The 884551-nt window shown below is 36.8% G+C and overlaps 13 protein-coding genes, 2 long non-coding RNA genes, 1 other non-coding gene and 3 pseudogenes across 59 annotated transcripts; 10 read left to right on the top strand and 9 right to left on the bottom strand.

Annotated features, from left to right (window-relative positions):
• Positions 1 to 64238: 64238 nt before the first annotated feature.
• LOC116281266 (chromobox protein homolog 3 pseudogene) lies at positions 64239 to 64778 on the bottom strand (annotated as a pseudogene).
• A 37927-nt stretch (positions 64779 to 102705) lies between these two features.
• Positions 102706 to 154764, bottom strand: LOC116281293 (uncharacterized). Its single transcript, XR_004190710.2, has 2 exons — positions 154298 to 154764; positions 102706 to 103056 (listed from the first exon to the last, which is right to left on the bottom strand). It is a non-coding gene; the product is annotated as an uncharacterized lncRNA (long non-coding RNA).
• CDK6 (cyclin dependent kinase 6) lies at positions 154251 to 369229 on the top strand. Of its 3 annotated transcripts, none has more exons than XM_072964990.1 (8): positions 154251 to 154383; positions 157209 to 157817; positions 209319 to 209454; positions 256134 to 256301; positions 306071 to 306180; positions 349176 to 349226; positions 353705 to 353840; positions 358890 to 369229. In XM_072964990.1, exons 2-8 carry the CDS (start codon positions 157585 to 157587, stop codon positions 359034 to 359036), a joined length of 981 nt encoding a protein of 326 aa, XP_072821091.1. In that variant the 5' UTR covers positions 154251 to 154383; positions 157209 to 157584; the 3' UTR covers positions 359037 to 369229. The 3 variants fall into 3 exon arrangements, with proteins under 3 accessions (XP_072821091.1, XP_072821093.1, XP_072821092.1); XM_072964992.1 differs by lacking the exon at positions 154251 to 154383 and adding an exon at positions 156926 to 157027; XM_072964991.1 differs by lacking the exon at positions 154251 to 154383 and adding an exon at positions 156978 to 157097.
• Positions 270245 to 270671, top strand: LOC102541735 (large ribosomal subunit protein eL34-like). Its single transcript, XM_072964994.1, has one exon. It carries the CDS (start codon positions 270283 to 270285, stop codon positions 270643 to 270645), a length of 363 nt encoding a protein of 120 aa, XP_072821095.1. The 5' UTR covers positions 270245 to 270282; the 3' UTR covers positions 270646 to 270671.
• On the top strand, positions 365394 to 394111 carry FAM133B (family with sequence similarity 133 member B). Of its 2 annotated transcripts, none has more exons than XM_072964993.1 (11): positions 365394 to 365529; positions 377898 to 377995; positions 379759 to 379837; positions 380515 to 380589; positions 380723 to 380755; positions 381188 to 381250; positions 381723 to 381815; positions 383150 to 383200; positions 387790 to 387882; positions 390346 to 390393; positions 392494 to 394111. In XM_072964993.1, exons 2-11 carry the CDS (start codon positions 377904 to 377906, stop codon positions 392578 to 392580), a joined length of 714 nt encoding a protein of 237 aa, XP_072821094.1. In that variant the 5' UTR covers positions 365394 to 365529; positions 377898 to 377903; the 3' UTR covers positions 392581 to 394111. The 2 variants fall into 2 exon arrangements, with proteins under 2 accessions (XP_072821094.1, XP_006207701.1); XM_006207639.4 differs by lacking the exon at positions 365394 to 365529 and adding an exon at positions 370421 to 370558.
• On the bottom strand, positions 384034 to 384105 carry TRNAT-GGU (transfer RNA threonine (anticodon GGU)). The gene has a single exon. It is a non-coding gene; the product is annotated as a tRNA-Thr (tRNA).
• Positions 394112 to 395871: 1760 nt separating the features above from the next.
• On the top strand, positions 395872 to 412425 carry LOC102545308 (calaxin-like). Its single transcript, XM_031679652.2, has 6 exons — positions 395872 to 396021; positions 403872 to 404027; positions 405740 to 405844; positions 407964 to 408115; positions 410024 to 410128; positions 412332 to 412425. The coding sequence occupies exons 1-6, from the start codon at positions 395964 to 395966 to the stop codon at positions 412362 to 412364; spliced, it is 609 nt and encodes a 202-aa protein (XP_031535512.2). The 5' UTR covers positions 395872 to 395963; the 3' UTR covers positions 412365 to 412425.
• On the bottom strand, positions 411129 to 419363 carry RBM48 (RNA binding motif protein 48). 3 transcript variants are annotated; one of them, XM_072965023.1, is made up of 6 exons: positions 418966 to 419159; positions 418390 to 418580; positions 417182 to 417327; positions 415129 to 415697; positions 412998 to 413094; positions 411129 to 411287 (listed from the first exon to the last, which is right to left on the bottom strand). In XM_072965023.1, exons 1-5 carry the CDS (start codon positions 419074 to 419076, stop codon positions 413008 to 413010), a joined length of 1104 nt encoding a protein of 367 aa, XP_072821124.1. In that variant the 5' UTR covers positions 419077 to 419159; the 3' UTR covers positions 411129 to 411287; positions 412998 to 413007. The 3 variants fall into 3 exon arrangements, with proteins under 3 accessions (XP_072821124.1, XP_006207702.2, XP_031535511.2); XM_006207640.4 differs by lacking the exon at positions 411129 to 411287 and having other exon boundaries at positions 412426 to 413094; positions 418966 to 419363; XM_031679651.2 differs by lacking the exon at positions 411129 to 411287 and having other exon boundaries at positions 412426 to 413091; positions 415127 to 415697; positions 418966 to 419161.
• Positions 419327 to 465416, top strand: PEX1 (peroxisomal biogenesis factor 1). The gene is made up of 24 exons (XM_006207641.4): positions 419327 to 419570; positions 425961 to 426104; positions 426984 to 427067; positions 427262 to 427376; positions 427475 to 428241; positions 429597 to 429716; positions 432675 to 432798; positions 433009 to 433112; positions 434011 to 434093; positions 435232 to 435364; positions 440545 to 440641; positions 442210 to 442380; positions 444846 to 445000; positions 448062 to 448251; positions 448740 to 448906; positions 451141 to 451275; positions 454334 to 454398; positions 456955 to 457097; positions 457182 to 457285; positions 458073 to 458249; positions 459344 to 459574; positions 460617 to 460814; positions 461120 to 461250; positions 465141 to 465416. Exons 1-24 carry the CDS (start codon positions 419442 to 419444, stop codon positions 465223 to 465225), a joined length of 3852 nt encoding a protein of 1283 aa, XP_006207703.1. The 5' UTR covers positions 419327 to 419441; the 3' UTR covers positions 465226 to 465416.
• Positions 426938 to 485632, bottom strand: GATAD1 (GATA zinc finger domain containing 1). 6 transcript variants are annotated; one of them, XR_012074499.1, is made up of 13 exons: positions 485193 to 485632; positions 484245 to 484370; positions 482592 to 482651; positions 481497 to 481680; positions 479607 to 479823; positions 477243 to 477529; positions 474524 to 474731; positions 465542 to 465660; positions 456716 to 456791; positions 441136 to 441213; positions 440089 to 440170; positions 429188 to 429384; positions 426938 to 427064 (listed from the first exon to the last, which is right to left on the bottom strand). XR_012074499.1 is itself a non-coding variant. In XM_031679655.2 (5 exons), exons 1-5 carry the CDS (start codon positions 485442 to 485444, stop codon positions 479633 to 479635), a joined length of 813 nt encoding a protein of 270 aa, XP_031535515.1. In that variant the 5' UTR covers positions 485445 to 485632; the 3' UTR covers positions 478392 to 479632. The 6 variants fall into 6 exon arrangements, 1 of the variants encoding a protein (XP_031535515.1); XR_012074498.1 differs by having other exon boundaries at positions 429150 to 429384; XR_012074497.1 differs by lacking the exons at positions 426938 to 427064; positions 429188 to 429384; positions 440089 to 440170; positions 441136 to 441213 and adding an exon at positions 441954 to 442713.
• LOC140697494 (pancreatic progenitor cell differentiation and proliferation factor pseudogene) lies at positions 449601 to 450825 on the bottom strand (annotated as a pseudogene).
• Positions 453886 to 476272, bottom strand: LOC102545568 (MARCKS-related protein-like; annotated as a pseudogene).
• TMBIM7P (transmembrane BAX inhibitor motif containing 7) lies at positions 481204 to 505893 on the top strand. 4 transcript variants are annotated; one of them, XM_072965026.1, is made up of 11 exons: positions 481204 to 481359; positions 488627 to 488760; positions 492059 to 492330; positions 494723 to 494801; positions 495516 to 495569; positions 496228 to 496318; positions 498970 to 499007; positions 499090 to 499177; positions 500583 to 500672; positions 502352 to 502399; positions 505361 to 505893. In XM_072965026.1, coding segments are annotated over exons 2-11 (915 nt in total). In that variant the 5' UTR covers positions 481204 to 481359; positions 488627 to 488758; the 3' UTR covers positions 505514 to 505893. The 4 variants fall into 4 exon arrangements, with proteins under 4 accessions (XP_072821127.1, XP_072821126.1, XP_072821125.1 ...); XM_072965025.1 differs by lacking the exon at positions 481204 to 481359 and adding an exon at positions 488395 to 488485; XM_072965024.1 differs by lacking the exon at positions 481204 to 481359 and adding an exon at positions 488417 to 488501.
• A 6621-nt stretch (positions 505894 to 512514) lies between these two features.
• Positions 512515 to 716478, bottom strand: ANKIB1 (ankyrin repeat and IBR domain containing 1). 8 transcript variants are annotated; one of them, XM_031679668.2, is made up of 22 exons: positions 716233 to 716478; positions 715952 to 716087; positions 609059 to 609122; positions 582402 to 582680; positions 571237 to 571537; positions 564236 to 564418; positions 555933 to 556050; positions 550360 to 550568; positions 549084 to 549172; positions 545664 to 545808; positions 544432 to 544598; positions 538546 to 538634; positions 532076 to 532206; positions 526625 to 526759; positions 525621 to 525707; positions 525469 to 525535; positions 523356 to 523501; positions 522226 to 522404; positions 521311 to 521362; positions 517376 to 517490; positions 516040 to 516173; positions 512515 to 515688 (listed from the first exon to the last, which is right to left on the bottom strand). In XM_031679668.2, the coding sequence occupies exons 4-22, from the start codon at positions 582587 to 582589 to the stop codon at positions 514951 to 514953; spliced, it is 3273 nt and encodes a 1090-aa protein (XP_031535528.1). In that variant the 5' UTR covers positions 582590 to 582680; positions 609059 to 609122; positions 715952 to 716087; positions 716233 to 716478; the 3' UTR covers positions 512515 to 514950. The 8 variants fall into 8 exon arrangements, with proteins under 8 accessions (XP_031535528.1, XP_072821107.1, XP_031535530.1 ...); XM_072965006.1 differs by having other exon boundaries at positions 716182 to 716478; XM_031679670.2 differs by lacking the exons at positions 715952 to 716087; positions 716233 to 716478 and adding an exon at positions 633384 to 633547 and having other exon boundaries at positions 512515 to 514354; positions 514918 to 515688.
• Positions 633869 to 665763, top strand: KRIT1 (KRIT1 ankyrin repeat containing). Of its 6 annotated transcripts, none has more exons than XM_072965019.1 (18): positions 633869 to 634003; positions 634224 to 634360; positions 637993 to 638096; positions 639044 to 639203; positions 642133 to 642225; positions 643588 to 643717; positions 644305 to 644548; positions 644748 to 644863; positions 645092 to 645235; positions 650874 to 651030; positions 651712 to 651819; positions 653465 to 653621; positions 654406 to 654557; positions 659761 to 659927; positions 660557 to 660644; positions 661112 to 661318; positions 664845 to 664961; positions 665277 to 665763. In XM_072965019.1, exons 3-18 carry the CDS (start codon positions 637995 to 637997, stop codon positions 665343 to 665345), a joined length of 2211 nt encoding a protein of 736 aa, XP_072821120.1. In that variant the 5' UTR covers positions 633869 to 634003; positions 634224 to 634360; positions 637993 to 637994; the 3' UTR covers positions 665346 to 665763. The 6 variants fall into 6 exon arrangements, with proteins under 6 accessions (XP_072821120.1, XP_072821121.1, XP_031535531.2 ...); XM_072965018.1 differs by having other exon boundaries at positions 634000 to 634086; XM_031679671.2 differs by having other exon boundaries at positions 633999 to 634410.
• LRRD1 (leucine rich repeats and death domain containing 1) lies at positions 676017 to 706093 on the top strand. 7 transcript variants are annotated; one of them, XM_072965010.1, is made up of 6 exons: positions 676017 to 676212; positions 690312 to 692335; positions 695952 to 696150; positions 702725 to 702886; positions 704986 to 705103; positions 705749 to 706093. In XM_072965010.1, the coding sequence occupies exons 1-6, from the start codon at positions 676170 to 676172 to the stop codon at positions 705927 to 705929; spliced, it is 2727 nt and encodes a 908-aa protein (XP_072821111.1). In that variant the 5' UTR covers positions 676017 to 676169; the 3' UTR covers positions 705930 to 706093. The 7 variants fall into 7 exon arrangements, with proteins under 7 accessions (XP_072821111.1, XP_006207710.2, XP_072821117.1 ...); XM_006207648.3 differs by having other exon boundaries at positions 676111 to 676261; XM_072965014.1 differs by lacking the exon at positions 690312 to 692335 and adding an exon at positions 677827 to 678189 and having other exon boundaries at positions 676121 to 676212.
• On the top strand, positions 716218 to 731056 carry CYP51A1 (cytochrome P450 family 51 subfamily A member 1). 3 transcript variants are annotated; one of them, XM_015242067.3, is made up of 10 exons: positions 716218 to 716337; positions 718548 to 718646; positions 721021 to 721197; positions 722431 to 722557; positions 723541 to 723715; positions 725527 to 725646; positions 726047 to 726242; positions 727724 to 727819; positions 728407 to 728575; positions 730798 to 731056. In XM_015242067.3, exons 3-10 carry the CDS (start codon positions 721045 to 721047, stop codon positions 730974 to 730976), a joined length of 1215 nt encoding a protein of 404 aa, XP_015097553.1. In that variant the 5' UTR covers positions 716218 to 716337; positions 718548 to 718646; positions 721021 to 721044; the 3' UTR covers positions 730977 to 731056. The 3 variants fall into 3 exon arrangements, with proteins under 3 accessions (XP_015097553.1, XP_006207711.1, XP_072821123.1); XM_006207649.4 differs by lacking the exon at positions 716218 to 716337 and adding an exon at positions 716530 to 716878; XM_072965022.1 differs by lacking the exon at positions 716218 to 716337 and adding an exon at positions 716541 to 716764.
• A 2873-nt stretch (positions 731057 to 733929) lies between these two features.
• On the bottom strand, positions 733930 to 873132 carry AKAP9 (A-kinase anchoring protein 9). Of its 10 annotated transcripts, none has more exons than XM_072965005.1 (51): positions 872855 to 873132; positions 852851 to 853105; positions 850200 to 850244; positions 844469 to 844522; positions 843929 to 844099; positions 842972 to 843127; positions 842131 to 842328; positions 836955 to 839333; positions 833775 to 833988; positions 831335 to 831414; positions 828907 to 829042; positions 828108 to 828184; positions 821199 to 821313; positions 820420 to 820618; positions 815280 to 815376; positions 813973 to 814065; positions 807206 to 807553; positions 805705 to 805929; positions 804475 to 804615; positions 803885 to 803985; positions 803048 to 803143; positions 801180 to 801385; positions 794456 to 794688; positions 775514 to 775676; positions 774485 to 774697; positions 771695 to 771927; positions 770637 to 770756; positions 768876 to 769052; positions 768097 to 768201; positions 763895 to 764047; positions 763360 to 763539; positions 760970 to 762046; positions 759715 to 759855; positions 759103 to 759216; positions 758262 to 758325; positions 758051 to 758172; positions 757266 to 757457; positions 756807 to 756995; positions 750693 to 750837; positions 747538 to 747757; positions 746660 to 746810; positions 745284 to 745952; positions 744682 to 744890; positions 744269 to 744365; positions 742599 to 742781; positions 741480 to 741680; positions 740363 to 740595; positions 737547 to 737632; positions 736244 to 736394; positions 735553 to 735692; positions 733930 to 734472 (listed from the first exon to the last, which is right to left on the bottom strand). In XM_072965005.1, exons 1-51 carry the CDS (start codon positions 872900 to 872902, stop codon positions 734438 to 734440), a joined length of 11430 nt encoding a protein of 3809 aa, XP_072821106.1. In that variant the 5' UTR covers positions 872903 to 873132; the 3' UTR covers positions 733930 to 734437. The 10 variants fall into 10 exon arrangements, with proteins under 10 accessions (XP_072821106.1, XP_072821099.1, XP_072821097.1 ...); XM_072964998.1 differs by having other exon boundaries at positions 736244 to 736328; positions 758728 to 759216; XM_072964996.1 differs by having other exon boundaries at positions 736244 to 736373; positions 758728 to 759216.
• Positions 742324 to 757196, top strand: LOC140697432 (uncharacterized). Of its 2 annotated transcripts, none has more exons than XR_012074503.1 (3): positions 742324 to 742362; positions 744609 to 744662; positions 745428 to 745611. It is a non-coding gene; the product is annotated as an uncharacterized lncRNA (long non-coding RNA). The 2 variants fall into 2 exon arrangements; XR_012074502.1 differs by lacking the exon at positions 745428 to 745611 and adding an exon at positions 756835 to 757196 and having other exon boundaries at positions 742334 to 742362.
• Positions 873133 to 884551: the final 11419 nt, after the last annotated feature.

Consider the following 884551-nt stretch of genomic DNA (forward strand, 5'->3'; position numbering starts at 1 on the left):
TATACCAAAATACAATGGTGATTCAAAATTAATCAATTACCATATTACAAGCTAAGGTAGAAAATTACATAATCATATCAACTTATAGAGAAAAAGCATGTGACAATATTGAATAACAATTTGTGATAAAATTTCATAGAAAACTAGGAATAGAGGGGGATTGCCTCAACTTAATAAAGTGCGTGTACAAAAACCATACAGTTAACATCATATTTAATGGTAAAAGACTACATGTTTTTCCCTCAAGAATGAGAACAAGGCTAAGATGTCTGCTTTTATCACTTTTACTCAACATTGTACTGGAAGTTCAAACTAATGCAATAAAGCAATAAATAATATAGTTTCCTGAAATTATACATAAATCTGTTTGGCTTACGTTGTCTTTGTAAGACGATTTAAAACCATGGTTTCGATTTCCATAATAGTAATAGGAGTTTCAAACTTACTATTTTTTAGTCAATTTTGCAAGTTTTCTGTAACTTAAGTAAATGGATAAATATATACACACATCTATGTGTGTATAACATAAATAATATCATATATATGAAGTATATGCTTAATAATATATGTGAGTTAAAATAACCTGTTAACGACATGCTGTAGCACTGCAGTTATTAAAACTTTCGTCTGTGGTAGATTTGGATGGGATACAGCAGAAGGAGACACACTCATCTGTGTAATACTTCTCGCATTTGAGACTTACAGGGAAAATAGTTAACTCTGAAACCTGTGGGATTATTTGGTGGTTGCTAGGCTCAACTGATTAATGAAGACAGAGAATGACATGTTCAAGTCATAGTAGGGTCATAGAAGCCGGACTCCATTGTCCAACATCCCATGGCTCAGCAGTTCTCTAATCTGAATCATTGCTGAAGGTTTTAGAAAAATGAAGAATCATCTCCTCTTCTAACCAGCTTTAAAACATGTTTATTGATTGTTAAATTTTATTCTCCAAAGGTCTTTATTTTTCTGATAGCTTCCACTTGCCCAATAGGTCTGTTCTCCAACCTTTCCCACCCTGCTTTCTGCCCAAGATGATCACCTATTTGGACCACATCGATAGCCCTTCTCTTGCACTGTGGCTTCCAGTTGAGGGTGGCCATCAAGGATGCCTCAATGAGAAACTAAAGGGAAGGAGAAAAGTAAAGCTATTTATCACCCTGACTGCTTCTTTGCAGTGCACCTTTCTGTGTTCCTAACTAGAGGTAACTGCTTCTTTCTAGGGAGAGCCTCCTGAACAAGACTCTTCCTCCTTTCAGTTTCCAAAACTTCTCCCTGTCTTCATTTCTCTACTGCCACAAACTCCAGGACAGGCTTATGGTTTCCCCATTACTCACACCTTTGTATGCATTCCTTTTAATAATCTTCCTCAAATTATCCTAGTTTGCACGTGTTGTCCATTTCCTTCTGGGATCTGACTGATGCATGTCTGTTCTGTGCTTTGGTCTGAAGCACCTCCTAGTGGCTGGATGTGATTAACTTGAAATGATCTTAGCCAGTTCCAGAGGGGATGCAAACTTTGAAGAAAAGTCTCATTCTTGGTGCTAGGAAGTCCAGAGTCTCAGCCTCGCCAAAATGAGAAAACAGAAAAATTTGCATCTGGCCCTGTTCCTTGTCCCCCTACCCCCTCAGGTCAGATACTCTTTATAACCCTCCCTTAACTGACTACTGATAGCAATTTTATGGATTGCTTTCTAAACTTTGCCCTGCAGAACTCAAAAAGTTCGATGAAGGATCTTTGGGAGGTTCTTTGGGGAAGAAAATATAGCAAAAATGAAGTATCAGCAGGTAGAGCTTCCTGATGCCCATTTCATCCAGAAGATTTAATTTTTTTAATTTATATGCTGTGATCCCATATAAAATTTTATTTGAAAAGTAATTTCATTCCAACAAATAAAAAGCTTTTTAACCACTGGTTTAATTCACTTTAATAGATTAATCACTGACAAATCAAGACTCTTAAGATTCAAAAAGCAACCTCTAGTGGTAGAATTCTGGTAATAGCAGAAGAAGAACTGGTAACGGTGTACAGATTTAGGGTCAAGTTATTCCAGTCCAGTGTACTTCAAATTATGCCCCATAAGGGCTGTTTGTTAGCCAATCAAATGTCTGATGATCTGATTCTTTGTCAACATGGATGCCTCCTTGGTTATTTACAAATCCAAATCTCCAGCTGAGTCAATCTTTAATTATTTTTATCTTCCTCCAGGAACCTGTCCCAGGCTAAGTAGTAATCAGCCTTCAGCAGTTACCATCTGGTATTATTTAGTGGCATCCAATTTATGAGTCACAGAAACACAGAAAGTTGGAGTTGAAAGGGCTGTCAAGGTCACCTGGCCCCATATCCCTCCCCTGCTAGAGGCCCTGCTCTAATTTCCCTGACAAATCACCTGAATGCTTTCAGGTAACAGGTAAGCCCCTATCTTATCAGGCACTCAACCTGTAAGAACCTATGATAAGTCAAAGTGTATGTCCCTGTACATGGCACCAACTAGTGCCAAGCATTCCCTCTAGAACAAAGAATAGTTCCCCTCCCTACTTACAGGAAAGTTCTTCATATATTAGCCAACAGTAATCATGTCTTTACTTAGTTTCCCCACAAAAGTCATCCATCACCACCAGATCTAAAACTATTCCGGAAGACATTTGATAGTTTCCAGACCCCTCACCACATTTGTAGCCCTTTTCTGGCTGTGCTCCAGTTTTCACTTCATTCTTAAAATCTATTCTCAGTTACAGAACACAATTCAGGAGACATGTTCTGACAAGTTGAGTCCACTGGCTACTTTGCTAAAGACATTAAACTGATAATGTTACCTAGACTGTATCTGCCTTCCTTTTTGGCAGTCACTACACACCATTATCCTGACTGATATTAACTTGGAATTTTTATCAAAAAAGAATTCTACCTAAGAGAATGCCCATTCCACTCAGTCCCAGGCTCATCCTCCCTGTTTACAACACCCTTCGCACTTAAAACACACAGAACATTGACTTGCTAGAGCAAACCACACCAGAGCTCTTTTTCCTTTGTGGCAATAACTGGCAACACCCCAGTGGAAACAGCTATAACAACCTGGGTACTAGCGTGGGGATAAAGTGCAGCATAGCCCCAGCTAATCTAAAGACAGCATGTAGGATGAGAGACCATTAAACCTCATGATTTTAAACCACTGAAATGTGCAGGTTGTTTGTTACTATAGCATAAATTTCCTATCCTGACTGATACAAAGACATGGCCCTTCCCATTCTAAACTTTGTGACTTGCCCCGGTGTACAAACCTCCAGGGCACCAAACAAAGAAGCAATTTAAAATGTTGGTTTCTTCTTTAATGATTGACCAATGCACCATATACCAGCCTTTTTTCTTTTACGGTAGAGAAGCCAAGAGTTAGGAACAGGATATTTTGGCCCCTGTTTGGGATGTTGTGAATTTAAATTGTGGTGTAGGAAGATGGGCAAGATAACATTCATGTAATGACTTCATTTATTCAGTCTCTCTTCTATTGCCAAACAATTCTTCTTGCAGAAAAGACCCATAAGAGCAGTGCAACGAGAACATTAGTAGGAAATAATGAATGCCTAAAAAGCTTTTTCCACATATTTAAATGCAGTTAACTCTTCATTGGCCCAGTCCTAGGAAGTGCCCTCATCTGAAAATAAATGAGTCTTTGAACAGCTGAAGGACGACAAGTTAATAATGCTGCTTCATTTAAAAGAAACTGGAAAATATTCAGAACCACCTATCGTTTCAAAATATACTACATGAAATTTAGGGATGACAATTTTATGAATGTCCTTCAGATCAGTGTACGGTTTTTGGTATACTTACTCTGCCTCTCACTACCTGTGTGGTTTTTCAACATATTTCTCCAGGCCTTAGTTTCCTTGGCTATAAAATGGAGATAATTATATTCGCTACCTCATGGGGTTGTTATGAGAAATAGGTCATTGAAGATTTGTAGACCACTTGTACCAGAGGGAATGCTGTATTCTATTAAACAATAAATAAACTAGTAAATAAATATCCCAAGATGTAGTTAAAGCATATTTGGCAAATTATAATATGAATTATTTATATCACTTCCATAATTATATAGTAAAAATTGTATAAGATTACATTAGATGATCTGATACCACTTTATAAAATGTTTGTTTTTAGTTCCTGTTAAAATGTGGTCCAATGTATTTACAACAAATATACCCTTATTTTTCATTCAATCAAGAGGCAAAGTTTAGATACGAGGTCTGTTGAGATTATTAAAGTTATTTCTATTTTTTTACATGATTCTTAATTATTTCCAAAAGGTAAAAACCAGATTCAATATATACACACACATGCATGCAACTTTCTTACCAAAAGTAACCCCATGTGTTTATTACTTGCTTCACACATAGTATGTAATTTTCGCTGCATATTATATTGTGTTAGTTCAGATTAAGGAATGAAAAACTTCATTATTGTCCTACATTATATTATGACATAAAAAGGATAAATTAGAGCCGCCTCACATTAATCTCTTTTATCAGTCTGATTTATATTTGCATTTTTATTTTTCATTAGCTTTTATAATATACTTTGTAATGTGTATTAACATACATTTGATTTTAAAATTTAAAGTCACACTTTCTGATAGAGTTTAATTTGGCTGATAGGTTTGCAAATTAAATTTCAGATTATCATTTTCAATGAATTGAATTAGATAAATCGATAGTTCTAAGATTTTGATGAAGATCTTTAAAACATGAGATTAGAGCATTTTATCAAAATTTACCATTAGCAAAGCTGTGTTGAAATTCACACTGTATTTATTTTCCCAAAACTTTCTGATTATATTGAGTTAAACAAGTCAAAGGACAACAAATACAATTGATAGTTTTTCCACTGGACTGCTAACCTTTTTGGTATATTTCCCAGAAACTGAGAAAAAGAATAACTATAATATCCACATAACAGAATATTTTGCAAGTCTAGTTATTTCCAAGTCTTTGTATTCAATTAAATTGAATGCAGACATAATTAAATTGCCAGATCATTAACTTTTATGATGGAAGATAACATTATTTTTATAGTATAACTCATCATAAGTTCAAATAATTGACATAGTTTTAGCAAAATACTCCATTTCCATTCACTTTTCTATGTGAACAAGATTTTCAGCAGCCTCAGCTATAATAATAAAAAGCAGGAACAGAATTGATGAATTAATTTCTAGCAGTAACTTATTGTTATAGCTGCAAACTGATTGGAAAAACACTCAAGTGTATCTTATCAAATATGTTTCTAATAAAATTTTAATATTTATGTTTAATAAGTATTCACCAAAATAATTATTATGTGCCTTGACCAATTTTGTATTATTAACAATAATGCTAATAACTCAATTTACAATAAAATGTTTCAACTTTCAGAGTCTTCTAGTCTCAGAGAAAAAAATGATTTAAAATCTTGATTCATATTTTGTTGTTGAGAAATATGATTATATAATATCACTGAGACTCAGAAAATATTTTTGAAATTGAGATTGAGAAAATATTTTTCAAATATCAAAAAAATGCATTAGGATAAATCTCTGTGGAGTAGAATGGAAATGTGAGTTCAAGAAGGAAAAAGAACAAAGTACAATTTCAGACCATTATATGATAGAACTTCTTATATTTCTTTATATTGATGGTGGTGTCTTTCAACCTGCTTTGACATTTGAACAGCTAAATTTTATTTTATTTTCATTTTTTTTAGTACTTAACTTTTTACAAAGCACAACCCAAAATATCTTAGTTGAGCCTTAAAATAGCATCCACATTTTTCTGGTGAAAACACTGGGACTCTGAGAAAGAGTTGTCCCCATGACAAAGAAGATGCAAAAACGAGTGCCCACTCAAATCCACTGGACTCCAAATGCCACTAAGCCACAGCTTTTCCACCTCCCATTCCAAAATGTTTGATGGAATTTGTTGTAAGCAGACTATTTGAAATGGAAAGCAAAATTAAAAATTCTTCTTCTGTCTGATATCTGCTAATGCACTAACTCTTCTCTCTTTAAAAATGAATGATGTTCACAAACAGATGGAATGATATACCCTGTTCTTGGACTGGAAGAATCAATATTGTTAAAAATGGCCATACTACCCAAGGCAATATACAGATTCAGTGCAATCCTTATCAAATTACTAGTGGCATTTTTCACAGAACTGGAACAAAAAAATTTTTTAATTTGCACAGAAATACAGAAGATCTCAAATAGCCAAGACAACCTTGAGAAAGAAGAATGGAACTGGAGGAATCACACTCTGTGACTTCAGACTATACTGCAAATGTATAGTAATCAAAACAGTATGGTGCTGGCACAAAAACAGATATATAGATCAATGGAACAGGATAAAAAGCCCAGCAATAAATCCACACACTTAAGGAATTAATTTCCAAAATATAAAATGGCTCACATAGCTTAGTATCAAAAAAAAAAAAAGGAAAAGAAAAAAAGAAAGAAAGGAAAACAACAACAACCCAATCAAAAAATGGGCAGAAGACCTAAATAGACATTTCTCCAAGGAAGACATACAGATGGCCAATAGGCACGTGAAAAGATGCTCAGCATCGCTAATTCTCAGAGAAATGCAAATCAAAACTACGGTGAGGTCTCACCTCACACTGGTCAGAATGGCCATTATTAAAAAGTCTACAAATAATAAATGCTGGAGAGAGTGTAGAGAAAAGTGAACCCCTCTACACTGCTGATAGAAATGTAAATTGGTGCAGCCACTATGGAAAACTGTACAGAGTTTCCTTAAAAAACTAAAAATAGACTTACCATGTGATCCAGCAATCCCACTCCTGGGCATATATCCAGAGAAATCTCTAATTCAAAAAGATACGTGCACCCCAATAGCCACACTATTTACAAACAGCCAAGAAATGGAAGCAACCTAAATGTCCATCAGACATGATAAATGGATAAAGAAGATTTTATATATATAATATATATAACTCAGCCATAAAGAAAGAACGAAATAATGCCATTTGCAGCAACATGGGTGAACCTAGAGATCATCAATATTAAGTAAAGTAAGTCAGACAGAGAAAGATAAATATCATATAATAATCACTTATATGTGAAATCTTAAAAAAAAAGATATAAATGAACTTATTTCTAAAACAGAAATAGACTCACAGACATAGAAAACAATCTTATGGTTACCAAAGGGGAAAGAGTGGGAGGAGGGATAAATTAGGAGTTTGGGATTATCAGATACACACTACCATATATAAAATAGATAAACAATAAGGATTTACTGTATAGCACAGGGAACTATATTCAATATCTTATAATAACCTATAATGGAAAAAGAATCTGAAAAAATGTATATATAACTGAATCACTTTGCTGCACACCTGAAACTAACTCAACACTGTAAATCAACTATACTTTAATAAAAAAAGAATGATCATAAATGCTCATAAGGTGACTATTACAACGTAAACACTGTCTAATGCCATTGGAATAGTCATACTTATGGGGTTATGCTATGCATATAAATCAGGCACTTTTTTATAGCCAGAAATAATTTACTGCATAATGTCTGCTAGTAAATTTGAGCAAATGATGATCCTAAATATGTCTTGTCCAGAAGTAAACGGTTCAGCTTCAAGAACGGCAGGGTATCTGTAAATAAAGGCACCCACTTTGCCATAAGATGAATCTCCATGATCATTTCCTTTCCTTCAGCTTCTATCCCATTGTGAGTGGGGAACCTTCTGCGTAGGAGGGTAGAAGCCCTTTGATTTTGCTTTATTTCCCCAAGATTCCAAGCTCATTGTTATTTAGAATGAGGTTCTCACAAGGAGCTTTCTTCCTGTCCAGAAATAGTTTTATTTATTTACTTGTAAACTCTGCACTATCTGGAGTGGAGTGTGTGATCTCTGTATTTACTGCTTTTTGGTCTTTTGCTTCAGGCAATTTTATCTTCTTTCTTCAATAATTTCAACCTACAGGAATTGACTTGAATGTTAGGCTTAATCTGAAAAGAAACATCAAGCAGCTTCTTTCTGGAATTCCCCTCTTTACTTAGGCTGAACAGTTGTATTTTAAAATGTCAATTTTTAAAATAAACCAAAAACCACATCATTTGCCACTATTCAAATTTGAAATGAAAGATCTTAAATACTATCTTTAAAATATGCAAGGAATGACATAGTTTGTCAAGATTATTTTCGGGGATACAAAAACAAAAGAGTTACTTTAAAGAAATTCTTACACATGCACATGGAGAAATGTAAAAGAACATCATTCTAACATTACTTGAAATAAGGAAAGCTTGGGGAAAAACTAAATATCCATCAGCAGGAGAACGGACAGGAAAAGGAAAAAATATATCTCAATGGAATACTATACGATACAGGAATTAAAATGATGAACCAGATGTGTATGAATGAACATGAATGAATGTAAAAGTATAATGCTGATAAGAAATTTATATAATGTTTTAACCAGCAAAACATTTAAAATTATTGAAATACATTGTTTAACCAGAAAATACAGAATAAAAATTTAAAACATACATAGAATTAATAAATATCAAATTCATGATAGAGGTTGACTGTTGTGAAGGAGAGAGGAAAAAATGAGATTGAAGGGAACATGGGGGCTTCAAATGAATCTGTAATTTTTTTCCTTTAACAAATCTGAAGCAATTTCAGCAGCATGTTAGGGTTGTTAAAACTTCTTAAAGCTGGGAGGTGGGCATATAGGTCATCATATATTTATCTATATACTTGAATGATTTCCTTATAAAAATAGGTAAAAGTGAAAGACAATATATAAAGAAAAACAGTGATACAAATGCACCCTAAAATGGCAGAGAGAAGAATAACATAATTATCAATCTAACAGATCATAGAAAAAAAGAACAATAAAATACAAAAATTAAAACAGTAAATAAAAAATACAATATAAGGTAGTAGAAGTAAGTTTAAATAGATCAGTAGTTGCAATATACATTAAGAGAATAAACTCACTATTAAAAGACAATGGTCTTCAGATTTTTTTTTTCAAGTTGGCCATGTATGGTTTAAAAGAGACACACCTCAAACAAAAGGACATGGAAAGGCTAAAGATTTTAGAAGACATTTTAAAAATATAAGGTAAATTTTTTCCTAAGGGAAGTGATTATAGCAATATTAATGTTAGATAAAATAGAACTTAAGACAAAAGGAACAATGATAAGAGAGGAATTACATAATTAAAAAGAACATGTCACTAAGATTCAACGAGTCATGAATTTGTGTGCATTTAAGGTATATACAAAAAAGGAAAAAACTAACAAAAGTCTCATGAGATGTTGACAGACCACGATCATGGAGGAAGATTTTATCTCATCTATATCAGAATATGATGAATCAAGTAACTTCCCCACTCCCCAAACCTTAGGATACAGAAAACTTGAACAACCAAGTCAGTATGTAGATTTCACAGGTATATATAGAATCCTGCACACACACACATACCAAAAACAAAACAACACAAAAAAGGAACGTATCTATTCATTCAAGTGCACATAGAGCAATGACAAAAAGCTAGCACAGGTGAGCTTTCAAAAGAAGTCTCAATAAATTCCAAATCATCACACAGATCTCATTCCATTACCACAATAAAATTAAATTAGAAAGCAATAAAATGATAAACTTTAAATTCTAATGTATATTTGAACACTTTTGTAAAAAAAATATACTCAAAATAAAGAGAAGGAACTCTCAGGTCCCATCCACTCTCATTTGTAAAATACTGAAGTTAGATCTGAGTTTAACCACCACTTCAAACAATGGCAATAACACAAAGGATCCACTGGATGTCAGTGTTACTTTATATTTATCCTCATTTGCCAGCATGTTAAAGTCAAATTACACTGAAGACTTCCCAGTCCAAAGAATTAGAATTCAAATCCAGTTCTACCTCCTTTAGGTTTGACTCAGATATCTAATAATGAGGAAATAACAATACCTATAGTGAATAATTTTAATGTGCTATATACAAATTAAATTTTTATCACACAATAGTTTCCTGAATCTTTCTGTATGTATTCCATGAATTATTATTTAGTTTGCTAAAGCAATTTTGTATGATTTTATAAGCCTTTTAAGAGACAAAGGTAAAGCAAACAGCATTTCCCATTGCTTGGGGGGAAAAATCCTTCTAAATTGTTTTCAATCGTGTTTGTTTGTTCGTCTTAGAAATACAGCCCTGTGACAAAAGTAATACTAATATTGAAAGGGATTTTGAGAAACCATGCAGTCTAACTGCCTGAATGCTAAAAACTGACAAATGGGGGACTATTCTATTTTTAGACTGCAGGGAAGGAAATCATCAGTCAGGAAGTTCTTCTTCCCGTCTAATCTAAATCCCTCCTGGTGAAATTTAATCCCGTTTCCTCTAGCGTGAACCTTTCCAGTGAGGATGAAGGAATAAACTGACCACCATTCTCATGTAGAGAATAACCCTTCACATCCTGGAATATGTGTGTATATGGCTCTCGGAAACTACAAAGTAGAACTCAACATGGTGAAGTCAGGTAAAGTAATAATAGCTCCGAAGTTATTGTGTTAAAAGAGACTAACGAAAGCCATTTGTAATGTAAAGAGACGTGACCTTGAAGTAAAGAGGTTTGTGTTTTTATCTCCACTCCACTAGCATTCTGGGTTGCTTTAGGTTAAATTTAATATAATCATGATTGAGCACCTACTATGAGCAAGGTTTTTAATGAATTCTTAAGATTTAATCTATTCTTAAAATTCTTACCACAGCCCGGCAAGGTAGGATGATTATTAACATCATTATTATTATGATAATAACCGTTTCCAAATAAGGAAACTGAGGCTCAGGAAGGTTAATTACTTTGCACAAGAGCACACAGCTGGTAGGAGACAGAGCTGGGCTTTTGGTTCTGTCAGACTCCGTGGCTGTGGCTAAATAGTACATCTCTGCTCTCCAAATTCTTCAGACTTTACAGTGATGGGCTCTAAGAAATGGAAACAAAAACAGGAGTGTTGGCAGGGCAAGGAGTGTCCTCATCCAGGTCACTGCTCCTCTCTTAACCTTAACATAGGTAATTGGAAGTTAACATTGTGTGATTAATAGGTGATGGATCAGCTATTCTATTTCTACACTAGGGCCAGAGATTCTCAACCAAGGGAAGCTGAGGAGTCTTTTACTCTGCCTTTAAAAATAAGACATATTCACAATCATCTAGAGTGTCACATCTGGCCCTAACTGACATCAGGGAATGGGCCAGAGGAGATCATTCCTCCGAGTAAGTCCTGGCCAATCCTGGCCAATCCTGAATGTTGATGATTAGGTTGTGCGGTGCAGACACCTGTTTTCTCCCTCCCTCCTTCCCTTTCCCTCCTTCCCTTCCTTTCCCTTTTCCTCTTCTCTTCCTTCTTTCTTTCCCTTTTCCTCCCTTTTTGTCTTTCTTTTTGAAACAGCCAGCAGTGGGGGAGGGGCAGTGTGGGGAGTGGGGAAATGGGTGACAGAGTTCGAACTTCCAATTTTAAGTCCTGGGGATGTAAGGATGGACCATAGTTAATAATACTCTATTGTATACTTAAAAGTTACTAAGAGAGTATCTTAAAAGTTCTCAACACAAGGAAAAAATTTGCAACTATATGAGGTAATGGATGTTAACAAACTTACTGTGGTGATGATCATTTTGCTGTAGAGATATACATCAAGTACTGTACACCTTAACTAATACAATGGTATATGTCAATACCATCTCAATAAAACTGGGGGAAAATTTTAATTACATTGCAGCATACATTCATTAGGAAGAAAAATTAAACAGTATAGACATATAGAAAGTTTAAAAGATGAAAATTCTCACTTGCTATCTCTCCACCCCCTCTTTCCAGGTGGTAACCACTGATAACAGTTTGATGTGTATCCATCAGGGCATTTTCTATGCATTTACAAAGGGAAGGGAAGGAGAGAAGCAGAGAGAGAAGGAAGAGAAGGGAGGGAGTTATTTTTACAGAACTAGGAATAATATTGTTCATATTGTTCTGTTGCTTGCTTCTTACACAACTATCTCACAGACATCTAATTGTATACTTTCTTTCAATAGCTGCACAGTGTTTGTTAACATAGATCTGCTTTAATTGGTTAACCATTCCCCTGTCTATAGCCAAGGTGTCTTATATTTGTTCCTATTCCAAACCTTGCTACACTGAAATCATTGCCTGTGTGTCTCTATGCACTTAATGTGAATATTTCTAGGGACAGGTTTCTACAAGAGGGATTGCTGAGTCAAAGGTTCAGCTATTAGAAGAGTTTTGATAGGCCCTCTCAAATTGTCCTTCAGAGTCTCTAGGAAGTTACATGTGTGCCAGTTATTCGTTTAGCCTTTTTTTTTTTAACTCTTCACATAAATTAGAAACCATTCTTAACTTCCACAACACAGGCAAATAATAGGAATGATGAATAGAGAATATACAGAGGCTTCAGGATCACCACTTAAGGATACTTTCCACATTCTTCTATCAGTATTTTGTGAAATTGTTGCTTTATTTTAGGAGGAAAAGTGGAAAGCATGAGGTTGGTTTATTTCTTGGCCTTTTTAAGACTTTTTAAAGAGCAGTTTTAGGTTAAAGGAAAATTGAAGTAAAGGTACAGAAATCTATCATCTACCTTCCCCTCCCCACCACAACTCCCCAATTATCAACATCCCCTACCACAGCAGTACAATTGTTACAATGGATGAACCTTCATCAACACACTAATCATCCAAAGACCACAGTTTACAGTAGGGTTCTCTCCTGGTGTTATACATTGGTAAAATGTATAAAATGACCTGTGTCCATCATTATAGTATCAGACTGTACTAGAAGAGCATTTTCACTGCCCTGAAAATCCTCTGTGCTCTACTGATTCGTCCCCCTTCCCCAACCCTGGCAACCACTAATCATTTTACTGTGGTAAAAACTATGGTTTTGCCTTTTCCTGAATATCATATAGTTGGAATCATACAGTGTAGCCATTTCAGACTAATTTCTTTCACTTGGTAATATACGTTTAAGGCTCCTCCATGTCTTTTCATGGCTTGAAAGACCTCCCTACCCTATTATTAGTGCTGAATAGTATTTCATTAAATGGATGTACCATAGTTTATTCATCCTGCTTAAAGACACCTCGGTTGCTTCCAAGTTTTGGCAGTTATGAATAAAGCTTCTATAAACATCTCTGTGCAGGTTTTTATGTGGACATAATTTTTCAGCTCTTTGGGATAAATACCAAGGAGACTGGTTGCTAGATTTTATGGTAAGAATAGGTTAAATTTTGTAAAAAACCACCACACTGTCTTCTGAAGTGGCTGTACCATTTTGCATTTGCACCAGCAATGAATGAAAGTTCCTGTTGTTCCACATCCTCATCAGCATTTGGTGTTGTCAGTGTTCTGGATTTTGGTGGTTCTAATAGGTATGTACTGGTATCTCTCTGTTATTTTAATTTGCAATTCTCTGATGACATATGATGTGGAGCATCTTTTCATATGCTTATTTGCCATCTGTATATCTTCTTTGCTGAGATGTCTGTTAAAGTCTTTGGCCCATTTTATACTCAGGTTGGTTTCTTATTGTTGAGTTTTAAGGGTTCTTTGTATATTTAGGATATTAGTCTTTATCTGATGTGTCTTTTCCGAGTATTTTCTCCCACTCTGTGGCTGGTTTTCTCATTCTCTTGACTTTATTTTTCACAGAGCACAAGTTTTTAACTTTAATGAAGTCTAGCTTATCAGTTTTTTTTTTCTTAAGGATCATGCTTTTGATGTTGTACGGAAAAAGTCATTGCCATACCCAAAGTTATCTAAGTTTTCTCCTATGTTGTCTTCTAGTTTTATAGTTTTGTATTTTACATTTAGGGCCATGATCCATTTTGAGTTAATTTTTGCAAAGGTTTAAGTCTGTGTCTAGATTCATTTTTTTGCATGTTGATGTCCAGTTGTTCCAGTACCATTTGTTAAAGAGACTGTCTTTTCTCCATTGTATTGCCTTTGCTACTTTGTCAAAGATCAGTTGACTCTCTGTGTTGTCTAATTCTGAGCTGTCTATTCTGTTACACTGATCTGTCTATTTTGTCGCCATTACCACATCGTCCTTTTTTTTTTCCCCAATAGGGCTTTTTATTTTTTATTTGGGGAGGGTAATTAGGTTTACTTATCTATTTATTTTTAGAGTTGGTACTGGGGATTGAACCTAGGACCTTGTGTATGCTAAGCATGTGCTCTACCACTTGAGCTATACCCTCCCCCTGCAACCACGGTGTCTTGATTACTGTAGCTTTATGGTAAATCTTGAAGTCAGGAAGTATCTGTCCTCCAATTTTTCCTTCTTTAGGATTGTGTTGGCTAATCTGGGTCTTTCATCTCTCCATGTATACTTTAGAATTAGTTTGTCAATATCCACAAAATAACTTGCTCGAACTTTGAGTGGGATTGCATTGATAATTTGGGAAGAACTGACATCTTAATAATGTTGTTGGCTTTTTTTTTTTTTTGAGGTAAAATTCATATACAGTGAAGCTCACATATCTAAAGTGTGTAAGTCAATGAGTTTCAGTAAATGTAATTAAGACTATATCACCTCAGAAAGCTCCCTTATACCCTCTTCCAGTAAATCCCAAATTCCATGAATATTCTCATGTGAATATTCACACATCTTTTTGTGGATATATTTTTAGTTTCTTTAGGGAAATACCTAGGAGTAGAATTACTGAGTGATAGCATAGTTGTATATTTAACTTCAGAAGAAATTACCACACAGGTGGTACTATTTTATATTCCCACTAGCATTGTATGAGATTTTAAGGTGTCCCCAGTCTCACCAATTGATGAGTCTTGCCATTTGGTATGAAATGACATATTATCATGGTTTTAATTTGCAGTTTTCTGACAGTGATGTTTGAGCTTTTATTCTTATACATATCTTTTCTTTTGTGAAGTATCTGTTCAAATGTTTTGTCCACTTTTAAATTCTTGTTTGGTTTTTAATTGTTGATTTGTAGGAGTTCTTTATGTGTTCTCTACATAAGTCTTTTCTCAGATATGTGTATTATATTTTCTCATGGTCTGTGGCTTATCATTTTATTTTATTAATGGGTCCTTTCAATAAGTGGAAGTTTTAAAATTTTGATAAGCCCACTTTATAAATGTTCCTTTTATGTTTAGTGTTTTTGTCTCCTCATAAGAAATCTTTGCCAACCCCTGGTCTTAAAGATATTCTCCTATGCTTTCTTCTAGAAACTTTCTAGTTTTAGCTTTTAGGTTCAGATATAAAATTCATCTCAATTAATTTCTGTGTCTGGTGTGAGGTAGGAGCTGAGGCTCATTCACTGAATATGTACTTTCTGAGTACTATTTTTTGGCCCATATATATGCATATGGTTTAATTTCCCCCCTCATTTTTTATAACAATTTAAAATGAAAACTTAAATAATTGATTTTATATCTTTCTTTTGTTAAAATATGAGCATTAGGGAAGGGTATAGCTCAAGAGGCAGAGCACATGCTTAGCATGCACAAGGTCCAGAGTTCAATCCCCAGTACCTTCTCTAAAAATAAATAAATAAACCTAATTACCCTGCCTCCCCCAAAAAACTTTAAAAATAATAAAATAAAATATAAGCATTTAAAGTTTATTCCCAGTACTGACTTTAGCCACATTCCACAAAGTTTGGTATGTTGTATGTTCATTATCATTCATTTTGAAGTAGTTTCTAATTTCCCTTGTGACTTCTTCTTTGACTCATAGTTCATTTAGTAGTCTTTAAGATATATTGTTGTTGTTAATTCCTAATTTAACTCAACCATATAAGAAAACAATTGTTCAGTCACTTGAAATTTGAGACATTTTATTACCCAGCATATGGTCTACCTTGATGGATACTCTGTGTATACTTAAAAAGAATATATATCCCAAAGTTGTTAGGTATAGCATTCTATAAATGTCAACTAGATGTCTAATAATGTTCAAATCCTCTGTATTCTTGATTTTTCATCTAGTTGGCCTATCAGTTACTAAGAGTAATATTAAAGTGTGACAATAATTATAAATTTATTTAATTCTCTTTTTAGTTCTGCCAGTTTCTGCTTCATGTATTTGGAAACTCTGTTATTAACTCCATACATATTTATGATTATGTCTTTCTGTTGAGTGGAACTTTTTTTTTATCAATATGAAATGCCTTTAAATTCTAGTAGGGTTCCTTTGCTTGAAGTCCATATTTGTCTTGGGTTAACATGGCCACACCGTATTTCTTATGCTCACTGTTTGCATGGTATAACTTTTTATTTTCAACCTGTCTCTTTATATTTAAAATACATTTGTTAAAGACTGCATAGGGTTTAATCTTGCTTTTTAAATGCTATTTGGAAATATCTATCTTTTAGTTAGTGTTTAGTTTATTTACATTTAACATTGATATAGTTAAATTTAGGTTTCCCATTTTACTATTTTTTTTCTGTTTGCCTCATGTTTTTCCTTTGTTTCTCCTTCCTGACATTATTTTGGGGTTAATCACATTTTAGAAATATTCATCTTAATTTCCATGTGGATTTAACTCTATCTTTTTGTATTATTTAAGTAATTCCTCTAGGTATTATAATATGCATCCTTAACTTACCACAGCCTTCTTACATTGGATATTTTGCCCCTTCAAGTAAAATGTAAAACTCCAGCAACAGCAAAATTCCATTAAAACCCAGTCATATTACATATCACTATATTATAAATACCAAAATGCTTTATAAATTTCACTTTAAACAGTGAGATCTTTTTCCTTGCAGTTTTATTGAGCTGTAATTGGCATACATCACTGTATAAGTTTAAGGTGTATTGTGAATGACTCATATACATCATGAAATGATTACAACATTAAGTTTAGTGAACATCCATTATCTCATATAGATATAAAATTAAAGAAACAGAAAAAAAATTTCCTTATGATGAAAACTCTTAGGAGTTACTCTCTTAACAACTTTCATATATAACATACAGCAGTGTTAATTATATTTATCATGTTGTATATTACATCCCTAGTACTTACTTATCTCGGAACTGTAAGTTTTACCTTTTGGCTACCTTTCTCCAACACTCCCTCCCCTCACCCCCACCCTCACCTCTGGTAACCACAAATCTGATCTCTTTCTCTGAGTTTGTTTGTCTGTCTGTCTTTGTTTTTGAAGTATAATTGACCTACAAAAGTATGTTAGTGCCTGGTATGTAACATAGTGATTTGCTATTTCTCTGCATTTCAATCATCATGGTTAATCTAGTTACCTAAATTTGTCACCATACAAAGATGTTACATAATTATTAACTATATTCCCACACTGTACACTTCATACCAGTGACTCACTTATTTGGTAACTGAAAATTTATACCTCTTACTCTCCCTCACCTACTTTTCTCCTCTCCCAACCCTTTTCCCCTTTGGCAATCACCTGTTTTTCCTCTGTATCTATGACTCTGTTTCTGTTTAGTTATGTTTGTTCACTTGTTTTGTTTTTAGATTCCACATATAAGTGGAATCATATAGTATTTCTCTTTCTCTGTCTGACTTATTTCACTAAGAATAATACCCTCCAGGTCCATTATGTTGTCACAAATGGCAAGATTTCATTCCTTTTTATGGTTAAGTAATATTTCTCTCTCTGTGTGTATCACATCTTCTTTATCCATGTATCAATCAATGAATGGATTTTTTTTAATTGGAAGACAAAAATTTTTTATTTATCCACTTAAAAAAATACTCATTTCTGGTACTTTTATTCCTTCTGTTGATCTGCGTTTGCATCTGCTATAATTTCCTTTCAGCATGAAAACTTTTCTTTAACATATCTTTAGCAAGTCAGCCTTTACCTTCATTTTTAAAGAATATTTTTGCTGGATGTAGAATTCTGGATGGACTGAATTAATCATTCAGTACTTTAATGATGTTGTTCTATTGTCTCTGTCTCTGATATTTTTGTTGAAAAGTTAGTTATCTGTATCATTGATCCTTTATATGTCTTTTCCTCTGAAGACTTTGCAGGATTTTCCCTTTATCATTGGTTTTCAGAAATTTGGCTAAACTGTGCCAAGGTGTGGTTTTCTTTGTTCATTCTTTGCATGGGGTTTGCTGATCTACTTAAATCTGTAATTTGATTGTTTCCATCAAATTTGAGGATTTTTCATGTATTATTTTTTCTTTTTTTTTTTTCTCTTTCATTTTTTCTCTTCTCTTCTTCTGGGAAGCGAATCACATGTATGTTAGAGTGTTTGATATTTTCCCACAGGACCTGAAGTTCTTTTCACACACTTGTAAAACTTTTGTCCCCGTTCTTCAGATTAGTTTCTGTTGATGTCTTCAAATTTCCTGACCCTTTATACTGCTCTTAAGCCTGGTGAGTTTTATTTTAAATATTGTACTTTTCAGTTCTAGAGTCTCCATTTGGCTCATTTTTATAGTTTCCATTTCTTTGCTGCAATTCTCCATCTGTCTGCTTATTATGATTATCTTATCCTTTCATTGTTACACAAGTATATTATGGCCTCATTAAAGTCTTTGTAGCATCTGAGTTATCTCAGGTCATTTACTGTTTGGTCACATTTTCCTGTTTCTTCACATGTCTAGTAATTCTTTATTGTATACCGGACATTGTAGAGAATATACCATAGGCTCTAGTTTCTGTTATTTTCCTCTGAACAGTATTTAATGTTGTTCTATCTGCCAGTTAAATTACTGACTGATCACCTTGAAATTATAGAGTCTTGGTTTGTTGCTTTGACGGGGTCTATTTCAGTTTTGTCATTAGTCCTAAGACAAATCTTTTAATATCTAGTTTTTATTCCTAAGGCATGACTTTTCTAGAGTTTAAGTGGAAATCTTAAAAAATTACCAAACATGGCAGGACTCAAAATGTAACTCTATCTCCATGCAGTGAACAAGAGCTAAAATCTCTATTCTGTTCTTTCATTCTCCCACCTATAGTTTTCCACTGAGTCCTCTGGGTCTCCCTTTCACATGTGCAGCTCAGTAATCAGCCAGGGATTTGAGAGGATAATATAAGCAGATTTTAATGCCTACTTCAGATTACTCTGTAATCTCTCCTTCTGGGATTTTTTACCCCTGAATGTCCAGTCACTGTGATAACCCCCAAACTCCATCCTATGAATTCTCAGGCCAGTGAAAATGTGTGTGGCTTTCTGCTTGAGTTCTGGTAACAGGTGGACTATAGAGTACCCTTAGGAAAATTCATAAACATATTGATCTTACCCAGTGTGTTTTCTCATTTCAAGGATCAAATTCCCTCCAGTTTCTGCCTGCTTTGGTATCTGTCCAATACATTTAAATAGCTGTCTTGTAATATTTTACCCAGAGTTTATAATTGCTATCTATAAGAAGCATAGTCTGATAGAAGCTACTTGATCATGACTAGAACCACAACATACACAGTTAACTTTCTCATTTGATTTCACCTAAGTGATAGCTGCTTTCTACACTTGCAGCAAAGGTTGTTTGAAATTTTGGGGTGGGCCTTTCCTTTTTGAATCCCTGGCTTCTATTTCTAGATCATCATTGCTTTACTAAAAGGTAGTTTCTTGAGACAACTTCAAATGAAGTGCCATGTCTGCTTTTGTATAATTTAGTATCTATAACAGAGAGAGACTCAGCCTTCTAAAACGCTTCAGCTTGAAAGATATGATTTTACTGTCTATGTGGCCTCCCAGTTTTACAAATAATCTCCTGAAAACATCCTCAGGACTGATCATTTATGGAAATAAGGGAAACCTCTGTTTTAATTTGTTTTACAGAGTACACTGGATAAATTAAGTGAAAGAGAGCAAGGAAAAAGAATTTGGTGCTTTGGGAAATGTAGAGTGTTTATTTTGTAGGTTTAGAAGTTCCTGGTTGGAATGGCCCATACCATGAGAGTTCCGGGTGGGTGCCATGCCACACAGGAAACAATTGTGGCCTGCCCCTGGGAGTAAGCCAGAGAGCTAACAAATTCAATGTGCATTGAAATGCTTCATCAACACGCCTTCTGCAGGGCCTGCCCTCTCTGCTGGGTCACTGACCTTTATAAGTGCACAGTCATGGCCACCGCCTGACAGGCATGAAAAGGAGACAGACAATGGACGAGAAGGAGACATGCATAGAGGGGGAAAATGCACTCATTCAAGGGATTTACTGGTCAGGGATGTCATGTCCTACGTCCAACTCCAGAATGCAAGCAATGGTGTTTAAACCATGCATATCAGACTGAATAAATATAAGGAATGATTATTATCAACATAAAAATGTCCCTGAGAATCATGGTCAGTTTTATGGAGGCACAGAACAATGTAAAAAGTTGCTCTTTGCTATAAAAATTTTCAACAAGTTCTAAAAGCTTTATTTAGATCATTAAAATTGATTATAGTGTCATACAGCCTGATTTCAAAAAGATTTCAGACTTCAGAGACATCATCACATAGTGACTTGCAAGTGGGAAAAATTTTTGAATTTGGGTCCTGAGTTTGTCACAAAGTAGCTATACATAGCCTTTAGCTACTTGCTGCAAACCCTATTCTCTATCTGTTTATCAAGTAGGCACTCTCCTGATACAGTGATCCCATTTCCCTGGTGTCTTAGGACATCTATGTTTGTTACTGTCCCTTTGCATTCTCAGATGATTTGTGCAGCTTCTTGTTCAGGAAGTTTAAAAACCATGCTAGCACAGCAATTTTCAAAGTAAGTTCCTGGAACCCTAAATATTCCCTCAGTTCAATAAGATATCCTACTATTATTTTACATATTAGAATTACATGTAGGCTTGTGTTTATTTTTATTTTATTTTTTTACTAAAAAAAAAATTTTAGGATCCATTACTAGGAGGAAAAAGCATTTGAAAACCCATTCTTAAGGATGTTCCTTCTACTTCCAAAGGCTTATAATTCTTGTAATGAAAAAGGAATGCATAAATTTGTACCTCTAACTGATAAACATTTTTCAGAGGCTTTTATCAGTGACACTAAATGACATATCTCTCCTATTGATTCTTGATCAAAATACTATTCTGATAGAGAAACAATCTACTACAGATGTATCATCTGGAATGGAAATGCTATCTTAGATTACATACTATCACTGTCCCCCCCACCCCAACCCTAGAGTGGTAGTGTCAGCTGGTTGTCCACATTTTATGGTCCCTCAGTCCTCCCACCCTCATCTGGTTACATCAGTCTAAGGGCATCTGAAAAATGACATCTTGCCTGGCATTCTACCCTTAAGCGTCTTAACATCCAAATTCCTTCCTGCAGAACCTAGCCCAATTATCAGTTGTTCAGGGAAAGTAATCTAACGCTAACTGAACCTGAACATAATTACATGCATAAATCTACAGACAGAATAAACATAGGATGCATTCAAAGCCAAATACAACTGATTTCTATTATTGATCATGGAGAAGTAGTCTTTCTCACTACTCCCTTCTAGACATACAAGGTAACTAAACAGGTCATGTGTGTAAACCGTCTGCAAGTGGGTTCCTAAATCCAAAGCACATATCTGACACTTACAGTAGCTTTCCCTCTAGAACCTACTCCTATATGTGGTAGTAATTAATCCCCCTTTGCAAAAGCAAAGAAATTTAATCCTGGAGAGGATGACATCAAAGTTCATTTTAAGTTGTAGGTAATTGTCCTTCACTGCTACAGAGACTGAGCTTTCTGTGAGGGAACAGAAGTGTCTGACTAGTTATTAAGGGGAAGGCTTTGTCCATCTTCTGGAAGAAGAGGATGAGATTTCCTTGTGAGTTCCTAAGCCTATGTGGTTGGAATAACTGTTCTCGGGCATCATGAGGAACACTGGAAGAGTAATTATTAGGTTTATTATATTTACTCCCCAAATACAAAGTGCTGGACTGCCCTCTAGGAGTTTTTATTTTGTTGCATAAAAACATATGCTGAACACTTTGCACGGTTAGGTTTTTTAGATATATTTTTAGTTTGTTCTTGTTTTCTCTATTCCTTTATAAAGTTTTTCTCCCTGGTTGGGGCGACACATTTAAATGTGATAGAGATGACTGTTGAGAGAATTCTGAGGAAAGTGAATGTATTCCCCCCACTCATTTCATCAGGAATAGCTTCCTGTGTGAGGTGGGATTTGAGTCATATTAATTTGTCCCAGACTACACCAAAATTAAGCTGTTCACGTCCGAAACATTCCATGAACTCAGTTGCGAGGAGGAATTTGTTCAGCCATGTTATGGATTCATATTTCTCTCCTCTCCCAAGAAGGTCTGGGTGTCCTTATAAGGGAGAACTCCTCTGTTTCCCACAGTGTGGAGAGCTAAATAAATACTCTCTCACAGTCAATGCAGAGGTAACTTTTTTTTTTTAATGGATTAAAAAAAAAAAAGCAGTTCTGAGAGTCCATCACTGTTTCAGCATCCCCATTCAGAGAGGGAGCTTTTGTCTCTGTCTCAGTGGGAGCTGCCACTTTAATGGGGCCTCCAGCGGGGTCTAGTTTGATGATGTGAAGTAGGCCTGGAAGAATTGAGGAATTTTTTTTTTTGATTTTGGTTAATTTAACCATACTGGCTTTCAAATGAACTGAAATTTTAAAAGTGAATCCGTGGTAAATATCCCTCAGAAACTGCTACCAGATAATTTCAACCATTTCTCTTTTCTGAAGCTCTCTCTTGTGAAAACCAACCCCTTGAAGTTCTAATAGGCATCACCCGCCCACCCCCATCTACATGCAGAGATGACAATTGAGAGAAGAATTCATTCTTTAAAATATGCCTATGTATGCAGGCACACTGGACACAAACACGTACTCCGAAGTGCTAAATGAAAACATCTTCCAAAAATGGCTTTCAGTTGATGAGTGATGCCAAGCCAGGATTGGGGTGGCTTTGTGGTGATTCTGGGGTTTCCCTCTGGCCTGAGTCAGGAGCATAAAGGTACAGGGAGTACTCCCCCACCGCATAGCCTCCAGAGTGCCAGAATTACTCCCCACCCCTTGCCCCACAGGGGGATTCCAACCTCCCACAGCAGCACACTTTCTAGATAAAACTGTCTGCTCTCAGTAACCAGGCCTGAGGCTGCAGAGCCAAACTGGCCCGCGGGCCGCTTTCCACAGGCCCTGGCAAGGGACCTGCTCTGCCTCCGCCCGCCCCGCTGCCCCCGCGGCCCCCCAGGCCACACACTGGCTGCGCTTGGCAGCTGCGCGCCCAGATGCCAACCACTGGAATGTGTTTTATGTTCCCGAGTCTCTGCCTGGCCGGCTGTGGCAGCAGGGGAGCTGATGTGCGATCAGTTTACAGATGAGCCTTCACCCTTCCAGGAGCGGTTTGCCTGCACTAATTCCTTGCAGGATGCACACACTGAGCTCCTTTGAAGGGCACAGGACCACAGTTCCCTTCCGCCTAGATTTGTTTAGTAGTAGATGGCTGATGGCGTGGGCCTGCTGTACCATCTGAGTCCCGGGTATTTCCATGTGTGCGCACGGTCATGTGTGTATTCTTACCTAAAGGCGGTCACTCTTTGCAGAAACGAATGAATGGATGAATGAATGCATAAATGAATGAGTTTTTTTTTTAAAGAGTGTAGAAGAACTGATGCATTTCAGGAAAAAAGCCAGTGTCTGAGAAAGTGCAGCAGACTGGCCTGTGTGTGTTGTCATAACATATCTATCCATGATTCCATTATTGGGGAATTTACATGAAGATATCTTACAGTCAGGCAACCAGCAAACCAGAAAGCACTCCTTGATTGTGTTGAAGGTGGGTGGAGGGAAAAAGAAAAAGTGTCCCCTAAAATACTTTGAAATTCAGCTCTGCGTTTTCCCCAACAGCTCTGTTGTCTGGGGGATGAGAGTGGGAATGGAAAAACCCAAGTCAGTCTTAGAGCCGCACTTCTCAGAAGTGACTGCGAAGTCTTGCAAGCAGTCCCTGATTTGTGTTTGTCTCAGACATGAAGTTTCAATTTGTCATATAGAATAAAATTTGGTATTACTTCACTGTGGCTAATCAAAATATTGATTCTGATTTATTTGTTGAGGGGTTGTGTTGTCCAGGGGGAGTCATTCTTCCTTTTTGATTTGTTCATTTGTTTCAATGGTAAGATGATCCAGAGGTTCTCCTGCTGGCCGAAGTAGTCCTTGGAATGTCAAAAAAAAGTATGAGACCTTCCAGCACCAAGAGCTTGGATGATGATAAAAAAAATCATTTTGCTTCTCTATCTTTTCTGTGCTTCAAATAGAAAATGATAATAGCAGATTGAAGAGCCTTGAAATATATTCAAGGAAATATATTTGAGCCAAGAACTAAAAGTCAGGTACTATAGACCCAGTTTTAAATACAATTCATTTTTGGAAAAGACCCAAAAAGTGGGCATCCACTTATGAAGTACTATCTTGATAGGAGATATGCTCTAACATAAAAAAATAATAATTATAAATGTATTACTTTCTTGTAAAAAAAAAGAGAGTATATAACAAAGGGATATTTAAAATAAAAAGTACACATTACCCCATTCCCACTCCCCAGGAATGATTTCTTACAAATCTTTGAGTATCTTTCAAGGCTTTTTATACACACACATTTATAATAAATATGTGTATATGTAATATGTATGCATGTATTACATATGCATGTATAAATGAAATATGTATTAATGTATCTATATAGAGAGGATTTATTCTTTGTAATGAGATCTTGTTAAATGTATTGTTCCATAACTTCCTTCTTTTTATTCAAAAATATGTATCATTGACAATCATTCATGCCAGTATATACATTCTTTCTCAGGGTTTATAATATTCCAGAATATCAATGTATGGTGGGTTTATTTAGTCCTTCCTATATTTATGGTCATTTGATTTATCCCCAATTTTTCAGTAATACAACTAATGCTGCCATAAGCATCCTTGCATATACATCATAAATTTTAAGCATATTGTAGTTAGGTGCAGTTCCCCCTGTGGAAACTGAAGCTATCAATTGAGCAGCCAGAGGCAGCAAGAATTGAAGTAGCAGTGTCACATCAAGTATAAAGCTGCAAGTTGCAAAACAGTGAGTTTGCAAGAGGCTTATAGAAACAGAAAGTAGACTCATTAAAAGTTGCATTTGGGTGGGCAAAGTATTATTTTTCAGTCATGAGACTCTGTTCTCACAAAATCTTCTTTCAGATACCACACCTGTAGATATGTAAAGCTCTGTCTCCAACTTTGTAACTAAACTGGGAGTGGAATCAGATCTCCCATATGCCTTTGAAATAATAATGAGGACAGAATTGTCATAAAGTTCTGTGCACCTAAAAAGATTTTAGAGGTTACTACAGCCTCTAGCCATTTTCCCCTTATTTCTCAAGACTTGGAATTAAAATTAAAATTTATTTTTCCTTCAGTTTGATTTCCTCTCCATTTTACCTTCTTTTATTGTATATTCTTTCTGAAGATCCCCTCACATCTTTATTAATTGGGTATAGAGTCATTCCTTTACCCATTCAATGACTGATACACATCAAGAGTTATTAGAGCTCAATAATCTTCAGTATACCAGGACAAAGTTATCACCACGTACACCACGTACCATCTGGGCCAATGAATCCTTTGTATTCATTTATTTTTTATATTTTAAGTCATTTTACAAAAAATTTATAGAAGTAAAAGGATAGTTTAAATGATTTTGTTAGAAATTTTAATAATTTAAACATAGCAAATTCAAATTTATATTCCCTATTTTCCTTTGAAGGTGTATATGCCCAAAATGGGTACTGTCTTTAAAACTGAACTAACTGTCCATCACCTGTCATGCAGGAGCCTGGATTGTATCTATACTGTAAATACTGATTCCAGATTTCAAATACCTCTTTAATAAGTTTTAACTTAAGTTATTCCTGGTTCTTATTATGTTTGGCATTATTAGAATGCAACACAGGTCTTGAACATATATCTAAGATATAACTGGTCCATCACATTTGTTTCTGTACTGGATAGAAATGGAAATTAACAGATTATTGTCTGCACATACTTGAAACCAAATGTCATGTATTTCCAGGAATCATCCAAAATTTTACAGTGTTTAGCTATTTTAGTTTGTGTATGAGTCTGAATATAAAGTATTAAGTTAGTTTCAGTGAACCTTCTTCTTTAAAACGTATCTGACTTCTAATGCCCAGTCTCTTCCCAGCATAAACAGCCCTGATACCATCCCAGTAGCATTCTCAGTTTAAAAATGTATGGGGCCTTCATACATTAAAATTACATAAAAAATGTAGGGCCTTACCTACAATAAGCAGGTAACCAGGTCCTGAGGGACTGAGCATGGGTCTGTCATTCATTTGGGAATTTCTCATGGGAATCAGAGTCTCTTATTCCTTGCTCCTATAACAAAAGCTTATTATTTTCTCCTTTCCCTGCAGCTCTTAGCCTACCTTTCCCCTCTTTTCTACCCCAGGAGTCAGATCATTAAGGGATTTTGTGGTTTTGTCATACAAAGGTGATTCAAAGTCCCTTCAAGACCAGACAAACCACTTCCATGGAATAACTCAATCCTTTGCAGATTATAAATCAGAGAATAAACTATAAGCCATTTTCAGATAAAAGGCAAAATCTAAACTTTCACAATTGTCCTCCATAGAGACTTGTGTTACTGGGAAAAGCTCTAGGCTGGAGGTACAAATGCTGGTTCTCCCACCTACCAGATAGATAACCTTGGGCCACTCTTAAACTCTCTTAAGTCTCAGTTTCCTGCCAGTAAAATGAGCATAAAACCCACCTCACATGGTGATGTCAGTGATTAAATGAGATTAACAGAGAAAATCTCTATAAATGTGCCTGTCACAGTGCCTGGTCCCCTGTAGGAGGGGCACTTAGTGTTTATGAGTTCTAAATCCTATTTAAAAATTGCATTTAGAGAAAAATAAAACTATTATTGCACAAAATTTTGCACAAAATTTATTAGCCTTCCAAACGTCCAAGATTTTGTTTTATTTACAATAAAAGATTTTGTTCTTACATAGTCCCATTTTAGGTGAAATGTGGTGGTTTTATGCAAATTACCCAATAAAGATTTAAATAATTTTGTGTTTATGTAATTTTACTAGGTCTTTGCATATCCTAATTTATTAACAGAGGGAAAGGAAGTACATGCATTTGGTTGCTGGAGAAGATAATTTTTCTCAATAAAAGTCCTAATACAACTGCCAATTTCCATTTTTCCAGATTATCCATTTTTATGGAATGACTCCAGTCTTGATTCAGGCTGTAAAGGCATGTTTTACTGATTTCAGGTCCCAACTATTTTGGGGAGCTATTTTGCAATCTTGAATCTCAATCAACAGACCATTTAAAATTAGGGCTGTTTGGGTGATTATTTTCATCCTGTTAGAATTATCTTTTAGTTAGAATTTAAATTGTCCATTTAAGTTTCTTGTTTAACCCATTATTTCCCACCATTCCTCCTAATCTCCTAATCCCCCTAAAACTCTCTCCTCCATTGTTCCCACCAAACTATTAAATAAAATACAGCAATTTTTGAGTAGGAGGATGCCTGAAGTTTACTTCCCACCTTACACAGTCACCAGTATGTGAAATCCCACTATTATCTTTTATTTTATTTTGGTTTGTTAGATTCAAAGTTGTACAAATGTAGTACATTATCAACTTGGAATATTACTATACACGTAGCATGTACATAGCACACTGCCTGAAACTCAGAAACAGTGCTTAGTAACAGTTTGTTGAGTGAATGAAAATCTTTCAAGTTTCTTATCATGATTTAATAATGCAAACCTCAGTAATAACATAGTCTGCATAGCCATTACTAGAACTATAACTGATTCAAGGTATTTAGACCTCCTTTATGTGCCACACCATGCTTGTCCCTTCTGCACTATGCATTTGGCAACTATGATTTTTTAAAAATCATTTTTCTGATGTTTTTCTGAGAGCAGGTTTTGTTTGAGGGGAGGGAAAACATGTGTCCGGGGACACAGGGCAATTGGGAGGGAGATTCACAAAAGGGAAAACCACTAATAAGAATGACTTTCATTTACTGAGTCCTAACTATGGAGCAGACATTTAACCTTCACACCAACACCATGAGGTTATTTCCATTGACAGATAAAAAAACTGAGGTTTATGGACAATAAGGAACTTCCCCGAGGTCATGCGGCTAATAGGTGGCAAGGTTAAGCTTTGAAACAGTCTTCTGACCCCAAAGCCTTGTCTCTGGTCACCATGCTTCTGGCCTTTACTGCCCCGTGGTCCAGAGGGTTCTAGGGAAAGAGTGAGGTGGGGGTATAAGCAGAGTGAAGTGTGAGGTGGCATTGCTACCAGAACAATCTCATCTACATCATAAGGTTGTTTAACGTAGGCTTTGCTCAGGCAAGAAGATAATTAATACTCATAGAGTTTAATTATCCAACTTTACTCTTTCCGACTGAAAGTCACTTGGAGTAACCCAGGGTATTAGACAACATGTTCATCCTTGGTGGCTCATAACTAAATCCTGGAATATGTGCAGAAAATGCCACAGGTCCTGAGATGTAAAACTATTTTAGCCAAGATATGAGATGCTTATGTTTCCCTACCTCTGAAGTTAACTCAGCTTCAGACCTCAGCTGCAGCCACGTCTTCTGAGAAAGCAGTGACAGATGCCAGCCAGCTGCTTGTGTGTAGGGCAGTGAGTGCAGTATGTCCCATGCTGTCTGCAGAAATTCTGAGGCTTCAAACCAAGATAACCAATGCCTACATGGGGAAGTGGACCCCAGAAGCAGAGAGGTATGACTGTGTGCCCTGGGATGTAGACATACCAGGCATGTCTAATGAACGCAGGGAGCTGGTCCCAGGAACTGGTTTGCATAAGGGTTTGTTTCTGAAGAACCAGAAGAGGGAGTGGGCTTTGAGAAGGAGATTGCAGAGAATAATGTGCTTTGTGTTGTGTGTTCTCGTTTCTCACCTCAGCCCCATGGTGTCATGTCTAAGCCCTGTGGAGACAGAAACTGAAGGAAGAGTTTTCCTGAGGAACTCTGGGAGGCAGGATGTATGAGCCCCACTGCTTGAGGCCTGGAGACCAAGTATGACAGCCAGGTAGAAAGAACTATGCTCCCCTGTTGTGTTGAAGTTGGACACAGTAGCATTCTCACCTTGAAGGCTCTGGGAGATACTGTCTTGCCCTGGTGCGTTAAGGATTGGCAGTTTGAAAGGTATCAAGGGACCTTCATACCAGACAAAGGCATCAGTGCCCACTGTGGGATGGTGGTACCATTAAATGCCGTCAAGGGTGCCTGAAGCCAACAGAGAAGCTGTAGCAAAATCACTTGAGTAAATTGGGTGTGAGTTGCCTCCAGACACCCCAAGGCCTTCTGTGAATAAATAGGTATGATTCCAAAGCTGCTATAGATTCTGTGTTTGGAGGTAGTTGAAAGAGCTAGATGCCTTGAATAATTACTTAATATGTGACACACAAAGGCTTTAATTGTCTGGAAAATGGAATGTTATGCCACTAAAGATGAGTTTTAAGAATTCCAGACCTACTCATGGAGCAATGGCCTGAATCCTCTCACTCCTTCCTTACCTTTCTTATCAGCTCCCACTCCTTCCTATCATCCTGGCCTTTCTTCCTCTCATTCCTGGCCATCCACACTCCACTCTCTTTGATGATAGATGCATTGAGCTTCCCCTGACTTGACCTTTCTCTTTTCTGACCTCTGCTTACCACAGTTACCCCACCCCTACTCAGTGGAGGATCCTCTCAGGAGGAACCCCACTTCTTGGCCCTACGTCTTACACGTGGAGTCAAACATACAGAGAAAAACTCTTTGAGCACTAAGGTTTAGTGAAAGCAGACAGCAGGTAATTGAGACTCTCTACATAAATGCAAAAAAAAAGAGACATCTGTGGTTTACATGATATATACTTCTAGGTTAAAGGACAATATATTACAAACATAAATGACACTTTCAGAGAAGCATATTGTATATATTATAATTCCTAACATTGTAAAACAAGAATGTTAGAAGTCCCCTAAAGAGAGAAGAGAACATCTGTGGGTTTATGACACAAAGCAGATGGAACAGCATCTGAGGGAGTGCTTAAAAGTCTCTCTTCCTGATATTGTCATCAATTCAGTCATGACTGAATAGTCTGAGAAGGCTGTTTTCAAATATTAAAATGACACAGTTTTTAGGAATAGAAATGATGGGTGCATCAGAATTCCCCCCAGTGATTGAGCGTCAACTATGTTCCTGGCATAGACATCATCTCATATGTTGTTCAGTGTAACCCTTTATCCTACCCAGGGCAAAACAGCTATGAGAACCAAACTTCCTTTTTTCCCCCTAGTTCCTCCCTGATGTCACTATTCCCATTATTGTCTTAGCACAAGAGTGTTTTTAAATTTTGGCATAGCTTTCCAAGGTCTTCAAATAGAAAGAGTCAAAAAAAAAAAAAGAAACCAATAATCTTACCCTTTTATCAAGAGACTTTGGCTCTCTAATGCACTGTCTGAAAGCACTACAGCTGCCAACCGTGCCACGGGCCCCTGAATGAGAGCCATGAGGGGCCTTGGAACCTGCATTTTAATATACCTCACAGGTAGTTTTATACACTGAAATTTGAGAACTGCCCTAGAATATTCTAGTTTGCCATAAAAATATAAGAAAATGCTCCATAAACACTGTTATGTTCTCTGTGCAATCTCAGAAGTTGAAATATATAGAATCAGAATATTTGTTGTTTTATTTGTGAGGTTTAGTTTAAAAGGAGTGAAAGATACGCAGATAGTTCAAGAGGAGGCGTGCATGATAAAGACCTAAGGAAGTGAATTACACATGTCTTCCAAAGGGGAATTAAGACAGTAGAACCTTCACATTTTTACAACCTGGATTAAGCCTGTCCTGTGGCGTCACACAGTTAGAATCTTTGAGAGAAGGATTACTTTGCTGGGAAGTCAAAGCAAAACAGCTTCCCAAATATCATATGTCTTTTCCCACAGACATCATGCACAAAAAACTATTTAGGCAAATTCACCCAATGGACACTGTTTATTACAACATACTTTCATTAAAGCCTCTTTGGACTAGATCGGCTCATGGCTTGAAATGAAATGCCCAAACACTGGAACAGCTGCTCTATAAGTAAAGTATCTTGTTACATTTTCATTAACCAACCAGCTCTCCAGAATGTCTTGTCAGTGTTATCACACAAACATACACAGTCCTGTAAAACTATTCAAAGTCTACTAAAATCCAATGAACAAGAACAGACACTTCCCCAAAGATGGTTTACATTCAGTCACAAAGCCCTTCCCAGCATCTTTTGCTCAGAGTTGCAGAGTGAATTGTCTGATTTCTTTGTTTATTTGTTTTCACCGTGGGCTACAGCTAGCCTCAGAAGCCTCCTGAAGCTCCTGTGATGGCCGGTCCTGTCTCTGGATCTGCCAGGCCTCGGAGTGGTATCTGATTTCTACCTCACCAAATGGTCTCACCAGACAACTCTAAATCGAAAGGTTGCTCTCCTAAAAGTTTCCTGGAAAGACATATGACTACCCAGGTAACCCAAGCCAGTCCTGGGCTTTCCTGAGAAAAAGGCTCTGAGTGCACAGACCACTAGCCAAGCCAGATCTAGTCCCTTCTTCTCTGACTTTTGAAGTAATTGTAACCAAACAAATCCTTAACAAGGGTTCTGTGGATGGGCTTCACTGATTCCATAAAATGCTTGGGATAGTTGTGAAGATTTTCTATGTAAATGTATATATGCATTTCCCTAAGGAGATTGTCTGTAGCTTCCTATGGTTTCTCAAAAAGGTCTGTGACATTAAAGGTTATGACATTGACATTTGAAGGTTGAATGTAATAGAAGTGGCTTAGAATCTACCCCTTGTGTTTACTGACTTATAGTTTGAGCATTCACTTCTTTGTGTCATGTGGACTACCCATGTATTGAGAAAAAAAGTAAACAGCTTGCCTTCTGCATCAGTTAGGAATTGGCTTTGCCTGCTAGTAACACAGACCCTGTCACAGTGGCTTAAACAAATTAGGGATTTATTCTTTCTTGTAAAAGAAATCTGGGAAAGAAAATCCAGGGTCTTTATGTAGCCAACAAGACGCCATTAGACACACAGGCTACTTCAATCTTTCTGCTCTGACATCCTCAGCACCTAGCTTTGCACTTTACTATGACAAGAGAGCTGCCCTGCTTTTCTTTTAAGGAACTTTCCTAGATGTTCCATCAAATAAATTTATTTTACATCCTCCTGGCCAGAACGTAGCAGCAAGGGAGGTTGAGAAGAAATAAAAGCTTTAGGTAGGCAACCTACCTGCCTCACCCCTACCCGCCAAAATTAGGGTTTTGTTACGAAGGAAAAGGGGGAAATATCCAGTAGGCAACTAGAAGTCCTCTCCATCTTTTTATAAAAACAAATGTTAATGAAGTTATTTTCTACTTAAGTTTCCTCGGGGACAAGATCTTTATGACACCTACCCACCTGAGAACGCAGAAGCGTGGCTATGAAACACCCTGTTCGGCCTGTTCTTGAACCTCTCGCTGGCTCCGTCGCGCGCGCGCAAGCACGCAGGGGCACGCGCACGTGCACGCACGCGCCTACGCAGCCAAGGCACTTGAAGCTGACTGAAAAGCTGGCGGCAGGCTCTCGCGCGACGTCCCCGCGCGACGTGCCCGTGCGGCTGTCCCAAGCAGCCTTCCCCTGGCTCGGCGTTCTACCTGCCGGCACACACCTCTGAGAGAGCAAGGGGAACCCAGCTCCTCCCGCTGCTCTTCTCTCAGTCTGAGGTAAACGAGCACAGACCCAGGCTCCGCCATACAGAATTCCTTTGCTTTTCTCCCCACGCCAAGGCTACGCCCAGCCCTTTCTTGGATCTACCTGCGCCTTCCCGGTGAGTTGAATTCACTTTATTCAAGTCCAGTTCGCCTGTGTGTAGGATAAGGGGTCGGAATCCCGAACTTTGGATCTTTTTCCGTCTTCTGCCTCACTTTCTGTGATTTACATGGTGAACCAGGTGGGCTGCTTTCCTATCTTTAGTGAGAAACACCCAGCACCCCATTTTTTTCCTTCCCCTTGAAGGCCTCTGGTTTATTACTCAGAATGAGTTCTCAAAATGACATCAGCTGGTCCTCAGGAGCGGGGTGCATGTGTCCTCCAGTGGTCAGATGGCATAGTGTTCTAAGGCCGTGTCTTTCTGTGTCCGTGGGCAAATCACTTCTGGTCACTAAACCCTCAATTCCCCATAAGTCAGATGGCAGTGATTGTATCTGCCTCAGACATGGAGAGATGAAGTTCTTGCACCTGAAAGGTCGTATTTTCCACCAGTGATTTTATCCTCATAACTCGTTCAGAGAAAACAGAGCATTCCTATTTGAATGCAGGCCACCATCCACGCTGGTATTTGCACTGCAGAGTTTCTCTTCCAGTCCCTGGAAGTAAGAGGGACTTTAGGTCCGGCAGGGGGAACTGGGGAGAGGCCAGGCCCCACTCCGCTGGGTAAAGGACAGACACATTTTTCCAAACTCCGTGGATGGTCTGTCTGGTGCATCTTCTCAGCCAAGAAGCTGATGACTGCAGGATGAGCCCTGGACTCCAGGAGAGGTACAGTTAGGGAAGGAAATAGTACCCCCGGGAACTGATGTGTCATTCTCAGGACAAACTAAGAAATGGCTCTTGTCCAGAATGGCTTCTCTATTTGGTTTTCTGCCTGGAGAACTATATGTATAAGGGTCACAAATGGTGTGTGGAAGGGGGCTCTTTAAAAACAGTTAAACTGACAGGCCCTCGATGCTGCTGGCTGAGCAGTCGCTCTCCTCTGCTTGCCAGAGGAGACAAGCCCTGCCTGACTTCCTGTGAAGCTAGTCAAGGCAGAACATCTCTTCTCCGGATCCTCTTCTCAGCAGCAGCCACAGCAGTAAATCTTCAGGCCTCATTAGGCAAGTTCCTTTTTGAACTCCCTCCACCCACCAGACCTCTCAAAACCACCACCGCCATTCTGGCATGTTATTATTTTTTCCTCCTAAGTTTGCATTTTCCTCGCTCCTGGCACCTAGGCCTCCCTCCACGGCTCTCACTTTCCTTAACGGACTCTTCTCTAGCTGGAATCTCTCCAAAGGGTGTGTTCGTGCAATCAAAAACTTCCCTTTTTGTTTTATCGCATCACTGAACATACCAGATAAGGCTCAGCGAAGGGAGGGAGGGGTAGGTTCTGGGCTGGGTTGGGCTATTAGGGGGTGGGGGGGCAGGTTAAGGGGGCACAGGAAGAAGGCAGAAGAAATCTTCACATCAACTTTTAGGACATGTACCGACAGCAGACGCAGGAACATGGGTATGTAATGCAGCCTCTCCTGGTCGGACCCCAGCTTCTTCTCAGGAAGCTGCCTACCTGCATTCAGACCTGTAGCAGATGATGGTCCACAACTTGAAAAGAGCATATAGAACAAGCCAGACACAAGAAAACAGTGAGACTTGGACACTAGGGCATTAAATAGTTAATTTTTAGCAAACCCAAATTGCATTTCCATCATGTGCAAGCAGTCAGCTGCTATTGTAGGTCACCAAGATACAACGCATTATTTCTACAGTTTGTGGAAAACATTAGGCAGCTGTAATAAAGTCGATGGTATTTCCTTCCTTACTGAAACATGACTTCAGTAAATCCCTGTTTAAATTTTTTTTCCCTTTCTAAACATGTCTCTCCATCTGCCCGATAAGTCAATAAAAGAAATTAAAAGTTAAAATGCCTAATGAAATTTTATCAGGCATGAAATGGCATTTAAACCAGAGTTGCCACCCGGGCTTAGATGCATGAAAACTGACCCGAACTTCAGGGGTTATAAAAAGCAGGGGGAGGGTAACAGCAAGTTTCGGTGGCCTTTATGTATTGCAGCCACTGAAAAAAAAAATCATTCCAAAGAGGCATTCCATGAAACCGAGACTCTCTGAGCAGCTAAGATTTTTACAGGAGGTACATCATTTCTGTAAACCTCTGCATTCTTTTAGGCCGCCATTCTTTTTTCTTTATTCACTTCTTTGCACTGACATGCTTATTTTGAAGTCAGTTTTGTCTGTGTCATGATCTCAGGAAAAGTGACAAAAAGAAAGCCTGAGAACATTTTTAAGAAGAAGCAGCAGATGGGAAGGGTAAGGAACTTAAAATTCTTAGTCTTTCTTAGAGAAGAGCATTAGGATGTTCCATGGAGGCTCCGAAAGAGTTCTCTATACATGAGCATGGAGGGGAAAAATAATCATTCTTCCCTGTATAAAATTGTTTATTTTAATAATTACTTGCTGCCCCATCCTTAGGTCATAATAGACATTCACATTTCCATAGGAGCCTGAAAAGAAAAGAAGCCTTTCAATGAATGTATAGATAGTCCCCAGCCTTAACAACTTAAAACGTTAAACTCCTTTCAGAGCAAATCCCAGAGTCCTCCCACATGCAGGATTTCCACTGAAGTCAAGGGACATTATGTCTAAGAAGGGACAGCAGCATCAGACCCTCTAACTAGAAAGCATATTTAGGATTTCCAAGAAACTTCCTGTAGCTTGTAACCAGAGGGTTGTATTTCAAAGCCAGTGGCTTAACTGATTGCCTTGGTGAGAAGGATGTTGTCGTACAGCCTCCCAAGCAGGGAGAGGGACTCCAACCATTTCTAATGGCTTTGAAATTCAGCATGGGATTGTGGTTTTCCCACAGTGTGTTCCGTTCAGCTGCACATTGAAAAGCCAACTGTGGGAGTGCTGAGCCCAAGTGATGTGGAAGCGAGTCCTTGCCTCCATGCAGAAACTGGCCAACAGGTAGGTAGGAAAATACGTTTGTAAGCTGCAGGCAGCATCACGGCACTGCAATTACGATCTTATCAGTGCTCATACAACCTGGACCGTGTTACAATTCCCTTAATTCAGACAAGGTGATACAGTTTTCAGATATTTGCACAGCTATCAGTACCTCCCAAGCTTTTTAAAATTATCCAAGAAAGGTGGGTTGGCAAGTCCAGGAAAGAACATGTTCACTTTAAAAAAAAAAATCTTGACTTTCTGTAATCATGAAACAATGTGCCCTGAATTTTCAAGTTTTTGCCTTCCCCAGAAATCCCATAGTGCTAGAGATTCTATGACACTCAAACACATAGAATGCTTCCAACAATGTCCTTGATAATATTTGGAGGGACAGTTAACTGGAGAGAAAATAGTTGCAAATCCTATGCAGCAGGTACACACAACTTCAGGGATGAAAAGCACCTGAGATTTGCAGATACACACGCATCTCCCACATTTAACAGCCCCCTACCAAACCCCAAGCAAGGCTGACTATTGCCTATCTGCACCAGACCAGATGTGTGCAGAATGCCTGAGTAGTTGCTGGCTGCAGCATGATTGCAGCAGGGATTCATGGCTTACCCTGAAATATAAGAGGCAGATAGACCAGCCTAATAAGGGAAATTCGAATTTAGGAAAGTGCTCTTTGGACAGACTCTTCATGCAAGCTGTGAGGCAACATGGTAGAATTAGAAACAAAACCAAGCTGGATTAGCAGCAGAAACAAGAGAATGATGTTGAGATGTGTGCACCATGGAAAAGACCATTGTTCACAAATCAGCATTTTCCATCACATCATCTACAGGTAGAAACCTAATAGCTGGGCAAAGCCAGATCTTGTGGGCCAGATACTTACATGTTATTGGGGGCCTTCTTTAAGAAAACTTCTTTAAAATAACAAATAAAAACTTATGCATGGATATGAAGATCTATTAAGGCATTCATTCGGGTGAAGAGCACTGAAGTTTAAGCTTCATTGGCTTCCCAATACATCCACTGGTAACAGTACCTTTTCCTACAAAATAAATGCTGTATGAATATAGTTCTGTCAGTTGTGCAATACCCAAACCAACGAAGGGTTTTGTCTCTGCAGTGAGAATGTCTGTTACAGTTTTATGAGATTCATTTTATGTTTACATTTCCATATCATAAGGTTAGCTCTTCGTCATGTCTTTCCAGCTGACAGGGTGGGTAACTTAATCTTGAATTTGAGCCCTAGCAGATATAATCTCAGGATTATCTCAATTAGAAGGGCATACAGATTTGGGCTTTTGAGTGCTAGACCAGATCCCCTGAGTGAACAAAGAGATTGAGTTTTTGCATTGGAGTCTTTCATCAGATTCTAGATTCTTTTGCATTCTCCTTGTCTGTAATCTTTACATTAGGGATTACAGTATGATCTAAATGTTCACTTCCTACTGATAAGACTTGCTGTCGTTGGGTAAAGTAAAGTAGATTCAAAGTCAAAGTCAACTTTAAGCAATTTAAAGATCTAAACTAGTCATTTAAGCATCAAGATATATTAGAATTATTTAGAAGAGGATATGAATGTAAAACCAATCTAATAAACATTAAAAGGAACAATATTAAGATACCATTAGAAATAACTGGTCCTTCCTGGATGTAAACCCCAAATGTCATTAAAAACATTTAAAAAATAAAACAATTTTTAAAGCAAGACTGTCAAATCAAATACATTACTTCATGGTAGAGACAGCCCAACCCTTATTAGTCCAAAATTTTTAATTTATATCAGATGAAATTTGTGGGATGTTGAGTCTGATATCTGTTTTTGCACTCTCAGAACAACTGTTTTATGGGTTGATTCCAAGAAGGAAATACAGTTAATCCTTCTAAATCATTAAATTCTGCTTTATTTGCTTGATTCTTTAAGCTTTAGCAGTTAAAGAATGCACTCTGCTTCACCCAAAACCAGTATGAATATCTTGGTGATACCAATATTCAAGATAACATTTTATTAACTAGAAAGTGGCAAATTTGCTCTTTCTTTTTTGAGGAAAATTAGACTGAAGGTGTCCCTAATCCCTAGAAAGGGGGTTTGAGTTGGGTGGACACAGCAATTAACACCCTTCTACACACAGCTGGCTGCCTATAAGTTTAGTCCCCAAAGCTGGTGTGGCCAGTAGTGGTAACAGTGCTGTCAGAATAACCATCTCTTCCAAAAGGAATTGGGGCATCATTCCTGTGGACATAACACATTTCCCACATTGCAGCAAAGTCTATATTTTTTTCATTCATTCAACAAACAGTTATTGAGGGCTTTAATTATAGCAGATATAGATATATAGAGAAGCTCTTTTAGAACTTAAAATACATATTATATGCATATATCCATGTAGTTACCTCTCACATATTTAGCACACAGACACCACACCAGACCCCCCCCACACACACACACACTCTTAACCCCAGGAGAAGCCCTTGGGTCCCATATGCTCTTACTTTTCTCACAATTCCAGGAAGCTCAATTATCATTTCTAATATAGCAGTTCGGTAACCTCATTGCAAAATAAAAAGCATACCAACAGGAGAGGAGGGAAGCTATTAAATGAACACAGGAAGTAAAAAGTGCAATAATTTAGAACCATTTCGTACAGGGCAAACAACACTACATCCTGAGTAGTCCCTGAGTTAACTGGTGAGATTAAATTTGTTCAGCATATTTCATTATGAAAGACAAGAAATACACAATTCATTTCAGAAAAAAAAGGTTTAGTTTTTTAGATGATACTTGGTTACATTTCTTCAATAACATTGCTAAAAAATGAGCTACTATTATGCAGACACTTGTCAGCATATTTCATTATGAAAGACAAGAAATACACAATTCATTTCAGAAAAAAAAGGTTTAGTTTTTTAGATGATACTTGGTTACATTTCTTCAATAACATTGCTAAAAAATGAGCTACTATTATGCAGACACTTGTCTCTCACCATTAAACTCATATTTACTAAGTTTTGTCCCCCACTAGTTTGGGGAGAGAAAATTACAGATAGAGAAGTAATTATAGAAGGGTAAGTGAGATATAATACACACTTCTTCCACTGTGAAAAGAGCAAATGAATGTTTCTGTCCCCATATTCCCTCTGGTGACAGAGGAGAGGGTGTCTGCACTCAGAAGACAAGGATTGGACTCGGTCTTCAGTGTAAATCCTCTTGATTTGTGACATAAGAGTTTGCATGACTAATGTTTTTGATTCCTCATTTCCATGGACTGAATTGGTGAAAGATTCTACTTTTCCTGAAATTCCCAAGCCTTAAAAGCTAGCCCTTTGCCATTTCAAGTGCATCCTGTACACCTGGAGGAAGCAGCATAACTTGACAGTCTGAAAAGTAGAGCTGTTCAGTAATGGCACCCTCCTTGCCTCCCACGGCGCTTGGTATTGGAGACCTGATATTAGTGACCTCCATGACAAATTACATACATCAGGGACATAAAGTGATCTATTCAAGGGGTTCATTCACAAGAATTTATAATGAACTCTTAGAATACTTAAGGCTTAGTAGCAACTGATGTAAATTATTACAGGAAGCAAAGGGATGCTTCAAAAATATATACAAGTGGTCAGAGTGCTTATGTGAGAAAAAGAAATATCCCTTCCCCGTATTTCCAAATTTGAGCACTTTATAAAGCATGTAGTGAAAGTTGGAGGTCCTCTGCCATCTGATTTCAAGATTTCGTATAAGGCTACAGTAATTAAGGCAATGTGGTATTTGCATAGGATAAACATGGAAGAGAGTCAGAAATAGATTCACACATATTTAGCTGATTAATTTTTGACAGAGATGCCAAGCTTGTTCAGTGGGGGAAAATAGTCTTTTCAATAAACGGTACTGGAAAAATGAATATCCTTCTGTAAAAAGTACAAACCTTGGTCTTTCCCACCATATGCAAAAATTTACTCAAAATGGCTCACAGAATAAAACATAAGTGCTAGAACTATAAAGCTTCTAGGAAAAATAAAGAATAGGAGGTAATATTTATTACCTTGGGTTAGGCAAAGATTTCTTAGGACATAGAAAATCACGAACCATGAAAGAAAAAATTGGTAAATTGGACTTCTTTAAATTAAAAGTGTCTGTTCTTTTAAAGTCAGTGTTAAGAAAAATAAAGAGGAGGACATTGACTGGGGAAAATGCTCGCAAATCACATATGTGATAAAGATTTTACATCCAAGATAGATAGAAGAAATCTCAAAACTCGTAAGAAAGCAAACCACCCAATTTAAAAAAAAATTAGGCAAAAGATTTAAATAGACAGTTCACTAAAGAAGATATACAGATAGCAAAAAAGCACAAGAAAAGATGCTCAGCATTAACCAGTCATTGTGGAAATACAAATTGGAATCCTGATACGATACAATTACACACTCATCAGAGAGGCTAAAATTTTAAAATAACAAGTATTGATGAGAAGGTGGAGTACCTTCAGACTCTCATATATTGCTGGTGGAAATGTAAAATGGCACAACCACATTTAAGAGAGTTTAGCAGTTAAACATCAAACATAAACTTACCAAACAACATAGCAATTCTGTTTCTAGGAATTTACCCAAGGGAAATAGAGACATACCTCTACACAAAAATACAAATGTTTATAACAGCTTTATTCATAGTCACCAAAAGCTGGAAACAACCTCAGTAGCTGTTGAATGGATAAACAAGTTGTGGCACATGCAGTAGACTACTACTCAGTAATAAACAGGAGCAAACTGCAGATACACACAAAGGTGTAGGTGAACCTCAAGAGCATTTTAACGGCTGAAAGAAGCCAGGTTCAAACAGCTTCCTGCTACTATATGATTTCATGCCCCCGAATTTAGCCTCTTTAATACAACTAGGATTGAAGCACAATACAGAGGCGTATTGCATACAAAATTTTCATGTGCATTTCCTATTTGGTTAAATTTGTAGTTTTTTTCTCCCCTTAACTGAACTACTTATCAATGGAAGTTAAAGAACTTCTCTTGAAAGTGAGCCAGAAACTTTCTGCCATCAGATTTCAGTGCTTGAAAGATAGCTCTTGGTGATACCATCCTCATGAGCCTCAGGCTTGGCCACAGAGGCTGTTCCCAGCAGCTGTCCTGATCTCAGGTGAGGAAAAACAATCATGGGGAAGAAATGGTCAGGAAGCCAAGATTTAGGCCGAGATGGTGACCAGCTTGCCATTGCTTATTTGGTTTAGGGCGAAAAGAAGTCTTTGTAGTTGGGAACCACATATTGTTTGGGCCCTGACTGGGTTGACAGATAAGGTGCCAGTGTAAGCCTGTTTCATATCTTTCATGGGACTAAAAACTTGTGTGTTTATCTGAAATTCAAATCTAACTGTGTGCCCTGTTATTTTATCTGTGAGATCTGGCAATCATAGTCTCTAAAGAGAAAGGCTTCTCATTGCCTTTCATTCTTGAAGTACAAAAACAAATGAAAATAGGTAAAGCAAATACAGAGCCAGAAGCCAAAGAGTCCGGGGATCCCTAAATGTATAGAGATCCCTAAATGTATGTATAGAGCCCCTCAGGCTCTGCTCTGGGGGCTTCCCAGCTGAGGGCAGGCACGTTAGGAGAAAGAGCCCCATGAACTAGGAGTCGGACTTCAACTCTGCCTGTGTGAGCTTGAGCAAAACACTCAGTCTCCTTGGACCCAGGTTTCTTATTTGTGAAATTGAAACATTGGACAAGATAACCTGTGAGGTCTTGATTCTAAGACCCTACCAGCATAGGTGACATTATCCCTATTGTGTAGACTGTTTCTTCCCCATGAACATTTTTTCTCACTTGAGATCAGGACAGCTGTTGGGAACAGCCTCTGTGGCCAAGCCTGAGGCTCATGAGGATGGTGGGCCTAAACAGCTTTGGCAGGACACGTTTTGCCAAACAGGAAGTGCACAGTTCCGGTCGGAGGGGCTGAAATTCACGTCTCTCTCTCTCACTAGCTTGTGGCTGTATGACTTTGAGTAAAATACTCAACCTCCTCCACGCCCACCCAGCTTTGAATTCTGCCTTTTTTTTTCTTACATTAGGAGCACCTTAACTTTTTGTGAAGATAAAATATGATAATTAGGAAGAAAGCACTTATCACTGTGCCTGGAATATAACAGCTACTCTTAGCAATTATTTCCTAAACTGTACATACATGCTTATACATGCTTTTCTATGTATTTGATATAGTTCACAATAAAAGCTGTTTAAGCAAAATTGCTAGATTGGAGGTAGCCTAGTGAGGGTCTTGAATGCCAGGGTGTAGAGTTTGGATGCTAAATCTAAATTTTATCCTGTAGTTAGAGGAGAACCATTGCTGTCTACACAGTATTTGGGGCTTACAGTCAGGCAGCTTATTTCTAAGTTCCCCTAAAAACTACCTGGGAAATTCTGTAGCTTATCATTTCCCTTTAGGGTCAAGCACACATTAACCAACACAGAATGAACTAGCCTACCTCCTCTGAGCATCTCCTTCAATTCCCTCAGGTCCAACCTTGACAGAAAAGAAAATGAGAAGTTGTAGCTCTTCCCATTGATCTACTTTGTGGGGCATGAGGCATGGGCAGGCATCAGGCACAATCAGGAATAATTCCTGCTTCATCATTTATTTATTAGTGGAATGGCCTCCAAATTAATCAATCCTTTCCATGGTCTATACAATAGGGATAATGTCACCTAAGCTGGTAGGGTCTGAGAATCAAGGCTCTGGCAGAGTGCCTGGTTACAGGAGATGCTCAATATCTGCATTTTTATTTTCCCCTTACAACACTACACTTAAGTTTTATGAATCATAAAACCCCAGAGTGTTCTTTTTTATACGTGTCACAAAAGTCTGGTGACTCAGTTTCAGAAGACTGCCCAAAATTGAGGACCAGTCGTTCAGACCAATTTTGTTTAGAAAATTGTTTTACCAAAATATCTTGGTTGACACCTGAGTGAGTCAGATTCTTACTCAGCCTTTCACTTCTAAGGTTCACCAGTTCCCTCGCTGACGCCTTTAGAAGAACCTGCAGATGTGCGTTATCTGCTCCTTCTGTTTAGTCGGCTTCAAGTGCTTCTAATCTTTTTATAACCAGTTCTGTTGGCTGTTATCTGGACCCCTTGCAGTGCCTTGTCTATTGTGCACTTCTAACAGCTCTCCACCCTCTTCCCTGGCAATTAGAAGGGCAATATAATTATTTAACAATGTGTCTTCTATCGAATAAGCTCCTTAATTGGACCTTTTCATCCTTTGCCATTTGTGTGTGTGTGTGTGTGTGAAAAATAGCACTTGAAGGTTTTTCCTTAAAGTTGGGCTCTTACATAGTGTCTTGAGCTAAACACCAAATGAGGGCGCAGAGTGCCTTTTTGCCAGTAACACCCCTTTCTTTCTCCTTTCTCCATGCTTGGAGAGACAACTGTTGCTTCTTACAACCTGGAAAGATTCATGGGACTTAGTATTGTCGTTCTGCAGCTCTGTTCTTGCTATTTTCTCATGTAATTTTCCCACTCTTCCTATTCTAGTGTCCTCCAGTGGACCCTTATTCATGGAAACCTCCAGTTCCATAGTTCATCACAGAATAACATGAGATACTGGAAAAAAGAATGGACTTTGAGTTCAGAGAGGTAAGTGTTCATCCAGGCTCTGCACAAACTAGCTATGTGACTTGGCCAAGGCAGTTAACTGCATTGGGTTTCAGATTCTTTATGTGTAAAATATCTAGAGAACATATCCTCCCCTTCAGGTCTGTACTTCGTACACCTTCACCTCTGAAGTGCCCACCCTGCTGCTTTTGGGTTTTCCTATTTGTTCCCGACCATCCAGCAAAGAACTGCTTTTTACTTCATTTCAGTATTTGATTCTTAGTTTTTGCTAAATGACTACTCATCTGCTCATTTACTAACTCCAAGTGGCTCACCTTAAACCCCACAGAAAGTACTTCAGCGATATATTCATATCATTTCTGAACATTTGACAAAGATCCACTAACCTAACTATACTTAGAACCACTAACTATTCTCTGTAATTTACAAATTTTAGTCATATAAATTTTCCCTAAGTCATAAAAGTATGTTTATAATTTACATGTGAAATTGTACTTTTTTTAGTCAACTTGTGAAGTTGTCTACTCTTTTTCTTAAAAAAAAAAAAGTGAGTTGATGGAGGAGGGTTAGCTATAAGCTGTGTTTGTTGCCCTCACTCTATTTGCAGAACAAATTAAAAGAGCAACAACCAGATGTATTATGCTCCTGGAAGGCAAAAAATCAATTCCAATTGAGAATTTGGAGACCCTCTGCATCTTTCTTGAAACTTGTAGGGTTCTTTTCTCCTCAGAGCCGAAGTCTCTCCCTGGTTGCCATTTTGAGTAGAGCTAGTTAGAGTATTAGCAATTGATCTCAGGGTTCCAGGAAACTCCCCTAGGGGTCTGGGCAGGAGCTTTAAGATAGGAGTTACCTCCAACTTGGGTCCAAATCCTTGCATTATCACATACCTCCAGCCAGGGTGAGGACCAGCTAACCACAGTGACACGCGGAAAGCAGCCCACAAATTTACTGACCACAGGCTACACCCAGCTCTAGGCTAACAGCCTCTCCCTGCCCCCCAGAGTTACGCCCCTGGAAACAAAAAGGAGGGGCATCTTAACTTTGAAGATGAAGCTATGCTAAAATTGAAAAGAAGCTAAATGTGTCCTTGGTGGTGTTTTCCTTTGGATGTCAGTGTCTATCAGAAGTTAAACCCTGTAAACTCAGGGAGGGGTGCCGCAGAAGCTGCCTATTGCTCTCCTCTCCAGTGCCTTTCTTGGCTGGGTTCAAACTCTCCCATCTCTGGGCTTGCTGTGGTGCTTGGGTGGTCATCATGTCTTCAGCCTCACTCTCCCTGCAGGGTCAAAGTACTTTTATTAAAACTCAAATTCAATTGGAATTTCCTCCGTAGAAAGTCCTTCACTCAACTCCTGATCATCCTCAGAAGACAGCCCCAGGTCTTCACCATTTCCTACCCAGTGTGCTCTGTAATCCTAACCCTTCCTACTCAACTTGCCTCGCTGTACTCTTCTCCCTCTTTCATAGTAATCTCTAGCAGTGCTGAACTTTTCACTTGTCTCTGAGCACAGGGTACTGCTTCAGACCTCCAGAGTGCCTGCCTCTTAGGCCCTTACTTACCCTCTTGTCCACTTGGTTAATTTACATTCAACTCATCTCATAGATGGGTAGATAAAACTCTTATGCAAATTTCAAAGCCCAATTTATGAAAAGTTAATGGGAAAAATTAATATTTTGTCATTTACAATTGCAAAAATTTTTATTACTAATAACATTCAGGGTTTTTCATGTTTATCAGCCACTTTTATTTCTTATTTAAATAATTCTTAAATTTTATCTATTTTTCTATTTTTATAGTATTTTTTAGAAGCAATGCATAAGTATTTTGCTGTAAGGAAGACCCATTTGTTTGTCAGATATGGGGGCAAGACTTTTCTTCAAACATGTTGATTGTCTTTTAACATCCTATTTCAGTGAATAATTTTACTTCACTGTGAAAAATCTGCCTGTAGTTAAATTCTACAAAAGTTCTGTTGTTGATGGTGGCTGCTTTGAATTCTTGATTGTAGCAGTAATAAAGAATTATTTTCTAATTTTAAGAAATTCATATACTGTACTTAACAAAAACAATAACAAAACTCAATTCATAAGTCACAGCTCCCAACACAGAGAAGGTGTTTAGTAAACCATTGCTGAGTGAAATTGTGCACAGAAAGCCAGAATCCAAGTGGTGAAGTTACACTCTTTCTGTTTTCCTTCAAGATCCATCTTCCTTCTGACTCTCCTGGCTTCAAAGGTATCAGATACAAGATGCTGTAAAAGTAACTGTTTTCAATGCTAATTGTACTGTTTACACCATAGTACACCTTATAAACTATCACATATCTTTGTGAAAGTGGGCAGGAAGATACAGCTCCAAAACATTTTGAAACTTCACCATGCATCATGTATTTTAAAGTCCTTTACCAAAGATATTTCTGAATTTCCTAACCAATTCAGGGTTTCTTGTTTTCTATTCATGTTCTTAGGATCCAGACTTTGCCTTCAAGTTTAGGTTATTGAGTTGCTGGGGTTTTTTTTTTTCTATTTATTTTACTTTTCATCTTTTGAGATATAATTTACATACAACTGCATGCAAGTTTAAGGTATACAACTTGTTGATTTGATGCACTTATATGTTTCAGTATGATTACCATGGTAGCTTTAACTCACACCGCTATCACATCACATAATTATAATTTCATTTGGGGTAAGAACATTTAAAATCTAGTCTCTTAGCGATTTTGAAGTATATAGTACAATGTTTTTACTGTAAACACTATGCTGTGCATTAGAGCTCCCAGTATTCATCTATTTACAAATTTGTACCCTTTAACATCACCTCAATTCCTTCACCCTCAACCCCTGGCAATCACCATTCTATTCTGTTTCTGTGAGTTCAGCTTTTTTAGATTCCATGTGTAAGTGATACAATACAGTATTTGTCCTTCTCTGACGGGCTTATCTCACCAAACATAATACCCTCAAGTTCCATCCGTATTGTCACTAATGGCGGGATTTCTTTCAGCCTTCTTTCTCATGGCTGAATAATATTTCATTGTATATATACAACATTTTCTTTACCTGTTTATTCCTTTCAGATATTTACGTTGTTTCCATATCTTGGCTATTGTGAATAATGCTGCAGTGAATATGGGAGTGCAGATCTCTTTTCAATTTCCCGTCTTCATTTCCTTTGGGTCTATACTTAGAAGTGGGATTGCAGGATCAGGTGGTAGTTGTATTTTTAATTTTTTTGTGGAATCTCCACACTGTTTTTCATAATGGCTGAACCAATTTTCACCTCCACCAGCAGTGCGCGAGGGTTCCATTTTCTTCACATCCTAGCTAACACTAGTTATCTCCTGTCTTTTGATGATAGCCATTCTAACAGATGTTAGGTATATTTCATTGTAGTTTTGATTTGCATTTCCTAGATAATTAGTGATACTGATCATCTTTTTATGTTCCTGTTGGCCACGTGGATGCCTTCTTTGAAAAAATGTCTGTTTAGGTCCTCTGTCCCTTTTTAATTGCATTGTTTGTTTTTTTGTTATTGAGTTGTATGAGTTCTTTATATATTTTGGACGGTAACCCCTCATCAGATATGTAATTTTTGTGAGTGGTGTAAGATAGGGGTTCATTCTTTTCTTTCTTATTTTTCTTTCTATCATCCATCCTTCTTTTTGTCCTTCTTTCTTCCCTTCTTCTCTCCCTCTCCTATTCTTCTTCGTGTTCTTCTTGGTTTTACTCTTTTGTTTATAGATTTTTTCTTTTTGTTTTTAAATCAAAACTGTGTGTGTGTGTGTGTGTGTGTGAGAGAGAGAGAGAGAGAGAGAGAGAAAGAGAGAAAATAAGATGGAGAGAGAATGGCTCTTTAAAGGGGTTTTCCAGTATTTACTTTATGAAAAAAATTTTAAGTTTTTCTCTAACTTTTAATGAAAGCCAAATGTTAGAAATAGTAATTAAAATGTTTACATTGAAGTAGATTGCTAGAGCTGCAGTGAGGCCAAGCCTGGCAGCTTTTGATAAATTAGAATGAGCCACCCAGGCTGGTCTTTTGAAATGCCACAGTGTCCAGAAAGCAAATCCATCTCACACATCACCTTTGTTTTCAGATCAGATAAACTGAGCAAACAAAAATTCCTCCCAATGTAGCAAAAGGCCCACTGTATAGAAGAAATTAAAAGTTGTCATCAATGAGGATAGCTTTGCAGAACATGAAAAGCAGGATTTCAGTGCAGTTTGATCTTTGGGCTTCTACCAAACTGCCCTTCATTAGAGGAAGCATCGCTCTGGGCCATTCAGATGACTGTCATTACACCTTGGTTAATCCGGGACCACTGACACATTAGAGAAAATAAAAATGAAGAAGACGAGAGAAAGCTTTTCTGGCCCACTTTCCTTAAACGCCCTTATGGAAAAAGCTCTCCCAGACCCCCAAAAGCACTTGTTTCACACTGTCCTGAGTGAATAAACCTTCAGCCTGGAAATGTATCATTTTGGAAAGTTCCCATACCCTTTGGTGCCACAAATGTCTGGCAGAATACCTTTGGAATCTTCACACCATTCCCCCATGCAGCAGTGCCTTCTAAATGAAATAAAGGATTTGCCAGTGAGCAAATTCTGCTAATTGTCTTCCATATTTAAATCAGACTCCTGATCAAGGACTAAATAATTTCACATTTCCCCAGAATTTGCATTGTACTTGGAAATTATCATGTAGAGCATGGTTCTCAGCACTGGCTTCGCACTGAGATTATCTGGGGAGCTTTTAAAAACACCACTGCCTGTAATCCACACCTAGAGACCAGGAAAAGGACTAGCCATCGAAAACCTAGCCTTTATTGAAAGCATTCACATACTCCCTCCTGGGTCAGGAGCCACTGGCTATTGAGGGATGACTGATTTTTAGAAAGTTTTGCTTAAATTGTTGTAGGATTTTCTTTATTGTAGCCCACTAATGTAAGCATCTTACTTGGCCAAATAACTTTGACTTCTTGTGGCAGGGTCAGAAACCTGAGACTCCTTGTTTTTTAAGTGATCTTTAGGTATACATATCATTACTTTGTCTGTGGAAGTTTCTGAGTTTCTCTGATGGTAGCCAGGTTCTTTAAAAGAAAGATATTTAACTTGATTGCTCTGAAAATATTCAGTAAGTCCAGGTGTTAACATACAAATAGTTCTCAGGACCATGTTTAGCACTTTAAAAATTTATCATTAGTTGCATGAAAAACAAAAAATAGCCAAAGCCTCATTCCCAGGTTTTAGAGGATTTTTTCCTCTTGAAGAAACTCAAAAAGAAAAGCCCAGGCTTTAGTTTGATTTGTGTGTGTTTGTGTGTGTGTGTGTGTGAGAGAGAGAGAGAGAGATTGATTCTTTAAAAAAAACAGTATCAGCAATATTCATGCTTTTATAAATATGAAAAATATGTAGCCTTATGAATGTAAGAATCATACAAGTATAGTATGTTAACGCTTCTTCTGCTGCATTGTGGCAGATCAGTTAAATAAATTCTGCCAATACATTAATGCTTTTTTTTTCCTGCTGTTTTTTCTTTCTTTAAAATTTTTTTTTGATTGAAGTAGAGTCAGTTACATTGTGTTAATTTCTGGTATAACCCAGTGTCCCAGTCATGCATATATATACATATATTTGTTTTCATATTCCCTTTCATTGAAGGTTATTACAAGATACTGAATATAGTTCCCTGTGAATATAGTTCCCTGTGAATATAGTACCCTACCACAGAAGAAACTTGTTTTTTTAAAATCTATTTTTATATATAGTGGCTAACATTTGCAAATCTCAAACTCCTGAATTTACCTGTTCCCACCCCTTTCCCCAGTAACCATAAAATTATTTACTGTCTGCAAGTCTGTTTCTGTTTTGTAGATGAGTTCATTAGTGTCCTTCCCCCCCACACCTTTTTTTAGATTCCACATATAAGTGATATCATATGGTATTTTTCTTTCACTTCATGGCTTATTTCACTTAGAATGACAATTTCTAGGTCTATCCATGTTGCTGCAAATGGCATTATTTTATTCTTTTTCATGATTGAGTAGTATTCCATTGTATGAATATACCACAACTTTATCCAGTCATCTGTTGATGGATATTTAGGTTGCTTCCATGTCTTGGCTACTGTAAATAGTGCTGCCATGAACATTGGGGTACATGTATGTTTTTGAATTAGAGTTCCCTCCGGATATATACCCAGAAGTGGGATTGCATTAATGCTTAAACAAACCAGAAAGCAATTCTCTCCCTCCTCAAAAAATTATAATCTATTTCAAATTCCATTTGAAAAATTTTGAGAGAAATTTTAAAGTCAAAATTTCTTAATGAAATGAAAGATTTTTTCTCATAAGATCGCTACTAATCAAGAAAGCCAGTCAAGTTCTTACCCCCTTGTCAATGCATATTTATTCCTATGCAATAAATAAACTGGAGTGTGCAAATCCTCAAAATAGGAAAACTCCCAACATCAAATGGCTTTTTTCAAGGTGAGGATTAGGTCATACGAAGAACGATTTTGTAATAAAGTGAGTATGTTCTCTCTTAGTCTGATCTTGTGTCCTGTTTCCTGTGTGTCCAAATGTAAAAGAGTTCTGAGACTGAATATGATATGAAGTCAGTTCTCCTTATAAGGATTCCAGTTCTTTATCAATATCTAGTAGTCCAGAAGAAAAGTCATTTTCCATCGATTTACCAAGAAATCAGCCGTGTGCTAGCCACATGTCAAGCCTCCATGACACTGTACCAAGAGAAAAGCAAATCATGAATGAAATGAGGAAAACTGAAGTGAGGCAATGCCAGAGGTAGAAAAGGAAGGACGGCAGTCTGCAGGGCAGTCAGGAGCTCTTCTCTAAAATTAGCTTCAATTAGTAATACTCAAATCTGACTTTGTCTGTTTGCCATGACAGTTCTGCTTTACACTCATGACAGAAAGGACCCCACCCCCAAAGCATCATAATCCACAGTAAATCTTATAGCTCATCTGAAGCTCAGGTCCAAGGCTGTATGTACCTCATCATGAAGTTAATCTCAAAAACTGACACTTTAACTGTATAATGAAAACTTCCATGTTGTATGTCAATATTCAATCACCATACATGGTGAAAAGAGCAAACTCTGGAGCCAGAAGTACGTAGATTCAGTTTCATTTTCACAAGTAACTATCTGTGTGACTTTGAGCAAATCATTTTACCCTTCAGGACCTCACATTCCTAATCTGTAAAATAAAGATAATGATATCTGCTTTGTAGGGATAATATACCCTTTGCAGGATTAGGGTTAAAATATGTAAACTGCCTAGTATACAGTTGATGCTCAATGAATGGTAGCTATTATTTTTTTTTACCAATTGTGTAAAGACAAAGTAACCTGGTAAATGGCCTCTAGAAGGTACTCAACAAAGTTAATTAGTTGTTTCTTAAACACATTTGTCTAAACTATTTACTCATCCTTTTTAAGTCTACCATTTAAATCTGTTAAATGTATAAGTAACTGAGAAGATAAATCAGATTAAAAGTAATATGAAATCATGTAAATGTACAAAAATATACAGTAGGAAACAATACGACATGAGCTCTGATGAAATTCAGGTTAGCAGCAGCTTGGAAACCACCAAAAAAGCAGATTTCTGGACTCTTTTTTCTTCCCAGCTGTCCCACTTGGCTAGGACATGAGACTAGGCACAGGCAGTCACCAAAACCAACAAGCAGACAAGAGTTTCAGCTTGGATCTGAAAGAACCACATGACGGAGGTGCCAAAAGCTACAGTCCAAAGAGTGGCTGAGGGCTGGTAACTAGGCAGAGTAATTCTGATGGCAGAAGAGAGACAGGGAAGAGGGGCAGAGAAATGTAGGAAACAGGGTTGGGGCGGGGCCGGGGGATGACTAAGGCAGCTAAAAGGCTCCTGGTTATGGTAAAATAAACTGTAGAAACCAAAAAACACACAAATTCATAGCTTTAATAAATTATTATAAGAGGAGCACCCTATAACCACCACCTAAGTCAAGAAGTGGAACTTTGCTAATGACCTTGAAGTATCTCCATCCATACTATTCCAAATTCAACAACACCTTCCCTCTTCCTAGAAGTAAGCACCAACCTGACGAGCATTGTAATCATCCCTTCTGTTTCTTCTTAGTTTTCTCACCCCAGGAGCACCTGTGACCCTCTGGTTAAGACTTCCCCATTAAAAAAAATTAGTATCTCTTCTAAGTCATTTTTATTCTAGAGATTTCCTCTCTGTTTCTTTACTTTGCAATTTGTCTGTTTAAGAACCTAGGGCGTTTGACCTGTAGAGATTCCCAGAGTCTGGATTTTGCTGATTGCACATTCATGATGCAGTTTTGCACTTCTTCTGTTCTGTGTATTTCCAGCAAATTGGCAGCTGGAGCCAGAGGCTTGATCAGACTCACGTTTGGCAAGTGTCTAAGTGGTGGTGTGTTCTTTTACCAGGAGGCACATGATGTAGCTCTTTATGTGATATTTGTAGCCTTTGATGAATGATGCCTAGATACATTCATTCATTGCAAAACGGTGATGATATCCTAATTCTGTCATTTCTTTAATGTTCATTAGCTGAAATACTTACATAAAGAAACACTTCTTTCGTCTACTTTAGATTACTCAGTAGTATAATTCATCTGAAGAGACAGAATAATTGCTTGATTCTTTCCTTTTATTAACCAGTGTTCAAAATATTGAATTGATTCTTCATCATCATTTGAAAGTGGCTGATTGGGGATTTTTCCATATTATTATGAACCCATGAATTTAAATGTATTCAGTGGTTCTGGCTGCTTTTATCAGCCATGTGCATTGAACTAACCCTACAGTGTTTTAAGGGCAATAGTTGATACCTGATACCAGATAAGTATGTATTTCTTATGCCTTTATTTGTATGTATCATCAAAAAATTGGAGCTGGATAGATTTGCTCACCCTTGATAACACCACCTTGATAAAACCTAGTTTTGTAACCTGGCCTTTATATTTATGCTAAGTAAAGTAGCAACTCTTCCAAATACTGAAAAACGTACAACATCACAAATTCATTCTAAATTGATCACTCTCCAAAAAATAGACATAATTTCCAACTTTACTGAAAAATAAATAAATAAGTTAATTATTAAGTAATTAATCTGAAAGCCTGGGAGTCATGGAAAAAGAAATACCAGCCATCCAGCCAGCAGAGGGAGTACCAGTTAACTGACAAATCCAGTCTCCCATACTTCGCTTTCCTATTGGTGAAATCCTTGATAATGTTTTGGAGAGAAGATAACAAGAACAAGACAGGACATATCTGTGTGACTCTTCTCTGTTGGATGCAAAAGAATGACACTGATTCTTAACAAAGGGAAAGTACAGCAGTAAGGGAAAAAATATTCTCCTGAGTTTCATCAGAGCCTTTTTTGCTCCAAATTAAACATATCATTGTCCATAGCCTGATTGATAGCTGTCTTGGGGGATTAGGAAGGAAGAAGATATGATTACTTCATTTTTTGGTAAGTTTTAAAAATAGAGGCATCCAGCGTCTTTATGCCAACTTTATGAATTCCTTAAAGTGACATCACTTCAGAGGTAGAGGGAAAATTTAATATACAAAATTGCCCAAGCCCCATCCCATGTGAAAACATGGGACCTTAGTCAGTGACTACTTTTTTAAAGGGAAAGGAGCTTACAAAATATCTTGAACTTTTTCTACTTGTCTTTGCTAATAATGATCCAGTCAAGGAAAGAATAAGATAAGAGGTTGAGAATACAGAGCACCGAGCACTCCCTGATTCCTTTGCAGATTTTCCTCTGGGGTTGGTGCTTTAATTTCCAATCAGTCTGAGTCAATAACGTGTGGTTGTCAGTGCCATTGTTGACTCTCACAATTTCTTGTCTCAATCCCAGAGTTCCTAGAGCTTGGGGCTTGGGGGTCACTGGCAGGGGTTTTGATTTGGGGCTTTCTATGTTTACACAATAGGGCAAGTCAATATCTCTCCTATACCAGTGAATTCTGGACTAAACTGATCTATCAAGCATTGTAAACAAATGAAGGCCTTAAAGGATGGAAAGAAGGCTCTCTGGAAGTTTCCACTGCTTTTACATTTCATTGAATCCACAGACTCTCACTTGCTCCCCACAGAGCTCTGACTACAGCTGAACAAGAAAGAAAGAAAAGTCACATGAGAAGAATGGAATGCTCTTACAATATTTTTAGGCTGCAATGTATACTGAATTCCATTCACACAGTCCTGCAGGAGGTTTGGCCCATCTTCACAGAGCATGCCACAACTCCTGCTTATTGCAACAGATATGTACATTTCTCAAGGACTGACAATATTGAAAGAAAAAACAAATGAGGAGGCTCTTTGCATAGGATTGTTGAGGCTGGCTTCCCCTTTTTCTTTTATTGATTGACTGTCTTATAGAAAAGATGATAAAGTGCTGTTCGAGAGTTTCTCCCACCTGATGGACTCATAATCACACACCTAATTCAAACCAATTTTGAAGACCACACGGTGACTTCTGACTTTCCAAGAGGATAATTAAAAAACAAAACAAAACAAGAAAAGCTTTTGAACAGTCCACCTCATTTTTAAAGAAGTAATACAGAGATGAATTTTTTATGAAAAAAATTAAAATTTTCCTTGGAGACAAGGGTTGAATAAATGAGGACTTCTTAGTGGTGGCCATAAATGAGTGAGTTCAGGTCGTGCTGTCATTGAATTTAGACGGTGTGGGTTTCTACTTTCATGTTCATTTGTCTTTATTCTGTGAATCTAATCTGTTTATTCCATAGCAACAGACAGCAGGGTCTTCTGATGCCTGTTCTTTCTCAGCCCAAGAGCCTTCAATCCAGATGCAAGGCTTTAATCACTTCCAAGTATTTCAAAACACCCAAGTTTGTGCTAAATAAGTTCATTTTTCTGAGTGGAATACCGAATTAATGACATCAAGGTCATTGATTCAGTCATACCTAAGATGAACTTGCTAATCTTGTCCTCCTTTGTGTCCACTGAACACGTTGCTACTGCACACATCCCAGTGGCATTGTAAATCCATTAGTCAATAAGAGGAAAAGATAGGTGGATGTGGATGGAGACAGACTGCATTTAAAACTTGTCTCAGCCATTTCATAGCCTGTGTGAACTCAAAGGGATTATTTGGTGCTTCCATTTCCTCATCATAAAATAGGGATAATAATAGTAGCTACCTCATCGGATTGCTGTAAAGATTTAATGAGATTATTCATCTAATGTGTTTAATACAACAGTAAATATGTGAGAAAGATAAAGATTATTTTTAATTTTATTTTTTGCTGTTATTATTGTTATTGCTATTGAACAATATTTCAAAGCACAATGAGTTTTATGGTGCTAATTGTACATATGTATCGGTTACAGCTTAAATTCCTTTGTCAGTGGTACATATTGGCTTTAAAACTCAGATCCACAAGGTACAGAGTCCAGAAAAGCCAACACACCTTTGTGAAAGCACGAACAGGCAGTAAACCTTCATTCTCATAGCCACTTCACATATCACACATTTAAATCAGCCAACACAGCTAACATATAACCAGCAAGTAACTCGTTGGTGCTCACTGTCACTTTTCAATATACTGAGGATGTCTTCTCTTCCAGCAATAAAGCCTAAATGGATATTTAGTGATGAGGAGTGTGAATATAATTCAAGACATGAAAAAGATGGTCTTTTAACAAATCCAGAGTGAAGCCATATTATCTATTTTTGCCTTTTGGGAGGAAAAAAAGTTGAATTTGAAACGTTTGTGTTTTCATTTTTCCCTTTTTTTTTAATTTAGAATAAAACTTGTCATTGATTTTACACTGCACAAGTCAAAGGGGTAAATAATTCCCTGATGATTTAGAGAAATATTAGTATCTATTTCAGATCATCCCCATACCAATTTGAAGTAATTATCTATACAACTTAAATGTAGTCAATGATTGTTTATTTCTCTTTAGCTTGGATGTATAACTTAAGTGGGAAGTATATCTTGAGATGGATAGAAAAAGAATATTCCAAGTACTTCTTTACATTTTAGCAGAAGCAGTGACTTAAGTGGAGCAGTCATTAATTCTGTTAAAGACACCAATTCTAGGACAGCTCCTCTGAGTGATTCTGATTCAAAAAGAATGGGGAAGGGTCCAGGAATCTCTATTTTTAACACTCATTCTGGTGATTCTTATGATCTGATACATCAGGAACATGAGTCATCTCTTGTTTTTGCTACCCAACATTTCTTCCTTCTTCTGATAAGAGCACCTCGGTTTTCTTTTGAGAAAGTACTGTTTCCCAACTCTCAGATCCTGTGGGTGGTTGGGGCTGATTCTACTACCAGCATTATAGGGGCTGTAGGTCGCAGGCCTGTTCAATCATTGTAATCAAACATTCAATACTTCTGCTCACACTGACTGGTTCAGAGATAGTGTGAAACTCAATCCTGGAATGTTGAAACCATTGGAAAGAGGAACTCTCTCTCTTCTGGGTTTAGGAAACTATCCACCTGAAAAAGAAGCTAACACAGAGATGGAATAAGTGGAAAAAGAAGAAAAAGAAAGAGCATGAATCTAAATGACCCTGTTCAGATTCCTAGATCCAGGTGACTTTTTAGTTGTTCATTTTCAGGAAGAATACAACCCATAATGACAACAATAAAATAAATAAGATGGAAAAATAACTCAAAGTTTACAAATCTGGATAGAAATGTAAGACTTAAGCTGTATGACCCACTAATAACTGTTTTCTGAGAGTTTATTAAGTGAACCTTAGGAAACTATGGTGATCAGCTATACAGAATAAGGTGTATTGTAATTTTTATAGTGTTTTTTCAAACTTTATAAATAATTGCATTTAATATTAAATGACTTATTATCTTGACCTAAAATGGCATATTTCAGGTATAACTTTTAACTATGTTAAAAATATATATGTACCTAATAACGGAGCCCCTGAATGCATGAAGCAAAACAGAATTGAAGATGACAATAATAATTAAAGAATTTAATACCCTACTTTAAATAATAGATAAAACAACTAGATGGAATATCAACAAGGAAACAAAAGACTCAACACTATAAACCAAGTAAACCTAATAGACATCTATAGAACATTCTATACAGCAAAAGAATACACATTCTTCTCAAGACCCATGGAACATTGTCTAGAATAGACCATACGTTAGGCCATAAGACAAGTCTAAATAAATTTAAAAGGATTGAAATAATACAAAGTATAATCTCTAACCACAATGGATTAAAATTAGAAATCGATAATAGAAGGAAATTTGGGAAATTCACAAATATATGGAAATTGAACAACACACTCCTATATGATCAATAGGTTAAAGACTAAATGAAAAGCAAAATTAAATACTTTAAGATGAACGAAAATGAAAACAATGTACTAAAATTTATGAAATGCAGCTGAAGTAGTGCTTTGAGAGAAACTTATAGCAATAAATGCCCATTGAAAAAGAAAAATCTCGAATTAGTAATCTAACTTTCCACCTTAAGAAACTAGAAAAAGAAGATAAAACTAAATGCAAAGAAAACAGAAAGAGGGAAGTCATAATGATTAGGTCAAAAATAAATGAAATAGAGAATAGGAAAACAAAATCAATGAAAGTTGGTTCTTTGAAAACATCACCAAAATTGACAAACCTTTAGCTCAACTACCAAGAATAGAGAGAGAAGACTCAAATGATGAAAATAAGTAATATTTTAAAATAAGTAATAAGCTTCTGATCTAACAGAAATAAGAAAGACTGTAAGGGAGTATTGTGTATATCAACAAATTAGATAACCCAGTTGAAATGGACCAATACCTGGAAGGATACAAACTGCCAAAGTTGACTCAAGAAGAAATAGAAAATCTGATTAGGCCTATAACAAAGGAAGAGATTAAATTAATAATAAATAAAAACATCTCACAAAGATAAGCTCATGCTCAGATGGCTTCACTGGTGAGTTCTGCCAAACATTAAGAAGAATTATCACCAGTCTTTCACAAACTTAAAAAAATGGAAAAGGAGGAAACACTTCCAAACTCATTCTATGAGGTCAATATTATGCTACTACCAATACTAGACAAAGACATCATGAGAAAACAAAAAATTTCTCAACAAAATACCAGCAAACCAAATCCAGCAACGTATAAAAAAGAGTATACACCACAACCAACTGGAATGTATCCCAGTAAAGTCAGCTTGGTTCAACATATGAAAATCAATATAATACACCAAATTAATAGAATAAAGGACAAAATCACATGATTATCTCAAATGATGCAGAAAAAGTATTTGGCAAAATTCAACACTTTCAGGATAAAACTAAGAATAGAAGGGAACTTCCCCAACCTGATAAGGGACATCTATGAAAACCCCATAGCGAACATTATACTTAGTGGTGAAATTATTCTGCAGAGCTCAATTTCCTCACAGAATACGTTGAAAATGCTGCAAGCCCTATAGTTTTCTAGGTCAAGAGTTTGGATTTTATTCTGATTTTAACAAAAAGTTATGAGAGGAATTTCAAGCAAGAGAGGGTCATGATTTGATTTTTATTTTTAAAAAGGTCTCTGGGTACCACATACCCATCCATTGAGATTCCATTTGTACTGGGGGTGGGGAATTGGAGGGAACCCTGCTATCCTTAGCTGACTAGGAAGAGAATCTCCAGTGGCTCAGACTACAAGGTAGTAGTGGAAACAGAAAAGTAGACGTTTTCAGAATGCTTTTAGAGGCAAGGTCAGCAGGACTTACTAAGGGTTTAGATGTAAGCATGAATAAGGAAGAGGAATTAATGTCGACTGCTAGGTTTTTGGCTTAAGCAACCAGATGGATGAGAGAAAAATCCATAAAGGCTGGACTTGGGAATGACAAACAGAAGTTCTATTTTGGGCACATTAAATTAGAGATCCCTGTACTATTTAAAGTCAATGTGAAGATGTCAAATAGGGACCTGGATATCTAGTTTGGAGCTCAGAGGAGACGTTAGAGCCCTGGAGGTATCATACCTGCCGCATTCAGGCAGAGGAGAAGATAAAGCCCATGAGGCAGACTAACCAGCAGCAGCCAGTGAAATAGAAGGGAACCAGGAGAGTATGGTGCAGTGGACTTCAAGAAAAGGAACTGTTTCAAGACAGAAGATGAGTTAAGTTCTAGGGATCTGCTCTGCAACGTTGTGCCTACAGATAATAATTCTATATTGTACACTTGAAAATCTTTTAAGAAAGTGTATTTCATGTTAAGTGTTCTACCAGAGTTAAAAAATTGATAAATATTTTTTAAAAGAAAGAAGAGGTGATCAACTTTCTTGAATACTGCTGAGAAGCTAAGCAAGAAAGGAACGACAGGGGCAATGGAATTTCAGGGACCGATGTTCGATTGAGGTAGGTTAGGAGAGAATGTGAATTGAAAAAGGAAGGACAGGAACTCTAGATAACTCTTTGAAGATGGTTTTTATGAGGAGGAACAGAGAAAAGGAACAACAATTCAAAGGACATATGGATCTGAGAGACTGGGGATAATTATAGAAACAAGTCACTGGGAAAGAGCGGGAACACAGTGGAGGCCCTGATCAGATTGTCTTCTGACCTGGGCCAAGCCACGTCATCTGTAGTAATGAGAAGGAGGTTGAAGAGGAGGAGTAGTGATGTGAATAGGCTGGTAGTTTTCATGGGGGAAGGTGATGGAGTTCTTGTCTAATTGCTGCTACTTTCCTGATAAGTATAAAATAATCTGCTTGTAGTAAGCAATGAGAGTAGGGGAAAAACTGAGTAATAGGAGTTTCAAAGGCGAGTGAAATGATCACTTGGGGACTGCTGTGGTCTTCCTAAGATGTGTGTGTTGAAGCCCTAATTCCCAATGTGTTGTATCTAGAGATAGAGTCTTTAGGAGGTAATAAGGGTTAAATGAAGCCATAAAGGTGGGGCCCTACCCTGATAGGACTGTGGCCTTAGAAGAAGGAGAGAACGAGGGAGTGAGGGAGAGAGCGAGGGGAAGGAGAAGATGGAGAGAAATACCTCTGTATTGTGAAAACACAGCCATCTGCAAGCCACGAAGAGGGTCCTTACCAGAAAGTGGAATTGGACAGCACTGATGATCTTGGACTACCCTACCTATGAAACTGTGTGGAATAAATTTCTGCTGTTTAATAAGTCACCCAGTCTATGGTATTTTGTTATGGCAGCTTGAGCAGACTAAGATAGGTAAGAAGGATGGTGAAAATATTATAGTTTAGTAAGATTCCAGACATGTTGGGTGCCCACCTGAGATTTGTAGCTGTGGAACTTAAAGAGAAACCAGGACATGTGTAATGTGTTTTGTTTTGTTTTGTTTTGTTTTGTTTTGTTTTGTTTTGTTTTGTTTCTGAGTCCCTTCAGCTGCTCAGATGTGGGCTCAAGGTGAACAGACAGGTAGATTTAACCCAGGTTATGACTTTGGAGGCAAGTCTAGCCAAGAGAAGTAGATAGAGTATGAAGGGTATACACAAAAGAGAAAAGGCAAAAATATTGATGATGGCAACTTTAAAAATAAGTTTCTCTGTCTCCTATCATATATAAAGATGAGCTTTCTTAAGAAAGATTAGGGTAGATAGTCTTTAACCATCTTTGCAGTAAAGTGTATAAATTTTTGAACCAATTATTGTATCATTGTCAGGCAATACTGCTACAACTGGTAGTGCATTACTTTTAAATAATCATTGATGCAATCCATATGTATTTTGCCCTGCAGACTTTCAAATAGACTGGAGGTCTAGGTAGGCAAAAATCGGGTGAATACATATTTGTTCAAGAAACTCTTTCAGATGGTAACTCTACCTGTCTTCACTCATTAGATTTATTTCTAAGGCTATTTTCTCTTCAGAGATTAATATTTTTGGTCTCGGACTGGTATCAATATGCATAAGAAGTGAAATTTTACAGATGAAATTTTGTCTTGGACATTAAACTATGTCCAGTCTTCTTTCCTGTCCAAATTTTTAACTAAAATGTTGAAAATGAAAACCATTTCTAGGCTCCATAAATGCCCTAATTCGAAATTCTTCCTGAATTGTGAAGTGGAAAGTTAAATCGTTTTTGTTGGAAAACTCCCTGTTCAGTGGGTCCAGATCAGCACTCAGATGATGTCAGCAAATGTTACATTTTTTTCCAATTATGAAATGAATTATGGGGCGCTAGCTAACCACAGTCAGTCATTAAATAAAGCTATTTTGGCTGATACATTGTTGTCCTGCCAGAAAACACAGGTGTTTTGTTTTTAAAGAATTTTTAAAACATTGCTTTAAGAAAAGATTGCATTAACAATCCTTCAGCACAAGCAGTATAGGAGCATAAACGAGAAGGTGCTATTTGTAGAGAATTTGTGTGGCAAGGGTAGAGATTGTATTTTCATATATGAAATAAAGAGTTACTTTATGCCCAAGGAATTGAAACATTTGGGTTATGATGTATGAAGACAGTGATATATGACCATGCATATTTAACCACATCTATGCACAGAGTCTTAAAAGTTGACTGAAAGGCACCTTATAAACATGAATTGTTATTATTATCAAGAATAAACTTGCTTGGATTGGGATTTTCAAAGAATATTTGTTCGTTTGTTCTATGATAATTTTCAAGGGTTTCAAATCATAGTCTCAAAATGATGGTGTGTATGTCAGTATCAAATATGTACTAGTTAATAGTAGAACTAGAGCTGTATTTTCATTTGGAGGTAGTTCCTTGAAAGACGAATGAGCATAAAATTTTTTAACTGGCCCAAAAGTCATAATGACAATTTTTAATCATTTTGTATTTTTAGTAATATCTTGACACTTATCTCTTTTTCTCTCCTTTTCAATCTACTGTCTTATAATTTACATATCTCTAAATCATTTCTAAATGAAGCAGCTGCTTTCAGTTGATTCATCTAAGGAATTTGATTATCTCATCCAAACCATGACATCTTGAATCATGCATTAATGGCATGCTTATGGAATGAAGCACTTTTCTGTTTCAAAATGACCTTTTTTCTCTGTGTGTGCAAGAGAGTGTAAATGTCACATATCTGTAATCCTCAGAACTCAAACACTAGTGCAAAAATCAACTTCTCACCTGAGTTAAAACTATGTTTAAAAAGAACAGTGACCTATTGACAAGCATACCTTAGTTTGAAGAGTAAATCTGGGGGCTTACATGTTGAAAATGGCATTTTAAATGTAATCTAAAGTTGATTCCCAAGACCTAAATTGCCAGGTTTCATTCCAGAGTTCCTAAATGCTTTTACTGCAGACTTTTTAAAGATTCTCTCTTCAAAATAATTATGGATATCTCATTTTTGAATGCTGATATATACCAAGATCATTCTTCAAATTCTCTCAATATTTTAATCAATACCACATTCAGAATTTCACTGATTATTCACAAATGTGTAGAATTCACTTGGGGTACAAAAACATTTTTTAAAAATAATGAATGGACTTAAATTATTTATGAAATAACTATTGCCCATACAAAATTGAATGATTCTGTAATAGTGTGGTAGAGAGAACTATGAGTTAGCTATTGTTCAACTAAGTGTTAGGGAACAATTTGTAAAATGAGATAGTTCAGATCCATGACCAGATTGTATACAATGGTGACATGATTAAAAAGAAATCAATGGAGGGGGAGGTTAGAGCTCAGTGGTAGAGTGTGTGCTTAGCATGCACAAGGTCCTGGGTTCAATCCCCAGTACCTCTATTAAAAATAAATAAACCTAATTACCTCATCCCACAAAAAAAATTAAAAATAAAATTTAAAAATAAAATAAAAAAAGGAATCTGTGACCATATAACTCTTCTACATCATTTGGTTTTTCGAGTTGAAATGTGATAAATCCCATTATCAAGCATAATTGGGGAACATGTTCTGCTTATTCAAAGGTTCAAGTTAAATAAATGGTTTAAAATTTTTATATAGAAATATATAAATACATCATAGGTTGTAATGTATATATACACACACTTGCATATCAACTTTCAAAGAATTTCTCTGCCTAGGTGAGCCACTAAAACTTATTTAACCACAAATAAGTGGTTACACACCATTGCCATCACATTCTAGAACTTAATTCCCATGTATGACAATGTTTCTAAGGAAAAAAGCTTGTATATTCTTGCCTGTGATACCTAGAACTTTGCTCCTACATAGAGGACTCTCCTTACTACCTGTTCCACTTGCCAACCCTGACCTGAAGCTGGCAATAGGGCCTGTATTCCCATAGTTTTTACCCAGTGATGTAGCCTTTGTGGCCTGATGATCCAGGTGAGGAGGTGCAGAGGCTGAGGGTAAACTCCAGAAGGCTGAAGAGCTGTGATGGAGTGACCAGCGGTCCGGCTTAAAATTCTAGGGAAATCTGGGGTGGGGGAGGATGGAATACTTAAGCTAAGTACCTGAAGATAAATTTTCAAACTGATAAATTAAAAGGTGAGATTATTCAGACAGCATAAAGGTCCCAGGTATTTGCAGAAACACATTTTCACACATTTACTTTATAACTCTTTAAATAATTAACACAGGAAGAAGTTAGCTAAAATGTTTTAACTGCTGATAATTTGCAAAAGTGAAAGTCTGCATACCTACTTTATTATTTTTCTTAATATAAAACGATTTATTGGCCATTGTTCACCAGTAATTATAATAAAGTAAACAATATACAGTTGGATAGCATTCTGATTACTGCAGTTACTGTTTTTCCAGGCTTCTGCTAAACTGGTAACCCAGAGACTGAAAAGATTATGTCTACATGTAAGGAATGAGTGGGGGGTAAAGAAAAAACATGCAGATCAATACTTCAGGTTTCAAAAGTTTGTTCACCCATTTATTCCAGCAGGTCCTAAATTGACAACATCTCTAACCAACTGATTAGATTTCCATGAGCAAAGTCTTACCCATTGACCTCTTAGTTAACACAGCACAGGGATTTCAACTTCTAGTAAAGAAAGGGTTCACTAGAAGGAACCTTTAAATGTCCATTTAGCTAAGTCTTGCGTGGCTAATTAAAACACACCAGAATTTTTTTAGTTTTCTCATCTGGGTGGGGAGGTTGTTGGTAGTGATAACATCTTCCTGTCAGGTGTTTGGCAAAGAAACTTACATTTATATGACTGTAGTTATATAGATTTTTTTGTACAGTTTAAGTTGTTTATATTTAAATTATCCAATTACAGAAGCATCTTCTTAACTTAAAAGTTAAGACTTCAGGACAATTTTCAATTTAACTTGAAGTGATGTATATCCTAAATTTCTCAGAGTGATAGCATCCCAGAAACACATGCTTATCCATGGTTGTAAAATGGCATTTTTGTCTTGGTAAATGTTTTAAGAAAAGAAAGAGAAAACAAAGAAGGAAAAGAAAACATACGTAGTTAATGTATACACACACACACACACACACACAAACAAACAAAAAACCAGAAAGATCCTTAGGCACATATGAGTTAAATACGAAATCTGATTAATGACTATAGAGATGTCCCCCATTTTAGAAAAGCTGTTCTCTAATGCAGAGGAAATCATGTATCATGGTGTCAAATGTTCTTTTCTGATAAAGGAAGCAATGAAGAAAGCTTTATTTATTTGTTCAATATAACCAGTACTGTAGACTCAAAACAAAAACAAAACAAAAACAAAACCAAAAACCCCAGCTCCTGCACTGCTACTTCAAAACGAACATATCAAACTTGATTTTCATTAGAATCTAGAGCTTTCTTCACGCTAATAAACCAAAACACCAAGACCAGACTTTATTATATGCATCAGATTATATATGTATATACTCTATGGTGATTCACACAATTGTTGAGCTTCATCTTCTGGTCAAGAATGCTAAGTTAGTCTCTCTTCATAAAAAGCAATTACAATTTGAGAACACTTCATATTTGTCTCCTTTGCCAGCGCCAAGCCTGCCTGATGCGACTCTTTCCATTTCATGAGAAACACCCGTTCTCCCCTGCTGTCCGTGGCCCCAGGTGTTTGTTCACGATGGGGTCCTCTGGCAAAGCCTCTTGGTTTGTCAGCAGCATCTCTTCTTCTTTGATTTGCTCTCATCAGATTCATTGCCAGATAAAGATTTTATTTTTGTACCGCCTTTTTTCTTTACTAGCTGTTTGAGAATTAAGACGTCTCCAGGTTCTCAATATTCTCAGCACCTGTACTCCCTTCCACTTGCGGGAACACTCTACCTTCCTCTTCACTGCCTGTCTGTTTTTTGCTTCTTCCACCGCCAGTTCTTCTGGCTCTGCCTCTCCTATTTTCCTCTTTCCATCCTGCATCCTGTTTTTTCCCCACGTTTGGCAATGCAGTTTTCTTGGAGGCCATTTTTATTGCCAACTTGAAGAGGTATTATTCCCAGCCTTTAAGCTGCCCCCGGGTGTGCCACGTCTCTGGCCCTGCACACCTCAAGTGCCAGCTCCCTTTTATTTTTAATTTTCATGTTTCAGGCTGTGGGTACAGTCCCAACATCCTGGCAGAGTGGGGTGTAAGGGCTCCCCCGAGCCTTACTGACATCTCTCCCTCAGACCCCAGCCCCACCCCATCCCGGCACAGCACTCCTCAGTGCAGACAGCATCCCTCTGTGCGCCTCTCCACAGGGCAGAAGAAGCAAAGTGGAAGTCTCACAGGGCAGATGTGCCTCAGGTGTGGGGGCCGGTAATAAAGACACATCTTGTGCATGAGAGTTCTCCCAGCTCCTCCCCATCTTGGGCCCTTACTTTCACAAGCCTCCCTCCTTTGCCCCCACCCCCAAGCCTAGCACTCTTCTTTTTGACGCAAGGAAGAGAGAAGTCAAAATGCATAAGACTCACCATTGATAGGATAAAAGACTGAAGAATTATGTGCATTTCCCAGGAACACCTATGTACAGCTGCTCCCCCTTTCTCAGCAGGACATTCTTGGTGAACATTTCCTGAAGGAGCTGTGCTGGGGGTGGCCCATGGTATTTATTCTCCCCTTGTTTTATCAAGGGACTGCTAACAGTGAAGCGATAAAGGTATGTGAACTCCTGAGTCTACATGAAACATATTTATAAGTAGGCGTTTCTGGGCTGTATCTCATCACAAGCTAACTGCAGGCTTGAGCTGGTCTAACTCCTTTTCTTTCCGGACCACCACCGTTGCACACCAAACACCCTCAGCATGGGGAGCAGGTTCCCGTGCAGGAAGGGTGGGAAGAGATGCTATGAGCCCCAGTTAGATTGATATATTTTCTAAAAATATTTGCACCAGTGAGTTCCCCATGTGGGAAAGAATCTTTTAAGAGAGCGAAGACTGGGTCTTTGTCTGCTTGTGAAAGTAATGGAAGATCAACTATAGAGAAGCCCCAAAAGCATAAGAAGGAAAATAAAAATCATCTGTCCTTCTACCTCACAGAGATACCTGAAGTTCCCATTTTGAAGCATTTTCTTTCAACCATGAGAGACAAGAGAATTACCACAATTGGGATCACAATAAATTTATATGCATTTTGTGTGTCTTTATTTTTTCATTTAACACTGCATCATTTATTTGACATTCAACAAATGTTTATGGACCATTATAAATCAGAACTGTGCTTGTCTCTCAATATCATGAGTATTTTCTGATGATGTTAAATACTCTTCAAAAACATTTTTAAAAGGTGGTGTTCAAAAAATGTAACTGTTACACAACATAACTAAATCATCCTCCAATTTTTGAACATACGCATTATTTCTTTTGTTGTAATGGCTGTATTAGAGAATAATAAACTGCACATATTTAAAGTGTTCAGTTGCTGAGTTATGACCTATGACTGTACCTGTGAAACATGATCACAGTCAAGATAATGAACATGTGCATCACCCATGGGAGTTTTCTTGTGCTCTTTTGTAATCTCTCCCTCCTGCGCTTCCATAACCCCACCCCCATCTCCTGGTAACTTCTGTTCTATTTTCTGTCACCATAGATTCATTTGGATTTTCTAGACCATTTCATGAATGGAACAATACATGATGTACTCCCTTTTGTCTGACTTCTTTCACTCAGCATCATGATTATGAGATTGATCTGTGTGGCCATGAAATCAGTAGTTCACTTTTAGTGCTGAGTAGTCTTCCTTTATATGGATATACCACCATTTATCTATCCATTCACCTGTTGACAGGCATTTTTGTTATTTCCGTTTTTTGACTGTTACAGATACAACTGCTATGAACATTGTGCGTGTCTTTGTATAGCCATATATTCCTTTTTCTCTTGAATAGTTTATACAAAGACACAAATGATTTTGATTCTGGAGATAAAAAGTTCTGGTCATATGACATGAATGTGTGTGTTTCCAAGAAACTGCCAAGCTGTTTTCCAAAGTGGTTGAACTATTTTCATTCCCATGAGCCATTCATAAGAGTTCCAGTTGCTCTACATCCTTGCCAACACCTGATATGTTCCTTTTTTTTTTAAGATATTCTAACAGGTATATAGTGGTATCTCATTGTGGTTTTATTTTACATCCCTAATGACTAATAATTTTAAGCATCTTTTCATATCCTTGCTCAATCTGGTTGGTATATTTCTCAAATCTTCAATCAGGTTTAACCTAAAGTGATGATTCTCAGTCACAGATGAGTACTTCAAAATGCTTGTTCTTAAAAAATTCTTTCTTTAACGATACATTTCTGCCTGTTTGTCTCATTCCAATTCAAAGCACTCAAGATCGCCTCAGAAATAAAAGATTAATTGTATTAATAGATGGTTAACAGATGATGATGATGATGATGATGATGATGATTTAAAAGTCAATTCTGACACGGGTCTTTGATCACTTCTAGCTCTTTTCCTCCAGCCTTTTCTCCCTCAAACTTTCTACCCCACCCTGTTTCACCCGCATCCCATTCTACTTTCTCTCAGCACATGATCTACCTCTTATGTCATCAAGAAAACAATCTATCAGTTGTGATTTCTACTGCCTTCTTTTCCCCAGTTTACAGACACATCTACGTCTTCACCTATGCTCTACCCCTCTGCCTTGTATAAAAAGAAACACATAGTCCTCTTCTTATCTGAGGCTAGCACTGCCTCCTTGATGCTGCATCTTTCTCCTCTAAATCTGTAGACATCTAGTATCTATCTCTTTCCTGTATCTTCAGTTCTTGTCTAACCAATGACTCCTTTCTTTCTGCATCCAAACCTGTTTAAGATTCTTACAGCTTAAGATCAAAATCTCTCTCCATTTTGTGTTTTTCTTCAGATAAAGCATTCCTTCCCTTCTGAGCCAACCTCCTAGAAATCACAGATTACCCCTCTCCCTCTTCCTCATCTCCCATTCATTGATTTTTCACTGTTTAGTAGAACATTGTGCTAGAAGGAATATCCTTCCTTTATGGATGAAGAAACAGGGACCAAGAAAAGAGAAATAACATGCCTCTAATGGTCCAGCATATTTATGGCAAAGTTGTGTCCCCTAATGCCAATTAAAGTATCATTTTCACTATTTTTCAATGCTTTTCTTTTTCAACATTTCCAACACTGATCAATGGTCTGCAAGATTAAGTTTTAACGGGTTAATTTTGGAGTCACTGGGAAATGGAGGATTTTACACAATGCAAGCAAAAGCAAAGAACAACCAGATAAATCGTTTCAAATAATTATTCGTTCTCTCCTAGGCTAGGAGGGAACAGGGTTCCCTCAAGGGTTTAGTAAATGATACAAGACAATTCAGTTCAATTTTTTTTATATTTCTGCTGAGCCTGAATGGGGAGACTTTCAGTTACTAACTAGATTCAAAGCCATTTTTCATATGTACTAAATAAGTTTATGACTTGTCTCATTTCAAGTATATTTTGGGCTTCCCACAAAGATTTCCAAATAAGTACTATTTCTTAACTGAGTTAACATAGCCATCAGTATGTGAGGCCCTCCTGCTTAACCAAGTGGAAAGTAAATCTATTTCAGCTAGACCTGTTTTATTACCATTTCCCACTGCCTTATTTTGGAGCTTTCTAGCTACCCAGATATCAAGACAAGATTTGTAATGATTTGTGAGCTGCCGCAAATTAAGAAACTGGAAAAGCACCAGGGACAGTAACTTGGCAATGTCACAGGCGCTCATGTGCAATCTCGTATGTATTTGTCCCTTAGAGAGCCAAGCCTGAATTGCCATCAGTGCTGATGGGTAGGTCACCATCAGACTCCAAGTCAGATAGCAGTTTTTACAGATCTGACTACTGTTGCTCAACTGGGTGTCCATGGAAACTAAAAAAATTGGTTTGTTGCCTAGCGAAGTGGAAAGAAAACCAAGTCATTTGGTTACTATGTGGTTTCTATGGAGCTAAGGAAATTTTTTGGCAAATGATAAAAACAAGGATGGCTAAAGCTACATGATTCCCGTGGTCAATTCTTGATCTTATCAAGAAATATTCTCTATGTACGTTACTCAGAAATATGAAAATATTCTAAATGAAGAAGTACCAAGTTCTTGGGTTATTTGCTTCTTGGTTAGATTAGAAATAGATTCTTGAAAGAGTGACCAATATATGCAATGAAATCTAATAGGTTGAAAAGTCTTTGGATTCATTATATACGGAAAATGTTTCTCATCCACAAATTCAACAGAGTTCCAAGTATTAAAGAAAAAGCTAGTATTTAATAAGGGCAGAGGAGACTGAAACACCTATTCATTAATCCTATGGAAATATTTGTGGGTTTAGGGAATTGGGTAAAAATAGCACCTTCCCAAGAATGTGTCCATCTGGGTGTGGACCATTATCTATCTGAGCAAGTAAATATGACATAACAGTAGACAGGAGATTTGTACCATAAAGTCCCTGGTAAACAGGGATGCTGAGGTGACAGCTTGGCATATGCTGGCATTTCACAGCATCTCTTGGCCTGCCGTCGGGTAGAAAACAACTCCTGGCAGATCCTCTTTCTCACTGAATGCTCAAAATTAGCCAGGCCAAGAAAGGTGGTTTACATGAGCTAGACCGAAGAATTGGCCTGACCTCAGCTGTTCACTGTTTAGGATAATTAATGCTGCTTTTAGCTTGTCTTAGACTACTTAGAAGAAATACCTATACAAATTCAACTTCAGACAGGAAAAATCAAAATTGGTTTTGTCCATGAGTCACAAGCTAAAATGCCCACAGAGGCCAAGTAGAGAGGGGAAATCAATGTATGGAACTAAGTAGAAGCAAAACAGTAGCACTATTGTGATGATAAACACCTCTGACACACAGGCTCAGGGTTGGGAAGTAACAGGGAGAAATGACAGCGGTAGCAAAGGGAGGAACATTTCTTCCTGAAAGGGAACAGTCACTGCTCCACTCTAGTTGTTTGATCCCGTGTCTTCAGATATTTCAAAGGAAGTGAGGTTTCGTTTGCCTATATCTTGCTGGAGTTCCCACAAAGATCTATTTATTTAAGGAGAGAATAGTAAAAGGTGTGGATACGACCACTATAACAAATCATTAAAGCTGCTGTGTAATTTTGTACAAATCACAAATTTGTATGAAAAGTGTAATTTTGTACAGATGTATACACTGCTGAAAATACGTATATATGTCTGTAGGCATACAAAAGCACACACACTCGGTACATGGCCAAGAGAGAAAGGAAAGCTGACTTGGTTAATACACGAAGTAGTGAAGCATGGGCTCTAAGTCCAGTGGAGGAGGGGGAGGATGTTTGCCTGCTTCACCTTCTTCCTTTATGCTCCTGGACCATCTCCTATGTGTGTCTTTGGCTTTGTGTTAGGGCTTTAAGTCCTCAAGAGGGCACAGGGAAGGAGCACGTGGGGTGATTGCTCACTTCTTGTCTGCCTATAGAAGAGGTATTTCATTATTAGCCATCCCACATCAGTCATATTATTTTTCAACCCGAAATCTTCCCTGGTTTCCCATTACCTACGAAGTAGAGTCCCAGCTCATTGGTCCAGGCCTCCCGAGCTCCCCATGTGGGCTCCTCTCCATATGCACCTGCAGCTTTCACCCCACCCTCCTCCTCACAGTCCCTTGGAGCCCACTGCCATATTGTCCTCTTCTCCCTCTGTGTAGTGTTTTTTCTCTGTGCCTCTCATCAAACCCATACTTATCCTTTAAAGATCCACTTAAAATCCCACCTTTTGTATGAATTCCTCCTAGACCAGACCGGTCCAAGGTGATTTCTCCCTCCTCTAAATTTCGCATGGAATCATAACAACAATGATGATTCTAGCCAGCATGTGCTGGGCTTTGTGCTAAATGCCTTATTTGCCTTGTTTCATTTATTCCTAGTCCCTGACTCCATTATGAAACAGATATTATTATTATTCAGCACCCCCCCCCCATTTAACAGGTAAGGATTCTAGAAACCAGAGAAAAGAAAAGTAGATCTCTTTCCTGGTAGGAAAATAACAGGGAAGATCTCATTGGGCAACTTGGGTTGTTTGCTGATCCCTGAGCCAGTTACTGTGGTCCAGGATTTGAGTCACATACTGATGCTCTGGGGGTAGGGTGAGCCAAACTTCAAATCATACTGACCAATATCAGAGGGGAGGGGTGTTCCCAAAGGTTCTCATCTCATATGAGAAAGGATGCTGGGAAGGCAAGAAAAAAATACTCACTTTCCTTACCTGGAGAATTGTTAGCTTCTGCTGTAATATTATCCTAGCCCCTGGCTTTCTTTCCTTAAATAAAGCAAGACTTCTAGTCAAGATGATGCAGGGAGTCCATGCTTTAATATAATCCTTCTGTTTCAAAAAAAAAAAAGGAACGATAAGATAGGAAAAAATGAATATAAATATAAACACCTTTGTAGACCAAAAACAACAAAAGATGTAAAGATCTGAGCATAGCTGACGTTGGTGGACATATGACAGTTTCAGTATGTAAAGTTAAGAGTAAGTTGGGTTCTCTCCTCACTTCCCACTCCATTCTTAATCCTCTGAATTATCAGCCTCTGATTGTAAGACCTATGCCCTGTGAAAGAGGACTGGAAAAAACTTACTAACAACTTAGGGCTATGCCTTTAACAAGTTGAAACTCTACAGACCAATTACAGCTTCCTGATGAAGTCTCTGGCTGGCTCACTAACTGGATATGGAATATCCCCAGTATCACCTTTTAGGGTGAGTCCTCAAAATACAATTATAAATTTTGATTCTGGATAGAGGTACATGATGAGCCAGGTGAAGCCACCACCAAACTGTTGGATAGGTTGTGAGCACAATATCTCCAACTGAAAATGAGCCTACACACTGAAATTACAAAATAGTTGAGGAAATATAATTCTAGGAATGACTAAATAATTAGACCATTAATTTACTCCAGATGAAAATAATTTATGAAATAGTCTGATGAAAACTTAAGTAAATTTAAAATGTTCAAACAAAAAACAGTGGTTTCCTTTAAAAAAAAGAGCAAGAAATGATGAAATAAAAATAGACATAGAGAGTTAGGACTGAACACAGTTTAAGAGAGAAATAGAACCACACACAATGAGATTCTTTTTAACACCCAATGAACATGACTAAAATCAAAAAGTCAGATAAGTGTTGGCAAGGTCATGGAGAAATTGGTGGCTTTGTACACTGCTGGTGGTAAGGTGAAATGGTGCAACACTTTGGAGAATAGTATGGCACTTGCTCAAACAATGAAACATAGAGTTACCATTTGAGCCAGTAATTCTGCTCCTAGGACTGTACCTAAGAGAAATGAAAACATATGTCCACACAGAAACTTGTACAAGAATGTTTACAGCAGCATTGTTCATACTAGCCAAAAAGTGGAACCAACCCAAACGTTCATCAGCTGATGAATAGATAAACAAAATGTGGAATACCCATGCAATGGGATATTATTTGGCCATAAAAGGGAATGAAGTACTGATTGATACATGCTACAACATGGATGTGTCTTAAAAACATTATACTAAGTGAAAAAAGCCAGTCACAAGAGACCACATTTTGTATGATTCTGCTCATATATGAAAGTCTAGGCTAGAGAAATCCATGGAGACGGAAAGTAAATTAGTGTTTGCTTACATCTGGTGGAGGGGGCAGAGGGAAGATGGAGGTATCAAATGGTGATCACTAAAGGGTCCAGGGTTTCTTTTGGAGCTGATTAAAATGTTCTAAAATTGTGGTGATGGTTGCACATATCTGTGAATATACTAAAATCACTGAATTTTACATTTTAAATTGGGGAATAGTATGATATATGAATTATACTTCTTAATGAAGCTGGTAAAAATATTTCTTAAAAGTTAAACCCCTGTAAAATTTTCTTAGAAATTTTTAATGTGGAACTTTTACTTCAATGAAAATTTTAAGTGTAATATAAATATTTGATGAGATTATCTAGGTAATCAGCCACCACCAGATAATATTAGTGCCCATGCTCTGTTCATGTTTACAGCCTCATTCTCACCACATGAAAAGCCAACAGGCCTCGAGGCTAATCGCACAGATTGGAGGTTCAGAGCCATGTAAGTAGAGAAAAGTGGCGGGAAAACCCACCCATCACACGGTGTCTGGTAATAAAGGAGAATGAGACTCAAAGAACTGATCCACAGCAATCAGGACCACCTTAAAAACACTGGTTATACCGTGGGTCCTGGTTTGTTCTTACTGTCTTGTATGGTATTAGCAGAAAGAGTAATAGCAAACCCACAGTGAAGGATTTGTTATAAAACAACTTTTTAAACTTTTTAGTATTGTTTTAGGAGTGCATTATTCAGATGATTGGTCACTATTAGAAACAAGACCACTGATTAAGGGGAAAACTAATGTTGGTCAATCCATGATTTATCATGCTTAAAATCAGTTTAAAGTATTTTTTCGCATATCTAACCCAAAGTTCAAACAAGACCATCCATCACATCAAGCATATGTTGTTCATCTGAATTACATTGTTTTGCCATTATATTTGTATTAGATTCCTAAATTTGTCTTTATTTTCATCAGAGCTCTAAGTATTATAAGTGTAAATCTTGTTTTATCACTATACATATTAAATAAATATAGAATTAAAAATAGTTGACCTCAGCGTTAGAAGCCTATGTAAATTATTTTCCTCTAAAAAGGTCCTGTGCATTTCTTTGTTGTAAGGATTCAGTGAGACCATTTGGAAAGTGCTCAGGCAAGCAATGCAGATTTTAGACTTGGGCAAATAACTAATGATCAAAATGCTCATGATCAGAAACTGTAGTGAAGCTGGACTTCAGAGAGGAGAGAACATAGTAAGCCTCCAGTGACTAGAATGTTTGAGGCTGCTGTGTTTTGTTTTGCTGGTTTTATTGCAGGAGGGGTTAATTAGGTTTATTTACTTATTTATTTATTTTTAACGGAGGTACTGGGGATTGAACCCATTACCTGTAGCCTGCTAAGCACGCACTCTACCACTGAGCTATACCCTCCCCCCGAGACTGCTGTTTTGAATAACCAGAAATTTATTTTTAAGTTTCAAGCCTCCTTGAAAATATTTTTAAGTGTATTGGTACAATTTTATCTTTATTTTATGATCTAGAATCTGACAGTACCTCAGGTTCATCTTTCAGTAATAAATTCTTTCTATAGATCCATAATTGTGGAAAACAAGAAAGAAATTACTTTTAAAATATAAGGTATAAGGATTTTTTAAAATGCAGTTTCTCTCTTTTTTCAGCAAGAGAAGCTTCTCTTGGTGGAATTCAGTCAATTTAAGTTTTACTGTGTACATGTTGCTGCTTTGATGTCAGATTGATAGGCCTAACTAGGGTGTGGAGGGGGACATATGAAGAGGAGGTGAATCGTCTGTCCCTATGCGCAAAGCAGCTGGGAAAGTTTGTATTCAATTTTATACACTTTCATTGAATGACTACTATGGATAGGAAACTGGGGGAGGAATCGGGAGACACATAAAGAGATGAGTGAGCTACTGTCACCAACTTCTTAGAAGTTTATAGCCAAAGAAGAAATCGAAACGTTGTAATCCTGCTGCTTCAGTGGACCTCAACACACAGTTGCAGTGATCAGCCCTAAGGCTGACAGAACATTTGAATGTTCTGTTGTTGGATGAGATTCCAACATCATCCATGGTGTTGGTGGCAGCTCTGTCTAGTGGGAGGTGATCCTGTAGACCAATCTAATTAACTGATTGATGTTAGACAGGGCCACTTCCTGAGGGCGCACCACAGAATCTGGGCAAAGCCCTGTCCTGCTAACCGTTTTTTAAAAGAGAATAAAAAGGTATTTTGCAAGTTTATCATATTTGCAGTTAAAAACAAACCAGAAAGGACAGCAAACACAGGATGAGAGAATCAGAAGCCAAAAAGCTGAAACATTTGGCTGAATTTAACAAGATGATTACAAAGGGGAAAATGTAAGTTCCTGCACTCTGGCCCATTAAAAAAAAATACAAAACACTGTGTACAAATACAGGATGGGAGAGGCATGGAACTGTGTGTGTGTGTGTGTGTGTGTGTGTGTGTTTTAAAGAGTCGGGCTTGAACTGGCTTGAACTGACAGCCATACAAAGAAGAAACACATGATTAATAAACAAAACTGTTTATCCTCATTATTATTCAAAGAAATTCAAATTAAAACAGTAATCCCTCAATCTACCAAACTGATAAAGATAGGAAGAATAGAAATTCTCAGTCTTGACAAGGATTTGAATAAATAGTCATCCTTATGTACTTCATGTCAAAGTGTGAATTGTTCAGTCCTTCTGCAACAGTTTGGCAATATGTATTGGAAATCAGAAAACCATGCAGACTTTTTATGCTAATAATTATACTATCAGAAAGTTTCTTAATTAAATAAAGAAGACATTAAATGTTTAGCTACTGGAGCATTACTCATAACATTCATTTTTTTCCAGCTTTATTGAAATATTGACATATAACACGTAAATTTAAGGTGTACAAATTGATGACAATGCAATTGTGAAATGATTACCTCATTAAGATTAGTTAACGTATCCATTACCTTGTATAATTACCATTTTTTCTTTTTTGTGGTGATAATATTTAAGATTTACTCTCAACAACTTTCAAGTATATAGTCACCATGATGTACAGTAGATCCTCAGAATTTATTCATCTTATAACTGGAAGTTTGTATCCTTTGCCCAAGATTTTCCCACAACCATCATTCTACTCTCTATTTCTATGTGTTTGGCTTTTTCAGATTCAACATATAAGTGAAAACACGATATTTTTCTCTGACTTACCTCACCTAGCATAATGGTCTCAAGGTCCATCCATGTTGTCACAAAAGGCAGGATTTCCTTATTTTTTATGGCTTCTTTTTTCAATTTTCCATATCCATTCCTTCATCCCACATTTTCTTTATCCATTCATGCATTGATAGACAGTTAGGCTGTTTCCATGTCTTAGTTATTGTGAATAATGCTGCAGTGAACACAGGGGTGTAGATACCTCTTTGAGAGCCTGGTTTCATTTTTTTCAGACATACACCCACAAGTGGGATTGCTAGATCACATGGTAGTTATGTCTTTTTTAAGTTTTTGAGGAACCTCCATACTGTTTTTTAGAGTTCTCTACCTGTTTACATTCCCACCAATGGTATACAGAATACCCTTTTCCCCCTGTTCTTACCAACTCTTATCTCTTGTTTTTTTGGTTTTTGGTTTTTTTTTTGAAATCTGACAGATTTATAGAACACTGTATCCAACAATTGCAGAATATATATCATTTCCAATTAAACATAAAAGATTGTTAAATATTGTCCTTGTCTAAGCCACAAAATTAGTCTCAACAGATTTCAAAGGATGGGCGTCTGTGGCAATTATTAGCTAAATGTTTGCTAATTTGTATTATATTTTAGATTCCATATTTATATGATATCATATAATATTTGTCTTTCACTGTCTGACTTACTTCACTTAGTATAGTAGTCTCTAGGTCCATCCATGTTGCTGCAAATGGCAAGATTTCATTCTTTTTATGGCTGAGTAATATTCCATTGTATACATATACCACATCTTTATCCATTTGTCTGTCGATGACCTCTCTAATATTGCTTCCACATCTTAGCTATTGTACATAGTGCTACTATGAACATTGAGGTGCATGTATCTTTTCGAATTAGAGTTTTTGTCTTTTCCAGATTTATGCCCAGGAGTGGGATTGCTGGATCATATGCTATCTCTATCTTTAGTTTTTTAAGGAACCTCCATACTGTTTTACACAGCGGTTGCACCAATTTATATTGCCACCAACAGTATAGGAGGGTTCCTTTTTTTCCACACCCACTCCAGCATTTATTATTTGTTGACTTTTTAATGATGGGCATTCTGACCTGTGTGAAGTGACACCTCATTGTAGTTTTGATTTGTGTTTCTCCAGTAATTAACAATGTTGAGTATCTTTTCAAGTGCCTGTTGGCCATCTGGATGTCTTCTTTGGAGAAACGTCCATTCAGGTCTTCACTGATTTTTGATTGGGTTGTTTGTTGGGTTTTTTAAAAATATTTTTTGATATTTTGATATTATTTGATATTTTGATATTTTTGAATTGTATGAGCTAATTGTATAAATACTAGCCCCTTGTTAGTTGCATCATTTGCAAACATTTTCTCTCATTCTGTAGGTTATCTTTTATTTTTTGATGGTTTCCCTGTGCTAAAGCTTTTAAGTTTGATTAGGTCCCATTTGTTTATTTTTGCTTTTATTTCTTTTGCCTTGGGAGACTGATCTAAGAAAATATTAGTATGATTTATGTCTGAGAATGTTTTGCCTATGTTCTCTACCAGGCGTTTTGTGGTGTCATGTTTTATATTTAGGTCTTTAAATCATTTTGAGTTTATTTTTGTATATGAGGGAGATCTCTTTTTTTTATATAGTAAATATCATTGGGGTTTTGATTTGCATTTCCCTGATGTTTAGTGATGTTGAGCATCTTTTCATGTACCTGTTGGTCATTTGGTTGCCTTCTGTGGAAAAATATCTGTTTAGATCCTCTGCTCATAGTGTAATTGGGTTATTTGGGGTTTTTTTGCTATTAAGCTGTAAGAGTTCCTTACATATTTTAGGTATTAACCCCTTATCGGATAGATGCTTTGCCATTCCATAGGTTGCCTTTTCATTTTGTTGATATTTTCTTTTGCTGTGCAGAAGCTTTTTAGTGTGATATAGCCCTACCCTTTTGCTTTTGTTGCTTGTGCTTTTGGTGTATTTATCAAAAACTCATAGCCAAGAGCAATGTTAAAGAGCTTTTTCCCTATGATTCCTCCTAGGAATTTTACAGTCTTACATTTAAATCTTTAACATTTCAAGTTAATTTTTGTGAGTGGTGTAAGATAGAGGTCCAATTTCATTTTTTTGTATGGGTATATCTAGTTTTCCCAACACCATTTATTGATGAGATTATCACAGCATTGTTAATAATGGCAACACCTACACACATGTGTACACTGATATGCACACAAATGTCTCAAGTTAGGAATGGATGTATACATTGTGTTTTTGATATATGAAGCAATTTTAAAAGAATTTATAAAAATGAATTCATTAAAACTGGTGAAATGCAAATAAAATCTATAATTTAGTTAATAGTATTAAACTAATGTCAATTTTCTGATTTTGATAATGTACTAGTTAGGTAAGATATTAACATTGGGGGGAGCAAACTGAAGAGTACACAGGACCTCTCTAATATTTTTGCAACTTCTGAGTCAATAATAGTTTCAAAATAATAAGTAGAAAAAATAAACTTATTGAGATAGAAAGCTGTTCACAATATATCATTGACTGAAAAAAAGTGATAAATCAGAAGGTATAATTCATTTTTTTGTAGAACATACATGTAATTCGTGTACTTATGATGAAAATAGAATACCATTCTCTGAAGTCTTGTTTTATGGTTTACAAGCTACCTCATTTAAATCTCACAACAACTAATAAGGTAGATGCTGTTATTTCTTTTACCAGTGAAGAATGAGATTGGGAGAAATCATACAACTTCCCAAATGTTACACAGCCACCTAGTATTTCAAAGTTGATGCTCTTGTCTATGCTTCAGAACATTCACTATCTAATACCTTTATAGTCTGGAAAGGTACATACAAAAATGTTAACTATAGTTATCTCTGTGTTGTGAATATTGGTGACATTTTTTTTCTTTTTGCTTTTTGAATGTGTATCACTTGTATAGTTACAAATAATGTTTATTTTAAGACACTCAGTGTTTTAGTTGAAAGCAAGGTCAACATAAGTCCATAGGATAAAACAACTGTCAAAATAGCTAAGTTTGGCTATACTGATCAAGTATTTAAGTATTTAAAATAAGGAGGCTAGCGTAGTATTCAACAATGCAGAGATCAGATGTGATCTGGAATATAGAGCCACACTTTGATAAGTACACTGACATACAGACTAAAGGATGTTTAGAGAAAAGCAATCTGAATAGTGACAGAATCCAAAATCATATCACAATATGGGGACATCTAGGTTAGAAAGAAACAGACTTAGAGGGAACATGATAGCTATCTTAAAAATGTTAGTGTCGTCACTTAGAATAATAATCATAAACAGCTGCCATTTATTGAGTGCTCACTCTGTGCTAAGTGCATGCATCATCTCAATTAATCCTCACCACAACACTAAGGGAGATACGAATATTATCCTTCCTTTATAGATGAGGAAACTGAAGCTCAGAGAGGTCAGATTACTTGCCCAAAGTCACACACGCAATAATGGTAGAACCAGCTTTCAAACCCAGAATCTGTCTGTGCTTCACATAGGGCTGTCTCACATCCCAGCAAAGGAAAACGGGCTGGGCTTGTTTGTGTGGTTCCTAATGAGTAGAATTAGGACCACAGAAGAGAGATTCAGGGACAGAGATATCATCTCAGTACTCAGAAGGTTTATCTTGGAAAAATCGAAGCTGTCCCATATAAATGGGTTGCCTTGGAAGATAATAAATGTCCCTCTATGTATTTCATGTAGGTTCAGTGATACTCAGTGATATCCAAGGGATCTCAGACTTCAGTGCGCATGGGAATCGCCTGGGAGAGCTTCATAAAACAGATTCCTATGTCCACCCTTAGAGACTGAGTTTCAGGTGGCCAGGGGTGGTGGATTCGTGAATCCGCAGTTCTATCAGGCTCCCAGGCAATGCCAGTCCTGCTGGTCTAGTAACATACATCGAAATTTCTTCAAACTCCAATGTCCTATTACTTTTTGAAATCATACATGATAGATTGGATAAATTTTGTGTTCTTCACAACCTCTTTCATGCATTGCCAGCCATGGTGCCCCTAAGCCACACAACAAGGCTTGTTTGTTTGTTTTTCCGGTTCAAGCTGCCAGTCAGTAGAGGGTCCTACATCTTTTAAAGTAGACTTTCGTAGCTAGTTTTTTGTTTGTTTGTTTGATCTATTTTTATGTATAGTGGCTAACATTTGCAAATCTCAAACTCCCAATTTATCCCTTCACACTCCCTTTTCCCCCAGTAACCATAAGATTGTTTACTATGTCTACAAATCTGTTTCTGTTTTGTAGATGAGTTCATTAGTGTTCACTTCTTTCCTTCTTTTTTTTTCCGATTCCACATATGAATGATATCATATGTTATTTTTCTTTCTATTTCTGGCTTACTTCACTTAGAATAACAATCCACGTTGCTGCAAATGGCATTATTTTATTATTCTTTATGGCTAAGTAGTATTCCATTGTATGAATATACCACATATTCTTTATCCAGTCATATGTTGATGACCATTTAGGTTGTTTCTATGTCTTGGCTATTGTATATATTGCTGCTGTGAACATTAGGGTGTGTGTATCTTTTCAAATTAGAGTTCCCTCCAGATATATGCCAGGATTGGGATTGCTTGATCATATGGTAAGTCTATTTTTAGTTTTTTGAGGAATCTCTGTACTGTTTTCCATAATGGCTTCACCAAACTATATTCCCACCAACAGTGTTGGAGAGTTCTCTTTTCTCCACAGCCTCTCCAGAATTTATCATTTATGGATTTTTTAATGATGGCCATTCTGGCTGGTGTGAGGTGATACCTCATTGTAGTTTTAATTTGCATTTCTCTGATAATTAGTGATATTGAGCATTTTTTCATGTGCCTATTGGCCATTTGTATGTCTTCATTGGAGAATTGCTTGTTTAGGTTTTTGCCCATTTTTGGATTGGGTTTTTTTTTTATTAAGTTGTATGAGCTGTCTATATATTATGGAAATTAAGCCTTTGTCAGTCACATCATTTGCAAATATTTTCTTTCATTCCACAGGTTGTCATTTTGTTTTGCTTATGATTTCCTTTGCTGTGAAAAAGCTTACAAGTTTAATTAGGTCCCATTTGTTTATTTTTGCTTTTATTTCTATTGCCTGGGTAGACTGCCCTAGGAGAACATTGCTAAGATTTATGTCAGAGAATGTCTTGCCTATGTTTTCTTCTAGGTTTATCATGTCTTATAAAAGTCTTTAAGCCATTTTGAGTTTATTTTTGTGTGTGGTGTGAAGGAGTGTTCTAATTTCATTGATTTACATGCTGCTATGCAGTTTTCGCAGTACGACTTGCTGAAGAGACTTATCTTTTCTCCATTGTATATTCTTGCCTCCTTTGTCAAAAATTAATTGACTGTAAGTCTGTGGGTTTATTTCTGGGCTCTCTAGTCTGTTCCACTGATCCGTATGTGTGTTTATATGCCAGTACCATGCTGTTTTGATTACTGTAGCTCTGTAGTATTGTCTGAAGTCTAGGAGGGTTATTCCTCCAGCCTCATTCTTTCTCTTCAAAATTGCTATGGTAATTCTGGTTCTTTTGTGATTCCATATAAGTTTTAGTATTATTTGTTCTAATTCTGTGAAAAATGTCCTGGGTAATTTGATAGGGATCACATTAAATCTGTAGATTGCCTTGAGCAATATGGCCATTTTAACAATATTTATTCTTCCAATCCAAGAGCATGGGATATCTTTCCATTTCTTTAAGTCATCTTTAATTTCCTTAATCAATATTCTGTAGTTCTCCAGGTATAAGTTTTTCACATCCTTGGTCAAATTTATTCCTAAGTATTTTATTATTTTGGATGCAATTTTGAAAGAGCTTGTTTCTTTACTTTCTTTTCCTGCTATTTTATTGTTAGTGTAAAGAAATGCAACTAATTTCTGTATGTTAATCTTGTATCCTGATACTTTGCTGAATTCTTTTAACAGCTCTAGTAGTTTTTGTGTGGAGCTTTCAGAGTTTTCTATATATAGTATCATGTCAACAACATATAGTGACAATTTTACCCCTTCTCTTCCAATTCAGATCCCATTTATTTCTTTCTCTTGCCTGATTGCTGTGGCTAGGACTTCCAAGACTATGTTGAATAGAAGTGGTGAGAGTGGGCATTCTTATCTTGTTCCAGATTTTAGTGTGAAGGCTTTCAGCTTTTTACCATTGAGTATTATGCAAGCTGTGGGTTTGTCATAAATAGCTTTTTTTATGTTGAGATATGTTCCCTCTATACCCACTTTGGTAAGAGTTTTTATCATGAATGGGTGTTGAATTTTATCAAATGCTTTTTCTGCATCTATTGAGATGATCATGTGATTTTTATCCTTTCTTTTGTGGAAGTAGTGTATCACATTGATTGATTTGCATATGTTGAACCATCCTTATGTCCCTGGGATGAATCCAACTTGATTGTGGTGTACGTGGTCTTTTTTACATGCCGTTGGATTCTGTTTGTTAATATTTTGTTGAGAATTTTTACATCTGTGTTCATCAATGATATTGGCCTTTTTTGGTAGTGTATTTGCCTGGTTTTGATATCAGGGTGGTGGTGGCTTCATAGAATGAGTTTGGGAGTACACTCTCCTTTTCAATCTTTTGGAAGATTTTGAGAAAGATCAATATGAATTCTTATTTGTATGTTTGGTAGAGTTCCCCAGTGAAGCCATCTGGTCCTGGACTTTTGTTTGCAGGGAAGTCTTTAATTGCTGATTCTATTTCATTTCTAGCTATTGATCTGTTCAAGTGGTCTATTTCTTTTTGATTCAGTCTTGGTGGATTGTATGTTTCCAGAAACTTGTCCATTTTTTCTAGGTTGTCCAATTTGTTTCCATATAGTTGTTCATAGTATTCTCTTATGGTTTTTTGTATTTCTGTGGTATTGGTTGTAATCTCTCCATTTTCCTTTATTATTTTGTTTATTTGTATTCTCTCTCATTTCTTCTTGATGAGCCTGCTAGAGGTTTGTCAATTTTGTTTACTCTTTCAAAAAACCAGCTCTTGGTTTGATTGATTTTTTCTATTTTTTTAAATCTGTTTTATTTATTTCTTTCCTTCTGCTGACTTTAGGTTTTGTTTGCTCTTGCTTTTCTAATTCCTTTAGGTGATAGGTTAGGTTGTTTAGTTGAGATTGTTATTGTTTTTGAGGAAGGCCTGTATCACTATGAACTTCCCTCTTAGGACTGCTTTTGCTGCATACCATAGATTTTGTATGGTTGTGTTTTCATTGTCATTTGTCTCAAAGTATTTTTTAATTTCTTCTTTGATTTCATCATTGATCCAATGGTTTTTTTAGTAACATGTTTAATCTCCATGCTGTTTGTTTTTTCTCCTTTGTTTTTCTGTGGTTGATTTGTAGTTTCTAGTTGTTGTTTTTTTAATTCCCAGAGTTTGCTAATATTAGAGAGAGGTTTTTTTGTTTTTTTTTTTTAAGATTTTCATCTATAGTTCTGATAAAGAATGGATAAAAGCAAACTTCATTAAATTATGAGACGAGACTGATAAATCTTAGCATGTTCGGATTATCAGAGAGGAAATGTACTTTTCTAATATGATTCAGTCTTCAGCTGTCTAGCTCAATTTGGAATGAGAGTAGAAATGCTATTGTTTGCCAAGAAATAAGGATGATGACCATATACTATTATTTGTGCTTTATTATTTTCAACATCAGCAAACTTGGCATTAAATAGTGTTAATTTTTCAGAACTTCTGAACTCTACTCATGTTTACCTTAAAGGCAGCTTTACTTCTGTTTTTCTCCCCCCCAGTTTTTGATGAGGTTAAAATCACCAAGAGTCTTTGAAGTAGGCAAAAACACTCCAAAATCAAATACTAAGGAGAAAAAAATAGGTCTCTGTAGACTGCACCGTTGTCCCTCTCCTTCCTGGAGGGCAGCTAATTCAATGCCTACAGCTGCTTCTTTACACACAGGATTGTCCTCTGCCAACCTGAACAGTGAGCTTCCTTATATAAGAACCACAAGTGGCTTTTAAGTGATAAGATAGAGTTTAGCTGCTGTATTTTATGATATATAATCAGTCGGTGTTCCTTTACAGTGTGCCACTGGCTAGCCGACTTTAAACAGTCATAAACATATGCTTGTGGAGTAATTTAATTTAATGATTTCTTTAATCTTCAAATCACAAGAGGCTGTTTTCAAAACATTTTGTTGCCATGTTGATCTTCTTTTAACCTACAGGATTAATAATTGATGTTGAAATATGGTTGGAAAAAAAATTAACAATGAACTTCTTTCTAAAGGAAACAGCACCTGGATGGAATATCAGATTTACACAATGACTCTCCCAGGTAACAGATTTTATGATCAAACTTACAATCACAACATTTGGGATTGAAATATTTCTAAAATGTCTTCTATGCTTTCTTACCCTCTTAAACAGAGTAATGGAACATTCTTAAACACCCTTTGGTGAATCAAAGTAATCCCTATAAATAAGTATGATTCTGTGGTATAACCAAATGGTATCTTCAGAGGGCATAGTCGAGATTTGGTTAACTTTTTACCTCTAAAATGCCTTCAGAACTTTACACCATGGAAGTCCTTTTATTGAATTTTTATAGTATTACACTTTCCCTTTTCACTTAAATGTACCGACTCTTGTTAATTTTCCCTTCCCTTTTAATTTGCTGTTAAATTTACTGTGTGCTAGCAATCTGGGTTACTAAATTTACTGTAAGTAAATTACTCATGTGTGTGCACATGAGTAAGGGGAGTCGTTCTGAGAATTGTCTGTGGCTTCTAGTGTGTGTAGTTTGTGCTGTAAATTTTAGCCTCTCAAGGAGTTTATTTTTAACAATTCCTGCTTCTTATCTGTCTTGTCCTATTAATCAGGTTGCCAGATAATGTGACTCCCTAGTTAAGAAAAGTCTAACTGTGGTCAAGTAATGATAATCACTAATATTTGTTTTATTACCGCAGTACTCTGGCCAGGCAAACTCTTTGTATTCAAATCTACAGCTTAGAGTGTAGCACCCACAACAGCAAACAGAATTGAGATGACTTTTCTTTTCAAAACCTAGCATTCTTCCATCTTTATCTTTTAGATCTCACACATGAAACTAGAGTCAGAGTATAAGACATGACTTGAGATGGGAGTTTTACAGCTCAGTCCTTAGTATCTCATGAGCCGAGGAAGGTCCCTATATTGGAGCTTTTCATTACCCCTAATCTCAGAGATTAAGGAAGGAACAGAAATAGGAAAACAAGGAAAAGTACACCATTTTACCCTCCTGAAAGTTGTGAAGCTTTGAGATCCTTTTCAAGTTATAGGCACATATTCTGTGTGCTACCGTGAGAAATGGCTTTCGTCATTTCCATAATCAAGAGCAAGTTCTAACTCTGGTTCTCAAAATCCTCTAGGCTATGATTCAATCCACTTTCTACCCTCGCTTCCACTGTTCTTTCTAGGCAAGATCAAGCCCTCTCCGACGCCCACATCTCTTTTACTTTTCTGCTTTTGAAGTGCTTATCAGGTGCTAGTATGTGCCTTAGAGGGGAAAAAAAAACAGGGTCAAGTTGCCACAGTAAAATAAATTTGGGAAATGCTGGATTAAGTAGTATAAAACAGATTTCTTTACTAGAGTACTTCTCAGAACCTTTTAAAATCGTAATGTTCATTTAAGTCTCCAGAAGGGGATTATGGTGCAGAACGAGGGTAACCACTCATCCCAGTTTGCTTGAGATACTCCCAATATACACCTGTTGTTTCTGCATAATTAATATTGTCTCTTTTAAGTTAAAAAATGCCTCATGTTGTGCAGTATGGTTTTCCCACCTATAGTACTTTCTAAATTAATTTGACCACCATACCCAGTTCTCATGTAATATCTAGTTATCCTGTAGAACAGACTGGAAAGCCTGACCTTTGCCCCACTTTGCTAGCTGTCAGTACCTGTCTAGAGTTCAAATCTTATCCCAAATAGTTTATGCTGTGGTGAAGCCTTCTTTTATTATTCATTCGTCCTCCTCCACGGCTGGAAGTACTTTCTTCTGCTGCTGAAAGTTGTCATACCATCTCTGTATCTTTCCCATGTGACATTAGTATTTTCCACCCTATTTATATTTTGAGAGTTCAAGCTTTCCCTCCTCTACTGTACCATTGCATAGTGTACAGGTAGTGTTTCACTTTGCCTTTATCCACAATGCCAAACTCCAAAAAATATCTTTGAATGATTAATCTCAGTTGCACCAGAGGCTGTCCTGTCCTCTCCCTCTCATTATACAGAGACAGATCCTCAGTGCAGGCCAGGCAACTCCCACCACTGCCTTCTCGTGCCTTCTTCAAGATCTCTGCTTGTTCCTATCTCCTGTTAGCACTCAGACATGCTCAGTATTCTCCTACTTTATATATATGTTCCTTTTCATGTTCTATTTCATTATAGGCTATTACAAGGTATTGAATATAGATAGTTCCCTGTGCTATACAGCAGGACCTTGTTGTTTATCTATTTTATATATAGTAGTTAGTATGTATAACTAAATCACTATGCTGTACACCAGAAATTAACACAGCATTGTAAACCAACTATACTTTAATTAAAAAAAAAGATTCTCCTACTTTAAAAAAATGTACTCTCAGCTTTGTTCCTCCAGTTACCACGTTATCTTTCTCCCATCTTTCAAAGTCCAAATTCTCATAAGTGTTGAACAAATAGCCATCTGTGGTTGTTCACCTCTCATTCACTTGCCAATCCCCTGCAATTCTGGCTTGGGTCTCCCCTCCTCCTCCCAAACTGTTCACATTAGGGTCACCAATCACTTTTTTTCTCTTTTTCCTAAATCCAATAGACACTTTTCACTTGGGCTTGCTTCTGTGATTTATACTGTCTTTAAAAGTGCCCAAACTCCCTTGGGAAGTTGAACATACAATTACCATATGATCCAGCTGTTCCACTTCTAAGTATACACCCAAAGGAGTTGAAAGCAAGGACTCAAACAGATACTTGTACACTGGTGTTCATGGCAGCATTATTCATGATAGTCCAAAGGTAGAAGCAACTCAAATCTCCATCAGCAATGAATGGATAATCAAAATGTAGTATAGACATATAATGGAACATTATCCAGCCTTAGAAAGGAATGAAAGTTTGACACATGCCATAACGTGGGATGAACCTTGAAAGACACTGAGAAAATAAGCCAGACACAAAGGGACAAATATGATTCCACTTACATGAGATACCTAACTTTATACAGAGAAAGGAGAATCGATATTACCAGGGGGTAGGGGAAGGGGAAATGAGGACTTACTGTTTAAAGGACACAGATTTCTGTTTGGGAAGCTGAGAAAGTTCTGGAAATGAATAGTGGTGATGGTTGCAGAACATTGTGACCGAATTTAATGCCACTGAATTGTACACTTTAGAAAGGGTGAAAACGATAAATTTATGTTATATATCATCTTAATGGAAAAAAAAAAAGAAAGTGCCCAAAGTCTCAGAGTCCCTGAAATTACAACTTTCACAGTAAATAGGAAAAAAATGAGTTTTATAACTCCCTTCTGTCCAGCCAGAATCTCCTTCTGGGAGGAAATCAGAAGTGGGGGATTCCTGGCAGAGATCGGAGTCCCTCCCGAGCTGGCACCTTGCAAAGACCGGGCCGCTTTACCTTATCTCTGGCCTTTCCGGTTACACAGCCACACCTCGTTTTACTGGTACCAGTTGTTTCTGTAACGTTAGAAGTGAAATCATATTTTCCCAATAACTCAGGTTATGTAGACAGAGGGGTCTTATCTCGTTTAAAGTGGCTCTCCAGTCAGCATTGCTCAAAAAGTTGTCCCTTCAGGTTTCTTCAGTTCGCTCGCCCCTTACCCAGCCTCTCACTCTCCAAGTGGACAGTGAATTGTACACAAGTGATTTGTCGGCAAGGACACAACAGCAGCTTGCAAATTCAGGTGAAAAAAAATATGGGTGATGTGAATTGTCCTAGGTGATTGGGGAAGGGCCCCGACCTCACTGCCCAAGGCACAGGTTAAATCTTTCATCGAGCGTTAAGTTACCAATGCTCCAGTTCCCTGCCCATGGTGGATTTTATACTTGTGTGATACTCTGGGATGGTGATGAATGGCCCGCTCCCTATGCGCAGATTTTCTGGAATAGCAGGGAACCAAAGAAGTAAAGATGATTTCTCTGACTTTTCAAAGGTAACACATTACTTGTTAGGATTCCCTGCTGATATGCCCACCACCTGGTATCAAAGACCTTCATAATTCTGAAATCCCAAGTAAAGCATCTTGCTCCCTCAGAGAGCTTGCTGTAAGTCGATTTTAGGAGAAAGCCCCTAGTGTCTCAGAGTGTGAGCTTTTATTTGGTTTGGTAGCACTTGGGAGCTCCCTATAAAATTCTCACTCAGAGGGTAAGATGTTCAGAATCCTGCCCTAGGGCGATTTTCACCCGTTGTGAATTCAGTAGACTTGAGGAAGGTTGCATAAATGCATTGAGGCTTCTCAGTACACTAAGTTGTTAAGGCTTGAACGTGGGCTGTGGTAGTGGAAAAGGAATGATTCCAAAAATATTAAAAACATGAGAAAGGAGGACACTTGGTATCTGAAACAGTCATTTCTCTGAGCGTCTTTTCCTTAGCTTCTCTGAGCTACCTGATCACATGGGAGAAAGTTCCCTATTAGAATAAAGTTACAGGAAGCCTCTTTCTCAGTCTTTTTTCCACTTAAAAAAAAAAGGTTTGCCACAAGAGCTCTTTACTCCTCTGGAATTTCAAGGAGTTCCCATGAAACTGTGCGTGAATTGTGCCTTCTCCAAGGACACTCCCTCATGCACACGACGCTGGCCGGATTTTGTAACTGCGTTTATGACTGATTTACGGAACTTTTACTTGGCAGGCCCTGCTGTTACTGTTAGCTGGTTACTATGGATCTTTCAACATGCCACTCTGGCACGTTGCATTAAAAATAACCTCCCAAGACTGTACAGAATACATAGAACAACGGGAGTACAGTCATAGCCTCAGACTCTAGGCTGCTTTGGTGCCTGTGTATTCACATGTGCTCCCACATGAAGCAACAGTAGGGAAGAAATTCCAACACCTTCTAAAATGTCTGGTTGCGTTGTAAGTCTTCTAAACTTCCCCAGAGCAGAAGTTCTCGGAGATCAACCACAGCCTAAAAAAAACCTTGTAAACCAAAGGAATAACAAAACAAAAGTTATCGGTATTTCTTAAGGGCACTGGTCCATAGGCATTCTGTCTGGGTTTGGTTCCTGGCTCCTGTATTTAACAAGCCCTGGGAGCTTAGCAGGTTGTACCATGATTACAGATATCTCATCTGCAAGATGGAGTGATAACAGTATCAGTCTCAAAGGATTTTTCTGAGGATTAGAGGAGATATTTGGGTAAAAGTTCTTGGTTCAGTGCTTGCATGTCAAAGGTGCTCATCAAATCGATTATTATCCTTTGAACACCATCCTTTCAGCAGGTAGCCTCACAGCAGTTATCAACCTGCAGTGTACGGCATAGGGCCTGGCACTGAGGAGGTGCTTAGTAAATATTTGTTGACTAAAAGAGTGATGCCCAGTTACTTACGTACATGTCTGATACCCTTTCAAGATTATATACTGCTTAAAATCAGGGCTGTATTTGATTCATCTTTGTATTCTGGACTTCACATCCATTTGCTGGCTGTTGACACAAAACCAGCTTCTAGATGGTAAAGATTTATCTGAGAAGCTGTATGGTTTGCTGTCCTAAACTGCACCCCATAAAAAGATATGATTGGCCCAAATTTTAAGAAGAAAAGAAAAGAAAAGCAAAAAAGCACAGCTCTGTCATGGATGCTGAATACGTATTTATTGAATTAAATGGAAATGGAAAGGCCATTGCCATTTAAGTGGCAACAGCTAGTATGTAAACTGGTAGCAAAAGGGATTAAAAAAAAAAATCACAGCCTTCAAGTGCAAATAGAATCCAGTGCCAGGAAAACACTGATGTTCCCTGAAACTAAATGAATATATCAAGCGACATATGAATACAATATTTGTAATGCTGGGTCTGGTTCAGTGAGTCTGGTTCTAACTGGGTTCTGCAGAGGAGAGAAAAGCTTTTATCTCTGTCCCACCCCTGGCCTCAGCCCATGAGCCAGACTTGCCCATAACTCAAGAGAAGAATTGCTCTCCCAGAGCCAGACACCACAGTCACCACAGCAAAGCAGTTTCCCTATGCCGTTTCCAACGCCATCGGATTCGGTGGCAGCAGCACAAGCAGAAGACTTGTGCTGAGAGATGTGGGACCAGGATGGTATAGACTCTGCCCCAGTTTCCAGTAGTTGAAGCAGCATGAAGAAAGCTGTGCCCGTACAGAGGAAAGAGGGGACTTTCTCTTCCCAGTAGGAAAGCCCGTGGGCCATTCTGGGTCCTTAGCAGGGAAAATAGCAGTGGGGTCTGTGACTGTGGTCTCATGCCTGACACCACCCACCACTGGCAGAAGTGAAGAAAGAAAACCGAGGGATGTGTGTGTCTCTCTGGGAAGAACACCATTTCCTTCTTTTCTGACATTGTGTCAACACTCTAACCAAAGGCCACCAGAAACACACTTGTAGTTGTAAATTGGGATTATTACTGCTTACAGCAAGAGATGGCACTCACTGTGGGGAAACAAGGAGCATCTCAGTAAGAGGGTGTTAAAAGAAACTATTAGAGGACTTGGGCTTTGGTTGGGTGATTTGGGGGAGGCTCTAGGGAAGTGGGCGTTCATGCTAGACTGGATGCTGTCAGAAAGCAGGGATAATTCTGATTAGGTATCTCAATAAATCTTATCTTTAGGAAGGACGGGCTTGAGTGAGGATAAAGCCATAATTGGCAAAGCAGCAGCAGTCACTTACATTAGCTGGGAGAGGGGATGATTGGTAATTTGAGAGTGGCCTCGTCAGATGTTGATGTTCTGTGAAGTTTATGTTCAGCAGGTGAACACCAAGACCTAGCTATGAGTGCCAGGTCAGTTGGCAACACCCAGGCCTAGCTGGTTGTGCCTGGCATGGGGTAGAATGTCAGTTACGAACATAGTAGAAGAGAAAAGTAATAAACTAAGTGGAAATGTATTTTAACAGATTTTCTGATAAGGTCTCTAGGATCTTGGTAGCTGTGTATCATTTTAACTAACTGGTGATGGTACCCAACGAGATTTGATTGGATACCAGGTTAAGATCAACCTGTGCTATCTACTAGCATGCCACAGGGCACCATCCTTGGGTCTGTCTTGTCACTTTGCTTGTGATTGAAAGCATGTAATCAAAATCTAGGTAGATAGGAAATATATACTAAGTGGCAGTTTTTGAATCCAAAAAAAAAAATCTTCACAGGCCTTAATGATGACCTGAGTCAAATAAGAAGAAATTTAATCACAATTAATGAAAAGCACTTAATTTGGGTTAAAAAAAATCAATACCAAGGATAGGATGGGAGAGACCTGGCTGAGAAGCAACAGAAGGGGAAAAAAAAACCACAGTGGTTTCGCTGACTTTAAGTTTTATTGCAGTCAACAGTGACCATCAAAAAAAAAAAAAAAGTAATACAATTTCAGGCTACATTAATGAAAGGATGGATTATTTAAATGTTATCCAGGTCTGGGTATCACATTTTTGAAGGACATAAGGCCTCAATTAGAAAAGGGGATGAAAATTCTCCCCTTCACTTAGAAATTAAACTTGGGCTATGCCAAAACAAAAACACAGAATAATAGGAGGGGTGACTGATGAAGTAGTAGACATTTAGCCTGAAACATTTAGTACGAGACCCAGGGGAAACATGAAAATTGTCTTTTTGTATTTTAAGGATTGTTACGTGGAAGAGAAATTAAACCATTATATCCTGGTTTAAGAACCTAGGATCAGTTAAAACTAGACTGGTAGATTTTGCTTTTAAAATAAACACACACACACACACTCTGACATCAGAAATCATCTTTCTATTAAGAAAGCAAATTCCCCATAATTATAACTGTAAACCGAAGCTGAAAGACCCCTGGGAAGATATCGTGGCAGAGATTCAAGCATAGAAGACTGAATTTCTCACTCCTTGATTGGAGCTTTTATATAGTAAATGCCTATGGTGTGATATTCTCTTAGTATCTTTTCAGATTCCGAATCTGCTTGACATGTTTCCAGTGGAAGTTATTTTTTCTGCAGGCACACACCCCATTCAGAACCTTATAGAACAGTCTGCACGTTTATCACATTTATGTGGAGTTCAGCAAGAATCTTAGGAACTTAAATTTGTTCTCAAACAATTCAGTGATTTGGAACTTAACTGACTTGGCTCAGTTCCACCTGCCTACTTGTACCTATCTGCATTTTAAATTACTTGCTTTATGCAAGAATATTACATATTTTTGTTACAAATTCCATTTCTTATTTTTGTAGCTACCTCTACCTATGCCAGCTTCTAGTTTTATGTAATGACTAGATTTACCATCACAGCAATATTTCTAGTTTTATAGAACTTTTATAATGCTCTCAACGTTCCTAAAACTTTACATCCTCCCTTGACTTCACAGTGAAAGATTGGTAAATACAAACAGGAATGCTTTCTGAATATACACAATTACCTCTTGATTTATAATGAACTAACCTGTTATCCCTTAAGTTTTCTTAATGTAAATCTTGCATATAATTAGTATTTTTAAAGTTTTGATAAGCTTGCCTAGTATTAATTCATTTTGCATGAAGCTTTTTTTCAGTCTGGGATCTCTAGAAATTTCGCAGAGCCTGAGGCAGGAATCCCTGATGTGTTGATGTTTGTGATGTTGTGATCTAATAAGAAATATATATTTTGGTCTTCATCCTGGGCTCCTGGCTAGAGCTCCTAAAACCTTTGTAGTTTCCTAAGTGATAAAAGTGCTAGGAGTATCCTCCATTCCAATGTTTGGTCTTTGACCTGGTTCCTGACACAAAGCTCTTAAATCCCTTGGAGTTTTGGTGATGGGGGACTCTTGTTTTAATGTGACTCCTGGATAACTTTAGAATGGATGCTGGTCACCAGAAAGACCAAGCTATAACTAGAAGCTTAGAATTCTTAGCCTAATCCCCCATCCTCTGGGAAGGGGAGAGGGGCTGGAAATTGAGTTAATAATCAACCATGTGTACATGAGGAAGCCTCTATAAAATTCCCTGGACTATGGGGGTACAGGAAGCTTCTTAGTTGGTGAACAATTCCACGTGCCAGAAGGGTGACACATCCCAACTCCATGGGGACAGAGTCCCCTGCTCTCAGTACCCTTCTGAATGCTGCTCTACATTTCTCTTCATCTGACTGTTCATCTGTATCCTTTATCATAGCCTTTATTATATGATAAACCAGTAAATATAAGTAAGTGTTTCCCTGAGTTCTCTGAGCTGTTCTAGCAAACTATTAAGCTTGAGAAGGGGGTCATGGGAACCCTGAATTATAGCCAGTCAGTCAGGAGTACAGGTGACAACCTAGGACTTTTGGCCTCTGAAATGGGCACAGTCTTGTGGGACTGAGCCCTTAACTTATGGGATCTGATGATAACTTAAGGTAGATAGTGTCAGAACTGAATTGGATTGTAAGACACCAAGTCGGTATCCACTGAGAATAGAAGAGATGCTTAATGTTGGGGTTGGGGGAACCACATTTGGTGGCCAGAAGTGTGAGTGTGGTAGTAACAGAGACTACAGCAGTGGAGAGGAAACTGAGTTTTTCCTTACAATGTTTTGTTTGGAAATCCAATCCCAAGCCAGCAAGAGTAGGGGACAAAGAAAATAAGAAGGAAAAAAAGGGAAGCCATAAAAGGTGAATGATTTCCATGTTGGCTGATGCTTTACAATGGGCCACACATGGCAAGTCTCCTGACTGACTTTACAGAGAAACTGTGCCTCAAGGGAAGGAGGAAGAAGAGAGAATGCATCTGCCCACTTCCCTCCTGACTCCCATTTTCCATTAGTCAAAGTCTGACCTGTGGGTAGTTAGCCCTCACAGATTGTTGCCACTTTCAGCCTCTTTGACATCCTCTTGGAAAGCCAGATTCCTCAGCCTGCTGTGCAGCATTTCGTTCTAGTCCAGAAAAGACAGGAGAAGCTACACAGCCCAGCCCTCCCAGTGACTGGTCAGCACCGGCTGCTGGAACCACCTGGACCCGCAGCTGAGACTGAGGCAGAGCAAGTGGCTGAGGGTCCAGGAGACACTGGTGCAGAGTGACTCTGAGGAAGCACTCAAGTGGTTCTGATACACTTCCCCTGGCTCTCCAAGCTTCTCACTTTCTGCTTTGGTGATGTTTTAGCACTTAGTCAATACTCTCCATGCATGGACTTCTAGTGTCTACTGTGTGTGGTTCTCCTCTTCTCCCTTGACACACAGGAAGGTGACACTTCCTGCCTCCTTCAGTCAGGTGGGGTCATATGACTGGTTCTGGCTAGTAGTCATGAGGGGAAGTACCGTGTGTGCTTCTGGGCCAAAGCATGTAAGAAAGAGTGTAGGTTCCCCCCCCCTTTTTTTTTTCTGCTGCAGCATCCCTGGAAGCCATGCTGAAATAGTGGAACCTCAAGGAGGGTGGTGGACGGAGTCCCGGAGACAGCGTGTGTGGAAAGGAGCTGTATTCATATGTCATTAGTCAGACTTAGCCCATAAGCAACAGGAATCTTCTCTAATGAACTCAGGCAAACTTCAGAGGGAGGCTGGAGAGGTAGATTCAGAGAGCAGGCAGGAACCAGAAACTCGACAATAAGAATCACAGTCAAGTTCAGGCCGTAGGAACTATGTAGCTGAGACACTGCTGCCAGCCGCACCATCCCTGCCTCGATGGCCACCACTGCTGCTGGATTCTCTCTGCTGCTGGAAATAATTTCTAAATAATCCCTGTGTCTTTGTATCACTGCTTTCAGGGTGAAAATAGTAAGAGGAGACATTATCTCAGCTGATATCCCAATATCACATGTTCATACCTTTGCCACGAGACAGGTAGGGAAAAGGGACGTCTGCCTGATGCTCTTGCGTCTCTCCAGTACCACACACTGGGGCGTTCCTGTAGATAGGAAGGAACTCAAACACTGAGCAGCCAAAAAAATAATTACAAATTTTAAAATTCTGTAAATCTCCACTGCAGCCCATTCTGCTCTACTTGTTCTGCAGTGCCTGGCTACGATGTTTTCTTACAGGAGTCAATGAATCATTATTTGTGATTGATAGAGTTAAGTAGTTTAAATTTAACTAGATATATAGGACGTAAATGGGAAGCTACAGAATTCAGCACCTAAATACTGAGTCTGTTTCTGAGGAGCACACATCAGGATTTAAAAAGAAACTGAGAAACAGAAAGTTCTAAGTCAATGGTGCCTATTAAGATAGTTATTACTATCCTACCTCCTAAGCAGAGCTTTATCATTTCTGTGTGGGCCTAGCTATCTGCTTGCTTTTTCCCTTTGAAGTCCTATTTTCTGGGAAAAACAGAAAGCACCAGATCAGAGCATTTTTCTCTCCACTTCTTTGTTGGAATAAACACATGATGCCAGTTTTCACATCAGCTCAATAGCTTACATGCCTGAGGTGACTGTTTCCCAGTCTCTGCAGAAAGCTTGAAATTAAACTTTAAAAAGATCCATATCCTTTCTCATTGGGGCTCTCTCTACCATACAGTATGTCATTATCTATTTGAAGACACCAATCCAGAGGAAACAAAGAAATTCTAGATACACAGATAAGAGGTCATTAGGAAGTTGTTAAAGATACATAAGGTATTTCCATACCCTTTTGAGACTCCCATAAAACTTTACTTGGTGTGAAAACAGAATACGGATATCGATGGACCCATCATCTGACAGGTTAGCACATTTTATCTCTTAAATTCTTGAAAGGGGTAATTAAACGCTGAACCTAGAGTTTGAGGAAGATTGTATTGGTTGTTTGTGTAGAAAGAACTGGAACAAGGTGAGTGAAGGTAAGTGATAAAGACCAGATGTAGGCTGTGGAGATAAAAAGACAGCATATGTCCAAGAAAGGTCCAGGGTCTTATCCAGCAGGATGTATATGACAGCTGCCAGTGGGGGGAAGTGTACCACTGGAAGCAAGAGGGCTTCAGACAGGCACACATTCCAGCTCTCAAGTTGCAACAGAGGGTGACATCCTCAGGGTGAGTGCTGAGATAGTGATTGTTTTGGCAATAATCAGCAGGGCAACAGAGGCAGCGCACCCCGGGGGAACAACCTGAGAGTGTTCACTCTTCACTCATTTTCCTAAAAATGTATGGAATGGTTTCAAGTGTCCTGACTGAGGACAACCAAGGGAACAATTAGTTTTTTTGTTTTTTGGGGGGTTTTTTTGCCCTTAATAACAACCATCATTGATTGAGTGGCTACTGTGCGAGGGCCATTATATAAGTACTTAACATGTACTGCCTCATACACTGTTTATATAATTTTTACAGATGAAGAACTGAAGCTCAGAGAGGTTCTATAATTTTTCCAGGATCCCATAGCAAATAAGTGGCAGAACTAGGAACTGAATTTAAGGAAACCTGATTCTAAGGGCATCCTCTGTTTTCTGAACCACAGTGTCTCAAAACAAATGTGCCGAAAGAGTGGGTACTTGACATGTAATTTAAAAATAATGGTTGTGAATTACATTGACGGATGATTAGAATGGTATTTCCTTTGGCGGCATACTAACTCACCAACAACAAAGCAAAAAGCATTTCCACAGTAATATTGTCACATTTAAAAAATAAATTTAGGAATCTTCTATCAGTGGTACTGGAGAATTCTGGTTATAATTGTACGACAACCTAGTCGTCATTTTGTAGATAAGTATTCCTTACTCAATATGAACTTCTGCATGGAAAAAATCAGTTTCTAACATGTTACCTAAATGCCCCCAAACAACGGTTAATTATGCATAATTAGGTAGAAATACTGCTTCCTGGAGAATGTGTTTGTCTTTTCCTTTTGTAATGATAATGTGACTTTCTAAGTTTCTCTTTTTGCCCTAGCTTCCAGAGCCAAATCTGATACTCGACAACAAAAATATGTATTAATAATCTGTATGTTTAGAAAACTCACTTTTTCTTATTTTCCTTGATTCTGATTTTTATTTAATCTTTCACTCATTCAGTAACTATTTGAGTGCCTAGTGCACATCAGACATTTGGCCAAGTATGGTGGATACAAAGATGACCTCATAGTCTAAAGAGAAAACTTAACATGAAACAACTAACTGGAAGACAGCGTAGTAAATACTATCATAAAATTATGCACATGGAACAGTAGTAAGAAAAGAGAGAAGAGTCAGATTGATGAGGGGTTTTCAGTGAGTTGGATCTTACAGTTTGGGACTGAGTTTAATGGATGGATGGTTGACTGAGAGTAAGGGGTGGAGAAAGAGCATTGCAAGTAAATTTATAATTATTTGGCTTTTATTCACCTTATTGGGTAGATATATTTCATTAAAAATTTCTTTAAATCCTTCTGAAAAAGAGATGGAAGATGATAGAATAGACAGATAGACAGGCAAATTTTCATGCCAGTGGATTGTTATGCAGTTGGGGCAAAATAGAGGCAGGCAGCCAGACGGCCTCATCACAGACTCAAGAATGAAAGGCACGTTAACTAGCAAATCCAGAGCTCTTCAGTGTCCACTTAGTGAGGAAGTTTGAAGCTGATCCTGTTCATCTCTCCTCATTGCTCTTTTTCTCCAGAATCTCACCATATTCTTCTATTCTCTAATTGCTCTCTCAGGACGTGAGTATAAGTCTTAACAGATTTTTCCGTTTTTATTTAGTAACGATAAATGCAGTTCGGTTCAGTCCTTGAACCCATTGTTAGTGATGCTACTTTTTCTCACATAAGGAAATGTGCCGCCTTAGATGCTGAGGCAGTTGCATTGCATTGTGCCAAGGGCACACAGTCAGCCTGACTCTGCTCTAACCTGCCTATCCGTTCTCATTCCTTTATGTTCTCTTTGCTTTCAGGAGAGCATAGAGTAAAAAGCATGGATTTTAAGTCAGATCTGACTTTGAATTCATGCTCACCTACTTACTACCTGCATCATCTTGGGCAAGTTATATCCGAACCTCAGTTTGGGATGACCCTAAATCAGCCTTTCAGAACTGGTGAAAGAATAAATGCAAGAAGTCTAGCAGGTTGCCTGGCATCTGGTAGCTTCAATACATTGTAGCTGCTGCTGAAGTATTGGGGCTGCTTTGCAGCTCATCTTATTACTGTCACAAACAGATTTCGTTTTTCTTAACCTTTTCCCCTGCTCTTACAATAAGTTTTTTCCAGAGCATTATACTGACTGAATATCATGTTTACTTTTAAAGGACTCCACTTTTCCAGAGATTTCAGCTTCCTTCTCTTCTACCTCGTCAGCCTCTCCGTAGCTGCCAAGTCTTCCACTAGTCAAGATCCTATCCCTCTGTTCTGTTTGTCCACATTAGAACATAAACTCCCCAGGGAAGAAAACTTGTCTTTCTACATATTTGTCAAGTATTGTATACATTTAAAGCACTAAATACATAACAAATATTATACAGTCAAAATACCTTGCGAGTTGAGTCAGTACCTTCGGTATTATCTCTAGGCTCTAATCACGCCAATTCTATGGACATGAGATGTATAAACAGAGGCCAGGCTACAAAATAATGAAGTTGGGTTTTTGGCCTCTGTACGTTGGTAACCAATGGATGGGTAGCCAAGGTGTCTCCTATCCTGCTCTCTGTAAGAGCCGAGCCTCAGCTGTCACACTAGGGATCATACTCACAGGGCTACCAGTGGCTTAGAGACAAGCCCAGTACATCCTCCTTCCCCTGCAGCCTCATCCACAGCCAAGCTGCTAACACCGCTCAGGTGCAATTTCTCCAGCACGAGTACGTTGTGCTTCACACCGCCTTGCCTGTGTGTATGTTGTTTCCTAATCATTGTATGGGTCTGGCTCTGTCTCCTTACCTTATCTCTAGGCTCCTAGAAAGTGCCTTTTCCTTCCTTTTTATTCCACTGCAATGTTGAGCACTTAATCTGTGCTCAAGAATTATTTGTTTTGACTTGAAAACAAATATGATGATCCCTCCCTGTGAGGTTTTGACTGACATTTCCCTTCTTTTTTAAATGTTTTCAAATTGTGTATATAAAATATTTCCCACATACAGGAAAGAACTAAAAGATAACATGAAACTTATGGACCGCGTACCTGGATTAAACAAATGTTAATATTTTCCCATATTTTCATTATCCCTCTCTTTTGTGTTTAAATGCTACAGATAGAGAAAATCACTCCTGTTCCTTCTCTCTCCCACCTTCCCTCAAGACAAGATATCTTCAGTTGCTCCAGTTCATTCATATCTCAGATTTTAAACTACTATGTACATAATTATCTATAAATTATGTATTCTTGTCTCAGGTGTTTTAAAATTTTACATCCGTGATGTTACTGTATACACCTTGCTGCATCTTGCTTTTTCGTACAAGATTCCATTTTTGAGATTTGTCTGTGTTGATGTGTGTGGATCTAGTTCATTGATTTTAGTTCCTGAATAGCAGTCCCTGGGTATATCCACCCATTCCCCTTTGGAGGGGCAGTTGGGCCATTCAACCCTTTTTGCTGTCCTAAGCAGTGCAGAAGTGAACGTTCGTGAACATCTGTAAACGTGGCTCCTGGGGCATGAACTTCTCCAGGCAGAGTTTGGTGCATCGCATCTTAGGCTCTGAAGCTCAGTTGCCTCCTCCAAATCCAAGCTCCACCACAAAGTCAAACAGGGTGACCTTGGGCATGTTACTGATTTCTCGGTGACTGGATAAGTTAGGATAATGATAGCACCTCCTTCGAGAGAATAAGGCTGTGCGGCAGTCTTAAACAAAGTTAAGCACTCTGTGTAAGACGGCAATTGTTATTATTGGGGAATGACACCTGGAACAGGTTCTGAGCATCTGTGGCTTTATGAGGCATTACCAAATTGACTTCCAGTTGATTGTAATAGTATACACTCTCAGTAGCACTATCTGAGGTTTTGTTCTCACCAGGACTCGGCGTTAGCAATGTGGCTTCTTCATCTTTTCAAATACGGGAAGATCCAAGAATAAGAGAATGGGAGGAAATAGAGGCGTGTGCGGGCAATAAATGATCAGAAGGGTCAGCTGATAAGCAGGAGGGAAAGGAGTCAGTGGGAGATTTAGGAAGGTGGGGAAATGTGAATTATGTTAGGTGGGAAGTAAAAATCATGTAGAGTCAGACCCAGTGGAAGCTCTGGAGCCCTACAGGGAATAAGACATGATACAGAGATACGTAACATTCACAGAGGGAGTGTCTACAGTGAGGGGAGGAGATACTCAGTTGACAGCAGATCTTTTGGGACTCTATTAGTGACTTCTCAGAGAGAATCTGAGTTCTCTTGGGTGGTGTTAAGTAGGGACAGGAGAGAGAGTACCGAAATATCAGGGTTTGTAGAATAGCTGAGATGAGGAGACCAACTTTCAGGGAAAGAAGTCAACTATAAATAGATTTTTTTCTGGAGGCCAGTAGACCAGAGTCAGTTCTGTGATTCAGCATCAGCAGAATCTGGTTTGTTTCTTCCCCTCAGTTTCTGCAGCCCTTGCTGCCCTCCCTCTTCTGATTCCATCATACCAGTGTGGCTGTGGTGACTGATAACACTGTACTGACAAATTCACGAACTTGCTCAAGATTGTACATCTTGACAATAGTGAAATCAAGACCAGAGCCTAGGTGTTCTGATTCCAAGTCTAGGGCTTTCTGCATCAAAAAGAATTGATAGTCATCTTAAAGTTTTTATTTTCAAATCTTTAGAGGGTCTTATTTTTCTCCCAAGACAAACACAACTCTTCTTTTTGACTTTCAAAGTCTTTCATCAGTTAACTCTTGCTTCCTCTCCATCCTATTTCCTGACACACTCTCAGCCACACTCTCACTCTCCACCCAAAGCATGCCTTGATTTGCAAGTTGACCAAGTTCATTCCCACCTCTGTGCCTTTGTTTATGTCATTCCCCTCTCTTTGAGAAATTTCTCTTCTTTTTCCATCATCCTTCTAGGCCCTGTTCCGAGTCTTATATGTCCTGTGATTGCTTCAGTGCACACTTTCTGACTGCCATAGTGGCTGTTGCATCATGAAATATGACTCTATTGTGCTTTCTCTTGAATTGTCCTCAACTTTTTACCCTATGCACCAAAATACAGAGCAAATCACTGCAGGCAGGGGTTTGTTTGCTTTGTATTTTTTACCAACTACTTCTGTTTATGTAAAGGGATTTTCAATTACCCTTAGCTTAACACTGAACATATATTAGGCCCTCCAAAAAAAAAATGATAACCAATGACACATGAAAGAATCAGAAGTAATAGGAAATACAAAGTATGAAGACTTGGAGGTTAGGATGAAATCAGTAGTCAAGATCAAAGTGTTGGGCATGATAGAAAATTTAAATGACAAAGTTGGAAGGCAAACTGGTTGAAAAGATACAGAAACAAAGACCAGAACCAGACTGAATCATAGCCTTCTCTGTTCCTTCTATGATGGCTCTGGCTTTCTGACACTCTGCAGAACAAGGGAAGTGACTTCTAATCACTGCTTAACAAACAGACTCCCCCCTGCTCATAAATAATCAGTGTTATCTGCAGATGATGATCAAATTGTGTGCTCATGCAGCCCAAGTTGTACTGAGCATTTTAGGAAAGGATGCAAAAGATTGTGTGCATATTCAATTTTCTAAATTTAATGAGCATCTTGTTGATGGAGAGATATCAAGAAGGACATGACCCCTGCCCTTGGGGAGCTGAATGTGTGTGTAGTCAGGGAAGGTGCTCATTTATGTACAAGTAAATTGGTCCTTTGCAGAACAAAATGTGAATAAATCTAAGTTCATGTAACACAAATATATGTATTTTCATGTTGAGGTAACACTGATAAAAAGGAATAAGAATTAGGTGGAGGATTTGCAAAACAAAGTCAGTAAAAAAGATGAACATAATTTCACATAAAAGGGGAAAATGTTCTGACATGCACAAGGTATTGGAAACGGAAGCACATAACTTATCACACTGCACCTGCTAGAAAATATATTATTAGTATCAGTATTGGTATCCCCATTTGATAATAGGAGATGGCTGGACATTTAAGTTAACCTTTCCTAAATCATACAGCAAGTTACTGGCATAGCTAAAACCAGTGATGTTTTGGAGCAGTTTACATCACGAAACACTGAAGCTGTATATTTTTTCAATACATGCAAGTACTCGGAGGAACAACAGTGAGTGGAACACTGAAGTATACTGCTAAAAATGCTTGCTTTACAGATAGTGCAAATAACAGAACAAGAAGCCTTCTCATTTCCCTAGAGCAGAAATTCAGAGAGTATTAAAAAAAAAAACAAACAAGAATCATTAACAATATTTCCTGAGGGAGAATATAGACTTCCAGACTGTGCCAGAATTCCACATTACTACCCGAATTCAGAGATTAAGGGTGTGTTTTGCCCACACCCTACATTTTTGGGAACACAAGCTCTGCCATTATGTAAGGTCTACTGAGGAGGATAACTTGGTTCATCCCTTCATGGGAGAGTCCTTATTCCGATCCCTGATTCATATATATACATATTTTAAATATATCTCATCCAGTAGCCAAACTGATAGATTATCATTCAGATTAACACGGATCTATTTATCTCTATGACTACCAGCTCCTGTAAGTGGCAGCACTTACACAAGACAGAAAAATCTCTTGGAATGACCAGCTTACTTCTTTTGGTCATCTACGGAGCCATAAAATGGGAAGGGTCCAGAATAGAGGAGTGACTGATTTTAAATACGATGTAATTTTCCTCCCAGACCACTACTGAGAGCCTCGCACACTGCAGTATAGTATGGGCCTTTGTTGAGGCTTATATTTCCCACCTGTATTTCTTTTTCTTTTTCCAGCAACAGTCTGTCTTTGTGCCAACTCCTAAATAACCATAAATTTTGTTCTTATAAACCTTAATGAATGCTTGGCCAAGATGCTGTAACTATTGGCTTCTACACTGGAGCATAAATGGAAAGGGGGAAAAAAAGTGTGCACTGTGAAAAAGTGGATAAAATGGAAAAAAGATCACAGCAAACCCAAAGTCGCAATTTGCCTTTAATGTGAAGGAGGCCTTGTTTTCACGGTGTGGCAGCTTTCAGGGGGTTTAATCTCAAAGTAGCTGATCAATTTAAGGTAAGTGGCAGGCATTTGGCCTGGTTCCCAGGCCTTGCTTTGCTGCTCTGAGAAAAGAAAGGATTCAGTCAGACACACAGACAACAGGCATCATCAGCGGCTCCCACATTCCAAGCATTTTAACACAGATTAGGTTGGCATGATTCTACTGTTTACTGAAATCTCCTAGGTGTTGCGTTTTTCCTTCTCCTTGCCACGGTTATCCAAGATGGTTTTCTCAGGTCAAGACCTTCATATGCCAAATAGCTTGCAGGGCTGCGAGGGAAAAAAGAAGAGTATGGGTCAAGACTTCTGATTAAAATGCTATTTCACTTGCTCACTGCAAAATATGAGACTTCAGACAGCAGGTAATTGAGCACTGAACTTTTTGCCTTAGGCGTACATCGAGACAGGAACTGTTTTACATGCATTCCTGAGGGGGGAAAAAAACGAAGATAATTTCTTTAACAAGGACAAACTTAATTCAGCTAGAAATGCCCAACGGATTAACTAGGTGATTTGTAGTTATTTTCTCTTCAGATTTTATAAGCATGAGCCTGATAAATACGTTAAGGAGTATTATAGCCAGTAGAGCTGATTTTTTAAATTAACATTTTCATATTAAATATTCTTTATTTTTTTCAGAACAGCAATATTAAATAGGTTCAACAGATCCCTTACAGCTTTTTCATTTTCTTAGCAAAAGTGAATTTTCTTAATCTATTTGAGCTATAGCCTAAGTTAAATAAAATATGCATTCAGTTAATCAGACCAAAAAAAAAAAAAAAGCGTGAGTTGTCTCTCATGTATTTTTGGCTATATCATGCTTTATACAAATTTTGTATTTTTAAATACATTTTCACTGTCTTACTTTAATATATTCAAGAACCCTCTTCCTTTAGTCATCCTCATGTAGGATTTCCTCATTTTTTTTTTCTTTCTAAGAATTTGATGAGAGTAAATTAGTATGGATTTTAAAAAATATTTTTCCAGCTATTAAACTTTTTGAAAGTAATGTCCCAATTATTATGCTTTCTAAATCCAGATATGCCTTCGTAACAATTAATAAATTTACATTGACGTATTTCTTCCAAAACTAATATTGTTGTGATCAAGTAATTTATATTAAGAATATGTATTCTTTTCTATAAGGGTTAGCTTAGAATTTAAGGCAATCATATGCATTTTTGATTTCAGTTGTTCCATAGACAAGTGTGTTTTTCAAAAAGTAAAATGTCTCCTCATCAATTAAAGAAAAAGAAGGAGATAAATAAGAAGCAGATAGCAACCACCATTCTGCTGCTCCTGGATGTGTCTTGTTGACATGTGATGCCTGGAACGGCAGCAGCCATCTTGCAACCGTGCAGAGAGCTAGCCTAAGAGACCAGCCTGACATGCTGAGGATGGCAGACAGGGAAGGTGAACAGAGGATGGTTCTCAATCATGCCCCTGAGCCACAGAGCCAACAATCCTGGGACCACCCAACTCAGAACTTCTTCTTACATGAGATAATAGATTCCCTTTCATTCATGCAACAGTATTTACTGAGCACCTACTATGTAGGATGCTCTAGGTGCCCTGTTCTAGGTGTTTGGAATATCTCAGTAAATAAAATACACAAGACCCCTACCCTTGTAGAGCTAACACTCCCACTGAGTAAGATAATACATTAAAAACATAAATAAGAAAATACTACCATATGTTAGGAAGTATTAAGCGGGGAAAATATAAACGTAGAACATAGTAGGAAGGATCAGGAAAGCAGGAGTGGAGGGGACAGGTTTCGGTACTGAATGAAGTGAGGGTTGGTCAGCCTCAATGAAGAAGTGAGATTTGAACAAACACTTGAAGGAAAACAAGGGGATATTCTTTAAGCCAGTAGGAGGTGGGTTTTTTGGTTTTTTATTTTTCTTGTTTAAAATCCAATAAAGGAGACGTAGAAGTGAAGAGATCAACAGATCAAGATATTGAGAGAGAGAGAGAGAATGAGATAGAGATTTGGAATATATCTGATGCCAGTTCCACTTCAGTTCTTCCTAATTCCTGTCAACCAAAACATTCCTTCCTTTGCCTAAGTTTGACCTGGGTTTCCATCACTTGGCTCTGAAAGGGGACAGACTAGTACATTTTAAGTTGGTCACAAATAAACTATCTCTGGGTCCATGAAAAGCAAATCCAAATAGATACGGGGCCACAATTCCATCCTGTATGTAATAAGCTTTATTTTCCACACTGGGGGTGTCTAGGCAGTGGTCATCAAGACAGTGTGGTAATTGTAAAGAGTAGACAAATCAGTGGAACAGAAATAGAGAGCCCAGAAGAAGACCCCCATAAATATAGTAAACTGATCTTTGACAAAGGAGCAAAGGTTATATAATAGGACAAAGACAGTCTTTTCAACAAATGATGGTAGAACAACTGGACATCCACGTGGAATGAAAGGAAGAAAGTTAGAAAGTTAGAAAGGAAGAAAGAAAAAGAAAGAAAGAAAGAAAAAGAAAGAAAGGAAGGAAGAAAGGAAGAAAGGAAGAAAGAAAGAAGGAAAGAAAAAGAAAAAAAAGAAAAAGAAAGAATCTAGACAAGGACCTTACACCCTTCACAAAAACTAACTCAAAATGAAACATAGGGCTAAATGTAAAACACAAAACTATAAAACTCCTAGAAGATAACATAGGAGAAAACCTAGATGACCTAGGTTGGGTATGGCAATGACTTTTTATATAAACACCAAAGGAGCAATCCATGAAAAAAGTAATGGAAAGCTGAGCTTCATTGAAATTAAAAGCTTCTGCTCTGCAAAAGACAACATCAGAATGATAAGACGACCCATAGACTGAAAGAAAATATTTGCAAAAGACACATCTGATAAAGGACTGTTATCCTAAATGTACTAAGAACTCTTAAAATTCAACAATAAGAAAACAAACAACCAGATTACAAAACTGATCATAGACCATAACAGACACCTCACCAAAGAAGATACACAGATGGAAAATAAGCATATGAAATGTACTGTAATGGTGGATAAATAACATGATTCATTTGTCACAACCCAAAAAGTGTACAGTGCAAAGAGTGAAGTATAGTGTAAACTATGAACTTTACTTAACAATAATGAATCAATATTGGTTCATCAGTTGGTTATCACACCAATGCAGGATGTTAATAATAGGGGAACCTGGGGTTGGGGGGTGGTATATGGTAATCTATTCTTTCTGCTCATTTTTCCATAAATGCTAAAGTTTTCCTAAAACTGCTTTTTTTTAAAGCCAATTTTTTTTTGTAAAAGCACTAACCATAATAGGAAAGATTTTGACTTATAATTTAAAACTTCTATTCATCAAAAAAATCATTAAGAGAATGAAATGGCAAGATACAAAGTGGGAGAAGATATTTTATGTGTATAAATCACACATAGAACTCATATCTAGAGTATATAAAGAACTCTTATAAATCAATAAGAAAAAGACTGAGTTTTTTTAAAGAAAGTGTAAAAAAATAGGAATAGGATTTTTATAAAAGAGGATATCCAACTGGCCGATGAACATGAAAAGGTGCTCACCATCATTAGTTATCAGGAAAATGCAAGGTGAAAACATAACAGGATATCTCTACACACATCCCAGAATGGCTGAAATTAAAGAGGTTGACAATGCCAAGTATTGGGATATAGAGCAACAGAAACTCATGGAATGCTTGAGAGTGTAAATTACTAAAAACTATTCTGGAAATTTTGTTGCCAGTTAAATTAAGCTCATGCCCACCCTATGACTTAGCAGTTCAACCTCTAGGTGTAAATCCAAAAGAAATGCATACATATGTGCAGAAAAAGATAGTTACAGGAATAGTCATAGTCTATTATTCTTAATAGCACCAAACTAAAAGCAACCCAAATGTCCATTAACAATAGAATGGATAAATAAAGTGTGGCATGTATAGCAATGAAGAAAACTATTTCTGTGTGCAACAACATGGATGACTCTCAAAGATACAACATTTAGCGACAAAAAGAGGACATGCTATATAACCTCATTTACATAAAGTTTGAAAACAGGCAACACTAACTTATGGTAGGGGAAATCTGTGTAGTGTTTACCTTTGGAGGATGAGAACACAAAGTAAGCCTTTGTAGCATTGGTAATGTTCAATATCTTGCTTTCTATGATAAGCTATAAACTTAAGATATGTGCCTTTTTCAATCCGTATGTTAAATTTAAATTAAATAGGTAAAGCAAAATATATATAGTTGCCTAAATCAACCAACCATTAATTAAAGCCATGAGCCATAAAAGTTTCTGGGTTACTTTGAGTGTTGTCATTACAATAAAAAGGGAATTATTTCTTCAACATAACCATTCAGATGGGGTCACAGTACTTCAGTTTTGAAAGTAACATGTGATGATCTCTAATTTCTAAGACTCCAAGCTCGCATTCCTAACTCTAAGGTAAATGCTGAGAACTTTCTCAGACCATGATTCACTCTTACTATAGACAGTCCATTATTTTGGGGCCTGACAAGTTTTTTGTTATTAACAATATCAATAATAATAGTTAATATTTTAGGGACCCTTACTATATACTGCCACCATAATGAGTGCTTGCATGCAGTAACATATTTAAGTCTCCCACTAACCCTGAGATAAATATTACTAAGCTACTTTACAGATGAGAAACTAGGTTGAGAAAACTTAATAAATTTTCTCAAGGTCATTGTATCAGTCAGTATCCTTAGTTACATTTAAAAGAAACCAAAAGTTTGGTTTAAGCCAAAAAGAATGTATTAAAAGATCATTGTATAGCTCGAAGAATTGCCAGCATGGCTGGGTTGAAGACTCTGCAGTCATGAACAATACTCCAAGTCAAGTCATGGAAAGTTAATGCCCAGCACTGGACAGTGTAACCCACTCTGCCACTCTGTCAGCCCAAGAACCCAGACACAGCCACCAGCAGAACTGCCAGTGCTCTGCTGGAGCTTGCTGTGAGTGCTGCCACTCTTGCACCACAAAGCTGACCCTTACTTCCCGCTGCATCAGTCACATTAAGAGCACAAGATTCATGCCCTGAGGCAAAAAAGAATGATACGTGCACACTTCTAAAAATGATGTGTCTGGGAGTGGTGAGCAGGGACTTAAACCCAGCCAGCTTGGCTCCAACACCCAGGGGCTCAACGACTAAACTAGGCTGCCTCCAAATTAGTGATGTTACTTTATCATTTTGAAGACCAGGTGAGGCAAGCAAGTATTAAAATGCCCAACAACACTTCAGACCACCTTATCATGTAGATCAGAAAGCTTCAACATTTGCTGCTTGACTGATTTAGAAAGACAGAATAAAACTACTCATATGCAAATTGGGCGTCTGAAATCACCAAGGGCTTTAATGAAGGCAAGTGGGGTGGACTGGGTATGACAGCTCATCAAGAAGCATCAGTGCACCATGTGGGGCCATGTGGCTGCAAGCTGACTCAAATTGGTGGTGGAGAAGAGGGGGGGAGCGCTTCTGAATCACCGAGACCACATCCTGCCCCTCCCTCATTTTTTCCCCTGGAAGCTGCCCATCAATCTTCTTGTGAGATCTCACCCTAAGCCTGGGGCTCAGGTATTTGCACCAAATGTCTGTGAATGTCTAAGAAGTCCCATTTTCCAGGAACATTTGGCCCTGGTTGTTTCAGTGGCGTCTATGTGTGAAGTTGACTATGACTAAGTGTGAAACTGATAGTCTGTGCATGAGGACTCAGAGCTCAATTCAGATCATTTATTTATTTTTCACTGTGTTTTGGTGGACACAAACTAACATCTAACATGATGGATGCTTGCCTTTAACCAATTTTTTTTAGTTTATTTGAACTGAAAGAAAATTCTTAATCACAATGCCATTGAGATAACTAACTTGGGAGAAATGTGTTCTTTTTGAGAATTGTGTCACAGACACATATTCATTATAGCCAAAGACTAAGCAGGCATCTCATCCTGCTCTGATTCATCTTAGAAAAACATGTGGTAGGCAATTCAAAATCCTCCCCCGTTTACTTTCAAATAAAGAGTAAGAGGAAAGGTCAATTTTCTTTTCTTTTCTTTTTTTTTTTTTTTTTTGTAAAGGCAATTTTATAAAATTAGTATCGGTTGGGGCTTTTTTGTTTTGTTTTGTTTGGGGCTTTTTGGGTTTCCACTGAAGACAGTAGTGGGAGTTAGGATTACAAAGGCTGAAAAAGGTAGTCAGCGTATGGAGGAATTTGAAAGTTCAGATGAAAGAGTTGGAACTTTCCTCTGTAGTCAGGGAGTAATACATAAAAGTTTTTAAAATCTAATTTATTTTAATGACTTCTAAGTCAAATACAACAAACCGAAAAGTGTGGAAGTCACATGTAAATTTAATTTACAAAATGATAAGGCAAAATCTGTGCAACCATCATAAGTGATGGGCTGGAGGGGATAGTTAATACTGTGATGGTAATTGTTTGCAATTATAAATGTATCACATCAACACATTATACACCTCAAATTTACACAATGTTATATGTCAGTTATATCTCAACAAAGCTAGGAAAAGAAAAAAAAAAGAGAAATAGAAGACTGCCACCACCTCAGGAAGGTCCCTAGTGACATTTTAAAAAATTATTAGAATACAAACAAAGCATAAGACGTGTATTTTCAGTTTAACATGTTATTACCATCAAGGTAAAAAAATCTAGGATCAACAGCATCCCAGAAGTCTCCTGAATTCACCTCCCCAATCACAACTCACTTCCTCCCCCACCCAGGGTAATCACCACCCTAACATTCGGATTAATCATTTATTTCCTTGATTTTCTTTATGATTTTATTCCCTAAGTATGCATCCCTAGATAAGGTAGTTTGAGTTTTGCCTTTTTTGAACTTTGTTTAAATGGAATCCTACTTTTTGTTTTCTTTTGTTTTCTTTGGTTTTTGCTTGTTTTGCCCAGCAATATTTTTTGAAAGTCATCCATGCTGATGTTTGCAATTAACGGTCTTTCACTTTCTTTATTGCAAACAGATTATTTATTCGTTCTATAGTTCTTACAAATTTGGGTTGTTTCCAGTTTGGGGCTGTTACAAACAATGCTGTGGCATATTTGTGTCTGTGTATGTGTATGTCTGTGTCTGTGTGTGTGTAACAGAAAAAGGGGGAATTAGATCTATCTAGCACAAGCTGAACTCAGATAGGGAGAGAAGAATCAAGGGGGAGCTTAGTCAGGAAGCTCAGTCGTATAAGATTTAACATTGGAACTTGGTGATTAATGAAGGGAATAAGAGAGGATAGATTCCTAGCAGTTCACCAGGTAAAATGTATGCTCATTTAAAATTTTCACAGATACTGATAAATTTCCTTTTTAAATGGTCTTATCAAAGCACACTCTTACCAAAGGACTTGTATATGAATAAGAATGCCCATTCCTCTGTATTTTTTGTCAACTTTTTGATATTACCCATCTTTTAAAAATTCGCTAAAATTATCAGGAAAAATAGCTATCATTTCAAATTTTGTTTTCTAAATTACTAAGGAGTTTGAATGTTTTCATACATTTTCTTCATCAGACTACTGTATTTTGTGTATGAATTGTCCATTCATATTCTTTGCCCATTTTTCTATCAGCTGCTTCTTATCTTTCTTGTTGATTGGGGTAACTCAATAAATTTTGAATATTAATCTTTTTATTATCTGTATTATAAATATATTTTACCTATATGTTGTCTCTCTTTGTTCACAGAGCCTTTTGTTGAACATAAAATTTTAATTTTTATATGTGATGGCTTCGATGTGTCAATTTGGCTAGGTACTTAATCCAGTTATTCAATCAAATACTAATCTTGGTTTTGCTATAAAGCTATTTTAAGATGTTATTTAAGCCCCTAATTAGTTGATTTTAAGTAAGGGGGATAATCAAGAAGAGGCTGATTCAATGAGTTGAAAAGCCTTAATAGTGGAACTAAGGCTTTTCCCCAAAGGAGAAAATATAGTTCCAACCTATCTGTGATATTCCCTTCCTGAAGATCTGCACTACTGATTTGAGACTTGCTTAGCAAGCCCCCCAAGTTATATACATACATACACACACACACACACACACACGTATACACATACATACATACATTTCCCCCTATTTTTTCTGCTTCTCAGGTTGAACCCTGACTGATACAGTGTAATATTTTTACATAGTCAATCTATCAGTCTATCAGTTTTTTCATTTATAGCATCCAGATTTCAAATGGTGCCAGGACAACTGGACTTCCATGAAGCTGGACCTTTGCCTTACATCCTATAAAAAATTAACTCAAAATGGATTAAAGACCTAAGTGTCAGAGTGGAAACTATAAAACTCTGAAAAAAGACTCGTATTTTCATGACCTTAGATAAGGCAATGATTTCTTAGATATGACACCAAAAGCACAAGCAAAAGAAAAATACATTGGATTACATCAAAATGAAAGACTTTTTGCTACAAAGATTACCATCGAAAAAGTGAAAAGAAAACCCACAAAATGGGAAAAAATTTGCAAATCATTTATCTGATAAAGGACTTGTACTTACTATATATAGCGGAGTCTTACAATTCAATAAAAAAAAGATAAATAACTTAATTTTTAAATGGGCAAAAGATCTGAATAGACATTTCTTCAAAGAAGATATACAAAGAGCTAATAAACATGAAAAAATGCTCAACATCATTAGCTACGATAAGTAAAAATCAAAACCATAATGAGTTACCATTTTATACCCACTAGATTGGCTATAATCAAAAAGACAGTAACAAGTATTGGTGAGAATGTGGAAAAATTGGAATCTTCAGACACTGCTTGTGGCAATGTAAAATGGTGCAGTCATTTTGGAAAATAGAATGGCAGTTCCTCAAAAAGTTAAACATAGAATTACCATGTAATGGAACAGTTCTACTCCTCAGCATATACCCAAGATAAATGAGAACGTATGTCCACACAAAAATTTGTACAAGAAAGTTCATAGCAGCACTCTTCTTAATAGCCAACAAGTGGAAACAACCCACATGTCCATGAACTAATAAATAACTAAAGTGTGGTGTATGTTTATACAGTGGAATAATACTCAACCAAAAAAAGGAATAAAGTACTGATACGTGTACAACATAGACGACCTTTGAAAAGATGCTAAAGAAAGAAGCCTGTCAAAAAGACCACATATTGTATGATGACATGTATAAGAAATGTCCAGAATAGGCAAATTTACAGAAATAGAAAGTAAATTAGTGGTTGCCTAGGGCTTGGAGGGTAGAGATTGGGGAGAAATAGGAAATAACTCCTAATGGGTACAGAGTTTTGGGAGGCAGCTATGGCAATGTTCTGGAATTAGTAGTGTTGGTTGCACAGCTCTGTGAATACACTGGAAAACCACTGAATTGTACACTTTAGATAGGTGAAGTGTATAAGTATGAACTGTGTTTCAATAAAGCTGTTAGTTTTTAACACGTAATAAAATTAAGTTAAAGACTGGATGCTGGGGGGGTTATAGCTCAGTGGTAGAACACATACTTAGCATGCATGAGGTCCTGAGTTCAACTCCCAGTACCTCCATTAAATACATAAATAAATAAATAAACCGAATTACCTAGCCCCCTCAAAAAAAAAAAAATGACTGGATAGCAGAAATACCCAGCCACAGCTCTACGGTGAGTGTAATGGGGTCACTATAAAGGTGGTCTATGGTTGAATATATGGAAACTGGTTAACTTTTATATCCAAGTCTTTATATAAAGTCCAAAGATTGCCGAGTTTTTCTCCTATAGTCCCCTAACCTTAAATTGAATTCAGTATAACACAATTCAGTATAACCAAAGCTTTGGGCCATTCTCTGGGAGTTTTGGCAGACTAGAAGACTGAACAAGATCATGGATAAAAATCAGGGATAGGCTAGTCTTTCCAAGTTACTAGACAAACTAAAAGGCAAAAAAAAAAAAAAAAAAGTCTTAAAAGTTTCAGCCTCTGAATTGCAAGCCAAACATAGTTCCTACAGTGGCTTCCCATCGAAAAGATTTTTCTATCAATAATAGCGGTTGTATGCCTACTGTGCACCACATACTACACTACGTGCTGGCAACGAAACAACGAGTAGGGCAAGTTCTCCACTTCTGAGAAGCTCCTAGCTAAAGGGGAGCAAATAATTGGAGTAAAATAACAGATAAATGCTGTAATGGAAGTATGGACTAGGTGCAGTGGGAGCAGAGAGGAGGGCACAGATGACTTTGCATGAGTGAAGCTGAGAATGCTTCTTGTGCAGGTGGCCTTCCAGCTGGGTCTTGGAGAATGCACAGAAAATGCCTGCAATGCCCTCTAGGCACTTTTTAAGTGCATATAAAATTCTTGTTATGCCATTAAGCCAATGTTTATATATGCCCTTATCTAAAAATGAAGCAGAACCAAATAAATACCAAAAAGGCACTAAATACTCCAAAAAGCTATTCAGAGAATAATAGACATGAGTATGTGGTTTGAGACATTTATAGGCATTCTTTATCCTGCATTTTTATAAGAACACAAATAATTAAGAATCTAATCTATTGTCTACCCTAATTTATCTCCTCTCAAGACTTTTCTGTTCTGTGTTGCTCTATTAAATAAATAACAGACTCATTTCTGTATGAAAGATTGGGCTGAACCATAAAATCATTTCATTATAGAAATAGAAGTGACTCCAGTATGTACTGTGTACATCTGAACTTTAGGCCTGTCTGGGTTTAATTACTCCTGGTTTAAAGTTTTTCTTTTCTTAAAATAGTTTAAAAGGATTTTCTACAACTTTCCCTGATAATCTGTCTTTTGTCATCTATGGTCTTAGATGTCATCTGTTAAGAGAAACAAAGTAGAGTTTTAATGTGCAATTACTAGTAAAAACAAACTGGCAACCCAAAGGAATACTAGGATGGAATGTCTCAAAAGCTTGAATTCCTCTGAAATGAGCGTATCAGCAAATGGTCTATGAACTTGTTTTGGCCCCCAAATATTTTACTCCACCTCCAAATGAGCAAAGTGCTTTTTTCTCAATATGATTTGTCAAGCAGTTACAAAGACACCCCACCATTTGATTTCCAGGCTGCCATCTCCTGCTGTGATAAAACTGAAATTTGTTCTGTTTAGTGGGAAGGGGGCAAAACCATGATAACAGGAATAAAATTTTTATTTTAGGAAAAAGTAAGAAACTCCCCTCTCACAGAAGAGAGTTTTCTTTTCTCCCATCCCTGGACTTTATTGCTAATGTCCTAGGAACAGACACCCTTTCTCACCTCCTATGCCTGGGTACACTCTAAATTAGCCAAATAGATTTACTATTTGTATTTGTGGGTTCCCTGTGTTTTTGTGCAGCTAATGGTGTTATATATATATGGTTTTGTTAAAACTACGTTTGCTATTCATTAAATATGCCTTTACTTTCCACTCCTCTCTACGTACTTTCTTAAGGTTTAGTCCTTGCTTTAATTCCTTTAAATTGTTTCAGTCTCCACCCCTCCTCTTTACAAGAGGATTGGCTTTGTTATGCTAAAAAAAGAAAAACTACATATCATGGAAATGTAGGATGAACTTTGAAGGTATCCAAAGATACTTGAAAGTGTTTTTCCCAATATAATTTGGCCACAAAAAATGGGATCAGAACAATCTTGGGCTTAAATTAGTGCTGAAAGTTTACAGACCTTCTACTAGTGGCATGTAATAATTGTTTCACTGGAAGTCAACTGAGTCACTGGTTTTATATGAGCAGTTTCCTGATGGACACAAAAGCAGAATGTTATTTCTTCTCAAAGGAAAGGTTAAGTGCGTATGACAGCCCAAGAATTGAGCAGAGAATTGGGGTGGAGGCCCAATTAGGGATCAGCAGGCCTCTGGCCTCCACCACCAGCTCTGTCCCCCGAGGCCTCAGACACTAGCCAACTCTAGTCTAACCACTTCTCAGGAGACTTCATGCCAAGAGCTTTGAAACCAGAGCCTCTCCCAGAGTAAATCCAGACCAAGCTAGTTCATCCTGGCCAACTCCTTCCAGAGAGGCTAGAGTTAGACTCTTCCCCTGAGTCCATGGTTTCTGAGAAGTGTGGTCAGTCTCTGGTGACTCCTTTCAAAGAGGTCCACCCCAGGATGCTACTATTTCCAGAATTGTGTTGGGACCAGACCTGAGACACAGTTAATTCAGGTAGACACTTCCTGAATAATTTCAGAGCACCTTGCTCCATCATTCATTCTTTAGGCAAGTTTACAGGTGGCCAGTCCCACTGTGCAGTGGGAAATTGAGCTCTGGCAGACCACACTGGCTATATCAGAGCCCATCAGAGAGTAGCACAGCAGAGTGACCAAGGGTTAGAGCTCTGGGCCCAGTTGTTTGATCCTGGGCAAGTTACATAACCTCTCTGTGCCTCAATACCTTCATCCATAAAATGGGCATAATAATAGTACTTACCTCATAGGAGGTTTTGAGGAATAAATGAGTTAATACATCAAAAAGTGCTTAGAATAGTTCCTCCAAACATGGTAAATGCCACATAAGTATTTGCTGTTGTTATTTTTGAGCATGGCCAACAGACGGGGGTATCTAAAAATCAGTCTGATATAATTAAAAACAAATGAAAGTGCACTTAGACTTCAGCTTTGATTGGATTTCCTTAGATATCTGGCTATAATATTACAGCATGCAGGCACATATTTGATTATTGTTCAAGAGCAACTATTCAAACACTTCTCAAACTGGTCTTAACACAAGATTATTCCAGGAGATATTCATTACGTGTGCCAGAAAACTTTTTTCCTGTAGCAAACAAAATTTTTTGTTCATCCATTAAACAAAATTTAATTGATTTCTTGATTCCAGGACTTCTCAGTCTTTCATGTGATGTATGCATTATGAAACCCTGGAGAGAGATTTGGTATGTAAGGTTTAACAAGTGTAATTGAATGCGGAACCCTTTGTTCTTAGAGTGCTGGTACATTCACTGTCTTCCCTAAACTGTGTTGCCAAAGGGCTGCTAGTAGATGATGTTGGGCAACTGACGGAAAGATTATTAATGTCAAGTAACATTTGCCTTCCTAATTCCTAATTGGCAGGAACAAATTATATCACACTGAAAAAAATTCACAAGTGTGGAAACCAATGAGCGGTTTCTAAATTTGGAGATTTCAAAGAACAGTAAAATCAATCGGTTGCCACTATTTTATTTTGCCGAGGAAGGCATTAATAAATTGTCATTTATTATTACCATTGTTTTGTAAAAGAAAAACATTTTAAAAACTAAAAAAAGTGAAGGAATAATATAACTTGAGTAAAGGGCAATTATTGAATATATTTAGCTATATAAAAAATTCACTACATTATTTGCATTTTTGTCATTTTGCCTTGAATCAGGAAAACCTTCTTGGTCTGTCATTTTGGGAATCCCTGATGTCTACAGCAGCACATGGGGCTTACCAAATTAACCCTGCATATTTCAGATGTGTTTTATTTTGCAAAAGATTGCTTCTTTCTTATTTATTGGCCCCATTGGTCACTGTTATGGAGTCCTCCATGTCTGGATGATTATCATGTGTCTGTCTGGATATTACAATCATGCAAAGAGACAGTGCTTTTATCTTGCTGGGATGTTAGGAACACTGTGGCAGTGGTAGGAGGAATGGGCCACTCCAGATATACTGCTGCCCTATAAACTTTTCCGTGTTTCTCTGGGCATTTCCTCCAAACTTACAACAATATCCTCTGGAAATCCCTTCTGTAATCAAGGAACACCCTCTCTTTTCTCAGAGTCTCTGAATGTATACCACCTTGCCTTAATTAAGGCATAGTTCTCCCTTGAGGAAGCTACAACTTCTGCAGTCTCTCAAGTAGAAATTACTCATTTCTCCTATTCCATCTCATCTAGAAGGAGGGGCCAATATCTTCTTTATTCCTCAGTACAACTTCCAGACCCTTCTCACTCCACTTTTGTATGAAAACCACTTGAAACACTCTCCTCTCAGACTTCAGGCGTACCCCTCCCCTCCTGGTTTCCTCCTACCTCTCCTGCTTTTAAGATTCCTTCATAGGCTCCTTCTCCACCATCCCTTCAAATATGGCATTCCTTGGTTTGGCCTAAGACTCTACTCTTTCTCACTTTATATTCTCTCTAAAATTTCTCATTTGATCTCCTAGTATCAATGATCATCTATCTGCTAATGAGCCTCAGATTTTTACCTCTTGTCCAAAGCTGTTCTGAGCTTCAGACCTATATCCTACTACTCGTCCTCCCACTGCGAACCCCACAGGTTCCTCAAATTCAACATGTTCATAACTTCTCTCCAAACCTGTGTTTTCTATTTCACACACTGCACCATCATCTGAACACCCAATGCTGAAAGCTAAGGGACATTTCTCCCCTTTTCCTTTACCTTCCCCAGTCCCAGAGCCAAAATCCCCCCTTTCCTGGAGATCAATCAAGTTAACCTTCCAAACATCTCTAAAAATCTATCATTTTCTCTTTTCCTGAACTAGCCCCTGCTCCTATGCAAGTTACCATCACCTCTTGACTGTATAACTGGAACTCCAGATTCACCCCTTAAGTATTGTTTCCACCCTGCAGAGTGATCTTCCTAAAACTCAAATCTGATTACAACATTCCCAGGCTTAAAGCCCTTCAATGGCTTCCCCTACTCTTTAACTGTTTAACATGACGTCAAGGTCCTTCATGATCTGGCCATGCCTGCTTCTACAGCCTGGGCTGTCTCTCCTCAACACCCAGTGACTCTCAGGTCTTGAAGAAGCCACACTTTCTTAGGATTCCAGGCCTCTGCCCAGATTACTCCCTTGTCCTAAACACTTCTCCCTACCACACACATACACCATCAAACTACACCTCCCTGTGCCCGGCTCATTTCTTTTCCTGTTTTAGGCCTCAGTTTGGATATCTCTTCCTCCAGGAAGTTTTTCCAGATGCCTCAACTCACTATGGACGTTAGGAGCCCCCTACTCTGTGCTCTCCTGGCATGCTATCCTTGCCCTGCTGTAGAATCTCATACACAAAACAATTATTATTTATTTGGGATTAGGAGATACAAACCACTATATATAGAATAGGTAAACAACAGGGTCCTACTGTATAGCACAGGGAATTACATTCAATATCTTGTAATAATCTATCATGAAAAATAATATATATGTATAACAGAATCACTATGCTGTACACCAAACTAACACAACATTGTAAATCAACTAAACTTCAATTTTTAAAAAAAAGCAAATTGATGTGATCAATTTCCTATATATAATAAACTTCAAGACCTCTTCATGAATTTAGAACAGGGGTCAGCAAACAAAGCCAAATCCAGTCTGTTGACTGTTTTGTAAATAAAGTTTTACTGGAACACAGCCACGCCCAGTCATGTACTATTGTCTATGACTACATTCACTCTGCAGAATTGAATAGTTGGCACAGAGATGGTATGACCCACAAAAACTAAAATATTTGTCCTTTAGCCCCTTATAGAGAAAGAGTATCGACTCCTGATTAAGAATATGGAAGTGGTAACTTGAAAGAGATTACATGCCACTGCCTTATAGTCACAAGAATACTCTATTACAATACATATTATTTGATTTTTCCTAAAGAATCTTATCACTCAGTTGCACAATATTCAGAGACAAGCAAACAGATATTCTCTTTCATTCATATTCTTCCACCTCCTTTAAAAATTTTTTTGCCTTGACTAAAAGGAGAATTCTGAAATAAGATTTCAGAATTGAATTTTACAAATGAAGAGCTAGAAAATCCCCTTTTATGCACAACTTTGATCACAGGGTGTCTGTAGCAAGCTAGTTCAAGAGGTTAGAGAGGGTTGCTACTGAACCACAAGTCAAGACTTTGACCCATAACTGGGTGCTGGTGTTTTGTTCTATACAATGACCTTGAATACAGATAAATAGCTATTTCCAGTCAGCTCCTTCACCAAGGTATGCAGGTGCTCACAGTGCTATGCCAAGTGATACTTTGGCCCTCCACAATTTACCATCACTACTGATAGAATCAATCGAGAAATACACCCTTATTTGGTGATCCTGTTTACCTACACTAGATGACCTGTTTCCATGGACCATACTATTATGTGTATGGGTTGACCAAATAGGGTCTTATCGGCAAGATCAGTTAGGAGGTAGAGGAATTATTAAACTACTTAAAATCCTCTCTTCTGGCCCTCTGCCTATCCTTTGTTTCAATGTCTCCCCTACCTTTTCCTACTTTACTAATTCATACATGCTCCTGACCTTGACTTGGCAAATCTGGCTTTGTTTTCTGCCCTGATTGAAACGTGGCAATCTGCTTCTACTTTCCATCTTTCCTAGATTCTCCCCTCCATGTATTTATTCAGACCTGGTAACTTGACCCTGAATCTCCGGTACTTCCCTTGTTACTTGATTTAGGAGAAAGAGAGGAGCCCCTTCACACACATAAAACGGCCTTCCAATGAAAAGAGCCTATCAGTGCAAACAGGATCAAATGTGGAGAAGGTCAACTACTCAGTATCGTATTTCCTCGCTTCATATTGTAGGCAGTATCACATCCGTGATCAATCTGCAAGAAAATCTTCACATGAATTACACACGTGAAAAGTACACACTTGGGAAAATGCTTTATTTCTAAAATACAGTGTCCTGCCTCCTAGCCAAGCACCCTTATTTTAAAGAGTTGGTATGCAATTAATGTATTTGGAACACATGACTGATTAAAAATAGCAGCGCTGTTAAGTTCTAACTTTGTTCTTTTGCCAGTGTTGAAGTTCTTTGAGAGTGAAAGATTTAATGATCGTAGTAACTAGATAAACTGAAGCTTGTGTACGTTTGCCTGCTTTGTCTCATTGAACATGCCCAAATCTGCACGTGTAACCCAAATCAGGTACTGCTGCAGCATTCATTCTCAGTGTAGTAGATCATTATGACACTTACATCACTTAAAGTTTTCTATTATCGTCTACGTGTTAGCTTACTTTATTAGATACACTTGTTTTCAGTGGAACAGAGCTTGATAATAACGATAAAACACAGTTTAGAGGGTCGTTCAGCAAAATGAACCTTTATTTTTCAAGCTTACCATACCCTAAAACTTCTCCTTGAAGGTTGAAATTCCTTTTGAATTTTATCCTCTAGAGCAGGTTTCTTTACCGGAAAAAAAAAAAAAAAACTTGATCTGTTAAATTTTACTTGTTTTCTTTGAGTTTTTTCTTCCCAATCCTTAAAAGCCTTTTTTGCCTTGTCAGTTCATGAAACCAAATGGGCCAAAACATTTATTTCCTTTACCTCTGTGCTCCTAGAAAAATTAAATAACTGTGTTAATTGGTTCAATTAAAAACTTTTGGGGACCTTCCCACTTAACCAAATACACTTCTGTTATCTTTAGTCATCTCCCAGTTATCTGGGAGAAGCCATGGCTACTGTCTGGGACTCAACTAATGGTGGAACCTCATGCTTCTGAAAAAATACATTTCACGTGGCCTCCAACCAACTCCAGACCTCTGTTCTATCAGCTATCCTTTCTTCTCTCTTCGGATGCCCTCTCTGGGTTCTCTCCCTTCAGGCTATAAATAGGCTTAAGTTTCTCTGATTCTAAAAGTTTTTAAATGAAGACATAAAAATAAAAAGTAAATCTTGTTTCTTTTATACACCTTCTCTAAACCTACAATTCTTTCTCTCATTTTTTTAAACTGATTTACTTATTAAAAGTAAATCTGTCTATACAGATTCTCTCTCTTGTCCTACTTCCAATGAATTCTTCAAATCCGATTTCTTCCTCACCATTCTATGAAAATTATTTTGGTCCTCTTCCTCACTAACTTTTCTATGGTATTTAACATGATTGAACACTCCCCAGTATTAGGATGGTACCCCCATGTTTTTCTGGCTTTATATTTTCATGTGAAACAAAGGCCATTAGTGTAGCACTTTCTTTGCCCTCCACAGGGAAAGAGTGAATTTTCTGATGGATGAGTTTGGGAGAAGGAGCAGAGTTTGCTTCCTCAATAATAGGAAATGGCTTAAATAAATGATAATAAGTCCATATGATGGAATATTGCTTCCTCAGCTTCTTCCTTGCACGAGAACACATGTCCTTCCTTGTCTCTTCTTGTAAGGTGGTCAGGGAGGCTGTCATTGACTGAGTGTAAGATTGTATACTTGTGTTAATTCTGCTTAGCTAACAGACTTAAAGGCACATCCTCTAACCTTTATTAGCAATAAAAGTGATTGTTTTGATCTCCACTTGCCTCTCTCGGTTGGTGCCAAAGTCCATCGGGTAGACAGGTGTTTTTTACGGGCCCATCTCCCCAAACTCTAAAACCTGCTTTTTCCGCCTCCTCTTTCGGCTTTCATGTCCTTCTTCTCCCTTAGCCCATATCCGTAGGTACTATATTGTAGCACAAATTATATTGCATTTTGTAACATTTGTCTAATTATGAAAGTAATTCTTGTTATAGAAAATGTTTTCAATAAAAAAATATAAAGATAAATGTAGAAACTTATAAACTTAGAATCCGCCATAGCAACCTTTAACAATTTGGAAGTTTTTCTTCTAGTCTTTTTTCTAAGGATATAATAAAAATTACATATATATATATAATTTATACACACAAACATATATTCTTTTTCACCATTAGAATCAAACTTTATATAGTTTTGTTTCCTGTATTATTAAGAATTTACAGTGAATATTTCCATATCATTAAATATTCTATGAAAATATGATTTTCAGTATCTATAATATTATATGAATTTTTCATAATTAATTTAACAATTTCCTATTATTGAAAAATGTTTCTCTTTTTCACTGTTTAGTATATTAGCTATTCTTTATTTATCTTTATCACATACCAAGAACTAACTTATGTCTTTCTACAAATGTTGCCTTATTATTTATCATGACAATTCAGTGAGGAGGTGAGGTCATCACCACTTTACAGCAGAGGAAATTGAGGTTCAGAGACTTGCTCAACACACACAGCTAACAGGCGACAGAGTTTAAGCCCGGGTCCATTGGATTCCAGCACACATGCTCTGAAGCACCTCTCTAAACTCCATCTCTAAATGATGTGATAAACATCCTAGCACGTAAATGATGTAATGTCAGTCTTTTAGAACACTTTTCTATCATACAAATCCATCCTTTTTCATTGTAAAAAATCAGATTTATCAGAGAAGCACACACTTTAAAAAGACTCAACCCTTACATCACACTATTAAGTCAAAATTGAGCTAAATATTTTGAATATATATAAAATGTGAAAGATAATATAGGAAAATATATTTGTAAATTTAACAGTAAAGGAGACACAAACTCCAGATGCAATAAAAAGACAGATATAACTACAGAAAAATTAAAAACTCTATTCAGTAAAACACCAATAAGTGGACACTGGTTGGATTAGGCTGCCCAGAATCAAATTACCCTCTTTTAAGTAACAGCTGATTCCTGTTTGTGCACCCACCACTCCCCCACTCTCAGCTTCTGCTGTTCCAGTGCAGTTAACGCCACTTTTGGTTCCAGGGAGGTCAGGAGATCTGTGCTCAGTTAATAAAAGCAACACAACTACCAAACAGCGAGTGTTTCAGAAATGGGCACAATATCTATTTGAGTCAAATTCAGTTGTTGGCTTCTTTTTGACCGGTTGGAGAAGCAGATTTTCCCCTCTCCTGCTAGACTCGGTGTTGAATGATGTGAGCTGGGAACTGAAAAGTAGCGCCTGAGGGTAAAGCTGTCACCATAAAGGCTGAACAGAAACTCCAAAAACAGGAATTTTTGTCTGTTTGACTCATTCATTGATGAGTTTTTAGTTCCTGAAACATTGCCTGGTACATAGTAGGCACTTAAATATTCATTTAACAAATAAATGAATGGAAGGAGAAAAAAGCTAAGTCTTGATGAGATGAGTTAAACCCTCATTCCAGGTGTACTTGCCTACACTCCAGACTTGGGCTTTTTAGATATAGTTAATCAATAAATTTCCGTTTTCACTTGACCAGTTTGACTTGACTTTTCTCTCATTTGCAACTTGCTATGGTCTGAATGATTGTTTCCCCACAAAAAGCATATGTTGAAATCATAACCCCCAAAGGTCATGTTAGCAAGTGTGGCCTCTAGGAGGTGATTAGGTCAGGACGGTGGAGCCCTCATGAATGGGATTAGTGCTTTTATAAGAGACACCACTTATCATTGCTCTTTTAAATAGTCAATATTACTCTTATATTTACTCTTCCCATTGCTCTTTTTTTTTTGTCCTTTCTGCTTCTCTGCTTCCATCTGTTATTATTTTTCTTCCTTTTTTTTTCCCTTTAGTATAGGGCAGCTGGTGGCAAGTTCTCTTAATTTTTGCTTATCTGAAAATGATGTATTTCATCTTTATTTTTAAAGAATATTTTCACTGGGCATGGAATTCTAGATTGGTGTTTTTTTCCCCAACACTTTGAAGCCATCATTCTGTATTTTTTCTGTAGCCCAGTGTTTCTGTTGAAAATTCAGCTGTCATTATAATTTTTGTTCCTTTAAAGATAGTTTGTACTTTTGCCCATCTCTGCTAAATTTTTTAAGTTGTCTTCTATTCTCAGCAATTTTACTAAGAAGGACTGTGGTATAATTCCTGGGTATATATCCGGTGTCTGAACTTTCATTGAGTCTGAATATTTTCAGCCACAGTTTCTTCCCTAGTGCTTCTGCCCCATTCTCTTTCTATTCTCCTTCAGGAAGCTGGCATTTTCACTCTGCCTCCTATATTTCTTATTGCATTATTTTTTACTGATGTATCACTGACATACCATGATATTAGGTGTACAATGTAATGATTCAATGTTTGTATGTATTGCAAAATGATCACCATAATAAGCCCAGTTAACATCCATCACCTACAGTGTTACAGTTTTTTTCCTCATAATGAGAACCTTCAAGATCCACTCTCCTAGCTATTTTCAAATATGTAGTACAGTATGATTAACTATGCTGTATATAACTGTTATTACTATGCTATACATTATATCCCCTATGATTTTTTTAATCTCATAACTGGAAATATTTACCTTTTGACCCCCTTCACCCATTTTGCCCCCCTCCACTGCCTTAGGCAACCACAATCTGTTCTCTAAATCCATGAGGTCCAGTATTTTTGTTTACTTGTTTCAGATTGCACATATAAGTGAGATCATACAGTACTTATCTTTTTCTGTCTGACTTACTTCACTTAGTACAATGCTCTCAAGGTCTATCCAGGTTGTTTCCATGGCTTGGATATGGTAAATAATGCAATGAACATTTTCTCTTTAGAGGCATATATATCTTTGATGAAAATAAACACTAAAAAAAAAAAAGAATGTAGTGAAAAGGATCTCTACAAATTAGTCAGATGTAAATGGATTTCTTGAGAGGAAATCTGACAACCCTCTTATACTAAAGTGTTTGCATGTTAGACTCTATTTTAAAAAGCAAAGAGGTTTTTATTTGTCAAACAATAGAGCATTGCTATAAATTTTTGAGCAGAAGAGACTCATTTGTTATGGCAAGTGGTGATGGAAGAATATTTTAGGAAAATAACTTTTTAAAAAATAATAACTATGCTGCAGTGAACATGAATTCTTAAATTAGTGTTTCTTCAAGTAAGTACTCAGTATTGCTGGATCATATGGCATTTCTATTTGTAATTCTGGGGGAAACCTCAGTATTGTTTTCTGTAGTGGCTGCACCAATTTATATTCCTACCAACAGTGCATGAACGGTCCCTTTTCTCCACATCCTCCCCAACACTTGTTATTTCTTGTCATTTTGATAATAGCCATTTTAACAGGTGTGAGGTGATATCTCATTGTGGTTTTGATTTACATTTCACTGATGATTAGTGATGTTGAGCATCTTTTCATGTGCCTGTTGGCCATCTGTATGTCTTCTTTGGGACAATGTTTATTTAGATCCTCTGCTCATTTTTTAATCAGATTGGTTTTTCACTATTGAATTATCAGGTTTTTTACATCGTTTGGGTATTAACCTGTTATCAGATACATGATTTACAAATATCTTCTACCATTCAGTAGGTTGCCTTTTCATTTTCTTAATGATTTCCTTTTCTGTGCAGCAGCTTTTTAATTTGTTTATTTTTGCTTTTGTTGCCGTTGCTTGGTGTGAAATTCAAAAAATCAGGTCTTACATTCAAGTCTTTAATCCATTTTGAGTTAACTTTTGTGTGTGGTATACACAAAAAGTGAAAGTGGTCTCGTTTCATTCTTTTGCATGTGGCTGTACAGTTTTTTCCAACACCACTTACTGAAGGGACTGTCCTTTCTCCATTACATATTCTTCACTCCTTTATCGTTAACTAATTGAGCCTGTACGGGTGGGTTTATTTCTGAGCTGCCTATTCTGTTGCATTGATCTATGTGTCTGTTTTTATGCCAACATCATACTGTTTTGATTGCTATAGCTTTATAGTATGATTTGAAGTCAGGAAATGTGATACCTCCTGTTTTGTTCTTTCTCAAGATCGCTTTGGCTATTTGGGGTCTCTCATGGTTGCATTGGAATTTTAGCATTGTCTATTTATTCTATTTCTGTGAAAAATGACATTGGAATTTTGATAGGGATTGCACTGAATCTGTACATTGCTTTGGGTAGTATGGACATTTTAACAATATTAATTTTTCCAATCCATGAGCATGGAATATCTTTCCACTTATTTGTGTCTTCCTCCATTCCTTTTATTAATGTCTTACAGTTTTCAATGTACAAGTCTTTCACCTCCTTGGTTAAATTTATTACTAGGCACTTTATTCTTTTTAATGCACTTGTAAATGGGACAATTTTCTTAATTTCTCTTTCTGGTAGTTTGTTATTAGTGTATAGAAATGCAAAATATTTTTGCATTTTTATTTTGTACCCTGCAACTTTACCAACTTCACTGGTTAGTTTAACAGTTTTTTGGTGGAGTCTTTAGGGTTTTCTATATATAATAGCATGTCACCTGCAAGTAGTGACAGCTTTATTTCTTCCTTTCCAATTTGGATGCTTTTGTTTCTTTTTCTTGCCTAATTGCTCTGGCTAGGACTTCCCATACTATGTTGAATGAAAGTGGTGAGGATGAGCATCCTTGTCTTGTTCCCGATCTTAGAGGAAAAACTTTCAGCTTGTCACCATTGAATGTGATATTAGCTGTGGGGTTGTCATACATGGCTTTTATTATGTTGAGGTATGTTCCCTCTATACCCACTTTGTTGAGAGTTTTAATCAAAAATGGATGTAGACTTCTGATTATTTTTAATATTCCATCCTTTTTTGTTCCATGCTCCATTATTTACTTCAAATGTGTTAGTTTGAGGATATTAATAAAAATTAATTAATGTGTAAATAATATATTTATTTTATATATTACATTTTAATATATAAAATAAAAGTTATCCCACAGAGTGCCCCTTTTACCATGTGAGGCTACAACCAGAAGTTTGTAGCCTGGAAAAGAGCTCTCACTTGACCATGCTGGCAGCCTGATCTCTAGAACCGCGAGCAGTAGATTTCTGTTGTTTATATGTTACCTACTCCATGGTATTTTGTTAGAGCAGCCCAAATGATTAAGACAGAAAATTGGCACCAAGAGTTGAATTGCTGCTATAACTAATACCCCAAAACATAGAAGCGTCTTTGGAACTGGATAATAGATAGAGACTAGAAGAGTTTTGAGGTACATGCGAGAAAAAGCCTACATTGCTGCGAATGGATGATTAAAGGTGATTCTGGTAAGAGCTCAGAAGAGGTAGACTGGAGCAAAAGCCTCAGTTTTCTTAGAGAATACGTAAGTGATTGTTAACAGAATCCTGGTAAAAATATGGATGATAAAGGTCATTCTGTTGAGATCTCAGATGGAAATGAGGAATATGTTATTGGAAATTGGAGGGAAGGCTATCCTTGCTGTAAAGTTGCAAAGAGCTTAGCTGAATTTTGTTCCTGTCCTGGTGTTTTGTGGAAGGTTGAGCCTATAAGCGATCAAAAGTGGATATTTGGCTGAAGACATTTCTAAGTAAAGTGTTGAAGGAACAGCTTGGTTTCTCTTGAATACTTATGGTAAAACGAAAAGAGAGACATGATTTAAAGGTGGAACTGTTCATCAAAAGGAAGCAAAATTTTAAAGTTTGGAAAATTCTCAGCCTATCCATTTTGAAAGAAATAAGAATATTTGGGAAAGAACTCAAACAGTGTGGCCAAATTTGATAAGGTAATTGATGTGGATTGACTATTTCAATGGAAGATGGGAACTATTCTTAAGATAATAGAGAGACCATCCAAATAAAAGCCAGGACCTATTGTTCAAGACAATGAAAGAATGACCCTGAAGGCATCTCAGACTGGCCCAACTGTTGCAGGTCCAGAGTTCAAGGGCCTGGGGGTACACATATTGATTTCAAAAGAGGGGCTTCTGGTCACCTTACAAAGAAGGCTCTGTTCCCCATAAGCCCGTGCTGTGCTCCTCAGCCTCCAGGTGACACACGTGCAGCCACCAGGAGGGCACAGGTAGTAAACTTTGGAGGATTCCCTGCGGAGTGCAGAGTACAGTAGCCCCAGGGGCATGGACAGCTCCACTTCCATTTGGAGGAATGAGGCCTCCCGGAGCAGAGGACTCAGGATGGGGAGGGGCCCCTGCCGAGAGCCCCTGCTAGGTCATTCACCAGCAGGGGGGCTTTAGGGGAAGGGCTGCCCCCTCAGGCCCCAGCCCCAGAGAAGGCAGGCATGGGACTCCAGCCTGTGAGAGCTTCCCCATGGGCTGCATCCAGCAAAGCCGTGGGCGTAGGGCCACCCCGAACCTTGGGGGCCCACCTTCCACCCCAGTGTGTCCAGAAGGTGGGCCTACTACTGCAGTGGGCCTTAAGGTTTTGGACTTGCTTGGAAACTATTACCCCTTTCTTCCTCCCTATTTCTCCCTTTGGAAGGGAATGTCTTTCCCATGCCTGTCCCTCCACTGTATTTTGGAAGCATATCAAGTGTTGATTTTACAGTTCACAGCTGGAGAACAATTTGCCTAAGGAGGAATGTCTTACCCATATTTGATTTACATGATAGTTAGATGATATTTTGTACTTAGACATTTGAGTTGATGCTGAACAAGTTCTGAAGATTTCTGGGGTTGTTGGGATGGAATGTATGTATTCTGCATATGAGAAGGACATAAATTTTGGAGGCCCAGGAGTGGAATGCTATGTATTCTGAATGCTCCTGTACCCCCCTCCCAAATTCATATGTGCCAATCCTAACCCCAAAGATGGTAGTACTAGGAGTTTGGCCCTTTGGGAGGTGATTAGGTTGTGAGTGCAGAACCCTCATGAATGCCATTAATGCCAATTCAAAAGAGGCTCCAGAAGAAAAGGGAACCCTCCTACACTGTTGGTGGGAATGTAAATCGGTGCAGCCATTATGGAAAACAGTATGGAGGCTCCTTAAGAAAGCTAAAAATAGAGTTACCCTATGATTCAGCAATCCCATTCTTGGGTATATACCCAGAAAAAAAAAATTCTAATTGGAAAAGATACATGCACCCCAGTGTTTGTAGCAGCACTATTTATAATAGCTAAAACATGGAAGCAGCCTAATGTACATACACAGATGACTGGGTAAAGAAGTTCTGGTATATATATACAATGGAATACTATTCAACCATTAAAAAGAATGAAATAATTCCATTTGCAGTAACATGGATGGACCTAAAGATTATCATACAAAGTGAAGTAAGTCAGACAGAGAAAGACAAATATCATATGATATCACTTATATGTGGAATCTTAAAAAATGACACAAATGAATTTATTTACAAAACCAAAACAGACTCAAAGGCATAGAAAACAAATTTATGGTTACCAAAGGGCAAGGATGGAGAGGGATAAATTAGGAGTTTGGGGTTAGCAGATACAAACTACTATATACAGAAAAGATAAACAACAAGATCATACTGTATAGCACAGGGAACTATATTCAATATCTTGTAATAACCTATAATGAAAAAGAATATATATGTATATGTATGACTGAATCACTATGCTGTACATCTGAAACTAACACAACACTGTAAATCAACTATACGTCAATTAAAAAAAAAAAAAGGCTCCAGAAAGATCCTTTGCCCCTTCCACCACATTAGGACACAGTGAGAAGTTGCCAGATACAAACCAGGAAGAGGGCCCTCACCCGCCCATGCTGGCACCTTGATCTTGGACTTCCTAGCTTTCAGAACTGTGAGAAATAAATTTCTGTTGTTTATAAACTACCCAGTCTAGGGTACTTTGTTACAGCGGCTGTATGAACTAAAACACAACTAACAGAGTCTTAATAGTTATAACCAAGTTCAATGTTAAAAGACAAAGAGCAGACAAAGAGAAAATACTTGCTACATACATAACAGACAACAGAACACAAGACACTTCTTCAAAGCAATTAAAATAATTACCTAGTAGAAAAATAGGCAAAGGAAATTAGTAGGCAATTTATAGAAGTAATACAAACAAAGGAGTTCAACTTCAATGATAATCTAGGGAATATAAGTTAAATCAACAATGTGATGTAATTTTAAAATGTAATTGACAAAATTTTAAAAGGTTAATAAAATCCAATATTAGTAAGAGTATGGGCAGTCTCTTTTCTGTACTGTGGGCAAGAGAGTAAAGTAGTAAAGCCTTTTTAAAAGAAGACAATATGTCAGTATCCATCAGAATTTTAAAAATGCATACCTCTCAATCCAGGATTTCTATGCCTAGATTTCAGACTTGAAAAGCACCCACATATATGCCCGCAGACAACTACAAAGGTATTTACTGTAATGTTGTTTGTAATAGCCAAAAGTCAGGAATGGTCAAATAAATTATGGTAGACTTTTAATGCAGCATTTAGAAAGATTGAAATAGATCTTTATATGCTAACTTGGAAAGATCTCCAAAATATGTTTAAAATAAAAACAAATAATTATACTATGTACAGAGATACCCTATTTATATAATAAAAATTATTTACATTGGTAAATATAGGTACATATATTTTAAAAAATAGGAAAAATACCCAACAACTCTCAACAGAGTTGATTAACATTTATTAACATCAAGAGATGGGCAAAGTGGGACATTAACTTCTCACCCTCTACTCCTAGAGGAACTCTGTTCATATCTTTTGATTCTTCAAGAACTTTTCTAAGCATACCCCTAATATCACCAGGCTTCCCAATGCTATGGCTTTTGTTAGTTTTAGTTCAGGGTGAGAAAATGTAAGAACTTGGAAATAGTTGTCTTTACGCCACCCTTTGCCCCAAGGCCACCTACACTGCCTGGGACAATAATCTGTAAGCCCTGCTCAAGCCTCGGCAGCCCACAACACAGTCATGGCTTCACATCTGGACCACAGCCCTGTGCTTCACTCAGCCACTATTTCCACTCCAGTGTCACCTTCTCAGCAACTTTAGGACCTATACTTATCCCTCCTCTGAACATGGACAGGAATGTGGCTCTTCTTCCTGGGTTGAGCTCTCTTGGGGGTTCCCATAACAGGGTGGCTTGGGCCCTAAGGTGTGTTAGTTCTTTCTAGCTTTACACAAGCACATCCTTTTTCCCATCGGGGTGCATCTCCACCAAGAGGATAGCTAGGTGGTCACCTTCAAATAACAAAAGCCACTAAAGACACAGTTCCTTATGGAGGAATTTATCATGCAGATAGATATTCATGCACAGGTGAGAAATGACCTTTGTGCAAAGTCATTCACTGTAGCATTGTTTGTAATAGCCAAAGATTAGAAACAACCCAAACAAATGTGTGTCAGTAAGAACTGGTTAAATAAATGATGATATATGTACACCATACAACATTAAGCAGCTATAAAAAAGAACGAGGAAGCTTTCTTTATGCCAATAGGGAAAGAAGCCCAAGATAAAAAAAACAAACAAAAGGCAAGGTGCAGAATGGTATGTAAAATATGCTACCGTTGTAAACAAATGAAGAAAAATAAGAACTTATATTTGTTTTTGTTTGTATGTGCTTGACGAAACCATGGACATTGACATAGGAAATTCAGACGGTTACCAATCTTAGGGCCTGGGTGAGAATTGGTCAAATGGAGAACAACAGTAAAATAGTAGGGAGACTTTCTTGTGTATCTTTTTATAGTGTTTGGTTTTTAAATCGTACTTATGTTTTACCTTTGCAGCCTTCAGACGTTCTTGTCTTAAGGTCAAGTCCTTCCCACGGGGCCATGCAAGTGAAATCCTTGCAAGTTAGCTTCCTGGCCCCAACACTTGTGTTGGGTTTTGTTTTGTTCTCCCAGGAGGTTACTCTGGGGATTTGTACATTTGATCAATGTAAGTGGGTATGAGACAGACAGAGCACAGGCCTTTCCTACCTGATCTCTTCTTGCTCAGGGTATAGTACTTACAAAGACACACGTGTATATAATAACATGTATCATGTTTACATAAGTGAATTCTCCTTGGGTTACAAATACCCAAAATTCAACTCAAACTGCTATAATAATCGAGATTTCTCATGGACACCAAGGGCAAGAAAGCATTTAATAAAATTCCTAACTTCTAGGGTTGATGGAAAGATGAAATAAATTAATGCATATAAAGAACTTTGTCATGCACCTACTTCAGAGTAAATAAAAATACTTGTTAGTTGTTATTAACATTTGTGGTCATTTTAAAGCATAATATTTGCTTTTCTGGGCCACATGTCTGAATATTATTTGTAGATGTGCACAATCTATTATACAAGGTAAAAATAAGTCTTAGGTTTTCAGATTTGTTTTCTATTGGCACACAAAAATCTCTATAAGGCAAGACACAAAGGAATAGTTCACAATGAATTTTGAACTCAAAAATGTTAAATGGCTAAACAAGCTGAATTCAAGCTTCCAAGAGTAATTGAGACCAAGGGTCTACAAAAATGCCAAACAAGAGAAAAGAGGGGATTCCAAATGGTGCTCGACAAACACCCATTCAATATATCAAATACTTATAACAGGGGGAAAGATGAATGATTTGATTGGGTGGGCAGTGATTGTTAAGGGGAAAAAAGGGGAAGAAACTGAAATATTTAGGTACCTATCAAAAAGTGATGAAAGCCAGCTGTGGAAAAAGATTCTGTGAGGGAGAGTTTCTGTATTGCAAAGGAAATAGCTGTATAATGTCAAGAAGGGAATGAGGGAGATGGAAAGTAAGGAAACCCACTGGCATAAGATGCCGTATTCACAAAAGCATTACCCGCACAGAACCTCAACACTTTCTTCTTACTGTGCCATGGTTTGAAATTTTTGCTTCACAACTCCTATGACTTTACCTCTAAACTTTTGTGGCTGTCTCATTCATTTTAATATTTGTCTTTAAAAATATCTCTTGGGATCCCAGGAATGTACTGTGGTATGTCTATTGTTCCACAGGCTGTATTTATTAGTTGGGATGTGGATGGGGGAACGTGGATGGCAATTTTCAGAAGATAATACTTCCGTGTTAAAAGCCAAATGTCTAGGTTACTACACATTTGTGACAATAATAAATCAATGTTTCTGAATTATTCTTATCATATATTTAAATATTCAGCAGTGTTTATATTCTGGCAGATGGACCTGTTGGCAGCACCTTTCTTGTACTAAACTTAATAATGGTGACGGCACTGATGGTGACAGCAACTGGGTATCATTACCTAAAGTTTTCTCTGTTTTAAAAAATATTTTGAGAGGAGGAGGGGATAGCTCAGTGGTAGAGTGCATGCTTAGCATGCATGAAGTCCTGGGTTCAATCCCAAGTACCTGCATTAAAAAAAATAATAATAATAAGTATTTTGAGGTTGATCTATAAGTCGTCCAGCGAAATGCTTTGCTGTAAGATGCGTGACCACTAGGATATGAAGCTGACTATATGCACAGCTCATTTCAGATATTCATCCACAACATCATGATGGTTAGTTTCGTGTGTCAATTTCACTGGGCCACGAGGTGCCCAGATGTACACACTATTTCTGAGTGTGTCTGTAAGGGTGTTTCTAGATGAGATTAATATTTAAATTGGCAGACTGAGTAAAGCAGATGGCCCTCCCGGTGTGGTTGGTCCAATCTGCTGAAGGCCTGAACAGAATTAAAGGCTGAATGAGGAAGAATTTTCTCTCTCTGACTGACTGTCTTTGAGCCGAGACATTGGTCTTCCCCTGCCTTTGTATTCAGACTTGGAGTGGAACTTACACCACTGGCACTCCTGGTTCTTGGACTCAGACTGAAACTACACCATAGGCTCTCCCGGGTCTGGACTTCTCAGCCTCCATGATTGCAGGAGCTTGTTCTTTATAATAAGTCTTTTAAAATATATGTATGTGTGTGTAGGTAGGTAGGTAGGTAGACAGACAGATAGAGATATATTTTTCCCCTTCCAATTGCTTCTGTTTTTCTGGAGAACCCTGACTAATACAAACAGAAAATAGTGTGGGATCTTAACATCAGGCTAGACATCATGAAGGAACAGACAGTCTTGCAAGATTTCCAGGACTTCCTGTGTTCAGTTAAGGCAGCAATGCCACGAGAGGAGCCTTTCTTGTTTATTTTGTACTTCCACTTCCCGTCAAGTGCTGTTTACCAGCGAATTCAGAGATGTGTGAACATTTAAATAAACCCAAAGTTGCATAATTATGTGTTTAATACTACCCCCTACCCTCACCCCCAACAAGTTTAATTTCTTTAGAGATGTCTGTGGTTTTCATTGTACTTGACTGGCTGGCAGTTTTCACTTTCATTCAAAGGTGATTACCGTGGCCTCTCTCATTTTTCTAAGGGCATGTGTAAAGATCGCGTTCTTTCTAGGAGAATAACTATAATGACGAAAACAATACTACTGCCTATCAGTCCTTTATGGCTTATACCAGCTTCTCAAATCCCGATCCCCAGACCAGCAGCATCAGAGTCATATGCGAATTTATTGAAAATGTACATTCTCGGTGGGGGGAGGTATAGCTCAGTGGTAGAGTGCGTGCTTAGCATGCACGAGGTCCTGGGTTCAATCCCAAGTACTTTCGTTAAAAAATAAATAAATAAAAATAAACCTAGTTGCCTCTCACCCAAAAAGAAAAAAAAAAAAAGTAAATTCTCAAGCTCCACTCCAGATTTTCTGAATCAGAAACTCTCTAAAGTTTGAGAACCACTGGCTTACATAATCAGTTCGTAAGCATCATCTCATTAAATGCTCAAAACATGAAACTGGTACTATTATTCCCATTTTACAGGGGAAAAAAAAACTAAGGCTCAGAGACGCTAAGGTGGCTTCCAATGATCACACTAGTAAAAGGCAGAGCGAAGGCTTGAACCAAGTTCTTGTGACCAAAACCCAATGCTCTTTCCACATTGTAGTTCTTGCCTCAGGTATATTCCTAACAGATACCTGCACTGCCATATAAGACTTGGGATACTTTAACACAATGACTCCACATAATGGAAATGTGCCAGCCTAACAGGGAAACAATAGTAAGTGGTTCTCTCGTGGATCGCCTATGTGTTTTCCCCCTATTTATGTATGGCAGTGAAGCACACGAGAACCAGAACCTAAAAAAGGTTTGGATTACGTGAGAGCAAGAGTTCATTCTGTCCCACCCTGCTTCTAACACTCCCATCAGGAGGTTTTCATGTTCTTTCTACTCAGTTATAGTACAGTATAGTTTTGTAAGCAGAGGAGTGAGACAACCTCAATGTGCATCAGAAGCAAATGGCTCCCCAAATTTTGCCATGGTTGTAAAGCACAAGGCAGCTCTGTATAGAGTCATAAGGAAGGATCTCTAAGACACATTGATCAGTGGAGAAAGTAAGGTGCTGGCAGTGTACAGAATATGCTTTCATTCGTGAGGTGAAAAAAAGACTAACTCACACACATATATATTTGTAAATGCATAGGATTTCTCCAAAAGCATAAATAACACTAGGTAACAATGGTTTTGTCCAGTGAGGGGAATTAGTGGGGAGGCAGAGGGGGGAAGGGAGTCTGTAAACAAGGAAGGGAAGGAGGGGGACTTCACTTTTTGTTGTATACCCTTTCGTGTCGTCAGAGTTTTTTAAAGCCATAATTTAAACTACTCGTTTAAATATATCTTTATTATACATGTATATTTATTTTTATTTATCACATATTGAAAGGGACAGTTATGAACTCTCAGACATCTTGTCAATCTTCAGTAGTCACTTATGTTTTCATTTCCAGGAATTTTCTTATAATTTTAGCCTAAACTACATCTTCATGTAAATCCCCAAACTTCATCTCATTGAGTGAAACCCAATTTATTCTTTTTGAACTTGAAGCACTGCTTCCCAATTCTAATATACTGGGAGTGCTTTCTTCATGGTTCAAAAGCTGTTCAAAACTCCTAAATCCAAAATCCTCTAGCAGTCCTGGGTCATCGCTCTGAGTTTGGGGCTCTCTATATTGATTCTTTTCTAATGCAGACAAATTGCATTCCACCCTGGTTCCTCCAGTCTCCAATCCCAACCTGCCTAACACTTTTTAAGTGAGCTAACGCCCAGTAGGTAATGAATGAGTTATGAAGGGCTCCCACAGCCAATGCCTTCTCCCTGTAGGTGCCTTCTCCCTCCTCCCTCTTCCCCGCCACCCAGATCCCCAGCCTCTGTGCAAAATTTAAAAAAAAAGATGAGTAGGAGAGAAAGAAAGGAAAAAAAGGCTTGATAATTCCTTTTCTCCCTTTCTTTTTCCCTGGCTCATCATAAGAGCCAACTAGAATTATGCAAACTAGGATGAGCAATGGTGAGTTCATTTAGGAGGGATGTTAAAAATATTTCAAATAAGGGAAGAGTGGTTGCTATATTCTGAAAAGTAAATGTGTAATTTCTAGGCTATGTAAAATTTTGAATGATTCATAAACAAGGCTTAGAAGAGTGTAGGAAGCAGGATATGGGCTAAGTGCAAATGTATGTACCTGGGTTGGTCCTATTAGGAAATACCCATAACAACAGAGCACAACATGACTCAAGGGGAAAAAAAACAAATTAAAAAATGAAGAGAAATACAGTGATAGTAGCTGTATTGGGTTGGCTAAAACAGCCCTATTTTGAGAGGACTCACCATGCTAAAAGAAAATGTGGAGTTGCTCAACGTAATTACTAATTTGTATTACTAATGATTTAAAGCACCTGAACAGGTAATGAAGCGTTCACAAAATAACTCAGTTTGTTAGCCCTTAGAAAATAGGGACTCTGAAACCAGACTCACTCAGATCAGTATTCCAGTTTATAACCCAGGGAGCTTATCCTTGTTGACTGATTTTTATACAGTGAATGTGCATTATCTGTGTAATCTACAAGGGTAGGGGAATGTAGAGGGAGAGAGAAGAACTGATTCTTCTGATCTTCGCTTCCCTGTAACTTTGCCCCAGTTCACCCACCTCAGCTGATTAAAAATAATGACCATATTTTCTTCTGTTCCATAGTTTGGCGATTATGAGGGAAATACCAGTAGGAAGACCCTCTATAGAAACACTGTGGTTCTTGGGACTAAGGAGGTTTTCAGTGTAGTTTTTATCTTGGTTGTTAGCATAAATTTGTTAAGTAACTTCAATTACCTTCTTTTTGATTTTATCTTTTCTAATAGATTGGGTTAATAATTCAAGAAAAAAAAAAAAAACCTCCAGGGTGTGGGATGTTACACATTTATTGGCATTCCAATGCCATGACTAAGTACTGTTTATCACTCTATGGGTTCACTCCTTTCCTTTTAATTCAGTACTCTCTCAGGCTCAATTTCCCACAAATCAAGATTAGTTTTTTAAAAAAAAAGATTATTTTGTATCAACTTAATGTGATCCTTCTCTAGCCATTGAGATTTTCTAATTACCTATGCAAGTGGTGGTCATTGTAGGTGAAATGTTCGTAGCAAGTTAATAAGCACTTAATAAAATGTATCCTATCTAGCCTTTCAAAACAAAAGCACCATTTGACATCTAAAAATAACTCAGATACAAATAAATGTAGGCTTAGGGTGTTGACAGTTTCTCTAACAAACATTTATTTGGTACCTATTGTGTTCTGGGCACTGAGCAAACCACGTGGGTGGCAATGATGAATCAGATGAGGTCCCTGAGTTTGAGATACTCTCAGTCTAGTGGGAAGAGGTGGAAAAACAAACATATAACATCAATATATACTCTATTACAAGTACAGTAAGAGAGAACATGGATAGAAAATCGTACGAGTGTCAAGAGAGGACTACTAATGCTTCCTGAGGCAGTCAGCTAAGGCTACTTCATCTTGAAGACAGATTTGGAACTTGGGGAGCATCTCTGGCATAGGGGAGAAGTGAACATGACTTCGGAGGAGCTGGTAGTCTGGGAGTTGGGGAGACAGATCGGCAGACAAATATTTGTAGGACAGTGATTCAGGGCTTGAAGTGGAAGCACGCCTAAAATGCTCTGGGAACACCAAAGGCAGAACAATTAATTTTTTGAAAGTTGTCAGAGTATGGTGGGGGCTGTGGCCAGTGAAGACTAGTGCACTAGAAAGGAGGTGACCCCAGAGTCCACATGAAAGGAGGAATTGAGACTTGCCAGGCAGAGAAGAGGAGAGGAAAAAAAAAAAAGAACATTTCAGGGGAAAAGGTCACCTTGATCCTAACTATGAAGGCACAGATGAGGAACATTCTGAAGTGTGTGACGGCATCTAGGGGTGGGATACCAGGGAGTAACTAGAAAACTAGACTTGGTCATATTCTGAAGGGGATCATTTACCACACTAAGCAAATTGGACAAAAATATATTCTGTAGGCAGCTGGAAATTGAAGGAAGTCTTTAATCCCGGTAGCAACATGATCAGATGTAGTTGTAGAAATATGACAAAGGAAAAGCCTAGATGCACCCTTCCAGCTGGGAGGTAATGAGCTCTGATCTAGACTGAAGCAATGGAATGACGAAGGAAGGGGCAGAAGAAGGCTCCTCAGGAGGCCGAACTGAGAGGGAAAAAGGAGGTAAGATAGACCGTCACAGTCTTCTCTTGGGCACGTGACAGGATGGCGGGGTCCTGACTGAGCTGGGGAATGGGAAAAGAAATTGGTGTGAGCAGTCCGTAGGGAGGGTGCCCTGTCAATTCTTTCCAGTGTGTTGAACTTCAGGAATTTCAAGGAGAATTCCTATGAGTATTTGGAGATGCAGGCGTGTGGCTAGAGTAAAAGTCAGTCCAAAAGCATGAGAATGCCCAGGGTGGAGAAGGAGGAAGAGGAGGGGGAGGAGGAGAAAAGGATGAGAAAGAAACCTTAGGGAACCCTAGCTTCTAAAGGATGGACAGATGGACAGAAAACAAGGGAAGAGGCAGAATATTGAGAAGGTTATACAAGGGGAACCAGGAGAAAGAAAGAAGACAGAGCTCAGAATAGAAGGTGCTTTCCTGTAGGAGAGGCTAATCGTTGGTGGCAAATGGAAATGAGAAGCAAGTCAGAGAAGAACTGAACAGTGTTCGTTGATTGGTGGGAGCAGCAGCATGGGGGCAGAAATCAGATGATAGTGGATTAAAAAGAGAATAAAGAGCTCATGAAGACAATAGGTCCTGTAGTCTTAAGAATTTGATGATGAAGAAAAGGTGAAATGTAAGCCATTAGCCCAGAAAAAAAAGGAAGTTGAGCTAAAGAAAGAGTGGTTGTTTTTGTCGCTGTTTTTTTATTTCTTTAACGTCTGGTGGAGTCTTGAGCACATGTGTACCCAGCAGAGAAAGGCGGGGTCAAGAGCAGGAGAGAAGGGGAGATACTAAAGAAGCCAGATTGTAGGGGCTCAGGTTGAAGGCTGGGACTTTTGAAAGAGGTAGAAATATTTCTTCTGGGGTAATAAAGAAGAAGGAAAGGATCGGTGTAAGCCTAAAAAAGTCTGAAGATGGTGAGGAAGGCAAACTCAGTGAGTTGATGCCTGACAACCTATTTTTTCTTGAAGAAGCAGCTGGCTAGGACATCTCTGAAAGTGAAGTGAGAGTGAAGGTACCGAGAGAGAATGGTGTTAATACATACCAGTGTCTTGTTTGCTCCTTTAAAAATACTGCTTCGATTGCTCTCTATGAGAGAATGCAAGTCTTAGCTCAAGTGAAGTGCTTAAATATGACTGTGGGAAATTCAGACTATACACTTCTGGATACAGAAAGGTCTACATATAGCAGGACTAAGACCAGGTTTACATAGCTTAGTTTGGGACTCAGCAAATGCCTTTGATAATGCTTCATTTAAGCAACTTCGGGGTAAATTCTGAGTACAGGATTTAAAATTTATTTGGAGTAAAATATTCTGGTACAAAAAAAAACTCAAATAAGCAAAAAAAATCTGGACCTTTCCTTCATATAAGGAATATGTTAAGCTTACAAGAGAATGGATGTATCTCACCAGCCTTTTTAGAAACTCAAACCACTGATTATCAGGTCTGGTGTGTGCTGCATGGTGGTCCTGAACAAAGGAGGCACAGACACAATCATAAAAGAAAGACATCAGACTAGACAAACTATCATTTAGAGAGAATGAAGACAACCATCTTGTACGCTGACCATCAGCTCACCAACTGCTGCTCTGGTGTCACTAGTCTCCAGAGGCTACTTAATCTCATTGAGACAAGACAGCCAGCCTAATTGATACAGAAAATGAAAGCCCTTTGATCTAGTATCAAACGAGTCAGACTAAGAGAAGGATCCAGCAGGCAAGATGACCGTCTTCCAAAAGAGAATTAACACTGCAGGAAGGAAAGTAGGAAGGTGGTAATATCTTACTTTGGAATTCCACGGACTTGATTTTCTTAAATGAGGATTGAAAAGTAATATATTCATTCCAATGAATGACTAGGGATTGTTTGCTTTGAGTGATGAAGCACAAACATACTGTTGCTATGAAATCTTTCAAATTATCAACATTTTCAGATAAGTGTTCTAGTAGCACTGAAAAGCCCAATAGAAGCATAATAAGTGTAAAAAACACACCTGCCTTTTAGCATATAACTGTAAAGGACAGGTGTTGGTTAATGTTAACCATATACTGGCCCAACTAAACAATTTCCTGGGAAGGGATTTTATTATGATTGAAATAGCATTTGCTATGCTTTGTAAATATATTAGGTAACTACCCATGGGAAAAACTGGCTTTGCAGTAATCAGAATACAAATATACTAATGTGTCTGTAAAGTTATCAGACCACTAGTCATATGTCAGAAACTGATCAAAACTTCTGTTCTCTATTCTAATGCAAAAGGTACACATTTCAATAATCACATCAGTTGTATTTTACATACTTAATATAGTCCAAGACTATGATTATATAAGTAAGATTAAATAAATTACGGCATTTAGGGAGATAAACATTAGGAACAATAGTGTTTTCCTTTAAATACAAAGGATTACTTAGAAAAATAACATGCTCTCTAGTTCAGTGGTTCCACCAACTGGATCTCATTCTTGATGTATGTGAAAAGCCAAGGGTATCTGATATTTGAGGAATTGTATCCCCCTACTCTTTGACATTTTTTAAGCTGGGGGACTATGAAGAAATACTACAAAAGCAGTGTCAGAAAGAAATCAAAGGAGAATATAAAATAACATCTTTTCCGTACCAGAGATAGTATCTACAATGATGAATAATCAGATCAACAACAACAACAAATTAATAGTTATTTGAATGAATCTAGAGAAAAATGTGGTTGTCTGCTTACATATAGTATTTGGATGTCTTCAAAACAAGTTCTGGTCCTCTTGGGTTTTTTCCTCCAGTCATTTACAAGCCCAGACTTTAAACTTTTGGACTGCTCAAATGTCCACTTCTTTTTCCTCCTCATTTAAAATTGACATCAGTTCTTTTTTCTACCATCTTAAAGGCACCACAGCTGTTGTTTACTGAACTCCTATAAGACCCACTTCCACCTTTCGAGTTGAACACAGCACCTGGCTTACGATTTTCCTCCACATCCTCAGACCTCATCATCACTTCTGACATCTTCAAAATTCATGCTACGGAGCTATCAATCACCTCAACTGTAGTGTCTCATGATCTTGTCCACTGCAGTCCTTCAACGCCACCCTACTCTAGCCATGAACCAGCAAGATTGCTCCCTGAATTCAGCCATTCGAGGCACTTGGAATGTTTGTTTTTCATACCCTCCCATACTACCACTGCACCCCTGCCCCTTCTAATGTCCCTGCTGGCTTTCTGCTCACCAGGTTCAATGAACATTCATTCCTTCTTAGTTTAACCTATCCAGGAAGACACGACTCAGCCCTGCTGATTGCCTTCTTTAACAATGAGGCTCCTGTCATGTTCTTGTGACTCACCATGTCCGTGGGCAAACCCACACCATGCCCACATGGAGTCCAGTTTTTCTGTGTATGCCCAAGAACATTGCTGGAGAAAACCTGGGAGTTCTCTGGCTCACTGTAACACATTCATGCTTACTTCCACAGTGCCAGGAATGTCAACAAAAGTCACCTAGTTCATTTCTGGGGATATTCCCCCAAAAGCTCTGTGTGCGTAATTCTTACCTGTATACCTCAAAACCTCCCGTATCTTGCCTGTATCATTCATGGCAGAGACTTCCTGAAGAATCAAATATAACAGGTCTCACATCCCTTCCACATCTCCTCAGCATACACTTGTGTCTCCACTTAACATCTCTCAATTACCATCTGCTTCAAAGTCACTTTTACTACTGTTTATCTGACTTCAATTCTAGATTTTTAATCTTGAGATCTCTCCAGAAGTCCAGTACTACATTAACAACTTCTTATAGTCTCGTACTTAATACCAAGCTGGCACGTGGTAGGCACTTAATAGGTATTTGTGGAATGAATGAGTAAATAAATGAATCTACCCCTAGATGTTCTATTTCCAAGTCAACTCTACATAAGTGGCATTACTGGAGAAGAAAAAGGATCATCAAAGAGGAAGACTGCTTTGTGCTCCTTCCACTCCAGCTGCTGTTAACTTCAACTCTAGATCCTTAGGTGTTCTGTCGATTTTTTTAAAAGGCTTTTTTTTTTTTAGGTAATTGGAACATGGAATCAGGCCCACATATAATTACTCTAAATGAAATAAAAACTATTTGATTGCACATACAGTGTTTTAAAACGCAATAGTTAATTAAATGCATATTACTTAAATATACAGTATAAAGTAAAATACTTACAAAATCAAAAGGGCATAAATAACATCATTCCCAAACTATCCTGATCACTACCATCCTTTTGGTACATTCAGATTCTTATAGCCTGATGACTTCTGTGTTTTTTTCTTCAAACGTATAGGATCTTTATGATGGTGTTCACCCACCACATTGTTCTATATGCTTTCCCACATACTGTTTCTATTATGTATATTATTTTAAATTTCTTATGATCTTGTTTAAAATATGTGTTTATAAATTGTAAATTTTGTTTTTCTGGTTTCTTCATCTATGATTTTTTTTCTCCTCTAATGTGGATGGATTCCAGAAAACCCAGAAACAATATCTAACCAGATCTGAGCAGAGGAAGGAGAGGAATGGCAAATAAACATTTTCCACTGTCGGGTTAGGAAGATATTCGATCTTTCAATGTGTTCAACAAATGGGTTTAATAATGCACATTTTGGTATAAAACAGTTCACAACAGAAATATTTGCTACTCAGCCCATTTATCCTGGGAATTACACAACATGGACCATTTTCAATAACTCTTTTCATTATAATGATTTCCTCCTGCTCAAGCAACAGAGATGTACAAACCATTTTGGTCTAGAAATATAATATGATGAGATACAAATGTATTAAAGAAAAATTAAAATTAATAGTCATTTTCGTCACTTTGGTTTAATGTTACATTGTCTTTCTCAGGTAATTTAGCCTTCTTAAATTGTTCCAATCAGAATATAAAATTGCTTTTTTATTCAGAATGCATACAACTAGACAACTTGAAAAAGCAGATTTCTTTTAAAAGTTTGCTAAAACACTAGTAGAACAAAAAATATTAAGTTATATTTCAGGGTTACTAGTTGGTTTCTTTTAATTTTGTAACTTAAAGATCTCGAAGTGCCTTTTGAATCATAAAAAGTAACATTATGTTTAATATAATTTTGACTTATTTAATTTTATATTGTAATATCAATCCATATACGTTGTATAGGTAGTATCTTGCTTTATAAGACCATTCAGTTATGTGAAACCTTTTCAAACATTCTGAATGAATGGAAGTATAACCTCATCTATTTGATCATTCATTCGTTTATGCAGCAAACAGGTATTGATAATATATGATATGCATAAATACAATAGTAAGAACTAGTTCCCCAAGCGATAGAGTAACAACTGGTAAGTAATAGAGATAAATAATTAATATTTTCACATTGGTATAATTTTTAGCAATAATTACCACAAAAGAGATACTGTAAAAAAAAAATTCACAGCACTGTAGAGACTTGTGATAACATTTTTACTGGTGTGACAATTTAGTGCTTAGAATTTTATGTTTTACAAAGCTACCTAAATGAGAACCACATAAAAAAAAATCCTTATTCAGGGTTTTATTCTTAAAGTTGTTGTGTACTCAGAATTTTTGGCCATGTTTGTCTAATTCTTGAAAAAGTAAAAATTCAGGGAATTTTTATTTCCTGAACACATACTCTGTGTAAGGCACTACTCTGGGCACTAGGCTTATATATTAAAAATACGCAGGCATGGTCCCTTCACTCACAGAGTTCCTAAACTAATAGGAGAAAAAGAAAAAAACCAAAAAACAAAAAACATGTTTCCACTGAACATGCCTTTCATTCCTTCCTACATTCTCACCATCACTGGACTTGAACTTTATTAGGCTCCAAAGCGACCACATTATTTCATCAATGCCCCCTTAGGAGCAGCAAGAAATACAATTGGTTATGGTTGATTATACGGTTAGCTCGTGATTGTTGATAAGACAAGTCAGTGTTTTCTAAAGCCCTGGATGCTGCTGGTATAACCCACACATGGGTTAGAAGTGCTGAGATGGCATTTCTGATTAACCTGAGTAGCAAACAGCCTTTGATAAAAGGCCTCTGATCTCTAAAGCAGGAGCTGCTTGAAAGCGCAAAATTTGTACCCAGGAAGTGAGAGCTCTGAAATATTTGCTTCTGAGGACTCTTCCTGGTGACATGACAGGTCCTTTCCCTCCAGAACTCTTCCTTGGTGAATGAGAGTGGAAAGAAACAGCAGAAGAATGGAGAAGAGACAGAGAGAGCTAATGCAGAACAGACCGTGCAGTGTATAAGAGAGGAAGCAGAGAAGAAAGTAAGGAAAGACAGAATTTATGAGAAGGAGCAGGGAAGAGAAGTGGCGGGGAGGGCAGGGGGAGCCGGGAAGGGGAGGGAAGGGAGAGAGAGACGAAGGAAGGAAGGAAGAAAGAAGGAAGGAAGGAAGGAAGGAAACTAAACAGGAAAGGAAGGGAAAAAACAGAGCCTATAACGCTAGGAGCAAGAGCTCCAAGGGTGTGGTGGCTGCACAAATTGGACACAGAGTACTGTGCAGTAAATCCTGGGCCAGGTGCCCAGGAACAAGGACAGGAAAGCTCTAAGAAGTGACAGCTGTTTTATCAGGAGGAATATTAGTAATAATCATAGCTAACATGAACTTTCTATGTGCCAATCCTGTAAGTGCTTTACATGGATTAACTCATTAAATCCTCAGGACAACCCTAGAGACACAGAGTCTTAACCCAGATAAAGAAATGGAGACTCAGAGAGGCTAAGTAACTTATCCAAAGACACAAAGCTAACAAGTGGCAGAGCCTGGATTTGAACCAACATAGCCTGGCTCCAGCCCCCCTGCTCTCAGGCACTGTGCTACCCCTCGCTGGCTCTCATCCAGGATGTGAGAATCTGTGGTAAATGAGATGGTAGGAAAGAAGCGTGGTGGATTGAGAAGTGAATCTGGCTGCCTCTGGCTTCCAAACTGCTTCCCACTCTTTGTATGAGGACAGACAAATATTTTAAACACAACATTTGTTACACACACATTCCATTGTAAGAGAGAATTTCAGTCAACTGAATATCCTCACTTTATAGTCTTAGTTATTTTTAGATACACTCTAATCTATGGTGCATAAATCAAATTATCCATAAGTGACACCTTTGTGAACAATCCCAGCCAAAGCCCCATGGCAGAATATTGGTTGGATGTAAAATAACTAAATTTAGGATTGCACTAAGGTATAGATAGTTATTCTTAATCAGTAAACTTAATTAATAAACCCAGCCAAGGACTAGCTAGGTGTAAGCCTAGGTAATAGGAGGAGAGCTCATCTATTCATTCAACAGATATTTATTCAGTGCCCGCTATGTGCCAAGTGATTATTTAAATGATACAAGAGTATACAAACAAAGTTCCCGCTCTTCTGTAGATTACATTCTGGGAGGTCGGGTGGAGACTGATACCAAACAAATAAACAAACTTAGAAGGTGTCAGATGTTGATAAGTGCTAAGAAAGAAAAATAAAGTGAAGTAAAATGGGTAGAGACTTGAGTGGAGGCAATTCATGTCGGGTAGTCAGAGAACATCCCTCTCACGACTTTTGATAGAGACCTGAAGGAAGTGAGGCAGACAACCACACAGATGTGTGTGTGAAGGGCATTTCTGCCAGAGGGAACAGCATGTGCCAAACTCAGAGGCGCAAACAGGCTTGGTGAGTTTGAGGAATAGCAGGGAGGCCAGTGTGGCCACAATAGAGGAAGCAAGATGGAGAGTGATAAGAAGAGTCAGCACAGTGATGAAGTAGGGCAAGACCACGTAAGGGTTTGTAAACCGTGGAAAGGACTGAGATTTCACTCTGAGAGAGTTGGGCTGACACTGGAGGCTCTTGAAGCTGAAAAGGAATGATGTGATCTAACTTCAATTTTAAAAGCATCACACTGACTGCAGGCTCGAGAAGGCAAGAGGCAGGGATAGAAGCAGGGAGACCAGTTAGGAGGCGACTGCAAGACACCAGATGACGGAGGATGATGGCTGCACTAGTGGTTGAAGTGTGACTTCAACCAGGATTTACTGATGGTGTGCATGTAGGGTATGAATAAGAGGACAGAGGCAAACTTAGCTGCTAGATCTCGGACTCAGCAACCAGAAGAATGCAGGTGTTTCTAATTTACTAAAGTGGAGAAAACTGGGAGAATCAGGTCTTGGGAGGAAAATGAAGAGTTTTAGATATGTTAAGTTTGAAATGCCTATTGGACATCTGTGTAGAAATATCACATAGGGAGATATATATACTCAAAAATGATATCCAAATGAAGGTATAAATCTTGGAGTATCAGTATGAAATGACACTTAAAGTCATGATACTAGACGAGGATACTCAGAGTGTGAGAGTGAAGAAAGCAGAAAGGAGGTGTAAGGATTAATCCTCAGATCATAATCAGAACACGTAACTCCACGTTTGTGTCCTCCTCCAATTCATATGTTGAAACCCTAATCCCTAATGTGATGGGGTCCCTGAGAGATTATTAGACCATGAGGGTGGAGCACCTAATGACCAAGGGATTAGTACCCTATGAGAAGAGACATGAGAGAGCTTGCTTCTCTCTTTGCTCTCAGCCACGTGAGAATGCAACCAGAAAATAACTGTCTATAAACCAGGAAGAGGGTCTTTACTGAGAACCCAACCATAGTGGCACCCTGTTTTTGTACTTCCCAGCCTCCAGAACCGTGAGAAATAAATATCTGTTGCCTGAGCCACCCAATCTATGAGATTTTCGTTATAGAAGCTAGAACTGACAGACACAAACCAACCTTGACTTTGGGAAGAAGAAAAATTACCAAACAGGAGTGACCACGAGAGAAGAAAAGAAGCACGAGTGTGGAGTCCTGGAGACAGTGGAGAAAGCAGTTCCAGAAGGGTAAGCATGGAAGTGTATGGAATTTCTCCCTTGATGTCTTCTATTTTTCTCAGTGAAATAAAAAGCTGGGGCATCATGACAATGGGAATGGGAAGAAGTGCTGGAGACTTGAGAAGACGGGAGAAGATAGGAAATAATCTTTGGGAAACCAAGAGAGAGACTGGAAATACAGTAGCACTGCCTGCAAGGAGTGGGCTGCTCAGGGAAGCTGGTCATTCGGCAAACACACGGGCAGGAGTAGGGGCAGCAGCGGGGTGGGGGGTTCTGCGATGCAAACTTCAACGTCAGGCTTGTTCGGCTTCAGTGTCAGACAGATGTGCAGAGAGTGGGGAGAGAACACCAATAGAGCCAACAAACTTGGTAGAAGCGTCAGCCTCTAGCACCTGGTCAAGATGAAAGACCCTCCAGTATGGAGTCAGAAAAATAACATCATTTAAGGAAGCTTCTGCTAAGGCAGGAAGACCAGGTTGAAGTGTGGGGAGGAGATTGATAGGATGACAAACAGGGTAACAGTATTTCAAACAAGAGAAGCAGGAGCCAGTGACTGTGGAAGCCTGATCCGTGGAGAGGCTATTGTGAGAAGGCACCGGAGAGGGCAGGGCTTTTAATACAAGTGTCAGCATGTGTCAGGTACAGATTGAAGGGGCAGAATGGGTGGCCCGGGGCCACACCAAAGCAGTGGGGAAAGGAAGAACAGAGCCACTTGTAGGGAAAAAAGTGAGGGAGACTGTGAGGGACAGACTAGGGAGACTGAGCAGTACTAGAAGAAGATCTGGACAAGAAAGAGAGGTCTCAGGGGGGGACAGCCCACCCACTCCTCAACTCCTCACACACCCAGAGACAGCTGTGGCTTTGTCAAAACCCAGGATATTTTTAGGAGTGCTCTGTTTTAGGGTTGCTCCTCCTGCAATAGGTGGTTGTTTCAATCCAGTTAAAAAGAATGACATGTCAGTCAAAGGGTTAGCTGTCCCTAAAAAGTGGAAAAATAGGAAATATGATTTTGAGAAAGGGATATTGATGGCATACTAATATTTATTAAGTGTCTGCTAAATGCAAAATGTACACAGTTGGCACTTCTTTAATTCTCATACCAATCTATTGTGGCAGCTAACATAATCCTTACTTTATGAGTGAGGAAAACTAGGAATCTGAAAATTTAAGAACTTAGTGCAAGGTCACATGGTGCAGCCAGGCTTCTAATGCAGGACTACCCGATTCCAAATGCCTAAATGTTCTTTCCCTGTACATCTATGGAGGACCTTAAAATCATGTACGTAGAACAACATGGTAGAAAATAAGATCAGGGAGGCAACAGCCTGGTCTACACACAATTTAATAATCATTTTGAATCAGTGGCTCTTGGAATTCCTGGTTTTTGCTGGAGCCCCTCAGATCCACTGCCTACTGCCTTTGACCCTCCTAACCCCCACTTCCCACTGCCTCCCAGGAGGCTGGCAGCCCCCGATGTTTTCAATAGTTTACAGATAGGTCACATCTCCCAAAGTTCTGCTTCACAATACTTTTGAAGAATTTCTGTGATCATCCAAGATTTCTAAACTCAAGTATCCTGATTCTATGTGTACTATTATAATTTATGTATCACATTTTATTAATGAGGGTTGATTCATTTAATTCATCATTTTTAGTTTTAGCCCCCAAATTAGATCCTCTCTCTCCATTTTTAATGAAAACACTAGTGAATTTCTCTAATGGTTTTTCAAGAAGTCTTCATTTCTATTCAGTCTTGAAAATCCAGAGGATTAAGTTAGAGAGACCCCCAATATAACTCACATTTGAAGTCCAGACCCCTCTCTGGGTTGCTGACGTCAGAGTCCCATCCTCTGGATCTACTCTCGTTTAGATTTATAAGAACAGCTGTATCATGATGGTGCCAGGCACAGCGTGCTGGACTGGACTACAGCATTTTCAAATTGCAGCAGTTATACAAGTCATCCAGTCCTGCCATCTCTTTTATGGACAAAGACCTTAAGGTCCAAGGATCCTTAATGTGCTGCCCAAGGTCACGCTGGGAGTTTGTAGTCAATTTCACATTAAATTTCATGTGGACCAGCAACTTCCATTACCTTCCCATATCTTCTCTTACAAAGGTAAAACTCTTTGTTGCCTCTCCCCAAACTTTTTTCATAACACCTTCCTGAATGATTACCAAACCCGTTTAATAAGCATAGACACTGAAGGTCAGAAAGGTTAAATATCTGTTCCCTGAGGGCACAGTGAGCATCACTGAGAGAGGAAGAACTAGGAGTAAAACACAAGCTCCTGACTTAGAAATCAAGATTCTGCCCTCTAAGATACAGTCACATAGATATTAAGGATACTGGCAAGTAAAATTAGCCATCTTTCCAGGTTCTGGGCTAAGCAGTATCTAATTTACCTCAGAGTTTAGTATTCGTTCTTTGCAAAGAAAAATCATTTAATTGGAATTTTCAGGGGTAGGGAATGGAGACAATTACCTAAACACATTTTCCTTCTGATACGATTTCAGAATTCCTCTTTCCGACAAATTTAGAAATTTATCTAAACATATTTTCTTTCAGATAAAAATGCTTTAAATGACTGATATCTTCACAAGGGAGAACAACAAATCCATACAAAGCAGTAGGATGACCTTGTTCTTTTCCTGTTTAAGCAAAGTGGAAGACCCTCCTCAACTCTCAAATGTTTTATTCTAGTTATGTCCCACTAGTCCAGGCAGCTCTGTGCCTGCTTGGCTCAGTAACCCTCATGGAGAGAGACAAGAGCCACTGCTGTGTTCATTGACCACCTACTATAGCCCGATGACACGGCCAGGTGCTGGGACATTGCTAAAAGAAACAAGGCCCTGGGGACGCTCTCAGGGAGCTCAGGGTGCTGGAGAACAGAGCATCAAGCTCTTAGGAAGGTAGGAAGCAGCTGGCCTCGAGGAGTTAGAGCAAAGAGGATGTGGTTTAGCAGAGGGAATCTCCCCGGTTTTAAGGAAGAGCTGGGCCTTGAAAGGATGGTGGGATTTAGAGAAGAGGTCTGAAAGGAAAGGGAACGGCAGGTAGAGCGCACACTTCTGGAGTCCTGAAGTCAGCACACCCATCTCTAAATTTGCTGGGATTATGTAAAAAAATTATTCTAATATATCCCCCTGAAAGACATCAATAGATGGTTCCAAAGAAGGAGGAATAAAGGATACAAAGCCAACTCTCCTGTTCACAAACATTTATTGGACATAAAATACTTGCCAGTTATTGTGCTAGGGACTGGGGATATGAAGCTATGAGGAACCTTGAACAAATTTATAGTAGGATTTAAAAATGGGATCCTCTCTTCAATTTATGGTAAAATGTTTAATCCACAGAGCTATGCTAGTATGTACTTTCTTCTAGGCGTTCAGAGAATTTTGCAAAGAATTCTATATTATTTTCAGGGAAAATCCATATTGAGACAACATAAAGTAGTTACATGAATATAGGCACATATACAATGCAATCTCATTCACTGCGTAATAGGCTAGACATAGAATGCTGTTCCATTTGAAAGAATCAGGTTGTCTGGATATGCCATACTTAGAGCACTGAAGAACATCTCTTGGCCCCAGGACCTTAGAATGTGCTTCCTTCACTTGTCCCTGCTGCCTGGCTGTCCACAGAAGTTTCTCCCAGATGACTTTCTTTGTCTTTCTTCCTGTCTCCCAGATCCCACTTTATCATCGTTCACCCCAACTGTGGTAAACCTTCACTGCTTCAGCTGAATGGTCTATCTAAACCACGTACACACCTTTAAGCTCAACCAGAGGCAGCCATGACGACACAATTGTTAGGCCATGTGTGCAGTTGAGATGCAAGTATTATCTTGGAAAAGAAATGGTAGGAAGTCATTGAAAAATACGGGACACTTTAAAACGGAAAGGAAATGTAAGTATTTCAATGTGATTATCACCATCTTTTGTAAGTGTATTTCCATAGTTATTTTTCTGATTACTCAGAATTCTAATATAAATGATGAAAGGATCTTAAGAACATGTTTCAAACATGTCACAACAATATGCCAGGAACATACAGGTATTCACACACACACAAACGAAAAAGAAGATATGAATGTCTATCAAAAGGGAAAAAAGTAGAAAAGATGATGACAATTATACAAATATGAATATGGTACTGGCATGTTGCATAGGGATAACTACAATTTCATTCCATGAAAAAAGAATGGTCCAATAGATAATAATGTTTGGTTTTTCTCCTTAAATTTTATAAGCTACTAACTCATATTTTTTTTTTCTGCATGGCAAATATCAAAACTTTGTCAAGTTCTACTGCTCAAATGCAGTGCACTAGATCACATGCAACAACAAAAAGAGAAAAACCCAGATCATTTCCAAATTGACGGGAAGTAATTTATTTAGAAGATTGAACTTAAAGAATAATTTAAAGTTCACAATTAAAAAAGTTGATAGTACAATGGATTTTTCCTAGGATATTTAGCAAATTTTCAGTATTATATTTAAAGGAAAAACCCAAGAAAACTCCTTGGAAATACTTGCAGGGGGAGGGGAAGAAAGAATGCATTCAAATGCACTGCATTATATTATGCTTTTTCTGTTAAAATAAGAATTTTTAATAGTAATTACTCAACAAAGGTAATATTCACATAAACATATAAATCAAGTTTAAAATGAGGGTAACTAATTTCAAAGTTATTAAATATAAGAAAAGTTTTTTTAAATCAAAATGATAAACAGAAGACCTGTTTTATAGACAAAAAAAGTATAAATTTACATGGACCTCCAATTAAAATTTTTATGTAGTAGATTCTAGTAAAACCTCATTTCTGAGTTTCTGGAAAATGTTTTTTATAAATTCAAATGGCTAATATAAAATCAGAGATCATTAAGAATTAGATGGTACATAATACAATTACTAATTTTCTTACTCATTTATTTTATGAGTAATGAGTATTGAGTAATTTAATACAATTGCTCATTTCTTAAAATAAGTGTTATAAATTATAGACCAGAATTTAAAATTTTATTTTAGTGAAAACAAAAATTTGCAGATATTTGATATAAAATGTTCACACATGGGATACAGCTCTTATGTGACACTAAGAAAAACTTTAGGGTGAGCTACACCATATTTGGAGATAATTCCATGAATTCTAATCTTCAAAAAACTGTAAAATGATTTGCAACTTTAGAATATCTGATATGTGGTATGAAAATACTGGTGCAAATCATTATTCTTGAATGCTGTGTATTCATTCATCTTAGACTCCTAAAAAAAGGAGTCGGAATTTGGTTCACAGTTTATAAACTTTGAGCAAATCTTGTTATAATAACCTGTTACCCACAGAGGAAGTTATCCATAAACAAAAACAATCTGGTATTTACTAATTTTACACATGCATTGTAAAACTTCTGGTCTGAAGCTTTAACTATCCTGGAGTTAATGTGAACCATAACCAGGGAGAGTGAACAATGATAAATTAACAGTATCAGAGAAAGCAGATGACATAAAAAGAGGTAACTCTCAGTATTAACGTATATAATTAAATAAAGTTTCATTGTTTTTTACATTGCCCAGGTGTTCTAGTAACCTAAATCATGGAGTTTCTAACCCATCTACGGTTGTTGTCAAATTCAGTAATTAAAAATGCAACCCAGTGTAGAAAAGACATTTTCCTTTTCATTTAAAAGATATTTACAGCTTAAGATTTTTAAACAAATTATTTACTCAAATAAATTCCTGTAATCATTTGCTGGTTCCTATAATCATTTATTGACAATTATTTCTGAACTACATAAATTCAGTGTTAATTACCAGCAAATAAATCTTGTTTTAAAAGCATTGATAAGTGTGAGCAATTATCAAAGTGCAGGATTCCCATTTGTGTCTCTGGTTTAAAGTCTGATTAGTGATTTGAAGTGATCCAATATTTTATATAAATACAAAATCCAACAATTTGCTTTCTTAAATCTGTAAGGTATATGAGAATATAGATATCTTTATAAATAAAAATTCTGTTCAGCAACTGGATTTCAGTTTAGAAGATATGCTCTAAACACAGAATGTATTTTATGAATTAAGAACAAAATTATTCACTTCTATTTTTTGAGAAGAAATTATTGTAATGCATTGCAAAATATTTGCTAATGGAAATTAAACAATTTTTATTTACCTAACCTGTTACTTCACACTGTAGTATAGAATCAATTTTTTAAAGGCAAAATTTTTATCTACTGTGAAATTAGCAACATTAATTCAAAAGTCAAAAGATTTATGGAGGTAGTGTTTTCAATTCAAACAGAATTTTGCTGGTTTTTAACTTTTCCACAGAGCACTGAAGTAAATAAAAAAATTTAAGCTTTGCATTAAGATGTTTAAAAGGGTTTCAAGTATTCTACAGAGACATTTTGGACAACACTGAGTTCTTTCCCCAAAAACAGCTATTTTAAGTTTTGTTTTAGTTCATTGTAGAAAGTCTAGAAGGCTTTTCTTTTTCTCCAAAATCTCATTTTCACCTGAAATAATTGTATTCAGGTTTTCTCAGCAGGTAAAGTATACATTCTTACAAAGTTTCAAATTTCAGAATTCCAATAATGCATCTAAACTGAGCACCCACCGAACCGTGTTCTCTCCCCTTTGTGTGTGTGTGTGTGTGTGTGTGTGTCTGTGTGTGTGTCTGTGTGTATGTCTGTTATCTTGCAGTTCTGTTATTTACAATCAATTTTAGGCTTTTAGCTTCCCAGAAATACCTTAGTGAACCCTCGGCAGTTGCTAACCACTTAATAATTGTGAACCCGCCAGCCCCTTCAAGTAGATCGTTAACCACAAGAGTGTCTGGATATTTCCAAATCATATCCTCTGTCCAAAAGGAAAAGATAGGGCGATAGAGCTTTGTGAGGCAGAAAGGAAGCGAAGGAAAACAAAACAAATGCTGAAAGTGAAAAGTGCTTGGACAGATTAGTATTTTCTTTTCTATGAGGCAACCTGCCAATTTTTTTTTCTTAATAGAGAAGAATTATTTTTTTGGTCTGATTTTCCAGTTTCTTGGAAAGTGCTGGTATTTACCATCCCCACCGGCCCCTCATAATTACTGTTGGTTGTTTTGTGTTTTTCCCATCTGTCTACAGATCACAGACTGCTGATACCCCCGGTTCACTCTGTCAAAACTCCAACTCTGGGCGACCTGGGTTTGGTTACTCCGCCGACTCCCGACGACACATCCCACTCTTCCTCTCACGCCCCTTATTTTAGTCGCAAGATCCCCCACTCCAGTTGCAGTCAAAGCCGGAAATTTTCAGTTAACTCCCCCCCTCTTTCTCGCCCCCAACTCGGAGCGGAGAGCTAGGGATCCGAGAGGCTCAGAGCACAGCCGGGTCTCGGCCGCCTCCCCTCTCTCCGGAAGGCTTTAATTTGCACACTTGCTGGCCACGGCGCGGCGAGCCCCCAACCCCGCGGCCCAGAGGGTCTCCGGCGGAGTCGGCCTTCGGGGCCCCCAACCCCGCCCCCGCCCCGCTGCCTCCCCGGCTAAGGCCCCGAGCGCCGGCCGGAGCCCCGCGGCCCCCGTCCGCCCCCAGCGAGCGGCGCGGGCGGCGCCCTCCGCCGTCCCTCCGCCCTCCGCCTCTGTGCCCACCCCCTCGCCGGAGAAACTCCTTCCTTAGACCCGGGTTACCTGCTCCGCGCCGCCGTGGACACGTGCGTAGGTCGGACTGACGCCCGCAGCCCCCTGGACAGGCCGGACGCGACCGGGCCCCTCAGGTAAGGAGCTGTACGTTCGGGTGGGTGGGCTGCGAGGTGGGGGGTGGTCCCCGACGGAGATTTGGGGGTTTGGCCGGGGCCGAAGGCAAGGGTGGGTGGGGGCGACGGGGGGGGGAGTGCGATATGTCCTCAGAATTGGCTTTGGTTAACCCTTTACGAACCGAGGCAGGGTAATTATGGGGGCCAGTTTTGGGTAGCTAAAAGAGTTTCCTTATCTGGCTGATTAGAGGGGAACATCCCACACTAGGGACACCCCCCAACACCGAGATCCTGTGCCTGCTCCCACATAGCCTTGCGCACAAACACCCACACAAACACTTCTTATCCAGTTTCTTCAAACGGAACTCGAACTCCACTGGGACTCTCACATAATAACCCACATTTAGGGTTTAAAGTGCACTACTTCTGGGGACTCCCTTCGAGAGAATGTGTTTCGGTGCCCCATATTTATTTCCCCACAAAGGCTCCCCCTCCAGCTCGCTGAGGTGTGGGTGTGGGCTCCACCTTCCCCACCACGAGATAAATGTTAACGCAGACTTCTTGCTGGCAACCCTTGCGGGCGTGTTACGCACACAGAGAAGTTCACGCAGGCGGCCAGTGCCTGGGCTGGGAGCTTCCCAAGGATGTACACTTGCTTTAGTTTCCCAGTTTACTTTTCTAATTTAAAATATCAGAGTTAAAACGCACGCCCCGCGGTGAGCACCTCCGGGCCTAGCACCGCGCCCGTCAGTGTGCACGTGGGCTCATCTGCGTGTGCGCACTTGCGGGAGTCGTGGTCCCCGGTGCGGCCTCTTGTCGCTGCGCTGGTGGCGACCCTTGCGGTGCTTGGCAGGCTTCGGGAGAGGCACATGAAGGATTTCATTGAGTGTGAAGACAGAGAGCAGAGACAGAAAGCAGAAGGAGGCGGCTGCAGCCTTTGTAGTCGCGGAGGAATGCGGAAATGTTGAAGCACTATGTCAAACTTTTTTGAAATGGGGTCAAGTCACATTCAGCCAGCGTGGGAAAGCAACAACAACAACAAAAAAAAGTGGAGGAGAGGGGGGGAAAAGGCACTGCTGCTCCCGTTTCTCTCTGCCGGAGCCGACAGTCCGGGGAGCGAGGGGGGGAGAGCAGGGGCGGGCGGTGCGGGGCCAGGCGGGGGCAGTGGGCGCAGTTCCCTGCGGGGGTGGGACGTCCCCGACGCTTCCTTCGCTGCCGAGCCGCGGGCGGGACTGGGGCCGGGAGGGGGGCCGCGGGAGGGGCGGGCTGCGCAGCCCGCGGCGGCTTCTCCGCTACCTGTGTGGCCCTCGGCCTGGCTCAGACTCCCGTACTGGCTCTGGGGGCTCGTTCCTCGGCTCCCCCAGGATTCGCCTTCACCTTTTAAGGAGAGTTTTGAATGGAGCGAATGTGAGGGACTCTGCCCTCCTTGCGGTCCCCTCCGCCCGAATACTGGTTGGGGGGCGGAAATCCGCGCCGTTTGTTTCTTTAATTCCTGGCAGAAGGAGAGCGCGCCAGCGGTTGCGGGGCAGGTAATTCCGAAGTGCCCAGGGAATATCGGGCACGCAGCAGTACTGCGGAATGTCTGGCCGAGACCAAAGCGGTGGTGGGGAGGAGGTTCCCTAGATCCTGGATTGCTGCTGAATGGGGAGGGAAAGTGCCCCCCACCCCCCGTTTTGTTGTGCAGCGGGCTCCAAGGGGCCACTGGCTACTGATCTGACTGGCCTTAAGTCGAAAGGGGAATGAAGCAGCCTCCTCTGCTACTTATATCTGGGACGATCCTGGGAGTGGACAAAGGTTCGAGAGTCCCGGCCCTGAGGGCGCCACCCCTTTTCTCTTTTCCCTGAAGGCTGAGCACTTATTCCCCCACCCCACCCCCACTCTTTTTAAGAGGAGGCTGAGTTTTGCTCAGGTTGCAATCGGTTTAAGCTTTCCAGGCGAGTCACGGTTGTGCTGCTTTCCTCCTGAAGTTGTTCTTCAAGGAGACGACAAGCTAAAGTGCGGCGAGCACCTCTTTCTCCTACCCTTAGTGTCCTGTGGGCGACTGCCCCTCCGAGGCTTCATGGCTCACCTACCCCCCAGTCGCGGGAGCCCCAGCCCTCCCCGACCAGATGGATTTCCATCAAGGAGGACCTCCAAGTCGGAGGAAGAATTCCGCTTCCAACCCAGGCTCCTTTGCCCCAAAAAGACCATTAGTGTGTTCAAGTCGTTTTTAAATGTCTCCTCGTAGAAAAACTGAAAGTAGAAAGAAAGGAAGCAATTTCCGAGCAGATGTCTGACTACCCCTTCTCGCACACTCCCAGCATCGGGTTACAAGGTCCTGGTAGCCCCCACCCACATTCTGCGGCACCACACGGGTGGACCCGCCGTCTCTGCGCACCAGCTTGTGCACGACCCCTAACGCTTCACGGCACCCTGGGAGCCCCTCTCCCGACACGTCCAGGCCTGGGCAGGCGAGGAGGGTAGCGGCCCAACACGATATAGGGATAAATATTAAGCCGTGACATTGACGTGCCCGGCGCTTCCCCTCCCCCGCGCTCCCGGCACACTCTGGGCTGCTCGGCACGCCCCCTCTCGTTCCACTGCGTCCCGCGCCCCGCGCTCATCCCCGAGGGGCCCCTGCAACCTCTCCGCGCGAAGACGGCTCCAGCTCTGCAGGGAAAGAAAAGTAACTTCGCTTTTCTCAGAGGAACCAGGAAGGATTAAGCGGCCTGGGAGAGGGCAGGAGCTCGCGGAGGGTAGCGATGGGGGCTTCGGGAAGGAGGAGGAGGGGTGTCTGCAGGAACCCTGAGGAAGGCGCCTGGGATGTCTGATTACATTTTCTTGTTCTCTCGTCTCTTTTTTTTTAGGTGGAATGACTATAGACTGAGACGCGCTGGAGCAGAGACTATGTAATCGTCTTGGTGTCTGTGCAGAGGACTGCGCTTCGGGGAGGAAAGAGGAGGGATCGGCTCGCTCCTCGGCTACTCAGCAGGCGGAGTTTCGCAGCGGCGGCACCGTGGTTGCGCCCGCCCGCGGGGAGGTCGCGCCATCCAGCCCCAGCGGCCACAAGAGCCCGAGCGCCGGAGCGCAGTAGGCGGCGGGGGTGAGAGAGAGCGAGTCCGAGCTCCGGGGCGCGAGGGAGCGGGCCGGGAAGTCCGGGAGGAGGCAATCGGCGGCCACGAGCGAGCCGAGCGCGCCCCCCGCCCGCCCCAGCGGCGCCGCGCCGGGCGGTGTCCGGGCGGCATGGAGAAGGACGGCCTGAGCCGTGCGGACCAGCAGTACGAGTGCGTGGCGGAGATCGGGGAGGGCGCCTATGGGAAGGTGTTCAAGGCTCGGGACCTGAAGAACGGAGGCCGTTTCGTGGCGCTGAAGCGCGTGCGAGTGCAGACCGGCGAGGAGGGCATGCCGCTGTCTACCATCCGCGAGGTGGCGGTGCTGAGGCACCTGGAGACCTTCGAGCACCCCAACGTGGTCAGGTGAGCCGCGGAGCGGCGCTCCCGCCGTCGGGGGCCTCGCGTCGGGGGAGGGCCGGGCCGGGATGCGCGGGCCCACGGAGATGCTGGGCAAGGGGGCGGCAGGGGAGGCAAGGAGCGACCCGTTGACCTTACAGAGTGAGAGTAAGTTTTGTTGACAGTGCCACGAGCCAGAGCCGGTGACCTTGCCGGAGAGCCAGCAAAAAGACAAATCAGAAACTCTGACTGGGCGCAGGCTTCTCCCGCCGTTGTGCGGGTTCTAAGTGTTTTCTCCTTACCCGCCCTGAAAGGGGTCCGGAAAGATGGTTACCTTTTAGAGACAGAAAAAGCCAACCTGAGACGCGCCCTGCCAGCCCCCGCATATTTTCCTTGGCCATTAGGGGACTTTTTGAGAGACTGAGAATGAGTGACAAATAGCAGGATACGGTGATAATTAGTAGGAAGAAAACTTTACTGGTGTGGCCTAGTATAAATAAGGTTTTAAAATACAGGAACTTTTAGGTATAGTGTTGCCAGTCACACCTACAGTTTCTCTTTATTAGTGGTGCATGATGGTAAGGTCCCCTGACTGTCTAAGGACTTAAGTGCTGATGCCTAGCTTGTGTCATTTAGGAAATTTCTTCCAATAATATTACCTATTTGTCTGTGTTACTTTCTGTCTCTGGCGAGCACAGTCTCTGGACTACTTTTCCAAAGGGTTAGACATGAATCCAGGATGTGGAATCTTTAGATTCTTAAGTGTTCTCCTCCCCCCCCCCCCCCCAATTTTCTGGGTCCGTTGTGCTAGTGCGTGGAGAGGCAGCAGTTCTTAAAGCCTCTCTTGTGTGGTAACAAGTATTAGACCAAAGTGTGTGTGACTTAGGATAATGGTGTTTTCCTAGTGATCCTGGAATTTCCCCATTGTGTGTTTGACTTTGTGTAGTGTGTCATCCTTTTCTTTTCTAAACAGAGATTCTTAGTTTTAAGTTGAAGAGGAATGTCCAGAAACTGCTACAACTTAGAGTGTGATTTTTACCTTTCTCAGCTCTTAAGATAATGTTTTGGAAAAAGGAGGTCTTGAGGTCTTTCTCATGTCTTCTCATCCAACTGGGGGTTCCATTCAACAAAACGTGTCTACTACTGTATATGTGCTGTGGATGAAATTATCTAAGCACCTCTAAATATTTTTATAAAAAGTCAAACAATTTAACATTAGTCATCGAAGTGGAGAGACCCAAGACTGACCTTTGAAATACCAAGCCCTCTATAAACTCAGGGAGCCCAAGTGTCTACAGAATCTTCCTGAGAAGTTTCAACTTGTCTCCCCTTATCCCAGGCTGGGTGATTTGTGTGGTGCTTTGTTCCTGACACAGTTAGACTCGAGCTAGAAGACAGCAAAGAATCATAAATGCATAAAAAAGGTAGTAAACAGCTATAAAGATAGGAGCCCTTTATACCTCTACTTCAGCCAGTGAAGGAAAGAGGAACAAAAGATGCTGAGACTCAGAGAAGACATGCTTTAGGAAGATGGGATTATATATAAAAGCAATAGATAACCTTTTGTGTGTATGTTTTCTTGGTTGAAAAACAACAAAGACCCTTTTGGGGAGCCTTTGTGATCTTGGTGGGAGAAGGGAAGGGTACATTTTGTCCCCCTGTAACTTCATTATCTTCCTAGAGGAATCACCTAGGCACTTCCCAAAGGATGAATTCCACTAGAATTGTAGGTCCAGAATTCTTCTTTGATTTTGTCTGTTACCTATGGATAGTGTGCAGTTAAGGGTGACTATCTTGTGTGTAAATAAAACCATCCCTTCCATTTGTAGGGGTTGCAGAAACACCCCTGTGTAACACTATCATTTTCAAAGCACAGTCTATTCTTGTAACAGAAGAAGGTGGTTTTTGCCATTGTGCTGGTCGATTTTGACTAATCCATCTTACTCTCGTGGATTTACACTCTTGAGACTGGTGTCTTTATAGATTTCGAACTGACACATGACTTGGATTCTGTACTGAGAAATTTCAGGAGGCTATACTTAGGAATTGATGGCAAAAGCATCATATTTTTAAAGCTATTTTCACATATTAAGTGGTGATGATGACACCTACCTCTTAAGAATTGTGAGGAGAAACTGAGATAGTGTATATGAGAACACTTTGTAAATTTAAGAGTACTTCAAACGTCCAAGTATTATTTGTGCTTAGGCAGATTAGTGGGGCCCTTGCCTCAGAGCAAGTTCCTAGAAGGCAACAGTTCACCTGACTTTTCTTACGGAACAAATTATACTCAAACCCAGACACTCCAGGCTCTGGAACCAAGAAGCCACTTCAATATAATGAGCCTGTAGTTTGTCAGAGAAGACCATCAGTCATATGCCATGAAATTCAGTGACACTTGAGAAAATTATTAATGATGTCATCCTCACGAGCTCCAGATCTCCATTCCATTTTGTTTCCTTCCTGTTTCTTCTCTTCTGCTTCTGCCTTGGGGCAATTACTGGCCCCTATGAGTTGCTTAGCTAGAATAGGAATTTCTTTAGAGGGTGCTGATATCTGTTCAGGCAGGATCCAGAAATCAGGGACGAGTGACAACAATTCTTTTCCGTCCAAGGGAGAGTTGTCAGAGTTGGGCCCTCAAACCTGTGATTTATTGTTGCTCCACAGGATCAGTTTTACAGTCCCGTGGCTGGTTCTTTAAAGGTTTCTTAAAAGGACAGATGCCAATATAAGTGCCTTCAAGACGTAAGTAATTGATCATAATTATAGGCCCTTCCCATAGATAGTTAAGCCCCTAAGCTTGAAGGAGCATAATAAACATACTAATTTTTCAAAAGTTTAAGGTTTAATTTTGATGGATTTGCCAGAAAAGCTGTCTTGTTATTGCTGGCACTGGCACTGCCTGCATGCACAGGGATATGACTTGAAATTCTTGCTTACCTGTGCTTGATGTATCCCAGGCCCAGGCTTGATTAGCCAGTCAGTGTCTGGGATGTAAATTTACTTGTATTTTACAGTTGGTAATTCCAAATCCCGGAGATTGCCAGAATCACACTTCACTATTTACCTATATTGGAGCTTCTGCACTGGACAGATGAATCCTGTTTTATGTTTTGAATTAAATATATATGTAGATAAAATAATAACATGTTTTATCACCAGTCTGTTCATTCACCTGATATTTATTGAGGGCCCACTGCTAGCCAGACTCTGCTGGAAGCTGGGGATACAGCAATGAACAAGTCATAAAAGTCTCTGCACTTCTAGAACTTACCTTGTAATGGAATGAGCAGTTCTTTTCTCTTTAAAAATTCACTTCTCTTTACTTCCACTGGCTTGTTTTGCTATATTTAACCTAACTAGTTTTTTAGAGCAACTAATACTTGTGATAATTTGGTTACCGTGAATTTGCTGACTGAATAAATAACCAAAACACTAATCAGAATCAGATACTCTTTGAGGATTAAATTTCACCTTAGGGACATACAATTAGATCTGTATAAGAAGACATTGATACGTAAGTAACAGATATGAACGTTGAAGCTCCATTTATTCAGCAAGGATTCAGAAAGGACCTACTGTTTAAAAACCATGGGGTTAGGTGCTGGCAAAGATATTTGGGTAAATCATACCTGGCTACTCCTCTCAGGTAATTCTCACTGTATTTGAAGGAATAAGATGATCACCATAACCCTGACGTGTAGTGTTGTGTCATTACAGAGGTACTGGTGAGTACTACCAGTGCTGTCCCCAAGGATTAAATTTTTTAGTGTAGCAGTAAAAGTAATTAAATTCCGGAAGCTAAAACTCATGACATTTCAGTGAATAAACTTGTGGTGTCTAAATATGCTAAATTATTATTGTAGGCATATGTAATCACTGCTTTAAAAAAACACAAAAATCCATGTAGCTCAATGATTATTATTCAAGGAAAGTTTTCCTATTTTCTCTTTTTAAAGGTCTAAGTAATATATATCATATAAAGAATAAAAATAAGATTTTCTTTAGGAAAACCTAATTATTGACAGGGTAGAACAACACGGCATATGATTTGTTGCAGCATAAGGACAAGTCCTCAGGTGGGTTATTTCACGGGCATTGTTCTGAATAAAAGTGTTATTCTGTAGATGGATAATATGTTTATTAGAGGTTGTTTCAGTGAAAGTGGGAAACACAAGAGTTTGTCTTTTTAAGTGTCAGTCTGTTGAAAGTATGTTTGGTCCTTCATTCTCTAAGAATTCTGTGAAGTTTCCAATTTATTGAGGTTATTTAGTAAATGAGCATTTTCACAGTGGCGTTCTGCCCATTCCTTGTTCCTGTGGAAGGACATGGTACTGCTGAATTGTTGCCATTGGTTGCAGTATATCCTTTTACACAACTGTTATCACCGTGGAATTATTAGAATTTCTCTATCAAGGAGAAAGTGGCTTCTAAGAGGGAAACTTGTATAAACCTGAATATCTTTTGTTGTATTTTCCTGTGTTTAAGAGATAGGTAAGTAGACATCTATGAAAACAGACTCCCTGTTGAAAGTAAATTACCTTTAAAAAAATATACCTCACTGTTGATGATTTCCTAGAAATGTTTTTTAAGAACAAAACATCCAATTACTAGAGTTGGAAGACACTTTGGAATTCTTTCAACCCTTTTATATTATAGGTAAAGAGATTAAAAACCAGAGGTCAAACAGCTTGTCTGTCATATCATTTTAAAGTTATTGACTTCTCAAAAAATTAAAAAATAAAGTTATTGACTTCTCTAAAATCTGAGTAGCAATTTTGAAATAGTTCTTTTTGTTTGATGGAAGAAGTTAACTCAAGTGAGTACATTTCTAGTTTGGAAAAAATGAACTATATGTAGACAAAGGTGATGGCTTGCCAGGAATAAATGACATATCAACTCAGGAAATTCCTGAATTCTGCAGTATGCCTTACTGAAGTAAATTTGTAAAAAATGTGATGATTATCCATTAAATTTTGTTTTTAAGGAAATTGGGTAATAACTATGATCATTTAAATAGCTATAGTTAAGTAATAACCTGGGTAAATAATGTAGTTAAATAATTAACTAATAATATTGAATTCATTTAACACAAAGAACAATTTTTAAAAATCTGAGTGCTTGGTGCTTGTCTGATGAATGAACTATTACATAATGTGGCTTTGGCATCTACTAGCTATTTAGTGAAATGGGGGAAGGGTATAACTCAGTGGTAAAGTATGTGCTTAGCATGCTCAAGGTCCTGGGTTCAATCCCCTGTACCTCCACTAAAATAAATAATATACATTAAAAAAAAAACCATTGTAATACTTGAAAATTAGGTAGCATAACAACCTAAGCAGGTGCTTGTTACCCGTGCTTCCTGAAGAACTAATCACACAATTTCTGTTTCTCACGAGGTTCAGATAAGCTTCTCAGTCCTCTTAGGAAAGAAGTTAATTGTGAGCTTCCTGGTATAGTAGAACACAGCAGAGATGAGGTCTAGGTGCAGGAAGATTGGTCATAGAAGAAGGTAGTGTTTGTAATGTTGGGTTTTGCCCAAGGGCCTGGAGCAGCACTGAAAATGGACACAGTGGTTGGTAACAAGCAGGCTTACATAAAGGTTGCCATTAGAATGGTGATATATAGATGGCTAAGTCTACTGGGGCAGGCAGGTCAGCTGTCAGAAAGAGTTTTATAAAAGCCACTGGGCAGTTTTTTGAATGTCACCAGTTTGCTACCATACTTGATTTCGTTCTACCAACTACATATGTAGCTGCTCTCCATTGAGGTGAAATAAAGGCACCTTAAGGCATATGGCAGGAATCTGTGAGTGTGCCCTTAGTAGCCTGGAAGTCCATTTGGGACAGAATCATTATTAAACTTTTAGTAGTTTACCTGACTTTGGGCAATTACTGGCTTTACCATTTAAGTAGCCATTTTAATTATTGATTCCTCTTTGGCCTTCCTAAAGGATTTTAGTTCAGTGGAGTTAAATCACAGTATAAGAAATTTTTCATTGAAAAATGGTCTTAGATTTGACCTAATCCACCCCACTTTGGCCTGTGTAGGAATTTTTATAAGTGCATAAAAGAATTGTCTTATTTTCAGTCAGCTATTTTATTCCACAGTTATACACGTTGTAGGTACAAATCGAGGATAACTAAGGTTCAAACACACATTTATATCCAGTGTTAACAGGACAGGATGACTAACGGTCTTTGCATATCAGAAAATATTCCCTTGGGGTGTAAAAGTATTTCCAGTTTAATGATTTTGTTTGCTAACTTGAAGACAAGGATTGTATATATCTTTTATATCCATAAATAACAGTGTCCATAACTGTTAGTTGCCCAGGATGTTTCCTGAATGAATGAATGGTGTAGAATAAATTAAATTATAAACCCCCTCAGATAAGAACTTTTTATCCTTTTAGAATTGCTTATAGCATTAGTAAGAATCTCAGGCTAAACACTGGGAGATTATTGATATTAACTGTAATGAATGCATCTGTACAGCAAGGCTGTTTTATAAGAGCATTCAAATATTTATTGATATTTAAAATTTTCCCTCTGACTGTCCATTGTTTTATCTTCGGTACCAGCTTCAGCTGTGATAGGATTGTCTTGTGTTCTTCAGGTGCACTTGCTACGTGTATCCTACAGGGAAACTGACAGTCCATTTCCCCTAAATATGCTCCTTGCCAGCCACCTCTGCAACTTTGATTGGGGCTGATCTCAGAATGTACACTCAGTGCCCCTCCTTGTACCACTGTTTCCACCTGTTCAAATGCTGTGCATCCTTCAGAACCAAGCTCTAGTGCCATCTTTTGTGTGTGTGTGTGTGTGTGTGTGTGCTGTACTCCTTAATCATTTGGATAAAATTTCTGCTGCTTTTGAACCCTGACAACTTTGGACCTCCCTTATGGCACTTACCATATATCTGCCCCTTTATATTATTATGTCCATTATATAAGATATAATACTCATCTCCCCACCGTCCATTTTCTGATCCTCTAACCTTCCACACCCCAGTTGTGAGCTCCTTGAGGCAAGGAGTGTGTCTTGTGGTCATGTCCGTTTACATTCTACATCCAGTGGAAATATAATAAATGAACGAATGAATGAAACAGTGGAAAGGAGGTCCAGTTATTAAGGAAGGGACCATATAGATTGTTTCCATCACATGAATGTTAATACTAAGGAGTGTCAAACAGAGGGAACATGGATCTAAATATTAGGTTATACTTGCTTGGTTTCCTGGCAATAATGAATACTGAAAAGAGAGAGTTTCATTTTTGTTTTACTCTAATCTATATAGTTTATATTAAAGTGAGTTTTAAAATTTTAGTAATTCCCATAGTTAATTCTACAGTCTTGGACTTAATTTATAGACTGTAAAGAAGACATTAACATTAGGAAATATGCACACATTCATTAAAAGTTAAAAATGATTTGAACATTTTTTAATGTAAGAATGTAAGGTATTCATTGAATTCATTTTAATCAATTGCTTGAATTCTTTTACTTTTGTTTTTCCCACTAATTTGGCTTTCTGTCCTGGAAAAACTCTCAGGAGCAGCAGAATTAGTAAAAGCTTCCTGATAATTTCTAAAGGATAGCAAGATTCTGGAATTCCATTAAAATGTTGTCTTCTATTCCTCTTCATTATTAGTATACAGAGAATTTGGATTCCACCTTGACATACTGGTAGGTTTAGTTAACAAGTTATCTTGCAACCTGAACTAATTCCAGTTCCTTAAGACACAACACGGTTGGGGTGTATGTGTGCCTGTGCATGTGCACCAGAGCAGCTGGATACAGGGCCCCTGAAAGAAGGGACTGTTTTCTTGTTCCTTGCTGTATCCCAAGCACACCTAGCATGGTGGCTAGCATCTGGTTGCTGAGAATAAATACCTGTGAATGAATGAATGAGTATATGCCATCTGAAAATTCAGAATTGATTTTTTTGAAGTCAGAATTAGGTAATAATGTCCGAGAGCATACGTGAGAACTGTAACATTCAACAGGTATTTATTGATTATTTGCTATATTCAGCATTTTGTTAAACGTGATTGACAGTGATCACAGAAAGTACCTACATCTTGAATTGTTTACCAGAATAATGGTATTAGATCTGAAATTTGTTTCAAAATGCAGTATGGATGAAAACAAGCTGATCATTACTGAAAGTGTAGAAGTTCTTTGTACTATTTTGTCTTCATTTGTAGATGTTTGAAATTTTCCATAAGTTTTTTTAAATGTTCCTAGTCGTGGACTAGGAGTCAGAATAATTGATTCTATCCTGACTTCTCTATCTATTAGCTGAGTGATCTAGAGTCCTTAACGTCTGTTGACTACAGGTTCCCACAATAAAATAGAAATTATGATCAAATGAAATTATGTATATGAAGGACAAATATTACACAAATATAAGGTATTAACAAATTCCAGCCCTTGAGTAGTTTATAATTTTGTGGAGGAAACTGACATGTACACAGATAATGATATTGCTGATTGGTAGTACCACGCCCTCCCCCACCACCACCCCAAGTGTGATCGTATGAATGGAGCTAGGTGTTTCTGAAAAGATATGCATTGGATTTATCGTAATTATAGTAAAATACAGTCTTTAATCTGAGTATTGGTAATTGGTGTTGCGTTTCCCCAATACTGTATCCTGTTCATTCATGGATTTATTGTGGACGATCTGAGGACACAGTGCTGCTGAGAACACACTGTCAAAATTGATGGGAGCTTGATGATTTCGTTTGTATTTCACTGTTCAAATTAACTCAGAGAGGAACTGAATTCTTTGCTTGTCCTTTCTCCCTCTCTTTTTAAATTTCAAAATTTCAAACAGAAGTATTCCTTTTTATGTCACACATTGGAATGTTTGCTTGTTTATTTTCTGAGGCTCTTTTTATGGCATGACTGCCGTATGACATTTGAAATTTCATTCCATATACTCTGCGTTTAAGTCATTAGGATCTATCCACAGAAAGGAAGCAGTTCTCTTTCAGGGGCACTAATCTCTAGTGAAATACTTTTTTTTATTTTGCTTCCTTTTATTTGCTGAATCATCTCATAAATTTCTGTGTTAGGTATTCCTAATGGTTAGTATGAAACATCTACTTTTCCTAAAATGCTCTATTTTTAGAAGGTATAAAAGTATAAAGTTGGAAACATTAACACTAACCCCTATTCAGCAATGCAACAAGAAAAATAAAAAACATCTCTGCATTTTATGGGCAGATTTTTAAACTTTAGGTTATTGGCTCTGACCAATACATTTTAAAACTTTTTGGTGGAAACTATCTGAGTGGTTTCAAGTTGGGAGTTTTAGATGATGTCGTCTACATTCCAACTATGTAGAATCACTTAAGTTACTGAATAGCCTTGGGTAAAAATGGGATGTTTTCTTGTTGAGCCGTAAGAAACCAAGAGACGGATTGAGAGATTGGGCTAGAAGGGACTACCATTGCTGTTCATGAATGAAATGTATTTAAATTGTGGAAGTCTCCTTAAAGAACTGGAACAGCATCCGTTCTTTGAAATAACACACTTTTTTTTTTACATATTAAGGCACAAAGAAAAGTTGTAATATCCTGCTCGTCATAACAAATTATTTTAATCCCGTGAGATTTAATCAGTGGTAATTTAGTTAACTGCTAGTTCATTAGAGTATAATTTAGGGTTGATGATGCCAGTTGGGTCCTCAACTAAACCAGTTAGTTTTGCAAAGAGAAAAAGGCTGACTCAAGAGTAATGGGATTGCTCTCCGGGAGAGCTATACAAAAGCATGGTTGATTCAGTGGTACCAATTCCTTATCTTAGAAAAACAGGACTTCTGAGGTAAGTCAAAGTAACATCCTTGTTTATGAAAAGTCATATGCTTTCTCCTCCACTTCAGCTGATAAAATTAAGAGGTGAATCCATCATTAGGACACTAGAGAATGGTCTAGACATGTATCTTATGACCTGAGAGGACCACATGCTCATTAAAAGGAGGGAAGAATGTGGCAGAAGATGAGCTAAGTTGAGGTAGAGGTGAGAGATACTATACAGTAAAGATATAATACAGTGACAGAACCTGGCGTTGTTTACGTAAATCTGAATTTTCTTAGACTCTAGAATTTGAAACCTAGTGATCCAAAAGTAGATGAAAATTATGGCATGTTTAGAAAGCCCACAACCAGTGCTTGCTGAATAAGTAAAGTCAGACTATCATTCTTGTGAAGCTGGCTGGCACTCTCTGGAGTCATAAAACCCCATTCTGAGCTCTCTGTGTGCCTAGAGCCATAGACACTTTTAATCCCATGAAATAAAATGGCATAGTTGTCTGATTGCTTTTTCTAGAGGACCTTATTTTAGCCATCTTTACACTGTCCACTCAAATATTTGTTGAAGTAATGCATGAATTAATATAGAATGTATGCTTCCCATTAAACATAAGCTCCATGAGGGCAGGAATTCTTGTCCACTTTGTTCACTGCTTTTATCCACTATGTCTGAAACGATGCCTGGTGCATAGTTCAGTAAATATCTGTTGAGTGACTGAATAATTAAACTATGACTAAAGATTTCTCTTTTAAAAGAATTTTATTGATAGTAGAGATGTAAATTAACATCAAAATTTAGCAGATATTTTCTTACTCATTAGTATTGCATTTAAAACTCTAGGATTATACAGTCTCTAATAATTACAGTAGTAAATTGGATTTATAAACAATATTAACTGATATTTTAAATGGTCATATTGGTTGTGGCAGAATTGGTTTAGATGTTTTGGTGGGAATTTTAAGACATAGTTTCAGTTTCTCTGGGTTGTGAAATTTTATAAAAAGGATTGACATACATTCTCCTAAAGAATTTGACATAAGTTGTAAAACTGCCATATTAATGGCTATAGCTGTCCTTACATATCCTTACAGGTGTCCAGTCCCATTGTGAATCTTGTGAACTTTGCCCCAATATTCCTGTTTTGTGCTACCATTCCAGGCACCTTTCTTCTCTGCTTAATTGTGGTCATCTAAGGGATCTGACATTACTGAGTTATGACCAGCTGTAAAGAAGAAGAATGTAATAAAAATAATAATAAAGGAAGCAAAGAAAATGAGAAAAAAGGGAAAGGGGAAGGAAAAAAGGGAGGAATGGAATGGAATAGAATAGAATAGAATAGAATAAAATAGAATAGGATAGGACGGAACAGAATAAAATGGAAGTGAAAATGTGTGGTGTTCCCAGTCAATTGTCCGGTATGTTGCAAGGAGTTGTTATTAGAGTACCAAGGGAATCATTTGTAGTTTTTTATTTAAAGAAATTATATTTTTTCTGTTAAAGTAATTGTTCTGATTAATATTGCTATGTGGTAAATTACCCCAGAATTTAGGGGCTTTAAACAATCATTTTCTTAGCTCAAGGATTCAGTGAATGAGGAATCCGAGCAGAGCACAGTGAGAATAGTATATCTCTGCTCTGTAATGTCTGATACTTCATCTGGAGCTGACACAGCAACTGGGGGTTTGATTCCTCTTGAGATGATGCCTTCATTCTCAAGTCTGGTGTTCACAAGGCCTGGTTGATGTAGTATGGAATCTGAGCTGGGTCTATCGACCAAAGCACTGGCACCTTGCCTCTCTGTGTGTCCTGGGTTTCCTCTCAGCATCGAGGCTTCAGAGTAATTGGACTTACATGATGACTTATGGCTTCAAAAGGCAGTCAGCATCCTTAAAAATAGGCAATGTTACTTCTGCCACATTCTGTTGGTTATAAGTGAGTTCAAAGCCCCGAAGATTCAAGGGTATGGGACATGTACCATCTCTAATTAGAAAGAATATTAAAGAATTTGTGCCCTCCTCCCTTACTTTTGTAATCATGATATTAGTACTTGGCGATTAGTACCGAAGAGTTTATGATAAAAAAGCAAGAAGCAAGGCTCCTGCCCCAGCTATCCCCATTCCCAGTACTCAGATACATCTTCTTTTCATTGTTTTTGATGCTTCTGGTAGTTCCTCTTTAAACCTAAATAATATGCTATGCTCTATTTCTTGGTTCTAAATTTTAGATGAAAACTATTGACTTCCTTGCTCTACACTGGAATTTGATACAATGTTGTAAAATGATTATAAATCAATAAAAAATGTTAAAAAAAATAGACTTCCTACTCTGAAAGATGACGATTTAGCTCATCAATACTACTCCCTGTTCATCTCCCATCTTTTGTTAGATCGGCATATTTTAACTTTTTTTTTTATTGAGTTATAGTCAGTTTACAATGTTGTGTCAATGTCCAGTGTAGAGCACAATTTTTCAGTCATACATGAACATATATTCATTGTCACATTCTTATTTTTACTTTTTATAATAATTAAATATAATACCCTTAAATGTCTATTTTTTGTTCTTTCACTTTTGGCAGTAGTTCTTGATTAAGTAAGGGAAGAATTTTTTATTTCCCTAACCTTTCCTCTACCTTAGTACTCCCTTAGCATCACAACTACTGTCAGCTACTTTGCTTAAGTTGTTAAACATTTGCATTCTGTTTTGCAGCCACAACTGTGGGGCTGAAGTGCAGACATCTGGATTCTCTTTTCTTATTCTGTACCACTTTTTAAAAATTACACCCTGTTTTAGCAGTATTACTTTTTCAGACCATGACTTTCTTGTGCTGCTTTGTTTTTCCTGGAGTTTATAATTGCCTTTCTATTTTTTCTTGTACGATTTGTCTTTATCACAGCCTAAACTTTTTTCTTTTCAAACACTTGATCATACCATCTATTTCTATTGAATTGCCCCATTTTCTGAAGTTTCTCTCAAGTTTTGGTTTACTTTGGGCTGGTTAATTACTAGCCTGATGAACAGTTGTCTTCCTGGGACTTTTTTTCACTGCTCCTCTGACTTAGAGTCACTCATTTCTGCATCCTATCTCTTCCTCTTTAGTGATTCACACCCTTGTTTTGCTATACATTTGTGAGTAACTTCCTAAGAAATTGTGTATGAGAGATAAACTTTCTGAATCCTCACCTATTTGGAAACATCTTTATTATCTCTCACATTTGATTATGATTTGACCATTTTTAGAAGTCTAGGATGGAAAATGTTGCCACAGAACATTATTCTCTCTGTATTCAGTGTTGCCAATGAGAAATCATCTGCTGATACGATTTTTTGATTAGTTTTTAGTGACTTTTTTGTTTGGAAGCGGCTAGGATGTGTTCTTCAGAAATATATGCCTAGGTGTGGTGCTTTTTTAAGTTCAGTTTGCTGGGCATTCCTTGGGATCTTTCTGTGTGCATATTTGTTTTATTTTTAAAAATTTCTTCTTTTTCTTTATTTGTTCTGTTCTTTCATTCTGAGTTTTTTCTGTTAGTCAGATATTCAGTCTTTCAATTGGGACCTCTAAGTCTCTTAAAGTTCAGTCTTACAGGTTGAACTCTATGTCTCTTATCTTCTTTTCCTCTGTTTTGTCATTATTCTGTTTTCTTTGGTTTGGTTTTGAACTATTCTAAAGAAATCTTCTGTATTTGTTTTCTAAACATCTATTGGATTTACTCTTTTGGCAATTATATTTTTAATCTCAAAGCATCTTTTTTTGTTGTTGTAGTTGTTATCTGCTTGCTTTTTTTTTTTTATGGCATCCGATTCTGCTTTTATGGGTGTAACATGTCCTTGAATTGCTCTAAGTTTTTAAAAAGTTCCCCATATTTTCTTTGTTTTAGTCAGGGTTTTGTTTTTAACATTTTTGTTTTTCCTGTTGCTGGATTCCTTAAATGCCTGTTTGGGTATTCTTTAGCTTCAAAAAAAATCAAGTTTTTAAGATATAATTTACATGTAGTAAAAGACACTCATTTTAAGAGTGTTTTTTATGAGGTCTGACAAATTTATACACTCATATAAACCATCATCACAATGAAGATCTAAAACATTTCCATTACCCCAGAAGTTCTCTTAGGCTCCTTTGCAGCCAGTCTCTTCCATCTTCCTGGACCCCTGCAACCACTAATCTTTTTATCTTTATAAATTTTATTTGTCCTTTCTAGAATTTCATATACACAGTATCAAATAATACTGTGTTCTTTTGTATCTGACTCTCACAGATAATATTTTTGAGATTCATTCATGATGACTGTATCAGTAGTTCATTCTTTCACATTATATGAATTTGTCACAATTTGTTTATCCATTTTCCTGTTGATGGTTATTTGTGTTGCTCCAAGTTTGGGGCTGTTGTGAATAATGCTGCTATGAACATTCATGTACAGGTCTTTATGTTGACATAAGAGATGCTTTCATTTCACTTGGGTAAATATCTATAAGTGATTCTAGATTACATTGTGTGGGAAATAATGTGTTTAATTTTTAAAGAAATTGCCAAACTTTTCCAAACTGGTTGTGCCATGTTACATTTTCACCAGCAGTGTATGAAGATTCTGTTCGATTTACATTCTGCTCAACAGTTGGTATTGTTAGTTGGTATCGTTAGTCCTTTTAATTTTAACCATTCCATATTAGATGAGAACTGATACCACATTGTGGTTTTAATTTGCATTTACCTAATGACAAATGTTGTTCAGTATCTTTTCTTTTGCTTATTGGCCATTCTCTTACCTTCTTTTGGGAAGTATCTATTTAAATATTTTGACCATTTAAAAAAGTAGATTATCCTATTGTATTGTGAGAGTTATTTGTGCATTCTGGAGCAGTCTTTTGTCAGATGAATGTATTGCATGTATTTTCTCCAGGTCTTTGGCTTGCCTCTTCATTTTCTTGATGATGTCTTGCAAAAAGAAGATTTTAATATTTCCAGAGTTTATCCTTTTTTTCATTTGGTGGTTTGTGCTTTCTTTATATTCTATCTTTGCTTATCCCAAAGGCATAGATTTTTTTTCATATATTTTCTTCTAGAATTTTATAGTTTTTGCTTTTATGTTAAGTCTGTGATACATTCAAGTTAAATCTGTGTGTGGCTGGAGGTAAGAGTCAAGGTTCATTTTTTTCCTATGTGGATATCCATCTGTTCTAGCACCATTTGTTGAAAAGACTGTTCCTTCTTAATTTTGAATTACCTTGGCACCTTTGTCACAAATCAATTGACCGTATAAATTTAGGTCTATTTGTGGACTCTCTGTTTTGTTCTGCTGATCTATGTATCTGTACTTTGGCCAATGCCATGATGTTTTGATTACTATAGTTCTATAGTAGCTCTTGAAACGTGATAGTATATGTTTTCCAACTTCTTTCTTTTTAGAAATTGTTTTTGCAATTTTGCCTGCTGGAATTTTGCTCAGAATATTAACATCTGTGTTCATGAAGGATATTGTTCTATAACTTTCTTTTTTCATAATGTCTCAGGTTTTGGTTTGGAGGTAATGCTGGCCTCATAAAATGAGTTGATAAGTGCTTCCAGCTCCTCTGAAAGATTCTCTGAAAGATTTTGTGTAGCATTAGTATCCTTTTCTTCTTACATGTTTGATAGAATTTACCAGTGAAGTCATCTGAGCCCAGCATTTGCATTATGGGAAGGTTTTTAACTACAGATTTTATTTCCTTAGTGGACATGGGACTATATAGGTTGAATCACTTTTGTAACTTGTGTTTTTCAAGGAATGTGTATGTTTCATCTAGGTTTTTGAGTTTATTGGCATAAATCCTTTATTTTTATTTCCTTATCTTTTTAATGTCTAGAATCTGTAGTAATACCCCCTCTTTCATTCATACTGATATTGGTAATTTGTATGTTCTCCCTTTTTTTCTTGATAATACAGGTAGATTTTTGTTAATTTGATTGATGAGAAATCAGCTTTTGGTTTCATTAATTTCCTCTATCACTTGACTGTTGTTTATTCTACTGATACTTTTTATTTTATTTCCTTTTTCTACTTACTTTGGGTTTAATTTATTCTTATTTTTAGCTTTTTAAAATAGTAGCTTGGTTCATTGTTTTTTGAATTTTCTTCTCTTCTAATATAAGCATGTATGTTGTTTTCTTTGCTTCCCACAAATGTTGACATATTGTGGTTCCATTTTCATGTGATTCAAAGTATTTTAGCTCTATTTTAGTGATTTCTTCTTTGACCTATGGGTTATTTAGATTTGTGTTTTTATATTTCCAAACATACACAGGATTTTTCAAATACCTTTCTGTCTAATTAAACTCTGTTATGATCAGAGAAACAACTCTATATGATTTTAATCTTTTTAAATTTATTAAGGCTTGTTTTGGTCCATATAATCTATATTGGTATATGTTCCATTTTAAGGCTTTGAGCATATTTATAATATTTGCTGTAGTGTCTTTGTCTGCTATTCCATAATCTGTTATTTCTGGGTCTATTTCTATTGACTTATTTTTCTTCTGATTATGGGCTACATTTTCCTATCTGTGTGCTTATCTAATACTTTTTTATTGGATGCCATTGTTGACTGCTAGATTTTGTTGCATTCTTTTGAAGAGTGTTGAATGTTGTTCTGATGGGCAATAAAGTTACTTGCAGTTTAGTTTGAGCCTTCCAAGGCTTATTTTTAGGGTTTTTGTTTTTGTTTTTGTTTTTTTAATGAGGAGGGGATCTAGTGTAGGCTTTATTATTTCAGGGTTAGTTAAGGCCCACTGCTAAGGCGGCATTACCCTTTTGTGGTCTCTCATCTTTGGTTAGCGGGAACTAAAAAGATTTCTTGCCTTGTGTGAGCTCTAGGAATCATCCAGTTTACAACCTCATGGTAATTGTTCTTTCCTCAGAAGCAGTTTTTTTGCCTGGCCACATGGCCACATGCCACATGTGCAGATTGTTATTCAGGCAAGAACTCAGTAGATCCCATGTAGATTCTGAAGCTCTTTTAATGGGTAGCTTTTTCTTCAGTACTCTGTCTCACAAACTTTAGTCACCTTGGCTTCCTTTTTCTCTCAACTCTGGTCTCTACGTACTCAACTCAGCTGAACTGTGGACTCACAGGGAGTCTAGAAATTGCCTTCAGGCATATAGCCAGGGCAGTCGAGGGCTCACCTCGTTTGTTTCTCTCCTCTCAGGGATCACAGTCCTGTACTACCTATAGTCCAGAATCTGAAAACAGTTGTTTGATATATTTGTCCTGTTCCTAGCTGTTTTGGCAGGTGAGTAAGTCTTAAACCTCTTGCTTTCTTAACTGCCTTGTGTATCCATTAGTTTTTATAAAAACTGAGTAGCTGGCATGCCTCTTAATGCTACATTCCTTAATTTGGGGGACAGTATAATCACCTGGAGAGGAGCTGTAAATGCAGAAAGCAGTCATCTCTTTGTTCCATTACCTGTTGCACCTGGCTGTCTGAATTCATTGTCATACTAGATTTTCATACTGTTAATATCCCATCCCTAAAGCCAACAGCTAGTATAAACCCATAACATGTGGTAACTAATTTGCAATCATATTGAGAAGTGATTTTTCTTAAGAGAAACAAACTGAAAAAATCAACTCACTATGAATTAATTCTTTGCAGGAATTTCCCATGTCTTAATGATTTAAAAGAATAAATTTTGCATGTAAATGAATCATTATAAGCTTAATTGAAGCTTGTTGGATATTCAAGATTACTCACTGTAGTGTGTTTTTGATAGAGACAGGAAGTGAAAAAGCAAGGTCTATGAGATTTTTGTGTGTGTGAAGTCATTTTATGTTTCTCATTGAAGCTTTGGTCACTAGGGTAAATGACTCAAGGTATCTATTGCTGCTTAGCTGTTTTTAAGGGGGAATTTCCCCCCCACGTTCCTCCCCTCCCCAAAATAACTAATTATATACTGGAAGTTTCAGTATACTGTTCACAGTTTGTGAAGTCAGCATATTTCGGGAAGCTTGCTGTGAATGTAATTCTTAGCTGTACTCATGCTTTTGTTTCTCCATCCCTGCAGCCAGCACTGTACTGTAAGGACACAATTCTATCGCTATTTTTCCCCTCACATTTGATGTGGTAGTTTGCATACAGCTGCAGAGTAGACAGTTACCTTTGAAAGGAACATTTGGCCGCTCTAATTTGATTAAAGAAAACCACCTCAATCATTTCTAGACTGAGAACGTTTTCATTTTAACTTGGCAGTAGGAGTTGGGAATGTACTCACTGCACTCAGATATGTGGGCAGTCAGGGAACAAAACCAACTGCTCAAATGAAAAAAGCTTTGGTGCAATTTTTTTTTAAGGCAAGCAGTGTTATGTAGGATGGATTCTCTTCTTCTTTTCTCTCCTCAATTTTCCACAGCCATGATTTTCACCTCCATCTCCTTTTCACAGTTATTTACTTAGGATTTCCAGTAAAAGAATTCTGGGAGTGGTAAATCGCTACCCTAATGTGATCTGAAGGACTTTCAGGTCCTTAAAAATAAGTGTTTGCTACTTGATAGAGCTCTCTTGTCATCTTGCATTCTTCTCCGTCTTCTGCCATCTTCTGGTGCTGGAACCATTTCCACATTTAATCTCAAGACTTAAAGCACTTGAAGTCACCTTAGTCTTGTTCTTCGTTTTCAGAGTCAAGGGCCAAGAAACAGTCTTCCTGTTTTGTTTTACACACAGTAGGGAGAGTGTAAATCTTTTCAGACACATCAGTGTCATCAAAGCTTATGAAGGTGGTAAAAGGAGTGAAAAGAGGTTTTCCCAAAGGCCACTGCTAAATAGAGGTTTGGGGGCTCAAGGTTTTTAGTGTTTACAACTTTGTAAGTGTAGTTGAACCCCTGGCCAGCTCACAGTGCTTATTTTTTCCATAATATAACTGAATATTGTACCACAATGCAATAAAATATTGCAAAAAATAATGCCTGCTGGTTCTCTTTTGTTCAGATACTACAAGTATAACGTTAAATAGCATTTAAAAAATTAGATGCTGATGACTGTGGAAAATTTGGCTTAATTTGAATAAAGGATTTGGAGACTTGAGATTCTGCAGGAAAAATGCTGAATACTGATTCTTTATGTCATTTCAGACTTTCTCTTTCCTCAATAAAGTATTATTGTGATATTTATCACATATAATTGCCTTTTTTAAAGTATACTTTTATATAGCCCAGTATTATTGAACACTGTCCACGTACTGCTGTGAGTGTTTTCAGGTTTATCTTCTTGTGTGGATTCTAACCTGGGTGACAGACACTGAAATGCAGTGAAATGGACATTTCTAATAAATTCATAGGAGCTAGCCTGAGACTGAGGTTTTGTTTTGTTTTGATTTGTTTTAGATAGATAAGAAATGTGTCATTCCTTTTTGCATGGCAGTGATCTGCTTCTTAAGTGCTATTAATATAGTTATTCTCACAGTAACAGAGTCTAGGCAAGGATTGTTATTCCTGTTTTGCAGATAAAGCACAGGCACAGGACACCTAAATGACCTATTCAAGGTCACCTTGACTCCAGGTGTTACTTCCCTTTAAAGGATTTTGTGTCTAGTAGTATGAGTGTTTTTTTCAGTTGTGCCCAGATCATTTGGCACAGACTATTTGGATAAGTCCTGTTTGGGAAATTAAATGCATGTTTACTGTATGCTGGCAGAGATATGCTAATAATTTGAGGAGGAAACTATCTTCTGTTACTAGAAACTAGAGGTATGATTGCTTAATTGTGACAGGTATTAAATGAAATGTTTAAATTAAAATTTGTTATTTCAACCATTTGTTTTAATAGCCACTTGGAGAGACAAATGTACCTGGATTTGGGACTGTTAAATAGTGTAATTTCTTAGGGTTCATGCTGCTCCTCAACTTGATGGCAGTCAACTTTCCACTCCCTCAGCCAGTGAGAGAAGAAAGGAAGACGGGTCGGTCAAAGGAAGTCCGCTCACCTCTGAATCTGGCACCAGAAGTGCTGATGAGGGTGTCACTTATGCTCATGATGACTCAGCACTTCCTGGTTTCTCTTTGCAGCCTCTCTCGGGCTAATAATATCAGATGACCTTGGTCCAAACTGAGCGTTTCAGGGAACCTTTGGTTTCTTCATCATCAAAAACTCGAAATCAAAAAATCATGCCTTCCTCTGTGTTTTTAATGAATTAATGGTATTAGATGTGAGCCATGAGGCTCTGCATGGGATTACATGCTTTTTGTTCTTAAGATTAGAAGGAGCTTTGGCCCTGAACTATAAATAAGTATATCCTTACTTCTCAGTTTAAGGCAGTCCTGTTATAATTCACTTTGTCTTTGTATTGTTTCTGTGCAGTCTAATACCTGGGGCAGGAATGGAAAGAAATGAAGTTCAGACTACAATTGCAGTGTGTTTGCTCCTTCGATTTTAGGAAAGGCTTAGTGACCGAGAGGCCAAGTGAGGGAGGGCAATCATGGATCTGTTCATTTGGACTTCATCACTTTCTGAACATTCCAGAACAGGCCCACTGTGTGAGTGAAACCAAATTATTTTTATTAATTAGTTTTATGCTTTCAACTAGCCAAAATTGTTAGGCTTTAAAATCATTCATATTGAGACACCTGAAGATGAGACATTTTAGAAAACCTTGAAAATTTTAGAAGACCTTGAGACTTTTTTTACCTGTTTTCCTGGGCTATTATAACATTAGTTAACAGGACATGGTTGAGAGTTTATCCATGTTGACAACTAATTTGTTTAAAAAGTTATGAAGAAAATTTTAAACTATTTTTGTAGATTATTCAGATGTAAAGTTCTTTTAAAAGTATTCTTTATTATCAAAGGCAGTATTAAAGCAGTAGTTTTCAGTGAAGAAGTACCTGTGTCACAGCAAGAATAAGCTGTGCTTGAAACACAAATATTTATTGTTAAATGTTTATGTGTTTTCATCTTTACAGGGCCTCTAGATAGCAAGAATTTCTGGCCCTTTAACTGCTTCCGTGTAAGCACAAGTAAAAATTCCTACAGAAAACATAGCCCTGACCTTTTTGTACATGTAATCCAAACTGAAAGTTAGCTTTGAAGTGGCGTCTTGTTACATAATCATACTGAAAGTATGCAGTAATATGTATTCCTTTGAATGTCTTTCATTCAGAAACGTATTTTTGTTTATTTGACGATCCTACTAGCTGCAAATGGATTATGCTCTGGTTGTTCATCTAACCACCCAACCTCAAAATCCTTGAGAAATTACATGAAGAGCTTCATTTCAAAGCATAAGATTTCTGGTTCAGCCCACCAGAAAATTGAAAGTGGAATTTCACTCCGTTGATGATTAAAATAAGAATTAAATAATAGAAGAAGATAAACAGAATTTACAGACCCAGGTTTTGCCAGTCAGAACATCTGTCCAGTCAGTCACTAGCGAATCACTTTAAACAGCATTGCCTTTTGGGAAGGTGCTTAACGTGAATCGTTTGTTTGAGACATGTCTAAGCATTTCTACCAAACTGGCCAACCAACTTTAGGGTACAGAGCATTCGAAAGCATCACACATCATTACAGAGAGTATGAGAATCATGACCAGTGTAGGCAAAAGCAGCGGAAACCCCTTCTTTTCTTGTGTGTTCTCTGAGATGCTGCTATGGAACTCTGAGAATTGGTAGCATCTGCTTAAGACTCCCAAGTTTCTGATGCTGCCCACAATAACACAAAAACTGACATTTTGATTCCTTTTGCGTTTTCTCATCTTCTGATATAATGAGCATGCTATGGTATTGAGCTATAGCAGGAAATTCCACTTACCACTAAAAATGAAAAATATTGTATGAGATTTCTAATTTTTATTGTTTCTTTTTGACATTTATAGGGAAGTCTTTTTGTTAACTTGCATAATTGAGGAATGGAGTGCTCCTGTTAATAAGAAAGCCTAGTTAATAGGAAATTGTCATCTTTTCTGAGCATTAAGTCTCATTTTCAGAGATTTAAAATTGATGAAATATGTTTAACACTAAAACTCATAATTTAATACTTCGTTGATTTTTGAGCAAAAATTTTTAGATTTATCCTTTACTGTAATCTTTATGAAGTACAGTTATGGTGAACACTGACTGTACCTGCTATTAGAGACTTATAGTTAGTAAAATGTTTACTTGGTTCGGCTATTCATGATAGGCAAGAAAAGGCCTTATGCCATGTCTATTGAAGAAACAAAATCAGTTGTATTATATTTTGGTTAGATATAAAATTTCACTCTTTAAACTTATAGGTTATGGAGGGAAAAGCTGAGAAGTTGAGATAGTTGTAGTGAAAGATATGCAGGGAGTTTAGATGGAGAATAAAATGATGAAAAATATATAGGAAGGAGAAAGTTCTGAAAGTATATAGATAAATAGAAAATAATGACCCAAAAATGTAGAAGAGATCAAATTAAATAATTATTTCTTGAAGTCTTGAAATACCACTAAGAGGTCAAAATTGGTATGGCAAAAAACTTCTGGTTCTAAGAGGGTATCTCTAAACTATACAGAAGAAATGAAATTAAAGGAGAAAAACAAAGAAAAAAATACACCTAAAAGGACAGGGGAGTCATATAGAATTAAAATAAGTTTGGCTCCAAAATTAGTAAAAGCTATAATTCCAGTATGGTTAATCTTAAATTGTTGACCTCTTGCCCAAAGCCTAAACAAGCATACATTTGTTTGTTCTTTTTATACTATGGCTCTTGTGGGAAGCATAAGGTAAATTCATCCTTCAATCATCCAGCTTTTGGTCTTATAGTAGAAAAATATGAATAAAAGAGTTGTTATACTTAATGTGCAAACAAGAGTTTTTGGTGTGTCTCACATGTAAAATTCCTGTTGGCTTTTTATTGTTGGCATTATTAGTCATGCTATGCTGTGCCCATTATCTCGTTGCAGAGAAGCTCTTGTGTTGTGTTGAAACATGAACTGACTACTTTAAACATATAGATAAGTGGTAATCAATGTAGGACATTGGGTTCTTTTCTCACTCTCAGTCCCACCCCACTCCGTCCCTGTCTTCTTTTTCATATGGGTAAGTGTGCATATCAATTTGCATTTAATTGCATATGTTTATAAAGATGCTACTAAAGTGGTAAATAGTGATAAAAATAAAGGAGTGGTGATGGAGGGGAATCACTAAAAAAAGGAAGAGTCACTTCAGAGTCTTCAGTTGTTTACTTTTTGAAAGGGGCATTTTAAACAATCCTAGATACATTCTCAAAATACATTGCTAAATCTCGGGGAATTTGGAACATACTTTTGTATATTCTCTATTAGGGGAAAATCTGCAGGTGTCTAGTTTTACTTAATGTTGAGAATTAGAATCATCTATAGACAGGATGTTTCAATCATACTGTTTTTTAAGATGATAGATTTTTTTCTAGTAGTAAAATATACATAACAAAATTTACCATTTTAACCATTTTCAAATATACAATTCAATGGTATTAAATACATCCACATTGCTGTCAAACCATCACCACTAACCATCTCCAAAACTTTTTTATCAGCTTACACTCAAGCTTTACAGTCATTAAATACTAACTGCCAGTTGCCTCCTCCCTCACAAGATCTATTTTTTTTCTTCCTTCCTTTTTTCTTTCTTTCTTTCTTTCTTTCTTTCTTTCTTTCTTTCTTTCTTTCTTTCTTTCTTTCTGCAGGGGGTGGGTAGTTTGGTTTATTAATTATTATTATTATTATTGTTATTATTATTATTATTATTTTTAATGGAGGTACTGGGGATTGAACCCAGGACTTCGTGCATGCTAAGCATGTGCTCTACCACTGAGCTATACTCTCTCCCCGAGAAGATGGATTTTTAAATGACATTTTATAACCAGGAGAAGAGAACCAGGCAATAGTTCATGATAAAGCCAAGTAGTCTTAGTGTTAGGATTGGAAGCAAGAGAGAGCCACTGAAGCTACTCAAGAAAAAGAGATTTTATTGTAAGGAAACAGGACCCTCAGGAATATCTTTACACACGTGGCCTCCTGGGACAGGGGTTCGGGACACCAGGAGTCCATAAGAAGGGCCCATAGTCCGTCTTTCATCAGGGAATTAATTGCCTCTGAGTGTCTGCCCTCACTGCTTCCTGTGTGTCTTCATGCACATGGCTCCCTCATAACCTTCTCTTCCATGGGCCCATCGTGATCTGCACAGCACTGGCTCTGTGTGAGATTTGGGTGTGGTACACCACACCAGCTGATTCTCAGTTCATATTCCAGAGAGTCTGAGGCCTGATGTGGGGAGGAAAAGCCCCAGTCTGGGAAAGACTGGATTTTGGTCCTGGTTTCATATGGCTAAGAAAACTGGTCGACACTTGATTGTTGTTCTAGCTAAAGTTTGCTTCTTTAATAAGCAAAATCCCATGTTTGTCATGAAAATGGAGCTTTAGGAGAATTCTTAAATCATTTTGAAGTTTGCCTAAGCATTTCAAAGCTATGTATGTGTCACTGGACAGGTTTGAAATTGCATGCCAAGACTTAACAGTAGCTTTTTGTCATAAAAACTTGGGGAAATTTCAACTGGAGCGCAGATCCTTAGAACCCTGAAGGAGTTCACGAAGAGTAGGTTTCATGGATGAACATAATCAGTTCTTGGCCACGGTGATGTCTTGGGCTTACTCATTTTGATGGGAAAATCAAGCTCTTCACATAGAAAAGTTGAAACATCATTACAGAGAATGGATTTTTAAACCATTGAGCAGAAGTGCTGCTTGGCTTCATGATGCTGTAAGACACCTTAAATATAGTTAACTCACTAGTTGTTGCTTTTATCAACCAGCCTTGAAACAGCATTTTAAATCCTGAAGGACTTGAGCCCAGGGAATTGGCAACGTGGTGGTGGCGGTGGTGGTGGTGGTGGAGTGGGCACTACATTATTCAACTTCCAACTCATCCCAGGTCAAGCCATGCCACTCTTCACATGCCTACTTTGGGGGCACAGGTGTGTGACCAGTTTTCTTTCACTGGGGCTTCAGGCCCTCTTGAATCAAGAGAAAAGGCACTGTGCTTTTTAGAGGTGAGGAGATCATAGACTTTCAGAGCTACTCCTTCTACTCCTTCTCTTCACTTGTTCCAGCTTTGAACCCGGATTATATAAGCACTGCTTGACCAGAATTTGTCTCCCAAGATCACGTTATAGCAGTGGTCTTGAACTGGGAATGGTTTTACCTCCCAGGGACTATTTGGCAATCTCTGGACACATTTTCTTTGTCACGGCTGGAGAGGGGTGTTGTTGCTGGCATCTAATAGGTAGAGGTCATGGATGTTGTTAAATATCCTACAATGCACAGAACAACTGTATACAACAGAGAAAATTTAAAACATGGATAGTGCTGAGCTTCAGAAGCCCTGCATTATAGAAAGACACTAGTTAGCATCAACTTGTAGGAGATAAAAAATTATAAAAGTCTATGGCATGAACAGGAGGACCCGACACTAACTATCATTAATAAGCGTAATAATGATCAGCACCCCAGTGAGGAGAGGAGAACCCAACATAGGGATACCATTTTCCCTCAGATGTTTAATTGGGAGCAGGATGAGACGGCTAAGACGGATGAAACTGAAGGCAACGGGAAGGTCGGGGAGTCCCTCAGAGTGTGGCTCAGAACTAGAATGAGGATGAAAGTGGGGAGGTAAAAGATTGTTGGGTTTTTATGTTTGTTTGTTGAGTTTTTAAATTCATAGTTTTTGGACCCTGCTAGGGAATCAGGGGTTTTTAAAAAAGGACGAAAGAAATGGGATAGATCAGTTACCTGTCCCTGTCCTTACAGGAGGATACACATGTACTCTAGAGAGCCCGAGGTAATTCCAGACAACTGACACCTCTCATTAAAGCTCCCTCCAAATTATGGATGCGTTGCCTCATCTCTGCTCCTTGTGGTCTTAGTATGTATCAGAGTGGTTGGTATGTCAGGTTTTACGGTTTTCCTTCTAGTGCCTTCATTTATAAAATGTCATTAATCCATATTAGGTAATTAAATGCGATAATCAGTGGAAAATCTTAAGATTAATCAGGGTGGGTAATACTGAAATCTAAGAATAAGGTAGTTGCATGGAAGAGTTGAGACTTCACTTATTTTTCTAGTCATCCAGACTTGAACCTTGAAGATTAATTTCCCTTCTACTTGACATGGTCTGCTATTATCCAAGTTCAGTAGGTTTTCCCTGCGCAATGTCCCTGGTGCCTGTTTCCCCCTCTTCATGGTCATTGTTACTATTCCAAGGTTCCATCAATGCAGAGCTATGTAACTAACCTTTTTTGTCCTTTGTGTTAACTGTCTTTTAGTTCATCTCATGCCCTCTTCCCATATCGTTATGTGCCCAAAATGACCTTTAACATCTGCTGCTTGTCCTTCAGAGCCCTCTGTTGTCTGGATCTGTCTTCCGTGTTCATGCTCCACCACTCTCTGAATGAACTCTGGTTACTGGCTCTCGGGCAGAGTCTGATTGCTTTGTCCAGCCAGCCTTGCTCAGGTGGCTCCCTCGTATGCTTTGCCTTCTCTTCTTCTCCTGACCTGTTTGATGCGCACGCATCTCCTAAGGTTACACTTGGATCTTACCAGCCTCCTAAGGGCCCTTCTGGAGACTTGAGTGGTACCATTGATGACTTCTCCCCTGAGAAGATTCTTTCACCCGCTCAGCTGTGTGTTCTGTCTTTCCCTGCAGAGCGCGGGCTGCTTGACATGTGCGTGTCCACCTTCCCCATATCTAACGAAAGCTCTTGGTGAGACACGCCCACAGCTTTTATCTTTCTTTGGTGGTTAGCATACTACTGACCATACTGCAGGTGCTTAATGAATGCTTGTTTGGTTGATTGTATAAGGTATTCTCCTTCTTTAAAAATTACATCAAAATAGTATGCACAAATACAGTAACAGTTTTTACAGATAAGAAACCTTGAAAAGTTTAATTGCTACCAGTCATCCTAACGTCGGGGTTACGTGGGAAGGATATGTTTTAAGAATCGTATTAGAACATAATGCAGAATGAGCTCTCCTACCTCAATAACAGTAGTTCTCAGTGAGGGTGATTTTGCCCCCTAGGGGACATTTGGCAGGTATAGTTTGATTGACAACTGGAGGGATACTGCTGATGTCTAATGGGTAGAGGCCAGGGATGCTGCTAAAACATCCTTCAATGCACAGGACAGTCCCCCAGCGGAGAGTTACCTGGCCTCAAGTGTGCACGGTGCCAGGGTTGAGAAACCCCAGTCTGTAGCATCGTGTGGGCACCAGCATCAACATTCTTTATCCCCAAAGGAATGAAAACATTCAAAAAATAGTGCAGTTTTATATGGAAGGAATGATCATTGCATTAAAAACTCCTAAATGGTGGGGACTGCAGCTATGTACATAAGCCAGAAGCATGACAGTTAAAAAGTTGATAGTGACTTGTGTAGTAAACAGGCAGTTTATGTCTTTGGCCATGCCTTTGGGAAGAGAGGACAATAAGTAGAGAGAATTCTCTTAAGGTTGACTGCACAGATCCCACAGGTTTAGGAAATGAGAGGCATTTGCTAACCCACAAGAATGCATTAGAATATTAGGTCACATTTTTAATAAGCTGAAATTCCTTTAAAAGGATTGATAGTTTTGTTAGACTATTGAAGCTTCTGTTTCTCCAAATATTTTGAAAGCTTCCTTGAAGAAGACTTGATCATTCTTAAGGTTTAGGAACAATATGCTCTCCTTCCTAAAATTAATTTTGAGAGGTACTTTTGCTGCATTCTGTGGCAGAATTCAAAATCTTTAAAAAATTCTATGTTCCTGTAATTTCAGTTTCAAGTAGTACAAAAAGAGATTGTTTAGACAAAGTCATTTATGAAAGAAACTTTGAAGGCATTAATTATTCTAGTTTGTCTCTTAGAACTTCAGAAATATCCCTTTCTTGTAAAGCCTTAACTCCTGTGTTTAAAGAAAGAAAGGAATTCCTGTTATAAGTAAAAGCTGTCCCCACCCCCAAACAAAATAAAAAGAGTCAAGTGAGATTTACAACTGACTTTAAAATGTCATTGTTAGCTAATTTTGAAAGTCTTGTCCATTTTCTCTTATGTGTTTATTCTTAGATGTAAAGAAAGTATTTTAATAGTACTGATATTACTGAATTTTTCACACAATTCATGTTAAACTAGATGCTTCCAGAGTTGAGAAATTTTCTGTTTGTAAAGGTGGGATGCATTTGAAAGCTTTATTAAGGTTTTCGGTGTACCATTTAATAAGTTGTTGGGCTTGGAACCAAATGGTGAAGCTTTCCAGTTTGCTAGATAGAAAATTAAACAGAACTTTGATAATTCTCTCCTTTTTCTGTTCTTAGAGTTGGCAGTTCAGGATAGTCACAAGATTAGGGAAATTGTCGTGTCTCAGGAAATGAAACCTGCTTCTGTGCTGTCTCTGTTCTGGAGAGACCGGGAGGTTGGTTCTGGCATACTCTAATTTCCCCTTGGGCCATTCAAGAACTTGGGTAGTGGGATTGCCTGAATTAAAGTGCTTTCAGGGTGGGCCCAAACGCTGAGGACATCAAGCTACAGTTTGGGTCTCACTCCCACAGTTAATGTTGCCTGCAGTGTGTGACATGGAATACGTGTGCATGTCATCATGCCTGAGATGACGTTGCATGTAGCAGAGGCTAACCAAACACCTCTTGAATGTAGGGCACCCATTATAGGCAATATGCACAGTGGAGAATCAAAATGTGCATCCCTCAGTCCCCACTTTCAATGGGCTTATCCCCTTGTGGGAGGAGCAAGGGAGAGGGGACCCTATGCAAACTTGTACAAAGAATACGGTAATAAGGACCATTCTGAGGTCCAGATACAAATGTTGGCTGCTTCAGGAGATGAAGTGTGGTTTAACTTGTGGGAGCAAGAACATCAAGCTCCACAGAAGAGGTGAACACATGACCTGAATCACCAACGTGAAGATGAATGACCTACGATGCATGACAGACGGGCCCAAGGTGTGGAGGTGCCCAGAGCGTGAGGGGGAGGGGAGAAGTCGAAATACACCCAAGTGATGGGGTCAGAATGACAGCAGAGGGTAAACCAGGTTGAAGTAGAGTCTAGAGACAAGCAAACTGGTTAGGAGATGGACCATTTCCTGGGGAGTGAGGGGGAAACCGTGGCCTGAATCTGGGTAGTTCCCTTGAAGTGAGAGGAGAGGTTAAAAATCAGAGGTGGCCGAGAGCAGGAGTCCATCAGTGGGGGTGGCCAGGTGGATGTGGGGGTGGATGGCGGTGGTGCTGCTAGAAACAGGATTCACAGGAGGAGGTGCAGGTTTGATGGGACACTGATAAGTTCTGTTTTGAATGTGCTGAGTTGTATGTGCTCTCAGGAAATAGTCAGGGCAGAGTTAGGACTGAAGTACAGGAAACTGAGAGCTCCAGGGAGGAGTCCAGAAAAACCTGTGACATCCTTAAAGGAGAGTCCCATACTTGGAGTACCACAGATGGACATCACGTGTCCCCTAGCAGGGAGCAACCCACAAATGCCCCAGTGTGGAAACGGAGCACATAGCTAGGGTTGTGTCACCAGCTAAGTGACTTGCTCACACACGCCAGCCTTCACAGCGCAGGTGGTTCAAATCATGCCCCAAACACAGTCACTGTCTGTATACTAGATTTTGAAGGTCACTGTCAAATACGACCCTACCTGTTAAATCAGTGAATGAGCAAGAACTCCCACATTTTGAGAGGAAAAATAAGACCAAGAATGGAACCTTGAGATTATGTGCATTAGGATTGAAGGAGATAAAAGGAGTAGAAGGGACGGCAGAGAGCAGAGAAATAGAGGGAGAAAATAGAAGAAAGCTTAAGGAAGCCATAGGAGGGGAGAGTTTCAAGGAAAGGAGGCATTTCATTCCAGTATCTCAGGTGCGACCAAGTGGTTGAAGAGCTAGAAGGCTGTGTTCAGTGGTGGGAAGCTATCAGTTTCCATTCGGGAGAGATTTTGCTGAAAGAGGAGGGAAACCAGTTAACAGGTAACAAAGAGTGGGGAAGTGTAGCACAAAGACTGTTGTTGGTCGAATGACAACCAGGTTGAAGTAAGAGTGGTTTAACATTTTTGTTGTTATGATACAAGGGAGATACGAGTATGTGTGAAGGTGTACGAGAAGGAGCCAGCTGAGGAGAGCTTGAGCAGGAATGACAGGGAGTGAGAACTGATGAGATGAGGACTCAGTGGAGGGTGGAGGGCCCAGTCGGTGGGGGTACACTCCTCTTTGGAGAGGAGAATACTTTCCTGTGAAACATGAGGGACAACAAATACACAGATGAGGTGAATGGCTTTGATTTTCTTCTATTACAAGAAAAGGCCATTTACAGGAAGAGATGAGGAATTGGGAGCCCTGAAGTGAAGGCTGAAGAAAGTCTCGAGAATTAGGCATAGAGGGTGGGCCACATGTTGAAGACCAGGACGTGAAGGAGGGGCTGTCCTAAGAGGAACTTGAATGGATGGAAGAATCTAAATTGGTCAATATCCTTGTAATCCCTTAGCTGTAGAGAGACTGTCCCTCACTCATCAATAAACAGAGGTTTATAATGTGCTAAAGCCTTGCATCAGGAGAAGCCTTGCGCTTGGAAAAAAAAATAGCTCTAATAAATGAAATAAAAACTAAAATTCTTAAGAATAAGTCATTTTGATCATCATCATCATCTCACAACTAATCTTTAATTGGACATGTAACAAGTCCCAAACCCTAGTTTGCCCATGGAGTGGTTCATCTTCACAGCAACCCTATTGTGTAGATGAGTTTAAAGTAAGTCATTTCCTTGTTTTGTGTTCTTTGTTGTTTAAAAGATAGATGGATGGATGGATAGATAGATAGATAGATAGATAGATAGATAATTTTGGGTTATATACTAAAGATGATTAATTATGTGTAGACTTAAAAATTGCTAAGGTGACCTTTTTTTATAAAAGTAATATTTCTTTTACATAGTAAGCCAATCTGTCAAAATTACTGTGCTTAGTAAAAGTTGGGTGAGCTTTCCATAAAACACAGTTACTATTTGTTGAATTTCTTTTTCATCAAAATGTTAACATAGAGTTGAAATGCTAAAGAAGAGATTTGATACAGTGTTTTGATATTTTAAAGAAATTTCGTTAGATCATCGAGCTGTGAATTATTGAAGATTGTTCTACTGTAAACAGTTTTTTCCACTATCTTTCTTTGAATTAAAAACAAATTGCATGCCATTCGCCTGGAAGAAGATAAATGTGTTATGTGCTAAAATATACAAAGATTTTGGCGCTGTGTTTTCTTTGCTTTTTATTAATGAATGCTTTTGTTTAGTCTTACATCAGATGAATAGAATAGATTAGGCAGGAACAAAATTCTCTGCAACAGTATTGACCAAATTCACTTGAAAAGGTGACTCTGACTGAATCTCACTCAGGACAAGTCATATTCAGCCTTATTTCTGCCCCGGCACACCTGAGACAGGAAGTAGACTCATCAGTTATGGTGACTCCCCAGGACAGCAATTCCAGGAGCTTCCTGAGAGGACAGTTCTGCTAACTGCCACGTCTCCAGTTAGCACATCAAAGGTGTCCAGGAGCCCACTGTGGAGTAAGTGTCTGATTGCTCAGTGGACGGTAAGGAAGAAGTCTTTGATGAGGCCCTACAGGGGTTTTTATATTATCTGCGCCTCACCCTCCAACATTTCCTACTCTGCGAGGCAATTCATAATAAAAACAGCTCAGTATAAACTAAGTCTAAGAATTAGCCATTTCAGAAGTGCTCATCTGTGTTGCCCAAAGAGATGTCCTCTATAGGAGTTCTTCTGGTGAACCAGGGTAGATATGTCCCGAGGCAATGTCTTTATTCTTACAGTTAAACATTGCCTGAATTAAAAGTCAGAATGCCGAAACATCCTGTTACAGTGTGAAGAAAAGGTATGGCTCAAGGTCAAGGTAACCACTGTTGCCTTTTCAGGAGGCAGTCAGAATGATGGCTAGCTGCCCGTACACCAGGAGCCAGTTCTGTGGGGCAGTTGCCACGTTCCAGGATCTGCCTGGCACTGAAGGCTGGAAGCCTGATTTCGTTAGTAGACCTAGAGGGATTGAGCGTCCGGGGGGTGGCGGACTCATGCCAGCCTCACAGGGAACCCAGGTTTGAACCAAAATGTTGGTTTACTCTTTTCCAATAAAAGCTGCACTTTTTAAGTGGACTCCGATCTGCCAACCAGGGCATTGCCTTCCTTGCGTGCTTATCTAGGGAAAAGCCAGATTGGGGGCGGGGGGCAGTTGCACAGAGAGTGTGGAACCCGTGAAGGGAGTTGGCGATGATCTTAATGTCTGATGGCCCCAAGCACTGTGCTGATGCATCCCTCTTGACTGTAGGCAAGGAAGTTCTGATTGTCACACAAACTCCCTCACCTATGACAGGGTCAGAGTCACACTGCCAAATTGTGTCCTTCCAGAGTTTGCTTTTATAGGGATGAAATGTGGGCTTTTTAACAGAAACACTCACAGACGTAGAGAACAAACTTAAGGTTACCAGTGGGGCAAAGGGGTGGGAAGGGATAAATTCAGAGTTGAGGATTTGCAGATACTACTATGTATAAAATAGATAAGCCACAAGGTCATGTTGTATCAAACAGGGAACTATATTCGACACCTTGTAGTAGCCTATAATGAAAAAGAATGTGAAAAGGAAAAAATATACGTATCACTGAATCACTGTGCTATGCACCAGAAATTAATACAACATTGTAAACCAACTATACTTCAACAAAGAACAAATGGGCTTTTTGTAAAAGTAAATTTGATTGATGACAGTTGTGCTCTGTTAGTTGCCATCACAACCTCGTCCCTTAGATTTGGGGTGACCGTCGTTTCTGGGGCTTTGTGTTTACTGTTATCTCATCCTCATCACCTACATTCTGATTTTTCCTACTTCCTTCTGGCTTAGAGTTTTTCCTTCAGTTTAGTTCAGGAGCTAATATGTTGTATGTCCCATGTTCTACTTGTGGATATTTTTGTGTCTGTTCATTGAAATAACTTCCTTAATTAAAACTAACCTCCTAGAGATAACTTTTGGCACATCATTTGATGGCTGTATTTGACAAAAGTTAACTAGTATGTAAGTCGAGTATTTTGGAGTTCCTTAGTATTGTATTTACCTCTAGGTTTCCCCATTATTGAACTATAAATTGTATACTTGAGGTTTTAGAATTTTCATAGATGATTTTCTTTGGAATATCTAAAAAACAATATGTGTATTTAAGGAAGAAAATGCCCTACTTTTACCAACTCAGTTTTTCTTTAAGAAGCTGCTCTTCTAATTCTGAAAGGGAAATGCACTGTATATCTGAAAAACAAAGAAAAGAGAAGTAAAATTCTAAAGAAAAAGTTTGAACAATATAATGTTATGATAAATAAGCAATGTTTATACATTTAGCAACTTGTAATATATACTTCTCTCTACACGTATTATATGAGAATAATTTGAAAGACTAAAAAGAGACTGTAAACTGGCAGGTTTATTATCATTTTAGCATCTTAAAACAAGTCAGTAAAAACTGTAATCTCATAGAGCTACTTGTTACCTGCTGATTTCTCTGTTAAACAGGAATATGTAGCTAATTTTGCTTTTTGGTTTTACTTCTAATAAAGAAACACAAGCCAAGAGGGCAATGATTATAAATATCCACATGTCTATAACTTTAAAAAATTGTGTAAATATGTTTATTCCTAGGGTTATATTTTTCAAGGCTCTTATTTATTACCTAGCAAAATTGCAATACGCTAAGTGAAATTCTTTTTTTTTTTTTTAGGATAGGACTTATTTTTCCAGTTAATTTCAGCTGCTGGTGATGTTGCCTTTGTTCTGTGTTTGATAACATTGCCGTGTTTGCTGTTTCCCATCTTGGTTCCAGTGGGTATTCTGCAGACAGTGATCCTATACTCAAGTAACTCCTATATGTAAGATGATAAGAGGGTGGCTTTAGCAGAGTGAAATCCTTTCAACAGCTAAGAAACACTAGTAGCTGACATTAGCTGAGATGTGCTTATTAGGCTAATACTTAGATCTCACCTTTGTGTGTACTAATTCCGAATGTGTAGTGTAAAATCTATCAATTCTAACATAAGAAAAACTGGTTAAATTAAAATATATGAATAGTTGTGTTTAGAGAACTGGACAGAATCTTTGCAGTTTAACACGGATGGGCTTGTTGGTGTGTCCAGATTTAGGCTTAGAAGAAACAGTGAGGTTGGGTGTGGGCTGTGGTACAGGTTAGTTCTCCACTATTGTTTTGATGGTGCCCTGAATCCATCTGGGGTTGGGGCTTCTCTAGGATGTGATTTAGGGTATGAAGTTGTTTCTTTCAGGAAGCTTTCTTTTTGTAGTTCCTTGGAAGTTTCTCAAAATGTTAGAAGAGTGAAACATGTTGTATTAAAACATTTTGTGACCTAGTTTTGGCCTAAGTATACTTTTGTACTGGCAAGATACACAGGGGATTTGGGCTTTACTCTAACAGCTAAATGACCTCAAGTGTATACTGAATGTAAATTGCTTTGAAGGCTTTGGATCACAAGTTAATAGATTCTGGACCTTATTTTTCCTTTCATGAGCCAGAGACATTCCTTGAATTTAAGGCTAGATTTAAATTAAAGAGTAGCAAATTGCTTCCCTCTTTGGAAATAAGCATAATCACTCTCTGATAATAAAATATTTCTTTAACATGTCAAGACAGTTACTGAGGAAAGAAAGCATGAGGGGAAAGAAAATGGGGATAACTTATTTAGTGGCTTGTTCTTTAGGAAATGAAATATTTTAAATAAAAATGCAGTTGTCTTATACCATGTGACTTGAAAATAATGAGACAAAGAAAAAAATGAAAAATGCCATACTAGAACTTATATGACCAAATAAATCTTGTCCCACGGGAGGCAGTCCAGTTTTTCTAGCTCTGTTCTAATTGAGCAAAACATTTTCAGACTTTTGGAATTGTCTTCAGAACTGTTTTACGAGCCAAACCCCAAAATCAACATCTTTACTTTATTATCACACCTCTTTTTGGACCCGAAAGAATATTACTCAGCCTGATCCCCCACGTAATTTATCAGACTTGGCTCAGGCTATTTCCAAAAATACAGTGCACCCTCTTATAGGACAATTGAATATTCTTATTCATTTATTTATTTGTTCAGCAGTCATGGCTGAGTGTCTCCAGTGAGTCAGGTATGTTGTGGTAACACACAGGAGTCTTGGCTCTGGAAGTGGGAGGGTAAAAGGGAGACCAGCGAGGATCACAGGGGATGTTGACCCCTGAGTAGTCTTTGCCAATGAGTAGGAGGTCAGTCAGATGGACAGAGAAAGGAGTGCTTTCTAGGTAGAGGTAAACAGCTTGTGTCCAGGCATAGCACAAAAGCCATGCACGTTTCAGGAAATACAAGAATTCCAGGGTGGATAGAATCTAGTTAAAAGATGGGAATGGAATGGTAACTAGGGACGAGATCTCAAGGGACCCAGTAGCCATGGAATGGACGTTACAGTGGTTGAGAGTGAGGGTTCTGATGCCTGATTATCTGAGCTCAAATCCTGGCTCCTTCATTTACAAGCTTTGTAATGCTGGGCAATCTTCTAATCTTTTTCTTTCTTTTTTTTTTTAGCAAAGTCCTTGAGACTTCACATTTGTTATTTTTTTTTTGTTTTCATATTCTTCTTCATTAAAGGTTATTACAAGATTTTGAATATAGTTCCCTCTGTTATACAGAAGAAATTTGTGTGGTTTTTGTTTGTTTGTGTAAAAAAAAAACAACGAAATTTTTTCTAATCTTCTGTGCCTAAGTTCTTTTCATCTGCAAATGAGATGTTGATACTTACGTTATAGGGTTAGGGCCAGGGCGTTTAAATACATAAACACAGAGAAAGGTTTTAGCACTGTGCCTGGCACAGGATTGTGCAACCATCACCACAATCTAATTTTAGAATATTTTCATTCCCCTCGTAAAAGAATCCATACCCATTAACAGTCACTTCCCATGTCTCCCAACCCCCACTGCTCCTCATGCTAGGCAACCACAAGTCTGCTTTCTGTTTCTGTAGATTTGCCTATTCTGGCCATTTCATATGAATGGAATAAAACAATACGTAGCCTTTTGTGACTGGCTTCTTGCACTTAGCATCATGTTTTTAAGAATCATCCATGTTGTAGCATGTATCAGTACTTTATTCTTTTTTGTGGCTGAATAATATTCCATTTTATTTATCCATTCATCAGCTGATGAACATTTGGGTTGTTTCCAGTTGTTGATTATTATCAGTATTGTAGGTGTGAACATTCTTGTACAAGTTTTTGTGTGGACATATGTTTTTATTTTTCTCAAGTATATACCAAGGAGTGGAATTGCTGGATTACATGATAACTGTATGCTTAACATTTTGCGGAACTGCCACTGTTTTCCAGAGTGGCTGCACCATAGTACAATTCCATGAGCAATATAAAAGGGTTCCATTTTCTCTACATCTTTGCCGACATTTGTTATTGTCTGTCTCTTTAATTTTAACCGTCTTTGTGGTATAAAGTGGTATCTCATGGTTTTGATTTGAATTTCTTTAGAGACTCATGATGTGAACATCTTATGTGCTTATTGGTTCTTTGGAGAAATGTCTGTTCAGATCCCTTGCCTATTTTATTTTATTTTGTTATTTTCAGCTTTGTTGAGGTATAATTGAGAACTTTTGCCCATTTTTAAATTGGGTTGTTTGTCTTTTTTATTATTCAGTGGTAAGAATTTTTTATATATTCTGTTTCTCTTATCAGTCTTTTATCAGTATCATATCACAATATGATTTGCAGATATTTTGTCCATTCTTTGGGTTGCCTTTTCATTTTTTGATGGTGTCCCTTACAGCACAAATGTTTTTATTTTTGATGAATCCAGTTTATCTATTTTTCTTCTATTGCTTGTGATTTGGGTGTCGAATCTTATTGCCTAACCCAGGTTCAAGAAGATTTACTCTTACTTTTTTTTCTATGAGTTTCATAGTTTTAGCTCTTATATTTAGGTTTGTGATCCATTTTGAGTTTAATTTTTGTGCATTTTGTGAGGTAGGAGTCCAACTTCATTATTTTGCACGTGGATATCCAGATCTCCTCGCATCATTTGTTGAAAAGTCTGTTCTTTCCCCATTGAATGGTCTTGGTACCCTTGTTGAAAATCAGTTGAGTATAAACCTGAGAGTTAATTTCTGGATTCTCAATTCTATTCCATTGATCTGTATGTTTATCTTTATGCCAGTACTGCACTGTCTTGAGTGTCAAAGCCTATGGTTAAGTTTTAAAATCAAGAAGTGTGAATCCTCCAGTTTTTTCAAGATTATTTTGGCTCTTCTGGGTCCCTTGTGTTTCATAATGAATTTTAGGATCAGCTTGTCAATTTCTGCTAAGGAGTCTAGGATTTTGATAAAGATTGCATTGAAGCTATAAGCCATTTTTGGGAGTATTGCCTTTTAAAAATACCTGGTCATTCTAATCTGTGAGCATCTTTCCATTTATGTAGATCTCCTTCAGTTTCTTTTAACATTGTTTTGTAGTTTTCAGTGTACATCTTTTGTTAAATTTATACCTAAGTATTTTATTCATTTTAATGCTATTATCAGTAGGATTGTTTTCTTAATTCCCTTGTTTTTGTGACATTATTTTCTTAAGCTGTTTTCTTGCCCACCTCTCTGATTCATTCAGGGATGCTGTTTTTCTTGTTGCATGTTATACCCCCAAGATTGGCCTCACTTGTTTACTTATAACTTCCCAAACTGTTACTTAACCTGTGTCAAAACTCCAAATGTATGTTTCCAGTTGTTCACTGGCCATTACCAGCTGAATGTCACAGACATCTCAAATTCATCTCTTGTGGAGTGAACTCATTGACTACTCTTCAAATCTTTTCTTCTACTGTTTGGAAATAGTACCACCAACCTTGTTGCCTAAACCAGAACTCTGAAAATCATTCTAACCTTCCTTCCTTCCTTTAAGCATTTACATCCTAGTTGGTCACCAGGTCCAGTGGATTCCATTTCCTAGATATCACTGAGGGGGTATACATTGATGCAATGTTCTATAAGGCCATTTGGATCGAGAACTTTTTTTAAGTGTATATATATATTTTTTTCTTTTTCTTTTAGAGTGTATATTTTGATTCAGAAAAGTGTATACCTTTAGATTTTTTGCGATGCTACTTAAAATAATTTATCATAAGGTAATGAGCCAATGTTACAAGAATAGAGAAATGGTTTAATAAATTACACATGTAACGTAATTTAGTGCAATTTAAACATCGTTTTGTATATATGTATGTGTACACACATATAGAGGGAAACTTGTGAAAGCATTTGATACATTATTAATATACATTGTTAGTTTATTAAATTACAAAACATTTGCAAAGTGTGAATCTCATTTTGTTTAACAGCAATTAAAAGTAAGCTCTAAAAGAGCGGGGATCGTGTCTCGTTGACCTGGATATCCCCTGAAGAGAGTAGGTGCTCAATTACTATTTGTTGGTGTGTTCCAGTTTTATCCCGCTACAGTCCAACTTCTATTCTGCAGTCAGAGTATTTCCAAGTGGTAAATCTGGCCATAGCTTTGCCCACTGTAAAGTCCTTTGGTTCTTGCCCAGTGCCCATAAGATAATTTCCAGACGTCTTCGCCTTGATTACCAAACCCTTCGTAATTTTGCTTCTGTGTACTTTTCCAGCTCTTCTCTTGCCATTTTCCAAGATAATCACCAAGTCATGCCAAACTATCCACAATTCCTCAAACATGAATTTTCCTGCATACCTACATACCTTTGGACATGCCGTTCCTTCTGCCTGGACCATGCCAAACTTCCTTTGTTTATCTGGCAAATTCCAGCTCATCCTTGGAGACTCAACTCCCCAGCCACTTCTCTAGGCACATTTGAGTTCCTCTTCTTCAGGGCTTCCTTAACCTCTTGAACTCTTTTACAACCCTTAATATATATGGGATAGATGTCCCTAGAGAGCTAGAGAGTTAGCAAAGGCAGGGACTCTGTATTCTTTTGCGTTCCACTCATCTTACTGCTGAACGGACTCTTTCTTCTGTATCTCCGTGTCAGGGCTTCCCAGTGTTGGTCTGAGGCCTGGTACCAATTTTCCGTCATCTGTGATGAAATTAGAAAAATAAGGGGCCTGTGGTGAATTTGTCAGAAAGCTAAATCTATTTACATTTTGGGTGTTAAAGTGTGCTTTCTTTCTCAGACGATGTTGATAGTGGATGGCAGGGTCTATTTATGTCTTTAGTTGGCAGCCTTCTGTCAGAGCCCTACATTTGTTGGAAATTTTACAGGTCCCTGAAAACCAAAGGTCTGGGAACACTGCTGTATCTCATGAGGTGGCACCAAGTCCCCAAAGTCAAAAGCCTATGAGTCATCCTTGGCTTCTCCTCCTTCCTCATCCCTCCACCCCCGCCACATTCAGACACTTAGCAAGTCCTGCCAATTCAGCCTCCTAAATATTTCTGGAATCTGTACTCTCCTCTCTGTCCTTGCTGCCAATTCCTTAGGACAGGCCCTCTTTATTTTCCCTGTACAACTGCAGCAACGCGCTCCTTAAACTGGTCTTCTTGCCACCCTTCCCCTTTTTGCTCATCAGAATGAGCTATTTAAGAATCAAAGGTAGATGCCCGTTTTCCACGGGACACAAGTTCCTTGTGGCACACAAGGGTTCTCTCCAGTGGGACTTCTTGCTGTCCCTTTGCTCACATCTTCTCTTGGTTTCCAGTGCCCTTTTTTTTGTCACTTGTTTGGATAACTCCCAATGGTCCAAGACACATCAGTTGTCACTTCTGCAAACCTCTTCCTAGAAGTCTGGGTTAGACTTCCCTCTTTATTACTCTTAAAATACCCTGCGAATCTCCAGATTAGTTGATACTCATCTTTTTATGTCTGCCATCCCACTAGACTCTGAAGAACTTAAGAAACTGTATTTTATCCTTTGATCTTTCTGTCCCCAGTACCCAGTACAATGCTAGAAAATGACAAACGTTGAATAAATGCTTGATGGCTAAATGCATTTGTTCGCTGTAATGTTCAGATGTACACTGTAGAAGGTTCACTGACCACAGTGAGGGATGAGTATAGGGAACCTCCGCAAGTTAGGGAGACAGAATAAAGGCCCTCTGTAGAAGTTGAGACATGAGTAATGAGTACCTGACCATGCAAAGTTGCTGTGGATGGAGAAACATTTGGATGGTGGACTTGGTGGATAATTGGATGTTTGGCAAAATGGAAGAATCCAGGATAATTTGAAGTCTTATGGGCTTTAAAAATTGGTTGGATGGTGTGGTTCACCAAAGAGGATGAACTCTGTTCCATATACTTTGAAACTGAGATGTTCAGAATACTGATTGAAGTTGTCCAAGAGGTAAATGGGTGTGAAGTTTGGGGAGAGAATTGTTTTGGAGAGACAGATGGGGGGTTTGTTTGCCAGCCCTTAGGTACTATCTGAAGCCATGAAGGAGATAATTGTCATTTGTTGCTGGTTGTGTTGTGGTAGTGGTGGTAGTGTGTTAGCTGAAAAGAAAATAGGACCATGAGACTCTAGATATTGAAGGTCCACATCAAGGAGGAGAGAAATGCCTATGAAGGTTTCTCATTGAAATCCTGGTTCTGTGTCTTATCAGTTCTGTCACTCTGGGCAAATTATCCTCCGAATCTCAGTTTCTTCATCTGCAAGTGAGAGTAATAATAACCACTTACTGGGAAGAGTGAAAGAACTCAGTGAGTTTGCATTTGTAAAGTCCCCGATACATCCAGGTCCAGGCTTACTCTACGGATTCATAAATGAGAGATTAGAGAGAACATTCAAGAAAGTATTTCTCAGAACATGAGATGTTTCAGAACAAAGAATTAACGATTATGCTAGAGATGACAACATCTTAAACTTAATGAAAATCTAGTTTGAAATAATACTAACTTACATTCTCTTAGTATGTAATAGCTTTTTTCCTATACATCTCTGTGTCTCTCCTCCTTTATGTTATTAGTGTCACAAGTTACATCTTTATATGTTATATGGCTATTAACACAGATTTATAATTATTGTCGTGTGTATTTGTCTTTTTATCATATTGGGAAAAAAAAAGTTTAAACCAAAATACAGTCATACTGGCTTTTATTTGCACCTGTGTAGTTGGTTCCCTTTGCCCAGTGGTCTTTATTTGTTCATACGGCTTGGAGTTACTATCTAATGTCCTTTGATTTCAAGCTGAAGGACTCCCTTTAGTATTTCTTCTAGGGTGGTTCTGATGGCAACAGACGCCCTCAGCTTTTGTTTATCTGGGAATGTCTTAACTTCACTTTCATTTTTGAAGGATAATTTTTCTGGATCTAGAATTTCTGGTTAACAGTTTTTTCTTTCAGTACCTGGCATTCGTCCACCCAGTGCCTCCTGCCCCTCGTTGGGTTTTGATGAGAAGCTGCTTGTTAATCTTACTGAGTCTCCCTTGCAGGTGATGAGTTGCTTATCTCTTGCTGCTTTCTTTGCTTTTCGACAGTTTGATTTATAATATGTCTCAGTCTCCTTGCTTCGTGTTTATGTGCCCAAAAAGCACTCAAAGGATCACAATAAAGATGCTGAATTAAATGGTTATAATTTAATGTCAATAATAATGACCATGGATCATTCATCAGTAGAATATGATCAGTATGCTGTGCTTAAAAAGTCAAGAAAATGTTCAAGGCATGCCTCAAAGAATTCCATTAAAATTTTTCATTTTTAAAAATAGTTTGGGGGCTTAAGATGAGTAAGAAGTAGGTATCCAACATATTGACTGATGTGAAACACCCAACTGCCTGATTGATTCCCAGGATGAGCTGTTCCTATGATCTTTTGTAAAATAAAAATTCTTCCTTGGAGAAGATACAGTTAACAACTACATTTACAAATTCTTACTTACTTTACTTTTTTAATTGCTCTTAACGCTATGAAGTATTTACCTTATTATCTGAAATATTGCTAAAACAAAGATCAAGCTCTAAAATAAAGTTGATGTATAGACACATTAAATCATAAATTAAAATATTTGCACATTTTTACAACTGAATAAAGCAACCTAATGTCAGATCCTTGAGTTTAGTAGTTGATAGAGATACCAGTTCTTTCAGCTTTTCCAACTGTGTTCTGTTTTCTAATCTTTTAATATAGTTTCCTGATGGTGTTCTTAAAATATATTTATAGAATTTTTTTCAGTTCTTAAAAAATCACTCCTGGAAATTTTTCTGGAATAGATCTAATTCTAAAATGTAAGATGTTAGCTATTAATTTCAATAATGCCTTTAAAAAAATGCTTTCGTTACTTTGATTGTTTATAGCTTCTTGTATTAAAAAAGACAGTGAATTCTCAGTCAGGAGACCCAGATGCCTTATTCCTTGAGTTACTTTTGACATACTGCACTCTCTTGGCCTGTGTGTCCTCATCTGTAAAACAACTGTATAGAGCCAGAGAATCTCTAAACCTCCCCATACTTACTAAATTCCATAATTCTGCCATGCAAGATTTTTTTTTTTGGCTTTTATGGTGAACTTTAATTTGAAGATTTTGTGTGCTATTGTTGTTTCTCTTTTATTTCATGGTAACTCTGGTTCTTTTGACCTATTAGCCAGGTATCAGAAAAATAATTTTATTTTTCCCACATTCTTTTTTGTAGAGTTAGGCCATATTTTCGGGAGGATTAAAAAATCACATACCTTCAATGAGGCAGTAAATCATGCAAATTGGCTTTTTTTTTTCCTACAACAAAATTAAGAATTTGAGTTAACATATTTAATTTTTAAAACCACCTTTTCAGAGTTGATGATCAGGGTTTTCTCATTAACTCAATGCAAAATGGAAGAAAAGTATATGAGTGAGGAAAAAAAAATGAGAAAAAAAAACTTATCCTTGTTTTTTAAAAGGTGATTTTTTTTTCCTTATTAAAAATTAGTTTCCTTATTAAAAATAAGTTTTCTTTGTAGAAAGATCGGATAGGCAAATAGCAGAAAATGCATTTCCATCTCATCACCTAGAGACAGCCATGGTTAGCATCTTGATTTATTTTTCTACCATTTTGTTTACATATGTGAAATCATACTGTACATATTCTTTTGAAATCTGAATTTTCCTTTAATAATGTATTATGTATGCTTTTCCATGTTCAGTAAATATGAATCTGTATCAGCATTTTAAGGACTTAAGGACACATGATTTCATATGTAGATATAGCCAGATTACTCTTCAAAAAGGTTTTTTTTTTTAACCAGTTTGTGCTCCTACACTGACGTGAGCCCATTTTCACAAACCTGCACAAATGCTATGCTGTTTTGTCATTTAAACATTTTTGTGATTGAGTTTGAGGGCCTTAAATTGTATATCGCTGATGTTTTCATTACTGTTTCTTGAGACTGTCTGTTACTATAGTTTAACATTTTCTCCTGAGTTTCTGGCCATTTATGGTTCCTTAAAAGGAACTAACTTCAGTGGTTGTTTAATGAGATGATAACCTAATCACGAGTACCTGCATGAGTTAGTGCTGGGATAAATTTACTCACCTAGTAACAATGTGATTATGAAAGATTTTTCACTTACCATGTAGGTAAAATTTGGTTGGTTTTTTCTCTAAGACCCAGCAGACAGTCTTCATCACAGGCGGCTGCCTAGTTTTGGCTGATCCGTCGTTTTTCCTCAAGAGAGGCCCAAAGCTGGAGAACAGGGCTTTTACAGGTCAGAAATGGAGACAGAACTGAATGTTGAAAGTTGTCCAGAATGTTCCTGCACTCTTTCTGACTCAGGCCAGAGCTGTTCACTTTGCTTTCAAAAATATCATTTAACTCATGTAATTTTGAGATTGAAATATCTTTTTCAGACTCTGCTAGGTGAATTCAAGCTCGTCATTTTCTAACCAGTCAAAGAAAGGGCATAAGAGAAGAGGGTCTAGGAGATCAACGGCTTCAGCTTTATTTTTCTTGTGACTTTTCTGAACATTTAGTTTTTCCATCCAGCATGTAAAGCATATACTGGTATATTCAAGCTAAGCAAAGACATTTGGGAATTGGCATTACCGTAATACCTGTCAGCAGTGTGTCCTATTGCCAGAGAGAGGTCTCTGCCCCAGGTGCTGTGCTACATACAGAGGTAGGATGGCACAGTGGGGAGGAAATCAGGCTCTGGAACCACACAGCCTGATTTCAGATCCTGTCTTCACCACGTACAGGGCCTGTGCCTTCAGCAAGCTGCTCCACCACTCTATTTCTTTTCTTCTCTTGTTTTGAGACAGCTTTACTGAGATATGCTTTACATCCCATCAGATATACCCCTGTAACTGTACAGTTCGGTGGTTTTTAGTATGCTTACTGAGTTGTGCAACCAACACCATGATCTAATTTTATTTTATTTTTTTAATTGATTTATAGTCAGTTTACAATGTTGTGTCAATTTCCAGTGTAGAGAACAATTTTTCACTTATACATGAACATACATATATCCATTGTCACATTCTTTTTCACTGTGAGCTACCACAAGATCTTGTATATATTTCCCTGTGCTATACAGTATAATCTTGTTTATCTATTCTACATGTGCCTATCAGTATCTACAAATTCATGATCTAATTTTAGAACATTTTATCACCCTAAAAAGAAAGCCAGTACCCATGAGCTGTCATTCTTCATTTCTCCTTTCCCTCCCTCCTCCCCCACCACCCCCAGCCCTCTGCAGCCACTAGTCTACTTTCTGTCTCTATGGATCTGCCTATTCTGGACGTTTCATATAAAAGGAATCATGCAACATGTGGCCTTTTGTGACTGGTTCCTTTCACTTAGCATAATCCGTTCAAGGTTTACCAATGTCATAGCATGTATCTATACTTTATTCCTTTTAATTACTAAATAGTACACTGGAATAATGGAATATTCCATTGTCAATAATACATGGAATAATGGAATAATATAATGGAATACATTGTGTGGAGGTACCACATTATGTTTATCCATTTATCAATTGATAGACATTTGGGTTGTTCCTATTTTTGTCTATTAGGACTGATGCTACAGTGAATATTAGTTTACCTACATCTGTTTCTTCATCTGTAAAATGAATATCATCTCATAGAGTTGTTATGAGGACTAAAAACACCAAAATACATAGAAGCAGCTAGTAGGGAGCAAACCAACAAGTGTCAGTCAGTAAATGTGAAGTGTTAGCATGTGAGTCCTCATGTAACATTAGTTAGGAGATCTGGCTTACTCGGAGGGCTGCGCTTTCCTAATGACATCTCCGAAGAGCGTCTCTTTTACTTTGCTCCCGACTTTTCCCTGAGTTATAATTTGGAAAAGTTTAATTCAGTCAGTAGGCATTTATTGAGTGTGTGAGACACTGCCCTGGGTGCCCCGGGGAGTTAAAGGAAAATAAGAAGCAGAGGTTTGGAGAGAGGGCACTTCCAGTTTAAGGCTGTCTTTAGTTTGCTGATCTGTAGTCTCTGACCTGCCAGTAGGGTTTAGGACTTGGGGCCCCTGAACCCCCACTCACGCCAAATGCCACAGGTTTGGGGGGTCTCTTTTTCTATTTACTCTTGTCAGGCCCTTATTTTGACCTGCATATCTCTGTTTGTGAAGTGGTTGATTGCCTCTAACTGTTGTGTAAGGAAAAGGTGAAAACTAAGGTAATCATGTCTTGGTGGAGACTTTACCAGGTACAGGAGTCGTTTCTCACTCCTGTGCTGTGGCTGGGCTTGGTGAATGCTATTTCTTCTAATCAAGATGGTAATGGTCCTGGGGCGGGGAGAGGGTGGGTATAACTCAGTGGTAGAACACATGCTCAGCATGCATGAGGTCCTGGATTCAATCCCCAGTACCTTCATTTGAAAAAAAAAAAAAAAGAAAGAAAAAGGGAAAAAATCACACACACAAAAAAAAATCCTGCGGTATGAACCAACTAAAGTGTAAAATAATAGTAAATTAGCATTAAAAAAAAATAAAACCGTAATGGTCCCTGACTTTCTCAGGTGGCAGATTTCTTCTGCTTCTAGAGTTGACTTTATGTTGTTTTTGAACTTAAAAAACCATTTTGTCTTGAAACTGGACTCAGCAGAAGTGTCAGCTCATCATTGTCCAGCTGCCTGCGTTTTCTTTCTCTTGACTTTGGGGAGATAGTGATCCACATGTGACTCAGTATTTTGCCCAGTAAGCTCATCTGTCTGGGTTCTCTCTTTCCCTACTTTTTCTCCGTAAAGTGCCTCTGAGGTCAGACCAGGAACCTCAAGTGGAACTCCTGGGAAGAAGCCACCTGGCTCCGTGGGAGAGATGAAGTTGTCTGCTCTGCCGCTGTCAGTTCCTCTTTCCCAGTGGCTGTGCTCCTGGAGAGACCACCTAGAGTGAATAGTCTCCCAGCAGGTCCAGGAACTGGTACAGCACCTAGAGGGAACCCTAGTGCTATGTGCTTGAGCTGAATCCATTTTGTTTAACATGAAGATGTATTTGAGGTCAGATGTTGATATTTCAAAGTCATTTAATCATTTCAAAATGTTTATATCCTAAGATATCGTAGTTGTAGTAATAAAACCCAACTCTAACTGGGTAAGCAGGAAGGTGGCAATACTGGTTCACATAAATAATAAATCCAGGGGTAGGCTGGGCACAGGGCAGTCAGTCCAGGTGCTGAAACGATATCGTCCAGAGCCTCTTGCCTATCATCTCTCTGCTCTGACTCTCTTTGGTCTTGGCTGTATTCCATGGTGGGCTCACTGAAGTGGTGGCAAAGACGGCCACCAGCAGCTGCAGGCTTCTTTGTTGCCAGCTTGGTAATCCCAGAATAAAGAGAGCTCTACTTTCCCAGAAGTTCTAGTAGAATTCCTGGGACTGATTCTCATGGTCCTGTCCATCCCTGAATCAGTCATTGTCACTCTTTGTCCAGGGTGGGTTACATGCCATCCTGCACCTGTGCCCCTACGACGATGTTGCCTGAGTATGGGGAAGGAGTGGCTCCTCAACAGAAAATGAGGATATGGTTCCAGAAGCGGTAATGGATGTAGGAAAGGCAGACATCACAGACGTCTACTGTGATGGATGCAGGATGAATTTACTCCGATGTTGATATATAAAGTTTCATATGGTGTTTGTAGAATTTATTTGGAATAAATACATAGCCGTGTATCACTACTTGTAGTTTTACTCTCCCCCAACTGGATGTGAAGCTCTTAAAAACAGTACAGGTCTTAGATTTGTTGGAATCTCTAAAACTGAGTACAGTGCCTGCACGTAGTAGGTCCTGAGAAATGTTTACAGATGCTGCTGAAATGGTGATTTCCTTCTAGCAAGACACTCGTTGTCGGTGGCAAGTAGTTCTGGAATTGTACCATTCAGTGCTAGTTGAGAATAACTGCACATGCAGTTTGTATTTAATGAGCAGAAAGAGAACACCCTGACCAGTATCCAGTAGTGTGTAGGGTTAGTGGGATATGTTAATAAATTTGGTGCATGCAAGTTATAGCCACAGTATGTGCTTTATGAACTATTGAGGAGGAGACCACAGATTTTTTTTTAATTCTTCTCAATTCCAAAGTCTGGCTGTAGTTCAAATAAACTTTGTTTAGCATCCCTAGGTAGCTGTGCCAGACATCTCATAGCCCTTGGAGTATTTGATGTCCAGACATTCAAGAGTATGAAAAAAAAGTGACAGGAAAAAAAACTCCTTATAGAATTTCCTGTGACAGGTCAAAGTTTAATCACAGCAAATAATACAGATTTCCCTTTTATTATAACCACAATAGAAAGGCAGGGTTTGTGTTTACAGAGCATGTTGTTTGGGAGACCTTTGTAAATTGTAATCTTTGGAAATCCCAAACCTATTGGATGTAATCCCATCCATTAGATGAAGACAACTTGCCTATGCAGTAGATCCAGAATAGCGAGTTAAATGGAGAACACGAACAGGAAGCAGTCATTAAGAATTACAGTGGGTAGGATGCAGAGTTAATTCGTGGAGATATTTTGTTATGAGATAATTACATCACTAGGACAGCTGGAAAGCTGAGTGCTGTGCTGGACGGCAGTGCTTGCTCTCTGCCCTGCAGCTGAGGGGTCAGGACAATAGAGACCGGGAGAGGACTGACTTTATGGGATATTTAGGGGCTTGGCTGACTTAATCATGAAATGATAATGACCTATCTGCCTTTTTTGAATTGTGTTTTGTGTAGCTAAACTTGATTCACAGACTCCGCGAATGCTGAGAACCACTTTTCCCTTCTACTTTTTGAACATTCACTTGGATCACATTAAGCTAAGCTCTAATGGATAAACATTGAATGGTAGTTTTCATTTCCTCTAAAAGTCATCGGAGATATTTTTGTTCATATTCAACACAGTGTGATTATATTTCTTTTATGGAACTGCAGTCATGCAGTCACTGAAATGATATTGTTGTCGGTTTACTGCATAGCAAAAAACTAAAAACGTTTTAGAAAGTTTTAAGATGTTGGTCAACACAAGGAATCAAACAGTTGAAGTTATTTTCCAGTGTTTATGTTCAAATGTTCAGACCTGTCTGGCTCTTTTGTTTTGCAATTGTAGGGGTTATAGGCAGCCTGGCCACATTCCTCATTGATTTATATAAATATATTACAGATCGCTAACCTCCTGCCAAATACCGGGAATTTCAGTTCTTGTTTAGCACAGTTGCTCTATGTGAGACTTATTTGTTATATTAAAGCATCTATCTTCTCTTTATTGTCCACCAAAGTGATTATTATTTGCTTTGGGGTAATTCCAGATAGAGTCACTGTAGACAAGAAAGCATCATAAATATTATGTTCTAAGATTCCTAAGATTAGTATTTATCACTGTTGATTCAAAATGCATTTTCTACTCATTATGACTAATGTAACTTAATTTTACCATGATAGTGTTTACTAAACAGTTAGGTCAGACAAAATTTCATGGCTTAGTATTGAGTAATATTTCCCAAATTGTCTTCTGTGGAGCGTTGGGTCTATAGGATGTTGATGGCCAGCACTGGAACCCAGAACCTACAGGTTCTTCTGGGACTCTTATTTCCCTTGATGTCACTCTTGAATTTCTAAGAAGACTATAAGGAGTTTCATTTCCCAGATGAAGTTGATAACGGCACCTTAAAAAAATTAAAAAGATTCTCTTCTTGAACCAGCATGAGCCGCTTCTACCGAACACTGTTCTTTTTGTAGCCTGGAAGAATGTGTAATTTTATATATTAAAATTTATACAAGAATGTTCTATTCTATGTCTCTTTAAGTATGTGGCTTTAAATGTATATCTTTAAAACTCCATTTTTTAAAAAAATTGCCAATTAAAATTAGTGCATTTTTCTCCCTGGCTTATCATGTAGGGCAATGAGCAGTGGCTTCAGGGAGCTCGCCGTGGCATATCTCAGGTGTGGGGTCTGGATGCGGCAGGTGGCAACAGTGCTTCTTAATATTTTGAAGAGAGTGATATAACTCTGAGGAAAATAACTTGGGTGGGTTAGATGTTATTCTTGAATTGTGTCACACAGAGTGTTTGAAAACGGTTTCAGTGAGATGAAGCAACACAGCCTGCTGCCAGGGCTGTTAGGTAACGGACAACGGTTTGGGAGCAGATGACCTTTGGGTTTAGCTGTGTTTTATGATCGCTTCATTCTCTAGTTATGTCTCTGTCAAATTTTTTTTTCTTTTGGAAATTACCAAAATGTCTTATGTGTTACAAATCATACATGCAGTAAGAACTGGAGTTATTAAAATCTTTGTTGACCAGAGGCAGTGATAAACAATATATATATTCTTTTTACTAAGGAAATGTATTCATTATGATAGAAAATATTTTTAAAGTAATGTTTAAGAGTCACAGCTGTAGTGATGCAGTTCCCATGTTTGTATTTGTTTTAGGACAAACCATTTTTAGTTCATTGCTGTTTTACTTTATTACAAAAATAAAAGCAACAGATATAAAGAAGCTCAGTGATTGTGGAACTCCTTTTTCTTCTTCAAAAGGAAGGAAAAAGTAAAGCTGTTAAAGTATGTTGGTTTAATGGGAAGAAGATGGTTCAAAGGAGTCTATGAATAAATGGTAGTTACCTTGAATTACCAAATTGATAGAGTTGTTTTCATAAACTACCCAGCTGTCAGACCCATGCATGACAGCAATCCTATTTTTCACAGTATGGCACGCATTTGACTTATGGCATTATTTTTGTTAATTAGGAGTTTTTACTTTATCAGAATAATTTTTCAGAGTAGGTCACATTAGTGATATTTGAAGACCTTAGAAATTTAGAGAAAAATTAAGCTTAGAATTAGATGGCTAGAATTTAGTAGTCAGAATATTTGGAAGTAGATAAATGTAAGGAAGAAATTCAGTTGATCTTAATTGACTTTAATGGAGTTATAGAACTTATCCCAAGCTGCTCAAAATTAAAAAGGAGCTTGGATCTGGCAATGAAGTATGTGTGGTCGGTGGTGGTCACCCCATCAGATTTAATTTAATTATAGTGTTCTTAAGTTTCTTTTGAAAGTTCAGTTTAGATTTACAGAGAAGTACCAAATGTTGTGGGGCCCATTTAGCTCAGAAATGCAGTAGGGTGGCATGGTGACCAGCTAGGCATTAAAAATTTAACAGAGGTAATATACAAAGTGGATAATTGAGAGTCAACCCTGCATTTTAGTAATTGAGTTATATATGCACATTTATAGTTAGTTTCTTTGAAGAAAGTGGTATTTAATTTTTTAAATGAAAGAAAATAATATGAATAGCACTTTTATTAGCCTTTTCTTAGTATTTATATTACATTCTTGTCAAGAAATTTAGTTACAGCTTGTTTATGGGTGGTTTGTTTAATTCTTCAAATGTTCGGTGAGCATCTCCTGTACAGATAGTATTGTATGTCTGTTGAAGCTAAAGTCAAGTCTGTCATTTGGCTTGAAAATTCTTTTGACTACTGAAAGCTTTGTTTTTTAAACTTTAAATTTTGAATTAGTTGTAGAATTTTATGGGAGAAATTGAATTCGCCCATCCAAACATAATTATAGTTTGCCAATCTGTCTTTATCATTTAAGGGTAATATACTTTACCAATGCAGTTTTTGCCCTCCTGCCCCCAGAAAACAAGTTAAAATTCCACAGTTTTGATTAGCATGAAAATTGGAATTTTAAAACTAGGAATGTATGCCTTTTCCAGAGAAGTGATTTGATTCAGCAGGAGAAGGCTCCCTTAGAAATAAACCAAATTTCTCCATATTCCATCATAATTATTTTCATAGGCGTGATTATAACACCTTAAATTCCAGGAAAATCTAAGTTGAAGAGTCCAGCATCGCCCAAGAGTGCTCAATCTCTCTCTTTAAGAATTCTTGCACTGTGAGCTAAGAACCATATTTTTCTCCATCGGCAAGTTCTACCTAAGATCTTAACTAAGGAAACTCTCCAAGCAGACATTCTCACATTGCAGTCTTGGTGCTTTCTCTTTGCCGGCCTGGATTTTGTCACCACTTACCAAGTGCTCCTCTCCTGAACTTTCATATTGATATTAAAGTATCAGAGCCTACTAGGTATCCTTACATATTATCACAAGGAGCAATCGATCCTAGCCTTTCTTTTTTTTTTTTTTCCTAATTACATGATCACATTGAGGGATATGTGTAAGACTTACAGGTTACTTCTTTGCTTATTGCCACCTACTTAATACCTCTTTCTCTTTCCTTTTAGGTTGTTCGATGTGTGCACAGTGTCACGAACAGACAGAGAAACCAAACTAACACTAGTGTTTGAACATGTTGATCAAGACTTGACCACTTATTTGGATAAAGTTCCAGAGCCTGGAGTCCCCACTGAAACCATAAAGGTAAGAAGAATCATCTCTCTGCCTGGTCGAACAGTCACACAATTATAGTCTGTTAAGCACTGGCATTCTTTCCTTATGGAAACTGCCAGAATTAGAGCCTTTGGAACTCAATATATATCTAGTAGAACTAAGTGAGATGTTTGAAGAATGTAATATAATTCCAGTTCATTCATTTTAGGGTTCTGTGGAAAAACTATTATAATTACTGGAAAATACCTATTTGTACATTATCTAGCCCTAACCTTAGAAAGTATAGTGTAGTAAATAGAGCTCAGTCTTTTTCTGATGGTTCATGGACTCTGAGAGATATAATTTGAAACATCATTCATGAGTACATTGAATGTTACAATTGCATCCTGGCCCCAGGACATACCTATGCTACGTAAATCTGAAATATTGGTTGTTAGGCCCTTCTTTCTCCATTTTTCTCTCATTCACAAAACATTCATAGGAAGCCTAAGTGCCAGATAGCATCTCAAACTCTTGAGATTCAAAGATGACTTCAGGCACCTGGGAGGTCAGCGAGCTTGATGGAGTGTATTGACTAGAAGTCTTTTCTTCCTTTAAGTCTGGTAGGAAAAGCAACTTACAAAATTTTGCTGTTCTTACTTTGTTCTGCGTAATTTAACTTCCCAGTAGATCTTTTAGATCGAAGCATATCACATGAAGGTCTTCACAGCCATCTTTTTGTTTTTGTGAATTAGATGACTTAGTTAAACAGATCCTTCACCTTACCATTCCTTGTGTGGAAATGAGTTACAGAGTTCGGCATCATTTTAGATACGAGTTAATAGCTGAAAACAGTTTATCTTCTGAACAGAGTAAGAAATGTCTTTTAGTGATAGTTAGGTGGTGTTCCCAGATACTGATAATTTAGACTTGACATACTGAATGATTTATTTCTTTGGTTTTAGACTGATATTGAATTGATTTTTCTCCCTTCTGCCTTTTATAAAAGAGTATGGTACTCAGGAATGGTCTTATTGCTTCCTGAATAGTTTCAAGGACATGAAGGGCCTTTAAATGAAGATATTTCTAATTACCTGTTCTTGGTCCTTTTCTCTTCTTTCTCTTCATCCCTCTTTCCCCTTGAATTCTATTCCAATCCTGTGGCTTTAGTTCTCTCCTTTATAAGTTTGTCCAAAATACCATGTTCAGTATGCAGGGCAGGGCGCACTCTACTCTCTGGCCAGGTCAGACTAATCCCCATCTTCTTAGTGTGATTGCAGTTTCCTCGCCCTGTGGCCTTCCTTCTCATTGCCATTTCTTTCCTCCCTCCACCGATAACTATCTGCTTAAATTGTTCAAAGACCACCACAGATACCAGTCTACCAACTTTTACAGCTGGGTGTAATCTCATTTGTCTTAGAACTTATTCTACATGCCTGTCCCTCTTTATCATATTTTCTGTCTTTTATTGTGATTATTTGTGTCCATATCTTACCTACTCATCCATCTTTGTATCCTGACAGTCCCTATACAATGGTTTCTATACTTAGGTACTCAGTAAAATAAGACATGTTGCCAACCTTTCTTCAAATTAATTGAAAATTATTTTTTAAATGACTGCCAACAGCTTAAACATAGACTGTCAAAATAAGCATTGGCTTTTTCTGATTTATTTCTAGATTCAAAAATTTCATTTGGGGGAGATCACTTTTTTTTAAGCATCAGGACAAGGTAACCATATATTTACACCATACGTTACCACCTGCATAGATCGTTGGAGCTTTACATTAAATTCTCCTAGGATGTTAAAGGCTGCTGAGTAGAAAGATTTACAGAAGTTTCTGTGGTTAAAACGATTGATAAACCAGAGTGGTGTGCTTAAACTAAGGCTTGGTTAGGCAAGAGGAGAAATGAAGTCAGGTGGGGGCAATTTCTAAGGGTAGGGGTGGAGCGCTAAGCAGAATAAAATGAGGTACCGGCAGAAGGGTGGCCACCAACGTGGGGTAAAGGAGAGGGCGGGAGTCATGGAGTAGCCCAACCAGGGTTGGGGAGGAGGGGGTTGGTGCTTGTCAACAGGTCAACTTTTAACAAGGTGACTTGTTAAAAGTATTTCTGGGCTTTTCTTCTATCTTCAGGGAAAGGGAGTATCACTTTACTCTATGTTGAACAGCAGGTTCTCTTGGGGTCTGTTAAATTTCTTCAGCCATCAGGGCAACACCCCCACAGGAGTGGAGGTGGGGGCAAGGGCTGTGGTTATTCAAGGTTTGTGGCTAATGGTGTTTTGATGTTTTCATAGTAAAATAAAACTATGGTCAACAGAAATATTTCAGTCCATTATTTTGTATGTTAATGGCTAATTGAACTTCTTTTGCTTACCTTTACTAAAAGCTAACTACAAGACCCTATTTTTTTAAAAAATTTTCTGATCTGTGTTGATCTGCTTTTCTTCCTTATTAAATATAAGAATATAAGGTGGGGTTTGTTTAGAATATGAGTGTTTGTGATTCTTTAAGGTCATTATTGAAAACATGAATAATCATTTAAAAGAACTATAATACCATCAAATGGATAGCTTTAAGCTGAATAAATAATTGATATAAATTTCTTTTTAATGAGCACTTGTAGCTTTTGTTTCTAAGCTGACATCTTTTTGAGAATTGGTATGCAGGATAAACAGCTGCTAAGCAGGAAGTTCCCCCTAGTTGAGGTTCTGGTTAATTGAATTTTTCAAGTACACAGCCAAAGAACAGGAATATTTTGTTGTTGTTTAGGCTTATTTATGAGAAGTCTCAATAATTATATCAAGAGAATATTGTTATTATGAGCAACCTATTGGGAACACAGATCGGATTCTTTATATAGAATTCTTGGTTGTAATAAGAGTGCTTCTGAATGTACTGGTAAAAATATTAATTGAATATTTACAGGGAGAGTTCTGTCCTAGGTGCTTTGAGGACACAAAACTGAATTAGTGATGAATCTACGCTCAAAAACCTTAGAGTGTAAGAGCACATAGAAGCATGTGATACAGTTCTCTATGGTTATTTAAGTCATTTAGGTGGTGTTTTAAAGTGAAAAGAAAAAAAAAAAAGAACCACTTATTTGTGAACGAACACAATCTATAGCTGATCCTTTTGCATTATAGTACCAAAATATTTTCTAAGATGTTCTTCAAAATCGTAAATATTATTATTGATATTATCTTGCACATATCAGAACCTGCCATGTTGCAAAATGGATAAACAGGTGAAATATTTTAACATGAAATAGATAAAAAACAGAAAATCAAGGAAAAGCCTCATATTAAGATCATTTGGGCTATGGGACTTTTCCTCGGCCACCTGTCCCCCACCGTGTTTCCTGTGCACTGTTTACCTGTTAGCCCACCTCAAGTCAGCATATTGGAGGGTACATTCAGGATGTAAGTGGCACTAGGTGAGCTGTACTTGGTTAAAACTGGGGTGCTGCATGATCTCTGACTACATATTACAGGGATAAAGTCTTTCTTTTCTGTATCATTTTCATCAACTTGTTTGTTAAAAAAGAGCCCACGATGAACGTATTTTCTCAGCTTATATGTATCACGTAATAGTTTTTAAATGCATTTAAATACCATTTGATTTTTCTTGTTTTTTTAATAATATATTTTATTTAATCCAACATATCTAAAATATTATCATCTTAACATGTAAGCAATATAAAAATTATTAATGGATTTTCTGAATTGAAGTATAGTTGGTTTACAATGTTGTGTTAGTTTCTGGTGTACAGCATAGTGATTCAGTTATACATATATGTAGTCTTTTTCATAATTCTTTTTCATTATGGGTTATTATAAGCTATCGAATATAGTTCCCTGAAATACCATTGGTTTTTAAAAAGTAAAAAAGGCAGAAAACCACTTCTGAAGCTCTTAAGTATTTATGAAGGTTGATAGTTGGGTGAACTCATTGGGGGAAATCCTATAATTATTGTATGGTCTGAACTTAAAATTGTCATTGAGAGGCTGATGAAAATAAAAATAAAATCATGGGTGATTCTTTCCAACATTTAAAAATCTACCTTATTCTAAAACATAAATAAACACGTTTATGCATCTTATTCATGCTTCATCTCTAGGTTTTCATCACATTCTTTAATCTCTTTTCTTGATGTCCTAAGATACAGTCTTTCATGTTGGTAGTGACATTTGCACAGAGAAGGCTCTTGACTGCTGTACTGTGGAATCAACAAATACTCAAACTTTGCCTCATAAGCTTATGGTTGCCATACCTTACTTTCCTCTTTCTAATTCACAGTGTTATTTTTTGATCTACTTAAACATAGAGGCATTCAGTGCCACCTATTTAATTTTAATTTGATCATTTGGGATTTGATATTGTCTTCTTAGACTTCCATGCTTAAACTTATGAGGCAATAATTGACACCTTAATGATTGTCTTTTTTATTTTAGGGTTCATAATAAACTTTGAGTATCTGTGTTTATACAGTACCTTTTGTTTATGTGGGTTTTCTGAGGAAAAAAGGCTTCTAGATTATGTTTTCTCTTTCATGCCTTTATCTGCCACCCTATAAAAGAGGATCAGAAAGAACTGTGAAGAAATTCCCTCACCTTGTTCTTTAGTCATTTGTAATGCCACCTAGAAAAAGAACTATATGGCAAGATGTATATGGGGAGAGACTTCAGTGTAAAATCTCATGCTTTACATGCTTTGAAAATGTGATGCCCTCTCTCACCGAACCAGCATTTGATACTCAGGCTTCCCTTTCTGGTACATTATCTCTCTTCATAGATGACCTGGCTTCTCAACTATCTTTTAAACCCCCTGAGAACCTGGTATCATTCTTTGGACGTTCTGTACATGTAATATATTTGATGAAATTGACAATATAATTTCACAAGTAGAAATTCAAAAGCCTGAAAGCTCACACAGAACATCAGCTGCCTCTCCAAAACAGAGCAGGGTTCTTTCAGCTCAAGACCACATGGCCTCTTTGGATGACTCAATCTTGGAATAAAAATTACGTATTTTTTGTGTATCTCTATGACAAATGAATACTGTAGGGCTTGAGAAGGCCGAAGAAACTCAAGGTTTATGTGTCTGTAGGGGTCATTTTTTCTGTGAATTAGAATTCATTTTATCTTCAATTGAATGTTTCTTAGAGATTTCTGTCGGTTGTACTATTTTCAGTAGGAGATAAAATGTACTATTAGGTTTATTTTACAAAATCCAGATTTCAGAGACTGACACACACTCTTAATAGCACCTGTTTTCTGCCTCTGGGAAAGATCTGTTTCCATGAATAATATCTGCTTGCAGTAAACAGTGGCTCTGGTGTCAGTATGGGATGCCCAGGGCTGATTCATGTTTCGCGATCTGACATAATGCAAAGTGACTGCCTGGTCCTTGTACCCAGATGAAGAAAGTCTCCCAGAGCCTTCTCTCCTCTCACCCCTAAAGGAATCAAGCCATGGCCCCTCTAGGCTCCTGGTGGTCTCCACTTTGCCTGAATTATGAGCAGGTGATTAGTCTCATCTTTGCAGGACACAGAGCAAATTAACATGAAAATATCGCTTCTCAGAAAACAAGGCAGGCTTGAATGCCCTGTCGCTGCCGGTCATTAGCCATCTGCCACCGACACTCATACTCTGTTTATCACATTTGAAATTCAGAGCAGATGTTGCATAATAAAGTGATCCCAAAAACAAGATGAGAAATTCAAAGAACAAACACTCCACAATAATGGTAAGGATCCTGGAAGGACGTTTTTTTCAGTCTAATATCATGGCTGGACTTAAATTGAATAGACCATGTTTTTTTTTAAACACACACACATGCCCATGCGCACACATCTCGCCCGGTGTTTAATGCCTCTCGTAGTAACATGAAATGATTGTTAAAGAAAGTGCATTTGTGAAAGATGCCTGTGAGGACTGTTTAATAAGATAAATTTTAATGAGCAAAGTGGAATGTTGTAATAACACTAGTTCTGGTGCAAAGGACCTCACGGGCTGCCATGCCAGTATTGATTTTTACTGTAAGATGGGCCTCAACGTACAGCAGTTTGACTTAAAATAGTTCACTCCTATAGTACAGATGGACTTCTCTGGGCTTGTAGCTTTGCCAGCGTGCTTGCCAGACAGCTTATTTTCGTCTTGTTAGTGAAGATCCTAAGTTCCCTCTACCTTTCCCACCCCTGCCTCTTATCCCCTCACTACCATTGTGACCCCTCAGCGCGAGCACACACGCACGCGCATGCACACACGCACGCGCACACACGCACACACACACACACACACACACACACACTCTCTTGGCTTCCCCAGGCTCTGCCCCAGCTTCCTCATCAGTCCCTGGCTTTGGGCTCTCTCCACCTGAATCCTAAGAGGCTTCCATTTTAGTTCCACTACTCTTCCACATTAATGTAACATTTTATAGGACTAGTTATTGTCGTGTTTCCCCTAATCAACGTGTGCATATTCTAGACCCTTATTATGCCTTGTAAAAAGCACATCATTCCTGGTATTTTAATGATTGTGCTTTGAGGCATTCTGTTTTATTTAAAAAAAGAAAACGGCAACAACAACAGGCATCTGAATTTTCATACGGTATGTAACCTACGTCACGGTTCTTCTCTGGAAAGTTGGCTTGGAATGTAGTCTTTTAACTCAAAAGAAATGCTTTCTGCACACAAACCCCACCCTTGCCCAACCCTTACCTATGTCTGTGCCTGCCCCACCCCCACCCCACCCACACATAGAATTTAGGGGGAGTTTCAAAAAGAGAAGCATCAGATACAATGCTAAGCAAAAGTTAAGCAGCCAGCTTGGGAGTTGCTAGACAGTTAAGTCAAAGTTGCCCCAGCAATTGGCCATGGACTCTGATAGGAGAGATTATCGGAAGGAAGTGAGTCAACACTGAGTTCACCTCAAATTAGGGGGAGGTGGAGGGTGAGTGAGCTTCATTTGTGGTGACTTTCAGTAACTCAAGGAATTTCTTCAGGGAGAACATTTTCAGATCATCTAGATTTTGAGGACTGTCCCAGAAGCAAATCCTTAATTAAGCAATTTCCCAAGCTCTTGTAGTAGTTGAAAGTATCAGGAGAAAGAGGACATAATTATGCAAATCTGTGATTATCTAAAAGTATGTAATAACAAATTATAACAGAGTTATTTAGTGGTTTGTTTTGTTTTTTATTTTCCTAACAGGAAATATGGGTGCGCGGGGTTGAGGGATAGTGTGGGAAACTAGTGTCTCTAAAAGTACCGTAAGACGAACTCACTAAAATACTGACTCACTGAAGTAAACAAATGACACTTGGATCAAGCTAATAACAGATAAGTTGGAATCTCTTTAGAAAATGCTTCCTCACCTTGGGCATCGAATCTGTTTATAGAGCCCATTAAAAAGTTGCAGGCAGCATATACTGAGTCCGTGTCCCCACAGTGACAGACAGCAGAGGGTACCCCACACAACGAAGGGCTGTTCCTCACCTAAGTTTCATGTGAGCCTAAGTTCCCTGCTTATAGTTTCTCCTGGCTCTTTCCCTCTAAATGTTGAAACATCCAAGGCTTCCCCCTCAGCTGTCTTCTCTTCCCAACTACACTTTCTGGCCAGGTGACGTCCTCCAGGCCGGAACCTTCAGATATCATTATTCTCTAGCCTAACCTCTCCCCATTGCTCTAAATGCATTGTAGTCAACCAGCCATTTAGTATCTCATCACCAAACCATTTCCCGAGAATCCTCTTCCCAACTAAAGCCTCCCCTGGGTATTTGCACACCAGACCTAAGCATCCTTCTGGGTTTCTTTCTTTCCTTCACAATCTTCATCTAATCCCTTGGCAAGTATTTTTGGTTTTATCCCCCAAAGATATCCCCAGTCCTGCTGCTTCTCAGTATTTTGTTGCTAAAGCTCTAGTCCAACCAATAAAACCAGCTTCCTAACTAAACATGCTGCTTCCACTCCTGCCCCTTTTGTAGACTATCCTCTGTATAACAGCCAGAGGCACCTTAGAAAATCATAAATAATAGTGTGACTCTCCTGCTGTAGACTTTTCTCCAGTGGTTTCCTGTGACCTGTAGAGTAAAATCAGGAGTCCTGTATGAGCTAGGGCTCTTCCTTCCTCCCCTCCCCTTCCCTCTCCCCACCCCCAGCTCTGATCTGCCTCTACCCTCTCGCTTCACTGTTCTTCAGCCACACCTGCCTTCTTGCCCTTCTTACAACGTGCCTCCAGCTCAGTGAGGGGACTCGCCGTTCATTCTGTTTGGAATCCCCCACTTCTCTCTCTCCCAAGCCCCGCAAGTCGGGTGCCTGTGTCTCATCATTCTAATCCCGACTCATGTCACATCCTCACGACTCCTTCCCTGGCCACCTCACATAAAGCTCCACATCTGCTTACATTTTACCACATGGCACCATGTTGACCCATTTTATTTTCTTCACAACTCTTAGCTGAAATGATTTCATTTTTAAATATTTGTTGTTTATCTTTCCCAACTAGAAGGTAAGAGCTGTGAAGTCAGGACTGTAGTTTATAGCATTTCCCCCAGTACTGTCTGGACTACATAGAGGACCCTCATGTGTTGGTAACATATATCGATGCCTACATTTCAGAGGGCTCATAACAAAGGCACCTAGCTTCCTGTTGTACAAGTGAGGAAGTTGTACTTTTTCAGGGATAGATTCATGTACATACAGATGTATACATGTACAGATATATAATAGAAGAGAAACCTGAGAATATACCATATCTCACACATCTACTTGGCTCTTTCTTCATGGTGGGTGTGGACACTGTGGGATTATACGTATTGTAACTAAGAATTTGCTTGATTGGCCTGGTTTAGGTATAGTCTAAAGCCAATAACTGATCTACACCAGAACTATAAGGCATTTTCTCCTTTAATACAGTGCTGACTTAATTAAGTACCAGAAATTGTTCTTTTTCAATGTTGGACTCTGCTAAACGTGTTGGATACTAAGAATGCGAAGCCAAGTCCATTGAAGAGATTGATTGATGCTATGAATCTTAAACCCAGTTCTCATTTCTCAGGGATTTATAGCTAAAAGATAAGTTGATACTTACATATTAAAAAAAATTTAAAGGTAAATTTCCATATATTCACCACTGTATGCAAAATTTTTTTTCCATCCCCACCATGAGAAGTAGCATCTTCAAAGATTTAAGTTACTTGAAGAAAATCTAATTGGAAATACTCTCCTATATTTATTCATTTGGGTTTTCATCATTCTTACTCAGAAATTTCAGATACCCATATGATTGTGGAGTTGAAGCTAAGAAAGCACCATTCTACTAGAGCAATTGCTTAGGATTTGAAATCACTAAATTTTAAATTAGTGAAAGGTTTCTGGAGAAGGTATCCATCAGTTATCTAAGATAGTACCTTCTTCCTCATTCCCAAGCAAGGTGAAAAGGATTAATCAATCCTTTCATTGCAGTTAAAATCATTATTGGTTCTACTGAATATCTGTTGAATGAATTAAGTGCTTTCAATAGTTGTCCAACAAAGTCTTGAAAACCCCATCATGGAAGTTATGAGAATCAAACATCTCCAGCAAATGAAATATTGCTGCAATTACTCTCATTCCGTTTTCCCTCTTTTTCATTGTCACTCTCAAAGAGCAAAATTCTCCAAAAAGATTGACTCCAGTGGAAAGTCAAATGAGGAGAGTTTGACCTGAATTTGGATTCATGTATCTAAATTAGAGCCTTGACGCCAAGCATCTGGACACTGTGATTCTTGAAGTCTTAGGAAGTAAACGAGAATTCCTGGAATATTAGAAATGATCAAGTATAAATCTAATCTTTAAAAATCCAGCTACTGCCATTTGATGAAAGTCTAATTTGGATGCCTGGAAAATAAGCTAAACCCAACAAATTTTGCAAAAATGAGTTACCATTTAATAAAGGGTTAATGAAGTTAGGTTAAACATAATGCTCTGCATTTCTCCAAATGTGGTCAGTGAATCACCTATAGAATCACTGCCTGGGGTGCTGCTTTAAATCCACAACCTTGACCTAAAGCTAATCCCAAACATCATCTCAGGAGGGAGTTTCCAATAAGTACCTTCTGATGGTGCTTGTAGACAGTACTGTTTCAGAAATGCTCTCCTACAGTTTGACATATGACCCTACTTGGAAATGGAAAATGTCTGAGATGACTCAAACCTCTGGAATATTTGCTTGCCTATGTGTAGGTGACCCAGCCATGCAGAAGACTCTAACCTAAGCACAGGAGAATCAGGTGTAGCATTTTAACTAAAGTCATCCATATATGCTTGTTCAAAAAAGCTGATGTTTTATTCCTTAAGATGGTCTGCTGGAAAATGCTAACTCATTAATATGAATTAAAAAGAAGACACTTAGGAATATGAGAATTCTAACTAGAAATTCTCAAGCCACTCAGAAAGCTATTCTTAAAAAAAAGTGTTCATGACACAGCATGATTTGACTTTTGAAAGATGCTTTTTGTTTCATTTCACTTAATATTCTGACAGTTCTTTGTGGTCCTAAATTAGTAAGCCATTACCAAACTTGTGAGTGTAACCCGTCAGGATTCCTAACCTTATTTTATTGATGAGGAACCAAAACCATATGTAACTTAAGTGAATCTTAGGTGTAGGTTTTTAGCGCTTGACACTAACATAGTATTCAGGTACTCACTTTGAGGCTCATGAGTTAGAAGATACGAGTGCTCAGAATTTCTTCCACTTGTGGTTCTAAGCCTTAAACAAATACAAGCTAGCAGCTTTGTTGGTTTTTATGTTTACCATTGCTGTCTGCTGTCCCTAACTATACTTGTTCATTTTTCCTTTCTTGGACAAAACCAGAGAAATATTTATCATTCTACTGTAGTATAGTCACACCACTTTTAGATTGGAAAGTTAAAATAGGACATAGCAGGGAATTGGGGACCACAGGGCAATAGGAGGTTTCACTATGAATTACATTTAGGAACTCCAGTGTTAAAGGTTTAAGTCTACATTGAGCCATCAGATATTGATTGATCTGGAAACAGATATCCTTAATTGAAGTTGTCCAATGAATATGTTTAGTTCTGTGAATATGTTGGAACACTTCATGAACATTTTAATTTCACTAATGTATCACATTTTCTTGTTCAAATCTGGAACTGAGAAATTCACCATCACTTACAGCTGAAGACCTGGAGTGTTTGCTGAGACAAAGGTGGTGTAAAAGCTATAGGTAAGGGCCCTGCTTCTGTCCGTCCCCTCCCTCTGTAAAAATAGATTCCGGGTCAGGAGGATGGGGGCACAAGAAGAGAGAAGACACAGTTTGGTGGTAACAAGAGAAGAACTGATTTAATGGGCCCCTGATTCCAGGAAGAAAGGAGAGATGTATGTAACCCCACAAAAAGTTAGCTCTTTTAAAAGTAGGAGATGCTGAGTGTAGATATCTGAAACATGACATTACTCACTCCTGTTCCCCCATTATGATTCTTACTCTGGTCATAGCAATTTAGCTTGTAGACCTGAAGCCCTTTAAGTGTTTCAACCAGATATTAAAGATTAGTTGATTCATGTCTTCAATGCCAAACTACGTGAATCCAAATCAGTGAAATTTAAGGACATAAATATTGGTTAAGTTTGTCTTTGACGTCATCTATTCTAAATGTTGCCGCTCAGCTAACTGCCCTTGATACGTGTCTCTTCACTGCTGTAAGATATTGATAGAAAACACTTTAGGAACTGGGGGGAAAGTAAAATATAAATTACATTAGCATGAATTAAGGAAAGAGTTGCATTTTGGTATCCTCCCAGGGAGAGAGATTTATGAAAGCATCACACACCAAGAGAAAGGACTTCTTTGCTTTCCTGTTTCCACGCCATCACTTTCACCGCCGCAGTTTCACAGAACTTCTTACGTTATTTATCACCAAGTTCCATAATTACCATATGGTTCATGTTATTGATTTCTCAGGTTTCAAAGTAAAATAAATTGAGCTTTCTTCCACATTTAGAATATACAGTTTTTTTAAGGGACTCTAAACAAAGACATGCATTATTTGTAAGTTAGAGAGCAGCTGCCAGAAAACAGAAAATTAGGAATGGAGTCATGGGTGAAATAATGGAGATACTGTTCAGAGGTAACCCTTTGTACAGCAGGAAATTTTCCTTAGAAAAGAGACAGCTGAGTTTGCTTGTAAATTTTGCTAGAAACAGGCCTGATTTAGTAACATTTAGTGCTGGTTAGGAGGCTGAAGACAGTATTTCAGTTTTGGATGCCGAGCAAGTGTTCTCTTTTATGGCTTTGCATAAAGTCTGAATACTTAATAGTTTTAAAAGGTATGTGTGTGTATATGGAGGGGAGGGGTGCTGCTACTAATTATTTTAATGATGAGAATAATATATCAAATATCAGATCTGGGAGGAAAGAAGAGTTTTCAAAGCATATAATAGTAGAAGTTATCATAAAGGAAACAATTCATAGGGAAGACTATAAAAATTTTAAACTTAAAATAGTATAAATAGAACTAAAAGGCAAAAAAAAAAATTTGCCAGCAGAGATTTAATATCCTTAACATATGAAAAGCCCTTAGAAACCAATAAGAAAAAGAAAATTATCTAATTTAGACATGAATAAAGAACATGAATGGACAAATTCACAAAGAAATACAGATACACAGAATGGCTGGTAGATAGAAAGGGAAGGTATTCCACTGCACAAATAATCAGTAAAATGCACATTAAAAATCAGAATGTACCATGATAAGAGATGATTGAATGAATTATGAAAATGCAGATAACAGAATGATTTTTTTAAAAACTTGTTTTTGAAGAATTGCCTAAAGAAAGGTAATATTCAAACTGTATATATAACATGATCCCAATTTTAAAATGTATTTCAAATACATGTATAGAAAACTAGAAGGAAATGTGCTAAAGTGTGTATCTTCATTGAGGTATTATGGGTTATTTATATTTATGGTCTAAAATGAGCACATACATTTAGCCACACGAAATTGTTAACAGTTAACTGTTTTTGCCCAACACAAATGGGAATTTCATAAGATTCAACATCATATTTTTATAATCTGACAAAAGGGTATTTTAACTTGTTTTTTAATGGGGAATGCCTTCTGTTTTAGAAACGTTGAAGTTCTTATGTCTGAATCTTTTCTTGAGCCCAACATAAGAATAAGCAATATAGTATCATGGCCTTTGTGTTAGGACACAATAAGGCAGAGTTTGTGAAACAGTCAGTGTGCATTAAAACATTTGGTATGTGTTTATTGATGCTGACGATATTGATAAAAGGGCAAACATTCAAAGACTGGGAAAAAATAATGTGATAGGCTTTCTATTAAGGCTTACTAACACCAATCTTGTTATCTCCTTTAATCTTATTGGCATTTTACCATTAAGTAGTATAAATGGGCAGTGGAGGAATTTCACTTGATTATAAATGGAAGCAATTGCTGGTGAGTAGTAAGCTTTCAAGTTAATGTCGGCGTAAAGAATAAAGTTACAAGCCTATTTTTACTACAGTGGCAGGCACCGGTGTGGGTTTCTTTGATGATCTCTAGGTTTTCAATATTTTTTACATGAAATCAACTTTCAGTCCTCTTGTTAAATGAGCTCATAACAGTTACAGGATATAGTTCAGCAAAGGCTTTTTAGGGCCAGGCATGATTCTGCGCCTGCTAAAAAGGGAGCGTTTCTTTCAAACCCTGGATCAGCCTGTACAGGGAGATTGCCCACAAATAGATAAGACATCGTGAATGCAGGAATGTCAGATGTCTATCCAGTTTTTCCTGAAGTAAATTATTTGAGACTCAAAATGCTAAAAGCACTCTTCATAACACACACATGCCCTTATAATACTGTGAATCACTCCACTGTCCACTCAAAGACAACCTACATTTCTTCAAAAGGGGGAAAGTGATGCCAAGAAAAGGGAATTTGTATGTATGTTTATTGATTTATTAATTTTTCTTTTACTTTTCCTCATAGTCTGTTGCCCCTTTGCATTGTGGCCTTTTGAATATGTAAAGATGAAAATAGACCAGGGTGGATGGTAGCAAATGAAAACTGTCGAGGAGACATCATTTACAGAGAGAGAAATACCCACAGCCTTAGCAGTCCCCTTGTTGGATTTAGAAAACTGCTGTCACCAAACACATTCAAAATAGCTTGTCTCCCAGGCTGAGTCGTGTGTAGTCAGTGAAGCTGCTGTGTCCAGCTTAGCCCTGAGAGCCCCTAAGCAGATGCTCTTAAGGTGGAGGTGGTAGCTCTTGCCGATAACCTGAAGGATTGGGTAGGAGAGTGTCCTATTTCATTTGGACACAAACCACTGAGCTTTCTCTCCTCCAGCCAAAAAAACAAAGTCCTAGCTTCTGGTGATTGATGAGCCTGTTGCCAGGGGAAATGGACTGGAAAATCATGGCCTTGTCTTTTCCTTGCCGCAGGAAAGCCCTAACAGAGATCTCTATTCTTCTTGTTCTGATAAGAGGCCTAATGAAGCATCAGGAAGGGCTGTGAAGCCTGGAAATGTGTTCTGTCCAGCTGCTGGCTGGGTTGGCTTTTAAAATGCACTTCTTCCTTCCCTAACTCACCAGTTGAACCTGTGTGCAGTTGGATAGCCTTTGACAAGCCATGCTGCTTTTTGACCACTGCAGTGTGGCATTTGAGCTGAGAGAGGCTGTTTTAATAAGTACAGATATCCCCTGTCTAACCTGACAATATGCATTTCTAAAACGTACCTGCGCAATCAGATTCCACATGTGGCATTCTTTTACTCCTTGTGGCCTCGTTAAATTGGATATTTATAGGCTAGAAAAATTGGGGAGCTCAGAAATGAAAGCAAGGGCTAAATTCATAAATACAAGTAATATTTTAACTAGTGAGGAACACTGAGGAGCGCCCCGGCCCACCTTCTGGTGGCTAGGCTGCGGCGCTGTCCTAGAAGCTGTGGACGTCATGCTTCAATCTCATGATGTCACAGGCACGTGTCTTTGGGAATGTCTGCAGGGTCAGTTTGTCTTGTTTTGTTTTTGTGGTTGTGTCCTCTCCTCTTCCATCTCTCTGCCTGTCTTTTTAAATAACATATATGTATACACACACACACACACACACACACATATATTTTTTTTTTAACTGAAGTATAGTCAGTTTACAATGTTGTGACAATTCTGGTGTACAGTGCAATGCTTCAGTCATACACATACATACATATATTTGTTTTCAGAGTCTCTCTGCCTGTCTTGTATCAGAACATTTGTCATTGGATTTAGGGCCCACCCAGATAATCCAGGAGAATCTTGTCATCTCAGGATCTTGAATTTGATTACTTGCAAAGGCCCTTTTTCCAAATAAGGTCATAGTCACAGGTTCTGGGGACTAGGATGTAGACATGTCTTTGGGGGGCCACCACTGAACCCACTACAGCCTGATAGAGATTCCTCGCCTCCCCTCACCCAGTCACTCGTTCCCTCTGTTCCTGCAACATTCCTTCCTCTGGGCACCTTTGCTTTTGTACATCCCCATGGCTCACTCCCTCATTTCTTTCGAGTCTTGGCTCACATGTCACCCTTTCAGGGAAGACTTCTCTGGCCACCCTGTTTAAAAGCCCTATAGCAACTCTCAGCAGAGTCAATTTTGAGAGGTTCAAATTCAGACCATCCACTTGTCGTACAAGAATATCCGAAGTTGTCTGGGATTCCTGTTTATTAAGGTTTCCACATTGGTCTTGGCAAAGGGACCAGTTATGTGCACAGTGTGTTCTCAGCCCCATTTGGATTTGGTGTGTTTGAATTTTCATTGAAATACTACTTTGTTACCAGAAAGCAGGAGTCCTTAAAGACTGTATAGGCAGTGAATACCAAAAAAAAAGGCTCAGGTAGCATTATAGAGTATATTTTGGAAATGTGTTTGTTTAAGAGATTAGCGTTTCCACTTCCGTGACTTATTCCTTTGTGATTTTTCCAGGCCTGCATTCCAATTCTGAGTTAGAAATGTCTTAAACCTTTCCTAAATTATATTTATAGAAATAACAGGCCATCCACTAAAGTTTTTCCCAGAGCCTTTATCTGCTAGAGGTACATTTGCATTTATGTGCATGCTCTTTTATTTTCTCTCTGATCTTGTGTTTCTTGCCAGAGTGAGTTGGAGAATTTTGTTAATTCCATTTGTTGGTGGAAAGATAGACTGCCTGTTGCTGTAACTAACTCTTTGTGGCCAAAGAATGACCATCCTGAGGCCACTGCTCTAATGCTGGCTTGGAAAAGTCCTCTCAGAAGTGGAAACACATGTCATTTCTCCCTAGGGTCAACCTGGTAACGCAGCGGGTTATTGCAACCTCTCCTGGCACTAATTCTCCCCCAAAATGAGAGGCCTAACTCAGACCAAAACTGCACATTGTTCATTTGCTGAATTCCCTGGTCGCTATGAGTGTTCCTTATTTTCTTAGAAACTGGCTACATCTTAACGTCAACTAGTACACTGTAAAACTTGGGATGGAAGAAAAAGTGAATTGAACAGATTCTTGTTTTTACGAGAGTACCTACTACTTCAGAGCACCAAACTTTCACTTTATGCCATGCCCAGACACGGAGTTGAGGAGCCTCTTTGTTGTCCCTTTTTGACATGCCCTTAGGGCTTCCAAATTTATTATAAAACACTTACCGGTGTAATTTTCCTGTTGCAGCTTTCCATCTTTCTCGAAACTTAAACTTGACTTTTGAGTCATACACAACGTGATAGTTAGGTGATGTTTCTGCTTGCCCCTTCCCCCTTCTCCCCTTTTTAAAATTTCTGTGCCTTTATTTGTTCTTCTCAGCCGACATCAGCAGGGTCTAATCTATAACCGAGCCACCCTTTAAGCGCCCGCCAGCTGAGTTTGATTTCTGGTTATATAAAGAGGAGAAAGCGGATTTTGCCAGAGTTGGGGCAGATTCTCCAACCTTGTAAAACGTGGCAGACAATTAATGGGCTTGAACTTGAGATGCTTTTGTGTGTGTGCTTGTATGTGTGAGAAGGAGTGAAAGAGATAGCCCATGCATAGAATTTTTAAACGGGGCAGCACCATGGTAGTTCGCTAGAGGCAAGAGCTGCCCCGTTGGCTCCTAGGCTTTCCTGGAAGCCGCCTGCTGGAAAAGCTTCCTGGGAGATGAATCCCACATGGCTTCCTTTTCCCTGAATGCTATTCCTCCCCTCGCTGACACCTGAGGAGGCTTTGGCGGAGGAACACTTCTGATACCCCAAGTACTTTGGGGACTGGAGTGCTGCAGTTTGCTACTCAGGAAAATAAACCAGCATATTAACTTCCAGCAAATGCTACCTCCTTGGTTTGAAGAGGCCGGTAGAGCATTTTCTTCCTGGTGTGGGCGCCCCACATTGTTTCGGCTCCTCTCATCACTGACCAGCTGGCTGGTTGGTGAATAGAGCCGTGGGCCCCTCGCCATGTTTCATGTGAGGTCTTGGCTGGGTGGCAAACAGGCAGCCTGTAGCCAGTGTCAGCAATTCAGGAGGAATTGGCACAGCAGTGTCCCCATTAATTTCTGCTTGTCACATACTGTCATGCAAGTTACACCAGAGAGGAAATGACCGTTAAAAAAAAAAAGATACCCTTGTGGCACTGGGTCCCCTCCAGACGTTCCCCGAGGTTAAACAAGTGGATACAATTAGCTCTACACAGACAGCTGCGGGGAAGGGAAAGCCTAGAAGTGGGCCCCACAGCAATGTGTCTTTCCTGTTAGCAAGGAGTGTCAGCTATCAACATCTGCCAGATTTTAACCCTTCAAAGGGACCGGTACATTAAGGGGAGCTATTATCCCACGCTCGGCTGATCATTATCAATCATAATGCCTTGGGAAATTACCACAGCACGGCTGCCTTGGTGGCAGGTTTTGTCCTTTGGGGAGTTTTTTTTTTTTTTTTAATGTTTTTGCTGGGAGCAGAGAACGGTGGTGGGGGCCGAGAGGGTGAGGGGAAACGGGCTCTTTAATTGTTGGTAGTTTAGTGCCACAGGGAAGGGGACTAGAGTGGCAATAAACTCTTCTTCAGTCCAAACTGAAGTCGTTAAAATTGGTGGGCTCCAGACGACTTCCATTTCCAGAGAGAGCCATCCTGCCAACTGACTTATCAGGCGTCTTCACTGAGAGCCATGGCAGCTCTGAGAGACAGACAAGAGCTTTGGGAGATGAGAACGAGTTTTAAAGGAGGCAGGCTATCCAACATGAGAAAAGAAACTCTAAAATAAATTAGAGGCTTCCAAAAACTTGCTTTGTTTTTTAAAGATTGGAATGATTAAGTTGCCGTTATCCAGAGTCCTGACTAACCTTTGTAAGCACATACTGTGCTTTGGGGTAATTTGTCCAGTAAAAATCTGATTGTCAGCACAGAGGGACAGGTGAATGCGACAGTCCCAGGTGAAGTTGTGTTCGTTGAAACTTACTTGTTTGAACTTATCATTAAAACTGTTCATAGAAAAAAACAGAGAGAATGGTTTATCACCATGTTTTAACCCCAGCAGGTGTTGAGTTCATATTTGTGTACTTAGAACTTTCTTTTTTGAAAAGACGCCATTTTGCTTGGGAGCATGAGTATTTGTCAGACAGGAGTTCTGAAAAGGGTCACTAATGATGAGTGTAGGAGACACGTGCTGATGTTCATCTGTGTGACTGCACCAAGGACAAAAGAATGGGCAGAATAATCATACTGGGATTTCACTGAGTTCCTGATGTTACTGAGGAAAATTCTGGCACCATCTAAAATAACTTTAAGTAAGGGCTGGAATAACTGAGTAGAAGTAACACTGTCATATCGTCTAGACTTCGTCCTTTCCTATATGGAGGAAGGGGTGGCATGATCACTGAGGAGAGCTTGGAAATATTGTCAGTGATGAATGTTAGAGCTGTTCCAATCCTGAGGCATCTGTCTAGTCTGAGACCCTCACTTCATAGAGGATGAGGCAGGGTCTCAGGGACTTGTCTGAGATCTCACAGTGAAGCAGAGACAGAGCTCAAGTCTCTCATTCCCAGGTGAACTGTTCGTATCATTCCCTGGGCTGACTCAGGACAGCAGGAGTTACAGCTGATCCAGCGGCAACAAATTGGTCCCCTCGTCCTGTTGACAGGAGAGAGTAGGAAGGAACCACAGATCTGGGACGGAGATGACTGTTCAGTAAGGGCCACAGTCAACTTCTGCCATGATGTCAGGCTGTAAATGCGATGCACCAATTTTACTTGAGCAAGAGATGTCAATTTTAAAAGATGGTCTTCTTGTCCTATTTTATGTATATCTAATAATACATGAAAATATTCCTTAATTTTAATGTCAAAATAATATATGGATTTGGAGAAATTAACCTCTTTAGGTATTTATAATCTTTTAAATATTAGATCACAAAGAAGAATTAGTAAAGTGTACCTAAATGGGAGGCCACATGAATATATGGTCAATCCCTAACCACGGGCTCTCGTCTTGTCTTGTAAATGGGTAGACTAAATATGAGTTTTTCTGTTACTCATGTTACTGATCCCTGATTTAGGGGATAATCAGTAATTGGCTTCTGTTGGAGCTTTGCTGAATATTGAAGTATATAATTTAATAAGTTATTAAATGTTGTGATCTGATGTTCAGAAGTGGATTTTTCACCATCGATTCTTATTTCAATTAAAAATGAGAACATAGAGAAACAAAACTATACTTATTCATGTTTAACTAGCATTGTTTTCTCAGAATTGTTTCTTAGGCCTGATTTCAGGATCTGACATAACATGTCAAGCTTCAGTTAAAGCACATACCTGAAGACTCCGTAGGCTCCAGAGGAGTACCAGATGATTAGAAACAGGACAGCAGACAAAATACCAATTTAGTGAACAATGACGGGCCAATTAGTCAAAACACATTGGCTTGAACTTCATGGGAAGGCACCGAATCATTACTAAGTCCTGTGGTATTCAGAATCATAACATCAATCTTGATGAACCACTTTGGTAGTCATGTGTCCATAATATGCAATTCCATAAAAATTCTCTTGGCAGTAATTAATAGTGACTATATTTTATAAAACGACATAGTTCATTGAAAACACTTGTATTCAAATACTTCAGCTATGAACTTGAAAATCTTTCCTAGCATTCATTAGAATTATAATTGCTGAGTTGTCATGGGAAAAAGTAGTTTCTCATTTTAAGTGCCGAAGTTTCGATCGTATTTGGTATAGGCTTTCATTTCGCTTCTAGTCCTAATGACTCACTGCATTCTTCTCCCCAGGACTTACCCCTGTTTTCCCTCAGCCTTCTCTCTCATGTAGGCACAAGCCTAGTGAATCAATAAGCATGACTATTTTCATGAACAGTTGAATAGTTCAACATCTGCAGTGCCATTGGAAGACTACTGTCTAGTCTGCAGATTTAAGGAAAGTTAACATTTCCTATACATTTATGTCTTGGTTGAATGTGGCTTTTTAAAACCATTGAATTCTAAGGGACACTTGTCAAAGCTGAGCCTGGGACATTCTCCTGCAGTTAGAAAGTAGCACTGTCCTCATTTTATAGGTGGAGGCAGCTGGCACAACTGGCTAATTAATGACTTGCCCAAGTTCACACAAGTAAAAAGCCAGGAGCTAGATTTGTGACTCTTGCACAATCCATTAGACTGTTTTCATCTAAGTCGTCGTAGTAGAATTAAATGTAATTTATATATCTTTGTCAGTGCTATTTAATGAGTAAGTCCTATTTACATGAAAGTTTTAGCACTTCCATGCCCTCTGGGCCATTGAGGCAATTAATTTTTATAATTTTAATTATTATAAGCCTTTCAGTGTATAAAATAAATTCAGGCACCAAATGAAAACAGATAAATATAATTTTATTATTATTAAGTCCCATGGTACCAGTGATAGGATTCAGAAATAAAAGCTTTTCATTAGATACTGGGTGCTCATAACATATATTGTGTTTTGTTCAACACTTCCAAAATTATGTTCAGAGATAAGGAGAGTATATTCTTATTTCTGCAGATTAACTTTTAAACTATTCCATGATACGCAGTGTGTTTTCAAAGACACAGCTTGTTTCTTTAATGTAACAACCCTGTAAAAAGTAAACAGAGCCTTCCACCGTGATGTTTCCTTGCACATCTGTTAAGCTGTCACCTGTTTATGATTGTCCATTGCCATATTGTCACTGAGAGAAAAGTCTACATTAGGATAGTCTCTAGTTAAATTCTCTTCTCTCCAATGAGAAAACCCTGCCCCTTCCCTCTTGTTTTAAATTTTGGGAGAATGACGCAGGAGCAAAAGCAATTGTGAGTTAGAGCCCAGCTTAGTTTAAGACAAAAATTTATCCCAAAGACCCCTTTTCTTTTTAAAATATCAGTAATAATCTGGCATCTGAAATAGGAGATTTATTGTCACCTTATGATTTCTTAGCCATTTTTCTTGTGTGATTTAGTATTTTATGCTTTTATTTGAGAACAAATAAAGATTTTGAGAGATCACTGAAAATAGAATTTTAGCATTTTGAAGGAATTATTGTGTTACATTGTTCATCCAAGAAGTTTAGAAACCACTCCTGGAATTTCTTGTGTTTATTTACTGTTTTGTAGATTTTAGAATCTGTATCTACTTCCTTTGTGAAAAATAGGAAGACCTCCCAGGCTGTAATTTTTACTATCGATTTTGTAATGATCTAATAATGATATCCCTATAGAAAATATACTTTATAGTTATTTAGCTGGTAATCCACACCTGCCTCAAAACCTAGGAATACTTTTAGCCATTATAAACTCTATCATTAAATATCATTAAATCCTTTTTTTTTAAACTTCACTTATGCCAGGTACATTTTTATATTATGAAAACTGGATTAAACCAAAACAGGGCTTGTAGAAACCTATTGGAATGCATGTGAAATTCACATTGCAAATGTAACAGGACAGATTTTCAAAGCCAACTTTCTGGTTGTTTCATCAGGTCCCAAAAAAGATAACTGGGATAGAGGAAAGTCTCACCTTTCACTCTGTGACATAAATCCATTTCTTTGTTTTATTTTTGTTCAGAAATGGCTCGTTATAATAAGGTTTTGTCACCATGACTGTGTATTATTCTTTATAGATCATGTACATCTATCCTATTCCTGTTTTACCCTTTCTTATAACTTCCCAAATATGTTATATGCCAGCTCAACTTGAAATCTTGAGAAGTTGATGAGGTTTACGAGTAGAATCTGTAAGTTTAAAGTGTCATCAAAATTGAAAGAATCATTTTTAACCTATTCAGGAGAGCATTTTTAACGGCTTGAAGGCATCACTTATATACAAATCAGTGAAATTAATGAAATTTTCAAAATTAGAAAATACTTTGAAATTTATATAGTCTAGCCTTCCAACATTACATTTAAGGAAATGAGTTCTAAAAAAGTTGGGTAATTGGCCAAAAGTCATGAATTTAGAACTAGTGCTAGACTGTACCCCAGGCCCTATCATTCTAGTCCAGTGGACTTTCCAAAAGCCATATAAACGTGGTTTTGTTCTTATTTGTAATTATTTTCTATAATAAAGTCCTATATTTAAAATATTCTGTTATTGGTTTGGGGGAGTGACTATACTTACTTGCACATTCTTCTAAAAACAATGTTAGTATGAACTTCGCCCTTGTTTTTACTTACCTAACCCCAGAATCCTGGAATGCTTTCTCTGCTAGAACTTTCATTCTTAACATTCTATTCTGTTTAAATACAGTCTCATTCCAACTGTGGGGTTTTTTTTTTTTTCTCCTTGAACAGTTGTAAAGATTTCTATCTGTACCTCTTTCATTTCAGTAATGTTCATGCGTTATCAAAGTTCTCATTCCTTATTCTATTTCCCTGGTAACTTCTAGCAGTGATTTGCATCTTTCTTAAGTAAGGATATGTGTCGAATAAACACACAGCTTTTATTCAAGTCAACAAACATTTATTGCACATCCTGTATATGCAAGGCATTGTGCCATCACAGGACTAGGAAGGGCTAAAAATAAATAAAACAGAATGCCCTCAAAAACTTACAGGTTCCACAGGGCACATGCTGCAGAGCAGTCAGACCGTCCCTGTGAGATATGTAAGGAGGTATGGGAGTGGCTCAGAGGGTTAAAACAACACATGTGATCAAAGGAATGAGAGTTTAAAATGCCTACCCTGAAGAATTTGAGATCTGGTTTTGGATCGTGGCATATATTTTATTGCATCAGTTGAGCTTACGTTATACCATCACCTACATTAACATTCATTAATTCCACGTATGTGGATGGGGGAAGTGGGGGGAGGGGAGTATGAGTAACTAGGTATTTGCCTTCCGTGGGGCCTCAGGAAGCAGCACCTCAACTGGATTTGAGGAGGCACTAGAATACTGAACGGTCTTAAGGCTCAGGAGATACAGTGTATTTCATTTTATTTATTTGCTATGGAGAGAGAGTCCATGGCACCAGACTCGGGTTATTCGCCCTACAGCCTGAGCAAGTCATTGACCTTCTCTCAGCCTCAGTTTCCTTATCCATCAAACAAGGATTAAAATGTGCAAATCAAATGAGTTAAAAATGTCTAAAGTATTTTATAAACAGTCCACCCTCCTAATAGTGTAAAGGATGATGATTGTTCTCTGAGTATGTTCTAGTTACCCTTGTGTACTTTTCCAATGGACAGACCCAAACCAGTCACAGCACTACAGTGAAGTCTGGCCGGTGACAACAGTGGTTTATCAGATTATCTAAAGTGATACCGAGTGGCCTTCATGACCCACCAAGATCACTTGATCTGTTCGGTGTTCCTAAAGCCCTTTCTTCCGTCTACTTCAGGCCCTGCAGACTATAAAACTCTTTTTGCATTCCCTTGTGTCTCTTTCTTGCTGATGATAAGATAGTTACCTCCTTAATTACTGTAAAAAACAAAACGAAACGAAACAAAACACTTCAGGTTGCTTGGAAAGTCAAATCCTATAAACTTTTATCTCTGAAATTTCTATATATAGGACATACAATATGCTGTCGTAAGTTTAGGGAGCTGATTTGAAAAATTTACCATTGTGTACAGGCACACCTGAGAAGTGAAAGCCCTGGAAATAATAAAGTGTAGTTAGCATCTGTGAGTTTTCCCTCAATTTTTAGTCACATTTTCCTGATGGCAGCCGACCAAGTTGAAATAGTCATTTTAAAAAGTCTAATATTTGATGTGCTTCAAATTCATCCACTTTTATTGGCATGTTTTAAGTGGGAATAAGAAGGCCTATCTAGCGAAGAAACATGTTACAGTTTTGTACCTAATTCATTCTGTAAGCCCTTGTGCCACAGAATGTGTAAGCCACTGTACTAGATAATGAGTGTATCACAGAAACCCAGCTTATAGATGGTTTAAAATCTAGAAAGAGACAATAAAATATGTAACTAACTAGCACATAAGGCAGTATGTGACAATGTTATATGAGTGTTACAGAATGACAGGTGCTCCAGGGATTCACTAGAGGGAAAAATAAAGACTGGCTTCTTGAAGAAAGTGGCAGTTGTGTAGTACCTTGAAGATGTTACTCTGAAACAAGTGACACAAACCAGAAGCAGCTAAGAGATAACAAGAAGTTGGTTAAGTAGGAGAGAAATGGACTTAATACTTAGGCACTGGGAAATGATGGCAAGCTTTTGGGTGAGTGGCTGACAGTGTCATTGTAGTATCTGTCTGTTTTTCTTTGTTTTTTTATTGTTTTAATTGAAGTACAGTCAGTTTACAATGTGTTAATTTCTGAGATACAGCATACTGATTCAGTTATATATATATAGTTATATATACACATATATATTTGATATATATATATACCATATATGATTCAGTTATATATATATATTCAGTTATATATATATATACATACACACACACATATATATATATTCCTTTTCATATTCTTTTTCATTATAGGCCATTACAAGACACTGAATATAGTTCCCTGGGCTCTATAGTAGAACCTTGTTGTTTATCTGTTTTATATGTAGTAGTTAGTATCTGCAAATCTCAGACTCCCAGTTTATCCCACCACCCCATCCCTTCCCCCTGGTAACCATAAGTATCACTTATATGTGGAATCTAAAAAAATGACACAAATGAACTTACTTACAAAACAGAAACAGACTCACAGACATAGAAATCATTGTAGTGTTTTAAGCTGATCAGTCAGACGCCAGCACTCATTTAGGAGCGAGTACCACATATTAGTCAGAGAGGCTGCTCCAGGCATTCGGGAAGGAGATAATCTGGTCTGTACAGCAAAGGCAGCAATGGTGGGTAGATGGAAAGAAATGAGAAATTGTGAAGAAAGACTTGACAGAACTTGGTTCCTTGTCCAGAGTGGTAAAAGAGAAGCAGAAGTAAGTAAGGAAAGAGCAATTGTCAGTTTGGAGAAGAAGGTGGTTATTTATTTTAGTCTTGTTGAATTTGGCCTGGAATGGGAAATTATATCTGAGGGCACTGCAAGAACTTGTGGCTGTAACAGCTGAGCCCCAGGTAACCTTTGAGGACTCATGGAATTTAGGAGAGGTGCCAACTGCTGGAAATGGGAAATGGTCTGGTTTTTTAAAGATAGGAAAAACATGGAGCCTGCAAAATACAATCCAGCAAGATTGATGCTGGTCTTTGGTTATTGGAAGGATGAGTTGTGGGCATTTAGAAAAATAACTGGTTAATAAATATGACTATCTGTCCAAACATCACTGTAATCAGAAATGAAAATCCAAATAATACTGGAATACTTCTCCCATCAAACTGGGGCAAGCAAAAAAAGTTTGGTAACATTAGGTATTGTTGAGACTTTGAGAAGTGGATAGTCTTATATATTTCTGGGGGAATATCAGTTGGTACAGCATTTTGGAAGCAGTTTGACTGCATTTATTAAAACTGAAAATGCGTATGTTCAGTGACCAAGCATTTTAACTTCTCAGAGAAACCTGGTACTAGTGCAAAGGAGGCATAAATAAGAAAGTTTGCTGTACTATTACTTGCAGTGGAAAAAAATAGAAGTAACCTAAGTTTTCGCCAGTAGGGGGATAGCCACGTAGACCTGAATACTATGGAACAGTATGTGACAATTAGAAAGAATGACGTAGATCTATAACAAATTACCTTTAAAGCGTAGTGTTGAGTGAGGAAAAGGAAAAAAGAGCCTATTTCTGAACTGTAACTACGCCCTGGTTCCCTATATCTGAAGTGCATGTATATCTTGTATAACTCACAGAACCAAGTCTGGAAGAATTTACGAACAAACTGATAATAATGGTTGCCTCTTTGGAAGAGATTGAGGTTAGAGTAGATGCTAAGTTTGCCAGATTTAACAAATAAAAATATAAGATGTTAAGTTAAATTTCAATTTTAGATAAACAACCAAAAATTTTTAGTTTAAGTATGTTCCATATAGTATTTAGGGCATGCTTACACTAAAAAATCATTGATTATCTGAAACTCAAATTAACTGAACATTCTGCATTTTATCTGACAACCCCAGTAGGTGATCAAGTAAAACTTCAACTCTATGTTTGAGTTTTGCATTTTTTTCCTAATACGGATGTATTCATATATTCTTTGTGTGATTAAAAATAAGATTCAAATGCATATAAAGAAAAATGTAATAATTACTTGGCTATAACTTAGTTTCATTAAGAAATTGTCTTCAGATCTAGTCTCATTTACATGTTCATTGCTAAACTGGTAGATTAAAGAAAATTATAGATATACAAGATTTTTATTAAAAAATACTTTCATTTAGGATCCCCAGCATTTAGCAGAGTGCCCTCCATATTCTTTTGCTGTGTATTCAGTCAATGTTTATTGAATGGCTGAATGGATAAATAAATTGTAATATGCAGCATATTTTCAACATATTTGTGAAAAAGCAACACTTATCAGCAACACGGGTTCCTGGAAACAGTGCAGCCACATTTTAAATTTTTCATGGAAAAGTATCTTCAAGCCAGAATATGCCACCCCATTGTCTGATTTGATCTTTGTAACAGTTCTGTGAAGATAAATATTATTTTATTAAAGAGAAAACGGGTTCAAAGAGGTGAAGGACCATATTTCATCAGTTCTAAGATGCCCATTTTATGGAATACATTTTCCATCACTGTCAGAGGGCTCCTGACTTGATCGAGTTGTTACTGACTGCACCCGTGCTTGAGATCTTGCAGAATTAGTGGCTAGGATGCAAATCCTAGAGATAACAGCAGAGCACTAGTGTTTAATAACTATCATAGTCTTGATTGTACAGAGGACAGCACTGTGTGGGAAAACACAGACATGGAGAACTCTGAGTAGAAACGTGATGTGAAGGAGCAGGACTGTGAGTGTGAAGAAATTCTTGGAATACCTTCATCAAATTATTCCACTTAGATCTTAATTTTGGTGTCTGTTCAAGAATGATGCATGATAAAAACCCAAATCTGAAGAGGGCTAAAGAGCCCTTTTAATATGTGTAGCTCAAACTTCTATATGATAAGAAAGAGTTGTGTCATAGTTTAATTGGCAGTCATTTTTCTTTTTTAGTGGTACATTGAAATAGTAGTAGTAAATCTGAAAATAGATGCTGTTTTATTTAGATTTGATGAAATACACAAATATACCCAAGGTCACCCAGGGAGAAAGACAGAGTCAGAACCTCATAAGCCTGTACCGTGAGTCACTGCAGTGGACTGCAGGGTGAAAGGGAGATTGGATGCTTCTATTCTTACTCATAATTAACTTCCATGTTTTGCGTTTCAAGAAAGTGATAATTGTCAGGGAATTGGTGATGATAAAAAATATTGTGTCTTTAATATTTTATTTGAAGAAACTTGGATTCTTCCAATATGGAATGGATAATGGTATATCCATGTAACAGTGCTTTTCAATGCACCTATACACAAGCATAGTACCTGATTATTATAGTGGGATATGAGAAAAATGTGTGTCATCCTCCCACCTGCCAGTGAAGAAACTGATACAGGTGGAAATTAGGTAAAGGGATTAAACAACTCAGAAATAAGAAGCAGCAGATCCTAAAGGAAAACTGAGATCTCTCTCTGGGTCTCTGAGGCCTCTAATGATGAGTCTGCCAGAGAGGTCCTGAAAAGTATGCCTGAGCTGGGATAACTTCCCAGATTTGGATGAATTTTGGAAAAACAGAGATTTTCTTTTTCCAGCTGAGGTATCAGAGACATGATAAAGTAAGTGCACTGATCTCAAGTGTGCATACAACTTGATGATTTCTTGCTAATGTAATTACCACCCAGATCAAGAAAGAGAACATTTCAAAGGCTTCTTCAGGTCCCTCCCCAGTCTATAACCCCTTCTTAGAGATAATCATGACACTGGCTCATTTCATATAAAAGAGTCTACTGCTTTGTGTACAGCTTCTGTTATTCAATATCCTACCTGTGAGGTGAATTTTTGTTTCTCTGTGTATTGGTAGTCCAGCCAGTTTCCCAAGTGATTTAAACTATTTTGTGTTTTTCCATCAGTGCTATAGGAGAGTCAGCTGCTCTGTATGTTTGTCAACACTTAGTATTATCAACTTAAACCATTGTAGTAGTATCTTGTTACGTTTTAAATCTTCAATTCTGTGAAGACTAATAAGGGTAAGCACCTTTTCATAAGCTCTGGAAATTTGGATTTCCTCTTTTGTGAAGTGCCCATTCACATCTTTGACTATTTTTAAACGTTAGGTTGTCTGTCTTTTTCTAACTGACTTGTAGGAATTCTTTACATATTGTGGATAATGTCAAAATCTTCTCTTAGTGCGTAGGAACTTGAATAGGATCTTTCTCTCTTTACTCAGAGCATCAGACATGATTTATAATCATCGCTTGGACCTCTCTTATATCTGAGCGCTTTAAAAATACATAGAGACAAAACATTTCCCTTAATGCCCTTTAAGCCTATTTTGACTACTCATGCTATGGAATTCAAACATCCTATATTAGTACCTTTTAAGTTTCCAGTAAAGTGTTTTTAACTGTGAACTAAGTATGTGTGACAGGGAAGGAAACATCATAGCTAGGCTTTTAAATGTTAAAACCTTTCAATTTCCGTGTTTTTCTCATATCCTGTTATAATAATCAGTTAATATTGCATGTGTATAAGAGCTTTGAAAGAAAAGCACTGTTACATGGATGTACATATTTTTTGTCTACCAAAAAAATGCTGAAACCACAATGCCAGAAGAGAAGAGTTTTATGATCTTTAAGGATAAAAATATTTCTTTTAGCTTATCCATTGTACTGCTTTATAAATACTCTGTGTGTGTGTGTGTGTGTGTGTGTGTGTTGGGGGGTGCAAGAACCATATTCCTCTTAGATGTACTATAAATGTATAAAATAAAAGCAAACTGTATTCAAGTATAAGCTATTAAGGGAACACCAGTGAGCACTGGCAATCCTGGTACCTCTGGGCAAACAAGTGTCGTGTCTGACAGAGTCTGAGATGACCCTAAAATCTGTGCTAAAAAGTTGTTGGCTTACAGCCTTAGAGGCCAGATAAAACATTTCAGAAACCGTTTTGAAAGACCTTTTGTGCTGTTTCTAACAACAAGAGGAAAGAAACAGGGACTGGAAATAATCAAGACAAGATAAAGTTTTGTTGTGGTGGGTGCTACTCGGGAATTTTACATGGGTTCTTTCGCCTACAAACTTTTAAGCCTTTGACTCTCAGCCTAAAGAAAGTTTAGGGTTGTTTCAAAAGGGCATTATTGATTTAGCTTTCATTCTAAAATATTTCAACAGTTAAACTAAATCAGAGTCTGAAAAACAAGCCAATGACTATTTGTATGGTTAGCCCTAAAATGCATTATTTCACACTTTCTGAACCACCTCTTGCTTAAAATGTGTTGAGCACCTATTCGTCTGTAGGATCCGTGTCACAAAGTGGAGGTTAAAAGAAATAACTGAATAAGCTGGGCTCACAACTTTAAGCAGCAGTAGTCTGTTGAGGACATAAAGCAACATTGTTAACTATAATTTAGAAAATGAGCCGTCATTTCTTAGAAAGTTCTGAAGATTTCCACTTTCTGTTTCTGTAGAGTTTTTTAAATGATCCTTGTAGGACTATTTTTATTTCACAGACTTTATCAGAGACTTATTAAATTTTATATGTTCGAAAGATTGCTGGCTAGTAACTTAAAAATTGTGCTTGGCTAAAGGGACATTTAAATATATCTGTATATATATATATAATTTGAACTGGCAACTTTAGAAGAACACAAAAAAGTAAAAATCACCTACAATTCTACCACTTACAGCACTTGACATAAAAAAGCAGAAGTCTCTTCCTTTTGTTCCTCCTTTTCACCCCCACCTCCAGAGGTAACAACCTTTAACTACCCATATCTCCTTCCACACATTTTTATATGTATTCACGTAGGTTTGCCAGATTTATAGAAAATGAGTTAAATTTGAATTTCAGATAACCAACAAATAATTTTTTCATAGAAAAATGTCCCACATATTGCATGGGACATATTCAAACTAAAAATAATTATTTCTTGTTTACCTGAAATTCAAATTTAACTCAGTGTCCTATATTTTATCTGACTACTCTGATGAGTGCAGACATGTTCACACATACATAAATATGCACACTTAACCAAAATAGAATCGAGCTGTATGTATTACTCTAAGGCTTATTCCTTTCAATATCAATTTATCTAGTTACCATGTTAGGGTTACCCAGGTTCTTCCTAGTGGCTGCTTGATACTCACTGTAGACTCATCATAATTTATTTAACTATTCCCTTATTGGTAGACATTATAGATGTTTTTATTTTTTTACTTTTTCTGGAAAAATAGCATTGACCCCTCTTTGTAATGACTTATTCTAAACGTGTGCTTTTGGTTCTGTAGAGTGAATTCCTTAAAGTGGAACTGCCAGGTCATAGCACATTTTGAAAACATTGTTTGTTCATTTCCTTCATTCATTTCACTCATTCACTGAGGCCGAGGCGTGAACAGCTGAAGAGGGCCAAGTGCACCTGGGGCGCCCGGTCAGGTGGTGCCAGTATCTCGAAGTCGGCATCTCCTTGACCTCCCAGTCGGCTTCCCAGCTCTGCTGTCAGCCCCATGAGACCGGGCACTGTGGGTCTCCAGCCCAGCACAGCGCCTGCCTCAAGAGTTGGCCTGTGACACAAACTTAGAATGAATGAATATGAATTTACTCAAGGGATTTCTGGGAGAATGAAATGAAATAATGTATGCAGAGTGCCTGGGTTAAAAAAAATAATCATGCCTGTAAAGTGCTTGGAATGCTCTTTTATTTTTCTCATCTCACCCCCATTTCCAGATCCTTTCTTAGCATTAAGGGGCTCCAATCTAGTGAGGGAGACATCATGGTTTCAGTAAAGTAGGATAAATTCTTTACCAGAACCAGACTGAGTACTGAGGGATTAGAAAGGGTTGTAAGTGGGGTTGAGGGGGAATGTGACTTAGTCTGTGGGTGTGAAGAGATTTGCTCAGGACTTGGCCAAGATCGACTTCAAGTAAGCCCTGAAGGATGAATTGGAAAGAGCCATGTGGACAAGATATGTGTGTTGGGGAGTAGGGCCATGGAGGGAATGCCTAGGCATAGGGAACAGCACTGCAGAGAGACAGGGATGTAAGAGCAGATGATCTTCAGAGTATAGTAGCAGCTGGGAGTGAAAATAGAGGTAGTTCAGGGTCAGACCTGAAGGTGCCGTAGGTAGCAGCTGAGTTCTCCCTTTGTCTTACAGGGAACGGTAGGTGACTTCTGTATGATTCAGATTTACGTGTTAGAAATGTCATTTAGCCAGTGTCGTGGAAAAAGATGAAAAATACTCAAATCCAAAGGCAGGCCCTGTGTTGGGACACTTACTGCCATCATGCAGGTAAGAGATACGGGCAACTTAACAGGGACTGTGGAGATCAGGGAGGAGGGCTGATTTGAAAGGGAATTTAGGAACTCCAATCACTAGGACCTGGTGACTGATCCTACGTGATTGGGAGGAGAGAAGGAACCTACAATGTCTGTCAGATTGATGGATCGATCCTTTGGGCGGACAATGGGGCCAGTATACAGGATAAGAAATACAGGCTGAAGGACAGATTTTGATAGGGGTGAAGGAACTGTAGTGTTGTTTGGGGACATACTGAGATCAGTTGCTGTGGAAAAGTCTAGAAAATGTGAGCAAGAAGCTTTGAAGTTCACCTGTTTGAAACTGAAGAGAGCAGTCTCAGCTGCCTTTGTGACTTGGGATGCTCAAAATATGACTAAATGTTGGAGCCACGGATGAGTGAGGTAAGGAGGTGAAGGCAGAATTTAGAATTTAAGATTCTTTTGAGACACAGACATAATTGGGAACACAAACAAATGCTGAATGTTTGTGGTAACCGTTGTGGACAGCAGAAAAGGGAGCTTGCCAGAGACCCACAGAAGGTAGGACTGAAAGCCCAGATGAAATTGGAGACAGGACAGGTAACTGCTCCAGCTTTTGTGTGCTGATCCTCCCACACAATCTTAATGGTAGAAGTAGGGATGGGCAGGCGAGGCCTTGGAGCATCAGTGTGAGGAGAAATGGAAGATGATTTTGTGGTACCTGGAAAGAGAATGATCCAGAAAGCTGACTGGGGTTTTTAGGTGAACCAGGAAAAGATTGGAAGGCAAGAGGGGCATGTTTGAGACAACAGCCCTGCATCTGGGGGATGGACATCTTTAAACCAGAGCAGCACTCACTGTGTAAATCTACCTGTACTTAGTACCCGGGTGCTTTTAAGACTAAGAGTTTCCTAGCCGAGGTGCTGCTTCCTCTAGATAATTCCTATTGTGGTGCCTATTTTAATGTTAAGTTGCTGAATTTTTTTGTAAGATATTCATTAATTCTTAACCAAGATCTCATTTTTGCCTTGGTGAATGCTCTTCCGTTCTATTTAACCTAAAGATCCCCCGTTTTTTCTTGGCCTCCATGCCTTTCCTGACTCAGTATGACCACCCAGAGTCTCTACTTCCTGTAGATGGAAGAAGTTATTAGCGAGGAGCATATGGTTTCCCTTCCCCTGGAGATGCATTTGCTGCGTCTCTCCTAACAGGGCTGCAGCTTAAAAATTCAGCCCTTGAAATAACACGGAATGAAAAAGACTGCCTCTTCTGAGCCCCCATAAACAGCTGTGCAGGCAGCTCTACCCAAAACAGATAATGTGCACAGATGTGTTTATGGGAAGGAGGCACGAATACTCACAGTGTGTTGTTTTCGGCTTCTCACCACTGCAGGGATTTCTTTTCTTTTTCAAGGAAGAGGTACATTGTGGTAAGCAGTGTTTTATGACCTATAATAAAAACTCTTGTAAAGACCATTTTTTTGACCAAATGAAGCTGTGTTCTTTTCAGAGAGCACTTTCGTTTGCTCTTCTCCCCCTCTCTGTATTGGAATGCACACAGTTCAGCATGAACGCATAACACAAGGAAATAGTATCACAAATTCTAGTTCTTATTTGTTAAGCTGGGAAAGCAACCAAAGTTAACTGTGTAAGAAAATTCATTAGTGTTGTTTCTCCCTACTCAGTAGTAGCTTCTGGACATATATATTTTTTCTTTTCTGGGGTGTGTGTGTGTGTGTGTGGTGGGAGGAAGTCATTAGGTTTACTTTTTTATTCTTAAAGGAGGTACTGGGGATTGAACCCAGGACCTCATGTATGCTAAGCATGTGCTCTACCACTTGAGCTATACCCTCCCCCTGGACGTATATATAATGTAAAAATTTCTACTGCATTTTAATAGTAAATTGTTATTGTCCCATGAAACACTCATAGGACAGTTTGAGGGAGCCTCAACAACAGTTGGAGGCTCCATAGAAAAATCAGCCCTGGTATTAGTAAAAAGCAACTTAAAACCACCTTAGAAGGTTGAGTCATATACAAAACGAGACATATGGTACGTTCAGTGAATAGTAACAGATGATTTCTAAGGACCCTTCTAACCCTAAAATGTTAGTGGTCTTTAGACTTTCAGAATTAAGGACAGGCAGCATAATGCTTGATTTAAGTAAAATAAAAAACAATTTTAGGATTGAATCCTTTAATATGCGCACAGTGGTGTTTGCTGATCTTAATAGTGACTGGGAAGATGGGAGGCAGTTCGGTACTGACTGGAGAAAACTAAATGGATCTGAACTCACAGTGTTGCTAGATGCTGTTGCTAATGGAAGGTCCTCTTGATTTCATGACACCAGTTCCAAACCTGTTAGCCAAGCTGGAAAATTCACACACTGTCTTTAGTTCTCACAACCACCCTCAAGAAAGTGTTGTCCCCATTTTACAGATGAGGAAACCAAAGCCAGATGCTCAGGGAGGGGAGGTGGAGGTTAAACAGAGGCCCAGGTTTACCCAGTGTGCAACGTGGAGATGTAGCAGAGCCCTCAAAAGTTGACCTGTGAAAACAAACAGTAACATACTGCATTTGTCTCTTCCTTTTCCATTGTTCTTGTGTCCAGACTAGAATAATAGCCTTCTTACAACAACTCCCACCCATTCTGTCTGCTAAAATATCAATAATAACATGCCATTCTTTTACACATTTTCAGTGATTGCTCCTTGCCTACAAGATAGGACACTGTAAACTCCCTACACCAGCCCAGCAATAAAGCCCTTTGCAGAATGGTCCCTCTGGGGGCTGTTGCTGGTCCCCGAATACCTAAGCACTGATCTTCTAAGCATCTGCCAGTCTTCCAGGCAGATGCTTCCCCACATCAAACAATGGTAGCCCCCCTCCAAGGTTGGCTGGAATGCTGTTTCCTCCTCGGTGCAACCTCAGTACCTGTAGTCCCTGTGCCATTGGTGGTCCTTGCCATAGGCTGAATGAAGTGTGTAGGTATTTGTGTCTTCATTCCCTGCTAAAACAGGAGCTCCTTAGGTCTCTTTCTTAGGTACTTGTGTGTAACATTGCCTAGCCCAAGGCCTTATACCTAATAATGGTTTCCTATTTCTTTTGAATAAGTGGTAGCAATTCATTACATGAGTGTACTTTACACTATATAAAGTATTTAAATATTTAATATCCTGCCTAAAATACTATACATATACAGCATAATAGTATATAATGACATATTAAATCTCTCCTTTTTTGAGGTTATTTCCATTTTTATAAATGTGAAAACGCAGGCCCATAACAGTTGCAAATGACTGGCCTTAGATTCTATAACTAGTAAGCAGAAATTCAGATCCATTGCTTTTAGCTCTAAATCCAGTGCTCTTCCTTTTAAATCATACAGCCCTCAAAAATGGAAAGAACACCTCTCCTGTGCATGTGGCTCGCTTAGGTTATATACATTTCCAAGAGGAATTTCTTTTGTACGTCTTTTGTGCCTCCACTTGGCAAGCATCCAATAAATTCTTAGTGACTAACTGATAAACCACAGTGCAAGATTGTAGCCTTTTCACTAACAACTCAGGAATCAGTTTAATTAGTGAGGATATTCTAGATAACTCCTATGCAGAGCCAAGCACAAGTCATTTTATTTCAGCTTAATGCCTATCTGTAGACTTGGGTGATTCATCAAATCAAGTAAAATCAACAGATTTCTCTGTGTAAGGTGACTTGTTGGACTCTGTGGAGGGCATGAAGGGGAACCACATTCCTGTTCCTCAGAGAATTTACAGTCTAGCTCAACAGCACTTGACTCAACAGCACTTGACAAGTCAAGTATGTGATATAAAATAATCAAATATCTCAATTCTTTCCACAGTCCTCTATGACAGAGGCAGGGCAGGATTTATCTTGATTCTTGTACATGAGAAACTGAGGTTCAGAAAAGTTAGGACTTGGTTAGTCAATTGGCTGGTGGCTAAGATGAAGTGGAACTTAGTCGATAACACTGGGTTAAGAGACCACACTTGGAGAAACACTGATGTGACGATGTGAAATTAAAGTATTACTAGGATATTTAGCTAGTGGTCCAGTTCTGCATCCAAATGATGACTCAGGCAAGGTGATTTGATCCATAGAATGCTTCTCTTAGGGAGCAGAGAGGGTAAGTGACTTGCTTGTAGTCTTACCCCTAGCGATGGAACAATGTGCTAAAATCCATGTCTCTTGACGGGCAAGTTGCTAAACCAATTCTGAATAGAGGGCGTAAAATAGAGAGGAACTGTATTTATTACATTCTTCAGTGTTCATTATAGGACTAGGAATATTGTATTTCTGAAACAATGAATCAAAAGTCTTAATGCATGTATGAAGATGTTTTAATAGCTAATAGAGAAGAATACTGGTTTATATGCCATGCTTCTTTGGTCCCTATCCCCTAATCCCAGCCTACTTTTTCTGATTTCCCTAGGGTTTCATCACCTGCTAATGTATTCCTTTTTGGAGGGAGTCAGTAAGTTCTTTTTAACTAACAGCTTTTATAGATTTCTTAGTCATTTCCAGTTTAGTTTAGGCTTCACTTCTCTATGAAAAGCCAGTAAACATTTATTGGCACTGGTTAATGCAGTGGGCTAGGAGTCTAGTGTATCTGGAGGAAGAGTGATTAAAGCAGACCCTGCACTCAGAAGATGGGGCCATAGGGCAGTGAGTGAGTGAGGTCGTTCCCAGGAGTTCCAGGAGGCAAGGCCAGAGAGCCAGGAGGGCTTTGGCTGAGGGTGTTTCAGCCTAAGAATGATCTGATAGGATCAGGTTTGCATGTTAAAAAAATCAGCTTAGCCAAAGAAAGGACAGATTTGAAAAATGAGATCAGTGGGGAAACAGTGAGTCCAGTACCTGTAAAGAAAGATGAACACAGATCCACACTTGTGGGGGCCTCAGAGATGCAGGAATTATATTTTTTAAAGTGATAGAACTTTACTAAGGGACCTAAAAGACTTGAATAAAAAAAAGAGCTACGCCATGTTGTGAAAAGGAAAGACTCACTATTATAAAAGTATTGGTTCTCCCCAAATTAGTCTGTTAAGTTCTTAAAATTAGTGAAAGTAATTTGGGAGTTGGGGTAGGATATGGGAACTCAATAAATTGATCTTAAAATCAGTCCAGAAAAATAACATGTAAATATCCAGCAATATTCTATAAAGAATGAAAAAAGGAAACATGCCCTACCAGAAACTAAGACATATTCTTAATTTTCTATTATTAAAAGAGAGAAGTAAACTGAGCCAAATGAGTCAAGTTCAGAAACAAGCTCAAGTAATTTTGAGCATGATAAAAGGGGCATTTAAAAAGTGGGTAATTTAATAAATGCTTAAAACCTTTGGCTAAAGATAGTATATAAATAAAAATAGAATGGCACACCATTAAAAATTGAGCAATAGGTCTGTATTTACTCACATGCAGATGCATTCAGTATACATTATAATGTGAAAAGGCAATTATAGAATTTTATACACTAGCATTCTGTTTATAAAACAGAGGATAACTATATGAGTGTATGTGTATAGAAAAATTATGGAAGGATACACTAGTATCTTCATTGTGGTTATCTCTGGATGGAAGAATTGTGGATGGTATTTATTTCCTTTTTTCCCTTGTGTTTTGGTTTTATTTAACAGTGAATATGCATTACATTTCTAATCAGACTAGTAGACGATCTTTCCATTTTGAAGAACGATGAAGAGGAGGGAGAGATTCAGTGTGAAATGCCACGGCAAGGTTCAGTTAGGATTGGAATGTCCCACTGGTTGTGACAAGCCGGGTGGTTATTGGTGATCTTGCAAGAGCTGCTGCATACACTGCAGTGATATGGTGTGAGTGGGGAATGAGAAAATGTGTACCACTGTGTAATGACCATTGGTTAAGAAAGGAAGGGGTTGCTTGGATTGTTTATTGGTCAAGGGACAATAGAGAGGGAAGTCCCATATACAGTAGAGAAAGGAAATGGGTAGTAGAGCAAGGCGAAAGGCTTGAGGAAGCTGGAATTAATGAGATCCAGAGCATAGGAGGAGGATGAATACTGCCCAGAAGGAAGGAAAGCTTTCCCACCAAGAGATAAGGGAGGGGGTAGATGGCAGTGCTTATAAACTTATAGGTGGTTGCACAGCAAAGGAAACCATGAACAAAACAAAAAGACAACCTGTGGACTGGGAGAAAATATTTGCAATGAAAACGACAGACACTTAATTGCCAAAATACACAAACAGATCATACAACTCAATAACCAAAAAGCCAAACAACCCAATCAAAAAATGGGCAGATGACCTAGACATTTCTCCAAAGAAGACATACAGATGGCCAGTAGGTGCATTAAAAGATGCTCAACATTGCTAATTATTAGAGAAATGCAAATCAAAACTAAAATGAGGTACTACCTCACACACTGGTTCGAACGGCCATCATTAAAAACTCCGCAAATATTAGTGTTGGAGAGGGTGTGGAGAAAAGGGAACCCTCCTACACTATTGGTGGGAATGTAATTTGATGCAGCTACTATGGAAAACAGTATAGAGGTACCTTAAAAACTAAAAATAGAGTTGCCATATGATCCAGCAATCCCACTCCTGGGCATATATCTGGAGAAAACTCTAATTCAAAAAGACACACGCACCCCAATGTTCATAGCAACACTGTTTACAAAAGCCAAGACTTGGAAGCAACCTAAATGTCCATCAACAGATGACTGGATAAAGAAGTTGCAATATATATACACAATGGAATACTACTTGGCCATAAAAAGAAGGAAATAATGCCATTTGCAGCAACATGGGTGGACCTAGAGATTGTCATACTAAGTGAAGGAAGTCAGAAAGAGAAAGACAAATACCATATGATATCACTTATATGCAGAATCCAAAAAATAATATAAATGAATCTATATACAAACCAGAAACAGACCTACAGACATAGAAAACAGGCTTATGGTTACCGATGGGAGAGGGGTACATTAGGAGTTTGGGAGTAGCAGATACTAACTACTATATATAAAACGGATAAACAGCAAGATCCTACTGTATATAGCACAGAGAACAATACTCAACATCCTGTAATAAACCATAATAGAAAAGAATATGAAAAAGAATATGTGTATTTATGTATAACTGAATCACTTTGCTGTACACCAGAAACTAACAAAATATTGCAAATCAACTATACTTCAATTTAGAAAAATTAATAAACATAGGTGGAACCCAGGGCATTAATAGCATTCCCTGATGGTCTGTGTTTCTCTCTGCAGTGGAGTGTGTACTAGCGTGCTAAAAGAAGGAAAGGAGATGACGAGGCATGAGGACAGCAGTAAAAGTTTAGCTACAAGGACAGCAAGAGAGCTAAGTAGGGACCTGTAGGGTTACCTGGCGACTCTAAAGTAGAGTTGGAGACTGACTTCATATTGCTAATAGACACTTATGTGATCATGTTCCCCCTTTAACAGCTCTCTGAAATACAGGTGTAACAGCCAAGAAAAGAGAGCAGTTGGGCTAATGGAGGATTACGCTTTGCATAGAGGATAAGCTAGAATGATCATGGAACAAGAGAGGTGAGGGAATGGGCAGATTTAACGAATGATGCATGAAGGAGTTGCTCTCCAAGTTTAATTAATTATGCTGTCTAATAAGTTTATGTAAATGTAAGTGGTATTTTGATATCCAAGTAAAAGTAAAGTAACTTTAATTTTTTTTGATTAAAAAAATCGGAGTTGAGTAATAACACACTCCTAGTTTTAGCTGTGGGATTAGATGGCACAAAATGGAATGGGGCTGAGGAAGTCAGCATTCTCTAAAGCTAAGGCCGTTCTCAGGTGTTGAAGTCATGCAGGAATATGGTGAGTGTTGGGCAGAGGATGAGCAGAGTCCCTTAGGAGTATGGATGACTGACGGCAAATAATAGCAACAAGGGGCTGTTGTGAACATTAATGGAAGGAGGCAAAAGTCTCAAAGACACAAGCATACTTGGAAGGGATAATTGGCAACGAGAAAGGAATGTTGGTACAGGCTCTGTCAGGAGCATGGGGGGTGAGGGCTATAAATAAAAGGCTTTGACCTTAACAAGTTTTAGTTAATATAATTTTAGCTAAGCTAGATTTGTTAGAATAACTTTCAACTGCAGATTACAGAACACTCAATGAAAAAGTGGCTTTAATTAAGTAAAGCATTATTGTTGCCCTAACTACAAGGCTAGAAGTGGGCAGCCTCAAAGTTGGCTCAGCTATTCAGTGATGTCATCAAAGACCCAGACTCTTGCCCTCATGACACTCTGGCTTTGTGTGTGTGTGCAGATGGTATCTCCCTTTATGTTTCAAGGTGGCTGCTACAGGGCATGCTACATGCCCTCAAGCAGTGGCATTTAGTGTAAGGTGCACAGGTGGGGAGTGGGGGCTGGGAAGTGAGGAGGAAGTGAAGCAGAGAGGCCCAAAGTGGGCCTCTTATTAGGAGAAAAATACTTCCCAAAACTCTATTAGCAGACTTGCCCATATGTCTTCATTAGCCAGGACTGGGTCTTTTGTCCATCCCTAGATCAGTTCCTAGCAAACTGGAATGTGATTGCCTTGGGCCAATCCTTTATGGCTGGCAACAGCAGTGTCTACTACAGTAGGCAAATAATAATATGCTCCACTCTGTGGAAAACCAACTTCTCTAATATATTACCTCATTTGGAGAGGAGGGAAGTATGGAGTGAGGGGAAATTTTCAAAAGAGGGAATTGAGAAGGAGAATGGGGAAAGACAAGAAAGTATTTTGCCCAGATACAGCCATTAAAAAGCACACTGTTAAAAATCTTTTTTATTATAAAGAATACATGTTGAAATGGAGTAGTATCCACAGTATATTGTTAAATGATTTTAAAAGGATTAGAAAACAATGTGTATAGAACAAAACCCATTTGGGTCATTAGCCAACAACTTAGGCACTTAAACTTTGCGTTTTCTTATTTATGCAATGTTGATTTTTAGATCAATATTGCTCTGAAGAAGTTACAATTAACATTGCTATTTGGAGTTTCAGTTCCCAATGACTTTCCACTGTGGGTTAATAATAGTCATCATGGTGAGGTAATGATTCCTTCTTTCAGATGGTCCATTTAGTTACTGCTCTGTCCCTCAGACACCAACAGTATTTCCAGGCTTGGCGAAAATCAGGTGTTATTTTTCTATTTCTAGTTAGTTGAGACTGATCCTTCACTTACTGGCATTATCATCGCTTTCAGGGATGAATAATATATGGATTCTTTTCATTTTCTCTTCAGAATACATATCTTGTTAATAAGAATTATATATGGAACCGCTTTGATTATGCTTTTACTGAGTTGCCTAGAAGTGGTAGGAACAGAAGGCCAGCACCTGCAGGTAGGGGCCTTGCCTTTGTTCCTGCTGAGGAGTCCCGGGCGATGGTCGGCTTCCTCAGCTGTCTCATCCTGGTGCTCGGGGGTGAAGGAACCCAGTACCCCACAGCTCTACTGCGCTTGTTGGAAACGAACAAAGCTGCCATGTGACTCTTGTGGCTCGTCTTCTGGTCCTCCCATTTATTCCTTACTTTGAGTTCACCAGTTAACAACTTCCCAGGTGATCTGAAGTTTAAAGGAACCTGCTTTACCCTCCTCTTGCTTTGTCAGAATTTGTTCTGCCCATTGTGATTTTTGATGGAGCATTCTTTGGGTACTCCTGAGGACCAGGGTGAGAAGTAAGGGGCACTAGCTTCTAAAGCAATCTTTGCAGCTCATTGTTAACATTGTGAATTGATCAGTGAAAACGTGAAGAAGCCACTGTCAAGTTTTGAAGTAGAGGATGGTGTGTCCTGTACAGTAAGCTTAAAGTGGGGATTTGCGGCAGGTCCTCCCTGAGGACTGAAGTGAAAGGAGTGAGGGAAATTGCCAGTGAGTGAATGAACCCACTTGCTTGACTCTCCAGGACCCAAACGTGGCTTTGTTATTCACTATTTCGTTGCTTATGTAGTAATACTGTACCACATTTTACAGGAGAACTGTAATTTTAAAAGATCCTGGGACTAGATTCAGCAATTCCACTTCTGGGTATGTGAATCCAAAAGAATTGAAAGCAGGGTCATAAAGAGATATTTATATATATATACACCTATATTTGTAGCAGATTATTCACAATAGCCAGAAGGTGAAAACAACCCAAATGTCCATCAGCAGATGAATGGATAAGCAAAATGTGGAATATCCATGCAAAGGAATATTATTCAGCTTTAAAAAGGAAGGGAATTCTGACACATGCTAAAACTTGGGTGAACTTTGAGGACATTATGCTAAAGGAAATAAACCAGTCACAAAAAGATTATGATTCCGCTTATATGAGGTACCTAGAGTAGCCAAATTCATAGAAACAAAACATAGAAGAGTGGTTGGTTGCCAGGGTCTGGGAGGGAGGGAGAAATGTAGAGCTATTTAGTGGGTATAGAATAGAGTTCAGTTTTGCAAGATAGAAAAGATTCTGGAGATTGGTTGCACAAGAGTGTGAATATACTTAATACCACACTATACACTTAAAAATGGTTAAGATGGAAAATTTTATGTGTATTTTACCACAATTAAATTTTTAAAATGTGTATTACTAATCAGAAAAAAAAAAAAGGCTGGGACTAGCCCTCATTATTGCCAGTAGTCCTCTGCTTTCTTTATGACTTTATCATCACCCTTTACGTGTAGGCTCGCGTGAGCTTTTGCTTCTGTTCCTATAATTACAATCCCTACCTTAAGTCAACATGTTATCAGTTTAGTGTAAAAAGAACTTTCTTGTATTGACCTCTTAAATTCCTCTAACATCTTCATAAGAAATTAACTGGGTAGGAGATCTTTGTAAGAAACAGCAAATTGTTACAAAGATACTTCTGTCAAAACTTCTGTCAGTAACGAATTTGAAAAGACTGTAGTTTATAATGAGAAAAAAATGATTAGCCTTGTACAAGTTGTATATGTCTTGTTTTTCATTTTAAAATAAACTACGGATGTGCATTTTTGTTGCTAAAACCTTGATGTGAATATATTGCTTAGATTAGGTAGATACATCCAAAAATCCAGAAATGCCTTTTGAGAGCTGTCATTTCTGTGATTTACTGTATGGTATAAATTGGTGTTTTTAGTATCTTTTGAAACTAATCATACATTTTTATACTTGGAAAAAAAGACCCAATGATAAAATTTTTTCCCATTAGAAAAGCTTGAGGTAGATTTTCAGTTGGCTTGTTTTTGTTTTCCAAGAAATTAAGAGGATTAGCGCTCTAGAACACCTAAAGGAAACAATCACAAGGCTTTAAAAATTTCTGGTGTTCATTCAGACTGAAATCCAGAGTCTTTTCAGGGCAGTTGCCAAGGACAAAAACCCCATCTAAAGTCACTGGAGCCAGACTTCATTCCATGGATGGTGTCCTGTAGAAACATGCTTCCACGACACGTTTCAGAAAGATAGAGTAAGGGCCCCCAGTGACTGTTTATCATTAGTGTGACTAGATGTTGAAACCTTTTATGCTAGAATTGTGCACTGTAACATAAAATGGTTTTAAACCTATGTTTAACTTAATTGGCAGTATCCGTAGTTTCACTGCATTACATCACTAGGATTACTACAAAATATTTGAGTCTTATATAAAACAGATTAATTTAGATTAAAATCTTGAGGAGCTAATTTAAAAGTATGTCTCACGATACTATAAATTGAGAAAGGACAGATAATAAGCTGAAGTAGAGAATCCTTTGAAATGTCTTTGATCAAAGCACTTCTTGTGATTCTGAAGGAAAGGTGATTTTCTTTTTTTTTTTTTTTCTTGCTTTATTTAGTGTTTACAGTTTATTCATTCATATCATTCTCAGGAATTGGGGCCAGGGTTCTCATTCTTATCTGTGACCACAGTTCCTGACATAGCTGTATATATTTCCCTTTTCCAATTAGGTGTTCCAATGAATGATGACTAAAGATGGAAGGGGGTCCCCAAGTCATGCTTTATTACAACTCCATAATGCTCATCAGCCTACTCTACAATTGAATTACTGAAGGAAATGAGATCTTTGGCCATTTAAAAAAAGTATTAGCTAAGAGTGCACTAGCTCAAAACTCTAATTGTAGCTGGATATTGCAGGTTTAAAAGAGAACCCAGTTTGCCAACCAAAAAAAAATTTATAGTAGCCTAACACAATCTAAAGAGTGGTAATTCTTACGTAGAACTAACTTTATACATCCATTGTGTCATTTACATGGAATTAGTGTTAGTGCAGGTATATGGGGTCCAGCTGCCTAAACGATGTTTTTATATGATGTTAACAAGTTGTTTTCATCTACTGTAGCCTTTAAACAAAGGAGAACTAAACTCTTAGTATAAGTTCCAAAATGACACAACTAAAAGCAAATAATAATGATCATGGTATAGGGAGGAAAACTATGCAGCCATTAAAAACCATATGGTATAAAAATGTTGTATTTTAGAAGAATGGCAAAATATTCATAATGAGTTGTTAAATGTTTTTAAAACAACCACAAAAAGTATACAGAGTAATAACAATTTTTATTTATAAATATGTTATATTTATATATTAATACTATATTTGATATAATACATATTATATATAACATAATATTTATATATTATATAGAAACATAATATATTTATACCTATAAATATAGCAGTATCCCTTTTAAAGGTGAGAAAGACAGAAGTTATTTAACAGTGTAGTTTTTTCTCTGTCCTCTGAGTGGTGGGATTTTGAATGATTTTTGTTCTTCCTCTGGATTTATAAAAAATTTTATAAGGTTCTGTATGCATTAAGCATGTACCAATTTTGTAATGAAGAAGAATGTAGTATGTGCTTTATAAATACACAAATAAAGCAATACACATATATTTAAATTCAGTAGTTCTGGCTTTTTATAAATTTAGATGGGCCTTATTAGTAATTAATTCGTTCAAATTTTTACATATTTATTCTACTAATTGGCTATTTAAACTGTCTGAACACTGAAACAAGAACCAAGTGCATTTATTCTTTGTTTTAAATGGTTGGTGCTTAAATTGTATAAGAAGCTAAAGATGACAGGCCAGCATGAGGTTAGTCATGCTGTTTAAAACCCACTGCTTACAAGTCGTGTGCATGTGTTTCCAACTTATTTGCCCCAGCAGATGGCTTTCGCTGACATTTAGTGCTTCATTTTCACACTCGTGTTTTTTCATTGCAAGTCGTTTGACCCTCAGTGGTTCTTAAGGCTTGAAGGACTGTCCCTGGACAGTGCAGTCTTTTCCGGAGTTTTCATCTTTGGACACTTAGAAGGTAACCCCGGCCAGTTCATCTGATCCATTTAGGTGGATCTTAAAAAGAATTCCAGTAGCACACCTCTGTCTTTGCACATCCTCTATTATTGCTTTGTTCACTAACTTTGTGGCACTGGCCACATTTTCTTCTAGGTGCTTGTGATCCTGTGTCCCCCAGGAAACAGGACAGTTCAGTGATCATTTGTTGAGTGCTTACCATGTGCCAGAAACTGCACTACCTCTTTACATGCATTACTTCATTTAAATCTCATATGACGAAAATAAACACTATTCTCTCCTTTTTAGAGATGAGAAACTAAGGCTTTGGTTTTAAATAAGCCAGGATGTGAAGACAGAACTCCCAACCCTGAAGGAAGAACCAGTACTGTAAACCAATAACCTAATGTGGTCCAGCTGATGAACAGAAGTGTCCTCATGGCCCCATCAGCTCTGAAGCCCCTGGTTCTGCCTAATCATTTCTCTTACCCTTAGATGAACAAAATTATTTCGTCTTCCCTTGTACGCACTCTTCTTACAATATTTTGGGGGGAAGGTAGGTCAGTCTTACGGACCCCAGATTTCAGAGGATCATGTCATGGTCAAGATCTTAAATTCCTACTTTCAGACACTGTTTCTGTGTTTTAAATCTTGTATCTGATTTTATCAGTTCTAAAATTAGAAAAAGATGTGGCATTGGTTTATTTTCCGAATGCCCCCCTTCTCCCTGCTTACTTAATACTTAAGTAATTGCTTATTGGATGCTTATTGCTGTGCTGAATGCTTTACAATGATCCTGTGAAGTAGGTTTTGGTACTTTCCTGTTTTTACAGACAGGAAAACTGAGGCTTGGTGAAGGTAAACGGCTTACCTGGTTTTATATACTCATTCGATCATTGATCTAATAAAGGAAGGCATTGGGTATTTGAGTCCATTTTTCCTGAACTGTGGTTTAGATCAGGACTCTGTCTCTTGCTAGTGGTGTTACTTTGGGCTAATTACGTACACCTACCGGGTATCAGTTTCTTGACCTGTAAAATGGGTTAATAATATTATCTACCTCAACGTTGCAGTGTGGATTAAGTGAGTTACTAAGCAGAAAGTGTTTAGAACAGTGCTTGCCACATAGTGATTGCTTAGTATTAGGTGCTGTAAAAATAGTAAGAACTACCGTTTGTATTATTCTCACTTACTGGATTTTAATTGTTGAAGTAACATTATTGAAATAAATCATAGCAAAGCATATGAAGTAAAAAGGGCCCCTCTCTCACCAATTACTACTTCTCCCCATCATTAACCATGGACACCAGTTTGGTATATATCCTTCCAGAATATTTCTTATGCCATCTGAAACTATTTTTAAATTGTCCTTTCTTAGTAAACTACAGGTCAAGAGTGAAAATTTTTGTAGTGATCTTGAGAATGGGAGAGTAGGGCAGTAGGAACGGAGACAACTTCATTCATTCAGCAACTATTTATCGAATGCTTTTTTGTGTGCCAAGCACTCTTCTCAGTGCTGAAGATTCAACGTGTTGAATTTGTTTTTGACCGTGTACTGATTTTCTTTTTTGGTTTTATTTAGGATATGATGTTTCAGCTTCTCCGAGGTCTGGACTTTCTTCATTCTCACCGAGTAGTGCATCGTGATCTAAAACCACAGAACATTCTGGTGACCAGCAGTGGACAAATAAAACTGGCTGACTTCGGCCTTGCCCGCATCTACAGTTTTCAGATGGCTCTTACCTCCGTGGTGAGTGAGAAAGTGCTGTTCTTTCATTAAACTTATGTTTCCTGTTTTGAATGACAAACTGCACCCATTCCATGCCCTTAATGTTATTACTGCCTGCGGTCAGTTGGTGGACAGAACGTCTTTGCTCTTTTTATATAGCAAAGGGTGGGGGAAAGCATTTTCCTTACAACTGCAGACACATCCGGGCACACATGTCCACAACAATGTGGACAGAACCCGTTGCAGAAATAGACTGTTGCATCTTAGCCACTAGAAAGGAATCAGTTACAAGTTTCCAAACCGTTTTGCCATATGGCTCTTTGCCATAACCACTGTTTTCAGAGCTGCATATATAGTGTCTGGGGAGACACAGCTCAAGGTCAGGGAGGAGAGAGCACCAGGAATGTTGACCTGTATCCCAGCTTGAGAAACAGCTGCATACCTGCACAGATGTGTGGAAGAAGCACTGCTCTGAAGCTGTGGTGCCGACTGTGCAGAAGAAATTAAATTTACAGTGAACTTGGATGATCCATGAATAAGTAGCACCACCCTGCCGGGTGAAGGCTTCATCCAAGCCAAAATACAAAGAGTAAACCCAAGGACTCTACTTTGGCAAAGAATGACAGTTATAATAGTCTGTTTTTTTGTCTCATTCCAACACAAAACCATAATAGCTACTGGCCTCGTTAGCTTCTGTTTCTCCTTATAGTTCATTGTTTCTGAGATGAATTTTTGTGAAATTCTGCACCCAGAATATACAAAGAGGAGCCTGGGAGTAGGCACTATCACCCTTTGTCTTTGAAGGACCTGTTTTACATGCAGTGAATTCATGCATAGATTTTTTTTTAAGTCAGGGAATGTCCCTTTGCGGTGCTACTTAGTTGAGGCAGGAAGTTAATGTGAAGTATCCCTTTTAATTTCATGAAGACTACAAAGATTGCCCTCAGAGTATTAGATTAAGCCTTAAGTAAAAGAACCCTCCTGGGTCAATATGTCATTTTCCACATATAGTCAGTCTTTAATCTCTCAGTGGTTCTCGGTCAAGGGCAGCACTGCCCTGGTGGGGAGCGTTGTTAAGAAAGGTATGACAGCATCTTTGGTCATCGTAACATCTTGGAGGATGGGGGTGGCTGCAAGGAGCCTAATATTCTGTGCAACAAAGAATTGTTTCCCCTAATTCCAGTAATGCCTCAGCTGAGAAGTAGAAATTCAGGAGGGGAGTTGGAAATTCTCTGAGAGAGATAACTTGCCTTAGAAAAACATTCAATTTGCAAAAGTATTCTGCTTCCCCCCCGAGATATAGATACTAGACCCCGGACATGTAAGACCACATACTTTCCCAACATTATATACCTTACCTAGGGCATTAGAATTGTTACAGAGGATTCCTTAGAATGTGTCACCATTGTTGAAAGAGAAATTCTTGTTTCCTCTTTGCCCAGCCTACACCGACACTTTTGAGAAGACAGGGCACAAGATGGTGTTTAAAGACTACATTTCTGATTTGGGTTGGGTCAAGTGAGACCTTGTGTTCTTATATAATCACACCAGAAAGGGCTGAGTCCGTGTGTTTCCCCAGTGGGAAGGGTGAGGTAGGCTGCAGCTTCCCTAGGAAGTAGTTTCCGTGTTGTTTCAGGGCCCTAGGGAGAAGCTTGAATAGGTTTTGTGATGCGGACAGTCATCAGCAGAGCAGATGGAAGGAACTGCTCTCCTTGGGCATGGTAATTGAGGGAAGGATGAGCCATAACTGAGATCCCCCCAACTGGGCACTAAAAACCATAAATAAAAACAGGAAACCCAGTTGGGTTTGTTTTGATTTTTTTTTCCTTATTAAATTTGAGGAACGATAGCCCAGCTTGTGTGTAACACCAATTAACATTCCATTCTTGCTGAAAGTTGATATGTTCAGACAGGAAAAGGTAGACAAATGATTTCATACAGAAAAGGGGAAAGCAATCATAAATTCGTGATTTTTCAGTATCTAGTTTGTACTGCATACTCTACATTTCTTTTGGTGCCATAAAGTAAAAGATACTGGCAACTGGGAGAGACACTGGAGCAAATTCAGACGTAATTTGGAAGAACAAGAGTTGGAATTTAATGTCAGTAATAAAAGCTATGATTTCTGTAGGGTGCTGCATTAAAAAAATTTCCCACTGTTTTATATTTTTCTATTTAAGGAAAAATGCATTTCTATAGGGATACATTGGTTTACACACACATGGTGACATATGAAGGCTTGAAATCACAGGTTTTTCAGACCGAACTGGTATTTATTTTTTGTATTTCTTGAAGAGAAAAAGACTACAGTCTACTTCCTGGAAATACAAATTTTTTAGTGGGTTATGTCATACAGGAACTGGGAATCAACTTGATTCGTGGAATGTTAAAGAAATCACAAGTTAACTGATTCAAAACTAACATTTTGTAGCCATGAGAAACGCTAATATATTACTTATCTTCCAAAGCCTGACTCAAATGTCCCCTTCTGGTACCCCCTGCAGAAAGTAATCCCAGCTTCCTCCCTCATTATTTCTAGAGTAACATCTTATTAATAAATTTCATAATGCTGCTTTCTAGGGGGAGGGCATAGCTCAGTAGTAGAATGCAGGCTTAGCATGCACAAAGTCCTGGGTTCAATCCCCAGTGCCTCCATTAAATAGACAGACAGACAAACAAACAAGCCTAATCCTACCCCCACAAAAAACAAAAACAAAAACAAACATAATGCTGCTTTCTATCTTGTTTGTAATTATTTGGGGATTTTATTTTTCAGGCTGTAAGTTCCTTGAAGGAGTTGGCTTTCCGGGTAGAAATTAATTTAGGACAGTCCTCATAAGTCTGGACTCCAGTTGTAGCAGTAGTTGGTGTAACATAGGGCCAGATGACTTGGCTTGTCTTTGTCTGATAAGGGAGGGTTAAGTGCCCTTAACCAGGTGCCTCCCGCATGGAAGGAAGTATTGGATTCTTGCTGCTCAGTATCCAGTCAGGTATGCCCATGTACTCATGCAGAGGAAGGGTTGTTTATACCTATTTCTTTAAAGGTTATAGAATCAAGATGTGGGTGGCTACAGTGAATGCCTTAGACCCAGGCAAGAGGGGCCCCTGGCTTGGGTCCTATGCGTTAGAGGAGCCTGCGCTGACCCTGCTCCAGTCATACCTCCCTTGATGGGGCACAGAACCCAGGGCGCAAGGAGACACACAGAGCCCGAGACCCCCACCCTCCCCAGCAACACTCAGGACTGTGGAATTCCCTGACTAAACGGGAACCGCATGGGCTCTTCTCATTCCTTCCTCCTAACAGCAGATTGTGCGCCTGTGTGTTCACCCCAAGCCTAAGGGGCAGCAGTTTGCAGACTTCAGGCAGAGTGGGGACACGTGGACTGGAGTGGCCATAGGCATGTGCATGAGGCCCCTTGTGGTGCAGGGAGGAGTGGAGACTGTGGAGAGAAGTGGGGCCCCTTATACCTAGTGCCTGCATGACATGGTTTCTTCTTATCAGAAGAGTTTCTCTGAACCCATGAAAATCGACACCTGTGACCTGTGTTAAAATACTGCATTCATGGAAAACCAGAGAACAGGTTATAGGGAGCTTCCTTCCATGGCACAGAAGTGACATGTAAGAACCATGGCTTGTGCAGTTATGTAATCTCAGTGTCAGGTGTGTTTCAAGAATACACACCTAGCTCATTTCATTGCAGTTTTCTTTATTGCATTTAGCAGATACTGCATTTTTTTAAATTGAAGTACAGTCAGTTACAATTGTCAATTTCTGGTATACAGCACAGTGTCTTAATTATGCATATATATATACATATATTCAGTTTCATATTCTTTTTCATTAAAGGTTATTACAAGATATTGAATATAGTTCCCTGTGCTATACAGAAGAAATTTGTTTTTTATCTATTTTTTATATAGTCGTTAACCTTTGCAAATCTCAAACTCCAAAATTTATCCCTTCCCACCCTCTTTCCCCCAGTAACCATAAGATTGTTTACTATGTCTGCGAGTCTGTTTCTGTTTTGTAGATGAGTTTGTTAGTGTCCTCTTTTCCTTTTCTTATATTCCACATATGAGTGATATTATATATTTTTCTTTCTCTTTCTGGCTTACTTCACTTAGAATGATGATCTCCAGGTCCATCCATGTTGCTACAAATGACATTATTTAATTTTTTATTGCAGAGTAGTATTCCATTGTATAAATATACCACAACTTCTTTATCCAGTCATCTGTTGATGGGCATTTAGGTTGCTTCCATGTCTTGGCTATTGTATATAGTGCTGCTATGAACATCGGGGTGCATATCTTTTAGAATTAGAGTTGCCTCTGGATATATGGGATTGCTTGATCATATGGTAAGTCTATTTTTAGTTTTTTGAGGAATCTCTGTACTGTTTTCCATAAGGCTGCACCAAACTACATTCCCACCAACAGTGTAGGAGAGTTCCCTTTTCTCCACATCCTCTCCAGCATTTATCGTTTGTAGACTTTTGAATGATGGCCATTCTGACTGGTGTGGGGTGATACCTCATTGTAGTTTTGATTTGTATTTCTCTGATAACTAGCAATATTGAGCATTTTTTCATGTGCCTCTTGGCCATCTGTATGTCTTCACTGGAGAATTGCTTATTTAGGTCTTCTGCCCATTTTTGGATTGGGTTTTTGTTGGTGGTGTTGTTATTAAGTTGTATGAACTGTTTATATATTCTGGAAATTAGATACTCCTTTTTTACAAATTGACATCTTGGGGCAGCCCTGTGTGGAGCAAGTCTATTGGCTCCATTTTCCAACAGCATTTGCTCACTTCATGTCTTTGTCACATTTTGGTAATTCTAGCAATATTCCATACTTGTTCATTATTATATTTGCTGTGGTGATCTGCGATCAGAGATCTTTGATGTTACTATTTCATAAAGATTATGAGCTGCTGAAGGCAGGACTTTTTAGCAATGAAGTATTTTTAATTAAGGCATGTACATTGGTCTTTTTAGACATAATGCTATTGCAGTCTTAATGGACTATAGTATAGTGTAAGCACAACTTTTATAGGCACTGGGAAACCAAAAAAATGTATGGAATTCTCCTTGTTGCCATGTTCATTTTACTGCATGGTCTGGAACCCAATCCAGCATATCTCTGAGGTCTGCCTATATATGCTTATTCAAGAAAATGACTCTCCAACTAACTAAAATTATACTGAAAGTCATTCTAAAGTCAACATTTCTAGTTCTTCCCACGTTAGATGCAGTGTATGATGCAACTCATTTTAGTCTGTCAGGATGAAAGGGAGATGGAGACCAACCTTTCCGTGGGCAGGTCGGTCATCCCCGATCGTGCACCCAGGTCTGACCCGGAGAGTCTCAGGAGCAGAGCCTGGCTGGTCAGCAGCAGCCCGATGATGACTGATCATCACCTTGCACTATGAACAGCAGTTCAGGGAGGGAGCAAGTCTTCAATTCTCTTTTTTGAGACAAAATTCTTATAATTTTTTTTCTAAACTGACCCATACAGTGTGCAGGGTGATACTGTTGCCATTATATTTGGTGATTTGGGAACTCCTTATCAACTGTCTCATTTTGAAAGTGGAGAAACTGAGACTCGGGCAGGCAGTTTGTAACAGGTTAAGTCCTAGTTCACCAATAGATTGTAAATGCCTTGGAGAATAGTAATGTTTATATTCTGGCTCTCGCCCGTCAACCCCACCCCCTTCCTCTTCTCCCCACTTGGCACCTAGTACTGCAGAGGGTATTAAACTGTGTTCTGTGGAACTCTGGGGTTCTACAAAGGGTATCTGGAGATTCCACAGATATTCAACAGTCCTTCTTAAAATATATTTTAAGTCTCGCTGAAACTGTAAGTAAAAAACAACTAGCTCATGTCACCTTTTTTGTATATAGTCATCTTCATGGTAACTCATGAATACATTAGAAACTGACATGGATCTCTTTAGTAAAACATCTAGGTTCTCATGGGCATCTGCTTTCCATTCATTGGTTAAAAAAGCCAAGTAAAGTCTTAGTGTCACTATGACAAGTTTTCACCTCATGGGCACCCTGAAAGGGTCTCTGGGCCCCCCAGGTCAAGCGACTGTCTTAACAGACCTGCTCACCCTCAAGTGTTTTCTGGAATTCTTTATAAATTTCAGTGGGCACCTGGCCAATGGAACTTTCTATTACTCTACTGGTTTTTAAGGTGCAGTTCCGGGGTTAAACACTGTGCCCAAACTTAACATTTTCAAACTGTCTAAGCTTATCTTCCAAAAATAGTGTATTACTCACTAAACCAGCTGTCCCTGCCAAATAAAGGACCCCAAGGCCTTAAGGGTGAACTGTAAAAGTTAGGTGAGGCTCCTCTTCTCTCCAAACACCACAAACACAGGGCAGTAGTCTTTCTGGGAAAGCTTATGTCACATTTTGACACAATAGGGGACACTGAGGCGTGAACTTGTACTTCCTGGTTAACTTATTTTTAATGTAGACCTCAGAATAAAACTTCTGCCACAGTTGTGCACACTGGAACATCTCGTAAATGTATCATTGCTTAGGAAAAATCGAGCATTCTCTCGATTCACTCCTGTGTGTGTCTGCTGTCTTGAAATCACCCAAGTGCCTAATCACAAGGGTTCACTCATCGTGCTGCACTCACTGTACTGCACCAGACCACTGTGAGGGCCACCCAGGGCAGTGCCAGGGTTGGTGTTTTTGTACTCAGATGTAATTGTCAACACCTATGCAGTTAGAGCCAGTCACTCTGCAGGACAGCCACCGTGAAGCCACCTGTGGTCAGAGAGAAGTCTACACCTTAAAATGAGGTCATTCCTTTTGGTGCTTCAGTAGTTTCACATGTTGGGGTGAAGTCCAGGATTGGCTTGCCGTAAACCAACGTCTGCTGTGCAGTGAACAGTATTACAGTGACTTTTCAGTGTATTTGGCGGGCCTTTATACCATCATTAGACAAAGGGGAGGATTAGCATTTTTCCTCCAAATGTGCATGGCTAGCCCAGTTTGGAGAAAATTGCCACCTTGTATCATAATGGAAGTGAGACTATTCTCCTATCTTTTTAGTGACAATGAAAATCTCACTAAGTGAATTGCTTTCCCCTTCTCCAAAGTTCTTTTCTCCCATATCATCTCTCATATTAAAAGACATATTGAGAACAGCTTCTGCTCTGTAGAAGTAACCAAAAATAACAAGTAAATAGGAAACATGGGAAGGCTTTTATTTGACAGCTCTACAAATCACAAAAATTCACTCGGAAATTTTTTTTTGTATGAAACTGATGAGATTCCCAAAATTGCCTTATTTAAGATGACTCATTTATTTAATACTACAAGTATTACCAAAAATCAAATTGCTTACATCATCCCCTTCTTAGACTTCTGGCAAAATAGATGATTTTCTACTCTAACTCCAATGTTGGTACTGTTTAGTAAACACTAAAGGAATTTTGTGGATTCAGAAACTTTTTGATAATCCTAGGATAGATTATTAGTGAAATGGAGTTGTGGCATTCAGTGAACAAATATTGATCACTGTCCATGTGCTAAGCACTGGCCATGAACCCGAGGGTCCATGGTGAACAGAAATGGACAAGGTCTTGGCTCTCATGGAGCTCATAATCAAAATGGGGAGGCACATCTTAATCAGATAGTTGCACAAAGAAATGCACAGTTAGAAACAAAGATAAGTGCAGTAAAGGAAAAAGACACAGTTCTATGAAGCCCTGTGACTCAGAAACCCTCACGGGCTGGGGGGTCAGGAAAGCCCTCCCTGCCCACCCACGCCGAGATGTGAGACTCTCCTCTGAGATCACCAGCCTCCTCCTCTCAGAACCCGCGTGGACGTGGCCCCACGGATGTGCACGCCGTGCAGCCTGTGCTTATTTTCTGTTTGTGTTTGGAAGGGCACCCAGTTGGCAACCCCCAGGCTGACAAAGTGAAGCAGGACCAGAGATCAGAGAACAATGTCATCTTTTACAGGAGAAAATAAATTGTTTATGCTTGTTTCCTCTCCGTGCGTGTTGTATTTACTATGGAGACCTGGCAGGGTTTGTGCCTCGGCTTGGGCAGCCGAGCTGCTCCCACAGAAGCCTGCAGACGCTGCCAGCGCATACTGAGTAAATCAAACCAAGAGCATGAACCGAATATAATGGAAAAAACCCAAAGCCCCGTCACCTCGGCACCCCAGCAAAAGTGCAGGACACACCTCTGAAGCCGGAAAGGCTCCCGTAACTCCCTCCCCGCGCGACCTCTCCCTGCCATGACACAACCAGGTCTGTTTTGTGAAAACTTCCAGTTGCCAGTACATATTTCATAGCTAACAATGGAGGGTTTGTGCCGGTTTCGTTTTCACTTTCAGCAGTGGGGGAAGTGGAGCACAATGGGGCAGTGCACAGGGCTGGGAACAGGACACGTTTTCTTTAGGATTCCCAGGGCTGGGTACGTGGAAAATGTCAGAGCCAAGACAAACATGAAAACCCATCCAGAGCCTCCGTTACGCATTCTCAGTGGCAGTAAAACACATTTGGAGTTACCATCAGATAGGTTGACCCTGCCTCTGCAGTGGAGGCAAACACAGTGGATGAGCACTGTGAGAACTGCTTCCACGAAGAAAGATAATGTTTTCCAGGCCGTGCAGGACGCTGCTGTAGGTGTGCGTGTGCGTGTGCCAGTGGGTATTTAGCTGCACCAAGAATACCCATGAAACTCATCAAATGACTGCTTTCCTTGTTTCTAAAAGATAGACATTCATTTGATTCACCTAATTCTAGCTCCTTCGTAAGTGGTCACTGTTGTGAATTAGTTCTGGACAGAAACAGTTTAACTGTAACGCTACTGCTTGGAGGATGTTTTACTCAGAGAAAGGACAGGATGTTCTTTGCTTCCTCGATATATCTGTTCAGCCAGCTTACGTCCTACCAAGGTATGATGTAGACAGGGTCCGACTGCCACCTGGTTGTTTATAGTCCTTCCTCCTGACACCCTGTACGATGCCATTCACAACCAGAAGCTTGAGGCCAGGTTTGGGTATAAAGACCAAACATTGGATTAAAGTTGACGAGACCAAATGCTTTTGAGAGGTGTTGCAGGCAAAGCGTTTCTCAGGGATCCAGAAGATGGAAAAAAATGTGTTGCCTCTTACATTTAACATTCTTACGAGAATACGCCTTCTGTGCTTGGTCAGGGGCTAGTCTGTCAAACTGTATTTGCTGAGATAATTCCATCTCCCCTAACTTTATTTAACTCAAGTGTCATGTTGATTCAGCAGAGTGTGAGACACGGTCCTTGGAATTGAATATAAAACATTGTTTCTATAACTTAGATTTTTATGTCCTCTTTAATTCTTTGGATATGCACGCTTCTTGTGTTTTACAGATGTCACTGCTTGTTTCCTTGTAAGGAAGGGAGAGGTGGCAGCATCTTCATTTTGCTTGGGCTTTGAGAGTCTCATAGTGCAAGTTCCTAAGCTGAGATATGTTATTGAAAGTCTGTCACATTGGACATAGCCATTTTTATTCACTCAATTCCAGTGTTGTACTATTTTAGTGTTTCACACAGTGCCTTCCTGGCACATGGTAGGTACTTGCTGAATACATGGTGAATGAATGAAATGAATCCTCATGGTTCTCCAGTGCCTAAAGAGTGAATTCCAACTGTGTAGCGTTGAATGCAGAGGGTGTTTTTTGTTTTTTTTTTGCAGGGTAGCCGCAGCCTACCCCTCTGCCCTCTCACTCTCACACATAAATGCATATTCCTTGTCTTCGAACACCATCAGATTTCTCACTACTCTTTAAATTTAATTAAGTTCTTTCACAGCTTCCTGCTTTCATAAATGATTCGATGAATACACATTTTTTCCAACTCTGCTTTTTCCATGTTGCTGAGGGGGGTCATTGCATCATCATTTATAAGCATCTAAAGATTTTGTTTATTTGTTTGCTTTAGTTGCATCTTTCAGCTAATCTTCCCAGTTGCCCACGTCACTCTCTGGTAGTAACTTGAGCTCTGAGGGAGTAGCAGTTACATTCTGAATTTCTGTCTGGGCAGGAGTCCTAACCTTGAGATAATGATTGTGCTTCATTCCTCCGTATTCGAGATCACAAGCCTTCATACACCTCCCCAGCTTGTGTGCTTACATTTTCTGTATGGTATGTTTTAATTAAAAATTAAGACCTTTTGGGAATCTTTGGAGGAACCATAGTGTCACAGGAAAAGGTTGAAAATGTTTGCATTTTTGTATCTTTCAGTCATTTGAGTTAACCCACCTGGGTCCGTGGGAAGATTTGGTACATGTTTCTGTTAATCTGAAGAGGTTTCTCCAAAACTTCGGCTCAGACTTTTATACAATTGCTTTGTCATGCTGGATTTTCTTTCATGTTGCACTGACCTTAGTGCCAATATTTCACATTTGTTTCTCAACGGTGCTCTTTGAGCTGCTGAACAATTCCTCTTGTTGCTCCTGTATTCCTTTCCTCTAGGGATTGAAACCCAGGGTGGGTGACATCCTTGCACCCAAGCTCTGTGAGGATACTGATGGTTTTTAAGTCCCTCATAAATTTGAATGTTAAACTTCACAGTTGGCTGTGGAGAAATAATCTACCTTCAGGTCTCAGGGAAACATCCAAAAGAAGGAAGGGGAAAGCGTAGGAGAATTTACTTTAGCACTGCTCATATATTTATTTTGAAGGCTGGCAGAATCTGAAAGTGGGGCTGTAAATTTAACAACTCAACCATAAAAGCCCCAGAATAAGGGAGAAAAATCTCTACTGCTTCTAGGTTTGGGGACTAACATAAAGTTATAAGATTTCTATTCTGCCATTTTAAAATACATCTTTTTAATTTCTAAAGCTATCCTTCCCTTTCTTCTCTCGCATTTTTATTTTGATTAATTACTTTTTAAAGGCTACAATGCTTTGAAATGTATGGACATGTTTTCTGAACACAGTTGATAGATTTGGCCATGACGTGGATGACTATCTGCACCTTATGTAACACTGGGTGATTTCAGTGAGGTGGGGGCCGCACATGGTATCAGTTCTTGTGGGAAAATATGCTTCAGTGGCTTACTGGCACTGCTCTTGGAATGTGGCATTTAAAAGTACCTTTTTACAGTGGGAAAGAATTCTGTCAAGAATAAACAGTCTGACCTTGTTAAATGGGCCAAAGTCAGTCTGTAACCTAGTTCCAGAAAACTAGCTTTTACTAGTTTAAAAAAAGCCAATTAGAAAAATTACAACTAAAACCTTCTAAAGAATGGAAAAAGTTACTGTGAAGGATATGAAATAGATTCCAGAAATGAAGTTCTTCACATATATACATGAAAATGTCTTTACTTGACTGTAAAATCCCACTTTCCCAGAGTAGATGCTACAGTTAGTCAGAAAAGCAGATTTCCTTTTTCCTGGAAAGACAAGACTGGCTTATTGAAAGGAGCTGTGGGAGGGGCCACGTAGCGTGGACCAGCCGTGGGAAACCAGCCGGCTTAGGGAGATGAAGAAGGAGTCAAAGTTGCCACCAACTCCCCTTTGGCCACAGGTTAAAAAGTCTGTGTACTCTGAGCTCTGGAACGCAGCAGTCTGCTCCTAAGCTTTCTCTTTCCCACCCACCTCAAACGCATCCACACAACCCCTTGGTCTTGCCACTCCAGACCTCTTTCCTCTTGCTTGAAATGACATGCCATTAGATTTTTAAAATATTTTACTTATTTATTATTGTACTATTTAAATATTTTATTTTGGCAGAGGTAATTAGGTTTGCTTATTTTTAAAGAAGGGACTGGGGACTGAACCCAGGCCCTTTTGCATGCTAAGCATGCGCTCTACCACTTGAACTATACCTTCCCTCCATGTGCCATCAGATTTTGTGCCTCCATGCCATTAGACCTTCTTTTCTCTGCTTAAACTACCTTTTCCGCTTCTCAGCCTAACAAACTCCTATTCATTCTTCAAGACTCAGGGCAAATGCCCTGTCCTCCGTGAAGTTGGCCTGACTGTCTAGGATAAAATTAGGCACTTCTTTTACGCACTTTTGATTTGCCTCTAATATAGCAGCTATCATATGATAGTGTCCCTATTGGTTCATTTGTTCCTTTTGTACCCAGACACAAATTGGCCAATATCCTCGTGACTTTAACTGGCAAGTTGAGGTTAAAAATGTAGCACATTTAGGATTTTGACAAGATTGAGTAAGCAGTCCATTTGAAGTGAGGAAAGAGTCTTCAAGTTTGAACTTTATTTAGTAATGTTACAGTTAGTCAGAATATAATCTTTGTCTTTTCTTCACATCTATTATTCTGTTTTTATTTCTATCAGGTTCCTTGACTTAAGAACGTGGAACTGAAATACTACATTTAAATGCCATGGTTCTGTTCCCATACCTGCAGTATAATCCAGATTGTATTTTCCATCAGGCTTCTTTTTCATTGGTTCATGTGCTCCTGTTTTTAAAGGAATCAGATTTTCTCAGTATTGATTATAGTTCACAAATATTGTCCTATCATATTTAAGAAAAATATATTCATCAGTTGCTTTAAATGGATGCTCTGTAATTTTATTTTTAGAAGTTTGATATAAGAAGACAGTTTTTGGAGAGAAAGAGCCCTATTTGTACGATATTATTTCACCACATTTTCTACAGGCATTTTTTTGCAATTTATTCTGCATTTCCCTTTGTAACATTTGTATCCATGAATCCAGTCCCTTTCTTTAAACCCTCATCTTTCTTTAATTAGTTTTTTTAAATCTGCATTCTTTTAAAGTTGCTAACATTATTCAAAAATTCAAATATTTTAGATAAGTAAAAAAATGAGAAGAGAAACTTCTTAATAATCTTTCCTCTAAGGAAAAAAAGAAACACTATCAACAGTTTGGTGAATGAACTTTCATATCTTTTTCTGTTTGTATGTGGGATGTGTGTGTGTATGTGTGTGTGTGTTTGTTTGTACCTGCTCACCCACGCACATAGTATCCACACAGGTATCCATCCATTGTTTGTTTGGGGTTTTTTTGTTTCCTTTTTTCTGTTTAATTTACCTTACGTGTTCTTCCACATCTAACATGCAGCCTGTTTATTCTTTTTCTTACCTTCAGTGTGTGAATATACATAATATTTTTACCCAATCTCCTAGAATGAACCTTTGGGTGGTTTCTCTTTGGGGCTGCAGTGAACATCCTCGAGCTTGTATCTTTTCACCCAAATACTAATATTTTTGTAGGGTAAGTTTCAAGCAATGATATTACCAAGACAAAAGATGAAGAGTATACACATCTTTTTCTTTTTTATGTTTAGCTTTATAAGAAACTGTCAAATTGTCTTCCAAAGTAGCTGTAACATTTTGCATCCCCGCCACCCAGCAATGAATGAGAGTTCCTGTTGCTCCACATCCTCACCAGCATTTGGTGGTGTCTGTGTTTTAAATCTCCACCCTTCTAGTAAGTATGTTGTAGTATTTCATTATTGTTTTAATAGGTATGCACATTTCAAAATCTGATGATGCCAAATTGTTCTCCCAAAGGATTTCTCTTTTCCTCCTCTCCTTGTAACAGTGTGATTGAGCTTTCTGCCTCATCTCTTCTGAGTGTCTCTGGTGATCTCCTTTGTTGGCCTTTCCTGAGCTTCCTCTCCACGAAGAAAGCATCCTGAATGTTCCCACCTCAGCCTTTTAACAGATTTCACCAGGGACCATGACTTTAACTTTCATGTCTGTACAGAGGCATCCAAGTCATCAGCTCTGCCTGGGGTCCCCTCTGAGCACCAGACCCTCAACCCCACTCTTCCCTTCATCTCCACATGGTGTCCCATGGGCAACGGAAACATAACATAGCAAAAATGTCACCCACTAGCTTCTCCCGCCCCAGGCAACTCTGCTTCATGTTTGTTTTTAAAATTTTATAACTAGTAATCACCAAAACTGGACTCCTCAGCAGTCATATTTGGCCTTTGACCTCGCCGGCCCTTCCTTTTTCCTCTTCCCAGGACCGTATCTAGAGGCATTCAGAATGGTCCAGCGTTTGACATACTGTCATAGGCTGTTCTACAATACATCCTCTAACAAAACTAGGCTGTCCCAAACCCCTGGTAATAGAATTGTTTACCTTTATACCAAGAAAGTTGGGAAAGCACCAAAATCTGCATGTGGCGTGTACCCATGCCGACTTCGAGGTGTTCGCTCTGTGAGACCTGAAGTCCTTATGAGACTGTCTAAAACAAAAAAACATGTCAGCCGGGCTTATTGTGGTTCCATGTGTGTTAAATGTGTCCGTGACAGGATCAGGCGTGCTTTCCTTATTAAGGAGCAGAAAATCGTTGTGAAAGTATTGAAAGCACAAGCACAGAGTCAAAAAGCTAAATTTAAAAAATGAAGCTTTTTTGAGTAAAAAAAAAAAAACTGGACTCCTCAGGGGTTTCTCTGGATTTGTTTGTGTCAGCAGGCGTTTGGTTACAGGTACAGAATACTCAATGAATTATATCTTGAATAACAGTAATTTTAAAATCTGACCTAAGAAGTCTAGAGGTAAATAATTTTGCAATTAGTGCAATTGCTCATTGGTGTCATCTTGATTCCTATAAGCTGTTATTTGGAAAATTCCATTCTCCCCTCCTCAGTGAATTATATTTTCCCTCGTGGTCTCAAGGTGACTGCTGCATCTTCAGGCATCACATCCTCATACCACAGTGGTCTAAGCAAGCAAGCAGGGGCCAAAAAGGGTGGCACTGCCTTTTTGATCAGGGAAGACGATCTTTTCCAAAAACTCCCTTCAGACTTTCACTTACCTTTCATCTCCCAGAACTGGATCATATACCTACCCACAGGCCAGTCTCACTACAGGTAAGCATTTTTTTGCTACCCAAGGGAAATCAGGTTATGTTAGTCAGGAAGAAGGGGAATGGCTGCTGGTAGACAAGCAACAATGACAGGCCTTCATTGATCTAGGAAATTCCCCAAGGCAGCAGGGCCGCTGTATAGGTAGAAACTTATGCTCTTGGTTCCTTTCAGAGGTGCACAGATATATCCAGTGATGTCTAATCAAATATTTTATGAAGTATGGTTCTTTTTTCCTTCGTGCTCCATGTATGTTACAGACATAAAGCTTTAGAATTTTGTGGGAATGTTGATTAGGCTAAGAATCAGTGCTTACCAGTCTCACCAGGACTGTGATACCTTAGGTTCCTTGGTAACAGTAATTAGCAAACACCAAGGGGCGGGCACTAGCAATCTGCAAAGAATCTACAGGTAACATCTTCACATGCAAACTTGACTGGGTGTGCCAGAAGCTAAGGATAGCTTTTAAAATGATGAAGCAATAAGAAATATTTGTTAAACTAATTACTTTTTAAAGGGTATTCATGTCATTAATGTATTATTTCAATATGTTACTATATCAATATTTATATTACAGGCATACCTCAGAGATATTGTGGGTTTGGTTCCCGACCACTGCAGTAAAGCAAATATCACTATAGAGCTAGTCACATGAATTTTTTGGTCTCCCAATGCACTTAAAGTTATGTTTACACTATACTATAGTCTGTTATTAGGTGTGCAATAGCATTATGTCTAAAAAACAACATACACATCTTAATTTTAAAATGCCTTATTGCTAAAAAAATGTTACCCATCATTTGCACCTTCAGTGTGTCATATAATCTTTTTGCAATCAGAGATCATGGGTCACAGATATAAAATAATAAATAGAATAATGAAAAGTTTGAAGTATTTCGAGAAATACTAAAACGTGACACAGAGATACGAACTGAACAAATGCTATTAGAAAAGTGACACCAACAGACTTGCTCGATGCAGGGCGGTCATAGACTTCCACTTTAAAAAATGCAGTATGTATGAAGCGCAATAAAATAAGGTATGACCATACTTAACTAATATGTTTATTAGTTGTTAATACATTTAGATATGGTTTTTAAGTAATACTAGTCACTTTTAAAAGCATGTGTATACATATATCTGAAGTTGCCTTTACTTCTCTTATGAAATAAACTTAAGGGAATCTAGGAGGCAGGCATTGTTCAACCTGGGAGAGTCAGGGAGTGCTTCACAGGGGAGGTGATTTTTGAGCCAGGTCTTCAAGAATGAGGAGGAGTTTGCAGACAAAGGAGAAAAGTGTGATCCAGGTACAGAATCGGGAAAGAGCAGAGCATATGCACAGAACAGTAAGAAGTACAGGTTGACAGCAGGGTGTCTTGGGAGAAGATGATCAGACTTTGTTTTGGGAGGTTTGTTTTTTTTTTTTTTCTAAAAGATAACTCTAATGCAGTGTGATGAATGAATTGATAGGATGGTTGGGCATAAATTAAGAAATTGCTGGCAGGGAGACCAGTGTGGAGGCTGTTTCAAGAGAGATATAGGATGAGGGGCTGAGTGAAGGCAGGAAAGAGAAGAGATAGAAACTGTCAATGTAGATACAGAGAAAAGCAGGGAAAACATCGCATGCCAAAGTCTGATATAAAATTTACCTTTGGAAAAAAAACCAAGAAATAAAATTGAATAAGTATCTCCAGTCATAATTCTCTTCATATTACACTGTTGTGGATAATAACATGCCCAAGACATAGAAGCCAATATCAATGTAACCATTAATATTTTTATTGGCAGCTATATAAGTATATGTAGTAATTTCTCTTGTCATGATGAACATTGCCATTCGAAATGAAATAGATCGTATAATGTAGACTCTGCATAAGACCTCTCACTGGTAGCTGTGTGAATCAGAAATTTTCTAATGGTTTAATGTTTATCCCAATTGTGACTAAGATGAATCTATCATATTTTTTTTCCACTTTTAAACAGAGCCTTTTCCTAAAAATATACCTTTTCATCAGGACCTAAATGATTAGCTTATTGGGCCTAAAGACCCATAACATGGTTATATTCTATCTAATTAGCCACCTGTCTTTCTGTTTCTGCTTTTTCATTCCCATAATCCAGCTTTTGGTAAAGCCAGCAAATTATATAGCTCACATGTGGTCATTATATGACTAAACCCTAATGAGGGTTATGTCATGTAAACAGCCACAAAATGCCGTAATTTACTATTTTCATTAGACAACAAGCACCTTGAGGGAGGAAACCGGGCGTCACATATATTATGCTCACTAAATAATAATTGGTAATGATGATGTGCTTTTAAGATGTTTATGTCCATTATAAAAGTAATGTATACTCATTATGGGCAAATTTGTGTGGTCTCGGTTTATCTCCTCCATTCTCTTGGTGCAGCTTGTTTATCCATTAAAAAAAAAAAATGATAACAAACCCAGAAAGTCAAAGTGGGGTTTGAAAGAAAGATGTCAATAAATAAAGGTGTGAAATACTTTTTCACCCTTTTATTAGGTGTTTTCTTCTTGCAGCTGCTGACCTTCACTTTTCTTCCCTTACCACTCCTACGGAATGACAAGTTTAGAAATTAGGTATTGGATATCATTCCAATAAGAGCCTGTTGAGTTTGAGAATTTTTTTAAAAAACTAAGGAAAAATTATGCCATCACCACTGTGTGCCCTGCTTCCCCCAGAATGATGCACTTGGTAATGGCTGTTTCTCGTAAAAGAACATTGTCACTTTCTTGAGACCAGATGTAAAATTGGAAGAATTTGAGAAGATACCAGAATTTAGAACAGTGTATGCCTGGTTCTTTCTAATATCGCATTGGTTTACCGTGTGTTCATGTGTGTGTTTTCTATATCTCATCATGTATTGGTGAATAAATAGTTCACACCCTCCCAAGAGAATAAGTCCTTTCTTTTCTTTAAACAGTGACTCCATTGATCCTGTCTTAGAATTTCTTCCCTTGTTTCTCTCTTCCTTCTTGACAACCTTGTTTTTGAAGTCTTAAATTGATTCAAGTGTTCCTGGAATATTCCTTTCTCTCTTCTACCATTTCAACTCTAGGCAAAGAGATTTTTTTCCCTAGAAGTCTTGCTTCATTCAAGAAGCAGTAGGGCATAGCCCATTGTTTAAGGGACAGATTCTGGAACCAGACATTCTATTTGGGGTTTATCTTGCTACTTCACCAGCTGTGTGAATTTAAACAAATTCTTCAGCCTTCTCTGTGGTTCTTATTTGTGAAAATGGAGAAAATAACTGTACCTACCCTTTAAGATTGTTGTGGGAATTAACCAAATTAATACATGAAAAGAGTAAGTACTTGATACAGTCCTGTAACTGAATTACACAGCGCTAATATTCATCTTTGCATCTGAACATGAAGACAGGTTCAGAAATGAGTATGACTAATTAAACCATTTTCGTACTACTAACCATTTATTACCTAGGGACCACTCATATTAGAATTTAGGTTACTAACACCTCAGGGAGACCATTCTCTCCTTTTTCATTATTATTTAAGTGTTTCTCAAAAGGAAGAATGTTCCTAGTATTCCTGAGATTAGTTATGTTGAGGAAACTTTTCCACTATCAGTGTTCTGTAAACAGTGCTGAAGTTTGGAAAAAAATAAAACGAATTCTTTCTAAGAGTTACACACTGGTCTTTGAATATAAGAAAGTGAATATGCAAATCCAAACAGTTGCAGAATTCCCAGTGTGAGATCTCAGAAATCAGGGCTGTGTCTTCAGTCCTTACTCCCTGCTTACTTTCACGTGCCAGCCAGGTAGTCGAGAAACGGAGTTTTGACCCTGCAGCACAAACCTGCATGATTGTACTTTTCTTCCTAACCACCTGTAGGACAAACTGTAGAAGGATAAGAAAAAATTTTTTTCAGGAAGAACATGTTCTATATTTAATCTCTGTAGAAAGAAGGGAGATGACTGAAAATGAACAATTCCTAAATTATGAAAGTAAATTCCTTTCCTTACTGTAGTCACAATGAGCCTTTTAATCTTATTTCTAGACTAAACCATTTTGTATGTACCAGTTATTGCTGTCTGTTGGGGTTAGGTGCTCAGTAGTTAATATTCAGAAAGTTTCATTTCCCAGATAGGTGAGATTCTTCCCTGGTCAATAAGTGACTCATTGTACCAACCACGGATTAGGAATGAATGTCACAAATAACATGCACTTCTTTCCCATAGTCTGCTTAAGTAAGATGTGTCACATAAGACCTGTTCCAGCTATTAGCCTTTCCAAAAATATTAGTTAAAAGACATTCCTGAGGCTTTCAGCCCAGCCCTTGTATAACCTGCACTGTCTTGTTTTGTTTTACAAAGCCATGCAGGAATGCCCCCCATTCACAAAAGAAGTTGGTGCCTAAGCTAATAACCCAATGGCATATTCAGCCTGCCATTCAGGGAATTTGCGTGTGGCCTTTTATACAATCTCTCACTCTCTAATTTAGGTTTTCTAAAGCACGTTTGTCTTTGTGTTGCTCGTATCTACCTCGAGCCTGATTCAGGATTCAGATTAAACCATGATACTGTTTCTGAAAAAAATGTACTCTGGCTTTTCTGCGATTCAGAGTAAAGGTGTGGTTTGGCCACAGAAGCAGCGTTGTGTGGAAATGTAATTCAGGAGGTTCTGCAACATGATCTCACTGGGATCCAGCTCTCTGTAGACACTTCCTGCTCTGAACTCCCATTGCACTTCTGAAGCTGCCCAGTTCAGTCTCGACATGGAGCCCTTCACTCTCTTTACTTGTCATGGGACTTCCGTCTTTTTCAGGCTGCTTAGATCAGTAATGATGACTCTTGGCTAAGCATGCCTAGCACCATCAGTGTGGACCAGACACTGAGGAGATGGTTGACCACTCGGTGAATAGATTGTTTTGATAGGATATTGTAGCGGGAATACAACCACTATTCCAGATATTTTATTACTATCAAAGTGTATATGTAGATTCCAAGTCCAGAATACACTCATAAGATAAAGACATTTTCAGATACACAAAAACCAAGAGAGTTTACTGCCACCTTTTTACTAAAGGAACTTCTAAAGGACAGATTTCAAAAAGAACAAAACTATCTTAAAAGAAATGTCTGAGATGCAAGAAAGAATGGCAAATACATAAATGGGTAAATATGTCCAAATAAGTTGTTGATCACATTAAACGTTAGTGTACAAAACTCACCACTTAAAAGATAGAGAATGGTAGATTGAATTTTAAAAACGTTTTTCTAATACTAACTCTGTGCCTTTTCAAGAAACACCTAAAATTTTGATCCCCTGCTTGTCGGAATGTAAAATGGTACACTACTTTGGAAAATAATTTGACATCAACTATCTAGTTTAGCATGCTTATACCATGAAACCTTGCAGTCCCATGCCTAATTACATCCTTTAGAGAAATTCATGCACATGTGCACTGGTCACATTCAGGAATATTCACGGCAGCATTGTTTGTAATAGCAAAAAACTGAAAACATCCCAGATGTTCTGTCGAAAGAATGATTAAATCGACTCGCATATCCCCACAGCAGAACTATTCAGCAGTAAAAATGAAAATGAATGAACTGTAGCTGTAGGCAATAACATGGGTGAATCAGAAACAATGTTGAGTAAAACAAAAAGTTGTAAAGTATATGAAATTTTATAAACTTCAGAAACAGGTAATACTAAATATTATATTATCTAGGCATATTTGTGTGATAAAGCCAACTTTTTTTTAACAGCAGGGAAATGAAAAACACGAGATTTAGAATAATGGTTACCTTTAGGGGCACAGAGGGCTAAGGAGGCAAAAGAATAGAGCTAGAAGGAGTGTAAACACAGGAGGGAGGAGGGCTGTGAGCGCTGGAACAGCTGGAACAGCCTCAGAGCCTTGCACTTCCCTCCATGGGCTGTTATTTAGACTCATACTCTTATTTAACTTGATTTCTTACATTTTTGCTGTGTGCCTTCTACTGGCCAGGAACTGAATTGAGAGTGTAGAAATTGATGAGATAAATCAAATCTCTCCTCACTCCTGTAGGGAAGATGGATGGGATCAAAAGTAAACTGGGGGAGGGTGTAGCTCAGGGGTAGAGCGAGTGCTTGGCACACATAAGGTCCTGGGTTCAATCCCCAGTACCTCCATTAAATAAATAAATAAATAAATAAATAAATAAGCCGAATAACTTCCCCCCTAAATAAATTAAATAAAATAAAATAAATATAAAACAAAAATAAACAAATGAAGTAAACAGGCCTCCCTTTGTATTCTCAGGGGAATTGGTTGCAAGATCACCCCGCCCCACCCCCCCAGCACCCTGTCCCACCTGGATACCAAAATCCGAGAATGCTCAAGTCCCTTGTATAAAATACGTAGTACCCGCAGATGGGGAACCGCAGATACGAGGGCCAACTGTAATTTCAAGTTCTCCCACGCACCTTGAGGAGATAGAGTATGAGAGACCAGGCATACACTTATAAGCAGGTTGGTCAGAGAAGGTCTCTTACTAAGGAAGGGAGGGACAGAACCAGGCCAAGTCCCAAATGGAGCACTCCAGGCAGAGGGGATGGTGGATTCAGGGGTCCTACAGCAGGAGGGAGTTTGGACTGTACAGAGATAGCAAGGTCAGCGTGACTGATATAGAGTGAGTGGGAGAGAAAGGGGTCAAGGCTGAGATCAGAGAGGTAGTCCTCAGCCCTGGTAAAAGTGTCTGAATGCGTTTTTAAGTATAATAGGAAGCCATCTGAGGCCTAGTCTGTATTAGAAGCAGAAACTCTGAAAGGAGTTAGACTGAAGAACAAGGCAGCAGTGACAGCAGGAAAAAAGACAATTGATAATAGGACATAAACAAGGAAAAATTTAAATGATTAAAGTAATATACTTTCAGAGCTTGAAGAGAGAAACTTCAGTAATCTGGGAAATTTTATTTATCTAAGTCTTCATTCATCTTCCCAGATAAACAAGATGTTAAAAATATTAGTTCCTTGTGTACATACTCACACACTCAACACATACTCTTTTCATGACACATTCATGTCATAAAAATGGGACGTTTTTATTCAGACGATTGAGACTACTTGTTTTGTGCCTTAATTGCTTAACTGTAAATGATACTGTGATGATAAACGAGGTCATTTAAAATGTGCTTTTGCCCATTCTGAAATTTGCAGTATGTGTGTGAAATGAGTAGTAGTATCATTATTATGTAGCATAAAGAGACTTTTTTAAAAAATCTGTTATTACTCATTACTAAAGGAGGCTCAGCTGGAATTATTTATGATCAGAAGTGGACTTACTGTGCCTAATGGGTTTTAAGTTCCAGAGCCCCTCACTTGCAGACACACACACACACACCCCCAAGGCCATGGGAAAGGCCCCAGCAATGTGTACATATGGTCTTTTTTTTTAATTGCAGAGCTAAGCTGTTCTAAATGCAGTTGACTAACCCTCCACTCCTCCACCCCATCACACTTTCCCTCATGTGAGGAGACACTGGAGTGGCCCCCTCTTGGGGTGCTGTTAACCGTTCACATTCGTACAGGCAGCCTTCTCCCCCCATGTTACTGTAGTAGATGTTCTAAAGCCCTCACCTCGCTTAGCATCTTCTGGTACACGTCTGCCTCTCTCTTCTTTATTACTTGTAAATGTCTACCTTGGCTTCTATGACACCAGTTTCCTGCTTTCCATCCTACCTACCTTACTCCTTCGCAGAGTGCCTTCCTCTGTCTTCCCTCTGGGTTCAACCCTTTGTGTGCTCCCTGGCTCAGCAACCTCCTCTACTTCTGGAGGAAGAGAGCTCATCTTTCCAGCTTGGTCCGCTCCCCTGAGCCCCAGACCCGTGTGTCCAAGTGGATGTCTTCACAAGCAGCAAGCCTACATGTCATTTCCCTTCTGGGTCCCCATTCTGGTCAATGGCCTACCGTCTACCCTGTCACCCAGGCCAGAAACCTGGGACTTATCCTCTATTTCCTTTCTCTCCCCTTCTGCTCCACTTGATTCATCCCTTCCCTTCACTACGGTAGTCTGTGGGTCCTCCTCCCAGTGCCGCTGGATCATTGCAACCTTTTGACTGAACTCTCTGCCTCAAGGATCATCTCCAGTTTCATCCTCCACAGTCACCAGGACATTCAGTCTCAGAAATGCAGATCTGACATGTGTTCCCGATGTAAAACTCCTCAGTGCCTCCCATTCCCCTTGGGATAAAGTCTAGGCTCCGACAAATGGCACTTACCGTTCTTTGTGATCTGGTCCATGCCGTTTCATGCTTCTCAGCCTTCCTGCTCCAGCTGCTCTCTCTGCCAGTCATGCCTTTGCACCTCCTCTCTGAAGCCTCTAACACTACACACCCCTGCCCTGCATCCTTCCCTCCTTTGTTGAGTCGGTGTAGATATAACATTTGCTGATAGCCAAAACTTCCAGAACTAGCACCTGCAGAGTACTTTATAGACATATCATGTAATTCTCCACCTGTTCTATGAAATAGGTTCTATGACTTCCCCATTTTGCAGGGGAGGAAACAAAGGCATGAGGAGGCTAATATATTTAGCCAGGGTGATAGAGCTCACAAAACAGGAGCCAGGATTTGAACAAACGCTCCTAAATCATGTACCTCTTCCTGGCACAGGAGCTTCTGCAACTGGTAGTTACATGTCTGCCTCCCTTGCTCAACTGTGAGCTTTCAAGTGCAGTTGCGGTGTCTTCAGTCATCTTCACATCATCTTTATAGCTGGGAGCCAGCGCTTGTCACATAGTAGGCACAATAGTGTATATATGAATGAATGAGTAAATGAATGAATCGTTGAAGTGATGTTGTAACTGTCTCATAAGCTGCATGAGAAGTGATGCTTAAGAGTATATGAGGTAGTACAGATGTATCTGTATTTCACCCACGTGTATTTTGTCCATGAAGATCTAACAGAGGTAAAAATGTTATTACTGCCTTTAGGGGAGAATTTGATTTAATTGAGAAACATAAATAGGTGAAAGAGCTCAAATATTGAGCTTTGAAAGCCATCCTCACTCCTGTTACCATGGACATTACGAGTATTTATAGGAAGCAGTGATCTTTTTAAGGGTTCATCATGTGTGGATCGCTAACAGCATCAGCAATTTAATTATTGACTTATTCCAGATCTAGAGCAGACAGACTTCCTAGTACTTTGAGAACTGCTGGCCACTTTAAATGTCAGCCTTGCTTTGCAGGGGATCTTAAACAAGCATAAGCTTTCCATCTTCTGATGGTAAACTAGTTTATCGGTTAAAGTGGAAGGGAGGCTTCCCAGCCCAGTTGAAGCTGGCAGAATCATTCATCTTGTCTATATCAAGTTTATACACAAGAAAGATTTCAGTTACTATTTAAAATGTAGAAATAGTATGCTTAAAATATAGGTGTGAGCACAGTGCGGTTTCTGGAACTGTCCTCATGGAGAATCACTGAAACATGGGCTCCAGTGTTCTTTGTAATAGTAACATGCTTATTTCATAAACCAGAGCCCATATAGGAAAAAGCTTTCTTTGCCCCATGCAAAGGCTTATAAGCGAATGAGGAAAAAAATTAATTAATTACATGAATATTAAGAGGTTACTTATCTGTTATAACATTGGGCCACAAGTTGACTAATTAAAAGGAATGCAGGTTGGAAAGCTGCCACAAATCTGCTCCTTTCACTTAGAGGGCCACAGGCTGAAGCCAGTGATTGTGCGTGACAGACTCTGGGAACACTGGTGCAGCGCACAGACCGTCAGATGAGGCCGGCTCATCTGAATTACCCCTGCGACGGGGTGGCCTGCAGGCAAACAAAATGGTTAAACAATACATAATCAAGTTTTTATTTGGTATTTCCTGCGAGGCTGTACCAGTTGCCAGGGAGTGTACTGTATTTTTTCTCCGGCTGTATTAATTGTTGACCATAGCTGGCAGAGCCCCAAACAGGGACAGATAAGGGGGAAAATGGCATCTGGACATTAAAGCCCCGAGTGTACTGGGGGGAAAAAAAGCACAAAAAAATTACAGCATATATCAGGAATTTTCCAACTAACGATGTGCGGATGTGGTAGCGCGAGGGAAAAAGAGCCAAACTGAGCTTGCTTTGTTCACTACGAGAGGCCCCCCCGTAACATTCCTTTTAGCTGTGCATATTTTGGCTTCATTTGTACAGTTTTAACTTTATGCTGTGTGTGGAGAAGCTCAGTTTGTAACTGGTTGTTCCTAATAATTATATTGCAATAATTAAAGTTCATGGAGAGCTGTTATGTCCTTCGTCATAGAGGAGCTGCTTCAAAACCCAAATCTAAGCCAAAAACTTCTTTTAAGTGACGTGTCATCACTGTATAAAAGATGGCAACAATTATTTCTTTGATTTGAAAACAATTTTTTTTTAAAGACAAGATTGGCTTATGGAGGCAAACAAGAAACAATGTCTTAAAAACTTGGGATGGGAGTAGGGGGGGCTCCAGACGGGGCATGATGAGATCTCGTGGCCTGCAGATAAAATATTCCCCCACTGGTTTATAAAACATGAAAATCTGTGATAGGGACAATCCCCTCTGCTGCTTTAGTATCCATTTAGAATGCAAAAGTAATATGTAAATAGTCATAAATCTATTACAGAAAAAAGTATGGCAATTTTGTGACCTCAGAAATAGTATGTTACTGTTTTAATTGAGTAATAAAATGAAAAATCTCTAACTGAATGCATCTCCCTTCTTGAAGGATTAATGAGCCTTGGGGTCCCCAATAATAATACTTATAATGTATACCAAACCGTTAGAGCTCTAAAATATGTGCGTGGGAACTTCTTCTGCAGTGGTAGTGACCTCTCTGCCTGTATGGCTGTCAGGCCCAGTGGTTACACCTGCAGCCTTTGGAGTGACACTGCATTTGAGTTCCAGTGCCAGCCTGTGGCTAGCTATAGTCTTTAAACATGTTCTGACCATCAGTTTCCTACCTAGAATATGGGTGAAAAATGCAGTGCCTACCTCACAAGTTATTACAGGATTTAAAAATGACATAAAATTTGTTAAGTTCTTAGTGAAGTGCCAGACGTATGGAAAACCCACGATAAACTTTGACTAGTATTACATCTCTGTTGTGAAGCTCTGAGGTTTCTTTTAGCTTCTCAAAATATTATTTCTAGTCAGTGTCTGCATTAGACTTAAATGCATTTTCTTAATCACCGTTGACTTCTACAATAGATAGCAAGGAACAGGTTGTTTGGTCTGTAATGAAAGCCAAGATAGTGGTTTTGATTACTCTTAAACATTCTTAGAGAAGCTGAAATTTTAGTACCTATTTTCAGAAGGACTTATAAAGTCCCAGTAATTAGTTGAGAAAAGCTGAAGAACAGTATTCTCAAATAGTGTCATTCTTCTGGAGATGGACTTCCAAATACAGGATACGCATGCTTTATGATGTTCTCGACAGCTGCCTGGTAACACGGAGGCCATGACTTCATCTCCCAATGTTAAGAGAAAATCCTCTTATTACTGTCTTATATTTGATAGAATGATTTTCATCAGACTTATTTTAATAACGTTTTTGTGCAGTTCAATTACATTTTCTGGTGTTTGTTATTTTTCACTTTCATCTCCAGGAGTCTTAACCCTTAACCTTAAACATGTGTTAGGGATTCATAACTCTGGATATTAGAATTGCACGGTTTGTTTCAACACCCCAGGGATTCAGTGTGCTGCCCATTTAATAAAGGGAAAACAGTATTAATATTGATCAATGTATAGGCCCCAAACATTTTTAAATCCACAAAACTTCCCATAGACCAAAGCATTTGTTAAAATAGACTTGAGCCCTTGACATCAGACAAGTTTTTCTCAAAGTAGATCTTATGGCCTCAAAGCATTTGGAAGCCTTAAGTAGTATTACTATTGAATAACATCTTCTGAGTCATTTAGGAAAGACTGTAATAAAACGTACACATATGTGGTAAGTTTTTTTATGGGATCTTTACATCTTAGCACTCGGAATAAAAGATCATTAATTCTCCTCCACCAAAACAGTAACAACTGTAATAATAAGTTGAATGTGGCCAGCTTTAACTTAAGACTGGAAAATTCCCTTTTCATTTCTACAATTGGCTTTTTCTCTTCAGCTGCTTTTTAAGTTGGGCTGTTAGCAGTTTAGCCTGTCTTTAATTTTAAGCACCATTCTTCCAGTCCTGAGATCCCTATAGGAAGCCCCACTCTCAGAGCCTCGCCTCTCATTGGCTAGCTGGGAAAAGAGCATTTCTGCATAAATTGGATGCTTCCTTCTCCCCGGGAGACCAAATATGCTCATGTTTCACAATCCCCTGGTTTGTAAGCTTGAGTCCATTGCCTGAAGCTGGAAACTTTCACTTTGTAGAACACAGCACACATCGAAATCTAGATCCAATACCCCTGAAGCGCCCATGAGTCTGATAGCAGATTGAACACATGCTTCTTAATCCAGTGTTTCTGAGCTGCTCCGACTGAAATCAGAAACCGATGTGCGTGAGAGAGGTGTCCTTCAAAGAAAGGTATTTCCTTTGTGCAGCACCAGTGCACACAGAATCCAAGGGGTTAACCTGAGAGCTGCTTTGAAAACAGAGGCGAAGGTCACTGGCGGCAACAGCAAAGACTTTTAAAGCCTGCCGTCCTGAGCCTTTCACCCTGCCTTTCCCACCCAGGGGATTGTAAACATTGGCTCCCGGCCACCACGTCCCACAGCACAAAACTTCTCTGTGCTTTCAGCATATACATTTATGCTTTTTTTTTTTTCCTAAATGGAAGCTGAAGCAAAGGCGCGTTCTTGCTGAGAGCACAGAGAACACGTTTCAGTTGGGGAGGGGGAGAGGAGAGGAGTCCTGTCCCGCTGGAATGTGGAAGCCTGCAGATATGCTTATTTAGCGATGCTTCACATGGAACTTAGCTGCTGCTCTTAGTCTGACTTTCTCAAGTCAAAAGAATGTGCAGAATGCTGTCACTTAATCAGAACCCAGAAGAGCTCTTTTATCTGCCATTTGTTAGTAACTAGCAATATTGCCCTTATCTCTTTGTCCTTTAGCTCGATCCAGTGCCCTCGGATACGAGAACTAGTAACATGAAAGCACTTACTACCTTGAGCATTGCTTCGTGGTTTTCTTTTTTAAAACTCAGAGTTCTTTAATCACCCATAAAGAAGTTGTTGGGGTTTTTTAAAAATTATTATTTAAATAAAGTTGTCTTAGTCCTAGGATCATTGTTATTTGGTGATGCTGAAAAGAAACCAAGGTGATTCGTATATTTATTCTGCGATTTATACCTGGTTATTCGCAAGTCTCTTATCCACATGACTTATAAATAACCTTCATTGATGCCGCTGCATGAAAACAGAAAGGAATTTCCAGAGATATTATATGTAGCTTAAATTTCTCCCTCCTGAATATTTTAATATCTTTTCAGGGGTGGGAGTTAATATCCTTCCATCTATTTTAAGTAATTTCATGTAATTTCAGTCATCTAATGTAATGGTTTTTCTTTTCGGTGATTTCTAAAGAATTCGTTTTGATCAACCCATGTGTTATAATAGGTCAGAGCAGAAAAATTATACTCCATACTGCAGGGGCAAGCCTATAAAATCTTACCCTTTTCTTCTGAAATGGCTACTATGAGCATATTTTGTAAGAAACTTGGATGCTTGCCTACAGAAAGGTCAGTCACTATACATTCCTTTTTGGATAACGATGCTCGATTCTGAAAAGACGGACAACAGCCCCTACCACGTTGCACAGACATGCAGGCATGACTCTCCCCTAGCCTCTAGCTGCAGTGGGTAAGAGATGCCTTTGCCTCTCAGCCGAAATGACTCTCAAAGGTTCTTCACAGTCTCTTCTGGAATTCCAGTTTTGCTTTATGGAATCACAAACTCTGTTGTGTACTCATGAATGTCCCTTACGTTTTCTTCTTGATCGAAGTTCCGTTTCTCTAAATGTGAAGGTTCTGTGAACAGCATCACTGACTTAGATGTATGGGCACACAGTACAATGTCCAGTTGTGTCACTGACCATGGAAAATTTATTTATTCTTGATTACTGGATTCTAGGACTGCAAGGACTTTGGAAATCATCTGATGTGACCTCTAAATTTTATACTCAGGAAAACTGGGACCCAATGATATAAAATTAACTTTTTTGCAAGACATGAAGGTTATTTAGTGGTATGTCTGGAACTAAAACCCAGATCTCCAAACCTCAACCCAGGACTCTCTTACTCCGTCAAGTCTTGTGGAACTGACTGAACTGTATGATGAGTTCACTGATGACAAGAGATGGGATTAATAAATGGCTGATACGTACATCATGGGTGTACCTCAGCAGGCGGAAGTCGGCGTAAGTGGTTATGAGCAGACGTTTTGTACACTGAGCAGGAAGTTACACAAAGTCTTGGTCTCTCCTTGCTCCCAGGGCATCTGGTGGCTGGCATTTCATATGCTCAGCTTCAGCTTGTCACACCTCAGTGTTACTGTGATATTTTCTCTCAATTTCTATAGAATCCTCTTTTTCTCTTGCCTGTTTAACATGCCGTCAAGTAAGAGCAGATTACTACAGTGAACTCTACATCAAAGCTGACAATATAACCAAAGCTATACTCGGAGGCTGAGAGCACTAAATGATTTTATGGCTAGATAAGAAAGATTAAATATAAAGGTAAAAGCCTTTATATTCAATCCGAGGGCCATAAAAGAAAGGGAATTCTTTTCCAACAAGCATCTACTGAATTTATTGTCTTTTAAAGACAAACATTATGTATACTCATTATGAAAAATAAAAACATTGTTGAAGTACATAACGATTAATTAATTAGAAAGATACCTATAAGTAAATCAAGAAATATAAATGAATTAGGAAACAAAAAGAGTAAATGGAAAAATAAACTTAAGAGTTGATCCTTCACAAAGACAATCTTCTGGCAAAGCTAATCAAGAAAAAAGAGCATCCAGTTGTGGAATACAGCAGTCAGCTCTGCTCCTGGCTAGTAGAGCTTTTGAAAGAACTCGGGCGGCATATGAGACCGGATCTGATAGAATAGATGGGCGTGCCAATGGGACAGCCCGGGGCTTCAGGGCTTCTCCCATGAGCCCAGCCCATTCCCAGGTCTTAGGCCCGGGCACCCCCATTTCTCTGTATGTGTGTCTCTTTCCATTAACCTGGGTAAGAAAACCAGACATCCCTTATCTGTGTTCTCACGCAAGCAACAGAATGGAGAAAATATACCCTGCAAGCAAGAGTTTGGGACTGGGCAAAACACATTACTATTATAATTATTATAACTATTATAACTATTATACTATTATAACTTACTCCTGTAAGTCGTTCTCCACAGACACTGTGTGCACATGACTGCTGTGTAAGGCGTTGAGTGATAAGTGGTGGGGGACTGCAATGTTAGGAGACACAGATTACGCTTGAGAGCTTTATAGCCTGGTGGAAGCTGGTGAATGTGGTAAAAATTCCCACTGAAAATGCATGAGAGATACCCTGTAAAGAGCAATGATGAAAAATACAGATATACCAGAGATGAAACTGGGTAAAATTGCTTGGTTTTCAATAATAAAGCTTTCTTCCTCACAAGACTCCCCATGAGAAAAATCATAGAAAGGCTTGTAGCTCTACTAAGAAATGAATTTCTAGTAACAGTTAGGAGGGATTTGAGGACCTCAAGGTGGGAGCTTCCCTTCTCTTTACAGGTAGCAGCTTCTTACTCTTAGAAGTTAAGGCAGAAACGTACTGCGGTTGGTTTCTATGGACTTATCTTTGGAATGAGACTAAGCAGACAGGAGCTCTGGCTCATTAGCAAATGCGCTGCTGAAGGTCCTTCCTAGTCATGTCAAGTAGTTAGATTTTGCTGCAAAATATGTTCTACAGGAGTTTCTGATTGCCAAGGATTTCCAGTGGGAGGTTCATACTTTCAGTCTTCTAAGCCGTATTATAGTAATAGGGTGACATCCTTCAGCTTATTCAATGATTACTTATTAACCTCTTGTATTATATTTCAGGAATTTTAAAAATGTAGTTAAATTACTTCCCCATATTTGATATGTGTGTCTCTGCACCCAGGTTTTCTTTTTATGTCAAAGGCTTTCTTTACATCTCAAGCCTTATGTTTCTCCCTATATACTGGAGTCTTTTCTCTGCAGAGGTTTACTCCCTCTGCTGGCTCTAACTATGAAACGAATGAACGTAGTACGTATATTTCTGATAACAGATCCCAGGGATTGCTTGCATATGATGTTCTTTGCCTTAGATTTTTTCCAAAGTGTAAAATTGTACTTTAGTTTGGCTCCCTTTAATTCTGGATATAAAATCGCCCCAGAATCTGAGAGATATTCTATATTCCTTTTGAGAACAATGTGAAATTCTATGAGATTAGTAGTAATTTGACATTGAAGTAAGTTTGGCATGCAGACTTACAGTATGTAATAGATGCTCAATAAGTATTTATTAATTTCTTGATTGAAGTCACATTTTTATTGTATACAGACCTTATTGTAGGAGCAGTAAATCACCCATTCTGTTTAATGAAGTCATCTATGTCTCCATAGCACTGTCTCCATGCCTTACTGTAGTTCCAGCCACACCGTATTACAGTTACTTCTTTTCATATTTGCCTCGCTGGACTGTGAACTCCTCCAGAATAGGCATTGTCTGGTATTTGTCTTAATAGCCTCAGTCCCTGTCATGGTAGGTTGCTCAGTGAATGTTGGTAACCTGCAACATTATTCTCCTGTGAACTTCTTCCCAAATGGTATACAGACAGCCGGAAAGCTTAAGCAACCAGAATTTTTTCTGCATTCTGCTTTTACCATTAAAAGGTAATTGAAAGTAAATAATTTATTCAGAAAACCCACTTCCTAAATGTGAGCGTATCTGAACTAACAGAAATCGTATAGTTAATACAGACATAGCCAGAGCTCTTCACCGCCTCCATCTGTACGATGACATAGTGGTAGTCCGTGTGATAATGGTTATACCAAAGCATTGAAGGTTATCTTGTCAACTTTTGTTTTCATTTTGTACTTTCATTTTCAGCGCAAAACCAGATTTTCATTTACGTTGCTTGCTTAACGCAAGATATACCAACTCTTATTTTTCAGGCTGGCGTTAGCTAAGAATGTCAAGTTGCATGCAAGCATACATTCAATTTGTGGTTTTTGATGCTCCTAATCCTGTACGTTGTCATAGACTATTGCTTTTCAAAGCATTTTCCAAGGAACACTTTCTGTAAGATGATAATAGGTATTATATGGCGGGGGGGGGAATCATTCCATGGACAATATTTGGTAAATGTTGAATTAAATAGGCTTCTTTTTTAACTGTAGAACTTCTCAGATCTTTTAATATGTCAGGGTGAGAATGTGAACTTCAAGAGAATGGACTCAGCATGTTCCCAAATGTGTTTGATTTAGACCCAGTTTTCATGAAACATCTCTGGGCATAATTGTCCTCTAAATTCCATTTGGGAGACAGGCATATAGACGATCAGGACTTACCATATAGTCCAATGGGTTCCTCCCACATTTCCTCCAAAAATACTACTAATAGTCATCCCTTCTTGGAAATGTCTTTGTTAATAGGAGATATTGATGGAATGATTTGAATGTGTTTCTTTTTGAAGTCAAATGTAGAATGTTGCAGATTCTGTATGTTTGCTTCAATAAGCTTACCGTTCAGGGCTGAGTCATAGCATTCCTTCCCATCTTTTCTGCTGCACTTTTGCAGTCAGTCAGTGTGCAGGAACTGAGGTTTGTTCACTGGCATGGAGTGCCTGCCAGCAAGTAGCACTCTGCAAATGTTTATCCACTAAGCGAAGAAAATAATTTCTACAGTTGTTCAGAGTTTCTAAGCAAAGGACAGTGGTACCACATGCATACTGATTATTGTCCGGCAGCATTCCCCTCACCCCGAGAATAGTCGCCACGCTTCCCCATGTTGAAATTTCGTGCCTGGGTGAATATGAACGTGGGCTTTCTGCAGATGGAGACATGGCTACATGAGCTCTTCAGAGGGACATGTGGCAACAGGGGCTGGTAGCTTGAGGTTTGCCTCTTAACTAGGCTGCAGGATTATATGTTGACAGGTATGCCTCTGTACATCAGTTTATGATAATGTTTCAGAATTTTGTTTATAGGGGAAATCTAGTAAAAACCATCCAACGACTTCTACAACTTTTACATTATTAATACTTTAACTTAGAATGTTGGCAGAAACATTTCAAAATACTTTTCTGTTTAGTTTCCTTGTTCGATACCCAAATTGTCTAAGAACTCTACACAAATAGTCTACACATCTCCAGAGAAGGACAAACAGATGCTTAAAGAGCTGGGAATTTGCCAAAAGTCAGATGTAGTGGGAGCAAAAGTGAAAGGAGAACCTAACATTTAAAAAATTGTCTTAAACTATTGAGTCAGACATCTATACACAAATGATAGGTATCATTATTTATTCTGTCAGTACAAAGAGTCCTGTTAGTGCTTTAATAAATCCAGACTATGTTATCTTTTTGGAACCTTATATTCTTATAAACTGGTCAGTCAAAAATACAAGAATTAACCACTGCACACTAGACTGATTGGGAATATCAAGTAGTGGCAAAGATACAGAGAAGCTGGAACTCTTATGCATTCCTAGTGGGAGTACAAAATGGGTCAGCTACTATACTTGGAAAAACTATTTTGTAGTACCCACTAAACATATGCAAGAGAAATAAGTGCCTGTGTCCAATAAGAGACTTGCACAGAAATGCTCATCACAGAACGTTCATTCACCATGGCCAAGAACTAGGAACACCACCAACAGGGGGAAAAAAAAGCTAAATAAATTCTGGCATGTTGTTGACACAGTGGAATATTACACAGCAATGACAGGGAACAAACTACTGATATGAACAACAAACTACTAATATTAACAACAGGTTGTTAATAAGACAACTTACATATTAAGTTGAGCAAAAAAAGCCAAACACAAAAACTGCATGATTCCTTTCATATGATGTTCAAGAAGAGCCTGCAACATCAATCCCTGATGATAACAGTCAGAATAGTGGTACAGGAATGGTATTGACTAGGAAAGGCACAAGAGGGCCTTCCATGGTGATGTAAATATTCTATATCTTGGCCTGAGTGGTGGTTACCTAGGTGTATACATATGTAAGGCAGGAGAGGGGTGGAGGAGAGGGAGGGAGGGAGGGAGCGAGCGAGAGACAGAGATGGCAGTAGGTAGCTAAAAAAAATTTCCTCTAAGGTGTGATGTATGAATTTGATTCTGTTGCCATATTTATGAATCTGAAACACCTTTTGTACCTTCAGAGTAATCTAAAGACAGGTGTATTTTTTCTCTCCCTGGTTTTGTTTTATTTTTGTAGTTTGGGAGTAAATTTGTAAGAACCTCTTGGTCATACATGTAACCAATAGTCACTGAGTGCCTGGTGTATGCCAGACACCATGCCAGGCCTTGGAGATCCAAAGATAATTAAAGCCCAGTGCTGCCGCTGTGTCTGGTGGGGGTGCCAGTTGGGGGCAGATTCTTTTGGGCACACCACACAGCAGCAGGGGCTATAAGAGAGGTGCGCTGTGGCAGTGCAGAGCAAGGAGCCTCTCCCCCCTCGGAATAATTAAAGTATTTTATGTAACCTGCATGTTTCCTTAGATATCATTGTGATCACTCCTTAGACCATATATCAAAGCCCTAGCAGTTTCAAGGATAAAAGAAGCAACCTGTCACAGATTTCTAGAAAGCAGCAGCATTCTTTGAAATGTTTGTAAATGGAAAAGTAGTCTTTCTTTGAATTAGCTCTGAGGTAAAAGCCAAGTTATACCCAAACTGGAGGCTTACTTTTCCTTTCAAGCAGCGTTTGCAGGCAGCGACCACACTGCCACGAACGCATGTGCAGCATGAGCTCCTGAGCCTAGGTGAGGAGCCTTCCGCTGGTTTTTACATTCACACATGTATCTCTCCTGATAGCGGATGTACCTAGAAATACTCGTAGAGTCCTCAGTATTAGTGTGGTTCTTCCTAGAAACTGAGACAATTTTAAGAGAAGCACTGAAGCTCATCAACAGTAAATGAATTTATATGTTTTATAATTGTCTGATTAGCAGAGCTACATTCCTTTCGGTGATCCTTTTCTTCCCCTCCTCTCAGAAAAGATATAAAAATGTTAAAAATTCTATAGGTATAGAAAGGTGTTTTATAATAGAAAGAAGGAGAAAATCAAATAAAAGAAAGAGAAGAATTAAAATGAATAAAATCTATAAAAGAAAGAAGGGAAAAATAAAGGGCTAGGACACATGTTGCCTATCAGACTTTCCTCTTTTTTGGTAACTTCAAAATCAGAGAGTAAAATCCAGAATGATGTCATCACGTCCATACAACTACAGTGAGTCCGCAAACCAAAAATGTCTTATGTGCAGGGATGTGAATTTTTTTTTTCAGTTGAGATCGATGTTATAAATTGGTGGATAATAGTATTCAGATTCTCCAAACTGTGTATTTTTCATTCTTCTAAGTCCATGACTCTAGACTTCTGTGCAGTTTGCTCTTTTGTCAAGTGAAAAAGGCACCCTCTTTTCATGTGTCTGCATAAATGGATGAGAAGTGAGTTTGAGAAAGAGTCAATAACTTGGGGAACTGGTTAAATGGTGGTTTCATCTGCAGAGGTAGGGAATACAAAAGGAGAACAAGTTTGGGAGGAAGGACTTTGCCATGGTCCCCAAAGAAGGAATGTTCCGGGAGGACAGCATGGACCAAGCCGTCAGCGATCACACAGCACCAGAGCATTGTGGGTAGGAACACCTTCCTAACCGACCCCCAGCCCCTAGCCCCCTACCCCGAGTCCCTCACCCCTGGCTCCCCACCCCCGGCCCCTCACCCTAGCCCTTTCCACATCCCTGAGCCCTCAACCAGTAGCCATCTTGGTGAGATCCTCTGTGATGTCATTTTCCTGGGAAAACCTTTTTTTTTTGTACTTGTCAGCTTTTTTGTTAAACTTACATTGCTGTGGAAATGATGGCTTTAGAAATACAGACATTTAAAATTGTAATTAAACCGAAGACACTCCTCCCCCCTCATCCCCCACGAAAAAAAGACCAAGGTCATTCATTGTCCACAGTGGGTAGAGTGTACCTGAGTCAGATAAACCCTGATTGGTCCTAGACAAGTTGCTTAACTTCTCAAGTGAGTTGCAGTTTCCCTGTCTTTACAAATAAATACCCACTTCATACCACCAAACTGAGGATGGTATAAGGGAATGATGAAGTCAATCCAGCACAGCACTTCACGTCTTCTGTGCTCTCTGGGTGTTTCCTATCCCTCCTTACCTAGCCCACTTCTTTGCCCTCCAGACGGGATAAAGGTGAAAAGCTTTTAGAGAAGAGATCACACAGTCCCCCAGTAATCCATCTGACATTCAACAGGTCTTCTTGTCAGAAGACACTTCCTGCTGTCTAACCCAGATTCCTAATGCTGCATTCTGAGTCCTTCTGTCCATCATGTCCTTCTCCTTTTCTGTTTCCAGTTTTAATCTTGCTAAACCAACAGCATGAAACAGCTCAATCTTCAGAAGCATATTTTATTAAGTTCTTGAGTTTAATAGCTGAAACCCAAAATATGGAGAGAGCCCCAGAATCCTCTGTAGACCTTACATTCGTTTCTGGTCGCCCCAGAGTAGTTGGAAATTGCATGGCTGGTTTTCTTCTTCTGCATGCATCTCTGTGAACCTTCTAGATGGAGGTGTGTAGTAGGAACTTTGGGGGAGTGGGTACTGGAGAAGGAACCTTGGTCACTCCTTCCAGCTGAGGATCTCCAGATCCTTCCCATTTAAGGACAGAGGAGCCCACAGAGCTTTAAGGTGTTGAAGAATGTTTGGGCCTGAACTTATTTCTAAACTATGCTTTCATTTCCCTCATCACTTGCACTAAGCAAATAACTTGCAAGTGTTCATGTAATAGTTCTGCATGTATCCTGTGTAAGAATGAACATAGTAACCAAGGAGAAAGAAGGCATAGACTTTAGAGACATTCAGCTGTTTTCATAGTAAAGTCAATTTTTAAATTTTCTTACAAGTCTGAGTGATAGTGTGGCCTCCCAAAGGCCATGTAGATCTTCTTAGATCTTGTTAGAGCAACTTTTAAAAGGAAACGATGAGCTCTCCAGCCTGCCATATCCTGTGTTCAGAATAATTTTCATTTCTACTTATCTATGAAGGTTGAAGGAATGTCTCCAAATATTTGCTTGGTTTCTATGGTGAAGGCAGAGAGAGATCAAGTGTGTGATTGTTCAGTGTCAAAATCAAAACTACACTACACTGTACTTCTAAAAAGAGAAGGAGTTTGTTACTTGAAACATAATAGACGTTTAGCAAGTGGTGACTATTTTAAGTTTCACAAGTTCAAGATGAAATTTAAACAATACGGCCTGAAGGAAAACATGGACCCTTCAGGCATTTTAAAACTTCATTTTCCAAAAATAAAATGGTCCTCACACTTTATTAAAAAGTCATCTGTTGATGGAAGATAATGTTGGTGGACTCTCAGGAAGCCTCATGTGGGCATGGGGACAGAACCATGGTCTGTACATTTATGCTATAATAGGAACTCCTGCATCCTGTCCTAGGTTACCCCTCCCAGCCCTGAACCCTCTGTTCTGCTGTCCTCCGGCCACCCATACACTTGTTGGAACATACATTTTTTACTGCTTGCTTCATACAATGCTTTGCAAGGTGCTGGCGATGAAAAGTCCCCATAGAAAGGGTCTCTACCCTCAAAGGGCTGGCTTTGGGTCTAGTCGGCAGTGGGTATACAGTGGACAGCATACAGTGTGATAAGTGCTGTGATTACGTGTAATTGGGGAGGACTAGGCAGAGCAAGATTCACAAGAATTAAGAATGGAGTGATGAGAGGACATTCCAGAGAAAGGTTTCAGCATATGGGAAAGCCACGAGGCATGACACAGCATGCGTATTTGTACAACCATAAAGCCTCTGGGCGGGTGGAGGAAGCTTTCATGTGAAGGAGGAACAGGCGATAAAGCCAGAGCGCGGGTGGGAGCCAGATCACATGGGCATTGTGGGTAAACTAGACATGAACTTGACCCTGAAAGCTCCAGAGAACGAATGGAGCATTTTCAGCAGGTGTGGAGTGAGCACGGCTTCAGATGCAGTAAAGAGGACAGAGTCAAGGGAGGCCGACTGGTAGGAAAAGCCCCCAGAGGACGCTGTTGTGACCACCGGGAGCAGACGGGCTCACATGGCGTTGTCAGTGCCTGCATTGATAGTGGAGATGAGTGGGGAAGCTGGGTAGGTGGTGAATTTGCAGAGAGAGAGAAACTAAGAGGAGAAGCAAGTTTCAGAGGAAAGACAATGCATACCTTTCGAAGTTGAAGTACCTATGGGAGTACTAAGTGGTGATGTCCTAGGAGATGGTTGTATGTGTTGGTCAAACACTTTGCAGAGTCCTGGGTACAGTATGGACTTGAGGGTCATCCACATACGATGTTCCCAAGAATTGTGCATCACATAAGGAAAGCAATAACCTGAGGATATAGCCTTAGAGTAAAAATTATGCAAGAGACAGATTGGGGAAAAAACCACCAAATAGTTAATTGGAAGGGTGGGAGGAACACCAGGAAGGACCTCAGCATTCTGCACTTACATCGCTACACAGCCACACCCCCCACCAAGTTCCCCTTAAGCCAGCTCATTTGACTTGCTGCTCTTCTAATTTGTGACCAGCCCATCCAGGACAAACAGGGTACCTTTCATAAAGTAGCCACTCACATGGCAGATTGAATTGTAGTGCACTTGGACCTTTAAAGGCTTGATGTCTGGAGTAAAACCTTTTTTAGGTAAATGTAAAATTAACAAAATAAGAGGAAGGTATAAAGCTCAGAAAGAGATGAGTTACACTCTCATCATGAAAGGTTGGAAGCCCAGATCCCTGAACTTCACCTTCATTCATCCTTCAGTGGGTCGTTATCATACCCCCTCGGACACACTATGCAGGCCTGTCTGCTGAGGCCAAAGATTCCTTTTGTCTCTATGTGGAGGAACACCCATCTCAGCTCATTTTCCCCATGCCACTGCCTTTTGAGTCTTCTTACATATCCTCTGAATCAAATCCAGTTCAGCCCCACCTCCCTCCACAGATCCAGTTCCTTCTTGATTACTCAGAGGTCTTCAATTATTATTAGACATGTTGTCCCCATTTTCTCCAGTCTAGAGGATTGCCTCTGTCCACTGTCAGCACTGCCCCTGGGAGTTAGTTCCCTGTGGTTCATTCATATATCTAATCATCAGAGAATTACTGAGCACCTTCCACACATAACACTATATATACCCTGTGGCCAGTGAATCAGATGACTATAATGGAAAACAAAAAGGGTCAAGTGCTACAGAAGTGCAGTGGGAGCTCAGGGAAGAGTGATCACTTCCCGCTAGGAGATCAGGAAAGGCTTCCTGTAGGAAGTGCTATGTGAGAATTCAGACTTGCAGAGACTCAGGGAAAGAATGTCTCACAGAAAGGACCACAGAAGCAATGGCCAGGTGGTTGAAAATCAGCCCATCTAAGTGGGAGTCAGTAGCCCCAGATGAGTCTGAACGGTTGCAGGTCCTGGGAAGGACAGAGCCTTCCAACCAGTAAAAGGTGCATCACAGCAGAGGCCAGAATGGTTATTGGCGCAGTGCTCAATGCTGGGAACCTTATTTTTGTGTAGACCTGGGCCATTTTTTTGCCGTGTATCAAGACATTTTCCTGTCCTTCAGGTTGTAAATGAGTCCAATTGAGATGACTCCATTATTATTTGTTGCAAAGTACTTTGTGCATTAACTTTTATTGGTATTTAACTCTTTTAATAGTTTCCATTTAACTGGCTTAATAATGACTCTGCTGGGCACAATTAAAAGTATAGTTGAAGTATAGTTGATTTACAATGTTGTGTTAGTTTCTGGTGTACAGCAAAATGATTCAGTTATACATATATACATATATAGATAGATATGTGTATGTATATTCTTTTTCATATTCTTTTCCATTATAGTTTATTATAATATATTGAGTATAGTTCCCTGTGCTATACATTAGGACCTTGTTGTTTATATATTTTATATATAGTAGTTTTATCTGTTAATCCCACACTCCTAATTTATCCCTCCCCCACCTTTCCCCTTTGGTAACTGTAAGTTTGTTTTCAAAGTCTGTGAGTCTGTTTCTGTTTTGTTAAATAAGTTCATTTGTATCATATTTTAGATTCCACATGTAAGTAATATAGATAATATTTGTCTTTCTCTGTCTGGCTTCACTTAGTATGATAATCTCTAGGTCCATCCGTGCTGCTGCAAATGGCATTATTTTCTCCTTTTTTGTGTCTGAGTAGTATTCCATTGTATATACATACCATATCGTCTTTATCCATTCATCTTTCGATGGACATTTAGGTTGCGTCCATGTCTTGGCTATTGTAAGTAGCGCTGCTGTGAACACTGGGGCAGATAATCTTTTCAAATTAGAGTTTTTATCTTTTCCTGGTATATGTCCAGGGGTGGGATTGCTGGATCATATGGCAACTCTATTTTTAGTTTTTTAAGGAACCTCCATACTGTTCTCCATAGTGGCTGCACCAGACTGCATTCCCAGTGTAGTGTAGGGTTCCTTTTTCTCCATAGTCTCTCCAACATTTATTATTTGTAGACTTTTTAATGATGGCCATTCTAACCAGTATGAGGTGATATCTCATTGTAGTTTTGATTTGCATTTCTCTAATAATTAGCAATGTTGAGCATCTTTTCATGTGCCTATTGACCATCTTTATGTCTTCTTTGGAAAAATGTCTATTTAGGTCTTCTGCCCATTTTTTGATTGGGTTGTTCGGTTTTTTGTTATTGAGTTGTATGAGCTGTTTGTGTATTTTGGAAATTAAGCCCATGTCAGTTGCATCATTTACATATATTTTCTCCCAGTCCATAGGTTGTCTTTTCGTTTTGTGTATGGTTATCTTCACTATGCAAAAGCTTATAAGTTTAATTAGGTCCCATTTGTTTATTTTTGCTTTTATTTCTTTTGCCTTGGAATACGGACCTAAGAAAACGTTGCTACAATTTATTTCAGAGAATGTTTGCCTATGTTCTCTTCTAGGAAGTTTATGGTGTCATGTCTTATATTTAAGTCTTTAAACTATTTTGAATTTATTTTTGTGTGTGATGTGAGGGAGTGTTCTAACTTCATTGATTTACATGCGACTGTCCAGTTTTCCCTACATCGCTTGTTGAAGAGACTGTCTTTTCTCCATTTATATATATTCTTGCCTCCTTTGTCAAAGATTAATTGACCATAGGTGTGTGGGTAAATGTATAACTTTAAAGAGCTGAATTTTGAGACCCTTTAAGGAAAAGCCAGTGAAATTACCACTAATTTTGATTTTTCACTTTGTAAAACCATGGTAGTCTTCTGGAGGGAAAAAATGTACATACTAGAGAGTTTTATACTAGTACAAAGCAAATAAACAGAGCACAGCTTAGAAAACCTTCACTTTGACAATATAAAAACTCTGAGCTATACTAAAGATTACAGTCATATTTCTCAGAAGTCACTATAGAAGTGTACATTTGAGACTGGTTGAAGTGGGCCCCAGAAGAAGGTATGACTTCACTGATATACCCTTAAAGTTATCACTAAGCCAAACGGCAGACGAGGATGTCCAAAGAGAGAGTTCTTGGTTTTAAAATCTTCATTACCTCTGCCACATCATTTGGGGGCTCTTAGAGTGCTAGCAGAGGTCACCTTCCAGATCATCCAGTCTAAACTAAATGTCCTCTTTGACAGATGTGAAAAGTGAGAAAAAGTTGCCACCCACACTTGTTTCTTCATCTGCAGACGGGATGTATTAGTCAGGGTCCCAACAGGAAATAGATGGCACACTCAAAATAAGACAATTCAAGGAAAGTTTGTTTACAGAGACAAGATTTACAAAGAAGTGGGTTTGGGGGAAGCCCAGCAGATGGTACTAACTTCAGTCTTAGTTGCAGCCAAGCGGTTACCATTCCCAGGCTTGAAGGGAAGATGGGGAGCAGTTCCTGGAGTCGGGTCGAGTGCCGCCCGGATGGACACTGACTCTGTGACAGCAGCACTAGCACTGCTGGCTTTGGACAGCCTTTCTGGGAGGAAATCAAGGAGTTAACGACTCAGCCTCACTCTTCTCCTTCACTCTGGACTCCTGCCTAGATTTCCCATTGGCCAAACCCAGTAAGAAGCTGCAGGCAAATGATCTGCCCCTGAGGACAGAGACCATCCAGAAGGAAGATACCCAGCACACTGTGCACACCATGCTTTTCTGCTCTTTAAGCAGGTTAGCCATAGCATAAGGATGATTCAGATCACATCTACAGAGTTTTCAGGATCCTGGGGGAAGGGTGCATGAATAAAAGACTGCTTAATCAAATATTAAGCAAGAGTGGTTTACTCTGACATGTATTTTGAGTCAGGGTTGGCCTTGGCTCTACTTTATCTTATACTGTTATTGAACTGGTTCAGAAAATTGTGAACAGAGATCAAAGCAGTTTAAACAGATACATCCACTTGTGTAAATATCCTTGAACTCCCCTCCGTCTTCCGCTCCCCCTCCTGTTGCCAAATCCATTCAGCACCTCTCGAGGCTGTTAATACATGTAATAACTGTAATAAACATCATATTTGCTTTGGTTCCAGCTGGCTCCAACCACCAAACTCTGTCCATAGTTCCTATTGTTATCTGTGCTCAGTAGACAACTGCATTGTTATCACTAGAAGCCACCTTTGTCATAGATTTCTAAATATTGATCTTTGTACATTGTTTCCCTCAACATGTCTTTTAGTTGACCATTATATTTTGTTTTTAAGGATATTTAGAATTATTAAACTTAGAGAGCACGTAGGTAGAAGTTAATTGATTGCATTGGTGATAACTTTTCCATGTTACTTCATGCACTAAAATCTTGAAACGTTTTTCAGTTTTTATCCACTCTTTATAAAACTTTCAAATAAAAACTAATAAACCTGATTACACGTGACTTAAACTGGCTTTAAATTAGGCAGTCTTCCATCAGAAGTTTTTAGAGGCACAGAAGTATAATGTAATAACAATAATAATTCCTAAGGAAACAATTTGCATTTTACTGTCAGGGAAATTTGTACTCAAAATCTTGTAACTTAAGGTATCTGAAATCCCGTGAAATTATCATCACTTGAGGTATTTTAAATTACAGTGACTTAAAGTGAGGACTGAATGACTCTGGATCAGAGAATGTGGAACAGCCATGTAAATTAGCAAATTAAAACTGGAGAAGCTCTCTTGATATATGAGGTAATATTACATAATTAGGGAACAACTATTAGATTTATGTCTATTGCAAAATGCAGTAATTTTTTATTTTAAATGTAGGCCTTAGGCAGTGTTGGGGTTATTTTCTTAGAGAATTAACTGGAAATGTACAATTGATCCTTTCTTTTAGAATTCAAGCATGTTGGATTCCACAAAGATGAAACCAAAAAAGATGTCTGTTTAGACAAATGCTGATAGTTCACATAGAGTATAAACCTAAACCTAATGAGTGAATCTAATTCCCCTCATTTTGTTACAGTAATTTAGACCAACCAAAAATCTTGGGGCTACCAAAGGGATTTTTAAATCTTAATTTTCATTGAAGTTTATCAAATGGGAATTTGACGAAAGATGTCCTACTATACAGAACACAGTTGTGGTTCAGAGGTGAATTTTGAAGTAATAGAGACCTTTTTCTTAAACCTTTCTTAAGAAAATCATTTAACCTCAAAGGGTAGCTGCGTTTTTGAGATTTGCAGTCTCTTTTAAAAGTATCTCATTAAAATGTGTCAAAGTAGAGGGGAAGGTATAGCTTAGTGGTGGAATGCCTGCTTAGCATGCACAGGGTCCTGGGTTCAATCCCTAGTACCTCCATTAAGAAATGGATAAATAAGTAAACCTAATTACCTTCCCCCCCACCAAAAATTTTTAAAATAAAATAAAATTTTAAAAAACATTTCAAAGTAAATTTAAAATCTTTTTTTCTGTTGGTACTTTAATTTTTTTAAAATTGAAGTACAATTGATTTACAGTTTTTCAGATGTTCAGCAGTGTTGGTTCTTTAATTACAGCCTGTGTGTTTGCCTGTTGATTTGTGGATGTTCAGAATGCTAAGTGAAAGGTGCTGTGCAGGGTGTTAAGGAAGAAGCACAGGATTGAAATCAGACAGTCCTGGGGGAGAATCCCAGCTCTTCACGTGTCAGCTCCATGACTCAGGCCAAATTACCCAACCTTTCTGAAATTGTTTCCTCAGCTATAAAATGTGCTTACTGACAGCAACTGACTGATCTTTTGCCTCTGAAATCATCATCCAGCCCCTCCTTTCCTTTCCACTTTGCCTCCTGCACTGCCATGTTTCCATGGCAGCTGTCCACTTAAAGCTTGCTGTCTATGTAGAAAAACCTGGCAGATGTTTTTGTATGCACAGATGATTATTATATTTCCATCTGCACATAACCTGTTCATAAAAATTGAAAAATATTTCACACCATTCCAAAACTTACCTATTCACTTAACAGTATATCATAGACATCTTTCTATGTGAGCAGGATGAGAACTAGCTTATCTTTTTGATAGCTGAATAATATTCCCCTGTTGGGAATTATTGTGAAGTAAACATCCTTGTGAATACCTCTTTGTGTACTAGTCTGAATATCTCTATAGAATAAATTCCCACAAATGGAACTCTGGTTCAGGGACGTGGGCACTATTAATTTTATACATACTGTCAGATTGTCCTCTAAGAAGGTCATGCCAATTTACAGTTTAAAACATACAACTTTCCCATACTGTGTGACCAATCCTGAATAGTGTCATTCTGTTTGTTTCTGACAATCAAGCAAAAATGATACCCCCTTATTGTGATGGCTTTCTTCCTTCCTTCTTTCCTTTCTTGCTTTTCTTCTTTCTTACTTTTAATGAGATTGAATATCTTTGATAGTTTTTTCTTCTTGTGAATTGACTTTTCATATTTTTTATCCATTTTTCTGTTGTATTATTTATTGATGTAATTTGTTTTAGTTTTTTTCTCCTAGGTCGCCATTTGACCTAATACATTTTTCTAGCTCAATTTCTTAACATTTACATTTTGAATCTATATTGTTTCTTCTTATACATGGTGTAAAAGTAGGGATCAATCGTATTTTCTTCCAAATGGATGGCCAGTTGTCTTGCTTTCACATTTTTGAAGTGCATTTTCTCTCTCTCTCTAAGATGAAATTCAGCCATCTATAAGAATACCTTATACATCTTATAAATATCACCATATAAATATCTTATTCTATTTCTGGACTTTATTCTTTTTTAATCTATTATCACCTACTGTTTTATTTGCTGTACCCTAGAATATATTTTGTTTACAAAGAACAAATCCCCCTCATCCTTATTTCTCAAACTATTTTTGGCTTCTTAAGTGTTGTCCTGCCAGAGGCACCTTACGGTCAAAGTTAAGTTCCTCCCCAAATCATTGGTCTGTCTTAAATTTTTGTGTTCATACAGGAATGATGATTACCTTTATAATATGGCTTTTCCCATCCTATCATGGTCTGTCTCACCGTTTATTTAGTTTTTATTTTATTATCTTCAATAATAGTATATCATTTTATTTCTATAGATCTTGCCTTTTTTTTTTAATTCCTTGGCATTGTACATTTTGTTGTTGTTGTTACTGTGTGAATGGGATCCTTTTTCCATTGCATTTGTGTATTTACTTCTATCTTATGTCTACCATCATCTAAATTCTCGTTATGTGAAGAATATTTTGTTGTAATAAATTGTATATACCAAAACATAAGGCCAGTGTGTGTAAGGCAGAAACCCTTAGAAGTGCAAGGAGATTCTGGGGGAAGGAAAACAAAAACTGTTCTCCTTCAGAGTTTGACAAAGTATAGTAAGGATCTGTATGAGACAGGAACTTTCCACTTATAAGAGAGTACTCTCCTTACACCCTACAGAACAAAAGCCAGTTATGTGCATAGTCATAAAGAAAACAGTAAGTTCTACCAAGTAGGTATTCCACAGTTTACATTCTCTGGCTATGATACAATAAAACTACAAATCCAACAACTGAAAGTTAACTATAAATAACTTGATCACATGGAAATTTTAAAACTCTTTTCTAATAATTCTTCAAATAATTTTATTGTTGGACTAAAGAGAAAATTAAAGGTAAGTTACATATTATTTAAAACTGAACAAAAATGAGGAAGGTTTATTTAATATATAACTAAATGTTCTATAATTAATCAAAACTGAAAATAAATTACTGAAGTTTCAACTGAGAAATAAATTTAAAAAAACAAAGAAACTAGGAGGGGAGAATTTTAAAAGATGAAAGTAGAAATCAACTAATGATAAAATAAAACAATAATCCTCCCAAAGTAGAAATGTCTTGAAGTCGGTTTCTTTTAATTAATAATACAGCTAAAACACCTGACAAACCTGACTGATGTAAAGAGAAAACAAACTAAAAATCAGATTTTCTCTTCCTGAGAAAACCAAGAAAACAGATGAGATTAAAATAATTAGAAGAAATACCATGTACAAATTTAAGCCAACACATTCTAAAATCTAGATTAAAGATTTTCATAGGGAAATTTGTTATCATTACCAAAATTGACTCAAAAAGAAGCTGAAACCTGAACAAACTTAATTACCAAGAAGAAATTCATGAGATTGTTAGACATAATGCTAAGAAAAATCCAACCCCAGATGGTTTTACAAGTGAGTCCCTTGAAGGGACTGATTATTCTTACGTTGTTTATAACATTCCAGAATATACAACAGGATGCAAAGCTTACATGTCCCTAATGCCAAAACATGAAAAATTACACAGAAAAGAAAACTATAGGTCAATCTCATTTATCAGTATAAATTAATATCCTGAATAAATATTAGCAAATGGAATCCAAGAGTCTATTACAAGAATAATAAACTATTATTAGGTATGATTTATTCCAAAAAGGAAAGGATGGTACAATATTGGGAAAGCTATTAATATAATTAATATATCATTAATAGAATAAAAGAATGATCAAATGTCATTATTAATAGACACTTTAAAAAGTATCTGCTAAAAACTCGTTATTAATTTCACTTGGTAACTAAATTTTTAAAGGAATAGAGGGAACTTCTTAAATGTATCAATATTCTTGTTATTACAGCTGTCTGAACATTTATTGGATGATCATAATAAGTATCACTGATTAAAACACTGAAAATGGAGATAGTTCTACTAATGTGTCTTTTAATGGGCAATCAATCAGAAACCACAGCCTCTTTAGAACATCTTGAAATAATGCTGTATTCAAATTAAACTTTTCAGCTCATATGATGCTAGACTGTTTTGGACTGAGGTGAGAAGATAAGTGTGTGATCTCACAATATATGTGTATGTCTATAAATCACTGGACTGGAACTTGGTGGACAGTTTGCCCCTGTACTTTGGTTACAGGGTATCAGAGAAATAGGGAAGTCTTCCTCTAGCTAGAAATATTAGTAAAGCAGAAATAGATTATGTAACAAAAAAAAAAAAAACCTGCAGCCCAGAGTTGGACACTCTTCTTAGCAAAAATAGTATCTTCTTTTGAGGGTTTGACTGGTAGTTGAATTTTGCCCGGTTGTCTTCTGGAGTGATTGCCTTAAAATCATTAATTTGATATTTGTTAAGTCCCAATTGTTATGTGCACAGTATTGTGATGGGCATTTACAGACATAACAATGGATAAAATTGGGTCCATGTCCTCTGGAACGACCCATACTATGAACTATGATACAAGGTATATTTTCAGGGGGTTCAAGGAGGTGATGGCATCAAAGCTGAGCTTTGCAGGATAAGCAGAATTTCTACATGTGGAGGAGAAAGTGGAGCTTTCCAGACTAGAACAGTGTCAACAAAAACATGGAGGCAGGAGCTGGAGGATATGTTTGAATAATTGAATGGTACTCAAACCTAGCTAAAAGTTAGGGTTACCTCAAGAATTTTAACCAAAAAAAAAAAGAAGACAGAAAAAGAACTCCAAGGGCCCCACTCATGAAAATCTAATTCAGTAGAGACAAGATGAGGCCCAGAAGCCTGTGTCTCTCTAAAAGCCCCACGGATGACTATGATGAGCCCGTGGTGCGGTCTTGTCTGTAGCTGAGCTGTGAGGGATATGGAAGTACTACAGAAGATGAGGCTGCAGAGGTACGTTGGAGCCAGGTGATAGCAATGAGTAGGATTGCTTTGATTTTGTACGTTTGTTCATGTTCTTTTTTGTTCTTTCCATTACATTACCATTAGGTTACATTCCTCTAGTAGGTATCAGTCGGATAGCCCTCGACAGAACTAGACCCCTTGTGTGAATTCCAAGCAAAACATGTTAAATGAGATGAAGAGAAGGGTAGTAGAGGGATGAAAAGGAGGCTATCACCCCAAAACTTAAAACAGCAACCATGTCATTATCACTTATAATCCTGTGAGTTAACTAGACTCAGCTAGTCAGTTCTGCTCCACGTGACGTTGGCAGGGACCACAGTCATCTGGCAGGCTGAAATGCTCAAGAGGACTCACTCACAGGGCTTTCGGCTAAGAGCTCAGCTGGGGCTGTCAGTTGGAACATCTCTGTGGGCTGCTCACTGCATGGCAGCGTGGTTGCAAGAGGAAGCACCTCAAGAACAAGCTTTCAGAAAGGCCCAGGCTACCAGGCTTCTCGTGACCTAGCTTTGATAGTCTCGGATGTTGCTTCCACTATATTCTATTAGTCAAGCAAGTCACTACGGCCAACTCAGATTCAGTGGAAGGTGAATTAAACTCCAACCCTTAGTGGGAGGAGTGTGTGCATATAAGGGAAAGAAGGAAATTGATAGCAACCATTGTTTTTGAGAACTGCTACTGCCGTCTTAATGCACTAAGTACTAGAGGATCAAAGGACATAAAGCAGAATTTCAAGAAATTTAGACAGACATCAACCAAAGTAGAATTAGGTAGAACAGTAAGTAATGATAAAAGGAATCTAAATAATATAAAATGCTTATGTAATAGATTCACGTATTGAATTTCTTACCTGACGGTAAAAAATATACCTTCATTTCAGGCAACCACAGAATATCTGCTCCCCCCAGAGAAGAAGCCCCTATGTACTGTCTACTTGAACTGCTATATATGCTTATAAATCTGGCGCCTTAATGATTTGTTTTCCTCGCCTCTCAACCTTGCAGAAATCATTACAGTTGTGCTTGTTTTATCTATTGTTATTGTATATTATTATGTTTATATACACTGCTCAATATTAAAGGAGGGTCTTCCCATTTTGGAATCCCTTCCTCCGAATGACTTTTTACACACAGTATAAACAATTGGATTACACATTGTCTCTTAAGTTCTTTGTTTTTTGTTTTCTGAAAAGAGTGACATTGAAGGGGGCTTTGTTTTGATTCCCCACAGTCTCATGATAAGAGTAGTTTTGACTCGCCCTGGGTGCTCTGGAGACTTCAAGGTCACCCTTCAGCAGGCGCTGGAATCACCTCACTTCCCAATAATGCTGACGTGGGAACTGAGCTGAAATCGTTGCTGTCACCAGTTTTCCATGTATTTTTTTTTTAAAGCCCCTTAAGAAAAATCGTTTTAAGATAAGTTTTTTTTTTTTAAGGCTTTGCTCTGCTTTCTGAAACTCAGTTATATTACCATCCTAGTAAGACACCCAGAGTCTGAGGTGGGAACCCAGGTTGTGGGGATGATGTAATTTCCTGACCTGTCAGTGTTGAGTCCCAGTTCTTGCTTCCATCTCAGCGTCCCCATGTGATTTGAGGAGTGTTCTGCACGAGACCCCCCGGGATGAGGCATTTGCGCCAACAGCCGTCTTCCTCCGTAACACTCAGACCCCTTTGCCGTTGCAGGTCGTCACGCTGTGGTACAGAGCTCCCGAGGTCTTGCTTCAGTCCAGCTACGCCACCCCTGTGGATCTCTGGAGTGTCGGCTGCATATTTGCAGAAATGTTTCGTAGAAAGTAAGAAACCCCTTTTGTTTCACTCCGTCTCGCTTGGGAAGAAACTTTCCTAGGCTTAGGTAATTTCCATGGCAGCCCAGCATTTCTGTTTCAAGCAGGATCGCGGTAGCCAGATCCACTTGCCTCTGGCTCCGGGCCACTTCCAAGCCTGTCCTGAAACCGCCTTCTCAGTCCTTACAACGTAGTGGTGTGTGCTGTAGCTTCCTGCTCTTGGAAACTCCGTTTGGAAGGGAACACTCCACTGTTCTTATGATTCATTTTGGTTTTGTTGGCGGTGATAGGATGTGGTAAACATGAAGCATGGTATGGTTTTGTTTTTGTGTTTTAGTGAGGAAGCATCCTCAAGGTGGGCTTTTCCACAAGAGGAGGACCAGGGCTGTTAAGTATGTGGAAATTTTGTTGGTGGGAATGGTTGAAAAAACAGAATGTTTAGACTGAGAAGGAATAGGCAAGGAAGATGTCAGAGCTCTGTCAGAATATGTTAAATGCTGTTGTGTGGAGATGAGACATTCAGGCACTAAAGGGCATATCTAGGACCAAAGATATTAAAATTACAGAAATAATGTTCTTTTGCTCAAAAGGCGAAAATAATCCAATGATTAGAGTTATCTGAAGAGAAAATTGGGGTTCGTGAAACTAGTGCATTCTCAGTGGATGTCCAAGAAGAGACTGGACCAACGCACGCTGGTGATGTGTTTGGTGTCATTCCTAGAGTGGGGGTGGGGTGGGCTTGATGGCCTCCAGGGCCCCCCTTATGCCAGGAGCCTGTGATCCATTTGTTTGATTTTTAGGTCACAAGAAATAGCCAAACAGTATAATAAAGAGCTGCCAGGAAAATAATCCATACCTGGGTACTAAATTCAGCCTGGTCAAAATTAAACAGGGAACCTAAGCATAACCTAATCTCTCTTTGTTTTCTGTTTTTATTTCCATGGGAAATGTGAGCTGGGAAGCTAACTGAATTCCCACTGGAGATGTTGTATTATTCAAAACATAGCTATATGATAGCTCACAAGAAAAAGATGGGGTCAGCCATTGCTTGTTGGCTTGTTTTAACCCAGTGAAGTTTTGCACATGTGATAAATTTGGGGGCCTGTTTCTAGACCTCAGCTGATTCATCTGTAGTTCACAGGGGATGATCATGGCAAGGTGCTCGAAGTACACAGATGTTTCCTGCAGGCCTACTGTGTGCTCATTACAGGACCAAACCTCTTCCCTTGTGTTGCATTTTATTCCTCACAATAAAAGAGAACAGAGATGCAGTGGTAAATTTGTCTAACATCAAACTGCTAAACAGTAGCAGGGGGATTACTCCAAAGGCTGTCTTGTGAGTCTGGTGTTGTTTTCCTACCAAGGAGGGAAGAGAAAAAATTACTGAATTCAACTGCAGTGTTTACCAAATAAGCTAACTTAGTGGTTTTGGAAGTGTGGTCCTTGGACTAGCAGCGTCAGCATCACTTGGGGACCTTTTTGGAAGTGCAAATTCTTGGACCCCACCACAGACCTGGATCAGGGCTGAGGCCTTCTTGGGCTGAGGCCCAGCAACCTGTGTTTTCATAAGCCCTCCAGGTGACCCTAATCCAGCCTCCAGGGTAAGGACAGAATCACCAGGAATGGGCAGGCTTTAAATATGCAACTCCCAGAACTCTCCCTTGAAATTTTGATTCAGTACTGGGCTGGGGCCTGGTGTTGTTGTTTTTAAAAGTGCATCAGGTAGCTCTTTTCATCAGGCAAGTGTGGAAAACGTTAGGTTAAAGGCTTATGGTGAGAACCAAGAATAATTAACTGTCAGTGTCGTAGTGTGGAAGGTTGGACTGTCGTTCCAGCTCACCCCACGAATAACTTGGTGCAGCTGAGACTTGATTAAAGAAAATCAATATTTTCTCAAGTATTTATTGGAATCACATTGATGTGTCTAGAATTTTCCTCAAATGTAAAGTTTGGGGCATTCTTTTGTTACGTGGGGAGGGTGATCAGTTATTTTTCAATAGTATTAAATGTGGATACCAGCCGTAGTTGATACAACCGATCTTTTTTCTGAAAAATGTTAAAAGAAGGATGAAATTTAAGATATGTAAAGTGTTCTCTGGTAAGGAATGTGATGTATTTTAAAATACAGGTAGTCACCAGCTATGGAACAATTGCAACCCAAATTTTCATTTTACAGCATTAAAACATTTTCCCACTGAAGTGATAGTACAGTTGATAATCTGGGTCCCTGTCTAGCTTACAGACTCCTATCTAATCTGGAACATGTATGTAATATTATTCATCAAAACCTATTTTCTACTTAAAACTTTTTTTCTCTAGGGGAAAATTCATTCTGTATTCCAATGCAGGGTGACAGGAATACCCATCTCTTAACAAGGACTTAACTTACAGACACAAACCAGAGTGGCCATTAAAGCATTAGATGTTGAGGTACATTGGGTAGAGGGACTCAGTGTTGGAGGCTCAGAGAAAGACTCCTTTGACAACAGTGACAACAGTCACTTCACTCTTCTGGGAAAGTGAGATGTAGGGTAGAGACCCACTGGCTCTTCAAATGTACAAAAACCCCTTCTCTTGGAGTCTTGCACAGAAGGAGTAAATTGAGAAATAATGGTCTGGAGAGGGGATGCAATATCAAAATCCAGGCCCGTGTGCCTTTAAGGCTGAAGGAGAATGAATCCATCTGGGCCTCCCACACACCCTTCCCAGGGCGGGTGCCCTGTCTCCTAGGTAGTTCCTGCCAGCTTGGCTGTGACCTTGAAAACGGCCATGGGATCTGACCCTTGTTCCTGCTTGGTTCGCGTTTGGTATTTCCTGTGATAACACCCAGATATCTGAATGTGCGTGCTTCTTACTTATTTCAGCTGAGTTCTAGGGTCCAGCCACCGGCTTGACCTGCTTCGGCTAGACTCCTGATTCACTGGACCTCTTGAAGTGTCCAGCTGAGAATTCACAAGCCATGGATTCTGGAAGCAGACTCCCTCATTACCCTAGGCTAACCTGGCACGTGTCCACCCTGGGCTCCTCCTAGTTGCCGTGCAGTAGCTCCCAGATTTTGTCATCTCTTTTAACACTTTGATGGTCTTTACTGTATTCCTATCATAACTATACTTACTTAATTTTTTACTATCTTAAATCAGTTTACTTTTTTATTTAACCTCATCCTAAGCAAAAATATATAACATCAGAGATTTGATGAGCCAGTTATTTATTTGTCGAGTATACACCAAACTATAAATGAAACCCTTAAAATGAAGAATCTTAGTCCATGTTCAGCCCCTGAAATCATCTCCCATATCACATGTGATATATGTCACATGTTGGAAACAGGTGTTTCATTCTAGTCTACAAATAACTTCTTGAGTGGCTACCATATGCAAGGCCCTTTTGGAGAGTGGAACTGAGGTGTAATGGAGGCATTGCATGCACAATGAGCCAGTTAACCAGGGCTTGGGGTAAATGGTGTGAAGTGTAGACTTCTGTGAATGGGTTTAAGAAGAAGAGAATCTCCAGAAAGGAAGGAGGTTTCTCAGTAGAAGGCTAGGTGTCAAGAGGTCTTCCGAGGTCATGTCTTAGTTGTTTATACAAGACCATTGAGGAGTCGTCATTTATGCATCAGCAAGGCTCACCATCTTCCATAACCTAGGGAGAAAAAAAGAAGCAGAAGGAGTTAACACTTGTCTGTCATGTGACAGCCCCAGGGCTGGGTCCTTCACGTGCGTTATCTCACTGACCCCACATTCTGAGGACTGTTCTCCAGTTTCTAATGTATGAACTAGAGCTTTCCACAAGGAGTGTAAATATCTTGTCCACGGGCACACAGCTCTTAAATAGCGAGCCAAATTTGAACCCAGGTCCATCTCACTCTGTAACCTTGCATTTTTTCACCCTGGCATGTTTCTGTGCTGGCTTTGGTTTTACCTACTAGGCCATACTTTTTTCTGTAATGTTTTATGCATTATCACAATGTAGCAGCAATAATATTTAAGGAGGTCAAGAAGCAAACCACAAGTTTAATAGCCTTGATTTCCAGTCTCTCCTGTAGGGAAAGGCTGACCAATTTTCTGTGGTATTATTAAGAGGTGCATGCCTTCTATTCTAAAAGGGAATACCTAGGAAATACGAACTCAGTAAAAAAGAATCTTCCGGCAGATGGCTGACAAAGATCCAGAGAGTTTAAATACCATCTGTCATTATTATCTGGGTTTAATAATTGCCACACTGACCTCCAATAGCATTCTACAAAAATGGATAAGAACTGGATCTTTTATCTTCCTCCTTTAATTCTTTGTCGATGACTAATCCATCTTTACTCTACATTGAGTTATATTTTAATACTAAAAAAAGTATGAATTTGGTCAGGAGACAGCTAGCCAGATTGAAGGATGGGATAAGATATGAAGGGAGGGATGGACAGATGGACAAGATAGATTGATTTTTGACTTCATGGCAAAGTAAACTCGACAGTTGTTAACTCTCCACATATCTATCCTGTGATCCTGGTCAGAACTATTGTCTGTGGTTTGAAAGTTACAGGGTTTTCCAAGTTACGGCAAAGTCAGAAAAAGAAAACACGCATTTAAAAAATAAAACATGCTACTGATTCTTTGAATATAGAGATTGTGGTAAACAGATAGTAATTCTTAGAAGTTTTGAGTTGCCAGCTCTGATGATCCCCAGCTAAGAAATGCCGGATGCCTCCAAGAAGAACATTACAAATACAGTCACTGTTAGAAGGAAACACACAAGGCTTCATGGTCACACTCCCCCTTGTATGGTGGCCTCTCTAGGCGTGCCGTCATTGATTTCTATGAATTAAACACCCAGTCACTGAGAAACTGAACAGTGAAACTGTCCTTTGTGGCTGAGTGGTCTGTGAGCAGTTATCTTTAAAATGTCACTGAGTGCCTTGCCAGCTGTCCCATTGGTTACTGTGTTGGTATTTCCCCATATTTGCGTGCTCTCCCTAGTGACATCAGGGAAATAAGGTCCTGGACCAGAATGGAGCTGAACCCCAAGGCACCAGAAGGCAAGCCCCTAGCCTATGAGAGGAAACCCATCACCTCAGGTTAGGTCAGCACATGCCTGTGGAAACCACAGCACTCTCTGGACCTTCAGATTTCTTGTCTCTTCTTGGACATTTTCTTGGGCCTTTTTTATTTCTCTAGAGAACCAACCAAATGGGAGAAACTCCAAAGGAGCGTTGTATTGAGTGAGGAAATACCCAAGATGGTACCCAGGAAGAGAGCTGTTCCTGGTTGAGCAATGCCTGCGAGGTAGTTCTAAGTAAGAACACACGAGTGCTTTTTTAATGGGATCAGTGCTGACTTCTCCTATTCTTGATGTGTGTCTTGCTTTAACATGAACTTTTCTTAGTGTGCTTGTTTTCACGGTGTGTACTGGGAGGCCACCATCAGGCCTGGCCTTTCCCAGTTGGGCCAGTCTTCAGTCCTCTAGCTTTGCCTCTCCAGTGTGGCACCCTCGGTCTGCCTGCTATTTGTGGACTTCCAATAAATTGATCTTCCTATTGTTACCCTTTTTCAAAAACTTGTTAAAACTGGTGTAGCGTCCTTGGTCCTCAAGACCTTCTGAAGAAGCCCCAACTTTATTCTAGCTGTCACACATCTTATCCTCCAAGATATAACTGTAAGTGAGTGAAAGGGACTTTCCTTTTGGCCCCATGTTTTGGGTTAAGAACCTTAAGGTTCTCCTCATTAGAATCCATGCACTTCTTTTACCTTGGGTGCCCACCTGCTTTGTCTCATCTTCCAAAGCTAAACCTAGAGCTGTCTCTTCAGGGAAGAGACCAGCCTCACCACCACCCTCCACCTCAGCGACTCCTCCGCGTTCTGCGTGCACCTGCCCTGCAGCACCTTCCTTCGCCACGTTCCATCTATGCACACACATTGTCCATCGCAGCTGCAATCGCAACGTGACACAGAGCCCTGTTCTTCCTGGGGGACCAGGCACCTGAGTCTTTTCCAGCCTTGCCTCTGCCAGCTCTGTGACTGAAGGCCAGCCATCGCCCTCTGGAGCTTAATGTCTTTATCTGTAAAGTGGAGAGGCCAGGAGAGACTTAATATCCCCTCTTTTGCGTAGTCCAGGAGTGCCCAGCTCTTCTTGTCCCCACGCTCAGCTTTATTCAGAGCAGCCTAATTTCATCTTTTTTATATACTGGGCTTCTGAGATTTAAAAGGGTTTAAAAATATGGGAGTAGTGGGGAGGGTATAGCTCAGTGGTAGAGTGTATGCCTAGCAAGCATAGGGTCCTGGGTTCAAACCCCAGTGCCTCCATTAAAAAATAACTGAAACCTAATTATCTTCCCCCACCCACCCCACCCCCCAGGAAAAAAAAAGTGTACAGTGCTGTATGTCAATTATACCTCAATAAAAGTGGGAGGAAAAAAATTTTTTTTAAAACTTGGGAGTAGATATGTCCAAGATTGACTCCAGTTCTGATATTCTTTGCTTTGGGGTAGAACCACAGCTTGGTCATTTCTGGAACTCTTCTCATGTCTAGCACCGCTCACACTGTTGACACAGATTATTACATTACACATCCTTGTGATGGTCTTGAGCACTTGACGTACATGATTTAATCTAATCCTCCCAAGTGACTTGCCCCAGGATCCCACATCTGAGGGTAACAGTGTAACAACTGGTGGGTGGGTGTGGGTGTGTGTACATGCCTTCTTCTCTACCCTGCTGTTCCTTTTTTCCATACATTTAAATATATAGATATATTCCATGTGGAATATCTAATAAGGTCTAAGCCAGCTCTGTCCAATAGAAAATAGAATGTGAACTATAAGTGTCATTTTAAATTCTCTAGCAGCCACATTAAAAGATGTGAAAAGAAAAAGATATAATTGATTTTAGTAGTATATTTTATTTAACAGAGTATATCCAAAATACTATCATTTCAATAGGGAATGAACATAAAAAATATGAATCACATACTATATTCTTTTTCAATACTAAGTCTTCAGACCCCAGTGTGTATTTCATGCTTACAGCACATCTCAGTTCGGACTAGCCACATTTCAAGTGCTCAGTAGACATATGTACCATATTGGACAGCATAGGTCTAAACCATCAAATCAAATGATACAGGAGAAACAGACAACTCGCTGTTTATCGGGAAGGGGAGAAAAAAACAAGTTAGTGCCCTTCTACCCCCAGGCGTATTGATTTCTCAGTCTTCTATTCCCTATGTCATCTTTTCTAGTTTGGGTGGAGGCTGTAGAAGTTGAGGTCCTTGATGTAAAACCAGCAGAGCTGAGGTTGAAGCAGCTGCTTGGCCTTTGTCCCTGAATCAGTGGTGCTTGGGCGCCAATCTGCAAACGTCGTGTTTGTCAGCCCTAGCAGATCTTCCCTGATGTGCTGTCTTTAACAGTTGCACCTGGGGAACCTCGTGGACTCCGCAATCTCTCATTCCACATGCCGCTTTCAGAAACAGGAATTGTCAAGGGAAGGAACAACTTTGGAGATGCCAGTTAGCTTTGTTTTCTTTAACCACAATTTAAAGTAGGCTGGTAGCAAAAATGCCAAATGGTACAGAAGTATAAAAAGTGAAATCATCTTTCCTATAGTCCCATCCAAAATCCGCTTACCAAAGATAACCCCTTGGGTATACTTCCAGGTCTTCCTTACTGCAAATTCGAAAGTATATGTTTACACTGTGTACACAAACACACACATCTGTCCATTTCCCTCACAGAAATGGGCTTACACTATGCACTGTACTCTTTTGTGCATTACCTTGTTCATTTTATTGTATTATGATACATTATGTCAGTTCATAGAGACCTAACTCATTTTTAAACTGCTGAATAACTGTCAGCTCATTTGTTGCATAATTTAATTTCCCACTGATGGACATTTAGGAGTTGATTGGTTGGTTTTGGTCTTATTACAAACAATATTACAGTAAAATCCTTCTGCTTATTTTGTGGAACATTTGTCCAAGTATTTCTGTATGGTAAATTCCAGAGTGAAATTACAGGATCAGATAACACGCATATTTAAAATTCTGCTAGCTAAACCAAATTGCCCTCCAGCAAGCTTCAAGTAAACTCTGTTTTTACCTTAAGGTAGGAAGTAGGATTGAGATTATTCTTGAAGATTAAGAAAGCTTGTCACGCCTGGGGGTGGGGGGCGGGGGGGGGAGAAAGCTCATCAAAAGTAAAACAAGACCACAGACTCTTTCCTAAGCCTGGGCTACCTCCTACCTCTTCTACCCCTATTTTAAAATAATATCAAGAAGAAAACGTAAGTGAATATGGTAATTTTAGAAAAGCTGTTAGGTTGGTTTGAAGCATAAGAGACCTCTTTCAACTGTAAAATTAACTGTGGGTTTCCTTTTTATCAGTTGTGTAGTGATAGGGAAGGAATCAACCTCATTTTGTCAGTTAAAAAAAATTATCTTAAGATAAAGTCCCAGGCAGATTTTCAGACTAGTTTTTTCCAGAAGACAGACAGCATGAAGATCATTCTGCAGAGCTGTAATGCATAGGCTGGGAGGATAATGTGTACTGAGTTCTGACCTTTGTTCTAGGCAGGATGTAGAGCCTGGGCCGTCTCTTCCTCCTAGTCTTCTCAGCTACCAGACCTCATGCAGCGTTACTTCAGCTTTTGCCTTCTGGGTCTACTCATTGGAATAACTCTGGAGGCCCCTGCATCAGCCCCTTTCTCTAAATAGGAGAAGAATCAGACTAATAGTCTCAGTTCTACCTTGGACATAAAGTCTCAGGTCTTCCTGGTCACATCCTTCAACTGTTGATTTGGATAAAACATATTTAATTTGAGGCAAGAAGCCACCCATTTTTTTAAATTTTAAAATACTGGCAGAGAAAGTAGCTATTTTATACATTGAAACCCAAGTCTTACCAGGCTAACCTCTACTCAGTCAGAGGCAAACTTTTTATCTTTGTCTCCTGGCTCTCATGAACGTGAGTTGCTTCCCAGCCCCACAAAGTAAAAAGTACCAGGCTTGCGCAAAATTATTTTAGCTGGAGCTTGGAGCTTGGAGCTTGGATCTGAGTTGAGTCTGGTCTTGGTAATGCCTTCAAAGCATGATATGACGTGACATTTGTTGCTTTATAAGAGCCATGAAGATTTACTGGACAAGACAGTAGATACAGTGAATAGTACAGGGCATTTCAGATAAATTAAATTTATGTGATTGTATTATATACCTAAGTAATCTTCCACACCGTAGTACTAAGGTGCTAAATTACAGCAAATGGTAAGGTGTGACAGAAGATTCTACTTGGTCTTGTCACATCACAGTAGGTCATAGTGACAATCTGTCAGCAAGTCCCTGTGACTGCTGCTGTGGGCTCTGTGTCTGTCTGATACCCATGCTCCATGGTTTTGCTCTGTGTTTCTTTCTCCTCCCAACTGGTCTTCCCATGGTGGCTGGAGGAGCTAATGTCTGATTAGACCCAGCGCTTGGCCTGAGGAGCATTGAGCATTTACTTATAAAAGTACAAGTTATTACCTAGTTATCTTTCTTTCCCTCCTTTCATTTCTTTTTTTTTTTACCCTTTACCCTTCCTCCAAACTTCTCTCCTCCCCTCTTTCCTCACTTCCCTTTCTCTCCTCCACTGTCTCTCTGGCACTCTCTCCCTCTCTTCCTTCCAGTTTAACTGTGGGAAATACAGAGCATTCAGCATGGCCTCTCATATCTACCTTCTGATAATACATGGTAGTATTGAGTTTCTGATTTACTGCTCCAGTTTTTCTGGCTAAATTAAATTTTCAGGGATCAAGATTTACTCAGATATAGGCTTAAGAACTATTGGCTACTCAACGGTGTTTTGTGTGTGTGTGTGTGTATGAGTGTGTATTCACTTTAATAAAACCAGTAATCTGGTTAAGATATTTCTGAGTCTTCTTGGTTTCTTATAAACATTCTACAAAGTCTTAATATGAGAAAGAAAGATGTGACAGGACAGCTATAGACATGTGGGCTGTATTTACTTGCAAATTGAAATATTGCAAGGGACAATTCAAAAATGGCAGGTTTCCATGGAAACTAGATTTTACTCTGGGCTGAATTAGACCCTACCAGCTCTTCTGTTATCACTGGCATGGTTAGAGGTTGCTGGACACTCTCAGTCCAGAACCTGGGAGAAGTTCCAAAACTCTGGAAGTCAGGCATCCTGGAGCCTGCCAGATGTGTCTGTGCTATGTTGTCCAACTGTTTAATTGGTAATAATTCTATGTACTAATCTTTCAATATTAAGAAGCAATTTGGAAGCCAATTGCTATGTCCATTTTGCTGGTCAGAGTCATATTGAATTCTCCAGGTATCTGCATGCAATAAAAGTTAATTTCAAAGACACTCGGGTAAGTGGTCTACAGCCCCAATTAAAATTGGCATTGAACAGAATACTTAGACATTTCTCATTTTTCTCTAGACTAGTACCTTTTTTACACATTGCATATGAACAGCTTCTTGTTATATGACCTCTGAGTCCTGATCAATCAGAAGTCATTAAAAATATTAGGAGCTTTTACTTTAAAATGACACCTACTGCTCACCCCACCTCTTGTTTCTTACTGAAAAGACAGAAACATCCAACACTCAAAATTAAGACTAGCAATGAAATAATTATCAAAATTATTTGGAAGAATTCCCATTTAGCCAGCACTAGATTAAAAAACCCTTTTGGTGACTCAGGTATGTTATGTGCACCTGGAAACAGTTAGACAGACCTTTTTTCTCCCTCCTTCATTCCCTGTTTCAGAAACACAAAGTTGATTTCAGTTAAAAAAAAAAAAAAAAGGGTCAACTGTTCCCTCCAGTTACCCTTTTGAGATCTATCTCCACAGTGGTGTTGACTCTCTCTGCCGCCAGTATTCTACCTCTGTCTCTTTCAGGTATGAGTACAAATACCAGAGAAACATACGTGCAAAAAAAGGGATGGGGGAGTGAGAAGAATGGAATATTTAGTAAGCAGAGACAGAGACATGAAAGCAGTAGTAGGTGAAACATGGGGGAAATTGATCTCAGAGCTACTGAGAGACCATTCAGTGCTCACAGAATGAGTCAAAGTAATGTCTCCATTTTGTTGACTACACATTGTCTGGATAGATTACCCCTCTTAGAAGAGTGAGAAAAACGAAAAGAATAAAATTCTTATGACTTCTGAAAAAAATACTACCAAGCAAGGCAAGTAACATTATCCAGAAGCCTAAATAATAATAATAATAATAATAATAATATAAAACTCTAGAAACAAGCAAAATCAGAGGAAATTTCTGAAAATCAGGAGAGTAACTCAAAAGAATGCTGGAAGACATTCTGTCTAAAACAGAAACAAAAGGCAGCCAGTATGAGCATTCTGAAATGCAAAAGCAGCAAACTGAGATGGAAAGGGAGAGACGTAAAATGTGAAATTGTAAGGAATCAAGGACAGTGGCACAATTGAAATCCAAGAGGAGGGAGTAAAAAGTAGAACGAATACTGTAGGAAATTGAATCCTTGTTGTGAAGGACAGTATTGAGAAGTTCTCACAGAATACTGATGAAAAGAACAAAAGGCTTTAAGTGATAATAAAAGAGCAAATATGAGGACTAGAGAATGGAAATCTGGTGTAAGAAATCGATGGTCTTGAAATGCAGTAATCAGAAACATAAACTGAGACATGACTTGAGTGTGTGGTTTAAAACGTCTCACAGTATTTTGGAGGAAATCATTGAGAAAGCGACACCAGTGGTTGGGATGCTCAGGACATTGGGTACAGAGAATTCAACTTAGATCAGCAAAAGAATAAGGAATGCGTTAGCTTACAGAAACGGTGATTCCAGAGTTGAGTGAGCTTCAGGGTCGGCTTCATCCAGAAGCTGCAGCTCCATTTCTCTGAGGCCCTTTCCTGTGTTTTGGCACCTTTGAAGACTGTCTTCCCTCATGGCAAAGTGGTTATGGTAGTTGCAGGTTTCATAGCTGCACACTAGACCACTTGGACAAAGAACATATTCCTTTGTACCAGGGTTTCAAGCAAGAGTGCTGAAATTCATCCCCAGAACTGCTGATGACATATGCCTACACTTGAACCAGGGACTGAGACCAGAGAGATGGAATCTGCTGATCTGATAGGCAGTAGTCTGAAGACCATGAGGCTCTGTTACTAGGGGTAAGGGGAAGGTGGATACTGGGGAGGCATCCCGTGGACTCCACTGCAGAAACAGACACAAAGCATATCCTGGCATATGTCTGAATTGCATGGAGAAAGAAAAAAGCCTGTGAAAACCAAATAAATGTATTTGAAAAAATACAAAAAAGAAGGAAAATCAGGCTGGCCTCAGACTTCTCTTTTATTTAACTAAAAGCCAGAGGAGAATAGAGAACTATCTAGATTTGAGGGGGAAAGTCTGTGACCCAAGAACTTTCTTTTCAGGTGAGTTGTCCCAAGTGTGTGAAGGCAACAAAAAGGTTCCGGTGTGTAAGGATTCAGTTACTGTTTGTTTATTAAATACCATTTGGGTGTCCTTGAGTTGACTGAGAGGGATATCAGAATTAGTGCATCAGGAATGGGTGGCCATTCTTGACGAAAGAACTGGTGGGATTTCCTGAGGGATTCTGTCGACACTCAGCTTCACAGAAGTTCTGAGAACTGTGACTTCAGTAGCCCTCACCTGTTTGTACTGGCCATACTAATGACCCCATAGGAATGTGGTTGGGCCAGTGTATTTTTTCACAACGGCATCTGGATGAAACTTAAAAGCAAGTAATTTCATTATTAATTAATAGTCCTTATTATGAGAATAGCCCTGTAATTGGACTTCAGAAATTCCCCTGAAAAAGCTTCAGGCAGAATGTACCATCAGATTCAAAAGTCTAATTAAATGGGACTAAAATTATGTTTCATTTTAGCCCACCTATGGCTAGAAAGAAATGGTTTCTAAAGACCTTCAAGAAATAGAGAGGAGTAGGTCAAAGTTTAAAAAAAAAAACAAAGAAGAAGAAGAAAACACTAAAGATGAAATAAAAAGGAGATGAACGGGATAAGAAACAATTATAAAGGTGTAAAATGGAGCAGCCAAATTACAGTCCCCTTAGGAGGCACAAAGAGCAGAACTGACTCTTAGGAGAATTGAGGAAATGATGCAAAAGGCAAATCTGGTTAAACTTTCAAGTGGGTGGCATGTTCTTTCTAACATAATTTCTTACATCTTCCCATTTTTCTTTAACACTGAATTTTTCTGTGTAAAGGTTATCTATATTAAACAAAAACTGGAATTGATCAGAACGTTCAGCATCAGTGGAACTGCTTAATAAACAACCACGTTTCTATACAATTTATAAAGAGTGTTGAAATATGAAAATGTGTATGCTGTGGGGTTCCTGGAAGCCAGCTCTCATGTTATTGAGATGTCTCCATGTTGTTAATATTACTGCATCCCTTACTCATTGTTAAAATGTTGACATGCTTCCATTTTTACCCATTGGTCAAAGGTCCACTGCCCAGAGTACCCCCAGTTCCCTAGGTGCCCCTGCCTCTCGCCTAAGATCCCCAGGGCCTCCCTAGGAGCCAGCTGCAGGGTTACTAGCTGACGTTTCAGGGTTATCCAAAATTCTGCTCCAGCCTTTCATGTTTAAAAAAATTTTTTTTAGTATTATCTCAGGCTATGGAGATGATATCCATTTGCAGTAATCCCTGTATTATCTTTAAGTCCCCTGAAGTCATCCTGTGCTCTGGCAGGCATTTCTTCCAGCTGCCATTTGCTGATCTAAGGGAAATCATTCTTCTTTTTCTATCAAAGACCTTCCACCAGTCCCCAACTGGCTGCTGATTTTTATCCCGCTTCCCAGGCCTTAAAGCCTTCTGGAAATGGGTTAAAACTAGGAATTTAATATCTAGCAGTGAAATTCTTCCATTGTTTGTTTTTGGTTTGGGGTTCTTTTGAGGCATAATCATTCGCCTCTGTTAGCCACGTTGGCACAGAAAGGTTCACCCAAAGTGGTACCCAGAATGGCCCCTAAACGTGTCTGAATATGCCCCTAATTTATTTTGTTATAATGGCAAAAGGGATTTTCCAGATGTGACTAAGGTTATGAACCTTAAAATAGATTATTCTGCATTATCTGGGTGGGCCCAGTCTAATCATATGAGCTCTTTAAAAGAGAGAACTTTCTCAGGCTGGAGGCAAAAGAGATGGGGCAGAAGGGGAAGTCAGAGAGATTCCAAGTGTGAGAAGGATTTGACCCACTGTTGCAGCCTCTGAGATACAGGGGCCACGTTAGAACTGGAGAGGGGCCTCTGGGAGCTAAGGATGACCCTGCTGACAGCCAGCAAGAAAACAGGCACCTCAGTAAAACAACCACATGGGACTGGATTTGGCCAACAACCCACATGAGACGGGAAGCACATTTGTCCCCAGAACCTCCAGAAAGGATCACAGCCCTGACATCACCTTGACTTCAGCTTTGTAAGATTCTAAACACAGAACCAGTTGAGCCGTATATGTACCTGGACATTTGCTCTACAGACCTGTGAGATAAATCCTGGGTGTTGTTTTAAGCCACTGAATTTGTCGTGATTTGTTACAGCAGCAGTAGGAAACTAACCCACCAACATATAAAGTACTAGCAACACAACAGAAACAAAACCCCAACAGGACAGGATGCGGTGCGGTGGCATCAACAGTGAACACTGCAGAACACACGACTCAGAACAGCTGGGGAAGTGCTTTCTGACTGGGAGTGTCTACGCAGTGAGCCACACCAGTTCTGAAGGCCAAGAGGATCCACAGGGAGTTTGCGCTCAGCACTGGACTAGGTGCACAAAGGACTGGGTGTTTGCGGGGAAAACACAAATATATATATACGTATATATATATATATATGATTTTTTGTAAGAAAGGTGTTCAGAGACGAACTGTTTTAACAAAGTGGCCTTGCACAGTGCTGTGATTCAGAGAGGGTGAGTATATTCGTAGCTTCTTGTTTGTTTACTTAAAGTTACTGTCATGTACAGTAAGAGATTGGTGAGAAGAATAAATTAGGCAGAGGGGAGATTGTTTTGACAATGGGTACATGCTGTCCCACTTGTGTTTTATCTCCCCTGTATAACTGTAAAACTTTGACAAATTTTTCAAAGTGTGTTAGCACAGTTCTGGGTGTTACTTTATGGTCCCTAAGCAATAAAGGCTCCTTATATAAGGCTTCAAACCTGACTCGAAGGTAACAGTCGAGCTACTTTGTGATATGCATTACACTGGTGGTATGAAAGGTTGCTAACGTGCGCTGTAATTCCAAAGGTAGCGGAGGGTAAGGATTGACACTTGGGAGCCGGACTGCCTGCGCTTAAACTCCAGCTCTTTCACTTCCTAGCTGGGTCATTTTGGGCCAGTTACTTAACTTCCCTGTGCCTGTTTCCTTTTCTGTGAAAATGAATAATAAGAGTACCTCTCTCCTAGTTGATTGTGAGAATTCAATGTTAAGTGCCCAAAGTAACACCTCGCACATTGATTGGCAGCAAGAAAGGTTAGCTATAATTATGATTGTTGTGCTTTCCTGAAACATGGAAATATTCCTGAAATTGGGGCTTTCTGACTCCTTTGATCCAGGAAATAACTGAGCCCAAGATCCCCTAAATGCAGATGACCCTACCTGTCCTGTATCAGCTGGCCAAAGCAGGAAACCCCGTTAATTGGCATCTTTTTCTGTCCCTGCTTCATTGTTATTTTCCACTTCAAATTAGTGGGGCTTTATAGGTAATGTGGCTTGACAGCAGTATATTCCTGACCAGGTAAATCTTCATTATTTAAACACCTTACAAGAGCATTTTCTATCTGGTGTTTCATGGACTGGTGTTTCATAAGATGAGATAATAGGCGTGCTGTGAAGTGGGAGGATAATATGAAAAATAACTTGGGAAATGCTAGGCTTAAAAAAGGTTTCCTGACTCAGGGCTTATCAGAGCCCTTACTATCAATGTGAATTTTGAATGTCCAAGGGTATATAGTGCGTTGCTTCCCAAACATATTTGACCGTGGAACATATTTTTCAAGATATGCCTCTTAGAATTTCCTGGAAGTGTTCTGTACATTGAGTTTGGGAAACAAGTGCCCTGAAATATGAGCATATTTTACCAAGATTATTTAAAATTTCCAAATTAAGGTTTTTATGGATTGTAGCTTGTTCTAGAGGAGATTTTACAGTTACAGGTCCCAAGTGTATGTGTCTATGTATGTATATCCAATTTAGGTAAAGCAAGGGAGAGTCTAATTCTTACTTTGTTGTTTAAAAACAGCCCTGGCTAGGTCAGATTAGTGACCTTTTCCCCAATAGTTCTTCTCTGAGACAGATAATGAAGAGCTTGTAGAAGGACATGGTTCTCTACCTGGCAAAGACTGAGTCATCAAATAGGTATTGAATTGGGCAGTCCAGGTCTGCCATTCATAAAGTTAGTGAGGCCTTTTTAAAAATAGTTTGTATTTTCAGTCAGCACCATTTATTGAGATGGTAACTTCTGTAAGTCAAGTACCCTCTATATGAAGAAATTCCTTTCTTTTGTTCTAAACTTAACCTCTCCCAAATGTTAGGGGTTGATTCCTTGATTTGATATTTAAAATTAGTGAATACGATCAAGTTTCCTCTTGTTGATTTTATAGACTTCAGGCTTATCCCTTTCTTGGTGTTTTCCTTTCTAAACTAAAAAAGTCCTCATTTTCTGGTCTGTCAGTTGACTGATGCCAAGAACTGTAAAGGATCTGAGATTTTTCACGACTTGCAAGCTAACAAATTGGCCTGCCACAGTTTCATGGATGCTGGCAAAAGACACAAGACTCCCGGGTTAGAGAAAAGGGATGCTTTATTACTCACTGCACTAGCAGTAGCTAATTACATATTGATTATAGTTTCTGATTTAAAACCTGTTTGTCCCGTCACTCATGAAACTCTGGACCATCTCTATTTTGCTCACCACCATATACCTAATATTTAACAGAGCGTGGCATAAAGTGGGCACCGAGTAAATAAATAATGAATGAATGAACATATTACAGCGTTTCTAGCTCAGAACCCATCATTCTGAGTAGCTTGACATAAAATGGACCAAACGCATTATTTGGTCCATGCCTTCCTCAAAACAGTTTTGCCACATTTCTTTCCAGTCACACAATCCCCAAAATTTACCTCAGTGAAGTTTAATTGCTTTTTATTTTATATTCCCAGAAAGCACTTAAATGTTAATTTAGAGATGTTACATCATTTTACTAATTGAAATGATTTAAACATTATTAAATAGATACTAGTCCTAGCATTGTTCCTTTGGGTAATTCAGATGTTTACAGTTAACCCACTTGCATCATAAGGAAATGAAATTTAACTGACAACAAGGACTCTTGAGGTTTTTCAAATATTGTTTAAAAAACTAGGTGGTTAAGATTATTCTGGACACTGTGGGAGATAGCAAAGAAAGAAAGACCACTTCTCACTTATACATACCAAGGTCTGTGCCCAGCACCTCCAAGAGGTTAGAGTCTATTTGAGCACATGAGAAAAATGGACATGACGTGTTAGCATGACATAATAGTAAGCAAGCAGTATTAGACTCTTGGCATGTGTACGTGCTAAGCTACATGGTACAGATTTAAATACTACAAGAGCTTAAAAAAGTTCAATATTACCCTGAACTGGACTAGAATAATAGAGACTTTATGAAGCTAGTTCTGAGCTGAATTTTGGAGCTCTTAGATTGGATCTTTAACAATAACTTCGTTAGGCCAGCCACAGAAATAGCCATGTATTCTTGGAAAAGCAAGACCAGGCTGGACTGGGAAATGTCAAATGGGAAATAGTGTCTTTTATGCATAATCACCAGTGGACTCTTAAGAACTGCACACAGGCTTTATGACTCCTGTTCCATTCAGTTTAACAGTGCATGGCGATGAAGCCACACCTTTGGGCAAATACAGCTGGGGTGAGTGGGGCCAAAAGACGGAGCTCTTCTAAGGAGTATGCCCGAAGTAAATAAGGTCTGGAGGGAAAGCTTGGAAGGTCATCCAGTGTACTCATAAATTCCAGCTATTACCAGAGATGAAAGGGAAGTGAGAGCACGAAGAACAATAGGAAAGAGTGTTCCCCAGTCCCCAATAACGGCCTGTTTACAGTAGGGGAGGAGCAGCAGGGCTGCCCAGATGGCAGAGCCAAAGTTAGAATGACGCTTCCTTGCCCTAAGACCTCTTTAGGAAATCCTGTTTGTGACGGTGGCTTCACTGCAAAGTAATCAGGAGCTCTCCCCGTGTTATAGAAGCTGCCTTCTAAAGCCATGAACAACCAGAGTTTCTGGTGAGTTTGAAATCTTATTATCGTGTGCACTCAGCAAGATAGAAACTGTATATCAGGTGAGGCTTGGGTCAGACCTTATTTTGCAAGCCTTTACTTATCTTTCTTGTGCCACCAAAATGCTGGTAACACAATAGCTTAACAACAAGATAAGCCTCATCTTTTTTTCCTGTATGGGTATGTTAGGGAGTGATGGTCTTGATGGCCTTTTAAAAGCAGGAAAGGGCAAAGCCCCATGATGCCATTTCTTTGGCATTGCATTACTTCATTAGAAGTATCTTGAAAGCCTGGGAAATGCAGCTTAAGATGGATGAGAGCTGTTTGAAAACAACCTCGAATCCAAACCGGATTAATTAGACGGTCCTTCCCCGAAGAGATCCACTTTAACATCCACACTTGGGGTCTGCCCTTTTCTTCTCTTTTCTTTCCACCACTCGAGTGCTTTTGGACACAGGGATGGACAATTTGCTTTCCATGCCAAGCCTCATGAAATGGGATTTGTCTTGCCTCGCAGACAGGTGGCCAAGCTGTCACAGAGCAAGCTCTGCCTGGCTGCCGGCCTCTCTGGATACGCGGTGCGGTGACGGCGCAGCGCCAGGCCACGTATCTGACCCTGTGGCCTCACAATCTGGAGGTCCACGTTGGCGTCCTCGGGTGGTGACAGCTTTGGTCAGTTGGTGTGGAGTGCCACTGGCAGACAAAGGAGAGCAGCTGCCCCACGTCACTTCTGTGTGAGAGAAGAAACCTCTGAGGTCCTGGGTGTTTGTGAAACAATAAAATGGCTGCCCCAGTAATCAGAGTCCCAGCTCCCCACCCTCTGTCTCAGGGCAGACCAGGCCCTGGGGAGGGAATCTGGGCCTTCTCAGACTGTACGCATTACTTAATATGGCTTTCTGCATTTATTATGTGCATCAGGAGCAGATTTCACAAGCGTTTTTCCTGTGAGACAAGATTAGTCATGAGGGTTAATTATTCAGTAGTCAGAGGAAATATTATGATGGAGGAAAAAACAGACCTCGGGAAGCCAGGAAGTAGAGGGTCTCAAAACATCAAATTATTCCATGAAGAGAGTACACAACCATTTTATCACAGTCTTTGCACACACAAAAAATTAGCATGACTTGAATTCTCTAAACATCAAAAATATTCCTTTCTTAGCTATAAATGGCCCCCGGTCCCAACCCCACATATCCCTTCTCCCAGATAAAATGCAATTGGATTCCAGTAAAGACAGACCCTGGGTCTTCTGAGCTGTTGCCTTCAGCAGACTCTACAGAGTCTCTACTTGTGAGATAATAAAACTACCATTTCCAGAAATGCGGAGAAGACGTGTCAGAAGTCCCCACTACTGGTCCAAAATGCCTTCTGGTTTGGAGTGTCTCATCTGACCACTACGCAGCATTGATATAAAAAAAATTTTGGACCCAGTTCACTGCTTTTGCCTTCCATTCTCCCCCCACGGGCCCACGTGAAAAGCAAGTTTGGCCTTGTTTCCTTAGGATCTGCTGGGCCCATTTCTTTTCTTTCATCATCTTTCCTAAAGCTGATATGACAATTCCACAGGGAAGAAATGAATAGTACACTTGGATGAACTCTGCAAAACACAAAGAGCTTTCCTCTTGTCCCTGATTCTGAAGTGATTTTCTGTATTTAAAAAAAAATAAAAAGTGAGGGTAGTTCTAGACTGAATGTAAAATCTTGTCTGTATCATATCTGTGATGTTTTGAACTGGGTGGAGAAAGCATTAGTGATAAAGCATACAGGTTGTAAGGCGGTGAGTGGTTGATCTGTCCAGGTTGTAAATACCCTTGAAAAATACTTGAAAATTCCAGTTATTACTAAAGATTAAAGGGAAGTGAATAGACCTCATAAGCTCTGATTCTCTGTTTCATCCTTTAGGTTAAATGTCACCTCCTTAGAGAGGCCTTTCCTGACCACTCTGTTCTTCTTCACCAGAGCATCTTGTTTTCCTCATAGCACCATCACTTAATGATTGTTTTTCTTCCTCCCTATCTGAGCCATCAGCCCTACAAGGTCAGGGAACATGTCAGCTCCATCATTCCTGCATCCCTGCACTCGGCACAGTGGAGAGCTCATCCCAGCTCCCCAAAGTGCTGAAGGAAGGAACTGCTGAAGTCGTATGTGGCAAACTTGTTTCGTGTTCTTAGTCAGCTCATGGTTCTTTGGGAGTCACCCCTTTCTTTTCTGAGCTTCAACTGAAGCATGCTACTTGATCTCAACATCCAGCTTACCAGGCTGGTTTCCATTCATGAATTTTTCTTTAAAACAAACTGGAATTTTTGTTCGGTCAGAGTCCTAGGTCCACTATGAGTTTCCATGTCTGAAGGATGCAGTCTAGAGAAGTAGTTGCAGGAACTGCCTTTGGAGCATTTGGTTTTGTCTCTGTCACTGAGTAGTGGTGACTTATTAACCATCTCTCAACCTCAGTTTCCTCAACTGTAAAATGAGGATATTAATAGAGACTTCCCACCTAGTGTTGATCTGAGGTCAAATAAAACAGTGCGTGGAGAGCACTGAGCTTTGTGTTTTGCAATGCATATTCTTAGTAAAACTTAGCCACTCTTATTGTTGTTCATTTTGTGGAAGTAACTTGCTGTATCGTTCCTCTAGAATGATAGAAGGGGTGGCTTCTTGTCAGAGGTAACATCAGACGTTAGAAGAATTCAGAGTCGAAAAGCCCAGGACCAGAAGTACTGGGATGTAGACAGAGCCTCATGCCTAAGGGCTCAAAGCGTGAACTTAGGTCACAGCCGACTGGGCGGTATGGCCAAATGACTCAGTATTGAAGTAATGACTAATCGTCGCAGGGCTCCTTGTGTCTCTTCCCCTCCACCTCACCACAGTCACCACAAGGCTAGAACTGATCCTGGAGGCTGGTGAGGAGCTGAGCATACAGTGAGTTTCAGCAAACCCATGTAATAAGACGAGAGAAACCAGGCAGGGCATGCTGGGGTGAGGGGACTACTAACTCCATGACAGGGAGGAACTGGGGGCTCCTGTTTTGTTTTCCTTAGTACCTCACGTAGTCCAGAGTGCAGTCCCCAGGGTGCATTGGTCCTCAGAGAGTCTTGCTCTGAGCTCAGGAAGCAGTGCCTCACACCAGCTCATAGGGAAACTCCAAACAGTCAGCAGGAAGATACTCAATCACAAATGAAAATGATTTTGTCTCACCATCTTTCTATGCAATAATCTGAGGGGGAAACAAGGAGAGATTTGGCTGTGAGACATTAATTGAACAGAATGTACTTGAACTGTTTCCCTTTCATACGTGGAGTTAGGTGGCTGGCTCTCCGGTCTCAATCAAGAAAAGAGCAATGACTTAGGCATTTAATGACCTTGCTGGACATAATTGCCTTTCATACTGATTTGTAATGCAGATGCTGTCCTCTTCCATCTCAACTGGAGCTCAAAGAAGAGCCCTATTGGTTTTAATATTTCTGAACCATGTAGGGTCAGCAATCTGGCTTTTAAAATAAATCTTAACATTTAATGTAAGATTTATTTTTAAAATAGTATGTATTCTGTTCTTTCATTTAACAAAAATAATACATGTTATTACAATACATTTTTTAAAATATGAGTAAAGAGTATAACTAGATCATCTTACTGTAGAAGGAAGACAATGCTAACAAGTAATAATAATGGTAACATGTCAAAAGGGCACAGAGTTTAGCTTAAAGGGACCACTAGACAATTCTGAAACAATTTGAGCCTCAAAATCTATAATTATGGTAATGGATTAAACTCATTGAGTAAAACAAAAATCCTTGAGTCCATACTTATAAATGGTTAAATAAATAGAAGAGAAAGCTCTTTCTTACAATAGAGTGCCAACTAATAAATTTAGATAGAATGACAGAGTTAGAAAGGCATCAATGGATGCTAAAACTTTGAATGAACATATTATACACATTGGGAAATTTATATAATCTCAGAGTAGCTCTCTATAAGATACTTAGAGTTTTAAAGGTGAGGAGAAAAAAGAAGAAAGAAAAATAAACCATAAACAAGTGACCAAGAGATGACCATTGTTAATGGCTTACCAAGTGTCTTTTGATAGTTTTTCCTATATAGCATTGAGTTTCTTACAAAAAATGAGCTCATGCTTGTTTGTAAGCTATTTTTCTCATGTAAAAATACATGAGAAAATATTTATTTGTATTTAAAAATTAGTAAGCTAGTAGTAAATATTTATTGAGTGAATGAAATTCACAAGCCTCTTTAAAACAAAGCTGTGATGTACGTTCTCATGACTAGTCTCCCGCATTCCCACAACTTTTTCCTTAGGACTAATTCCTGGAAGTGGAATAGTGAGGTAAAGAATATCAAAACCCTAAGGTCTTTGATGCATGGGGCCAAATTGCCCTCCAGAAAGATTTCTACTCTATTTTCCCACCAGTGGTGTATTAAACACATGCCTTTCAATACATTTTTTAAGGAGGAAGATTGAGATGAATGTGTATGAAACACCCAGAGTAGAACCCAACAGTCATTAATAAGAAAATAATAGTCATTCATATCCTCTGCTCTCCACAAGTAGGTGAGATTCTGTCAGGACCAAAAGATGGGGACCACTAACAGTTTTCCAAAATCTTCACACTTACGTGATGAAGTTTTTGTTAATGCAGAAAGCTCCAAGTTGGGACAGACCCGGATTTTAGTTGAGCCATTCAGAGACCACATCATACATCATACCATCCTCTTCTAGTCTTTATCAGAAAACCCTATCACCTTTGCTAGACCTGGAGTCTGGTCTGTCCAGGTAAAGATGAAGAGAAAAACCTGGTTCCTGACTGTGATAGGCCAGCATTGAGCACTGTTAACACAAAACCTCCACAAGGTTTGATCTCTGATGCTGGGTCCTTAACAGGCTTGAACACCAGCATCCAGTGCATTTTCCGGAGGTGACAGGGCAAGGTGTGGGACACACACACACTCCATGGCAACTGGGCAGGTTGCCCTCTTCAGCTCGCTGGTGCCCGTAGCAACACTCAGTCTCCAGCTAGTCCTCCAGCTAGTAGGAGCGACAGTTTGCATTATCTCCTGATCCATACGTTATACTGGTTATTAAGGAGAACCAGGAAGAGTATATTCAGAGAGGTGTCTTTGAATTTAAAAGATGAGAAATCAGTAAAGCTATAACCATGATATGGATTTGCTTGTATTTTCCTCTTTGGCTTCCGCTGGCTCACATGTTCTCAAGTGATGACAGTTGGGCTGATTGAGAGCCGTTAGTCAAATCCAGTAATAGTATTAATCTGTGGTTGGAAATGACTGTTAGAGTAAGTGCCAGGCTATTCAGTTGTGGTTTTTCTTCCAGCTTCCAGCCATGCCAGGCTTCCAGCGAGAGGAATAGAGGCTGTGGTAAAGGAAACCGTTGATAAACGAAAGAAACCAGAAACTGTCACTACCCATAACAACGAAACAACAACAACAAAAATTACAGAGAAGAGGGGGAGACAAAGGAAATTGTACAGAGCAATTTAAGCCTGCAGTCTGATGTGATCATTAGGCGTGAGGCTAGCATGGTGGTGCCTCAGGCACTGACTCCAATTTTCCAGTGAGAACAGGAAGGCTCTAAGTACCAAGCCCCAGCTCTCCAGTAACACTGCTGAGCAAGAAAGCTTTTCTTGAGGGAAGAGAAAGACTGGGGTTTAACTGAAGCTATTTTTATCAGCTTCCTAACATGCTCCTCAGACCACTGATACACAAAAGAAGCTAGAGGTCTGGTCACCAAATTATGTCACAAGAGTTTACCCCATAGTCCTCTTGACTGAATTTTCCAGAACAAATGTTCAATAATGTTGCCCCATTCTTTAGTTTTTAAGAAATGCATGTTGTAACTGAGAAGTGCTTAGCAATCAATGTCTTCTATTTGCTGTTTTTATTTTGAGAACTTTTAGACTGGCAGCTCTCTGTGTGTGTTCACCAAAGCTGTGAGATTTTTTTTTAATCCTTTAAAAAGGAAAAAAACTTGTAGGAAATATGTATTCAGTGAGCTGAAAAATTAAATGGTTCTATAAAGGAACAGAAGATAAAGGTTCCTGGTTAACTCTGGGAGTTAAAAGACATTTTTAAGCACTTGTAGGGAAAATGTATTTAATTTATGTGTATTTTTTCTTTTTTTCTTCCAGTTTTATTTATATATAATTGACATACAGCACTGTGTAAGTTTAAGGTGTACAGCATAATGATTCGACTAACATACATCATGAAATGATTACCACAATAGGTTTAGTGAACTTCCATCATCATATAGATGCAAAATTAAAGATACAAAAAAAGATTTTTTGTGTGATGAGAACTCTTAGGATATACTCTCCTAACAACTTTCATATATAACACACAGCAGTGTTAATTACATTTATCATGTTGTACATTGCATTCCTAGTACTTATTTATCTCATAACTGCAAGTTTATTCTTTTGACTGCCTTCATCCTTTTCCCCCTCCCTCCACCCACCCCCGCACTTCTGGTAACCACAAACCTGATCTCTTTTTCCATGAGTTTGTTTGTTTGTTTGTTTTTGAAGTGTAATTGACCTACGACACTATATTTGTTCCTGGTACACAACAATAGTGATTTAATATTTCTCTACGTTTCAGAATGATCACCATGATAAGTCTAGTTACCACCTGTTACTATGCAAAGATGTTAAATAATTATTGACTATATTTCCTACACTGCACATTTCATACCCATGACTCATTTATTTTGTAACTGAAAGATTATACCTCTTACTCTTCCTCACCTATTTCTCTTCTCTCCCTACTCCCCTCCCCTCTGACAACCACCTGGTTGTTCTGTATCTATTACTGTTTCTATTTAGTTATGTTTGTTTTTTAGATTCCACGTGTAAATGAAACCATACAGTATTTGTCTTTCTCTGTCTGACTTATTTCACTAAGAATAATACCCTCTAGGTCTATCTGTATTGTCGTAAATGGCATGATTTCATTCTTTTTTATGGCTGAGTAATATTGTACTATGTGTGTGTATATATGTGTGTATATATGTACTATAGTAGTGTGTGTGTATATATATATATATATATATACACACACACTACAACTTCTTTATCCATTTGTTGATGGGCACTTAGTTTGCTTCCATAACTAGGCTATTGTAAATAATAGTACAGTGAACATAAGGGTACATATTTTTTTTTCAAATTAGTGTTTTCACTTTCTTCACATAAATACCCAAGAGTGGAATTGCTGGATTGTATGTGGACATTTTTAATTATAATTTAATATGTAAGTGATATTCCTTGGGGCAGTCAAGGAGTAAACCAGAGAACCTAAGGCTGAGACTTAGTGTTGCCTTCGTGGGTCACTACTGGCTGCTGTCAGAGCAGGACTGGGGTCTGGCCAGCCTGCATGGTCCACACAGGGTGTGTTGTGCTGCAGCTTGTTGGAGCCCAAGCCTTACAAAGCAGGACTCTGAAGTAAACCGTACATTGGCTCTGAAGCATCCTTCTATCTGGGCTTTGGCAGAACTCCCAAACAAGTGGGGAAAGGTACCAGGAAAGTTCATCCTTAGATGAGTGGATCAGTTAAACATGAGACAGTAGAACGTTGTTCCGGGAGGGGCCATGGGGTTGGTGTGGCCGTGTTCCTCAGCTGCTCCATGCTCAGCCTGCAGACCCTTCCCTGGTATCAAGGCCTTCCTACTTTTGTAGGAAGGGTGCCAGGTTTATCTTTTAAACTAAATTGTTTAATAAAATACAATAAAAGCGCCAAAGTTATACTATATATATAATATATTTTGGTAAATTAATAAAGAAGAGCAGTTCAGTTACCATATAAACTTTAAATTTAAATGTATTTTAGACTTTTTAATATTCCTTTAGACTTTTTAACATTCAAAACCAAACTAATCTACATAATCTGAAAGTGCATTTTATGAGCAGAGCATACAACGTGCATTATCAAATTATGTCAATATTGTATTTTAAGTATATTAAATACTGTCACCCACAACGCTTCGTAAGCTTTTAGGGGCTCTATTTAATTAGCTGAGATGAACACAGTACAACCTTTCAAGTTTTTAATTTATTTTGAGCCTCACTTTTTTGTGTACTTTTCCTGTATGTGTGCCATTGAGGGTGCTGTCTGCTGTCTATTACCTAGTAGATGTTAGAGTTACACAATTTGATATTTGATCTTGACTTAACCTCTCTAAGCCTCAGTTCCTTCTTTTAAAATGAGGATAATGATATTTACCTAGAAGAGTGTTTTTAGAATCAAATGAGATAATACATGGAGAATAGAGTAAAGCAGCCCCTGTCCTATAAGAGGTATTTGGTAAATTGCATCTGTCATCATTCATAGCTGTCAATGTTGAAGAAAGGTTACTTACCTACCTAACATTTTTTTAGGATGCCCTGGTTTTTATCTTCATAATTTCTTTAAAATAGTAGTCTTAAGGCTAAGGTTTCTTTTCTACTTCCTTAAAGTTCCTTGCAGAGTTTTAATCTAGCCAGATGTGGTCAGAAGTTCTTTTACAGATTGAAAGAATCTAAATTCCATTTTCAAGGAAAATGTGTTCCTCAGTTACAGTGCCAAGCCTACCAGTGATGATCAAGAAGTATAGGTGGTCATTAAGTAATTATACTTGATAATTAGAAAGTAGACATTTATTTGCTTAATATCTAAAATCTGACCGGGTATTTTCTGAATTCAGAACCAGTTTTTGAGTAAAATGTTCAGTTGCAATTTAAATCTTCAGTTTAGTTAAGTGTGTAAAACCTGGTGTAACCTGACAGCCCCTTGTGGCCACATAGTCTTTTTTTTTTTTTTCAATTGAGTTATAGTCATTTTACAATGTTGTGTCAAATTCCAGTGTAGAGCACAATTTTTCAGTTATACATGAACATACATACATTCGTTGTCACATTCTCATTCGCTGTGAGCCACCACAAGATCCTGTATGTATTTCCCTGTGCTACTCAGTACGATCTTGTTTATCTATTCTACATTTTGAAATCCCAGTCCACATAGTCTTAAGTATATTAAAACTATACCTCCCAAAGCTTTTATTTTAATGCCTATCTATTCATCTTTTTCTCAGACCATAACTTTAGGGATGGCAGAACATGACTGGATTTTTACTTTTCACTTTTAACAACTTTTATTGAATTTTTCTTCTTAGAAAGTACCACATTAGCAAAATTTTAGGAAGTTTGATTTAGAATAATGCAGAGAAGCAAAAAAGGATGAAAATTACCCGTAACCCATAGATAGATAGCATATTCATAACACCTTCATCATATCCTTCTTTCTAGTCTTTTTGATATATTTTTATACAGTATCAATATATTTTACATTATAGAAGCATTTTAATATATATTTCAAGTTCTTAATCTATAATTTTAATACATAAATATACAGTAATTCTTACCGTACAGATGCTTCATTTGTATGGTTGAGATAAGACTTCTTGCCCACAATGTCCTTCTCTCATAGCTGTAAAGTCATATGCATGATGGATAGAGTAGTACCTTTCTAGAGAATGTGTGATGCAAACAGACCATAAATAAAATATGCCTCCAACCTCCTCATTCCTATTTCACTTGTTTCACAAATAAATCAAGTGCTTTGTACTGAGGCCAAAGATTGACCTTAATGTCTGTTCAGTGACATATTTGTAAATGAGCTGTGGTAGGTTGCATTTAAATATATGATAAAATAGCATCAATAAGAAATCATGATTAACAGTGTTGATTCCGGCTTCTGCACTTACCACATATATGACTGTGTCTGTTTAAATTACAAAATTCTCCTGAGCCCCAGCTTCCTCATCTGTAAAATGTGGAGAGTACTGCCTATGTTTCAGGGTTGTTTGTGAGAATTAGGGAAAATATGTCATACCTATAGTTCCCATTCCATTTTATTAGGCAAAATGATCTGGCTTCATTGGAAATTGAGAAGCAGAAATTCATAGAAGTATTACCAATGGTAAATAAGCCTAAGGATAAAGCTGTTCAAACTCACCACCAATCAGGGAAAGACACATTCTAACAACTGTTTATTAAGGCATTCAGAGAGAGGGAATGTATTTCATTTACTGGTATATTCCTAGTCTCCAGAACAGCATCTGACTCTCAGTGTATATTCTCTGAAGGAATGAGTGAATGAACAAGTGAACGAACAAACTATCAAATCTTGAGCAAGTCATTTAATCTTGCAGGACCTCAGTTTCTTCATCAACATAAGGAAAAGACCATATTAAAAATCAGTTGATGAGGGTAGAGGGGATGCTCTAATTAGCCTTACTGAATGAAGAGATGCATTTTCCCTCATACTTGTCCTTATCCTGGCTACATCATCCTAAAGTTTTCTGAGCCAGTGACCTTTGTAAGTGGCACAGCAGAATATCATGGGTAAATTAAATTCAGAGATTTGGTCCAGTAACAGGTCCAAAACAATAGCATTGACTTTTCTTTGTGTATTTAACCGTGATGAAACAAGGAAAAGAAACTGCCAGCAGGGAAAGGGAGCCGGAGGCCGGCATAGAATATAATACAGTATGAAGCAAAAATGAGTAACTTTGGAATGAGTGAGAGTTCATTGTATTTGCTACTTGATAATGGTGTTACTTTTACCAAGCAGCTAATTTTACTCCTCAGCAGTTCTGATTCGTCACATAATTGATCATTTTTGTAGCACATCTGTGGCATAGAGTGGGACAGAAACTGTGATATCTGTTCTTTAACAGATGAGCAGAGGTTCAGTGGCCTGCCTGCCTGCACTCAGTGATCTGTTAATCAGTTACAGAGCCCGCGTTAGGAGCTGGGTCTTCTGTCTCCTGGTTTATGCTCCTTTCCGTTACACATGGCTAAGTGCTTCTGTCTTGTTCTAAAGAAGGCTCTACAGGGGACACAAGCCTGCCCTGTTCTAGAAATAGCATCATTACCTGATAGGCTGGTCTGCCAGAATGAGCATTTTCATGTGTTTTAGGGAGCTGGGGTTTAATCTTTTTTTTTTTTTTCAAGAGGAAGTAGCCATAATCATGCACCAAAAATAACACCTTAACTGCTAAATTCTGCTTAGTAGGTGGTTTCCCAACGATGATCCAATGCAATGAGTCATCACTCAGAGCTTATTAGCACATTATTTCTCTTTTTCACTAACCCCTGGTTCTTTTGGTTGCATGCCTTTTTAACCTTTAGAGCATTTTTGGGAGGTTCATAGTCTTTATGCTATGAATATAAACCATCCCCTAAATGTCCTTCTTTTCCTTGTGCTTCCACTTTTCAAGTCTAAGGTAACCTCTGATCCAAGAGAACCATCAGGATCATGACCTCAGACAAGAAGGACAGTTTCTCCAGTTGGTAGCAGTTCCATCTCACTCCCAGTAATAATCAAAACTGTAACTAATGTAAGCAGATGTGTGGGGCTCTTATCAAGGAAACAATAAAACTTGATTGAGAGATATAAAAGACCTACCCCTATGTAGAGGATATTTGAATATTGGCAAGATGTTAAACATTTTCCTGAATGAGAAGATTGAATATTGAAAGGATACAGGTCTTTCCCAATTCAGTTGTAGGTTTATGCAACTCCAGTCAGAATCCCAGTGGCATTTTCTAAAATGCATTCGGAAGAGCTAAACCAGTGAAAATAGCCAAGAATTGTTGGTTTAAAAAAAAAAAAGTCATGAAGGGAAAATCCTACCACCAAGCACTAAAATGCATTGTGCAGCTACAGTAATAAAAACAATTTGGTTCCCGCAGAAGAACTGACAGACATTAATGGAACAAAACAGAGAGGCCAGGGAAAAACCTCCAGTTTAGGAAGTGATATATTTTTATCATAAATCACAAATCCTGGAGGACAGAATAGCTTGTTCAACAAATGAGATAAAGTAACTGATCAACTTGTTGAGGGGGAAAAAAATGGTGATCTGATTAGATTTTCCCTATTCCTTACAGGAGAGCAAGTAGCAGATGGCTTAAAGAGTTAAATATTAAAAATGAAACCATAAAAGGATAAACTATAGAAAATATTGATGACCCTAAAATGGAGATAAACTTTCAAAGTGTTAAAAAAGTCACAAAGAAAAACATTAATATATTTGACTATATAAAAATTGAAACCTTTGTTCATCAAAAAATAAAAACAGTGCAGGTGGAAAGGTATAGCTTAAGTGGTAGAGCGCATGCTCTGCACTCAGGAGGTCTGGGGTTCAATCCCCAGTACCTCCTCCAAGCAGAAATCAATGAATAAACCTTTATCCAGTCACCTGTTGATGGACATTTAGGCTGTTTCCATGTTTTGGCTATTGGAAACAGCCTAAATGTCCATCAACAGGTGACTGGATAAAGAAGATGTGGTATATTTATACAATGGAATACTACTCAGCCATAAAAACCGACAACATAACGCCATTTGCAGCAACATGGATGCTCCTGGAGAATGTCATTCTAAGTGAAGTAAGCCAGAAAGAGAAAGAAAAATACCATATGAGATCACTCATATGTGGAATCTAAAAAACAAAAATAAACAAACAAACAAAAACAAAGCGTAAATACAGGACAGAAATAGACTCGCAGACAGAGAATACAGACTTGTGGTTACCAGGGGGCTGGAGGGTGGGAAGGGATAGACTGGGATTTCAAAATTGTAGAATAGATAAACAAGATTACACTGTATAGCACAGGGAAATATACACAAAATGTTATGGTAACTCACAGAGAAAAAAATGTGACGATGAGTGTGTATATGTCCATGAATGACTGAAAAATTGTGCTGAACACTGGAATTTGACACAACATTGTAAAATGATTATAAATCAATAAAAAATGTTAAAAAGAAAAAAAATGAATAAACCTAATTACATCCCCCTCATAAAAAACAAACAATACCAACAAAACGTGTGCTTTGAGACTGTTCCACCAAAAAATAAAAATAGCACAAAGTTAAAAAGCATATGGTAATCTTAGAGAAAATGTCTGCAATGAATACGACAAAGTCGTGGCATCCTTAATGAGTAGGAGCTCTTACAATTAATTGGGAAACCATTAGCACGTCCCACTGTGGCTGTCCCACTTTCCTATCACATTGTGCACGTCACAGTGCTAAATGGGTTTTATAAACAAATGCAGTTCAAATGACACAAGTGAAAGAAATTCGGGTCTTTTTTTTCCATTCACATTCTTTGTTCAAAGGCAGTTTAAGGAAACTCCACATTATGCTATAAATACTTTAGGACAGTTTGTCCACAGTGACACTTCCATTTCCTAAAATGAAACCCTCACTGGCCCACAGGCAGAAGAAAGGCTGGCTTTGTTAACCAGCTTTATTTCAACAAGCACGTCCATATGGTAAGAACTTCCTCTGATGAGTCATCTACAGTTGTCAAACACCAACTTTCCTTTGTTTGACCCATGCAGAAATAAGGTCTGTGGAAGCATAAGCAAGAGTCTGAATCATTTAATTGTATTTTATTCCTTTCTGAATTTGTATCCGTCACAAACCCTGTGTGTCCACCATGAAAAACTGCATTCTTCAAATATCACTGAAGAAAAAAAATCCTATTCAAATGGGTCTGTTCTGTCTAGATAGTCTGTGAAATTTCTAAGGAATGTTGTGGGCTTTGCTTCCTGTGCTAAATTGTTGAGTTATCACACATGATTGGATTCTACCCAGAATGTTCTGGATAAGAATATTATATTCATACAGGATACCAGTTGTCTTTGCCATTTAGAAAGGAATAAAGGAGAAGGTTTTTATTGCTCCTGGTCATAAGATATGAACTCTGAAAGGGTAGGTAGAAATGTGTGTGCAAATCATATTTTTTTAAGATATCTTTGATTCCTTTCTTCATAGAGGCTTCAGTCATATTCCATCACAGCTTTGTTACAACTGCTAACTGCTGTCTTGTGTCTTTATTCTTGTCCAAACCAAGGACTGCATGGCCAGGGTTCCCATCCTGCTCTGGAGTGTGGTGCCATCTTTGTATGAAAGAGAAGAGACCTTGAGAGACCCCATTTTAGCTATTTGTATTTCTTCCGTTTACTTTTATCTATTTGCCAAATTTTCTCCAATGCATGTATGTTTCATAATCAGAAAAAAATTTACTTGTTAAAGTCACCACCCATCATTAAAAATATAAGTGCAATAAGTAAGCTTTTAAAAAAGTTAAACTGGCTCTTGGGTCAGTAAAATTTTATCCCGAGAAAAGAAATGCTAACTTTTGTTAATTGATCACCACATTAATCTCTCAATCCTAGAGATATGTAAACAGCCTCACTGATATTTAAGGGCTGGTGCTCATACTTGTAATACTAAGCAGATTTTTTTTTAAGGAAAAAATGAGAAAATCAGTTTTCCACTGTTTGGAGTATTTTTAACCAATGATTGAATCCAATTTGAGGATATTTTTGGATCATTTGTAATACTATATGAGTGATGCTTTTGGTTCCCTTTTAAGTAAAGCTGCTTAAAAAAAATAAAATAAAATAAAATAAGCCACTTCAACCAACAGACACATCTGTTTCAGAAAATTTCTGGTGATTATGCTCCCCTAAAATCAACATTAAAACTTTCAGCCTTGGATTACGTGTCATTTTGCTGACAGCTGGCTGATGTCAATATGAGGGTATTTGTGCAGGAGAAAGCATGTGCATATGAGCGTGGAGGTGATCATAATTATCTACTCAGAGACTCCCACATTACAGCCATAAGACTATCTTTGGCAAAGTTGTTGTGTCAAAAACAAGACCAGTGGGTTCAAAGATTAAAAAGTAAGTAGTTTTGAAAGCCACATTTTTGTTACCGTAATGTAAGAAATATTTGCTGTTGGAGTATGTCGCTGTTAGATGGGCTTACCTTTACATTTTCTAACTTTTATTCCTTGCATATTGCTTTGACGTCAGCCTTCAGAAAAAACTTAACTTACCTGGGTTACCTTGGTTCACGTGGCTAGTTTGTTTTCCATGATCTATGTTGCTGATTAATCACAGCACTGTCTCCTGCTGCACTTAGATAGCACTTCAGAATCATTCTCAACCCAGCTCGCAGCCTGTTCCTATCGATCAATCAGATTGAACAAGATGATGCTCTTTGTCATGCTAGATATGTAAGTAGCTCCAGTCTGTGCTGGTGGCCTCCTCTTTAAACCATGCACTTCCCTCAGACTGTTACTAGCCATGTGGATTAAGCCATAGGCAGTGCTCTTTCCCTCGGCAAGATGGATATAGTTTTACAAATCTTTTGCTACCGGAGAGTGATAACAAATTGAATTATGGTATGAAGAGGGAGCTCCCAGTGGTCTAGTTTGTTATTGCATAGTAACAGTCAGTGAGAATGAAACCTGTCTGTCTGGACCACCTTCATTCTTATTGTTTTGGCAGATGCTCGTATGAAGTAACAAATGTAATTTTTTAATTGAAATATTGTTGACTTACAATGTTGTCTTAGTTTCTCTTGTAATAACCTATAATGAAAAGCAAGATAATTTTTTAAGATAATTCTTTTTTTTTTTAATGTGCCTTTCTACAACTTCTTGTACTGAGTCTCCTGCATAAGGTGACCAACCATTCTAGTTTGCCTGGGACAAAGAGGTTTCCCAGGATGTAAAATTTTTAGTGCTAAAACTGGGACCATCCTAGGAAAACTGGGCCATTTGGTCACTGGTCACCCTGTCCCCATGCCCTACCCAGATGGCCAGTGTTAAGGAACATGGGTGCTAAGGTTCTCACTCATCAGCTCCCTGATACAGGTTTTCTTTCTCTCCCAGGAAGCACTGTATAAAGGCTAGGAATTTGTGGGACAGAGTGATTTTATTACGAGGTATGGTGAGGTTCTAGTTTGGTTAAGTGATGGCTCTAGTTCACATTTCTTTTGCAGAGTGAATGTTATTGATAAGCCCTGAGCCCAGCTGGTAATCAAAGTCTGACTAATCAATTCCGGCACTGATTTTACCAGGTATTCCTGGTAATCTCTGATAATCCATTCAATATCTCCACACACCACCATCACCCTTGCCCCAAATGATCTTCCAGCATGTCGTCATTAAAGTTTTTCAATACCAAGCCCAACGTAGAATATAGTGTGTATTACAACTAGAATTTCCATAAAGGAGGAGGAGAGTCATCAAGGCTCTGTGATTATATGAAGAGACAGAAGACAGCATTCCCCAGGACGTTGAACCTGAGATGTCTGACTGTTAAAGAGGCTTAATGCCTGTGGTGAGAAAGTTGATTCCATGGAAGTCCCAGACCCTGGATGTGCCTTCAGTTTCCTGGTAATTAGTAATACTAATGAAAATGATTCACCCTTGTAAGTTATCACTTCTTAGGTTTGACTCAAGTTTCTTCTCCTGGTTCGCAAACTTCCTTTCAAATGCAAAGTTATTTAGTACTTGCTAGTTGTCTTGCTTTAGGGTTAGAGTAAGAATGAAAATGCAGTAATGTAGTTAGGAACCCAGCCTTTAGAAAGTGCTCAATACGTGATCATGTCCTTCCTGCCTTAAGAACTCCCCTGAGCAGTGTGATTGGAGAGCAAGAGATAAGGGAGGCGTTGGAAGAGTAATAAATGCAACTTGGCAAGAAAAATTATCAGAAAGTATATGAAACGAATACTTAGATCACAGACACAGAATGAGACTAATTCTGTGTGTTGTTCTGTTGGACAAGAACATGCCCGCCCAGCTTTCTAACTTTAAAGGTATGAAAGGTATTAGTAATATGAGGAAGTGTTATGGACTGCATGTTTGTGTCCACCCAAAATTCAGATGTTGAAGCTCTAACCCCCAATTTTATGGTGTTTGGAGATGGGGCCTTTGGAGTTAGTTAGGGTTAGATGATATCATGAGGATGGAGCCCCTATGATGGGATCAGTGCCTTTCTAAGAAGAGAGCTTACTCTAACCCCACCATGTGAGTACACAACAAGAAAGTGGCCATCTGCAAGCCAGGAAGAGACTCCTCATCAGAAATCAATCATGTTGGCACCTTCATCTAGGACTTCTCAGCCTCCAGAACTGTGGGAAATAAATTTCTGTCATTTTAGCCGCCCAGCCTATGGTACTATTATGCTAGCCCAAGTAGACTAAGACAGGAAGAGAGAGCACTGAGAGAACAGAAAGGCAGTTCTCTAATTAAGTATAGACAAGAAGTAGTGATTTCTGGCAAATACTAGGTACTCAACATTTGCTCAAGTGATATTAGAAGTGCTTTTTTTGTCCTAATGGCCACTTAGGCTTCTTTAGTCATATATGAAGTTGACTATGTGGGTAAATATGTTAATTTGTAAGTTTTGTAATGTTTCAGAAATCTCAAGTGGTTTGGAGCTCTAGTTTAATTGTAATTGGCAATTTTGCATTGAAAACCATTGGGGTTTTCCTCTGCTTCTCTCTCTCTCTCTCTGTCAAGGAAGTTACTCATAGTCCAGTAAATATGAACCCTCTGTGGAGAAATAAATTATTCACATCTGGTAACAAGGGAAAATTAATTCAGCAATTTACTTTTAAGGAAATTACGAGACTCAGAGTCCCCTGCTATGGACAGATATGGCAACAGTCTCTGACTTGTGTTCATCTGGTCTTTGCTGTAAGTAGCACCTCCCTTCCCTGGTAGAGGCTTTTTCCTGTCAGTGTATGTCTCCATGACAGAACTTCATCTCAGATCATTTTCGCCCCTGTCCTTCCCTTTCATTACTTGGCCTTTTAATATTTTTTCCCCCTTTTCTCCAGTGCTCTTTCCCACCAGGCCTTCTTCCTTTCTGGACTGGTTTCCTTCCAGCGCCTCTTTCCCTTCCACACCCTCTGTAGTCCCTCACTCCCTAGTCTGCCTTTGCTACACTTTTTCTCAACACTTCTCTTTCTTTGTCTTCCAAGGAGCCCATCCCTGTCCTGCATACTTGGGTGAAGGAAGCACCTGTGGGCAAATTTCCTATGCTGTAGGCCTCTTGCTGCTTCTCTGATGGTTTTGGCAAGATTTTAGATTTAGGGGACTAATTGTCAGGCTGCCTGGATTTTTAAGTACCCATTATTTGCAGATACTGTCTAGTGTCACAGACTCATACAGCATAGCTAGATAGGACAGTATCGGTCAAATCCAGTTGCAGCCCTGACTGTGTATACATCTATTCATATGTACATGTATCTGTGCAAACACACATGCTCACACTTGCACTACCCAGGCGTGAACCAAGGAAGCGAAATTTGAGGTGTAAGGGACTGAAGCTCATGGAAAGAAGAGAGAGGAAGTCCTTCTTGATGGAAGAAACAGTAACCATTCAGTATGTGTTCAATGAGTGCCAATTATGGACAGAAAGTTATGTGCCCTGGATATAGCAGCAAGTAAGGGTCGGCCCTGTCCTCAGAGAGCTTCTGATTTGGCTGCAGAAACCAACAAGTAAGTGAGTGATAGTGGTGGGTTAGGACAGGAGTAGGGGGTGAGGTGACCAGATCTAATACATGGAGTGTGTGGCAAGTAGCCATGTTAGGACGATTTCCTTCTGATTTTAAAAGGAACTGTGCTTATAAAATGCTGAGTACGGAATAATAGAAAAATGCAGGAAAAAAGTCACCCATAATCTCACCATTTAGAGGAAAGCATAAGATAGTTTTGTAAGAGTGTCTTTTTTTCATACATAGACATTTCTGTTTATCAGTTAATCGTAATCTGATTAATCAGGTGTTTGGGGGAGATTCAGATCAAATTACTAGATTATTCAGAACTTCCAGAGCACCTCTCTCCAAGTGGGTCCTTGATTGAATATATGGTAAAATAAGTGTTTGTCGCTCTTCTTTAATACCATGTACTTAAGCCTTTCATATATTTAACCCTAAAGCAGTTCTTTTAACTAAATTTGTAAATGTTTGCTTGGAAATATAATTTTAACTACTTTATAAAAAAAGCTTTATTGACATATAATTCACTTACCATACAATTCACCAATATAAATTTTACAGTTCAATGGTTTTCAATGTAGTATATCCAGAGAGTTGTGCAACCATCACCACGGTCAGTTTTAGAATATTTTTATTACCCCAAAAAGAAACCTCATACCCATTAGCAGTCACTCCTCATTTTCCCACATGGCCCTTTTCCTAGGCAACCACTAATCTACTTTCTGATCGTAGATTTGCCTCTTCCTTGTACATAGAAACATACAATATGTGGTCTTTTGTGACTGGCATCTTTTACTTAGCATGATGTTTTCAAGAGTCATCCATATTGTAGCAGTGCTTCATTTCTTTTTATGATTGAATGATACTCTGTTGTATGGCTTATACCACATTCTGTTTATCCCTTTATCAGCCGATGGACATATGGGTTCTTTCTACTTTTTGGTTGTTATGAATATGAATATGCTATGTGTGTTCATGTACAAGTTTTTGTATGGACATATGCTTTCAATACTCCTAGGTACATCTCTAGGTGTGCTTAGCTACCTTTTTGCATATCTTTTATTTTATATGTTACTTTTATTATCAAGGAGCATGTTTAAAACTAAATTATCTTCCAGTTTGCTCCTCCTAGTCTCCCACTCCTCTGCCTTTCTCATTCAGCCTGGCTTTGCTAGTAATGCAAACTTCAAATCATCCTTCTCCTTTAAAGTCATGTTCAGTCTTTCACCAAGTTCTGATCACCTTCCCTTAAACATCTTTGCATCCCTGCCCATTTCCTTTTCCACCTGGGGCAGGTCCTTGCCATCTCATTCGTGACCTGGCCTCCCCATTGGCATCCCCAGCTTCGTCTCCATCCCTCCCAATTGACCCAGTGAGTGCCTGCCATATCAGTCTCTCTAAAACACTGCTTCTGCTTGCTGCTCATTGGAATCACAAGACCAGCTTAGCCACTTACCAGGCGGGCTGTATTTTCCTGGATCAGTTACTTCTCATCTGTTAAGAGGAGGTTAGTCAGACCATCTCCCAACATTCTAGTGAAGGTTGAATGATTGCCCTTGGCTTTGCCTCCTACCAGTAAAATGAGATAAACTTCTCGGTTTCATGACCCTGCATTTGTATAGCTTGTCTCCTGTGGAGGCAAAGACCATTATGGTAGTATGTAGGATATGGATGTATATTTATTTATAAATAGTTCTAAAGTTGTATTTTGATATTTTATATAATGAATTTATAATATAAACATATTATTGTTTTATTATAATATAAATGTATAAAATATAATTTAAATATGTCTATTATATTTTAAGATCATACATACTAACTTATATTTAATATTTATTTTCAGGGGCAGGGACCTAATGCAACCCTTTGTATTTAGTACGTGATCACGCAATTAGTATTTACAAAGCAAATCAGTTCATCGATTTTCTGCTTAATCTGGTTATTTGAATGGGTGGTAATTATAAGGTGATAAATTGACATTTTTACCTTAACAGATAACAGCTTTAGAACTGAACATGGAGTGCAAGTATAAAACAGCAAACACACCCCTGGGTAATATTTTTTGAAAGGTCATTTTATGAACATGGAAAATTCCTCTACTAATCAAGAAAGATAGCAGGGAAAGCATAGCTGCAGGTCAAATGCAGGTTACAGAGATGTTCTCTAGGGTGATCCATGGCTTCTTCATCTTTTTAGTACAATGAAAGTACTGTAACTAAACGAAATCTTCCATCTTCCACTATGCATGAATCATTTCCTCTCTGTAACAGACAGATACTCGTCTCATCTGCTAGAAAACATACCCTACTTCTAAATGTTGTTTTCCACTGTTCATTGAGATTATGAATAATATTTATACGTTCTTTCAGTCGTTTGTTTCAAAAGGCATATAATCTGAAACTTGGTCCCCTTTGTAATTTGACCCAAGAAAATTCACTTCACTTATAAGACAGGGTGAGTCAGAAGGGGCAATGATAATGCCAATTCAAAATGAATTAAACCTTATTGGAAATATTGACATTCATTCTTTTCTGGATGATAAAATTCTATGAGAAAGTGTGCATATTTAGTTGCTGCTTATTATAGGTTTACTATAAACTGGACATTTTACAGATGAAGCAAATAAATTCAAAGAGGCTAGGTGATTTTCCTAAGGTCATATAGAGAGAATCGGCTGAGTAGGGGTTCACATTTAGGACAGTTTATCACCAAAATCTGTGCCCTTTCCCCAATCAACAAATATCCTGAAATCACACCTTAAGGGGTGGGGGGTAAATATTAAGGCTTAACCTTTCACAAATTTAGGAAAGCCTTGGGGAAAATCCTTGATTTAAAAAAACCCCAAGAACTATGCTTTTTTTGGCACAACAGTGCCTAAGGTGATGTGAGAAGAGAATTGACTTTGCTGTGGTTTGAAGTGAGTGCAATTTGCCATTGTATTTTACGGTAATATCCTTTTAGTTAGGAAAAAAAAGTTTACATGTAGAAATGAAAATGTATTTCTTTCATAAAGAGTTTATCTTATCAGCATTAACTGTAATGGTGAAGAAAGATATTTGAAGAAAATACACGGAAATAACCTAAAATTCTCTTTCATAAAAACATAGCAATGTTTGGTTTCAGATATTTTCCCCCAAATATTGCTTATCTTGTCAAATAAATTGGTTTCAAGGGTAAAGCCCTTCCAGTAGGCTCCTCTGTAGTTTATGTGGGAATTCAAAATAGAAAGAGGCTCAGGGCCATGAGAGACAAGCAGAGTTTATGCAGTGGAATGTAACAGTCCCGGGGAATGTGGAGAAAATCTTTTGAAGAAAAAGGAGAATCATAAGCTAGAGGGAAGAGAAAAGAAATGTAGATAAGATTGGAAATGGATTCATGAAACTTAGATTCATAAATGTCTTAAGCAGATAACGTTAGTGCACCATTAACCAACGACTTGATTAAACTGCTGAAAGTATCTAAAGAAGTGATTCATTGTAGTTTTCATGTGTTACTCCAGTAAAGCAATTGCAGTCTTTATTTTGGGATGGTTGTGATAGAAGTAATCTTTCCATTTTATTATTCCCCCCCCAAATATGTGTATAAGGAAGAATTATTTTAAAAAAAATACAAAAACAGGCTTCAGATTTACTAGATTTACTACCTTCAATAGAATGTCTCTATTGTTAACTGTACTTTTAAATAATTAGTAAGTATGTCACCTGGGAGGCTTATGTCTAAAAACAGACAAGAAAGGAGCGCTTTGTGGATCCTCCCCCGACAGTGATTAAAAAAAAAAAGCATGACTTTTTCTCTTTGATGATGCTCTGTCTCATGGTATATAATAGAGCTTTCCTCTCTCAGCTTCTGTCTTCACGTCAGGGCTCTGTAAGTGCACCCTAGGATACGCAGGAGAGGTAGATCCTTAGGCAATGGGAGGAAACAGTTTGAAGTTATTTTGAACCTCTGCCATCTCTATTTCAGTCTCAGTCCTCAGTGTGTGTGTTTTATTCTCCCCCATTTTGCTCCTTCAACCCTCGACTCCTTCCAGCTCAGCTCTGTGTCATGGTAACAAAGAACCAGCCACATCCAACTCAATGTATGTATGTGTTTTAGCCAAATCATCACTGCAGTTATATAGTTACTCAAGGCAGTAGGTTAAACTCTCCCTCAGCACTAAACCAAAGAATATAATCAAAGATTATGTTCATATTTGTCCACCATAAGCCATAAATTATGTAAATTGAAGGATATTTAGCTCAACTAATCTGAGAAAGAAAGAAACACTCAAAATAATCTCAATGAAAATACCAGTCCTGTGTGTTTCTTCAGTTCATGGTGCATAAAAGCCAAGACTTTTTAACATAAAGCCTTATTTAAAGATAAAAAAATGAGGTCCTTAGGTCTATGTCTCTGTTCTCCGCCATAGCACACCTAGAGGTTTCACCTCTCCTCTAAATCTTCTCCAAGCTTCTGGTGTACATAAAAGCAGCTCATACAAACTATTCCAAATTTTCAGCTGAAAACGGAATAGATAGTTCTAAGAGTTTGATCACATTCATGACCAACCTCTTGGTCAGCTGAGAGTACCAGATCCAATTAGTCTTGTTCCCCCTTCACGTGACCCATTTCTGTTGACTTGTGACTGTGTCTGTGCATCCAAAGATCCATTTTATAGGAGTTAACTGCATGCAGTCAGGTTTTGGTGGCTCTGTATAACCTAAGCCAACCCATATCTGCTGCAAAGTCAGATTCAAAGACCTCAGAGTCTCACGCCAGGTCTTCCTAAGGTGGCAAAAGGCCACCTGAGTTGTACACCAAATTGCAGCCTCCAGGTTTCTAGTGTCCCCCAGCAGGTTTTGCTGAGTGTTCACAGAGAGTGGTTATGATTCAGACCTTTTGCTTGCCACATTAATGAAAGGAGGCGCCAAACTGATGGACCAGTTCTAACTCGAGGATGGCAAGCACATGTCATTTTGTGGGCCAAGTTCAACCACTAGAGATCAGACTTCAGGCTTTTGCCGTATGGTGGGCTGCATGACTTGAAAGTCCTCTGCTAAAACATGCAGCAACTTTAAGATAAAATAGAGCAAGCTTAAATGCATAGTGGAGCTAGCAAAAAAAGGTTAGGATATTGCCAAGGGACAAAAAGAGGTGAAAACTAAAACGGGAAAGGCATGAGCCATTGCTACAGCTGAGTGTTAGGCTAGGGTCTCAGTGGCCACCCCAGAAACGAGATATTCTTACGCCTTTGCCTGGAAACATCCATTCAAGTTAGTCTGCTTTGTTTGTTTCCCAGTAGCCATGCCAAGATATTTATGGTAAACTGCTCCCTAATCCTCAAAAGTAACTTCACTCATGCTTCTGTAGATGCCAGTCTTCTTCATGAAGGGTGGGGGGCTTGGCATGTGTCCGGAGCTACTTAACCAGCTCGGCAGATGAAACTGACGCTCTGTCTTCCCTCTGTGCTTCCCACCCCGGCACACTCACCACTGCAGCCACTTGAGCCTTGCTTAACAAGGAGGGGCCATTTGTCATTTGTGTTTGTTCTCAAACTCCAGAAGGCTAGTTATACTTAATTTTATCATTTTGTTCTTTAGTATTAAAGAAACAGATGAACGTGAAAAGAAAAGAGAATTGTTGATTCTATGTAACCCAAGTTCTGTGCTTTAGAAAGAATTAAAAAGTGGTGTATCAAATGGAAACAGACTCACAGACATAAGGGAGGAGGAAGGGATAAATCAGGAGTCTGGATTAATGTATACAAACTACCTACATACGTAAAATAGATAAGAAACAAGGATTTACTGATGGCACTGGAACTATATTTAGTGGCTTATAATTACCTATAATGGAAAAGGATCTGAAAAAAAAATATATATATATGTAACTGAACACTTTGCTGTACACCTAAAAGTAACACAATACTGTAAATCAACTATACTTCAATTTAAAAAAAAGAAAGGGTATTCTGAGAAGGATTTGACCATGAATAGTTTCAAAGAATACCACATACCCCTGGTTGAGACTAAGCCAGGGATGTGTTCCACCCTATCACAAAGTTAAGCAGAACTTTGAAGCTGGGGCCTGTATATGATGGTGGCACTGTTGTTACAATGACTGTGATTATCAGGCATGGGATTCAGGCACCACCAGATATTTGTAAGTGAAATGGAGGCAAAAAAACCTTCATTTACCAAAAGAAAAGGTATCTGCATTCTTTACTTCTTCCCTACACAAAGAATATTTTGATTCCCGTTATATAATGATCACGACAAATATGATTGGAACGTAACCAGAGAAAATTCCTTGTTTAATATGTATCTTTATTCTTTTAGGCCTCTTTTTCGTGGAAGTTCAGATGTCGATCAACTAGGAAAAATCTTGGAGTAAGTAGTAACTGTAATTTTACATCAGTGTCTGTAGCATTAAAACATTTACAGTGACCTTCCTCTGACGTTCATGTAATATGTTTATCTCTCGTCTTTCCTACCCCAAGCTGCTGCTGCAGACAGTGTTGCTATTTGTGTGGTGAGTGGGGACAGGGTAGACGTGCTGTTTTGCACAGAGCCCCTCATGACGTGTGGCCTAACTGCTCTGCTCTGGAAGCTTGTATGTTGCTTGTGTGGACCTTTTGGCGGCTTCTCCTTCTCTGCTTGGCTGAGCTCCAGGTCTTTGGTTTAGTTGTGTTGTCAGCTGGGGGTCATTTCAGATGCTCCCACCATCAGAGGTGGGGTGCTCAGTGGCCCAGTAACCCATTTTGCCCACTAGGCTTCCAGTCCCCACTGAGTGTCCTTTATTCATCCCAGTTGGTTGTACATTGTTCTGTTTTGTTTTCCTGAGCCAAGGATGCTATGTTCCACAATCCGTTTTTCTTTGGAACACTGAAATAGGAAATGAGAATCCTGGGTTCCAGTCCTGTGTCTATGGCTAAATAAGTGTGCGATCTTGAGAATTTCATTTAGAACACCCTGTCGAGGGCTTCCCCAGTGCCTGGTACATTCTAAAGGCTTAAAAAAAATGTTAGCTATTATTGTAATGATCATTCATTATTTTACCTCTTTGTTCTTAAGCTCTTCACCTGAGACATGAAACTTGAAGATCCTTTCTTGTGCTCAAATTCTTGGGCTCCAGTTGTCTGTGGCATAGCTCCTTGATGATTTTCAGAGTTCCATTAGTGTCTGCATGTTTGTGCATATGAAGATGGATGCTCTCATGTTTCTAGAATGTTAAGAGGCTTTTCTTCCTGCAGAGCATGCAGTTTGGCCTCCTTTGGGGATTTGTGTGTTTTCCCAGCCCATCAGAATCGCGGTGGAGTAGGAAGAAAGTGGGAGTTCTAGAACCAAAACCAGCCCTGATCATTGGTCTGTACCGTTTTAAAGGAAATGCAGTGATTTTTTTATCTGTAAAACTGATGAAAAGTACCCTTAATGAAAATAATTCTGTTTGAACACCATCTTCCCATGCATAACTGCTTGAAAGAGCTGGAATAAAACCGGAAACTGAGTCAGTTCTTTGGTGACTGGAAGCAGCTCTAATAGGCTTCTGTTAGTGTCAGTGTTCCTGCTGAGTTGGAACCCACGGGCTTTAAGGCCTGAAAAACATTTGCTCGTTTTACTGTTGGGGGTGCTTCCCAGGTCCAGGGCAGCAGCCACCACAGCTGCTCCCACCGCTGTTGCTGCCCGCTCTGTAGGATGGAGGGACTCAGGACCGAACGTCCACGTTACTCTCTGCTTCTGGGTGTCACATTGTTTGATCATTCATTGGTGAACTCCCATCTATTCTTCCCTATCCCTGTTGAAGATATTTTGTGTGCATGTGAAAGGGAAGCGGGAACTAGGAAAGTGAGACCTACCACCAGTGACCCTCTTGGTAAAAGTAAAACCAATCTTAACGGAAACCCACTTGCCAGGCGCTGAAGGTCCTTCACCTGCTTTTCCTTGCCGACGCTGTCTGGGCGTCCTGACCACCGTCAGCCCTGGCATCTTCAGTCTCACTCACACTGCTGGTGCCCCTGAGGACACGAAGCCAGTGAGGTGGACCACAAGGAACCTTTGATGAGCACGTTTGACTTGCTTCCAAGGGAAGGCCAGTTCCGCTTTTGACGAAGGCCTGAGATCCTGGGCTGCCAGCAGAAAGGAAGCCATAAAGTTCGATATGTTTTGAGCCTTTAGGTTTTACTTCTCGGTTTCTGGCATTGTTTCATCGAAATTGTGTTCTATTTCCTCTGAACGCATTCATTGCTTTGGCGTAGAGAAAAGGGACAATGCTGCACCCTAGTGTCACTTGGAAGTACTTGAAGAATGGTTTCTGTCCCGGCCGTCACTGCCGTTTATAGGTTTTGTGCTCTGTCAGTCTTTCCAGTACAAATGTCAACTTTTAAGCCTTGTATTCAGCTGTCCAAATACTGAAATTTGATGCAAGCACTTTTTAAAGGACCTATCAGAGTTTCACAGCGCTCATATATAGGCTGTAAAGGTTCATACTGGATATTAAAGTGAATATTTTTTAAAGGAAAGCCATATTCACATTCACTTAAGGAGAAAAATGTCTCTGCATTTAGGAAGATTTATACTTTCAAAGAACAACAAGTACTTTGAAAGTGAAACTGAATGCTTTTAGCCAGTGACATTTTAGAGCATTTTTAGGAGCAGAGTCATAGTTAAATGGAAACAAAATACTGGATTTGGAGTAAGTTCACTCTGGGCTCTGGACTGAACTCTCTGTGTCTGACTTTGGCAGTTCATTTCATTCCTCATCCTCAGTTTCCCTGTCTACAAAATGGAAATAATAATACTTACCTGCATGTCACAGGAGGTTATTATGGGGATCAGAGAAGGTGATAGATTTTAAAACACTTTTAAAAGTTATTTATGTAAACAGGTATGTGGGTGTATGTATGTATACATCACGTGCAAATACACATACAGAGACAGTATTTTTCTGAGAGCTTTTGGCACTTAGCTGCCCATATTAACAGATTTAACTCGATATATTCAAAACTGCAAAGAAAAAAGATTTAAAAACTTACTAAGAGCTGTTATCATCGATTTCTAAGTGACTGGTGATGATATGCAAGAATATTGATACAAATATGGCTAAAAGGCTAAAAACAAATGAAAGGCAATTTTTAAAGTTGTTTAATAAGCATTCTTCTGTTCATGTTTTCTTCTTTTTATCCTTATTCTAAAACTTGCTATTAAACAAATATGTATGTTGCTCAAGTTGTCATTTCCATTCCTTTTTTCCAGTAAATAAGTCCATGAGTCTGTCTCTATCTACCTCAATAACGTGGCTCTCCCAGCATGTCTCACAGAGGTAGGATTACAGTGTCTCCCCAGACACCCAAAGACAGGTGCAGTTATGACACAGGTGTCTGCTTTCCCAGGTGAGGTCTGTGACCTGGGCTTTGTTGAGGGAAGGGAAGGGGAACAGAGACTGAGAGAGATCTTATGACACCACCACGTGCTCCTGAACCCTGGGGACTTATTCAGGAGATCACCCCCAGCGAGGGCAGGCCAGGAAGATGGTAACATAGGCCAGCACCATTTCTAACTGTAGTCAAAATAGTTTGCTCAATATTTGAATAACCGTATATTCTGTCCACTAAACTATAATTTTTTAGGTTAGAGTTAATCAGAGTCTGTGTGAGGTACAAGTTCTTGCTTCCCCTTATTCCCCTTGTTCAAAGCTCCTTAACCACCTATACATAAATTATGAAGAATATCTACATAATATATAAGTTGTGTAAGGCCACTGACCTCTAATATTTCTGAACAACCTAAATCACACATCAGTATAATTCCAGCAGTTCGTATTTTTTGTGTGGTGGTGATGTGCTGCATGCGCATTTTAGATTAATGATGTTATTTTCCTCTTGTGATAATAATAGTGGGTCATGCATTGCTGTTGACGAGTACTGTGTGTTAGGCACTGTGCTATGCACTTTACATAAGTTATTGCTGATCCTCATAACACCATCAGTTGTTGTCATTGTTGTATAAATAAAGACACTGAGGCTCACAGGAGTTAAGTAGTTTGTCCTTACCTACCAATAAGTGGCAGGTGCAGAATTTGAACCCAGGTCTGCCTGTTGCCAAAGGATGTGCAGTTTTTAATATCACTTGATACTCTCTCTACATTTCTGATCCCAGAATGATTTTCAGGAGAAACGTAAATGATGCTGTTTTTCTTAATTGTTTGCTCACTTAGCAGTACCATAAAATAGTTACACAAAATATGTACATTAAATTATATACATTAAATGTGATATTAAATTATAAAATAGCATTTGCATAACACAGGACTAACATAACTTTTAGCCTCATGTTTCTGGTCTAATTTTAATTTATGTAATTTCTGTTTGGGGAATTATTCTTTAACCAAAAAATGCAACCAAATTGATGTGTAAACACAGTCATGTTAGATGAGCATCATAAAAGCATGTCAACAGAACGGTTTGAGCAGAACACAAAAGCCACTCTTGGGCATAAAGGCAAATATGATCTGCCCACGTGGGCATCCTGTGAATATAGAGGTCCTGCTCCATCAGTATTTCAGGGCTTATTGGTAATGTAATATTTTCCATTTCTGCATCATTGCTTACATTTTGTGTCTGCTGCCAAAGTAGTCTCTTACTTCTTCCCAGTGGCTTTCACAGTTGTCCTGTGGGAGCGCCTTCTGCTCCATGATCACCGTATTGTTGTAGGACAGGGAGAAATGAGTCCTGAAAGTCGTTCAAGTGAGGGGTTCCTGGGGCTCTGTGTCCCCCGTGCCTGCCCCTTAGACTTTACCTTCTTCTAGATTTTGCTGGAAAATAGCTTCAGCACAGCAGCTAATGCTTATTTTCACACATGGTTCTTCGTAGCGTAATTGGACTTCCAGGAGAAGAGGACTGGCCTAGAGATGTTGCCCTTCCCAGGCAGGCTTTTCACTCGAAATCTCCTCAACCAATTGAGAAGTTTGTGACAGATATTGATGAACAAGGCAAAGATCTACTTCTGGTAAGTTCACACGATGCCAAGTTGGTCTGCACTCTGCTCATGAGAGACTTGCCCTGTCCATGCGGGGTGGTGGGCACAGCGTCAGTTCAACACCGTGGGCCACAACCACCCAGGGCAGAGGCCACAGTCTCTCTGCCGCTTTCCTTTCCACACCTGAAGCAGCCAGTGGCTTTTGATTCTGCAGTGTCTTCAGTTCCTGTAGAAAAAGAGTCTGATCCACACTTTTTCAGTCTGCCATCTTTGAATGTTCTTTTGCAGCCTTAGAATCCTCTGGATTTGTCTAAACATATGCTTCCTTAGAAGTAAATATTATGTTTCCTTGTTGACAGTTTCATGCCACTTTAAGCAGCTTGTTTGGCATTTTAATGTGCCTTTTCTTAAATACGCACATCTTGAGGAAGATGTTTTTCCAAAGGAACTGCATAGCAATACTCCTTCTAATTACTAATTTATTTAATAAATATTGAATGATTATAAAACGCCTCACTGAAAACAAAGATTTCTGTGCCCTGCTTTAGACTCAAACTCATAATACTTGGCTTTGTGCATAATTCCCTGTATTTGGAGACCAGAATGATGGGTAGAGTGTACCTGTTGGGCTACTCTTGGTGTCTGGAATCCAATAAGTAGTAATGAGTGTATCCTTTACCAGTGGAAAAAATTGACCTTTGATATCTAACCAAGAAAGTGCTTCTAGACCCAGAGGAGCCAATGCTCCCATTCTGCCAATGTATTCTGATTTTTAGGTATAGACCTAAGAGTCTGTACAATCTATGAATTAGTTGAAGTTCTGATAGTCAAGGGACCAGCTAGAGTTAGAGAGAGCTGACAGTATGACTGGAAAGAAGCAGTGAGGTGGAGAAGAGGCATTCAGAGCAGAGAAAAGCAGAGTTGCTAAGAGCAGGTGGTGAGCAATGTTATGGTTCAGCTCTGTGTAGACATCGCCATTGATTGGTATGTGTGCAGAGCCCTGGATTTTCCCAGTAAAAAGCCCTAACTCCATCTTCACTTGATGGTGGCTCATTTTCTGATACTTAGGCAAGAGTTCCCTTCACTGCCAAGTTATGGATCACAACAGCTAAATTTCCTCCCACTGTTTATTTCTAAAACACTCACTAAGGACCTTAGCCCACATCCTTTGAAATAGATCAGTTAGAAAGGAGGGTATTCACCTAGACAAAGGCTCATTGTACATGCACACTTGCTGGCTCACCTGCTATTTCAGAAGATTCTTCCTTGGTTTCAGATAACAGGTATGTATTTGCATTACCTTAAGAAAAGGGGATTTGATGGGATGTTTCGTGTGGCCTGGAAATGGAAAGCCACCCAGAGTGTAAACATTCTCTGTCCTGTGCACTGCCTGCTCTTAGAAACTCTGCTTTTCTCTGCTCTGAATGCCTCATCTCCACCTCACTGCTTCTTTCCAGTCATACTGTCTGCTCCCTCTAATTCTTGCTGGGTCCTTGACTGTCAGAACTTCAACTAATTCATGGATCCTTTCAGCTGTAACCCCCACTGCTGACATTTGCTGTCAGTATTTCCTCCATCAGATTCCTAAAAGGGGGAATCTGGCTGACATACCTTACCTTTTTGCCAAACCAAGATATGGGTTGCTACCTAAGGGCAGGTTGCACTCCTGGCCCAGTCAGCTATGCTGGGAGGGGGTGGGGACCACGTGTTATAAAATATAGCCACCATGGGCTTTCCTTTTCAGCAGGAAATATTCCTCATTCATTGAATGAAATGTTCCTCTTGGAAGAGGATTCTGGACAGTCACAGTGATGAACAGTTTTGGTAGTGAAGTAGCCTACTCCTTCCAGAACATCGTAAGACACCCCGAAATATCTCCTGGCCCCAAATCAGTAGGAATCACTGAGAAGAACTTAAAATGTAAAGATAATAGACAATGCCATGGGTTCCTTCAGGGTCCCCCACTAACAACGGTGGCTTTCAAAGTCAGATCATACACAAGTGCTAGTCTGGAGAAGTAGCAGGAGACAAAGAAAAAGGAGCAAAGAAATCTACCAAAGAGAAAAGGAGGTGGTTGGACAAGGAGTGGCAGCAGAGATTAGAAAACACAAAGGAGAGGAATAGAAAGCACAGCCAGTAACATCATGTCCAGGGAAAACTTAAGCATGGAGCACAATATCCACAGGCATTCAGGGAAAGGACAGCCCAAGACCTTAAACCTCAGAACCTTCTGAAAGCTCTCACTATTTTGTCCTAGAGGGACACAGGCTAGAACTGTAAAGCCTACAGCCTACATTCGGGACAAGAGAGGCAGCTGAGACCCCTAGAGTATAGTACCTGTTGCCTCTTGTTAAAAATTTTTTAGTAAGGAAAAAAAGTGAAAGGTGTTTTAGAATGTTTTATTTAAGAAACAATTAACATTCAAAAGTTTAGCACTTTAAAGAATTATCCTTCATTTTTATCTGAAAAAAAGGTTGACCTTGTATCATGCCTCAATCATACATGTAGGGATATATATGTCCACATTTATAAATGCTCTTACATAGATGCGTAAATAGTATGCAGTAACAAGACAATTCAGGGAAAGGATTATTTTTAGCAACCAAAACCTACATATCTTTACAACTATTGTCCCCTTCATCATGCTTCACTTGGAAGGCTGGGTACTTACTCCAAATAGGATATGCTTAGAGTTCTTGCTACAAAACTGCTTTCAGAGCCCGAGGTACCTTTTTTTTTTTTTGTAATGGTCCACTTTTGCTGCATAACAAACATCCAAACAACCATCTCACTAGCATATAGCAGTTAGCATTTGTTTCTTGCCTGTGGGTGTGTATATTGGCAGAGAGAGCTGTGTGAGTCGTTTGGAACAACTCTGCTTCAGCCAGTGGATCAAGTACTGGTCTTCTCCACGTGTCTCATTCTGGTGTCCAGGCCAGAGGGGCTTTGGCTCCCTGGGGCATGTTGTTCTCATCATAGAAGGTTGGCACTCCCAGGAGGGCAAGCAGAAATATACAATGGCCCCTGAAATATACAATTGGAAGAGGCACCCTGCCATTGCTGTCCCCATTCCATTGGCCAAAGGAAGTTACGTGGTCAAGGCCAACTTTAGAAGAACACATACCCCTCCCATGAGAAGGGGAAGGGAAGAAAAGTTGGGGGGGGCGGAATCTGGGCTAGAAAACTGTCCAATCCACCATAGTAGTCAATTCTTGACTAAGCTGCAATTCCAGAGGCTCATTTTATAAATCAGTTATTTTTTGGCAAGTAAAATTTTTTTTGCAGAAACATTATTACACAAGATTTTTAAATTAATTCTCAAACTAGCCAATCATTCTATTGAAGTAGAGCAATAATAGAACTTAGCCACCTTTCCTAACAATATTTCTGTAGAAAAAAATGTATTAGACCTCCAGCTTGAGATTCTCACACACGCCAACCTTAGGTGAAGGATTTCTCCTTCCTTCACTCTACCCTCCCCCCAGCTCTAGGACATCAGTGTAGTGTGGAAACAGGGTTTCCTCCCAGATAATCCTCTAGGGACATTCTCTGTATCTTGGACTTATTTCCACAGCTTTTTTTTCCCCTTCTTTTCTATGTCCTGGGAATTAAACTGGCTGCTTCCTTTTCTAATGCCACTACCTAATTTTCTCCTTCTTGGACTCTGGGAAAAGAACTCAGACTTAAGAATTTTGCCCCTGCTTTCCTGTCCTTTGGGAATTCAGCCTTTGTAAAGCTTTTCTCAAGATGTTTATTGTTATCAGAGACAGTAGAACCATTCTACGAATAAGCTCCTTCCTCTGCTTGCCATACGGTTCTTTGATTTTCAGAAGACACTGTGGGCAGGCTGGCATCCATGGACTGATAAGGGAGCTCTGGATACATAAGATTTTAGGAGGCCCAAAAGTTCACCTGAAATTATTTGTAGAATTTTCAGTTTGTACATGTTTTTCTAGGTCAGTTGCATTCAGCAGAGATTTAGAGGGGTCCCTAATCCATTCAGGACCTGACTAGGACTGTCAGCCACTTAAGGGTAGAATCCAGATCAAATGGAAGAGGCCTACATAACCATCATAACGTTAAGTCTAGATTACATAGAGGACTGAGATCCAGAGACATTTCCGATCCCCAGCTCACTTCAGTGGACACTGCATTACGAGGATGGAGAAGCTGTACAGCTTCTCTGCTCCCTGTGACCTCCTGGGGTAATGGGATGGGGTCTTAATCATCGTTAATTAGTGCTTGCCTCTTGCTAGGCACTCCAGAGGAGTTGGTGGAAGGAGAGAAGGAGAATTTGAAGAACAGGATTACCTGGGGTTGGAGTGGAAATGAAACTGAGATTAGAGAAATGTTCTGACCATCTGACTGTGTATCAACAGCTTGGGACTACAGATTGCTGCTCCAGAGTTCACCTTTCCCTCCTTTCCCCTCAACCTGCACTTGAGTCAACAGCCTGAAATAGAGTTTAGTGAATTGAATCTAATGGATTCCTTGTAGGGCTGCTGCTAGCCCATATGGCACCTAGATGTGAATCAGAAGGCAGGCATCCCTTCCTCTGGGTGGTGCATCCCTGGGATGGGGTGTGTGGCTCGCTAGTGGATCCAGGTAATTAGGGTCGAGGCTTTAGCCCTTACTTGCTGCCCCCTCTACTGGCCCTGCAAGATAACCCCTTGCTATTCCCTGCTCATTGATAAAACCTGGGGCAGGGTGAAAAACTAGGGTGAAGACTCTGACTATAGCACTAAGTTTGCTAGCATCAGAAAAATCACCACCCTAAATAAAGTCGTATGCATGTTGTAATAATAAAATATTATTATTGGGTTGGAGACAAAGCCTGGGTAGGTAACAGCCCACAGGCGACCTGAAAGGTGTTGCCTTTTCCTGAGAGGCAGTTCATACATTAGGGACATAAATGAGTCCTGTCTACATATTACTTACTTAGTGTCCCTTGAAGCAGATATCTGTTCTTATTACAGACACACTTATTAAGTGGCAGTGCGTAGATAACATAACTATGTAAGCACGTTATTTAAATGGCCGTGTTTTATGTCAATTCATCATTTTTTTTCTCTATCACAGAAGTGCTTGACATTTAATCCAGCCAAAAGAATATCTGCCTACACTGCCCTGTCTCATCCGTACTTCCACGACCTGGAGAGGCGCAAGGAGAACCTGGATTCCCACCTGCCGCCCAGCCAGAACAGCTCAGAAATGAACACAGCCTGAGGTCCCAGCTGCTGCCTTGAGCTGATCGTCCGAAGAACCCCTCGGTGGCTGATGGTCCCCTGAGCAAGCTCTGCAGAGCTTTGAGGTTGTGGATCACTGGCTGGAGACCTTCTAGCTGCCGTCTTCTGGATGGGCTCTGCTTCTCCAAGGAAACCGCCTAGTTTACTGTTTTGAAATCAATGCAAGAGCGATTGCAGCTTTATGTTCATTTGTTTGTTTGTTTGTTTGTCTGTCTGTTTGTTTGTTTCAAGAACCTGGAAAAATTCCAGAAGAGAAGCTGCTGACCAATTGTGCTGCCATTTCATTTTCCTGATCTTGAATGCTGCCAGTGTGAAGTGAGCAATCCAGGCACAGCTGAGTTATGATGTAATCTCTCCACAGCTGCCGGAGCCCGATGTGGTACTTTTGAGTGAGAGAGAGAGAGGGAGTGTCTGTGTGTGTGTGATTCTTGATCTCTTAAAGTGTTACTTTCTGTAAACGACGAGAATAATTGAATTTTAAAGACTCAAAGGGACCGCTAGATAACAGGCATCTGTTGACTGAAGGTGATTCACCAAAATGGGCTTCTCAAAGTGGAAAGTTGAGCCTGTGTCCTCAGCATTTATTTCTGGCCAAAAGCAGTAAATTTGCTAGTAGTAAAAGGTTCACTATCTTGATAAAGCTTTATACACACAGTAAAAAGAAAAAAAAATTCTAGTATCTTTTGAGAAGTCTGTTTTTTAAAGCACACATTCTATTTACTCTTCAAAAAGCTGAATTTACTCATTGTAACATTAACCTGTAAAAATATGCTTTATTGTTTCTTTTAAAAAATACCCTGTAAGATTTTTCCTTACTTGCTGTAGATTTAGGGAGTGTACCTCAACTAGGTAAAATGGTCAAAAAAAAAAAATAGAGAAAGCTTTTATTTCCTAGTTTGAAATGTATTTCCTTTTTGGTTTTTGTTGTTACTTTGTTTTGGGTTTGGTTTTAGGAATTTGTCAGCAACTGTTTCCTGTTTGGGTCTGCAGGGTAGTTCCCTGTGACTAGAGACAGGAATGCCATTTAAGTTTTCCCCGCCTTACACTGTACTTCTTCTACCATGCACTGCCTTATTTCCAAAGTATCTGTCTTATCTATCCCCCAGCTTCTCTAGTGTATATTACTGCCGTTACATAACCAGTAACAGATTGCTTAAGCTGTTCGCGTGCACCTCCTACTTTCTTTCTTTCAATGAACCTTTCATAAATAGTTAGATTCAGACTATGGCTTATGGCTCCAATTACACAATCCTAACTGAGTCCCATATGTTCTCCATCTGATGCTATCTTCCTACCTGGCATTCACTGTTGTTACCTAGGCAATGAGTAGAAGACTGGTTCTTCTCAATCACCAGCACATAGATTGCTTTACTCAGCATTTTACATATTTATAGACTATGGTGTCAGTGTAGTCTCTGAGGGAGTGTCTTTACTATTTTCAGAAGTATGTATTTACTCTGTAAGATTGTCTATTCTCCATCCACCAGGCTGTGCTTGTTTCTAGTGCCTTATGCATACTCCTACTCTCTGCAAAGCCAGCCTGACCCGGGCATTGTGAACAGCTTTACTTTTCCCTTTTGCCATTTTCTCTGCAATACTCTGTATGCCATACCATCACTGCCTTCTATGTGGTTAGTGCTCAGTCAGCTCTAGTAACCAGAAGACACGAGATCAAGTGTCTTTGGGGAAGTTTAGCTACCTTCGCTTTCTGATTCATGTTTTGCATGTGTGCAACAGTTAGACCATGTTTAGCGTTAGGGTTTTCAAAGAATGGGCACTGGTTCACTCAATAGAAAATGTTCCAGGTGACGTTTCTGCATTGTCAGTCCTTTCTGAATTCTTCACAGCTTATATTATATATGGCTATCTTGAACAAGAGAAAAATGAGGAGACTTTTCTCCTTGAGAGCTTTCTGGGCCGGGAACCATCCTTTATTCTTTTAATACGTATGTTGTTTAACATTGTTCTAATTTGGTAACTTGAAGAGCAGGAAAATTTGTCTAAAGCAAGATGTGAATGAGAAGATGGGCCATAAGAATGTTTTATACTTTGTTCATTGTGATGACAATGATTATGTTTTGTCATCACTGTAAATGCTTGAGATATAATGAATCCAGAGCGTTCAGGGCAAGAGTATTTGTGGTCTCCCCCCTCCCCCGGACAAAGGAGTTCTGCCTTTCCTTTGATCAGGGGTGAAAATTCAAAGACCTAGGGGCCTAGAAATTGAATTTTAAAACTCACTGCACTGATCCATCATGAGCTTTGCAGTTAGTAACCCTGGTTAGAGTGCACATTACTTGAGTTTTTGCTTTTGCAAAAGTTTTTCATAAGTTCGCTCAAGAAAAACGCAGCTGTTCTAAACTGGAATTTTTCGGCATTCTTTAGCATTTTCAACAAGTAGAGAGTTCAGCTTTTATTTCTAACATATGGTTCATTTCTTGGCAGCGATTGTAAAGAAACCTTAAAGCACAAACATATTGACATTAATACTTGGCACATTTACCCTCTGAGAGCAGAAGGGGAGGGCATCTCGGCTGCTCTTACCTTGTGAAGAGTCTGTCCCCAGCTCTTCCATCCGGGTGGTTGTACTTGAGTGATTACTCTCTTGTTTTATGTCTTTTACATCCGGCTCACCACTCCTGAAATCCAGGTCCCACACAAGCACCTCTGCCATTAGGGCACTTTGAAGCATCTAGCAGAATACAATGTTACTGAATATGGCTTATTCTTCTGTGACAAATGGTTTCAAACATCGTTGCCAAAAGCTAGGCAGTGATTAGCTGGAAGGTCATTCTGCCCCAGGGTTATCAGTTAAAAAAAAAAAATCAGGATGACAGACTGGGGATTAACATTTGTATTTCTTACTAGAACTAGGGCAAGCATATGCCTGATAGTTTCTATATAATATTCTGTTCTAGTGGCCCAAGCATTGTGGGAACCGTGATGCCAGGTGGAGTTGTAACAACCTACACTTAAAAAAAGTGGAAGAGAAACCTGTCCATTTAGGCGTCATAAGCTATCACATAGAAAAAAGTAATAAGGCTTATAACCTTATAACCTTAAAAACACAATTCCCAAGAGCTTGTAAGAAGCCAGTGTGTTGAAACCTCCCACTTTGTCTTTGAAGTGCATGGGAACCCAGGAGCAAAGAACCTGTTTTGGAAGAAAGCTCCGGGCCATTTCAGCCCCCTGTGTTCTCATGATTTTTCTCTCAGAAGGTACACACTTTGAATGGCCAACTTTTCATTTAGCCCCAAGTGACTTATACTAAAAATAGTTCAAAATAGTCACCTAAGAACAGAATCTCAGCCTTTTAGTTTTAGGTAAAAATTTCAGAATGCACAGGGTGTTAATATCTTAAGGAAAACTTGTACATTTTAATAGAGAAATTTATAATTTGACTCCAGAATGTGGTAGTATCCATCTCGATGAGAAAAAACGTAAGTATTACCAAATCTTTTTGAACCTCGAATTATGTATTTAAATTGAGTTTTTGACTGCTTCTCTTAAAAGTAGTACCTATGAAAGTCGGTAATGGTGATTCTCATTCCATTATGGAAATTAAATCATGTAAGCTTCCTAATAGCATAAACATATTAAAATTCTTCTCTCTAAAGAATTGCTTCTTTTAAGTGACAGCTTTATTCTCTTTATGATAAGTACATTGAGAATGTCTCACATTTCCCCAAAACAGGCTTGTGTTACATAGGTGAGTTTAGGAAAGAATAATGTTCAAAGTTAATAAGCTACTGTAATTACTTAATTGTTAGTACAGAACCTATAGAATATTTACCTTGGAAAGAAAATATTGAAATATAGATTCTTAGATACCAATAGAATTCAAAAGAACACATAATAAAGACATAAAAATAATGTCTTTATTTCCTAAAAATAAAGATGTGATATAATTTCTAAATCTTTAAAAACCATGAAACAGTAGGCAATGGATAGAGGAAATTCTGGAGAAAATGAAGGTACTCAAAGAAGGATAGTTTCAAAGTTAAGTGTATTTTGAAAAATATATCTTTTAGCATATATTGTAAGAATTTATGTCAAAGTTACCTGGCAACTATGAACTTGATACTGTCAAAAACAGACTTTATGGAAAAGCCATCCCACACAGTTACCATTTCAAAGGTTGAGCTAAGCAAACTAAACCGTCTCTATTTCTTCCTCATTTCATGGGAAAAGCAGCCATGTCAAGCAAGCTATGCTTGTTATGCAGGCCTAAGAATACGTTGTAAAAAAGAAATAATAAGCTTTTTAAAGGTATGTGTTTCCTGTGCCACCAGGATTTTTGAAATCTTGTAAAGCCCAAACCATTTCTCATGTACGTTCACTACATTCAGATACATGATTAGGAAGATAATTCCATGTTCATTCCCTACAGGGGAAAATCTTCTCAAGGCCACCAAAAACCTGTCAAGCAGTGCAAGTCCTCAGATAACTAGTAGTTGTGTTTTTCTCAAAAGTATAACAAGATAGCATTTTCATTTCTTATCAATGCAGTTTTCAACATGGCTTTTTTACATACCTATATCTCAAGCATTTCTAACTTGTACTTTTTCAGAAAATAAACCAAAAATATTCCTTTGGCCTTTTCCATCTTCTGATCTATGTGAACAACAGAAATGTAGAAAGAGGAGGGATCTGATTTTTAAATGTTTTCCTCAATTAGTTGCTTGGTTTTTTTTTTTTTAATGATGGTGCAAATCAGCTTTCCAAAATGTTTCCTACTTCTTAGCATTCCCTGGGAGTTAATTTAGATAAATGAATGGACTTCCATCAATATGTTTATGTTTCCTTGATACTGGTGCTCTGGCCTTCAAGAAGAAAACAAGATTCACCTGAAAATAAATTCAGGCTTTTTTCAAGCGTCGGTTTAAACAGTATTACAGCAATTTGAAGTTGATACGGTAGGAAGGGGAAGTGATTTTTCTTGTAAATGTCTGTTTTAAAATTCACGCTATCCTGAGAGATGGCCTTGTTTTATTCCAGTATATTCCACAAGGTGGCACTTTGGGGAGGAAAAATCTGAGCAAAGCTTCCAACTTTTATTTTTCTGCACATATTTAACTTTTACCTAGCACTTGTTTTACAGGGTGATTAATAGTCTCCATCATATTCTATAACTTAGATATTTTAGTTGTTAGGTAGGTTCTGAATGACTGTCTGAAAGTAAATTGTTCTTGGAGATGGATAATACACGCATTTTGTTATTTAAGTGTGGAAAGAGAGCCTAGTCCTTCATTCATTAGTTCAAGAAACTTTTTGAGGTGCCTAATTACTTCATTTTTCTAGGTGCAGAAGTTACATATATGGACAGACTTACTTTATTACTAAAAAGGCAACACTGATCTGTGCAAAGGATAGTTTTGTTAGGAGTGTAAAACTCCTCCAGTGGCTCCAGCCAAAATCCCTATACTCCCTGTCACCTGCTTTCACATCCTCTACCACAGTGGCCTTTAGGAAGTGATTAAATTTTTAAAACTTAATTAAAAAGTCAGATGAAGAACTAAGTAATGCGTCAGTAATTAAGTAGACAAAACTATTTTTTTCTGAAGAATTGCTATGCAGAAACAGAGCCCTAAAATCCTAAAAGACCAGGTAATTTTTACGTTTGTATATTCATAAGTGTAACTTCACACGAAATTTTAATTTTGTTAAATTTTCTCTAAGCATATGACTTAGAGAAAATGACTTAGGTATATATCTGCATAAGTGTTTGATTTCTCCACTTGTGAAGTTCTTTGGCAATTTTATTTTATATAAATATATATTTTTTCATACACTCAAGTTTTAATTCACAGATCTGCTTGGAGATCTATTCCCTCCCCACCCCCCAGATGGTTTTACTTAATTTTAGAAGTCATTTTTCTATAAGAGTGTCGCTGCAATTTAAGAGGAAGGAAATTATATTATTTTTCAGAGTTTCCTTAGCACAGCATAACAGAAGGCAGTGTATTCCTTCTGAGTGGCAGAAACTCGATATTGCCTGCTTCACTTTCCTCCAGAGTAGCCGGCAGGCAAGTCTCAGTAATTCATACTGAATCAAAATACCGCACACCCTCGGGGCTGTCAGAGCTCTGAGAAATCTTAGGCCTCATCCCCCTGCTTAAAGTCCCACTGAAGTAGATTCCAATTTAAGCCCCTAAGTGGAAGGCCGAATTCAAACTTCGAGTTTGCTATCGGTTGGGCCAGTCTGAACTCTGCTCGCTTTCAAAACTGAACTCCCACCCAAAAGGCTTCCGGGTGCGCTGCACCGTCGCCCCGCCCCTTTGGCAGTAGAGAGGCAGTGGGCGGAGCTGGCTGGGAGCCGCCTGCCGCTCACCTGTTAGTGCCTGAAAGGATGTGCAGACCCGGCGGGATACTGTCCGAGGTCCACGTTCCCTGCTGCTGTCTCAGAGGCATCTGTTCTGCAATCTTAGGAAGTAAAACGTCCCTAGAAGCAAACGGGTGTCTTCTGTGCATAAGTAAGTACAACACAATTCTCCGAAAGTTCGGGTATAAAGAGATGCTGCTGTATGAAGCTGTCTACCAGGCATCTCTCAAAGCTCTAAGTTCAGCTTTTTTTTTTTTAAGAGAAGATGTATAATTACAGGAAATATTTTTTTAATTTTTTATTTTCTATCATTCTGCATTATATGATGGCAAAAGATATGCTTGGATAAGTTTTGTTTGGAAAATTTATTTTCTGCTTCATACTCAGTTGGCAAAAGCTCCTAACTCTTTAGTTCCTAGTTTCTTCTTTCTCTTTTTTCATTGTTAAGTAATTAAGATATGTGAGCAAATTATCTCTTGTAGGAGGGAGACTTTCCTGTTTCAAGGAACCTTTTGTGTGAATTGTTTCGTCAAACAAATAACCCCTTCTCTATCTAAAATAGAGTTTGGATGGTCAAGTGTAGGTTTTCTTAGAGGGGACATATAACTGTACATAATTCTATAAAGAACTATGACTGTAGCACTAATCAGCAAGCCTAAAGCCACAAGTTATATCATTTCTAACTCTCTGTGGTTTCTAGGCAAATCTGTTGAAGTGCTTAGGTTACAGTTATGAAGAGACCCTGCATACCCTTACTTGAAAGTTTCTAATCCTAAGTTTTATGAAATGCAATAATGTGTATTAGCTAGCAATATTTCTGTGATCACCAGCAACTCCCAGTTTGATGCTGAAATCTTTGAATAATGGATAGATCCCAGCAGTAATACACTTCTTGAACCTCCCACCCCGGCACCAAGTACATTATGTATCTTCTTATTTTGGTCCTGTGTTTGCAACAATGTACAGGTGAATATTTTAGTTCCTCACTTACTTTGTATTCATTTATTTGCCTATGACCAGTAATGAATATATTACTTAGTACATGGAACAAACAGCATCAGCTACCCCTAGGATCAGCACTTAACGAGGTGGGGAATGTCTATTTCAGGTTGTTCTACATTTGCATAAATTATTTCTATTATTATTCATGTATATTATTTATTTCTCAGTCACACTAGTCCTGTGAAAGTGTGACAGAAGGCAGACCACATTAAGATTTGCATTTAGTGCTCATTATCATGGTGGTGTTGGAGCTAAGAAAATTAAAATTAGACTAAGCCCCCAAATAAGCTGCATGCATTTTTACGTGATTAGTAGAATTTAAGTCTATAGAGATAGTGTTTTTGTGTCTAGGTGTTTTATCATTATGTAAAGGAATTAAAGCAGATGACTTTGTAGTTGTTCTTTTGTCAGATATGCATATACTATAGTGTGAAAATACAGCAAAAATTAAAACTGCAGATAGCAAAGCATCAGATGCTGCCTTAATTTAGGAACTCTGCCAGGCAGCCATCAGAACAGGCGCCAGGCAGAGCCAGGTGCCTGGGTGGTGCCTCCTCTTACCTGGCCTTGAGAAGACGCTTCCCCAGCATGATCTAGTGCCCTCATAGGTGTCGTGTGCAGTAGTGGGAACAGGTAGTACTGTTGAAAGGAGAGCAGTGTGAGAGTTTTCTGTAGAAGCAGAACTGTCAGCATGTGCCTTGAGGCTTCGAGAACGTGTCAGATGGAGAAGTCCAAGTTTCCATACTTCAAGCAATTTGATTTGGTACAGAAACAATCCAGTCTGGTAATTAAAACAAGGATTGCATGTACAGTAGTCAATGATGAGATTTTTAACAACCAAGAATCTCCAGCACCTCCAAAGCTTGTTGCATTCCTGGTATTTTAGGTTTTGATCTGAAGGTTATATGGCAAGTGTTTTGTGTAGAAGAGCAGTATGTGTTAAGAAAAGCACAATATCGGTTCCCGTAGAGTGCAGATTAGAACTAGTGGTTTTTCATAGGACTATCATTTCTGAGATGTGTAAGAGCATGTTTTCACTGTAAAATGTATTAGTGTTTCTGCATTCCTATAGGGACTAGTTAAAACTTTCTTCTAGATTTCAGCAAGGCTGTTGCAGCCAGTGAGCTTTTTTGCTTTTTTTCTTACTTACTTTTATAATAGAAAATGTTTTAAAAGTAGAGAAAAACTTTAATTTGGACATCTGACTTGTTGGTTTCTGTGTTTGAAATCACAGTTCTGGAGATGTAGAGATTGTGCATGTGCATATCAGATCCTAATCTAGGCTGTGTGAACCAGCCCAGGAGAACTGATACTCCCCCGTGCCCTGCATCCTTTCCCCCCTCTGTCCAGAAGTGCTCCCTGCCCGCTTCCTGGCCTGCCCGCATGGTGCTTTCCATCCTCTGCCACTCTTTGGGATCAGGGACATGATGAGAGATGCTTTGGGCATCACAGGTATGCCTGTCCAAGCTTGGCCACCAACCCTACTTGACCTTTGGCTGGTCACAGCCATCAAGAGAAGGTTCCTGGTGCTGGGCACAGAGAATGATCAGGACACCAATCACAAATGCCCTCTAGCATCTTTGTACATATTTTGATTTTTAAACCAAGTCACTCTACAGAGCATTCAGTTTTGACTGTGGTTTAGAGAGAAAAACTAACCAAGAATATAAACCACATTCCAGGCTGCTGTTTTCTATCCATCTACAGGCTCTACTTTTACTGTATTTCTTCATACTTGAAACTCATTCTGCTATTTTAATATCAGGGTAAAGACTCATAAGGGTGCATGTTCTTTGAAGGTGCAAAATTACTCTCATTCCGTTTGCTCATATTGCTACAGAATGCTCTGTTTTGGTGCTTCAGATTCGGCAGGTCAAAGGAGCAGTGTGGAAATTCACTGCCTGGAACACAGTCTTACAAGAATGTTGGCAGGTGGCTTGGTGTTAGAAATTGCTTCTGCTTTTTTCTCTGTACACAGGATAGAGAGTTACCGCACTGGTCTGTCAGGTTCCCCTGGGTATCATACCTTCCTCACAGGGTTTATCAACCCTGTGCTCTCCCCAAGTGTGGGTGTAGTGCAGCTGTCTTAAAGCAGGGACCTTCCTACATATCTGGATCATTTAGCCCTCAAAGAACTATGACCTCGGGTGTAGACAGGAGAAAAATGGGAAGAGTTGTCTCACTCTAGCAACCATCCATTGAGAAAGCCTTCCTGGGGCAAAAAAAAAAAGGAAAGAAAAAAAGAAATAAAGCTTATCTGTAAAGTTACCCTGAGCTAAGTGATCTTGTTTCCTTCCCTTTAGGTAGATGAAAATATAGGTCAATTTACCTAGAGTCCTCCCACTTGAAGAGGAAAGTAGAAAAGTAGGTGTTTATGTATTGAGAAATATGTAATCCAGGAACCACAAAAACTCACATTAAATACCCCATCGCTCCAGTCTGTTTTAAGAACTAGCCAAGTAAGTGATGCTTAATGACCAGGGGTTTCTGAGGTCAGAGGTAGCTCCTCTTAACATGCACCTTGCTCTGAGACTTGTTTGGCCAGGGACAGCTACCAGTGGTGACTCTGTGGCAATGGCAAAGATAACACAGCAGAACATTCAGAGGGTTACAGATCAATAATCCTTTGGAAACTGGATGTCTTACTGGGTGCTAGAATGCAAATTTAAGTATTTATTGTCAGATAATGGAATTCATTTTTTTTAAGAATTGGTGTTATGCACAAACTTATGCACAAGCTAAATTGAAACAAAAAGAAAATGGTTTGTATATTTGTCATACCTTTTGTACTTCTTACAATAAAATTTGGTAGCAAATAAACATAATAAAAACAGCCATTTTAAACTGTTTTCTTGGTGATGAATTACTATCCTAGCTATTTTTCTTTTTACTTTAATGTAAAACAAATGTAATGGCAGTGAGGAAAGTAAAATATAACTAAATAGCAAGTTTTAGCAGAATATGTCTCAAGTTTTCATTTGAAGGGATTGGTTTTCAGGCTTCAAATGTTTAAAAAAAGTAAATAGAGACTCATTGAGCTGAAAAGTTCCATAATACACATTTAGTAAGCTCTTGTTAATTGACTATGGTAAACACTGAAGACCCAAAGATGGACAAGGCACGGGCAGTCCTTCCTGAAGGTTACAGACTGAGACTGTGAAAAAGGTTTGTGTAGCCAGTTGCTGATAATCTGGGGAGGAACAAAGGTTTCACATTGGAAATGATGCCTGAGTGGCACCAAAAGTTGATGCCATACAAGGCATCCAAGTCATACAAGGAGAAACACTTCGTGTGTGCAGTGGCGTGCAATTAGGAAAGAGCACACAGGAAAGGGCTGGAAGATTGGTAAGGCTACTCCTGGAACAATGGCTTTCAAAAATTTGGATCATAACCTATAGAAAAAAATATAACAGCATGACCTGGTGCACACATAAACACACGAAGACACCTATTACATATATTGGAAGCTTACATTTCACAAAATGATTCTCTGTGCCGCATACATGTTTTCTTTTTTATTTCCTCCACACTTTGAAAGTAACTGCTGGGCCACTAAATTGATTTCAGAACCCCATTAATAGGCCATGACTTACTGTTTGAAAACAGTTAGCAAGGTGAAGGGGAATGGAGGTAAAAGAGCCCCGAGGTGAGATCCAGAAGGGCTTAATATACCATATAAAGGAGTTTTAAACCATCGAAGGATTTTAAAGAGGGAGATTGTTTTTGTACGACCACAAGCATACTAGACCAGAGTGAGACGAAGCAGCTCCTGAGATGCTACAGCTGTCCTTATTCACAATCTTAAGAGTCTCTAGAAACTCCTAAAGCATCTACCCAAAGTGCATCGGGAATGGAAGAGAGCAAAACAATCCAAGGCCAACGGAAGTGAGCTGCCTTGGCGAGCCTGCTACAGTACTGGGTGGGTGGTAAAGAATAGGAATCTCCAGGCACCCCAGGAAGTGCAGGTGATCCCGGGCACCCGCCTCTCCTCCGCGACGGTAGGTGGCGCTGTGGCCGGGCCCAGGCGCCGGGGCCGCGCGGCGCCGCTCTCTGGATGAGGTGGGGAGTTGGCAGAAGGACCTGCGGCGGGCCCACTCCACAGCCTCTCTGGCCTCGGCTCCCTCCGTGGCTGACCGTGCGCTCAGTCCGGCACCATGGGGAAACGGGACAACCGAGTGGTGAGTACCAAGTGGGGAAAGCAGTGGGGTGTCGCGGGGCTGGGCAGCAGGAGAACGGGATCCCTCGCTCTTCTCGGCGGGGCCTGAGGGTCAGCGGCGGCGCTCGGACCTCGAGCCTGGAAACCCAGCAGCGCCCCCCCACCCCGCGCCGGCCCCATACGCGCGTGCGCCGCGCACGCAGTTGGCGCCTTCGAGACCCCACACTCATTCCTCTTCTCTCCTGTCCCCGTTTTCTCCACACCCCCTCTCACTGCCGCACTCTCTGGCAGTGCTCTCTGGCATCCTTCCCTCCCACACTCGGGCCAGCAGTGCCCAGTTTCCAGAGCCGCAAGGGCTCGGGTCCCCTGCTGTAAATAAGTCCAAAGTCTGAGCTCCCCTCACCCCCTGTGGGGATCGTCCTCTAGCTCCGCGCCCCTCCCGTGCTCACTCGGTTGGGATGGAGGCGCCGAGGCCTCCGGCGCAGCCCCTGCACCCGGGGGCCTGCAGCGCGCCCAGTTGTAGCGGCAGGCGGGCTCCCGTTTGAGAACCATAATGGAAGCATTTGGCTTCGTGCCCCAGCGCCCAGCACTGCCTGGCACCTGGTGGGCCCTGTGAAGGAATGAATGGCCTGATAATCGTTGACTGCAGTCAGGCACAGACTAGAATGTCAGTTTTGGTCCTTTGGGAGTTGAGTGACCTAGGATAAGTTACTTTTCTTCTTTAAGTCTCTGTTTCTTTATCTCTAAAAGGGGATCAGTGTTGTCCGTAACTTTGCAGAATAGTTGAGACTACAAAAGGCAAGGTTGCCAGGCGAGTGCTTGAAAGTTATTATTATAGTTAATAAGATAAAAGTGATACAGAAGTAACTAATGGCAGAGGAGTAAGAAATCATATCTGATAGAGATTTGAGGTTCTGAGGGCATTTTGACAGGCAAAGATGGGAGGAAGATCTAGATGGCTACTAGCATGGTTTGGAAAGCCCAGGTTATGAATCAAATTGGATGGGCCATAAACTTACGGGATTAGCAATAAATTTAGGTTGCAGCTTTACAGTTTCTAGCCTTGGCTATGATAGCATTTTAAATCACTGAGCAGGAAAATGAAAAAAGTAAATGCGGTTGAAGCTAATGTACTAAATTTAATGAACTAGCTTTTTTTAAATTAAGCGATCATTTCCTTTGCGGGTTTGGGGTGGGGGGGTGAAGTGCTAAAAGAGATTTACTTTTATGAAGTATTTCCTATCTTCAGAACGTTTATTTTAATTTTATATAGTCTTTAAAATTAAAGATGCCTAGGAATCACAGTGGTGAACTTTGATTACAAGGTTGAGGAATGTTCTTTTCTGCTTTCCTGGCTGTAGGCCAGACCTTGTGGTATCCTGATTGTCAAAGAGTTGGTATGGTGTTCTCCTGGAACATCCTTAAGTTTCAGGTGTTGAGTGTTTTGGCTCTTTAATGACCTTAGGTCTTAAGGGTTTATAAATCACCAAACCTTGGGTACAGTTTTCATGCAGAAAACCTAAGATGTTTTGTTTTACCGGCAAAAGGTGTTGGTCTACACATCCTTTTAAAGCATTTGAAAAACTTCAAATTAGCTTCATTTACTAGAGCATATTGATAATAACTTTGGGCCCTACTTATTACTTGGTATCTTGTCTTAGCACAGGGTGTTGTGGTAGCATTTTATATGCTCTTGAAAGGTTGTGGAAAGGAAACCAGGAAATTGAGAGGTGGAAGACAGAGATTGACTAATTCAGTCTCCTTGCAATGGAGGAGGAGATGGAACTGTTTAAACTGGAACCAAAATAACCCCCAAAATTTGGGTCATCTGATACTTAGTTCAGTACATCGTAACTCTTAATTTTAAATAAAATGAACATTTGCTTCTGAAAGTAATGGCATTTTTTCTTTTTTACAAAAAGATAAAATTCATAGTTTTAGAGATGACAGAATTGCTTTCTAAAAAGCCATAAACTTAAGGTTGAAGGTTTTTTTTTAAAAAATAGGCTTTACTCTTAGAGCTGTTTTAGTTTCACAATGAAATTGAGCAGAAAGGACAGGGAGTTTCTCATGCTCCCTGCTCAGAGACATGCCCAGCCTCCCCCGCTTTCAACCCCCACACCTGAGCTGTATGTTTGTTACAGCTGATGAGCCTACACTGACACATCATTTTCACCTGAAGGCCTCAGTTTACATTCGGGTTCATCCTTGGTATTGTACGTTCTTTAACAGTTTTGTTTTGTTTTGTTTTTTCACTGAACATTTTAATTCTTGAGATTTGTAAAAGGCTCTTAAATTCGTGATAGCCACCCTTTGTGCCCACTGTTTCCCAGAAGTTTCCTTCGTGTTCTTTTCTGTTACTGAAACAGATATATCCTCTAGATAAAAATAGGCAATCAAAGTAACAGATGAAGTTCTGCACATTCTGTGCTTCGCTTCGCTGCATTGCTCTTTTCCTAGCTGCCCACTTATATATTCCCTTGAGCTGAAATTGCTGTCCTGAGTTTCAAAACAAATCCTTTTCTGTTATCCAGTGCAGCAGTTTGGAGCCACAGACAATTCTAGTTACATATGAATATGAGTGATTTAAAAGATCACAGTATTTAAAGGATTAAGTCATAGACATTTTAAGAAATTGCAGTTTCTTTATTTTGATCGATGCCCAACCACCCATGCCTTAATGTTAGGAGCGTTATTTTTCATACCTATGCAAAATAAATGAAAGAGCTTTTTTAACCTTTGTGAAACAGTTTTTCTGTTTTTAAAACCTTTCTTTTGTGCATAGTAAAAAAGGAGTACTGTTGCTTAATGATTATGAGCAGAGTCATAATCAGGTGTTTTGCAAGGAGCCTGTAAGATGCACTTCATAAATATTGCCATTATAATTGAAATAAATGGAGATATTTGGAGTGTACTTAAGCAGACTGAGGATAGTATTTATGGTCAAAAGCTTGAAAGTTAAGCCTTATTTCATATTAAGTGATAGCTCATGTAATTGTACCATAACTTGTCTATAATTAATAGTCCTTAGCATGCGAATATACTACTTTATTTCATATTCCTCTGAAAAGTAAGCAATGAGTTGGTATGACATTGGGAATGCAGTTTCACAGTAAACATTAAAACACAAAAATATTAATGTACTTTTAAGATATATGCTCAGAAATTTAAAGACTGTAAAACATGGTAAATGTAGTGTTTTGAGTTTTTTTTTAATTAGAATGAAAAATTACTGCTCTACTATCTGAATTTTTACATGAAGACAATTCAGCTCTCTAAATTAGAGTGGCAGTATTGTGGTTGAATTTTTTTTCATTTTGTTTACTATTAATGTTATGGTAATGTTTGCACGTAGTATTTTCGTTCTTTTTTTGTCGAGTTACAGTCAGTTTACAATGTTGTGTCAATTTCTGGTGTACAGCACTTTTCAGTCATACATGAACATATGTACATTCATACTCCTATTTTTCACTGTGAGCTACTACAAGACCTTGAATGTATTTCCCCACGCCATACAGTATAAACTTGTTTGCGTGTAGTGTTTTTGTTTTATAAAGATAATGAGTAATTTATTTGGTTTTTTGTTTGGGTTTTGGGGTTTTTTAATTGAAATATAGTAGGTTTACAAGGTTGTGTTTGTTTCAGGTGTACAACAAAGTGATTCAGTTGTACATATACATATATATTCTTTTTCAGGTTCTTTTCCATTATAAGTTATTACAAGATGCTGAATATAGTTCCCTGTGCTGTACAGTAAATCCTTATTGTTTATTTTGTATATACTAGTGTGGATGTGTTAATCCCAAGCTCCTAATTATCTCTCTCCCCCACCCCTTTCCTCTTTGGTAACTATAGTTTGTTTTCTATGTCTGTGAGTCTTTCTGGTTTGTAAATAAGTTCTTTTTTTTTTTTGATTCCACATATAAGTGATACCATACGATATTTGTCTTTTTCTGTCTGACTTACTTCACTTAATATGGTCATCTCTAGGTCCATCCATGTTGCTGCAAATGGCAGTATTTCCTTCTCTTTTATGACTGAGTAATATTACATTGTGTGTATACACCACATTTTAATCCATTCATCTGTCATTGGACATTTAGGTTGCTTTCATGTCTTAGCTATTATAGTGTTGCTGTGAACATTGGAGTGCATGTATCTTTTTTAATTCGTTTTCTCCAGATATGTGCCCAGGAGTAGAATTGCTGGATCATTTGGTTAACTCTATTTTTTGTTTTTTAAGGAGCCTCCATATTGTCCTCCATAGTGGCTATACCAGTTTACATTCCCACCAACGATGTAGAGGGGTTACTTTTTTCCACACCCTCTACAGCATTTATCATTTATGGACTTGTTAATGATGGCATTTCTGACTGCAAGGTGATAGTTTTGATTTGCATCTCTCTAGTAATTAGTGATATTGAGCATCTTTTCATGTGCCTGTTGGCCATCTGCGAGTTACTTTTTAAAATTTTGTCCAGTGTATGAAATGATTAAAAACTGACAACTGTCTTTACATTTTGTTGCACATGCATCTAGAATTTTTTTTTAATTTTTAGCCTTTTATTAAAATGTCATCTGTTTCTTGGCAACTTGCTTTTGCTTTTCACCTGAGAAATCTTAGACATCTTTCCATGTCAGTAATTATAGATCTATCTTGTTCTTTTCAATGGCTACATAGTATTTCATTTTAGGAGTATACCTCAGTGTATTTAATGAATCTCAATTTGATGGCTATTGGAGTGTTTTCCATTTTTCCTATTTTAGTAATATAGTTTTGAGCATCCTTGTATATATTTATAGCTTTGGAAATAAAGTTTTTACTATTTTAAACTTAAAATATTTTACCATTAAGTACTGCTAAAGTTATGACATGATACCAAAGAAGTGAGACGGTGACAGATATTACACTCCTGTTTTAAAAGTAAGGATCTTAGCTTGCACATTGTACTTGCTTTTGGTTATTATGGTTGTTATTGTCATTCATTGGACCAACAACTGCCCCATTGTGGTCTGTGTTGGTTGTCATTTCCACATGAACTGACTGAAATTCTCAGCAAAAGCATGAAATAAAGGAATGAAATATTTGAGGTCATAACACTTGATATAAAAAAATTACTATATTCCTCTGTCTTCAGAATTGCATTTGATATCCACATGTAGCCCTGATTCTGTGAATGTCTCTAACCTTAGGCGCTCTAGCATTCATCCCTGCCTGTAAGAAAGTTATATTAAAGGTTTAACTTTTTCATCTCACGTAATTAGGCAGTATCCAGTTGAATGCAGATAGTTCTCAGTGTGTTGTTTATAGTGGTTTTATATTGTTTACTCTGCTGGAGAAATCTGGAAACATTTGTTATAAAGGTGGGGGTTTTTGTCACTTTTACAGATTTTGTTAAATAAAATGCAGCAGATACATTGTACTCTTCTTTTGGAATGTTACGTTATTCAGTTTAAGGCCTTAAAATTAACCTTGGTAATAGTCATTTTAAACCAAAATTCTTTTTATTTAAAAAGTGGAAGAGTTTTTATAAATGACTTAAATTTAATTTGGAAAACTGAATGTGAGGATCAAGGGTTGAGACTGAATTAAAGACCAGATTTTTTAATATCTTTTTCAAAGTGAATTCTAATAAAATAACACCTCTTTGCTAGACACTATCATTAACAAAGAAACCTACTTTATGTTGTCTCAATATGTTTTTAGAAAAAGTCTCTAAAAATGTGTTTTTCTGCTATAGTAAGTCTAGTATATTCAGCTTAATATAATTTTTGTGGTCTCTTTATTATGCAGAAGTAAACATAACATAAAATTTCACTGTTTTAACCATTTTTAAGTGTATAGTTCAGTGACATTAAGTACATTTACAGTGTTGTACAACTATCACCCCTATCCATTTACAGAACTTTTTCATCATCCCAAACAAGAAGCTCTGTACGCATTACACGATAACTTCCAGCCCCTGGTAAACTCTGTTTTCTGTCTCTATGAATGTACTCATTCTAGGTTCCTCACATAAGTTGAATCATACAGTATTTGCCCTTTGATATCTTGCTTGTTTTACTTAGTATGCTTCCAGAGTTCATGTGTGTTGTAGCATGTATCAGAGTTTTATTCCTTTCTAAAGCTGAATAATATTCCACTGTATGTATATATCACATTTTCTTTATCCACTCATCCAAAGATGGGACATTTGGGTTGTTTCCACCTTTTGGCTGTTGTGACTAGTGCTGCTGTGTACATGGGTGTACACGTTATCTGTTTGAGCCTCTGCTTTCAGTTCTTTTTCAATTCTAGTTAGAGGTGTGATTTCTGGATAATCTGGCAGTTCTGTCTTTAACCTTTTGAGGAATCATCAAACTTTTCCAAAACAACTGCACCATTTTTAATTCTGACCAGCAATGTGTAAGAGTCCCAGTTTCTCTACATCCTTGATGATGCTTGTTATTTTGTTTTTTGATAGTAACTGTTCTAATGGGTATGAGGTGGCATCTCGTTTTGATTTGCATTTCCATAATGACTAGTGACATTGAACATTCTTTTATGTGCATATTGGACATTTGTGTATCTTTTTTGGAGAAATGTCCGTTTAAGCCCTTTGTGCATTTTTGAATTGGGTTGTTTGGGTGTTTTGTTGTCGAACTGTAGGGTTTCTTTATGCACTGTGGATATTAATCCTTTATCAGGTATGTGATTTGCAAATATTTTCTTCCACTCTGTGGGTTGTCTTTTCTTTCTTTTTTTTTTTTTTGTGGTGTTATTTTGGTTTTTTGGTGGTGTTCTCTTGTGGATTGTCTTTTCACTCTTTTGATAGTGTTTTTGATGCACAAATGTTTTTAATTTTGATGGTCTTGTTTATCTATGATTTCTTTTGTTGCCTGTGCATAATTTAATTTTTGATGTTAACAGTTTGCATGTAAATTTGCTATCAACATGGCACTGTATTTCCTGAAATAGAAGATTTGGTACAGTAAGCAATGAATTTAGAGTTAGGTCTTCTTTAACTTCTTTGGAACTGAGCTTTTTTGTTTACCATTGAGCTTGGTATTACTACCCTCAGCTTTATTGGGCTTTGGGAGGAAGCACTATAAAGCTATCTTACAATAGAAAAGAGGTATCATTATTCATCAAATCTCTGGTAAAAACATTTTCTGTGAAATAGTGGTATTACTCATATCCCGAATTTTTGAGGCTTAATGGAACATTGAATTTATTTTTTGTAGTGGAAAGTTGACCAATCAGATTATTCATGCTTAGACATAGTACACATTTATAATAAAGATTGATTGATGAGTAAGCAAATGAACTTTTGCAGTTTTAATGGTTATTTTATTGGAGTTAATTTTGTTTTTTCCCCAAGGCCTATATGAACCCAATAGCGATGGCGAGATCAAGGGGTCCTATCCAGTCTTCAGGTCCAACAATCCAAGATTATCTGAATCGACCAAGGCCTACCTGGTATTTGTGAAACGATTTACCTATTTATATGGTTTTCATAAACTTTTTGAAGGTTATTGTTACAACTTTTATTGATTGCCAAGCAGTTGGTAGATACATAATTTTTCGAAGTGGTATTTGATATGTGCTTTTCTGTTGAATGTATAAAGCACATGCGTGAGTGTAAAGCAAACATTAGAGAACGCACTACCCAGAATAGCTAAAGCCCTGCCAGGGAGCCTTTTATACCAAGCACACCTCCTAAAAGAGACCTTAACCGTGCAGTGTTCTAAGCTATTTAAATGGTAGGTTTGAATAATTTCACCCCTCCCTGAGATGTAACTAGGTGTTGAGAAAGATAATGTTAGGCCTTGTTTCCAGTTTTATCTGCTGGCTTTTCAGTGAGTTAGAATTTCCCATTATAACATTTTTGTTTGAAATTGTTTGTTTTGTTTTGCCCTTGTTGAATGGCTCTGATATTTTGTAAATAAAGCACCAAAGCACTGACATTATTTTTTAGTATGTCTTATTATTAAATACCCATACTCCTGACGTAACGTAAGGCAAGCTTCAGAGCTGTTAGCTTTGGACTCCTTCTAAGGGCCCCTGAGAGCTGGGCAACTTAGCTGCAAATTGTGTTGTTTACACATAACGGAATCCTTCCTTTGAGTTAGCTGGGAAGTCAGCTGTGTCTCCCTTTTAGAATGTTCACAAGTGCTATTGTTTACTGTTGCAGCATACCAGAAAATAAATTATCCCAAAACAAAGTATACTTTATCTTTGAAATTGAGGAGAAGGGATGCACTTTAAAGGGGAAGTGCTTAAGCAAGTGTATGACATGTGGTCAAAGGTCCCCATGACAACTCTCAGGTTGCGTAATTCACTAGGATTCACAGAGAGTTGTACTCATGGGCAAGACTGCCTACAGTGAGAGGATAGCAGCCGCAGTCAGCAGAGGAAAAGGGTGCTTGGGGCGAGGTCCAGGGGAGACTGGGCGCAGGCTTCCAAGGCTGCTTCTGCAGAGTCACACAGGATGCGTTTAATTCCCTTAGCAGTGAGTTGTGATAACATGTGTGAGATGTTGCCAGCCAGGGGAGTTCATTAGTGATTCAGTGTGTCCAGGTTTTTTTTACTGGGGACTGATCAGACTCTGCCTGTCCGATGGCAGAATTCCAGAGTTCCAGAAGGATTGCAGGTGTCCATAAAATCTATAGCGTTTGTATAGACAGGCACAGTGAGCCACTGTTACCAGGCGGTGATACCAGAATCCAGCCAGGGCCAGTGTTTCTTGTAAGCAAGTACACTATAAAATGGGTGATTTAGTAAGAGACTGTAGTAACTCAGTCAAACAGACCTTAGCTCACCCTAACACTGAAACTCCTAGCTTTGTGATCTTAGATCTCTTACCTTCTCCAAGCTTCAGCTTCTTAAGCCCTAAAATGGGGGTAAAAATACTACCTTTTCTCGTAGGATTGTTGTGAAGATTAAAGGAAGATGTATTTAAAGCAGTACCTGTTGTACGGAAGAACTCAAATGTTTGGTGTATTAGTTTTTATAATCCATTTTTAGAAGAGGAGTGACTAGTGTTAGCTAATAGGCTTTATTTAATTGATTTACAAGGATATGAACAAAGAAATGTTAAATGTAAACGCTGGAACTGGTATGGGAGTTTATTAGGATATTTAAGAAAAATTTATTTATGAAATTTTTGTTGTCTTGTTTGTAAAGCCTCCGTCTCCAATTTGAATTGCTTGAAAATTTGTTTGTACATTCTACTTTTTAAGGGAAGAAGTGAAAGAACAACTAGAAAAGAAAAAGAAAGGCTCTAAGGCATTGGCTGAATTTGAAGAAAAAATGAATGAGGTTTGTAAATTGTGCCTTTAAAAAAAAAGACTAATTTTTTTCTTATAATAAGAAAAATGAAATCATTTTTTAATAAACCACAGATTTGGGCCAAGCTCTTTAGGTTTAAAGGGGCTCTGTATTTTGGAAGTGTTTTTGTTACATTGAGAACAGGTTTGTATATAAATATTTGATGTCTTAAAAAAGAAACAGAGAAAAGCCATCTTATAATAATTTAAATCATCTTAAGGTTCCTCAGTGTTAGATTCTTCCCTTCTCTCCCTTCGTCCCCAAGTCCCCATCTTATCCTGGAATGTCCATGGTAATGATTGCTTGTTTTGATTGCAAACATGTATGTGGTATTTCAGCCACAGTATGAAGTAATTCAACTTTTACTGTCTGGAAAGACAGTTGTTAAAAAGAAAAAAGTTCTCAGACTCAATAATAATACCTACTCTTCCTTTCGTTATACAGTGAAGAACTCCTACCCTTTAATATTCTCTTCGAAAGGAGCTAGGAGAGGCTTCTTTGGTGACAGGGTAAAGGATTCTGCCATCTGCATTTTGACTGTGATTAGAGCTGAGATGGGTGAGAGGTGGTAGAGGATGCAAGGGAAGGCAGCAGTGGCTGTTTCTGTATATTTAGCTGTACTAGAAGGGGATGGATAGCCTCTGATGGTGTTTATAACTTTTCTGCAGAACTGGAAGAAAGAACTAGAAAAACACAGGGAGAAATTATTAAGTGGAAGTGAGAGTTCATCCAAAAAAAGACAGGTAATGCCATTTTTAGTTTATTGCTGTTCTTAATCTCACAGTTGGGTTTTCATAGTAATGGTGTGCACTATTAGTGGATACATTTGAAAATACGACCTAAATTGGATTTGTACTTTTATTTGTTTGCTTTTAGAGAAAGAAAAAAGAAAAGAAGAAATCTGGTAGGGTGAGCAAAAGTTTTCCATTTTTCTAAATGTTGCTATCAAGAGCCTACAAAAAAAGTGAGACTAATTTGTATAACCTGAATGCTAACTCTAGATGAGTCAAGAAGCCTGGGGTCCTTTGGTAGTTATGGGTGGTTTTGTTCTGTTAGTGATAATAAAAGAAAGGTGCCACCCTCCTTATAACCTGATAACTCCTTTATTACTAATAAAGAGGGAAAATTGACTACTGTTGCCACATCTGTTGTTATTTTGTTGTGCTTTTTGTGTTTGTGTGTATGAGACGATTTGAGATTTGACATTTTAATATTTAAGTGTTAGAAATATGGCATCTGTTTCTCAGACACTAGATTGGTTTCTTTAAGTATTTGAGAGACTTAGTAAAAGAAAAAAATTCCTGCATCTCACAAGCTTTCATTGTTTTGTGCTTGGTCAAGTATTCATCTTCTTCTTCATCAAGCTCTGATTCTTCCAGCAGTTCTTCGGATTCTGAAGATGAGGTAATGTTTGCCTGTAGTGATTCATGAACTAATATGTCTCTGATATCTTTAATGAGAAGAGGAAACCCATTGTGAAATATCTGTTAGAAATGTTTACTTCCAAGTCTTGATTAATTATCCATAACTGAGAGCACTGACATGAGTAAATAACCAGATATTTAAATATTGGTTATCTGTATTTTTTAGATTCCTAAATTTGTCTTGTTCATTTAAAAATATTGGTAGAAGAAATGGATTTAAAAATCTAAAATGCTCCTTTATATAAGAATTACATGTAACTCAAATGAATTAACTTTTTTTATAAAACACAGTGATGTAAATTACATTTAAAATATTAATTAAGTAAAACATACATATTTAGAAACTGGTCCTTTCATTAAGTTTTGTTCATTGATAAAGTTTTGATGTAAATAAAATGCATTGTTACATTTTTGTAACAGAAAGCAAATGTTTTTTTAAATCTTTTATATAGGATAAGAAGCAAGGAAAAAGGAAAAAGAAAAGGAAGAGCCGTTCACATAAATCTTCTGAAAGCTCCATGTCAGAAACTGAATCAGACAGTAAGGTAAAATTATTTAGATGAGTAACATTTTGGATAGCAGACATTTAATTAGGTTTTTCTTTTAGTTCTTTCTATCTTAAATTGCTCTTGATTTAGAAGTGAGATACTGTTTTTGTACTTGGATGCTCTGTGCCACTTAATTGATGTATTTAATAATATTGTACATATAGCACTTAATTGTTCTCTAAATACTTTCACATACAGGTCTCTCCATGTGTCATCATTTTTATGACAGCTTTATGATAAAGCACAGCAGACATTATTTTTCCCATTTTCATAAATAATTGGGAGTTCAGAGAAAAAACATCTTACTTAAATTCATATAGGTAGTATTAGAATTGGAAGTTGAATCTGTCTTCTAATATCTGATCCAGTGTCCTTTCTGCTCTACTGTACCTAAATCTGTTCTGTACTATCCAGAATTGTCAGGTGCAGTTAACCTTCAAACATTAGTGGGAATAAGAAATACGTGCAGGTTACAGTGAAAATGCAGATTCCTAGGCCCCGTCTCCAGAATCTGATTTAATGAGTCTGATTAGGCTCAAAAGTAGATTTTTTAACAGATGTTCTCTGTGATTCTGATGCATGGTGTCCATGGGCCACAATTTGACAAGCACTGTCCTGGGGTTCCAGGAGAACAAAGAACTATATGATTTTATGGCAGATGCTACTTGCCCTACTGAGATTTCTTCTGATAAAATGCCTGGTGTCTAGAAAATACTCAGTAAATGTTGGTTTTCTCTATCTCAAAGGAGAAGAACCAGTCTAGTGATACTGATAGCTAACATTTATTGAATGCCCACTATGCATTAGGCCCAGTTCCAAACACTTGACTTATTAACTCAGTCCTCTCAAAAATTCAGCAAAGTAGTTATTTGTTTATCCCACTTTATGGTGAGGGAAGGGCTCAGAGAGGTTGACAGCCAGAACTGAGAGATTCAAAAGCAGAAATTCTTGCCTCCCCACCTTGTAAGGAGAGTAGGGAAATCAGATTGATGTCTGCGCAGTGTAAATTAGAACTCCAGTGCATATGACCGCTATAGGCAAAAATAAGCAATAGCATAAAGTCTTATTCTAAAATAAACCATGTGGTTATGCAGACAATATCTGTCATTTTAGATGTAGGTAGATTTGACATACAGCCAGGCAAATGAAGTGTCATTTCTTTACAAGCACGAATATACACAACATATATTTCTCCTTTATTTTCAGAATAAAATTCTGATACGAAGTAAATTTTTATCAGTCATAGAGTAAATCTCCGTTTTGGTATTTTTGTCCTTGTGCTATAATGCTGTATCTTTCAAATTTAAAAGTGATACATGTTTGTTTTTTAGGATAGTTTGAAAAAGAAAAAGAAGTCAAAGGATGCAACTGAGAAAGAAAAGGTAATTTGTACTTTACAATGCCCTAATATACTTAATTTACTTCAAGAATTACTTTAAGAAATTAATGAGGTATTCCCCTTTTTAGCTTTAGGGATTTCCTTTGCTTTTATGGGATTTCCTGTTAATTTAAGGATATTATTTATTGTATTCATTATTGAGGGTAAAAGACAAGAAGAGTATTTCTGCAGAGAATTTCAATTTGTGTAGATTAATGGATTATCTCAGATTAAAATTCAACATAATGAAGATTTTAAACATTTCCTTTGTTTCCTCAAGTCATTTTAAAGAACGTCCTTTTAATTAAAAAACACGGACTTCTGTTTCAAACTGAGCATACATAGATAATTTTGAAAAATCTTTTTTCTACTTTAAGTAGATGTTTTAATCTTTATTTATAGCTTTTCTTTGCTTAATGCTAAATTTAACCCTACCTAGGTTCTTGATTTACATTTAAAAATCTTCCTGATTATGAAAAATGAAGAAAAGCCTAAAGAAAGCAAAATACTAATAAAAGGAAACTGAAGACCAGTGTCACTATATTTTATTCAGTCTTTTTATATCATTTCTTAAAAATTAAGGTGAAATTCACATAATATGCTGTTAACTGTTTTTAAATTACAATTTGGTGGTATTTAGTGTATGTACAATTTTGGCATTAATCACCTCTCTAGTTTCAAAACTTTTTCATCATCTCATTAAAAACAACTCATATCCACTGAGTAATTAGTTCCCTTCTCGCCATTCCCTGGTAGCCTCTAATCTGTTTTATGTCTCTCTGGCTTTGTGTGTTCTGCATATATCATATAAATTTATTTTATTTTATTTTCCCTTAACAGAGGCACTGGGGATTGAACCCAGGACCTCATACACACCAAGCATGCACTCTACCACTGAGCTATGTCCCCCAGCCCCCTGGATATATCATATAAAAGCGATCATGCTATATGCGACCTTTTGTGTCTGTCTTCTTTCACTTAGTGTAATGTTTTCAAGGTTCATCCAAGTTGTAGCATGTATCAACGTTTCATGCCTTTTTACAAATGCATGTAATATTCCATTGAATATGTATACCACAATTTGTTTATCCATTCATTCATTGATGGACATTTGAGTTGTTTGTATCTTTTGGCTAATATGAATAATGCTTCTGTAAATATGCATGTTTCTGTGTGGACATAGGTTTTCATTTCTCCTAGGTGTATACCTAGAAGTGTTTTTTTTTTTTTAACCAGTTTGCAAATAAAACTCTATTAACACACTAAAAAAAGAAACCATATTGACCACATTGGTTTAATTCCAAGTATCCAGGGATAAGAAATTTATTGAAATAAATTGTCATATTAACTAGTCAAAGGAAAGAAATCATGTGATTATTTTAATAGTTGCCAAAAGGGTATGATATAATTTCAACAGAAATTTATGATTTTCAGAGCCATTATAAAATAAGAACAAGTGATTACTTTCATGTTTTTAAAAAATTTGTGAAACTAAAAACTGGTAGTATATAAACATGAAGTATTAAAACAACTGTACTCTGATGTTGAAGTACTTTTCAAAATAATATAAGGTACACATATAGACACACATAATAAATAATATAATACACAAATACCCATATACATACCAATTAGAATTAACAAGTAATGTACATTTTATTATATTTGCTTCAGGTCTTATTTTATTCAGGGGAGGGGAAAGTCCTGGGCACTCTCTCCTTCCTTAAAGGCAGCTGTTTCTGCATTTATACATTCTTATTACATAAGTATGTGTTCATAAATAGTCATATTTTGTATTTTCAAAATGGTATCATTGTGTTTCCTTCCGAAACTTGTTTTTTCACTCAACATTGCTGTTGACGTTTATCCTTGTTGTTACAAGGATAAGGTTGTTTCTTTTGCTTATAATATTCCTTTATTTTAATTCATCACAGTATGTATTTTTGTTCTCCATTTATGGACATCTACATTATTTTCATTCTTTAGTAACACAAACAGTGCTGCAATTGCTATCTGTTACCCACTTCTCTTTTTCCTTAAGTTATCATTAATTTTCTAAGATATACCTGGAACTATAATTTCTAGGTCCTGGGTGGCACATACATTTAACTTCGCCTACATTTTGTTCAACCAAAGTGCTTGTTATTAATTTGTACCCCTATTAGTAATGTATGACAGTACCCTTATTCTACATGTATACTTGTCACACTGTGAGACTTCCCTTTTAGCCAGTTTAACATGTGAAGATATTCATTTGCTTATTAGCCATTCACATTTCATTTTCTGAAAATTGCCTATGCTTGATCTTTGCCTGTTTTTCTGTTTGGTTTTTTAATCTTCCTAATACAAAAGAGTTACATACTTTGGATGCCAGTCTTCTTTCAGACACACGATTAGCATCTTTTGGTCTATGGCGTCTCAATCTTGTGTAGGATGTCTATTATTATCTTAGAAGGTTTTAATTTTAAGTCATATATATCAATCATTGTTCTAGCTCCATTTTTATTTTAAATTGTTCTGAAAGTGCTAGGCAATGCAATGCCTAATTAGAAAATATAATGGAAGAAAATATTTCATTTGTAATAGTAACAAAAAGTATATAGGAATATCTTAAAGAAGTGAGCAGGACTTATTTGAAGAAAACTATACAAATCTATTCAGAGATGCATGAAAATTTAATAAATGTTCCTGTGTATGACTTGCCCTACGAGAAGTTAAAACATTTTTCATATGCTTTGATTAAAACCATATATGTGGTACAGGAATAGAGAAAACAATGAAACGGTGTAGAGTTCAGGTGAAAATTTATAAGTATTTGTGGAATTTAATATATGATAAAAATAGTGTTTCTTGGGACAAAATGACTAGCCATTTGGGAAATAAAAAGTTGAACTCTCCTTATGGCCAGATAAATTCCAGATAAGTCAAAGATGTAAACGTATGAAAATGCAACTAGAGAAAGACAGGGTAAATATAACATTGTAGTGGGAAGGGCCTATACTCAAAACTCAAATTTTTGACCACTTAATTCGAATTCTGAATGGCCAAAAGATAGAGATTACGAAAAATAAACCATGAACAAAGTTTAAATATAATGAACAGACCAAGACAAACAGCTAGGAGTACGTAAGACAAAAACTTGGTGATCTTCAATACTTTAATGAAAGCAAATACCTCACATATACATAAAAATAGGTAAAATACATGTTTAGGCAATTCTTAAAGAAAATATGCACTGTATTCTAGTAATCTCAGATTGATATGACTGATAACTTGATTAAAGAGGCTTTTTGGTAAAGTTTGATTCATAAATGAATGAAATAAGAAACAATTGTGAGGATTGTGGGAGAGTGAGAAAATCATTTGGATGAAGGCTACTTTGGCCTTTAATTAGCTGTTATTGTTAGATAAAGATTTTTACCCTCACATACCGTTTACTCTATTTCAACTTTGTTTTTAATAGCAAAGAACCCATATGCCTGCCCTCCAGAGGGAGATGGGTTAATAAGTAAATTGTATCAAAGGCGGCCAAAAATGACAGTGTAGTTGGCATGGAAAGATACTATTGAGTGAGAAAAGCGGGTTCCAAACAGCAAGTATTTATGTAAAATTGTACATAACACACACACACAGATGTTTCCCAAAATCCCTGTGGTGGGATTTGGATGAATTTTCCTACAAATTTTTACCAAAATAATAAAGCCATTTGCAAAACAAAATTAAATCACCTATAATCTAACACACAGATCATCACTGTTAGTTTGTTTTCTTGTTTTATTTATATCCTAAAATTGGGTTCGTGCTATATAAAAAGGTTTATGTCATTTTTTCTTTGTAGTATTAGGTGGTGAGAATTTTTTCCATTTTGTAGTTTTGTTGTTTTTATTGTTAAGAACTACTTCATACATAGGGAGGAAGTAAATCGAAAATAGTAAAATGACAACCAGTATTCCCTGTGCAGCTTTAATAAATTTTAACATTTTGCTATGTTATTTCAGATATTTTCAAAATGTTTTATTTCTTAAAATATGTAAGTCCTTGAGTACTTCTCCCAGTCTTCCTCGACTCTTCTTCCCCAGAATTATATATACTTATCATTAATTACTTAGAGATTAAGGGTGGTGTTTTTTATGTGAATTTAACACTTTAAATACACTTAAGGAACTACTGTGCAGAGATCTTTTTAGATCATTACAAATAACTACCCATTGATTTTCTTTTTTTGCAGCACTAGGCCTTTCTGATCCAACCCTGGGTAGAAACTGGGTAAAAGAGTTAGACTGCAGAGGACCCAAATCTTAATACCATATAGTTTCTTATGACTCTTTAAAATTCTGTCATGTATAGTTAAAAAAATGAGGATATTACATCTAAATGGATATAGTTATTTCTTTTCAAATTATTTAATAAAAGCATTGCTTTATTGGAATTAGGAATTAAATCCTGATAAATGTCACCAATTTTAGACATCTCTAAAATGAAAATGATTAATTTTTGTGATAATTGGAAAATTTTAAAAATAGGACTTAAAAACAAAATTTGTTTGGCATAGTATTATATCTTTCTGATTCAATATACATGTATTTTTCACAGGACATTAAAGGACTCAGCAAAAAAAGAAAGATGTATCTTGAAGATAAACCTTTATCGTCTGAGTCTGTGTCAGAATCAGATTATACTGAGGAGGTAAGTTCATAATCAAATCCATTTTCTTTACCTTAAAATGTTTATTTGATTTCACTAATATGAATTTTTTTTAATTTTATAAATATTTGATTTACTCACTTTTCTAATATAATATGAAAAATGCTATTTTAGCATGTTGTATATTTTTATAGAAGATAATAATATGGCTTTTATTTTGATAGTCATATTTCCACATACCTTTCCAATCCAGATCTTTTTATTCTTCTAATATTTTCTTTTAATTGATGACATGAAAGATACTGTATAATATATAGCATATTAAAACCCACCGTTCCCTTGTTTTTGTTTAGAGCTCCTCTTGAAGGATAGAAAAATGATGAGGTAGAGCAGAAATGTTGGCATAACCTCAATTTTCCTGTCTCTAAAATGAGGGAGTAGGGTTAGATCATCTATACAGTCCTTTTCAGCTCTAATAGCCTTGTCTTAGATTTTGTACTCTATTGGAATTAGAGTCCATTCTTAGTTAAGTTTAGGCCTATAAGTTAATCATCTTTAAAGTATTTCTCTGGTTGGACTTGATTTCCTCATTTGTAAAATGAGCCATTATTGTCCCAATTTTGTAACAATATTTTTGTAATCCTCCTTAAATGAAATTTGTAGCTAATATAGCCTGCCTATACACATTTTTGTATTATCCCCTAACAGAAATAAAAAATGGACACAAGGAAATAATAACATGTAATTTTAATAAAATTATATTTCACTACATAAGCACTTGAGTATAGTAACACCAGAAGACAAAATATTAAGATGTAACAAAATTCAGGCTGTAGCGGGTGCATTTATGTATGCCCTTCAAAAACTGCATAGTAGTGTTGTCTTCAGTGACACTTTGGAAAATGGCGGATAGTTCTCAGTAAAGCTCTGAATGAAACAAAATAGTCTTCCCCCTATTTATATGATACTGCTCTTCTGGGACATTCACTGTACTGTCATCCTTTGATATCTATGGAGGATTTGTTCCAGGACCCCTGTGGATACCAAAATCCGCAGGTTCTCAAGTCTCTTATGTAAAATGGCATATTAGTTGCATGTAACATATGCACATCCTTCCGTATACTTTAAATCATCTCTAAAATACATATAATAACCTAATGCAATGTAAATGCTCTGTATAAATATTTGCTGGTATGTAGCAATTTCAAGTTTTGCTTTTTGAAACTCTTTGGAATTTTCACCCCCAGATGTTTCTGATCTGCAGTCAGTTGAATCCACGGATGCTGAACCTGTGGATATGGGGGGCCAACTGTATCTTAAAACTCTATACAATTTAAATGTCGATGCTCTTGTACATACGATAAGAATTGTCACTTTTATTAAAGTGTACGTATGTTCCTTACAAGAAAGAAAAAAACCTTAAAATGCTATACAAAATACTTTGTATTCATATTTTAATAAATTTAGTTTCTGTATTATAATTGGGTTGATTACATGAATGTGAAGCAGGCTGTTCAAAAGTTATATCAGGGCTATCCCAGACGTTGCACGACAACACCCCCTGTTTTGGCCTGGCTAATATGGGTGCAACACAGCGACTACCCCTGCCCCTCAGTCACTGTGATGACAAGAATAACCACAAACACAATAATTTTCTAAGTGCTTTCAAGAGAAAGCCACCACCCCCCTATTAAAGCTAATGGTCTCTAATGCTTATATGTTCTATTCCTTTAGTCTATTATTTGTGCTATTGTTAGTTACATTTTCATATATATAATATGTAGTCATCTAACAGGTAAGCCACAATTCAATATTTAGGCAATTTTTGTCCTTTAGTATTCTGTTGTATTAATTATGTCTGTCTTAATATAAAATGTTACATTTGGATTTGACGTTAAATACATATGGCTTTAGCAACTTTGAATTTGATTTAAATCCAAAGTATCACACTTTAAATACTGAAATATTGCTGGGGTCATAATTTTTACTTCAAAAGGTTTTAATCAGTTCACTTCTACTGAATATGCTATAAATGTGAGTGTGTGTGTGTGTATATATATATATATATGTATACATCAGCCCTTTATTAAACACCATAGACTAAGAGGAACACCTGCTATATTCCAGGCACTCCTCGAGGGTAGATATTATTTACATTTTACAAAGACAGTGAAACTGAGGGTAATACATAGCAGAGGTAGGATTCAGAGCTGATGTTTTTTATCAGCTGTACCTCACTGTTGTTTTTAGATGCTAAAAGAAAATATAAGAGAAGCCCTCTAGAGATTTAAATTTTTAATTTTCTTTCCTTTAAATGTTTTTCATTGAATCCTTATTTTGATATAACAGGGGTTTAAGGTATATAACAAGGCATTTAAAATATTATTTTGTTGTCACAATTTTTTTGCATAAAATTTTAAAGATGCAAGGTATATTAGGGAATTTTTTTAAATGACTTGAGTATAAGTTACGTATTTATCTTCTCCATAAATCTTAACTTTTTAGGTACGAGCAAAAAAGAAGAAAAGCAGTGAAGAACGAGAAAAAACAATAGCAAGTATCACTTATGTTTTTACATGACAACAGTATAGCTGTTTTTGTTTAATACAGAGTGACTCATGGTAAAGCATGATTGCATTTACTGGGAACGAATATTTATTGTGAAAGGGTGGTGTTTAGCAGCTTCATTTAATGGGTTGGAGAAAGCTAAATTGGCTCAGGTAAGAGAAAGAATACCCTAGTAGCAAACATCTCTGTTTCCATTTCAGTATTTTACTGTTTAAAAATGTAAGCTTAAACTTTTGTTTGACTTTCTTAAGCTCTAGTAGGAAACACAAGAGTAAAATATGATGATTCCCTCCATCTTTGACAGTGAGTCCCTCCAGGTCAGCAAACCTGGTCAGAATAGAAAAGGGCTCTCAGAGCACAGGCTGCAGCAAAAAATAAGCAGGACTATGACAACATAGATGATTTGCTAACAAAGGCAATTCTTTTGATCATTTCTAAAGCCATCTCTGCTATTACGCAGATTGAGAAGTAGGAAAGGAGAGAAAAGGAAGAGGTGAATAAGGAAAGTGGAAGTTGTATCCAATGAGAAGCAGACCAACCTAGAGTGTAACAAAGTGTGTAACAAATGATCAAAGAGAATGCGGATCGTAACGGGAAAGTAATTTAGGAGCACTTGCAGAAGTGTGGGCTATGGCCTTTGAAAGCATTTTCTTAGGGAGAGGTAAAAGCAAAATGAAATGACTTTCTTGGTGCTTCAGGTGTGGAGCGTGGAGTTAAAGCAAAGAGTAGAGTCAGATAGCTTAGATATTTGGTGTAACTAAAATGATGAATTACTGGTGCCATTTACTAGGATGGCTAAGAAAGGATTTGGAGAGAAAAATTAAGCATTTTTTATGGTAATCTTTGATATGTCTGGTAGGGCTGCAATCTTGAGTTCAGAGCACAGGGCTGGATATGAAGATTTGATATGAAAGTGGTATTTAAAGCATGTGACTGGGAGAGCATGTGGAAAAGAAGGGAAGAAAGCCCCAGAAGGTTGAGCAGAGGAAGAACTATCAAAAAAAAATGAGGTCTTTGTGATAGAAGAAAAGCAGCAGAGTGAGGCGTCATGGAAGCCAGGAAGAAAAGTGTTTTAAGAACAGACTGGTTTGCTGTTCTTTTATGAAAAAGTGATCTATACTCAAAACATTTTTTAAAGCCCCAGCGTGAGATTCTGGACTCTGTAACAAAGTGCCTGTGTATTTGGACTTGTAATGAAAAGAACAGTAAATATTTGCTTAGAGCCACAAAATGGTGGTAGAGGCCTTGGGTAGGGGTGGGAGGAACTGCAGAAAGTTCTGATAGATGAGGAAATGGATAGGAAGCTTTGCTTTTGCCAGCTTTATGTGTATCTTCTCTTTTCTTGCTTTTTACTTTCTCTTGAATATCAATAAGTAGCGTATCATTGATACCGCCTTTCTGCATACCTGTTTTCTAAAAGTTCTGCCGTCTCTTTTACAGAAATAGAGTCAGATTTCAGCAAAATTCTAGCTTCCTTTGCCTAGTCACAATTCGACCACTTTTACTAGGCTTCAGTGACATTTTCCTTTAAAAATCAAGCATATGTTTTACTAAGCTAAATAGACTTTTCTGCTATACATCAATATTTTGTACCAGTTAGCTGTTAATTTAATAATTAGTGTTACCAGTCTAAGAAGTGCATAATATCTGTTCCTGTTTACTTAAAAGTAGCAGGCTTAGTGTATCCGTTCTCTGAAAACTATCATTTTACAAACAGTTGTGTTTTGCTGTGATATGATGATTCCTTTGCAGTAACTACAATAACTTCACCTTTAGAAATTAGATAACATGAAGTATAGCAATTTATACCATAATTCAATAGAATTTATTTTCTACAAAAAATTTTGTTAGCAGCTACACTCATGTACTAATGACTTAGAGTTTTCCCTTATCTTTTTGAAAATTGACAAGCACTCTCTTGGTCCTCATACTGATATTATCAAGACTTTAGGAAATGTTTTGAGTAGCTTACTTGCTTGTGTGAATTGTTTGGAATAACTAGTAGCTTAGAAGTACTCATGGTAAAGTTGTTTTTAATTTGCAGGTTTTCATGTAGATACATCTAACATGGAACTATCTTTTCAGGAAAAAACAAAAAAGAAAAAGAAGCATAAGAAACACAGTAAGAAGAAGAAAAAGAAGGCTACTTGTTCAAGTCCTGACTCACCATAACATAAAGAAGAATCAGGATTCACTTAAAGAAAGTGCAATGTCTAGGGAAATTGCAACTGTGAAAGTATGACATATTTACTAAAGTGCATGAATTTTCTTGTTTTTAGAATTATTCCTGGACTATTCAGTAGCCACTCAGATGCCGCTGTGTGAAAGGGCCATAATTGTTGCCTGCTGCTTGAACATCTCTTTTTTTCTCTTCCAGTGCTTAATAACTCTGGGAGATAATAATATACTGCAGTCATACTAGTGGTTAAGATATTTGGGAATAAAGTTAATTATTTTTGACTAGAAGCATCTAATGATAAATCAACAGAAATTGAACCTGGGTACATCATTAAGATGTAATTAGAAATGAACAGATGACTCTAGTTAACATTTTTGAAGTAGGGATTACATTGATATTTCAAAATCCTTACTCTGTAGATAAGTGTATTTTGATTTTTCCACTTTATACTTTTATTTACCTGGGGAAGGAGCTTTTAGGGTTGGGGTGGGGGGATGGTTTGCTATCACTTTAGCTAGCAGAATAGTGTGCCTTTATCCTCACACATCTTATTTTTGTGGACACAGTAGCCATGCTTCATGGAGAGGTCAGAGCTGGGTATGGCAGTCTTGCCCTTTACTGAGCTTAGTGACATCCTTGGACTCTCGTATGCTACTTTGAGTGAACCAGAAAAATAGCCTTTTGCAGCATGAGAATGCCCGAAAGCTCTGGGATTTACCTCCACTTCAATAATACTGAATGTTTTTTAGCATTAGAATGTATTATAACATTTGAACTAATTTTGACTACACTTTGGCTTTGGAGAGGAATCATTTCAAATAGACACTGGTACTTTTTGAACTTGATAGCTACAGATTCTAAAATGCATGTTTTATACTGTTACGTTTTAACCAGTCAGGAAATTTTTATGTAACCAGTGATAGTTATTTTGTTTTTTGTATGAATTTTGTTTAGGCTGTAATGTTTAGCTTTTTATTAACCCCTTATTCTTGCTATCTTAAATTCCATACTGTGTTTAACAGCATACTTGCCAAGATATTTAGCATGTAAAAAGCAGGTTTTTGATGTTTTGTTTTCGTTTTTTGGGTTTTTTGGTTTTTTTTTTAACAGCTTCATATTGAAGCTGAGACTTACCATAAGCAAGTTAAGTGGCAGGCTTGGTATGCTGTGTCTTGTTACATGAAGCTCTTGCCAGAATCTTAGTAAATATAACATTTTAAAAGTTTGTCTTTATATATTCACAACAAATTATAAGTTTAAATTTAAGTGAGAATTACATTATTGCTTTTCCTGTGTCATTTACTAAGATTTTGTGATTCATATCTCCTGCTGACTTGTTTACTAGTAATGTTAAAAAGAATTGAGAAATCATTTTCACTTTACCTTTTTATATAATCAGGTAACATGAAATATAATTTGATGTATAATTTTGCCTGTTATAGAGGGTGTGCTAATTATAGTGGTATATGCACAAAACATTTTGGCATGACAAGAAGCTGAATAAATAGCTATTTTAATTAAAAATAGCTGTGTTTTTATCAGCTCCCTTTGGGTCACAAGTAAAGTTAAAGGTTAAGAAACACTAACTAGGTGTTAAGTGGTAGATGAATAAGACATGTCCCCAAGTTCTTAGCTGTAAAAATAATACATTTCTTGGTAAATTTCCGTAAATTTTATGCTTAAAGCTTCATTATCTCTCCTAATAAAAAATACCTACATGCTCTTGAGTACAAAGCAAGTTTGAGAGACATTTTGTTTCCAAAAGGAAGTTTCTCAGTACTGTTCATGAAAGTGCTAAAAGATAAGTTCATCAGGTTATTTGTTGATCAGTTTTGCTATGAACATAACAGTGTACTTTTGCTGACTGCTCCAGTATATGATGATTATGTCCCACTGGAAGCAGCAGTTCAGACTGGAGAAGAAAGTGATTTGGCAAAAAATTGTATTGTTTCCAGATTGTGTTGACCGGGAAATACCATTTTTATTGTTCTCGTGTAGCCTTAACAGTCTTCTTATAAGGTATACGAAGAAAATTTGACCAGTTGATGGCATGTGCAAGTTAATAACATCTCTTAGTTTCTCCATCCACCAAATCACTCTTTTTCTTCAATAATTATATACCAATTTTATAAACATAAGGCATGTTGTTTGGATGATGATGCCAAGGTAACTGCAACAAAATTGATGAGTGTCTGGATAGAAAAATTGAATTTATACCTGGTGCTACCTTTTTCTGGTTATTTTGGATTTATTTGGTTGCCCTTCATATGTTTAGGTGTTTTAAATACCCTAAGAGTATCTGAATTTATTTCATCCAGGGTATAGGTTTGTATTCCTCCAGTCAAAATGTGCTAAAAGCCTGTTGCCTATTTTTCTTTAATTTCATGGAGAATGATAGGCTAGCCACTGAGAACATTTATTCTTCAGACCTCAGTGACAAGTTTTACGGTTTTTCTTAATTGCCAGTTTTCAACTTTTTAAAGTCTATGAACATTTGGTATTTCCTTAAGAAAAGTTTTTGGAAAGCTTCCCCCCATCCCACACCCCAGTTATATTTGCCTTATTTTAAAATTTGTTTTTATATGTTATTTAAGATTTAGTAAAAATAATAGTGTTCTAAATTGTAAAAGTCACTTTTAGTGCATTTTTTGCCTTGTCACAATGAAGGCCAGCCGATGTACATAAAAAGATGTTTGTTCTCTATACTAGGGTTTGACAACAGATATGAGAACGGTTGCCATCTTGGCCAGCTTTGGCATAGGCACACCGTGTTTTCCTACCAGTCAGTCAGATAAGTTGGAGGGATAAAAGTCTGTGTGGGGGGCGGAGGGTGTTACATTTCTCTGAAAGTTCTCAGATTGAGGCCTCTGTTTGCTTATCATGAGAAGGTGCTTGGTTAGAGTTTTCAAAGGCAGTTATATAACCTTTGAAGGAAGTCTTTATACTCTGGGAAGTTACTTTATTTCTATTTAAAGAATAAGATCTTAATAATCTTATTTAGTTATTATATGTTCACATAGGAGAGAAACATTTGCAACTATAGAATTTGTGCTGAGGAAATACAAATGGCAGTAATATCAAACACCATGTTAAGTGGTATTTAGCCCCAAAGAAAAGGTAAATGTCGGAATTACTTTAATATTTCAGATCACAATAACATTAATGAAATCCCTGTATTTGTACTGAGTGGTAACAACCATTGTTAAATATTTTTCCAATTACTTGAGAGCCTTCTTTGTTTGGTTGCTGAAATGTTGCCATGGTCACATTCCGTGTTGGGTATGGAGTGGTGAACTGTGGAACCAGTGGCAACCAAGGACACCCAGGCTTGAAACTAGGCTGTCTCAGTCTGCAGTGTGTTGAAGCTACACTCGACATGGAACAGAGGGTTCTGAAGAAGCTGGTGAAATCCATCAGTAGTATGGTCAAGAGCTGTAAGTACTGACCAAACATCCAACACTGCCTGAACATCTTTTGGGGGGGAGGGGGTAGATTGATTTATTTATTTGCTTACTTACTTATTTATTAATAGAGGCACTGGAGATTGAACCCAGGACATCATACATGCTAAGCATTCACTCCACCACTCTGCCACTGAGCTGTACCCACCGCCTTGAACATCTTTATTTGTAATCAAATAGAAACATTGAATAGACATACTAGTTAGACATTAACAAGTGCATTGTAACCCCCAAAATAGAATTCTCCTATTTTCTATGTAATATTTTGGCCATTTAAAAAAATAGCAAGTGAGCAATCATTCCTGTACTTACACTGAAAGTATTTTAATCATCAGGTGTCCTAAAATACATTAGGATATGTGGGAAGAATAGCTTGAGAATTTACATGACATCATAAGTGCTGAAGGATTATCTGCCAACCAAGTACCAATTTTTTTATAGTTTGAAATTTAATAAAAGGTTTCAAAGTATAAAGGTTTACTCTGACAAGTTCCCTGAATTCTCTGGCACAAAAGCCATAGAGGCAGCTGATGGCTCTACTTCACAGGATTGATAGAGAAACATAAGGTACTTTAGATGTTGAAGAAATAGCATGGTGCTTTGTATATGGCAAGTGTTTATTAAAGCTAATCTAATTAAGAGGAGTTTTTAGGATTCTTTGCCTTGCCATATCTTAAAAAGTAATCTGGTAAACTTTTGTTACGCAAGCATGACCACAAGGAATCCTGACTGGTATTTCTAAGAATCTGTTTTTAGACTTTGAGGAAGTTACATTTATTTCAGCGACTTATACACCCTCATTATTGGGTGCTTCCATTTTTCCTTGTGTGACCTTGGCAAAGATAGGCACCACCTTGTTCAAGTCTCATTGTGGACTAAATTCAGTTTTCTCTTTTTCCAGTTGGATTTTAAATGATCCAAGCTCCTCAAGCACTTCTGGAGCCTGTTTTCCAATCCTGCTGTCACACTATCCTTAACATCTATCCGGCACATTTAGCCAACATTGAATGTAGTAAGAAATGCCTGCAGTCATGTGCTGCTTTCTTAATAGAGCCTGAGTTTTATAACACTGAAAAGGAAACTTTGCATACTTTCAAAATCTGACTCCTCTCCCCATCCTAATGAAATTATTTTTAGCAATGTCTGCTACCCAAATGTGTGTTTAATACCATAATTTTTTATTTAAAAGCAGCCCTCTGAAATAGTCTGTAGGTATGAGTATACTTGTTCAGACCGATATCCCATATAATCTTCTATGAAGGAGATACTTTTAGTTGAAAAAAGGAATGAGTTGCATTCCTTTCTTTTTCCAAAGTTTTTGATACTTATTAATTCTTAAGTTATGGTCAAAAGTTCAGGCCCTAAGTTCTTAAACATAGCTATTCACAAGTGTAACAAGATTATGGTTTTACATTCAAGATTACCAACAACTGATATTTATTGAGTTCTTCATTGGTGAGACACTGCGAAATGGTTTATGTTCCTCATTTTTAATTCTCAGAACAAACTCAATGGGGTAGGTAATAATTATCCATGTTTTCAGATGCGAAAACCATGTCTTTAAGTTGTTGGTGAACTTTTCGGGTGGAAGCCAAGCTAGAACCCAGGTAGTCTGATGCTGGCGTCTACATTCAAATAATCTTTACTTCTCAAATTAATCCTACTGATCAGCATCATAGACCCTCATGGTCATTCTGTATAGTGCTGTCCCATAGTAAGGGCATGATTAAAATTTGTTGCAGTCAGCTTAGTTCTTGAGCCATCCAGTTGAGACCAGGATAGATTTTGGTCCTCTTATGGCCAGAATTTGGTTATTAATGGATAGGAGTGTGATGGACTAAAAAGCTAGTGCTGCCTTGGCCTTCTCAAAAGGGTCTATCTTTTCATTATTTCTCTTGGTGTGCAAAGTTCCAATTGTGTCATGTGGCAGAAAGTTGAAGTGGTTTTTCCTTGGCTTTGCCTTAGAGCTCCTTAGAAGGGGGCCTTCTCTATTTGCTAGGTCCTCAATGTGCCATATGGCTTCCTTCAGTCCAGGCCAGTGCCACTGCATGACTCTTGTCTCAGATCCTTAGCTGGTTACCCCCAGTGACCTCACAAAGGAGATTCATTACCTTAACTTGCCAAGCAGCTGTTTCCTTTTTTTTCACCTCTGACAGATCTAGAATGTTTTACATTCTGGACCTAGTGTAACTTCTACCTATCGATTTTCATACTGCTCCCTAGAGCTACATTGTTTAATATGGTAACCACTAGTTACATGTGAGTATTTAGATGTAGATTAAAATTAAGTAGAATTTTAAATCCAGTTTTGGTCACACCAGCCATTTTTCAGGGCTTAATAACTGCATGTGGGTTGTGGCTACCAAATTGGACAGCACAGATAACAGAACGTTTCCATCATCTTAGAAAGTTCTGTCAGACATTGCTGATCTAGAGTCAGGCAGATAATAGCCCTTTAATCTGGTGGGGGAGGCAGATAATTACCTCAGGGTGCAGTAAATGGCTTCATGGGTGTTCAGCCTATGCGTTCTCACAGGGTACCATACTTGGGTTAGTGTGCTGCTAACACTGACTTAAAATTAATTTTTTAATAAGGGACCTGCATTTTTATTCCGCATTGGGCCTACAAATGTGGTAGTTGATCCTGGCTGTGTACTTTTTATTCGTGCTATGGTAGGAGTATCTCCGCCATCAGAATCAACTAATTGAAAATGTAGATCCCTGAGTACCCCTCTGGTATATTAAAATATCTCTGAAAGTGTGGGCCAAACATCCAGATTGTTCACTGCATGTATTCTTAGACACTAAAGTGTGAGGATCCTGATCAAAATTGTCTTTTCCAGGCGAAACTTCAGTTGTGTCAGCCTAGTATCAATCCCACTTTAATAGGAGTTGACCCAGTCTTTTTCATACAAATTGTTGCTCAGCCATAATTTTCACACTTACATAATTAACATTTTTTAAGCAAAGTGAAGAATTGTTAAATTACTCGTAATTCATGTTGTTTGATTCAACTGATTATTTTGGCATCCTGAGATTATGTAGGATCCTGACTCTGATCTAGCTTATTCCTTATCTTCCCCAATTTACAAGTGGTTATCGTTTATTTAGCAAACATTGAGAACCTACTCTTGTGCTCGGCACTACTTGTTACTGAGTAGATGTTAACTAAGAATAAGATTTTGTCAGATGCCTTGCTAAAACCCAGGTATTTTCGTGAACTGCCTTCCTCTGATCCACTCCTATCAGATGGAGGAAGTGAAGTGTAGTTTCATTTGCTCTTGTGAGTTCATCAGCCTGTCTTCTCTGAGCATCCATGAGTCTTTAATATAGTTGATTATCTCTTTTAGGACTTAGCCCAGGACCACCTAAAGGTCCACTAGTCTAATACCTGGCTTTTGCTGTATTTGTGTGACATAACATGGGCCAATATGTGTGCACATAGGTTAGTTACAACATATTTCCTAGCTGTGTCTGCTGAGAAGGCTTAGAAGTATTAACACCCAGTAGTAACAAGCACACCCAGTGCCTAGACCTTGGTTTCTAAACACCAAACTCTAAATAAAAAAACCAGATTTCCCTGAAGAAATAGCTGAATAACACATACAGGAAAAACACTGCTGCTGTTTGTTTCTCTTGTACTCTAACTCTACCACCATACTCACATTTCTGATATTTCTGGCCTCCAACTATGTGGAGGTTTTCCCAACAATTTTCTGCCATTAGCTGGATTTCCCTACAGAGTAACTCAATTCTGACACTGTCTGAAGATGGCATCAAAGTTCACAGGTTAAGAGTAAAGTCCTACAAGACTGCACCCCACCAGATGTCAATCAGAAGTCTAAGTTGTTACCTGTGCTTCTGACTGGCTATAAATCAGAGGCTCCTCATGTTCAATTAATGTGCTAGAGCAGCTCACAGAACTCAGGAAAGCAGTTTACTCACTAGATTACCAATTTATTATAGGATATATAGTTGGATACAGCCAAGTGGAAGATGCATAGAGCAAGGTATATAGGAACAGATACAGAGTTCCCATGCTTTCTCCCAGCACTTCTGTGTTCACCAGCCCAGAAGCTCCCCAAACCCCTTTATGGGGGATTTTTATGGAGGTTTTATCACATGGTCATGATAGATCATTAGATTAGCTCAATTTCCAATCCCCCTTTGGAGAAATGGGGGTGTGGGGCTTAAAGTTCCAAGCTTTTAATCATGGCTTGGTTTTTCTGGTGACCTGCTCACATCCAGGAGCAAACAACAGTCACCTTGTTAGGACAAAAGACAGCCTATCAACCAGGAAATTCTAAGAGATATAGGAGTTCTGAGCCAGGAACCAGGAGCAGAGACCAGTATTTTTTTTTTTTCTGTTATCACACGGATAATACAAGATGGGCCTGGCAAGTGGTGTCAGAAAGCAAGGAAGTGTTGAAAAAACAAAAAGATATGTGGAAAAGATACGGGAGCCAGCTTGAAAACTCCCAATGGCCAAAGCTGGAACAATTTGAGCTACACAATAATATAGTATTGGTATAAAATAAATATATGTGGCTACTTACTAACATAAAAAACTGAATAAGTGGTAAAGAGACAAATCTTCCTCAGAGTAATTCCAAATAATAGTATAAATACCCCTTACCCAAGAAGTAGAGCTTAATTACCTTACCTTGGCTTCTAAAGAACAGATTGTGGAAAGGGAAAGTAGTAGCTACAGTGGAGAAACCTGTAGACTCTGGCTTAACTGAGTGATTGAGGTTATCGTCAGCAGTGATATGTCATGTTAGTGTCGTGTATCTCCTGTTAGGTGACAAGAACACTTTATGTCAGTAGTATTCCCCAAGGCACATAACCAGTCTAATCATGAGGAAAACACTCAGCATACCTAAATTGAGGGCCATTATGCAAAAGTAAAACTGTCAAGGCTGTGGAAAGGGTTAAGACTAGCTGGAGGAGACATGACAACCAAATGGATCCTGGATTGGATCCTGGAACAAAAAAGGACATCAGTGGGAAAGCTCGTAAAAGTCTATAATTTAGTTAATAATAATGTGCCAGTGTTAGTGTATTAGTTTTGACAAATGCATCATGATTGTGTAAGATGTTAGCAGGGAGAAACAATAAGGAGTTTATGCAAACCCTACTATAATTGCATCTCTTATGTGAATTAAAGTTATTCCAAACTAAAAAGTTTAATGAATAACATAGGCCAGTCTCTAGCATATCAATACCATTCTCAGCCACAATTTCTCAACTGTCATTCACAGTGATTCTTTGACCACATGTGTAAGGTCTTTAGAGACAATGAAATGTGAGCTGCATGGATAAAACTCCTATTACCTGCTGAAGATTGTGTCTAAAATCCTTGATTGTTTTGTTGGATGACTTATCAGTATTTGACTCAGAGCAGCTCCTGACTCTTTGAACACTTGCTTTCCTTGGGGATCCATTTTCACACTACTGTTGGTGCTAAATTTTCCACTCACGTTCTCCAAAAGAGTTGAGCAGGACTACTTTCAGGCAAGCATTAATATTACTATGCACTCCATACAGTGTGTCCACACCTGACCTTCTTTTTCCTCCCATTCCATTAAAAGAAAAAAGTGGGAGGCTTTCCAAGTTTTTGTCCTCAGGGCAGCTGCATCCTCTCCGATGACCACGTCTTGAAAGGTCACATTGCCTTATTTCCACTGTACTCTGTTGGTTGAAACGGTCACAGAAAAATCCCTTTAGTTTCAAGTGAAGGAGACAAACCCCCATCTCTCCAAAAGTCACACTGTTAGAAGACCATATGAGATGGGACAGGTTGTTAAAAATCGTCTTTGGGAAAATACAACTTGTCACATCTGGATTCACCATTCATGAGGTAGTTTCAAGAATCTACTGTCAGTCTGATCTTCCTTAAATGCAAATCTCACCCTGTTATCTTTCCAGCCAAAATTTTCTTGTTGTCTGTAAAATTGAACAATTCTAACTAAACCATCTGAGGCTCTCAGAAAATCCTTCTCTGCCTTCAAGCTGCCTCATCTAGCAAATGCTTACTCCTTTGGTTGGCTTTAGCTGAAGTGACACCTCTTCCTCAGGCCCCTTAATCTCTTGTTGCCTCCCCCTAGTTTCCTTTCTTTGGGTCACCAATCACCATAAATCAGCGTTTGTAATACTTCATTGCATTTCTTTATCTCTTGATCAAAGTGTAACAACCTTGAGACCAGGACCATGGTGTATATATATTGCCTGGTTCATAGGAAGCCCTTAATAAATGCTTATTGAATGGATAAAATTACCTTTATGTCACATTTTGGGGGTTATAGTTACAGTGTGAAGCCTGAGAATCTAATTCAGTTCATAAAATAGTATTATTAGGTATATTTATAATTGCTTATTCTATGGATTTATCAACCTTTACCGTAAGAGTCAAGTCATCCTTCTGACCACAGTAGAAACCCTAATGTAAACTGAATATTTGCAGTGGGTTCTCATTGGTTTCAGTTGGGCAACTTGAAATCACCTCAAAGACAAAATCTAAAATAATTATTTATTTCTCCCCAACTTCCCCACAAGAGAAAAAGGGGGGAGGGGGAGGAGAGGAGAGAAAAGAAAAAATAATAACCAGCTTTCCCTCTTAACTCTAAATTATCTCAAATAATCCTTGATTCATAGAATCAGACTTTCAGAAAGTAAAGAATCTCAGAGATCATCTAGGACAAGGCCTGAACTTTATAGGTGAGGACTCTAAGGCAGAAGGAGGCTGTAAGGCTTGTCTAAGTCAGCCATGTAGGATAAGAAATGGAAGTGGAACCCAGATGCTTAAATCTGGAACTCCCAGTGCACAAAGCTTAATCTCTTAGTTCTCAGTCCTGGGAAATGCATCACCGTGCGCTTCTTAAAAATACTTTTACGAAGTCTGGAATGAGATCCAAGTATGTAAATATGAAAAAGTTTCAGTTTGGAAATCAGTTACCAAGGCTTGATTTCCTGCAGCATCTGAGGCATCCTACGTGCTTTCTGACCTCATTTCCATCTCCCTAGTCAAAGCCCTGTCACACCAAGCCTTGTTTCTATGTTTCCAGTTGTCTCCGTCATTTCAACACAGCTTTGCCAGATAAATTTTCTTTAACCATTTCTCAAACCTTACAGCATAGAAGAGTCAGCCAAGCTCTTGTTTAAAAGCCAATTCCTGGGCCCACTGTTAGCAATTCTTGTTTAGTAGGTCTGGGGCAAGGCCTGGTAATCTGCGTATTCAACAAATATTTAGCAAGCAATGCAAGGGGGATAATTTTCATACAGATGGTCCAAAAATGACACCATAAGAAACAACATCTCCAGTGAAATAAATGTTAATCCTCTGATTAGGCATTCAAGGCCCTCTACCATTAACCCATCCTCCTGAGTCTTGTTTTTCACTTCTTTCCAACTTGCTGTGCTCCCAGTAAATCATGTTCCAACTTCAACCTCAATTCTTCCTCTCTCCTTGGAATTCTCCACTTCTTTACCATCCTCAACACATATATATAAATACTGTGTATCCTTCAAGGCTCAGTTCAAAGTCACCTCCATGGAAATGGCCCAACTCTTCTCTCCTATACTGATTTCTCTTCACACGTCTATAGTGATGAGTATATTACATAACTTACCATTTGTATACTGTCTTGTGAGACTTTTGAGTAAAGCCCATCTTAATTCTATAAGCTCTTAAGTAGCAAATCTGTGTCATACTTTTAAGCATTTAGCATTATAGGAGCAGAATAGCTGCTTAAAATATTTTTAATTGGGATGGAAAACTCGATGATTAAATCTAAGTTATGTTTATTTGTATTTTCATTTTACAGTCAAAAAAAGTGAAATAGAGTGTCTCATAAGAATTTTTCACAGCTTGGTGAAAAGAGCTGATGTAAGACTTGATAACACTGGACTGGATCGTAATGCATTTCAAGCAATCCTGCACAGCGTGTTTGGAATGACTGATGATATGCTAATGAATAGGGGTAAGAAGTCCTAGAGACTGAAACGGGCCAAGCTGAGATGGCATATACATGTATATACAAGTGTATGGCAAGCATGTATTATAATGGCAAATGTATTTTTAATATGGCAAATATATATATATATATTCAATTTTCACCGAAGACTGAGTTTTTAAATACCAAACTGAAAGATACAATTCTGATAGTGCTACCAATTTAAACCAGTAACTGATTTGATTGTGAGGGTGGTTTTTAATATAAACTCACTCAGAATTTCATATCTCATAGCTGTACCACTTTGAGAGAGAACCAATAATGAACTAAATAAGCTAGCAGTATTTTTTTTAAAGATAAGCTTATGGTTTTTAATCATGATGTCTTTTAATTCATATGCTGTAGGCATGTAAATTATCAAATGATTTCTTTTTCTTCATAAAAGTGAAGAAGGTATCAGTCGACACCAAAACATAATTACTCATATTGAGAAAGATCAAAGAAATAATTATGTATTTAAAATAGGAAATTATTTAATGGGATCAAATCAATTTCACCTACAGATTTTTAGTGTTCAATTAGATGTCTTGTTTGTTTGTTTGTTTGTGTTTTTTTATCTTTTTTTTATTGAGGTATAGTCAGTTTACGATGTCGTGTCAACTTATGTTGTACAGCACAGTTCTTCGGTCATACATGCATATACATATATTCATTTTCATATTCTTTTTCACCATAAGCTACTACAAGATATTGAATTTATTTCCCTGTGCTATACAGTATAAACTTGTTTATCTATTTCATATGTACCAGTCAGTATCTGCAAATCTCGAACTCCTCGTTTATCCCTTCCCACCCCCCTCCTCCGTGGCAACCACAAGTCTGTATTCTATGTCTGTGAGTCTGTTTCTGTTTTCTATATACGTTCATTTGTCTTCTTTTCTCAGATTCCACATAGGAGTGATATATGGTATTTTTCTTTCTCTTTCTGGCTTGCTTTACTTAGAATGACACTCTCCAGGGCCATCCATGTTGCTGCAAATAGCATTATTTTATCATTTTTGTGGCTGAGTAGTAGTCCATTGTATAAATATGACACAACTTCTTTATCCAGTCATTAGTCGATGGACATTTAGGCTGTTTCCACGTCTTGGCTATTGTAATAGTGCTGCTATGAACACTGGGGTGCAAGTGTCTTTTTGAATTAGGGTTCCCTCCAGATATATGCCCAGGAGTTGATAGGTCTTGATGTACATATACACCTTTGAAGCCATAACTGTAATCAAAATAATTAACATATCCATCACCCCCAAAAGAGTCAATAATATTTTCTTTTCTAAAGGGTAATACTAAGATTTCATTGATAATTTTAAAAATAATGTTATTTGAGAAATTTGTCTTTAGGTATTGTACAAATTCTTTAGAACAGGATTTTGCCACTCTTTTTAGAGTAAAAATTATCACATTGATTTTCTCCACTGTTGGTCTTCTTGGCTTATAGTAACTGTACAAAACATCACAAGTGAAAATGATCATTGACTATGGATGAGAATGATTTATTTCAATAAAATTCTGTTGGAAATATATTTCCAGTGATTTTGCCTTTTTTAAGAAAGATTGTGCCAAAACCATTTTTCCTCTCATTTGGGGAGGAAAGTTTTTTTTTAAATCTATTCATACATACTCTTGAATTATGAAATAGCTGTAAATTACAATGCACTTACATGTTCTTTTTCTTTCAGTATTTTTTGCATTTGACAAAGACAATGATAACTACATAAATGTGAAAGAGTGGGTTAAAGGATTATCGGTGTTTCTTCGAGGGACTTTTGAAGAAAAGCTAAAGTGTAAGATTTCTCTATGTAATTTCTAACTTAGTAGTTTATATTGTTAATTTTGTATTTAGTGAATCTTTAAATATTTTTTTAAAAATATAAAATCAATGTTCTCTACAGCAATCTTGCAAAATTAGTTCATGATAGTTAAAAAAAAAATACAGATGAAATGGGTGGCCTGTTTCATTGGAGAGTTCCTAGTCCCAGGGTCTCCAAAACTTTCCTCCACTGATTCTATAATGCCCAGATGTCACCCTCTGGCTTACGGCCCAGGTGACGAATAGCAACTAAAGGCCCGGGCTTGTGCCAACTCTGAGCCGCTGGCAAGGCTGAGGTTTCTGGGGCTGCCTCTGGGCTCAGTAGGAAGTAGGCCTTAATATGAGGCAGCACATGGTTCATACTGGGGCCCTTTCTTGTCTTTTCATCAGAAAAAATGTAAGGGATTGACATAAAGCAAGGTAAAAACACACAATGTCCAGACATCATTACTCTAATGTTAGAGTTAGTGTGGATGAATAAAGAGAGGGAAGAAGGCGGAGACAATGAAAGTCCAAAGGAAGAAGGACTATAAAGGGAGCTTCCTACAGAAAAGGAACGTTAGGGATTCCAAAGACAAAAATCTCCCAATTCACAATTTTGCCGAGAAATAGTTCTGGCCTCACCCAACCTGTTCCATTGGTATGATGTATACTTTCTATGTTTCACACCTCCTGTGCCAAAATTTGGGGTGTGAAACCCTAGAAAGAGAATAGAAACAATTTTAAATAGCAGTTTTCAAGGGAACAAGTTGCTTGAAGTGTCAAATTGCTTAAGACTGCAGACTTCTGAGTATGTAAGGAAATTTTTATCCCTTCTTGTCCTTACACTTGAATTTGCATTTGGGATGTACAAAAGAAGATCTCTAAATTAAACACATTTTTAAAATGACAGCAACATTTTTAAGTCACCAACTTTATGACTTTTTTGTTTCTTTGTTTCCTTTTTTTCTTTTTTTCAAACAATTGAAGTATAATTGACAAAACAACATTATGTGGGGGAGGTTTAATTATTTTTTTCTTACAACATTATGTGGTTTGTTTTGTTTTCTCCAATATAATTTTTCACAAGAGAACATTTAAATATAGTTGCCATATATGTTTGTTGCAGTGTTCTTATGCAAAAGTCTCACTGAGAAATGAAAAGTTAAGTTTCATAAATGTAAATTCTTGTGAAAGTGGCTGTGACACTAAATGCAGCTGTACATGATTGAATAACATCACACTATTGAAAAAAATTTTCCTCCTCTAATCCCACTTCCTAAAAATGTTTCATATACATTTCAAGGTATGTTAACTTGAGGAAAATATTACTTCTAGTAGGGTTGTGTCACAAAGTGATACATGCTCTGTAGTGGAGAAACACAACAAAAAAGACACAGCTAACCTGAGACTCGGGAATATTTTATACCTGGTTCTTGTTCATGTTCTTGTTCATGTTCTTGCCCTTCCTTTCCTTTCACTTCCCTTCCCCCACGCCCCTCCCGTCCTCTGAAATATGTAACTAGATTGCAGACTGCCCCAGGGCTCCAGGACCTGAGTAAGGTCATTTGTGGACTGAACGAGTGAACTGTGGTAGAGGTTCCACAGTGAGATCAAAGTCATGAAAGTCACCCTCCAGGGAGAGATTGATCATTTTGGAAAGTACAAATGGGGAGATCCTAAGGAGATGACAGATTCATTACCCAAATAGAATTGAAAAATGTTCTTTGTCGGTGGTATAGTAAAGTGTGTACTAGTTTTTGTACTCTATGTAAGAAGGAAACTATGATATTGAGGTACACACACATATATATGTATATGTAAATGTGTATTGTATGATCAAAGGTTTCAAAATATCTCCTTTATTGCTTCATAGCATTTGTAAACCCTCAATTTCAAAGTCCAGAGATTATAAATCTTACTTTTCACATCCCAATAGGTATTTTAATCTTGTAGAAAGATATATAATAAAGTTTCTCTACTATACTAATAATTGTAGGTTGTATAAATTGTTTTCATCCTTTTAAAATTATATATTGAAATAACAAAGGAGAAGACTAATGACAGTTTAATTGTTCTTATCCAAATCTTTAAACTTCTTATGCTTTGAAAAGTCTGTTTTGAAGTTTATTGTTTGAATGGTGATGGTTACATTTCTCGAGAGAAAATATTTGACATGTTGAAGAACGGTCTACACCAGCAGTCACCTGAGGAAGCGACTGATGAAAGAATAAAAGAGTTGGTAGATATAGCACTGAACAAAATGGTAAGCATGAAAAAGTGTAATTCATTATATGTAATCAATCCATATAAACACTCATTATAATGAAATAACATAATAATAAAAATAGTTGTCCCTTATAAAGTACCTACTATATGCCAGGCCTTTCACAGAACTCTAATATATTAACTCATTTTATCCTCAAAACAACCCTATGAAGTAGAAATCATTATCTCTATTTTGTAGATGAGAAAATGGAAGCAGAGATAGGTTTATCCAAGGTCGTGCTAGACAATGAGGTACATGGGGAGAGTATAGCTCAGTGACAGAGTGCCTGCTTAGCATGCACAGGGTCCTGAGTTCAATTCCCAGTATCTCTGTTAAAAAATAAATAAACCTAATTGCCTCCCCCCACTAAAAATTTAAAAAAGTACATTTTTTTAAATTAAAAAAAATGAGGTACAAAATTCATCTTTTAATGAACCCAATAATACCTTTTTATTATGAACTTTGTGATTTCTCTCCCTATTTTACTATGACACTAACCTGGATATCAGTGAAGGTTTATGACTCTAAGGCAGCCTGGACCCAGCTCACCTACTTTACTTTGGAGTGCAAGAAAGTAACAGATGATGGGGACTGGCGAGTTTCAGTTTTTGCTAGCAGACCTCAGAGTATCCTCCTCCATTAGAAACGCTCTCACTAGCCACTGCTAGGGCTGAGGGTAGATGTCTCAAGAGACATTACGTTTGCCAGTACCACACCCACCCCCTTCTTTCTTGAAAGGAAAAGATTCGGAAAATCTTTTTCAGATAATTATTCAAACCTTTCTTTAAGCTCTCAGCAACTGTGATTTGGTTATGCCCAGAAGTGAAAAAACAAGCACCCATCAAAACAAATCCAAATTGAATCGAGCATTAAAGGTATTTGTAATTTACACACATGCTCCCCCCATGATTTAATTGATCATAGTCCCTGTCATGAATACTCTATTCTAGGCAAGTCTGTCTTCTTCTTGATTTACACTCCTGCTTCCTGGCATAACTCATGTTGGGCCATCTTCTGCATTTCCTACTGACATTTCTAGCTTATCTAGATCCCAACCATCCTTAAAGACCTAGCTGTTGTCTGCAAGCTTCTCATGATTTGAGTCCATCTGGAACTGTTACTATTCTAACTCCAGTGCCTTGCTCATTAGCTAAGCAACTTCACTTTTATCCTTTTTACATTACATCCTTACTTATCCCAAGTAAGAGATGCTTTGAGGAACAAAGCTAAAACTTAAGCTTAAGAATATTTTCCCTATAGTGCTTGTTTTATCATGAAAGTAATGGTATAATGAGCTTCCTCTAATTTTCTTATTTCCCCAGAGTATAGGTCCTTTAGCGATAGGGCTGTATAACAAAATGTGTCCTGCTTGGGCTGCTATAACTAAATACCATTGTTAAGGTGGCTTAAACAACAGGAATTTATTTCTCACAATTCGGGAGACTGAGAAGTCCAAGTTCAAGATGCCAGCTGATTCAGTTCCTGGCTGAGGGCTCTCTTCCTGCCTTGCTGACCTCCTCACTTAGCAGAGAGAGGGCTCTCTGGTCTCTCTCTACTCACAAGAACACGAATAACATCATGGGGCCCTACTTGCATGACCTCATCTAAACCTAATTTACCTCCAAAGGCCCCCACCTCCAATTATCACCACATTGCAGATGTTAGATTTCACATATGAATTTTGGAGGTGGAAAGACAGATAATCAGTCCATAATACCAAGTATGCCTACTAGACTAATAGGCATAAAGTAAGTGATCTCCATAAGTACCTTTTGAGTCATATAAGTAGTGCCTACAGAAGTGTGAACTTAGTTTGAATTGGTAAACTTTTACTCTAGATGGTTGATTTTTATGCAGAATTTAAAACTACTCTATCATTTATCAAGAAATCATCTTCCTCTATAGGATTATGACAACGATGGCAAGATATCTTTTTCAGACTTTGAAAAAGCAGTGAAAGAAGACAGACTTTTGTTGGAAGTGTTTGGACCATGTTTCCCAGAAGCAAAGGTACAGTGCCAGCAGCCTAAATTGGTTGAGGGAAAATTTTAAAGGATCAGAAAAGAAATACTTGCTACATACTCACTTCTATAGGGCTTCAACCCACTACTGAAGTGCAGGCAACCATGAACTTCTCAGCCCCATCCTAGCATTTGGGACCCAAGAAAATACTATTTAAGTAATTATATTCATCACTTTTTTTGAGCTTATAACCATTTCAGCCATACACAGTTCCTAATTTCCTGTATGTAATGACATTTTCTCAAAGAAAACCAAGGTATATTGGCTTGCTTAAGGGATAGAACAGGAAATAGAGTGGATTCAGCAAATACCCACCATAAACTGCTAGGAGAACTTGATCTCTTTCAACCCAGATATTGTCAAACAAGAATAAATTTTTAAAATTTTGGACACATGTATAGTACTCTATAGTACTTTATTTGTCCTTGTGAACATCTTTCACATATGAATATAAATTTTTCTGAGTCAGGAGAGCCAGCCTGACAACTGATTTGACTCATTATCATTTCCTATCTTAATTCTTTTTTTGACCAACTGTGCTTTGCAAACATGTGATATAGGAAGAAACTTTTTATTCTCTGCAGTAACTTAGATGGTGAATTTGTGGGTGAATTTGCATAATGTTAAGTTATCCTTAGCCATCTCAGCTTGGCTCTCAAACTTGTCCCACTGTAGTTTATTCCCACATTTTAATTGTCTGGAAATGTGTGATAAAAACCAATGTGTTAAAGGCAGATTCTTGTTTTGAAAGACTGATAAGTGAAACAGTACTGAATAGTGGACTGGACTGGAGTAACCACTTGGGTTCAGATGGAACACCAGTGGTTCTTCAGCTGCTCCCCAAGAGTTCATCTGTAACTGGTTACCTAGAGCCTTGCTATTCAAAGTGTAGTGTGTGCACCAGCAGCAATGGTATCACCTAGGGACTTGTGAGAAATGCAGACTTTCAGATCTCAGCTCACACCAACTGAATCAGTCTTTGTGTGTGTAACTGACACAAGGAAGGTTTATTTTCTTCTTTCATCACAGTCAGATCTTGTATATGATGGCAAGGATGGGGAGAAGTGCTGGCCTTCACACAGTCACAGAACAGATCAGAAATCCACTCAAGAACACAGAACCCACTTGGCAGCTCCTCCCTTTAGGGCTGTAAAAGAAATTTTTTAATTGTGGTAAAATACACCTATTATAAAATTTACCTTAACTAATTTTAAGTGTACAGTTGAGGAGTGTTAAGTACATTCATGCTACTGTGCAACCAGTCTCCAGAACTCCTCACCTTGCAAAACAGAAACTCTATACCCATTAAACAATTCCCCATTCCTGCCACCCACCAGCCCCTGGCTACCACAATTAGAATCTGCATTTAATAGGACCCCAAGGTGAAGAGTCAAAGCACCATAGTCTGAGAAGCCTGATCTAGATAGCAACTTGCTCTTTCCAATTCAATGGGAGTTCTCTAATGTATCTTTTAACTGAGCGTGCAGCAAAAAGGTGTAGTTGACCCTTGAACATGGGATCAAACTGCTGCAACGGTCCATTTATATGCAGATTTTTTTCAATACATACTACAAGATCCATGGTTGGCTGAATCTGAGGATACTGAACAATGGACACAGAGAGCAGACTGTAAAGTTTTGTGTGGATTTTTGACTGCATGGTGGGTCGGCAACCATGTCTCCCCCATTGATCAAGGGTCAACTATATACTAACTACCTCACCAGGAAGTAGAGCCAAACCCCTTGCCTACACTTCTTAGTATCATCTACCACTCAGTGCCATCCCGGCAAGGTTGCATCAGCAAGTCATAACTAAAGTGAACCTTCTTAATTGGTATATTCAAATTCACTCATTAGGCAAAAGGCCCTCAAGGATACAGAGATTGAAAAGAAAAAAAAAAAAAAAAGACACCCCTTGGTATGGGCCTTCTCAAGTTATTGTGTTATCAGTTAAAAAAAAAAAAAAAAAAACCAGCCTGGACATACTTATACTTGAGTTTCCAATTATGTGGTCCGCTGACAGGGAAAAAATGTGGGTATGCTAAAAGTAATGGTAAAAGTCTAGCATTACATAAATACTGATTTGTTTCTGCCATAGATGAAGTAAATTATTCTTTAAAGTTAACTAAAAAGCATGTAAGCTTCTAATTTCAGACTTATTCTAATAGTTTATTAACTTTTTTGCTTTACAGAATTGTCTTGATTTTGAAGCCCTGGCATTCTAACACATCCTGACTTCTAGTTTTTGAATATGAGTAACTCAAAATTATTAAAATCAGAAACAGATCTGGTTGCCTATCTTTATTTGTATTGTAAAGTTTCTATATTTGCTTCAATTAATTTACATACGGTGACTGCAATGTGGTAAGTAATGTTGTAAGAATGGTTCCTGTATATTAAGTATGGGTCAAGATAACATCTATACTAGCTAATAATAAACTAACTTATTTATTTATTTATTTATTCATTAGGTTAGCCAGCAACCTTGCCATCTTGGGGCAAATATTGTGAATCAGCCATTCACAACCCTCTTTTCTCTTGCTTCCTCGACCACAGAGGTTGGAAACCTGAACGTCTGACATTCCAGCCCCCTCAGGAAGGTACATCCACGGGCTCAGTTCTAGCCAATATGATGTAACCTAAGTCACTGGGTGGAGCTTCTGGAAGGGACGTAATTGGCTGGCATGTACTTTGCCCATGATAAACTAATTTTAAAAGGTGAAACTATATTAGAAAAGTAGCTTGAATGAAATTACAAAGGGTGCAGTAAAAAAATACCAGCAGTAAAATCTCTTCAAGAATTAAAATGACAGGCTGAAGATAAAAAATAAATAGTTCTTTAGAAAATACTGATTTACTGCAGGCAATTTATATTCTTCTTCTTTGTTTTAATGGATGAGTTGTATGCATATCTCCCTGCTTGTCCTCTGGAGGCTTTGGCACAGATGAAATTACCTAGTTAAAAAAAAAGAGAACCACAAAAACTTAATTAATTTGTATAGTACAAGAGTAATAAACTATTAGAAGTGGTAGGATATACATTCAGTAGTTCAATCCTTGCTGTTACATTTAAGGCACTCAGCCCAAGTTCAAAGTACTACCTATGATCTAGGCACAGAGCAAAGTTTTCTGTCCAAACTTGATGGGAGTAAAATTTCTAAAGCCATCTAACAAGGAAAAAAATGTAAGGGGAGAAAAGTAAACATATGCTCTACTTTAATATTCTTTAATAGATCTGTAATTTTATGATGAACTCACTTGTAGTTTTACAGATACAGATAGATATCCTGGTTACACATAACTTGAAACACTGACAATGTTTCATTTATTTAGAGACAGAGAGGCTCCAGTGGGGGCAGGGGATGAAAAATTTAGAGACATAAGTGGAAGATGCTAGAATCCTCAATTTCTTGGGGAAAAATAAAACCAGACACATTATCAGAACACAAGTAGAGAATATAAGTTAAAGCAGAGTAAGACAGTCTTCACTTAAAATGGAAAATTATTAGAAACTGTAGTAAACTGTAGTTAGTATTTCTCCTTTTTGTTGTTCTACTATTTCCATACTTAAGATTTGGACCTAACTCTTTTTTTCTTGAAAGTACAGTCGGCTCTGGCTGAGACAGCTATGTGTGTGTATCTAGTCTCAGTTCAGCCATGTCTGAAGGAAGGGTGCCTGCACAAGCAAAGACATATTTTAAAAGGCTTAAGCAGACAAATTGTGTCCATGGATTTTTATTATTATAAAACAATTCCTCATCCTTAATTGGATAATAATTTTGAGGTTAAAAAAATGTACATGAAATAATCTACCTTAGCCTCTCTTAATCACATTGTAAAATATATGTACAACTGTGTGAAAAGCACTTTCAGAACCCAAGTAAAAGTGTAAGAAAAAGTCTGGTCTTTATCCCTCAGTTTATTATTTCTAAAAATCTTGCCTCACAAAAAGGAATCTTTCAAAAGCTAACTCAAATTTAACTTTCTCTTCTTTGTGTTTAGAAAATGGAAAATGATTATGTAAATTACATTTAAAAATTACTACCTACGTAGGACAATCTAGTTCTAATTTATTTAAGAAGTTTAAAATGCAGGCCTTAAGGCCTAACTTTTAGAAATCTCACCTTCCTCTACAGCTATCTTTATAAAAGAAGCAAAATAAGCATTTTGAATTTTATGTAATTTGTAATTTTGAATTAAAAGAAATAAATTGTACTTATTTTCCTTTAATGCAGTAAGTAGTTCTCTACTTTGGCTCACATCAGAACTATCTGGAGAGCTTCAAAAAAAAGGGAGAGACTGGGCTCTATTCTCACAAATTGATCTGACTGACTGAAACCACTGCTTTTATATTTTTTATCTACAGTGGTATAAAATATGTTTAAAGCAAGGATTAATGGTATCAAAGCAAATACAAATCTGTGAATCAAATTCAGTTAGTGCAACAGAGAATTGTAAGAAAGCACACCTAAAAATTAAAAATGAAAAAAAAAAGAATGACAATACTATAGTTCCCACAAGTAACTCTCCACTTAGTTATTAGTCCTACAGCCAATTTGTCCCTTAAAAAGTTTTTTTTTTATTGAAGTATATTTGATTTACAATGTTGTGTTAATTTCTGGTGCACAGCATAGTAATTCAGTTATACATATATGTATTCTTTTTCATTTTAAGTTATTACAAGATATTGAATGTAGTTCCCTGTGCTATACAGTAGGATCTCACTGTTTATCTATTTTATATATAGTAGTTTGTATCTGCTCATCCCAAACTTCTCATTTATCCTTTCCCCCGCCTTTCCCTTTGGTAACCATAAGTTTGTTTTCTGTGTCTGTGAGTCTCTTTGTAAGTAAGTTAATTTGTACCATTTTTTAAGATTACACATATAAATGATATTGTGATATTTGTCTTTTTCTGTCTGACTTACTTAACTTATTCATTTAGTATGATAATCTCTAGGTCCAAAACAGCTTTTTTTTTTAATCTTACCTCTTTAAGTTTATTCCGAATTAAATTCGCTGTTGTATTCAACGAGTCATCGTGCATGTCCACCTTGGGTATGTCTGGTAACAGAGGCCCAATCATAACCTCATTACTACTAGTGCTTGCTTCAAGAAAAGTTCCAAGTTTACAATCATCTTGTCTTCTTCTTTTCCGCTCCTGCAGTTGTGTTGTCCTAGGCATAAATCTGTCAACTGCTTCTGAAGGCGTAATACGATTCTGTGCACCAGGACAGGGTAATGAATTTTTTAAAGTTTTCATCTGCATTTTCTGCAGAGAGTCATTGTGGTTCCAATGCTCCAGTGTTTCATCACAGTTTCTACCATCCTGAGAGGAGTTTGATGCTCCGCCCACATGCTTTCCTGACGAACATGTACATTTTGGGGAGAAATAACACAAAGGCAATTCACAAGAATAAGGAAGACGAGGATCTGCGTTCCCAGGAGATACGTTCAAAGTGGCTGCACAAAATCCAGATCTCTTTGAATGGAAGTCCTGTCTAAAATGTTTTGCATCTTGATTCTCTGTAACCAGTTTCTTCTTTGTCACATAATGATCTTTATATTATAATTTAAAAGGTGAGGGAAAGGGAAACAGAAATGGTTCATTTACTGTTTTCATCATTCAGAAATGTGTAATTTTAAAAATATTACTTTAAAATGATAATGAATGCTATCCTAAAGAATTTATTCTTGAGCAGGGAATACATTTACATTATTTTAAAGCTAAAAAGGATATAAGGTATGTAAGTATCAAGCTTCACTCTCTCCTCGCTCCTCATATGCCTGGTTTCCACTTGCCATAAGTAAGCACTTGTCTTACTTCATCTGTCCCAGTATGTCTTACTTTTCCTCCTCCCACTTACCCCTCTTTTTCTCCTGTAATACCCATTTCTCTGCACTTTTCCGTTTTCCAGTTAATTGTAAATCTTGGGAGAGTTTTTCCATGTCATTAGATAGAAAACTTTTTACAGCTTCAAAGTATTTTACTATATGAATGATCGTTCTGCTCAGTTTGTGTTTTTAGTTTTTATAGGAGTCAATATGCTGGGTCCATATTTTATAATTTCCTTTACCACACATGCAAGTTCTCCTGGAACTAGTTATTAATATACACCACAGGCTAAAGTTCAATGTCTACAAATGACCAGAGACTCTCAACAGCTCTCTTGCCAAAATTTCAGGTAAGTTTTCCAGAAGTCTTCCACCTTGTTTCTCTCTTCACACTGCCACATGCCCCTTCCCCAATCAGCCATAAACTCATTATATTTAATAGCTGTTTGGACACTGCCTTTGTCTTTCAACCAAAGGGTGGAAATTTGGTCATTTGAGCCTCTAAAACCATTCAGATTTCAGACCACACACATTATCTTAGTCCAATTCTGGCTGCTGTAATTCTATAATTCACGTACCAGATCTATGACTTCATTCCGTGCACTTGGAATTTGTGTCTAGGCAAACTTGGTTGGGCATATGGGGCATCTGGCCACTGGTACTTATCAAAAGTAGAACTTTTCCACTTTTAGCAGTTTTAGATTAGCAGTTGGAACTGGTCTGCAAATCCTAATTGTTTCTCACTGACTTTTGGTCAAAACCTTTATTCCTTAGTATGGACACAGGCTTTTCAGGATTCACTTCCTGTCCTCTATTCTAATCTTATCTCTCACTGAAGCCCCTGTGTTGTGGTTATCAGGTACTACTCACAGTTTCTTAAAACTGATGATGCTCATTTATTCCTCTGGGACTTTAAGCATGCTACCTGGCCCACCTTTCCATCTCTTCCTCTCCCCTTCTGGGTAATGTCTAACTACCCTTTAGAACTCAGATACCTCTCTCATCGTGCAGGAAGTCTTCCATGAAACAAAATCTCTCCCTTCCCAGCCCAGGTTACATAGCATACTGTAAAGGACCCTGAAGTTTACAGTTATTGAAAATTGTGGTCTTTTACTTGTCTGTCTTTCCACTAGACTGGGAACCCCAGGATGACATACCTGGCAAAATGCTTGGCACATAGGAGGTGTTTAGTAATAGGCTTTCCATACCTTTATTTTTAGTAGTTCTGGCTACATAAGCACTCCTCTCTTGTAATTTTCTTCTGGTTTCTTCAACTGTCTCAAATTCTGGAGCATAGCACACGTGAAGCAATCCACCAAAGAAACTCTGTTCATCCATTTTCCTCTTGGCTATCCTAAACAGAAATACATGATATCATGGTTTACTAATCTATATTTACTTTAGGATGAAACCTTAACTAGTATACAATGCATTGACCTAAAGAGCATAGCCCTGCTTTTACTGTGTGTATAAACATCCTATAGTTTGGGAATTAAGATGCTCTGCTTGTGGATGGTACTGACCCTACTGATCCACTGCGTACTCTTAGAGCCTTCCCTCCCCTCTCCCGAGTGTTAACAGGTTTTGAGCTGTCATCCATGCATATCTAGACTCCCTTTAACCAACATAGGATCTAGCTGGTTAGCTTGAGGTTACAAAATATGTAGTCATGAAAAAGATTTTTCTTTGTTTTAGGTTAAAAGGTTCTTGAGAGTTAGCTCATACGCAATTTAGCCTTTTCAGCACAATGTATTCGTACAGTGGGGTTCATAAATAATACTGAATATATAACAATGAGAAAATGAGAGGACGGTATCCATTCAACAAATACTTATTGAACATCTATGACTGGCCAGGAATTACCACAATAAATAAGTACTTCTGTGCCCAGGAAAAATGATGAATAGTTAGAGATTTTACCACATACCAGGCACTGTCCTAAATGCTTAATGCTTCACTCAAATTAACACTTTACAACAACCCTATGATGAAATTGAGGCCTGGGGAGGTTTATACTTTGGCCATGCTCGCACTGGTTTATGAAACTAAATTCAAATCCAGATGTTGAACTGCATGGCCTACTAGGTGGTGTGGGAGATGCAAGAACTCCTTAAAATGCACAGTGAGAAAATATACTTCCCTAACTATGAGGAGCTGGAAAGGTGGTTAGGGCAGTGAGATGATATATAAGAGCACATGATATATAATCTACCACACTAAACGACAGAAATTGTTACGCATGGGAATGACATGATGGGAAAGAGTTTTTTGGTAAAGCTAACATTCAAGAAGACTGCAGGAAGATAGTAAAATAGGGTCACGTTAGTTTACTGGGTAATTCAGGAATGAATGAGGGGGGCCAAAATGATAGCAGTGGGAATGGAGGAAATGAGATACTGCTTAATGTGCATGTTACCTTGCACTTTGTAGATGCTGAAATTTAATAAGATAAACTTCTGTAAAGTCTTCTGCTGGGTATTCATCTAGAGCATTATATTGTTCAATTGCACCATATAGAGCAAACCGCTCAACTAATTCCTTCATTGCTCCCACTGCAGGAACTCCTTGTATTAATAAGTACTGAGATTCCAAATTGATTGTATACACCTAAAAGAAATGCAGACATATTAAATGTTTTTCACAGATAAGTCTAGGACAAATTTGCTATTAAAACATTTTTGCCCCTCTCTCTGCATAAAGAATAATTTACAGTAAAGAATTAGCAAATATTCACTGAGCGCTTACCATGTAACAAGGACTATAGTAAACGCGGAAGGTAACAATGACTAAAACACAGTTCCGTTCTCCAGGAGCTGATGTTCTAGCAGGTTCGAGAATCTCTGGTACCAGAGTACCAGCGTTCCGCATACTCATCTCCTGGGAATGGATGCGACCTCAGCCTTTCAAGACTTCCTTTACGTAAGCTGAGCCTGTGAGGCTAGAGCTCACATAAAGCTACGGAGGATAGCGAATGAAACCAAAATCACGTTACCTTGACCGCACGAGGCCGTCTCCCCTCCCGATACTTGGCCCGCGAGTCGCACACAGACCTCTGGACGTGGTGGTCAAACAAGCCCCCAAGCTCCCCACCAGGAGATGCCATCTTGCCGGCTTTGGCCGTCGCAGAGACGACAACATCCGCCTTCCTGCCCTCCTGCTTATCCAATAAGAGAGAGGGATGGGTCAAGGCGTGCCGAGATTGGCTGGAGAATCGACATCGTCGGTCATCGTTTCCTGCGAGCGAGGATTCGGTTAACGACGTGCTCCCCCTAGCGGCGCGGCGGAGAGGCCGGGAGAGCCGGAGCAGGCTCCCGCTACAGGCGCAAGGCGAGACGCGCCGCAGGGCGAGGGGGCGGGACCGGAGGGGGCGGGGCCGATTGATCTTTTTCTGCTCCGACGCCCTCGGCCTGCGCAGTTGGGCCGGGTCCGCTTGGGTGTGCGGCCTGGGGGTTTCTGTGCTTGCAGGTGATGTGGGACGGCGGTCGTCTGGCGGGTGCGGGTGGCGGTGGGGTTGCCGTTACCTTGGCCTTCACCAACGCTCGCGACTGCTTCCTCCACTTGCCGCGGCGCCTTGTGGCCCAGCTGCACCTGCTGCAGGTAACGCGCCTGCCCCCCCCCCGCCCCCGACCCGACTCCCAGCCCCTACTCGACACACCCGGTGGGCAGTCTGCGGTCGAAAGGGACCCAGGCTGAGGCCTCTCCCTGCGGTGGGACACGGGCTGCTTTCCCCGCGCCCGGTTCGGAAGCCCAACTGAGGGCTCCTCTAGGGCAGGGCCTGTCTGGGCGTTTATTGCAGCCCCGGGCCTCTGAGTTAACTTGCTGTGTTCCAGGTCTTTTAGTTGGTAAAACTAGGCCTTCAAATGTCCTGATAGTCTACCTCTGCGCTCAGCAATTCCTCACAGCAGGTTGGAAAAGCTCTTGAGAAGCCCAGTTTGTCTGTCTTTTTGGCTTTTGGTTTGTTTTGTTTCATTTTTAAAAAGCGTTTTTCCTGTTAGCAATTTCCAGGTGCCTGCATGGCTGTGGTCCGGGCCTCCAGAAGAAGAGGCAGACTTGGTTTGTGGGTTCCCTGTAGGTTAACAGAGATTGAGTCCTGTATCCCACCGGCGAGATAGGTTAATGAAATGAAGGTTCTTCCCGCGTCTCCGATATTGGGAACACCTGCGAGGTTAATAAGGCGAAGGTTCTTCCCGCGTCTCCAATGTTGGGAACACCTGCGAGGTGTGCTAGGAATTGCGGTTTGGTTACGCATACTTGGGCATAATGTAGTTACTTGAACCTCTGCTTTCATTTGCCCTCTGGACGTTGTGATTGTGGTGATTTATAACTTGTAACCTCTGGCGGAGATACAACATCCCTATTTTCATAACTAAAAATAGAGGCGCCTGGTTTGTGAGTTTGAGTGTGCTTACGGGGTCGAAAGGATAGAATATTTGAAATCCTTGAAAATTCTGGTTGTATAGTAACCACCACTAACTAATCCTTGAAGGAAATATTTAATAGTTTGCAATAATTTCAAGTATCCCACCTTTCCATTTTAGCTACTTCCCTGTAACTACTTTTCTAAGTTATTTTTTTTCTCAATCTTTGAAAACGTGTTGTATTTAGCAGACCCTTCCGTTATTTCTTTTACCATAAAGTAGACAATTTTGGCCCCGCGAGAGCTTCCTTCATGGCTGGAGATGAGTTACTTATTGTCCTCATGTCCCAGGTAGATCCTGCTTGCCTTGCGGAATCAGTCAGCTTTGATGGAGATGTTCTACGTGTCTTCAAATCCCCATATAAAGAATTTATAGGAATTGACCGACTGCCCACCTAATGAGCTTAATAGAAATGCTTCCTTACAGGAACTCTAATAATTTGATCCCAAGATGTAGATGCTATGTTACATTCATCACTGTTTAAGAGTTTAGTGGTCTTGACCTTTGTTTTAAATTTCAAGCCTTCAGTAAGTATTCATAAGAATTAATTTATGGATATCAATTTGAAACTTAAATCCCTTTATCCTTGGAACAAACTGTTGCTTCTGTCCAGCCTGTATCAGCAGACTAGGCCGAATTTCTCCCCAATTGTAAAGTAATATATGTTTTATAGAAAATTTGGAAAGCATGGAAAATTATAAATAAGAAAATAAGTAATCTATAATCTTAAAAGCTAGAGATAATTAGTATTGACATTTTGGATTAAATCTTGAAGTTTTGTTTCTAGTCTATAACTATTTTTAAAAAATGAAGTTCTACACACACACAGTTTTGTATCCTGATGTTTTCCTCTTGTGTGATAATGAGTGTTTTATTTTGTTGAAAGGTAATCATCATTTTTAGTGGTTAGTATTCTATCATAAATTTGCCGTAATCTAATTGTTTACTGTGATTCAACATTTATATTCAATTTTTAGACTTTAAAGTGATAACTGTAATTATGTTTTAATAAAAAGTTTAAAATAACGCATGTTTGTTTATAAAGAATTGTTTTCATTTCTGGTTATCTTGGATAGGTTCCCAGAATTATTGGCTTAGAGGGCATAGATAATTATCAAAGCCCAAAGTCATGAACTGAGAGTTAGTGAGTTGAATTATTTTACTTCAGCTGAAGCATTGAGTACATCATACAAGTAACACTGTAATGGGGAAAGGGTCAGAATGATTTTCTGGCCTGGCTAAGACTTACTTTGAGGCTTTTTTTCTTATTTGAGATATAATTGACATACAGTACTGTATGGACTTTTGAATGATGGCCATTCTGACTGGTGTGAGGTGATACCTCGCTGTGGTTTTGATTTGCATTTCTCGGATAATTAGGGATATTAAGCATTTTTTCATCTGCTATTGGCCATTTTTGTATGTCTTCATTGGAGAGTTGCTTGTTTAGGTCTTCTGCCCACTTTTGGCTTGGTTTTTTGGTTTTTTTTAAATTATTAAGTTCTATGAGCTGTTTATATATTCTGGAAATTAAACCCTTGTCAGTCTCATCTTTTGCAAATATTTGCTCCCATTCCGTAGTTTATCATTTTGCTTGTGGTTTCTTTTGCTATGCAAAGGCTTATAAGTTTAATGAGGTCCCTTTTGTTTATTTTGCTTTTATTTCTATTGCCTGGGTAGACTGCCCTAGGAGAACATTGCTGAGATTTATGTCAGATGTTTTGCCTGTGTTTTCTTCTAAAAGGCTTGTAGTGAGCGTCTTGTCTTACGTTTAAGTCTTTAAGCCATTTTGAGTTTATTTTTGTGTATGGTGTGAAGGAGTATTCTAACTTCATTAATTTACATGCAGCTGTCCAGTTTTCCCAACACCATTTGCCTTCGAGACTGTCTGTATTCCATTGTCTCTTCTTGCCTCCTTTGTCACAGATTAATTGACCAAAAGATCGATCACTTTTTAATACAAAGTAAGGATTTCATGAAAAGCCAGCAAGACTTACCATCTCAGGAAGTTTTAGTACTATTCAATATATTTATATTGTAATGCATTTATTAAATTCAGATTATTAATATTAAATTTGATATTAATGAATGAATTTTACTACCTCAAAACTGGTTATAGATTGCTTATTGTTTTTCTTTAATAGGACACATTTCAAAGGATATTGGAGTCACTTTTGTTTGTTTTTTGGAGGGGTAATTAGGTTTGTTTGTTTATCTAATGGAGGTACCAGGGATTGAACCTAGGACCTCATGCATGCTAAGCATGAACTCTACCACTGAGCTATACCCTCCCCTCCCCTTGGAGTCACTTTTGAGACAATATAATGTCTATTTTTTATTTTTATTTTTTATTGAAGTATAACGGTTACAATGTGTCAATTTCTGGTGTACAGCACAATGTCCCAGTCATGCATATACATATTTTTGTTTTCATATTCTTTTTCATTAAAGGTTATTACAAGATACTGAACATAGTTCCCTGTGCTACAGAATAAACTTTTTAAAATCTATTTTTATATACAGTGGCTAACACTTATAAATCTCAGACTCTCAAATTTATTCCTTCCCACCCCCTTTCTCTGGTAATCATAAGATTGTTTACTATGTCTGCGAGTATGTTTCTGTTTTGTAGATGAGCTCATAGTGTCCTTTTTTTTTTTTTTAGATTCCACATAAAAGTGATATCATACGGTATTTTTTTTTCTGGCTTACTTTACTTAGATTGATGATCTCTAGGTCCATCTATGTTCCTGCAAATGCCTGAGTAGTATTCCATTTAATGTATTTTAAATTAACCATGGTATTAAAACTTTGTATTCAGGAAAGTCATTGTCTATGGCTTAGTTGTGTAATTTTTCTCAGAATTCTTTACAGGATAGTCTAGCTACTCTGGCTGACAAAATCCTTCCACTGAGTACAGTGTGATACAGTAGAAAGAGCCCCAGATTTAAAGTAAAAAGTCCTAAGTTAATAGGTCAGCTGTAACTGTGAGCTGAGGTTACAAGAGCCCCAGTGACCAACCGCCAAGTGCTTTCATCAGTCAGTGGCATATAATCCAGATCAATTCCCCTATTTTATATGAAGAAACTCTTAAAAACAGAGATGCTAAATAACAAAATATGAAATATGCCTTGAAATCTCAAAAAGGAAGATTCTACCAACCCACTGGAAAAGAAAAAAAAACTATTAAACAGGAAAAATACTTCAGTTATTCATTTGGTCAAAATGTAGTAACCAGCTCCAAAAAGTCATATTTGTTCAGTTGGATTTAGTAAATTTTGCAGACTAATGTTCTGCGTCTATTTTTATGTTAAAAAATTTTCACTTGAACCACAGAGCCCTTGGGCACTCAGGTAGAGAGAAGTAAAGGACAGGCTGGAAAGAAAGGAGCCCTTTCCCAGGAGTTTACTCAACAAATGACTGACTCCCTGTTGTGCCCAAGTGTCGGTATCACTTGAAGGAAACCGTCAGGAGACACCGTAGGTTGCGATGCCTTGGGACCATCCAGGACCAACCCGGGTTATCTCTGGTGAACACAAAGGAATGACAAATGTATACCTGGCCATTTCTGGAAGTCAGCTTAGGTTCATTTGTTTGCACTCAGTGTGGATATGAATCCTTTTCCCTGTTTCGGCAATAGCAGTGAGTCCTGGGCCCAGAGTATAAAGTAACTGAGTTACAGCAGTGGTTCTCAAATAAGGGTGATTTTTCTCCCCCAGGAGAAATTTGGCAGTGTCTCCAGATGTTTTTAGTTGTCACAGCTGGGAGGAGGGGTGCTACTGGCATCCAGTGGGTAGAGGCCAAGGATGCGACTAAGTATCTTACAATACCCAGGACAGCTCCCACAACTGGAAAATTTCCAGCCTAAAATGTCATTGGTGCCAAACTTAAGAAATCCTGAGTTTTTAGCATCTTGTGGTTACCTAGTCCTGAAACAAGGACTTGGATAAATAGAAGAAGACAATACTTGAAACATAGAACAGAGTATAACAAGTGAGCTGTGTCACATAAACACAGCAGGGAAGTTCTGAAAAGGAGACAAATGTGAGCAGCAGAGAACTTGAAACTATGTAGGGGAGGTAGGGTTATGCTCAGTTTTTAAAGGCATGGAAATGAAGAAAGATGTTTTAGGGAAGAAAAGTTTGAGTTAGAGTAGAGAAGTGCCAAGGTGCCTCCTACGCCGTGGATGGGAATGTAGGTGCAGCCGTTATGGAAAACAGTGTGGAGATTCCTCAGGAGACTCACCATAGAGTTACCATATGGTCTAGCAATCCTGCTTCTGGGATATATATGGAGGGAGCTCTAATTCAAAAAGATACATGCACCCCAGTGTTCACAGCAGCACTGTTTACAGAGCCAAGACATGGAAGCAACCTAAATGTCCATCGACAGATGACTGGATAAAGAAGCTGTGTTATATTTATACAATGGACTACTATTCAGCCATAAAAAAGAATAAAATAATGCCATTTTGCAGCAACATGGATGGACCTGGAGATTGTCATTCTAAGTGAAGTAAGCCAGAAAGAGAAAGAAGATACCATGTGATATCACCTACATGTGGAATCTGAAAGAGAAAAAGACAAATGAACTTATTTACAAAACAGAAACAGACTCACATAGAAATCAAACTTCTGGTTACCAGGGAAAAAGAGGGTGGGAAGGGATAAATTGGGAGTTTGAGATTTGCAGGTGCTAACTACTGTATATAAAATAAATAAAGAACGAGTCTGTCTATTTTATGCTATGAGCATTGGGGTACATATGTCTTTTTGAATTAAAGCCATAGAAATATTGTTAATCCTTAGCCACAGACTTATGTATTTTATATTATTGCTATTAATGAGAATAAATGTTTTTAATTATAAATATGTTTCCATAGTTCTGGACTTCTAAAAATTATTTTTTAAGAAGCTTCATAATATAAAGTTTCTGGAAGTGTACATAAGAATCTATTAACAGTAATTATCTCTGGGAACAGGGACCAGCCCTCACATTTTATGCTTTTGTACTTCTTGTGCTTTTACCACATGCAGTTATTACTCTTCTAATAAATACTGTTACGCTTTTGTTGATTATGATATGTTTCTACTCCTTGACTCATACTTTACCAAAACAGTAAATTTACAGCTTATTTAATAATTTCCATATTGCTAGACATATAAGACAGTCCTAAATTTTCATTGTTATAGAAAATACTGCAGAGATATGTTCTGGTGTAGTTTTTTCTTTGAATCATTAATTCTAAGTACATAAGTAAGGTCACAGGCTATATACATTTATTGGCTACATATTGTCATTGTGAATTCTGGAATGGTGGAATCAATTTATAATGCCATCATAGGAATATAAGGGTATTGGTTTCACCTGTATCATCACCATCATTGGGTATTGGAAATGATTGTAGCGTTTTACATGCTGTGACAAATGTGGATAACAGAGAGCTATCAGCTATCTGTAGAACTCTTTTTGTATGTGAGGATGCAATAACAGTTTAATGTGAATCCAGAAAAGCATGTAAAAACTTTGAAAACTTTTCTCCCCCATTTCTAATTTCCTTAATAAATAGAATCAAGTTATAGAAGTAGCCTGGGGTCACCAGCCTGCATTCTTGAGCTGGGTGGAAGGCAGACATTTCAGTGATCAAGGTGAAAATGTGGCTGAAATTAACAGACAAGTTGGTCAGAAACTTGGACTCACAAATGGGGAACAGGTAAGCACAAAATATGATGACAGTGACTTTTTTTCTAATATCACCTAATAAAGCAATAGAAATAAAAGTTCAGTTATGTGTTTAAGGAAGTAAGACAGCACCTTACTTGTATGCTGCTATGACCAGTCCAGGATATTCAAGCAGACTGTATACTCCGTTGTTAAGTCACTATCTACCATGTACTCCAGTAAGTCATTATCTTGTAGTTACCATGGCCCCTAGTTGATTTTGTATTCTATTCTCTACTTTACTCAGTTTCCAGGTTCCCTCATTCTGTTTTCGTGTAATTATTTTTGCTTTATGAATTACTGAGTTTTGCTTCCAGATTCTTGAAACACACTAGCATTTCCTGTATATCTATAGACTGGAATGAGGGGGTATTTGTTTTACAATACTTTTAGCTGTGAATGTTGATACTTCTAAATAATTCTAAATAATTGATTCTAGTCTATTTCAGTGCTTTTCACTTTTCCAGAAGCAGCATGGCTTGAAGTTAGTTATAAAACTAAGTTGCAGAACTTGTAGAAATAAAAGTATTTGTATACTAGATCAAGCTATGACTTAATGACATTCTTAGGTTTTTTCCTGTATTTTTTAACCTATATTTCTTTTCTTTAAATGGTTATCTTAACTTTATATTATTTTTTTTAAAAAAACATCTGTGATGCTAGGATTTTTTCCTTTATTCTATAATTAATTTAAAATATTTTTTTCTAAAATGCTGAGTATATCAGGGCCTTGCTAAGAACAAGGGCATAATAAATATTTATCAGATAAAGGACCACACACACTTAATTACATACCTAAAGAGAGAACTTCTTATTTCCTAGGGATACAAAAAAGTCTTTTAATAGTAGTTTTATATTAAATTTTTTCCAGGTATTTCTCAAGCCATGTTCCCATGTGGTGTCTTGTCAACAAGTTGAGGTGGAACCCCTCTCGGCAGATGATTGGGAGATACTGGTAAAGAAAACAAAATAAGAACTGTCCTAGTTTAGGGTTAAACTACTTCAAAATATCAGTCTTTAGATTTCGCTTGTCTGAGTGTCATTATATGTTCTGGGTTGGTTTGACTTGTAAGAATGAATTGAGACTTCCATACTAGACATAGTGGGCAAAATGTAAAGGGAATTGATCTTTTTGCTTGTTGGTTCTAGGAGCTGCACGCTGCTTCCCTTGAACAGCATCTTCTGGATCAAATTCGAATAGTTTTTCCAAAAGCCATTTTTCCTGTTTGGGTTGATCAACAAACTTACATATTTATCCAGATTGGTAGGTGCTGTTGTAACATTTTTCATCATACCCTACAGTGTAGCACTGAGTCCAAAGCAGAGGTAAATGCACCCTAATTACCTGTATTTTCTACACAGTTACACTAATGCCAGCTGCTCCTTACGGAAGGCTCGAAACTGACAGCAAACTCCTTATTCAGCCAAAGACTCGCCAAGCCAAAGAGAATACATTTTCAGAAGCAGATAATGCACGTGGAAAATTTCATAATTATGGAAGAGACCAAAAAGGATTGATAAAAGAGCTTCAAACCAAGCAACTTCAGTCAAATACTGTAGGAGTCACTGGGTCTAAAGAAACAGATTCAAAGGGTACAGTTGACTCATCGTCAACACCAAGCTTATGGACTGTGTTAGGAAGTATTTTTTCCTTTGGGTCTGAGAAGAAACAAGACACATCATGGGGCTCAACGGAGATTAATGCATTCAAAAATATGCAGTCAAAAGTTGTTCCTCTGGACAATATTTTCAGAGTATGCAGATCTCAGCCTCCTAGTGTATGTAATGCATCAGTCACTTCTGTGTTTCACAAACACTATGCTATTCATGTATTTCCGTGGGACCAGGAATATTTTGATGTGGAGCCCAGCTTTACTGTGACCTATGGAAGGCTAGTTAAACTACTTTCTCCAAAGCAACAGCATAGTAAAACAAAGCAAAATGTCCTGTCACCTGAAAAAGAGAAGCAGATGTCAGAATCACTGGATCAAAAACAAATTAGCCTGGACCATAGTCAAGAAGCTGGCAAGTCCTGTGTGCTGAAAGTAGTTTGGAATGGACTTGAGGAATTGAAAAATGCCATTAAATACACCAAAAATGTAGAAGCTCTTCATCTTGGGAAAGTCTGGGTTAGTATAAATCTTAATTAGGGAGGAAATAATTTTATGTTGCTTGAATGTCTTCAAAGTATGAGTTAGAATAATATTTTATGTACACACTGAAAACCAGCATAACAAGAAATAGCATCTTGAGTTCCTGTAGGAATGAGTGTCCAATGGCAGGGTGAAGTCTGTGTTTGGGTAAAGGCTGTGTATTTTCTGGCTAAATAAACTTGGACTGGTATAAGCTTAGATAAATACAGACCCAGAGAGAGAAAAATTACTTGCCTGGGGCTATTAGTTAGGAGAACTAGAATTCAGACCCAGGCAGGCTAATACTCGAGTTCACACTTTGCATGGAGTGCCCTACAAAGCCTCACATCTTTAATGGCTGTGGAAGATTTATTTCCAGGTTCTTGAAAGCAAAGGAATGACTTGTTATGTATTGGGAGAAATGCACAGTGTAGGGAGAGGCTCATGGCCTGGATTTGAAAGTACCCAGAAGCTACTTACCCTGCTGGTATCTGCTCTTTAACTTGTGTGTGGCCGGGAGAGGAAGTAGAGCAACTAGTGTTTCACCTTCTCATCCTGCCCTCAAATATTAATGCTAAATTTCTGTGAATTGAGTCATCCTTTATTTGAATTTAATTTTGAACCATTGTGAAATGAAACTTCATGGTGAGAGGGGAGGAAATTGTTAGGACAGGGAAGAAAAATGGGAAGGAGAGGGAGTCTCCTGTGTAGATCTCTTTTACTCTCAGTTTTACCTATGACCTTTATGTAGATGACTTACGAAGTTTTACTCTCTCCGGTTTACATCATTTTCTAAAACTGACCGTGCCTGATGTCTTCTGTTAGCTCTAAACTCTTACTTGAGAAGATTCCACTGCATCTTCAATATCAAATTGTCTTAAAACGCTGAACTTGTTATGACTTACCTCTTTCTATTAATGGTTCTGCCATCAAGTGGAAATACCTTGTTATTTTCTTGAAATTGTATAGCGAAGATGGGGTGAAAAAGTGATGAAGGTCAGGTCCTGGAGGCCACGTCAGGTAGCAGTCTGCACTTCCCACTCTCCTCTGAAGGCTGGGAGAATGGCCAGTGAGGAGTGGTGGTGGTTGCCGTTGGGTTCTCAGACAGGCTTGACTTGGTAGATCCGAGCTGATCACATTCTGAAGAGGATGTTGAAAGAAGAAAATGTAGGGAAGAAATGGAAATGTTTGTGATATAACTGTACCTGGGTACCCATCTGGTTACGCTGTCAGTCATGATAGGGTCTGTCATTTACCTGAACTCATAGAAGTTAATATCAATATTTTATGCTATGGAGTATTTCTTAAGCTTTGAACATATTTATATTTTTGTTTATTTTTATATATTTCAGATTCCTGATGACCTGAGAAAGAGACTAAATATAGAAATGCATGCAGTAGTCAGAATAACTCCACTGGAAGTTACCCCTAAAATTCCAAGAGCTCTAAAGTTACAGCCTAGAGAAAGCTTAGTAAGTTCACATTTATATGCCATGTCACAATTGTTTTACATATGTCATAAAATTTCTAGCTGCTTTAGCTAAGTAATAACAATGTTGTACTCCTTTTTGTAGAATGACTAAAAAGTCTTGTTTTTTTATTTTATTGTGGCAAAACATATATAATATGAAATGCTATTTTAACCATTTTAAGTGTACAATTTGGTGGCATTAAGTACATTCATAATGTTGTGCAATCATGACCACTGTGTGTTTCCAAAACTTCATCATCCCAAACAGAAACTATGCCCATTAAGCAGTCACCTCCTGCCTTTCCTCCCCCGGTTCCTGGTAAGCTCTCATCTATAATCTGTCTCTGTGAGTTTCTGTATTCTAGATCTTTTATATAAGTGGAATCATACAGTGTGTTTCCTTTGTGTGTGGCTTATTTCCCTTAGCATGTTTTCAGGGTTCCTCCACACTGTAGCATATATCAGAATTTCATTCTGATTTATAACTAAATAGTCTTCCATTGTATGTATACACCGCATTTTGTGTATTTGCTCATCTGCTGATGGACACTTGGGTTGCTTCTACCTTTCTGACTATTGGAAATAGTGCTGCTGTGGAAGTTGGTGTGCAAGTTTCTGAGTCCCTGCTTTCGGTTCTTTTGGGTACATCCCTAGGAGTTGAATTGCTGGAACATATGGCAATTCTGTGTTAAACTTTTTGAGACACTAAGAAGTCTTTAATAAGTGATACACATATTATAAATATTGTGCCGACGCAAATATGGATAATTTATCTTTTAAAAGATGGATATTTTTGCTACCTCTGGGTCATTTAAAAAAATTTCTCCCCGTGTTGTTTCAGTATTAATATTGCAGCATGAAGGAGTGGCAGACTTTTACTTTCCTACTTTGTTAATTCTTTAGAAACTAGTATGGTCAGGAAACGAGGTATTGAACTTAATTTTAAAATCTTTTTAATAGAGTATTCTCTTCTGTCCCAGTTTAGGTTGCCAGTTCTCAGAGAATTGTAACACAGGAGAATTATTGTATTATATATTTTAAAAATTTCCAACATGGTTTAACCCTTGTCTGATAATTCAGATCCTTAGGATCACGGTGGTCATTATGTCAGGGTCAGTATGTACCTGTTTCAGCAGAACTCTCTAGTCTATGAAACCCCAGATAAGAAAGCTCACATTATACTTGGAGAAGAGGAAAACAAACAGAATAAATGCTATTTCCATAACAATATGCAGCTGCGCATTTAACACATTGACTGAACAGAATACAATGAACTGTAGTTTTTCTCAAATATTTGGTTATTGATCTTGTTATTTTTTTCAAAAGTTAAGTCTTATGTTCAAAAATAATTAGCTACTGTTCATTGATTTTTTTTCCTTGCCTCAGTAATGGGATATTACTACAGAAGTTCTTTCCTGTCCTGTTTTGCATACTTTAGTTGAAACTTTTATGACCTTGGCAGGTCTCTCTGGGTTGATTATATCACTTAGGACTTAAGGATGTTTGATTCTGGAGGAACTGTGAGTTGCTTTCTGATTTTAAAAGTCTTGATTTCAACTAGTTTTAATTTTCATTTTGTGACTTTCTTTCAGTCTTTAATCCCATTGCCCAGTAATTTACCAATAAGTAACTATTTCTGTGATTCTTTTAAGAATGGGAAAGTGATGCCTTTTCTAAGTTTAGCCTGCTTTTGGTGGTAAACATATTCTAAACTGAGCTTAATCAGCAGATCTAAGCCTGACTCTGGATAACAGAAATGGACCAGTTGAGAAATGGTAGAATGGAGATTTATTTTCCTAGACAGAAATATCTGTCTTTCCAATATAAATTTTTGTTATTCTTGTTTTTAATTTCAAATAGATTTTTAAAACTTAATACTAACATAAAAGCTTCAAAAAAATGAACGTAAATGCAAAACAAAAACAGACTCATAGACATAGAATACAAACTTGTGGTTGCCAAGGGGGAGGAGGGTGGGAAGGGACAAACTGGGAGTTCAAAATTTGTAGATACTGGCAGGCATATGCAGAATAGATAAACAAAATTATACTGCATAGCACAGGGAACTATATACAAGATCTTGTGTTAGCTCACAGTGAAAAAAATTGTGACAATGAATATATGTATGTTCATGTATAACTGAAAAATTGTGTTCTACACTGGAATTTGACACAACATTGTAAAATGATTATAACTCAAAAAAGTTATATAAAAGCTTCAAAAATTGGCAATGTTTTTTCAGAATCTCTTCATACCTTTTGAACAATTTATTAATATTCTACTTATTGAGTATATCAGCACCATGGCCTGCTTAACAGAAAAAAAAATTTTTTTCTCTTGTACAGAAAGGTTTGGAAGAGCTCATAGGTGGTTAAACCATGTCACCAAGGATCTAGGCTCCTTTGGTCTTTCTCTTCTGCCATCTTTAGCCTGTGACCTTCCTCTTCTTAGACACAAGATGTTTGCAGTAGTAGTGGGCATCATGTCTGCATTCTTGGCAGCAGAAGGAAAGGCACAAAGCAAAAGCTTTCTCCTTGCAAGGTTTATCTACCTTTTAATTAGGAAGAACAGGCCTTCCCATGGATCGCTGATTGCAGTCCATTGGCCAGAGTGCAGCCACACACACCTTCCTTCACATCTCCCAGCGGGGGATAGAGGAGCTTGCTCTCCCACCTCTACAGTAGAGGGAGGCAAGGGCGAATGGGCTTGGAATGGTTGGTAAGTGAGCTGAGTTACAGTACGTGTTTCTCTAGGCATAGATAAACAGAGTTTTTACAACCTTGCCACTTGTGTAAATGTTTCCATAGGCTGTACTGGACTTTGCTGTGATGTCAAATCCCAGTTCTGCCTCTAGAACATCAGGTTCATTTTATTGGCAAGATAAGGTGTTAAAATAAGGATGTTCAGATTAAGTTCAGGTATTAGAATATTCTTACTGTTCTTTCCTTTTCTCTGGCAGCCTGAAGACATAAGTGAAGAAGACATAAAAACTATGTTCTACTCATGGCTACAGCGGTCTACTACTACCACACTTCCTTTGATAATATCAGAGGAAGAATATATTAAGCTGGAAATTAAAGATGGTGGATACATTTTATTTGTTATTTTGATATTTTTCCTATTGAAGTAGAATTTTTCATTGCTTTTCCAACTTGTGATATGTGTAAACAGGAAACCTAATAAAACAGTAGATTTTATGTATCAAAAATGCCTTTATTTAAATTTAAATAAATTTAAAAATTATTTCATCTCAGCTTCGGTACTAACTACATTTATTACCCTCTTTTTCATAGGGCTGAAAGAGTTTTCTCTGAATATAGTTCATTCTTGGGAAAAGGAAAAAGAAAAAAATATTTTTCTGTTGAGTACCAATCTGCTACAGAAGACTACAATACAAGTAATGACATACTATTGAATATTTAATGAAGTATTTCTCACATGATTGATCATAAAGGATGAATTTACCTGTTAAGACCTTGTATCCTAAAGTATATTAGACACTCAAATGATAAGAGTAAGGAATAACTTGATTTAAAATATTTTTTTCTATAATCTCTTTAACTTATCTAAACAAATTATTGATTTATCCTAAATTTAAAATCAATGCCTCTGCACAATTAAGTTTTAAGAATAGAAATGATTGTATTAAATGGCAAATGGGTCATGATTTTAAGACCTTCTAGTATAAAAACAAAAGAAAGCTTACCTTAGGGGTTTGACATTTAAAATTCATATTGTTACCTGCAGTTTTGTTGCACAACCCATATTATTTTGTCAGTTCTTAAATTCTCATCTTTTCACAAATATTATCAGATCATTTTTCTTCCAGAAATATTTTTAAGTGGTCTTTTTAGAATACTTTGTTTTACTTAGGATGTCCACTCTTGTCATTATAAAATTAAAAGATGCTCTATTCATTTAGAATTTAAGTGGTTTGAAAGTAAGCATTGTTTCTCTACTTTTGAAATGTAATTGAAGGGATACTACTCAGAGAAGATACAAAAGTAGAAATTGTGAAAAGAAGAAGTATGATGAATCAAAATTGCAACTAAAGATGTATCTGTAAACTGTATTAAGAAGATAGCATCCTGTACTGTTTGTTAACCATAAAATTTGTATTCCTTCGATGAGTAAATTATTACTGTCAAGGCTGTTTTAAGTAATGATCTTGCATGCACAATGTATCTTTTCTCCCTGGTGTAACAGAATCAGCAACTCAGTTTCCTGGGACCCAAGAAAAACAGGCAAAAGGTGTAACTTTGAAATGTAAAACTGATTTTTCCTTGCCACTGTAGGTCCTACTAGATCCTATGATAAAAGAAGAAAACAGTGAGGAAATTGACTTTATTCTTCCTTTTTTAAAGCTGAACTGCTTGGGGTAAGAAGTTATGGCCAAACTGGCATGGTTAGACACATGTTTGATGTTCTCTCTGGCAGGGTTTTTATGTGTAAATATTAAAGTAGATGTTAATGTCATTGACTAGTCTTGCTCATTCATTAGTAGATATTTTTTTCAAGAATTGTTTCTGTTTTCACACCTGGCTGAGTAATTTGCCTTGTCTTCTTAGGTAACTGAAAGTCTGAAGCTTGTTAGAAATTTTACTTTGAGGTTTGATTTGTGAGAAGAAAGCCAACTAGATGTGACTTGGATCATAGATGCTTGAATAAAATAATAATTCTTTAAAATTAATAAATTAATTGAAAAAGTTGAATCCAAAAACGTTAGTTGAATGTTTAAAAATATTTCAAATTAAGTTATTCCTTCACTATTTTATTAATGTACTAATTGGGATTATTTGTGTTTTCCTCAAGTTTTAAGACACAGTTCTGAAAACCTTCTCAGTTTCTTTAGCTCTTACACAATATAAGAATCTCACATAAACATTACTTCTTAGAAATCTTCAGAGGCTTTTGATAGATATAATAGTAATGATTTGATTTCCTGTAATCTGTAAATGTTTTAGTAGATGGGTGAAGCCATAAAGTAATAATGTTTAAATATATTCAAGTATAAAGTAAAATCAAATCAGACTCTAATTCTAGGAATTTATGATATTTATTATCAGAAATAAAGTGGCAGTGAGAGTCAGGAAATAAGTTGAAGTTCATGTTTGTGTAATCTACAGGTTGAAACTGGATCTCAAAGGTGACGTTTAAGAGGAAAGACGTCTTTAGTTATCCCAACATTTTTAAAGCGCCCATTTATGATTATGTTGATTACCAAACCAGAAATCATTTTGAGGGGGCTGTTTGTGTGTCTTAACACAAATTCCTTAAGGAATTCTATTAGGACAGAACTTTTAGTTACTGCACATGTTTGAAAGTAATAAACTTAGTTTTAAAATCTTTGACTCAGATTTGGCATTAATTCACTATACGTAAGGGAGAATTTCTAAGATTTTACTCTTTTAAAATAAATCATTGACTAGCCTGGGGAGGAAATGTTCAGAAATTTTTGTAGCCAGATGTTATTCCGCTTCAGTGTTTTTTCATGCAGCAATTTACGTATTTTGCAGAGGAGTGAATTCCTTAGGCATCGTCTCCGTGGAGCACATCACTCACAGCCTCCTGGGACGCCCTTTGTCTCGGCAGCTTGTGTCCCTTGTGGCAGGACTGAGAAATGGAGCCCTTTTACTCACGGGAGGAAAGGTATGTGATTAAAATGTGCTCATTTTCACCAATTAATAACTTCTGATTCTTCTCCCTCTGGGTTTTGATCATATGTTTTATAAGGTTGTTGATACGAGATATGGAAAGCATTCATTCATTCACTAATTTTTTTTAATAGACTTTTTTTAAAGCAGTTTCAGGTTTACAGCAGAATTGAGCAGAAAATACAGAGTTCCCGCATAGCCCTCCCCACCCACACATATATACTCTCCTACCCTAAACATCTCTCATCAGTGTGGCATATTTGGTACAATCAATGAACCAACATGGGCACATTATTATCAAGCAAAGTCCATAGTTTCCATTAGGGCTCACTCTTGATGTTGTACATTCTGTGGGTTTTGACAAACGCATAATGACATGTAGCCACCACTATAGTATACAGAATAACTTCATTGCCCTAAAAATCCCTTGTGTTCCATCTGTTCATTCCTCCCTCCCTCTCCCCATACTCCTGGAAACCAAAATCTTTTTATTGTTTCTGTAGCTGTGCCTTTTCCAGAATGTCATTTGGTTGGAATCGTATAGTTTGTAGCCTTTTCAGTCAGGCTTCTTTCATTTAGTAATATGTCTTTTAAGTTTCTTCCCTGTCTTTCATGGCTTGATAGCCCATTTTTTCTTTTTACTGCACATATATTTTTTAATTTATATATATGTACTGTTCATTGTTTCTAAGAACGTTTAAAGCTTTAGCTTTTTAAACTTAGGTAGTTATCAAAGGAATAAAGCCAACCACAAAATAAGAATTAATTCGGAAAGGTATATACACCTTGCTATTAACAGCAACATTATTTATAATTGCCAAGATATAGAAGCAATCTAAGTGAACATCAATAATTGAATAGATAATGAAGATGCAGCATACATATATGTATATGGAATGGAATACAGCTCACCCATAAGAAAGGAGGATACTTTGCCATTTGCGGTCCTTCATTCTTTTTTTTTTTTTTTTTACTTCAAAAAACAATTTTTTTTTACTTCAAAACCAGTATTTTATGACCAGCATAAACATTTCCATTACATCAAAAACAACAAAATATCTAGAAATGAACTTAACCAAGGAGGTTACCTATACTCTGAAAACCATAAGGACAGAAAGAAATGGAAGGATTTCTTGTGCTCTTGGATTGGAAGAATCAACACTATAAAAATGGCCACACCACCCAAAGCAGTCCACAGATTCAACGCAATTCCCCTCAGAATACTCACAACATTCCCCACAAAACTAGAACAATTCCAAAATTCATAAGGAACCGCTAAAGATCCCAAACAGCCAAAGCAATCTTTTGTAGGTCTCTCTTTTTTTTTTTCCCCTCTTTCTTCTTGTTCTTTTTTTTTTTTTATGGTTTGGTGACTGGAGAAGTTTCTTTAACATTTGTTGTAAAGCTGGTTTGGTGGTGCTGAGTTCTTTTAGCTTTTGTTTATCTGTGGAGCTTTTGATTTTTCCATCAAATCTGAATGAGAGAGGCTTGCTGGATAGAGTATTCTTGGTTGTAAGTTTTCCCCTTTCATTACTTTAAATATATTGTGCCACTCCCTTCTGGCTTGTAGAGTTTCTGCTGAAAAATCAGCTGATAACCTTATGGGAGTTCCCTTGTATGTTATTTATTGCTTTTCTCTTGCTGATTTTAGTATTTTTCCTTATCCTTAATTTTTGTCAATTTGATGACTGTGTGCCTTGGTGTGTTCCTCTTTGGGTTGGTCCTGTGTGGAACTCTGTGCTTCCTGGACTTGGATGACTGTTTCCATTCCCAAGTTGGGGAAGTTTTTCAGTGATTAATCTCTCCAAAAATTTTTTCGGGTCCTTTCTCTCTCTCTTCTCTTTCTGGGACCCCATTCACTAATATTTTCCAGTGCCTGCTATTAGATATTGGGAAGGTGGTGATGAGTAAGCTGAGTGAGGTGATGCTCTCCCTGTGCTTTTTCTGTGTTAGTTGATATGACTGTATAATTGTTCTTTTTTAAGGTGTCAGTAGGGTGGTAATACAGTTGATTGATTTTCAAATGTTGAACCAGCCTTGGAAATCTGTAGTAAAGCCCACTTGGTCATGGTCTGTTACTCTTTTTATACATTGCTGAGTTCTGTTTGCTGATGTTCTGTTGAGGATTTTTGTCAGTTCATGAGAGATGTTAGCGTATGGTTTTCTGGTTTTGTACTGCCTTTGCTTTTGCTATCAGGGTAATACTGGCTTCATAAAATGAGTTGAGAAGTGTTCCCTCCTATTCTAGTTTTTGCAAGAGATTTATAAAATTGATGTTCATCTTTAAATGTTTGGCAAAATCTAATGAAACCATCTGGATCTGGAGCTTTTTTATAAATTAAAAAATCCTTAATTCATCTTGGCAGCCATTTGGAAGTTGGTAGTTTTTGAGGAATGAGTCCGTTTCTTCTAAGTTGTCAAATTTATGAGCGTAAAGTAGTTTGTAGTATTCTCTTATTATTCTTTTAATAGCTGCAGAGTCTATTGTGATGTCACATTTCCCGATATTGGTGTTTGTGTCTTCTCTTTTTAATCTTTGTCTGTCTTGCTAGAGGTTCCCTGCCCCTTTAAAGGGCTTACAGTTTTATTCTCTACCAGTGCAGTAGTTTCCAGGGCCACAGTGTGGTCTTTGAGTCTTTGTGATTTTTTTCAATTCAAAATTACAAGGCGTTTTAATTTCCATTCACTTTTATCTTCAGTATTATAACCTTTTTTCCTCTTACTAGCTCAATTGCTTTCTTCTGATTCTTATTTAAAATATAGCAACTATTCCAGTAACCTTAGTTTACATTTTAGGAAACTAGAAAAAGAAGAGCAAATTAAATTCAGCGTAAGCAGAAGAAAAGAAATTTAAGAATTAGACCAGAAATCAGTGAATTCAAAACAAGGAATCAGGAGAGAAAATCAATGAAACTAAAAGCTGATTATTTGAAAAAGTTGCTAAAATTGATAAGCCTCGAGCCAGGCTATGAAAAAAAAGAGAGAGGACAAAAAATTACTAATATCAGAAATAAGAAAAGGGATATCACTACAGAACCCAAGGACATTAAAAGGATAATCAAGTAGTAATAGTAATGAACAACTCTGTGCCTATAAATTTGTTGACCTAGATGAATGGATCATTTTCTTGAAAGACACAAGCTGATGAAACTCATACAAGAAGAAATAGACATCTGCTAAAGAAACTGAATCAGTAGTTAATAACCTTCCCAAACAAAAAGCATCAGACCCAGATGAGTTCACTGGTGAATTCTACCAAACACTCAAGGAAGAAATTACACCAATTCTTTACCGTCACTTTCAGAGGATAGAAGCAGAGGGAATACTTCCTAACTTATTCTGTGAGGCCAGCATTACCTAATACCAAAACCAGACAGAGGCATTACAAGAAAACTACAGGCCAATATCTCTCATAAACATAGATGCAAAAATCCTCAACAAAATACCAGCAGATAGAATCAACCAATGTATGAAAAGAATTGTATACCATGATCAAGTAGGATTTATCCCAGGTAGGCAAGGCTGGTAAAAATGTAGCAGCTGCTCTATATGTTTTCTGGATTAACTATGTCAAATTTTCGAAATACATTATCATGGTAGAGTATTTATTTTGAGAAACAGTATCCTAGTGACTCAGAAACCACACTTCCACAGTTTCGTCTAGGGGTAGCATGGTAATAGGAAGAGTGGGTTCAAGACCTGGATGTGAGCCCCACCTCTGTCATGTACTTACTGGCTGTAACTTCAGGCAGTTGTTTACCTTCTTATCTGCCTTTTTAGGATTAACCTCACTTAAGTAATACATATGAAAGGGCTTTGTAAACTGGAAAGTGCTATACAAATGTGAATTTCTTTAAGTGAGAGAAGAGGCCTTCTGACAGGGCAAGATGAGTATGACAGATGGGGCCTACACCCCAGCACCCCTAATATCCTTATTCTTTGGGGTCAACTAACTTTATATGTAAATGCAATTCTGTAAACTATAATGATGGTAGTATTTGTTGAATACCTGCCAAACTTCAAACTTTACACAAGCTTGGCTGTTTTTCCTGTTCACAGTAATGAAAAACAAAGTATTACAACTGATGCAGGGCTGTTTAAAGCTAGACAAAACAACAGCAGTAACAAATAATAGTAGACCGAGGGAGGAAACCTATATTAAAAGAACTGTAAAAACTTAACAGTGTTCAGTCTCTCCAGGGGCACTTACAGCAATTTTTAGCAAATTTTAAAAATGTACTTAATGTACTACTTTTAATATACTAATTACACTTCTAGAAATTTATTCTGAAGGTATACTGACAAATTAAACTTAAGTGTATGCATGTGTGTTTTAGCCTTACTTATAATTGTTAAAAATTGGGAACAGCTTATCTTCTTTAACCATTCATCTTTTGATGTGCACTCAGGATGCTACCATATCTTGGCAATTATAAATAATGTGCTGTTAATAGCAGGGTGTATGTATCTTTTTGAATTAATTCTTAGTTTGTGGTTGGCTTTATTCCTTTGATAACTAAAAGTTTAAAAAGCTAAAGCTTTAAATGTTCTTAGAAACAATGAACAGTACATATATGTAAAAAAATATGTGCAGTATATTGTGTATTTTTTTTGTATTTACATGCAGTATATTGTCTATGTGCAGTCAAATTGTAACAATTCTACCTAATAAAACCAAAAACTGGGGGAAAAAAAATTGGGAGCAGCATAAAAGTACACCTGGAAAGGTCTTGGTGAACGTATTATGGTCCAGTACATCCCTACGGTGGTGGTGTACTGGGGAGTCGATGTAGTTCTGTATCTGTTGATAAAGAGGACAGTGATTTATTGTAAACACTCAGTGAATACTATAATTCCATCTTTATAAATTTACATAAAATGTGTGTGAAGTGTCTGGAAGGATAATATAGAAAAACAGTTAACAGCAGTTAATTCTGTGTTTTTTACCTTTGTCTACTAAGTATTTACAATTATTTTGTACTTTTTACATGTTATTTTATAACCAGGGATGTGGGTTTTCTTTTTTTCTCCAGCTTTATTGAGATGTAACTGTTATATAACATTGTGTAGCATATACTTGATTAATGAGGCTGAATCTTAGTGGTCACCACAGTGACAGAAACTCTTTCAGTGACTGAATGTATTGAGAGTTTTTATGAAGCAATTCTTTTCCAGGGGAGTGGAAAATCAACTTTAGCAAAGGCAATCTGTAAAGAAGCACTTGACACATTGGATGCCCATGTGGAGATAGTTGACTGTAAAACTTTACGAGGTATGAGTTCAGCAACACTCTACATAGACCTCTTTTTTGGTAGAAAGACAGAAATGTTATTATTTAATGCTATTAATCTAAAAAATACAGATATCTAATCTTTGACTTTTTTATCTGTCATTTAGTCATTGTAATTACTTAGAAATTTTAAATCTTTGGTTTTCTAATATTTTTAATAAAAATTGTAAAACTCTCCATGTTTGATGGAGGCCTATTTTTTTTTCTAGCCAAAACTCTTCGTAGACTATATTCCTGGAAATGCCAGTTTATACCACTCTGAGAAAGTTAGTATTTAGAATATACTCCAGTGGGTATAATTTATCTCTAAATTGCTTTAGGAAGCCAGTATGGTGGTTTCCTCAGGGGAGGGAGGGTGGGTGGCTATGGACAGCCAAGAGGAGAATTACAGTTTATTATGTACAGTTGGCCCTTGAACAGTGCAGGGGTTAGGGGTCCCAATCCTCCATGCAGCCAAAAATCCTCACGTAACTTACAGTCAGCCCTCTGCATACATGGTTCCTGTGTATCCATGGATTCAGCCAATCCTGGATGATGTAGTACCATAGTATTTACTGTTAAAAGGAATTCACATGTAAGTGGACTCACAGTTCAAATCTGTGTTGTTCTTGGGTCAGCTATACACTTATTCTTTTGAAAGTCTTTGATTTTTACATTATTATCTATTCAATGTTTTAAAAATCAGAAAGATTTTACTGAGTAGTTGATTTTTTTTTTCTCTTGGCTACCATTACCATATAGTCCCCACTAGTTATTATAGTCTTTTTTTTTTTTTAATCTCATGTGCGATAAGAAACTAAGAAATAGCCTTTAGGGCTTTTTTTCCCCCTTAACAGAGGCACTGGGGATTGAACCCAGGACCTCGTGCATGCCAAGCATGTGCTCTACCACTGAGCTATATACCCTCCACCGTAAGAAATAGCCTTTGAAAACCCATTACTTCGTATGCTATGAAGGTGGTTTTAGAGACATTGTCCTCCTCTTAGAGTCCTGCTTTTGAAGCCTCATGTGAAAATTTGTTTTAGAGCTAAGTAACAGGAACTTTTTACATTGGCTTATGAGTTGATATGTTTTCTTTTCTTTGAATAGTTTGTAATTCAGCAGGAGAATTAAAACCAAATTTATGATTCAAATATAGCAATTCTAGGATCTCTAGGTGGCTGTGTTTGTGTTGAATTTTGTCTGAATCTTTATCTCCTACTTTCACTTATATTTTCCCACATCCTGCTTTTATTTTGTTGTAAGCTGTCTGAAATTCTCCATGGAATGAGGTAGGTATAAATACATACATACATGTAGAAATTATGGTAGCATATTCTTTTTTTCAGTTTTACAAAATTCAGTAATTTACTGAGTCCTTTGAGGCTGTATTAATTAAACCATGTTAATGGTTAACAAATTCTGCTGATTGGCATATTAACAAAATACTGTACTGATCGGATTTTCATAGTTAAATCAATATTGAGCATTTCTGATGCTTTCAAAAGAGCAGCCTGAACTTTCTCAGCCCTGAAATAACAGTAAAACCATTTCATATCTTCTGTGTTAAGGGAAAAGGCTTGAAAACACACAGAAAACCTTAGAGGCAGCCTTCTCAGAGGCGGTGTGGAGGCAGCCCTCTGTCGTTCTGCTGGATGACCTGGATCTCGTTGCCGGCCTGCCGGGCCTCCCGGAGCACGAGCACAGTCCTGAGGCCGTGCAAAGCCAGCGGCTCGCACATGGTAATGACAGCACATCCGCTTGCTGGCTCCAGGCCTTTTTCTTTTGTCAGGTAGCATTTTCAGTCTCAGCAGTAAATCTGTCTCTTCAGAGAACAGAATGTGTGCTGTGCTATGTGTTGGCGTTTGAGGCCTCTGGTAGCATTCTGCAGGTGTGCTGTCCTAGCGGGATTGGTAGAGGAAGAGCAGTGCGAGACGGCTGCAACTTCGTCATTAGTCATTGGGGCCTTTTCATTCTCCTCTACTTAATAGAAATCGCTGAATTGTCAGATTTACTCTTGCTCTGTTCATTTGATGAATACTTATAGATAAGTATTGCTTGTGCAGAGTCTCGGTCTTGGGGAGGAAATAAAAGCAAACAGACAATTTTAGTACAGAACACTGACAGTGATAATGATAGCTACTGTGTGTTGACTGCCCTTTCCAGACTAGGGATTACTTTGTACTCTACATGCAGATATTCTCCTGGTTTTATAGGGGAGTAAATGGAAATTCAAAGCCTAAGTCATTTGAGCAGGGTGACACAGCTAGGAGGTGGTAGGATGTGTTCTGCTAGGAGTGTCTACAGGGGCTGTAGGCCCACATACACTGAGTAGGGGGCACTGTTGGGGGTAAGAAATTAGCAGGGAGGGCTTTTTGAAGGAGTTGATGACTGGGTGGAGTTTTGATGGAGGAGTAGAAGTTAACATGGAGCGGCTTCAAGCTAATGAAGAAGCAAGGCAAAGGCGCAGAGGTACAAGAAATGCTCCTTTAGGGAATATTCCACTGACTGGAGCTTAGGGTTCAAGGAGAGGATGGGGCCGGTGTGGGGCCTGGAGGATTTGGCAGCATTCAGCCGCCTCAAGGTTTTTGTTTGTTGTTTTTTTTTTTTTTATCTTTTCTAGTGTTATTGAGATATAACTGACATACAACATTGTATAAGTTTAAGGTATACAGCATAATGATTTGACACATGTATATCCTGCAAAATGATCACCACAATAAATTAGTTAACATCTATCACCTCACATTGTTTTTTTTTACATTTTTTATTGATTCATAATCATTTTACAGTGTTGTGTCAAATTCCAGTGTTCAGCACAATTTTTCAGTCATTCATGGACATATACACACTCATTGTCACATTTTTTTCTCTGCGATTTATCATAACATTTTGTGTATATTTCCCTGTGCTATACAGTGTAATCTTGTTTATCTATTCTACAATTTTGAAATCCCAGTCTATCCCTTCCCACCCTCTACCCACCCCCCCCGGTAACCACAAGTCTGTATTCTCTGTCCATGAGTCTATTTCTGTCCTGTATTTATGCTTTGTTTTTGTTTGTTTGTTTGTTTTTGTTTTTTAGATTCCACATATGAGCGATCTCATATGGTATTTTTCTTTCTCTTTCTGGCTTCACTTAGAATGACATTCTCTAGGAGCATCCATGTTGCTGCAAATGGCATTATGTTGTCGGTTTTTATGGCTGAGTAGTATTCCATTGTATAAATATACCACCTCTTCTTTATCCAGTCACCTGTTGATGGACATTTAGGTTGTTTCCATGTTTTGGCTATTGTAAATAGTGCTGCTATGAACATTGGGGTGCAGGTGTCATCCTGAAGTAGATTTCCTTCTGGGTACAAGCCCAGGAGTGGGATTCCTGGGTCATATGGTAAGTCTATTCCTAGTCTTTTGAGGAATCTCCACACTGTTTTCCATAGTGGCTGCACCAAACTGCATTCCCACCAGCAGTGTAGGAGGGTTCCCCTTTCTCCACAGCCTCTCCAGCATTTGTCATTTTTGGATTTTTGAATGACGGCCATTCTGACTGGTGTGAGGTATCACCTCACATTGTTGAAGGTTCTTAAGAGATGAGATAGATAAAAAATGCAGCCACAGTGGCTTGGATTATCAACTAGTGTTGATCTCACACTTTGAATCCTGTAGCACCTACAAGACTTGTTAGTCTAGTGTTTAAAGGAATGCTGCAAATTTCTAGGTGAGGATTCAGTTATATGTTACTAATGCCTATTTCAGTTCTGACCTTATACCAGCCAAACCTTGCAAGAGCTGGAGTAGAAGGAGATGGTTCAGGAGGTCATAGGAATATGAGCTGTATTTTGCCTAATTAATAGAACACAATGTGGAACTTTATCATCCTTCTATCATACTTATTTCGGAGACTCCTTTTCATTTACTTGATAAGATCCAGAAGTAGAAAGCTCACTTGGCATTGTTCTGAGTACGCAGACTGAGTTTAAAGTGCTCCCTATGCCGCCGTTAGATTGATTAGAGCCTGGCCAATATTAGATCCTCAACAGTTAACACCAGTGAATGAATGGAAGATTTATTTTTTAAAAGGAGCCATACCATTCATACTGCACCTTAAAGCTTGGCTACTTTAGGTTATCATTTGTAATGAATATTATTTTAAATGTCATGCTTATATTTACCAAGTTTTTTATGCTGTATCACTTACTTCTAGCTTTGAATGATATGATGAAAGACTTCATTTCCATGGGAAGTTTGGTTGCCCTGATTGCTACGAGCCAGACTCAGCATTCTCTACATCCTTTACTTGTTTCTGCTCAAGGAGTTCATGTATTTCAATGTGTCCAACATATTCAACCTCCTGACCAGGTAACATACTAGTGAAGATTGTTGAAATATATCCCTCTTTGTATAAAGTATTTTTCGATTTTATTAATGATTTATAGCTTTTTAGAAAATTGAAGTATAGTTGATTTGCAGTGTTGTGTTAGTTTCTGGTGCACAGCATAGTGATTCAGTTATACATCTAAATATACTTTATCATTATAAGTTATAATAAGCTACTAAATATATAGCTATAGCTCTCTATGCTGTACAGTAGGACCTTGTTATATATCTATTCTGTAAATAGTAGTTTGTGTCTGCTCATCCCAAACTCCTCATTATCCCTCTCCTTCTTTCCCCTTTGGTAGCCATTTCTATGTCTGTGAGTCTAAAGTTCATCTGTGTCATTTTTTTTCAGATTCCACAGATAAGTGATACATGATATTTGTCTTCCTCTGACTTACATCACTTAGTATGATAATCTTTAGGTCCATCCATGTTGCTTCAAGTGGCATTATTTTATTCTTTTTTATGGCTGAGAAGTATTCCATTGTATGTACCACAGCTTCTTTATACAATGATGATTTATAACTTTAAACTGATGCTGGTGGGTGGGTATAGCTCAAGTGGTAGAGTGCATGCTTAGCATGTATGAGGTCCTGGGTTCAATCCTCAGTGCCTCCATTAAAAAATAAATCTAATTACCTTCCCCGTCCAAAAAAAAAAATAAGATGAATAAACTGATGCTTAAGTTAGTGATCTTAAGGATACTTAAAAGTCAACATTCATGCAGCAACATGGATGTTCCTGGAGAATGTCATTCTAAGTGAAGTAAGCCAGAAAGAGAGAGAAAAATACCATATGAGATCGCTCATATGTGGAATCTATAAATAAATAAATACATACATACATACAAAACAGAAACAGACTCGGAGACATAGAATACAAACTTGTGGTTGCCAAGGGGGTGAGGGGTGGGAAGGGACAGACTGGGATTTCAAAATGTAGAAAAGATAAACAAGATTATACTGTATAACACAGGGAAATATATACAAGATCTTGTGGGAGCTCACAGCAAAAAAAAAAAATGTGACAATGAATATATGTATGTTCATGTATAACTGAAAAATTGTGCTCTACACTGGAATTTTACACAACATTGTAAAATGACTATAACTCAATAAAAAAAGCTAAAAAAAAGTCAACATTCAGTGTATGTTTTGCTTAGATGCACAATTTTCATTTATAACCATCTGAAATATTACTGTGTACTTTCCAAGGAAGTATCTTTTTTGAAAACAGCATTTCCTCTTTTTTTATTAAAGGTTTCTTTTTTATTTCTATTTAAAGAGAAAGAAAAAACCTTAAAAATTCTAAGTTTCTTCATTTCGTTCATTTTGCATTGATCAAGTCTGTAAATACACCATGGAAATTAGAATTTTTTTAAACTTTATTGAGGTATAATTGACAAATAAAATTGTGTATATTGAAAGTATAACATGATGTTTGATATACATACACATTGTGAAATATTTACTGCAATCAATTAACACATCTGTCACCTCACATATTTACCTTTTTTAAGTGTTTCTTTTAAAATTTTCACTAAACTTTTTTTTTTTTCCATCACTAATATTCTGCACCCACTGTGATTTTGGTGCCCATTTCCAATGGATGGGTCTTTTTCCCACACCACCAAACAATTCTCAGATACCGGCTGAGTGTCCTACAATTCAACTCAGTTCTGACACTGTCTGCCAGGAGACAGCATCAGATTTCACAGGTTAAGGGCTAAGTCCCACGACTGCCCCCCACTTCAGATGCCAGTCACAAGTCCAGGTTGTTACTTATGCTTCTGACTAGTTACCAGTCAGAGGTTCCCACGACCCCCTCTTTAGTTTCAATTAATATTCTAAACCAATTCACAGAATTTGAGAAACTAGTTTTTTACTCACTAGATCACAAGTTTGTTACAAAGGATATTAAAGCCTACAAAGCAGCGGTCAGATGAAAAGATACATAGGACAAGGTCCTGAACAAGGGAGCTTCTCCTGCCCTTGGCGAGTTTGGGGCCTGGCCTGGTGGCACATGCAAGTGTTCTGGTTCTCCAACCTGGAAGCTCTCTGAACCTTGTCCTTCTGGGTTTTTAATGGCAGCTTTGTTACATAGGCATGATTGATTAAATCATCTGGCCATTGGCATTGATTCAACCTCTAGTCCCTTTCCCCTCCCTGGAAATCGGGGTGGGACTGAAAGTTTCAACCCTGTATTTAAGGTTGTTTCCTCTGGCAACCAGCCCCCATGCTTAGGTGCTTTCCAGAAGTCACCTCATTAACATAAATTCAAGTGTGGTTGAAAGGGGTTTGTTATGAATATCAAGACACCTTTATCACTCCTATCAGTTAGGAAGTTTTAGAGGTTTTAGGAGATCTGTGCCAGACATAGGACAAAGACCAAATACATATTTCGTATTATCACAATAATCTCTTTCGGGGACTCATGTTCATGATGGCTTTGGTGTCAGTGAGCTTAAAGAAGTATGTTCAAGGACAAGCAAGCTCATTTTACTTCTTGTTTAAAATTCTTACCTAGCATCTACCCTAAATATTCAGACCCTGTGCTAATTGACTGTCATTGAAGAACACAGTGTTATACCTGTTAAGTTCAACAGAATGGTAGTGGTATTGGTCACTGAATATGTTTTTAGAAATTTGTTTTACAAGAACAACAAAATATTCTTAAAGGAACCAAACTAAAAAGTCATCTTACTGGAGACAGAAATAGCAATCATTTATGAATGTGATTTTTTTTTATTGAGGTATAATTGAAAACAACAAACTCACTGTTGAAAGTGTACAATTTGATCAGTTTTCGCGCATGTAAGTACCATTAAACCATCAGCACAATTATGGTGGCAGACATTTCCATCGTTCCCAGAAGTACCTGGTGCCCCTGTGCAAACTTCCCTCCCCCCACACCATCTGCAGACAAACACCAGTCTGCTTTCTGTCACTGTAGATTATGTCAACCTCATTTTTCTCAAAATATGTGTACAAAAATTTGCAGTTGAGTAAAATCAGAAATTGGAATTTTGTGTTTTCTTCAGGAGCAAAGATGTGAAATTCTACATAATGTCATAAAAAATAAACTGGACTGTGATATGAACAAGTTCGCTGATCTTGACCTGCAGCGGATAGCTAAGGAAACAGAAGGGTTTGTGGCTAGAGATTTTACGGTGCTTGTAGATCGAGCCATACATTCTTGTCTCTCTCATCAGAGCATATCCACCAGGGAAGGTAAGTTTTACTATTAAAACTAAAATCTGGATTCTTTATTGTCTGTGGTGGAGAGCTGTAATTGCAGTAAGATAAGAATTAAATATATTCATTTTATTCAAATAAGCAATTATTTGAGTTAGAAAATTGGCATTTCCTGTAAAATGATTATGAATCAATAAAAATGTAAAAAAAAAAAAGAAAATTGGCATTTCCAGCTAAATTGATTGCATTTTTTTAATTGAGGTACCATTGGCTAAGTGAGATCAGTTAGATGGAGAAAGCCAAACACCACATGATTTCTCTGATATGTGAGTTAAAAAAAAACAAAAAAAATAAATAAATGAACAAACCAAACTAAACATAAACACACAGATACAGAGAACAGAGTAGTGGTTACCAGAGGAGGGGGTGGGGGAGGGTATACGGGGCCAACTGTGTTATGGCATATTTTGAAGACTCGTATACAGGTATGAGTACCAAAAGAAGTTTTGTTTATTTTTAAACAGAATTAGTTTTAACAACATTGGACTTCCACAAAGCTCTCCAAGGATTTATTCCTGCATCTCTGCGAAATGTCAACCTGCATAAACCTAGGGACTTGGGCTGGGATAAGATTGGTGGATTACATGAAGTTCGACAGATACTCACGGATACTATCCAGTTACCAGCCAAGGTACTTAAAAAAAAAATCAAGTACTACCTATATGCAGAAGAACCACTTGGATCATTGGTTCTGGCTTTATGTGTTGGCTTGCCTAAGCTTAGTTTAATTCAGTAAACTATAAATACCAAATAAATGCCCAGCCCTAATTTGGTACTTTAACAGATTTTTAAAGTATTTGATACATTCCTTGATGTAAAGAATGCTAGGGTGATATTTATAAGAAATACATTTTGGTGTGAATTTCATAATTCTTGTGTTTTGAATCATTCAGATTCTACTAAAACAAATGAACTGTCAGCTAGGGTTGAACAGAAACAGATGGGAGTAAACTAGGGGATGAGAGAGTCATCTAGGTCCACAGAACTGATGGATTAAGTCAGATTTCCAGGCTCTTGGTGGAAAGAGCAGAGTTAGCAGGCAGCATAGACCAAACAGATGGCAGGATTAGGGGGGCAGATGTAGATTGTTCTTTAGAAGATCAAAAGTAGAATCTAGGAGGTGGTATGTTTGAAACAGAAACCTGAGAATTAAGAATCTTTGCATGAGATCAGAGACCCAAGCAAAGAGGTGAAGAACTTGCTGAGTAAGGACCCCAGTTCCATGGAACTAGATGGCGAGTTCTGGGAACTGTCAGGTGGGGCCCAAGGCATACCTGTTTGGGAGGTGAGAACCTGTTTAGGAGAACATGGGCATGGGCGTACTTGCCAGCAGGATCATGACCCCACATGCTGAATCTGGGCACCAGGTAGTCAGTATCCAGATATGTCCGTATCAGTCTGCATATGTGCTGGCTTTGGAGCCTCTTTCAGATTAGAATGTAGGTCGAGATGAGGTTGGAATCTTGTCAACAGGTAGGACTAAATAGGCATACCTAATAGAGGAGGCCAGGAGATTGCTAACAGTAGCCTGCTGTTTGGCTCACCTGTTAGTTCAGTTTGCTGCTTTAGAAGGGAAGTTTAGAAATGATTGCTTATTTAGCATGGAGACTCTTGGTTGATTTTACTGTTTGTTGTCATTACACACGCTTCACTATTTCTTTTCTTTCTTTGATTGAATATATTTGAATATACATAGCTGTGTAGCTGTCATAACTTGCCCCATATACCAAGTGGAAGGCAGTATTCTTGTTAAAAGATTGGTTTTTATTTTCTTAATGTAGTGGGGGGTTTTGTTTGTTTGTTTGTCTGTTTTTGTTTGTCTGGATGGCTGCTTGGAGTTTATCTTCTACTTGGTGCAAGACACAGGGTCATGAGGTGTCAGGAAGACTCTCGTGTGGCTTGGAGAGTAACGAGTGGGGTTCTCTCAACTTCCTTTTCGGTGTTTTGCTGTTTTGATAATAAAGAACCCTGCTTCTTCTGGCTGTAGCCTGCTTAGTCTTGGGGAGGAGAGGGAAGGGGCTCTTATGAGCCCAGCACCTTGGAAGGCAGCCTGGCAGCTGGTGGCGGCCACTCGGAAGGGGGGACCAGAGGTGGTTTTGCCAGGCTGGCCGCCAGTCTGCTGCTTGCCCACGACTTCCCGAGACAGGTCACAGATGATCTTGCCGGTGGAGGTCTGGGGCGATTCCAAGTGCTCTGGGGACTCCAAAACCGTGACTATGAATGGAGAGTGGACTTCCAGAAAAAGAAGCTAGCCCACCAGTGACCCGGGTCGGCTTTGAGGAGATCCGAGTGGCAGGGGATGGCTTCCCCAGGGTACTCTGCACTTCCGTAGGAGCTTTTACTGGAAGTGGGGCCTGGGCAGCGCTGGTAGCAGTCGTAGGTGGCCACGAGCGAGCCGCTGGAGGGGTGGCTGCTGAGCTCTTGCCTGTAGGCTGGTGGAAAGCTCAGCAGCGACCGCTCGTGGGCCTTGGCGCATGATCACAGGTGGCGGGGACGGGACACTAGGCCACTGAGCCCATTTGCAGAGGTGACAGCAAGGGACCGCTCCATGACTCGGACGCACAGGCTTAATGTAGTACTTTTATGATGTTTTTTTAAAAACGGGAGAAAGTGAAAAGAGCTTCTGATGCATTTATATGTGTTATATGTAGAATGTATTCCATGCTCCAGTTGAGAAAAAAATCTGTGGTAATTCCTTTGAGTTCATTTGTTATCTTAAGTAGGAATTTTTTTCTATCATTGTAATGTTAATAAAGGTGGCAGTTGTTACCATCCGAATATTTTTTTCTATATATTGATCTTTGGCTGCTGCTTAAGTATTTCTTTTAGACTAGAGCTCTTTGTCATATTTTTGTATTTTTTCAGTACCCAGAATTATTTGCAAACTTGCCCATACGACAAAGGACAGGAGTACTATTATATGGTCCTCCTGGAACAGGAAAAACCTTAATAGCTGGAGTAATTGCACGAGAGAGTGGAATGAATTTTATTAGTGTCAAGGTATGTTTTGCATTTAAGTTTTTCTCTTTTTTTTAACTGAGGCAAAATTTATGTACCATATAGTTAACTATTTTAAAGTAGACAATTCAGTAGCGTTTAATGCATTCACAGTGCTGTGTAACCACCACCTTTCTCTAGTTTCAAAACTTTTTTCATCCCACTCTTCCTTCTCCCATCTCCTATCTCCGGCACTCTCCGATCTGCTTTTTGTCTCTATGGATTTGCCTGTCTGAATATTTCATATAGAAGGAATCATGCAATATGTCACCTTTTGTGTCTGGCTTCCTTCACTTTTCATGATATTTTTAGGGTTCATCCAAGTTGTAGCATGTGTCAGTACTTCAGTTTTTTTACAGCTCGATGATATTCAATCTTTTTTAAGGTGGTATGGAAATGCCACAGTTGCTTATTCATTCACCATAGCTGGACATTTGGATTGTTTCCACGTTTTGGCTATTAGGAATAATGCTGCTATAAACATTTGTGTACAGTTTCAGTATGGACTTTTGTTTTCATTTCTCTTGAATATCTGTATACCCAGGCGTGTAACTGCTGGGTCATATGGTAGTTCTGTGTGCAACTTTTTGAGGAACCACCAAACTAATTTTCACAGTGACTGTACCATTTTACATCCCTACCAGCAATGTATAAGTGAGCATACCTATTTCTCCATATCCTTGCCAGCAACATTTATGTCTCTTTATAGTCTCATATTTGGAGAACCAGCAGGAGCAGCAATTTATCTATTAGTTAAGCTGTGTGGGAAATTGAATAATGAGGCACCTCTCTTTTGTAGGACTTGTGTTCTTTGGGCAGATCTTCATGCATTGAAAAATAGAATTATGCAACAAAATATTCAGATAAAAACAAACTACTTGAAGGGGAAAGAAAACCTAGGAGACCAGGGGCTGGAGACCACACTGAGGCAGGAAGCTGGGGATTTTATGGTTCTGTTATTTGTTGGCTATATATCACCCTTGCTTGTGTCACACTAGGTCTAAGTTTTCTCACATATAAGGAGAGTGTGGTAATTAGAGGACATGCTGCCAGGTCATTTCGGGCAATGCTTCCCCGTCCACCACTGTGACTGGGGTGTGTTGTTATGATCTGGGGTCTGATGTCTTCTTTGTACAAGTTCAGCACCCCAGCAGTTTTAGTTTACCAAGGAGTGGTGACATTTCAAAGCAAAGGAATGTTATGCAGGTTTCCCCGCCATCCTGTTTCTCTGAAGCATTTTCGTAAACCTTAATGGCATAAAGCAAAGAAGCAGTTAGACACACCTTGCTGACAGGTGAACAGAACAAATCGCGATAAAGCACAATCACAGACACAGCCCGGAGCCTTGGCGGCTTGATGCCGAGATGCTGAGCGCAGTTCCCTGGGAAGGAGCCTGGCGGGGCCGCTCTCCCTGCTCAGGGTGCGCGCTGCCACCGCAGCGGCTCACGGAGAAGCAAACGTTGAACGCTATTCTCGCCTTACACATTTTTTCATAAATGCGAACATTTCTTTGGATTTCTTTCAGTTAGTGAAAACAGGTACTAGTGTAGGTCTTTCATAAAAGTGAAGTGGCATAAAGTAAATTTTCAGAAAGCAGAGAATACCTGTATTGTAGTCTTATTCAAAATTGATTTACAATCTAAAAGCCAGTTTAGCAGTTTGCAATTAGGTATGTCTGCCCTCTTTTTATCACATGAGTTTTTGTGAGCTGGTTACAGGGGTACTCTGGTAATGATGGAGATGCGTTGTAATTTTTAAATTTTCCTATCTTCTTTTTTCTGGATTTTGGAATAATTATGACCATACTTTTTTCACTTGCCACTAGGATATAGTTTTTTACTGTTTTTTCCTAAAACCGTGTATTTTTCAAGATTAGAGCTTGCAAATATTGTTGTATATTAGATTGTTCCACTAGGGAGGACATCCTATCTATCCCCTTTAGCAAATCTGCAGATCACAACTTGGAATGAGTTCTCAGTGCAAAGGATTCCGTAGAGAGCTGATTCTAGGTGGGTCGGGGGGTGGATCCTGGGAGGCACACGTCAGAGACAGGCCTTTCGCTGGCACCAGTATGCTGCCTTATTCCTGATATTTCGCCTTTGTTATTTCTTGTTCTATCCTCTGTAGTTCTCTGACTGTATCGAGAAAGTCTGATTACATACTGGCGTGTTAATAGGTATCTAGATGGCTGAGTATTAGAAATTCTTTATTTTGGTCACATATCCTGATCAGTATTTAGTCTGAGGTAATGATTTTTCACTGGAGATCACTGTAGGGCCTATTCAGTTTTCACAAATATTTCACTATAAGGAAAGATTGTCCTTATTATTGACTTTGTTATATGTAGTAAAGTTTGTTTTGAAAGTTTGTTCAGTTGATTTTTAGGAAAAATTATACATTCTCCAACTTCTGTACAAATAAATTGGTTTCTGTAATTGAAGACACTGATTAAAGTAATTGATGTCTTATTACATATTTTCTGGAGTCTCCAGAGATAAACAGAACATTTTCCTTTTTCAAAGCATTCATTAGTTTACTAAACAAATAATTGTTCAGTGCTTATGATGTGGCAGGTGCTGTTGTTGGCCCTGGCAATTGACTAATGATCAAAGCTGCCTTTTCAGAGCTTATATTCTACTAGTGGAGGGCGACAGTAAGCAGGTAGACATATGGAGTGTATACTGTACTGTCAGGTGGTGGCCGGTGCTGTGCAGGAGGACAGCAGGAGAGGGAGGTGCAGAGTAACCAAGTGGCTCACACACAGGGCTGTCAGGCAAGGCCTTTCTGAGGATGTGGGGTCCTGTCAGAAATCTAAAAGAAATGAAGCAACGAGCCATGAGACTCTCTGGGGACAAATGTTCTACGCAGAGGATACACCAAGTGTAGAACTTGTGGTATGACATTAATTCCAGCCATATTAATTTTTTACATTTATTTGAGAGAAATCCATTTAGTTATATTAAAACTTTTCCATTATTGCATTAAGACTTAGTCATGCACAAAAATTATATTTTGTTTTTAGATAGTTTTCATTCTGATTTAATTTTATTTTCCCTAACAGGGGCCAGAGTTACTCAGCAAATATATTGGAGCAAGTGAACAAGCTGTTCGGGATATTTTTATTAGGTTGGTTCCCTATGAATGTTTTTTAAGTAACTGGACTGTGTGTTTATTTATCAGTCAGTGCTTTTTGTTCTTCACTTACTTTTTTGAAAAATTGATGTTTGAAACCTATGATTTATGTGGATTATTAATAAGCTAGGGAAAAAAGATTTACTTTTTCACCAAATACCACTTAAATATAAAACATTTTTGATACTAAGTTTTGGAAGTTATTTGGCTGTACATTTACATTAGAAATATTCCTGGGGAGGGTAATAGCTCAGGGGTAGAGTGTGTGCTTAGCATGCACAAGGTCCTGGGTTCAATCCCCAGTACCTTCATTAACAAAATAAATATGTAAATAAACCTAATCACCTCCCCCCCCAAAAAAAAAATTTTAAAAAAAGAAATATTCCTGAAATGCTGAAAGTGTAATCATAAGTGGTTACTCAGAGGAATCTCAAACCATATGAAGCACAGTTACCCAGTTTCTCTCTTTTATAAATTAAGATTCCATGTGGCCAACTTGGTTAAAATAGAATATAATTATTACTGCATTTATACAAAAATACATACGAATACAGAAGCTTAAGAATGAAAATAATTATTTAAGTGTGATGGGATTATAGGGAGCTCCTAAATGAAAAAGCTACTTTGTTCTATTCTAAAATTTTATTAAAAAACATGGAGTTAGAATATATATAATGTACATATATATTTTAAAGAATAATAAATTGAACTTGTATTTCCACCATCCAATTTAAGAACTAGAACATTACCAAGAAAGCATCACTACAGAGAAAGTCAACCATGTATTGACAAAAGGTTCAATTTACCAGTAAGATATTACAGTTCTAAAATTATATGTATCTAATACTGTAGCTTCAAAATTTTAAGGCAGATATTTATGGAACTGGAGAAACTGAGAAATCCACCTTCATAGATTTTTTAACACAGTTCTCAATAATTAGAAAAATAAATAAATAAAAATTCAATTTAAAAAAAAAGTAAAAACTTAGACAATTTAAACAACATAATCAGCAAGGTTGATGTAAGCATGTTTGGAACATGTACCCAACAACTAGAGAATACACATTCTTTTCAAGCACACCTGGAACATTTTTGAAAATTGGCCATATGTCACGCCATACATAGCAGTTGCAGTTTCGAAGAAACAATATCATATACCCTCTATTCTCTGAAAACACAGTTAAGTTAAATTTCTCAAAGAAAGGCTAACCCCCCATACATTTAAATATTTAAAAAACTCTTCTAAATTAATCATAGGTGAAAGAAGGGATCATAATGGAAAATAATTGGCACTGAATAATAATAAAAATCTGTTTATTAAAATTTTGGATACTATAAAACTTATTTCAAGGGAAAAGAATTATACTTATTCCAAGAAAACTTTTTTTCTAAGAATTTTTTAATTCTTAGAAAACAGATCAAAAGCTAATCACTAGGTATCCATCTCATGAAATTAAGAAAATACAGATATAAATGAAAAAAAAAATAAAAAGGGAAATAATAAAGATAACGAAAATTAGTGAAATAGAAGACAATTCAGTAGAGAAGTTCACAAACCCAAATTTTTTTGTGAACTTGATCAGCAGGACTGATCAGGAAGAAGAAAGGAAGGTAGAATAAACAATAAGGATAAAAGGGATGACTATAGATATACCAGAAATGTGAAAGATAGTAAGGGTCTATTATTAAATATTACACTTAATGCCAGTGTATTTCAAACTTGGGTGACATAGATAAAATATGTTTGACCAAAATCGAGCAAAAGAAGAAACAAAATCTGAAAAGTCCCATTAACCATAGGAAGAAAATGATTTTTTTGTTAAAAATCCTTGCACAAGTAAAACATCAGACCCAGCTGGTTTCCTAAGAGAGTTTTGCCAGATATTCAAGGAATAGGTAATTCCAGTCTGTTGTTGGCCTCAGATTTATCTTATTTGCCATACAGTTAATAAGGTATGTTGGGGTTTTTTTTTTCAATCAATGTGACATTTTGTTTTGTATCAGGGGTCATTCTCCAGACATCTAGTCCATCCTGTTACCAGAGACAGAACTTACGTTCCCTTCTCTTTAATTAAAACAAAATTAATTAATAAAAAGTTGGAGTTCAAGTTAGAAAAAAATGTATGTAAGAAAAAAATGTAGGTAACTAAAATACAGAGAGCCCTTATAAAACAATATGAAAATGTTGAGCTTGCCAATTTTAAATGAACAAAAGCCATGAGGAGACATTGCACAAAAGAAGTACAGGTGGCCAGTAAGCATATGTTTAAAAGTTTAGTTGCAATAAGAATCAAAGAAGCATTTCACTTACTGAATAAGGCTGTTTTTCATTTTAGTCGCTGTCCAGAAGGCATGAGTGTTCCCTGATCTCTCCAAGACTCAGTTTACTGAAAACAAGGACAATTACATATGCTTTGCCTTCCTTAAGGGTTTTTTGTGAAGAATTAAATACATAAATATATGTGTGTATACAGATATATATAGGTATGTGAAATTACTTTGCAAACTCTGAATCCCTATTCAAATATGAAATATTGTTTGCTTTCCCAGAGCGCAGGCTGCAAAGCCCTGCATTCTCTTCTTTGATGAATTTGAATCCATTGCCCCTCGACGAGGCCATGATAATACAGGAGTTACAGATCGCGTAGTTAACCAGTTGCTGACTCAGTTGGACGGAGTAGAAGGCTTACAGGGTAATAACTGTAGATACAGAAATATCTTCGTATAACAAAATTTCACCAGGATTTATTAGAAAATTTTTATTTTTGTCCCCCCAGGTGTTTACGTATTGGCTGCCACTAGTCGCCCTGACTTGATTGACCCTGCCCTGCTCAGGCCTGGCCGACTAGATAAATGTGTATACTGTCCTCCTCCTGATCAGGTGACAGTTTCATATTCAGAGTCCAGAAACCCAACAAATGCTAAACTCTTTCCTTGTGAACTTTACTTCTGTTAGGTAATAGCAATTGTCCTTAGAAGACCAGCTTTAGGCAAAGACCTTAGTCACTTTTTCTCACAACATAAAAAGATTCTGAATTAGATACAAAACCTCTTTGGCCCAGTCATTCCATGCAAGTCTAAGAACTGTCATCTTTCAGTGTTGGCTAATTGGAAAAAAAGAGAAGGAAACCCGAAGTATTGCATGTCCACATTCCCTGTGTTGAAAGATCACACACCTCATTATCCTGACAAAAGACCGATACAGAACCAAGCATATGACTGGGAAGCATTGTCTATGCAGGTTATGTAGAGATGCAACTTTTAACTGTTTCTAGTCCTATGTTGTTCCAGCTCTTGTTCCCAAATTCAGGAAGGAATGAATGACAGAAAAAATAGACAAATGAATAGTCAAAGGTATAAAATGTGTATCACAAGTAGCTATTATTTTCCTTTTGAAACACTTTCTTGGCTGATGTGCCCAAATCTAGCGAGTTAGCACTGTCTGAATAAGAAATGATGTATGCTGAATACTTTCCTTTCCACGTTCCTTCTGTTAGGGAGAAAGTTCCAAGGAGGATAGATGTAGAATAGTTAGTACATTCCTCAACTTTCCTGTAAAGCTTATTAGATATATATGTTAACATTTTTTAAAAATCGTAAGATATACTTTAAAATAATATTTAATTTTGTGTTTTATTTGTTAAATCAGTTAGCTTTTCTCCCTTCAGGTGTCACGTCTTGAAATTTTAAATGTGCTCAGTGACTCTCTACCTCTGGCAGATGATGTGGACTTTCAGCACGTGGCATCAGTAACTGACTCCTTCACGGGAGCTGATCTGAAAGCTTTACTTTACAATGCCCAGTTAGAGGCGTTACATGGAAGGCTGCTGTCCTGTGGACTCCAAGTAAGTTATGTGAGGAAAGCGTTACTATGGTGTCTTATGAGTCATAGGAGCAGTTCAGTGTCAAAGTTTCACCCTTAAAAAAAATTTTTTTTAGACAATGTTCGTAAAACTGTATAGAGATTCACCTTAAGTTGAACGTACTACAGTTGGAATATTGGTTTTGCAGAGAATTTGTAATTAATTACATGAAGAGTTTGGTGTCCTGTTTCTTTAACATCACCATACTATTGGCAAAATATGCTGGCTTGTGGAAGGATATTATTTAAATTGGGGTATCGTGAATTATATTGAGGTTTTAAATTTGTTTGTTCTTTAATTTTTTTTCAATCAGCAAAGTTATTTCGAAGCTAAAAATGTTCCAGATCTGGCTAATAGGAGCCAATTTTAAGATGGCTTCTGTGCCCTTTTGGTATGGCCTTGTCATTCTTTGATCAGTTACTTACTTCCGTATTCAGCTAGATGTTCTCAGTTTATCTTGTACTGTGTCTGTACTCCAGCCCTAGAATCAGCCTTTCCTCTAAGATAACATTTTAATTTTTGCAGCAAATAACTTGAACTCTGCTACATTGTGGACTTTATCATTATTTTCTAGGAAGTCTTTTCCTGTATACTCCTCTCCCCTACAATTTTTTGGAGACTGTTGCAGGGGTTAAATTCAGATACTACCGAATTTTTGCTATTTGTTTTGGCAAGCCATTGGAGTTTTTTCTCCCCTGTTCATTAGCAGAAAATGTGCTTATTTGTAAAGCACATTATAATGTTAAATCAACCATGTTATGGAGTACTATATTATTTCAGAGTAGAAAAATAAGAAGACAGAGACATGAAAATAAAATCCAGAGGTCTGAGTCCTCAGTTTGTTACTTTGGGGAAGATGGTTGGCAAATTATCTGCACATTCATCTTGCCTTTCCTTATTTTAATAATTAAAATTTTATGATGTGCTTCAGAACCATTAGTGAATCGATATGAGCTTTTGTGAAAAATGCCTCAAGCTTCCTTGTACTGGTCTATTAGAATGCTGTCTGCATGGTTTATTGCTGAGTTATGGCTTCTGTAGAGCTTTACAACTGGTTGTCCTTTTGTGTGTTTTAGGATGGAGGTTCCAGCTCTGATAGTGACCTAAGTCTGTCTTCAATGGTTTTTCTTAACCATAGCAGTGGCTCTGACGATTCAGCTGGAGATGGAGAAAGTGGCCTAGAGCAGTCCCTTGTTTCTCTAGAGGTGTCTGAGATGCTGCCAGATGAATCAAAATTCAATATGTACCGGCTCTACTTTGGAAGCTCTTATGAATCAGAACTTGGAAATGGAACCTCGTCTGATTTGGTACCTTGTGTAACATGTCATTGTACACTTCTGAAATAGAAAGCCTTATGTGGGTATAATTTCTATCCTAACCAGCCCCGCATAATCTTTCTGCTTGGTTGGTTCTTTAGTAAAATAGTCTTTCCTTATACTAATTAGTCATTTTCATTCCCTGTTAAGAACTCTGAGAGCTGGCAGCACAGGGGCGCCAAAAATCCAGTGCTCATGATTCCCCTTTGGTTTCTTTCAGGTTTATCTCCCTTCATTAGTGCTTTTAAAGCATCTTTAGTAGCAGATCCATTTTAGGTCAGACTCAAATTCTGTTATTGTAAAACAGTTGAGTATAATGAGAAATTTGGTACAAATTTTGACAAAAAATGTTAGCTATTTGTAATACTGCTAGTGGAAAGTGCAAGCACAGTGAAAATGTTAGTAGTGATGTTTCAACAAGGAAAATGTTTAGATTAAATGTGGGCGATATCATTGTTTTTCTAAGTTAAAATAGCATTCAACACATCTCAAAAAATTTACCAGTTGTTCACTGTTGCTTTATTGGTAAACATAACATTTTTACATATATTTAGTTACATTTTGGTAAATTTCCTTTATTTAGAAAATATATATATATAGGTTTAAAAAATATAAAACCCATTTTTATTCTTAAGAATAGTAAGCTATTTAATTCCAGTCTTTGTTTTCTATTTCATACTTTATATATAGAAGTGTCCCAAACTTTAGTATAACTGTTTACTGAAAACTGAGAATAAGGCTCATTTGGGACCTATCACTAGGGCATTACTGTGGTGGGTTTAATAGCAAAACTAACAAACCTTGCATTATGGCAGTTTTCACTCTGGCGTTTCAACAATATCGATATAGATGAACCTTTATGGAATGTGAACATATTTTAAACTTGCTTAATTTCAGTTAATTAAAATGTAAGCTTACCCATGTCAAGATACTGTAACTTTTGTTTTTCATTTTATCTTTGATAACATAATTTTTTTCTCTCCTGCTGTTTTCCCCTCCCTTCCTCCTCTCATTGTTATGCTTAACCCTGCAGAGCTCGCAATGCCTGTCAGCACCAAGTTCCATGACTCAGGATTTTCCTGGAGGTCATGGGAAAGATCAGTTGTCCTCACGACCACCAGTGTTCAGAGCAGGTTCACAAGAGGGTTATCAAGAACTCACCCAGGAACAAAGAGATCAACTGAGGGCAGAGATCAGTATTATCAAAGGCAGATACCGGAGCCAAAGTGGAGTATGGCTTTTCCCTCCTCATTACACTTGTAAAATTTTTTAAAACCTGTTTTCCTTTTTTTTTTAACAGTTGTTTTTCTCTTTGATATGTATTATTTTATTTCTAAATGAGCTATATTTATAAACAAGGGACTGAAAATATTGATCATTTAAATGGTTATGTGCTAACAATTTTTAGTAATCTGATAAGAAATCAATGTATAAATGTGCAGTCTCCTAAAAAAAAAACAAACTGACAAGAAATGTCACTTGGATTCCGTTTTTCGTTGGATCTCGAAGTTAACTTTTTTTCTCCTTTTATTTAAGGAGGATGATGCCCTTACCCAACCAGCACCACTGAGAACCAGTCTAGCTATTCATCAGGCACATTTAATGACAGCACTCAGTCACACAAGGCCATCCATCAGTGAAGATGACTGGAAGAATTTTGCTGAGATGTAAGTAACATTCTGATTCGGAAGTATACATATTATAGGTGACAGTTATTCAGACTTTAAAATTTCTTATTTAAAATCACAAATAATATTTGGAGTATTTAAAAGCATTTGTTTAAATACATGGCTACTAAACACCCCAAAACCTCAGGAATGTAAACTCAAAGATGAATGTTCATTACAGGTAAATTGAAATATAATCAAATGAATTGATTAAGAAATTGGTTTAATTTTGAGAGCATTAAAAGAAAATCAAAAACACAAAATGAATCCAGTATATAGTTTGCAAACATTATGAAAAATACACCTCTTCTGGTTTCAAAAAATTTACATTTTATTCTCAAGGACAGGTAAATACACTTACATTTATTCACTTGTGGACCATGTTTAATACACATTTGGATATATACACATCTTATAGTTCTTTCTGTAGCAATTTAGGATCTGAGACCCGTAGAATGGGGATTCAAGTCAGTGTTCAACTTAAGTCAACTCAAGAAATGTATTCCTGCTCTTAATTTACAAATCTTTCTTGTATAGTTTGGCAATGTGCATGCATATGTATATTGGGAGGGTGGAAAATTTCTCCATTCCCTTCTGACTTCTTTGGTTCAGTCTAATAATTAAATTGACATAGGCTGAATTAACAGGAGAAAAATTTAATTTCGTACATTCAAGATCCTTACAAAAATGAGACTACAGGCAGTCAGAAGGTTGAGACTTATCTGCTATCCTGAGGGAAGGGGAGGGCAATTCACAGGAAGATGAGAGCAGAGCTGTGAAAAACATACGCTTGCCCAGCCATGAAGGTGAGTATTAATGAGATAAAAAGTTATCTATGGTAATAGCACTCTTACTGGTACAAGGCCCTTATTTAAGACACAGAGACAGAAAGACATACAGACAGAGAAACTAGCTGCAGCCTCCTCAATTAAAAACACAGACACACTAGCCTCAACCTCCTCCATTACATAGACAAGTACACAATTAGATAGACACAAACTAGCCTCCTCTTCCTCCTTGATGAGATAGATTGATAGACAGACACACGAGCCTCCTCCTACATATCGATGTAGCCAGATAGACAAACAGACATACCTGCGTCCAGCATCTCCTCCATTAGATGGACAAACACCCTAGCCTCCTCCACGTTCTCAAATAGACTGAAAGACAGAAACACACTAGCCTCCTCCTCCTCTATTAGATATAGATAGACATATAGACAAACACACTAGCTTTCACCTCCATTAGATAAAGAGACACAAACACAAAACCGTCCTCCTCCTCCATTACATACATAAACACAGTTAGACACACTAGCCTCTTTAATTGGACAAACACACTATCCTCCTCCTCCTCCTCAATTTGATAGAGATAGACAGATACAAACACATTATATACACAACGAGCTGCCTCTTCCTCCTCCATGAGATAGAAACCTAGATACATACATAGACAAACACACACTAGCAATTGCCATTAGATATATAAACACACTGCCCTCTTCTGCTCCGTAACACAGACAGATACATAGACAAGCACACTGGCCTCCTCTTCCTCTACATACGGAGATACATGGACACACTAGCCTCATCATCCTCTTCCATTACAAAGACAGACACACAGACCGAGAAACAGCCACACTAGCGTCCTCCTTCTCTTCGTAGACAGACAGACAGACACACTAGCCGCCTCTTCGTCCTGTTAAGGTACAGACAGAAACACACACATACATAGAAAGACACACTAGCCTCCTCCTCCTGTTTCGATAGAGAGAGCGGCAGATACACACAGTCAGACACACTAGCCCCCTCCTCGTTTTTAGATAACTAGACAGAGAGAGACACACACACGGAACACTAGCCTCCTCCTCCTCGCCTTCTCTATTAGATAGATAGATAGGTAGGTTGGTAGATAGATACATAGGTAAATAGATAAATAGACAGACAGACAGACACACAGATAGATAGACACAGGAGCCTCCTCCTCTTGGTTAGACACATAGACAGGCACACTAGCCGCCTCCTCCATTAGGGAGAGACAGGGACAGATACATAGATACCCGGACACAGTAGCCTTGTCCTCGCCCTCCATTAGGGAGATAATTAGAAACACATATGGACAGACAGACACCCTAGCCTCCTGCTTCTCCTCCATTAGAGAGACAGACAGATACTCAGGCACACTACCCTCCACCTCCTCCTGCATTAAATACATAGTAGGTACATAGATAGAAACACAGACAGACAGACACTGGATACTGCTCCTCTACAGAGAGATAGTTAGACACAGTAGCCTATTCCTCCTTATATAGACACACAGACACACTACCCTCGTCCTGCTTCTCCATTAGATAGGTGGACAGGCACACTAGCCTCCCCCATTAGGGAGATACAGAGACAGATACATAGATACACGGACACAGTAGCCTTCTCCTCCATTTGACAGAGGAGGAGGACGCTAGTGTGTGTTTGTCTGTCTCTCCTCGTATCTATCAGATAGATACACAGACAGACATAGATAGGTAGACAGACCTATAGACAGACACACTAGCCCCGCCTCCGTTTAATTTATTTGTTAGACAGACAGACACACAAGGCTCCTCCTTCATTAGATAGACAAAATGATCAATACACGGACAATTAGACACTAGCCTCCTCCGTTAAATACGGAGATAAACAGATAGATGGTTAGACACACTAGTCTCCTCCTCCTCCATTACATAGAGACAGACAGACAGACAGACAGACACACTAGCCTCCTTGATTACCTAGACAGACACCAGCGGCCACGTCTTCCTCCATTAGTTAGGAAGACAGACAGACAGACAGACACTGTGCTCCACCAGTAGATATATAGACAACTAGCCTCCTCCTCCATTAGATACAGGGAGAGACAGACATACTAGCCTCCTTGATTACATGCAGACACCAGCAGCCGCCTCTTCTTCCTCCATTAGTTAGAGAGACAGACAGACAGATACTACGCTGTACCATTAGACAACTATATAGACACACTAGCCTCCTCCATTAGTGACAGAGATAGACCAATAGAGAAATAGACACATTAGTCGCCGCCTTCTCCTCCTCTTGATAAGCAAATAGACAGGTAGACAGATGAGCGTCTTCCTCCTCCATTAGAGGCAGAGATAGACACTGGCCTCCTCCTATTCCTCCCTTAGGAAGAGAGACAGAGACATAAAGACACTAGCCTCCTCTTTGTCCTCCGTCTGTAATTCACGCAAGCCAGAAGACAAAAGTTTCCTATGATATCACTAATATGTGTAATCTAAAAAAAAAAAAAAGACAAGCTCTTAACGAAGAGACTCACACAGGAAGACAAACTTACGGTTACTTGAGGGGCGGGGTCCAGCAGAATGGGAGAAGTTGGGAAGTTCAAAATATGAAAACAAATTCATGTATGTTTATGTATGACTGAAATGTGCTGTGGACCTGAATTTAACATTGTTAACTGACTGTACTTCAGTAAAGGAAAAATGTACAATGAAATGTTTCCAAATTGCCGTCCAGAAATACCATACAGCGCACATTGCAACAGCAGTTTAATTATGATAGTGCTCGTGTCAGCAGGCACTAACTTTAAATGTAGTATTTCTCTCTGTAACTTGTCTAAAAATTTACATTTCTTTCATTGTAACTATAGAGGTTATATTTTTCATATCAGTATTGCCATTTGTATTATCTATTCATCCGTTTTGCTCCTTTTCCTGTTGAAGTGTTCAACTTTTAAAAATTTATTTGTTAGAACTTCTTTAATTTGTTAATTTTTCCAGTTTATTTACCTTTTCTTAAAAAACTCTGTCTACAATCGACTATTTTTGTAATTTTAGCATTACACCTAGTAAACATTATCTTCGTTTTTTTACTTTTAAGGTATGAAAGCTTTCAAAATCCAAAGAAGAGAAAAAATCAGAGTGGAACAATGTTTCGACCTGGACAGAAAGTAACTCTAGCGTAAAATCTACTCTGATTTTTTTTTTCCGTAGTGCTTTTGTCCCTGTGTTGTAGCAGTGAAAATGGTGTATGTAAATGTCTTTCTAATTAACTTAGTTTGTTAATGTATCAAATCACAGCCTGGTAAACCTGCGCTTGTGGCATAGTTGGGATTGCTTGATATTAATACTTTAGAATAAATTGAGATTTATAACACATTCTATGTTTTATTTCCTATATACATTAAATCCTTCATGAAATAATATTCACCAAATGTTTTAACTGATGTTTTTCTCCTCTGAAGAAAACATAAAGGATTAAATACATTTCTTAGAACTCACCGACAGCTGTGTACTCAACATCTTTCGTGCATTTGACAAACTTTATGCTTAGCAACTTCTTCACTTTCGTCGAAATAAAATATCTTGTTATTTACTGTTCCAATTATCTGTTCTTGTATCTGAAAACATGGAATTTACACACAATTTAAATAAATATAATTGCTCCTTTAACCCGAAATGAGACCACATCCCCATAATAAAGCTCCAGCTGCTAGGCCAGGGTCCTGAATGACGTCCATTCCTCCTCTAGTTCCATGACTTTATCTTGATGTATGCTGACCTCTGAACTAAGCTGTCAAGTCAGCCGCCATCAACACCAACTATGTGTAGTAATGTGTTAAGGGGCAAGGAGAACGTTAAGTAACATACGCAGATAAATACATGAGACAGCAAAGAAAAATGTTTAGGCTGCAACCATTGCTTTCTGCAGTTAGTCACGAGGCCATGGCTGGTATTTTTTTTATTTTTATCTTCCATTACTTACTCCATGTTCCTCTGATTTCAGCCCTCACCTTCATGGATTAGAGGCCTTTACTGAGTGGGATGGTCTAAACCTGCATTTCTATCACAGCCTTTCCATCAGTGGCCTAAGATTGCAATTGTCTCACATTAAATTTACCACAAATAAGGTTCCGTCCGTACTTCTCCCATCCCCCATTGTGTACCGTCAACTCTGTTCACTCAGCCAGTATTGTAACCCTCCCCTTTCAAAGCATTCAGTTATTACTGTGTTCCCCTGGTAGAATTGCTCCCTTGCTCCCCTCAAATCAGCAATGCCCAGCATCTCTAGGAATGGAGACAAAGATGCTTGTGTCACTAGATACTGAGAAGTGCCCTTCTGCCTTGCACTTTGGTTCCTAGATCCTTGTATTTAGGCCTTGGTCACAGTATATACAATAAGCACTACATACAGCAGATCAGGACTCCAGTCTACAAGCCCAAGAGGCCAGCTGTTTCAAACTCTATGAGGAGTTTATTTACATTAACTCCAGGGAACTCACTGTAAAGGAAGTTCTGTGATCAGAAGTAAGGCTAGCCTAACAGTGTAAAATCATGTTGTGAATCCCTGAGAGATGACATTGGTAGGAGTTTAGAGGACAAAGCAAATCTAATTCAAGAATGTGTCCCCACCAAGGCACAAGATAAAAATCTCAGAAGAAATAAGTCATGATGAGATAGGCAGTTTATCCGAGAAAGAATTTAGAATAATGATGGCGAAGATGTTCAGAGAACTCAAGAGGAGTATAGATGCACAGAGTGAAGTTTTTAGCAAAGAGTGTGAAAATATAAAAGAATACCCAAACAGAGCTGAAGAGCAGAAGCACTGAGTAACACACTAGAAGGAACCAAGAATAGACTAAATGAGGCAGAACAGATTAGTGAGCTAGAAGACAAGATTAGTGGAAATCACTACTGCAGAACAGAAGAGAGAATGATAAGAAATGAGGATAGTTTAACAGAACTCTGCAACAACATGAAACGTGTTAGTATTTGCATTATAGGGGTCCCAGAAAGAGAAGATAGATAGAACCTGAGAAAATTTTTGAAGAGATAACCGAAAACTTCCCTAACTTGGGAAACAGTCACCCATGTGCAGGAAGCACAGACAGTTCCACACAGAATCAACCCAAAGAGAAACACCCCAAGGCACACAGTAATCAAGCAAAAAGTAAGGATAAAGAGAATATTAAAACCAACAAGAGAAAAGTAACAAATAACATACAAAGCAACTCCCATAAGGTTATCAGCTGAATTTTCAGAAGAAATTCTATAGGCCAGAAGGGAGTGGCAATATACATTTAAAGTGATGAAAGGGAAAAAACCTACAACCAAGAATACCCTACCCAGCAAGGCTCTCGTTCAGATTTGATGGAGAAATCAAAAGCCACACAGATAAACAAAAGCTTAAAGAATTCAGCACCACCAAACCAGCTTTACAACAAATGTGAAAGGAACTTCTCTAGTCATCAAACCACAGGAAAAGACACACATGCACCCCAATGCTCATAGGAGCACTACTGATAATAGCCAAGACATGGAAACAATGTAAATATCCATTGACAGATGACCAGATAAAGAGTTTGTGGTATATTTATACAACAGAATACTACTCAGGGATAAAAAAGAATAAAATGATGCCATTGGAGCAACATAAATGGACCTTGAGATCATCATTCTAAGTGAAGCTAGGAAGAGAAAGAAAAATACCATATGATTCATCTGTGCAATCTCAAAAAAGAAAAAGGAGGACATTAATTGACTCATCTACAAAACAGAAGCAGACTCCCAGGCATAGTAAACAATTTCATGGTTAATGGGTGAAAGGGGGTGGGAAGGGATAAATTTGGGAGTTTGAGATTTGCAAAGGTTAACCACTATATAAAGAAATGAAAAACTAAATTTCTTCTCTATAGCACAGGGAACTATGTTCAATATCTTATAATAACCTTTAATGAAAAAGAATATGAAAACAAATATATGTGTGTATATGCATGACTGAGACATTGTGCTGTACACCAGAAATTGGCACGTTATAACTGACTATATACTTCAATTAAAAAAAGAACACCAGGGGGGAGGGTATAGCTCAGTGTTAGAGTGCATGCCTAGCATGCATGAGGTCCTGAGTTCAATCCCCAGTACCTCCATTAAAAAAAAAACCTAATTACCTCCCCCCAAAACAAAAACAATAAATAAGAAAACAGTTAAGACAAAAAAAAGAATACTCCAGATGCTGAGGCAGCATACCGAATCAAAAAAGTGTGTTAATTAGAAACAAGTTCAGTGCATTAATACACTCAGCTTGACCAATTATTAAGTTTCTCCCTTCTTAGTCCAGCGCCACCCCCCCACACTATCTCCACATATATTCTTTATATTTTGCAAGAAAAAGCAAAATATTGTAGTTCTTTATTGTCTAAGCCTTCTCCTTCTGACTTTCTCTTCACTCCCTGGGGCATGTTGGAATCGGACAGGAGATGGGAGGGTTGGAGGGCAAGGATGAGCTTCCTCTTGCAAGACTGAGCCCCCATCAGACGAGGGCTTTTTCAGGATCTTCAAACAAGGGTCACAGGGGCTACCTCACTATCAAGCAAGATTTTTAAAAAGGGTAAAGATTCAAGGGAATCCAGTTCCTTCCACGTGTCCCCACCCCAGTTACCAGGGGCCCACTCTTTTCTGACCAATACCTTAACTTCTCCATAAGAGATCTAAAACGGCTATGAACTCAGTGGATAATGCCATCCAGTCATCAACAGGATCAAACTCTGCATTTGACTTTCAGCCTCATGGCGCCAGAAGACAAGGGATTCTTCCGGCTGTCATACTAATCCATAATTTTCAGCCTGTGCCTTGAGCTGAAAATATCAAGTGGGCTTGCCTTGCTCCTTTAAGCTCTCTAGCACTGTTATCAGTGCACCCATTTGAAACCCTTGTGTGTTTGATACTATTCCATAGCAGCAACCTATTCAATGGGCACTTCATTCCCGGGAATAATTTGTGTTATTTCAGCTGTTTTGCCACCGGATGCCATCACCTGCCAAATTCATATCCCGTAATACGAAATGGATTTTCCGCACCCTCAGCCTTTACTAGGGCAGGTAACTAGTCCCAAATTTCCTCCCTTTTTTTTTTTTCTCCCAAGTCTTGCCTGCAACCACTTCGGGTAGCAGAATCCGACCCTGGCTTTTTTAAGCAGAAAGGAATTTATTAAAAGCTTTATTGGGGTGAGAAAGCAGAGATGCTCAAAGACCCACGAGGTCATGTCACCAGTCTTTGGGTGACACGAGAGCTTGGCATAAAAGGCCTCCCAAGTGAAAAAAATAAAGTAACACCAACCTCGCCCACAAGACCCCCTGTTATGGATGACGTCACCCCATTTAAACCGCTTGAAGTCTGCCCATTCCTGAATTTCTAGCTTCCAGAAACCCCGTGTACAAGGCCAGCAGCCTGCTCTGCTACGAAGCCAGGCCTAACCGGCATAGCTCATAATTAGTATAACAAGCAAAAAATTCAGCTTTATACATACTGAGTGGTGGTCTCACCATCCTTTGATATTTTCCTAATCAAGATCAATAATTCCGAATCTAGTCATCTATTAGAGTCTAACTGGGAGAACACTTACTGTGAGAACCAGCTAGTAACTTGCAAGGTTGGTTTGTTTCACCATGTCCAGCTGCCTCCGTGTTACACGGAAAATGCCACAGAAAGGCCAGGTTTCGTGCATACTGTTCACCGCTGTTATCTAGAAAAGTGCTCCTTATACTGGTGATCAATCAATAAGCATTTGTGAATGAATCATTCTTATTTCTTAACTGAAATTGGAATAACCCTCCTTTGAATAAATAAGGGGGGAAAAAAACCAAAATCTAATATTTCAAGACTTTTTTTTTTAGATTAGAACACGTATGATTGACTAGGAATCAGTTTTGATTGTAAAAGCAGTGGAAATTGGCCATCTACAATAGTTTCAGGAGATATTTCATGGATTCTTAAATTAAATGGACATTTTGTATTCCAATAGTAAAATACTCCATGCTTACAAATATAAAGAAGAAAAAATAAAAGTGTAAAATGTGAAACACTGACTTTATGTCATGGAGTTTACCCATTTCCTAAGTAAACTGACATTTTTATAGCACTAGCATAGGATTCCCAGGAAGTTTCCAAGAATCAAACAAACCAAAAACAAAAAGCAGAGGAATGTTCCAGGATAAAAAATACCATCAACCATGTATCGAAAGAGACATTTTCAGAGACTTCAGACAGAAAACTGAAATAAGGCATTGTGGCCTCGATATTTATTTTAAGTACAGTCAGGTGACAAAAATCTGAAGATGGATCAGTCAGTTCAAATGATGAGTAAAATACTAAAAACGTTTTACTGTCATTTGAGGACAGTGAAAACCTTAACCCTAGTTTTAGGGCAGGGCGTTGGTGGATCAGATATAGATCCAAACTACCCTATGGCCTCTGATCACAACCACTTCCTGGCATCTCAGAAACACCTGCAGCTGTGATTGACATCACCAGAGAGCCTTGGTTTTGAAGGGACTGACCCAGAGGCTGATGGTCCAGCACAGCAGAGGTGGGATCGAAATCGTTCCTCCCTGGCACCCTCTTGGCATCTGATGGAGAGGAAGGCCAGAGTTGTGAAGACTCCCTCCTGTATCTTATACTATGATCAGTGTGCATTGATCCCAAGGGGGAGGGCGGGCAGGGAGGATGTGAGATTGACATAGCAACCCACCATCACTACCAGAAAAAAAACCTCAGAACAAACCCAGGGAGAGTAGCAGAATTTCCTACCTTACCTTTTTTCGCCTGTGAGTAATAAGCACAGGACCAGTCTAACTGGAATGGACACCAACTGAACTGAACCAGCATCACCAGGTACACAGTTCTCTGTTTACAATCCATTCTCCCAACTGAGCTTTCTAAAGTGTGCCAAGCCGCAGCGGCGCTGTGCTTTCACTCCCTGCCAGACACTGTGTCTGTGCACCTTACCACCATGTTGAATCCCCTCAACTGCCTGAGGAGATTATTTCAATGATCTTGTATTTAACCCCAGCTGAGTTCAAAACCCATGGCCTTACAGCAATCTACCCTGTCCACTCACAGTGTTCTCCTCGATCAAGACAGAAATAGAACCAAGAGCAACTTCACTCATAAGATTTCTGAAGCCCTCTGTTATATGAAACTCGTTTAAGACAGTACCTTGAAAAGACAAACCAATGGAAAGATACATTGTGCTCATGGATTGGAAGAATATTGTTAAAATAATCCATATAACCAAAGTAACCTACCGATTCAATGCAATCGCTAGAAAAACCCCAATGGCATTTTTCACGGAAATAGAACAAGCAAGCCTAAAATGTATATAGAACCACAAAAGACTCCAAAGAGCAAAAGCAATCTTAAGGAAAACTTATCTGGAAGCACTATGCTGATTTCAAACTATGCTAAAAAGTTTTAGTAATCAAAATAGTCTGGTACTGCTCTAAAAACACATAGATCAATGGAACTTAATAGACAGCCCAGAAATAAACCCACACCTCTATGGTCAATTAATTTATGACAAACGAGCCAAGAACATGCAACAGGAAAAGGACGGTATCTTCAATAAACAGTACTGGGAAGACCGGACAGCCACATGCAAAAGAAGGAAACTGCACCCCTATTTTGTACTATCCACAAAATTTAACTCAGAATGGATTAAAGACTTGAACTTAAGACCTGAAGCCATCAAACTCCCAGATGAAAACGTAGTGTGTAATCTCAACTCTGGTCTTGGTGATAATTTTTTGGAATTGATACCAAAAGCAAAGGTGACAAAAGCAAAATGAACAAGTAGGACTACATCAACATACAAAGTTTCGGTACAGAAAAAGAAACCATCAACAAAATGAAAAGGCAACCTACCAAATGTGAGAAAATACTTGCAAATCATATATCTAATAAAGGATTAATATCTAAAATATATTAAAAACTCATGCAACTCAATAGCAAAAATGAAATAACCTGATTAGAAAATGAGGAGAAGATCTGAATAGACTTTTTTCCAAAGACAGACAGCTGGCCAACAGGTATAGGAAAAGATGCTCAACATCACAAATCATTAGGGAAATGCATATCAAAACCGCAGTGCAATAAACTCATAAACCTATCAGAATGACTAATATCAGAAAGACAAGAAATAACAAGTGTTGGCAAGGGTATGGAGGAAAGGGAACCCTTTTGCCCTGCTGGTAAGAATGTACATGGGTACAGTCACTATGGAAAACAATATGAAAGTTTCTGAAAAAATTAAACAGAACTATCACATGATCCAGCAATTCTACTTCTGAAGTATATATCACTGCTGGTTGGAGACTGGTGTTTCACAGTGTACCTCGCCACATGGAAATTTTCTTAAGGTTGGCAGGTGACCTAGTGTCTATCTAACCCATTTGGTGACCAACTCATCCTAGCAGTCTTAGACTTAAGGAGCCAGAGCTCTAACAGCTGTGTCCACCAATTCTGCAGCACTAGCTCTAAGATGCTCACAGCAATAGTTGTTTTTCTGAGATTTCTTTATAGTGGTGGACACCCTAATTTTTTTTTCTAAGGGACATTTATTCCTTTTCCAAATGTTACATTAAAACCAGGTGGAAGAGAATGGTTTCAGCAGTTAGAAAAAAAAAGTACAAATCTAGGGTTTGTAAGTTATTTACAACAATTGGTGGGGGGAAAAAAGACAAGTTGTTTCACATTACAGCCCCCCCCCACCAGACCCCAAAGCTTCGTATTTGTTTACTAAGTCAAAAAAGAGACACAGATGATTCACAAGGTGGAGGTTTGAACTTGGGTAAATTTATAAAAACTTGGTCAGGGCCAGTGTCCTCCCCAGCCCAGGTACCACTAGGCACAGCACAAAAGACTAAAAACTCAATGGCGAAGGCTGGACACTCAGGGTTTGGGAGTGTAGGCACCCCCACATCCGGCTCAGGGATTTAGAAAAGAACTGGAGAAGAACAACAACAATTGCCCTCTGCAGGGGTGGGTACAGGGAAGGAGGCAGGGCCACGACAGGAGCATTTCACATCACTAACCTAACCTGGGAAACTGGGAGGGACCATCTTCAACTGGCCTCAAGAGAAAGATCAACTGGATGATGGGAGAATCCATCTGCAACCACAGGGAGAGGAGGAGAGGGAACATGGCTAGGGGGCAACAGCCCCTTCCATTCCTGGCACAGGAAGGCAGCCAGAGCACCAGGTTCAGGCAGTGACCTCACAATGACAGCAGTTTTGCAGCTTAAAAATCACCCACCTGCCCGCAACCAGCTACTCATTCTGCTCGCTTGCTGGTGTAGGGCCACTCTCTGGCCTGGGACCCTGCCTCTTCTTCTGTGTCTCCTCCCTTGGAGGCAGCGCTAGTCTCTGCCACTTTGGCCTGGGGCTCCCGGTAATCAAGGGTGGCAACAGCCTCGCCCTTCCTGGGCAATGCCTTCCTTGCTGCAGGCTCTGATCTCCCTCTGCTCCTGCTCTTCCTGTGGGTGAGGAGGCTGACTAATCACCCCTACCCTCCTTCGGATTTCTTTTGAAGGACAGGCCACTCAAACTGAAAGGCTTTTTGAAAGAATTTCTTCTTCTTCTTGGGTGTCCCCCGAGGGGGGCGGGGGGGCTCTCCCTTGGCTTCACCGTCCTGGCTAGGGGGTGCCTGCTCGATGGCGTCGCCAGTGGCCCCGGCTACCTCTTCTGTTCCGTTCACCCGGGGCGACTCTCCTTCATCCTAGGGGGAATGACTCTCCATTGCTCTTTACGTGGCCGTTCTCCCGTCCATTAGCCTTCGCGGGGGAAGTGCCTGCTGCCTCCCCGGCGGTCACGTCGCCCCGGGGAGACACGGAGCTCTGGCTGCCCAAGGCGGGGGTTCTGGTGGGGGGGGCGGGGCCGGAGCCGCCCTGGGCTCGCGCCGCAGGGCACAGGTGAGTAGGGCGGGCCTGGGTAGCGGAAGGGTGGGGCTCTCGCCCGACGGGGAGGGGTGTCGGGGAAACCCCGCCCCCGGCCCCGCCCAGCCGGCCCCGCCCACCCAGCGCCCGCCGCGCCCGCCGCGCCCGCCCCGCCCGCCCGGCACCCCCCCCACGCCACGCCAGAACGCCTCCTAATGGCTTTTAATATTTCGAATCCTGCCTTAGATTCTGGTGTGCCGTTGGTCAAAACAGCCCGAAATTTCTTAATTTATTTCCCCAAGTGCCCCAATGGTTTTCGCTGTGGACTTAACCTTGAGGCTTTGCGAGTCCCCTAACAGCTGGCATCTTGCTTCCTTCAGATTGAGGGGTACCCATTATTTCCCCTTGTTGAAATATCCTCCCTTAGTCAACCAGGCTTACTGTTTCTGGCTGCCTGTGCACAGTTCCCGAGACCGGTCAGTACCTCCCGGAGGCCCTTACCTCGTAGGTGAGGTTGGCCACAAACCCAAATGTTGTGGCCCATTAAGTCTTACCTTGAAAAATTTGGAGTTTCTCACACCCCAATTTTCCACCTGGAAGGATGCGGACAAACTCGAAGAGCTCAGAAAGGCAGAGTAAGGGGATCCCGGAGAGCGGCTAAGAGGTGGTGTACCTGAAGGGCTTTGAGGCTACCCTCACCTTCGTCCAGGAGCCTCTCGGTACCTCCAACAGCTGCCTTCAGGACTTCTTTCTGCGCCAAAACTGTCAAAGGACAAACCTAAAACACTTTAGTAACAAATTTATGTCCTTTAGTCAAGGGAACACAACCCATGGATTGGGGGAGCGCAGGGCCTCACACGCAGTGCAGCCCGCTCCCAGGATTCTGGGCAGGAGCGAGTTTCACCCAGCGTTAGAGGCAACGTGGAAACGTCACAATTGGCCAGAAGGAGGGGATTCACGAGAGGAGCAGGTTCTGTTTTCAAGGGTCAGGTAAACAGGCCACAGCTGAGCTGGAGGGCTGTGATTGGCGGGTGTCAGGTTCCTTGACAGGTGACGAATTACCTTCATCAGGGTTAATTGATATAAACAGGCCTTTGATGATCTTCCTAAATTGCCCCAAAGCAGGATGCTAGCAGACCTCTTTCTCACTTTGTAGAAACTGAAGCTTTTAGCAGCTGAATTGTATATGCAAGAGAGAACTAGCTTGAAAACAACGGTTCTCATTTCTGGCTTCACATGAGAATCATCTCTGGAACTTCAAACGTTTTTTTGTATTTTTAAGTTTTACTAGATTCTTTGGAAACTAGTGAAGTCCCTGTCTCACTCCCAGAGATAATGGTTTAATTAGTTGCCTTGTGGGAACTTCCCAGCAGTTTTTGGGTTTTGTTTTTGTTTTTAAAGCTACAGGGGTTTTTCTAGTGTGTTCGTGACTCACCAGTGAAAGGTGGAGGGAAGGAGGCGGAATCTTAAAAAGTGTTCAAAATCCACATGATTAATTCTTTAAATATAAAAAAAGAGATAATTTTTGTAAACCTGCTAGGTACAAAGCATTGACACGTGCACTTGGAGAATGAAAAGAAAATGAATTTCCCTTTGGCAGGGGATTACAGTTTTGCCCTTCGTCCATAAATTCAGAACCTCTTAGACTTGTTAACTAAGCCATAATCTTGAGGTGATCACCTGTGTTAGCTAATTGACTTTATGTGGGGCGAGGGACGAACTTGTATCTTTACGACGGAAGTACTTCTACAGCTTGGAGCACCGAAATTAGGCTGTTACCCTCCCACAGAAACTGGAGGATGGGGTGCTGTCTCTCACATTTACATTTCAAAGAGATGGCTCCCAGGTACCTTGAGAAACACTCCTAGGTCCTAAGGCTGTGTGAGTGGAGGATGGGTCTCTGAGCCTGAGCTCAGGGGCCGCAATGTTGAAACCCTCACAGATGCAGGTACTAATAGCAGCCCTGACCCGGCCAAGGCCTGGGTCAGGAAGCTGCCCACTTCCTCCCTCTTCCAAATGTAGGGCACTGTAAGGACAAATAAGAGTTTAAAAGAAGAAGCTTGATTTCCTTTCTATATCAGAATATTTACCTTAGAAAACTTTAAAGTATTTTCTCATCTCTTTGAAATGTATCTGTTTAGAAACTAAATAAGCCTGTCAGCTTTACAACCTAGGAGTGTTTCTCAAGGACCCGGGAGCCATCTCTTTGAAATGTAAATGTGAGAGACAGCACCCCATCCTCCAGTTTCTGTGGGAGGGTAAGAGCCTAACTTCGGTGCTCCAAGATGCAGAAGTACTTCCATCGTAAAGATATGAGTTTGTCCCTCACCCCACATAAAGTCAGTTAGCTAACACAGCTGATCACCCCCATCACAGGTGAACTTAGGAATACCTGCAAGTGACTAATGGCGCTGTCAAGTTCTCTTTGCTGAGGACTAGTTACTGTTTTAAGAACATGTATGTAATGGGCTCTACCTGCTTGGCTGTATAGAAGGGTGAGCGTTCTTTGTCTTTGCAGCCTCAGCCAGTTGCCTGTGATGAATAGCACACTCTGGCTAAATGTTCAGGAAAGAATAAAAGTGTTAACTTCCTCTGCGACCTTCGTGGAGAGGATTTCTGGGTTGGGAGGTTTTTTGTTTTTTTTTAATTGTATCTTCCCAACAGCACCTTCACTCTTTATTCTAAGGTTACTGTCGTTTTTACTCGCACCTTCCCTAACCATGTGGACAAGTACTAAAGATATAGGTATTTTTGTTATAAACTTCCTCCATTCTACCCAGCTTCAGGTGGAACACAGGAGTTAGGATAATTCCAAATAGTGACGATGTTTCAAGAAGTTGAGTTTATGATTGTAGCTTTTCTGTTTGTAGTTGAGTGATTATTTCATGCTAGTCTGTCATGCTGAATAAGAAATACTGGTTAATGATTCCCACTTTAACAGAAAAAAGAGAAAAAGGGAGAAGAGAGAGTTACCTGGTTTTAAATTTTGTATACACCTCTTTTGACAGATAGAAATTAAAGTATTTTTAAATAATCCAATCTGTTCATCTTTTCTTATGTGATACCCTTCATTGTTTTTCAATTAAAAATTTATCAAAGTAATCCATGTACTTTTTTTTAAAAAGGCAAGTAATTCTAAATAGCTTATAATGAAAAACAGCAGTTCCCTGCCTTATTCATCAGGGCCTCAGTAACTGTACCAGTAGGATTTGATCAGAGAAACAGAGCCACTAGGAATGATACAGAATAAAGGACCCACAATAGAGATTTTACCTTAGACAATTATGGGAGCCTGTTGAACAGTCTGTAAGGCTTTTGCTTCTGTGTCTGGGGCTGGGGCATAAAACCAGCAGGGCAGGCAGTCTGCATGGGAAAATGGACTTGAAGTGGAGGAGAGCAAGGACAAAGTTGAACCTGCATCAGTCTCTCACCCCTGCCAAGCCTCCAGCCTCAATGATGCAGGTGCCCTGCAGGAGAAGCCGGTGTCCTTCGTCACGGAGCTAAATGTACACCTGCCCTGGAGCTGATGAAGCTGATGGAGGTCACTCCTGAGTCCTTTCCTAGAATCATCATGTGAATATAGGAAATTAGCTAAACCACCAAATTTATTTCCTCAACATGTCATTCGTCTTCCTTGCAAAGGTTTAAAAACTGCTATTTATTAAATGTTCTATATATGTACGGACTAAAACCCGGTAGTTCCTCACCACCACCTGGGTGGTGTGCAAACAAACAATGTGTGTCTGTGTATGTATGCTCATTGCAGAAAACTTGGAAGAATGCACACACATGCACTATAAGTTATTTAAGCTTTCCCCCATTTGTCTATCATTCAGGTTCCCTATTTATCCATGGAGCTGACCTCTTGGCTCATATATGTTGGGTGTGGAAAGTACACCTTCCTACAAAAAAGTATGGCTCACATATCTAGTATAAAGTAACAAGTATAGTACCTAAACCACACCCAGGGAGACAAAACAAAATCCACAAAAATGCTCCTCCCTTCTTCTGGTCCGATAGAACTTCATTCTGAGTATATATGTAATCTATCTATCTATCTATCTATATATATGTGTGTATACATATATATATACACATACACATATATATGTAAAATAATGAGATATATATATCTTTATTTTAAAAGATATTACACAAGTATCTACCAATTTAGAAACAAATGGTTAGTATATACACTGGTTTTTAAATATTTCCTCATTTTAATAAATATCTTACGTTAAGTGTTCATTTTATTGATCATTCTTTGAGTTTCCTAATAACTATTACATATTGAGATGAATCTGTCACTCCAAATTATGAGTACACTGGTGTCTGCTATTTATATCATTTTGGGGTAGAAATCTCTATTTAATTGTTTAAATGAAATGAATGAATGCATGAATGAAATAAGTCCAAAGTAAATACATTCGAAAAATACATTTTAATCCCAAAGTCTGAATATTTGCATTTAGTTATTTACAATAGTATTTACAACTTTACTATAACTTTTGTGAAGAGAGAGAACTATGTACATAGAGCTAGCTATCTACAGTTGCTTCCTTCCAACATACAAATTGTAATTGTGTAGAAAAATGGTAACAGTTAAAACTGTTACAACTCAAAAGCGTTATGGTTAAATTAGATTCTGACAAATTTTCCTGGGGTTGAAAAATAATTATAGTTAAAGTCAGGACAGGAGAGGAGGCAAGTGTGCACTATCCCCATTTCTTGCCACTTTATGTTGCTGCTCCCTTACTTAGCTGACCTGCACTTGATCCTGGATAGAATTCCTGTACCTGGCCTTCTAAGTTCAAGACACCTTTTTAGGCCTGTAATTATGAACCCACAGCAAATGGTTTAACTTTGAGGTGGACTTTTTTCAGATATCAATGCTAATGACCTATTAATCATCTTTATGATTGCCCAATGTTTATTCAAATGGTGGTCAAGAAACTGGTGCTCAGGGATGGCTGAACAGTACATGTTTCCTGTGCGTTTCTAGTGAAGCTGACAGTCTGCACTATAAAACCTGATGGTCTGACTGGAAGCCTCGCTCTGATTGAGAAGGTAGGTGAGAACAGTGAAGAGCAGCTCTATTTAGATTAACTGAATGATTCCGAATCCCTGTTTGCTGCAGAAGAATGAGGAAAGTTTTAAAAAACCTGTGCAAATAAAATCATCTACCAATCACTTTCCTTAAGGTTAAAATAGCCAACAGTGTGCCATAGAATTTTCTAGATGATAGAATAAAGCTTTTCTAACTTTGTAATACATATTGTTGATCACTGCTACATTTTACTTGATTCAGCCCTTGGTTAGAAATACAAACCTTAATATTTCATTCTTGTAGAAAAATACAATCCATTTCATGAGTTTCTAGAAATAAATTATGGAGAAAAATAGATATTACCTGTTCCTAATGGTCTCCCTGGAAATTATAGTCTTTGCCTGAGAGATACATGTACTCAAAATATATTTAATTCTTTTCTATCTCTTCTAATTTTCTAAGTTGTCTAGTATTAAACAAGCTAATGATTACTGGGCAGTATGGAAAAAAACTTTTTAGTCACTTTTCCACCTAAGAATTTCATTAAAGAAATATGTGGCATGTCTTACAGTAGTACAGATACAAGATACCTGAAAATCCAGTTTTACTTTTTAAACTATAAATGGTTGGCAACTGTTTCCTTAATAGTTATAGCAGGAGTAGGTCCAACATGAGTCCATATATAGCCCTTCTCTGGTCTGGTGGGAACTGTGGGAAACGGTGATGAACGTGACTTGAAATATTCAGAAGGTGCATGACAAACAAATTCCAAGTATTCCATCTTCCTTGGAAGATCCTCCTCTGGTCCTAAAAGGCAGCCAAAGTTCACATTTTGGAACATATATATCATTTTCATAAAATGTTAAAATTCTTAGACACTAGAAGAAACTGTTCTGGTGGTAACTTGACATTAGCCTTTGAAACATATTATTCTGAAGTTACTTTCCATCATTTTTTTCTGCTTCAACTGCTTAAAGAATATAGCATTCTCTCAAAAACAGTAACTCAGTATAGTTGTAAGAATAATATTTAGCCTTCCATAGTGTTTATTGTATGTCTCCACTGTTCTAAGCACTTTCTGTATATCAACACTTTGAATCCTCACAACAACCCTCTGAGTTAGGCAGTATTATTATTCCCATTTTACATGTGAGGAAATTACACAAGAGAGATTAAGGACACCTCACAGCTAGTAAGTGGCTGCACTACGAACCCAGACAGTCTGGCTCCAGAGCTTGTGCTCTGAACCTTTATGCTCTGCTCTCTCCTCTAGAATGTGAGGATTAGGAAGACGAGGTGCAACAGGAGCCCCAGAGGTGACTCCGCCACATTACTGCTTCTGCTGACATCCCCGTTTGATGGAAGACATAAATGAAGGTCCACTCTTTACGTACTTAGAAGCAGAAGACTAAAACTATTTGGTCATGTACCAAACTTGACGTGTAGGTGAGAATAATACTGGTACTTTATTTGTCCCTGAGTTCTCACTGAACAAAACCTTTTGTATGTCTTTTCTTAGAATGAAAAAGTAACACATGCCCACTGAAGAAAGGTTGAAGTCTGGAGTAATTTCAAAATTCTAAGCACTTTCAAAATTATATTTATCAGTAACTTCTTGTGAGTCTATGTCAAGAACCACTTCTTCAGTCAGCCCTGAAATTAATCAGTACAGTGGCTGCTATTTCAACTACCACCAATGACATAAAAAGTTACAGAAGGTCTAGGATGTGTGTGACATGCAGAAGGACACATACTGAGAATTGTAAGATTTTAGAAATAAATATGACAGCTCCTCAAGAAATTATTTTTCAGTAAGTTTTTGTATAAGTTACTAAATAACCTAGTTCTTGAGCAATAAATTCTTTTAATAGAGTTTAACCCTGGGTAACACAGAAAAATCTTATCCACATAGCTTTTCAGTAGGTGTGTACTGCTGTAACTCAAAACAACTGATGGCACTCAAACCCAGCTATATAAAATGTATTTCATTATTGTCTATAAAACTATCTATGTTTTTGTACTTATGCTTCTTTGTTATGGACTGAATTGCATACCCTCAAATTCATATATTGAAGCCCTAACCCCTAATGTGGTAGTATCTGGAGCTAGGCCCTTTAAGGGGGGTAATCAAGGTTAACTGAAGTCATAAAGGTCGGGCTCTAATCCAATAGGATTGGTGTTCTCATAAGAAGAGGAAGAGATGCTGGGAGTGTACACTCACAGAGGAGGACACAACTATGTGAGGACACAACCAAAGGTGGCTGTCCACAAACCAGGATGAGAGCTCTCACCAGAAACTGACCCTGACAGCATCTTGATCTTAGACTTCCAGCCTCCAGAACTGTGAGAAAATTAATTTCTGTTGTATAACCCATTCAGTTTGTGGTATCTTGCTATGGCAGCCTGAGTAGAGGAATATATTCTTTCACATAATAACAGAGAATTAACTGGGTTCCAGAACCCATACCTATCAAACTTACCTATAATGTAGGATGCAGGATCAAATTGGTCCCTGGGGCTAGATAGAGTGGGGATGAGCCACGTCAGTGCTGCACTCTTCTCACAATACTGGTCCTGGATAAAGCCCCTGATCTGAGCATAGTAGGGCTTTCCATCTTGTTCGTCAATCACAGAAACAACATCTCCAATTTGGTAATAGACTCCCTGGGGGAAGTAGAAAATAATCCCATACTTAAAATAAAAGTAGAACAGCACCACAGCTATGAAACGGAAACTTTCTTAATAGGAAAGCATCAATTTTCAAAGTGGTCAATAAAAGGTCTTCGAGATGGTCCAACACATCCAGATTTATATGGATGATGCCAATTCTAAAGTTCTTTCACTTCTGAAGAAAAAAAGTTTTTATACACACACACAATGACTTGCAACTGGAGGAAACATTTGTTTATAAAAACACATTGATTTTGTATCACAACAGTACTATCCCTACTTTTTTGGCCTGAGCCACTGAGCTATAGAAAGGTCAAGTGACTTCCTTAAAGCCACTTAAAGCAGAGGCTCCTACACCAGTTCAGTGGTCTGTCTCTGTACAATCTTGAAAAGCAGTGCTTTTATCAAAACACCTGTGCCTGTCTCTCCCTCACCATGGACTTCCAGGAGGGCCAATCCCCACGACTGTCCTTCGTCCTCTCACTTCTGTTTAAAGGCATTTTAGGATCTCTGTGCCTACTCTACCCTCTATATCAGTCCATGTCTTCTACTGGTCCAGTTCCCACCTCTGCCTTCTTACCCTTCAGTGCCATCACTGACTAGGATGGCTTGCTGTCCTGACTCCACACCACACATTTGCATTTTAAAAATAATTCCTACAACCTAGATTAAAAATACTTAAGATTCTCATATTGTATTTCAATAGGCAACTTCCCCTCCGACCTCAGCTCTGGATGAGATGTTTTATAATAGCCACCTGTGGGGAAAAATAGCTTATAAGAGAAAAAAAAATGCAACCACATCTAGTACAGAGTAGCAGAGAGAGACCTTTAGACTAACCCAACATTTTAGCAGCACATTTTACAATAGACCCAAATCTTCTTTCAGTAACTATGGATGCTCACCTTATAGAAGATTGATTCTGCAGTGATTATGGTAGAAACTGACTCAGGAGCTTTGATGGGCTATGAAAAAAAAAAAAGTAAAAATATTAGCACATTCATTGTGTGTGTGTGTGTGTGTGTGTGTGTTGTGTGTGTGTAGCGTGTAAAGGCATTTTTCCAGCCATACATGAGAGTTCCATAATTTCAGAAATACTAAAGGTGCTGTTTGGTGACAAGAACTGCAGTTAAAAAAAAAAGACTTTCTGAATGTTGCGGCAAAGCAAGGTCTATATATCTCTGCTGCCATTTCTGCTATTTTTAGCTTAAAAATTGCTGAGAACCAAAGGAAAAGCTTCTGAATATGTGGCTGAGATCTAACTCAAGCCATCTCAGAGCTTTATTACACAGTAACATTCCAGTTATAAAAATATGCTGGCTCTAATCGCCTGAGCATGACAGAGTTGGAAGTAATAAAAAACATGTCTCCTCAAAGACATTTTCCATCTCAACTTAACTATGGGACTAAGTATAACATTTAATATTATGAGCACTAATTTTCTAGCAAGGCTGAACCAAGGCCAAAAGAAACTCTGTTGGGAGTTCTTAGTTTTGCCACCACCCAACTATCACTGAAATCCCTTCTTAAGCTGTAATGCACACATTTATACCACAGGAACTAGGCCTTCCCAAATATTCCTTGGTATCATTTTTGAAAAAAGATGTTGCTAGAGAAATTGATATTAAAACACTGCAGAAGCACAGTCCACCATCTTAAGAGGAAAATGTGTTTATATACAACTTCAATCAAATATTTACACGTTTTGTCTAGTAAATAAACACCTCATTTTAGAAAAGTAAACTTAAAAAATCTTAAATTAGGAGCAACTGTTCTCAACAAGAAAAGAATCCACAGTCTGCACAAGAATATATACCACAGGCTCTCTTTAAGTGTTTTAAATGAATATGCCCAGCTTTAGAAATGCCTTTACTGGTGAGTGAAGCATTCCTGTTTTGAAGGTAAAGAGTACCAATCCCAGGTTTAAAAAAAAATAGCCTGTAATGCACTGCCCATTGTGTTTGACCATTGTCCCCTGTATTTATAAAAATAATTAGAATTTAATTCAATGAAAATGTGCTTTCAACTACCCCTACACAAGTCTTTCAACTATCCATGTTCTTATAGTAGAAGACACAAAGGAGATTTAGTAAAATTTCTGATTCATATTCATCAAGTTGATCATTGTAAGTAAGTAAACATTTCCTGGGACCATAATAACAAACAAATACGGAAATGAACAAGTTTCAGTATTATTATTTACTTAGATCTTTAAAAATTCCCTAATATTCTTGGCCACACCAAAAACTTCTCATCCTTTGCATAGAGAACCCAATACAATATTTTTTTTAGAATCATATTTTGTATTTCCCAGAAGAAGAAATAAAAGCTAAAAAAAAAAAAAAAAAAAAGAAGAAGAGAGAGAAAGGGTATTATTAACTTAAACAGTAAGCCTCCTACAATAGAGCTCACTCCCTTTTACAAAGTCTGGATCACTCCCTAGAAGAGCTCCCAAGAGCAGAGTCCAAGTTCAATGGTGAGAGATGAAGGCAGTCCCAGGACACATTACATGCACACAATGCCATTACAATACAAGACACTGTCCACAAACATCTTACATTTTTTAATTTAAAAATATGTCTTCTCCCTTTGCCTTTAGTGGAAACTTTCTTTTCAGCAGCTGGAGCAGATTTGTACTTAGTGTTTCTGAGCCGAGCAGACCTCCTGTGAATTTCCTGCTTACTCTGTAACAAACAATTAAAGAACAAAAAGGAGAAAGAAAGAAAAAGTGTAGAAAGGTTGCTTTTCATCTTAACAAGGATACAACCATCTTAACAACCATCTTAACAAGGATCCCAGAGTATGCACTTTAAATGAACATTTACAGTGAAGTAAGGGAGCGCCTTTTCTTTTTATGCTAGGTAATCAAATGAACTGGGCTAATTAAAGGGAGGCCCTAGGAGAGCATCTCCCCAACCTCCAAAAAGGTGTGACCTACTTTCAATAGGGCAAGGGGCAGGAAAGGGAGTATGTGTAGGCCAAGGAAAGAACTATTCATCAACTATTCATGTTGTGTTTATAACAGAAAAATCCTTAAAAACTCAACACTCCAAGGCCAGAGAACGGGCTAGGTACGCCATCTCCTGCAGTGGAATACTTATGCTATCACTGAATAATAATGAAATAATCTTAATAACATGGCATAATGGCAAAATAAATTTTATTAACAGGGAAAGAGGTCCAGCAGCATGACCGTGTTCACGTTTCTATGTGTATACTGAGATGTCTGCTGCTATCCAAAATATTACAATGGGATTTCTGACGGTTTTTTTTTTTTAACTTTCTTGCTTCTTTAGACTTCCAATTTCTCACAAGAAAAGGTGCTTAGAATGCGTCAAACCAATTATGACCTTCTCAATGGGGATGGGAGGGGACGGCCCGGCCCAGTAGGGGACACATCCAACCCTAGGATGCCCCGGCCCGTCCCCTTCCCTCCCGCCCGCCCGACCTCCGCCCGCCTCAAGTCCGGTCGGCCTCCGCCTGCGGGAGGGGCGGGAGGAGCTCACCTGCTTGCCGCTCCCGCCCCCGTTGCTCTGCGGAGGCGCGGCTGAGGTGCTGGCGAAGGTCGCCGCGCCGAAGCCGCCACTGCCGCTGCTGCCCCCCGTCCCGCCGGCCGCCCCCGAGCCGGCGCCTCCGCCGCCCGCGCCGCCCCGGCCCGTGCAGTGGTGGCAGAGGATCTCCCCCTGCGGGCCCTTCTTCCACATGGAGGACGACGTGGTCTTGCAGACGCTGCAGGTGGGCTTCAAGCCCAGTGGCATCGTGGCCGGCTCGGGCGGCCCCCGCGGGCGCAGCGACACGGGAATGGCGACCGCCGGCCCCGGCCGCCAGCTGGCCGGCCTGCCACCCGCAGAGACAGGAAGAGCGGCGCGGCGCGGCGCGGCGCCGAGCTGTCCACGCAGGGACCAGGCCGCGGCCGCTGCCCCCTGGAGGCCGGAAGCCGGTTCCGCCCGCTAGGCTCGCCGCACCAGCCCCGGGCCGCCCCAGGCGCCGCGAGGCGGGGCGCGGCCTGGCCTGGGAGGAGAGCCGAGCCGCCGCCTGAGGCGGCTTCCGGCGATGGGCGGGGCCCGAGTCGCGCTGGCCGGCCCGCCTGACCGGAAGTGCCCCTCCCTGAGTTCCTGGGAGCGCGCGGCGGTTCAGCTTGCAGTCCGCTAGGGTGGCAGCTCGCAAACCTTTTGACCACCACTGAAGTTTGAACTTCAGAGAAGCAAGGAATGATTTTTTAATATGAGCGTATCTCTCGCAATATTCGTTGTTTATCTGGATTCAAATTCAACTGGGCGCCTTGTATTTTCATTTGCTACATCTGGCACTCTTACTTAGGACCCCATTACACTCTCTAAAATTATAATTTAGACCCCCCAGATACTTTTGCTTATATGAGTTATATCCACCGACATTTATGTATTAGGAGTTGACACATATTTTAAAACCTAAGATGCCACGCGTACTGGCAACCAGAACTGGCTGCAGCTCAGTCCCTTGCCTGCATATCGAGGGATTGCTCAACTCAGGGCTGCATGAAGACTTGATCAATTTCCTGGCTTGGCACATATTTATAAGTCAATAAGTGAGGCTTCTCCTCCAAGCAGTAAAGCTATAGTATCACAAAATGCCTGTGCAGATATACTAGAGTGTTAATAGAATAGAGCAGTATGCTGTGAGGATAAATAGGACTACCAGGCAGGGATGGTGACTTGGAGCGGCTAGGGCTGGGAGTCAAGTTGAGAGGTGAGAGAAATGGCTAGGAGAAAAGAAATCAAGATGTCGCTGGCCCAATCCCCTGCTACCTCATGGATACAGGAGCCACAATTGGCCAGGCTGGGGCTCCCTAAGGTGCCAGGGGAAGGATCTCAGATCGACATAAAGAGAGAGAGATACCTAGCTTGGACCCAGGAGAAGTGTTCAGTTGGAGAACATAGAGATAGTTTGGTACCTATGGGGATGTCCGAGAAAATTCTGCTGGTGTGTGTATGTGTGTATATGTGTGTGTGTGTGAGAGAGAGAGAGAGAGAGAGAGAGAGAGAACGAGCTGTGAACACAGAAATAAATACCTCCCAAGGTTTTAACATTCACAAAGAAAGCTGAGTTCCCCAGGGGATTATCACTGTTAGCATGCAGTCTAATTTGCATGATTTAGGTGCTGCATGGTTCATTAAAACTCTTTTTTAAAAAAGAAGATGCATAAAACATATTACAGGGCTTGTTTCAAAGTTGAGATTCACCACATTTTGGGACTTGGTGCGCATGGGCAGCGTAGGGCTCCTTGCTGACGCGCACCCTTGTCCTGTATATCTCAGGGGCACTTGGCTACTGAGTCTTCTTTTGTCTGCCTGTCAAATGAGGGTAATGAGAGAGAGAGAGAGAGCATACCTCACTGGGTGATTTGAGGATTCAATGAGCTAGTATATGAGAGGTTTTAAACAACTTTTACATCTGGGAAGTGCCTGATTCAGTGTCAACTCTGAGGCTGGTAAGACAGGAGGAGGCATTTTTTTTGACCAGGCTGGTCAAGTCATTAGCCAGTCATTCACCCCCTCTCCCCCGACATGTAAACTTGGAAAAAGTGTAATTAACTCAAGATGCCTGTTAACATTGACCAACCAAAGAGAGAGATTGTGGACTGGACAGAGAGAGAGAGGAGTGAGACCTATGGAACTGCAGGAAAGGAGAAAGAGCCAGGGCAGATGTTCTTGCTGAACGTTTCATCTTTCATCCAGGATGGGCATCATGACAGCACCAACTCCTGCTGCAGTCATACCTTTTGTGTGATAACCCCACAGAATTACTTTCTGTTTTGCATGTGTACCCCATGTTTCCCACCCCATGCCTTGGCTCAGGGTGTTCTCTTTGCCTGGAAGATGCTTCTCAGACATCACACCCAACCCTACCCACCTTCTCAGAATCAGCTCAGGCATCATTTCCTCCAGGAAGCCTCACACCAGAGGTCACATGTTCTTTCTCCACCCAGCCAGCCAAACACTGTTCCTTGTTTTGACTCTTCCCTCCTTCTCCCTTAGGGTAAACCTTGTACCTGTGTCTCCTCCACTGGACTAGGAACATGTTGAGGAAAGTTTGCTTTTTCCTCCTTGGGTTTCTTCTACCTCCCCGTGCCTTGCACTCAGTAGGCACGCACTAACTAGCAGTCTAACGAGTGGGTTAATACATCAATCATCCTTTCTCAGATGAATGAACAGTGTGCATTCAGGACAAGTGTCTGCTCCCGTTCCCTTCCTCGCTGCCCACCACCTCGCCATCTGACTTCCCTCACCAAGCAGCCTCAATCAGGTCTCCCCGGCTCCTCACTGGCCTGCATCTCCCTGTACCATGGCAGGGGCACTGACATCGTCATCATGCACCAGAAAAACCAACACCTGCTTGATCATAAACAAGTCGTACTTATCTGAAATAACTGTGCAGGATCCCTGGTGGAGTCTCACAAGCGTCTTCCTTCTGTTTGGGAGAAGATGATGATGACATGGTGAGGAGGGCACCACTTCCTCTGGAAGGCTTTTGCTAAGGCTTCAGGACTCCCTGACATACAATTGGTTTGGAGATGCAGGCACAGGCTTCCTGAGACTCAGCAAAAAGTGCCTCGGCTGTGACCGAATATTATGAGGCTCAGCAGATGGTCTTGACTCAGAACCCCCCTCCTAGGCAGTGGGGTCCCTGGCCCGTCCCGTCTTCCAACTGCCACTCCCCTAACTGTCGCTCAGAACTTCGCTACTTAAGACCCTAGTCTGTGCCTGCCTAGCCTTCAGAGACTGCTGGCACTGGAGCCAAGAAAGCTTCTGAGGAACAGGTGAAAGGCTTATTTTGTGAGTCAGGCATCTACCAACTATAGTTTCATAAGGAAAACTCAGTTGTCTTTGATTTTTGTTTGTTTGGTTTGGGTTTTGAGTGCTTTAAAAATGTTGCTGCCTCTCCCTCTTCTGATTTGCAGGACGTCTAGGGAAGAAATCAACTTGGTTGTTGGAGCATCTTTTCATCCTTCTCAGCTGACTGTGAAGTTAGCTTTCCTTAGAAGAGTTCCAGACTTTACCAAAAAAGAGAAATATTTCCTTTTCCCTTCAAAATGTAAGTATCTATTATAAAAATTCAGAGTGTATTCCTAAACTCTGCTACGTTAGCGATAACCCATTCCTCTGAGGTTGAATAATTAGCCTGTTTTAAATTTTTTGCAGTTACAACAATGAATGACGTAATGAACTTCTTTATACATGTATGGTTGCCTATTTGTGTGGATATTTTTATCACATAAATTCCTAAAATTGTAATTGTTGGGTCTCAAGTAATGCACATTGTGAATTTTGATAGATGCTGCCAAATTACTTACCCAAAAACCTTTACACACTTGCCAACTCCCCTGAAGTTATCTCAGGGCAGATTTAGCCGCTGGGCACAGAAGGCATGTTGCCTAGGGCCCACAATAGTTTTAGGGGTCATGAAAAAATTTTAATTTCTCTCTTTTAAAAAAAATTATTTTATTTATTTTGTGGGTTTTTTTGGGGGGGGTATTTAGGTTTATTTATTGACTTTAATGGAGGTACTGGGGATTGAACCCAGGACCTCCTGTGTGCTAAGCACACGTTCTACCTCTGAGCTATACCTCCCAATTTCTTTTAAAATCAGGGGGACAAAATGAATATAATAATAATGAATACATAATATACAGTGAATCTAGCCTGGATTATATTTTTTATACCAATGAAACCATAAAACATACTTTTTCATATTGTTTTTATGGAGGTGGGACCCATGAAAGCAAATGTGTGCAGGGTCCCTACAAGTCATAATGTGGCCCTGGCTTATCTGTATCTCCACAACATTGAATCTCTGGGAATTCTCTTCTTAGTTTCTCCTTTTAGTTTTTGCCAGTCTTTTATGCAAAAGAAAAAAAAAGACATTTCACAATTGTTTTTCTTTGTACTTCTTTGGTTATTTGTGAGGTATCGTCCTGAGCTTACTGACCATTTAAATTTCCTTTATCAATTGCCTGTTTATGTTCTTTTCTCATCCTTCTATTGAGTTGCCCATCTTTTCCTTTGTTGAAAAGGTCTTTTTACAGTATAGCAAATATTGCAAATTTTATTTTCAGATTTTTGCATTTAAGATTTATTGGCATCTTTTTCTGATGATATTTAAAGTGTTCCATACCCCAAATTTGTCCAGCATTTCTTTTATGGTATCATTCTTACAAAGGCTTAACACAAATGTTCATTGATATTTCCTTCTATAGCTATTAATATTTATGATAATATCTTTAATTAATCTGCAATCCATTTTTTTTGTAAAAGAGGTGAAATAGCTATTAAACTTTGTTTTCCAAGCAGAGCAAATTGTTCCAATACTATGGGACAATAATTTGAAATGCCACCTTTATCAAATATTAAATTCTTATATATATGAGTCTAATTCTTGAATCTCTTCCACTCCATTGATCTTTTGCCCTGCCAGCAGCACATTTTTAATTGTATAGCTTATTATATTTTGATTTCTGATGAAGTAAATCACTACCCCTGCTCCTCCCCATAATATTTCCCTTTCAATTTTTTTTCTTGATTATTCTCACGCATTTACTCTTTCCAATGGGCTTTTGAGTTACATTTTCAAGTACTGGGAAACAAATTTTCAATAAGTTTGGTAAAATTTAGAGATTAATTTGAGGAGAACGGAGCCTGCCTCTCCAGGGGCGTAGCATTTTGTTCAGACTTTGTTCAGATGCCCTCCCCGGTTGGTCTGTTTTACCAAGCCCTTGCCGGCTCAGCAGTCCCCTCCAACTCCTCCATGGCTCTCTTTGTGGGACAGGAAGCCAGCAGCAGGGGCTTGCCTGAGTCTTCATGTCCCCAAGGAGTTAATGGGGGCCTTTTCCTTTGCCATTTTCAGTCTATTTGGGACTGGTTTTCTAAGAAATGTGCTCTGCTGCAAAGCACTGTGGTCAAGCCCACCATGATCTCTTACCTGGATTTTTAGTCTCCTTGCTCCCACCTTTGCTGACTCCGGCCCATTCTCCACACTGTGCCTCCTGTAATCTTTCTAGTCCAATCTCTGTGGCCCCCTGTTGGAAAACCGTCAGTGATTCCCCATTGCATTAATGACTCATTGCTGCTGTAACAAATTACTATTAACTGAACACCTTAAGACAACACAAATTTATTATCCTACACTTCTGGAAGTCAGAAGTCCAAAATCAGTTTCACTGGGCTAAAATCAAGGTGTCAGCAGGGCTGCCTTCCTTTCTGGAGGCTCTAGGGAAAAATACATTTCCTTGTTTTTTGCAGCTTCTAGAAGCCTCCTGCATTTCTTGGCTCACCACCCCTCCCTGTACCTTGAAAGACAGCCGCTGTATCACTCTGACCTATGCTTCTCTTGTCATCTCTCCTTCTCTGATTCTAATCCTCCTGCCTCTTATAAGTATGGTCCTAAGGACCCTTGTGATTTGATTGGGCCCACCCAGATAGTCCAGGATCATAGTCCCACCTCAAAGTTCTTACCTTAATCACATCTGCAACATTCCTTTTGCCATACGAGGTACCATGTTCACAGGTTCAGGGATTAGGATGTGGGCATGTTGGAGGGACCACTATTCTGCCTGCCACAGCCATGGCCGTCAGGATGAACTTGGCTTGCCAGCCTCTCAGTGGTCTGCCCCCGTTACTCCCCTGTCTCATCTCACTCTGCTCTCCCCTTCGAACTCCCTACTCCAGCCACATGAATTTCCTATAGTTTCTGGAACCTGCCCCCTCTCTGCTTCCTTCAGCCCTGGTCCAGGCTCTTTCCTCTGCCTGAGAAAACCTTTCCCTGCCTCTTCCCCTGACTGACTCCTTCTCATTTTCCAGCCTTGGCTTAAACCTCACTTTCTCTGGAAGCTTTTGACAACCCCTTTCCTCCCTGTATCTTCTTTCAGGCTTTGTTAGGATGTCTCACAACATCCTCCATTGTTCCTGGCCCTGCTTATGGTGTCTTTTACTTTTGCTTTTATTTCTATTGCCTTGGGAGACTGACGTAGGAAAACATTTATATTCCTGTTTATATTATTGCTTGTTTGATTACCTTCCCTCCCAAAATGTAAGTTCTTTGAGGGCAAAGGTGCCTAGGGCAGCTCCACAAAAGAGGGAGCTTATTAAATCCTGGCTGAGTCAGTCTATTAACATACTGATTTAATAACAGAATGCAAGAGATTTTACTCTATAGACCTCACATTAAAAGTGTTTGTTCATTATTCATTCAACAAATATTTACTGAGCACTGACTTGGCTCAATACTGAGCCAAAGGAGTTAAAATTAAGGGAAAAAAATAATCTAATGTTATGAGGATGCTAAGGTTGTAGTGGTACGATCACAAGGACCTGAATAACAATTCTCCCGCCTCCAGGAAACTGGACTTGGAGGTCAGTGAACCAATAGACTTCAGTGCTGGAGATCATCAACATCTGGTTCAGAAAGCAGCAGACAGTCACACCCAGAGCAAATCTGGTCAGTCCTATACAGCTTCACCTTCACCTGGGTCACGAGAAGCCGGTGGGAATCCACACTCAAAGGCCAAAGAGCGAGAGGATACCTATGTGGTACAAATATCGGAAGAGACCACCCCAGAACACAGCGATCCTTTACCCAGCCCTTTCTCAGAAGCAGCTGTCCGCAGAGGTGAGAAGAAAGAAATAATCTTTTTGGAAGAGAAAAGCAAATATTCTCTTAAAATATTTCCACAGAGGGGACTGTAGGATTTAATTTTGCTTTAGTTTCCCCCCTCCCCATGCTTCACCATGAAACTTGACGTAGGGCTGCAATAACAGATGGGCCCTGATTTGTCCAGGGCATTCATAAATTCATAATGCACCTAATACGGTGAGTAACTTGTGGTTTTCTTAGGAAATAGGAATTAGTCATTGAATGCAGAATGTTCTTACTTACACACAGAGTGTTAAACACAGAGTGTTAAAGTGCTTAAGTTTTAAAGAATATTAATTCAGAGCTCCACATATCAATTCTGTATAGGAAATACATTTAGCAGTGAATAACAGAAGCCTAAAAAACCGTGGCTTAAATAAATGAGAATTTTTTTTTCTTTCATGAAATATGAAGTTGGAAGGTAGGCAATACTAGGCAAATACTGTTTGTCCCCAGTGACCATTCTGCCACCCTTCGGCCTTCTTAGGACCTGGACAACTTGAAGGTGGACTATGAGCTTTGAATCTCATTGCTGCCTTCCTGTGGCCGTCACGCTCCCTCTAGTGGCTGGAAAGATGCTGTCAGGAGCTCTTAGCTGGCGGCTGACGCTGCAGTGGCCATGAGGACTCCCTGACATGGCTGGCAGTTCCTGTTGGTTGTTGACTTTCCTCTTGTGTCTTGAGCTTCTCATCACATGGAGCTGGGTCCCAGGAAGAAGCGTTATCAGGTGGACAAGCCCCAGTGTGTAAGCAGTTTATCAAGCCTCTGCTTGCCTCACACATACTAATGTCTCTCACTGGCCAACACAGTTTGCACAGCCAAGACCTGCACCAAGGTGGGAGGGCACTACATGTGCTTTGCCTATTTTAAATTCTTATTTGTCTTCTTGTTATTGGATTGTAAGGGTTCTTTATGTATTAGGTCCCTTTTCAGACACATGATATGCAAATATTTTCTCCCAGTTCGTGGGCTTTCTTTCACTTTCCTAATGGTGTCATTAGAAGCACAAAGCTTTTACTTTTGACAGAATCCAACTTTTTTTTCTTTGCTTGCATTTTAGGTGTCATATATGAAAAAAATCATTGCCTAATCCATGCTCACCAAGATTGATACCTAAGCTTTCTTCTAAGAATTGTATTTCTTATGTTTATGTCCATGGTCTCTTTTTAACTAATTAATTAATTTTTTATGTATGTATGATATGAGGAAGGGGTCCAAATTCATCCTTTTGTAGGTGGATGTCCAGTTGTCCCAGCACAATTTGTTGAAAAGACTCTTCTTTCTCCATTCAATTGTTCTAGTACACTTGTTAAAAATCAATTGACCACAAATGTAAGGGGTTATTTTTGGACTCTTAATTCCATTTCTTTGATCTATATGCCTAGTCTTATAAGGCTGGGCCACATTTAATATTTATTTAATTTTTAGTCCCTGATACATAGTAGATGTGAATTTAATGTTAACTAAGTGGGTATTTTAGTGTAGGCAACATACCTTTTGATATATATGTTCTGGCATTTTGATGAAGATAGTCCCATACCTTTGTTGTCACACTTCCAATGCACAAAAACCGCCCAGCAAAAGGACACAGTTGACAATGCTGTAAATCAACTTTAAGCAACTTCCTTCCTTCCTCCTGTCTTCCTTTCTTTCTTTCCTCCCTTTTAAAATTGGGATAGGGCCACAAAGAAGTAAATTGTCATCACCAGCGCCATATTGAGAGGGCTCTGGACACACCTGGGTAGTCAGGTGGAAGTAGGCAAACAGAGATGCCAACACAGTCTGCACTTGGCTTTGGCATGCCGTTCACTTGAAACTCCTTGGTTGTGCTTACAAGGCCTCAGGTTATCTAGTTTCTGCATAAGTAGGAGGGAAAGGAGTGGCTAAAGGCAGGTAGGCTGGAGAGAAAAGCAGTGAAGAAGCTCTGCATGCTCCCTGCAGCCCAAGTCCCTCTGCACCAGTCCCTGGGGCAATGCTGGGCTCCATCTACAAAGCGGGGTAGCTGGATTCCTAACGATGGGCCTGCCACATTCTGAGACTTTCAGATCACTTTTGGTCCTAAGGAGAATTGGGGGTGCATAGGACAGAAGTAAACCCCTGAGTTTATCTTTGAAATTTTGAAACTTTCACGGAGAAACCTTCAGATGTCCAATAAAACACCTCTAACAATCTGGACTGAGAATTTTCAAGAGTTCTGCAGAGCTGTATTATTGTCACCCCACTGGCTGGCTCTAAACTAGCACTCCCTTCTCCCTCCTCAAAAAAGGCAGAGGAAACGTTTCTTTCATTAAGCATCAAAAAGAGGTAATTCCATTTATATTTTTTCTTTGAATGTTGCTTCATAAAAATAATATTTCTGTCTCCTCAGCTTTCATTGTAAAAGTGTTCCTCCTCCTGTCAGTGCAGTTGCTGGTGACTGGGGCAATCATCAGCATGTTTATTTTCTGGTGAGTCTTCATTACTGATGTAAGTTAAATATTAAATTGTCCACGTTAGTTCTCACTTATTTAATTTTGATCATTAAAATATTATCTATTTTTCCTTAATCATTCATAGGACATAACATTTCTATAGCTTTGTTTTTCTCAGGCAACTCTTAGACCAAGGTATTGGTAACATTTCTAGAGTTTAACTTCCTAAGCCAAGAACTTTTTTCCTTACTCTTATTTTGAGCACTATTTTCTTTTTTTGTTTTTCCCAAGCTGTTTCCACAGATAAAACTGGATAATGGGGAAAAGGTGAGATTATGGAGGGCTTGGAGGCTGGAACACTGTTAAATGCAGAAATTATTTCAAGGACTAGGGTCTATCACGGCTTAAACCCATTCTTTGAAACTCTGTATCTACAAACAAATACGTGAGAATGTCATTACTTTTGCTTTGTATACATTTCAATCTCTATTTTTTTTAATAAAAACTTTTACTAGGACATTTGCATTTATCCTAATTTGACCTGCAACTTATGACTGTACTTTTTAAAGTACTATTTTAAGCACCAAGATACTATTATATATTTCCCTGTTTCATTTTCCATCTGTCTTTATCAGCTGTTTAGGGTTTCCCCCCTTTCTTCTCATGAGATTAACTTCTCCTTAGATATTATGCTAATTAGCAAAATAAACTACTTATTGTGTAAATTTTTATTAATTATTTTTTAACCAGTCAGGCTTTAAGAAATTGGGTGATCAAGAATGCCTGGTTCACTTATGCACTTTTGTAAGTATTATTGGATTAAGTTTAAAGTGTTGTTGTTTTTTTTTTACTAGCTATGGATTGATATTCTTTATTAAAATTAGGTGAAAGTATAACATTATTGAAATGACAAAATTATAGAGCTGGAAAACAAGCAAATGAGTTGCCAGGAGTTAGGGTTTTGTGTGTGTGTGTGTGTGTTACCATAAAGGGGTGGCATGACATTTTAATGATGAGACAGTTACACATTTTGATTATGGAGCCAGTTACACGGCCCTACACACAGATCCGTGTTGGCGCAGTGCTCTGATGCAGCATTACACATTCACCAGCTGCACCAGTGTCACATTCCTCGTAAATATGTAAAATGAGGGGAGTGCTGAGTAAAGGGTACAGGACCTCTGTTCCTTTGCAATTTCCTGTGAATCTACAATTATTTCAAAATAAAAAAGTTGAAAAAAGAACTCACAAGCTATCTGTGGATGACAATGAGGAAAGTTAGTTTTAAAAGCCAAAAAAAAGAGGTAAAGGTAATAATCTACATTTTTGTGTACTTTATAATAATCATTATAAGATAATACATCTATCTATCTATCTATCTATCTATCTACCTACCTACCTACCTATATCATATGATCTAATCACTGGAAGCAAATAACATATGGCTTTAAATTATCCCCAGGCCAGTATTTTTTGTTGTATTTTTTGTACTTGCTTGCTGTGGGAAACTCCGCCGTCAGGTGCCTGCGAATTACATTCTCCTGGGATTATTTGTAAGTAAACCTTGTTAGCAGCTGTTGTCACCTCTGAAATATATTTTCATCAGATTGCTAAATTCATTTCTTTTATTGTGTAAAATCTTCCTGTGGAATAATACAGATAGAAATTATTTGTGAGACATTCTCTTGGTTGAATTCTGAATTCATAAACTTACTTATGAGATGGAATCCACAATCCACACCCTTTTAGTAAGCTAGAGAATTCAGGGACCCTGGGCTCCTCCTCTGTGCCAGCAGTCTTGCCTCTGAGGGGACACACACACAGACACACACACGGGGGTTTCCACTTCTGAGTCTTGGCTGCATTTCAGGAGCAGTTAACCTCACTGCCACTGCATCTCTTGTCAGACACAATAAACACATTTTGTTACGGAGAACAGGTTCCACATTTAGTTCACAAATTTGTGTGCAAGAAATTAATTTTTAAAAATTTTTGTGAAATGTATTTTATTTCTATTTCAAGTCTCCTGACGCTATTTTAATTGAGGTTTCTGTTTATTAATGTTTACACCAGTCCTGCCAAACCTCTCACCTCCTGGAGGCAGTGGACTTTCTGAAACTCACTGATAATAAGCATTTGCTCCTCTTGGGAAAATCCAGGACGGCCATAGTGTGACTCAGTGCATTGGCGGATGATTCTTTCTGGGGGAGTTTGTGTTTGCTCCCACGAATTGCTGACCATCCTTCCCTGTGAAGATTTACTTAACAATTGATTTATTCCTCACCTGATTCCATATCAAAGTTGAGGTAACTGATAAAAAATAACCACAATATAAGGATATAGGATAAATTAGTGGGGAAATCTGGTAGAAGGAAAAATAAGCATAGGAAAATAAAGCCAGAGGCGAGATTAGCGCACAAAATGCACAGTCCTGTGCACTTGAGTGTGATGAACCTAGATTTGGATCTGCGCCTCCTGGTGGTCAGAGCAAGCAAGGACACATGGCCAAGGATGACAGTCTAAGCATCCCTACCAGGCAGGGGCCAGTGTGATTTGTATGTTGGGAAGAATAGCTTTCTTCTGACGCTGGAGAAGACTGGTTCTCTGATGCCCACATTTGGGCATTTCTTCAGCTGCCAGAGCATTAAGGGACCTTTCTTAGCTGGTGTGGATACCCTGCTTATTGCCCAGGTAAACAAGGGGAGTCTCCCAGTTCCTACACTTAAAGTATGGACCACAGTCAGGAGGGGTGGGTGCTAAAAACCAGACAGAGAAAGAAAGATACTTGGAGTCCTGGGGCAGAGACAATGGGATGGGAAGAGGTATTTTTCTAGAGATCTTTGTATTTTTTCAGAAATTTTTGTATTTTTTGTTTTAAAATTTCAGAGGTTTTAATGTTTAAATAAGAAGAGATCAAAGTTATTGTTATTATCAAAGAAAGCTCTCATCTCTGAGGTTTTGTTGTTTATCTCTAAGCAGATAACAGCTTAAGGGAAAAATTATAAAAGGCAAGATTGGAAGCAAGCATGTTATTAAAATATCATGTGTACGTGGAATAAGTGCACTTTTTTTTTTCTTAATGGAAATAAAGACAGCTTACTTTGGCGTGTTGAACAAAGCAGAGAATCAGGCAATTACCTATCGGGTTTGGGAAATCCAGAGAGGGAATCTGAGACTCCCAGGACTCCAGTTCTTTTCCAGTCTCCATCCTGGACATGGCTGGCCAGCTGCAGAAGTTCAAAGCTGCTCTGCAGTTGCACTGTAGATAGGCTGTGTCCTCAGTTTTACTTCTGGAGACTAGAAGTTTCCTTCCTGGCTCTTGCCATGGACCAGAGGGTTAGTGAGTCTCTGCATTTGCCTCTGACAGAGCATCCTGAGGAATGTCCTTAGGCCCTGCAGCTGCTGCTGATTGTAGTTCTCACTGGCCTTTTGGCTGCCCTGGAGACTGACTGTGGGCCTGGACACATCCTCATTGCCTTTTTAGTAATCCTTTGGCTTGACTGCCTTCTGGTGCTCAGCCCTTGCCTCTCTCCCATACTGCTCCATGCCTGGCTCCATTTAGACCATGGGAACCCTCCAGCCCCAGTGCAGTCCCCATACAGCCCCAGTGCAGCCCTCCTCTGAGCCCTGGATTGACAACTACCTGTGCAGCTCTATGCTCTGTAGGTAAGTGCCCTCCAGCCCCATCCCTTGGTACTAAGATCTCAAATCCTCATCCCACGTCTGAGATTTGAAGTATTTTATTCTCACCTAAGCACTATGGGAAAGGTGAGTACTGAAACTCTTGGTGATGCATTAGTAGGGATAGCATATTCTGCTCTGATATAATGTTAAGATTCTGTGTGGATGGCTTTATTTGATTAATGACAATATGGTCTACAGATAAACATTTTACCTTGGTTTCCACATTTCTAGTGAATACATATTTAACTCACTAAATATGTTGAAAGTTACTATTGTGTTCTAAGAAATTTTTAGTCATAAAAGAATTTTTTCTTGTCAGTCTTAGGGAGAATGTTAAGGAAATGTTTAGTTCCACTCTTTGCTTCCCATATTCAATAGCCTGTAGCTTGTGTGTGCTAGGATTATGCATATTCCTGCTAGCTCCCCAGACCCTAGGAAAACGCACACATCTCACATCACCTCCTCTGGATCCTGGCCCTTGAGAATCAGCCTTCTAATTTATCGTGAATTTTGTTTTTAGACAATTCTTCAAGGTCTGATGCTAGGAACCGTGTCAGTGTAAGTCTTTGATACACATTTTTGTGTGTGTGTGCTTTTCCTTGAATATTATGTGAGCAATAACCACTGTCTCTGGCTTTAGTTTCTATAATGCTGAGGAAGTGTTATGGGCGACGGGAACAACTGCTCTGGTGACATTATCGCTCACTTTATTTGCTCTTCAGACAAAAGTACGTATTACTGAAGCAGATTCCTGTCCTAAGGGAGTGTGTGAATATGTTCCTTTGCCCCTCCTGACCCATTCTGCTCCCTCCTCCCTCCTGCTCTCTGCTTTGGTTGGGGGAACCTCACCTCTGCGCAGTCCTCACCATCTGGCTTCTGGCTTTCCTAGTAACCACGTTAAAAAAAAAAAGGAAACAGGTGAAATTAATTTTAATAATGTACTTTATTTAACCCAATATATGTGAAGTGTTATTTCAACATGTAATCAGTATAACAAAAATATTAATGAGGTATTTTACATTCTTTTTTCCGAACTCAAATCCAGTGTGTATTTTATACTTGTAGCACATTTTGGTGCAGACTAGCTGCATTTCCAGTGCTCAGTAGCCATGTGTACTGAAAGCACAGTTCTAGTCAAACTCTCTTAGCAAGCATGAGAGTCACCTGGAGAGCTTGTAAAATGCAGATTGCTGAGCTCCACTCCTGGAGTTGCTGCTTCAGAACGTCTGGGGTGGGGCCCAACAATGTACGTTTTTCAGGCGCTGCTAATGCTTCTGGCCTGAGAAACAAACTTGGTGACCTGGTACTTTGGTTTCTTCTCTTTAAGGGTAGGGAGCAAGGGGGGAAATAGACCAATCAGGAAAACACCCTTGCAAGAAAATATCCTGAATTTGAGGATCTTCTTTTGCTTCCTAATCTGATTTTTTTTCAGGCCAAAAGATGAATATTTCCCTTTCTCTAGAAAATTCTAATCTCCCCGAGGCTGATTTGGTTACTGATTTACAGAAGCAAAACCAAAAAGCATATTAACAAATTTTAAGATTAAAAAAGAATTAACAGTAATTTTTGAAAGCTTAATGTATATATATATATTTGAAGTATTTTATTCTCACATATATATATATGTGTGTGTGTGTGTTTTATTAAAATATATACATACAAATGTGAAAAAGGTACCCAGTTAACATCGTGGTCTATTTAATTCCATTAATGTATTCTATGCAAATGTTTTAAGAATATGAATAATTATGATCATACTATACATACAAATTTACATCCTACTTATTCAATGTACCTTTCTTATTAGGGAAAATCTCATACAAATACAAACAATAGAATACTTTAATGAACTCCCATGTGCCCATTACCTAGTTTCAAAAATTATGAGTTTGTAGCTCCTGTTATTTCATCCATATCCTACTTTTTTCTCCCTCCTGAGGCAATGCAACACTTTATGTAGCATTTTTCAGTGCTTGGGACTAACGGATTTCCATGGTTCTCTAAACTAGGCAGAGTGAATTATTAGCAAATAGGCCAGTTCCTGTCTATGGGGTACATGATGCACCTGTAAACGTCTTGAAGTTCCTTACGGATGATAATCGGGTTGTTTTCTGTTGTTCAATGTCTCCTCAGTGGGATTTCACCTTGCTAAATGGAATGCTGTTTGCTTTACTCTTCGTGCTTGTAATCTACGGAATTCTTTTAATCTTCATACGATCATATGTAAGTGGGGTCTCCTTTGCAAATCTCAGAGAACTGTTAGAAACATAGGCTGTCGTGCCAATTGTGTTAGTCTGGATCCTCTCTCCACCCCACATGGCACCGTTCAGGGACGGAGTCTGGAGCAAATGTGGAGAGGCAGGAGCATAGGGTCTGGCCCCGTGGTCTGGCTGTGAGTGGCCCTTGAGTGGAGACCCTGTTGGAGGGTGGGTCCATTGAGGACTGGCCTGGGGCTTGTGACCATTTGACTAGAGCCTCAGGGCCAACTTGGTCCTACTGCTGAATCAAAGAGTTACTGTGGCAACAAGTGGACTTGCCATGGTCTTCAGACATAAAACCAACACCTCTGCCTGGATTGGTTTAGTTTCATGAACAACTACGTAAGGCTTACATAACTGAGGAGGTAACATCTATATTTTAGAGATAAACTCAATGACATCACAAAGACATGTCTTAAAAGGCCACAGCTTCCCGCTTGTTATTACTGACAGTAGCAGGTGGTGCTGTATCTATTGGGTGGGTTCCGTGGGTCTTTGCCATACCACTTAGGAGCAGTTAAGAAACTATGTTTCCTACTAGATATATGAATCCTAGCTCCCAGTCTAAACTCCCTTTCACAAATAATCAACAATATATAATCTTTAAATGGAAGACTGACAGAACCTTGTCCTAAGTAGGCATGCTATGAGACTCTGGCAATTTGGAATTCTTCAGACTCCAATTGTCAGCTGTCTTCTCACTCCTGGCTCAGTCCGGGAATACTGCATCCCACACTGTGTCACTGCCCTCTGAGTTCCCTCCCCCCAAATCCTCCCCTGGCTAGCAGAGTTCTCCCCACCCCTCTATGACCAGCTCGCATCCTGAAGAGTGAAGGCCATTCATTATTCTTCTCAGATATTATACACCACTTCCTTATCCTCTTCCTGTATACAGCCAAACACTCTGGCATTTAGACCAATTTGTTGCATATTATGATCAGTGCTCTTTGGGTTGCAAGAAACACATACGACTCAGACTAGCTCAAGGCAAAGACCCAGAGACTCTCATGGAACTCCTGGGTGGGAAGAAGAGCCAGAATTCACAGGCATGGAAATGCCACCTCCCTTTCTTGAACTCAGTGGATTGGCCATCTCTGCTTGTGAAGGAATAGCTCCAGCACTAGCTAAGGGTGCAACTGCTGCCTGGATCCCTCTGTCCTGGGAACTGACTTCTGACTGGCCTCATGCATCTGTTTGATCCTGGTTATATGTAAGAGGCTCCTCATCCATTGAGAGATTTGCTTCTGTTGGAGTGGTGTCTTCCACCAGTCATCAGTCAGCTCTAGCAAGGGTGTGTGAGGGTCACGGTGTTCCCAGAGCTGAAGGGAGGGCAGATTCTCGAGAAGAGCCACGTGGATGGGGCAAAAAGGGAAACGTACCTAGTACCTTCCACTTGCCCTTCCATGCATGAGATGTTTAGCACTTACTTGATGAACCTTGTTTGACGTATGTAAGGCTAGTTTTCACTTGCTTGCTGAATGGAATTGAGTGGATGCTGTTGACTGACTATGTTCAAGAAAGGATTAATTACCCCAATAGCTTTGATTTTCTTCATATTAAGTCCTTGTCTGACAGCAATGACCTAAGTGACCCCTTGCATTGTTCCAAATATTGATCTTAATGTGCAATTGTTTCTTTTCGCAGTGGTTGCATCTATTGTATGCTGGACTTGGAACTGTGGTCTTCTCACTGGTAAGTCCATTTCTCCCTCTCTTTGCCAGAGTATGGAATGTGTACTGATGGGGCCTTAAGCCCTTCTGCTAGGCCGGGAATCAAGTGGAGTCAGTAATTCACTGGAAAGCCCTCCAGGCAACTTGCTCCTTCGTCTCTTTTTTCTTCCTCCTCCTCTTCCTTCTTTTTATTTTTTATAATGACAATTCTTTTTAAAGCAGTTTTTGGTTCACAGTAAAACTGAAAGGAAGGTACAGATACTCCATATACTCCAGCCTCGTACATGCATGGCTTCCCTCATTATCAATATCCCCCACCAAAGTGGTGTATTTATTACAATTGATTAACCTACACTGGACACATCATAATAACCAGAAGTCCAAAATTTACATTCGTGTTCGCTCTTGGTGTTATACATTCTATGGGTTTGGACAAATGTAGAATGATATATATATCCAGCGTTGTAATATCATACAGAGTATTTTCACTGCTCTAAAAATCCTCTGTACTCTGTTGTTCCCACCCCTGCCAACCACTGATCTTTTTACGGTTTCCAAGTTTTGCCTTTTCCAGAATGTCATAGAGTTGAAATCATACAGTTTGTAGGCTTTTCAGATTAGCTTCTTTTACTTAGTATGTACACTTAAGATTCCTCCATGTCTTTTCAACGCTTGATAGCTAATTTTTAGCACTGAATAATATTCCATCGTCTGGATGTACCACAGTTAATTTATTCATTCACCTGCTGAGGGGCATCTTGTTTGCTCTCACGTTTTTGCAATAATGAATAAAGCTGCTATACACATCCATGTGCAGGTTTTTGTGTGGACATGAGATTCAGCTAGATACTAAGGAGCATGATCACCGGATCATATGGTAAGAGTATGTTTAGTTTTGTAAGAAACTGCCAGATTGTATTCCAAAATGCTTGTAACATTCTGCACTCCCACTAGCAATGTATGAGAATTTCCGTTGCTCCACGTCCTCACCAGCATTTGGTGGTGTCAATGTTCCAGATCTTGGCTATTCTAATAGGTGTGTAGTGGTATTTTATTGTTATTTTAATTTGCATTTCCCTGATGACATATGATGTACAGCATCTTTTCATATGCTTACTTGCCATCTGTATATCTTCTTTGGTGAGGTGTCTGTTAAGTTCTTTGGCCCATTTTGTAATCAAGTTGTTAGTTTTCTTATTGTTGAGTTTTAAGAGTTCCTTGTATATATAGGATAACAGTCCTTCATCAGATGTGTCTTTTGCAAATATGTCCTCCCAGTCTGTGGTTTGTATTCTCATTCTCTTCACATGGTCTTTCACAGAGCAGAACATTTTAATAAAGTCCAGCTTATCCAGTCTTTCTCTCATGGATTGTATTTTTGGTGTCCTATCTGAAAGATCATCACCATACCCAAGGTCATCTAAGTTTTCTCCTGTGCTATTTTCTAGGAGTTTTATGTTTTACATTTAAGTCTATGATTCATTATGAGTCACTTTTGTAAATGGTGTAAGGTCTGTGTCTAGAGTCACTTTTTTGGCACGCAGATGTCTAGCTGCTTGAGTATCATTTGTTGAAGAGGCTATCTGTGCTCTACTGTAATGCCTTTGCTCTTTTGTCAAAGACCAGTTGGCTATATTTATGTGGGTCTCTTTCTAGGTTCTCTAATCTGTTCTGCTGCTCTACTTGTTTAGTCCTTTCAGCAATAGCAAACTATCTTGATTACTGTAGCTTTATAGTAAGTCTTGTGGTTGGGTAGCATCAGTCCTTCAACTTTGTTCTTCTCCTTTAGTATTGTATTGGCTATTCGGGGTCTTTTGCCTCTCCACATAAACTGTCAATATCCACAAAAGAACTTGCTAGCATTCTGATTGGGCTTATATTGAATCTGTAGATTAAGTTGGGAAGAACTGACATTTTGGCAATACTGAGACTTCGTATCCATAAACATGGAATGTCTCTCCATTTATTTAGTTCTTCCTTGATCTCATTCATCAGAGCTTTCTAGTTTTCTTCATATAGTTCTTGTACGTATATTAGATTTATATGTAAGTATTTAATATTTTCGATGCTAATATAAATGATATAGTGTTTTTAATTTCCAATTTCATTTATTCATTATTGCACAGAGGAAAGCAATCGAGTGTTGTATAGTAATCTTGTATCCTACAACCTTGCTATAATTGCTTATTAGTTCCAGAATTTTTTGTTGTTGATTCTTTCAAATTTTCTAGATGATCATGTCATTTGCACACAAAGGGGTTTATTTCTTCCTTCCCAATTTGTATACTGTTCATTTCCTTTCCTTGCCATATTGCATTAGCAAGAATCTTCAGTATGATGTTGAAATGGAGGGGACATCCTTACCTTGTTCCTGTTCTTAATGGGAAAGCTTCAAGACTTGCTCCTCCTTAAAAGGTCATATTAAAAATCATCACCCTCAGGAGAGTTGGGTAGTCTTCCTAATCTATGAAAACATTATTTTTCTTGAAATATGCAATATTTAAGAAGAGAATGAAGAATTATTTATAAGCTTTGCAACTAATTTGTGGTAGAGGTATAGTTTCTATTCTTTCAAACCAGTTTCTAGTCTAATAAAATAGAAACTTCTTATAGGAAACTGGCAGAGGCCACTGCTATTGCATCTGGGGATTTATTTCACTCTATTTAGTCCCATCTCTTGCTGTCACATCTTTCAAATAATTTTAAGGAACACTGTATTATAAAAGTAATACATACAAATGTTTAAAAATTCAAACAACACACATTTTTATGAAATAGAAACCAGAATCTCCCTTTTATCCCTCTTCCCCAGAGGTAACCACTGTTAACAGTTTCTTGTGAGACCTTTCAAAATTTACACATATATAGCCACAAATTTACTCTCTGCAGTATACTTATTGATGCTTAAATAATTTTTCCAGATTATTTAGGACACTTATTTGATACAAATGTATAATTTTAGCTAATTCTTCTTTTCTTTAAGTATTTGGTGATGGATGTACAGCTGATGGTGGGAGGGCGCCACCATCATTCCAACCTGGACCCTGAAGAGTATGTGTTTGCTGCTCTGAACATCTACATGGACATAATCAACCTCTTCCTTTTTATTTTGCAACTGGTTGGACTGGGACGGTAGTCATATAGCCAAGGCTGGCTTGTGCTGAAAAGAGGGAAGGAGGGATGCCTATGAAGTGTTGCCAGGCTCAGACGTGCAGAGGTTACCAATCCATAAGCCCTTTTATTTAAAAAAATTTTTTTAAATACTTATTTTTTTTGGTCAAATGAAAGCAAGCATTCAGTAGATGGTAGCTGTAGCTGTTATATGTTTTTAGTTCCATTGTCACATTGAAAAACTTTCTGGCAGATACTTCTGATCTTTATAAATTCAAAAGATGAGCACAAAATTATATACTTAAAAACATTTGTAAGATGCACATTACTTTGTTGAGGTTTTCCAGGCACTATTTAAAGCTGTAAATATCTCTCTACATGAATAAAATTGATTACAGAAACCTACATTTACTCCATTCTCTTCACTTCATTTGGACATTCTGTGGGAATATTTTGGCATCTGACTTTAAAAAATAATTTTCTTTTTTAAAAGAGTAAGATAAATCAAAGAGTTCTGCTTTTCTCTTAGATTCCAGAGTCAGACCGGAGAAGTGAATTCTATCACGAGCAATCTCTTTGCTTCTATCTTGAGCAATCTCTTTGCTTCTATCTCAAACCATCTGTTTGCTCCCAGGGAAGACTTTGGAGTCTAAACCACTTCAATGTCTGGCATGAAGATACATGAAGGGGCTGTTTCCAGCATAAGTGAGTTGTGCGGGTGTGGGGGGGAGAATGGGGGAGTTAGATGGACTCTTCTGGTCTCCCTAGAATTATTTATCATAGATCTTTATTTCTAGATTTAACTGAACATACAGATCTCAAGTAAGATGTATGGACTTAAGTACAAGTACTATAGTCACATACACCTGACTTTCTGATTACCTGTTGTTTCAGATTAGCCATGTCACCATTAATTTAGTAGAGTTTCTTACTGTGTTTATGATCTCTTATTACTACCAACAAAGTCCTGAAGTCTGAAACATGAGCAAATAGAAAAGAAAGGAACTTTCAATAACCCAGCAAAAAATCTGGGAGGAGGACCTTCTAAATCTTCTGGGTCAGCATATCTTAAACATCACCATGTTATATGGACATCTGCTGAAGGCTTTGGTACGAAAGCCATGGTGAATTAAATCCATGCAAGAAAGCAGATTCAGCCGGGAAGCTTGAGGTTTTGTATATTCTTTTGGCATCAAGATAACCTTCCTGCATATAATAGGGACATGCTGGCCAACTTCTTTCTTCACTGAAGTTTCTGCTGTCCCTGTACCACATTAGGCACTTCTTTATCTCAGCAATGTCCCAGCCACACACAGCCCACTGTGAGTCTACTGTATGTGCCACCACATAGCAGTGGTGACTTGGTGACTCAATTAAAACAAATTTTAACGCTTCTATGACAATCTTTTGACTTTTACATTTAGTAAGGATTCTGAGCAAGACATACCTTTTAGAATCAGTCTATCAAACAAGTAGATTAATTTGTTCTCAATGTTAGAAATTCATCTTTTGAGAAGAGAGTCCACGATTTGAAAATCTGTCAGGAGTGGTCCCAAATCCAATGATGGGTACACATTTGTAAATCAAATCAAGATGTCCATAATGGGGCAATGGAAGCTTAAAGAAAAAGAGAGAATTCATAGAAAAATTTAGGTTATATTTTATGTAATGCCCACAAATGTTGGGCCTAAAATTTACTTTTAACTTTTCTCTTTTATATTATCCCAAATAGGTATTCCCTCATCCAGATTTAGGCATGGTTTGCTGAGCAAATGTATCTCTACACAAGTAGGCCCTGGTTAAACTACTCATGTTAAAGGCTGGTGCACAGTTAGCCATGGCCTTTCAAAAACCAGTGTGCCACTTTGCACTCACAGGCTCAAAGCAGGTCAGTGGCCAAAATGCTGTGGCATATGTTTGACATTACTGTAGTATTACTATACTACTACTGTCATATGTTGGCAGTTTCAGTATCTTTTGCTTAACCAAAGTCCTTGAAACAAATGAATCAACTGCAATGGTTCCCAAGTTGTAGCAATACTGATAGCTTGTAATGCACTAAGATAACATTTGATTTATCAAATTGTTGCTCTAAAGCAGGGGCCAGCAAACATATGACGCAACCAAAATTTGGCCTGCTATCTTTTCATTTCTTAACATTTTATTTTGAAATAACTATAGATTCGTAGGAAGTTGCAAAGATAATTCAAAGAGGCCCTGTGTACTCTTTACCCAGTTTCGTCCAATGGTTATCTTTTACATAAGGTACAATATCAGAATCAGGAAACTGACTCTGGTATAATATGTATGTACAGTTCTGTCATTTTATCACACGCAGATTCATGTTGCCCCCACTGTAACCAAGACACAGACTGTTCCATCACCACAATATCCCTTGTTCTACCCGCTTATAGTCACACATACACCTTCCTTCCCCAAAGCATCCTTAACTCCTGGTAACCACTAATTTGTTTCCATCTCTATTATTTTGCCATTTAAAAATGTTAAATGAATGTAATCATACAGTATGTGACATTTGGAGATCAGTGTTTTTTCACTCAGCATAATGCCCTTGCAGTCCATTCAAGTTGTGTCACTAGTTCACTCCCTTCTATTGCTGAGTGGTATTCCATTGCATGGATATATGGATATACCACAGTTAATCATTCAGCTACTATAGGATATTTTGGTAGATTCGTTTTTGGCTCTTACAAACACAGCTTCTTTGAACAACTGTGCACAGGTTTTTATAGACCTAAGTTTTCACTTCTCTGTGATAAATGCCGAGGAGAGTAAATGCTGGGTCATATAATTATACGCTTAGTTTTTAAAGAAATTATCCAACTATTTTCCAGGGTGGCTGTACCATTTTACATTCCCACCAGCAGTGTATGAGTGACCCAACTTCTCTGCATCCATGGCAGCATTGGTGTTGATACTAATTATTTTGTCCTCTCTGACAGGTGTGTAGTGTATCTTACCGGGATTTTAATTTGCATTTCCTAACTGATAGTGATGTTAAACATCTTCTCATGAACCTTTTTGTTAGCCATACATCTTTTTTGGTGAAATGTCTCTTCATGTCTTTTGTCCATTTTTTATTGGATTGTTTTTTACTGTTGAGTTTTGAGAGTTCTTTATATATTCAAGATATGTGGTTTGCAAACATATCTGTAGCTTGTCTTTTCATCTTCATAAAGTCTTTTGCAGAACTAAGCTTTAAATTTTGATGAAGTCCACGTTATCAATTTTTTCTTTTATGGATTATGCTTTTGGTATCAAGTGTAAGATTCTTTGCTTAACCTGGACCATAAAGACATTCTACTATGTTTTTATTAAAAGTCTTATACTACTTGTTTCAAGTTTTACATAGTGTGAGGTTTAGAGATTCATATAACTCTTAATCTGTCTTTATAACTGTCTTATAACTTATTGTTCCAGCACCATTTATTAAAAAGATTATCCTTCCTCCACTGAATTACTTTTGCACCTTTGTCAAAATCAATTGATGATTTTTTTTAGGGGGTGGTTATTATTCTCTGTTGTGTTCTATCTATGTGTCTACCCTTCCACCAGTATCACAGTCTTTATTAATGTAGTCTTGAAGCTGGGTAAAATGATTTCCCCTACTTTATTTTTCTTTTTCAAAGTAGTTTTAGTTCCTTTACCTTTCCATGTTTCTAGAATATTTCTAAATCTTAATAGCTACAAGAAAATGTTGCTGGGCATTGGTAGAAGCTGCTGCCAAGCAGCTGAAGCAAGCCTGGGCATTCTGTGGACTGAGGCTCCCATTAAGCCGGTGGCTTTGCTTCAGGGTGAAGTTGTGCATAAAATATCCCCCAAAGGGGTAGTTATCAATTTTTCATGTAAAAGTAACTTACTGCTACAGTCAGGCTAGCCACACTCTCTAATACACCGTTTGTTTGATTTGCAAGGCCTACTGGGCCCATGTTAATTCTCCAGTTCCAGGTAACCCACCCATAAGTGGAGATGTCACACTAGTGAGTCCCAAGGCCTCCGTGGGTCAGGCATTCAGTTTCAAGAGCCTAGGAGCCAGTTTAAAGCTGCCTTTCTCCTAAATGGGTGCACTTGGTAGCTGCATCCGGCAGGTGGCAATGTTGTGCTGGGAAACGGCCTGAGTATTTGGGCTGCCTCCAAACCTTTTAAAAAAGGAATGATTTCACTTTCTCCTTCCGGATTTCTCTGCTGTTTCTGCTGGATCACCAGAGAGGGGACGAGCAGGCAGGATGGGGAGTGATTTATGTCCCGCTCTTACCTCTACATGTGGCAGTCCCTCAAATGAGAAGCCCCACTGACAATCATGAGACAGGTACTTGTGGGCACACATCAATTTCATTAGACATTCGGTATTGGGAGCCACATTACATTCCATCACCCAAAGGTCTCCACTAACAAGGGAAGCCTCCCTTCTCCACTATGGGGTGTGTTCAAATTCTTTTTTCATGGCCGAACAGTCTCAGATGCGTGTGAGTCAGGAGCTACAGCAGGTGGCAAATAGATGCCAGGTCACCCTGTCGCTCCAACAGAGAGGGTAAAGAGCCCAAGAGGTGGGTGGGGGGGGGGATGGGGCTGCAGGGAGAGACAGTTGTTGGCCTTTTCTGTTCTTTAGCACCTTGCTCCAGGGCTGTCAGCATCCAGAGAGCAGGGCCCAGGAGTTTCTTCATGCACACTTGGTCTTTACCTGCAGTCCTTGGCACCTTCTGTCTCACACCCAGCGCCTCGTTCTCACTGCTGGCTTTGTCAGGGGTCAGGGGCCAGGGCTTGAGGTGGCCTCATCTGCATTTGTAGGCAAGGCTTTGCAGTCCCTTTTGCTGTGACTCTTTGCAGCCTACATGAACTTCTCATGTTTTTGGTCCACTCAAAGCTCTCAAAGAGTACGGTTCTTATTGCTGATGCCATTTTTTTCACATTCGGGGCTCCCTGAATCTCAGCAGCCACAGCCACACTGCCTTTCAGGTGCATCCACAGAACTGCTGACTCCTTCTCATGAAAACTTTCCTTCTGGTCTGCCTGTAGGAGTTAGCCACAATGCAGGCACCATTTGGACAGCTTGTTTCAACTCTAGCTCTTATCCTTAAGCCTGTAAACATTAGTTCAACTCCTCTTCAGTAAAAGGCAGGACAGTGGGAACCCTTACTCCCCCACCTCTTGTTTATCACTTGGGTGAGAGCATTTACTGCCAGATAGATTCCAGGGAGTCTTCTATTCCAGAACCTGGCCCGTGGTTTCTCTTCCAGAAAATGATGTCTCTCTTAGCATTCCATCCTTGCTGCCAAAATTCTTGGGTCTGGGATTTGATTTTACCATATTTACAAGCCAGTAAAAGTTAGCCTGTCAGTTTCATGGATGCTGACAGCAGACACGAGATCCTAGGTTACAGGCAAAGGATTTTCTCATTCACGGCCAGCATGCAGAATAAACGTCAGCGTATTCATATCGGCTTCTCTTGTCTCCATTCCACAGGGGCAACACAATGGGCCGAGTTAATGTCAAGCATGCAGTGCATTTGTGTCACAGTTGAGGAACAGAGTATGAGGAATCCAGTGCTTATCAGCAAGTCTGCTCCTCAGCCTCAAGGTTACTAGCTGTGTACATCCTGAGAGTGGCCCAGGCAAAATCCCTGTCAGGCCTTGCAGTCTTGGCACACTCAGCAAGATGTGTGCCAAGGCTCGAGAACTAGACTGCCTCATCCGATAATTATCCTTTTCTATACTGTGTTTTGTTCATTCCTTCACGAAGCTCTTGCTCAGCCTGTCTGTGAACTGATGCCTCATGCAGGCTAAGCCCTTGTGCAAAGGCTGGCTAAGAGATGATATACAGCCGATCAGGAATATTTTTAAACTAAAGTTTTAAAGAGTGAAGAAGAATAATTCCTTCAAAGCCTTGGCCACCACTTTGTCAGCTACCTGTCAGTCCGAAGTGCAACAGAGAGCTAAAGGAAACTTTCCTGGTCCATCTTTCTTAAAGAAGTATGACTACTCCTAGTTTCTAAAATAAAGACAGTCACGTACTAATCTAGACAGAGCCACTTACATCTTTCTAGAAAGAAATCTACTACTCTAGAGAGAAGATGGTAACAACCGACAAGGCAGTAACATACCGTTGCAAAGGTGACGACCCAGTAATCATGCCCACAGCCCAGGGCTGACGTACAACTAGTACTCAGCCCAAGAGCCAAGCACGTGAACATTTTTTTCCCATGGAGTTTTAATTTCAGCTTAAAAAAACAAACCAAAATCTACATTATCATGTAATATTTAGATTCCAAGATTTTACTTGTTAGAGATTTACTAACTAAACTTTTAGAATTATGACTGAACTTCAATACGTCTCAGATATAAATTCGTAACAGGTAAGCAACAATATTTGAGGACTTTTGAACAAAAATGATAACAGGGGTAACAAATAACCACATTTTAAAGAATAATTCAGCATAATTCCACATTGACATTGGCGTTAAGGTTCAAATCCATGTAATGAAGGGCACAAACAAAATGATGACTCTCAGAGGCTATCACGGCACACCCTGTGAAGCACCAGCTGGTAGGCTGCAACCTGGGTTGGTGCACTGAAGTTCAGATGCCAAGGGATGTTCTGGTAACTCGGATGGGACAGAATAAAAAAATGATGGAGATGCAGGTGTTTCTATTAATATAGAATAAAAAATCTTCCTATCCTAAGCAATTTCACAAAAAATATCCTAAAATTCTATCTTTTTCTGTATGTTTCTATTTTCAAGGAAAAAATCGTAACACTTTTCTTCTGAAAGCTACAGTGATTAAAATTATGAGCACTGAAGTCAGTGTTTTAAGACATTGCCAAGCAGTGTTTTGGGCTTATCTTGGGGTATAAAATGCTCAGTAAGTGGGCTTGTGTAAAAAAAATATTAGGCACTATCTATTACATGTAAGAACCAAATTAATCCCATCTGGGAATTTAATTTGAAGAAAATCAGCTTTCTGACTTGGTTAAACAAAATCTATAATGTAATGAGACAAAAGTAAGGTAGTTTAAGTAATAAATGTTTAATCAAATAATTTTACATATTATTATAACAGCATTCATTTGGCCAAACATCTACACGTTTGTAGAATCCTACTGTATATAAAGTGGGAATGTATCAAGTATAGACTATGAAAGTGCAAATAACAAGTCAAGGTTAGAGTAACTTTTTTCTTTTTACATTATAAAATTAACTTGTTTACAAAATAGGCTTTGCCAAACTTTATTTCTGAATTGTAAAGTCAATGACTGTGTTTTTAAAATATGTACCAAGGAAATACAAACTGGATAATGATCATTTTCTTGCTCAGGAGAGAACACCACAGAACGCAGGGTACTTACTGCACAAGGTGTGAGGAACCAGAACCCACGGTGATACCTCCTCACACAGCACATTCTTTCTCACCTTACTGCAGCTTTGCAAGGTGCCTCAATGAGATACAAAGACTCTTTCTATTGAAAAATTACAGCTTGGTTTAAAAACTGATTGGAGTGGATATTTTTAATCCAAAATAAATTTGTAAAAAAATCCTTTAATGGACTATTTTAGCTTAATATACAGTAATACACTGCAGATAAAGGTAATATTTTCCCCAACTAATTTTAATAGGGGTTGACAGCAACATTTCTGATAATTGGGGAAATATAAACTAATGTGGACTTTTGATATCCATGGCTTAGGAGCAATTTCCACTCAGTTTATCCTAAAGGAACCCAGGGAATATTAAATATGCTAATATAATACCATAGCCGTATGAATTCAAAGTACAAGAAAATTTCAATAGTAGGGTTTGGAAAAAAAAGGTAATCAAAAACCATAATGACAACTGATGTGGATATCAATACTAATATAACCTTTTACCCAGCCCAGGACTTGCCTATACACACTCGGTACTGAAATTTTGGTATCTGTAGATTTCTGGTAAGAATCTGGCAAAACACTAAATGGAGTGTTGCATATCTATTTTGCTTATGTTATGCTAGTTTTGATAATATGTAAGTAAAACAGCCATTCCAACAGTTTAGTCTAGTTTTAATTACACACTGTACCACTGTATCTTAATTACAACTAAGACCAGTATTTTCTTCACAGTAAGACACTGATAACTAGGGATTTTTTTTTTTTAACACTAAACAGTAATCACACAGCAAATGAGTATTGTGCAATAGAACACACACGTCAGCATTTGCGATTTAGGCAAACAAACCGATTGAACACTTAGTTGTTATATTTACTGTAAAGGCAAGGCCATGGGTGGTTTTATGGAGGTCTTTGCAATTCATAGCATAGTTACTTTAGAAGAGACACTGAAATGTGAATTACTCACTTATTTAACTGGCAACTATCCATTTAGGTTAGGCAAAGGCACAGTAACATGTTGCGCAGGATGTTTTATTGAGTTTCTTGATAATCGTAGGATTTACTATAACTCATGAAAACTTCACTTTTTTTCTATTTTATAAAACACTTACCATTGAAAGTAATTGCACCCATTAGTAATCAGAATGCACTGTAAAATTGTGAAAACAAAGAACTATGATTGCACTTCCAATAAAGTGTCTCTTAAAATACAGCACCGCTGTTGCTAATCAACTGTATTTTAATATTAAAATAAACTGTTTTTAACAGCAGCATTAGGTTTAGTTAACTTAAGCTACAGGCTACATTTATTTAAATGCAGTCTCCATGGCAACAAAAGCCCATTAAATTCTGGAATATCACTGCTACCAAGTGGCACCTTTTACTCCCGGGAAGGCTGAAACTGCTCTGGAATCCTCCAGGACACCGCACACCTAAACGCCTTGTTAGTCAGCACACGAGTCAGAGTTTGGCACAAGTGGACTGTAAATAGACATGAAAAGAAATCTCTGATTCATGTGAAAATTAAAACCAATTACACTGTGGCAGATGCAGCACTAAGGGGAAGCCTTGGATAACTCAATTCACATTGCTCAGACAAGAAGGAAGGAAGTTACGGAAGAGCACAGAGACTGAGGAATAAAATGCTATTAGATCTGCCCAAAATAACTTCTAAAATGAAGAAAACATTTTTCTTTTTAAAGGAAAAACCACCCAAAGATTAGAGAGTAAGCCTTTAATTTAAATGTTCAATTTAAGTATTGCCGACCTTTGGCTAAACAGATGACTGCGTTTTCTTAACGTCGAATCTAGCCTATTTATTTCATTTGTGTTTTTCTCTCTCCCACTCTTCTGTTTGTCAGCAAAACGGGAAAAGCTACCCAATTAAATACAAAAGAAATTCCCTGTAAGGTTAAAATCAGAAATGAAGCTACCATTCAAAGGAACTCCTCTGTATTCAATCCTAATGTCAGTGGTTTGTAATTAGTTGGAATTAAGCGGGTCAAGTCTCTATAAAGCATACTTCACTAGCATACCATCTGTACCTGTGATTCATTTAGAGCCCCGAGGTGTGCAGTTCACACTAAATGTACTTGTTCAAGCCAGTCACTTGAGGTTTGAGGTGTTTGACTCGAAACACTGGAACCATGCCCCTCGTTGGCTGTCTCATTACTACCATCGCCAGCCTGAGATACTGCTTCCCCAGCCAGAATATTTTCTCCCAAAGGATTTTCTTCTTCTATTTGGGTTCCTCTACCTTCACTGACCACAGCATCTTCAAACACTGAATCTTCTGGTTGCATCAGTTCCACATCCCTCACACCTTCTGACCCATCTTTGACACAGGGGAGCTGGGAATCGGCGCTGATTTCTGGAGCTGCTGGAGGAATCAGGGCAATACTCTGAGGGTTCATGTCATGAAACCAAGCCATGATATTCCCAAGAAGATTGTCACTGATGTTGGCTTCCTGGCCAGCTGAGTCAGGGTCACTGGATGAGGGACAGAATTCACTTCTTGCTTCACTGAGAGGGTGTGAACTCAGGGTGTCAGCTGAAAATGGGTCACTTTCGGCTCCTAATCTCATAAGGCCGTCACCAAGTTCCAACAGCTCAGAGCTGCTCAATGCAGCCCGAGGGCTATCTGTGCTCCTGGGGTCTGAGTCCAGCCTGGAAGGTAAAGAGGTGCCTATCGCTCCTAAGGATGCTTCACTACTGAGGAAGTCTCTATTTTCATCGATGGCCAGCCCAGATTCTTGCAGAGATAACTGTATTGCAAGAAGTATATTGGGATCGTCTTCATCCAAGGAACTCAGAGCCTAAGGCAACAGAAAATAGAATTACTGTAAAATTTAAAAGGAAAAATGATTGAACCCATTGAGGTCTACAACCGTTATTTTACTAAGCAGAAAATTAACAGTATCTCCATTAGAAGAAGTATCTTATGTACCCAAATCTTATTTTAAATTTCTCCTTGTCCATGCCAGAGGGAAAAAAAATTACTTAAGGTAAATCTGAAATAGAGGAATCTTACCCTGTGGTATACCTCTGAAACAAAGATTTCAGAATGGAAAAAAGAGAGAGAAAAGCAATAGAAGTAAAAATAGGAAGCCTGGCTAAATAGTGAAAGAGCAAAAAGTAGGGGCAATGAGGCTGCACAAGAAGGCTACCTGAAGAGAGTCCTGGTTCTCAGAGTGACTGGCGGGGGTGTAGTCTCGCAGGGAAGAGCTGTGCAGTGCGCTCATAGATGCGGAACTTACCACGGAGGCGCCAGGCCTGCGGCCACCGCCACCTTCTGGGATATCTGTTTCAAAGCAAGTGGTGCCAGAGATAATTCAGTCATATAAATTCATACATCTTTTTATTCAAATAGATGATTTCTCTTTGAGTGCTGGTGAAAACTTGTGTCCACATGTTCACCTAACCTCTCAGAAATTTCGCATCCATATTTGTCTCATCATAGGCAACAATATGCATCTAATACTATTACTTGAAATCCATGATTGTTCTTTACATTTTTCTTGCACTCTATATGGTTCTATTCATAAATGCAAGTGCTATCAAATGCTCTTTTTTCCCCTTAAGCAATAGCAAAAGTGTTTTAGTTTCCAGAGTTCTTAAAACTCAAGAATTTGAAACTGGGAGTTCGAGATTTGCAGATACTAACTACTATACATAAGATAGATAAACAAGAAGTCTCTACTGTACAGCACAGGGAACTATATTCAATATCTTGTCTTAACCTATAATGAAAAAGAATATGAAAATGAGTATGTATGTGTATGTATGACAGAAACATTATGCTGTACACCAGAAATTGTACAACATTGTAACCTGACTATACTTCAATAAAAAAAGGAAAAAAGAAAAAGAAAAACAAAACAAAACAAAACTCAAGAATTTGAGAATTACAATGGCCTGAAAAGCTAATTTTTAGGTCCGTGTAACCTGATTTATTAAAGATCTGCTGAGACTGTAGTTTAAAGATTTTCAATTAACAATTTAACTTTAAAGGCTGATAATTAAAACAATTTATCTCTAATACCAGAAATTTTAAAAATGTTGATAAGAGAACTGAGGCTAGGAGAAAAATATTTCATGAACACAGTAAGAGCAATCAACAGCTACAATTTATTGAGTGCTCACTAGGTGCTATCAGTACGTAAGGGCTTTACATGCATTATCTCATTTAATGTTTACAATAGACCCACAAAGTCACACTATTATTATTGCTTCTTTAGAATGAGGAGACCAAAACTCGGAGAGGTTAAATGATTTGACTAAAGTTTTCATGCTGATGCTCAGCAGAGGTGGGGTCATGAACTCAGGTCTGTCTGACCCCACAGCCCACATTCTTAATCCCTCTGGTTTTCTGTATACTGTGACATTAGAAGCATCGGCATGTTGATCTAAATTACAAACTCTTTTAGAAACATTTTGATTAGCCAGTTTTAAGAATAAATGCAAGAAAACTAAGAGAACTAAGAACCCAACCCAAGAGCTCACCTAAAGTGCTTTCACTTGGCTCATCAGGGTCTGGAGGATTACTGAGCAGACTGTGCACGTCTCCTCGACGGCGCTGTTGTCTGTGCCTCCTCCGATACTGAAATTCAGCATATTCCTGCATAAACCAAAGGTTATAAAATACAGGAGTACATGCAAATTTTTAAATGCAAATAAAAGAAACAACACTTTTTTCCAGGAAAAAAATGTGTGATTTTACATACATATTATAAAATCACTTGGCTTTAGAAAAAGAAACTTCAGGTTTTGTCATGCTGAGGAAACAGAAAGAAAAGGTAAAATGGAAAAATAAAAAATTAAAATAGTCCCATTATAATTGCCTGGATACATTGTGAATACTTGCAAACTCCAATGCTAGATCATAACTGAGCCTTATTTCATATGCCTGGGTCTTGTTATCTAATATTATAACTAATAACAGAATGATTTTGCTAATATAAGTTAGGTTCTCCCTGGAGGTCTGGTTTTAAAAAAGTGACTGTGATACAAGCAGTGGGGGTGGGGGGGGGAAGCAAACACTGTTAAGTCCTTGTCAGATTCTTGGATTCTGTATTCTTTGGGACTCCTATATACCATATTCATGTCAAAGAAGAATTAAGAGGTTAGCTTTCAAACAAGGTGTTACTTGGCCTCCTTCCTATATTATCTAGTACGTGGGGCTAGCTATAACCCAGGCAGGAGGAAGTATTTTCTATTTAGCAGAAGGGAAAGACACAGATTTAGGCAGATGTCCCTGAGACTATTTTACATTTGTGATAATAGTTTGAAGTGGGTATGCTATTACCAGAGGCAGAACCTGGTACATTATCTGGGTACAAATGTACTTTTCCAGATCTTAGCGACAAAAGAGACTAGAAGATAGGCCAGCGTGCAAGACACCAGCATAAAAAGGCTAATTTTTGAGAATCATTATAGAATCTTTTCAGTGATAAAACACTAAAATCACTCAGGTTTATGATTATCCAGTTACTGTAGAATATTCAGTATGCTCATGTTGTAAAAGTAACTATAATAAATGAGGATGAGTTTTATAGCCCCAATAAAACCTTTACATCATACCACTCTGGTTAAATTTATTCAAACTCCTTCATCGATGTAAGCAACTGGACTCTAATTAAAGAGTGGAAGGCATCCTACCAGGTTAGAGACAAATGAGTGTAAGATACTACAAGTGCCCAGAGGGATTATCCAGGTTCTTTAAGGTGGGGTATCATTTCCTCTTTTTCTGGAGGCCCATGACCCAAAACCAGATGACTGTTAAGTGTCATCATGGTTCACTAGACCACTGAAGACCACCACATTTCTGAGACAAGGATGGCAAGAAAATGTTATTTCAGTTCAAGATTTATCTTTAGGGAGAATTTGTTTACTTTGTACATCTGATGATGGTACAAAGTTATTCTAAATTAAATAAACTATTACTGACCATAGAATACAGATATTTCCAGCTGAAGAAAACAAAATAGGTTAAAAAAATTTCAAAAGAAACTTGTTATGGACTGAAAAATTGTACTGAACACTGGAATTTGACACAACACTGTAAAATGATTATGAATCAATAAAAATGTAAAAAAAAAAGTTTTTCAAAGCTGAATTAGTGGATTAAAACATATGAATATTTTTGACTCTTGATATCAAAAAAAAAAAAAAAGAAACTTGTTATGTTTATAATTATTCTAACAGAAAACTCAAATGGCATTCTCTCATGATGTAACAGGCTTAAAAAAATTATTCTCATAAAATTAAACTTATCTGAAAATTTCCAAGGATTCCTAAAATCTTCAGGTAAGCATATGAAAAGGCTTTAGTTGGGATATTGTCATAAATAATAATGGCCATCACTTATTAAGCACTAATATCTGTCTACGACTTAAACAGACACTTTCACTCTTTTGGAATTTCCATGAGGTATATAGATCAACAACATTTTAAAGATAAGAAATTAAGGAAGAACACAGCCTAACTAGACCGTATGTTACAGGGCTAGACCTTGAATTCTGGTGTCCCTCAGACTTTCCAGTCATGCTCTTCTTTGGGCTCCACTGCTCTTAAAGTGGTACAAAACAAATACTGATGCTTGTCAATGACTCATTCTATTTAGTTTAAAAAGAATGAGATGTAAGTAACTTGAATTAAAAATATAAATTCAAACTAAAAGTCTACTGGAGTTTGACAATATTTTCCCCCCAGAGTCTGTATGAAGACAAAGAGCTAATTTTTATACAAATAATTTTGGCAGTTATTTGATAGTCGCACATATGCAGAATTTTAAAGTTTAGTACTGCGTAGCAATTCTTTAGACCTGCAATAAGGTTTATATGAAAGCTTGGTGTTTCACTGTACCAAAGACTTTAAAGAAGAGAAAAGTAAAAGTGAGTTAAATAATTCTTATGAAATATATTAACCATAAAAAATAAATTTAAGAATGTTATTTATGCTTTCACAATTCTCAATCCCTGGACAATAAGAGCTCAATAATTTTATTTATAAGTATTTACATGTGAAGTAAAAAGCCTTTATATATTTTACTAAATGAATCTGTGTCAGTCATATTAGCAGGCCCTCAATATCCAAGGACAAATATTTCAAAATTCCTAAAGTTACTGTCAGATCCAGAAGCCGCAAGATGATGCATATGTGATTGTGAATATACTGGTAAAGGCTTTATTTTTGTTAATTTGTATTTCTACCTTGAAATACTGAAATCTTTCTACTGTTTTTTTTGGTAACTGAGGCTTGTTTGTTCCTCCTTTTAGGTGGAAATTTTCCATAACATCCCCCAAGCTGAAATTATATATTATAACATAGAAATAGTAAAGCACAGGATCAGTAAAGAAAAGACCAATAATTTGTTTTACAATAGAAATGTCATTTATATATATATTTTTCAATTTAAGTGAATTTAAAATTTCCATATTAGAGCTCAAAGCACAAATTGTTTCTCAAGTCAATATTTTCTTGGATTTATCTACCAATACAAAACGCCACAAGGTGATTGCAAGTATCCTCAGCAGCTGAAAAGAGAAAGTATCTGATTTAAATAAACCACAGTCATTTCTGGGTAATAATTCCACTGCCTTTCAGTTGTAGGTAATCATATGGGCTATAAATGATGAACAAAAGGTTTCATTGTTTGTCTTGTCCCTTTTTAAGAATTAATTTAAAAGGTAATCATAATATAAGCATAGAATGGTATACAGTAGTATAAAGAACAAGGAAGTGGAGAGAACTGCTAAAACCATTCAACAGTGACAGTGGCAATTTAAATCTTAGAAAATAGCGATGTGATTAAGATTTTCACTCCATCTTGTTTTTATTTGCAACTGCTATTTGCAGTGTTAGTATTTTAAACCTTCTGTATTTTAAACTGGTGTATATCAACCACAACAACAACAAAAACAAGAAGAGTGTGAAAATCTTAAAGAGAAGCAGAAAGCAACTAAGCAAAGCATTCCTTCTGTGTAAATACTGATGTCAATTTTCTACCTTAGTAATTGATTATAAATCAATTTGCTCAGGTTGTTGCAATAACTTAAAAAAAATAGATGTGGTCTATTTAGGATTTCAACAGATTCAGACTGAAGCAATATTACAAATAGAAATGCATTTGTAGTAAGTAAAATTTACATTTCTGTTAACCAATTAAAGATATTTTTCAAAAATGTACACTATAAATTGGCCTTAATTCTGACTGCTAATAAGAGGGGAGATGCATTCAATAATGTGAGGACAATCCAATACCATAATAGGTAAATGCAGGCTCTGCTGAGGCATTTTTATTATAGAGAAAGAAAAATTATTGCTGACAGTCTCAGTAGGATTTAGAATAGATGAGGGTGCAAATGCAAGCAGGACTGCACTAAGAAAAATTATAACTAAACAAACCAAACCAAACCAAAGCCCCCCAAAATAATTACCTCAGGTGATGCAAATCCTAAATATTCCCAATCCCATGTTCCACCAGCAAAGCTACAAAGAAATTAGACATACCATTCGATTTATTATCAGTACTACAAAGTACAAACAATCAGTCCCTTGCCCTTTGAACATTACTTTAAATTCCTCTGCTTGGAACTTGTTTAACCAAAGTCGATCAACTCCTGAATATAATAATTAAAATGATTCTTTCATTATTTCTTTCAAATTCTAAGTACTTTGTGTAAAATGGTAGAAAAATAAAAATCACCATGCTATACCAGATTATTTTATGATTGCTTCTATTTTTATTTTATGTGTTTATGTAAAAATAGGGGCCCAAGGAATGTCTAATGCTTATAACTAATAGGAATAAGAAAATACGCTTCAATTTATAATGACAGAAATAGTATGTGTCCAAATAAAACAACCAAATCTCAAGTGTTGTTTACTGCATGGATCACTTAAATAACTTTACTAATATCAGATTTCTAATTTCTTCATAACCTATTAACCAGAAAATACAAATATGACCATAACAAGTTGGCAAGGCTTCCAAATTTTACATAAGATGTTTACGATTTTCACAACATTATATACATTACATATTTGAAATGATGCATTAGAATACTTGTTGAGTTATGGTGAATTATGAATTCACTGAAGTGTGAAGTTTAACCTAGCCTAATTTTGTCTGAGAAACTACTACACAATGACAGACAAAAAAGTAACAAGAAAAATAGAAAATAGAACTGGGGGAAAACAGCACCAACAAGAAGTTAACATACTTTTATCAGCTATCCATATTTTAGGTATAAGTAACTTCCATGAATATGAACCCTCGCTGGATAAAAACTAAACCTGCTGGCATTTGTGGCTGGTGTTGGGGTGATTTCCACAGTGTGTATCATTTTTACCTGCGTCTTGGAGCTTCTGGTGAGTCTGCAGGAGCAACACCCCGAGCCACAGAAGCCAGGAACTCTTGCCTCTTCTGCTGTACAAGGCATGCCGCCTTGATGATCTTGTGGCGGGGTGTGCGAAGGTAAGGCCTATTGACTTTTTGGGCAAGGTCTTCAGTGACCATTTCTAGGTCTGTCTATGATGAGGGGAAAAAAAAAATCATAGATTGGGTGGGTTACTCAATAGCAACTACAGTGTCTATCTTGTTAAATCTAACTCTTTTGATGTCAGAAATTATTTCAAATTTTGTAATAACTTCCTATTTAACATACGTTTCTACTTTGCACATTTTAGGAAAATAGCATGCATTCGGTAGGCATTTATAGCAATGTAGTTGATACGGATTACGAAAAAGGAACGAATCTACTAGCTTACTAAAAAAATTTTATAACTTGTCTATGTGAAAAGAACTAATAAATTTTAGGGCACTGTACATGCAAGTGCATGACTACATGGTACAGACTATACATAAATGCCGAAGGAATGTGAGGCAAGGCAAGACTCTTGCGATTTGGGGTTAGGTCTGGAAGGCTTCACGGAGAAAATGAATATTGAGCATTGGGAAATTTCAGATATAAATTAGTAGAGAGCAGTTCAAAGAGATGACATGAAAACTGTAGCAAGAGGAGAAAGTTTGGTGGCTTCAAAAAGTGAGGTATGTATAATAAAGCTGGTCAGTTATAGTGATGTCAGCTGGCTTATGTGTTTTTTTTAAGTACTCTTTTCCAGTTCTACTTTTAAAATGAACTGGTAAATAGCAACTTTCCCATCTAGCATGTAATGTGGTGTGTTTCTTTTTTGAAGATAAAATTCCTAATTACATAATCAGAATTAGGTCAGATTTCAACTTTAACCAGTTTAAAGAAATAAATGTGGTAAGAAATGTTTGCATAGCTCAAAACTCATTCAAAGCTGTACAGTGACAAATTCAAACATAAAGAAAATTTCAGTTTACTACTGGTTAACTTTTCCTTTATTTAAAAATCACTCTAAAAAAGTGGAAACAAAATTGTTTACTAATCACTAAGTGTAAAACTTGGTTTCTCATAGTAGCTGCATTTAAATTTAATTTAAAAAGATATCTTACTTGCATGAGTTCAAAAATTTCTTTCTTTGTGCTTTTAGGTTCTAAGAAAAATCCATATGGATAAGAACACTTGAGCATGCGTCGAGTTTTTAAGAGCACGTGAACTGCATCTTCAATGAAAGTGGTATCTGGACAGCCTCCTTCAGCTATAAAGTAAACCAGGCGCAGTGACAAAAATGTTTTTGCAAACATGCTATTATAAAATTAATTAAACAACTAAATTTTCTTTAAAAAAAGGAAAAAGAAAGAACAAGGGTCCCTAAGAAGAAACTGTTTGAAGTAGCTGTATGATAGTATTTATTTGAACTAGATGAAAAACCTACATAAAACACTCATGCATTTTGCATTTATATGACTTGTATGCATTTATAAATGAAGCACGTGCTGCAGGAGTCCAGGAGCACTGATGGCAGCCATCAAGGAATGCATACACATTCACAGATCCTGGATTTGGTTCTCACCCTGTGAGTAAACAAATCCAGCCTTATTCAACTCAAGGGTTCCATGCTTTACTAAGTTTTTCAAGTTATCCCTAACAGAGTTTTGCTTATTAAGAATTAGAGCAAATGCCTTGCTAAGTTGCTTACTAAATGCTAGTTAATAAAAAACTTCAGGGAGAGAGAGAAAGGGAAGAAGAGTGATGAGAAGAAGAAACTGCTTTAACATATGAGACTGTTCCTTCCTCAAATATCATGACAGTATTCTAGCTTTTTCCTTAACTGCAAATAAATGCAAATTAAGCAATATAATCCAAATTCATAAGTCCTTTTAAAAATAAGATTATTCTGCACATTTGCAGAAAGAAATTACATATATATGTACTGTAATTTGTGTGTAAAATGCAACACACTGATACACAGATCATCACAAAATACCTATCCTAGCATAGGTATTTGAACTAAGAAGGTGTTAAAAAAAAGAAAAGAAAGAAAAAGAAAAGAAAAACAAAACAAAACAAAACACCCTCCCTCCTCATTACATGTGTGAGAAGTATGATTATTTTGCTTCTTCCTTTCCAATTCTTCTATCTTTTAATTCTTTTTCATAACTTACTATGCTGTCTAGAACCTCCAAAAGGTCGAACAGAAGCAGTAGTTCACATCTACAAATATTTATTTTATATTTACTATGTGTTGGGCACTGTCCTAAGTGTTAGGGATACATCATTAATGGAACAGACTGTGGAATCTGTGAGGGTTTTTAAAAAAAATTTTTTTTACTGTGAACAATACTGCAAGAATTTGATACTGGCTTGGTATAGTTATGTTATTACTATGGTCTAAGAACTAATAATTAACAAGGCGACTAAGCTGCTATTAACACCTTTCCTCCCACTCTAATTTATTTAACTTATGGTTACTGTCTTAATTAGGAAGTTAGCCTCATGAAAAGAGTGTTAGCAAAATGGAGCAAACAGTAGTATAACTGACTGCAGTTTTAGGCTTAAAATCTTTTATATACGAGCTGTGATTATTTTAAAAATATGACTTTTAAAAACAAACATGCCAGAACCTGTATTCTGTGCATTCATTGTGAGATATTATATTCTAATTATGCAACTAGTACTCAATCCATTTTTAGTAATGTTATTTTTGAACTTCCATTTTAGGATCTATAAGTAAGCCTTACCTTATGACTTTGCTTTTAGATTCCAATGTCTATTATTTACTAGTGAGATGATTTCTCCCGAAACTACCTGATATCTTAACATTGCATTAGGCACTCTGCTAAATTTCCTCAAGAACCTTTGGGAATTCAGTCACATGACAGTTGAATGGTTTGTGAATCTGACTAGGTCAGGGTGCCTTTTTTGGCCCATCCAATTTCCCCAACATTGCAGTGCATCAGCATTGGCACAGAGTAAGCAAAAGCATGATGTGTGTTTATCTGCCAGCAGCATAGGCTGCATTAAGAGGAGGAGACGAGGTAAACCAGGTGGAAAAGCTAATCAGAGGCTTTAACTGCCAAGTTGCATTCTGGACTTCAGAGAACTCCAAACTACCAAATGAGTTAGTGGAGATAATGTATTCCTTTAGGGGTTTTAATCTACCAATGAAGTGACTTAAGCACGAAAGGCTATTTTATATTAATTATCACACATATTATAACTTACTTTCTTTGAGAGCTCTACTCAACTGCTCCATCTTTTCTTTGGCTGTTTTAAGAAGGCGTTGTTCTAACTAAAGGAATAGAAATAAATAATTGTATCACTTTCTTTATTCACAACAGTATAATTCAGAACATTTGAAATGATTTGGGACATACCTGATAGCTATGCTCATGATTTTTAAATCTTGTGTAATAGTGCATAAATCTGTCAAGTTCCTGAAATCGTTTGTGTTTTTTCTCAGCCTAGGAAACAAAAGTTCATAAATGAGTTTTATAAATAAAAGTACTAGTTATTAAAATTGTTTTTTAATCATTTAAAAATTTTATTAGTAAGATGTAGAAATGCATCAGATTTGCTGATTATTTTAAGAGAAAATAATGATCAATTCATTTTAAAGGCTTCCCAGAACACAGTCTTGCATTTGTATTTTCTGTGACAAACCACTGAAGCCGCAATTTCAGAGTGTAAGGTAAATATGCCTCTCAAACTCTATTTTTATCAGATCTTCAATGTTTTATTATATTATGTATTCCTATAGACTGAGTTGTATTCCCCCTCAAATTCATATGTTGAAGGTCTAACCCCCAATGTGACTTCATTTGGAGACAGGGCTTGTCAGGTGATAAAGGTTTAATAAGGTCATTAGGGTAGGGACCTGATCCCATAGGGCTGGTGCCTCCTCCCTGTGAGAACATAGCAAAAAGACAGCCATCTGTAAGCCAGGAAGAGAGTCATCATCAGAAAGTAAATTGTAGAAATCCTGATCATGGACTTCCTAGTCTACAGAACTGTGAGAAATAGATTTCTGTTCTCTAAGCCACCCAGTCTATGGTATTTTGTTACAGCAGCCAAGCAGAGCAAAATACTTACTATATGCAATAACATAATATTATACTGTTGATATAATGCTAAAATTGTTTTTAAGTCATTATAGAGGCACGCTAGGATATGTAAGTCTTTTCTAATCTTCACCAATATAAAAAAAAAGGAAAATTAAAAAAAATAAAGCTCTCAAGTTTATATAGCTATTTTTTTTAAAATTAAAGGCTACTCTAAAGTGTATTCAATTACAAGAAAGATAGGAAAAGAAGAAATTTAAAATACTTCCACTGGTATTAAGTGGCTTACTCAGAGGTCTTGGCTTAAATAGTTCTCTTACCTCCACAGTCATTTCCTTGGATTGCTCCTCCACATGCTGAATGACTTCATAGCGCGTACATCTGTAATAACCTCCTGTGGAAGAACTATGTTTTTTCCATTCTTCTAAGCAAATCCAGCAAAAGTCATACTTACACTTCAAAAAAAAAAAACATATGCAAATATCTCCCCATGTTAGTGTGCAAATTATTTTCCAGTTTCTAGTCCATCATTTTGTAGAGATTAAACAATCTTAAAGACACACATTCTTTTTCAGGTTTCCTCTGGAGACCTTATCTGCTCTATGGAAAGATGTGGGGGGTAGTTTAAAATTATTGCTGATAATTAAAAACTAAAATGTAAATCATAATATTGTGAAGTAATCTTAAGAAACCTTGAAAAATATCAGGATATTTTTTCCAAATAGTAAGAACAGATACTGACAAATGTTTCATTTTCCAAGTGCACAGCAATCTACCTTTTGTCTATAAAGCTCCACCAGTGTATTGGAAAACTTCTGGAGACCCTGACAAATTGGTTTTGAAACTGGAAAGAAATTAAGAAGGTCTCCTAAGTAGAACAGCTAAAATAAAACCCATATCTCATTAAAAAAATTATTTCTTAATCACCTTAATTTATAGACAATACCAAAAACATGAGCATTCCAGTATGAAAATGCAACCTATTTTCTTGTAAAAGTTTATGGATTTTGAGTTAGAAAGATCTTCCCATTCTAAATCTATGTCTTCTCCTGGAACTTTTATATTTATTTTATTTTTTAAAAAACATTTAAATCTTTGAGCTGTTCTGAACCAATCTGGGTATTTAGTATGAATTAAATTTTTTCCCTCACAGATATCCAGTTGTCTCAATAACATTTATTGAATAGTCCATGTTTCTCTACCAGTTGGAGATACCTCCTTTACCATATACCAAATTCCCATGTATCTGTGTCCATTTTCTGGGCTTTCTTTCTATTTTGTTTCACTGATCTGTAGATTCATGTTCCAGCACCATACTGTTTTCATTATTGAGCCTTTATAATATGGCCTATTTGAAAACATTGGTTCTTCCTCACTGCTTCTTCAGAATTTTCTAGCTCTTCTTATTTTGTTTTTCCATACGAATTTTTGCATTAGCTTATCTGGATGCAGAAACAAAACCTGTCGGCATTTTTATTGGAATTGTTCTAAGAATTTTATTATCTTTCCATTAGTTTGTCATCTTCTGTGTCCTACAGATAGGACAGACAGGGGTCTTACCATTTTCTTTATGTAAGTCTTGTATATTTCTTAAATTTCTTTCTAGGTACATAAGGTCTTCTCTTTCAGTATATATTCTATCTGCATATTGTTGGCACATATGAAGGCTATTACTTTCTGCATATTACTTTTGTACTCTGCTAATTAACTGAATTTTTATTGTTTATAGTAGTTTTTCAGTTGATTCTTGTGGTTTTTCTAGGTATAGAATCATGCTGTCTGTAAAACATGACAATTTCACTTCTTCATTTCTAATTTTTACACTTCAAATTTCTTTTTATTGTCTGGAATCTCCAGTTCAATGTTAATAATATTTGTGATGGAGAACAGCTTTATCTCATTCTTAATTTTAGTGAGAGTGCTCTAGTTTCTCCACTAAAAATCATGTTAACTTTTGGACTAAGTAGATTTATTTTTACCATACTAAAAGGAAGATCCTATCTATTTCTATTTCTTTGTGTGTCTTATAAAGAAACGCTGTTGAGTTTTTGTCAAATGCCTTTTTAGCATCTAGAGAAAGTTCATATGGTTTTTCTCATGGTATCTACTAATAAGATGAGGTATAGCAATAGCTTTAAAAATACCAAACCATCCCTACATTCCTAAAATAAACCCTACATGGTCAATTACTGTTCTAACGCACTCTGTTGGATTATATTTGCTAGTATCTGTGGGATTCCTCCCTTTAATATCCTACTTAGGCTTTATGTATTATTATTCATAAATAAGATGGACCTACTTATTTTTATAATCTTGTCAAATGCTGGCATCAAAGTTCTACTCAGTTTATAATAATTCAAAAGGTTTCATTCCCACCCCTTCTTTTTTTTAAAATACCAGAAACAGTTTAAATCACATTGGAATTACCTGTTCTTCAAAGCTTTAATAAAATTCTACTGTGAAACTGTCAGGGCCTATTGCTTTAAAGCAGAGATCACTGGAAAACTCTCTTCTATGGAGAATGGTTTGTTTGGATATTTCTTCTAGGGTTAGTTTTAATAAATTTTATTTTGGAAAATCAATCCATTTCAAATCCAAGTTCAAATTTATCTGCAAGAGTTGAGCAAAGTTATCTCTTATTATTATTTTAGTTTGCTTTGTTTATTAATTAGTCCCCATAGTTCTTACATTGTATATCTGAAACTCCCTCATCCCCACTTTTTCTTACACAAGCTTTGCGGTTTATCTTATTTTTCTCTTCAGAAAACCATTTTTTGGATTTATTTATTAGTTGTATTTTTTTCAGTTTTTAACTCACTGATTTCTGCTTTTAAAACAAATTCTTCCTCCTGATTTTGGGAATTGTTTTTTCTAATTTCTTGAGTCATATCCTTAATTCATTATTTTGTGTTGTTTTAAAGGGATAAGGCTATGCACATTTCCAAATTGCTTTAAATATAGGCCTCAGGTTCTGAAAAAGTAGTATTTTCATTATCCTAGTTTTCTAGAAATTCTTTAATTTCCATTTTAGTTCTTTTTTTTCACTCAAGAGTTGTTTGAGAGATTTAAAATTTCCAAATGAAAAGGCCTTTTGTAACTTTATTATTCATTTCTTTATTCCATTATGATCAGAGAATGTTGACTTTTCTTTTTCTGGATTATTACTTTTCTTTGACGATCAATGGTTGATATTTTTGGTGAACGTTCCATGGGTATTTGAAAAAATGGACTAACTCCAGAGTCTGAATATGTAGCAATCAGATATACCTTAGTCATTAAGTCAAATCTTATCTTCACTAATTTTTTGCTACCTGGTATCTCAGGGACAGAGGGCTGAATTACAAGTCTCTGTCCTCATCTAGCCTTTCACAAACATGCACTTAGACAATAAACTGTGGACTTGTTTCAAGACTCTGATAGTATGCAAGTATTTTTGCTATCTGTGTGCAATCTTTGTGCCTGATTTGATGCAAGTACCTTTTAGTACAACTCCATGGAGCTCTCAAAATTAGTGGCAAAACTTTCTATAAAACAGACAAATTTTAAACTCTATGATAAGAAAAAGAATATAGAACTTAAATAATTTTTATTGTTTAGTTGCAGCATACAGTTTTACAAAGAGTCAGATCAATAAAATTACTGTAAGTGATTTAAAATGCAAAATTTATGTAGTCTCCTGAAAATTATTCAAAGGGAAATGAATAGTTTTTTAAAAGTAAGTGAACTTAATTTTATAGGGCAAAATCTGTCATTCTTCTAAAATGTTTAACAGGGGTGTGGGGAGGGACAGATTGGGATTTCAAAATGTAGAACAGATAAACAAGATTATACTGTATAGCACAGAGAAATATATACAAGATCCTGGGGTAGCTCACAGAAAAAAAAATGTGACAATGAATATATGTATGTTTATGTAGAACTGAAAAATTGTGCTCTACACTGGAATTTGGTACAACATTGTAAAATGACTAACTCAATAAAAAAAGTTAAAAAAAAAGAAAAAAAAAGTTTAACAATTTGATTCCAGAGAGTAAATACTATCTGAGTCACAAAACTGAGGCATTAATAAAGGTATCTTATGATTTAGTCATTATGTTAAAGCATGGATTACATATGATCTGTTGTTCCATCTTCACATTAAAAAAAAACTCTGAAATGCATAAAAATGTTCACTTTCTAAATGTCTTACTTTACAGCGTAAGAATTACCTGTCAAGTTTCCTTTGTTCAATGCAAATACTTCAGATGATATATTAAAACTACTCCACTTAAATAGTATGTAAATGTTTTTTAAAATGCAACACAATCTTAAGCAAAATTTGTTTACGATAAATTACCTGATATCATTAGCCTGATTAATTCATGAAAATATTTATTTATTCAATGCACATTTATCAACTACTTACTGCTGGTAAGTGTTATGACATAAATAAAGATAATGTTGGATCCTTCCTCTTTATTAGTAGCCCAATTTTATGGTCAATCTGTATTTCCTTTCCACATCTATGTAGTTTATATTCTATCATTCAAGAAAAAAACTAATATGGATATTGGAGATAGGACTGCAAATAAGTGAAATAAGTTTGGCCCAATCAGCTGACCTAGTAAGCATTTTTGAACATTTTACTCAGAACATCACACTAAGTTTTTTCCTTAGGAAATCATTATCACTGTCTTACCAAGACAATTCATTCATGTTAATTTATTAAAATATAAAATCATCTGGTAACTATTACCACTTTTGAAGTAATAATAATAATGATCATTAGCTTCAAAGTTAAAAATCAAGAAGTACTTAAAGAGAACATATTGATGTATTTTATTGAAATCTTTTTAAAAAAAATTTAAGTTATTTTTTGCTATCATCAAACATGGAGGTGCTAGGAGTTGAACCTGCGGCCTTATGCATGGGAAACATGCGCTTTACCATGGAGCTACACCCACTCCTGAAATCTTCTTAACTATGTGGGTTTCTTGCACATCCTAAATTATAAAAACTATACTGTTCTTCTCTTAATAATTTTAAATAATTACTTTTATATACATGGTATCTCCAAGGAAAAGGAAAAAATTGAGGTATTATTATAATTTTAAAACAAAAATGTTCATAAATAAAGACACGGATTAATAAAATTCTAGAATATTTGTTTTAAATATGGTAGTTTCTTTCTATGCAACTAAGGGGATAGCCTTCTAACAGTAACTATTTATATTAATTTATAGCCAAGTGGTATTTCATTTTTAAAATAGTAATGAGTTACTTATTTAATTGATGCTAAAGTCTGCCCACTGCTTTGGGAACCTTTATTATATATTCTCCTATATATAGACACTAGGATTTAAATTTGGAATTTGGGGAATGTTTGGGCCCTGACTTGGACCTTGAGTCTAAGCTGCTTAAAACCAGCTTTGCAAGAGATTGACATGAGGTAGTACTTCATCATTTTATGTTATTATTATTAATGTATACACAACACTCTGTCAGGATCCTCACTGGAGGAGTGGGTGACTGGGAGGGAAGGACTCAGGCAGCCATCTCTGATTTGGCCAAATATCACTGAATCCTTACCTTTATTTTTAACATTCACCATGAATGTAAAATTTAGTAATACAAGTCAACATTTCTGTCATTTAACAAAGAATGCAGAATATAATCTCCTAGAATCTATCTGAAAGCCAACAAGATTTTTACACTTACAGTATTTTTTTCTTTGGATTCACAATCAAATTAAGATTCTAGTCACAAAGCACATACAATCCTCTTTAACTTACCTTAGCACACTGCATATGATTGCAGCCCTCATTCTTCTGTATCGGAGACTTACAGTTAGCACACGGCTTGGAGTTAGTTAACAACCAGAGACAATTGGCAGCATCCTCATAAGCTTCACTAACTCCCACAACTTTGAGATATTAAGCACAAATACAAAAACAAATGATTTAGTGCACAACTTCTGGAGGGGAAACCCAAAGTTTTCTTTGCAGGTTGCCTCTCATTTTAAAATACGTATTTGTTTTCTTATTAGAGTCTATGGCAAAGCTTTTAAGCTGCTTCACTCTGAATAGGATAATTACAGGATAAGGAGCTGTATTCCAAAAGCTCTGTTTATGAAACCTGTTTTAAAGTAGATTTCTCTCTAAAGTTGTATCCAAATACACTGAGGAAGAAAAAAAATCCGAAGTTAAAAAAAAAAGGCAATATGTTATTATTTGTTTAAAACTATTATCACATCAAAGAAAATTATAGAAAGAATGGGTACTTTAGACAGTAATTTCTTAATTAGGCCAGTTGCAAACATAATTACCAGAAATTCTTCATCATAGTAAAAGACATGAAAATCACATTGAAATATCAACATCTTTTTTAGCCATGATTATTTAAAATAAACTAAAAATAAATCCAATGTGACATGTCTTAAACTAAATTCATCATTTTCCCCAAACCTGCTTCATTCTCTATGCCCTGTCCTGGTAAATGACATCATCTACCCAGAGTCAGTCCAGGAAGAGCATGATCTTGAATACCTTCCCTTTCCCTCACCTACTGTGTCCCCTTGATTCTGTCTCTTTCCCTTCCACTTTGTCTCCTCTCCATTTCTACTTCTTATTGCTTTAGCTAGGGTCCTCCATACGTTTTGCCTAGACAATTAAAACACAGAAACCAACCTATGTCCCCAGCTCCCTCTTCACCCACAACCAACACTATACTGCTTGTACAGTTATCTTTGAAAAAATACAAATTTTAAATCTTTTAGTTACTCAAATTGCTTTAGCAAAGAATACAAAGCCCTTCATCATTTGGCCACTGTCTACCTGGCAAGCTTTTTCCACCCTTTATCCCCACACCAACCTTATACTTTTCATCATCTTAAATTCTGTTTATTCTAATTTGAGATCTGCAATCTTAAGAAATGTTGGGGTTTTTAAAGAGTATAAATTTTATCCTTTATATTCTCCAATTCCACCCCCCTACTCCCACCCCGCACTCCGCCATGGAGAGATTTAGGGGATGGAGAAACTTGTAGATACATAATTAAAAAAATTTTTTTTTCCTGCAAGAATGTCAGTAATCAAGTTTGTTTTGTTTTCTAGCTTCTAATACTCAAGGAAGCTCTATCTTCTCTTTACGGAAAGGGATGTCTGAAAATAACTTTGGAATCATTGAAAGTGGTCTATCCAGTTGAGACCCTGATTACATGCAGACATTCTTGGAAGGGTAGGGTTAGGGGTTAGCTCTATTGTTGAAAGCAGGGGAGAAATCACAAACTCTGAGTTTTAAAGTTCAAAAAAAAAAAAACAGTTACTCAGCCCCCGGATTTAAATCTCTGGAGAGGGCAGGGGACAAAGGTTGGGCTGACTGCCCCTGGGAAGTCATCTGCATATGAACTGGCAGAACTAAGCACCAGTAGCAGCCCTCTGACAGAGACTAGTAGTGGAGGAGTTGGGGGGAGGGGAGGGTTGTCTTGCCAAAAGGAACCCTGGGTGTCAATCTACTTAAGTTTCTGTCAACAACAGAATAGCAGCTACTGCTGGACTGTAAAGCACTGGTTTTCAATTACACACGGCAAAGAGAAACAACAGTTAACTAGTTAATAGTTAAAACCTAATCACTAAGTACAACATCTAATTTTTGTTTAAAAGTAGTAGCCTTTTTCCTCCCTTCAGCATTGACATTATTTTTAGCTCAGAGGCTCCAACATATTCTTATGACCTTTATTGTCCATTGTTATAAAAAATAAAGCACAAAGCCATTAAAACAAAGCTGCTGTGTGGCCTGCAACATAACAGTTTTTTCCCTCCTACCCTTGGGAGAGAATGCTAGTTTCAAACTGCATTCTAGAGGATTACATGAAGTAAATCATGTTCAGGAAATAACTATTATTACAACAAAAATCTGTGCTGGAAAAAAATGCCTTCACTACCAGTGCTCTGAACATGCTCATTTCATACGTCTGCCCTTTGTACACACTCTCCTAAATTCCAGCAATACCCGACCTCCCTTCAGTCCACCTGGTGAGTCTTCTTCCCTTCACTTCAGTTACATGTCTACTATATCTTGATTTTCTTGCCTTAATAATCTACTGTGCTTAGGCCTCTTTGTAAGAAAAATTAATTTCATTTAATCAAGTATTACAGATAACAGTCTAAAGTCTATTAGTAGAACCAACATGTATGGAAGTAAAAACAAAGTTGCTTTTAAAGACTGAATTCTTAAAGACCATTTGAATTTCATTCAATAATCATCACTGAGTATGTACTATGAAAAAATTGGTCTGAAAATTTTATATATTATCATTTCACAGAAAATATAATCATTCCTGCTTTGTGCTCTGATTAGCTATCACAGAGGCAGTTTCAGTACTGAAAAACTGTATTTGAATCTTTATATGGGATTAATTCTTTGAGCTGAGCTCAGTATATTTTCTAATATTTTTCACATTAATTAGATTTTGTCACTCCTTTTAAGTCTAATAAGTTAAAGAATTTGGAAAACTAGAGATAAGGGAGAAAATGATCTCATGAATCTATAAATACAGTTGAAAATTCTTATGCCAAAGATATATGACCATGATTCAAATTAATATGTAAACTCAATACAGCATTAAATTGTACTTTTCTTTTTTGGAGTATTTATTTTTACATATTTAATGATGACATTCTATTTAAATATTATAGTTGGCCTATTATTGTTTGCTTTAAGTGTCACCCTAAATTTCATAAATTTAAGTGGCCATTAACAGTCTACTGGTGAGTCACTACCGCCTTTCACTGTGGTGGATATACATCAGTACAGTGAGAAAATGCCTAGGTTTTTCTCAGCAATGGGAATTTTCTCTGTAGTCTTGGCTTTGGCTCCTTCCGTGATAGACCTGGGTCTCTTGCTTCAAATTTTCTAAAGTTCCTCCAAGTTTCTGAATTAAAACCCCATTTGAAATTCTTTGATGATGACTTTCAGTTTTTAATTTGAGGTCTCCTTATCTCTGGCCACCAGAAGTAACCACATATACTCTATGTACAGCATTTTCTAGTTCTATTTCTCTTCTCTCATTATCAGGATCATCAGCATGTGCAAGGATATTCTGTCACAGTCCCAACAATCTCTACTTACTAGCCATGTCATTCCCCTTCTCTTTCCCTAATAAAAACTTATTTTTGGGTATGGAATGATTGATGCACTTTTACATTGCTAAAAGATAACTAAAAATAGTTACCCATTTCAAAATACTTGTTTTATTCAAATCAGACACTTCTGGCCATTTTCTAGTCAAGAATTAAATAATTTCTTGTACTAATTACTTCCTGTGGTGCATTAATTCTTTTAGGCAACTGATAAGTACACTAGATTTATAAGTTACCAAAATGAAAAGTTATCTTCTTACCTCTCCTGTATATCACTCCTCTCCCATCTGTATTGCCTCTGTCTTGCTGAAGCCCTTATGTCCGCTTACCTGGACATTCTTAGGTTGTCTCAGAAAAAGTATTCTTATCTAGTATCTCAGTAGTCCCTAATTCATCATCCACACTTCCACCTGAGTGATCTTTCTAAATAAGCATCTTCAGTTATCACTTTCCTAAGCAAAACTCTTCTGGTGTCTCAGGATAAAGTCATATCTTTCAGCATTACATATGACCCTGTGCGTGATCTGGACTTCAGCCTGTGCAGTCTCATCTCTTACTGCACCTCTGCACTAGCTGTACTGAATTATTTGCAATCCTTGAATATGCTGTGATATTTTATAGCCCTACTTCATTCTAAGCCTAGAATGCCTTCCTATTCTGGTCTGTGTAAAGAATATCTACCAGCTGTCAAGACGTGACTTATGCATCAGTTAAGCTTCCCCTAACTCTCCTAGAGATAACTGATCTCTTTTGTCCCTCCCTTCCCTCACAATGCACCAGAGGTATACTATTCTCTCACAGCACTTATAATACTTATTTTTCCGAGTTTTGTATATGGCTGTCTCCATCTCTAAAATACAAATTTCAAGAGCATAGAAGGCATCTTATTTCTGTATTCTACCATTAAACAGCACACAATAAATGTTAAAGACATAATGAAGATGCTATTTAAAAGCAACGAGTTATTCCTAAGTCTTCTCAGCATCTGTTCTGAGCTGTAGACAAGCACGTTTAAAATCCACTGGACATCTCCACATGTATGTCCTGCAAGTGCCTCGAGTGCAAAATGCCCACAACAAAACTCATTATTTTCCTCTGAAAGTTATTCCTTTATCTGAATTTCCTAAGTTAACCAATGACATCATAATCCATCCTTGGACCCAAACTAAAAATTCACCTTCCTACTTCTGGTCTCTCTCCTTCAGTTTACCCTTCCTAATTATTTCCGTTATCTTGATAAAGATATCTCTAATAATGCCACTCTACTAAAAAAATGCATTCTATGGCTCATTCTGTTAACAGGATAAATTCAGACAATGTGGCAAGAACTTCCACTATCTGGCAACACCCACCTTTCCAGCCTCATCTGCAAACTTCTCTCGTGGACCTTAATTTTAAATTCCATGGAAATCAATAAAGAACTACAGGTAGGTGGGCAATAGCAAGCCATCTCTAATATAAATTTAGATATTTCTAGGTGTCAGAAGCAGGAAAAGAAAGCAAAATTCAGTTATCTTGCCATGTTTAAAGGTGTTACAGGGCAATGGTATTAATCTCTTTATGGAACTCACACACATAGACATAGCCATACACAGCAGGAGAACAGGGAAAGTGGGTGGGTATCCAAAGAGCAAAGGCAGCTCTATCTGGTGTTCAAGAGAGAGACACAATGAACCTGGGGAACAAGAACAATCTATACAAATCTTCTTGATTTGGGAAGCAGTTATTTAAAAAATATTTGTTGACTGAATGAAGAATGTATAGGACAGAAATGCTTAATCAGATCTCACTATAAAATATCCTAAGATTATCCATTTCCCTCTACACCTGTTTAAAGGACATAAATCTTCTCATCACGTGAAAGGGATCGTCCTCATTGTCAATTAATAAACTGGTATTCTAGTTTACATAGTGATCTCTTATCCATGGATCTGAATAGCCCTGAGTCAGCACACAAAGTGAATCTCGTGAATATAAAATGCTGAGAACCAGCTCCTGGGCAATGGTGTGTTGCCTGATAGAATGCAAGCCTATATAGTCTCATGGCTGCCAGCTAGTCTCTCCCAGTGTCACTTCAACTGCTCTGATAATACCTACCACACCTCTGCCTCTGCAGGTATGCTAAAACCCAATTCATATCTCGTTGCTGTCAGATTTCTTGACGTTCTCTGCCTCCAACCTTAGTTAGTCGTTGCTGTTTTTGTATTCTCGTCTTTATCCAACTACATTAGTCACCACATGATATTATAATTATCTGACTGCTTCCCTTCTAAACTCTGTACTCTTTGAAGGCTGGCATCATCTTCTTATGTGCTTTGCTCATAATAAGTAGATGAACTGTGTCAATTCTTAATCCTGGTTTGCAACACCTCAAACTAACTCCATTATTTAAAAACTTAAAAAACACCAAATTAATTTTCATTTCTATTAATATGAAAGAAAATTGTCATAAAACACTTCAGGGGATGAGAAATTACTGCAAAGCAGATATATTTACTTGTTAAATACGGAAATTGCTATTAGGAAGGCTAATTGAAACCCACTCTGTTTGTCTTGTGTCACTCAATCCAATCCATTAGTTTTCTCATCTGTACAAATGGGTAACTAACATCACTCTTATAGTATTTCTGTGAGAATTAAGAGATAATATATTTACGGACATCTCAGTAAAAATTAGTTATAGACATGGCATTTAATGTAAGTAAATACACAGAACAACATATTAGCAAGAAATTAACTTGCCTTATCCTCCACTGGAAGCTTTGAGGGAAATAATAAACTTCCTCTCAGTACAGATCATACATTTCTTCTCATAAAGTACAGAAAAGCTAGTGAGCCCACATCAGGATAAAAGGAAAGGGCTGTAGGGGGTGAACTTAAACAGACCCTCTGTTTACCCTCCCTGTCTTAGGCTGGAAAATAAGTCCATCAGAAACATGGAACCTGTCTTTGTTTTCCCCATTGTGATCTCAAAAAGGATGTTGGTTAGTGGGTGATGTTAAAAAGGAGAGTTCTAGCATTAACAAACCTGAAACCTTTAAAAATGAAGACTCTAAGAAATAGGATGACATTATCTTTTGAAAGCTATTAGAAAATATATAGCTATCTAAAATTCCTCTTACGTTCTTCTGGTTTCATTTCAGTTATTTTTTGTAGCCAATTTTTCCATGTTTGGCAGTCACAAGGCTCATGTGCTTCACCAAGGCACTCCCTAAAGAGGAAAACACGGAAAAGGCAATTAAAAAATATCCTGCATCAATATCAATATAAAAGAATAGATGGGAAGTACTGTTTCAATTGTAAAGCTGAGAAAACTGAGGCACAGTGACTACTGAGAGACGAAGCATTTCAATAGAGGAATTGGAAACATGATTCCCAAACTTGATAAAACTAAGCCAGATTTTTCCTTAGTATGTTTATTTACACATTTTAAAAAGTTCAAAATAGATTTACCTAATATTTATAATTTAGTCTCTCATAACTTAAGAGCTGTAAAATATTTTTATCAGTTAGGTTCTATCTCACTAAGACTTTAAATTTTTGCAGTTCAAAGTGTGTTCCTCTGGCTAGCAGAACTGCATTACTTAGGAGCATGTTAAACACGCAGAAGAGCAGGTTCCATGAGACCTTCTAATTAGAATCTGCATTCTATCAAAACCACATGACTTTTCTGCATTTTAAAGTTTGAGAAGTACTATTTCATATCACATTGCTGTCATTACTTTTACCTCTGAATCCCCAAGTAACAGCAAGGGCAATCTAACTTACTTTTGAGTTTGATGGATCCTAATTTTCTGTTTTATTGAAATTTGGCAAATTTTGATTTAAATAATTAAAATCATATCAATTTATGATTTGTAACTTAATTATATACCTTTCTATAGGTATATAAAAGTCAAACATTAAAAATGACCGAGAGCCTTTACGAACTGCTTATTTTAATTCAATGTATTATATTCTGTAGTACAAAGCTAATCACTCTAGTTAATAACAAAATATCATTTTAGGTGAAGAAAAACTCAATCTATAGGTGTCATCATCATCACCACTAGTGTCATTTTAAACAAAGATCTTATTTGCAAAGTTTAAGTTTGTTAAAGAGACATGCTGACTGACAGTCTTACAAACTATGAAGTAACACATTTCACTATATTAAGAATGTATCAATTCTATTTGACACCCATTAGGATGGCTACTATTTTTTTTAAAAAACAACAGAAAATAAGTGTTGGGAGGGTGTGGAAAACTGGAACCCTTGTTCATTGCTGGTAGGAATATAAAATGATGCAGCTGTTATGAAAAACACTTTGGTGGTTCCTCAAATAGTCTCAACAGAATTAAAAGCAAGGACTCAAACTTTTATGCCAATGTCCCTAACAGCATTATTCACAATAGCCCAAAGATGGGAACAACCCAAGTGTTCACTGACATATGAATGTATAAACAAAATGTAGTATAAACACACAATGGAATATTAGCCACAAAAAGGAATGAACTTCTGATGCATGCTACAACATGTGTGAATCTTGAAGACATTATGCTAAGTGAAATAAGCCAGACACAAAGAAACAAATATATGACTCCACTTATATTAAATATCTAGAATAGGGAAGTTCATAGAGACAGAAAAGTTGAATGGTAGTTAACCATCAGCTGGAGTTGGGGAGGGAATATGGGGAGTTACTGCTTAACAGTTATAGAGTTTTTGTTTGGGATAACAAAACTGCTCTAAAATGGTAAGGGTAATGGTTGTACAACACTGTGGATGTACTTAATGCCACCATATTGTATACTTAAAAAACCACTAAGTAATTTGAAAGAATAATTTAATTATCTTAAATTTCTGACTTATTACCAAATCTGGCATTAGGGAAATCTTTTCCATACTTTGGTTTTATATAGCTCCTTAACAACTTAATGATAATTTTACAGTCATTAAAAAAATACTGGGTTGATTAAAAGTGGAAGTAGATATATCACCTTAGTAGATATTAAAATCAACTCTGCTTTCCAAAAGCGTGATATCTGGATAACTGTTAATTTTAATTAGGCACATATAGTAGCATATACTAGAGTAAGAAATATGCCACAGGCCTAAGAACAGTGTTTCCATGTGGTACTTGAGAACACATGTGGGAATACAGAACTTAGATTTCTTATGACTTATCAAAAAACCACAGTGCAGAATATTTACATATCTGTAATATCTAGAACAAAACAAATGACGTCAACAACATAAGCTATTTCCGTCATGTTTAGGTCCCTCCTTACCCCTCATCTCCCAACTGGAGATTAAACAGCATATTCAATACTTTTTTTGTAGTAGATTCAATCAGTATGACTGACTCTGCTGTCAGAACATTTTCTGAGAGAAAAAAGAAAATAATCATGTGGGGGAGAAAGCTATTTGTTTTCAAGTAGAGTCTGAAAAAATTAATGTCATATCTTCAAAAGGCCATAACTACTTATGAATGTGCTTGCTTCTCTGAGGCTGAGTTGCATTAGACAGCAACAGAAGGTTTTCTTTTCCAGAATCTCACAGGAGGATGCAGGTGCTTCCCCAAAGTGCTAAGCTAATCAGTGGGATCACTTCTGAGTGTTATAACTGGTTGGCACAGTTTTTAGTAGCTTCCAATGCAATTCTAAGAATGAGCATAAAAAGGAGAAGCTTGTAAGTAACAGAGAAGCTAGTGCAAAAACTGTAAATTAGAAAGAGAGCTAGAGGTTGCCATTTAATACCATTAAGTATCTTTGAAAACTAAGGCATCAGAGAAAATAAGCCTGACCTTTTCCAAAGTACAGTAATAACAATGCAACCAAATATAATAGGTGATTGATAATCTGGATTATGCAACGTGTGGGAACAGAGATTGTTCTGATAGAAATAATGAAGATTCTAGAATGTTTTGCAGATACTGGAAAGCTAAATTCCTGAAGAAAGTTTTAACCAAGACACCAATGACTGAGGCAAGTATTCTGACAGATAAATTGTAATTAATTAAACAGGCTAGTATGAGAAAGCATTCTAGGTTCAGTTATTAAGGGCACAGAACCTGTTGATGAACAAGTTACAATAGAAAGGGCTATCCTGTGGTGGCAGACATCTCTTAGGGATGGCTCTCAACTGATTCTGTCACATGTAGTTCTTAAAAAGAAAAAATTATATTAGTTCTGTGGTTTCTGCAATCATCTTTAAAGAACATTTGAGCTTTTGAAGGAAAGAAAGATGCAAACCCAGGATCACATGCCTTTATTTTATAACGATCTCTCTTGCAAAGCTTCCTTTTGCATGAAGCAGATTTTCCTTCTCTTTGAAACCCTAGATAAAGGCAGCAGGATTCTACTTAGAACTTCTCTTTTTCTTAGAATTTTTGACGTGGCAAAGCTTTGATACTATATGAGTAACAGTAGGAAGCTATGTAAAAACAGAGATTGCAAATTAATGCCTAGAGAGGTGAAGCAGTCAATGTAAAAATCCTAGAATATACATATATCATATACCTACATATAGCAATCCCATAGCTTAACGAATTTCAAAACTGAAAGGTAACGAGGTTAAGTCCTGACTTGCTATGCCAGAAAATGATTCTATTTGTTAAGTTCTCTACTATCCTTATGAATAGGAGGAGTAAATAATTACCAAATCTGATGTTAAATCTGTGTGGCTATACACAGATCCCCTAAACTGGGATAAAATTCAAAGTAGAGCCTGTGATTTTGGCATACAGTCTCCAATGGATATTCACTATAATCAGCCTGGTATTTTGGGGTGTGAGAAAGAGTAAGCTGATATATTTCTCCAAACACTGGTCTAGAAATACATAGTTTATAGCATCATATATGCTTATAGACATATATAGATTTTAGAATCTAACCTATCTTGGGCAGGTTTCCCCATGACTGTCCGCATTTTCAGTCAAACCAAACTTACTACTTGCAGCATACAAAGAGTGGTGGGGAAAAATACGTAAGAATAAGTAAAAGGTTACCTATAGTAAAAACTAGTAACAGCTAGACCATAGAAACCAGTGTTTAAGAAGACAATGCCAATCACAGATTTTTCTTTTCTTTTCAAAGCTTTATTACCCTCTGATCTCAGCAAATGTTTTCTTCTTCTAAACATTTTACTAATGTGTTTTCCACTTTTGCAGCCTCTGCCAATCCTCTTAATCAGCTTTTTTTCATCCAGGGATGCTTACATGAACCACAGAGCTCAGAAAATGATTTATGGGATAACTGTCCTCAATTTTCCAAAGGACAGTACATAATTAGTATTATTCTAGATGCACAGGATATATAAAATGGAGTGCTTTAGGGCACCAGAGCTGAAGCTTCTCAAGAAACTAACTCCAAAGAGGAAGTTCCTTTATTTTCTTATTTTAATATTCCAACTTTGCAATAAAGCAGATTCATATTCATCTAAGAATAATTTATATACTAACAATTAAGGTTATGTGTATTTAATTCTCATTTCTGTAGCTGGATCCTTATTTCTTCTGGTGGGGTAGAAAGGTGGCACTAGGAATCAATCATCAAATAGTAAAACACATAAAAATAAAATTAGGACTGTGTATTCTAAATGGTTTGAAAAATTACCTTAAGGCATGTGAATATAATCTATTATTCAGTATTTTGTTGCTATGTTACTTGCTGAATCTGATTTAGCCATGAAAATAATAAACATGGTTTTCCTTTCATTAATCACTATATTCAAGCACCTAGCACAGAAACCTAGCAAACTTTTTCTGCCACGAGCCAGATAGTTAAATATTTTGGGTGTTGCAGGCCATATGGTCTCTGTCACAACTACTCAATGCTGTTATAGCTTGAAAGCAGCCATACACAATCGGAAAATAGACTGACATGAGTGAGTGTGGCTGTGTTCTAATAAAACTTTATTTAAAAAAATTGGTGCAGATAGTAGTTTGCTGACACCTGATCTAGAATTCAGTGCTATATATAGTTGGTAGTTCAAGAAGCATTTTTAGCTAACGATAATGATCATAAGGTAAGAAACAGACCGTTCAGAGTACGGGTATTTCCATAACTATGCCTTTTACTATCTAGCAGTGTTACAGTTTTATGTTGGTTTCTGATAAGTATACAAGATTAGCATTTCATATCGATCTAAAGTGTATCCCTGCATATGTGATAAATCTGGAAATGAACAAAAACCAGAACAAATGCTATTTCTTCTTTCTTCTTCTGGTCATTTAATTAATTAAAAACAGTTAATTATAACTGAAACTATTCTGAATAAAGCAGAATGCTGATGTCAGAAAAAAATGCAGTCAAATGACTATACACAGTTACATGGCCTATCCATTACTGATTTATCATAAGTTGATACTTACTGAGTATTTATTCAGCACTAGAAATTAAATAAAACACAAGACACAGAAAATTGGTTCCTAACTAGGACTATATGTTAAAGATCACCTAAGGTTTTTTTTTTTTTTTTTGGAGCCCCACTCCAAAATCCACTAAATCAAAATCTTACTTGTTGGAGTCTAGGATGAAAATTTGGAAGAAGCTGTCTTAATACTAAATTCTAGGCATTCCTGGTTAAGAATCACTGCTAGAAATGTTTATTTTAAGAAAAAATGTTTAACTCTAAACATTTTCTAATCTATCATTAGTAATATGGTATTAGAGGTTAAGTACATGAGCTCTAAAATCAAACAAGGCTGGGCTCTAAACCCATTTCTGCCATTTCCCAGTTGCATAACCCTGGACAACTTCTCTGTGCCTAAACATCCTTCTGTAAAATGGGTATAATAGCACTCCATTCATAGCACTGTCAGGAAAATTCAGTACATGAAAATATTTGGCACAGTGAGGGGCATACATCAAGTACACAATAAACTATTACCACTCATTATATATTTTTTTAAAGAATAAGAATGATATCAAACATACTATAATTTAAGGACCTGACTCAAAGTATAAGTTCTCTTTAAAAACCATTAGAAAGGTGTTAAGGCCATTCTAACTTGACTTGTACTAACCAGCAGAAGAGGTGTCCTTTTCCACAGTCCACAGCAGGAGCTCTGAGCAAGGGGAAGCTGAGTGTATCAGATCCAGATGTGTTTGACCCCTGTTTTGTTAGTCTGACTGCTCTCTCACAGCCTGGAGTAGGACACCATTTAATGGCAGGATTATTTTCAACAAAGGCCTGTTTAAATAGCAATAACAAAACATAATAAGATATTTTAACTCTTAATTCTAATAGAGACTGTACCTCTAATGCCAATTTATTTTATAGCAAAAAAGAGTGAAATAAAAAGCAAGGAGTAGTCAGTCTGAAAAAATACCTAAAACAGTAACAGAAAGTATATAAAACAACTTAATAAGAAGGAAAAAAAGTGGCAATTATCTTAGTAATAATATAATTTTTAAAATCTGCTTTTGCTTTAAACTAAAAACAGGTAGATGCTGATAAAATAAAAATGCAACTATTCATACAGAAAATGTGAAATTTAAAAATGTTTTCTCATACAATGTGCCAGTTTTCTGATGGAAAATAATTGTGAATACAATCTTGTGATTATTAGTTGTATTAGAACAGTAACTTTCTAAATGGCACTATAACAATACATAAAAGTCAATATTATGATGTTTTCTATGTCAAAGAAACAGTAGGACTTCTTTTTTTACAAGTCTATATATTAGGGATTAGACCATAAAAAATTTGCATAAGATGTTAAAATGTGACTTTTTAATCACATAAAAAAGTGACCTGCATATACTTCTGAATATCTCCTGACTGAAAATAAAGATAGAAAAAAAAGATGAAATAAACATAATTTAGTATTTGAAGCTATTATATGAAATTAAAAATCCATAAATTTCTAAGTTGATAATGTTTATTTCTAAATATTTATATTTAGGAGTAAAATCAAGTTCTTTGGAAAATTAAAAATAGTTACAATGTACTTTGAATGTTATCTTGTGATCAGTCAGTTACCAAAGTGCATCTGGCAAATAAACAAATAGATCTGAGCAACAGTTTTTTTTTGTAACTATTATGGTTTTTCACTTTTACTTCAATCATGACTATAAAATAATGCTTTAGCTTTAAACTTTAATGCCACCATTCCTTTATGCAGTTCTTCTTAGAAACAGGAGACAGAGTCTATTATTTTATGTGTTTTCAAAAATAAAACTAAAAATTATAATCTGTTATATAGGTTTAATAAAATTTAAATTAGGGAATTCATACAGATAACTGGAAGCATACCTTAATATCAAACTGTAGGTATCGTTTATCCATCTCCTTAGAAACTACACTTTCTATAATTTCCACAGGCACAAGTTGGAAGCAATCATACGCAGGGCAGAAAATGTTGTGAGCTTCACCTTCTTGAATTTTCAGATTCAAAAACCTATTATCAATTGATAGGAAAAAAGGCAAGGATATAATTTATTTGCACATTCTAAGAATTTTTTCTTTATGCCATATTTTCTGTTACAGTGTAATTAAAATATACCAATGAACAAAGTGTGAAATATCAATTGTAGTACATTAATTTATATAATTCACAAACATTACTGAACATTTATTACCTGAACAACCATTCATTCTATATGTATGAATATTTATATACACAGTTATATTTTATATGGTTTTTACATGTGTTTGCTTTATCCTCTAAAAATTTGAAACTATTTATTCAACATTAAAAATTTAGAAATAAGTAGTTTAGAAAGGCTATATTCAATTCTCAATATTCTACATTTTAAAATAAAAAAGAGCATTGGCACAGAATTAAACAAGAGATAATTCAAGAGATTTTTTGAGGTGGCATTAGAGAATAGCATGACTTTTTGAAGAAAAGGTTTTCTGCTTACATTTCATTTAGGCAAATATTAAAATGAGTTTCATGTCCTACTCTAGGCACACTAATTGAGGTAGTAGGGAAAAGACACCCTAGACACCCTGGTAAGTAGCAGGAATCTTAGCCCAAGGTGAATTAAGTGGTTAAGAGCAAGATTTTGAATTAAAGAATTCCAGGACTGCACTAACAAGTAATGTGATCTAAAGCAATTTATTTAACTGTTCTGTGCCTCAGTTTCACTACCTGTAAAAGGGAGATAATAATATGCACTTCTTGGGGTTGTTATACAGATTATGATGTAATGTATGTGAAATATCTAGATGGTGTCTGGCATAGAATAAGAATTCATGAATTTTAGCAGAAGTTTTATTATTATTAATATTTCCTATGGAAAAACAAGAAACAAACTTCTGAAATGTGTATTTTACACTTAAACCTAGAGAAAATAAATAGAAAACCAGGCAATTAAATCACCACTCTCTAGTAATCACTATAAACAGTTTGATTATTCTACTGCCTATTTTTTTCCCTTTAGTCTCTTAATTTCATTGCACTTAAGAAGAATTATCAGTCCTATTGGGATCTCATCAGATCTGATGAGATTTGATCTACCGCCTTCTTCCTCCATAATCTCACCCTGGCACTTCAGAGAAGAGTCCCTACCAGACAGCCCTCTCTTAGTATCTTCCCCGGTGCAGCACAAACCCAGGTATATCTTCAGCCAGCCATCTGTGCCTTCTTCCTGCTTACTTCAGTGAAAGAAGGCTTCCTCCTTCCTCCCCAGGCTAATCCTCAAATCCTCTGGCCAACTCTGGGACTTGTATTATCTATTACTTACTCTATCCTTTCTCTTTCTCTCTCTCTTACCAATGGCACAATACACATGCTTATCCCGTCCTAAAAACCTTTCTCAAACAAATCACCCTTTTAGTTCCATTTTCCTGACTTTTCCCATCAAAGTTCTTTGACAAAACAGTTTATGATAATTTGTCATTTCTTCTTCATATTCATACCATTCACTTCTCAACCTGTACCACTCTGGCTTCTATTACCTCTTCCCTGAATGGCTCTTAACAAAGCTATTAAGACTTACCCATTAGTCCAAATAACTCAAGACTTCGCTGGAGCATCAGACACTGCTGAACAGCTCTTTCTTTTAGATTCTCTCTTTCCTCTGGCTTCCAGGACTTATTTTTTCCTAGCATTCTTCTTATCTCTGGTTGCTCTGTGTCCACCTTTTTTTCACTAGTGACTTTTACTCTCCTGATCACTTATAATTTACTGTTCCCAAGGGTTTTCACATCAAAATTCTTCCTTTCCCATTCCATACATTCTTCCTGGGTGATCTAAATACCCCTAACTTAAATTAACCTCTGTATTTTAATGACTCTGAAATTTAAAGCCCAGATTCTTCCTCCTTAGCTATAGATCTTGATTATATACGCAATGTTCTCATTTAAATGCCCCACAGACATTTTAAATTCAACATGTTTAAAATCCTCCCCTCTATTTTCAATATCATTTAAGAATCACACACATTCCACAAAACTCTGATATATCTCAATAGAAGGGCATTCTGCACCTTAGTTACTAGTTAAAAATTACTTGTATTACTCTGTGTCAGGAAAGACAGTTTGGCAGAAGGATGGATGAAGCATTCAGGGCAAATGCTAGAGAGAAGCAGTTCTCAAAGTGTGATCTGTGGACCTGTGATGGTTCCTGAGACTTTTCAGGGGTTTTATAAGGTCAAAACTAATGTCGTAATAGCAGTAAGACACTATTTGCTTTCTAGTTAAAGCTAATTTAGCACAAATCACGCCAGTGTCACTAAAACTACACAGTAGACTTGGTATTCTTCAATGCTCCACACTCAGTTGAAAAAAAAAAGCCAGTTTTGTTTAAGAAGTCCTTGATGGAGTAATACAAATTATTCATTATGAACTAGTTATTAATAATTTTTACCTATTTTACTATATTAACTATTATCTATTAAACCATATTAAATCTTAACCCATAAGTACACTTTTTTTTTTAGATATTCTGTGCAAAGAAATGGGAAATAAGTATAATGAACTTCTGCTGCATACCAAAGCAAGATTGTTGTCTTAAGGAAAAGCACTGAGGAAGTTGTTCTAGTTACAAGCAGACCTACCTGCTTTTATCATAGAACACTATTTTTACTTGAAAGAGTGACTACAAACAATGATTATTCAGACTTGGTATTTAGTAGACTTCGTTTCTGAAAATGAATTAAGTGAGTCTGTCATATCAAGGAAAAAAGTTGACAGTATTTGTTACCAGTGATAAAATTCAAGACTTCAAGTAATTCTGAAAAGTTATTATCTGCTATTGTGAGCTTGATGGCTTCCCAATACTTAGAGACTTTTCTGATGAGACTGGTGGTGATACTAACTAGTGTTAATTTTTTTTTACTGTATTTATATATAATGAAATACATTACACTGGAAGATCTGCGTAGATATTTAGGTGCAGGCTTAAAATTTACAACAGATGTTAACATGAATCAGAATGCCAAGCGAACTCATTTATGTATACCCGCTTTGTTCCCAAAAGTACCTTACATTAAGCTAAATAACACTATTTACTAGACTAAATAATTTTACTAAATTAATAATGGGAAGGATGTCAAAATAAGAAAAACAAAATTCTTCTTTAGTGGTGAAGTATAATACGTTTCACTATAACTCTGAAGCCAACATAAATAATCCATATCATTAAATAGTGAAAGCAAGCAATTTTATTACCAAATCAAAGTGTTATCATGCAGTCAGGAAATACTAATAAGCTGCACATATACTCACGACTCCCAACATCCTCTACAAAAGTCATGTCCACAGGGCATATCCACTGGGTCTTCAAATATAGAAATACTGCACATACAAATGTCACACTGGAGATGAAGAAAAGTAATGATTCAAACAAAGTCATACTTCGGAGAGGGAACACTGCTCATTATTAGTTTAAGGTAAAAAATAGCAGTATAGTAATTAAAAGAAGTTAAGTGTTTCAAAGTTAAAAGAAGTTAAAGTTAGTGTGCCTACCTTTGACTAAATAACAAATACCAAGCCTACCTCATTACAAACTATTGTGGGATTTAAATTTTTTAATGGAAAAGTCAAATTCTTAAATTCCAAATTTACATATTGAATTAACCAGCAACTATTCATTTGGAAAAGGAAGTATAAGAACAAATCATTACAATCTACTCAGGTTAAGATCAAATTGCTCCTTGCAAAATAGCCACTTCAGTATCATGTCTTTCACCCTATACTCATCCCAGAAAATCTACAAAAACAGAGAAACTTTGTTTTTTAAAATAGCAACTCAGGATATTCAGAGTAGCAATTTAAGGATTTCTACCCGGGGAACCCTGCTATAAAACTATGTATCTTCTACACAATAACTTAGGAGAAGCAAATTTTATAATGTTACAGATGTAAATTATAGAAGTATGATTCTGTTTTTCAAGAAGGCCCAGATAAAAGAGTTTTTTCATATTTATCACATATTTTGAGTGGCTGAATCATTCAAGAAACATAAAACTTTCCTGTAACAGTACACCAATGGAATGCCAGATAAAAATGCACACAATTGCAGTACTGCTTCTCAACCAAAAGCAACTATTTACTATGGAGATGTATCTATATGACAAACTCCAGAAGTTTTACTGAAACAAATACAAAGTTATCAACATTTCATAAAGCTTTCAGAAAAATATAAAACTATTTTCATATTTTTGGTTTAAGTGCCTATCACAAACTCAACTTTTAAAACTTTTAACATTTCAGTAAGGTGAGTTCAAAACTTTAAGCAACTAGACCTTGTAAGTGAAAATACAGTAGATGGTTTTCCCAAATTCTTTTATGTTTTCTGTCTTAAAATGAGAAAAGAAGAACCTTTTGTTTTTCTCTAATTCAGAGATCACAAAAATAGTCTGTGATAATAAATATTTACCAAAGCATGAAGTAACTGAACTCTTTATGGAGGACAGGATTCAATTATAAGCATTTGACTAGGGGTTTCATGAAACAATATCAAAATTAAAACTAAGAAAGTACACCAAATATCAAACCATACCAAACTGGTATCCAAATCCCCAGGAGATAAACTTATTTCATCTGGAGAGGTGACGGAAGAGCGTGTAGTCCTTGGAGTTCTTGGAGAAGGGAGCGTGTCCCAGGCATTATACCCACTTGGTGGTGGAGTTGGCATCTGAACACCTGATCGTTGGCAGCAGTTCTCTGGGTTGGACATCCAAGCTTCAAGTAATTTCTCCCTGTCCCAGTCTTTTAAGAAAAATGGAATGGATATCTCTCAAATAACAGAGAAAAATCTTTTAAGAGCTTCATAGTAACATAAATTAAAGGTAGGTCATCTAAATAAGAAAAATTATATCAAAGTAGTAACTACAAATGAAATATTCAGGTATGTTATATCCACTCAAATTTTTAAACAGAATTTAAATTTTTATAATTTACTGCGGCTTACAACCATGTCAATACCTAATAATATGGTCAAAATTTCCAGTCATTTCTACTAATAATCAAAAGTGGTGGCTCACACATCATCGGAATTTTCTAAATTTTTGCTGGCATAGATTTGATTAAGCCATCTCACTCTATCAAGAATAATGTACCTCTGCAAGTGGCCTTATTGGTGTTGAGTTGTAAAATGATTACATAGCTCACAATAAACATGTCAAAACGCTAACAACAAATCCTAAAAATCATTTGATAAACAGCTTGAGAGCATAAGGAACTTCCAAAGGGATTATGGTTACAAAGTTTTAGTCAATTCATTTAAATTCTGTACTGAAGCTGGCTTAAAAAGGTTATCTTCCTACTATAAACATTAAAAACAGTCAAGTGAAGTATGTTTATATTATAAAGTCCAGAGCTATAAAAACCTAACCCTTAAAATAATAAATCCAATGATTTTGTGAGGTGTTTTACATATATTATTTCACTTATTCCTCCCAATAAACTTTTCAGTCATTATTTAGGTGAAGAAACTAAGACTCAGGAAAGTTACACAACTTGCCCAGGCTCACACAGATATGAGGGATCTGAAACCAATTTCTGTGATCTTTCCACTGTAGCCCAAAAAGTATAGGGTCAAGAGTAATATAGAGTCCTTTATTTGCCATGGGCCCATACTATATAATTTTACAAATCAAATACAAATAGCTGTGGAAACTTCCTACATAAGATTTTTTTCAACCATATTAAGTCAATATATTTGGTGATTTAATAGGATTAATTATGACTCAGACATGTAATGGAGATAGAGGGAGTGTGTTTCCATATGTGCAAAGGCACAGAATGTAATGCAGAGAAATGAACAGTTCTGTAAAGTTACAGTATACTTTACTGTGGTTTGGGGAGATGGAAGATAAGAATGCAAATAAGAGTCAGATTATAAAGAGGCAGAAAAATCCAACGACTGAAAAACCCTGCATATGTATGTATTCCAGGAAGTGCTGCTAAACGGAGCTCAGTGTTTTGATAGGTCACTATAGGCATAACTTGGAGATACTGCAGGTTTGGTTCCAGACGACTGCAATAAAGCAAGTCATACAAATTTTTTGGTTTCCCAGTGCATGGAAAGGTTATGTTTATACTATATATTTTTTTAGACATAATGTTATTGCACACTTAACAGATGAGAGAGTATCTTAATTGAAACACTTTATTGCTAAAAAACACTAACCATCATCTGACAATGTAGCATTGCCACAAACCTTCAATTTGTAAAAAACACAGTATCTGCAAAGTGCAATCAAGGAAAGTGCAATAAAATGAGGTATGCTTGTGCCTACTTAAAAAATTAACACTTTCTTAGCACAAGATGATTATTTTCCCCCCATTATAACACTTTTCAGTAAAGAAAAAAAGAACTACTATAATTTATATACAGATATTAAATATGCTAAATTTTAGTTTTATCTACTACAAATGTTTTCCAGCCCAGTTTCTGCTTGTATTCCATCATATCATTATTCAGCAAATATTTGCTGAATGTCATTTATGTGCCATACACTATGTCTGGCAGTAGGAATACAATGCGAGGAAAAGTCAGGCATGATTCTTGCCTTCATGGAACTTAACCGTCTAGTAAGGAGAAAAATATTAAGTAAAATCAACACATTGGAAAAAATTACCACTGACAGAAGCACCATTAAGAACAGGTAGAGACTCCCATTCAGGGAGGTCAGAGAAGGTGGCTGAGGAAATGGCCTGGAGCAGACATCTGAAGGGTCAGTGGATGCTAACTAGGTAAAAGGGAGAGGAAAACATATCCTAGACAGATGGCATGTTCAAAGGCCTTGTGGCAGGAGAAGGCAGTATCCTTGTAAAATTAAAAAGGTCAATGCAGCTGGAGCACTGAGAACAGAGCGGAAGCACTGTGTGACTGAGGCTGAAGAAATAGGCAGAGGGACTAGGCATTTAGGACTTTTAAATAACTGCTTCCCATCATCAGTTCAGGAGTGATAGGAAGTCAGTGAAAAGTTGGGCTTAGGGTTAGGAAGAACAGATTGTCACAATTAGATTTGAAAAGACCATTCTGACTACAGTATGGAAAAGCAAAGGGATTGGATAGGGTGAGAGTAGATTGCAGGGTAGATTAGAAAGGAGGCTATCGGGAAGTGTAAGTGAGAGATGATGGTGGCTAAGACCATGGTTGGCTGCAATGGAGATGGAGAATTTAAAATTTGGGAGGTAAGAGGGACAATTTGCTGACAATAGGACATAGGGTCTGAAGGAGAGGAAATATCAAAGCTGTTTTCCCAGGAATACCAAGTTCATTGGTTGGTGCTGTCATCTATGTAAACAGGGAATATCAGAGATTCAGGTGCAGGTTTAAGAGCATGGTTTTAATTTCAGACATGATGCGGTTAAGGGGCTTGAGATAGCCCAGAGATGCTTTCAAACAGGCAGTTATGTATGTGTATAGAGCTCAGACAAGAAGTCTAGTCCAGAGGGAGAAATTTATAGAAGCCTGGAGAGAAGATGTCATTTCCTAGGAAGAGAGTGGAGTGAGAGGAGAAGATGTGGACTACTGATGTCTAATTGTCTGTAGAAGTGATAAGTCTCCAAAGGACCTTAAAAATATACTTCAATACACATTTACTCTAAGGACAAGGAAATTAGCCTTATTCTCGTATTTTAAAAAAATAAGTAAGTAAATTTTACTTATTTTCTCATTAGGTAGCATTCAACTACATAAGTTACTGAGGAAATGTTCAGAGAATGACCTTGTATTCCTAACAGAGTCGTCCTTAAAATTCAATTACTACTTAGCAAATTCTGCCAAACATTTCGGTCTTCTGCTTAATCTGTCTCTGTCTTCCACTTCATTACTTTGGGACTAAGTCTGACAAACAAACACAATACTTAAATGTATTTTTCCATGTAAAGCTGAATGAATGTTACCAAGGATACGATCTATAAATCTACCAAATAGCTCAGTTTAATAGCTCTGAAACAGAGACCATCCAGGTTCTGAGAGCAATTACTATAAATGTAGCTCTGTGCACTGTCTATTTTATTCACTAAAATCATGTATCTCTGAAAATCTTATTTGATTATCAAATGCCACTGATATTACCTAAACAGTATAAAAGAGATATCTGTTTGAAGACCTGCATTTAACCTCTATTTAATGTCTTAATAGGGGAAACACAGAACTCTTAAGTAAGTTATCAAGAAAGTTACCACAGAACAGACAAATGCCACACTGTACAATTCAATTAGATATCACCTTATTAGAATTGAGCGTTATCATGTAAAAGAAGTAACATGGGGAAATATCAATGGAATGAAAATGCAGTTGATCAGTTAAAAAAACTTGGGAAGAGACAGGAAGGGTCTCAGTGCAGACTTGGGAAGCAGAAAAGGTTTCCTGGAAGAGGTAATTTTTAAGGACAAGTAGGAATAGTGGGTAAGTAAAGAAATGGGGAAATTGACAGCCCAGGTAAAGAAGCCTGGGTCATGAAGGTCTACTACTAAAGAGCTGTGATGGCTTTAAGTCTGTAGAGAGCCAGTGAAGGGTTTTTCAGCAGGGGAGTTACATGCTCAAATTTGCATTTTAAAATGCAATATAAAATTAGTAAGGGTGAAGAGGAATCGTAACAGTGGAGACTAGAACTCAGCCGATTACAATTTAGATAAAAAATAATGACAACCTGAATTTAAGTCAGTGGCAGTGAGAATGGAAAGACCCAGGAAAGGTGGGGAGAGAATGAGAGATATTTAGAAAGAGAAATCATGCGACTGTGGCCAAATGTAACAGAGATGGAGAACTGTGACTTCCCAATTTCTGCTAGCATAATTAGATGAATGTGGTGGGAGAAATAGTAAGTTCAGGTGTCGACATCCTTAGATCGAGGATAAAATGTTAAACAGACATTTAGAAACATAGCCTTGAATACTTTATTAAGGTCAGGTTATAGATACATTTATTGTTTATGTGGGTTTTGGAACCACTTGTTTCATTAGATAAATGTGCACAGCAATGTCTCTCAGATAGTGGTCCACTTGGTAGGCTTGTTTACAGCACATAGCACATATTTTTATGCCTCACCCTTCACCTAATGACTTAGACTCTCTGGAGTAGTCCTAGCAATCTCTGGTTAGTTTCCCAGGCAATTTTTATTTGCACTAAAATCTAGAGCTACTGTTATATAAAGCAGAAAAGAGAGTCAAATACAGAATTCTGGAAAATATCAATACTGAAGGTAGTCATTTTGGAGGGTTATATACCAAATTATTTACAGTAGTGATCAAAAGATGATGAAATATGGAGTTTTAAATTTTCTTCTGATCAAAAGATTATATAAAAAATGTTGAAAGTTGACATTCTATTCTCGTATAGGTGATAAAGACTTATAGTTAAAATACAGGTATGCCTCAAAATTACTAGACGAGAATAACCATTTATCTTTCTCTTTTTAAAAATAATTTCTAAGTCAGAAAAACTTGTCTTTGAAACAAGCCAAACTGTCAAATATTAAGTGTGCAATGGGAGGGTCCAATTCAGCATGTCTTAGGCATCACAGAGACAGCTGTCTAGAACAGATGTCTTAGGCATCACAGAGATCTTACAACAAGCTGGGCACTTTCCCTAAGTAAAGTAGTCCTCAAAAACAACCTCCCCACCCCGCCAAAAACGCACCCTTAAAAGGGATAGTGTATTTCTGTGTTGACTCTATAATTTCATTTTGTGCATTTCATGGTGAGAAATCACTCTTACATAATACTAACAATATAACTATTAGTTAACTGACTTTATATAATTGACTTTAGTAAAAATTAATGCCAAAAGCAGGACTAGGAGTATGGATTCCAACTCAACCAGCTCAAATCAGATACATTTCAAAAATTAGACAATCTGTAAGTTGATTTAGTAGCTCAATTTTAAAAAAGAAATGTACTATTTCTGCTGTATGATTTATAGCCAGTCTTTACTTCAGAATACAAAATGTTATGGGGATGCTGAGCACTGCAGTAACCACTTCACAAAACGCAACTTAGGCTTGTTCAGAAAACTATTTTGTCCTACATTAAAACAATAAAATAGGCACCCTTTATTTCTGAAAAGTTTCAAAAAGCACTCATGTTATCAGAAACACAAGACATTTCTTTCATTACCGTGAGCTCGAAGTAAAGCTTCAGCAGTAAACAGGGGAGCCTGGAGCATGTCTGCTGTTTCCACAATAAGCATATCTTTCAATCGGCGAAGATCCTGAGGCCTTAATCCTTCATAAGGCTTTAAAAAGAAGAAAAACAAAATTAAATTGGCTATTTTACTCTTAGGAATTTCTAAATGCCTATAAATAAATATATGTGATTATCACTTATTTAATCTTCCAGTTCCAGTTTGGTACTGAAGTTAAAAAGGCTCTGTATCCTCCATTATCATGGACTTCAAATTACTCTCTCACAAGTCTTATTTAAGCTGGAAAGTGGATTTCTGGGCTCATGCACCTTATTTTAAAACAGAAGTATACTATAATGACAAGACCACTTTGCTTTATATTTTGAAAATTTTAATAATACAAAAAAGTATCAGAAATAACAACCTATAATTCTACTACTGAGCAGTAATCATGGTTAAAGTTCTGAAGTATTTTTATCTAGTCTTGTCTTTTTGTAAATCAATTGTGTATAAATATATGTGGGTTCACTTAGACAGTTTTAATCACTGAACCACCAAACATTTACACTTGTTAAGATCCAATGGACTGCTAGTGGGATTATGACATACTGATTAATTAATTTGGAGAAGAAAATATGCCATACTATTCAGACTTCTTACTCATAAATGTATTGTCTCTGTTTATTCAAGTGTTTGTTAATGCCCCATAATTTGTTTTTTTTTTAAAAAGGTACTGTGCCATTTCAAGTTTTTAAAATTTTTTTGCTATCCTTTATCTCTCTCTCTCATTCTCTCTTTTTGCTTTTAAAAGAAAACATATAAAGAATAAAATCACAAGTGTCTCACTACTGAGAAATTTATAAAAGCTAACATAACCTGTGACATGCTTTCCCCATTACATTCCCCTTATTTTCCCTATCCTTGTCTATGGCAATCACTATCATGAATTTGATCTGTAGCTGTCATAATATTATGCATAACACTGTATATATAACACTGAGTATTTTGCTTTTATTTTTATTCAATATTGTGTTTCTATTACTAATACACATACTTGTTTCAATTCTTTAAACAAATGTAACCAGCTTATTGCAGTAAGCATAGAATCACAGATCATAATTTAAAAAGCAGTAGAAATTCCCAAGTACTTGTCAGAATAATAACTGTTGAGGATGTCTTTCTTTCACGGATTCCAGAGAGCTCTGGGCACTCAGCAAACCCTACCCATTATAATTGATTTACAGATATTTTAAAATTAGATATTATCCTTATTTCTTGCTTTTTTTTGGTTTTCATGGAAGCCATTTAATCAATTCTTACTTAAACCCGTATGATGGGAACTGTTATTCACCAGGGATAATTTCTCTTAGTTGACAATGATAAGTCTCCTGATCCTCAGGTGTCTTCTGGCAGGGATGCATACATAAACAATGAGTGTATTAATGACAAGAAAGACTGACAAACTTGACTGCATAAAAATCTGTCAAGATTTAAACATAAAAAGTGTGTTGCTTTTAATATATATGGAATTTGTGACAATCAGTAAATTTAAAATATCATTATAAAAACACAAACATCCTTAAATATTCAAATTCTTTACCTAACAAATTGGCCAAGGTTTAAACAAACAAACTAATAAACAAAAAAACCCCTTAATATTGGTAAGGCTGCAATGAGACGGTCTTCTGATGCACTGTGGGTAAAAATAAAAATTGGCATATCATTTAACAACTAAGCATCATGTATTATGAACCTTTAAACATTCATCTTTTGACCCAATAATTTTACTTGCAGAAATATATCTTAAGGTATAATCACAAACGTGAACAAAACTGATCATTCATGTTACTTTTAAAAGTGACAAAATGCAAGTAACCCAAAGGCACATTAAGAGAGTTATAGGACATGTACATGTTAGAATAATTAGCACTCATTTAAAATGATTTCCATGATGAGTTTGTAAATATCAAGAAATGTTAAGGAGAAAAAACTACAGGATATAAAGCATACAATATCATCACATTGATGAAAAATGGAAGGCATCCTGCAAAATGGTACAAGTATATATAAGTGGTAGAATAATGAATATTTAAAATTTTGTTCTGCTTCCTTTTATAAAAGCATGTTTGGCAGAAAAAATTTAATTAAAAAATTGAGGAAAAATTCACTGGGGATGTTAAAGAGCTTTCAACAGTGACAGGGCACACACTCAATCAGTCTGCAGTACTATTCCTTTTACAGATGGTGGCAAAGACTTAATGCTAAATACACTTCATATCACACTGCATTAACAGTGTACTACACCTATATATGCATTCAATTATACTGCCATGGATCTCTACATATATAGGTATCCTATGACCTTAACTAGAAGAAGAAATTTAAAACCTAAACTATTCTATATAGGGAAACCATTAACTAAAACAGGAAAAAAGGGAAACTTAATTCAAACTATCCTTTAAACCACCCCTCCCTCACAAATAATCAAGTACAGTTTGCTTTTAAGCTATTTATGAACCAACTTTCCTCTGCAAAAACCTACCAAATCCTTTCATGGTTAAATCTGTAGTACTCATTCCAGTTTAGAAATTATACACTATGTATAGCATTGCTTCTAGAAAATGTGTTCCAAGTTCAGACTGGAAACTCCAGGTACTTCTGTCTCAGCAATGAGAGCCAATATTTCCTGACAGTCCTAGTGGTGACAATTGTACATTTCTTGGTACTATTTCCTAAATATTCTTTATTAGATTAGCCATTATTCTATCTCATTTATGTTGGGCCAAATAAGATTTGACTTAGATATATTAAGAAAGGAATAACATAAATCTGTATTAAGTTTTTTAAAATGTAGTTTAAAACTCAGATAGGTTACACCCAAAAAAAAACAGTTCTTAAAGGAGAAAGACATACTGCCTTCATAAACATGTAACATATTCAGTCCAAATCTCTGCAACTATAATTAGGTCATGTGAAGCATTTCAATACATTGCTCAGTCCCAAGTGGGCACTATGCCTCTCTTCTGTAGGAAGGACTAAAATGAAGGTGCCCTTCTCTTTCCTGTTGCAAAGATAAACTGCTTCTGTTTTCAGATTAACATAAACCATCAAAGCAGTCCAGTACATATATAAAGAAAGAAAAAGAAAATTGATTTAAAGAGGAAGCGAATAAAAGTGCCTCTTCTGCGTAAGTGTATACTACTGCTGCCAAAATACCACTGAAGAAATGTGAAACAACCCAACATATAAACTATACCACTCTGATGTCATGTATGAAGAGATAGCATCTTCCAAAACTGTTTCATTGACAAATACTTCATTATGAAAGAAGTATTTTTTTTTATTTTTTCCACAATGAAAAGAGCTTTCCCTCTGATTATATAGGTAAAACATGTTCTCATTAGTTGATTCATGAGTTTAGCCTGAGAGGGGGTGGGGAAACAGTAGTTGGAGAAAGAGTTCATGATTCTCAGACCCTTCTCTTTCAGTTTCCCCTCTTTTTATCCAGCTATTCTTGCCTTGCGATCAAGACCAAGGCTACCTGGATCTTTACTTTAACCTAAGAGGAAGGCAACTACTCCTGCTAACTAGGGTAGCCAGCTAAGGCAATGTCCAGCCATATGGGTTACTTGCCAGAAAAAGAGCCTTGAGTTATAGACTGGGATGGGAGAGGAGTGGATGGGTTCCCTGGATGGCCTTCATTGTGGTGTGCTGCTCAGTTTCTCTTCATTTACCCAGATACAGTCACACAATCTACTCTTACAGAGCCTGACCCTTACTAGGCCCAATACTCACTGGTTTCTGTTCTTTCTTTGGGGGTTTAGATAAATTAAACACACTCTTTCCAGCTATCACTCTGATACATCACCTTGTTTTTATTTCTTCATAGCAGTTACCACTCTCATAAATTATGTTCATTTATTTTTTAAACTTATTTGTGTACATCTCTCTATTCATACTAAAACACAAGCATCTAGAGGACAGGGGCTTATCTTTGTTCCTCACTACATCTCCAAGCTCTTTAAAACAGTATCCACTGGAGCAGTCACTCAGAATTTTGTTAATGAAGGGATGAAGAAGTAGATTTTTGATTTATAAACAAATCATCCAGAGGAAAAGAAGTGTGTTTAGAAGAAATTATAGAGATATAATGTTATACACAGTCCAGATCATTAACTGAATCAAGAAACTTAGCTAAATAGTCCATCTTGGGAACATGAATTTTTAAAAGTACCTAATTATGAAGCTTAATACATTACATAGCAGACCATGTAAAACTACTAGCATAGGCAGAATAATCAAAAAGTTGATCAGGGTCAAAGTAGAAGGTATAAAAAGAAATTTTAAGGAAAGCATTGTTTTTTGTTCTTATTTTTAAAATTGTTATGAAATTCAAAGAGCTTAAGATTAACCATCTCAAAGTATACAGTTCAATGGTCTCTAGTACATTCACAATGTTGTACAACCCCTATCTGTATCTAGTTCCAAAACATTCTCATCACCCCAAAAGAAAACCCCATTCCCATTAAATAGTCACTCCCTATCCGGTCCTTCTTCCAGCCCCTGGAAACCACTAATGTGCTTTCTGTCAGTATGGATTTACCGATTCTGGGTATTTCATATAAATGGAGTTATTGTGACCTTTGTGTCTGTCTTCTTTCACTTAGCGTAACACTTCTGAGATTGATCCATATTGTAGAGTGCATTAGTACTTCATTCCTTTTATGGCTGAGTAATATTTCATTGTATGTACACCTCACATTTTATTTATCTATTCATCTGTTGATAGATATTTGGGATATTTTCAACTTTTGGCTATTGTAAATAGTGCTGCTATAAACATATGTGTATAGATATATATTTATTAAAGTATTACTTTTATAAATTATTAAGCAGTAGATGAAAATCAATCCAATATGGATTAAGAACAAAACTACAAAATTAGAAGAAAATATTGGGACATATGATTATAGTATCAGTATGAAACAAATTCAGAAGCCATAAAGGAAATAAAATCCACACCTCAGAATACCCTAAAAGTGAAAAACTTTGGATATGGAAAAATACGCAAAGTTCTCTTAGAAACCATTCAGAAAACACAAATAATCCATAGAAAAAAAAAGCAAATGAACAATCAACTCACAGAATAATCAAAGAAGTAAATTCAAACAGGTACTATTTATTTGTCCAAATTGGCAAAAACTAAAAATGCTGACTGTGAGGGAAAAAATGCTGTTATACAGTAATGGAAAAAAAGAAAGCCGATATAATCTTTCAGGACAGTTTAACAGCATCTTTTAAAATTTAAAATGTGTATGTCTTATGATCCATCAAACCAACTTCTTCAAATTTATAGGGACTATACTTTAAAAGTGTGTATCTAAATGCACTAACAATGATATAACAATCATGATTATAACAGCAGACACTTAGATAACACTTATAATGAGTTAGGCACTGCTCTACGTATTTACATATATTAACTCATTTAAGGATCACTACAACCCTAAAAAGTAGAGACCATTATTATCTTCATTTTAACAAAGAAGAAACTAAAGCAGAGGGATTAAGTAACCTGCTCAAGGTCACAGAGTAGGTAAATTGCGGAGCCAGTATATGCACCCATTCAGTATGACTTCAGAACTATGGTTTTAATCACAATAATGACACAACAGAATAAAGATATATATGTAACGAATAGATAAATATTCATGTTAGCCTTGTTTTTAATGGCAAAAATACCAAAATTATTTAAAAGGTCATCAATAGGCAAGTGGTTATAATATGTAGATCATATGTTCTGACTTGGGAAAGATGTTCATGATATACTACTGTTAAGTCGAAAAAATATTCTACCAGAACTCAATGTACTATATGATCTTCCTTTCGCATTAAAAATTCTACATGCACATATGTTTTCTTAAGTCTGGTAGCACACAAAAGAAACTGTTACCATTGAAAGGGTATAGTCAGAAGGAGAAAAAAATTTTTTTCAGCAATAAATATTCATTATAAATTTTGGGTAATGCATGAAAATAGAGAAAATAACAACAGTAAAGAAAATTACCCATAATCACAGTTATCATTTTGGTCTTCTTCCAATACATAGGAGTTTTTTCTATATAATTAGTATCAAACCATTCAGTAGCCTTTTTTTAAATTTAACATAATAGTTTATTATAGTTATTATAGTTCATTTAGATCTTACATCTATTGATAATGAGTGCTATTAATTTATGATTTAATTACAAATTAAGAAAATATCATAGAAAAAAAGCCTAAACATAGTCATAAATTATCGTTCTAAAATACTATTGCTCAAATGTTGTTTTCTGGATGAATTATATTAATTCTTACATGAATAATTTGTCTTACTCAAGATCATGGATTGCAAAAGGTAGGCAGAAAGGTTATATAGCAAATAGAGATGCTTAAACTCGAAGTCAGAGTAATCAGATTCAGCTCACTTTGATCTTGGAAGGTTATTCAACTATTATGTGATTTATCTTCCTCATTTAAAAAAAGAAGAGGCATAACTCATTCAGGGTAACTGTGGATTCAACAACCATGTGACAGTGGTTAGGACACCTGCTCTCATTTTCTATGTGTACTTCATCTGAATAAGCATCCCTAGAAAATAACGTAACTAAAGAAACACAAAAGGCAAAAAAAAAAAAAAAAGTACATCTTTTAGTTTCAAGAAACACAGTTTTTCTGGTCATCTGAAGAGTATAGAAGCTTAAAAACTGTCAGGAATTCAGGGGAAAAGTAAAACAGACAATACAATTATTTTTCTAAACACATACAAATAACAGTTACATAAGTCCTTTTAGAATCAAGTTAGCATTGAACACTTGAGGAATCAGAAAGAATTCTGAAGGCAAAAATTTATTGTGTCATAATAATTTCCTTATTTAAGAAATATGGATGCCCACTGTGCATGCAGTGTGTTGGACACTGAAAATATTCTGCTGAGTTAGGCAGTTATGGTTCTGGCCCTCACAGAGTTGACAGTCTAACAGAAGAGAAAGGCAAAAAACAAGGAAACAAATAAACAAGCAAAATGATTATAGATATGGTAAGTGCTATGAAAAATAAACAGAGTATTATAGTAAAGAATAATGGAAGGGGAGGACCTACTTTAGAAAGAATGGTCCAAGATTGCCTCTCTGAAGAACTGATATTGAGTCAATCAAGAGAAAACTTGGGAGATGATTTCAGACATAGGGAAGAGCAAATGCAAAAGCCTTAGTGTAGTCTAGGTAGTATAATTTGAGTAAAGTATGTCAGGAAAAAAGATTTGAGATGATGTTGGAGAAGTATATCTGAGCAAATAGTTTGAATTTTATTCTAAGTACAATGAAAAGTCACCAAGTGGCTTAAGTGATATGTTCTAATTTAAATTTAAACATGTCACTATGGCTACTGTGCACAAAACTGATTCTAAGGGAACCAGAATAGAAGGAAGGAGATCAGTCAGGAGAACTACCACAGTAGCTCAGATGAGAAGTGAAGGTGGAGAGGACCCAGGGAGGTGGGAGTAGAGAATGAGAGGAGTAAATGGATTTGGGTTATGTTTTTGGAAGTAAAATTGACAGGATTCTCAGATTGTTTGGGTGTGAGGAATCAAGAATGCCTGCCACATTTACACTTGAGTGGATGAAGATAATGTTTACTGGCTAAAGGAAAACCAGAGAGCAATCTACCTGAAGCCAAGGGAAGAGTGTTTCACTAAGAAGGGAGTGATTAATTGTGTCAAGTGCTGCTGAGGAATTCAAGTAGGATAAGGAGAGAAAAGTATCTACTGAATTTGGCAACATGGTGACTCTTGATGTCCCTGACAAGGGCAGTTCTAACAGAATAGAAGGGAAGAAAGTCACACTGCAATGAGCTGAAGAAGGAAGGGAAGGGAAGGAGGTCAGTGTACAGCCAACTCTTAATTTTGTTTTTCTATTCTGTTTTTTAAGATGGGCATTACCAAAGCCTGTTTGTTGATAAGAGCAATGTAGAAGACAGGGAGAGTCTGAGGAACAGGAGGACTGGAGTCTTGGAGTACTGGGAGTGGTTAGGATTCATTCATGCAACAGCACGTCTATTTATATGTAAGCAAACATACTTACATATGTTAGAGGATAGATACCACATCCAGGTTTTCTAGATGTATTTTCAGACTTAAAGCTATGCAGACGACAGGATATTTAGCATACTCCAAAGACCATACAAACTGGGTTTTAAACAAGAAGAAAATAAAATTTAATATAAAATCCATATAATATTTATTTTAGAAAAAACTTACCTCTCGTTTGTCTAACGCAGCATATTCAGCTTCTATTTCTTCAGCTTCAGGATCTCGTGAGAAAACCATTTGAGATTCCAGGTTGAGGGCCAAATCTTTGTGGTGTTGCTTTTCAGCACAATCACAAGGTGTATCTTTATTCTCATTCTCAGCAAACAAGTCTCCTCCATGTTTTACTAAAAGCTAAACAAGAATTATTTTTAAAATATCTGCAATTATACATTTAAATGACAGGTTATTTCATGCTACATATTCAAAAGTTAAAAATATAATAAAGTAAGTACACAAAAATTCAACAGTATGTACTTGAAATGACAATAAAAGTTATTTAGATACCACTGGCTTCTGATTTTAAGATTAGCAATTCTTGTTTATCAGTGTTAAGATGACTTCCTTTGGTTAAAAACAACAGCAAACCAATTTCTTAAACTTTATAAAGAAATTGTTAAGCATTCTGTCCAATCCAAACAAAGTTTTCCTTAAACATGAGTAATCTTATAGTCATTCAATACTTAAAATTTTTAAACATTTTTATAACTCTTTCTTATAGAGAAGGACATGGCTGTTACTTTAACCACAAATACCTGGATGTCTGACATGGCAGACAAAAGTTTTCGTTTGTATCATTCATTACCCAGTTAGACACAGAAATAAGTTAGGTTGAGCAAGTCACTGAAACAAAACTATTTTCAGTATTTATCAAAATAATAGATGGGAATAGCTACTGATAGCCAAGTTGGAAAGATACTCTATCAAACAATCTCTTAATATTTAAAGGTGGGATTCTGCCCAAAGAAATCCCACTTTTAAAAATACATCTAATAGTGACTTGACTTGTTCACTATTGAGGTTTCTGTTGGTTTTGGAGAGGTTAAGTAAGTTGTTACTAAGGGATGTAGGTTCAAGTTTCCCCATTATGTCCGCACAGACTTTAGGAAGTACATGAGGGCCACAACCTAGGACAACTCTAAAGGACAGCCTGACAATTTGTCACGGAGTTGATTCTTTTATAGGATTCGGCCACAACCACAGTAACACAGTAAGAGCCACTACTCACTGCTTTCCAAGTGCCAAACAGTATGTTAAGCCTTCAAATACACATCCTTATTTAATATTAATAACTCCATGTGGCATGGATATTATGATGTTTCAGAAGAATTAAGTAACTTGACCAAAGTTACCCAACAGGTAAGTAGTAGAACTGGGATTCAGGCACAAGTTTGACCAAGTTCTTAACCATGGCTAGATATTGTACTGACACAAAGAATAGGCTAATCACATAAATTAAAGAAGTGAAATGTACCCTGAACCCACCATAAAGTTCTCCCCAGATCTTATTTATGGCCTAAATGGTAGCTTCTTTTCATTTTCTTCCAAATAATTTTATCTCCCCTCCCTCCAACAAACACATAGATCTTCCTAAAAAGTTCCTTTACTGCTTTTGGAACTGCAATCCTTAAGGTTCCTCTACAGTCATCCCAAGAGGCTTTGACAAAATAAGGAACTTGTATCAACGTGAGGTCTAGAAAGCCATGGGCTAACTTGACAAATCCAATGGATATGACTTTGTCTTCTTGCTCTAGGCCAAGGGTATACTTCAGAGCTAAGATAATTTAAAACATTTCTTAAATTGTAAAAACAAGCAAACAAACAGATCAAGAAGAATATGAGTAGTAACCTATAATGAAAAAGAGTATGAAAATGAATATATGCATGTATATATATGACTGAAACATGCTGTACACAGAAATAGACATACTGTAACTGACTGTACTTGAATTAAAGGAAAAAAAGGAGAATATGAAACACAGACTTACTGTCACAAAGCTTAAAATGTTTACCCATTACATGTGGAAAGCACAGCTCTCAGCAGTCCTTCCTTCTAGAGCCTTAAGGCAAGGTCAGATCAGCTGCTATTTATCACTTGGAACATTTTTAAGTCCCAGTATGGTCTAGGGACCAGTAGTATCACCAGGGTGTTTATCAGAAATGCTGAATCTTAGCATTACCACCAACCTCTCCAGGTCTCTGAAATAGAATCTGATTCTGAACTCCAGGAGATTCCTAGGCACATAAAAGTTTGACAAGCAATGACCCTAGAATGTGGTCTGTGTAGTAGGGAAATTGATATATTTATATTACCTAATCTATTCAACACTGGGGATTTGTTTTAAGTCCACAGACTTATACCTACTGCAGGGTCTATTACTGTTTTTAGCCTTTCTGCTTCACAGGTTATCCAACACTTAAACACAAAATAGACTATTTACTTTGACTGTTATAGAACTAAGACAGCTGACTTTATTCTCTGGTTCTTTATTCAGAGTGGTAGAAAATGATTTCTAAAATGCACACTGGGACAGCTTTCAAAGCCATGATCTGATTTACTTTCACAACAGATACTACTATGGGAGAGATTCTAAATATTAGTAAACAAATTAAGTTGTCTTTAAGTTAATGCCTCAGTCTTCAGCAAAAGCAAAGACAACAAAATTTAAGAGGTTGTGCCATTCCAGAATATTGGTAAAAGGAATCTTCTTCAAGATTCCGTTACTTCAGGGTATAGATAGCATTCCTTGGGGTCAAAAAAATGGATGTGTGGAGAGGAAGTGTGTGAGAAGTCACTGTTGAGAGTCACTTCTGACCATTTTTAGAACCTAGGTTATATTTCTTGCCTTGATTGGTAATCTGTCTTCAAAAGGAGTCCCCAAATGACTTTGAGTAGGGGTGAGGGGACTATAAAGACTTGTATCTCACTGCTGCAAATGGTACCTGGAGATAAACTCATAATCAGTGATGGAATGGAGGGTCCATGTTTGCAGCATTTGTCTTGGCAAGGAAAATCAGCATTTATGCTACCTTTGGCATAGAAGCTAGCTAGCAAACAGTAGTATTTCCTGACACTGGAGGAGTACTTTTTAAAAAAGTATTTCAGCATGTTGACCTTTGTGGCCTAGGGTGAAACACCACTAAGCAGAAAATGTAGAGATATCTGTTAAACTGTAACAATATTCCTGAAAGTCATTAATAACTGTCAAATCCAACAACCTTTCTCAGCTTTCTGTAGCATGTCAAATGACTGACTATCTCCTCTCCTTGAAATTCTTCTCTTGGCAACCTCGACACTGTATTGTTTTGGTTCTCTTTTCTGCTTTTTCTGTTTCTGTTGTAGGCCACTTCTGGTTCTCACTCCCTTTAAACATAGACATTCTTCAAATTGATGCTGTGACTTTAATTCTGTAATTTTATCTATAATCTAAAGTTTTTTCATTGGATTTCTCATCTATACCTTATCTTGCTTTTAGTTATCAACTCCATGCAAATAACACTCAATTCTACATCTATATTCTTTACTCCCAGTTAGTTTTAATTTTTAATAGCTTGAATACCATTTCATGTGGATAATCTAAAACCTCAATCTCCTTCTAAATGAAACTCAAGATATTCTCCCTTCCTTTTAGCCAAACCCTTCACTGTATCTCACTTTTAATTTTTTCTTTTTATTACTGAAGTATAATTGACATACAATACCTCATTTCACTTTTTAAATGTCTGTTAATTGTTAGCAGGCCTCAAAGTGAATTAGGTTCAAAACCATGCTCCATTTACTTAAAAATAAAGTTATTTCATTTTACTCTAATTATAGTATGGTAGCAGATTATTATAGAAAATGTAGAAAAATCAAAGAGAGAAAATTATATCATCCAAAGATAGCTCACTATTGTTAATATTAACATTTAAAAGCCTTCATCATTTTTAACCTTTCTCTCCCTTACTTTGTATAACTGACCAACTCACCAAAACACTACCACATCATCACAATGTCCCTTGCATTTGCCTCATTCTTTCCATTTCTACTGCTACCACACAGATCCACGCCCTATATCAACAAGTTCACAGCAGAATTAGTGAAATAATATTCTAACTCCTATCACTTCCTCTAGTACATTGGTTTTCATTCTTGGCTGTATAATGGAATCATCTAAGGAAGTTTAAAATACTAGTATCTGGGGGTCCACTCTCAGAAATTCCAATTTTATTGGCTTAAGGTATGGTCTATACTATGGGAATTTTTGTGCAGCCATGGTTACAACCACTGTTCCAGCATACAAGTTTTCAAATTAAGAATATCTGGGTAGTCTGATAGTCATATTAAGGTGATCTGGAGTGGGGATTAAATACATGCACTTTTTACAGGTGATTTCACTGCAGGTCCTATGGACTACTGCTCTAATCCAAGACTTCTCAAACTTTAATGTGACTATGAATCAACCTAGAATCTTGTTAAACTACAAACTCAGACTCGGTTGGTTTGTGATGAGGCCTGAGATTGTGCCTTTCTAACAAGTACCCAAATGACTGATGGCAGTGACAGTCTGAGGACCATTCTCTGGGTAGCAAGGCTTTAAGAAACACTCCTTTAGAAGAACCCCTTTCAATCTATTCTACATTACAACAATTAGGCTAATCTTACTTTATTTGCTTTCATAATAGCACTTCGCTAATCAAAAAGTTTTAATGACTCAATTTTCTATAAATCAATCCCCAATTTTTGACCTTGGCATTCAGTATTTTCTACTTAGTATGGCTTCTATCTTCATTTTAAGGCATCTTCTTATCAAACCTCTGCAAAATACTTCAATATGCATGTTTGAGACCTAGAACAGTGCTTCTCAAACTGTAACATGCAAACGAATAACCAGAAGAACTTGCTTAAAGCATTCCTGGAGTCTACCCTCAAGAGATTCTGATTTGGAATCTGGAAGGAAGTCTGGGGAGTACAAGAATTTGTATTTATAAGAAGCTCCCAGAAGTTACTGATGCTACAGGTCTGAAGGCCACATTTTGAGTAGCCTCCTCCAGATACTTTAACCAAAATCTTTTCCATTCAAATATTACCACTACCTATGAAATCTTCTGGGATAAGTAAAATTAAAATGATCTCTCCTTCTTTTCAATGCCTCTAACGGTTACTGCCTAAATAATTTATATAGCTCTTAGCATCATAATATTTTGGAGGGAATAATGAAATCATAACTTTCTTGATTAAAAATTAGAAAACTGAGGCCCAGACAGGCAGTTACTCTGTTGCTGAGCTGAGACTACAATTTTAAAATTCTTTTTACAACAGTTTTAAAACTCCAGGTGCTAAAACCACAATATAATGAAGTAAAACTCTTCAGTAAGACTTGTGAATGATTTTTATGGCTTTTCAATGAAGTGTGAAATGCTCTGATAGCTGCCAAGTGTCAAACAGGCCCTGTGGCTGTAAAGTGGAGTGTGACTTACCACCTTTGGTTTTCTAGTGACCTTTATTTGATCTGACAATAAGTAGCTACACTTAAAGCTTTGAATAATCAAGTAGGACAAGGGTGCACTTAAAATATCTAAGATAATACTTCTTTAAAAAAGTGCTTTCCACAATGAGTTGAAGCACTAACAAACACAACAACCAACTCTGGCATATCAACCATTTCTTCAATCACTATGACAAGTGAAGCACCAATATAAATAAAATGAGGCCCAATGATGAGGCTTGCTCGAGGGAAGTCTGCCAAGGGGAGAAAAATCACTAAACTTTTAATTGGGCTATGCTAATAGACCTAACCTGTCATTCTTTCCCCAAGTCTCTCTATTCTAAAGTAGAAAAACAAAACTCAATGCTAAGAAAAAAAAATATTACTTATAGTATTACATTCCTCTCAGATTCACATTTTAATGGAATTCCATTTTTGTGTGCTAAGCATCCATTACCTAGTTATTTTTTAAGTTCTTTTATACTTAAAGCATACAGGACTTATTAGATATTGATAACGTCATTTTATATATTTAAAATAAGCTTCTGAAAGTATGCAGTCATCTTTGCTTTCCTTTCTCAATTCTTAGTTTGTGTAATGCAGGGGTCCACTGCAAACCAAGGTCTGTGGGCCAAATCTAGCTTGCTGCCTGTTTCTGTATAGCCCACAAACTAAAAACTGTTTTTACATTTTTAAATGTCTGAAAAAAATCAAAAGAATATTTCATGATATATGAAAATTATAAGAAATTCAAGTGGGAGTATCCACAAACAGTTTTACTGGAATGCTGCCATGCTTTTATATACTGTCTATGGCTGCTTTCTGGCTATAGTGGCAGAGTTGAGCAGCTGCCTAAAATATTTACTAACTGGGTTTTCAGAGAAAAAAGTCTGCTTACCACTGGAATAATTCTTTGAAATATGAAAAAATTAAAATTAGAGTAGCTTTATTTATAGTTTGGCTTAATAAACGTTTAACATATAAGCATTTCCAATTTTCAGACAACTGCAGTCCACTCTTCTCTGTGTTACTTTTATCTCGTAAGTAATTCTGAATGATTAATATTGTGAAACTCCAGATTTTCCTATTTAAGAAAGTTCTCAAAAATACACTAAAGTGAGGGTTAGCTATAAGTACTCATTGTTAGAAGGTGGCCAATAGAGATAAAAAGAAGAGGCTGGCCAAAAGAGACAAGGAAGTGCTCTATTCTGCAAATGAGTGGTATGAATTTAATGCAAAAACCAAACCAAACCAAATCAAATCAAACCAAAACAACCAGTCACAAGGTAAATCCAGGTAAACTAGATATGCATATAGTGGTAACATCATTAAGAGGAACAAGGCAGTCAGGAGCAGGTGGGAGGGGACAGGGAAGACTGGTTGGAATATCCGTATGAGGAAGTCAACTGGGCAGCAGTATAGCACGAGGAACTTCAGGGCTAGATACTCTACAATGACTGTTATCTTCAGGGATGTTAGCAAACTTTTAATTGCTCCTGATTCCATTTTACCTCCAAGGATGAATGTTGGTAGGTTTGTTTTCCTTAATAACAAGGGCTCCTGATTACTTTAGACCCACAAAAGGGACAGAAATGACAGGTTAAATCAAATGTTAAGGTAAGCAAAACAAACACTGATTATTACACATTACCAAGACACGGACTTCACCATGTGGAATATTTTTTAAAAAACACAAAGTTTTACCTCTACACAGGTTTTCATCCCTGAGGCAGCAGCATAGTGCAGGGGTGTATTCTTTTTGTTGTCAACGGCATCAATAGCTGCTCTCTCATATTCGCCTTGGTCAAGTTTTGCTCCTTTCCATCTTAAAATCATCTGCAGACAATCTGCTCTTCTAAAATCATCTTCTGCGGGGCGTGCTAAGCGAGGATGAAGGGCGCCTTCAGATATCATAATTTGAGGTCCCATACACAACAAATGCATAGATGTTTCATTATGCACATTTCGTTTATTTGGATTTCCATCTCTACCAAAAAGAAAGGTCCTAAAATGGTAAAGGAAAAGGATGAAAATGAGTTTTTTCCTACCTTGAAATAATACATAGAAGATACAATTAAAAGGTGAACTCTATTTCTAAGCTGCTAATCCAATTTCTATTGAAGTGTTCTTTCACAATAGGTTGAATGACTAACCCTCACAGTTATATAAAAAAAACCTCCATTCTAGAGCAATAATACTGAAAAAACCAAGTTGAATATCTTTACAGAATTTGCTAATAAAAGAAGAGAAAAAAGGACAGAAAAAGAAAAAAGAAAGGGAAGGAAACGGAAAATGAAGGAGAAGTGAAGAAAAAAGGAAGATGAGAAGAGGAAGGGGAGGAAGAGGAAAGGAACAGAAAGGAACACCTCCAGCCTAATAAGTCAAATAACATAAACGCCTTAGGGTACATTATTAAACATTCCACACCAACATTTTTCTTTATTGCTCTGCTCTGTTTTATTTCTCTTTAGTACATATTTACTCAATAAGGATGGTGACAATATAAGCAAAGCAAGTAATGCATAAACCTGGGAGTAAATTTCAAATCTAGGAAAAATTTCTCTACCTGAAAGTCATCAGCTAGCCTTTGAAAGAATAAGGCACATATTTACACAATGTAATACTTTTGAGGGGAGTAAGTTGTGGTTAGTTCTAGAAGACCAAGATCTAATTCCAAGGTAGTAGCCCTTGCCAATGGTAAGTCTAGGTCAGCTGCCTTAACTACTGCCAAATCCAGATCTGAGAGTTAAGCCTAGCTTCTACTACATCCTCGAGCTCGGGTCACAGGATTAATAGATGAGCCAGTTCAGTGGCTCATAACAGGATACTGGAAAATGAACTGGAAAAGACCTGCTAAATACAGTCAGCCTATATAAGAAAACACAAAGTATGAAATGGGCATACAAGTCCCATATCTGAACATGAGTCACATTTACTTTGGAGGGCTGCTATCACTTGCATTCCTATGTCCAAGCGCAGAATAGCAACAGAAAGGGAGTAGAGCCAAACTGTAAAGCCTAGTTACATTTGAATTACTTTTAGGTTAGTTTCAGTGTAAAACACATAGCTCTGACAGAAGAAAAAATAAAAGAAACAACAATATCTGACAAAAAAGGAACTAGCATGTACGCATGTACTCTTCAATCTGATTGAATGAGTTAGCCAAGCTGGAAAGCTCTTATGAGAAAAAGGCTGAGTAAGATGTCCCAGAGTAGCAGAAGGTCCCAGGCAACTTTAGAACAACTCTGTTTTTATCATTTAAGATTTTAGACAGCTCAGCAGTACAGCTCTTCAAAACTAGCCTATTAAGCTTTCAGCATCCACATTTATTTGAACTGTTCTGAAAGTAAGACATGAATCTCTGAACGAGAAACAAATCAATTATTATTACTTATAACAACTATGCCAGTCCCTCATACTCCTACACTTCCCACTAGGGCAACGCAATCCAAGCCAGATCAGACATCAGAGCACACGTACTGGGGTCTGTACTATATGCAAGTGCAGCAGGCAGACTTATGCTTCCACCCCAAAGAGGGTCATGTCCTAATCCCTGGAACCTGTGAATTACTTTACACAGTAAAAGGAACTTTGCAGATATAAGATTTAAGGTTCTTGACATGGAGAAATTATCCTAGATTATTCAGGTGGGCCCAATGCAATTGTGAGTCCTTAGAAAGACAGCAGGGTCAGAATCAGAGAGATACTAAAAAATGCTATGCTGCTGTCTTTAAAGCTGGAGGAAAGGGTCACAAGCCAAGAAGTACACGTAGCTTTTGAAAGTTGGAAAAGCTTAGAAAAGGGATTCTACCTACGAGCCTCCAGAAGGAATACTGTCCTCCCAACACCTTGAGTTTAGTCTAGTGTTACCATTTCAGACTTTTGATCTCCTGAACTTTCAGATAATCAATTTGTGTTGTTTTAAGTCACCAAATTTGTGGTAATTTGACATACCAGCAATAGGAAGTTAATAAAGCAAGGAACCCTGAAAATAAGACTCTGGCAGGCTTGTATAGCAGACCTCCTCCCTTCTGGAGGGAAAGCCTATCAATGAGTGTGAACAGATTGTCCCAGGGATCTTGGGTTCTGAAGCTTTGGAATATAAAATATGCCTCTGGGGGAGGTGGGGAAGATAAGACTAGTTATCTGTGAGTTTTACAATTTACAGAATGTCTCAGTGGTCTCAAGTCTCATCCACTCCTTATTCCCATTCAAACATGTATCTCCTGGGAGGTAAACTTCTCTGAGTTCTCAGTCTCTACTGGGTCATAGTTTAACTTTGAAGGCTTGTCTTTTAGCCCAGGTCTCTAGTTTCAGTAAAATTTGCTTAGAAAGTCTAAACTGTGCATATTTTCTCTATCGTCCCACACAGCCTCTGATTCCCACAGTGCATGTGTAGGCTCTTCACTGCACACTCTGCTATTTGGTTTTCTAAGACTTGACCTAGCCATCTAAACAAACCCAACCCAACATAGAAGCCTCTTTATACACTAGGCTCCCTCCTCCAGTTGTGTTTGGCTCTTTTCTTCTTTGTCTTCATATAACATCCTAATCATATAAATCATTACACTGTATCAGAGTTACTTTTTTACATACCTGCTCCCTTATCCCACTTAGTTTATAGGCTTCTAAGGCAGGGTGTATATCCTGTTCTTTCTTGAATTTCCAATATATTGTCAGACACAGAGCAAATTCATGCTATAATTTTGATAGATCAACTGAACGCATATTACTTTTATAATCTAGTTCAGTGACATGACATTGAGAGTATCTTAAGACAGAACTCTAGATCTCTCAAGCCAGCAGTGTAGTAGACTGGTCAAGAACATGGCATCTGGTATAGACTGCCAGGCTCTAATCCCAGTTCTGTTACTTTTTAGCTATATGATCTCGGGCATTACATATTAGCTCATAACCAACTAATATATAGTTCATATCCTTTGACCAAGCAAATCTACTCCTGGAATTTATCCTAAAGGAAGTAATTTAAAAAATAAAAATCTATAGGAACAATGATATTCAATATATTATTATTTTGAATAGAAAAAATTGTAATCACCTAAATGTCTGGTTATAAGAGAAATGGGAAACATACATCATAGTATTTCTATACAACTGAAAATTATAAAGTCATTAAAAAGTCTATGGACGAATGCTTATAGGTAAAACAAGAAGGGAACACAGAATAATTCCAACAGCTGTCTAAAGGATGCAGGAAGGTGAGCAGTTTTGTTTATTTATATAACCATAATGTTGCTTCATAGTTTACAAGAAAAAAAGGAAAAAACAATTTTCCCTAAGTCAGCAACTGATAATAAAATTCTCAATCACATTTCCCTGTATTTATAATCATTGAATTATAGATTACAGTGAATAACCAAAATTTAAACAGTTTTCTAAAAAATGTATTCAAGATTAAACCTCTTCCAAGAGGCACTATTAACAACAAAAAAGATTTCATTTTCTTAAAAATTTAATTTAGAAATAAATTATTAAAAGTAATTCAGATTCTGTAAGATTCTGTATAACCACATTTATACAGCCGTTTCTATCCCAATTTCCAATATATCATTTATTCGCTTTTCTTTTTTTTTAACTTGTGTAATTTTTTTTTACTGAAATATAGTCAGTTTACAATGTTGTGTCAATTTCTGGTGTAGAGCATAATAGTTCAGTCATACATATGTATACATATACTCATTTTCACATTCCTTTTCATTATAGGTTACTGTAAGATACTGAATACAGTTCCCTCTGCTATACAGTAGAAACTTGTTTATTCTCTTTTAGCTTGTTTAGGAGACCTCAAGTTCTTATCACTGTGGAATTTAACATAAGTTGGAAGGATGTCAGCTGGTATAGAGAAATCTCTCTCTCTTTCTCTCTCATTAAGCAATTACAGATCATCCCCAATAGAGGGGAGAGATGGTGCGATAATTTTGCAAATGTTCTTATATCCAATCTGTCAGACTTTGATTAATCAAACCAAATAAAGTTGATTATTCAGAAGTTAAAGTATTAAAAACAGTTTCTTTATACATATCAATTCAGGAAAGATTCTCAAATTTATTAGACATAGTACTATACCTTCATAAATATTTTGTACTCAAACTGTAAAGTTGGATATTCTAATTTTATTGATTCACATTACTACTTTCCTATTATCTATTTAAGTTCAAAAGTAGAGGCTTTCTTAATTTACATGAATGTATAAATAGAGTAATAAATATATAATTGATATGTAAGTTTTAGGTAGACCCCTTTCTATTAACTATGCCAGTATTTTATTACTTGCATGTAAGGTTAACTCTGGAACAAGAACAGGAGATAACTGGCAGGAAGGTGGAGTAAGGAAAACATTAACTTGGAAAAAACAATCCCTTTCATTTGACCCTAATAAAACATCCAGGAGCCATCTGTTTTTCTAGATTCTTTCACTGTTAATTCTCAAACAGCCAGTTTATAACTGCTACCTGTATTTCTGCTACATTTAATTTCCACTTCAATAAGACCCCATTCTTATTATTAAAATTACACTCTTTCACATCACCAGGAATTTCCTAAGAGCTAAATTCTTGATCATTGGCCTTAATTTTTGTTTTTAATCTGAAACTGCTGGTTACTTATTTATATTATGACCTCTGTGTTACCTTGGTTTCTATAAGTACACATTTTTCCGACAGATCTCTTTATTTTTCTTCAGTACAACTTCTCTCTGACCTCAGACTTCTCATCCAACCTTAAGATCATATTTTAACTTCTTAGAGGCCCCCCTGTCTTGCATATTTCATCATCATCTCATATTCAATTGAGGTCCCCCAAATACCAGTCTTCTCTCTTAGGGCTTCAATTTCTTGCCATAACTCTCTTATTCTCCCAGTCACTAAAATATAGATACACCTCAGTTCGTCTGAAATCTCTTTCATGCAGCAAGTATCTTTGAGCAGTTGTTGTTTACCAGGTACTATTCTAGAAGTTAGGCGTACTGTGAAGAAAGTCCCTGCCTTTATGGGGTTTGCCTACAAGGGGGGTTAGGAGAGGAGGACTGCATTTCAATCCATTTAAATGAACTTAATGACTCCTGAAATATGAGTCAAAAAATAGCAATCAGTAATTAGAAACTCTATTTTAATTCTCAAAGCTTGGGATTAATATATGCCCTGATGCAGACATGCTCTAAAAAAGAATTTATATTTTATTTGTACCCAAAGACAGGCCTCTTTTATTTCTAAAGAAGCAAAAGAAGTTATTCTGTAAAATCTAAGAATAAGTACTATTATCCCCATTTTATACATGATTTTCCCAAGAAGCTACAACTAATGGATTGTATATCCAAACTAGAACATGTTGACTCCAAAGTCTAAACAGTATTTTTGCTACATTAAATAGTAACTATTTATGAATATGGATTTAGTTTCCCAAGAAAGAGGCACTGTAGTATGGTATAATGTAAGCACACAGCACTTAGGTTCAGAGAGAGATAGATGCAAACTAGCTCCCAACTGTAAACTACTCTTCTTTTACCATATTATTCTGCCTAAGAAGAGAGGAGAGTTACGTGTGCTACTGAAGATACCATAAAGCTAAAGGAAATGTGGATAAAATCAAGGGCTACTCCAAATGAGTACTTTACTTTATGGCTACTAGGTTCTTGGCTAGGTATATCTACCTTTGTCTTCCCCTACATGTCATGTGTTAGGAATACAGCCAACCTAAGCCAAGGTCTACACTGAAGCTAACAGGCAGGTATACCAAATTAACTGAGGCAGCATCAAAAATAATGGCCATCAACTTGTTATAAAGTTTAGCAAGGTTAAATACAGTGAGATATCTGAAGCTATCTAAAGCACAAATAATTAAAACAGAGTTGCTATTTTATTCAAGGTTGAGGAGTAAATGCTATTTATCCCTATTCTATATGACATAGTAGTAAGAGAGTAATTTATTTCAAAAATCAACTGATCATTTAAAATAATAATTTGATTTGAGATTTTCTCTGCATTATGTAAATAAATTTTGAAAAACAAAAGAATATACAGACTAAAGACATTAGAGTTGTTTATTCTTGGGAAAGGAAAGCAATAAAGTAATCTCTGACTCTAGTACAGGATGTTAAATACTTTAAAAAAAAATTATGAGCCACTGATCTCCAAACAATTAAGGAAAGAAAAAGGAAAATATCCAAATGCTTTAGGCCAAAGCTGAAAGTTAGGTATAAAGGAAAAATACAGTAAGTATAAAGTACATGGCCAAATCATAAAAGTAGTAATTAAAAGAGAATATAAATATACAGCCACCCTTTCTTTAGGTCTTTAAATACTCCTTTAATAGAATGATAAGCACAGGATGGAGACAGACAGATATAGTCCTTCTTAGAAGAACCAAGAATATTGACCAGGTCAGCAATTTTTTAAACTTTTTGGTTCTGGAACACTTTCACAACTTTAAAAATTACTGAAGATTCCTAATAGCCTTTGTTTATGTGAATGTTTTATATATATATATATATATATATATATATATATATATATATATACACACACACACATATGTATATATACATACATATATGAGTCTATATACACACACACATATAATAAAATATAAATTTAAAAAGTTTTATTCATTAAAAATAAACCTATTATATATTAAATATCCCTAATATCTTAAAATCTAAAAAAACTATATATTTAAAAAATTAAGTGAGAAGAATGGCATTGTTTTACATGTTTACAAATTGCTTTTAATGTCTGGCTAATAGAAGACAGACAGCCTCTCACAGCATTCAATCTCTTTTGATATGTGTTGTTTTTATTCAAGTATATGAGGAAAATCCAGTCTTATATAGTTAGGGGAGAAGTATTTTAAAATAACCTTTTCAGATAATTATGAATATTCATATTTGAAACTATACCAAAAACTGAACAAGTGGTCATTTCTTAAAGATTACTTGGAATACAAAATCTGAAATCTTATCAATGAACTTTTGTATTGTTATATTAAAATCCATTGGTCTACCTAGCATTTTGAATAAATCTTTTATCTATGCATAATTAAAAAAATCATACACTGATCTTCTGAAAATACTAATTCACTGAGTTATGCAAATCTTCTAGATGTTGTCACATTTCATTATACAATATTTAAAAAAATCACATTAGTTTATATCACTGCCAATCTTATTCAGAAAAGTCCCTAAGTACTACAAAGTTATCAAGCTGAAGGTTGTGAATGTAAGTTTTCAAAATTCTAATATTCACTTGAAAGCTCAAATTTTATTATTAGCAACAAATACTGTTAAGTTTCTCCTTGAACTGATAGGCTCACTTAATATATTTTCAAGAAAACGTCAGCCAAGTATCTCAGTCTGAATAACCACCTTTTTTGTTGTTGTTAGCTTAAAATGTTGTTTCATGAAAAAATAAGTACTTCAACTCATAAATCAAACAACAGTACAAGTGTTCTTCCTCAAAACTATTATCATACAGCAGCAGAAGTGCTTTATGCATTCTTCTCATCTGTCACATAAATTATTAAAAGATATGTACTCAAAGATAAGAGATTAATTAAAAACAATTTTACTGCTTCATCAAGGACATTTTAAAGTGAAGCTGGCTTTTTTTTCTTTTATTGCAAGAGCTTGGCAGAGATGAATACAATGATTACTAGTAAGGTTTGGTGCCACTGCTTTCTTTGAGTCATCTAAATGCATCAGTAGTTTTATTCTCCATTTTTTGGCACTCTCACTGAAAATGTCAACATAGTGAAAAAAGGCAAATAACATCTTAGTATTGGTATAAAAATAGTTCTAGAAGGTGGGTATAGCTCAGTCATAGAGTGCATGCTTAGCATGGACAAAGTCCTAGGTTCAATCTCCAGCATCTCTACTGAAAAAAAAAAAAAAGATATAAAAATAAATAGATTCCTATTTAAAAAAAAAAAAAAGTTTTGACCTAACGTACCCCCTTGAAAGAGTCTCAGGATCCAGGAGTCCTCAGAACACACTTGAAGACTCACTGGATTAAAATAACTTTCTTATATAGTGTTTTCCAATTTTATAAAGCATATTTTAGTTATAGTATAAATGGTTAAAAATATTTTGCTAGTTTATCTTAAAATATTACCTTAGTAATAATAATAATAATATTTAAATACATTTACTTTGGTATTCTAAGCATGTGTTAATCATATAACAAGACCTGATACTAAATATTACTGAAGTGTTCAAATTAGGACGCTAAAGCAACAGTTTTGTAATCTCACTGAAAATGTTCAACTCAAAAAAAGAAAGCCTTAACAGATTAAGTAATCAATAGTTAATCTATTCAGATCATTATTAACTGTCTAGCACTGTATCTGTATTATTTACAATCTAGTGGAGAAGATGAGTTTACTGATAACAGGATGGTTTAAAATCTAAGTTATAGGAACATCAGAGAAAAATGTTAATAGGATGGCATTTCTAAAGCTGGGGAAAGCAGGAGGGGAGGCAACTAGTCTGACTAATAACATTATGTTAGAGAATAATGAGAAGTTAGGCTGACTGGGTAGAATGAAGGCAGAAACAAGAGCTTCAGAAGCCAAAGAGAATAATGCAGATAATAGGGTACTGTTATAGTTTTCTCATAATAGAAGAGACACTGCAAAGGCTATACTTTGGCAAAATTAACTTGGACATGAGATTATAACAGGAAAAGACTTGCAAAAAGAACATTTAGGAGTTAAAATTTTCAGATATTTCAGATATTGGTAGCAGGGGCTTATAAGAGTGTACTAAGCTTGGGGCAATGGGAATGGGAAGAAGTGATTGGTAAGAAGAGACAAGACTTAGTGAACTTTGCATTAGGAGCAGGTTAGGTAAAAGAGAAGAGTAAGGGATAAGTTAAGGATGATTTGAAGACACTTAGTGTTATATAAGTGAGAAATAATAACATTGTATACTAGACAGCATGAGAGACACATAACACATCAATTTAATTGTCCCATAAACTGTATGTGTATCTATTTTATGGGCAGGGAAACTGAAGTCCAGATTGACTAACTTGTTTTGCTAATAAATGGCTTGGGCAGCCCTGACATAGAGGCTTACCTGACTGTAGAGATAAGAGGCTATTACAATGCTGAAAAGCCTAAAGCCTAGAGTCCTCTGCCTGGGCAATCAGTTTTGGCACTAACACAGAATTCTAATAAGTTGCTTAATCTTTCTGTGCTTGCGATTTCTCACCTCTAAAATGCGGATGGTTTTCTCACCTCTAAAATGCAGATGATAAATGACCTCAAAGAGTTGTAATGAGGATTAAATGAGACAATGCATATAGAGCATTGTTAACAGTGCCAAGGAAATAGTAAGCCCTCAATGTTTGCTATTATTTTATTAGCACAATATCTTATCGTCAACATAGGGAAGACCAGTTTTGGAAGAAAAATATAAATTTCAAACAAGAGGAGTTGTAGGTGGCTTCTAAGCAGGTATTTTTAGGAAATGAAAATAAAAGATAAACACAAAAATGAGAGGTTATAGAAATACTTATTTTTAAGTGAAGAAATACCTGTTTTATTTTTAAGAGGTTATAAAAATATCTACTTGATAAAGCCATGGGCCTGGATAACCTAAATTATTTATAGAATTTTTCTCATTCACAAATCCCGATCATAAAAGTATTTCCTGTGTAATAATTTTGTAAAATTTCTATTTATTTTGTGTAAGAAACTATGCTAGAAATACAAAGAAGGTCTTTTTAAAAAGTTGTAATTTAGGTAGGAAAAGAGAAGACACACAAAACTATAGAATCCAAAGAGATAGTGTATACCAAATAAGTAATATAAATGAGCAAAAAAGAACCATAGTAGTTCAAAAAGATTGACGTTCCTCTGTGTTGTGACAGGCTAAGACGATAGATAAAGCATACCCAGGACCTTGAAGGAGGAAGGCTAACATTTAGAAAAGAAAGAGAAAGCTGAGAGGAATGGTAACCAGGGATACTCTTTGCAGAAAGAATAATAGAATGAACATGGCAGACAGAACACACATGGCATGTTTCAGGAATACCAAAAACAGTAGCTTAATTTGAACAATAAATATGTATAAAAAGAAACAGAAAAAGGATTGAAGTTTTTTGTCAAGTTCTAAGGTGCTCTGGATACTGGTTTCAGAATTATATTTCATTGTGCAAGCAAAGAAGTGCTTCTCTTCTAGCATCAGACTTCCGTAGTTGTATAATCTACTTTTAAAACACCTGATTTGTTTTAGAGTCTACTTTTCTATCCCTTGCTTCTTTCATTTTATAAGCTACCAAACATCAAATTTAATTCCCATGTGATTAGGAAGAATCATATATTTACTGTCACTAATGCTTTCTTGTTGAACAGATTTTTTTTTAAGTTTCCTATTATTTTCAGTTTCAAGAAAATGCCCTGCTTTTAGAAAAATCTTTTCAAGTAACTGAAACCCAGGAAAGGAAACTCAAATCTGATCATGACTAGGTAAGGCAAACACATTGTTTTTCAATTTAAATTACCTCAAGTACCATTCCTTGAAATTTTTTGATAGCTGACAAGTAATCTTCTAGAATTGAAATGTTATAAACATTACACTATTATCAAGAATTCATACTATGAAACATATTGAAGATCAAAATGCATTTACAGTAAAAAGACTATGTGAACTAACCTCACTATTAAAATTTTCAGTTTAATTTGGAGACAATAAAAAATCATATTTAATAATTTAGGTATATTCAGTTTTAAATAGAAAGTTTAATTCACTGCAATACCACATAACAAGCACATATGTCTGCATATATTTTCAAAGGTCAGGTTTTTTCCCCCTTTCTCTGATTTGTTATCAACTGGTTTACTGGAATACTTACCCTAATATTCTATTCATTCCATGTCTAGCAGCATAGTGTAATGGAGTATTGTGCTGGTAGGGCTCCCCGTAAGATGTATTTGGATCAAGGGATTCTTTTAGCTGAGGGTTGTTTTCATATATTTGGCAGGCCAGGTTTTCATCACCATTGATGAGTGCTTTACGGAATTTGGTGGTTGTATTTCCCATGTTTTGTTTTGTTTTGTTCTGAAAGGCAGTGGCACTTTTTTCTTTCCCCCTTCAGCCACTTTGTGAATACTTCTGCAACATTTTTCACATTCTAATGGAGGAAAAAATTATCAAATTAGATTGTAAAACAATAATTATGAAGCAGTATCCTAAAGAAACATCACAATTAGAAACACTAATAAAATCTAAGAAGCGTATGTAAGGTAACAAACTATATTACATGCTACCAAACTTATCAGAATAGCCAAAAATCTCACAATTTTAATACTACCCAAATTAACTTACTAAACTCTAATATTTTCCCACACAGAAACTGTTAAGGTACCATAGGCTGCACTTTATACTATAAAAGTTATCTACAGATATGGGCTTTTCAATTTTCTCCTTCACATAGGCAAGAAATGAGCTTGACTAAAATTTATAGTTGAATACACTTAAATCCCTGTATAAATTATGTATAAATCTGACTAAGCCAATTCGTGGGAGAGTGGATAATGTAGAAAATTTTGCTCATACAAGAACTCCAGAATGTGTTACATTATAGTAAAGGAAAAGTGAAACTGCTCAGTACTTACAAGGACATCAGTGAAAAATATAAATGATTTTTTAATTGTAAATATATAGGACTACATAGCTCAGCAAACTAATAAAACTGACTGTAACTAATTATACACAGAACAATGGAAACAGTGTTTATTCTACCACAATATCATGAAGTTTTTTTCCTTCTACTGTAAAACAAGGCTGAAAACATCAAATGTTTATGCATACTATGTTTGGAAAGAGGTTATGATAAAGATCACATGGGCATTTACTATTGAAGCAATGTAAGCTAAGTAGGGGAAGAAGGACATGGAACACTTACTGAACTTAGAATTTGAAAGCTCACATTTGCCTACACTAGTTATGTAATTGTGAGTAATTACTGTCTGAAAGCCTCAGGTTCCTATCTCAAGTAAAGGAAAATGACTATTTCTTAAAGACTTATTAGAGCTACTTTATTTAAAGTACCTACCATAGTCCTTGGCTAGTGTGCTCAATAAATACTAGTTTCATTCCATCCCAATAAATGGTTCTGAATGTACTCTTGAACCATCATCAAAATTAGTGATAAAGTAAATAGCTTACACAAAATTAGGCTTATTCAATTGATGAGTATGGTAGAGGTGAGGGTCTCTAGTGTTGTACTAATTAATAGGAGATAAAACTGAAAATAGATTGGAGTTAGACTAAGAAACTTTAACTTGTAAAGAATGGATAATTAAAGGCTTTTATGCAGGGCAATGATATGATTATTTTATGCTTTAGAAAATTAACTATTGTGACAGTGTAGAAAACAGACTAGAGGGAGGAAAACCTAAGAGGCAGAATACAAAAGACTTATCATGTTACCCAGTTAACTCAGTGGTAGGCTAGACATTAAAACATAGCTAAAACAAAAAGTTGAAAATAATAAGTACTTCCCCAAAATAAGCTTTGTACAGGGCAGTAGTAATTTCAACAGAATACAAATTGAAGGACTGAAAAACAGATGAGTTTTTTCTTTTAAGTTTCCTATAAAACAGAAACTCTCAACCTTGGCTGTACATTTAATAACCTGGAAAACTTCAGAGTCCCCCTGGCCAAGCTAAATCCCAAACCAATGATGTAAGTCTCTTAGGGGGCGGCACCCAGGCATTGGTATTAAAGCTCTTTGGGTGATTTAAATGTGTACACACCACCAATATAAAAAGTTCCTAGATCCTTCTAGCCAAATATTTTTATATTAATATGATGATGAAAGTGAGAAGGCAGGTTTGGACATCTGCTAAGCCTATTTTAGAGATAGGTGTTCATTACCTACGTACAACAGCAGCACATTTTCTGGCCCATATCTATACTTAGTAAAGTCATTATTTGGGTCTTTTAAAGGTTCTTTGTTATTGATTTTTCACTTTAAATATGCAAATGAAATGCATATTAGAAAGGTTTGAAAACAAAGGAAAACTACAAAGAACTAATAATCTATTTACTGGAAGACAACCACTGTTAGCATTTTGAGAAATACTCTATTTATAAAGTATGTAAATATGTGTTTGTATACATACATACACTTTAAATATATACATAAATTATATCATACTACATAATTTTAAATTTTTTATTTAGTTTTTCAGGGGGTTGCTGAATCTTTAGCCTAAAGTACTACTCCTTTACCATCTCATCTTGAATGAGGAGCAAATTCTTTCCACATATCATGCTTATCACATTATACTACAACCACATACGGGACATTTTTAGGGACAGCCTAAATTTTATTTTATTTTTTCTTTGTTTTCATTGAATCCAGGAACCATATGTTTATACTCAGTGAAATAATTTGTGTTTTTTTTTATACTGCCTTAGGCATTTTAAAGGTTTATTATTCTTAATGAGAACTCCATTCAGTTTTTTGTATATTTTGATCTATAATCAAATATAAAGGATATCATGTGGGTTCAAAAGGGTCTTTCGTAAGGATTTGGAAACTTTCAGTTGTTTTGGTCTTATTTTTCATCCCTGATGGAATGTAGCTCAAATTATGAACATGTTAAGAGTTTTGGGTTAGATGAATGAGCAACATGTTTTCATTGATTTACATTATTACTTTAGTGAAATGTTCTATAAGAAAATAATTTCTACCCAAGATGTGAAAAAAGAAATATCTAAGAAAGCAAGAATATCTTGCAGATATTTATAATAATAAGATACTTTTAAAAAGTCAGTAATATTCTAAATGTACATTAAATATTACTGTCACTCATGCTGAAAAGCATAATGGCATCTAGAAACTTTTTCGTGGTTCTCAGATATGTTCAAGCCTATTTCATTTTTAAAATTTGAGTTTAATAAGCTTAAAAGGCACTAGGAAATGCATCACTTAAAACAATCATAGCTCCATTCCCTCTCAGATTTATTCTCACAAGTCTTGCCTAGAAATTTACCAGATGGTCCTTTCACTTTTTCATAGCTATAGCTAGCATAACCTGAAGTGATTGTTCCCTCTTTGTTTGAATCAAAGCTTTATGCAGTAATATTTCTGCAACTCCAAGATAAATAAATGTATACAACTTCATGAGGCAGGTGATGGATTATCAAAGAGGCAAAAATAATTCATTATTCTGGGCTTCTCAGTTATACAGGAAAATGTAGGCAAAGTTTCAACATCTTTGAATAGTAAAGCACAGCACTTGATAAGTATTTAATGAAAAAAGTAAGAAAAATGTAGCCTGTCAATGGACTCCAAGAAGTTTTCCCTAATGTCTGATTAACTTCCAATTGTGAAGGGTTCTATAACTCTTGCTTTAAATCTTTGTCTCTCCACTTCTCCATTCATAGGTTAGTAATCTGCAATAAAAACTCAAGTGCACTTAAGTTAATAAACTATTCCTAGAAATCCTATAGAAGATATTCTTCAGAAATAAATTATCAACTCCTAATTTACCAGTTTCCACAAAAGTAAATTATTTTTAAAATCATAATTATGGACTGAAGGTTGACCTCAACAAAATAAACTGATTCTTCATTTAACTAGCAATAAAGAGAGCATTTAGAAATTTGACATCAAACTGGTGAGAATCTGTTGGGAAATCTTACAACTTCCTGTAAAGTTACTTACTATAGCAGCTGGTCTCTACGTACCCCTGCCCCTCAACATATACTCCTTGATCTTAATCCTATTACTTTAATAGATTAAAACATTTTTAAGCCATATTATAGTACATTATAAACAAAAGTCTGAGTGCAAACATTAATTAACACAACTGGAGGTACACTTTAAAGGTCATAAATATACTACTAAAGTGTTAATTTATATTCACACAAATAAAGAACAAGAAAAACAATTTAGATTACTGGATTAAGATGGTGGAGTAGATGGAAACTTGAGCTTCTTTCATGAACACAACAAAATCACAATTAACTGCTGAACAATCACTGATAAAAAAGACTGGAACCTACCAAAAAAGAGCTTCTACAGACATAAAGGAAGAATCACAATGAGATGATAGAAGGGGTGCACTCACAACATACTCCCCAGATGGGCAACTCACAAATTGGAGAACAATTATATTGTAGAGGTTCTCCCACAGGAGTGAGAGTTTTAAGCCCCATGTATCAATATGATACACCATATTAACAAAATGAAGAATAAAAACCATACGATTACCTCAAAAGATCCAGGAAAAGCTTTTGACAAAAGTCAATATCCATTTATGGTAAAAACTCTCCAGAAAGTTGGCATAGGGGGAACATAACTCAATATAATAAAGATCATTAAGTGACAAACCCACCGGCAATATCACACTCAATAGTGAAAAGCCAAAACCACTCATCACTTTTATTCAACATAGTTTTGGAGATCCTAGCCACAGCAATCAGAGAAAAGGAAACAAAGGGATTCAAACTGGAAAAGAAGAAGTAAAACGGTCACTGTTTGCAGATGACACGATAATTACATACAGAAAATCCTTAAGATGCTACCACAAAATTACTAGAGCTCATCAATGAATAAGATAAAGTTGCAGGATATAAAGTTAATGTACAAAAATCTGTTCCATTCCTATACACTAACATCAAAATACTGGAAAAAGAAATTAAGGAAACAATCCCATTTACACTGCATCAAAAAGAATAAAATACCTATGAATAAACCTCTCTAGAGAGGCAAAAGACCAATTCTCCAAAAACCGTAAGACACTGATGGAAGAGACTGAAGACAACACAAACAGATGGAAAGATATACTATTTTCTTGGGTTGAAAGAATCAGTATTGTTAAAATGACCATACTACCCAAGGCAATATACAGATTCAATGCACTCCCTATCATGCTAACCAATGGCATTCTTCAGAGAACTGAAATAAAAGATTTTAAAATTTGTATGGGAACACAAAAGACCCTGAATAGCTAAAACAATCTTGAGAAAGAACAGAGCTAGAAGAATCATGTTCCCTGACTTCAGATGATACTACAAAGGTACAATAATCAAAACAGTATGGTACTGGCACAAAAAGAGACACATAAATCAATGGAACAGGACAGAAAGTCCAGAAATAAACCCATGCACTTGTGGCAATTAATCTATAACAGAGGAGGTAAGAATATACAAAGGAGATAAGATGGTTTCTTTAATAAGTGGTACTGGAAAAACTGGAAAGCTACATGTAAAAGAATGAAATCAGAACATTTTCTAATACCATATACAAAAATAAACTCAAAATGGATAAAAGACCTAAGCATAAGACCAGATACTCTAGAGGAAAACATAGGCAGAACACTCCTTGACATAAATTGCAGCAAGAGCAATATTTTTTCAATCTGGCTCCTAGAATGATGGAAATAAAAGCAAATATAAAAAAATGGGGCCTAATTAAACTTGAAAGCTTTTGCACATCAAAGGAAATGAGAAACAAAACCTACAGAATAAGAGAAAATATTTGCAAACAGTGAGACTGACCAGGAATTAATCTCCAGAATATACAAACACCTTACACAGCTTAATATAAAAAACCAAAGAGCCAAAACAAAAATGGGCAGAAGACCTAAATGGACATTTCACCAAAAAAGACATACAGATGGCCAAGAGGCACATGAAAGATGCTCAATATCACTAATTATTAGAGAAATGCAAATCAAAACTGCAATGAGGTGTCACCTTACACCAACAAGAATGGCCATCGTTAAAAAGTCCACAAATGACAAATGCTAGAGAGGGTGTGGAGAAAAAGGAACACTCCCACACTGCTGGTAGGATATAAACTGGTGTAGCCACTATGTTGTTTCCCTCAAAAACTAAAATAGAGTTACTATATGATCCAGCAATCCCACGCCTGGGCATAAATCTAGACAAAATTCTAGCTTGAAAAGACACACGCACCCCCATGTTCATAGCAGCACCTTTTACAATATCCAAGACATGGAAGGAACCTAAATGTCCATCAACAGATGAACAAAGAAGATGTGGTATATATGTATAATGAAATATTACTCAGCCATAAAAAAGAAGGAAATAAGACCACTTGCAGCAACATGGATGGACCTAGAGATTATCATACTAAGTGAAGTAAGTCAGAGAAAGACAAGTATCATGTATCACTTACATGTAGATCTAAAAAAAAAATTCAAATGAACTTATTTACAAACCAGAAACAGAATCACAGACATAGAAAACTAACTATGGTTACCAAAGGGGAAAGGAATGGGGGAAAGGGATAAATTACGAGTTTGGGATTAATATATACACACCAGTATATACAAAATAAACAAAGACCTACTGTATAGCACAGGGAACTATATTCAATATCTTATAATAACCTATAATGGAAAAGAATCTGAAAAAAATATATAAAACTGAATCACTTTGCTGCACACCTAGAACTAACACAACACTGTAAATCAACTATGTATCAATTTAAAAAAGAATAAATAAATAAAAGAAAAACAATGTAGACTTCTCTTCAAAAGAATACTGAAATATTTTATAAGTATTGATTTTTCATTAACTGTAAGGCATAGAATCACAGAAATAGAAAAGATGACATTTAAATCATCCTAGTCTGTCTTTCCAAATTTAATACTAAAAAACACTCATGGCTTCTTATTAGCCAATATTTTGCCTTCCTCATTAGATTTTGAGGAATCTACTTTATTGTTCTTGCCCAAGACTAATGCTTTAGGAAGACTAAAATTTACATTACTGAGTGCACACTCAGTTCATAGCACCTGTAAGCAATGTTAAATGTAGGTGTCAGAAAACTTTTTCTGTAAAGAACCAGATAGTAAATATTAAAATATTTACTTTGTGTGTCATATAGCTTTGTGAGTCATATGATCTCTGTCTACTCAACTCTGCTATTGCAGCTTGAAAGGTCACAGGCGATATGCAATAGAATGTGTGTAGTTATGCTCTAATAAAAGTTCATTTATAAAAATAAGCAGAGGGATTTGGCCCATGGACTGTAGTTTGCCAATCCCTGATTTGGTGGAAGGAACACAGCACAGTAGAACAATCTGGGTTGGAATCCCACATTTATTACTTCATACTTCTAGTATAATTCATTTAACCTCTCTGTACCTCATTTTTTCATCTGTAAAATAGGAATAAGGCCACCTACCTTGAATTGTTATGATTATGTAGGTACAGTATGTAATACAGTGCCTGGTACATAGTAGGTACTCAATAAATTTTATCTCCCTTCACCTATTAAGATCTGCAAGCCATTGGTAAAGAGTCAGTTGCTGCCTTTAAAGAACTCAATACTCGTTCTTTTCAAAAGACAGTGAAATCTTAAGAAAATGTCAGGAACTCTATAGTCTATATCAGGAATGATATATAACTGGTAGTCTAGACTTGATCATTTATTAGGTGTGTGACCTTTGGCAAGTTAGAAAACTATATATTTTTTCAACTGTTTTCAGAACCAAAGTTAATTCCACTTTCACTATTTTGCTAGGTCACTGCCATTATTAACAAAAGTCTCTTCTATGTAATTACACTTATAAATACTAAATGAAAGGGATATAGAACTGGGTACAAAGCTAGGGTAAAGAATCTCACAATGGACGTATATGCAAAACATACACATACACCCCTATCTAAGGTAGGAAGCAAAAGGTCTTCATCTAAAATGTTGCTAAAAATGAAGTATCATTAAGAGATCTGGTGTTTAGCTTGCCTAATTGCATTTTAAGTTGAGGTCAAGTGTGGCTTACTCTTGGTAGCTTCCTGTAAGAAATTCATGAACACCAAACCTACAAAAAAACCTTATGAGTATTAGAGAATACTAATATGAAAATGATCTGAGCTGAGAAAAGTCTTTTAAAAGAGAAAGCAGTTTTCCTGTAAAATGCATTCCAGAATTAAAATTCACTTTGCTGTTACTACAATCTTACTATGGAAGCATTCAAAATAAAATGGCTACACAAACACAAAGGCATTATCATGACAATACTAGAAAACTCTATGTGGCAGTTTGGCTGCCTGAGGTTTCTCAGCAACCAGGGAAAAAGAGATAATTCAACATATTCCGGCTGCTCTTGGATACCTTTTATATCTACAGAACTCTCATAATGTGGAAAAGGATGCTGCAGTTAGAAAAGGAAGAAATGAAAATAGCTGCAAAAGGCAGCAGCTGACTACTTCTTTTTGCCAAAATGGCAAGTGAACACAGAAAATAGCATCAGGTCTGCAAGTGAAAACCTGTCTAAACATGGGATACAACCACTGTATGAAACACTGTATGAAACATCACTCTTACTTGTCTATCTCCTATGAAGACAATTACCTGTAATGTTCACAGATCTTAGAACTCATCACACAAGTAAAACTTCTAGATAGCTGAAATTTTTCTTAGGCAATATTCAGGTTTCATACATTTGACTTTCAAACTATTCAAAATGTTATGTGTTACACTTTATTCCCCCTTCACAACTACTTTTCATGCTTTGAGTTCAGATTTTCATACAATGCGGAGAATGAACATTTCAGGCTCTAATTCTATGGTGCTCTCAGCAAAGAACTTAATTTCAGCAATTTTGGCATCTCTAGTTATTCAGCAGTGTTTGCTTTTGTAATTTTTGAATATTGTATTTGTCCTTATTTCATAAACATAAGTGAAAATGTTAAGTTGGGGGTGTTTTACCTTGGTATTAGGAAGCCAAAGTCTCATAAGAGATTCAGTAGAGACAAAGACAAAATTATTTATACCTCAAATTGAGGCTTCCTAAACTTAAACCAACTATATATTCTATTTTAAAAAATTTACATACCATTTATAAAAGGTTAGAAATTTGTAAAGAAATATTATTTTAAGAGGTAATCATTTTTACCATTTGGAAGACTGTTAAATGCTTGAAATTAAAAAATAAATATAATTGGGATTTTGTTTGCACTTCAGGGAACAGAATGTCCCCTAGTATATCTCTAATTATTATATATGTTCAGATTTAATACTTCACAAAATAATATTAAAAGAGAACAATTTCCTTTCTTAAAATAACCACAAAGAACAAATACAAAAGTGGCATAATAAAAAAAATTTAGATTTTCCTCATTGGAAAAGACCCCATTCCACCATGCATTTTTTTAGTCAGTGAGTCTTTCTGGCTTTGCTGTATCTCCATTGTGAGGTACTTGTTTTAAATTACTTTTGTCATGGATAAAAATCTAGAACTACTTTATCGTGTCAAGGTATTACAGTATTTGGAGTCTAGGAGCACTCATTGTTTCTTATCGATTATCCTGCTAAACCTAAAGGAATTTTCAAGTTGAACACAGTTTATTCAATATTACAATGTCAGCTCCATTTGTCTGATGATTTGTCTGAGGATGTTCTACTGTACTGCACAGAAAAAAGTTAACACTGCAGGTCTGAGATGGCTATACTTAGCAATGCCTGCTTCAAGACTGGCCCTTGGTTCTTAGATTTCAGCACAGTTCTCACCATTCCTTAACTGATAGGAGTGGCTCACTATGCCTAAGTTGCTTGTACAAACAATGTGGTATATGCCAAACATTTATTTTTCTTCCAATAGTCTGGAATTTCAGTACATGCTAGGCAGAGTATGTCTGTGTGATCAGCCTTCAATAAAAACCTTGAGCACGAAATCTCTAGTAAGCTTCCTTTGTAAAACACATAGGAATTGTACAATACACATGCTGTTGCAATTTGATGCTGGAGGAATTAGGTACATCTTGCTTGAATCTATGGAGAAAGGACTCTTAGAAACTTGTGTCTAGCTTCCTCTGGACTTTGCCCCATGTGCCTTTTGCATTGGCTGACTTTGCTTCATATCTTTTTGCTGTAATAAACCTTGACTGTGAGTACAACTACATGATGTGTCTTGTGAGTCCTCCAAGAGTACGATCCCCTACAACAAGTCGTGTCAGAAGTGGGATTCATCAGACTATACCTGACTTACTAAAAAATGGCAAAAGCATTGTTTAGGAAAAGAAAAGATAAAGGACTAGGGTATGAATAACCTCTGGTGACTGGGTAGCTATGAAGTTATCCATAATACTAAATAGCAGGTGAGCTGCTTGCTGCTGAGAGATAAAATTGCCTATGAAATTTGAAAATGAAAGACCCACTCCCAGGAGAGCTGACTTGCTGATCCTCTACTTGCTTTAGGTTCTAGTGGCTAAAGTGGGGAGCTAGGTGCAGGGGTAGGAGCACATCCCAGGTGCTATCTTTGTTTTGGCTCTTTCCTGCAGGCTGGAGGGAAAAGGGCCCGAACATTCCCAAAGGTGAGCTTTGTGTGGCCCCAAAACATTAAAAGTTTGCACTGCTCTATCTTACAAGTGAGAGGGGAAAAATGGTTAAATCAGCTCCCAGTGTTGGAGTAAAGCTTTTGATAAACCAGAGGGGAATAAGAGGGGGAGGGGATAACTTGCAACAGTTTCTTTAACCTAGCTGTTCCTGCAGCAAACCTAAATCCCTTAAATTCCAGCCAAGATATAAGCCCAGCCCACCTCACACACACACACATACACACTGTAACATTAACCACAATTAAATATTAAATTTACTTCTAGGAATATTCAAATTTCCAATGAGAAAAAGAAAAATTTTTACAAAATGCTTTTGTATTGTGTGCCTACTGTACCTGGATGTATGATAAAACTGATGTAAAATGTTATATACCTGTAATTTCATAAATGCTAGAGAGATCACCCAGATCAGGAAAAGTTGCAAAGAAAAAACAGAAATGGTGCAAAACTTCCTTGCTTTTTGTTTCTGGTGAGCAGATGGAATTTGAACTTTGAATATTAGAAACAGAGTAAGTCTCCTAACTGATGATCTTTGCCTATTGGAGTCTCTGCAAAAAAGGAGACAACATAAAATAGGAGGCAATCTCTAAATCTAGATAAACTTTTTCAGTTTTAAAAAGCAGTTTTTAGTTGCTAATAAGCTCTTATGAAATAAAAATTTCTGATCCTTAAAGGCTGATGACTTTTCAGCCTGATGTGCGTATTTTTGAGTGGGTCAATTTGGATGCTAAGATTGACAATGTAGAAGCACTGCTTGTATTTTGGACTTGGAACACAGCTATCTGGCCTTATAGTCTTGGCTTTGCAAAAGACTAGCTGCTAGTTTTTTTTTTTCTTTGAATTCTGAATTCACAGGTCTTAATTGCCCGGGCTTGACCCTAAGCTAAAATCTGAAGATATCTGGGCTGTATTAGCCTCAGCATGAGCTCTGCTGAACTGAAAGTAGGCAGAGGCTCAATGAACAGAACTCAGGACTCTAGTAGGAGTGCTGCAGATTTAGGACACTCTTCTATGAGACCTTAAACTATGAAAACTTCAATGAATGCTGGCTGGACTGTCTGGGTCACACTCACATGCCCATTAAAAAATGGCTTATTCTCTGATGGGACCATCTAAAATTAGGCTACTGATCAGCTCTGTATTTCTGATACAGAGGCTAACCGCGTATCTAACTTGTGACTCCTGCCAAAAGCCGCAGGTTGGAGGAGAGCATATCACAAGGAGTGTGACCCCTCCACCCACCCATGACAGACTGGATTCTGGACACCCTCTGGGGAATGGCTCACTGCCGCTGATGTGTGTGTTCAGTTTTCCAGATAAGTTACAATTTACAACAATGGATTGATGATAGCCTGACTCTACTTCACTCACTTTTCTCCTGGTAGACATACCTCAGGGAAATACTTTGATTATTAAAGACAACTGTCCCAATAAAGGGACTGATCTTTTTTTCAGAATGCTCACTAGATAGGACAAGAGAGGGGAAGTTATGTTAACTGATTGTGAAAGATTTTGAATAGTCAGGATAATCCTGATCAATTTCTGCACATAATCTATGTTCTGGTCAAATTATATAAAATGTTTTTCCTATGAAAATACTATTGTCCCTCTTCACCCAATCCTTGTGAATAAAAGGTCTGGGTAAGAACAGGGGATGACTGAAAAACTGTAAAGTTAAATGGGACATACTGATTTTGTAATAATATAAATAAAAACCTGGCACCTGGTTAGGCAGGAGAAAGGGTATTAGCAATCTTTGTTTTTCAAAACGATCACTGGAAGCATCCTCTTCATCCTGAAGGACAACTTCTCATGTTAACTTTCCAAGAGGCTGTGAGCACCATGAATTCAAACTAACTGCTGAGCTGTGCTCCCATCCGACAGTGCTGACTACCAGATGGCGGACGGTGACCTAGTGCCTGTACTTTCCATGCAGAACATCTCTAGATGTGTTCCATTCTTGTGAGGTAGATGAACTGATATCATGGACAAGCAAATCTGTTTGGAACTGTCTACCTTCAGGCAGTCCTGAAATCAAATACTCTACTGAATTAACTGAAGTGGACTGGGAACCTAAGGGTGAGAGACTCCACGGAAGGAGATCACACTGGGGCCCTCTTAACCTGTACTGCTTACTCTTATGTCCTGCTTGGGGTTTCCTAACAATTGTGAATTTTTTGTTTACAGGGGTGGAATACTAGTGGCCTCTGGAATTGTACTTATGTGTGTATGCTGACTATTAGAACACTGCTTCAACCCTAAAAGCCATGTAGGTTACTTTTAACGTATCAGTCAGATTTGTGCTATGTCTGAATTGATGCTTCAGGCTAGATAAAAAAGAAACATAAACATAGAAACATAAGGAGGAAACCACCCAGCTTTCTAAGAGAGATCTTTATGGTTAATGAAACTTAACCATTCAGAGGTTCAGACTAAATTCTGAACATCTAAAAGGCATAGGTATCAAGATGCCTTTGTCAAGTGCCAAGGGGATGGACTATGTAGAAGATTTAATGTAGCAGGCTTGAGACAGCTATCCCTAGAAAGGCCTGCTCTCAAGGACTGGCCCTTGACTGGTGTCTAAAAATCTGGAATTTAAGGAGGGTTTGAACATTCCTAAGTAACAGGAGTGTTTTACTGTGCCTACATTGTTTGTACAATGTGGTGTATCCTAAACACTTGCTTTTCTTCCAAGAGTCTGGAATTTTGGTAAATGTTAGGCAGTAGGTACCTATGTGACTAGCCTTCAATAAAACCTTGGGCATCAAGTCCCTAGTGAGCTTCCTTAGTAGACAACATTTCACGCACGTCACGATTTGATGCTGGAGATATCAGGCACCTCCTGTTTGACTCCCTGAGGAGGGACTCTTGGAAACATCTGCTCCTGGTTTCCTCTGGACTTCACCCCATGTGACTTCTCCCTTTGCTAATTTAGGTCCATATTCTTTTGCTGAAATAAACCTTAGCTGTGAGTACAATTTAGTCCTGTGACTACTAGCAAATCACAAAACCTGGGGGCTGTCTTGGGGACCCCTGACACACTAAATTTGTAACAGTCTATTTTAAAATCTATTTTGTCTGATAAAAGTATTGCTACTCCAGCTTTCTTTTGGTTTCCATTTGCATGGAATATCTTTTTCCTTCTTTCAGCTTGTATGTGTCTCTAGCTCTCAAATGGGTCTCTTGTATATGGGTCTTGTTTTTGTATCCATTCAACCAGTCTCTGTGTCTTTTGGTTGGAGTGTTTAATCTATTTATATTTAAGGTAATTACCAATACTTATGTTCTTAATTGCCATTTTTTTAGTTGCTTTGGGTTTGTTTTAATAGGTCTTTTTTTTTTTCCTCCTCCTTTTCATTCTCTTTTCTTGTGGCTTGATGACTAGAGAAAGTCCTTTAACATTTGTTGTAAAGCTGGTTTGGTGGTGCTGAATTCTTTTAGCTTTTGTTTATCTGTGACGCTTTTGATTTCTCCATCAAATTTGAATGAGAGCGACTTGCTGGATACAAGTATTCTTGGTTCTAAGTTTTTTCTTTTCATTACTTTAAATATATCATGCCACTCCCTTCTGGCCTGTAGTTTCTGCTGAAAAATCAGCTGATAACCCTATGGGAGTTCCATTGTATGTTATTTGTTGCTTTCCTCTTGCTGATTTTAATATTTTCTCCTTATCCTTAATTTTTGTCAGTTTGATTACTATGTGCCTCGGTGTGTTTCTCCTTGTGTTGATTCTGTATGGAACTCTCTATACTTCCTGGACTTGGGTGGCTGTTTCCTTTCCCAAGTTGGGGAAGTTTTCGGCTATTCTCTCTTTGAATAATTTCTCAGGTCCTTTCTCTCTCTCTTCTTTTTCTGGGACCCCTATAATGTGAATATTAGTGTGCTTCATGTTGTCCCAGAGTTCTCTTAAACTATCCTCATTTGTTTTCATTCTTTGTTCTGTAGTAGTGATTTCTACTAATCTGTTTTCTAGCTCACTGATCCATTCTTATGCCTTATTTGGTCTATTCTTGGTTCCTTCTAGTGTACTATTCATTTCAGTAATTGTATTCTTCAGCTCTGTTTAGGTATTCTTTATATTTTCTCTTTGTTAAAAACTTCCCCCTGTGCATCTATACTCCTTATGAATTCTCTGGACATCTTTGGCATCGTTACTCTAAACTCTCAGAAAAACTGCCTATCTCCTCATCACTTATTACTTCTTCTGGAGTTTTATCTTGTGCCTTGGCCTGGAAGGTATTCTTCTGCTGCCTCATATTGTCTAGATTTCTATTTGTATTTTTAGGTAGGTTAGTTATGTTTCTTGGCCTTGGAGAAGTGGCCTTCTGTGGGAAACGTCCTATGCACCCCAGCAGTACACTTCTCTCCTGTCACCCAAGGGCCAGGGACCAAAGGTTCCAGGGTGGAGTCTGGCCTGCATCTGCAGATTTCTTCCACAGGCTTAGGGATTCTTGTTTTCTTACTTCTGGTATCTGCCCCTTGGTGGGTGAGGCTGGACTATAGGCTTATGCAGATTTCCTGGCAGGAGGAGACAGCACCTGCCCACTGTTGGGTAGATCTTGGTCCTGGTCCTCTGGTGGGTAAGGTTGTGCCTAGGGGTGTGTCTAGAGGTAGTTGTGGCTCAGTAAGTCCGATGACAGGTAAGGCTGAGTTCCCAACTAGTGTGTTGTTTGGCCTGAGGCTTCCCAGCACTTAAGCCTTGAAGCTCTTGGGTGGGGCTAGGTCTTGGTGCTAATGACCCAGGCAAGATGTCAGCCTCCAGGAAAGCTCATGTGGATGAATACTCCCAGAACATCTACCACCCGCTTTTATGTCCCTAGGGTGAGCCACAGCCACCCCCTACCTCCCCAGGAGACCTTCCAAAACCAGCAGGCAGGTTCCTATGAAATCACTGCCTCTGCCCTTGGACCCGGCACACACGGATTCTGTGTGAGCTTCCCAAGAGAATGAGGTCTCTATTTTCCCCAGTCCTGTGGGCTCCTGGAGTTAAGCCCTGCTGGCCTTCAAAACGAGATGCTTTGCGGTTTCCTCTTCCCAGTGCCAGAACTCTGGGCTGGGGAGCCTGACATGGGGCTCAGAACTCTATACTCCCATGGGGGGCCCTCTGTGACTTGATAATTCTTCAGTTTGTGAGTTGCCCATCTGGGGGATATGTGGTCCAATTATATTGTGAACATGCCCCTCCTACTGTCCCCGTCCTGCTGTGGTTACTTCTTTATGTTCCAGTTGAAAATCTTTTTTTGCTAGGTTCCAGTCCTTTTTTCACAATGGTTGTTTAGCAGTCAGTTGTGGTTCTGTCATAGTCATGAGGGGAGGCGAGCTTGTGGTCCTACTAATCTGCCATTTTGACCAGAAATCCCCAAAGCTTTTTCTAACTTTGTTCTGATAAGCTTTTCTCCTGGTCATAGGTCACATTTTCTTGCTTCTTCTCACGTTTAGTGTTTCTTAAATGGATGTTGGACATTGTTGTATGCCTGCATTTTGCTGTCTTTCTAATATCTGTCTCCTCAGTGCAGTAAGTCTTCTGTACTCTGCTTGGATTCCTCTATTGTGTGGTATAGTCTGGAAGGTGTCTCCATAGAGAAACCAAATGCAATGGTATGATAAAAAAATAACGACATAAAATTTATAGGGAACTCAAAGAACAATCAGTCCAAACCTACACTCACTGCTGGTATGTTGTGTGATACAGTTTCCTTACTGAAGGGATGTTTAACCTCTCATAAAAAATAGTATGTTAAAATCAGTTCATTTTAAGCAAAATTTTATATATTTATACAAAAATCATGACAAATATGCCTAACATATTATTAAGTATTGTTAAAAAGGTTGATCCCCTACTTGTCAAGGAAATCTAACTTTAATTCAGGGTGTTTAGACTATTGGAAATTCAAAACTAAGAGGAAATAAATTATTTTTATACTAACTAATAGTTCTCTCATGTTTTCCTATTAAAAGATGAGCTTCAAGCAAAAGTTCAAGAGGATCCTTACAATTTACATTGTTACTATTTTAAGACAGCTCTAGGAAAAATTTCTTAAATTAGATAAAGAACATTGAAAAGTATCGAGTACCCAAAACCTATGACTTTAAAAAGTATACTCTAAATACACATCACCAGTATTAGAATTATGCTAGCAAATAAGTGATTATTTTAATTAATAAGTTTTTTTTTTACTATGTTGAGTATAAGTCATAGGCATGAAACTGTATGATTTCTCTACTTTCCGAAGCTGTGTATGCATGTCAAAAACTGAATCAAATTCCCATTTTAGGAGTTTTAAACTTGAGTACCTTTACAGATAAACATCTAATCTCTACATATTGGAAAGTTATTAGTACCACCTATTACACAGAGCAATACTAAGAAGTGGAGAAAACAGAAGAAGGGAAGCTGCCCATTTTCTTCTGATGTCACGGTTTTTTATTCACTAATAGGCTATTTGAAGATTATCAACAAGGACAAGGAGGAATGACTAATTAACTTCTGATGTCCCCATCCTACTTAAATAGTCTAGTGAGAGAGAAACCCTAGGGTAACAATGCCCGGATCTTGACTTAACTCTATCATTCTCTATATACAACTGAGGTTAATAAAAACATCATTGTTTGTCTATTACTCAAATATAAAAAGAAACCCACTTGCAAAATTCTATTTTCAGTTACTTGGAGAGAATTCACAAACTAATTTTAGAAATAATTTTAAAGTGGTTCATTGTCCTTCTGGACTTTATCTAAAGATGGTCATCACAATACATGAAAATTTATATACTAGATGTTCATAACTCAAGAAATGACAGAACTTACTGTCCTTTCAAAAAAAGAAAAACTGCTAGCAGCAATACCTATAATGTAATAAGTGAATTATACTACAAAATAATAAAGAGATTTGACTTTAAAAAAAAATCTGTTCAATATCTCTTATTGTAAATAAGTCAAGTGAAAAGAATATTTTTAATTGCCAATTTAAGGATAGAGTATACTTCTAGTCCAATTTTAAATATATGGAAAAAAAGATAACCACTCTAATACTCAAATACACAAGTAGTTCAATCACTTTCAAATTTAAAATTCTGAAGGAACTATTAACAAATGTTTCTCTGCTTAAGTTCTTTTTTTTCCCCCCTTAGGTTCTTTTTTTTTCTAACACTTTTTTATTGAGTTATAGTCATTTTACAATATTGTGTCAAATTTCAATGTAGAGCACAATTTTTCAGTTACACATGAACATACATATATTCATTGTCACATTTTGTTTTCTCTGTGTGGTTAGGTTCTAATTAAGCAAACTATGATAAATCCATTCAACAGAATGCTAGAATACAGTCACTAAAATCATTTTTACAACCTTATTTTATGTGGAAAAATGCCTCCACAACAAAAAAATAAGGTAATTATAAGATTACATGCACAAGTATCACAACTAAATAAAAAAAATACATCCATTGAAAAAGACTAAGGAAATATATATTACACTGTTAACTTCAAGTGGCAGAACTATGCAATTGTAGTTGGAATTCTTCCTCTACTGTTTCTGGTGTTTTCTGAAACTTAAAAAAAAGTATTTAAAACTAGATATAATATTAACAAACATAAAGGGAGAAACTGACAAGAATACAGTAATACTAGGGGACATTAACACCCGCCTCACATCACTGGACAGATCTTCCAGACAGAAAATCAATATGGATATAGTGGCGTTAAATGAGATATTAGACAGTTGTACTTAATAGATAGCTATAGAACATTCCATCCCCAAACAGCAGAATACGTATCTTTTCAAATGCACATGAAATGTTCTCCAGGACAGGTCACATGCTAGGCCACAAAGCATGTCTCAACAAATTTAAAAGGACAGATTATATGAAGCAACTGTTCTGACTACAACAGTATGAAAACACAAACACGTAGAGACCAAACAACAAGATACCGAAAAAACAAATGATTAATGAAGAAATCAAAGAAGAAACTAGAAAATACCTTGAGACAAATACAAATAAAAATGCAACTTTCCAAAATCTACAGGATGCAACAAAAGCAGTTCTAAGAGGGAAGTTTACAACAGCCAAGACATGGAAGCAACCTAAATGTCCATCGATAGAAGATGGGGGGGGAGAGAGAGAGAGAGAGAGAGAGAGAGAGAGAGAGAGAGAGAGAGTGAGTGTGTGTGTGTGTATATACACAATGGAATATTATTCAGCTTATAAAAAGAATGAAATAATGCCACTGGTAGCAACATGGATGGACTTAGAGATTATCATATTAAGTGGAAAGACAAATATCATTTGATATCATTTATATGTGGAATCCAAAAAAATGATACACATGAACTTATTTACAAGGAAGTTGTAAATTTACAAAACAGAAACAGACTCACAGACATGGAAAACAAATTTATGGTTATCAAAGGGGAAAAGGTGGAGAGGGATAAATTAGGAATTTGGGATTAATATACACACACTACTGTATATAAAATAGATAAATAACAAGGACCTACTGTACAGCACAGAGAAATATATTCAATATCTTGTAATAACCTATAATGAAAAAGAATCTGAAAAACAATATATACTATTTTTATAACCATACTATATATTATTATAGAGCTTATGTATTCTTATATATATTATGTAAGTTAATAATTTATAATTGTATATAAATTATTATGTAATTTAAATTCTATTTACAGTTAGTGTCAAAAATATACTTAACAACAAACTTAACATAAGATATGTAAAACTTCTATGCTGAAACAAATGCTGTTGAGATTAAAAAGATCTAAATAAATGGAGAAAGGGAGAAAAGAATTAGGTAAGGAAGATTAAGAGGTACAAACTGCCAGTTGCAAAATAAATAAGTCACAGATATGAACTGGACAACATGAGGAATATAGTCAATAACTATGTATTATCTTTGTATGGTGACATAGCATGACTAGACTTCTCATGATGATCAGTATGAAATATACAGAAATACTGAATCACTATGCTGCGTACCAGGAACAGTGTTGTAGGTTAATCATTCTTCTAAAACAAACAAACTCATAGAAAAAGAGATCAGATTTATGGTTACCAGAAATAGAGGGTGGGGACAGGGGGAATTGGAGGAAGGTAGTTAAAAGGTGAAACTTCCCATTATAAGATAAGCAAGTACTACAGATATAACATTCAATATGATAAACATAACAACACTGCTTATGTTATAGATGAAAGTTAAGAAAGTAAATAGTAATAGTTTTCATCACAAGAAAAACTTTTTTCTAATTCTTTAGTTTTGTATCTATATGAGTGGAAGTATGTTCATTAAACTTCCTGTAATAATCACTTCATAATGTTTGTAAATCAAATCATTATGCTGTACACCTTAAACTTATACAGTGTTGTATGTCAGTTATATCTCAATAAAACTGGAATAAGGAAAGGAAGGAAGAGGGGGAGGAAGAGAGAGGAGGAGCGAGAGAGGGAGGGAAGAAGGAAGAAAGGGGAGAGATAAACCATGTTCATAGACTGGAAGACTAAACATAGAATTATAAAAACCCTAGAATATCCTTGGTAATCTTGAAAAAAGAACACAGTCAGACAATTTAATTATCTGACTTGATTAACTGTTGCTTAATCAAGATGTTGTGATACTGGCATAAGGTTTAACACATAGATTAATGGAACAGAGTAAAGTGCTCAGAAATAGATTCACAACTTAAATAGCATTATAATTTTCAACAAAGGTGCCAAGACAATTCAATGCGGGAAAAGTTAAGTTCGACATCAAATGACACCAATTAATGGATATTCATATGGAAAAAATTAAAACTTTGACCCCTATCTCAGATTATATGTAAAAATGGATCCCACATCTAAGTGTAAAAGCTGAACTCACAAGTTCAGTATCCAGAATGTATAAAGAATTTTTATAAGCTGATAAGAACAAAAAAGCAAAAGGATAAAGTGACAGAGTGTAATACTTCCCCAAGTATTCACTGCCTTTCCTATAGGAGGATTATACTTCCTGCCCATTAGACCAGTGTTGGCCATTTGACTTGCTTTGGCCAATTAAATGTGAGTAGAAATAAAGCATGGCATTTCTGAACCAAAGCTTTAAGAGCCATCATGTGGTTCGACCATTGCCCTTTTTCTCATTAGCACAAGACCCAGGCAGCAGCTTCTCTTTCAGGATGGGTCTAGGATGAAGGCATGGAGCAAATCTGAAGCAGATCTGCAGCTGACATATAAATGAATGAGAAATAAATGCCTGTTGTTATAAACCACTTAAATTTTGTGGTGATTTGTTTCTATAGCATAACAGTGCAAGCTAACTACCATAGGAATGAACCAGCAGTTCACAGAGGAGTGAATCCCAAAATATCTATAAACATGGCTTAAACAGATAAAGGTTTATTTTTATCTCATAACTGTAAATATGGAAAGAGACAATCTAAAGCTCTTATATAAACTTTAAACTAAATATGTCATCAATGTCCGAGCTCCCCCAGTTTTTACACTCCGCCATTCTTAGCTTGTAGTTTACCTCCTCATGGTCATAAAATGGTTGCTGCAACTGCAGACTGCAAGCTTTGTCTGTCTCATTAGCCAGAATTGGATCCCATAACTATCTGTAACTTCAAGGAGAGCTGGAGAATATTTTTAACCTTTTAAGGTTTTCATAGTTCAGACAGGAAGAAAGAAAAGATTTAAAAATAAAGATTGGGTCAACATATATACAATGCCTGTATATTTTGCTGTTTCTACTTAATAGACTGGCAAAAGAATATGAAAACAAATTGAAAAGCTTATATATTACTGGTAGGATGTATAATTTAGAACAATGATTTCTTATTTTTTAATCATCCTCATCAATCATTTAGAGCCATGAACCTAATGTTATACATACTTTTCTTTTTCCATTTTTTAAAAATTGAAGTACAGTCAATTACAATGTGTCAATTTCTGGTGTACAGCATAACGTCCCAGTCTTGCATATACATACATATATTTGTTTTCATATTTTTTCCATTAAAGGTTATTACAAGATATTGAGCACAGTTCCCTGTGCTATACAATAGAAACTTTTTTTAAAATCTATTTTTATATATAGTGGCTAACATCTGTAAATATCAAACTCCCAAATTTATCCCCCCCCAATCCCTTTCCCCTCTAACCATAAGATTGTTTACTAAGTCTGAGAGTCTGTTTTCGTTTTGTAGGTGAGTTCATAGTGTCCTTTTTTAAATTAAGATTCCACATTTTCTTTTTATTAAGATTTCACATATGAGTGATATCATATGGTATTTTTCTTTCTCTTTTTGGCTTACTTCACTACAATGACAATCTCCAGGTCCATCCACGTTGCTGCAAATGACATTATTTTTTTCTTTTTTTATGGCAGAGTAGTAGTCTATCATATAAATATACCACAACTTCTTTATCCAGTCATCTGTTGTGGACATTTAAGGTTGCTTCCATGTCTTTGCTATTGTATACAGTGCTGCTATGAACACTGGGGTGCAGGTATCTTTTCACATTACAGTAGAACAATGATTTCTTAATTTTACAATATTTGTTCATGTTTTAAGATGAATATATCACAGGCCTAGGAATCCTTCTATATAGTCATATTTATATATATTCTTATCTAATACATACTTTATATATATTATTTCTATATTTAAATGAGGTATAACAAGGCCAACTTATTTCTTTTAATAAGCTAGAAATGTCAGAGTGTATTTATGTACTAAAAGCAATTCTGTGAAATTTTGTTTCAATAAATAAATACATACAAACCCATAGACATATATGCACAAATACATATAGCATGTATGTGTGTGTTTATACAAGGTTATAACATATAATGTTATTTCTTACTGTGAGTTATGGTTAAAAAAATTAACAGATAGGGTAACTCCTGACAGGTACACAAAGAGACCTGTACACTGATGCTTACTTATTTTGGCATTATTTATAATAGCAGGGCTTGACAACCAGCAGACTCCACTGCATCATAAAACTGGTGAATGGTTTCATTGTGGACCCCAAGTGCAGGATGTTTAGGTTCATCTTTTCAGGCTGCATGAAGAAAGGAAGCTGGGGTAGGTCTCACCAGTTAGTATGTATACCTCCACCTGACCCCATTTCCAGAATGGTACAGCACCCTCAGCTGTCTGTCCCTGTGCTTCTGGCACAGTTTGTTCAGATAACACACCTCCTGTTTTCTTCCAGGTAGAAGAGCTCAGCTATGCAGAAGGTGGCACAGGATCTGTACAATTTTACTCCTTATAAAATTTTTCATTGTCTGCTGTTTTTAGCCATATTCCATACTTCTTCACTCAGAGCTACTTGTGCTTCTAATTGGTGTGGTTTTCTGGTGTTCTTTAGCACAAATCAGCCTTATTTTTCTTTCACTATATTTCACTATAATTCACTGTATGAATTAGGTTTGAACTTTGCTTAATCAGTTTAGTTTTACTGAATCAGTTGCCTTTTGGGTATTTGCTCTCTTGCTTTCAAAACTTCTTTAAAGTCTTTCAACTGCTGTTATCTCTTGCTTTTTATTTTTGACTTTAACATAAAATTCAGACATAAAATTTACGAAGCACATTCACATTATTGTGTAACCATCACCAGCATCCATCTCCAGAACTATTCACTTTTCCCAAACTGTAAGTCTATCTTCATTACACGGTAACTCCCCACTTCTCCCTCCCTCCCTCCAGCTCGTGGCAACAACCATTTTGTTTTCTGTTTCTACAAAACTGTGTGTTTTCTTAAAATTCACTTTTCCAAAATGGAGACCTATCTCCTTTATTCAGTTTTAAGGCAAATTCTTTGATCATCTCTTCATTTCTCTATTCTCCCTTTCTAGAACTCCTACTATTTGGATAATGGATATATCCTCTGATTTTCTCATCTTTCTCTCAACTTCCATCTCTTCGCCTTTTTGTTCTACTTTTAGGGAAATTTCTTTAACTTTATTTTCCAACTATTCTACTGTATTCAAATTTTAACTATCATGTTTTAATTTCCATAGCTCTTTCTTGTCATTTGGTTGTTCCTTTTCCTATAGTATCTTATTTTTGGATCATGGATGTAACATCTCATCTCTATGAAGACAACAAATAGTCTTTTAAAAAACTTTTGTAGACTCAACATAGAGATTTAAGTTCTCTCAAATTGATTTATAGAGTTAATGCAATCACAAACAAAATCCTAGCAGAAATTTTTATATAGATAAGCTGCTTCTAAATTTTATGGAAAGGTAAAGTAACTAAAAACTATCTTTTTAAAAGAATAAAGTTGGAGAAAAATATTAATTGATTTTAAGACCTACTCTAAAGCTTCAATAATTAAGACATGTGATATTGGCAAATAAAGACACATAGATTCATGGAACAAGAAACAGAGCCTACAAATACATCCATACAGATAAGGTCATTTCACTTTTGACAAAGGTACAAAAGCAATTCAACAGATAAAAGAGATCTTGTTTTTTAAAATAAATGGTGTTGTGACAACTAGACACTCACATGCTAAAAGAAAAAAAAAGAAAGAAAAGAACAGAACAGAATCATGACCTAAAATACAAGGAAAACTTATACAAAATTAAAAATGATTCGTAGATCTACAGGTAAAACTAAAAACTATAAAACTTTAAGAAGAAGAAAACATAGAAGAAATCTTCATCACCTGGGATTAGGCAAAGAGTTCTTAACATGACTCCAAAAGCATTATAAATTAGACTTTATTAAAATTAAAAACCTTAGCTCTGTTAAGAGACTGAAAAGACAAACTACAGATTAAAAGAAAATATTCATAAATCATGTGTCTAACAAAGGAAATGCCACAAAGTAGATGAATCTCAAAGGACTCAAGGAATTACATTCAGTAAAAGAAGGCAGTCTCAAATTCCATTTATACAAATTCTCAAAAAGACAAAATTGGAGCCGTGAAGACCAGATCAGAGATTGCCAGAGGTTAGGGGTGGAAGAGGGTATGACTATAAAGGGACAGGACAAGGGAGTTTTTGGTGACAGACTGTTCTGTATCCTGGTTATGATGGTGGTTACACCAATCCAAACATGTGTTAACATTCACGGAACTGCATACCTACAAAAGTCAGTATTACTATATGATAATTAAAAAATTAAATTTAAAAGATTTCTTTGGCTCCCTGAATTATCAAAAAATCATCTGAATATTCTCCCACCCCTACCCCTCAACCATTTATTTGTTTCTTTCAGTCTCTAGACTGGTACAGATGTTCCTCCAGTGTCTTTTTGCTCACTATTCACAGTTAAACACTTAAAGATAACTGGAAACTGTATTGTGGATAGTTGGGCAAGAAAGATAACTGAATGCTTTCAACTGTGGGAAAGGGAGAGGATACAATGTTGATGCAACCAATATATTTTCAGTAATGTTAGTGATTCCAACACCTTGGAATAAATATATCAATGAATCAAGTGGCCTTAGGTTTATGTAGAACAGAGTCAGAATAATTCTTGTTTATTCTAAGGCTATAGGCTCCTAACAAATGAAATGTTACCAGGAAAAGGATTTTTATTATAGAGCTTTAAAAAAGAAGTCACATACTCACCTACCCTTCATAAACTCAGGTACTGTTACTGAGCAATAATCATGTGTCAAGCAAAGCACAGATAATGCAAATACACTTTTCAATCTGGTTCTACCTCCTTACTCTTACTTAAAGAGTAAATCACAATATAAAGACATTCATTTTTCTCTCAGGTGCTATTTCCTTTTCCCAAATGAAAGACCATTTCAGAATCATAGGCTTAACTGATGATAGCCAAATTCTTCTACTGCTGAATAGCTATAGCCCTCAACCTAAGGGAACTGGTTTAAAATCTGGGGACATTTTATTATTTTCCTGTCCCTCAATGCTATCCCACTGATTCAATCTAAAAATAGGGTGAAACATGCAACCACAAAAGAGATTTCAGAAAAAAGTAAACTTATCCTACAGGCACTGTATAACACTATCAGTTATATTATAAGATGAAAGATATAATTTCTAATGTTTTTTGTGCTTAAAATCAAACATTAAGAAAAGTCTGGCACTGTGTGGTCCATTGCCATGTCTACAAAAACCTTGTGATGAATAGTTTATACCTTAGAGTAATACTCTCCCCAAACACCCTACCACAAGCTCAAGATCAAGTGTTTGTAGACCCTTGATCTCAAGGTTTGTAGCCCACTTTCCTCTATTATATTCCAGTTTAGTTTTATTACTGGGCAGCTGTTCCACCCTTCTCTGGTAAGAGTAATTCAGTTTTTCTGGAGAAAAATTCGACCCTAATCAGGACATGGTTTAGACAGGACTAGCTCCACTCCAGTGGTGAGCATAAATCTGGCTAGTGTTTTCTATTCACCCAGCTACAGTGACTGGTTCATGTCAGGCAAATTGGACCATTGACTTAATTCTAGGACTTTTGTTGGAGAGACCAAGAAAGAAGTGTTTTCTTCTGAACAAAGAAAAAAAAAGTGTGTAAGTTGCCATGTTTTATATCATGCATCTCCCCCATTACCACTGTCCCTTAACTATCTGGACTAAGGTAGAACATCTGACCCAAAGTGAACCTTCTGGCAAGCCAGTAGCCTATTACAAGGTATGCTTCAAGAGTTCTACCCAAAAAGAAGGCTCTATACTGGATAGTGACTAATTTAACCTATCAAGTTCTCTTTCTTATGGAATTTGAACGTATGAGAAAGAAAACAGGAATGAATTGAACTTTCATACTTTGTATTTTCTCTTCAATCCTTCACAACCTTTCCCTGCTAAGACCTTCATCTTCTCATAGTCAAGCTTATAAACCAACTTGAACTTGTATTCAATTTTCTCTTCTTTTCTTCCAGCTAGAATCAAAGTGCATTCCTTTCAAAGCAAAGATAAATGATTCATTTATGCTATGGACCCCTTACTTCTCAAAAACATTTCTCTCCTTCTCAGAAACCACGTTCTTTCATTTACCTTATTCCCTTCCTACACCATCAGTTCTCCAGAATCGAGGGGATGATCTAGGCCTAGATCACCTATCAACATGCAAACACGCTCGTTATTTTCCACGTTAGAAAATCTCCTTCTCACCCTAGACATCGCAAACACAATCAAAGCAATGGACGTATCTATGTAAGAACATTCAAAAGCTGTCACATTTGTCACACTTACTGAATGCTGAATCTGATCAAGAAAGCTGTAAGTTCCACTTGCATGAGCTCTCTGAGCAGTTTTCCTAGGGAGTAAGAGAAAGGAAGACTTTAGTATTGAGGACTGTATTTTTGAATTGTGCTTGCATCATTTTTTGTCAGAGTGATATCTGGTTAACCTCTAAAATAGGTTCTTGATTATAGTGTGAATTTAACACTGATATTGGTGATGATGATGATGAAAATAATTAAGATTAAATCTTAAATATACTTTCACTGAATGCTTTCACACTCCAGTTAGGAAGGTGTTACTATTTTCCCTATTTTAGAAGAGGAAACTGAAGCTCAGACAGCTAAAGTAAGCTGTAAAAAGTATGAATATAGGTAGTAGAGCCTGGATTTGAACTTGGGCAACTGGATTCCAAGTTTAGAACCATTCTGCTATACTTTTATCTTACACAGTGAGCTTTTTGTTACAGGATGTGTTCATGGAAAGAAGGGAGGCTATTCTTTCAGAGACATTATTGTGGAATTTCCTACATGGAGTTAGGTGGGATGAAATCAACACTAAATTCTCCTTTTAACTCTACAATTCCAAGATCCTATAATGCTCAATCCCATGAGAGCTAAACTTCAAAGTGACTTCATTCTGCAATGATTAAAATTGTCCCACATCGATAAGAAATTTCATAAACATGGCTACCAATCCCACCCCACCCCCAACCCAATCTCCTTCTTAAGGATGGTCTTCTCAATAAATGCTTGGTCAATCACATCCACATTAAAGAAAAAAAAAAAAGAATCTTGAACCCTACATAAAACCCCACACAAAAGTCAAATTCCAGATGAACTGCAAACATAAATGTGAAATGCAAAACAATAATGCTTTCAGAACAAAATCATGGAGGAACATCTTCATGACTAGGATAAGCAATGATATTTTTTAAAAAACACTGTTAACATTAGTTTACTTCATGTATATAATGTCATTGTATTGTCCCCCATAATTGTTTCAAATCCGTATATGTTTTTTAAAAAGTCATACATATATAATTAGGTTTTCCCTCTGCCACAATCATTTCCCTCCCTCCCTCTTCCAGAAAAACCACTATCTTGAAGTTGGTTTTTTAAAAAATGTGGAATAATCTAGCTATCATCAGTAGAACAAATTAAATAAATGGCTGTTAATCGTATAATGGAACATTATATAGTAGCTAAAGCATATAAAAAATCTACATTATTGTATGATTTTTTAATCCAATCAAAATGTAAACTTGTAGGTAAACAGTTTTATGTTTTTTTGTATTTCCCACTGATAACTGAAATTGCCACCTGATACCTGTTTCTACAAGACTGAAGTCTTAAGCCACTGTAGTCGCTGACCTTCCATACACCCTGAAAGGAGTTCAGGGTGGAGATCAGGAATGAGGGACTCTGTGCCCTAAGAAAAACTGGCAAAACAGGCCTTCAGATAGTTCAATATTTCCAGAAGATTTTATGAGCCCAATTTCTTAAATCTTTTCATATCTAGAAAAACCCTAAAATCATTAACGGAGACATCTGCTCCTCGTGAAAAGCAGTAACCTGCCAAAATCTGTGCTTGACTGCACATATCCCCCTTCACTAAAATCACATAATATACACTGACCTCTCCCCTCTACCTCTTTGGAGCTATGGGAGAGGCTGTCTCCTGGGCTGGGCTATAGTCCTCATTTTGCACCAAATAAAACTTAACTCATAATTTTCTTAAGTTGTGCATTTTTTTCAGTCAACAGTTCTGGTGACCAAAAAGGGACTCAGAGCAGACCTCTCTCCTTTGCCTGAACTCTATGAGGAACTGAAACTTGGTACCAGCAGAGGTCTCCTTGGAGAGTCCAGACGAATTTGGGTGACACTCTCAGATATCTCTTGGATCTCCCATATAGGTTGATGATCCTGAGTTTTATTTGGTAGTGTATAACAGGTAACTGGCCCCCAACTGAAAGATACTGGGGTGGGGGTTGGGGGTAGAACCCAGCTGAAAGACACTGGGAAAATACCCACCCAGCTGAAAGTCACTGGGGAAGTAATGACCCAATCGAAAGATACTGGCGGGGAGGGGAGCCTGGTTGAAAGACGCTGGGGTTTGGGCTGAGTGTTTACGTAAGAGGGTGCTCTGATGCCTTTCCTCAATATGGCTGCCTCAGTAGAATTTGTCAGAATAAAACAGAAGATATTACATGAGAGCTTTGCTCCAAAAAAGGAGGACAAGATATCTCCCGGTAGGTTACAGCTTTCTCAGGTACCTAAGAAATTTATGAGATGGTGGAGACAGAGTCCTCTTATCATGCTGTGATTCCATAGGGAAATCCATTCATTAATTTAAAAGGCTTGTTCATCCAAGGGTCACATATAAGAATTGACCATTCAGTGATCCAAGCACCCACGGTGGTCTTAGACCACTGAAAGGAGAAACTATGTAAGAGGGCTGAAACAACTCTAGGGTGACGCCTGGAGGAGTTAAGCTCATGACCAATACAATTTCAATAGTAAGTTTTATCCCAGACAAATTCAACTCTAAAGTTGGAAATAAAGCCTTTCAAACAGAGAAATGAGAAGTAAGCCAGACTTCAACTAACACCCCTGCCAGGTTTATGTATGTACAAAACTTACACTTATAATTATATACTTAATTGGGGATTAAAGGAAAATCTTGCCCTGAAAATGGTCAGTATGGGCTCTTTTACTGAGCACACGGCTGTTAGAGGAAGTTGGCTTCATAAAACATCTTTTCAGAATTCTGGACCTGAGAGAACAAGTCCTTCTAGGAGAACTTGCTTTTCTCTTCTATGCCTAGAGACCACGGCTCTCAGGAACACTTATCTCATCTAGACCATCTCTAATTCCTGAGACTGAGGGGAAAAAACGGGTGGAAGAGGCTTTTTAAAATTTAACTTATTCCACCTATTATTTATGAACTAGTGAGTTTTATATTGTAATACCTGATTCATGGCTAAGTTTAGAAAGTGAAGCTATGAGATCTCTGTTGTGTCTATCTATAAGTCTATGTATGCATGTATGTCTTTAACTTTGGATGGTATTATCAAAGTTAATTGTAAACTAGCTCTACTTAATCGGCTTAAAGGAAATTAAGTGCTTACATAAATTCTCAGAAATATAAGAGGAAACTGGCCAGAATGAATTTCAGGTTCATATGAACTGGGAAATACTCAGTATTAAATTAATACCTGGTATTAAAGTTAGTTAAGCTTGTTGTTTTCATTAATATAGACATGCCTTTAGAGTCACCAACATTAAATATAATACTTTAATTATACTTAGGATTAATAGAAGTCAAGTAAGATCTTACTATATCTGCTGTAAATTATCAGCAAGAAAAATAACTTGGTGTGATGAAATTTTTATAAGTAAATTAAATGTAAATGAGGTAACAGCTTTTCGGTGAACTCTTGAGGAATAATAGTATTTCTGGCATGTCTACTTAATAATATCTCTCCAGATACTTGGTAACTTAGAATTTTAGAGTTGTGCTAAATTAAGTTAAATGATAGAAATTTATAGAACAGTTAGTCATTTCAAATAACGTAAGATACTGAAACATTATTACACACTGGATTCCTTTTACAGAGAAACTACAGGTATTTAGCACTATGAATAAGTATGTTTGGTGCCACACTGAAATGTTTTCTATAAGAAAGCACATGTTTAGAGAAATTATTAGTATTTATGTTTCCCAATTAACAGAATGCTAATGTAAAAAGACAGTTCATAATTGCTAACTTCTTAGTTTTCACTAGAAATTAAGATTTTTAAGAGTTGAGGATTCTAACTCAAATATGTAATTAAAGCTACTAGAAATAATAAAGGACATATTTCAGGATACAGTAGGAAAGCAGGATGTATGTTTTCAGTAAAAGAAGATAAAAGTAATGGAATTACAGTTTGTTAAACGGAAAAGAAAGTAAGTTTGTCCTAGAGCTAAAGCTGGCTATTTCTGGATGGGAGAAAAATAAGGGACAAACTAACATGGACACAGAAAGTTACAAAGGTTTAGGGAAAAGAAACCCTAAGAGTTTTGTGCATGGTCAGGATTGGGTAAGTTTAGAATAAATCTAACTGAGTAGATAAATTTTAAAAAGTAAGCTGGTGTAAACCTGAATTTGGTTTTTCCCTCTGTTAAGAGGACAAAGTTTTCTTAAAATGTTGATCTGTTCTTCATAACAGACTGTAATGTTTCTTTTACATTTAACCAGTAATCTGTTATAACTTTCAGTATTTGCCTTTGAAATCTTATTGTCACTTTAGTTAAGTAAGTATTGTTTCACAATGACCTATAACCCTATTTGAGTATTTTAAAACCTTTTTGATATATATACACATTTTTTTTTACAAACTTCCCAAGTCAAATTCTAGTAAGTTCCTTTGACCTCTAGCTCACTTTGGGATGCTTCAAAAGGCCCTTGAAACATCCCAAAGAGAGATCTTAATTAGGTTCATTTGGTATATTAAATTACATGGAAGCATTGCCAAGTGACTAATAATCTTCTAAGGTTATATTTTATGGATAAATATTAATGCAGGTATTCTATAAATTATATGAAATACCTAAAAATTTGATATGTCATGGTAAAATGCTATCAGTCATAACTCTATTTATTTTCTTGAAATGTTGTATGTCACAACAGTAACCAAGTGTCTTTGTCAACTGTCTTGTAATCAGGTCTTTAACTATTTCTTAAGTCCTGCCATTCATAGTCAGTCGTTTTACTCTGAAGCCTTTACAAAAATGCTTCCTCTTCAAGAAGATTCATAGAAAGGACTTTTTGACAAGTACAAATTTCTGATAACTTTCAGATCATACCACTGAACTAGATAAGAAATTAAAGAATTCTAGTGGAAAACTTGATGGCTTCATAAAATTGTTAACAAAAAGGACTAGTTACATAGGACTGAGTGAACTGGGGAATGTGGTTTTAATTTTTATGGTTTCTGTCTGAAATATCACTGGCTTTTAATCTGTGTTGTCCAGATATAAGGAAACTCTTCCCCTCAAGCTAATTATGACTTACAGCAACTTGGTAAATTATACCTTTGTAAGCAGAACTGAAACATTTCTCTTTTAAGTCTACCTGATCCCTCCAGAGACTGGAAACTCTTATGTTCCCAGAAGTTTTGTCAGGTAAATTAGGAAGGCCACCTATTAACAGGTGCAGGAATCTCAAGGAGACTGAAAAGGGAGGAATTCACTCAAATTTATAGATGTCACAGGTGAAATCTGTGACAAGCTTGGCTTTCCTGGCCTTGAGAAGTCTTTTAAAGATTTAATTTGAGATTCTTTATAAAAAGTTCCAGCAAAAAAAAAAAAAAAAGTTCCAGCAAAGCCAATTTTTAAGAAAGCATACACAATCAATTACACTTATATAAATCATCAGGCCAAGTTTATTGAAACCAGACTTACTTTGCTAACAAATTAGTCTTAATTTGGCTATATTTGGCAGAAATTCAGGTGACTTTAGAGAGAAAAACATTACATTTTGGTGGATATTAAATTATAGTTTTGTCAATTGAGGTCTGTATTTATGGCCCAAGACTCACTTCCCATACTGTTCCTTGCTGTTATGTTATATTAGTGCAAAGTTTAATTGAATCATTAAAAGGACATTAAGCTTGTCTCTGAAGTTTATCTCAGTAATCTATCTTTGGATGAAGATTAGATGCTCCATGACCAGCAACTATAAGATTATGCATATTGGAAAAGACACACTTTAAAGGACTATCTCCAACCTAGATGGAAGGACCCTTATAAGGTACCCTTAACTAGCTCATGCACAGTGAAACTGAAGAAAACTGACTCTTTGATTAATATTGCCAATTAAAGGCCCCCTGCACTGGATTGGCCTATAGAGAGGACTGCAGACCTTAAAATCACCTTAAAATACTGCTCAAACAGGGGAGAAACTACCAGATCAGGATAAGAAGAAGATGACATCCGAAGCAGACAGCTGAATCAAGATGTTGGACCAGGCCTGTACACCAATTACTTTGATAACTGCTCACACTCTTGGTTATAAATCAAACATATTTCACAATCTTATGCAGAGTTAAAGTTAATCCAATTGTTAGGTTTATGATCAGTTACTTATATCCAGTACTTCTGGGTTACCTTGGTGGATTTCTCTACTCCAAGGCTTTAATTGGATGGTCCTTGGGAAATTTATTCTAGAAGAAATAAATTATAGATCTATTCAGGACACTATTGATATTACTAGGCCCCTCACCTGGCCAATTGATATCTGCTCTAACCCTGGCCATAAATATGAATTTTCTTCTAAAGTTACTCAAGCTCAATCAGAGCAATAAGCAAAATTTCAGCCAAGGAACATAAACTCCCTCAGTTATGGGATGGATTTACATGGGTACACCAGGCTATGATCATTTAAGTTTAAGACCCCCCTTAAGTTGGAAACAATTAAACCATACTAGGGATAACCAGCCTAATAACACTAGGAAATTGGGCTGGGTGCCTTATGAACAAAGCCAATATATAATTTCCCTTAAAGATAAGGACTGGTACAGAACAGACTAAGTCAGACGACCGGGGGGATATATTGGGCTACACCTAAGTTCCTGGCATAAATTCTTACTTATGACCTTAATACTACTAGCTGTATTACTTGTATTTTGCCCATTTACAAAAATTGTTTGTTTCTTCCATTACCAAATGTGTTACTGAGCCTTTGATAAATGATAACCAGGTGACTTGAAGCAGTTGATCAGATTTGTAGTTCTGTATAAATCAATGATTGTAACAGAAAAAAGATGTGAAAAGAAGCAACAAAAGGGAACCCTTTCCTGGACCATAACAGACTAGTAAGTGAAATGGTCCAGAGAATTTTGGCTACTATTAATAGGGCCTAGTACAGTAATAGCATAGTGAATGGCCTATCAATGAAACCTTCACCTGATCCAGGAATGAGCATTATTAGCACCATGGGACAAAATGGTCATGAAATGCCTCCCAAATGATGGTTGAATTTATGACCATCAGGGGGCACTGCCAAATGAAAATTATGACTTGCCATCTGCTTCTACAAGACTGAAGTCATTAGCCAAGGCAGTCGCTGACTTTGAACACACCCTAAAAGGAGTTCAGGGTAGAGAATCAGGAATGCACTCTGAGAAAAACTGGAAGAATAGGCCTTCAGATAGCTATTTCCAGGAGATTTTATGAGCCCAATTTCTTACATCTTCTCATATCTAGAAAAACACTAAAATCATTAATGGAGACATCTGCTCTTCGTGACTAGCAGCAACCTTCTGCCAAAATCTGTGCTTCACTACACATATTCCTCTCCACTAAAATCATATATATATACACAGACCCCTACCCCTACCTCTCTGGAGCAGCTCCTCAGAGCTATCTGAGAGGCTATCTCCTAGGCTGGGCTACAGTCCTCATTTTGCCTCAAAAAAATCTAACTCACAACTTTCATATTGTGCATTTTTTTCAGTCAACACCATTGCTCAGAGTGTCTATATTTTTCAAATCCAAACTTAAAACAGTCAGGTAGAGCCAAAATGTAATACTTGAAATTATACTTACCTTGAATTTTCTGGGAGGTGTTTTTCACACCTACAGCAACAGCACAACTAAGTATCAGAGTAAACAATCTGTATCTAATCTATTTTGCTGACTCTAACAATAGCGATCAGGTAGGACTCAATTTGTCATACTTAGCATTTCAGCAGCTTTTTTATAATAACTTCTAAACAAAAGTACAAAACTTGACAAAGGTGTTGAGAGTATCACTTCCTCTTCCTTCCTACTGCTTTCTTCCATTTGCAAGGAGTTGGAATATTATTTCTGGACCTCTATCTACCTCAGGGATATAAGCAAATCTGGAGAGAAAAAACTGGATAAGCTTACTGTTTTGACCTCTGACTTGGTTCAGAACTCTGGCAAGCACTAGAAGTCCTTCCAAACCTCATTCAACAAAATATCTGGATTCTTAAAATGGCTTTCAAAGAAGGTGAGAAACATAAGTTTTACCCTTTTCAACAAAGTATCATTGATCCTCATGAAAATGAAACTTCCAAAAATGACCGCAAAATTGCACTATATAAACATAAAAACTATAAAGAAGAAAATTCCATTCAAAAGACTCACTTTGCTCTTCTGTGAAGAAATGTAACTTACAGGTTTAATAAAAATGAGTTAATTTCAGATAATGCTGTTAAGGAAAATATTTAACAACTGATTGAACAACACTTGTGCAGAAGCTCATGAAAAAAACGCAGAAGCCCAGCTCTATAAGGAGAAGCTCATGAAAAAAAAAAACTAGTCCTATGGTTTATGTACCTTCTGTCACTTAATCTTCACTACAATCCTACCTGCATTTTATCATAAAGAAGCATAGGCTTTAGGAGTTTAATGATTTGGGGAAGGCATTATGGTACATTTAGAAAATTCTGAAGACAAACTTCAGTTTGAATCCTGGCTCTAAGACTTACCAGCTTGTAAGCTACTTAAAATTTTTGAGACTTTTCCCCAATAGTAAAAGTAGATAATTAGTTCTCTACTATTGGGCTATTATAAAACAGAGTGACAAAATACACAAAAACATTCAATATTTGATAGATAGTTGGTCCTCAATATAATGTAGCCATCATCATTGTTATTACTGACTTACTGACAATCAGTTATATCTAGTTCCAAGTTTTTTCTTTCTTTTAAAAATACTTAATGAATTTATATACCGAATATAAAAACTGGAAAATATTTAGGAAAGTATAAAAAAGAAAATAAAAAGATCACTATTATCCTCAAATCCTGTAATAATTATTGTTAATATATTGGCATGTTTTCTCTCTGTATGTGTAGAGCCTTCTTTTAAATGTAGAACTGGATCATGCTATATAATAAAGTTGGAATTTTTTCTTTTGTACCTAATTTTTATCATGAGCATTTTCCTATTTGATAAACACATAATTTTAATATCAAATTCTGACACATAGATAATAACAGTCCTTTCTCTACTGCTTACATTAAGTTAGTTCCAATTTACCCACTAGTATGGGTAAACATATGTGTATCTTTGAACTTATGCTCCCCCCCCCACAGGAGGTTGTAAGCCATGTGGCAGTATGTGTTGTCTCAGTAAAGCCCCTATTATTACTATACACATTGACATTCAAGTACTGGTTTGCATCTGGAAGAAAGAACCCATTTATATTTTATATAGCTTTAGCTATTGATATTGAATCTTAGCATTAAGTACATTCTGTTGCCACAATAACAAAAAATAATTAAAGTTAAGGGCTTCCTTATGTCTACTGTCTGTTGTCCAAGTCACAGACCTAGTCTGGGCCTGGAAACTCTCCAACAGCTGAAACAAGAATCTTAACCCTATGTACTTGACTTAATGTTTTTGAACTCACTTTATATTCCATATGTCTTAATGAAGAAATGAAGGACACAGGAATATAACAATCTTTAACATCTAAAAAAGATATGAAGAACTGAGATTTGAGCCACCTATGCTTCCCTGCATCCTGAAGAAATGACAACAAGATGAACATAAGTGCTGCAGTGACACTCTTTCAAACTAAGAAGTTAGGACATGATTCAAAACATGATCTGACAGTAGGGCACAATACCTGGAATGAAAAATCCGAAGTGTGTGACTTCCACAGAAAGCACATAAAATTCAAGTCTTGTTGGGCTAGGGGAAGATGGGCCTCTGGGGGACCTAACTCCTTCAATTAAGGTAGTTATTAAGAACTGGCTATACAAAAACACTAAAGCCTACAAAACTCTCAAAAATCAAATCAGGACACGTACTCTCAATCCAGGTTTATAACGGGGAATAAGTACTGACCTTTCTTAGAGAAAATGAAAGAATCTATGGTGTAAAGTTATAAATCATGATACAGAGTCATCTAAAAGCAAGTTGCACACCAAAATATGACTATGACTATTAGGAAATCCCACATTCAATGGCAGCAATTAATAATTCATATACTTCACACAGGACTAAAAGATGCTTATTTCCCAAAATAATACATGGATTTAGGAACTACAGTGTATGCCAGGGAAGTGTGCTGCAATAAAAATCAGTCAAACAGTAATTTCAAATTGAAAAAAAGAGAAGCATAGAACATTTTTAGAAAAGGGAGAAGCAGAATTGTAAGGGTTGAAAGTCGAGGGGGAGGTTATGGTTCAGAGGTAGAGCGCGTGCTTAGCATGCACAAGGTCCTGGGTTCAATCCCCAGTACCTCCATTAAAATAAATAAATAAATAAACCCAATTACCTCTGCCCATAAAAATTTTTTTTTTAATTTTAAAAAAGAAAGTCAATGACTGGTAGCCTACGCAAGAAGCACATGATGGTCAGTGCATTTCTCGGAGGAAATCCATACTCCTCTAAGCAGATAAAATAATAAAGTCATGCAACAAGTATTTATTGAGCACCTATCATGTGCCAGACATGTAGGAGAATACAGCAGGAACAAAATAAAGTAAAACCCCTGTCCCCATACTCTATATATGTTTATACTCTATATTCAACAGTGTAAGATATTATTTAAAAACTAATAATAAAATTGAGACAGAGATAGAATTTGGGGGTGTAATAATTTTTTCTAGGACGATTAGGGAAGGTGAAATCTGAGTAAGGTAGGTGAAGTAGGGAGCCATGTGTTATCTAGGGACAAGAGCGTCCCAAGCAGAGGAAACAGCCAGTAAAAAGGAGCATGCCCTACGTGTTCAAGGTTCAGAGAGCAGGCCAGTGTTACTGTAGTGTAGAGTGAGGAAGAAAGAGAGTGAAGAAGAAAGAGGTAGGATACGAAGTCAAGAGGTGTAATGAGGGCAGGCATACTGTTTAGGGTGTTGAAAGGTCATCGTAAATCACCAGACTTTTATTCTGTGTGAAAAGGGAAGCCATTAGAGGGTTTTTAGGAGAGGAATGAAATGACCTGACGTGTTTAACAGGATCATCCTATCTTCCTGGCAGGCTGTCTAAGAAGACTAACGGGGGTGGTGGCAAGCTTGGAAGCAGGGAAACTATTTAGGAAGTGGTTGCAGTAATCCAAGCAAACAATGATGACAGCTTGAACCTGGGAGATAGCAATGAAGATAGTGAATACTTAATGAGACTCTGGATGGACTCTGACAGTTAAGATCAGACAGAATTTGCTGACAAATTGGAAGTAGGGGCGAGAGAGAAGGAAAAGGCAACAGTTCTTGGCCTGGGCACCTGGAAGGATGGAGTTACAATTACCGAGAGGGGAAGATTGTAGGAGGTGAGATGTGACTGGGAAGGGAGAAGATCTGCTTACATTTGAATATGTTACATTTGAGAGGCCTATTAGATGCGAGGTAGACAAAAAGATGTATGTCTAAAGCTGAGGAGAGAGGTCTGGACTACAGACACTGTTTGGAAACTAACAATGAACAGATTGTACGTTTTTTGTATAAACAATTTAAAATTAAAATATAAACCCACTAATGTTTTCCCAACATATTTTTCCAAATTTAATTGCTGAGATTTCCCTTGTATCTACTCCAGACTACTGAATTATAAATCATTTAGTATATACATGTTAAATAGGATACAAAAATTAGAAGCCAGAAATCCAATTGAGGGAGAAATATACACAAACTACACCAATGAATAAAGAGTATGAATAAGGAAGACGATGAGAGGAATCATGGAGAAAGTTATGGTTCATGCTACATTTACAACAGGTCTTTGATGTGTGAGTGATGCTACCCGGGTTTAAGGGCACAAAATTCCAAACGAATAGAGATCTCTTTTAAATCATACTCTAGATAGCAGGTGAATGAGAAAAGCTCCTGTGTAAATGGACCAGAAACATTTTTCCCACTCCAATCGATCCTGCACCTGACTGCTAATTTTCCTAGGTCTATGCAATTTTGTCTTTACCTTCTCTTATGAGATAAGGTTTGGAATTATAGTTAATTTCATTCATTTTATTATATCCCCTGTCAGAACTTCTCTTCTAAAGAACTCAGAACATGATTTAAAAGGAGGAACTGTTTTTAAAATTCTCCCAATGCTTATATACAACTAATACCATTCTACAGTTATAAGAAAGTATTAAGTTAATTTGATACAACAGATGTTAGCAACACCAGCAGCATGTGGGAACTTGTTAGAAATTCAAACTCTCAGGTTCCACCTTAGATTTACTGAATCAGAAAATCTGGGGGTAGGGCCAAGCAATCTAAATTCACAAGTCCTCCCAGTGATTCTGACACATGCTAAACTTTGAGAACCTCTAGCTTAGAATATTAAGGCTCAATTCTCTCAAGGAATGTCAGTTGAAAAACGTACCAGACTACAAAATCCTTAAACAAAGGAATCTTATGATTTTTCACTTCTGATTCCCTTACATTAACTGGTATTTAACCCACATTCAGAGTTTCTGAATAGTTAAAAAAATTAGAAGTATCCCCATCCTCCAAATTCCCTTGTTTTTCTACATTGTATGATACCAAGTTATCAGCCCAACCTTTATCCTTCCTTTCTAGTCCTCTCTATTCTATAAAACAGGTAATGTTTTTCCAATCAGAAAATCACATTCTAACTTTTAAAGTAATTCTGTGGATGTTATGTCAAGTCACATTTCACAGCAGCAATAAAAACCCTTCAGAAGATGGTATCTCCAAGGGCATCAATTTACAGATGAGAAACTTAAGGCCTGGAGAGATCACATGATAAACATATCCTTACAAAAGCTGAGAGACACCAAAGAATCAAATTATTATCTTCAGCCAACTTTATCTGACCTGAGTCAAAAATAGTTAATCAGATTAATATAAAGTAAGGCATCAGTTGCTGGAAAGGGTGTAGAGAAAAGGGAACCCTCCTACACTGTTGGTGGGAGTGTAGATTGGTACAGCCACTATGGAGGATAGTATGGAGGTTACTCAAAAAATTGAAAAAAACTTACCACATGATCCAGCAATCCCAATCCTGGGCATATATCCAGAGAAAAATAAAATTCAAAAAGACACATGCACCCCAATGTTCACAGCAGAACTATTTACGATAGCCATGACATGGAAACAACCCAAATGTCCATCAACAGATGAATGGATAAAGAAGACGTGGTACAAATATACAATGGAACACTACTCAGCCATAAACAATAATACAATGCCATTTTCAAGCAATATAGATGGACCAGAAGATTGTCATTCTACGTGAAGTGGGCCAGAAAGAGAAAGAAAAATGCCATATGACATCATTTATATGAAGAATCTAAAAAATAATAATAATAAGGACACAAATGAACTAATTATTATTTTGATTTCTTAAACATATGACTGTCCTTTATGATTGGATTGCCGTATTCTGTTGATTCTTATTTTGTAGTTGGCTTTATTCCTTTGATAACCATGTAAGTTTAAAAGCTAAAAATCTAATCTGTTCTTAGAAACAATAATTAGTACATATATGTAAACTAAAAAAATGTGCAGTATATACTATATATATGTATTTACATGCAATATAATGTGTATGTGCAAACTGTATTAATTCTACATAATAAAACTGACAAAGGAAAAAATGCATAAAAAAATTAAGTAAGGCATCAGAAAGATTGAAAGAATAATCTTTACAACTGCTTTCTGGAAATAAAAGTAACATCAAAACTCATCACTGCTTTATTTATTTATTGGCAATAGTGTGTGCCCCTTTCTCATTCTTTGCTCTATATATTAACTATGGGAAAAACGACTCAACATTAATAAAACTATTCAGCTATCTAGTGACATGGGATGCCATACCACAGTCTTGTCCTCCAATGTCCTATCAATTCAATACTAATTTTCCCAGAAACTAATATCAAGACTGCTTACAACTGTTTTACTCAAGTACTATGGCAATTTTTCTGACCAACGTTTATCTCCCTGGTTATACTCCATCCAACACAGAGACTGTCCAGAGAAAGTCAGGGTGGAGCTCTTTCGTTAATTTGTGTCCCAAACTGAAAACCATTTTAATTGCACTCTAATCTTATTTCAGAGGTAATTTGTAGACATATACTGATAATTAAATAAGGTAAAGAGATACAGTGTTACTGAAGCAGGCTAGGATACATGGAAAAATGTGGGCTTTAGAGCCACAAAGATCTTTTGGATTTAATTTTTTTTAAAGAATGGTTAAAATGATTTTATTTAAAAGCTTTTTTATTGAAGTATAGTTGATTTACAATACTGTGTTAGTTTCAGGTGTGCAGTATAGTGATTATTTTTGCAGATTATATTCCATTATAGGTTATTACAAGATAATAGGTATAATGTCCTGTGCTATACAGTATATCCCTGTTACTTATCTCCTTTAAAAATAGTAGTTTGTATCTGTTAATCCCAAACCCCTAGTTTGTCTCTCCCTCACCTCCTCCTGCTTTGGCAACCAGAAGTTTGTTTTCTATGTCTGTGGGTTTGTTTTCTATATCCATTCACTTGTACTATTTTTTAGATTCCACATATAAATGAAAAGCACTTGTCTTTCCCTGTCTGACTTATCTCATTAAGCTTAATTCTCTAGATCCATCCACATTGCTACAAAAGGTAGTAAGTATTTCATTCTTTTCTATGGCTGAGTAATATTCCATTGTGTGTATATATATATATATATATATATATCTCACATGTATATATATATATATATATATATATATATATATATATATAATCACATCTGCTTAAGCCAACTGTCTACAGACAAGCACTTGGGATGCTTCCATGTCTTGGCTATTGTAAATATTGCTGCTATGAACACTGGGGTACATCTAATTTTTCAAATTAGTGTTTTCATTTTTTACATATATATCCCCAGGAGTGGAATTGCTGGGTCATAAGGTAGTCCTATTTTTAGTTTTCTGAAGAACCTCCACACTATTTTTCAATGCACAGTCCCATCAACAGTGTAAAGGAGTTCCCTTTTCTCCATATCCTCTCCAACATTTGTTATTTACAGACTTTTTGATGATAGCCATTCTGATAGGTATGAGGTGATACATTATTGTGGTTTTGATTTGCATTTCTCTAATAATCAGCAATATTGAGCATCTTTTCATGTCCCTGTTAACTATCTGTATGTCTCCTTTGGAAAAATGTCTATTCACTTTTTGATCAAATTGTTTGTTTTTTTGATATTGACTGTATAAGCTATTTATATATTTTGGATATTAACCCTTGCTGGTCACATCATTTGTAAATATTTTCTTCCATCCTTAGGTTGTCCTTTCATTTTCTTGATGGTTTCCTTTGCTGTGTAAAAGCTTTTAAGTTTGATTAGGTCCCATTTGTTTATTTTTGCTTCTCCTTCTTTTGCCTTGAGAGATTGAATCAAAAAAATATTGCAATGATTAACATCAAAGAGTGTTTCACCCATGCTCTCTTCTAGGAGTTTTATGGCTTTACATTTAGGTCTTTAAACCATTTTGAGTTTATTTTTGTATATGGTATAGAAAATGTTCTAATTTCATTCTTTGAGCTGTCCAGTTTTCTCAGCACTATTTATTGAAGAGACTGTCTTTTCTACATTGTATATCCTTGCATCCTTTGTTATAGATTAATTGACCAAGTGAACAGGTTTCATTCTGGGCTCTCTATTGTGTTTCATGGCTCTCTGTGTCTGTTTTTTGGGTCAGTGCCATACTGTTTTGAATACTGTAGCTCTGTAGCATAGTCTAAAATCTGGGAGGATTTTACCTCCAACTTTATTCTTTTATCTCAGAATTGCTTTGGCAATTTGGGGCCTTCTGTGGTTCCATATACATTTTAGGATTATTTGTTCTAGTTCTGTGTGGGTTCAAGTTTTTTTTTTAATAATATAATTTTATTAACTTTTCCCCCCTAAATCAGTAAAATTTTTTAGATCAAGTTTTAGTTCTAGTTCTTACTTGCCCTCATCTTACAGGATAGAAGCCATAAGACTCATATACTGCCTCATATTGTTGATATATAATGATTAGTTATTTTAAAAATACAAACTCCTTGAGAATAGGAACTATGCTTTACATATCTCTTCATTCTCCCACATTATAGTCACACAGGTGTTCAATAAATATTTACTTAACTAATATGTTATAATTTTTAAGATATCAGATAAACTTCCTACTTAATAGATACCCTTGCTTCCAGATTCTACCCCCAAAAGCATGCCCCCCACAAAAACTAGCTTAAGACAAATCTGATCTTGTCCAATCACATTTTAAAACTTTCCAAGGCTCCTAGCGCTTAAGCAGTGAAGAAAAAGTCCCTGCCAAGACCGGAATTTATCATAGCCTATCTCTTATAACTCAGGCCCATCTCTGCAATACTAAAGCTCCTGGAATTTTCTTCCCATGCCCCTGTAAGCTCTTCCTCAATAGACTAACTTCTACTAGTCATTCAGGTTTCAGCTTAGAAGCTGTTTCCCTCTGTCAAGGTCCCTGATCATAGTTCTCCAACCCTCAACTAACAGTTAGATGTCCTGCCTCACTAACTTGATAATACACTCAACATACCATTTAATACAATAATGAAATGTTTAACCTGCTTCCCCAATTGTGTGGTAAACTTGAGGACAGGATCACACCATATTCAGTTTTACACCACTGCTTACCATTGTCATTGGCACATAAAACACTTTTAATTAATATTACTTATTGAATATAATAATAAACTTCTGTGTTCTCAACAACATTAGTTTCCAATTTGAGAATATAATCATGTTGATTTCCCTGCTGGCTTATAAATAACTGAGGGAAAATAGCACCCAGCTGCCTAATAGGTTAAAGGAAGAGATTCTGGGGCCTTATTCTGCATACACATTTATTATGACACAAAAACCAAAATCAGCATTATTTTTTTCAAAGAATGGAAAAAATATTTCACAAGAACTTGCTATTATGGGGAACCTCCTTTGTCTTGGCCCCATCTCCAGAAGTTATAGTTACCAAACCAGATTTGATCCTCAGTTAAGATAAACAGAGCCATGGATGATGAAAGAAGAAATAGAAAGAAATTGCTGCTCAGACTGGATTGCCATCCTGGGACCAAAAGGTAACAAGCACCTGCTATGGATGACTGAAATGAAAGACAAATGAGCCCGAATGCCGGATAACACCGTGGAACCACTGTAACAGCCCTGGACAGCCTATCTCTAATTTCTCATTAGAGGATGAGAAACCTGTAGATATGGCAGGCTGATGGTAAGGGACTTTGAGCAACCATGAATTTTGGCATCTGCATAGGTTCCTGGAACCAACCCCTTGCAGATATGAAGGGCAACTGTAATTAAGGAAAATGGCCCTGCTAATTTGTTTATACCACTCTTTTTCAAATTCTAGAGCAACTGAACATGATTCCTAATTGGTAGGAAAGACAATACAAAGTTAGAAGAAAATTTAGAAAGAAATTTGTATACCTGGGATAGGAAAGAGATATCCTCAAGACAGAAACATTGGAAGGTATAAGGCAAAGATAGGTATACATGAGCATAAATCAGCTGAGTCCAAGATAGCCCACTTTCATGTCTATTGGCTGAAGCTGTCAACTAGGACATCTTGGTTCTCTTCTAAGAGAGCTCTCAACCTCCTATAAACTAGAACAGCTTCCTTACACAACAGCTACAGGAAGCCTTCTTTAAGGTCCTCTTAAGGATTAAGCTCCAGAACTTACACATCACTTCCACCATATTCACTGGCCAAAACAAATCATAAGGCTAGCCAACACTCAGGAGATAGAGAAATAGATGGGAGAAGAAGCAGAGCCACCTGGCCAAGGGGAATTCATACCAGGATGGGAGGACTTTATGGTTGTTAATCATTCTACCACAGGTAGGTAGGGATGTGTGTACGTGTGTGTGTCTGTGTCTGGATGCACACACACATACACACACAATGGAATACCATAGAGTTAAATATTTTATCACATATATGTATGTTTGTAAATCTTTGAAAACATGCTTAAAAATTAACTAATGAAATACTGAGCTATGCAAAGTAGTCAGCATGCTGGTTGAGGATGCAGAGCACTGAAGGCATGTCAGGAAGGCCAGCAGAGGTGTGAACAAACTGACCCAGATGCAAAGATAATGGGGTGCTGTGTGCAGATAGGGAGCTACACATAGCTGTGGGCCCAATGAGAGGTTGTGGATCTACAACGAGGCATAGGCCAGCAGGCTCAGCAGGCAATGATGCAGGATGTGGTAGGAGAAAATACAGGGAGGTAATGATCTACATGACATGGAGAATGGTAACAAAACAACTGGACACATGATAACTATATTGAGGCTAGTGTGAAGCTAAGTTTCTTACCGCCAAAGAAGGCATTATAAACACTGAAAGGGCAAATGCTAAAAAGAACCCTAGGGTATTAGACTGGAATTTGAAGTATAGGAACAAACTTAGTTTTAAAGCATATACACAAAGGTATAGAAATAATTATAGACACATGTAAGTGTGTATGTTATACATATATGCGTGTGTACACAAACCATATTAAAATACTTATACATTTCCTAGTCCCTATAAGCAATGACACCCCAGTAGCAATGAACACACTAAGTTCCTAGATCTTTGTTTTTAAATACCATACACAAAAACAAATAACAACAACAAAAACCAAACAGGGCTCCTTGGAGAAATGGCTGCTTCCAAGGCTGGAATAAGCAAAGTACAAGATGAACCAGGAAGAGCATGTTCTGCCAGAAGTGCACAATGAATGAGATGGGAGCATGATAAATATGCATAGGAGCCAGCTTGAAGGGGTCCCTACTGGCTAAATCAGGCACAATTTAAACAGCAAAATAAATAATAATAGTAACAAATCACACAACACACTAAATAAAACCAAAACCCATGAGTCCTTACTGATTAAATAAATAAATAAATAAATAAGAAAGAAAAGTTCTACTTTACAATAAAGTATTAACTAATATATATAGAAGAAATAATAGAAATAGAGAAACAGAACTTGGCAATCATTATAAAAGTAGTTAATTCAGGCGGAGGTCATCTCTGATACCCATACTAAGGTTAGTGAGTACGGTTTGGTGAGAAACAAGATGCATAATTTTTGAATACCTCTCCACAAAAACTGATCAAATACAAAAGGATACCAATATGATCAAAGTGTTAATATCCAGTAGCAGCATGATCTGATAGCATGGATGCAATATACTGAGAAGGGCACAGGGCCATTTCTGTGGTATTCCTGCCAGAAACGCATGACTTGATTGGAGTCATGAGGAAGTGTCACATGGACCTACATTGAGGGTCATCCTACAGAATGGAAAGCCTGTACTTTTTAAAACTGTCAAGGACATGAAAGACAGGGGAAAATGAAGCTGAAGAAGCTTGAAGAGACATGACAACTAAATACAACATGTATTCCTGGACAGGATCCTGGACTAGAAAAGAAAGGGATATTGTTGGGATAGTTGTCGAAATACGAATAGGTTCTTTGGACTAGACAGTAGTGTTGTACCAACGCTCATTTTCTAATTTGGAGAGTTATATAAGACAGTGCCTTGTTTTTGAGAAACAGACACTAGTATTTATGGGTGATAGAACACCATGTCTGCAGCTTGCTCCAAAAGGTTCAGAAAAAGACTATAACAACAGGTATGTATGTATGTATTTATACATACATGTATATAATGTACTTATGAGACAGAAAGAGGGCAGGCAATGGAAGAAATGTGGTAAAATATGAAAAATGGCAGAATCTGAGTAAAGGAGATATAAAAGTTCTTTGTACAGTTTTGGTATCTTTTCTATTATTATTATTGTTGTTGTTGTTATTATTCGGTTTGAAATTATTTCAAAACAGATTTTAAAAATCTTATATCAATATGTAATATACAACATCTAGTGTTACAGCAAATGATAACTGGCTATTGTTTGAGGCTAGGAAATAGAATGAAAACTCTGGCTATTTATTTACATACATTCCTTTACAATACCCTGAGGGGATACATTAATAGAATGTTTTTATACCTGTTTGGCATAAAAGCATCTCAATATTTTAAAATGAATTTTCTTTCTCTTCATGGATTTTAAATAGGCATTTCACAGTTCAATAAGGAAAGGAATCTTGACTTATTCGTCTCTAGGGTCCCAACACCTAATGCACTTATGATTTTATCATTGTTACGTCTTGAATTGGAATTCTGTCCCCAATATTGTTCCAATTAGAAAATACAGTGACCTAAGTATCAAGAATTTTGCTACACTTAAAGGGGAAAAACTGTCTTTGTCAAGCTACAATATATGTATGTCAGACTGAGGATGAAAAAAAAATACCAAAGATTACCAAAATACCAAAATACCTGGAGGAGGAATAATTATCTGCTCTACTGTCCTAAAAACAAGTGTCTGTAACCAGAAGCAAAAGGCCTTAGCCTAACGAATGGCTAACTGTTCACAGTTTTTCGTGAAGAAAAAAAAAAAAAAAACAGAATACAAATGAAACTTGGTGAAAAGAGTTGACGGTGGATGATTATCTTTTTAAAAATGTGAGGGTCAAAAAGTAGTAAAATTGAACCATACGAAATTGCTGATAAAGCATATATCCTACTAATAGATGAGTAAGATCATTTTTAAATAGAAGGAACACATTTCATTGCAGAAACCAAAACTCTCCAAGACATCAGATGGTTGTCAAAATTTTTTAAAGCTGAAGACATTTCATATAGCTCAATACATTCTCTGCTCTGGAGAATATATACATTTTTAAGTACATTTTATAGGCTCCTGGTCCCAATAATTAAAAAAAAAAAAGCTATACACATGCCTGAAGATCTATTACAGTTAAACATAATGAACTTCATAATTGTCTTTTCAAAGGTTTAAACAACTGAAAATTACATTTTGATATGATATAATTCATCTGCTCTAGTAAACAAAAGATACTAGTATCTTATGAAATTAGAACCTATTCAAAGCATTATTAGAAAATTGAAAACCATTTTTAAAGTTATTTTTTAATTGAAAAAACCATTTTAACCACATTATAACTTCTTCCCCTTACAGAGAAATTTTAATGTCATATCTTTTCTAGCATATAACAAGTAAGACAATAGTCAATGTTACTTACTACAAACCAGAATCTATGTGGCTTTTAAATGGAGATAAAATATTTCTTAGGTCAGTTTAGCCAAAACATGGAAACAGCCTAAATGTCCATCAATAGGTGACTGGATAAAGAAGATGTGGTATATTTATACAATGGAATACTACTCAGCCATAAAAACCGACAACATAACGCCATTTGCAGCAACATGGATGCTCCTAGAGAATGTCATTCTAAGTGAAGTAAGCCAGAAAGAGAAAGAAAAATACCGTATGAGATCGCTCATATGTGTAATCTAAAGACTCATGGACAGAGAATACAGACTTGTGGTTACCAGGGGGGTAGAGGGTGGGAAGGGATAGACTGGGATTTCAAAATTGTAGAATAGATAAACAAGATTACACTGTATAGCACAGGGAAATATACACAAAATGTAATGATAAATCACAGAGAAAAAAATGTGACAATGAGTGTGTATATGTCCATGAATGACTGAAAAATTGTGCTGAACACTGGAATTTGACACAACATTGTAAAGTGATTATAAATCAATAAAAAAAAAACTGTTAATAAAACTAAAAAAAAATTTCTTAGGTCCGTTCTAAGAATTAAATGAGATAATGTATATAAAGCACCTAGCATGGTGGCTAGCATTAATTAAGCACTCAATAAATGGCTATGTTAATTCTCATAGAAAAAAAGGATCTGAAATAATGCTGAAATACGATCAAGTGACTCAAAAACTTATTAGAGATGTCTGTAAAGGCAGATGGATAGAATCACAGTCAAACTGGCAAATGAAGAAAGGAATCTTATCTATCCTTGTAGTTCCACATAATAGACATTCAGTAAAGGTTTACTGAAATGAAGTGAGTATGAAAGTAAGTTATCTGGGAAAGAAAAAATAAGTAGTAGTCTGAGGTTGTCTAAAAAATAGAGTCCCAAAATTACTATTCCCTAAGCAAATCACACTTTGAGAAAAGAAATAGATCCATGCATTGAAATTCCTCAGACTAGTCTTTTTAATAATGACTGAGTCACTCTCAAATCTGTTTTGGGAAATGTGTCATATATAAAGTCTAATATTAGACAGAAGTATTTTAAAATTTCATCTAAGTAAAATGTGTGCATCCTCAAAGGGGGTAAAGTACTCAAAGCATTGAGGAATCTTTCCTAACTTCCATTCAATGAGAATCAGATAAACTTCATTCACAATTTTTCCATCTGTTTATATATGAAAACTAATTAATAGTTCCATCTACTTATACATGAAAATTAGCCTGAACTTACCTACAAGTAAGTTGTAAACACACATATTTCACTTTCACAAGTTCAAATGCACACCCCAGAAAAGGAAAGAAAGAAAACCAACTCTCAAAAGTGGGCAGTACTATAGGAGTATAAAAGAGTAGCTAACATAACTTCTCTCCCATATCTCAGAAACCACCTGTTAGAGCCCACACTTGTGGCACAGCCTGCATGGTTTCGAAACACTTTCATATTGAAAACTCAAAATTCCCAGTGCAATGGGCAAGGGAAAAAGCATAATGTGTAAATACATTCCTATTTTCCCTACCCTACATCAAAGGATACTGGGGGTCAATTGCCCATCACTTCACTACAGGACTCGCTCTTTTTATTTGGAAACTGATCAATCTTACAAAAAGCAAAAGCCACACCCTTAATAATATACTCAACTCTGTGCAGTGCTTGGCTTCTGAAACAAGTCAGTAAAGTACATTTCCAGAGAGACAGCTGGAGCTACAGCTCTTGAGCCTACTTCAAACAAAATCTGTAAAGTGTGAAGTTACAAATCAAATAAAAGTCCCAAATCAATGGCTAGGAGGTTTTGAAAACAAACAAAAAATCATTATTAAGTACATCTATCTCTCTTAACAAAATGACGTTTTCAGAAAAAAAAAAAAAGCTACCAGTCTACATTAGAGTCATTTAGAGAATAACAAAGAACCCGCAACACACAGAGGAAAATTATTCTTAAATTATCATTTGCTGCCTACAGTGCCTTGAAAAGTATAAAATGCATTAAGTTTCATTAAGAGCTATTGTCTAGTCACAGACAGCACTGTAATTTTTTAAAATCTAATTTCTAGAAAATTCTGCAGTGGCAGTTTGAAAAGAAAACCAAATTTTAACAAGAAAAAAATGCCTAGTCCAAAATCTGGAAGTACACTTTGAAGATATTCACGGTTAATTTTTTTTTAAACTAAGGAGTAGTGATAGGCACAACGGTATGTGACCTCTGTAGATGGTTGATCCACATCAATTAAAAAAAAGTCTCTATGGAATTAAGGATTTAAAGTAATAACCTATCAAACATAACCTGACATGATAAAAAATCATTAATTTTTTAACCACTAACAAAGCAAAACCTTCCAACAGAAAGATTTTCACATCATACACATACACACACACACTTTGTAAATTAAGAACTAAATGTAAATTCAAAACACTAAAAATTACCTAAAGGTATCCAAAACACATTTGAAACATCATACTTTTGTTTTCACGTTAATTTCTCAGATCTACTGGTAAATCTCATCTGGAATGGATCTTCATTTCAATACAAGATTGTTCAATATGCCACTCCGAATGAATAGAGCTTGTGAGACTAATTCTCAAAATCTCCTTGGGAGATGCTTAATTACAGCTCTAATTGCAATTTCCTGAGACTCAAACAGCAACGTACACAACAGCTCATACACAGTTAGAAAAGGAGAGAAATGAAGGTCCACAGGAGCGGCCTATTCTTTTGTTTTGGTGGTAGAAGCTGCAAAAATAAAGGTTCACTAGAGCTATCTGCACCTATCCCCACCCATCACAGCCCTGCAGAGCACTTTCATCCATCCACCCGCTCAAGACTCAAGAGCCGAACCCATGGCTTTCTACGTCTCAAAGGATGGGCGGCGGAGTCTGTGAGGTCGGGGGTACAAACAGAAAAAGCGGGAGGGCACAGATCTTTTGAGGACAGCGGGACAAGGAGATGCATCCAGATGGTGAGGTTGGGGCGCGCCACGGAGACCCAAAGGCTTGAAAATTCGCTGGGAGAAAAGCTCCCATTGGGCAGATAGAGGATGTTGCCAGTTCATAGATGGAGACAGACAATCCTACACAAGAGAAGGGAAACACATTTGTAAGAGATCCGGGAAGGCGTGAACTAGGCAGCGCTAAATTCGGAGCCCAAAATGGGTTGAGATAGCTTCAAACAGACCAGCATGGCGAAGCTTAGACTTACGGTTACTTCCCGGGCTGAGGATAAGCTCTGCAGTTCTGCCACGGCGGTTGCCGCCTCTGCCACTTGCGCTAAGCTGGTGACCTCAGGTACTCTATCTGCCCCACCTACCCGGGCCGGTGCCCCCTTCGCAGCGGGCGCCCCCTCCTCGCCGGCCCCGGCGCGCCGGGCGGGCGGAGGCTGCTGGGGCCGAGGGTACGCACTTGGAGGCCCGCGGCGAACGCTGTGCGAGCCGGAGGCGCCTGCGGCAAGGCTCAGACTGGGTGGGCTCCCCACATCCTTCTCCGGCCACCGCGCCGCCTCACTCGGGGGAGGGGAAGAGGGGGCGGTGGCTCTTGCCTCCGCCTCGCGGTCAAGTCCGGCTCATGCTCCAGTCTTGCGCGCGCCCGCGCGCGCACAGGCCGGACCGCCCTCCTTCCCTCCACTGCCTCCGGCTCTGCCACTAGCACGCCCGCCGCCGCCGCCACACCAGTCCTCGAGCCGTCCACCACCAGCCCCAGACAGCCTGCTGCCTAAGAGAAGCGGCAGGAACAGCAGCAGCTCGGCCGCCAACCCGGAAGCTCTTCCGCCACCAACCGCGAGGCTGCAAGGGATGTGAACCCGGAAGTGATCTCTTCGCCCCGGTAGCTGCGGGAGGGAAAGCTAAGGGCCTTGAAGACCCGAGTCCTCTAGTTTCGGGAGAGGGTGAGGGGTGCATAGCGTTGAGGTGCGAGGAGAGGAAAGGACAATAGAGAGCTTGTGAGCAAGAGGTTCTCCGAGTCCAGAGAGCCGAGCCCTCCAGCCGCGGGGTGGAGAGCGGAGCCGATCGGCTTCTAGTGGTGATCGAGTGTTTTCCCGTCACAGGAAGTTGGGCCCGGCCGCTGGGAACGAGAAGGGAAGGAGGAATGAGAAAGCCGTGACGGTCCCCCGCCCCCGCAGGTGGCTGTCCCACCCAGTGAGTTGAATGTAGCGGCCCGGGAGGTGCTCGGCCTCCCTCACAGGTGAGACGGGGAGGAGCACGATCCAGACTCCAGCGAGAGAAAACAGAGAGGTGGGAGGCTTAACTATCTCCATCCACATCTAGTTTCTCCAGGCGAGGACTTTTATTTCTTACAAGCAGTTACCGAGAAGCCAAAGCCACTTTATGGGAGGCAGCTCTTTGAGCAAAGAGGCATGCTCGTCCTTTCCTGGTAGTGGACGTTAATGGGTGGTGGCGGAGGAAAAACCTCCTAAGCAGAGTGTTTATTTTTGTCATTTCAGGGAAAGCATTCACAGCTTGCCCTTGCAGCTCGCCGCTCCTCTCTGCACCTCTCTCCAACAAAAACTTCGCTAAGGCTCTTAACTTTCCTTCTTTGCTAGTTTCTCCATGTGTTTTTAGCTTCACCAGAAATCTTTGATCTAGCTTACCTGACTCAGTATCTCACCTCCATTCCCCTCTCACTCTTGGAGAGCTTATATGTCTTCACAAATTGTTTGCAAATGCTTCTCTCTACCTTACGTCTTAAATGCTTTGACGTCCTCATGTTATTTGGAGGAAATGTCAAAACGTTTTCGTAACAATATAAAAACAAATTATTCATTCCATGGTATCCTTCCCTTAATCCCATGTGTAATGTGTCAGTTGGTTTCCCCTTAGAATTAGGTTGTAGAACTACAGTAGGAGCTGATAATAAAGCATATTTAGATATACTGCGGATGAAATCATGCTACCGCATATAACCTCCGTAAATGTACTTGTAGTTCACTATAGGAATTCATTTGGTTCCCAGTTCCAGTATTACTTAGTTCCTTCTCTGTTAGCCAGATTTAGTATAATTGCCTTCAAAAGTTATTTGAGGATTATTAAATATCTTAAATTACAGAACAGAATGTCATTTAACAGAAAGAATTTGAAAATTACTGATGCTTGTTGATATTGGTAAAGTGATGACTGGTAGAATTTGTTGAAAGGGCAAGGAAAAAGCAAGCTAAGTCACACCGATGACTATTTTCTATTCTGCTTTATTATTCCTCTCTCTTTATTACCATACACCAATTTGTGTAGCAAAAGGATGAAGTTTTTAATGGTCAACAAATCCCTGTATGGAAATTCTTACTGATATTTAGTTGCCATCTCTCTAATGTTCTAATGCTATAAAATATTAAACTGTTCCAGGAAAATAGAGAAGAGGTAAGTAACTTAGCTACTCTACCTCAGTTTTTTTCACCTATAAAACAGAGATAACAATTAAAAATACCTACTTCATCAGGTTTGGGGGAGAATAAAGTGAGTTAATACATGTAAAGCACTTAGCACAGTGTATAGCACATATTAAACATTATAGGTGTTTGCAATTATTCATATTATTCTAAAAGCATATTAAATATATTTAGAAAGTAAATGCAATAAAAACTTAAGGACATCTTGATAAAATCATATTGGCTGATGGGTATAAAAAGAAAATACATTTTATCAGCAATTTTCAACTATGCAGATTGATAAGGGTTTTTTTGGTTTGATTTGGTTATTTAAACTTAGCATGGATTTTAAAAGGTTGAGAAACATTGCATAAGGATGGAGGAAGGGGGAATCATTTTCTGTCTTAGGAACATCTACAGAACTTTAAGATAATGCTCCATTTTTTGGGTTTTATTCATGAAGTTACACTTTCTGATCATTGTTGGTAATTTCTGTTAGCATCTACTTTGCAAACTGGTAAATCATCTTGTCAGTTTTGTCTTTTGCTCACTAGGTTTACAATAACCATATTCATGTACTAAATCATCTTTTTTTTTTCCATTGCAAAAGGCTTTTTGAGTTTGTCCATCTGTACTTTATATAGCGAATGTTTCTTATTAAAGACATTATTGGCATGTTGTTCAACAAGACTGTCTAGCGTAGTAAAGAGATGTTGACAAACCTGCCACATGGGGGCATCTGTACACCGCATCTCTCCCCAGTCATAGTGACTAGAAAGAAATGCCCTTACATATTTTCAAATGATCCCAGGTAGGTAAAATCCCCAACTGAGAACTGCTTCCTCATAAAGGCCTCACTAGTCAGGCAGCATATTATTTATACCTAAGCATTTTCCAGAATAGAATGATCCATATAACAAAATGCCACACATTTCCTATACTTAGTCACTTAAACCCTTGTCTAAAACATGTTGCAAACTCTAGTTATACCTTTCTCTATTATTTTTGGCTCAAATTGCTCTCTTCCAGGACCTTTGCATGTGTTCCTGCCTTAGCAGTTTTGCTTGCATATATTAGTAGCTTTTCTTCTTTTCCTAACTTAAGACTTTGTTTCCTTTTTTCATGTTATTTCAAATGTTTCAAGTATGAATATTTCTTGAAAATCATTTTTTAGACTCTTTGGGAGTTTGTTAACATCAAATGGTGTAAAAACAAAATACTTACAATCCTCATGGTTTTTAAAAAAAATTATATTTGTTTATATTTTAAAAATTGATGTATGATATCAAATATTCTGGAGAAGTGGTAAGTATTATCAAATAAAGCATTTTGCTGATAGATTTTTTTTTAATATGAGTAGACCAGCACAAGAACTGATCTGCTTTAGACTGTGTTTAGAAAACTAAGAATTACTTGATTTCTTTTTCTTGTATGAGAGTTGGAGCAATAAGGAACTCATTAAATATGAACAGATCATTTTAATGCCTAATGGGCTTTAAAAAAACACTGAAGGATGTTCATTTCATTATGGCCAGGAAAGCAACTCCTTTTTTGATGTTCTTTTAGAAATTTACTGGCATATAAATGAGAGGAAGTTTTTTTTTTTTAGAATAAATAAAATATATTCAATACAAAGAGAAGTATTTTAGTCTAGCCATAAAAAAAATTAATAGTAGCAGTTAATGAGGAGATAGAACTAATCAACAACCAAGAAAGCACTTGAAATTCAGTTACTTGTTGGAAATTGCCCAACAGAGACTTAAAATTAGTCCAGGGGAAAAGTGTGCATATGTAGGTAGGGGTGTGTGTGTGTGTCTGGAAGAAAAGTTTTCAATTATCTAGGGAATTGATAAAGGAAGTGGAAAATATTCTTAAGTCATCATCAGAAAGCTTTCATCAACTAACTGAATGTTTTTGACTCTGTGATAGGCACCTCCAATGAAAATTATACAGTATACTTTAGCTCATCCAAATGTCACATATCAAAGTTCTTTCTAGAGACTGGAAAGAATGTCAATGGCAGCTACCTATTTCCAGCTTCCAAACTATTAACAATCTAACATTCACTTGCAATTTATGGAAAATAAGTGTGTATTATGCTGAATTACTATTTCAAGTCATTATTTACTTAGTATTTACAAGACATTTTATAATCGTATCACCTTTTTTTAGGTCCATAAGACCGATTCTTATGCTGTTAAGACCTATGAAAGTATGTATCCCCATTTTAAAAAACTACCTTTAATAGAAAAGGAAAAAAGGACCACAAGGTAATCTTAAATTATAAGCTAAGGTTTTCAATAGTTCAATGGTAAGATACTGTCATCTCTGACTTGCTTTTTAGGTAGTGTATATATTCTGAGATAGAAAAATCAACATTTTATTTTTTAAATTATTTTTCAAAGTGAGTGTGTCTTCTGATTTAATCTTTCAAGGGTTTCTTTGTTTTATAAAGCAATGGGAAATCCAGAAAACATAGAAGATGCGTATGTTGCTGTTATTCGTCCAAAGAATGCTGCCAGTCTCAATTCTCGGGAATACAGAGCTAAGTCATATGAAGTGAGAACAATTTACTAACATTCGATTTGCTACCATTGAATGGCATTCTCCATTATCATTTTCATTTACTTGTGAAGTATTACCATAGCTTGTAAATTCTTGTTGACAACTTTTACCTTGACAAAATAGAATTGACAATCCTAGCTCTCTGCCCATCATCATGTCTTTTTTATTGCTGCATGTTTTGACCATTTTTCTATTCATTGACACAAATAAGTTATTAGATATTTAAAGGTACTTGTTTGAGTTCTATAATTTATAACAGTTTGGTTTTTAGTACAGTTATGGAATGGCACTTAAACATTTAAAAAAATTGCAAAATTCAGCTTATTCAAAATTCCAATCTAAACATTGTTCTTTGTTATTTTCCCAAAGAACTATTTTTAACGGTTCATTTTAAAATACATTTTTACCTTTTATTAAGTTTTAGGCAATTAAGTTACTTCTCTGTAGTCCTGAATTGTATTACATATATTAGTAAACTTGATTGATACCGAAAAAAGAAAAACCCAAAACAGAATTGTTATCTTTTCTATGCAGCAGATTTCAAGCATCATAAAATACTTCTAATCTAATCTAACTTCAGCTGGCTTCTCTAGCATTTTGTTTTTATTGCTTTTGTAAGGTTAGTTATCTGAAACCTATTAAAGTGTACTGCAGGGATTCTCAGGAGGCTGCTGCTTCAACAGTTTTGGCTTACTGGTTCTCAGGCCTAGCTGCACTGTTGCATCACCTGGGGAACGTTAAAACTTCTGGTACCAGGACCCCACCCCTCAGACATTCTAATTTAATAGGTCTGAGATAAAGATAGGTATTGACACTGTTTTAAAAGCGTCCAGGTTTTTTCTAATACACAGCTAGGGTTAAGAAAGACTGCTGGCTTATTATATTCTACAGCAACTAAATTTTATTTTAAACATTTCCTAATATTATTTTTCTCATTTAAGATTTTGTTGCATGAAGTTCCTATTGAGGGACAGAAAAAAAAGAGAAAGAAGGTTTTGTTGGAAACTAAACTTCAAGGCAACAGTGAAATAACACAAGGCATATTGGATTATGTAGTAGAAACCACCAAACCAATTTCTCCTGCAAATCAGGGTATCAGAGGTAAGAAACTTTTCTTTTTAACACAGTTGGCTTTAAATGCTTGTGGAGATAGACATTTTCAAAAATATATTAAAATCAGTTTCTTTTTATGTTCCTTTCCATTTGGAAAACTTGAAAAAGACCCAGAAATTTATGTTTTTTTAAGGTGTAGCCAAACCCCTTGAAGAAGTTATTTGACTTTTCAGGTTGAAATTAAAGGACAGTAGACAATAACTCACAGCGATAAGCAGGAACAAAGAAAACCAATAAGAAAGATAAATATATAGGCCACTATTACTGTGTTTTTTCGGTAACTCCTCTTTTTGTTTCCTAAATTATTTAAAAAGCTAAATTCTTACAGCAATTAAAAAAAGAAGTTAACAATTATTTAAGTTAAAAATATTTTTGAAATATTTAAATAATTTAAAGTAAAACAAAAATTGAAAATATTTAAATTATATTGTTCAAGAGAGAGAGGAAGCCAAGGGGTGACTTGAAAACTAAAAGAAATTACAAATTACTTTTGCTAGAAGTATAGGTCCCTAGTTAAGTATCTTTTAAATTCTCTACTCCAGGATAGAGAAAACTATAAACCTCTCTCCATAACTAAGAAACAATTAAGACTTCATATATTTCAGAGAATCCTGTAAATTACTAAGTAGCAGAGGTTTTCTTCCCAGTTGATCACAGGAAGAAAATCTTTTTTAAAGAGCCAAACTGAATTGTAGAAACATTCATAAAAGGTTCAGGCACCATTTAAAATATCAGATGATGTACAGGCTATGAAACTGATTAAACAGTGATCAGTTTTCTCAGGCTGTAGCCTCAGGAGAAGCAGACAGCCAGTCAGAAATCATAGAAACTATATACTCTGGCCAGGATTCAGGCATTATAATTAAAAAGGTAAAGCTAATTTCAGTCAAATAGCAGCTGGAAACAGTTGTTGTTAGTGAGGTAAAGCATACCTCTCTGTGCGTACTTTTTTGGTTTTTTAAAGCTTATTAGTGGTTTTTTTTTTCCTGTTCATCTTTATAGAGATTGGTTGTCTAATTCATGTGTTTCACTTAAGAGACTATTTTTTGTTGCACAGATAACGCTGAATCCTGTGATTAGACTAATTGGTTATTTGGGATAGTTGTTCTCTAGAGATAAATAGGACTATAAGCCTGTTTCATAACTTTTGAAGTACCATTCACCATATTTTACCTCCCCAAATAGGTAACTTCCTCAATAGGGCCTGAAGGAGTTTTGTTGGTTGGGACTCCAAGCATTGTAACTCAAGATTACAAGAAGTTCCTGCATTAATTTATAGATCTTTGATACACATTCTGAGTCCCACAAAGAGAATCCCCTTTCTCTAATTATCAGATTGACTTTTTAATAAAATGATCTAGAAATTAATCTTAGCTAAAAAGGCAGCTATCCCCGTGAGTGATCAAGGCATGTGAAAGGCTCTCTTGAGGTGCCGCAAATTTTTCAGGCTTTTCTACTTCAGTCTTGTACTTCTCTGATAAATTTTCATTCAGACTTGTTTTACTATTGCTAAATCGTTACAGGTATCAAGATTTATTCTTAGATTGAATTCTTGAGACAAAGCGTGAACCCAGATCACATATTTGAGCTGAGGTAGACAAGTGATAATTTGCTATAAATTAGCCAAACTGTACAACTTGGTTCATTCACTCAGAAGTGGGATGGAAGTGGTATCATTGTTAACAAAAATGCTTCCTGGCTCAGAGGGCTGGGTAGTTTTTCTTAGGAGAAGTTATGAGTAGACAGGCACCCTGAAACATGTCTAGCATAATTATGCATTGTATACTTAAGACAGTGGAATGCACTATTAAATTTTCAAGCAGCTTTTATAAGGTAAAATAGAGGTTTTACATAACTAAATAGATGATTAATGAGCCATACCATATTCTGGCTATCCAATTCAATAGTTTTTCTAAATATATGAAATAATTTTATAGAGTAATACAAGTTCTTATTATAAGCATCACATGAAAATTATAAATGACTTTATAATAGCAGCTGTTGTGCCCCTTTTTGCAGTGCTATGTATAGTTTACAAAACCACACTTAACTTATTCATGAAATTCTTAAATTGGTCCTATAAATTGGTATATGGTCATTTTTATACCTGGAAAATGGAAATGCAGATTTTCACCTGCAAAAATCCAGGAGTTAGGACCGGAGCCTCATTCCTCAAGTTGTAATCAGTGGGTTTTTTTTTTTTCCCCCATGACATCTCATACTTACATATATAATTTACCAACCAGGCACTTAAACAATAGATCAGACCTGGGCTTGGGGAAACAGCAAGGCAGGAAAGATTAAGTGGGACAAGACCCCAAGCCAGACAAAAGAAATATTGCCTCTGGAATTTATTAGAATATTATTCTGTATCTAACACTTCAGGAAAACAGACTAAGAATGGTGGTTACAGTTCAGAACAATAGTTTGCAATGCAATCAGATTTTAATAAAAATGAAAATTGAGGGTGAAGGTTGAATGTTAAATGAAGAGCTACTAAAGTTTAACACTTTGCAGTTTATGTATACCACCCTCCTTGGCCAGCTTAGACTTTAGTAAAATTCTTAGCATCTACAGCCCAACTGAGTGAGGAAATATATACCTTTTGACCTTGAGGGTGCCTTGCTCTTCAGCTGCTCTGTCAGTCCTTAGTAGGACAGTTTTCCTTGCCCTGCATAGTAACTTCTCTTTTAATGAGTCAGTACTGTGAATCTATTGGTTGATTGTTCATAGAATGATTTGCATTATTATCAGAATTACCTGTTTTTATTAGTGCATATAATAAAATTGACTTTTCATTTTTTAATTCCTCTTAATGCTATCTTTAAATTTTTTTTTGAATTCTCAAAGTAATTTTAAGATTTTAAAAGGCTCTCATTTTTTTTTAATCTTTACTGACTTTTTAAAAAATGATTAGGAAAACGAGTGGTACTAATGAAGAAATTTCCTCTGGATGGGGAGAAGATGGGCAGAGAAGCAGCATTATTTATTGTTCCATCAGTTGTCAAAGGTAAAGTCTAAATTTTATCTTATGAATCTTTGTGTATCTTAGATGCTAAGTTAAAGTCTATTGAGGAACGTAAGAATTTGGATTCATAGTTACTATTGTAATACTGTTGTAAGATGCATATTTTTGTAAAAATTTATTATTTCTTTTATTAAAGTATAGTCAGTTTACAATGTTGTGTCAATTTCTGGTGTACAGCATAATGTTTCAGTCATACATGTACATACATGTATTTGTTTTCATATTCTTTTTCATTATAAGTGGCTACAAGGTTTTGAATATAGTTCCCTGTGCTATACAATAGAAACTTGTTTATCTCTTTTATATATAGTAGTTAGTATCTGCAAATGTTTAAAATTAATGAAAGATGGGGAACTTTGTTACTTAAAAATGTTTTGATTTCAAAGTAATATTCAGGCTTTTGGACTGATCAGTAATGTTTTTGTTTCTGTTTTTAAAGTAAAATAAAGAAGTGAGGAGGGAAATCATAACTGAAATGAAAAGTTTTCAGATTATAATGAGGGATTTTACAAAGACGATGCTATAGATAGAATAATATAGGTATTTATATATATTGGAAAATTAACAGATTATGATCAGGAACTATCTTGTATTTGGGTCGAGAAGGTGTCAGTCATAGCTCCAAAATACTCTGCCTAGCAATATTGGTAATATTTAAGGAATTTAGATCTAATATGAAAATTTAATTGGAGCCTTTGACATCATGGAGTAATAGAGAAAATACCGAGTTTCAGTGCATACCTTACAGTCCACTATTTTTGTGCCCTGGGAAAATCACCTCTTTAAGCCCCATCTCTTTATTTGTAAGCTAGGGATCTGTTCCTAGTTGGTTCATTCTGCTAGAAGTTGTTGATGAGGTATTAGATGTGAAAATCATTTTGGAACCCACAGAGTATTGGCCTCATGTAAGGTAATAATAAGACTGATGGTATATTAATGACCCACTGTGGACATCTCATCAGACTGCTGCTACACAATACTTAATGCATGTTTTATTAGCCAGTTCTAGCATTCCAGGTTTTTTTTTTCCCAGCCAAACTTAGGTTAAAAAGTTCAGATTTTAAATGGTACTGGAAATCTTATTAGTCAGAATTTTACAACATTGTTGAGGAAGAGAAAGAGGAAACAATTTCTGCAGTCCTCCAAGATTCTAAATCCTATATTCACCCAAATGGATAAGGTCAGAGAGCTGGCTACCACTTGAATCCAAATTTTCTAGTTCCAGATCTAGAACAGTTTATGTTATAATCAACAATTTTTTAACATACTATATATTTTAAAATAAAAAATATGCAGTCATAAACCTTTTATATGATGGCGTAATTCTTCATTTTTCTTTTTCAGATAATACTAAATATACATATACTCCAGGATGCCCAATTTTTTACTGCTTACAAGATATTATGCGAGTCTGTAGTGAATCCAGCACTCACTTTGCTGCACTTACAGCAAGAATGTTAATAGCCTTGGATAAGTAAGAACTGCCATTAAAAATATTTTTTAATAAATCAAACACATATTCATAGTAGAAATTAGCTCTGATAGATACAAATACTTTTGCAAGAAAATAATAAAATTAATAGCACATGTCTTAAGAAATAGTAAGTTTTTGAAGTATAATATAAAAATTTAAAACCCCAAAGGCAAGATTGTCCTGGTTTGGTTGCAAAATGTTAATTTTATTCTTCAAAAATGACAAAGACTGCCCTGGCTTAAATATTAAGATTTCTTTGTTATAAAACTAGATGTAGTATTGACTTCCCTTATCAGTGAAGAAGTCATTTTGCCTATCATGCCTTTGTCTTTCTGTAACAGCAAGGTGCTTCATGATTTTTGAAAGGGGTTTTTATAATTATAATGTTATATCCATATTTAAAAGTAGTTTGCTGTGTCCATTAACAAAACTTTTATGAACAGTAAATGAAGTACTTAACTAATGCTAATTAAAATTATGAAAATCTGAATGTAATATTAGAATCACATATGAGAGTTGGATAGTAGTTTAATTTTTTTTATCTTCACTTTGACCAAATACTTTTATTACCTCTTCTATTTTGCCAGGTGGTTAGATGAACGTCACACACAATCTCACTTTATTCCAGCTTTATTCCGACCATCTCCTCTTGAGCGGATAAAAACTAACGTTATAAACCCTGCATATGCTACTGAATCGGGTCAGACAGAAAACTCACTACATATGGGCTATAGTGCACTAGAAATAAAGAGTAAAATGTTAGCCCTAGAGAAAGCAGATACTTGTATTTACAACCCGTTGTTCGGATCAGATCTTCAATATACAAACCGGGTAAGAGTTGAATGAATTTTGGCTCTGATTTCAAAAGACATTTCATCTCAAACTTAATTTTTTTCCCTGAGATAAATGCATGTCTTACTAATTATAAACATTAAGATAACATCTGCACTTAACTCTGTTTATATACATTAAAGTCAAGTATCTAAAGCTCTTAAAGGGTTTTTGTTTTTGTTTTATTTTCCCTTTCTAGGTAGATAAAGTGGTAATAAATCCATACTTTGGTCTAGGAGCTCCAGACTACTCAAAAATCCAAATTCCCAAACAGGAAAAATGGCAGAGAAGCATGAGCAGTGTGACAGAAGACAAGTACTGTTTTGGTTTTAGTCCATATTGCTTTTTAAAAACTTACATTCTAATGTTAAAGTATTGTTTCAAATGATATATGCAATTAATACGCAGTGTAATCGTGGCATAGGTGATGTAGTTTACAGTTGCTTAGTGATACATAGCTTTCATAGATATGTCCCATTTGTTTCAAAACAACTTAAATTTCAACAGTGCTTTTTGTTTGTTTGTTTTGTTTTTAATGATTAGGGAACGACAGTGGGTAGATGATTTTCCTCTCCATCGAAGTGCCTGTGAAGGAGATTCAGAATTATTAAGCCGACTACTCAGCGAAAGATTTTCAGTCAACCAATTAGACAGTGACCACTGGGCACCTATTCATTATGCATGCTGGTAAATTGATGGCTTATTCTTTTCTTTTTAGAAACAGTGAATCCTTAGTTATAAATGTTAGTGCTTCTTTTCAAAGCTATCTCATTCCAGCTTTTTCTCTCTCATGTTTGCCTTATGAGCTTTCTCTTTAGTAATCTTTGATTGCTGTCTACATGCCACACCACTCAGATTTAATCTATCCCATGGGCAAAGTATCACTTGTGTTCTCAGGCATTCCCAGCTCATGCAGTAGGATAGCTAATGCCTAGCAAGTGCCACTCCACAGCACACCGTCCCTTATTCGCCTTTGTAATTTCTGTTGTTTTGTACTGGAGTTATATTTGTTTGTCCTTAAAAATTTACCTGTGTTAGCCACTTAAAATTTAACCTTGCATCATGTTAGAAAAGTGTTCCTTTAGTTTTTTGAGAAGCTATGGTATCAGAAAACACCAAAAAGTCTCCATTAGAATTAAAACCTTCCTTTTTTTTTTTTTTTTTTTTTTTTAAGATGAGGGGGATTAGCTTACCATAGGATTTGGTTTAGCTCTTTCCACCAGTTGTCCAATGTAGTTCTTGCTCTCCTACTTTTCTCACTCATCTTGGGCTGAGTTCTTAAATTTGTGTTCATAGCAGCAGCTAACTGTTTGCTATATATAGCCCATCCTCTAGAAGGGATGTTATGAAGCTATTTACCTTATTTCTTATGGGAAAGTTGATTTTGAAAATTGTTTAAATAAAATTTATTGTTCAAAGTAAACTTCTTTGGCTAGTTTAAGAAGTACCTACTTCCTGTTAATTTACTTCCTGTTAGATGTCCACAACATTTTAGCTACAAGACATTGAGCAAGTTATTTTACCTCTCTGCATCTTAGTTTATTTATCTATATGTAAAATACATTAATTAGATCATTTCCAACTCAAATTCTTTTGATTTCACTAATTCCAGTATTTGTGATCAAGTAACAAATACAGGTACTTTTAATATATATCTTTTCTCCATTAAAAATATGCTGTTTCCTTAAAATATATTCCTTTATTTAAAAAAATCCTCTTTTTTTCTGTTCCCCTAAAAATATGCTCCTTTATTTTATAAATGTATTAATTGTTTTCTCATTACAGGGTATTTTCATACTCAGATTTGGAAAGAGTTACCCTAAATCTTTAACTGAACTTAGAGCTATTTATTTACTTTTTTTTTATTGAAGTATAGTTGATTTACAATATGTTAATTCTGGTGTACAGCACAGTGATTAATTTATACATATATATTCCTTTTGATATTCTTTTTTATTATAGTCCATTACAAGTTATTAAATATAGTTCCCTGTGCTATATAGTAACCTTATTATTTATCTGTTTTATATATAACAGTATCTATAAATCCCAAACTCCTAAACTTATAGTTGTTTCTTCAGATTACTGGTAAATACCAGTAGCAGCAACAGTGCCAAAAGAAAACTCATGCTTTACTTAAGCTAAACAAGAGGAGGTAGAGAATATAGTTCAAACTCCAGGAAAGTACACTGTGGAATTGGGAAAGAAAGAGGCAGTGAATTCTAGTTTAGGAATCCCAAATTTATATTTGACTACATTGTTGTCCTTTTTGCAGCAGGGGTTTATTTTCTTTATTAAAACAATGGTAATATTTTCAACTACCTATTACATAAAAACAGAAGTATGGTATAGTATTTAATGTGCTTTGGAATGTACCTAGGTTTCAGTCCCGACTAAAACTTTTAGTTCCTAAAAGTATGACCTTTAGCAAATTATAGTCTCTAAAGATTTATGTCTTTATCTAAAAGATGAGCTTAATCATAGTGCCTTTCTTAAGATTAAAGGAGAAAATGCAAATAAATGCTTTAAAGGGTATCTGGTAGTAATAAGCACATCAAAACATGGCTGTTATTAAAGTTTTTTTTTTTAATTTGAGAATTTTGATGTCTAAATCTTAAAATTCATTAATCTGTAGTATTTTTCTTTGGAAAATCTTATTACTGCGTTACATTAAGGGAAAAAGTTTTATCCTTCAATAAAATTAATTTTCTATCAGCTGGAAATGATAACCAAATTTAATATACCAGGAGTGGTATGGGTCACCTTGCAATGTTTTTAATAAGATAGATCATTTGATGTGAATTTGAATGAAGACTGATTTTAACTAGAAAAGAACATAAATTACTTTGTCTTGGAAATGTACTCTCATTCACTAATTGGTACAAGGATTGAGAAGGGGAATACTGGACTATCTCATCAAGAGACTGGGGTTTGGAGCCTATCTTTATAAACTTAGACAAGATGTTTTATCCCTCTTGGTATGCCTTCTCATCTTAAAAGTGAGGGATTTTATTAGATCAGTGGTTCTCAAACTTTGGTGTCAGGACTCCTTTTCATACTTCAAAATTACAGGATTCCAATGAGTTTTGGTTTCTGTGATGGTGTTATTTACTGTATTAGAAGATAAAACTGAATGATATTTTAAACATTTCCTAATTCATTTTAAGATAATAATAAATATAAATTAATATAAATAACAAAGTTTTATAAAGTATACCTTATTTTCCAAAATAAAACATTAATGAGAAAAGTAGCATTGTTTTACATTCTTGCAAATCTCTTTACTGTTTAGCCTCATAGAAGACAGCTGGATTCTCACATCTGAGTCTGCCTTTAATTTGTTGCAGTTTACACATTATGTAGCTTCTAGAAAACTCCACTGTATGCTTATGAGGAAATAAGAATGAAAAGGGCATACAACATCTTAGTATCATTATGAAAATGTTTGACCTAGAGGACACCCTGAAAAGATTTCAGGGATGTTCATGGATTTCCGGATCATTCTTTTGGGACCACTTAATTAAGTCACTCCTAGGATTGCTCCAAGCCTAAAAAATTCTCATATTGATGACAGGTGCCTAAAAACTTTTCTTTACTAAAATCACCATTTTCCAAAACTATTTATGTTGGCTTTCTCCCCATGTGGGTAAACGTGTCACTCAGTAAATGTCTCACTGATATCCCATATTTCCTCACCTCTCTCAAATCAGTGTCTTCTCTGTGACAGTACTTTTAGACTTTCTATCATTGCTAGAAAGTGCTTTAGAACAATGATGATTTGGCTCCTTACACATTACTCCGTCTGATTTCATTTGGGCCTTTACTGGAGCTAGCCATCTCTTTTGTCTCATTCATCCTGTCATCTTGTCAGCCTTTTGGTCCTCCCCTGCAAGCTATTCTAAACCTTTCTATTCTTAAGCACTTAAACTCCCACTGTTTTCTTTCTCTACTTTTGTCAGATAGTTTTACCCCCTATTTTCAAAGAAAATTAAAGCCAACAGAAATGTCCTTCTTCACCCCAATCAGTTTTTGTTCCCATCTATCTCCTGTATCATAGGGTATACAAGTAAAAAATCCTTCTTTTTCTCCATTAAATTCATTTCCTCCTTTTCTGCCCTTTCTTTTTTCTCTTGTCTTCAAACATACATGGTTCTCTCCCTCCTTGAAAAGAACCTTAATTTGAACCTCCACCTTTTGCCACTATCCTGTTTCTTTCCTTCCTTTCATAGCCAGACTTCAGTAGTAAGTGGGCCACACTCATTGTTTTCTCTTTTTCACTTTTCATGAAACTTTTCTGAGTTTTTAAATCTTCTTCTGCTCTGAGGCATTTAATAATGCTGACCTCCCCTTTGTTCTAAGAACAAATTGGAGTTCAAAGGGCATGATGGAGCTATAATGAATGTCAGTACAAATGCAAGATATACTTGTTACCTTATCATTAATGTTACTATTGAAATACTAGCCTCCATTCTGTGACCTAAGCATGTGTTATAGTATGGAAACTGCTCTACTAAGATTCAGAAAACTGGATTCCATCTGGCTAATAACCATGAGACAAGTTACTTAAGTGGTTCAAACTTCACTTGTTTCATCTGTGCATCAGAAATATCTCTGCGTGCCTTATAAGTTGCTGTGAAGATTATATTAAGTAATTATATAAGAAAGTCCCTTGAAAACTTTAAAGCATCATAGAAAATGTAGTTTATATTACTTATTTTTATTATTATTCTTGAATTGCTTCCTTAGTATCTTTTCCTTTTCTGAATGAGTGTTTTTCAAGATGCATTTCATTGTTCTAAGATGTGCATATTTCTAAGAATTCTCTCAAAGATTTCATCCATTCTCCCAGCCTTAACAGTAATTCTTTTCAATTGGATGAATTTACGTATTCTCAGATAGATATCTCAAGCCTTTGCCTTCCTCCTGAGTACCAAGTCTGCATTTTCAATTGCGAGCTGAACAGTTGAGTGACTCTTTTTTGTGTGTGTGCATAAGGCAGTTTGGAGAATGCAAAGACACCACCCTTAAGGACTTTCCAGGTTGACAGAGACATATATACAAGGATAAAAATAGGTAAAATGAGAAAAGTCCCATAAAAGAGGTAAAAATAAAATGCTAAAATGTAGTGGGAATATAGAGGAGGTATATTTTAAGCTATTTAAGAGAAATAATAGAACTTAACCTAAACAAAATCAGGAGGGGGAAAAGAACATCTCAAGAACAGCAAAGAACATGAGCAAATGACTAACAGGTCATATGAATAAGAAGTGGTAGGATATAAGTGGCAGGTTCAGGGCATAGAAAACCAGAGGGTACGTGAAGGAGAAGAAAGGAGAGTTGACAGCAAGTCAGATCAGTTCTAAAGATGTGCTATTTTCCCTTCAAATGCACCATATCTAAAAGCAAATTTTCTTTCCCCTTCTACCCTTTTATTTCCAAACAATGAATTACCTTTCCACTATTTCTTCAGATTGCAGCCTGTTCTAGTCTTCCTAACCAAGTGGTGGGCTCACTATGCCTAGCACTTGCTTTGTACTCTTCCGGGTCCTTGCTTTGCTTATTCCTTTTCCCATTACCTAAAATATAAAATATTTTACCTCACCAGCATCTCTTCAGTTCCTTCATATTTAAAATCCAGTTCCAGTTATTCTTCTATCAAACACTTTCAGTACCATCTTAGACTGAAATCTTATCTTCCTTTTCCAACATTTTTAAAAGCATCAATTATATACTATTTTGATTTGACAAAAATATAGTGACTTATTTTGTTGTTATCTTCAACTGTTACTTAAATTTTACAGCATTATATAACTTATTCCATGTTTTTGTTTTCCTCTCTGTTTACGTTGTAAGCCTTTACCAGAGGAGAGATCATTTCTTTTAACATATCTTTCTGTGTCTCCCACATTGCCTAATACAGAAGTTACATGTAGAATTATGTCTTTGAGTCTATTTTGTAAATCAAAGCCAGGCCAAAATAAAAAGCAGTATTAAATTTGAGTTATTTTCTGCTTCTGAAAATATTTTTGACTAAAAATTTTATCTCCGTAATTTATAACTTTTGTATTGTATTTTGTGTCCATTCTCTATCATCTGCTCTATCTTGTATTTGAGATTATATTTTCTCCCTGTTTATGAGAAATAGAAACAGTTGAATTGAATCAGAATAATTTATAAAAAATTCCTAAGCACTGAAAACATTTACGTCACTGTCTTCATTTCTTGTTCTCTGCTCTAGAAAAATCGTAGATTTCTTTGAGGCATTGTCTAAAATTTGGATTTTTAAACATTTCAGATGACTTTCTTAGATTTTTTTTTTCAATAGGTATGGGAAAGTTGAGGCCACCCGCATATTGTTAGAGAAAGGAAAGTGCAATCCAAACCTTTTAAATGGACAACTTAGTTCTCCTCTTCATTTTGCTGCTGGAGGAGGACATGCTGAAATAGTACAGATTCTCCTGAACCATCCAGAAGTTGACAGAGTATGTTATTTTCCAGATTTTGTTTGTTTTTTAATGTTCAAACAGTGAATAAAAAGTATTGACACTAAAGTGTTCAGCTGTACACTTGAGAGGTCAGCTGAAAAACAGAAGCAAATTTCACTAACTATATAAAATAAGTAATATTTATTTATACACTTTGCTTTTGTACTTTTTTTTAGTTGTAAAATATATCTCGCATAAAATTTAAAATTTACCATTTTAGCCATTTTTAAATGTACAGATACCAGTGGCATTAAGTACATTCACATTGTTCTGCAATCATCACCACCATCCATCTCCAGAATGTACATAAAATGTAACCTCTTTTCATTTTATATTGTATTTCCTCAGAAATATCTTTAAGAAGGAAAAAGATTTTCTACCCATTTTTTGGATTTTTGTATTAACAAGTATTTTGTAAAGGGAAAAATAATAACTTTAACAAAGCTTTGTTGTCTCTATAATCAGAACTTTAAAAAACAATCATCACATTGATTAGGTCTTTGAGTCTTTCATCTTTGGTAGTTCATGTTTATTTTAAGTATAGCATTTACTAAGTATGGTTAATACTTGACAGTGATCTTTTTTGTGAAACTTGGATTGATTAAATGATGCTTTCTCTTATTCATATATTTATAATGCCTTTTTTCTTTAACCTTTCTTTTTTTCTCATATTTCTAGCACATAACAGACCAACAAGGAAGATCTCCTTTAAATATCTGTGAAGAAAATAAACAGAATAATTGGGAAGAAGCTGCAAAATTGTTGAAGGAAGCCATTAACAAACCAGTAAGAATTATCGTCATAAATACTAGTTAAAACCAACCATTGTATTTAAGTTGATAAGTAATAGAGGATCTGTGGCAAGTGTAGAAAGATGAATGTGTAAATGGCTTCTTTACTGCTTTTATAAAACCTCATGGTTAAACTTCATAGATATTAAATTTATTATCATCCCTAATATTTAGACATTTATTCTTGCATAAATCAATCGATAAATCTCTTAGTCACTTAAAATTAGTCTAATTTCCAGTGTAATCCCTATACTTGATATACTTGAAAATTACAAATTGTACGTCTGTTCATTAAAGCATCTCTCTTTACATAGGCCTTCTAAGCAATATTTTTATGTTTGTAAATAATAATACTACACATCATTTAGTAATTGAGTTTCAGCAGGTTACTTATCTATTACAGATTCATTTTCCTCAAGAAAGTGAATGGGTTAAAATTGGAGATTTCCTAGCTCTTTTATTCTGCCAGTTGAGCCTGGCCTTTTCATCTAATTATGTCCAAAATAATTAGCAGTGACATTAAGATAGAGAATAATTAACAATTAGAAAAAACTGAGTTATGCCTTAAAGTTATAGTGACAATAAAACTATTATTCTAAAAATTGTTTGAAAACTTGCAAATCAGATAAAAGAATTTATAACAACTGATAAAGGATAAAAGTTTGATACCAACAGGTATAACCCATATGTCTGAGCCTTTCCAGACATTTCCATCAATTAGACAATAAGTGTTTGTTGAGTATTTTTGTAAATTTACCACCATGAAATGCTAGGAAATTAAGTGATAAGTGATAAATAATAAATACATGACTTATGCCTTTAAAGAAAAGTACTCACACAAACATTCATATACATTTTGTCAAAACACTATTTCATGAGCACAAGACAGAAGCAAGGAAAGATAAGTGGTACGGGTACCCTTGTGTTACATATACTTCATTGCGATTTATTTTCTGATGGTATAGTTAAAACACATTTTAATTTCTCACATAATTTTCATATCTAAATGTACTAAGATAAGAGGAATTAGGGTACTTTTATCCAAACTAAACTGTCCTGGAAGTTGTTTGGAGGCATCAGTTACTTTCCATAATAAAAATGTATAGAGAATATCATTTTTCTCTGGGATTTTCTGAACTGGAGAAAAGAAACTAGCTCAAGGTCCATTGTTCCATAACTTTTATCTGCAAATTCTTCTATCACAGATTCCTCTTAGGACAAATTATTGCTGGTACACATTTCTGCATTATAATTTGTGGCCCACTGAACACATGAAGTATTTGACTAACACCAGTTTTAGTTAACCAAGTCTATATCTCTCATATGATATATACATTGTACATTAATGGCTTTAAAATGCCCTCTCAGAAGATTCTGAAGTTGAATTTTTTTTTAAAGCATTAGTTTCTCAAACTTACTTGACCATGAACTATCCAGAGGAAAACATGTTAGAAAATATAATCAAAGTAAACTTTTTTTTAAATATTGCCAGAAGATTCTCACTTGAAGCAGTTTTTCTGATATTTTCTATATTAGAAAGCTATAATAAAGCAAATGAAGTTGAAATTAAAGCATTTTGTTGGATTGGGATGTATAATTTCTAACCAGGTTGCATAATTTATTATAATTTTTTGTCCTAGTATGAAAAAGTTAGAATATACAGAATGGATGGATCATACCGTTCTGTTGAACTGAAGCATGGAAATAATACCACGGTGCAACAGATAATGGAAGGAATGCGTCTCTCTCAAGAAACACAGCAGTATTTCACTATTTGGATCTGTTCAGAAAATCTCAGTAAGAAACTTATTATTCTGTTGTATAAACCTGATTATTCCTTTTTGAGAGTGCGTTGGTAAACTTAAGTATAGGATCAGTTATTAATGACTTTTAAATTTTCAGGTGCTACAATGCTCTTTTTTTATATAAATTATGTTCAGACTGCTGAAACAGGTAAGCCTCTATTTCCTCACCACCCCCCTTAATTCATACAATTTTGAAGTGGTAAAACCCAAAACATTTTTTCTTTGGCAATAGAATTTGATTTGAAATACTATTAAATACAGCGTACATCCAACTTGCCCTTATTTTTAGTGCTTACTTCATCTCAAAATAATAAAACTGTTCTTTTTTTATACTAGTTTTCTATCAGATCTTTTTATTTAAAATTAATCTAATATCACTATAGATTTGTCTCTCAAAGTATTGCAAGTCCTTAAGGTATTTCACTGAGATTATTGTGGTTAGTTATGTAGTGATTTAACTGTATTTTTTTTAAACTCCAAATTCTACTGATTGTATCATAGTGAAATAGGCTATCATGGAATTAAGGATCTAAATACATTTGATGATTTTTATTCATTATAAGAATTCTCAGAATTTTTATAGTCTTAAAAACAAAAGCAATTAATTTCAAATTGGATAGTAATATTGAGTAAAGTCAATGTTGATTTAAATCTAGACCTTTAACTTATGTGTGTGTTAATACTTAAGTGCAGAGAGTTTAATATGAAGTTTCTATGTGTTGATATAATTGACTCACTTTTACATTATCATTTATAAAAGGAAATATGTTTTTCAGGCCTCCAACTCAAGCCTTATCATAAACCACTGCAACATGTTCGTGACTGGCCAGAAATACTTGCTGAATTGACTAATCTGGATCCCCAAAGGGAAACACCACAGCTTTTCCTGAGAAGAGATGTGAGACTTCCTTTGGAAGTTGAGAAAAAGGTTTGCTTCAAAATCTTATTTACAGTCATTTAAATGTTAAGGATCTACTGGGTTCCTGTTATAAGCACTAGAGGTAGAAATTGTGCTCTTTCCTTACAGAGGGTTTATTTCTATTTTTCTGTTCAATCCTCACATCACTATTGTAAGTGGTAGAGTTTGAGTCATTCTACTTACAAAGCCCCTGGTTGGTTTTTCCATGTCCACCTCTAATGTCTTAAAATAGAAAAGAAATGGAGAATCCATCCTAAAGAGAATTACCAGTCAGATGGGAAACAGATCATACAGAAAAAAAATTTAAGAGTAGAAAGGGAGTACAGTGTCAAAGAAACTTAATAAAGGGCTAATTAGTTGTGTAAATTTCAAAGGCACAAACATTGAACAGGATAAAAAATACATTTTGGATAGAGAAGATTATATTTACAAAGGGGACATAAAAAAGTTACTCTCAACAGTTAATAGATAGCTGTTTTGACTCAGCAGAGAAGAATACAGATAGTAAAAAATGAGAATGAAGTTTACTTGTGATTTTTTAAAAAGTCTGTCCCCAAAAAGTATGTTTGGATTTGAATTACTGTAAATGTTAGAGGAGAGGTGAGATAATGCCATCTGAAGGATGAATAGACAGAGAAGAACCCTAAGGGAGATATTACAAGTTAAACTAGGTGATAGTCTAAATACAGTGGTAGCTGTGAATATTGGGAGGAAAGAAAAGCTCCAAGGTCCCGTAACTTTAGTGAAAAAATATATATACAATGCATTTCCTCATTCTTTCTTCAAGGAAATATTAAATGGACAAGATTAAGCAAATTTCAGCAAATGAAAATTTCAATGACCTTGTCCAAACTTGGCAAAGTTTTGGGCCTGACTATTCTTAGTATCCCTCTTATCAAACTAAAAGTAGATTTGATCCTCTCAGCCAAATATGCTGGGAGTTACATATAATTTGCAGGAAGTCTACCAAAAGCAATGATCTTGATTACACAAAAAATGTTTTAGAATCACATAAACATAATGAAGGAAAAAAACACACATGATTATCTCAGTTGACACAGGAAAGGCATTTGACAAAATCCAACACCTTTTCATGATAAAACTCTCAGAAAACTAGGAATAAATGGTAATTTCTTCAATATGATAAATGGCATTTATGAAAACCCACAGCTAACATACTCAATAGAAGGACTGAAAAATTTCCTCTTAAGATTAGGAGCAAGACAAGAATGCTCCCTTTCACTACTGCTGTTGAACATAAAAGTTCTCACCAGAGCAATTAGCTGCCACCACTCCTGGCAAAAAAAAAAAAAAAAAGAAGAAAGAAAAGGCATCTAAATTAGAAAGGAAAAAGTAAAACTGTCTGTTTTACATGATCCTATATATAGGAAATTCCAAAGAATCCACAAGAAAGCTACTAGAGCTTAAAGTTGCATGGTACAAAGTCAACACACAAAGATCAGTTGTTACATACCAGCAACGGGGAGGGTATAGCTCAGTGGTAGAATACGTGCTTAGCATGCATGAGGTCCTGGGTTCAATCCCCAGTACTTCCATTAAAATAAGTAAATAAAACCTAATTATCTCCCTCACTGCAAAATAAATAAATGAATAAATATATACCAGCAACAAACATTACAAAAAAAGGAAATTAAGAAATCCATTAAAATAGCTTCTAAAAGAATAAAATACCTCAGAATAAATTGAACAAAAGAAATGTAAGACTTGTAAACTGAAAATTACAAAAACATTGCTGAAGGAAATTAAAGGAGACCTAAGTAGCTGAAAAGATATCCCATGTTCAAGAATTATTCAAGAATTGTTCAAGGATAAGATTTAATGTTAAGATATCAATGCAAGCTAAGTGATCTACCGATACAACACAGTTTCCTGACAATAGACTTATAATGGGAAGGGCAATCCCCAGAGGGCCTTGAATAGCCAAACAATCTTGAAAAAGAAGAATAAAGTTGAGGGATTCACATTTCCCAATTTCTTACTTACTACAAAGCCACAGTAATCCAAACAATTTGACATCAGTATAATGGTAGACACAGACCAGTGGAATACAATTAGGAGTCCTGAAATAAACCCATATATCAATGCCAACTGCTTTTTGACAAGGATGCTAAGTTCATCCATTGAAGAAAGAATAGTCTCTTCAGCAGATGATACTGGGACAACTGGAAATTCACATGCAAAAGTATGAGACTGGACCCTGATCTTAACACTTATATACAAAGATTAACTGAATGTATCAACAATCTAAATATTAAAGCTGAAAGCATAAAACTCTTAGAACAAAAAATATCATGACCTTAGATTTGGCCGTGGAGTTTTAGATATGATACCAAAAACATGAGTAACAAAAGAAAAAACAGATAAGTTGGACTTCATCAAAATTAAAAACATTTGTAAATCAAGGGACATTATCAAGAAAAAAAAAGACGACCTACAGAATGGGAGAAAATATTTGCAAGTCATATATCTGGTAAGTGTTTACTATCCAAAATATATTAAGAACTACAACTCAACAACAAAAAGACAACCCAATTAAATTGGGTAAAGGACTTAAGTAACATATCTCCAATAAAGATATAAAAGTAGCCAACAAACACATGAGAAGACGCTCAACATAGTAAGTCATTAAGGAAATGCAAATCAAAACACTGTAAGAAACCGCTTCACATCTACTAGGATGGCTATAATAATAAACTTTTGTAAAGGAGAATGATGAGTGTTGATGAGGATGTAAAGAAATTGGAACCCTGTACATTTCAGGTGGGAGTGTAACTTTGGACAGCCACTGTGGAAAATAGTTGAGTGGTTCTTCAAAAAATTAGACATAGAAATACCATATGATCCAGCAATTGCAATCCTAGGTATATACCTGAAGGAAATAAGAACTCAAACATATACCTGTATGCCAACTTTCATGACAGCATTATTCACAATATCGAAAATGGTGGACAAAAACTAAGTATTTACCAATAGATAAATGGATAAAGAAAATGTAGTATATACATACAATGGACTATTATTCAGCCATAAAGAGGAGTGGAGTTCTGATACATGTCATAAAATGGATGAATTCTGAAAACATGCTAAGTAAAATAAACTAGACACAAAAGGACAAATATTGTATGATTCTACTTATGTTAAATAAACAGGCAAATTAATAAAGTATATTAGTGGTTGCCACAGGTGTGGTGGTAAGGAGAGAATGAGGACTTAATGGTTACAGAGTTTCTTTCAGGTGATGAAAATGTTGTGGGAATGGTGGTGATGGTTCACAATGTTTCGAACGTAATTAATGCCACTAAATTGTACACCTAAGTGATTAAAATGATAATTTTTCTGTTACACAGTTCTTAAACTATATTAGGTCTATGAAATCTATCAATAATCTAAGTATACTCAGTCTGTCTTCCTTCTCCACCTAAGTAATAGTTTAAAAGTTGGCTGGGAGCAAAAGCAATAATACTACTACTTGGATATTAAATTAATTGCTTATTACAAATAATGTAAAGTGTGCTCAAGTGAAAAAGAAGCAAGGCTTATTGAGTACTTAAGGTAAATTAGAATATGATGATCATCTGATAAAGTGGTTGTGCTCTATACTCATTGTGAAATTGAGAAGTACCTATTTGTACCATCTGAAACACAGAAGAATTGCATTTTTTGATTAGGATTATTCTTTTAGGATGAAAAGAGCCTGCTTTCATTTAAAAAGAACAATTGTTGACTGATATGCATTGAACACACTATTAGGAATTATAACTGTTCTCTACTAAAACTCTTCAAATTCACTAAGTCAATTTTTATTAGAAAAATGTTTTCTTTCATTTTTTCCTCAACATTTATTTTGAGAATTAAGAACCCATAGGAAAGTTGAAAAGGTAATAAAAGTCACACCTTATACCATTCATTAAATTCAGTAATTCTTAACATTTTTACTACATTTACGTCATCTTTCCTCTTTGTGAACCATTTAAAATTGAGCTACAGACATCATGGTACTTCTTCCCTATATATTCTAACATAGAACAAGGACGTACCTATGTACTACAATACCATTTCAACCTAATAAAATTAATATTTTCATAATACCATCTACTGTCAGTCCCATATTCAGATTGCCCCCAACTTTTCAAATTCTCTTCTAACTCCCATCCTTAGGATCTAGTCAAGGTTCATGCTTTGTATTTGACTGCTATCTCTTTAGTCTCTTTTAATCTAGAACAATCCCCTTTTTCCCTGTGAAATTTTGTTTCAATTTTTTTAATATTATATGGAGTACTATATGATTTTAGTTAGTATGTCAAGAATAATTTTTATCATAAGGAATTTGGGTCATTTTGAATCATATTTGGAAATACTTTAAGTATTCATTCAGAAACTCTATAGTGATTTTTTCCAAGTAGAAGTACATTCTGTAGCTTAGCATTTTTCAATCTTTGTTAATCTTATCAGATAAAGTGAAAATTTAAAGTTTTTAAAACTTAAAAAAACTTGTGTGCTCCTTTAGTGTTATTTGAAAGTACAAAGTATTTTTTAGTCGAATAAAAAATGTTAAGCTTTTTTCAAACTTCATGTACCTTCTGGGAATTGACACACTTCCTTTTCTCTATTTTGGAGTTTACTACTATATTGTGTGAAGCATAGAAAATAGAAAAATGTTTGAGGAATATAAAGAATTTAAGTGAAATTGTGCTACAAATTATCCATACTTATATCCATAAACTGATTATAATTTTAGTGGACTATAAATCAGAGGCTAGCAAACTGTGGCCTGTTGCCATATATGACCTGTTGCCTATTTTTATATATCCTGGAAGCTGTTAATGATTGAGAAAATTCAAAAGAATATTATTTCATGTCATGTGAACATTTTATGAAGTTCGGTTTTCGGTATCAATATAAAAAGTTTTAGTAGAAGTGAACCACACCAATTTGTTGATGTATTGTCTTTGGCTGCTTTTGTGCTACAATAGCAGAGTTTAGTAGTTTCGACAGAAACTATATGACTTACAAAGCTTAAAATATTACTGACTTGGTGTTAACAGAAAAAATGTGTCAGCCTCTGCTTTAAAGCAGTAACAGCTCATTTATATGGAAATATGTAGCTTTTGCTTTTTTGTATTAGTGATAGTTGCACATTTGTAACAGGAAATTGTGGCCTAATAACCAAATTATACTTTTTTTTTTTAAGATTGAAGACCCATTAGCTATTCTTATTCTCTTTGATGAAGCCAGATATAATTTATTGAAGGGCTTTTATACAGCTCCTGATGCTAAACTGATAACATTGGCAAGTCTACTGCTGCAAATAGTTTATGGAAATTATGAGAGTAAGAAACACAAGCAAGGTTTCCTAAAGTAAGTATTTAATACAATTTGTGGTCCTGTGCTACACTGAAGATTCAGTTTAACCAAGAACATTTAGAAATATGTTATAAAGAAATATTTAGACAATGCTTTGGATTTAAATATAAGGCATGGAATAGGGGGTGGGAAACTACGGTAAAGCATTCTTTAAGTTATACTCTCTCCAGTTATTTTTCTTACATTTGACTATAGTTTGATATGCCTTATACTTGTTAACTTTATCTTTCTTTACTATATGCTTATTTAAATAAGTTTACTAAAACCTGACTTGGATAAGTAGCAGAAAAAAAATGTTAAGGCAGATGCATTTCAGAATCTCACCACAAAAACTAGTTCATGTTTCATGTTGACAGAAAATACTGAGGTTTTAGCACATTTAAAGTTTGTTTATTGTAGTTTTCAATTTTCAAAAATATTTTGTGGTTTCGGAAACAAGAAATATTTCTCTAAACTGAACAATGTTAGGATGGTGACTTTACTTAAAATGCTTAGAGTTCTCTGATATTTTACAATATAGTATTTTTCAGTTCAAAAATCATGCCATTTTATATCTAAGTGATTACATTACTTAAGCTACTAAAGATGATTTATTTAAAAGATGTTGGCATATTTGCTTACAGTGAAGAAAATCTAAAATCCATTGTACCCATTACCAAACTGAAAAGTAAGGCACCTCACTGGACAAACCGAATACTTCATGAATACAAGGTAAGCTGTTAAATAAAAAGACATTTTATAGCCTATTTGAAATTTTGTTAGTATTAATATGTTTTAAACAAAACTATATTAAATTTATAGTCCTGAAATAAAAAGTGGACCTTCTAGTTTGCATGCCTGAAAAGGAAAGTAGCAAGATATTTTTATTTTTACTAATGTAGAATCTTTTACTGAATAGCTTCTATATGCTAGATACTGTGAAAAACATGATTATCTTTATTCATGAGGCACTTAAAAATGTAATAGACTAGACAGACAATATTTTTAGACCTTGATATTTTTTCCTTTCTATTTTTAATGTAAGATCTCAAAAGAGAAATTGCTCTTGGGACAGTGTGGAACAATTTTATTCTTCTTTGGGGTAACCTTGATTTTAGAAACTGCTTAGTTGATCTTTTTGGATTATCAAAGGGACATTTTCCTTTCACATCTCTTTATTTCACTTTATTTGTTTTTAGAATCTTAGTACAAGTGAAGGTGTCAGTAAAGAAATGCATCACCTTCAGCGCATGTTCTTACAGAACTGTTGGGAAATTCCTACATATGGAGCAGCTTTTTTCACAGGACAGATATTTACAAAGGCAAGCCCCAGTAATCATAAAGTCATCCCTGTGTACGTAGGCGTGAATATAAAAGGACTTCATCTTCTCAACATGGAAACTAAGGTAGATTTTCAGCTGTTTCTGACTAGTCACATTATATAATATTTAAAATAACAGTAATAGCCTACATGAAAACTCTAGAAATGACATAAATAGAGGACTGTTCATTATAATTTCATTTATAATGGCAAAGAATAGGGGGTGAAAATGAAATGATTATCAATAGGGAGTTAACATGTTAATTATAGTACCTTTCCACATTGAAATACCTTGTAGCCATATAGAAGAATGAAGCATATTTTTGTGTAGGATGATTTCTAAGGTATATTTGGAGAAAAAAACAGATGCTGAACCATATGTAAATGCTACCATTAATATAAAAATGGGTGGAAATGGGTATTTATCCAAAGAAAACAAAAACACTAACTCAACAAGATATATGCACCTCCATGTTCATTGCAACATATTTACAGTGGCCAAGATGTCAAAACAACTTAAATGTCCATCAGTGGATGAATAAAGAAAATGTGATAGATACATACACACACACACAGGAATATTATTCAGCCATTAAAAAGAATGAAATCTTACCATTTGCAACACCATGGGTGGACTTTGAGGGTATTATGCTACGTGAAATAAGTCAAACACAAATACCATATAATCTCTCTTATATGTGGAATCTTTAAAAAATAAACAAACAAAAAAACAGAAACAAGCTCATAGATGCAAAGAACAGATTGGTTGCCAGAGGCAGGTAGTTGGGAGGTAGACAAAATGGGTGAAGGGAGTCAAAAGGTACAAACTTATAGCTGTAAAATAAATAAGTCACGGGGATATACTATAGAGCATGGAGACCATAGTTAATATAACTGTATTGCATATTTAAAAGTTGCTAAGAAAGTAGATCTTAAAATTATTCATCACAAGAAAAATTACTTTGTTAACTACATATGCTGATGAATGTTGAGGATACTTACTGAAATGATCATTTTGCAGTATATACAAATGTTGAATCATATTGTTATCTAATATATAATATATATGTCAATTATACCTCAAAAATGGGGGAAGTGAAGACTACATTTACATAAATACATATTGCTTTTCTATGCATAAGAAGTCTCTTAAAGACTTTAGAGGGGGGAACCATGTAACTGGAAATAAGAGAAGGGACATTTTTCACTATATAGCATTTTGCAACTTAAAAAAAATTAAACTGTGACTATATTACCTATTTTAAAAATAAATTAGATTTAAGTGGAAAAATACAGAATTAAAAAAGGAAATATAATATTTGACAACAGGTGGTTCATTTTGAAAATGAGAATTAGTTATAAGAACATTTTGCAGGGCAAGATGAAATGTGCATGGGATTGTGAATACCTGTTAGAACACTTCAAGCTTTTCAATAAAAGGCTTATTACTGTATTGTGTTCCTTCATCTAGCCAAAGTCACTATAATAAAAGTATGGGATTATCAATTACTTTTAGCATATTTAACACATTTTACAGGATGAACAACTCTCTAGTTAGTAATAGGAAGCTAATAAAACTCTATTTTATTCATTCAGATTTGTCTAGAATAGACCATTTTCCAAATCAGTTAAAGTAATAACTAAGTTTATGCATTTAAAAAAGCATTTTAGATTAGAAAATTTTACCATAAATCTATTTTTTATTTTCATCGTTTTTGTAACTGTATTATGTTATCACATAACTTCTGAAAGTAACCCATAGTTTAGTCATTTCTTGATAACTCAGTATCATCATTATGGGCAGACGTTATTTAATCATGCTGTTGGATATGCCTGTGAATGGAGATAAAGAATATGCAGGGACATAGGGCATACTTCAGTAATTGACTTTGAACTTGATATTTTGAAGTCTCTGGTATCAGCTTGCATTTGAGTCATTTGCTTATCATTTTCTATTTAGACTCTTTTACTCACAAAAAAAAATAGGCTGTTCTTATTATCTTGTAACCACTTTTTCTATTCCTATTGTACTGTTTGTTAAAGGAAATGAAGGAGAAATTCCCCTCATCATTTCAAGAAGTTTTTCCTCTGCTGTTTCAGAGCATTTTATACCTATATCTGCAAATTCTTCTTCATTAAGTGTATGGTGCTATTGTGGGGTGTTAACACTGAACCTTTTCTCTAAACTGTGTTTTATTTTATTTTTTGTTGTATTATTTAATTATTTTATTTTGGCAGGGTGGAGGGAGGTAATTAGGTTTATTTATTTTTAGAGGAGATACTGAGACTTGAACCCAGAACCTCCTGCATGCTAAGCATTACCTAGTACTCTGTAACTGATAAATTTCTGGCACCTATAAAAGCTCTAAGATAAATACATTTTGAAACCATCAAAGATGGAAACAATCAGCTTGTCCTCAGTTGTTTTTGATTGACCAGGATCTGCTAGGGTTGAATTTGACAGGCTTGCTTAATATCTTCATCTGCAAAAATGCCTTCATTTGCATTAAAACTCTACATAGGGTAAACTAGCCTCAGAGATTAAATCTCAGGAAAAACCATAGAATACAGCTGTGTGTGTGTTGTGTGTGTGTGTGTGTGCGTGTGTGTTTAATCTCAGTTACTTCTACGTTCTATATTTTGTTTCTCTTTGGAATAATGAAAGTTGCCCATGAGAAAATACAGCTCAGCCAGTTCCATATGCTCACCAGAGACTTGTCTGTTTGCTTACATACAATGAAGACACTTTTGAATACAGCAAAAAGAACTGTTTTTTATATGCAGAAAGTAAAAACTTGTAATACACTTAATTTTCTTGAAAATCACTGATAGAATGGACATCTTCCCCCGCCTGCCCCCTTAGCATTGGTGAAGGTTAAGGTATACAGTGTATACACTTACATAATTCAAAATGATTACCACATGGCATTAGCTAGCACCTCTATCACTAAATTACAATTTCTTTTTTCTGTTGAGAACTTTTAAGATCTAGTTTCTTAGCAACTGTCAAACATATAACATTACTAACTATAATCACCATGTCCCACATTAGATCCCCAGAACTTATTCATCTTATAGCTGAAAGTTTGTACTACTTTGACCAACATCTCCTTGAATCCCTCACCCACCAGCCCCTGGGAACCACCATTCTACTCTGTTTCTATGAGTTTGGCTTTTTTAGATTGCACATATAAGTGATATCCTATGGTATTTGTCTTTCTTTGTCTGACTTTTTTCACTTAGCATGTGCCCTCAAGTTCCATTCATGTTGTTGCAAATGACAGGATTTCCTTACTTCTCATGGCTGAGTAATATTCCTGTGTGCACATTTGTGTCTGTGTATATATAAATAGCACAGAATGGGCATCTTTAAAAATTTTTATCATTCTGATACAAAGAACATCATTGCTCAAGGAAGTTTCCTGACAGTCTACCATATATATGGCTCTGACTGCAGGCTGTATGAAGTTAGTGTGGGCTCTCTGAACAGGTTTTCTTTTAACTTTCAAAACCACTTATGTTTTAGACCTGACTAGATAAGTGTAGATAGTAAGAGAAGATACATGTTTTTAATAAATATTTCAATATAATGATTTCTAATTATGTTGCAGGCTTTACTCATCAGTCTTAAGTATGGTTGTTTTATGTGGCAGTTGGGAGATGCTGATACATGTTTTCAGATCCACAGTATGGAAAATAAAATGAGCTTTATAGTACATACAAAACAGGTAAGTACCTAATCAATTATTCTGGACTTCTAGTCATAAACTCTACTGTATTAGTAATGTTCTTTCTTTTTTTTTTAATGACAATCCATTTTACTTCAAGGAAAACCTCTATATCAAATTAACATATTTAAGACCAAGGGAAAAAGGCAGGCCTTTCCTAAGCAAACAAAGCCAGAAACTTACCTGAATAATTTACTGCAGTCTTATAACAGTGAAAAGCTCCTTTTCAAATAGAGAACTGCCCACTGACATGTATGTCATTTACACATTGTTACATATTTCATATTTATTGTCAACATATATTTTACTTTGTAGGCTGGCCTTGTGGTAAAACTATTAATGAAACTAAATGGACAGTTAATGCCCACCGAAAGAAATTCGTGAGAGGAAAGCAACTGATACTTAAGCCAACACATTTTGTAACGTAGATTTTTTCCATGAAAGATTTCTTAAACTGTTACTTTTAACAAGGTATTTAGTCTCTCGTGATGTATGTGTATACTATCACATTGTACAGAATCTGTACTTATGTTTGGTGTGTAATATACCAATTAGTTTTATATAATATCTTCATAAGCTAATCTAATTTTTAAGAGAAACACACAAAAAGGTGTAGATTGATAGTCTGTATAATATTAGACAAAATAGTAAGCTTTATAAAAAGTTATTTTTGATAAATGGTAAAGAATTTAGAGTAGAATATGATGAAATTAAAATATAGCTTTGCTGCAACTTTCTGTTATTTCAAAATACACTGAGAGTCAACATGATTTGAATAAAGAAAATGTGTTTTCCACTTAAAGCGTATGTAACACTTTATTTTGATGTATTTATATTGCCTTTACATTGTAAGAAGTAGATCACCGAATATCTGGTTGTTTTATTTAGGGGAGTACTGATGTCATATGAGGGCTAACTTGATTAGTCTGCTGTTTAATAAGCTTAGGAATTAAATTAGTCTTTCCAAGTTAATAGAGTGATGAGTTCTAAGTAAGTTCAGAGATACAATAATCTTATTTAAAATTACCCTACAGATTGCAGATAATTTTTATATATCATCATCTATTCTTCACATTTGCTTCTGCAGTATTCTTAATGGTGGTCTGCTGAGCTTTATTAAAATTAAGACTATGTGGTTAAGTAATGAAAAAGCCTGATTTATCTTTTTTTTTTTTTTGAACCTTTAAATACATATTCAACTTTAATCCAGATTCTCATTTAACCTTTGGGAAACTGATGTTTGAACCTAAGTACAGGATTTGGCATTTGACTGTCTTACGGTTTTTTTTTTTTTTAACATTTTTTATTGATTTATAATCACTTTACAATGTTGTGTCAAATTCCAGTGTTCAGCACAATTTTTCAGTCATTCATGGACATATACACACTCATTGTCACATTTTTTTCTCTGTGATTTATCATAACATTTTGTGTATATTTCCCTGTGCTATACAGTGTAATCTTGTTTATCTATTCTACAATTTTGAAATCCCAGTCTATCCCTTCCCACCCTCTACCCCTCTGGTAACCACAAGTCTGTATTCTCTGCCCATGAGTCTTTAGATTCCACATATGAGCGATCTCATATGGTATTTTTCTTTCTCTTTCTGGCTTACTTCACTTAGAATGACATTCTCTAGGAGCATCCATGTTGCTGCAAATGGCGTTATGTTGTCGGTTTTTATGGCTGAGTAGTATTCCATTGTATAAATATACCACCTCTTCTTTATCCAGTCACCTATTGATGGACATTTAGGCTGTTTCCATGTTTTGGCTATTGTAAATAGTGCTGCAATGAACATTGGAGTGCAGGTGTCATCCTGAAGTAGATTTCCTTCTGGATACAAGCCCAGGAGTGGGATTCCTGGGTCATATGGTAAGTCTATTCCTAGTCTTTGGAGGAATCTCCACACTGTTTTCCATAGTGGCTTCACCAAACTGCATTCCCACCAGCAGTGTAGGAGGGTTCCCCTTTCTCCACAGCCTCTCCAGCATTTGTCATTTGTGGACTTTTGAATGATGGCCATTCTGACTGGTGTGAGGTGGTACCTCACTGTAGTTTTGATTTGCATTTCTCTGATAATTAGTGATATTGAGCATTTTTTCATGTGCTTTTTGATCATTTGTATGTCTTCCTTGGAGAATTGCTTGTTTAGGTCTTCTGCCCATTTTTGGATTGGGTTGTTTATTTTTTTCTTATTGAGTCGTATGAACTGCTTATATATTTTGGAGATCAAGCCTTTGTCGGTTTCACTTGCAAAAATTTTCTCCCATTCCGTAGGTTTTCTTCTTGTTTTATTTCTGGTTTCCTTTGCTCTGCAGAAGCTTGTAAGTTTCATTAGGTCCCATTTGTTTATTCTTGCTTTTATTTCTTCTAGGAGAAAATTTTTGAAATGTATGTCAGATAATGTTTTGCCTATGTTTTCCTCTAGGAGGTTTATTGTATCTTGTCTTATGTTTAAGTCTTTAATCCATTTTGAGTTGATTTTTGTATATGGTGTAAGGGTGTGTTCTAGCTTCATTGTTTTACATGCTGCTGTCCGGTTTTCCCAACACCATTTGCTGAAGAGACTGTCTTTATTCCATTGTATGAAATTCTTGCCTCCTTTGTCGAAGATGAGTTGACCAAAGGTTTGTGGGTTCATTTCTGGGCTCTCTATTCTGTTCCATTGGTCCATATGTCTGTTTTGGTACCAATACCATGCTGTCTTGATGACTGTAGCTCTAAGCCTGATTTATCTTTAATTCTGAGCTAAGCACTTTTGATTCTACAAAGATAGTACTCTGTTCAGTTTCATCCATTCCAGTGGCCTTGACTGTTACCAAATACCCTATAGACTCCCAGATGTAAAATTTCAGCTTCAGCCTCTCTTCTGAACTCTAGATCTTAATGTCCAATTTCCTACCATTCTAACTCCACATATACAAGGAACATCTGTTTCATAATAGCTGGAAACAGAATTTGTTTCCTCTGCTTGCTCCATTCTATCCTTATCCTTGTATTCTCTGTTTGGTTAATGGCATTATCAAATTGCATACAGTTGGTTAGCCTGGAAATAAATCTTGGAGTGGTCTGTAACTTCCCCTTTAATCACCCCACACATTCCACTTAATCAAGCTCTGTCAAATGTCTTGTGAGTCCTTTCCTATTCCCTTCCTCCCTGTTTGCATTGCAGCCACCCTAGTTCAAGTCTTCGCCATCTGTTCCTGGGCTCATTGTGGCTTCTGGCTCCCTCAACTCAGGCTCTATACCCTGCCCACCTATCTGCCACGCGGGTGCCAAGTTAACCCTTCTCAAGGATGTGATTATTTCATTATGCTCTGAAAACTCTCCTCACTGAATCTAAAGTTAAATTCCAGTTCGTCAGTATTGAATACACTAACCTGCTTATCCAGATTAATTTCTAACCATTTCTCCCATGCTTACCCTATACTCCAACCCAGTGTTTCCCAACCCTGGCTCTGCAGTCATGAGGGGGGTTTTCATAGTTTATGACTCAGTAATTAAAATTAAAGAGTGGGGCCCAAGCATTTCTGTTTTTAAAGTATCCCATGTGATTTTGATATATAGCTTAGGGTTTAGAACTGCTGTTATAACCAATTTTAACTAGAAAACAGCTGAATGCTTTTCACTTCACAGAGGGAGGTGAGGATGCAATGATGCATCAAACAACTCCCTGCTCCGTAGAATGAAGTGTGCCCTGCTGGAGTCGTACAATATAGTAGCCCTGAGAGAAGGGAAGAAAAAGCTATTAGAGTAGTATGGCTGCTAAAAGCTTAAAAATTTATAGCATTATAAAGTTAATTTTCAAAATTAAGTATTGAAAAAAAAATTCATCAGGCCATAACCAGAAATAAACAATAAGGGGGAAATGCAGACAGCTTTTAATGAGTGCCTAGGATTGTGCAGGCATATATGAGCACTGGGGATAAAAGATAAGATAACATTTTCCTTTTCATCATTCTTTTAATAAATTTGAGTGCCTTTTATGTGCCAGGTATGTGGTGGTAAGAAAAATAAAGTCCCTGCCTTCAAGGAGCAAAGTTTAATGGGGCAAATATAAGTGCTTATGGAAGTAAGTTTATATATTTATAAACTGTGATGAAAGAAAAATAAAATGTACTATCTAAGCATAAAGAGGGAAACCTGACACGGTCTTAGAGATCAGGAGAGGCTTCCCAGAGCCATTGCTACTTGAGCTGGCATCTGAGGAGCAAGCAGGAATGAATGATATGAAGACAGCTGAGGGGAAAGGAAGTGAGGTGAAATGTTATGGTTGGAGAATTGATGAGAAGAATGACAGTGTCCTCATTTTTAGCTAAGAGGTGAATTCAAACAGTTGTTTTTCCAAATCAGAACAAATGAACTTCCATTGTAGAAATAAACCAGAACAGATAACGCTATGCGTGATAACTGCATTAGGAAAAGGAAAATTTCCTGAAGAACCAGATCTTGTAAGATTAAAAGCTGCCAAAATTGACCCTAGAAAAATTAGACTTGATAGAAATAACAAAGTAAAGCTTCCCACGGTTCTTGACCAAATTTAATGGAATTACATAAATAAAATTTAGATTTTAATATGATCCTGAGGAACTTAATGACAAAAAAATGTAATTGGAAGAATTTGATACATGCCCAAAACACCAGTTGATTAGTGAATTCCTTACTTTATAATTTATGTAGGAAAAAAACACTTCCAATGAAAATAGTATCAGTAAAATGAAAATGGGAAAACTTTAAATTGTTTTTGCTGTACTATGTGTGTAGGAAACTGATCAAGAAATTAAACTGGTTTGAGTACATGCAAAAAATATTTCCTCAACAAAAATCTATCTGTGATGGTATGATTCCCATTTAACATTTGTCTTCATAAGGCCAGAATGCCTCTAGGGTCATTTCTGGTATTTGGAGAGGCAGGGATAGGCAGACTGAAAAGCAAAAGAGGAATAAGCCCTGGGGGTTCTCAGAAACCAGAGTGCTTCAGGCAAAGAACTATCTTTTGGACATCTTAGGGCATAGATGAGAAAAACAATTTCAGTACATTGTGCAAATTCTTTATGATAGGAGACAGTGCTGGTTGTTCAGAATTCACTGGCAGGGCACCAAGGAAGAGCAGAAAGTTAGGACTTACTTCCCCATTAGTTAAATAATAACTAATACTTAAAAATGGTGCTTACTATATGGCTGGCATTGTTTGTAGCACTTTTAGATATATTTAATCCTTAAAACAATTACTTTGAGGCAGTTACTATTATTCCCATATAACAGATGAAATGGGGAGAGTTAAGTAGCTTGCCAAAAAACATAGCTACTAAATAGTGGAGCTGAGATTCTTAACAAGGCAGTCTGGATCCAGATATAAGTGAATCAGAAACATGATTTATAATTGTAATGAAAATGTAACAAGATATTTGTTTTCTATCTTTTAAAAAGCTTAGCAGCTAAACTTCCTAAAACAGTGATGTAAATGTTTTTGTTTTATTATATTATGTAACTTGAGTACAATCTTATATGCAGAGGTTATGTTATTTGTCTAAAATCACAAAACAAGTGGTGGAATCAGAATTCAAAATCTGGTAATCTGGCTTCTGAATTCAAACGTTAGTGAGGTAAAGGAGAGGTAGCTCAGAGGTTTAACATCCCCCCCCCCGGCAAAAAAGACCAACTTTTGAAGGATGTTGTGCTCCCTGTTGATAAGCCATTGGAGCCTTTTGGACTTGACTAGGTCAGATTTGTGGGTTGAAAGATCACTCTGGGCCAGTGTACAGAAGGGCTTGAAGAGGTCTGAGCAAGAAGGTATATGGAAAGAAATGGATTAATGTTTTGGACATGAGGAATTAGGAAAGAATAAGAATCACAAATGATTTCCCTCTTTCTGTCCTGGGCAACTGGAAAAATGGTACCACATATGCTTAAGGTAGGGAGGAGGAGGATTTGAAAAAATGTATTGGGTTCCTGGTGCCTAAGGGATATACATGTGGAGATATCCTGGCCTGAATCTCAGAAGGCTCTGCAGGAGTGACAGTTGAAACTCCAGAAAAAGATTTAAAGCTACCCAGGATGAGAGCAGAGATGCAAGCCAAAGATTTAAGAAATGAACAAAGGTAGGGCAACCCACAAAGCATTTTTTTAGGCACATGGGTATCAGTATGGCACCATCCTATATACTGCGTATCAATAAATTTCATATGGGCAAAAATTAAATATTAAAAGAATCTTTAATATCACTAGAGAAAAACAGACTAATATATTTTACTGGTAGAGAGCACATTCATTTATGGATTTTTTTTAATGGGTTTCATGAGAGATAGGTGTTTAAAATGCATTTAAATATACACAATTAAAAGGAACGCAAAAGAATCAGGGAATTTAGAGCAATTGGAATTCCTATATAGCTATCAGAAATGCAAAAGTCGCACCATCATTTTGGAAAACAGTTTGGTAATTTTTTATAAGTTAGATATACACCGCATAGGACCCAGTCATTCCACTCCTAGGTATTTATTCAAGAAACAAAAACTTATGCTCACACAAAAATTTGCATGCAAATTGTTATAGGATACATCTTTTATTTTTTCATAATTCATAATGAAATGTAATTTTTCATAACAGCCCCAAAGTGGAAACATCCCAAATATCCTCCAATGGGTGACTGAATAAACAAACTTAGGTACATCCATATGATGGAGTACTACTCAGCAACAAAAAAGAATAAACTACTGATGAACAATGTGGATGAACTTAAAATGCACTACGGTAACTGAAAGCCAGACTCAAAAAGTTACATACCATAGTATTCCATTTAGATGACATACTGGAAGAGGCAAAACTATACAGTCAGAAAGCAAATAATGATTAACAGAGGTTAAGGATGGATGGTGGGGAGGGGATGTGAGAATATGAAGGGGCAGCATAAAAGAATTTGGGGGAGTAAAAGAACAGTCCTATGTTCTTGTTATGATTGATAGATACTCAGTGTATTTGTCAAATCTCACAAAACTGTACATCAAAAAAACTTTACATAAATTTTAAAAGTACATGAAAGAATCAACTTGCTATACAAGTGCTGAAAATTTATCAAAAATATGTGTATTTAATGGAAATATAAATCAGTATTCAAATTCCAATGAGTGGTAAAAGAAGATTCACAGGTTATATGTTCAGAAATGCAGGTAACTAAAAAGTGGGAGAATACAAATTTTTGCTAAAAAAATGCAAAACAACCTTATTAAAATAGTGAAAATTGTATGAAATAGTAACTAATTACATTAAGAAAAATCAATGATGGCACAGGACAAAGACAACATATGAGAATGTATTTTGATAGTACTGAAATTGGCTTAGTCTTCTAGTACAGCCATCTGGGAAATGTTTACTCCCTTTGACCTGATAATCCCACATTGAGGACTGTCCAAGAAGGAGTCCACTACCCCCACTTTCTCGTTTGTGTGCTTTACTGGTACAGTTTCCCCTACTTGCCAAGGGAGTAAACCATTTGTGCTGCAGTTCAACAAGAGAAAAAGTAATAGTTCTCTAATGTTACTGTAAAACTGGAAGAAAACTGTACGGTTAAAAATAATATATACCCAAGGCAATTGCTTTTAAAATAAGTCTCTGCCAGAGCATACCAAATGCTTTAGTTATTATAGGATCATGTAGTAATGCCATTAACTCAATTATATGAACAAATAACACATAATCTCAAAGCAGTTGTCAGTGAACTGTTGTTGACTTTTGGAAAATGCTATATGATGTTTTAGTAACATGCCTTCCAAGCTATATTTTACAGATGCTGATGATACTTGTTTGTATTTACTGAATATATATCAGTAGGGAAGTGAAAGGGAAAGAATCTAAAATAGCAGGTCATATGCAAATAGAAAAATGGATAAATTTTTCACAAGTCAAATGTGCATCATTTTTCTTTCTGGATTGTTTGCTTTCAATTAATATTGAATTTAATTTTGTACATATAACCATTAGGTAGAAGAAAAGACAAATCTGGAGTTTTAATTTTTTTTTCAGCCATTTCACTCAATTTACTGTATATAGTTAAAAGTTGGATTTTAATTAATTTTATCTGGACTTTGGCTTACTTGTTAAATTACTTAGTATCTTAAAGTATATGGATGTTCACACACCACTTATTATTTTATGTTGTGTAACAGTTTAAAGGCAAGGCATAAAGTGGCATACAATACATAAAGTGGCAATTACAGTTTTCCCTCTTTCTTAGTCATAATCAGTCATTGAAATGAATGAAAAATATATCATTTATCATTTACATTATTGTATAAATGAGGAAAAATATAGAAGTAGAAATTTTCCAAGATGGACTAAACACTATTATAGGAGTTACCATTTAAAAAATAAGTTTTTGAAACTTATTTTCAAGTTCTGAATAAAATTTGAGACAATTCTTAGGTAGAGATAATCCCAATCTGCTTTCTAATGTGGAGTTTAAATCACAAATCAAAAACTTAGTATTTCAGCTCCTTAAAAGAAAAGTGATGGCTGGGAGAGGAGAAGGATAAGAAAATGACCTCTATTCTGAAGACCAAAGATAATATAAATTGTAATACTAATATTAAAAAGCTTTTTCACCTCTATTTTATGCTGAGTAAATAAGATAAATATATTAAGTAGCAGTTTTTAATGCCTTGATGAGACAAACAAATAAAAACCAGACTTCTGGACACTAGGAAATTATAATTTCCAACTGTATGGACATAAAAACAAACACATAGATCAGTGGAATAGAACAGAGAGCCCAGAAATAAACTCACACATATATGACCAGTTAACCTGTGACAGAGGAGCCAAGAATATACAGTAGGGAGAGGCCAGCCTCTTCAATAAATGGTGTTGGGGAAAATGGACAACTATATGCAAAACAATGAAACTGGACCACTATCTTAACACCGTACACAAAAACTAACTCAAAATAGATTAAAGACTTTAACTTAAGATCTGAAACCATAAAATCCCTAGATAAAAGTACATTGGGTAAGCTTCTTTGTCACTGGTCTTGATGATTTTTTTTTTGAATTTGACACCAAAAAAAATCATACATACAGGCATACACACACAATGGAATATTTCTCAGCCAAAAAAAAAAAAAACTTGCTATTTGTGACAACATGGATGAAACTTGAAGGCATTATGCTAAGTGAAATAAGTCAGAGAAAGACAAATTCCACATGATCTCACTTGTATGTGGAATCTTAAAAAATCTGAACTAACAGATGCAAAGAACAGATTAGTGGTTGCCAGAGGCAGGGAATGGGGGTGTGTGTGAAATGGGTCAAATGGTAAAAACTTCCTGTTAAAGCATAAAGTCCTGTAGATACAAAGTACAGCATGGCAGCTATAGTTAATAATACTGTATTATATATTTGAAAGTTGCTGAAGGACTAGATCTTACAAGTTCTCATCCCAAGAAAAAAATTCTGTAACTATGTGAGTGACATGTTAACTAGACTTATTATCATTTTGCAACATATACAAATACTGAATCATTTTGTACACCAGAAACTAACAATGTTATATATGTCAGTTATATCTCAACTTTAAAACCCACCGGCTTCTGGAACACTAGCAAATTATATATTTTTCCAATTAGTCACCAAGTTCTTAACTCATTAGGCAAATGACAGCTTGCAAATCCAACCCACAAAATAGCATACTAAAAGGCTACACATTTAGAACTATTATATAAAAAGGACCCTCACTGCTTTTCATACATTTCTAACAAGTTAATTGCATTCATTATCCAACTTTAAATTCCAAACTGGAATTTGGTGGTGACGGGAGGGGTTGGGAAACTATGGGAAAAGCTGTGGGCCAACCACCCTGATAACCAGAAGGGCTATGGCTATTCACCAAGGCAGCAGCATCCAGGCTGAGGGGGAAGTGCCCTACTCTGCAGACCAGGGACCTTGCAAATGAAAGGTAAGCCTTTGACATGAGTCTATGGATAACTCTTTGAAGGTTTCTTGTTAAACTGGCACTCAAAGGACATTTTAAATGTAACTTTTATGTGTGTTTAATGTGATGTGATGGTGTTCACCAAAATTTATGAATGCAAGTGGCATTTTTGGAATACTTTATTTCAATTATGGTAAAACACTTGGTTTACTCAATTTTGTAACATTTTAAATATTTCTATTAGTAAGCCAAGGAAGATCCTTTTTAAGTTTTCTGTTTCCCTTTCTAAAAGGTCTATCATTTTGTTCTTTAATTATATCCTCATATTCTACAAATACTTCCTGTTTTTTCTTAATTTTCCTTCCTGTATTTTTCATAAATACTGTTATGTTTATTTAGGCTAGGACTAGACTATTGTAACTTTTCCTTGTCCTGCTGTTTAGATGATGGGAGAAGGGATGTCACAGTCACCCCAGGAGCTTTGTCAAAGCTCAGCCACCTCTCCTGCCTACACTCATTCCCCAGTACTCTTCTTGGCAACTTCAAAGGCAAACCCGCCTCCTGATCAAACTCCTCATTGTCTCGAGCATCCCTTTAAATAGAGGTGCAGCCGCCACCTCCAGGAGATAAACGGGCTCAGTTATTTCTGAGCTCCGGTTTCTTACCTTCATTCAGCCTGGTTCTTGGTCTGGGGGCCCGGGCGGGCCTGAAGAATGTCCCAGGAGTAACCCAGACAAAAGAGGTTGGGCTCCAAGAGGCGGTTTGGTCGAACCAAATGAGGTGGTCCTCCACATCACTAAATGCTATTTTCACTGCGCCTGTATCGCCTGCTGTTCACGCCGCAGGCAGGAAAACCAAGTTCGGTAGAAGCACCTCGGAGCACGACTATCCATGAAGTCAGACTCGGGCTGATTAGCGTGGTGGGAGCCTCCGAGGCCCAGAGCCCTGGCCAGTGGTTGTCCATCCTGGGTGCTCGTTAGAATCAGATGTCCGGCCGCCCCCGAAAAATTAAATCATAAACTGGATCTTCCTGGGAGATTCCAATGCTAAACCAAAGACCCAGACGCGCATTCTCTACTCTTGCACACGGCAGCCGGCGCGCGTCCCTCCTGGGGAATTGAATGGAGGCCTGGGCCTCCCCCCAGGTGTCCTAGTGTGACCGGGGGCCAGCTCACAAACGCGCTGGCGCGCGACGGAGCCCAGGCCCCCGGCCACTCGCCGGCGGCTCAGGGTCGCGCCAGCGCGGGTCAGCAGGCTGCCGCCATCGCTGGAGTCGTTGGATGCTACCCCTCCCGCGCGCGACTAGCTGCGGGAAGACTCCAGGTGACGCCAAGCTCTGACTTACTTCGGAAACCCTCTAAGCCAAACCCAGGTTTTCTCCTCCTCCCATGTCCCTTTAACACCTGCAGCTCTGCATGTCCTCCCTTTTCTCCGTGCCCCAGGGATACCCACCGCTAGCGTGTGTGCATCCTGTCCCACGTTACTTTAGCCTCTGTTCAGTGGCCATTTTTTTCACACTCTAGGACAATTTGTCGATGCTACACGATATAAAAACGTGCTGTGGCTCCCTGAATGCCCATGCCTTTCAGATATGTAACAAATTACATTGGGTGGTTGTTCAATATTTAGGAAAACAGGTGGGATCTATTTTTATCACATTGGCAATATTTGTTTTTAAATTAAGCTCTCAGTGCTTGTGAGAATGAGGGGAGACCATCTTGTATACATTTTTAGAGTGCTATTTAGTTGTGTGTTATCAGCCTTAAAAATGTTCACATGGGAATTATTTGATGGCATATCCTTCAATGGAATATTTTTCAGGCATGAAAGATAAGCTTTTCAAATATTTGATTTCAAATCATGGTATGTTAACTACAATTTATATTCTGTAATGAAGTAAATATTTCATATCTGTACTGTTCAATAAGGTAGTCAACAGCCAAGTGTGGCTTCTTAGCACTTGAAATGTGGCTAGTATGACTGAGGAGCTATGTTGGAATTTAAACAAATTTAAATTGAAATAGCCACATGTGGTTAGTAGCTACCATACTGGACAATAATGAAAGGTCTCAATTTTTTTTTTTAAATAAGTATGATGTCATCACTGTTTATCTATAAGAAAGGAACACCACAGTTGCTTCTCCAGCATCTATTCTTCCTTTGGGTTGTTCTATCTCCCTGATATGTATGTATATGTGTGTGTGAGTGTGTGTATACACACACAGATCTCTGACTCAGTTTCTCTCCTCCAGAACCACTTCAAACTGGGTTCATGGCCAATCTTTGGTATCCACACAAGGAGACAAGAATAGCCCTTCTTTAATTCTGTGTCTTTTAAAACCAGCCCTTTTGTTACACAGTAATGTGAATGTACCTAAAGCTACTAACTATATACTTGTAAAATGGTTACAATGATAATTTTATGTATATTTTACCACAATAAAAACAAAAACAAATCCCTTTTACAAGAAAACCACCAAACACCTGGGGATAAAACTACCATACACCATAGTGACCCATCAAGATCATAATCCCATGTATGCCATGCTTACTGAAGTCCTAGGGCTAAAGCTACCTGAAGAAGGCAACCCCACAAAAGCCAACTGCACAATCTGGGCTGTGACAAAATGCCCAAGTCAAAACTCTAACGTTATAAACCATGAGATCTCACTACTCCAGAGACTTAATTTCTCCACTTGTATTTATTTTTCAAAGTGTTCCAGCAGTGCACCAGGTGTTGCAAATTGTGACTAAAGAATAACACCCTTTCTTCCCCTCCCCAGTTCTTTATCATTAAATATAATCAGGTAGAAGGGAGTCAAAATATCACATTTATTACTAATAAAGCAGTTTAGAGAGAATGGCTTTGATCTACAGCTAAGTGGACTTATATTAATTCGTCATTGAATTTGACATAATTACTTTGCCATCACACAGTTGGACAACCTTGGCTTCCCCATCAAGTATGCAGCCCTCTTATTCTATGGAAGACAACTGACTAGAACACAGATCTTGCAGGCGGAAAGACCCGAAGGAGGGAGCCCCAAAAAGCTGAGTTGATCAGTCATCCAAGACTCCTGTGTAGAGATTACATAATGGAGATGAGGCTCAAGGCCAACAGCATTACACATCCTTCCACATGGGAACCTGAAGCCAGGAGAAAGCCATTACTTCCCCACATGTCTCAAGAGGAAGAAAAAAAATTGGACACACCAGTAATAAATCAAATTAATAAAAGATCAAAAAGCAAATTTTACAGATGCTTCAGACGCCCATAAATAAAAATGCTTCAAGAAATAGGTAATTAGGATGTTACCCAGCTCATTTTACAAGTGTAGTATAACCTTCCTTGACAGTAAAATTGGGTAAGAACAGTACAGAAAAGGAAAATTATTAGCAAAATTACTAATAACATAGGCATAAAAATTCCGAGTAAATGTTACATTTAATTCAGAAATAATTAAAAAGCGACATATCATGACCAAGTTTGATATATCCAAGAAATGCCACATGTTTAATACAGAAAATCTATTAATGTAATATGCCTAGGACTTCCTTTCAAGACGGTAGAGTAGAAGGAGCTGGAGCTCATCTCCTCTCACAGACTCACCAAGACCATGACTAACTGTAGAACAACTCAATAAAAAAGACTAGAAACTACCAGAAAGGTTCTTCTGTAGCTAAAAACTTAAAGCAGAAACCATGATGAGATAGGTAGGAGGGACGGACTCTTGTTATAATTATGTCCCATACACCCGGGGTGGGCGACCTACAAACTGGAGAATAATTATATTGCAGAGGTTATCCCATGAGAGTGAGAGTTCTGAGTCCCATATCAGGCTCCCCAGCCCAGGGGTCTGACACCAGGAAGAGGAATCCTCAGAGTGTTGGGCTTTGAAGGCTAGCTGGGCTTGATTGTAGGAGCTCTGCAGGACTAGGGGAATTAGAGACTGTACATTTAAGGATCCCACAGAAAATCTCATGCTCACTGAGACCAAGGACAAAAGCAGTAACTTCATAGGAGCTTAGGCCAGACCTACCTGCTGAGCTTGGGGGTCTCCTGGGGAGGCGTGGGGTGACTATGTCTCACCCTGGGGGCATGGATGCGGTGGCGGACATTAGGTGGTGTTCATTTGAATGAACTCTTTTCCGGAGGCTGACATCTTCCTTGGACAGGAGCTTGGAGACTTAGCCCTACCCCATAGCCTTTAGGCTCCTTTAGGACGCCTCTAGCCAAACAACTAACTAGGTGGGGATAGATCCTCACTCATCAGCAGACACTGCCTAAGGCCAACCCCACAGCTGCCTCTAGACACACCCTTAGACACAGCCCTGCTCACCAGAAGGCCCTGCTCACCAGAAGGCCAAGACCCAGCTTCATCCACCAGTGGGCAGGCACCAGCCCCTCACACAAGAAAGCCTGCACCAGCCACGAGTCCAGCCTCACCCACCAGGTGGCAGACATGAGAAACTGGAAAACTTTGATCTCACAACCTACGAAACAAGTCCACAAACACAGGCCGGAATCTATCCTTGGACCAGCTGGCTACAGGACCCTGGGTGAGAGAGGGGAGTACACTGCTGGGACACATAGGACATGCCCTACAGAGGGCCACTTCTCCAAGGTGGATAAATGTAACTAACCCTACATAAATATGCAAATAGAAATTTAGACAAAATGAGGTAGCAGAGGAGTGCGTTCCAGGGAAAGGCACAAGATAAAATCCCAGAAGAAGAAATAAGTGATACCAAATAGGCAATCTACCCAAGAAAGAGTTCAGAGTAATGACTGTGAAGATGATCAGTGAGCTCGGGAGGAGAATAGATGCACAGAGCGAAGTTTATAACAAGGAGTTAGAAAGTACAAAGGACAACTAAACAAAGTTAAAGAATATAATTACTGAAATGAATGATACACTAGAGGCAGAAAAGCGAATCAGTGAGCTAGAAGACAGTAGTGGAAATCACAGCAGAACAGAAAAAAAGAAAACAAGAATGAAAAGAAATGAAGACAGTTTAAGAGACCTCTGGGACAATATAAAGCACACTAACATTCTCATTATCAGGGTCCCAGAAGGAGAAGAGACAAAAGGCCCAAGAAAATATTTGAAAAGGTTATAGCTGAAAACTTCCCTAACCTGGGGAAGGAAATAGCCACCCAAGTCTAGGAACCCAGAGAGTCCCGTTCAGGATTAACCCGAAGAAGAGTGAACCAAGACATTATAATTAAAATGTCAAAAAATTAAAGATAAATAGAGAATATTATAATTAAAATGTAATATGCCATATTATCAGATTAAAGAAATAATACAGTTAACTGCTATCATTCCTCCTATTTCACATGGTGCTGAAGGGCTTAACAAATGCAGTACCATAAAAATAAACAAGAGTCAGAGAACTGGATAAGAAGGAAGAAAAACTGCCAATATTTATACTATTGTCTTTACAGAAAATCCAGGAGAATGTATAAATTTATCAGGACTAATAAGAGAGGATAGTCAGATTGCTAGATACAAAATCAACATGCAAAAATTAGTAATGTTTCTGTATATTAATATTTTAAAAACTAAAAAAATGATACAGGAAAGAGATACTATTCCCCTCAGCAAGAGACATAACACTGTTATTAAATAGGAGGATGCAAAATCATAAATATATCACTTCTTTCTCAAATTAATTTAATTTCAGTTCTTATTGAAATACAAGCAAAATATTTTGTGGAACTTGACACACTGATTCTGAAGTTGATCTCGCTATGTAAAGGATTGAAAATAACCACCACAGATTTGAAGACAAATAATAATAAGGTGAAAGGACTTCCTCTACTAGATATCAAGGTTTATTATTATAAAGTTATAATCATAAAAACCATGTGGTATTGATGCAAACTTAGACAGATAGATAAAAGGAATAAAACTAAAAGTCCAGAAACAGATCCCGCATATATATAATATATGATTGAGGCAACATTAGCAATCGGTGAAGAAAGAACCTAATCAATAAACTGTTGGAAACAACTGACTAGCATATGAGAAAAAATTAAATAAGATCCCTAATAATTTCCATATAGATTAAAGAACTGTAAAAGGCAAAACATAAAATGTTTTAGAATGCTGGGTATCTTTCTTTTGCCCCTTATATCAGTCTTTGCTGTATAACAAACTTTATTAAGCTCACAATTCTGTAGGTTAGCCATTTGGGGTTGGCTCATCTAGACAGTTATACTGATAGTCGTGTCTGGGCTCACCCATACATCTGGGATCAGCCAGCAGTCAGCTATGTCACTCTCTTCTGGGTGTTGGCTGACTAAAGGCTGGGATGACAAGCCAAATGTCTCTTATCATCCAGTAGACTAGCCCAGACTTCTTCACATAGCATAGATGGTAGAAGTCTCAAAAACTGTTGAGAGGATAGTTCTATAAGGTTCAGAGTCTAGGTGCTTTTCAAAACTCTGCTTGCCTTATGTTTACTAATGCCTCATTGGCCAAGACAAGTCACATGGCCAAGCTGAGATTCAAGAGATGGGAAACATTCAAGAGATGGGAAACATTTGTAGCCATTTTTGTTATCTCTGATTCTGCTTCATTCCCCAGGGGGCTGAACTTGTATGGATTGCATCAAGTGTGTCTCATGCTCTTTGACTTCCATTTGGGTTTAGCCAATAGGGAACTGCAGCTGAGGATAAGAGGAATGGAGGAGAGTGAGACTGGGATTTTATTTCCTGGCTCTCTTGCTGCAGCACATTGCTGCAGACTGACTGCTCCTTCATCCAAGGGCCCAGTTCCAATCAGGTGGCCTTTCTCCACAGAGCAGTCTGGATACTCTATCTATATCTATCTATCTACCTATCTAAGTGTCTATCTACCTACCTACCTACTGATATCTCTCTCTCTTTCCCTCTCCTAGGATACAACATTATCCTCTGTGGTTTCCCTACACTCTACTGACACCTTTATAAATAAGCTCTCTGTTAAATTTTCCTCAAATTACTCATTTTGAATGGATATTCTTTCCTGTGGAATTCTGACTGATATATACAATTTCTTTTTTTTTAAGTTTGTTATTGTATTAATTATTTTTTATTTTGGTGTAGGGGGAGGTAAGTAGATTTGTTTATTTTTAGAGGAAGTACTAGAGATTGAATCCAGGACCTCATGCATGCTAAGCATGTGCTCTACCACTAGAGCTATACCCTCCCCTCTAAGAATTTCTTAAATGAGGCACAAAAAACAAAAACCATAAAATTAAAATATGACAAAACACATTGTGGAAGTAGAAAATTATAGACCCAAATACTTTGACTCAACCATAGTTGAAATTATAGTCAAAGCCATAAACCATACCTTTTGAGAAACTGGGAATAGAGATCATTTGGACACAGATTATTTTAATAACCTTTAACACTCACTTAGAGCAAAAACCAAAAGTGTATTGATTAAACCCTAGTCCAGTCTGGTGTAGTTAAGGGTCTGTTGAAGTTAGATATATGCATGGGTGTAATATATTTAATATGTCTCCTATTATGGACATTTATGTTATTTCTAATCTGTTACTATTACAATGCTTTTTGTATCTACTTAAGAATTCATTCTCCATCCTAATATCATGAAGACATCCTCCTACCATCATCTACTTAAGAGTCTTATTGTTTTACTCTTCACATTTAAATCTATAGTCCACCTAAAATTGATTTTTGTGGATGGCAAGATAGGGGTCAAATACCCTTTTCTTTCTATTTGGATTCCCAGTTGACTCAGAATCAATAGCCATCCTTTCCCCATTGTCCTTACTGCCACCTTTGTGATAGATGAAGGTCCATATATGCATGGGTTCCATTCTTTTAATGTCAATCTTTCTGTGATCTTATGCTTTATAGTCATCTTTCATAAAATAGCACTATGGTTTTGTTTCTTGGTTTTTTTTTATTTTACAAATTGACTATTTAGTCCGTTCACATTTATTTTGATTATCAATATATTTAGACTGGATACACACAGCTCCAGGTAGACTTTCACTGTAGTTGCCAGGAAGTCTATTCTCATCTTGTCATTCATTTGTAAATGTTCCTTCCCTTCTCTCTGACTGCTCTTGTGATATTTTCACTATTTATAATGTTCTGTAGCTTCAGGATAAAACTTTTTAGTTATCCGGCTTTGGATATGTTGTCCAACATGGATCTGTGGATTCATATTTTTCATCAGTTCCAGGACATTCATAGCCAATATTTTTTAAAAAATTGCTTTTGCTCCATTGCCTCCATCTTCTCCTTCTGGAACTATAATTAGATATATGTTAGTCCTTCTCATTATATTTTCCATGTGCCTCATCATATTTTATATCTCCTTATATCTTTTGACTATGTTCTGGATATATCTTTCATATTTCCTGGTTCACATTTGTCCAGTTGTTCTAGAATCATTATTGAAAAGATCATCTTTTTTTACAAAGTTCTGAAGTCCCATCTCCTTCATAAATCAGATATCCATATGTCATAATCAACTGTCTGTTTCTGAGATTTCTATATATTCTGTTCATCTACTTGTATATTCTTGTACCAATACCATATCACCTTAATTACTGTAGATTCATAGTAAGTCTTGATATCTAACAAGCAAGTCCTCTCACCTGTTTTTCCTTCTTTAAGACTGTCATGACTATTCTTGGCCCTTTGTCCAAGTGCTTTTAAGAATCAGCATGTCACGTTAGGATTTGGATTGGAAATAAGAAATAAGCTTAGGATTTTGATTGGAATTTTATTAAATTTATAGATCACTTTGAAAAAAACTCCATTGATCTAGGCTTTTTCCCGTTTCTCTCATTACATTTTATAGTTACATTTAGTAGTATTTTTCTGTGGAAATCTTGTACATTTTTTATTGGGTTTATTACTACATACTTGATATATCTTGATCATAAATAACACCTCTTTAAACTTTCGTTTTCTAACTCCTCTTTGTTAGCATAAGAAACAAAATTGACTTTTGGATGTTGAGTTTGTATTCAGCAACATTACTTAATGCTCTTATGAATTCTAATAATTTATCTGTAGATGATCTTGTATTTTCAACATACATAATTACATTATCTGTGTCTAATGGCTTTTATGTCTTCTTTTGTAATTTCTATACTTTCTCCTTGCCTCATACCACTGACTAAAATCTCCAGTACAATACTGAATAGAAGGGATGACAGAGGGCAACATTTTCTTGCTTCCAATATCATATGAAAGTTTTCACTGTTTCAGCACTAGGTATGCTATTTATTGTATTGTTTTTATGGACACCGTTTACCAGATTAAGGAAATATCCATCTATTCCCAGTTTGCTAAGGGTTTTCCTTAAAATCAGGAAAATCGCTGAAATTTATCAAGTGCTTCTGCATCTACTGAAATGATAATGTGGTTTTTATCTTTTAATATCTTAATGTGGCAAAGAAAATTAATTTTCTAATGTTAAAGTCAAACCTTGTATTTCTAGGACAGATGCAACTTAGTGACAAAATATTCACCTTTTTATGTATTGCTGTTTTAAAAAATATACAGGACAGTTTTATAATGTATAACTTTTTTTACATTTTTGCCTTGAGTAAAACTGGCCTGTAATTTTCTTAATTCATGTTGTCCTCCTTAAGGCAACACCTTGATGTCAAGGTTCATGCTAGTCTCATAAAACATGTTGAAAACTTTGTCTTTTTCTATTCCCTTGGAGGGTTTATGAAATATTGAAACCATACCAGTTAAAAAAAAAGAATTTAGGAGGGGGATCAAGATGGTGGAGTAAGAGGACATGAAGCTCACCTCCCCCTACAAACACCTCAAAAATACATATAATGTGGAATAATTCTCACAGAAAACCAAATAGATACTGGTGGAAGATCTCCTATACAACCAAAACTGCAAGGAAGATCTCAATGTAACTGGGTAGGACACCCCCCACACCGCCCAGAAAAAAAGGCATCCAGTCAGGACTGGTGGCCCAGGAGGGATCTGTAAGGAAGAGGAAGTCCACATGGGTGGATCCTCACCCTATGGAGCCTCCTTGCTGGCTGGGAAATCCACTCCATTAGTGCTGGCGAAGCCTAGATGGTACTCAAGAGGAGTGCACATGTGCTGGCTTGCTAACAATTAGGGTGGAGAGAGGCTTGCATTGGCAACTGCCACTTGGCCACACTTCCCAATCTGAAGGGGTGAACGCCTCCACATCACAAGCTGGTGAGCGATCAGGGCAAAGATTCAGTCTAGCTATGCAGAGACAGACTAGGGTGCCTGAGGTGTGATTTGGACAGAACCACAGAGACATTGTAAGCACACGCAAGGGAACTGTGGGTTGCACTGGGCAGACATTGTCAGCTTGCAAAACAGGCAGTGCAACAAGAACATGCAGCAGCTAAGTGCTGAATCTCAGACAGACAGACCCTAGGCCGGAGTATGCAGCAATTTCCCAGGGAAAGTGCCCTGGCTCTGCCCACTTCACACCACAGCTAAGCACCAGATCTGGGGCAGATTGTCCTGGGAGATGTCTGCCACAGGTGCAGCCCAGACCATAGGTGGCAGCACAGCCACCTCAATTCCTGCAGCCACAACACCCTGACCCCCCAGCCCCAGACTGCTCCATACCACAACCTTGAACTAGATTTGGGACAAACACAATGAGACAGGGATGCAATCTTGGGCTGCTTCTGAGTGGAACTGGGGGTGCCTACACAGGCAGTGCATAGGTTTGCTATGACCAGGTGGACTTCACTTGCTTCAGCAATCACCTCCTCTTGGGCATGGCACACACTCAAGGGCAATGGAGCCTGATCAAACCTGACCCTCAGGGCTTCTACTCCATCCACTGGGGAGCAGATCTCGCACCCAACAGGGCAGTGACAGCCACACAGCAAAGAAGAAGTCTCACTTCACATCCAGCACAGGCTCTAGACACAACACCAATCACACCCCTTATCAAAGGGACAACAGCCAGCACACTGAGGAATGACATGGCTGGTATCCATACAAAAGCCAACCCTCACACCAAAAATATCACACACACACACAGTCTACACAGGGGCAATCCCACATAAAAATACCTCTTCAAAACCACAGTTAATAACTATTTCTCCTAAACTGATAGACAGAAAAAGTTAAGTAAAATGAAAAATCAGAGGAACTACTCCTAATTAAAGGAACAAGAAAAATCCTTGAAAGAATAAATAATGAAACAGACCTCAACAGTCTACTAGATCCCAAGTTAATAAGTAGGTAATAAAAATGCTAAAGGACTTAAGAAAGATTATCGATAGAAATCCAGATCATTGTAACAAGGAACTAGATACTATAAAGACGAATCAACTAAAATTAGATAATTCAATTCCTGAGATAAAAACTAATCTAGAAACAATGAATAGCAGACTAAATGACACAAAAGAACACATAAGTGATCTGGAAGACAGAATAGTAGAAATCACACAGTCAGAGCAGCAGACAGAAAGTCAAAACAACAACAACAACAACAAAAAACAATATATGAGATTTATGGGATAATATAAAGCATGCCAATCTATGCATAATAGGAATTCCAGAAGGAGAATAAGGAGAAAAGGGGATCAAAAATGTATTTGAAGAAATTATGGCTGAAAGCTTCCCAAACTTAAAAAAGGAAACAGATATTCAAGTATAGGAAGCACAGAGGGTCCCAAACAAAATGAACCCAAATAGTCCCAGACCAAGACATATCATAATTACAACAGCAAAAGTTAAGAGAGGATTCTACAGGCAGCAAGGGAAAAAACATAGACTCAGTTACAGTGGAGCCCCCATAAGTCTGTCAGCAGATTTCTCTGCAGAAAATTTGCATTTGCAGGCCAGAAGGGATTGGCATGATATATTCAAAGTCCTGAAAAGGAAAACCTGCAAACTAGGATACTCCATTCAGCAAGATAATGATTTAGAATAGAAGGAGATATAAAGAATTTTTCAGATAAGCAAAAACTGAGAGAATTCAGCAATACTAAACCTATCTTAAAGAAATGTTGAAGGGTCTTCTCTAAATAGAAAAGAAGCAAGAATCTATAGTAAATGGATAGGCAATAGGAAAGGCAAATATATGAAAGAATTGCAGATCACTTAAATAAGCCAGTACACAGATTTTTAAAAATCAAAAAAAAAAAGAAGATTAAAAGTGATTATAACTACAATTAACAGCAAAAGGATTAGCATGAAGATGTGAAATGGGACATCAAAATCACAAAATGTGGGGAAGGAGAGTATAAAAATGTGTATCTTTTAGAATGTATCTGAACTTGTACAACTATCAGTTTAAAGCAAGTAGATACAGTTATAGGTCAACATACTTGAAAAACAAGGAAACCACAAATCAAAAACATACAATAGATCAATAAAAACAAAAAAAGAAAGGAACATAGGGATAGTACAAAAGAAAATTATCAAACCATAAAAAAAACAAAAAGAAGAAGAAATGAACAAAAAAGAATTACAAAAATAACTGAAAAACAAGATTTAAAATGGCAGTAAGTACATACCTATCAATAATCACTTTAAATGTCAGTGGACTAAGTGCACCAATCACATGACACTGTGGCAGAATGGATAAAAAACGAAGAACCTACAATATGCTGCCTACAAGAGACACATTTCAAGGAGAAAGACACACACAGACTGAAAATGAGGGGATAGAAAAATATATTTCATGCAAATGGAAATGACAACAAAGTGGGGGTAGCAATAATCATAACATACAAAACAGACTTTAAAACAAATGCCATAAAGAAAGACAAAGAAGGACATTACTCAATGGTGACAAGCTGAAAACTGCTAAATTCAGAAACTAGACAAGGGTGACCACTCACCACTTTGACATAGTATTGGAAGTCCTAGCCACAGCAATCAGACAAGAAGAAATGAAATGTATCCAAATGGGAAGAGAAAATGTAAAAATGTCACTATTTGCAGATGACATGGTATACTATATAGAGAACCCTAAAGTCACACAAAAACTCTTAGAACTAATCAATGAATTCAGCAGAATGCAGAAATCCATTGCATTTCTTTACATTAACAATGAAATACCAGAAAAAGAAAGTAAAAAACCAATCTTATCTAAAATTGCATCAAAAAAAATCTAGGAATAGACTTAACAAAAGAGATAAAAGACCTATACACTGAAAACTATAAAACACTGATAAAGGAAACTGAAGATGATTCAAGGAAATGGAAAGATGTTCCACGTTCTTGAGTTGGAATAATTAATATTGTTAAAATGGCTTTGCTATCCAGAGCAATCTACAGATTTAATGCAATCTTTATCAAAATACTCATGACATTTTTCACAGAACTAAAGCAAATAATTCTAAAGTTCATATGGAACCACAAAAGACTCAGAACAATAAAGCAGTCCTAAAGAAAAAGAACAAAGCTGGAGGCATAATCCTTCCAGGCTCCAGACTATACTACAAAGATACAGTAATCAAAATAGCAAAGTACTGGCACAAGAATAGACAAATGGATCAATGGAATAAAATAGAGAGCCCAGAAATAAACCCACACACCTATAGTCAGTTACGCTACTACAAAGGAGGCAAGAATATACAATGGAGAAAAGACATCCTCTTTAACAAATGGTGTTAGGAAAGCTGGACAGCTATATGAAATCAATTAAATTAGAACACTCCCTCACACCATGTACAAACAAAACTCAAAATGGTTTTAAAAACCTAAATGTAAAACATGACACCATAAAACTCCTAGAAGACAACATAGGTAAATCATTTTCTGACATAAATCATAGCAATATTTTCTTAGATCAATCTCTCAAGGCAAAAGAAATAAAAGCAAAAATAAATGGATGGGACCTAAAACTTTTGCCCAGCAAAGGAAACCATCAACAAAACAAAAAGACAACCTATAGAATAGGAGAAAATATTTGCAAACAATGCAACTGAAAAGGGGTTACTATCCAAAATATACAAAGAGCTCATACAACTCCATATTGAAAAAACTACAACCCACTCAAAAATCAGCAGAAGACCTAAATAGACTTTTCCCCAAGGAAAACGTACAAGCACATAAAAAGATGCTCAACATCGCAAATAGAGAAATGCAAATCAAAATCACAATGAGGTAGAGATATATATACACACACACACACACACAAACACACATATATTTAGATACACAATGAAATATTACTCAGCCATAAAACAGAATAAAATATTGCCATTTGCAACAACATGGGTTGACCTAGAGAATATTATGTTTATGAAATATGTCAGATAAGGACAAATATTATATGATATCACTTGTATATGGAATATAAAAAATAATACAAATGAATCTATATACAAAATTGAAACAGACCCACAAACTCAGAAAACAAACTTATGGTTACCAAAGGAGAAAGGGAGGCAGGGAGGGATAAATTAGAGGAGTATGGGATTAACAGATACAAAGTACTATGCATAAAATAGAGAAGTAACATGAAGTTACTACACAGCACAGGGAACTATATGCAACATCTTGTAAAATGCATATTGCAAAATAATCTGAAAAATATATATAGCTGAATAACTTTGCTGTAACTTGAATCTAACAATACTATAAATCAACTGTACTTCAGGAAAGACAAATTAATAAATAATAATAAAAATAGAATTTAACATAGGGAGTTGTATAGGCAAGTACTGCAGAACTGAAAAGGAAAAGGGGAACTGCAGGAGAAAAGAGGTAAGAAATATAGGAATAACTACCACCCCAAGGGATGAAGAGACAAAGGGAAGAGGCTGGGTTATTGAAAACCACAAACTTGGAGGAGGGACCTACAGAGATGGGATCCAGACCTCTGAGGGGGGGTGCTGCCTAGCTATGCAGGTTCTTCAAGAGTCACACAAAAGACTTAAAGTCAGGCTTCAGGTCTTGAAATGGTCGTTTTACTTCTAGCTTACTTTTACAGAAAGCATCCCATTCCATAAGGCATTTTACTTCCCCATATTAGAGAATTATCATAACGTACTGAATTTGTTGGAAGAAGACACTTCAATACCATATGTATCTACAATATCCACAATGAGAATGGCACTCTTTGCATATGGCATGGGGGTGGGGGGCTGGTCGTCACTAGCTATCCCCTTTCTATCTTCTGAAAGCTTGCTGAATCCTTTATCTCTTTATGTCCTCTTTCTCATTTGAAAATGTTTTCATTCCTTTCTATAATTTTAATATGATTTCAAGAGTATCATGTGATAAAGACATGCAATCAATAAACTATGCTTAGCCATCAATTATACATAAAATTGGCTTATTAGTTATAAATGTAGTTTATAATTATTAAATGATTCATTATAGAATAAAATTATTGTATTAAAATTAATGTACCTTTAGCATTTTTATTATATTTCTTCTTTTAACATCAACATTTGTTTTGTAGGTGCAAAGGAAAAAATTAAACATGAAAATTATAATAGAGTTACAATCTTGTATTGGTATAAAAACATATCAGCAAATAAGATGTCTGAAAAGGAGGGTACTTCAGAAGAGCTAGAGAAAATCACCAGTCAATTTAGGAAAGAATCTGAATCATGGTCAATGGAGGAGCCTGAATTCACTAAAGAAACATCAAGTTCATTAAAGGAAGCTTCTGATGTAAAACCTTCCAACCAAAGTTTTGAAACATATCCTAGAAGGGATACATTAGGTACACAGGATGATACTTCAACATCTTCCTCTGGAAGTAAGCCTGAGAGAAATGAAGAGCAAAGGAAAACTCTCGAATTTTTTGAAACAATCACTAGATATGACAGCTTGCAGTCAAAAACTGAAATTTTACAAAGTTCATTGTCAACAACTGACATGATTGCTGAAAATCAAGATTTGGTTAACTCCCTATCTCATGAAACGTTAGAAAAAATTAGTCCACAACTCTCTGAAGAAAATCAGAAAGGAGTTGGCTTAGGATCAGATAACTTTACAGTTAACCTCAAAGCCAAGGGTTTACAAGAATTCCCTAAGGACATTTTAAAAATCAAATACGTAAAATATCTATATCTAGATGAGAACAAAATCAAAAGTTTTAAAGGGGCAGACTCAGGTGATCTGCTAGGACTTGAAATTATATCTATGCAAGAAAATGGGTTATCATCACTTCCATCTGAAATTCAGTTACTTCATAATTTAAGGATATTAAATGTCAGTCACAACCAAATATCAAATATACCTAAAGAAATATCACAGCTTGGGAATATCAGGCAACTGTTTTTAAATAATAATTACATTGAGGATTTTCCTTCTGGCTTGGAAAGTCTTGGAAACTTGGAAATTTTAAATTTGGCTAAAAATAATTTAAGGCATATACCAGATACTCTATCTAGTTTGAAAAATGTGAGGGCTCTCAATCTGGAATATAATCAGTTAACAATATTTCCCAAATCTCTGTGCTTCCTTCCAAAGTTAATTTCACTAAACCTCACTGGAAACCTGATAAAAAGTTTGCCAAAAGAAATTAGAGAGCTTAAAAATTTAGAAAAACTTTTACTGAACCACAATAACCTTACCTTTTTGGCTGTTGAAATTTTTCAGTTGCTCAGAATGAAAGAACTCCAACTGATTGACAATAAACTGGAAATTATTTCACACAAAATTGAGAATTTTAGGGAACTTAGGATTTTAATACTCGATAAAAATTTATTGAAAGACATACCAGAGAAAATTTCCCACTGTGTAATGTTAGAATGCCTTTGTCTTAGTGATAATAAATTAACAGAACTTCCTAAGAACATCCATAAGCTTAAAAATTTAAGAAAACTCCATGTAAATAGAAATAATATAGTGAAAATACCTGAAGATATATCACATCTGAATAATATGTTCAGTCTAGAATTTTCAGGAAATGTAATCACAGATTTTCCCATTGAAGTAAAAAACTGCAGAAAAATAACTAAAGTTGAATTGAGTTATAATAGAATACTGCATTTTCCACTAGGTTTATGTGCTTTAGATTCTCTTTATTATTTGAGTTTTAATGGAAATTACATTTCAGAAATACCTGTAGATATATCTTTCAGTAAACAACTGCTTCATTTAGAGTTTAATGAAAACAAACTCCTCGTATTTTCTGAGCACTTATGTTCTCTTATTAATCTTGAATATCTGGCTCTTAGTAAAAACAAAATAAGGAAAATTCCGCCATCTATTTCCAATATGGTATCCCTCCATATTCTTATTTTATGCCGGAATAAATTGGAAAACTTCCCTATAGAAGTGTGTACTTTAGAAAATTTGCAAGTACTTGACCTTTCAGAAAACCAAATACAGAATATTCCTTCAGAGATCTGTAACTTAAAAGGAATCCAGAAATTAAACATCTCAAGCAATCAATTTATATATTTTCCTATTGAACTTTGCCAACTTCAATCACTGCAAGAGCTGAATATAAGTCAGACAAATGGGAGAAAGGTAAGAGATGGATGTTTTGGGATTAGGGGGAAGGTAGGACTGAACGGGATCAAAGTCGAAGCTATAGTTTGTGTGTGCATGTGTGTGCATGCTTAATATACCTGGAATATTCTATAGAAGACAGGCTTTTCTTTTTTAAACTCAAGCATGGCTTACAAATAAACTTCTCAACACAAGACCTTTACAGGAAAATATTTCATTATAATGAAATGCCAAGTTTTAAAAGCTGACAATTTAATAGATTTCTTTTTATTTCAGTTTAATTGTAAAAGAAGTTTTAAAGTTATAGATGTAATACAAACACATTATTGAGAATTTGGAAAATTGAAAAAAAGAAGTAAAAATAAATTCCACAGGCATATCATCATAATATAACTACTGGTCATACGATGATACGGTTTACTTTTATTCTTGCTTTTTCTTATGCATATGATTTTATAAGCAATTATACAAATACTATACACTCAATTTAAAATTCTTCTGTTTTCACTTAACATAAGAATTTTCCCATGATATAACTTCCTAATAATTAGTATAACCAATACACGATTTATGTAGCTAATCCTCTATTGTTAAGCATTTAGGGATGTTGTAGTTTTTCATCATCATAAATAACTCTGTGATGAACTTCTTCATAAATATATAGCCTTTTTCATATTTCACTATTTCCTTAGGGAATTTCTCCTTAAAAATTGCTAGATCAATGGGAATAAATGTTCTTACAGCATTTCATTTTACTCTTAAGAGTGAATTTTTTAGAAATACTGTTTAAAACTCAAAACATTACTGATAAATATTAAGATCTTAGTAAACAAATAAAAAGGAAACAGCTATTATCTATCTTTAATTTGACCATCACATTCAAATTAAAGTCCTTGGATAGAGGCCAGACTATTATCCAGAGCAAGATTTCCCAGAGTCTGTTCCTAAAAACACTAGTCCCATAAGCTTTAAAATACACTAGTTTCTTCTCTTAGAGAATCATAATGAATTCAGTATATTAAAAACTCTAAAGGGTTCTGCACTAAAGAAACCAGTTTGTCCCTATTTAACCCTCATTTCCCAAAGTTATTTGACCTTTTAAACCTAATACCTGGTATATTTCACATTTCCAGAAAGGCTACTCCAGAAAACACTTGCTTAAGTAGATGGAATGAATAATGATACATGTTATATTTTAAAAGTTGCCCTTACAATGAATATGTATATATGTTCATGTATAATCGAAAAATTGTGCTGTACACTGGAATTTGACACAACATTCTAAAATGATTATAAATCAATAAAAACTGTTAAAAACAAAACAAAACAAAACAAAACAAAACAAGTCATAAGCCTTGAAGGAAAAAAAAATTTTAAAAAAGTTGCCCTTGTATGTATTAATTCTGCATTGTAATCACCAGCTAATTCTTTGGCTGATTTATAATTTCACTTTCTCCTCCTGTATCTCAGTGTGGAAGTCCACAAGATTGTGTCCTTAATCTTCTCTTTTTATTAACTCTTCCCTAGACCTCACCATTCACATGATCCTTAAATCTATGTAAATGGAGCTAATCTCTCACCAGTGGCCTAGTCCCACAGTTCCCAGTTTCCCTGAGAGTTCCCTGTTCTTCTATTCTCAAACATTCTCAAACTCAATATAATTTCAAGATCAAACTCATCTTTCTTTCCCATGCAACTCCCTTCAAAACTTCTCCATTTGTTTGTGATGCTACTTTCTTCAGACCTGCCAATCTAGAAATCATGGAACCATCACCAGTTATACCAAATCTTACACCAAAATTGTTTCATTTTTTCTCTGAAAAAGCTCTTGGATCATCTCCTTCATTTTCCAGTATCACTGTCGCCATCCTGGTCCGTGGTCATCACTCACTTTGTGCCTAGACTACTCCAAGAGCCTCCTGCTATTTTCTGATTCAGTCTCCTCCCTTTTCTTAGGACTTGTCAGAATTGTCAGGGTTCATTTCACAGGACTGTTCTCAGGAATTCAGATTCTGTATCTGTCGACCACTCATGGCGGATGGTTACTAAATACACCATTCCACATCATTACAAAATCATTTCAGAGGTCGACAGATGGAAAACCTGATTTATCAGAACTCCTCTCAGGAAGAATGTTCTCTATCACTGGAAAGATCATTTTCATCACCCTTTGGGGTGGACATAAGATGCCCAAGGCATTAACTTATATACCAGGAGACAGTCACTAAACAGTCATCTGAAGATAAATCAGGTTAGTCATAGGGCTTTTATTTTATTGAGTGAAGGATGTCCAACAGGATTCTTCCTTCCATAGTAGCTCTATCATCACACAGTTGTCAGGCACTTCCCCTAATAAATGCTGAGCAAGTAATTCAAGAATATTTATTTGAAGGAATGTCAAATTACAGACCTACCTATCTGTCTTAATCTGACTCCTACCTCATAGGCCCAGATTTCAAGTCTTGCCATAGCCTGGTTCCATATTCCTTCTCTAAATATATCTCCCTCTGCTTCCTATCACCTCTTTTTACGGTCAGATTCTCACTGGCAATTTTTACACATGATATCTCTTTCCTGAAATGTCCTGTGATAGGATCTGTCCAATCCCGTTCATTCTTAAAAGGCCATTTGAGTTCCACCTATTACATGCTTTCCTTTTGTTCTTGATTTGTACTGATATACATTCTCTAAACTTCTATATATATGTTATTGTACACTTTATTTTGGCATTGGATTAATTATTGCTTAATGCTGATTCCTGAATGTTTCGTATGTGTGTATTTAGTTCCCTGTACTAAATTTTAATCTCCCTTAAGTTAGGGATTGTCTCATGTCTTACTGAATTATACTTTTTATATATGGAAAAACAACAAGCATGATATCCAGTATTCATCCTGTTGTCTGGTTATTTCTGAGGGGCCAATATACTCAAAATTCTTTCGTTCACTCATGGCACTTCCTTTATTTCAGAAGCCACTTCTGCTGGCCTTATTTTTTCTGAAGATGCATATTTCTTCTTTGCCTCAGCAGAGTATCTTAATTCTTGTTACTTTGCAATACTTTTGTATAAGGAATTTTTATTTGAGGCTACATTGCCAAACTGTGTGTGTCCATTATAAAGAGATTTATTGAGTACTTACTCAAAATGCATCATGATTGGGAACATGTATACAAAAACTATAAAACATATATCATGTCATTTATAAATCCAAGGAAAACATACAAGGGACAAATAAAAAGAAATGTTCATAAGAGCAGGAGTAAAGCGATCAAATATCGAAGAGAATAATTTAGAAAGTCTTCAAAGAGAAGAAACCAAAGCAGGGTAAGCTTTAGGGAGGGAAGAAAGGGATAAGGTGGCAACAAACACTGAATGTTGGGAGAGTGAGGAAACTGGGTTAGTACGCCACACGGTTGAATTGGTGGCATTGGTTGGAATGGGGAGATATTTGGATGCTACAAAATTTGTTGTAGGTTTTATTAAGGAAAGGAAGGGAGTCACAAAGACTTTGTGACACAGTGAAAGTATCTCCTTTTTAAGACCAAAAAACCCCTCTTCTTCTATTTCATTTTAGAAAAGGTTTTAGTCATATAAACATTTATTAAAAATATAATTGTTTAATCTTTGTTACAGTTAACAAGACTTCCAGAAGAGCTGGCTAATATGATTCAACTTAAAGGACTTGATATCTCAAATAATGCAATCAGAGAGCTGCCAGGAAATATAGGGGAATTGAGAAGTCTGGTTAGCTTAAATGCATACAACAATCAAATAAGAAATCTGCCGCCATCTTTTCTGTCTTTAAGTGCTCTCCAGCAACTCGACCTGAGTGGTGAGTGTTATACATAATCAATAAGCATAATCAGTAAGTTGATTATCAGTTTCTAGGTTGCAAATTTTGCTGACAAGACAAAACAGCAGTCAATATAACGTATTAAGTACCCACTGGAAGAAAATGGCTCTTGTAGGTACAGAAAATAAGAGCAAAGCATAAAGTCCTTCTGTGAAAGAGGTTATAATCGAGCTGGGAAACCTGAACATATTTTCATTTCATTTCTATCTTCTCTGCCTATACAGTATTTCTTCCCTTTGTGAACCTGATCTTACCCCTCCCTCTACACATACCTACCTACACAACCTTAGGTCAGCATTTTCTTTATATTCCTTTCTCTGCTGGTTCCCCTGATGCCACTTCTATGCCCTACAATATTCTCATACCTTTCAGTTCTTTACAAAGTAAATCATTACAATAATCAGGAAAAAAAGTAAATCATTCACTCTAAAAATACCAGAAAAGATTTCTCAAAGCTAGACTGGTATTTTTCATTATGAAATATTTCAAGCTTATAGAACATAATAAACACCTATATGCCTACTGCCAGATATAAGGAATGTTAACATTTTGTGAGTTACTTGAGATAATTTTGATTGTTAAGAAATAAAATAATAGAACTGAAACTTCTTTTGTACGTCTCCACAAACACATAACCACTGTACTGAAATTGGGGTATATCTTTTTTCTGTCCATGTTTTTATACATATATATCTATAACAAAGTAACATTAGTTTGAGTTTTTAAATTTTATTAAATCTAAGACATATGGTATGTAATTTACCATTCAGTAACTTGCTTTTTCATTTGCCATATTTCTAAAATTAATCCATGTAAATATATATGTAGATCTATTTTATTCATTTAAAATGTTGTATAATATGTATAATATTCAATTATATGGTTAAACAACAATTAATCCATTATCCTGTTGGTAGACAATTAGGTTGTTTCTAGTTTGTTAGCTACTATAAACATCCCTGTACATGCTCCTGGTATACATCTGCTTGAGTTTTTTTAGTGCATATAGCTGTAAGTAGAATCACTGGATCAGAGGGTATATGCATCTTCAACTTCACCAGATTTGAGCAAATTTATGTCCATAGTGGTTGTATCAGCTAATCACATAAACAGTTGAGTTTCTAAAAGTGTATTTTTCAATTGGAAGTAGCACTTATAACCAGAGTCTGGCATCTTCTTAAATTTAGAGGATTTCCAGATTAAAAACAAAGGTCATCTTTTGGGTGCAATAGTATTGGCAGTACAGTAAAACCTCCAGCAATGAATCAATGCTTAGATATAGTGCAACTGGCATTTATCTCCTGAATCCCCAGAACTCCTAGTAAGCTGGTTGTGTAGGCACACATCAGTTTGCAATAACTTGCAGTAACTCAGCCCTGCAATTTAAATTTTTGGTCCCAGTTTTCTATTATGGCAAAGTTTTACTATTTTTTTAGGGAGGTTATATATTTTATCCAAGTGCAGGACATACTTCACTCACCCACTATTTGTGCATGAAAAAAACAAGGCTGATCAGAGTCTTCTGGCTCACTGGAGAATACAACTACCAATAGAAAGCATAATTCTCTGGAGGCTCTCTAGGGCAAGAATCAGAGCAAAATAGGAAGATAAAAGGCTTTTCTGTAAGCTTAGCCAGGTCTCTGTTAGTCCTCATTAGACAAATGTATTAGTGAGGATCCAGTAAGAAGACAGAAATCACACCTTAGTTAATGACTAAATATAACAGTAACCACATAACTAAAAAGGTAAAGAGAAAATCCAAGGTTATCACAAAGGTAGCAATGGCAGGAAGCAATAACAATCCTATAGCTGAGGGAATAAAGTGAAGGAACTGGAATTATTAAAGCTTAGAGGTTTGGAGGAAGGGTCACAGAGGAGTGAAATTCAGAAGTCTGAAGATGGAGTTCTGCTTGCCTGGTGCTGGTTCCTCGGAACTTGTGAGAGAGCGAGCGTGGGCAAGAGAGCTAGTTCTGTGAGTGTTGAGAAAACTGTAAACTGCATTGAGCTGTTACAGGCAGGAACTGCTTCTGGTGGGGTAAAGGAGTATTGCTGGTATGACACTCAAGGAAAAACAGTCAAGGAGCCCACAGAAGTGGGTATGGAGCTAAGAGATAATCGCTAGACAATTGGCATACCCACACTCTCCAGTTTTTATTGCCAGATTTGAAGTTAGAAGGCTTGAGTTCAAGTCTTCTCGTTTAATCTGTTTCCTCCATTCATAAAATAAAGCTAACTGGAATACCCTTGTTACAGATTTGGTTTGCCAACTGAATGAGATTGTGAAAGCTGGTAGTATCTGTGAAAGCACCAGTCAGACAAAAGACATTTATATATAGTCTTGTGAATTAGACCCCTCTGTCACTAACTCTAGTGGATTTAGGAAGCTGGATAATCCCTCTGAACCTCAGTTTTTCATGCATGCTAAGCATGCACTCTACCACTTGAGCTATACCCTTCCCCCAACTAATTTCTCTTTTGATTCCATCTTTGACACATTGGTTGCTTCAAAGTGTGTTGTTTAAATTTGTAAATTTTCAAGTTTTCCTTCTATTATTTTTGCTAGTTCCATTCCATGTGGTCTCAGAAGATATACTGTATGACTGCAATTGATTTTAATTTTTTTGTTTTTGTTTTTTTAAAGCCATCACCCAAGAGGTGGCTCCTGTTTTTATTGTTTTTTAATTTATTATTATTATTTTTAGGGGGGAGGTAATTTGGTTTATTTATTTATTTTTAGAGGAGGTGCTGGGGATTGAACCCAGGACCTTGTGCATGCTAAGCATGCGTTCTACCACTTGAGCTATACCCTCCCCTCTTTCAATTGATTTTAATTTATTGAGACTTGTTTTGTGGCTTAATATATGAAGAATGTTCTATGTGCACTTAAGGAAAATGTATTGTTGGAGTGTTCCATGTCTATCTGTTAGGTAGAGCTGCTTTATAGTGTTGTTCAAGCCCCCTATTTCTTTACTGACCTTTTGTCTAATACCTCACTTTCAAAGTGGATAGAATATTTAAAGTCTCCATCTGTTGTAGAACCACCTCTTGCTCCCTTCAGTTCTGTCAATATTTGCCTCCTATATTTTGGGATTCTGCTGTTTTCTGTGTATATATTTATCAATGTTATATCCTCTTACTGTACTGATCCTTTTATCAATATATATTGTCCTTCTTAGTCCTTTTTAATAGTTTTTGACTTACAGTCTGTTATTTGAAGTTATTAAGGCCATCCGAGCTCTTTTGGTTAGTATTTGCATGGAAATCTTTCAACAACTGTCTTTCAATAACTGGATCCATAAAAGAAAAGAAAATACTGTGTTCCCAGTCTTTGCAGCTTAGCTGTAAGCCAGGACGCCTATGACTGCCTTCGCCTTCTTTTTCCACTTGTGTGAAGCCCAGAGACCCACCGCAGGTGAAAGCCCAGGATGCTCTCAGTTCTCTTCCGAGCACGTGCCCAGTCCTAGATGTACCTATTGCGCTCCATCTTCCCCAGGATCCGCTTGGCCCTTCTGAGCCCTACTCCCCCAAGAAACTTCGTCCTTTGCCTCCTCCTTCCTGGGCTTTTAGATCTGTTTGTTGCTTTCCCTGTCTGCTATCCCTTGCCCCAAGTAGGCACAAATAGTGCAAGTATTCACATGTTATAACAACTGCCACTGGGAAAGCAGCTTGAGCCTGAATCAGGGGAGCAAAACAAAGGTCAGTCTCTGTGCTAGTTCCTTTGGGAACCAGCAGACAGGTTAAAATGCTAACCTACAATATTAAAAGGGCAAGTACCATATTAGCTCGCTGGCACCAGCAAGCTGCAACCAGGAATGTGTGCTGCCCTCCGTGACTGTCGCTGCCATGCTGGAAAATGGAGGATGGTAGGGAGATGATGAAAAAGCCACAGTGTTCTCTCACCAAAATTCTGCTGCCTTTTTCTTCATTGAGCAGTATCCTAGTTACTGGAAAATTCTAGACTAAATTCCAGAATTCTGAAAAAGCTGATTCTATCAGTTCTTTCCAGTCTATGATTGTTTCAAGTGGAGGGGCTGCTTTTTTGAGGCCTACACTGAATTTTCAGTGACATTCATTTGGGTGTGGTTTTTGTGTGTATTTATACTGCTTGGATTTTGCTGAGCTTCTGGTCTGTGTATTTATGAATTTTACTAAATTTGGGGACTTCTCAACAATTGTTTCTTCAAAAAAGTTTTCTGCTTCATTTTCTCTGTGTTCTCCCTGACAGACTCCAATTACCTTTTCATACTGTCCTACCAACCTCTAAAGCTATGTGTGTGTGTGTGCGCGCGCACACACACATACAGAGCTTTAAGCATCTTGTATTTATCTGCCTCCAAGTTAACTGAATTATCTCTTCTACTGTTAAGTCCATCCAGTTAATTTCTGATTTCAGATATTGAATTTTTCAGTTCTAAAATTTCCTTTTTTTTATAATTTATATTTCTTCCCTAAGATTTCCTATTTTTCCATTCATTATGAGAGTATCTTTCTTTACATTCTTGAGCATTGTTACAATACCTGCTTTAAAATTCTTATATGTTAACTACAAGAACGGAGTCATTTTTTTCTCTTGGGAGGGCACATTTTCTTTTTTCAGTTTTTTGAATCCTGAACTCTATAATCAATTCTATTTATCTCCAAAGAATGTTGATATTTGTTTTTGTTGTTACTGTTGCTTCATCAGGCACTTAAGTTGGCTGGATCAAAAATACAAACTCCTTCCCTGCGGTTGGCAGTTCCTTGTATCTCAGTTCAGTACTGTTAACCATTAACTATTATATCAGTTATCTATTAGGGTGTGACGAATTTCCACAAAGTTTAGCCTCTTAAATTAATAAAACATTTACTCCACAGTTTCTGAGGATCAAGAACCCAGGAAGCATGTAGCCGACTTGTTCTATCTCAGAGTCTTATATCAGATTGCAGCCAACCTTTTGACTGGTGCTGCAGTCTGGTTTAACTAGGGCTGGAGCATTGGCTTCAAAGCTTATATATATGTCTGTTGACAGACAGCAGGCTTTACTTCCTTGCCATATGAGCCTCTCTGACATGGCAACTGGTTTTGCCAAGGGCTAGTGATACCAGGGAGTCAGAATATACATAAATCAGAAGCAGTGCACACTCTAAGAAGCAATGAGCAATGCTAGTACTCAGATCCTGGTTTGTAAATACCTTTCTCCACTAAAAGGAACCAAGTTTCCTTCCCTTATGGCTAAAATAATACAATATAAATATATAAATTACATAAAGGGAAACTTAAGGCCATTTCCTGTTGGAATGACTACAAATTCTTTTGTCAGTTATCACAGTTTTACTTTTTATGTCAAGTTTATATTAGATTAAGATCGTTTTGAAAAAATTACGTTTAGGGAAGTGGAGCTCCTTTAGGGTGGACCAGACTTAGCAACTCACTTCCAAACGATGGAGTATGGAAAGGAAAAAAATCAAAACGTATTGGAGAAATCTGGCAGACACTATTTTAATAGCCAAAGGAGCAAGTTTAATGTGCTAGTGATATCTTGTGGATGTCAGGCATCCCTGGTGTGATGAGAGCACTTCACCACTCTGGTATTCTTTTCAAAAACCCATAGCCCCAGCCTATTCAGTAGAAAATGTATCAGATAAACTCATATTAAGGAATATTCCACAAAATATCTAACCAGTACTACTCAAAACCATCAAGATTATGAAAAACAAAGAAAGACTGAGAAATTGTCACAGACCAGAAGACATAAGTATATGCAGTATGTTATACTGGAAGGGATACTAGAACAGAAAAGGACACTGATGAAAAATCTAAAGAAATCCATTGAATATATGTATGTTCATGTATAACTGAAAAATTGTGCTCTACACTGGAATTTGACACAACACTGTAAAATGACTATAACTCAATAAAAAATGTTAAATAAAAAAAATCTAATGAAATCCAAAAATGTCCAAAGTTTATTTAATAGTAATGTGTCAATGTTACTTTCTTGGATTTGACAAATGTAATACAATAATGCAAGATGATAACACTAGGGGAAAGTAAAACCAGATGAAGAGTATATAGGAACTCTACAATTTCTGCAGCTTTTCTGTAAATCTGAAATTATTCAAATAAAAAGTTCATTTAAAAATTATCACACCTACTCTATAAAGTCCTTTCCTGTATTAAAAGAGGAAGGCCTCCTATCTCATTTTGTCATCCTCTGTGAGAGAAAGGAACCATTGCTCTGTTTCTATATTTCCTCCTTTTCACTCCTAGCAAGTGGACAACAGTAAGAACTTACGATTTGCCAGCATTGTGAGGCTCCTCTGGTACTTTGTGTTTTCTTTTTAAACTTTTTTTTATTGAGTTATAGTCAGTTTACAATGTTGTGCCAAATTCCAGTGTAGAGTGCAATTTTCAGTTATGCATGAACATATATATATTCATTGTCACATTTTTTTTCGCTGTGGCTTCTCTGGTACTTTGCCAGTGAGACGTGGTAGATATCCTCTTATATAGTTGTTGTCTCCATAGCTTTCTTTTACAGAAGGGTATAATTTATAATTTTTTTTCTACTAGGAAATAAACTGACAGCTCTGCCTAGTGGTATCTACAACCTTTTTTCACTGAAGGAGATAAATTTTGATGATAACCCTTTGTTGAGACCTCCAGTGGAAATCTGTAAAGAAAAACAATTGTATACTATTGCACGCTATCTACAGAGGGCTGATGAAAGAGATGGTAGGTGATGAGCAAGTGATTGGTTAGTTTACAAGTCATTTTCTAGTATCATCTGTAAGCAAAAAATAGTTTGCTTTAATTTAAGGCTTTCAACCTGGCAGAGACATTAAAATATGTATCATCTTCCCTTTCCTGAAGATTAATTTATATTGGTAACTGAGATTAAATCTGGGTCCAAACAATTTGAACCACTGGAAACAGGTAAATCCAAGCGGAGAGGGTGAGCTGCTTTCCACCTATTGGTCTCAGTGCCCTTTAGTACGTTTTTCATCATGACTGTGGCCAGACTCAGAGAATCCACATACAGATTTCTTCATCAGTTCTGATATATATCACCATATACAGCTGTTATAAAAGTCATATTTGGCCTTGAAGGAAGTTCACAGATCCTTTCATTGATGCCACACAGTTTTTGGCCCGTTATGATAACCTGTCTGCAGTCTTTGCAATCTTCATTCCATCTGCTTTTAAGTGCTCCTTTGGTTGTTCCTGATTATTTCAGAAAGAGAGTTCATTTTCTTTAAATGCCCTTCCATGGGACCAGATGGAGACTGGTTTCTCCAAGACTCTGGGATGGAAGTCTCACTGTCCAATTCTTTCCCTGAATCTGAGTTCCCAACAACTAAGCTTCTTCCTGTGACTCTGACTTTGCTGCTCATTGTCCATCCTTAGAATAGATCCAGATTTTGGTCTTCCAATTTAACATGTATTTAAGAAGTATTAGATAAATTTAATGCTCCAGATTTGGGAAAGGAGAATACAAAATGGTCCCCTCACATTTTTCTATCACGCACCCCGTCTTATGTAATCAGCAGGCTTGTATCAGCATAATCTCACAATCTAGTGAGATGGTCACTAAAAATGTACAGTCATCTGTAAGCCACAATATGCATGGCTACCGCTCAGAAGCTTTTGCAAGACATGAGCCTCACTGATGGAGGGAAATACACAGTAGTTGTTTTCTCCAACTTTCTATGCAAGTAGGTTCTGCTTATTATTATCATAAAAAAAAGGGGTATTTCCTGGTAACTTTATTTCTATAAAACAAAGCTCTTAGGGGCTTCCAAGGATTTATAAAGTATTCCTGTTAGGTAACAGTACTTTAGAGAAGGGCTGTAAAGTTACATGATTGAACCTCCTTGTTAAAATTCTGTTACTCAAGTTTCTGAGGAAGGGAGATTCATATGGTTCTAGCCTCTATGAGGAAAGTTCAATAGGCAACAGCAACAATCAAAGTCAGCAAAAACAAGAGAATCCAAGCCATTTATCTCCTTTCTTTACTCCAAAGGGGCCTTCATACTGTAGTCTTGGCACCCAGAGAGTGTGGAGAGAAACCATCATGGGAGATGTTTTTATTCTGCAACTAACAAAGAACATGGGGTCCCCTCCTTAAAATTTTACTTAGGAGATTGGATTTTCATTTATATCATTAACATACAATCTAGCCTAAAGGGATTAATAGTATGAATAAAATTTAAAAGACAGAAAGCATAGAACATATTTGAGATGATTACAGAGGGGTGGCAGATCGCTAGTTCTTGAAAATTCCCAAATTATCTTGGTTAACAAAAAAAAAAATGGATCTAGTTCAAATTAGCCAGAAGCTTTAAAAAAAAAACAAACTAAAGACACTCTACTTATATCTAAGGCACCATTCATTAAATAAGTGATTTGAATATAAAATAAGCATATATACACCATATTTATGGTAGATGTGAACTTGGTTTCTCAGGATGGTTACCTAAAGAAGCATATTAAAAAGCTAGAACTGAATGATGGAGTTAAATCTATTTCAAATCCTGAATAAATTAAAGGATTTGATGATCACTCTGAAATTGCTCTTAATATCCTTTTAAATAGCCATTTTGTATTATTTATGTTTAGGGTTATTCAGATTTTAGAAGAAATGGAGCAAATCATTCAAATTCCAGTCTGTATATTAGATTTGATTTTACTTTTCAATTCTACTTGACATATACATCTTATAGGAGCACAGAAGTAAGAAACCAATTTATAATATTAACTCAAAATAGATATTGACTCAAAATAGATGTTTTTCAAAAGAGAAGGCCTAAATTTTCTTTTATGTTCTAATGTAGAGAAAATCTTAGAGAAGATCTTCAAGATAGTTGCCAACAATATTACTAAAGCAAATTTTGAATTTTTGTGTCAAAAATTAAACCTGGCAATCTCAGAAACTGATAAGTCTACAATGAGGTATGTATGAATGACAACATATAGTATAAGCTTATTCTCATGTTCTAATTTAAATCATATTGATATTACATGGTTTTGAAACATTCATGGAACATGAACTTTGATTTGCTGTAAAAGACTGATTTTAGTTTATTATATATTTGAGATCCATGTGGGTATAGTAGTTTTAATTTTAAAGCAAATACCCTGAGGATAGACTACTTTGCTCTAAATCCCAACTAGTTTTGTAACCCTGGATAAGTCCCTTAACTTCTCTATGCTTCAGTTTCTTCACTGGTAAAATGGATAGACTAACCAAAGAGAGCTGTCATGAGGTAAAATTATAAAGCATGGAGTACTGTAGCAGTAACGTACCAGTTTATAGTAAATAATCAACAATTACTTTGAGATCTTGAGTAAATCTCTCTTAGAATCAAATGTTAATTGTTGATTTTCTACAAGGAAACAAAGGATGGTATGGGATTAACAGTCACTTACTATGTATGTGCCATATTCTGCTAAAATTTTATATAGATCATCTTCATCAGTTCATTTAATCCTCACTTCAATTTGGTAAATTGGTTTGAAAACCTACATATACAATACTGATGTAGTTTAAAACAAAGTTCTTGATTGATAATTAATTTTTATTTAAAAAATTTTCAGCACTGTTTCATTAAGTGAGACAGTCCATCAAGTACTTGATAGATGGAAAACGGAAAACTTGTCAGTAACCACTGCTGCTCTAAGAGACCAGCTAACTCGGGCACTAACTATGATAGGAGCATATGAAATTATGGACAAAATAACAGCTTTAAAACTTTTTACATGTGCAATTAAATTCTGAACAGTTTATTCATAACAAGAACTGAGAACTTATGATGCACTTATATAACTGAAACTGGATACAAGAGAACTGCATGCCATGTCTTTTTTCACGCATTCCTAAGAAATGATGACAATTTATGGCTACCACTCTAGAATCATCATAATAAAATATTTCAGGCACCATCTTGTGTATTTGTTCTGTTTCCTTGGAATTGTAATAATGAGTTTTTAAAAGAAATAATTCCATTTAAAAATTCTTCGTTATACATGGTTCTATACGACCCAAGATTTATAGGTAATAAGGTTATTAGTAACTTTCATTGGAGTTAGAAATCAGTGGAGTTAAGAGTTTCATTTTAGATGCTGGCTTAAAAACGGAAATGAATGTACTAACCCTACTGTTTCTCTGTTAGAAATAGGATAGCTCTGTTAAAAATACACCAAGGACAGTCAGTAATCCTCTAGCCGAGTGTCCAGACAGGGCTGATAAAGTGGCCATCTGTTGTCTTGCCTGTCATGCATGTCTGTCTCCTTCTGATGTCAGAAACCTTCTTTCATATGGGGAACCCATTTCATGTATTTTAGGTGGAGGTGACTTTGCAATTTGGAACCCCCCTCCCCTTCCCCTGTAGCCAGTGACACCAAGGTATTCTACCCATCTAACTACAGTGATTGATTCAGGGAAAATCATTTGACTCAAGCCAGGCCATTAAGAATTTCCCTTGTACCTTTCTGCACAGCTATTAGGCAAGATGCACTCCTTATGCTGGTAGGTTATGAGTCTTGGAGTCTTGGTCTATCATACACAGATTATGGCAGTCTGTCTGAGAGCTGGATGGAGAGAGACACAAATCTAGCTGTATCAGTCAAGGTTCTCCCGAAAACCAACAGGGTACATATATATATATGTATATGTATGTGTGTGTGTGTATATATACATATATATAAAAGGAGAGTTATTATAGGAATTGGCTCACATGGTTACGGAGGCTGAGAAGTCCCACAGTTTGCCGTCTGCAAGCCAGAGACCCAGGAAAGATGGTTACACAATTCAGTGCAAGGCCAAAGGCCTGAAAACCAGGACCTCGAATGTCCAAGGGCAGCAAAGACGGATATCTCAGACTCAAGAAGAATCTGCTTTGCCTTTTTGAATCATTTGACCCCAATAGACTGGATGATGTCTGCTAGATTGGTGAGGGTAAATTTTTTACTCACACTAATGAATCAAATGTTAATCGCTTCCAGAAATACCCCTCAAAGATACCACACCTAGAAAGTGGTTCATCAGCTCTCTGGGGCTTCCCTCAGTCCAGTCAAGTTGACATATAAAATTAAGCATCACACCAGCCACACGTGAAACTAACAATACTACTGGACTCTGTTCACTTGCTTAAGTTAGTATGACCTCGATTTCCCTAACTTTGAATGGAATAAGACCTAATACAAATGGTTAAGAAGATTCTAGACATAGTATAGTTTTTGTTAACTTTATAATCTTCTACCTGAAAGATACAATACAGTTTGTGATGTGAAATCAAATTAATCAAAGGACTTAATTTTGCAGGTTGGATTTAAACACTGTATTTTGTCTTTGTTGTTGTTTTGAAAGTACAACATGAAATATTGGTTCACAACTATAATGCCTATGTCTCCAGCCCTTCTCTATTTTTAAACCTTTTCCAGTAGGGATAAGATTGCCTAAGGATTTATGTTAGCTTAAGAATAGCTGCTGTTAATGTTCTCAACTGACAGCAAGGTACTTTCATAGAACATTAAAATGGGAGGAATCTTGGAAACTGTCTATCATTTTATAAATAAGAAAATTAAAACCTATAATAATTAAATGATATAAGCCAGTGTCTCTACCCTTCCTTCAGAGATAAAGATATAAAGACCAAAAAATTTTCTAGGTGAAACTGGTCTGAAGTTAGAGAGAGGAGGAAAAAAAAAAGAAAGAAATCTGGATAACATCACAACAATGAAAGCACTTTCATAGTTCCCAGTTCTTTTCATCTCTTGACAAACTGCTACTATAGCCTTTTAAACAAATGACCTGTCCTACAGATTCACCCAAACCACACTGTACATTGCTGCCAGATTTTATCTTTTAAAAACACAGATCTAACTATATCAAATTTCTGATCAAATTTTTAAATTATTTCTTGTATAGCCTAGATCACTCCTTTCTTTCCCTTTCCATTCTCCAGTCAAGCTAAACTACTGAAAACTTCTCCAATATGCTACGAACTCTCTCTTTTGCATTTACTTTTCTTTCTGCATGGAATGTGTTTTCCTTTTCTCTGAGTACCTACCTCTCCTAGCTAATTTCCATGTCTCCTCCCTAAGACTTAGCCCAAATCTTATCCACTTCCCTCTCCCTAAGAATCAAATTTGGAACAAAGATAAAGTTTGCAATGTAAATACAAAAATATCTAGACAATAATGGTTATGAGAACTTATTTCTTTAATTATCATGCTCTGCATATATTATACAATAATATTTATAAAATTAGTAATGAAAGATTAAAAGCAATTGGAAATAATTAAGCATATGCTACAGCAAACCATGACTCAAAGACCAAGAATATAAAAGCTATGACAGGTGAAAATTTAAATCTCTAATATAGCAGTAAAAACTGTAATTAACTATGTGTTTATGTTGGTACATGACAGAATCTGCGTGGTTTGCAACTGAACTTCCTCCTCTCCTACTTTTGATGGGCTTTATATCGTATCAATATCTTAGAAATTGATGTCCAGATCCTGAAAAATTCCCATCAAAAATTTCTTGTATAGTTATATTTTGTTTTTTAATCAGTCTGACAACTTCAGCTTTTTGATTTGAGGATTTAATCTATTTATTTTTATTTATTTATATTTTATTTAACTACTGATATTTTGGATTTTTTAGATATATTCACATGCCATAAAATTCATCCTTTTAAAGTGTATAATTAGGTGAGTTGTGCAACCTTCACCACTATCTAATTCCAGAATATTTTCATCACTCCAAAAAAGAAACCCCAGACCCACTAGCAATCACTCTCCATTTTTCCTTCCATCCAGCCCCTGGCAACTAATAATCTGCTTTTCTCTATGGATCTGCCTACTATAGATGTTTCATATTAATGGAATCATATATTATGTGGCCTCTTTTTGGAGCATGCATCAGTATTTCATTCCATTTCATGCCATAAAATGGAATGAAACGTATAATGTATGTATAATGTATAGATATATCCATTCTGTTTATACATCAGTTGATAGAAATTTGCGGTGTTTCTACCTTTCATTTGCTATGAACATTTGTGTACAAGTTTTGTTAAAACATCTTAAGAAAATTATTTTGGGTCTATAACTAGAAGTGGAATTCCTGGGTCATAGGATACCTCTTTTTAACTTTTTGAGGAGCCATCAAACAGTTTTCATAGTGGCTAAACCAATTTCTATTCCCATTAGCAATATATGAGGGTTTCAGTGTCTTCACATCCTCTTCAATGCTTGTTATTTTCATTAAAAAACTGTTTTTTATTATACACATCTTAGTGTGACATTACATTGTGGTTTTGATTTGCAGTTGTCTCATGTCTAATAATGTTGAGCATCCTTTTATGTACTTACTGGCCATTTTTATATCTTTCTGGAGAATTATCTATTCAGATTCTTTGCCTATTTTTCAACTGGGTCATATATGTCTTTCTGAATTGAGTTGTAATAGCTATTTTTACAGTCTAGATACAAGTCCCTTATCAGATGAATGATTTACAAAAATTTTTTTCCCATTCTTTTTATTTTCTTAGTGTCTCTTGAGGTATAAAAGTTTTAAATTTTGATTAAGTCCAATTTGTCTAGCTCTTTGTTGCTTACGCTTTAGGTGTTACATACAAAAACCCATCATATTCTAATCCAAGATCACGAAGATGTATACCTATGTAAGCCTATATTAATAGGATTTATACCAATGTAAATCCTATTGCTCCCCCCAGTGACTGTAAGTAGCTGGTTTTCACCATGAATGCAGAAGGTTAGTTCTCAAAGCTACTGCTGAGGATGGGAGTAGAGTAAGCTAAAACACCACTAAGCTTGCTGTTCTTATCAAGATACAGCTGATTTTCTTTAATAAATGTTCCATAGATTACTGACAGACTTTGGTTAATTTTCAGAATTCTGAAAGAAAATGATTCTGACATTTTTGAGGTCTGTTTGCTTGTTATTTTGGAGGGGAGAATTTTAGGGACTTTTGACTGCCAATTTTACTGACATCGCTCAATATATTCAGTTTTATATCTACTGTCTTGTTACATATTTTCTATTTGTCTCACCTGTTTTGTGTTTATTCTCTTCACCTGCCTTAATTTGATCAATAATTTTTAGAGCTTACATTATATATCTCAATACACATATAGCAAAAATGTTAACATTGTTACTTTTACCAATTTCATTGTAGTCCAAAGATCTAAAACTCCTAATACATGTTCTCCCCTTCACTTGTCATTGTTATTATACATTTAGCTCAATGTTTAAAATTGTCAAAATTTATGATTGTTTTTAAAGTTAATATATATGTATATATACACACAAATTATTTCTCCCAGTGTTCTTCACTCCTTCCTGCACTTCTGTCCTTCTATCTAGAATCATTTTCTTTCTGCCTAAAGAATTTCTTTTAATATTTATTTTAATCCAAATTTTCTCACAGTGACTTTTCTGTTATATTTGACAAAAAATAGCTTGGCCTTCAGGACTTCATTTCAATCATGTTAGCATATTACTTCTTACATGCTTCTATAGTGACCACCGAATTTTTCTTGGCTCTCCCAAAACTGAAATAGTTCGAGAGTCCCATCTCTCCTTAGAGGAGCTCACCAATACTTACAATTCAGTCATTCGGTTATCTTGCAACCACAGTTCTCTAATGGGTTCAAAAGAAAGCTATGATTTTAGAAAACAAATTTTCCCTTGAAGTGTGGATTTAATATGGGAGCAATGTTCTCGTGCCCCTAATTTCTACAATTAAAAATCCATTTCTAATGAATAATATTTTATTGTATATTTACATACTATACTTTTACCAATGAGAACATATTTCTAATATTTACTATGCAAATTAGCAAAGCCTCTGGTAATCTAGGTTTTAGTAGCTGCCTACAGAGTATGACCTTCCTGATTAAAATTCTAGCTGACCATCCTGAAAATTAAATCCCATATTATAGCAATTGTTCACATACATACTAACACATAGTATCACACTGCTATTTTGAAATATTTCAAATTTAAATTAAATCACACACACCAAAGCAAAAAGCTCTATATCTGGTTCTGTGGCTATGTTGCTGATTTTTCTTTCCTACACCAACCATACTCAATCACATTTTCCATCTATTCTGTTTCTTGAACTAGCTAATTTGTCCATTCCCAACCCAGAGTCTTTGTTCTTGCTGTTCCTTCTACCTAGAACACCTCTTCCTTTTACCTCCCAGACTTTTCCTTCTCAATATCCAGGTCTCAGCTCAAATGTTACCTCCTTAACGAAGACTTTCCTGACCCCCAAATTTAAAGTAGCTCATTTCACCCAAGACTTTCTCCATCAAACTGCCCTGCTCATCTTACACTTAAGTTTATGTGTTTATTAGCTCCATGAGGAGAGAGACTATCTTTTTATCCACAACTTTGTACCCACTACCTAGATGAATGCTTTGGCATATGGTAAGAGCTCAGTATTTTTTTGATATTCAAGTGAATGAATTAGTGTGTGACATGTGTTAGGACAGAGATAAAAAGAAAGCACCATGAGAACACAGAGCAGGAATATTTAAAACCATAATGCCAGTACAGGCTGCCTGGAGCAGGTGTGAACTGTCCTGAACAATTTTCCTGATAAGAAGTATATGAGTCAGCATGGGCTGCCATAACAAAATGCCACAGATTGGGTGTAACAATAGAAATTTCTCACAGTTCTGGAGGCTGGGAAGCCCAAGATTAAGATGCTGGCTAATCTGGGTCCTGGTAAGAGCTCTCTTTCTGGTTTGCAGCTAGCTGCCTTCCAGTGTGTCCTCACATGATGGAAAGTGCAAACTCTGACATCTCTTCATCTTCTGATGAGGACAACAGCCTTATGAGAGTCGGGTCCCACCCTTATGATCTTATTTAACCATTATCACCTCCTCACAGGCCCTGTCTCCAAATATAGTCACATTGGGGATTAGGGCTTCAACATACAAATTTTGGAGGGACATAAACATTCAGTCCATAACAAGAAGCTATATAAAGAAGGGCAGGCATTGTTGGGAGACGTTCCTCCATGGGTCTCATGCTTCTGTGTATTTTACTGGGCAAGCCAAAAATGAGAGCACTACAGGGCATGGCACTAGACCAGTGAAGTGAGGGCCTCACCCCAGCATGGCCTTAGCTTCCTCAGAGGGACCAAGCACCTTAGTGGCAGATGAGGAAAGGGCAGAATTTCCTTCTTTTTAAGACTGAAAAATATTACATTGTATGTATATATCACGTTTTGCTTATCCATTGATCCACTGATGGACATTTGAGATGCTTCCATGTTTTAACTGTTGTGATAATGTATAGTGGCCATCTCTGTTAAGAGCAGGGAAATCTGTGTAAATTTAGTTGGAAATGTTTAGGAACCATCATTTAGGAAAATGTTTAAGAAAATGTTTCTCTTCCATTGTCCCAGAGAAATATTTGTCCTTGGAGTGTGTGTGTGTCTGTCTTTGGTTCAGTAAGTTTCCAGAAAACTACAGGAGAAATGAAGATATACATTGTGTTTCATACTGGTGTAGGGACTTTAGGAGTCTAAGACCTGAGGTGCCAAATGGGGCAGTTTTGCTTAACTGCCTATTATTGAAAAACTCAGACTTAGGGAAATGTTTTGCAGAATTGTGTCCCGTGAATTGCCCTGCTGTGGTGGGGCTGGAGTTTGGGCATGAGTTTGGGCATGAGTTGGGTAAAACTGATTGCTGTTAGTAGGTGTTAGAGTTATCCTAAATGGAGTTTTTTTTAAGGAAAACTCATTCACATAAGAATAACAGGGAAGTAAATTTTATACAGGACAACCAGGTACTGTTCTGTGTGCATGAAGGGAACTCCCAGTCCCCATGGAATGTTTGATTTTTTTTTTCTTTTCCTTTGACTTCAGAAATAGTCATATTTAGCATCTGGTTTTAGTTTTTCTCTTGGGTTCTAAGATTCATTTTGTTATCTATAATCCTTCAGTAAAGTTGTAAAGGTAAGGTCATATGTTGAAGTGTGGTTTTGGGGATTTTAAGGGACTCACCCCTTCTGTCAGAGAACAGTATCTTACTAAGGAATTATGGAAAAGTGAGCAGAGGCTCAAGGCCAAGAAAACTGAGAGGGGATGAGCTCTTTGGAAGAATGGCTGTAATCTATACCGATTCAGAAGTCAACTTAATATAATCCTCCTCCCTCTCCCAAATATAGAAGAGAAAGATTACAAAAAGGGAAAAAAATTTAAAGAGATAATCACAAGTTTATTGTCAGTCAAGTATCTTATTATTTACATAAACATTAAAAAAATATTTAAAAAAGGAAACTTTGATCATAGATGCTTTATCAATCACCCAGCATTTCAGTGCATTCTTAGATCACAATATGGAATCAAGATTAATTCAATAATATTAAAAGAGTGGTCAGATGAGAAGTATGGGCAGGATAGGAAAAAGCTGAACTACCACACTCAACTAATAATAATAGGCTTGAATCCACAGTGAATCAACAATCTCCCTTTCATTTTATGATGTGCTTCTGAAACATTACCTTGGAAAATTCGCATTAATATCTAAAAAGCTATGGTTATATAATGGAACTACCTTGAAGTTTCAATGAATAAAAAAGGTTTTGCTTAAAAATGATTTCACAGAAAGGTAGTACTGGTGGTATGGGACATGGTTCCACAGAGAAAAAAAATTGAAAATACCATATATACTCTAGGTTAGCAGTTTTTAAACTTTTGATCTCAGGACTTTCACAATCTTAAAAATTATTAAGAACTCTTTAAAAAGTGGGTTATATCTGTAAGTATTTATAGTATTACAACTTAAAGTGGAGAAATGAAAATGTTTATTAATTTATTAAAAATAACCCATGTTAACACAAATAATGTATCCTTATGAACACAGATTTTCAAAAACAAAAATTAGTGAGAAAGGTGGCTTTGTTTTAGATTTTTGCAAATCTCTTTTACACCTGGCTTAATGGAAGACAGCTGAATTCTCACAGGGGCTTCTGTATTCAATCTATTGTGCTAACTACATTGTTTTGATTGAAGTACGTTAAGATAACCTGGCTTCCTGGATGTATAGTTGGAGAAAGGAATATTTTAATAACTTTTTCAGATAATTAGATATTCTTCACAATTGGTAGTATCTTAAAAGTTAGTTGCAGTGTAGAATCTGAAACTATCAATGAGCTTTTTGTATTTTGTTATATGGAAATCTATTGGTCTAAGATGTACTTTGAATAGATTTTACTCACATGATTTTGTAACATCATGCACTGGTCATTTGAAAACACTGGCTCTGTGAATTTTGCAAGGATTCAGAACGTTGACACATTTTATTATACAAACTCCACTTGATAATACATTTTCTTCTGTAGAAAGGCCTTAAGAATTAGTAAGTTGTCAAGTTCATAGTGGTAGATAATTTTTTAAAAATTAATTTCTATTTGAAAACTTTAGTTTTATTATTGACAACAAATACTGCTAGTGATTTTCCTTGAAAGGAGAGACTGATTTCATTTTCAAGAAAATATTTGTCAAATACTCAAATCTGAATGACCATTAATTTGTCACTTGTTTTTTCAAGAAAAAAATGCTATTCCGTGAAAAAAAGTAGCTAGTTAAAAAAACATGTATTAAGTGATTGAACTTAAGTAAAATTAATGCTCACAGTTTCATCACGGACATTCTTAAGTGAAACAGGCAATTTTTTTCCCTACTGCAAGTGCATGGCAGTGAAGAACAATGACTACTAGAGTTTGGTGCCACTTGATCTGTGCTAAGGCCTGTTTTATTTACTATCGATTTGACACCACCACTGCAAATTCCAGCAGTAAAAAGAGTAATTAACACTATTATTACAAAGAGCTTTGACTTTGCAGATGCCCTGAAAGGGTCCTGGGGATCCCCCAGAAGGACATGAATCACACTTTTGGGAACTGCTATGGAAGGTATTAGAATAAATACAGATTAGAAAAACAACTAAGACTCAATCCCTATCTTCAAGTTCATCTTGTCGCAGAGGAAACCTATTGAGACGATTACAATATAGCTTTAGTGATTTAAGAAACGGCAGCAGTGTAGAGGATAGATTAAAGGCAAGCCTGGAAATACAACGTAGGATACTATTGCAGTAATACAGACAAGCAGTAGGAGGGCCTGACCTAAGGTAGTGGCATTAAGAATGGAGAAACTTTTAAGATGGTGGAATTATAGGACTTGTTGACTGGTTAGATGTGACGTAGGTGGTCAGTTTGGTGGATAGTGATGCCCTTCCTATAGAGGCGTTACAGGGCAGGTTGGCAGGGAGGTGGGAGGACATGAGTTTCGTCTTCGATTTACTGTGAGATGGATGTTAGATTTCTAGGTAGGGGAGTCAGCACAGGCAACCGGCTATATTACTGCTCCTTCCTCGAGGGCCTTTCAGTTCTCTCGTTCACTCGCACAGTACTCCGCTCCTAACGTTGATTGAACAATGCAATGAATCTGGTCAGGAGCTCGTGACAGTAAGCTAAAAGGAGGATTAACTTTGGTAGTCATTTTATATACGTGCTTTTTTGAAATCACAGGAGTAGAAGAGATCAGGTTGACTGACTGTAACTACAAAATTGAACTCCCGCTTCCAAATCTTTCTGGTCCTAAACGGCCAGAATAAGCGGCGCTCTTGGGAAATGTCTCAAAAAGGTTACGACAGCCTATAACCTACAGGTTTTGTTTGGAAAACCTGATCCGTACAATGCAGAATACCCAACACCAAGATTTATTACCATTTTCCCGCATATGAATACCTGTTAGACTGGTTTTACTCGGGGTGGGATGGGACTGGCCTCACGGTCCCAACCGTCAGTGTGCAGGCGGCATCTTTCACAAGCTCCCATTTCGCGAATATTTGGGAGTGTCTCTCAGAGTCCCCCGCTCGCGGCCCTGGACCAGGATCAGGTGCAGAGGGTTAGCGCGCCCTAGCAGGGGGCGGTGCTCAAGTTACCCGCCCCGCTGACGCGACATAAGCCGAGATCACCTCAGGCGCGCGCGGTGCAATCATAGAGCGCGCGGCCGCTGTCGATCTCACCGCAACTCTCGTCCTGAGATCCTTCCGCCGGCTCCATCCCAGCGCCGTATCCTGGCTCTCCACACCCAGGACACCCAGGCTCGGGTGGCACGCGATTCTCAGGAGGTGATCTCCTCGTGAGCCCACGTTCTCTTCTGCTCTCGTATCACCCGTGTCTTAGGGGCAGGCTGCCGCTTCAGGTCCCCTCTCTCGGCGTAAGGATACCTCGGCGGTGTGGAGACCTATTTTTCGGGCGTGGTGACCTAGTTTTCGGGCGTGGTGAGGGCCAGGCCCCACCCCGTTCTGTGACGCACAGGGTGGTGCGCGAGCGAGCCGGCAGTAGTGGGTGGGACTGGATTGAGTACTAGAGCTGGAGGCTGGGGCCGCCTTCCGACGCCCATCTGCTGGCGTTTCTCCTTCCGTAGATTTTGGGGATCAGTGGCGACCTCGGCCTCCAGTGTCTCCCGGGAACTGACGCGGGGTGGCCGCCAGGATGGTGTTACTGGGCTTACTGCAAGCGGGCGGGTCGGTGCTGGGGCAGGCGATGGAGCAGGTAACGGGAGGCAACCTCCTATCCATGCTGCTCGTCGCCTGCGCCTTCACGCTTAGCCTGGTCTACCTGCTTCGCCTCGCCATCAGCCACCTGGCCCCACTGCCGGCTGGGTCGGTATGTGCACTATCGGGGGTTTCGGCGCGGGGCGTAGCGACCACAACTGCCGAAGGGCTGGTGGGGGGCTGGGACCTCGGTCGTGCTGGGCTGGGCGGTGGCGGCGAACCCGCTGGAGGTTGAGTCTGAGGTGGCAGCGGCACTGATGCTGGTGGCGCTGGCGGTCGCAGCTGTCTTGACCTTGCTGGCCTTGGTGCTGTGGCCCTGATGTGCCCGCATATCTTGTCCTGGCCGGGGTCCTTATCACGATTGTGGTCGTGGTGATGGCTGTGTTGGCCAAGGCACTGGTGGTGGCCGTAATGGCCGTGGCCGGAGTGGGGGCTGTGGCCCTGGCTATGTCTGTGAGCCCACCTGGTGAGGGCCCTGGTGGTAATGCTGTTGGCACCTTCGACCCTGGTGGCCATCATCCTGGTGATGACCCTTGTGTGGTTCCGTGTCTTATGAGCTGTGGCATTGCTCCTAATGTGATTTACATCAGTATGAAGGGGGAAATGTTCAGTTTGGTACCGTGGGAGTGACTGGAGTGTTGTAGACACCTTCCTCTGGTGCTAGTAAAATAATTTCTTTAACTTAGTGGCTTTATTGACCACTAGCTTCATACTTCTCTAATATATCGGATGCATGCTTCCTTAACCAGCCAAAACCAAGTAGCTTTTAAAACTACCCTTTTACTGAATGGAATACTAACTATTGACTAAGTAGTTTTAAAAATAATTTGTTTGAACAATAACAGGCATGAGGCAGTTATTTTTCCTTCATACGGGTTTTTTGAGAAAGTGTTATTTGTCCTTGGAGAGAAAAAAAGGTAGCTTTAGTATTTTAAGATTGTTGTTACTATTATCTGAAGAGTGAGTTTGTAGTCTTTACTATTTGAAACCACGCAAGATCTGGAGTATCATCCTTTTTCATCATTTCAAGTTTGAATTCCAGGAGACTTAATGTTATAATATGCAAGTCTCATTTTGGGGCATCTAAAATACCTTCTGTGTGTGTATGTATGTGTATATATGTATATATGTGTGTGTGTGTATATATATATGCATGACTGGGACATTATGCTATACACCAGAAATCGATACATTGTAAATGACTATACTTAAATTAAAAAAATAAATAAAATACCTTCTATAGTGAATGCTAAGTGCTCCTTCTAGAGTTGACCTACTCTCCCTTTAAAAACAGTAGAACTAGTTGTTGAGAGAAGCATGAGATGTGTTCTGTTTACTGATAATATAGCTTTTAAACATTTCCCTTCTTTCTATACCTCAAGTTACTTTGTCTTTTCCATACATTCTTTAGGCAATATTCTGAAACTAAAATTCTGAGTGGTAGTAGAAGTGGTAAAGAAACCAGTTTGACTTTTCTGGGTTTTTTGCTAGTAATAGTTAAGAAAGTTGCCTAGGGCCACCAATAATACTGGACATATTCTGGAAAGTGTTCATTTATATAATTGCAATGCCTTTGTGTTTGTCTAGTCATTTATCTTACACCATGTTTTGAGTTTCTGTTTTCACTATGGCTACTCTCATAAGGTATTTGCAAGTTACTTTTGATGCTTCATCTTTTGGTAACTTTTTAGTATTAATGGCAAATTTCATTTTTTTGGTCGTGAAACTCAACTGGGTATTTTCTGTAAACTGAAGTTTTAAAAAAAATTTTTCTCTTGCAGAAAAGTCCACCATACATTTTCTCTCCAATTCCATTCCTTGGACATGCTATAGCATTTGGGAACAGTCCAATTGAATTCCTTGAAAATGCATACGAGAAGGTAAGTCTTCTAAATCATTAAGAGGAAAAGAAATTCGTGCTTTCCCCATTTCCTTTTTAAGTGGCAGAACATTAAAAAAAAATGTAATCTTATGCTGTCCCAGCTATAGGAAACAGAAAGAATTGGAAGCTGCTCCAGTTTAAGAGCTAGATAGGGGCCTTGGAGACCCTCTTCTCCTGTGTCCTGGGATGATCTGTGAGGAAACCTGTAGTTTCGGCAACTATGGTTTAAAAACCACTGGTCTCAATTTTGTAATCACTGGTTGTAGTTAAAATTGATACATATTGACCCTTCTTTTTCTTAACCATGCATCTGTGGAATTCTTGAACTTGCTCTGCATGTCTTCACTTCCACTTCGATGACCCACATGACACCAGGGCCACTCAGATCTTCACCCCTCTCCTCCCCAGTGCACCTTCCTGTACCAGTTCAGCTATTTACTCCACAGTCCCACCTTGGACTTGGCGCCATTCTTACCTGTTTCACTTCCACAATATTAATTTGACACCCGATTCTCAGACCACAGCTACTTCTGCTTAGCCTTCCATTTTTACCATTCTTTGACCTCATTAGCTGTTTCAGTCCACTGTCTCATTGACTTTCTCATCTATCAGCTTTCTTTCTTTGTGCCCCTTCCAGCGAGTTGTCTGCACTTAGTCTCTACTTCGACACCTCCTGTTTACTTACTCTTTAGTCCCTTCCAGTCTGTCTTTGAGCCTCTTCACTAATGAGCTCCATGTCCTAATCCATTGAACTTGATGTCTCAGCTGTATTCATCATTGATGACCACTCCTTTATATGTGGCTTCTCTCATTTTTTCTTTATACTTCTTTGACTGCTTCTCCTCTGACTCATTTGTGGACTCACACCTGGCCGTTTACTGTCGAGGTTCACTGAGGCTTGGCTCTTGGCCTTTACTCTTTCCTAGATGCTTTGATCTTTAACCTGTAGCTTCAATTATCAGCTACATGAATATGACACCCAAATTAATGTCTCTGGTTCTGGTCTGTCTTCTGAGCTTCAGACCTGAATATCCAACTCCCACATGATTCTTTCTCAGTTGTTCCAGAGGCACCTGAAATCCAACATTTCTAAAGTCTGACCCTTGATTTTTCTCTCTCCGATCCTGGTTGTCCTGTTCTCTCTTCTCACCATTGTTCTCTTAATTTGCAGTGTTCCAGACACCTAGGAGTCATTCTTGATCCTTCTCTCTCCATCTATCAATCCACTGCCAAGTCTGAATATCCTTTCCCCCAAATAATTGCTTCTGTCTCCACTTCACCATTACCTTGTACCAGGGGCTCTTCATCAGGTTTCTGTAACAGGTTCTAACTGGTCCTCTGGCTGGCCTTTGGCTCCGGTCCCTCCTTCCTTGCCGTACAACAGCCAGAGGGATCTTTCTTTTAAAATATGCACAGATGAGTGTCCCATGCAATTTAAAATCTTCCATAGCATTCTATTGCCTGCAGGGATCAAACTTCCTGAATATGGCTTATGAGGCTCCCTATGGTCTAGGCCCTGCCAGGTCCACCCTCATCTCATCCTTTCCCTCTTTTTCTCACCTTTAGGACCTTTGCACATACTCAGCCATCAGGCTAACTCCTACCCACCCTTCAGCTCTCAGTTCAGGTGTCCTTTCTCTCTTTGGTTTCCCTTTTATCAGTTCTCTCGTCACAGAGTTGCTTTCCTTTGTGTAGTATCTGTCACATTTGCAATTTTACATTGGTTGATGTGATTATTTAAGTTGTATCTTTTTCAATAGACAAAGCTTTATGAATCTGGGACAGTATTTTTGTTCATGACTGTCTCCCCAGCACCTAGTGTTCAATAATAATCAGAAAACTGCAAAGTAAAGCAGTTAACACCTAACCAGATTAACATATAATTAAAAGTGAAATCATTGGTGGTGAGATAGTGGTAAAACTGATAACTAAATAAACCTACAGTACTTGCTATGTGAAGGCACCAGAGGTTTACTGGCTACTCCCATAAATTTACCTTTAACCAAAGGGGGAAAAATCTATATTCTGAGAGATATTTGTTACATAATCATCTATAATAAGTTAAAAAGTGGACGCATCACCCATACATCCAGTAATGAAAGAGCAGATGACATATGTCTTTGTAAAAGATAGAAAATATTTTCTACATAAATGGTGAAAAAAGCAGAATAAGACACTGTATTTGTATTTTACTTGCACTTAGATGAACATAATTATAAATTTGGACAGAAATTGGGGGAAAAATTGCATTAAAGTTTATGAATGTTTTAATTTCCAACATGCCAAAGCATTACTGTTTTGTGATTTAATACATGAGTGTCTTAGCACTCTGGATTTTTTGGTAACTTCACTATGGGTACTTTTCTCTTCAGTATGGACCTGTATTTAGTTTTACCATGGTGGGCAAGACATTTACCTACCTTCTGGGGAGTGAAGCTGCCGCGCTGCTTTTTAATAGTAAAAATGAAGACCTGAATGCAGAAGATGTCTATAGCCGTCTGACCACACCCGTGTTTGGGAAAGGAGTTGCATACGATGTGCCTAATCCGGTAGGTGACACTGTTATCTTGAAGAAAGACAAGTCTATAATCTAAAATTTATAGCTAGCAGTGTAATATAATACATTTAAAATGTAGAAGCAATTTATTCCTTGGTTCAAAAATCTGAAGAATCATGAGCTACTTAAAAGAATAAAAACCATGGGTAACTGACAAAGAATGGGTAACTGACAAAGAATGGGTAATTTTTATAGTTGCTGGCTTGGGCTAAGCAACTTTAAAGGGCTTCCTGTACAAAGAAATAGAATCAATGATAACTTAGCATACTGTGATTTGATTTGAGTGGGTAAGAATAAAAATCCCATTATTTAATCAGAAGGGCCTCCTACCTTCCGACTCCCACCTGAAATTCTAGCATAAGAGCTCTTTTGAGCTAGAGATTATTGATGTTAGAAGTTCATGTGATTTCTTTTCCCCACTAAAGTCAGATACTAAAGTGCTGCAAGTTGATCTAAAGTACAAATCAGATAACTGGCCCAATTACTTGGTCTGGGCTCTGGTGGTGAACAAATCACACATTACCCAGTATCCTAGGATAGCAGGTGAGAATTGACATTAAGTGTTGCTTCTGGGAGTAGGGGAGATGAGGAATGAATAGCTTTCCTCAAGGCCAAAAGCAAGAGCCCTGGAAAATCCCTCTGGTCGGTATATCTATTTCACACGGCTTATCAGATTCTTAAAATAGAACTGCCCCATAGGGCTAAAACCATTCATTGTCTTATTGTGAATTTATTTTATTCAGATTATATTACATTCTAATTAAACTCATGGGAGGTAGTGTCAGTGAGAAATGATATTTGTATAGGAATAGATGGGCAGATATGTGAAGGAGGATAAAAATATAAGCAAAGCATAAAGGCCCTTTGGGAGATTGTGTTGGCATCTGGTTTGGGCTGGAAGACTATAAGATAACAGGATAGGAAGAGAGAGCCCTGAGTCAGGAGTGGGGAAAGGGTGTATGTACAAGAAGGAAGGCAGGAAGTGGGATTCCTAATTTATCACTTGTCTTGGGCCTGCATAGCCCATGTCTTCTCCATGTTAATTCAGATGTATGCGTGAATGGTTTAAGTGTCCCATATCTGGTGTAGTTTATAAAATGATTTTTTTTTTCAGTTTTTCAGAAGGTTGTTTTCTTTGAGTGTTAAAGATTTATAATAACTCAAATGAATCTTGTGATAAAAGAAAATTATGTTTTAATGCTTGTATACCTTTAATATTTTGAAGGTTTTCTTGGAGCAGAAGAAAATGTTAAAAAGTGGCCTTAACATAGTCCACTTTAGACAGCACGTTTCTATAATTGAAAAAGAAACAAAGGAATACTTTCAAAGCTGGGGAGAAAGTGGAGAAAAAAGTAAGCAAAATGTTTTGGTTTTGGATTTGTCCTAGTATTTATTTCTACTTTTCTGTAACTAGAAATCTTAAGAGTGTCTGTGTGTGTGTGTAAAAAGCAAAGTGCAACGTATGTAAAACTGCCTTAGATTTCATGAAATTAACATGTTATGATTACCATGAAGTTAAAATACCCACAAGGTTCAGAAACCTGATTTTAAGACACCTAAAGTTTATGTGATGTATTTCCTACTATTCAAGAAGCTGATGTATAAACTAGAATGCCAAGTAGTAACAAGTGAGATATAATTACAGGACCAAGAACACCAGGGTATTTGCTGAACTTCTCTTTATTGGCTATCTCATTGGAAAGCCAAATGATAATTGATAGTTCATGTGGTGAACATGGAATTAAAGAACAGGACAGTGATTGGATAATTCTTATGACTTTGAAGTGTCATCCAGATGTACTTGCCTGATGCAGCTGTCTCTAGTGTTGGGATGTACAAATTGGTGACTAGTTACAGTTTTATATATGGTCAAGACTTCAATTTTTAGTACCGACTTTCTGACTTTTGACCTGGGGAATAATCCATTCTTCAATTTTTGGACTGCTCTTCTATGGGAAGCACCTCATTATTGTCCTCTGAGGCACTAAAGAACCTTTTTTGCTGCCTTTGTTATATGTGACCTGGACCTCTGATAACCACATTCATTTTTCTCTTCATTTTATCTTTTCAAGATTAAGGGCTCTTAGATGCCTTTGTGGCATCTATTTTGGCTGTCCAAAAGGATGGGGTATATCCCATCATTTGATTTTTTGCTTCTCTTTGCTGTAACCACGTATCTGTCTACAGGCTTTTTTTTGATGGTGTGGGTAGGATCTTGTCAGTTCTTGAGTTTTTATTCTCATTTTCCTTCACAGTACTTTTATCTCTAAGAAAACAGAGCATTTCAAAAGAATTTTTGGCCATAGTAATGGGAATCATCTTTTTCTCCCTCTAGATTTGTTTGAAGCGCTTTCTGAGCTCATAATTTTAACCGCTAGCCATTGTTTACATGGGAAGGAAATCAGAAGTCAACTCAATGAGAAGGTGGCACAACTGTATGCAGATTTGGATGGAGGTTTTAGCCACGCAGCCTGGCTGTTGCCAGGCTGGCTCCCCTTGCCTAGTTTCAGGTATGGATAAAGAAACTATACTTGATCATTCCACCGTGTATAATTACTATAGTGTTGGTATGCTTTGTTAACCAAAGATAAAAATTAAATCTGAAACCAATAAGTTGGGGAAGAATTCTTCTGTAAGAATTCAAGACAGTTTTTCTTTAAATGGTGAGCTCATTTAAGGTAAGTTTCAGTTTATTAGAAAAGTAATGTGTTGTCTATCTGTTTTAATATTTTAAAGCCTACTTATGTCATATATTCTTTGTACTCAGGAAAGTCTCTGAACTCTACCTAAAAGTGATATAGCCTTCTATGTACTTGAGAGTATTTCCCTAATTTTCAGTATACTGTGAAATTTCTTCTTTTTTTAAGTTGGAAAATTTTCTTTGTTTTGAAGTATTAGTACCTGTCTTTATTTTTCTGTGTCTCCTTGACAGCTCTATTGTGATCTCCTTAATGGCAGGGACCATCTATAATATAAAGCAATATTGCTCATAGGACTTGACTTGTAGCTTGGTGTCTTGCATGTTAGTAGGCTCTCTGTCCCTTTGTTGATTAATTTCTGTTGAGGTGAGAAATGGGGAGGAGTTAAATTGGTACTTCCTTTTCCTTCTATGTCCACGACTTCCATCCAGTCACAGAATAAAGAGAGGTGGAAATAAAAGGAAAGTCTGGAAAGGCTCTCTGGAGTTCTTTGGAACTCATAATATCTTATATTTGTAAGTTTTCAAAATGCTTTCATCCATATTATGTTAAAACATCCAGCACAGCCCTTGACTCTAGTGGGTGCTCCATGAATGTGCATGGAACCTATATCCATCTTCCCTGTCTCTTGGATGCAGTCAGAATTTCCTGAGCTTGGTATGATAGGCCTTTCACACCCTAGCCCAGTCTTTCTCTGTCTTACCTGAACCAACTGATTTCACCAGACTTTATTCACTTTCACATACAGGCCTTATGTTTTCCTGGCTCTGCTGTGTTCATACTTTTAAACTTCAGTATCTTCTCTTCTGCCATATCTCAGTTGATACTTAGTAACAGTCTTAAAAACAAAGAAAGGCAGCAATTTTCATTAGAAGGCTTATTAAGAGGGGGCTAGGTAGTCAGATTGCCTGGTTTTAAATTTCAGCTCCACTGCTCACTGGGTATGTGATCTTAAGCAGCTACCTGTGAAGTGAGAATAGCAGCATCTCCCTCATGGGAGGTCAAAGTGAGCAATTCACTTACAGTACCTGTTACCTAGTGAGCATCGCTTTACTTTAAATTTTTGGAAACTGAAGTTTGTTTTCTTACTCTACTAGTATTTTTGCCCCTTATAAAATTATGTTGTCTTAGAAAATGAAGAATCATATCCTATATATTGTGGTCATATTCTAAATCCTAGATTTAGATAATAGATGAATCCTAGGCTTATTCAAATCCTAAATCCTATAGAAGAACTAGAGTGACTGACTGCTTCAAAAATTATTTTGGTTAAAATTGAAATTTCATGTTAATGTAAAGTACTTTGCTTTCTGTCAAAGTGGAAAATGGTTATAAAGGAGTAATCATTTGAGTCTTATTTTAGATCTTTAGTATAGTGTGTTAAGAAATCAGGGATATATATGTTAAAACACATTTATTGCCCTTTAGGACCCTAGAAATTCCTAACAATATGATTTTCATGGCTTCTTTTCTCTTGGTTCTGAGTTTTGTCAGTTATTTTAGCATCATTAAAGCTAGTTAAATAAGGTTGCTTTTAGCTAGGTCCTGATTATTTTTAAATGAATTTGATGCCTGAAAGTATTGCTTTATTTTTTAAAGCCATTTTCATCTTTGAATTACAGACGCAGGGACAGAGCTCATCGAGAGATCAAGAATATTTTCTACAAGGCAATCCAGAAACGCAGACAGTCAAAAGAAAAAATTGATGACATTCTCCAAACTTTGCTAGATTCTACTTACAAGTAAGAGCTGTTCAGATCACATATTAAGCTGAAGCAGGAGATGACATATTAAAACATAGTTAAATAATATGTCCCTTTAAAAAGTAATAATGCTGGCAAAATTAGTAGCTATGATCTTTGAACTTTTTAATTGGATGAAACGTAATTTACTGGGATCCTGTGCCTTACTGGAAGTCCCAGTGACTGCACATGGTGAAAGGTTTGTTAGGAAACTGCAATGAAGACTTTTGCAACCAAAAATCACATTTTCTATTGGTTTCTTTTCCCTAAAGAAAAGAAAAATTTCTGACTTGTAATAAGCAAATGCAAGAGAAAAATGAACTATGACCCTTTAGATAGAGTTTGAGGCATGAAATGTGTCTGCCAAATGTTAAATTTGTACATGTGGTCCATTCTGTAGGGATGGGCGTCCTCTGACAGATGATGAAGTAGCAGGCATGCTTATTGGACTGCTCTTGGCAGGGCAGCATACATCCTCAACTACCAGTGCCTGGATGGGCTTCTTTTTGGCCAGAGACAAAACACTTCAAGAAAAATGTTATTTAGAACAGATAACAGTCTGCGGAAAGGATCTGCCTCCTTTAAATTATGACCAGGTTTGTTGGATTTTCAGTTTCATTGTTGCCTTAGGACACTGAGTATGTGTGGCTAATTTTTAAAGGGGACAGTTTGAAATTTTCTGTATACTGTAGATTAAATTGATTCGATTCTTTATTTTTTAGAAAGTTCCTCATAGCCTTCCCTGGCATGTCCTAATGCTGGATCTGGTTTGCTAGTATTTGGTTGAGGATTTTTGCTTCTGTATTCATAAGGGATATTGGTCTGTAGTTTTATTGTGATGTCTTTGACAGGTTTTGGTATCAGTGTAATACTGATCTCACAGAATGAGTCTGGAAGTGTTCCCTCATCTTTTACTTTTTGGAAGACTTTGTGAAGGACTGATATTATTTCTTATATGCCCCGTAGAATTCACCAGTGAAGCTGTCTAGGTCTGTGCTTTCTTTGTAGAAAGTTTTGTGATCACTAATTCAATCTCTTCACTTGTTACAGGTTTATTTATAGTTTATTTTTGGGTCAGTTTTGGCAGTTTGTCTTTCCAGTATTCTCTCATCATCTTTTTATTCCTATTAGGTCAATAGTGATGTCCCCTCTTTCCTTCCTGATTTTAGTAACTTTTAATGTGATTGCTTAATTGATATATAATTCAAAATACTCTAAAATCCACCTATTTAAAACTATATTCAGAAAAAAGTAAAATTATATTCAGAATTGTGAAGCCATCATCAGTTTCATTTTAGAACATTTATATCACTTCCAAAAGAGAGCAGGTACCCATTAGCAGTCATGCTGTATTTCCCCTGCCCCTGGCAACCACTAATCTCCTTTTGTCTCTATGGATTTGCCTATTCTGGACATTTCATATGAATGGAATCATACAGTATGTGGTCTTTTGTGGCTGGCTTCTTTCACTTAGCATGCTTTCAGGGTTAATCCATGTTGTAGCATGTATCAGTATTTCAGTCTTTTTAATTGGCAAGTAACATTCCATCGTATGGTATCTGTTCCTCTGTTGATGGACATTTGGGTTGTTTTATCTTCTTTTGTAGTGGGGAGGAGGTTATTAGGTTTATTTATTATTTTATTTTGTTGGTTTATTTTTAATGGAGAATTAAGGATTGAACCCAGGACCTCATGCATGCCGAGCAGGCACTCTACAACGAAGCTATACCCTCCACCACGGGGGTTGTTTCTGCCTTCTGGCTGTTACGAATAATGCTACTCTAAGCACTTGTATACAGGGTTTGAAAAAGCTGACACTGATGATTTTTGCTAATGTTTTCATTTTTTAGATTTTTGCAGGTCCTTACCATGCCATTCAGAGTGATGTTATCTTGCTTTCTTTTTCCTTGCTGACCATGGACAGTAATAAAATACCAGCTACCTTGAACCTGTTACTTCTGCACTTCTATCCAGAATATATGCTATCTTGTAATAACCCAGAAGTTAAAATAATTTTGTATACTGTTGAAGTATGTTTAAAGATTTGTAAAACTCAGGAAATGTTTTCTCTTTTTAGCTCAAAGATCTAAATTTACTTGATCGCTGCATAAAAGAAACGTTAAGACTTCGACCTCCTATCATGACCATGATGAGAATGGCCAAAACTCCTCAGGTGAGTCTCCTGGCTAGATCTTCCCCTTCGTGTCCTCAGTATTTATTTATCAAAAAGAAGAAATATTGTAACGTCAAAGAGAAGTTTTTTATTTTAAAAATAGAATGATTTCCATTTTTCCTACATGATTTTCAATTTTACATATTCTAAATATATAAATATTTTTACATCATTCCAGCAGTATTCATGCCAGTCTGTTCCCTACACTTTTATTTAACAATTAGGGTTTTTTAAATGAGAGGTTTTTTTTCTTGGTTTTAAAAATAACATGTTAACGTGTGTTGTAAAAAAAAAAAAATTCTAACCATGTGGAAGTGTATAAATTGGATTGGGAAAGACTCCCTGAAATCCCACTCCTAAACCCCAAGGCATTACCGCTTTCAAAAAACATTTGCGTATATACTTCCAACCCAGTGTTGTGCCACTGGGACGTCATCTTGAGTTAAAAGAATTTTTAACTGGTCTATCATCTGGCTAGTTTTTAAATATGTAAATTTCATGTATATTAATGCCTTATTATACAATGGTCTCATTATTTGGTGGAAAATTTAAAATTATCTAATGTAATGTGTTGCTTTTATATGTAGACTGTTGCTGGGTATATCATTCCTCCAGGACATCAGGTGTGTGTTTCTCCCACTGTCAATCAAAGGCTTAAAGACTCATGGGTAGAACGTCTGGACTTTAATCCTGATCGCTACTTACAGGACAATCCAGCATCAGGAGAGAAGTTTGCCTATGTGCCATTTGGAGCTGGTAAGATGATTACATTTTACAAAGGAAATGTTTTGATAACGTACTTGTGCCTGGCAAAATAATCTATGTGAATTTTATTTTTACATATCTTTCCCTTTCCTCACAGGGACATTCCTGCAAATATTTGTAGGAGTTTAATTAACTTTGCAGGTTGGAAAAAATACTTCATTTGTACTAAAGGAAATAGTTCTGTGAATCCTTATATAATGCTCTATTACCTTCTAACCTATCTCGTTTTCTCAGTTCTATTTCTTATAGTCCACCCTGTTTTCCCTTATAATAGTTTTTAAAGGTCTTTGTGAATTCTGTTTTAATGAGCCATTATAGTGAGCACACCATTATCTCAGGCTAAATATAAGAGACTGTCAACATTTTAGGAAAGAGCAAAGGAAGTTTTTTTAAAGAAGTGAAGATTTTTCTGGATTGTTATTCAGCTTTTTGGTTCCCTGTCTACATCCTTATGATAAGACAGTCTTTAAATATGGGCCCTTTGTGCATAGGTTTGCAAAATTCTGCATTTCAATTAAGATCCTAAAATAATGGAGGCAGACCCTTGTTCCTGCAATAATTTCTCTATCCACTGGTACTCTGCACAGATTAAACTATATTCTATGACTTTGATTTAGTTTTTCCAAAAATCATTTATGTGACATGACTTTTTTTTATGATTGGTCACACTTTTTCCACATATAAAGGAAAGTATCAAGTCTGTAGGGAACTTCAGATCTTACAAAACTGTTCAGTAAACAAATTCAGTGATATGGTGTAAATAACAGAAGAGTCATAGATGGCTTAAGCAGTTCGAAGGGGCATTAGTACTCTAGCCCAGATTCTGCCCCCAAAAGGAATCACTTCTAAACTGGCAATTATCTGGCTTCCGCCTGGGGTTTGCGCAGACCCCACTGGTTAAGGATTCAATCTCACGAGACTACCCACCCCCTCGACTTTAGATGCCATCTGCAAGGCCAGGTTGTCACCTGTTCTTCTTACCAACTGACTATAAACTCGAGGTTCTCTATATCCCCACCTTGGGATTCCATAATTTGTTAGAATGGCTTACAGAACTTAGAATTCTAACAGTTTATTTACTAGATTACTGGTTTATTAGGGATACAACTCAGGAATAGCCTGACTGAAGAGAAGCACAGGGCAAAGAAGAATGAAGGGGTCCAGAGCTTTCATGCCCTCTGTGGGTATGCTACCCTCCTAGCACCTCCATGTGTTCACTAACTTCGAAGCTCTCTGAACAGTCCCCCATCCTGTCCCTTCCCTGTACTTAAGGGATTTTGTGGCAGCTTCATTACATAGGCATGATTGGTTAAATCATTAATCATTGGTGAGTAATTCAGCCTGCAGCCCGTCTCTCTCCTGGAGGTCAGGGGTATCACTGAAAGTTCCAACTCTCTAATAACGTGGTTACTTCCCCTGGCAGCCAAAAGTCACCTCATTAGCAAAGTCAAGTGTGGCGGAAAGGGGCTTTTTATGAATAACAAAAGGCTCTTTTCTTCTTTGACCTTTACTGCTTTTTCACTTAAGAAATTTTCCAAGATTTGAGGAGCTCTGTGCCAAGAATAGAAGACCAAATACGTATTTATTGCAAATCACATTATCACAGTTGTCATACCTTTAGTACTGAAGTCAGATTTGAAGTCATTTTAAGTACTTCAACTTGGTTCATCTCAAGGTTGCTTTGGATAACCTAGGCCTTTGCATTTCCATATGCATTTTAGAATTAGATGGTCAGTTTTTACATACATATAACTCTTGTTTTGATCACACCTGTGTTAGTAACTTGGGTGTATTAAATCCCTTTTTCTTCCATTATCATTTGCAATGGCATTTAAAGTTTTGATTTGGAAGGTTCACATTAACTTTTAACTATGGCTCTCTTAGGATGGAAGTTAAGAATATTCTAGTATATTCCCAAACTAGATTACCATTGTATTACATATACTTAACCTAGATAGATGTTAGGTTTCAAAAAAAAATTGGAAAAGTTATAATTACTCAAGTGCTGTTTCCTCTAAGAACAGACATTGAAAATCTTTTAGGATTTTTATTTTTTATATTCTTGTGAAAAGACTATGTCATCTCTTTACTATAATACCTGTGTATCTGCTGTTCACCTTAACTGTAGATAGATAAACAAATTTATCACACCAGATGGAAAGAAATGAGAAAGAATTCCAACCAATTCTTACGAGAACTTTCTTCTTTGACAGGGCGCCATCGTTGTATTGGGGAGAATTTTGCCTATGTTCAAATTAAGACAATTTGGTCCACTATGCTTCGTTTATATGAATTTGATCTCATTGATGGATATTTTCCCACTGTGAATTATACGACCATGATTCACACTCCTGAAAACCCAGTTATCCGATACAAACGAAGATCAAAATGAAAAAGGCTACAAGGAACTAATACGTGATACATCACTGTAAACTGCAAAAGCCTTGAAGAGAATGAAGTTTATCAAAAACCCCCAGTGTACTATTTTTTGAGTGTGTAATTTTAAAAGACAGCCAGCTTAATGGTTTTTATATTTTACCTGAATTCTATGAAATCTAATGGCATTTCAGAAATTTCCTAATAGTTTTATGATGGATATTTACTACATCTTTTATTTAATGAAATTATAAGCTCATCAGTCTGCAGGGAGGGAACAGAATCTTTGGTAATTGGCAGATTCTAAATCACACAATTTCCAGGTATTAATTTTAAAACACAGCTGTTGGCAAGTAAGTTTAGGGTATTCAAATTTGGACTAGATGTGCAAGTATAAAAACCCACTGCAATTCGTGGAAGGCTTAGGTTATTTATTCATTTGCTGGGTAATGTATTTATGTGTGAGGATGGGTGGGCAGGAAATAAACTCACATTTAAAGCTTTGGATAAAAGAGAATCCTACAGTTTTGGTATGATGATACTTAGCAAAGATAGAGCTATGTTGTAGGAAGATACGTCCTTTGAAATTTTAACTGGAAGCACTGTCTATAGGAAATTGAGAGAGATCTATGACAATGACTTAATTATATTTCCTAAAAAATAATTAATATTAAAGGCTGCTCCTGTAACTTGATCTAATTACTAAATGTTACATAGTTATATGCCTGATAAATTTGTATCTGGTTACACATCTTGACATATGTAAGTCCAAAATTATCCCCTTGTGGGATAATTTAATTTTTGTTCCCTTTGGCTCAAGGTGGTTCCCGCATCCTCTCCAGAATCTAATTAGGGATGTATGTTAAGTAGTTCTGTTAATTTAGGTTAACAGCTTTTTAAAAAAAAAAAACCAAAATCTGAGATCAGGGAACTCTGGCTTTAAGATAGGGTAATAGGAAGCAGGGACCTTGGGAGTGTATCACTGGTCTGATTCTATGAAGCCTGTGTTCAAGAATCAAATTATAACTGGGAACCTCAAATTATTATGATACATATAATTTAACCAGATAGATATGGCAAAATATTTTCCCTTATGTATTTTACAGTTTGGTTTAAAAGGCTGGAGGACTCATGTTAAACTCCATTTGTGACGGCAAAATCTCTGCTATTGAGTTTTTCACATTAAAATTATCTTTGAGAATACAGCCTGCATTCATGAATTATAAAGAGTATACTTCACTGAGTAAAATTCAGGAATCTAGGAACTTGGAAGGGAAAAAAGTTCCATCTTTATTTTTACTAATTTCAAACTGTAATATTTTCCTTATTTATGAATTTAGGCAACAAACCACACTAGTATTGGCAGTACCCATGATGTGGACAGAAATTATAGATTATTTGCATATCACATTATAGATGTTGCAGATCTCTTGAAATGTCTTTAACTCTCATCACTACTTTGAAATTATGGTAGTTATTAGATCTGCTAGATCTTATTTCTTTAGTTATATCACAAAAATTTTTCAAAAGGTTTGGTTATTTTTATATAATTGGTTTCCTCTGCAATGGTATACACCTTAAGTCTTTAAAAGTATTATTGTGAGAAGGGATCTGTAAGTCACAAGACTTGCTAGGGAGGTTCATGGCACAGAGAAGTTAAAACTGGTAAGGCTGGTCTATGTTTAGTGAATAGTTTTAAGACTTCAATAAGATTTAGTTTTTAAGCACAGACTAATTATTGAGAAGCATCAACAAGTTTGACTGCAAAGGCCTGATGTCATAGAAGGGCTGAAGGTCAGACAATGGGAATGAAATGAGACTAATGGGAGCGCTTGTCTATCTGCTCTTTTTTTTCTCCATTCTCTCTTAGAGCGTAATCACCTTGAATGGAAAGCTATGCTTAGCTTAAAAAGGTTTTACCTAAACCTCCCCTCCTTTAACTGCTTTAGAATACATTTGTTACTTGTAGAACTCCTCTTACTGGAACTTAGCTGCTAAAATGGAAATTTAGGTAATTTGAAATTTCCAAGAATGTAGACAGCCTGTTTGAGTTGGTATAAATCATGGAATATCCAGTGGTAAGACAAAATTCTCTGGATCTAAGCTTCAAATACTATTCCTCTTGCTGTTTTAGTGATGGCCATGTTCAGGGAGGACTATAGGTAGAAGTAACATTGAGATGTATATTATCTCTGTGAGAGCACCTCACTCTTAATTTGGACAGCAGGACTCTACTGCTTAATTTTGCACTGTGATTAATAAAATTTAAAATGGTCTGAGTTAAAAGGTTTCTGCATCATCTTAGTGTCCATGGCTTTGTGAGGACACATCTTTGGATACAAGTTACCCTAAATATAATAGGACAAATATGGATTAATCATGAAAATAAAAATATATGACTTCTAAAAAACATTACGTATAGACTTAAAAACTGGTAAAAGGCACATGAAAAATTCTTCCTCAGTGTGGGGAGAGAAAAATCCTAATGTAGCTAATTCTAAAATTAGGACCACTTTCTAAACTCTTAAGTTCTTCATATTTGAGATAAATAATGAGGTGACATGTACTACCATAGGCTGAATGTGTCTCCCCAAATTCATATGTTGAAATCTAATCCTTAATCTGTTGGTATCTGGAAGTGGGGCTTTGGGGGCGATTAGGTCACGGGGATGGAGCTGTCATAAATGTGATTAGCACCCTTAGCAAAGAGACCCTTGCCTCTTCTGCCATGTGAGGACACAGCAAGAAGTTGGCAGTCTGAAACTAGGACACGGGCTCTCACCAGACAGACATCGAATCTGCTGGCACCTTGATCTTGGACTTCCTAGCCTCCAGAACTGTGAGAAATAAGTTTCTGTTGTTTTTACAAGCCACGCAGGCTATGGTATTTTGTTAGAGTAGCCTGAACAGACTAAGACATGCACCAAGAGCTATGGCTCATTAAAAATGAAGGTTCAAATACGGTGTAGTTAAAATGGTGAAGTTATTTTTATTTCAGTACTTGACAAAATACCCCATAAAATTCAAAACTTCTACCATTATACAAAAATAGGTCTCTACAAGTGGTATCTGTCTTCATCACCAGTAGCAAATATATTAGGCAGAAACATGTAACTTCAGTAGCCTTATAAGAAAAGTGCAGGACACCTTAAGCTACACATTCAACAGTATCGTAATAAGCAAAAGTTTAATCTTTTCACCCATTTGATAAATACACAAGGTTTATAATTTAATCATTTAAATTAGCATTCCACAACTATACATGTAATTTAATGATTATTGTGCATGAATACATACACAATGCTTATATGTACAAATTCCAGTTTGTTTCATGTGCTGGCAAGGGATCTGTGCACAATCATAAGCTGTGTTTGTATTGGTCCCATTGAATATCCACAATACAAAAGCACAAAAGAATGACTGATTTACAAAAGGGAATTTGTTTAAAATCATTTCGATTCATGATGTTTCAAAGGATTATCTTCTCATGCCAGCATGAAACTGAGTTGAACCTATAAGACAGGAACAGGATATTTTAAAGATTTCAAATCAGATTGTGACTTATACCAGACTAACTAGTTCATGAAGGGCAGAAGGTTATTACCCACCCTTTTTAAAAAATGCTTTCCCCCACCTAAAGTCTTAGACTTGAACTGATTTTTAAAAAGAGATTTCGAATATATATTAAAAAGTCACTGAAGCTGGCTCCAGAGCACGGTAAGTGAAATTAATGTTAAAATTCTCTGTAAAGCGCCCTGCAGGTTGAATGTTCTATACTTCTTGAAAAGTCTTTTGGTCTTGAATCTGGGTCTTGTGAAATTTAGGTGCTCAAACCAACAAAGTCCAGCTATGATGGTAATAGTTTCCTACAACTACAAGTTGCCTGGGTTAGATGATTTCTTCTATGAAGAGATAAACTAACTTAAACTACTAACTTAAAAGACTAGTCTTACCTATTTTATGGAAATAGTATTTAAAAATACCTTTAATAAAAGTGATATAAGTTGACTTAAAGTTCATTAAAATGACTGAAAATCTTTAAATCAGGAGTGAACCAAAGAGAGACAAGGAAAAGAGGTTTTTCCCATAATGAACAGGGAAGCGAATCCACTTTTACTAAGTATGAAATTTTTTGGTGTGTTTTTGAGCATAGAAAAATAAAAGGTCATTCTTAAGTAAGTCTTTTGAATGGGATGGGTTTCTTGGATCATATGTAAAAGTACAAGGTCATTAGGTGCTTAAAGTACTATCTTCCTCCTCTCCTCTCCGTACCCCTTATTTGCATGTTTCACCACATATTACATGGTCAACTGTGTAAGCCTTAGAGTACTGTGCACATCCATGTACATCATGCATTTCATTTAATCAATCTGAATGGAAACAAGCAGGGATCTTTTCTGGGTGGGAGAGTGGGATCCTCAGTGATAAATCATGTTTTGGCTTAAACTGCTAAATCTAGTCTGATAACTCATACACTGAACTGTAATATTTGATTATCCTAATGAGGAAGGTCAAGGTGTTTCAAAAAAGAGAACGAAGAACTCTAGGTCTATCACTATGGTGCTGCCAATACTCAGTTAAGCTGAGAGTACCTGACTGTACAGTTCCAAGTCGTCTTTGTAGTGCCTCTAGACGAGTAATATAATCTGTCAGGGCTCTGTCAGGATCGTAATTCTGAAGCTGAGAACATGCTAAGGAACCAGGATTTAAGTCAGCTGGAAGGCCTGGGTACCTATGATATTAAAAATGTGAACATGAATCCAAATTATCCAGAAACAATGCAAGTAACTTACCAACCTGCCTCCACCCTGCCCTCAAAAGGTGGAACACTTGTACACTGCCTATTCGAATCCCCCATGTTCTGAGTTTGCCATGTGTAAAGGAAAAAAACTCCAGTAAGTTCAAAGCAGCTACTAAATCATAAAATGTCCAGCACACTGCCTGTTACAGCGGCCATCAATAAGTGTTGCAGATGTATAAATGCATCTTGTCATGCAAACTTCAGAGGATTTTTCACAATTCCAGAGACTGTCAATTTTAGTTAATACTTTCACAATGTCTAACCACACCATATGTATTAAAAAACACTTGATCAGCTGTTTCCTATATCCTTGGAAACTAGTTACAAATTCAAAAATTGTTTTTGATCCTGAGCTTTAGTATATAAATCACACATAACTAAAAACAGTTAGCTATTTCAATGCAAAGCAGTCAAAACCCTAACACTGTCCTTCTTTCTCTGTTCAGTATTAGTGTATCAATATAGGTATATCAAATTCTTACCTATTTTGAAATGGTAAAGGAGACCTTGGATAGTCCAGATCTGATCTTGAGCGGTATGTAGTGTGTCTTGGTTCTCCATATAGCTCTAGCCCACCAGAAGAATGATAAAATGGGTCAGTTTTTTCAGCACCTAAAGTAATCCAAAATGTACCTTGTAAAGGAAAAAATACCAAGCCCTTGAAAATTTTCTACAAAACATATAAGGGCCTAAAAACTATTATTCTGTGTACCACACTACACTATCTCCTACATATAGTCATTTTCATTTATTCTTACTACAGGAGAGAAACAACAGTACAACTATTATTTATCTTTCAGTGTTAGCATTTCTGATGATCTGGAACTGTACCTCTAAGAAAATAAACCAATTAGGTATTTCCTTTTCAAAAGACCTCTTAGTTTTAACTAGAGGTGAGGTGAGGGGTGTCTGAGTATGTGTGTGGTTTAGAGAAAAAGACAATGTAGATAAAAAAATACTAGACTTAATATAACCAAGTCCTGTTCTACTGACTTACTGGAAAAAACTTGAAACCAAGATTTGCTAACTTACAACACAGAACTTATTATGGCACAAAATTTCAACTGTTTCAGTATATAAGAATGCATATTTCAAAAACACTTTGCTTAGACTATCAAATATATATAGGTCAGCTACTGGTAGAACATGTAAAGGTGGTTTAATTCCAGAACATAGCAGTTATGCTATGTGTCTGTAACTGTGCTTCTCAGCTTCTGACCTCATTTTGCCAGAAATGTTGAAGCCTTTATATTTGGGTGTACAGAGAAGGAATTTTAACTGTTATATTACACAACCTATTGGCAAACTCAGAAACCTCTTTGAATACTGCTGAACTGTGAAAACTTCAAGCCAAAACTTCCACATGACACAGTATCAGCAATCCTATCTTAAACCAGAGCCTAAATGCAGCCCTAAGGAGAGTGGGCTCTGGAGCCAGTCCACCAGCGTTCAATGCCAGCTCTACCACTTCCTACTACGTAATTTTAGGCAAGTGGCAAATGCTTTCCATATCTCAGCTTTTCATTTGTAAAGTAAAAATAATAGTAACTGTACTTACATCATGAGAATTTGTGGAAAAAAGTGGGACCCAGTGTGGACTGAGGGCTCTATAAAAATCAACTCCTATTATTCTTTAAAAAGAGCAAAGTCCCCAGCTTTGTTAGTTACAAAAAGTTTCTGTCTTTGGACAACATAGGTCCCAGAACACATTATTTGGAAGGTAGTACATATGCAGTATTTTCAGAGAATCATCAACATAAGAAAAAAATTCTACTTTGACTTCACCTGGACTCAATCCAAAGCCATCCCTGTTAATATTGATGGAACCAGAACTTGTGACTCGATGCCACCGTCGAACTAAAAACTTCATTCTAAAAAAGATTCCAAGAAAAAATTTCACATAACATCTACAATGTAAATATAATAATAATATAATGTAAATTTACACATCCCACAAAAATCAAGTCATACATTTAAATATGCACACAAAAACTCCCCAACTCCCCCAAAACCAAACAAAAAACCCCCAAAATAAATAAATAAATGTGAACACAGAACAAATTTCAGTATAATCACATGACTGCCTAATCTAAAACTATGCAAATGCCCCTGGGTTTGTGGCAAAATTAATCGGAACAGAAGAACAGGGCTTCCAAAGGGCACCAGAGGTCTCATCTGTTGCCAGTGCCAGGGTCTGGCTTTAGAGGTACAGAGGACAGAGAGGTGGCAAGCAAAGGTAGAAAAGAGAAAACTGGATGGGCAAAGACAGGGCAAGAAGATATGGAAAAGAGAAGGAAAAAAAGGAGACTAAAGGGCAGATGAGATGGTAAGAGAACAGAAAGACCCTTAAGCTGGCAATATGAGAACAAGAGAGCAGGGACAGCATGTAATCAAGGATGAAAAACAAGCTGTCTTCAAAAGGGAACGGGGTGAAGGATCACAAACCAGCTGTAGTGAGTTGCTGCCTGCCCCAACCTGGCCCAAGGAGCTTTTGTGAACACAAGTTTTGATTTCTTAACTCCAATCAAATTCAAAAAGGTCAGTTATAAAAGGGTCAAAACACAATGACCATATAAGAAAAAAGACAGAGGTTAAGTCCTTCAAAGGCAACTGGCTTTCATGGAGCCTTCCCAAATTCTTCTAATCAAAATTAATAGCTGACTCCTGTGACCTCTCATTTAGTGTTTCCTAAATTATGCACATATTGGTCTGCCCTACTAGAAAGTAAGCTGCCGTCAGGGATTTAGGGAGGGATTCTGTCTTTTTCTTCATCAATGCATCTCCCAGCACTTAACCTTGTACAAGGTGATAAATGGAATCAAAGACGAAGAAGGAAAAGGAAAAGACGAGGAGGGAAACTCTCTGCTCTTTCCAACCTTCTACTTCTTGTGCCAGTGCTAAGAAATGACACAACTGAACCAAGTCATCTGGTAGGGAGTGTGGGAGACACAGTCTGCTGTGTCTGTATGCCCCTGGCAGTATAGAGGTTGGTCTAGAGGGGCAGTTAAGAAGTGAAAGCCAGCAGATGCTTCCCAGCACACAAAAACATTAATTATACCTCTTACTATGCCTTTGCGGTCTTTTGTTATTCTTGTAAATAACTTGAAATCAACAGAATTGGAAGATACTTTAAAAAAAAGTTCCTTTGAAACTGGCTCCTACAGAATTAAAAGGGAGGGGAAGCATGGAGAAGGTGTCTAGGTGTTTGGGTACAAACCAACCAGATGAGAGGACTGCAGGAGGCTAGGTCCTCATGTCAGTTTGATTCTTGGCTCCATCTCAACCACATACAGAATGAGCACCAGAGTCCCCAGCTTGGAACTACCAGAAAAGAAGTGACAAAAGCACTAGTAGAGTCCAGTGAAGAGTTAGGCCAGGGCTTTCTATAGATGGACTGCAAGAGTGGGTTATTTTAGTAATGAAGAAAACAAATGTATTATCAGCGTAGGTAATTTTTCAAAAAACATTTTTCTCTCTTATGATCTCTTTTATTTGTTATGTGTGAGCAAGTTTGTGGAAGCCCATGATTGGGTTAACAAATTGTAACAGACCCCAGCCGCTTGTCTCCTTAAAGAAGAGCAAATATGCTTAGTAATTGCCTTGCTTGCATAGTTGAGGTTTTAGATAGCACTCTGCTCGTTGCAAAGCAATGACCCAGGCCCTTGGCTATAAGCGCTGAGCGTGCCTGCTGTTAAGTCTTCTATCCCCAAAGCAAGGAACTGGCTGGGCTGGTGGTCTGCTTTAACATATCTATAAGAATGTATCTTGGTCCCCTCTTCCCATGAAAGGTAAACTGTAGGCCCCCAAAGGAACGAGTCTGGGCTGGAATGGTAAACAAGTTATAAAAAGATGCAGACTCAGAGGTGAGAAGGCTGGTTAGCCAGTGACTGGTAAGACCCCCCCCCAGAGGTGGGCAACCTAAGACAGGCACAGCCGCCTGAGTCCAAGAAAAATGTTAAGCAGCTTCTTCTCAGACGTTCCGCCCTGATAAGCTGTAAGGCTCGCTGATGTCAACATAAACATGACTTACCTAAAGATAAAGGGTCTTCTGACCTTGAGCCACACTCTGCAATCTAGATCCCACCCTGTCTTTCCCTAAATTCCTGCATTCCATCACACAACTGTCAGTGATTTCTCCTTTGATTGTACACAATAAACGTGGGGGCATTTGAGAGGTTCGTGGAGTTGGCTCCCGACTCCCTCTCGCTCTCTTGACTTTTCCACAGTCTTGAGTAATCCATACTGTTTCGGTGGGACTTCTGCTGGCCAGAACCCACAACTGGTGACAAACCCACACAAGTTCGTGGGCTCATTCAGATTAAAAAGAGAGAGAGACAATCCAGACTGGATGTGCCAGCCCTAAGTCACCAGCTATCTATCTGCAGGTAGGAGAGCCCTTTTCATAGGGTCTCTACAGTACCACATAATGTACCCCTGCTAAAAGGATGAAAACCTAGGGAGAAGCAGGCATGTTTCAGTGATGGCAAATGTCTCATACAATATGAATACAGAGCACAACAGGCAGAGAAAAGAGAGAGGATTAAAAATAACGAATCTTTTTAAGGAGTCTTTTAAAATGCATTTTCTTTCGAGTGCTTTACCTCGAAATAGCCATGGCCACTCTGACAGCTGACCGAAACCTGGTGAAGCCCTTTGGACGGTTGGTGATCACCTCCAGGTCCGTGAAGGCCGGCTGCCCCCCCATCCGGGCAAGCAGAGCCAAGGTGGCATCCTCGCACTCCTGGAAGCCACCCAGCAACAGCAGCAGGTATTTCTTCTGATAAATGAGAGCTTTCCGAAAACTTTCTGCCCTCAGGTATTTACCATAAATTCTCTATGTTTAAAGAAGGGAAGAACGTAAAGACATTATTAAGAAGTTACTCAAATTTTTCTCTAGGGGAAGATAACCTAGATTTCATTTTTAAAAAGTAGTAGTAGTAGAATGGCTGGGAACCTATCCTGTTTTCTACTTTATCAGCGAAGTTAAAAGGTAATTTACATTTATACTTTGGCCTCCCTTTAGTCAATGGGTTTTAGCCTCTGTTCATCACATGTATTGCAAATATTTCTGTCTTTGCATTATCACCTAAGTTTTTATTTTTAATTGTATGAAGCTAGTTTAATCGTTCTCATCACTAATCTATTTAACTTTTTCAGTATTAATGTTTTCTGTCCTTTTAAGAGTCATAAATTTTTGTTCATTCCATAGTTGGAATAAATATTCCCATAAATAAACATCCCAATAAATAAACACTTTTATTTCTTTTTGTTTTGGACTTTAATATTAATTAATTAAGGCAGTTGTACTATAATACCCATTATTAGTCATTAGAGAGGCTATTCAGAGGCTGACCGTTTTACAAAGAAGGATCCTCTAATGTTGATAGTGGTAGAGCTTTTGCTGGGAGTTGAAAAGCTAACTTTCTGTTGGACTCTCAGGATGAGACTGTGGGAAGTGGGACCATGAGCTCAGGGTGCTGATACTGTGACCATTAACAGAGCTTAATCTGGTCCCAAACCTGGGCATGCTGCACCACAAATTTTTTGTGACCAGCTAGAGACCTGCCTTCATGACAGACTATGTAGTGAGACCTAAAGACACAGCCTAAGTGCCACCTAAATTTCTTTAGTCTGAAAAATTAAGGTTAACGAGAGATGAAATAAGGCAAAAGCAGAGGGCCAGCTTCAGTATATGTTTAGATGGAAGATGTCTCTTACCTTTATAGTGGCGTGCTCAGAATCAGGGCTCAGATTTTGAAGTAAAGCTTCATTTCTTAGTTCAGCTTTTAGTTTGTACACTTCAGCTTCTGCCCTTTTCAAGGATTTTTGGAGACTCAACTTTTCTGTGTTCCAGACTTCTTTTTCTGAAGCAATGATAGCCTCAATGTTGGGGCCACCACTGAATGAAAACCTGGAAGACTGTAGAAACCAGAGTTTACTTAATATGATTTTTTAGGACAAGTCTCTGAAAAAAAAAACTCAATTAAACATATTAAATGTATCCCTATGGGGGATACAGAAGTCTCAGCTTTCCAACCTCAGATAGAGAAGTTCAAAGCCAACCTCAACTGACATTAAAGAATATCCAGAAACTTCAAGTTTATGGTCTTGCTGTGAAGATTAATTTTGTAACTAAAAATCCTTGTGAAAGCCTGGCCCCAGAGAAGGTGTTCAGGTTTAGTAGAGCTTTGAACTAAAAAAGTCTATCTAGGTCCAAATGTTGAGCCTGTAGCTGACACAGTACACTGGAGAAATGGGGGGAAAACCCCAGCATGTACTTAGGGAAGTAGATCTCTACAAAAGCTGTGTGGATGTGTTATTATGTATCTGACCACCACACAGCTGGTCTTACAGGTCTTTCCTATCTTTATACTAGATGGTAACAAAACTAGCAATTTAGTGTTTTATAGTTTTTTAATGGAAAAAATTTTTTTAATTGCCAGAGTAGTTTGTTAGACTGAAATACATAATTTAATGGTATCTTTCACTTGAGTTATGAACACAATAACTGATAAATAACTGACAAGAAAGAATGCACATTTGAACATTCTTTCATGTGTCTGCAGTTGTCCATAGAAGGCAAAAGTACCTGGCTTTGGAGGTAAGTAGATCTTGGTTTCACTACTGACTTTGGTTTTCTCATGTGCAAGGCTGGGTGTGAATTAGAGATTCTGAACACATACAATGCAGAATCTGGCACAGAGAAGGCTCCCAATAAATAAAAATAAGTAAATAGCTATTATTATTATTATTATTACTGTCATCCCTATAAACTTTTCCAATGATTCTCCTAAATACCAAATACTTATTATGTGGCCATGATAAAAACAGACATACATAATCTCTGCCAGCTCCTGTCTGTCGATACCACTTGATCTGCTCCTCCAGCTTCATAACCATGTTCCTTAAATCATTCTTTTCTTCAGTCAGTTGGCTGATATGTCCTGTCAGCTCAGCATTTTGTCTCAGTAGTCTTTCAGTTAACGAGCCACAAGAAGGACTTGGGGATACTAAGCCAGGCTAGAAAGATAAAATGGCATAAGGTCATGTAAACACAAATGTCTGTGAATAATGCATACAGAAATGTGAACAGTCACTGAGAACAACAGATTTCATGAAGAAGTGGTGCTTAAGCTGAGTCTTAAGTAATAAGTAGGAATCTAGCAAGCAGGAAAGAAGGGCATATTAAGCAGAAGGAACAACAACATGTATAAAGGCACAAAGCCTCGAACGAGAGTGTGTTGCTTTTAAAGGAGTTATAAGACGCTTGTTAAGGCTAGAGTAAGTTGCCTCCTTCAAGACCTTATGGATAACAGACCTAAATGTATGTAGTGAAGAGCCATGAAAGGCTTTAGGCTGGGAGCATGCCATAAATAAAATTTATGCATGAGAAAGATTCCTTTGATAGTAGTGTGCAAAGTAGAGTAATTAGGGAGGAAAGATCCTGGTGTCAGGCAGACACATCAGAAACTTTTTGCTGACAGTCCAGCTGAGAAATGCTGAAGGCCTGAATGCAGGCAATGACTAAAGACACGTGGGATAGATATTTACAAAGTAGAAGGCAAAGGACTCAGTGACTGCTTAGATGTGCAAGTACGAGTGAAGGAAGGTGGTCTGTAGTGAATTTCGGGTTTCTAAATTGGGTGATCTTATGACTAGAAATATAGGTTTGGGATAGGAAGGAGAAAAGGAAGATGATGATCAGTTTGGAACGTGCCTGTAAGGTTCCTAAGGGGTCATATGGTGCATGTTTCCCCAAGGAAAGATGTCTAGTAATTAACTGAAAATTAGACAACAGGACAAAGGTCTAGACTAGAACCACAATCCACAAGAAGATAAGCTCCGTAAGGATGAGATTTTTACCAGATTTGCTTTCCATGGCCCCAGAACCTAGTATAGTGCCTGGCACACAGTAGGTGCCCAATATAAGTATTTGCTCAGTAAATAAATCTATTGAGAACTCAGGCTATGGGACTGAATGATCTTTCACAGTTATAGAGAAAAAAATGGATGAGCATATGAAGAGGAACTCATGAAGGTGACTGATGAAAGAAATGGAAAAAATGAGAGAATATTAGCACACAAGGTAAAGAAAGAGAGAGTACTCAAGATGGAAGAGGTCAAAAGTGTCAAATGCTGCAAAGAAGACAAGAAAGACAGAGTCTGAACAGATCCACCAGATTAATCAATTGTGAGGACACTGGTGGCATTCTGAGGGTGGTTTCATGGAGTGATAAGGTTAGAAGCCAGACTACTCTTTCAAGAAACTTAGTTATCATACAATAATACAAGGTCACTGTAATTATTCAATAATGATAATGAAAGTTAATTTCCCCTCAAACTTTCACTATCTTCTATTGAGAGAAGGCAAATATTAGTATTTTAAATAAATCAAACGATAAAATTAATACTCTTTAGAAAATATGATGCCAATTTCAAATGATTCATACAATTTCCATTAAATCTTTGCTCTTGATACTTTACAAAGACTTTTTAAAAAGTCTTACCTCTTCACCTGGCTGGCCAGTTAGCTGTAAAATAATCCCATCAATATTTTCCTGAACCCAAACAAAATCTTCATCATCTGCTGTTTCATACTGCAGTCTTCAAGAAAAAGGCAGAAAGTAAAAACATATCATCTCAATTATCAGTGCTGACTAGCATGAACATTACAGGTCAGGAGACACTACTCCACCTATTACTTCTCCTTTACATAAAGTGGTTTCTTTCTCTGTGTCAGGGTGTTAACAGTATTTGTTTTCAGGTGTGTTAGTTTTGTTAAAGAATATCACCTCCTAATGTAAACATGCATTAACTTTAAAATTTCAACTCCCCACCCTTGGCTAGGTACTAAAGAGGGACAGTTTCTACCCAGCTTGTCTAAGAATGCTATTTCTAAAGGTAGGTATAAAAGTCTAACCTATTGGAGGCTTTCTGGGCTAGATGCTGTAGTTTTGAAGCCACACGTTGAAGTTTTTGTCTGATCATTTCTAATTCATGATTATAACCAGTTCCCCCTCCATTCATTTCAATCATTTTGGGATAGCCTGATTCTTTTGTCTCTCCTTCTATTTTCTGTTGAAGAACCCAATTTCTGGTTCGATCATTGGTTAAACTCCATGTGGTTGGCTGGTAATTTTGGACAGAAAAAGAAAAAGCAACAATTATAAATGAATAGCACATTACATTCTTTCATAAAGGAACACAATTATTATTTATATTCTAAATAAACTTCTATAAATTTCCTTTTTGAATGATCTGTACATAGGTATTTAAATAATTTAATTCAGTATCAAAATTGTATGATCACAGGGCAAGTATTCTTTAAAAAAATATTTTAGGGGGGAGGGTATAGCTCAGCCACAGAGCACATGCTTAGTCATGCATAAGGTCCTTGGTTCAATCCCCAGTACCTCCATTAAAAAAAAATAAGTAAATAAAGAAACCTAATTACCTCCTCCCCTTCAAAAACTACAATAAATCTATTTAAAAAAAGGATTTTAAAACAGTGTGTCAATTTACCTCATTAAGATTCTGATACAGAATTCTTCTACTTTCTTGTTTTTCTTCTCGTTCTAATTCTCGCTTTTGGAATTCCTGCATAATTCCTTGCAGTCGTTTTCCTTCAAGGTCTAACTTATAAACTTGTTGCCTTTTCTCTTCCAGTTGGCGTTGAAGATCTTCCACTTTGGACTGAAGCTCATGCATTTTTTTCTGTCCCTCAGTATTGGCCTCTTGTTCTGTCTGCAATGTCTTTCTGTGAACCTGCCGATCCTTTTCCATTTGCTGTCTTGTTTGCAAAGAATCCAGTTTATACTTCTCAGTCTCATTTAACAATTCTACTATGCGACTGTGTTTCTCCTCTAGCTGTTTCTGAAGCTCTTTAAGGAGGTCCTCAGAGGACAAGGATGGTCGAGGCTGCCCACTGTCATCGCTGCCCTGCAGCTGTGCATGGAATTCCCGCTCCCTATCCAGGGTACTACTCATTTCCTGAATTCGAACTTTCTCAGATTCAAGGAGTACTTGAAGCTCTAAGTTTCGACCTCGTTCTTCAGATAACTGGGCATCATGTAGCACTCTTTGTGATTCTATTTTCTGCTGTGATTCGTTTAGTTGTTGTTTCTGTTGTTCCAAAAGTTGATTTAGCTGAATATTCCTCTGTTTCTGACCCTCAAGTGAAAACTTCAGATCCTTGTAGGAAAAAATTGAATTAAAAAATTTGTTAACATTATTGAAAATACTTTATAAGTACATAATTTTGCCTTTATTAACACTAAGTTGATAGTACTTGGTAACAGAACTGATTATCCAATTTATTAACATATTTTCAGTGGTTAGAGTATAATTATTTGGACAGTCAGTTGATTTTCATAAAATATTATAAACAATAGAATTAAGCTAAATAATACTTTCTTTCCAAACATTAGTCATATCTGGTTAAGGAATATAAAGCAGGGTACATTTCTCCTAGGATTAATAACCATTAAAGGTACAAATATTTCTGATATAATACAGCAGCAAGGGTTCGTACTGCCAGAAAAATATCACTGCTCCCCTTCCCTAGAGAAAACAGGGACTAAAACTACTGTATTAAATTGACACATTTTGCCGCATTTATCAAATTGTACATGCACTAATTCAAATTCCTGAAACACAGCTGTAGCAGAACAGTCTCTATGCATCCTTGAATTTTTTTTGTTGTTTTACAAAAAAGGATCATACTATTAGCAATTCCTGATAATACACTTTAGATAACATTATAATATCTGACATATAGTGAACAATTCATAATACCTAGTAAAGGATCTAAGGATAAAATTTTAGGAAGAGAAACATCGCCTCTCTCTTCTATTGTTTTGGATTTTTTCACAGATATTTAAAGACAAAGGTAACAATACCTCAAGTTCTTCTTTATCCCGCTCTTCACTGCGTCCCAGCTTGGCTTTCTCTTTCTCTAAAGCCCACTGGAGCTCTCTGGATTTTTTCTGTTCACTTGCTAATGTGTCATTAAGCAAATGTACTTCATCTGTTTTATCTTTAACTTCCAATCTAAATCAGAGAGAAAAATGAACTACTTTGACCAAGTATATATTGAGAGAGAAAGAGAACAGTGTCCACTGAAAAGTGAAGGCATATTATAAATCAGCTAATAGGAAAATATAAACCAAGTAAAGATTAAAGATCTTTGTGGTTCATTTCAAATTAACTGTTTCTAGTAATACAGCTACTAGCTATTATTTACTACTGTGAACAACTTATTGTTACAAAATAATAATAAAAAATTTCCTTTGTCTTTTACTGAACAGTGGGAATCATCCTTTGTGTGGAAACAATGTTCAAAATAATGCCTATACTTGCAATATGTTCTTGGCAAGCAGAATATCTCAGTATTTACACCAACAAATTTATCCTTTTTACAAGTGTTATCTTTTAAACGTTTTGCATATTTTAGGTAACTAAGCCATGAATTCTATTGAGTTCATAAATATCACTTCAAATTATTTGGTAAAATAAAGGTCAAAATTATGTATCTTATACAAGTCTCAAATAGAACTCAAGCCACGAGGAGAATATGCCAAAACCTAATCATGAGTTTATCATTTGGAAAAATTTGGAGTGTTTCCTTTCCACTGCAGTTTTTCGTATAAATAAGAGTTTCATGCTATGTAAACATCACATATAATTCTATGTTTTTGTAAGATCTGCACAATGTCTGTGACAAAATTACTCCAAGTCCTTCCCCAATACAGGATTCTAGTGAGGAAACTTGGCACACCTGAATGCCTCTAATTCCTTTAGGTGCTTATGCTGTGCCTTGAGTGTGGTTTCTAGTTCCAATTTAGTTTGTGCAAGTTCACTCTTCAGTTCAGCGACCACCATCTTCTCAGAACTTAGTTGTTCTTGCAGTTCTGTTGCTCTGTCTTTCACACTGCTGAGCTCCACCTGCATTTCCAGCATTTGAGACTGCTTCTGCTGCATATTATATTCTAGGAGGTCTAAGCAGAAAATTGTTAATATTTAAAATACAATCTAGCAACTCATATTTGGTTTCCAAATATTTTGTTGATAAGAACTGATTTGTAATTTAGGATTTGTAACTTGAGAATTCTACAAAGCAAATATGAAAAGATTATAGCCCCCAAAGTTAGCAATTAATATAAATACATTTTAAAATATTTTCCTCATAGTGCTAACTTGGTCAAGATTTCAGAAGTATATATATATAAAACACATGATAAAAGTTTAACAGAATTCATCACTGGATGCAAGACTTGAAATTAAAAAAAAACTTGTGGTCTTCACATAATACTGAAAATAGGAGCTTGTATTTGTTCATTCAAAATTTCAACAGCTCACATTAAAAAATGCCAATGGTTTTTCATAGCCAAAATACTTGCAGGAATTATCCATGTAATTATGACTATAATGATCAGCACTGCTGCTCGTTTTGTTCAGCATTCCTTCATAGACAGTCCCTAGGAACTTCACTATAACAGGAAGTCCTAACACCAGTTGGGATTATGGTTTTTTCTTTAAAAACATACCAAACCTTTGCTACATGCCTGTTTCACTGAAAACAAAGTGAAATATTTAAATCCCTCAGTATAATGGAAAAATGAATGAAATATATATCACAACTCATTTTTGTGAAAAATATAAACTTACATACATATGCACAATGAAAAAATCTGAAGACATATTTATCTGAGTGTTAATAGTCATTAGTCATTATTTTAGGATTTAGGAGATTCTCGGGGTGACTCTTATTCTATTCGTTTCTCTATTCTACCATAAATGTATCTTTAACTTAAAAAATTTCATTGAAGTTCATCATCTCATACTTCACATTACTGATGTTAGGAGACAGGAATAACACTGGCTCGAGAAAATTTATGTTAATTTAGGCTTTAAAACTATTTCTTGGGGAGTAGAGGCTAAGGATTTATACTCATAAATATGTCCCTATGTGACACTAATTAAGCTTTCAATGGGGTTCTATTTAAGTAAAATAATACTAATAAATTTTCTAAAAATACTCTTCCTGTGTCTAAATATATGGGATATATTTAATTTGTGACCTCATTATACTGATTTTCTCTGAAATATTTAAAGCTATTTAAAATCTTCAGCTTATCAATGACAAATGTGAGACAGGTATAACTTTCAAAACTTGCAGAAGCACAGGTGTTTCTATCATTCTATTAAACAGAACTGAAGACAAAGATGTGCCTTCAGTAGATACGATACAAATTAGATTTCACTTTAATAATTTCTAGGTGCAGCTCAATTTAAATTAACAGACATTTCCATTGAAAAGTGAGGGAAAGATCTGAAAAAGGACATCACAAAACCAAAAATCAAGCTAGTCGATTAATCATTATGACAAAGAACTAAGCCAATTCAGTAATTAGAGAAACGTAAATTAAAACCATAGTAACAATCCACTGCACACCCACCAGACTGGCAACAATAGGCTGACAATATCAACTGTTGGCAAAGATATGAAGCAACAGAACTCTCATACACTGCTGGAAAGTGCACAAACTGATATGACCACTTTGGAAAACAGTTTGACACTGCCTAGTACCTTTAAAGATACGCATTCCATGATCCAGCAAGCCCACTCCTAGATATGTACCCAGAAGACTCTTGCATGTATGCATCAGAAAAATGGCATAACAATGTACAGAATACTATTGGATTCAATAGCTAAAAACAACCAAAATATTCAACCACAGAATGGATATAAATTGTGGAATATTCACACAAAGAAATTCTATACAGTAAGAAAAACAAATGAACTAGAGATAAATGTAGTAACTCAGAAAAATGGCACAGAGAGGTGAAAGAAACAAGACACAAATATATGGAGTAATAAAGTTCAAAAGCAGGAAAAACTTTAAAATTATGTGGCTTAGGAATATATAAATAGGTAGTAAGAAGTCAGGATAATGGTAACCTCTAGGTTACTACAGAGGAGTAGAAGGAGGCTTCTGGAATATTTGATATGGATGATGTTTCTACAGATAGTCATTTAATAATTTGTTATAGAGTATATATTTTTGCATTTTGCACTTTTCTGTATGTCTGTTATAGTTCACTATTTTTTAAAAAAGGTATTAAAAAAGAAATGTTTACTTTCATTGTGGATTCCTTTTTCCTTTAGATTAGACTCACACAGAACTTCAAAACAAAGAAAGATAATGAACTTAATGTGCTAAACAACCTGATCAAGATAATGCCTGTTCATTTTAAATTAAATAGATCTGTTTATGTCAGAAAACTGATGACTCTAATTTTTTTAAATTTATTTTGTAAGAGTTACTTGTATTTATTCTGTATTTACTATTTGTATTTATATTCTAAGAGTTACTGTCACTCTCTTTCCACAAACAGCTAAAGTCATTTTCAGACTCTAAGAGATCAAAGCACAATTGTTTGCTATTTTAAAGCATGTCTTTACCGACCTTTTTGGCATACACAGCATTTTCTCTCTTGTAATTGAGCAATAACCCCTTACCTCTACCACCACTACCTCCTCCCAATTTCAAGAACTATTGCTTTTATTTAAGATGGAGAAATAAGCTTAGATGGCACAGCATGACTGAACATATTTTATTTCTATTCCCAAAGTTTCAGTATGAGTTTGTGCCTGGTCAGAGAACCCTAATGGAAATATTATTCAACTCTTAAAAAAATTTCAAAAAATATTATCTTAAAATATTATTTTAAAAAATATTGTTATACATATATATACCTTAAAACAAGCTGGACAACTCTTTAATCCCCAGAGCAAGTAGATCAACTCCTTGATAGGAGAATGAGAAGAAAATGTGACTAAGAGGAAATGTGTTTTAACGGAATAATAATAAGGGAAACAAAACAGTCTGATCTTTTTGTGTTATCACATGAGCCTGCCACATAGCATACCTTGGCTTGGTTGATCATTTTCTTGTTCTCTTTTCTGAGTCATTTTCTTATTATTCATTTGAGCATGCAGTGCTTGAATTTCAGATAACAAGCTCCTTCTATCTGCTTTCTGGAGGCATTCCATAGCTGCTTGATATTCAATACTCTATAAAAAAAAAGTGAGGAGAGTTTTAAAGATAATAAAATTAACAACCAGGAAGTTTGAAGAAGAATGAATGGATTATGCATGCTAAAATTTTGGAAAGATGTTAATTTTTTCTTCCTACTAATTAGGATTTACTTTTCAGATGTTAACGTTTACATTTGTTTCAAAATTCTTCAAACACTCAATAAAACATGAAGAATAATGTAATAAACACCCATGAACTTAGCCTAAGAAACAGCACCTATACAGCTGAAGTCCCCATGTCGGCTCCCTGAACATCCTCTGCACCATGTGCTCAAGAAATAACCAAATTCTGAGGCTGGTGTTATTCTCATGTACTCTGTATATTACATTACACAAACACACACACACACACACACACTCACTCACTCACTCTCTCTCTCTCTCTTTCTCTCTCTCTAAAAAAAATCCAGTTTCGTTTTACATGTTTTTCTTGCTTTGCTCTTCTGGCAAGACTTTTGGACACAGCTGAAACAGTGAATCCTTAGGGAAGAAATGTTAACATTTAACTGTCAGATATAATACTTACTGTAGTTTTTGCAAGACATAACATTAACTCAGTTCAAGAAATTTCTTTTTGTTTTTAGTTTATTTTTTAAGGTGTTTTAAAGTATGAAATTCTTCATTTTATTGTATATGTATGTATGTATATAGGTATATAGGTATTTCTTTATTTCCTGTACCTCTTGAGATGATCATTGGGCTTTTTTCCCCCTTTAATTTGTTAAAGTAATGAGTCACATGAGTTTTTCTTACTGGTATGCTTCCTCTGCATCCCTGGATAAGTGTAAGGTGATTGTGTCTTTTAAAAATATATCATTTTAAAAAATATACATAGTATGTTGTTTAGGATTTCTGCATCTATATTCGTAAGTAAAACAGGCCCATAATTTTTCTTTCTTGTATTATCTTTGTCTGATTTTGGTAACAGGGTAATTACTACTATTTTTATTACCTTCCTGATAAAAAGGGCATTCCTCCAATCATCCTACAATGGGAGCATAGGTATAACACTGGAATTAGCTGCTCCTTAAATGTTTGGTATACTTCACCTATAAAACCACTTGGATTTGGTATAATTCCTGTGGGTAGATTTTTTGCAAATTGTTTGTAACTTCATATTTTGATGTAATTTCAGACTTACAGAAAAGTCCGAAAATTGTGCAAGAAATCTTATATCTTTCATCCAAATTTCCCAAATACTAACCATCTTTGCTTCCGCATTCTCTCTTTCCCCACCCCATATCATATGTGTGTATTTACCTACACATACATGCACCTATCGTTTTTCTTTTCCAAAATTTGTGAGGATATGTTGCAAATCCTCCTTTACCTTTAAAAACTTCAGTTTATAATTCCTAAAAACAAGAACATTCTTTTACAAACCACAGTACAATTATCAAAAGTGAAGATTAACATACTACAATACTATTATCTAATGTACAAAGCTTATTTAAATTTTGCTAAATGTCTTAATAGCAAAAGGGGGGAAAAGTGCTATTTATAAGTCTTTGTCTTTTGTGGCCTTGACTTTTTGACAGTATGTCCTTCTGTTTTACAAAACTTCTCTGAATAATTTTAAACAAAGTTCCTATGTACTCTTCAGTCAGCTTTCCCTGATAACGTCTTGTATAACTATAGTACATTATCAAAACCAGGAAACTGACATTGATCAATACTATTTAAAGGACAGGGCTTATTCATATTTCATTAGTTTTTACATGCACCCATTCTTTTTCTTGATATGAAGAACTATGAAATTTTACCCCATGTATAGGTTCATGTAACCACCTCCAAAATCAGGATACTGAACTGTTTTATCACCACAAAGCAATTCCTTTCTAGTAATATCCTCTCCCCAACTCTCTAACCCCTGACAACCACTGATCTGTTCTCTATCACTATAACCTTGTCATTTCAAAAGTGTCATGCCTTCAGTGACAGTGAAGCTGGGGAGATCCTAACTTGGCTGAGGATGTCAAATTCCACTGTCCTCTCAGCCCTCCCCAAAACTCCTCGAGAAAAGTTTGATCCCTCCTACCACCAAAAGAAGGAGTGTTACACAATAATTGAGGCTATGAATAGTTTGTCTCATTTTAATTGCTGAGTAGTATTTAGTTGTGTGGATGTATTATGACTGTTCCTCTATTCACTTTTCAAAGAACATCTGGGTTGTTTCCAGTTTTTGGCTATTACAAGCAAAACTGTTATGAACATTTATATATAAGCTCTTATGGAGACATAAGATTTCATTTTTGCCTGATAAACATCTATGAGTGTGACTTCTAGGTCATATGCTAAGCGTATATTTAACTTTTTAAGAAACTGCTAGATAATTTTCCAGAGTGGCTCTCCCATTTTATAATCCAGTAAGAGAGATGAAATTTCTCTGCTTCCTCATGAACACTTGGTGGTGTCACTAATTTTTATGTTGGCCATTCTGATCTATGTGTAGTGGTTTTAATTTGTTTTGGTCTGATATGTCCCTATGAATAGGTTTTGGTTTTGTACAAAAATGATGTTTCTGTTTTTCATATAGGAAGTACATGTATGTCTGTTCCATTACTGGTGATATTAATTCTGATCACTTGGTTAAGGTGCTACCTACAAGGTTTCTCCACTGTAAAGTTACTGTTTTCCTTTTGTAACTAAAAAGGATTTTATGGGGATTTACTTTGAAACTATGTAAATACACTTTTCTGATCAAACTTTTTTATAGTTATTTTAGCATTCACTGCTGATTACTTCATGAATTGATCTACTGATTTCAACATTTATTCTACACACTAGTTGCTATTCTACTGCAAGGAAGAATTTTTATTCATTTATTTACATCAGAAGTAATTCATGGATTCTCAGTTTACCTCTTGGCTTATAATATCATTATCATTATTTAGATGTCCAAATTGTTCCAAATGTAGTCAGTGGGAATTTGCTCAAGCTGGCTTTTGTGACCTTCTATCTCCTTCATTCTTTGAGCAATTCCTAGTCTGTTAAACAAGATATTCCAGTTTCATCTTGTATTTTCCCTGCTGCAGCCTTGGAATCAGCCATTTCTCCAAGGAGTCTTAGTTTACTTTAATGGAGGATGTAGTTAAAAATCAAGATCTGACTGCTAAATGTTGTGAGTAGATTTTAACTACTGATTGGATTGTTTTACTAGTTTTAGGTCTTTTTAGGTTTTCCATTTCTTCTAGAATGAGGTTTTTTGTTTTTGTTTTGGGTTTTTTTGGTATGTTTTTGGAAGTTATCTCTCTCTCTCATTCTTTTTTTCTATTGAAGTATAGGTGGTGTACAATATTATATGCTACAGACGCACAATTTAGTGATTCACAATTTGTAAAGGTTATACTCCATTTATGGTTATTATAAAATACTGGCCATATTTCCTGTGCTGTACAATATATCATTGTTGTTTATTTTATACATAATAGTTTGTACCTCTTAACACCTAACCCTCTATTGCTCCTCCCCACTTCCCTCTCTCCACTGGTAACCATTAGTTTGTTTTCTATATCTGAGTCTGTTTCTTTTTTATTATATTCACTAGTTTGCTCTTATTTTTTAAATTCCACATAAGTGGTATCATACAGTATTCGTCTGTATTACACTTAGAGCAATACACTCCAAGTCCATCCACGTTGTTGCAAAATAGCAAAATTTCATTCTTTTTTAATGACTGAGTAGTATTCCATTGTGTGTGTGTGTGTGTGTGTGTGTGTGTGTGTGTGTGTGTGTGTGTACACATATCTGCTTTATCCATTCATCTGCCAATGGACACTTAGGTTGCTTCCATATCTTAGCAATTGTAAATAATGCTGCTGGGGCGCGTTTATCTTTTTGAATTACTGTTTTTGGTTTTTTTTAAATATATACCCATAAGTGGAACTGCTGGGTTTGAATGAGTTTTGATAAGCAATATTTTTCTAAAAAATCAGTCCATTTCACTCAAGTTTTTGAACTGACATAAAATTATTCTATTATTTTTACGTCTCAACTATATCTTTATTTATAATCTCATATTTATTCCTAATTCTTAAGAAAGAATTCTCCTTAACCTATTCTCCAGAAGTTTGTTTTATTAACCTTTCAAAGAACTGACTTTCAGTGTTTTTATTCTATTGTACCAGTGTATGCATTTCACCAACTTATTTTTTCTTTATTATAGTTGAGCCTCATTATTTGTGGATTATGTATTTAAGAATTTGCCTATTCACACATGAAAAAAAATGCCCAATATTGCTAATTATAAGAGAAATGCAAACCAAAACTACAATAAGGTATCATTTCACACTGGTCAGAATGGCCATCATTAAAACGTCCAAATGACAAATGCTGGAGAGGATGTGCAGAAAAGGGAACCCTCCTACACTGTTGGTGGGAATGTAGTTTGGTGCAGCCATTATGAAAAACAGAATGGAGATTCCTCAAAAAACTAAAAATAGACTTATAATAGGATCCAGCAATCCCACTCCTGGATATATATCCAGAGGGAACTCTAATTTGAAAAGATATATACACCCCAATGTCCATAGCAGCACTATTCACAGTAGCCAAGACATGGAAACAACCTAATATCCATAGACAAATGCCTTGATGAAGAAGCTGTAGTATACTTATACAATGGAATATTAGTCAGCCATAAAAAAGAATAAAAAAAATAGACCTGGAGACTGTTATTTTAAGTGAATTAAGCCAGAGAAAGAAAAATAACATGTGATATCAATCATATGCAGAATCTGAAAAGAAAGAGACAAATGGACTTATTTACAAAACAGAAACAGATTCACAGACATAGAAAACAAACGTATGGTTATCAGTGGGGGAAGGAGCTGAGAAGGGATAAATTGGGAGTTTGAGATTTGCAGATACTAACTACTATATATAAAACAGACAAACAACAAGTTTCTATAGCACGGAGAACTATACTCTATATCTTGTAGTAACTTATAATGAAAAAGAATATGAAAACAAATGTATGTATGTATATATATATGACTAAACTATTATGCTATCCACCAGAAATTGACACAACATTGTAAACTGACTATACTTCAATTAAAAAAAGAATAATCTGCCTATTCATTAAAATTTGTCTATAACCCCAAACTCAATACTTGTGGTGCTCTTAACGGTTATTCTCAAAAATGCACAGAGTAGCAAAAATTTAAATTGCCAGATGCATATGTTCCTGGTTGAAGTTGAACCAGGTGAATTCTGCCTTCTTTCATCTCTTATACTGTAAACAAGTGTCCTTTCTGCCATCTATTTAGTGCTGTGTTTTTTGTACTTCTGTGACTTTTATTCGTGATTTTGCTGTTTAACATGGTCCCCAAGGAGAGATATGAAGTACTGTCTAGTGTTCCTAAGCAGAAGAAGACTGTAAGGTGTATTACAGAGAAAATGCATGTGTTAGATAAGGTATAAGTTTAGGTATAAGTTATAGTGCTGTAGGCCATGAGTTCAGTCTTAATGAGTCAACAGAATATAGGAAATAAAGTGCCTTTAAATAGAAACACATATAAAACAAGGTTATATATTGACCGGTTAACAAAAATGTCATCACCAGGGGCTCAGAGGAATCTACCTCTGTATTTCCCCTAGTAGCAATGGCACAGCATTTTCAGCAACTTTACAGAATCTAACTACTGCAAATAACGAGAACTGAAAGTATCTTATTCTCTCTACTTTCTTTGGTCTTATTTTGTTGCTTTCTTTCTAACTTCCTAAGTTGGAGGCTTAGCTCATTAAATTTTAGTCTTATTTTATAATATAACATAACACAAAACATTTAAGGTAATAATTCTTCTCCTACATATTTTTAGTGATTCCTATTAAAATTTTAATCTTCAGACTTACTCTAAAACCAAGCAACAACTCATTTTCTCATTACTATTAAAAAGCATTCTTTATGTTTTAAAGTTTTATTTAAAGTTTCATTTTGATACCTGTTCTTGTATTCTCTGTTCCAAACAGTTTAATAATTCAACTGCATCTCTACTACCTAGAGCTGTCAGCTCCGTCTGAAATGTGGCTAGTAAAACACTACGCTCCTTTAAGAAAACTTGTTGAAGAGCAAGCAGAAGTTCACCTCGCCAGTCGGAGAAGCTCTCATGAGATTGAGAACTACCATAAACCTAGCAGAGTATAAAAAACAAAAGTTAGTCTTCAAATAAGCATGCTTTAAAAAGTTTTAAAAATGATCTATCTATCTACTAACCAAAATAAGTATCAGAAGCCTAAGGAGATATGAATTTATTTTTAAGTGTGTGACTTGGGGCATTTAAGCAATATATAGTAATTCATAAGAAAATACATCATAAAAGACAAGAATTTAATTTGTAAAGTGCCTTATTATTGATAAAAATCATATAAAACTATTTTGATGCATAATATTCTTTGAGTACCTCGGCTTCTCTCTGCACTTGCATTTTGGTAATTAAATCCTTAAGCGATGAGATTGTACTAAGGTAAGCTCTTCTCTCTTCTAGCCAAGATTCTGAAACTTGCTGAACAGAATGGTCCTCTCCGTCACTATAGGGAGACTCAGTGAGAGAGAGCACCTGCATGCCTTCATTATGGACAGCTCTCAGTAATCCCTGGAAACCATAACCCAAAAGACAAAATTATGAAATTTTCTTCAAAGATTGCAAAGTCAGACAAAGGAAAACAAATAAATTTTAAGATAGCTTTATCCCAGTCGGACTGACTTAGAAAAGCCACTACAGAAAGGAAACATCAGATTACCATTGCTGAACGCCTTCTTCCTGTGGCGGGGTAAGCCAATCCCAAAAGACGGCCTATGACTCTGTGTAGCTCTCATCTCTAAGTTCCTTTTATTTATCTAATGTGCTCTTCTTGGATTTAATTTAATGGCACTAATTTGACCAAAAGGAATATATAGGAGATACACTGTAGTTTTTGAGACTGCTTGAATAATTTTGGCAAACAAAAATAGTAGGAATATAAGTTATTAAAAAAATTTATAAAATAATTAAGTACCTTGTACTTTATCACCCACAAAATTTGGAAATATAAGTAGAACTCCAAGGTTCCTTCTAGCTATACAATTCTCTCTTCAGAGAGGATCTTACTACAGTAAGTTCTTCTAAGGTAACTTGTAATGTACTACTATGTTCAATACAGAAACCACACTGGCTAAGTTTTATGGAAAGAAGTATGTCTTTTGTACCTTTATCTTCTTTGGAAATGAATCTGTTGAACTTTCACCTTCTTCTCCTCGGCTTTCTGATGCTGTGTCAAATCCCTGACTTTGTGTAAGATAAATTCCCTGACCCCAGTCTGATCCAGAATCTAAAATAAAGAAGACACCACTGACTATTAAAGAGAAACAAACTCTTTTTAAACAAGTACTACACAGTTTCCAGGAATTTATAACTTACCACTGGAACATATTTCTCTAGTTTGGTAAGCATCAGAATGTGTTAATTCAGGAACTGAGGATCCCTAATTGGAGAAAACAAATAAAAAATAATTTTTTTGCTTTGATAATAGGGTTCAATGAATAGTTTTGTTCTTTTCTAATGCTGTCCAAAAAACCCCCACAATTAAATATGTCACACATTTCATAATTAATGAAACTATCCATGCTTTATAAAAAGTCTAATTTTTTTCTTCATGGATATTATCATAATGAGACATTAATAAATTAAAAAATGGTAACATCAGGTTGTAAATCTGCACAGGAACTCTGTGGAATATTATTATCTGACTCTATACAATGGAAAGATTTTAAGCTGTAATTTTATCATAAGGAAGAGATTGCCCCAAATTTCTGTCTTAAAAACACAGAATTTTGAAAAAAAATCATGGAATGTCGAAAAAATACGTATTATGAAAACCAAATACCTCTTTAGATCTCAGACACTGTATCACTGACTTCAAGGCACCACATTCCTCTGTCAGTAACTGAACAGCAACATAGTGATCCCTCTTTAAGGTTTCAGTTTCTGAAATATGTCTGGATTCCATATCCAGAATTTCAGCAGCATGTAGTTCTTGCATCTGCTCAATTTTTTCGGTAAACTGATTAATTATTTCAGTGACTTCTTCTGATGAGCATTTACTCCGTAAATCAATTTGGATTCCTGTATTTCTAACAAGAATTTGTGGAGTCTGACTGCTGCTATGGACCATGAGAGTCCCACCTGTCTGGGATGCGGAGCTTTTATCCACTTTTATAGGAAGTGGCTCTAATATGCAGACCTTTCTGTTTTCTTGTACCTCAGTATTATCTTCCTTTTCTAAGAAGCAGGATAATTTCTCTTCTGCCTTTGTGAGTTGATCCCTAACTTCGTATAAATCCTTCTGGAGAAATGCCATATTTGTTTCTTTTACCTAAAAACATAATGAATAGAACAGTAGGACATTCAGTTAAAAATATCACATATAGAATTTAGGATACAGAGGGCAGTATAATTCATGCTAGTATGTTCACTTTCCTCAGAATAACAGGAAAAATATTTCAGGAATGCTCACAGTTTTCATACGTTATGTATTTGTGTATGTATGTGTGTGTGTAGATACAGATTACCATAGAAGTGAAATCATTTTATCAGCCTCTAATTTTGGTTCTTAGAGGATATACAATTCTCTGTAACACCTGTCTTTCTCCTCCTTCATTAAAGATTAAAAGCATCTCCCTGACAAAAAATTCCAAGGAAAACTAAGCAAGAAAGGTGATAGTAAGATGGTGAAAATTTCACCAAATTCACAGATTTTTTTCTAGCTGTGAAGTGACAGATCTGGGTTTGTTTTCAAAGAAGAGAATACACTCTGAAATGAAGTTAAGATAGGTAAAAATAACTGAATTAGGGGCTATGTTACTTATTTTACCAAAAGCTCTTCTTGAAGTTTTTCTGCTATCTCTTTAAAACTGGCAAGTTCTTCATTGGTAGCTGCTGACTCAGCTCTCAGAGCTTCAAGTTGACCAAAAAATCCACTTTCTTCACTGGTATGAATCAATTCAGTAGTTGTCTGAATGGCAGTGGAAAACATGAACACATCATTTTCAAAAAACAAAGACAAGTTCAAGCCATTTGTACATTCTAATAAAGTTTTGCAGGAATGACTGCCTAGTAGATAAAGGGGCTTAGAATGATCCATGTTCTTTCAACAAATAGGGAAACTTCTTTGAAACCATCATTCTAAAGTCTTGAGACAGTGAGAAAAGAATGATTTTCTGGGAATGAGAAGTAAAGTATGTCATCAAATATATACCCTAAAATTTTATAATTAATGAAGATTTTTTTTGTTACCATTCAAAACATTTTCATACTTATATCACTTTCCTCAAAAGCTACCAGATTTTACTAAGATATTTCTTAGAAGTTTTACATATTTGGAAAGTCACATTACAATTTTAAATATTATTTACAGTAATTTATATAGTTTCAGTGAGCTAGGAGGAAAAAGTATAGTAAATGGAAAGATTATTCTTTGTGAAATACATATTTATAGAATCCTGATATATTAGTTAATCTTCTGGTGTTCAGATAAGACTACACATTCACTATCCAAATTATAAATGTATGAAGTGAGAATCTGAAAATTAAAGTCTTTTCACATCTGTCTTATGCTAAGAAATAACTGCAATCTCAGATCTTTAAGTAGACTTGCAAAGATGAAATATAAATTTTTCCTAGGAAAGGATGAAATCTATTATCATATACAAAATCTGCCAAAATTAATGACTTATCATTCATACATTAGAACACTAACATATTTTGATATTTTTCATTATTTAAAAGGTGACCGTATAACATGCATATTGGAGAAAAAGGAAAAAAGCCAAACAAGTTTCAGAGGACATTTGCTGAACTTAACATTTCTAAGTCTCTTCTGACTGTTCTACCTAATGATTATTCTAGTGAAATAAATTAAGTGATTTGAAGACTTCAAAATATAGTTTGTAGCCATTTTTCTGGTGATAATAATATGATTGTACAGAATTTTTATAAGAACCATTTACATACAAATTGCTAGATGTAAAAAAATCATTATTTAATTTAGTAAATTAGTAGTCAGTTTAAGGAACAAAATAAAAGTGTTTCTTAGGGTATTTAAGTGAAAAAATCAAATACAAACTAACCTTAAGAACTTCAAAATCTCCTTCAGGGCATCTTTTCCTTTCTTTGCCTCTCTGTTTTTTCTCACTTTCCTCCAATAGCTTCTGTAGTTCTAGCAGCTTCTTTTCTCTTTCCAAAGCATTTTTCTCTGCAATTTCTACCTGTTCTTTTTCTAAAATTAAACTAGTCTGCATTTCAACCATCTGGCTTTCTAATTCTGATATTCTTAAGGTTAATGCTGACACATATGACTCCATCTCATTTTCTGTTAGTTGATTTAAATTCTGCATATTTCTTCTTTCAAGTTCTGATGAAATTGCTTGTTTATCTTGACAGAATTTTGCATACTCCTTAACTGCTTCAAGTTGGACTTGACTCACAAGAGCAGCCGCAATCTTTTCCTCAAGTATATTTTGTAGGTTTACAATCTTCTTTTTAAGCATTTCTATTTCAGACTGGCCTTGCTCTTGCATATCCTTTATTTGTCTATGACACTGGGTAAGTTCTAAGTCCTTTGCACTCACAGTGCTCTCAAGTTGTAGCACCTTTGTTTTCAAACTGCTTATGGAAACTTTGCTGTTTTCTTCAAAAGATCTGAGGTAAGTCTGATTTTCTAGGGGTTTAAGAGAATCCTCAGTAAGGACTACTTCTAGCTCAGGTTTGTTTTTGCTCAGATCATCTGTAGCCATGTTAATACTTTGCTCTGGTATACTAAGGATTTTTCCTATACTTTCACGTTCTCTCTTTAAACTGTGTAATTCTTGCATTAGCTGGTTCATTTTAACATTGGTTTCTTTAAGTACATTCTTTGTAAAGGCCATTTCTTCATTAGTAGTTTCTACTTGCTTCTCCAAGGCCAGTTTTTCAGCTATTACCATATCCAATTGATGTTCTGAACTATCTGCTTCTTCAGGGAGAGAACTAGCATCCACTGATGTCTTCTGTTCAATATTTGCCAATTCCTGTTGAAGTTTTTCAATCACTTCATTGAGCTGCTCAATTTCTTCTTCTGTATTTTTCTTCACACGTTCCTGATCACTCATTAAACACTCTATTTGCGTTTCGAGATCCCTTATCAGTTCATTTTTTTCTTCGATAACCTATTAGTTAATGAAAAAAGTAACGCATAATCAATATGTATTTATATTTTGGGAATTTTATTTCATTTTAGGACAAGATCTTAAAGGGTTGATCATACACACAAAAATTAACTTCTCAAATATACTTCTCAGACATACTAAATCCTTCTTCATGTCAAACAAGGACCTTACTTAGAACTTCATTCAGAAAGTCATTAAATACAGTGATTTATACTTCCAGTATATGATTTCCTATAGGGAAAATAGTCAATACCAATATATTCTAATTGAAAAGGAAGATGTATTGAAATAAACCAATCCATAACAGATAGTGCCCAAATGTCATTATCTTATTTAACTCATACTAAATAGAAGAACTTTTAACAGATTTGGTTAGAATGAGATGATGAAATCTGAGTCACCAGAGACCCTCTATAAAACATCAAAAATCTTTGGCAATATTAGGAGGAGATAAAAATACACATAGCTTGTTAAACCAATGTGTCTTAATAAATTAAAGTTACTCGGTAAAAGAGAATTAAGGTTTTATTTGGTTTTTACATTAAAGGTGAAACTGAAAAACATCATTTTGCCACTATGGAAAACAGCATAGATGTTCCTTAAAAAAGTGAAAACAGAGCTACCAAGTGATCCAGCAATCCCACTCCTGGGCATAGATCCTCAAAAGATGAAAATTCTAATTTGAAAAGATACATGTACCCCAATGTCCACAGCAGCACTATAACAGCCAAGACATGGAAACAACCTAAGTGCCCATCAACAGAAGACTGATTTAAGATATGATTCCACATACATATACAATAGAATATTATTTAACCATAAAAAAGAATGAAATACTGCCATGTGCAGCAACATGGATGGACCTAGAGAATATATACTAAGAGTGAGGTAAGTCAGACAGAGAACGACAAATATTATACGACATTACTGATATGTGGAATCTAAAAAATAATATAAATGAATTCATATACAAAACAGAAATAGACTCACAGACAGAGAGAAGAAATCAGTGGTAGCCAAAGAAGAAAGGAAGTGAGGGAGGGATAAATTGGGAGTGTAGGATTAACTGATACAAACTACTATACATAAAATACATAAACAACAAGGAGTTACTGTATAACACAGAGAACTATGTTCAATATCTTGTAATAACCTATAATGGAAAATAATCTGAAAGAAAAATAAATATAACTGGACCACCTTGCTGTACACTTGAAAGTAACACAATATTGTAAATCAACCACACTTCAATAAAAAAAGTAAAATTCTAGCTTAAATAATTTCATGTAATAATCAATTTTAAATTAGTATACCTTGTTATCTATTGTAATTTTAAGTTGATGCTGAAGTTTTGTAATTTGCTCATTCAATCGGTCAATTTCTACCTCTTTTTCCTGCATTGTTTGAGCAAATTTGCCAAACAGTACATGCTGGTCTTGAGTAGAGACAGTATCAGATTCCTTTATGGCAAATCCCAGTTTCTCCATTTCATCCTAGGGACAAAAATAACCATCCCACTTGAATAGAGCATTACATGTGATTTTTGGAACATTCTTTCAATTAACTCTTACTCAAGCTATAGTGCCCAAAATGTACAAATGGAAAAAATCAGAGATATCACCAGTAGTTCTTAAAATGCTTTGATAAAGGTCTCCAAATTTTTTCATTTGTGATGAATTCAAATATTTATGTTGCGTTTAAGGTAAATTCTATGCAATTCTATTTGCAGCTAGTGTTCCTCTGGTTAAGTATTATTTAGCAGCTGGATTTAGCAAGTGCTTAATACTACAGCTACACAAGAGAAAAACAATGAATTATTTAGAGGCAAAGTTTTTCTTAACTAATTACCTTAAATAATTTGTTTTCTTGTTCAAGTTCTTGTAGGCGAGTAGTAGATTCCTTTTTCTGTATTTCTAATTGCATGTGTAGTTGCTGGACTTCTTCATTCTTATTTTCCAGTTCTTCTCTGAACTGTTCTAACTGTTCTTCCAAGTTTGTGATCTTTGATACAAAAATTATGAAATGGAAAGAGAAAAACCTGTTTACACAAATGTGTATTTGTCAAGCAAGATGAAGAGTGCTTTACTGGTTCTATAATGTATATGCTTAAAACACGTGAGCCATGAGAATAAAGGAAAGGGATTTCTCTAAGCCACACTGTGCTTCCTAGACATTTTCAAACTGAACACCTTTAAACCATCAAGCCCAAAGCAAAGAGGAGACCTTTGGAGGAAGGATACAAGGGGCCATTTCCTACCTAAAATTTTTCCTCTGGTAAAGCAGAAAAGAGCCATGGAAAGAAGGGTAAGAGTCTACATTTAAAATCTTATTTTACATTGAATTTAGTTGCTATCAGAAAGGCTTGAGAAAGCTGTAGAATTAAGCCACCAAGTGAGACTAGCTCACTTTAGTTCATATTAATAATTAACCCAATGAAAGGTGTGGCGGCCATGTGTCTCCATGGAGCAGAAGGGAACGGGGGCAGACAAAGACCATGAGATCCTTAGATCTGAAATACAGAAACTTAAAGAGTAACTTATTAAAACCATTTTAGGAGACAATTAGAGGGCTGCCATATGTAGGACAATTGAAATTAAGCTCATTTCTGAGCACAGATTAAAGGAAAAAGTGGCTCTTTGATGATTATAAAGAGACTAAAACTAATGATGAATATTAAGAGCTAGTTATTGTTATATTTAAAAAACTGGGTTTGACCGAGGACAGGAACATTTAACTCAGTGCTTTGTAGCTTCTCAATACATTTTTAATGAATTACTTTTCAAATGTGTAATTTACCTGATGATCAAAACTGCTGCATTAAAAGCAACCTGAGATACAAGAGCAACATTTAGTGGCAGGTGGCTCAGAAAGCACCTATAAATCATTTATTACCTCAGAACTTGAAAGAGAGCATTTTCTGATTATACACCGACACGTAATCACAATCATTTTTTGGCATTAGCAAGGCAAAGACTTTCAAAATCATTTAGCCTAATATTTCTTTAACAGAAACGGTACTGATACTAAAAATAACAGCTATCATTTATAGACAATTAACTGCTAAGTACTGCATATGATGCTTTATATGTATTATTATTTTTTAATAACAACAACTTTAGGAAATCTTTACTAGGATTATCCTCATATCACAAATGAGGGAAATGAGGAAGGGAGTCACTGAGAAAAGAGTACTTCATCCTATAGTCACAAGGCTAGTTATGTGGAAGTCAGCCCTTGAACCTCAGGAATTTACCCTCTGGAACCTTACATTAACTATCATTTATCCTGCTTCTAATAACTAATGTCTAAGACTTATATTTAAATTACTTTCTGTAACACTGGTATTACACTCAGTAGGCACACCTTAAATATATTTAGTAGTTGTGCATATATAATTATCAAGTTAATTTGTTGAAAACTGTGATGATTATGTCATCTTCAAAGTTATGTAATATAATGGTGTTTACACTTATCCTTATTTTCTACAACTACTTTTGATGAAGAAGGCATTATTTCAACAAATACATAGATACCTAAGCTTAAAATTGCTGCCCAGCCTCACCTGATATTTACTTTCTTTTTTGATACAACAGTTTATGCTCAAATTCTTAGCCTTGATATTCAAGGTGTGGTCCCTGGAGCAGAACTGAAAACATGTTAGAAATGCAGATTCTCAAGCCCCAACCTAGACCAACTGAATCAAATTCTTCATTTTTAACAAGATCCCCGGGTGATTCATATGCACAAAGACTGAGAAGCACTGGTCGCAAGCACTAACATTCCTGTTGTAAGCAGTTGAACTTGAGGCCTCAAAACAGAGGCTTCAATTCCCAAAATGACACTGTAGGGCATTCTTTCCTCTTTTTTAGCCAAACTTTAGTTTCAGTCCTAGCTGTCTTATTACTGAGTCTATGACAACCAAAAACCAGAAAAATGTTATTAAGGTTTAAAAACAAAATGGCAGCTTTCTGATTTAAACTTGTTTAATTTAGCTACCAAATGATATCTAGACTGGATTACATTAATTTGCACCTACCTGTGTTTTCTTACTAAGTACTCTCACCTCTTTCAAATGTGTGTGTATAAATCTCCTAGTTTCTAGACAGTAGATTCCTTGAAGGCCAGAGCTAGTTTTACAATTGGACAGTGGTGGTCTACACACAGGAGGTTCAATAAATGTTGAATGACAGTCTGTAACACGTCTCACAAAAAAGCAAAACATGCTGGGATGCTTTGGCAGTCTAGTATCACAAGGCTCCAGAATCAGAGAAATCGAGGAGGAATTCTTGCTCAACCAATTACTATGTGACATTAGCAAATTACTTAACCTCCCTTAAGACTCAGTTTACTCATCAATAGAATCTATCCTCAGGGAGAGTATAAGGACTGATGACATAAGGCACTGAAAATACTTAGCACTTTCTAGTACAGACTTCAACAGAGTTATTATTTATTACTGCGATTTGTAAGCTAGGTCTCATTAGCTCAACAGAGAGCTGAAATCTATTGCAGGCATCTTTTTCTTAAAGAACTTTTTCCTTCTGTTTCTCTCCACATTAATCTCCTCTTATCATCCTGAGACTCTTATCTTTTAAGGTTTTCTTCTCTTTCTATTCATCCTGCATTTCTAAACACTGTAGTAAACTTACTTTTACACATATTTAGGCTATGACAGAAATAGGAAGTATCTCAAATATAATGAGACACACCTGATATTTATGCTCTGTCAGATATCTGAAAACATTTGCCTAGTGCAAGACAGAATGTTTAAGAAGTTATTTTCATTATGAGATATGTTTCAACTTTACATTCTTGTCTTTCATTCTCCAGTTACTGAGTGAGTTCTGACAGAGTACTTGTCACCGTAATTAAAAACTAGTAGACCAAGATCAGCTGTCAGTTTAATCCTTTACTTGTTCAACATTCTGGCTCTGTTTCATCTAAAAACTGGGAGTTGGTTGACAGAAGCTCTCTAAGATCTCCTGTAGTTCTAACAACCATGATTCTAGGTAGAAGGTAGGCAGTTACTGGATACTTACATAAAAGAAATTAAAGTGTTAAATAGTGTTACATAAAATTCAAATAATAACAAAAGTATAAAATTATTAAACTTAATCAAATATCCATATTCAATTATCAATGCCTTTGGGCCCAGTTTTGAAGTTCCATCTCTTTAGAAAGCAGATAATTCATTTGATTATTTGTAAGGTAAATCCTTAAATGTTAATGTTTTTGAACACACAGTAGTTACATATAAACAAAAGCGTTCCCTGCCTCTCAAACAAAAACCAAAAACCAAAATAAATAGAAACCTCTTAGATAAACATTACTGAGTACTGTGTGATAGTGAGAAAATAATCCTTCTCATGGAAATGATCATTTTTTAGTCATTTATATAAATGGCTTGTTTCTCCTCTAAACTACAAGTTCCCTGAGCTATAGTTTTAGCTGAATCTGAATCACTCTATCTTTCAAAGCACTTATTAATATTTACGCACTGTTTCCATTCAATAAATATTTGTTAAAATATATCAAACGTCTTGAGAAAATTATATGGAAAGAGATAAAAATGTAATTTAAAAAATTTGAAACATTTTAGATGATATGATATAGACAGACAATGTAGAGGATACTTACATAAAAAAATAATGCTTTGGAAATAGTAGACAGTTTAAATAAAGTTGTAATTTAGTTAGGAATTGGAAATTACTACTGTTTTAAAAGTGCACTTTTTTTATGGAAGGGAAGGAACAGAAAAACATAAAAGAATTTTATATAGTTACTTTATTATTAATCTTTTATTTTAAGAACACATTTATATATATATCTTCCTCCCGTGTCAAGGCCTTCACACTGTCTCCTCTACCTGAACACTCTCCCTCATTCCAGTTTATTTGTTCAAATGTTTACAGTCTTCAGGGTCAACTTAGGCAATGAACTAAGAAACAATCTAAACTTTGGTTTTAAACCATAAATTCCATTCTGTTCAAATGACATTTTCTAAAATAATTCAAACCACACTTTGTCGTTAAAAGTAAACTCCTTATTACCTCTTTTTCCTTTCTGTCTATGGCGTCTCGCTCAGCCTGCAGTTGTACTTCTAGGGACAATTCCGCTTTAGCTTCTACTGCTCCAAACTGTTTTCGGTCCTCTACCTTTAAATATATAAGAATCTTCTCAAAAATTCAGACATTAAATCTTGATTATTCATTTTAATTGGAGAATTCTATTTCTTTTCATTCTACTTTCTTAATTGCAGCAATTCTATTTCTCCAATTAGAAGTGGATAATTTACATTAGTGAATAATTAAAAGTTACAGATATTCAGTCTTGAACGCATTTCATACAAATTCAAGCAGGAATGTTTGACAATCTTAAAATTCATTTCTCAGATAAAATGAAGGCTATCCCCGCATCTGCTCCCCTCTCACATTTCCGTATCCTTCTCTTATTCATTTTTGCCTTCTATAGCATAACAGGAATAAATCTCATTACTTCTGAGTCTGGGGTAAAGCATCTGCCTAAACTGTTGTCTATAGCTTTTCCACTTGGCTATTATTTTAGAATCACAGCCTTAGTGATGGATAAAAGGGTAATTAATTCTTCTGATTTAATTAATCTTCCTTTATCAGGACTCAGATATGCAAGCAACACTTGGAGGTAAGAATAAACAGAAATGGCTATGCCAATGAGACATAAAGATGTATACATTATGCAATAAGATCAACATAGTCAATAGCAATTTTTTATTTAAAAGAACTGATGTTCAAGTGTCTAAGTAATCTGCATTAAAACAGCTGATAAAATTAACACAAAGATAATGTCATACCTTTTGTAAAGTGTCTGCACTAATGAGTAAGGCTTGCTCCAGTTCCCTTACTCTGAACTCAAGTTTCTCAATTTCTTCATTTCGCTCCTGTATATCCCTCTGAAGCTGCTCTTTGGAGAGCAAAAGCTCACTGCACTTGTCCGTTTTTTCTTTCAGATGATTTGTTAACTGTTCAACCTAGAAATATAATAAGCAGAAACTGTAATTTTGAAAAATGTCAGCAAGTTAACACCATATCTATCCTCATTTCAAAAAGGGTATTTTTTTTGAAATTTTTGATATGAATAGCAACTATTGTTTCAAACCAAAGCAACATTTTCTGAGTTGATAAAACCAAGCAGCACTAGTAAAAGAGAAATAATATTGCTTTTACCAACCCTTTAACAAAATTTCTCTTAAGACTAAGATTTTCTCTAGCTAGGAGAAAACAATATTTAAAAAAAATTTTTTGCATTCTTTTAAACTGAAAACAATGCATTTTTGAATGTTGAATTATAAGCTCTAATGGCACAACCACATTAAAACCTAATAAAGACAGCAAGTTTGCCGAGTACTAACTTACCCTCATATATGAGATAAGATGAGTTAAAAAAATCTTTCATGGATAATACTTTTCTTTCCCCAAATGATTATAATCGATACAAATAATAATATAATGGTTCTAAATACCACAGGGATGGGAGGGGATTAGGAAACTAATATAGTCACTTGGAAAGCTTTTTCAGCCTACACATTCCACAAGTCCAGAACAGAGATGAGAATGCCTGGTGGTGAGAGGGATCTGTGCATCTTTAAAGTTTTCCTAAGTGATCTGACGTGCAGCACCATTCAAATGAATGGCTCTGTAATGGAAGTGCAAAGGAAGGATCAATAAGACAGCTTATGAAATTAGTTCTAATCAAGTGAAGAAACAAAGCTTACTTAAAAAAAAATGTAATGGTAAGAAAAAAGAATTCTACCTTATTTCAGTGAGACACTTTCAGGACATTATTTTAAAACGGCACTTATTTCTCAAAACATTAAAAGAAATGCAAGATTACCTATAATTACAGGTTCAGGGATGACAGCCACTGGGGAGAAATTTTAACAATAAAAGGTGGACTGAGATTGGGAGTAAGATCAAGGGAAAAGACCACAAAGCAGGCACAGCAAAATGGCATGATATACTGCTGTTACAGTTAGATTTTTTTTTGTTGTTCCTGAGAAAATCAGAAGCTAGGGAATCAGATCTGGCAAGGTAAGGTAAGGAGGGACTGGATCACAATGTTTTGGGAGAAAATCAAATATACATATCCCTGTTAGTTTCTTAAAGTTTCATGAATCTTCAGGTCACAATTTTAAGTTAGAAAAAAGAAAGTAAATGACAGTAAATTCTAGAGCTTAAATATTCTTTTGCATTGCAACAAATACATGGCTATTTTTCAAAAGCTAAAGATATGTTAGGGGCAAAACCAGTAACTATAAACTCTGTGGGGACTGATAATTTTTCTACTGCTCTAGTAGGCAAGGCTGTTCTACATCAGATTCCTTCTATTCAATGAAAATGTAGGTAACATTTTACTGCAATGAGTTTATTGCTATTTTATACTTCTTTGGAATTTTTAGAGTTTCAAGATCCTTCTCATATTAAAGTAGTATTTAAGTTTCTCATTTTGAAGACATATACTATACAAAGAACTCAAGTTTCTTACAATATACATCTTATTTTACACACAATATACAAATATATTGTAAAGTGGACAGTATCACTAAAATTCTTACCTCTCTAGTTTGATGTTCACTGATAGGCTGGAATCGAGGTACGACCTTAAGTTGCTGTTCTAGTTTCTGTATTTCCTGCTGGAATACATCTCTCTCGTGTTCCCTATCAATGGCTTGTTCCTGAAGTTTAATAATAATAGTAACTGAAGGAACAGTATTCACTGAAGCTATTACTTCTCTTACTTCCCTTTAATTATAGGTACAGTTTTACTTGAAGACAAACAGTTGATGACCACAGAATATCCCAAACCAGAAAGATTTAAAAAGAAAATATTCGTTGTATGGTACATAGCCTCTGTACAATTCTTCAACAAAAATTTAAGCATTTAAATATTATTTGAAGCACAACATTTTAAAAATTTTAAGCAATGTTAAATACAGAATGATACAAAAAATACTCTCCTTAAAATGTAGTTTTTGGAACAAAGAAGGAATTCCACTATTAATTTAGTCATTAAACAAAATAAGTAGAACAAACTGTTTAGCAAATCAATTTCTTTCATCTTAATCTAGGTCTTGCAGCTAAAATTATAAGATGTGTAAGAATCTGATTCTGTGATCTGTGAAGGGAACATCAGGCTTAAATAAAACCCCAAAGAAGAAAATTCAGGGAAATTAGGGATTTAACATCTTTTTGCAAGAAAGTAATGACAGCATGACAACTGTTCCAGTCCTTTACTTCCAAGGGCACATTGCTACCTGTGTGTGTATCTTTCATGGGCGAGACAGTGGTGGCGAATTAGTTCTTAGGATCCTCACCTGCTTTGGCTATTGATTAAGAAAAAGACTACAAGTTTCTTAACTATGATTCTGGAAAGGCTAACTGGTAGGGCTTATTCTTAATATGCCTGTACTACAGCTTTTAATTCTGAAAACTGCAAAATAAAAATTACTCAAATTTTTAATTGAAATGATACTTTTCAATTAATTGGTAGGTGACACATATAGATGAAAATACTAGAATTTAAGAATCTCTTCATAATTTAAAATCCACAACCTAGAATAGTAGCAAGTAGCATTCCACTGAGAAAATTAATATTCAAGTAGGGAATACTTACATCTAAAAATTTTCTCATTTTTTCCAATTGCTTTTCCAATGCTTGATTTTGCTGTCTTAAATCCATCAGTTCAGCATTTTTCTCTTGTTCCAGCTCTATAAACCTACTGACTTGTTCCTCGACATCTATTTCTAGAGCTTTCACTTGTTTTTGAAGGTCATCACGTACTTTTTCCGCTTGACATTGTACTTCTAGTTTTTCCTTCATTAGTTTTTCTGTCTCCTGTAGTAATTCTGTTTATAAATGCAAAAATATACCAAGTCAGATCACAATTAATGTTATGATAGTGAAAGCATCCATAACTTTCAAATTTTACCTTCATGAAATAGAGGAGCTGAGTTTTATTTCAAACACATGTAAAAAGTCCTCTGAATATATCAAAATAACATATTCCTATGTAAGTAAGCAAGCTATCAACAGTATTGATTAATAAAATTATACAGAACTGACAAAAAGATGTCCTGTCACTAAAAATAGTATTTTTGTGAAAAGAGCATAGCAAATGACTCCTTTTCACTGCAAGGAAAAGAGCAAAGTCTAATTAGATTCAAGCATAAAAATAACTCACTCCAGGCGAAAATCAATTCATTCCAAACCCATGAAGTCATACAAAATACACACCCAGATCAAATACTGTAAATCTTTAACAAAAGCGAGTAAGAGTTACAGAAAAGAAATTACTACAATCAGAATTTCCTATTAGTCTTACTCCTTATTAGATCTATATTCCTGAGGTAATCTTACATGCTCACATGTATGTGTATCAAGGGAAAACTGATTAGTGTGAGGGGTAGTGTGGTGTAGTGTTTAAGAGCAAAGACTGTGGGTTTACAACCTGGCTCTGCCACTTATCTCTGTGACATTTAACATGATGTCCTTCAATTTCCTTATATGTAAGCTGGGGATAGTAACAGTACTGATCTCTAAGAGTTATTGTAGGATAAAAAGAGTTAATATATGTGAAGAACAACAGTGCCTAGAGTATGGTAAGCACTGTATATGTGTTAGCTATCATTATTAATATTAATCATAATGTATATATAGCAAAGTGAAACAAATCTCTAATGAAGACAATGGAAGGAATATAATTCTAGAGTCTTCATACTAACTAGTTTGTCAACAGTGTGCTCAGGACTAGGAAGCTACAGAAAATAGCTTTCCTTTTAAAACAGTACAAATTTAGATGTTAATATAAAAGTAAATCAGCCAGAAAGTCTCTTTACTAAATTTCACTGATCCTATTGACACCATCATCTTATATACTTCCTGATTTAGAAACAGCATGTTGAAAAGTCACAGGCTACAAGAGTTTAATATATTTGTTAAAGAAAAGATTGTTTTAATAAAACAATCTTTTCTTTAAAAAAAAAAACAGAATGGTCTTAAGCTCTGTGGAAATAAGAAGATGATGTCAACCATGAATTTCAATTGTTAATTCCAAATATAAATATGTATTTTTATCACAAGAAAAGTTTTTTGGTGTTAAAGAGGAAAACTGTAAGTATGAAACACAAAAGCAAAATTAGAGATATGTTAGTTGGTAGAAAAATCCAAGGGTCATCCAATTTTTGCATTTGTGAGATTGTCACCCAAACAATGGTCATGCAATTGTATAAACACACCTGCTTCAGGTGCTGCATCAACTGCAGCATCTACTAGCCCTATTAGAGAAAAACACACACACACATACACAGAACAAAAATATAATAATTTACATGTCTTCTATTTCCTGAAACAGAATAATACACACAAACACACACAAAAAAACAGAAGTAAAAGTTGAAACCACTGATTATTATCATTGGTAACATTTTTGTTTTGTGGGGGGAGGTAATTAGGTTTATTTATTTGTTTATTTTTATATCTTATTTTATTATTATTATTATTTTTTAATGGAGGTACTGGGGATTGAACTCAGGACTCTGTGCATGCTAAGCACACACTCTACCACTGAGCTACACCCTCCCACCCCACTGGTAACATTTTGAGACCTAGCAGTTTCTTGATTATTTTACATGTCTGATAAGTATACTTTTCAAATTAAAAATTCCAACCCTAAATCTGTGTTAAACAAATGTGAGCAATCAGAAAAACTTCACCATAATGCAAAAATGTATGTGGTCTCTCTAAATTGTGCAAATTCAATTAGTGAAACTACACATTTATAATTCCTCTTCATGTGTAATACAAAAGTGACAAGATGTGATGAAAAGGATTTAAAGTTCCAGTGTTACAAAGTCTTAACCTTTATTTATTTATTTTGTTTACCAGTAAACAAACTTTAAGATGTTAACTTAATTTCTCATTTAAGAAAAGATGACTTTATTTGTAAATTTATTTATTCTTTGAAATCCTGCTTATTTTAAACTAGATGTCAGCCACTGACCTTTTCAACCTATTGTAATGCAGGTTGAAATCCACCCCAACTGCTCACAAGTGCCAGATCAGTGCTCTTGGTTAATCCAAGTATACATTTTTGCTGCTTTTCTGCAATTAAGAGAACTAAATCTCACACAGTTTACAAAATATTCTGCCTCGTTATATGTAGCTTTCTCTTTCAGTAGAGATTTGAGAGTGAAGAATTATCTTTTCCTGTTAAAATCAGCCAAAGGAAAAAGAAAAAAAATCTGATTCCACAGAGTTGGCTTATAAGACATTTACCAGTAAGGGGAATTTTCTTACAATTTTTCAAGCCCTATATAAAATACATAAATAATGGCACTGAAAGGGGAAAAAAGCCATCTTAAACTTTTAAGGAATGCTTCATATAAAATTTAAAAAAATACATACGCTGTTCAACTGGGCCTGCCTCTGCTATCATAGCTTCCTTCTGCCTGGACAGTAATTCTCTTTCTTCTTGGATCTGCTGTTGCTCTGCTTCCAATTCTTGTAACCTATTACCTGCACATAACAACTCCTGCTCAAGACGATCTATTATGTCAGTTTTTTCCTGAATTTGCCTTTCAAAAAGCATTTTTTCATCTGCATAGCCATCAATGACACCTATAAAATAAACAAGGAATGCAATTATTACGTATTTCAAATTTTACCATTAGTTTTACATAAACAATAAAAGGTATACTGCTAGCAAACTTTAAATCATTCCAACCTATCCAACATCTTGAATGAATTTGCTGCTGATGATAGGAGCAAGTATGGTATGTTCAACAGTCTTTTTTTTGTTAACCACGCTGTCTAAAAATGAAATTTCTCTTAACGTTCTAATAATAACTGTTGTGCTAATAAATAACATTATGTAGGTGTAATTCACTTTATTAAACAGATATAAACAGATAGGTTCCTGGAAAGCTTAATATAAATCAGATGCTTGTGAACTGAATCACATTTTAAATATACTAGAGAAAGCTGATATTTTAAGTGATTGTAGAAGGCCAAGACTCACAACAGCATGGTGGAATATAAACCATGGGGCTTTAGAGGCTTAAAGCCTGGAATCACCATTTAATGGTGACTTTGAACAATTTATGAACATCTCTTTGCTCTAGTTTCCTCATCTTTAAATTATTATAAGAGTTGTCTTAGGATAGAGGGATTATCTTAACAACTCACTTTATTCATTTCTGCATTTTCTAAAATTTTATATATTTTCTATAATTCTATTAAAGAACTTTTTATAATTAGAAATATACATATAGTTTTGAAAATTGCTTGGAGGAATTTTAAAGACCAATTACAACTTCTTTTCAATGATCACTCAAAATTAAGAGGAGACTGGTGGTTTCAAACAGAGCTTGCATCAAAATCTAATTTAAGACTTGAAATTTCTCCACCCTCAGTTGCCAATGGCAAGGTGCTCACCCTCAGCCTTACTGAGCTCCACAGCCAGTTGTTCTCTGGCCTTGGACTCCTCCTGAAGGCGCTCCCGCAGTTCTTCTTGGCACTTAAGAGACTCTGCCACTTCTTGTTTCTGTCTAAATGACTCACGCATCAGCTCTGTCTGTGTAACTTTTGCATGTTCCAGCTAAACAAAGAGGGAAAGTACACATGAAGACAAAGTTATTAAAGCTTAAAAAATAGGATTTTAAATGAAAATATACTGTTGAACTGTAGTCATTTAATATTTCTGGTGCATGTTAATATCAGTAGATAGGGTTAAGTCAGTAGATAAGTAGATTAGCTGTGTATCACTTTCTGTAAGAGATGTACTCTAGTTGTACTGAACACAAAAAGTTGCTTCTCTGGAAAACAAACCACTTTACATCACTAGATCTACATCCTATCCTACTAAGAGAGATATAAAGTTAATAGTACATGGGTTCTTTTTTATTTGCTAAAGAATTTTATATAATTGTGTGTTCTATGATAAATGTTATTTCTTTTATATTTCACATTTATTGACTGCAACTCCTGCTGCACATTGTAGGGAACTAATAATATATGAGTAATACAATGACATCAGTAAACAAAATAGTGGCACAACAAAATTATAACCCATGTTTTAACTAAAAGCTTTATATTTCTGTCCATTTGTGAAACATCTACAAGACTTTAAATGAATATTCAGTTTATTTTCAACTTTAGAATATAAAGGCATTACCCATAAACACAACTTCCTTAAAATGCTGTCATTGGCACATACTGACTACATTCTTAAATAAGTTTTAGGATAACAGTCAAGTACAGACACAAGGCCAAAGCTCTCAAAAAGCAGTGATCACTGTTATCAGCTGCATGAAATTATATAAAAGCACTATCTCTGCTTTAGTTTTCTGGGCTTCTTACTGTTAGCACTTGCTTTATCTGTTTTTATTGAAATAACTACATGGGGAAAAAACTGAACTCAAATGTTTCTAGTACTCAGTATTTACATGATCAACTTTTTTTTTAAAAAAAGGCAATGATTGCATACATTAATAACAGGCTCACACAATTTAAGAACTTGTAAATTTATATATGAAGTACCTAGTATGTTAGAAAGACATTATTACCATGTTTTAAGTTTAAAATATGAATCAAATGTGGTGGTTTTTAATTTACAGTCAGATACCAATAATGTATTATAAAATTATGATAATATTTAAGAATATTTTATTATTAGAGACTTCTGCTCTGCTCTTCACATCTGAGTAGTATTTACCATAGCAAACAGATTTTAGAGCTACTAAGTAAAATTTTATTTTTAGGGTAACCCTAAATCAATATCCAAAATATCTAGTGTGCAATTAATTCTTCTTTTAATAGAATGTTTTAAATATCCTTCACAACTTATTACTTGTAAATAATATGAATACACATTTAAGACTCACAATGGAAAATTAAACAAATATTTTAATTACAAAATTTTTCCTAAAATATCTGTATAATATATTGTTACCTCAACAAAGATAAAACTTTATATATATATTTACTTTTGATTGGCAAAAGAGTATTTTCCTTTAAATGTAGATGATATATACATTAATTTTTATTTTAAAAAAAAGACCATAAAGTATGAACTAATTTTTACACAACCATGCTACTGAACTTCAAGTCACAATCTATATTTTAAAAATATATCAACTGCTAATCATATGTACATACGTAATTATTTTCTGTACTTTATTAAATGATTGCCTGATAAATATATGAAATCTTTAAAAGAGTTCAAAGCTCTAACTAGGACATGAAATTTTTTTCCTTTTTCAGATTTACTGTATAAATACAACAATGCACTAAACAATAAAATACTTGCTTTAGGTAAGACAATTAAGTAAGTCTCCTTCTACATTCTATTTCTTGACAAGAGCTAAACCTGCCATGTTTAAATATTACCATAAAACCGCAAGAAATAACTCCAATTTTTCAAAGCAAAACGAGAAAACTGAGACTCAAATACAGCAAGTCTAGAAAAACAATTTCATTTATTATAGTAGATGGCACCCACACTTTACTATTTATCTAAATACTTTATAATTAAGAAAACCTCTTCTATCCAATTAAGTTATGATTTATTCCTAATATCTCATAATATCTATGCCTATTCCTAATAACATAAAATATATAAAAATATCATATTCAATATTTTCAAATTTAAGAAAACTTACCATTACATTAAAAGTATGTATAAAGTATTAGTAAATATTCTGTCACTTTAAAAGTTTTAGAGGAGGTGACAAAAAACTATTTTGAAGACCATCTGTCTTGTTAAATATTAGCTAGTATATTATAGTTAAAGCCATGAAAGTCATAAAAAGTGCTGAGTAAATTGTAGTTATACTGAAACTTGTAGTGAATCATTCACAACATACTTAGGTATCAAATGAACCTGAAAAACTGTGTTAAATATCCTTAACAATCTTTATAAAATACATTTTACATAAAAAGCAGAAAAAGATATTTTCTCACAGGATTAGTAAGTATATTAAACATAAGTTCCTTAGGGAGTTAGCAAAAAACAACTCCCCTGAAATTAGAATCCAGGTTTCCTTTTTCTTTTTCTGGAACTACAGCCAATATACCGTATGATTATAAACATTTCCTAATTGGCTCAATGACAATTCACTTAGCTGTTTTAGGTATGGCAATGCCTATTCCCTCAAGAATAATCATTACATTTTTACTCAAGATTGACATCATGAACATTTAGAAGCAAGATTCTTAAGGGCAAGCAGGATTTTTAAAAACAGCTTGCCTGGTATGAGAGAACTGAAATATGATCCTATTCTGCTTTCTGGAATTAAAAACATAGCCAAGTTGGGGCTTGTAGACAAAATCTAGCCCTTCAATACGTTCATCATTACAGGATGAGTAGTAACACCAAACAACAAGAAAGCAATGTTTTATCCCATTTATCCTTACCAAAGACATTTAAAGTTCATTAATCATTATACTTTTTAAACTAAGTGTATAAAAACTGGAGGCACAAAACTATTTTAAAAAAGCCAAATTTTTATACTTACTGAATAAGGAGGGGTAGGCAGTGAAATTTTAGAAATAAGCTTTAATATGTGCCCATTTCTTTTATGAATAAAATGAAAAATAGTAGTATTAATAATTACTGAGTTATTTTCATCCAAATGTTCACAAAGAGGAAAAGGATGTGGTAAAGGCACACGAGATTCAACCTCATAAATGTCTTCATCTTCTTTTTCCAACCACGAGCCACTAAGTTTGACAGTTGCCAAATAGGTCTTGTAAGAATCCATTCTAGAAGATATAGCTGCCAATTTTCCTCATTTGCTTTACCAGTTTTCCACTACATTAAAAAGTTCTGCTTAGTTTATCAAGATATACCATAGCAGTATGAAAATGGCTTATCACTATCAAATTAACATTATAAAATTTATTTCATATGATGAACAAAAGAAAAAAAACACAAATCTAAAAAAACCCTAGATCTTCATCGATCTTCATCAAAAAAAAAAACAACAAAAAACAGAACAAAACAAAAAACAAAACCACAAGCAAGCAAAAACAGTGTAAATTAGAATTGCTAAATCACTGAAGAATGGAAGAATAAAAATATAAACATCTAACTAGCTGAGCAATAAAACTGCTTTCCGTATTAAATATGCCTGTGGAAATAAAACCCTTCCAAGAAGAACCTGGCAGGGAAGGTCAAGTTTTAAATCTCCATAGTAGCAGTCTTAAGAAAAGTAGTTGCAACATTCCCTTGTTCTTGCTGCTTCACTCAATTCAAAAATAAAAGCTCTTCTGAATTGAGCTATTCAAATAACCTCTCACGCTGAGTCAAAGGATTCTAGTCAGTGTCCCCTGAGGAAAAGGTCAGAACAGAGGGTGTGGTTTAATGTCTTTACCTATAGGTACACTGACAGGTGGAATGTGAATTCATACGCCCACAAAATAGCCTGACTAACAGGATCCAAGTTCCACGTCAGAGCTTTGAAAAGGATATTTAGATAAGTCCATAATGCTTCTAAGATAAGCTAGTGTTTTTCCATCCAATTAAAAAGTGGTTTTAATTTAAAAATTTGAAATTAAGTAGGTCTGAGTCCATATTATCAATCAGTTCTTCAATTATATCAAATAATCATAATTACTTCTGGAAAACAAAGTATTTCCTTTTGAAATTTCCTTAGAAATAATACTCATTCTTTTAAGCAGTCACTGGAACTAACTATAGATAGCTCAGTTATAACCTATTTCCACACTGAATTGTTTACAGAGTAAACGTTAAGCAAAAAATCCCTTCCTTTTATTTAAAAGCTGCGTTGTATATAATTGTTGATAATTATACCACTTAAGGTATCCTATGCACTCTGACTAAAACTTAAAAGCGCAAGCCACCTAGTAGCTCCAGAACTATCAGCAATAGTAAATAAACCAGTTAACTCAGAATTTAAAAAGAACAGCATACTTTTTAATATTAAAAGATCCTCAACAGTGAAAGTTGTTTTAAATAAATGAAAAAGCTTTCACTGTGGTGTCTTTTCTCTAACCAGTAACTAAATATCCTCAGTTCACAAAACCATTAACTACAATGGAAAAACCCATACTAAAGCAAGTAGGTAATATCAACAAAAATCCATTTTATAGCCACTTTCACTACACAAAATTTTTTAGAGGAGCCAGTACTCAAGCTCTTCATAGTCAGTAAACAATTAGGGCAGAGAAAATGAGATTTTCTACAGAAAGCCCAGAATCTACAGGGATACGGTTTGGGGTAGGGGAGGGGCAGCTGTCTCTTCCAATTCTGGAGTAGCCAATGACAAATTTCTGTTTATTATGGCTTCTTTTGTGAGGTCTCCAGTTAAGTTGTAAAGACATCTCAACATCTGTACAAGATGAAGGTCCAACCTCACCACTGGTGCAGTTAAATCTCACTTTACTGGGGCTTCATCAGATACCAAATCATCAATATGCTAGAGGCTCAGCTTTATGAACTGGTGGGACCCATGCTTAGCATATCAAATACCTCTCAAAATATGCTTTCTCAGCTCTCTCTGCAAATTACAGTTCTGATAATCTGGTGTCCAGTTTCTCTTATTTGAAGCAAAAACAAGACCTGAAAGTAAAACATATCCCTTTATAAATAGAAACATTTAGGTCAAGGTAGGAACTAACTACACAGAAAAGAAAGAGAAACCTAAGCAGGAACAAACTCAAAAAAGCAGCAGACTAAGGTGATTTCAGAATGGGGCAAACAGCCCTCGTAATAATAGTATATTAACTGATGGCATATTACATTAATTCATGTTCAGAAAGGTAACTCTGAATTAAAATAATTCAAATTATAGTCTATTCCCATTTTAGAAAGCATATAAAACTAGAATTTATCTATGTAAAACAAAAATCTGTAAGTAAGGGGTCCCTTTATAACTAGGAATATAGATTCAAGGTTAAAAAACTAACCACAAAGAAAACACAGTAAAATTAGGAGGGGAAAAAGACTCAAGACAGCAGTAAAGATAACTCAGGATGGGGCAAATAATGCTTCCCAAAACAGTTTATTAACTGGTGGCATATTATATATATGTTGATGTTCACACAGATTACTCTGAATTGGAATAATTCAAATTATATATTTTTAATTTTAGAAAGCACATAAAACTTTTTGCAATCAAAACTAAATAAAAGTACTTCAAGTTTTAGGAGGACACCTTTTTAATTATCCAGGCTAGCTCATTATCCCTAGGTTTCAGATAATCAAGATTTTAATGTATATTTGAAGGCTATTAATTTGTAGTACTGGGTTTTATTTCCCAAATAAAATAGCTTTACTTTAATTGTACAATGTCAAGCTATTTAATCTTTTTTCCCATAAATATTCCCCTCAAATTGTAAAACACTTCTGTCGTTCTCTCTTATATTTTGATTTGTTTTTTATTTTTCTAAGTTATTTAATAGAGGGGCTTAATCATGGACACAATACCCTGACAATGCCCTTACCAATGCTTATAATAAGTACACCAGGGCTAACACCTAATGGCAAATGCATTTCAACACTTAATTACAGTTTATGTTTAAAACACAGCAATGACAAAACAAAATCTTAACTTACTATTATTTCATCCTCACCACCACAAAAAGTCTCTTTTTTTTTTTGAGAAAATATAGAAATGTAGCTTAAGGTTCCATTACTCTCAAAAATGATGATTAATAAACTCATAAGAGTTGCCTATAATAATAATCATTCTCTAGGAGTATATTCCTTACTCGTTATTTGGCAACAGATTACTTTAGGCACTAGAAGAAAATAATCTATGGCTCTAAACAGTACCTCTGGATCACTGTGGGAAACTTTAATTGCTGAAAGCCTATTTCCCACAGAACAGACTGATTTGTTTCTACCTGATTCAATCAAGAATCTGAAACCACATTCTCAAAGGTAACTTTTCTGCAGAACCACAAAGTAAGTACTAAGTAAAGACAATGTTAAAGAGATTACCCTTCTAAGGGCTTGAGAGCAGTCTCTAAGCACTTTTACTCATATAACAAAAGCTATCCCAACCAACAGGAAACTGCTATAGGTTGAATATAAGCCTGAATGTATTTATGGTAGCCTGTCTCAGCAGAAGTAAAATCCATCACAATAAATGTATTATTATGTGGATTTGGATATATCATTGGGTAAATCACTTGTGAAATCAAATACAGAAAGTAAAATACTTATAACAGATATTATGAAATCAAGTAATAAAGGCAGATACTCTGATGATTAGTAGAGAAAATTTTTACTAATTCTTTGATTAAAGCAAGATGCGTCCATGGAACCTAAAGCAGCCCCCAAACTTAAAACTAAAACAAAGTTTAATCATGTTTCTTTCATTAAAATTATATAAAATATAAAACCATACCATTAAAAAGAAAAAAAAAAAAGGAAAGAATCTTGAATATCTGACAACATTTACTTAGACTACAAGGCCTTTTCAATGAAACTCCTCCCCTACCCCAAAACAAAAGCCCACTATCACCAGCAATAATCTCTCCAATCTTCAAGGAAGCAAGTTCTCTCTGATCCAAAGGCCATACCTTCCACCTGTGTTCTGGATTCCATGCTCATTTACCCCAATGATCTGGCTCTACAAAGCCCATCCCCTCTGTCCTGCATCTTCAACTTCTCCACTGCTAGTCAATACAAATATTTCAACCTTAAAAAAAGTACTCTCCCCTTTTCCAGCTAGTGCTCTCCTGTTCTCTTCACAGTCAGGTGTCATCAAATTGCTGTGTCTCTTTTTTTTAACTCTATTTCTTTACCTGTCTTAATTTTGAATTCCTCCTCTACTAACTCCATGAGACTGTTCTCATTCAGGTCACTGATGACACTCATATTCCAATATTCAATGGACACCAAAATCTCAGCATCCATGACCTTTCCATGATATCTGCCACTCTGGGGAAAACACTTCTCATCTGGCTTTTATGACACTATTCTCTTGATTTTCCTCTTACGCCTCAGTCTCTTTTACAGACTTACATATTTTTATTCTCTTATAAATTTCAGCATTCTACCAACACAACAAATAAGCTGTTAACTTCTCCAAAACCATAGCTTCAAATATCTTTAAGTGATGAAAACTTCTAATCTGGTCTCATCAAACATCAGACTCTAGTGAATATTTTCCCCCTTCTATATAGTTCAAACTCAGATTATCTAAAACTGAACTCATTACTCACTTCTTTTGAATCCCCTATCTCAGTAAATGAAATACACCAACAACCTGCTTGGTCAAGGATTCATGTGTAGGTAGTTTCCTCTCCTCTTCCTTATTCTCCATATCTAATGTCACACAAATTTCTATCAAACTCAACTTCCTAATAGTTTTTAAATCACTTTCCTCTGGCCCTAACTTGATTTCTATCCCTTCTCACTTAGAATAGTCTAAGCCTCCTATTTCTGCAAATTCAGCATCTCTCCTCTATTTTCCTGCTCATTCACTCATCACACTGCTGCCAGAGGAATCTCTCTACAACACAAATTTGATATTACTATTTTCAACCAAACATATTTCAATGACTCCTCGCACTTTTCAGCATAAAGTTAGAACTCCTTAACTTAGCCCTCAAAGGGCTATGTGGATTAACCACTGCTATCCCTCTACCTTCACCTTCTATCAGTTTCCCACATTCCACCCCAGATGTTTACAACACAAAACTGTCCACTGTCCTCACATACATCATGCTATTTACACCAACATGCTCTTTCCTTTTCCATAAATTTTCTTCTTGGTCTACCCACTTAGTTTCTACTTGTCTTTTAAGTCTTTACTTGAAAGACTGATTTTCCCTCTCATTTTCCCTTGAATTATGCTTTCACTTCCATTACTCCACTAAAACTGCTCTTGTAGTTACCAATGACTCCCCAGATTGCAAAATCCATTTCTCAGGCTGTAATATTACCTTCAGCAGTAATTGACAGAGTGATTCACTCCCTTTTATTTTCAAAGGGCAAAGGAATGGCAATTAACAGTACAGACTGAAGCCAGATTGCTTGAGTTCACATTCTAACTTATACCTAACATGTAAGCCTGAGCAAGTCCTCTAAATGGTTTCTGTGCTTCTGCCCTGCACGCCTCCATTCCCCTAGTCTATTTTTAACAAGGTGGTCAAAATGATCCTTTTGAAAAATGAAAGTTAGGTCAGTTACTGAAAAATCTCTAACAACCCAAAGCTAGAAATAATCTGTATATCCTCTGGAAAAACAAATCGGTGCATTCATACAATGGAATACTCCTCAGCTATAAAAAAAAATATTAACACACATGGATGAATCTTGCATACACTTTGCTAAGACAATGAAACTAGACCCAAAAGAATTTATGACATGCTGGAAAAGTCAAAACAATAGAAATGGAAAGCAACCAGTGGTTGTCAAGGGCAGGGGGTGGAGGAGGAGCTGACTATAAAAGAGCAGAGCAGAGCCAGGAAATTTTGGGGTTATGAAACTATTTTATATTATGTGTGTGGTGGTAGATGAATAACTCTATGCATCTGTCACAACCAAAAGAACTGTTCACATACAAACTAAAATTTACTGTATGTAAATTTAAAAAAATTAACCAGAATGTAGGGGAACCCAAAACAAAATCATAATTGTAACAAATGATTCTAAATGTATTAAAAATTAATAACAAAACCAAACTGAAGAGGTGGGGAAGAAAAGAACCTAAGATACTTTGAACAGCAGTATTCTGATTCTACACTCTAAGACTAAAGACAAAAAAGTATTGTATATAAATACTCTAGTTAGTAAATTCATTTTTCACAGGGGCAAAGGTTAACAATTACAAAATTACTTTATGGGTATATATGGCTTAACAAATCAGTGAAACTACTGTAGAGCATGAGAGCCTGGTTTCTCACTGTTGGAGAGTTAAGTTACAAAGGAAAGGGAAAAGGATACAATGAATGCTGTGGTACCAGATAGGAACTGGAGGTATCAGCATGAACTTATGTTTTTACTATATACACAGACAGACATAGAAATCAATATAGATACTACATATATCTTCAAACTAACTGCTGAGAGGACCATGACATCTTAGTAACAATGAGTACATATAGCACCCAGATCTTGGATTCTAAATATCATTCTTCAGTAAAAGGAATGTGAACTCCTTGGAGAAATGGTTGATTCTAGGGCTGGGGCAGGGAAAATACAAGATGGGCCTGAAGCCTCTGAGAGTGCAAAAGCATCTAAAGAGTAAGCACTTCAAAAGGGTGCAAGTGCCAACCTGAAAAAGGTGTTAATGCCAAAGCTGGAACAAAAATTACTGTAGTATTAGATTAAAATCCATTGGAAAAAATTAACAGCCATAAGTCCATATGGAGCCTGATTAGTTAAATAAATAAATAAAAAATGTGAGTGAATAAACAGCTCTTACAGAATAATTCCAATTAATAAATAAAGAAATGAAGAAAACAGAAAAATCACCACTAGAAAAGCACAGTAAGTAACTGTGCAGGCAAGATCTATCAATGATGATAAAATTAGTGGGTGGAAGTTCAAAGAGAAATAGGATATTGCATACTAACAAACTATCTCTCTCCCCCAAGATATTTATTAACTACAAAGGGAAAATGGTAATAACACAGTGGAGAAATCCAGCTGATACCACAAATAATCAAGATTATCATTACCAGTAATAAGACACGGGCCTTTCAATTTGACACACAGAGAAGGGAACATGACTTCTGTGGCACTCTTGTCAAAACAAAGCATAAACTTCAAGTAATCATGAGAAAATATCAGGCAAATTCAAACTGAGGGAACTTATACAAAATAATTGGCCAGTTCTTTTCAAGTGTCAAGGTCATGAGAGACAAAGGAAGACTCAAGAACTAACAAAGACTGGAGAAGATGAAGACCATATGATAACTAAATGCAACATGGGATCCTGGAATAGATCCTAGAACAGGAAAAGGACATTACTCGGAAAATTGGTAAAATCCAAATAGCTTGTAGTTCATAGTACTGTACTAGTTTTAACTTCTAAGATTTTGACAATTATAGTATGGTTACACGAGATATTAACATTAGGGGAAGTTAAGTGAAAAGCACATGGGAACCCTTGGTACTATTTTTGCAACTTTTCTTTAAGTCTAAAATTATTTCAAAATAACAAGCTAAAAAAACTGTACCCAATGACTCCACACCTCATTAAGAATTAAATTCCAAGCTCCATGTGATCTGGCTCCCAGGTATCACTCTGACCCCATCTCCCGCACTTTCTCCACTCACCTTGCTCCTACTGCACTGATCTCTTTGTTGGCCACACAAAGAGCTAGCACATGACCACCTCAGGGCCTTATCCTCACTATTCCTTTGCCTGAAATATTCTTCCCCTAATTATCTATGTGGCAGTCTCCTATAGTTTCTTAAGGCATATGTTTGACTATCACATTATAAGAGAGGCCTTCCTTAATTTTCCTATATAAAATGTCCTCTTCCCCCCATCACCTATCTCCCCCATTCTATTTTTCTTCACCGCAGATATCAACATCTGGCATACTACGTGTTTATTTATTATTGGTCTCCATTATATTATAAGCTCTGTAAAAGCAAAGATTTTGTACATTTTGTCAGTGTTGTACCTCCAATATCTAGAAGAGCAACTGTTATAGAGTAGGTGCTCAAAAAATCTGATGAATGAGAGACTCATCTCAAAGCATCAAGTCCTCCAATAAGCTTTACTTGTTCCCACCCTACTCTAAACTGTCAGATGTTGCTCTCTTTTCTAGTCTCAGGGTATCCCGTGCAAAGCTATTTACCTGAATTTCTCTTTCACTGCAAGCAAAAAAGATATAACAACGGTATCAGTTCTCTTTAAGATTTTTTTTTATGACAAGTTAAAAAAAAAATCACGGTAAAAGAGAAGTATTCCATTATGAAGAAGAACCAAATAATGACACATTAAAAGGAAAATGAAATACTAGTTATTTCACAAAGAGGACTATACATGATTTTCTATCAATCTGTTAAAAATATTCATTAAGATCAAAATAATTTTAGTTATTAATGAGAATATTCTGAAGCAGTCAACGTCTTTAAACATCTCTCCATGGCAGAGTAATAACTGAACAAAATTTAAAGAAAGATTTACAAAGCCTCTATTCCCACTGCCTTAAAAACATAATTCTAAGAAATATCTGATTTTTATATAAAATGTAAACAACTATTTCAACCTTTTATATAACAGGTATTAGTAGAACACTTCAAAATTCAGCTAGAATAATGTGAACATTATAAAAATATTTTCTAGATCAGGGGTTCTCAAACTTTAGTGTGTATCAGTATCACGTAAAGGACTTGTTAAAACACAAGTTGCTTGGGCTTCATCATTCAGAAGGTCTGGGGTGGGGACTGAGAACTTACATTAGAACAATCTTAGTGATGCTTATGTTGCTGCTTTAAAGACTGCACTTTGAGAACTACTGCTCTAGGCAAAATCTGTGTGATCTATTCAGTGATATTTAAACTAAAATAATACAGTAAAAGCTAGATAACACATTTCTGCTCTAATATTTAACAAACTGAGAATAATCAGGCTCCCACTGTACCTCACTACCTGGTCACATCACCAGATGTGATGAGCTTTAATCTTAGCTTGGGAAACTGTGTTTCAGGTGGATATCCCACACTTGTCTGTTGACAGTATTAATGAATTATGGGGGAAGTTTCTCTTTAGTAGCCTGTAAAAACAAGTCCAACCACTGTTCACTTCTGATTTATTTACCATTTTCCATGGAGCTTGTCAAAAGACAAGTATTATATTGCACTAACTAAATTAACCATAAATTACAACAGGTATCAGGTAGCAGCAACAGCTATATTAACAGTGCTCAAGATCCAGGTCAAAAGTACTTAATAGTGGTCAAGAAAGGGAAAGTATTAACGGTTGTTTCCATGGTATAAAAGATAACAAGTCACAGAAATTAAACACTAATGAGGCTGAAATAAGCATAAAAGGGAAAAAAAGCAGAATCATGTGGAAATTTAGTATAGAATTATCTGTACCATAGAACTTTCATATAATAAAAGGGAAAATTATGAAGTACCCACATTCAAGCTTTAAATGGGCTGACAAGCAAGTTTAAAAGCACCTTAATTCGCTCAGCAGAACAGCACATTGTTAAAGTGGCTTATGCATAAGTATTCTAAAAGAAAGCTGAACCAGGGCTTATGCTAATTTTAAAAAGCAAAGATTTTAAAGGATACTAAATCTTAGTAGAAAATATGTATTTTTCAATTGTACTTATGGAAATTCACATAATGACATAAAATTCATAATTTCAATGTCTAAGTGTAAATAAAGTTGGCTGAACCTGAGACCTAAAAAAAATGCAGTGAACATTAAAATTCTTTGATCTAAGAGTATAATTTAATGTGGTATTAAATTAATAACACAATTGAAGCTGGTTTTAATTGGTGCCATTTCCTTAGTAGCACTTAGGATGTTGACAACGCAGAATAACTCACTGTGGTTTTAGTGAAAGATGGGACCCCCATTGTTGTTTGTGGAAACAATCATCCTTTCTACTAGTAAATATACAAAATATCAGTTTTCAGGAATATTACCAAGGTCATTAAACAAGAGATGACTCAGGGAGGGGAGGGTATAGCTCAAGCGGTAAAGCGCATGCTTAGTATGCACGAGGTCCTAGGTTCAATTCTCAGTACTTCTATTAAAAATCAATCAACCTAGTTACTGCCACCCCCCAGAAAAACTAAAAAAAAAGTAAAGAAAACTCAAGAAATGGTGTGTAATCACTAAATTAACCTAGAAGTAAATGAATCTGACATTAAAACACAAAATATATAACAGTATTTGTCAAATTTGCTACATCCAATAGTCACTGCTATTGTAGAAATACACCACACAGAATAATTTCTTTAAAAAAGTAGCATCAATGAAAGCCAGACACCAGAAACAACAAAAATTAAAGATAGTCTTTTATCTTCTCAATTTTTTTGAAATGTACATGGGTCTAGAATACTCTGAATAAAGGTATCAGTGAAAATGTTAATAATATTGGTCCTGTAGCTGATGACAATGAAGCACTCATTTGAGTAACATGACAAGTATGATTTAACAGTTAAATACTTTTAAAATAAGTGAATTTCCTTCATTCTAAAGCAGTATATAATTTTTAAACTTCTACATACAGTAACTTAAGAGACAGTTACCATACAGGGTATAAAAATTTCACAAAGAAAATTCCAAGTTAAGCTATAAATATAATGGTATATACCCTCAAAAGTTCTATAAAAACAATACTTTAATGTAGAAAACTGTCCTTCACTCTAATTTTTCTACCAAGATAGTAAAATGAGGTAATCAAATCATATTTGTAAAAAGGATGTAAAAATCACATGAAGGAACTGTAGGTTTGCTTTGTTATATATTATGGTACTATGTATGACATACTCGATGAGCTCAAGGTTTATTTTATAAATTCCTTATACTACTCTTTCAAGTAAATAATACATATTATAGTGGAATATTTCATACAATGGTAAAGTTAAATTCTCTTATGGTATCAAAAAAGAGCAATGTGTAAGAATCCAGAAAACCTGAAAATTAAAACACTGACTTTTAAAACCTGAAGAGTCTGTTAGCATCTTATATTAACCCTTACCACCTAAAAAGAAGACTACTGATATCAGTATTGGTTGTCTTTGTAACATTTTCACAGACAAGCGAAAACTGAAAGCTTATTAAGCTTACTCTAAAAAAATATTGAAAGGTCTTCCTTAAATAGAAAAAAAAAAAGGAATCTATAAAAAAAGAGAAAACCACAATTGGAAATGCAATAACTACAATGAACAGCAAGAGAAAAAATATGAAGATGTAAAAGAGAACATCAAAATCATTAAATGTGGGAGAGGAGAGCAAAAAATATATAGTTTTTTTTGGTTCTTCTTTAGTTTGTGCTTGAGCCTATATGATTACCAGTCCAAAGCAAACAGATAATAGTAATGGGTTAACATACTTGAAAAACAGGGTAACACAAATCAATAGCATACAACAGAGTCACAAAAACCAAAAAGAAAATTATCAAACCACAAAAGGAAAAACAAAATGTAAAGAAACAAAATCAACAGGAAAACAAAGTTTAAAATAGCAATAAACACACATCTATCAATAAATACCATATAGTCAATGGACTAAATGCTTTAATCAAGACACAGAATGTCAGACTGGATAATAAAACAAGAGTCTACAATATGCTGCCTACAAGAGACCCACTTTATGGTGAAGGACACACATAGAATGAAAGTGAGAGGATGGAAAAAGATATTTCTTGCAAATGGAAATGACAGGAAATGACCTGAAAACAAAGGCCATAAAGAAAGATAAAGAAGAACACTATGTAACGATAGAAGGAGCAATACAAGATGAAGATATTACACTCGTTAAAATATATGTACCCAATATAGGAGCACCTAAATATATAAAACAAATACTAACAGATATAAAGGGAGAAACTGATGGGAACACAGTAATAGTAGGAGACTTCAACACTCCACTAACATCACTGGACAGATCTTCCAGTCTCAAAATCAATAAGGCAACAGAGATACTAAACGATACAATAGAACAGTAAGACTTAGTTGGTATTTTCAGGAATTACATCCCCTCCAAATAGAATATACATTCTTATCAAATGCATATGGAACATTCTCTAGGACAGACCACATATCTGGACACAAAAGAAGTCTCAACAAATTTAAGGGGATACAAATTATTTCAAGCATCTTTTCTGACCATAATGGCATGAAGCTAGAAGTCAATCACAAAAAGAAAAATGAGAAAAAAAACAACAGCATGGGGACTAAACAACATGCTACTAAAAAAAAAATCAATGGGCCAATGATGGTATCAAAGAAGAAATTTAAAAATACCTTGAGACAAATGACAATGGAAACACAACCACACAAAATCTATGAGATGCACACAAGGCAATCCTAAGAGAGAAGTTCACAGCGATACAGGCCTTCTTAAAAAAAACAAGGACAATCTTGAATAAACAGCCTAAACCCCACCTAAAAGAATTACAAAAAGAAGAAAACACAAAACATAAAGTCAGAAGGAAAGAAATAGTAAGGATCAGGGAGGAAATAAACAAAATAGAGATTAATAAAAAAACAACAGAATAAAATCAATCAAACCAAGAGCTGGTTTTTTGAAAGAGTAAACAAAATTGACAAGCCTCTGGCCAGGCTCACCAAGAAGAGAGAGAGAACACAATAAAAAAAATACAAAATGAAAGAGGAGAAATTACAATCAACACCACAGAAGTACAAAAAAAACCACAAGAGAATTCTATGAACACCTATATGGCAACAAAATGGACAATCTAGAAGAAATCGACAAGTTTCTAAAAACATACAGTCCACCAAAACTGAATCAAAAGAAACAGCATCTGAGCAGACAAGTCACTAGAAGTGAAACAGAATCAGCAAAAAAAAAAAAAAAAAAAAAAAAAAGACAAAAAAACCTCCCTGCAAACAAAAGTCCAGAACGAGGCAGCTTCACTAGGGAATTCTATGAAACAGGCAAAGAAGAACCAATTCTTCTCAAACTCTTCCAAAAGATTGAAGAGGAAGGAGGGAACAATCCCAAACTTATTCTATAAAGCCACCATCTCCCTGATACCAAAACCAGAAAAAGACAGTACCAAAAAAGAAGTTACAGGCCAATATTGTTGATGAACATAGATGCAAAAAATCCTCAGCAAAATATTAGCAAACTGATGTTCCTTTGATAGATAAACTAATGGTTGTTTGATTAGAATCCAACAACATAAAAAAGATCACACACTATGATCAAGTTGGATTCATCCCAGGGACACAAGGATGGTTCAACATACGCAAACATCAATGTGACAGACCACATCAACAAAAGAAAGTGCAAAAAGCACATGATCATCTCAACAGATGCAGAAAAAACATTTGATAAAATTCAAGACCTATTTATGATAAAAACTCTCACTAACACAGATACAGAGGAAACATATCTCAATATAATAAAACCTACTTATAACAAACCCACAGCGAACATAATATTCAACTGTCAAAAGTTGAAAGCCTTCCTGAGAAAATATGGAATCAAACAAGGTGTGCACTCTGACCACTTCTATTCAACATAGTCTTGGAAGTCCTAGCTACAGCAATAAGACAAGTAAAAGAAATACAAGGGATCCAAATTGGAAGAGAAGACATAAAATTGTCAGTATACACAGATGACGTGGTACTATATATAGAAAACCCTAAAGGCTCCATACAAGAACTACTAGAGCTGTTAAAACAATTCAACAACGTAGTAGGATACAAGATTAACATACAGAAATTAGTTACATTTCTTTACACTAACAATGAAATATCAAAAAAGCAAAGTAAAAGAAATAATCCCTTTAAAAATCACATAAAAAATACTTATAAATGAATCTGACTAAGGAGGTGAAAGACTCATACCCTGAGAACTATAAAACACTGATTAAGGAAATTAAAAATGACTTAAAGAAATGGAAAGATATCCCATGTTCTTGGATTGGAAGAATTAATATTATTAAAATGGCCATACTCTCCAAAGCAATCTACAAACTTAATGTGATCCCTATCAAATTAACCAGGACATTTTTCAGAGAACTAGAACAAATAATCCTAAAATCTATATGGAATCACAAGAGACCCAGAACTGCCAAAGAAATAACTGAAGGAAAAGAACAAAGTTGGAGGAATAACCCTCCCAGACTTCAGGCAACACTACAGAACTACAGTATTCAAAACAGTGTGGTTTTGGCACAAAAACAGACATATGGATCAATGGAACTGACAAGAGAGCCCAGTAAAAACACACACACTTACGGTCAATTAATCTTTGACAAAAGAGGCAAGAATATACAGTGGAGAAAAGACAGTCTCTTCAGCGAGTGTTGTTGGGAAAGTTGGACAGCCATGTGTAAATCAATGAAGTTAGAACATTCCCTCACACCATACACAAAAATAAACTCAAAATGGCTTAAAGACTTAAATATAAGACAAGAGACTAAACCTCCTAGAAGAAAAAATCGGCAAAACATTTTCTGACATAAATCTTAGCAATATTCTCCTAGGGCAGTCTACCCAGGTAAACAGAAATAAAAACAAAAATAAACAAATGGGACCTAATTAAACTTACAAGTTTTTGCAAAGCAGACCATAAACAAAACAAAAAGCCTACAGAATGGGAGAAAATACCTGCAAACGGTATGACTGACAAGGGCTTAATCTCCAGAATATATAAACAACTCATACAACTTAATAACAAAAATACAAACAACCCAATCCAAAAATGTGCAGATGACATAAACAAGTAATTCTCTAATGATAACACACAAATGATCAATAGGCACTTGAAAAAAACGCTCAGTATCATTAATTATCAGAGAAATGCAAATCAAAACTCAATAAGGTATCATCTTCCACGATAAATGCTGGAGAGGGTGTGGAGAAGAGGGAACCCTCCTACACAGTTGGTGGGAACGTAGTCTGGTGCAGCCATTATGGAAAACAATATGGAGATTCCTTAAAAAACTAAAAATAGACTTACCATAGGATCCAGCAACCCCACTCCTGGGCATATATCCAGAGGGAATTCTAATTCGAAAAGATACATGCACCCCAGTATTCACAGCAGCACTATTTACAATAGCCAAGACATGTAAACAACCTAAATGTCCACTGACATATGACTGGATAAAGAAGTTATGGTATACAATGGAATACTACTCAGCCATAAAAATAAAATAATGCCATTTACAGCAACATGGATGGACCTGGAGATTATTACACTAAGTGAAGAAGCCAGAAAAGATAAAAAAACTACCATATGGTATCACTCATATGTGGAATCTAAAAAAATAAATAAATAAAAGACACAAATAAACTTATTTAGAAAACAGAAACAGACTCATGGACATAAAAAACTTATGGTTATCAGAGGAGACTAAATTGGGAGTTTGAGATTTGCAGATACTAACTACTATATATAAAACAGATAAACAACAAAGTCCTACTGTATAACACATGGGAACTATATTCAATATCTTGTAGTAATCTGTACTGAAAAAGAATATGAAAAGGAATATATATATGTGCATGTATGATTGAAACATTATCCTGTACACCAGAAATTGACACAATATTGTAAACTGAGTATACTTTAATTAAAAAAAAATTTTTAATTAAAAAAAATAAATAAAGGGGACCAAAATTAAATTTTTGTGAGACAGTAGAGAGAAAAAATTTAGTTGTCATTCCCTGGTTTGAAAGAAATACTTTAAACTCAGTACATATTAGCAATATAAGGAGGTTACCTGATTACTAGTTTCACTTATGGCTTCTAGGAGTTTTTCAACTGCTGCTTGCAGTCGAGAGCTAATATTCAGCATAAGGTCTTCATTTTCAGGGTCTATTTCAGTTCCAGCAAAACCACTCCTCATAAGCCGCTGTAATAGCTCCGTTCCTTCCTCAGTTACTTTTGACCACATGCTACTGTCACTTCTTGGTATATCACTTCCAGAATAAGAGGGTACAGAATCATCTGTAACTAGAATAACATTATTTTAAAGGTATGAATCAATTATACTTAATAATTATAGTTTTTAAAAAGTTACAAAATAAAATCAAATTAAAACTTGAAATCACTGGAGCCACAAGGTCTCTTAATAACTTTGCAACAAAACACAAAATAGGCAAATATAGAATGTAATATTATTTGATAACCTACCAGGTATAAAAATAGGAAGAATAATGCTATGCCAATAGAGCTTTGCATAAATTAATACATGGGATAGTCAGTATTTTTAATTTATTTAAAAAATTTTTTTCATTTAAAGAAAAAAATTTGGGGGGGTAGGTAATTAGGTTTATTTATTTATTCATTTTAATGGAGGTACTGGGGATTGAACCAGGACTTTGTGCATGTTAAGCACGTGCTCTACAACTGAGCCACACCCTCCCCGTATTATTTTCAATTAGTTAAAAAAATTTTAAAACACCTTTCGACAGGTATTTCCTTAATGTCCACTAAATACTAAGTAATGGAGACACACAGGTGGCAAGACCTGGTTCCTATCCTCAAGGTCATTACACACAGTGTAATGAAAAAAGCACATAACAACATGAAAAGAAAAACATTGTGCAATGGGATATTCCAGATGTATGGAAGGATAAAAGTGCTTGACTTTGTCTAGAGTAGACCCTTGGATTTCTGAGCACTATCCTGGGCAGTATTACCTGTTCAGCTAGGCAATAAAAGAGACTTAAAATCATTTTGTAGTTTGCAATTTTTGTAATAAGTATACCAGGAAGAGGTTAGACTAATAAGCAGTTCGGATTTTAAATATGGACTTAGGTACCCACACTATTCTTTTATCTTATGTAAAGAAAACTGAATTTACATGGGCAGAAGATAAAGCTTTAGAAGTGTTTTCTCTAAACTGAAACTGTTATTCATCACTGCCATGGAATACAGTTCTCATCTGTGGCAGCATATTACAATCGAACAATGAAACTTCCTGAACAGGAATTACCTATTCTTTTATTACAAGTAGTACATACATCTTATCAGTAACTCTACAGAGTTAACAAATTAAAAGCAGAGGAAACTTTAATTTTCAAAGTACTTGGAATAAACATTGAGTTTGACACAGTCACCCAGGAGAAAGAGCTATTTACTAAGATATCTTGCTAAAGAAGATAGTGCCATATGGAGGTCTCTCAATCAAATGTAGTAATGATATCAGATGCAGTTTCAGATAGAGGATTCAAATTCAGCGTGATTCAATATTCACTAAGCACGTTCTCTGTATGTCACTGGTTGAAGAATCCAAACTGCATTCTAGAAAAAGATTTTAAATGTTTGCTATTACATAGGTTTATCTAATTCTTAGTATAACAGCTAATACAATTTTCATTTTGTATTTTTATTCTCAAAATTAAAAAACAACTAGACTAGTATTTACTTATATTATTCCATACATTCATAATGGAATTTCCTGATAATAGGGATTAATACTTTAGACATGAGTTCAAAATGACCTAGAATTCAAAATAAGTTCAGATACAGTACAACACAATGTATATTACAAAGTCACTAAATAATGCAGTCTAGAAAATAAATAAATTTTTGATGAAGCTACAGAAGCAAAAGGTATTAAAAGTTCATAATTGGTGTTAAAAAAAAGCTAAAAATACCTATGTTATATAGCATTTTTATCTGAGAAATTAAATGCATTCTAGGAACATTTTCTTTTAATGGACAAAGAGTATCTGACAAATCTTAGGAAAGAGAACATGATGCAATATGATGAGAAGTCAAGGCTCTATGAGATGAAAGTATGTGGAGAAGTAAGGATAAGGCAGCGGACAGAGCTGAAACAAGGTAGCTAGAAGGTAGGCTGGATCCAAGTTGTGAAAGCCCTTACATTTTATAGTAATGTGGGGTTTTATTAGAAATTATGAGGAAGTAAATTTTTGAGCAGGAAGGTAACATCAAATTCATGAATCAAGAAGTAAACTGTAGCAATGCAGAGGAAGGGTTTGAGGAGAAAAGTCTGGTTAGAATGCTATTTCAAATGCCAGGATAAGAAGTGTCAAGGACATTAAGTAAGATGGATGGAGTCTAGGCCCAGGTTGGAAAAGACTGAATGTGTAAGACAAGGAAGAAAGAGAAGTAGTAAAAGATGACTCTCGGTTTCCAGCTTAGATAGAAGAGTCATTAAGAAAATACTCTAAAATCAGGAGAAAATGAACAGAGTAAGCATGAAAAATGAGGAATCTGAAGTAGTAATGAGCTATATGGAAGAGAAGTCAACTTTTAGAAATTTGGGTCTGCAGAGACTTAGGAATCATTTGTAGAAAGTGAGAATCAAACTTTGGAAGTGGACATATTTGTTTTGGGAGCAATATTTAGTGAGGGAAGGACAAACACAGTTGGAGTCCCTGCACAGAATAAGTCAAAAAAAGAACCTATTTAAAAAAAAAAAAAAAAGACAGGAGAGAGATGCTCTCAGAGACAAGAGGAGAATGTTTCAAAAAGGGAAAGACTTCAATATTGTTATTTGTCTAGAAAGTCAAACAGGACAAGGACTCAGAAGATACCACTGGAGTTGACAATTGCGAGATCACGTTTGTCCTTAAGGAGAGCAGCTTCGGTACCGTAGAAACAGAAACCAAAGCTGGTGGAAGCAGGAACTGATCTAATCTCTCATAGATTGTTGAGGTTTACATTAAAGGGGGAGCAAAGCTGAGAAAAACTAATGTTTTTCTTTTCTGTATTATGAAGATATCAGCATGTTTTAGGGTGCAGAGAAGGAACCAATGGTGAGGAAAAAAACTGAAGGTACTATATATTACATGGAAGCAAATCTCAAACACAAAATACAAAGGATATATAAAATAAAATGGCTTATATAAAGATTCTGAATGTTAAATTTTTAATGGCTAATGAAAAAATAAACATCAGAGTACCTAGAAAAGATAAAGATGTCAATCAGCTTAATATATTTGATTGACAACATTTTAAAGATATAAACAAACAAAAATAATCTGAGTACATTCCAATGAAGAAATAGAACTTTTTTTGTTTATTCTAATGAAATAAAGGAATGAGAACAGCATCAAACTTACACTGTATTTATAATAACAAGCCTTTGGCAGGACAAAAATCAAAGAAAAATATAAACTGGCAGGGCAATTTCATTGAACGCCAATAGAAATCTCAGAATGACCAGTTTCATGAACAGAAACATGATTTCAGATTGGTGAGACACTCAGACTTGTGTCTTAAATATGGCAGATGATGGTTATTCAAAAATTCTTTAGTTGTTTATTTTATGGATTATAGCATGTTCATTCCATATAGATAACTATAAGCTTCTCAGTTTAGGAAGGGTGATATGACACTGCATTCCCCTGCTCCAATGGCCTGAAGGTTTCTAGGGCTCCAACTGAAAATCACTAGTCTGACTCTCATCTGTGACAGATAAGTAAACTTAACTGAAGCCCCAGGAGGCTAAGAGATTTGCCCAAGGTCAGAGCAAACTAGAACAAAAATCAAAGACCACCTCATTAATCCAGCATTCTTTTTGTAACATCACACTGCTCCAAATAAAAGCTGCAACAAATGAGATTCAGTCCCTGGCCTCCTAAAGGACAGGTAAAAAGCATTTTATCCCTGAACCATCAGAGTATAGGCCTACAGGACAATTTCTTCAGACACATCCTGGGGGAATTCATTTTTATGAACAAATCTAATATTCACTGAAGTTCAAGTGATTTCACCTTGGCTCAAATTTCCCTTCAGTTTCATAAACTAGGTTATTCTTATGAGGAAGCAAACATTAGCAAGTCAATTATTTATTTTTTTAGAGAGTTAACAAGTCCATACACGCTTAAAATCTAAACAAGTTGACTTGAAGGCTGAAAACAGATTACAAGTGCTATTATATGCAACAGAAAGTCCTATGTAAAAACTGAAAAGCAAAAAGTTGCTTCATATTCAGATTTGGACTTAACTTTTTCCATTACATTAAATAAGACATATAATAAATAATTCAAAAGTTCATTTTAGTTTTTACAATACTACTTCCATTAAAAATATGAAGAAACATCCAGAAAAATTCTTACATATGGAACAGTGTTAATATTTTAAAGACAATGTTTTCTTCAAACTTTATCAGCAAATTCAAAGTTATAAATTCTATTAATTCAGTATTTCCTTCAAGATGAAAACTGTATCTAAGAGTCTCCAAATAGTATTAGGGGTCATTCTAATTTTGTTAGTAAGACTAACACATCATTGCCACGTTCAAAAACATAAAAACTGAGTAATTAAATGGAAAATGCACATTATAATCAACGATGCTAATACTACCAAAATTCTTATCTCTGTTTTAATATTCTTTATACTATATTTCTTAACTGTGGATTTAATTTTTCCTCTTGGATCTTAATATTATTTTCAGTATCCATTAACAGTTAAATAAATTTTTTTAAAAGGCTTGATTCAAATATATATATATAGTGGTATTAAAATATTAAGTAACATGATTTTATTTTGCCATGAATTGGAACTTCAGTGCCTCTTTCACTAGACTGTGAATTGTAAAGCAGAGAGCAAAAAGAAATTGCTCAATAAATATCTGTAGAATTGAACTGATAAAACTGCTTATAATTTTAAAATGACTCTATTATTAGATATCTCAAAATAGGATAGAGACATATTTAATCTATGATGAGAGATTTAGATGCAGGCATGCAAGAAAGCAGGCTAGTAGATCAGATGTCCTTTTGAGTCTGCTTTCTCATAGAAAAAGAACATAAATATAACCCTCTATGCTTGAATTAAATTACCAATTTATTCCTTTTCATAAGTATGGGAACACTGCTCTGGAAGTGAGTTTGTGGTCTTTTAAGGTGTGTCATTTGCTGAAATCTTCAACAACAACTTTGAGAAATGTCTAAGAGACCTGCCAACAAAAAAAGCACAAAGTATTTCTGTGACCTACAGAACATTCCTGAGTGTCTTTTTTTTTTTTTTCTTTTAACTTTTTTTGTTGGGGGGTGGTAATTAGGTTTATCTATTTATTTTTAGAGGAGGTACTGGGGATTGAACCCAGGACCTTGTGCATGCTAAACATGTGCTCTACCAACATGTGCTCTACCACTTGAGCTATACCCTCCTCTCCAAGTGTCTTTTGAATATGGAGCAGGTCTTACCTGTAGAAGAGCAAAGATGTCCCCTTTCCCAAATGGTTAAGTGAAACTGGTTAATGAAATAATTGCTTTTTAAAAAAAGCACAATATGATAAACACTTTCACAATGGGACCAAGAAAATACTACCTAATGCTTTTCTATACATCAAGATCCATAAGCAAAAAAACAGCCCTTGATTGAGAGCTTAACCAAGAAATTAAAGAAAACACTTCTACGAAGTTTGAAAAGAACCAGTTTGTAGGGAAGTTTAAAATTACAGTATTATTTGAGCTCTTACTTTACTGAAAGCAGTTTTAAAAATTATCTTTGAAATCAACAGGTTTTTAAAGTCAATTTTACTTAAAATTTCAAATCAAGTTTTTCTCTGCACTTAGAAAAATGCTATTGGTCAAACTGTAACTAGGCAAATCTTCTCTAAGTGGGATAATTTCTTCTCATTTCTCTACATGAAACTTAACAAACAGAATGCTCTCCAAAACTGCATAAACTGGCATTTTTATTCTTAAGATGACTGGTCTCCAACTGGGGAGAAGTTGTTGGGCATGGAATGGTAGTGAAGGAAGGCCTTGATCTCATAGTTGAAGTTTCCAGACCGTATTTTCCCCTATCTGACAAAAACTTTTTCCACTGTTGATTTTCTGATTCCCTCTCCAGCAAGGAATTATGAATTGAAAAAGCAAGAGAGACTGTAAGGTCAGCAATGTGAACATAAGGAATTCAAAGAAGAGCCCAACCCACACAGCTAGAAAAGAGAGCTGGGAAAACAGGTCATGTCATGTTAGGACCTAACTCCTGGATATGCAAACATCCACTTCTCCAAAAGGAAAAAAGGACCTAGCAGAGGACAGTCCAAAGATAAGCTCAAACCTTGGATTTCTTATAAAGACTTCCTTTTCACCATCTCAAAAGGTATGTGAAACTAGTGCTTGATTATGAAAAGTTCTTTATTTCTAAGCTTTCCTTAATTTACAGGGTGGTTTCAGGACATTGCCTATACCTTATGGATATTGGTAAGTGTCCTGAGTGGTCATGTGGAATTTACTTTTTATTGGTGGAGAAATTAAATAGCCTTTGGTTTATGTAGCATATTAATAAGCCTATGTATGTATAATGACAACTCTAAGACACCCACTTGCAAATGCTTAACAATAATGGTATTTTGAGAACAGCGGCTTTAGTGTTTTTGTGTTTGGAGGTCTTTTTATTGGAAAATACTTTAATATTTTCTCTTCTGCGTTTCCAACACATAGTAAAGTGCCTTGAATTCAGCAAGATTTACTGAAGATGATGATAATTACAACAGCATATAAAATTGGTACCTCCTGTATGTTCTTCGTGGACACATGACTTTATTGGTGTCTCTGCTTCTGACTTCCAAATCAGGCTGGCAGATGACTGGCCTTTACTAGATCTATCTAGAATACCAAGGACATGGCGACCAATTGTTTCTTCAACAGCTGCTGTTGTCTTTACAACTTCTAAGAGGATCTTCAGAAGTCTGTTATTAGCTTTCTGGAGTGCATATCTGTATAGATAAGGAAACATTTATTAAAATGTTTAATCCTTTTAAGGCAAACACTTCAGTTATGTTCTGCAAAAAATACACTACAAAATATTTGACTTAAAAAAATTTCATGTGACTCTATTAAAATAATATACAATGGCACTTAAAATCAAATGCTTTTTTGTATTCTATTTATTTTATAATTATAAAATTTGTTTTCTTCTGAAAAATTTTGGTCATTTAGTGAACTATAATATTTTCTAAAAATGTGCAACATTTTGTTGACCTGAAAGAAATCAAATAACTAAAGTTTTACGCCAGAGGTTCCAGAACAGAAGAAAATTTCAGAGAGATGCAAAAACTCAGTTTTAAAAATTGTAGCAGAACCTAAGCATATGCAAGTTATTGAGCTAGTTAATACCATTCATGGTTACTCTTATGTTTTACATTTAATCTTTGTATAGGTCAAACAGTATATTTTAAAATACAATCTTAAAATATAATTTTAAAATACCAACAGAAAAAAATGTGTTAGTATTTCTATCGCTTAATGGTGATGGTCTATATGACTAATTTAAAAAAAAAGGGGGGCAGAGATCTGCTTTAAAAAAGGTCGATAGTACAATTTCCCTATCTGCCAAAACCAGAGGGAATATTTGCTCCAGAGACAGAAATTTCTTGTTACATATACTGTACTCATTTCAGCCAACAGAAGGAACCTATTTTCAACCAAATGGAATTAACAGTGCATCTCTTTACAAGACAAGTGACATTCTTATTTTTAAAAATTAGAAAATATTCCTAACGACCCAGAAAAATATCTTAGTACTCAGAGATAATCACTGTTAACATTTTAACGCCTATCCTTCTAGACATTTCCTCCCTCTCTCTCATAAATATATATATTTAAAAAACAAAAATGGGATGGTCTTGGACAAAGTGTTTTTGTATGCTTTTTTTTTTGCTTAACACAAACATCTTCACATGTCAAGAAACAGACTTCCATAAAGGGTGATTCAGAAGTTTATCTAATTAATCTTTCTAATAACTAAATAACTCTCTTGTCCTAACAGCTTAATTCAAAAATGACATTACAGCAGCAAATTATATATTCAATACATGAAGACAAAATAAGAGACTTTCACAGTAAAGGTCCTCTGCTTAAAACAGCTTCCCTTTCAACTTCACATTGTTGGAGATCAGCAATAAGCAGGTTAAAGAGTATCTGTTTTCACAGGCACAAAGGATAACTATTTTAAGACAAGGTAATAAATGGAGCAGTTTTCCTTCAGCATTTGTCAAGTGAAAAAGACAGTTCTATTTTTACACCTAGATCAAGTTGTCTGCTTACATAAGCAAGGATATTAAAAATAAAAGTCTAAATAATTTAGTTAATAGGAAGTAAATAAGGGTTTCTTTCTTTAACTGTTTCTGAGGTTTTGGTCAAGCTCCAAACACTCCAGGACTAGGATAATCTGAAAATACATCTACATAAGAGAAGTGATTAAAATTAATATGATGTTAAAACACAATAAATAGGAATACTCATTTATCAGCACTCACTACAAAAATTCCTAAAAACTAAACACTGTATAATTTTAAAAGTATATCAACTGGAGATAAATAATATAAAATAAACATTTTGTTTATTTTATATTGCTGTGGTAACTCTAATTTTCATACACTGTCTTTCTTGTTTGAGTTCCATACTGACTGTGTTCCATACTGATGATCCAATGGGGAAGCCAAAATCTTAGGGGCCAAATTCCTCCATGCAAGCTGAGGAAGGAGGTTAGGAGGACACAGAGGGATGACAGTCACAGAAATTGGAAAAGGAGGAAATTAAGTTAGTAGATATTAGTTTTAATTTAAAATTAAAGAAATTACTTTCATTTGAACAAAACAAGCTTTAAAATATTGTGCTTAAAGTTCTTAATATTAATGTGGGGTAACTATTTTCCTTTTTCTATTAACCTGTACAAAATCAAACTAAGGGAAATTTTTGTTAACATCAGATCATTAATTTATTCCTCCATGAAAATGGGGTATGGATTAAAAGTTCTCATATGTTATGCACTAAGTGAATGAAAGAAGCTAAGTGTAGACTATCACATTTAATTATTTTTTCTCATCATAAACAAACCAGGGGGTGGTTTACACTAACTGTATGTCCACACAGTGAAGGGATAAACTCACAAGCACAACTTTGTTTTTTGGATAAAAAATGGCATCTGAACAGAATAAAATCAAAGAATAAAATTAAATTAAGAAAGGTTCAATAACCAAATAATGTCTATCATTTACTGACTTAAGTATATGATCAATATCCAATAAAATTACTCTATATACAAATGATTTTTAAAAACTCATCTATTTAATGATCAAAACTGATCATTCTTTACATACAGAGTACAACGAACAAATAAATGTACAAAATAAAAGTAAAGACAAATAAAGTTAATAGCATTGAAACAATTATTTAAATTCACTTTGCTTGGAAAAAATACATACTCTGTATACCTTTCATTGGACAGAATTTCAGGAGGCACCTCTTCAGGTTTTCTGTCCAATTCCTTTTCTTTAAAGGACTGTTTCTCAACCTCTTGATTTTCACTTTCATTCTGTTCAAGTTTGTGTAAAGGCAGAGAGGACAAGACAGAAAGAAAACCGGTCATCTTGGAAATAGTGCGACATTCTTCTATATTGTTACAAGGTGAAACAGAACCTCTGCGTGCAAAATAGATACTGTTTGAAATAATATTTAACTATATTTTATCAAGAGATTAGCATTATCAAAAAAGATAAAACAGTCTGGTGCAAAGGTGAAAAAAATATTAATGGGTTCAAGATAAAGCATGCTATAATGTGACAAGTCTGTTAAGTTACTCAGCTCTTTGGTGAAACAACAGTTGCTCCTAACCCACTGTCAGATTCAAATTACCTTAAATGGAATGTAAGGTATCTTGGCTCCACCTACCTTACATGTTCACAATTACAAATATGTTAAGCTCATATCTATAAAAAAATACATTTCACACCAACAACAAAGACACACAGATCCTACTGCATTGTTGATCCATTGCTCCTAGATGGGCCAAAGTCCATACTACCTGTGTTTGCGTACTGCTGTTGCGCAGCTCACAACACAGCTTCTCTCTTCCAGCTAGAGATAGCTGCTTTAGTGCTTCCAGCTCCTCTAAAAGCACCCTCTCTCTCTCTGAAACCAGGTTTTCATTATCTATTGAGGATCTCTAAATAAGAAAAAAGGTCATGAGAGAATATTGTTTGCGATAGAAGGAGAAAGCAGGAATATTAAGCAGATTTCTTTTAAACCCCTAGAACCAACAGGCTTTGGTTCTACCCTGATTTGTATTCCATGATTACGGGTTAAAAGCATATATAATAAAGTTCAATGCAAAATTTGAAACTTATAAAAAAAAGCTAATTAGGTCTAAATATTCAGGAATCTGTGTTGCTCAACTAACAGTATTATTATATGCCAATTTTGCATTGAAAAATCCAGAAGTTTAAATTCACAAAATGCAATGAAGAAAAGCAAAATTAATTTTTCCAAATGATATGTTTAATGTTCCCGACCCAATTTTCATATTACTCTATATCTGAAACTGTATTTCAAGAGTTCTCTATTTCTTATCCCTTATTTTAGCCTATCTTTTCAAAATAAATTGAATAGCTTTCTCTTCGTAAGAACTTTTACAGAACTACTTCTTGCTTTTCTACAATGATTTTGTGAGTATATTACATACAGCAATTGATAAGAATTCAGCTCCCAAATACCAAGTATGTAAATTTAGTCAAGAAAGAGGGAAGAGCATTATGTAAATTTGCATTTCTCAAATCAAGAAGAGATGTTTCCTTGGAGAAAATTCCAGAAACATACTACTTCAGATTTCCATTCATGATTAAAAAGACAGATTAAAGATAAAGGTAAACCTTGGAGATGCTAATTGGTGGCCTCACAAAACTATATATAAATATGGTTAAACTGAATACCAACTGCACCTCAGCACAAAGAATTTCCTAAATTTCTTTGTACTTTTGCCATGTAGCATCAATTAAATGATTAAAAGCAAACAAATAACCTTGTGACCACTTTTCCAGTGACTTTAATGGCAGAAAATCAAATGGTAGAAAGATAATGCAATCCAAGGTTGAGTTAGGTGACCCTAACAAGATCTAAGGCTGCTGTGCTTGTGAAATCTGTTCCTGTTAAATATTTGTATATGCTCAGATCTTGGCAATAATTTTGACTTTAAAAAAATCTATATAAAGAGTACTGCCATTTTAATTGGGGAAAAAAGGGACTCAAGGTCCTATACCTGGGCTAACTGTTTATTCAGCCTCTTAATTTCTTCTTGTAGCTGTTCCTGATCTTCTCTCTGTCTCTCCATCTGCCGCATATGCGCCTGCCTTAACAGTTCTGTTGCCTGTTGATGTTCTTGGTATTGTCGTACAAGTTCCTGCCTCATATCTTCCAACTGTTCTTCATTTAACATCAGTTGTCTAGATGCGTCCATGCTTGATACCAAAATCTCATCATGGAGCTATAACAGTAAATAAAAATTTCAACCATAAAACATTTTGTGGAAATCTGTCAGCACTGATATTTTAAATATGAAAGAAATTCTAATACTAACCCCATAAAGCAAGTCATTTTTAAAAATTTTATTATTTTTTCAAAGCGATTCATTTTTTATTCCATTAAACTAAAACATAAGTAATTAAAGATATTTGTCTTAGTTGTAATTCCAAATCAATGTGAAGTTAGTTTGTTTTCATTATACATGTTGTTCTCCAAAAGTAAAACATCACTTATCAGTTAGTTTAGATGTAATCTAATTCTAAGGAAGGAGAATAAGGAAAGACACTCAAGATCTCTTCCACTCTTAATGAATAACTCTGTTATTCCTCTTGATATTTTATGATGAGGAAATAATGTAAACAGAATATTTTTATTTCAAAATTAAATTTATAAAATGAGAAATTTTATTTCTAATTTATATTGTGCAGTGGTCATCAGAGTACTACAGAGAACTGTTTGATAAGAAACAATCTTCAATAATTTTTACTTGGAAATAAAAGCCTTATATTTCCCCTTCTCATATTCATAAGAAGTCAACTCCTTAATGGATTTCTACAAGCACCTCAACTCCTGAAGAGCTACTACTTAAATGATAAATCATTTGGCCTTGAATGGTTGCTGGTAATTAAGGAGGTTTTCACGAATATCTCACAATTTTGTATTTCATAAAGAGTTGACAATTTTATTTGAATATGCCTCTAAATAAGACATAACCCATCATGAACATTAATAAATTTAAATTAAGATAATTATAAAAGAAATAGAATTATGTTCTGTTAAAGGCACAGTTGAGGTACAGACAGGCTAGATCCTCCATTAATGAATAAAGAAAAGAATTAACATATATAGAGTAGAATGCTTTAAATTGTCTTCTCAAACAGGTAACTGTTTCCTTGAAATGTTATCATATTAAATTAAGCAAATTTTTTACTCATATATTGTAGTGTGTAGTCATATTGTAGTATGATTAATCTTGAATTGACTGTAACAAAATATAGGTATAATTTACAATGAGGTTTTATCATGCAATGTGTGCAAGACAAACAAGAACACTATGGAACAGACTTGGTTTATTTAATAATAATATTAAGTCATTTATTCAAAAACTTAAAAAATTCTAAGCCACGAATGGACTGAATACTTAATTCTCCATTAAGCAACATTACCACTAATAATTTTATAGTGAGGGAAGTCACAATATTGTTTATAATTTTTTAAACTTAAGGAAGCATACTTACAGGTTCTCTGACAATAAATGTTTTATCTTTGAAGAACATTTCCTCTGAAATAGTGAGTTCACGGTCCTTTGGTTCCAGTGTATCAAGATTATCCTTGTTTGATAACAGAACTTCCTTTCCATCTCCTCCTAACTCTTTACTAAGAGGTTTAAATTCTTCAGATTTCATGTCTGTTGTCTCAGAAGCCTGAAAACAAACTCGACCCTCTGATAATTTCATTTCATTTAAATGATACTGTTCTTGATGACAGAGAGATGCTTCTTTTGATGATGTAGCATCTTCTTTCTCCCCAGATATTCTAGATAGTTCAGTCTGCTGAGCAAATGCTATACTCATTGACACAATGACCTAAAAAATAAAGCAAACAAAAAAGGATTAGATTTATAAATGCCAGCAGGAATTAAAAAAGCAAGTTACCTCTCAAAATTACATTAATTAATAAAAGATGGTCTTGTAGTTTTAAACTAAAAGAAATCCTATGATAAAGTGAAAAGGAGATAAAAGATTCTCTATTTCACAATGAATTTAAAGTCAAAGTATTTTATTGTCTGACTTTTAAAAATAAAAAAATGTATTACTATGACAGCAATAAATGTTCAGCACAGAAATTGGAAAGGAAATAAAAACACTTATATGTCTCTTTTTCAAGAAAAATCACTATTAACACTTCAGTAAATACATTTTCTTTTTTTTTTTAACATTTTTTATTGATTTATAATCATTTTACAATGTGTCAAATTCCAGTGTTCAGCACAATTTTTCAGTCATTCATGGACATATACACACTCATTGTCACATTTTTTTTCTGTGAGTTATCATAACATTTTGTGTATATTTCCCTATGCTATAAAGTGTAATCTTGTTTATTTATTCTGCAATTTTGAAATCCCAGTCTATCCCTTCCCACCCTGAATCCATTCTTAATACCATTTTAAACATCATTGTGATAAAATCTTTTAAACCATATCTTTGTACATATTCTTCCCAACTTCCTTATAGTAAATACCCAGAGGTACAGCACTAAATGTGTGTTATTGGTAAAACATGATGATACAATTCAATCCAATCTATTTCACTTTCCACTTCAACTATGATTCAGAATCTCTGCTTATTTCAGTTCCACCCACCACTGGTACTGGGCTCTAAGTTTAAGCCATTGGGAACCAACTGTATCAATAACTTTAAGTCCCATCTCCACAGATAATCTGCAGTGGGGGAAGCCTGACTGCCATAGTGTAAGATACAGCATTCCTGGGGTTTGAAACTTCTGTGTCTACTGATCTTCAACCTTTTCTGTTTTCACTGTTGGTCCTGGCTATCTAACTGGACTATCACTTTAATGTACTGTCTTGAACTTGATTTGCCTACCTGGGGTCCTGATTCCCACCTGGTTCCTGCTAGCCTCCTTCCTTCCAGTTGCTAAGCCTTCTAGCTGCTAATGAAGTCCTGCTTCAATAGAACAACAATAAAGCAGCAACAATCATTTATTAAGGCCTAGTATTATTTCATTTAAAAACCCTACAAATAGGTGCAATTATTACCTCAATTTAATAGATAAGGAAACCAAGGAGAGAAATAAAATAAATTAAAAGATTAAGTGATCTACTTGTCTCTTTAACCCCCACAGCACAAAGCAAATAAATGGTGAAAACTGGGTTTAAAATTTGTAGTCTTAGATGCTGGAGAGGCTGTGGAGAAAGGGGAACCCTCCTACACTGCTGGTGGGATGCAGTTTGGTGCAGCCATGTGGAAAACAGTATGGAGATTCCTCAAAAGACTAGAAACAGACTTACTGTATGACCCAGGAATCCCGTTCCTGGGCATATATCCAGAAGGAACCCTACTTCAGGATAACACCTGCACCCCAATGTTCACAGCTGCAGTATTTACAATAGCCAAGACATGGAGACAGCCTAAATGTCCATCAATGGATGACTGGATAAAAAAGATGTGGTATATTTATACAATGGAATACTACTCAGCCATAAAAACCGACAACATAATGCCATTTGCCTCAACATGGATGCTCCTAGACACTGTCAATTCTAAGTGAAGTAAGCCAGAAAGAGAAAGAAAAATACCATATGAGATTGCTCATATGTGGAATCTTAAAACAAAAACAAAAACAAAAAAACAAAGCATAAATACAAAACAGAAATAGACTCACAGACATAGAATACAAACTTGTGGTTGCCAAGGGGGTAGAGGGTGGGAAAGGATAGATGGGATTTCAAAATTGTAGAATAGGTAAACAAGATTATACTGTATAGCACAGGGAAATGTACACAAGATCTTATGGTAGCTCACAGAGAAAAAAATGTGACAATGAATATATGTATGTTCACGTATGACTGAAAAATTGTGCTCTACACTGGAATTTGACACAACACTGTAAAATGATTATAAATCAATAAAAATTAAAAAAAAAAATCTTGTCTTACCTAAGCCTACCTTCTAAAATGTAACATTATACTGTTACTTCCACATCTGCCTTCAAGTAAAGTGCTATAATTGAATTAGGACAAATACCAATAGTCAATGCTAAGAAAATTGAAGTGTAGCAAGATTAGGAGCCATGTCAATGGTCACATATGTAATAAACTTGTGAAGAGATTTGAATCAAACTGTGTCTAATTATAGAGCTCAAGCACCTAAGCACTATATATAATACTGCTTATGCCCAGACAACCCACTATTACGTCTTCCCTACCAAACTGGATCTCCTGGATGCCTATGCTTAGATAGAACCAAGGTTTGTAAATAATGTTTTGGACACTGTCATCCAGTAACCATGCCCATTACAACAAAATGTCAAGGACAGAGATGGAAGAATTAGTGAAGTAGGCAATACAACTTAGCAAAATATACCTTCAACCTTCTCTAACTGGTGGTCAAGACCTTAACACTGGCTGTTATTTTAATCTGTTGTCTTGAACCTGACCTGCCTGTATGTCTCTCAATTCTAAGAATACAACATGGAAAGACAAAAAGATTAAAAATATGAAACAGAAGCTAAGACTTGAAGAACATAGTAAGAATGTTCAACCAACATCTAATCAAGAGTTTCAAGAGAACAAACCAGAGAACAATGGAAAATCTCATTTCATGAGATAATGACTAAATATAGAAGACATTACTCCTAAGATTCAAGAAGATCAATGAATTACAGAAGAACAAATAAAAAGAACACCAAAAAGAAAAAGAAGACCTTAAAGATTCCAGAAAAAGATTTATTACCTATGAGGGAACAACAACTAAAATGACAAGGTCTTTCTCAGCACAAACAAGAGAAGCAGAAAAATATGGAATGTATCTTTAAAGCTCTGATATAAAAATAACTGTCGACCCAGATTCAAATGGTGAACAAAGTCATTGTTCATGAATAAAAACAAAATAAAGGTATAAAGACAAAAAGAGGTTCACTCTGAATAGATCGTTAATAAAAGAACTTTTAAAGGACGTCCCTTAGAAAGCAGAAAAATGATCCTAGAAAGAAAGCCTAAGATGCAAAAAAGATTAGAACGTTAAAATGTTTTTGGTAAATATGTGGACTAATCTAAATACTGCAATCATTTCATCTAAATTGTGGAATAAAAAAACACTAGACAGAGATTTGTAATTCTAGTCAGCATAAAGTAATCCACTATAGAGCCTCTCTCCCCCACGGATTACAACCAAAAACTATGAACAAAATACAACAGCAAACTACATGAGAACTCAAAAGTAAACGAAATCCACCACTTGACTCCCTACGTCACCCTTCAGCTACCACTGTGTTTCTCTCCTCCTCTTTCAAGTAAAACTCAAAATAACTCAACTCCTCATTCTTCTTCACTCTCTCAAATCCAATATAATCAGTTTATCTTTACCATCTCATCAGATGTGCTCTTGTGAAAGTCACCAATGATTTCACATTTTAAATCCAATGGTTAATTTGCAGTTCTAATCTTTCTTGACTTAGAAACATTTGACACAGTTTAATACATTCTCTTCTTCTTGATATACTTTTATTACTGACTTCTGTGATGTAATCTTTTGTCCTTTAATTTACCACTCCTTCTCCATCTCCTTTGTTCTGCCTCAGTTCTCTTACCTCTAAATTCTCCAGGCTTACTTCCCAGACCCCCTCTCTATTTATACTCACTGTGTTAATAGTTTTCAAATCTTTTCACTGCAGCCATGGTAAACATACACATACAACAATTAAAAAAAACATTTTATATTGTAGTCCAAAGCATACGTAGGTACCTCTGTGTACATGTGTGTTTATATAATTGAACTCTTCCCTTAATATTAAAATTCTGGTCCTAAACCAATAAACTGATTTCATGACTTAAAAAGAAATTATATCTCACAGTTTGAAAAACATTGTCCTAGATACTACCATATTTACATGTCTAGTTTTATCTTAGATCCTGAGCTCTTAATTTATACATCTAATCACTTCCTCAACACTTTTATATTTACACATTTAATAAGTGTTTTACATTTAATGTGTCAAATGCTGAATTCTTAAGTCTCCCACACCTCTCCAAAAACTGCTCCTTTGTTGTCTTTTTCATCCACATCTGACACCAAGTAAACAGTAACTCCATTCTTCCAGTTGCTTAGGTCAAATTACCTGGAGTACTATTTTCCCTTGAAGGGCAAGTCCCTGCCCTCTTTCCCCATATTTCTTCTTCCTATATTCAGTTACATCTGCTGAGGAGATAAATCTGCACCAGAATTTCACAGTATTTCTCCAAATGGATCCCATGAAAATGTGGCAGGAATGACTCAAACTGTCCTCCAACTTGGCAGAGCTGACAGTTGGGCAGGTGGCCTTCACACTCCTGCCAATTCTCCTTGGCCACCTCTTGGAGATATCCATTGGAGAACTGCTGACTTTTCTCTCTCTCTCTCTTTTTTTTTTTTTTGCATATCATTTTCCTAAAAGGTGCTCAATTTGTTATCTTCATGATTTATTCACTCACTTCCTTCTGGATTCTCCCCTATATCACTTTAAAAGTGAGGCCTTTTGTGATTAAACTACAAAAAAAAATAACATCATTTCACTCCTCATGGAATTTCCTAGTTCTAGTACCTTGATTCGTTTTCTCTTCATAGTATTTATTGCCATCTGTATATTATCTATTTGCACCAACTAGGAAGCAAGGTCCATAGGAGCAAAGGTTTCATCTCTTTTTCCTCTGCTATACCCTAGCACTCAGAACTCTGGCGACAAAATGTTAATGAATGTCTATTTTTTCAGTAGTACGTACCCAAATCACAGTTGAATCTAATGTTATCTATGTTGGGAATCATTACCTCTACTGGGCTCCTTCTGTATACCCTGTGCTTTTAAAACAATGTTTCTCAATATTTTTCCAACCACGTATCTCAGGGGTACAGGGTAGAGCATAATTCCATCTGTACTGGTGGCTAAGGTCAACAATCTATATACGCTATTCTAGAATAGAGCTGAGCCGTCAAATGTTGTCTCTTGGGTCAGAGTACCTTGGCTGCCTTTGGAACAGTTTTTACAGACCTGCAATTTGGTGATCTGCTATCAGCTTGGATGAATGATACTTTACAAGACATATTTAGATTATCACAGTAATAAGACTATTTTAAAAATGTAATTTCCAAGTCTTGATTATCTTCTAGGTGCTTTATATGTATTACTTCATTGAATTCTCATAAGAACTACTATTATTTCTATTATTCTCCTCTTTCAACACAGAGGGAACTGAGACTTAAACGTTAAGTAACCCTCCTAAGATCACAAATCTAAGTAAACCAAAAGAAGAAGAATTTAAAGTATAGTAAATCCTATATCAAACCTCATGGTCTTAACTATTAATGCTATTATGCCCTGCTATAACACTCCACTTGAGAAATTTATGAAAGGGCCAGGTGTAAGAGAAAACCTGCAACTCTCTGAAGAATTAGATAGTGAGAGCTTATATACAAGTGATGGTGTCTCACTTTTTACTTTCATCTTCAGTAACTAAATACTCAATTCAGACATAGAAGCGAGAAGGTCCTTATGTTCCACACAGTTTCTTGAGTCTTGACCTCATCTAATTTATGTTTAATCTAATTCTTTTTTGATTTCCTATAATTTCCATCAATCCTCTCCCTTTAAAATGTATATATTCCACTGAGATTATTAGATTGGAATAGCTGAAATATTATAAACTCAAACAAGCTTAGAATTCAATTGTTTCAATATAAGAACCCAATCAGGAATTTTAGGTATTTTATGTATTATAAAAGCAAATATAGAGACAAAAGAAATGGAATCATAATGGTAGACTAGGTGATATGCCTGGTATTCAGGAGTTTACAAGAATGGCTCTGTGCATAGAGGCTAAAAGTATCTACAATCATTAACATCACAGTAACTTCTCTGGGAGAAGGCAGGCAAAGGTTATATATAAAAGACCAACCACATTCTTTCTCATCTCCTACTATATCCTCCATCTTTAAGAACAGCCAAACTCCTTCCTGAGGTACTATTCATAAGGTAACACATTTATAACTTGAAAAGTTTCTACTTACTATTCTACATGAAGAGAACAGTGCTTTTCTCAGAGAAAAAAAATCACAGAGCATTTCATTTAAAGGCAACTGTGGTTAATGTCAGTATCTGACAACTTAAATGAGCTACATATAAAACTTACAACAAAAAATAAAGTGCATTACCATCAATAAAATCTCGGGTTTTTTGAAGGTTAAAAGAGAATACAGACCACAACAATGCTCCAGACAAACTATAAACCTACCTTAGCTACTTCTTCTTCTAATCGTTCTTGGTACTGTTTTTCCAGCAACTTAACCATATTTGTTTCCTGTTTTACTCCAAGCTCATCAGAAAACTAAATTAAAAAGCAAAATAAAACAGACATATTTACATAAATTATACACCATTTATTTTTAAGCTTCTAATCTCAAATATCATAAAAAGATAACTATTTTTTAGAAAACTTCTGAGAAGTTTTAATAAATAAATTTCTGTTCCCTTAATTATACACAATAATTCTAGTGAATACTAAATAATTGTACTTACTACTGTGCACTTAACAAAGATGTAAAGTGAGAAATATATTTACATATTTAGAATTACTAACATACAGTTCTAGAGTGGGAAAAAGATACTTCTTAAATATAATTAGTAAGATGTGTGTGTATTTCATTTTAAGTAATGTCAATTTGACAGTGGCTATCTTTGCTCTAAAACTATAAACAAATTTCTTTTCTCCTTGGTATTTATTAATACTATCCAATTTTCTACAAATACAAACTATTTTTATGAAAAGGAAGCAAACCAAATGGCTATTTAAATGTAAATATATTCTTGGTAAGAAAATATTTCTTTATTTGCCAATTATCTGAATGTCAGCCAGATATTGCATATGGGATGAATGTGGAAGAAATCAAGAACGTGCCTAACATCTCTCTTCTATATCCAGAATGAGAGAGAACAATGCTCTTTTCCTCTAGACTTAAGAACTAAAAATTTACTGAGTGAAGGCCAGGGTTTTATAGTTAGAAGTTTCAGAAAAGTGGCCACAAATTAGGTATATGTACAGTGTGGAGGAGAGGCAAAAGTGGCTTAGCTAGATGAGATACACTGTAAAAGATGACGGGTTTTTCTATATATCATACGGCCTGTGCTAAAGAAAGCCTCGTCCATCGTTCCAGCCCTAGCACACTGAATTTTGGAGATCCCTAAACACTATTTTAGAGATGGTCTGATCCAACTTCCCTTGGTGGGAAGAAAAGTTGTTTCTCTTTTCTGAAGCTAATTTGTTATACAGCCCATGGTATATAAAATAAGACAGAATTAAACTAGAACGTCTTTAGGCAGGGGAAAAAACCTCTCAATTTAAACTTTGCATTTTTCCTATGCTATGAAAATAGATTAAATTTCTTTACTTATATATCCTTCTGGATATTTTATATAAGATATTGTCCTTATAGTTATACTTATTTGTTAGCAACTATTTTTTGATAAATATTAAACTACAGACACAAAAATGATAGTAACAAAAATAAAATCAATGTACATAACAATCTAAAGATACACTACCTCTGTTGTACCATCAACGTTCTGTTTCAGACAACTTCCAGGGTATACTGTTTTCTGCACATCAGATTCAGTAATTACCACCGAATCAATGGAGAAGCTAAATATAAATAAAAGGGGGTGAAAGAATTAGAGTTGTGTGCAAACTTTACTGTTAGTCCAGATTTATAGCAGACAATATGTGTATGGGGGTAGTAAAAACAAGAATGATAGGTCAAGAGTTAAAAGTATTATAACTTAAGTTATATTTTTGATGAATTTTTCCACTTTAAGTAACAGCATTAAATGACAATATTTTAACTGAATTTTACGCCATTTTATAAAGTCTACTGCAAATGTGTAACACGGAGTTATTTATAAGTACAGACATTTTTACAAAGTTCCCTATGCTATGATTGAGTAAAAAAGTTTGGAAAAACTCATTTTTATTAAAAAAGTACTTACACACACACAAACACACAGTCTGAAGAATACACATCAAAAGTCACAATGATACCTCTACTGAAACACGGGGCAGTGGCAGTGAGGAAGATTTTTAATTTATACAACCACTTCTGGATTTTTTTTTAACCTATTCATGTATCTTTTGTTATTCATGTCTTTATTCTATATTGTATTTGGCCATTTCCAAATGTTCACTATTAACAAACAATGCTACATATATAGATTCTCATAAATATATCTTTGCACACATTTGATATTTCTATATGATAAACTCTTATAATTGTTAATATTTAAAATTTAAAAATGCCATATTCAGAAAGTTACTTTAGTTTTACGCCTTAAGAGTACCACTTAAATATTCTCTCAAAACTTCAGCAACACGGAAACATAACAGTCTTAAAACTTTGTTAGAACACGTATGTCTTTATTTTTGAGCCTTTCAAATGTTACTGGCTGTGAAAGTTTCTTCTGCTGTGAATTGTCTATAAATGTTCTATATTCATGTTAAACAATCATAAAAACTTGTTTTCCTTGTCTTTCTTCTCGGCCATTTCCTGGTTCTTCTATCTTTCTCATCATTTTTGTCTGTTTCCTCATAGCTTCTTGCATACAGGATTCTGATCCTCTGCTTCATGTCTTCTTATTTTCAAAGTCCAGGGAAAACCCTCTGGATTATTTATCCAGCTATGAAGACCCAAACTCAAAAAAAAAAAAAATCCTGCTTAGTCCATAATTCTGTATTATTAAAGAAATGGTCAGGAGTAGAATTAGGGCCACATGACAGGCAGACATGTATCTTCTGATTTTATTCTTTGATCATATTTTCTTCAATTCTGTAGCTTTGTAGCATTTGATAGTGTTTATTCCAAATTCAAAAAATAATCTGGCTAAAACCAAATTCACTCCTCCCTTCTTACAATTAAGGTCCTACCCTTCACCTGCCTGATTTCTATTTATATTAATGCACCATTAGTTTCCATATTCTGTAGCTCAAATAACACAAGGTCATCTTTGCTTTTTCCCTCTGCATTGCTCCCAAGATTCCTTTCATCCCAATGTCTTATATTCATCCCTTCATTTCCATTTCCCTCTGGAGCCACTCCAACAAGCAATATTACAGAATTGAGCAGTGATGGGCAGTGAAAAATGCCACACAGACATGGGTTTATATTCCAGTATTTTGGCTGTATCATCATGTTATACTACCCAACCACTAGTTTTTATGAATTGCTGTTTTGTGAATAAGTATTATTTCAGTGATTGGATTACAGTCCCTTAAGATAAAGGGCCACTTTATACACATCGAAAGCTTCTTACACAGTATCCAGCCAAGGCTCTTCCAGTCACTCTTCCTTCCTTCCTTCCTTCCTTCCTTCCCTCCTTCCTCCTTTCTTTCTTTTCTTTCTTTTCTTTCTTTCTCTTTCCCTCTCTTTCTTTCTTTCTTTCTTTCTTTCTTTCTATTACTACTAAACATGATCAAAGAATAAAATCAGAAGATATATGTCTGCCTGTCATGTGGCCCTAATTCTACTCCTGACCATTTCTTTAATAATACAGATACTGTACGTCAAAATTAGACACCTGATTTGCTCAAAAAGTCTGCATTCTTTTCTTTTTTTTAAGGGTGTGATCTAATTTTTTTGCATTTTTTAAATTGAAGTATAGTCAGTTTACAATACTGTCACTTACTGTTTCTTTTAATCTTCATGATCTTAAATTAAGAGTAGTTTTTATAGTCCCTAATATTACTTAGACATGTTTAAATATCTGCCCAAGATTATATAGCCAGAAAAAGCTCAAATCAGGAGTCAAATATAGGTCTGTCTGACTGTAAAGCCCAAGGTTATTTCAATTCCATACTATATCTCGAAGAGGCTTCGAATATGACACCATCAGATATTTGTTATATGAATGACTTACTTTTCTTAAACTAGTTCAGCTTATCTTAGGAGAACAGTATACTCTTTATTCAGAAAGTGCTAGAGTTGTGTCCAAATATGCGATGACATTTAACAAGGAATTAATTATTGTTCACAGGAGTGAACAAGGCAGTCAATAAACCTCATTTTGGGGATGATGGGAGAAAACTGATGGCTTAAATTGAAAGGTATTGTTAACATATTTCCATTGAGTATTTTAGAAACTCTGAGAAAGTATAATGAGCTGGCAAAAGACCAAACGCAGTAATAGCAAAGTCTACATTTTTAGAAAATTCCCTTTTTTTCATACTCCAAGGAAAAAAGCATCATTAATTAAAGAAAGGTTACTTGAAAATACTGGAAGTGGTTATTAGAAAGTTCTTACTATCTATTTTCTTTCATACTAAAAAACCTAAAATAATAGTTTCTAAATAACAATCTGTAGACTGCCTGCCAGAATCATCTTGTTACAAATACAAATGTCTGGTCCATTTCAAAGTGACTGAGTATAATCCAGAATCTATACTGTATAATCCAGTAATTTGTACTTTTAAGTATTTGAAAAATAACATTAAATTTCAAAACTTCCAACGCTTTTGATGCATGGTAAAATTTGGGAATACTGCTCTCAAATAAAATGGAAGCTTCATAAGGCTGTGCACCAATGCTGGATGAAAAATTTCAAAGCTTACATATAGATCTTGAATAAAAGAAGGAGAAACAGAATGCTTCCAAAGAAGCATAGAAATTCAGTATTTTGTCTCAAAAAATAAAATTTTCTTGAGGTTCCAATAACAGATGCCTATGGAGACATCACTCCTAGAGCAGCAGAGCCAAAGTTAGGTGAAATCCCAGAGGGTTTTATAGAGCTAGTTAAATACTACAGCATGCTCCTCTCCTGAATTATAAACTGCTCATTCATTAAACAAATATTTACTGAGCACCTACTATGCACAGGGAATTACTATAGGGTTTGGGAAACAGTGAATTAAACAGACAAAAATCTTACACAGCCTGAAGTCCTTCAGAGGAGATAAATAATAAAAACAAATAAATTAACCTCCCCTTCAAATATATATATAGACCTGTTATATATATATATATATATAGACCTTTTTTCATTTTATATATAGTTTTATATATATATATATAAAACAGATAATATTAAATAATATAGAAAAATGAAACAGGAAATGAGTACGCAGAGTTCTAAGTGATGATTTCAATTTGAATAGAGTGATCAGGATAGGCCCCATGAGAACATGACATCTGAGTAAAGACCCAAAGGAGGTGAGTGTGTTGGGCATGCAAATACCTAGAGAAAGTTCACTGTAGGTAGAAGGAATAGCAATGAGAGAGAAGTCCTTACAGCAGAAGCATACCAATAGTTCAAGGATCTCGAGGAGACTACGTGGCTTCAGAATAGTAAGTGACATGCACGTCAGTAGGAGATAAATTCAGAGAGGTAACATGGACTCATTATGGAGAACCCAGTAAGGCACAGTAAGGACAGAAGAACACTGGAATAACATAATTTGTCTTAAATTCCAAAAGCAAAGTTTTGAACTGTGTTGAGAACAAACTTTAGGGAAGAGTTAGGGTAGAAACAGGGAGATCTGCTGTTGCAGTAATCCAGGTGAGACATGATGGTGGCAGGGACCAGGGGGCTGGTGAGAAGTGCTCAAGTTTGGATGTATTTTGGAGGTAAAGGTAACAGGATTTTTTGATAAATTGGAAGTAAGATATGAGAGAAAGAGGAGTCACCACAGATGGCTGCAGCACGAACAAATTTTGAGGGGAAGATCCAGAGTTCCATTCTTTGACATGGTGAATCTAAGCATTAGACAACCAAGTGGAAAAAGTCTAGCTATGACTGGAATGACCACATATTCCTTGTGTATTCCCCACATCAAAGCAGCAAAGACTACATCAACAGATCACTGGATAGAGAAGATGTGGTATATATGCCGTGGAATGCTACTCAGCCATAAAAAAGAATAAAATAATGCCATTTGCAGCAATACAGATAGACCTGGAGGTCGTCATTCTAAGTAAAGTGGGCTGGAAAGAGAAAGAAAAATGCCATGATACCTATGTGATATTTATATGTGGCATCTAAAAAAAAAAAAAAAAGACACAAATGAACTATTTATTATTTATAACTTAGATGATTGATTTCTTGAATATGTGTAAGCACATTTGACTGTCCTTTATGATTGGGATTACTGCATTCTGTTGACTCTTATTTTATGGTTGGCTTTATTCTTTTGATAACTATGTAAGTTTAAAAAGCTAAAGCTCTAAACTTCTTAGGAACAATGAAGAATACATGTATGTAAATCCAAAAAAAAATCGCGCAATATATTGTATATACGTACGTACATACAATTTATTGTAAATGTGCAAACTGCAACAATTCTACCTAAAAAACTGAAAAATGAAAAAAAAGGGAAAAAGTCATAGTAAAAAATGTAGGAAAGATTAGGCATACAGAAATAAAACAAATACTGCCTGATTCAATCTAGCAGGTATTCATACCAACCAGCATCTTTATAAAAGTATAAGTAAAATTCCCATTATAAAATGTGTTTGGTTTAAACTAACATTTAATTCACACATTTCAGAGATAAAGAGTTATCTCTAGCTCTTATTTCTTGATAATCCTGCAGCCCATCTCTTTCACATACATTTGCTTATGACATTTTTTTCTTAGAATAACCATACTATGATTGTTACTAAGCTACAAATACTATAATATGAAATTATAAGTAGATGAATACCTTTGTTGAACTGTAGACTCATTAACAGCTTGAAGCCTTTCCTGCAAAGAATGAATCTCTACCCCATAATTTTCTTCATTTTCTTTCAATTGCTGCTGCAAAGAAGATACAAGGTTTTCTAATTCTTGAACTTGTCCTTCAAGTTGTTTAATTGCTTGGATATCTTGTAGAGTAGATAACTTGCTTTTATGACTGGCATCTACGTTACATGAACAGAAGAAAACACACATTTCAACACAAATTTATTTGTGAAATACCACAATCACTTTTTGGGATGTGCAGAGAATATTTATTCTTATTTGAAAAATAATGTTTTTTATGTCTTAAAAATTTATTTATTTTTAATGGAGATATACTGGGGTCTAAATCTAGGACCTTGTGTGTGCTAAGCATGAGCTCTACCACTGAGCCCTTTCCTCCCCCATTTTTTGTTTTTTTTCCAAACATTTTTAATTTTTACCTAAGTTTCAATTTAAACTCACTCTGACTGATGAAAACAAGAAAACATGAATAATGTAATTCAAGATCATTTGCTCTACCTTCATAGTTTCAGTATCCCTAACTCTACCAATCTATTAAACTGAAAACAATTTAGAACCACAGAGAAGTGAAGAGAGATGAGTAGTCTAAACCTTTCATTTTAAGGATTAGAAAATTGAGACCAGAGTGTTACAGTGAAATGCTGAAGGTACTAGCTTGTCTCAAATTTTAAAGTCAAACATCAAATTACTGAGTATTGGTATAAAAACACTGCATTATGATATATAATCAGGATTTACCAGTGTCTTGCAAATTGGTCATCTGAGAACAGGTAAGTAAAAAATCTGTTTCCTCTTTTGGTAGGTTTTCTTCTGCAAATTCAAGTTTCACATCACCTGTTTGCTGTCTTTGAATCTATTGAACATAACAGGAGAAAAGCAGTGACATAAATATATGACCTAGTATTGTAAAAGTTATATAAAAGCAACTCTACATTTAAAATGTTTTTTCAAAATCATCTAAAATTGTGACACTCTAATACAAATATTTTCCTTTCCAAGTTATTCCATGTTCTCTTTCAACACAGTGACTCACACCCCATACCTTCATAGCACTGAAATTATATTAGGAAGAATAATGTTCTTTTTGTAGTCAGAAGGAAGTTCATTTTAACTACAAATACAGGAGCTGCACAGAATTTTGGTATAAAGCTCATGACAATATTTATGACTTGGTCTTTGAAATTTCAATTCACAAACAGCAAATTTTATATTATCAGTGTTTGATAATATATCTGCTGTTAATCTCTGGATATAACCTATGCACAACCATGTAACTGACAAATATATGCTGCTCTTTTCAAAAAAGGAAGGAAAACATTGAAAACACATAAATCTCTGTTTATTTTTTTAACTATGAAAACTAGGCAGCAATATGCCAGACATTTATGTATATTATTTAGTCATTCCTCAAATAATAATCTACTATGTGGCTAGCACTGTGACAAGGAAGAATAAGAATATAAAATCAGTAAAAGTATGCACTCACAGAATTTATCAACTAATTGGGGAAATAAAATTAAACAATTAGAGAAGCTCTTAATTATAAAGTTTGATTAAAGAGCAATAACAAAAGAAAGATTGATGTGGGTCTGAGTAATAATGGAGAAGTCAGATTTCATTTGGGCCTCGATCATTTGGGGCAATAATTAGGAAAGGCTACAAGGAAGAAAGAATAGGAGCATTTGTGAAAGAGAGACTGACCTATGATGTAAGAAATGAAGACAATAATTTTGTCAGGAGGGGTTTAATTTGGATAAGGATGGGGGAATCATGCTAGATAAATAAGACAGATCTAGATTACAGAGCATCTTAAAAACAGGGGGAATTTGGACTTGCTAGACTAGATGAACAAAGGATACTATAGAAGCAAGTGAACAACAGGATAAAAGCTATTTCCCATGAGGACTATTTCAATTGGGACTACTCCTATCAAGTCCTCTACCCTACTCCTACCCCGTGACTACATTTCAGCATAGGACCTTGCCTCCTACTTCCCAGAGAAAATAAAGCCATCAGATAAATTCTTCACTTTCTAGCTTAACCTTTCTATATCTTCACTTAATTCACTCAGCAAACGTTTAGTAAGCCTTTACCATGTGCTAAACAAACCAATGTGCTAAGAAGAGGAAATAAAAAAAAAAGAGAAGACTTCCTAGGGGGGAGGGTATAGCTCAGTGGTAAAGCATATGCCTAGCATGCTGGAGGTCCTGGGTTCAATCCCCAGTACTGCCATTAAATAAATAAAAAATAAATTTAATTACCCACTCCCCCCAAAAAGAGAAGACTTCCTGATTCTAAAGGTTTTAGCAGGGTTTAGTGTAGTGGAAGAGGCAAGAAGAGTAAAAAAAAATATAACATGGAAAGTAATGTGATACAAATTCAAGTTTGTACAAGGAGCTATAGGATCAAGGAAGAAAGGAAGTTAATGAAGTATTGAAAATAAAGGAAAAAGGAGGGTACAGCTCAGTGGTAGACTGCATGCTTAGTATGCAGGATGTCCTGGGTCCAATCCTCAGTACCTCCATTAAAAATAAATAAATATATAAATCTAATTACCTCCCCCAAACCCCCCAAAACATAAAATGGAAAAAGATAAGTGCAAAAAGCAAAGGCTTGTACAGATACTAAGAGAATGGAGAAAGAAATGTCTAAGTCTAGGAAGTTAGGTAAAGAAGATGACACAAAAGAAGGAACATTTGAACCAAATGGAATGAGAAGTATGAACATACTAAGCAAATTGGGGGGTGAAGGGCAGTGTTAGGCAGAAAGAACAGCATGCCCCCCCAAAAAAGCACAGGGGGTCTGAAAGATATGAGTGCATCTGGGAAACTCTAACTATTTCAATATGGTTAAAATGAGGAGAATTAGAAGACAAGGTTAACAGGTTAAGCCGTAATGTACAGCAGTGCTGATTCTGATGGTAACCAACCTCTGGGATGCCTCTGCAGTTGTAACTAACTTACCGGGTTATAATGTGAAATTCACTTTTTACCCACTGTAGAAAAGAGACTCCTATTTCTTTAGAAAGTCCTGCTTGCAAGTTTGGCCCTTGGCTGGCATCTGGGCACTCTTATCTGGTATCTGGGAACTTAGCTGGTAAACAATTCCCTACACTAACATAAAACTTTCCCTAAACGGTAAGAGTGTCTCATGCCTAGACTGTACAAGCAATATGGTTTACACTGAACACATGTTTTCTTTCTGGAACTGGATTTTGGTATGTTCTAAGCAAGAGGATGCTATGTCACTGACAACCTGACTGAAAAATAAAACCACTGATTCCTAGGCTCAGGTGAGCTTCCTCAGCAGACAAAACATACTGTCACAATTGCTACAGGAATTAAGTGTGTCCTGTGACTCCACTAGGAAAGGATTTTAGAAGTTTGTGCCTGCTTTCCTCCAGACTTCACCCCATGTGCCTTTTCAAACCTTTACAGGGCAATTTTGCTTTGTATCCTTTTGCTGTAATATCTTAGCCTTGAGTACAACTATATGTTGAATCATATGAATCCTTCTAGGGAACCACTGAACTGGGGAGTGGTCTTGGGGACTCTCAGCACAACCATACTCTGCATACATCTAAGGTGTAAGTTTCACTGAAACAGGAAATGAAAAATAAGACTCAGCTTAGCCTTGTTTCTCCATTTTCTCCCACATTAACTGGTTATCAAATTCTTTAGGTTCTTTTTCTACTTAAAATGTCTTACGAATCATCCCTTCTTCTTTCCTACCTCCCATTGCCACCAGATTAATTTCCCTAAAAGTTCAACTTCATGATGTCTAGCCCATTATCACAAACTTCTAACAGATTTTTAATGTCTACAAGATAAAAGTCCCACCTAGCATTCAAAGTTTAGTACAATCTAACCTCTCTAATTTTAGAGTCCATTATTCTTCGAGCAATATATCCCAAATACACCACACTTACAACGCCAAGACTTTTATCATATCACCCCTTCCACCCAGAATGCTATTCTCCCTCCCCTTCTTTATCAAAACCTACACATATTTCATGGTCCAATCAAGTCCCACTTCCTCCAAGAAATCTTTCTCAGTTATCCGTGCCTATACTCATTTACTTGTTTGCTTAAATCCAAAAGTACTTCTCTTTTAAACAATTAAATGTTGCCTTGAATAACTAATATATATATATATGTACATATATATATAGATATATATATAACCTGAATTAGTTTAATGAAGTCCATCCACTTATAAATTCCTTTCAGCTTGTGACTTTATTTACATTGTATACTGCTTTATTTCCAGTAAACAGAACAACCTGGCATATAATTAGCAAATAAATATTACTGGCTGGACAAGTGAATGAGTACAAGGTATACATCTCTCATTCTTTTGTACTCCCTTCAGAGTATATTGCAGTATGATGGAAGATCAGGGGTTAGGGGCGAGAACTGTCTAGGATGATATTATCCCCAAGTTTCTAGTTGAAAGTTATTCTTAGAAGGAAGGAGAGGCTGGTTTAAGGGAAAGAAATTAATAAATTTAAATTTTAGTGTTGACTGAGACATACCTAAAGGATACTCAAGTAGAGACACCCAATTAGAAATACAACCCTACAGCTCAGGAGTAAGGACTAACTAGACATGAAGATCCAGAAGTCACGGAAGTAGACAAGGGCAGCATACAGCATAATTAGAGGATCACGTAAAGATTCTTGGTGATTATAAATGGGTGGGCAAAGACCACGATGAGGCTTAAAAAAACACAGAATTGAAGTCACAGAAGCTAAAGGAATAAAATATTCTAAGAAAGCAGCAGAGACTACAAAGTAAAAATGCATAAAAATTAAAAAGAAAATTAATTCAAGATACACTGAGCATGTGTTATACCCAAGGCTGCAAAGTAGAGGCTTGATTTTAAATCCAAAATACAGAAGTATTCTTTTGGGTACCAAGTGGTTTTTCTTGTTGTTTATTTTTATTTAATTGTTTATTTTTAATACTTCTCAACATCTTTTTTCCTTTTTGGGGGGGGGGCGAGGGGAGGTAATCAGGTTTATTTACTTATTTTTAACGGAGGTCTTGGGAATTGAACCCAGGACCTTATGCATGCTTGCTAGGCATGCACTCTACCACTAAGCTATACCCTCACCCCACTTCACATTTGCCTTTAACATTTTTAAAAGCAAAGACTTCACAAAAAATGGGTAAGTTGAAAGAATTAACAACACTGAGCCCCAATTTTACACGTGACAACAACAAAGTGAAGCTGAGCAGCCCCTATCCTCTTCAGATGAGGTATGTTTTCTCCAGGTTTCACTCATCCAGTTTTCACTTGGCTTTCTTCATTTACTTTATGTGCTAAGCTTACATAGGTATTTATGTTTATGATCTTTGACATACACTTCTCCTTCCTCCCTATGATTCAATTAAAACAATGATGAATCTTTAAAAAGCACAAATCCATAATAAACAAGAAAATAAGAGAAGAGACCAAGAGAGCTTTCATCAGACAGGGGTGGAGGAATACAGATTAAGCAGGGCGGAGGGAGCAGTGGCCTAGAGCACACATGAAGGGAACCACAGTTACAGGAAACAATTAATTTGCCTAGTGAAACCCTAAAAAGGCCTGAGACTCAGTAAGAGAGTGCAATGACAGGAACAGAGTAGATCAGAAAATAAATATATTGACCTTTAATTAATCACAGTATAGCCCTTTCTCCTGACGCAGCCAGCCAGAAATCTAGTGGCAGGTAAAAGTTCTTCTCAAAAGAAACTGAGAAGTATCTGGGAGAACTAAACAAGCTAGTGCGGGTATGTGTTCCAGAGTAGCCTCCCACATTCTGGCACTGAGGAAGGGAGGTGTGTGTCTCATCAAAGCAAACTGTTCCCCACTCACTGTCCTAAAAAGGGAGGCAAAATGACAAACATTACTGAGGTTACTCATTTACTGTAAGCCCTCCTACACTATTTGATAGTTTCAACTATGTATTGCCATAAGAAAAAGCAACGCATTTTTAAGAGAAAACAAAGAAGGAAGGTAAGAAGGCAGAAAGGAAATCTGATAATTATGAATTCATTGATAAATTTTTTCAAAGAAAATTCAGTGAAGTGGAAGTTGGGAGCTTGTTTATAGTGGGTAGAAGAGAGTAGGAGAGGAGGAGATGGGAAACTCTGGCTATTGTCTATTCTTTCCTTCAACATGACAATGAAAGAGAAAGAGAATCACAAAGGGAAATGTCAGACTGAGGGAAGACTGGTTAAGTTCTCAACAGTGGAGAAATGAGGAATGTGCAAGGGGAAAGAAGACAGAAACAGAGAAAAACAGTGACAAAGAAGCCGAAAACATCAAAGTGAGAGGAGAAACAGGTTATCAATTTTAGAGGAGGTAGAAGAGGATGTTAACAAAAGCACAAGAAATAAAATAATCTTGGTTATGAAAAGGGATAACTTCTGAGACAGAAGGAAAATAAATTAAGGTATTTGCAGATTTAAAGAAATACATCTGGTCTAGATGTAGTAAGATGAGATCATTTATAATTGACAGCTCACTTTTACACTCACAGAAAAATAAGAAATAAGGCCATCTGCAAAGAAAAAAGGGGACTAGAAATGGAATGCATGACTTGAAGAAAGTTGTAAAGTTAGGTAGTATCTACTGAGGGGATTATGAGAAGATAAATGGCCACATAAAAGAACTGTCAAGTGATCCTGAGGTCAGAGGCCATGATAATGTAATGTCACCAAATCACATCACCATCTAATTTTCTTAGCAGCCCTCAGAACCCAAGTCCAAGTAGAGAAGAAGGGTGCTTAGAGGCACAATAAAAGTAGCAGAAAAAGAAGAAATCTAGACTACAAAGAGTATTGGTAAGAAAATGGTATGGTGATTCTAAATAGGGGTCAAAGTTTTGGCTGTGAAGGGAAGGAGAAAGAAAACTAGCGATTGTAGAGAAAGGTAGAGTTAAAGAAGGGGTTTTATCTATCCACCTGCCCTCCTAAAAAAGTTATCTATAAGAAACCGGGACAGGTTTACAAGTTTTAGGAAAGGCTGGATAAGGTTGTGCTTTAACTGCACAAAAAGAGGAGGAGAGAGGAAAGGAGATGGGGGTAAAACAGAAAGGGAAAAAAAGAGGGAGGGGAAGAGAAGGAGAAGAAGAACATGAGATTCCAACGCTTATCTTTGCTAATATATGTTATTTAAGTTGTTTTCTGATACAGTTAATAAATTATATTATGCCATCTATACTCTCTTAACTAGTTTTCTTTCTATGCACACATTTCTAAGACAACTGCTTAAAGGAAATTATATATATATAACACCATGTGAAACTAATTAGCTATGTTCTAAACAATTAAACTAATTACTATTTTTAAAAACAGATTCATTGCTTTAAAATGTTATATGTAAAATTAAATGCAACTGCTTGACAAAGTTCACAGCTTGACATTTTATATATATTTTAACTTTATCATGATTTCAAAAATCCTCTAAAGGGATAGAGTATTCAAATTGCAGAAATTCCTTCAGTTCACTTATACTATAAACATGTATCACTTTTCCCTAATTTTCTTTTCATGTTCACTTATTTTAGAAATTCTTGGTTGAAGAAGCAGCTTACAAAATAGCATGTAATATAATAAATGCAAACATTATATTTTCCATTTCACAGACCTTACTTACTTGTGACTGAAGTACCAAGAGTTTGTTGTATTCTTCATTTACTTTGTTGAGAAGGGTCTGCATGTTTTCTTGAAAATCTAAATGACAAACAAACAATTATAATAATTTCATTCCACAGTAAGAGTCTGCTTCTTTCAGTAAGGATTATTCTATTCCTAATTTTAGAAAGTTGCCAGCTAGAAGTAAAATTCATATATTTAGTAGCCAATAATTAAAATCTCATTAATATGAAACACTTGCTACAAATAACCCAACAACTTCATATTAAAATGTTAATTTCTTTTTGTACACTAATTTGTACACATTTTGTCCATTATTTATACAAACAGATAGGAAACATTTTATCTGCGAAGGAACACAAAAAATTGAAGTTGCAATTTGTAAAACTAAACTAAAATAGGATTCTTATTAAGAAAGATAATTGTATGTCTTTTTATTTCTTTAAAAAAATAGAGCACTGACATAAACTTATGCAATAAATACAATAACATTTAAAGGTTTGTATTATGGTATAAAATTACAAATCACAGTGAGGAAAAAGATGGAAATAGAGGAGTAGAGGATAAAGAGACAAGGAAACTTGTAGACAGCTTTGGTTCTCTTTATACCACAATTATTGCATTGTAAAAATAAAAATGTACGTTAAGTATAAGATTTCACGAAATTTGAAAAAATAAGATGTTTATATGATAAACTCAAACTGACTAAATGATTAAGTAATGAATCAAAGGGAAAAGTTTATCAAGTCATTTAAGAAAATTAAATAATCTGTTCAATAATATGGTAAAGCCTTTACTACCTTGAACTTCACATCTATAATCTTGCAATTCTAGTTCTTGATTTTCAGGAGTGTGAACACCAGAAGTCTCTTTCTCTTCTACATTTATTTCACATTTCAGAGCAGGAGTATGTTTACCAAGCACGTTGCAAAAAGTCTGTTGATAACAAAATTAGGTATTTTATGGAATTAAAATTTTGATTTTTGCCTCTAAAGCTCATTAAATATTATTTTCCTGTATGTAAAAGGCAGTCAAAATGGCACTGAAAAATCAGTAAGCAAATACTCTTCCATACACACCAAATCAATCTGCAATAATAGTCCAAGTCTTTTCTCTTTATATACAGGACATGAAATTATTCTTATACCAGGAATATTGATAATATTCATTATCTACAAAATATATCAAATATATCTATCAAAACTATAATTCTTTCTGCTTCTAATAATGAGTATATCTTGCACTTTACCACTTTCTAGCTTGGACACTTTTCTGATGTTACCTCTGTAATGTCAACTATCCTTGAAAAAATACCAAACGGATGTGAGTTCAAAAATGATGACCAGAAAGTAGTCTACAAATTCTACAGAAATTATAATATATGAAGTAGGAGATTACAGTCACATATTTTACAGTCACATACAGTAACATAAGAGAACAGTATTTTGTGGTTTATACACACAAAAAAATTAAAAATATTTGACAAATTATTCTGGTTTTTCTCCTGAGCAACAGACAATTCTATCATCACTTATGACACATGCCCTATAATCATCTGATAAACCCTCTAAATAAGTTTCACCTTTGTCCCTCACGCAACTGGAAATATCAATCAACAACTTCTAGGCTAATAAAAATCAATTTGTTTATTGTTGCTATTTCTTGAGATCTGCCTTAAAATTAAACTACATTGTCTATTAATAATTGAGTTCATTAAATTTTCAACACAGTCCCGAAGGTAGAATTTTATCATAAATTGATAAATTGATTAAGGATGGTAGAAACCTGAATGATCACCCAATTTACAGATAAAGCAACAGACTCAGAAAGATGAAGTAACTAGTCCATGGTAACATCAATGATTAGTGACAAATCAGGTTTCATGATGAACTCCAGGGGACCTCTCCATTACAATAAGCTGATTCATATTTTAACTTGAGATAGGGGTCAGGTAAAGATATTAATGGAAGAAAATAAGATACAGTCAGCTTTTAAATAAACTACTATGACTGGGGCCTTCTTTCCATATGTACTGACTATCAATAATGGATATGAAAGGACCATGACAGAACCCTTCAGCAGAGGTACAGGCTGAATGAATAATTCACACATTTAGCGTGGTTATTTTTGACTTTTTTGTTGTTTTGAATACCATTTTTCTACTATTCTATAGGTAATCAGAATCAGTAAGGCAGCTCTACCTGTCCCAAATAATATCACCCTTCTCCCTCTTCAATTTACAAATACACAGGCGGGGATGGAGATCTGGGACAAGCCTAGGTATGTATTTTAAATTTTGAACTATTTCAAACATGCAGGAAAAACAGTTCATCTATCTCCTAGCTATAACAAACACTAGCATTTTGTCATATTATATACATACTTTTAAAAAGAAATTGAACATTACATATAGATTTGAAGCTCTCTGCATTAAGCATGTTTACCCATTTCATTCACCTCCCTCTGCTGAGAGGTGATTACTCTAACACACATGTTTTTATACTTTTTTCTTTTGAGATTTATTGACATTAGTACACATACCAAACACTGCTCCATTGTATGGATATATTACAATTTATTCATTCATTTGCCTGCAGATGGAAATCTGAGCTGTTCCCAATTTTTAACACAGGCACTCCTGCAGTGAACACATCTGGCTGTGCACATATATAAGCCTAAGTAGAAGTAAATGCCTGGGTTGTGTGATGTACATATGTTTAACAATATACCTTACCAATCTGCTTCTCAAGATAGTACATTCCCAGCAGCTATGTAGAAGATCTCCGATTTCACCCAATCATCACAAATAAAATTATACTCAGTATAATTAGAGTTTTCAAATACTGGCAATCTGAAGTGTGAAATCTTCTCTCACTGGTCTTGTACAAGATACTCAGGTAAGTCATCAAATTCACTCAAGTACCAAAGTGGGCAGGGGTAGGAAACAGACCCGCTTAAGGCTCTACTGTTCTATTTTTTTTTTTTAGTGTACTTTTTGTGTATTTTGCCGCTGAGATAAATTACCTGAATTTCTTCTGCTGCAAACTGACTAGCAGGAAAAAAAATTAAATGTTCATTTCAAATTTAAAAACTCAGGAATATTTTCTAAGTGCAGTTCTGAAGTGAGATAGTAGGGAAAACTAATTTGGATGGCTCTGCTTATCAAATTAATTTTAACTTAAAATATAGCATTTTGTGTCTAAAAGTACTTTGTAATTAATATCTTACTTGTGTAAAATGAGAACACTCTTCAGACACTGCCTTGCAAAGTTCTCCAATAAGTATTTGTAAAGGCTTCATTTGATCACCTAAAAGAAGAGATATTGCATTAAGATGCTCAATTTACACACTTAAAAAATATTTTCATATTAAACCTGTCAACTAGAAGCTTCCAAGAAATAAGATTAGTTTTAAATTCCTTATTTCTTTCAAAATTATTTTGTACTACTCAATGTAAACTGTCTCACATAATTTGTAGGATTTTCAATTTATATCCTACAAAATGGTACAAAGCAGTGACTTACATATTTTTTTTTACTACAATCCAATCCAAGAAACACATCATACAGCATAACCTATTACATACATCCATATAAAACTAAAACAAAAATTTCAAAGAATCAATGTTTAGTCTTTCTATATGCTATGCACTCTCATGTTTTCTATTCTACTCTATTTTTCCATTTATTAAGAAAGGAAAAAAAAGAGCTGGTCATTACTCACTAAAGTGACTTCATCGCCCATTAATGGACCTGTTAATTAACATGTAGTTTGAGAAACACTGGACAGATTCTATCTGAAGAGGATACCAATAAAAACAACACATGCTTAAAATCTTTTTAAATTCAAACTCAAAGAATTCCTAAAGTGAAAAAGTATGGTATTCTTATTTAAGCCATTCTTTAAATTCTACTCTGTTCAACAGAACAATTCCAAACTTACGAGATACCTCATTCCCAAAGGCAGATCTGTCAAGAGTAAAGAGGAAGTCTAGTTAACTGAGTAATTAAATAATTATTAGGGATAAAGGCCAACTGCAACTAGTCTTCCACGGGAAGTTCCTTAAATGTTGATTCCCACAGTGCCATTTTACTCTTTTGGCTCACCCTACAGTTTCCCAGGGCACCTCATTCTTGTCCTTGGCCTCAAATGATCGCCTGATTTACAAAATCTTTATCTTGAGTCTAATCCTCCCTCTTGTGTTTCAGTCATCTATTTTTAACTGCCTACTAGACATCTCTTCTTCAAACTCAACAGGTATTTTTAACTCAATGTTCTAAGCTGCATTCATTATTTTTCTCACAAATTTACTCCTTATATCCTCTTTATGACGGGAGCCATCCTCTATCCAGTTACTCAAGCTAGAAATTTAGGGATCATTCTCAATTTCTCTTCCTTTTACTGCAGACTAATGGCAAAATATCCTTCTTTCTCATGGGTGAGTTGTATTGCATTATATATATATGCTGCATCTTCTTTATCCATTCATCTACTGATGTGCACTTAGGATACTTCCACTTCTTGGCAATTATAAATGTTGCTGTTAATAGTAGGGTGTATGTATCTTTTTGAATTAATCCTTATTTTGTGGTTGGCTTTATTCCTTTGATAACTATGTAAAGTTTAAAAAGCTAAAGCTCTAAATATTCTTAGAAACAATGAACAGTACATATATGTAAATTTAAAAATATGTGCAATATATTGTATATGTGTATTTACATGCAACATACTGTATATGTGTAGTCAAACTGTAATAATGCTACCTAATAAAACTGAAAAATGAAAAAAAGATTAGTAGGTAAAGACATTAAGAGTTAATATAAACAGCTATTAAAAAAAAAAACCTACAACAACAACAAAAAAATTAACTGCAGGCTACAACCTACCTCTTTAACTCTCAAACTTTCCTTCTCTCTCCATCCCCAATGACATTTTAGTTCAACATCTTATTGTTAACAGAATCACTATCAAAGTTGCTTAACTGGACTTCCCATCACTTATCACCTCCCCTAGTTTGCTGCAATGGTATCATCTTAAAATGAAAGTCTTACTATGTTACTCCCACTATTTAAAGATCCTGCAGCAGGTCTTATCATCAATAGCATAAAGCTTAAACATGCTTCAGTCAGGGTATATGAAGCTTCTTCTGATCAAGCTCCTGCCACTCTTCTGAGCTTTATCCCCCACTACTTTTCATACACGTTAAACTCTCAATTTTTCAAAATGGATGCAGTGTATCACACCTCTACGTTTAAGATTCAAGGGCCTTCCCTAAAATTACAACCTCTCTACTCCTGCCTCCTGCCTCATCCTACTCATCCTCTCAGGAAGTACTAGATTTTCTCCTCTCTTCTTCCATTCTCTCTGTTCATTCTTCTATTACAGAAATTGTCCTGTTTCTATTATAGAAATAGTCTATATTTAAGAGTTTATTTTAATTGTTTTCCCATTGGATTGTTGACTGCCTGGAGGAAAATGATGCAGTATTTTTAGATTTTTCAAGCACTGAAATGAATATCCAATGATTATATGAACAAATGTCCAGGATTGAAATATCCAGTCATGTTCCTCTATAGGGTCTAAGGTAAAAACAGAATCATGGAGTGGCAGGCTCTAAGTGATACTTATTTGCTTCATAGTACTTATAATTTTGTTAGAAACCATTTACCTGTTTCTTTTGTTTTTATATTCTGTAGCTCTAGCTGGTGTATTTTCTGAAGTTCCTTGATCTTTTCCTCTTGAGCAGAAATAAGCTCCGCTTTAAGACTGCAAAGAGCTTTATCTTTTTCATTTTCCATATATTCACGAACCTGATCCACATGCGTTGAATAAACCAGAGAGAGGCATATACGCTGAGCTTCCATTTGTAGCCTTAAATCATTCTTAAAGCAAATTAATGTATCAGTTAGAAAATTTTTAAATGACAAGTCAAATGATTTATCTTTTTTTATTACAAAGGGGGGAAATACATGAAATCAGTTTAAAAACTTCATATAAGAGAAGTCTAATTTAATTTTTTTCTCACTTATTCTTTTGCACTGATCTAGCTGTCTTTTTCAAGGAAAATAGCCACATATTTTCATTGCTTTAACTTCACAGCAAATTTTGGTATGTGGTATAGCTTTATGCCTCATCTTTAATTTTTGCTTAAAAATAATATTTCAAATAGAGAACTATAATAATGAATTATAAATTATAATAAAGTTTAATAAACACTTATGTATGCACACCCCAATTTAACAATTATTTTGCCTTTTTTTTCTCTTCTCGCTACACATTTTTTTGGTTTAGAAAGAAAACATAGATATAATTTAATCTACTATGTTCCCATTTCTCTTTCCCCAGAGGCCATGATTTTCACAGATTTGTTGCAATTTCAGTTATTTTCTTATACTCTTACTTCTTAATGCACCTATAAACAATACATTATATTTTGTGTTTTTAAAAATGTGCATAAATGGTGCAAAATAATATTTATTTTAAATTGCCCTTCTCATTCAATGCTTCTAAGATTTACCTCCAACCTGAACCTGTAATACAGATGAATTCTAACTGTGGTTAATGTAATACATATGAATATATCACAATTTTTAGAGATCAACTGAATTATTTCTAACATATTGACATTTCAAAAAACACTGCAATAAATTCTTATGCACATGCCCTTGTACAGATATGCTAGTGGTTCTCTAGTGTAGTGGTTCTCAAACTTTAGCACACATCAGAATCACCTGGAATGCTTATTAAACCAGACTACTGGGCCCTTCCTCCAGAGTTTCTGGTTCAGGAGGTCTGGAGTGGGCCCCAGCATTTGAACTTTAACCTGTTTCCAAGTGATGCTGATGCTGCTGGTAAGAGACTATACTGAGTACTGCCTAGAAATGTAAATGCTGAGTTACAGTTAATGTACATTAAGTACATAAAATTTTAAGAAATTACTTTCATATGATTTTATATTTTATACAATATACAATTTACACTAATATTTAATAGTGTAGGTGAGCACTCATCTCCCCATCTTCTCATCACATTTTTTACTGAGACTTATTTTGCCAATCTGAAAGGTATAAAATGCTATTTTATGTCAATTATAATCCTGAAAGTATCTTTTCATCTTTATCAGTCAACTGGCTTAGTCCCAAGAGTAGAAGTAATTTTTGTCATCTCAGCATTACTTCTAAGCTCTTACGTGTAATTGTTGTGTAAATTATTGCTCAATTTCTTCTGTGAGCTTCCCTCCACAAACACACACCTAACATGTCACCCTACCATTAGAGGAGTTTGTCTTGGCAGTGATGAGTGGGCAAGGACAGCATACAAGTTTGCCTCCCTTTACTTCATGCAAGTTAATATTAAAGAGACGGTATCTGAATGTCATTGAAAACGTCTCTAGTTAAGAGAAAATTCTTACTGAGAAAATTTGACCATTTTGACAGCTTCAAATTTAGGTCCTCTTCCAGTAATATTTTTTAAAAAAATTTATATGATCTCTGGCATTTTAAGGAGTAATTAAATTAAAACCATATTATGATTCTGAAAACAATTTCAAATATTTAACAAATCATTAATAGTTACACAATTTCAACTTCTTAACTCTATTTTGGTGATTAAAATGTACAATATTTTTACATCTGATATAACATCATAAATGTGAATATATTTATTAGAAGTAAAAAGAAAAAACTTTCAAATGGCTTCCTACTATATATAGAATAAAATCTCAACTTCTTATAAAGTTTATAAGGCTCTCCAAAATCTGGTCTCTTCCTTCTTTTAACTCTTCTTCTTTCACTCTCCCTCTCTCAAACTCATCTAAACATGCCTTTACTCTGTTCCTCAAACTCATCTGTGTCTTCACGATTGTCTAATATGCATGTGGTAGGCTTCTCCCTGTCATACAGATAGCAGTTTAAAAGTCAATTCTTTCAAGAGCCCTTTCCTCGCGACCCTATTTAATACTGCCACCACCACTACCAATCATTCTCTATCACATTATGTGTTTCGCTTTCCTTTAAAAAATACCACTATTTCTAACTATTCTACTTGATGTCTTCATTTACTGACTGCCTCCCTTACTAGAATATATGATTTCTGAGAACAGAAATCTTCTTTCTCTTTTTTGCCACTGTACTCCTATACCTGGCAAGAGATTCAATAAATACTTTTTGCAGAAATGAAGACACAATAAAGCTTTAGTTAGCACCATTATACACGACAGAATTTTCCTGTTATTTCTCATTTCAGTATCTGGCAAATACAAATTGTCAAGAGTAATCTATTACTATTCATTACATGCATTCTTTTAACTGTAGACTACTACTTTTTTTCCCCCCTCTTTAGGTATAACAAAACTCTGAGAAAACTCTAGGACTTAAATTGAATTTTTTTTCCCTCAGAAATATAGTTTCATAACTACTGAACAACTATATGGAGTACCATAAAGTTTAAGAGTTCACTTTTAGTTGTGGAATCTTGAAAAAACACCAATATAAATATGAGTATGAAACTCTGAAACCAATCTTTGAGATTACCACACAATATTACAAAATAACTTTTCTAAAGCTCAGACTCTCAACAAAGTTATTTAAACTCCTTTCTCAGAGACAATGTGGAACCATTACTATGTTTTATTTCCTGAGCAGAATGTATAATATAGATTAACTAAATGACAGGCAACAACATTTAAGAAAAAAATAAATAAAAAATGAGAAATAAATGACATGCCCAAATGAGAATTAGACTACAGGGTCTACTTTCATTTTCATGTAAGGAAATTATTTATGCTTTACGAAGATGAACACTTTTAGTATGAAGTGTACACTTTAACATATATACATAATAAACATACCTGTTCTGATTTAAGTACACTGAGCTCCAGCTGAAGTTTATCGTTTTCACTTGGTTCAGCTGCCCCGGGAGATGATTCATTTGTCACTAACGGCAAGTGATCCAAAACCTGTTCTTGTTTGTTTTCTTTTCCAAGAGTCATATTTTCAAAAGCAATTTTCTCTTCTTCCATTATTTCTGAATCTTCACCAAAATCTTTATTTATTTTAGAAACTGACCCTCCAAAATCCCTGCTTCTCAAAACTCCATCTTCTGAAGAGCTTAAATGGACATCACACAAATTTACATTTTCTGTCCTATTACAGTTAATTATGATTTCTAGCTCTCTACATCTCAATAAAACTTGCTCTTTTTCTTGCTTTAAAGATTTAACTTCTTCACTTAGAAAAGTAATCTCACCATGTTTCTGTTTTAATTGTTCAGAAAGATCAGACAGTCTCTCCGACAGTTCTAATTTTTCTCGCTTAGTTACCTCAAGTTTTTCCATAAGTTCTGTTGTATCTTTCTCAACAACCTCACCAGTTTCCAAAGGTTCTGCTATAAAAGTTTTGTCATCGTCAAAGACTGAAGTTTTCATTTTCACTGTAGTTGTATTTATTCTTTGTAAATGATGAAGCTCTTCACTAAGAGCTTTAAGCTTACTTTTATACTCTACTTCTTGTTTATTTTTACTGTCTTCTAAATCAGTTTTTACCTTGAGAAGGCAAGCATAATCCTCTTGTAACTCTTGATAGTTAACTTCAAAATTTTTTTCAGCAAATGAAAAAGTGTTCCTTTGCTTTTCAATCTCTTCAGTTAGCTGAATACATTGTTTTTTGAGGTCTTCATTTTCCTCTGTAAGTATTTCTATTTCTTTTTCCCAGTTACAGTCTTTGGACCTGGACTTAATGGAGTCTATGAAAATTAATCTTTCCTCCTGGTTAGCAGGAGTATGTATTTTCAGCATGTCTTCAAGGGCTTTCTTTTCATCTTTAAGAATGCTATTCTCTGCTTCAAGTTGTGCAAATTTTTCTTGAAGGTCTTCCTCTTTTTCCTTCATTTGTTTCTCCAATAATTCAGTTTTAAGTTGTAATTCTTGAACTTCTTGTTCAAGGGTACCCTTCTCCTTTTCTTCTTGTCTGAGTATTTCAATTTCTTTTTGAAGTTCATTGATTTGAAGAGTCATTTCCTCTGATTTTGAATTCATAAGGGACTGCTGTAAATCTTTTAGCTTTGAAATTTCCAAAATTAATTGATTCTGCTTAGTTATCAAATTGTCTTTTTCAAACTGCATGGTTTCTATCTTTTGACTCATTTCATTCTGTAAGCCATCTATCTGCTGCTTATAGTGAATGCCTAAGTTATCTTTAAGTTTTTCAATATTTATTCGATGCTCAATTTCCAAATCTTCCTTCAGTTTGGAAAGTTCTTCTTCATGACTAAACAGAAGCTGTGTCCTCAGCCTCTCTAGCTCAGCTTCTTGTGACTCAGCCATTCTGTCTAATACAGCATTCTTTTCTCTTTCTAACATTTCAAGCTTTATCTTATAATTTGTAACTTCTGCTTCATGCTTTAATTCTAGCTCCTTCCTGGATTCAGATGCAGAAACAATCTCAGCTTTCAATTCTTCCACTGTACTAAGGGACTTGTGTGCTTCACTGAGTTTACTTTCTTGTTCAGCTATTGTCTGTCTAGCCCTCTGAATCTGGTCCCTTGAAAAGCTCAATTCTTCAAAAAGGTCTTCAAGCTGTCTCTGTAAAGCAGACTTTTCCCCTGAAATTACTCCTAGTTCTTCCTTGAGTTTTTCCTTTTGAGAGTTAGTATCTTGCAATTTTATATTCAGTTCATTTATTGCCATATTCATTAACTTTATTTGATCTTCATTAATTATAGTATTTGGGTATGATCTTAGAGCATTCTCCATTTCTCCCTTATGTCGTGTTTTCAGTTCATCTATCTGTGACATGTGTTGTTTTATCAACTCTTGTTTCATCTGCACTATCTGCTGCCCATACATCTCATCCAGCTCCGCCCGGAGTTGTTCTAACTTTCTTTGCGTTTCTTGTTCCATTCTTTGTAGGATATCAGTTTCAAATTGACTATCTTTATGATTTTTCTTCTGAAGTTCTTCAACTGTCCCCATTAACTGCTTTATTTCCTCAGAACACTGTCTTTCCTTTTGCTTGGAATTAGTCAGCTCTAATTTCATATTTTTTATCTCTTGCTTCTTTTGTACAACCTGTTCTTGTAATTCTTCTAGTAATTTATCAGCAGTTGTTACTTTATCCTTTAGCTCTAGAGATTTTTTTTCTTCTTCTATAATTTTTGCATTTAATTCTTCAATGACTGCCTCCTTTTCCTGTATTTCTTTATTTGAGCTTTCTACTTTTTTATTCTGTTCCTTAGACAGAAAAAAGGTAAATATAAAAATGGCATTTTTAGTTCCTAGTAACTTGTATCATTTAACCCCATTATCAAAAGACTGATAGAATACTTTTTACATTATTCTATAAAAGTAACTGCTGGGCCTGCCCCTTAATTTTTCTCAAGTCAATGAGACACAGGACTTGTGTAGCCAACACTACTTATGAGCAAACATTACAGCAGGGTTGGCCTCCTTGGGAGGAAGAAATGTTCTTACATTTTTATGATTACATTTTTAATTTAAAAATTCAGTTGGATTAAAATGTGTCTAAACCAGCATATTTTCATCCTTAACTGATCCATAATCTAAGTAATTAGTATTTTCAATAGCTAGAGTACTATGTATTCTTTACAGTTCAACTCAAAATTGTGCAACACCTAATATTACTGCAAACAGTTCTTCCTTCAACTATTAAATAATACAAATTCATGGTTCATTTCTTTTAGCGCCATTTACTTCAAAGTACATAGCTTTAAACCACTTATATTGTTTTACAAAAAAAAGACAGCTCTGTGGTTAAGGATACAATCCTTCTATTTTTTGGAAACAGACCTGAGGGAGTAGGAAATACAGTCTTTGCCTGTGACTAATGCACCATGTGAAGTTCAGAGGATTAGGACAATAAGAATGCTACTGAAACATTCAATGCAGCTGCTTCAGAGACCAAGACAGTTCCAACTACCATCCTAATGCCATATTCCCTCAGCTGTTCTAATGAAACTACTATTCAGGAGGATTAATTCAAAGAGGGAAAAAAGGAAAAAAAAATACATTTAATGAAAAAAGGACTGATAACAGAAGTATTCTTGCTAACATTCAAATAAACAAAGGTTATTCCCCCTATGAAAATGAATTACCTCAACTTTAAATAATCACAAATTATACAGCCTACTGAATATAATTTAATAAATACAATAAAATCCAATTTCTAGGCTCTTCCAACCTTGGCCTTGACTTCCTTTCAACTCTTATCTCCTGAAGACTCACTTCCAAAAACTACTGTTTTCTCGTTAAACTATTTTTTAATTCCTATATATGTTTTAACGTGTTTTGGTCTGGATCTTTATGCACACTCCACCCTGTCTAAAATGTTTTCCCCATCTCATCAGTTCAGATTAATAATTTAGTCACTTATTTATGAAATTAAGTATTACGTATATGCTATGTGCCAATTTATTATACCAATTATGGAGGAAACAAAACACAATTAAAAGAGAATTGTTTCAAGTTACAGACCTACCTCGAATATCAACTCCCTGCTAAGGCCTACTGAATCACCTCCCTTATGAAGCCAGACCTATCAAGAACTTTCAAACCACTTTTCATCCGTATCCTTGTTTTGTGGTGTCTTGCATACATGCCCTACTAAACCATTGGTTTCAGTGAAGAAAAAAAAGCACATCTAAGCATCACTCTCTCTTTCAAGAGCCTGATATAAAACAGGCACTCTGTAAACATTCTGATTTCAAAATTACCATGGTTGTCAAGTATGTCCATTTCATAATTTAAATATCTTACAATTGTATATTTCCTACTTTCCTAAGAGACAGTCTCTGAAATCAGATTACCTATTTTTGAAATCTGGCTATACCAATTTATTACCTGTATACTTGGGCAATTTATTTCATCATGCTTTGCCTTGGTGTCCTCATCTGTAAAAGGGGAATGATAATGGTATCTTGACCTCATAAGTTTGTTGTGATGACTCAATATGTGTAAGATGCTTTGAATACTGCCTGGTACCAAGTAAATAAAAATAAATGCTAGCTAATACTTTTATTATTATCCAAACAATAGTCTTCCTTGTTAATTTCTCAACCTCCTCCAGAAGAACCTTCTAAGTTTATAAAAAGTACTGCATTGTGTGTACTGTGTGTCCTCATTATTCACAGATTTCAATTTGCAAATTTGCCTACTTGCTTACATTTATTTTGTAATCCCCAAATCATTACTCGCAGTCATTTGCGGAAGTTTACAAGGTGGTAAAAAATTTGGGTTGCTAAACATGATTCCAGCTGACATCAAGGCAGCTTGATCTCACACTGTCTTCTTGTTTTATCTCTCATGTGGAGAGGACAAGGATGGACACTGCAAGGATGGCGAAGGTAGGGGGCAGTGCAGTGTAATGTAAAAAATTCTGGCTCTGGGTCACTTGCATGGGGTTTGAATCCTGATTCTGGCAACTGTTGGGGGGAAGAGGGTAGCCTCAGGCAAGACACTTAATACTTCTAACCTTCATTTTCTCTTCTGAAAATTAAACAAAATATAATCCACCAGGGTGAGTTGTTTTTAGGATTTAAGACTATAATCTACATGACATATATGTGTGTGTATGTATGTGTATATGTATCTCCCTTAGAAGCATTATTTATTAAATAAGTGTTCCAGGCAACTCTATAAAACATAACTCCGTGAATAAAGAGATCTGATTTTTTTCTAATTAAAATCTATAAAACTTCATTTCATGAAGAAAACATTCTCAGAATTTCATGAAAAGAAAAAAAGGACAAAACTTCTGGTTATAGATTCTCCTGAAAACTCAGTTTAACACAGGCTGATCACTTTCAAGGAACTCAGTTATGAGTATTATCTTAAAACCTATTATCGAGATTCCCAATTGCTTTGAAATAAAATTATTTTACATACTTAAAGAATTTTTCTCAAATTATGAAATTTTATGATTCATGTGTATAACAGAAAGATAAATATTTGCATTAAAAACTTTAAAGTTAATTGTAAAACACACTGGTTGATTTCCTTAAAATAAACATACCATTTCATATGTTCTAATTTTCTCTTGTAAGAAACTAATTTGCATTTTGAAGTCTTCTTTCTTTTTGTGATAATCTTCTAATAGATGGTCTTGTTCTTCCAGCTGTTGCTGATGAGTGAGGATCTGTTGTTTGGCTTGTAGTAAATCTGCAGCTGTGCTACTATGAGTGCTGTTTCTCAGCGTTTCACTAGCCTGTAACTTGAAAATAAAAAGAAGCCCAAAGTATTAAATTCTTAAGTGACGGCACTAAGGAACAGGCATCATTTAGGGTGTTACTCAGCTCACAGTTGCTCTCTGGAAACTGTGCTAGATTCACACGCTTGAGACCCAGCAAATATGCTGCCAAAGCTGATAAGAAGGGTATACTATCTAAGCTGATAAATTCTCTTTTGTTTAAGCTATTTCAAATTATTTTCTGTTACTTGTCATCAGAAATCTTGATTAATACAATTAGATTGCCATGACTCTAATTAAAGGTAAGTAGAATGTATTCAGTCCACTTAGATTTTAGAACTTAAGTAAAATAAAATCATACCAGAGTTGGCAAAGGTTGACTACAGGTTAATGTCTGCAAAAATTCACCTTATCAGACTTACAAGATTTTGTAGGATTTTAAAATACAGATGAGGAAGAAGTTCAAATAAAACGATAGCATGAAACCACCCAAGAAGCATGAATTAAATTTCTGGTTAACATAACAAGAGGTATTCACTTGTTTTGCCAACATGATACATCATAAGTAAATGGCTTTTAAACAAATTTATATTTGTTCTGTAAAGTATGAAAAAAGTTAATTCATAACTAAAAATTTAATACATTTTGTTTTATTAGTAATACTTACATGTTGGAATTGAATCTGTAATTTTTGACTTTGTTCCGTCAACTCTAAAAATTCTCTCATTGTCTCATCCTTTTCTCTCCTTGCTTGTTGTAAATTAGCAGTGAGCTGGGTTATTATGCCATCTCTTTGTTTAATGGCAGCTTCAAATTCTTGCAACTAAAAGACATCAGTGAAAATAAAAAGTGCTAGACTTACTTTTCAAACAAAATTAAATATTAGTTCAGGTAACTCCTTCAAAAATATGATATTCAAAAGGCACTGGCAGAATTATTACAATTTGTAAAGCAAACTTTTCCATACTTGAAAGCTATTAGCTTACAGGAATTAGCTTTACTTACAAATCAACTTTAAAAAATTTATCTGAACTAAGGAACAAAATACATTAGGTCTGACTTAGCCATGTATCTACTTCTAGAAGGGTAAGTGCCTTTGCTTTTAGGGATGCCCCAATCTGTACGCATCATCATCATAGACGTGTTTAAGCCTCACTTATTTCTGGAGAGTATGAAACTGAAATGTACTTTATCATCCTAATCAATGTCTTATTTCACCTTGTTTTCAAAAGTGACTGCCACAAACAATAGATGTCATCCGAACCACAGGAAGTTAACTTTACAAAGATTCACTGACATTTTTAATGAGCTTAAGTCATAATATATTCATGTGGTTCCATAATTTTCTCTCAGGCTGATTACAAAAACATCTATCCCCACTGAAGTGATTTTAGCCTAGCTATCTCATAAAGTTAAATACAATATCCACATTATATTAGCCCTATTAACAGAGTCCGAGTTTTACATGAGGTTGTTTACGACATGTAAAAGGACAAGTATCATAAGGCGACTTTAAGTTACCATTTTAAAAAAATTCATCTTTAAAGAATGTACATATACACTATCACACAAATTTCCTACTTTTGTTTTGTAACAAACTAAAAGCCACATAAGGTAAACATACCTGCTGCAGTCCTTCAGTCCCATAGGTGGCCCTCATTTCTTCTAATTCTCTGTTTAGCTCTTCAACCTCATGTTGTTTCTCTGCCAATTCATTTTCCATCATTTCTAGGTGGGTCTGATTGTACTGTGCTCCGTATTCAGAGTAAGAATCATCAACACCAAATTCTTCTTCCTAAACCAATCCAGATTTTTAATAATAGAGTACCAGCAACATTCCCTTAGGAAGAGGGATTCAAAAACTGAATCCCATAGCAAAGTCCACTCTAAAACATCACTCATCACCTAAGAATTTACTGATATGGCAAATTACTTTGTTGTTAATGTGATACATATACCTCAAAAGAGCAAAAACTAGACATCTGCAAATTCTCTTACAATTGTGTTTTATCACAAAAGGTGGATAACTTTGTTGTGTTATACATTAAAAGCATTTAGAAATCACACACAGAAAAAAGTACATGCAAGAAAAAGCTCGTTAGTAAGCCAAATGGTTTTAAATAGAATAAAACATTAGTATTATGAGCAGTTTTAAATACTGTACCCTTAATAAATCTGTAGGCTTTTCTGTTCTCATCACAAAACTGCAACCATTTACCTGTATAAAAACAATCTCCTGAAATATTATGATTTTAGATAGAATTTTATTTAAAGCTAATAGTCATTATATATGCTAACTGTATTCATGCATTTTTTTTATGCCCAAGGAAAATGCCTCACTGGGAAAAGCAGACAGAGTGATTCAATTTAAACATCTAAAAGACATTATGACCATTTCAAATGCTAGTAACTCCTCAAACAATTGAATGTTTACAATGCAAAAGACACTGTACTATACATTTTCATTTAAGTGAATTAAAGTTCTAAAGTTCTAAGTGCAGTTTCTATTTTGTCTTCAGAAGGATAACTATAAACCTCAAGTTACTAGATCCTCTTTTACAAAACACTGCCTTAAAATCATTTAAGTAATTGTTTTTTGATGAAGCCCTATTCATATGGAAGTAAAACTGCATACTGTGCAAATACATTGAAGGCTGGTTAAGAAGGTGAAGAAGTAGGAGGAGATGAAGAGGTAAGGAACCCTCCCTCTACAACTTTCCCCTGGGGGTACTACTAAGATAACCTGCCAACCCTGACAGATGTGGAGATTTCTCAGAATATATATGTCTACCACAGACATTTTGTGGTAGAGGAGGAGCATGGCAGAATGGCAGAATGTTGCTGGGGCTGACCTGCTGGGAGATTAATTTCAAATTAATCTATTTAATAATTCTCTCTTTCCCCCTAACAGTGTACAACTGAACTTCATCCCTGCTAACATCTTATAATCTTGTCAATATTAATAATTTTTTAAAATTGGTATCATGTAAATAGGTAATAAAAGAGTATATGCCAGAACTAAACTAGAACAAACTATATTTCAAAGTTAGAATACACTCAACAGATTATTAGGATCATTAATAGTTAGCAATAAATTATTCTATGTAATATAGGTAATTATTTTACTGATATCTAAAGGGTCGAGCATTTATCTCATCTTCTTATATTAGCCTTCTAACACAATGTTCAGTAAACCATAATATGAAAGTAAATTAATAACATGAAACATGAAGATTAGATTAACAGACTCCTTCAACTTAAAAAAAAGCTTAAACTTTTTCAATGTCTTCTTTATTGTGGCATTTGTTAACCTTTATATTAACACATTCTTTTTGAATTCATAGATTTACTCAATCTATATAGACAACTTAAAGATTTGGGAAAGTACAATTAAGGTACATTATAAATTTTAAAATGTTCTGTAGAGGTTAAGTATCCTCTCATAAAAATATTGCTATTCAGAAAGAATCAGAGGAAAGGTCACTTTTATTTTATAACCATAAAATGGTCATAATACAGAAACTTTTCCTTTCAATGAACATCAATTTAAAAACATAAAAGAGTAACTCACTATTTACAATTAATACCATATTCTTAATATACTTAATTTGCAGTACATACAAAAATATTAATAATGAATGTTTTAATAAAAATAAGAATCTGATGGTTCATAAAGTTCATGAAAACTATAGAAGTTCAACATGCCTAGCTGACTCTTGAGTTGAAGCCAAGTAAATAACAAGGTTAAGGTCTTTTATTCAAAGATGAATATCAACCACCACACTGTACACCGTCAATATATACAAATTTTAATTGTCAAATATACCTCAATAAAGCTGAGGCAGGGGGAGAGGGGAAAAAAAAAGAAACCCAAGTAAAAGCTGAAAGGCCAAGTTAATGTTAATTTGTTGCCATAGGCTATGTCTCCAACTCCAGCCAGTCATTTCATAAATGTCATGAATCACACAAGTGACTTCATTAAGAAGTACTGAATAATCTAATGAAATCCATAATAAGAGTGTATGCCCTACTATCATTTCATCTTTCTGTACACAGCAAAACGTATTTACTTGTCTTATCTCTGTATGTTGCCTACAGCATCTCCTACTTTCTCCAAATAACTCTGCTCAAAGGGTTTAATAAAAAATATTTCACGCAGTTTGGGGTTTTCTGGGCATAAGCCAGTCATTCTCCTTGCTCGGCTCAGCAGTAAACTTTTCTCTGCTTCAAACTCTTGACATTTCGGTATTTTTGGCCTCACTATGTGTCAGGCATACAAACTTGCGTTTGGTAACCCCAAGGACCACAGCCAGTAACAGGACTACCAGTGCAGATGAGCATACAAGCTTTGGGAGAGTGATCTTATCTGAACATCCTGCTTTATCCAGAGCCTGAAGCATAGGAGCTACTCAATCAATAGCTGTTTGGCACTCAGAATCACCACCTACCCACAATCAATTTAAATGAAATTCTCAATTTGAGGTTTTCCAGAATATAGACATGCAAAGGCAGTAGGAATCGTTTCCATATCTGGTAGCCACTACCAGCATCTCAGACTCAGCAGGATGCATGGGAGGAGGAGGGATGGTGAGTGGCCTCTGTAGTATCACAGAGATAAGCGCTACATGGTTCTCAAATCACAGATGGTGTTGAGTCTGGATCCCCTAGTGTTTATACTCATCCAGGTTTTACTGGGAGCTCAGGACTCAGAAGGAGTTCTTCTGGCTAGAAGACAGGAGAAGATGAATATCTATCAGCTGGGAAGAGAGATCTCACCAAGAACTGACTGTGCCCACACCCTGATCTTGGACTTCCCAGCCTCCAGAACTTTGAGAAAATAAACAACTGCTGTTTAAGTCAAAAAAAAATTTTTTTTCATGTAAATATGGCATTCTGCATATGAAATGTCCCTTCATCGAGAACTGAAAAGACTATGTATAATTTAATTTGTAAGAAGGGTATTTTTTATTTAGTCTGATTCCTCTAGTATATATAATTGGATATATTTTTATACAGAACAGATCTTAGGTTGGTCATAGGATAAAATCATCTAATTCTTTTGAGACCTGAATCCAGTTTTCAATCCAAAGAACATACTAGCCACAGAAGTCAAGAACATTAAACTCATATCATATCTATATACATAAAATTTCCAAGATAATTTCTAATTAAATATATAGTATCAGAATCTGAAATCCTCCTAAGAATAATTTGTTGAAAGAATTCTCATCACTCATTTCATATAAACTTAGTGTGAGGAAAAGCATATTTCTATTGAAGGGCAGTTGAAAAAAAAACACGCTTTGCTGATTGTTTTTTTATATACCAAAAATATCAAATAGACCTCAAAACTACCCCATGAAACAGACATTATTTCCCTCACTTTACAGGTAAGGAAACTGTATTTCAGATTTTAAGTGATGTGTCCAAGTTCATACAACTCAGAGGTGATGAAGCTTAAATCTGAACACAGGACTTCTTGGCTCCAAAGACCCTGCTCTTTTACATCACCTTATTTCCCTATGTACCAGAAAAATGACAATGATATTTAGATAAAGCACAAGATAACTAATTATGTGGCCTACGATTAAAACTATACAATTTTGAAATTTTAAGAACACTCAAACACAAACTAGAATAGCCAAGATCATTAAACTTCGCAAATCTGATACTTGTAGTGAAGTTATAATATACATGTTGCCTAGAAAGGAATTTCATTTTTGAGGTGTTACTCAGAAATGAGTTCTAATATGAAGAGTATTACAGTGTGAAATTTATTCCTCAGTATTATAAATTTAACCTACTAATAATTTTTCTGCCTCCTGAAAGGGTAAACGTGGCTTAGAAGTCCCCTGAAATTCTACCTCGGTCAAACCAGTCCAATGTCATTAAATGGAGTGGCTAAGGACCCAAAACTAGCCCAGAATATCATGGTTTCAAGCAGCATCCATCATAGCAATCTTGTTGAGACATCATTAAACATTTTGCAGACTATCAACTTTTCTACTTAATTTCTATAGACACAGTGAGATATGTAAGTTTCTCAAAGTATAATCCGTTGTAAATCTAGGTCCAACATGTATAATATTACAAGGGTTATGACTCAAAATTAGGTCAAATCTGTCAAAAATTATTTCATAATTATCTTTCAATGTAACCTTCAAAATTACTATTTTTTCAAGTTATGAATCAGCTAATCAATTTAGTTTCTGTAACCTGCGTTAAAAAGAAAAAATATCAGAGATTAGTCACATAGTAAAGTATCTTTCCTGAAACTTTTGTTTGAAAAAATATGTATGGATGAATATGTACAAATTTATTCATGTGCATAATTATTCATGTATATAACTATATACATATGTAATGTATATGTAAATACATAAAATTACACACATATATATATGTAAGATAGATTTCTTATTGTTGAAATATGGTCAACATGCTAACTTTTACCCACTAGGACTTATGTTTTAAAATTATTTATACCTTCTTTTGAAACACACCATATTTATTAGGTATCACAGATACATAGTTTCAACACATTTTTATGGACCTTATATTATCCTCACTAGTTTTTCAATTTAAAAAATTCAAGCAAAAAAAGGTCTTAGTGTAACAAGAATTTCCAATATTGTTAATTTACACTTTCATTAAGAAAACCTGAAAATAACAATCTTTGATATCTTTTGCAGTCAAATCTACATTAATAGAAATTAAATTTTACTGTCTTATCCCAATGTGAGAAAATGGCTATATAAATTTTGATCAAATTTCACAGGCATGTATGAGATGGTCTGACCTGCAGCCATCTGGCTTATAAAAAATTTCACTTTAGTGTAACGAAAAAAATGTACTTAGTAGAGTCCTGGGGTGCCCAAAAGACAGACAATTTAAGCTCCAAACCATCCTAAACTTTCAACCAAGATAGACAAGCTATAAGAATTAAGGTATTATAGAAGAGAAAAGCAGTGTTTTCATATGTAATCCCCAAATTTAAAGTCACAAGGGCAGATTCTCTGAATTGCAAGCTGTGATTCTAAATTAACATACTTCCCATAGAGGCAACTTTATGTAGCCTAAACTGGGCACTAATTTATTTAATGTTGGTTAATTATTTTCTTGACCAGATCACTAATAAGTATATTTCCACCTTTTAAACACATTAAACTTTTGAAGTGTAAAAGTTGTTACTCCCACTAGCAATCTAAAACAGTAAGTTCATTTAAGTACATGAAGCTCTTTTTTCCATTAGAAACCTACAGTAATTCAAAACTTATAGAATACACTTGAGTTGGTGAACCATTTAGAGTAGGAAAGTTTTCCATGTCCTGTCCTCAAATACTGAACCAAAAAAATGACAATCATATCTGAAAGAATATGAAAAAGATAAAATGACACATGTTTATTAACCCATAAAAAAGGTTATTTCCTATAGTGGCCAATGCCTACATTAGCTTTTATTACCTAAATTAACAATCACTATTGCAACACTAAGTTCCATAAATGAATTTACATAATCAACTAGAAATCAAGTGTTTGTAAAAAGCATTACTCAAAAAAAAATAGCTTATAATATGAAATGTTTACTGTGTTAAATATGGATATCTTATAACAATCATGTATCTTAGAAACCCACTTTCCTAAAAACTAAAACAAAGCCTCTAATTAAGGAGCAAGCTATTCAAATAGATTTAAGACTTCATATAATAATCTGAAAAAAGGGTTATGTCAGGAAAACATAAACCAGGTTTTCTAGGTCATTTATATCATGTTATGCTATATTTTATTATATTTATAAAAATACAGAATGTGAGTTGCAAGTAACAAAGTAGTAATAATCAATAATAATTTCAAAAATAATATAAAATGTTAATTATAGTATTACTTATTCTTACCTCTGAACTATAATCATCTGCTGTGGTTGAAATTTCACTTTCCGGCTAAAACAAAAAGAAAAAATTGGTTACATGAAGGCCTCCCCCACAATATTATACTTTATTAGCCCATTACTATTGGTAACCTATGATAGAAAACTCACAAACATGATTAAGCACCCCCAAATATTGTACTTTGTTAGCCCCTATTACTATTGGTAACTTATGATAGAAAACTCACAAAAATTTTACTAAAACACAAGTAAAAAAATTACTCAAACCTTTAAAAATTTCACTCTATAAGTCACAATGGCTAAACAACACACTGAAATTTATTATTAGCCATTTTTTAAATGTAAAACTATCAAGAGATACTTTCACAGTGTCTTTTATACACTACAAATCACTCGTAAGACAAAAGCACCAAAAAAGATATCATCCCTCAAATTTTTGCATCTCTTAAATAAAACAAAGCCCTAAAATGTTCATCAAAAAAGTTCAAATTCTTTAAAAAGAAGAATCATCAAATCTTGATGCTAGAAAAGTAGTAACAACTTGAAGAAAAATAACCTTTGTTACTTTTAACACCTCTTCAGCTTACAAAAAACTTTCAAAGACATTCCTGCTTCATCCTTACATCCCTGGGATTTGGGGAAGAAATGAATGGCTTTTTCACTCAGCTCAGAAGTACTACGAAGAGACAAGGGGGAAACCTAGATTTTCACTGCGTTCACTGTTCACACTCTCATTTAATCTAAGAATCTAATTTTACAAGTGAGGAAAGAGACCCAGATATTTCACCTTTTCATTCAACAAATATGAACCTTCTTATCTACACTTACGGAAATTGTATTCATCATTCAAGACTAAGTCTACCTCCTCTCTGATGTAGTAATTGATGCCAGGAACAGAAATAAGCCTACCCTTATTCTAAAATTCTGTAGCAGTGGTTAACTTACGTGACCCTCTTTTAAATCTAAAATACTTTCATAATGCAAGTCTTCATGGTTCACTCACTTATGCCTTTTAAATAGCTATTGATTAAATGCATATTGTGTACTATAAACTGTGGTACTGAGGATAAAATGGTGAACAAGACACTCTTTGTACCTGAAATGCTGAAACTCTACTGGTAAAGAGCCCAGCTATTTATTTGTTAGGCAGAAAATGATAATACATCTTCAAACGAAATCAAGCACCAGGGTTGCCGTATTATTTTACATAAAAGATCCAGATTTTAACAAAAAATTATTAGATACACAAAGAAAAAGAAAAGTACAGCCCATACACAAGAAAAATAGCAGTCAGTAGAAACTGTTCCTGGGGAAACACAGATGAACTTAGTAGACAAAGATTTTAAATTAGCTATTTTTTAAAAAGTCAAATAAGTAACTAATGTCTAAAAAAGTAAATTGTAACAATAGTTATAAAAACAATGCCTTCTCAAGTAGAGAATATTCAAAAAAAGAAAACTTGTAAAAGAACAAAAGAGAAATTCTGGAGTTAAAAGTAAAATAACTGAACTGTAAAATTCACTAGAGGGGTTTAATAGCAGATCTGAGGAGGAAGAAAAATGAATTAGAACAAACTTTAACACAGTTCAATAGAAATTATCCAGTCTGAGAAAAAGAATAAAGAAAATGAACAGATGATCAGAGATCTGTGCAACAATACCAAACATACTAACAAATGCATAATGGAGACTCAGGAGAGGAAAGGGTCAGAAAGCGTATTTGAAGATACCTGAGTAAGATCAAAAACATTATCTACATATCCAAAATGCTCAAGAGACTCTATGTTGGAAAAACTCAGTGAGACCATTTTAAGATGAATAATAAATCTATATAACATCTGACTCTTGAATAAAGCTCAAATCCCTATATTTGAGCCTTCTATTTACACATAAATATGCCAAGGCACAATCCAAATTATAATCCTCATGTGCCTCATCCAACACTCTCCCTCGTAAGCATCTCATCATTTTCTACTCCTGGTCTTAGTTGGTAGATCCACCATCCCATTACCACCAATCCACTCTTAATTTCTCCCTCATCTTGTTCTGGAAAATTCCATCATTAAGGAGAGGAAGAAAATTAGCATTTATTGAGGAAAATTTTCTATGGGCCAGGTACAGTATCTGTTCCTTCACCATTATTACCACCACCTCATCCCCATCACTTTGTAATCCATTTAAAACTAAACTACTTACAGTTTCCAAATCATATCACACTGTTTCATGTCTCTGCGAATGCTGATTCTTTGGCACAGAGGGTGTCTCCCCTACTTCTTTGCCTCTAGCTAACTCTAAATTTACACTTCAAGACTCAGATCTATTAACTCTTCCAGGAAATTTCCCAAATAACACATACAAGACTGATTTGAGCGTTTTCCCAAATCACAGTACTTTAGGGCACCATGGACATTGTTGCTAGCACAGCTTTAATCAGAGTACACATCTGCCTTCCCCCCTAGACTGACACCCCTAAGGGACAAAGACTGTCATATTTACCTCTGTATCCTTGGTGCACAATCCTTGGTGTATTATAGTTGCTCAACAAATGTTTGTTGAATCAAGCTCACAGAAACTGCATAGGGTGCTAATAATGAGTGTTGTCATTACAACAACTTTTCATTTAGAACGCTAATGTTTAAAAATCTGGATGAATACTTACTTCGACAGAGAAGACCTGGTCACATTTAATTATTTCTCCACTGTGTAAAGTTCTCATTATTGTGGATTCAGGAGTCACAGCTGATCCTAATCTCTGAGAAATATTTATGCACATCTCATCACTCTGTGATTGTTCAATATTCACAGCATGGCATGCTGACATGTCATGTTTGCTGCTTAAAGTTTTCCTCTTTTTTTTCTGCTTCTTAGGATTCTGCCCATCAGACTGAGCTTTCCTTTGTCGAAACTGGGCAAGCTACAGAAAAAAAAAAATCATTATCAAAGATAATTTTTCTTTACCACCATCAGAAAAAAGCAGGTTTGGAGTCACTTTCACTAAAGGATCAAATCATCACTAAAACGATGACAACATAAAGGACAATTGTTACTGTCTTTAATATAAGAATGACTACTGAATTGCAAAGAAACTGGGTACTTCTGAATGAATGCTACGCAAACATTGAGAAGTAAGAACTAAAAATATCATGTCTAAAGAAAAAAAAGTTAGCCCAGAGCTGAATGGAAAAAGGAAAAACAGGCACTCTCATTTCACTGTTCAGTGAGACTATAATCTCTAGTTAAGAGATTATTTTAAAATATAGGAGCTCCAAATGCATTTGCTCTGTGGAATTTCTGGGACTTCTATTTACTTATACTAGTAAATTTAATTATTCAATGCAAAAGGATTTAGCTACACAAACGATCATTGCAGCCTTGCTTATAATGAGAAAAAATTACATTTTCAATTTCAAACAATAGTGCCTCTCAGCCCTTAATCAGTTGCATGCCATCATCAGGATTTTTGCCACATTCTAGTGGTACCTAGATTTATCACTTACTTTAATATGTTTTAACTAGTAAACTTCTCTTATTTAAATTTATTTTAAAAGAAGACTTTCTATCCCTGTTATAAATTAAGACAGTATCACTTGCAGGTTTTTTTTTTTTTAAAGAAAATACAAAACAAAAATGAATACAATGAAAAATGGAACTATATTATTAAAATTTTAGCTAGATATACTACTGAAGGTTCTAAGAGAAATAGGCAAGCGTTAGAGGGGTGCTAAGAATCTACAAGCATCAAGCAGACTTTGGCTTGTCATAAGCAGATGGACTTAAAGAAACCTGGAAGAATAATAACTGTTTTACAATACTATCTGCTGTTATTTAATACTGGATCAGGATATCACCTAAAACATCACTACCTAAATTAGAAGTATGCATTACATACTTTGAGCAACACGGGATAAACTCAATTAAAAATAATACTAATGCAAATCACTATTAATATTAAAACATTAATGTAAAGCATTATTAATAATACATGTTTATGACACAGTAGTAGGTATAATACTGAAATATAATCTTTTTTAATAAAAGGAAAATTATGTGCATCTCTTTTAACAAAGACAAGGCAAGCCTCAGGCTCACAGTCTTCAACAATTATATCTACCTTGAATTTCAATAACATTGTATGCATAGGCATGGTTAAATTCTAGAAGGCTAGAACCATAAAACTTTGGTCTATAAAACTTTGGTCTGTCTTTGAATTTGAGATTACAGGTACCCTTCCTTATGCTCATTTGAAATGTCCTTTTTCATGCAATAAATTTGCTAAATTTTATACGAAGTAACTATTTAACACCAACTCCTAAATTTAATTTGAGCTCTTAGTCATTCTGAGAGAAACAAACGACAGGACTAGGTATAAGCCCTTTGCGCCTTAAAAAGAAGAAATATACTAACATATTAATTATAAAACTACAAATTAGACCAATTACAAAGAAAGCCAGTAAATTTCTTATGCTACAAAGTATTAAAGCAATCTTGATGATACTGGTATCATTAACTATCAAAATATATGACAAATACTAGAATCTACAGAATAATACAGTATATGTTATACTTCTATCTGCTGTAGATGAAAAGTATATAGATATGTACTATTTACTTAATAAATATGTCCAATTAATCAGAAACATCTAATCACTGACCCTGTAGAATATAAAAATATTTCACATTTAAATTTTTTCCCCCGTTGTTTAGCAACTAGCTGGTTATTCTACTATCTGTTTAAGGAACAGATGCAAGACCAGTTGCCTCTATTTGCACATTATTAAGCTGCTGGAATGCATTTAAACTACTTTAGATAGCAAATTCATTCTTAAAAAGAAACCAACTTAAACACTGTTATATATTATCTGTAAATAGAATCAAAAGGCTAGGCACATCATTTTAAAAAGATTCCTTAGAAAAAAATGCACCCCCCCCAAATTAATAATGACATTCTGGATATTTAAAAATATATTCAGAAAAAAAAAAATATATATATATATATTCAGGAGCAGAGGATATTAGGATAAAGATGAAGATTTTGTTTAAAATTCCAACTCTGTTAGGTTATATATACTTTATAGTTAATATTTATTTATATGCACACAGGAGAAAACTAAAATTTTGCATTATAAAAAGCTTGCTTTAAAAAAAAAAACAAAAACCTCTGTCTGAGACAACAGTATCCATCACTCAATGAACCCAAATGAAAAAGTTAATAATAGGTACTTAAGGAATAAAAAGGAGAATTGTTCTGTTATAGTGTTTAGAATTAATCACTTCTAAGGACATAAAACAACCAAGACATTGTTTTAGACCTATGTTATTGATGATACGAAGTCATACTATTTTTTTCTGAACAATTAACCAGAAGGTAGACTCCATGAAAGAACTTTTTTTCATTGCTAGATATTCAAAATCTAGAACAGTACTCAATAAATACATGTTGAGTGAAAAAAGATGATATATCTTTTACAGAAAAATTACTACTAAGCAATCATCTTAAGCATTGTTCCATAAAACCTGAGAACCAAAATGATACAATAGGCATATCTAATTCCACTATATAAAAAAGTTAAATGGTCTCAGAATTCAAGGTGGCAATTAAATGAATTAAAACACAAAATAATCCCTTTCACCATAATCTCTCCCCTACTAGGCAAAACAAACAGAAAACCAAACAAACAAATAACAGAATTAAATTCTCAGAAAAACAATACCCACAACAGCTTTTTAGAAAGAGCTCTGTTTTGTAAAACCATGATAGAGGGAACAAGATCTTTTCATAAATCTAATTTCTTATAGGTAGCTGAGCCATTTTTATTTTAAATCTGAAAAATGGCAAGCTAGCAGACAAGTAGAAATCAGAAATTCTACTCAGTTAGCTAATCATCTGATACTGAAATGAATCACTTTAAATTACTAGGAAAACATTTATTCTAAAACATGCTGAAAATTCAGACTAGAGCCATCTGTGTTCGTTATTTGGAAGCCAATTATAAATATGTTAACATATGTAGGCACAGAAATAGTTGCAAGATTTACTGGAAAGATATTATGTCCATATATCCTTGTCTTTCAAAACTAATTCAGATCTCAAGCAAATGTCTTACTCCGACGAGAACATGAATAAATGACTAAGTAAAAAAGACTAATAATTTATTCCATAAATTCAATACTAATTACTTTATAAACGATCATCCTGAATAAAACAAGGAACTTTTTAAATGCTGTAAAAAAAAATGCCAAATTTTTTAAATGTCACTTCAAAAAAAAAACCAAAACTACTAATTGGAATCTGTTCTGTTTCCTTAGAGTTCATGAGGTGTTTACTTATATGCCAGGCACTATGCTAAACATGAGTCGAAATATACAGTCCTAACAGTAGGATCTCTTAGTCCAGCCAGCCTAATATTTCATAAAAGTTGTGAGAAACAAGGTAACAGTGTACAATTCTGTAAACTCAACAGTCCTATATATCTTTAAGGAGATGGTATGGGAACCTCTCTTGTCCTGATTTTCCCCAAAAAAGGCTTTCTATAAGAAGTGTGGTTGTAGAGTTTTATATTTTTATAAAGGAAGGAATATATGCCAAGGAAAAAACTTGGCATATTATAGGTAGTAGTGAGTAGTTCATTTACTTAACAAATATTTATTGCCTTCCTACAATTACCAATTACTACCTACAGGACAGGTAGTAATTAATCAGATATAAAACCTACTCCTATGAATTGTAATCCAAGTAGGAAGAACAAATTAAACAAACACAGACATAGAAACCTGTCATTTCAAGAGATAAAAAGTGCTGTGAAGAAAAAGTGTAGGTACTAAAGAAAGTCTGTAACAGAAAGAATTTGGATGTGGATGTAGGGAGAGGTTCTGGAAATACTGAGAACAGAATGTACAAGGTAAGATTTGAAGACAAATATGAGTTACTTGTCCAAGAGTAAGTGGCAGAACAGAACAGAACAAGAACATCTGACTCCAAATCCAGTACTCTTTCCTTTATACCAATTTGCATTCCATGCATTCTGAGCTCTTTTCCTTCATCATTAAACTTAAAAACACTAACATTAAACCTAGAATATGAAATTTAAAGGCATTAACAAATGAAATCACCAATCAACAAATAATTTTTTGAAAACACTGGGGAAAAAACACACATACAACCTCCCACACCACACACACACACAAACCTCAAAAAGAATATTAGAAATTTTTTTAAAAATGTTTTCTCTCTCTGGGTTTCAAAACAGCTGTAAGTAGAGCTATTTTCTATGTTTTGGCTGTAGAAAATTTCAAAAACCCTAATTAATTCTAATTATGGTGACTATTTGTACTTGTCAGTGCTGCCTTTAAACGTCTGTAATATTTCTTAATGAATGTTGCACAAGAATTCTGTAGAAACTATTACACCAAAATTCCAGGGACCTAACTATGAAAACAGAAAGATTAACACAGCTGACGCAAAGATAGTTTGTATGTAGAGGTGAAGTAGGGCAACTGAAAGCAAAGAAGACAAAAGCAACATTTTAAAGATTCTCTGAAGCACATTTTCCAAAAGTATCACAAAGATACAAACTGTTAGAAAATAACAATGCCAACAGACCTGAGGAAATCAGATATGGAAAAGACCACAGAACTTTACATTATTGAGCTAGGAATCTTCTTTATATCCTATAATCTCCTTCAATGCGAATTTTTTCCTTAAAGTTTTGAAACATCTTCATATCTAAGAAGAAAACAGATTCTACAGCCTAAAAAAAATCATCTGAAGTTTACATATTTTAACACATTTCACTGTCTGGCACATAGTAGGCAAAATATTTTTTGAATGAAAATAGTGTTTCAAAAAGAACATAGATTACATATAATAAAGTACTGAACTGTTGTATCTACAGAGACCCTAATAAGGTTCTATGTGACACTGGACAAGCTACTTAACCTCAACAGAAGTCAGTTTCTCCAACTGTACATTGAACAGGTAGATTAGAATGCTCTTTTAAAATGTCTTCCAGTTTTACCACATGATCCAGCAATTCCACTCCTATGTGATATGTCCGAAGAAAACAAAAACACTGATTTAAAAAGATACATGCACCCCAACGTTCACAGCAGTATTATTTACAATAGCCAATATATGGAAACTAACCTAAGTGTCCATCAACTGATGAATAGATAAAGAGGATGTGGTATATGTGTGCTTGTGTGTGTGAGAGCATGCAATGAAATATTACTCAGCCATAAGAAAGAATGAAATTCTGCCATATGCAACAACATGGATGGACCTAGACAATGTTATGCTTAGGGAAATAAGTCAGAGAAAGATAAATACTGTATGTTACCATTTACATGTGCAATCTAAAAAATAGGATGAATGAATATTAACAAAACAGAAACGAACTCAGATACAGAGAACTATGGTTACCAATGGGGAGAGGGGCCAGATACAGGGTAGGGGATTAAGAGTACAAATTATGATGTATAAAATAAATAAGATACAAGGATATATCATACAGTATGTGGAATATAACAAATATTTTTTAACTTTAAATGGAGTATAATCTATAAAAACATTAAATCTCTGTGTTGTACACTGAAACTAATGTCATATTGTAGATCAACTATATTTCAATAAATAAATACATACATAAATGAATAAAGTATCTTCCAGTTTTAATGCCCACTGGAAATTTTTTATCAACTGTTCCTTTTCCTTTTTCTTCTTGTACTCTCACTTAATCATATGGGAGAAAAGCTAGAATTCTATATTATAAAATTTTTTTTAAAATTTTTGCTTCAAGAAACAATTCAATAAACATTCAATAAATGATCCCAAATAAACAACGCTACAGAATACAAAGTGGAATGATTATACTATGTTTAGAACAAATCACTTCTAAGTACACAGAATTATCAAAATACTGTTTTAGGCTCATGTTAGTGATTATATTAAGCCAAATTATTATTACAGAACAAATAACTAGAAGGTAAGCTCCAGGAGGGTGGGAATTTTTAATCAAAATCAAAGCCTATTAATACTCTAAATCTAGAACAGTGAATACACGTAAGTTCTCAATAAATATCTGTTGAGTACAAAAGAGGTAAATTTTAACAGAAAAGAGGCACCACCACTAAGCAGTAATTTCAGATTTATTTCTTAGAAGTTCAGAATACCTGCATCATTTCTTAAAAAAAAAAACTAAAATGATATATTAGATCCATGGTTACATTACTGCACAACCATATAATGTAATATTATGTAGCTGTCAAAGATATTTTCCAAAAAAATTTTTACATGGGAAAATGCTCTCAACATAAAATCAGGAGAAAACAGAAGCCAAGACTGCACACAGAATATGATGCAAGTTAAGTTTAAAAATATAAATAGAAACAAAGAACCAACAATCTGTTAACAGTGATTACTAGTAGGTTATGAAACTATGGGTAACTGTTTTCTTTTCTGAAAGATTTTCACTGCCTCCCTCCCAGACAGACCTGTAAAGAATATTCACTAATAAAGTTATCATTGGACCGTATGTTAGTATCACTATTTTTAACTACACATCTACCAAAACTCTCATCCCACAAGACAAAAATAAGGCAGAAGTCCCAGGAATTTTGCTGTTTTCTTTCATCAGCCTCTCCAGACATCTTTACCACACCCCATAAGCATAACTTCCAATGCTGACAGGTCATCATACCTCACTGTTTAGATGCCACCTACTTCTGTTTCATTTCACTGTCACCTCATTTATTGCTAACAATGAATGGTGAGAAGAATGGCACTTTGCCCCGAAATTATCTAGTTTTTACATAATATAAAGCTTAATCTCAATAAAAATAAAAAAAAATTAGTAAATAAATGGCAATTCATGTAAAGGAGAATCCCTAAAACAAGGTATATCTGTAACAGATGCTTTTTCTCTCAGCAGCATAAATACATGCCAGCTTACTAGCTGAGGATATTCATTTATAAGCCGTAAGACTACTATCTTCTCTGATACTCACATATTTTTTATAGGACATACTGACTTAGAAAAAGGAAAAGAATTGCTGTATCTGGTCAGTACAATGGCCCATCCTGCCCTGTCACGTATTCAGTGCCCATCAGCATCTCCAAGGTAGATTTGTCAGAGATCATTCATGTGATGAAACCAGATGTATAACAAACACACAAATATCAGTTTGCTTTCTGACTTCGTTTCTTCTTCCTACCCCATTCCACAACATAGTCACTACTCCCCAAGGACTGAGGAACCATGGGTTCACAATCTCTGCACACCTTTGGGCCCTTGGCACATGTTATGCATCAGAAAATGGGCAAAAGTTAACACAGCAGCAGTGTATGTAATAGTAAGAAAAACTGGAAATAACCCAAATGCTCATTAATACAAGAACATATAATGGGGTAAATCCCTATAAAGGAACAGTATGAGGTATGAACGTCTTCTACATAATACCGAAGAAAAAGCAAATCATTGAAGACTGCTTACCACATACCATTAAGTTCTAAAACAGGAAAACTAACATATTGTTTATGTAAACATATGTTGTATAGAAAAGCAAGGCACTGATAAACAAAATTCAGAATTGTAGCTACCTGAGGTGATGAAGAGGTGGGATTAGATTGGGAAAGGTTTCAAATGTATTTGAATGTCTCTATTTCTTAAACTGGGTAACTGGCATAGAGGTAGTTTTTTAAAAATCATTTCTCTTATCTATATATTTGATATGTATTCTTTTGTAGATGAAACATATTTAAGTATTTTTAAAGTATGTAGAACTTCCTCCAGAGGGAAGTGGCCAGTGCTCATAGCTTCTACCATCCGGGACACCCCAGCCGCTCCTCCCACTCTAGTCTGATGAGATGAGACAAGTCAATTAGATTCATCCCTTGGAATGAGGGAACAAAGAGTTAGGAAAGATGTCCAGAAAGTAAGAGAGGAGGTGAATCTTATTGAAGAACTTTTAAATCAGTGCATGATGCAATAATCATACAAATATCCCTAAAATCACGTACAAAGTACATTTAACGTGATCAAACTACTAGTCCTGTTGCAGACTGAAATACTTTTCTCTGTACCAACACAAATAGTTTTCCTTCTGACATTAAATCACCCCTACTTCTTCAGCTGCACACCAAGTAAAGTAGCTGGCTTAAAAGAATTTAAGATGTATAATACTTAGTGTAGCAGAATCACACAAAGTGGCTGTCAGTGGGTCCCAAAGTTTACTGCACATTGAGGATCTTGAAAAAATAGTGAGTCCTGGCTCCAACTGAGATTTCCTGATTTGGAGATGGAGTATGACTTAGGCTTTGAAACTGTTTCAATATTTCCAGGTGCTTCTAATGTACAGCAAAGTTTGGGAATCACTAAGCAACATGCTTACTCCATGACTAGATTCGCACTATTTAAAAAAAAAAAGGAGAGAAAAATTATTTAAGTGTCTATAGTAGGAAACAATTCCATTGAATAGAATGGATTTGGGGACCCATCCTGTAATTTTTGATCATGTGCAAATTGATACACAGGCAAAGTAAGCTGACCTGCAAAGAGAGGAGTATCAGATATTATGAAAGTGAAATAAGAGATGATAGAATGGCATTGGTTCCAAATGGCTTTTCAGTTTCCCATGAGACCCAACTATACTTCTCTTAACTTACTTAAAAATCTATCTTTATAGTAACCTTCTGCTTTTCTCTCCTTCACTTAACTAATCAGTTTTTAGGGGGACAAAAGATCCCTACTAGAATTAGCGTCCCTACATTTAGCTGTTTTAATCAGTTAATATTTTATATTTAAAAAACACAAATACATGATTTTACTGCTTCATCTGTATAGCAGTAACATGCAGCTGCCACCTGGAGGCGCATACCTACCTGAATATGGGATATATTTTTTGGAAACAAACTCTTCAGAGGTTAAACATGCCAAATATACATTCTTTAACAGTTTTCAGCTACTTTTAGGATAAAATCCATATCACGTCAACTGACACGTATGACTCCTCATTATCCAATGCCAGTCTATTTCTCCAACCTAATTTTCTCCTATATGGCTTTATCCTCTATGCCCTGGCATGAGAATGATGACAATGGCTAATACTTCTTGAATATTTTTTACAATCTGAAAATGTTCTAAGAGCTCTATATGTATTAGCTGAATCCTCACAATAACCCAAAGCAGTTATTTTTATTGTTCTCATTTTCCAGATGGGAAATAGAAGCACAAAGACGTTAAGCAACTTGCCTAAAGTCACAAAGCTAGTAAATGGCAGAGCCAGGATTTGATCTCAGAAGGTCTGGTCTAGTCCAAGCTTATAACCACAAGTATACTGCTTTTCACAAAAAAAATCCTTGAAAAGGTACATAGCATTCACCACCCTTGCCTGACTCCCATTCATTCCCCATCTCACAGCAATCTAAATTCCTTGTTTCCCTTTCTGACCAACTGTTGCTGAAGCTAAAGGTCATTTTTCAAAGTCTCCATCACATATGATTTCTCATTTTTGACAAGCAGCTACTTCTCCTTACTTGAAACTCTTCCCTTAGTTTCCCAGACATCATATCCTAGCTTTCTTAATAGTTTGTATCTCAGTATCCTTTGCAGATACTTCTCCATCTGCTTTAAAAATAAATAAATAAATAAATAAATAAATAAAAAGGGTGTTTCCACAGAATTCAATTCTCAGTATGCATCCCACTTAGTTTTCTTGAGTAAACTCCCCATCCCTAGATGGCCAGCTATCTCTAAGCCAAATATTTATCTCTAGCATGGCCTAGAGAGTCTTAAACTCCAGATTTATATTTAACTTTACACTGGGCCACTTCTATAGGATATCTTATAGACATCTCCAACTCAACAGATCCAAAACAAAACTCATATTCATCTTACTCAAATATTTGTTACCCTCCAAATACGTCACATTTCCTATCTCAGAGACCCATTTCACTCAAACGCTCTTTTTCCCAAAGTTGTCCATGTTCCTCTGTCTCAGAGACCAGCATCTACATCCCTTTAGATGCTCAAGTCAGAAAACTGAAGTCTGATCATAGGCTGTTTGGGCCGCTTATAACAAAATATTATAGACTGGGTAGTATATTTCTCAGTTCTGACGTCCAAGATCAGGGAGCCAGCAGATTTGGTGTCTGGTGAGAGCCCACTTTCTAGTTCACAGTTGGCCATCTTTTCACTATAGCCTCTCGTAGTGGAAGGGGGCAAGGGGTCTCTCTTTTGTAAGGGCACTAATTCCATTTATGAAAGCTCTGCTCTCATAATCTAATAATTTCCCAAAGGCTCCACCTCCTAATACCATCACCTTACGGGTTAGGCTATCCATATATGATTTTTGAGGGGACAGGCACATTCAGATCATAGCATCTCTCCTAACTTTTACAACCAATTATCAAGGCCTCTCAATCCTACCTTCCTAAACAGTGATCAAGGACTTAAAAGCCAGTGTAGGGCTGAAGTCAAGAATACAATCTCTTGGGACAGAAAGACTGGGTTTGAATCCTTGTTCTGCCAATATGACTTTGTGCTAATTTACTTAACCTCTCTGGTTTTCCCACCTATAAAACAGGGATAGAAACAGTATCCACGGCTCCTAAAATAGTCATAAGGATTAAATGAGATAATGAATGTAAAACTCTTAGCATAACCCTAGCATTAGAAAGTGCTCAAAAATTGGTAGCTACTATTATTATCAAATTCATACTCTTCTTTCTTCCACTGTTAACCTTCCCATTGTCCATGTGAGAGACAATGAGGTAAAAACAGAAGTGGGGATAAATCAAGAAATATTCAGAAGGTAAAATCAGCAAAATGTGGTGATTGGTTGGATCTGAAAAGTAAAGGAGAGTGAGTCAGGGAAACCAAACAGAAGGTGAGGTCGTGTGGGCTTACTGGGTAGTGGTATTAGAACAGGAAGAAAAAGGTAAAGTATGAGATGAATTTTGAATAAAAAAAATGGGATTCAATTATGAGTGCACAGGATATAGAAAAATGATCACAGAATAATTCAAAGTTTTGGTTTTCAACTGAGATGTTTTCTGAATAGGTATGAACTACTGAGCCTCAAAAATATGATGGCACATAAGACAGAACAGAGAAAACTAAAACATTAAAAATTTTTTAAATTCAAATCCTAGAGGAAAAGACTACATAGATTCTTCTGTCATAAGATTAAAACACTGAAACCAATTAAAATTACTTATACTGCATTTCACCCTTTGATTTAAATATATATATATACATTCTTCTCAACTTAAAAAAAAAAAAACCCAAAGTATTATCTTCTCTTTTTCTCAAACTCTATTAGAAATTGCTATTGGTTGAAGTGGAAAAGTGAGAGTTCCCTTGTTAAAGGGAAGTCACTGAGTAGAAATGCTCAGACATGTATTTTGATTAGCAAAAAACTTTAAACAAGTTAAAAATTAAATATTAGTTTGGCAAACATAAAAGGTTTTACATAAAAATTCCAGTATTTATAAAGTTGTCTCTGAATAGAAAAGTTTCTATAACTTTTCAGCCATAATCTATTATTTCATATATAACCTCCCAGAAAATAACTGCTAATTACTTTGCCCTTTAGAACATCTACTTATTTATTTGACTTAAGAAATCAACATACACAGTCAACAACCATAAATGGTGTGATAATTAACTCAGAACACTGCCTGACACCCATCACAATCCCCCAAATCTCTTTCTCCTACATCCTCTTACACACTTTGACACATTAAACTTGCTTTTGGATAAATACAAAGAACTAATATTTTTAGTTATAACTGGTCTCTGTCCCTATCTTCCTTAGGGAAACAAAAAGGCAATATCAACTTGAAAAAGTGAGACCCTTGTGGAATAAATACAGCCTAATCACAGCGTTCACAATAAATGATCCTTAGTAAACAAGGAATTTTGTTTACTAATTTTATGCATTCAGCATCAAGAAATAGAAGGAAAGTGTATTCTAGATTTCATATTCTGTTAGCTTTTCAGATAATGTATTCAATTAATACAACTTATAAATTCAAATCTTTATAGATTTAGGGGGAGAGGGTATAACTTAAGTGGTAGAGTGCATGCATAGCATGCATGAGTCCCTGGGTTTAACCCCCAGTACCTCCATTAAAAAAATAATTAAATAAGCCTAATAACCTTCAACCCCCTCAAAAAAATCTTTACAAATTAGGATTTTGAACAGTAAAGTTTAATGTAGTTCTTACTATTGAAAACAATCATTTGGAAGGCTTTGAGAAATGACCTCTTAAAAGAAAAAAAATAACTTTGGTGGCTTTAAGAAATGATTTCTTAAAAGGAAAAAAATTTTTAGACTTACAGAGAAACTTTTAGAACACATAATAATCTCAGTAAATAGTAAACTGCATTAAGAATCATAACCCTGATAGAACTAAAAACAAACAGCACACTGTTCATGAACAAAGAGGATAAAGGAATTTTTCATGGTACAAAAGAATCTATAAATTTAAATAACTTAGGTAAAACCACTTCTGGAACAATAAGTTTTTGAACAGTGTTAAATTCATGTGCAAATCAACCAAAGATTTGTGCAGTGTACATGAGGACTAAGTATCCTGAGTTACATTCTGGTGACCATGACCACAAAAACACTAGAAGTAAAAGGGGAGTCAATAGGACAACAAAAATATCTTATACTAATATAATATCTGTATAGACCTATTGTGTTCACATATGAAAATGACAAGTCTTTCTGTTATTGAAGATTAGGTTATTTTTTCCCCACAGTGAAAATGGATTGGTAATGATCAGCCAAAAACCCAACAGGTGCCCCTTGGACCAACTGCATGCACTTGTAAAACAGCTGGCCATGGAATGAAATGACTCACTGGTCCAAACAGAATTCAAACTTTAGCACCATGCTCTCATCAACTCACCAAGAACTTATTCAAAGGAAGCAACAGTTCAAATTTCGGCAAAGCCCAGAAGGCTGGGGTTAAAAAAAGAAAACAATCCTCCTGGAGATGTGTGTCTCTCTCTGCCCCTCTCTATCACCTGCCTGAGTACACGTCTTCTCTCTCTCCATCCCTCCCTCTCTCTTGGCATATTTTAAAAATAGATGTGATATAAATATAATAAATAAAAATAACATAAAAGTTGGTAACAACCCAATTTTAAAAATGGGCAAAGGACTTGAATAGGTATTTCTCCAAAGCAGACAAATGGCCAATAAGCATATAAAAAGATGTTCAACATTCTTAGTCATTAGGAAATTAAAAATCAAAACCAAAATGAGATACCACTTCCCACCCACTAAAATAGCTGTATTTTAAAAAATGGAAAACAGTAGGTTTTGGTGAGGACATGAAGAAATTGGAAGCCTCATATACTGCTGGTAGGAATGGATATAAGCACTATGGAAAAATAGTTTGGTGGTTCCTTAAAAAACAAAGAATTATCATATGATCCAGCAATTACATTCCTAGGTATATACCTAAGAGAAATGAAAATAGGTATTCAAATACTATACACAAATGTTCACAGCAGCACTATTCACAATAGCCAAAAGGTAGAAACAATTCAAATGCCCATCAATGAGTGAATAAACAAAATATGGTATATACATAAAATGGAATATCATTCAGCCATAAAAGGAAGTGAAGTACTAATATATACTACAACTGATGAATCTCAGAAACATTATACTAGATGAAAAAAAAAAAACCAGACACTAAGGGTCAAATATTATACAATTACATTTATACAAAATATCTACAATTGGTAAACATAAAAACAGAAAACAGACTGGTAGTTGCTAAAGGCTGGGAGGAGAAGGAAATGAAGAGTATCTTCTTGATGGATACAGGGCTTTATTCTGACAATAAAAATGTTTTGGAACTAGATAGAGGTGGTGGGTGTACAATGTTATGTATCTGCTAAATGCCACTGAACTGTTTGTTTTAAGATGCTTAATTTTTATGTGAATTCCACCTCAATTAAAAAAAATCATTGCTTCTTTATAATCTAGCACAAGAAGAACTCAAAAAGCTCTCAATTATTACCTTATTTACTCTTCACCTGTTGAGAATCATGAACTATGACGGGATTATTCCCACAAATAATAAGGCACAGAATTCATGATAATTTAAATAAATGCTTGCTAGGTGAAAGTTCATAAGCTGCAGCTGTAGGCATTCAAAAATGTTAGTTGACCAAATAAGTAAATAAATGTCTCCAAAGTCCTACTGCCTTTTTCTAGTATGGCAAAAGGATTATAAACATACACACACACACACCCCAGATCTAAAACAACCTTTATGAGTTTATAAACTTTTTAAAATTCTGAAGCTTTTCCAAATTAAAGTTTTTAAAGAGATGCTAACCAATGAAATAGATGCCTAAAATTTGAACTTCAGTGGAAACCGACAAATAAACATCATGCTCCTTATCATTTAATGCTTAACAATATACCATGAGAACTTTCTCTAGCTTCCATATTAGAAGAAATTCACCTACATTTCAATAATCAGTAGCCTGTAACAGGTAGATATTTTGCAGTATTAGTTTAGTTCTTACTACAAACTTTCTTATATATAAAAATAAGAGGTGTTTTGTTTGAAAATAATTTTTGCCCCAATCTTGTCATATTCCAGTCACTGGATATAGCCTATCTTTTTCATTTTCTCTTTTCCATGTGTTCATTCAACTTTCAGTTTCATTTACAGGACACCAGACCTCCCTGCCAAGTCTCTCTTCATTTGATCTTACAGCTCTTTTATGCAACCACTTCTCTAGCCCTGTTCCTGCCATTTCTTGGATTTGCCTTAAAAATCTTTCTTCAATATACACTTCAAGAAACCTGCTCTGCCCATTCTTTCCTCCATATTATTACTTTTAAAATCATGTTTTGTTTTGCCTTTTCAACAAAGCCTAAAGGCCATGAAGTAGTTTTTAAGTCACAGACAATGCATCACTGTTATAATAATGTAGATGAAGGTATCAAACTGCTGTATCCATTTTGAAGCTAAGTAAGGTATGCCACATATAAGAATAAAAAACTAGAAAGTTTAAAAGAAACAAGGATGGAGAGCAACTTTCTTAGTGGTGGAGCGGTGGATCTGAAATATGTACAGAACAATTTTTCACCATAACTATGTCTATCAGAGTGGAAACAGTAATTGAAAAGTCCTGCTTTGGGGGGGTGGGGGGTGGGGAGGGTGGCGTGTAGCTCAGTGGTAGATCGTGTGCTGAGCATGCACGAGGTCCTGGGTTCAATCCCCAATATCTCCATTAAAAAATAAACATAACTACTACCCCCCTCCAAAAGTCTTGCTAGCAATAACCTAATACACAGCTTGCACAGAGCACTGTCCTTTTTTGCATACAATTGGCACTATTTTTCAAACTGAAAATGCTCATTAAACAAAAAAACTCATATAATTACTTATGTACTGAATGCAACAGGCAAGTTTCAATAATTACTTAACAAACAATGCCAATTATATTAAGTACTGAATAGCTGGTACAAAACTTTGGTTTTACTGAACTCTGCTATATTAGTAGAATGTTAAAAAGTATATTTAACATGAATTTACAGAAATAATCATTTTATACTAAATACACAACTGTCTTTGATTTTGTTGGCTAATATTACAATACTTTATATAATATTATAAATAACTTTACTTGGAAAAAAAATGAAGTCATTTAAAGTGGAGTTAAAATAGTTTGTTTCAACACAAGGACAGTCTTTGTAGTGCTAGCCCTTCAACACCTTGCAAATGGGGTTAGCCCAGCTCTGAAAATATTTACTTAATGCAGTAATGTCTCACATCATCATGGGTCAGGCTTCTTGCTACATCAACACTAAAGAAGTAGTTGAGGATACAAGAGCAAATCAAAACATCACAAGCAGTAGAAAAACTAAACTGTCATAAAGCCCATTTACCAGGCTCCATCAATGCCTGACTAGTACAAATCATTCTATCAAGCTCAGTTACTGGGTTCTCTAGTCACAGCAAACATGAAAGAGTAAGTTAAAAGAGGCAGATGAGATGGAGCAAGGCAAGGAGAGCATGTTCATGGCAATAAGAACTTACAGTAAGGAAAAAGAATTACAAAACCAGAAAGGATATCTATAAACCTCTAATAATATAGAATCCCAAATATACAATGAAAGCAGCATTGGAATAAGAATTATATTTCCAGGACTACACTATAATGTGTTCTTTATCATATTTTACTTGATAAGCTTTTATTGTTTTTTAAAATGGCATTTAAATATTTTTATTGGTCATTAAAGAAATATATTGCAGAGAATTTGATAAATACTAAACACCGTCCAGAGACAATCATCATTTATACCTTGGTGCATTTTTTTCAGGTGTCTTCATATGTAAATAAGTACACATAGCTTCTTCAGTAACATTTTTATTAATCTGGCATTATTTGGGGGCATTTTCCCAAATCAGAAAGTTTCTGCAGAAATATTTTAATGGATACATATGCCAAAACTTATTCTATCACTGCAGATTTTAGTTGGTATAAAACATTTTGTAAAGTATTCTACACTGTATGCATTAAAGGTAATTTAAAAAGTGATCATTTATAGATTCAGAAAGGAAGTTTTTCAATGAACAGCTTGCGAAACACCAAGAAAATAGTTTACAAGTTGTGGTTTGTAAAACTAGATTATCAAATACAGTATTTCAGTCCAATGAACGAACAAGACATTTAGACAATCAAGTATCTGAAAAAGTTTCAGAAATAATCAACTTAGTTGATTTTTAATGATGGCAATAAAAGACTTTCAATTACAAGATTCTGGATTACTGTCATTAAATTACAACATGCTAGTAAAGTAGCACCCATTAACTGATAGTCATTCTGCTCATTCATTATGCAATTAGTGAGTACTTACTATTTGATAGGCATTATGTGACACCGCATTAATATCAAGAGCCTTCTTTGTAAAAAGTCTTAAAAACAAGCTAGCAGCATTTAACACATTTTAACAAACGAAAAAATTCACCTAAAATCCCACTGTACCACCTCAGTGCACTTACTAAATACAGTGTCAGTCTTTCCCACTCAACTCTGAGAACAGAAATTGTCACCACCTCTCTATTTCCAGCTCTTGGTATAAAACAGGAGTTCCATACAGGTCTGCTGAATGACCTTACACTTATAATCCAGTTTTTAAGTTCTAATCTAAAAACACACATTTATACAAATGAAATAACGTACACACTATTTTTGACGATGCTGTTTTCACTTTATTTTCCATGTTCCTATCAGTCTTCATAATTTTTTTTAGCTCATTAATAATTTTATATTGATTACATGTTGAAATGTTGACATTTTAGGTATATTGAGTTGAACAAAATGCCACATTCAAGTTAATTTCTTTTGTTTCTTTAAAAAAATTTCTTTTTATGCCTTTTTTTTCTTTATTGAAGTACTGTTGATTTACAATGATATTTTTAGTTTTTTTTTTTTAATGGAGATACTGGGGATTGAACCCAGGACCTTGTGCATGCTAGTCATGCGCTCTACCACTGAGCTCTACCCACCTCACCTCTTTTGTTTCTTTTATTCCTTTTTACTTTTACAATATGACTACTTAGAAAATGTAAAGTTACATATATCTCTCACATTTAATTTTATTGGACACTAGCCTAGAGAAGTCAGGTGCTTGTCTTCTCTAGTTGCTGTAGTTTTACCTTGTGTTTCTTTTTTTTTTTTTTTTAACATTTTTTATTGATTCATAATCATTTTACAGTGTTGTGTCAAATTCCAGTGTTCAGCACAATTTTTCAGTCATTCATGGACATATACACACTCATTGTCACATTTTTTTCTCTGTGATTTATCATAACAGTCTTCATAATTTTAATGGCTGTATAATATCCCATTATATTTATGTAATAGTTTAAAAAATGATTCTCTTAATATTGTCTTTGAAGGTTGTTTCCAGTGTTTTTATATTGTACAGCCAATGCTCCAGCAAATATATCTTGCCTTACAAGTTTCAGATTTATTTCTGACTGGAAAAATTTGGCTCAATTTTAGAAGATAATTTTCTACAATAAAAGTAACTGTTGTAAGAAAATTATTTTTATCCCACAGGCATAATTTTGAAAGACAAAAACCACATATACACACACAAAGAAACTAGAATTCCCTTTTGCTTAATCAAAACAATTTAAATAAATTCTTTTAACTATTATGAAATATGTCCAAAGTAAACTGTTTTTTGGACTGCTTCACATATATTTAAGAAAAATACTTCTGAAGGCAGGTAGTAAAAAATCTGAGGTAATAAACAGATAAGCAAAATGTCTAATTAGAACTTCAAGGCTTTTGGAAGGAGATACAAACTTTACCTCCACTTTCTTGGGTTCATAAATCGTGCTCAAACCCTGTGATTGCAAAAATGTAAGCAACTTTGGGCTTCTAAAGATGCCTTAATTTCCTTTTACCTCCACGTGTAGCTTCTAAAGTAATAATACACCTGATAACCTACACGCATTTAAGCTTTGTCCTTAGAGCATATGAAGCTAGTTTATATATTTATACTGATTTAAGAAACTTGTGTTAAGCACCTCCTACTGTCTCTCTGCAGTATGGCCCTTCAATGATTACTAAAATCATAGATCCAGTCTTCTTTATTTGCTTATTTGGAGGGTGGGGAAGGTGAGAGAGAAAGAACAGTTAACAGTATTGTAATTTAATTGTGGTCCAAGTACGATTGCTAACAATCATCTCTAATAAAACAGAATATGATCTATAAACGGTAATTTCATTACAGGGAGGAAGGGGGATTTTGAAGTCAGCCAGGAATTATGCTCAAGCATGAAATTTTTAAAAGATAGGCTATTTAATTTATATTTGGTTGGTCAAATTTTTTATGTAGCCCAATGAATAACACCTGTGTATGAATTTGCATTGTTTGCTTAATAGGTTTTTTCAAACACACAAAATTGGGGCTCAACAAGACATATCATAACAATTAAATTATTTAAATCAGGAATTCTATAGGCGTTGCTTAGAATATGGAACCTTTGGTCCCCAGAAGTTCCACTCACAGACTGCATTAACATTCCACACAATACAAAGAGCATGCCATGACAAAGACCTCCAAACACCAACATACAAAGCCATGCTTCTAAAAACGCCCCTAAAGCGAAGTTCACAGCTGGCACTTGTGGCACACTCAAGCCACTGCTGAGGCAGCTGTCACAGGCCAATCACACACCCAAGAGTGCCAGCGTGCCACCTAAGAACGCCAAGCTGATGATGAGCGTACAAATCCCCTAACGAATAAAGCCCCAAATCCCCACCCTGAAAAGCACAATGCCTGCACTACCCAGAAAACTCTTTAAAAAGGTGAAAGATTGAAGATATAGACGCTATAAAATACCAGTTTATCGCAACATAGTAAAAGAAGGCTTTTATTTGGGCATTCGGGAGAAAAGAGCCACACCACCCAATCATTACGGAAGTATCCGCTAAGTAGTATATCACCAGGGTTTTTCAATAGGAAAAAGGAGAGAAGAGGGCGAGGACCGTGCAGCGCCGCCTTTCCAGGCGGCGCACCGGGGCTGTTCGCCGCTTCCCAGGCCCCCTCTCAACCCTTCCCCGCCACCGCCTCCCACCGCAGGCCTGGCAGTTGCAGGCTCTCCTACCTTTGCTTTGCCGGCCTCCAGCTTCTTCTGTCTCTCTTCGTCCTCCATAGCTTCTCCGAGGAAGGCTGGGGGAAGACAGACAAGGGGTAGGAGGTAGAAAGGAAACGTCGGTTCAGACGGAGGTGGGACCGCAAGCTCCGCGGCCCAGGGAGCAGGGCCGGGCCCCGCGCTCCCCCGCCCGGGGCGCAACCAGTCTCCGCGCTCACTGGCTGACCGTCCTCGGCAGCACGGACAGCGTCGTCACCACCGCCGCCATCTTCGTCTCCACGTAAACACACGGCAGGACGGGAGTGGGCGGGTGGGGCTGGGGCACGTCGTTCGCGCAGCCGCCGCGAGCCTCGCTGCGCCGGGCAGGTGCGCCCGCGGCCCCGCCCCGCCCCCGCCGGCCTCGCACGCCGCGGTGGGGGCGACTCCCGCAGGGCCTCTGACCCCGGCTCCCACAGGCGAAAAACTGCCGGGGGAGAGCGCCTTTCCCCGGGGACGAACGCCACTCCCTAGGTGGTGGTCTGGCTGAGGAGGTGGGAAAAAGTGGGTGTGCCAGGGGCGTCGGTCGTCTCCCCACCACCATCGAAAGGACTCAGTGGTCGCTTTTGAAACATTAAGATGTTTCGAGTGACAAAGGAAAAAGAAAATAGAGCCTTACGGTGAAACTGGTGAACGCTGAAAAACCAAAGGAAAAGATGGGGCCAGGGTGGGTGGATGCGGAGAGGACCCACCGAACAACAGTTTTTCAGCCTAGATTGACTCCTCGACCCGAAGGATTGGGAGAGCAGCCAGTAGCCCTCATTCCTTTAGTGAATGTCCCTCTCTTTTACCCACATGGGGCCGCCCAATCTCCTTCAAAGACCACTTCTCATGCCGCACAGAATAGCTTTTCTGATCTCTTTGTTCCTTTCACCGCAACTGGGAATATTCAGCTTTAACTTACTCCCCTCCCACTCCTACTTGGAGCTTCCTCTTAGCAATAGTGTCCTGAAAGGGGACTAGGCTTTGGAACCTAGGTTGAGGACAAAACCAGCACAGACTTTAGAGCTTGAATGACCTTGAACAAGTTACTTACTCTCCCTGAGTTTATCTGGAAATTTTGGAAGGGTTGTTAATATATGTGACGACCCCTGGCATATTAAAACATCCTTTATGTCAGTTTTGTTTCTCCTTGTATTTCCTTTATGTATTCTGCATGATAATAACGTGTGCCCTTCTTAATTCACCTCATACCTCCCGATTCCTTAATGGCAAAGACTGTCTTGCTCACCTTGGCATTACTAAAATAACCAGCACAATGCTTTGCACCCAATAAACACTTGTTGGATTGAACTGAGCCATTTTAATAAATTGAGTATGACTCTCCGTTATTTTCCTCTGTTCCCTTTTTCCTCCCCACCATCTTACCCTCAAATCCATTCCTGGGGTGAACTACACTTTTAAATTTATCAGGTTGATTACTCAGGCTGATCTTGTTTCTTCTTCCTCTTCCTCTTCTTCTTCTTCCTCTTCCTCTTCTTCCTCTCCCTCTCCTTTTTAGTAAGATTCGACTGAAAAACTAGCACGTGTGAACCAAAATGAGTTCAATCACAGAAGTGGTGTTAAGTGAAAATTGGGATTAAAAAAAGAAAAAGGAAAAAACTAAAGATCTTAAGTCAACCACAAACCCAAGACTAGTTTTAAATAGCCCTGATTTAGAAATTCTTAGATCTGAAAAAGATTTTTTGTTCTCAAACTCCAAAATGCATACATAATTGTGCCAGCTTGTATCACCCAAGTATATATTGTCCTATTTTCTTAACCTGAATTGAGAAGTGGATGAGATTAAACATTTCATCATGGGAATGAAAGAATAGAGACAATAAAGAAGAGATGATTTATTTCAGCCACCCACTAAGCTAAGAGTAAAACTTGGACTAGAACCAAGTGTTGTAACAGTGCAGTGATTTAAACACTGCCTGGACTGAGGGATTGTGTTTGTAGATTCTGATTGCCTGGGAGGAAGAAGCCCTAGGATATCTGAAAGATATTCCCGTTTATTAATGGATAATGCTTTTTCAGTTACTAAAGAATCCACCTATTTGTTCCAGTGTGTGCTGAAAATGTTCGAGAACCTCCTAAAGCAAAAAGATTATTTCGGTGTTCCCCTTCACTAAGACCAGCCAATCATACACGTCTTTTATGTATAATAGGTGTTAAATAAATGCTGAAAGTTGTGTGTTGATTTCTATTAGAAGGGCAAGCATGTGGCACTAGTGCTCTGTTGCCTCCTTATAGCAACTATTCATGTCATATCATTCATTCATTCTTTCACTCATTCAAGTCATTCCCTCAGAAGATACTTGAGCAAAGGATTGAAAAAGATGAGAGAGTGAGCCATGGAGATAAGTGAGGGTATAGCAAGTCTAAAAGTCCTGAAACTAGATCATGACCGTCATGTTAAAGAAAAAGCAGGAGGCAACGGTGGCTAGAGTAGAGTGAGCAAGGAGGATAACAGTAGGAAATGAGGTCAGAGAAGTAACAAGAGGCCAGATCCTATAGAGTTCTGAAGGTAATAAAGACTTCAGTTTTTACACTGAGTGAGGTCAGGAGCTATTGGAGAATTTTGAGCAGATGGGTAACATGTTCTGGCTTATGTTACTAAAGAACATCTGGCTGCTAAGAGGAGCCTGGACTCTGGGGGATCAGTCTGGATGCTACTGCAATAATCCAGATGAGATGCTGAGGAGTTTGGACCATGGTACTAGTAGTGAATAATTTTCTGGATATAACTTGAATACGGAATAGTGCCACAACTGTAGATGGAATGTTGATGTTTGAGATAAAGAGAGGAGTCAAGGTTAACTCCAATGTTTTTGGCCTGAGCAACTGAAATGATGGAGTTGCCAGTAACTGAGATGGGGAAGAGTAAACTTGGAGGAGACCATGAGTACAGTTTTGGACATGATAAATTAGAGATACGTATTAGGTATCCAAGGAGTGATGTCAAGTAGACCCTTGGATATCTGAGTCTGGAGTTTAAGAGAGAGGTCCAAGGAAGAGATACAAATCTGAGAGTAGTTGCATATAGATGGTATTTAAAATTAAGGAGTTAGATGAGATCATCTAGGACATGTTGTCCAGCAGAGCAGCCAACAGCCACAGGTGGCTATTGAGCATGTGAAATATGGCTAGTCTGAACTAAAATATGCTGTAAGTGTAACATACTGGATTCTGAAGACTTTGTATTAAAATGAAAGAATTTAAAACATCTTATTAATATTAATGATGAGTGTCCACCATAGAGAAGTAACGTGCATAGTTACCACTGTATCTCCTTTACACAAAGCCACTTTTTCTAAATTAAAAATGGTCCTGAAGAGCTTCCTAAGTCAAGGCCAAGTATTGAAATTGGAGGTTAAGACTGATCCATTATCATGAGTAAGATGATTACCTGTATTGGAGAGAAATATGTTGATATGGCTACAAAAACCAAGATTCAACAGCTGAGCAGAGTTATACAGGAGACTTTCTAAAAGTGCTGATTTTCTGTCAGTAAAAATTATTAAATTTTGAGCAACAACAAAATGCTCCTGAAAGAAAGAGAAAATTAAATAACTTAATATCTCATATCAATTTTAAAAGTAATATATTTATATTGATTACAGGTTGAAATATTAATTTAGGGTGTATTGGATTAAATAATATAGATATGAATGTCACCACTTTTTACTTTTTTTTAAATGTAGCTATTATAAAATTTCAAATTACATATGTGGTTTGCATTCATGGCTCATGTTATTTTTCCATTGGATCATGCTACTCTAGGGAGCAAGTTTAGATAGAGAAGTAATAAAATGACTGAATCTTGGAGCACCCTAACTTGAAGAGGGAGGGAAGATGAGAGGAATCAGCAAATGAGACTGAGAACAGTAGGTAGCTGGGTAAGAGGAACCAGCAGCCAAGTGAAGAGTGTGAAGGAGGAGGGAGTGATGAACTATGGCAACTGCTGTTAATAGGTTAAGTAAGATGAGGACTGAGAAATGACCACTGGGTTTGGCAAAGTGAAGGTCATTGGAGGCTTCCAGGGAAGTCATTGTAAATCAGTCATTAACTCTTTCCTACTGAGTGCAAACACTGCCTCAGTATCATTCTCAACAAAGAGTTTCTGGAAGTCATTTCCAATGGACCAGAACAGAAAAAGGAATGATACCTATTTGTCATCCCTGATTGGAGTTACATTCTGGTGATTGTCTGTTTATAACACCTGTAAAACTCATAATTAAGCTACACGTCTTTTAGTGTTGACTTGCCTTGTTAACAGTGAGAACACTGCACTACACTTGTCTCCCTAAAGGAATTAAATATTTCTAAAGGTACTTTTTATATTTTCCATTTAAATAGTGCTAGTTCTTTATTGGCAAGATAGCAAGCAAGCCTATGAAGAGTATATATTATGATCAGCAAACAAGAGATTGCTGTAACTGTAGCCAAACTGCATTTTGAGAAGCTTTCTCCATCCCTCCCCCCCAGTATATTGTGATTACCATTTCCATGTTATTTTATCATTCAAAATTAGTGAGATACAACCTTTTAGCCATTTCATTTTGGTGGCCAATATATATCACTAGACCTTGACTTCATTACAGTTGAAGCAGCAATTGAGGCAATTCCCTAGATACTATTGGGGGAAAAAAAGATGGTTCTTCTCTCCTATATTGCCTGAGACAAACTATCTCTCTTAAATTCAGGAGCAGGGATATTATAATTTGTCTTTAGCCTCTTTTCTTGTGGATTAAATAACTTTCCTTTAGCCCTTTCTTATATGGTCTATTTAAAACACATTTGGTGATTTTGGTGGCCATGCTCTGGATCTTTGACAAATTCTATACAACCCATTTAAGTTAAACAAATGATCTTCATTAAATATTTAAACTATGTGTTTCACCATAGCACAATTATCTTGGGTTTTCCTACATGTTTAATTATCTTGGTATTCCTATTTGTGTGTCACACACATTTTAATGACAATACATGATTGATGTATTAACCTCATTTTCATTTAAATGCAGGCACATTTTTCCCTTCTGGTTTTATTTTCTCTTTTTAGCATATGGCTTTCTAGAGTTTTTACCTGAGTAAATTATCAATATGCAACTCAGTCATGTCCTCATCCACAATATTTAAAATGTAGATAGGCTTTTGAATTTTAATCCACTTCTTTAAGGCACCTCACCCACTGGTGAATTCTGTATTTTGTTATACAAATCATTAAAAATGAGTTATTTTTAAAATGAATCAGAGTCCCTCAATGTCTCATCAGTAACTGTTTACAAACAAGTATATATCTTTCTCATTTTTCAAAAGCAGTTATTGTGAAACAGAAATACCAAGGATTTTATTGATTGCTTCCTTCAAATTTTCTAAGCCTAGAATAATACATTGAGTACCCAGATGTACAATCCAATGGTAATAAAAATGTTATTTTATTATGACCTGGACCAAAATTATTTCTTCTGATTTTTTTTTTTTTTTTGCTAAACCAGACAATTACCTACTCAGTTGTTTCACCATTTTGTCCATCTTCATGGCTTTGCTTCCCTAATTAGAAGACACTGCCAGCTGCCATTTCCACTGAGTGTTTTCTACTATCACTTGCCGTGCAAAATACCTAAAACTATGCTCAAGATCTTCTATCCAGTAGTAACACTTCCAAACTTCTCTCTTTCAGTTAATGACCTTCTTCAAGTCTCCTCAACTTAAAACCATGGAGACCTAAGTTCTTCTCTACCTCATCCATCATATCCATCAGGCACATGTCTGGTTGTGCTTTCCTTCCCAGGGTCTTTTGAGTCCTTCCCAGCTTTTCTTTTTCCACTGCTAACATGGCAGATTATCTTATATTTTGAAAATTTCAGAAGACTTCAAGCTGGTATGTGGGTTTCATTCCTCTCCATTACTTTCTAGACCTCATAATTCAGATTAGCTTTCTGAAATGCAACTTTCACTGTCATCCCATTATAAAATGACTTCCTACGGCTCAATGAAATGAACTTCAAATTCCTAAATCTGTCATTCAAGGCCCTCCAAAATTTGCCCCAGTTTCACTATGTATTTCTAACTCAACTCCTCCCACTTCCCAACTCCCCATTCTAGTCAGACAGGTGCCCATGCAGCGATTGCTAAATAGCATTTACACAATGACTGAAATCCATATACAATGTCAGAGTCTTCACAAGACAAATATTTATGGGACATACAATTGAGCTTATTTTGCAAATGTGACTACTGCCCTTTGTAATTAGGATTAAGTTGAAGAAAAAGGAGACATTAAATCCTAAAACCAAAAAATAATGATTTTTAACTTATTAATAGAGGTGAAAGTATATAAAGAAAATAGGAGGAAGCATAGTGATGTATCTTTCACATTTTATAGATTAAGAAATTGAAAACTTAAGAAGTTAAGTGATTTGCCCAGCTTTCCATCCTTGGTCAGTTAAAGTCTTACCCAGACCTAATCCCAGACCCCCTGATTTAAGTCTCACTCCATTTTGTTAAGCTGCAACTCCAAACAAAATCAGCATTTGAGTTTGAAAGAAAGAAATAAACGCTTACAGAATGTATTAAATAAAACCTGGGACTTTTTGGTTAAATTTTTAGGTTTCAAAAGATTATTTATGACTTATGAAACTAATACTCATTTAAAGTGGCCTAACGAACCTGATGAAGCATTAGAGAAATCTAAGGTGTTACTATTATCAAGATGGAATTATATGTTTGTAATCTGAGATATTGCAATTGATTACTGAAGACAATATATACTAACTTCAGATCTTCAAGGGTTTTCATACCACCAAGCAGTCATAGAATATAATCAAAATGAGTTTTCAAAAGAGCTATATCAAGGGTCCATGTAGTTTTTAAAGTTAAGTTTAAATGTGAAAGGAAATTTCAAATAATTAATCTTCCAGTGTCACTCCTGTTTCAGTGAAGAGTCTGTGCAATGTAAAATATCCACTACACTTACAATGCCTTTCTTAAAGAAAACTGCCCTGAGTTGCTATGACTTGTGCTGGATTTGAATGAAACCAGCCTTGTTTACCCGGGGCTACAAATGTTTAGACATCTGTAAAGACTGGGCACAAAAGAACCTGACCTCTTGTGAGTTGGTGGACATAAATTTCTACTCAACTTCGGCACTCATTTTTTTTTTAATGGAGGTTCTGGAGACTGAACCTGGGAACTTGTGCATGCTCAGCATGCACTCTACCACCCCTAGGCACTCATTTTGGACAGGGATATATGGACCTAATTACACTGTCTCCCTTTTGGAAAATAAGATGCCTTGTGAACTAGGAGAATTTAGGCATGATTCCAATTTTCCATAATAACTGCCCTGATAGACTTCCCAGTCTTGGAAGCACTCAGAGTAACTCTATGAGTCAGAAGATAATGTCCTGGGCTACCTACATCCCAGTACGTCCTTGTACAAAACCTCTGTTTGCCAAAGGTAAACTGCGTATAACCTTTCTTTGCATCTTCGAGTCACCTAACAAATAGATCTTATATAAACTGTATGCCACTTAAAAAAATGGGCAAAATAATATAAAATATTTGAGCACTTTCTGTATCTTCAGAATATATATATGCTCACATTAATTTCTATTCACCCAAGAAACCAGGAATAGAACTCACCATTGTGAGGGTATGTAAGGTAATTCTGAATGTGTTTATATACCTGTGTGTGTGTGTGTGTGTGTGTAGGTATGTCTGTATAGCAGTCTATAAAATTTTACTAGAGTCTCTTAGAATAAGTTATCAACCAAAAATCATCACAAACTTCTTTTTCTAATCTAATGAATAGTATACTATTTGGAACTCTGCAACAGATTTACTAAAAGTTACCTAAAGGTTTGAAAGAGCTAATGTATTAGAAAGAATTGAATCTGACATCTAGATTGACAAAACAAACTGAGATACAATATAGTACCATAGAATCTCCAAGTCTATAGGTATGATTATGATGTAGAATTGTAAAGTTTGCTAATTTTCCTTTACAGGAGTGATTTACCGTTTATCTTAAACATGTCTATAGTTTTAACTACTATAAAACTTGACATTTTGTTAATATCCAGATTACATTTTTGACCTCTTGATTTCATATTGTCCATGGCATTGGTTCTCAAACTTTAATGTGCATATGAATTACATGGAGCAATTATTAGAAATGTAAATTTCCTAGGTCAGAAAGTCTGAGCAGGACTGGGGGACCCAGGACTCTGTACATTTAACAAGCAGTCCATGTGACAGCGGTGCAGGTCTGGGAAAAGGCTAGTGCTATATCCTGAAAATTTACATATGGAAATTTATGAAAAAATGCTAGACCTACCTCATAATAAGACAAATGTAAATTAAAATTATGCTCAGACACCATTTCAAACATATCAGGTTGGGAAAACATGTGTTCTTACAAGTAAAAAACTAATAAAGGTGTTCATAGAATACATTTTTTTAAATTGAAGTATAATCAGTTTACAATGTGTCAATTTCTGGTGTACAGCATAATGTTACAGTCATACATATACATACATATATTTGTTTTCATATTCTTTTTCATTACAGGTTACTACAAGATATTGAATATAGTTCTTGGTGCTATACAAAACAAACTTGTTGTTTATCTATTTTATATATACTAGTTAATATTTGCAAATCTCGAACTCCCAATTTATCCCTTCCCGCTCCCTTTCCCTGAAGTAACCATAAGATTGTTTACTATGTTTACACCATTTCTCATATGTACATCTGATTTATTTGCATTCTAATAAAATGGAGAATTTGGATTTGTAGATAAGTTAATTAGTGTCTTCTTTTTTCTTTTTTTAGATTCCACATATGAGTGATATCATACAGTATTTTTCTTTCTCCTTCTGGCTTACTTCACTTAGAATGACGATCTACAGATCCATCCACACTGCTGCAAATGGCATTATTTTATTCTTTTTTATGGCTGAGTAGTATTCCATTGTATAAATATATCACAGCTTCTTTATCCAGTCATCTGTCAATGGACATTTAGGTTGCTTCCATGTCTTGGCTATTATAATTAGCGCTGCTATGAACACAGGGGTGCATGTATCTTTTCAAATTAGAGTTCTCTCTGGATATATGCCCAGGAGTGGGATTGCTGGATCATATGGTAAGTCTATTTTTAGTTTTTTGAGGAATCTCCATACTGTTTTCCATAATGGTTGCATCAAACTATATTCTCACCAACAGTGTAGGAGAGTTCCCCTTTCTCCACACCCTCTCCAGCATTTATCGATTATGTACTTTTCATACAATACATTTTATAACTCAGAAGACATTTATTTGGGCTGTTAGAGGAGATCACCATCAAACACTTCCAGTTCCCAGCCCTTATATATAAAAGTAGTATTTTTAAAGCATGCTATTCATTGGTTGTAAAGTCTACTGTTGAGCATGTTGCCAATCAATATTTGATTTTCATTTTACTTATAAGGATTCCCATTACCTGAATAGCCCTAAAGAAAAGCTAGTAATATAAGATATACTACTCATTTATATAAATGTATTTTAAGCACGTTATAGTTTATATATTGTTGTAAGTAATGATTCCACAAAATTTGTCCTTATTTCTGGTATGTACATCTGATTAATTTTACATTCTTCTACAATAGGGAATGTGGATTTGCATATCAATGAAATTCAATCCTGCATAGTCTAACCTAGGGACTCACTTTAAAAAAGGCTTAGGCAGGATGTGGCAAAAAGGGAATCCCTCCTACAGTGTTGGTAGGAGTATAAATTGGTAGAGCCACTGTGGAAAACAGTATGGAGGTTTCTCAAAAAATTAAAAATAGAACTACCATATGACCCAGCAATTGCACTCCTGGGTATATATCCACAAAAACCCCAAACACTAATTTGAAAATATACATGCACCCCAATGTTCCTAGCAGCATTATTTACAATAGTCAAAACATGGAAACAACCTAAATATCTATCAACAGATAAATGAATAAAGATGTGGCATACACACACACACACAAACACACACACACACACGAATACTACTCAGCCATTAAAAATGAAATAATGCCTTTGCAGCAACATGGATGGAACGAGAACTTATCATACTAAATGAAGTAAGTCAGACAGAGAAAGATAAATACCATATTAAATTACTTATATGTCGAATCTAAAATGTGATACAAATAAACTTATTTACAAAACAGAAACAGACTCACAACATAGAAAACAAATTTATGGTTATCAAAGGGGAAGGGAAGGGAAGAGAGGGATAAACTGGGATTAGCAGATACAAACTACTATATGTAAAATAGATAAACAACAAGGCCTACTGTATAGCACAGGGAACTACATTCAATACCTTGTAATAAACTATAATGGAAAATAATACGAAAAAAGAATATATATCTATATCTATATATATAAAAAGAATCACTTTGCCATATGCCAGAAACTAACAGAACATTATAAATCAACTACACTTCAATCTAAAAACAAGTTTTTCCACTGGTTCCTTTCCAAAGTAAACCTATATTTACCTTGGAATATGCGTGGTACATTTAAATGGTAATATGTAAATAACATAACCAGAAATTTTTAATAATAAAAAGAATGAAACCTAGGTTTCATCACAAAGCTTAAAACCAAAATTTAATTTAGCGAATGTTGTTTGGCTACTCAAAAGCCATTCCTAACCTGATTCTTCTTTGTAACTTCCATGATAGATGCTATAAAGACAAATACTTTCTTAGCATCCCTCATAAGAAGAAGTGGACAGCTGACCAGCTATGATCATGAGATCCAAGTAGACATTAATTAGGACAGTTTATGGGAAAGCTTTTGGTATCCTGACAAAAAAGGAATAGACAGTGGAATACAACTCAGCAATAAAAAAGTGCAATCCCTCGATATATATCATGAAAGAATCACAAAAATATGCTGAGTAAAAATATTCAGACAAGTGTATATTTTGAGTGGCTTCATTTTTATGAAATTCAAATAGGAAAAACTAAGCTTTTCTGATGGAAAGCAGAACTACAGTTGTCTCTGGGGTGGCTGAAGTTACTGGCTGAGGACGACAAGAGAACATTAAGGGGTGATGAAAATCTTACATGTAGATTTATGTGCTGATTACATTTGTGAATACATTTGTCAACATTCATTGATTGGTATGTTTAAAATACGTTCATTTTCCTACACGTAAATTATACCACAATGAGAAAAGAAATAAATAAAAAATAAAGCACAAGAGGTGGTGTATATGCCCTTCAGCTATCACCCTTTCTTCCCGAACATGATTCCTGCCACAGTCATTTTGTCTATGCACAAAGACTGAGAGAATTGCAGTCTAATGTTGCTAAGCCACTGAACCACTACAATAATTGTGCACCCCCAGACTTCTTATATCAGAAAAATAAACTCCTATTTGTTTCAGCTACCACTGTTAAGTTTGTCAAGAAAGTGAAAAAAATACATTTTACTTGGATTTTTGAATGAGCCTAATGATGTCATGATTTCACATTAAGCGATTTGTTCACATTCCACATGTCACCCAATGAGATTCTACAATGATCCCAAATGTTTACCATCATAGAAGCACTGACATGGAAAAATAACTGTATCAAAAATTTACCTCATTACTAATTAAATATTAGTAATGATAAACTAGAACGTAGACTT

Source organism: Vicugna pacos, chromosome 7, assembly GCF_048564905.1.
Source record: "Vicugna pacos chromosome 7, VicPac4, whole genome shotgun sequence".
In the NCBI taxonomy this organism is placed as follows: Eukaryota; Metazoa; Chordata; class Mammalia; order Artiodactyla; family Camelidae; genus Vicugna; species Vicugna pacos.

Bases quoted from the DNA above. Each gene is read 5' to 3' on its own strand.
- CYP51A1 (XM_006207649.4), top strand. From the start codon at position 716,705: ATGGTGTTACTGGGCTTACTGCAAGCGGGCGGGTCGGTGCTGGGGCAG. The intron at 723,716-725,526 runs GTATGGATAAAG...TTTGAATTACAG, and splicing joins CTCCCCTTGCCTAGTTTCAG to ACGCAGGGACAGAGCTCATC. The intron at 725,647-726,046 runs GTAAGAGCTGTT...TCCATTCTGTAG, and splicing joins TTGCTAGATTCTACTTACAA to GGATGGGCGTCCTCTGACAG.
- CDK6 (XM_072964990.1), top strand. From the start codon at position 157,585: ATGGAGAAGGACGGCCTGAGCCGTGCGGACCAGCAGTACGAGTGCGTG. The intron at 157,818-209,318 runs GTGAGCCGCGGA...CTTTCCTTTTAG, and splicing joins GAGCACCCCAACGTGGTCAG to GTTGTTCGATGTGTGCACAG. The intron at 353,841-358,889 runs GTAAGTTCACAC...TCTCTATCACAG, and splicing joins AAGGCAAAGATCTACTTCTG to AAGTGCTTGACATTTAATCC.
- TMBIM7P (XM_072965026.1), top strand. The intron at 494,802-495,515 runs GTGAGTCTTCAT...TTTTTTAACCAG, and splicing joins ATCAGCATGTTTATTTTCTG to TCAGGCTTTAAGAAATTGGG. The intron at 495,570-496,227 runs GTAAGTATTATT...AATTATCCCCAG, and splicing joins TGGTTCACTTATGCACTTTT to GCCAGTATTTTTTGTTGTAT.
- GATAD1 (XM_031679655.2), bottom strand. From the start codon at position 485,444: ATGCCACTGGGCTTGAAGCCCACCTGCAGCGTCTGCAAGACCACGTCG. The intron at 484,371-485,192 runs GTGAGCTCCTCC...TGTTTGTTACAG, and splicing joins GGGGCGGGAGCGGCAAGCAG to AGTAAGCAGGAAATTCACAG. The intron at 482,652-484,244 runs GTAAGATGTTTG...TTTTTTTCATAG, and splicing joins ATATTTTTAAATTAAAAAAT to CCCATCAAAGCTCCTGAGTC.
- LRRD1 (XM_072965010.1), top strand. From the start codon at position 676,170: ATGCTACCCCTCCCGCGCGCGACTAGCTGCGGGAAGACTCCAG. The intron at 692,336-695,951 runs GTAAGAGATGGA...TCTTTGTTACAG, and splicing joins GTCAGACAAATGGGAGAAAG to TTAACAAGACTTCCAGAAGA. The intron at 696,151-702,724 runs GTGAGTGTTATA...TTTTTCTACTAG, and splicing joins CCAGCAACTCGACCTGAGTG to GAAATAAACTGACAGCTCTG.
- FAM133B (XM_006207639.4), top strand. From the start codon at position 370,535: ATGGGGAAACGGGACAACCGAGTG. The intron at 380,756-381,187 runs GTGAGCAAAAGT...TGCTTGGTCAAG, and splicing joins AAAAGAAGAAATCTGGTAGG to TATTCATCTTCTTCTTCATC. The intron at 381,816-383,149 runs GTAAAATTATTT...TTTGTTTTTTAG, and splicing joins AAACTGAATCAGACAGTAAG to GATAGTTTGAAAAAGAAAAA.
- RBM48 (XM_072965023.1), bottom strand. From the start codon at position 419,076: ATGGCATCTCCTGGTGGGGAGCTTGGGGGCTTGTTTGACCACCACGTC. The intron at 418,581-418,965 runs GTAACGTGATTT...CATTTCTTTTAG, and splicing joins GACGGCCTCGTGCGGTCAAG to GTGTATACAATCAATTTGGA. The intron at 413,095-415,128 runs GTAAGATTAAAA...TTTTTTAACTAG, and splicing joins TTCGGAATAAACTTAAAGAG to GTAATTTCATCTGTGCCAAA.
- AKAP9 (XM_072964995.1), bottom strand. From the start codon at position 872,902: ATGGAGGACGAAGAGAGACAGAAGAAGCTGGAGGCCGGCAAAGCAAAG. The intron at 828,185-828,906 runs GTAGTAAAGGCT...TTTGTCATTTAG, and splicing joins TTATAGATGTGAAGTTCAAG to ATTTTCAAGAAAACATGCAG. The intron at 759,217-759,714 runs GTAAAATAAGTA...TTATGTTTTTAG, and splicing joins AACTTCAAGAAGAGCTTTTG to GTAAAAGAAACAAATATGGC.
- PEX1 (XM_006207641.4), top strand. From the start codon at position 419,442: ATGTGGGACGGCGGTCGTCTGGCGGGTGCGGGTGGCGGTGGGGTTGCC. The intron at 427,068-427,261 runs GTAAAGAAAACA...TGTTGGTTCTAG, and splicing joins CAGATGATTGGGAGATACTG to GAGCTGCACGCTGCTTCCCT. The intron at 442,381-444,845 runs GTAATGACAGCA...ACTTACTTCTAG, and splicing joins AAGCCAGCGGCTCGCACATG to CTTTGAATGATATGATGAAA.
- LOC102541735 (XM_072964994.1), top strand. From the start codon at position 270,283: ATGGTCCAGCGTTTGACATACTGTCATAGGCTGTTCTACAATACATCC.
- LOC102545308 (XM_031679652.2), top strand. From the start codon at position 395,964: ATGGAACAGAGGGTTCTGAAGAAGCTGGTGAAATCCATCAGTAGTATG. The intron at 404,028-405,739 runs GTAAGAAGTCCT...TTTTTCTTTCAG, and splicing joins TGATATGCTAATGAATAGGG to TATTTTTTGCATTTGACAAA. The intron at 408,116-410,023 runs GTAAGCATGAAA...CTTCCTCTATAG, and splicing joins ATATAGCACTGAACAAAATG to GATTATGACAACGATGGCAA.
- ANKIB1 (XM_031679668.2), bottom strand. From the start codon at position 582,589: ATGGGAAATACAACCACCAAATTCCGTAAAGCACTCATCAATGGTGAT. The intron at 545,809-549,083 runs GTGAGTATATGT...AATTGATAATAG, and splicing joins TGTAGAGGATGTTGGGAGTC to GTTTTTGAATCTGAAAATTC. The intron at 515,689-516,039 runs GTAGCCTTCTTG...CTGTTGCCTTAG, and splicing joins AGAACCAGGACTCTCTTCAG to GCTCTGAGTTCCTTGGATGA.
- KRIT1 (XM_072965019.1), top strand. From the start codon at position 637,995: ATGGGAAATCCAGAAAACATAGAAGATGCGTATGTTGCTGTTATTCGT. The intron at 639,204-642,132 runs GTAAGAAACTTT...AAAAATGATTAG, and splicing joins TGCAAATCAGGGTATCAGAG to GAAAACGAGTGGTACTAATG. The intron at 664,962-665,276 runs GTAAGTACCTAA...TTTACTTTGTAG, and splicing joins TTATAGTACATACAAAACAG to GCTGGCCTTGTGGTAAAACT.